The 1,103,124-nt window shown below is 51.4% G+C and overlaps 67 protein-coding genes, 2 long non-coding RNA genes, 5 other non-coding genes and 1 pseudogene across 160 annotated transcripts in view; 30 read left to right on the top strand and 45 right to left on the bottom strand.

The window, feature by feature from the left end:
- Positions 1-11,960: 11,960 nt before the first annotated feature.
- Positions 11,961-22,994, bottom strand: Emc10 (ER membrane protein complex subunit 10). Of its 2 annotated transcripts, XM_057761018.1 has the most exons (8): positions 22,798-22,994; positions 21,321-21,393; positions 19,384-19,493; positions 18,715-18,819; positions 18,141-18,322; positions 17,952-18,045; positions 16,978-17,064; positions 11,961-16,794 (listed from the first exon to the last, which is right to left on the bottom strand). In XM_057761018.1, exons 1-7 carry the CDS (start codon positions 22,909-22,911, stop codon positions 16,978-16,980), a joined length of 765 nt encoding a protein of 254 aa, XP_057617001.1. In that variant the 5' UTR covers positions 22,912-22,994; the 3' UTR covers positions 11,961-16,794. The 2 variants fall into 2 exon arrangements, with proteins under 2 accessions (XP_057617001.1, XP_057617000.1); XM_057761017.1 differs by lacking the exon at positions 16,978-17,064 and having other exon boundaries at positions 22,798-22,991.
- Positions 22,995-23,222: 228 nt separating this feature from the next.
- On the top strand, positions 23,223-27,297 carry Garin5a (golgi associated RAB2 interactor 5A). Of its 2 annotated transcripts, XM_057761102.1 has the most exons (5): positions 23,223-23,265; positions 23,445-23,563; positions 24,035-24,165; positions 26,394-26,679; positions 27,219-27,297. In XM_057761102.1, exons 1-5 carry the CDS (start codon positions 23,223-23,225, stop codon positions 27,273-27,275), a joined length of 636 nt encoding a protein of 211 aa, XP_057617085.1. In that variant the 3' UTR covers positions 27,276-27,297. The 2 variants fall into 2 exon arrangements, with proteins under 2 accessions (XP_057617085.1, XP_057617084.1); XM_057761101.1 differs by lacking the exon at positions 23,223-23,265 and having other exon boundaries at positions 23,348-23,563.
- Positions 27,298-28,010: 713 nt separating this feature from the next.
- Mybpc2 (myosin binding protein C2) lies at positions 28,011-52,955 on the bottom strand. Its single transcript, XM_057761093.1, has 28 exons — positions 52,853-52,955; positions 51,319-51,408; positions 50,606-50,695; positions 50,317-50,465; positions 49,976-50,093; positions 49,118-49,166; positions 48,913-48,972; positions 43,669-43,862; positions 43,247-43,379; positions 43,032-43,156; positions 42,838-42,943; positions 41,663-41,835; positions 39,958-40,123; positions 39,439-39,545; positions 39,088-39,117; positions 38,721-38,860; positions 36,353-36,512; positions 36,157-36,261; positions 35,151-35,339; positions 34,454-34,588; positions 33,226-33,393; positions 33,011-33,099; positions 32,384-32,579; positions 31,887-32,026; positions 31,493-31,652; positions 31,259-31,395; positions 29,763-29,949; positions 28,011-28,136 (listed from the first exon to the last, which is right to left on the bottom strand). Exons 1-28 carry the CDS (start codon positions 52,869-52,871, stop codon positions 28,126-28,128), a joined length of 3,426 nt encoding a protein of 1,141 aa, XP_057617076.1. The 5' UTR covers positions 52,872-52,955; the 3' UTR covers positions 28,011-28,125.
- A 2,813-nt stretch (positions 52,956-55,768) lies between these two features.
- Positions 55,769-59,942, bottom strand: Spib (Spi-B transcription factor). The gene is made up of 6 exons (XM_057761089.1): positions 59,916-59,942; positions 59,144-59,171; positions 57,890-57,962; positions 57,410-57,639; positions 56,984-57,116; positions 55,769-56,401 (listed from the first exon to the last, which is right to left on the bottom strand). Exons 1-6 carry the CDS (start codon positions 59,936-59,938, stop codon positions 56,103-56,105), a joined length of 786 nt encoding a protein of 261 aa, XP_057617072.1. The 5' UTR covers positions 59,939-59,942; the 3' UTR covers positions 55,769-56,102.
- A 698-nt stretch (positions 59,943-60,640) lies between these two features.
- Pold1 (DNA polymerase delta 1, catalytic subunit) lies at positions 60,641-77,670 on the bottom strand. The gene is made up of 27 exons (XM_057761115.1): positions 77,545-77,670; positions 71,153-71,337; positions 70,882-70,995; positions 69,952-70,098; positions 69,748-69,873; positions 69,511-69,679; positions 69,352-69,433; positions 69,142-69,271; positions 68,719-68,885; positions 68,416-68,520; positions 67,171-67,311; positions 66,938-67,048; positions 66,627-66,818; positions 66,438-66,526; positions 66,152-66,268; positions 65,815-65,928; positions 65,492-65,639; positions 64,009-64,104; positions 63,783-63,920; positions 62,800-62,975; positions 62,386-62,538; positions 62,206-62,308; positions 61,744-61,876; positions 61,557-61,670; positions 61,256-61,308; positions 61,086-61,183; positions 60,641-60,776 (listed from the first exon to the last, which is right to left on the bottom strand). The coding sequence occupies exons 2-27, from the start codon at positions 71,334-71,336 to the stop codon at positions 60,671-60,673; spliced, it is 3,306 nt and encodes a 1,101-aa protein (XP_057617098.1). The 5' UTR covers position 71,337; positions 77,545-77,670; the 3' UTR covers positions 60,641-60,670.
- Positions 77,671-78,182: 512 nt separating this feature from the next.
- Nr1h2 (nuclear receptor subfamily 1 group H member 2) lies at positions 78,183-83,537 on the bottom strand. Of its 2 annotated transcripts, none has more exons than XM_057761117.1 (9): positions 83,406-83,537; positions 82,339-82,396; positions 82,150-82,263; positions 81,654-81,935; positions 81,305-81,561; positions 81,045-81,224; positions 80,312-80,411; positions 78,922-79,130; positions 78,183-78,660 (listed from the first exon to the last, which is right to left on the bottom strand). In XM_057761117.1, exons 2-9 carry the CDS (start codon positions 82,376-82,378, stop codon positions 78,514-78,516), a joined length of 1,329 nt encoding a protein of 442 aa, XP_057617100.1. In that variant the 5' UTR covers positions 82,379-82,396; positions 83,406-83,537; the 3' UTR covers positions 78,183-78,513. The 2 variants fall into 2 exon arrangements, with proteins under 2 accessions (XP_057617100.1, XP_057617099.1); XM_057761116.1 differs by having other exon boundaries at positions 81,654-81,944.
- Positions 83,538-117,555: 34,018 nt separating this feature from the next.
- On the top strand, positions 117,556-131,234 carry Napsa (napsin A aspartic peptidase). Its single transcript, XM_057761052.1, has 9 exons — positions 117,556-117,745; positions 126,873-127,008; positions 127,090-127,213; positions 127,326-127,444; positions 127,875-128,074; positions 129,377-129,499; positions 129,591-129,735; positions 130,116-130,214; positions 130,915-131,234. Exons 1-9 carry the CDS (start codon positions 117,672-117,674, stop codon positions 131,152-131,154), a joined length of 1,260 nt encoding a protein of 419 aa, XP_057617035.1. The 5' UTR covers positions 117,556-117,671; the 3' UTR covers positions 131,155-131,234.
- Positions 131,235-135,479: 4,245 nt separating this feature from the next.
- On the top strand, positions 135,480-148,209 carry Kcnc3 (potassium voltage-gated channel subfamily C member 3). Its single transcript, XM_057760987.1, is given in 7 exon segments — positions 135,480-136,343; positions 140,030-141,137; positions 143,426-143,620; positions 143,852-143,871; positions 143,873-143,979; positions 146,079-146,138; positions 147,082-148,209. Coding segments are annotated over 7 exon segments (2,508 nt in total). The 3' UTR covers positions 147,236-148,209.
- A 1,765-nt stretch (positions 148,210-149,974) lies between these two features.
- On the bottom strand, positions 149,975-222,100 carry Myh14 (myosin heavy chain 14). 4 transcript variants are annotated; one of them, XM_057760989.1, is made up of 42 exons: positions 221,938-222,100; positions 205,173-205,568; positions 200,742-200,898; positions 197,753-197,780; positions 197,496-197,598; positions 196,915-196,938; positions 194,826-194,918; positions 194,512-194,575; positions 193,003-193,101; positions 192,010-192,150; positions 184,496-184,591; positions 182,172-182,290; positions 180,706-180,858; positions 180,447-180,620; positions 179,742-179,915; positions 179,335-179,449; positions 176,124-176,311; positions 175,290-175,411; positions 174,782-174,851; positions 174,257-174,417; positions 173,494-173,602; positions 172,659-172,790; positions 171,927-172,133; positions 171,482-171,619; positions 171,100-171,223; positions 170,759-170,930; positions 169,354-169,566; positions 168,010-168,154; positions 167,634-167,840; positions 166,809-166,913; positions 166,577-166,729; positions 165,573-165,821; positions 164,157-164,369; positions 161,303-161,515; positions 160,071-160,232; positions 159,065-159,193; positions 158,286-158,374; positions 158,092-158,215; positions 156,232-156,440; positions 153,021-153,129; positions 151,413-151,585; positions 149,975-151,139 (listed from the first exon to the last, which is right to left on the bottom strand). In XM_057760989.1, the coding sequence occupies exons 1-42, from the start codon at positions 221,941-221,943 to the stop codon at positions 150,986-150,988; spliced, it is 6,012 nt and encodes a 2,003-aa protein (XP_057616972.1). In that variant the 5' UTR covers positions 221,944-222,100; the 3' UTR covers positions 149,975-150,985. The 4 variants fall into 4 exon arrangements, with proteins under 4 accessions (XP_057616972.1, XP_057616974.1, XP_057616973.1 ...); XM_057760991.1 differs by lacking the exon at positions 221,938-222,100 and adding an exon at positions 210,391-210,430; XM_057760990.1 differs by lacking the exon at positions 221,938-222,100 and adding an exon at positions 208,960-209,020.
- Positions 221,255-221,819, top strand: LOC130868941 (60S ribosomal protein L18a-like). Its single transcript, XM_057760993.1, has one exon. The coding sequence runs from the start codon at positions 221,264-221,266 to the stop codon at positions 221,792-221,794; it is 531 nt and encodes a 176-aa protein (XP_057616976.1). The 5' UTR covers positions 221,255-221,263; the 3' UTR covers positions 221,795-221,819.
- A 35,700-nt stretch (positions 222,101-257,800) lies between the features above and the next one.
- On the top strand, positions 257,801-270,893 carry Izumo2 (IZUMO family member 2). Of its 2 annotated transcripts, XM_057761119.1 has the most exons (7): positions 257,801-258,032; positions 258,114-258,188; positions 259,501-259,587; positions 259,773-259,793; positions 262,168-262,248; positions 265,735-265,858; positions 270,851-270,893. In XM_057761119.1, exons 1-7 carry the CDS (start codon positions 257,801-257,803, stop codon positions 270,891-270,893), a joined length of 663 nt encoding a protein of 220 aa, XP_057617102.1. The 2 variants fall into 2 exon arrangements, with proteins under 2 accessions (XP_057617102.1, XP_057617103.1); XM_057761120.1 differs by lacking the exon at positions 262,168-262,248.
- A 33,385-nt stretch (positions 270,894-304,278) lies between these two features.
- Positions 304,279-333,679, top strand: Vrk3 (VRK serine/threonine kinase 3). Of its 3 annotated transcripts, XM_057761014.1 has the most exons (16): positions 304,280-304,729; positions 307,407-307,468; positions 309,859-309,937; positions 310,290-310,429; positions 312,845-312,979; positions 314,714-314,908; positions 315,896-315,960; positions 317,809-317,875; positions 318,975-319,059; positions 319,673-319,778; positions 321,927-322,019; positions 322,908-323,040; positions 324,201-324,321; positions 327,106-327,164; positions 330,173-330,332; positions 331,126-333,679. In XM_057761014.1, exons 4-15 carry the CDS (start codon positions 310,291-310,293, stop codon positions 330,319-330,321), a joined length of 1,347 nt encoding a protein of 448 aa, XP_057616997.1. In that variant the 5' UTR covers positions 304,280-304,729; positions 307,407-307,468; positions 309,859-309,937; position 310,290; the 3' UTR covers positions 330,322-330,332; positions 331,126-333,679. The 3 variants fall into 3 exon arrangements, with proteins under 3 accessions (XP_057616999.1, XP_057616997.1, XP_057616998.1); XM_057761015.1 differs by lacking the exon at positions 309,859-309,937; XM_057761016.1 differs by lacking the exons at positions 327,106-327,164; positions 330,173-330,332; positions 331,126-333,679 and adding an exon at positions 326,488-326,768 and having other exon boundaries at positions 304,279-304,729.
- Positions 333,680-359,188: 25,509 nt separating this feature from the next.
- On the bottom strand, positions 359,189-363,303 carry Atf5 (activating transcription factor 5). Of its 3 annotated transcripts, none has more exons than XM_057761004.1 (3): positions 363,097-363,303; positions 361,802-362,095; positions 359,189-360,437 (listed from the first exon to the last, which is right to left on the bottom strand). In XM_057761004.1, exons 2-3 carry the CDS (start codon positions 361,977-361,979, stop codon positions 359,770-359,772), a joined length of 846 nt encoding a protein of 281 aa, XP_057616987.1. In that variant the 5' UTR covers positions 361,980-362,095; positions 363,097-363,303; the 3' UTR covers positions 359,189-359,769. The 3 variants fall into 3 exon arrangements, with proteins under 3 accessions (XP_057616987.1, XP_057616988.1, XP_057616989.1); XM_057761005.1 differs by lacking the exon at positions 363,097-363,303 and adding an exon at positions 362,304-362,495; XM_057761006.1 differs by lacking the exon at positions 363,097-363,303 and adding an exon at positions 362,275-362,495.
- Positions 363,039-382,207, top strand: Nup62 (nucleoporin 62). Its single transcript, XM_057760998.1, has 2 exons — positions 363,039-363,172; positions 379,558-382,207. Exon 2 carries the CDS (start codon positions 379,634-379,636, stop codon positions 381,191-381,193), a length of 1,560 nt encoding a protein of 519 aa, XP_057616981.1. The 5' UTR covers positions 363,039-363,172; positions 379,558-379,633; the 3' UTR covers positions 381,194-382,207.
- Il4i1 (interleukin 4 induced 1) lies at positions 363,109-391,307 on the top strand. Of its 2 annotated transcripts, XM_057760994.1 has the most exons (9): positions 363,109-363,172; positions 383,232-383,284; positions 384,582-384,726; positions 387,080-387,315; positions 387,928-388,040; positions 388,501-388,702; positions 389,650-389,718; positions 389,818-389,954; positions 390,072-391,307. In XM_057760994.1, exons 3-9 carry the CDS (start codon positions 384,690-384,692, stop codon positions 391,288-391,290), a joined length of 2,013 nt encoding a protein of 670 aa, XP_057616977.1. In that variant the 5' UTR covers positions 363,109-363,172; positions 383,232-383,284; positions 384,582-384,689; the 3' UTR covers positions 391,291-391,307. The 2 variants fall into 2 exon arrangements, with proteins under 2 accessions (XP_057616977.1, XP_057616978.1); XM_057760995.1 differs by lacking the exons at positions 363,109-363,172; positions 383,232-383,284; positions 384,582-384,726 and adding an exon at positions 386,388-386,987.
- A 186-nt stretch (positions 391,308-391,493) lies between these two features.
- On the bottom strand, positions 391,494-399,872 carry Tbc1d17 (TBC1 domain family member 17). 5 transcript variants are annotated; one of them, XM_057760996.1, is made up of 17 exons: positions 399,711-399,869; positions 399,289-399,387; positions 399,123-399,197; positions 397,966-398,089; positions 396,944-397,151; positions 396,378-396,489; positions 396,056-396,217; positions 395,054-395,182; positions 394,865-394,968; positions 394,307-394,401; positions 393,842-393,958; positions 393,664-393,764; positions 393,480-393,579; positions 392,558-392,655; positions 392,341-392,457; positions 391,974-392,060; positions 391,494-391,845 (listed from the first exon to the last, which is right to left on the bottom strand). In XM_057760996.1, exons 1-17 carry the CDS (start codon positions 399,729-399,731, stop codon positions 391,651-391,653), a joined length of 1,944 nt encoding a protein of 647 aa, XP_057616979.1. In that variant the 5' UTR covers positions 399,732-399,869; the 3' UTR covers positions 391,494-391,650. The 5 variants fall into 5 exon arrangements, 2 of the variants coding, with proteins under 2 accessions (XP_057616979.1, XP_057616980.1); XR_009056595.1 differs by having other exon boundaries at positions 391,707-391,845; positions 392,336-392,457; positions 399,711-399,871; XR_009056596.1 differs by lacking the exon at positions 391,494-391,845 and having other exon boundaries at positions 392,541-392,655; positions 399,711-399,871.
- Positions 399,873-400,063: 191 nt separating this feature from the next.
- Positions 400,064-406,118, top strand: Akt1s1 (AKT1 substrate 1). Of its 5 annotated transcripts, none has more exons than XM_057761001.1 (5): positions 400,068-400,210; positions 403,301-403,686; positions 404,428-404,505; positions 404,587-404,756; positions 405,255-406,118. In XM_057761001.1, the coding sequence occupies exons 2-5, from the start codon at positions 403,308-403,310 to the stop codon at positions 405,396-405,398; spliced, it is 771 nt and encodes a 256-aa protein (XP_057616984.1). In that variant the 5' UTR covers positions 400,068-400,210; positions 403,301-403,307; the 3' UTR covers positions 405,399-406,118. The 5 variants fall into 5 exon arrangements, with proteins under 5 accessions (XP_057616986.1, XP_057616984.1, XP_057616983.1 ...); XM_057761000.1 differs by lacking the exon at positions 400,068-400,210 and adding an exon at positions 400,243-400,824; XM_057761002.1 differs by lacking the exon at positions 400,068-400,210 and adding an exon at positions 400,832-401,418.
- Positions 406,119-408,251: 2,133 nt separating this feature from the next.
- Positions 408,252-413,085, top strand: Pnkp (polynucleotide kinase 3'-phosphatase). Of its 2 annotated transcripts, XM_057761083.1 has the most exons (16): positions 408,252-408,453; positions 408,961-409,007; positions 409,265-409,564; positions 410,273-410,352; positions 410,437-410,494; positions 410,628-410,735; positions 410,894-410,965; positions 411,421-411,469; positions 411,543-411,613; positions 411,702-411,794; positions 411,879-411,975; positions 412,062-412,123; positions 412,209-412,318; positions 412,399-412,486; positions 412,560-412,621; positions 412,706-413,085. In XM_057761083.1, the coding sequence occupies exons 1-16, from the start codon at positions 408,303-408,305 to the stop codon at positions 412,827-412,829; spliced, it is 1,572 nt and encodes a 523-aa protein (XP_057617066.1). In that variant the 5' UTR covers positions 408,252-408,302; the 3' UTR covers positions 412,830-413,085. The 2 variants fall into 2 exon arrangements, with proteins under 2 accessions (XP_057617066.1, XP_057617065.1); XM_057761082.1 differs by having other exon boundaries at positions 412,560-413,085.
- A 153-nt stretch (positions 413,086-413,238) lies between these two features.
- On the bottom strand, positions 413,239-419,509 carry Ptov1 (PTOV1 extended AT-hook containing adaptor protein). Of its 2 annotated transcripts, XR_009056601.1 has the most exons (12): positions 419,141-419,509; positions 417,108-417,245; positions 416,933-417,015; positions 416,800-416,857; positions 416,594-416,701; positions 415,280-415,435; positions 414,773-414,862; positions 414,623-414,696; positions 414,370-414,532; positions 413,688-413,885; positions 413,536-413,600; positions 413,239-413,363 (listed from the first exon to the last, which is right to left on the bottom strand). XR_009056601.1 is itself a non-coding variant. In XM_057761084.1 (11 exons), the coding sequence occupies exons 1-11, from the start codon at positions 419,309-419,311 to the stop codon at positions 413,589-413,591; spliced, it is 1,251 nt and encodes a 416-aa protein (XP_057617067.1). In that variant the 5' UTR covers positions 419,312-419,508; the 3' UTR covers positions 413,246-413,588. The 2 variants fall into 2 exon arrangements, 1 of the variants encoding a protein (XP_057617067.1); XM_057761084.1 differs by having other exon boundaries at positions 413,246-413,600; positions 419,141-419,508.
- A 6,084-nt stretch (positions 419,510-425,593) lies between these two features.
- On the bottom strand, positions 425,594-441,816 carry Med25 (mediator complex subunit 25). 6 transcript variants are annotated; one of them, XM_057761077.1, is made up of 17 exons: positions 441,635-441,816; positions 441,514-441,559; positions 441,255-441,379; positions 434,421-434,519; positions 434,037-434,157; positions 433,610-433,772; positions 433,375-433,505; positions 432,885-433,166; positions 432,438-432,566; positions 431,453-431,538; positions 431,323-431,380; positions 431,114-431,221; positions 429,735-429,923; positions 429,390-429,461; positions 429,070-429,288; positions 428,773-428,947; positions 425,594-427,088 (listed from the first exon to the last, which is right to left on the bottom strand). In XM_057761077.1, exons 1-17 carry the CDS (start codon positions 441,766-441,768, stop codon positions 426,823-426,825), a joined length of 2,403 nt encoding a protein of 800 aa, XP_057617060.1. In that variant the 5' UTR covers positions 441,769-441,816; the 3' UTR covers positions 425,594-426,822. The 6 variants fall into 6 exon arrangements, with proteins under 6 accessions (XP_057617060.1, XP_057617059.1, XP_057617061.1 ...); XM_057761076.1 differs by having other exon boundaries at positions 432,438-432,569; XM_057761080.1 differs by lacking the exon at positions 425,594-427,088 and adding an exon at positions 428,212-428,375.
- A 4,772-nt stretch (positions 441,817-446,588) lies between these two features.
- On the top strand, positions 446,589-711,657 carry Fuz (fuzzy planar cell polarity protein). Of its 5 annotated transcripts, none has more exons than XR_009056592.1 (11): positions 446,596-446,881; positions 447,080-447,201; positions 447,324-447,408; positions 447,584-447,652; positions 447,809-447,913; positions 448,626-448,823; positions 448,915-449,010; positions 449,156-449,262; positions 449,317-449,394; positions 449,468-449,542; positions 450,283-450,345. XR_009056592.1 is itself a non-coding variant. In XM_057760939.1 (11 exons), exons 1-11 carry the CDS (start codon positions 446,771-446,773, stop codon positions 450,495-450,497), a joined length of 1,248 nt encoding a protein of 415 aa, XP_057616922.1. In that variant the 5' UTR covers positions 446,596-446,770; the 3' UTR covers positions 450,498-450,531. The 5 variants fall into 5 exon arrangements, 4 of the variants coding, with proteins under 4 accessions (XP_057616924.1, XP_057616926.1, XP_057616925.1 ...); XM_057760939.1 differs by having other exon boundaries at positions 449,330-449,394; positions 450,283-450,531; XM_057760941.1 differs by lacking the exon at positions 447,080-447,201 and having other exon boundaries at positions 446,589-446,881; positions 449,330-449,394; positions 450,283-450,531.
- Positions 450,548-481,945, bottom strand: Ap2a1 (adaptor related protein complex 2 subunit alpha 1). 3 transcript variants are annotated; one of them, XM_057760932.1, is made up of 24 exons: positions 481,749-481,945; positions 467,718-467,786; positions 467,490-467,632; positions 467,044-467,237; positions 460,367-460,496; positions 459,805-459,906; positions 458,140-458,248; positions 457,301-457,451; positions 456,736-456,904; positions 456,498-456,635; positions 456,032-456,214; positions 455,190-455,287; positions 454,799-455,030; positions 454,555-454,722; positions 454,311-454,471; positions 454,015-454,080; positions 453,695-453,751; positions 453,528-453,610; positions 453,311-453,400; positions 451,745-451,868; positions 451,538-451,654; positions 451,376-451,445; positions 451,117-451,251; positions 450,548-450,964 (listed from the first exon to the last, which is right to left on the bottom strand). In XM_057760932.1, the coding sequence occupies exons 1-24, from the start codon at positions 481,813-481,815 to the stop codon at positions 450,887-450,889; spliced, it is 2,934 nt and encodes a 977-aa protein (XP_057616915.1). In that variant the 5' UTR covers positions 481,816-481,945; the 3' UTR covers positions 450,548-450,886. The 3 variants fall into 3 exon arrangements, with proteins under 3 accessions (XP_057616915.1, XP_057616916.1, XP_057616914.1); XM_057760933.1 differs by lacking the exon at positions 454,015-454,080; XM_057760931.1 differs by lacking the exons at positions 450,548-450,964; positions 451,117-451,251; positions 451,376-451,445; ... (1 more) ...; positions 451,745-451,868; positions 454,015-454,080 and having other exon boundaries at positions 452,295-453,400.
- On the top strand, positions 488,502-515,550 carry Tsks (testis specific serine kinase substrate). The gene is made up of 10 exons (XM_057760938.1): positions 488,502-488,845; positions 508,096-508,191; positions 508,371-508,454; positions 509,398-509,481; positions 510,063-510,349; positions 511,290-511,484; positions 512,309-512,482; positions 514,206-514,341; positions 515,249-515,373; positions 515,474-515,550. The coding sequence occupies exons 1-10, from the start codon at positions 488,648-488,650 to the stop codon at positions 515,514-515,516; spliced, it is 1,422 nt and encodes a 473-aa protein (XP_057616921.1). The 5' UTR covers positions 488,502-488,647; the 3' UTR covers positions 515,517-515,550.
- Cpt1c (carnitine palmitoyltransferase 1C) lies at positions 516,275-533,274 on the bottom strand. 3 transcript variants are annotated; one of them, XR_009056591.1, is made up of 20 exons: positions 533,067-533,274; positions 532,286-532,440; positions 531,573-531,712; positions 527,313-527,484; positions 526,945-527,046; positions 526,727-526,864; positions 524,321-524,398; positions 524,051-524,158; positions 523,886-523,970; positions 522,511-522,706; positions 522,239-522,421; positions 521,190-521,295; positions 520,305-520,421; positions 519,727-519,891; positions 519,163-519,297; positions 518,578-518,730; positions 517,899-518,012; positions 517,701-517,793; positions 516,867-517,493; positions 516,275-516,586 (listed from the first exon to the last, which is right to left on the bottom strand). XR_009056591.1 is itself a non-coding variant. In XM_057760934.1 (19 exons), the coding sequence occupies exons 2-19, from the start codon at positions 532,424-532,426 to the stop codon at positions 517,311-517,313; spliced, it is 2,409 nt and encodes an 802-aa protein (XP_057616917.1). In that variant the 5' UTR covers positions 532,427-532,440; positions 533,067-533,274; the 3' UTR covers positions 516,275-517,310. The 3 variants fall into 3 exon arrangements, 2 of the variants coding, with proteins under 2 accessions (XP_057616917.1, XP_057616918.1); XM_057760934.1 differs by having other exon boundaries at positions 516,275-517,493; XM_057760935.1 differs by lacking the exon at positions 533,067-533,274 and adding an exon at positions 532,604-532,883 and having other exon boundaries at positions 516,275-517,493.
- Positions 533,519-543,262, bottom strand: Prmt1 (protein arginine methyltransferase 1). 4 transcript variants are annotated; one of them, XM_057760951.1, is made up of 11 exons: positions 543,158-543,260; positions 541,003-541,056; positions 540,441-540,542; positions 539,011-539,166; positions 538,843-538,906; positions 536,965-537,107; positions 536,471-536,558; positions 536,265-536,380; positions 535,565-535,715; positions 534,986-535,107; positions 533,519-534,513 (listed from the first exon to the last, which is right to left on the bottom strand). In XM_057760951.1, the coding sequence occupies exons 1-11, from the start codon at positions 543,191-543,193 to the stop codon at positions 534,430-534,432; spliced, it is 1,116 nt and encodes a 371-aa protein (XP_057616934.1). In that variant the 5' UTR covers positions 543,194-543,260; the 3' UTR covers positions 533,519-534,429. The 4 variants fall into 4 exon arrangements, with proteins under 4 accessions (XP_057616934.1, XP_057616936.1, XP_057616937.1 ...); XM_057760953.1 differs by lacking the exon at positions 541,003-541,056 and having other exon boundaries at positions 543,158-543,262; XM_057760954.1 differs by lacking the exons at positions 541,003-541,056; positions 543,158-543,260 and adding an exon at positions 540,696-540,868.
- Positions 548,439-554,889, bottom strand: Bcl2l12 (BCL2 like 12). The gene is made up of 7 exons (XM_057760972.1): positions 554,792-554,889; positions 554,335-554,449; positions 554,039-554,181; positions 551,625-551,711; positions 551,450-551,541; positions 550,042-550,329; positions 548,439-548,614 (listed from the first exon to the last, which is right to left on the bottom strand). Exons 2-7 carry the CDS (start codon positions 554,439-554,441, stop codon positions 548,564-548,566), a joined length of 768 nt encoding a protein of 255 aa, XP_057616955.1. The 5' UTR covers positions 554,442-554,449; positions 554,792-554,889; the 3' UTR covers positions 548,439-548,563.
- Positions 554,967-560,202, top strand: Irf3 (interferon regulatory factor 3). 2 transcript variants are annotated; one of them, XM_057760944.1, is made up of 8 exons: positions 554,967-555,224; positions 556,039-556,212; positions 557,409-557,580; positions 557,665-557,735; positions 557,885-558,059; positions 558,154-558,534; positions 559,369-559,484; positions 559,985-560,202. In XM_057760944.1, exons 2-8 carry the CDS (start codon positions 556,048-556,050, stop codon positions 560,147-560,149), a joined length of 1,245 nt encoding a protein of 414 aa, XP_057616927.1. In that variant the 5' UTR covers positions 554,967-555,224; positions 556,039-556,047; the 3' UTR covers positions 560,150-560,202. The 2 variants fall into 2 exon arrangements, with proteins under 2 accessions (XP_057616927.1, XP_057616928.1); XM_057760945.1 differs by having other exon boundaries at positions 557,668-557,735.
- On the bottom strand, positions 561,017-574,584 carry Scaf1 (SR-related CTD associated factor 1). 6 transcript variants are annotated; one of them, XM_057760926.1, is made up of 12 exons: positions 572,895-573,096; positions 571,451-571,581; positions 570,819-570,932; positions 570,555-570,612; positions 570,019-570,116; positions 569,646-569,746; positions 569,290-569,405; positions 564,327-566,990; positions 563,623-563,705; positions 563,188-563,406; positions 561,556-561,684; positions 561,017-561,431 (listed from the first exon to the last, which is right to left on the bottom strand). In XM_057760926.1, exons 3-12 carry the CDS (start codon positions 570,924-570,926, stop codon positions 561,240-561,242), a joined length of 3,768 nt encoding a protein of 1,255 aa, XP_057616909.1. In that variant the 5' UTR covers positions 570,927-570,932; positions 571,451-571,581; positions 572,895-573,096; the 3' UTR covers positions 561,017-561,239. The 6 variants fall into 6 exon arrangements, with proteins under 6 accessions (XP_057616909.1, XP_057616908.1, XP_057616913.1 ...); XM_057760925.1 differs by having other exon boundaries at positions 571,451-571,704; XM_057760930.1 differs by lacking the exons at positions 571,451-571,581; positions 572,895-573,096 and adding an exon at positions 574,565-574,584.
- On the top strand, positions 575,156-579,779 carry Rras (RAS related). 2 transcript variants are annotated; one of them, XM_057760973.1, is made up of 6 exons: positions 575,156-575,358; positions 577,458-577,545; positions 577,625-577,727; positions 577,812-577,920; positions 578,398-578,516; positions 578,588-579,779. In XM_057760973.1, exons 1-6 carry the CDS (start codon positions 575,206-575,208, stop codon positions 578,670-578,672), a joined length of 657 nt encoding a protein of 218 aa, XP_057616956.1. In that variant the 5' UTR covers positions 575,156-575,205; the 3' UTR covers positions 578,673-579,779. The 2 variants fall into 2 exon arrangements, with proteins under 2 accessions (XP_057616956.1, XP_057616957.1); XM_057760974.1 differs by lacking the exon at positions 575,156-575,358 and adding an exon at positions 575,568-575,584.
- Prr12 (proline rich 12) lies at positions 582,163-607,453 on the bottom strand. The gene is made up of 14 exons (XM_057760924.1): positions 606,925-607,453; positions 605,391-605,503; positions 604,383-604,544; positions 600,997-604,298; positions 599,848-600,514; positions 597,889-598,316; positions 589,938-590,054; positions 589,667-589,800; positions 589,066-589,559; positions 585,799-585,924; positions 585,544-585,641; positions 584,054-584,200; positions 583,877-583,972; positions 582,163-583,744 (listed from the first exon to the last, which is right to left on the bottom strand). Exons 1-14 carry the CDS (start codon positions 607,008-607,010, stop codon positions 583,598-583,600), a joined length of 6,117 nt encoding a protein of 2,038 aa, XP_057616907.1. The 5' UTR covers positions 607,011-607,453; the 3' UTR covers positions 582,163-583,597.
- Positions 607,817-616,223, bottom strand: Prrg2 (proline rich and Gla domain 2). 5 transcript variants are annotated; one of them, XM_057760978.1, is made up of 8 exons: positions 616,085-616,223; positions 615,318-615,382; positions 614,592-614,736; positions 614,035-614,216; positions 613,862-613,901; positions 610,299-610,443; positions 608,713-608,841; positions 607,817-608,403 (listed from the first exon to the last, which is right to left on the bottom strand). In XM_057760978.1, exons 3-8 carry the CDS (start codon positions 614,674-614,676, stop codon positions 608,385-608,387), a joined length of 600 nt encoding a protein of 199 aa, XP_057616961.1. In that variant the 5' UTR covers positions 614,677-614,736; positions 615,318-615,382; positions 616,085-616,223; the 3' UTR covers positions 607,817-608,384. The 5 variants fall into 5 exon arrangements, with proteins under 5 accessions (XP_057616961.1, XP_057616962.1, XP_057616960.1 ...); XM_057760979.1 differs by having other exon boundaries at positions 615,318-615,489; positions 616,085-616,137; XM_057760977.1 differs by having other exon boundaries at positions 615,318-615,494; positions 616,085-616,131.
- Positions 616,160-632,844, top strand: Nosip (nitric oxide synthase interacting protein). Of its 4 annotated transcripts, XM_057760949.1 has the most exons (9): positions 616,160-616,239; positions 627,800-627,991; positions 628,371-628,476; positions 630,364-630,445; positions 631,580-631,739; positions 631,821-631,939; positions 632,026-632,213; positions 632,291-632,399; positions 632,721-632,844. In XM_057760949.1, the coding sequence occupies exons 2-9, from the start codon at positions 627,922-627,924 to the stop codon at positions 632,790-632,792; spliced, it is 906 nt and encodes a 301-aa protein (XP_057616932.1). In that variant the 5' UTR covers positions 616,160-616,239; positions 627,800-627,921; the 3' UTR covers positions 632,793-632,844. The 4 variants fall into 4 exon arrangements, with proteins under 4 accessions (XP_057616932.1, XP_057616929.1, XP_057616931.1 ...); XM_057760946.1 differs by lacking the exon at positions 632,721-632,844 and having other exon boundaries at positions 616,165-616,239; positions 632,291-632,693; XM_057760948.1 differs by lacking the exon at positions 632,721-632,844 and having other exon boundaries at positions 616,183-616,239; positions 627,921-627,991; positions 632,291-632,693.
- On the bottom strand, positions 638,515-647,289 carry Rcn3 (reticulocalbin 3). 2 transcript variants are annotated; one of them, XM_057760959.1, is made up of 7 exons: positions 647,082-647,289; positions 646,445-646,692; positions 644,777-644,979; positions 643,429-643,610; positions 641,596-641,656; positions 640,307-640,506; positions 638,515-638,938 (listed from the first exon to the last, which is right to left on the bottom strand). In XM_057760959.1, the coding sequence occupies exons 2-7, from the start codon at positions 646,684-646,686 to the stop codon at positions 638,831-638,833; spliced, it is 996 nt and encodes a 331-aa protein (XP_057616942.1). In that variant the 5' UTR covers positions 646,687-646,692; positions 647,082-647,289; the 3' UTR covers positions 638,515-638,830. The 2 variants fall into 2 exon arrangements, with proteins under 2 accessions (XP_057616942.1, XP_057616943.1); XM_057760960.1 differs by having other exon boundaries at positions 643,438-643,610; positions 647,082-647,287.
- Fcgrt (Fc gamma receptor and transporter) lies at positions 647,888-656,819 on the bottom strand. 4 transcript variants are annotated; one of them, XM_057760956.1, is made up of 7 exons: positions 656,557-656,715; positions 655,746-655,826; positions 654,968-655,234; positions 654,469-654,744; positions 649,609-649,884; positions 648,427-648,543; positions 647,888-648,278 (listed from the first exon to the last, which is right to left on the bottom strand). In XM_057760956.1, exons 2-7 carry the CDS (start codon positions 655,810-655,812, stop codon positions 648,169-648,171), a joined length of 1,113 nt encoding a protein of 370 aa, XP_057616939.1. In that variant the 5' UTR covers positions 655,813-655,826; positions 656,557-656,715; the 3' UTR covers positions 647,888-648,168. The 4 variants fall into 4 exon arrangements, with proteins under 4 accessions (XP_057616939.1, XP_057616941.1, XP_057616938.1 ...); XM_057760958.1 differs by lacking the exon at positions 656,557-656,715 and adding an exon at positions 656,796-656,819 and having other exon boundaries at positions 647,889-648,278; positions 655,746-656,016; XM_057760955.1 differs by having other exon boundaries at positions 647,889-648,278; positions 655,746-656,016.
- On the top strand, positions 663,231-663,991 carry LOC130868931 (glutathione S-transferase P-like). Its single transcript, XM_057760975.1, has one exon. It carries the CDS (start codon positions 663,297-663,299, stop codon positions 663,927-663,929), a length of 633 nt encoding a protein of 210 aa, XP_057616958.1. The 5' UTR covers positions 663,231-663,296; the 3' UTR covers positions 663,930-663,991.
- Positions 687,405-689,361, bottom strand: Rps11 (ribosomal protein S11). The gene is made up of 5 exons (XM_057760982.1): positions 689,232-689,361; positions 688,455-688,586; positions 688,237-688,312; positions 687,883-688,012; positions 687,405-687,557 (listed from the first exon to the last, which is right to left on the bottom strand). The coding sequence occupies exons 1-5, from the start codon at positions 689,244-689,246 to the stop codon at positions 687,434-687,436; spliced, it is 477 nt and encodes a 158-aa protein (XP_057616965.1). The 5' UTR covers positions 689,247-689,361; the 3' UTR covers positions 687,405-687,433.
- LOC130869039 (small nucleolar RNA SNORD35) lies at positions 688,113-688,199 on the bottom strand. Its single transcript, XR_009056609.1, has one exon. It is a non-coding gene; the product is annotated as a small nucleolar RNA SNORD35 (small nucleolar RNA).
- On the bottom strand, positions 691,155-694,361 carry Rpl13a (ribosomal protein L13a). Its single transcript, XM_057760976.1, has 8 exons — positions 694,301-694,361; positions 693,097-693,169; positions 692,785-692,850; positions 692,565-692,666; positions 692,283-692,368; positions 692,049-692,108; positions 691,680-691,802; positions 691,155-691,596 (listed from the first exon to the last, which is right to left on the bottom strand). Exons 1-8 carry the CDS (start codon positions 694,313-694,315, stop codon positions 691,510-691,512), a joined length of 612 nt encoding a protein of 203 aa, XP_057616959.1. The 5' UTR covers positions 694,316-694,361; the 3' UTR covers positions 691,155-691,509.
- LOC130869040 (small nucleolar RNA SNORD35) lies at positions 691,916-692,004 on the bottom strand. Its single transcript, XR_009056610.1, has one exon. It is a non-coding gene; the product is annotated as a small nucleolar RNA SNORD35 (small nucleolar RNA).
- Positions 692,173-692,242, bottom strand: LOC130869038 (small nucleolar RNA SNORD34). The gene has a single exon (XR_009056608.1). It is a non-coding gene; the product is annotated as a small nucleolar RNA SNORD34 (small nucleolar RNA).
- Positions 692,438-692,520, bottom strand: LOC130869031 (small nucleolar RNA Z195/SNORD33/SNORD32 family). Its single transcript, XR_009056602.1, has one exon. It is a non-coding gene; the product is annotated as a small nucleolar RNA Z195/SNORD33/SNORD32 family (small nucleolar RNA).
- LOC130869037 (small nucleolar RNA Z195/SNORD33/SNORD32 family) lies at positions 692,981-693,063 on the bottom strand. Its single transcript, XR_009056607.1, has one exon. It is a non-coding gene; the product is annotated as a small nucleolar RNA Z195/SNORD33/SNORD32 family (small nucleolar RNA).
- Positions 695,558-702,813, bottom strand: Flt3lg (fms related receptor tyrosine kinase 3 ligand). 8 transcript variants are annotated; one of them, XM_057760968.1, is made up of 9 exons: positions 702,764-702,813; positions 702,401-702,467; positions 702,027-702,140; positions 701,644-701,697; positions 700,887-701,030; positions 700,331-700,574; positions 698,507-698,688; positions 698,338-698,406; positions 695,650-695,770 (listed from the first exon to the last, which is right to left on the bottom strand). In XM_057760968.1, exons 2-8 carry the CDS (start codon positions 702,431-702,433, stop codon positions 698,383-698,385), a joined length of 795 nt encoding a protein of 264 aa, XP_057616951.1. In that variant the 5' UTR covers positions 702,434-702,467; positions 702,764-702,813; the 3' UTR covers positions 695,650-695,770; positions 698,338-698,382. The 8 variants fall into 8 exon arrangements, with proteins under 8 accessions (XP_057616949.1, XP_057616946.1, XP_057616948.1 ...); XM_057760969.1 differs by lacking the exon at positions 695,650-695,770 and adding an exon at positions 697,459-697,717; XM_057760967.1 differs by lacking the exon at positions 695,650-695,770 and adding an exon at positions 697,779-697,859.
- Positions 709,951-724,350, bottom strand: Aldh16a1 (aldehyde dehydrogenase 16 family member A1). The gene is made up of 17 exons (XM_057760937.1): positions 724,197-724,350; positions 718,612-718,714; positions 717,338-717,464; positions 716,499-716,677; positions 716,344-716,421; positions 716,014-716,195; positions 715,778-715,930; positions 715,275-715,460; positions 714,902-714,997; positions 714,604-714,740; positions 714,378-714,483; positions 714,175-714,305; positions 713,634-713,801; positions 713,309-713,510; positions 711,423-711,608; positions 711,069-711,191; positions 709,951-710,544 (listed from the first exon to the last, which is right to left on the bottom strand). The coding sequence occupies exons 1-17, from the start codon at positions 724,284-724,286 to the stop codon at positions 710,383-710,385; spliced, it is 2,409 nt and encodes an 802-aa protein (XP_057616920.1). The 5' UTR covers positions 724,287-724,350; the 3' UTR covers positions 709,951-710,382.
- Pih1d1 (PIH1 domain containing 1) lies at positions 724,125-731,422 on the top strand. Of its 2 annotated transcripts, none has more exons than XM_057760971.1 (10): positions 724,125-724,344; positions 726,475-726,568; positions 727,078-727,144; positions 728,435-728,614; positions 729,438-729,499; positions 729,588-729,669; positions 729,985-730,087; positions 730,255-730,330; positions 730,758-730,901; positions 730,991-731,422. In XM_057760971.1, the coding sequence occupies exons 2-10, from the start codon at positions 726,479-726,481 to the stop codon at positions 731,024-731,026; spliced, it is 840 nt and encodes a 279-aa protein (XP_057616954.1). In that variant the 5' UTR covers positions 724,125-724,344; positions 726,475-726,478; the 3' UTR covers positions 731,027-731,422. The 2 variants fall into 2 exon arrangements, with proteins under 2 accessions (XP_057616954.1, XP_057616953.1); XM_057760970.1 differs by having other exon boundaries at positions 730,988-731,419.
- Positions 729,940-732,937, bottom strand: LOC130868935 (uncharacterized). Of its 2 annotated transcripts, XR_009056594.1 has the most exons (4): positions 732,600-732,937; positions 732,135-732,212; positions 730,906-731,113; positions 729,940-730,079 (listed from the first exon to the last, which is right to left on the bottom strand). It is a non-coding gene; the product is annotated as an uncharacterized LOC130868935 (long non-coding RNA). The 2 variants fall into 2 exon arrangements; XR_009056593.1 differs by lacking the exon at positions 732,135-732,212.
- A 2,652-nt stretch (positions 732,938-735,589) lies between these two features.
- Slc17a7 (solute carrier family 17 member 7) lies at positions 735,590-746,530 on the top strand. The gene is made up of 12 exons (XM_057761072.1): positions 735,590-735,825; positions 740,011-740,263; positions 741,104-741,222; positions 741,466-741,580; positions 741,657-741,744; positions 741,867-741,953; positions 742,044-742,186; positions 742,998-743,147; positions 743,249-743,381; positions 743,972-744,082; positions 744,415-744,542; positions 745,222-746,530. Exons 1-12 carry the CDS (start codon positions 735,764-735,766, stop codon positions 745,513-745,515), a joined length of 1,683 nt encoding a protein of 560 aa, XP_057617055.1. The 5' UTR covers positions 735,590-735,763; the 3' UTR covers positions 745,516-746,530.
- Positions 746,531-746,815: 285 nt separating this feature from the next.
- Positions 746,816-749,421, bottom strand: Gfy (golgi associated olfactory signaling regulator). The gene is made up of 3 exons (XM_057761128.1): positions 748,281-749,421; positions 747,441-747,614; positions 746,816-747,009 (listed from the first exon to the last, which is right to left on the bottom strand). The coding sequence occupies exons 1-3, from the start codon at positions 749,419-749,421 to the stop codon at positions 746,816-746,818; spliced, it is 1,509 nt and encodes a 502-aa protein (XP_057617111.1).
- Positions 749,422-751,951: 2,530 nt separating this feature from the next.
- On the top strand, positions 751,952-752,451 carry Pth2 (parathyroid hormone 2). Its single transcript, XM_057760880.1, has 2 exons — positions 751,952-752,118; positions 752,277-752,451. Exons 1-2 carry the CDS (start codon positions 751,952-751,954, stop codon positions 752,449-752,451), a joined length of 342 nt encoding a protein of 113 aa, XP_057616863.1.
- A 1,934-nt stretch (positions 752,452-754,385) lies between these two features.
- On the bottom strand, positions 754,386-774,490 carry Kash5 (KASH domain containing 5). The gene is given in 20 exon segments (XM_057760892.1): positions 754,386-754,578; positions 754,681-754,776; positions 754,847-754,911; positions 755,929-755,977; positions 757,332-757,390; positions 759,023-759,121; positions 759,434-759,521; positions 759,643-759,707; positions 760,047-760,106; positions 760,338-760,394; positions 760,604-760,681; positions 765,025-765,075; positions 765,304-765,421; positions 765,779-765,940; positions 766,131-766,197; positions 767,974-768,038; positions 768,405-768,591; positions 768,905-769,009; positions 772,129-772,263; positions 774,181-774,490. Coding segments are annotated over 20 exon segments (2,055 nt in total). The 3' UTR covers positions 754,386-754,439.
- A 7,515-nt stretch (positions 774,491-782,005) lies between these two features.
- Dkkl1 (dickkopf like acrosomal protein 1) lies at positions 782,006-786,783 on the bottom strand. Its single transcript, XM_057761129.1, has 4 exons — positions 786,631-786,783; positions 785,607-785,747; positions 785,431-785,520; positions 782,006-782,314 (listed from the first exon to the last, which is right to left on the bottom strand). Exons 1-4 carry the CDS (start codon positions 786,781-786,783, stop codon positions 782,006-782,008), a joined length of 693 nt encoding a protein of 230 aa, XP_057617112.1.
- A 3,242-nt stretch (positions 786,784-790,025) lies between these two features.
- On the top strand, positions 790,026-809,840 carry Tead2 (TEA domain transcription factor 2). Of its 2 annotated transcripts, none has more exons than XM_057761094.1 (12): positions 790,026-790,060; positions 791,462-791,699; positions 792,326-792,390; positions 794,373-794,435; positions 796,271-796,378; positions 796,475-796,533; positions 799,612-799,676; positions 801,888-802,030; positions 804,941-805,114; positions 807,937-808,098; positions 808,890-809,042; positions 809,601-809,840. In XM_057761094.1, the coding sequence occupies exons 2-12, from the start codon at positions 791,468-791,470 to the stop codon at positions 809,712-809,714; spliced, it is 1,338 nt and encodes a 445-aa protein (XP_057617077.1). In that variant the 5' UTR covers positions 790,026-790,060; positions 791,462-791,467; the 3' UTR covers positions 809,715-809,840. The 2 variants fall into 2 exon arrangements, with proteins under 2 accessions (XP_057617077.1, XP_057617078.1); XM_057761095.1 differs by lacking the exon at positions 790,026-790,060 and adding an exon at positions 790,092-790,139.
- A 429-nt stretch (positions 809,841-810,269) lies between these two features.
- Cd37 (CD37 molecule) lies at positions 810,270-815,465 on the bottom strand. Its single transcript, XM_057761096.1, has 9 exons — positions 815,373-815,465; positions 815,071-815,145; positions 814,910-814,982; positions 813,689-813,813; positions 813,532-813,606; positions 812,665-812,769; positions 811,990-812,196; positions 811,389-811,472; positions 810,270-810,694 (listed from the first exon to the last, which is right to left on the bottom strand). Exons 1-9 carry the CDS (start codon positions 815,424-815,426, stop codon positions 810,617-810,619), a joined length of 876 nt encoding a protein of 291 aa, XP_057617079.1. The 5' UTR covers positions 815,427-815,465; the 3' UTR covers positions 810,270-810,616.
- Positions 815,466-817,257: 1,792 nt separating this feature from the next.
- Slc6a16 (solute carrier family 6 member 16) lies at positions 817,258-837,347 on the top strand. The gene is made up of 13 exons (XM_057760893.1): positions 817,258-817,373; positions 817,419-817,499; positions 825,917-826,401; positions 826,747-826,904; positions 827,006-827,132; positions 827,294-827,469; positions 827,639-827,749; positions 827,871-828,112; positions 832,841-833,024; positions 833,223-833,424; positions 833,546-833,705; positions 836,802-836,964; positions 837,114-837,347. The coding sequence occupies exons 1-13, from the start codon at positions 817,258-817,260 to the stop codon at positions 837,345-837,347; spliced, it is 2,439 nt and encodes an 812-aa protein (XP_057616876.1).
- A 7,061-nt stretch (positions 837,348-844,408) lies between these two features.
- LOC130868970 (uncharacterized) lies at positions 844,409-847,912 on the top strand. The gene is made up of 3 exons (XR_009056599.1): positions 844,409-844,993; positions 845,699-845,757; positions 846,388-847,912. It is a non-coding gene; the product is annotated as an uncharacterized LOC130868970 (long non-coding RNA).
- A 12,105-nt stretch (positions 847,913-860,017) lies between these two features.
- Positions 860,018-890,814, bottom strand: Trpm4 (transient receptor potential cation channel subfamily M member 4). 8 transcript variants are annotated; one of them, XM_057761027.1, is made up of 25 exons: positions 890,680-890,814; positions 890,365-890,435; positions 885,006-885,180; positions 884,548-884,728; positions 884,270-884,433; positions 883,937-884,120; positions 879,099-879,160; positions 878,778-878,969; positions 878,568-878,667; positions 875,745-875,857; positions 875,035-875,370; positions 874,775-874,906; positions 874,065-874,194; positions 873,835-873,980; positions 871,907-872,019; positions 871,559-871,636; positions 866,970-867,386; positions 864,934-865,066; positions 864,516-864,690; positions 864,212-864,389; positions 861,862-862,058; positions 861,534-861,666; positions 861,344-861,416; positions 861,149-861,254; positions 860,018-860,329 (listed from the first exon to the last, which is right to left on the bottom strand). In XM_057761027.1, the coding sequence occupies exons 1-25, from the start codon at positions 890,701-890,703 to the stop codon at positions 860,325-860,327; spliced, it is 3,618 nt and encodes a 1,205-aa protein (XP_057617010.1). In that variant the 5' UTR covers positions 890,704-890,814; the 3' UTR covers positions 860,018-860,324. The 8 variants fall into 8 exon arrangements, 7 of the variants coding, with proteins under 7 accessions (XP_057617010.1, XP_057617011.1, XP_057617012.1 ...); XM_057761028.1 differs by lacking the exon at positions 890,680-890,814 and having other exon boundaries at positions 884,548-884,879; positions 890,365-890,427; XM_057761029.1 differs by lacking the exons at positions 884,270-884,433; positions 884,548-884,728.
- Positions 890,815-891,894: 1,080 nt separating this feature from the next.
- Positions 891,895-895,278, top strand: Hrc (histidine rich calcium binding protein). The gene is made up of 6 exons (XM_057761048.1): positions 891,895-893,977; positions 894,060-894,130; positions 894,415-894,483; positions 894,574-894,628; positions 894,979-895,015; positions 895,172-895,278. The coding sequence occupies exons 1-6, from the start codon at positions 892,114-892,116 to the stop codon at positions 895,206-895,208; spliced, it is 2,133 nt and encodes a 710-aa protein (XP_057617031.1). The 5' UTR covers positions 891,895-892,113; the 3' UTR covers positions 895,209-895,278.
- A 162-nt stretch (positions 895,279-895,440) lies between these two features.
- Positions 895,441-925,911, bottom strand: Ppfia3 (PTPRF interacting protein alpha 3). Its single transcript, XM_057760877.1, has 30 exons — positions 925,635-925,911; positions 919,460-919,714; positions 918,634-918,735; positions 918,145-918,309; positions 917,589-917,663; positions 917,427-917,501; positions 916,453-916,674; positions 915,319-915,465; positions 915,107-915,241; positions 914,917-915,000; positions 914,005-914,136; positions 913,719-913,781; positions 913,544-913,623; positions 910,779-910,923; positions 908,346-908,533; positions 905,721-905,943; positions 904,830-904,993; positions 904,616-904,743; positions 903,375-903,468; positions 902,207-902,288; positions 901,446-901,646; positions 900,238-900,300; positions 900,053-900,079; positions 898,965-899,140; positions 898,480-898,577; positions 897,762-897,937; positions 897,603-897,671; positions 897,249-897,420; positions 896,492-896,563; positions 895,441-896,321 (listed from the first exon to the last, which is right to left on the bottom strand). Exons 2-29 carry the CDS (start codon positions 919,697-919,699, stop codon positions 896,505-896,507), a joined length of 3,585 nt encoding a protein of 1,194 aa, XP_057616860.1. The 5' UTR covers positions 919,700-919,714; positions 925,635-925,911; the 3' UTR covers positions 895,441-896,321; positions 896,492-896,504.
- A 943-nt stretch (positions 925,912-926,854) lies between these two features.
- On the bottom strand, positions 926,855-929,430 carry Lin7b (lin-7 homolog B, crumbs cell polarity complex component). Of its 3 annotated transcripts, none has more exons than XR_009056590.1 (6): positions 929,332-929,430; positions 928,967-929,085; positions 928,756-928,827; positions 928,042-928,251; positions 927,224-927,440; positions 926,855-926,959 (listed from the first exon to the last, which is right to left on the bottom strand). XR_009056590.1 is itself a non-coding variant. In XM_057760878.1 (6 exons), the coding sequence occupies exons 1-6, from the start codon at positions 929,366-929,368 to the stop codon at positions 926,938-926,940; spliced, it is 624 nt and encodes a 207-aa protein (XP_057616861.1). In that variant the 5' UTR covers positions 929,369-929,430; the 3' UTR covers positions 926,855-926,937. The 3 variants fall into 3 exon arrangements, 2 of the variants coding, with proteins under 2 accessions (XP_057616861.1, XP_057616862.1); XM_057760878.1 differs by having other exon boundaries at positions 927,224-927,387; XM_057760879.1 differs by lacking the exon at positions 928,756-928,827 and having other exon boundaries at positions 927,224-927,387.
- A 4,617-nt stretch (positions 929,431-934,047) lies between these two features.
- On the bottom strand, positions 934,048-957,642 carry Snrnp70 (small nuclear ribonucleoprotein U1 subunit 70). The gene is made up of 10 exons (XM_057761007.1): positions 957,436-957,642; positions 956,664-956,820; positions 953,494-953,556; positions 952,851-952,905; positions 945,134-945,198; positions 944,948-945,010; positions 940,670-940,751; positions 937,576-937,677; positions 934,975-935,062; positions 934,048-934,897 (listed from the first exon to the last, which is right to left on the bottom strand). The coding sequence occupies exons 2-10, from the start codon at positions 956,808-956,810 to the stop codon at positions 934,219-934,221; spliced, it is 1,344 nt and encodes a 447-aa protein (XP_057616990.1). The 5' UTR covers positions 956,811-956,820; positions 957,436-957,642; the 3' UTR covers positions 934,048-934,218.
- A 6,493-nt stretch (positions 957,643-964,135) lies between these two features.
- On the top strand, positions 964,136-969,069 carry Kcna7 (potassium voltage-gated channel subfamily A member 7). Its single transcript, XM_057761023.1, has 2 exons — positions 964,136-964,774; positions 967,143-969,069. The coding sequence occupies exons 1-2, from the start codon at positions 964,217-964,219 to the stop codon at positions 967,956-967,958; spliced, it is 1,374 nt and encodes a 457-aa protein (XP_057617006.1). The 5' UTR covers positions 964,136-964,216; the 3' UTR covers positions 967,959-969,069.
- A 2,316-nt stretch (positions 969,070-971,385) lies between these two features.
- Ntf4 (neurotrophin 4) lies at positions 971,386-973,786 on the top strand. The gene is made up of 3 exons (XM_057761022.1): positions 971,386-971,502; positions 972,398-972,518; positions 973,117-973,786. The coding sequence occupies exon 3, from the start codon at positions 973,128-973,130 to the stop codon at positions 973,752-973,754; it is 627 nt and encodes a 208-aa protein (XP_057617005.1). The 5' UTR covers positions 971,386-971,502; positions 972,398-972,518; positions 973,117-973,127; the 3' UTR covers positions 973,755-973,786.
- Positions 973,787-975,748: 1,962 nt separating this feature from the next.
- Saxo3 (stabilizer of axonemal microtubules 3) lies at positions 975,749-978,557 on the top strand. The gene is made up of 5 exons (XM_057761021.1): positions 975,749-975,923; positions 976,116-976,316; positions 976,410-976,574; positions 977,068-977,186; positions 977,398-978,557. Exons 1-5 carry the CDS (start codon positions 975,768-975,770, stop codon positions 977,729-977,731), a joined length of 975 nt encoding a protein of 324 aa, XP_057617004.1. The 5' UTR covers positions 975,749-975,767; the 3' UTR covers positions 977,732-978,557.
- Positions 978,312-979,229, top strand: Lhb (luteinizing hormone subunit beta). Its single transcript, XM_057760894.1, has 3 exons — positions 978,312-978,326; positions 978,532-978,723; positions 978,935-979,229. The coding sequence occupies exons 1-3, from the start codon at positions 978,312-978,314 to the stop codon at positions 979,175-979,177; spliced, it is 450 nt and encodes a 149-aa protein (XP_057616877.1). The 3' UTR covers positions 979,178-979,229.
- A 66-nt stretch (positions 979,230-979,295) lies between these two features.
- On the bottom strand, positions 979,296-994,934 carry Ruvbl2 (RuvB like AAA ATPase 2). Of its 2 annotated transcripts, XM_057761019.1 has the most exons (15): positions 994,731-994,934; positions 989,891-989,945; positions 988,071-988,126; positions 987,616-987,757; positions 986,618-986,747; positions 986,448-986,514; positions 982,803-982,909; positions 982,476-982,569; positions 982,210-982,333; positions 981,767-981,861; positions 981,563-981,681; positions 980,144-980,263; positions 979,783-979,912; positions 979,495-979,609; positions 979,296-979,403 (listed from the first exon to the last, which is right to left on the bottom strand). In XM_057761019.1, exons 1-15 carry the CDS (start codon positions 994,740-994,742, stop codon positions 979,378-979,380), a joined length of 1,392 nt encoding a protein of 463 aa, XP_057617002.1. In that variant the 5' UTR covers positions 994,743-994,934; the 3' UTR covers positions 979,296-979,377. The 2 variants fall into 2 exon arrangements, with proteins under 2 accessions (XP_057617002.1, XP_057617003.1); XM_057761020.1 differs by lacking the exon at positions 988,071-988,126.
- A 341-nt stretch (positions 994,935-995,275) lies between these two features.
- Positions 995,276-1,016,055, top strand: Gys1 (glycogen synthase 1). Its single transcript, XM_057761071.1, has 16 exons — positions 995,276-995,614; positions 996,789-996,970; positions 998,753-998,944; positions 999,677-999,862; positions 1,000,127-1,000,271; positions 1,002,339-1,002,456; positions 1,003,213-1,003,333; positions 1,003,765-1,003,871; positions 1,004,860-1,004,919; positions 1,005,011-1,005,089; positions 1,008,279-1,008,392; positions 1,008,985-1,009,111; positions 1,011,278-1,011,373; positions 1,011,466-1,011,629; positions 1,014,279-1,014,359; positions 1,014,492-1,016,055. The coding sequence occupies exons 1-16, from the start codon at positions 995,497-995,499 to the stop codon at positions 1,014,816-1,014,818; spliced, it is 2,217 nt and encodes a 738-aa protein (XP_057617054.1). The 5' UTR covers positions 995,276-995,496; the 3' UTR covers positions 1,014,819-1,016,055.
- A 1,127-nt stretch (positions 1,016,056-1,017,182) lies between these two features.
- Ftl (ferritin light chain) lies at positions 1,017,183-1,018,903 on the bottom strand. Its single transcript, XM_057761047.1, has 4 exons — positions 1,018,591-1,018,903; positions 1,018,179-1,018,325; positions 1,017,703-1,017,828; positions 1,017,183-1,017,496 (listed from the first exon to the last, which is right to left on the bottom strand). The coding sequence occupies exons 1-4, from the start codon at positions 1,018,690-1,018,692 to the stop codon at positions 1,017,341-1,017,343; spliced, it is 531 nt and encodes a 176-aa protein (XP_057617030.1). The 5' UTR covers positions 1,018,693-1,018,903; the 3' UTR covers positions 1,017,183-1,017,340.
- Positions 1,018,904-1,020,779: 1,876 nt separating this feature from the next.
- On the bottom strand, positions 1,020,780-1,026,203 carry Bax (BCL2 associated X, apoptosis regulator). Its single transcript, XM_057761041.1, has 6 exons — positions 1,026,100-1,026,203; positions 1,025,593-1,025,644; positions 1,025,348-1,025,494; positions 1,024,578-1,024,713; positions 1,022,453-1,022,557; positions 1,020,780-1,021,046 (listed from the first exon to the last, which is right to left on the bottom strand). Exons 1-6 carry the CDS (start codon positions 1,026,131-1,026,133, stop codon positions 1,020,942-1,020,944), a joined length of 579 nt encoding a protein of 192 aa, XP_057617024.1. The 5' UTR covers positions 1,026,134-1,026,203; the 3' UTR covers positions 1,020,780-1,020,941.
- Positions 1,026,204-1,029,597: 3,394 nt separating this feature from the next.
- On the bottom strand, positions 1,029,598-1,041,648 carry Dhdh (dihydrodiol dehydrogenase). Its single transcript, XM_057761064.1, has 7 exons — positions 1,041,366-1,041,648; positions 1,040,770-1,040,881; positions 1,039,570-1,039,733; positions 1,035,009-1,035,261; positions 1,032,909-1,033,033; positions 1,030,433-1,030,580; positions 1,029,598-1,030,213 (listed from the first exon to the last, which is right to left on the bottom strand). Exons 1-7 carry the CDS (start codon positions 1,041,453-1,041,455, stop codon positions 1,030,107-1,030,109), a joined length of 999 nt encoding a protein of 332 aa, XP_057617047.1. The 5' UTR covers positions 1,041,456-1,041,648; the 3' UTR covers positions 1,029,598-1,030,106.
- A 3,414-nt stretch (positions 1,041,649-1,045,062) lies between these two features.
- Positions 1,045,063-1,058,400, bottom strand: Nucb1 (nucleobindin 1). Of its 2 annotated transcripts, none has more exons than XM_057761091.1 (13): positions 1,058,269-1,058,400; positions 1,057,693-1,057,834; positions 1,054,108-1,054,215; positions 1,052,903-1,053,035; positions 1,051,642-1,051,745; positions 1,050,635-1,050,820; positions 1,050,308-1,050,398; positions 1,047,400-1,047,458; positions 1,047,090-1,047,182; positions 1,046,924-1,047,016; positions 1,046,483-1,046,653; positions 1,046,059-1,046,155; positions 1,045,063-1,045,968 (listed from the first exon to the last, which is right to left on the bottom strand). In XM_057761091.1, exons 2-13 carry the CDS (start codon positions 1,057,822-1,057,824, stop codon positions 1,045,856-1,045,858), a joined length of 1,380 nt encoding a protein of 459 aa, XP_057617074.1. In that variant the 5' UTR covers positions 1,057,825-1,057,834; positions 1,058,269-1,058,400; the 3' UTR covers positions 1,045,063-1,045,855. The 2 variants fall into 2 exon arrangements, with proteins under 2 accessions (XP_057617074.1, XP_057617073.1); XM_057761090.1 differs by lacking the exon at positions 1,058,269-1,058,400 and adding an exon at positions 1,058,063-1,058,219.
- Positions 1,058,401-1,059,442: 1,042 nt separating this feature from the next.
- Positions 1,059,443-1,069,579, top strand: Tulp2 (TUB like protein 2). Of its 2 annotated transcripts, XM_057761087.1 has the most exons (12): positions 1,059,443-1,059,564; positions 1,060,075-1,060,126; positions 1,061,058-1,061,196; positions 1,061,885-1,062,022; positions 1,062,127-1,062,291; positions 1,064,161-1,064,342; positions 1,064,957-1,065,253; positions 1,066,351-1,066,463; positions 1,066,960-1,067,074; positions 1,067,171-1,067,269; positions 1,069,086-1,069,257; positions 1,069,446-1,069,579. In XM_057761087.1, the coding sequence occupies exons 3-12, from the start codon at positions 1,061,106-1,061,108 to the stop codon at positions 1,069,577-1,069,579; spliced, it is 1,506 nt and encodes a 501-aa protein (XP_057617070.1). In that variant the 5' UTR covers positions 1,059,443-1,059,564; positions 1,060,075-1,060,126; positions 1,061,058-1,061,105. The 2 variants fall into 2 exon arrangements, with proteins under 2 accessions (XP_057617070.1, XP_057617069.1); XM_057761086.1 differs by lacking the exon at positions 1,059,443-1,059,564 and having other exon boundaries at positions 1,060,012-1,060,126.
- Positions 1,069,580-1,070,505: 926 nt separating this feature from the next.
- Positions 1,070,506-1,073,318, bottom strand: Ppp1r15a (protein phosphatase 1 regulatory subunit 15A). Of its 4 annotated transcripts, none has more exons than XM_057761035.1 (3): positions 1,073,111-1,073,318; positions 1,071,251-1,072,624; positions 1,070,506-1,070,916 (listed from the first exon to the last, which is right to left on the bottom strand). In XM_057761035.1, the coding sequence occupies exons 2-3, from the start codon at positions 1,072,613-1,072,615 to the stop codon at positions 1,070,611-1,070,613; spliced, it is 1,671 nt and encodes a 556-aa protein (XP_057617018.1). In that variant the 5' UTR covers positions 1,072,616-1,072,624; positions 1,073,111-1,073,318; the 3' UTR covers positions 1,070,506-1,070,610. The 4 variants fall into 4 exon arrangements, with proteins under 4 accessions (XP_057617018.1, XP_057617020.1, XP_057617019.1 ...); XM_057761037.1 differs by lacking the exon at positions 1,073,111-1,073,318 and having other exon boundaries at positions 1,071,251-1,071,542; positions 1,071,783-1,072,980; XM_057761036.1 differs by lacking the exon at positions 1,073,111-1,073,318 and having other exon boundaries at positions 1,071,251-1,072,023; positions 1,072,198-1,072,978.
- A 2,090-nt stretch (positions 1,073,319-1,075,408) lies between these two features.
- On the bottom strand, positions 1,075,409-1,076,833 carry LOC130868892 (60S ribosomal protein L35a-like; annotated as a pseudogene).
- Positions 1,076,834-1,078,111: 1,278 nt separating this feature from the next.
- Positions 1,078,112-1,103,124, top strand: part of Plekha4 (pleckstrin homology domain containing A4) — a 27,743-nt gene continuing 2,730 nt past the window's right edge. For 2 of the 6 annotated variants that reach the window (XM_057761121.1, XM_057761127.1), the window contains exons 1-17: positions 1,078,112-1,078,292; positions 1,078,734-1,078,825; positions 1,081,094-1,081,201; positions 1,082,397-1,082,469; positions 1,082,567-1,082,667; positions 1,082,766-1,082,875; positions 1,085,240-1,085,455; positions 1,085,772-1,086,051; positions 1,089,047-1,089,130; positions 1,090,229-1,090,276; positions 1,090,709-1,090,789; positions 1,090,899-1,091,048; positions 1,094,455-1,094,553; positions 1,098,055-1,098,195; positions 1,099,893-1,099,992; positions 1,100,061-1,100,131; positions 1,100,967-1,101,128. In XM_057761121.1, the coding sequence (XP_057617104.1) occupies positions 1,078,742-1,078,825; positions 1,081,094-1,081,201; positions 1,082,397-1,082,469; positions 1,082,567-1,082,667; positions 1,082,766-1,082,875; positions 1,085,240-1,085,455; positions 1,085,772-1,086,051; positions 1,089,047-1,089,130; positions 1,090,229-1,090,276; positions 1,090,709-1,090,789; positions 1,090,899-1,091,048; positions 1,094,455-1,094,553; positions 1,098,055-1,098,195; positions 1,099,893-1,099,992; positions 1,100,061-1,100,131; positions 1,100,967-1,101,128 (1,908 nt within the window). In that variant the 5' untranslated portion in view covers positions 1,078,112-1,078,292; positions 1,078,734-1,078,741. Of the gene's footprint in view, positions 1,078,293-1,078,733; positions 1,078,826-1,080,521; positions 1,080,657-1,081,093; positions 1,081,202-1,082,396; positions 1,082,470-1,082,566; positions 1,082,668-1,082,765; positions 1,082,876-1,085,239; positions 1,085,456-1,085,771; positions 1,086,052-1,089,046; positions 1,089,131-1,090,228; positions 1,090,277-1,090,708; positions 1,090,790-1,090,898; positions 1,091,049-1,094,454; positions 1,094,554-1,098,054; positions 1,098,196-1,099,892; positions 1,099,993-1,100,060; positions 1,100,132-1,100,966; positions 1,101,129-1,103,124 lie in introns of those variants that run through there. The other 4 variants (XM_057761124.1, XM_057761122.1, XM_057761126.1 and 1 more) reach the window with 4 other exon arrangements.
- LOC130868876 (60S ribosomal protein L31-like) lies at positions 1,081,315-1,082,358 on the bottom strand. Its single transcript, XM_057760881.1, has 2 exons — positions 1,081,955-1,082,358; positions 1,081,315-1,081,411 (listed from the first exon to the last, which is right to left on the bottom strand). The coding sequence occupies exons 1-2, from the start codon at positions 1,082,350-1,082,352 to the stop codon at positions 1,081,315-1,081,317; spliced, it is 495 nt and encodes a 164-aa protein (XP_057616864.1). The 5' UTR covers positions 1,082,353-1,082,358.

Consider the following 1,103,124-nt stretch of genomic DNA (forward strand, 5'->3'; position numbering starts at 1 on the left):
GGGGTTCCTGCCTCCAGCTCCTTCAGAGAAGTCAGCGGCTTTCAGCTCCGCCCTAGGCAGGGGAGTGGCCCTGAGGACCAGGCTTGTGGGGGCACCTGCTATCTCCAGCCTCCTGTCTCTGCCTGAGCCCCGGAGTCCTTCTGGTCACCCTGGTGTTTGTCCACCCTTTCCACCCGCTGCTGTCCCCTCCATTGTTTCCTTTCTCACCATCCAGTTTGCCTGGCCCCTCCCACTAGGAATTTTGTGAGCTCCTGCTGGGTATGAGGCCCCAGACTCTGGTCTCCTTCCCTCTTGCACCCCACCCATTGTTGTCTCTTATTGGCCTCCTCCCTTTCTGCGTTCCTGGGAGAGAGAATGAACACACTTTGAACCCCTATTGTCACTAGCCCTCTCTTATCTCTGTACCCTCCCCTCCCCTGCTCTGTTTTCTCTACTGTCTTCCAGACAAAGAATACATTTATTGAATACTACTATATCCTTCTCTGCTGTCCTTTACTCCCCACTGACAACGGTGTCTGCAGCCTCTGCTTCCTGCTTCTCTCCGCCTGGGGAATGCGGACATTTACTGGGCACCAGCAGTATGCTAAGCTTTTAATAAACCCTTCCTTTTCCCTTCCTCCCGCCTGTCATTTGCTGCCTGCTGACTCCCCTATTCCAGGAAAGGGCGCTAATTGAGCACGCGTGACAAGCCGTCCACACCTATGGCTCTCTTGGCTCTCTCTCTGCTCTGCAGAGAAAGCTGTGACTACTCCAGGCAGAGGGGTGGGGCGCCCTTTGAGAGTACAGCTAGGGTAGAAGGGGCCAGCATGCTTCCGGTGCTAAGGCAGGGACCAGCACTCACGTTCAGGAACAAATGAGGAAACTAAGGCTGTTGGGAAGAGGGTGCGCCCCCTACAGCTGGCCTGGGTCCCCGCCCAATGTGATTCTCATTCTGTCTCTATCATGGTCACATGCCATCTTCCTTTGACCTCTTCCCATCTCTGCCCACATGGTATGGCTGCACACACAATGCAGTATCTGAGGCTGGGGTTCTCCTGTCTCACCCAACTCCGGCACTGAAGCCTCCTCCCAGGCCAGCCATCTGTTTCCTTCTCTCCTCCCCTTCCTCCATGCCTTCCTTCTCTTTCTCCTTCTTTTCCTCCTCCTTCTTCCTCTCTCTTCTCCATCTCCAGCTCTTTCCTCTTCCTCTCCATTTCCTTCTCCACCTGTACCTCCATCTCCTCTCCTTCCTCCTCCTCTTCCATATCCCCTGCCGCCTTTTCTCCTCCATTTTCTCCTTCCCCCGTCCTGTCTTTCTCCATATTCTTCTGGCTTCTCCTTTTTCTCCTACATCTTCTCTTCTTGCATCTCCTCCTCCATCTTATCTCTCCCTCCCTCCATTTGCTCATGCCCCCTCCTTTCTTCTTCCCTGATGCTTCTCCTCCTCTTCCTCCTTTATCTCTTTCTCCTCCGCCTCCAGCACCTATTCCTTCATCTGCTTTCCTCCTACTCCTCTTCCTGCTCCATCTCCTCCTCTTCCAGTCTTCTGATCCTCATCCCTTTGTCTTCCCCTCCTCTTCCTGCTACTCCATCTTTCACTTCCTCCTTCCCCACTTCTTCTCCTCCTCTTCCTCTTTCCCTTTTATCTCCTCCATCTTCCCTGATTTCTTCTCCATTTCCTTCTTCTACTCATCCCAATCTTCCATCTCCTCCACTATCTCCTCTTCCTTCTCCATCCCCTCCTCTTCCTAGTCTTCCTCCTGTATCTCTTCTGATCCTCTCCCTCCTCCATCTCCTCCCGTCTGCTTCTTCACTTTATCCTCCTCTTTCTACAGCTACTCCTCATTTTTCCTTTTCTCCTACATATTTTCTTGTCCATCTCATACTTCTCCTTCACCACCTCCTCATCTTCACCTACTCCCTTCTTCTTCTCCTCACCCCCATCTCTCTGCTCCATTACATCTCTTAATCCTCTGCTTCCCAATCTCCCAGTCCTCTTCCCTTACTCCCTCTTCCATATTCTCCTTTTCCTCCATCATTTCTTTGCTTCCTCTTCCCTCTCTTCCTTCTCTTGTTCCAACACCTCCTCCTCTTCCTTTTTTCCTCCTCTGCTTCCTTTCCCACCTCATTTCCCTCTATCTGCCATTTCTCTTCTTCCTATTTCCCCTCATCTCTTTCTCCTCCTCCATTTTCTCCTCCTCTATTCCTCTACTTCTTCTTCCTCTGTCTTTTTCTTTTTCTTCTTTATCCTTTCCTCCTCCATATTCCCCTCTTCCTCCTCTGCTTCTAATCCTTTCTCTTCAACTCTTTCTCTTTATCATCTACTGTTTCCTCCCAATCCTTCCTTTCTCTTCTTCCATCCTCCCCTCTCCCTATTCTGACTCTTTGTCCACCTTCTATTCTCACTGTTTCTGCTCCTCTATTTCCTTCTCTGCCTCCTCCATGTCCCCCTCTTCTATCCCTTCCCTTTCTTTCATGTCTTCTTGTGTCATCTCTTCTTACTCTTCTCCCACTTCCTCCTTTACCTCCTTTCTTTTCCTAATTCTCTCCTTGCCCTGACCCCCTTTCTCTTTTATTTCTTCCTCAACATTCTTTCGTCTTCCTCCTTCTCTTCCATCTCCTCCTCCTCTTCTTCCCTCCCGTCATGGTTTTACCTTTCCTCCATTTTATAATCCTCATTCTTCTCTTCCTTCTCTTTCTTTCCCTTATCACTTTCTCTTCTTTCTCCCATCGCCTCCCTTTCTCTTTTCTATCTCTTCCTGCTCTTCCTCCTCCTCTTCTTCCTCTCCTGTTCCTCTTTCTTTCCCTCATTTCTTCCTCCTTCTCCTTCCTATATCTTCCTGCTCCTCTTCTATCTCCCTCATCTTCCTCATGTTCTCCATCTCATCCCTTTCCTCCTACTTCCTTCTTCCTCCTCCTTTGTCCACTTCCTTTTTCCTCCTCTTTCTCTATCTTCTCTTCCTCCCCTTCACTGCCTTCATCTACTCCCCTTCCTGTTTATCTTCCTCTTCTATCCCTTCCTCCATTTTCTCTTCTATGTCCTCCTCTTCCTTCTCTCTCCCGTCTCCTTTCTCCTCTATCTTCCCCAGCACCATTGTCCTATTTCTTCATCTCCTCCTCTTTCGTCTCTTCCTTCTCATCCTTCATACCTTTATCTCCTGCTCTTCCTTCTCCTGCATCTCTTCCTTCTCATCCTTCATATCTTTATCTCCTGCTCTCCCTTCTCCTGCATCTCTTCTTTCTCATCCTTCATACCTTTATCTCCTGCTCTCCCTTCTCCTGCATGTCTTCTTCCTATCCACCTCTTCCTCCTCCTCAGTCTCCTGCCTATACTCATCTCCTTTCCCGCTCTCTCCTCCTTTTACATTCCTTTATTTCTCCATCTCCTCTACTTTCTTCTCCTCCATTTCTTTTCTCCTCTCTTTCTCAGTTTCCATCTCCTATGTCTTTCTCCTCCTCTCACTTCTCTTGCTTCCTTCTCTATCTTTTCTTCCTCTGGCTCCTCCTCCATCTTCATCTCTGCCATTTCCTTCTCCTCCTCCATTTCCACTTCCTCCATCCCCTCCTCATGATTCCCCTTCTTCCCCTCTCCATCCCTTCCTTCTCCACCTCTTCTTCTTCCACTCTCTGTCCTCTGTCCTTATCTTTACTGTTTCTTCCTCTTCCATGTCCTTTTAACCTCATCTTCTACTGTTCCTCCACCTCCATCTTCTGTCTGCCTCCCTCACTCCTTCCATCTCCTTTCTCTCCTTTGTTCACTTTTCTCCTGTCTCTTCTTCGTCGTCCATGTCCTTCTCCTCCACCCCTTCCCTCTTCTCTAATCCCACCATCTCCTCATGCTTGTCTCCATCTTTTCAAACATCCCCTTTCAAGCCTTCCTACTCCTACCCCTCCTCACCATCCTGCTCTTCAATATGCTCCAGCCTTTCTTCCTTCATCTCATCACCCTGCTTCTCCAACATATCTCTCTCCTTTCCCTCCATCACCTTCATCTCCTCTGCATCTCTTCATCTACTCCATCTTCTCTGCCTACTTCCCCATCTTGCCCTTCTCGTCTTCTTCCTTCATATCTTCCTTGCCTTGCTTATCTTCCATCTCCTTCATTTCTTTCTGACTTCTTTTTCCACCTTCTCTTTCATATCCCATTCCTCTACCTCATCCTGTCTTTCCTTATCATCCTGTCCTTTCCTTATCGTCACCTCTTCCATCTTCCCCGTGTCCCTTCTTCTCCTCTACCTTCTCTTCATCCTTCATCTCCTTTTTTCCTCTTGCTCCATCTTCTCCTTCTCCGTCTTGTCATCTTTATCACCAACTATCTCTTCCTGCTACCCCTTCATCTCTTCCTCCTTCATCTCTCTCTTCAATTTCTTCTCCTTCATATCCTGATCCTCCATATCTTCCTCTTGTATCTCTTCTTTGCTCACCCCCTCCATCTTCCCTATCCTCTATTCCCTCCTCCATCTTCCCTATTCTCTATTCCCTCCTCCATCTTCCCTATCCTCTATTCCTTCCTCCATCTTCCCTATTCTCTATTCCCTCCTCCATCTTCCCTATTCTCTATTCCCTCCTCCATCTTCCCTATCCTCTATTCCCTCCTCCATCTTCCCTATCCTCTATTCCTTCCTCCATCTTCCCTATCCTCTATTCCCTCCTCCATCTTCCCTATTCTCTATTCCCTCCTCCATCTTCCCTATCCTCTATTCCCTCCTCCATCTTCCCTACCCTCTATTCCCTCCTCCATATTCCCTGTGCTCTATTCCTTCCTCCATCTTCTCTATTCTCTATTCCCTCCTCCATATCTTCCCTATCCTCTATTCCCTCCACCATCTTCCCTATTCTCTATTCCCTCCTCCATATCTTCCCTATTCTCTATTCCCTCCTCCATCTTCCATATTCTCTATTCCTTCCTCCATCTTCCCTATCCTCTATTCCCTCCTCCATATCTTCCCTATTCTCTATTCCTTCCTCCATATCTTCCCTGTGCTCTATTCCCTCCTCCATCTTCCCTATTCTCTATTCCCTCCTCCGTATCTTCCCTATCCTCTATTCCTTCCTCCATCTTCCCTATCCTCTATTCCCTCCTCCATCTTCCCTATTCTCTATTCCCTCCTCCATATCTTCCCTATCCTCTATTCCCTCCTCCATCTTCCCTATTCTCTATTCCCTCCTCCATCTTCCCTATCCTCTATTCCCTCCTCCATCTTCTCTATTCTCTATTCCCTCCTCCATCTTCCCTATCCTCTATTCCCTCCTCCATCTTCCCTGCCCTCTATTCCCTCCTCCATCTTCCCTACCCTCTATTCCCTCCTCCATATTCCCTGTGCTCTATTCCTTCCTCCATCTTCCCTATTCTCTATTCCCTCCTCCATATCTTCCCTATTCTCTATTCCCTCCTCCATCTTCCCTATTCTCTATTCCCTCCTCCATCTTCCCTATCCTCTATTCCCTCCTCCATATCTTCCCTATTCTCTATTCCTTCCTCCATATCTTCCCTGTGTTCTATTCCCTCCTCCACCTTCCCTATTCTCTATTCCCTCCTCCGTATCTTCCCTATCCTCTATTCCTTCCTCCATCTTCCCTATCCTCTATTCCCTCCTCCATCTTCCCTATTCTCTATTCCCTCCTCCGTATCTTCCCTATCCTCTATTCCTTCCTCCATCTTCCCTATCCTCTATTCCCTCCTCCATCTTCCCTATCCTCTATTCCCTCCTCTATCTTCCCTATTCTCTATTCCCTCCTCCATATCTTCCCTATTCTCTATTCCCTCCTCCATCTTCCCTATTCTCTATTCCCTCCTCCATATCTTCCCTATCCTCTATTCCCTCCTCCATATCTTCCCTATCCTCTATTCCCTCCTACATCTTCCCTATCCTCTATTCCCTCCTCCATATCTTCCCTATCCTCTATTCCCTCCTCCATATCTTCCCTATTCTCTATTCCCTCCTCCATATCTTCCCTATCCTCTATTCCCTCCTCCATATCTTCCCTATTCTCTATTCCCTCCTCCATATCTTCCCTATCCTCTATTCCCTCCTCCATCTTCCCTACCCTCTATTCCCTCCTCCATCTTCCCTATCCTCTATTCCCTCCTCCATATCTTCCCTGTGCTCTATTCCCTCCTCCATATCTTCCCTATTCTCTATTCCTTCCTCCATCTTCCCTATTCTCTATTTCCCCCTCCATATCTTCCTATTCCTTTTTCTTCCTTTCTCCTATTTTCTTACTTCCTGTTCCTTTACTCTCATTTTCTCTTCCCTCTCATCTATTTTCTACTCCTTTTCCTCCTCATCCATCTGTATATCCACCCACTCCTCCTTCCCCATCCTCTTCCCCCTCTTTCCCATCTGCCCTCCTCCTTTATCTCCTCTTCTCCCTTCTTTTCCATTTCACTTTTCTCTCTTGCTCTTCTTCCCCTCTTCTTCATCTTGTCTTCTTTCTCTCCTCCCTACTTCTCTTCTTTGCTTCCCCTTTCTCCTTCTACTCTTTTTTCACTTACCATCCATCCTTCTCCCATCCTTCTTCTTCAGTTTTCTTTCTCCTTCTATGAATTCTCCTCCACTTCCCCTTCATTTTCTTCCCCTTCTATCCTTCTTCCTCCGTTGTCTCCCCGGTCCTCTTCCACTTTCTGCCCTACCACTACCACCTTCCCTTACTGCTCCCTCTAGTTTTTCCTCTCGCATCCTTCCTCTTCCTTCTTTCCTCCTGTCTTCCCTTCACTTCCTCCTTTTCCTGCTTTTTCCTCATTCTACTCCTGTGGTTCCTTCTCCTTTTCCCTGCCCTCTTTCTCCTTTGTCTTCCTCCCCTACATCCTCTCATTCCTTTCCTTTCTTTCCTCTGCCTCTTCAGTCTCCTTGTCTTCTCACCATCAGTATTTCCTAAAGTCTTTCTCTTCCTCCTTCCTCAGCTCTCCTTTCCAGCCCCCCCACCCCTGTGATCTACCTCACCTCCCTTCTCCTACTTGTTTCTCCTCCCCTTTCCCTTTCTCCTCATCTCACACTCTTACTCTGTCCCTTTTCTCTCCTGCTCTTCTCCTATCTTTTCATCTTCATTAATCTTCCTTCTCATCCTAGTAACTCACCATTCCAAATAATTCCTCTTCCCCTTTCCTCCTTAATTCCCATCGCCTTTCTCGCTCATCCCCCTATTCCTAATCCTTCTTTTTCTACAACCGCTTCCCCATCCTATTTCTATTTCTCTCTCTTCTTCCTTGCCCTCATCTTCTTCTGCAAGCTCCAATTCTTCCTTGCCATTGTTTCTCATGTTCTCCCTTCTACATTCATCACTTTCTCATCTTTCCTGTTCTCTAATGCTCTTTCCCCTCTTCCTTATTCCGATCCTTCCACTCCCTCTTCCTCCTTGTCCCCCCTCCTTTTTATTTTCCTTGTGCTCTTGCCTCACTTCTTCTCCCAGTCTGTCTTCTCTTCAACATTCTCTCCCTTTTATCTTCTCTAGTCCTGTTCAACTCATCTGTAACATCTCTTAATATTTTCCCTTCCCTCTTTCTTCTTCCTTCATCTAACCCTCTCTTAATTCAACTTTTTCCTTCTCTTCACCCTCAATTCCTCCTTTCTGCTCCTCCCTCTCTACTTCTAATACCCTGTTTTACCCTTTCTTTTATTCCTATATGTATATCCCTATGGTCTTCCCACATCCTCTACCTCCTCCTCTTTCCTCCCTCGTCCTTCGGTTCCCTTTACAGTGTCTCATTCAGTATCTCCTGCTGCTCTTCCTTCTCTCTGGCATCTCCTATTGTTCATGCTTCTGTTTCTCTTAATTATTTCTACTACATCTCTATCCATTCCTATTCTTCTTCCCCTTCCTCTGCCTCCTCAGTCCCCTCTTCTTCCTCCTTCTCCTCTATTCTCTCATCTTCCCCTCCTCTTTCCTCTATCCCATCCTCTTCCCCCTCCCCTTCTTTCATCTGCATCCTCTTCTTTCCCACTTCCATCTACTGAACCTCTTCTATCCCCTTCTCTCACATTTCCTCTCCTCCTTCCCCCCCGCACCTACTTTATCCCTTCCTTTTGCTCCTCCCCACTTCCATCCACTCTACTCCCTAGTCTTCATCCAACCCTCCTCTCTCTGCTCAATTCCCTCGCCTTCCTATTTCCCTCCATCTCCTCTACCCCTTCACCTAGTATATCACCTCTAGAGCCCCTTCTTCCTTTGTTCTAACTCCTCTAACGCCTCTTCTGCTCTGCCTATATGTTCTCCATCCCTTTCTGCTTCCTCCCCTTTATCTCAACTATCCCTTGTTTTCCTCCTCCAACTGCTCTATCCTCCTGTCTACCTTCTTTATCTCCTCCATCTGTATCCCTCCTCTTCCTTTGTTCCATTTCCTCCTATGCTTCCTCTCCTTTTCTGCTTCCCCTTTATCTTCTCCATCCTCTCTTCCCTCCTCCATCTCATCTATTCCTCTCCATTTTCCCTCACCTTCTGCTGTCCCTTTGACTATCTTCTTTCTTTCCTCAATCTCATCTGTCCCATTCTCTTCCTCCTTTCCCTCCTCTCTCTTCTGTCATCCTTCCTCCCATCTTCCCCTCTTCCACCTCCTTCCTGTCCCCTTCTCCTTCCTCTCCTCCAGCCACTGCATCCTCTTCTCATCTTCCTTCCCCTCCTTTATCTTCTCTATTCCTCACTCTTCCTCCCTCCCTTCTCTACCTCCTCCTTCTATGGCACCCTCCTCTATTTACTGTTTCCTTCTCTTCCTCCTCCCTGTTCCCACCCAACCTTTTCCTCCTTAGCCTTGTCCTCATTTCCTTTCTCCTGTTCCTCATCCCTAGCCTTCCTCCACACTCTCCTCTCCCTCCACGCTCTCCTCTCCCTCCACGCTCTCCTCTCCCTCCACGCTCTCCTCTTCCTCCAGCTCCTTTGTGACTCTAGTCCTCCCTCCTGTTGGCTCCTTCCTCCTCCTCTCACACTTCATCCTCTTCTTCATTCTGCTTTCCCTCTTTCCCCATCCTCTTCCTCCCTGCCCTTTTGTTTCTAATGTCTCCCATTTCCTATTAGCTTCCTTTCATGCTGTCCTGTGCCACTTGCTCCTTCTGTCCTATTTCCTCAGTGATCTTTCCCCACCCATCCAAGTTCCTGTTTTCTTCTTTTATCTCCTTTTCTTCTCCCCTTTTCCTGCCATACTTCCTTCTCCCTCATCTTCCCTTCTTCTTTTCTCCTTAATCTTGTTCTTCACTGGGGTCCTCCTCCTTCCCATCTCTCCTTGTTTGAATCCACTCTGTCCTGTTCCTTGTCCCCTCCTCCTGTGTCTCCTTTTGTCTTCCTTCCTTCTTCCTCCTTTTCTACAATCTCTTCTTCCCTGTCCTCCCCCTCCTCCTCTCTTCAACTCATGCTACCCTACAACCTCCCCTCCCCCATCACCTCCTAGTCCCATGCTACACTCTTCCCCTTTCTTCCTCCCCTCTCATTTCCTGTGGCACCTGCGCACTCTTATTTATCCCTCTACCTCCCTCTGCTCTGGACCTTACACACACTCTAATTTCGCTCCCCTCCCCCCTTTTTGGTTTTTTGAGACATGGTTTCTCTGTGTAACAGCTCTGACTGTCCTGGAACTCACTCTGTAGACCAAGCTGGCTTTGAACTCAGAACCCTGCCTGCCTCTGCCTCCTGAGTGCTGGGATTAAAAGCATGCGCCACCACCCCCCTGCCCATTTTTCCACCATAATATTCCTGTTTTACAGCACCTCCCTGCCTTGTCCTGACTCTCCCTCTGGACCCTTCCCTCTCACCTGTGCTGGGTCCCTAGACCAATCCCAGTCTCAGATGTGGGGACAGGATATCCAGGCTTGATGTCCTGCTGGGTCCCTCCACACAGTCCCATGTGGCTCTGGGTCCCATAAGGAATGTGATCAAGGGTGTTTGGTACACCCATCTCCCCCTCACCTCCTCTGCCTGCCTCAGTTTTCTCTACAGCTCAGGCTCTCCCACCAACACTGTAACATACTGGCATCTCTTCCCTCCTCACTTAAAATTATATAAGTTGAGCATCTCCCTTGGCATCCCTCCCTTTCTTGTCTTTGTTTTTCAGTATCTCCTACTCTCCCCATCTATCCTGTTTCATGGTACTAATTGCTTCTCCCAAAAGGCTCACCCCTCTGGTGTCTGCTGGAGTGCTCTACTCTGCCCCTCACATTCCTGGGGTCCTCTTGGTTTTCTCTCTTTCTTGCACTCTTCCTATCCCTCGTGTGTATGTGTAGGATGTGTAAGACGGAGATCAAACTTGGGTTCCCCCATTTAATTTTTTTTTTAGTTTGTATGTGCATGTGTGTTTATGGTGTACTACGAGAACACGTGTTTGGAGCTAAGAAGGCAACATCTGCTGTCTCCAGTTGTTCTCCACCTTAATTTTATTTGCTTATATGGCTTTTTTTTTTTATTTTTGTTGTTTTGGGTTTTTTGGTGATGGTGGTTTGTTAGTTCTTTGAGGCAGGTTTTTCTCTGTAGCCTGACTGTCCTGGAACTCACTCTGTAGACCAGGCTGGCCTTGAACTCAGAGATCCCCCTGCCTCTGCCTCCCAAGTGCTGAGATTAAAGGTGTGTGCCACCACCACCAAGTTTTTCACCTTGGTTTTTGAAACGTCACTCATTGAACTCAGAACTTTGCTGCTTTGCTGAGGCTCACCAGTTAGCAAACCCCGGGAGCCCGCTGGTCTCGACCTCCCCAGCACCAGGGCTGCAGACACAGGTCACTGTATGGGTGCTGGGACTCAAGCTCGGGTCTCCCTGCTGCCCAGCAAGCACTCTGCCAACAGCCCTATCCTTTTCCTCCTCCTTTCTCTTGTCCTTTGACCGCTCTCCTTCCTCCTTTCCCTTCATTCTTTACTCCTCTGTGTTCACTCTCCCCCCATTTTTTCCCCAGCTCTCAACCCCAAGGGCCTCTAAGTGAGCTGTTCCCAGCCTCCTACCCTGGTGCTGTGAGGGTCCCCAGGTCCTGGGAGGGAAGTGGGCCACCAGTGGCCACAAAAGGCCATGGCAGGAGGCTGATTACCTGGAGAATGGCTACCAAGCCAGAGTCCAGGTGTGGGGCAGGGTCTTTGTGACACTCCTTTCTTTTTCTATTTGTCCTGAATGCCGGACACTTCCTGGAGGAATCAGACCCTGAAGGCAGGAAGCAAAGAATCAGCTGAGAGAGCAGAGAGAGCTGCCCACAGACACAGCATGTAAGTGGCAAGGCCAGAACTTGGGATCCGGGGTTGGCTAGGGACGGGCACTGAGGTTGGTGAATGCTGATGAGACTTCTCTGTCCCCTGCCAGGCCGTCCGCCCTCTTCAGGTATCAGCAATGAAGGCCTCAACTGACTTCAGTTTTCCTGGTGAAAACATCGGTCTAACACCTGCAGGACACTGAAGATCAGCAGTTGCAAGGACAGAGGCTTCTTAGACTCATATACCCGAAGGACCAAGACTTCCCAGCACAGATCGTGTGTGCGCCCCGCATGTGTAAAAGGACTGTCACCACCTGCTGGCACAGAGTGGAACTGCAACCCAGCTGTATCAAGCACTGAAATTTGTCCCCAATAAAGGACAGTTGGGATTAGGGAAGCTGTGGATGGAGGAATATGGAAAATTCTGTTAAAACGAACATTTTCACTCCTAATACAGAAACATCCATGGCAAGTGTTTGTTTGCCTATCTGAGACAGGGTCTCATGCCGCTCAGGTAGGCCTTTAACTCCCTGTGTAGTCAATGGTAACCTTGAGCCTGATCTTCCTGCTTCTGTGCTAGAATTACAAGTCTGTGACACAACACCTGGCTTCAACCAGATCCTGACATGGAGTCTCACACTGAGAGTGACTGTCTGCTTTCCAGGGGGATGGGGGGCCCAGGCATACTAGGGAGTCGTGATTGCAAACCTGCTGGTCTATGCACAACCCATCACCTTGCTAAATGGAAGGCAGGCGCAACCACGATGGGTGACCTCTAGGGTTCCCGCTGCTGTGAGGAATCACCACGGCCAAAAGCAAGTTGGGGAGGAAAGGGTTTATTTGGTTTACACTTCCACATTGTAGTCCATCATTGGAGGAACTCAGGAAAGGGCAGGAACCTGGAGGCAGGAGCTGATGCAGAGGCCATGGGGGGGTGGGCTGCTTACTAGTGTGCACATCATGGCTTGCTCAGCCTGCTTTCTGACAGAACCTAGTACCACCAGCCCACAATGACTACGAAAATGCAGCCAGCTGGTGGTGGCGTACATATTTAACAGAGGAAGGCAGATCTCTGAGCTCGAGGCCAGCCTGTTCTACAGAGTGAGTTCCAGGACAACCAGGAATCCACACAGAAACCCTGTCTCAAAAAAAGTAAATAAAAATAAAAAGCCTACAGCTGGAGAATTTTCTCAGTTGAGGTTTCTTCCTTTCAGATGACTCTAGCTTGTGTCAAGTTGACATAAAAAAATGGCCAGGATCGTGGGGAACAGCTAGAAGCCCAAGAACGGGCCCTGCTTTGGTCAGAGTATTTCCCTGGAGGATAAGAAGCCTCCAAAATTCCAGGTGCCACAATGGGGAAGCAGAATCACACACGACATTAAAGACGCCGAGGACAGGTTAAGAGCCAGCCTGAGACTAGAAGGCAGAAAGGGGGAGCTTTCTAGGAAACAGAGAAGGGTATCCCAGGATGGGGCAAGGAAAGGAGAGTTCCCCTGAGCTGCCTTCATCTTAGGCCTGAGCCAGCAAGTTGGAGAGGGTCTAGGAGAGGATCAAGGGCTGAGATGGGAGCATAAGTGGACATAGGGACTGTGGCAGGAGGTAGCAGAGGGATGAAGCTGCAGTTTAAGAAGCATGGCCAGATGCACTAATTACAGGCATCAGATGCCAGGCCAGGGGCGCGCTGTTTGTCCCGTGGATGCTGGAAGCCATGAGAGGGCAGCAATGGGGCCAGCTCTGGTGTCAGAGCCCAAGATGGGATGGACAGTGTGTGGAAAGGCCAGGGTGAAGGCTACACTGAAGCTCCAGATGGGTGTCCTGCCACAGGGCTACCTCTAGAGCAGCCTAGAGGGGCAGGAATGGTGGGGTGGGAGCTGATGCAGGTCCTGAGGCTGGACCAGTGACAGCATTTCTAGAACAATCCAGAAGCCGCTGTGCTGGGACAGAGGCACAGGGAGCTGGGTGGCAGATGAGGCTGCAGTCTGGAGGGCCTAGGGGCTGTCGGGGAAGCAAAACTGTTGGCGCCACTGGTGAGAATGTAGCTGAGGCAGAGTAGCAATGGGCTCAAAGCGCAAGAGAAAATGCGTATGAGCACATGCAAGCCCAGAGCTCACCACATGTCACCCGGCAGATACGTAGCTGCAGATATGTACGGTTACAAAGAAAAAAAAAAGCCGACCAAAGACCCATGGATGACTATGAATGAAAACGAAATAAGCTATAGGTGGAAGGAGGCTGGAGCCTTCTCCAGCATGTGTCATGTGTCACACATCCTGCAGACTGCTTTCTCCTGTCTTCATTGACAGGGGAGCAGGGATGGGAGATCAGAAAGCTTTGTGTGGAGCTACCACACCCAAATTCCTGGACAGTGAGCTCTCTGGGGACCCACAAGAACTGAGGGTTTACCAGGATGGAGCCCAGGGAGCCTAATGGACTAAGCAGTGAGAACACAGGAGCCAATGGTTGAAAACAACCTGCAGCGAAGGGAAAGCCACCAGCTATAGTCACAGCTCTATCCTCTAAAGTATAAAGATGGCTCTGCAGGTGCTCCTCAGTCATCCGGTACATGCAGGCGCTCCTCAGACAGTCATCTGGTACACGCAGGTGCTCCTCAGTCATCTGGTACACGCACACATTTTAAAATTCATTATTCACACACACACACACACACACACACACACCTTCTGTGGAGGTCAGCGCACACCACACCCTGAGAACCATTAATCTACTTCCACCACACGATCTCAGGACTGGACTCAGGCCTTCAGGTTCAGTGGCACCGCTAGCTGCCAAGCCACTCCACCGAGGCAAACCCAAGGACACTGAGAGAGCACATCTCCCATCCGTTCTGTTTTCTCTCTTTCGTAGTTCCACTCCCGACCACCTCTATAAATTTTAGAAACTGCAAATGAGAAGCTACGTTTCCGTGTTTCTCGGCCAGGCTGTTGCATCCATTTTCCTGTAAACATGGCTTCATTCTGTATGTCTGAAGACAACTCCACTGTGTCTCTGTTTTCTTCACCCACCTTGCTGTCACTGGACACCAAGGGTAGTCCCGTACTCCACAACTGTGTGGGAGTTCCTTTGTGACTTCCAGGGCCATGCCCATGAGGCAGAGCTGGGTCAGCCCTGTCTAGTGTGGAAGACCAAACACCAGTGTCTCAAGAACCTTCTGTGACCACGTCCACTGTGGCTGAGATGGTTTGCATCCCCACAAGCCATGAGTGTTCAGCGTCATACACACCCTTACCAGTACTTGTTTTAACTGGCTGGGGTGAGCCAGAATCTCAACAGAAGCTTTTGCTGTTTGAACCCAGGGCCCCGTGGGTAATGGGCAAGCACTCTGAGCTACACCCCAGCCTTCATTTCCCTGACCTGTGAACAGTCTCCATCCTTACTGTCCTCACCCTGAGGGCAGGCTGTGCATCCCAGTAGCTCCTTTACCCCTTAGGCTGTTTTGATTTTTGTTGTTGTTGTTGTTCTTTATATAGTCTGGATTGTTTGGCAGTAATGGAAATGGAACGCAGAGTCTTCCTTAGACATACTGGGCAAGCATCTAACCACCAAGCTGCACCCCAGCCCAGAAAGCAGCACCTGAATTTAGACAAACAGTTGAGATTTGCATAGCAAACATTCCAGAAAAAAAATCAGTCTGCACTCTGAAGTAATCAGGAAAGAGGTCAGCACAGGAGACAGGGAGCACAGCCTCTGCTGCGGCCATCCTCCTGGTCACCACGTTGGTGACAAGATGTGAGGCCACCATTCCATGCACAGCAGCAAGGGGACGTGAACTGGACAAAGCCCTGGGACCAAGGCCATCTGTCACACCACGGCGTGCAGGGGTCTGAGTAGTCACACTGGCCAGAGAGAAGAGGCTGCGGGCACGGAGGCCCAGGAAGGAAACACACCACTGCAAGCTGATGCTGAGACGGCAGGTGTGACAGGTGCACTGCAGCCTTCCCAAGCCCACCCCTGAGGATGACCTGTTGGGGAGCACTGTGTCATGGTGTGATGTCCCAGCTAGCACTGTTCCGAGAGGCTTCCGAACCTTCCCAGGCGGGGACTCAGCTGGTAGGGGGTAGCCCTTGAGGGCTGGCCTGCAAAGGTGCTGCCTGACCAGACCGCTGCTTCCCGTCTGCCCTGGTATCAGCAGTATCACAACCTGGCCGGCATGAACTGAGCAGCAGCCCTAGCAGGCCAACCCCACGAGGATGAGCCAAACCCTCTGCACCCACAAGCCCGATCAGTCTTTCCTGCCATCTGCTGCTCCCGTCGGGTGGTGTACTGCCGCAGCACAAATGCAACTCCAACTCCAGGTTAACCTGCAGTCACTGCACAGAGAACTGGTTTTGTGATTTGTATTGTGAGGGAAGTGTCTAGTAGCCCAGGCTGACCTCAAACCCGCTAAATAGTCAAGCAACACCTTGAACTTCTGATCCTCCTGGCTCAGTCTGAGCGCTGCTCCTGAGTATGCGCCACCATGCACAGCTGGCGTATGCACTGCTGGGATTGAACCCACAGCTTCTTCATGGAGGGGCTTGCTATATAGCCCAGGCTAGCCTTAAAGTCACTATGTAGCTTAGGCGGCCTTAGCCTACTGAATGCTGGGATTCTAACTGATACCCATGTACCAACACACAAGCCCATCCAGTGAGGGCCAGGTCCCGGTGCAATCCTTATGTGAGGATGAGGGAGACGATAGGAACATGTGCAGCTGCTGGGCCAGCAAGTGTGCACGTGCTGGGAAGGGAACGAACAAATGCACCAGGGGGTCAGGAACCAGCCTCTTCCAGCAGTTCAGAAGGTGTTCCTGCTCACAGGAACTTTAATCTGCCCCAGGCATCACTCTGAGCGTCCTAAGGAAGCCATTCAAACACAAACCAGGCAAAAAGCAGAAGCGAGCTGAATGGTGGCTGTTCAGGGGACAGTTTAATCAACAGCCATACAACACAGCTGAGGTCAGCAGCAGCCACACTCAAGCCTGGCTCTCCGAAACACGCACACAAATGGCGAGAATGACAGACTAACGGGGAGCCCCCCAATCCTCTCCTGCTGCTGTCCTCAGACAGGAAGGACGATGCTGGAAGTCACCATGGTGTTCTGGGGCAGAGAGCAAAGCATGCCACATGGAAAGTGGCTGGAGGTTCAACACACTGGCAGGTAGACCCAGCCACCAGCAGCAGGAGCCTAAGTGTGACAGTGAGGAGTGCATGGGGATGGGGACAAAGGCACAGAGGCTGGAGAGAACCAGGCATGTTCCCAAACTGCATGGTGGAGTGGGGTTGGGCGGGGCTAGAGCATGTTTAGCAAGGGAACAGTGCCACATGGCAGGACATAGTAGCACAACACCCAGGAAAGCTGGTGGGCCTGAAGTGGCTACAGGGAGGTGCACCCTGGCTCTCAAAAGAGAGGCTCAGAGAGAGAATGAAGGACCTGCAAGAAGGCTGTGGGCTCCTGAGAAGGGAGAGCCTTCCACGTTCATGCAATAGGGAGACACAGGGACAGGAACTCCTTGGACTGGCCAAGGACAGGAAGCTCTGGAGGACTCTAGGTGGTACAGCTTCTCACCGGCCGCTGCCCCCACCCCCACCGCCGCCCTGGCCCCCGGCGTCCGGTGCTCCAGACATCATGAGGAACAGCACAACTGGAATGATGTACATCCACTGCAGGTGGGACAGGTGGACAAAGAGACAGAAAAGGGATGTTTAAGTGGTGAGGCTGGTCCAAGATGGGGGCCGTGGAAGGGAGGGGCTGGGTCCCCTAGTCACTACAGGCAGGGCCAGGGCAGGGGCAGGAGCAGGAGGGTGTGGGCAGAGGGCAAGGCGGGCAGGGGTCTGGGTCCTCACTTAGGCCTCCGCTGGCGCTGGTGCAGGCCCTGGGGCAGCAGGACGCAGGGCTGTGAGCAACACGGCCCCCCCCAGGATGAGGTGCCACTGAGGGAGGGAGGGAGGGAGGCAGGTCAGCGGCCTGGCTGTGAGAAGGGCCAGCCCTGAAGTAAGTGCAGAGACACAGGGCTGAGGTTTGCCAGGAGTTGGTTCCTGACATGGGAGCTTCTGAGGCCCCTACCGGAAAGGGGCTTAGCTCGTGTCGCTGGCCTCAGCGCCCTCCCTCCTCTCCCTTGATCCATGCTGGCCTTGCTGGCTCCTTACCTTGTTGGGCCTGGCACAAGACTCCAACCTCAAGGGATGGAAGACTTGGTACAGTCGGCCTCCTCAGGAGGGTCGGCCCTCCACTCCCCACTCCAGGGCCTGGGCATCAAAGACTCAGGCCAGCAGGTGCCCTCCCAGGCTCCTCTGCAGCCCTCCTGTGCCTCTCACACCTACTCCAGGGCCGCCTGCCTTCTGGCCCTGCCTCACACGGGTCCGATCTAGTCAAGCTCCCTCACTGCCCACTGGGCTGCCCCTTCCCTCCTGGCCCTCCACACATGCCCACAGCTTGTCTGTCCACACCCAGCTACCTTCCACTCCGCTCTGCTCCCAACAGGCTTGGGGTGCCTGTGCCTGCAAATTCCCAGCCCAGCCCAGGCTATGAGGCTTCGAGAGCCACTCAGCCCTTGACAACTCAGATAGGGTCCACAGCCCTCAGCTTCCCACCAGAGGAACACACACATCATCTGCTGGGGGCAGGGGGTGTGGAAGGAGCCGCACTCAGAGGAACACACACACATCATCTGCTGGGGGCATTTGTGTGGAAGGAGCCGCACTCAGAGGAACACACACACATCATCCGCTGGGGGCAGGGGGTGTGGAAGGAGCCGCACTCAGAGGAACACACACACATCATCTGCTGGGGGCACTTGTGTGGAAGGAGCCGTACTCACGTATTTGGCAAAGAAGGACTTCTGCTCCTGAGGGTTCTTGGCCTTCTGGGCCTGCTCCATCTCCAGGCGCTCAATGAAGGCCGCAGTCTCAGGGCTAAACACGGGAGGGAAGGGGCAAGGTAAGGGCTAGAGCCCCAGTACCAGGGTGCCCGGGGCAGCCAGTGGCCCTGGCCCCCCTCCAGCACTCACCCTGGTGCGGTGCCTGGAGGCCGCAGCTGCACAGACGTATTGAACAGCTCCAGGTCCTCATCTTCCACCTCAGAGCCCCGGCAGCCCCCAGGGTAAGCAACCACTGACAGTCCCACCACGTTGCCAGCCACATCCACGTGCAAGGTCAGCTGGTCTGAGAGGTGAGACTCCACCAGGGAGCACTGCAGACGATGGGGAGGGTGGAACGGAACGGTCAGGGAGAGCTGCCCAGCTCCGCTGCACTGCCCCACAGATGCACAGTGCTCCACCAGGGAGCGTGCTCCACCAGGGAGCACCGCGGAAGATGGGGAGGGTGGGAACGGTCAGGGAGAGCTGCCCAGCTCCGCTGCTCTGCCCCACAGATGCACAGGCATCCTCCAGAGCCCCCACCCCCAGCTCCGCTGCTCTGCCCCACAGATGCACAGGCATCCTCCAGAGCCCCCACCCCCATGCCCAGGTCCTTCGGACCAACACCAACTGCAGGAGTTCAAGCTGAACAGTTCCTCAGGGCCCCACAGCGAGAGGCTCCATGAAGGCAGGAAAGAGATGCAGGCAGTCCTCATCAATGACTTACCGCTGGGACAAAGGAAGACACATAGCCGCCAGCTTCTGAACCATCAAGTACCCCAGGCCGCCTGGGGACCCGGACCCTGTAGAGGCCATTGACGGCAGCCACATCCTGCAGGATACGCAGACACCCATGAAGGGACAGTGTCAGCCCAGCAGGCTGGTCAAGAGGACGCTTCCCCAGCCTTGGTCTCATAGCACGTCACATGCCCTGGCTGACAAGTCTGCTCAGAATCTTCCTCCTGGCTACCAAGTGAGGCTCAAACAGCTGGGGCTTCCCACACACCCATACTCCCCGGTGGAGAAGTCACATCAGCTCAAGTGCATCCCAGCACAAGATCCAGGCGCACATGATCCTCCACCCGTACACACCTAAACCCAGGTACCACAAATGGTGGCCTGTGGGAGTGGCTAGGACAGGGAATCACATGGAGACCAGGCGGGGAGGCAACAGCAGGCGTCTTGCTGCCTTCCTGCACACAGAAGGCATCGAGGCACACGGCCATTGCAACAAAGCAAGTTCCCCTGCCTCCCTCACGCTGGGAGCAAGAACAGAGCCCAGCCCAGACAAGGCTGCAGCTTGAAAGGAGCCTCTTGTTCTGGGCTTTCTCGGGACGGTAAGAAGGTACCCCACAGGGAGAGGTGGCTGAGTTAGCCATCAGGGCCCCAACCTCACCCGGAGCCGGCCTCGCTCCTCCTCACTGAGTTGTCGTTGTGTTGCCGACAAGGTACCATCCTGCTGGTTCCAGAGTAATGAGCCACGCTTCTGGAAGTTGGCTCCATCACCTGTGGGGAACTGGGCTCAGAACCAATTCCCTCTAGCGTGACCTGCCCCACCTCAGGGACGGTAGCTTCCTCCCCCACTTGTCTGCTGTCAGGTACTGCACTGGTCCACAGGGCAGCCCAGCCTGTGGCTCCCGTGGCCTGCACTGCCTTCTAACGACTCTGGCTGGGGTGGTTACAACAACTCTCTGGGCCAACCAGGGCCTGACTCTCACAAGTGCTGACTCCATTAAGGAGCTGTGGGCACAGCAAAGAGCACGCTCTGAGTCGACTGGTCAGACCCTTTAGTCAGGCAGATATTAAGGCTGGCCCAGTTCTGCCTTCCCTGAAAGAGGGGACCCTGTGGTGTTGCCCCAGACCTGTTTCCTTTGCTGTAAAATGGGCCAATGCTCAGACCCACTGCCTCACAGACTAGGAGCAAAGGCAGGACACAAGTCAAGGTCAGAGAAGTCTGCTCTGACATTCCTCCTTCAGTTGACTGGGTCTGGGGTTGCTCCTACAGGTCGGGGGCAAGAAAGAAATTATATATATTTTATATATGTCACATATACACACAGACTCATATATATACTGTGTATGCATATGTATGCATGCATGCATGTGTACACCCAGATGTGTACATGTGATGTTAACTTGTATTTAATTTCTGCAAACGGCAATTTTTATTAGCACAAAGCAACAGGGCATTTTAAGAGGGCGATGCTGTCAAGATCTGACAGGGGACACACAAGCATGAGCAGTCAGAGGCCCTGACAGCTAGTTTCAATTGTAACCTGACACAATCTAGAACCACAGGGGAAGAGTCTCAGTGAGGGACTGTCTAGGTCAGGCTGGGTCCTGGGTGTCATCTGTGGGCGAATGACTTGATTGCATTCATTGAAGCAGGAAGGCCCACCCACTGCAGGTGAGACCGGTCCCTAGGTTTTTATCGTGAGTTGTGGTAAGTGTAGAGAGGGAGCTGAGCACAGTGAGCAAGTATGCATTCATTCTCTCTGCTCTGGACTGTGGGTGTGACGTGACCAGCTGTCTCAAGTCCCCGGTTTGACTTCCCTACTAGGAAGGGCTGGAACTGGAACAGTGAGAGAAAATAAAATTTTAATGTGGAAGGCAGAAAAAAGAAGCGCATGCGCTATGGAGTTTGTGGCCCTGGGAAGATACCAGAGACTCAATCCAATTATAATTAAAAGGGTTATTGATTAGCGGCTAGGAGGACAATAGCCTTAAAGCTGAATCTCAGGCATGTCATGAAGGAGGGGTAAGGGGAACAGTTTTTAACAGCGAAAACCACAAGAAGACCTTCAATATCTATGCAAGCAAGTCAACATGGGCCTGTTCTGCCACATGGTAAAGGCAACCCAAAACAATCTTTGAGTCTCTGTGGAAGCAAGTTACAGAAACCAAAAACCAATTAGCCATATAACAAGAACATGGTCACAGCTATACATTTTTGGGTGGGGGTCACTGAGTCAGGCTGAGAACTTACCTTCCAGGTGCTGTAGTCGGGGACAGTTAGTGGGTATCAAGGTAGATGCCTGGCTTAAAACGCAGCTTCTTTAGCTATCACATGTCCATGTATGCACGTGCCTACACCCATATACACACATGTGCCTACACCCATGTATGCACATGTGCACACATCTCTGCATGTGTGTGCTGTATATGTGTGTAATTTCTATTAATAGAAATTTAACCCATACCCTTGGACATGCCGGACAAGCACTCAATCCCTTGAAGCCAGGTATGGTCATCTAAAAGTAGCTTCTCTCCACCCTCTCTCCACCAGACAGGCTGTTACTGGATACGTACAAGGCTCAAACACACTGAACTCACCAATCTCAAATGAATGTTCCAGCAGCAATCCCACAGTACCACAGCCCTCACCTTCACGACCATCAGCCCCAGCCTGGAGGAGAGACAGGAGCCCCAGGTAAAGACCACTCAAATTCTGGGCAGAGCAGAACCAACTGGCCCCAGGACAGAAAGGCCATGTTCACATCCAATTACAGGTGCTTTCCCCAGAACCGTCCTGCCCATGAATATTCTGAGATTTTCACAGCTCAAAAGAAAACCCTATAAACATGTTTAAATGTTACTTTCGTGTCCAACACCCAGGCCATTATCTTTTGGTTGGTTGGTTGGTTGGTTAGCTAGGGGTTTTATACTTCTTTTTTGGTTTTTGTGTTTATTTTGAGACAGGCTCACTGTATCGCCCAAGCTAGTCTCTAACTCATTCCTTCTGCCTCCAGGGCCTGGTGCTGGTATTACAGGCCGCACCACCAGGTTCTGCTCTCCAGCTCACTGTGAGCTTTTCCTTCCTGAGCTCACAAGCACTAGCTTCCTTTGCATAGATGTTAATACCCTGGCCATTCACTGTCAAGAATTCCATCCCCTCTTCAGTACATCCGTGATCCTACACTTTTTCCCCCCACGTTCTGTAACAGTCTCACTAAACCACTCCCAGGCTGCTCTTGACGCAAGACGATCCTCCTGCCTCAGTCTGCTGAGTGCTGGAGTTACAAATAAATTGTCACCGCCAGCAGATTCATTTTTGGTTTGGTTTTGAGTTTTGTGTATGGGTGTTTGCTACATGTACATCTGTGCCTCATGTACATGCCTGGCAGGCCAGAAGAGGGTGTTTGATCCTCGGGAACTGGAGTTATAGACAGTTGTGAGCAGCCAGGTGGGTGCTCGGAATCGAACCCGGGTACTCTGGAAGAACGGCCAGCACCGTTTTTGTTTTGGGGGGGGGTCTTGTTTTTTTGAAACAGGGTCTTAGGAAGCCCAGGCTGACCTTGAACTCCTAGAGCGTCAGGACTGCACCCTCACGCCAACCAAAGCCTTTTATGTCTAAACTTCAAGCTTCTCCTACTCAGGCATCTACAGCACTCAATGGCTCCTGTAGGACCTGGCTTCCTCGTGCATACTCAGAAATACGACTCCATCCCTAGCGCTCAGCTGCTAGCGCTATATCTGTATTATTTACTGAGTCAGGGTGTCACTATGTAGCCCTGTCTGGCCTCGAACTCACCTGTCTCTGCCTCCCAAATACTGCAATTGAAAGCGTGCACCATCACACCCACTTTTCGTGTTTTTGAGACAATGTTATGCAGCCCAAGCTGGCCTCAAACTCCTTCCTTGATCCTCCCGTCTCAGCCTCCTGTGTACTGGGATGAAAGGTGTGCACAACCACGTCAAGCCAAGTTCTTAGTCAGCTTCGGTTACAGACCGCATCCTCTCATGAATATTCACGATGCGAGTCCATCTAGAGCCTGCAGGAGGCCGCCCCGCCCCGGCCGCTAGCACTCACCCCGCGCGCGGCGGACCCGACCCGGCAGCCGCTGCCTCGGGCCCTACTTGGAGCCGCGGCGGCTATCAGCAAGAGCACGAGCAGCCGTGCAGCCCCAGCACCCGCGGCCACCATAACGAGGATCTGAGAAGAGCCGAGCGCCGTAAAGCACGCTGGGAACCCGAGTGCATCCTGAGGCTCATGCGCCTGCGCCGCGTGCCGCCCATGCGCACTAGCACTCGTTCACCTGCCTCCTCTTAGAGCGGCCATTTCATCATCCGGGCCTCTAAGGCTCACCCTCCCGGCTCCACTTCCTAGGAGAGGCCACGTTCGTGACGCCACCGAACGCTCGGTGCTCATTGTGATAGCATAGGCGCTAGACCCCGCCCCTTACCTTTCTGGCCTTGACTCCACCCCGCGTCCCCACCCAGGGCCGGGGCGTGGCGATGAAGGGCGGGCGCAATCCTAAACGGGCCCCCGGCGGACCTGGTGAGGCCGGGTCAGATGGATGGCCGGGGAGGGGAGGAGCCGGGCCCGGAGGGTTTGGCCCTGGTTAGGGAGCCTGGGAAGCATGGGGCCCGCAATGCGGAGGCCGCTGCCTCGCGTGCGCCCCCTGCCGGGGGACTCGTACCTGTCCTGGGGTGGATGCCAGCCCTTCGCCCCAGCAGAACGCCCCCTGGTTCCAGCTTACGCCCCGTGCCGCCCTGGGCGCCTCCAGCGCCACCTCCTGAGTGGCGAGTTCGACCAGCTGCGCGACTTCCCCATCTTTGAGAGCAACTTCGTGCAGGTGTGGAGCCCCGGACCTCCGCCCCTTTGTTTACGGAGCCCCTGCTCTGCGAACTGTGGCTGCCCGCCCCCCATGATCCTTTGCCTTGTCTATCTCCCAAGTGTTCCACATAACCCCCGAACCCTCTCATATCGCAAAGCCTTTGTCTCAGTTTCATTGACTGCGCACACATGTGGTTCTTATCCTTTAATCCTAAAATATCTGGTCCACACCCTTCGTTTTTCTCTTGTGGTGCTGTAGATGGTACCCAGAGCCTCGCTCACGTTAGGCAGGAGCCTCCAGCACTTCGCTACACCCACAGCCCCGCACTAGGGGATTCTAGGCAGGTGCTATATACTGACCCACATTCCCAGCCCCTGACCTGCTTTCAATTCCCCTAGTTCTTGACCCTGTCAAGATCCCCAGCACCCCCCAGATCCTGTTCAGTTCTGTTGTCCATCTATCCATCCTGCCTCTAACCTCTGGCCCCAGGTGACCCGGTTTGGAGAAGTCGCCAACAAGGTCACCATGGGAGTGGCAGCCTCTAGTCCAGCCCTGGAGCTGCCAGACCTGCTGCTGCTGGCTGGCCCTGACAAGGAGAATGGACACCTACAGCTCCTCGGGTGACTGTCCTTCCTGGTCCCAGCCTCCTCCCACCTTACAGCCACCATTCTGCCGTCCAGGTTTGGGGGACTAAGAGCACCAACACGTGCCAAGCCTGTCTTCTCAGAAAGATGACAGGGAAGTTCACAAAGGTCAGAAGTTAGGCAAGATGAGGGAGGACAGTCCTCGGTGACACCACAGGGTCAGGATGGTGACAGTTTATTTCAACGCTTTCAGCTTTCCAGGTGCTCCTCAGTCCCCGAGAGATAAAGTCAGGGTCAGAGCCCAGGCCTATGGCCCAGAGTCCCACAGAGCAGGCCAGGAGCTGGGACTAGAACCTGAGGCCCCTCACAATCCTGGTCTCAAAGTACTGCATTCAAGTCCACTGTTACGCTCTACCCCTCTCACAGACAACTTCACATGCGGAGACCAAGTACCACCAAGTACAAACCTCACACTCAGAACATCCCTTTTCCCAGCCTAGGCCCTACCCTGCTTGAGCCACAAACATTTCCATGCTTGGAGTATATGTGCACACTCTGGTATTCTTGTGGGACCTGCATCCTCTCCCATCATATCTCAGTTCGTGAAAGACAGCGAGGGAACAGAAAAAGGCCATGCCTAATGATGGCACAAGCCTGACATCCCAACTACTTGGGAGGCCAGCTTGAGATATAAGAGTGGCTTCTAGGCCAACCTGGATAACTTAGTGAGACCTATGTCTCAAGATAAAAAGTAAAAAGGGATCACTAGGGGGTGACTCAGTCAGTAAAGTATTTTCAGGACAAGCATGAGGATCCGAGTTTGAATCCCCCACGGCCATGTAAAGAGCCTGGCACCAGCTGGGCCTAGTGGCACACACCTTTAATCCCAGCACTCAGGAGGCAGAGGCAGGTGAGTCTCTGAGTTTAAGGCCAACCTGGTCTACAAGTTCCAGTCAGCCAGGGCCATATGAGACCTTCTCTCAAAGAAAGGCAGAAGGGAGCCGGGAATGTGCCTGAATACACCCAATTATCTCCTTACCCAGTGGAGAATATTGCTCAAAGCAGTTTTCTGCCCTGGTAAACTGCACTGTTTCCAACAACAATGTGTGAATATTAAATGCAAGCTTGGGGTCACCTGCTTGCAGCCAACAAAGTGTATGAGAACTGTCAGTAATCCCAGCCCTCAGGAGGTGGAGGCAGGAGGAACAAATGTTCAGAGCCAGGATGGATAGTACAGCCAGTTCCACACCAACCTGGGCTACTGATAGCTTCCTCGTCAACAAAATAAAACAAACCCTGTTGGCAATTAGCCCCACCCCTACTCCAGGCTACTCCTGGAGCCAGGCTGAGCCAACTGGACTTGTCCAACTCGTCCCTGTGGCTGGGTTTTTCTTGAACAAGTCAGCAACCCCAGAGCTTGGGGTCGAACCTCATTGTCTCCTCTGTGCTATGCCTCAGTCTCCTCATCTGGAAAGGGGGGCAGTGCGTGGCAGGACAGTCCTTCCTATTTGTGTTTTGTGAAGCACCTGGCACAGTGTGAGCAGTGTGTAAGTGCCATCAACTGCTGTGACATTGAGGGGACATCGATTGTCCATTGAAGGACACGGGTTTTGTCCCGTGACTTGGGGTCACCATGTAGCAGGAGACGTGTTCTGTGTATCTGTGTGCATAGAAAAGAGGAGGTTGGACACATCAGGTGGCCCACTGCTAGCTCACAACCTTATTTCCACCCACCGCTGCGTGGCCTGGGTCACATTACTCAGTCACTTGGGACGGTATCTTCCTTTTCTTTGAACCTTAAATCTAGCTGAAAACCTGAGCAATTTGTTTATTCAAATACTCGACAAGCATTCTTTCAGCCGTTCACCATATTAGGAAAAACAGGACTGGGCAAAATCAGGTCAGAGTTTAGAATCCAAGGAGCTCACGTTGTAGGCACCGGGGACGAAACAGCATAGATAGAGAACATGGGGTGATGGAAACTATACCCCAAGCAGGGGATTCTGGTCCCCAGGGAGGACCCAGCCTTGACTTTGGCTGGGCCAAACTAAGATGCTAAACATGGCCCTCTGGTGGCCTGATGGGACTCAGGTGAAGGTGCAGCTGCGAGGATTTGGCAGTAGGACAGGACCAGGATGAGAGAGAGAGGGCCACCTTAGGCATTCCAGGGCCATCAAGAAGTGGGAGTTCCCGAAGGATCGCGACAGGGCTAGAAACACAAGGAGGTGCAAGAGGCCGCAACTGAGCCGCCCCTCCCCCGTCAGGCTGTTCCCCTTGCAATTCGTGCAGCTGTTTGTGCACGACGAGAGCCGCCAGCAGCTCAAGGTCAAGTTCCGTACCGGTCGTGCCTTCTACCTGCAGCTGCGCGCACCGGCAGAGACCCGCGACCGTGAGTTCGGCCGCTGGGTGCGTCTGCTCTACCGTCTGCGCTTCCACTCGCCTGCCTGCGCCGTGCCCTTCACGCACGAGGACACCGCGCCTGAGGAGGACGAGGAGGAGGTGGAAGAGGAGGAAGAGGAGGAGGGCGAGGAGGGACAGCAGCCCCCGGAGGTGAGAGTGGGACCGCGAGCCCAGGGATGTTGGGCCAGGAAGGATGGAGAGGGACCAGGTAGGCCTGCTGGGGCCTGGACCCTTGGGTCGGAGGGAGGAAGGCTGGATCCTGGATGCATGGGTTGAGGGAGGAGGGCTGAGGCCTGGACTCTTGGGTCTGAGGGAGAAGAACTAGGCCTGGATCCCTGGGCCTGAAGAAAGGTTACCATCTTCCTGCTTCTTAGGGGTTCTAAGGAGAATGCGACAGGGTCTGGCAGCAGAATGGGAACTGTGTGGCTGGTATTCCTAGCCCAGCTGCCTGTAGGCTCCTAAGAAAGAGCACACAGCCCTCCCCTAGACCAAGTGGGGTCTAGGGAGGGAGGCCTACTCATTGAAGGGGTGGGCTCAGACTGGCCGCACAAGCCTAGTTCCCTGAAAGGGGAACAGGAGAGGCCAGTTCTGGAAGGTGAGGCCTCTTCCCAAGACATCCACAGACCTGCCTATGCCAACCTCAGAGCCCCGTGCTGGTCCAGCTCTCAGATGGACGCTCTTCTCCTTAGCTCCAAGCCATAGAGGCAAGACTGGACCCGCAGGTCTCAGAACTCTGGGGACTCTGATTCACACCAGATCGCCAAAGAACCGGAGATGAAGCCAGCTCAGCTCAGAGCCAGACAGATGAAATTTTAAAGTTAATAAACGTCAGGCTCTTAAGAATGAACACCTAGGTCCTGGCTCTTTAATGCCACAATCACCAAGGCAACAGGCTGCCCCTAGGTCTTCCTCTAGCTGTGTGCGTGCTGTGCCCTTGGTGCCCCGGTACCCACTTTCCCCAAGGTTTTTCCAGTTGCCTCCTCTTGCCTCTGGTGGAGATGAAACCCAGAGCCTCCCACATTCTAAGGAAGCACTCCACCAGTGAACCGCCCCCTAAATCCCTCACTGGAGGGTTCTGTGTAGGGGCTCTACTGCTGAGCCCCACCCCCAAGCCCTCTTTTCTCTTTATTTTTATTTTAATGCAGGGTGTTATTTAATTGCCCAGGACGGCTCTGGCCTTCCAGATAGCTAAGATGGCAGGTGTTCCCAAGCCCGTCTCGGATGTTCTGTCCTTTAGGGGTGGAGACCAGCCTGACTCCTTCCCTCTGGTGATGTTCAAAAGAGTTCAGGCCACGGAGCATGAGTCTCACCTTTGACTACTGTGAACGCCATGGCAAAGCAGTTCCTCAGGAAACGCCATCTTCCAAGATGGCAACCAGTGGTATCTGATCTTTAAGGCTGCCTTGTGGTGGCCATCCCGTACCCCAGAGTGACTAACCCCACCCACAAGCAGACAAGAACTGCAGATTCTGGAAGGATGGACACATGATAATTTGAGTAATAGTATTTTATCATCATGACCATTCTAGAAAGCTGACTGTCATTCCAAGGGTTGCAGAGCTGATGTCTGGGCTCTGTTGACGGTCCTGACAGCTGTCACTGTGGCACTGCAGGAGAAAGGAGAGATGGTGAGGCAGTGGGAGGAGGCTGCACCACGCCTTCCTACCAGCTCCCCGGACTCTATACTGCATGTATCCATGTGACCAGCAGAGGGGGCAAGAGAGTGCCCATCCAACAACTGTCCTGATCACCAGTGAAGAGAGCCATTTCTCCCTCTCCCTCTCTCTCCTTCCCTCCCTCCCTCCCTCTCCCTTCCTCCCTCTCTCTCTCCAGGGCTTCGTGTAGCCGCAGCTGGTCTGAGAGTGTGACTGAGAGTGTCCTTGAACTCCTATCCTCCTGCTTCCTTCTCCCAGACACCACTGTGTGGGGATGGAACCCATGGCTTTACGCTGAAGCCACATCTTCAGCCCCACACCTTTTTCTTTTCTCCTTTCTGAGAAAGGGTCTCATGGCATCTAACTTCCTACAGATGAGGCTGGTCTCAAGCTCTTGATGACCCTGCCTCCAGCACCTACAACTAGGGCTACAGTTGTACTTTGCCGTGCCTGGCCATTTTATTTTGCATTTTGCGTTCTAAAATTTATTCATTTATTTTATGTCTGTGTTTGCCTCCTTGAGTTTATGTGATCCATGTAAATGCAAGAGCCCATGAAGGTCAGAAGAGGGCTTTGGAGGCCCTGGAACTCGGAACTACAGATGGTTGTGAGTCCTAAGAACCAAATTCAGGTCCTCTGGGAGAGGAGCCAGTGATCTTAGCCCCCAGCCACCTCTCCAGCCCTTGTTTTTCCATTTTATAGTATTTTGATAAGATCATACTATGTAATTCAGACTGATTTTGAGTTTGCTCTGTAGCACAGGTTGGTAGCAAACTCTTAAAATTCTCCTATCTCAGCTTCCTAAGTGCTGGGTGACAGATGTGTACTACACCCCTGACAGTTTAATGTTGTTTTAAATCCCACATGGGGACGTTCTGAGAAATTACCGGCTATCAGAAGTCAGAGGGAGCCTGCAATGGGGGATACACCTGAGATGACTTAGTCACCCACAAAGAAGATTGCAATCCAGATCAGCCTGAATCCAGAACGAGGTCACTGGGCCTGGGGAGTGATCCTTGAGGGGCTGGAGTCCCTGTCCGGGCTTCATGGGGCCAGGCAGATCAGCGTGGTTAAGTGTCTCCAATCAAGCAGGGTCGGACTATGCTAATGGATACTCTGGAAGATGGGGCTGCTTCCAGCAGTGTGTGTCGACTGAAGTCACAGTGGGGGACAGTTCTCTCAGAGGATGGTTCAGTGTGTTCAGAGGCCCAGGGTAGGAATAAAATGTGACCACAGAGGCCCTACCATGGTACAGGATGTCTGGGACACAATGTGAGTGAAAATGTGGGCCTCAGGCTAGAGTTAGGGACAGGGCTGAGATACAAGACAATAAACCCACACTGAAGAGACTGGGGTGTGTTGGGGAGTAGGAGAGGGTCACTCAGCTCTGACTCCAGGGGCAAAGGGCAGGAGGCTGGGCGGGATTTGAGAGGTAGAAGGTGAAGCATGGGCTGAGACTGGGGCTTCCCAACCCCAGGGCCTTTGCAGGACCTGGAGCCCCTTCCTGCGGGGCATCCGGGTAGGTTTGTCAAGGGCCCTGGATGAGGGTCAGCCAGCGTGGGACCATTTCCTCCTCACCTCGGACATCCAGCCTGCACTCAGCCAGGGCCTCCCCCAGTTCATTAACGGCACGGCAGGAATAGGTCCCTGCGTCAAAGGGCGAGGGTCGGCGGATATTCAGCGTCAGGATGCCCTGGTAGTTGGTTATGAGGAATTTGGGATCCTCGTGGATCTCCATCTTGTTTTTCATCCACACCACCTTCGGCTAGGGAGGGAACCAGAGAGGAAACTGATTTACAGGGATCCCCCAGACAGAAGCCATGCCGCTATCTGGTTAGGGGGACTTGAACCAGTCATTTACTCTCTGACCCCCACTTTCTTCTTCTGTACAAACAAGTACATGGTGCCTAGAGACCTTAGGGACCCCAGTTTGGCCACCAAGATCACCTCCTGCCTTTCCTTCCCTGTGCTCCAGCCAGATGACAGGCTCCCCATCCCGTACCCTGGAACTGTCTGTCCTTCCTTTCTGTCCTGCCCTCCCCCTGCCAGTCACCTCCTGGACAGTCTCAGAACCGCCCGTGTTTCTCTGCCATGCCTGTCACCATTACAGTCTTATATCACCATATCACCGGTGTCATCCTCGCCCCACCCCAGTGCAAACACAACTTCATTGTTCCATTTGCGAAGTACATACGAAATCCAGGAAAATATTTGTGGAGTTAATGATGTACGTCAGCAAATGGAATGAATGAATGAGCTGAGAAAAATGAATCGGCACATAGTTAAATGAGACGGTGGGTGGATTTATGAATGAATGAGTATACCCAGACTTGGCGGTGCACACCTAGAATGCCCGACTCAGAAAGTGGGGGTGGGGGATCCTGAGTTCAAGGCCATCCTAGGCTACATGAATCCCTGTCTGAAAAAGGAAGAATGATGAGGCCTGGAGAAATAGTTCAGCGGTTAGCGCTTGCTACTTTTCCAGAAGATCTGGGTTCAGTCCCAGCACCCATGCCGGGCAGCTCATAACTGCCTATAATTCCAGCTCCAGGGACTCTAATGCCCTCTCTGGCCTACAGGAGTAGCAAACACACACAAGGTGCTCATACGTACACACACATATTTTAAGATTTTTTTTTTTTTTTTAGAGACAAGAGTTTCTCCTTAGCTTTTGAAGCCTGTCCTGGAACTCCTTCTCTAGACCAAACTGACCTCAAACTCAGAGATCTGCCTGTCTCTGCCTCCTGAGTGCTAGGATTAAAGGTGTGGGTCACTACAGTCCTGCTAAATTTTAAGGTGTTTTTAAAGAAGAGTGAACTTGAGAGTAGGTGACTGAGGAGAACCCCTGGAAGCTATGCAGGTGTAAGTGCCCCCCAGGGTTTCTAGGGAGTGGCACTGTTTTCAAACTGAACAGAGTTGGGCTGAATGGATGAGGTGTACCTGGCGGTCATGAGGCGGAGAAGAGGCAAGAAGCTCAGACCTGCCTGACTCTTGGCCTCCACCTGAGGAGCTGCTAGTGGAGTATGTCTGGGGGCCATTGCTGCTAACGGTTTCCCCTGACCCCACCCTGGCACCTTTGGGTGGCCTCTGACGGCACAGTTGAGAGCTGCGGTATATCCTGCTACCACTACCCGGTCCGTCAGCGGTGTCAGGAACTTGGGGGCTGTTCGGAAATCATGTTCCTTGTATTCCAGTGGTTTTAAGGTGATTCCTAGGGAAGATGAGACGCCCATAACATGAGTCCCACCCCAAGCCTAGCCAGGGGCCAACAGCCAGGAGTTACAGCTCAGTGCCGGGCAGCCCTGCACCTGTCTTGAGGATTCGCGCTGTGTTCTTGGAGACACCAGGTGAGTCACTGAGACCGCAGATGTTCTCGCTGAAGATTCGGAAATAGTACTCATTGCCCACGATGAGGTCCGACACTGTGCAGCTGGTGTGGCGATTGTGTTCATAGACATTGAACCACTCCTGGAATGGGGACAAGGAGGGACCAGGAACGGCCGGCACGTGGGCCACACGTGAGTAGAGACGCAGGAGAGGCGGGGCAGAAGCAGCAGTCTGTCTTCTGAACCCAGCCCACTCCCACTCACAGCCACCGGGTCTCCTAGCCTCAGTTTTCCAGCTGTGAAACAGAAAGCTCAGCTCTACTCTACCAAGGCCACCAGCACTTCCCCAGCCTCCGAGGCCCCTCTGTCCCCTCACCATGGTTTTTTTGTCAGCCTTCTGGACAAAGTAGCCTGTGACCTCACTGTTCCCGTCGTCCTTCGGTGGCTGCCACTCCACCAGCGCATTGGTGCCCCACACCTCCTTCACCATCACGTTCTCCGGTGGCCCTGCCTTTTCTAGAAGGAGAGTTGTGGGTCTCACACCATCCGAGGGGCACTGCTTCTTCCTTCCCCTCTTTTTTTTTTTTTTTTTTTTTTTGACTCGTAGTAGCCCAAGCTGGTCTCAAACGCCGTATATCTCAGGATTGGTTTGATCTTCTCGCTGCTACCCCGTGAGTGCTGAGATCATAGGCACACACCACTACACTTCTTTTGCCCAGCGCTGCGGATGGAACCCTTCCTTGCCTTTGGCCATGTTCCTCCAACCCCCCAGTCCCACCCAGCCTCTCCCCTACTCTCCTCTCATTCCTCCTGGCCTCCTCCACCTACTCCTGACCCTGGTCTATCCCGCCTCCCCGGGCTGCAGCCTCGCACCCACGACCCGGATGCGGATGGTAGCAGTGTCCTTCATGTTCTCAATCTGCACATTGAGCTCATATTCTCCAGAGTCAGAGCGGGCCGCCTGGCGCACGAAGAACACCGTGTCGAAGTCACTGGTGCGCACATTCACACGGGAGGTATCCAAGGGAGCCCCACCCTTGGTCCACACCACCTGAGGCCGGGGCTTGCCCTGTAGGACAGAATAAATGTCAGGTGAGTGGGCTCTTCAGGCCAAAGGGCATGGTTAGGAGACAGATACATCACTGCATCCGGGACCTGATACCATCCTGGACTTGTACTCGATCCTGCTCCAGGCTCTGACCCATGCCAGCTCTGGCCCTGACTCTGTTTGACCCCAACCCCATCTCTGACTTCCACCCTGACCCCAGCTCTGTCCTTGACCCCCAGCTCTGACCCTTGGCTCTGACTTAAGCACAGACAATGGTACTGGCCCTAAACCTGACCCTGTACATAGCCAGGTCCCCAACTCCAACCCTGGCCCTGACCCTGATTCCAGTTCTGACCCTGACCCTGATTCCAGTTCTGACCCTGATCTCAACTCCAACCCTGGCCCTGTTCATAACCTCACCCCAGCACCCACACTGACCCCAACTTAAGTACCTGGAAGGGGATAACAAGGTTGATGGCTTCCCCCACTTTGCGGATATAGGTCTGCCGCAGGTGGCGGGGGAGGCGGATCTTGGGTTGCTCTGAGGGTGTGAACAGAGGGAGTCGGTGTTGGGCTGGAAATCGCTTCAAGGCTATGATGACATCATCTGGGGGGGACCCTGAGTAGAACCTCAGGGGTGCTGAGCCAGGGACTGGGTGTCACTCACCCACAATCTCCCTAATGGTGACTGGCTGAAGGAGGGTGGCTGGTTCACTGCGCCCTGCAATGTTGACCCCAACAACCCGGAAGAGGATTCTGGCTCCAGTTGGAAGATCCTTGACAGTGAAGCCACACCGTTCCACGGGTTCCTTGTTAGCCGGGACCCATTCCTCAGCTGGGGAGAGGAGTCACATGTGGACCTGGGCCTTCTGCACCGCTTTCCTGACTGTCCCCAGCAAACCCCATCACAACGAGGACTCAGTGAACCCTGGCATAAGTGGCAGCCCTGGTCAAGCCTTCCTAAGGACAGCACGGAGGACCACACCCATTCCATCGTGGACACCGTGATCCCCATTTCAAGGACAAGGAAACTGGGGGTCCCAGCTATTTGAAATCACAGAGCTTGAGCCTGATGCAAGAAATTGCTGGGGTAGGAGGGTGGAGTGGTGGCCGGCTGGAAAATGGAGCAGGGAATGCTGGGAAGAAGCTGATATGGACAACATTATCACTTTCCTGTGTGACCTGATGCAGTGGTCACAGTTCCAGGTCAAGATGAAGGTTCTGAGTCATAGGGACCAAAACCACACAGGCAGCCATAAGTGGGTAGGGCTGGGGCTGCTCAAATACTGATATGGCTGGGCAGACAGTGTCAGCATGGAGTCCTGACTGCCGGATGAGCAATGCATACAAGACATTCTGTAGCCAGAACTGTGAACCGCACGGCGGTCTGTGTGTGTGTGTGTGTGTGCCTGCCAGTGTGCATATACATGCAGATAAGCAATGCATACAAGACATTCTGTAGCCAGAACTGTGAACCGCACGGCGGGCTGTGTGTGTGTGTGTGTGTGCGCGCGCGCGCACCTGCCAGTGTGCATATACATGGGTGGGTAAATGAACATTTGAGTGTGAGTACATGGCTTTAAGGAGTGTGTGTGCACTAGTGTGAGTGTGCATGCCAATGTGGGTGCACGCAAGCGCTTGAGTGTGACTGTGAGTGGGGGGGGGTACGCAGCAGAGGTGGGGATGGAGACGACATAAGTGAGTTACACAGATGGTTGGGAAGGAAGAAGAGCGGGAAGGAGGTAGAGGAAAATACTAGAGAGGGAGGAACAGACAGATAAGGAGACATTGCTTCATGGAGGTAGCAGAGGAAGGGATGGCCGGAGGGGTCCAGACTGTCCCAGGCACTGTGCAGCCCCCATGCAACTCCCAACACAGAGCCAAGTGCCACTTACAGCCCTCCAGGCAGTACTCCACCAGGTAGCCATCGATGCCGCCAGCGCCAATCCTGTCTGGGGGCCTCCACTTGAGTGTGGTGGTGGTGTCTGTCACATCCTCCACTATGAGGTGCTGGGGTGCACTTGTGGGGGCTGCAGGGATCCAAAGAGAGGGGACCAGGAGCCAGTGAAGGAGCAGAAGTCAGCAAGAGAGGGCAGGGGTCAGAAGCTAGTATCACTGCGATGGGTCAAAAATCAGTGATCAGGAAGGGCGTGAGGGAGATGAAATAAAGAACAGAAGCCAGCGTGGTGGTGTACGCTTTCAGTCCTAGCACTGGGGAGGCAGCAGCAGGAGGATCTCGGGGGGTTCAAGACCAGCCTGAGCTACAGAGCGAGTTCCAGGCCAGCTAGTACTACAGAGAGAACCTGCTTCAAAAAGACCGACAAAAGAGTAGGGGTGCTGGGGCTGTAACTCTGAGAGGCTGGGGGTGTGGCTCAGTAGTAGAGCCCATGTCTAGAATACCTCAGTGAGGGGCTGAAGTTTTGTGCATAGTCCTGGATTCTATCTCCAGCACCACACACACACACACACACACACACACACACACACACATCAGTTTCAAGCTCTGTGGGTCAAAGGTCAGGTATGGGATTGGAGATGGATGTGGGGCAGAGTCGGTGGGAGGGACAGGTGGGGAGGGACAAGCCGTTGTACCAATGGGCATGAAGGGCTTGGTGTTCATGCTGGGCTGTGAGACACCGATGGCATTGACAGCGAAGACCCGCATCTCATAGAGGACACCCTCGATCATCTTTGTGGACTCGTAGGTGGTTTCAGTGAAGACTTCAAAGTTGAGCTTCATCCAGCGCTGGGAGCCTTTCTTCTTCCGCTCCATCAAGTACCCTGTGGCTCCCCAAGCAGAAGGGTTATGGGGTTGTAATGAGATCTAGTGTCATATAGGATCAAACAACCCACATCAAACTGACTCTCGGCTTCCCAGAGCCTTCTGGGGGCCAAGGTCACAGAAATCCCCAGGCTGTGAGACTTATTTCCAGGTCGCTAGGGAACAATGTACCCTGGGAAAGGTTAATGGGGTCAAAGTAAGAAAGATGGAAATCTGGCTGGGCATGGTGGTGTTCACCCTTAACCCCAACACTCAGGAGGCAGAGTCAAGCTGATACCTCTGAGTTTGAGGCCAGCCTGGTCTACAAAGTGAATTCTAAGCCAGACAGAGCTACACAGTGAGGCTCTGTCTCAAAAGGGGGTCGGGTGGGGCAGTAAGACTCTGTCTCAAAAGGGGGTCGGGATGGGGGCTGCAGATGAGACTCAGTCAATAGTGCTTGCACAAGTATGAGGGCCTGAGTTTGGATCCATGGCACCCACATAAAAGCTGGCTGTAGTAGTATGTGCTCGTGAATCACAGCTGGAGACAAGGTTCCTTTAGCCAGCCAGTCTAGCCTAACAAGTGAGCTCTAGGTTCAGTGAGAGACGTGATCTCAAAAAAAATAAGGTGGAGAGTGGTGGAGGAGGGCGCCCAAGGTGGACCCAGCCTCCGCATGCACGGGTGCACACACGTCAAGAGAAGAAATGATGGAAGCCCAGGTCCCAGAGAACTTAGTTCTTGCAGGAGACCCACAAGGAAGCTGTGGGCTTGGGTGAAAGATGAATCAAAGGTTAGGGAGCCCGGAAGTCACAGGGACACTGGTACGTGGATGCTGACCGGTCACGGGCTGTCCTCCATCATACTTGGGTGGCTCCCAGACCAGAATGGCCCAGTCTTCTCCAACTGAGGTGACACGAACGGCCTCTGGGGGGTCGGGAACATCTGGGTGGGAGTGAGGGACAGTAAGAGTCAGGGGTACCTCAGAGGCTTCAGTGAGCCACCCCGTGCATCATCCGCCTTGGCCCCTGCTTACCCACAACCCGCAGGAAAATGGAGGCCACATCTTCACCCGCAGGGTTGGTGACTTTGATGGTATATCGGCCCTCATCTGCCCGTTCTGCGCTCTCGATCACAAAGCTGCTGCAGTCTGGCCTCTGCTCAATGTGTGTCCTGCCCTCCGTCGCTGTGAACACCTGGACAGGGCCACCCAGCAGGCAGGCATGCCTCAGGACCTCACTGTGGCCACGCGTGAGCTCACCCTGACTTTCCTCACTCATCCTTCCTGTCCCCACACACCCACCTTCACTAAGCAAGGTCTTGTTCCCAAGACACACAACCTGGCACTGCTTTTTCTTTCTGAAACAGATTTCTCTTGTAATGTAGATGGCCATTAAACTTGCTCTGTAGTCAAGGATGGTCTTGAGCTCCTGGTCCTCCTGCCTCTACCTCCCAGGTGCAGAGATGGCAGCTGTGAACCGCCATGTCTGATCCGTGCAGTACTGGGGTAAAGTCTAGGGGGAGAGCCCTGCCTGGAATCCCAACCACTCCACCTGTGTCTCAAGTCTCCTCGTACTTTTTTTTTTTTAATTTTATGTACATTGATGTAAGGGTGTCAGATCCCCTGGAACTAGAGTTACAGAGAGTTGTGAGCTGCCGTGTGGGCGTTGGGAATTGAACCCGGGTCCTCTGAAAGAGCAGCCAGTGCTCTTTTTTTTTTTTTTTTTTTTTTTTGGTTTTTCGAGACAGGGTTTCTCTGTGGTTTTGGAGCCTGTCCTGGAACTAGCTCTTGTAGACCGGGCTGGTCTCGAACTCACAGAGATCCGCCTGCCTCTGCCTCCCAAGTGCTGGGATTAAAGGCGTGCGCCACCACCGCCCGGCCGCAGCCAGTGCTCTTAACGGCTGAGCCATCTCGCCAGCCCACCTCCTCTTGGTCAAGACCACCTGAAAGTCATCCACTTCTTCCAGGAAGCATTGTGGATGCTCCTAGCTCAAAGTGACTTCACAGTCCTACAGCTCCTGCTCTCTGACCCCATATCTCAGTCTTGGCCATCCTGAGAAGCAACTGCGGCTTGCATCACCTCCCCCAAAGGACTGCATCTGGTGAGGGTGGCACCTTTAGTGGTGAGCTGGGGGGAAGAGTTGATAAACATGGAGCCGTGCTGTCCATGTTCCAGAAGAGAGGACCTCGGTGCTGCTACAGTTTGGATGAATGTTACCCAAAGACCCATGTCCTGAAGGCTTGTCCCAGTTCATCACATTACTGGGAGGAAGTGGAGCCTTTAAGTGATGGGACCTAAAGCCCGAAGGTGATGGTTGTATGCCTTTGATCCCAGGAGATCTCTATGAGGCCATCCTGGTCTACAGAGCAAGTTCTGGAATAGCCAGGGCCAGAGAAACCCTGTCTTGAGAGAAAGTGATGGGGCCTATCAAGAGGACACCCAGTCATTGGTGGGGGGGTGCCACTGAAGAGGATGTTGGAGCCCTGGACCCTTCCTCTCTGTGTGTTCCAGCCATTATGAGGTGAGCATCTTGCCACCACAGTGTTTAACCTGGCCACAGATCCAAGGGAGAGGAACACTGACCGAGGCTGGAACCAGGAACCATATATAGTGTGTATGTACATAGATAGATGGATGGATGGATGGACAGATGGATGGAAGGAACGGATGGATGGATGCACAGACAGACAGACAGACAGACAGACAGAGATAGCTCTGGTATTGATTACATTAATTGAAAGCTAACACAGGAGAGCTGAAAATCCCGCTTCTCTGGGGCCAGGACAGAAAAGTCAAAGCAGTTTTTTGATGAAAGGATGAATCAGCGATGGTAGTTGGATAGGTGGGTGGACTTTTTGGGGGAGTGGGTGGTGCAGGTTGGGTAGGTGAGTGATGGATAGAAGGATGGATGAATAGGTGGTGGTGGGTGGGTTGTATAGCGATAGATGCATTTGGATAATGGGTGGGTGGGTTGTATAGCGATAGATGCATTTGGATAATGGGTGGGTGGGTTGTATAGCGATAGATGCATTTGGATAATGGGTGGGTGGGTTGTGGGTGGAGGGATGAGTAGATGTGTGGATGAATGGGTGGATGGATGGATAAATGATGGGTGGGTAGGTGGGTGGGTGGTGGGTAGAAGAGTTACTGAAGAGATGGGTGAACCGGTCAGTCTTGACTACCTAGCCAGCTGTTGGAGGAAAAGATCAATGAATGGGGCATGCACCGTGTGTTAGATCCATGCCTGTGTAGTCAATACATCCTGCAGTGTTCAGAACTGCTCCACACAGAAAGATGACATCCTCTTTCCATAGAGAGTGAAACTGAAGCTCGGAGAGGAAAAGCCACTTGCCTGAAGCCACTTAGCAGAGCTAGGGGAGAAGGACCAGGGCAGAAACCTACCTCGTCTCCCTTTAGCCAGGTGGCAACGGGAGGAGGCTCCCCTGTGATAGCCACATCCAGCCGCAGCTTGTTTCCAGCCACGACAACAATGGAGTTATCCGAGGTCTTCCCTGAGCAGTCCAGGTGGATCTTTGGGGGCTCTGGAGGCACAAAACAGGCGTTGGGTACCTAGCTTCCCAATACCACCATAGGGCACCCAGAGAAGCAACATTCCAAGTCCAGACGCAGCCCTGCTCCCTCAGACCAAGGATTCAGACCCAGCCCTGCTCCTTCAGACCCAGGGGTCCAGACCCAGCCCTGCTCCCTCAGACCCAGGGGTCCAGACCCAGCCCTGCTCCCTCAGACCCAGGGGCCACGCGGCTCTTACCTTGCTTGGGTACATACTCCACTTTGATTTCTGAAAGGACAAGGAGTTGGGATGGTTAGGGCTAAACTCTCATGTTCCTCCCTCATCTTCCCTTCATAACCCAGAGACAGAGGGCAGAATCTGAAAGAAACCCTGAGTGTGTGGTCCCAGGGAAGGGACAGATTCCCAAACCGCCCCTGTCCCCCATGGATACTCATCACCATGTACCATGCCCTGAACATCTCACTGACTGTATCCATGGATCCCATCATAAAACTAGACATCTCAATCCTGCAGGGAGAAATGCTGGGATCCTGGAGGCCTGGGAGGGTGGGTTCTCTGTCTCTAGTAGAAAAGGAAGGCTGTCTCTACCCAGGAAGTTGAGCTTGGCTGAAAGGGACAGGGCATAGCCATCAGGCACGAATGTGTAGTCTCCCTCATCCTCAGGGCGGACATCATCAATCACCAGCTTGTGGAATCTAGAATGCAGAAAGGGGGTATAGGGGGTCAGGCCAGATCACTGCAGACTCATCTGTGAATGCCAACATGAGAGATGAGGACCCCAAGGGTCTACCTCAGGTGTCACTCCTCAGTGTGGTGCCAACATGAGAAATGTGGATCCCAGGGGTCTACCTCAGGTGTCACCCCTCAGTGTGGTGCTTGCTTTCCTGTATGTCTCAAATACGGTCCTAGCTGACCCCTGCCTGCACCGTGCTTGTGCAGTGAGACCTGATGTCTCCACCAGCTCCCAATCAACACACAGACTCAGATTACAATTCTTCTAACAAACCAGTGTGTGTGTTACATGGCCATGCAGCTGATACATGGCTCCCACTCGGCCAATCCAAGGCCTCACACACACACACCTGTCTCTCCTGCCCTGGGTCTCACCTGCCCACGTGGGAGATGGTGATCCTCTTGCTGGGTCGCACCTCCACCCCATTCTTGTACCACTTGCCCGTCACCTTTTCATCAGACACTTCGCACTTGAACACAGCCTGTTCTGAGGCCTTCACTGTCAGGTCTGCGATGTCCTGCAGCACCTCCAGTTGCTTCTCTGCATTGGAAGAAAGAGGGTGGGAACCGGCGGCTCTAATCGGGTCACAAACACTAGCGAGCACCCACTGCGTGTGAACGCTGTTCTCGGATAGAGCTATGAGTGAGCCCCAAACTACCTGCTGGACTTGGAGGATCCTGCTCTAATGAGGATGGAGAACAAGGAAATTCCAGGAATAGGGGGGAAATGCTGCAGAGAATGCTGGGAGCCTCCCAGAAAGAGTGTAAGGTGGGCGGGGCCATGCTCAGGGGTGGAGCCCCTGCCTAGGATCTCCCACACACACACACACACACACACCCGCGGTGAGAGATTAGGTTACAGTTCAGTGGTGGAGTTCCTGGCTAGTGTGCCCTGATAAGATGTAATTTATTTTCCCAATATTTTACTCAAAAGGTGTTTACACACAGAATCCCTGGGTAAGGAGAGCTAATTGTCTATGTGTATGTGTGTGTGTGAATTGTTGTGAGTGTGAGAGTATATATGTATGTGTGAGTATGTGTGTGTGAATTGTTGTGAGTGTGTGAGTATGTGAGTGTGTGTGAGTGTGTGCATGTATGTATGTGTGTGTGAGTCTGTGAATGTGTGTGTGCTGAGTATGTGAGTGTATATGTGTGTGTGAGTCTGTGAACGTGTGTGAGTGTGTGCTGAGTATGTGTGAGAGTGTGTGTGAGAGTTGTGAGTGTGTGCATGTGAGTGTGCATGTGTGTGCATGTGTGAGTGTGCATGTGTGAGAGTGTGTGTGCGTGTGTGTGTGAGTGTGCATGTGTGTGTGCATGATCATGCTTGTCATCTCCTTTCCCTCCCTCCTCTTCTCTTCCCTCCCCTGTGTGACAGCATCATCTGAGGACTGATCTCAGCAGTCTGTCCCAGTGACTCAGTGCACTGTGCACTTTCCCTTGTTTAATTGGCCACATACAGAAAAGCTTATTTATTTCACTGTAAATGACAGATTTTTGTTTTGCTTTGTTTTACATTTCTTTCTTACACAAGGTCCTATGACCCTTCTCTGGCCCACTTTCTCCCAGGGGTGGCATTTTATGTAACAAGGAGCTGATATACAAACTTGGACATTCACAGGGTCCTCTCACGCCCACCAAAACACACCTCGTTTGCAGCAGGACACACTCAGTGTCACATGTGGGGAGAGGGGGCACATGTGTGTGCAGCAGGACACACTGTGTGTCACGTGTGGGGAATGGGGACAGATGTGTGTGCAGCAGGACACACTTAGTGTCATGTGTGGGGAGTGGGGGCACATGTGTGTGCAGCAGGACACACTTAGTGTCATGTGTGGGGAGTGGGGACACGTGTGTGTGCAGCAGGACACACTTAGTGTCACGTGTGGGGAGTGGGGGCACATGTGTGTGCAGCAGGACACACTCAGTGTCACGTGTGGGGAGTGGGGGCACATGTGTGTGCAGCAGGACACACTGTGTGTCACGTGTGGGGAATGGGGACAGATGTGTGTCAAGCTGGAGAATCTGGCCAGATGGGGTGGGAGAGGAGCCGCAGCTCTTCCAGGACTCCGAGAAGTCGTACCTTCCACAATGAGTTCAGCCTCACATTGGCCGCCGTTGGTGATGACTTGATAGCGGCCCCCATCCTCCTGAGTCACATCAGAGTAGATGAGGATGTGCCGTTTCCCGTCCTTCTTGAAGCGGTAGCGTGCCTTATAGGAGTCCTCCCGTGTCAACTCCACACCATCCTTCATCCTGGGTGGGTGGAAGGCAGGTCAATGAGGTGGGAGAATAGATGTGGTGGGTTTAGATGGGGAATGAATGGGTGGAGGGGTAAGGAATGGGTGGGTGAAGGAAGGAAGGATGGGTTAAAGATGATAGTGAATGGCTGAATGAATCAATGGAAAGGAGGCTGGGCCGGGCGGTGGTGGCGCACGCCTTTAATCCCAGCACTTGGGAGGCAGAGGCAGGCGGATCTCTGTGAGTTCGAGACCAGCCTGGTCTACAAGAGCTAGTTCCAGGACAGGCTCCAAAACCACAGAGAAACCCTGTCTCGGAAAAAAAAAAAAAAAAAAAAAAAAAAAAAAGGAGGCTGGGTTGGGGGATAGATGAAGAAATAAACAGAAGAAGTTATAAATAGGTAAAAAGATTGGTGGTAGATGGGCAAGACTGACAAGTGATGAATGGATGGAAAGGGGGGAAGGAATAGAGGGATGATGGATGGATGGATGGATGGATGGATGGATGGATGGATGGATGGATGGATTGATGGATGATGGGTGGGTGGAGGGATGATGGATGGATAGGTGGAACGGAATGAAGGGCTGGTAATGATTGGGTGGAAGGATGATGGTGAATGGATTATAGAAGATACATGGATAAGGCATGGATAGAGGTATGGTAGAAAGCATGATGGTGGGTGGATGAGAGAAGATGAGTGTTTGTGTAGAGGGATGGTTGATGGATGAGAGGGTGGTGGACAAGTGGATACCAGACACATGGATGGACCCAAGGACAAAGGACTAGCTGATAGATTAATTAATATTCAGTACAGCAGGAGGGATCAGGAAAAGATCCTGGAGATAACAGATGAGCAGAGGTAAGTTCTAGAATAATGAGGTCGTGAGTAAAGGGGGATTTGAAGACATTAACTGAGGTCTCAGGTGCCCCCTGAACAAAAATTAGAACCTCCTAGGAAGTTTTGGGTCTGCTAGAGACCAGGGCTGAGGTGAAGAACCTGAAGGCAGCTGTGCTCACCACATGACCTGTGCACCCTCTTCAGACACCTCTACCGACATTTCCACTCGGTCACCCACAAACACCTGCTGGTCTTCCAGTGGGGTGACGATCAGGACTGGAGGCTCTATGGAGTGAGAGAGAGGAAGCCAGCAGTCTCAGGACCCACTCGATCCCCTCCCTCCTTCCCCAGACTCAGGAGGAGCCAGCCCCACCTTTGACAAAGAGTTCAGTGAAGCACTTCTCGTCCTTGACTGCCACCTCGTACGCAGCATCGTCTGCCAGCGTGCACTTGTTGATGGTGAGAATTCGTTTCTTCCCCACATTCTCAAACACATACCTGGCGTGAGAGCCAACAGGGAAGGTGGGAACCCACGCTTACTTCTGCATTCACGGCAGACCACCAATGCAGCAGTTCCCCTGATCATACTTGAGGCTTGGCTTGATCTCCTGGCCATTCTTAAACCACTTGAGAGGAAGGTCTGGATCGCTGATCTCCACCACCAGCTTGATCTTGTTGCCTCTGTCTACTTGGTAGGCTGGGTCCAACTTCTTAGTGAAGGCTAGGGATGGAGGGACGACCACAGGGTAGAGGGAGGACCAAGGGATACAGAGATGACCAGTGTCAAAGACAAGAGACCAGGGAGTAGAGAAAAGAGTTTCTGATCATCTCAAGAGGAGCCAGGTCTTCCTCCCAGACATTGGTCTCTCCCAGGTCAAGTCTGGAGGCCTCCTGTGGACTTAGAGACCTTTGAGAGTGAGGCCCAGCACTTGTCCTGGATCCGGGGTACAGATGTCCCCAGTGTTGGGGGGGCTCCAGGGCAATCCCATCTCCCTCGGGTCAATGCTGACCTGCACTCTTCTTGACCTCCACCTTGGCCTTCTTGAGGCGCTTCAGCATGCCCCGGAGATCAGTGATGCCATATTGGAAGGCGATCTTCTCATACTCGCTCTTCTTGGCCCCTTTCAGGAGCTCCCAGATCTCTGGGGGAATGCCCAGATCATCATCATCTTTCTTCTTCTTCTTTTCTTCCTCAACTACTTCCCTGGGGGAGCAGGGACACAGTAATGAGGTGGCTAAGATGCCCCACCCCCACAATCACTTACCTGTAACTCTGAGCCTTGTTCTTTCCCACTTGGATTATTGGCCAAGCATCATCTTCTCTCCTTTTATCCACTCATCTATCCCCACCTCAACTATCCAGCCCTCACCCACACATCAATCATCTCTCCCCACACCTATCCATCCATAACCCTCTAATTTATTCACCTATACATCCCTGTATTCTGCACATTCATTTATCCATTATTCACCCTTCTCTCCATTTATCATCCATCCATCTCTTCTTCCACCTTCCCTTCCCTCAATAAATCCATCTCTCCATTTATTTATCCACTACCCACATATCTATTCATTATCAATTCATCCACCTATCCAGATGTCCATGTGTCCTACCCTTCCATCTGAACACTCACTCACTCATCCATCCTTCCCTCCCTACCTCCCCCATCATCTGTCCATTCATCTAACTATAAAGCACCCATTCATTTATCATCCCGTCATCCTTCCCTCTCTTCCTCACTTCTCTCCCCACTCATCCATCTTCTATCCATCCAATCCCCACTCACCCTTCTGTCCACATATCTTCATCAACCCACCCATTCACCTAACCAAGTAAACAGCTACCCTTAATCCACTCTCTACCCCTTTCCCTGCTCACCCATCCACCCATCCTTCCATCCATCCATCCATTTTCACATCAATTTCATTGTTTCATTCATCCAAGTAGTCATCTAAATCTTCCTACCCATCTACCCACATACTCATCCATCCATCCCTCCATCCACTCATCCATCCATCCCTCCATCCACTCATCCATCCATCCCTCCACACACTCATCCATCCATCCCTCCATCCACTCATCCATCCATCCTTCCATCCACTCATCCATCCATCCCTCCATCCACTCATCCATCCATCCCTCCACACACTCATCCATCCATCCCTCCACACACTCATCCATCCATCCCTCCACACACTCATCCATCCATCCCTCCACACACTCATCCATCCATCCCTCCACACACTCATCCATCCATCCCTTCACCTTCCTGCACATCTACCCATTCACTTATCCATCAAATATTTATCAGTCACCTTCCTTTCTAGGTTTTTCTACCCATGGTCTCCACAGAACATTTCCAACATGCATACCAGAAACCATGTCCCCCCCTGTTCTAAACATTGCTGTGGCTCCCCACTGCCTCCAGGAGGGAACCCCAGCTCCTCATCCTGGCCATCACCAACCAACCCACCTTTCCACACTCACCCCCCAGCATCCAAACCAGATGTATGCCCTGTCCTTAGCACTCCGGGCTCTTCTCTGCCTCTCAAAGCTCTTTGCCGCTTCCAGCCTCTGATGTCCCTGCCTTGTGCGTGTCCCTGTCTTTGGATCTGTCTTCCCATGGTATTGAAAGAGTCAGCCCAGGATCAAGTGGGGCTTCTCTGTGTCTCCATCTCAGCCCAGCACCTAGAGGACAGCTGGCCTCACAAGATGTGTGGTGCATGGAGGAAGAAATGCAAGCAGGGATCTTCAGGGAGGAAGCAGGAAGGGACAGAGTAGGTGCATGGCTGAACTTGGGACATGAATATTATGTTGATATTGAGAGCAGAAGGTGAGAGGACAGGTAAACAGAAGGATGGATGGAGCATAGCAGGGTACACACGTGCCTGGCTAGGATGACAGAAATGGCTGAACGATGGCCAAGCCTGTGACTGGTTGGTAGAAGTCCCACAGAGGAGCTGTCATTGGGGAAACTGGAGCCATGAAGGCTGGGCACAAGGCCGACACTCTAGTGGATACAGGAGAGAGTAAGTGTGCTGAAAAACAACAGTAAATTGTCATACTACCCACTCCACTGTGTGTGTGCACATGTGCATCGGTGTGTGGAGCCTGAAGTTGCTATCAGGTCTTTCCTCAGTCATTCTTCTACCTCACTTCTTAAAATGTTTTTAACTCTAGTGTGTGTGTCATACCACAGCATGTGTGCAAAAGTCAGAGAACAACTTTTAGGAGTCGGTTCTCTCCCCATCACGTGGTTTCCAAGGGCTGCATGCAGGCCATCAGGCGTGGCAACAGGCACCCTTGCCCACTGAGCCATCTCCCTAGCCCAGCTTATGTTTTCAGATGTGGTTGTTCTCTCACTGAATCTGGAGCTCACTGATTGTCTAGGCTGACTGGTCAACAAACTCCAGGAACCTATCCCGTTTTGCCTGCTGCGATGACAGAAGTGTGGCTCTACACATAGCTTTTACGGGTGCTGGGGATTTGAACTCCGGTCTTCATGGGTATACAACAAACACTTTACTGACTGAGTCATCTTCACAGCCCCAAGTCCAGTTATTTTTCACCCACAGAGTCCCAACCTCGCATTGTTCAATTTAACAGAAAGCTCTAAGGGGTTGGGTGTGTCAGTGACGGGGCGAAAGGCAAATGCTGACTGGACGCGGGGGAGCAGATGTCTGGAAAGGATGCTGGGGGCTGTCGGGGGGGAGGTGCAAGTTCAGTTGAACAGACAAGGAGGGAGGGAGCTGACATAAGGACAGACAAGGGCCTTGTTTTATTGGTGCAGGGCGTGAGTGTGGAGTGGAGGGTGGACGGTGCAGGGCGTGAGTGTGGAGTGGAGGGTGGACGGTGCAGGGCGTGAGTGTGGAGTGGACGGGTGGACGGTGCAGGGCGTGAGTGTGGAGTGGAGGGTGGACGGTGCAGGGCGTGAGTGTGGAGTGGACGGGTGGACGGTGCAGGGCGTGAGTGTGGAGTGGACGGGTGGACGGTGCAGGGCGTGAGTGTGGAGTGGAGGGTGGACGGTGCAGGGCGTGAGTGTGGAGTGGACGGGTGGACGGTGCAGGGCGTGAGTGTGGAGTGGACGGGTGGACGGTGCAGGGCGTGAGTGTGGAGTGGACAGGTGGACGGTGCAGGGCGTGAGTGTGGAGTGGAGGGTGGACGGTGCAGGGCGTGAGTGTGGAGTGGACGGGTGGACGGTGCAGGGCGTGAGTGTGGAGTGGACAGGTGGACGGTGCAGGGCGTGAGTGTGGAGTGGATGGACGATGGTGCAGGGTGTGAGTGTGGAGTGGACGGGTGGACGGTGCAGGGCGTGAGTGTGGAGTGGACGGGTGGACGGTGCAGGGCGTGAGTGTGGAGTGGATGGACGATGGTGCAGGGTGTGAGTGTGGAGTGGAGGGTGGACGGTGCAGGGCGTGAGTGTGGAGTGGACGGGTGGACGGTGCAGGGCGTGAGTGTGGAGTGGACGGGCGGATGGTGCAGGGCATGAGTGTGGAGTGGACGGACAGATGGTGCAGGACATGAGTGTGGAGTGGACAGGATGATGGTGCAGGGCGTGAGTGTGGAGCGGACAGGTGGACGGTGCAGGGCGTGAGTGTGGAGTGGACGGGATGATGGTGCAGGACATGAGTGTGGAGTGGACGGGATGATGGTGCAGGGCGTGAGTGTGGAGTGGACAGGTGGACGGTGCAGGGCGTGAGTGTGGAGTGGACGGACAGATGGTGCAGGACATGAGTGTGGAGTGGACGGGATGATGGTGCAGGGCGTGAGTGTGGAGTGGACAGGTGGACGGTGCAGGACATGAGTGTGGAGTGGACGGGATGATGGTGCAGGGCGTGAGTGTGGAGTGGACAGGTGGACGGTGCAGGGCGTGAGTGTGGAGTGGACAGGTGGACGGTGCAGGGCGTGAGTGTGGAGTGGACGGGTGGACGGTGCAGGGCGTGAGTGTGGAGTGGAGGGTGGACGGTGCAGGGCGTGAGTGTGGAGTGGACGGGTGGACGGTGCAGGGCGTGAGTGTGGAGTGGACGGGTGGACGGTGCAGGGCGTGAGTGTGGAGTGGAGGGTGGACGGTGCAGGGCGTGAGTGTGGAGTGGACGGGTGGACGGTGCAGGGCGTGAGTGTGGAGTGGACGGGTGGACGGTGCAGGGCGTGAGTGTGGAGTGGACGGGTGGACGGTGCAGGGCGTGAGTGTGGAGTGGACGGACGGATGGTGCAGGGCGTGAGTGTGGAGCGGACAGACACAGTGACAAATAGATATCTGAGTATAATGGCAGATGGGATAGAGAACTGGGAAGCTGGTGGGAGAAGAGTGTGGAGAGGACAGACAGGCTGGAAGATGGGGAGGTAGTCAGCCGTGTGGATGGAGGATGGGTGAATGGTTTGTGATGGTTTGTGGTGGAAGCTTGTCTGAGCAGGGTGCAGGGCTGGTGGCGTCAGGGGTGAAAAGGTTGAGGACTTGCTGAGCAGATGGCTGACTGGATGGCATTATAGGAAGGGGTAGGTGTGGACAGGCTGGTGAGATGATGAGGAGGAGACAGTTTTGGAGTAAACAGAAAACCTAGGGGTGGAGGCTGAAGGGATGGCTCTGGGCTAAGTGCTTGCTGCATTAGGACCCAAGTCTGTGAAAGCCAGGTGTGGACTGGAGGGGATGCTTTGCAGTTAAGAACACACACAGCTTTTCCAGAAAACCCAGCTTCAGTGCCCAGGGCTCATATCAGGCAACTCACAACCACCTGTAGCTCCAGTTCTAGGGGGTCCATCACCCTCTTCTGGCCTCCACAGGTACTGCACTCAATGTGGGCAAACGCATAGGACCTTGTTAGCTTGCTCTAGTCAGCTTCCAAGTTCCATGAGAGACTCCATCACAAAAAACCAAGTGAAAGGCCAGGTGTGGTGGCGCACACCTTTGGTTCCAGCAACTGAATGCCCAAGGCAGACAGATCTCTATGAATCTGAGTCCAGATGGATCTACATAGCAAGCTCCAGTCAAAGCTACATAGGGAGACTTTGTCTCAAAGCACAGTAAAGAAAGAGAGAGGCGATGGGGAGTGATAGAAGACACGAACTCAACCTCTGCCCCCAACCCACACACCCTCATACACCACACAGAGAAGAAAAGAAAAAGAAAAGAAGGGAAGGTGGGCAGAATAGGAGAAAACCCAGGGAGGTTGATAAGAAATGAGGTGTTGGCTGTCTGGCCATCATCCCTCTCCAAGACCCCACCTGTCCCTATCTGCCAGTTAGGCCAACTGACCTCTTCTTCAACAAGCCGCTGAAATCCAGTTCACCCGCATCTTCTGACTTCCCGTCACCCCTGTAATCATTAAGAGGGTTGTGAACCCCACGAAGATCCATCCAAGTGTCCCCACTCCTTGCCCTCTATCTCCACCTCCCAAGGAAAAGTGTTCCTTGACTCTCAGTGCCAATAGGCAGCTCTTCCCGGGACCAGAGGCACTCACGAGCGTTTGAAGTTCTCAAGGCTCTGACCAGATGAATCCTGTCTGGGTGCTGGGAACAGGTGAGGAGGAGGAGTAAGGTAAAGGCCAGGACATCCTGTCCAGACATTCACAAGTCCCAGTCTCTTGGGTACCCTTTCCTCCACCTTCTGGGTCAGTAACCATCTCTGAAGGTCTAGACAGTGTTCTCTCTCTCCCTTCCTTCCCCCTCTCATTGTGTGTGTGTGTGTGTGTGTGTGTGTGTGCGTGTGTTTGAAACAGTCTCACTACGTAGCCCTGACTGACCCCTCAGTATTTTGGATCTTGAGACAAGATCTCACTGTGAACCTCAGGCTCATGTGGGGCTGGCATCAATCCTCCTGCCTCAGCGTCGGGGCTGGGTGAAAGGCATGTACCAGGCATAACTTCTCTACCCTTTGGAGTTCCACTTCCCTGGCTACCATGTCCCACCCTCCTGGCCAGCAGGTCCTTGCTCCCCAGGCCAGGGGGTCTCATTCCTTCAGCCTCTCACTTTCAAACCCCACACACTGAGCTGTATGTAAAACCCCAGAGGCTGCAGGACTCCTGCTTCCTCCTAAACCTACCTGGTCTATGCACCTCGTGCTGAACCCATGCACCCAGATTCTATGAGGCAGGAGGCTTTAATTACCCAAGCTCACAAACCTGGAAGCTTCCTAAACTTTTTCATGTGTACCCCAAGTCGCTAAACACCCGTAAGTCTAGTACCTCCTCCTACACAAAGCCCGGAGACCTTGTCCCCACCATTCCAAAGTCTTGACCCTCTCCTCCAAGAGAGTGGGACCGCGCCACCTCCACGCCTGCATCCACCCGCCAGCGTCCCCGTCTCTGCCCCCAGCATACCCTCCACATCTACGTTGAAAGAGCAGCTGTCACAGACATCCTTGGCTTTGACCTCTAGACGGTAATCCCCGCGGTCCCCTAGGACCACTTTCCCGATGTGGAGTTCCACGGTGTACACCTAGGGGGGCAGGGTCATGGCACTTTGACTCACAGTCCCCAAATCTCTACTCAGCCCCAAAACAGAGCTCTCTGGGACAGGATCTTGACTCCTAAGGCCTCTAAAGGGGTGAGGAATACGTGCCTATGCCCTCTACACTGCTCTAGCCAGGCCTCAACCACCACCTGAGGCACTGGCTCCCTCGAGGGGGTGCCGCATGCCTCTGGTCCCACTGGGGTCTCACATTGCTGTCAGAGTCATGGGATTCCTTGAAGGTGAATCGGGCTCCGCTCTTGCTGCTCAGCTCCTGCCACTTCCCTTTGAACCACTTGACGGTAGGCTTGCCCGGGAGCTCCTTCCCATTCACCTTGGCCAGAATCACCGTGTCCGACCCTGGAGGAAGGAGGCACTGAGGAACCCAGCTCTCCAGAGACCCAGCCCTTCTCTCTCAGACCCAGGGGCTCTGATCCAGGAGTCCTCCCCAGCTCTCCTCCTCACACTCGGGTTCTAGGCTGTTCAACTCCAGGGCTCACCAGTCTCCACTGACACAGAGTCTGGCTTTTTCAGGAAAATGCCTGTTGCAGGCTCCTCTGCAGTTGGGGATTGGTCCTCAGGTGGGGCCTCTGCTCAGGAGAAAAGATTAGGGATTAGGGTGTCAGCAGTGGTTTAGGGGGAAGCAGAGGACCTCTTTGGGAAGAGTTCTGGGATCAATAAGAACCCCTATGATCACTGGGTGGTGGTGGTGGTGGTGCATTCCTTTAATCCCAGCACTCAGGAGGCAGAAGCAGGAGGATCTCTGTGAGTTTGAGGCCAGCCTGGTCTATAGAGTGAGTTCCAGGACAGCTACAAGGAACCCTGTCTCACAAAAAAAAAAAAAAAAAAAAAAAAAAAAGGAATCCCTCTGCTCAGAAGGCAGAGATTATGGTGTGGCTTACATTTATCCAGAAGCATAAGCTTTGCTAGGCTCTGTCAGCCCCTTGGGCCTCAGTTTCCCCATCTGTGGACCAGCAGGTTATAGCCAGAATGGTCCTGAAAAGACTTTTGGGTAAAGGACATGTAAACACAAACATAGCTTTTAGGGGCTCAGGGTGCAGTGCCAGCCTGGGTGGGGTGCTGGGAAGCCAGACAGGACTGTGGCTCTGTCACTGTGTGGAGACAGCTACCGGAAAGAGATCAGGAAAGGCTAGGGCCATTGTGCGGAGGGGCCAGGAGGAGGCAGTTGGCAGAGCCCCAGGGGGCACCTCACCTTTGGGGGGCTCTGCAGGATCTGGCTTAGCAGGAGCTTCCTTTGGCGCTTCCTTTGGCGCATCCTTGCCTTTGGGGGCCTTTTTGGCTGCTGTAACACAGATGTTGAGACTTCAGCACCCATGGTGCTCTCCTCCCCCTGGCCAGAGTCTAGACCCAGACCTCCTTCCTCAGAACCGGGGTCCAGACCCCCATTCCAGGCATAAGTTGATCCTCACCCTGAGTATGGAATCAGGTTCCCCCTCCCCTCATAGCCTCACCCCAGACTCTGGCCACCAGTCTGACCTTTCAGGTTTGGGGTATAATTAGCCCTTCCCCTGGGATAGAAACTGGACACTGGTGCTGACCACAGCAGTCTCCTATGGTACAGGTCACTGACCCATGGGTCAGTCTCTGCAAGGAGCTGGTGGCGACCTCAGCCTGGTTGGGGAAGGTGATAGCAGGGTTTGTGTGCAATGCCCACTTCCACGAAAAGAGAAAGCCCCAGCCACCTTACAGACTGCCTTTGCCCCCCAAGGAGTACTCCTAACTGCCCTGGAGAGAGACTGGGGTGCCGGGACAGGGCTGGTGGGTGCCCAGCGGGCAGGAGGCTCTGGATAAGGGTCCCACACACGGGAGAGACCCATATTTCCTGCAAAAAGTCCGACTTTCACACCAAAGGGGTTCTCGTCTTTACACAGAAAATTCTCATTCCATGTACATGAAGCCCCACTGTGTCATAGACGCACCTCATGATCTAGAAAGCACCCAATCTTCGCTCAGTGATGAGACACAACTCCCTCGAGGGTGCTCTCCCACCTGGAGAGGACCCTAGCCCTAAACTGAGCCCCAGCAGTGTACAAGCAAGACCCCTTGAGCCTCAAGAAAAGGAGCCCCCTAGCTGGGTATGGGGGTGCACGCCTCCCACCCAGTTCTTGGGAGACTGAGGCAGTAAGAATGGGACTTCCGGCCGGGCGGTGGTGGCGCACGCCTTTAATCCCAGCATTCCCAGGCAGAGGCAGGTGGCTCTCTGAGTTTGAGGCCAGCCTGGTCTACAGAGTGAGTTCCAGGACTGCCAGCGCTACACAGAGAAACCCTGTCTTGAAACACCCTCTCCCCCAAAATAGACTGGGACCTTCCAAGTCAGCCTGGGCTGCAGAGTGAGTTTGAGACCAGCCTGGAAAACTGGAGGAGAGAGGAGAGGGGAGAAGAGAAAAGAAGGGATGAAAATAAGGGGAGAGGGAGGGAGGAAGGGAGGGAGGGAGAGAAAACCGAACCCAGTTTATAATTAGACAGCTGAGATTTCTACCCAAGATGGGTCTCCCGCTGCCTGAAGAGGAAGGGTGACAGTTACACAGACACAAGACCCCATCACCCTGCACCAGGGAGGAACCCGTCTGTGCACCGAGAAGGGGCCTCTCTTCCCCAAGCAGGCAAGGAACCCACACTCTACCTAGATGTAAGAGGAGGCAAAGGACCCCTCCTCCCACGGAAGAGACACCCCTGTCTGCAGGCCATCTCCCACCCCACTCCCAGGAAGGTTTCTGGCCAGCCACCTGGTTTAGCCTCAGGCATGTCGGCGACCTCCTCGGGCACCCAGGACTGGGACCGCAGTGGCTCTAGCCAGGCCCTAGCAGGGACAGGTGGGTTCCTAGGAGGGGCCCTTTATGGAGGCTCAAGATTCCCAGGAGGCAGCCCTGGGCCGCCCCACATTCCTCCCGCATGCTCTAAAGGGCGAGAAATAGCTAGTAGACAGAGAGGGGTGGCCGGATGCCAACGCCCCAGTGGGGATGGGCTGCGGGAACTTGGACACATGAGTCTGTGGGAGGTACAAAGGTGGAGACTGCGTGACCTCAGAAGGAGGGGGTCTGGGCCTCCGGAGGCTGGGGGCTCAGGGGCCCAGATCCTTAGGTTCTGGAGAAATGAGGGTGGGGGGGGAGAAGGGAGCAGACAGCACAAGATGGGGAGCGGGGACAGAGAGGGCACTTGTGTCCCGGGAGGGGGGCAAAGAAAGAGAAAAAAGGAGGTGAAGGAGGAGGGTCCTGGGAAGGACCGGAGGAGGAGTGTGAGGAGGGGCCAACTAGTCCTGGGGGAGGACCAGAAGGCTAGGGGGTCTCAGGTGCACAGGGCGAGGGAGGGGTAGGTCCTGGAAGCCTTTCTTAGCCATCCCGAGTCAGGAGTTTTCTAGAAACCAGAGCCGCGAGAGAGAGTCCGGTTTCCCCGCGTAGGCAGGACGGGTGCCTGCCGGGGGAAGGAGGTCTTGGTGTCCCTCCCGCCCTGTCCTGGTGCGGGCCCCCTGGGAGTGGCCTGGCCGACTGCCGGTCACCGGCCGGGTGCAGAGAGGCCGGGAAGGCCTTGGAGGGCTGCCCGGGCCGGCTCCTTCCCAGCACCAGAGTGTGGAGGAAGTAAAGACAAGGAGAGAGGCTTAGGGTAGTACCACAGGTGTGACCGGCTCAGAAGGGTATCAGAGAAAAGGACTGGGTCAGGGTCCAGGGGAGCCAAGACAAGCTGCCTCCCTTTTTCTCTTCCTGCGCCCCTCCCTCTCCTCCATTGTACAAAATCCCCGAAGCTGGAAACTTGCCCGCCTCTGGGGGCACTAAGCCAACCAGTAGGCAGCCTCCCTTTGACGTCTTTGGTTGCCCCGCAAACTTTCATCTCACTCTCGAAGGAGCAGGCAAGTTGCACAGTGGCCCAGGATCGTGGCACGCCCCATATCCCGGAATTCCAGAAGCTGAACAAAAAGAGAGAGGGATTGGTGTGACTTTGAGGTCAGCCTGAACTACAGTGTAAGAACGCTCCTATCTTAAAAAAGCGAACACACCAAAGCCAAAAGCCTGGAATGGAGGAGTGGATGGAAAGAAGAGCTGGGAAGCCCAGTGATTTCACCATTCAAGACCTAGCCTGGCCTACCGCCATGGTACCTCCGCCTTCTCCCATCTACCCCCTCACTGCAGCTACCCTCAGCCTCAGTACCAGCCAGGTCCTGTGGTGAGGCAGGCCAGAGCCTGATGAAGGGTCCCAGCACAGCTGTAAACTTTATTTAGGATTTTATTTATTATCCATGTATAGTGATGTTGACTTTTGAAGAAAGAATTCTATTTGGTGCCAGCTTGTCCTTGGCCACATGAACATCTTCCATGATTCTTCTTTCCCGTCCTGGTGACCCAGAGGTGAGTTAAGGTGTGTCCCAGGTTCATCAGGGTTGCAAGGAGGCCCTCTTCCTCTTTCTCAGAGGGACCTAGGCCTGAGTGGCTCAGCCTGCTCAGGCTCAAAGCCTTGGGTTCTGATTCTACTATGGGGGCCCAATGAGAACCTCACAATTTGAGCCAGGTTGGCCTACAGCTGGCTGTATCCAGCACTTCAAAAGACTGGGCCGGAACAGGCAGCTGAGCGTGGTCACAGGGTGAGACAGCAGCACTGGAAGGGACTGGTCCCGGCCTCTGCGCACAGAACATCTGGCCAGAGGTTTCCCATTCAGATGTCTGGACTGTGGGAGAGCTCCCTAGTCTGAAAGCTTACTGTATGTAGAGTGCTTTCCTCTGCAGACAACACCTGCAGGGACTTAATTTGCCTGCCTTGTGGGTGGGGGGTGGCCAGCTTTAGAAGCTTGGCTAGTGATGGCGTGGGGTAAGCGGGGTGTGGTGGAACATGTTCAGAACCCTAGCGCGCTGGACACCAAGGCAGGAAGACGGTTATGAGTTTAAAGCCAGCCTGGCCCACATAGATAGACCCTGACTTATGAAAAAGAAAAGAAACAGGCTTGTGACGGTGCCAGGATCTGAGCACTCTGGCGGATGCAGGAGCTCGAAGGGAGGAGCTCAAGGCCATCCTCAGCTTCATGGCAAGTTCAAGGCCAGCCTGAGCTACCTGAGACCCAGTCTCAAAAATAACAGGCGCTGGCCTTGCCACATCCCCCAAACTGGCCAGGGGCTAGAATGATCCTGACATACAACACAGGTGGCCCCTCAAACAAGAGAGTCAGTATGTGACCTCAGGGCAGCCAGGAGCCTAGGATGTTAGAGAACTTCCCATATGACAAAGGACCCCAGAAGGCTCAGTCTGTAAGATTCACGGAACGTCCCCCCCCCCCAAAACAAGTCATCTCAGATCCCAGAGGGTCCCAAGGGATGGCTGAGGCAAGAGGATCACCAAAGCTTGAGGACAGCCTGGACTACACAGTAAAACCTTGTCTCAAAAAAAGAAAAGGCCTGGTGTGGTGTTGTGCCCCTGTAATCCCAGCACTTAGGAGACTGAGGCAGGAGAATTGTCACAAGTTGGGGGCCACCCTGAGCTAAATAGTGAGACCCTGTTTCAAACAAAGTCATGGATGGACACAGAGAAAGTCATAGAAGGCACAGGGTTCTCAGAAGGCTCCAGACATAAAGACATAACTAGATCTCAGATCTGACCAGGGCCTCAGGGCAGCACAGAGGGACCCGCACCCACCCACCCAACACACACACACACACAAACAAGGTTTGGGGGCTGTAGACAGCGCCACCTGCTGGTGCAATGACGTGTGCGATCCCAGGGCTCGCAGCAAGTACCAATGTGGATTCCGGAACTGCAAACACCACCAGGAGCCCCCCCTCAGAGGAACCTGCCATTCTAGGAGCAAGTAGAATCACCAGTGGGTCGTGAGACACTCCCCTTAAACACGACCATCTTGGGGAATCCCATACATGGCACGGGGGACGCTGGGGAGGCCCTGGTGAGACCTGAGGACCCTGGCAGCCGCTACTGCCCCCAAACGGGGCTCCATGGACACTAGGGCCTAGGGGCTAGAAAGGGGTCGTAGCGGGGCGCTCAGGCGCGCCGGGTAGTTGGCAGCAGCGCGCTGTCGAACTGGTAGGTGAGCTTGCGTTTGACCTTGCGGATTTCGCCTGTCTTGGCATAGTTGCGCAGTGCACGCGCCAGCTTCTGGTACGTCATGCGCTTGCGGTTGCCCTTCTGCTGGCCCCAGCGGCGAGCCAGCAGCTCCTTGTGCTTGGAGGAGAACTGGAAGACTCCGGCACCCGGCTCCACCCACCACACGCACTCGCGCATGTCCCCGCGCAGCAGCAGTCCCAGCAGGAACTGGTACAGGCGCAGTTTCTTGCGGGCACCTGTAGGGTATTAGGCACCCACGTTACGAGGGAAAGTCCGTTGATGGGACACCCCCCCTCCCAGTCTACAGCCCCCTACAATTGAGTCAGGCCTGATTGATTCGAACCTAGTTATTCTAACTATTCCAGAGACTGAGAAAGGGGATAACAAGTTCAAGGCCAGCCTGGGCAACTTAGTTGAGACTGTCTTTTAAAAGTAAAAAGAGGGCTGAGGTATGGCTTGGTGATCGAGCCCCTTGCCTAGAATCCCCAAAGTGAGGAACTAGGGTGTGAGAATGTATAAAATAGCAGGTTTTATATACGGGAAACTGTTGTCCAGTAGAGAATAAGTTGACAGAGGTACGAGGAGAGGGCAACTGGTTGGGGCTAGGTACTGCGCTCCCTCTTGCTGTTACTGTGGTTTAGTGCACAATGGAAACCAGGGCACAGAGAGGATGGTGCCCTTGGCCAAGGTCATACAGCCAACAAGTAGCATGGATCTGGGAACTTCCTTGGGAGGTGTTAGTACTTAGGGAACCTTGGCTCCTTCAGGCCTCCCCTGACCCACAATCAGCGTCCTCACCAATTTTTCACCCCACATACCTGCCTCGGTGCCAGCCAAGAGGGCCTCGTCTGACTCGCTGTCTGAGACCTCCAGAGCAGGGCTGTCCAGCAGAATGTCTTCTTCCTCTGACAGCACAGGGCTGGGGTACGGGGTAGCCAAGGGGCCCAGAGTCTGTGGGAGACCAGGGTCACCTCTACATCACTCCCTCATTCTCCCCCCCCCCCACCTCTGCAGCCCTTACTATCTTCCTGTAAGTGTGGACACTGGCCTTGGTTATCTCAATACACAGAGAAGTTAAGGCAGTTGCCCAAAACTACACAGTCAGAAGATGACATGGGTCCAGGAGCTACCTCGGAAGGGCGTCCTTGTATCCCCCACCCAGGCACAGTCCAGAGTTCATTTCAGAGAGTTGCAGAAGAAATACGAGGTGGGAAGTCTCCCTCCAAGCAATTCCTGCCCCTCACCTGGCTGACAAAGTCCTCTGAGGGGTACACCTGGAGGCCAGGCCCTGGAGCCTCCAAGCTCGAGGCTGGTTCAAGGGTCCCCACAGGACCGTAGGCAGAGGGGCCGAGACCATGACCATAACAGAGCTGCACAGCCTGGGAGTGGGCAAAGGCAGTCGTAGCGGGGTCAAAGACTTCATAGGGGGTGATGGCGGAGGCAGGTGGGGCCTCTGTCCAGCCCCATGTGGAGTCTGAAAGAAGGGTCAGAGTCAGTAATCAAAGGTGGGCAGAAGACAGGCACCCTCAAGATCCCACACAGAGGGGCCTTTGTAAGCTGTGCAAATCTCCGACCCCAGAATTTGCATGGGGGAGCAGATGAACTGGGGCGGGTAGGGAGGTGGCTTGGGGAGGGGCTGCCATGACGAGGGAGCGCTCCTGTGGACCTCCCCCCCTCCCCCCACGTGAACGGAGTCTAGGGTGCTAGGAAGCTGGGTCACTCACCAGGGCCCCCATCTGAATCTGGGTAACTGAAGGGCTTGCAGCTGTCCAGGTCATAGAAGACACCTTCTGGGTACTGCTGGGGTGAAGACAGAGTCATCCCAGACCTCGGAGACTCCCCACTCCCCAGCCTTTGGGACACTGACAGTTGAGAGGAGGGAGAGGAAGGACAGAAACAGACAGAGACAGACACTGAATCCCTGAAGAAGGGACACCCAGAAGCTAGTGTCTGCCATGACTGTGACCCTCAAGGAACCCTAGTAGTTCCCAGTGTGCAACTGGTACCCGGGAACTCGCTCTGTAGCCCAGGCTGGCCCAGAACTTGAAGCGGTGTTCACCCTGGGGTGACAGGCATGCACACCTTCTCTAACCCAGGACACCAGTTCATCTCAAGAACCGTGTGTTGTTTCAGCCACAGCCACTGGAAAAGCAGTGCAGGTGAACTCTGAAGTTCATGCAGATGACTCCCGCACACCCTCCCGCTCGCGCAGGCAGATGGAGCAACCCGAGGTTGTGGGGTTTACTGGTGGGTGGCCAACCATGCAGCAAAAAGGACAGGTACCTAACACGCTGTGGGTGGGAAGAGGGCAGGCGCCCAAAAGCCCTATGCACGAGTCATTTACAACAACTTCAAATGAATCAGTGTAACATACTGGGTGAGATCACGTAGGAAGGGATGCCAGCGAATGTTCTAGAATGATGGGATTTTTCTAATCTGGGTCTAGTAATGGCTACAACAGTGTACACAATGAAGACACTCCCTGATGCACGCACACACAATATGTCAGTTTTAAACAACCAACAGCAGGTGTCTTACAGGTATAATCCCCAGCACTCTGAAGGCTGAGGCAGGAGGATCATGAGTTTGAAACCAGTTAGAGCTACGTTGACAGATCCTGTCTCATTTAAAACAAAACAAACAAAAAAGTCCAACAAAACTCAAAGAAGTGGGGACTTCTTGCCACCACAGAAAAGGTCTCACTGTTGTGTTGGGAGTTCAAAAGCGTTGAGGAAAATAATTGGTGTCCTCGATCCTACAGTTAAAAGATGTAAGATCCATAACCCCAACACAGGATCGTACACAGAGAACATGGACTAGACAGGTACACAAGGTCAAGGAAGTAGCCTCAAGTCACAGATGAGGTGGGGACGGAGGTCTGGGGAGACAGACTGGAAATTGAAGCAGAAGTAGATCTTAGTGAGGTCTGCCCTGCAGGCCACACAGGCGCCCCCACCCTCCCCTGGGCTCAGACTCACCAAACAGCTCAAGTGTGGGCCGTCCAGCCTGGTTGGGGAGAGACACAGGGGCATGTCAGGGCTGCCCTCAGCCACCTGAGCCTCAAAGTGGTTGTGGGGCCCACAGGGGAGGTGGTGGCAGCTGTGATCACCACAGCTCTGCAGTCTGCTGGCTGTCCTTGTGTGCGCCCAGCCTTCCCACAGTCACCCCCACAGCCCCATTAGGACAGGAAGTAGGGGGCGGGTGCCAGGCAAATGTCCCCCACTACCCTTGGGATTTGCATGCACACTGTGGGGGGAGACAAGGAAAGTAAGAGGGAGAAAGTCCCCAGCTGCCTGGGGACGGTGGCCAGAGAGCTTGGTTTGAGTGTCTTCGCAAGTCCTGCTGAGACCAGAGGAAGCAACGCACTGAAGAGCAGGGCTAGAAACAGACTGAGGGAGAGAGCAAAGGGATGGCCGCCAGGGTAGTGCCAGGAGCCGGGCGGAACAGTTAGACAGGAGGAAATAGAAACAGACAAAACGCAGGGGGCAGAGAGCGCCAGAAATGAAGCAAGCGATACAGAGGACAGATGGCACACCTGGGAAGACCTGGGCAGGATGGGGGTGAAAGTCTCCAGAACATGCCATCTTTGGAAACCTGTCTAGGAAGACAGAGTTGATGGGAGAACTGTCCTCTGCCGACGGTGAGGCCACCCCTTACCACCTGCCTTGGGGCGGGGGAGGGAGGGCACAGAAGCTGAGGGTACTGATGGGGTGGGGGTCCCAAGTACAGGTTTGGGGATTACCCACTTACTGTGCAGCCTCCAGAGCAAGCATGGTGGTTCAGGGCAGGCTGGGCTGGCTCTGGCCACTACTCCTATATATACTTTGGCCCAGCCCCCACCCCCCCAGGGGCGGGCCATGGGGGCCCTCCTCAAAAATCCCCTCGGGGAGGGGTCTGGATTGCACAACCCTCTGGTCACGTGGCAGGGAGGGTGGGCCTAGGAGCCATCTGGATTTGGGGTTCCCCACCATTGGGGATGGAGGGCTGACACAAGGGTGGAGAGAGAAGTTGCTGAGAAAGGCCCTGGGTACAGGATGCCACAGGAAGGAGCCAACAGTGACCAGGGCGAGATGACATGGGGCAGTGAGGCCTAGGAACAGCTGTGAGGACAGGGGATCTCCCAAGAGCCGCGGGGAAGCCCAGGCAGATCGACCACCAGGACCCCATGGTGGAAGTACCAGTGTCAGGGAGGGTCCCCTTGCTGCCCTGAGGTGTGGACGTCTATGTGCCAAGAGCCATCCCAGGCCTGAAGGAAACAGGGCAGCACCCGGTGCCAGCTGGGCGACCACCAGCCCCATGGGGTGGAGCAAAGCAGAGCGGTGGGGATCTTACTCGGGTTTTCAGAAGGGAAACAGAGATGCCAGCCCTGTGTGGGCACAGGTAGAGGTACAGAGGCCCAGGGAGTTGTACTGTACCTGAACCATGAAACCCAACCTGTTCCCCAAGACCACAACACACAGCCAGTAGCAAAAAGTCTGAACTTTATTCTCTGTCCCTTTATCAGATCACCAGGCCTCTGGGCCCGGAGGTCCAAAACGCTGCAGCAGCCGCTCCTGGTCCTCCAGGTCCTTGCGTACTTTCTTGCGCATGTAGAAGATGGGACAGTCGCGGCTGCAAAGGGTGGTGGTCAGGGGCCGTTCCCAGGACTTTGGCCCCTACCTGCTGCCCACCCAGGGGAGGGGGCTGTTTGCTTAGCGGGCACAGAGAAGCCGATAACAGCAGTGCCCCGAGAGGTAGCCAGCCGTATATCAGCTGTCACCTGGCGTGGGAACGCGCCCCACCCGCCCGTTCCCTGGGGAAAGCCCGGCCCCACCCTAGGGGAGGCTGTGCGGGCGCCTAGCCCAGGCAGACCCTGCCCACTCTTCAGTGATGTCTCCCCCACTGGGTCAGGAGTCTGGTAGCAAGTGGGGGAGGGTGCACCTGGTACAGATCACATCCTCATGCAAGCTGCCCTGGCAACGCTGGCACTGTGTCCAGAGGCGCGAGAAGCGCTCCTCCAGGGCATTCAGGTGTGACACCTAAAGACACAGCGGGTTGAGCAGGGCTGTGGGGGTCAGGCTTGCCCCAGCTCTAGCCCCTACCTCACTCACCTCCTTCTGGTAGAGTTCTGACTCCCGTGGCTGACAGAACTCACACACAGCTCCTGGGGGAAGGGTGGGTATCGGCACAGGGTGCTGGAACTGAGCCAGGCCCTAGCCTCCATCCCTGCATCTCTGCTCTTCTCCACCCGCTGCCCATCCCGGCTTCTGAAAGTCCCCAGGGCTAGAGAACAAGGGCCTGAGTGTGTGGGGAAAACTCCCCTGGGGAAACCCGGAGCGGGCGAGGACCCTTCGCGGGAGCGCAGGCAGAGCCCCACCAGTGGGTGTAGGAGCGCTGCGTCCTGGGTCTCACCTTGATGGTTGATCACGGAGCGGCAGCCAATGCAACAGTTGCGACGCTTGGTAAAGGCCAGGAGGCCACCAACCTTGCCGGTGAGCACAGTTTTGCAGCGTGTGTGGTCACCACCTACAGGAGAGGAGCTGACAGTCTCGCCCCTGCCCCTTTCTTGCCCACACTCCCTCCTCGGGGTCACACTTACGGAGCAGCACGGATTCTGCACGGCCCTCGCCCAGAATGGGCTCAAAGATGCGCAGCAGCGGCTTGGCCAGCTGTTGCTCCAGGTAGTACTGGGTGTCGATGGGCAGGCTGTGCTCCAGCACAAACAGGGGGTCCTGTGGGCGGGCCGCGGTTACCGGTGGGCCAGGGGGGAGCCATGGACAAAACCCTCGGGATGTGACAAAGGGGTGCACCCAGGGGCAGGAAGGGCCATGGAGGGGGCGCAGGGGTCAGAAGTCACAGGCTGAGAACCAGGTCACTGTTCACTGGGTGGCTTGAGAAGATAAAACAAATGGAGGTGCTGGCACCCAGGGCGGGGAGGGGCGGAGATGGCACAGCAGCCAACTCTGTACAAGGAGGCACTACGGTCAGGCCCAGGGGCTTGACGGCCCAGAGGAAAGCAGAAGTGAGATTCTGGGAGGGGCACAGCCCAGGTGGGCCTGACCTCCGACTTCATGTAGGCAGCCACGCCTTTGGCAGCACCAATGATCACATAGGGGACTCGGTCTCCCAAGCTGGGCGCGCTGCCGGGGTCACGCTTCCTCATCCTGCGGATAGGGGAGGTGGGTGAGGTTTGGGGAGGGCTGAATGGCCCCAGCTGCAGGAGGCGGTGTGACTGCCCCACCTCTCAGCCAGTTCCACGTGGGCCTGTTTGCCCGCATAGTCGGCCGCTGCACGGGTCAGCTCCTTGGTGATGACCAGCTGGGAGATGTCTATGCGGTTGCACAGCAGGTCCGAGATGACATCTTTGGCATGGGCTACGGCACCATCAGGGTCCCTGAGACGATGGACAGAGTCACCAGGGGCTGCTGACGATGGACTGCAGCTTTCATCACTGCAGCGGGCACTACGGGCTGAGACGGGGTTTGCAGTAGAGCAGAAGCAGGAGGCCAGAGGCCATCGCCTAAGGCAGCCAGTCTAATTCACACTGCCTCACCATCACAGCAAGACCCCTCTATCCCCAGGGAGGCTGCTGGGCCCATGGGTCTGACGGAAGCTGGCTTCTGGGTCTAGGAGGGACACACACACACACACACACCGGTCCACGAGGATTCGGCGTAGCGAGGATGTAACAAGGTTGGCCACTAGGGGACAGTTGTCCCTGCGCACAGCCTCCAGGCCCTTGCAGTCCATTCTGTCATGGGTATCAGGCTGAGAGGAGAAGAGCAGGCCAGCATAGCGCTTCTTGCTGATGAGCAGGTACGGAAAGTAAACCTAGAAGGGACCCAAGGGTGGTGACCCTGTGCACTACCCCCCACCTCCAATCCCAAGACCCATCAGAAGCAGGACAGGCAAGGAAGGCCCTTGCCCTTGATGGAATGAACCCTAGGAGGCCTGATACCCTCCAGCACCCTCGGAACCCTCTTGACATCATGCCATAAGCCTAGAGCTGGTCCCTAAATCATGAAGTCCAGGTAGGCGACACAGTGAAGTCTCAAAGCCATGGGAGGAGATAGCCCAGTGAGTCCAGAGCCAAGCACTGGGGCCGCCAGGGGCGCATGTTTGAGCAGCAGGAAGAAGCCGAGGGAGCACTGCAGGATCCATGCACACCACAGGTTTGTGCAAGGGAGGCCTCAGTCTCAGAACCCAGAACACTGGGCTTCTGCGTCCTAAGAAGCTCATGGAGCCGGGAGCAGGCCCAGAGCGCTGCAAGACCCCCACACCTGTAGCATCAGCTCTGTAGCACACAGTAAAAAAGGCTACCGCTAACTGCCGAGACCCCACTGTGCACTGAGCTGAGGCAGGGCACACACGCACCTTCTCAAATTCTAACTGCCGAGACCCCACTGTGCACTGAGCTGAGGCAGGGCACACACGCACCTTCTCAAATTCTAACTGCCGAGACCCCACTGTCTGCACTGCTCTGAGGCAGGGCACACACTCACCTTCTCAAACCTCACTAACTGCCGAGACCCTGCTGTCTGCACTGCGCTGAGGCAGGGCACACACGCACCTTCTCAAACTCCACTAACTGCCGAGACCCCGCTGTCTGCACTGCGCTGAGGCAGGGCACACACGCACCTTCTCAAACTCGAGTTGGATAGGCGATGGGAAATGACTTGATACCCAGCCGGCAGCCTCCCGACCCAGAGACATCGCCTCAGCCACAGAGGAGACACCAAATCGGCACATCACAGAGTCAGTGTCGCCGTAGACCACCTGCCGGGGTACATGTGAGAGGCATGTTCCTGTCATGGTAGGCAGCCCAAGGACCCTGGGGAGCAGCCGGCTGTGCCCAGACCCTGACCTTGGCATCGGCATCGTAGCCATTTTCTACAGTGTACTTGGACTCCACCAGTTGCTTGGTTTTCTCAATCATCTGCCGCCCGAATCCAGTGACGCTCTGTTAGGAGCAGAACCAGAAAGAGTGAAGACCCAGCTCGGTCTGGACACACCTCTGCCACTTCCAAGCATCACGGATCATGTATCCAAGTCCAGGAGACAGGAGGCTGTTTCTCCAAAGTATGTGTATTCTCAGAGGACAAGGAGCCATCCCCACCTCTGGTCTGGGAATGGAGCCAGGTCTCATGTAGAGTAAGCAGAGGCTCTGGGCCACACCCAGCTCCTCACTGGAGGATTTTAGGCAGGGGCTCTTCCACTGAACACAAGCCCACACCACCACATCCTGATCTCTCTTCACAAACGAGGATGAGGCTGGTGGACAGACAGAACGCTCCTATGGGTTTCACGTGGTCATGGGGACATCTCAGAAGTCCACAGCTGACTTGTCTTATCCACCTGCTCCATGCTCCTTTTTCCTTATTTTGTTTTGGATGGCTCAGTAGTTTGTTATCCCACCATAAGAGGCCACGACAGAAGACCTAAGGTCCCAATGCCCACGCTAGGAACAGCCACACTGGAGTGAGAACGGCAAGCAGACAGGGGGTGACTCCAGCAGAGGCAGGTCTGGCCAAGGCGCAGCTCCTGGGAGACACCGTCCTTCCAGGCAATCAGCTTCCCTGAGCCCTGGAGCCACACCAGAGGTCTATGCTCACAAGGGGAGTTAACAGGGACCCTGGTTTGGACCTGGGATCAGGGAGCTGGAGTAAACAGCAGCTTCTGTCAGTCACGGCCCTGTGACCTCTGAACCCATCCCATGAAAATCCTGCCACCTGCTCTGGACATTCCCTACCTAAATATTCCTGAGATGTCACTGCTCACTGCTGAGAGAGCAAAGTACTGGGCCTGTGACCCGACTGAGTAGCAACACCACAGGCCTACACCAAGGTCAGTTAGACCACAGGCCTACACCAGGGTCAGTTAGACCACAGGCCTACACCAGGGTCAGTCAGACCACACATGGCAGCACTGCAGGCCTATAGCAGGGTCAGTCATAGACCACGCATGGTCATCAAGTAACCCAGCAAATCCAGCCTGGTTGGCTCTCCTTTCTCTTCCCAGGGTTGTGGAAGGGATGAACAGAGGGGTTGCCGCTGGGGTAAGGGTGTCCAGCAACGCAGTATCCCAAGTACCCATCTCAGCTGACCCATTGGCAGAGCCCTGGGAGTCGCTTATACTATAAACATTACCTGAGACTAGAGTCCCTGTCCGAATAGGCCATGCGCAAGGAGTGCCAAGGACAGGTGCTCAGTCTCTGATGACCCTACATTAGGGTGCAGAGGATGCCCGACACTGCAGCTCCTGCCATACTGGGACACCCTCTGCCCCAGCTGACCTCAAAATGCACGCCAATAGTAACCTAGTCACCCATGAGCACCCCAAAGGCTCACCTGGGAGATCTCCAAACATGGCAGCTTGCCCACCTGGGCACCAGTGAAGCCATATACAGAGTTGGCGCTCACTTTCAGTGCCAGCTGCCTTCCATCCAAGACCTGGCGCCGCAAGGGGTCCGTCTCCTGAGCCAGCTCAGCCTTGGCCCTGGGTGAAGGCAGGATAAAGGCTGTTTAAGGGGACCATGGGTCCCGGGGAGGCCCAGCTGGCAGAGGGTGCTGCCTGGAGTGGAGCCTTATTTCCTGGGGACACAGCTATAGAAGATCTGCACAGGTCACCCAGGGATCTAAGCACTAAGCCAGGCAGTGGCTGCAGAGCCCACCTCTTGCGGGCACTCAGCAGATTCTCCAGGATCTGGGGCAGGAGGCCCTTCCGCACAGAGGACTTCACAAACTCATCCCCAGTGGGTGTCCTGATGAATTCATCTGCTTTAAGGCTGGGAGGGAGAGAGGAAGAGACTGGATTTCAGGCCTGCTCGCTCCAGCATCCTCCAGACCTCCCCCTGGTCAGCCTCTCCGTTAGCCCACATCCATGGCCTATCTCAAGTCCTTGACTCCCAGGTCTCCTTTTCCCTGGACCATTACTTCTGGGCCTGATGTATCAAGATGTGAAACAGGGCTCAGGGTGGTTGGGGGTCATCCCGGATGAAGGCAGCATACCCCAACTTCTGGGCAGCCCCGGGCCGTAGCAGTGTGGTGTAGCACAGATTATGGGCCATCATGATGGATGGGTATAAAGAGGAGAAGTCCAGCGTGGCAATGGGGACGTCATAGTACCTGAGGAAGATTTGGGGGAAGTCAGCCCCCATCCTGCCCCTACCCTTGGGCCCTTACCTTTTAAAATTTTTATATACAGAGTCTCAAGGAGCCCAGGCTGGCCTTGAACCCCTCCGAAACGCTAGGATGTCATATGTGAGTGTCCCACCATGCCCAGCAGCGTCCTCACCCTTTAAGGGGCTCAATGACAGTGGCTCCCGTGTAGTCCTCACCACCCTCAGTCTTCACCACAGGCATCAGGAGCCCCTGGCGCATGGCCTGGAGAAGGGGCAGGGGCGGGGCGGTGAGTATCCAGGTACCAGGACCGGTGTGTGCATGTGTGTATGGTGGATATGGCCAGCCAGGCACAGCCACCCACCTGGCGCAGCAGTTGAGACACGACCTTGACCTGCTGGCCTCGGCTGAGCAGGTACCCAAGGGGCACACCTGTGACACGCGCCATTTCCACATTGTTCACCAGCACCATAAGGCGCTCAAGCAGCCGAAGCGGCAGGTAGGCATCCTTCAGGCAGTACACCGCCAGGCGGCGGCGCGTCTGCTCATTCCCGTTCTGTGGATAGGCATGTGGGGCGGGGCTCAGGTGGGGGTAAGGAGGGACCCAGGCCGGGCTCGGGCGGGGCTCGGGCAGGGGTAGGGAGGGACCACCGGGAGGATCTGGGGGGGTGGCACCTGCAGGTCAGTGATGATACTGTGTTGTACATCCTCCTTCTGCTCACCCAGGAAGTGGAAGCTCACAGCATTCAATGTATAGGAACGAAGCTTGTATTCCCGCAGCAGCACCTGGGCGGGTTGGGGTGGGGCAGGGCCTCAGAGCTGTGGGGTGGGGCCTGGAGACTGGCACGTAGGGGGTGGGCGGAGCTTGAGTTTGAGACTGAATGTTAGGCGGGTGGTTTCCTGCATACCTGCAGCATGTCCATCTGAACTCGGCCCACCATGCTGACCACCTTACTTTCCCGCCGGCCCACCTGCCTTGATTGGAAGGAGGAGTCGCGAATGTTGGAGCGGAGACCAGTCACACGGCCCAGGAAGGGGAAGCGGTCCACCTGGGGAGGGACAGTGGGCAGGGCTGGTCACCCTCACTCTGAACCTGGCCACACGACCACAGAACAGGGACTGGAACCACCAGGGCACTCCTGGGGCTGGATGATGGCGGCTGAGGGCAGAGTTTGCTTGAGTGGGATGAAGTGGAGCCAGTGACAGGGCTGAGAGACTGGTGACACCGGTGACAGGTACTGACAAGGAGCTGTGGTTCAAACTGACAGAGGGAGTCAAGGGGAAGAGGGGCCGAGGGCGAGGCACCCAGGACATGAAGGCTAGTGTCTCCATGCAGCTGGGCAGTAAGGTCTGCTCAGCCTGTTCATCACCGAACTTGCTACAGATGCAGAAAGCAGGAAAATGATCCGGATAGCCTATCTGGGGCTGAACTGAAGCCCCAAAAGATGCTGACTTCCCTGTGCATCACCTGAGACCCCACCTGCAACAGAGCTGGTCCTTAAAGAAGGATCAAACTGCACTGCATCAGGCAGCGGGCCCAAGCAGACGCAGCAGGGCTGTGGTGAGCCAGAGGGCCCAAGCAGATGCAGGCCTGCGGTGAGGCAGAGGGCCCAAGCGGGTGCAGCAGGCCTGCAGTGAGCCAGAGGGCCCAAGCAGACGCAGGCCTGCAGTGAGGTGGAGGGCCCAAGCGGGTGCAAACCAGGAAGCCTATACTCGAAGCCAGGCTTGAGAGGGTCTGCCCTTGAACTCACAAAACACCATCATCCCACGCCTTGACACCCAGAGGGTCACTTCTGCAGCCTCCAGTGTGCAGCTGACCAGTGGCTGGCACGAACAAAGCCCTTTCTACAGCATCCAGCCTTTGCCACCCACCAAGACAAACACCTGCTTTCCTCTTCCAAGCCTTCATCTTCCCCCATGCCTTGCCAGTGAATTCTAAAGCAAGTGGCCATTGCGGCGCTGGAGGGCTGGCTTCTCAGGGAGGCTCCTGTCCACAGACTTCCACTTCCAGCTGGAGCAGAGTAGGTTACATCTGGGACTCCAGAGCAAAGGCCAGCCCAGGATGCCCGAGTGGCTGGTGACAGCCACGGGCAGAGGTGTCCAGCGCAAGGACGGCCCCAGGGAAAGATCTGGGAGGCTCCCAGCTTCCTCACCTTCAGGGTTTGCGCCCTAGAGATGAGGTATGGGAGGTCAAAGTTCTGAATGTTGTAGCCGGTGATCACATCGGGGTCCATGGCGAGGATGAAGTTAGCCCAGGCCTGTGGGGAAGCACAGAGGTCAACCAGGCTGTCTACTGCCTCAGACACCCTCGTTTCCAGGACGTCCAAGACAACCAGGCACTTGTGGAAGTGCCACGGAACTCGGGAAAGACTTAGCAAAGAGCCCACGGCCCCAGCCCCAAGGACACGGCGTCAGCTGGGGACAGGGCTGAATGGCGTCCGAGGAGGGGGGGCCACCTGGAGCAGATCTTCTTCCCGCTCATAGCTCTGCACTTTGGCACCCAGGATGGGGGCGCAGGGCCGCAGTGTGAGTGCCAGGCGCAAGAATGGCTCTGGCTCACCCCAGCGCAGACCCAGGGAACAGATCTGGATCACAGGGTCACGCTCCGGCTCAGGGAAGATGCCTGCAGAGATGAGGTGTATAGGGCCTCAGTCCTCCCCTCCCCTGCCCTGCCCTGCGGGCAGCCCCACTGAGTGGCCGATGCTCCACTCACACTGTCCCACATGTGCTCGGCCTCTCCCAGCTCCTGTGCAGTCAGATGGGTGGGACACCCACCTGGGCCAACTAGCACCTGGAGCCGTCCCTGGAGGGAGCGTTCATTCCACCCACTCATCCCTCCACAGACCCAGAGGGGAGGACCCCAGGCTCTGGGGACAGACCTTTACGGCCAGCACACTCGATGTCAAAGCTAAGCACACGCAGGGGTGCAATGCGCTGCCACTGCCCTTCTGGTGGGTGACTGATCACATCTGACCACAGCACATCCACCTCCAGCTGACACAGGGTAGCCTGGGGGAAAGGCACACGGTGGGCAGCAACAGTGGCAGGGAGCCTGGGGCTCTCCGCCCCTGCCCCAGGAAGCCCCTTACCTTCTTCTCTGCCCTTGGAACATACTTCCCAGCTGGGAGCTCCAACCAGTTGCAGCCCACGATGTCAGCATCCACCATGAACCTGGAGAGGTGGTGGGGTCAGCAAGCAAGACCACCCGGGTGCTTGGGGAGGAGCGGGGTAGGGGAGACAGAACACACCGGATCTCAAAGTCCACGTTGGCCTCATAGGGTGCGAAGCTTGGGGTCCCCAGGCCCGGCACACGGATACCCTGTTCCAGGAGGCGGCGGGCCGGCGCCACAAGGCGGGGCAGCGCCAGGGTGATGCGGAGAAACGGAGAGGGGCCCTGACCATGGTATCCAAACATGCCTGCAGAGAAAGGCAGTTGGCACCCACCTGGGCTCCGCCCACCCCACTGGTCTCCAAGCCACACTCACTCTCACGGGAACACAGCTCTATGGCCAGCACGGCTGGCCCGGAGAGCTCCTTCCCACCACGCTGGTCCCGGCTGATGGCTGTGTTCAGCTCTCGCTGCAGGTCACTCAGGTGCTCGGCCCCGAAACCTGGTGTGGAAGGCCAGTCAGAAGAACAAGAGGGTTTCTGGGGTCCAGGAACAAGCCCCACAGGTCAGGGACACTCACCAGGAGGTGCAGGGGTGTAGAAGTAGGGTGCGAAGCCGTGGATATGACAGCAGACGGAGAAGCCCTCATCGGTGACTCCAAAGGCCCGCAGTATGGGCACGGAATTATGAGATTTTGGGGGCCCTCCTGGAAGTGGCACCGCTGAGCCTGGGAGAATAGTCACAAAATACCTCTCAGGTCCTGAGGCCCAACACCCTTCAAAGCCCTTCCTGGTGCCCTTCACCCACAGTGAAAGCCAACTGTGTGTCTGTCCCCACCCCCACCCCGTGGTGCTGGAGATAGAACCAGGCCCTCTACTGAGCGTTGGGACTAATGAGTCCTGGCCTTCAGCTGCTCTTCCCTCCTAGAACCTTCTAATTGAAGTTACTAGAAGCTGTGCCTAGCTTAGAGGATCAGAGGATGGGATTTTCACCTGTTGGCCATTGACTGCAGTGTATTTAAGCCTACATGGTGCTAATAAAGAGGGGCTTTTGGTATCAGTGTTGAAGGTCTGTGTGTCAGTCTGTCTCTGCATGAGTGTTCTCGACCTCCAGACCCTTGCCCAAACCTCGAGAACTGAGGTCTAGAGCAGACCTGGGCCACACCCTAGCCCCTTCACTGGGGGATTCTAGGCAGGGGCTCTACCTCTGACCACATCCCCGCCCCTCACTGGGGGATTCGGCAGGGCTCCATCACCAAGCAGCGTTGTTTATGAGTAGGGAGGACATGCATGAGCCACAGTGGGTGTGGAAGTCAGAAGACACCTTTGGGAGTTGGTTCTGACCTTTCACTACGTGGGTTCTGAGGACTGAAGTCAGGCTTGATGACAAGTGCCTTTACCTGCTGAGCCCACTTTACAGTACTCTGAGCGTGGCTCCCACACTACAGGAAGGAGGTGAACCATGTCCCACCTGGTGACTGTGCACAGACCCCCCTTCCCTGCCAGCTCACCCACATAGTGGTCAATCTCTAGCTGCTGGAAGATGAGCGGCTCCGTGCTGGGGTCCAGGGCACGTAGGGTAGGCCGCAGCCAGCGCGGGTCAATGTCTCCAATGGAAAACTGCCCTGGGAAGAGAAAGAGGCTCATGGGTGGGTCTCCCCCGAGAGGCAGCCACTCTCTGCTCAGAGGAAAGTGGGCAGAGGTGGTGGGGCGACAGCTGGAACCCCACTGAAAACAGCTGCAGCCATTTCACAACGCCTCCATCAGGAGGTGGGGACCTACCGCCCACAGTGCCCTCTGGGGGCAGCTGCATCTCCTCCTCTGCCTCCTGCAGACTCTCATCCTCCATCTCCTCCAGCATGGCCAAGTTCTCAGACTGCGATGGTTCATCCTCATCCCAGAGGCCCCCACGAGCCCGCTTTGGGGGCACCCCAGGGCCTGGTCCTTGTTTCCGCTTAAAATCCATCCTGTGGGCAAGTTGGGGCTCGATGAGGACCTAAGTAGAACGTCGTTTCCCACTCCTGCTGTGCACCCCACTATGGTCCCAAGCCCTTTCATGTGCGGCTTCCACCCACAGGCCTAGGAATTCTCCATGCTTGATGGACCTTCACTAACAGCTGGCACCGTGATGTCCACTCCTCAACCATCTCTACCCTCCCCTCACCTTGTTAGTGTAGCCCCTCCCCACATCCCCACACCCCTTAGCCCATACCCTCACCATGACCAGACCCAAACATGGTACATTCTGCAGTGACTTCACCCTCACAGAACCCCAACCCTTCTCCGGATTCCACAGTGGTCAAATATAGTGCCCCCAAACATACAGCCCAGCCAAGTCCCTGACAGCTCCACCCTCCACATGGTGCAGGACACACTACGATGAACCCTAATCGCTGGACTTCCGAATGAAAGCCATGCCACTCCGTTCCTCGGTTACAGTTTGGGTACGTGGTATCCCAAGAGACTCCTGTGTTGAAAGCTTGGTCCCTAACTGGTGACGCTGGGAGATGTGTAGCCGCACAAGCGGCTCCCCACTGGACGAATCCACTAATGGTTATGTTCATATGTAGATGTCATCCTGCAGGAACCGCCCACCTCATTTTTTTGAGATAGGGTCTCTCTCTGACTTGGACTTTGCAAGTAGTCTAGGTGGGCTGTCACTGAGCCCCAGGGAGCTGCCGTCTCTGCCTCCTCAGTGCCGGGGTCACAGACAGGCCACTACTGGTTTCTCGCCTGCTGCTTGCCCGGCAGGCATCTTACACACTCAGCCGTCTCCCAGTACCAAGTGTGACTAGGAGGTGGTGGGGACCCGAGGAGCAGGTCTCTGCCTTTGAAAGGACAGCCAGTGCCCAGCCTGCAAAGCGAGCCCTTCCGCTCCCCATCATGCTCTCTCACCACAGTGAGACCAGCTCAGCGCAGTAACACAAACCGAAGCTCTAAGTCCAATCAAGCCTGGATGCTGCTTTCAGGTCCGAGGAGGCGAGGGGAAGTCAGTCGGACACCACTAGCACCAGGAAGCGAGTAGCCGGACGCTCAAAACACCCAGGAGCAAGGATCAAAGAACCCAGGGGTCCCATCACGCCCCCAGTCCAGGAGCATGTATAACAAATAAAGCTCACAGCAGCGAGGGGCTGTGTACAGCTCCTCCCAACTGTGGCCCAAGACACAGAAATCTCCCAGCCAGCACAGCTATTCTGAAGGTATGAGGCTGGCCCTATCTGCCATCACGGGCTGAAACCCGGCGGCATGCACGGCATCTGTAGGTAAGCAGATTGCAGACATGGATGGGATAGGATGTTAGCCATGCGCTGAAGAGGACCACTGCAATTCAGTAAACGGTGCGCAAGGCTCTGGGGTGCAGTGGACATGACCTTAGCAGGCTTCAAGCTCATTTGGGGAGTGTGGGTCTGCTGAGGAGGCAGAGAGCACCCCACATGAATGCCAGAGTGAACAGGAAAGTGCCAGCGCAGGGACACTGGGTGGCAGCGTGACAGCAGTCACCTCCCTCGCCTCTGGAAACTGTTAGAGGAAAGACCACACACACACACACACACACCACACACACACAACACACACAGACCCACCCACCCACACCACACCCACACCACACCCACACACACACCCACACACACACAGCAGGGAGGCCAGACAGCTGCCCCAGGTTCAAGCAAATTCTTGTCCACTTCTGAAGATCACCCCACATCTAGACAGAAGACTCCACTACTGAGGGCCTGCAAGGTCTGTGCCCAGGCCCACCAGGCAGGAGGTTGTCGCAGGCTGCTCAGGACCTTTGGAGAGCAACGGGTGAATCAGCTTGGGTCTTTCTTGTTCTAGTTTTGGGCGCTTAGCTGGGCCTAGTAATATAGAGCCACCACAAGCAACTTAGGACACTAAAACAAGAGGGTAACAAGTTCAAAGCCGGTCTGGGCAACTTAATATGACTGTATATCAAAATAAATATCAAAGGGGCTAGGTGTGGTGGCACTCACTTTTAATCCCAAAGGTTGGGATGCAGAGGCAAGCGAACCTCGTGAGGTCAGTTCCAACCACATCCACATAGTGAGTTCCACGCAAATCAGGGGCTACATGGTCAGACCTTATCTCAAAAAGTAAGTAGAGGCTGGAGAGATGGCTCAGTGGTTAAGAGTGCTGGCTGCTCTTGCAGGGCATCAAGGCTCAATTCCCAGCATGCACAGCAGCTTATAACTATATATAACTCAAGTTCCAGGGGATCCGATGCCCTCTTCTGACCTCCACAGGTACCAAGCACACATGTGGCAACCAGATATACATGCAGACAAATATTCATACACAAAAAAATTAAAAATATTGTAAAATCTAGGGAGCAAACAAACTAAACACATACACCCAACAAAAAAGCCAGAGGGCTGGGAACAGGGCTCAGTGGTAGAACACCTGCCTAGAAGCCCCAGTGAGGGGACGCTTGACCACTTACATAACAGTGCAGAACACACACACTCACCTACAGCAAGACTGTGCAGTGTGGGCCACAACCCCAAGCAGATGTGGGGAGTGAGAGACTTGTCAACAGTTAACAATCCAAAGCTAACTCAGAATCAAACAGGCGATGAACCCAGTGTTTCTGGCCATGGCGACCTTCGCTGTGAGCACACAAGCTTCCAGCTTTACAACACCGCCACAGCATGTTCGGAGTCAACAGTTTTACTGCAGTCTTTGCTCTTGGTTCAGCCAAGACCGTACCCCCACTGTCCCTCACCATGAATCAACTAAGCATAGCTCTGGTTTGCAGGGTTAGCAGACTTGAGCATGTAAGTGACTGCCAGTGGGGCAGCCGCCCACGCCTGTGAGAAGCCCCTCCTGAATGAGGCAAAAACCAAGGGTGGTGGTGGTGCTTAGAGGCACTAAACATGGCCCGCACCTGGCACACCGCTCTCCTACTATTGTAATAAAACAAGGCTGGCCTTAATCCCTAGTGATAGGGTGGCTGGCATACCTGCATTCCAAGGTCGGAAAAACAAAACTGGCGTGTGGCATGCACCCAGGCCAACTTGAAGGAGAACTGTGTAGAGATCTGAAGGTCTTTTGTTTTGTTTTTTAAAGTCAGGATTTCCCTGTGCAGCCCTGGTTGTCTTGGAACTCGCTCTGTGGACCAAGCTGCCTCGAACTTGGAGATCTGCCTGTCTCTGCTTCCTGAAAGCTGGGACTAAAGGAGTTTGCTGCCACCACCACCTGGCAGGAGACCTAAAGTTCTTATTAGACTAAACAAAACAAACACGTCAGCAGGACCTGCAAGCCTTCCATGTGCGCCGTGTCTGTGAAAAGACCAGGATGCTCTCCTTCTGGAGGTACAGAAAGGCTCATCCACAGTCAGAGAGAACAGAAAATGTTCCGTAAGTAATAAAAATCAAGGTTTGCTCTGTGTGGGGGAGAGGATAGTACGACGGAAGAAGGGAGACCTGGTGGGACAAGGGAGGGAGAGTGATTGCAATACAATAAAAACTTTTTGTTCCGTTCCCAGCACCACCAACTGTCTCTACCAGCTCCAAGGTTCTGCCACCCTCTTTTGGCCTCAAGGGGAACTGCATGCACACACACACACACACACACACACACACACCTAAAAATAAAATAAACCTTAAAAGTAAATCTTTCAGGCTGGAGAGACGGCTCAGCCGCCAAGAGCACTGGCTGCTCTTGCAGAGGACCTGGGCTCAGTTCCCAGCACCCAGCTCGCAACCATCAGTAACTCCAGTGCCAGAGGATTTGGCAGCAAGGGCCTCTGCAGGAACTGCATACATGCTGTGACATACGTACACACAAGCAAACACTTCAAGTATAAATAAATCAGTCTTAAAGGTTCTTGGGCAAAATATGTCCTGAGAACCAGTCATAAGAGTGCGGGCTTCCAGAGTCAGGAGACTGATGGGGTCTGAGGATGAATTAAGGAACATTCTGGAAGGTGTGTGTCTCCCCACAGCTATGCGTCTTGACACCTCAGTCAAAATAAACAAACAAAACAAAACAAAAAACCCAAAGTGTTAAAGGCAGCAAGCAATTCTGTGCGTGAGAGCTGACCCTAACAGGTTGGGGCATATGAAGAACCTGCTTTTACAAGGTTATTTCCGGTACCATTGTTTAAAATCCCTAAGGACTGGAAACCACCTAAATATCCTCCCCAGGGGGACAGTTTCAATAGAGCCCTAGTAGCAGTCAATGGAGTACTATGCAGCTGTATAAAGGAATGAGGAAGCCACATGGTGATAGGAGACTCCTCAAAGAGGCTTTGTCTTTAGTAGGTGAACCAAGGTGTGGGATGGCGTGCTTCCATTTTTGTTTTATGTTTAAAAAGGACAAAGACACCTAAGGAAATGATTATCCTACAGCTACCTGAGAAGTTGAGGCAGGAGGATCATGGGTTCAAGTTTAGCACCACGATGGATTCCAAGATCAGATTTTTAAAAGGTGGGGAGTAAGGATCTGAATCTGGGAAAGGGGCTGAAGATGCCATGTCAGGCCCCAAAGTATAGAAGAAAAAGATGTCCCTGACAGGGTCCCGGGAGAAGCAGGCAGGTGTGGCCTGCACTGTCTGTCCCATGCCAAGCTGACAGATGAGGTCACCGCAGTGGCTGCTGCTCTGGGGGACTCTGGCTGCTAATGGTGGAGCAGCAGCCGCCTGCGAGGGAAAGACAGGCACAGAGCTCGCTCAGACGAAACCACTGGGCACTGCTGAGGACCACTGACTCCAAACAAGGGGCATGGCTCTGCGCGGCACAGATAAGGAGTGCACCTTCTCACCAGGAGCGAAGTGCAGATACACTTCCTTGAAGGGGAAGGGGAAGCTGCTGCCATAAGGAACTGCTCTGCTCATGCGGCTCACTGCCACACCTCCCCGACACAGGCTCTGGTGGCACCCATGATCCAAGCCTGGGGAAATGTAACTCAGCGGGGTTCCACCACCGGGTGTGTGCGCACACGCACATGTGTATGTAGGCTGTACCACTGAACTTCATCCCCAACTGTCTTTTGCAGTTTGAGACAAGGTCTAAGTTCTAGCAGCCCCAGAACGTGCCATCCTCCTGTCTCCAGAAGCTGAACAATTGTTTATGTTTCAAATCACCTCTCCCAGGGCTGCCAGATCGATCCAAGCACTCCTGGACCTCCCCTGGAGGGCTGGCACTCAACAATCTCCCACTCCCATGAACTGCTTCTGTCACCCCAGTCTCCCCTTATTCTGAACAGGGATGCTCCCATGACAGTCACCTTGGAGGCACAACTTTCGCCTTCCCCTCAGGACACAGCTCCACTGCAAAACCCACCCGCTCTCGGGATGCTCTCCAGATCTGCACCAGCCTGCAGCACAGGTGTGTCCTGGCTCCCACTTACAAGGTGATGTGGGACGCTATCACCCACCCAACTCCTCATTTCCCCCAGGACACCTCACACACTGAGTTTCTTGCCTGTCTCCTCCTCGGACCCTCCAATGCCGCTGCTCTGGGACTGTGTCTCACCTCCTTCACCAAACACCAGGCCGGGTAAGCAGGCTGCCCCCACCCAGTATCACTGGCTTATTTTATTATATAAAGCATCACATGAGGCCCGGTGAGACAGCGGAGTGAGTAATGGCGCTAGCTGGCCAGCCTGGGTTTGATCGTGGGGAACCCATATAGTGGATCGAGAGAGCAACTCCACAAAGCTGTCCTCAGACGGCGCGCGCACACGCACTAGGTAAAAGAAAGGCATTCTAGTTCCGAGTCATTGCTTCTTCTCCCATTCCTTTTTCTTTTTTTAAATTTGGTTTTTCACAGGCTTTCTCTGTGTAGCCCTGGCTATCCTGGAACTCATTGGCCTTAAACTCGAGATCTGCCTGCCCCTGCCTCACTAGCGCGGGGATAAAAGGCATAGGCTACCACGCCCTGCCCATTCCTACTTATTGAACTTCCTGATGCTCTCGCCTTGCTTCTCGTTCAAGTGCCCCGCGGCTCCCCGCAGCTCCCGCACATCTACGCCAGGCTCATGGCACGCCGGAGCCCACACCGAGATAGTCCCACGCGCCCCGGCTCCTTAGCTCCACGGATCCGTCCCTTGAGCTAGCCCTGCCTGCCCTGCTCTGCCCGAGGCTTCAGATACTTAGCGAACCCTTCGCTCGAGCCCTCCGCTGACCGACCGAGCGCCCCACTGCCCTTCTTCCTTACCCGCAGCAAACAGCTTTTCCCGCCACAAAATACGCCGCCGTGACCCCTGACCCCGATGCGCGCAGGCCCAGAGCAGCAGTGCGTCCGCTGGTCCCGCCCCTGGCCGGCAAGAGCGGGCAAATCACACCCCTGTTCCTGGCTGATCGCAGAGCCACGCCCTCCGGCGAACGGCCCCGCCCCTCATGTTGCTACAGCCCGAGGACACGCCCCCAGAAACCTGAAGCAGTTCCCGAGCGCCCCCTGCGGGAACGCAACAAGATTGCAACGGTGAGTGCTGCTCTGGGGCCTATCTTTGCTAGAAAAGGCTCCCTTTCTCAGTATCCCTAAGTGTTCCCGCATAACTTCTGTTACCCCACAAATCCCTTCCTGGCTTGTTTATGACATTCATGGCCAGATGCTCAGCTCCAACTTTGGAAACCTTCCCCCATAAAGCTACTCTCCCTTGCTGATGGGCCTCCATCCACCTTGCCCTCTGGCCCTTCAGTGCCTCAAATTATGCTGTGCAAGGCCACCTCTCTTCAGCTGGGCACCCAGTCCACTCCCAAGTCCCCCAGACTAAGAGTCAACTGGGCAAGGAGGTGACCCACCGTTCCACTTCTCACACGGGGCTAAGGGCTGACTAGTACTCAGACTTTATTTCTTGTTTTTGTTTTTATTAAATAAAAAGGGGAGAAGAGGGGACCTGTGGTCTCCCACTGCGGAGAGACACCAGCCTCTCCCCACTCAAGGTGCATGGCATGGGAGGCTGAGGTGTAAGCTGGGTGGGAGGGAGCTGGAGAAGGCCAGAGGCTAGGACCTGTGACCCTCATCCCTCCTGGAAGACTCGGTGGGTCGGGAGGGGCCTCCTGGTGCAACTGCCAGTGCTGAGCCCCTCAAGGATGGGCCGTGACTATGTCCTCCCACCCCAGGAGGAAAAGCGAAGCGTCCATCTGCAAGAAGATGCCACCAAGACGGGCACTCATGGCGGCCCTATTCATGCACATCCCAGATCTCAGACAGCAAAGGCGGCAGCTTCTTGTCCTGGAGTCGCAGTGCAAAGACCTGCTCCGAGTGCACGGAACTGAGGGTGCGCAGACTCACCAGCTTCATGAGCATTCGCGGGAAGCGGAGCTGGTCCTGCAGGGGGAAGAGGAGGAGGTATGTGCTGCTGGGGGCACTGCCCCGCCAGACCAGCTACATCTGGAAAGCCAACCCTGAGAGTGCTCGGGTAACTTCGAATCCAACCCAGAAGCTGGACCATCTCTACTGACCCCGTAACAGATGCAGCTGAGACTAGGATCCAAGAATAAAGGAAGACCCCAGGCTCAGCATGCCCCAACGTTGACCACCTAGCGCCAGCACCAAGCCTGCCCCGCTAGGGAATGGCAGCTCCCGTACCTGTGGCCGCTTGATGCGCGTATAGGAGAGGAGAGCCTCCACGTAGGGCTGCTGTAGCGCCTCCACACGGCTGGGCTCCTGCACGTTGGGTCGGTCCGCTGAGAAGATGTTGATAGCAATGAGCAGGGCGTACTCTGCGTCGTCCAGGCCCAGCCGACGCATGGCCCGAGAAAACTCGAAGATGGGATTGATGAACTCCACCTGCAAGCCTGTAAGAGCGGTCCCAGATCAGCTTCACACCCTGACCGTGGTCCCAGGGTCCCCAGATGGTGAGGAGGAGCAGCCAGTAACAGGCATTTCTGCTCCTCCCAGGGCAGACCTATGAGTGTCTATTACATAGCAGCGAAGACAGCACTCATACCCTTCTTCCCTCCATACCCAGGTCACATCCTCTCAGGTCCCAGAATGTACCCTCATGGAGGCAGAGGGAAAGGGGGCAGGCCAAGCCACACACAAAAACCCCTAGTGGCTCCCACTGCGCAGGGTCAGACATGCTATGACTCTCTCATGAACTATTATTTAAGTTTGCCTATTGTGTGCCAGGTTTGGAAAAGATTTAAAACCCATCCCAACCCACCCCCTTCTGTTGAGGGTAACAAATTCTAGCTTGCCCTAGCCTACAAAGTGAGATGCCGAAAACAAAACCATCTGGGCAGGTTCCGGGGAAACTGGACTTGTCCCCCAGCTCCAAGCAGGAGACAGTGAATGCAGATCCCTGTCCTGATGCTGGACTGTGCTGATGGGCGCACATTCAGAGCAAGGCGACCAGATGCTGGGAGAGGCTGGACCAAGGAGGAGGATGGAGGTCGGTCAGATCCTCCTAGTAGAGGAAACATGGCCTGCTCTAAGGACAGACACGTTGGGAATGCAGTATCAGAGAACCATCGGTCCTTGTGAGGCTCTGCGCATGAGTGGCTGAGCCTGTGGCAGAGTGGAGTGGAATGGACGCCTAATAGTCTTTGCAGTCCCGTCTTCCTAGGCTCGGCTGCTGGAGCTCCATGTGGTTCTTTCAAGACTGGCTACAGGGCCTTTACCCTTGGGGCAAATGCTCTTCTCCCCAACACCTGGCCTGCCAAGCCCACACCCGAAGAATCCTAGGATGCTGTTGTATAGTGGAAGGGCTGGAGTCGTTCTTGAGAGACATGATGGGAAGCCCAAAGTGGAGCTTGCTGCTCCATCCTCAGCCCGAAAGTCTTACTCCGAGGCAGACAGCCAGGTGAATCCCCAGGACAGAGCGCATGAGTCAGCCTTAGCAGCGGGTGCTTCTTCCTAATTTCTGCCAGAGTACCAGGTGAGAGCAAAGGCCTCGCCATGCACCTGGCCTTGATAAACATGGTCTTGCCAGTGCCCAACCTGGAGGTGCAACCCTGAGCCAGTGTCCTCCACAGACCTGCACGGTGGAAGTCATCCTTGCTGTAGGTGAAGTCCTTCAGGAACGTGATGCACTCTGTCTCGTGGTTGTAGCGTCTGGCTGTCTCCAGCAACATAATCTGGTGGTGACAAGGTACAGACTCCTCAGCTGGCCCAAAGTCAATGCACTAAGACCAACTACCTGCCTGCCCTCTGCCAGGCCACATTCCTAGCCTTCCTTCCTCCCCCTCTGCCACCCACTCACAGCCCATCCAAGGACACTTGCCCCACATAATCACGAGGTGGAGGCTAGCGTTTGGCTCTTAGCACTTAGACCAGAACTTTGCATACAGCTGACATCCAATACTTCCTCACTATCCTTGATTTGGCTCAAATATCCATTCCTTGGAAAAGTCCTGTGGGAGCTGGACGGTGGTGGTGCACCCCTTTAATCCCAGCACTCAGGAGGCAGAGGTAGGTGGATCTCTGTGAGTTCGAGGCCAGCCTGGTCTAGCTAGGACAGGGGCCAAAGCTATAGTGAAACTGTCTCGAAAACCCCAAAAGGAAAAGTCCTGGGGGAATATTTCCTCTTTACCAGCCCATCATTATTTCCTACCTCAGCCCATTTCCCCTTTGTCCCCAGCTGGCTCACTGGAGGCTCCAGCTATCTTGTTAGGACTGAACACACCTGCTGACCACATCCCACAAGGGTTAAGTAAGACCCATTGGCACTACATTCAGCTCTGGGCTCTGTTCTAAAGCCTGGCCATTACCTCGATGGTGGATGCCTTCAGGAGCGCAATCTGGTCCTCCCGGCCCAGCTGCAAGAACCCTGGCACCTGCTTGGCAAAGTCCACAATCTCCTGGACCGAGATGATGGCCAGCTCCGTGAAGTGGGCGAAGCGCTGCTGACGAGCATCTCGGGACTGAGGGTCTGCACCCAAGGGCCAGGGCTGGGACACAGGAGACCAGGGTCACATGGGGACTCTCCTGCCCTATAAGTCCCTGCCCACAGGGCTGAGCAAGGCAATACCGTGACTTTGGGCTGGTCAGAGAAAGAGCGCTTGTTGCACTGCAGCTGCGCAGCGACCAGCTGCTGGATCATCAGCTCTTGCGCCGCCGTCAGCTGGATGCCCTCCCCTTCCCCGGAGCCCTGGCCGCCTGCTTCGGAAGTGCCAGGGGAGGCTATAGGCCGGGCTGAGCTGCTTGATGCTGGCTCAGTCGCGGGTGGCTGCTGTTGCTGCTGCTTCTGAATCTTTTTCTTTCGAATCTGCTCCTCAGAAAGCACACCTGCATGCCGGAGAGTGAACCTCAGTGGTGGAGCTCACCCACACTGACTCCCCCTCTCAGAACGCCCCCGTCTTTCCCTTCCCCGCACTCACACTGCTCCCGCATGCCAGCCTCCTTGCACTTGCGCAGCCTGCAGAGCTGGCACTTGCGCCGCATAAAGGCGTCCATCTGGCAGGTTCCACTGCCCCGACAGGCATAGCGCCCAGCTCCACCATGAACTACGCTGCGCCGGAAGAAGCCTTTGCAGCCTTCGCAACTGAGCACATTGTAGTGGAAGCCCGAGGCCTTGTCCCCACACACGCGGCACAGCTCGTGACCCAGCATCTTCGGGGCCGGACCCTTCTTTCGCTTGCGCTCGGGCTCATCCTCTGGCTCTAAGATGACTTGGGGTGAGCAAAGCCCATGAGAGAGAGAGTGACAAAAACAGAAAGCAGTCTAGCGACAGGCCATGGGAGGTCCCGAAGTGAGGGTGAGGACAGGGCTGCAACAGCAAGGGAAAGATCTGCAGGTCGGTAGCCCCCCCCCCCCCCAATGAGTCAGAGAAGTCAAACGGAAACACAAGGAAGCCCACCTGTCTCCCTGTCTCACCTACGATGTAAGCAGAGCTGGCCCCTTCAGAGCCTGGAGGGGCGTCAGTCTCCTGCCCCTCCTCCTTGATTGTGGGCGAAGCTGAGGAGGTACTAGGCTGAGGAGAACCATTCCCTAGATGGGAGAGGGAACAGTGAGTTTCTCCAGCACTGGGGGGGGGGGGGGCTGTAGGGGAAGTGGGTCACTCACCAGGCACCGGTGTATCCAGAGAACTTGTGGGGGAAGACATGGTGGGTCACGAAGCAACCTGTTGAACACAGGGGACCCAGCCAATTACAGGTCATGATAAGGGCGCTTCTCCTTCCAAGGCTCGAGGTCTCTTTTGTGATAAGATCTCATGCTGAAGGCTGAACCTCTCAAACATCTCCTGCCTCGACCTCCCTGGCCCTGGAACTCATGACTCTAGATTGTCTTGGGATATCCAGCACTCCTGCCTCGGCCTCTCAAGGGCTGGCATCACAGGGCTGTGCCACCACACCTCAGTGTTTATACTTCTATACTGAGCTGCCACTGCCAGCCCTAGTCCCGTACAAACATCCGACCGACTTTAACAATGCCCACTCACTTCTCCAGCCCAGCCCACTGTTCCCTCCTCCTATGAATCATGACCCGCCATGACAGTTTCCACTGCTTTAACACCAAGAGAGCCCAACAATTCTCAAGTTCTTCTTTTGTGTGCACCCACTGCGCTCCTGTCATAAGCTATCCTTACTTTGACCCGCCCTTCCCATCAGGCCACAACCCATACCCTCCTACTACAGGTTTCGTCAGGGTTTTGCTCCACCCCAATACAGACCCCTGATCTCACCCTATCAGGTCTCTTGATACTCCATCCCCACAATTGGGCATATACCCAAAAGTTTTGCCCGCTCCAGCCTAGGTCCCACCCATACCAATCCCTAGAAGCCAATCATAGGCTTTTATATGTCACGCCCTCCATGCGAATGCCTCCAAGCTCCACCCACTTAACTTCAGGCCCCGCCTACCCGGAACCAATCAAGATTTCCCAATGCTATGCCACACCCATTAGCCTCGCCCCCTACTCACCAATCATACTTTTCCCTGTCCATTCCTTCTCTCTACCCCAGGTCCAAGCCCCCATCAATGAGCCAGGCCCCGCCCCAAGGAGCAACATCCACGGCTCAGGAACCTTCAATCACAGACTTTATCTACACCACGCCCCGCCCCATCTGCTTTCCCACCCACCAATCATAGGCTTCGCCTACACGACACCACGCCCGCAGAGCCACGCCCACCTCACTCCAGACCCCGCCCCTCTCCGAGCACCAGGGGGAGGCGGGGCTCATGACTGCACCGGCGGTCTTGAAGTGGTGGGGCTCGGGGCTCCTACTCCGTTGCCCTGGAAACGGCCACGGGAGGCGGGAGCTGTGGCAGAGGGAGGGAAGCGGGCGCGCTGAGCGGGACCGCGGCCGCCCGCGGACCCTGCCCAGCCCCACCTGCTCCGCCGCCCCCTGCGCACTTGCCTCCGTGTCCGCACCCGTAGTTGCTCCTCCTCAGCACTTCCGAAGTAACTTCTGAAGCCGGGGAGTAGCTCAGAGCAACAGCGCTGGCTGAGCGCAAAGCAAAAGTAACTTCGCCACTTCTTCCGGCAACCCCGCTTTATGTCACTTCCGGATATAGGCGGGCCGGGAAAGGTGACAGACTTCCGGTCTACACGGCCGCCACCGAACCAGTGGCCTGTCCGGAAGTGGCACGCTTACGGGAAGTTTATTTTTTTCGGTAGTTCCCCTCGCGGATTCTCAGAAAAATGTTCCGGAAAGTTCTTTTGTTTCTTTTCACACTTGACTAATGAAGCATGCTTTTACCCTTTGAGTAATTTAAAGTTCTCTCCTTTTGTAGCAGTGCTGCACGGTTTTTATTTTATTTTTGTTTTGATCTTTGAGACAGGGTCTTGTATTCCAAGAGTGACCTTGAATTTCTGATTTTCCTGCCTCTACCTCCCTCTGGTTACGACAGCAGATCCACTTCCAGCCCTGCATATTGGTTCTAAATAAGTTAAATTTGGAGATGACAAGATGGCTCAGCAGGTAAAGGCACTTGCCCCAAGTCTAAGGACCTGAGTTCGATTCCCTGATCCCTCACTTGGAAGAACCAACTATCCACACGTGCTTACACAAACACACACAATGCATAAATAAATGTCATAAAAATAAGTTAACATACAGTGGTGGACCAAAAACTAAAACCCAGGGTGTAGCATGTGCTAGGGAAGCACCCAGACACAGCTACAGCCTCAGCCCCTCAAAACATAAAGCTTCCCTTAGGTCTCAAGCCTGGGACAAACGGCTGATGTGTCTGTTAACATGAGAGCCGACCTAGCCACCAGATTCTCCCAGCTTCCCTATCCCTCCCTGGGACTGGCTACGGGGTAGGACTGGCATACCATGGACAGATGGGGAGAAAGACCACTGACCCAAATCATCATGGCCAAATTAATTCAAACAAGCAGTTAATTAGAACAAGCTGCTGTATCTGTGTATACGGGCCGCCTCGCCCTAAGGTGGGGTCTGAGTGGTTGCCAGGGACGTGAGGAAGACAAGGCTTTTTGGGGTCAGATGCAGGGGTTTCCAAATGGGGGATTTGACAGCCAAAATAGGTGGGACTGAAGGAGTTTGCCCTAGTGGGGCTGTGTCCCCAGCACCCGGCTAGCTTTACCCGAAATAATTACACGGAAACTGTATTCTTTTAAACACTGCCTGGCCCATTAGTTCCAGCCTCTTATTGGCTAGCTCTTACATATTGATCTAACCCATTTCTAATATTCTGTGTAGCACCACGAGCTGGCTTACCAGGAAAGATCTTAACCTGCGTCTGTCTGGAGTGGGAGAATCATGGCGACTCACTCACTCGGCTTCTTTCTCCCAGCATTCTCTTCTGTTTACTCCACCCACCTAAGGGTTGGCCTATCAAAAGGGCCTAGGCAGTTTCTTTATTAACCAATGAAAGCAACAGATTAATAAAAGACCCACCTCCATCATTTCCCCTTTTTCTGTTTAAACAAAAAGAAAGGCTTTTACTTTAACATAGTAAGATTACATATAGCAAAACAGTTATCAAGCAAGAATTACAGTTATAATATGTATATCTATTTTATCTTTTATCATAACTAAGGAAAACTACAACTATGTATCCATTCTTCAACTCCATCAAAGACTCCAGAAGGATATAATATTACCTAAGCAAACAAGAAATCCAAAACTCTAGAAATGACAGAGACATCTCGCTGCCTGGACAGCCACCCAAAGTTCTTCTGTACCATTGGGGCATCCATCTTTAGCCTACAGGCCATAGTATTCAGCAGACATTTCCATGAAGCAGGAAATTTCAAAGACAGTTCAGTCACTATCTGCTGTGTCCTGCAGAATGTCTCGTAGACTCTTTCATAAATCAGGAACCCCGAAAGACCATCTCACCTTTAGGCAAGTTCAGCAGTTCTCTCTCTGAGGGTTCTCTGTGTCCAGTTTATGCAATAGTCCAAGCAAGAACAGTTTCTTGCCCAAATGGCTATCAAACTCCATAAGGATCCTCTTTGATGCCCATCTTCTTCTTGAAGTAGATTGGTGCTGTCAGGAGCAGATGTGCCTCATTGTCATGAAAAGCCCTAAATTATTAAAACATTTAAATGCCATATTCTGTAGCCTTTGAAAGGTATGAAGAATGCCTATCTGAAATATATCTATGCATATCTAGAAAATCTTACTAATATGACTACAAGCTTTACTATTATCGATGATTATCCATTAACAACCTATATTTCCTAATTATACATTACATTTTTAAATGAACTACATAATCACAATACCTTAAGAGCAGAAATACATATACATATAACAAAATTGACCTTAAAATCCACACCAATGCTGAGCCAGGCGGTGGTGGCGCACGCCTTTAATCCCAGGACTTGGGAGGCAGAGGCAGGCGGATCTCTGTGAGTTCGAGACCAGCCTGGTCTACAGAGCTAGTTCCAGGACAGGCTCCAAAACCACAGAGAAACCCTGTCTCGAAAAACCAAAAAAAAAAAAAAAAAAAAAAAAGAAAAAGAAAAATCCACACCAATGCAAGTTATTCATATCTATATCATATCCCCCTTTAAATGTAAAAGAACATTTATAAACAATATTTGGGAATATGGGCGCAGTTTTTTTCTCTCCAAACTGCTTCCTGCTGAATGGGGGCGCTGTTATTCAGATCTTTTATGGTGTAACCTGTGTGTCAGGATCATCTCAGTCGGCAGTTGAGTGAAGTAATTTTTTGAAGGTGTTCACAGCAACCTTTCAGGAGGGCGTGGTCTATCATACCATATTGGTATAGATGCAATCCACAGAGTCTCATCCTCTGTGAAAACAAAAGAAGACCCTCTCCAAAGCATCATATCCTTAGACCCATATTCTGAAATCATAATACCCTTATATCCATTCTGCTTTAGCTTGGCAGCCCATATAATGAAATGTCTCTCTGCACTTAGCTCCTTTACAGTCAAAAATTTTAAAGAAAACACAATAATACAAAGAATCCAGACTCTCTGTGAATTTTCCATTTCTACGTGGCTTATTTTTCTTTATTTCTTTTAATCTATAACTATCTGTACTCTGTCTCTTTAAAGACTTTACCCTTTTTTAAAGACATTAACTTTATTCTTTATATATATTTTTTCTCTCTCTCAAGCCTACATACATTCATCCAACAGTGTCTGAATCAGTTCTATTGTGAATCTGTAATTTTTTTACTATCCAGGAGCACTTTGTTTTGTGCTTTTAAATCGCTAAGCGCTTAACAATCTAAGCTGTGTCATTCCTAGGTCAAAAACAGGTACTGCCTGCTTGCCCCGCCCAGTCCAACATGGCGGAGCCGCTCGTGACTCTGATTCTTGCACATTGCACCAGTAGTATGGTGGAGCTGCTTGTGCCTCTGAGCCGCAGCACAAAATGACTTCCTTTTAGGCACACATTGAGTCTAGTTGCCATCAAACAAATCGTAGCACTTTACTCCAAATGCTGCATTCAAAAGCTCTGTCTCCTGCAGGAGCCAGACAGAGATCGCGATGGCGGCACAGCCCAGAAAGCCGGCATTTTAAAACAGCCAGTTTTTTCCTGTTGCTGAGTCAGGACAATTCCACAAACAGCTAAAAGCTGTCTTAAATTCTCTTTCTGTCATTTTTAAGCCCTCTCAGGTTTTATGTGGAGTTCATTAGCACGTTGGGGCCACTCTGTTGAAATAAGAGCAGCGGAGCTGCGTCCCCGGCACCCAGCCGCCTGCACGGCTAGCTTATGCCCCGAAATAATTACACAGAAACTGTATTCTTTTGAACACTGCCTAGCCCATTAGTTCCAGCATCTTATTAGCTAGCTCTTACATATTGATCTAACCCATTTCTAATATTCTGTGTAGCACCATGAGCTAGCTTACCAGGAAAGATCTTAACCTGCGTCTGTCTGAAATGGGAGAATCATGGCGACTCACTCACTTGGCTTCTTTCTCCCAGCATTCTCTTCTGTTTACTCCACCCACCTAAGGGTTGGCCTATCAAATGGGCCTAGGCAGTTTCTTTATTAATTAACCAATGAAAGCAACAGATTAATACAAGACCCACCTCCATCACCCTAGGGACTTCCTGAAGCAAAGACATGACCATAAGGTGGGCACAGCAACAGGCAGTCATAATGGCCTTTAGATGCCAAGGTAGGGCTGTAAGATGGCCATAAACAGCATCGGAAACAAAGCCTTGACTGCCATTCCTGGAACGTACAGTACAGAACCATTTGTAGCTAAGGCTGCAGGTGGGTACAGCCTAATTCTTGAGAAACAGAGTTAATCATAAACAGAAATGAACTTCGTTTGTCTTTAAAAAAAAAAAAAAAAGACTTTTAAAGTTGGTTCTTCATGCCCTAAATTTCCCCAGCCCAGGGGCTGGGCCAGCCCTCCCCGCAGTGGCCGTTCCCTATTTAATCCAGCCATTTCGGTTACCGGGGCCTTCCTCCACCCTTTACTCTCTCGCCTCTCCCCTGTCTTAGGGTTTCTATTGCTGTGAAGAGGCACCGTGACCATGGCGACTCTTACAAAGGAGAACATTTGATTGAGGTGGTGGTTTTCCATTCCAGAGGTTTAGTCCATTACCATCGAGGTAGGACATGGTGACCTGCAGGCAGATATGGTCCTGGAGAGGAGCTGCTACAACAGGAAGCCGACTGTCTCACTGGGCATGGCTTGAGCATATGAGACCTCAAAGCCTGGCTCCAGAGTGACACACTTCCTCCAACAAGGCCACACCTCCTAATAGTGCCACTCTTTTTGGGAGCCATTTTCTCTCAAACCACCACACACACATACACCCTCCTCACATAGCCTGACTCAGGGTCATGTTTACTCTGGCCTCTCCTAGATGTCTCTACCTCTAACTATGTCTCCTTTTATCTACAATAACCTTTCTCCTCCACCACACCTAGGAACAGTTATGGTCTCCTTTTTTAATTTTTCATCCAGCTTCATGATGGGAAAACATAAATATAAAAAGGCAAGTTGAGTGCAGGCACGTGCCTGTAATAGCACACAAGCGGTGGCGGAGGCCGATCTGAACTGGGTAGTGAGACCTTATCATCAGCTCGATATGAACAGGTAGCCTAGACTACCCACCACCATAAAAGTAATAATAACAACTTTTCACAGAAGATTGAAATACTCATATGGATTCCAGATAGGAAACATCCAGGTTTGCTTCCCCCCCCACCATCCCCTTATGGAAAATTCAATTTTTAAACTCAAATGCTTGCTTTTATTTCTTTTTGAAGATATGATCTCTCCATCCTAGCACCTTGGAACTCTTTGAAGACCAGACTGGCCTCCAACTCAGAGATCCTCCTGCCTCTGTGTAGGGACATAGCCCCACCCATTGGGGGCGTGTTCGCCTCGGGCTAATGTTTACGGATAAATCTGCCGGGTGTGAGCCCAGCAGCCCTTTTTTCTTTTGCTCCGCTTTTCCGGTACACCGCGGGAACCTGTGGTCCTGTAAGTTTATTTCCTTATTAAAGCTGTATATATCTATATAATCTGTCTACATTCATTTGCGCCACCACATTTGGCGTCCCAACGTCGGGCTATTTTGCCCCCGACCCGGCACAGGGGGGGCGCAAGCTCCACCTTTCCCGGCTAGTTGCCTGAGCTCAGGAAGGCGATTTACAGCGCGCTCCCTGCTCGCTTTCCCTTCCCCCACTCCAGGCCACTACAGTCGCAGAGCAGCGACCCCCCACAGAGCAGTTAATAGCTCCCTGCTTCTTCCAAACCCTCACTGCCTGATTTAAGTGAAGCACCCGCGGTTTTGAAGTAAAAGCCACCAACCCCTTCCCTTAACAGGCAGTACAATAATTTTTGTTTTGAGTTAATTGTTTCAGACCGGCTCTGGCTTAGACCACGTGGACTCAGGTGCATTTCTTTAGCCACCACTGGCAGGAAAACTTCATTACAGGTACATAATTTTCTTTTATAAATAAGAAAAATGTCTGAAAACATTACCATTCAAGACTTTAACAGCCTTTTCAGTTGTACCATGTGGGAGATTTTACAAGAAGTGTCTGTCAGCCCATAGATATGGATCTTTCTGGGATTCGTAGTTTTCCTTGGTACTGTATGGTTTGATAATAGAAATATGATAAAGTCTTTACGAGACGAGGTTGAACGCTTAAAAACAATTGAGAATGACAACAATCTTCTCAAAAATCAGTTTGAAGTTCTCCAGGCAGAGAACAGATCTTTGTTTAACACAACTCGACAAACTGAAAAAAATTTAGAAGAGGTACAGGCTGATGTTAAGGAGAAATTCATTACTATGGAAGAGGGAACATCTGATTTGGATCGTAAGCTTCAGTCCCTTTCAGTAGGAACTGAAATATTAACGGCTGATATTAAGGAGAAATTTATTACTATGGAAGAAGGAACAGCTGATTTGGATCGTAAGCTTCAGTCCCTTTCAGTAGGAACAGAAACATTAACTGAGAGAATCAAAACTGCTGAATGTGACAATCGGATTTTGTCTAAAGCTTATGACAGATTGACAGAAAGATTATCTATACAAGAAGGCACGGTATATGCTATAAAACTTAAGTCCAAAGATGAGACGTTATCTCTAATGGACAAACTTCATACTTTAGAATCCTCAATGAAGGCTTTAGAACATAATTCTGGACAGGAGATTCAGACATTAAAGAAGGCAATGGTGAATAGAATTGAAAAAATTGAGGAATTTCTAAATTCTGAGGAAGAAGAGCAAGAGGTAGAAAGGCATATTTTAACTAAATCTGTGGGTAAATCCCTCCGGGACAATTCCCACAAAGCTCTACCTACAGTTCTACCTGCCTTTCCAGTTGTAACAACTGAGAAAGTAGTTGGTTCCAGAAACCCTAGGGTCATCAAGGAAGATACATGGGAACCTGTCCGTATGAATGATCTCAAAGAAATTAAACAGGCTGTAATGACTTTTGGAATGAATGCCTCTTTTGTTAAAGAGATGCTAAGATCTTGGGCCACCACGAATAAACCCACGCCCTCTGACTGGTTTCAACTGAGCTCTGCTGTCCTTGAGAGTGGAACGCAATTGAAATGGAAATGCTTATTCAGGCAAGAGGCTAGACTTTGAGAACAGCAGGAAAGAGCAAAGGGAATTGAGATTTCCATAGATCAAATTTTGGGAGAGGGGCTATTTTCTGAGCCTCAGGAACAAGCTAATTTGGATGAAAACATACTCTCCGTGTGTACTACAGCAGCCTTAAGGGCTTGGGACAGGGTGCAAGACCCAGGACAGAGGATGGAATCATTTGTCAGAGTTAAACAGGGTCAGAGAGAACCCTTTACTGACTTTTTACAAAGAATAACTAAAGCTGTACAAATAGGGATATCTGACCCAGAAGCAAGACGTATAATGATCGAGACTTTGGCTTATGAAAATGCAAATGTGGAATGCAAAAGGATTTTGGGACCTTTAAAGCTCAGATCAGCGCCATTAGAAGAATGGGTCTTGCATACACTAGATGTTGATACATTTGACTATGGCACTGAAGCATGGGTAGAAGAAGCAATTTCCAATGGTAAAAGGAGACATCAGAATACCAAATGTTTTAATTGTGGCAAAATGGGTCATATGAAAAGGAATTGTAGACAACGGATTTTCAGAAATAATAATAATGCATCTTCTAGAAATAACAGAAATAGGAGGACTCAGCCTTCAGGTTTATGTAGAAGATGTGGAAAGGGCAGACACTGGACGAATGAGTGCAGGTCTACAAGAGATAGACAAGGCAACCTGATACAGATGGGAAACGTGAGAGGGGGGCCTCACAGGCCCCCATGGCAAACATGGTTCAGTCATTTCCAGTTACTACAGAGAACGTGACTCGTCAGGACAATTAGAAAGCCCCATGCCTACTGTTACAAGCAATAATGATCAGAAAGATGAGTTCCGTGTGTTTTGGCAAACTTCTATAAATGACCAAAGACCAAAGCTGAGAGTGTGTGTAAATGGCATTTTTATTACTGGCCTGCTGGACACAGGTGCGGATGTAAGTATCATTACCCCAGAATCTTGGCATCCATATTGGCCTCTTCAGAATGTAAATGTTCAGCTCCTGGGAATTGGAACCCTATCTCGAGTAAGGCAGAGCACGAGATGGGTTGAATGTATAGGACCAGAGGGACAAATAGGAAAATTAAGGCCATATGTAGCCAATATTGCAATGAATTTATGGGGTCGTGACCTATTACAACAATGGAATACCCAAATTAACATTCCTGCTACTTCTAGAGCCTATATTTCTGGGGATAATATTAAAAGATATTACAAACGGAGAAAACCGGCCATTCGGGCTGTACAAGAACAAACAATTGATGTCCCTTCAGAGATACCAACAGCCTTGCCTTTAAAATGGTTGACTGAGAAACCAATATGGACAAAGCAATGGCCTTTAGCTGAGGAAAAGTTACAGGCTTTAGAACAGTTGGTACAAGAGCAATTAGATGCTGGACATATAGAAGAATCTACCAGCCCTTGGAATTCTCCTGTATTTGTGGTTAAGAAAAAATCAGGTAAATGGAGAATGGTGACAGATCTCAGGGCTATCAACAAGGTTATTCAACCTATGGGCCCTCTGCAATCTGGAATTCCTTTGCCCTCTTTATTGCCAAAAGGATGGCCTCTCATAGTTATTGATTTAAAGGATTGTTTTTTCACTATACCTTTACAAAAAGAAGATAGAGAAAAATTTGCCTTCACAGTGCCTACTTATAATAATTCTCAACCTTCGAGGAGGTACCACTGGGCCGTCCTCCCCCAGGGTATGTTAAATAGCCCCTCCCTGTGCCAATATTTTGTGAATCAACCATTGCAAATAATACGCAAGAAATTTCCCAAATCGATAGTATATCATTACATGGACGACATTTTGTTATCCGATTCAAACATGGATACCTTGAACAGACTGTTTGAAGAAATAAAAATACTTTTACCAAAATGGGGATTGCAAATTGCTCCTGAAAAGATTCAGAAGGGAGATTCTGTTAATTATTTAGGTTATAAAATAGGTTTACAAAAAATTAAGACACAAAAGACACAAATTCGGAGAGATCGCCTACGGACTCTTAATGACTTTCAAAGACTATTAGGGGACATTTCCAGTCTACGGCCAGCTATTGGGATAACACCTGATCTAATAATTCATTTGAACAAAACCTTGGATGGTGACAAAGATTTAAACAGTCCCAGAGAATTAACAGCTGAAGCAGAAAAGAAACTGACGATGATTGAGGAAAAATTACAACAGGCACATGTGGATAGGGTAAATCCAGAGCTCGACTGTATTCTCGTCATACTACCGTCAAAAATTTCCCCTACAGGAATTTTAATGCAGAGAGATGATATTATCTTGGAATGGATCTTTTTACCACATAAACCAAGTAAGAAACTGAAAACTTATGTAGAAAAAGTCTCTGAGTTAATTATAAAAGGCAAGTTGAGACTTCGTCAACTAGCAGGCATAGACCCAGCAGAAATTATAGTGCCTTTCACTGCTGATGAACTAAAGAAATTATGGGAAGATAATGAACCATGGCAAAGAGCTTGTGCTAATTTCTTGGGAGACATTAATAACAACTATCCAAAAAGCAAGAGGCTTAACTTCATAAAGAGAACTTCTTGGATCCTTCCTCGAATCGTCCGTGATACTCCAATAACTGGAGCCCGTACGTTCTATACTGATGCCAATAAATCAGGGAAGGCAGGTTACAAATCAGAAGACTTGGGTAAGGTGGAACAAAGTCCTTATGATTCTGTCCAGAAGGCAGAACTATATGCCATTCTTATGGTGCTAAGGGATTTTAAAGAACCTATTAATATAGTTACTGATTCACAATATGCAGAAAGAGTTATTTTACATATTGAAACTGCTGAATTTATACCTGATGATACAGAACTAACCTCTTTGTTTATCCAGGTGCAAGATTTGATTAGGAACAGGCTTTGCCCTATGTACATAACACACATCCGATCCCATACGGGTCTGCCAGGTCCTCTAGCACAAGGTAATGCAGAAATTGATCAATTATTGATTGGTAGTGTGCTACAAGCCTCTGAATTTCATAAAAAACATCATGTTAATAGCAAAGGTTTGAAGAAAGAGTTTTCTATTACATGGCAACAAGCTAGGGAGATTGTAAAGAAATGCCCTACTTGCTCTTTCTATAACCAAACGCCACTGCCTGCAGGGGCTAATCCAAAGGGCACCCAAAGGAATGAAATCTGGCAGATGGATGTGTTCCACTTTGCAGAATTTGGAAAATTAAAATATGTTCATCACACCATTGACACGTATTCAGGCTTTCAGTGGGCAACGGCTTTAAGTTCAGAAAAAGCTGATTCAGTTATCACTCATTTATTAGAAGTCATGGCTATCATGGGTATACCTACACAAATAAAGACAGATAATGGTCCTGCTTATGTCTCTAGGAAAATGAAACGGTTTTTTGATTATTACAATATCAAGCATGTTACAGGTATACCATACAATCCTACAGGTCAAGCAGTCATAGAAAGATCAAATCGAACTATAAAGGATATGTTGAACAAACAGAAAGGGGTGGAAAACACCCCCAGAAATAGGTTACATAATGCTTTGTTAACCTTGAATTTCCTCAACGCTAATGAGAAGGGAACATCGGCTGCAGAAAGACATTGGATAATGGAAAAGTCTACTGAACTAAATCAACCAGTTTATTTCAAGGATGTGCTGACCTCACAATGGAAGCCAGGAGATGTGCTGCGTTGGGGAAGGGGATTTGCTCTTGTCTCCACAGGTGAGGAAAAATTGTGGATTCCATCAAAATTGATAAAGGTTCGTTTTGATGAAGAGAAGCCAGTTGGGAAAGATAAATAACAATTCAATCACATGGATGGCAATCATACTGATGGTAAGTAATACAAATAGGTTGGGGGCAGGGTTCTCTTCTTATCTCCACAGGAAAATACCCATCTTCAAAGAATTTAAGGTACCCCTAATATTTAATTACTGATGGAGGGACTTGTTCTGTAAGTATATATATATATATATATATATATATATATATATATATATATATATATATGTCTTAAACTTTCTTTGCTTTTCCTCATATCTGTGTCTTTCTTTATATGTCAGTATATGTCCTTGTTGTTAATGTTTAAATTTCCCATAACAAGCAACAAATTTTCCTACAGTAATCTTTGAAGTTTCCAGGATGAAGATGGGGCCCCACAACATCAACTCCATCTGGTTTTTATGACGTCATGATTTTTTTTTAAAGCGCTAATATTAGACCTGTTTTTTGGTACCAACTACAAGAGACAATTTCGAATGGTGCACATTTTTGACAACACTCTGGTCGGACCTTCTCAAAACGCTCTGAGACTAGTTACAATTTTCTTAGGTCAAAGGTTAATTTGGAAATTTTACCATCATTTGCTTTCACAGGACCCTCTAAGAAGAACGTCGCCCCCATGTCAGCTAGAAGCAATCTTAGAGGACGGCATCCCCTCTCCCAACAGAGTTTGCCCTCAGGGTTGGGGACATCTTTTAATGGTTGGTTTAGGGTTGAGGGGATGGGGTGATATTTTTTTTTTGGAAAAAAAAAAGAAGAAGAAGAGGAAGAAGAAGGGGGTAACTGGTTTTTTGGGATGATTGGTATTTGTGAATTACTGTCTATAGAAAATTGTACTGGTACTGTTTCTTGTATATTGATATGTTGAATATTGAATGTGAGTGTTCCTACCTCTATTTTTGTATGAGTATGCTTATAACTTTGTCTATATTGTATTGATACATCTACCATATTACATTGTACATTTCTACCTCTGATACTATGACATTGTTTACAGTTGAAGATCATTGTCTTCATATATTGCACAGTTGTTTATTCTTTTAGTCTTCAAAGTTAGATAGGTATTGAGAATTATATGTTTGTCATATTTATTTTTAAGTTAATCAGGTCTTTTAGTTACATAGAGATTATATTTAGTATAGATAGTATGATCTTCAGCCTCTTCGAAGAGCTGTAGAAAATGGCCTTTAATCTAACCTAAAATTTCTGTGCCAAAGAGACACAATTACTCCTGGCAACACCACTCTACTCCCGAGAGAACGTTGAGCACCAAAGACACTCCACTGGGAGCTTGTCTTCTTGGCAGAACTGGCCTTTGGGTTAAGAAAAGCCCATACCTCAACTTCTGACAAAGATACAGAATATCCCTAAGTGGATGAAACAGGATTGTCTTATCTTGCCAAGACAGGGTAGGATAGTCCTAAGAAAGTTCCTTGCCTTTAATAATGGTATGCCAGTTATGTTAGGCCTTAGCCAAAGTTGGTTGACTCAACATTGCAAACGAGACTTTGGGTGATTGCCCAGGTAGTCAATTGTCTCTGTCAATTGTTGCACATTTTGGATATTTTTCGATTGTTAAGTAATATTTATTCCCTTCTCAGATCTTTGACGGAGTTGAAGATTATATAATTGTAGTTACTCTCTATGTTATTTAGACTCCTTGAGATAGAATGTTTAGCAAAAGTTTTGTTCTCAATATTGTTTGTTATATTTATTATTTGTTATTATTGTATATAGTTGTATTTGGTTTGGTTCTATCTTATTTAGACAAAAGGGGGAGATGTAGGGACATAGCCCCACCCATTGGGGGCGTGTTCGCCTCGGGCTAATGTTTACGGATAAATCTGCCGGGCATGAGCCCAGCAGCCCTTTTTTCTTTTGCTCCGCTTTTCCGGTACACCGCGGGAACCTGTGGTCCTGTAAGTCTATTTCCTTATTAAAGCTGTATATATCTATATAATCTGTCTACATTCATTTGCGCCACCACACCTCTGACTCATGAATGTGGGATTTAAAGTGTCGCAAGCTTCACCCCAAGCCCCTGCCATCCATATACCCAAAGAGTCTGGAATGTTCTGGAGGAAGCTCAACCCCAAAAACCCTCCCCATCTCTCTCAAAACCCTGCCACATCTCCAAACATTCTGATGACCCATCCCCCAGAGATGCTCAAGACCACTCCCACAGGGGATTTAAACTGCCCCCAGAAGACAGACTGTGGGTTCCTAGTCCTCTTTCCCTCCCGTCTTCTCTCTGGGGGGCTGGAAAATCATCTGGGAGCATTTTATCCTTTAAACCTGTTTTTTTGTTTTTGTTTTTGTTTTTGTTTTCCTAATTCAGTTTGATTTATTTGGCCTGATTTGGATTGCGGTGTCGGTGGAGAGGCTTATGGGCTACAGAAACCATTCTCCTATCTCAGTCATCTTGGCCATGCGACGAAGCTGGCCTGCTCTGAGATTCAGCCACCAATCCATACCTTTTCAGAAATAAGTGTTAGGTCTCAAAGAAACGCAGGACAAATGTCTGACTAGGGTGCCTCTTAACGTATCAAAGTGGATGCTGGTCTCTCAGCATCATCAACACCTGCTACAGAGCTACCCCTCTCCCTCAACCTCCCTAGCCCAAGCTTTATTTCTCTTCCCTCCGCTTCCTTTTTCTATACAATCCAGCCGTTTTGACTGCATGTCCTCTTGCTCTCTTGGTCCTCTGGCCTCTTGGCTCCTCTCTCTTCCTCTCCCACCACCCCATTCCCATGGCCCAGTTTATTCTGCTGGTCAACTTCAGTGTGGATCCTTCCAGAAACCTCTGGCTGTTTTCTCCCTCAGATCTACAGTAGACCTTCTTCTCAACCATTGCAGAGCAGTCCTGTCCTCCGTTTTTTAATTCAATATATATACACACATATATATGTATGTGTGTTTATGTGTGCAGATGTATTTATTTTTTAAAGAATTTTCTATGACTTATTTAACTTTATTTTATGTGCAATGGTGTGAAGGTGTCAGATCACCCAGGTCCTCTGGAAGAGCAGCCAGTGCTCATAACTATTGAGCCGTCTCTCCAGCCCCACAGATGTATTTAATATACATTATATTAGTAAACTAATTAGTCACATGCTGTTTGAATTCACTGAGCAGATGGATCTAGATTCAGGGTTGCCTCCACCCCCACCCAAACATACACGATTTAGTGTATGTTTGTCTGGGGTTGCGCTGGTTTCCTGGGCCCTCTGAGACAGGGAAAGGAGGACACCACCATCCCAGAGCAAAGGACCCAACCACTGTTTATCCCAGCCTGTGTGTCCCGTGCACTTCTGCAGTCTGCTCTGTCCTTACCATGACGGGCGAGTGATTGCATGTGTGATGAGGTCACTGCAGTGTGCCCGTGCTGGGAAGCTAGTAGGTCTGATAGCTGAAGAAAACTGACTTCCCATACTGACGGCCTGTGTTGGCTCTGCCAGGCCAGGCTGTGGGTTGGTCCATCATTACCTAAGAGCTGGTTCTGCCAGCTCCTACTGGAATCTTTTATACTTGAGTGATGGGTGTGTTTTGTTTTGTAACAGGGTCTTACTATGCAGACGCAGGCAGCTCTCCAACTCTGTCCTGCCTCAGTCTCCTGAGAGCTGGAATTACAGATATTAACCTCCCCTCTTGGTCTTGGGGGAAGTTTTTGTTCTAAGCATCAGAAACTGCAGGGCTTGCGATTGCGAATCCTGGACGTTTTTCTTAAATGTGTGTGTGTGTATGCTTGCCTACATATACTTTTTTTTTTTTTTTTTTTTTGGTTTTTCGAGACAGGGTTTCTCTGTGGTTTTGGAGCCTGTCCTGGAACTAGCTCTTGTAGACCAGGCTGGTCTTGAACTCACAGAGATCCGCCTGCCTCTGCCTCCCAAGTGCTGGGATTAAAGGCGTGCGCCACCACCGCCCGGCTACATATACTTTTTTAAAAAGATTATTTATTTAATGTATTGCTGAGTGTTTTGCCTGTATAGTTATTGATTTGAAAGATTGTTTTTTCACTATACCGTTATAAGAAAAGGATAGAGAAAAATTTGCCTTCATAGTGCCTACTTATAATAATTCTCAGCCTAATAGGAGATATCAATGGACTGTCCTCCCACAGGGTATGCTCAATAGTCCTACATTGTGCCAATATTTTGTAAGTAAGCCATTGGAAATAATTTGTAAACAATCCCCCAAGTCCATAATTTATCATTACATGGATGACATCCTGTTATCTGATTCAAATAAAGATACTTTAGAAAGGATGTTTGAAGAAGTAAAGAAAGTCTTGCCTAGGTGGGGATTACAAATTGCCCCTGAAAAGATTCAAAGAGGAAATTCTATTAATTACCTAGGTTACAGAATAGGGTTAGAGAAAATTAAAACGCAAAAGGCACAAATTAAGCAAGACCGGTTAAAGACTCTTAATGACTTCCAAAGATTGTTAGGAGACATTTCCAGTCTACGACCAGCTGTTGGGATAACACCTGATCTAATAGTTCATTTAAACAAAACCTTAGATGGTGATAAAGATTTGAATAGTCCAAGAAAACTGACAGCTGAAGCAGAAAAGGAACTGACAATGATTGAGGAAAAATTACAGGAGGCACATGTGGATGGGTGAACCCAAATCTTAGCTGCATCCTAGTCATATTGCCTTCCAGAATTTCTCCTACAGGGATTCTAATGCAGAGGGAAGATATTATTTTAGAGTGGATATTTATACCTAATAAACCAAGTAAAAAATTAAAAACTTATGTGGAAAAAGTCTCTGAATTAATTATAAAAGGTAAGCTGAGACTTTGTCAACTAGCAGGTATAGACCCAGCAGAAATTATAGTGCCTTTTACTACTGAAGAAATAAAAAAGTTATGGGAAGACAATGAACCATGGCAAAGAGCTTGTGCTAATTTTTTGGGAGAAATTAATAGCAACTATCCCAAAAGTGGTAGACTTAACCTCATAAAGAGAACTTCTTGGATTCTTCCTAGAATTGTACGTGATGCTCCAATAACTGGAGCCCGTATGTTCTATACTGATGCAAATAAATCAGGGAAAGCAGGTTATAAGTCAGATGAATTGAGTAAGGTGGAACAAAAGCCCTTATAATTCTGTCCAGAAGGCAGAATTATATGCCATTCTTATGGTGCTAAGGGATTTTAAAGAACCTCTTAATATAGTTACAGATTCACAATATGCAGAAAGAGTTATCTTGCATATTGAAACCGCTGAATTTATACCAGATGACACAGAGTTGACTTCATTGTTTATCCAGGTACAAGACATAATCAGGAACAGGATTTGTCCGATGTACATAACACACATCCGGTCCCATACAGGTCTGCCTGGTCCTCTAGCAAAAGGCAATGCTGAGATTGATCAATTATTGATTGGAAGCATGTTGCAGGCCTCAGAATTTCATAAGAAGCATCATGTCAATAGTAAAGGCCTAAAGAAAGAATTTTCCATTACATGGCAACAAGCTAAGGACATTATAAAGAGATGTCCTACTTGTTCCTTCTATAATCAAACACCGTTGCCTGCAGGGAGTAACCCAAAGGGTACTAAGAGAAATGAAATCTGGCAGATGGATGTGTTCCATTTTATGGAATTTGGTAAATTAAAATATGTACACCACACCATAGACACGTATTCAGGTTTTCAATGGGCTACTGCCCTGAGCTCAGAAAAGGCTGATTCAGTAATCACACATCTATTGGAAGTTATGGCCATCATGGGAATACCTGCACAAATAAAGACAGACAATGGTCCAGCATATGTATCTAAGAAAATGAAACGCTTTTTTGCTTATTATAATATAAAACACATTACAGGTATACCACATAATCCCACAGGTCAGGCAGTTATAGAAATATCAAATCGTACTATAAAGGATATGCTGAACAAACAGAAAGGGACCGAAAATACCCCCAGAAATAGATTACATAATGCTTTATTAACCTTGAATTTTCTTAACGCTAATAAGAAAGGAACGACAGCAACAGAAAGACATTGGATAATGGAAAAGTCTGCTGAACTAAATCAACCAATTTATTTCAAAGATGTGCTGACCTCTCAATGGAAGCCAGGAGATGTGCTACGTTGGGGAAGGGGTTTTGCTCTTGTTTCCACAGGAGAAGAAAAATTGTGGATACCATCAAAATTAATAAAGGTTCTATTTGAAGAGAAGAAATGAAATGACAACTCATCCACAATGATGATATTCATACAAGTGGTAAGAAAAACATATAGAATAGGCACAGGGTTCTGTTCTTATCTCCACAGGAAAACACTCATCTTTGAAAAATTCAAGGGACTCTGGATGTTTGGATACTGACAGATGGAAAAATACCTGCCCAATAGGAACTATCAAGAAAACTGAATAGGTTGTGTAAGTAAAATATACTAAACCATATTTCTAAATTTACAGAGCTGGTTTTGAAGTTGGATTCTGGCTCAGTCCCTCTCCAATTCCAAGCCTGTTTGTAAGAGAAAAACCCAGAGTTTCTGGAGTTTCTGTCTCATGTCAAGAGCCATGATAGGGGACAGAAAGAAATATGAGTTTAGAAAACATCTTTGCTTTTCTTCATATCTATCATACTTTTCATTGAATATATCTATCATGCCTTTCATTGAATATATATATATATGTCTATATGATTAATGTTTAAGTTTTTCACAATGAACAATGAGTTTTTCCTGAAGTGACATTTGAAGTTTCCAGGAAGAAGATGGGGCCCCATAACAACGACTCCACCTGGTTGATATGACGTCATGATACTGACAGCGCACTACAAGACCTGTTTTGGGTACCAGCTGCACAAGACGATCCCAACTTGGTTAGCTGAAACAGTGCACATCTTATGCAACATTCTGGCCAGACCTGCACAAAATACTCAGAGACTATTTGCAATTTTAAAAGACATTGATCTTGAAATTTAACCATCATTTTACTTTCACAGGATCCCCCAGAAAGAACGTCGCCCCCATGACAGCTGGAAGTAACTCTAGAGGACGACGTCCCCTCTCCCAGTAAAGTTTGCCCTTGGGTTTAGGGACATCATTTAGGGGTTGATTATAATTGGTATACGGTTGAGGGTTGGGGAAGGAATTTTATAAGCTCAGGGATCATTTGAAAAAAAAAAGAGGGATAATAGACTCCCCCTGCTCTAATACACAACCCTGACCCACCCCTCCAGACTCCCCCTGCTCTAATACACAACCCTGACCCACCCCTCCAGACTCCCCCTGCTCCAATACACAAGCCTGACCCACCCCTCCAGACTCCCCCCCCCCGCTCTAATACACAACCCTGACCCACCCCTCCAGACTCCCCTCTGCTCTAATACACAACCCTGACCCACCCCTCCAGACTCCCCCCCCCGCTCTAATACACAACCCTGACCCACCCCTCCAGACTCCCCCCGCTCTAATACACAACCCTGACCCACCCCTCCAGACTCCCCCTGCTCTAATACACAACCCTGACCCACCCCTCCAGATTCCCCTCTGCTCTAATACACAACCCTGACCCACCCCTCCAGACTCCCCCTGCTCTAATACACAACCCTGACCCACCCCTCCAGACTCCCCCTGCTCTAATACACAACCCTGACCCACCCCTCCAGACTCCCCCTGCTCTAATACACAACCCTGACCCACCCCTCCAGACTCCCCCTGCTCTAATACACAACCCTGACCCACCGCTCCAGACTCCCCCTGCTCTAATACACAACCGTGACTCACCCCTCCAGACTCCCCCTGCTCCAATACACAACCCTGACCCACCCCTCCAGACTCCCCCTGCTCTAATACACAACCCTGACCCACCCCTCCAGACTCCCCCTGCTCCAATACACAACCCTGACCCACCCCTCCAGACTCCCCCTGCTCCAATACACAACCCTGACCCCCCGTCCAGACTCCCCCTGCTCTAATACACAACCCTGACCCACCCCTCCAGACTCCCCCTGCTCTAATACACAACCCTGACCCACCCCTCCAGACTCCCCCGCTCTAATACACAACCCTGACCCACCCCTCCAGACTTCCCCTGCTCTAATACACAAGCCTGACCCACCCCTCCAGACTCCCCCTGCTCTAATACACAAGCCTGACCCCCCCAGACTCCCCCCTGCTCTAATACCCAACCCTGACCCACCCCTCCAGACTCCCCCTGTTCCAACACACAAGCCTGACCCACCCCTCCAGACTCCCCCTGTTCCAATACACAAGCCTGACCCACCCCTTCAGACTCCCCCCTGCAAAGTTTTCTTTTCCTGCTCCCTTCTCACTTCCTCGGGATCTGTTCTGTTACTCGGAAAGGCTGTTCTCTCCAAAGTTGGCATGAGCTCTGCCTTCCACCCCAGCAACAGCTCCCAGACACCCCACACCCTTTGTCTCCGTTTCCTCAGCCTCTATCTGTACACACCCACTCTCCAGAATCCCCAAACCCTTCTCACCCTCTGCCCACTTCTTTAGTCAGCCCACTGTATGGGGTACCACTGTGTAGGGTACCACCGTATGGGGTACCACTGTGTGGGGTACCACCGTGTGGGGTGCCACCGTAGGGGTACCACTGTGTGGGGTACCACTGTGTGGGGTACCACCGTGTGGGGTACCACCGTAGGGGTACCACCGTGTGGGGTACCACCGTATGGGGTACCACCGTATGGGGTACCACTGTGTGGGGTACCACCGTGTGGGGTACCACCGTAGGGGTACCACTATATGGGGTACCACTGTGTGGGGTACCACTGTGTGGGGTACCACCGTGTGGGGTACCACCATATGGGGTACCACTGTATGGGGTACCACTGTGTGGGGTACCACCGTGTGGGGTACCACCGTAGGGGTACCACTGTATGGGGAACCACCTCTCCATTCCTTACTGCACATCATGAACCTCTCCCTCTCTATGACACCTGCAGACCCTCTGCCTGCATGTCCAAACCCAACACCCATGCCCTTCACCAGCCTAGGCTTCAAACCCATCATTCAGTCCCTTAACCCAAGCAGTTTTTATGCCTCACTTATATTGACAGTGAAAAACCAGAACCAAAACCTAGTGGAACCTCCCACTTAATCCAAGACCTACTCTCCATTAACACCGCCATTACCCTTCTCCACCACATGGTCACCTCCATATGCCCCTTTCCAGACTGTACGGACCTAACTTGCCCCCCTTTCCCCTGCTGCCTGCTTCAGTCCTTCCCTCTGAGAGCTGACCTGTCACCACCTCACGCCGTCTCACTTTCATCAGCTCCAGGGTTACCCAGGTCACCTATCTAAGACTCTCTCAACACCTGGCCGTCAGTGCTCCTCATCTCTGTCCTCAGCGGTCCTTAGATACTCACCCCTGGTACATCCCCATAGCAACCAGCTTCCGGGCTCCCCCTCACCACTTTCCTCACGCCCACAAACAGCTCCTCAAACTTAAATTGCTGTCTTTTCTGCTCCAGTCCTCTGTCTCCCAGATCCGTCCTCATACCTCCCAAATACAGACACTTCCTAGGACCGACCTTTGCCCCTGTCACTCAACTTGTGGAGACCCAAAAACTGGGAGCCTATTTCTACTTTATCTGAAGGTCGGGAGAGTTTTAGCTTGTTCAATTGTTGGCAACAAGTGTGGCCTGTACGTTCAGACCTACGGTGTGGTTACTTGGTCATTTTGATATTAAGATGGCCCGCACAGGTAGATCCGAGAGAGAGAGAGAGAGAGAGAGAGAGAGAGAGAGAGAGAGAGAGAGAGAGAGAGAGAGAGAAAGAGGGGGGGTTGACCTTGGGAGCAACTGCCTTCAGGACACTTGGCCTAGGGTAGGTTCACTGCCTAAACAATGGAATGCTAATGACTTGATATCTCAAAGTATTGAATAAAAAACTGTTCTAGTTGCTCCTTGTAGCCTGTTAAAGGCTTTGTCTTCTTCCCTGTGGTCTCGGGTATAAAAGTGTGTGGGGAAGGAACTGCAGAGTTCCGTATTGGCTGAGTTGCCCTCCGGTTACAATCCTCTCTTAGTGGTTCTTTCTTATCTCTGTTCCTCCTACCGACTGCTTTTCTAACCCTCACGCTCCCACCCTGGGACGTGCAAGCTTGCCATGCTAGGATCACGGCAGAAGTCACCCCAAAATGGTGGCCCCCGATATTACCTCTCCAAAACTCTTGACAGTACCGTCTCCGACCGGCCTCCTTGTGTTTACCTCTGCAGTAACACCCTCTGCTCACCACTCAGTCGTAAACAAACTCCGAGATCCCTCCAACAATCTAGTCCCACCTCTAGCTCCCTCAACTCCTAGCTTCCAATGGATCCCCAATTCCTTCCGTCGACTCGGAGTCTATCCCTCCAAAATTCCCTTATCAAAAACTCCTCCTGCTGGGCTGGGGAGATGGCTCAGAGGTTAAGAGCATTGCCTGCTCTTCCAAAAGTTCTGAGTTTAATTCCCAGCAACCACATGGTGGCTCACAAGAAGAGGTCTGGTGCCCTCTTCTGGCCTGCAGGCATACACACAGACAGAATATTATATACAATAAATAGATAGATATTAAAAAATATTTTTAAAAAAACCTCCTCCCGCTCCTTGCCTGTCCTCCACACTCCTCCACACTCATCCCTCTGCTTCAGTGCTCCCCAGATCCTCTTCCCTCCTGTCTGGAAACTGTCAAAGACCTTCTCGCCGTCCCTTCCACACAAGAGTGTCCTATAGCTACTTCTGCCTACAGCTTCCTACGAAAGGCAGCTCTTTCTTGTCAGACTCCCACATCAGACTGGCCCCTCTACTATCAATAAAGATAGTAATTGCACCAACGTGACGGTCCGTCAAGCCAGACTCACCCCACTTCCCTCCAGGCTACCTTTCTGCATAACCCAGATAACAACAAACTTAATCCTCCTCCAACAAGGAATATTTTGTAGCACAATTCGTAAAAACCCAGAGACAGATATTGGGGTTCAACATGAAGATCAGAAAAGCAAGAGCAGGGGGCTGGAGAGATGGCTCAGAGGTTAAGAGCATTGCCTGCTCTTCCAAGGGTCCTGAGTTCAATCCCCAGCAACCACATGGTGGCTCACAACCATCTGTAATGAGGTCTGGTGCCCTCTTCTGGCCTGCAGGCATACACAGACAGAATACTGTATACATAATAAATAAATAAATATATAAAAAAAAAGAAAAGCAAGAGCAATGAAACCGCTAGAGAGCTCTTACCTCTTGAAATCTGCAGACTGAAGGAGAGCGAGTTCCTGTCTCCTCCACTCAGTCTTCTCTAGTGCTGGGATTAAAGGTGTGCACCACCACCGCCCAGCCTCTAAAGCTAACAACAGCGTGGCTGATGGGATTACAGGTGTGTGCCACTAGTCTTTGGCCTGCGTGGCTGACTAGTGTGGCTGTTTTGCACTGACCTTCAGGCAAGTTTTATTTATTAAATTTATTTATTTATTTTTAAATATTTATTTATTATGTATACAATATTCTGTCTGTATGCCTGAAGGCCAGAAGAGGGCGCCAGACCTCATTACAGATGGTTGTGAGCCACCATGTGGTTGCTGGGAATTGAACTCAGGACCTTTGGAAGAGCAGGCAAAGCTCTTAACCACTGAGCCATCTCTCCAGCCCCTATTAAATTTATTTTTTAAGACACAAATAATATACCACTACATTTCACTGTGTTCAGGAACCTGCTCTTTCTCACCATTCCCCTCCATAATGCCCCCCATGGCTTCAGCTTTCTCTGTGCCCACCTTTCGCACCATCCATTGTCAGAGATACCCCAGTTGCCAATGTCTGCCTCCCAGTTACTGACTGCTTGTCCCCTTGACCATCCCAGTTCCCCTTTGGAAACCAAAGCCAAGTTCTCTCAACCTTTCCACACCAATCCTCAAAATCTGTTACAGATTGTGCCTATCACTGTTTGCCAAGAGCCTCTCCCATCACCCACGTCCCTAAAATGTCTCAATTTCAAAACCTACCTGGATACCCCAGGAAAGACTATTCTGATATAATGGAAGCCCCTCAAACTGTATTCCCCTAAATACACACAACCAGTCGCTGCTCCCCCAAATAACCTTATATAACCAATCTAAATTTCCCTGGCTCCTCTCAAGGACTCTCAAACAGACTCCAGATAAGTACTCTTGCCAACCAACAACCTAAGTTTTCCTGCCTATTGCCTATTCCTGAGGGTGGGACCTGATCTTGGGACTCCTCAAGTACCAGGACCATGGGCCTAACAGTGTCAAATGTACACCCATGATAAAATATTTTCCCCTAAACTCCTTAACTTTACCTCTGTCCCTATTCTGTCTATCCCAGCAGACTATATGTCAGCTACAGACTCCAGCTCCAGCTCCTCCTCCAGCTCCTGCTTCAGCTCCTGTTCCAGACTCCAACTTCAGCTCCTGCTCCAGACTCCAGACTCCAGTTCCTGCTCCAGCTCCTGCTCCAACTCCAGCTCCTGCTCCAGCTCCAGCTCCTGCTCCAGCTCCAGCTCCTGGTCCAGACTCCAGTACCAGCTCCAGCACCAGCTACAGTTCCAACTCCTGCTCCGACTCCAGCTCCAGACTCCAGCTCCTCCTCCAGCTCCAGCTCCTGCTCCAGCTCCTGCTCCAGCTCCAGCTCCAGACTCTTGCTCTAGCACCAGCTCCAGCTCCAGTTCCAGCTCCTGCTCCTCCTCCAGCTCCAGACTCCAGCTCCTCCTCCAGCTCCAGCTCCTCCTCCAGCTCCAGCACCAGCTCCTGCTCCAGCTCCTGCTTTAGCTCCGGCACCAGCTCCAGCTCCAGCACCAGCTCCAGACTCCAGCTCCAGACTCCAGCTCCAGCTCCTCCTCCAGCTCCAGCTCCTCCTCCAGCTCCAGCACCAGCTCCAGCTCCAGCCCCAGACTCCAGCTCCAGCTCCTGCTCCAGCTCCAGACTCCTGCTCCAGCTCCAGACTCCTGCTCTAGCACCAGCTCCAGCTCCAGTTACAGCTCCTGCTCCGACTCCAGCTCCAGACTCAAGCTCCAGCTCCTCCTCCAGCTCCAGCACCAGCTCCAGACTCCAGCTCCTGCTCCAGCTCCTGCTCCAACTCCAGACTCCAGCTCCAGCTCCTGCTTTAGCTCCAGCACCAACTCCAGCTCCAGACTCCAGCTCCAGACTCCAGCTCCAGCTCCTGCTCCAGACTCCAGCTCCAAATTCCAGCTCCAGCTCCAGCACCAGCTCCAGACTCCAGCTCCAGCTGTTTCCTCAAAATCTACATCCTGGTCTAGCCTCATAGACTACACTTCCCTAGGCTGGGATGAACTTGCCGAACCTGGACACTGACTGACACAGCCTGCTCTTCTCAACCTTGACCAATAACAAATCTTCCTTGGGTCCCTAACAACACTGTCCCAAATGTCAGCAGGAAGCAGAGAGAACAACACCCACTTTCCCCACAACCAGTGACCCAACAATCAATTGGAAAGGTGGGGATGAAGAACTCCAGCCACTCTGAGCATGGCAAACAAGGCTCTGCCCTTCACCCACCCCCTCTTCTTTGCTGAACCAATAGATTACACTCCCTCAAGGTCTACCCCCTTGCTTAGCCATTTCTTCCTCCAGATCTCGACGACCAAGGTTCAGCTGTCAAAGTACTGAAGTTCAGCAATCAAAACCCCCTCCAATGCCCTAGTTAACATGTCCAATCAAAATCAAACAACTCATCCTGACACAGGGGTTCCCCTCTTATCTTTATAAACTGCAGTTTGCCTATGGGACAAGTCTGTTTCTTCTCTATATAGAGGCAGTACTTTGTCCCTCTGGGCAAATATCCCCCCTTCCCTTGTTCTTTTCTCCCTGTCCCTTGTCCTCTGTCTCCTGTCTTTGTCTCTTATTGCCTGCCTTTGTTCCTCTGGGGCAGACAAATCTCCTTTGTGCTGAGAACTTGGCCTTGGTGTGTCCTGGGCCGTCCTTTGCATTAGATACTGATGTACAAGAGTTGTTCATTTTATTTTGTTCTGAAACAGGGTCTCACAAGCCTAAACTTGGAAAGATGAGAACAGATAAGAACATTGACTGCTTTTACAGAGGACCCAGGTTCAATTCCCTAGTATCCACATAGCAGCTCGAAACCATCTGTAACTCCAGTCCCAGGGGATCCAGTGCCCTATCCAGCCTCTGCAGGCACCAGGCACATACACTCTCACATACGCAGGCAAAATACCCACACGTGTGAAAAAATAATAGCATTAAAAAAGTTTAAGGTGGCACTGAAGGCATGCTCCTCCTGTCTAGTGAGGTCAGTGTTGAGATTGGAGTTATGCACCGTAAGCTGACGTCTGGCATCAAATGGCCCTGAAATCCAGGAGACAAGTGAGCCTTCTGCCTCCCCCTCCTGATAGGAGGACAACGTCCCGATTTCCACACGTCTGCCGGCATATGTCATTATCCTTTTTAGCTTAACCATGCACCGAATGCCAAGTCGGACTTCACTGTGGTTTTAATTTGCTCTTCCTGGTAAGATGTGTATCAAAGGGCAAGTTACAAAAATACAAAGAGTTTTTAGTGGGGTCTGGTGCCACAATCCTATAGCCAGGAGTTCTAGGCCATCCTGGGCAACAAGAGACGCCTTCTGAAGAGAGCAACAATAAAAATAGATCTCTGTGTGTGTGTGTGCGTGTGTGTGCATGCACATGCGTGTGTATGTGTGTATATGTGTGCATGTGTGCGTGCGTGCGTGTGAGCGCGTGCGTGTGTGCGCGCACGCGTGTGCATGTGTGTATATGTGTGTGTGCATCTGTGTGTGTGTATGTGTGTGTGCGCGCACGCGCACACGCAGAAGGACTGGCATGCAGCCGGTCTTATTTCTGACTCTAGAAGTGACAAAACTTTCTTCTATGGAACAGTAAGTGTCCCAGGAAGCGAGGAGAGGCAATTGCTTTCTGCAGAGGAAGAACAAAAGAAAAGCAGGAAGAAAATATTTTTTATTGATATTTATTGAGCTCTACATTTTTCTCTGCTCCCTTCCCTGCCTCTCCTTCTCCCCCAAGGTCCCCATGCTCCCAATTTACTCAGGAGATCTTGTCTTTTTCTACTTTCTACTTCCCATGTAAAATATATCTATGTAAGTCTCTCTTAGGGTCCGCATTGTTGTCTAAGTTCTCTGGGATTGTGGTTTGTAGGCTGGCTTTCTTTGCTTTATGTTTAAAAACCACCTATGAGTGAGTACATGTGATAATTGTCTCTCTGGGTCTGGGTTACCTTATTCAAAATAAGTTTCATCAATTTTCCTGCAAAATTCAAGCTGTTGGAGCCAGGCGGTGGTGGCGCACGCCTTTAATCCCAGCACTTGGGAGGCAGAGGCAGGCGGATCTCTGTGAGTTCGAGGCCAGCCTGGTCTAGAAAAGCTAGTTCCAGGACAGGAACCAAAAAAAGCTACAGAGAAACCCTGTCTCAAAAAATCAAAAATAAAATAAAAAATAAAGCTGTCGTTATTTTTGTCTGCTGTGTAGTACTCCATTGTGTAAATGTACCACATTTTTCTTATCCATTCTTCAGTCGAGGGGCATTTAGGTTGTTTCCAGGTCCTGGTTATGACAAACAAAGCTGCTATGAACATGGTTGAGCACATGTCCTTGTGGCACGATTGAGCATCCTTTGGATATATATCCAAAACTGGTATTACTGGGTCTTGAGGAAGGTTGTTTCCTAATTTTCTGAGAAATCGCCACACTGACATCCAAGGGGGTTGTACCAGCTTGCATTCCCACCAGCAATGCAGAAGTGTTCCCTTTTCCCCATAACCTCTCCAGCATAAGTTGTCATCAGTGTTTTTGATCTTGGCCATTCTTACAGGTTTAAGATGGAATCTCAGAGTTGTCTTGATTTGCATTTCTCTGATGACTAAGGATGTTGAACATTTCCTTAAGTGTCTTTCAGCCATTTTAGGTTCCTCTGTTGAGAGTTCTCTGTTTAGGTCTGAACTCCATTTTTTTTTATTGGATTATGTGATCTTTTGGTGTCCAGTTTCTTGAGTTCTTTGTATATTTTGGAGATCAGACTGCTATCTGATGCGGGGTTAGTGAAGATCTTTTCCCATTCTGTAGGCTGTAGGCTGTTGTTTTGTCTTGTTGACCATGTCCTTTGCTTTACAGAAGCTTTTCAGTTTTAGGAGGTCCCATTTATTAATTGTTTCTCTCAGTGTCTGTGCTGCTGGGGTTATATTTAGGAAGTGGTTCAATGCGTTCAAGTGTACTTCCCACTTTCTCTTCTGTAAGGTTCAGTGTGGCTAGCTTTATGTTGAGGTCTTTGATCCATTTGGACTTGAGTTTTGTGTATTTTTTAAAAGATTTATTTATTTATTTATTTATTTATTTATTTATTTATTTATTTATTTATTTAGTATCCTGCCTGTAGGCCAGAAGAGGACACCAGATCTCATAGGTGGTTGTGAGCCACCTCGTGGTTGTCCTGACTTGAACTCAGGGCCTCTGGAAGAGCAGTCAGTGCTCTTAACCGCTGAGCCGTCTCTCCAGTCCCAGGAAGAAAATATTTTAAAAAGAAGCTTGATTGTTGCAACATTGTTCCAACATCAGTTTATCCTTAGAATGAGCTGGGAAGGTTGCTCAGCCAGCTGGCAGCCTAAGTTCCCTCTCTGAGACCCAACCTAGCTGGGGTGGGGAGAGTGGGGGGGGTGGGGAAATGGGGGTTGGGAGGTGTTGGCGACTGTAAGTAAAGTCCTCGGCCACGTGGGCGCCACATGTATGCACACATAAATAAATAATAAAAATAAATAAATAATAATAATAATAATGGAAAGTAGTTGGGTAGTGGTGGCGCACGCCTTTAATCCCAGCACTCGGTAGGCAGAGGCAGGCAGATCTCTGTGAGTTCGAGACCAGTCTGGTTTACAGAGTGAGTTCAGGACGGCCAGGGCTACAGAGAAACCCTGTCTCGAAAACCAAACCAACCAAACAAATAAATGGGAAAATAAAAACCAGCAAACAAACAAACCAACAAACCCAGTAGCGACATCAAGGGACCATAGTTGGAGCTGGGGTACGGGCATTCTGGAGTCACCTGAAGTGGGGGCCAAGATCAGAACTCCAGTCCTGCGATAAGAACAGCCGGTAAAAATTTGTTACAAACAAATGCAGCAGACGGGACATTTGAAACTGTGTGCACATGGTCACGAGGCTGAAAGTCCCTCAAGTGGCATTGTGTCCCTAGGTCCCTACATCAAGTAGGCTGGGGTGGGGCCAACAGTGTTTGCTTAGCAGGCCGCAGGCTTTGCGCTCCAACCACAGCACCAGAAAGTAAAATCCACCGAACTTCTAGATGGCAAAGATTTGAGGAAATGACCTATGGCCATGACAGGGGGGGGGGGGGTGCTGCAGCCAGAAGAAGCAGCCTGGACAAAGGTACTGACTGAGGCAGGAATAATTCTACTACCTTCGAACACCAGGAAGGCTAGGGTGTGTGGAGGCTTTGAGTAAGAGAGCATGCAACAAGGGCAGGTGGAGGCAGGAGGATTGGCAGTTCAAGACCGGCCAGGTTTACAGAATTAGTTCGAGTGAGCCTGGGCAACTTAATGACACCTGTCTCAAAATAAAACAGTAAAGAGGGCTTAGGATGTGGCTCAGAGGTAGAGCACCTGCTTAGCAATACCCTTGGTTCCAGGTTCTGTCCCCAGTCTCCCCAAGGACTTGGTGATACGTTCCCAATTGCTCGGCTGTATGAGAAAAAGCATTTTCTCCCAGCTGGCTTGGACAATACCATCAGAGAGGAAGAAACTTCCAACACTGGCTTTGGCTAGGGTCCCAAGCAGGTAAGCTGCAGAGGTCGGTGTACCACCCAGCAGCTGAAGCCCAAGACACTGCCGAAAAGGCAGTCTCCGGGATCTCGTTTAGAAACACAGGTCCGTGTTGCCACCGTGTGGCCATGGCATGATTTGCAGACTACACTTCATTGAGTTCTTGGCTGGGAAATGATGTGAGGGTCCCTGGAATGAAGTGACCAGAAGAGGTCAGGGTTGCTGAATGGGGAAAATAAGGCATGGTTCAGGAGAAGTTTTGTTGCAGATACGAGGGAGAATTCAGCCAGAGGCACTTGGAAGGGTCCAGACTGAACCGGGCTGTGGGTTGGGGGGACGGACAAAAGAGGAAGAGACGGGGGAGGGACAGGAGAGGAGCTGAGGACCGAGACACCAAGAGACTAAGTAGTGAAAATAGATGACGTTATATAGGAATCAGAAACTGAGAGAAGGGAAGGGAAGCCAGGGGCTGGAGAGGTTCGGGCTGCTGAGATGCTGAGAGAATCCAGGACTCTATTCAAACAGGCTTTCCTCCGGGCAGAGGCTGCGTAAGATGCGCTGAGAGAAGCCAGGACCCTGTATCCAAACAGGCTTTCCTGGGGTATCCTGGTGAGTTTTGAAATTGAGACGTTTCAGAAAATGGATGATTGAGGAGGCGCTTGGCAAACGGTGTGAGGGACAGTCTGTAGATTTGGGGGGGCTGTGTGAAAAAGTTGAGAGAACTTGACTTTGGTTCCCGCCTTACACAGTCCAGAAAGTCACCCACAAAGGGACTGTGTAGGCAGAGGCCGCTCATTGGTTCCTGGCCACCCAGACCCGAAATAATCACACAGAAACTATTAATTAAAACACTGCTTGGCCTATTAGCTTAGGCATATTCCTGGCTAACTCTTGTATCTTAAATTAGCCTATCTCTATTAATCTGCGTATCGCCTTGTGCTTTGGCCTAGCAGTAAATTTCCGTCCAGCATCTGTCTCCTGCAGGGGTGGTTACACAACTTCTCCCTCACTCTGCCTTCTGTCTCCTCTATCTGCTTGGAATTCCTACCTTGCCCTATTCTGTGCTGCAATAGGCCCAAAGCAGCTTCTTTATTAATAGTATTCCATAGCATACAGAGGGGAATCCCACATCAGGACTGGGTTCTGCAAATTACCTTGATATAATCAAGACAACACCCCCTCCACACACAAACAAGATCACAGGTCAACCTGATCTCGACAATTCCTCATGAAGAATCACTTCTCAGCTGGTACCAGCTTGTGCCAAGTTCTCATTTAAAACTGACCACCAAAGTTACCATAAAGTCTCAGTCCCCAACTCAATTTCTGCCATTTTTGTAACCCCAGGGACACAGGTGAATGGCACAGCCATGGTTAATTTGCTCCCCCACCGTCAACCACAAAAGCTCAACCTTGTTCACCTTGCTGGCACATGGGAGTGGTACCCACTTACAATGCTGATGCTTCAGTCAGTTGGATACTTGGAGCCCTCGTGGGGCTTTGTGGCCACTAAGAAATCTCAACTTACAAAGGGCTGTCCCCGAGGCCTCCCCAGAGTTTCTTTTTCTTTTTCTTTTTTTTTTTGTTTTTTTTTTTTGTTGTTTTTTGTTTTTTGTTTGTTTGTTTTTCGAGGCAGGGTTTCTCTGTAGCTTTGGTGCCTGTCCTGGAACTAGCTCTTGTAGACCAGGCTGGCCTTGAACTCCCAAAGATCCGCCTGCCTCTGCCTCCCGAGTGCTGGGATTAAAGGCATGCGCCACCACCGCCCGGCCAGAGTCTTTATTCTTACATAAGTTTGCAAACTTGGACTCCCTGTGTGTCCAACATATTGGAGTGACCAGAGAGCCCCGAGCTCAGTTAGGGTTGGATTTTTATAGTTGGAAAGGTGGGGGTGAGGGATTTCTAAGGTTCAGGATCCATGATTGGCTGACACTTGTCTAGGGGTGTCCTGGTGAAAAGTGATGGCTGTGTGCTGGCAGGTGATCCTGTCTACAGTGGTTGGAACATTAGGAATTTCCTTTGGATGGTCTGTTCCTGGGTGCTGCCTGGGTGGTCTCAGTTTGTGGTCTTTCTTGGAACCAGGGTAAACTACTGAGACTCAGGCCTCTATTGAGCATGTTATGACTGGGTCTTCCAGGTCATATTCCAAAGCTACAGAGAAACCCTGTCTTGAAAAACCAAAAGGAAAGAAAGGAAGGAAGGAAGGAAGGAAGGAAGGAAGGAAGGAAGGAAGGAAGGGGGGGAAGCTAAGCAAGCCAAGAAGAGCAAGCCAGTAAGCAGCATTCCTAAAGAATTAAATTTAAATTACTGTGCTTAAGAGATCTACAAAACAAAAACTGCCTCTAACCTGTAAGCCCACTTGCCTGAGGACAGATAACTTCCTGGAATGAGGGGGGCTGTTGTTCAGTCAAGATAATAAAAATTGATGTGTACACCAGGCTGGCCTTGAACTCACAGAGATCTACCTGCCTCTTCTTCCAAGTGCTGGGATTAAAGGCATTCATCACTATACTTGACTCTTCTCACTAAATTGCCCAGGCTGGCTTTAAACTCACTCTGTGCCATTTCCTGCCTTAGCCTCTCAAGTAGCTGGGTTGGCAGGGCAGTGCCTCTAAACTTGGCTAGCCTCCCTCCTAACTCCTCCCCAATCCTGCCTAGTCTCCCTCCTAACTCCTCCCCTAAGCCTGCCTAGCCTCCCTCCTAATCCCTCCCCTAACTCCTCCCCTAATCCTGCATAGTCTCCCTCCTAACTCCTCCCCTAACTCCTCCCCTAAGCCTGACTAGCCTCCCTCCTAACTCCTCCCTTTCTCCTCCTCTCTCTGTGTCACTTCTTTTCACTTTTTTTCTCTCAGTTTTTCCTCACAGAGAGGATTTGAACTCACGATTCTACTGCCTCAGCCTTCCAGTTACTACAATTATGAGCATTTGCCTCCAAGTTCGATTTTCTTCTGAGATAGTTCTCATGTAGCCCAAGCTGAACTTAAATTTAGCCACAGATGACCTTCAACTACTAATCGTTTTTGCCTCTGCCTCCCAGTTGTCGAGGTTACCAGCAGGCAGGTGCCACTGTGCTAGGTGTCCTGTGCGCGTGCGTATGGAGGCCAGCGGTCTTGTCAGAAGGCTCCCTCTGTGACTCTTCATCTTGGTTTTTGAGACAGGGTTCCCTCACTAAGCCTAGAGTTCATTGATCGGCTAGATTGGATGGTCAGCAAGCCCCCGCCCCCCATTGATCTAACTGTGTTCCCCAGGGCCCCCCATGGACCTAGCTGTGTTCCCCAGGGCCCCCCATGTCTAGCTGTGTTCCCCAGGGCCCCCCATGTCTAGCTGTGTTCCCCAGGGCCCCCCATGTCTAACTGTGTTCCCCAGGGCCCCCCATGTCTAACTGTGTTCCCCAGGGTCCCCATGGACCTAGCTGTGTTCCCCAGGGCCCCCCATGGACCTAGCTGTGTTCCCCAGGGCCCCCATGTCTAACTGTGTTCCCCAGGGCCCCCCATGGACCTAGCTGTGTTCCCCAGGGCCCCCCATGGACCTAGCTGTGTTCCCCAGGGCCCCCCATGTCTAGCTGTGTTCCCCAGGGCCCCCCATGTCTAGCTGTGTTCCCCAGGGCCCCCATGTCTAGCTGTGTTCCCCAGGGCCCCCATGTCTAGCTGTGTTCCCCAGGGTCCCCATGTCTAGCTGTGTTCCCCAGGGCCCCCCATGTCTAGCTGTGTTCCCCAGGGCCCCCCATGTCTAGCTGTGTTCCCCAGGGCCCCCCATGTCTAGCTGTGTTCCCCAGGGCCCCCATGTCTAGCTGTGTTCCCCAGGGCCCCCCATGGACCTAGCTGTGTTCCCCAGGACCCCCCATGTCTAGCTGTGTTCCCCAGGGCCCCCCATGGACCTAGCTGTGTTCCCCAGGGCCCCCCATGTCTAGCTGTGTTCCCCAGGGCCCCCCATGTCTAACTGTGTTCCCCAGGGCCCCCCATGGACCTAGCTGTGTTCCCCAGGGCCCCCATGTCTAGCTGTGTTCCCCAGGGTCCCCATGTCTAGCTGTGTTCCCCAGGGTCCCCATGGACCTAGCTGTGTTCCCCAGGACCCCCCATGTCTAGCTGTGTTCCCCAGGGCCCCCCATGGACCTAGCTGTGTTCCCCAGGGCCCCCCATGGACCTAGCTGTGTTCCCCAGGGCCCCCCATGTCTAGCTGTGTTCCCCAGGACCCCCCATGTCTAGCTGTGTTCCCCAGGGTCCCCATGGACCTAGCTGTGTTCCCCAGGGTCCCCATGGACCTAGCTGTGTTCCCTAGGGCCAGAATTGCTCCACAGCCCAGTGCGGGGAGGAACTCAGGTCCTTACACCTGGATTGTAAGTGTATCTCTCAAGTCCTGCTGAATGCATTTTCAGTCCAGAGACTCTACAGCTGTGGTTCTCAACCTTCCTAGTGCTGCGACCCTTTAATACAGTGTGGTGATCTCCACCATGCAATTACTTTGTTGCTACTCCATAGCTGTAATTTTGCTACTGTTACGAATCATAACATAAATTTCTGATATGCGACCCACAGAAGGAATGCAATGCCCGGGCTGAGGACCACTACTCTAGAGAACACTTGCTCTAGTGACAAGAGAATCACTTGAGCTCAGCAACATTATGAGATCTTGTTTCAAAAGATAAAGACGGCTGAGGAGATGACTGAGCAGGTAAAGACTCTTGCTACAAAACCTGTGGACCTGGGTTTGATCCCTGGACCCACCCCGTGGAAGGAGGGAGCTGACGCCTGCACGTTGTCCTCTGACCTCTGAATCCATTCTGAGGTTATGTGGGCACACACACAAATTAATTAATATTAATTAATTAAAATATCGAAGATAGAGAAGCCCCTTCTCAAAAAAAAAAAACCAACAAACAAAATCAAAAAAGATTAGAAAGAGTGGGCACCCTGAGAGGCTGGCAGAGCCACCAACCCACAACAGCGTGTTTCTGTTGTAATCGACCCGGACCACTTACATTTCTGTCCCTTCTTCTTGCTCAAGAAAATCTGTGGTTAATGAGTCTCAGAAAAGTGAACTGAAAGTCAAAAGTAGAAGCCATAGAGGTGGCAGGAAAGGGGCGGGTGCTGGGTCTGCCCTCACCACTCCTTCCAAAAGTGCAAGTCAAACAGCACACATCTTAAATAGTCAGGTTCTGGTCCCCGTGCCACCTGCTGCTGAAGGACTTCACACACACACACACACACACACACACACACACACACACACACACACACGGGATCACTTCTGTGTTTCTGTGTTCCAGCAGGTGGTGGGGCGTGGACAGGGTGGAGTCTCAAGGGGAAGAAAGGGGCCGCAGGACATCTTGGCCTAGCTAGTCTCAGTCCCCAGAGATGTCGCCGCCATGGATGCTGCTGTGCCTGCTGTTACTGGGGAATTTGGAGCCTGCAGGGGCCACGCTGATCCGGTATGGAGACACCCCTGCTCTCACTCCTGACAGATTCCTACCACTTGCCCTGTGGCCTGGGTGCACCAAGAATCCGAATTCTTTTTTCAGGGTTCCCAGACTTTTCTCCTTTTTAAAACTTGTGTGTGTGTGTGTGTGTGTGTGTGTCTGTCTGTCTGTCTGTGATGGCGTGTGCAAGGAGGTTAGGGGACAATGAATAGGTCCTGTGAATCCAGCTCAGATTCAGGTTGTGAGGTCTGGCGGCCAGGTTCCTTATCCCCTGATCCATCTTAAAGACTCCGTTTCTCAACTCTCAAACTGCGGTCTTCACTCTGAAAAATTTAGCATATTTCCTAATACCCCACATTTTTTGTTTGGTTTGTTTTTGTCCAGACTGGGTCTCATGTAGCCCATGTTGAACCCCGGGTTCTGTTGCTTCCACCTCCCCAGTGCTGGAAGTCCTGGGAAGGGAACCTGGGGTTTTGTGCTATGCAAGAACCCTACCCACTCAGCCACATCCTTAGCCACAGTGCTACATTTCTTGTTTGCTTGCTTGTTTTTCTTTTTTTTTTTCTTTTTTTTTTTTTGGTTTTTTGAGACAGGGTTTTTCTGTGGCTTTGGAGCCTGTCCTGTCCTGGAACTAGCTCTTGTAGACCAGGCTGGTCTCGAACTCACAGAGATTCACCTGCCTCTGCCTCCCAAGTGCTGGTATTAAAGGCGTGCGCCACTACCGCCCGGCTTGCTTGCTTGTTTTTCAACACAAGGTTTCTCTGTAGCTTTGGAGCCTGTCCTGGAGCTTGATCTGTAGACCAGGCTGGCCTCAAACTCACAGAGATCTGCCTGTCTCTGCCTCCCGAGCGCTGGGACTGTGGGCACGCTCCACCACCACCCGGCTGTCCCCCATGTTTTTTTTAAAGACAGGGTGTTACTACTAGAACTCACATTGTAAAACAGGCTGGCCTTGAACTCATAGAGCTCCTTCTGCCTCTGTCTCTCAAGTGCTGAGATTCAAGTTATGGGCCACCACATTTTTAAATCCAAGATATTCTTATATTCTTTTTTTTTTTTTTTTTTTTGGTTTTTTTTTTTTTTTTTGGTTTTTTCGAGACAGGGTTTCTCTGTGGCTTTGGAGCCTGTCCTGGAACTAGCTCTTGTAGACCAGGCTGGTCTCGAACTCACAGAGATCCGCCTGCCTCTGCCTCCCGAGTGCTGGGATTAAAGGTGTGCGCCACCACTGCCCGGCCAAGATATTCATTTGGCTAGGTAGGAAGTAGAGTTCAAGGGTATAGAGACACTGTGTCCAGACACCAAGAGCGAGGGAGGTGGTTCAGCGGTGACACACTTGTCTAGGAGACACCAGGGCCTCCATTCAATGCCCAGCACCACAAGGCAAAACAATTTTGGTCCGAAGGACCAGGACTGGAGACCTCTCCTTATCCAATCAGGATACATTTTGTGAGGAGGTTCCTTGGACCTGAGCCCTGGTGGTCTGGCTTTAAGATTCAGGCCCTCTGACTTTCCCTCCATTCTTGAAGACCATGTCTGTGGTCTAGAAACTTCGATACCCCAGATTCTCACTTCTGAGCATGCCTGTTCCAGGGAGGCCTCCCCATGAGCGACCCCCAACACCTTGTCTCTGATTCATCTCCTAATTTCTCCCCTTCTTTGCTTTTACCACCTCCCAGCTCTTGATGGGGGCACCGTTCCAGAAAGCATTTCTGTCACACTCAAGACACTCTGGGCCTCTCCAGACCTCTTCATGGGCCTGGGTGGGGTGCCAGGGTGAGCAATGGCCAGAAGGCTACCATGCCCAGCTCCATTAACCTGCTTTGGGTTTTGTTTGCTTTTTAAAAAAATCTGTTTATTGTGTTGTAGAGTTTGTGTGTATTCACAGCACTTGTGTGGAAGTCAGGGGACATGTTTCAGGAACAGGTTCTTTCCTGCCTTACAGGTCCTAGGATTGAGCTCAGGTCATGAGACTTGGCAGCAGGACCTTTGCCCTCTGAGCCATCTCACCAGTGCTGGTGCTGATTTCTTCTCTCTCTCTCTCTCTCTCTCTCTCTCTCTCTCTCTCTCTCTCTCTCCCTCCCTCCCTCCCTCCCTCTCTCCCCCCTCCCTCCCATCCCTCCCTCCCATCCCTCCCCTTCCTCCCTCCCTCCCCTTCCTCCCTCCCTCCCTCCCTCCCTCCCTTCCTTCCTCCCTCCCTCCCCTCCCTCCCCTCCCTTCCCTTCCTTCTTCCCTCCCTCCCTACCTTCCTCCCTCCCTTCCTTCCTCCCTCCCTCCCTCCCTCCCATCCCTCCCTCCCCTTCCTTCCTCCCTCCCTCCCCTCCTTCCTTCCTTCTTCCCTCCCTCCCTTCCTTCTTCCCTCCCTCTCCTTCCTTCCTTCCTTCCTTCCTTCCTTCCTTCCTTCCTTCCTTCCTCCCTCCCTCTTTTTGAGGTCCCACATAGTCCAGACTAGCCCTAACTGGCTATATAGGCAAGGCTGAGCTTCCGGGTCTCCTGTCTCAACCGTTACAGGTGTGTGCACCATCTTGCCTTATTATGCGGTCTTGGGAGTGGAAGTTAGGACTTCCTGTATGGTAGGTGAACTCTATCAACCGAGTCACATCCCCAGCCCCCTTTAACCTGATTTTTAACCTAATATACCACAGACTTCCAAACCCACGCCAAGAGCTGCGGCCACACCCGTGTCATTCAGAGACACACTCAATCCCAGGATGCTCCGCCCAAGGCTAGCAAAACAGAACTGGGAGACCTACATTTGTGCCAGCATTTGGTCAGGCCTTGAGCAAAGCCCCTGCTCAAAGGCCAAGTTCAGCATATGTTCAACCAGCGTTTGCAATGGGATCTTAAAGAGGCCCCACCCGTTCATTTGTCCAGCGGGGCCGTGTAAATGAGGGAGGTCAGGGCAGAGTGATGCTGAGTTCCTGAAGGAATTCTGCTTACTAGCTTGACCACATGATCAGAGATGGCACTTCCCACAGGCACTGGGCTCTTCCACGCTCATCATCAATCAAGAAAATGCAGCGCAGGCCAGTCTGGGGGATCAGGCACTTTCTTAGCTGAGCTTCTCCCTTCCAAAATAAGTCTAGCTTCTGTCAAGGTGACGTAAAACTATCCAGCACAACTGACTCCTCAGGTCGACACAAAACGTATCAGTGTTAAACCATAACCTTTCCTTTCCTGTCCACCTCCCAAGAGCTCATATTAATGCTAATATCACAGGATAAAACATTCTAACTTTTAAAAGTCCCAGTCTTCAAAAATTCAAACTCTTTAAAAGTTCAATCTTCAGCCAGGGGTGGTGACGCACGCCTTAAATCCCAGCACACGGGAGGCAGAGGCAGGCGGATCTCTTTGAGTTTGAGGTCAGCCTGGTCTACAGAATGAGTAGACAGGACAACCAGGCCTACACAGAGAAAACCTTGTCTCGAAAAACAAAAACAAACAAACAAAAAAGTTCAGTCTTCGAAAATTACTCAGAGTCTCCCTCAAAGATCTAGGCTCTTTAGAATATTCGTAGTCTCTAAAATACCCAGCCTCCTACAATTCCAAAGTCTCTTTAAAAGTTCAAAGTCTCAGCTGTGGGCATCTGTTAAATCAAAACAAGTGAACTATTTTCTTATTCCAAGAGGGAAGAGCCCACAGTCTCGGCTCCGAAGACAGTCAGAGCCAGAGGTCCGGGGCCCACAGTCTGGGCTCCGGAGGCCTTGCGCAGCACACACGGCTCATCTAAGCTCGTGCTCTCCGGCTGCTCGGCTCTGGTCGGCCCTTGGTGGTCATTGCTTGGCACTAGCACCTCCAAAATGCTGGGTTTCTGCAACTGGTCTACCTCTTTACTAATATAGCCTCTTCTGGGCGCTCTCTCAGGAACCCTGCCCCTGCCACATGAAGCCAAGCCTCAGTTCTCTCCCATGACCCCTTCAGTCCTGGGGCTTGTAGCGCAACTGAGGCTACAGCTTCACCAGTAGCCTCCTCCAGCTGCTCCCAGAGCCTTGCCGCAGCCTCGCGACTCCTCATTGCCTTTAAAACCAGCACCACATGGCTAAGTCTGATGAGCAGCACAAGGTACATCCACACATCCCTCTGGACCACAGCTTCTATGTGTTGAACCTGAGGAAGCATTTCCCAGAATTTTTTTTTTTTTTTTTTTGATTTTTCGAGACAGGGTTTCTCCGTAGTTTTTGGTTCCTGTCCCGGAACTACCTCTTGTAGACCAGACTGGCCTCGAACTCACAGAGATCTGCCTGCCTCTGCCTCCCGAGTGCTGGGATTGAAGGTGTGTGTCACCACTGCCTAAGCCAGATGTGTATAGTCTGCCTTGCTTTCAACATACTTAGCTTCCAAGTTCCTGCCTAACAAACAGCCCACTGAGCTCTGAGCATTCAACAGCTTCCTCAGCCCAAAGTTCAAATGCCACCACCGTCCTTCCCCAAACACAAGTCCCAGGCATGCCCATGAACCCGGCACAGACTTCTATCTTAGTTAGGGTTTCTATTATGTGATAAAATATCAGGGACAAAGCACCTTGGAAAGAAAAGGGTTGATTTCAGCTTTACAACTTCTAGGTTAGGGCTTGGCACCGAGTAAAGTAAGGCAGGAACTGGAGGCAGGAACTGAACAAAAGCCGTGGAAGATCACTGCTTGCTCCTCTTGGCTTACTCAATCTGATTTCTTTCTTTCTTTTTTAAAAAATTATTTATTTTTTATTTCATGTCCATTAGTGTTGGTTCCCCTGGAGCCAGAGTTACAGACAGTTGTGAGCTGCCTTGTGGGTGTTGGGAATTGAACCAGGATCCTCTGGAAGAGCAGCCAGTGCTCTTAACCACTGAGCCATCTCTCCAGCTCCATCAATCTGTTTGCTTATACAATCCAGGACCACCTGTCTAGAGGTGGCATTTCCTGTGGTGAGCTGGTTTCTCTCACATCAAAAAATGCACAAAGTCTTGCCCACAGGTCGATCTGGTGAAAGTGTTTTCTCAATTGAGACTCTCTCTTTCAAAATGACTCCAACTGTGTCAGGTTGATATAAAAGGAGCCGGCATATCCTGCATGTATGTATGTGTTCTGTGTACATTCCTGATGCCTACAGAGACCAGAGGAGGGCCTTGGATTCCATGAAACTAGAAGCATAGGGTTACAAGCCGCCATGTGGGTACTGGGATCAAACCTGGGTCTTCTGGAAGAGCAATAATGTTCTTGCCAGCTGAGCCACCTCTTTAGCCATGATTTATTTATTTGTTTGTTTGTTTGTTTGTTTGTTTATTATGTACACAGTATTCTGTCTGTGTGTATGCCTGAAGGCCAGAAGAGGGCGCCAGACCTCATTACAGATGGTTGTGAGCCACGATGTGGTTGCTGGGAATTGAACTCAGGACCTTTGGAAGAGCAGGCAAAGCTCTTAAGCACTGAGCCATCTCTCCAGCCCCTAGCCATGATTTTTTAAAATAGTCTTATTCTGTAGGCCAGGGTGCTTTGGAACTCATGGCAATTCTCTCATATCAGAGATTGTATATGGATTAGAAGTTCTCAACACCACACTTATTTATGACAGAGGCTAAGGACAGGCAAAGCCTTTACAGGATACTGCCACCACTCTGAGGCAGAGGCAAGAGGATTGCTACAAGTTGGAAGCCATCAAGGGCTACATAACAAAACTGGGTTTCCCTCCCCACTACCCACCGCCCACATAGAAAGAAAAGTGTGCCCAATACCACTGCTCGAATGGACCACGCTTCATGCGGAAATTCTGAGGAACGCGATGGCGGGAGCTGCTTCCCCTTGCGTCGTGGTAGAGCTGGGTCTCATCTGCATATGCTTCACAGAAGAGCTGGGCTCCACCTGTCCCTTCTCCAGTCAGACCTGTCCTTACTAAGCAGATCTTCTTGTCCATTATTGAAGGGGAAGTTATGGTTGTTGGGTTAAAAATTATGTCTAGAGTCTTCTTCCTTCTTTTTTGCCTCCTTTACTTCCTTTTTTGATATCTTTTTCCCCTCCCTTTGTGGTACTGAAGACTGCACCTGCAGTCTTGTGCTTGTTAGGCAAATATTCTACCACTGAGCCACACCCCAGCCCTCACTGGGGATTCTAGGCAGGGGCTCTACCACTGAGCCACACCCCAGCCCTCACTGGGGATTCTAGGCAGATGCTTTACTGTAGGCGGAGTTTTCCTGACCCGCAGCCGCTCTCAAATAAACACACCGAGGCTTATACAATTACAAATGCTTGGCTAATAGCTCGGGCTCCTTACTAACCTGCTCTTATATTTTAAGTTAACCCATATTCCTTATTTATGCTCTGCCACATGGTAGTACCTTTATTAGCATGGTACATTCATCTCCTGCTCCCTCTGCATCTGGCAGGTGAGTCCAGACTCCCTTCTTCCTCCCAGCATTCTCCTAGTCTGGCTCTCCTGCCTAACCTTATTCTGTCCAGCTATTGGCCAGTCACCTTCTTTATTAAACCAATCACAGCAACACATACTCACACAGTGTAAAGGAATACTCCACAGCACTCTACCTCCGAGCCATTTCTCAAGACCTCTTTTTACTTTTAAAAATATTCATCGTTGGGCTGGGAGATGGCTCAGAGGTTAAGAGCACTGGCAGTTCTTCCCAAGGTCCTGAGTTCAATTTCCAGGACCCACATGGTGGCTCACAACCATCTGTAATGACACCTGGTGCCCCCTTCTGGCGCATTGCATACATGCAGGCAGAATGCTTCATATATAAGACATAAATAAATTTTTTAAAAAAATATTCTTTTTTTTTTTTTTTTTTTTTTTTGGTTTGTCGAGACAGGGTTTCTCTGTAGCTTTGGAGCCTGTTCTGGAACTAGCTCTTGTAGACCAGGCTGGGCTCGAACTCACAGAGATCCGCCTACCTCTGCCTCCCGAGTGCTGGGATTAAAGGCGTTCACCACCATCGCCCGGCTAAAAATATTCATCTTTTAAAAAAATCTAAATTTTTGGGCTGGAGAGATGGCTCAGAGCACTGACTGCTCTTCCAGAGGACTCCAGTTCAGTTCCTAGCACCCACATGACAGCTCACAACTGTCTGTAACTCCAGTTCCAGGGGATCTAGCATGCTCACACAGACAAACATGCCGGCAAAACATCCGATACACATAAAAATAAATAAATCTTGGCCAGGCAGTGGTGGCACACACCTCTAATTCCAGCACTCTGGAAGCAGAAGCAGGGGGATCTCTGTGAGTTCAAGTTCAGTTTGGTCTGCATAGTGAGTTCCAGGACAGTCAGGGCTACATAGTGAGACCTAACCTCAAAATAAACAAACAAATAAAAAGACCACCCACAAACCAACTTTATTTTCTTCTTTTATATTCTTTTGTAAATAAACGTTGTAGAGACGTGTATTTACAGTGCATATACATTTATTGTGTGTGCATGTGCGCCGTGTGTGCATGTGCACCATGTGTGTGCACTGTGTTTGAGTGTGCACTGTGTGCATGTGCATGCGTGTGTGTACCGTGTGTGCACCATGTGTGTGCACTGTGTGCATGTGCAACATGTGTGTGCACTGTGTGCAGGTGCACCGTGCGTGTGTGTGCCGTGTGTGCATGTGCACTGTGTGTGTGCATGCATGGTGTACGTGTGCACTGTGTATGTGCACCATGTGTGCGTGTGCTCCGTGTGCATGTGCACTGTGTGCATCGCACCGTGTGTGCACCGTGTGCATGTGCACCGTGTGTGCGTGTGCACCGTGTGTGCATGTGCATTTGTGCTGTCTCTCAGGTAAGTACATGTGGAGGTCTGAGGACGGCTTGCAGAAATCAGTTCTCTCCCTTCACCATGTAGGTCTGGAGAATTATACTCCAAGTCCCCAGGCTTGGCAGCAAGCGCCTTTCCCCACTGGGCCATCTTTGCAGCTGGAACTGTGATCTTATCCGTACGCTGCACGCTGTCATGCTTGGGAAAGCCTCCCTCTTCTCAGCTGGGTCGTACTGACTTCTATTTCCTTAGAACTTTCACATCAAGTCTTTGCCACTTTGTGATTTATTTTGCCATGAAGGGTAAAATTAGGCTCTAGCATTGATATCCTGCATCCCCAAGTGTGGGAAACAAGAGTCCCACCATCATGCATGAGGTGGCTGAGAATTCACAACATGATGACAGGTTTTTAGCCCCCTACCCCATCCCCTGCCAAGGTCCACATCAAGAATTGTCAATGAAAGTCTGGAGAGATGGCCCAGTGGTTAAATGTACTGACTGCTTCTCCAAAGGACCCAGATTTGATTCCAGCACCCCATGGCAGCTAGCAACTGTCCGAAACTTCAGTTTGAAGGGATCTGATACCATCTTCTGGCCTCTGCAGGCAGAAAACAAAACACCCCTACACTTAAAATAAAATTCTTTAAATCTCAAAAAAAAATGTAAATGTAATGTCAAATCAGGGTTTCCTTTTTTGTTTCTTCTGTCAGAACAAATTACAGCTTACTTCCTGCTAGGTTTAGGTGTAATTTAAATATTTTATATATTTGTTTTTTTTTAAAGATTTATTTATTATGTATACAACATTCTGACTCCATGTATGCTGACACACCAGAAGAGGGCGCCAGATGGTTGTGACCCACCATGCGGTTGCTAGGAATTGAACTCAGGACCTTTGGAAGAGCAGGCAATGCTCTTACCCTCTGAGCCATCTCTCCAGCCCCTAGAACTAACTCTTGTAGACCAGGTTGGCCTCGAACTCACAGAGATCTGCCTGCCTCTGTCTCCCAAGTGCTGGGGTTACAGTTACAGGTATGCACCACCACCATCCAGCCCTTCCCTTCCTCCCTTCCTCCCTTCCTCCCTCCCTCCCTCCCTCTCTCTCTCCCTCCCTTCTTTCTCTCTTTTTTTCTTTTTTGGCAATCTTTGGAACTCTCTGGGATTGGTGGTCCCAGGAGAACAGCTTAAAGAATCAGGATAGCGGCAGGCCTTTGAGTGTGTACCCTGGCAATGGCTTTCTCTTGTTGCACCATGAAGCTGCCCTCAGCAGCACGCCTTGGTCATTGTGTAATACTGACTCTTTGGTCAATATTACAGAAGCCGGGGACAGTTCCCTTCCGGTGCTATGGAGGGTATCTACCACAGCAAGGTCTCCTAGATGCATGGCTTTTTCAATGTCCAAATTCCCTCACTCTCTAGAGTCCCTCTTCGCCGAGTCCACCCTGCACACAGGATCTTAAGCCCACTGAATGGATGGGGACAGCCAGCAGAGCCTCCTAGGACCGCAGCCTCTGATGACGAGCCCACCTTTGTGCCTCTGTCCAAGTTCATGAACGTGAGTCGCAGCTCCCGTGTTCCCGCCCTTGCGGTGGAGTACCCGGCTCTTCCTTTATCTTGTGTCCTCTTGTGCCACCAGACGCAGTATTTTGGAGACATTGGTTTGGGGACGCCCCCTCAGAACTTCACTGTTGTCTTTGACACGGGCTCTTCCAATCTCTGGGTGCCCTCCTCAAGATGTCATTTCTTCAGTTTACCCTGCTGTAAGCTCCCCTGAGGAAGAAGAGGGGTTTGGCCTCGGTATCTCCTTGGCTGCCCTCCCAGGTGCTGAGTCTCCCATCCCCTGAGTGACACCTGTCTTTTCTCCCGAATTAGGGTTTCACCATCGTTTCAACCCCAAGGCTTCCAGCTCCTTTCGGCCCAATGGAACCAAGTTTGCCATTCAGTATGGAACTGGGCGTCTGAACGGAATCCTGAGCCAGGAGAATCTGACTGTAGGTGACTTCAGCCCAGAACCCAGGGTCTACCACCACCTGGTTCAGGGAGGGGCTTGAAGAGGCAAGCCCTCATGGGAGAGGGGAAAGGGATTCTTGAGAGGAGATAGGGTCTCCTAGGGATGGGATGAGGGGCACAGTCTCCTGGGCAAGGGGTGAAGCTTCTCAGAAAGAGGCGGGGTCTCCTATGAAAGGAGGTAGGGTTTCTAGAGAAGAGATGGGATCTCCTTAGCAAGAGGATGGGGCTTCTTGAGAATGGGCGGGGCCTCTTGAAAAAGGGGGTGGGACTTTTGAATAAGACAAGAGGCTTTCTTTGCAAGTAGGCATGGCCTCCCCGATGATAACGTTCCCACTGCCTCCAAGCAGGACCTCAGACATAGAGGATAATGTTTTTCTAGAAGTAACTGACCCCACCTCAATTTACTCCTAGATCGGGGGAATCCAGGGAGCCTCTGTGACATTTGGAGAGGCTCTGTGGGAGCCCAGCCTGGTCTTTGCTTTTGCTCGCTTTGATGGGATCCTGGGCCTCGGTTTCCCAACTCTGTCTGTGGGAGGAGTTCAGCCTCCGTTGGACTCGATGGTGGAACAGGGGCTGCTGGAGAAGCCTATCTTCTCCTTTTACCTCAACAGGTATTGGGTGGGAATTGTCTCCATACTTCAGAGTCCAGCTCTTGCTAAAACCCTTTCCCTTGGGAGGAGGTAGATTCCGTCTTCCTAAGGCCCTCTCCCGCCACTGTTCTGGGGAACCAATGAGTTTACTCAGCTCCCTTACAGAGCACTGATGAGAGCAGCGGTGTGGCTGCTCCTCCCCTAAAGTCTCTCCCCAGCGGGGATGGTGAGTTCCCTGTAGCTCCGCAGATGGTGCCTCCTCTAGTCTTCCCCAGTCTGTATCCTCTAGACCCCCTCCCAGGCCACCAGCAATAGAGGCAGAGTAGCATGGGAGGGGGCAGCTGGGTACTCAGGTGAGGGTCTCACGACCCTCCTCACCCTTCCAGGAGGGAATTAAACAGGCGCAAGCGCAGATGGGATGGTCTCCTTCAAGAGTGCCCAAGATAGTGGTTGCTGGGCTTGGTACACAGGCACTCACAGGACCAGCCTGCAAAAATCTCCTTCAGGAAGTGTCACTGTCAACACAGGAACCCCGTGGTCCTGCATCAGGAAAGTGCTTACCCAATACAGAAACATGAGGAGAAACCCCACCACCGAAGTGGCAACTCAGGACATGCCAGTGACACTCAACTGTGGGTTCACAAAGTCCCAGACTCTGAAGTCAAACAGGAAATTCCATGCACATTTGACAAGTGCTCCACTTAAGGACCTTTACTTCGCCCCAGAGAGAGCTCGCACTCCGCTGGAGAGCCCTGCCGAGAGCCAGGATCACCCATTACGCATCAGCTTTCAGTACCAGGCATGGTGGTGCAGGACCAGGAGTTCAGGGCCATCCTTGTCTGGCCCCAGTCCCCATCCTTAGGACTTGCCCACACCCTCCAGCCTATTGCCTTGGTTACGGTTACTGTTGCGGTGATGGAACACCAGGACCAAAACCTCGCTGCAAGGCAAAGGTTTGACCTACACTTCCACACTTAGGATAGGAACTCAAACAGAAAGGACCTTGAGGCAGGATGCTCTGCATGGCTTGCTCAGCCTGCCTTCTTACAGAACCAGGACCATAAGACCACCCACAATAGGCTGTGTCCTCCCACACGAACTACTAATTAAGAAAAGGCCTTCCAGGCCTGCATGTAGCCAACTCTTATTGAAGTATTTTGTCACTTGAAGTTCCCTCCTCTCCAGTGACTCTAGCTATTGTCAAGTTGTCATAAAACTAGCTACCACACCTGCCTAGAAGTCAAATGACAGAACGTCCTATTCCTGGCCACCTCTGGGACCAGCAAACAAAACCCCAGGCTCTTCTGCACTTTGCCTCTGCAGAGATGCTGAGGGGTCTGATGGAGGAGAGCTGGTCCTGGGGGGCTCAGACCCAGCCCACTACATACCCCCCCTCACTTTCATACCAGTCACCGTCCCTGCCTACTGGCAGGTCCACATGGAGAGGTAAGGAGCCTGGCCTCGTGGGACAGGAGCTGAGGGTCTGAACAGCCAGACCCTGCCTCTGACGACAGCTCCTACCCATCCTTTTCCATAGTGTGAAGGTTGGTACAGGGCTGACTCTCTGTGCCCAGGGCTGTGATGCTATCCTAGACACAGGCACATCTCTAATCACAGGACCTAGAGAGGAGATCCGGGCCTTGAATAAGGCCATTGGGGGATTTCCCTTCCTGGCTGGGCAGGTGAGGATCACTCCTGGTTCCCGTGGGTGTGCTGCGGAGGGTCTCGGGGGTTTGATGGCAGACTCTGGGTGGGAAGCTGCCATCTAAAGGATGGAAACAGGTAACAAGGAAGGAAACGAGGAAGGCAGGCGGACCCGGAGGTCCAAGAGATGGGGAGGAAGGAAATAGGAGGAAGCCAACATGCTTTCCAGGTGGGTGGGAGAGGAAAGCGTAGAATTGGACCTAATGGGAGAAACCTACCTAACAAGGCCTTTCTACAGGAGGTCCTAAATACCTCACCGCCCAATGCAAGCTGTACTCTAGGGCACTAGGGATCACCCAAGACACTTGAGCAGAGCAGGAACCACCTGCCAGCCTTCACCGTTCCTCTTCTTCTGCAGTACCTCATCCAGTGTTCCAAGATCCCAGAGCTTCCCCCGGTCTCCTTCCACCTTGGTGGAGTCTGGTTTAACCTCACAGGCCAGGACTATGTTATTAAGGTAAGGCGACTGCCATAGTGACATCAGAGTCACTAAAGTGAGCGTGAGAGGGTAGACCTGGGGCTCTGCTTCACGGGGCTACATACAACACAGGAACTTCGCCTTTAGAGAGGGTCTCACTGTGTAGATTTGGCAGGCCCAGAACTGACCTCAAACTCAGAGATTCTCCTGCCTCCTTCTCAAGTGCTGGGATTAAAGGCCTGTCCCTTCATATTCAGCCTAAATTTTGCCTTTTTTTTCTTTTCTCCATTTCAAAGATTTTTATTTACTTTCTGTGTGTGCACACTTGACTACAGCATGTGTGTAGAAGTCAGAAGACAATTTGAAGGAATCGATTTTTCTCTTACTCTGAGGGGGTCTGAGGATTGAACTCATGTCGACAGACTCAGCAGCAAGCACCTTACCAGCTGAGCCATATTATAGCCCCCCTTTCTCTCTCTCTCTCTCTCTCTCTCTCTCTCTCTCTCTCTCTCTCTCTCTCTCTCTCTCTCTCTCTCTCTTTTTAAAATGGGTTTAAGCATATAGCCCAGGCCAGCCTTGAACTCCCCATCCTCCTGCTTGAGTCTCCCGAGCGCTGGGATCACTGGAAGGTGGCACCATGCCCAGCTAAAAACACTCCTTGTTCTGTTCTGGGTGCAGAGGAGACAATCAAACCCGGATCCCAGTGACACGCAATGTCCTCTGTGTTACCACCTTGCAGATTCTTAAGAGTGATGTTGGCCTCTGCCTGTTGGGCTTCCAAGCCTTGGACGTTCCGAAGCCTGCAGGACCCCTCTGGATCCTCGGAGACGTCTTTTTGGGGCCCTATGTGGCCGTCTTCGACCGAGGAGATAAAACCAATGGCCCGCGCGTGGGTCTGGCGCGTGCTCAGCCTCGTGCAACCGAGCCGGCAGGAAGAAGGGTTGCCCAAGTGCAGTTCCCCAGAGGACGCCCCGTTTAGGGTACAGGCACACAGGGCTTACAAAGGCTATGCTTCTTTCCAGTTTAAAAAAAAAAATCACTTTCCATTGAAGGAACTCACTTTGGTCACTTTCGGGAAGGGAAAATGAATGTCTGACCTCTAGAGTTTAGGAAGAGATGGGAGGGAAGAGAAACATTCTATTCTGCCAGTCTGCGCGCCAGCCTGAGGTCCGGGAACAACAATCTCCATGAAGCCTCTGGCTCCCCACTGCCCGTAGTCAAAGGCCCATGCATCGCGGAGCATCATGGACTTTGTAGTCCTTTTTCTGTTGGCGTCCCTCCGAGGGCGGCCACAACCTCAAGTGTGGGAGGCGACAAGTCGCGATGACGATGACAGGTGGCAGTGGGGGTGAAATTGGCAAAGCGTTCCTTCTAAGGAGAAAGGTCACCATCCTGCGGACCTTGTGTGTCCTATTATCTCCCTGGGGATTCCAGGGCCCCTGGGTCTTTCATAAAGGCGGACCTTGAAGACCCCTGTTTGTGGGGGGCGGGGTCTGGCCCTGCTCCGGTGGCGATGTCACAGCTCCCATCCGCAGTCCCTCACTCATAGAAGTGCCGAGCCCGTTCACCCCTCCCCCCACGACATATATCCCTTCAGTCACCTAGACTTGGGGTGAGTATGAGGGAGGGGCAGAAGTTCAAGTTCTGAGGGTTGAAGACAGTCTACAGCTCAGCTTGTGAGACAGAGGACTCGGGAGACGAGACTGGGAACCAAAGATTGCAGCGGTAGTACCCCCTTGATTCTGAGCTTAGGGGAGGTGGCAAGGTACTTGTGTTTTGTTTGTTTGTTTGTTTGTTTAGTTTTGGTTTTTGGAGACAGACTATTCTGTGATGCCCTGGTTGACCTAGAACTCGCTCTGTAGACCAGGCTGGCCTCAAACTCACAGAAATACACCTGCCTTTGCAATCCTAGTACTGGGATTGAAGGCGTATGCCCGGCTGTGTGGGGCGCGGGGTGGGGGTGGGGGCATTAGCAGTGTGTCTACAGTCTTGGCTTCACTGAGACTCTTCCCTGGATTTTGCACTGGATAGGTTGGAGGTAGGGAGCGGAGCAAAAAAGTAATCTTAAAAGTCCAGAAAGGGGAGATTTGTCTCTAGTGACTTGGTCTTGGGAATAGGGGAGAGGACAGCGGGGGAGGATGCTAGGGATGCCAGAGGGTGTCCTGGTGGGGGGCAAGGATGAGGATGAGTGAGGTGGACCAGAACTGAGAAGAGTCTCAAGAAGTAGGCAGACATCCTTCCTGGATCCCCTCAACTCAGTTTTGATTCTGTTCCCCTCTGGATGTTCTGTAACACAAGCTCCATCCTTTGACGTGATTGTCTACTGACCAACCCCTCTCCCCACGCCCTGGGGAATGTAGCAGGCTTTTTCATGATTCTCCCAAACCATGACATGGAGACTTAATATTAGTTCTGATGTTTGACTTTATCTCATGGCCTGTCCCACTAGCTCTTATAACTTCACCCGTTTCTTGTCATCCACATTTTGCCTCATTGTGTATGCTTCCTCCATGTCTGTCTGTCTGGTGGCTGACTGACTGGACCCAGAAATCTCCCTCTCTTTCTCCCTCATTCTCTCCTCTCTTCTTCCCCAAACCTAGATTTGTTTTCCTCCTATTTACTCTCTCTGCCTATCAGCCCCGCCTATCCCTCTTCTTCCTAGCTATTGGCCATTCAGCTTTTTATTAGACCAATCAGGTGCCTTAAGCAGGCAAGGTGAAACAGGACACACCTTTACATAGTTAAACAAATGCAGCACAAACAAATGTAAGACACCTTTAAATATTCCACTACAGGGGAGGTCTTGGGAGATACCCAAGTTTCCCAGGCCACATGAGTTTCAAACTGTTGCCTGCTCTCTATCCCCGCCTCTAACCCCCTAGTCTTCTCTCTGTTTCCTCCTCCTTATCCCCATTTCTGACCTCTGGGGGGCAGGACAAGACCAAACGCTGGTTTATTTGGTAACTGGATCCCATGCTTGGCTCTGTAAAGAGCAGAAAGTCAGGGTGGAGGTGAGGTGTGACAGAGGATTGTGATTTAGGCTTTTGTGACAGCCATATTTCCATCCTCTAATGCATGCCCAAACCCTGGGCCAGCCTGTCACCCAGGCTCCAACTGTCCCCTCACAGCGAGTCACTGCTTCTATCCGTCACATGCCAGAATTAGGAGTGTGCAGTCGGTAGTAAGTGCCTCTTTCTATTTTCTGCGTCAGAGTCTTGAAGGTTCCAGGGAATGGGAGCTCCAGGGTCTGGGGCGGGTGAGGACTCACTCCTGGGTCTGCAGGACAGGCCTCACTTCTGCGACTCTACAATGATGCAGACTCAACTGCTGTCAGGATGGGGTTAGACTGGGATGGAGAATCCAGAGGAGAGAGGACGACAGAGCTTCAGAAAGTGAAACAGAAAGAAATCCAGAGAGAGGGAGAGGGGCAGAGTCCGGGGAGGGGGGGGCGCAGAGACTCAGGGGGGGGGGAGGAGATAGAGACTTAAAGAGGGAGGGACAAAGAGCTAAAGACAGGGACTGGCACCAGAGGAGGGAGACAAAGACCCACAGAGAAAGGATGAGACTCACACACACAGAGACACTTAAAAAAGAGGAACCAGATTCCCAGAGTGGTAGGGAGAGGTGGGCGAACACTCAGAGACAACGGAGAAAAGGGTGACAGAGACACTTAAGCGGGAACTGGGCTTGGGATGGGAATACGAACCCGCGTAGCGCCTGCAGGGGGAGGCGACGAGCCAGCGACCGCCGCAACCCCTGACCCGCCCTCTTCGCTCTCTGGCGCCTCAGCCCCCGCCGCAAACCCCGCCGCAGCCCCCGCCGCAGCCTGCAGCCTCCGCCGCAGTCACTGTATTTGCGTACTGTCGGCCCCGTGCCTAGGACCGCCCAGGAGGCGGGGCCTACCAACAAGGAGGCGTGTTGTCTCTTGCCCGACTCCTCCCTTCTTTCTCCATAACCCCACCCTTCTCCATTGGCCCTCTTATTGAGAAGCTGTAGCCCGCTCCAAGGGCTGCACTCCCCCCTGCATGTACAGGCACCCTCTCCTTTACTCATCTCTTTGCCCTCCTGCCCGCAACCTTTGTGGTTTAGGCCTCATTCTCTTTCCTCCACCAACTGGAAACTCTGACACCGAGTCTTTACATTGCTGGCCCAGACCCCCGTGTCCGGTGAGTGTCTTTCCCCTAAGAGTTGTCTCATTCTCCGCCCTCCATCCCGCCAGGCTGGCGGTTCCTGGAGCTCTGAATGCCCAATTTTAGTGCCCCCCCTTCTCCATCCACTTATCAGTCTCATCTTCCTCTGGACCATTGAAGATGTTCCCAACCCATTACAGGCCCCGCCCACTTGTCTGCGTTTCTTCCACCCATCGGACCCTCTTCCTAACGAAGTCCAAGTTTGCAGCCTCCAGCAGGAACTGGTGGTGCACGTCTGCCATCCCAGCTACCAGGATGAGGTTGAGGCAGAGTCAGGATAGCAAACCTAAAGCCTCCCTGGACTCTACAGCTTGCAGTTTCAGCCCCTCCCTAGCTTCCAGCCAGAAGTTCCCAGGCCTCTCCTTCCACCCCTTCCCACTATCCCTGTCCCTGTCCGCTTTTCAATCAGGTTCCGTCTCCACCTCTAGTTCTGGTTCCGCCCCTTCCCCGCCCCCAAGTGAGACCCTTCTCCTCATTCTTCCGTCCCAATAAGGACTGTTATTGATTTCTTGGGTTTCCAATCACTGTTAACCTAACTGAACCCTCCCCTGTTCATCTGCTTTTCCAATACAGGTAGGGGAGTGACCAGTTTGGTTTCTTTGTCAGCTTCTCCTCCTGTGGTTACTCCCTTTTTATGAACAGCCTATCAGATTTTTTTTTTTGAGGTAGTTTCATGTAACCCAGGCAGGCGTCCACCTCACCTGTAGCATGATCTTCAACTCCTCATCCTCCTTCCAACCCTCCCCCCCGGCCCCCCCCCCCCCCCCCGGCTCCACCGCACCTGTCTCTTTCTCATACCTGGCTCCTAGGTCTCCATTTTCGCTGTATTGCTGAGTTAGGCATTTTTAGGGTTCCCTTGACGCCCCGCCCTCTTCTAGGTACGACCCAATCCCTGAGCCTTCTCTGCAACCCCACCTACTCTAACTAGGCTGGGTCGGAGTCCGTCTAGCCGTGGCCCCGCCCATCTCCGCAGCCCAATCAGCTCTTGCCCTCTCTCCACCTATCCAATAGCGCTCTCCTCATACAGTCATCATCTCCTCTCACCCAATCATCTTGGACTTTCCACCCGGGCCCCGCCCCTGCTATCCCGCCCCCAGCCCCGCCTCCCTGCCCAATGCTGAGCTCAGTGTGCGTTTGGTGGTTCCGCGGGCGCCGGGGGCTCGGCGAGCAGCAGCTGCAACTGGCACCAACGCCGCGGCCACCGGAGTCTCCGCCGCTGCCGCCGCCTCAGCAGTGCGCGCAGTTCGGCCCCGCCGCGTGCCCGGCGGGTGCCCCGCTTTCCCGTGGGCCCGGGGGCCGGCGCGCCGAGCCATGCCCCGGGCTGCCGGCGGTGGCCATGGGGCGGCACGGCGGCGGCGGCGGCGACAGCGGTAAGATCGTGATCAACGTGGGCGGCGTGCGCCATGAGACGTACCGCTCCACGTTGCGCACCCTGCCGGGGACCCGGCTGGCCGGGCTGACCGAGCCCGAGGCGGCCGCGCGCTTTGACTACGATCCGGGTACAGACGAGTTCTTCTTCGACCGCCACCCGGGCGTCTTCGCCTACGTGCTCAACTACTACCGCACCGGCAAGCTGCACTGCCCGGCCGACGTGTGCGGTCCGCTCTTTGAGGAGGAGCTAGGCTTCTGGGGCATCGACGAGACAGACGTGGAGGCCTGCTGCTGGATGACCTACCGCCAGCACCGCGACGCCGAGGAGGCACTCGACTCCTTCGAAGCTCCCGACTCCTCGGGCGCCGCCAACGCCGCCAACGCCGGAGGCGCCCACGATGCAGGCCTGGACGACGAGGCGGGCGCAGGAGGCGGCGGGCTGGACGGAGCAGGCGGCGAGCTCAAGCGTCTGTGCTTCCAGGACGCAGGCGGAGGCGCCGGGGGACCTGCCGGGGGCGCGGGCGGCGCGGGCGGCACGTGGTGGCGGCGCTGGCAACCCCGCGTGTGGGCGCTTTTCGAGGACCCCTACTCGTCGCGGGCCGCCAGGGTGAGCGCGCTCTCCGAGCACCCTTAACTATCCCAACCTCTCTGCTCCCAGAGAGTACTCCATGCCAAGTCTTCCCCCACCCCTCCCGTCTCCCCAGTCCTCTGGAAGCCCTCTTTCCCTGCAGCCGGAGTTCCCTACGCCCCTTCAAACACACCCCTCCCGAACCTTCAGCTTCTCCCGGGCCTTCCAAGCTCCAACCCACTGCTCTAAGTCATCGTAGATCCTGAGAAATGGCTCCCTAACTGAAAATCTCCCGGACTTCCCTGGCAGTCTCACCCTTTCCTTTTCCACACACCTCCTGAGACCTTCAGAATGTCTCAAGCCCTCAAAATGTCCTTAGCCAAAACTCAACTCCCCGTTCCTTGAACACCCCGAAGCCCCTTATTCCCGGTCCTCGGTGTCCCAGACCGTGACGTCGTCGTCCCCTCTCCAACTCTCCCTCATTCTCTGCCTGGGCCCAATTTCTAGATCTCTGTTTCTCTCTAACTTTGGACCTCCTGGCTGTTTGTGATCTTCTGCTCCTAGCTCTCAAAGTTCTAGAAGATCCCCGCCCCTGCAGAACCTCCAGGACCTCACTGAACCTCCAAACTGCTGGTTCCGGTCAGGACAGTTTCCCAACGACCTAGCTACAACGCCGAGTCCGGGGAGCGGTGTGTGTGGGGGGGTCCTTTGTAAAACTCTAATCCTAGATTCTTCCTCACCCTCTTCATCAATCCCCTGCAAAGACTCGCCCCATAGAGCTCAGACTTCCGCAATCAGGACCCACTTTTGTGTCTCCAGAAGGGCCCCATGCTTTCCCTCTCCTCTTTAGCACCTCAGTTTGTGCCCCTCCACTTCGAACTGCCCCACAGTTGGCATTATATCCCCTCCCTCCAACCGCACACTGTCCTCTGCCTGTAGGAGCCCTTCCCATTTCCATTCCTCCCTCGCCAGTTACTTTCTCATTCTGCCAAGTGACTTTCAGAAGTTTGAGTCCCCTCCAATCTAGAGACCTAACTCCTGCTACTCACCCCCAAGTCATCAGTCCAGAAACTTCTCAGATGGTTTCTGTTCCCACCCACCCCCTCTTGGGATAGCTCAACCCGCTGGGTTCTCCTCTCTTAGCCTTGCTCAAGCTCCCCTACTATCACTCCTCTGTCTCCCCTGATGTAAACCCAGAACCCTAGAACCCCCTAGGTTCCCTCAACAATCTCTCGTGGAAAAGTTTGTGAGCCGCAGTAGATACCCTCTTGATAGCTCTGGCTAGAGCTTTTCCTTCTTCCTAAACTTCCTCCAGGTCGGGAGACCCTAGAGGATGTGTGGGAATAGCCAGGGGAGTAAATCCAGGACAGAAGAGGGCACTAGCAAAAAAGTGGGGAACAGAGAGCCACTCCTCCCCTCCTCCTCTTCCCCCCTCCCCCCTCCTGCCACCTCGCCGCGTCCTGGGCCGGGAAGGACGCAGAGCCGCAGTGCCGCATTCGGGCTGGGGAGGGGGGGGGCGGAGGCTTCGCATAAAGTTTTAGTCTCTGAGAAGCGCTGAATTGGCGACATTTAGGGTTGAGTTGGGAGGAAGGGGAAAAAAGAGGGGCAGAGGGACATGGCCCCAGATGCTCCTTCGCGCCTCAGAGCATCTCCACCCCCACTCGATGCCTTGGGGCGCCCTTCCTTCCTGTGACCCATTGAAGGGTGCTGAGACTGAGAGGAAGTCTTTGGGTGATGGCCAGGCTAGGGGTCCAGAATGGCTACGAAGGTCACGCATTTATTAATTGCACCGACTTATGATTTGTTTGTTTAAATATCCGCTGTGTGCTGGGTACTTTCCAACCTCCAGGTGGACCTTCTTGCAAATTGGAAGCACAAACCACTTTCAAGTTCAGGGTCCAGCCCTCCCGGCTCTGCTTTGCTTTCTTTCTAGAACCTCGGTACCCTCCCATGCCTTCTGCTTCGGAGTCACTTCAGGGGAAATCAACCCTGCACCTGTGACTGCAGCGGGTGCCCACCCTTCCTTGGACTCCTGGGAGGGAAGGGGTTAGGCAAATTATAGGCCCGGTGGCCTTTAACTGTGAAGCCAAAGCCTTAGGTACTGCGGCTGCGCGCGGCTTGCAGCGCTTCGGCTTGGAATGAGTTAAGGCCACCAGGCCACTGCGGCTGCGCACTGCGGCGGGGGAGCTGTCCGTGGTACTGGCCGCCGGGCGCCCTGCTCCAGGCCCTGCCGACCCGCCCCCACTGCAGTACCGCAGCCTGCTGGTTGGGGGCGGGGAGGCCCCGGGCATGCGCCCTGCAGAGACCTCAGGCCTCTTCTCCACTGCAGAGAAACCACTTCGGTGGTCTACACTACTGACCACTGTCCCAGCCAACCCTAAGGCCCAGGGCCTGCTCACCCTTCAGTTATTAAACTCTGACTGAAAGCCCGAGCCCCTGAATTCACCTCTCCATAACCATAACCCCTCCCTATACACAAGGCTTCCTGGTCTGGTCCTCTTCCTGCATCAGATTCCCCCACTTGGCCCCCTTCTCTGGCCTTTGCTTGAGGTTAAAAGTCCAGATCCCTTTCTCCACAGGACTCTCCTCTTTCTGATCTTCCCCCATCTTATAAGACAGCCATCCCTCGGACCTTGCCTTTCTAGTCCCAACTTCTTCCAGATCCTGATCTAGCCCCCTCTTCCTCACTATGTAGCAAGACTCTGGGTCTCTCCCACTTTGACAAAGCACAAGCTTCTCACCTCCCAGTTACTGGACTTTGGCCCCTGAATTTACCCCCACAGAACCACAACCTCCCCATCCACAAGGCTTCTGGGTTCTCTTCCCTCTCCTTAGCCTTATCCAGCAAGGCCTTCCCTCTTCAGTTCCCCTACACCCAGTCTTTCATCCCATCCCTGAACTACCGCAGGTCTCTCTGTTTTTAGCAGATCACTTGCAGTGGGGTCCTTAGAGCATAGCCATTTCCTGACCCCCTTATCCTTGCCCCAGCTAACTGATCCACTGTACCCTAGTAACAGCTCAGATCTCACTGTGTTCCAGGCACTCAGCCAAGCACTGTTTTTGGAAGCAAGCCCTCTGTACACTCACCAAATCTTCATAACAATTCCATTAAAAAACAAAATTCAGATCCAAAAAGCTTAACCCTTGTTCCAGTTTGACAAATTCAAATCCAGGCTTTTGAGAGGGGCCTAGTGGCAAGCAGACTTCATATCCCGGCGACTCAGGAGGTAGGAGGACTACAAATTCAAGGCCAGCCTGGTCAAATTAGTGAGACCCTGTCTCAAAATAAAAGTTAGAAAGAGGGCTAGGGATATATCTTGGGGACAGAATGCTTACCTAGCTTGCGTAAGGCTGTGGGTTGTACCCCCAGTACAACAGAAATAAGATCCAATGTCCCCACGTGCCCTTGCCCTTCCCCAGGTCCAGGTTGAGCCCCAAACCTCTGAGGCGTGGGTAGTATGGTTGTCCCTCTCAGGCCCATCCCTGAATAGAATATCTGAACCCTTCTGGGGAAACCTGATATGGGAAGTACCGAGAAAGTGCTCTTTCCCTGGGTCAGCTGTGGCAAGCTTCTGCCCTGAGCCTCTCAGAACCATTAAGTCGGGACACTTGGATTCTAATGGGATTTGGGCCCTGAGGTAGGGAATGGGAGGCGACCAGAAGGGTCTTTACTCCAGTGATGCAGATGTATTGGTCATCCCATCCTCTCTCCCTCCCTCCTGCAGTATGTGGCCTTTGCCTCCCTGTTTTTCATCCTCATCTCCATCACCACCTTCTGCCTGGAGACACACGAGGGCTTCATCCACATCAGCAACAAGACGGTGACGCAGGCCTCCCCGATCCCTGGGGCTCCCCCAGAGAACATCACCAATGTGGAGGTGGAGACAGAACCCTTCTTGACCTATGTGGAAGGCGTGTGTGTGGTCTGGTTCACCTTTGAGTTTCTCATGCGGGTCACCTTCTGCCCGGATAAAGTGGAGTTCCTCAAGAGCAGTCTGAACATCATCGACTGTGTGGCCATCTTGCCCTTCTACCTGGAGGTGGGCCTGTCAGGCCTCAGCTCCAAAGCTGCCAAGGACGTGCTGGGCTTCCTGCGTGTTGTCCGCTTTGTTCGCATCCTGCGCATCTTTAAGCTGACCCGCCATTTCGTGGGCTTGCGTGTGCTGGGCCACACACTCCGGGCCAGCACCAACGAGTTCTTGTTACTCATTATCTTCCTGGCTCTGGGGGTCCTCATCTTTGCCACCATGATCTACTATGCTGAGCGCATTGGTGCCGACCCTGATGACATCCTGGGCTCCAACCACACCTACTTCAAGAACATCCCCATCGGCTTCTGGTGGGCTGTGGTCACCATGACCACCCTGGGCTATGGAGACATGTATCCCAAGACGTGGTCTGGGATGCTGGTTGGGGCGCTGTGTGCCCTGGCTGGAGTGCTGACCATTGCCATGCCGGTGCCCGTCATTGTCAACAACTTCGGCATGTACTATTCACTGGCCATGGCCAAGCAGAAATTGCCAAAGAAGAAAAACAAACACATTCCCAGGCCTCCACAGCCTGGCTCACCCAACTACTGCAAGCCTGACCCCCCACCTCCACCCCCGCCACACTCCCACCACGGCAGCGGTGGCATCAGCCCACCACCGCCCATCACCCCTCCCTCCATGGGGGTGACTGTGGCTGGGGCCTACCCACCTGGACCCCACACACACCCCGGGCTGCTCAGGGGTGGTGCTGGGGGACTGGGCATCATGGGATTGCCTCCTCTCCCAGCCCCTGGTGAGCCCTGCCCACTGGCTCAGGAAGAGGTGATTGAAACCAACAGGGCAGGTGAGACTGGGGCCAGCACTGGGGGTGCAGGGAGACCTGGGGGGAGGTGGGTAGGTGAGGCTGGGGCCAGCACTGGGGGTGCAGGGAGACCTGGGGGGAGGTGGGTAGGTGAGGCTGGGACCAGCACTGGTGATGCGGAGAGACCCGGGGGAAGGTGGGCAGGTGAGACTGGGGCCAGCACTGGGGGTACGGGGAGACCTGGGGGGAGGAGGGCAGGATTGCAGGTGCAACGCTGGGGCCAGCACTGGGGGTGCGGGGAGACCTGGGGGGAGGTGGGCAGGATTGCAGGTGCAAGACTGGGGCCAGCACTGGGGGTGCGGGGAGACCTGGCAGGGTGGGGTAGGTGGGTGGGATTGCAGGTACAAGGTGTCTCTTAGGTTCAGGGGTGGAAGGCAACAGCAGACAGAAAGGACAAATGGCTAGAAGGCTACAGAGGAAGCAGAAAGGACTGTAGAGACAGGCTCCATGTGCGAGAGTGTTTCTGAAGGTGTGTTTGTAGCCAGGCTGCTCTGAGAGACCGGTGGGCAGACAGCATAGTGAGGCTGTTTGTAGACTTGGAAACCCAGGTATCTGGGGCATGCTTCCTATCCCTTGGAGGCACTTGGTACCTCCCATCTTAGAAAGTAGAGGTAGGAGGATCAGGAGTTCAAGGGCTAACCTGTGCTACATGTCCCTGTCTCAGATATCACCAGGGAAAAAAGTACAAAGAGAGAAAGAGAAGGGAAGGAGAGAAGTTAGGGCGGGAAAGTGGGTGGATGAGAAGGAGAGAGATAGCAGGGACTCAACACTGGGGAGCCTGAGACAGGAGGGTCAGCACATGTTCGTAGCTATCCTAGGCTACATACATCCAGAGTCCCTGTCTCAGGAAAACAAACAGAAAAAGGTTTTGAGTGACTTCCTGGGCCTGCAGTCCACTTCCATTCTCTGTCAGTTTCCTAGGAAAAAGATGAGAGAGGAGAGAGAGAAAGAATAAAGAAAGAAGAATTCTTGTAACCCCAGTACTTAGGAGGAAGAGGCAGGAAGATCAGGAAGGAGTTCAAGGCCGGCTGGAGCTACATGAGACCCTGTCTCATAAAGAAAAGGGCTCAGTGTAAATAAAACACAGGGAGTCTCACATGACTCCCAGGAAGGCTAGGGACAAGCTTGCATACCAGGGCAGTGCATGACTATGGCCGACTGTGCCGAGGCCAGAGCTGGGGAAGGCAGCATGGCTGGTCTGCCAAGTGTCAACATCGCTGATGAGAGGGAGACAGGGGAGTGGGCAGTCAGCAGGCCAGAGCTCAGGACCCACCTACATGTGGGCAGAACAGCCAGGGTGTGCAGCTGCAAGGCACGGTCTGCAGAGACAGCATGAGAATTCTTGCTAGGGCAAGAGTCAGCCAGGCCTAGTTGATCACACCTGTTACCCCAGTATTTGGGGAGCTGAGGCAGAAGGATGAGGTGAGTTCAAAGCTAGCCTGGGCTATAGAGCAAGACTGTCTCAAAAGAATTTTTTAAATGAGTCAGGCCAAGAAGAGGGAGGAGCCGAGAAAACTGGTGGCTGTGCCTGATTTTGCGTGTTGTGTGTGTCCTGGGGGATGCTGTTTCTTGCAGGCAGTGACTTGGGTGTCCTGGAGGAAGGAGTTGAGCCCCCCCAGGCCTTAAGTAGGTCAAGAAAATGAGCTAGTCTGCCTGGCCCCCCATCTTGTTCCCTTAGCCACTGACCCAGTTTTCCACCCAGTAAAAATAGCTCAAGTCAGAGCCTAGGGGACCCCCACTTCACCCTCCCTCACCTGTCACCTCCCAGCCCTTCCCCACCCTACCCTTTGCAGCACCCCACACTTGTCCCTAAGCAACCACTTTGCAATCCGTGGCATCCTCCCTGTCCCCTCTCTGCGCCCAGCACCTTAATGCTGGTTGTGCCCAGCACCCACTTTTGTTTTGTTTTGTCTTTTGTTGTTTGTTCGTTTTGTTTTTTTCTTGGGGGCAGTCTCACTATGCAGCCCAGACTGGCCTCAGACTCAGAACCCTCCTGCCTCAGCCTCCTGAGTGTTGGGATGATAGGTGGGCACCACTGTGCCGGATCCACAATAACCACAGCGGCCCCAGCCACTCTCCCAGTACCAATTATGCACATTGCCATACTCACACAAGACCCAATCGCCACTTTCTAGCCCTTGACTCTGTCCCTCAGCCAGCCACGGTACCCTCCGCCCCATTGTCTTCCCGGCCTACCACCCCCAGGGTCACTCTCGGATCTCCATCCCTCCCTTCAGTCTCTGTTCTGTCTGTGGCTCCTCACCTTGCAGTAGATCCCCGTCCCAATGGGGACCCCGCGGCTGCTGCACTGGCCCACGAGGACTGCCCTGCGATCGACCAGCCAGCCGTGTCTCCAGAAGACAAGAGCCCCATCACCCCCGGAAGCCGGGGCCGCTACAGCCGGGACCGAGCCTGCTTTCTTGTCACTGACTACGCCCCCTCCCCTGATGGCTCCATCCGGAAAGGTGAGGTGCCCCCCAGGAGCTCCCCAGAGACCCTTCCTCTCTCTCCAGCCCCAGGGAGGGAGGAGAGGGGATGGGGGAGGTGCCAGACTTCCCTCTGTCCCCCTCAGCCCCAAACTACCTTCTTCCCTATCCTTCTCCCTCGCCTTGAGCCCCAAGTTTCCTCACCTTTCTTTATTTCATCTCCATCTCCCCCACCCACCCTGACTCTCCGGCCTCTTCCCTCAACCCCAGCCACTGGTGCTCCCCCACTGCCCCCCCCATACTGGCGCAAGCCAGGCCCCCCAAGCTTCTTGGCCGACCTCAACGCCAACGCAGCGGCCTGGATATCCCCCTAGTGGACGAGCCCCCTTCCCCCTAGGGTAAGTAGTTCCCCACCATGCCCCCCCACTCCCCTTCCTTCTGTACCTCCAGCTAACCTCTGAGAACACGCTCTCCCTGACCATGACCCTCAGCCATGGTGAGCAGCTGCACCCAGTTCCTGACACTGACCCCACCGTCACCCCAGGACGCACCTAGTCCTCACTAACAGTCGAACTAACCCAGCCCCAGCTCCCACCTGTGACCTGTTCACCCCCATCCCCACCCAACTGCTGCCTCTACCCTCACCTGTCTGCACCCCTCTCTGGGTGTTTCCATCTAGTCACCAATGTGGGTTGGATGCCTGGATACTCCCGAGTGCAGGAAGAGTGAGCCAGGCAAGTTCTCCCTAATCTTAAGAGGAGAGACAGGGACACAAGAACCAGGAAAGCAGGGCTGTACTAGAGGCCAGGCAGTAAGATGGGTGGAGCAAATCATGAGGCTGGAAGCTCGTGAGAAGCGGGATGAGAGTCTATAACAAGAGGAGGACCTAGCTGGAACCAGGTCTGTGAGAGGAAAGCGTGAAGAGTTAGGCCAGTGGTCAGTCAGGAGGGATAGGAAAAGCCAGGCATGCGAGTACACATCTATAAATACAGCATTCTGATGTTGGGGCAGGAGGATTATGAGAAAACAAGATCCTGCCCTCACCCCCCAATTTCTTTTTTAGCTACTATACTTTGGGGTGATTTGTTACACAGCAGAGGTTACAATGCCTCACCATGAGGAGGGAAGAACTTTCCTGAAAGGCTCAGGTTCTCTCTGAGGTACTCTCAGCCTTGGTGTGCCCTCAGTGTGAACAGTGTGGTTGTGGGTAGGCACCGGCACAGCCTTGGTGTGCCCTCAGTGTGAAAAGTGTAGGCACTGGCTCAGCCTTGGTGTGCTCTCAATGTGAACAGTGTGGTTGTGGGTAGGCACCGGCACAGCCTTGGTGTGCCCTCAGTGTGAACAGTGTAGGCACTGGCTCAGCCTTGGTGTGCCCTCAGTGTGAACAGTGTGGTTGTGGGTAGGCACCGGCACAGCTGACTCTGGGAAAGCTGTCTGAGAAAGTGACCTGAGACCTGAAAGGAGAGGCCAAGTGCCCAGCCCTAAGTGCTGAGAAGGCTGGGGAGGGGGGAGGCTGGGTTTGAACCCTGTCCATAGAGCTCTTACCTAGAAGCCCCAGTGAGGGGCTGGGGCATGGCTCAGCAATGGAGAACTTGCACAGAGGACGGGTAGTGTGGCTGAATGGGGAAGGGTTGCAAGGGCGTCCGAAAGCTTAGTGCTGGGGAGGCCAGCTCTGTCCTAACATGGGAGAAGTTGCTCGAAGGTGTTGATCTACTACCTGCTCATTCTAGAAACAATGCAGCACCTTCCTATAAACACATGAAGAATCCTTGCTCTCGGCCTAAGGCTGTATGGAACCCCCATGTTCCAAAGACCTCTAGGGAGTGCCAACTGGGAGCAGACAGGTGTGAGAAGCTAGGCTTCAGGCTCCTAGCCCAGAGGGGTCTGTGTGCCTCTCCCTTCCATGTTGTTCCTACACCCACCCCATCACCTTCCATGTCCATCTCATCACTCCTTCCTCCCTCCCATCTCACCCCACCCCCGCTTGAACCTAGACCTCTATTCCTTACCCCTTTGGAGGGTTCCTGGTGGGATGGAGGGCAAAGCAGAGTGTGTGGGGAATCCTGGGGGGGTGGGTGAGGCCCTTGCTTTTCTTGCATATGATACCAAAATCCATTCACTGAACTCAAATGATGGCCGGAGCTGATGGGGCTGGCTGAATTCTCTGCCCCAATATTCCCCTACTTGCCTGCCTCTCTGCCCCAATATCTTCTTTCCTTACTGGCCTGTCCATATTTACCCTCTGACCTTCTGACTCCCATACCCAGCCCCATTCCTTCCACCCTCGTTCCCCCCCCTTTCCCAGCCACCCCGGAAGCTCCTGCCATATTTGATATCTCTGGCTACCCCCATTTCACCGCTCCCATCACCCCCGGAAAACACCAGAGAGGAGAAAAACATCCAGGCGTTTCTCCGTCCCCCCAACAGTGAGCCTGTGTTGGGGAGCCCCCCATCTGCCTCCCATTCCCCATCCTTGACTCTCTGTTTCTGTCCCCAGCTCTTGTCACCGCCTGAGACCTCGCGAGACCCTCGGGTTCCCCCTGTCCCTTCCCCCCAGGTTAGCAATTGGGAATGGTGGGAGGGGGTGTCCCTGAGACACCGGGCTTCTGTCCCCCACCCCAGGCACTCTCCTGCAGTTAGAATACACCTCCCAGCCTGGGATGCTTAGAAAAGTCATCCCAGTACCTGGTGCTAGCAGAGCAAAAAACAAAACAAAACAACAACAACAAAACCCACCCACCCACGGTCCTGATATAGGATCTCATGAGCTGTGTGACCTTACTGCTTCCTGTCACCAGCAGACCCCATCAATTTTGGAATCCTCCACCTCTTCCTATGTCCTGGACTCTTGAAAGATGTCCATGTTGAGTGGAATGGCATATGCCTTAGTCCAAGGCTACCTACCTACTGAATTTGAAGTCAGCCTAGGCCAGTCTGGGCTACATAGTGAGATTGAGGCCAGCCTGGGCTACATAATTTGAGTTCAGTCTAAGACATACAGTATGCTCGATTAAAGCCAGCCTGGGCTACACAGTGAGCTCTTATTACGTGGTCCCAGGGTATCTCCTCCCCCTCCCTGCACCAGGCCCCCAGCTCCCCCCTGCGCAGCCCCCTCCACCAGCTGCTGCCTCCACCCCAACCCTTGCCGCCCACCATCCCACCTCGCCAACTGCTGCCTTTGGGCCTCAGACCAGGGGACCGTGGGGAGGGGGAAAAGAAGGGTGGGCAGGCTGGGTGGGGCGGCTTAGTGGGCACCACCCACCTCCTAATCCTTTCTCTCCCCTTCCCTGTGTCTGCACCTTTCTTGTGGATGCTGACTGACTGCGATTTCTTCACCTCTCTCTCCATCTCCTCGGCCCACCCATCCCGATTATGGGTGTTTCTCCCCTCTCCACCCCTCCTCTCTCTGCCTCTGTGTCCCTGTTTGGGGTCTCTGTGTACCCTCACCCTGGCTCCTATCCCCACGCACCCTCCCACCCTTGTCTCTGCTCCTTCCTCAGGTTACGAGAAGTCCCGCAGCCTGAGCAGCATTGTGGGCCTGAGCGGGGTATCCCTGCGCCTGGCGCCCCTCGCCACTCCCCCAGGCTCGCCCCGGGCCACGCGCCGAGCTCCCCCGACCCTGCCCTCCATCCTCTAGTGCTCCCTCTCCCGTGAGGGGACTGGGGGTGATGGGAAGGTCAAAAGGAGCTGGGAGTGGGGGCGGGGAAAGGGTTCTTTAAAAAAAAAAAAGTAGTCATTAATAATATGCAAAAGAGGTGATGATGCCAGCAGACACCCTCGGACCTCTCCCCACTTACTAGAGCCTCCAGGATTGAGGGGGTGGGGCCGGAGCCTGTTCTCCCCCTACTCTCTCCCCTCCCTCCCAAAAAAAAGCAAACCTCAGGTTGTCATGAGCCATAGGACACTCCTCCCATCGACTCCTGTAAATAACTAAAAGCTGATTCCATCTTGGGGCACCCACTCCAGTTTGCATGCCTCCCAGACCCCCTCTTCAGCAATAAGCCCGTCAGGAGCTGCTTGCAGTGAGTTGAAGGGGAGGCCGCCTGGAGCTTCTGGGGTGGGGACTGGCATTTTAGGGGTTTTCCTGCTCACCCCCCAAAATGGTGACCCACCCATCACTAATTGATTCAGGAAAAACAAACAAAAACCCTCTAGGAACATGTAGGGAAAGGAAAGCAGGTTGATCGGCCGCAGCCTTCAGGAGCTCCGCTGGGGGTGGGGGGTTCTGCCAGCAGCTCCCGGGCTTGGATGACTCCAGCTGGTGCATTCCACCCACGCCCGCCTCCAGGGATCTGCTCCCTCTATTCACTGCATGGACTTAGCCCTCCAGGCCCACAACCCTCCACCCTACCCTGTCTCCACTCTATCTCAGAACATGAGACTAGCACCCTAGACTTCCGGAGATTGACCCTGGCACCGTGCACTCCCATCCCCGCGCGCTCCGGCGCCCCACACTTCCCACTTCCATCACTCCCAGACCCATCCACCATTGGCCTGGGCTGCACTGCAGTGTTCTTCCATCCTCCCAGACCCTTTCCTTGTATCCCAGCTCACTTCCAGCCTCTGGGACCTGGCAGTCCTCATGACCCGGACATTGCTCAGATAAACTCAAGCTTCCCCTGACCCCAGACAGCCCCCTGCCCCCGCCATCACACGCCTCTGTCCCGGGTACCTCTTCCTGGATGGGCTCGGCCTGTCAGATTCCAGGGAGCTCCCACCCCACTCAGCATCTCTGTCTAGGCAGTACCCTCCTCAAAACCCGTCCCACCGAGATGGTGCCAAAACACAGTTTCCCAGAGTGTGGGACTCCGGTTTCCTCTTCGTGTGCTGTAGTTTACAGAGCGCACAAACGACCAGGTGTTTAAAACGTGTATGCTCCAGGCACAGCACACCTGGCTTGTGCGAACTAGGACCGCAGCAGCTGGGTGTGACGTGTGTCTCCGAGCAAGTCAAGGACAGTCAAGCCCACAGCTTGCCTAACGGTCCCGGGGTTCAATCTCCGGCAACCCCTCTTCCCCTAAAACAGCCCCAAAGTGATCACAGAAGCTGTGGCCCGCGTGGTGGGAAAAGAGGACATGCTCACCTCGGCTAGGACCTCAGCCTGCGCTTCCCCGCGTTCCTTGCCCAACATGTGCCACGTTCGCGGTGGAAAACTTTCTCAAATCCCATCTTGGCTCCAGTATGCTACCTCCCCCCAAGCCCAGAGACCACACTGGTCCCAGAATCCTAAACAAACTCCCCTTTGGAGCAGGTGGTCGGCAGAATTAGCAGTCTCTCCCTTGTTCCCACAGCCTCAGGGAACCCTCCCTCGGTCACCATCGTGTCGGTGGGAGTGTCCTTGGACCCAATTCTTGATGCAACGATTCCTATGCAAGGGGCATTTTGAGTCCCCCCGCCCGTCCCCAGCCTTCCCTTGGGATTTTAACCCCGGTGAGACAGGGGTTGAGGGGTGGGGTGGGATCTGGTAGGGACAGGGCAAAGGGCTAGGGGACTCCAGACACTAGGGTATGGGGTGAGGACTCCTAATATTGCCAAAGGGTTCGACTTCTTTAAACAGCCCCTACTATTCTCCCGTCCCTCAAAAGAGACAAATGGGGCGGGGAAAGGGGGTAAGAGTCCTTTTTGAAGGGTACCAGACACTTCTCACTGTCTCCCCCTGCTCTCCAGTTTCCCACACGTATCCAGCTTTTTAGTTAAGCTTTAAAAGAAAAAAGAAAGCTACTATCACTATAAATGTCTACAAAACGTGATTTTCGCCCCCTTCATATCTCCCAATTTACCAAACTACGGGGTTCCGGGAGGGAGAGCCAGGTCCTGGTCTCCCTTTTCCCCACGGCCGCCAGGGTGCCTGCAACTGCACGCATGCGCTGCATGACGCGCCCCCCACACGCATGCGTTGCGCACCCCTCCTGCGCGGGTGGGGGGGAGGACGACGCTCGGACTTGGGGCTGGGGGCGGGACGACGGGGAGGAATGATTGGCAGGGGGCAAGGGAGTCTTCCTGAGCTCAGCAGCTCCCCTCCTTCCCCACACACTCACAGCAATAAGTTTCTCTACTTCTAGTGGGCGGACGGGCCTGGCCTGGCCTGGCGCAGGAGGGGCTGGCCAAGGGGCGCTCTCAGGGATGGGGGCGGGTCCTGAGTCTGGGGGAGGGGAGGTCTGCAACTCTGGTGCTAACGGCGGGTCTTCCTTGGCCCACCCGCAGGCAGGGAGGGAGGGGTCGGCAGGCTCCTCCCCCAAGCCTCCCCCATGCCCACCCAGGGTGCATGAACCACCCTCGCAGAAGCTGCCGCATGTCAGCCCTCCCCCACAAAGAAACAGTGTCATGCCCCTCCCCAGCCCAATAAATGATTCCTTTTCATTTAGAAGTGGCTTTTTTAATTTGGGTCTGGGGTACTCACTGGGAACTTAGAAAGTAGGTGGGGGCTGGGCTAGGTGATGCCGACCCAAGAGGTAGAAGAAATACACTCTGGGCAACAAAAGGCGAGAGAGGGCTGGGAACAAAGTTTCCCAGAATCACCCTATGGGACCTGATCTTTTGGTCTCCTTGGACACTGGGGCAAGTATGGGCCTTGGCCTTGGTTTCCTTGATGACAAACGCGAACCTTTTCTCTTACCCAGAATGTATGAGAGCCACAAGTTTAGGAACTTGAGTCCTAGAACCCAGGAAGAGAGTCCTGGGGAGACAGGTGCTTATGAAAACTGTCTTCATGTGTAGATGACCAACCCTGGAGCCAGGCAGTGTGGGGTTTGGGTCCTGGGTCACTCATCCTGTGTGCCCTGAGGCTAGGGGCTCAGCCAGTTACTACCACTCTGAAAGGGTCACTGCCTCAGCAATGGCTGAAGATGGAAGACGCTGAGGAGACAATGGCTGGCCTAGCATGTAGTGGGACACCGAGACTTCGTACTGTGCAGCGACTACCCCGTCCCTAGGAGGATCTCACAGATTACAGCAGCAGAGAAAGCCCCTCACACTCTGTTCCCCAGTTAGGAATACAGCCATGGTGAAGGATCCAGGCAGGTGTAGTTTATTTCTTCAGTCCTGGAGCATGAGGGACCTGAATACTACCCTGTTGAGCACACAGATCTCCCCCCACCCCGTAAAAGAGGGCAGGATACTGGGAGGGGATGGAGGCCCCCTGCCTGCCCTCTGCAGGGGACAGGCCTGCGGAAAAGGAAGCAGACAGGACATCCTTGCCGCCCATGCTCATTCTGTCCCCTTAGTAAGAGTGACCATTCTTGCCGCCTGCCTCCCAACTCCTTGGTTTAGGACCTCGATTTGGAGTCCTGTCCCAGTAGGGTTCATTAATGCCAGAAAGTGCCAGAGGGCAGCATTATTTCAAAGTACAAGCCAGGAGGGACACTGGGACAGGCCCTGTCCTTGGGGCATCTAGGACAGACTGGGTCACTGGGGTGTGGCAGGGGGTGGAGCCTCAGGTTCCTGGGGTGGTGCATGCCCAGGCTCCGCCCCCTCAGCCTCCTCTTCATCAGAAGCCACGCCCTCCTCCAGCCTGAACACCTGGCGAACAGTGCGCGTGGTGAAGGTGAGTGGGCCGCGCCTGTGGGAGAAGAAGACGACGTAAGTGCTGGGGGCAGAGCAAAGATGCAGGCAGGGATGAGAACACAGGCGCAGATTGGGACAAGAGAAGCTGAGCTCAAACGCTGGCAAAGGTCAACAGGTGCACATGGCACCTGAGCAAGACTGAAAAGCACTGCGGGGTGGCCAGGGAGGCCACAGCTTCCTCCCCACCGCAGGGTCCAATCCCCATGCTGGTCTTCCAAGCTTGTCTTGCTCTCCTCTCCTGGGTGGTACCAGCATGTGGGTAACTTACCGGAGCCTGTTCCTCAATGTGGTCACCTCCCTGTTCATGGACTCCGCGGACTCTGTGACGTCCTCCAGCTCCCGTTGCAGCCGCCGCCGACCAGCCTGCGCCCGCGATGCCTCCTCCTCTGCTTCTTCCAGCTGCCTCTTGAGCTGCTTCAGCCGGAGGTTGCTTTTCTCCAGCTGAGGGGGGGGGACGGACCATGTCATTCCCTGGTGTCCCCCAGTGCCTACAGCAGCTATGGTGACCTACTGAGACCTTCACGGTTATGGCAACAAAATATGCAGAAGATAGCTGGGTGTTGGGCAACCGAGACCAGTTAACAATCCAAGGAGCAGAGAATAGCCCACCCTTCCTGTAAGATCCTGCCCCTCACCCACTGCCTGTGTTTTCTGGGGTGTAAGGGCACATAGTAGGCATGAGGGAAAGTGAGAGGGATGCGCCTCCTGGGCTGCAGAGTTTGTGAGCCCATCACTCATTCTGGGGCGAGATTTCTTGGTGACGTAGCTGTCATTGAGTCACCCGTGGCCCTGTAAGTGACCCCAATAAACGCACTGGCTTACCGACCGGGCCTGGTGGAATTGGTCCCGTAACCTGTCAGCGCCCTATCTGGTATAACACGAGGCCCACTGGGAGTCACGTGATAGCACTGGCGGGACACTGGCACACTCAGAGCCGCCCCTCCCATTTACTGCTCTTCTTTGCCTCCCCAGGACTGCTGGGTAAGGGGCCAGCCCTAAAATAAACTTCCTCATGTCCATGTCTCTGAGAAACCCAGTGACCACATCAAATTCAGTGTCTGATCTCCCCAGACACCTCTCTTCAGGGTAAGAACATACATCGTGTGACTTCATTTGTCTCATGTAATACAGGCTGGCCTTGAACTCAGTATGTAGCTAAAGATGACCTTAAACTCCTGGTGGTCCTGCCTTCATCTCCCATGTGCCGTGCTGGGGATGGAAACCAGGGTCTTGTGCATGTTAGGTAAGCACTCTACCAACTAGCTCCAAGTTCATTTCTTATACTCCTCTCTCTTGCTTACTTCATCAGGGCCTTGGAACTCCTGCTCTTTCTACTTGGCTCTTCCTCCCCTGTCAGGTCTTAATTCAAATGTCCTCCAGCCCTTTCCAACATCCAGTGGTCAAGGCTCTCCATTCCTGTCTTCATTCTTCTCTTTCGCAGCCCTTATCAGAGCCTGGCATTATGTTTGGTCCTGTGTATAATAGCTTTCCTGGGCTAGTAATGTGAGCCGACAACACCTTATTTCCAATTCCTAGCAATGTGCCTGGCACAAAGGGCATGCTCAATAATCCTTTGTGGAATGAATAGCAAACAAGGCATAGCTGAGCTTTTAAGGACACAGGGATTCTATCTGAGCAAAGACCTGGAGTCACATACAGGCTTTGTTGCCTACAGCCTATGGGATATTTTTCATTGTTGCTGCTGGTTTAAGAAGGGGTCTTTCACTGTAGCATAGGTTCTCCTGGAACTCATAGCAATTCTCCTGCCTTAGCTTCCACCATAGCTGGGATGACCACTTAGCCACCTGCCAGGCCAGGCTAGCAGTGTTATTTCCTGATTTTGATCCCACTGTTTGTGGTGATGCCAACTGCTCACCTGGTCCCGGAGCTGGTCAGCCACCCTGCGCTCTTCGTCCACCTGAAGAACCACCTCCTTCAGTCGCTTCTCAGCTCTGCGTACCAGCTTGCCAGAGAGAATACGCTCTCTAAAGAGAAGAGCCCAGGAAACCCTCTGTCACCACAGCATTTTTGGTGCTGTCCCATCCTTGGGTTTCTTCCCTTTTCCCTACCATCTAGCTGCCTCCCACTAAGCCAGACACTGGCACTAGGCTTCCTTCTGAAAGATAGCTATGTTCCTAAAAATGTCTCCTGTGATGTTGATGGTTTTGAGACAGAGTCTCATGTAGCCCAGGCTGGCCTCAAACTCACTATGTAGGCAAGGATGACCTTAAGCTCCTGATCCTCCTGCCTCCACTTCCCAAGTGTTGGGATAGTAGACATGCACCATCATGCCCACTCTTTGTGGTGCTGGGGACAAAGCCCAGGACTTCTTGCATGCTGGGGAAACACTCTGGCCCACTGAGCCTCAGTCCCATCCTGCCTCTGGATGCGATTTACATCCTTTCCAGACCAAGGTAAAGATGCTGAACTGGGTATCAGGAATCCCAGACAGGCAACCTGTCTGATCTGTTTGTCTATACACCGCATAAGGACTATGGGCATCACACCTACATATGTGGACTATTGGTACAGCAGACCCACGGTGTCTCAATAGCCAGAGGCTGCCTGCTGTACTGGGATCCCTCAGTGATGAGTCTGATTAGCACAGTGGCTCTTGACAGGTATACTCAGCTTCTATTGCCATTGCTTCCTTCTTCATTTACTTGTGTGTGTTTGTGCATGTGTGTGTGCCATGTTGTGTGCTAGAGGTCAAAGGGCAGCACTCAATTATTCTCCCCTTCTGCCGTGTGGATCTTGGGTGTTGTATTCAGAACTCGGTAGCAAGCTCACTGAGCCATTTTACCAGTCCCTTCTAAACAATGTTAATCTTTTGGTTGATTGTTGGGGCCTCAAAGGTTTTTGAACTCCCAGATCACTAGAAAAACTAGGAATGTTAAACGTAGGGGCCTCTTCTCAATGGAGAAGATAAAACACCTGTTTCCCTGCTCAGAAGGCTGGGAGTGGATATTGGTAATGACCTGGTGACCCGTTTTGCTCTCTGTGGTGGCAGACCTCACCCACCTTTTACTACAGAGGCTGACTTCATCCAAATCCCCCAGAATGATTATCCCAGGCTCTTCTCTCCCTGGACCATTGCCCATCCTTAGGGGAGAAGTCACGTGTGCTCTATGGCCTGTAACCTCTGTGCTGTAGGTCGGAGACTGACTGCTGGTGGAAACCTTTTCCCAAATTGTGCTGTGTTTTAAATATGCTGGCAGTGACCCACCCGATATTAGGTTCCCCGAAGTCTGGTCCAGGTCAATACAGTTAGTCTGCACCAGGTTTTCATTCTCTCCTCTTGGGTCAGCTTCCCTATCCGACAACCTCAGTTGGTATTTTCTATTGTTTGATAGTTTTGTTTGTTTGGGGCTTTTGTTTTGTTTTATGGGACAGGCTCTCTCTGTGTATGCTTGGCTGACCTGAAACTCTCTATGAAGATTAGGCTAGCCTTTGCTTCTGAGTTCTGAGTTCACTTGCCTTTGCTTCTGAGTTCTGTGATCAAAGGGCGCACCACACACCTAGCCTGATGGTTACTTTTCTTTTCTAAGTTTAGTTTTCAAGCCGGGTAGTGGTGGTGCATTCCTTTAATCCCAGCACTTGGGAGGCAGAGACAGGTGGATCTCTGTGAGTTTGAGGCCAGCCTGGTCTACAGTGCGAGTTCCAGGACAGGGTGCAAAGCTACAGAGAAACCCTGTCAACCCCCCCTAAAAAAAAAGGTTAATTTTCAAGACAGGATTTCTTCATGCAGCCCTGACTATCTTGGAGCTTACTGTACAGACCAGGCTCAAACTTACAGATATCTGCTTGATTCGGCCTCTGGAACACTGGGATTAAAGGCATGCACCACTACTGCCCTGCTTGACCGTTACTTTTAATTAACTTAACAACCTAGAATCATCTAGAAAAAGAGTCCTAATGAGGGACTGTCTGGGTCAGACTGGCTGTGTCTGTGGGGACTGTCCTGACTGTTAACTGATGGGAAGATGCAGCCTGCAAGTGGGTGGCACTCTTCCTGGGTCTGGGTCCTGGACCATGCGTCCTGCTGCCTTGACTTCCCCAGAGTAGTGGCTAGCGATGTGACCTGGAACTGCTCAATGATCCCATCTTCCCTTAAGGTCCTTTGTCGGGGTGTTTGTCACAGTGACAGAAGCAAACCTAGGACAGTGTGCGCGTGTGTGCACACATGTGTGTGTGCGCACGTGTGTGTAAGTGTGTGCATATGCGTGAGCTTGCACATGCTCTTGAATATGGTCGGGGACAGCCTCAGATGTCAGTCTCTATCTTCCACCTTGTTGAAGCAGGGTCCCTCACTTTGCTTGCCAGTACACAAGGCTAGCTGGTCGGTGAACTTCCAGGGACTCTCATGTTTCTGCCTCCCATCTTACTGTAGGAGCGCTGGGTTACAGACACATGCTACAGTGTCTGGTTCCATGTGGGTGCTGGGGTTTCGAGCTCAAGTCCTTCCACTTCACAACAAGCACTTTCTCCACTCAGCCATCTCTCTAACCTGGCTTCTTGGCTCTAAATATGAGTAAGTATGGATATCGAGCTAGATACAACTGCGGCCCTTTGTGCCCAAGAAGGAAACACAGACACTGACCTAGGGCCCAGCATCCTTTTATCTAAGACATCTCTTTGTGTGATGGTTTGATGGGGTAGGGCAGTTGAATTCTCACTTCTTTCTGTTCTTACACCCTCAGATGTAACATTTGACTGGACTTGAGCTGTCCCGGGACTTGCTCTGCTTATGGCTAAAGTGGTACAGTGTTAGCTCCCAGCCTTTAGAAGCCATCGACAGTGTCCCTTACTCTTGGGCCCACAGCTCTGCCATGGAGGCAATCCTGGGCTAGCCTGCTGGAGAATGAGAAGCTACAAGTCAGCCTAGACAGTCAACCCTCTGACAAGCAAATACAGCACAAAAGAGCCTGCCAACCAGGTCAGATTCAGAAGCAACAATAAACTTGTTTTAGGGTCACTAGGTTTTAGGGTGTTTTCTTACACAGCAGAGACAGCTGCAGTACTGTCACCTAAACTGTGCTCCCCGTGGACTGTAGCTTCCTTCAGGACAAAGCCTCAGCCCTTCTCACCTGCTCTCCTGCTCCAGCTGCTCCTCTGCCTGGGCCAGCTTAGACTCGAGAGCAGCGATCAGCATCTTCTGTCGGGCTCGGGCTCCAGCATCCTCTTCACCCAGGCGACCCCGCAGTTCCTGGATCTGCCGCTCCAGCTGCTGCCTCCCACTCTCGGCCTTGGCTGAGAAACTGCGCTCAGCAGACAGCTCTGTAGTGAGGGTCTCTACCTGCAGCCAGAGAGGAGATAGGACGTTGGTAGCCACACACGGTTCCTCCTGGGGTGAGCTGAGCCAGTGGCTGTTAAGTGCACAGCGCGGAGATTGGTGCTACTTAAGGACTCAATATCACTTCAACAACCAGGAAAGACAACCCACGGAAAATGGTACCTTTTGCTTTTTAATGAACAAGAATGTTTCAAATTTATTTAAAATTGCTCAAAATTATTTAAATCTATTTAAATTTAGTCTTAACATTTTTATTTGAGATAGTGTCTCATGTAGCCCAGGTTGACTTAGAACTCACAATGCAACTAAGATGACCTAGAACTCTGAGCTTCCTGCCTCCACCTCCCAAATGCTGGCTGGGATGACAGGCGTGCACCACACGGCCGGGTCTGGGATGACAGGCGTGCACCACAGGGCCAGGTCTGGGATGACAGGCGTGCACCACAGGGCCAGGTCTGGGATGACAGGCATGCACCACACGACCAGGTTCAGCTCCACTATTTTAGTGAGCCCCAGAGATGGTCACAAACTTGTTTAAATGTTCTAAATTTGTGGCTGTGAACTAGGCTATTTCAGGCCCTTCACACTCTCCTCTGCGCCAGGGTCACCTGAGGAGCCTGTGAAAAAGAGGTAGGCTCGGGCCCCTCCCACCAGAGACTCTGAGCCCCAAGCAGAGACCTGTGGTGTCCTCGGAGGAACGACCTGGGACTCAACCCAGGCTGGTTAAAGCTTCGGCATGGCGCCTCCCAGGGCACACTCAGGAGCCCAGTAGCCCTCCTGCAGCCTTTGACATTCTCACTGTGAAGTAGGAACGGCGAGAGGAGCTGGCGAGGACTCCCTTGGTACAGCGCTTGCCTAATAATACAAGGAGCCCTGGTTTCCCAGTGCAGCACAGTCCGGTTTGGTGGCACAAGCCTGTCATCCCAGATGGAGGCAGGGGGATCAGGAAAGCAAGGTCAGCCTCAGGCTACAAAAAGAATTCCTGGGCTACAGGAGACCCTGCGTAAAAACTAAAGAAGAGCCGGGCGGTGGTGGCTCATGCCTTTAATCCCAGCACTTGGGAGGCAGAGGCAGGCGGATCTCTGTGAGTTCGAGACCAGCCTGGTCTACAAGAGCTAGTTCCAGGACAGGTTCCAAAACCACAGAGAAACCCTGTCTCGAAAAAACCAAAATAAATAAATACTAAAGAAGAAAGGAAAAAGTGCTGTATAAGGCTAGACAAAGCCGGGGCTGGTCTGTTTGCCACACAGGGAAGGCTGCAGAGGGAGGGTTGCTGTGACTTCAAGACCAGGAGCAACACCCCACACTTCCACCTTCTCTGCTGACTCCTTTATTAATGTGTGAAACTATCCACTCATATGTCAGGGCTTGCTTTTTGTATCCCTGGCTAGCCTTGAACCTGTGACAATCCCCTGACTTACGTCTGAAGAGTCCCAGGATTCTGGCTGTAAACTGGCACACCTTGATACAAGCCTGTCTGAGAGTCCTCAGAATCACAAATGAATCAATGAGCCCTGCCTTCCTCATTCACCCTTCTCTGGCACATCAAATGCCCCCCCCCCCCCCCCCCCCCCCCCCCCCGTGGCTCGCTGGACAAGAGCGCTCCAAAGGCCAGGGCGGGGCGGGGCGGGGCGGGGCGGGGCGGGCTGCCCACCTGCAGCAGCAGCTTTCGGTAATGGTCCCGGAGCAGCTCGGAGTTGTTCTGCTCTTCCTCCAGCTCCTCCTCTAACTGCCCCAGTCGCCCCTCCAGCTGCCGCTTCTCGTCCAGGATGGCTGTCCTAGAAGAAGGGAAGGTGTTCGGAGGAGGCCACCGGAGGAAGGTGCTCAGCCAGGGGGCAGGATACTCACTTGCTAAGGTTGCTGTTGGCCACCTCCTCTGCCATCTCATCTCTGTCCTGCTGGGCCTGCCGCCGGGCTCGGTCGGAGGCAGCCAGTTCCTGTATGGATCAGCCAGGGGCAGAGTAAAGGAAGTTAGGACTTTGGCATTAACCCTCCTGACTGTGAGCCTATGACCTAAACCCCGGAGGAGGCCTCCCCTTAGAGCTAGCCACAGTGTCCCGCTCGCTCCCCAACTCTTCTGAGCTGTGTCCTCTGCAGCCGGGCTCCCCTTCCAGGTCTTTCATCACTGGGCCTCCTCCGACTCCCACGCCACCCACGGGCTCTCCCTCCTACCCAACTGTGCCTTCTTTTCCTCTGCCTCACACCTCATCCTCAGACCTCTCCCTCGCTCCAGCTTCCTGCTCCGCTCCTAACTTCCTGACGCCTGTCTTCATCTTCCTAGGGCTGGCTTTGGAGCTCCTGCTCTGACTCTGAAGAGCCCACAGGACAAGATCCCCACTCCCGATAAAAGAGGGCACAGGGGCCTGGAGCTGATACAGTGGTGACAGTGGCAAGCTCTGTGAGTTCAAGGCCACCCTAGTCTATAGAGTGAGTTCTAGGACAGGATCCAAAGCTACAGAGAAACCCTGTCTTGAAAAACAACAATAAAACAAACAAAAAACTAACAAAGGCACAGGGAACCATGCTCACCTAGAGCCTCCAACAAGGCTGGGCCCACTCCCCAGGCCCTCTAGGGAAGCCCCGCCCACGCTGGGGCCTCCCACTAAGCCCCACCCACACAGTCTCACCTCCTGCAGCCTCAGCACCTCGGCTTCCAGGCCCTTGAACCTCTTCTCACTTTCCTTGTTCAGGGTAAAGATTTCCTCCCGGGAGCTGCGCGTCTCCTCCACCTCCCGCCACAGCTCCTTCATCTGGGCCTGGGTGGAAGTACCGTACAGGTCAGTTGAGATACTTCACAAGCTACCCTTGCAGCTGCTTGTTGTGGGCAAGCAGGGCCAGCACAGAGCCCAATTGTCTGTGTGCCCTTGGTCAAATCCATCCCTTCTCTAGGCCTTTGTTAACCTCTTAAAGAGAGAATAGAAAATAATTAGCCCGTGGCTCTGTGGGCACTTCCTGGGAGTGTGAGGAGGCCAACACCAAGTCTTCCTCCACCAAAGGGGAGCCCGTGAGAAAGGTGGGTTACACTGGGAAAACAGTTATTATTACTATTACATGCCTGACAAAGGGGTTAGACAAGGGATCCTTTCTCTGGGTGCATGAACTGCTGCCCCATAAGAATATAACACAGGCACCTGCCATTTTAAATATCATAGTATAGGCTGGGGTGTGGCTTCATGGTAGAGCCCCTGCCTAGAATCCCCCAGTGAGGGGTTTGGGGGGTGACTCAGTGATACTCTGCCTAGAATCCCCCAGTGAAGGGCTGGGGTGGCTCAGTGATACAGCCCTGCCTAGAGTCCCGCAGTGAGGGGCTGGGGTGGCTCAGTGATACTCTGCCTAGCATTATTCAAGGTCCTAGGTTCCATCTGCAATGGCACTAAATTTATTAACTAAACAAATAATGGGCTTAGATGTCAAAGTCTAGCATCTAAATGAATGAAACGCAGAGAAAAGGAGCGCATACACACCCGAGGCCAGCTTTGCTGGAGCTGCTAGCTAAGCCAGCCACTGCTGCTGGTGTAGGTGACAGCAGCTCACCTGGAGCCTGGCCTCACCTGGTGCAGGTGACAGCAGCACACCTGGAGCCCGGCCTCACCTGGTGCAGGTGACAGCAGCTCACCTGGACCCCAGCCTCACCTGCATCTTCCTCAGCTGCTTCACAGCCTCTTCCTTGCCCTGCCCAGCGGCAGATGTCTGAGCCTTCAGCTCCTCCAGTTCAGCCTCCAGTTTCTTTCGGGCAGCCACGGCCAGCGCCCTTTGCTTCCGTTCCTCATCCCGCTCCACCTCTGCATCTCTCAGCTGGGGGGGCAGGTGTAGGAGAGGTCACAGGTCATGGCACCCAGATTCCCTCCAGGCACCCATTCCTTGGAGGGAAGTGGGACTTAGAGAAATCACAAGAACTCATGAAACAGAAAGTTACAAGGTCAAAAGCTTCCCCCCCTGAGACCACACAAGTAGTAAGCACTGGCCAGAGAGAGGAGACTCTTCAGCAAGCGCTCAGTGTGTGCTAGAAGCTCCTGGACATCAGCTTCCACACGCGCCCCGGCTTTGCCATGCAGGCTGGGTTAAGCGAGTCCCAGTCAACTCAAAGGTTTACCAAGCTGGGAGTCTCTCCTTTCTATGGCAGCTTGATGCCTTCTCTATAAAGGGTGAATATAAGTGTGGTAGTTTGAATATAATTGGCCCCCAGAACAGAATCTCACAGGGAGTGACAGTGTTAGGAGGTGTGGCTTGTTGGAGTGGGTGTGGCCTGGGTGGAGGAAGTGTGTCACTGTGGGGGTGGGCTTTGAGGTTTCCTGTGCTCAGGATACGGCCCAGTGTCTCAGCCAGCTTCCTGATGCCTGCAAGATGTAGGACTCTCAGCCACTTCTCAAGTACCATGTCTGCCTGCTGCCATGCTCCCTGTCATGATGATAATGGACTGAACCTTTGAAACTGTACGTAAGATCTGGCTGTCCTGGAACTTTGTAGACCAGGCTGGCCTTGAACTCACGGAAATCTGCCCGTCTGTCTCCCAAGTCCTGGGATTAAAGGCGTGTGCCATCACTACCACCAGGCCTATAAGAGTTGCCATGGTCATGGTGAACTTGGACAAGAAGTCTATTTAAACTTCCTAAGGAAAAGTCTAGAGACACCTGCATGTGACTTAGGCTGGCAGTGAGGGGCAGGAGGGGAGGCTGTACATGACACCTGGTAGATTACTATGGCACATGTGTGTGTCACTGCCTCCTGGCAGAACACAAAGATGGCTTTCTGGGTGGAAGTAGACAGCAAGGGGACCCTGATGGAGACGCTCTAGAGGGGAACTCCCTTTCCGCGTGCGTTCATCAGGAGGGACAGGTGCCCTGCAGCCACCTGCTGGACAGTACCTGCTTGGCCAGCTGCCTCCGCCTCTCCTCGCCCGCATCATCACGGCCCTGCAGGTCACGCTCATGCTGAGCCTTCAGGGCTTGCACGGTCACCTCCAGGCGCAGCTTGGCGTCTTCTGTGGCGGTCAGCTCATCTTCCAGTTCTGTCACCTGTGTCCGCAGGTCATTGGCTGCCTGTTCAGCCACCCGGCGGGCTCGCTCCAGCTCGTGCACCTAGTGGGAGAGGAAGTGAGTCCGAGTCCTGGGCTGGGATTAAGATGGTGTCCCAGTTGAGCAGGGGGACTGTGATGACAGCCGGGAGAAGGGCCTCAGTGAGTCATCCCCTCACACTGCCTACTAAGCACCTACCTTAAATCATCCTAAATTATCTGAAAACATTTTATGGAAACCTGTATGAGACGGTTTTAATTGTTGTGACACACTCTAAAATTGCCTGGGAAGAAGGTTTCAGCAAGGGGCTTTCCAGGTCAGGTTGGGCTGTGATGACCCTTCTGTGTTAATTGACATGAAAGGACCGCCCACTGGTCTGGGTCCTGCACTGCATTCTCTCTGCTCTTTACTGTGAAAGTGACCAGTGCGTCTCAAGTTCCTGCCTTGACACCTGCCAGCGGTGGGCTAGAAGCTGGAGTTTAAACCCTTTCTCCCTTCAGTTGTTTCTGCCGGGTGTCACCAGAGCGGCAGAGGCATAGCTAGGATCATGTGCACTGTGTAGGCAGAAACCCCCTAATCCAAAAAACCCAATTTACAAAGAAAACCACTTGAAGGGCAATAAAAGTAAAATATCCCAACAGGTGTGTCCACAGGCAGCCCACTGGCATGTGGCCTTTATGGACAAAGCCTGTCACAAAAGCATGCGCTAGGAGCTACAGAAACGCCCTAAGATGAGCACACTGCTGCTCTTCCAGCGCCCTCTTCTGGTCTCTGAGGGTACTGTATGCATGTGCTGCACATACACACATGCAGGCAAAATATTCATACACATAAAATAAATACATTAAAAAAACTAAAAAAAAAAACAAACCCAAAACTATAACTATGGACTGACAGCTGGGGAACCTGCATGGGGCCAAACTAGGCCCTGTGAATGTAGGTGACAGTTATGTGGCTTGATCTGTTCGGGGGGGCCTTAGGCCAGGACCTATCCCAGGTGCATGAACTGGCTTTTTGGAGCCCATTCCCTATGGTGGGATACTCTGCTCAGCCTTGATGGGGGGGTAAGTGGGGGAAAGGGGCTTGTCCTGCCTCAAGTTGGTATGTCAGACCTTGTTGACTCCCCAAGGGAGGCCTTACCTCCTCTGAAGGGCGGATGGGGGATGGGAGGGGGAACTGGGGTTGGTATGTAAAATGAAAAGTAAATTTTTTTAAATAAAAAAAAACGAAGAAAGGAAAAAACAAAGTCATAAATTTCCTTAAACACGAGTTCTGCTTTTTGTTTGATTTTTGGTAACTCAACTGTTCTAGTCTTAGAGTCTGAGCTCGAAAGTATCAGATGGTGAGGTCAGGAAGGTGGACATGGAGGTAAAACATCCAGATGTGACTTTGTCTCACAGTCAAACACAGTGGATGAGAAATGTAAAAACCACCTCAAGTACACAGGAAACCAGAGCAGACTCCAGTTCAGACCCTACGAGGTCAGTCGTCCCCTGCTCCGCAACTCACCTGCACACACACACACACAACACACACGCACACACGCACACATACACACACACACCACACACACACCATACGCACGCACACACACATACATACCACACACACACACACACTGCTGCAGCCCAGTCTTCCCTGATGGGGCTGATATACTTGCCATGATGATCTTGAGGTGCTCAGGTCTTTCCCCTTCCCTGCAGCTGCCATCTTCCCTCACTGCACAGACCCATGACTATGCTGAATTTGCATGTATGTGTGTCACACACACGTGTGCCAGTGTACAAATAATCTGCAGGAGTCTGTTCTCTCCTTCTACCATGTGGGCCCCAGGGGTCGAACTGAGGTCAGCAGGTTTGGGGGTGAGCGCCTCTATCCTCCGAACCCTCTTGCTAGCCAGACATCCTTACACTTCACTATTCACAATGTCTGTGCCTTCTGGAGGAAATCTAGGTCATGTGGTATGGAACTTGGCCCTTGTGTGGTTGGCACTCACTGCTGACATGGCCTAGGGTCGCCTGTGGAGGGCCTGCGGCACTGCCCGGGCCAGACTTCTCTGTGGGCGCATCTGCTTATTAACACAAGAGAGCCTCGTCTTCCATGGTAGCATCCTACCTAGGCAGCTGGTCCTGTGCTGAATAGGAAAGCTAGCTAGCCTGATGGGACGGGGGAGGAAGGCAACCAAGAACACAACACACAAACAAAGTCACTGTGGTGAGGGCACATGCTGTTAATCCCAGCACTTGGGAGGCAGAGGCAGGAGGATCTCTGAGTTTGAGGCCAGCCTGGTCTACAGAGCGAGTTCTAGGACAGCCAGGGCTACACAGAGAAACCCTGTCTCAAAAAACATACAACAACCAACCAAAAAGCCAAAACAAAACCATGTGTGTGTCTATGTGTGTGTGTATATGAGGGGGGGTTCTGTCCACACCCTGCAAGTGTGTGTAGAACGCTCATTCAGCCTTTGGTGAGTGCAGCTCTTGGCTGCTGTGTTAACACGACTGGGGTGTCTGCTGTGTTAACACGACTGGCGTGTCTGCTGTGTTAACACGACTGGGGTGTCTGCTGTGTTAACACGACTGGGGTGTCTGCTGTGTTAACACGACTGGCGTGTCTGCTGTGTTAACACGACTGGGGTGTCTGCTGTGCTGCACACATGCATGTGCTCGCAATCCCCATCACCACGCTGCCCACGCGTGCTTACGTTCTTGCCCACGTCGTCCTTGCTGCTCAGCAGTGCTTCCAGCTCAGCCCGCAAGGCCCGGTTCTGCCTTTCCAGCTCCTCCCGCGCCTCCTGTTCCTCCTCCAGGGCCCGTGTCAGGGAGAGGGCCCGGGCCTCTCGCTCCCGGCCTTCAGCCTCCACCCGCTCACGGTCTTCCACAGCCCGCAGTACGGCAGCCTTCTCCTCTGCCAGGAGCTACAGGGAAAGATGCAGGGGAGATGGGTTGACTGGAAGGAGAAGGGCAGAGTAGAAGAGGGAAGAGGAGAGGAAGAAGGGAGACACTAGAGACAGAGCTAGAAATGGAGAGACACAGAGAGACAAGAGATGGGCAGGGAGAGGGACAGAGCTAGCCAGTCTTTCTGGGGATGCCCTGCCACTAAGGCTGGAATTGCAGGCGGCCACCACACCCAGCCAGCATTTACATGGATGTTGGGGTAGCCAGACTCAGGCTGCCTCCCAGGCCTCTGAAACTCTTTCCATCAGCTACAAAGGCACATGACCTTCTGTAGAGAAAGATTAAATAGATCGCTGCATCTGGTGTGAATCGGGAGTGATGGCAGAGTCTTTGTACATGGTCGGGGACTCTATGAGCAGCCTGAAGGATCACAGCCTTTGCATAACTCATTCCTGAGACATACCTGGCAGACCAGAATGCTTAGGTTCTGGTTGAGAAAGTCGACTAGCTAAAGGTACATTTTGTGTGGCTTTGGTTCTCCAGAGCGGATCCCCTGCTGCTGGCAGAGGCAGAATTGGAGTCTGGAGTGAGAGACACAACAACCTTCACTACAGAAACTCCCATCCATAACTTGGGAACGGTGGGCACGACATTGTACCAGGTGGAGGGGACTCTGACTTCTGTCCGTCCACTCTCCTCTTCCACACGCTGCTGTGCTCTGCAGACTCACTGCAGACCCAGTGTGGCCATGGACCAAAACCTCCGAACTCATGAGCCAAAACCTTTCCATCTCATGAGTCAGTTGCCACCAACATTTGCACAGTAACAGAATGCTGACGGGCACACAACCTCTGATGCCTGCAGTGATTATTTTATTCCTCAGGCTGTGGAATCCTGGCACGATTCCCATTTTCTAGCTGGGTAAACTGAGGCTGAGGTGGGAGCAGCAACACACAGGGAAATGGAGGATGTGAGCCCCATCGGGGGCACAGAGAGGGTATTCTGCATAGCATTATCAAACTGGGACACTCAGGCAATCGGGTGACACCGTGACCCTCAGGATGGCCTGATTTAGAGGCAATACCTGCCTGGCTGTGACATCACTCCTGTGCACACTTCAAAATCCATCTCACATGTCCCCTCTCCCCAGCAAGTTTCTACCTAATATTCAAATAGGTTTCAGGTTCCTCAGGGTAGCTAGCTGGGTAAACCAAGGCACTCACCTGGTCAAACTTACGCTGCTTCTTCTCCAGCGTGCTCACAAGCTGCTTCTGCTGCCCCAGGTCCACTGTGGCATCGTCCAGTTCCTGCTGCAGCCGCCGCCGGGCTCGCTCCAGCCTCTCCGCTGCCTCGGTCTTTTCTGCCAGGCGCTGGGCCAGGGCCTCCGCCTCCCTGGCTGCACGGCGCCGAGCCTCCTCCCCAGCCTCCAGCACCCCAGCCTCTTCCTCCTGGCGTCGCCGCCATTCCGAGAGCTGCAGAGAAGAGAAGGGTGTGGAAGCCACAGCTGTGAGTGACTGTGGTGTGGGCTCCTGGAACCCTGTGTCCTGGGTGCCAACTGAGGCCTGAAGATGGGAAGGAGCTGACCACTGGGCCCTCCTGCCTCATGGCAGCTGAGACCCTGAGGACTGTCAACCCTGCTCTTCCAGGGTGTTGCCATCTTCAGCACGACCCAAGGCTCAGTCCAAATGGGACCAAGACCAAGGCCAGGTGACAGGCTGAGGAAGAAGAGAAACAATCTGAGGAGGCCCCAGGCTGGGGAAGAGTCTCTATGGAGATGGGTTCTGAAGCCCACAGAGCCTGCCAATGGAAGACTTCCCACACACAGGGTCAGAGTTATAGGAAGGGACTCCTAATTTGGTGGGGAGACTCATGGGTAGAATAGTCACAGCCCAAGGTAGCCAGAACTTGGTCAGAGTAAAATGGAGAATTACAAGGGAGGGAAGACCCTAAGTCTGGACGAGCAAAGGTTTGCAGGCATCACTGGGAAGTTCAGGCAGAGGCTCTGTCCAGAGCACTGGGGAGTCATAACCGGCTATGAGAACCGGTGAACAGAGCCCTTGCGCCAGCTGGGGAGGGAGCGGGGGCTCCGGAGGAGCCCATGTGATGACCCACAAGGCCGGAGGGCGTGTGTGGGTAGGAAAGGCAAGGGCAGGCATGGCGGTGGGGAACAGCCTGGGACACTGGGTACAACGGTGTAAGGGCCACGGTCCCTGGTCTCACTGCCTACCTGGGCCTGGGCGCTCTGCAGCTCACGACCAACCCGCTCCCTGGCAACCACTTCCTCTTCCATCTGCTCCCGAAGTCCGGCCGCCTCGGCCTCCAGGGCACGCACACGGGACCCCAAGGCCAGCTTTGCCCTGGTCTCCTCCTGCAGCAGTTCCTGTGGGTGGAAGGGATGGTGGGGGTCAGGTCCAGTCAGAGGCAGGGCAGAGCATGGCGCTGGGGAATGAGCAGGTCACCTGGGTGTCGTGCAGCTGGGACTCCGCACTGCTCAGCTCCTTGCCCAGCCTGATGGCCTTGGACTCAGCCTCGCTCAGTGACGTGGACACGCTTTCAAGTTCAGCCTGTGAAGAGGAGGGAATTCAACATGGTGGGCCCTGTTGGTCCTCTGTCCCAACCTCTACATACATGGGTGGGACGCCAGCAACGTGGCCAGAAGCTACTCTGCAGTCTAGCACAGTGCTGCCATGGGGCCCAGAACAACAGTGTTCCCAGAAGAGAGGGATTGCTGGGCCCTGTGTCCACGGGGAAATTTGAGCCTGATCTGAAGAGGGAGCAACAGCCACATCACCAACTGGGTGACGTGGACAATGAATCGTAGACACGGATAAGGGAACACCGTTCAGCAATGAGAGGGGACGAGGGGGACGGGTGATGAGGGGACACCGTTCAGCAATGAGAGGGGATGAGGGGGACGGGTGATGAGGGAACACCATTCAGCAATGAGAGGGGACTAGGGGGACAGGTGATGAGGGGACACCGTTCAGCAATGGGAGGGGACGAGGGGGCCGGGTGTGGTGGCGCACACCTTTAATCCTAGCACTCAGGAGGCAGAGATTGATGGATCTCTGTGTGTCCAAGTTCAGCCTGAACTACAGAGCGCATTCCAGGGTAGCTAGGCCTACATAGTGAGAGACCCTGTCTCAAAAACTAAAAATACTTGAGCCAAACTAGATAGGGGTGGGGTCATTGTTTTTGGTCTGTCCTTGTTGCCCTATGTGGAGTGGAACTACTCACAGGTCCCCCCCCCAGGGTCACGTGACACCTCACCCCACCCCACCCACCTGGGTTCTCTGCAGCTTCTCGGCAGCCTCGGTCCGAGACCTCTCTACATCACTGGCTCGGCCCTGGACCTCCTGCAGCTGGGACTCCAGGCGGCGCCTCTTCTGCTCACCCTCCTGTCTTGAGGTCTGCAAGCTGCTCAGCTCAGCCCTCAGCTCAGACACCTCGGCCTCCAGGGTTAGCCGGGTCTTCTCCCACACACTTTTGCCCTGTAAGGAGATGGCTGGAGTTGCTGGGGCTCCACGATGGCTTAGCCTTGATCTCGTGGTTTTATTCGGCATTTCCTTTTCACCATGGACCCCACCGAGTGATTACTCAATTAACACTTATACAAGGCTGTGCATATCCCCGAGCGTGGCTGGCCCACTATGGACTCACCCTCCGGGCTTGCTCTAACTGCTCTGCCAGCTCTCCCAGGGCCTGGCCATGCCTCTGCCTCAACTCCTGCATGGCCACCTCATGAACGCGAGCCTCCTCTTCCAAAGTCTTCTTCAGCTCTGTCACCTCCTGCTCCCTCTTTGACCTTTGATGGTGGAAGAGGGGAGGAGACAGGAATTTAGAACAGAGGACTTGTAGAATGTGGTTTTTCTCCTTTTCCTTTAAGGAGGGACCATACAGTCTTTGCTTCCTGGATGTAAAACCCGGCTTATGTGCCCATCACCCCAGTGACCAGCTGGAGGCGCTGCTCTGAACGGAACGGATGAAGAGCCTTTGGGACACAGGTCCAGCTAGTACAGGAGGCTCAGGGTTATAGCAGACTGGTTCCCGCCCTAGTCCAGCTGCTGTTCCGTCAAGATTAGAGCCAGCTCTACTGCAAGCTCCCCACCAGACAGGAGAGGCTTCTGCCAGTGGAAGCCACCTCCTTGCCACGGCTCACGAGCTAAAGCACATCTCCCTCTCAAGCTGTCTCTTGTAAGGTATTTGCTGTGTAACAAATACACTTCCCAAGGTGTCTGGGTAGAGATGTACGAGGGGGAATGGGTCAAAGGTCAACTCCTAGCACCACTCAGGCCATATTCAAAGGGCCAGTGCTCAGCATGCCCTCCCAGAGGCTCTCCTATAAGCTGACTTCCATTTTCTTTATTTTATTTATTTATTTATTTATTTTTTTGGTTTTTTGAGACAGGGTTTCTCTGTGGTTTTGGAGCCTGTCCTGGAACTAGCTCTGTAGACCAGGCTGGTCTCGAACTCACAAAGATCCGCCTGCCTCTGCCTCCCAAGTGCTGGGATTAAAGGCGTGCGCCACCACCGCCCGGCCATTTTCTTTATTTTTACTTCTCTCTCTCTCTCTCTCTCTCTCTCTCTCTCTCTCTCTCTCTCTCTCTCTCTGTCTCTCTCTCTCACATGTACATATGACTGTAGTACCCAAGGAGGCCAGAAGGGGGCATCATATATCCCAGATATCTAGAGCTATAGGAACTTGTGAGCTGCCATGTGGGTACTAGAAACTGAACTCAGGTCCTCTGTAAGCGCGGCCAGTGTTCTGACTGCTGAGCCATCTCTCCACTCCTAAGACTTGGCATTGAGTGTTCTCAATGGTCTGCAGTTCCTTTATGTGCCTCTGGTTTGAACGTCTCTAAGACTGGGGTGGTCTGAGGGCGCTGCAAGGATCTGACTCTTCCATTCATATCTGCAGAGCTGGTTCCCATGTGGGTGGTGGCTCTGTCCGGATGTGCCCCACCCACCACATCCTCCCAGCCCAGGCCACCATCCTCTCCTTACCGCAGCTCCTGCTGGGCGTTGGTGGAATCCAGTGTGTCCTCTAGCTCCCCACGCAGGGCCTCCAGCTCCTCTCCCAGGTCCCGGCGCTGCTTCTCTGCCTTGGCCCTGGCTGCCCGCTCAGCCTCCAAGTCCTCCTGAGCCTCGGCCAGGCCGGCCTGTGCCTCTCGCAGGGACTTGAGCAGCTGGGCACGAGCTCCGCCCTCCTCCTCTGCCCTGGGGGTGTGACAAGGATCAGGGAGGGGTTGGCACCCAAGCAGGCAGAGCTGAGTGTGAACAGCTCAGATGTAGGTTCAAGTCTTGGCTCTGTCATTGATTGTGTGAGTCCTGTTCCTAAATCCTTCATGTTCCTAAGTGTGCAGCAGGATGCTCTCCACAGTTCCGGGCAACACTGGGCTCCTGCTATGTGCCCAGCCCTTTACATGGGTCTTCTTTGGAGGTTTGTTGTTGCTGTTTTCTAGGACAGGATCTTTCTAACTTGCTCAGGATAGCCTTAAACTCATGGCAATGCTCCTGTCTCAGCCTGGAGCTGGGATGGCAAGCATGTGCCACCTTTCTGGGCCACTTTAACTTTTGTGTACAAGTGGGGGCCAGTGTCTTTTTTTTTTTTAAAGACTTATTTATTTATTTATTTATTTAATTTATTTATTTTTTGATTTTTCAAGACAGGGTCTCTCTGTAGCTTTGGTGCCTGTCCCGGAACTAGCTCTTGTAGACAAGGCTGGCCTCGAACTCCCAGAGATCCTCCTGCCTCTGCCTGGGATTAAAGACGTGTGCCACCACCGCCCGGCTTTATTTATTTATTTTGCATGCAGTGTTCTGCCTGCATGTGTGCCTTCAGGCCAGAAGAGGGCACCAAATCTTAGATGGTTGTGAGCCACCATGTGGTTGCTGGGAATTGAACTCAGGACCTCTGGAAGAGCAGCCAGTGCTCTTAACCTCTGATCTCTCCAGCCCCAGTGTCCTCTTCAAATCATTTCTCCACCTTAATTTTTTAAGGATTTTTTTTATGTGTGTGAGTGTTTGGCTGCAAGTGGGCACATGCCCCACACGAGCAGTGTCCAGGGCCAGGAGAGAGCTGTATCCCACGGAACTGAAGTTACAGACGGCTCTGGGCCTCCATGTGGGTGCTGGGACCTGAATCTGGGTACTCTCCAAGAGCAGCCAGTGTTCCTAACCACTGAGCAGCCCCAGGCTTTCTAATTCACATACTAACACCTCTGGAATGGACCTGGACTCACAAGCCGAGCTTTCTTGGAAGACTTGCCACGCAATGTGGGCACCGTCTTTCAATAGGCGCCGTAGCTGGCACATGGTAGCGGCTCGATGAGTGTGGAGCCACATCACATGCTGGGTCCCTTCTGGCCCCGGTGGAGACAGGAGGAGGAGCTGCCCCTGGGGAAATCACCTGACCAGGGCCGCCTGCAGCTCGTCCTCCTTGCGGCCCAGCTGTGCAAGCAGCTCCTCCGCCCGCTGCTTCTGCTCCACCATCTGCTCCTGCAGCTCAGAGCTCTCCCCGTCCAGGCGCCGCTTCAGCTTCTCCAGTTCCTGGCGGCCTTTCTCCTCCTTCTTTAGCCGGTCTGTGGGCACCAGGACAGGTGAGGGCTTCGCCTGAGGTCAAACCCTGTCTGCCTCCTCTCTGACCCCCTAGCTGCCAGCATGCAGCATGCACACAGCCCACCCTGGCTCAGCTGCACACAGCCCACCCTGCTCAGCTGCACACAGCCCACCCTGGCTCCGGCTGCTCACCTTCCATGTCTGCAATTGTGGCTTCATATTTGAGCCTCAGCTTGTTGAGGCTCTTGACTTTCTCCTCCTCTTCGGCTGCCTGTGAGGAGAACTCAGCCAGACGCTCCTCCAGCAGCCTCCGCTCCTGGAGACAGAAGAAAGTCAGACCCTTGGCCTCCCTGCTACCCTTTCCTCCTCTGCTCTCTGGGGCCTGGGCCCAGGCCACCTCCCAGGTACTCATCCGACACATTAAGCCGCCAGCACACAGAAGGCCAAGGCTGCTCTTATGAACAACCTGGCAGGCCACCCCACGGGGCAGCACATCCTCACATCACCCCCCAGTTTGCCTGGCCAGCGGGAGACCATCTACCATATCTTGCTTTGGTGTGTCCCTAGCCCCCACCTTGCTCAGCTTGGCATTCTGGTCCTCCAGAAGCAGCAGGTCCTCCTCAAACTTCTTCATCTTGGCCTCTGTGGTCACCTTCTCCAGCTGCAACTTCTGCCGGGCACCCTCCTCAGCTTCCAGGTGGCTCTCCAGCTCCTGAAGTGGGGACGGGGGGGGGGACAGAAGGGACCTCAGGGGCTGAGGCTTCACACAGGTTCACACCCTGAGTGACACTGGGCAACATCAGCCTTTCCTGTCTTCCCTTGCCATTCATTTGCTTGACAAGCACTTACTGAGTGCCTAGTGTATACTGGGCACCATCTCAGACCCTGAAGATGGATAACAATCTGCATCCCTGCAGAAGGGTTCTAATGTTCTCTCAGTGCACACGGATTTGGGAGAAGAGTCACAGGATAGGGGCTGCCCAGGGTGGACGTGGACGGGGTGCCTGGGTTCCCCACACCTGTATGTGCTGCTGCAGCCGCTTCTTCTCGCCCTGCAGCTGTCGGCTGCACTCCTCTTCTTCGCCCACCCGAGCCTCCAGCTCTGACACCACCAGCTCCAGCTCCTGCTTCCGGGCGGACAACCGAGCCCGAGTCTCCTCGGCCTCAGAGCACAGCTCCGCTTCAGCACGCAGCTGCTCAGTCAGGCGTAAGCGCTCCTCCTCCAGCTGTGGGTGGGGGTACCAGTTAGGGCCCCCACTCAGACTGTCCCCACAGCTCCTATAACCTTCCTTAACCTCACGCCACATACCCAGCCCGGGCACAGCCAGACACTGTCCCTCAAGTGCTGATCTAGCCCCTCCCACCTACACAGCCCTGCCACAGCTCCACCCAAAGACCCCTTCACCCCTCACCCTCTTCCACTTATTGTTTGCCCCCAATTGCCATCCCAAGGCACCAAGCCAACCTTAACCCCACCCCTGCCCCTGGGGATCCTGCCCATCACACAGGGCCTGCCCAACAGCCCTCTAAGCTTCCATCTGACCCCTTCCACAGCCCCACCTCCTCACCCTCTTCATTCTGCCTTTCATGTACTGCCCGGCTGCCAGTCACATTCCTCACCAACTTGAGGGTGAGCCATGCACCGCCCCACACTCCACCCAAAGCGCCACTCCTCACACCATGGCCACGCCCACACAGACCCGCCACCATGGCTAGGCCTCACTCCTCATATCACATGGCTTGCTCTTCACCTGTGCCACCCGGCCCTGCAGCTCCCCCACTTCACGGGCACTCTGCTGCTGCAGCTCCTGAACTTTCTGCAGCTCCTGGGCACGCGCCTGCAGAACCTCGTCCTGTCGTGTCACCTGCAGCAGAGGCTTCACCTGCGGGAAAAGCACAGTAGTTTCAAGAACGGAATCCACCCGATGCGTGCGACCCGCCATCCTTGCTGTGAACCTGAAGGTAGTCTGGGGGTGCCCTGGCGCACTCTGGGTCCAGCTGCACCTGAAGCTGCCTGGACTTTTGGTTTGGTGGTTTTGAGCCAGGCTCTCATGTAAGCCAGGATTGCTCACCTCTTTCTCCCCCACATTTACTGATTTACTGCGTGGGCATGCTGACACCTAAAGTCAAAGCCCTCACAGAAGACAATCTCTCCTTCCACAGCGCGGGGGGTCAGGGACTGAACTCATGGCATCAGGCTTGGCAGAGGGCGCCCTTAATCAGCCAAGCCATGTTATCACCTCTCCCGCCCGTGTTTTCTGAGACCAGATTTTATGTAGCCCAAGTAAGCATCAAACTCTATATGTAGCCCCAAATGACTTAACACCTGATTCTCTGGCTTCCTGAGTTCTGACAGCTGTGTGCGTGCTGAGCAAGCATCCTGCCAACTGAGGTCCAGCCCCAGGCAAGGCCTCACCCTGTCCTCCCCAGCGCACCCTCGCCCACCCCAGTGTCCTGTATCCAACTACTTTAAATCACTTGTCATAGGCGGACAGATTGGCTCCAGTTTACAGCCCTGGGGAACAGAGCCTCCCTCCCCCAGAGCGCAGGCACAGGGTCATCAGGCGCAGGCGCAGCCTCGCTCACCTTGGTGAACAGTCTCCACCACTGCCAGTTCCTCAGCTTGAGATAGGCAGCGCAATTTCTCTGCATCACCCGCAGGGCACTCTGCTGCTGCTGCCTTCTCTGGAAGGCCCTGAGGGACACAGAGGAGAGTGGGAGCCGCCCCCCGGGAGCAGGCACTCTAGATTAGTTACTTCTGAGATGGGGTCTCATGTAGCTCAGGCTAACTATGAACTCCCATCCGCCTACCTCGGCCTCCTCAGGCCTGGTGCATGCTGGGTGAACCTGTGCCAACTGAGCTGGAGCTGGAGTTGCAGCAGAGTTTACAGTCGCCTCACACAGCTGCTCCTGGCTCTGTCCAGGCCTCAGCCTCCCTTCCTTCCGTTCAGTCCACCCCCAACACACCGACCCTGTCCTTGATCCCGCCACCCCCAGCTCCCCAGGACACCTGGGCAAGGTCCACAGACCTCAGCCTGGGGTTGGGGCATCTGTTTGTTCTGAGGAGAGAAGAAACTCCTCTCCAGCTGCCTGCATCCTGAGACAGGCCAGGCGCATGTCACAGGCCCTTACACAGACCAGCTTCTCATCTGTCTCAGGCAGGCAGCTTCCAGCAGGACATGTTACCCCTCCAACTGGGGTCTGAGCAATTAGTTGAGGCCAAACGTATCTTGCTGGACCCCAGCTTTCTGAACTCCTACAGCATGTAGGACCCCAGCTCCCTCTGGGAGTGTGCAGGCCTCAGTTCAGCCTTGGCTCACAACACCTAGCATAGTCTGGCTTCCCTCACCTGCGGGCCAGGTAGCCCCGTGCCGCTGCCTGGAAAGACACTATGATGTCAGTAACCTTCAGATCCCGCTCCTCCTCCAGCTGGGCCAGGACTCCAGCACGGAAGAAGATCTTGCTTTGGCCAACACGGTATAGGTTGGGGTCTAGCTCCAGGGCCTGGATCTGGGAGGTGAGAATGGGGACAGGGACAGAAGGAGATGGAGAAAGGGAACCGGTATCAGGAAGAACAATGGGGAGGTTCCCTTGCCCTCCCCCAGCACCTGAATTCCCTGTTCAGGTGCTACACCTGCCACAGACCCCACTCCCATGCTATGGGCCCCACTCCACCCTAAGGCCCCATGCAACCCTTCCCATATATGCCACCCCAACACCAAAGGCCCTGCGCATGCAGTTAGCACCATCCCCATCTACAGGCCTCACTCCCAGCCACAGGCCCCACCCACCGAGCAGGCTCAGACTCAAACCACAAAGCCTCACCCCTCCACAGGGCTCGTCCCCCCAAACATAGGCCCTTGCCCCTATATACCATCTTCTCACAAGCCTGCTTGCCATCCATGAAACCCTTGGGAATGGCGTTTGGGGTGAGGATCTCATAGCTGCAACCGGAGGGGACAGAGACGGGAAGAGGACCACACGTCATGAGAGACCATATGAACAAGGCTGGTAGAAATGAGGCATGCTAACCACAGCACTGGAACATTTTTGGAATACTGCTTTTTTTGAGACAGGCTCTCACTCACTGTGTAGCTCTGGTTGGCCTGGAACTCTCTATGTAGACCAGGCTGGCCCCGATCTCAAGAGATCTTCCTGTATCTATCCCAGGATTAAAGACATGTGCCACTATGCCCAGCTTCAAGTTCAGTTTTAAAGTATAGAGGATGCTAACTCTGCACATTTCCCCTTCCCCTCTCATATACTGCAGAAGGGAAACAGATTCAATGACCTGGCGGCAAACCCCAAGCTGAGATGGTACTCGACGGGACTTGACTCCCCTTCTACCCAGGCCCCTGGGGCCCTTTGCGGGCCTGGCTCACCGCTGGCGGAACTCCTGGAAGAGGATGCGGTTGGGGAAGCCCTGGCGGCAGATCCGGATACCCTCGAGGACCCCGTTACAGCGGAGCTGGTCCAGAACCAGGCGTGGCTCCAGTTTCCCAGCCTGCAGGGGTGACGGCAGGGTCAGTGGTGGCCACCAGGGTCACCACAGTCAGGGCCAGCCTCTCACTGGGGGATTCTAGGATGGAGCTTTACCACTGAGCAGCACCCTCGGCCCTCTTTCTATATTTTATTTGAAACAAGGTGTTAATAAGCTGCCCAGGCAGGCTTTGAACTGCTGCACTAGGTGAGACCGGCCATGAACTTAACAATTTTTCTGTCTCGTTGTCCCTAGAACAGGACTGACAGACAGGCCTGGCCTGTGCCACCTCCTATCCCAGCAGCCTTTTCCCATTCCTGCTCTTGCTATGCTCCCACCCGCCTCTGGGTGTTGGCACAAGCTGTCTCCCGGAAAACTGCCTCGGCTGTGCAGCTCAGGCCCCTCCCCTCCAGGGAGCCTCCTGTGACTCCACAGCCAGGCAAAACCAACCTGACCCTTCTAACTCTCCAGATTCACTAAACATTCAGTGGGTGGGTGGCTGAATGTGTGTTTATCAAGTACCCTTTTTGCCCTGTCTACCAGCAAACGGGAGAACTGGATGCTCTCCCTGTACTTGTTAGCTCCTTGCTGACACAGGAGGGACTGGAAGAGGCTCATCTCTCTGCCACACAGTGGACACTCAAAAAGTTTAGGTCACAGGAGCAGAGAACCAGACATGGCAGCCACTTGTGCCCATTCAGAGAGCACATCGAGCTGACTGGCCCTTCCTACTCACCCTCTTCTCATGATTGGGGACAATGCAGCGGACAAAACTGGGGTTGGTGTTGCTGAGTGTGGACATGAGGCGGCTCAGAGATTCCTTGTAGAGCTGCCCCACAGTCCGGAACATTCCACGGCGGGGGCGGCCTCCCGGAGGGCCATCCCCAAGGCTGCTCACCTGCTCCAGCCCCACAATGCCTTCCACTGTGGAGGGACAAAGAGGACCAAGGTCAGTTAGCTACAGATTCTGCCATCCTCTTCCCTCAGCCACCACACCCAGCTGCTGAGACTCAGCTTTTAGGAGTGGGGCTAGCTGAGACCGAATGTCTTGCTGTTTACGGGACCTGGCATGTTATACATAACATTGCTTCTTGGCCTGGTCAGAGGCGTGCAGTTGACAGGCAGAGGATCAGAAATGCAGCCACTGGCTTCAAGGTTATATAGCTCAGAAACCAGAAACCCAGGGTCAGAACCTGGCAGTGAGTCTTCACGTGACCTGCCACTGCTGACTCTCCCCAAGTTCAACTCTCTCTGGTGTTCCTATGTAGTCAGTCATTTTCAAAACAACAGATATCATTGATTGTGTTCCTACAGCATAAGGAAGAGCTAAGGTTCTGGGTTCAAATCCCTACTCTGGCACTTACTGGCTGTTGACCTTGAGCAAGATACATAACCTCTCTGTGTTTTTTTTCTTCCTCTTCATTCCTCTTCACCTTCCTTTTTTTCTGTTTCTTTTTGTTTTTCAAGACAGGGTTTCTCTGTGTAGTCCCAGTTGTCCTGGAACTTACTATGTAGACCAGGTTGGCCTCGAACTCACAGAGATCAGCCTGCCTCTGCCTCCTGGGTGCTGGGATTAAAGGTGTGCACCATCGTCCAGCTGTGCTTGTTCTCTTATTTGCACATTAGGTGTTCAGGAAATGCCCTTGTTAAATGTTATCACACTGTGTGTGTGTGTGTGTGTGTGCATATGTGTGTATGTGTCTCTGTGTATGTGCGTATGTGTGCATGCACATGCATGTGTGTGTGAGTGTGTGTATGTGCATATGTGTGCGTGCACACACATGTGTGTGTATGTGTGAGTGTGTGTGCGTATGTATCTGTGTGTGTACAGGGCATGTGTGGAGGACAACCTGTGGGAGCTGGTTCTCTCCTTCCACCATGTGGGTCCTTGGGAGACTGAGCTCAGTCTCGGCAGTACACACACCTTCACTTGCTGAGTCATTTTGCTGGCCCCATCTGTGTATTTTTATTACATGGTCTAGCTAGAAGGCTCCAGAACCACCAAGGGCTCAGAAAGGAGGGAGAGGAGTGGGGACCAACATATCCACCCAGGACCCCTCCCACGGTCCCCATCAACTGTGTTCTACAAGCCTCACCCGTGGGTGCACAGAGAAACCCACCCCCTGGCGGAGAAGCACCAGAGCTGAGTCTCCCCGCAGGTCCAGGGGGTGACGGTGGGAAGGAGCCAAGTAAAGTGAACTGTTGGAGGCCCCCTTGCTCTAGGGACGGGCAGGGAGGGCAGGGAAGATGGCAGTGGTGGGAGAGATTGTGAGAAGGCCGGGGAGAAGGCGGGCGGAAGAGAAGGAAGAAAGAACGGCAGTTAGCACAGAGCAAGCTGGCAGCGACCTTTCGAGCCCGTTCACCTTTACATCAGTGCCCTGTGGTCATTTCCGAGAATTTGGTAGCAAAAAATACTAATAATACAGACACCTTAGGAGCTAAAGTCGCGTTTGTTTTCCTAGTTAGCCCTTTTTGTCCTGGATGCCAGGCAGCTCAATGATCAACTTGATGTACCCACTCCACCTGTAGGGTGATAAATATCTCTTTGCCATTGCCCTGGCTGCTAGGATACGACCAATTCCAGGATCAAGGCAGCTGTAAGTGAGATGAACTTACCCAATTCCCCACCCTTCCCCCCTCCTGCACCTTAAGGTGGCTTTGTTAGAGATCCCACAGGGGAGAAGAGAGTAGCCCTCAGTTGAAGACCAGGACTGTTCTCAGAGCCAGGCACATGGGGTGCGCAGCTGGGGGTGGGGTCGTGATTTTTAGAAAGGATTTATTTTTCTTATTTTTGATAGTGTGTGTGCACACTCGTAAGCGAGTGCAGGTGCCCATGGCGCCCAGAGGTGTTGGATCTTCTGGAGTTAGAGTGGTTACAGGCCGCTGTGAGCCACCTGACACAGGTTTCCTGCTAGAGTGTGTCTGCTCTTAGCCGGGGAGCCATTTTCCAGCCCAATGCAGATCTGATTTTAAGGAACGGCCCAACTTGTTTATTTTCTTTCATTTTCCTTTTTAAGTTTTTTTAAAATGTGATGTTGTTTCTTTTTTGAGACAGGGTCTCTCTGTAGCCCTGGCTGTTCTAGAATTCATGATGTAGACCAGGCTGGGCTCAAACTCACAAAGATCCATTTGCCTCAGCCCCCTGACTGCAGGGATTAAAGGTGTGCGCCACCATGCCTGACTAAAAATATCTATATAAAGTCAGCTTTCCACATATTCAGGCTCTGCAACTCGTGATTGAACAACTAATTAAAAATATTCTAAGGAAAAGAGTATATACTGAACACAGAACAGGCTTTTTCCTGCCACATTCTCTATGCGACAGGGTAGCAGCTATTTACATATAATTTGCATATTGTAATAGTATAGTGGCTTACATATCATTTACATATCACAATAGTGTAACAGCTATTTACATGTCATTTGCATTGTGTTAAATAAATAGGATGAGGGATGACTCAACCTACAGGGAGAGAGGGAAAAAGTATACGGGAAGATGTGTGCGTGTCAAGTCTAAAACTATGGTCTCCGAGTGGCGCACTGTCCTGTGGGTCTCAAGATGACTGCACTTAATTTTCTGGTCTGATTGCATAGGAGACCATTACTGACACTAATATGTCCATGGGCATATATGTCTTATTTCTTATTCTTGTGTATGTTGCTAATTTAAGATAACACATCCATGCATGCATCCATCCACCCAACCCACTCCTCAACCCATCCAGCCTTCCATCCATCTACTCACCCATCTAGATATCTACTGACCTGCCCATCCTCCTCATCACCAACCCATCCACTCACCCATCCCCCAATCAGTCCAGTCTATCTACTCACTGACCCCTCCCCCAACCCCCTCATCCACCCACCCACCCTCCATCCCTCTCTCCCTCTAGCTGCTGCTCCCGCTGGGGGTGGGAAGGAGCACAGGCTCTGGAAGGGGACCTTACCATCCTTCCAGATCTCAGCCGTGAGACGGTCGGTGCTCTGGTGAAGCAAGGCAGCCACGCTGTCGTTCAATGGGTCCATGTTCTTCATCAACCACTCATTGACTTTGTAGTCAACCTGAAGGGAACCAGGCAGATGACAATGTGACTTGGGCTCCCTACATGGCCTTCTCTACACCCCCACCCTCCTGTAGCCTGTCTCTTTGCCCTCCATAACCACAACATCCTTCTAGTTCATTCTGCTCTGGACACACAGGCCTCAGGCCTCAACTCTCAAGCACAGTCTGCTCCCACCTAGGGCCACCTCTGTGGAATTTCACAGGTAGTTGAGCTGGTCTTGAGCCTATATCCCTAAGGCCAAGCGGAGATCCCTGGACCCTTGCGTGGTCCACAGCCAGCCCAGCCCTCACCTTGCCTGCATAGTGCAGGACGCTGAAGTCCGCCTGATCCCGCAGGTGCCTGGGGCGCTGGAACTTGGGGTGGCCGCCCTGCTCTTGGGCTACCTTCTCCACGAAAGACTTGTCCGTGGCCTTGGGGAACCAGCACTCCTCGTCCAGCAGGGCCAAGAGACCTGGAGGGTTGGCCTGACCAACGGGTGAAGGAAGGAACCTAAGTCAGATGTGGCACCTGCGGGCACGGGCTGCGGCTAGCTGTCAGTGACATGAAGTGGCTTGAGGTTGGGGACTTGGGGCAGGGTGGCTCAGCACCTAAGCGCCTGCCTAGCATGCACAAGGCGTTAGGCTCCATCGCCAGACGGAGCCACACACTGACCCAATGTCTGGAACTCAAGTGGGACCTGCGTGGTCCAGAGAGCCCACTGGTCACAGGGATGGGGCAACTGGGGGACATTTCCTCTTTTGGTCTGTGGAGGGCGCTACGGCAGGTGGAGAAGGAGCATTCTCCAGGATGGGTGGGGCAGAGTAGGGCGGGGTTGGGTAGTAGGTGGAGCCAAGCTTTCTGGGTCGTGCCAGTGGACAAGACGGAGCTTCAAGAGTCGGTGATGGTCAGGGGCAAGCTTTGAGAGTCTAGGTGGTGGGCAGAACTGTGTGGGTCTAGCCATGGGCGGGGTGGGGCACTGAGGCTCTGGGCTACGGCCCATTTGTCCTGCCCCTCACCGGCCGCTCGATGAGATCAATGCAAGGCTGCAGGTCCAAGCCAAAATCCAAGAAGGTCCAGGGGATGCCCTCGCGCTGGTACTCCTCCTGCTCCAGCACGAACATGGTGTGGTTGAACAGCTGCTGCAGCTTCTCATTTGTGTAGTTGATGCACAGCTGCTCGAAGGAGTTCAGCTACGAGAGGATTGTGGGATAGAGCGGTGAGCAGGATCAGAGGCACTGGGACTGGAGAGGGGGACAGCAAGACAAGGGTGCACACCTGGAAGATCTCAAAGCCGGCCATGTCCAGGATGCCCAGGAAGGAGGCGCCCTGCCGTGGACTTCTGTCCAGGGCACGGTTGAGCCGCAGAACTAGCCAGCGGAAGAGGCGCTCGTAGGTAGCTTTGGCCAGAGCCTCCAGGGCGAAGTCAGCCTGCAGAGTAATGCATGGTGAGGCCCAGCACGTGACACTGGGGGAGAATCAAGCAGGGCACCCCGAACCTGCGGCCTTCGCAGTTCATCTCCCAACTGCTTGAGTATGAACACTAAACAGGACCACACATATAACACTCTGCCATTACTGAAGTCCCAGAGTGCACCAGGCTCCCGCCCTCCTCCACCGCTTAACTCGGTTTCTATAGCACAGTGAGCTCCAGGTTCAAGCGTTAGGTATTAATTCCAGTACAGACACTCAGAGGATGTGTGATCTCATCCTCTCCATGTCTCAGCTTCTCTGTTCTTATAGGCTGTGGATGAGGCAGAAAGCCAGCGATTCCCAGCTTCTTCCTGTTCCCAGTAGTTTCCACCCGTGGTCACCTCTCTGTCACTACTGTGTCTGAGCCACCACCTTTACCTGGGTTGTGACAGCAGCCCTGAGTTTCCTTGCCTATATATGTAGCCTAAGGAACTATTACAGTAGCCATATTTATATAAAGGACAAATGAAATCAAGTCACTCCCCAGCCCCCCACAGCACCTCCTTCCTGTCGCCCTCTGGCTTCAGAGACCTTCCCTCTCCCTTGCTCTGTTTTGACATCACTAAACCCTTCAGAGGGGAGCCACAGAATGGGACCATCCTTTTCATTCACCTGCTGAGTCTCCCTAGCACAGCGCTTCTCAACCTGTGGGTCACGACCCCCACGCGGTCACATATCAGATATTTACATTACAATTCACAATCAAATTGCAGTTACAAAGTGGCAACGGAACAATTTTGTGGTTGAGGTCACCACAACGTGAGGAACTGTATTAAAGGGTCGCAGCATCAGGAAGATTGAGAATCACCTCCCTAGTACATCCCAAGTCCCTTGAGGAACGTCTTTATTTTGTGCAAATGTGGGCACACATGAGTGTGCAGAGGCCAGAGGTCAAGCTCAGGTGTCTCTCCTCAGGAGGAGTCACTCCCCATCCTGTCTCTTGCTGCACCTGGAGCTGATTCACTTAGCTAGAATGGCTGACTGGTGAGAGCCAGGAACCCTCCTGTCTCCACCTCCCCAGCTTTTGACACGGTTCTGGGTGCCAGAGCCGGGCCCTCGGGCTTACAAGGCAGGCATTGCTGACAGAATCAGCGGCAGGACAGAACCAACTTCTGTCAGCCGTCCTTTGGGTTCAGCCGGTATGCTGTGACGTGTGCACACACCCCCAATAAATAAATGAACAAATAAATGTAATCATAACAACTTAAAAGTCTCAGGATCATAAATCCCCAGCCAGTTCTTCCTGCCCCGCACAGCTGGGTTCCGCATACCTGCTCCTTGGTCTGTGCTTTCTGAACATAATCTCGGCCAACTTTGATGCGGGGTGTGAGAAGGGCTCTGGAGAAGTCGGTCACCCCGAGTCCCAAGAGGCGGCAGAGCTTCTGGGCAGCTGAGGGGGAGAGGAGAGAGAGGAGTTAGCACTGGGAAAAGGGAGGGCTTGAGGGAGGAGCACCATTGCAACCAGCTAAGAACAAATAATAAAAATCTTGTGTGGCCAAAGGTGGCCTTGAACTCACAGAGATCCATCAGACTCTGTCTCCCAAATCCTGGTGTGTGTCACCATGGCCTGACCTCTAGAGGCTTTAGCTTTGCCTCTGGCCTTCAGGTGAGATTTATCAAACACTAATAGTATACCAACACACACACCTCTGGCTGAGCGGAGATGGAGGTGGCTCCCCACTCTTCGCAGCCGTGTCCCGAGTGCCTGAGGAAAACTAGCAGGAAAAGAACCTCAGCACTAAGATGTTAAATAGATGGATGTTTGTGGCGGAGCACGGCGAGGCTGTGTGGGAGGAGTGTTTCCCTTTCTACTCTGAATTAAACCCTGAATCGAGCCATGTTTCCAGGCACCCGTCAGCTTCACGGAGGGAAGGCTTACTCCGCAGAAGAAAAAAGAGGAGCCCAGAAAGATATACATAAAAAAGGCACCAGAGGCAGACATGGTGACACATACTACCTCCCAGCAGCTGAGTCTGAGGCAGGAGGATCGGAATTCGAGGTCATCCTCAACTATAAAGCTGGTTGGGGGCCAAATGAGATCCTGTCTGAACCCGATAGTCCCAACCGCAGAGTTCGAGAAACACCACATAAAGCATTAAGGGGAAAAGCGGCCAGTTTCAGAAAGGCCTGTAGCCAGGCAGTGGTGCACGCCTTTAATCCCAGCACTCGGGAGGCAGAGGTGGGAGGATCTCTGAGTTCAAGACCAGCACGGTCTTCAGAGTGAGTTCCCGGACAGCCAGGGCTAAACAGAGAAACCCTGCCTCGACCCCTCTCTGCTCTACCCCACCAAAAGACTTGTAATGCCGGCCTTCAATTAAGGAAGGCAAACAGGTGTGGCCAACTTGGCACTACCAGGTTGGTAAGTGGCGCCCCCAGTGGCCACAGTGGGCACTGCAGGGCTGGGTGGGTGGGGAGCTGTGCCCCAGTTCCCCAGATTTTTCAGAGCTGTGCAGAGTTTGGGAGTGAGCTGGAGGCTTTTATAACCAGGACAGAGAGTTTTGGATGTCCAGAGGGAGCTGGCCAACTCTATTTCTGTCTCGCTTTCCAGCTACCCGAGCACAGGGTAGGGAAACCCCAGGGGAGACGGCCTAGGATGCAGACATCTCAGGGGTCTGACTGTGGGCAGTTGTCTCTTCTTCTGTGGCAACCAAATCCCAGCATTTGGGAGGCCGGCTTCGAGTCCGAGGTCAGCCTTGGCTACAGTGACATCCTGTCCCAATAAACATAAAAGAAAGCTGGGTGTGGTGGCACCCGCCTTTACTATCAGCACTCAGGAGGCAGAGGGAGGTGCACCTTCGTGAGTTCAAAGCCAGCCTGGTCTACATTTAAAAAAAAAAAAAAAAAGGCTGCACAGGGGACAGGAGTGGGAAAGGGACCACCTGCCACAGCCTTTCCTTTCCCAAGAGGTGGTGCTGCTGCTCACAGCTGATACCACTCACTGGGTGAAGGGAAACGGGCAGACATTTGAGCAGCATGCCTCAGCTTCCCTTCTTTCTTCTACTCAAGGGCTCAAAAATAACAGCTATTTCAGCTGGATGTGGTGGGACAGGACTGTTATCCCAGCGTGTAAGAGGTAGATGCTCACTGGGTGGTGGTGGTGCACACCTTTAATCCCAGCACTCGGGAAGCAGAGACAGGCAGATAGATTTCTGCGAGTTCGAGGCCAGCCTGGTCTACAGAGTGAGTTCCATGACAGGTTCCAAAGCTACAGAGAAACCCTGTCTCGAAAAACAAAACCAAAACCAAAAAACAAAACAAAATGTGGATGCAAGAGGTTTAGGAGTTCAAGGCCATCTTGGGTTACACATGACACAGTGTCAAATAATGAACAGGAAGCAGGGGGCAGGGAGAATTAGTAATTTTCACTGTTTAACAAAAACAAGGAGGGGGATACGAGCCTGGGTGTGGAGGCAGAGGCCTGCAACCCCCGCCTCGGAGATGTAAAGGCGCAAGGATCAAGAGTTAGAAGGACCCAAAGCTGGAGGAAGGGCATCACTCTGACCACTTCCTGCAGTGACCGGGTTGTCTCCAGCAGGGCGCAGGTCAAGCTGCCCTGCTGATCTGTAAGGAGCAGAGGACACTGGCCCAGGGGTACCTGTGTTGTCAGGCATGGTGGCTTGGTCTGTGTTGCGCTCTCTCTTCAGGACAATGTTGCCGAACTGGAGGACTGCCGAGATGGTGCGCAGCATGGCTGTGGAGCAGAACGGAAGAGCATGTGGGGCTGGGGACTCTAGACTTCTAATCACGCTGCAGGAACCCCAAGGTTGTGTTCAGTACCCTAGAACTGAAAGCTCATCTGTGACCTCAGTTGGACTTTTAAAAAAAAAACACTGCAGGGGGTGGGGGGTGGGGGGAGGTGGTCTGGAGAGATGGCTCAGAGGTTAAGAGCACTGGCTGCTCTTCGAGAGGTCCTGAGTTCAATTCTCAGCAACCACATGGTGGCTCACAACCATCTGTAATGAGGTCTTGTGCCCTCTTCTGGCCTGCAGGCAGAACACTGTATACATAAAAAATAAAGGTATCTTTAAACAAGCATCAGAGTCAACACACTCAGCTCTCTGTGTTCAAGCCTTGCTTTGTCCTGTCTGCCCATGAACAAAGAAATGATGTATACAACATTCAAAATAAGCCAGATGTTGAGCTGGGGAGACGGCTCAGTCAGTAAAGCAGCCTGTGCAAGAACAAGGACCTGAGTCTCATTCCCCAGCACCCACATAAAAAGCAGGTGCAGTGCTGCCGGTCTGAAACCCCGGCACTAAGGAGGGAGAGACAGGAGGATTCTTGAGGCTCAGTGGCCAGCCAGCCTAGCCAAACTGCCGGGCTCCAGACTGAGTGAAGGTCATCAGGTCTGGCAGCAAGCCCCTTTGCCCTTGGAGTGATCTTGCCAGCCCCACGCCCAACGCTGTGTGAGTATCCGATATTGGAACTCAGGTCCTCAAGCTCAGCAAGCGTGTGCTCCTCCCACCGAGCCATCTCCCCATCTCCCGGCCTCACTGCTGACACACAGAGCTTGTGGCCAAGGGTATTAAAGTCAACGCCACAGTGAAGTGAGTCTCACACGGTATTTTCCAGGTTGGTCACCAAAGCCTCTTTGCCGCAGCACTGTGCTGCCGGGCAGTTCACACGGCAAGAACTGCTCCATGGTTCAGGAACATGCTCTTCCAAAGGATCCAAGTTCTGTTCCAGTACCCATATAACTCCAGCTCCTGGTTTCTGTAGGTACTTACACACGCGCGTGTGTGCGCGTTCACACAAACATACACACACACACACACACACCACAAATCTTTTTTTAAAAATCCAAACATATTAAGTTAGGAAACCAAGAGAACCCCAGAAAGGCCACTGGTCTGAACTGACACAGCTGAGCATCTTTCTCTGATGTTGACTGATGGTTCTTGGAGCCAGATCACACTGCTCTGCTCTGAGTGGCCACAATCGGAGCCTCCGAAAGAAGAGAACATAAAGAGCTAAGATTTCTCTAGAAAATTTCCCACAAGGGCTGAATACCCTGAAATTCTGGCAACTGGAGGGGACGCCCCCAGAGAGCTGTGCTCAGTCACCTCAGTTTGATCTGCACATACATGTTTCCTGTCTCTTGGAGGGAGGGAGTTGAGCCAGGGTCTCATAACATAGTTCTGGCTGTCCTGGAACTCCCTTTGGAAACCAGGCTGACTGCAAACTCCAGACCTGCCTGCCTGTCTCCTGAGTGCTGGGATCAAGGGTCTGCCAGCACACAGACTCTTTCCACAATTATTTGTGGGGTGTGTGTGCGTGTGTGTGTGCGTGTGTGTGCCCCACAGCACATATGTGGAGGTCAGAGGACAACTTAGAGGAGTTGGTTTTCTCCTTCCACCAAGCAGGCTTCAGGAACTGAACTCAGGCTGGAGGCTTGGCAGCAAGCTTCTTGACTTATTAAGCTGTCTTGCTGGCCCATTTCCTGGTCGGAACAAAGGATTCTTCTATCCGTTAAATAAATTTATTCCCATCCCAATTTCTATTTCCACGTCTTTGTTGTTGTTGTTTTGTTTTTGTTTGACTCCTTGAGATTGGCCTCACGTATCCCAGGCTGGCTTGTACCTTTTGATGTAACTGAGGGTGATCTCCTGCCTCCACTTCCCTAGTGTTGGGATGGCAAGACAGCACCATGCCTGGTTTATCAGTTCTGCTGACCATGACAGGCTCTACCAACTGGGCCCCAGCCCGGGCCTCAGCCCCAGCCCCAGCTCCTACATCCAGGTTTTTGTGTAAGATGCCAAGCCACAGATCTCAGAGACCTCTGGCCCCAGTAGGATTTGGGGTTACAATCGATCTAGGGAGAAAGTGAATTCGATTTTGCAAATGCTTCGTGCCAGCATGAGTTTTTCTATAAGGAATGCTAGGTGCTTGGAGAACCGGGGTCGTGCTGCCCCCTGGAGGACACGCGGTGCACTGTGGAGAAACTGCTCAGCCTGTCAGGAGATCGCCATGCATGGGGTGGTGGTGAACTGCTGCTGATGTTTCCGCTGATTTTTAATTTATGTGTATGGGTGTTTTTCTTGCATGCATCTGTGCCTCATGTGCCCGCAGTGCCCACAGAGGCCAGAGGAAGGGGCCGGATACCCTGGCCCTGGAGTTAGAAGCACAAGAGCTGTCAAATGGGTGCTGGGAATCAAACCCGGGCCCTCTGGGACTGCAGCCCATGCTCCTAACCACTGAGCCGTCTCTCCATCCCAGATGCTGGTTTTGCTATCAAAATTTGGTCACTCTTCTGAGACATTCTGTTCTTTGAGGGCACTGGCATTGGGGTCAATGATGAGCTGGGACAGCTGTGTTTGCATCAGCTGTCTCCATGGCAACATTAGGGATCACACAGCATGTACTGCCCCCCCCACACACAGCTGTTCGTTCCCTATGTTTACCCAGTCAACAAACATGGATTATTTACTCTTCCCTACACCACATCCATTCCAAGCATCTGACCTTCAAACACAGCTCTAGAAGGTGGACCCTGCAGTCTATGAGCCCAGCTTGACAAATGGGTAAACTGAGGCATGTGATTCCCAAATCAGCATCACTCAATTCATAAGCTGGCAGAGCCAAGATTCCAGCTGGAGCTGTGTGAGCTTTCCTGTCCGTCATACAGCAAGGTATTGGGATGCAGGTAAGTACCTGCACACAGCACACCCAAAGAAGCTGGGGTCTCACACACACACATGCACACATGCACACACACACACAGAAATGCATGCACACACATGCATGTACATGCACACACATGTACACGTATGCACGCACACACACACATGCATGCGCACGCACACACTCTATAGTGGTACATGCTTGTCATCCCAGCATTTGGGAAACGGAAGCAGGAGGATGAGGAGTTCAAAGCCAGCCTGAGCTACAAACTGTCTCAACAACAGACAGCAATCCAGGGTTGATGAGCTGGCTTAGCTGGTGAAGGGGCTTGCCACCAAACCTGATTGCCCGAGTTCAATTCCCAGGCCCTACATGGTGAAAGGCGAGAGCTGACTTCACTAAGTTGTTATCTGATCAAGCACACATGCATGCTTACAAAAACACCAAGTAAATAAATGTAAAAAAAGAATAAAACAAAACAGCAAATATTTAAACAGAAGCCCAGTGTTGAAAGGCAGAACTGACTGGATAGAGTCTGGAGAGATGGTTCAGTGATTAAGAGCACTGGCTGCCACCTTTACAGAGGACCAGGGTTCAAATCTCACCACCCACATGGTGACTCACAAACTGTTCAGGTTGCAGCCTGGCATTTACAGTACCTAAGCCTGGGAGGGAAAGACACAAAGAGAAGAGATACACAGAGGTCTTGAGTCCCAAACGCTGTTTGTCCAGGCTGCCCTTGGGTGGCACACCAGAATTCATCTGCATGGCTGGTAGTGCGTTATTGGGTCCACGGCCGCTCTGCCGTCTCTTTCTGTCTCATCCTTGACCCGAGTCTATGCAAAGATGGTGGGCTCTACTCCATACAAAGGGAATGCAAGGAGATTGTCTGCCACTCCTGGAGGGATGGAGGGCACTCAGGTCCAGAGCTGGAGTGGGGAGCTGGTGCCACCTTGTGGTCAGTAGTGACATGGCTCCTCCCAGCTAAACCCATCAGAGATTAGGGTCTGGCTAATTCTCGCCTAGAATCTCCCAGTGTGGGTCTGGACATGCGGCACAGTGGTAGCGTACTTGAACAGCACTCAAGTCCCAGGACTATAATAAAGCAATGAATTATGTTAAATGTGTCTGGGAGTGCAGTGGACTCCAGAGCCAGGTCCCACGGTCTCAGACGATGGCCACACTGAGATCCTATTTCTGAGAGGTATATGGTAATCCAAGGTCAGGCTGTAAGCACATCCGAACTCTGAAAATTTCATTTGCAAAAATGGAAAACTCCCATCTGCCATAAGACCTTCTACACAGCAAGCCAGCAGGAGGGTCACAGGGGCCACCTGGTATCAAGAGGCTGGGCTGACCAGGCCAGGTCACCTGGTGGGGGAGAGTTGCAATCTGGGGGATTAAAGCCATGGTTAGGAAATCTGGCCGCGGCTGTGGCTGTGGGCATGGGCACACGGTCAAGTGCTCACCACCTGAAGTGGGCACTGGAGCCAATATAAGCTCCTGGGGGGTTGGGTGATCAAGGCTGTGAGGCGGGTCCAGCTGATCCCTACACACCTAGGGGTCTCTCTGAGATCCTAGTTCATCCAAAAGGGAAAACACCACAACCTCTCAAAAGACACTGTGGTCCAGCTGGGGAAAGGGGCCAGCGCCTGCCATCACGGGACTTTGCAGGCTGAGACATGAGCCCTAGGCCTTAGCTACATAGTGAGTCCCCGGACAGCCTGGGGGACTGTATGGTGAGTCCCTGGACAGCCTGGGGAACCTTATGGTGAGTCCCCGGACAGGCTGGGGGACTGTATGGTGAGTCCCCGGACGGCCTGGGGGACTGTATGGTGAGTCCCCGGACGGCCTGGGGGACTGTATGGTGAGTCCCCGGACGGCCTGGGGGACTGTATGGTGAGTCCCCGGACGGCCTGGGGGACTGTATGGTGAGTCCCCGGACGGCCTGGGGGACTGAATGGTGAGTCCCCGGACGGCCTGGGGGACTGTATGGTGAGTCCCCGGACGGCCTGGGGGACTGAATGGTGAGTCCCCGGACAGGCTGGGGGACTGAATGGTGAGTCCCCGGACAGCCTGGGGGACCTTACGGTGAGTCCCCGGACAGGCTGGGGGACTGAATGGTGAGTCCCCGGACAGCCTGGGGGACTGAATGGTGAGTCCCCGGACGGCCTGGGGGACTGTATGGTGAGTCCCCGGACGGCCTGGGGAACCTTACGGTGAGTCCCCAGACAGCCTGGGGGACCTTACGGTGAGTCCCTGGACAGCCTGGGCTACAATATGAGACTCTGAAACAAACAAACCAAATAACAACAGTAATAATAATAACAACAATAATTTTAAAGGGTTATAAATGCAGTTCAGTTGGCAGAGTGCCTGACTAGCATGTTTGAGGCCCTAGGCTCCATCCCCAGCACCACGTAAACCAGGCATGTTGGTGCACACCTGTCACCCCAGCACTCGGGTGAGTTCGAGACCAGCCTGGTCTACAGAGTAAGTTCCAGAGCAGCCAGAGCTACACAAAGAAACCCTGCCTTGAAAAACAAAACAAAACAAAACAAAACCCACTACAACAAAACATTCTGACCAAAAGCAACATGGGAAGAAAGGTTCACTTGGCTTACAGTTCCACATCTCCCTCCAATTCTGAGGGAAGTGAGGGCAGGAACTCAGACAGGAAATGAAGCGGAAACGTGAACAAGGCTCCTTACTGCCGTGCTCTCCAGCCTGTGCCCAGCTGCTTTCTTGCACAGTCCATGCCCGCCTGCCTAGAATGGTGCCACCCACAGTCGCTTGGGCCCTCAACATCAATCAATCCCTACAGACACGTCCACAGACCAATATGATCACACAAGTCTTCAGCTGAGGCCCCTCTTCCCAGGTGGGACAAGGCTGTGTCAACTTGACAATAAAGCTAAGCAGGACACTCCATCCCGTGTCAACGTGACACACATCACTGCTAAAACACTTCTCCTTTCCTGCTTGTCCCCAGAGCTCTTCTTGTGATCGCAATGGGAAACACCAGATGAACTTCACAGAAGACCTTCCTCACACTTCGGAAGCTCTCATCTCTCAAGCATGCCACCTTTCCTGCGCCATCCAGCTGCAGAGAATATTCTTCTATTGCCCTGTCCCCTTACCTCAGGCCTCTGTCCAAGGACCTTCTTCCAGTACCCTTGTCTAACCTCCTGTAGGGAGCTGTACCCCAACTGTCACCCCCCGTTTCCCACTCTGTGCCCCTCCAGACTCTGGCTATTTATGGCTGGTTGCTCTCACTTGGTGTCCCCAAGGTGAGGAGGGGGGATTCACTCACTCCTGCCCTGAAGAGCTCCAGTCCTTCATACACAGCAGATGCCTGGGAGGTGGATCAGTTCATAAGCAGTGAAGACAAAGACATTAATGCTCAGTGCACAAATGTGTTTACCATGTATGCCTGATGGCCTGAGTTCAATCCCCAGAACCAACCGTGGCAGAACTGGAATTTACACACACCTGAACTCACACTCACACACACTTGTACTCAGACATGTTCACACTCACACACGCTCTCACACACACAAAACTCACACACTCACAAACACACAACTCACAAACACACACGCTCACACACACATGACACAGATACCTTCATATACCCACAATAAACAAGGGCCGGAGATACGGCTCAGCTGGCAAACCGGTTGCCATGTCTGGCGACCCGAGTTGAGTTCCATGCCTAGGACCTACATAGAAGAGGAAGCTGTCCCTCAAGCTGTCCTCTGAGCGGCACGTGCTGTGCCATGTGTGTCTTCAGACACCCCTGACACACAAATCAAGAAAAATCTAATAAAAATTACAGTCCTAGCTGGTCTAGAATTTGCCGTGTAGACCAGGCTGGCCTTGAATTCAAGCTCCACCTGCCTCTACTGGGATTAAAGATGTGCATCACAACACCTAGTTGTAATACACTTTAAAAAATAAATAAATAGGGGCTGGAGAGATGGCTCAATGGTTAAGAGCATTGCCTGCTCTTCCAAAGGTCCTGAGTTCAATTCCCAGCAACCACATGGTGGCTCACAACCATCTGTAATGAGGTCTGGTGCCCTCTTCTGGCCTGCAGACATACACGCAGACAGAATATTGTATACATAATAAATAAATAAATAAATATTTAATAAATAAATAAATAAAACTAAACTCTAAAATCAATCAAACAAAAATCTCTAAGATCAAGGTAGACGGCTCAGCTCCTAAGGAACAACATTCAAGGTTGACCTCTGGCCTTCATACGTGTACGCACACATACATGTGCACACATACTTGCAGGTGCACATACCACATCTGCACACACATGTCCACCTATATACATGGGATATGTTTGCACGTGCACATACACACACAACAAAATAAACAAACAAATAAAAATAAATAATAACTAAATCTAAATGCATACTTGGGCACACTGGCTAAAGCAGCAGTAGCTGGGTCCCGGGAGCTCAGGTCTCTCACCTGTGATCTCATCCGGAAGGAAGCCCAGCACACGTAGGGACTCCAGCGTCTCCTGGAATAGCTCCCGCTCCTGGCCAGGGGACGACGAGGGCCCATTGGTCAGGAAGCGGTAATGGGAACAGGGCTCCAGAAGGAGGTCAGCTGTAGGGAGAGGGCAGAGATCAGGGTTAGGGAGTGCTGGGTCACACGTACCATGACAGGGCCTGGGTGTCTGCTGTAGGAGTGATGGATGGGCCTGGGGCAGGTAGGCCAGAGAGGTGCACAGAACAGACTGTTCCTCTTGGCTTTCCCACAGTCTCCAGGCTGGTGACCAGGATGGCAGAAACAACACCTGGGGACACATGTAATGCCAGGAGCCACAGAGTGGGAACCAAGGTGTCAGAGGAACAATGCAGGAACTAGGAGGGAGAAAAAAGCTGTGGGCAGAAGGTAAAGGGCTAAGGAGCTACAAGCCAGACACGGTGGCACTCAAGAGACTGAGGCAGGCGTTGCTGTGAGTTCTAGACTGGCCTGGGCTATACAGCAACATCTCATCTCAAAAAGAAAAGGAGACAAGAGAAAGTACAATTTTAGCTTCAAGGAGCGGGAGCCGGGGACCACAGGAAGGGGACAGGCACCATTGTGGAGCTGGCAGGAACCACCACAGAAGGCAGCTTACAGGCACAACAGCACACAGTAGCGTCAACTGGAAGCATGGAGCTGCCAAAAGCCAGAGCACGGCAGAGTCACCACAGGCCAGGAGGAAGGGGTGCAGGACGGAGCAGACAGATGCGCAGTCAGCAGTGAGAGCCAGGAGGCAGCTGGAGGCAGAGGTGGAAGCTGGGGCTGGGAGGCCAGCGGACAGGATTCACTGAAGCAGCCCAGGGTGGCACAGCCTGACTGGTGCACCGCTCCCACGCAGGAGTGGCGGGAAGGGACACGGGAACTCTGTTCAGGGGATGGGGCTCCCGCCCACTCTCCCAGGGCAAAAGAGCTGGGGAAGAGAACACGGACCTTTTAGCTGCTCGCTAGCGCCCCCTAGCAGCTGGTAGAAGATGTGGAAGCTGCATTCATCCTTGGACTGTCTGATAGCCCGGGATTTCTCCAGCAGATCTGGGAGGGAAGGCCAGTCAAGGAGCCAATAGGCAGGCTGCTCCCTGCCATCTCAGTGTTTGGAATGCAGAGGCAGGAGGATTGTCATGAGCTCTGGATCATCCTGAACTACATAATGAGCTCCAGATCAACATGAACTATAGTGTGAAATTAAAATAATATGGAGCTGACAGGATGGATCAGTGGTTAAGAACATAGGCTGACCCGGTAGCACACTCCTTTACTCCCAACACTAGGGAGGCAAAGACAGGCACGATCTCTGTGAGCTCAGGGTCAGCCTGGTCCACAAAGAGAGTTCCAGGACAGTCAGGGTAGTTACACAGAGAAATCATGTCTCAAAAACCAACAAACAAAAGCGCCATGGGTTGTTTAGTTTTTTTTGTTTTTTCAGTTCTTCAAGACAGGGTTTCTCTGTGTAGCCCTGGCTGTCCTGGAACTCCCTCTGTAGACCAGGTCGTCACTCACAGTGATTCACTTGCCTCTGCCTCCCGAGTGCTGGTATTAAAGTACGCCACCATGCTAGAACACATGTTCTTAAACAGGCGACCGAGGTTCAATTCCCAGCACCCACATGGTGGCTCACAACCTTCTGTAACTCTGTTCTAGGAGATCAAATGCCCTTTTCTGGCCTCTAACAGCACCAGGGACATGGTGCAAAAACGCCCACACATACAAAATAATAGAATAAAAATAAATCTAAGTCAATGGGAGACTGCAATATAGTTCAGTGGGTAAAGGTGCTTGCCACCAAGTCTGAGGATCTGAGTTCGATTCCCATCTCTTTTGGCCCTCAGTTTTGTCTGATATTTTGAGACGGTGCTAAGTGCTGGCTGACAAGCACGCCCTACCATGTGCTGCTTCAGTGTGGGATACACACTTCAGGAGCGCGGGGCCTGAGCTCAGCAGCTTCAGTGTGGGATACACACTTCAGGAGAGCGGAGCCTGAGCTCAGCAGCTTCAGTGTGGGATACACACTTCAGGAGAGCGGGGTCTGAGGTCAGCAGGCAGAGGAGCTACCTCACCCTGGTAGAACACCGAGACCTGAGGCTCTGCCTAGCTTTCCAGGACTGTCCCCGATAGTGCCCCACAGTTTAGACATTTGGGCACATCCTCTACAACCCCACGGAGCGGACACTCTGGATGCTCACCTGGCTTTCCTAGACCCAGCCCCTCCTGTCTCTCCCTGGGTTCCTGTGCCCCAAATTCCCATAAAGCACAGTCAAGGGGCTGACCACAGGCTGAGTGGGACATCAGAAACACTGAGTGTGGAGGTCTAGACCCAGCACCCCCTCACAAGGCTCATGGTGGTCCCTTGGAGGACTACCCAGGGGTGTCTTTCCTGGGTGACGGTTCAGAGGGTTGTCCTCCTTGGCTGCTTTCCTATGCCTCCCAGGACCCCTCAGAGGATACAGGTCTCAATATTTGCGCCCACGATGTAGCCAGCGACGTCAAAGTTGATGCGGATAAATTTGCCCTGGAGTAAAAATGGGGCAGGGCCAAGTTGAGGGATCTCCCCAAATCCACACCTCCTCTTCTTCCTAAAGCTCATTCCCACGCTAGTCCCTGGCAGGGGCTCTGCAGGGAATTCAGGGCCAGACAACTTTGACAAGCCTCCTTCCCCAGACCCTAGGGGTCCAGATCCCTGCCTACTCCTCCACCCTTCTTCCCTACCCCAGATCAGGCCCCAGTTTCCCAGACTGCGGGATACACAGCCCCCTGCTCACAAATCGGGAAGAGTTGTCATTCTTCACGGTCTTCGCATTGCCGAAGGCCTCCAGGATGGGGTTGGCTTGAAGAAGCTGTCGCTCTAGCTCCCCCTGCAGGGCATGGGAGACGGTGCATCAGAGAAAAGTGGGAGGCGGCCTCCTCATGGGGCCAGGGCTTCAGGGCTGGCCTTTTCTGGGGCCTTTGGGTTGGGGTGGAAGGGTCTTGCCTGCCATGGGGAGTAGGGGGTTCTGGGAGACTGATGTGTGGAAGTGAAGCAACCAACCAAAGGGAAATGTTGCAGAACCAGCCGTGTTCCCATTAATAAGAAACGAAGTAGGTTAGAAACTACAGCACAAAGAACACGGTTATTTCTAAATATACACAAGGTGGCAAATGGGGAGCGGTCTGCTAAGGCGCACACCAAGCTGCAACGACCCTCTCCTGACGTGTCTGCTGCTGTAGCTCCCAGGTCCCCATATGCTACTCGCTGAAACAAGAGAATAAGACATACTACAAACTCCCTGGTGCATGGTAGGCGTTCAGATAATGGTGGTCTCATGCTAAGATCCTTACTCTGAACTTACTTCCAGTGCCTCCAGTGTCAGAGTTACACCAGTTAGTGATTTGGTCAAGTGAACAACAGGAAGGAAAAAAAAAATCAAATGGGACCAGGCATGGTGCTCACATCTGTAACCCCAGCATTTGGGAATGTGAAGGCAGGAAAACTGACATGAGATCAAAGCCAGCACGTGCTACAGAGCAAATTCAGGGCCAGCCGAGGTTGCAAGGCAACAGCCCATCTCAGAAAAGATAAATAAAACAAAGACAAAAGGTGATGTGCAAAGTGAGGGTCATGTGGTGCAGCTAGGGTCATGCAGCGAGGCCAGGGTCGTGTGGCGTGGCCAGGGTCGTGTGGCGTGGCTAGGGTCATGCAGCGTGGCCAGGGTCGTGTGGCGTGGCTAGGGTCATGCAGCGTGGCTAGGGTCGTGTGGTGTGGCTAGGGTCGTGTGGCGTGGCTAGGGTCGTGTGGCGTGGCCAGGGTCGTGAGGCGTGGCCAGTGTCGTGTGGTGTGGATAGGGTCGTGAGGCATGGATAGGGTCATGTGGCATGGCTAGGGTCGTGTGGTGTGGATAGGGTCGTGAGGCATGGATAGGGTCGTGTGGCATGGCTAGGGTCGTGTGGTGTGGATAGGGTCGTGTGGCGTGGATAGGAGAGCTTGTTTCTCCAGCCCTGCGGGAGAAGGAGCTCAGGAGTCTGCAGTATTGTGTGATGCTATCTGTGGCCTCTCTCTGCACACACGGCAAGCAGCACAGGCCCAGGCTGCACAATTACAGTAGGTCTGGGGTGTGCACACAGTATGGCTTCTCTGCAGTGGGGGCCTAGTTGCATGCACACAGTAGGGCTTCCATCACCAATAATGGGGTCATGACTATGTGCAGACAGCAGGACCGCAGTAAAAGTAGCACGGGGTTTGGGCATGTGCACACAGTGGGTCACCACGAATGGTTTTGGGGGCCCTTGCTTTGTGTACATGAATACTGGGGGGTGAACAACTACATGAGCATAGTAGGACTGTGCTAAGTGACAGCACGGGGTCCAGGCATGCGGGTAGAGGAGAAGTGGTGCAAATGACAGGAGGCTTGGCCACATGTACACAGGAGACTGTATTAAATGCCAGCCTGAGGTCTCAGCGGGCACACAGCAGGGCCGGCACAAACATGGGAGAGGTGTCTTTGTACGTCATTAGGACTGAACTAAATAGCACTACGAGGCCTGGGTAGCACGTCACATACCAGGGCTGCCATGAACGGCAGGGTGAGTTCGGCTGCATGCACACACTAGAGCTTTCTATGGGCTTGCATACACACCGCGGGGCTGCATGGATAGTGGTAGGGGACCCTGGCTTCATGCACATAGTATGTCTAAGTTAGATGGCCATGTGGTCCCTGCATTTTCATAGTAGGACTGTCAAAGTGGCCTTGTGGGTCCCGGGGTGGGGGGCTGGTGTGCCGTTCTTGGGCCCTGTCTCCCAGGTGTCTGTGGACTAGCAACCCCAAGGGACACTGGGGTGACACTGGGGTGGCAAGGGGATTCTCTGCTACTCACATAAGACATGGTGCTGACGGAGGCCTGAGGAAGTCACAGGACAGGAGACATGGACCAGGACACACGGCACATGGAACATGGACAGACACAAGACACATGGGTGACCCGGAGGCCTTGGGGCAGAGCTGGGGCTGAAGGGCTGGGGCAATGGGAGTATGGGGCAGGGAAACGTCACGGATTATGTGCCCAGGCTTAAATCCCACGGTACCACCCCCTCTGCCCCACCATGACTCACCCACAGAGACTGGGGTTTCCTATCGGTACTGTTGGTAACCACTCCATGAGGGTTCAGAGACTGGGGACACCTCTACAGTCCTCTAAATCTAGACACAGGTCACCTAAAACCAGGTCTCCAAAAAGCACCTACTATGTACCCAGAACTATTCTAGAACCAGCAAGGCTAAGAACCAGGCTCATCTCTCCTGCCTGCTGGCTCCTGGCTCCATGCTGAGCACACAGGAAGTGCTCAGGCAGCCCAGGCAGAAATAGGACCCGGTACCAACTATGGGTGTGGAGTGCAGCCCAAGACAAGGGGAGCTGCTGGTGACAGGTCTGGGGTGTCCCAAGGCTGCATGGCTTACAGGGACACCAGGCTCCTTCCTGCCCTTGGGAGATGACGCCACGTGGGCCAGATACTGGATGACCTTCTTGGTGTTCTCCGTCTTTCCAGCTCCTGACTCCCCTCTGTGGAGCAGCAAGAGGAGGTGGGTGGGCTGGAACACCAGGCAGCCCCTGTCCACTGGCAACTCTGCCAGTTTACCCAGTGCCACACCCACTGGTGCCCACTCGTGCAGAGCCACGTTCTGTGGGGGCCTCTGGAGCCCTTAAGATAACTCACGTGCAGAGAATGGACTGATCCTCACGATCTGTAGGGAATAGAAGGGAAAGACAAGTCACCCAGAGGGTCTCTAGTCCCCTGGCCCTTTGCTTCTCAAAACTTTCCAGACCCATAAGCAAATGGTGGGATTGTAAGGATCGGCCCTCCAGAGTTGACATATTCTGTCCTGACTAAACATCTCACTTGCTGAGCGACCCTACAAAAGCAGCTGTCCCTCTCTGAGCCTGCATTTCCTCACCAGCAAAGTGGAGACAAGGACCCCAAACATACAGACCACAACTCACCTCAACTCGGCAAGTCCCTACTGTGTGCCACCTCAGGCTAGGTGGAGACAAGGACCCCAACTATACAGACTACAATTCACCTCAACTCGGCAAGTCCCTACTGTGTGTCACCTTAGGGTAGGTGGAGACAAGGACCTCAACTATACAGACTACAATTCACCTCAACTCGGCAAGTCCCTACTGTGTGCCACATCAGGCTAGGTGGAGACAAGGACCCCAACTATACAGACTACAATTCACCTCAACTCGGTAAGTCCCTACTGTGTGCCACCTCAGGCAGCAGAGGCTCAAGAATTGGAAAGTAAGGTCCTGGACCCCACAAGTAGCTGAGGCACAAGATATCTATTCTGACTGCCTCCCTGGGTCTGGCACCACTGGCGCCACCATATCTCATACACTCTGACCACCTACTAAGTGCCAGGTCCTGTTATCAACAAGGACAGGAACACTGACTAGCAGAGCTAAAACAGAAAACCCAGGGCCGCAGGCCGTGACTACGGATGAGGCAACCCCCATGCTTCTCAAGGGAGGAGTCATTTAGGGCACAACCACGGTGTAAGTCTCTGGAAACCATTAAGCCAGACAATAAGCTGACGTTTGTGATTACACAGCCCGTGTTCTCACGGGTGAAGACCGTGGCTGAGCACAGCCAGTCAGGTGACACAGCACAAGGGCTCCCGATGAACTTGCTGTGATGTCCCTGTGACCCCGGCCCAGTCTCTGAGCTGCTCTGTGCCTCTGTTTCCCTATCTAAAAAATGGGTTCAGCAAGGCTGCAGTCAGAGTCCAGGGGCCCTTTAAGACACACTCAGCATGGACTGAGGGAGGGCTCGGTAGTCAAGAGCATTGGCTGCTATGCGGAGGACCCAGGTTCCACTCCCAGCACCCACATGGTGGCTCCCAGCTGTAGTATCTCACACTTCAGCTCCAAAGGGTCCAGTGCCCTCTCTGGCCTCAGCAGGTATCAGGCATATAAGTAGTGTACAGACAGACATGCAGCAAAAAATAAAAAAATAAATAAAAAATAAAAAAAATCCACTCCCAAAAAGATGAAAACAAAAAGCAAGATTTAGGCAGCTCAGTGAGCTGGATGGCCTGAGTTTGACTCCCAGGTCCTAAATGACGGTGACAATGGTGACATAACCACCCACAGGCACTCGCCTTGCATGCCCAAAGTCCATTCTCAGCATCACGCGAACCAGGAATAATAATCTCAATAGGAGGATCGGGAACCAAAGTCATCCTAAACTACACAGGAGTTAGGGGCGAGCTTGGGCTACATGAGATCATTTCATAAACAAAAACGTCCAACACAACACCCAGTATAGAATGAAAATTAAATTCAGAGTGGGACACTGGGAGCAGCGGCCAGAACACTGGGTTCAAGTCATACCTCAGCACTACCCTTCAGCGTGGCCATGGGCAGTGACTGTACTGCTCTGTGCCTCAGTTTCCCCATCTGAAAATGATGGGTAATAAAAAAACCTACACCAGAGGACTATTATGAGGTTAAGTAACGTAGCCGAGAGACAGCTATCCTAGAAGATACTCCTATCTATACCTTGCACAGAAAGGACTCAATGGCGCCATGGGCAGACCTACACAACGGCAGCAGAAGCTGACTTCCCAAGCCCCAGCGCACTGACCACATTCAGGGGCCTTCACACAGTGAAGAGCACCAAAGGCAAGGCAGTTTGCCTCGGACCAGTCAGAAACCAGCAACAGGAAGACAGGAAGGGGCAGGAAAAATACTTGGTGATAAAGCATTAGCAATCCCAAGGGCCTGAGTTCAGTCTTCAGCACCCACACAAAAAGCTGGGCATGGGGGGGGCACACAGCTGTAGCCCCAGTGCTCAGGAGGCAGAGACAACCGATCTCGCGTTCGGTTCCCAGCTCCTGCATGGCAGCTCACAACCTCCTGAAACTCCAGCTCCAGGGGATCCCATGCCCTTTTTTGGTTCCCATTGGCACTGCACTCACATGCACATACTCCACACATTCTCTCTCTCCCACACACGCACACGTACACACACGCACACGCACACACATACATGCATGACGCACACACACATACCCCCCCACATTCTCACACACACACATGCATGCATGTACACACACATACCCCCACACATTCTCACACACAGGCATGCATGCACACACATACCCCCTACATTCTCACACATGTATGCATGCACATACATGCACACACATACCCCCCACATTCTCACACATGTATACATGCACACACATACACACATATACCCCCCACATTCTCACACATGCATGCATGCACACGCTCACATACCCCCACACATTCACACACACACATGCATGCACACACACATGCAAGCACACACACACACACACGTAATTTTGAAAATAGCCAAAAATAAAAAGCCAAGGAAGGAATGAGATCACAGAACATGACCCATTATTACCCACGACCTGACACAAGTATTCACTATGAAACAGGTGTGCATGTCACACACTATCTCTCCGGGAAATGTCTAGAGACCAGCATCAATTTCCTTTCAAAGCAATACTGTCATGAACACAGACCAAGATTTTTTTAAGGGCCTGCATGGTAAGAACTGGAGCCCAGCCCACCTCCCAATGTGTCTCCAAGCCATCATTCGAGTCTGTCCCTGGTTCCCAGCAGCACCAGTGCCCAGCCTGGTCCCTGCACAGGGCTGCCCATACACTCACCCTGGAGCATGCTGCGGTACGCGCCCTCTGTCACAGCATACACATGTGGTGGCACCTCGTGGCGCTTCTTGCCCCGGTACATTTCCACGATAGCCTCCGTGTAGATGGGCAGCTGCTTGTATGGGTTGATGACGACACAGAAAAGGCCAGAGTAGGTCTACGGCAGGCAACAGGGGAGAGAGCGTCAGGTGGCTGCCTCAGCAGGACAGCTGGGTTAGGCTGACATACAAGAGGAAACTGTACAAGGCAGAAGATAGAGCTACACCCTGACAATGCACAGGTAAGGTTTATTTTGCTCGTGTTTTGCTTATTTTGTTTTACTAAGGGTCTTACTTCATGGCCTTGGTTGGATTGAAACTTACATGAATCCTCCTGCCTCTGCCTCCCCAGGGCTGAGATTATGGGTTATGAGTGTGTCACTATGCTTGGCTCTGTGTGTGTGTGTGTGTGTGTGTGTGTGTGTAATTATGGGTATGAGTGTTTTGTCTGCATGTTTGTCTGTATACCACACGCATGCAGACCCACGGAGGCCAGAGAGAGCCCTGGGTCTCCTGACTGGAATAGAGATGACTGTGAGCTGCCGTGTGGATGCTGGAGATTGAAGATGGGTCCTCTGCATGACCAAGGGTTCTTGGCTTCTAAGCCGTCTCTGGAGCCCTGTTTGCAGCTGTTAATTGTTTGAGGCAAGTCTCTCTAGCTGAGCCTGGAAAATTGTAGCAATCCTTCTGCCTCCCAATTGACAGGATTACAGGAATGAGGCACTCGGCCTGGCATGAGTGTTACAGATGCTACTAAGCTAACAGCAGACACGAATCTTCCCAGACTGTCCAGAGGTGTTCACGGGCGAAGAACCACCACAGAGGAGATGAGGCCAAGGAAGGCAGCCTCAGGTCACGAGCCTTGACTTTTCCGATGGACACCGGAGGGAACACATGTGACCTCAAAGCTACACATGAAGCTGTGGAAGCAACCGTGTACATCTGGAACCCCAGAACTCAGGAAGCTGGAGCAAGGGGACTGCTGTGGGTTCTGGGCCAGCCTGAGCTACCGACTGAGATTCTATGGTACTCAGAAGGGTACAAGATCAGCAGGAAACACTCAACACCCACAGAGGCGGCTAGATAGCTGAGAACTAGTTAGCCCCTTAGCTAAGTCAGGCAGACAGCTAACTAGCCTAATGCACTGGAGACAGCCGGCTGAACAAGCCAGCTAGCTCACCACTTATAAGCACAGCTGCTTATTAGTCAGGCTAGTCAGCCAATTGCTGGCTCTCTAGTGGGTACCTGCTCTGCCCTCCCGCCTGACTCTGGCAGGGTGTGGCCACCAGGCTGCCTGGTGCCACCTCTTCATGGAGGGGGCAGGCAGCTGGCCACAAGCGGAAGAACCGGTCAGCCTAGTATCTGTCTCTCTAGTCTCCTGGCTGCTCCCAGAGGTCTCAGGGTGGAGCGGCTGGACCACATTCCCTGGGAGGGTATCTCATGGCCGCTGGCGCCAGAGCCCACTCCCCATGCCAGTCCCTTGGGCCAGACACCACTTGGGTAACACCCAGGATGGAAACCCGAGCTGGCCAACAGGGCCAGGGAGAAATGGAAGAGGCCTCAGTTCCTAGAGGGTCCATAGAAGGGTCTGGAAGGACTGCCTAGCCTGGAGGGCTCTGGAGGCAGGCCTGCTCCTCCCACCCTCCACGTCTCCACACACAATTTGAGGATATTCCCCTGTCTGGCTTCCTCTGGAAGAGCCTGCCTCATTACAAAGGCCCAGGGATTAAGAGAGAATGAATACCAGCCAGCCAAGGTGGCCCCACCTCCTTCTCCAAACAGCAGCCTGGGATGCTCGAGTTACAGAGCCACCTGGGAGCCAGAGCTAACTGCTCTAACTGTCTACGATGGAAGCCAGAGGCTGAGCTTCCCAGCTGTACATAACTTCCAGGAAGAACTGACCCCTTAAAGGCTTAGTGAGAGTCAGGCCTGGGAGCACAGGCCTGCCATGATATCTACTCTGGAGACTGAGGCAGGAGGATCAGAGGTTACCATAGGCAACCTAGTGAGAATTTGTCTCAAAGTAAAAAGAGATCTAACCATGTGGTCCATGGTAGAGCCCTGCCTAGAATCCCCCAGTGAGGGGCTGGGGTGTGGCTCAGTGGTAGAACCCTGCCTAGAATCCCCCAGTGAGGGGCTGGGTGTGGCTCAGAGGTAGAGCCCCTGCCTAGAATCCCCCAGTGAGGGGCTGGGGGTAAAGCTCATCATGAGCAAGGCTCTGATTTTGATCCCAATAGGGAAAAAGGCCACAAAGTCCAGCCCTGGACAATGGGCTCAAACAGTGACACATTGTCCCATGTTACACAGACCAGAGTTCCTCGCATAGCCATCCACTCCACCAGTTTCCTCTGCCACTGAAGACCCACTGAAGGGACCAATCCCCTGGGGGCCTCACTTTCCACTGTTCTTACACCAGTTAGTCACAAGCACATATTGTGCATTGGCCATCAGACAGGAAGGGAGTCGAAATCTCGGTGCTATCAATTTCCTACTGGTTGACCTGAGCAAGCAACCCCTCTGGGTATCATTGTCTCCATGAATAGAGAACAGAATTGTGCTTCCCGTCCAGCATGGCTGAGAGCCTGTCAAAGTCCATGTGGCTTCTGGAAACTCGGCACCCACCTGCAGTTTGTACCTGTTTGGTGGGAGAGCCATCATCAGCTTGCGTTAGGCCAAGCTGCGGGACACAGCCTGGTGTGTGCATGGCTAGGGAGGTGTGGTGGGCAACAAGAGTCCCTAGGAAAGGGATTCAGAGCTGAGCCTAGCAGAGAAAGCTATGTGTATCCACGGATTCCTAGTGACCATGGGCCCTGGGCCCGAATCACTTAACATTCTGGAATGTCAGTGACATCAACAGTCCCCAGCAAAGAAGCCAGCCAAGAACTCAACAACAGCAGTCAGAGCAGGCCCAGGACAGCTTAAGTCCTTGATAAATATTTACAGTCACTATTCTCAGGGTTTTTTTTTTTCATTATAGTTGTAACATTCTTTGTTAAACTCTATGATCCTGTTTGCTCTCTGTTAAATGGAGTTAATCACACCTTAGCTGTCCACGAGACACACCCAACAAGCTTATTTAAGAGGAACAAAAGCTGTGCCTGTCACCCCCCACCAGCCCGGAGTGCAACGGCCGTGGGGTGTCACTCCCCACCAGCCCGGAGTGCCGTGGCCGTGGGGTATCACTCCTCACAGCCCGGAGTGCAACGGCCGTGGGGTGTCACCCCCCACCAGCCCGTAGTGCCGTGGCCGTGGGGGCATGTCACCCCCTACCAGCCCGCAGTGCGGTGGCCGTGGGGTATCACTCCTCACAGCCCGGAGTGCCATGGCCGTGGGGTGTCACTGCCCCACCAGCCTGGAGTGCCGTGGCCGTGGGGTGTGAGGCAGCAAGCAGGCCTTCTGGAGACCTCCCGCATTTCCAACAGGAAGCCAGGATGTGGCACAACTTCCGTGTGTAGTACCCCCACTTGAAGTGCTATGCAGACATCAGAAATGGATCACAGAGCTTGGCAAACCACCTCAATCAACCTGGATATCATCAATCCCATGACATTATTTTCTTTTATTCTGCTGCTTCAGAACAGGATATCACTCTACAACCCAGCTGGCCTCAAAGTCAAGATCCTGCCAGAAGGTGTTGAGATGGCTCGGGGAGTAAAGGTGCCTTGCCACGGTGACCTGAGTCTGAACCCAAGACTCATGCCTACGAGAGAACCAATCCAGCAAGCTGCACTCTGACTTCCATACATGCCTCACCCCAAATAAATAAATGTAACCATTTTTAAAAGATCCTCCTCTCTTCTCTATGCCTGGTTCCATGGCGGTTTTTATTTTTATCTCTTTCTCTTGGTCTTTAGTAAAATGGGGCTAATAAAGGCCACGCCTTGCTGAGCAGAATTAAATGAACTAATGAAGCCATGTAGGCTCATTAGTCTTGAATTTTCACTGTTTATTATTAAAAAGTGATACAGGGTGCCCCATACAGAACATCTAGCCGGGGGAAGCAGGCTCCAGTCATCCGATAAAGTACAAGTTGGGCCAGTCTTAGGGTTGCTAGCCGCCATCCCAGCTACGCTAAAGGATGGGCAGCAGCAGCCCAGGTTAGAGGCCAGCTTGGTTACAACAGAGATCTCATCTTGAGATTAAAAAAATAAATAAATAAATAAAAAGGCCCGGAGAAGTGGCTCAGCAATAGAAGACTTGCCTAGAATTTCTCAGTGAGGTGCTGGGGGCGTCGCTCAGTGTTGGCGCACCTGTCTAACCTCCTATTCCATAAAAAATAAAGCATTAGAATTATTCACTGGTTGGAGGACAGTGACAGGACTCTACGCCACTCCCTGCTAATCCAGGTCAGGTTGGTGACACCTGGCACCCCACGTGGGGGAACGTCACTCACATAAATGAGCCCGGAGTAGTAGCGCTCTCGCAGGTTGTGCAGGACGGATGCCTCGTTGAGGCAGGTGAGCTCAGCCATATCCTCTGCCTTGCTGAACTTGGGTGGGTTCATGCGCTGGATTTGGTCCCTGGGCAGCCGCAGGCGCCGCCCACTCTCCACAAGCTCCACTTCCGCCTCCTCCTCTCCTTCGTCGCGGAGGGCTGCGGCCTCGAACCCATGTAGTTCTGAGGGCACCCATACCATGCGTCGTGCTGTCCACTCCACCTGTGGCCCTCCAGGGCCGCCCACGTTTGGTGTCCGGGGTGCAAACAGGAACGGCTGGGCCGCCTCAGGCACAGGGCCTGGCCTGGCAGCCACCTTCCTCCCAGACACAGACAGGGTCATTGCGGCCATCGTCTGTGGAAAGAGAGTGGGCACATCAGTTGGGACTGTCTTTGGCCACACTGGGGCTTAAAGCCCTCCTGCATGCTACAAAACACCGTACCACTGACTCACCCCTCAGTCCTTTTTCTTTCTTTCCTACTTTTTTTTTGGGGGGGGGGTTATTTTTTTTGAGACAGGGTTTTTCTGTGTAGTCCTAGCTGTCCTGGAACGAGCTGTGTAGACCAGGCTGGCCTCTAACTCACGGAGATCCACCTGCCTCTGCTTCCTGGGTGCCAGGATTAAAGGTGTGTGCTCCTTCTGCTTCAGTCTTACAGTAGACGGAATAAGACTGCCACCTGGCCCAGATTTGCTACTTAAAAAATTCATTTCAACTGAATGTGAAGGCCCACGCCTTTAATCCCAGCACTGGGAGAGGCAGAGACAAGCAGATCTCTGAGTTCGAGACCAGCCTAGTTTACAAAGCAAGTTCCAGGACAGCCAGGGATATACAGAGAAAACCTGTCAAAAATGCAAAAATAATAAACAAACAAACAAATAAATCCATTTATTATGGGTCTGGAGAGACATTTCAGAGGATCTGAGTTCAGTATCTTGTATTGGGTGTTCACAACTACCTGGACTCACCCCTTCCCCCCACATAAAGTAATATAAATAAATCTTCTTGTAAAGAATTTATTATTTGTGTGTGTGTTTGGTGTGTTTGGGTGTGTGTGTCTGATGTGTTTGGGGGTGTGTGTGTGTTTGGTGTGTTTGGGTGTGTGTGTCTGGTGTGTTTGGGTGTGTGTGTCTGGTGTGTTTGGGTGTGTGTGTCTGGTATGTTAGGGTGTGTGTGTCTGGTATGTTAGGGTGTGTGTGTGTGTGTGTGTTTGGCTGTGTTTATATGTTCCACATGTATGAAGTTCTCACAGAGGCCAGAAGTTGCACTGATTCCCTGGAACTGGAGTGATGGTGTAGATGCTGAGGAACAAGCAGCAGTTCTCTGCAGAGCAATCAGTGCTACAATGTCTATACCACATGCATGCAGTACCCATGGAGGCCAGAAGAGGCCGGTGGATCCTCGGGAACTGTAGTTACAGACTGTTCAGAACCACCATGTTGGTGCTGGTGATTGAACAGAGATCCTCTGCAGGGGGCAGCCAGCGCCCCTAAGTGCTGAGCCATCTCTCCACTGCCCCTCCCCTCAAAATGTGCTTACTATAAAATTTTAAATACACTCTTGGCTTGCATTCTGTTTATATTGGACGGTACTATCCTAATCTCAGGAGACAGATAAAAAGATAAATTTTATAATCATGTAAATGGTTTAATGGTGACAAACGGCTATCAGAGGTATAGAGCAGGGAGACGGGGTGCTGGTGCCAAGGCTGCGCTTACATTTTACCTGGACTAAGTAGCAAAGCCTTTCCTACTAAGACCTTCATGATCTAAGGGGTGGACTGCTAGGACGGTGGGGTAAAAGCAAAGGCCCTGGGGCAGGAATGTGTACCTCTCTGCAGCGCTCCAGTGGCTGGAGCTGCAATGAGGAGAGGGTAGGAGGTGGCAAGGGCACTGCCCACTCTAGGGGGCCCAGATCTGATGTCTGTCACCTCTGAGCCCACCTGCCCTATAATCACAGGATGGTTGTCCATCCCCATCCTCCCTCTGGCTTCCCCCGCACTCTTTCTTACATTCATCCAGCATTCTTAGAGGCACTGGAGGCTCATGAGGTGCGGGGCCCCGCCTTTGAGCAGGCCTTAGGGTGCGCTGGGCCCAGCTAAGTCTCGGATTCTTTAAGGAGAGTTCCTGGGGACAGTCACAGTACCTGGGCGCCTTCCCACCTACCGGGGTCACTGACTAGGGAATGTAGCGGTTCCAGGGGGTTCAATTATCCCACAGAGAATGTCCCACACTGTCTCTCTTGCAGGAAGTAGACCCTACGGTTCCACCACCTCCATCCGAAAGCAAAGAGCACCACACCCCATCTTCCACTTCACCCTGTGACCAGGCCACCTGCACCTCCAGCGCACCCCTTGGGAGCATCCACCCAAACTCTCAGCTTGTTCAAGGGGTTCTCCCCTAATCTTGGCCCCAGGAGCGTTTCTCACATGTAAACTTCCTCCCACCCCCACCAGCACCAACAGCCAATAGTTCCCAGTCACTGTGGCCCCCCCGAGCTCAACAAATGGTGAACCCCAAAGGGCCAAGGATCACCCCAGGCTCCGTGTGGCAAAGATACACCCAGAGCCAAGCCCCATCCCAGGGACTTTACCCCACCCCACCCACCTGCTTCCTCTCCAGCCTGGTGGCCTTTGACCAGAAAGGGTTTGGTGGCTCTGAGCCTCCCCGCCCCATCACTCCCCCTAAGTGCTAGAAGAGCAGGCTCAGCGCCTCAGAGTCAGGGCTCAGGGCCCCCGAGTGGGATCTTCAGCCCCATCTCCAGCCGACAGGGGCCCACTGCAGCCAGGGTTAGAAGTGGGGATGTGGGGTTCCAGCAGGGTAGGCCTAGGACCTGGCCCCAAACAGCTGAGCCCCAGCCACACACCTCTCCCTTAGGCAGCAGGAATGTGGTGCCAGGACTCATTAGTGTCACTTAGGCAGGTGAGAGCACCTGGGCGGGGCAGACAGACCTGTGTGGAAAAGGAAAGCAGCCAGGGCCCCGCCTGCCTAGGCAGGGGTCGGGACAGAACCAAGCTTATGACCTCAGCCTATGGGTGAGATCCCATCCTGCTCCAGCCTCCTCCCTCAGACAGGGGGTCCAAGTCCTAGCTGCCTCTCTCACACACAGGGGTCCGGCTCTCCTCCTCCTTCAGACACAGACATCCAGGTCCCAGCCTCCTCCCTCAGACACTGGTCCAAGTCCCAGCATTCTCCCTCAGACACAGGCATCCAGGTCCCAGCGTCCTCCCTCAGACACAGGGGTCCAGTCCAAGCCTCCTCCCTCAGACACAGGGGTCCAGGTCCCAGCTGCCTCTCTCACACACACGGGTCCTGCTCCAGCCTCCTCCCTCAGACACAGGTCCAGGTCCCAGCTGCCTCTCTCATACACAGGGGTCCTGCTCCCGCCTCCTCCCTCAGACACGGGTCCAGATCCCAGCGTCCTCCCTCAGACACGGGTCCAGGTTCAAGCCTCCTTCCTCAGTCACAGGGGTCCTGAGCCCAGCCAGCTCTCCTCCCTGAGGTCCAGGTGTCCAGATCCCAGCCCTTCTCCCTCAGACCCAGGGATCCATGGCCCAGCTTCCTCCCTTAGACCTATGGGTCCTGAACCTTAGTTCTCCTCCAGACACTGGGGTTCATGCTCAGCTTCCTCCTTCTGACTTGGGGTACCCGGCCCATGTACCTCCGGAAGCTCGCATCCTAACCCCCTCTCCTCCTGATCAAGTTTCCTGTGACCTGCCTCCTCTATCCCGTGGACCCCCGAGGCTACCTGGGCGCCTGGCGGTGGAGAGATGGGGAGGCCTTGGAGTCCAGATCCTCTCCAGTACCCAGGTGAGGCCGGCTCTGCGGTCCAGGGAGGGGCGGAGCCTCTCGCGTCAGGAGGCGGGACCGGCCTCTGACATCACCCGACACCAGCCTGGCTGGGCAAGGGGTGGGGCCTGGAGCGGCAGCCAGCCAGAGGTAAAACCTGTTGCCAGGTGGGCGGCGGCAGATAAAGGTGAAAGTCCGGCGCAGAGCCAGCCTGCACATGCCTCCTAGGGTTCGAATCCCTCCCCGGCCTTCTGCTTTCCTCGCTAGGAACTGAGGCTCATGAAATCAATACAAATCATGTGGAAAAGGGACCTAGACTGCTGTTTTATCATTTATTATCTCTGAACCTCAGCTTCCTCAACACTGGAGTGAGGTACCCCAATCCTTAGGTACGATGTCAAAATGCTATGTCTGCTTTAGGGGCTTGGGTCTCTTTAGGGTGAACTGGAGAGGAAGCATAGGGTAGGCGTGTCTGCCAGAAGCTTATAGTTCTCTCCTTAGAAGATGTAAAGGGTTCTGACTTACACAATTTATTTTTCTTTTTGTTTTTCTGGTACAGGGTCTTAGGCAGCCTAAGCTAGCCTGGAACTCATCGTGTAGCCGAAGCTGGTCTTGAACTAGTGATTCCTACTGAGGTGTTATTTAAAAAAGGGAACCACATGGCCAGGCACACCAGGACCCTCCATTCCCCACCATGGCCCAGTCACCCTGTGAAATGGGGACTACAGAAACCACCTCAACTTCTTTCTCAGTTACGAATTAAAGCGCCCAAGTCCATTGTGAGGGTGTTCGGGTACGACTTGGCTGTGCGTAGTGGTGCAGTCCTCTCATCCCAGCAGAGAGGCTCAGGCAGGAAGGTCAGCTTGGTCTACACCGTGAGCTCCAGGCTAGCGAAACTACAGAATGAGAACCCGTGTCTCGAAAAACCAAAAAAAAAAAAAAAAAGAATAAACCAAGTCAAAACAAAACAAACTGGGACACTCAGACAAATACATCCGTCCCGGCCCCTGGTCCTTCCCTCTCTCTCTGGTCCACAGCTATTCCCTCCTATTCACGGTCATCAGGGGAGCTAGGGACAAGAGACCATGACTCAGGTGTTCTATTACACAAAGTTCCAAGTACTGCCTCAGTTTCCCTTTCTGCAGAACAGACCGGGTGACTCCTTCAGAGAGGACCCCAGGATCCCTGGCACGCGGTGGGAAGCAGGGCTGGGTGACTGCAACCCCCTCTACCCCTCCTTGACCCCGGGCTCGCTTGCACCCACAGTGAATGCCCCGGCCCACCCCTCCCCGTGACCCCCAGCACAGTCCGTCGGCTCCGGCCTCCCCCTGGCCTGGCCGCCCCTGGCACTACCGCCCCGGACGCACTGCGGGGGGCCCCGGACACTCACCGGCGCCCAGGGCGGTCCAGAGGCCTCGGTCTGGGCAGGAAAGGGGGAGGGGCTGCGTGGAACAGCCCCGCCCACAGGTGGGCATCATGAACCAATCAGCACTCGCTGCGGCCCGCTCCGACCCCCATCCCCGAGGCTCAGCTCTGTCCAATCAAAAGGAGTGGCTGGTACGCCTTGCCAATCAGAAGTTGGCGAAGCGTGCCAGGCGTGGGAAAAGAACCCGGCCGAGAGTGCGCGGCCGTTGGAGGGGCCCGGGCCTGATGGCCAGCGGGAGGCACCAATAAAGAGGCTCGGGGAGCGGCCGGGAGCCGCTGGTTGAAGGGGACCCGGTGAATGGGCCGCTTTGTACACAGCCATGAATGGACGCCTTTGTGCGTGCACGGACGGGGAGGCAGGAGGCCGGAATGCCTGGGTCCCCGGGGAGCCGGCGCGCGGACACACACTAAGGAGATGTCGCTTTTGTGGAACGCAGACCGTGGGCAGGCTCTATGCAGGTGGATGGCGACTGCCTGGGTCAAAATTGTTATTTATTGAGCGCCTGCTGTATGCTCAAAGCTACGTAGAGTGTCTCCACTATATAATGTCCCTGAAGTCTTTAAATTGGGGCTATTGAGAGCCTCATCTTGGGCTGGGACACAGTGGTAAAGGTTTGCCTAGCATTCCCGAAGCCCTGGGTTCCATCCCAGCACTGTGCAAACTGGGCGTGGTGGCACCTGCTAGTCATCCCAGCCCTCGCCCTCTGGCTACCTAAAGGTCACCCTTGGCTTCATAAAGAATTCTAGACCGGCTAGGTTACAGGAGACCCTGTTCTAGAAAATAAAAACAAAACCCCGACCTCGTCTTGAGGATCACATCTATCACCCCAGCATTTGGGGGCGGGGTGACTTGCAGTGCGTTTGAGGTCATGGGTTGAAACAAAGCGATTGAGCGATGGAGTGTGGTCCTGTCTCTACGGAAAGAAGCCTAAGGATGCTTCAAATCACACTGCTGCAAAAATAAATAAAAAGTAAACAAACAAATACAAAAGGCCATGAGGCCCTGGCCACATAGCCACACCCCACCCGTTTCCCAGCTGCTTAGGCCCTGCGTTTTCTTAGCCCCTTAAGCACTCGGACCTGCGTCACTCGGCCTGTGCATACGCTAGTCCTCCCAGTCCTTGTTCCGTGTGTGTTTTTATGCAATGTGTATAGGTGTTTCACCTGCACACATGCACATGTATCATGTACATGCGGTGCTGTTGGAGGCCAGAGGAGGACGTCAGATCCCCTGGAACTGAAGGCACAGACGGCTGCAGGCTGCCATAAGGGTGCTGGGCATTGAACCAGGGTCCTCCAGAAGAGTAGCCAGTGGCTGCAGGCCTGCTCCTTCGTTTCTGAGTCAGGGTTTCTCTCTGCAGCCCTGGCCATCCTGGCACTCTATTGTCCATTTGGAAGTGATAGCCCAGGCCCCTGTGGCCAGCCAACCTTCCTGCCGACTAGTGATGTCATCAGCCTGCTCAATCCTCCTAGCAAACAGTAATGTCATCATGTCTTTACTGGCCTGTTACGTGAGGTAGCATGAGCTCCGCTTGCTCAGTCTGAGGGGACATGGGACTGGTTATGTAGAGGAGAATGACTCTCTTCACCTCGTGAATGCTGGAATCGTCAGTGTGCACCACCACACGTGAAGTCATACAGGCTTCCTTCCACTGGGGATCTTCATCTATTTATTTATTTATTTATTTATTTATTTATTTATTATGGATACACTATTCTGTCTACATGTATGCCTACAGGCCAGAAGAGGGCACCAGACCTCATTATAGATGGTTGTGAGCCACCATGTGGTTGCCGGGAATTGAACTCAGGACCTTTTGGTTGATCAGGCAATGCTCTTAACCTCTGAGCCATCTCTCCAGCCCCACTGGGGATTTTCCATACCACTTTAATGTCTGCTCTTATTTAGAGAGAACACTCACCGTTCTAGGCCCTCAAATTAAATCCCACAACTTGGACCCCACCAGCGCCATGCAGTTGGTCCTGCTATCATGCCCATTTTACAAGTGTGGGCACAGAGACCTGGCTGCCTCGGTGAGATCACTTCCTGTCTGCACTGTACCACCAGAGGCAAGGCAAGACCAAAGAATCAATTCCAAAGGAAGCATGCCCTTCCTCAAAGCCCTCCACACCCTCCATCACACCAGGCAGAACACATGCTTGGGGTAAAGTCCCAACCTGTCTCCTTGGAGATCTTGACGTGCACACACCCGACACCATCTGCGGGTTCTCCCCATCATATTGTGAGCCCCTGGCTGTCTGGGGCTAATCTTCTCCTTATGAAGCTACCCGTCTCAGGGCTTCTATTGTCACAAGAGACACCATGATGGTAACAACTCTTATAAAGGAAAACCCGTTATCTTCATGAGGAGAAGCATGCAGGCAGGCATGATGCTGGAGAGCTAAGAGTTCTACATCAAGATCCACGGGCAGCAAGCAGAGACATTGACACTCTAGGCCTTGCCCGAACTTCAGGGACCTCAAAGCCCACTCCTAATGATGCACTTCCTCCAACAGAGCCACACCCCTCACAGTGCTGCTCTCCTCGGGCCTTTGGGGGCCGTTTTTATTCAAACCATCACAGTCCTCATGGGCAGGTAAGCTGCAACAGAGAGGAAAATCAGTGGTAAAGAGGAATGGAACACCCAAATATGTGTGGACAGAGAGAAGGAAGGAGAGCATGGAAGCTTCCTGAATCCCAGCCCTCAGTATGACCTGAGTCCACAGAACTGAGCAAAAAGGCTGAAAGGGGTGGGTATGACAAGCAAGGCGCTAAGACATTATACAATAATAAAAAATTTTGTGTGGGGTGAAGTTCAGTCGGTAAAGTGCTTGCCCGCATGCATGAAGCCCCGCCTTCAGTCCCCGGTATCACATAAACTGGGTGGAGTGTCCCATACCTGTAATTCCAGCACTTTGGAGGTGGAGGCAGAAGGATCCAGAGTTCAAGGTTCCATATGACCCCAGTCAGAATGACCGTAATCAAGAAAACGAACATCAGGCCAGCAAGATGACTTGCCAGGGGGAAAGGGCTTGCCACCAAGCCCCATAAGCTGACTTCAGCCTCCTGAACTCACATCAGGAGGCAGAAGCTGGAGAGGCTATGTATGAGACCAACTTGATCTACATAGTGAGTTCCGGGCCAGACAGGGCTACACACTGAGACTGTGTCACAAAAACAAATCAGGACTGCCTGATGGTCACGAGGCACTGGCCACCAAGCCTGATGACCTGCGTTCCATTCCTGGGACCCACGAAGTGTAAGGAAGAAAGGCACCCCCATACTGTTCTCTGACCTCTAACATGTGCCTTGTCAACACGCACTCACTCATGCACACTCATGGGTGGGAATGCCATAATAAGGGACATGGCGGGAAAGCTCGGTTGGGACAGGTGGGGCTGGCAAGCCTGATGGCCCGAGTTCAAGCCTGGGGACAGGATCGGCTCCTGAAGGTTGTCCTCTGCCCTGTACACATGCGTGTGGGTGTCCTGCACTAACGTGCCTCTCCACTAATAATAAACACATTATTGAAAGACTAAAAACAACTCCTATTCCAAGAGATGACACCCTGCTCTGGCCTCTGTGGGCATATGTACTCACATATACAAACACACCACCCAAGAAGGATGGACACACACATACATTCACATGTACATACACACCACCCACAGAAGGACACACACACTCACACACACACACTCACATGTACATACACACCACCACAGAAGGACACACACACACACTCACATGTACATACACATCACCCACAGAAGGACACACACGTATAAATACACCACCCAAGAAGGACACATACTCACATGTACATACACACTACCCACAGAAGGACACACACACACATGTACATACACACCACCACAGAAGGACACACACACATGTACATACATACCACCAAAGAAGGACACACACACTTGTACATACACACCACCCACAGAAGGACACACACACATGTACATACACACCACCCACAGAAGGACACACACACTCACATGTACATACACATCACCTACAGAAGGACACACACGTATAAATACACCACCCAAGAAGGACACATACTCACATGTACATACACACTACCCACAGAAGGACACACACACATGTACATACACACCACCACAGAAGGACACACACACATGTACATACATACCACCACAGAAGGACACACACACTTATACATACACACCACCCACAGAAGGACACACACACGTACATACACACCACCCACAGAAGGACACACACACTCACATGTACATACACACCACCACAGGACACACACACATGTACATACACACCACCCACAGAAGGACACACACACTCACATGTACATACACACCACCACAGGACACACACACAAGAGCAGTGCATGTTCTTTACTCCCATGTCTTCTCTTCAGCCCTCAAATATTTTTTAAGAAACTAAAAATTGGAATTGGAGAGCTATTCCACAGTCAAGAGTGGCTGATGTTGCAGAGGACCAGAATTGTTTCCAGCACCTACAGAATAGCGCACAACCACCTGTATGTAACTCCATCCATGTTAGCCAGTGCGCTCTTCTGGCCTTCAAGGGCACAGCACTCCCACGGTGCACATAAACACAGGCAAGTGTACACACATGCACATAACAGGGGCTCCCTAGGTAACTCTGACTGTCTTAGAATTCTCTGTCTAGCCTTAAACTCACAGAGATCCACCTGCCTCTGCTTGGATAAAGGTGTGCATCACTATGCCCAGCTCACATAAAAAAAATAAAAACAGGCCAGGCAGTGGTAATACACACTTTTATTTATTTATTTTTATTTTTTTGAATTTTCAAGACAGGGTTTCTCCACAACACACACTTTTAATCCCAGCACTTGGGAAGCAGGGGTAGGCGGATCACAGCCAGACTGGTCTACAAAGTGAGTTCCAGTACGCCAGGGCTGTTACACAGAGAAACTTTGTCTCAAAGCAACAACAACAAAAAAAAATTAAAAACAAATCTAAAAACAAAAAACTGGAGTGATAGCTAGAGGTTAAGAGCACTAGCTGTTCTTGTAGTGAATCCAGTTTCTATTGTAGCGCCCACACGGATGCACACACCCACACGGATGCACACACCCTCACAGATGCACACACATGCATGCACACACATGCATGCACACACATGCATGCACACACCCACATGGATGCACACACACAAATGCACACACACACGGATGCACACACCCGCACGGATGCACACACACAGGGATGCACACACCCGCATGGATGCACACACCCGTCTAGATGCACGCACCTGCATGGATGCACACACCCACACGGATGCACACGCCCACATGCATGCACACGCTCACATGGATGCACACACCCACATGGATGCACACACCCACATGGATGCACACACCCGCACGGATGCACACACCCACATGGATGCACACACCCGCACAGATGCACATACCCATCTGTAACTCCAATTCCAGGGCATTCAGTACCTTCTTCTGGTCTCTGCAGGTACCAGGCGTGTAGTTAGTGTACTTTTATACATACATATAAAACATAAAATAATAAAGTAATTTTATATGCAGGCAAAATATCCACGAACATAAAATAGCAAAGTATTTTTAAAAATTATAAAAACTATATAAAGTTTAAAAAATTATAAAAACTAAACCAAAAGTAGAACTACCACATGATCAGTCCTAGCCCACGTGGGAATGTACCCAGAGAACTCAGAGCATTGTTCCACAGGGACACCTGCTTGGCCATGCTCACTGCTTCTCTGTCCACAAAAGCCAGGAAGCAGCAGCCGCTTAGATGGCCATCGAGAGATGAATAGATAAAGAGGATGTGCACAGGCACAATAAACCTTTATTCGGTTGTAAAGAGGAACGGAATCATGTCCTCTGCAGGAAGATGGTTGGGCCTGGAAATCAGCATGCTAGAAGAGCTCAGACAGCTTCAAAAGACAAATATTGAATGCCAGACTCTAGATTAAAAATATATTATAAATAATAATCATACGTGCTATGTTTCACTATATACGACACAAAAAGAAGGTAGAAGGGGTTCGGACATGGTGGCTCATGCCTGTCATACCTGCACTAGAGAGATGCAGGCAGGAGGACCATCGGGTCGAGGCCAGCCTCAGCTACAAGGAAGTTTTGGGTCAGCCTGGGCTATGTGAGGTATATCTCTAAAAAGAAAAGAAGAAGCTTGGCATCATGAAACCGAGGCAGTTAGATCTCTGAGTTCAAGGCCAGCCTGGTCTACAGAGTGAGTTCTAGGATAGTCAGAGTTTAATAGCGAAACCCTGCCTCAAAAAGGAAAAGGAAAAGGAAAAAAAAAAAATGAGCTGAGAAGATGGCTCAGTTAGTAAACTGAGTGTGAAAGCGAAGAACTGAATTTTGGTCCCCAGCACCCAGCCGTAAACCAGGTGTAGTGTTGTAAGCCTGCAATTCCAGTGCTGTGCGGCAGACCTAGGGGACTCCCTGGGGCTCCCTAGTCAGCCAGGCAAGCCCAATTGGTAAACTCCAGGTTCAGTTAGAGACCCTGTCTCAAGAAACGAAGAGAAGGGCAAGTGAAATGGTTCAGCGAGTAAAACTGCCCAGCCTGATGACCCACACGGTGGGAGGAGAGTCAGTTTCTGTGGGGGTAAGGGAGGAACCAGAAAGAGGGCAGAAAACCCAAGAGAGAGTCACAAGGTTGGATATGACAAAAGCACATTCCAAACAGTCCTAAAATTATCATAACTAACCAATCCCCTTCCAATTTTAATTTTGAATCTAAAACATAAAAATAGATACATGAACTGCTAGAGCCCCGGCCCCCAAACCTGGAGCTGAGCGAAGAGATGGGAAATCAGGGATGGGAAGGCTGCCCATGGGGAAGAGACTTTTGAGTGAGCACAAAAACTGGGGGACCCTGGATTCCACAGAGCAAAGAGAGAGCTGGACTGCAGTGTCCCAAGGCTGCCTTGTAATTCCACCTGGGTATTTTCTCTGTGGCAAAGGCTCAGACGGTGCCAGCATTATTTTTGGTCACTGTTGTGTTGGCTGTAGTTCTGGTCCGTGTGACTCTGGGCTGGAAGTAGCCCAGGACCAGAGAGAGTTGGCAGCCTCCCGTGATTCGTGGACAAGTGGCAGGCCCTGTTCTGCAAAGAGAAATACATGCAGAGTGCCTACTGTGTGCTGGCTCTTGTTCCGGTTTGGGACTGGCCAGATCTGGCTAGATCTCCCGCACAGTGCTAGACAGTAGAGACTTCTCCGCCTTACCAAGGCCTGGGCTATAACTGCCCAGTTCCACCCTTGAAACCTGACAACAGGTGAATGTATGGATGAGGCCATGTCCTAATAAATCTTTATTAACACATACAGGATGATTGGCCCTCAGGCTGTGGGTTGGAAAGTCCAGTCTTGGACTCTCAGATGATGACAGGTGTAAAGATTTGTTAATCTGACTACCCAGGAGGCATCAAGATGCAGGTCACATCTTGTTTATCTCCCACTCTGGATCCATATTGCCTGGTTACACCAAGAGAACAAGCAGGGTTTTCACTGGGGCTATCAAGTGCCATCTGCTACCCCTTGCCTTCTCTGGTCTCAGCCCTACCCTTTCTGTACTAGCTAGCGTTTGAGCCACATGGGAAGAGGGAACTTCAGTTGTGTGGTTGTGGCTGTCACAGGGGTCTGTGGGGCATCTTCTTGATTGAGGATTGCTATGGGAGGGCCCCAGCCCACCGAGGGTGGTGCTACACTCGGAAGGTGGGCCTGAGTTGTATAAAAAAACAGAGTGAGCAAGCCATGGGGAGCATTCCAGTAAGCGGCACCCCTCATGGCCTCTACATCAGCTCCTGCCCCAATTTCCCTGTGTGGGGGACACTCTCCTCCCCCAGGTTGTTTTGGGTCGGTGTTGTGTAACAGAAAGTGAACTACATCACGTGCCCTGCTCTAGCCCCTCTGGCCTCTCCAGTTCCTCACACACCAGGCCTCCGTCCCTGCCTTCTCCTTCCTTTTCCAGCGGAGTTTTCCCTGAGGACCTGCACACTGAGGACCCGATACCCATCTCCCTGGTCTTATTTTTGTGGTTCAGCTGATTTGGTTTAATGAGAGTCTCGTCTGGCCTTGAACTTTCTATGTACGGCCTTGAAATTCTGATCCTCCTGCCTCCACCTCCTAGGTGCTGAACTAACAGGCTGGCTGGGCACATGGTGCTAAAGGATCCGATGTCAAGTTCTCAGAGTCGAAAGGTGTGCACTTCACCAATTAAGCCTTTCCCAGCACCACTTCTCTTTTTATTAAAACATTTTTAATAGAAGGATCCTTTTAATAGGAGGCAGAAGGATCAAAAGTTCCAAGCCAGCCTGGGCTACAAAGTAGGATTAAAAAATCAAATATCAGACAAATAAAAAGGAAAACAAAGCCCAAAGCAGCCTCCATCAATGGAGCAGCAACCTGTGCAGGCTCTCTGTCAACCCGTCTGTGCAGGTACTCCATCAATCCAGCTATTCAGGCACTCCATCAACCCAGCTGTTCAGGCACTCTGTCAACCCAGCTGTTCAGGCAGGCACTCTGTCAACCCAGCTGTTCAGGCACTCCATCAACCCAGCTGTTCAGGCAGGCACTCTGTCAACCCAGCTGTTTAGGCACTCATACTTTGGTGTGGATTTTTTGTTGAGTGTCTTAGGTAGAGCAAGCTGATTATAAGCATCCTTCACTAGGAGATTCTGAGTGCAGGCACTGTCTTAAATATTTTATATCCTGGAGCTAACTCACTGGGAGCTCACAGCCTCTCTGAGGCTAGTGCCTGCAGACTTCTCTATCACAGGAGACAAGGATACTGGTGAAGCATAACGCATGTACACACCTCCTGAGGTGCAGTGACAGGGCTAGCTTAGAAACCAGAAAGTCCCAAGGTTCCTCTAGCTCTGCCCCTAGAGGAGGGGACCCAGAGCAGGTTGATGGTGGTAGCCTGTGGGTGTTCAATCCCAGCTCCCCTCCGAACCCTGCACAGAGTGGTCAGGATGGGCAGCTCTAGGGCCTGGAGAGTCTGTATCTCAACACACTTCTGGGTACCACAGTCTCACTGACCCCTCCAAAAACAGCCTGAAACTTAGTGGTTTTTAAAGTTTTTTGTTTGTTTGTTTGTTTTTTATACATGTGGTGCTTTGTCTGCACAACTATCTGATCACTATACACTGTGGATGCCAGAGAGGCTTACAGACCCTCTGGGACTGGAGTTATAGATAGATGTGAGCCATGTGGGTCCTGGGAGCCACGCTTGGATCCTCTGGGAGAGCAGCGGTGCTCTGAAGCACTAAGAATTTACCCTAGCCCCTTATTTAGTTTTGCATTGCTTTTCCTTGTTCATGTGTATGCACATGTTCGTGAGGCACATGCCTCTAGCCAGTCTGTTCTCTCCTTCCACCCTGTGGGTCCTGGGGACCGAACTTAGGTTGTCAGGTTTGGAGACAAGCACCTCTACCTGCTGAGTCCTCTTTCTGGCCCCAGCTGAAATATAAATGGCCTTACTCATTGAAGATATTGGGAGGCAGTCAAGAGCCACACTCACAGGGATGGATGAGCAGCAGCCCCTAGTCTGGTGCCTCCAGAGCAGGGAACTATCACCCGAGCACACTAACCACCACAGGAATAGATACGACCATGAGAGCAAGCTGCTTCTGGAGAGACTAGGGTGTTTATCTCAGGAGTAGATTAATTGTCCTCCGAGCAGAGTATGTATGGATAGTGTAGGCTAACAATCACAGGAGTGGATAAGCCGTCGTGGGGGTAGTTATCCTGCATAAAGACTGCTTACTTCGAGAACTTGGATACTTATGCTAGAGTGGATCAGGCTAGACCATGAAGGAGGAGTCATCTCCCGAGAGCAGGCTAGCCCACAAGGGAGTTGCCATACTATAAACATAGCTTGTTCTAGCACGCCTTGGCTCCTGTGTGGAGCGCTGTGCACCACCGTGCATACAATGACATCACTGAAACCCAGAATCTTGATACTGGGCTTCCCGCTTTCCAGAACTACGTGAAGAAAACCTTTCTGTTTGACTCGCCCAGCCTCTGTGTGACTGTGTATTATAGCAAAAGAAAAGGAACCAAGACCCTGGAGTCTTAGAACTCAAGCCCTTCCTATAACTCTCAATGCTTCTTAAACACCTCGCCCCTACGCCCTTCCATCAGCAAACACCTCACAGGTGACCTTCACCGTGCAGCCTCACTCAGGCCCTGCTTGTCATGTCCGCTCAACTTCTACCCTCCAGTCCACTCTCGCCTCCTGTAACTGCCTTTGATCACGTATGTCTGTTCCCTAAACGACAGTCAGAGTTGTCTTGTTGGAACCCGTCACCTCACACCCTAATTGCTCACAGTCCTCCTGCTATTCCTGTCACCCCCAGAGTCTTCAGTCAGACCCTATGGCCCTGTTAGCAATGGCCCGCTGTGCCTCTTCAAGTCACCTCTTCATCTCTGCCCTCAGCGACTCTACTGTGAGTACAGCAGCTCCTTGCAGTTCCTCCTCGCACACACATCCCCAACGCAGGGCCTTTACAGTAACTGTTCCCTCGCCAGCATCCCTGTGGTTGTGAGCTGGCCATGGAGCCCCCAAGATCTGGCTGTGTCTGCTCCCCGCACTGGTGTTGCCCAGTACTGGGACTACAAGCACAAACTGCCATGCCCAGCTTCGCCCATGGGTACTGGGGATCAAGTCTTCACGCATTTCAAAGACTAAGCCCCCTTAGGGTTTGCTCATGGAAATAGGATATATGTATATACATATAAAAAATTCTGGCCCCGCTTCCTTTTGTGACTGGCGGCGGACGAGGACGGACCGCCATGAAGGCCTCAGGCACACTCCGGGAGTACAAGGTGGTGGGGCGCTGCTTGCCCACCCCGAAGTGCCACACACCACCGCTGTACCTAATGCGCATCTTCGCACCCAACCATGTGGTGGCCAAGTCCCGCTTCTGGTACTTCGTGTCACAGCTAAAGAAGATGAAGAAGTCATCTGGGGAGATCGTGTATTGTGGGCAGGTGTTCGAGAAGTCCCCCCTGCGCGTGAAGAACTTCGGCATCTGGCTGCGCTATGACTCCCGCAGTGGGACACACAACATGTACCGCGAGTACCGCGACCTGACCACTGCTGGGGCTGTCACACAGTGCTACCGAGACATGGGTGCCCGGCATCGTGCCCGTGCACACTCCATCCAGATCATGAAGGTGGAAGAGATCGCCGCCGGCAAATGTCGCAGGCCGGCTGTCAAGCAGTTCCGTGACTCCAAGATCAAGTTCCCGCTGCCCCACCGTGTTCTGCGGCGCCAGCACAAGCCTCGCTTCACTACCAAGAGGCCTAACACCTTCTTCTAGACCCAGAGACCCACTGAATAAAGCTCCAGAGTTAAAAAAAAAAAAAAAATTCTGGCCCCTCCCTAGGAAACGGCATATTTGACACAGGGATTTTAATTTGTTCTTCCTGTTTAGACACGCCTCGAGGGAGTTTTCACACTCACCTTCATCTCTTTCACACTTGGTGACCTCTGTCCCTTGGCATCAGTGTCTCTCACCTGAGGGGAGCTGGGAGTGGCTTTCCCAGGCCATTTCCTTTACAAAACACCCCATGTCCTGCGTCCTTGTACACGAAATGAGACCAGCGAGGGCCAAAGAGCACAGGCAGTTAAGATCTTAAACGGTGCTGTTTAACTGCTGCCCACAATATTGTCTCATTCTGGCCAAGAAAAGAAAAAATAAAACAGTCATTGGGCCAATCAGTCTGGAGAGGCTCCGCCTCTCAGGAGGTTTACCTGCCGTTCTAGTCCTCTGTGTCCCAGGGACACACTAGGGACTGTTGGCCCTTGGGGCTGGCTGTCCCCTCCTCCACCCTCCTCCTCCACCCTTCTCTGTGGCTGGGATGTTGCTACGGTTTCAAAATCCACCACAAACAATGGGAGGCAACGAGAGCATGAACTATGCACACGGTCCAGCGTGGCAACGCCACAGCCATGGGAGGACTTGGGGACCCTACCCGTGAGTGAGGAAGCAGCTTGGGGAGCTGAGAAAACAGGTGTCACATGTGAGGCGTACACCTGTCATCCAGCACTAGAGGTGGAGGCAGGAAGATCGAGTTTGAAGCTGACCGTAGTCTACAGAATAAGTCTGAGGTCAGCGTGGACAGTCAGTGACCTTGTCTCAGGAAACACGAAACAATAAGCTTTGCTTACCATTATCCAGAAGCAGTCAGCCATAAGTTGGACATTTGTCAAATGATGTCATGCTAGCTACTTGGGAGGGTGAAGCAGGAGCATCATAAGTTTGACTCCTATCTGGGCTACAGAGAAAACTCAAGGTCAGGGCAACTTAGTGAGACCCTGCCTCAGAACAGAAAGTATAAAGCAGGCTCAGGCCTAGTTCAGCAGTAGAGTCCCTGCCTAGGATCCCCCAGTGAGGGGCTGGGGTGTGGCTCAGAGGTAGAGCCCCTGCCTAGAATCCCCCAGTGAGGGGCTGGGGTGTGGCTCAGAGGTAGAGCCCCTTGCCTAGAATCCCCCAGTGAGGGGCTGGGGTGTGGCTCAGAGGTAGAGCCCCTGCCTAGAATCCCCAGTGAGGGGCTGGGGTGTGACTCAGAGGTAGAGCCCTGCCTAGAGTCCCCCAGTGAGGGGCTGGGGTGTGGCTCAGTGGTAGAGCCCCTGCCTAGAATCCCCCAATGAGGGGCGGGGGTGTGGCTCAGTGGTAGAGCCCCTGCCTAGAATCCCCCAATGAGGGGCGGGGGTGTGGCTCAGAGGTAGAGCCCCTGCCTAGAATCCCCAGTGAGGGGCTGGGGTGTGACTCAGAGGTAGACTCCTGGCTTTCATATCAGAGGCTTTGGATTCTGTCTCCAACACTCTACAGTGAATGAGTGGAGAACAGAAAGAGTTGGAATCGCACATAGTTACCTGGAGCCTTCTTGAAAACGTACTGTCAAATGCAAAATATATGAAACTGAGCAGAGTCTGTAGCTCGTACCTAAGGCTGGAATAACGGGATAGCAGCTGTGGGCACAGGAAACTGCCGAGTCACCCTCTGGCTCCAGCCCACCTGTGGTTCCTTCCCGGTCGCTCCAAGTGCTGTTCAACCTCCAGGCTCAGGAGAGTCACAGCCTCAGAAACTAAGCCTGGGTGCCCTCCTGGAACAGCTCTCTCCCTATCTATCTCTGGTTTTTTTTTCTTCCCAAAAGGGTCTCATGTTAGCCCTGCCTTTGAACTCCCCACGCAACTCCTCATCCTCCTGCCTCCACCTCCCAAACACTGAGAAGACTGGCATGCACGCCCAGACCATATTTTATGCCATGCTGGGGGAAGGAACCCAGGGTTTTGAGCATGTTAGGCGGGCATCCTACCAATTGAGTCAGCTCTGGCTTTTTGTTAGGTTTCAGTGTGAAATTTTCAGCCCCTTCCCTTCCCTTGTGCTCCTCCCCCATCCCTCTGGACCACCCTCCCATCCCTCTGGACCACTCCCCCATCCCTCTGGACCACCCTCCCATCCCTCTGGACCGCCTCTCCCATCCCTCTGGACTGCTCCCCCATCCCCCTGGACCGCCCTCCCATCCCTCTGGACCACCTCTCCTATCCCTCTGGACCGCCTCTCCCATCCCTCTGGACCACCTCTCCCATCCCTCTGGACCACCTCTCCCATCCCTCTGGACCACCCTCTCATCCCTCTGGACCGCCTCTCCCATCCCTCTGGACCACCTCTCCCATCCCTCTGGACCACCTCTCCCATCCCTCTGGACCACCTCTCCCATCCCTCTGGACCACCTCTCCCATCCCTCTGGACCGCTCCCCCATCCCTCTGGACCACCCTCCCATCCCTCTGGACCACCTCTCCCATCCCTCTGGACCGCTTCCCCATCCCTCTGGACCACCCTCCCATCCTCTGGACCACCTCTCCCATCCCTCTGGACCACCTCTCCCATCCCTCTGGACTGCTCCCCCACCCCAGTGGTTCCCCTTCGGCTTTCACGCCTTTTCAAAGTTTAGGTACTGTGTACGATGAAAACCATTTGGTATTTGTCTTTCTTTTGTATATGAGTCTTTGCCTGTTTGCACGCCTGTGTACCACCTGCATGTCTGGTGCCTGCAAAATCCAGAAGAGGGAGTCAGATCTCCTAAAACCAGAATTACAGATGGTGTGAGCCACCATGTGGGAACCAAACCCGAGTCCTCTACAAGAGCAGTGAGTGTGTTTTAACACTGTGCTGTCTCCCCAGCCCTTGTGTGTGTGAGTGTGTGTGTGTGTGTGTCTGTGCGTGTGAGTGTGTGTGGGGGGGTCAGAGGACAACTGAGTGGAGTCGGCTCTCTCCTCCCATCTTTACGTGGGTCCTGGGGATAAAATTCAGGTCACCGGGCTGTGCTGCAAGCGTCTTAACCCATTGAGCGATCTTGCTGACCCTTAAATTTAAATGAATTAACATGAAATGAAATGAAAGATCGCACCAGGTATACTGGCACACACCTTTAGTCCCAGTAAACTTGGGTAGGAGGATGTCACCTAGGGAGTTCCAGGCCCGCAGAGGGGGAGGGGAGGTATTGACTGATAGTCCTCGGTCGAGCCAACCACATTATTATGTTACCGCAGCCTCACAAGGCTGCTGGCCACCATGTTGGCAGAATGGTCACTCTACATTTCTATCCTCATGGAAGGTTCCACAAGTCTTGAGGCAGGATTGGGGAAGGGGGGAAGGGGAGTGGACCTGTCCTTACAGTGACCACTTTCTCCTGAGAAGACAGAGATGAAACCATGGCCTTCCCACTAATGGAGAGGGGCAAGGACCAGGGGGGAATGAGATTAACCAGTCAGGGTGGAGATGGCTGCCTGCCCAGTAATGAGTGTTTACTGAGCCGGGCACCTGCCTGTCCCAACCCGACAGCCCCCTCTTCTCCAGACCGCAAAGGCATTAACCCTTTGAGCTCTGGTCCGGGCCCCAGCCATCTCCGGGACAATCTCTCTGAAGTGCACGCTGCTGAGACATGAACCTGCCCATTCCGCTCCGGTGCCATTGTCGCCCTGGCAGCCAGTGGTCTGGCTGCTCTCTCTGCCCAGCCCAACAGCTTACCTGCTGCTGCTGCTGCTCCCTCCTCACAGCTTCAGATCCTCCCTCCTGCCCTGCCTCCACTCTCAAGTCTTTCTATACCCAGGATGGAGCCTGCCTTGTGGATCCAGCCTCCTATAGATTCCCAGTATCCAGCACTACCCTGGCCCTTCCTCTGATATTGGGAACATGCCAGACTCTTCCTCCTCCCCCCAACCTTCAGCACCCTTACCCTCCCCCATGACTCTTCTGAGCCTCTGCACCAGGTCCTGTTCACACTCCAGCCTCTGCACCAGGTCCTGCTCACACTCCAGCCTCTGCACCAGGTCCTGCTCACACTCCGGCCTCTACACCAGGTCCTGCTCACACTCCGGCCTCTGCACCAGGTCCTGCTCACACTCCGGCCTCTGCACCAGGTCCTGCTCACACTCCGGCCTCTACACCAGGTCCTGCTCACACTCCGGCCTCTGCACCAGGTCCTGCTCACACTCCGGTCTCTACACCAGGTCCTGCTCACACTCCGGCCTCTGCACCAGGTCCTGGTCACACTCCAGCCTCTGCACCAGGTCCTGCTCACACTCCGGCCTCTGCACCAGGTCCTGCTCACACTCCGGCCTCTGTACCAGGTCCTGCTCACACTCTGGCCTCTCTCTGCTGTTAGTTCCCAACACCTGGCAGTCTTCCTTAGTAAATAAAGTGTGTTCTCCCAGAAGATCTCTCTGGGTAACCCTGGCTGGCCTGGAACCCTCTATGTAGACCAGGCAGATCCTGAACTCACAGCAATCCACCTGCCTCTGCCTCCCGAGTGCTGGGGTTAAAGGTGTGCACCACCACCGCTGACCAGGGGAAACGCTTAGTTGTTGGAGTCACCATTGTGAACACGGCCCGACACAAAGTTTGTACTTAGTCATGTGTGGCAGGAAAGTTAATGACAACATAGCAAAAACCAACTACAAACCCTACCTGGGATGAACTCATATTCTCCTTATGACTATGCTAACATTTTAAAAAATGTGTAAGCTGGGCTGGAGAGATGGCTCAGTGGTTTAGAGCGCTGCCTGCTCTTCCAAAGGTCCTGAGTTCAATTCCCGGCAATCACATGGTGGCTCACAACCATCTGTGATGGGGTCTGGTGTCCTCTTCTGGCCTGCAGACATACACACAGACAGACTATTGTATACATAATAAATAAACATTAAAAAAAATGTGTAAGCTGAGCATGTTGCTCAGGCCTCTCATCCTAGCACTTGGGTGTCTGAGGCAGGAGGATTGCTTTAAATTTGAGACTTTACCCACTGAGCCATTTCACAAGCCACAAAATAAATAAGTAAACATAGTTTAAAAATTCTTTGGTGTTTCTTCAAAATATAGAAGCTGGATATATTGCTCACCCTGTGACCCTGGCACTTGGGCGGCTGAGGCAGTAGTGTGGCTAGGTGTACACTAAGGTGATGAACTCTGAGACTGACGCTTGAGGGCCAGGGTGGAGCTCCGTCGGTAGCTTGCTTGTTTGGCGAGCAGGAGCCTCCAGGGTTCATCCCCAGCACCACATGAACCCCAGAACTCAGGAAGTAGAAGCAGAAAAATCAGGAGTTAAGGTCGTCCTGGATGACATGAGACCCTGTCTAAAAATAAATGGACGTTTGAGGAGCTGGATTGATGGTTCAGAGTTAGAAACTCTTGCAGAGGACCTGGGCTCAGTTCCCAGCACCCACCTAGTGACTCACAATCATCTGTGGTCCCGGGAGATCTGACGCCCTCTTCTGGCCTCAGCACACACCAGGCATGAACAAGGTGCATAGACATACACGCAGGAAAACACCCACACACATAAAATAAAAGTAAATAGATCGCTTATAAAGCAATGGAATTCGAAAGCTCTGGACTCTGCTACCTTTTCCCACAATCTGGTACCTTCAAGCCCATTAAAAAGCATCACCTCCCATGTTTGCAATTTCTCAACTCAGGACTGTCATTATTCCAAGAACATCGGTCATTAACCCTTTGTTACCAAATGATATCCCGCAGACCAGAGATTCCCACAGCCTAAAGTACTTGTTAAATGTGTGTTGAAGAAAAACAGTTAACAATTATTTGCACCAAATGAGCCACGCACGAGAAACCGTAGCTGCAGAGGAGAAGCTGGGCAGGCGGTTCTGTTAGCAAGTCACAGGGATGGGGTCTGCTGGGTGAGCAGCCTCCTGACGCACCAGCCAACGACGCAGCTTCCTACAGTTTAAAGATGTTTTACACTCATTTGTTTATTGGGTACGGCACAGATGTTACACGTCACGTGAGGAGGCCAGAGGACAGCTTGAGGGAGTTTGGTGAGTCTAGGGCATCAAACCCAGGTCGTCCTTGATGGCAAACTCCTTTACCCCAGGGCCGTCTCAGTGGTCAGTGACGCCATGTCTGTGGTTAGCAGGAATGCTGGGAAGGATCTTGTGCAGTCTCAAGTCAGTGGACACTGCTGTATGCGTAGCCTAGACTGGCCCTGACCTTGAAGTTATCCTCCTGTCTCAGCCTAGCAAATGCTGGGATTAAAGGCCTGCACCACCACACCTAGTCAAAGCCAACTTTATTCTTCTTTTAGGACAGGTATCTCACTCTGCAGCCCAGGCATTGCTGAAACTCATGTGTAGCCCAGGCTTGCCTGAAACTCACTGTGTAGCCCAGGCTTGCCTGAAACTCACTGTGTAGCCCAGGCTTACCTGGAACTCACTGTGTGGCCCAGGAGACCTCTGCCTCAGTTTCTTAGTTCCTGGATAAAATCAGTGTTTAAGTGTGGATATCTCCTTAAGAACCCTCACCTGAGTGTACCATCTGGTACATTGTTCAGTGATGCCCTGGTTCCGGGCACACAAAGTTAAATTCCTTCTTTGAGCTGCTCCGGCATCTTGGTTTTCAGTTAGAAGGTCACAGGTGGCCTAGCACAGTGGCTCACACCGTTAATCCTTGGGAGGCAGAGGCAAGTGGAACCCTGAGTTCAAGCTCACCCTGGTCCACAGAGCTACACAAAGAAACCCTGTCTCAAGAAACCAAGGAGAGAGGGGGGGGGGGAGGAAGGAAAAAGGAAAAGAAAAGAAAAGAAAAGAAAAGAAAAGAAAAGAAAAGAAAAAGACTGCAGCCGAGAAGTTCTGAAGGGTACTAGCATGTGCCCACTCAATCAAATGGCTGACACCCATGTGGAGCATGGCGAATAAGGGGGATCCAGGACATGAAGGGTGGGCTGCATCCCTAGCCCTGGAGACCTGGGAAGGACTTTCTGCACAGGAGACGCCAGAGTCAGCCCCAGGGAGATGCAGTCCCGTGCTTCCCTGGGAATAAGGGCATGGGTCTCTATGCTGAGTTCAGGCTGGACCCTGCCCTAAGACACTCCGTATTGTGGGACACAGGCTTTTTCACATCCTGAAAGGCTCCACTCACAAACAGCTTTTGGCTGTGCACAGATGGAAGGTGGCCACTTGATGGGTGTCAGACACAGACACACAGGCATGAATAAAATACAGATAAGCCAGGCCCAAGAACTTATCAGACAGAGGAAAGAGTCTGACTTCCTCATCTGGACCCCCAAAAGAAACAGGCTCCCTGCATTGTGAAGGGGACGTCCCCACCAGTCTGTTATCTGCCCACTTTATATTCCAGGGCCAACAGGAGAACCCCTGATTGTCCCAGGGGCTTCAACTTGGCACAGACCTCGGCACTGATGTGGTTGCTTTAACTACTTTCAGGCCACCCACCTGCTCACCTGTGTGGTCCTGATGTCCATCCACCTGCTTACCCGTGTGGTCCTGATGTCCATCCACCTGCTCACCTGTGTGGTCCTGATGTCCATCCACCTGCTCACCTGTGTGGTCCTGATGTCCATCCACCTGCTCACCTGTGTGGTCCTGATGTCCATCCACCCATCTGCTCACCTGTGTGGTCCCGATGTCCATCCACCTGCTCACCTGTATGGTCCCAATATCCATCCACCTGCTCACCTGTGTGGTCCCGATGTTCATCCACCTGCTCACCTGTGTGGTCCTGATGTCCATCCACCCACCTGCTCACCTGTGTGGTCCTGATGTCCATCCACCCACCTGCTCACCTGTGTGGTCCTGATGTCCATCCACCTGCTCACCTGTGTGGTCCTGATGTCCATCCACCCACCTGCTCACCTGTGTGGTCCTGATGTCCATCCACCCACCTGCTCAGCTGTGTGGTCCTGATGTCCACCCACCTGCCTGGACTATATTGCAGTCTGAACCAGCACCCTGATTCCACAACAGTAGCCAGGAGTCTCTCACCACACCTACTGCCTCCCCCTCCCTAGGGCTGAGATGATTTGCTTGCAGACTGCCTAGTCTTGGAACTATTTAAATCATTTTTACCTATTCACTTCCTGGTTTAAATGTGTCGGATAGTCCTGAGGCAAGGTCTCCTTCAGAGCCAGAGCATGTTTCTGCTCTGAGACGCCCCAGGCCCCAGCAGGTATGGAATAAGAAGCCGTCAGCCTTGGTTCCCATCCATGGGGCCTCTACAGAGCCCCAAAAGCTCCACCACCACTCACGAAATCCCACAAAGCTAGAGCCTATACCCAAAGGCAGCAGGTCTTCTAGGCCCCAGATCCTCCCTATGTCCCAGCCTGGTCCCTTGTCTTCCCTTGAAGCAGGACGGAAAGGCTGGGGGAAGGAAAAGAGGAGCAGGATTCTCTCCGGGAGTTGGGAATTTGAGCACAGTAAGAATTTGCTGTGAAAACTGCCTGCACAGAGACTGTCTACACACGCACATGCACACATATGCACATGCATGTGCGTGTGTAGGCCAGAGGTCAGTGTTTCCTCAACTACTGTAACATGTGGGCTGGCTTGTTGGGTTTCTGTCCCGCCCAGTCCCTCAGCTGTTTAGTCCCAGAGAAAATCACACAGAGATCTCCATAAGATTATAAACTGATTGGCCCATTAGCTCAGTCTTCTTATTATCTTATAACTTATATTAACCCATTATTCTTATCTGTGTTAGCCATGTGGCTCAGTACCTTTTTCAGCGAGACAGATCACATCCTGCTTCTTTGGTGATCTGGCTGGACTGTGGAAAGAGCTTCCTTTTTCCCAGAATACTCCTGTTCTCATCGCCCCACCTCTACTTCCTGTCTGGTTGACCCGCCTATACTTCCTGCTGGCCAATCAGCGTTTATTTAAAACATGATTGACAGAATACAGACAATTCTCCCACACCAAACATTTTCTTGAGACAGGGTCTCACAAATCCTGCTGGGCTGGCTGGCTAAGTGAGGCTCAGGCTTCTGTTTCCTCCTCCTCCCCAGTGTAAGGTTATGAGCCCATGCCAGAATGCCCAGCCTTTTTTGTAGGTACTGGGGACCGAACTCAGGTCTTCATGTTTCTCTGGCAAGCATGTCACTGACTGTGTCATCTTCACAGCCCAGAAACAGTCTTTTTAAAAAAGATTTTTTAATTACATGGATATTTGTGTGCCTTTGTGTGTGAGCTCAGGCCAGAAGAGGGAATCAGATCCCTGGAACTGGAGTTGCAGACGGTTGTAAGTGGCCATGTGGGTGCTGGGAATTGAACCTGCATCTTCTAGAAGGATTCCAATTTTCTTAACCGTTGAATTATCTTTTTAGCTACTACTACCCTTTCCACAAGGGCCTCCTTCTCACCCTAATGCTTGTGTTTAAATTTATTCAAAAGTCTTAAAGTCGTTTAAAAGTTGGTTTCATTTTGCTTGTTTATTTGTTTGGTTTTTCAAGACAGGGTTTCTCTGCGAAACAGTCCTGGTTGTCCTGGAACTCGCTTTGTAGACCAGGCTGGCCTCAAACCCACAGAGATCCGCCTGTCTCTGCCTCCAGAGTGCTGGGATTAAAGGCGTGTGCCACCACCTCCCGGCTTTGGTTCAGTTTTTAGACAGGGTCCTGCCATGTAGCCCTGGCTGACCTAGAACTCGATATATAGACCAGGCTAGCCTCAAACTCACTCTCATCCTGCCCTGTACTCCTAAGTGTTGTAATTACTGGTGTAACTGCCACACCCAGCCAGTGATTTTCAACTGTCGTGAACTCAGTGCACACCAGACAATGTCTGCAGGCAATGGAGTGGCAGGCTTCAGTCTGGTTTCTTTCATTTAACAAAACTGGGCAGGGTTTATTTGTTCTACCCATGTGGACATTCGAAGGGGTTAGGGGATGTGTTTCGGCGGGTAGAACATTTACCTGGCATGCACAAAGTCCTGGGTTCTATTTCCAGTACTGTATTAACTGTTTATGGTGTGGTGGTTCTATTTCCGGTACTGCATAAACCGTGTGTGGTGTGGTGGTTCATGACTGTCATTTGGCACCGACACTCAGGGGGTGGAGGCAGAAGGTTCAGGAGTTCAAGAACCATGGAATTAGACGCCAACCTGGGTTACAAACAAACAAAAAGAAGGAGAAGGGGAAGGGAGGGAGGGAGGGGGGAGGGAGGGGAAAAAGAAACCAGCAAATAGACATGAACCTCGTTTTCCCTGATGTTGGGCATCCTGGGCTCTCCAGTGACAAGGATCCTTGGACTAAAGCTAGACGTTTATGGCTCTGGCTGATGGGAGGTAGAGACTAAGGCTCTGACCTCAGAGGCTTCTGTAACCCCAGACCTCAGCACAGCTAACTCCATGACGGAAGTGTCATTCAGGCTGGAAAGCTCATCAGGCAGGCAGCACCACCTGCCAGAATGAAATCAAAGACCTAACCCATCAACGCCGTAGCTCCGGTTAAGTCTGAATGTGCTAACCTCGCCCTTCAGCTTCCGCAGTTGTGTTCTGGCTAACTGTTCTTGTTTTGTTGTTGTCTTTTGTTCATTTGTTTGGTTTTATTTGTTTGTTTGTTTGTTTGCTTGCTTGTTTTTGAGACTGTAACCGGCTGTCTTGGTACTCTTTTTGTAGACCAGGCTGGTCTCAGCTAACTGTTCTCGTTAACTGAAGTGTGTCAATCCTGAACATGGTTTTTGTGCTTAAAAGCTCATCCTGAGAAAGGTTCGGGACTGCACCGGGATCCTGAACACCCAGTGTAGTTGCTGGGCAGCTGATAAAGATTTTCTATTGGTGCAAACCCATGTTGGTGCAGTCCTCTCTGGTAGACACCCCACAACAGCTTCCAGCTATGAGCCTAGGTGCTCACAGCCTAGAGAAGTGAAGTGTGTGACCTACACCTCTCGACAGCCCCTGACCTCAGCTCCCAGCAGCAATGGGTGCTGGACCCATGGTCCCTAATGAGAGTGTCACGGTTCTCAAACTGGGTAGTGAGACCCAGACCCCAGAACTCTTCTAGTAGCAGGGTACCACAGCCCTCACCTTCAGCTCCATACAGACTATATGTGTGTGTGTGTGTTTATGAATGTGCAGATGCATATACTCAGGTGTGTGTGCAGACACTTGTCTTTCTCTATGTCTCTCCACTTTATTCCCTTGTGACAGAGCCTCTTGCTAAGCCAGAAGTCCATTGTTCTGGCCAGGCTGGCTGTCCAGTGAGCTGCCAGGACACCCCTGTTCCTGTCTCAGTGCTGCGATAATCTGTAACCCCCTGCACAGCTATTCTTGGCTTTTAGGAGGGGGGGTAGGTTCTGGGATTTGAACTCAGGTCCTCATGTTTGCCCAAGTGTTTTTACCCACTAAGTCATCTCCCCAGCTCTCTACAGACTTCTGTTTTCTTCTATCATGCTTCATCATCTCCACCACCTCTGTTCTCTGCGTCCTGCCTCGGCCCTGGGGGCTGTCTGAGGTCCTTCTGATGTCCTCTTGCCTCTGCTGGCACTGCCAGTGGGCTGTAGAGTGTGCTGCTGTGCACTCACCAGCTCAGCCCACTCCAGCCAAGGGAAGACCATTCAGGAAAGCCTTTCCTGGGTCTAATGTTGCAGTACCAGGGGGCACCACAGGGGGATGGGGGTGTTCTCAGAAAGTGGGCTGACCTGGCATGGTGGGCACACATCTGGGATCCCAGCATTCTAGAGCCAGAGGCTCCAGATTCCGTATTTTAAAAGCTGAATGTGGCATCGTTGGAATTCTTCTTGGGCTGCCAAACAGAGACTTGTTATTAATTATGAGAGCTCAGCCTTAGCTTAGGCTTGTCCCGTTAGCTCTTGTAACTTAATTTAACCTGTTTCTAGTCCTCTGCATTTTGCCTTGGGGCTTTTTATCTTTCTTTCTGTGTGTCCTATTCCCTGCTCCCTCCCGGTCTGGCTGCCTGGCCCCTGGTGTCTCCCTGGCATCCTCCTGCCATCTCTCTTTCTTTCTCTCACCGCCCCTCAGCCTGGATTCTTCCTCCTGCTTACTCTCCCTGCCTGTAAGTCCTGCCTATATCTCAGCTTTTTATTAGGCCTATCAGACGTCTCAAGCAGGCAAGGTAAAACAGCAACACGTCTTTGTACAGTTAAACAAATGTTTCACAACTATGTGGGGCTGGAGAGATGGATCGGTGATTAAGAAAACTGCCCATCTTGCAGAGGACCCAGGCTGGGTTCCCAGCACCCACGTGCAGCTCACTAGCACCCGTAACTCTAGTTCTTGGTACCAAGGAAGGGTCTAATGAACACTGATTGAAATCAACTCACCCAGCCTCTAACATCTCAGGTTATTTAAAGGAAAAACCAAAAAGGTGTCTTTAAAAATCAAAGGGGCTGCTTACAGGAAGGGCCCCTCACTCGCCTTTACTGCCTTGGCAGTGTTTAACAATGCTGAACCTTTCTAATCCCTTGTCCAGTCCTCTAGGGAGAGTTGGATCACAGGGCTACAGTGAATATTTGTTATCACTGCTGTGTGGGCCAAATCTGGTGGATCACATATTTGTGTCAATAAAGGTTTATTGGCACCCAGTCACACTCATTCAGCCAATGCTGTTTAAAGAGCTGCAGTAGGAGCTGATGACTCCGTAAGTGCCAGCATCACAAGCATGCAGACCCAAGTGTGACCCCCAACACCCACATGCAAAGCACCTGGGCATGGTGGTCCATGCTGGAAATCCCAGCACAGAGGATACAGAGATGAGTGGAGCCCTGGACTCACTGACCAGACCTCCTCGTCTACTCAGTCAGTTCCAGCTGAGTGAAAGACCTTGTCTTAGAACAAGGGGGGCAGAGGGAAAGCAAGACAGCTGAGTGGGTAAATGTGTTTGTCAAGCAAGCTTTAACTTGGAGCCCTGAGCTTGGTCCATGGAAGCCACACAGAACTGGAAGGAGAAAAAGGATCCCAGGAGGTGACATCTGATCTCCCATGCACTCCTTGGTGTGATTCCCCTACACACACATCATGGACACTCACAAAATAATAGTGAAAAAATTTAAAAGTAGATAGTGCCTGGAGAACAACACCTTTGAATTCAGAAGTAGCACGACAGCCTATTCTAGAATGTTCTTAGCAGTACTATGGTAGTAATCCCTTGTAAAATCCTCACCCCTGGGAATGGGTGAATGACTGAGATATTTCCACAGTGCCACCGAGCAGGTGTGGGCGAGGAGGAAGGGCTCTTTTTTTGCTCTGCTCAGTAACTGGGGGCAAGGTTCCAAGAGGGTAAGTTTCAGCCTGGGCTTGGCAGATGGGCTCACAGCCTTAGCTCACTGTAATAGGGATGGGAAAGAGGGGCCTGTCTACACTGCTGGACGGCTCTCAGTTAAGATCTGCTTGTTACTGCAGCATAATCTGCTTTATTCTGACGGCTGCAGCCATGCCAAGTCATCTCTTTCCTTTCCGCTCTTCCTCCCCCTCCCAGCCCTCTCTGCAAGTCCTCTGCACTGAGCTGTGCTCCCGCCCCACACAAGATTACACACCCAGCATGGCCTCAAGTTTCACTGGAGGGTCTGATTGCAAAACTGCTTGGAGCTTTGCTTCTGAAGTGATCCGTGGACCAGATGAATTCTCCTGGCTCTTGCGGTGCCGGCCTCTCATCCCAGGGAGGCTGAGGCAGGGGGAGCTCCAGTTTGAGACTAGCCTGGGAAACTTAGCAAGACCCTCTCTGAAGTTGAAGAACTGGGCTACTGAGGATATAGAGTACTTAACTGCTACGTGCAAGACCCAGGACTCCATCCCCAGAACCGGGTGATATGACACATTTTTCGAGCCTTGAAGGATTGTGGGAGTTCCCATTGCTCTGAAGGATTGTGGGAGTTCCCATTGCTCTGCATCCTTGCCAACTCTTGGAATTAGCAGTGCTTTGTTGCCATTCTATTCAGTTTATGATAAACAGTAGTTGTGGGGTATTTGAAGTCACTCCTGACTATTATTGGGTTTTACTATTATACTATTATTATTGTTACTTTTGCGTGCTGTTTGCTTCTACATATCAAATCCTGGAAGTAGCGGTGCGTGCCGCCATCCCAGGCTGTTATCCAGGCAGACCTCGAGCTCATTATCTGGTCGAGGATGGCCTCTGAACTCTCCTGCCTCTACCACACCCCGTTTGTCCGTGTTGAGGACTAAAGCCAGGATTTCACGCATGGTAGGCAGTGAATCACTCTACCAGCTGAGGCCCAACCCCAACACTTGTTTGCTTCACCGTTTTTGATATAGGAGCTGGCTCTATAGCCCAGGCGGGCCTTGAACTCAAGGCAATCCTCCTGCCTCAGGCTTGACCAGCCCAGTCAACTTCCTGAAGGTATACACTAGAAGTTCCAGCTGACGTGCTGGTAAGAGCCTTATCTGCCTGCTATCTTGGTGGGGACGGTGAATGGGCACCTAACAGCCCACAAAGCCAGGTGGAAAGACGGGGTGAGGAGAGGAAGGGGGACTCAGGTTGTCCTGAGTGCTTGGGATTCCACAGGAATGTTCCAGCATTTAGGGGTGGAGGCTGTAGATAAGTTCAGTAGCCTGCAGGACACAGGATGAAGCTGGGAGCCCCCCAAACACAGCAGCCCTGAGACTGTCAACCTGAAGAGTATATAGGGGGGCGCTCAGACCGCTGGCCCAGGCCCCCAGCAGCTGGGTTCAAGATAGATGCTGCCTCTGATTGGCTGTTGGATCCCAAGTACGTTGACTTATTTCTCTGCCTCAGTGTCTTGTGAGTTGGGGACAATGTCATGACTTACCTCAAAAGGCAGAGAGGGGGAAGAAAACCTAGTAGGAGCCGGGTGTTGGTGCCACACGACTTTAGTTCCAGTGCTTGGGAGGCAGAGGCAGATGGATCTCCGTGAGTTCGAGGCCAGCCTGGTCTACAAAGTGAGTTCTGTTGGGTCTACGGGGGTTGTGTAAAGATGAGGACAGACTACCGACGTCTAGTAAACCAGAAGCAAACTCTTGTCCAAGAAATAAATAAATAAATAAATCTCCATGGGGCACAAAAAACTTATCAGCTAACTGAGACCACAGCCAGAGTTCGGGCTTGTAAGGCTGTGGCAAAGGTCAGCTTCCCAACTCCCCCTTTTTATATTAAAGCAACAAGCATTAGGCAATAACAAGGGAATTTTTACAATCCTGAGGTGAAACTTGGACACAAATTGCCCTTCTCTGCAATCTTTAGTAACAGGGTTTTTCAGTTAAACTAGTGTTTGTATTTAGCCCGTTGTTTTCCCTGGCACTCCTTGATGGTGTTTGCCAAGGCTCTGCACCTCCCTGCCACTGCCAGTTTCGCATGGCAGGGAAGGGTATGGGAAAAATATAAAACCAAACAGTCAAAAGTCAGGTTCATCTCATCATTTGAAAGTTACCTCAGCTCACATCAGTTGCTGGTCATGAGTGGCCAGGGGTATCTAAAAGCTGATCCTCAGTTTGCAGAGCGACCCTGAGTTTGTGGAGAGCAGCTTCAGCCTCCAAACAGAGCCTTGGGTTGTAAAGCAGAGTAACCCGCTGTTCATAGTTAATCCTTAAGTTGCTGAGAAAGCCGCCAACAGCCTGCTCTCCTTCTCCTGGGCTTACAACTTTTTATTTCTTTATTTCTACATTCTTATTTCTGGAATCTACGTTTCTATATTCTTGTTCTTGGACTCTCAAGTTCAGGACAGCTAGGCTGTTACACAGAGAAACCCTGTCTTTAAAAACAAAACAAACAAACTTTGTTGCTACTTCAAAACTGTAATCTTGCCGGGCAGTGGTGGCGCACGCCTTTAATCCCAGCACTCGGGAGGCAGAGACAGGCGGATCTCTGTGAGTTCGAGACCAGCCTGGTCTACAAGAGCTAGTTCCAGGACAGGCTCCAAAACCACAGAGAAACCCTGTCTCAAAAAACCAAAAAAAAAAAAAAAAAAAACTGTAATCTTGCTAGTTATGAAGTGTGATGTGAGAACATCCATGATCCGCGGGGTTCTGCTGTGTGGCCCTGAGAAAGGTCACTAGACCCTTTGATCTTCCACAAGCCTTCTCCTTGCCATGCCCAGGAGGAGTCACATCCTCCTTTTTTTGTCCAGATGCCACCTTGAACAGGGGTGCTTTCTGAGCCCTGGCCACCACCATGCCACCTTGAACAGGGGTCCTTTCTGAGCCCTGGTCACCACCATGCCACCTTGAACAGGGGTGCTTTCTGAGCCCTGGTCACACTAGATAACAGTTTTCTACACTATGATATTTAATCTACCCAGAAACCTTTGAGCATACAGCCATTCCAGTCCAGAAGAGGTGCCTGTCACTGTGATGTGACCCCAGAGTGTCTGACAGAGATGAGTGGCAGAATCTGGGCGTGGCCTCCAGTTCTTCCTGAACTAGGGGTGAGTGTCTGAGGTCAAGGCCTAGTTCATTTTCAAAACTTTTGTGCTGTGAAGTAGACACACCCAGAAATGGACACCATGCCCACAGCTGCAGAGAACCAACATAGATGCGTGGACAGGATACATTGCTCCAGACAAACAGAAGAGAAGCCTTCAGCTTTCAGTAATAATGGCCACGCAGGTGTGGACGGCCGAGGCAGGAGGATTGCCACAAGTTCCATGCCAGCCTGGGTTATGCAGTGAGTCCCAAGTCGGTTTGAGCTGTAGTATAAGACTCTGTCTCAAAAAAACACCAATAAATAAATAAATAAATAAATAAATAGAGGGACTCATGAGGCCCCCCTCTGGCTGAGGCCTTCTAGACAGTTAATGGTTGCTGGCAGAGGGATAGACATTTTCCTCAGTGGTGTAGCCATTGGCAAGGTGCCCATGAGCCTTCAACCCCTCACCGATGCTCCTAAAAGTCACCCCAATTAAACTCTTTAGGTCGCTAAGAAATTAAAAGGACATGAAAGTAGAGGGTGGCCTAGGTGGGAAGGGGAGAAGGACCAGTTGGAGTGGGGAGGACACGAGAGGTAGTAAAGAACAGGGCACACACATATGGGAATGTCATGAGACCCAGTATTATATATGCCAGTATGGGTAATAAGCATTTTTGTCGAATAAAAATGTTGGGCAGGATATGATGGCACATGCCTTTAATCCCAGCACTTGGGTGACAGAGGCAGGCGGATCCCTGTAAGCTCAAGATATTCTGGTCTACAGTCCACAGAGTGAGTTCCAGTCTGGCCAGAGCTACATAGTGAGGCCCTATCTCAAAAAAAAAGGGGGGGGGAGAGAGAGAGAAAGAAAGAAAGAAAAAAAGAAAGAGAGAGAGAGAGAGAGAGAGAGAGAGGGAAAGAGGGAAAGAGGGAAAGAGAGAAAGAGGGGAAGGGAGGGAGGAAGGAAAGGGAGGGGGTGCGGGGGGGGGGATGGTGCTGTAGGTTGCTGCCCAAATGTGATAAATTCAGTTCAGATCCCTAAATCCCACATATAAACCAGATGCAGCAGGGGTGCTCGCATCTGTAAGCTCAGTGCGGCTTCGCAGTGAGAAGGCGGTGGAGAGCTGCTGCTTAGGAGCCAGTTAGCTCGACCCAAGCGTACCCTAAACAAGAGACTCTTGTTACAAACCAGGAAGGCCACGGGCAACACCCAAGTTCCCTTCTGATCTTCCCTCACACGCTGTGGCACACGGCGTGGCTCAGCTGTAGCTGCCTCGGCCGGGCCTAGAATCGCCCAGTAAGGGACTAGAGTGTGGCTCAGCAGTAGAGGTTGAGGGTTCTGGGTTCCCTCCTCAGCTCCTCCGCAACTAAACAAACAACAAATCCCATTTCTTGTATCTCTGCAGCTCTTGCGTTTGGAAGGTGTACCGTTTCTGTTCCCAGAGCATGTGCTGACCTTCACAAAACCTGCAATTTCCAGCCCCAGAATACCGAATCTCAGACCGCCTTGTAGGAAAGCTAGCGTTCCGCACTCTATCCAAACAGCACTCTTTTCTTTCATCCTTTTTAAGAGTGAATGGATCAAGTCACTCTCGCTGGGACCCAGCTAGAGACAGAGGCAGGTGCAGGGTCAGGGCAACTTGACACTGAAGGCACTTGGTGGTGTTGTGAGGCAGGCGGGAAGGCCTGCACCCAACAAGGAGAGCAGCTTACAGCGATGGCTCAGTGCCAGGGAACTGTGTCCCACCTCATGTAGGTGCCAAACACTGGCCTTTAGGGAGCACAGAAAGCCCTGAATAAATGTGTGCTATCCCCATGGGCACCGCCATGTCGAGGACCCCAGAGTCTCATACCGATGAAGGAATGGCAAAGCCTTGATTGGGGGAGGGGGTGTTAACACAAGTGTTGACAGTGTGTGCAGTAACTGTCCAGCATCGCTTTCTCTCCCTGGATATTTACAGCCTGCAGACTGCTCCTGCTGAGATGAGCCAAACCTGACCCCTTGAGCCAGCTGTATGAAATAACCCCGCCTCCCAGCTCAACTCACGTATTAAACACTGTGAGCCTCTGGGACGTTCAAAGTCATCTTTGACAGTAGAGAGTTGTAGGTTAGCCTGGGCTACAAGACCCGGTCTGATAAAACATCAACAGCAAGAACAAAAAGGGAAGAAGGGAAGGAACTGTTGGGGGGAGGGGCAACTCAGCAAAGGAAAGCAAAGTGTGTGAAGATAGCACAATAAAACCCATTGTTTCTGGTAACTAAAAATTAAAACAAAAGCCGGGCAGTGGTGGTGCACACCTTTAATCCCAGCACTCAGGAGGCGGAGGCAGGCAGATCTCTGTGAGTTCGAGGTCAGCCTGGTCTACAGAGCAAGTTCCAGGACAGCCAGGGCTACACAAAGGAAACCCTGTCTCAATAAATAAAAAAAATGATAAAACAGGTGCATGTCCCTCCTCAAGTACCCATGAGACATGGTTCTCTGTAGTGGGAGCTGCGGGCTGCACTCCTGCCGCCCTGCTCCCGGCCACCTGGCTAGCTTATACCCTGAAATAACAACACACAAACTGTATTCATTTAAACACTGCCTGGCCCATTTCTATTAATGTGTGTAGCACCACGAGATGCGCTTACCGGAAGATTCTAGCCTACGTCCATCCTGGGTCGGAGCTTCATCACGTCTGCCCTGGACTGGAGCAGCAGGGCATCTGAGCTCACTTCCCTTATTCCCAGCATTCTATTCTGTTTACTCCACCCATCTAAGGGCTGGCCAATCAAATGGGCTAAGGCAGTTTCTTTATTAGCCAATGACCTTCCTCCATCAGTTCTCCCTCAGGGACACAGGGAGAGTTAGTCGCATGGAAATCTCCTGTCCCACCCAGAGGAAACAGCCTGTAATTCTATTCTTGGCAGGTATGCTCAGCCCAGGTGTGGGAGGAATGGAGGTCCTTGTGCAGTAGGGGAACCAGGAATGTTAACCGCACTGCTGACCCTTCAAAGGGAGGGATACACAACCTGTTTTCCACCCAGAGGCTGGGAGCAGCTCTAATATCCTGGTGACATTTGCACTGTCTGTGAGAATCTGCCACCCCAATTCCTTTAACTTGTGGTGCCTAGCCTCCTGCCTTTATTATAAAAAAAGAGTTGAGAATATAATGAGCTGTCCTGTCCCTTTAACCCTTTAAGAGATAAGCCACACACACTCCCCACCACCACCCCGTCCACCCAGACAAGCTGATCTTCAGCTTCTAGCCTGAGTCCCTTCTTTTCTGTCTCCTCTCGAAGAGGCAGCTTCTCTCTCTCACTTCTCCCCTTCCCCCTTCTCTCTCTCCCTCCCTCCCTCCCTCCCTCCCTCCCTCCCTCCCTCTCTTTCTGCTCTTCTCCCTTCTCCCCTTTCCTTCCATAACCCACTAAATAAATATCCAACCTCACTCTGCATGGCATGCCTATCCATGTCTCTGTTTCTCACCCGTCTCATGGCTCCCTGCCAGGGACCAGCCGCCTTCGGAGACCTGCAGCATGGTCTCATGGAATGCCCATCCATCTGTCTTTCCTCATGGGAGTCGCTGCCCCTTGTGGCCCACTATAGCTACTTGGGGAACTGTGCCATCCCTGCTTGAGACTGGCTGCTCTCGGGTCCTGCTGCCCTCTGCTCACTGCAGACACTAGGGGATCCGCAGCATTTTAGTTAATCCATTGAGGAGACCACACCAGATCCTTCCCCAGACACTTACTGTGAGCTTGTTAATCTATAGAACACCTTTATGGACGATGTCACAGGTACTTTACAAAAAAGAGTTTCGTTTTAGTCACATCCTAAGTTTCAGTGCATGTGTGTTAGAGTTATTTATCACCAACAAAATCTTCACCAAATTTGCTGTGCTTAAAATACATGACTCCGGGTGAGACCCCTGAAGTTTAAACCAATGCCAGCTACTGAGTCATGTTGACAGTTGCCTTCCTGCCGACCATGGACTGTTGTCTGCTGGCTGTGGGGATTGCAGAGACCCCTGCAACCAAGAAATCTCTGATGTAGGTGGGTCTTCTTCTGTCTATGTGTTACTTTCATTGGTTAATTAATAAAGAAACTGCTTGGCCTGATAGGGCAGAATTTAGATAGGCGGAGTAGACCAAAAAGAATGCTGGGAAGAAGGGAAGTGAGGCAGAGGCTATAGCTCTCCTCTCCAAGATGGACGCAGGTTAAGATCCTTCCCGGTAAGCCACCACCTTGTGGTACTACACAGATTAATAAATATGGATTAAAGCAAGATGTGAGAATTAGCCAATAAGAGGCTGAAACTAATGGGTCAGGCAGTGTTTAAAAGAATAGTTTCCGTGTAATTATTTTGGGTAAAGCTAGCCAGTGGCCAGGGGCCGGGTGGTGGGAAGCGGCCCGCAGCTCCATACTACAAATCTCCAACGTGGGGATACTCTCACCCTATGGCATCTAGGAGCTGTAGTGCAGTGTGGGTGTGTAGGCTTATGTGGAACTGTGAAGCGAAGACTCAGACACTGAGAATGGACTCAGCCTCTGCGGCTGCAGAGACAGAGACTCAGAGACACTGAGAATGGACTCAGCCTCCGCGGCTGCAGGGACAAAGACTCAGAGACACTGAGAATGGACTCAGCCTCCGCGGCTGCAGGGACAGAAACTCAGAGACACTGAGAATGGACTCAGCCTCTGTGGCTGCAGGGGTCCCCACCCTCAGTGGACTGAAGCACTTTTTCTTAGCCCTTTAGCATTTTAATTTTTTTCTCTATTTACACTTTAGCTAATATATTTTTATATGTTTAAAACAACTTGAATGAGGGGCTGGAGAGATGGCTCAGAGGTTAAGAGTACTGGCTGCTCTTCCAGAGGTCCTGAGTTCCATTACTAGCAACCACATAATGGTTCACAACCAACTATAATGAGATATGGTGCCCTCTTCTGGCCTGCAGGCAGGCAGACAGAACACTGTATACATAATAAAGAAAACTTAAAATTAAAAAACCCAACAACCTGAATGAAGTTTCCAAAAATATAATGTCAAGTGCAAATACCTGATTTATGAGGTTTTTCCTAACAAAGTTTTGCATAGGATTTGTATCCATGGGAAACTCTCAGACAAGATTCTCATGGGGCAACAGAAGGTATCTGTAACACAAAGGATGGGTTGGGGCTGGGTGCTGACTCCGGAGCCAGGCCAGGTCTGGCCCAGCCGGAGTTTATGGCTGACAGAGGTTGCCTGCCATTCCTCTGGCGCCAGGCCAGCAGAACATTTTGCCATAGATCTCCCTTTCTTTTACACAAAATCTAATTATTGTGAAGGTTATGCAGCCTCACAGATATACACCTTTTTATTTTTTATTTTTATTTTATTTTTTTATTTTTTTGGTTTTTCGAGACAGGGTTTCTCTGTGGTTTTGGAGCCTGTCCTGGAACTAGCTCTTGTAGACCAGGCTGGTCTCGAACTCACAGAGATCCGCCTGCCTCTGCCTCCCGAGTGCTGGGATTAAAGGCGTGCGCCACCACCGCCCCGGCACCTTTTTAAAATTTTATCTGTCTTAAGATAAGTAGGCCCAAACACATTTTTAAACAGGTAAGGCTATTATTGATAAGACAAGAGCAACTACTGCTACAATAAGAATTCTATTACAGTGATTTATAGGGTTGAATGGTGCTATAGTATCTGTAAGACTTTTTATAATATTCATTTCTGTTGTTTTAGGTAACTTTTTTGCAAAAGTTTAAACATTTTTTTTTTGTAAATCAAACTATTTGAGAAGAATTAGGATGACCCATCAAATGCATCTTAACCTTATTTCAATCATACTTGCTTTTATTATATCTTAAGGGTGTAACACAACGAGAGAAACATCTTAATCCCTTTTTAATTTTATCTGTTCCTTTAAAATCTTTAATTGCTTTTCTAACAATATAACAGTCTGCCTAACTCAGCTAATTTATTTACTATCTCTTTATCAATTCTATTTTGTCTAGCTCAAAGTTCTGTTGCAGCTTGGATTTCTTTAGGAAGCGCTCCTTCAGCTGATGCTGCTGTGGTCCCCAACAACCACAACAACAAGTCCAACCATTTGACATGTTTTTTAAGATTCTCTCGGTGAGCTTTTGTACCAGGATCATCACAGAAGAGTCTTGCCATGGCCTCAGCAGCCTCACTGGTATCCAGATTGCCAGCCTTGCTCTAAGAATATATAAACTCTCAAAAGTCAAATTTAAAAACATACCAGAGTTAGCATGTAGTTTCCAGTCTGTCGGGACCCCAAAAGGTCACCAGGAAGACCAACTCACCAAAATGCAAAAGCAAGGTTTATTGTGTGCCCAATACAAGCCGGCAGGGACCTCATCAAGGCAGCTGGCACAGCAGCAGCAAGAGGAGGTGCCCCACCTTTTAAAGGATATTGTTTAAAGGCAAAACCCAGAACAGTTACATTAGCAGAGTGTGGGGTCACAGGCTCAGTCCTGATTGACTCGTATCTAGGGACTTTTCCAAAATTTTATTTCAACCCTCACCCGTTGCTTGTCAAGTTTTCTTATCTGCTGAGCTTCAGGTGAAGACATTCTGAGGTTATCTGTACTCTCCACGTGGCTACCCTGTGACTTTTGCCCCTAGCTGTTTCTGAGGACTGGAATGTTTTATGTGAAATAGTTTTCACAAGACACAAGATGGAGGTGGATGGCAAAATGGAGGAGCTTTGGTTCTTCACTGATATCAGAAAGAGCCTTTTTTCCTTCCCTTTTATCTATAAGTGACTGCACAGCTGACAGACCAATGGAGAGATCCACGGGAAGTGTGGACACACACGTCCACAGGGAAAAACGTGTTTTGCAGCGCTACGAGAACACTTGTCTTTTGGAAAAGTCACTGTCATAACTGTGGAAACCTTGTGAAGCCATAATTTTTTTTTTTCAAAATGGGATTCATTCCCAAAGCACCTCAGCAGTGTAACTTCCTCTGGTGGGCAACAGAATGACCTTCCCACTCCCCACACCAGGAGGCCTTAGAGCAATGATATTTACTCTTTGTTCTAACAGTCAGTTCCCTCAGATTACTTGCTAACAGACCATGAAGGAATTTCAAAAGGATAGGAAGACACTTTCCTAACCTGACAGACAGATCTGGCTGAGGGTGAAGTCCAGGTTCAGGGGCTAATTTCTTTATCTAAGGGTTTGGAATGTCAGGTATTTCCTCGTGGGTGGTGTCACCTGTTCAGGAGGGCCTCTTTGTCAGGCTGTACCTGCCCTTTTTGTGATTCTAAAATGCATATGATATCATTGTTTTGCCCATGAAATTTTTAACTACGTCTGTAAAACTGGAAAGCTGGTGGAGATCACCCTTTTCCCTTCCTCACCCAAGGGAATAAAGAACCTGGGGAAGAAATATAGGTGAGTTGATTTATTCCATTTTACCCTCAATTAGTCAGGTTTCCACCTGCTAGGACCATCTTAGCTGGACCCTGTGGGTTTATTCCCCTTTATTTTTCTTTTGTGGAGCCTTTTAATCCTTGGGCCTTAAATCAATATTTTTCCTCCTTTTACTGGGAAAATCCTTTTTTTTTTTTTTGTTTTTGTTTTTGGTTAAACATTTTTCCCTATTCTATTGGGAAATTTCCTTTTATTTCCTTCCCTCTTCTCTACTGAGACGGGCCTTTCTCCATGATTTGTTTTCCATCTCAGGAGCCATGTTATTTCTATCTCTATAAACTGTGCAGTTCCTGCCTTTTCTTTTGACAGGCATTTCAGCAACTGTTCATTTTGTTGCTCCTGAGATAGGGAGCTTAAATTCCCACTGGCCCTGCCAATCCTGGAGTCCTCTTACCCTGAGAGCGCTCCTTCCAGTTCTCACAGTGGCCAGCTTTTCTGTTCTTCTTCAGAGGATCCTTTGCTCTTCTTCAAGCTCCACACTGAATGCTAAAATGTAGCAGGAAGCACAACACAGGTGTGGGTTCACGCAGGTTCATGAAAGGAAGACTCGGAGGCGAGAGAGAACTTAGGCTTTGTGACTCCAGGGTCCCCAACCACAGTGACTAAAGCAGTTTCCCTTAGCGCTTCAGCGTTTTTACCTTTTTCTATGTTTACACTTTACCTAGTGGATTTCCATGTCTCAAAACAAACTGAATGAAGCTCCCAAAACTATAATGCCAAGTGCAAATACCTGACTTAATGGTCAGTCCTGTCCCTTTAAGAGACAAGCCCCACCCACTCCTTCCCCACACTGCTGAGGCAAGCAGACTTCCTTCTGCTTCCAGCCTGGTAGCTGCTGCCATGACTCCTCTCTTCTTCCCCCTCTTATCTCTCTCTCTCTCTCTCTCTCTCTCTCTCTCTCTCTCTCCCTCTTTCTTTTTCTACTTTCTCCTCTTTCCCCTCTATAACCCTCTAAATAAATATCCAACCTCACTCTGCATGGCATGCCTATCCATGTTTCTCACCTGCTGGGGCTGCAGCTCCTTGTGCGATTGGCTGCCCTACTGAGGTCTCTTACCCTCCCCTCCCTGCTGTTCCCTGCCATGGCCTGTGAGACACTCAGGGGCTCCCTGCCTGGGACTTGCTGCTCCTCGTGGCCCTTGGCAGCCACTTGGGGACCTACAGCATTTTACTTTTACCATTACATTACAGTGGTGTAACACGAACAGGGACCAGGCCTGCTTGTTTGTTGTTTTCTGTCCTCCCAGTGCCCCTCAACTGTTTAGTCCCAAAGAAAATCACACATAGGTCTCCATAAATTATGAGCTGATTGGCCCATTAGCTCTAGCCTCTCACTGGCTAACTCTCACATCTTGATTAACCCATTTTTCTGATCTATGTTAGCCATGTGGCTCAGTACCTTTTTTCACTGGGGCAGATCACATCCTGCTGCTTCTATGGTCTGGGCAAGAGTGGGAGGAATCAACTTCCTCCCTCCCAGAATTCTCCTGTTCTCATTACATCATTTCTACTTTCTGTCTGGTTTTCCCACCTATATTTCCTACCTGGCCAATCAGTGTTTATTTATAACATGATTGACAGAATACAGACAATTCTCCCACACCACAATGGTTTTACTTTTACCATTACATCTGACTCATGAGATACCACAGTTTTCAGGAGTTCCCCTAACCAAGTTTTGCATAGGCTTCGTATCCTTGGGAAATTGTCAGACAAGATCACAAAGGGCAACAGAAGGTATCTGTAACACAAAGGGTGGATTAGAGCTGGGTGCTGACTCCAGAGCTAAGCCAGGTATTTGTATGTGAGGTCTATGTGTTGCTTTTATTGGTTAATGAACTGCTTTGAGCCTATGACAGGGAAAAACAGAATTAGGTGGAAAGCTAGGCTGTACGCTGGGAGAAAGAAGGACAGAGTCAGAGAGAAGCCATGGAGCCACTGCCAGAGTCAGACATGCTGAATCTTTGCCGGTAAGCCACTGCCACATAGCAATACACAAATTCTCAAATATTGTTTATAGATGTTTGTTTACATTTAGAGGGGGATATGCTATAGAGATTTGCATTGGTATGGATCTTGGTTTATTAATACAAATTTAAGATATATATATATATATATATTTCTGTTCTTGATGAAGGTATTGTATTTGTATAGTTCATTTTAAAATGTAATGCATAATTAAGAAATATAGGTTAATATATAATCATCTACATTAGTCAAGCTTGTAGTCATAATTATTTAGGTTTTCTTGATATATAGAAATATATTTCAGTTAGTTAGATATTCTTCAAATCTTTCAGAGACCTTCAGAATATGGCATTTAAAATGTTTTAAGAACTTAAGAATTTTCATGACAATGAGACACATCTGCTCCTAGCAGCACCAATTTCTTCAAGAGGATGATGGGCATCAAAGAGGCTCCTTATAGAGTTTGTTAGCCATTTGGGCAAGAAACTGCTTTTGCCTGGACTGTTTGATGTTATGCTGTATGAATTGGACATGCAGGACCCACAAAAAAATGACTGCTGAACTTGCCTAAAGGTGAGACAGGACCTTGGAATTCCTGCTTCATGAAAGAGTCTGTCAGAAACTCTGCAGGACACAGAAGAAAGTGACTGACAAACTGCCAATATAGAAGGAACTGTCTTTGAAATTTCCTGCTTCATGGAAAAGTCTTCCAAATACTATGTGCTGAAGATGGGTGCCCCAATGTTACAAAAGAACTTTGGGTGACTGTCCAGGCAGCAAGATATCTCTATCAATTCTAGAGTTTTGGAAGTTGCTTACAATGCACTTTCTGTCAACTTAGGTAATATAGCCTTCTGGGGTCTTTGATGGAGTTGAAGAATAATTATAGTTTTCTTTAGTTATGATAAAAGATAAAGTAGATATAAATATTGTAACTATAATTTTTGCTTAATACCTGTCTTGTTATATGTAACTTTATGTGCATTTGATATGGAGGTGTCAGATTCCCTGGAACTGGAGTTACAGACTGTTGTGAGCTGCTATTGTAGGCGCTGGGAATTGAACCCCATCCTCAGCGGTTAACGCTGAGCCATCTCTCCAGTCCCTACCAAATTACTCTTTAATGTAGCCGCATCTGAGAAACCAAACCAGTTCTGTGTCCTCTTTGTTCCTACCTCACACCTGGACTCAAAGATTCTGGGTTTAGAAGCAGAGGAATGTGTAGCTTTTGTCAGGCTCACTGTCCCAAAGGGGAACTTTGATTGTGGAAGAGGAAAAGCATGTACAAGTCAACAGGTTGGCTCTTATCTCAAATTGTGATCTCAAATGTGCTAGTCTGAAGGATAATCCTGGTACTAACAAGTAGGGTCAGGGAGAGCATTTGTCTAGTGTGGACGGCCTCTGGTGGCCGCATGGAGCAATAGCATCCTAGATGTCCTCCATTACTCCTCAACTAACTTAATCACACTGAATTCAGCTCACCGCACCCATGCTAAACCAGCCATGTCTGTTCGCCAATATGATGGTAACTTCAACCTTTTCATTACCTTCATTAGAAAACCCAAACAATCTTAGTTTAGAGAATGCCTGTCAACTCAGCACTTGGAAGGCAGAGGCATGAGGATTTCTGTGAGTTTCACACCAACTTGAGCTACACAGTGAGTTCCAGGAAAGTCAGGGCTACAGAAGTGAAAGGGGTGGGACCCGCAAGAGGGCGCAGTGGGTAAAGGCCCTTGTCACCAAAACTCATGACCTGAGCTTGGCCCTGGACCCAGGTGGTAAAAGAAGGAAACTGAGCCCCAGATTTGTCCTCTGACCCCTACCTGCACGCATCCCAACACACTATCTCAGAAGAGAGATGGGGGGGAGGGAGAGAGGGAGGACTAGAGAAAGGAAGAAGAAAAAATAGAAATGAGGTGGGGGCGGACCTGGGAGGATTTGGAGAAAATAGGGAATAAATAGAATCAAAATACATTTTATATGCACATAAAATTCTCAAAAATTACACATACACACACACACACACACACACACACATACATACATACATACATACATACATACATACATACATACATACATACAAGGCATACTAGGTTTTCTTTTGGGCCTCCAACCAGCTCCCAAATCATTACATGAAGACTTATCATTAGTTATGCTTGGCCCTAGGTTCTGGCTGGGTGGCAGCTGCCTGGCTTCTGGCCACAGGTGTGTCCCTCTCTTTCTCCCTCATTCTCTCCTCCACTCCTCTCTCTCTCACTTCTATCTATTCTCTCTGCCCACCGGCCCCACCTATCCCTCTCCTGCCTAGTTATTGGACATTCAGCTTTTTATTAGAACAATCAGGTGCGCAAATTAAAACAAATGTAACACATCTTTACGTCATTAACAAAGGCAACAGAAACAAATGTAACACACCTTTATACATTTAAATTAATATTCTGTAGCATAAACAAATATAACATATCTTACATAGTTAAATATTCCACAACGAAGTCTCATAATAAATGTAATTTTTAAAAGGTCTCAAAACAAATGTAATTTTAAAAAAAAGAAACAAAGTGTAAGACCCTCACCCCTTATTCTCAAAGGGGTGAGAAGAAATTTCCTAGCAGAATGTCTTTCCAGAAAGATAATTTCCTTCCCCTCTCCCATCCGGGAGATTCCAAGTGCGAGGACACTCGGCCCAGCCAGCCTCCTGGTACAGGCTGATAAAGATGGCCTGACTCAGGAACAGTGGCCTTGCTCTAAAAACAAAGAATTAACTGACACAGCAAGATGAGACAGAGCAAAAGACCTTGCACCCATGCCAAAGCAGCTTCAAAAAGCCTCTTTGTAGTTACACCTTTAAAAGCTTACCCCGTAGAGGAAACACAACTCTCTACCTCACTGCAACGGGGATGGAGATGAGTTCCAAACATGTTTGTATTATGCTAGTTAAATCTTGCTTATTACAGTCTGGGCCTCTCTGGTGGTCTCTCTCTGGGGGTCATAATCTGGGCACAACACAAAGTGTTTGTCTGTGGAGATGACTCACAGCATGGACCACTCTTGCAGAAGAGTCAAATTTAATTCCTAGCATCTATGTGGAGGCTCAACGCTAACTGTAACTCCAGAGGATCTGACACTACTTTTGATCTCCATGGGCCCTGCATGCACATGATGCCCAGACATATATGCAAGTAAACACTCATACACATAAGACAAAAATAAATAAAGTTTTATAGCTGGGCATTGTGGCACACGCTTTAGATCCCACCACTCAAGAGGCAGAGGCACTTGGATCTCTGTGAATTCAAAGCCAGTCTGGTCTATAAGGTGTGAGTTCCTGGACAGCCCAGGGCTACATATTGAGACCATGTCTCAAAATAAGTAATAAATAAATTTATGAAATTACTTACACTTTCTTTTAAAATCAAAATCAAAAGCTCTCAGGGGCTGGAGGTCTTTCCATCCTGTTAAGATAGCTAACCAGCCCTGTCCGTCCATCATTCAGGAGGCAGAGAGAGGTGGTCTGGTTCTCTCTCTCTCTCTCTCTCTCTCTCTCTCTCTCTCTCTCTCTCTCTCTCTCTCTCATAAAAAGAGGGTGTGCATTGTGGAATAGAATATTTGTCTAACTATGTAAACATGTGTTGCATTTGTTTCAATTTGTGCACTTGCCTGCTTAAGGCACCTGGTTGGTCTAATAAATTAAGTTACAAGGGCTAGTGGGCCAAGCATAAGGCTGAGCATTCATAATAATAAGTCTCTGTGTCATGATTTGGGGGCTGGCATTCTGAAAAAGCCTGCTACACGTATGGCTGGAAAGAGGGATCGGCAGTTAGAAGCAAGTGCTGATTTTGTAGAGAGGCTCTCGGGTCCCAACAGTAATACTGGGCAGCTCACAATGCCTGTAACTTCAGCTACACGAGTTATGATGCCCTCTTCTGGCCTTTTTGGATATTGCATCCAGGTGGTGTACATAAACCCACAAAAGTACATACACACAAACACTTAAAATTATTTTTAGCTGGGCAGTGGTGGTGCCTGCCTTAAATCTCAGCACTCGGGAAACAGCGGCAGGCAGTTCTGAGTTTGAGGCCAGCCTAGTCTATAGAGTGAGTTCCAGAACAGCCATGAACTACACTGAGAAACTATGTCTTGGAAAACCTAATAATAGTAATAATGAATGAAAATGAAATTTGAGAGGTTTTTGCTTTTTAAAAATTCTATATGCCTTGGTATTTTGCCTGTCTGTATGTTTGTGTGAGGGTGTCAGATCCCTGAGAAATGGAGGTAGAGACAGTTGTAAGCTGACATGTGGGAGACGGGAATTGAAACTGGGTTCTCTGGAAGAGCAGCCAGTGCTCTTAACTGCTGAGCCACCTCTCCAGAATCCTTTTTGGTTTTGTTTGTTTGTTTTCGTTTTTGTTTTTTTGAGACAGGGTTTCTCTGTGTAGCCTTCACTGTCCTGGAACTCACTCTGTAGACCAGGCTGGTCTTGAACTCCCATAGATATGCCTGCCTCTTTCTTCCAAGCCCTGGGATTAATGGCATTTACTACCATCACCCAAATGAAAATAAATACTTCTAAAAACTCAAAAAGGTAACACTAAGAATAATTTAAATGTATCATGTTCAGGGCATTGCTACTGTAATTGTTAGATTTGCACACTAACCAGCAGAGAGACTGAGGACATTGCTAGTGTGATCATTAGATTTGCACACTAACCGGCAGAGAGACTACCCCGGTGCTTTTTCTTGCATTAACTCTTTGTATTCTGAGGACCACAGTGGCAATGTGATTGTCACGAAAACTTGTAATCCGTATCTGTATCTCCTAACATTTCCACTTGACATAGATTCACATAGTCTAATTGTTCCAAACATACCAAGTTTCATGACACAGAACCCAAGTCCACTTTTAAAAACTTTGTATAAGGAGCTGCGGGCCGGCTCCCGCATGGTTAGCTTTACGCCCGACACACAAACTATATTCATTTAAACACTGCCTGGCCCATTATTTCTAGCCTCTTCTTGGCTAACTCTTATATCTTGCTTAATCCATATTTAGTAATCTGTGTAGCACCATGAGGTGGTGGCTTACCAGGAAAGATTCGGCATGTCTGACCTGGCGGCTGGCTCCATCGCATCTGACCAGAGAGATGAGGCATGGCGATTGCCTCACTTCCTCCCAGCATTCTGTTCTGTTTACTCCACCTACCTAATTTTCTGTCCTATCAAAGGTCCAAGGCAGTTTCTTTATTAACCAATGAAATCACCTCAAAACAGAAGACCCTCCCACATCAAAACTTTTTTTTTCCTTTGAGACAGGGTTTCTCTGTAGCTTTGGAGCCTGTCCTGGAACTTGCCCTGTAGACCAGGCTGGCCTTGAACTCAGAGAGCCACTAGTTAACCACAGGGGTCTAGAGTTCTATACAGAGAAGAAAAAGGAAGCAATAAGGTGGGGTGGAGAGAGACTCTACCGCTCTTTTGGATGGAGGAACGAAAGAGGTGAGAAGTTACTGGTGGCTGCTCCCCTGCTTCTCTGATCCTTCAGGTTCTTACCCTGATATCTGACTCCTGGTTTTTATCAATAAGATTAACTAGATTTATGTTTTGTCTGGCACCCAACATGGGGTACCATTTGTAGTCGAATGTTTCTTTCCTATCCGCCTGTTCCAAATACCCAGCAACCACTTCTGAAATAATTGACTTGGAGGCTTCATGTAAATTATAAATTCTCAGCCAATAGCTCTGACCTATTACTAACTAGCTCTTACAACTTAGTCCTGTAACAGAGAGTCCTGCCGAGTCAGTGCCAGAAGGTTAGCAAGTAACCCTCTCTAGTCTTGAACCCCCGCTGGGCCACACCTGGTCTAGCTCTGGAGTCAGGACCCAGCCCTAATCTATCCTTTGTGTTACAGATACCTTCTGTTGCCCCATGTGAATCTTGTCTGAGAGTTTCCTATGGTAACAAAGCCAATGCAAAACTTGGTTAAAAGGGAACCCAGAAAACTGTGGTACCTCATGAATCAGATATTTGCACTTGGTATTGTGTTTTTGGAAGCTTCATTCAGTTTGCTTAGAAATATGGAAATCTACTAGGTAAAGTGTAAAGAGAAAAAATTAAAATGCCAAGAGACAAAGGGAAAGAGCTTCAGTCCACAAAGGCTGAGTCTCCCGCAGGTGAAAGGCTGAGTTCATTCTCAGGGTGTCTCTGAGTCTTCATTTCAGGCACCCACATGAACCCACACAACCACACTACGCTGCCTGGGACAAACCCGTTTCTATTCATCTACGTGCTGCCCAGAAGCTCCTAGGTTTTACTGATGAGATTAACTCGATGGCACTCAACATGGAGCAAGACGTTCCACATAAAACCTGAGAGAGCTCAAAAAAAGATTCTAAACACACAAAAGCGGAGTTAAACGCGGCTTCTTGGTAACCACTTTTTCTACAGTGGGTTCTGTTTGCTGGCGGTGAGCAGAAGCATGGCTCCTTTAAGAGATCGCTTACCCACTCAACCTTAGCAGCAAAAACTGGGAGGCTTTTTAGAGGCCCCACTACCAGATACTTAAATGGGGTTCATAAGCAGCGGATGACTACTTGGTGGCGGTGTGGGCCCAGAAACTTCCCAGAGTTGTGGCAATAACGTTGGCTCACTGGCACCTCCACCATGAAGCTAGGCTCTTAGAACAAAGGAATGGGGCAGAGCCCTAAGTTGCCACATCGGTCCTAGACATTCTGCTTAGCAGTTTAAAGACTCATGTGGTCAGCAAAAGACAGAGATATGCAATAAGACAGGTTCAGACAAGAAAAAAATAAACCTCTAAATGAGTTACAGTGTGTGTGTGTGTGTGTGTGTGTGTGTGTGTGTGTGTGTGTGTGTAGGCTTGGGATGGTGGGGAACCTTATTAGCCAATCATCTTTAAGGGGCGGGTCTCAGTTAAGGCGTGGGTTTCACTGGGACCCAGGGTAAAACATGTGCACCTCCAGGTGCACTCTCTCTGCACCTTTTCCCACGGGACATGGCTGTGCTTGGATTTCTCATTTCCTGTTTCCTGAGTTTTCCCCTTATAATAAATAAGTATAATTGTTTTACCCTTAGCTAGCCTGGTTATTTCAACACTTGGCGCCCAACGATCAGATATAGAATTCCAGGCCTTAGGCGTCTGCTGGGTGCGGTGCGACGTTCGACCCGCGCTGCCTCTCTCAGTCCACCTTAGCCATGGCTTGTGCGCACAGCTAGTCGTTCATTTGGGCATAGAATTCTTGCGCAGCATCCCTGAGGAACGGCGGTTCTTTATATTTTCTCATTAAACACCTCAGAGCTGTACAGTTGCGGGGGGACCAGGGTGCCTGAGGACTTGGAGCCACTCTGGGTTCAGTTTTTCCAAGCTGCAGAAATTCAGGAGAGACGTGGGCTTCCCTGGTCTGAGCCAGCTGTTCTGCGCCTTCTAATAATTTGTCTGCATTTGCTATTCTACTGCTCGCAACTGCTGACCAATCAGGGACTACCGCGGAGCACACAGTCTGTGATTTATACTAAATAACTGCTTTTAATCTGAGCATATCTTTTAGCATTGAACTCTAAAATCAGATTCAGTCCAGCCACGAGGCTCCAACTGCACCACGACACCTACTGGCAGGTAATGGTTATTGCACCTACTCCAGCTAACTAAACCAAAGGTAAGATTTAATACCGAAAATATTAATTATAAATTTATAATTTAAAAGGGCAATATGGTGGACAACATAACCATCCAGGGTTTCGGTAGCCTTTTTACTTATACCATGTATGAAGTCATATAAGACTCACCAAGATAGAATAGATAATGGAGTATTTTCTCTTACTTTGTAAAATGATAATGAACTAGACATTGTTAATGTAATTGTTGCCTGCATATATTTGTATATAGTTATTGTACTAATTTTATCTAGTTTTACTATGTTAGTTAAAACCTTCACTTCTTATTTAGACAAAAAGGGGGAAATGCTGTGTGATACTTTGTGTTCTGACAAATAGAGCTTGCTGGGAGTCAGAGCAAGCTACTAGCTACCATAGAGGCCTGGAGGTCTGTCCAGAGAGGAGACAAGAAGTGCTAAGGTGACGCAGAGAGAGACTCTAGGCCTTTTGGACAGAGGAACAGAAGAGGTGGGAAGTCACTGGTGGCTGCCCCATTGCTTCTCCAATCCTTCAGGTTTTTACCCCGATATCTGATTCCTGGCTTTTATTAATAAGATTAACTAGATTTACACTGCCCCGAACCATTATCTCTTCAACCCTGAAGTTCAGTGTTAAACATTTTTAATTACATGTGTATGGGGGAGGGGCACATGTCACGTGAATGTTAGGTCAGAGGGCAACTTTTAGAGAGTCAGTTCTGGCCTTCCACCATGTGACCTGGAGATTAAACCCAGGTCCTCAGGCTTGAGGACCCACTGAACCATCTCACTGGCCCCTTCAACTTTTAAAAGTTCAGTTACAATTAGGTAACTAAAGATGTGAGAGTGATGCATGCCTGTAATTCATGATTTCAGGAGGCTGGGGCAGGAGGACTGGGAAGTCAAAGTCATTATCAGAAAAATATAGAGTTCAAAACCAGCCTGGGCTACATGACACACTTGTAGAATATTATTTTAAGGTGTGTGACTTTTGTTTATGCTGCATTTGTTGAACTCTGTGAAGCTGTGATTCTTTGCCTGTCTAAAAGACCTGCTGGTCTAATAAAGAGCTGAACGGCCAATAGCAAGGCAGGAGCAAGGATAGGCAGGGCTGGCAGGCAGAGACTGTGACTAGAAGGAGAAATGAGCACAGGGGGATCAAGAGAGCAAGGAGAGGGGGTATCAGGGGCAGCTATGCAGCCTGTAGCAGTTGGAGCACGGGGCCCCCTTGTTCCATCCCACCTGGCTAGCTTAACCCCCAAATAACCACATGGAAATTGTATTAATTAGATTACTGTTTGGCCCATCCGCTCTAACCTCTTACTGGCTAACTCTCACATCTTGAATAACCCATTTCTATTCATGTGTATCACCACTTGGCTGTGGCTTACGGGCATGAGTCTAGCCAGTGTCCTTCTTGGGCAGGAGAATCATGGCATCTGCCACACTTCCCTTCTTCCCAGCATTCTGTTCTGTCTACTCCACCCACCTAAGTGCTGCCCTATCAAAAGGCCAAGGCAGCTTCTTTATTCAACCAATGAAATCAACACAAACACAGAAGGACCTCCTACACCAGCACCAGCCACAGAGTCAGAGTGAAAGTAAGACACACAGAAGTAAGACAAGGAGAAACCCAGAGGCAAAGGGTAGATGGGATGGATGATTTAAGAAAAACTGGCAACGGCTGGCCAGTGGTGGCGCACGCCTTTAATCCCAGCACTCGGGAGGCAGAGGCAGGCAGATCTCTGTGAGTTCGAGGTCAGCCTGGTCTACAAGAGCTAATTCCAGGACAGGAACCAAAAGCTGTGGAGAAACCCTGTCTCGAAAAATCAAAAAAAAAAAAAAAAAAAAAAAAAAAAAAAAAAAAAAAAAAAAAAAAAGAAAAGAAAAGAAAAGAAAGAAAAGAAAAGAAAGAAAAGAAAGAAAAAGAAAAAGAAAGAAAAGAAAAACTGGCAAAAAACAAGCCAAGGCTGGGTATCATAACTAATAAGCCTCAGTGCACGGTTTTTGGGGAGCTGTATGGCTACCCCCCCAAAAGCCAAAAAAGTCAGGGGAGGAAAACATCACACAACACAATCTTAGAAGAGAAATAGAGAGGGAGAGAGATGGGGAAGACTGGAGAAAGGAAGAAAAGGAGAAACAGGGTGAGGGTGGGCCTGGGAGGACTGGGGGTCGGGAATGAATATGATCAAAATACATTGCATGCTTATGTGAAATTCTCAAATACACACACACACACACATATGACAAGGTCTCACTATGTAGCCATGGCTGTCCTATAACTCACTATGTAGACCAGGCTCACCTAGAACTCACGGAGATCCGCCTGCCTCTGCCTTCATAGTGGTAGGATTAAAGGTATGCACTACCACACCTGGCCTCAAAATTTTTAATATTTTTAAGAGAGAAGGAGGATAAAGAAAGAAAAATGAAGAAAAAAGAAGGAAAGAAAATCTGTTAAATTAGTGAATTTAAATGACAGGAGAACTGGATGCTTCCGTCTTAGGATCTTGGGGACTGCAGCAGCATCCAGCAGATGCTCAAAAAGTGTGTTAAGTGACTGAATTCCAGAGTTCTGGATACATCTTGAGAGCATTCTGGGACCTCCCCTGTGATGTCACAAAGCCCCCACCATGCCTCTGGCCTTGGCCCTGGCGCTTCTGTGCAGCCTGAGCGGTCCAGGGGGCTGGGGCTGCCTGCAATGCGACCAGTTGGTGCAAGGTGCGCTCAGCCAGCTGCACGCGGCCATCATTCCCAAGCGCTTCCACCTGGAAGAGCTGCAGGCGCGCGCGCAGGCTCTGCTGCTGGGCATGGAGGGGTCTTTCTTCAGGGACTACGCCACGAACGCATTCGTGGGGAAAGTGGGTGTGTGCTTGGGTGCTTGGGGGAGAGGCCGGGGCAGGGGTGGACCTTCTGATGTGACGCAGCCTCCCTTCTGGTCTGCAGGTGTGGATAACCTGGAGAACGTGGCGACCTCCTTCACAAACCAGACCCAGTACATAAAGGCCAACTCTCTGACAGGTAGGAGACCCTTCTGCCACCTCCTGGGCTCCCTTTCCGCACTCCCACACGTCTCCCCTGGGTAGCTAACAAAGGCCTGTGTCCTTTACTGTGAGGCAGATGTTTGAGATTCCCGTTTCGGAGAGGGAGAAAAGCTGAGGCTCAGAGAGGCCAGGTGAGCAGAGTCCCACCTAGTGGAAGGTGTATGCGGGACACTCCCATCTCCACGATGCCCATCACAAGGGGTGATCAGCCACACACTTGTTTTCTTGTGCTTCTCAGACACTACGGTTTTTATAAACGGAGAGTTTGTTGAGAGTTTCCTGTTGAAGACTACAATTCCCAGCTTCTTTTTTTTTCTTTTCTTTTCTTTTTTTTTTTTTTTTTTTTTTTTTTTGGATTTTCGAAACAGGGTTTCTCTGCAGCTTTTGGTTCCTGTCCTGGAACTAGCTCTTGTAGACCAGGCTGGCCTCGAACTCACAGAGATCAGCCTGCCTCTGCCTCCCGAGTGCTGGGATTTTAAAGGCGTGCGCCACCACCACCCGGCCTTTCCAGCTTCTTTTGCAGACTACGGAAATCATTTCTGCCGCATAAAAGTCCCATCTTCCTTGTAGGCATTCGGGCCGTCTGCGGTCTCGCAGTCAATAAACATAGTTCCACCTAAGGTCAGACCAAGCCTCTCTATCCTTCTGCCTTTCTTCTCTCTACAGCTGCTTTCCAAGTAATCTAACATCTGCAGTAACCTTTCCACCAGTCTACCCCGAGCCTGTCATTCTAGCGACTCAGGAAGCTCAGGCAGGAGGACCGTGACTTAGAATTCCGCCCCAGTTAGAGTGAGTTCAAGGCCAACCGTGCAGCTCTCTCCATGCGCCAGGAGTCGCCAGGACCAGCTGGTTTTTCAATCACACACAGTCCGCGCACATATTTTCATTCCCAAACAATTAGGAGCCTGGCAGAATTCAGATTCTTTGTGACATTAGAACCGTTATTTTTGCAAAGAACCAAAATGAAAATCTCTAAAATCTGGGGCGGGTTTTTTTCTTTCTTTCTTTCTTTCTTTTTTAAAATTTAACGTGTATGGATGTTTTTGCCTGCATGTATTTTGTGCCATGTGTGCAGTACCTGTGGGGGTCAGAAGAGGGCACCAGATCCCCCTGAGACTGCAGTTAGAGATGGTTGTGAATCACCATGTGGGTACTGGGAACTGAACGTAGGTCCTTTGTAAGAGCAGCCAGTGCTCTTAATCCCTGAGCCATCTCTGCAGCCCAGTTTAGTCATTCTGCAAGTGGTTCAAGTGGAGCTCGGCACTGATGAGCACCTGTTCCCTCTTCAGATGGTCCTCTGCTGGAAGAGCTGGTGAGCCTCAGGGAACATGCCATCAAGGAACTTAAGAAAGCATTAAAAGCCTATGAAGTAAAAGGTGTCTTCCCAGCCTCCCTAACACAGTCCCTACCCTCCCAAAGTCCTCCCCTGTGACTCCCAGCATCCCCGTCACGCCAGTGTTCCTTCCCCTTCTTCCCCAGATCTGCCCCTTCCCTCTCTTCCTCCCTTCTGAAGCCACCCCCATGTCTCCATGACACTCATACCAGTTCTTTTCTCTTTCAGCCTGCGACCACAAAGTTTGTCGTGAGTCCTGCTTTTCCTGTCCCCCCACACACCTATTCCCCGTTCCTCTCAAATCAAACCCTGACGCCACACGTCATGTGTGCATGCGCACATGCATGCACGCCTTTGGAAGCCAGAGGCCTCCTGACACCTTGAGTGCCATGCCCCAGTAACCATCTACCTGTTGTTTTTAGTTATTTTTTAAAAAAATTTGCATGTGTGTTTTCATGAAGGGATGTTCAGCCCATGCGGTGCCCATGGAGCCCAAATGGGGGTGTGAGGTCCCCTGGAACTGGAGCTGCAGATGCCTGGGAGCCACCCTGTAGGTGCTAGGACCTGAGCTTGGGTCTTGTGCAAGATTAGGAAAGTGTTTTAACTTCTGAGCCCTCTTTGGCCCCCACCTTGGTTTGTGAGACAGGTCTCTTAGCGTCACGAAACTCGCTGAGTAGTTTGGTTATCCAGTGCTTTCAGGATCCCCTGCCTCTGTCTCCTCAGAGCTGAAATTAGAAGCAGTACCTGCCATGTTCAACTTTTCTGTTCTAAGCATCTTATCCACTGGGCTTTTTCTGTCTCCCCTCCCCCATTATTTCTTCTCCTCCTCCTGCTCCTCCTCCTGCTCCTATTCCTCCCTCCTCCTCCTCCTGCTCCTCCCTCCTCCAGTTCTCACTCTATAACCCATGCTGACCTAGAACTCATGACAGTCCTCCTGCCTCAGCCTCAGCAGTGCTGGTATTTCAAGAGTCACCACGTTAACCTCAAGACTTGTTTGTTTGTTTTTACATTTTATTAGGATGTGTTATGCATAGCACATATGTGGAGGTCAGAAGAAAGCCTCCCTATGGGTCTCTAGGATTGAACTCAGGTCACCAGTCTTGGCGGCCGGCACCTTTTCCAGCTGTCCCATCTCACTGGCACCTGCAGCTGTGGTGCCATAGGGCGTGTGGCATTGACAAATTCCACATCTCAATGGCTCAACATGATAAATGCTCTCCCAGGTACATCCGGTGGGGAGTCCTGTAGCTCTTCCTGTAGCTCTTCAAACTTTCACTGCCTCCATGCTGATGGCCTACACTGGCCTCGGGAACTAGGGAAGCACACAGGAAGTTTTGTGCCTAGCATGACCCACCATAGTTCATTTTACTTTGATTCAGTATAGCACATTGGGTGCAAGTCCCCACAAAGGATCCTGGGAAATGTCTTCCTGCTTGCACAGGAAGAGGAGGAGCCAGGTGGAAAGGATCCTGGGAAATGTCTTCCCGCTTGCACAGGAAGAGGAGGAGCCAGGTGAACCGGCACCATGCCCACCTTTGCCAGATGAGGCTCCAAGACTGGAAAGTAGCAGATGCAAAAATCAGTAACTGTTGAGGTTGATAAAATGGCTCAGGAGGTAAAGGTGCTTGCTACCACGCTCGAGTTCAGTCCTCAGACCCCAGGCGATGGAAGAACAGATTCACAAGGGTTGTTTTCTGAGCTCCATGCATGCACACAACATAAGATGAGAAATGACAGCAACAAAAAGAATGCTTGGTTAAGTGCCTACAAATGGGAAGAAACAGGCGGCTGTCCCAGATCTGCGAGGCTGAGGCAAGAGAATTTTAAGTTCAAGTCTAATGTGAGTAACTTAGCAAAATGCTGTCTCAGGTTTTAAAAAAAAATAGCGGACTTTGTGGTGTAGACCAGTGGTGGAGCCTCTACCTAGGATCCCCCAGTGAGGGGCTGGGGTGTGGCTCAGTGGTAGAGCATCTGCCTAGAATCCCCCAGTGAGGGGCTGGGGTGTGGCTCAGAGGTAGAGCCCCTGCCTAGAATCCCCCAGTGAGGGGCTGGGGTGTGGCTCAGTGGTAGAGCCCCTGCCTAGAATCCCCCAGTGAGGGACTGGGGTGTGGCTCAGTGGTAGAGCCCCTGCCTAGAATCCCCCAGTGAGGGGCTGGGGTGTGGCTCAGTGGTAGAGCCCCTGCCTAATACTCAACACCTTGAATTCAGTGCTTAGCACCACCCCCAGTATCTATGATCAGAACCAGAGAATTGAGCCACATGGCCTATGGAAATTCCATTTAACTCTTTGATGATAGAAAAATCATTTCTGGAGCTGGGAGTGGTGGCGCACACCTCTAATCCTTCACTCAAGAGGCAGAGGCAGGCAGATCTCTGAGTTCAAGACCTGCCTGGTCTACAGAGTGAGTTCCAGGACAACCAGGGCCACAGAGAAAAACTGCCTCAAAAAAAATCAAAAAAAAAAAAAAAAAAGGATGAAAAAAATCATTTGTCACATAAACCATCTGTGCTGGGCAGTGACTTTCCAACCTTCAGTGGCTCGGGGACCCCATCTCCTTTCTGCCTTGTTCCCTCCCTGCGCTTGGGGTCGGCTTTTCTCCACGTCTCCTTTTCCCCTGCTCAGACTTGCTCAAGGAGGAGGTCATGGACTGTTTCTACTGCAAGAAGATCGCCCCCAGATGCATCAAGGAGAAGTACTGCTATGGTAAGCTGCGGGTCTGGAAAAGGCAGGGGTGCTGTGTGAGAGGCAGTCGGGGACTTCAAGTCCTTGGCCTTGTGGAGGTAGATTTCAAGGCTCCCCGTCAGCACTTGGGACGTTGAGGCAGGAGGATCCGGAGTTCAAGGCCAGCCTGAGCTACAGTAGCTCTAGTCTACAAACCCAGCCCGGGGTAGGGTTGAAGAGATGAGTAAATTCCTGAAGCTCACTGACCTGCCTTGGTGAATTTGCAAGTACTAGGTTCAGTGAGAGACCCTACATCAAAATCAGAGCGGAGAGGAATTGAAGAAGACACTTGACATTGATCTCTGGCACACACACAAATCATTAAACAAATCATTTGCATCGTTAATCAAATCATTTGCATCATTAAACAAATGTTGCACAGCATAAACAAATGTAACACATCTTTAACTACCATTCTATAACAGGTATCCTCAGACATGGAAAGCATAGAAAGACTGACTGGATCCATCGTTCCCACAGACACATGCAGCCTCACAGCAGAGAGCAGTGTCCACCCTCCTGGACATTGTACCTGCTCTTCCTACTCTCACTGTTCCCCTCCCTCCATCTAGGTCTCAAAGCCATGGCTTCAGGGAGGCTCCCCAGTGACACCTCCAAAATATCACCTTCCATCCAACTGCATCTACACCCCTCTACCTCTGTTTTATCCATTGTTTTATGCTATTATTGTTATGTTGATTTTATTCTAGTTTAAAGATGTATTTTTAAGAGCTACAGACAATTGTGAGCCACTATGTGGGTGCTGGGAATCAGGCCTTCCCCTGGAAGAGCAGCCGGTGCTCCTACCCACTGAGCCATCTCTCCCTATATACCCTATTCTGTTGCTGTGAAGAGACACCATGACCACAGCAGCCCCTATAACAGAAAGCATTGAATTGGGACTTATTTATAGCTTCAGAAGTTTAGGCCATTGTCATCATTTAGGCCATTGCCATTCAAGCCACCACACGCCACTCCCTGGCCCCCCATTGGCCTGTAGTCCTGTCACAATGCAAAATGCATGCTCCAATCCAAAAGCCCGCATAGTCTGTAATAGTATCAGCGTTGTTTAAAAGGCCAAAGTCTCTTCTGGGAGGCAGGCAATCTCTTAACTGTAACTCCCTGGAAAATAAGAACAAAAGAGCAGATCACACACTTCAACATCCCGTGGCCCAGGACACACATCACTGTTCCAGAAGGGAGGAAAGGGAGCATAGTGAGGAGAGACTGGACTAAAGTAAGACCAAAACCAAACTCCAAACTCTGCAGCTCCATGTCTGACGTGAAAACGCTCTTCAGATCCCGCCTTTCAGCTTTGTTGACTGTAACTCACTTCTTTATCTTGGGCTGGTTCCACTCCCTGTCAGCAGCTTTCCCCTGACTCTGGGGGTCTTCAAGGCAACCCAGGCTTGACCTTCACAGCTTCACGTAACGGCCTCTCTAGGCCTCTGTCTTAGAGTTTCTGTTGCTGTGAAGAGACAGCATAACCACGGCAACACTTATAAAGGAAAACATTTCACTGAGATGGCAGCTCACAGTTCCGAGGTTTTGACCATTATCATCATGGTAGGAGCATGGTGGCGTGCAGGAAGACATGGTGATGGCTACATCTTGAACAGAAGGCAACAGACACTGAATGAACCTTAAACAAATGAGACCTCAAAGGCTTCCCCCACAATGCCAACTTCCTTCAACAAGACCACAGCCCCCAATAGCGCCACTCCCTGTGAGCTTATGGATCCAGTTACATTCAGACTTCCACAGCCTCCACTCACGGTCAGCCCTGACACATGCCTGCCCTCAGCAACTTTCCTTAGCCACGGAGGGAAGTTCCCTAACCCCTTCCTTCTTGCTTTGATTCTAAATGCTGAACCACATGGCTGAATCTGCCCAGTTCTGCTGCTTGCTGGAGCTTGAAGCTGGCTTCTTCGTTCAAATACACTTCTATTTTTTTCCCTAAGGTTTACTTATTTATTACATATACAGTGTTCTGCCTGCATGTATGCCTGCACACCAAAAGAGGGCACCAAATTTCATTATAGATGGTTGTGAGCCACCATGTGGTTGCTGGGAATTGAACTCAGGACCTCTGGAAGAGCAGCCAGTGATCGTAACCGCTGAGCCATCTCTCCAGCCCCTCAAATACACTTTAATCGGCCATAGCTTCCTTCATGGCTTAAGCTTTTCTTCAATTCCGCTTCACAGATTGAAAGCTTAGGTGGGCAGGGTGTGCCCTGAGCTCAAAATGCCTCATTCCATTTTATCAGGCTTTTCTTTAACCTTTTAATCTCCTTGAGCACCGCACACAGCTTCATTCCACTTCCTGGTGCTTTTTTTTTTTAATATTTATTTATTTATTATGTATGCAATATTCTGTCTGTGTGTATGTCTGCAGGCCAGAAGAGGGCACCAGACCTCATTACAGATGGTTGTGAGCCACCATGTGGTTGCTGGGAATTGAACTCAGGACCTTTGGAAGAGCAGGCAGTGCCCTTAACCTCTGAGCCACCTCTCCAGCCCCTTCTTGGTGCTTCTTTTCTCCTCAAGCTGCACTTTCCATATTTTCCCTTGCTCAGCTACTCCTTTTCACTGTAGGTCTGCATAAGTGTGGTCACTGTGACCGGCTAATTCTAGGCTGTCTTGAACTCTCCTTCACCAACACCGTTAGCTCAGAACTCTTCAATTTAACCTCAGGCAGAATTTTTTTTGGACAAGGGCAGACAGTAGCCACATTCTTTGCCAAAATATCACAAGAAGAGTTTCTAGGCCATTTCTTAATATTCTCCTCTGAAACCTCTTGGGGCAGGCTGTCATAATCTCTCAGCACCACGGTCTTCCACACTCCTACTAGTATAGCCTATTAAACCCACTTAAAGCATTCAACTGCTTTCTTAATCCAAAGCCTCAAGGTCCACATTCCACCAACAAACTGTATGGTCAGGCCTGTCACAGCAATATCCCACTCCCTGCTACCAACTTCTGTTAGTGTTCTATTGATATGAAGAGACACCATGACCATGGCAACTCTTAATTTAAGAAAGCATTTAATTGGGGCTGGCTTTTATTTCAGAGGTTTAGTCCCTTATCATCATGGTGGGCCATGGTCCTGGAGAAGGAGACTCTCTCTCTCTCTTTTCTTTCCTCCTTTTTAAGAGATAAGGTCTCACTATAGCCCAGACTGTCCTCGGCTTAGAGTAGACCTCCTGTCTCAGTGTCCCAAGTGTGTTAGACGACAGTTGTGAGCCACCTCACCCAGTTCTTTTCTTGGGTTTGGATCCAACTTCTTGCCTCCTTCCCATATCCAACAAGAAGTGAGGTTTGCTTACCCCTGATTTTTGGCTGGGCTGTAGTGTTTGCCATGGTGAATGGTACTTCAGAGCACTGGGTGGTGAACAAGATGAACAGGTGGGGTGGAGGAGGTTACAGAGGGTGTCAGGTTGGCACTGAGTTCCACTTCCAACTGCCCAGTGGATGGACAGCCCCGCATGGCTCTCAAGTTCCAGTCTGACAGCAAGCTGAGGAACATGGTGTTGGTGGGCAACTTGGTGGCCATAGGACTGGCTATCCTAGCCTTCGTGGTCATCCTGATCGCGTAAGTCACCCCTAACCCTCTAAGTCCCTCAAACATGGACACCACCCAGGTGTGGTGATCCTCTACTCTGACCTCAGCACTTGGGAGGCTTGAAGCGGGGGGATGGCTATAAGTTCAAAGCCAGTCTGAGAAACACAACAAGATGCTATCTCAGAGTGTGGGGAGAGGTGGGGATGTGGCTCAGTTGGTAATTGCCTGGTATGGTAGAAGGCATGGGTTTGATCCCCAGTACTAGATAAATCAGGTGTAATGTCACAATCTTGTCATCACCACACTTGGGAGGTGGAGGAAGAGGATTAGACATTCATCCTTGGCCAAACAGTTGAGTTTGAGGCCAGCCTGGGCTACATGAGAGCCTGTCTCAAAAAAGGAAAGCGAAATGGGGTAGGGGAGTAAGGAGGAAAGAAAAGGTGGATGCATAAAGGGGTCTTTCTTTGGTCCAGCTCCCATCACTATGTCCTTCAGTACCCCTCCTGAAGGCGGTGACTGCTCATTCGTTTCCTGGCTGCCCAGACTCAAATAATAACACAGAAACTGTATTAACATATAGTTATCAATATTATAATATAATAATTATATTAACATGTAGAAATTAATAACACTGCTCGGCTTATTAACTCAAGCTTCTTATTAACTAATTCTTACATATTAAATTAACCCATTTCTTTTTTTGTGTTTTGTGTTTTTGTTTTTCAAGACAGGGTTTCTCTGTAGCTTTGGCTGTCCTGGAACTAGCTCTTGTAGACCAGGCTGGCGTCGAACTCACAGAGATCCACCTGCCTCTGCCTCCCAAGTGCTGGGATTAAAGGCATGCGCCACCACTGCCCGGCCAAATTAACCCATTTCTTTTAAGCTGTGTATCACCACGTGGCTGTGGCGTGCCTGCAAGTTTCTGTCCAGTGTCTGTCTCTTTCAGCAGCCACATGGTGTCTCCCTGACTCCGCCTTCCTTTTCCTCTGTCTCTGCTTGGAATTCCCACCTTGCTCTATTCTGCGCTGTCATAGGCCCAAGCAGCTTCTTTATTCATTAACCAATAAAAGCAACACGTGTGCAGAAGGACTTCCCACACCACCCGCCCACTTTTTTTCTTCTCTTTCCTCCTTTCTCACCCTCTTTTTTTTATTTTATTTATTTATTTATTTTTTTTTTTGGTTTTTCGAGACAGGGTTTCTCTGTGGCTTTGGAGCCTGTCCTGGAACTAGCTCTGTAGACCAGGCTGGTCTCGAACTCACAGAGATCCGCCTGCCTCTGCCTCCCGAGTGCTGGGATTAAAGGCGTGCGCCACCATCGCCCGGCTTCTCACCCTCTTTTTTAAAACTTTTTTCTTACTGGTTTGTCAAGACAGGGTTTCTCTGTGTAGCCCTAGCCAGCCTGAGACTGACTTTGTAGACCTTGAACAGGTCCACCTGCCTCTGCCTCCTGAGTGCCAGGATTAAAGGCATGCATCACTACTACCAGTGAGATATTATTTTTAATTATGCATATATTTGTATGTATGTATGGGGAGCCCATGGACACCAGCAGGTGTCATAGGATTCCTGTTAGCTAGAGTTGAGGTAGTCGTGAGCTACCGTGTAGGCACTGAGAACCAAACTTGGGTTCTCTGTAAGAGCAGTAAGTACTCTGAACCCCTGAACCCTCAGCTCTTCTGTCCCTCTCGTTCCCACCTTTCTCCCTGTACCCCTCATTTTCTATATCCCTCACCCCTAAGTCACAAGCGACTGAAGTTCTCCAGTTTTATTTCCTCTCTTTATGAGTCCCTTCTTCCATTAAAAGGAGGATGGAGCTGGGCAGTGGTGGTGCACACCTTTAGTCCCAGCACGTGGGAGGCAGAGGCAGGAGGATCTCTGTGAGTTTGCCAGCCTGGTCTACAGAGTTCCAGACCAGCCAGAGATACATAGTGAGACTTTGTCTGAAAAATTTTTTTTTTTAAAAAGTGAATGTATTGCTCAAAGCCACAGTTTGTCCCAGCTGGATTGTGAACAAATATTCACAGCATTGTCATTGAAGTACCCATCTGTTAAACTTTTAAGACAATATCTCACTATGTAAATAAGGCTGCCCTGGAGTTTGCTTGGTAGACCAGACTCTCCAGTGCTGGGATTAAAGCCGGGTGTTACCATGCCCAGTTGTTAATGTTTTGAGACAGGGTCTCAAGTACCCCAGGCTAACTTGGAACTAACTCATCTTCTGCCTCAGACTTCTTAGTGCTGGGATGGCAATTATTAGTCTGGCATTAATAACGAAATTTAACAGCTCATGCTACATAGCCAGGGCACACAGGAGGGCACCTCTATCTATGAGATTGCTTAGAGCTACAGAAATTTATTCTTTGCAGTGCTGGGGAGTATGACTCAAAGGTAGAGCATCTGCCTAGCATTCCCCCAGTGAGGGGCTGGGTGTGACTCAGAGGTAAAGCCCCTGCCTAGAATCCCCCAGTGAGGGACTGGGAGTGTGACTCAGTGGTAGAGCATCTGCCTAGAATCCCTCAGTGAGGGGCTAGGGTGTGACTCAGAGGTAGAGCATCTGTCTAGAATCCCCCAGTGAGGAGCTGGGTGTGACTCAGTGGTAGAGCCCCTGCCTAGAATCCCCCAGTGAGGGGCTGGGGTGTGGCTCAGTGGTAGAATATTTGAGCAGCATGTCTGAGGCCTATGTTCAATTCCTTCCACTTGAAGTCATTATCTGGGGATGTCCAGATGGCTCAGTGGATAAAGCCAATTGCCTGATAACTCAGGTGCTCCCACATGTCCTCTGACTTCCACATGCATGCCATAGCAGCCACACTCAAACACACAGAAAAATAAATGAGTAAATAAATGTAAAACATGTAACTGTGCAGGCAAGATGCCCTATGTCATGAGTTGGCAGGTGTGGATTGCTTAGTCCATGCCTGTCTCTCAGCTGCCTTTAGCGGCTGGCAACCCTGGACATTCCTGAGCTTGTGTCTTCCAGCCAAGCTTTGCTTCTGACTTCAGATTCCAAATGACTGGGTTAACCACTTCCATCGAAGGGAAGTGAACAGAAGTCCCTGGTGGGTAGGAGGGAAGAAGGCCATGCTGGGAAAATGAAATTGAAGTATCACAGCTGCAGTTTGGTGACTAGAGATTTGCATTCAAACAGCAGAGGACCTGGAGTAGTGGTGGGCACCACGAGCAGGTGAACAGTCCTGTCAGGGTGTGGTAGTTAGTCTCAGCCTGCCTCTACAAGGTGATGCGAAGATGTCCATGTGCTCGTGAGAACAAGCCTTTCCCGTGAGATCACTGCTGCTCTGTGTGCTCATCAGGGACGAATATTTTTTCCCCAAAATTTTGGAGACAGGGTTTCTCTGTGTAACTGCCCTGGCTGTCTTGGAACTCACTTTGTAGACCAGGCTGGCCTCAAACTCACAGAGATGCACCTGCGTCTGCCTCCCGAGTGCCAGGATTAAAGATGTGCGCCATCACTACCTGGCTTTGGGCTGATATTTTGACTTTGATTTTGATGTGTACAGAGATGTGCACCATGTGCCTGCCTAGTGCCCTCAGAGACCAGAAGAGGCCACTGGATCCCCTGGGACTGGAGTTACAAATGGTTGTGAGCCATCATATAGGTGGAGGGAACCAAACCTGTGTCCCCTGGAAGAGAATTAACGCTCTTAACTGCTGAGCCGCCTCCCTGCCACATTCCTGTTTTCCAAGGAGACCAAAGGCTCAGAACCTGACTGGAGAGACCTCTGGGGTGGGCTGGGATGGGACACTAAACAGCTGGCAGTAGATTTGTGTCTTCAATTTGTGAACTGCCACGTGAGTGCTGGGAATTGAACTCAGGTCCTCTGGAAGAGCAGTCAGTGCTCTTGACAGCTGAAGCATCTCCCCAGCCATCGTGTCTCCAGTGTGTAAGTGGGAGAGACAGGGTCTGAGCAGGTTCTAGAGAGATAATCCCTGAGATTAGCCCTATGTGCACGGGTAGGCAGGGAAGCAACGGAGATGAATGAAAACCAAAGGAAGCCAGGTTTTCATCTTACTCTGTTTTGTTCTATTTGGATCTTGGGGGCGGGGTCTCATGTAGCCCAGGCTAGTCTAAAAATCACAGTGTAGCTGAGAATGACCTGCCCCAACTGTCTAGGTTACTACCTTGCCTCGCTGAGTTGGCGCTGGAGGTGGGCTGCAGGCTTTCAGTGCTCAAGCCCTTTACCCACCGAGTCCCATCTGCAGCCTCATGTCATCTGGGCCCAGCCAGTGACATCTAAGCTTCCATCCATCAGGTGGGCTTTTATTTTCTCCCTGAGACACAGTGAGCATTACCTTTCTCATACAATGATACCAGTGTTTGGATACAGCCCCAACTTAAACTCGGGATGATGTCAGCTTGTCTTAATTATCCTGTAAAGACTGTTTCCCGAATAAGGCCACTTGGGCAAGAGCTGGGTATTGAGAAGTGGGAGACAGCTTGGCGGGATGCTGTTGAATCATGGTACTCTGATCTGTCCTTCTGTCTCCTTCTGTCCGTCCTGTCCATCCTTACTCCTGGATCCCATGATTCCACATTCTCCCAGTCCTGACCAGAAACTAGCAATGATTCTGGCTGAGCCCCTGGTGTGTGTGTTTCAGTTCCATCCTGCCATCTAGCTATCTATATCTACCTACCTATTGTTTTGTGTGTGTGTGTGTGTGTGTGTGTCTGCATGTCTGTCTGTCTGTCTATTGTGTACACACATGCATGCCAGGACAGGCATGTGGAGATCAGAGGACAACTCTCTAGAATCTGTTCTCATTGTCAGTCATCTGGGTCCTGGGGATCAAATTCAGATTGGCAGACTTATTGGCAGCTTGCTTTACCTTCTAGGCCAACTCGCATCCTCAGGTTTTAGGCTTTTTGAGATATGGTCTCACTGTGCCCAAGGCTAGCCTGGTTCTCAGGACAGTCCCCTTGTCTCAGCCTCCCAAGTGCCATGATCACAGGCGTATGCACCTGGCCCATTTTAACCTCTTCCTTTTCCTTCTGTCTGTCCAGGGCTTGTACTTACAGACAAAACCGAAAACTCCTGCTGAAGTAGGCCAGGGACTTTGGTGTTTGTAAAAGGAAAATACATTTAATAAAATCAATGACAATCCTTAGTGTCTGCCCATTCCATGTGGACACTCGGACCTTTGGTTCAATAGGTACTCTGAGAGGTACTGGGCATTGGACACCCTGCCTAGTGTGCTAGGCAGGCAGTCCACCCCAGGTAGAGCCCCAGCTTGGTTTACCTTTTTTGGTGGGGGGAGGGGGAGTGTCTTTTTTTTTTTTTTTTTTTTTAAAGACAGGGTGTGACGGTTAGTGTTGTCAACTTGACAGAATCTAGAATCACATGGAAGATGGGCCTCTGGGCATGCTATGACGGATGTTATTTTGAGTCCATAAATTGAGGTGTGAAGGATTGCCCGCTGTGGCTGGCGCCATCCCCTTAATGGGATTCTGAACTGTATACGTGGAGAAAAGAGCTAAGCAGCAGAAAGAATAAAATAATTTTAAAGAAATAAAAATGAAAAAAGGAAGACGGTATTACAAAAGGAAAAGTGGATATGGGAGGGAGGCAGACGTGGAAGGAGAGAAGAAAAAGCAGGCAAAAGGAATTGAGGGAGGTAGAAAGTTCACATAGTTAGCATCCTCTTGGCGCAGAAAATTGCGTTATCCAAAGTCTCTGCTCTTGCGCCAGTGTCTGTGACCTTGGAGTCCGTTATCCCAAGCAGTTTTTGTAAAGGCCTGAAAAAGTGTGTATCAACACCAGATTTCCATTTGTCAAGCTTTCAGTTCAGCTTGTTATCATTATAGAGTCCAGTACACTCCCGGTAGGAGAGCTTAAACCCCACCGTGGGCTTCGACTCAATGAATTCTGGGAATCGTAGTTCTGTCTGCAACCTGCACAGGCGCACTTCATCCTGGGACTATGGCTGGTAGTGGAAGCTTCAAGCTGTGGGTTCCTTGATTTCCTTGGCAGCTGGTGGGGCAGGGAGGCGGGAACCAAAGTCAGGCCTTCTCCGCCCGACTGGCTGTCACCTGCTACAGCCCTGAGCTACTCCAGGAGCTTGGCAACATCTCAGGCTCTGGGTTAGTAAGAACTTTCTTTCATGAGACAGAGTTTTATGTAGTCTAGGCTAACCTCGAACTCAATATGTAGCAGAAGATGGTCTTGAATTCCTGATCTGGTACTGGGGATTAAACCCAAAATTTTATGCGCACCAGGCAAGCACTCTACCCAATGTAGCTACAATGTGATTGGGGGGTGGGAGGGTTGGGTTTGGTTTCGTTGGTTTTTGTTTTGTTTCGTTTTGCTTTTTTTTTCTTGGTTTGTAAAAAATCCTTTTATTGAATTTTTAAAGAAATTTATTTATATATTTTAGGTACATTGGGGTTTTGCCTGCTTGTATGTCTGTAAGCCAGGTCCACAGACAGCTGTGAACTGCCATGTGGGTGCTGGAGATTGAACCCTGGTCCTTTGGAAGAGTGGCCAATCATTGAGCCATCTCTCCACCTCCCACCACCATTTTTGTTTTTTTGGTTTTTTGCTTGTTTGTTTTGTTTTTGTTTGTTTGGCTTGGTTTTGGTTTTTGGTTTTTCAAGACAGGGTTTTTTTTTAGGAAAAATCTTGAGAAGAGCCTCTCTGCCAGTGCAAAATAACTTCAATTAAACCAGATTAGACCAAATCAAAAATGTCCTCATTTAATAAATGCAGCAATCTCGGGTGGCCAGGAGTATGGGGGGGGAGACAGAGAGGGAGAGCACACGCAAAACCTGAAATCACGTGTTCCTTTTTCCAGCGCAATCCTAAATAGCCTGTGGGAGTGGTCCTGACCCTCCCTGGGGTCAGTGGGTGGGCTTTCCCAGAGGTGGGCAACTCCCAGGGAAGTTGGCGCTCCATTGGCTCCCCAAGGATGACTGCCAGGGGCTAGGGTTACGTCCTCAACTTAATATTACATTCCAGACTCTGGATATAGGTATGTGACAAGGAGCTGAGGTCTATTTATGACCCACATTTTAGGAGCTCTTTGGATAAAGGGGCGTTGGCTCAAGTCTGGCTATTTCCTGCAGGCATGGGGCAATGTGGGGGAGGGGAGAACTGGGAGTTGGTGTGCTCACACTCAGCGAGAAGAGTGGATGGAGCAGCATCCAGTTTGCTGTCATCCTGGAGTCCTTGGGCAGCTGCTTTTTGAGGGAGATGAGAAGGCAGGTGGCTAGGAGAAAAAAAAATATTGTTATTATTGACCCTTTGAAATGGGACACAATAGCAAGTAAAACCAGGTTTTAGTTGGCAGGTGTTCTTGACCCAGAAGAGTTGGTACCAATGTAGAAGTCCCAGGAGCTGGTGCAGGTGTTGGTGTTGTCTGGAGAGCCCTTTGTGAGTTGGTCTTGGCCCAGGCAGCAAGAGTGATCTGTAAAATATGCTTGAAAATGGGTGGGGTTAGTGTAGCAGAACTGAGACAGCCCTTGAGCCAAAAAACAGGGCAGTGAAAATTGAATGGCAGGCGTCCCTGGCCACACAATTTTCACCTCAGAGAAAGCCTGTCTTCCGCCGCGTGGGTCAGGCTTCTGGCATGGACCGCAACTACAGCGCAAGCTCAGAATATGAATGGGTCGCCGGGCGGTGGTGGAGCACGCCTTTAATCCCAGCACTCGGGAGGCAGAGGTAGGTGGATCTCTGTGAGTTCGAGACCAGCCTGGTCTACAGAGCTAGTTCCAGGACAGGCTCCAAAGCCACAGAGAAACCCTGTCTCGAAAAACCAAAAAAAAAAAAAAAAAAAAAAAAAAAAAAAAAAAGAATATGAATGGGTCACCCATGCAATTTAAAAGGGGAACTCACGGAGTGAAGCTGATCTTGCCTGGCCAAGAGGGCGCGCTAAACAGCTAGGAATTTCTGTAGCTAGGGGGGGTTTCTGTTGCTCTGCCTCTACAACAGGCGTCAGCTGCAGCAGCAGTGATGTAAATCGCTACTTGCCTGAGAAAGTGGGCTTCCTCCAAGAGCAATGCGTTAGCAGGCTACCGATAGACCAGTGAGCCAGAGACTGGTAAGACAGGAGCCTGTTGCAGACAACCTAAGCCTTGGGTGCTGAGGCAAGCATTCTTTATGACGGGTAAGATGTGAATATGCGCTTCTGCAACCCAAGACAGGCCTGGTCTAATTATAGAGAAAAGGGGGAGCTGTTGGGAGCCGCAGACCCCTGGCCCCTTGACTTTCTTTGCCTGCAGCTGCTCTGAGCATGAGACCTTGATGGCGGACTGGTGGGCCTGCAGCTGAAAGATCCCGAGAGCTGGGCATGACTAAGGATCCCTATAGAAGCTGCCCCTGAGCACAATAAAGTTTGGCATTTGGCATTCTTGTATCAAGGATAACCCGTGTCCCCGTGTCTCTCTGTCTGTGTCTCTGTCTATGTGTTTTTAAGTCTCCAGCTTAGTCCCTGGCTCACATAACTGGTCCTGTAGTGACACAGGTTTTTATAAGTTCACACCATTTATCAAAACTTCTCATCCAAGCTCCCCAAACAGACAATGCCAACGAGAAATTCCAAAGTCACAGGATGTTTCAGATTGCTGAGTCTTCTTGTAACTAGGTTTTGAATAGTCTTTGAACCCCTCGGAAACTCTCAGATAAAATTTACATACTTCAGAAACTAGATAGCAAACAGAAAAGGTAACAGTCACAAAAGGCAGATCAAAGCCAGGCGTAACACTCCGGAACCCAACCAGCTGCAGAACACTGCACATCTCCCAGAACAGATCTGCCTGCCTCTGTCTCCCAAGTGCTAAGATTAAAGGTGTGACATGATTTGTTTTTAATTGTCATATATTAACGATCACTTTGTGCCTCCTGTGCTGGCGGATGGAAATTACTGGCTTCTAGAAACAAACCAACATTGTGTTGTGCCTCCTGTGCTGAAAATGGAGCAATTCAAGACCAGGCACCACTGGCTGTTCTCTGCTGTGGGATAATCCTGAACACTGTGAATATGTATTGGTTCACAATAAAGCTGTTTGGACTATAGCAAGGCTGGATAAAGTTAGGCAGGACAGCCAAACTGAGGACTCGGATGAAGGGCAAAGTTGGAGCACACACCAGTGAACCACCCAAGGAACAAGCTGCTAGAGGACTGGTAAAACCACAAGCCACATGGCAATACATAGGTTAATAGAAATAGGTTAATTTAAATGTAAGAGCTGGTTAGTAATAAGCCTGAACCATTGGCCAAACATTTTGTAATTAGTATAAGCTTTTGTGTATTTATTGGGACCAGGTGGTTAGGACAAAGACCTCTGACTCTGTCTATAGTTCTCCTTGGCCTGTTTACTTATTATGCAAAGGATACAAAAAAAAACAAAAACAAACCCACCATTCTCATGACTCTGGGATTTGAATGAGTTACTATGGAAGTCCTTAGAACACAGAGAAAAAGACCATAGGAGGGAAGCACAGTAGGAAAGAGTGAAGCAGTAAACTCTAGAGATTAGCATGTGAGCAGCAGCTGCAGCATTAAAACAAAGCCATGGGGTGGGTGGCAGCCACAGGCAGCCGTGCTCATCTTTAATCCCAGCACTCCAGAGGCAGAAGTGGGCTGATCTCAGTGAGTTCAAGGCCAGCCTGGTCTACAGAGCAAATTCCAGGACAGCCAAGGCTACACAGAGAAACCCTGTCTTTAAAAACAAAAATAAGGGCTGGATAGATGGCTCAGAGGTTAAGAACACTGAATGATCTTCCAGAGGTCCTGAGTTCAATTCTCAGAAACAACATGGTGGCTCACAACCATCAATAATAAGATCTGGTGCCAACTTCTGGACTGCAGGGACACATGCAGGCAGAACGTTGTATACATAATAAATAAATCTCTTTAAAAGAGGAAAACATAAATAACAAAACCTCGTCTTCTTTCAGCCCAGGGGGGCATGCTTCATTAAGCACACTGTCCCCTGAAGTCAGGGGAGGTGTGCACCGTGTTTATGATCCATAAAGGTTACTGGGGACTTGCTTTTCAGCTTTTTGATTTTTATTCCCTTCTTCGCCTCTTGAAGCCTGGCCATATTCGAGATATGACAGTCTGCCATGTGCCAGGAATTTTCTTTTGGGTCACCAATCAGCTCCCAAATCATGGCACAGAGACTTTTTAGTTTTGAATGCCAGCACAGCTTAGGCTTCTTTCTGGATTTGTTTCTGCATACCTCCTTTAACTTAAAGCAACCTTTTTTCTCTACCTTTTGCCTTGGGCTTTTTACTTTATTTCTGTATACTTTACTTTCACTGTTTGTCTGGCTGGCTGGCTGGCATCAGCCTGACTTCTTGTCCTGGGACTCTCTCCGCTGGCCTTGAACTCAGAGATCTACGGGATTAAAGGTGAGTACTCCCCCTGCCCACCTTCTTTTTGTTCTGAGTCTAGATTTCTCCTCCTATTTATTCTTCCTTCCCACCAGCCATGCCTAGCCTTTCTCTGCCTAGCCATTGGCTGTTCAGCTCTTTATTAGACCAATCAGGTGGCTTAGGCAGGCAGGGTGAAACAAATGCAGCACAAACATGTAGTTTACCAAAGAGTTCCACAATCATCTGGAGTATAACACAGTTTTATTTATTTGGGAATAAACTCACAGTAAGGGTAGCGATCCATAATCTTCAGCATGCCCTGGGAACTGGAACCAAATCCAGCAGAAAAAGGGTCACATACTCCTTTCATCTGCACTTATAGTACATGAGACCATGCCCAAAGTGGGCCGGTATCTTAAAGGCTGTTGCTGAAGGAGTTCCCACAACATAAACAAAAGCATAAACAAACACCTTTACACAGTTAAGTAATACTCTGTAGCGTAAACAGATGTAACACATCTTTGTCTAATTGTAATAATGTTCCACAACACCTCCAGGATTCTCTGCATCTCATCCTTTATAAACTATTCATTATTCATTATCTCTACAGTAAAGAGATGTGAGAACCCAAAAACAGCTGTCTGCTCACCCAACTCAAGACGGGCCTCATCCAGAAGAGCCTGCTACCACCAGGAAGTGGGATATTAACCGTCCACACATTGTCTTAGCTACTCCTTTGCCTGGCCCCCACCAGCTTCAGACTTTGAACACTGGCTTTGCTAGAAAGTGCAAGCTCTTCTCTTAGTTTCTGCATTTACTTATTTTAGGTAGGGGTTCCCATGCTATGGTGTGTGGGGAGGCTCAGAGGACAACTCAGGACATCAGTTCTTTCTTTTCACTTTGGGGGACCAGGGATGGAATTCTAGTCATCAAGCTTGACCGCATGCACCTCTACCCACTAAGCCACTTCACAAGCCCTCTGGTTTTGTTTTCACATTTTAAAAAAAGATTTAAAAATTATGTATGTGTGTGTGTGACTGTGCATGCATGCATGCACACACGGGTGCACAGGTGTCTTTGAGTATCATCAAACTCCATGGAACTGAACCATAGATGGCTGTGAACTGCCCAGTCTGGTGCTGGGATTTGAACTTGTGTCTACCACAGAATCAGCACAGCATCCTCTCCTTTTAGCCCGCTCTCCAGCCCCCGTGGCCCAGGCTGATCTGGAGCTTGCTTTTTTTGCACAGACTAGCCTGGAGCTCACTATGCAGCCCAGGCTAGCTTCAAACTCACTATGTAGCTCAGACTGGCCTCCAGCTCACAGCAGTTCTCCTGCAGGAGTCTCCCGAGAGCCGAGATTGCAGGAATGCGTGCCCTGCCTTGCCAGGATGTGAAACACCTTAGATTCTCTCAAAGTCATTTTTTTCCCACTCCCACTCAGCCCAGTGGGAGGTAGCAGCTGCCTCCCTGGTTCCCACAGGAACCCCCCTGATGCCAGAACCAAAGCTGTGATAATTGCCGTGTTGTAATTCTTTAATAAACGCCTGTCTCTCCATCCCAGGCCATGATCCCCAGAAGTCCTCATCCCATTATAATTTCAGTATAATTTAATTATCCATTTGTTCATGTCCCCAGGAAATTCCCATGAAGTGGGAGGAATGGCTAGATGTCAGTGGGAAGACTGTGGAAAGAGAAAGAGCAAGAGCGAGAATGCGGGGGGGCGGGCAGAAGGAAGGAAGAAGAAAGGCACCAGGCAGCCATAAGCTGTCCCAACAAAATGTATTGTTGATGGGGTGTTCACCTCCTAAGCACAAAGCCCTGGGTGCCATCCCCAGCCTGGAATAACCCTGTGAGTTCTGGTGCTCACCTGAGTCCCAGTATGTGGGAGGGGGCCAGAAAAGGATCAGAAGTTCAAGGTCAGGCAGAGAAATAATAGCTCAGTCAGTAACATTCTTCTTGCCTTGCAAGCTTGAGAAGCTGAGTTCCATTCCCAGAAGCTATGTAAAAACCAAGGGGCCAGACTGTAGCTCAGATAGCAGAGTGCACGCAGGGCACGCAGAAGCTGGGTTCAATCCCCAGCACTGTGTGAACAGGCTGTGGAGGTGCAAACCTGGAACGTGGAGGCAGACAGATCAGAAATTCAAAGTAATCTTGGTTTTGTTTTGTTTGTATTTTGTTTTTCAAGACAGAGTTTCTCTAACCGCTCCCGGCTGTCCTGGAATTCTGTAGACCAGGTTGGCCTCATAATCAGAGATCCAACTGCCTCTGCCTCCCGAGTGCTGGAATTAAAGGTGTGCACCAACACGCCTGGCCCTGTGACCAGCCTGGAACACACTAGCCCTAGACCACCAGGGCAGACGTTTAGAACCAATAGAGGAATTTGGACTCTCTTGCCTTAGGTGACCCTGTGACCTCCGTGAATACTGCCCTTCTCCATGCATGATCTGACATTCTGTTATCCTTTCCCATGTACGGAAGGGCCATAGAAATGGAGATTGTGGGGAGTCGGGAGGGTAGAGGCAGTGTGACTGAGATGAGACCTCCGTCTTCAGGTCATTAGTAAGTGGGGATAGGATGCTCGTGTTCACTCTTGAGTCGTATCCTTGCATCCCTGGGTCAGGCTCTAGGGATGCCTCGGAGACTGGGTCCAGGAGAGCGCCGGACTTCCTCATGTATCTTGCACACAGCGGTTGCCATGTGCACATGTGGAGGATTACATGCTGCACAAGCTCCGCTAGCATGAGGTTAGCATCTTACCCTTTTGCGTATTTATTGTGATTGTTTTCAGGCAGTAAATGTGTGCCAAGAAGCAGTGGAACCGGGTGTGGTGGCGCACACCTTTAATCCCAGTACTTAGAGGCAGAGGTGGATTATTTTGAGTTTGGTCAGCCAAGGCTACATAATGAAACTCTGTCAAAAAAAAAAAAAAAAAAAAAAAAAAAAAAGACAAGAAAAAAAATCGCACATTCTTCAGGCCTTCCAGCAGAGGGCAGAAAAGCCACACATGGGAAGGGTCCTCTCCCGAGGTGCCAGTGAAACACTGTTCTGTCCTGTCCTTCTTCATATAGCTGATGACCTCAAGGGTGTGGTGGTGGACGGACTTCATTGTTGAAGTATCTCAGGTACAGAAATATCAGGCTAATTACAATAAAGACCAATTATATAGTTTTTATTATAAGGAGCAAACTCACGAAACAGGAATGAGAAGTCCAAACTCAGCTATGTAGTACGGGAAAGAGAGAGAGAGAGAGAGAGAGAGAGAGAGAGAGAGAGAGAGAGCGCTAACCCTGGGCCACCGGGCGTTTTTCTCCTGGTATCCAAAAGATCACACCCTAATTTGGTCCCACCTCTTAAAGTTCATTGGCTGACAGAGATTCCCCATCACTTCATCTTGGAGGAGTGGGGCTGAATGGAGCCTGGCCAGGAGGAGCTTCACCATGAATCAAACAACCAGAACATTCTGGCACTGGGTGAGCCCTGGCTAAGTCACCTTCTTGTCTATGTGTGTTTTGAGACAGTGTTTGCTCTGTAGCCCTGGCTGGCCTCCAACCCTTGAGCTTCCTATCTCAGCCTTCCATGGCAAGGATTACAGGCATGTACCACCATGCCTCTCCCCTGAGCTTCCAGCCGTGGGACTCCTTGTCTTCTGCGGATGATCCTATGTTCCAGGCTGTCTGTACAAGCTTGCTGGCCTCCTGCCTGTCCTGTCTTCCTCTCCTTTCTTTTTAAAAGTTAACTGGTCCTTTACTGTAAATATTTATTGTGAATGGAGACTGCGATTTCATTTCATGGCCACCCAGACCTGAATAATCACATAAAAACTGTATTAATTACAACATTATTTGGCCAATGGCTCAGGCATATTCCTAGCTAGCCCTTACCTCTTAAATTAACCAATTTCTATTATTTTATATTTTACCAAAAATATCGTGGGCAGCTATACGGCGTCTGTCTGACTCTGCCTTCTTTCTCCCTGCATTCGGTTTTCCTGCCTAGCTATATTCTGTCCTGCCATAGGTCAAGGCTGCTTCTTTATTAACCAAGAGTAATAAAACATATTCATAGCATATAGAGGGGAATCCCACATCAATTTATTTTAATTATATTTATTTGAGTTTGTTTGCACACGAGCGCAAGTGTGTGTGTGCGCGCACGTGCACACATGGTCAGAAGACAACTGTTGAGAGTCTGTTCTATCATGTGGGTCCCAGAGATTGAGCTCAGATTGTCAGGCATGGTAGCTAATGACTTTAGCCAGTGATCCATCTCACTGGCCCCCTCCTTACCACTGGTCCTTGTGGCCTCCATGCTCTCTCTGAAGAAATCTTGCCCTGGGCCCATCTTCATGTCAAGCCACTTTCCATGCTGTCAACCTCCCTGTCCTGTGTCTCTGGTTCCAGCAGCCCATTGGCAGTCCAGGTGATGATCTGGTAAGTAAGTTTCCGGCTACACAGAACAAGATTAGAATAGTATGCGGTGAGAGTTGTGGGAATCTAGCAGAGTCACTGTATCAAAGGGAAACATTAGAAAAGGATAGTTGTTTTCTAGAAGTCCTTTAGCCTTGGAGAAATCTTGGTGGAAAGCAGTGACTGTTTTCTGCGATGTATAGAGTTGTTTCTCTGACGCAGCTTCACAGGACTGTGGTCACAAGGCTCTCCTGGCACACCGGAGGCTCTTGGATTACTGGGCACTGCTAACAGTGACATGGGTGTGATGCTTTCCTTCAGAAAAACATATAGGTCAGAGACTTCGGTATGAGGAACTTGTTTATCCAACAACTTTGTGTAACAATCAATAAGTATGCCTTTGTATGGCTGTTCAGTCCACCAGAGGCTGGCCCTTCCTCTGACACACAGGCCGAGAAGTTTCACCTTGGACTGATGGAATCATGCAACGCCGAGCGCTCAACAGGTGACATTTAATACATGCTAAGCACTCACTCAGCAATAATGACCGACGGGTGACATTTAATACATGCTAAGTACTCGCTCAGCAATAATGATCACTATCGTTTCCATAATTGGTGTGGGAGAATTGTCTGTATTCTGTCAATCATGTTTTAAATAAATGCTGATTGGCCCAGCAAGAAGTATAAGTGGGTCAATCAGACAGGAAGTAGAGGTGGGGTGATGAGAACAGGAGTATTCTGGGAAGCAGGAAGCTCCCTCCGCAGTTCTGCCCAGATCACCGAAAAAGCAAGATGTGAGCTGCCTCGCTGAGAAAGGTACTGAACCACATGGTCTAACATAGATAAGAATAATGGGTTAATATAAGCTATGAGAGCTAATAAGTAGCCTGAGCTAATGGGCCAATCAGGTTATAATCTTATGGAGTCCTCTGTGTGATTTTCTTTGGGGCTTGCAGGCTGTGGGTTACCGGGCAGGACAGATACCCCAACAAGCAGGCCCCTTCATGTTACACATAATGGATCTGCGAGGACTCTTGCATAAAGAATCAAAATAGCTTAAGCCAGTTTTAGTCTTAAAAAAGATTTTAATTTTTATTAGTATGTGTATGTGTGTGTCTATAAATGGGCATGTGCCCATTAGTGCTGGTACCTGAGAAAACCAGAATAGGGTACCAGATTCTCTGGAACTGGAGTTACAGCTGGTTGTGAGCCACCCAGTATGGGTGCTGGGAACTGAACTCAGGTCCTCTGCAAGAGCAGTCAGTGCATGCTCCTAACTGCTGAGCCATGGCTCTAGCCCTGAGAATTTAGATTTTGTTCTGTTTTTAAAACAGTGTTTCTCTATGTAGCTTTGGAGCCTATCCTGGCACTCACTCCCAGAGATCCACCTGCCTCTAATCCCGAGGGCTGGGATTAAAGGTGTGCATCACCACCGTCCAGTGAGAATTTAGATTTTTTTTAAAAAACTTAACAGTACTGGGAAGTGCTGCAGTCCTGGGGCACAGATAAAGCTAAAGTCTAAATGGTGCTGCTTGGCTCTCCTCTCTAGCTTCATGCTACGGCCTCTCTAAGTGGCAGTTAGCATGGTTACCACCTCCTTGCACATGTTTTACCTATCAACCACATATGTATGTCTCAGGGAAAATTCTGGTTGGTTCTCTTTTGCCGAAACACCCACGGTCTTGAGCAGACAGGAACTATTGAGATCTGAGGCCATCAGGCAGGGTCATTGCCTTGGCTGCAAAGATGAGAAAAATGGACCTCATGGGTCGACCTTCCTTCACTCCTCTTCTGGGACAGCTGGAGCCAGGCTCCCATCCAAAAAGGGGAAAATGGCTTCCTGGGGATTTCTGTCAATGATGTTGGACATCTTTATGTATGCATACAATTTTTTGATCAAGTAACGTATGCTTATTATAAAGGTTAATTTGAAACATGCCCAGAAATATGAAAATACCAATTCCTTTTATCTGCCTAGTTCCGAAATTCAGTCGTTTCTCTCGAGTGTGTTTGCTCCTGCACCTTCGGTGTGCATTCTGAACGCCTGTTTGTCAGAAAGAACAAGTGGACAGTAGGAAAGACACTTCCTCACTTCCAGGACGATGACCTGCCCTCCCAGTCACAGTGCTCCCGTGTCTTCTCAACAGGGTAGCTTTACTTGCTGTAACCTTGCCGTGGAAACACTCTGGCCGCATTAGCCCGCTGGCAGTTCCTGCTGTCGCACACGCTGTTTGTACCACTGGGCTCTCCCCTAGGCTTCTCTCTGCCCTCTGGATGCTATGCATTTCCTGCAGAATTCCCGTTAGATCGAAATGAGCATCCTTTCTGCCTTTGTCCCTTCTTTGGGGGACAGTCCTCAGAGTCAGATTCCCAGAATCCTCGCGTTTACAAGGCAAGCACTTCACCTCTCAGTCCTGACCTTGAACTTTCAACTCTCCTGCCTCTGCCCCCCAAGGTTCTTGGGGCATTGCAGGTGTGTCCCTACATCCTGTTCACTTTCCAACGGTTTATTAGCGATTTCCTATCAACCAAGAGCCATGTGCTTCTTTCAGACAAGGAATTATTGGCTGATATAGTGAGAGGACCGCCTTCAGGAGCAGGTGGTACAGGTGTTTCTGTCAGTGTTCTGCTCTTGCCGTAGTACCTCAGTTTTGGTTTGGTTTATTTTTTAATTTATGTGTGTGTAGGGGTGCGGGGGCTTATGGAGGTCAGAAGAGGATTTCCAGTCCCTGAAACTGGAAGTTCCAGGTGGTTGTGAGCCCACCTAATGTGGGTGTTGGGAATGGAACCAGCCGTCTCCGGCCCTACAGGTTCACGCTGGAGACAGAATTATCCTTCACGACGGCAAGGTGCCCACCCACTGTTCTAGGCTTAGGTCCTAGCAGCTTAGAAACTCACACAGGAAGCATCTCGCCCAAACACCCCTCCAAATGCATCAGGCTTTCTCACCTTGAACCTGAACCTCTCAGTCCCCCCTCACCGACCTCTCCCCAACACTCGTTCCACTCATCCACTCCATACTAGCCAACTTGAATGTGCTCCTCAAGTTCTATTTAGAAACCCAACACCCACCATGTGAGGCCTTGCAGAGGTGGGAAGTCTAGTCAACTTCCAGCCCTCCCTGGGAGGAGGTGCAGTGGCAAAGGTCAGGCAGAGGGCGCACCTGGCTTGAATTCCGGTGCAGCACCTGGGCTTTGAACTGTCTTTTGTGATTCTTATCTGAATGCTTCCTGAAGGGTTCAGAGCCTTTGCAAAACTTGGTTACGAGATGACCGGGCAAACCATAAGTTCTCGTGACTGGGAATTGCTCAGGCATTTGGTTCCTTCAAATGACTCCAGATAAAAGGTTTTGGTATATGGAAACTGACTTGCTAAGAGGTGTAAACTGTGCAAAGCAAAGGCAGTCGGTTCACCAGAAGCTGGCTCCCTGGCTACTGCTAACCAAAGATTCTTCCAGGGACCTGGGCAAAGCAGAACACTGACAAGGTACCACCTAGGAACTGGGGAACATCCTCTCAGACCCCGAGTCCTCCCAACCTTGACTCTGGTCTTCCAGCCACAGCACTGTGGGGGAATTGGTCTGTGTATAAACTACCAAGTCTATGACTGAGCAGCCAGAACAGCCCACCCCCCTTTCTTTCCTCTGTACCACGAGTCTACAGCACTCTGACCTCACTTTGTCTCTCTCCAGCTGGAACTCTTCCCCGTCTGACAGTGGGGACTCTGCCTGGCCAGCGGCTGATCAAATGTGGAGCCAGGGTGAGTGGGGGAGCCAACACGCAGATCAAGACTTCAGTCAGAGAAGCAAGTCCGTCTGTCCCCTCCCACCCGCCAGCAACTTGCATAGACTTCCGGTCTCTACCACAGGCCCAAACTCTCACTGAGCACCTCTTTAGACGGGCTTTTCTAGCCGGGCGGTGGTGGAGCCGGGCGGTGGTGGCGCACGCCTTTAATCCCAGCACTCGGGAGGCAGAGGCAGGCGGATCTCTGTGAGTTCGAGGCCAGCCTGGTCTACAAGAGCTAGTTCCAGGACAGGCTCCAAAACCACAGAGAAACCCTGTCTCGAAAAACAAAAAAAACAAAAAAAAAAAAAAAAAAAAAAAAAAACCATAGACGGGCTTTTCTGTAGCGTGTGCTCACGTGTGCCCATCATTGGGTGTGTACACGAGTCTGACTGCCCGAGCACCTCTTTAGACTGTTTTCTGTAGCGTGTGCTCATGCGTGCCCACCATTGGGTGTGTACACAGGAGTCTGACTGCCCGAGCACCTCTTTAGACTGTTTTCTGTAGCGTGTGCTCATGCGTGCCCACCATTGGGTGTGTACACAGGAGTCTGACTGCCCGAGCACCTCTTTAGACTGTTTTCTGTAGCGTGTGCTCACGCGTGCCCGTCATTGGGTGCGTACACGAGTCTGACTGCCCTCAGAACTGCACCTTCACCCCACCAGTGTGGATTGCTGCCTTCAGACTCTCTGCCTATACTCTTTGTTTTTTGTTGGTTTAGTTTCTCTGTGTAGCTCTGGCTGTCCTGGAATTGACTCTGTGACCAGACTGGCCTGGAACTCAAGAGATCTGCCTCTCAAACCCTGGGACTAAAGGAGTGCACTGCCACCACCGCCGGGCTACCTAGACTCTGTTTACAATCTGTTGATTTCTTAGATTAGCTTGTTCCAGAGGCAAAGATCACATGCAGGAAGTTAAACACTGTTTGAATAAAAAATATTCAAGGGTAAGCCAGGTTCACAAGTCAAATTGTCCTAGTCAGAGGACCCCAAGGAGGGGAAAGCCTTTAAAAAAAAAAAAAAAGGACTGGGCATATTTGTGTGCACCTTTAATCCCAGCACTTGGGCGGCAAGCCTGGACTACATGGTGAGTCTCAGAATAGCGAAGGGTATAGTGAGATCTTGTCTCACACTTTTAAAATTAAGAACAGTGTGCACACACCAGCTATTTTAAGCGTCCTGAATATGCTAATTGTCCGTGCTCATAAGATTCTTTGTGCTCAATACGTGGGGCAGCTCGGTGGGTACAACACCTGAGGAGGAGACACTAAGGAACGGCCGCCGTGAGGTTCCTAGTGGGAAGGGCTTAGAAAAGCCAGGAGTCCCAAAGAAGGATTCTCTCCCTGTGGGCTCACCATTACTCCTTGGTGGCCTCAGCATTTCCTGTGCAGAAAAGAAGTATCTTTAAGACGGCACCTGACAGATGAGAAAACTCCCGTGACCAGGAGCCGTGTTTCTGTTCAGAGACACTGGGGGCGAGGGCAGTCCTATTGGTGTGCCTGGCTGTGGCCTGGCAGATGCCTACTGGGCGGACTGGCCCATTCCTGCAAACAGTGTCGTGCAGTTTTTCCCAGCAATGTCTTCCAGGTCTGCTGCTCTGTTTTGGCATCTCAGGCAGTTTCCTGACTTGCCTGATGTTAGGAAAATTCACTCCTGAATCCAGATGTTTGCAGTCATTAATTTCATGACAGACTTGGCTCTTTTATACGTAATAATCCAAACGGAGGAAGATTACGGAAAGAGGTGGCATGAGAACATGTGATCCCCTGTGTTCAGAGTTTGGAAGATCATGAGTAAAGTTTTAGCAATTTGCAATTAGAAAGTTACAAATTTATATGTTCAAAAAAACCTAGAACAAAACAGAGATGCAGGCAGAAGAAAAAGGCCAGGTATTTTTTTAAAAAATTAAGGAGCTGAGCAAAACCTGGACTATTAGAAAGCTTTAAAAGCCATGAATGATGCAGGGAACGTCAACCACAACCACCAGTTCTCTTCTTTAATAGAAAAGTGTATTTGTGCTGGTTGTGGCGGTGCACACCAACAGGATTTGCTGAAGGAGGTGGAGGCAGGAGGATCACAAGTTCGAGGCCAGCCTGGGCTACACGTTTAAAAATGGGGCTGGAGAGATGCTCAGAGGTTAAAAGCACTGGTTTCTCTTCCAGAGGTCCTGAGCTCAATTCCCAGTAACCATATGGTGTCTCACAACCATTTGTAATGAGTATAATGAGATCTGGTAACTTCTGGTGTGTACGCATACATGCAAGCAAAACACTGTATACATTATAAATAAATAAATCTTAAAAAATGTATTGAAATTTATTTAATCCTCACCACAGCCCTAAGGGATGTGAATATTATGCCCATTTTACAGATAAGGAAACTGAAGTATTGAGAAATTATTATGACTTTCACAAGGCTGACAGAACTGGAATTCAATTCAGGCAGGCTGTCTCCAAATCTAGCATTGAATCCTGACATTACACAGCTTTTGTTGTTGCTCTTTCGAGACAGGGCTTCTCATGTAGCCCTGGCTGTCCTGGAACTTGTTTTGTAGCCCAGGCTGGTCTTGATCTCAGAGATCCCCTTGCCTCTACCTCCCGTGTACCACCACTACCCAGCAATTACACACCTTAATTTTTCTGTTTTTGTCTAGATCAGAGGTTGTCAACCTGTGGGTTGTGGCACCTTTGGGGGTCAAATGACCCTTCCACAGGGGTCGCCTGGGACCACCATAAAACAGGTATTTACATGAGGACCTCCGGGGATCAAATGACCTTTCCAAGGGGGTCGCCTGGGACCACCAGAAAACATAGATAGTTACATGAGGAGATGAATGAAAGGTTGCAGCATTAGGAAGGTGGAGAACCACTGATCTAAATGAAATGAATTTGTACATTCTGTCTTATCAACTTTTATCAGGACTTATTGGGAGGTGCCCTTTGTAATGTGTTGGTTTCAATGGCTGCCTCCCGATGTAGGAGACTCTGCTGTCACCAAGTGGCTCTGGGCAGTACTACTTGTTACTTTACAAGAGTGAATTTGCTGGTGTTTGCTAAGAGGAGAAAGGCTATGAAAGGCTTTGTGACACTCTTGATAATGTGGTTCTCCTGGGTGGGAATTCTCTGGTGCTGAGCAAGGGAGTTGCTCCGCTTAATGGCTCTACCACACTCACTGCATGGAAAGGCTTTCTCTCCAGTGTGAATTAACTGCTGTTGCAAAAGCCGGGCACTGTGATTAAAGATCCCGCTGCATTTGTTACATTTAATGGGTGCTCACTTTGGGAGGCTGATACTCAGTGACAGAGGCGTTATGCATGGAGTTGCAGGCTCAGTGCGTTCATTTGGCTTCACACCAGCGTGGATGCCCTGATGACAAGTGAGCTGCATACTCTGGTCAGAGGTTTTCCCACATTGGTTACACTCACGGGATTGGCGGGGGCTGTGGGCCCCCAGACTCTGAATTTCCTATAAACAACTTGTTATGCTTGCAGCTTCTCTGAACAAAACAACTTGTCTTCCTCTGCACTGAGCAGCCTGCAGCTGCTCTGAGCATGAGACCCTCATGAGTTCCTGATGGCAGGGAGTGAATTCTGAAAATCCCAAGAGCTAGGGTGTGGCTATCAGTTAAGGAACCTTTTTATAAGCTTTCCTGGAGCACAATAAAGTTGGCATTCTTGTTTCAAGGATGGCCCGTGTCCTCATGTCTCTGTCTGTGTGCGTGTTTTTAATCTCCAGCCTAGTTCCTGGTTCACGTACCATCCCGTACTGCAGGCCCTACACAGGATGTCACAACCCTTCTGATGCTGCCAAAGGTATCTGTTGTGATGGAAGGCAGAAGGTACCTGTTGTGATTGAAGGCTTTTCCACATTTGTTAAACTTAAAGCATTTCTCAGTATGCCTTGAGTTCCGACCTAAAACCTTCTCACTTATAATTTCTCTGGTGTGAAGGCTCAGGTGGCAGTTCAGAGCTGAGCTGCAAAGGAAGTGCTCTGCACACTGCTTGTACTCATTCGGCACGCGCTGGTGCCAGCTTTATGGTCTCCTTGCCCTTAGCACAGGCAAAGCGCCTGTTTGTAGCATGGCTCAGCTGATGCAGAACAGGTGTGAGGGACGGCTGACACGTTCTGAACACTGGTAGTCCCTGCAACCTGAGGGCATTCGCTGAAGCTCATTAAGGTGTGTGCTCGGACAGAGGTTTTCCCGCACTCAGCGCGTTTGTAAGGCTTCTCTCCACTGTGAACCCTCTGGTGGATCTTCAGGGTGGAGGAGTGGTTGAAAGCTTTGCCACATTTGCTACACTTGTATGGCTTCTCTCCTGTGTGAGAAGTCCGCTGCTCGGTGGGCGATGACCTCTGATTAAAGGTCTTTTTGCGTTCTTGACACTCGAAGACAGGTTTTGCAAGATGAGTTTTTCGATATTGGACAAAATGTTTCCTTCCGTAGACAATTTCAAGGCATGTAGCACATTCATAGAGTTTCTAGTATGAGTTTTCTGGTGTCCAGCTAGAGGAAAGGCCTGGCTGAATGGGTCCCCACATTTCTCACATCTGTAGGACTTAGTGTTTGTGGGAGTTTTCTGTGTTTAATAGGCTGTGAATGAAGAATGGATGGACTGTCACCACACGGCCCTTACGTAGTATTTGGGGGTCACTATTACTAGCAGGTGGTTTTTCTTGGTCCCAACCTTGAAGCTTACACAGTTTTGCCGAGTCAGCACCTCTGCTCTGTAGCAGCTTTTGTGGCTCGGCCACTTTGACTCCTGGATGGCTTTTTGAGGTTATCACTTTGAGTTTTACACAGGTTTCTTCCTGTGTGGATATCCTGACTGACCCTTTTCCCGCATTCCCGGCACATGGAGGGTTTATAGCTTGTTCAAGTCTCTGGACGCATGAGAAGGAAAGCAGCCTTGCTGGGCCCCTCGCCTGCTCTTGCCATTCTCCCTCGCATGGATAATCTAGTGCTGGGTGAGGTGGTGACTCTGGCTGGAGCGTTTCCCATACTCGCTATACGGATACAGCTTCTCTTCTCCCTGGAACAGAGTCCTTCTGGCTCTGCTCTAAGTAACAGCTGCAGTTCTTGTATAAAGGGAGCTGACCACAGTGCTCTGGTTACAGCATTCTTACACTGCCCTCTCCACACTGCTGCTGCCCTGTCTTCTGGCATCCTGTACCATCATCAGCTTCTTAGGAACCATTACCTTCTACGGTTTAGTGGCTCTCCATCACTGAGTCCCTCAGAGCCTGCTCAGTGTCTCTCAGCCTGGACATGGCCCTTACAAACAGCAGCCTTATACTGTCATTGTGCTGCTCCAGGCCCACACTGATCTCAGTTTCCTCTCCACCAGATGTTTGCCCACATTGTTCCCCACTGCATAGAGCACAGCAACCCAGATGTTTGCTCACATTGTTCCCCACTGCATTAGAGCACAGCAGCCAACTAGGCCCTGCTGTAGGGAGGCCGCTTGTTTGTTCCTGCTGCCCAGACACCTGAAATAACCACACAGAAACTGTGTCAATTAAATCACTGCTTGGCCCATTAGCTCTAGCTTCTTATTGACTAATGCTTACATATTAATTTAACCCATTTCTAGTAATCTGTATATTGCCATGTGGCTGTGGCTTACTTGCAAAGTTTTGGCATGTCTGTCTCTGGCAGCTCCATGGCTTCTCCCTGACTGGGCCTCCTTTCTCCCAGCATTCAGTTTAGTTTTTCCCGCCTAACTCTACTCTACCCTATCAGGCCAAGCCAGTTTCTTTATCAACCAATGGTATTCACAGCATACAGATGGAATCCCACTTCCAGGCCCCTCTCGTGCTATGAATAAGGGGTCCTGGAAATATGAAGGTCAGTCAGCCAAGGACGTTTCATTACCACAGCATGTGTTGCAGCAGGGAAAGACACAGGTGACAGTGAAGTGCGGCTGCCGCTGTTGGAGACCTACACATACATTTGTACACATGTGTGCATGTGCATATTTGCTGTCTATGCTTGGAAAAACCTATATGACAAAGTGGCAAAAACGGAACTCAGAGCTGGGGCGCACGTACCCAAGTTATTCACCATCAAGGAACACTAGCACAAGCAGGAAGCTTCAGAGAGCTCACATTAATGACCTCCTAGGTACTGTAGTACACAGCATTATACAATGAGAGCACAGCTGACCATCTCTAGGCTGACCATGGGAAGCACGCATTCCCCTGTATTTCCTCATTTGCAAAGTTTGGGGAATATTTGCCTTTTGAATGGTCCCTGTCATTTCTGTAGAACCCTTGTGAAGCCATAGAACTCTTCTTTTCTCTACATCCAAGCAAGTTGTTAAAAGAAATATTCAGAGTTTCTATCTCAAGTCAGAAAAAAGAATTTAGAAAATAATTAATTTTTTATACCTATTTTTGTCTCTATCGTACCTTTGATTGAATATATATGTCTATATAAATAATGTGTAAGTTTTCTACAATGAACAACGAATTTTCCTGCAGTAACCTTTGAAGTTTCCAGGAAGAAGATGGGGCCCCACAACAACTCATGGAGGTGGGTCTTGTATTAATCTGTTGCTTTCATTGGTTAATTAATAAAGAAACTGCCTAGGCCCATTTGATAGGCCAACCCTTAGGTGGGTGGAATAAACAGAAGAGAATGCTGGGAGAAAGAAGCCGAGTGAGGAGTCACCATGATTCTCCCACTCCAGACAGACGCAGGTTAAGATCTTTCCTGGTAAGCCAGCTCATGGTGCTACACAAAATATTAGAAATGGGTTAGATCAATTGTAAGAGCTAGCCAATAAGAGGCTGAAACTAATGGGCCAGGCAGTGTTCAAAAGAATACAGTTTCCGTGTAATTATTTTGGGGCATAAGCCATGCAGGCAGCCGGGTGCCGGGGACTCAGCCCTGCCACTCTTATTACTACAAACAACAACCCCACCTGGTTGATATGATGTCATGATGCTGATAGCCCTACTATAAGACCTGTTTTGGATACTAACTGCTCAAGATGGTTCTAACTTGGTTAGCTGAAATGGTGCACTTTTTTACAACGTTCTTGCCAGAACTCCAAATAGGAAGCTCAGAAAAATCCTACAGAATACTCAGATACTGTTTGCAACTATACCAGACAGTAATCTTGGAACTTAACCATCATTTTACTTTCACAGGATCCCATAGGAAGAAAATTGTCCCCATGACAGCTGGAAGTAATTCTAGAAGACCATGTCCTCTCTCCCAACAAAGTTTGTCCTCAAGGTTAGGGACATCATTTAGGGATTGATTATAATTGGTATAGGGTTTGGGGTTAGGGGTGAAATTTTGTAGGCCCAGGGTTCTCTTTGAAAAAAAAAGGAAAATTGGATGTGATAATAGATTAGCGTGAGTTTACCCACACTAATAATAATAGTGAGTAACAGAGTGAATACTTGTTATTATTTATAGGCAATTTACATTAGTACAGATTCTTGTATATTGATACAAACTTAAATTATATTGAACATGTTCCTATTTTTGTCCACAATATTTGTATACTAGAAAAAGTTATTTTGTCATGTTGTATGCATGCATGCTTCTACCTTTGTGTAAAACATTTTTGTATATTGATACAATTTTAGGACATTTATACCTCTGATCAAGATACTTATGCATTGTTTACATTTTGAGGTCATTGTCCTCATTTGTTTCACAGTTATTTATTGTATAATATTATAATATGAAGTCTTAGTCTTTAAATTATATAGGTATTAAGAATTATAGAGCAATAGTCATCTATGTTTGTCATACTTATAGTTAATCAGGTTCTTTAGATACATAGAGATTGTATTCTGCATAGATAGGTAATCTCAACACTTCAAAGAACTGTAGAATATGCATTTAAATAAGTTAGGGTTCTGTTGACAGTAGACATGATTGCTCCTGGCAGCAGTGACCTTTCCCCGAGAGAATGTTGAGCACCGAAGACTCTCCACTTGGAGTTTGTTTTCTTCTTGGCAAAACTTGCCTTTGGGCAAGGAACTGCCCGTGCCTCATCCACTGACAAGATATATGGTGAAGCAGGACACAAGGAAAAAGACTGTCAAATCTTGCCAAGACAGGATAAGATGGTTTTGAAAAAATTTTTGCCTCTGAAAATGGTCTGTCAGTTAATCTAGGCCTTAGCCAAAGTTGGTTGCTTCAACATTGCAAATGAAACTTTGGGTGATTGCCCAGGAAGCCAGTTGTCTCTGTCATTTGTTCGACATTTTGGAAGTTGCTTGATTGTACTTCCTGCTTACTCAAGTAATATTATTTCCCTTCTCGGATCTTAGATGGGGTTTGATGGAGGAAAGTCATTGGTTAAATAATAAAGAAACTGCCTAGGCCCATTTATAGGCCAGCCCTTAGGTGGGTGGAGTAAATAGAACAGAATGCTGGGAGAAAGAAGCCGAGTCAGGAATCGCCATGATTCTCCCACTCCAGACAGACGCAGGTTAAGATTCTCCCTGGTAAGCCAGCTCGTGGTACTACACAGAATATTAGAAATGGGTTAGATCAATATGTAAGAGCTAGCCAATAAGAGGCCGGAACTAATGGGCCAGGCAGTGATTAAAAGAATACAGTTTCCGTGTAATTATTTGGGGGCATAAGCTAGCCATGCGGGTGGCTGGGTGCCGGGGACGCAGCCCCGCCGCTCCTATTACAACAGGGGTTGAAGACTAGATAGTTGTAGTTACTTTCCTCTCATGACCTTGGCAAGTTATTTATTATACAAGACTTAAAGGCATTAGGATAGGGTAATTATTGCAACATTTATCACATTTCTTGCTTGATATATTTGTTCTTATTGTATATAATTTGTATTAGGCTTAGAATTCTCTTATTTAAACAAAAGGGGGAGGTGCTGTAGGAAATCCTACAGTCAGTAGCCTTTAAGTTAACTGCCCACTGGGGCGTGGCCTCATACTATTTATGCCAATGTAAAGCGTGCGTCCGGCCCCTTCTCCAGCTGCGGGATTTGGTTGCTGTTCTCCGTTCCAGCAGAGAATTGTGATCTGTGAGTCTACCCCTAAATAAGTAACCCTCTATTATTCTCAGTTCTGACCTAGTGTGGGATTTCTTTTAAGTGTCCTTCTTCAGTGGAATTCATCCCAAAAAACCTCAACAGTGTATTAATCAACTATTGGGCCTAACTCCCTTCTGTACTGGTAGCTGGATGACCTTTTCCCAACTGTGGGGCCCTGGTATGAAAGTATTCACTCAGTCAAACCTGTGTTCTCACAGTTAAATCTACTTAAAACCAGCCCCAGAGAGTGGAATTCCTTCTCTCCTGGGCATCAGTGGGCATGAGCGCCCGGCATCTTAGCGCAGACTGGAAGAGACAATCTGGATTTTTACATAGCCACAGTGTTTCACCTTGATCTAGTGCTAAGAGAAACCCCTTAATCAGCTAGCATTTCTCAAAAATGCTAAATGTGGATCAGGCACCATCCGCTTTCCTCCGGCGGTTTATGCCGGTTGCCATGGTTAACACAGGGCCGTGTTCCCAGGCACCCTGGGAGACGTGCTCAGAGTGCACAGCAAGGCTGCGTCTTCCTTCCTCTTTCTACATCTGTTACAAACTTCTCGCTTAACTAACCACACAGATGTAATGAACACACGAACTCCCTCTCCCTTTTAGGAAACCATAGCCCTTCTTCTATCTACCGGCTTCAGATACACCCAGGCTTCACAGCCACACCCCCTCTGAGACAAATAAACTAACAAGCACCCGTTCTGTCAGCCTTATCTGATTTCTTAGCCCTGTGAAATGCATGCCTGGCATCCTTGTTATTGACAAAGAATTGTTAACTGTGTCTGTGTGGGTATATAAATTGGAGCCCTTCCGGGAGGAGAGAGAACACCGAGAGCGCTGGGAAGAACACTGGAAGAATCAAGAGGACAGGATGAGAAGACATAAGATTCATTCTCCTTCTGAATACCGAGAGGTTTGGGGACTGGCGCCCCAATAAACTTCAATACCCAGGTGGCTTAAGCAAGGAACTGTGGACTATCCAGATGGGTGGAGCTAACCTGCGATCTTTAGTTCTGAGTCTTCCTTATGGTGACAGAAAATAGTCTCTGAAGCCTCCCTGCCCTGGTACCGTCCCTCTTTCTCTGGCTGCAAACGGCTCCGTCAGGCCATCACACAGCGTGTGCACCGTCTGCACTGGAGATGATAGAGCAGCCGTGCCTGACAGCGTTAGGCCACGGGCTTGACTGACTCCCAAATGTGACTGTGCCTGAGCCAGGAAGAAGGTAGAAGCCAGAGGCCACACGGCATGGGGCTGTGTAAATTTTGAGTAGAAAGCATCCCTTGTGAAGACTTGAAGTAAAAAGGCCCTGGAGAGGCACCAGGATGTTTGTTCTGAAGGCAGAGACATGGCATTACAGAGTGAGGTCCTCTCTGTAACATGAACAGGCAATAGGTAAATTCTTGAGTCTGGGCATCAAAAATGTGCAGAAAACAGATAGACTTTCTGGGGCTGGGCGGGATCTCAGGCAGAGTCAGACATGGAGAGAGCCCTCCTCGCACGCGCCAGTACTGGTGGCTTTCTTTCAGGCATCCTTTGACCACAGCGTCAAGCTCTTCCCTGATGTCTGGTTGGAAAATCAGGCTGGGTTTTGGGGTCTGCTGAGAAAGAACAATCCTGATACGGAGGGCACCCAGATGCGCAGCAGGAGCTTCTGGCCTGAACGTCGTGCAGATCTGTGCAGGAGCCAAGGTCAATGCACTTCTTACTATGAGATATATGAGATACAGCATAAGAACTGATAGACACTGACGGAAACCTCCTGAGCTGTTTCTGTAGCTGGGGGGGGGGGGGGACCACCAGGACAGACAGGGACTCACAGCTACCCTGGCATAATAAAATCCTAAGGAAGAAGGGACCCACCACATGATATATTTTACTGTTTTTGTCTTTTCTTTATGGATAAAGTTCTCTGGTGTTTCTCAGAAAATACAGAATGGACTGATTAGAGGAGATGAAGTGAGGCTGAGGTGGCAGCCATAGGGAGCCGGCTGCTGGATGGGAAGCCGTGCGGATGTGCACTGGGGTAGACACTGTCTGCCCTCTTACCATGAGGCTGCAACACAGAAAGTGGATCTGGGGGTCTGGCTGCTCTGTGAGATCATGCTGGCCCTGCTGAATTGGGAATGCCCCTGTATTTACACTGGAGTCCTGCTTTCCTTCTGAGACCCAGGAGGAAGGGGTCTGTGAGCAAGTGCCTTCTCGCTTCTTGATTTAGAAGGGTTTTTACTGCTGAGACCAAACACTAGGACCAAAGTAACTTGGGAAAAAAAAGGGTTTATTTCAGCTTGTAAATCTCTCCATCACCGAGAGAAGTCAGGACAGGAACTCAAGGCAGGTGCTGATGCAGATGCCATGGAGAGACGCTCTTTACAGGTTTACTCTCATGGTCTCACCCTGCTTTCTTTTTTTTTTTAAAAAAAAAAAGATTTATTTATTTATTATGTATACAACATTCCTTCCGTGTATGCTTGCATGCCAGAAGAGGGCACCAGATCTCATTATAGATGGCTTTGGGCCACCATGTGGTTGCTGGGAATTGAACTCAGGACCTCTGGAAGAACAGTCAGTGCTCTTAACCTCTGAGCCATTTCTCCAGCCCCCCTGCTTTCTTATAGTACCCAGGACTACCAGCCCAGGAGTGACACCACCAATAACTAATTAAGAAAATGCACCATTGTTTTGCCCGGAGGGCAACCTGGTAGGACCATTTTCTCAGCTAAGGTTCCCTCTTCCCAAAGACTCCATCGTGGGTCAAGCTGACAAGAAACTAGCCAGGACTCCTCACATTGCTGGAGTCAGAGCATCCACGTGACTTCACTGAGAGCTGTGCAAGCTTGCATTCTAGCAACCTGCACTGTGCTCTTCTCCTACAGTGAGTTCCTACTGTCGAGTCTGAGCACTGCTGAGGCCTCTGAGTGCTCCTAGGAATCACTAAGCTGGGGTGCTCTTGGGGAGCACAGCTGAGAGTACTTCTCTTCTCTAAAGTTCTGTTTCAGAGGACCTGGCAAGGAGGGGGTGACTATGGAACTGGGAGGAAGAGCCTTCAGGCTCACCAAGCACAGGGGGGGTTATGACTGCTGTGGGACATTTGTCTACACTGTGTGAAGATGTGTCACTGTGGTTGCTTTAATAAAGAGCTGAATGGCCAATGTCTAGGCAGGAGAGAATACATGGGAACTCTGAGGAAAAATGAACTCTGGGAAGAAGAGAGGCAGAGAGACACCAGAGAACAAGTTGGATGTACAGAATGGGAGAGAGGTAAAAGCCGCGTGGCAGAATGTAATTTAAAAGAAACAGGTGAATTTGAATTGTAAGAGCTGGTTGGGAAGAAGGCCAAGCTCTCATAATTAATAACAAGTCTCCATGTCATTATTTGCCAGCTGGCTGCTGACAAGAAAATCCGACTACAGACATCCACAGCTTACTGGCACTCATTAGGCAGCACTCAGTGAATAGAGCAGATCACCAGCCCTCATCCCAAAGGTCCATTCCAGATGACACAGCAAGTACTTAGGAGAATCCAGACTTGGTGGGGATCATGTGTAACTTTTTTCTTTCTTCTTCTTTCCTTACTTCTTTCTTTTTGGTTTTTCAAGACAGGATTTCTCTGTGTAGCCCTAGCTGCACTGGAACTAGTTCTATAGACCAGGCTGGCCTTGAACTCAGAGAGATCCACCTGCCTCTACTTCCCAAGTGCTGGGATTAAAGGTGTGCATCACCACCGCCTGGCAGATTGTGTGTTCTAATGGGACTGAGCTGTGTGGACGAAGAGGACAGCAACCACAGGGTCCTGAACCACCTGCCCAAGAAAAGACTACAGCTACAAACAGGAAAGGGGGGGGATATGCAAGAAGCCAGGAAGGGACCAGAGCAGGTTATACAGGCTCAGCGCTGTCGATGTTCAGAGTGCTGTCCTGTGCACTGTGCTTTAGATGCCAGCATCCTGTGGGCCACAGGGTACAACAAGGAACCCTGGATCAGAGTGACATTTACTAAGCAAGAAAAGATCCTGGTGGTTGTCCAGTGCCAGATACGGAACAGGTCTCTCTGACCCAGCTTGAGCTCCGGCTCTTCCCAGTCTTCCAGAGTGAAATCCATGACTACATCTTTGAGGGTCACACACTTCTGAAATGAAGCACACTGTCAGTCATTCGGGGGTTGCCATGAGCCCTGAGCAGGCCTGACCAGGGCAGAAATCACCCTGGAGGTAAAGACATAGCTCCTTGGACAAGTGACAGAATGTCAAGTCACATGGAAAATGAAACCCAGGTCTGCCAAGCCTAAAGTTCATGTACTTCTTCACTTAAGATTGTAAGGAGCTGGGTATGATGGCACTGTCTTCAATGCCAGTGCTCAGGAGGCAGAGACAGGCAGAGTTCTGAGCTTGAGGGCATCTCGTCTATAGAGCAAATTCCAATATAGTGGTAACTTATTTGTGTTTTATAAAGCTTACCGGGAGAGCAGAGGGCAAAGCAGCTGTACTAGTCAGCTATACAGGCCAGAGAATGGTGACACATACCTTCAATCTCAAGACCTATACAGTACCTAAAAACCTCTTTTAACAATGTAAGGCAAATTTCTAAACCTTGAAAGTTATTATTATCAACTAATTAGGATATAAAGAAATACAAGTTAGTAGTTAGTCATCACAATCAAACTTGTAGTCACATTAGGTATGTTTTCAAGGTCAAACAGATATACTGTAGATAGACCGGTGATCTTCAAACAGCACCTCAGAGATCTACAGATTATATCATTTAAGATGTTTTAATAATATAGGTTCCTTTTTTTTAATGACAGTGAAATATATCTGTTCCTGGCAGGAATAATCTATGATGGAGGAGTTACTTTCATTTAATAAAGAAACTGCCTTGGCCCATTTATAGGCCAGCCCTTAGGTGGGTGGAGTAAACAGACAGAATGCTGGGAGAAAGAAGCCGAGTGAGTGAGTCGCCATGATTCTCCCACTCCAGACAGACGCAGGTTAAGATCCTCCCTGGTAAGCCAGCTCGTGGGGCTACACAGAATATTAGAAATGGGTTAGATCAATATGTAAGAGCTAACCAATAAGAGGCTGGAACTAATGGGCCAGGCAGTGTTCAAAAGAATACAGTTTCCGTGTAATTATTTTGGGGCATAAGCTAGTCGTGCGGGCAGCCGGGTGGCGGAACACAGCCCCGCCGCTCCTATTACAACAAATCTACTTCAGAGAAGATGATGGGCATCAAAGAAACTCCAAATGGAGTTTACTTTCTTTGTGGCAAAAGTAAGCCACTGGCTAGAAAGTGCCCATGCCTCGACTACTGACACTATGCTGTCCTAATTGTACAATGAGGACACAAAAGAAAGGACTGCCAGACATTGTCAAGACAAGGAGGCACAGTCCTTCATAATACCCTGCTTTGCAGAAAAGTCTATCAGATATACTAGGCCTGTAGGCCAAAGATGGATGCCCCAATGATGCAGAGGAACTGTGGGTGACTGTCCAGGCCGTCAGCTGCTTCTGCCATTTCTCACATTTTTTGGAAGTCGCTTGCTCACACTCTCTGCTTACTCAGTTAACACTATTTCCTTCTTGGGTCTCTGAGGGAGATGAAGACTAGAGAGTTATGTAGTTTTCCTTGTTTACCAGATGCAGAAAGCAAGTTATGATAGTAAATTAGGTACACCAATATAGAATAGAGATGGAGTATTTTCTCTTGAATTTGTCAAATGCAAATGGACTAGACATTGTTGATGTATTATTACCTGTATATATTGTGTATAGTCATTGTACTTATTGTATATAGTTTTTCTTATATTAGTTATAGCCTTTATTTTTAGACAAAAAGGGGGAAATGCAGTGGTATATTACTTGTGTTTTAATAAATAAAGCTTGCCTAAGATCAGTGCAAAGCAGCCACACCAGTCAGCCATACAGGCCAGGAAGTGGTGGCACACACCTTAATCCCAGCACTTGGGAGATGATAGAGGCAGATGGATCTCTGTTAGTTCAACACCACCCTGGGCTACACAAGACTGAATCTGTCTAAAAGAGAAACAGCTCACATAAAGGCAATCCCAACAGTTGGGCTCACATGCCTTTAATCCCAGCACTAGGGAGGTGGAGGCAGCATGACAAATTTCCAGATGTCATTACCTTTTTTCCGCTGTGTAGTACTCCATTGTGTAAAAGTACCACTTTTCCTTATCCAGTCTTCAGTCATCTAGGTTGTTTCCAGGTTCTGGCTATGACAAATGCTGCTGCTATGAACATGGTTGAGTACATGTCCTTGTGGTATGATTGAGCATCCTTTGGGTATATACCCAAAAGTAGTATTACTGTGTCTTAAGGAAGGTTGTTTCCTAATTTTCTGAGAAATCGCCAGAAGTATGTAAATCTTTTTTTCCAAATGTTTATTTTTTTATTTTATTGATTTTTATTGAGCTCTACATTTTTCTCTGCTCCCCTCCCTGCCTCTTCCCTCCCCTTCAACCCTCTCCCAAGGTCCCCATGCTTCCAATTTACTCAGGAGATTTTGTCTTTTTCTACTTCCATGTAGATTAGATCTGTTATCTCTCTTAGGATCCTCATTGTTGTCTAGGTTCTCTGGGATTGTGATTTGTAGGCTGGTTTTCTTTGCTTTATGTTTAAAAAACACTTATGAGTGAGTACATGTGATAATTGTCTTTCTGGGTCTGGTTACTTCACTCAAAATGATGTTTTCTAGATCTATCCATTTGCCTGCAAATTTCAAGATTTTTTTTCTGCTATGTAGTACTTCATTGTGTAAATGTGCCACATTTTCCTTATCCATTCTTTGGTAGAGGGGCATTTAGGTTGTTTCCAGGTTCTAGCTATGACAAACAATGCTGCTATGAACATAGTTAAGCACATGTACTTATGGCACGATTGAGCAATCTTTGGATATATACCCAAAAGTGGTATTACTGGGTCTTGAAGAAGGTTGTTTCCTAATTTTCTGAGAAATCACCACACTGACACCCAAAGAGACTGTAGCAGCTTGCACTCTCACCAGCAATGCAGGAGTGTTCCCTTTATCCCACAACTTCTCCAGCATAAGTTGTCATCAGTGTTTTTGATCTTGGCCATTCTTACAGGTGTAAGATGGAATCTTAGTTGTTTTGATTTGCATTTCTCTGATGACTAAGGATGCTGAGCATTTCCTTAAGTGTCTTTCAGCCATTTTAGATTCCTCTGTTGAGAGTTCTCTGTTTGGGTCTGTACTCCATTTTTTTTTTATTGGATTATTTGTTCTTTTGGTGACAAATTTCTTGAGCTCTTTGTATATTTTGGAGATCAGCCCTCTGTCTGATGTGGGGTTAGTGAAGATCTTTTCCCATTCTGTAGGCTACTGTTCTGTCTTTGTTGACCGTGTCCTTTGCTTTACAGAAGCTTTTCAGTTTCAGGAGGTCTCATTTATGAATTGTTTCTCTCAGTGTCTGTGTTACTGGGGTTGTATTTAGGAAGTGGTCTCCAGTGCCAATGTGTTCAAGTGTACTTCCTATTTTCTCATCTATGAGGTTTAGTGTGGCTGGCTTTACGTTGAGGTCTTTGATCCATTTGGACTTGAGTTTTGTGCATGGTGATAGATTTGGATCTATTTTCATTCTTCTACATGTTGATATCCAGTTATGCCAGCACCATTTGTTAAATATGCTTTCTTTTTTCCATTTTATAATTTTTTGCTTCTTTGTCAAATATCAGGTGTTTGTAGGTATGTGGATTAATATCCAGGTCTTCTATTCGGTTCCATTGGTCCTCCTGTCTGTTCTTATGCCAGTACCAGGCTGTTTTCAGTACTGTAGCTCTGTATTAGAGTTTGAAGTCAGGGATTGTGATGCCTCCAGAAGTTCTTTTATTGTACAGGATGGTTTGGCTATCTGGGGTTTTTGGTTTTCCGTATGAAGTTGAGTACCATTCTTTCAAGGTATGAGAAAAATTTTGCTGGGATTTTGATGGGCAGAAGTATGTAAATCTTACCTGAGAGTTTTTATAAAGGTTCAAAGCCTATGCAAAATTTGGTTAGGGAGGACTCAGCAAACTGAGACTGTGCCTATGAATTGCTTTGTGTTAGTCTCTTTGGGAGCTTCATATAAGAGGTTTTGCTATGTGGAAACTGACTTGCTAAAAGGTATTTAACAATAACAGAGGCCTTGGCTAAGGTACAGGCAGTCAGTTTGCCAGAGGCTGATTCCCCTTCAGCTGCAAAGGCTAAAATGCATCCTAGAGTACCCCTGATCCTTCTATAGACCTTCATGAACCCAACACCCAACACAACACTTAATTCTAGCACTTCAGGCTAAGGCAGTATATCTGTCTGACCTCCAGGCCAGCCTGGTCTACATAATAAGTTCCAAGTTAGTCAGGGCTACACAGTGAGACCCTGTCTCATACAACAACCCAAAATAAAAACTACAGATGTGGAGCTGAAGGAATAGATCAGTGACTGAGAACATTTAGTGCTCTTGCAGAGAAGCCATGTTTGGTTTCCAGCACCCACATAGTAGCTCACAACTGTCAGGAACAGAGCCCTTCTGATCTGTGAAGGCACCAGAAACATGTGTGGTACACAGACATACATGCAGGCAAAATACAGAGAAAATGAAAATAAATCTTTAAAATTTACATAGTGTTTTTTTTTTTTCAACATGTGCATTCTGGCCTCATTTGGAGTCAACAATCCTTAAAAAGTTTCTGTACCCCAATAAACCTCTCTGCCGACGCAATAATCCAAATCAGATCAAATTAAACCGAATTAGAAAAATCCCAGGTTTAATGGATACTGGATGGCTTTCCAACCCCTAGAGAAAGGAGGCAGGAAAGGAAGACTAGAAACCCACATGTTTGTTCTCTGGTCACAGTTTAAATACCCTGTGGGAGTGGTATTGAACATCTCTGGGGAGTGGTCATCATCAGGTGGGCTTTCTCAGGAGCTGACTCTGGACTGAGGCAAGGGGGGCAGTTGGAATGGAGGTTGCACCCTAACATTCCAGACTCTTTGGATATATGGATGCCAGGGGCTGGGGTGAAGCTTCCTTCCAAACAATCCTTTCATGGGTTGCTTGAGACCATCGGAAAACACAGATTTTACGTTATGATTCATAACAGTATCAAAATTACACTTATAAAGTAACAAAAATAATTTTATGGTTGGGGGATCACCACAACATGAACTGTACTGAAGGCTCGCAGCATTAGGAAGGTCGAGAACCACTGACATGGAGGTGCTAGATGGGTCTTCCCTGCGTGTGGTACATATGACCAAACAGGCATCTGACCGGACTGTATTCCGCTCTTCCATGCTAAGTTACTTTTCTATTGCTGTGAGAAAACATCGTTACCCAGATAACTTACCAAAAAAAAAAACTTTTAATTGGGTTTGCAGTTCCAAAGGGTTGGAGTACAGATGGTGGATTGAACGTTTGTGGGCGGCAGCGGCTGAGAGCTCGCATCTCAAACCTCAAACAGGAGGCAGAGAGCACACAGGGATGGTGGGAAGTTTTTGAAATCTCAAAGCCTGCCCTGAAACACCTTCTTCAACAGGGCCACACCTCCTAATCCTTTCCAAATAGTTCCAGTAACCTGAGAACATGTATTCAAACAGGAGTCTGCAGGCACTGTTCTCATTCAAACTATCACACTGACTAAAGGCTCTACATTCTGGATGTGACACTTGTTTCCTTTTGGTGTCAGCTGGCGTCCCTCTGTCCCAGGCCCTTCCTGTAAAGTAAGAGACTGAAGCAGAAAGTCTGAATTCAAGGCCATCATGAGCTACAATCCTGAGATCTTAAGTCATCCCTCCCCCTCAAAAGATTGCTTGGGGGTCTCCGAACCAAGGACTGCTGCTTTTCCTTTGGGAGTAATTCGGTTCATTCACAGTGACTCCAGCTTACCTCAGTCACAGCTGCCTGATTCAACCTCTTTTAAGCTCCTCCTCCCTCCCCTTCATGTTCCCAGCTAGCAGAGCTGCAGAAGAGCTGAGAGAAAGTCACCCGTCCGTCCATGGCTGATTTCCTGCTCATGCTGGTAAGTCACCAAAATATCACAAGTGGTAGCAGAAGTTCCCGAATGAGACTGCTGCAGGGATCACAATGACAAGTGCATTTACTGAAACCACCCCCATACCCCTAAAATCCCATCATGCTTCACAACCTGTTCCTAAGATGTACAGAAGTCATTATTTTCTAGCATAGGGTAACAATTACTCACACAGCATTTACACTGTAGTAGGTATTACAAACTAGATGCTGAGTTAAAGCACACGGGAGGACCTGCATGGGTTCCATATATACATACTATCCTGGCTATGATGAGAGAGGCAAAACACCCAGTACTGGAAGGTGAGAGGGGGCTACGATGAAGATACACTGTGTACACGGTTGAGACACTCAAAGAATACATACAAAGGACTCTTTATTTTTATGTTTGTTTCCGCCTGCGTGGAAGTGCTGTGTGCACACCTGGGGCCTTCGGTGGCCAGGGGGCATCTGATCCCCTAAAACTGGAGCTACAGACGTCTGTGAGCCACCACGTTGGTGTTAGGAATTAGACACTGGGTTAGGAGCCATTGCTGATCTTGAGGGCAGAGGTCCGGCTCCCGGCACCCACATGACAGCTCACACCTAAGTGTACCTCCAGTTTCAGGGGATTCGACGAGCTCTCTGACGCCCACGGTTCCGGCACGCAGCTGGTACAGACACTCGGACACCGGGTTCAGGTTTCCCCTCGGGCCTCCCGCTCCCGCCGCTGAGGACTAAGCCCGCGAGCGCCAGGGTCTCCGCGGCCGAGCGAACACAGGCTTTCTGGGCTCCCCAAAACCCAACTCCTCAAGCGCGGGTCCCCCTCAGAGCAACTTCCGGTGCCGGTATAAACTCCTCCTCTCCGCCTTCCGGACTCCAGAGGCTGAGAATCGGGACTAGGGACGGCAGGGCTGGGCAGTGCTCTGCCCTTTCACTGGCTGCCTCCCTGAAACGTCCGTGAAGAGAGGCCAGCGAGTTGCCATAGAAACAGTTTGGGGCGAGGCTGACGCAAGGGCCAAGGGAAGAGGATAGAAGTGATTGGTAGCTACTCGTATCTCGTCGTCACTGGCTTCCCATTAGCATGTGCGCAGTAGGAGGGAAAAGCTCTAAAGGCCGAAGAAGGGTGACCGATGAGGAAATGGAATAATTCCTCTTTCGGTTCCGTGCTGCTCAGGCTTCGGGAAATGGAGTCCCAACGGGGCTTGGGGGCCGAGTTAGAGGAAGTTGGCAGCGCCTGCGCGCCCTCGTCAGGACCAGCGGAGGATGCGCGCGCAGCACCTTCGCCTCTCCCGGAAGTTTACGCTGGGCAACTGAAAAGGTGAGTACAGGTTCCCGCTCCGTATCGGAGCGAGAGTCCGTGCCGTGGGAAACCCCGCGCCCACGGCTCTAAGTATCGTGGTGAGAGGCCGCTCGGGCGGGGAGCCTGTGACGTCACCGCCTGTGGGCTGTGGAAGTCGACCGTGGCGGGGTTCAGGGGGTGGGGGAGAACCCCACTCATACTACGCTGCCCGTGGGATGGAGCCTCCGCGGTTCTGTCATTGCTGGTTTTTTTGGTTTTTCGAGACAGGGTTTCTCTGTAGTTTTGATGCCTGTCCCGGAACTAGCTCTTGTAGACCAGGCTGGCCTCGAACTCCCAGAGATCCGCCTGCCTCTGCTTCCCGAGTGCTGGGATTAAAGGCGTGCGCCACCACCGCCCGGCTGCTGGTTTCTTTTGGATTGTGGAGCCCAAGTGCAGTTTTTGTTACCTAAGGAACTGTTAGTCCAGCACTTGTGGAAGACTTTGTCTAGCCTTTGGTCCCCCGGTATGCTGCGTTCTAGGGACAGAAGCATAGTCAATGATGCCAAGCTGATGTTAATAAGTAAGATAAATTAAATAAGCGGACGGATGCAGAATAAAGACAGACTTGAATGTAATAGCCGAAATCACTGGCTGTGCAACCTTCGACAGGGGACCTCAGCACTCTGGGTCCCCTTCGTTCCTTCCGGCCGCACTGATTTAGCACTACTGTATGTCAGGATCTGCGCCGCATACAGTCTGTAGCTCTATACTCCAATGGTAGTGATGGCTAAACGTGGCTAATAGCTAGAATCCTAGCATTTGGGAGGCCACGTCGCGAGGATTTTGGAGACTAGTGAGTTCCAGGACAGCCCTGCATGGACTACAGAGTGACACCCTGTCCCGGTAATAAAGCTGGGTGTGGTGGTATGTGCTGGTAAGTTTAGCACTTGGGAGGTGAAGACAGGAGGCTCAAAAGTTCAAAGTCAGCCTGGGCTACTTAAGGCCCTATCTAAAATAATGTGTGTGTGTGTGTGTGTGTGTGTGTTTAACCTTGCCTAAGGGTTGGAGAGTTGGCTCAATTTTTGAGTGCTTACTGCTCTTCCAGAGGACCCAAGTTGCTTCCCAGTTCCAGGGGATCAGTGCTTGTGACCTTAATGGGCACTTACATCCACATCCACATACCCATGTGCAGACATACACATACATAAATTTAAATCATAAAGATAAATATTCCTGGGGCTGGAGAGATGGCTCAGCTGTTAAGAGCTGCTCTTGCAGAGGACGTGGGTTTAACTCCCAGCAGCCTCGTGGCAGCTAACAACTGTCCATAACTCCAAGATCTGTCACCCTCACACAAACATACATGCAGGGAAGACACTAGTGCACATGAAATCAAATTATTTTTTTAAAGGATAAATATTTCTAAGCCCTGCACAACTAATTTACATTCTAACATTGGTTGGTTGCCAAACAGAAAATGTAGTCGGTTGTGTAATATGCCTCTGTAGAGCCTTACCTGCACGTCTGTCCAGAACCTGGAAAACAAAAAGCTTTCTCTGCCTGCAGTCCACATGGTGCCCGTGGTGGCCTGCCTGGTTCTGCTGTGTTGATCAGCAGAGATAGTGCTGTGCTAGTTCCAGATTCTCTGCGTGTATATGGCATGGATGTGCAGTTCCTGGAGAGGCCAGCAGAGGGTGTCAGTTCCCCTGGAACTGAAGCTGAAGTTAAGGGTGATTGTGAGCCATCAAACTTGGGTGAGAGACTTGTCGCAGAATATTTGTTTAACTATGTAAAGATGTGTTGCTGTTTTATCTTGTCTGCCTCAGACACCTGATTGGTCTAATGAAAAAACTGAACAGCCAATAGCAAGGGAGGAGGTACAGGCAGGACTTCTGGGCAGGGAAAGTGAGTAGGGGGAGGAATTTAGGTCAGAGGGAAGAAAGAAAGAGACACCAGGAAAATGCCAGGAGCCAGACAGACAGACAGAGGAAGCAGGAAAATAGGACATACACAATGAAAGACAGGAAAAAGCCCAGAGGCAAATGAATAGAAACAGATTAAATTGAAAGAACTAGTGGGGTAAGCCTAAGCTAAGGCAGAGCATTCATAATTAATAAGTCTCGTGTCTTTATTTGGGAGCCAGTTTGCAGCCCAAAGAAAATTCCAGCTACAGAGACTGGATTCGGGTCCTATAGAAGAATAGTATGAATTCCGAATTATTAAGACATCAAGCCTATCCTCAAAACTGACTTCAGTGGATCCCCATGACCCCTGTTTTGATTGTAAATCACAGTAACAAGATGTGGAACCTGGTGCTCACTATAGTGAGAGGGGGTGGCAGCCTAGGCTGGTGGCAGTGTGGGAGAGCTGGAGGCCAATGGTTACAAGCCTGGTGTTCCCTGGCTCAGTTTCGTGCCAGCATCATCTTCCACGTGGGACCCTCCAAGAACATTCTGCGCTGAAGCTAGGAACCCAGTCCATTTCTTGATGTTTACTTTGTAAGTCAGAACCGGGTTGGGCTGGCCATGGTGCGCATGTGAGACCCTGGCCCTCGGGAAGTAACAGCAGAAATACAAGGCTAGTGCTGCATGAGACCCTATCTCATGGGCACTCAAGTAGCACTTGCTGACTGACCGATGCCCAGTAAATATTAGCCAGTACCTTTCCCTAATAAAATGAGCCTTGGTTCATGTCTTCCCTCTTTGTTCTTTTCCAGGCTGTGGTCACGATGGAGTTTCCAACTCCGTAATCCAAGGACTAGACCCTGAGCCCACAAAGGTACTGTTGCCCCTGACGCCTGTTTCCCACCAAGAGCCCAGCCATACTGCCTCCTCCCTATGGCTGCTGGTGGACCTCCCTGCCCTGTCAGTTTGGGTATGGCAAGGCTCACCTAGTCAGGCATTGGCTCCTTTAAAGAGGCCATCCTTTTCCCAGTGACCACTGAGGAAAATAGACTTAACATGGAATTAGCAAAGAACACCAACAGAAGTAGGTGTGGTGGTGATACCTGTTACCGTGAGGTAAGCCTGGCCTATACAGCAAGACCCTGGGCAATGGTTAATATTATCAGCTTGACTGGAAGGATCATCTTGGAGACAAATGTGTGGGAAGGATTATCTAGATTGTGTTCGTTGTATCCAGAATGTGGGTGGTAACATTTTCTGGGTCCTGGACTGTATAAAAAGGAGAAAGTGATCTGGGCACCAGCATGCATTGCTCTCTGCTTCCTGACTGTGTGCAGTGTGACCAGGTGTGAGCAACTGCCTGCTCCTGCTGCCATGACTTCTGCCATGACGGATTGTGCTCTTGAACTCTGAGCCTTCAGTTGCTTTTGGTAGGATATTTTATCACAGAAACAGAGAAAGTAATTGAGACACCATGTCTCAAACAAAACACAGGCACACATACAGTTTATAGACAGAAAACAAACAGGGAGTTTACAGTGGTGGCACACGCCTTTAATACCAGCATTTGGGAGGCAGAGGCAGGTGATCTCTGTGTTTGAGGCCAGCCTGGTGTACAGAGTAAGTTCCAGGACACCCAAGGCTACACAGAGAAACCCTGTCTCGAAAAAACAAACAAAACAATAAAAAACACCAGAGATTTCTAAACCTCTCCACTTTTTACATAAGTCAAGTGGACTGTCTGTTCTTACTCAGTCTAGGCTGTGAAATGCCACAGTAACAAGTAGCCCCTAAGTCTGTGGCTCGACACAGTTACACATTCTCTTTCACTGGTACCAACTTCGGACGACTGTCCATATCCAGTTTTGGTCTGGTGGCTCCAGAGTCACCACCTAAGCTTCAAATTTGTCACCACCAGAAGGGAGAAGGAGAAAGAGACACTAACAAGAAATAAAAATAAAAAAGCCTCCCCAGTATTTGTCCTTTTGACAAAACAATTGTGTAGTTGGCTTTTTTACTCAGCTCCCAAGTAATCACATGGAGAGACTCACTCTTACCGCACCTGCAGGGCCTGGATAGCTGAGACTGGGGTGGGGGAGGGGCGGTGGGATTGAGACACAGAGGCTTCTTTTCAGGTGGAAGAATAGCAACCTTTTTTTTTGCCCCAAGCTAAAGCCTTTTGTACCTCTACTGCTTCTGTGGAGACCATTGGCCAGAAAGAACACAAATACCCTTGTCAATTTCAGACAACAAGGAAGTTCTGCTGTCAGTCAGGGGGAGTGAGGGCAGCTGGATCACAACCCCCCCCCCATTTTATTTTATAAAATAAATGATGTCTGTCTCGTTACTTTGGGTGGAATACCTTGCCTGTCATGGGGAATAGCCCTCTAATATTCCCTGTCTTAGGTGGTATTCTGCCCCCAAAGTATTGCCCATCCATGGATACCCAAATACATAGCCCTAAACCAAGTATCCCCAGGACTGACAGCACCAACTAGCCAGACCAGCGCTGCAACCATCTAGCATGCACTAACTGGGTGGTAAAATTAACAAAAGCAGTATTGAGTGTGTCCGTGGTGTCCCCTGGGCTGGGCACTGACTGGGCCAGGGCAACATGCCTAGCAAAGCTCTCCTCCAGCTGCCTCTGGCCCCAGCCACACTCTCTCTGGGTCCAAACTGCTGCATGGAGTGGAGCAGAACTCAGGGAAGCAGGCTCGCTGTTCCTGCCCCAGAACCATTGAAGGGGCCCCACTTTAACAATCTTTTAGGGAATTTAGGCGTTGTCAACAAGACTAAGCTATTGACCAGGTATAATAAGTCTCTGTGTGGTTATTGGGGGCGGCTGGTGGCAGAGAGCTGAGCAAGGGTCCTGAGGAGAACTCCATCTGCATTTCTCCTCTGTGCTGAGGATCTGTAACCACTTGTCAGGTTGGCTTGTGACTTTCAAAGGCAAGTTCTGGAATTCTCTCAGCCATCAGTCAGACGAAACAGGCCCAAAGGCTCTGAGATTTCCCCGTGGAAAGATGAAAGTGCAGGAATAGCAGTAAAGGGGCAGTGGGAGCAGCTCAGCTGGGAGAGCTGGTTTCTGCTGGTTTCTGCTGCTGAAACACTCTGACCAGATGGAACTTAGGGGAAGAAAGAAAGGACTTGTTTGGCTTACACGTCCAAGGCGTTGTCCATCGCTGAGGGTGTCAGTATGTACCTGGTTCAGACACTGGAGGGCCACCACTTGGCGCTCATGGTCATCTCTCTGTTCTTTTCCAGTCCAGGACAGTCTGCACAGGCAGTGGTGCTGCAGTAGGCTGGTCCCTCCTGTGTCCACCCACATGAAAACCTGATCCAGGTAGTCCCTCACATGAAGCTTTCCTCTCAAATGCTTTCAGGCTATGTCAAGTTGATAATTAAAGCAAAGACATCAAACAAATATAAAAGACCTGAGTTCAACTCTCAGGACTCACAAAAAAATCTGGGTGTGATAAGCATACACCTATAATCCTAGCACTGGGGATTCAGAGACGGGGCTTCATAAGTTGAATTGGCCAGACACACTGTCTTCTTGACAAGCTACAGACAGGGAGAGGTATTGTCTAACACACAAGGTGGGTGGTGCATAGAGACCCACACCTGAGGCTGACCTTGGCTTTCCCCATGGTTCACACTCTGGATGGTTCATTCTGATCCCTTGTGTGTTGCAGCATGATCTCCTTCTGTCCAGTCTGTGGCAAAGGTGTCAAAGGATCATTCAAGTTCTGCCCATTCTGTGGCAATTCCCTGCCTGTAGAGGAGCATGCAGAAGCTCAGACTGGCCTTTCGCCTCCTGGGTCATCCTTCCAAGGTAGGAGCCAGCAGAGTCCAGCCCCATCCTGCAGCTTCTTACAGCTTCTAGTTGGTGCCATCCTGTTGGAATTCCTGTCTGCGTACCTGTCAGAGGTGGTCTCTGGGCATCAGGACCACAAGAGGGACATTTCTGTCGCAGTTAAGCATGTTTGCAGGAGCAGAGGAGGCCATGGGAGCTCTGTTTCTTTAGCAAACAGTTCACTGGACAGCTGTTCTTAGAGGAAAGATGTGGAGCTGAAGCCAGCAGGAGCACAAGTCAGACTTAGCAAACGCAGCGCTCCCATGTCTCCATAGTCCTAGTACCTCAGCTGACTGTTGCACAGCCATAGTGCAGGGCAGTAGTTGGGCTGCGTTGGATGCATATTAGCACACTGAGTGTTTAGTGTCTATTTCTTGTTTAAGGGCACACGTGTGGAGTTTAGAGGGCAGCGTACAGGAGTCCACAGTCTCTCTCCCGTGTGCGGCCTGGGGGTTGAACTCTTCTTGTTAGGCTCAGTAGCAAGTACCCACTGAGCCATCGTGCTGGGCTTCTACGGTCTTTCTAGGCATCGAGGTGGTGGTTGTCAGCTGTCATGATATTGGGGTCCACACAAATATCGGCAAAGCATGTTTAATATGTTTGCAGAAAGGAATAAAAGTGCTTTAAATACATACCCATAAAAGCATATAAATAGATACGCACATACATAATCATTGCCACTTGAAACTTAGTGTATGGGGCTGGAGAGATGGCTCAGAGGTAAAGAGCACTGGCTGCTCTTCCAGAGGTCCTGAGTTCAATTCCCAGCAACCACGTGGTAGCTCACAACCATCTGTAAGGAGATATGGTGCCCTCTTCTGGACTGCAGGATACTTGTAGGAAGAACCCTGTATACATAATACATAAAAATCTTTTTTTTTTGTTTTTTTTTTTGTTTTTTTAAAAAATATTTATTTATTTATTATGTATACAGTATTCTGTCTGCTTGTATGCCTGCAGGCCAGAGGAGGGCACCAGACCTCATTACAGATGGTTGTGAGCCATCATGTGGTTGCTGGGAATTGAACTCAGGACCTCTGGAAGAGGAGGCAGTGCTCTTAACCTCTGAGCCATCTCTCCAGCCCATAAAAATCTTTTTTAAAAAAATAGAAAGGAAGGAAGAAAGAGAGAGAGAGAAAGAAAAGAAAGAAACTTAGTGTATGCTTTAAATTTGCTCCAAAGTCAAACACAGTGGCATTATACCTGTAATCCCAGCATCGGGGAGGCTGAGGAAGGAGAACTGGGATCTTCCTGATTTTAAGACCAATCTAGGCCATATAGAAAGACCTTGTCTTTTCTTTTTTGCTTTTTATTGCTTTGTTTTGTTTTGTTTTTCTCTTGTGTAGCCTTGACTGTCTGGAACTCTAGACCAGGCTGGCTGTTGTGTCAGGTGTGGTCCACACGGGTCTATGGAAAGAAGACACAGACGCACTCTTAGGATGGCTTTTTAACTGTGCGGGGGGGGGGGGGTGTCAGCCCCTGGCAGATTGACTCACTGTAGCTTCACAAAGCTCCCCAAAGAGATGAAGCCAGTGCAGATTCTCAATTAAGAGATTTCTTGGTTTGCCAAGTCCTCCGCAACCAAGTTTTGCATAGGCTTTGAACCCTAGGACACTCTCAGATAAGATTTACATACTTCAGAAAAAAAAAGAAAATATTACCCAGAAAAGGCAGATCAAAGCCAGATGTTTTGAGTCAAAAGATCTGCACAAGTGCAGACACTCAGAGATCCTCCTGCTCTGCCTTTCAAGTGCTGGGGTTAAAGTGGATTAAAGGCCTGCGCCACCACCGCCCAGCTGCAGGATCTTGTCTTAAACGAACAACAAACAAATGCCGGACCAGCAGGCTGGCTCGGAGAATAAAGTGCTTGCTGCACAAGCTGACCAACTGCTTCGACCCCTTAGAAGCACAGTGCAAGGAGAGAACTGAGTCCCAAAAGTTGCCATCTGACTTCCGGGTGTGCACATGCATGCTCACACACACACCTGTCTGTGCATGTGTGTGCACACATACACATTGATAATACAGTAAATTAAAATTTTCAAAAAACGTCCTGGTAGTGGTGATGTGCACCTTTAATCCCGGCACTCAGGAGTCAAAGGCAGGCAGATCTCTGTGAGAAAGTTCCAGGACAGCTAGAACTGTTACACAGAGTAACCTTGTCTCAAAAAAAAAAAAAAAAAAAAAAAATTCAAAAAAGAAGTTGCTTAGAAGACAGCAAAATGACAAGTCATGGAAGATATAAAAGAGGCTAGGGCTGGCGGAGAAGAGATAAGCGGGAAGAAGGAACACTGACTGGGTCGGGGCAGTAGAGACACCAGGGCTGCAGCGTTCAGGACTGGCTGTGCCTGGAAGGCCCTTCAGAACTCTAATCTGCATTTGGTTCACCTTTAGGCTCAAAGAGAGGGCTGAACTCCAGCTCTGAAACCTCTCCCAAGAAAGTGAAATGGTCGCCCACTGCCACTTCTCTTCCACCTTCTGTCCGTCCTGAGTCTGAAGAATCCTTTAGTTCTCCTGAGAGAGCCACAGGTGAGAGAGAACTGGGACTGGCCCGTATCTGGAAGGGCCAAAGATGGGTCGTTTGAGTGTGCCTGGTCCAAGGGGCTGGAGAGGAGGCTCAGCGGCTGAGAGTCCTGGCAGCTCACAAGCACCTGTAGGTCTGACTCCAGGGGCTCCAGTGTGCTCCTCTACCTCCAAGGCACTGCACTCGAGTGAAATTACCCAGCCCCCACACAAACACACAGACACGATCAAAACTAACATAAAATCAAGAAATTAAAGCAATGTTTGAGGAAAAACTGCTGCTGTTTCAATTCATTGCCTGGCACTTCTTCCCAGTGCCCCCTTCCTGTCTGTCCCCACAGGTACCTTTCACACCCACAAGTGGATCCATTGCCCACATTCCATGCCCCTGCCTCGACTCTGACCACTCCACAAACCCAGCACCTCGCTTATCTGTGCTCCTTTATCATTCTGTATGTTTTCTAGACGATTTCTTTTGTTTGTGTAGCCTAGACTGGCCTACAACTCACAGCCATCCTCCTGGCTCAGCCTCCTAAGAACTGGGATTATGGGAATATGCCATCACAGTCAGTTTCTGAGTAATTTCTTCGTCTCTAGCTCCCAATTTATGATTTCTTTCTCTAGCCATATCTAGCCTGCCACTTAAAACACATACTGTGTTTCTGACTCCATATCCCAGTATCAGCTGAGCCACTTGAGGGGCCCTCCATCTCTTAAGTTCTGCTCCTATGTTCCCCCAGACCACCTTGCCTTCACCACCTCTGGCCTGACGTGCTCCCCAGTTCTCCCCATTTAGAGACTCCTTCTGAGCTTGTGAGTGTACATTGAGGCCTCTGCTCCCTCTGGCTGGACCTGCCCTCGTTTGTCCACTTGTCACCTCTGGTTCCGTGTCCCTGCATGTTCTTTGTGGAAAGGACCATACAGGACTCGTGTGTCTTCCCAGCCAGAGCTGGGAAGAGAGGCCTGATGTCCGGGCTTCCTGGGCCCTCTGCATAGCTCAACACATAGCCAGGACCCATTCCAGGGTATTTTGGAGTGAATGTCTGTAATGCCCTTTCTATCGGGCAGACTTCTATTAACCCGTAAGACCCTGCTCTAATGTCCCCTCCCCGAGAAAGCCTCCCTTGACTTCTTCGGGTCACCTATCTCTTCTCTGGCCCCAATATCCACGTTGACTGCTTCATCTCTGATTCAGTTCTGACTGGTTATATCTAGGTCATAATCCCTACCATACTGGGAAGGGTCCAGACCTGACCCATGAGGGTCTCTGATACTGTAGAACAAAGATTCTGCCCTGTGGGAGCCAAGGGATGGTGTGGGAAGTCCTTCTGTCTATGTGTTGCTTTTATTGGTTAATAGAGAATCTGTCTTGGGCGTGGCAGGGCAGAATAGAGGTAGGCAGGGAAAACTAAACCGAATGCTGGGAGAAAGAAGGCAGAGTTAGAGGCCATGTAGCTGCCAGCTGGCACCTTGCCGGTAGACCATAAACCTCATGGTAAAATATAAAATAGTAGAAGTGGGTTAATTTAATATGTAAAAGCTTGCTAGGAATATGCTATAGTGATTTACCAAGCAGTGGTTTAATTAATACGGTTTCTGTGTGGTTATTTCGGGTCTAAGTGGCTGGGAACAAACAAGCAGCTTTCCCACAACGCAGCGAGAATCCCCAAATGAGTAGGAGGAGGATCTCAGCCCTGCTTCTCTCTGCTGCTTTCTCTTTATCTGGTCGTCTCCCTGCAGGTACCTGGAGCAGACCCCTGACCCCCAGAGGCAGCCCCCAATCCTCCAGGCAAAGTCCTCAGACACTGAAGCGGAGCCGGATGACCACCAACCTCCAGGCTTTGCCCACAGGGACAAAACTGACAGACAAGAAAGGGCAGCACTGGACACTGGGGGCCCTCCAGACCCGGGATGACCAAGGCATTCTCTATGAAGGTACATGCTGTCCCAGTGCACAGGGGAAGCACCACAAGGACACAGGAGGTATAATACCCAAGGACAGAAACTTGAAGGAGGAAAGATCAGCTAGGGCGCAGGTCCACCAGTGTTAATCCGTCAGGACAGGGAGAGCAGAGCAGCTCAGACCAGGTACCCAGGAACCAGAGGAAAGGGTTACAGGAGATGACCAAGGCAAGGGGTGGCCATCAGGGACATACCCCAGTTGCCTCCTTCCTCTAGCTTGACCACACCTCCCAGTGATACTGTTATATTTGAGTCCTTCAAAGAACTAACCCATCCTTGAGGTCAGAGCCCCAGGACCTCATCATCTCTGGAAGCCATGGTAGTCTCCCGAAAGACATCCCTAGCCTTGCTACTCCTCAGTCCCATCAAGTTGATGGTCAAGGTGGCATCAGGGCGGGGTGTGGTGAAGGGCTGGCTATTCTGCTTCCATTCTGCTGGGAGAAGGTGGTGGATTGGGTTCACAGTTCCAGTTCATGATAACAGGGAAATAAGGCAGGAACTTGAGGGGGGCTTGTCATAACCATAAAGAACAAAGGACAAAATTGAATGCATGTTTGTTTGCGTGCTTGCTTGTGCTCAGCCTGGCATCTCCACTCTTACAGCTCAGGGCCCCTTCCTAAAGAATGTGCCACCCACAGTGGGTTGAGTTTTCCCACATCAGTGCAGACAATCCCCACAGGCTAACCCAGTGCAGACAATCCCTCATTGAGACTTTCTCCCCGGCTGCTTCTAGATTGTATCATGTTGACAAATCTAACTATCACACTCACCTAATCTCTGGAACTTTGGAGAGGGGAGGGAGGGAGGGAGGCAGATACACATAAAGAAATAGGTGTTGAACCCCAAGTGTGCACTTTGCCATGGGAACCAGAGAACTGGCTCCTGGTTCTGACAGGTTGGGGGTCGGTGGCCCTGACTCTCCCCTTAAGTTCTGAAGTTTCTCTCTCTGCCATTCCACAGCTGAGCCCACTTCTGCCCTCCCCTGTGAATCAAGGACTGAGAAGTATAGATTCTCACTCAAACTGGTGAGTGGTCCAGGGGAAGCTCAGAAGGGAGGGTGCAGGGCTTTCAAATTAACCCTTGACTTCTGAGTCCCCTCGCAGCCTGGGGAGCCAACCCTGGAAACAGGGTGCTCCTAGTCTATGAAGAGCCATGGAACTCTGACCGAGCACAGTCCTTCACTTTGGGGAGCAGAGATGAGACATGGTGCTTCCTGGTCATGTGACGCTTTCCCCTCTCAGCTCCAAGTTTCTGCATCAGTACTGCTGACTTCCTGAGCCTGCCTGCCCACTGTGGCCTGCCTCCTACATAGAATGTGTCAGCTTTGTGTGACAGTATTTCGGTATAAAACACATCAAGGGAGGAGGGATTTATTTGGTTCATGATTTGAAAAATATGAGTATATCATATGAGGGTATTGCCAAGCAGAGCATCTCACTTGTCAATCATATGGGAAAGATGTGGCCCAGAGCAGTTCTTGTTGTGGCAGCCAGGAAGCAGAGAGTCTGAGAGAGCATGAGCAAGAGGATGTGGTGGTGGACAGTATCTGTGCAGACCCCTGAGGCCTAGTGCCATCTGCTTCAAGTTCTGTGTGACGTACCCCAGCTGTCTCTGATGAACCCAACCCGTGCACTGCCTCTGGATCCCGTCAGCAGTCTTTGAGGTTGCCACTGTATTCCAAATTAACAGACAGAAGAAAGGAATGGAGAGATGGGGAGGGAAATGGGCAGGAAAAAAGGAAGAGAGGAGTCGGATTGGGGGTGCACCTCAGTATAGTACCTGCCAGTGCACAGACCCGGAGTCGGATTGGGGGTGCACCTCAGTCAGTTAGTATAGTGCCTGCCAGTGCACAGACCCGGAGTCGGATTGGGGGTGCACCTCAGTTAGTATAGTGCCTGCCAGTGCACAGACCCTGGGTCTGTCAGCACACTGCACAAGCCAGCTGTGGTTCATGCCGTCACTCCAGCATTCAGAATGCAGAGGCAGGAGGATTCAGTCTTCAGCTACATCAAGAGTTTGAGGCCAGCATTGGATACATGAGGCCATGTCCTAGAAGAATTCGGGGCTGTAGAGGATGGGGAGGAAGGGAAGGGAGACCAGGGGAACAGAAAGAGAGGAGACTGTTGGGCAGAAACCTGGCTATGTTTAATGCTATGGTCTTCAAAACCAAGGTAGAATAGCATATATAGTTAAAAGATTTGGCTTGACTGGTGTGTGTGTGTGTGTGTTCAATCTTTAAAATACATATTTTATGTGAATGAGTATTTTGCCTGCATGTATATCTTTGTACCATTTGCTTGTTTGGTGCCCACAAAGGCCAGAAGAGGTGCCAGGTCCCCTAGAGCTGGAGTTACAAGTGGTTGTGAGCTGCCTGATGTAGGTTCTGGCGACCAAACCTGGACTCTCTGGAAGAGCAGCCAGTCCTCTTAACCACTGAGCCATCTCTTCAGCCCCCGACACACCTTTTTTTTTTTCTTATTTTTCTTTTCTTTCTTTTTTTTTTCCTTTGAGTCTGGTTCTCAATACATAGGCCAGAGACCAGGTTGGTCTGGATTCCCTGGTAGTGGTGGTCATGTCCTCATTGGCCAAAACTTGGTCATGAAGCTGTGCCTCATTGCAAAGGAGTCTGGGAAATGAAGTTTTTAGCTAAGGGCCACATGTCTAGGGCAAACTTGTGGGTCTTACAATGAAATAATCAAGGGGGTGGGTACTGAGAAGCACAGCCTGCTCAGTCAGGATCCTTCAGTACTGTCCTGATGTAGGGACAGGAAGACTCTCAGTCTGTGGGTGTCACCCTGGAGTCTGGCTGAGAATTTGGGGTCCTTGTCTAAGGGAGTTTGGTATAACAGCCTCTGCCCTCCTCTCACCCCCAGGACTCCAAGGATGGGCGCCTTTTCAATGAGCAGAACTTCTTTCAGAGGGCAGCCAAGCCTATGCAAGGTATTCCTTGGGGACTGTGCAGGAGAGTTAAGTCAGGTGATAGGGCCCACAAGGTGCTCCACGGTGACTGGGCAAGTGACAGGGTCCTCAAGATATTTAATGAAATTGGGTATGCATCTACCTGCACCCACAACCTGACTCCCATCACCCTCAGCCCTCTGGCCTCAGAAGACAGCTCTGCAGAGACAAATGGTGATTGTCAGCACACTGTATGACAGTCACATCACAAATCTTGGGGAAATTTTTAACTAAAAATTGGTTACTTTCAAAACAAACATACACATGGTGCCTGGTGTCCTAGACTTTTTCTGTTCTGTAGCCATGCTGCATGGGTTGACTGACTCTATCATGTACTCAGAGGACACTGCCTGCTCTGCCCCCTCCAGCTGTGCTCATGCCTGTGCTGCTGCTGCCGACACTGGCCTGCTGGGAAGTACTTACCCCATAGGTCAGAGCTGACCTACCAGCTGCCTTGGACCCCTGCCAGCCCGCACCTGGCCAGATCTCAATACACCCCCACCCAACCCCTCTGCACTAGCCCAGTGGCCAGTGATGCTGTGGTTGGTTAGATTTCTGCTAATCTTATCAGCTTTGCATGTAAACTCAGAGATCACCCTTTTCTTTCTTTCATTATTTTGAAACTGGGTCTCATGTAGCCCTGGGTTTCTGGAACTTGGAATGCAGTCAAGGCTAACCTTGAACTCCTGACCGTCCTGCATCCACCTCCTGATTAGTGGGATTCCGTGGGCTCCAGCATGTTCCATTTTATGCAGCACTGAGGATGGGACCCAGGACATTATCCATGCTAGGGAGGCACTCTGCCAACTGAGCCCGTCAACACTCATACCTGTTGCTCTTAACCTCTTCCCCTCGTGCTGGCTCTGTGCGTGTCTGCCCAGCAGTTGTGGCAGAGGTGGTTCACAGATGTGCCCACCCTGTCCCACCTCTTGTCACTGTCGCCTGCAAGGACGTCATACCATTGAGGACAAATGAAGAGCCCAGAGTCTGGTCTGGGCTCTCTGCTTCTGGCTAAGCAGGGCTTGTTCCTGTGAACCTGGCACCTGGCCGTGAGTCCGACCCGAGTCTCTACCTCACGCAGTGAACAAGTGGAAGAAGCGATGCTTGGTTCCGCTCCTGGCCATCCCCACCTGCGTTGGCTTTGGCATTTACCAGGACAAGTACAGGTGAGTCACCTCACTTGCTGCCACCACTCCTTACCCCAGCCAGTGGCCCCTCTGCTGTATAAGTAGGCTTTCTCAGGGGGACATCTGTGCCCTTCTTCAGAATGGGGCTGTGGCTCATATGACCAGGGTAGGTCTAGCTTTCCAAGTGATGAATTTTATTCAGCTTAACTTACAGAGCAGCAGGTGACCTCAGCATCTCTTCCAGCAAAGTCTCACCGCCTGTAATTGTTCCTTTCTTTTATTGGGCAGCAGAGCGGAAGGGAAAAAAGCAAAGTGGAACAGGCAGCAAAGAGAGTGAAGGCTTAGAGACCCAAGAGTAAGGAAGGGCGGCATACCTACGAGGCCCCTGCTTGCTGAGAGCTGGGATGTGGGAGCTGGTGGAAGCAAATGGGATTCTTTACAGTCTGGTCAAGGACTAAGGGGTGAAGAACCTCAATCCCCATAGCTGCTCCAGGGCATTGTGAGAACTTACGGGGAAAAGGGACAGGAAGCTCAAAGGCAGAAACACACAGCTATGGACTAGCACTGGCAGAGATGGGTGTCCTAACTCATCCTGTCCAATTCCTGTGGGATACCTTGTAGGGCTTGTAGCTCCCATGGTTCTGTCTTCTAGGTTCCTGGTGTTCCCCAGCCTGGGGAGGAGCCTTCAGTCAGCCCTGGATGACAACCCAAAGCATGTGCTATCAGAGAAATGTGTGCTGCAGGTGGCCTGCAGGCTGGTACGTACCTCAGAACCACTCCTCCTCCTCTTCAAATCCCAACTTCCCCATCAGACAGATTAACTCATCTTCATGGGTACACAGAGGCCAGAACACCAGTGGTCTAGTTGGGTGGGTAATGATATCCTGCAGGATCAGCCTGGAGGCCCAGCCTGGAACAAAAGGTGCAGGCCATGGAGCCTGGACTCTCAGGATGAATGGCAACGATTAGGATGCTGGGTGGAAGAATGGCGTTGGTATGTAGGAGAGAAGTTTCCAGACTAAGGAGACAGCTTGGGCCAAGGCTTGTGTCTTACTTACCTTTTTGTTGCTGTGATAAGACACTGTGGCCAAGGACCACTTCAGGAAGAAAGGTTTCTTTTGGGCTCATGTGGCGGAGTGGCAGGCGGAGGAGAAGCTGAGCGCTCAGCCCGACAGCCCTGAAGCAGCCTGCAACACGAATGCAAGGAGGCCCCAGCAGCACCTCCTCCAGCACGGCTGCATCTGATTCTTCTCAGACAGCCAGGACTGCTGGGGACGCCTCACTAGGGACCATGTACTCAGACAGCCAGGACTGCTGGGGACGCCTCACTAGGACCACATACTCAGACACCCAGGACTGCTGGGGACGCTGCACTAGGGACCACATACTCAGACACCCAGGACTGCTGGGGACGCTGCACTAGGGACCACATACTCAGACACCCAGGACTGCTGGGGACCCCTCACTAAGGACCACGTACTCAGACAGCCAGGACTGCTGGGGACGCCTCACTAGGGACCACGTACTCAGACACCCAGGACTGCTGGGGACGCCCCACTCGGACCAGCAGCTTGTGCAGAGATGTTGCTCGCTGCCACACTCACTCATTCACTCCTCATGCGCTCACTAGAGAGTCACCCGGTGCCCAGCTTTCTCTGGCTGCGATCCTGTCTTCCTGTCTGCATTCTCACGGTTAGGTAGGCAGGGCTCTGGCAGACAGTTGGCTTTCAGAAACAACCCCTGCTTGCCAGGCAGTGGTGGCGCACACCTTTAATCCCAGCACCAGGGAGACAGAGGCAGGCGGATCTCTGAGTTCAAGGTAGTCTGGTCTACAGAGCAAGTTCCAGGACAGCTAGGGCTACACAGAGAAACTCTGTCTCGTAAAACAACAAAAAAGAAATGACCCCTGCTTAATGAAGAATGCGGAGCCAGATCACATAGCTGGAGAGATGTAAGCACCACGGGAGTAATGTGCTCATTGGGTGAGGTGAATATCCTGGCATCATCTATAGTGTGGGGGAGGTCAGTGCGTGCAGAGAACAGCCATCAAGTCCACCACACAGAGTTCGAATGCCAGGTGAGGAGAAAGGGTGCTGGGGGCAATGGGAAAGAAAGCTGGACAGATGAGGCAGAAAGACCGCAGGCCATGTGGGGTTGAGTTGGAGCAAGGAAACTTGAGGCAGGATGAAGGCTCAAGTGAGGATAGGAATTGCAGAACATCCTGGCCAGGGGAAGGAGAGATTATAGAAGAACAAGTGGCCCCAGGGTTAAGTAGGGCTCTGGAGACAGAAGCAGGATGTGACTGATACCCAGATGGCTCCTCATGACTGTTCAGAGTTCAGTGTAAAGTCAGCTGGAGATACAGGTAGAGATTGCTGGAAAGGGACGCCGCTCAGCAGCAGAGCTACTACTAGAACCCCCAGGAAGGGGCTTAGCAGTTTGCCTCTTCACTCTTAGAAACACGAGCAGAGCTCTGGTGTTGAAGGTGCCAGTTACTTCTGCAGAGGGACTCTAAATCACAGGAGGTAGATGGAAAGCTAACTGCTGATTTTTTTTTTTCTGGATTTTTTTTGAGACACAGTTTCTCTGTGTAACAGTCCTGCTGTCCTGGAACTCGCTCTGTAGACCAGGCTGGCCTTAAACTCACAGAGATCTGCCTGCCTCTGCCTCCCGAGTGCTGGGATTAAAGGTTTGTGCCACCATGCCTGGCTAACTGCTGAATTCTTTAGAAAGTCTAACTTGAGCCATGACCAGGCATGCTAACCCAGTGAACTGCCTCATGCTATGCTAGAACTTGGTAGGATCCCCCTTCAGTCCAGTCTGGTGTCCCTAGGTTGAGAGAGTTGCTCCTTTCCTATTTGTCATGGCTCTGTCAGTCATGCCACCTCGACATCTTCTCCCTCCAGCTGGATGCTCTAGAGTTCGTCCATGAAAATGAGTATGTTCACGGGAACCTGACGGCTAAGAATGTCTTTGTGAATCCCAGGGATCTAAGCCAGGTAAGAGCCAGACCGCTCCCACACACATGCATGCACACACGCATCAACACCCCTTTCGTGCTGCTGGGGATGTGGCTCCATTGGTAGAGTACTTGCGCAGTGTGCAGAGAACCTTGGGTTCCATCTCTGAGACCAGGTAAATCGAGCATGTTGCCACCCAACTGTCTTCCCAGCAGTCAGGGAGTAAATACAGGAGGATCGGGGGAGTTCAGTCACTCAAAGCCAAGTGTAGTAGTGCATGCCTTTAATCCCAGCAGTTGGGAGGTAGAGGCAAGTTATCTCTGTAAATTCAAGGACAGCCTAGTCTATGTAATGAGTTCTAATACAGCCAGGGCTATGTAGAGACTATCTCCAAACAGTCAGTGTTACAATTTGGGAATGAAGCATCCTCCAGAGGCTGGTGTGCTGGTGGAGTGCTGGAAGTCCCGGCAGAGTCTCTTGCACAAAGCAGCTTGGGTGTTAAGCTCAGTTCCCAGAGTTGGGTTTGTGAGAGCCTGCATCAAAGGGCTCTGACTCCACACTAGACTAGACTTATTTACTGATGGAGCCATACTTTGGAAATCAGGAGTGGGGCTCCAGGAGCATGCCTTTCAAGGATAAATTTTGTCTTGTCCTTGCTTCCCCTCCATTGCTCTCCCTGATCCCCAGCTACTGTGAGGCGAGAAATCCCCACTACTTGGTCCACCATGATGTTCATTCTCACCTGAGGTCCAAAGTAGGGATGCAGCTGAGTTTATGCCTAACCTTCTGCACCAATAGGCAGCCGCAACCTTCCCCTTCAATGCTGTCAGGGCTATAGACAGCTGCTGACACAGGCATCTATGCCCACAGAGTCTACCACCAAGGCTGCAGTCCTAACCTCAGGTCTGTGTGCCTCTTTGTCCACAGGTGACCCTGATGGGCTATGGCTTCACCTTCCGCTACTGCCCGGGTGGCAGACATGTGACCTACAAAGAAGGCAGCAGGAGCCCCCACGAGGGAGACCTGGAGTTCATTAGTGTGGACATTCACAAGGGATGCGGTGAGGGGGGACCTGGAGTTCATTAGTGTGGACATTCACAAGGGATGCGGTGAGGGGACCTGGGGTTCATTAGTGTGAACATTCACAAGGGATGCGGTGAGGGGACCTGGGGTTCACTAGTGTGGACATTCACAGGGGATGCGGTGAGGGGCTCAACACCATGACACGCTCCTCATCCTGGGCAGCTCCGTGCATTTTCAGTCTTAGGCAGGAGACACCAGAAATAAAGGGTCAGAAAAGGTGCCATGATGGAGACTGGGAATATAAGCAATATCCTGGCCATGTGAAGGATTTGTCCCCATCAGCACCAAGGAGAACTGGATGGTGGCCTTGGAGCCTTGGGGATATGGGATTTAGGACAAAGGTAGGCAGCTTTGTCGTACTTGCAGAGGTGATGCGTGCTGCCATCGGGTCATCTAGGAATGCAGGTGGAGAAGTGGGGCCATCCATTACTGGGCATAGATCTGTATGGGTCATGAGAGTTAAGCATTGAACAAGAAGGGCCTGGTTATCCATGGGAAGTGTGCAGGAGGGGTGACCGCTCTAGGCGGATTCTCAGTGTCATGACCGTCCACATCTGCTTCCATCAGACGAGTCTGAGCAGGGGTGGAACCTGTACTCGCCAGGGCAGACGAGGAAGCTGTTGCTGCTGCTGCACTTGGCACACAGCTGTCTCAGCAGTGACTGAGGCCAAAGGAGCATCCCACCTCCTGCTGCTGGGGCTGCCCTGTTCTGTCTCTGTGATGAGGTAGCTCCACGCTGCAATCTTTTCCCACTTATCTGGATGGGAAATGAACTCCAGTCTGTTTGGGAGGCCAGGCCTGGTACACAGGCCCTCAGAGCGCATTGGATCAAGTGTTTTAACAAAAGATGACTTGGTGGAGTAATTGGGGCAGGTAACGCAGTATGTAAGAGTCGTGAGGAGAATGAGAGGCTGGGCACTGAGCATGACAGCTAAGGCAGTCCTCATGACTCTTGATGGAATGACAGCTAAGGCAGTCCTCATGACTCTTGATGGAATGACAGCTAAGGCAGTCCTCATGACTCTTGATGGAATGACAGCTAAGGCGGTCCTCATGACTCTTGATGGAAGGTTAGGGATAGACCCGGGAGAGGTGGAGCGTCCAGACTGAGCCACCACCTCTCCCTTTTCTCCCCAGGGCCCTCTCGCCGTAGTGACCTCCAGACCTTGGGCTACTGTATGCTCAAGTGGCTTTATGGGTCACTGCCATGGACAAACTGCCTTCCCAACACCGAGGAGATCACTAGGCAGAAGCAGAAGTGAGTATAAGGGTCTCCAGCACCCAGTCCTAGCCCAGGCACCTGTTCAGGGAGGGGAGGAATTCAGATCCCAGCAGGAAGCTGAGGGATGGGATGGCAGCCACCCACAGAGCCACAACCCTCTGCAGCCTCAAGTAAAGTCTTTGAGGTATATTCTAACAGAAGGGAGTGTGGGCTCTATGGCCATGCCACCCACGGTTGGCTTCTGGCTCCACTCTTCTGGGTACTAGATTAGTACCTGTGAGCCCCCGTGTTCCCCCACCATGGACTGCTGTATAGCACCCAAGTCACGAGATGTGATGGGTTAGGAGGTGAGTATATTCTGCACAGGCTTCATGCTCATTGCACGCAAGACACCGCAACTCATTCATATGGCATGCACCCCTAGACACCCTGCTTCCATGCCCCAGGACTAGTGCCTTTGGTCTCAGCACGGGAGTCTCCAGGCCCTAACAGCTGTTCTTTAAGCAGCTGGTAAGGACAGAGGGAAGCAGTGTACTGGGGCTCAGCACCAAGGATAGCAACAGGAAACCCGCTTTGGGACTGGGCACTGTGGGCCACCAAGAAAACAAAAATGGCTTTGAAAGGAGGCACTCAACTGTGCACTTTGGCACCGAGGACAGTTAGATGTTGGTGCCGGGTCTGCCGTATGGTGAGGAAATGGGGCAGGGTCCGTAGGGTGTGGTGCTCAGTACAGGGACTTTAGACACCGGCCCTGGGGATTCCCCGGAGGTCCTGGCTCTGTCCAGACTGGATGGCAGCAGGTCCTGCGACCATCCAGGATGGACTTCACAGGCTGCCGAAGTCCAGAGATCAAGCCTCTAGGCTGTCTCTAGGATTCTCAGTGGGGCCTTTGGAGGATGAGATCTCTGAGAAAAGAGTGAGCACCCAGGGAACACCCCCAAGCTGCTTTGCTTCCTGTTCTTGGGGTGCTATGACTCCTTGGTTGTTGTTCCCCCACGGCATGTGCCACTAACTCTCCTGTTCAGCCACAGCATGTGGTGCTGTTTCCACAGCAAGAGAGTAGTTTCCTTTCGAAATGGAGCCCAGTGGACTGAGCAGGTGGCCCAAAGGCTAAGAGGCCGAGGGTGGCAGGTTAGTGAGATGCTCCTGTGACTTGGACTAGGGACACTCCAGGAAGCCTGCAAACACTACAGCTCTAGCAGGCATGCTGGTGTGTCTCAGGCGGAGAGCCTTGACTCTCCAGCATGAATCTAGTTTCCTTATATCCATATCTGCTCCACATCTCCTGGCCACAGAGAACACACTGTGGGCGTCCTAGATCTAGTGGTGCCATAAGCAATAAGGAACACTGTGTGAGCCAGCCTGGGCTTGAGTGTGGACACAAAGGTGATGTAAAGAAGCAGTCAGCAGGTAAGGGTGGTGGCCTAGAGCGATGAGGGAAAGGAGACACCCTCTTCCCAGGTTGCAGAAAGCAGTGAGTGGCAATGAGGCCTGTGGTTCTAGGAGCATGGGACGGGCTGCTGGTGGGCACTGCGTTCCTGTACTCTGCACTGGGGAGTCACAGGTCACAGGCAGGGTGAGCATGGAGTCTCAGAGTAGGAGGCCTGAATTAGCCGTAGCCGGGAAGGAGCAGGGAAGGAGCACGGTAGGAACTAAGGCTCAGGAGGGTGGCCTTGAGAAAGCTTGCCTGGAGGTGGGAGAGGAGGTGAATGGTGGAAGCCAGCCTGGAGTCTAGATAGAGAATCGGTGGGGTAGGGACTTGGGGAGGCTTTCCTAAGTGGGGAGTGTTTGCGTGTGTGGTCCATCCTCACACATTAAAATATTTCATATTGTGATCCTACTGAGGACGTCTCTAACAGCTGACGCAGTCTTGTGGGATTGGCTGTTCACCTGTGGTCTCACACAGTCACCAGACATGCATTCCTAGGCCTGGGGGTAGCTCAGTACAGGGTCTGCCTAACACCTGTAATCCCAACGTGAGGAGGTAGAGGCAGGAGGATCAAAAGCTCAACTACAGAGTGAATTAAAGGCCAGCCTGGGCCTCAAAGCACTTAAGCTTCAGTAGCGCTGTGAAGGCTGCGCGTTAGCTAGTTGAGGGAGCTACTGCGAGCAGAGGTTTTGGGAACCGGGCCCCTGGTCCCCACACTCAGCAGTGTCATCCAGAGCTGCGATGTGGCTGAAGGTTTCTCTCCTGCCCGCCAGTTCACACACATGAACCCAGAGGCGTACTGCTAATTGCAGACTGCGTGGACTCTCAGCTCAGGCTCATGATTAACTCCTTACAACGTCACCATCTCTGTTCATCTGTGTCACCACCTGCCCCGTGGCTTACAGGTGATGCTCTGGCATCTTCCTCCTGCGGCTGCTGGCGCCTCCCAGACTCTGCCTTTTGTTCTCTGTATCTTTGCTTGGATTTCCCACCCGACTCTATTCAGCCTGGCTACTGGCCAAATCACCTTCTATATTAACCAATGGTAATAAAACATATTCATAGATACAGAAGGCCATTCCACATCACTGTGGTTCTGGGTCCATTAATTGAGTTCTCACGACAAATCTGTTAAGACATAAATACAGCCGGGCGGTGGTGGCGCACGCCTTTAATCCCAGCACTTGGGAGGCAGAGGCAGGCGGATCTCTGTGAGTTCGAGACCAGCCTGGTCTACAGAGCTAGCTCTTGTAGACCTTGAACTCACAAAGATCCGCCTGCCTCTGCCTCCTGAGTGCTGGGATTAAAAGCATGCGCCACCACCGCCCAGCTAAGGACTCTTCACCCTAAGGACACATCACTTTCCTTTCCCATGTGCTTCTCCCCTGAAGGTATCTGGGCAGCCCTGAGCTTTTCGTGGGACTGTATGGCCGCTGGAACAGGGTCTCAGGTATGTCCTATGTCCTGGAGAGGATGGGCAGGCAGGCCACATGGCTTGGAGACCTTTCTTTATCTACTGTGGTTTTCTTCTTTGAGTTTTCCCAATTACATGTACACTATGTGTACCTGTTGTAGGAAACAAACATGTAAAAATGTGTAATGTCTCCCAACAGTAACTGAACACACACACATAATTCTTGGGTTGTTTTGAAGCTGGGAGTGGAATCCAGGGCTGGTGCAGGCCAGGCAGATGCTCACCACTGAGCCATATCCCAACCTTTATACATAAGTTTTACTTTTACTTTTATTTATTTATTTATTTATTTTATTTATTTATTTTGTTTCTTCAATTTGATATAGGGTCTTCTATATCAGCCTAAACTGGCCTCAAACTCACTGTGTACCCCGGGCTTGCCTTGAACTCACGCTCCTCCTTCCTCCACCTCCAGAGTTCTGGATTACAGGCAAGCACCATGCCTGGATACACGTACAGTTTCTTGTTTGTTTGTTCTTAATTCTATTTCTTTATTTTTACTTTTTTTTTTTTTTTTTTTTTTTCGAGACAGGGTTTCTTTGTAGCTTTGGAGCCTGTCCTGGAACTAGCTCTGTAGACCAGGCTGGTCTCGAACTCACAGAGATCCGCCTGCCTCTGCCTCCCAAGTGCTGGGATTAAAGGCGTGCGCCACCACCGCCCGGCTATTTTTACTTTTATTTAGAGAGAGAGAGAGAGAGGGAGAGAGAGTCACAGCCTGAGTGTGGAGGTAAGAAGACAACTTCAGTGCTCTCTCTTTCCTGAGGCTCAAACTCGGCCTTGGTGGCAAGTGTCTTCACCTACTAAGCCATATTGATGGCCCTATAATTTTTGTTTTGGTTTTGTTTTTTGGATTTTTTTTTTTTTTTTTTTTTTTGGTGTTTTGTTTTGGTTTGTGAGACAAGGCTTTTCTGTATAGCCCTGACTGTCCTGGAATGCATTCTGTAGACCAGGCTGGACTCAGACTTACAGAGATCCACCTGCCTCTGCCTCCTGAGTGCTGGGAGTAAAGGCATGCACCTCCACTACATGGCAGGCCTTATCATTTTTTAATATAATTGTATTACCGAGATTGAGTTTCTTGTCTTCCTTGCTTGAGACAGGTAGATTGTGAAGGTTTCTTACATTAAAATTTGTAGGATTTTGTTGTTTGAGACAGGCTCTAACCTGTATTTATTTACCTGCCTCAAATACTGAGACCAAAGGTATATGCCTCCAGCCATTTTATAGGATTTGGTAAGTTTTTTTTTTTTTTTTTGTAATTAAAAAGTCCATAATATCTTTGACTTTAAAACTGAATTATAGTCTGGGAAGATGGCTCAGTGTGGGCTACATGTTTAACATGTAAGTGCGAGCCCTGAGTTCAAATCCTCTGAGCCTACATGAAGCCAGGTGCAGTACATATGTCTATAAGCCGGTATTCCCATCTCTAGACAGAAGGCAGAAGTGGAAGTCCTGAAGTTCATGACCACTGCCCTGTGTGCACAGCAGCACACCACGAGGCACTGCTTCAGATAAGGTGGGAGATGAGACCCAACACTCCGGCTCTCTGACCTCTCCAGGCATGGCACACCTACATGGACATACTTCCGTGCATGCACAAGGAAGATTGAAAACTGAGGTGTGGCTTTGTAGTCATGAAATCAGTTTGGTGGCTGAACACTAGAAGTTAGAAGAAGAGGAGGAGAGATGGCTTGGCGGTTAAGAGTATTTACTGCACGCCTTTAATCCCAGCACTCAGGAGGCAGAGGCAGGCGGGTCCCAGTGAATTCAAGGCCAGTCTGGTCTACAGAGTGAGTTCCAAGACAGCTAGGGCTACACGCACAGAGAAACCCTCTCTTACCAAAACAACAAACAAAACAAAACTCGGTGAGTTCTAGTCAACCTGGTCTACATAATGAGTTCTAGGTCAGCCAGGGCTACACAAAAAATCAAAACAACAATAATAAAAATGTTTCCCCAGCACTCAAGAGACCAAGGCAGTAGGATTGTCAGGAACTGGAGACCAGCCTCTGCTACATATTGCTACATAGTGAGTTCCAGGCCAGCCTGGGCTATAGAGTAAGACTCTTTATAGACTTTTTTTTTTTTTTTTTCAAATTAAAAAAGAGCCCTTTCCTTCTAACCTGTGTGATGTAAGGCCCACACCTACTTACAGGACCAAGGTTATCTGATATGGCTGGCGAGAAATTACACCAAGCTTGGGTTGGAAGGGCCATAGCAAGACTGAGTTTTATTGAGAGCAATCAGACTTTGTATACTCTTATCAGAAACAATATAGTGGCAATTTCCAGGATGGATACATTGTAGTTACCAGGATACAATGTTACTGGCAAGCCATACTGAGCTTAATGTCTAAGATCAATTGTCCTGTCAAGCGTCCATGCTTCCTTGACTGCTAAGGAACGTACAGAGAAACACAAAGCAACCCGAATGCTTCACTGTCTGAGGGCGTGCCTTGATTCTCAGGAACTGAAAAGCACACAGTCCCCCAGGAACCATGGACTCTCTCCTGAACAATCTATGACCTATGCCTCTAAAGGCAGCGAGGCCAGGCCAGCTCCATGGTTCCCTGCAGTGTGGCACACCTCATTTTGTGCTGTCATGAACTAAATGTTGTTTCCCTTTTCCAATGGTTGAAACCTTTTTAAAAGAACACTTCTTTGCACATAGGGCTTGCCCGCAGTTTCTGCTGGCCACAGAGATGCCCGTCTGCTTCTCTCTACTCTGTGGCTCCTGTGTGCACTGTGCTCCAGTTTCCTTCCGGCCTCAGCTGGAGCCGGTTTTCCTCTCCGGGACGTGCTGGGAAGTAGTGTGGTGGGAAGGGGTGGGGCGGGAGACTGGCCCCACGTGACAGCCACTGGCTCTGACTGGTGAGCTTCCCACACATGGACAGCAGACATAGGACTTTAAGTGGCACTGAGCTCAGGGATCTGGGGATGCTACCTCTCAGCCCTCTCCTGTGCTTTTGGGTATCTTGATCACAGAGACCCTGCAGGAATACCTGAAGGTGGTGATGGCCCTCAATTATGAGGAGAAGCCGCCTTATGCCACGTTGAGGAATAATCTAGAAGCCCTGCTGAAGGATCTGCGGGTGTCACCCTATGACCCCCTGGACCTCCAGATGGTGTCTTAGGTGGAATCCAGGTGAGGAGGCTGTTGTCTTTTTTTTTTTTTTAAATATTTATTTATTTTGTGTGTATGCCTGCAGACAAGAAGAGGGCACCAGACCCCATTACAGATGGTTGTGAGCCACCATGTGGTTGCTGGGACTTGAACTCAGGACCTTTGGAAGAGCAGGCAATGCTCTTAACCTCTGAGCCATCTCTCCAGCCTGGAGGCTGTTGTCTTAACCCCTCACCCCCAACCAGGCCTGTGAAGGATTGTTTGTCCCAGACCCAGCTCCTGGTAGGCCCTTGGCTTCCCCATTGGCTCCTAAAATTAGTTCAGGAGGAGGCAAGATAGCTGGAACTCAGCTAGATGATCTGTGGTAACCAAACAATTCTGAGGGCACCCAAGTGATGCTGTACACCTTCCCACTCTTGCTCTTTGTGTGTTTGAGACAGGGTCTCAGGAAGCTCAGGCCATGCCCAAACTTTATGTAGCTGAGGGTGACCTTGAGCTCCCCTCCTACTCAAGAGTACTGGGGTGTCCAGTGCTACCATGCCCAATTTAGGCATGTGGGAATGGAGCCCAGAGCCTCCCTCAACATCCTAGGATTCCTTGATGCCAGTCACATTTACTTCATCTCGCCTCTCCGCCCAGTCCTGCCTCCCATCAACAGGGCGACTGACTTTGAGTTGTGTTGGTCTTGGGCCACTTGCCTCCACATTGCAGGCCCTCATGTTGTTGGTGCACCTCCAGTACCTCCCAGAAGTCTGGCAGGAAGGAGGGGCTCAAAACCCTAAGGTTCCTTGCAACCATGTTTATTATTTTACAGGGCTTCTGACTTGCAGTTGAACTCGAACATGAAGTAGTGTGTCTCCGCTGTTTGATCTCATTCGCTCCTGAAAGAACCCTTTGAATGTGCATTCTCGCCGCCCCTTTAGGACATAGGACTCAGCCCCCTCAGTATCGGGGGACCTGAGTCATCTCCCATAATGTGAAATGTCCTCATCCCTCCGCCGTTGTGGATGGAGGTGACTGGGTGCTGGTGGCAGCAGTGGCCACTCCCTAGGGCCCTCCTGCCATGGGCATTCCTGTGATTCCATAATAAACTTTTTAATCAACACCCAAAGCATCCAGTGTTCACAGTTGAGGGAGATCTTTCTCCTGTTCACCCAGCCAATCCATCTTTTCCTTAGTAATTCTAGCTGGTCAGAGTGCTAGTAGATACATGAAGCCCCAGGGGCTAAGAGCTGCCTTAGCATAGCAAGAAAATGTCAATCAAACAAAACCTTCCAGCTTGCTCATTCCTACTTTCGTGAAGTCAGCCGCCCGTCCAGCCAGTGTTACCCTTCTTCATCTCGCCACCTTCACACAGCTTTCTTTTCATCCGTCCACACTTGCTTTCATCATTCATCTTCGTGTCTTCCATCCATTTGCCTAGTGCTCCATCCTGCCAGACGGTTTCTCTGTAGGACTCCTCCAACTTTTCTGGGAACTCACTTTATAGACCAGGCTGGCCTCAAACTCACAGAGGTCTGCCTGCCTCTGCCTCCTGAGGGCTGGGTTTAAAGGCCTGCGCCACTGCCGCCTGGTCCTACCAGTCTGTGTACTCCTTCCACACCTCTCTTCATCCTCAGCAACCTTCTGCCTGTGCAGGAGGCCATGGGATTCAGCAGGTGACAGCTAGTGTTCAGCAGGTTGACCCACCAGACTATGATGGGGAGCCCCAATTGGCAAAGCCATGGAGTTACAGGCTGTAAATGACAGAGCTTCTGGCTCTGATCTCTCAGGTGCCGCATTCCTTCACCTACAACAGCTGTGGGTGCTTTTGCACTGCCTGTGTGTTTATCTCACGTATAAACTCCACCCACTGTGGACACATTTAGCTGTGGATGGTCAGGAAGGTGGTTTCTGCTGAGTAGAAATAACACTAGGATATTTGACCTTACTCAGACTGGCATAGGAAAGTAGTAGTGTTCTCTGTTACAAAGACAGCTCATTTTAGACTTCAGAGCAAACTGGTTGCCCCTAGAAACAAATACCTGAGGTCATTTTCCCAAGTGTTTATTGCTAATTCAAGGTCAGAGCTTGAAGCAACTTAAGTAGACATAACTTTCTCAGCAATGGACTTGGTGCACACTCCCAACCTCAAGGTTCAGCCTTTTATTGTCTAAGTCCTGAATTTCAATGTCACTTTCTGTCTAGGAAAGAGCTTTGTGCACAGCCAAGTCGTTGTGACCTCCCTGGCCTGAGAAAAAATGTGATTTATCTTGTGAGAATGGGTCGGGCCCCGAAAACGTAATGTAACTATCCAGAGTTTGGCTGAGAGAGGAGGTATATGGAGCTGTGCAGAGAACTGCTGTGTAAAGCACTGGGCAGAGGTATGTGTGTGTGTGTATACACGCGTGTGTGCGCTTAGGGGTGTAGCTAAATGAGCAGAGAGACAAGTATGAGGGAGGAGGTGAGATGAGAGACATGGCCTCGTTGAGAATGCAACTGAAACAGATGTAACTGTGGAGATGCGGAAGGTAGACGGGGAAAGAGATGGATGATGTGCAGGGGAGAGAGGCAGTAAAGAGAGCTGTAACTATGTAAAGAGATGTAACTGTAGAGAAATGGTCAAGAAAGTATTTAAATTGAAGTAAAAGAGAAGGTTACCATCAAGAAAGTGTGTGCTTGTTTCTTTTTTCTTAAGTTATCATCAGAAATTGTATGTTTCTTTATTTACTCTCAGATAGAAAAAGTCTAGCCCAAAGATAGAGAAGAAATATTTCCTCAGTCCCTCACTGATCTGAGAAGGCTTTCTTTTTGCTCCCCTGGGTGCAGTTCTTGGAGCTGGCCTCCCAGTCTGAAACACACCTGTACATCTTCCACACCCATTTTTTAAGGTTTATTTTATTATGTATATGTGTGTCAATATGGATACTGTGTGTGAATACATGTACCAGCAAAGATCAGATCCCCTGGAGCTGGCATCCCAGGGGTTTTTGAGGAGCTCAGTGTGGGTGCTAGGAACGAAAGTTGGGTTCTCCACAACAGCATAAGCACTTTCAACTCCTGAGTTATTTCTTCAGCCCCCAACCTGTTCTCTTCACTGGGGGATTCGAGACAGGGCTCGAACCGTGAGCCTCAGCCCTAGCCCCTCACTGTGGGGGGGGCACTCATCACAATGGCAGGAGCATGTTGGAGAGAAAACCGTATGGCGTACTAGTTAACTTTCCATCACTATGACCAAAGACCGTGTACACTGTGTAGACAGCTGAGGAAGAAGGGTTTCTTCTGGCTCCTTCACAGCGATTGCAGTCTGTCCTGTGGAATGAACAAGGTAGACCAAGAGAAACAGAGAAGGGTCTGATACCCTGCTAGCTTTCTCATTGTATTCATCCTGGGTCTCTGCCTTGGTGTGCTGCACAGGCCTGCAGGCCGAGTGCTTGCTGTATAGTCTGCTTGCTTGTTCTTGTTAAGACTCAAAAACTAAGGCTCCTTAAGACTCAGGAAGTAGAAAACATTTTAAAAAGAAAGAAAAGGGAGGGGACAAGCTGGGGATGTAGCTCACAGTAGACCACCTGCCTAGCGTGTATGAAGCCCTGGGTACATTCCACATCACTAAAGATAGGAAGGGAGGAAGGGAACCACAGTGTGACTGCTGGGAATTGAACTCAGGACCTCTGGAAGAACAACCAGTGTTCTTAACCTCTGAGCCAGCTCTCCAGCCCTGCTTTTGACTTTTTTAGGGATAAACTAATTGGGACATTTTCATACACCTGCTATGCATTGATCATGCTCCTTCTACTACCCCCCCTCACTCTTTTCGCTTCCCCTGCCTTGAGTCTGCGTTCCAACACATAACAGTCCCTTTCTTGAGAGAATGTATGTATCTGTCTCTCTGTGTCTGGCTTTTTTCTTAACATGGTATCTTTGTGTTCCAAGTATTCTCCAGCAATGAGGTTGTGATTTCATTCATATTCATGGATGAATAATATTCCAGTGGGGTGTGTGTGTGTGAGAGACAGACAGACAGACAGACAGACAGACAGACAGACAGTCCTGGCTGTTTTGCAACTTGCTCTGTAGATCAGGCTAACCTTGAACTCACAGAGACCTTCCCTCTTCCTACTAAGTGCTGGGATTAAAGGTGTGCACCTCCACCACCTGGCCCACATTTCCTTTATTTCTGCATCTGACTGATTTCAAATTGTGACTGTCTAAACTAAATTGACTGACTGACTAAATTGCAAATTGTGACTGGTGTTGCAATAAACATGGGTTGTGGGAATCTCCTGGCATGATGACTTCGTTTACTTCACTGTGTCAGGATTTGTTAGTCATTTTGTTTGTTTCCTGGTTTGCATAGTTGCTTCCCAACTTTACAATTCCACCAACAGTAGTGAAAATATCATTTTTTTACATCTCCGCTGGTGTGGAGTGTTCTGCTCCGCTTTGCTTTTGGTTTCTGGATTGCTACTCTAAGTGAGGAGAGCTGGAATCCCACTGCACTCTGATCTTTCTAACAGTGCCTGGGAGTTCTGTGTTCTATTCAGAATCCATTTTTGAGCTGGAAGGTGATGGCTCACGTCTTTAATCCCAGCACTCGGGAGGCAGAGGCAGACAGATCTCTGAGTTTGAGGCCAGCCTCGTCTACAGAGTGAGTTCCGGGACAATCAGAGCTACACAGAGAAATCCTGTCTTGGAAAAAAATTAAAAAAACAGAATCCAGTTTTGTGGTTTTTTGTATGTTGGCTTGGGAGGGGTAAGACAGGATCTCACTATGTATTACTAACTGTCCTGGAACTCACTATGTAGACCAGGCTGAGCTCATAGCCTTCTGTGTAGTAGGATGGGAGGTGTGAATCGGCATACCTGGAAAATTCTTGTTTTTCTTTGTCTGCATGTGATATTTAATCAGATATGTCTCCATACTATGATATTCCTTCTACTTGACTTAGTCCATTCTGAGGCACTAAACTGGAGGGTTTGTTTATATTTTGTCTTTTGAGGCGTGGTCTGTGTGTGCAGCATAGGATGGCCTGGAACTCAGAGCAGCCCTTCTGCCTCAGCCTCCCAAGATTTTATGTCTTGAATTTTTGTTTCCCAGGTTTTTATTTGCCTCTTTTTCAAAATTCTTACCTCAAAGCTGGAGAGAGGGCCCAGCAGTTCAGAGTGTATACTGCCTTTGCAGGCTCATTGCTCACAAGTATCTGTACCCAGCTCCCGGAGACCTGGTCCCCTCTCTGGCCTTCATAAGCACCTGCACTCGCTTGCACACACACACACACATACACACAAACACACACATATATAACACAAATGCTTGTTGGGATTTCTGTCCTGCCCAGTACCCCACAGCCGGCAAGCCCCAAAGAAAATCACACAGAGATCTCTAAAGGTTATAAAGCTGATTGGCCCATTAGCTCAGGTTTCTTAATAACCCTTATCACTTATATTAACTCATTATTCTGATCTATTTTTGCCATAAGGCCCAGTACCTTTTCCAGCGGGGCAGGTCACATCCTGCTTCATCAGAGTCTAGGCAGGAATGGGAGGAATCAGCTTCCTCCTTCCCAAAATTCTTTTGTTCTCCATGTATCATTTCTACTTCCTGTTTGGTTTTCTCGCCTATACTTCCTGCCTGGCCAGTCAGCATTTATTTAAACCATGATTGACAGAATAAAGACAATTCTCCTGCACCACTTCCCCTTAAAAAAAAAAAAAAAAAGGAAAATATCCATAGTCCATTTTTTGGGAATGTGGGTGTAGTATTCCAGGCTACTTCTAGCTGGTTGGGGGTGCTGATAATCTTATGGAGACCTAAAGAAAATTTAGAGTTATTATCAAGTCCTGACTAAAGTATCCTGTGAGTCTTGATCATCTCAGGCAGCAGTCTTGAATCTGTTCTGGATGAAGAACTCAGACATCTGGGCCATCTATTCCTGCTGGAGATTTCTCAGGTGGTCTTCCTCGATCAAAGCTGATTTTTCTTAACTCTGAATAAATCCAGAGCCTCTCATTTTCTGTGGAAACAAAAGCAAACTCTCTTTTCCAAAGTAACATACCTTTTGACTTCAATTTTGAAGTCAAGGTATTTTCAAAATACCTATCTTGGATTAATTCTACAGCATTTATAAGCAAATATCTTTTAGCAGCTGTTGCTCCTTCCTCAGCATTCAAACAATTTAAAGAGAGCATAATAGCATACAGTACCAAGATTCTTTGTGTGTTTTCCATCTTTACGTGGCTTTATTTTAACCTCTATTTCTTTTATTTTTACTTTTAACTTTTGGCTTTTTGAGACAGGTTCTCTGTGTATGTTTGTCCTGGAACTCCCTCTGTAGACCAGGCTATCCTTGAACTCACAGAGATCTGTCTGTCTATGCCTCCCAAGTAAATCCTATTGTCCTGCACCACCACAACTGGCTACTCTCTTTCTTTCTTTCTTTCTTTCTTTCTTTCTTTCTTTCTTTCTTTCTTCTCTGAGAACTTTAATCTTTAGCCTGTATATATTTTTTTAAATATTTATTTATTATGTATACAATATTCTGTCTGTGTGCATGTCTGCAGGCCAGAAGAGGGCACCAGACCTCTTTACAGATGGTTGTGAGCCACCATGTGGTTGCCGGGAATTGAACTCAGGACCTTTGGAAGAGCAGGCAATGCTCTTAACCACTGAGCCATCTCTCCAGCCCGCCTTTATATATTTTTAACACACTGTAAACCATTTAGAGGTTTTCTTCCTCTTTGAATCTCTCTTTACTGTATATCTCTCTTTTTCTGACCACATGGGTCTTTAATTTGCTAAGGAATATGGAGAAGTTTTTTGCCACAGCTCTATGGCGTTTCAAGGTCCTTGCCAGGAAGCAAGCTGCAACAGTGTGTCCTTAGCTCCATAGTCAGGACCACCTGCTTGAAAGAATCAGAGTTTTCCCTGACCGGATGACCCAAAAAGCCGGCATTTTAAAACAGTGTAGCTTTTTTCCTGCTACAGCTGAAAACCAAAATCTCTAGGCTTTCCCAAGCTTTCTCAGGCTTTCCATGGATGCAGTTATCCACCTGGGCACCATTTGTAACATGAAGGGGGCCTGCTTGTTGGAGTTTTCTGTCCTGCCTGGTTCCCACAGCTGTTTAGCCCCAAAGAAAATCACATAGAGATCTCCATAAGTTATAAAGCTGATTGGCCCATTAGGTCAGGCTATTTATTATTAGCTCTTGTAGCTTATATTAACGCATTATTCTGATCTGTGTTAGCCATGTGGCTCAGTACCTTTTTCAGCTGGCAGGTCACATCCTGCTTCCTCAGTGGTCTGCACAGGACTGGGAGGAATCAACTTCCTCCTGTTTTTTTTTTTTTAAAAAAAAACAAAATTAGAGATCTCTGTGTGATTTTGGGGGGGGCTTGCCGGCTGTGGGGTACCAGGTGGGACAGAAATCCCAACAAGCAGGCCCCTTTCGTGTTACACACACACATTGTTCTAGGCACTGTTCCGTTGCTGGGATGAAACACTCAGACTGTGTGAGTCTGCAGCGACTGTGGCCAGCAGAGGAATGACCCTCAGGAGGCAAGGCAGTAGCTTGGTGCAGCACAACTCAGTAGCCACTGCTGTTTCAGACTTTGCACATCTGACCCTGAGCAGTTTATTTTAGGAATATTTAAGCACAGCACGATTTGGTAAAAATTTCCTGGTATAATTAACTCATTATGCACCATGAAATTTCAGACATGACCAGATCGAAACTCTTTTGTGCTACAGATTGGCTAAATGTGACACCTTCCATAAAAATAAGTTCTGGAGATTGGTGTGCTTATGATATGGGGGAGGATCCATGAGATCACAGCCACAGAGAGAGCGCAGAAGTCACCAGGCTGTTAACTACATCTGCTCCCAGCCTTCTAGGCAGGTAATAGGTTACACATCCCTCCCTCTGAAGGGACAATCCTCTGTGTTTAACCTCCTGGTTCTCTTGGTGTTTATCTGTGAGCACAAGGACCTCACCCATGATGAGGACAATTTAGAAGCAAGTTCATTTGTGTTTATGGCTCTAGAGAGTTTGAGTCCACAATGGTGGGGACAGCTTGGCAACAAGCAGCAGACATGACAGTGGGATCAGGAAGCTGAGAGCTCACATCTTGAACCCTAGCATGAAGTAGGAGCAAACTGAAAGTAGGCTGAGCTTTTCAGTCTCAAAGCCCACCTGTCACATGCATCCTTCTGCAAGGCTGCACCACCTACCAGAGAATTCTCTTTCCTCCTTTCCTCCTTCCTTCCTTCCCTCCTTCCTTCCTTCCTTTGTTGCTTTTTGAGACAGGGTCCCTCTGTAGCTCTGGCTGTTCTGGAATTCACTCTGTAGACCAGGTTGGCCTTGAACTCACAGAGATCCTCCTGCCTCTGCCTCCCAAGTGCTGGGATTAAAGGCATGCGCTGCCACCACCCGGCCCTCAGTGCTTTGGTGATCTACTATTATATGGAACTATTAGTGAAATAAAAAATAAATCCTCCCTCCTCCTTTAACTAATTATTTGTATTCTTTTAGAATCTATTGAGTACCTTTTTTTTTTTTTTTTTTTTTTTGCTTTTTGGTTTTTTGGTGGTGGGTTTTGTTTTTGGGGGTTTTGGGTTTTGTTTGTTCATTTGTTTTTTCAAGACAGGGTTTCTCGGTAGTTTTGGAGCCTGTCCTGGAACTAGCTCTATAGACCAGGCTGACCTCGAACTCACAGAGATTCTCCTGCCTCTGCCTCCTGTGAGCTGGGATTAAAGGTGTGCACTTCTACCACCCAGTTTTGTTTTGTTTATTTTTAAATGTGTATCCCAGGTTGACCTTAAACTCATGATCCTCCTGCCTCTGCCTCCTTCAGAAAATTTCCATCAGCAGGTGCCACCACAGCTGGTGAGTATTTTTTTTTCCTGCTAAGCTTCTGAAAACATCACTGTTCAAAATTTCTCGTCTGGGTTGTCATCTCCTTCAATATCTTTGGAATCTGTTACTGTAGAATTATGGACTTTCAGGGCTTTTTTCTGCATGTTTCATGTTGAGACTTTTAAGTCACTTCAGGTACTTTTTCCTCATGTACGTGAAGGACTTCTTAGTCAGTGGCCTTCTCTGGAGAGTGTCTTGGGTGTTGCCTTTCAGGGGGTAACACCCTGCACACTCTGCTGTGATTAGCTTTTATACCTTTAGGCCAGAGACCTGCTGAGCAGCCAGAGGTCAAGATCAGGGCATCGTGTACTGGGAATGCTTCTGCAGAAAAACACAGACCAGAAGGAACATAAACATCCTGTTGATTACAAGGAAGTTTAGCTGTTGGTCAGGGGGAGTAAGGGCAGCCAGATCACAACACTTGAACGGTCACAAAAGGAAACAAAAAGAAAAAATTGAGCTGGGCGTGGTGATGCACACCTTTAATCCCAGCACTTAGGAAGCAAAGGCAGGTAGATCTCTGCGTTTCAGGGCAGCCTGGTTTACAAACTGAGTTCCAGGATAGCTAAGAGAAACCCTGTCTCAAAAGCGGGGGGGGCATTAATTAAAAATAAAAACATCCTCCCCACAAAGTACTTAAATGAGAGGGTTTTTTTGTGGAATATTAGTTTAAGATGAGTCACATTCATTTATTCTGTGGAACATTAGTTTAATGATGCAAAGACATTACCTTTTATGTTGCATTTGGTTAACTCTGTAAAGCTGTGTTACTTTGCCTGTCTAAAACACTTGATTGGTCTAATAAAGAGCTGAACGGCCAATAGGTAGGCAGGAGAGAGAGAGAGATAGGTGGGACTGCCAATCAGAGAAATTAAATAGGAGGTGAAATCTAGGCTCAAGAGCAAGGAATGAGAAGAGTGAGGAGCAAGAAAAGGAAGAGAGGAGGACACCAAGGGCCAGCCACATGAAGAAGGATGCTTTAAAAAAAAAACCCACAGTAGCTCAGAATTGCGTATAACTGAGGGTTATTTATTTAGGGATAGATTCACACATCACAGTCCTATGCTGGAATGGGGAACAGCAACCGAATCTTGCAGCTGGAAAAGAGGCCGGAAGCTCGCTTTACATCAGAAAAATAGTATAAGAGGCCACGCCCAAGTGGGCAGGTAACTGAAAGGCTACTGATGGTAGGAATTCCTACAGCACCTCCCCTTTTTGTATAAATAAGAGAATTCTAAGCCAAATACAAAATTATGTACAATAAGAACAAATATATCAAGCAAGAAACGTGATAAATGTTTCAATAATTACCCTATCCTAATGAGTTTAAGTCTTGTATAATAAATAACTTGGCCAAGGCTTGAGAGGAAAGTAACTACACTTATCTAGTCTTCGACCCCATCGAAGATCCGAGAAGGGAAATAATATTACTTGAGTAAGCAGGAAGTGCAATCAAGCAACTTCCAAAATGTCCAACAAATGACAGAGACAACTGGCTTCCTGGGCAATCACCCAAAGTCTCATTTTCAATGTTGGAGCAGTCAGCTTTGGTTAAGGCCTAGAGTAACTGACAGACCATTTTCAGAGGCAAGAAATTTTCCAAAACCGTCTTATCCTGTCTTGGCAAGATTTGACAATCCTGCTTATCCATTTCCGGATATCATGTAACTTGTTAGTGGTTGAGGCATTGTCAGTCCTTGCCCAAAGGCCACTTTTGCCAAGAAGAAAACAACTCCAAGTACAGTGTCTTCGGTGCTCAACATTCTCTTGGGAATAGATTGGCGCTGCCAGGAGCAATCGTGTCTCACTTCAACAGAACCCTAAGTTATTTAAATACCAACTTCTACAGTTCTTTGAAGTAGTTAAAGATTGCCTGTCTATGCAGAATACAATCTCTATGTATCTAAAGAACCTGATTAGTCTAACTTTAAGTATGACAAACATAAATGACTATTGATCTATAATTCTTAGTACCTATATAACTTAAAGACTAAGACTTCATATTAGAATGTTAAACAGTCTTAACAACTGTGCAACAAATGAGGACAGTGACCTCAAAATTTAAACAATGTATATGTCTCTTGCTCAGAGGTAGAAATGTACATTGTAATATGATAAATATATTCTAAAATTGTATCAATATACAAAATGTCTTAAGCAAAGTTAGAAGCATGCATGCATACAATATGACAAAATAACTTTGCCTAAATATAAAAATATTGTAGATGAAAATAGGAACATATTCAATATAATTTAAGTTTGTATCAATATGCAAGAATCTATACTAATGTAAATTGCCTATAAATAATAACAAGTATTCACTCTATTACTCACTATTATTATTAGTGTGGGTAAACTCACACTAATCTGTTATCACATCCAATTTTCCCTTTTTTTTTCAAAGAGATCCCTGAGCCTACAAAATTTCACCCCTAATCCCAAACCCTATACCAATTATAATCAATCCCTAAATGATGTCCCTAACCCTGAGGACAAACTTTGTTGGGAGAGGAGACATCGCCTTCTAGAACTACTTCCAACTGTCATAGGGGTGATGTTCTTTCTATGGGATCCTGTGAAAGTAAAATGATGGTTAAGTTACAGCCACACAGTCACACACACACAGTCACACAGTTACACAGCCACACAACCAGCCACACAGTCACACAGCTACACAGCCACACAGCCAGCCACACAGTCACACAACCAGCCACACAGCCACAGAGCCAGCCACACAGCCACACAGTCACACAGCCACACAGCTACACAGTCACACAGCCACATAGCTACACAGCTACACAGTCACACAGCCACATAGCTACACAGCCACACAGTCACACAGCCACACAGCCACATAACCAGGCACAGAGTAAGAAGGAAAGAGGAATATACATAATAAAGGTAAAAAGCCTAGAGGCAAAAGCTGGCTAGAAACAAGCCAAACTAAGGCCAGGCATTCATAAGTAAGAATAAGTCTTCATGAGGCTGGAGAGATGGCTCAGTGGTTAAGAGCATTGCCTGCTCTTCCAAAGGTCCTGAGTTCAATTCCCAGCAACCACATGGTGGCTCACAAGCATCTGCAATGGGGTCTGGTGCCCTCTTCTGGCCCGCAGGCATACACACAGATAGACTATTGTATATATAACAAATAAATATTTAAAAAAAAAAAAAAAAGAAGTATTCATGTATTTATTTGGGAGTTAGGTTGTGGGCCCCCAAAGAGAAAAGAAACAAAACTACAAGAGATGGCAATCACAACTGTCACCATCAAAGCTGCTCCCTTGCCTGTCTCCATCTGTGTCAGCACTGACAGAGCAAAGGTGAGGGGGTCAGAGGTTATTCATACACCACCATCTTTCCATTGCTTCCCTTGTAGCAAGTGTTGACTGCCATTCTTCCCACAACCTTGACCAGATCTCAGGTGAGCACAGTCTACCAGGAGCAGATTCTCTCCAGAGCCCTTTGGGCCTCACGCTCCTAGACCAGAAATGCTGGCAACACACACCCCACAGCCGAGGCCTACTCTCTAGCCCGTTAGTTCTTGCGTCTGCCCACCCTGGGCCCTTCCGGCTCCCAGGATTGCCTGTGACTCACTCCCTCATGCTCTCTGAACAAGCTTTTGGAAGCATGGGTTGGGGGGGCGGGGAGAGAGAATGTTTTTCGAGACAGGGCTTCTTTGTGTAGCCCTGCTGTCTTAAAACTCACTGTGTAGACCAGGCTGGCCTTGAACTCAGAAATATGCCTGCCTCTGCTGTCTGAGTGCTGGGATTGAAGGCGTGCGCCACTACCGCCACTGCGGCCACCACCCAGCACAGAAGCATGTATTTTTTAATGTAGTGTCTACTCCTCTGAGAGGGTGTCTGTCAGACTCCCTCCCGCCCAATGGCTAAGGAAACTGAAAACATTGAAGTAGGAAGAAACAGGAGCATGTTGTGGCAGAGCAGGAAGCTCAGACTTCTGGAGCCTTCTCTCAGTGTGGCAGTCTGCCCCTGTGGTGGTCAACACTGCTTAACATTGCGTCTCAAGTTCACATTCACTGTGACTGGGAGACCATGAAGCCAGTAGACTCCTCTAGCAGGCACCGCCAGCCCACTTCCCTTCTTCCTAGGTATTGAAGACATGTTACCTGGGACCCTGTACTGGGGTGCTGTTTGTCCGTTCCTCTGTCTGAAATCTCTGGATTACCCTAGAACCCCATACTGGGGTGCTGTTTGTCCGTTCCTCTGTCTGAAATCTCTGGGTTACCCCAGCCTGTCTCTACCACTTCTTTTCTGTGCCATCGGTGACCCACCTCAACATGCAGCCCCAGACCTCTGGTCCTGCCTCTCACTTGGGGTCACTCCGATCCACTGGCTCAAATCTTGCTCATTTGAAGAAAAAGCTGAGAGCTGGAGAGGTGGCTCAGAGGTTAAGAGCATTGTCTGCTCTTCCAGAGGTCCTGAGTTCAACCACATGGTGGCTCACAACCATCTGTAATGGGGTCTGGTGCCCTCTTCTGGCCTGCAGGCATACACACAGACAGAACACTGTATACATAATAAATAAATAAATATTTTTTTAAAAAAAAAAGAATACACCTGGAAGGAGACATTGCTGCTGTTCCCCTCCAGCAGCCCCTCCCCCAATCGCCAGCGCAGCGAGGGGGCGGGCCATGCTCTGGAGAAGCAGCTGCAGTGGAGACCCTCAGCTTCCCAGGAGCAGGATGGTCTGGGCATCTGTGGGGGGGCTGTGAAGAAGGAAGAGAAGGGTCAGGAGGGGGCCCCTCATCACAGGTCCCAGGTGTCCCTTTCCCCACTCACAGTGCACAGAGAGGCTCAGAGAGATGCGCTGAGCACCCAGTGGGTTCTGTGCAGCGCAGGTGAAGTCTCCTTTATGTTCCTTCTGGACCAGAGGCAGCTCCAGCATCCCGGGCTCTGAAGACTGGGCCGGGATCAGAGTCTGTGCCACTCCGGTCCAGCTCAGATTGGCTGGGGGGTTGCTATGGGTGACACAGACTAGACACAGGCTTTGGCCCTCCAGGACCGGGAGGGAGGTGCCGTTCCTGAGGATTTCCAATACTGGGGAGGACAGGAGGCAGAGTCACCATGAGACCCATCAACTGGGACGTCTCCCATCCCCACCCAGATGTCCAGCTTCCTCTGTCCGTCCTTTCTACCTGTCCTGTTTGCTTGGGAAGCAGTCACTCTCAGGTCCTCTGAGAGATCTGCAATGAAGACAGGGAACTGGCTCCAGGCAGGCCAGGGCCTTCTCTCTGGGTATAGCATCCCTCCCAGAAGTGGAAGCTGGGGGTGGGTGAGTCACTCACTGGGTCCCCAACCCAAGCTGCCTGGTGGTCTAAGCATGGCTTTGGGAGCTTGGTGCTCTAGGCCTCCTTGCAGCTGTGCGATTCAGTGTTGTATCTCCCTATCCCCCCACCCCACACACAATGTTCTCTCCAAACCAGGTCCTTTTTCAGGTCACTCGCCCAGTACAGACAGCTCTAGGGGGTATTCAGGAAGCCAAATCAATTCACTGCCTCCTAGATGAACCATCCCAAGTTCCTAGCTTTCACCTGGGGCAGCTCTAGGCCCCGGGTTCGGGAACCCAGGACCAGAAGAAGACTTGGTCCTTAGGCCCCAGCTCAGGGGGGGGGGGGGATAGGGGACTGGCTGTCGGCAGCATAGTTGGTGCAAGGTCTGCTCTTGCTGGATTTCCAGCTGTGGAGTATTCCCATGCAGTTCCACGATCCAGCTGGGGTGGAGAATGAATCAGAGATAGAGGCAGAGACAAACACAGAGCAAGAGTGAGCATGAGATAGAGAGAAAGGGTGTGTTGCTTTATTATTTATGTTTCAGTAAAGTTTGCCTGAAGATCAGAGGACAAAGCAGCCATACTAGTCAGCCATACAGGCCAGGTAGTGGTGGCGCACACCTTTAGTCCCAGCACTTGGGAGACAGAGGCAGATGGATCTCTGTGAGTTGAAGGCCACCCTGTACTACACAAGATTAAATATGTCTAAAAGAGAAACAGAGCTCACATAAAGGCAATCCCAGCAGTTGGGCTCACACACCTTTAATCCCAGCTTTAGGGAGGTGGAGACAGCAGTGACATGGCTGGGCAGAGAGAGGAATATAAAGGGGAGGAGACAGGAGCTCACTGGAGTGTGGAGTCTGAGGATTCATGGAGACAGGCTCTCTCACATGGGGTCTAAAGATTTGATAGAAGTAAAAGGTCTCTCTAGTGGTTGGCTGCTTTGCTTTTCTGATCTTCAGGTTGAACCCCAATATCTGTCTTTGGGTTTTTTTTTTATGTTTCATGCAACAAAAGGGGGTGGAGAAAGATGAGAGCAAGGGTGGAGCCAGGCCTCGGTCTGAGCCTACCCCGATATTGCTGTCATTTCAGCTGGGGAAGGGATTCCACACTAACGGCTGTGCTGAGGTTCAGCACACATCAACAGCCCATTTACCCTGCTTACACTATAGTTCAGTGTCTCTGTGCACGTACACAATCACCACTACCACATAAGAACATTGACATCACCCACAGAGAACCCTTGCACCCCAAGTTGCCATTCCCAGGGGATAGAGAGAACCCTCTCAGAACAAGGCACTCTTCTCCCAACCCAGTCTGACTCCTCTCTGAACACAGCCTGGTCAGGATATTGCTGGTGGTTCCTGACATTACATGAGGTGTCATTTTGCCGTGCTCAGCCCTGTGCTGCCAAGAGTCAGCTTGTATAACACATACCAACACATGGCTCTTTCGGAAACGGTATTATATTCCTCTGAATGGACCTGCCACATCTGCGTGTTCTCTCTATTGTGGGTGAGCATCCGCATTGTTCCTAACTTACTCAGTGGTTCTTATCCACGTTTATTTCCTGTGTGGAACACTCAAACCCCTTAAGCCTGTCATCATCTAAGTATTTGAAAATCAGTTTTCCCCACTTCTGAGGCTTTTGGACTGATCTCCATCTTTCTCTCTCTTTCTCCAGTGAAATCAGGATGAGCAGGTCTCTTAAAACCCACTGAGGGCTTCTCAGATTATTGACCCTCCTGAGATCCCCAGCAATAGGTGTTTGCTTCAAGACAGGGTCTTTTTTAGTCCAGGCTGGCTCAGACTCACTGTGTAGCTGAGGGTGATCTTGAACTCCTGATCCTCCTGCTTCAGCCTCCTGGGTGCTGGGATATATATACATAGGGAAAGCCAGCCCAAAGAACATGTGGTACAGGCCAACTGCAGGCATCCAAGACACTACCACATGTGACCTCCAACAGTCACCTGGAAAACTGGGTTGGGGCACTGACACAGCCCCACGTCAGGAGTTGATGTGTGTAGAAGTTATGACTGCAGTGACCGCAATGTCAAGATCCTGAGGTAGGTGTCAGGAAGATAGCCCCTTAAGTGAAGCACTTGCCACACACACATCAGGAGCTGAGCTCGAGTTTGCAGAGCCCGTGTAAAGCCAGACACGGTAGCACACATCTGCAATCCCAGCTCTCCTGTGGCGGGTGCAGGTGCAGGCAGGAGAAGCCCAGCTCAGGGGCCAGCTAGCCTGTGTAGACAGCAGTGAGCAAAAGACGCTGACAGGAAGTGAAAGGTTGTCCTCTGATCTCTCTCTCTCTCTCTCTCTCTCTCTCTCTCACACACACACACACACACACACACACGTGTCAGGTGGAGCTGAAGAAATGGCTTACAGGCACAAAGACCTGATTTTAGTTCTTCAGCACTGGGTGGAATGAACTCTATCATGACGAGGAATGGAGTCCTCACCCACAGTGTCATGGCTGACCCTGGCTGCATGAGGCCAGAAGAGCCAGATGTAGGAAGTCATAACATGAAGGGAAAGTCCATCCACAGGGATAGAAAGACTTGCCAGGGCTGGATAATACTGGGACTGAGGGCACAGGGCTCTCCGTGGGTCTAGACAGAGTTGAGGGCACCAAATACTACCAACATGTTAATTTTACAGTGGGTGGTATTACATTAAGTAAGTTCAAGAGATCTAAATAAGAGAGGAACTGTAGGGGCTGGAGAGATGGCTCAGAGGTTAAGAACATTGCCTGTTCTTCCAAAGGTCCTGAGTTCAATTCCCAGCAACCACATGGTGGCTCACAACCATCTGTAATGGGGTCTGGTGCCCTCTTCTGGCCTGCAGGCATACATACAAAACAGAATATTGTATACATAATAAATAAATATTTTTAAAAAAACAAAAAAGAGAGGAACTGTAGCTCACCAAGTCCTTCATTCAACCTCCAGTACTGCATAAAGCCAGCTTTTCTGGTGCACACCTATAATCCCAGCACATGGGACATACAGGCGGGAGGATCGGAAATTCAAGACCATCCTCATCTACATAACAAGTTTAAGGCCAGCCAGGGCTACCTGAGACACCCGTCTTAAAAAACAAGCAGCTGTGCCGGGCGGTGGTGGCGTACGCCTTTAATCCCAGCACTCGGGAGGCAGAGGCAGGTGGATCTCTGTGAGTTCAAGACCAGCCTGGTCTACAGAGCTAGTTCCAGGACAGGCTCCAAAGCCACAGAGAAACCCTGTCTCGAAAAACCAAAAAAAAAAAAAAAAAAAAAAAAACCAAAAAACAAACAAAAAAAAAACAAGCAGCTGTGGCCATGGCTCACTTGGTAAAGCGCTTGCATGAGGAAATGAGTTCCATTCCTAGAACCCACCAAAAAGAAGAAAAGGTGTGCTTATGCACATCTGTAACCCTTCTGGGGAAGGCAGAGGCAGGAGGACCCCTGGAGTTCACTGACTGACCAGCATGACCTATCAGTGAGTCCAAGCCAGTGAGAGGCCATACATCAAAGAAATAAAGTGGCGAGAGGCCCTGGGTGTGACATTGATGCTGACTTCAGCACCCATGCGCAGTCACCCACACACAGACACAGGCAGAGGCTGTTCATTCCCAGCTTCTCAGACCTGAAATAATCACAGAGAAACCATATTAATCAAAACACTGCTTGGCCAATTACTTAGGCATATTGCTAGCTAGCTCTTATATCTTAAATTAACCATCTCTATTAATCTGTGCATCATCACGAGGTTGTGGCCTACCAGCAAGGTTCCAGCAGCTCCCGTAGGTATCTTTCTCCTTTGGCAGCTACATGCATCTCTGACTCCATCTACTTTCTCCCAGCATTCAGTTTAGTTTTCCTGCCTTGCTCTATTCTGCCATAGGTCCAAACAGCTTCTTTATTTATTAACCAATAAAAGCAACACATATACAGGACTTCTAACATCATCTCCCCTTTTCTGTCTAAATAAAAACGAAGGTTTTAACTTTAACATAGTAAAATTACTTATAACAAAACAGGTATCAACAAGAATTACAGTTACAATAAATATATCTACTTTATCATAACTAAGGAAAACTATATCTATTCTTCAACTTCATCAAAGACCCAAGAAGGATGTAACATTACCTAAGTTAACAAGAAGTACATTGTAAGCAACTTCAAAATTCTAGAATTGACCGAGACATCTCACTACCTGGACAGTCACACAAAGTTCTGTAACATTGCAGCATCCATATTTAGCATAAAGGCCCATGGTTTCTGGCAGACTTTTCCTTGAAGCAGGAAATTTGAAGATCTCTTGTGCCTTGTACTGACAAAGTTTATCACTTGATTTCTTCTGTGTCCTGCAGAATGTCTGGCAACTCTTTCATGATGCAGGAACCTTGAAGAACCATCTCACCTTTAGGCAAGTTCAGCAGTCATTTCTCTGTGGGTTCTGCATGTCCAGTCAAGCAGTCCAGGCAAGAGCAGTTTCTTGCCCAAATGGCTACCAGATGCATAAGGAACCTCTTTGATGGTCATCATCCTCTTGAAGTAATTGGTGCTGCCAGGAGCAGATGTGTCTCAGGTCATGAAAAGTTCTAAGTTCTTAAAACATTTTAAATGTCATATTCTGCTGGTCTTTGAAAGATTTAAAGAATACCTATCCATCTGAAATATATCTTTGTACTTCTAGAAAACCTAACTAACAAGACTACAAGCTTGACTATTATAGGTGACTATCTCTTAACTTGTATTTTTTTTGTTGTTGTTGTTTTGTTTTTTGGGTTTTTGTTTGTTGGTTTCTTTTTGGTGGCTGGAGAAACGGCTATGGGTACTGGGAACTGAACTCTTATTATTTTTGGTTGTGAGCCTAGCCTTTAACGGCTGAGCCATCTCTCCAGCCCTTAACCTGTATTTCTTAATTATACATTACATATAAACAATATTTAGGGAATTTGGGCATTGTTGGCTCCAACCTGCTTTCTGCTTTTTGTTGGGTGAGGTAATTTTAGGGGTTTTCAGTAATCTTTCAAGTGGGATCTTGTTCCATCAAACCACATTAGTCTGGAAGGAATCCACAGGTTCTCATCTTTTGTGGAAACAAAAGCAGAACCTCTTTTCTTTTTTTTTTTTTTTTTTTTTTGGTTTTTTGAGACAGGGTTTCTCTGTAGCTTTGGAGCCTGTCCTGGAACTAGCTCTGTAGACCAGGCTGGTCTCGAACTCACAGAGATCCGCCTGCCTCTGCCTCCCAAGTGCTGGGATTAAAGGCGTGCGCCACCACCGCCCGGCCAGAACCTCTTTTCTAAAGTAACATATTTGTAGACTCAAATTTTGAAGTCAAGATATCTTTAAAATATGTATGTTGGTTTAGCTTAGCAGCCCCCAGAATCAAATGTCTCTCTGCAATCAGCACCTTTAAAACTTTGAAAGAATGGATCTGAGATAACAATCAAAATTGAATCTCATGACTGTGATGATGTTTGGATAGGAGAGGTAATTTCCAGAGGTTTGTAAAAAATCAAAATGTCAGCCAGGTGATCAAGGTGAAGGGATGTTCCCTCTTTGTAACCTTCCTCTTGCAAACCCACACCAGGTCCCTCACACCAAAACCATCGGTAGAGTCCTTGCCATCAGGACTGCAGAATCCAGGAAGCACAGAAGCTCGGGGCTGGTTGTAAATGACTACACACCAGCAAGATAGACTGGGCTGATGCCGTCACAGGCACCGTGGGGTTTGGTTTGAGACCCGGTCTCATTGTAGAGCTCTTTCTGTCCTGGAACTCACAGGACTGTTGACTTCTGCCTCCCAAGTGCTGGTTTAAAGGCATGTGCCACCATGACAGCTGGCCACAGGAACTCAGGGAGCACTGCTGCAAGACTTCCCATGATAGGCTTGGGCTTGTGCCCAGTGGTCGAGCCAGGTGAACCATGGCAGTTCAGTGAGTACACAACAGACAGCTGCTAAACTCGGGCTGGGAGGGTTCCCAATTGACAGAGTAAGTTAGGCTTCTGAGGAAGGGAAGATCCCAAAGTCACTGCTCACCTCAGGAGAAGACTCAAGAGAAGTCCAGAAAGGGCTGGGACTTCCAGCCACACAGAGGCAGACTCAGGAATGTTAACAGATCTTTAAAAGAAGCACAGGTAGGGGGTGAGTGAGTGTAAAGATGGCTCAGTAATTAAGAGAGTGGGCTGGGTCCAGCTCACCGCCATCCGCTACTCCAGTTCCAGGGTGTCCAGTGCTTCCTGACCTCTGCAGGCATCAGACATGCTCACAATGCACATACATGCAGGCAAAGCACTCATAACATTTAAAAGTCGAAACAAAAATTCAAAGATAGAAAAAATAAATCACAAGGACCCAGAAAGACCATGGATCCCATGATGGGGGTCAAACATGCCATCAGACAGTTTCCATGGGAAGGAAATTTATTGGGAAGGGAAGGAAAGGGAGAGACAGAGACAGAGATACAGTGACATGCCTCTTCAAGAGACAGCAGAAAGAGAGAAAGAGGGGGAGGGAGTTGATGGAGCTTGTCTCTTAAAGGGACCTTTGCACCTGCATGTAGACTATGTAGCAGCCATAGGACCCTGGGCATATCCTGCAGGTGACCTGGGTCAGCACAATGCCTGAAACAGAAGTTCAGGTCTTCCTCAGCTACGTAGCAAATTTAAAGCCAGCCTGAGTTATGTGAGACCATTTCAAACACACACACACACACACAATCACAAATGCACACACCACTAGGGAGCTAGGGAGTTGACTGAATAAACAAAAGCTCTGTTATTTGGAGATGGTTGTTTTGAAGTGGTCTCTCTATGTAGACTGGTTGGAATAGAACTCACAGAGTTCTGTCTGCCTCTACCTCCTAGTGCTGGGTTTAAAGGTCTGTGTCACCACTCCCAGCATTGAAAAATCTCAAGCTATGCAAACTTGAGGACTGAGTTTGAATCCCCAACAACATGTAGAAGCTGACCAGGATGTTGGCCACTTGTAATCCCAGTACTTGGGAAGCAGAATTGGAATACCTAGGGCAAGCCAGGATGGGAGCACCAGATTCAACAACAGGCTTGTGCCTCAATATGTGAAGCAGGGAGGAAGGGAGGAAGATTCCCAACCTTAATTTCAGGCACAAATACACACCACAGTTTATCTTCCCTACAGATGCAAACATGCATATACACATCCATACACATTACACACATGCACAGATACCTAAACCCCACAAAAAAAGAGATGAGAGTCTACAGGCTCTGGTCCTCAATGGGGTCAGAGGTAAAGCCTGCTGGCTAGTTTACAAAGGCACCTTGAGCCAGCTTCAGCCAGCCATAGAGAAACAGAAAACATTAGACCCTGCCTATACCCATTAGTCTAACTACTCCCACCCAAACTCTGCCAAGTTACCCCCTCAACACACACCCAAGGTTTCTCTGTCCCTCCCCATCCTGCAGCCGTTTCTAAATAGTCACTCAGAGGCTTAATATTAATTACACAATGTTTGGCCTACAACTTATTTATAAATATACAATAAGTTCATACTTACTACAAACTAGCTCTTATATTTAAATTAACTCATTTCTATTCATCTATGTATTGCCACATTGCCATGGCTTTTACTGGTATGCTGGCATCTTGCTTCTTGAGTAGCTGACTGGAGTCTCCCAACTCTGCCCTTCTTTCTTCGTGTATTCAGTTTGGCTTTCTCACCTAGCTATGTTCTGCCTTGCTATAGGCCAAAACAGCTTTTGTTATCAACCAATGAGAGCAACATATATTCACAGCATACAGAAGGGTTACCCCATAGCACTTCCCCCTTTCTGTCTAACCAAAAAGGAAGGGTTCAACTTCAACATAGTAAAATTGTAGACAATAAAACAGTTATCAAGTAAGAATTATAGTTACAATAGTTAGTCTATTTGTATTTGACAAAATTAATAAATATAATTATCTATCTTATCTTGGTGAGTTTAAGGTTTTATATCTAATTTGCCTTTTTATTATACCTATCTTGTCTTCAACTCCATCAAAGACCTGAGAAGGAAATAATATTATTACCTGAGTAAGCAGGAAGTGCAGGCATGTGACTTCCGAAAATGTGAGAAATGACAGAAACAATTGGTGCCTGGATTGTCCCCAAAGTTCCTCTGTAACATTGGGGCATCTGTCTTTGGCCTACAAGTCAAGAATATCTAACAGACTTTTCTGTGAAGCAAGGAAATTTGAAGGACTGTCCTACCTTGTCTTGGCAAAGCTGGGAAGTTGCCTTTCTTGTGTCCTACTGGTCCAGTTTGGACAGGAACTGTCAGCAATTGAAGCAAGGGCAGTTTCTTTGCCTACATGGCTAGCCTTTGCCATGAAGAAAATAAACTCCATACAGAGTTTTCTGATGTCCATTATGTTTTCTGGAGTGCACTGGTGCTGCCAGGGGTATACTTGTCTCACTATCATGAAAAGTTTAAGTTATTAAAACATTTTAAATGCCATATTCTGTGTATCTTTGAACGTTTTGAAGAGTACCTATCTATCTGAAATATATCTTTGTATATCTAGAAAACCTAACATGACTATTATAACTTTGACTATTATGGATGACTAACTGTATTTTTGTAAATTTGTATTTTTAAATTATACCTTATATTTTTAATTGAGCTATATAAACACAATATCTTAAGCAAGAGTAAAAATATATATACAGTATAACAAAATTAACCTTAAATTTATACCAATAAGCTAAAATCCATACCAATGTAAAATATTTTGAGATTAACAGTTGTTTTTTGGATTGAATTACATTCAATAATCTATCCTTTTATCTTATTTCTATATCAGAAGATTATTAATGGACAAGCTTGTCTACAGGACAGTGCATCTAATAAGCTTTAAAATAAACTTTCTGCAAAAGCTAGAGACAAACTCTGTATGCTTCACCCTCTTTGCTAAGGAAAAGACCAATGTAAGGACAAGATGACAAGATAAGGCCTGCATAGTGTGTACGATTGTGCTCTCTTGATTATTAAAAAGGGAGGAAGGGGCATGAGTCTAGTTGGAAGTTGGTCCGTGCTCAGGCAGCATACCTGCCTGTTGTGGAATATTATTTTAATTAGGCAAAGATGGGTTATATTTGTTTATGCTGCAGAATATTACTTTAACTATGTGAAGGTTGTTACGTTTCTTTCTTTGTGCTGCCTTTGTTAACAATGTAAAGATGTTTTACATTTCTTTATGCTGCATTTAATTAGGTAAAGAGGTGCTGCATTTGTTCCACTTTGCCTGCCTAAGGCCCCTGATTGGTCTGTTAAAAAGCTGAATGGCCAATAGCTAGGCAGGAGAGGGACAGGTGGAGCTGCCAGGCAGAGAGAACAAATAGGAGAGAATGAGAGAGATGAGAAAAGAGAATAAGGTTGTAGCTCAAATTCTAATTGGTCTTTTTTTTAAAGGTTTATTTAACTTTATTTTATGTGCATTGCTGTGAAGGTGTCAGATCCCCTGCAACTGGATCTTTAGACAGTTGTGAGCTGCCATGTGGGCACTGGAAATTGAACCCAGGTCCTCAGGGAGAGTCAGTGCTCTTAACCACTGAGCCATCTTTCCAGCCCCTCTAATTGGTCTTAATAATAAAAAACCTGGAGTCAGATATTGGGGATAAAAGCTGAATCCTCAGACTGAATACCTCAAGCTCCTGCTCCTCCCACCTTATATTCCTCTCTCTGCCCAGTTATATCCCTTCCTGTCTCCACCTCCCTAGTGTTAGTTAGATTAAAGGCACGTGACTCCCAAGTACTAGGATTAAAGGTGAGAGCCATTACTGCTTGGCTCTGTTTCTCTTATAGACTGAATCAATTTTGTGTGACCCAGAGTGGCCTTGAACTAACAGAGAACTGTCTGCCTCTGTCTCTGGAGTGCTGGGATTAAAGGTATGTGCCACCTGCTCTATGACTAACTAGTGTGGCTAACTCTGCACTCTGATCTTCAGGCAAGCTTTATTTGTTACAGCACAAATAAAATATCACCATATAAGGGAGACAGAGAGGGACACGTCCAGGGCTAGAAGCCAGGCAGCAGGCAGTTGCGGGCCAGACATGAGAAGCAGGAAAGTTGGACATACACAGAAGGAAAGAGAGGGGGAAAGCCCCAAGGCAAAGCATAGGTGAAGAGAAACGGGTTAAGTTATAAGGAGCTAGCTAGAACTGAGCCCAAGCTAAGGCTGAGCATTCTTAACTAATGTCTCTGGGTCATGATTGGGGAGCCGTTTGGTGGCCTGCTACATCTGCCTTTCTAGGCTGACCTCGCAAAGTCATGACGTTAAGCCACTTCCTTTTTGCTTTCTTAGTCTCCAATACTCTTACTCTGAAGTGAGGATCATTATTTCTTACACCAGAAAATTCTAGGCAGCTGACAGACATTAAGGACCAAGGGTCCCAGACACCCTATGCCCCACAGATGTAACATTACTTCCAGAGACCGTCAGTTCTTGTCCCCAAGGTCTGACTGGCACTCACACGAGAATGTTCCATCATCTGCTGCTGCCTGCAGCTGCTCTGCTCATGGCTGCTGAGAGCACAGGGCTATGAGAGTTGCTGAGTGTTGGGATCGAAGGTGGTGGAAGCCCCACAGGATCAGTCTCTATCCTGAGAGCTATGGGTCTCTGGCTTCTAGAGCCTGGTGCAATGGGCCCCTGGCTCTTGGGGTTTTCAGGGACCTTAGTATCCCAAGGGTAAATAAATGGCCCTGGCTAGCCGACTGACAGCAAGTGGATGAATGGAATCTCAGTGCCTTGCCTGAGAGCTTGCCTAACCAAGTCCCCTTTGAGCCCTACTCAAAGAATGGCTCTGCCCAAAGACCAGCCCAGGATGGGCTCTCTGTAGTGAAACAAAGGACCTCATAGGGTCCCTGCCTCCCAAGCTCATCTTTGAAAGGAGAACCAAGATGTGGGGGCTGTGCTAGCTGGTTTTATGTCAACTTGACACAATTAGTCACTGGAGAGGAGGGAGCCTCTTCTGAAAAAAAAAATGCCTATGTAAGATTGGGCTATAGCCAGGTCTTTGATTTTCTTACTTAGCAAGGACGTGCGAGAGTTCCACCCACTATGGGTGGTGCCTTCCCTGGCCTGGTGGTCCTGAGCAAGTCATTGGGAGCAAGCCAATAAACAGCTCCCCTCCATGGCCTCTGCATCAGCTCCTGCCTCCAGGTTCCTGCCCTCACTTCCTCCAATGATGGACTACAATGTGGAAGTGTAAGCCAAATGAACCCTTTCCTCCCCAACTTGCTTTTGTCATGGTGTTTCCTCACAGCAGTAGAAAACCCTAAGACAATTTGGTATCAGGATAGTGGGGTACTGCTGTGACAGATCCAACCATGTTATTGGGGAGGGTGACTATAGGACTTTGGAACTTTGGACTAGAAAATCCTTAGAGTGTTGAGACCTCAGACAGAAGTAGGAGCTTAGAAGATACATACAATGGAGGCCTGGCTAGTTTCAGGGGGAAGTTTTAAAGACTCTACTGGGCCTTTTGTGTGAAGAATCCGTGGTGTCTGGTCATCTGGGGCTGAAGAGTGAGCTATGATTAACAAGAGACCAGCAGGCACCCTTAAAGTGAGACCTTTGTGTCACGGGGACAGCACTGATGGCTGGTCAGCTGGAGCTGAAAAACGACCAGGGATGAAGACAAGACCAGCATAACTGAAGTGAAGGCTTCTGGGAAGTGTTTCTTAGAGTCGGCACACAGCTCTGCTCCAGAGGCAGCTAAGGTTGTACCTGGTGCTGGGAGTTTCAAAGCCCCCCGGGCGGTACTGGTGTTGAAGGCGTGAAGGGGTCATGGAGAGCGACAATGGGTCAAGGCTTGGCATTGTCAGGCCACAGAGGCTGTTGGTGAAGGTGCAGCCTGGGTAGCAGTAGAAGGCTCAGGGTTGAAGGGGTCATGGAGAAAACTTGAGGCTTTGCACCGTAAAGAGGACCCAAGGAAAACTTTTGGGGAAAGTGTGGCCCATTTGCAGAAGGCCTTTTATAGATGCCCGTTCCATGGGGTGAGCACCAAGACCAGCAGTATGGGTAGAGTGGAGCCTGTGAGAGCCTAGGTTAGCTGAGCGTGCTGCAGATGGAGCCAGAGAAGTGACCCAAGTCCTCTAGAGGATCCCAAAAAATTGTGAATGGATCTCAGACATTGGACATTATGTTGTTTACACAGTTGAGAATTTGATTGTGACTATGCCATGCTCTTCCCTGTTGAAGTGTTTATTTTTTATTTTATAAGAGCAACTGAGAGACTTTAAACTTCTTCTTTGGGGGGGGGTTGTTTTTTTGAGACAGGGTTTCTCTGTGTAGCTCTGTGTGTCCTGGGACTCACTCTGTAGACCAGGCTGGCCTCTGCCTCCTGAATGCTGGGATTGTATGTATACACCACCAAGCTTTCATAATCAACAAGTCTCTGTGTCATGATTTGGGAGCTGGCAGGAGGGTCAGAAAAATACACCTACAGTCATGGTGTTTGTGGATAAAATAAAAACAGAAGAGGAAATTCAAAAGATTAAACTCCATTCCCACTTCCTCAGAATCTCCACGCTAACAGCATCTCAGACACCCAGAAAGAGAGAGGACAGCACTATCTGACTCCTGAGAATGAAGCTGAACCATACCAGCATTCTGTACTCATTATAAATAGCTGTCCCCTAGAATGGAGAAGACATGGGGAGGGGCCTCTGCTCTGGGGTGCCTGAGCAGATCAAGGGGGCAGTGTCTGTCTCAGAGGTTCACACAGGGTCTTGGGGTCTGTCCTCTCCCTCTGTCCTCTAGGCCCCATGCTGAAGGCCTGCTCTTCACAAACCCTTTGTGTTACAGATACCTTCTGTTGTCCCATGTGAATCTTGTCTGAGAGTTTCCCATGGATACAAACTATGCAAAACTTGGTTGGGGGACAACCAGGAAAACCGTGGTACCGTCTGAATCTGGTATTGCACTTGGCATTGTATTTTTGAAAGCTTCATTTATAGAAATCTATTGGCTAAAGTGCAAATATAGGAAAAAATAAAAATGCCCTGGGCAAAGGGAAAATTCTTCAGTCTACCGAGGCTGGGACCCCTGCAGCTGCAGAAGCTTAAGTTCATTTGCAAAATGTCTCTGAGTCTCCATTTCACAGACCCACGTGAATCCACACTCTGGCGCCGTGACATCCACAACAGTCTTGTTTTTTGAAAGGTCACATGTAGCCCAGGATGGCGTCAAAATCAATTTACAACTGAAGATAAACTTTGGCTCCTGATCCTCCATCCTGGTGCACCAGGCCTGGCATGTGCAGGTTAGGTTAGAACCCAGAGCTTCGTGCCTGCTGGGAAGCGCTTTCCCACCTGAGCCACACCCCAGCCCCCCTAAGAGGAGCACATGGACATAGTCCTAACGGGGCTTGCTGGATTATCCCGAGGCCAAGCTCACTCTCCACACTGAGTTAAGGCCACCCAGGGCTTGGCTCCACACTGACCTCCCCTGTTGTCCCTCACTCCTCTTTGCACACACAGTATTGAATATCCTGTAAACCATAGGCATCAGTTTCAGACTGGACCCAGAACCTCTTGGACATTGGCTACACAGGGCTTCCCCAGCCATGATGGGTTTTATGCATAGCTGCTAGTGGACCTCATCTGCCACTGTGGGAGCAGAGCAGAACCAGGGTAGGGTGTCCATAGGTGACCTGGTAAGAGGAGCTCCGGTGACAATGCTGCACAGATTCAAACATTCCTGAGGGTGACCCCAGTACTCAGTCTGCAACTCCCCAAAAGGTCAAGCTGATGCTCTGGCTGGCTCAACATGGCCACTATAAACCACACTAATGCAAATGTACCTCGTGGCTGGCCAGTTACTATGGGAACACAGATCCCTCAAGCAGACCAGACTGCAGGTGCTTACTCTAAAGACTGACTCCTTCCCAGAGATGGGAGCCCACTCTGGAGCCTTTGTTTCTTGGGCTCAGCCAGCTTCCTCACAGCCTCACCAGGACACTTCTTCCCTCTCAGTCTGTTTCCTTAGACTGTAACTTCACTGACAATCTTTTATCCCCCACACTGCTTGCTGCAAGGCCATGAACCAGTCAGGTGGCTGCTGGGGACTGAACTCAGGTCTTCGGGGAGAGTAGTGTGGACGCTCGCTGCCAGCTGTGTATCTGGACCTATTCTGGAGACTGAAGTCAGGCCCTCAGGTGTGCTGAGCAAGCATTTTACCTATGGAGCTGTCCTCCTAGCCCCTCTGCCCACTACCACAGTGTTCCAGCCCTGTTTGATGGCCGCCTCCTCAGTGTGTACCTGCTCCGATTACCAGTGGCTTGTCTCTCTTCTGCTGCCAGGGTAACAGTTATCCGCCTCGGTCTCAATGTGGCATGGCACTTGTGTCTTTACTGATCACACCTCATGGTCTCACCAGGTGGATATACTTGACAAAGAACAAATATTGCTTTTGTTTGGCTTCATGGTTTTGTTAGAGATGGGCTCACTCTGTAGCCCAGGCTGGCCTCAAACTTAGAGCAATCCTTCTGCCTCCGCCTTCCAAATGTTGGGACTGCAGTCTTGAGCACTCACACCCAACTTCTTTCTCTTATGCTAGGCGCATACTGCGGAGCTTCAGTCCCAGCCCTTTGGTTTATTCTCATCTGTCTTTATGACTGCCTGAGACCCACTCTCTCCAGCATCTCCCCTCCAAGATAAGACACACAAGGCCACAGGAAATTCTGCATTTTATTTGTGCCCATAACCCCTGGATGCTCACCCCACTAGACGCGACCCTTCCCCAACACCTTTACAAAACACTGATTCTCTCCCAGAGCTAAAATGACCCCTAGTTACCAACTACAGCCACCCTTTCCTCTCCCTTGGCCAGCAGATCTCCTGCTCCGAGGAGGCGGCTCCTTCCCTTGGCTGGCCTATCACTTGGATCCCACGTCCCCTCATTAACCCTCCCTCCCTGACTGGTCTTATCCACAGCTACCCTGAGGGGCTTCCTGCCTTACCTCCATGCCAGGCCCAGCAGCCCTCCCACACCCAACTAGGACTACCTGCAAAAACACACTTGTTTTAGACTCCAGAAACCAGAGATCAGGCTGGGTCCTCAAATTCCCTGAGGGCCCTGGCTCCTTAGCTGCACTGAAGGGCTACGGAAACTGACTAAGCCAAATAACCCGCAATGGGGGTAGGTGGGGAAATCCAGACATGGCTGGGATAGGAGAGTGAAGCAGGGGTGGAGTACGGCTGGGGGTGGAGGGATAACGGACCTCCTAATGGACCTCCCTCCTCCAGCTGGACCTGCACCCTAGGCGCTTCGGGTCCTCTGGCTGCGGGCCTTGTACACCTCAATTAGCAGGTCCTTCACGTACTGGATCTCCCGCTCCACAGATTCGGCCCTCTCCCTCAGCTCCCGGTTCCGAGCCTCCAGCCCCTGGCACTCGCCCTCCAGGGCCTCGCCCTCTGCCCGCTTCCTCTGGCGGTACCTGAGAGCCGCTGACTTGTTCTGATCTCTCTTCTTCTGCTTGCGGTCCCCTCGGGTGGTGGCAGGACCAGGATAGGGGACTGGGCGGGAGGGTGAAGGCAGAGGGGCCAGAGGAGGAGGAGGAGGCTGGGGGACAGGCAGGGCTGCTAGGTCTGCATCGCATGGCCCAGCCTCATTGCGGCAGTAGACAGCCAGCAGGTCTAGGGTATCCAGAGGAGGAGGCTGAGGGAGGTCAAAGGTGGGCAGGGGCAAGGGCAGGGGCAGGGAGGGTGCTGGTGGTGGTGGTGGGGGGGAGGGTGGTGGGAGGAGTGGGGCATCAAGGAAGAAGTCTTCCATCTGTTCTAGCTCCTTCTTGAGCAGGGATGCCATGGCTTCCAGGTCAGGGGGTGCTGGGGATGGTGGAGGGAGGGTCCCTGGGGGCAGAGGGGCCTCCAGAGGGAGGAGGGCCGTGAAGTCAACCCGCTCTGTCATCCAGTCAGAGAAGCCGTCACCTGATGGAGGGGGAACATAAAAGGCCCCTGAGGTCTGTGCTTCACCTACCTGGTGCTCACTCATGTCCCATTCACTCAATGTGACAAATGACCAGCCAGCCTGACAGCAGACCAGTAACTCAGGCAATGAACCAGGCAACCAAGCAAGCAACCCACTCACCCACCAAGTAGTCAAGCAGTCAACAGAACAGCTAGCTTACCCACCAAGCCACTAACCATGAATTAACCAACTAATCAGTGAGCCACAGAATCTACCAGCTAACCAACTGACCAATAATCTACTAACCAATGAACCAGCCAATCACACAACAAACCAACCAACAAATTCATTAATTAATGAACAAGTCAGTCAATCAATCAGCCAACCATAGTTTACCAAACAACCAATAAACTGATCCACTAACAGTGAATGAGACAACCAACCAGTCAGCCAAGCATACTGTTCAGTAACCAACCGAGTAACCCATGAACCAGAGTTCACCAGCCAACAATTAGCTAACACATTAACCAATGAACCAGTCAAACCAACCAGTCAGCCAATCAAACAGTTTACCAGGGAACTTGTTGATAAAACTATTCAACTCCCTAAGCGATCAATGAACAAGCCAATCAATAAGTCAAGTCGGTCAACCAATCAACCACCTAATTTATGAACTAACCAATGAAATAATGGGCCAACCACTCAGTGAAACAGTCAACCACCTAATGATCCACCCAACCAAAGTCAGCTACTGCTTCTCTAAGCATTCTCTTTACAGTACGGCTGCTTGGCTGGGCCTGCTCTGTAGCTGCCAGCAGTTCTCTGCCTCTCCCCAGGGGCTGATTCCTCTCTCTCTGGATCGCTTTCTCTCTCACACCCCGTCTTTACTCATTCTTTTTTTCTGTTTTTGAGAAGTCTAGGTTGGCCTGCAACCCGTGGGCTGCAGACGGGGAGCAGCCTGACAGGGAGAGCTACAGGCACACGCCACCAGGTGCGCCTGCTCTTTAGTTACCGACATCCCAGTGTGAGCCAAGCATCTGCTATATAGTCAGAAGAGAATGATGTCTGCCCAGAGTGCCTTGACGGAACCACCCTCAGGCCTTCTCGTGGCTCCTTTCTTCTCATCCCTCAGCCCTCACTCATTCAGAAGCTGTCTGCTTAGAGAACGTCACTCTCACTCCCGCTCAGCCGCCGTTTCCTACTTCTGGCTCTTGTCAGTGTCCTGATGTTCCATGAGCTCTGAGCCCTGAGCAGCTAGCACAGTGCTAGGCACCCTGAAGGCCCTCAGCACTCATCTCGTGAACGCGTGAATTCTTCCTTTTCCCTGTGCCCCGCCCCTCCCTGCCTCCAGCTCAACCCATCTCTACTTCCTACCTGTTCTTACCTGCCAGGGGCTCTCCCCCCCCTGGAAGCCCGCCCTCCAGGGCTCCCCCAAGGACCTCATAGGGGCCCAGGGGGGCAGGGGCCAGGGGGAGTTTCCCATAGTCTACGAGCCAGCCCAGCCCGCTAGCTGGGAGCAGGGTCCTGTCCAGCTCCAGCCCCAGGGTCGCCAGGAGTGACATGGCTGGGACAAAGGCGGAGGACGCCAAAGGCAGCGGAGGCGGCACCAGCAATTGGGAGGCAGTTTCCTAGATTGTTCAGCTGGGTGAAGACAGGCACCAAGACGACGGCGGAGGACCTGTGAGGGAGACAAGAGGGGTGGGGTTGGCTCAAAAGCGGCTCGACCCACAGGCAACTCGCACTTCTTTCTCTCTCCAAATTCCAGGGCTCCACATATTCCCAAGGGGATTCGCGGAAACGCCCACGCCATGTCTCCTCCCTCAGCACAGAAACCTAAAGTTTTCCCAGGGGAATTACCTCCACCCCTCCTGCCCGCCTCATCTTACTCCTCTTCAGAAAAATTTGAATCCCAAGGGAATTTTCTTCTAGCCATGTCCCTTCGTCATCAATATTCCTTCAGGTTTTGCTCCCTTTAAAGTCCACCGACTCCGCAGGGGTCCCGAGAGGAACTCCGCCAGGCCTGGGCCCTTCATCAGTGTCACTCTTAAATCCCATTCTACCCTCAAAATTTTAGGTGACTTCTGCAGCCAGTGCGAGAAGCCCCGCCCACTCGGCTGTTCCCGCCCTCAACTAGCGAGTCCCAGAGGCCCCGCCCCTATGACCATAGCGCCACCTATCAAAGGCGTTCTTAAACCTTGTCTTCCCTGTCAATCTAAACCAGTCACCGCCCTAGCAGGCGCCTGATTGGAGGCCTGAGTCAGCGCCTCAAGGAACCCCGCCTCTCTAAACCCCACCCTTTGTTTCTGTTAGCGCAGGCTCAGACCCTGAAAACAGGCCATTGTTACGCCACTAGTGTGCATGTTTAGCCATGTACTGGCTGCCCTTCGTAGTTCAGGCTGTGGGGTGGGTTAATGCGCGTGCGCACCAGGGAAGGAAGACCCTCTGGGAACTACCGCGCAGGCGCAACGGTGCGCGACCAAATCTTATAGCACCCTCCCCCACAACTCGAGCCAAGTGCGCATGCTCAGCGGACGCGCGGCCACTACTTTCCCTCTTCTGCGCCTGCGCGCCCGTGGCTCATCACTCTGCGCCCCCCACGAGGCCGGCCCGTGAAGCCCCGCGAGCTCTGTGAAAGGGCGGGAAAGGCGGTTGGCGAGGGAGGGGCGAGCGGTTACTCACTCCATGGCTGCGGGAAGGAGAGGAGGCGGCGGCGGCCTCAGCTGAACAGACGGTGGGAGCGGAGAGTGCAGGCGCGGTGAGCGCGGAACCGGGGCAGGGGCACGACGGGATCACGGCTACAGAGCCATGGCGGAGGCCGAGCGGGCGGAGGCGACGTGGCGGGAGCGTTAGGAGAAGTGGTTCTGAGAAGATCGAGAATGAGGCGGCCCCGGGGCCTGGGCACAAATATACTGGGGGCGGCGCAGCGCAGGCCGCCAGATCCCTCCGCGCCCCGCCCCTGCGTGGCCCCGACGGGGCGGTGGCGACCCCGGGCCCGCCAGTCGCCCAGACCCTCCACCCTCTGCTTCATGCCGGGGGCTCGGGCCCTTTCTGATTTGATGGGATCCTACCCCATCTTTGTCATGCCCGCAGCCAGCTCGGCTCTCGTTCTCTCTCCCTGGTTCACGAATTTGCCACCAGTTCCCCAACCGATGTCGCCCCGAGAGCCCTCGTGGGTCGAGCCTATCGTGGGATGGCGAGTTCAATCTGTCTTAGGCCTCATAGCCGAGTTCAAAGCAGAAACAGCAAGATAATGCCTCAGAAGTGTGTATAGACAGGCGTCTAAACGCACAAATAGAGCACAGGGCTCTTAGCTCAATTTTTTAAAAGATTTATTTATATATAAGTGGACACTAGATTTCATTACAGATGGTTGTGAGCCCGCCATGTGGTTCCTGGGAATTGAACTTGGGACCTCTGGAAGAGCAGCCAGTGCCCTTAACCTCTGAGCCATCTCTCCAGCCCCTCTTAAACATTTATTGTATATGTGTGTGGTAGTCAGGAACCGGTTCTCCCAGCATGTGGGTCCCAGAGATGGAACATCGTGTTTGATAGCTTTTACCCAGAGTCATTTCAGGTACTTCTGTGTATTCTGTTTTAGTTAAGAACCCTGGTCGCCTGATTTCACCCCTCGGTTTCTCCTCCCAGACCCTGAGCCATCCATAACATGTCCACGTCTCTGTGGCCGCTCTCAGGGTTTTACCATCGCCACTGCTGACCTCCTCGGCTGTCTTATCAGATGGTTGGTTCTTTGTTTTGCCCCTTGCTCTGACTTCCTTTCGGTCCTTGGCCTCTTACTGACCCCCCCATCCTGTCTAAAATAGGACATTTATTCCCCCTTTAGTAAAAGAAGCCCTGTTGTCCTCCCCCAGGCTGATGCGTGGTTCCCGCTCGGTTTCCATCTCTATCTAGTCATTCCATCTGGAAGTCAGCTTACCTGTCATATTTGTAGCAGCTGAGAGACTTGAGTCAAGAGCCGCCTTATGGGTTGGAGGTGGAGCTCAGTAGAATGCTTGCCTGTTTCACTCAGGAGCTTTGGATTCTGTCCTAGAACCACCTAAATAAACTAGGTTTGGTGCTTACCCGTAATTCCAGTGTTTGGGAGATGGAAGCAGAAGGGATCATGAGTTCAAGGTCATCCTGCCTGACCTCACTGTGTTTTTAAGAAAACAGTTTCAGAGCCGGGCGTGGTGGCGCACGCCTTTAATCCCAGCACTCGGGAGGCAGAGGCAGGCGGATCTCTGTGAGTTCGAGACCAGCCTGGTCTACAGAGCTAGTTCCAGGACAGGCTCCAAAGCCACAGAGAAACCCTGGCTCGAAAAACCAAAAAAAGAAAAAAAAAAAGAAAACAGTTTCAAAGGCAGGGCCTGCAGGAGTGTTGGAAGTCAAGGTCAGGGCATGAGCCACCAAGTGGTAGCTCAAAAGTGGGGGGGGGGGCAGTGCTCATGCACGCCTTTCATCCCAGCACATAGGACTCAGAGGCAGGCGGATAGGAGTTAGAGGCCAGCTCTGGTCTACAGAGCGAGTTCCAAGACAGGCCCCAAAGCTACACAGAGAAATCCTGTCCAAAAAATCAAAAAAAAAAAAAAAATGGAGTTCAAGACTTCCCTGGACTAGAAAGTGAGCTCTTGGCCTATCTAGGGAGACCCTGATTTTCAAAATAGAGTCTATTTTTGGGGCAGGGTTGTAGGTCCACGGTGGAATGCTGCTTTCAAGGCCCTGGGTTCCATTCCTGGGACTGTAAAAGAGAAAAAGATTCAAAGCAGATGCAAAAAACTGATGTTGAAAGTTACAGGAAGAAAGTCTTTGGGAGCTGACCATCTCCCCTTGGAGTGGGCACTCTGCTGTCCTCTGCCAGTATTTGAGCACAGGTTCTGTAACGGCACGATTTGTGTTCAGAGTCTGTCCTCTCTTGCCAGCAATGGGGCTGTATTAAGTCTGTGTGGAGTGTGCTTAAAGCTAGTCACTGACACAAAGTAGGTAGCTACCTGAAGGCTGCCCCTGACACAGAAATGGGTGTGTTCTGTCTCCACTGGCATGCTTTCAAAATATCACTGGTCTTACACTTTTTCTTGTGTGATGTATTAGGGATTGAATTTGGATGCCTTGCATTTAACAGGCCAAGCCTTCTGCTACCCTAGAGAGAAAGAGAGTGTGTTTTGAAGGTCTTGCATTCCCGGCCAGCCTTGAACTTGTCTGTGTAACTGAGGCTGGCCTTGTGCTACTGAGTCTTCTTACCTATGACAGATGTGCACCACCATACCCTTTGTAGGTAATGCTGGAATGAACCCAAGAGCATCATACATGCTAGGCAGGCATCTACCACCTAGACTGCATCCCTGATCCTTTTCCCGTGACATTTTGTTTTTGAGACTGTATGCTGTGCTGCAGTGCTGGTGCTGCTCCTTCCCTTGTTTTTTTGTTTTTGTTTTTCATTTATTTTTGCTTCTTTGAGATGGGGTTTCTCTGTATAGCCCTGGCTGTCCTGGAACTTGCTCTGTAAGCCAGGCTAGCCTTGAACTCATAGAGATCCATCTGCTTGGATTAAAGGCATGCCCACACCACCTGGTGAATTTGATATTTTAAAATAAACTTTTGGAATAAGCAGAAAGGTTGCAAAGACTGTGCAGAGTGGGGTGCCGGGCCGGTTCTTTTCCCCCTTGGTGCATCAGTCACAACCAAGGGTCTGTACACCCTTTTTCTGTCCCAGCGCCCCACCCAGATGCAGCCCTTCCCCCCATCCTCCTTGACTCAGTCGTGCTGTGTGGGTGCTGCTTTCCACATTTAGTTGCCATGACCCTCTCAGCATGTGTACAGCCATCACTTTGTGTGGTTGTGGTGTGTCGGCATAAGGCCTGTGAGCCTTGTCCAGTACCCAGGTCTGACTTGTGTGTTCATCGTGTGTCATTCTCTCCCTGACTTTCTGACTTTTACCCAGATTTAGATGGCAGCCTCGCCTGTCCTTTAAAAAAATAAAAAAAATTTAAAAAAAAGGCAGTCCTGTTGGGAGCCAGGAGCAAAGGTGGAACTGCTTGGAACTTTTTTCTAGTGCGGAGGGGCTTGTGCTGAGGAGTGAGGCGGCTGGTTGCAGGCAGTTGCATCAGCCCTGGCTCTGATGGGTAGGAATGGGGTGAGGGGAATTCTCGGAGGGGGGGGGCACAAAGCACCTGGAAACAGCTCCTAGGTAACAAATCTCTGGATAGAAGGTCCCCTGGCAGCAGTGGGGAGGGGTACTTGGAGGGGTGTGCCTGGGCAGAACCCAGAGTATCTGGGGCTTTGTGCTAAGAAAGGGCCTGGCATCCCAGAGGCTCCTAACTTGGTTATGAAAGACAAGACTGGGGCTTGGAAAGGGAAAGAGAATTGTGCATGGCCACAGTTGTCCTTGATAGGTAGGACAGGGTTCCCCCACCCTGCCAGGGTCCCATGAGTCCTCAAACCCAGACTGTTCCCCAGGTTTGTTCTTTGCTTCAGTTGCTAGATGCTATCTGTACCAGCCTGCCTTAGAGGAGACATACTGTACTGGATCTGCTTTTTAATTTCTGGTTAGTGTGCAAAGAAAGGGCTCTCACTGTAACACTTCCTATGTAGCTTTGCTTTTGTCCACCCAGCTGCTTCCCACATTGCCTGTACTGTTGCAGCAAGCCCTGGTTTCCCAATTGAGGGAACAGCCCTGTGATAGAAAAGGCTTGGGCTTTGTGGGGCCTGTTTGTGGCCAAGGGTTGGTTTCCATCTGCAGAGTAGAGTGAGCACTGGCTTCTCAGTTGATTTCCCAGTGTACGTGCATGTGGCATCGTATCTGGCTCATTTTCCTAAGAGGACCTACCTGGCACGGGGAGATGAGCCTTCAGCACACACTGTAATGCTCGGGTGCGTGAACTAAGGCTGTAGCTGAGGGAACGCTCCTAGGAGATCCGAGTCTGGTGTAGCTTCCTTCCTGTCTCACCATACTTCTACATTCTGACCTGCCTAACAGATGGGCGGATATCTGTGTCATGACCATCTCCTCCAGTACATAGGGAACAAGATCAGACTTGGTTCTTTCCCAGAATCCTCCCCATAGTCCTCAGCACTGTGCCGCTGCCCCCCACACTCCCATAGATAGCAGGTACACTTCCGAACGAGTGGTTTGTGTCAGAGCAGGGAACTTGATACCATAATCCCCACACAGTGCTAGGGAGCAAGTTAGGCTGTGTCACTAAGGCCAGCGGGCTGGGGTTGGAGGTGGGTGTCCTGGCAAACAAGGGCAGGAAGGCCAAGGCCAGCTCAGCTGGGGAAAGGGCAGTGCCACGTGGCCAGGTGCTCAGAGTTCTCCAGTGGATTGTGTTGTAACTCTCGTCTCTGTCAGGTTGGCCCCATGTTTCTGCACCAGCTCCTGCATTGTGAATGTAACCTGCACTCATTTGTTCCCCGTTGCTGCTGTGATGGATGGGAACTTAAAAGACTTGGACAGCATACATTTGCCACCTTAGAATTCTGGGGTTTCCCAAGGCATTGGGTTCCTGGCTATACCAGTATCTAGAGGTAACCTCATTTTGAGGCTGTGGCCCCTTGTATCCCTCGGGTCTAACTCCGCCTCCATCCTAGCCACTTCTTCCTCTGAGCCTCCTGCTTTCCTTGTAGAAGCCCTGTGTTTGTGCATTGGGCCTTTTCAGATAATTCAGGGTAACTGAGTTTTGGAAGAGCCTTTATGTAACTTGTCTAAACAGAATGCTTTGCCAGTGGAGTAATATTCCCAGGCCGTGGGAACTGGTGTGGATGAATCTTGGGTGGCCATTATCCAGCCTGCCACATCTTTGCTCTCAGCCTGTGTCATCTAGAAGATACATGCCCTTACAGAAGGAAAGAGCTGGGGAGACTGGCGACAGTTGACTCTGTAGTGTTCTGGAACCTAGAAGCCAGTCCTGATGACTGTGTGCCTGGCATCTTGGTGAAGAAAACGGGGACAATGACAGCCACTTCAGAGCAATGGTGGGAGAGGGTCAATTGTGAAAGGACCCAGGCGTCAGGAGAGCCCTCTTGACATCCGGGCCACATCTGAAAGAGATTGCTGGTTTTACTGGGCAACTGCTGAGTTGATAGGGAAGACAGGAGTCTAGATTTTGTCCAAGGTTCAAGTTAGGACTATTACTGCGTACTTTAGAAAAACTTGAAACCCCCACAGTTTGTATCTGGTCCCTTGGAGCTTTAGCATGGAATGGGGAAGGTTGGAGTCTTCATGGCTGTACCACATTCCAGAGTTTCTGAGAACCTTTGCAGGGAGGGACCTACAGAACAGGACTGTGGAGAAACAGGTGGCTACTGGAAGGGGTCCTTGACCCTTAGTGCCCCTTAGCTGCCTTTTATGCCCCACCGGATGCCACCTCCTACGGAGCTAAAGGGTGACCTGGGCTTTCCCTGGATTATATATGCTAGCAGGGGGTCAGGAGCTGCCCTGGAACTGGTTAGATGCTTGATTACTTTTGGGGTTGCTCTCTATGGAGAGATAACGCACAGTAGTCCATCACCATGCTGGACCACATTCTTTGCAGTCTTGCCTGGCTGGTAGTACCATGGATGTTGCTTTGTGCCACACAGGTCAGGGGGATTACTATAGCCCTTTGTACTCCCACAGCCTCCCCAGTGCTAGGGTTACTGGCATGAGCCCTAACTGCGGCCTGCAGGAAATAGGTATGAACCATAATGTGAAGACCTCCCAGGAGCCCTAGATTCCTTACTGCCCCCTCAGCAGGTGGGCAGACCCCACTCCTGGGAGACACTGAGAGGACAAGGCTACCAGATCCTCTCACCTGGGCTACATCCATAGCAGTTGGGGACAGGAGACGCTCTCTGTTTCTGCCGAGTTAGATTTGAGAGTGGCACCTAAGCAGATCCTGGGAATGATCTGGGATATTTCCTGAGATGGACTGGAAGACTAGAGGGGTCTTGTGCTGGGTAGGCTAGACAGAGGGAAAATCCCTTGTAGGAGAGGTTCAGCAGGCAGCTACTAAGTTCTCTTGACAGTAGCAGGTTCCCACCTCACTCAGGGCAAGAGATGCCTATCCTGGTGGTACGGGCTTATAACCCTGGCTCTTGAAGATGGAGACTAGAGTGGTTAATTTTGAGGCCCTGGCAATTTTGAGACTGTCAACAAAAATTTTTAAAGGGATAAGGGTATGGCTTAGTTTAGTAATAGGGCCCTCTTGGCATACAAGGCACTGGTTTTACTCCCAGAGCCACAGAAAGGGACAATGGGGGGGGGGGCACCCTGCCCTTGCCTGCAGCCTGTTATCGCCCAATTCCTAGAGAAACCATTCCATACAGCCTGGGTGAGCCCTGCCTTCCCTCACTGCCTCTTCAGAAAGCTGCTGCTGAGAAAAGGGCCCCGGGAAGGGCACAGTGACAGGAGTCCACTAGGCGCTCTGGTACTTCCTGACATTACTCATTTCAACCCATTCCGCCCGTCCTGGCCTGCCTAGCAATGGCCTTACTGGTCTTTTGCTCTTGGGACTCATTCCCAAGCAGAGCTATATGGTACTGTGCTGTCTCCCTGCCTCCTCCCCTGACACCCCCCCCACACACACACCTCCTTTCCTTCCTTCCTTCATTCATTCATTCATTTAGGGGCAGGTTCTTGCTGTACAGCCCAGACTGTCCTAGACTTTTATCAATCCTCCTGTCTCAGCCTCCCAAGTGCTGGAATTGCATACACTACAACAGGCTTCTTACTCTTTGAGACTAACATAGTTCATGGATGGATGTGTCAGGTCTGTTTAGTCCTCCATTGGTTTTATGCCCTGGAGATATGTGTGCAAGGCAAGAGTGTGCTGTGCAGAGGCCATGGGTGCCTTGTTGAAAGAAACTGACCTCAAGCCACTTCCGGGTTGTTTGCAAAGTGTCTGCCACACCCTACAGCACCTCAGTTCATCTCTTCTGTGGCCTACCCTAGTGGTTGTGAAATGGAGCATCTTTGTGGTCTGACATGGATTTTCAGGAGGCTGGTGGTGATGAGAATTTCCAAGGAGCAGACCTTTGTCTAGAAGGACGTGGTAACCTGAGATCACTACCCCTTCCCACCTTGAAGCTTAGCTTCTTAACAAGGGGCTCCTGTAATAGCTTCCCTGGACCCTTCCCTAACAACGTTTTGGGGAAGCCTGACACCATTTCCTGGGACTTCTGGTACTGTTATAAGCAGAGTTTGACATTGTTTGATGTATGGTCCTGTAGCTCAGTTGTGTTGGCTGTCCGCTCTAAAGGACAGGTAAAGTTGGCGGGAGTGGTTTTATTTTGCTTACTCAGTGGATGGCATCTGAGTTTTGTGGTAGTTTGGGTTGGAAGAGACATGGACCTGACTAACCAATGCCTTTATCACATTTAACAATGGGTGTTGTAGGCTGAGCTGTGTCTTGCTGTCTTTGTTGGCCCCACAGGTCTGTCCTGCTTACTGTGTTGGGTGTTAAGTGGCCAGCTGTGTTTATTATTAATGTTGTGTGGGTGTGGTGGGCGTGAAAGGTCTGGAGCCTCCTCAGATGAGTGAGTGGTAGGCTGCCGGGCACAGTTGCTACACAGCCAGCCAGCAGCAGCTGACCCCAAGTGTACCTGGAAGCTGGCTTCCCAAGCCTGCTGGAGGGGATAATGATGTTTGTTTACAGAGAAAAATTAATTTCCTGAGTGTCTGTTAAGCGGTGTGAATGGATATGTCCCAACCATGGACTGCAACAGCAGCCAGAGTGAAAAACAAGTTGGAAGCAACTTACAGGGAGAGTCTGTGATATACACAGAGAAGGATTAATGACAGTCTGTCCCTAAGGGAAATGTTACAGGAGCTACTCAGAGCACTGTGGAGCTCCTTCGTTTCTCTGTGTGAGCTTTTGTAAGGTTATGTGCCCTGTGTGTGCTTTGCCCAAGGAGGCCAGAAGGCAACTCTAGAACTAGTTAGAAGTTGTAAACCACCTGTTGTGAGTGCTGAGAACCAAACTAATGTCCTGCAAGAGCAATAATAAACTCCAGCCAGCTCTCCAGTCCTTTCCTTTATGAAACTGTCTTGCTGTGTAGCCCAGGCAGTACTCCTGCCCCAACCTCACAAATGCTGGGTTATGGTCATGAACTATCTGGCCAGGCTGTAAAGACTGCTTGAATAGTAAAGGTACCATCAGGCCAGGTGTGTTGGCTGCAGGGGCTGAGAGCAGGGGAGAATCTGTCTCAAACTGGTACATCTAGAACCCTACTGAGACCTGTGTGCACCTGTAAGAGTTGCTGCTTAAACCTGGGGTTCAAGTTCGTCCTAGCCAATGGAAGGACCCTACCTCAAAACCTTTCCTTTAGCCCTCTCTGCTACAGGCTCCTGGAAGCACTTGAGCTGGTTAGGTTTTTGGGAGTTGGTGACTGTTTGTCTCTTGCTGGTGGAGGCCCTAGGGAGTAAGGAAGATGTAATTGCTAATTAGCTGTGGACTGGTTTCTGATGTACAGAAGGTTTCCTCTGGAGGAGGGAGGGAGAAGGCTGAGGACATGCAGATGTAGTCATTACACACACGGGGACATGATTTAATCAGTGCCACCAAAAGCCTCATGCCTGTCCTCTACCCAGTGAGAGACTATGCCTGCTTCAAACAATGCCTTCTATTTTTGTTGTTACTGCTTGAGACCAGATCTTGTTGTCAGAGCTGGTATTGACCTCTTGATTCTCTTGGCTTCTTTTCCCCTTTACCTTGAGACTTGATGGAAAAGTCGTAGACGTGTGCACATATGGGAAAGAAGTATGGTAGTAGCTGGACACCTGCTGGCTAGGGAGTGAGGGAGCAGAAGGAGCAGGTGACGGCCTCCTTCTTCCCCCTCTCATCGCCTTCCAGAATTCAAACCAACCTCATGAGCTTTTTCCAGGGCCTCAGGAAACTCCCTCCCACCCCTCACCACTTAGCATATAGATTAGGCAGAGCGTGTGTTCAGTGTCCGTGTGGTGCTTGGGGTGTGTGTGTGTGTAGCTAGCTCACTGCCTCAGTCAGGTCATGAATACCAACCTTGAAGTCTACTAGGGTACTACTGGTCTCCAAGGTAGTAGTTGTGCTTGGTCCTGGTGGTGGCGGGGGTGGCATTGCCATCTTGGAAAACACATCACATTACAGCGGATTGTAATTTCTGAGATAAATACAGAAAAACAAATGCTTTTGAGTAGCAGCCTTTTTAAGGCACTTCTATTTTATGTGGGTGTACACACTTGTTTGCATGAAGTCAGGACAGCTTTTTTTAATTTTATATTTATTTATTTATTTTGGTTTTTCGAGACAGGGTTTCTCTGTGGCTTTGGAGCCTGTCCTGGAATTAGCTCTTTTTTTTTTTTTTTTTTTTTTTTTTCTTTTCGAGACAGGGTTTCTCCGTAGTTTTTGGTTCCTGTCCTGGAACTAGCTCTTGTAGACCAGGCTGGCCTCGAACTCACAGAGATCCGCCTGCCTCTGCCTCCCAAGTGCTGGGATTAAAGGCATGCGCCACCACCGCCTGGCTTCAGGACAGCTTTTGGGAGTCAATTTCTCTGAGTCCTATGGGTGGAACGCCGGACAGCTGCTTTACAGCAAGTGCCTTTACCTGATGCTGTCCCCCAAGACCCTTATTGTTGTGTTTGGACAGAAAAAGTATAGAATGTGTTTGCCTACATATTTAGAAACTTTCCTGTGAAAAGCTGAGTATGGTGGTGTTGACTTGTGATCCCAACACCTAGGGCAGCAGAATCCAAAATTCAAGGCCAGGTCTCCATTCCTCAAGGACCCTAGACGGAAGCATAGGTTGACAGCCTGGGTCAGCGGTGGCTTGGGATCAGGACCTTAGTATTGAATTAAGCCACGTGTGATCAAACCACCAGGTGTGGGGAGGATCAGGCACTTGACTGCTCATTTATAGGCAGGTGTGAATTCAAGTACACATGTGCACATGCTTGTTGTAGAATGGAATATTTGACTATGTAAAGGTGTGTGCTGTTACACCTTGCCTGCCTAAAGCACCTGATTGGTCTAATAAAAAGCTGAACAGCTAATAGCTAGGCAGAGGGGGATAGGTGGGGCTGTTGGGCAAAGAGCAAAGTGAGCCAGGCAGACAGGCATGGAGGAAAGAAGCAGGATAAGGTAAATGTGCCCTGGGGCAGCACAGATTAATAGAAATGAACGTTACTTTCTGATTTTTTTTTTTTTTTTTTTTTTTTTTTTTTGGTTTTTCGAGACAGGGTTTCTCTGTGGCTTTGGAGCCTGTCCTGGAACTAGCTCTGTAGACCAGGCTGGTCTCGAACTCACGGAGATCCGCCTGCCTCTGCCTCCCGAGTGCTGGGATTAAAGGCGTGCGCCACCATCGCCTGGCTACTTTCTGATTTTTAAAGCTAGCTAGGAACAAGCCTAAACTAAGGCCAAGCATTCATAATTAATAACTCTCCGTGTCGGGGTTTAGGGGCTGGCGGTCCATAAAAGCCTGTTACATATGCTTGTGGAGGACAGGGAGCCATGTGAGGTCTCTTCCTCCACCCTACTGAGACAGGGTCCCCCACTGGACCTGGTCTCTCCTCTGGTCTGGCCATCTTAAGGTTGCCTCAGCCTTTTTCAGCTAGAAGGCACTGGAGGAAACATGAAGCTGGTTTTGTTTCCTGAGGGTTAGAGAGTTTTCCTCCCTGACAGAAGTGGTGGCGTGGGAGTGCAGTGATTCCAAGGATACATGGGGCATATTGTGGGGGTTGGAGTGTGGCCAGGCCTCCTGGGGATCAGGTGTCCCCCCCCCCTGTTATTTATTTTTATGTGCATTGGTGTTTTGCCTGCGTGTATGTCTGTGTAAGGGTGTTGGAACCCCAGGAGCTAGCGTTATAGACAGTTGTGAGCTGCCATGTGGGTGCTGGAAATTGAACCCCAGTCTTCTGAAAGAGCAGCCAGCGCTCTTAACCGCTGAACCATCTCTCCCAGCCCTCAGGTTCCCCCTTGTCATGCCTTTGTCTTCTGTCTTTCCTCTGCAGTGACCTTTGGTCCTGCCATGGACCTTTTCCTGCAGATTTTTATGTCTCAGCAAGGGAAGACTTCTGGTTAGAAGGGTGTGCTGCTCACAAAAGCAGCAGCAGAAGAGAAAGCACCCTGTTTTGGTTTTTTTTTTTTTTTTTTTTTTATGTATACAATATTCTGTCTGTGTGTATGTCTGCAGGCCAGAAGAGGGCACCAGACCTCATTACAGATGGTTGTGAGCCACCATGTGGTTGCTGGGAATTGAACTCAGGACCTTTGGAAGAGCAGGCAGTGCTCTTAACCACTGAGCCATCTCTCCAGCCCCCTGTTTTGTTTTTTAAAAGACATAATCCTAGGCTGGTCCCAAGTTCATTGGGTAGGCGACAGACCTTGAACCCTCGTTCCTCCTGATTCCACCTTCTAAGTGCTGGCGAGTACAAGCATGTGCCATTATGTGCGTCTTGTTGGAGCTCTTAAAACTATTAAGGGTGGAATAGGAGTGGGAGGACTATTATTAACTGTCTCTCTCCAGAAGGTTCCTTCAGAGAGCTAGCTGCTGTCCAGTTCTTTCCTGGCTCTGTGTTATCATGGCACCACCTGGTGGCCGTTGACTGTATGCCAGGACAAAACCTGACTGGCGGCTTTTTTCCTCAGCCAGCCCCTGACAGGGATCTGATTTCCATCCATTCTTTAACACCCTTACTGTTTTCAGATGGAGAACTTGAGGCATGGGAGCAACCTTAAGACTCAGAGCCCAGGACTAGGAGGAAGCCTGCTCCTTGTCCTTGTGCTGCGCCGTGCCAGGTAGCTGACAGGAAAGCCCTGTAAGAATGTGGGGCAGCAGGAGTCTAGGGTAAGGGTGCCATCAGGACTTCCATCTCCACGTGACTGACCCAGGCCTCTGTGTGTTCTTGAGGAGGTTACATCCCATACCCTCTTTTATCCTGTTTTCCATTCCGGAAGGTTCCAGGGCCTGCTGAGTGGTGCTCTGGCTGGTGCTGTGATGTAATGTGGCAGTTACCAGCTCTTGTTCAGACTAGCCATGAGCACTTCCATAGTGTCCAGAACTAAGCAAGTATCCATGGTCAGGCTGTCACAGGTAGCTGCTTATTGCTGCTGGGGTCTTGGTGGGCAGTACCTACTGTGCTCTCACGTAAGACCTCGCTCTTGCACATTGCCCCCTCCCCCATCTCCAGCTGTTCCTTGACCTCATGCTAGATTCCCTCTGGCTGCTCTCTGACCACCGTGGGCAAGATTCAAAGGAAATGGGATGACACCATGTGACCCAGCGTTCTGACTTGTTGGCTCTTCTGCCTCCTCGCGCTATTATTAAAAAGAAAGAAAGACTGTTTTTGCTTATTGGGGGTCCTGCCACCCAGCTCTTATATAAATACACAGAGACTTGTTCTTGCTTAAGAATGCCCAGCCTTAGCTTGGCTTGTTTCTTTTTAAAAATTATCCCAGCTACCTTTTGCCTCTGGGCTTTTACCTTTCTCTGTTCCGTATACCTCTTTCCTTCTTATTCTGTGGGTGGTGACTGGGTGGTCCCTGCAGTTCTCCTCTCCTCCCTTTCTCATTTCTCCTGTCTCACACCTTTCTGTTCTCTAGACCTCTCCTATTTAGTCTTATCCCTCTCTCCTGCCTACCTGTTGGCTGTTCAACTCTTTATTAGACCAATCAGTGCTTTAGACAGGCAAAGTAACACAGCCTCACAGAGATAACAAATGCAACATAAAAGAAGGCAACACATCTTTACATCGTTAAAAAAATTCCACAGCATCAACAAATGTAGCACATCTTAAATACAACACTCTGCTGGGGGACCTGTGTGTGCAAGTGGGTCACCAGAGGTCATCTCCATCTTGAGCTCATCTGTGTCTGTCAAGCCCTTTAGCCACATAAGACACACCCTGCCTTGTTTTTGTTTGTTTTCCCATCACACTAGCTCTTCTAAAACGTACTAGGGATATCCGTTGCTTTGCTGAGAACAGCACTGTTGCCACAGTGCTCAGCTTTCATGTGGATGAGTGTCCAGGTGGAGTGTGAGTGACTTTGGCATGCCGGCTGTGACACAGCACACAGAAGGAAGCAAGAGGAACCGTCCCTAGCCATTAAGGCTCAGCTCACATCAGAAATCCCAGGAGGTGGGAGGAGGGTGTGGAACTGGGGAGAATTCAGCAGCCTGGGTGACTCTTCTGGCCTCAGTGTGGCTGTCTAGCCCGTGTGCCATGTTGTGGGCCTGCTACCTTGGATTAGCTGCTTCCTTTCCCTGGGCTCTAGAAGCCAGTCCTGTGCTGAAGATGGAAGGGCTGCAGCTGAAGGGCTTCCAAGGCTTAGGAGTCATCATGTACTCGAGTCAGGCTTCCCTGTGCTTATCTCTGTCACCAGAGCAGTTGAAGTTCCTGACCTGCCTTACCACCTCACCTTCCTCCCAGCCCATTGTTTTCCAACTTCTTTTCCAGTTTAGCCCTATACTTACCAGGCCCCTGTAGCTTCTTTAACAAAGAGTCTGAGTCAGTAGGATGTGGAGGTGGGTGGGCCTCTGAGCTGGTGTACATAGTTGAGTTCTTGGCTGCATAATGAAAGCTTATCTTTAAAAAAAAAAAAGTTATTAGTATGGTGCTTGTGGCTGTGCCAGTACTGATGCCCGAAACCAAGACTATTAATGTTTGGCAGGATTTGGGTGGTCCTCTCCTTGCAGTCCCGGGACCTCACACACGGTGCTGCACACTGATAGCTGTCCTAACAGAGACAGTATGAGTAGCCAAACCATTAGCGTCACAGGAGGATTGTGTCACGGACTAGGAGGAGAACCACGTTCCAGGTGCAACTGAGTGCCTGTCTGAAGCCAGGGGGGTCATCTGAGTCCTGAGGGTCACCCCTGTGGTCTCTGACACCACCATAAGTCACATTAGCATAGACTATCTGGCAGGTGCCTGTTCCGGGAACTTGGGTTCCTTCCCAGAAGTGGGCACGATCCTCCTGTTGTTCAGTCTCTGCCTTCCTCCAGGCCCTCCTTCCCTAGTCCTTAGTGGCCTCGTGGCTTCCCTTCCTATAGTTGCACTTCCACATGTCCTGGCACTGTGGTCTGAGCTGGTGACTTTAAACAGTGTCACAACACTGTGGTACCATGGAAGCTTGACATAATTTTTAGTAACTACAGTGAGCTTTCTATAAATGGAAATTTCAGCTGTGGTTTACTAATAGCAAAAGCGTACACTGAGTTCTTAAGAATTGAGGTATGAAGCATAACTGATTGGGTCTTGGGCAGCTAAAACTCACCAACAATGAAGTCTCTCTCAAACCAGAGTTGTCTGGATGCTAGCAGAGGCCCCCGTGGACCTGCCATGACCTTTTGAGAGTAAAATATTCTTCCCCAGAAGTTCCTGTAAGCTCGAGAGGCAGGGCCCAGATCAGAGCAGACCTTGGCTGTCCTCAGTGAAGGAAAATGGAACCCGACCTTACTTCCTCCTGAGTCCCATTACCCTTCTGTGCACTGTCCCCACAGTGGGCAGGGGCTGCTGCCCAGAAGCCTCAGGACTGCTGGCATTCTCGTCACGGCCTGATGACTCACGAGCAGGGCCACAGATGAAATTCATAGTAAAGCCGAGGTTAGCCACACCGGCTTTTCCAGGGACTGCACAGCTGGCCATTGGCGCTGCCCGCAAACCTCCTTCTTACTCTGAAAATGTCAAAGGGACAGTGAGTACCCTAAATCAAGTCTTCATATCAGCTGCTCAGCACACTAGGTGCCACCCCCCACTTTGCTGAGGCAGGACTGAGCTCAGAGAGGCTTATTGTTTTTGTTAACGTGGAGAGAAGGACTGGGTCACTCAGATCCGCTACACTTGGCATCGGGTTTGCTCTCCTCCAGTTGCTTTCACAACTCAGAACAGCAGACAGGTGGGGCAGTGTGTGCCTGTCATCCCTGCATTTGAAAGATTGGGGCAAAAAGGATTGTAATGTTGAAGCTAGCCTGAGAACAAAATGTCAGTTGCTGGGGGGTGGCTTGATCAATAGAGTGATTATTTGAGAGGGTCAATCCCCAGCACCCACATGAAAAAGCTAGACATTGTGGCCAGTGCTGTAATGACAGTGCAGGAGGTGTAGATGGGTGGTCCCTGGAGCTCTCTCGCCCACCAGCCTACCTAACTTAACTGGTGAATTGCAGGTCCCAGCGAATATCTCTCCAAAGAAAAGGTAAATAACAACTGAAAAAGACGCAACACACACACAATTTGGAAGCCCACCAGTGGTGCTTCTCCGCTGTGGAATGAGCCTTTGGGCAGTGCTGCCCACAGAAGGGATGGTCACTGAGCTCTAAAGGGGACATTCTGCCTCACTTTCATTCTACAAGGGATGTGTGTCTGTGGTGTTGTGTAGGCTGCTCAATTTTACATCTCTGTCTCTGCCCCACGCCAGAATGGGGGAATGCCGTGACTCCATCAGGTCCACTCTACTGGCTCCCGTCTCACACCTGCTAGTTTGTGACCTGGGGATATGATGGCAGCTTTCCAGCTATCTCCATAGTGCTGATGGGAAAAAGTCTTGCCTCCTAGTTGGTGCCTGCATTGCTCCCTGTCACCTTCCTCACTGCCTGGAGCTGCTTCAGTTAGAATCCAGTGCTCTAAAGGGTGAACTATGGCTGCTCTTGGCTTACTGAATGTTCTCTCTTTTCTTTGTCCCTTCCACTCATTGGTGGCAGCTGCTTGTTCTTTTTTTTTTTTTTTTTGGTTTTTCGAGACAGGGTTTCTCTGTGGCTTTGGAGCCTGTCCTGGAACTAGCTCTGTAGACCAGGCTGGTCTCGAACTCACAGAGATCCACCTGCCTCTGTCTCCCGAGTGCTGGGATTAAAGGCGTGCGCCACCATCGCCCGGCCAGCTGCTTGTTCTACCTAGAGGAGAACCCCAGATGAAATTAGTTGACTGACTTGGATGGGCTCTCATGCCCACCCTGAGTTTGGAGGGCCCAGGCCTACTCTGCCTCTAGAATCAAAGGCGAGTGCTGGCAGCCTGGAAGAGCTGGTACTCGGAGCTGCATATGTCCAAGGTTACTCACCTCCAGTTGGTTTGCTGGAGCTGGTTGGGTTAGCAAAGGATGAGGCGGGGCTGCTGCCAGCTCTGCATCCAGCCCGCCACCCTCCACACCACTGAGCTTGCCTGTCCCAAACTGCCATCTGACCATGTCACTTCCTCTGCTCTAGAAACCTCCCCAAGGTTGCAGACGCTGACGGATTTGTCCCAGAGTCGGAGCAGCTGCCACCTGGAGATTCCACAGCCATGAGTGGGTTTAACTTTGGAGGCACCGGGGCCCCTACTGGCGGCTTTACGTTTGGCACTGCGAAGACTGCAACCACTACACCCGCCACTGGCTTTTCCTTCTCTTCTTCCGGCACTGGAGGGTTTAATTTTGGGGCTCCCTCCCAGACAACTGCAGCCACCCCTTCCACTGGCCTCTTCTCACTCACCACACAGACCCCAACCACACAGACACCAGGATTCAACTTCGGGACAACACCTGCTTCTGGAGGAACTGGCTTCTCCCTGGGGATCAATACCCCAAAGCTCAACCTGAGTAACACAGCTGCCACATCAGCCACAGCCAACACTGGCAGCTTTGGACTTGGTAGTAGCACCCTTACCAATGCCATCTCAAGTGCTGGCACCTCCAGCCAGGGGACAGCCCCCACCGGCTTTGTGTTTGGGTCCTCTAACACTTCTGCTCCATCTCCTGGCTCCACGGGGTTCTCATTCACCAGCGGCAGTGCGTCCCAGCCTGGAGCCTCTGGCTTTGGCCTTGGCTCTGTGGGCAGCTCAACCCAGCCCACAGCACTGTCTGGCTCTCCCTTCACTCCAGCCACGCTGGTGACGACTACAGCAGGAACAGCACAGCCAGCTGCTGCTGCACCTACTGCTGCCACCACCAGTGCAGGGTCCACACTCTTTGCTTCCATAGCGCCTGCTCCTGCCTCATCCAGTGCTACAGGGCTCTCGCTCTCAGCTCCAGTGACAACTTCAGCCACTCCTAGTGCTGGGACTCTGGGCTTCAGCCTCAAGGCCCCTGGGGCAGCTCCTGGCCCCTCCACCACCATCTCCAGCACCACCACCTCTGCCACGACCACCTCCACCACAACCTCTGGCTTTGCCCTGAGCCTGAAACCCCTAGTGTCAGCTGGTCCCAGCAGTGTGGCCACTACTGGGACTGCTCTGCCTGGCTCCAGCAGTGCAGCAGGGACTGCCACCGGCCCCGCGATGACCTATGCGCAGCTGGAAAGCCTGATCAACAAGTGGAGCCTGGAGCTGGAGGATCAGGAGCGGCACTTCCTGCAGCAGGCCACACAGGTCAATGCCTGGGACCGCACACTGATTGAGAACGGGGAGAAGATCACCACGCTACATCGGGAAGTGGAAAAGGTGAAGCTGGATCAGAAGCGGCTGGATCAGGAGCTAGACTTCATCCTGTCACAGCAGAAGGAACTGGAGGACCTGCTGAGCCCATTGGAGGAGTCAGTGAAGGAGCAGAGTGGCACCATCTACCTTCAGCATGCCGACGAGGAGCGTGAGAAGACCTTCAAGCTGGCTGAGAACATTGATGCGCAGCTCAAGCGCATGGCACAGGACCTCAAGGATATCATCGAGCACCTGAACATGGCTGGTGGTCCTGCAGACACCAGCGACCCACTGCAGCAGATTTGCAAGATCCTCAATGCACACATGGACTCCCTACAGTGGGTGGACCAAAGCTCTGCCCTGCTGCAGAGGAGAGTGGAAGAGGCCAGCCGCGTGTGTGAGGGCCGCCGCAAGGAGCAGGAGCGCAGTCTGCGCATTGCCTTCGACTAGCCCTGCATGAATGGGGGGGGCTTCTTGGGTGGTTGTGCTGTTGAGAGGAAGGTTCTTTGGCTTGACTTGCACTCAGCAGAAGTTGTACAGGGCATGGCACTCGATGTAACCTGTGTGCTCTGGGGCCCAGCATGAATATCACTGAGCTCTAGGCCAGCATTTAAAGAACAAAGACAAGGGTTCCATTCAGTTCTAATCCATCCAATTTGGCCTTCAGTCACTCCAGTATGGCTGTGACTGTGGGACAGAGCGCTCGCTCTGAAGGAGATGCTGGACAAGAAACTTACCTTGGATGGAGACATGGTGGGTTTGAAAGCCCAAGGTTTCTGCTCCTCTCCAGCTCCCATCTAGCTCATGTCCTCCAGAGCATCTGCCACACAAAGCAGTCACCGAGGCACAGTGAGCTAACAACTGCTTTGACCTGACTACCTCCTTCACTCCTAGATGGTGAGCTCCTGTGGCAGGAACCGATTACCCTTGAGGCTAGAGTGACAGCAAATTTGCTTCTGGATATCCCAGTGTCAAAACTATCTTAGTCACAGTCAGATGCACAGTGTTGAAGGCTAGCAGTCATGTCCTGGTCTGTTTTATTTCCTTGTACCTTGCTGTAGCCTCTGTGATCCCTGATCAAATGTTGCTTTTCTAAATAAAGAAAAATTTGTGAAATCAGACCTGCTGTGGACGTAAGTGGTGAAGAAAGGTCCCAAGACTCGGCAGGGCAGTGCTGGTGGGATGTCGAGTTGTGGGCCATTGGGTTGGAGCCACTGATTGAGCCACATGGGCCCAGTCTTTACCTTCCTTGGGGTAGGTGGGGTGTAGGTGCACATGGGTGGACAATCATCCACTGCGTGCAGGTGTCATTGTGATGTCATCAGTAGCGGAGATCAGGGTACACTGGGAGGTGATATCCAGATGCTGGGTTCATGCTGTGCATTTGACAAATGCTCTTACAGTCTGAAGATTCCAGCATGGAGCCACAAGTTATTTCCTTTGTTTATGTTGGGCTTCAAAGTACAAAATGGGGTGGCAATAGAGGAGGGATCTCAGCTGCTAAGAGCACTGGCTCTTTTTTTTTTTTTTTTTTTTTTTTTTTTTTTTTTTTTTTGGTTTTTCGAGATAGGGTTTCTCTGTGGTTTTGGAGCCTGTCCTGGAACTAGCTCTTGTAGACCAGGCTGGTCTCGAACTCACAGAGATCCACCTGCCTCTGCCTCCCAAGTGCTGGGATTAAAGGCGTGCGCCACCACCGCCCGGCTCTGGCTCTTTTTTCAAGGACCCTGGTGTGATCTCTAGAACCACATGGTGGCTCACAGCCATCTGCAGCTCCAGTCCCAGGTTATCGGTGGCTTTTGGCTACTGTGTGCAGAGCAGTCATATAATAAAATCTCAAAGAGAGAAAAAGAAACCCTGGCTTTGTGAACATTGGAGTTCCAAGTCATCTTCAGCTACATAGTCACAGGAGACCTTGTCTTTGAAAAGCCACATGGAGGCAGGGCTAGTGAACTGTGAGATACATCCTGAGCACCCAGTGGCCTTTCTGTAACATGTTAGTTTTTGTTGGTTTAAGGCAGGGTTCCCTCCTTGAGTAGGTGTGACTTTCCTGAGTGCTAGGATTATGGATAAGCCACCACAGCCCAGCTCTGCACTCCGTGGCTTGACTCCAACGGACCGTGGTGTTTAGGCCGCAGTTTCTCAAGATGTTTTACACTCGTGTCATTGTCAGGGCTCAAACAATAAAGATGGTCAGTCAGCGTGTATTTCTAATGTGTGTGTGCTCATTCCAGGTTGTATTTGGGGCATAAATGAAGCTGAGTTATCTTGCCATTTGTGGGGAGGAGCTGCACACATTCTGCACTCCATCCTTGTACAGCCTTGTATTTTAAGTTAGTTGAAATCATCCCCTGAAAGTCTACCCACTTTAAAGACAACAGCATAGATCTTCGTGCTGGGGGAGTTGGGGAGGGGTACCCAGGATGACAAGGCTACTGGCAACTTGGGCATGTTGCCCAGGCTACACTATAATTGCAGTTTCCCTCTCCAGGAAGAACACTGTCTCGCTGGCCACTCTCATCATTCACCATGAAGACAGCAAAGGTGACTGCATGGGGAGCCTCTTCCACATCTCCTTGGGTAGCCAGGACCAGCTGTGATCCAGCCTGGCGGGACTAGCCTGTCTCAGGAAGGGGCACGGCAGTGTGAAATGTCAATGAGCAGGAAGTTGTATCTATATCACATTAAGGGATGAAAAAGACAAGAGGGAGACCAAGTTTGAACTTTCCACTTATGGTCTCTACAAAGAGCTCTGGTCTGTATTGAGCAGCACAGAAAGCATTGTCTGGGAAGGAGTTTTTACAAAAGTCCCTGAGAGTTTTCTAAGAATGACCCAGAACAGCACTTGAAACTGCACACACCTGTTGCTTCCAGCATCTGTGAGATGCTTTCAGCCGGTGACTACTGGAAATCAGACACGGCCCCAGGCATGGAAGGGTACAGATTGTAGCTAAGCTTGCACCAGCTGCCCAGGTGGGAAGAGTGGGACTAGAAAGGTGGGTGCTTCATTATCTCAAGGGCCAGTTAAAGTTGAAGAGGTTGAGGACATGGTTTTGAACCTGATGACAAGGTGTGGCAAAAGCAGCTTCTAAAGGAAACACAGGAAAAAAGTTCCACAGAAGGGGGAAGTTTGAGATAGTTATTAGTAAAATTTAATTGTAAATTTAGGTTTTGTTTTGAAATGAGGTATCCAGCCCAGGCTGGCCTCCAGTTACCAAGGGAGCTGTGGGTCACCTTGAACCTGGGCTCCCTGCCTCCATCTTTGAAGTACTGTCCTCACAGTAGTGCACATCAGGTTGCTGTGGTGCTGGAAAGGCAGCCCAAGCTTTGTGCACGATAGGCAACCAGCAGCTGGATCCCCAGCTGGATCCATGTAGCCCTAACTGCGGGAACTCCAAGATCTGCGTGCCTTTCCCTGGGAATCCTGAGAAGGTCCTATCTTGAAGGACAGGAGTTGGCCACCTGTGTGTGACCTTACCTTCTGTTAGTAAAGCTTTTGTGGAGCACAGCCACAGCTGTACCCTCACACTTTGTAAATGGATAGCTGGGCTGTAAATCTTCAAGTTTTCATGGGAAGTTTAACCATTTCTGTCATAGAGAAACATTCTGCAAAAACAGTGTGCCTGGGACATGATTCAAAATAGTCCTGTGTCAAAGAGGGTGAGCGAGGGGCCTGGTGGCATGCCTGTTAGCTCAGAGTTTAAGATACAGGGCAGAAGGATGGCCTCAAGTTGGAGGGCATCCTAGGGTACAAATGAAGACACCCACCCACCCTGTCAAAAAACAAAAAGGCATTCTCTAGCAAATTCTGCCACAGTCTACCAACTGATCTTCCTCTCAGGACTTGGCTTCTTTGACCTAACAAGGCAGTAGGACAAAGCTACCACCATTTTCCCTGGTTCTGCCTGCACCAGAGGATGACTTCCGTTCCAGGTTGACCAGAAAGGCCATGGGCGCCGGGAGAGCCCCCCAAAGACCAGCGTGCAGTGAGTGTCCCCTGTCTGGGTTGGGGAGTTAGGGTGGAGGCCACAGCTATTTTGTCCCTGCCCAGTCTTGGGTCTCCCTACACCCTCCCTCGGGACACTAGACTGAAAGACTGAAGGCTATGCACTTCATGAGGTCCGAGGGCCTCTCCCACCAGCTTCCTCCCCGGATCAGCCTGCTGGAATGTGGCCTAGACCCTCCAGCACTATTCCTGTGGGTCAGAAGCAAGCCATGGTAGGTGGGGTGTCCCCAAGAACATTTCTTCCTGGAAGGCTAGTCCTGAAGCTGCATTTCCCAAAGCCAGCAGCAGCTGATGCCATGACCAGATGCACACACTAAGCAGAACACTGAGCCTCACTTGCACCTCTTGTTCCCTGATCCCATCCCCATATGCCCTGCCTTCTTCCCAAGACCCCAGCATAATCAGGGAAGGACAGTCTGCCCCAGTGGTGGCCTAACCATGATTCCTAATTCAGGCCAATAATACTGCTTGAAACCTACACAAGGGCACTGGATCTGGAGCGTATATATATTTACATTGTGACCCAAGCTGGGCTCGAACCCTGCTGATGGGGGTGGGCTAGGATGGCAAACACACGTGTGTGCTCACACGCCCTACCTGAACCTATTCTGTCAGTTCCCTTTGCTCCCCAGAGCTCCCTAGGGGAAGGGGAGTAGCCCCAGTCTACTCCAGCCAGGGATCCAAAAGCTGTTCCCGTGGGACTGGAGAGGTAGCCCAAGGGTTAAGAACACTGGCTACTCTTCCAGAGAACCAGGCTTCAATTCCCAGGACCTCCTTAGGGGCTCACAACCATCCATAACTTCAGTTCCAGCAGATTCAACGCCCTCCTCTTTGGGCACCACACACACACACACAGTGCTCAGATATACATGAAGGTAAAACAACCACATATGGAAAACTTTAATGCCAGGGAGAGCGGCGGCCACAGTGGCCCTGTCAGTCTAGCATTCGGTACACTGAGGCAGAAGGATCATGGGGAGTTTGAGGACAGCTTGGATGCAGAATGATGAGACCCTGTCTAATAAATGCCAGGCCACGAGGTGGCTGTTCCCGCCCCCGGCACCCTCAGTTCCTCTGTAGGGCTGAGACCAAGTACTGCCCTAAGCCCTGGAGCCCTGCTTGACCTGGGCCTCCAGCCTACATGGCTTTGCAGTTCTGGCCGCTTGGCCCAAGCCACAGCGCGCGCACATGCCTACACCACCCACCTCCCTTTAGTGGACTCTGGACTTTCCCATTCTGTCCCTACCCTGACTTTTCTCCTGATTTCCCTACACCTGACTGCCTCACTCCACCAGCTTTGGGTGGCACTGGTGTCATCGTCCTCGTTGCTCATGGCCTCCTGAAGGCCAGAAACAGAAGCTTCTGGGGACATCTCTCTGAGATGTTCATCCACAATCTGCTTCCCAGCCGTTCTTAAGACGAAGATAGCAGGGAAAGACAGGGCCACTCAGTCATCACCACCCAATCCTCCCCATGTTCAGATGCAGCAACAGGTTTTGCCCCGGCCAGGTGACATGTGAAGGCCCTGGCCTGGCTTTACATCTGCCGTACTGTGCTTTACCGTGTGACACTTATCAGGCCGAAACGGGCACCAGAATGTGGAAGGCCCTGTCCCAAGATCCCAGGTCCCAGACTTGGATGTGCCCATTTCATAGAATTGGAGATAGGCATGGAAAACTGGGGTGAGGAGGCCTGGCCTGGGATGGGCAGGCCCAAGACAAAAGTCCAGGAGGCCTAGAGCACCGGGACCAGCACCAATGATGCCATCTGGATGGGCAGTCCCCACCCACAACTTCTGCAGAGCTGTTTGTGGTACGAAAAATAGACTGAGTTACTTCCTCCTGTGGCCCTCTCTCCACCACCACCTCCCCCAGCATGTGGCCCACTCCAGGAAAGCACTTTGAATTCCCCAGGGAGGTGAGTGGGCAGGGCTAGCTGCTTTAAGGGGAGAACTCAGAGGCTCTGTTCTGCTGTCCTGTCCAAGAGAGCTGGAGAACAGCTACCTGGGTGGGAGGTGGCAGGGACTGCACCCCAGAACCTAGGACTGGGAGGCAGGAGAAGGGAGCTAGGCCAGGGCTTGGGAAAAGGGTCCCAGGAACTCTTGACGGATCAAGATTAGGTCTGGGGAAACACATGCCCAGAGAGAAAGAAAAGAGACAGGCTGGGGGTTCCCTAGCCTCCATCACAGTCACCCCACTTCTCCACTGACAGCGGCTGCCACTTGAGCCATGGCTTGGCTGGGTAAGTGAGCAAGAGAGGGGAGAAAGGGGGTGCTGGGACTGTGGCTGACTCCTGCTTCTGCTGCCTGTGCCCTGACCCTCTTCTGTTGCCAGCCCCACATCATGCGCTTGTGGCCGTCCTCCTGGGTCTGGCAGCCTCTCTGAACTGGAAGGCAGCCTCCAGCCTGAATCCCTTCGATAAGTGCATGGAGGACCCTGATTATGAGCAGCTGCTCAAGGTGGTGACCTGGGGCCTCAATCGGACCTTGAGGCCCCAAAGGGTGGCAGTTGTTGGTGCAGGTATAGCCGGACTGACAGCCGCCAAGGTGCTCAGTGATGCGGGACACAAGGTGAGAAGTGCAGCCTACTGTCTGCCTGGAGCCTTTCCAGGTGGAAGGTCCTGGGTAGAGCCCCTATTCCATCTGCAGGGAAGGCCTAATTCCTTTTTTTTTTTTTTTTTGTTTTGGTTTTGGTTTTGGTTTTGTGAGACAGGGTTTCTCTGTAGCTTTTGGAGCCTGCCCTAGAACTAGCTCTTGTAGACCAGGCTGGCCTCAAACTCAACCATGCCTGCCTCTGCCTCCCAAGTGCTGGGATTAAAGGCGGGCCTAATTCCTCTTAATGTAATTGTCATAGTCAAAATGGGGATCTGTGTTGGGGGAAGCACTAAGAAATTCCCAAGGGCGAGTGTCCCCTTCACCAAAACCCAGGAATGAGAATGGGCCAGCCCCCCAGTCTTGTGTGCAAACCAGGAATCTCCCTACTTCTGCCTTAGGCTGGGAAGTCCCTCCGCAGTCCATCTGGTGGACTTCCTCTCTGTTGTAGCAGCCCCTCCCCTCCACCCAGAAGAAAGGCTCTTCCAGTCTAGGTGTGCCTCATTGTGGGGAGCAAGACAGGCAGGGGCTGCTGTGAGTGCAGCCAGGGGAGCTAAGGTTCCTGGTTGCCCAACCTCGTCTCCTCTTTAGGTCACAGTCCTGGAGGCAGATAATAGGATTGGGGGCCGCATCCTCACCTTCCGGGATGGGAAGACAGGCTGGATAGGGGAGCTGGGGGCCATGCGAATGCCCAGCTCTCACAGGTGAGATCCCAGCCAGGTAACAGAGCTCCACCTCTGCACCAAAGCTGAGCCAAAGCCCACCTCCATCCCCACCTCATATTCAGCCAACTCCCATCCCTGATTTAGGCTCAGCCAATCCCAGCCCTGTTCTTGCCCTGGGCTCAGTGAGAATCCCGCTCCATCCCTAGTCCATGCTCTTTGTTCTGAAGGTACTGTCTGTCAACCTTGGGCCTCAAGCTGCACCCCCAACTCTGCTCCAGTGTTACCCATGTTCCCTCCCACTCCAAAGTCGGGTCCAGACCTCACTTCTCATTCACAGCCCTCACCATCATCCTGGCTAATACAGCTTGGCTCAGCACTCTCCTAGTGCCATCACTCACTTTCCCATCTGTACGGTTCCCACCCCCAGCTCCATGCCTGTCTGTACTGGTCCTCCTGCGGTACCAGGCCAGGACTTCTTCATGCAGCCTTCCATTTCCAGGATCCTGCACATGCTCTGTAGGAGCCTGGGCCTCAACCTGACCCAGTTCACACAGTATGATGAGAACACGTGGACCGAGGTGAATGACGTGAGGCTGCGGAACTATGTGGTGGAGAAGATGCCAGAAAAGTTGGGCTACGACCTGAGCCACAGAGAGAGAGGCCGCTCCCCAGAGGACATCTACCAGATGGCACTCAATAAGGTGGCCACCAGCTTCCTGCTGAGCCCAGTCCTGCCCGCGGCTCTGTCTTTACTAGCACCCTGTTAAGGTCTACTCCGCAGCTCTGCTGGAGGCCAGCCCATGCTTTCTGCATCTCACAGGGCATCCTCTACTGTAGCCCTTCTGGCAGCTTTGCTGTAGACAGTCTCTCAGACATCACCCTCCTGTCCCAGAGGATCTTTCCACACAGAAGCTAGCCCTGCCCACAGCTTGATATGACTCCCCAGTGCCTCTTAAGCCCATGGGCCAGACCTACCAGATAGCTTCCCCTCCCCCACACCCACCTAGTGATCCAGGCATACCCTCTGCTTCTGGCTCATCCATTATCCCTAAGTCTGCATCCTCAATGTATCTGCCTGAGCATCCTTCTCCTGACCCCAAACAAGGAGCGCAGAGTACAGAGGCTGGAGGCCATGTTTGTAAGGAGCCCGAAGGAAGATAACTAAGTGCCAGGCAGGAGAGTCTACATGCGGTGGGAGAGGTGGCACAGCTCCAAAGTGGTCCTGCCCTCCACACTTAAATCAGCACTACCTGCCGCGAGAAAGGGTGATGGGGGCTGCTGGGCCTTGGGGGCCAGACTGCTGCTGTTGCTGGGAGTGCTCTAGCACTCCTTTGGGTCTGGGGAGCCAAGGAGAGTTGTTTCCAAGGGGAAACTACTAAAGATTTAGCTGGTAGCAGCACCCTATTGGGCTATGGGAGACCCTCACCTGCCTATGCCCACAATGGTCTAGACACAATTACTGAACTTCCTGGCCGGCACAAAAACAAAAGGCAATGCTGACTGGGTGGGCAGATGAGGGCTATCCAGTATTTGGGAGGACTTCCAGCTACAGAGGAGGCTTATGCACTATGAGCCAAAGTCTGGGACTTGAGCAGGGGTGAGTGGCTGTTCCCACTGCAGCCAGGGCCCCTCTGATTGTCCCCCACAGGCCCTCAAGGACCTCAAGGTCTTGGGCTGCAAGAAAGCCATGAAGAAGTTCAATAGACACACGCTGCTGGTAAGTGAGGAGGCTGTTCACCTGTCCTGTCACAAGAGATGGCTGAGATCCAGGGCTTAGCAGGGAAGGGTCTGACCAGGGCTCCTGCCAACTGCACAGGAATACCTCCTTGGGGAGGGCAACCTGACCCGACCGGCCGTGCAGCTCCTGGGAGACGTGATGTCCAAGGAGGGCTTCTTCTACCTCAGCTTTGCAGAGGCTTTACGTGCCCACAGCTGCCTGAGTGACCGACTTCGGTGAGGGCACAGTGAATGGGACAAGTCACAGGGAGGAGCGTCCTGGGAGAGGCAGGGCCTTCCTTAAGAGCTAAGCTTCAACCTGGGTCAAGTCAATGTGCTTGCCCTACCCTGCAGGTACAGTCGCATCGTGGGTGGCTGGGACCTGCTGCCACGTGCGCTGCTGAGCTCATTGTCCGGGCCGGTGCTGCTGAATGCGCCCGTCGTGGCGATCACTCAGGGGGCGCACGATGTGCTCGTGCACATCGCCACTTCGGTACAGTCTCGTAACCTGAAGGTGCTGATGGCCGACCTGGTTCTGCTGACGGCCAGTGGGCCTGCACTGCAGCGCATCACCTTCACGCCGCCACTGACGCGGAGAAGGCAGGAGGCACTGCGCGCGCTGCACTACGTGGCAGCCAGCAAGGTTTTCCTGAGTTTCCGCCGGCCCTTCTGGCATGAGGAGCACATCGAGGGCGGCCACTCCAACACTGACCGCCCATCGCGCCTCATATTCTATCCGGCGCCGGGCGAGGGCTCCCTACTACTGGCCTCGTACACGTGGTCTGATGCTGCAGCCCCTTTCGCCGGCCTGAGCACAGAACAGGCCATGCACGTGGCGCTCAAGGACGTGGCAGCCCTGCATGGGCCAGTCGTGTACCGCCTGTGGGACGGCACGGGCGTAGTCAAACGCTGGGCAGAGGACCCGCACAGCCAGGGTGGCTTTGTGGTGCAGCCGCCATTGTTTGGGCAGGGGGATGAGGACTTTGACTGGTCATCCCCCTATGGCCGCATTTACTTCGCGGGTGAGCACACAGCCCTTCCACATGGCTGGGTAGAGACTGCTGTCAAGTCCGCATTGCGGGCGGCGGTGAAGATCAATAACCATGTGTTCAGGGTGCCCAGCCCCCAGAAGCAGGAGCATGCCAGTCTCCGGAAGCAGGAGCGCACACATGCAGAGGCCAGAGAGGATCTGGATCAAGAGGTCAGCCCAGGTGAGCAGCAGCAGGAGGAAATCCTAGAGGGGCAGGAGTCCCAACACGAAGAGACCAGCCCGGTGGGACACGTGTTTGTGGAGGCCATCCCTGAGTTGCGGGGACATGTGTTCGTAGAGACCATTCCCCAGGGGAAGGGACATATACACACACACAAGAATACCATGCCTTCGCACATGCGTGGGCATGTCATCCCTGAAGAGCACATGCGCAGGGGACACAAGCGCGTGGGATCTGGTCCCCAGTGGCACCGGCATCTGCACAGAGGGGCAGGTCACACTCCGTGCAAAGGGGGAAGAGGCACCCAGTCCCCAACCCAGTCTAATCTAGAGCAGGCCACCTACAATAATAGCCCACAATAAAGTTATTTTTTTGTTAAACCCAGAGGCCCAGCTCCCTCCCTCCCTTTCCACTGCTCTGGTTTCCTGAATGTAGCTGCCCTGGGGGGTGACACCTGGGTGAACGCTGCACTGCGGGGATCATAAGCTACAGGAGGGTAAGGTGCTGACGGAAGAACAGAAAACTCCACAGCCTTGAGGCCAGTCTGGGCTACTGGTCACCAGCACACAGTCAAACAATGGTTTATTGCCTCACATCAGCGCTGGTGGGCGGGTTCAGGGAATCCTCAACCTCCATTGGGCGGTTTAAGGTCTCCTGCTCCAGGTCTCCTTTCCACATGGGCCTCAGGACTGGCAATCTCCGAGAACCCAGTCAGGTGCGGGCTAAGAGTCGATGCCATCGTCATCCTCAGGCAAGATCTCCAGGCTGCTGTCAGGCTGCGGGACATCCTCACGCGGAGGCAGGGGTGGCGGGGCCCGAGTGGGCGACAGTGGCAACGGGGATACGGGAGGAGATGGGCTACTGGGCTCTTCCGGCTTCGCCAACCCCAGGACTTCCTGCACATTGTGTGGCAGTTCCTGGGGGGAGGGGGAAAAGCATCCAAGAGGCGAGGTGATGGGTGGGGGTGGAGTCAAAAGGGGGGATGGGGAGGGCCTGGCGGGAAGAGCCATGGGGGTTTATTCCCTATAAAGAGCAAAGGACTCACTGGGCAGGCAGTCAGCTGCCTGTACAGGGCCTCTGCCCGGGTCAGCACGTCCTCGACGCTCAGCTTCATGGTCAGTTCATTGATGTGCTGCAAGAAGAGCAGGGTAAGGCACATGCCCGCCTTACTTCTGGGGTTGGAGGGAAGCCGACTTGCCCCAGGGGTACAGGGCCCAGCTAGAAGAGGCCTTCAGGATTCCCTGGCCTGCCACAAGGTAACACAGCATCCCCTGCTAGCACACCTGGACGCTGGAGCACACTAGGAAGGACCCTCACTGGGGACAAGAGTTCCAACCCCACCCAGACAGCAAGGTCAACAGGACACACTGCAGGTGGACTCGCCCACGTCAAGGGAAGTGCCCTCACCTCACCTTAAGGATCTCATTGGAGCCAAAGCCGGACAGCATCAGGGTGTCCCGCTCCATGTCTAAGATGGCACAGGCCACCAGCAGGTGCAGATTGGGGCCAGGAAGCCCAGTCCACAAGACCTGGGGTATCAGAAGGAACCCTGAAGCCCAACTCTGACCTGCCCATCCCCCTTGACCTCCCCGCCCTTCCACCAGCATCTCACCCCAGTTGGCTGCCCACCTCCCACAGCCGAAGGACATCAGGGAAGGGAAATTCCCTCTTGAACCAGATGAGCAGCCACCGGAAGCAGAAGCACAGTGAGCCCGAGTCCTGGGAATCTAGAGGACAGCGGGCAGTTAGCCTTGACGGCAGCTGGTGGCCAAGCCCTAGTCTAGATCCCAGTGGACTCGGCAGCTGGGCTAGGCAGACGACAGGCATGGCTGCACACACGTGCGCAGGACGCTCCACCACTGCCTCCCTTTAGAGGGACGGGAACACAGTAAGGCCATACTACACCAAGGGAAGCAACTGGGGCCGGTGCCAGAAGCACACCGAGAATGTCAGTCGGTGTAGTGACCTGAGGACAGCATAAGTGTTACCATGGACATGGTCCCCCCAACCAGTGTAATTGAGGACCTTGTCTAGACAATTAGTGGCCAGAATATCTAGCAGGTAAGTGAAATCTGTCTCAGGCTGTCTTGCAAGTGTGGCAGACAGAACGCCACACACCCAGAAGAACTGCGCTTCCAGGGGACTTCCTGACAGGAACAACTAACTGTCTCCCTAGGCACAGAAAGTGACCTCCCAGCCAGCACAGTTCCAGGTTCCTCAAGGACACACTCAGGGTCTCAGTAGCTCAGGCTCAAACTCACTATGTGGCTTGAGATCCTCCTGCTTCTGCCCCATCATGCTGAGATTACGGGTGCCGCACTTGCCCAGTTTTCCAAAGCTTCACGCATGTTAGCTGGGAATCCCAGCAACTGAACCCTGGCCTCTTCAGCATTTCTCATTTTAAAGAAGCAAAAAGGAACTCCCAGCTAGAATGCAGCGGTCCTAGCTGATGGTCCAAAGAAACCTCACCTAGCCTATGGTGGGCAGGCTTCCCCATCCCCCTAGGCTTTGGGACGTTTTTCTCATTCAGATGGTCGCACATAGGACCTACCCAGGAAATCACAGAGTGGCTGATCCAGCACCCGCAAAAGCAGCAAGAGCTGCCCAAGCTGCCGCTTCATAGTCTCCTGGCTCTCCTCAAAGTTGCCATGCTGCAGGGAGCAGGAGGAAGTGAGAGCAGAGAACTGACTGACACCTCAGGGGCTGCCCCACCCCTCTCCCATCCTGTGCCTCACCACAAGTTCCATGAAGCCACAGAAACACCAGAAGGCATCCACTTCGTTCTGAACAACGAAGAGGATTGGGGACAGGAGGTCACTCATGCCCTGAACATAGCCTGGGGGAACACAGGGTCAGCTGCATCACCTTGAGCACCTAAGACACCCAGCCTTCGCCCATCAGTGCAGCGCTCACCCAAGTCGAAGTGGTACATGCAGTAGGTTAGGAGGATGTCATTGAGCAGGCCCAGCCCTGGGTTCTCAGGGCCTTCGTAGAACTTGTTAGTCCTGTCGGTGCGGCTTACATCTCTCTCTGTGGGGGCCCAACATGGTAGGAGCACAAGAAAGGTTAGCTGGCCCACCTAGCTGGTCACAGGCACCAGCCCTACTCTCCTGCATGCTGACAGCCCTCAGCTTCAGGGCTCATGCTACAGTAAGGGTGGGGGTTCCCCAGAACCTCACATTGTCACCCCCAGTGTGAGACTCTGGGGAAATAGAGGCACGGGGGGGGGGGGGGTAAAGTCACACAGTCTCCCAGTGAGAGCCGACAAGGCCCCAAGACCTCTTTCCGTGTCCTGCCTCCTCCACTGCAGATCACCCCCATGGCCACAACATCCACCCAACTGCTTCCAGTCTGCCCCGCCCTCCCCCGGCCACCCACCAATGAGGCTACGGTATCCATGAAGCAGCGAGTTCCTCCGCTCCTGTTCAGCACTCACGGACTTCCACTGCAACTTCATTCGGAAGTATTCATCCCTGAGGACAGAGGTCACGGAAGCTATGGTCTCCGCTAGCACAGCACCCAGGGAACACCTGGGGAAGCACCGGTGTTCCATCGCTCCCCAGCCCTGCTCTGCTCACACAGGCCCCTGGTCCTGCCGCCCCATGGGCTTCTGGTAGTATCTGTCACCACTGCCTCTGCTGGGAAGCACGTCCAGGCACTGAAGCACCCTCAGGTGCTCACAAGGGGTTAGACGCACACAGGAAGGAGCTGTGGGAGCTACAACAGTTCAGTAACAGATTGTAAGGAACTCCCGTCAGGGGGATGAAGCTATTCACTGCATATAGTGGCTTCGAGCCAGAATCTGTGGAAGCCCCAGTATGGTGCACAGCAGGGGCTATGCTGGCTCCAGGACACCCTAACCTGGAAGACTAGGGGGGCCAAGCCCGAGCCTGAGGCAGATGTCTAAAGGATGTGGGGGCGCACGTTCCCACTCACGTTTTCTTCCGCACGTGGGCTTTGTGTTCTTCAGCTGAACCCTCCCAGCTAAGGTACCCCAAGAGGAACTTCCATGCCTCCCGCCGCAGGCCAGGGCTGAGACCCTGGAGATGCGATGGAGCACACAAGTCAGGGGCTTCCTCCTGGCCAGCTGCCAGCCCACCTTAGTCTACATCCGCTGAGACTCACCCCTGAGAAGATCCGATTTTTCAGTTCAGGGATATTCTGCAGGCGACCATCAGGACCCACATGGCGGGCCCATTCTTCCTCTGTGACTGGGGGAGCCCGCTCCACTGTGGGACGCCGCCCTAGCTCCACCTGCAGAACACAGGGGCAGGTGAGCCCCGAGCCCTCCTGGGCTGGAGGAACCCTAAAGACCAGGGGTCAGCAGGAAGCTTCCAGAAAAGAAGGCACCTGGGAACAGCAGCAGCCACAGGCAGCCCTGAGACAGAAGGCCACACAGTACAAGGCCAGGGCGGAGAACTGAGACATCCAGCCATGGCTGGGAAACTGGTTCGGCAGGGGAGACAGCTCGAGATCACCAGTGAGGGTCTGGGGTGGGAATCAGTGGCAGAGAACCTGCTTGGCATGCAAGAGAGCCCCTGGGCTGGATGGATCCTCAACATAAGAAAGACATCCACCAAATGCACAAGACTCCTGGGAAGTCACTGCTCACACAGCTCCAGAGACCGTTTTCGTGTAATCAAGGTGCTGTAGGATCTTGAAGTAGGCAGAGGTGTGTGACACACAAAGAACGTTAACTGTAGGATGCTGTGTTTTTTGTTTCGCTGCCTTTGTTTTAACGATGCTAAGAATGTGTGTTTATTATGTAAAGATGTGTTACATTTATTTCACCTCGCCTGCCTACCGCATCTGATTGGTCTAATAAAGAGCTAAATGGCCACTAGCTAGGCAGAGAAAGGGTAGGTAGGGCTGCCAAGCAAGAGAATGAATAGGAGGAAATCTGGGCTCAGGAAAGAACAAGAAGAGGAGAGAATGAGTGATACACCTGCGGCCAGAAGCCAGGCAGATGCCAGACAGACAGAGAAGCAGTGAAAGAAAGATACAGAGATGTAAGAAAGGTAATAAGCCCACAAAAGATAGATAAAAAGAAGCAGGTTTAAAAAAAAACAAAACAAAACCAAACAAACAAACAAAACGAAAGGCAGAAATAGGGTCCTTGACACTTACGCAGGAGATGACCTCGAAGCCAGGCTCTGGCTCATCATCTGGCAGCAGGGGCAGGTCAGGGGAGGAGGCACCCTCAGGGTGTGGCTGCAGGGCTCCCCGGAAGAAGTTGGTCACTCGAGAGAAGCTACTGAAGGTGGTAGAGTAGGGATCCTGGAGGAAGCGCTGGGGAAAGGTGACAGGTGTTAGCGCTACCCCTCCGGGTCTCCCCATCACACCCACGGTGCCCTGCGTCCGCCTCAGCACCCACAGACACCACATTGGAGCTGCCTCTCCGGGTCTCCCCATCACACCCACGGTGCCCTCCGTCCGTCTCAGCACTCACAGACACCACATTGGAGCTGTCCTGGTCGAAGAGCTGCAGGTGATGGAAGGAGCTGGAGAGGGCGGAGGAGTCGTGGGGGAAGACCAAGTAGAGGCGGGGGTCTTGCGGAGAGCTGGAAGAGCAGGGACACACAGGAGGCCACAGGCCCTGAGGCACCTGGCCATGCTTCTCTAGGTCTGTAGCCCCCTTCCCATCACAAAATGGCACTGCAAGGAAAGTCTCCAGACCAGAGGTGGGCCTATTGCACTTTGGGGCCCACATGACTGACTCAGGAAGAAGCCAATGAGCAGCTTTGTTGGGCATGGGGGAGATACTCTGTATGCAACGAGACTACTACTGCTGGCCCATCAAATGGACCGTTTCTTCCCTCCCTGACCTCACGCAGCCCACACTGGCCTTCAACTGTCCATCCTGCTGGCACACAGCCTTCCAAACACCGGGATGCCAGGCCTATGTGCCTGCATCTTTTCGGGGCCTTTCTATTAAAACTGCTTTGCTCATTTCCCAGAACTGCAGACTGCAGAAAGACATGCTGCCTCACGGATCCAATGGTGGCAGAGGCTTACCTGGCCAACAGCAGATAGCGGCTGAGGACCCGGAGCAAGGCTCGGGTACCCCCTCTGTGGAAGTGCAAGGCAGGCAGGGAGCCTCCAGCCTGGGTCACCAGGACCAAGTAGGCCCAGCTGAGGCCTGGCTTGGACCTGCGGATGGACTTGAGCTCCCCCAGGCTCACGGAGAAGGCCCAGGAGCTCCGGGGACAGCTGGGCTCTGCACCTAGGGGAAGCAATGCATTGCTGGTGTGGTATCAACAGCAGGACAGGCCAAGTCAGCATGTTCTCTGCACAGCACAGTCCTTCTGAAGTCTCGGTGAAAGCTGCCCTCTACCTCTGAGAACTCTGTCACTTCCTTAGAAGTAAACTGCCTAAGATTAGAAGCACCCCAGTGGATATGTCTGTCCCAGAATGTCCTAGAACCTCCCAAGGCTTCCCTCGGTCTTCAGTTTGAAAACTACCTTCCTCTGTCCCTAGTCTTCTGGCTGTCTTACCTCTCTAATGCTCTCTTTGCTCCATACCCTACTTGAGCCACAACAAAAGGTTTGGGAGGCTGAGCATGGTGACACACACCTTTAACCTTGGTACTTGGTAAGAGGCAGGCAGATCTCTGAGTTCAAGGTCAGCTAAGGCTACTTAGTGAGGAGGAGGAGGAGGAGGAGGAGGAGGAGGAGGAGGAGGAGGAGGAGGAGGAGGAGGAAGAAGAAGAAGAAGAAGAAGAAGAAGAAGAAGAAGAAGAAGAAGAAGAAGAAGAAGAAGAAAGGAAATGAAGAAGAAGAAGAAGAAGAAGAAGAAGAAGAAGAAGAAGAAGAAGAAGAAGAAGAAGAAGAAAGGAAATAATTACCCTGTGATTAGCTGCCTATCAGGTTTTCCATAACCCACAAGCCTAGAAACCTTTAGGAGAATTCATGGATACACCTAGAACCAAGCCATTCTTTCGTAGTCCAGAGAGGAAGCATCTGGAAGCCACCCTGACTGTGGGTGAAAAGCCTTTGGAACCATGATCCGGCAGATCACTGCGGCACAGCTCCACCTACCTCTCCTGGGCTCTGCCAGGTGTGGCCGTGGCCGCACAGTGCTGATGACAGCCCAGTCAGGTTCATAGCCGGGGTCAAAGGTGGGCTCCTCCTCTGAGGCACTGGGCTCCCCCCCACTTGGGTCCTTGAGAGAAGGATAGGGAATAGTGAGTTGTGCTCACAAGCAAACGTTCCCAGCTTGTAGCTGGAAGCCCCAGAGACAGCAGCCCTTTAGAACAAGGGCGCAAACAGGCAGGAGGGGCAGAAAGCTTGCTTGGTGGCTTGGTGGCTGAGGAAGAGTCAGGCTAGAACCCTAGATTCATGGCTACACCTTGAGGCCACAGCACCAACAGTCCAGATTTCAGTGACAAGGACAGGGGCCTGCTCTGCACTCTGGCCAAGACGCCTCTTGTGGCTTTTTGACTTTTCACTGTAAGTGAATGAAGATCCTTAAGTGATGGCCACTGTCACTGTGACTAACTGTGAGTCTACAGGGGACACTGCTATGACAGTTCCGTGATGGACAGGAAGGGGGTGCTGTAGAGCAGCACCAGCCAGGTGGCTTGGCATGTGAGATGGAGGACCCGAGTCCAGGCGGCAGAGCCCACAAGGAAGAAGGATGACTCCTCCGAGCAGAACACACATGAGTAAGGGAACAAAGCCCAAAGAGTTTGGTGTTTCACAGGCTCCCGCGATCACAAAAACCAGTTTCCAGCACGGGTCTGCACTGCCATCTTCTGGCTTCTGCATGCACCCATAGGGAGTGCACACGCATGCCCATACACTCACACCGCACCCACCCACCTCAGAAACTCAATCTCTGGGCTACTGAGCTGGTTCAGATTGCTGTGAAACCTGACAACCTGCATCAATCCCTGGGACCCGCACAGGGGAGGAAGGTTATCCTCCGACTGCCACACCCACGCATGTGAATGGACACCAAATGTTACAAATGTAAAGCTACTAGGTGAAACTAGATCGGAGGGAAAAGACAGCTGCCTCACACCAAACCCAGGCCACACCCCTAAAGGAATGGGAACTCAGGTTTTCACCCAACAGGGTTCCCTAAGCAGCCAAGAGGACAGGACATCAGGTCGTTTCACAAAGCAAACAGGCTCACAGGTTCCCGAGTAGCCCCTGCCTTCCCCTTGAGTGGCGAAGAGAAGCGGGGCGCCTACCTTCTTGGAGAAGACGATCTGCGTCGGGTCTCCAGCCTCCTCCACCGGAGCCCAGTGCAAGAGGACGTCACTGTCCTGAGGGACGTGGGGAGGACTTAGTAAAGTCGCCCGACTGCCCTCAACCACCAACCCGAAGTTCCCCTGATGCCACCTCCATCCCGTTCACCTTCTCCACCACACGGATGACGCCCGCGATGAGCGAGTCCGGGTCCTGGTGCTTCCTGGCGCTGGTGTGCAGATACACGCCTCCCTTCTCAAATACCACCTAGGGGCGGGCGCGGTGAGAGCCAGGGTCTAGGAAGGAGCCCTCCCAGGGGCGGGGTCCAGAGACAGGCGGACCAGCCAGGATGGGGCGTGCCGAGCCCACAGGCCCGCCCGCGCGCGGGGAGGGCGTGCCCGTCCCCGAGGGGAGGGGCTAAGGCAGAATCTCCCTACCGACCCTGGAGATGACAGCGTCTTTACCAAGAATCAGTGCTTACTACATTAGCTCTGCCTCGTCCCTGCACAGCGGAAGGTGGAAGCAGACCATCGCGGGGGGGAAGGGGGTGTCGCCTTAGACCAGCGAGGGAATGAGTCCCGAAGTCTTACCCTGTAGCTGGATCCTTCCATAGCCACCGCGGAGGTTCCACTGCCCCAATCTCCTCCCTTTCCGGGTCAATGAAGTGTCATATCCGGAAAGAACACTCCCTTCCAGGCCAAATAGTGGTAGCGCCCCTGAAGCTGTAGAGCAGCAGTGGGTGAAACCATCTGTCAGAACAGGGTAGCTGAAACGCCAAGAGTCGGGTCACGTGGTGTAGACAACACTCTTGTTCAGGGTCAACGAGGCGGCGCAGGCGCAGTGTACCACTCTCGCCACGAAGTAAACAAGTGGACGGACCCGTGATCGCTACCCGACAACTCGTGACCGCCAAGGAACGCCTCCTTGGCTCTCTCCATATTTTATACTGGCGTCGAAGCCAACATTGTGCCATTTTCCTCGAGGGCAAGCCATAGCGGCTCGGTGGAAGCCATGTTAATGCGGGGCACTACCATCTCTTTGCGGGGCGGGGCGGCGAGGTGTTGGAAAAGCGGAACAGAGACAGGAAAAGGTGAGAGGAGCTGTGTAGTACCAGAGGCGCGGAGGGGCTCGGGATAAGGGGTCAAGCAGTCAGGCTCCAGGAAACGAAGTTGCCCCCAATTTCTGAGTCACCGTGGAAAGAGGGCTGCGCCACCATTTTTAAACTGGGCAACCCGAAGCTAGAAATGCTGCCATATTGAATCTTTGCCAGCTTTGTGCTAAAGAGCAGGGGTGGGAGGAAGCGGTAGGCTGGACGGATATGAAGCCATACTGACTAGCACGACGGAACGGGAGCCTTTTTTCCTCCACTTCTGTTAGAAGTTGATTACGAACCGAGGGACGTCAGGCCGCTTGCCTTCGCTATTGTCCTGTGTGAGCGTGGGCATGCAGCCGTACTTGTTGCGGGCAAATCGAAATGATGTAGCTGAAGTCTTTTACAGTCTTTCCCACGGGCACTCTGCCGCTGACATTGCTCACTGCTTGCAGAGGAAGCTTCTGGTTGCTATTTTGATTTGGGGCATCTAGGATAAGGGAGGCGGAGTGTACGCAATGGAGGAGGGGCAGCTACACGGAAGTGATGCAAGAAGCCGCCATGCCTTTTGAGGGCGGCGACGGCGCCTGGCCGGCCATGCTGGCTACGGGCACGTGAGTGGAGGCGGCGTTGTGAGCTGGGGTTTGGGGAGGATCTGGCTTTCCTTAGGTTGAGGGGCCATGGGAAGGCGTACGGCCATGGGAAGGGTACAGTGTGCGTAGGTCAGGGAGCAGTGATCTCCTTGTGACCCTTGGCTGAGTGCTGAAATGGCTAACGCTCAATCCCTCGTGTCTGACTCGCGACGAAAGCTAGACAAGCTTCACCTCGGTGTTGCAAACGGGCTGGGACTCTCAATTGGAGGCGAACCAAGTCCATGCGGTTGTGTTTTGGGGGGGTCCACTGGTGGGTGAGGGGGTGTCCATGGGCGGGACTTCCGGTCAGATCCCCGCCGGGGGCGGGACTTCTTGTTTTCTTCCTAGAGTAGGGGCCTCGCTGGTCCGCGGGCGTGGTTCAGCCCCGGGCCGCAGCCTTCGGTGGTAGGATCCCCCTGGGACGCCCCGCTCTGCGTCCCGTGCTGCAGCCGTTTCTTTCCCTATCTCCCGTCACACCTGCCCTGGGAGGCCTGCACTTTCCCGCTGGATAGCTCCCCCTTGCTGGTCTGCCCCTGCCTCTCACCTCATAGGAGATCACAGGCCTAGGAGGTCCGAGTAAGTCGCCCTCCTTTGAGCCGCCTTCAGAAGCCACTCAGCCTGTTTTCACACTGCTGCTGCTAGGAGCTGGGTCCTGCCATCATTTGCTCTCTCCTCAGAGAATTGAGGACCCAGGCTAATAGCATACAGGTCGTGCCATCTTTTGGACCAGTCACTTTTCTCGCCCTGAGTCTTAGCCTTATGTTTCCAGCCTCCTTTCTCAGCTAGGAAGGGTGTGAGATGAGAGTAGGAGTCGCTGGGTGCCTCCTAAAGCTTTGGTGGGACTTTGAAGTCCAAAGACAGCGTTATCAAACCACTACAGCTCATTTCTGCGGCTGTGGCAAGTGTCTGCAGCTTTCTCCTCAATGGAAAGTTGGGATGGGCAGTCTAGTGTCTTGAAGCAGGCAGGGTAGAGTTCAGGATTGGCAAAGGGCTCTGGACAGACTGTCCTTGTCAGTGGCCAGTTCGGCTGGTGGGACAGTCAAGATCTGGTCTTCCTGAGTTTGGAGCTTAAGTCCTGAAGATGCAGTGACCACCGCTCTTCATGCCATAGGAAGTGAGAGGTCGCTTAGGAATGGTTATCGCATTCTGGTCCAGTGTGTGAGCAGTTCCCACCTTGGGGGGTTGGGTGGAAGGTGGCAGGGTGGAGTCTTTTGAGTGTGCAGGACAGCTTGCAAGCTGCAACCGGATTCCAGATTCAGCTTCTCTTTACTCTGGTCCTGATGCGCTTGAATCCCTCCGAGGGTGAGGTGTGCACTACCTGTGTGTGTGGAAAGAGGCACCGTGGTCCATGGTCCCACTACAGGAGCCAGGAGCTAGGCAGCGGTGCAGCTGTCAGCGGGCACTGAGGACCTGGAAAAGCCTGAGCAGCTTGCGCCCTCCTTCCCCCACATTCAGCCAGAGCTCAGCCTTGTCCTAAGAGAGTGGCCCTGGAAGCCCAGTAGGGGGACTGGGGTGATTCAGGGAGGGACTGTCTCCCTCCCCAGCTGAGTGTAAGGTTGGCAGTGACCTGAGGCCAGTGAGCTGAGTGTGCGGTTCATCTGGTCCTGGAAACTCTGAAGGGCAGAGCTCCACAGCAGTGGAGGAGGACCGGCTGGACCAAATGAAGGATGGAGGCCTGGCAGGGGCCAGGGTGCTTTGCTGCAGAAACTGTGCAAGTCACCTGTGGTTTTCCTGGAGCCCGGTCTCTGTGACAGTTTGGCTCCAGCCTCTGAGTGCTGTGGTTTCAGGTGTATGCCCCCCATGCCTGGCTCATGTTGTTAACACCCTACACACCGAGGACAAGGTGCACATGAAATCCATGTAAGTCTTCAAAGACACAGGCTGGGTGTGTGCGCTGCACACCTCAAATCCCAGCTACTCCGGTAGTGGAGGAAGGAGAGTCGCTAGGGCTGCGTGTTGGTCCTAGCTTACAAGCCAGACAGGCCTTAATGTGGCTGAGTTGGTTCTTGCCAGCACTCAGGAAGTCTTGAGTTCAGTTCCCAGCCCCACATAAACCAGGTGTGGTGGTGTGCATGTGTAACCCCAGCACTCACGAGCTGGACACATGGGGGTCAGGACTTAAAGGTTATCTGTAGCCATATAGTGACAGGAATACTTGAGACCCTGTTGCAAAAAATAGGAAGACCCCAGGCTGAAATAACCACCGACCAATTTGGCTACAGCGCTCATAGCCAACGCAGGTGAAGACTTCAGACTTTGGAGTGGCCCCTGTGTGGAGCTGGAAATGATGGTGGCTAGTACGGTTGGGGGCCGGGGGGAGCAGGAGCAGGTTTGGGAAAGGGGTGAAGCTCAGCTGAGAGGTGCATGCCATGGAAGGGGAGTCGCATTGGGGCACTCGGCCCTCAGGATGGGTAGTGATGGCACAGCCTCAGTCCCTCTGTCCTGCTCTGGCCTACAGGGCGCGGATGGCGTCTGGGCGGCCAGAGGAACTGTGGGAGGCCGTTGTGGGGGCCGCCGAGCGCTTCCGGGCCCGCACTGGCACAGAGCTGGTGTTGCTGACTGCAGCGCCACCACCGCCACCCCGCCCAGGGCCCTGTGCTTATGCCGCCCATGGCCGCGGGGCCCTGGCAGAGGCTGCACGCCGCTGCCTCCACGACATCGCTCAGGCACACAGGGCTGCCACCGCCACCCGACCTGGTCCCCCACCAGCACCACAGCCGCCCAGCCCTGCTCCTAGCCCTCCGCCTCGGCCAGCCCTGGCCAGGGAGGATGATGAGGAAGATGAAGACGAGCCCACTGAGACAGAGACTTCTGGGGAGCGGCTGGGCGGTAGCGATAATGGAGGTGAGCTGGGGGGCGGGGGTTGGTGCTGGCTGGGGGTTGGTGCTGGGCTGCGGTTGCTGGTTTCTGGACACTTGTCCTAATGCATCCTTAGGAAAGCATTAAAGCATTCCCTGGCAGCCTCACACAAGGTCCAACAGCACAGAACACAGTATGTTGAGCAAACACGGTTTCCTTGACTGCTTCTCGTCTGGCTAAGGTTCTCTAAGAGATGCAGTTGTCTCTGGAAAGAAAGGGGAGGGGCTCCTGCCCCATGCACGGAAGGTAGAGCAGTTTGCTGGAAATGGTGTACTGCCACAGCTGAAGGGAGCCAGGACCAGGGTTCCGGGAACTCGGAAGCATTTCCAGCTCTCATGGAATCCCACTTTGGGCGGCTGGGTCTAGAGACTGCTGCTGGGGAAGAGTCGGAAAGTGGATGTTTCTCCAAGCACAGGACTCAGAGCGTGAGAGGAATTCTCATTTGCTATCTTTGCCCACGCTGCTCACCTCATCCTGTCATGAAGGATGAGACTGGAGCCAGACGTTCTAGCCTCGGATCTCTGAAACTATAGGCAAGTGGTCAGGCCACAGGGTCTTCCGTTTGTCCCCACCAGACCAGCTTTTTTTTGGAACTATTTTGGGTGACATTGTCCCAAGCAGATCTTAAGAGGTTCCATGTTGAAGCTAGCAGTGGCTGAGTGAGCAGACAAGAGATGAAGAGTGTTGAGGCCCAGGGACCAAAGGCAGGGCCTGTTGTACCCACAGGACTCTTCATGATGGATGAGGACGCCACTCTCCAAGACCTGCCCCCCTTCTGCGAGTCAGACCCGGAGAGCACAGATGGTGAGGATCCTGGGTTGTTCAAGCCCTAGGAGGCCAGGCCGAGGGTAGGGGTACAGAAGCTGAAGCCTCCCTGTGTCACAGACGGCAGCCTGAGTGAGGAGACCCCCGCCGGTCCCCCAGCCTGCCCCAAGCCTCCGGCCGCAGCCCTGCCCACCCAGCAGTACGCCAAGTCCCTGCCTGTGTCGGTGCCAGTGTGGGCCTTCAAGGAGAAGAGGACAGAGGCGCGATCTTCAGATGAGGAAAACGGCCCGGTGAGGGGGGAACGAGGCCCAGAGTGGCCTGCTGCAGGGAGCCCCTTGCCTTGGCAAGTAAGGCCTCTCTTCTCCATCCCAGGACACCCTGCAGTTTAGGAGGAAGGCCCCTTGTCTGTTCAGAATCGTTTTTGAGGGAAGGAGGGTCAGATTGTCTCGCAGGATTCCTTTCCCCAACACCATCCTGGATGTGGTTCCTCCAGGCAGCGCTGGCCTGGACCAACCTTCACAGAAAACGCCGAGGGAGGGAGGGGCACTGAGAGGAAAGTTAGATGACTTCCCCCAGCTTTGCGTGACCAGGTCCCAGCATGACACCCGAATCCAGGCGGGGACCTGCTGTCCTGGCTGAGAAGCAGCCAGGTATCCTGGCACCTGAACCTCTGCTCCTCGTCAGAGCCAGGAGGGGGGGGTGGGGCCGGAACGTTCTGGCCCAATCCGGGCGGGCGGGAGGACATCCGGGAGGCGGCGCCTGTGCACTGAGGTTTCCTCCCTCCACAGCCCTCCTCGCCCGACCTGGACCGGATCGCCGCTAGTATGCGGGCACTGGTGCTGCGGGAGGCCGAAGACACCCAGGTCTTCGGGGACCTGCCGCGGCCGCGACTCAACACCAGCGACTTCCAGAAGCTGAAGCGGAAATACTGAGCGGGCAGCATGCCCAGCGGGCTGAGGCCGGCGGAAGGCCACTGTCGCCTTTGGTCTGTGAGCCATGAGCCTTCTCCGCCCAGCAACAGGACCATTCTTTACGGGATTGGCTCGCTCCGGTTTGGAGCGGGGCTAGTTCTAAAACGCTCAGTGGGTCAACTCCGTCTCTTGCCTAGCAACAGAAGCTTTACCCGCGCATCCTTGGCTCGCTGCCCAAGCACGGAGCCCATCTGCGGGACCAGGCGATGGCTCCGCCCATGTCCGGAGAGTCGCCCGTAATCCTTCTTGAATCCCCCATCCGATTGGCCCTGGCCTCCTGGGGGCGTGGCCAAGCCCTCCCGAACCCAGAATTGGCCCGAGGCCTTGAGTTTGTTACACTACTAGGGCTGGGTTTTTTGTTTGTTTGTTTTGGCCCGAATCCTGACACTTGTATCCGGTACCCCACGGGATGGTCCGGTCCCGCTCTGCGTCTAACGCCCCCATAAGTTTCTCCCCACGACAGCCTGTCCATCAAAGTCTGTCCTATACCCAGGGCGGTACCAGTTTCCTGTGTCCCGTCCCCCCAACCCCCGACCCCAACAGGTGCCTTAAAGGGCCCTCTTCCACCCAAGGTAGGGGGCCTCACTCTCCGGCCCTGGCCCTGGCCCTGGGTGCGGGAGAGTGGGGTGGGGACCGGGGGTCGCGAGGGGCGCTCTGAAATTAAAGTTTTACCTCTGGCTAGTGAGTGCGTGGTGTATGGTGTGTGGGTGTATGGGACGCTCATCCAAAGTGGAGCTTGTTTCAGAGCATTCCCGGGCGGTTACGGTGGAAATGTGGTTTTCGGGAACGTGACGGCGGTAGTGGGTAGAGGGGCCATCGTAGGTAAAACAGGCGGGGGAAATTTGTCACCTTCAAATTAGTCACATGGATTGCCTCCCTTTTCTTGTTTGCCTTTGCCCTTTTGTTGTTTAGTTTTTTCCGAGACCGGGTTTCTTTGTGTGGCCCTACACCACTACCCCAGCTTTAGTGCATCTGTCCCAGGAGGTAGACGTGATTTTTCCATTTTGCAGCAGAGAATTTAGCATCATCGAAGCAAAGGAAGAGTGTGGTAAGGCCATGAGCTTCGAATACTAGGGACAAATGCCGGCTTTGCGCTGTCAGAAGAGTGGAGAATGCCACTTCTATGCACGTCTATCATTCCAGCAACAAGGAGGTGGATTTAGGAGGCATAGGAGTCAGTTAATGTCAACCTGGATTTCCAGAGACCCTGCCTCAAAGGACAAAACAGCCAGGCATGCTGGTACATGCCTTTAATCCCAGCATTGGGGAGGCAGAAGCAGGTGGTATGTTGAGCAAGTTCCAGGATAGCCAGGGCTACACAGAACACACCACACACACGACCACCACCACCACCCTACAGCTGAAAAAGACTAAATTCATTCTTAAGGTTTTTTCTTTCTATGGACCTGTGTCAACCCAACAACACCGTAGCCACGACCAAACACCATATAAAAGGAAAGAAACCAGGGCTGGAGAGATGGCTCAGCAGTTAAGAGCATTGCCTGCTCTTCCAAAGGTCCTGAGTTCAATTCCCAGCAACCACATGGTGGCTCACAGCCATCTGTAATGGGGTCTGGTGCCCTCTTCTAGCCTGCAGGCATAAACAGAGACAGAACATTGTATACATATAAATTTTTTTAAAGAAAGGAAAGAAACCATCAATGACCAGGTGTGATGATGCTGGTTTATTTTGGTTTTGTTTTTCCTGACAGTTTCTCTGTTTTCTGTCCAGGAGCTTGCACTGTAGACCAGGCTGACCCTGAACTCGGAGATCTGCCTGCCTCTGCCTTCCGAATGCTGGGATTAAAAGCATGTGCCACAACCGCCTGGCTGTAGTGCTTGCTTTTAATACCAATATTTCTATAGCAGAGGCAGGCAGATCTCTGCAAGTTCGGGGTTAGCTAGGGTGTTGTGGGCTAGTATCCAAGTCAGATAATTCATCTGGGCTGAAAGATAAGCCCAGCTGGACTTGTTGACAGCAGATTTCACTCAGAGAAGGAGGAGGCGGCAAAGAAGGTCATGAGACCTTGAGTGCCTTGCTGTTCTCACAAGCAGATGTAGGCACTTTTGCCCGAATTGTCTGTGGCCTAGGCAGAGGCTAAAGGATGCAGGTGAGGAAGAAGTAGGGGAAAGGTGTCATGCCTGCTAGGTAGACTCCCCAGTGTGGCCCTGCTCCACTGGCTAGCACCACCCCCAGTGAAGTAACAACCTTCACCTATGCTCTGTAAACCCAGTAAGCTCATTGCCTCCCCGGAATGATCTTTGGTGGGATCGTATTTCGGTTTATCTTTCAGACTTTTAAGAGCAGCGTAGACATTGCTTAGGTTTTCACCTGGAAAGTAACTTTTCGGAGGTGGGGCAGGGTCTCACTGTAGTCCTGACTGGCCCAGAGCTTGCTATGTAGACCAGGCCGGCTTCTGCCTCTTCAGTGCTGGGATTAGACAATGTGCCACTACGCCCAGAAAGGAATTTTAACAACACGGCTACATTCTGAGCCCCTATCACAAAACAAAACCAAGTTAACTCCCTAGTAGAAACCTAGTGCCCACGGATCCAAATGCCCCTTACCCACACGGGCTTATAAAGCCGCAGGCGAATCAGGGGCGGCGCATGTGCTGTGGGAGGAGTCGAGTCAGACCTTCTGACTGTGGTGAGTTTGGGAATGAATTCAGAAGTGACCCCAACTGTAAACTAGCCTCACTAGCTACGTATTGGAACTGCTGTGGTAGCCTAGGAAACGTTGAACCCGCCCATAGGCAAGGGACGGGATTTCCGGGCGGCGCTAGCGGGGAAGGCAGGACTTCCGGTAGCAGACCATAACTGGCTGCCGAGCAGTGAGTCTGTTCTCCTTTGCCGCATCCCGGGATGTCACAGCTGGGATGCCGGGGCCGCTTGTGGCTGCAGAGCCCCGCCGGGGGACCGCCCCCTATATTTCTGCCGTCGGATGGCCAAGCCCTGGTCCTAGGTCGGGGACCCCTGACCCAGGTGACGGACCGGAAGTGCTCCCGAAATCAAGGTGGGCGCGGGAGAAGTGAAATTGCAGCGGCGAGAGTTGCAGGGGAGGTTGTGCCGAACCAGGAGTTAGACGGGGCTTTCGGGGAGGGACCGAGCGGGTCCGGGAGACTATCACCGGGCGGAGGAGGATGCTCACAGCAGAGAGACGGTCTCTGGGCAGGATGTATAGGTCTACTCAATGTGTCTCATGGAACAAGCCGATCCTACAGATAAAAATAGACCTATCCTGTGCCACCCCCGGGTCTCTGTGAGTGTAGGTCCCGGTCCTATTGAGGCGTAAACTGCCTCGGGCTCACCCGTCATCCAGGCACTTGAGTGGTAGAGACATAAGAATCCGTTTAAGGCCAGCCACCAGTGTGTGGCGAGTTCTAGGCTACTCTGGGCTACTTGAGGCCCTGTGTTGGGGGTGGGAGGAAAGTGCCTCTTCCTCCGAAGTGCAATACGTAGTCTGTAGCTGGCCATGTCCCCGTACGTGATGTAAACCCTGACTCCATCCCCTTACCCTCAGTGGAGCTGATTGCAGACCCTGAGACCCGGACAGTGGCAGTGAAACAGGTACCAGTGTCTCAACAACGGGCAGCAAGGACTTGGAGGAGGGGTCGGGTGGGTCACAGCTCTTCAGAAGGCTGATCAGCTATTCCCTTTTCCACCGTGCCAGACTGGATACCTGTAACCTTTCAAAGTTCTGATTGGTAGCACGAAATGAATTGGTGGGGAAAGGGTCTGTTTGTGAAATGGGGTATTGGACTTGGTGAGGGGGCGGGTGTTCCCTAAAGGGGTGGAGCCAACTCTAGCTCTCCCTTTCTCTGCAGCTGGGCATTAACCCATCAACTGTTGGGATCCAGGAGTTGAAGCCAGGGTTGTCAGCTTCTCTACGCTTGGGGGACACCCTGTATCTAGTCAATGGCCTACATCCCCTAACCCTGCATTGGGAAGAAGTTAGCACATCGGGATCCCAGCCAGATACTCCACCGGGCACTCCCCCTGTGGATTCGGTGGACCCGGAGGATGCTGAGCCTCCGGAAAAGAGGGTGCGGAAATCATCCCCTGGCTGGGAGAGCTTAAAGAAGTTACTGGTGTTCACAGCATCTGGGGTAAAGCCCCAGAGCAAGGTGAGGTCACAGTCGTGTCATTTACTTCAAAGTTTACTTTGTGCAGCCCTGGGATAGTCTTACAAAGTCTCTGAGCCTGCGCTGTTGTGAGCAGAGATTGTTGAGTTGTGTCTGGTGACTGCCACCACTGAGGGGCAGGATACAGAGCAGGCCCTGGAATCAGTGATGACCAGACCTTAGACGTGTTTATGGGCCACACTGAAACGAGGCCACAGAACATGGGGGGTCTGGTCCCTGGCTGGGCACACGTCAACAGTGAATTTTGTTTTTAAATTTACTCATTTATTTATGTGAACTTGCATGATTTTATGTGTACCACATGCACACAGGTGCTTGCAGAGGCCAGAGAGCACTGGGTTCCTTGGAGTTAGGGGAATTGTGAGCCACCTGATATGTGTGCACTTAACCATTTAGTCATCTCTCCAGCTCTTCCAACAAAGACCTTTGCTCCTTCTGAGCTGTTAATCCTCCCAGAAGAATCTCAGGGGAGGGTGTGGGTGGGACATGGGTCCCCATTAAAGTCTGGAAAGTGGTGAGCAGAGGACACAGGAGCAACATGGTACTGTGCCGTCTTCCCTCCCTCAATCATGCATTTTTTGACGGTTGCCTGTTCCTAAGGGTGATCCCAGTATCAAAGGGCTGGTGTTGGTCAGCCTGTGGGGAAGGTCAGAGGTGACACTACTGTTGTCCCTGTGTTTGGTGACACAGGTGGCTGCCTTTGACCTAGATGGGACTCTCATCACCACCCGCTCTGGAAAGGTCTTCCCCACCAGCCCTAGTGACTGGAGGTGAGGTGGGACGTGGGAAGAGGCTGGGATGGGAACCCAGAGTCCTCTAGACTCCAAGTCCTTGCTGCTTCCCACTGACCGCAGGATTCTGTATCCGGAGATTCCAAAGAAGCTCCAGGAGCTGGATACTGAGGGTTACAAGGTACGTGGGTGTGGATCTTCTCTAGAAGTCAAGAGCTACAGGGTGTGGTGCCGGGGGGGTGGGGGGGCATGTTTGTGTAGTGTTCAGGCTGAGCTGTAGTGAGGGTCTCCAGTGTGTCCTTATCTGTCCCTAGCTGGTAATCTTCACCAACCAAATGGGCATTGGGCGAGGGAAGCTGCCAGCAGAGGTGTTCAAGGCCAAGGTGGAGGCTGTATTGGAGAAGCTGGGGGTCCCATTTCAGGTACTGCCAGAAGAGACACTGAGGGGCTGTGCGGGACTGGGACCCAGAGAGAACATGCCAAGGCATGGGATGGAGGCCTCAGCTGGGGCTATGCTGACAGGAATGTCCTTGGAGATCCCGAGCACTGTGAGGATAGTGTAACCTGGCCACCTCCACAGGTGCTGGTGGCAACACATGCAGGGCTAAACCGAAAGCCAGTGAGTGGCATGTGGGACCATCTGCAGGAGCAGGTGAGCATTCCCAGCCCAGCCCTCATGACCCTTGCTCCTTTGCCCTCCCGGGTCCCTGCCATCTGTCAGTGCCAACTTTGGACTTGGGAGACCAGCACTCTTGTCTGCAGAGCAGAGGAACTGAGAAGCTGCAGCTCAGGGGTCAGGGTCTAGCCTCTGAGGTCTAAAGCAGTGGGTGAGCAGAGATGCTCGTGGCTGAGGGGAGAGCCTGGCAGATATCAGGGACGGGGGAAGGTGGCTGAGGAGGTGGCCCAAGGGTACAGATCTAGAAAGGCAGACACTGACACAACCTGAGTTGGAAGAGCAAGGGAGCCAGGACTGCTGTGGATTGTGCGCCCTCTGGAAGCCACTGGGGGAACAGGCGAGACACACAGCAGCAAAGTCCTTGTGTATGGGGTACAGCCAGTCCCTCTGCTGTTCCATATGGAGGGGCTTCTCACCGCCTCTCTTTGCAGGCCAACGAGGGCATGCCCATTTCCATCAGTGACAGCATCTTCGTGGGAGGTAGGAGGAACGGGCTTTGGGGGTGAGGAGCCTTGTCTGTGCTCAGTGGTGGACAGGGCCACCCTCCTTACAGATGCAGCAGGGCGCCCGGCCAACTGGGCCCCAGGGAGAAAGAAGAAAGACTTCTCTTGCGCAGACCGCTTGGTAAGCCTGGCGATATCCGTGTCCCCCATCCTCCCCCGCACCCACCTCTGCCACACCTCTGAATCCTTCAGACCCGTCTCTCCCCCAGTTCGCCCTCAACATCGGCCTGCGCTTTGCCACTCCAGAGGAGTTCTTCCTTAAGTGGACAGCAGCTAGATTTGAGCTTCCAGCTTTTGACCCGGTGAGACCCCAAGGGAAAAGCGTGAGAGGCTTTTTTTTTTTTGCTTGGCTCCCAGGCTTACACCCCCTTTTGTTCCCCTGCCAGAGGACAGTCTCCAGCGCTGGGCCCCTTTACATCCCAGAGTCCAGCATCCTCCTCAGCCCCAACCCAGAGGTGGTGGTCACAGTAGGATTCCCTGGGGGTGAGATGCCACAGCCCGACCAATCTCCGGCTCCCCTGGCAATCATTGGTTCCTAGACTCTAGCTGATGGCCACACTTCCCCACAGCTGGCAAGTCCACCTTCGTCCAGGAACACCTGTTGCCGGCTGGATACGTCCACATAAACAGGGTGAGTGGGGTTGTACCCTTCCTCGGAGCACTGTTCTTGGGGTGGGACTCTCCAGACTGACTGTGACCTGTTCTGGGTCCCATAGGACACACTGGGGTCATGGCAGCGTTGTGTGAGCTCATGCCAGGCAGCACTGAGGCAGGGGAAGCCAGCTGTGATTGACAACACCAATCCAGATGTCCCAAGTAGAGCCAGGTACTGGAACCCTGGGATGGGGTGGGAGTGGGCCTGAGTGCTGGGTGGCAGCGACAGCAGCACTTGCCCCCTCTCCACAGGTACATCCAGTGTGCCAGAGATGCAGGTGTGCCCTGTCGCTGCTTCAACTTCTGTGCTACGCTGGAGCAGGCTCGCCATAACAACAGGGTGAGCCACACCCTCCAGGCTCCGCCTCTCTCTAAGCCCATGCCCCCTGACCTCTGTGCCTCTCTTTCTGCAGTTCCGCGAGATGACCGACCCCTCCCATGCACCGGTGTCAGACATGGTCATGTTCAGTTACAGGTTCAGGGCCTGGGGGACTGAAGGGTACAGGAGGTGGTGGGGTACGGAGCCTCCCCCTCCCCACCTAACACCCCTATCCCACAGGAAGCAGTTTGAGCCACCCACACTGGCCGAGGGCTTCCTGGAGATCCTTCAGATCCCATTCCGACTACGGACACATCTAGACCCAGCGCTGCAGCGGTTGTACCGCCAGTTCTTGGAGGGCTGAGCCCACAATAAACAGTGTTGCTACTCTGCTAAGGACCACCTTGCTGGGCATGTGGGAGGCAAACCTGCCATGGCATTCTACACTGAACCTGGGCTTACAAGTGGGCTGTTGTGCACCCAGCACACCTGGCTGAGGAGTTGAGCGCCAGGGCCATTTTGGGGTGCTAGAGTCAGCAACAGGTGTTAGAACCCAGTTATGGGACACTGGACCTTATGTAAATTTGCTTAAACGTAACAAAGGCAGGCCGTCATTGTGGTAACTAGCTTCATAAGCCTACCTTTCCACCTAACGGGACACATCCCCTAAACCGCCAGACTCAGCTCTGCACATGGGGTGGATCCACGCTGTGTGACCTCTGAACACACGCATCTTGCACTGAGCATAGAATTAGCAGGGAGGGACAGTGTGTGGGTTAAAAGGCTTTATTAGGGAAACATACAGAGGCAAGGACCATCCTTGAAGACCTCAGGATGCTGTCCTTCAGGTTGCTGGGCAGGTACAGTCCCCAGGAGCCCCTGCTCAGAAGCATCTAACCTGGGAGGCAGTAGAAGGGGGTGGCTTCTACTCGTGAGACTGCACCCCATCCCTAGGCCCTGGCACCCATACCTTGCCAGGGACACACGTCCCAGAAGGCAGTGCCTCATGCAGTGGCTTCCCTAAAGCCAGGGCCACCCTGCTGCTTCCTGGGAAAACAAGTGCTGCTCACCAATCTCCACTGGGCCTCGTCTGGGACTGTGGCCCACCCAGCCTGGGAGTCCACTAGCCACCCATCTGCAGAGAAAGAAGCCAAGGGAGGTTCAGAAGTGGGCACCCAGGGGCAGGGGGCCCATGAGAGCATGCATGGCAGAGCCACCTCACCCCTCGCTGCTGCTGCTCCTGCTCCAGGCTTCGCTGCAGGACCTGCTGCTGGTTGGCGATGACGCGCCGGATGCCGTTGACAAAGTTGCTCTGGTCGTGTGGGATGAGGCCGATGAAGATCTTCTTCTCCGAGGAGTACAGGAGCATGAGCACGCGCACCTCGCAGGAGGCCTTATAAGAGAAGTGCACACAGCCCGCCTAACAGCAGGCCCAAGTCAGGACACTCCCTCAGCCACAAACTGGGATCCCTAAAAGCAGGTCCTAGGGGTCTAAAGCTGCCAGGCATGTGGCCCACCCTGAGCGAGTTCTGTTCCGTTACACTGAGACCCTGGCTATGTTAACAGTGCCAATAACCAAGCTCCCCCCCCCCCCCCAGATGTCCTGAGTACCTCCTGAGTTCCAGCTCAAGGATCCCCTGCTCACAAAGGGAAAACAAAGCCCCAGAGCGGAGAATCTGGCCTGGGAGCTACAGGCCTCCCAAGTTCTCTGGGAGTTTTAGCCGAGCTGAACAGCATGCAGTGGTGGGGAGGGGGCTGTCACAAGGCAGGCGCCTGCTGGCACAGTGTCTATGTAATACAAGCTGGTGCCTCAGTTCTCCAGTAGAGGGCTGGGGGAGGGAGGGGACAAACATGCAAATCTAGGAGGCCCTGGTGCAGCTGCAGGCCCCAGGCCCTCTACTCACGAAGCCATTGTCCATGACCCGGCACAGACTCTTCAGAGTGTCCATGTCCTTGGTGAAGTGGAACTGTACCAGGCGCGAGTTCCGGAACAGCGGCACCAGGGTGGTCAGCAGCTGCTGTGGGATGAGCTGCATGAAGAGCTTCCGTGGCCACTGGTCCGTCCTCCTGCCACGCCAGACGGCAGCTGTCAGACACAAGGCCTCCCCAGGGCCTGCATCGCCCACTCGCCTCCCCACCCCTCCCCACCCCACTCACAGGATCTCCCCTTGGTTCACGTAGACATGGGATGGCAGCCACCTCTTGGACCGGCTATTGGGCTCAGGCCTGGGCTTTGGGGCAAAGCAAGAAGGCACTTCAGGGGAGGGAAGGGGGCGGGCCAACAGCCCACACGGCCCCACAGCTCACCTCCTGCCACTCCATGACACCACTCCATGCCAGGAATTTGTTGTTGACAATCTGAACAGGTCCAGAGTGCACGCCTCCAGGGCCCACGGCCTGGGGGACAGGACACCAGCTGCTGCCAGCAGTTTCAACTCCTAACTTCCCACAATCCAAGCAGGCCAAGGCCTGGTCCTGCCCTCACTGCCAAGATAAGTCTCTGCCCCGGGTGGTGTGGAGGCTCACAACCACCTTTAGCAGCTACCAGGTGACACAGGTCACCCTCCAGAGATTTTGGGCCTCTTGCCAACCCACTCCTGCTCCACAGAAAATTCCACACCCAGAACCCACCCCCGGGTCATCCCCTGTACCCTTCAAAACCTATAAACTCCCTTCCCCGCCAAGCCCTGTCTGGACGTGCCACTGTCTCCTCCCAGCTCCCTGGTTCTCCTCCTTCCTGCCTTCATCACCCTCCATCTAGTGTAGACGCTGTACCAACTGGGACCAGAGCCAGGCTGCACCCAGCTGGCACACCTGTTTGCGGGTGGTGATGACCTGCCGTATGGCGTTGACAAAGCCACTCTGGTCGTAGGGGATGAGGCCCATGAAGATCTTCTTCTTGGAGGAGTACAGGAGCATGAGCACGCGCACCTCGCAAGGAGAAATGTGGGGGAAGAGCATGCAGCCTGCCTGTGGGGACAGGGCTGCAGATCAGGGCCTGGCCCTCCAACTCAAAGTCTGACCTGCTCGGATAGGCCAGGGCACCAAAACACGGCTCAATCAAGGTTTTCCCAAGAGCAAGTGAGTCACTGATGAGGGGCAGGACAGGGGCAGGTAGGTGCCAAAGACCTATATGGCTGTGTCCCTCCCTTCTCTACCAACCCCAGCCTTGCTGCTGGGTTAATAGCAGGTGGCAGGGACTGGGGAGAAGGTGCAGCGGCGACACCTGGCTGTTCTTGTTTGGACCAAAGTTTGGTCCCCAGTTCAGTCTTCCATATAGTCCCATGGGATCTGACGCCCTCTTCTGGTCTCTGCAGCACCAGGCATACACATGACACACACACCATAAAAGACCCAAAACCAATCCCTAAATTTTTAAACAGGCGGCAGGCCAGGCTGCTGTGTCTGTCACTCAAGGAAAGCCACCTCCCATGTTAGGATCCCAGTGTCCCCACCTGTAAGACACAGCAACCGCATATGTAGTGGCTGCTACGTAGCTGGAACTACACAACCACAGCTGAGATGCCAGTCCTCCCTCTTCAATGGGAGGACAGCTACTTGTAGGCCACCCCATCCTGTGCCATCCTGTGCCAGGATGGACAAGAACCTCTACCTCACTGGCCAGCCTTCTACACGAATTCTCCAGACCCTGGGCCCAGCTCCAGAATACTATCCCAGAGCTGCTGCTGGCACAAGGTTGCAGCCTCACATGTCCCAAGTCTGTGGGGCCCAGAAAGGGATATGATCCGTGGAAGTGGTCAAGTGGGAGAGGCAAACCAGACTAAGGCAGAGCTGGGGACGAGTCTGGAGTCTAGTCCTCAGCATGCATGGGCTGGTGGCTTCCTTCCATCCTGTCCCGCCACCTGCTCCAGCCCAGGCACCTCAGACTGGGTCCACAACAGTAGGGGCTGGTCACCAACCACCACCACCAGACAGACAGGACAGACAGACGCACGCATGCAGCCCTGAGAAGCAAGGCAGCAGCTGGGAGCATTATGTGCACTCTGGCCGGCCCATAAGCTCAAGTACCACCCACCAAGATCCTGGGATGACCACAAAGCGGTACAAGAAGTCTCCCATCACAGGGCAGAACTCGGTCCCGCCCCACCGGCCCCCATCCCCACTCACGAAGCCGTTGCCCATGATGCGGCAGAGGCCCTTGAGCGAGTCACAGTCTCTGTTGGTGAAGTGGAACTGGGCCAGCTGAGAGTTTCGGAAGAGGGGGCCCAGTGTGGTCTGTGGATGACAAGGGCACCACTGATCATGGTAAGGCAAGCGTGGGAAGAGCCTGGGGAGCAAGTCTGGCTCTGGGGGCACAGTCCCACTGGTCTCACCAGCAGCTGCTGTGGGATGAGCTGCATGATCAGCTTCTGGGGCCACTGGTCCGTCTCCCTGCGGTAGGGAGTGCATCAGAAGCCATTCCCTGCATCCTAGGCTGCCCCGGGCTCTGCCCACTCCCACACTCACAGGTTCTCGCCCCGGTTCACGTAGGCCTGGCAGGGCAGGGTGCGCTTCAGCTTGGCTGTGGAGTCCGAGAAGGGTCTACGCTTCTGCAGGCGGGAGGGGGGTGGAAGACTCAGCCCAGCGGCCAGGCCATCCATACCCTCCACTAGCCCAGGCATCTGGACCCAGCCAGGCTCACCTCCTGCCACTCCAGCACGCCACTCCAGGCCAGCAGTTTGTTGCTGAGCCGGTGCTCATTCACTGCAAGTCCCCCAAGAGAGAGCCCAGGTGAAGAGGGCCCAATAGGCCCGAGGGCCCCAAAGACTCGAGCACCTTCCTGCAGCAGAGAGGAGAATTCTGAGGTCATTCAAAGCTAGACCATTGCACACTTCCCACAGGGGACATCCTCAGGTCCAGACTCAGTCTCCAGGTACACACTCCAAGTCCCAATCCCTTCCCCAGGAGTCAAAACCTCAAAGCAACCATCTTGGCATTCTCGCCCTTAGACCACTATCAGAAAGCTGTGGGCTGCATCCAGGACCCAGCTCAGAGCCACCCTAACTAAGATCACTGTCCCCCAAGAGGAGACTCCCACAAAGGACGGCCTTTCCTGAGAACCCCAAGGAGACATAAACCAGACACCAAGTTAAAAGACGATCCTGGAGAAAAATGGGGAGACTCCCAGAGGCTACCTTGCACCAAACATTTGACCTGAATGAATGCTGAACGATGTTGCTAAGCAAAGTCACACATCCTCCCTTCCCCCACCCCAGGGTGCAAGCTAAACTCTTCAGCTGAAACATTTCCAAAAAAAACCAGTGGGGTCCTGGCCCAGCCTTTGAACAAACAGACCGGTGCGTGCCTCCAGGCTGAAGACCCTTCTGATAATCGCGAAGGCATCCGCTGCTCAAGTCTAAGCTCATGAGGCCCCTGCGTGATGACAAACCAGAACGTGTTCTCCCGGCGTCTTAAGTAGCAGACCAGCCTAGGTCTTCAGTTAACACCGCCGAGGGGCCTTCGTGAAGAGCATAGCCCTACAGCACCAAGCCCTCGGGATTACAGCAAACGGGACTGGGCCGCCTGGCCTGCACGCGTGCTTTGAAACAACACTACAAGTGCTCACACGTGTCAGTGTGTGAGCAACCACAGTCGGGCCTAGATGAAAATCAGGCAAACATAAACATACTTAAGCACTCAAAAGAAACCCCAGACTATTCAAGTGTGGGGTGGGGGAACCACTGAAATGCTTCTGATTTGTTTTTGCCTGCACCCCGCGAACACCTGTATGCCCGCAACAGCAGGGAACACACTGGTAGTGAAGAGCACAGTTAGGGACTCCGTTAAGCGCGGCTCCGGAGTTAAGTTCGCATCCAGGCATGTCTGACTTGCTGTGGCAAAGCCAAGCCACATTTGTGGGGAAGGGACGCATCTGAGGACCCCAAGAAGCAGCTTCCAACATTAAGGGAAAGCTTCAGGCCTAGGCTGCTGCGTTACGGCGAGGGGTGTGTCTGCGTTCCGCAGGTGATCCGAGTAGCAAACCCGCCTAGGCTCGGCTGTGGACAACGTCATCACAGGGTATTGAAGCGGTCAGAGCGAAGCCAGGGAATAGCTCAGAGCTGGCCAAGCATGCGCAGGTGTGGCCACGAGTCAACCATCACAATGGGCAGTTTTGTTTCCCAAGGAAACCTCAATGTTTCTAGAAAGTGCACGCACATTATATTGTGGGCAGAGGCGACAGCCACACGAACCTACACAGCTGAATGTTTACCTTAAGCCTTCCTTACCTTCAGGCTTAAGGTTTGGGCTCGCCGCGGGGCGGGCGCGCAAATAGAGGGGACTGCCACAGTCACCATCTGGCCCCGGGGGGGACAACGCCCCCGCGAGCAACAGCTGGGCGCGAGTGTATACGCCGGGCTCCTCGCCTATTTCCAGACCCGGAGTCCGAGGACCAACTTTGCAATTGGAAAAACAGGCGCTCACGCCAGGCGACCCCGTGCGCGTGTGCAGCCGAACGCGCGGTCAGCAGTAATTCGAACCCGCCCCGCCCCCGTACCCCGCCCCCCGCCCAGGCCGCCGCGCAACAAAGGGGAGCGGACCAGAGGCTGATCCGGGACTCCGGGTGCGCCCTCCCGCGGGAGACCCGTGGGCGCTGCGGACAAAGGCGCCCGCCAGAGGAGGGGCGGCAGGGCGGGGCGTGCGTGGAAGGCTCTGGAAGCAGACCCGGGGACTCACCATGGGAGGGGCCGAGCGGGCCCGGATCCGCGGGGGCTGCGGGCCTCGAGGACCGGCGGGCCAGGAACGCGAGCGCACAGCGCGCACGACCAGGGGCCGCGGTGGCCGGCCGCGACCTCCGAGGGGGCCCCCGGCACCGGAGCGGTGCGGGGCACGGCGCGGGCGGACCATGGCGAGCGGGAGGCCGTGGGCCTCACGGGGGGCTGCGGGTCCGCCGACCGATAGGCGCGGGAGCGCGGCTTCAGGAAGACGCGGAGCGGGACCGCGGCGGCGGGGGACGCGCCGCTGAGGGGTCGCCGAGGCCGAACCACTGCAGCGAGTGGGGGAGCCCGGCGCCGACCAACGGGAAGCGAGAGGGGGGACCGGAGCCGACCAACGCGGAGCGAGGGGGGAGGTCGGCGCAAACCAACGCGGAGCGAGAGGGGGAGCCGGCGCAAACCAATGCAGAACGGAGAAGTGCGCTGAGAAACACTGATGGAGCCGTGAGGGGGGTGTGACTGGAGCCTACCAAGGTCAGAGGGAGGATTTCAGACTTGGAAATGACAAGAGTTGGAAATGACATGAGGGAGAAACTGCAATAAAGTTTGAGTAGGTGGGACGATACCAAGTCCTTTCTGCTGGGGGGAACAGAAGGCAGTAGACAGGCTAATGGGCGGAGCGACGGAACCTACCAATAGAGCGAGGAGTGGATGAAAGGACCGGCGTAGGCGGTGACGTGGCATGGTGCACAAAGGACTACAACTCCCAGCTGGCCTCGCGCGGCCTGGGCGGGATCTGGAGGCTGGGCCTAGCCTCTTGCCCATTCGCTCTGGGCACGCTTACTGTCCCTTGTGCCTTATAGCAGTTACCAACTCTAAAAGGACTGCGCAGGGGTATTTCTTGCTTCGGTTTTTCACCTGTGATATTACCTAGCCTTCGAGTACCTGAGCTCAAATTAACTCATTGTGATAAGTGCTTCGCGCCGTATCTACTCAAATGTTACCTTATGTAGCCCCCGGCTGATCTCGAGCTCCGGAGCGTCCAATCTCCTCCTTTATTGGGAGTATGCATCGTCACACTTGGCTGTCGAGCTAGTAGGGTACTGAGAGTTGAAGCCTTTGGTGTGCAAGGAAAAGCTCTCCCTTGCCTTCTTTTAAACAAGAAAACCTATTGATAGTCTACCGTGTTCTGCCTAAATGATCCATACACTACTTTCACCAAATTATACCTGGCTCCTCGCAGCACATACCACAAGCTAACCGGAACAAATGCCCTGCGCAGTAGGCTAGCTTTATTTAATGTTGTGTTTGTTTTTTTGTTTTTTTTTTTTAAATATTTATTTATTATGTATACAATATTCTGTCTGAAGGCCAGAAGAGGGCACCAGACCTCATTACAGATGGCTGTGAGCCACCATGTGGTTGCTGGGAATTGAACTCAGGACCTTTGGCAGAGCAGGCAATGCTCTTAACCGCTGAGCCATCTCTCCAACCCCTTAATGTTGTGTTTTATAGTTGATTTAAAAAAGAAAAAAGCTAGGAGGGGAGCAGCAAGAGAGCTCAGCTGGTAAGAGTCCTTGCCTGCCTGCCTGCCTGCCATGAAGCATGACAATCTCGCTAACCCACACGAGGAGCAAATCAACCCCTGCAATGTGCTCCCTGAGCCCCACACAAGTCCCATGGCAGACAGTAATTCAGAGCCTGCTTGGACTATAAAGTAATTCAGAGCCTGTTTGGACTGGACAGCTAACTTATTAGCAACGGCCTTGTCTCAAAAAAAATAAAACGGGAGAACCCAGGAGTAGTGGCACACAGCAGTAATCAAGAGGTGAAGGGACAAAGACCAGGAGTTCAAAGCCAGGATCAGCAAGCAACCTAGTGAGACCAAAGCCAGCCTGGACTACACAGGACTGCAGCCGCGGCAGAGCCAAAGCTGACTGGGGACTGGTGGAGGGCGGGGACTGGTGGAGGGCGCATGGCGGCAGTGGGCTTGGCGGCAGTCAGTGGTAACAGCCTGGTTTTGAACCTGAGCCCAAAGGATTTGTAAGAGAGTGGGATACAGGATGACAGACAAAGCCAAGGGTGCCCTCAGTGAAGCAGAAGTCAGACTGAAGAACAGGTGGGGCAGAGCTGTCTAGGGGGAACAATTTCTTATTTTTAAAGTTTTATACTTTTTTACATATTTATTATGTGTACAATATTCTGTCTGCGTGTATGTCTGCAGGCCAGAGGAGGGCACCAGACCTCATTACAGATGGTTCTGAGCCACCATGTGATTGCCGGGAACTGAACTCAGGACCTTTGGAAGAGCAGGCAATGCTCTTAACCACTGAGCCATCTCTCCAGCCCTAAAGTTTTATACTTTTGTGTGTGCATGGGTGTTTTGCCTGCATGTATGCCTCTACACCTTGTGCTTGCCTGTCTGGTGACTGTACAGGCTAGAAGAGAGTTTAGGATCCCCTGGAACTGGAGTTAAAGATGTTTGTGAGCCGCCATGTAGATTCTGGGCCTCAAATCTGGGTCTACTTCCTCTGCCATCTCTCCAGCCTCTATTTTGATTTATTTTGCTGTTTATTCTCTCTCTCTCTCTCTCTCTCTCTCTCTCTCTCTCTCTCTCTCTCTCCTCCCTCCCTCCCTCCCCCCTCCCTCCCTCCCTCCCTCCCTCTCTCTCTCTCTCTCTCTCTCCCACACACACACACACACACACACACACACACTGTCACCGCTCATTGGTGGAAGTCAGAGCATCACTCTTTGGAGTTAACCCAGGGATGAACTCAGCTCTAGGGTTTGCTGCAGGTGCCTTAACAGGCTGAGTCATCTTCCCACCTTTTCACTGCTTTTAGGAGATGTCTCACTATGTAGCTCAGGCTGGTCTTGAACTGCAGATCTTCCTGCCCTAGCTGCTCAAGGGCACAAGCATTGCCAATATGCCCTAGCTATGGCGTTCCTATTTGGTATGGGAGGCAGGAAGCACGGCGCCACACTTCAGGGCTATGACAGATCACTGCCAAGTTTTTCTGGGGGGCGGGAGGGGTGTGTGGATGGTTTGGATTTTTGTGGGGGGTAATTTTGTTTGTTTAGACAAGGTCTATGTAGCTGTAGCTAGTATGGAACTCACTATATAGTCAAGGCTGGCCTCAAACTGACAGAAATTTACCTGCCTCTGCCTCTTGAGTGCTTGGCAGGGATTAAAGGCATGAGCCACGATGTTTTTCTGTGTATCCCTAGCTGTCCTGGAACTCACTCTGTAGACCAGGCTGACATTGAACTCATTGGTATACTTGCCTCTGATCCCTAGCGCTGGGATTAAAGGTGTGTGCCACCACCAGGTTTTTTATGTTTTTGTATGTTTGTGTACAGCCAAGACTACACATTTGAGACTCTGTCTCTAAAAGCGGAGGCACTGGAGAGATAAGTCACAATTAAGAGCATTTATTGCTCTTCCAGAGGACCCAGGTTTGATCCCCAGCACCCACTTGGCAGCTCACAAATATCTGTTAACTCCAGTTCCAGGGGATTGATCCTATGCCTTTTTTGGCCTCTATAGGCACCAAGAAAGTACATATAGATATACATGCAGTCAAAACACCTATAAACATAAATGAAACATTTAAAATATATAATGAAAATGTAAATTAAATAAGCAAGGGAAACTGGGTGTGGTGATGGCAATGGCGCACGGCTTTCATCATTCAGGAGGAAGAGGCAGGCAGATCTCTGTGAGTCTGAGGCCAGCCTGGTCTACATAGAGAGTTCCAAGACAGCCAGAGCTACACAGAAAACCCTGCCTCAAAACAAAGACAGGGCATGCCGTGGGTGACTCAACAGAAAGAAACTTGCTGCCGTCGGGTCGGACATAACCTGAATTTCAACCCCTGAAACTCGCAATGGAAGGATGGGTCTCTCAGAAGTTATCCTCTGACCACACACACCCGCCTCACACGTGCACACAAAAGCAGGGCAGAGGCTGGAAATCAGGTAACAGTAATTCATTAGCATGCAGGAATCCTGGGTTCACTGTGAGCATTGCATGAACCAGACATGCCTGTAACCCCAGCACTGGGAGAGTGGAAGCAGGAAGATTATTAGTTCAAGGTCATCCTCCGGTACTTCAAGAGTTTTGAGAACAACCTGGGTGGTGGCATGTCTCAAATACTTTGGCATGGGTGTGTGGGTTCACATGGGTTTGAGAAATGGAGACTCAGAGACACACCAAGAATGAACTTAGCCTCTTTGGCTGCAGGGGCTCACTCTCGGTGAACTGAAGCACCTTGCCTTCCCCTCCCAGCATCTTAATTTTTCCCTATATTTACACTTTAGCCAGAAGAGTTTCATATCTAAGGCAGTGGTGGCGCACGCCTTTAATCCCAGCACTTGGGAGGCAGAGGCAGGCCTTTTTTCGGGTGGTGGGTGTTTGAGACAGGAACTCGCTCTGTAGACCAGGCTGGCCTCGAACTCACAGAGATCCGCCTGCCTCTGCCTCACAAATCATGGGATTAAAGGCATGTGCCACCACTACCTGAAGTGGCTGTCACTTGTTTGTTTTCTGAAGATTCTCTTTTTGCATTTCTGTGACTGTGAATGAATCTATGCAGGTATGCGGTGCTCTGGGGAGCCAGAAGAGGGAGCGGGTGAGCTGGCTGACATGGACGCTGGGAAAAGAATCCAGGCCCTCTGTTCTTAACCTCTGACCCATTTGTTGGCCCTCAATGTCATCTCTGCATTAGAAACAGGTTCTGACTGACAGTGTTGTTTGTGGCACTGGGCCCCCGAAAGCTGGACAAGCACTCTACACACTAAAGACAGACTGTCTTTGTTTTGGTTTTGACCTTGGCTGGCCTTGAACTCCTGTCGTTCCTGCCTCATCCTCCTGCCTCCTGAGTATCCTCTTCCAGGTGAGAAAAAAAAAAAAAAAAAAAAAAAAACCTGGCTGCTCTCTTTTCTCCCTAATTTTTCTGTCCTCGGCTTGTGCCTGGCCTGCTCCTTTGGCAAGCTGAATTCCTGTCCTCCCCCACCCCCCTACCCCCCCACCCCCGCCCCCAAGCTTAGGTCTGGTCAAGGCTGCAATGCTTCTGGGCACGGTGGCACACGTTTGGTTTGGTTTGGTTTTTTTTTGAGACAGGGTTTCTCTGTGTAGCTCTGGCTGTCCTGGAACTCACTCAGTAGACCAGGCTGGTTTTGAATTCACAAAGATCCTCTGGCCTCTCCCTCACAAGTGCTGGATCTAAAGGTGTACACAGCCATGCCTGGCCGGTAACACACACTTCAGGAGGCACTGAGTTCAAGGTCAGTCTGGTCTAAGACAGGGCGACCATCTCCAAACAAACCAAAGTGCTGAGCTCTCTGCCGGTGGCTCCCTCTCCCAGCCGACTGCCCAGCGGCTCCCTCTCCCAGCCAACTGCCCGTGTGAGCTGGCTGGTTTGTGTTGTAAGGTTTGGCCACATTTTGAGTGTGCTTTGGTCAGTGACCACAATCCCTCCTGCATGCTGCACCACAAGCCTTTAGAATCCGGGCCAGGGAAACACTGACCCACGGGGAAGGTGAAGCAGAGAGGCCAGCCTGTTGAGCGGCTGGGATGACAACGTGTGTCTCAACCATCCTTTCCTTGTGAGATCTATGCATGTGTGCAGGTGTCCTTAGAGGTCAGAGGAGTCAGTTCCTCCTGGAACTGAACGTTCTTGGTCCAATTTGGCACCACTACCTGACAGGAAACACTACAATGATCACTTATAAATACAGCAAAATGCGTTTCCAGAAGAGTGCAGGCATAGCAAGCTCACAGGGGTCCGTGAGTCACATGACCTGGGTGCTGGCCACTGAACTCAGATCCTCTGCAAGAGCAGTACCCATTCTTAGCTGCCAAGCCCACCACAACCATTCTCAACCAATCCCTTTTGAGAGCAAACCCAGTTTCCCTGGAACTTCTGCCTAGTGCCTCCCTGTACCGATCGCTTGTTTGCCTTCAGAAACCTGCCTGCTTCTCCCAGCTTCCTGTTCCCTGTCCACCCCTCACACACACCCCCACACACAAGGTCTCCGTTGAGGCTGTCCTGGTTCTGGAGTCTCGTTCTTCTAGAGGTCACAAAATGGTGGCCTGGTGGTCTCATGAGACCCACAGCAGATTTTGTTTGGTCCTCAGTGTGTGTGGTTTGGTTTAAAGGCCACCAGGCGGGGCAAGCGCTCTCCAGGTTCGCCACAGTCCCTAGCATCCCATGTCTCAGAGCCACGGGCACACAATGGCTGCGTGGCCAAGTCACCACTTTGCCTTCACGTCTTCAGCGCCACCTGGGTCCCCTACTTTCTCTTTCAGTTTGTGAGAATCACCCGGGAAAGGGCCCTCCCAACCCCTCCCAGCCAGACCCCAGGGCAGGTACAGAAGCTCACCGGCTAGCAGGGCCAGGCTGTCCCAGGAGGGGGTGGGTCAGTCAAAGAGAAGGAAAGCCCATGGCCAGAAGGATAATCAAATTGGATCTTTACTGAGCTACGGTGAACGCATGGAACACAACACAAACATGTATGATACTAGAGTCCATACTTTAAATTCAAAATTGAAAAAATACAAATTGAAAAATAGAAATATTTAATTATTAAAATTTCTCTCTTGTAATTCTCTTGTGCCTTTGAGTGGAGGCTAGAAGGTTGACACCTGCCCTTCTACACCCAGATATCAGTGCTGGGCCTTGCATGGGGCAGAGAAACAGGCAGATGAGAATTCAACCTTGATCCATAAAATGGAGTTTTTGATTTAGATCTGTAATGAAAACAGCGACTGTCACAAGTGTGGGCAGCCAGACATTTGGGACACTGCTGGACGAGGCTGAGGACCCTCGCCACACCGCAGAATTGCGAGCACCCTGGAGCACTGCGACTTGCACTGGGGTCTGCGTTCACACACCATTAAGAGCGAGCTAGCCAGTGCTAGCTCAGGATCAAGTAGAGCACGGCCCTTGGGGGGACTTGGTCTTGGGTCTCACAGTGTAAGGGGCTGGTCCTGGCACCTCTCATTTCAGACACAGCTGCAGCAAGGTGAGCAGTCCACTGTTCCCCAGCAGTGGCATCTGTCTGCCAGGACCACAGCTGTCATACATTCAGGAGCTGTTTGTGAATATCCCCGCTGAGACAGATTCAGTGTTCAACACAAGTTTCTGACCTCCAGGGAACAAGTATGGCTCTGCACACTTTGAAATGAACCAGGCATGCCGGTTTGGATTTCCTGCATGTCCTGGCCTCAGAAGGTTGGCTCAGTTCAAGCACAGGAATGCCAGAGTCAAGGTGTCGTGCATCTGAATTCCTGGTGATTGAGGCGAGGACCTGATCCAGGTCCTTGACAAACAGTGTCACTTGGGATCGAGGTATGGGATGGCCCCTCATGATGGACGACCCGATCACCGTGATGGGGCTGTCGTTGTGCTTATGAATTCTGATGTGTGTGCCTGCACAAGAGTAAGTCACTTCAAAGCGAGGGGCTGGTGAGGGGCCGCCTCACAGACTTCAGCTGCATGGAGATCACCGCCACCTCAAATAAATAAAACTAACCGTGTGGTCATAGTCTCTGCACAGCCATGGCTCAGGCCGCTGGACCACAGAAGGCCTCCGACGCCTGAGTTTCAGCCTGCGAAAGCTTGTCAGACCCACAGGCCAACCTTGAGGATGCAGTTCTGTTCAGGACACGCGAGTTCTTTCCACGTCACTCCATGGCTCCTATTCCTGGCTCTCTAGAGCCTCGCTGGCTCGGAGGGCTCTCTTCAGCTCCTGCAGGAGCATGTCCCGGCTCTGCGCTGTGTACTGGTCGTAGCTCTTACTGTGCTGGGACTCATAGTGGCGCTTCAGGTTGTACTCTTTCAGGACTGACACATTTTTTTTGCATATTAAGCACGTAGGCATGCTCTTCACTTCCACAAAGAAATAGTCTCGCTCCCACTTTTCTCGAAACACGCGGCCCTCTCCTTCTTTCTTTCGTTTGGCCACTTTTGAAGGAGACATGGGTACAAGAAAGATTTCACTTTTCTCTGAATGCTACCACAGAACCACCACGGTGCCAGCCTCGTGACTGAGGCAGGGCCCTTGCCTCACCGTGGAAGAGCAAGAGAGAGTGGTGGGGACTGTGGCGAACCCAAGAGCATGAGCCCCATTGATGGGGCAGACCCAGCTACTACTGCCAGGCAAAAGGGTGGCCCCGGGTGTCAGGCTTCCAACATGTCGAGAGGAGCATGTGTGTGAATCTCACTTGAGTTTTACAGCTAACCGGAAGGAAGAAAGTGGCAGATGCTAACACAGGGAAGGCCAAACAAAACTCAACTGTGGTGGTCCACGGCCACTAGACTGCGGCCTCTCTCCTGGGATGGGTGGGTGACCTGCCCGTTAACCAATGTCCCAAACCCAGGCAGTGGTCCAGGCACAGCCCACACTCACGGTTAACATGTGCCTAAGTGACAAATACCTCACTCCATCTCCAGGGGACAACCTGCAGACGGGCCTGAGGACACCCTGCAGGACACGGGCTTCCCCACTTATCCACCTCCAACTGGAACCAGTGCCTACTCTGTGCATAACCTTGACTGCTACGTCTTCAAGCACAGCACACACTGTCCCAAAGGGACATCCTGACTTCCTGGTGTGGCACATGTCACCTGAACAGGCCCGTGACTTTGCTTCCTGCCTGCCCTGCTCCTACGTATCAGCGAGCCTTTCTGACACTACCCCTCTGGCAGTCTCTGGGGTCCAACATCCCCAGGATGAATCTCAAGCATTCCAGTCTGGACTCCACCTCTGGCTCCTCCCTGTAATGCTCGTGTTCCAGGAGCACCCACCTCCTGACCCTGCATGTCCCTTTTCTGTGGCTTTGGCTATCTGAACCTAGGTCCCTCCTGGCTCCCAACTGCTGCTTCTCCTTCCAGGCTCCTCGGAACCCTGGCTGGGTCAGAGGCATTCTGGGCTCTGTAACCCCTTGAGTGCACATGAGCTGTGCACTACCTGCCCACCTGCCTCTGAGCCTCCCAGAACCAGGCCACACCATGCTGCCTCCAACTCACCCCATGGCCCAGCATCACCCAGCCGGGGCCTTGGGGAGTCTGCAAGGCGAGAGCAAAGACAGCCCTAGGGGCGTCAGTGACGGGAGCCGGGCATTGTTAAAAGGAACTTTATTGGGTGTTGGGTTCAGATGAGGTCCATGAGGATGTCGTCCTCCATGACGCTGGGCTGCAGGCCCGGCTGGGGGACCGGGCCTCGGGGACCCCCGCTCAGCAGCATCTGACCTGGGGGGCAGTGGGAAGGGACTGCATCTCCCAGTGGTCCCTGGGGCCATTGAGGACCCTGAGTCTCTCATCCCACCTCTTCTGGGGACTCAAGGTAGTCAAGTTTCTAGTAAGCTCCAGGGACCGCCAGAGCCAGAGATCCTTCTAAGCCCAACTGGATGCACACTTTCCTTTGACCCTTTGGGAGCCCTTCCCCCAACAGCTTCACTGACCCTAAGACATCTTCTAGCAGCCCAGGACAGCAGGGAAGGATTGTGGGATGTCTCACTCACTGAGGCCTTGCTCCCATGGCTGAGCTTCCCCTCTAGAGCTATGGGAGGCCCTTTGGTAATGGGGTCCTTGCCCGTAGCTGTAGGGACTCCCAGTCTAGACCCCTGCCCTCCCTGAACACCCTTACCTGGCAGTGGAGCCCGCTGGGGAAGCTGTGCAGGCCAAGACTGGGCAGGCGGAGGGTGCAGGAGTTGCGGCCCCAGCTGGGGTTGCCCCAGGCTCTGATGTGGTGGTGGAAGCAGAGCAGGGGCCCCCGGAGGCTGCAGGTGGTGGAGGGAGGCCTGGGGTGGGGGTACCCCAGTCTAGAGTTGGAGAAGACAAAGAATGGCTCAGAGGAAGGCCATACTGGTACAGCTCACCTCTTCCTCTCAGAGACTCTGGGTGAGAACCTGCAACCCCCTGCTGCCTCACCCCTCAGTCTCACCGGTGCTGGGTTAAGGAGCAGGCTCCGCAACTGGGGATTGGCTCCAGGGTTCTGGGGACGAAGGATGGGTCCAGAAGGAGGTGGGCCGGGGGCTGTTCCTGGAGGACCCTGGGGAGCCCCTGTGGGGGCCTGGGTAGTGCCTTGGGGCGGGGGCTGCCCTGTAGCCACAGAGGCCCCCACAGCACCTTGAGGCTGGGACTGTGGCGCCCGGAGCTGGAGCTGGGGAACAGACAGTATGAGGAAGGACAGACAGTAGGTGGCTGCCCCAACTCCACCCGACCCCCAGCCCCAACCCCACCAGTCCCCACCCGAGTCCTCACTAGATTCTGCGGGGGCCTCGCTTGGTCCTCCAGAATGGGGCCCAGGCCTGGAGGTGCCTGCTGTGCCCCCATCTGCATGGGGACAGAGAGGACAGGTCAGTGGTGAGGGAAGGCTGTCTGAGGCCGTCGGAGGACCTGGCGTGTAGGAGTAGGGTGCTATCTTCTAGGAACACCACGTAGGAGGTGCATCCCACCTGCCTGGTCACTGTGGAGGGACCAACGCTGCTTTGCTGGGACACAAGGGACACATGGACGAAGACGACCTATCTTGGCACTAGAGATGAGGCCATGACGACTGGGCTCTGGGGTGATGAGAGGACACTGGCTGGCCACCAGCACACTCACCCCTCGCTGCTGCTCCAGCTTCTGCTGCTGGACCTGCTTGTGGTTGGTGATGACCTGGCGGATGCCGTTGACAAAGCCACTCTGGTCGTAGGGGATGAGGCCCATGAAGATCTTCTTCTTGGAGGAGTACAGGAGCATGAGCACGCGCACCTCGCACGGGGCTGTGTGTGGGAAGTGCACGCAGCCCGCCTGTGGACACAAGATACCCCACCTCATTCTACAAAATTCTACAAGCCCTATGGGCAAGAGGTAGGGAGGTCTCACTGAACAAGGCCAGGGAGGGCAGGCTGGCTTGGCAGCTGCCCTGGAAACAAAAGACTGAGAGTGACAGTCACTCAAGGGCACCTGCTGCCCACCGAGGAGAGGAAAGACAACAGGCCACAGCAGAAGCCATGGTGACCCTGAGTGCCTCCACCTCATGTCTCACTCTGTGCAGTGCCGGGATAACTCCCCAAGTCACCCTGGGGAGGATGCCAGGAAGGCGGGGCTAGACCCTTGAGGACGGGTCTATCTTTCTGCCAGTGCCAGTGCCCACCAGCATGGACCAGAGAATGGCAACATCACAGGGCAGCTATCTTGGGAGTCAGAGCGTCCCAGAGTGGCTTTGGCTGCCTAGGTGACTTCTCAGGACCTGCAGCTTGCGCCCATCAACATAAACCCCTCTCCCTTCATAGTGCACCCAGACCAGGCAGCGCTCAGGCACTGGTGAGTGTCCTCCGTACAGGGGTGCAGCCTAGGGACCCAGTTCTGGCTCAGGTAAAAGGAAGGAAATTACAGCCATTGTGTTAAAGGGCGCCCAGAGGCTGGGGATTGATGTCACTGAGCTCCCGCTCCGGGTTCTGCTCTGCAGCAAAAACATTAGTTCTTGCTACTCAGTCTTGAAACATGCCCCCATAATTCAGTGTTTGCACTGAGGAAGCCAGAGACGGCCCACCAGAGGATCCTGGGTCAGCCGAGCTTCCTGACAAGAGCCCAACAGAATCGCGGTGCGCTGGGGCCACAGACACGAGAGAGTGCAGCAGGCCACAATTCAGCTGAGGCTGATTCCCCACACACAAGCGCCAACCCTCTAGCACCCAGGAAGGTGGGCCTCCTCAGATGGGACAGGGATAAGAAGAGGGCAGGAGAAGCTGGCCCGCCCTCCGGAGCCTGAGACAGGAGGATGTCCAGGTGGAAGTCCTGCTACATGGGAGACTTGTCTCAGACCAACATCAACATCAACACCAACAACCAGCACCACGAGGCAGGGATGTGGCAGGTGCCAGAACATGTGGTCAGGCAAGGCCTGGGCCTATCTGCAGCCTCAGGGCCCGGGGCTTCTCACCAAGTCAGCAGAGAAGGGGACAGAAGTTAGTGCCCACCCCCTGCCCGCCACTCACAAAGCCATTGCCCATGATGCGGTAGAGGCCTTTGAGGGACTCCAGGTCCTTGTTGGTGAAGTGGAACTGAACCATTCTTGAGTTCCGGAACAGCGGCCCCAGGGTGGTCTGGAAACATGCAGGCATCACATGGGGGCAATACACGGTAAGGGGAAGAGTCATGTGGGGACAAGGGCAGGGTCAGGCGGCCTTGGCCTGGCGGGACGCACCAGCAGCTGCTGAGGGATGAGCTGCATGATCAGCTTCTGGGGCCACTGCTCCGTCTTCCTGGGGGAGAAAGAGAGAGGAGAGTAAGGAGAGGCCAGGCTGAACCTGCCCCCACCCCTGACAAATACCTACAGGTTTTCTCCATGGTTCACATAGACCTGGCAAGGCAGAGACCTTGTCAGCTTGGTGCTGGCATCCACGGATGCAGGCTTTGGTTTCTGAAGGAGAAAGGGTGATCAGACAGGGCCTCCTTTCTCGCCCTCCACAGCCCCTGCAGCCCCACATCTCCTCTACGTCCCAGCAGCCTCACACCCATGCTCCCAAAGTTCACAAAGCCCCTCCTCTGGGCCCCAAATCTTATAATCGCTATCCCCCAGAAGCCACAATACCTAAGGCCCTGCTGGGAGCCCAAATTCTAGGCTTTGCTGCGTGCACATGCGCATGTGTGTGTGAACAAGCGAGGGGGGGAGGCTGGGGATGGAAGCCTTGTGCCTGGCAGGTAATTGTTCAACTACTGAGCTTCAACATACATTTTTTGTAGCTGTTTTTCTGAGATAGGATCTCACTATATGTCTCTCTCTGGCTGCGACTGTCCTGGAACTCACTAGACTAGGCTGGCCTTGAACTTACAGAGATCCACCTGCCTCTGTCTCCCAAGCATTGAGATTGAAGGTGTGTGCCACTATGCCTGGTTTCAACATAATTTTTATTTGTTTGTTTTTTGAGACAGGGTTTCTCTGTGTAAAAGAGACCAGCCTGGCCTCAAACTCACAGATCCGCCTGCCTCTGTCCCACAAGTGCCGGGATTAAAGGCGTGCGCCACCACTGCCCAGCTCAACATAATTACTCTTAAAACCCAGCTGTGGCACTTATGTGCACTTGTGAAGCAGACGCAAGTGGATCTCTGTGAGTTCGAGGTTACAAAGTGAGTTCCAGAACAGGTTCCAAAACTACACAGAGAAACCCTGTCTCAAAAAAACCAAAAACCAAAACAAACAAAAAAACCCAAAAAACCCAACTGTGATACCTGGTTCACAAATTCTAGCCTTCTTCTGGACCAGGTCTTCTGGGAGCTACCCACTTCCCACATACCCAACAAGTGCTCAAACCCCCTCACCTCCTGCCACTCGAGGACCCCACTCCAGGCCAGGAGCTTGTTCGACACTGACTGTTGTCCACCAAGTGCAGGGGCCCCAAGCTGGGCCGGTGAAGGACCACTGACCCCACCTGGAGCTACAGTGCTTGCCTGCTGAGGAGAACACACAGCAATGAGGGGACCATACCATCTCAGGGAGTGGCTACCCTAAAAGGGGCAAGACAAAGACCCCTTCCTTTACACCACCACCACCACCACCAGGTCCACCAGGGACCATCATGTCATTCATGAGAAACCAGACACCAGAAACTACAGGCATCTCAGAACAGCTTGAGGCCCACACTCCTGCCCCAGAGCTGCAGAGCACAGCTGTGAGCTTTGCTGTTGCTCCTCCCCTGTGCAGGAGGCATGCACTTCCCATCCACCATGAACAGGGAACAGGGCTAGGTGCTAGAACACACCACCTACCATAGATGGAGCCCCAGGCTGGGCAGTGGGTGCCAGACCTGGTCCAGGGGCCACAGTGGAGACTAGGCTAGGCTGGGAAGCAGGAGGTGGCTTGGGGGCTCCAGGAGGCCCAGGAGCCAATGGGGGTGCTGGGGCCTGGCTGAAGGGGGGCCCCACTCCTGAAGCAGCTTGCTGGAGAGGGTTGATGGGTGAGAAGCGTGGGCCCAGCCCAGCCTTCTGGTTTTTGGCGGCCTCCACAGCATTCTGTGCAGCCACTTGAGCAGCGCTGAGGTTCCCAGGGACCTGTCACACGGGGAGAAGACCACACACCCTTACAACTATGTACTTGTAGCCCCACGAGGCCACCATACCCCTCTCGTCACCCAGGAGCTCCAGGCCCCATCATCGGAAAGGCCACTGACCTGGGGGGCCCCTCACATTGTAACCCCAAAGTTTCATTATGTCCTCCCAGGAGACCACGGCTCTGCGTGGCTCCTGGTAACATCCTTACCTGGTACTGTGGTGGGACAGGGGGCAGAGCCTGCTGGGGGGCTGCGGAGAGTGTGCTGGCGGAGGATGGAGCTGGAGGCAGGGGGACTGTTTGCTTGGGCTGCAGAGGGCCTGGGGCTGAGCTGCCACCAACTGAGACAGGAGAGACAGGGTTGAGAGTAGAGAGAGGGACATCCAAATCCATGTGAAGAGTGTGCTAAAGAGTGCCCCCTCCGTGCACCGCACCCGGGCCTCACCAGGCAGTACGAGCCCACGCACTAGCACCATGTGCCGCGGGTCCTGGCTCACATCTGCTGGAGGCTGCAAGGGCTCCAGCAGGGCCGGAGGAGCTGCCTTCTCAAACAGAAGCCGAAGGGCAGGCAGCTTTCTTGGAGAAACAATGGAGAAGTGGATCCCACGCTACAGGAAGGGTAAGGCAGGAATGGGGCCTCCAGAAGTGAGTGGGGCTAGCCCCTTCCCCACTAAATGGAGGGACAGTCTGGCCCTCCGACCACAACTTTCATCAGAATGGATGGTAAAACACAGCATTGGGGTCCAGAAGGATTCTGACAATCCTAAGTAGGCATAGAGTTCTTGCCTATTTTTTTGACTCAGGTTTTCAGACCCCAACCTGTTTCCTAGAATCCAGAGGTGCAGGCCCTCCCATTCAGCACCCCAGCTCACCTCCCCTATCTTCTGCACCAGGCTCTCGGTTGTACAGCCGGAGTACGTGGTGCTCTCCACAGCAGGCAGCAGGTATGGGGGCGAGTTGCAGATGAGGAGGCAGACTCTGTGCGTCTGGCCACTGCAGGGACAAAGTCAAGCAATGGAGCAGGCACCTGTTAGCAGCAGCTCAAGGTCATGCCCTCATCAGCTAGGATGTTTGCAGTTGACAACACTGAGGCTCTGGGGCTGAGTGACAGCTTTAAGTCACCTACTGGGCAAGGGGCACAGGAGGGTCCCAGCTAGTGTCGGGTCAGAGGGCGCTGGCCTACCCTGGCCTGCACAGGGCCCCTGCTCCTCTCCAGCTCCAGCGTGAGGACTGAGGAGGGCTCAGGAGGCACTCACATCTGCTCCCGCATCTTCTTGAAGTCATCGAACAGCTGCAGGGCAGTGCTCAGGCCTTCCGCAATGAGGCTGCAGCTCTCACCACCGCCGCCCATGAACCTGCGGGACAGTTAGTCAGGCACAGTGCACCGCACAGGCACTTGGCACTGCTCCCTCCCATCCCACACTGCACTGCGCCTTAGATGGACACCATCTCAGAGTCCTCAGAGATCTACTCGTGACAAAGCAGCACTGGGCAGGGGGAAAAGGCAGGGAAAGGGTATCAGAAGAGGGAAGAGACACGGAGGCCAGCTTCTGTGCTCTCAGTTCTAGGGTGCCCAATGCCCTAGCCATCCTCCTGCTGCCCTTTCCGGAGTGGGCCATCTGCTTCACTGGTTTGTTCCCCTTTCACACTTCTCACTGTGTAGCTCTGGCTGTCCAGGAACTCACTTGGAACTAAACCAGGCTGACCTTGAAGTCACAGATCATCCTGCCTCTGCCTCACAGGTGCTGGGATTAAAGGCGTGCATTACTGTGCCTGGTTTTCGCTGGATTTTGTTTGTATTTTATGTGTATGATGTTTTGCCTGGATGTCTGTACACCACATCCATGGTGGCCTTGAGGGCCAGGAGAGGGCATTAGGTCACCAGAAACTAGAGTTACGGGTAGTTGTGAGCCACCATGTGAGTGCTGGGAATCAAACCTGGGGCCTCTGGAACAGCCCAGGGAGGAGCACTAAGCCAGCCTCCCCTATACTATGGAGAAATGCACTCGCAGACAGGGTCACGTGAGCCACAGTGGCTATCGGGGAGACAGAAGTCGTTACAGGACCCCAATCCAGGGACACTTCCGTCTCTCTGACAAAGGGGAAGGTGGGAGCAGGTGTGGACCAAGCCCCCAAGCACCTGAGTTCAGGGGCTTTTCCTCTGCCAGCACTGCGGCCTTGGCTGCAGCAGCCACACTCTTCTCAAACACGGCTTCTGGTACCTTTCCACAGCCACCTAGGAGGCCCACTCCCAATCTCTCCCCATAAGCAGGGACAGGGTCTGAGCCATCTCGTTTCTTGTCCCTAGCCTGGTCTGTCTGGCAAACAAGAGGCCAATAAAGCCTTTGGCTGGGCCTATACTGGTGCTACGTCCTCTGCCTGCCAGGCTCGCAGATGGCTGACGCACCTGTCTTTGCCTAGACTCCGCCCCAAAGCGACTTCATTCTGGTCTGGATGGAGACCCAACTTATCTACCCTATGTGCCCAGCATGGCCTCCTCCAGGAAGCCCACCCACCAGATGACCATAGTGGCACAGGTCATCCAGACCCTGTGGAAGCGACACCTCCTACCATGGCCACTCCTCATGGCTCCCTCTGCAGCCTTCCTCAGGAGTCTCCGTCACTGCTGCAGCTCTGTGATCTGCAGAGGCCACACCAAGTTCTGGACATGGCTTGACAGACAGACAGATGCACCTGAAATCTCTAGGTGGTCCCACACTATGTCCTCAGGCTTGGAGCTTGCCCCATGCTTCTCTCCAGGGACCTTCCCTGCTCGGCTCCTTCACCATCCACTCTCTCACCCTCTTAGTCCTCAGAAGCAAAAATTTTTATTGTTACCTTTAGAGTTTTGAGACTGGGTTTAGGTGGCCCAAAGTGGCCTGAACTCTAGCTTAGGCTGGCCTGGAACTCCTCCTGAGTGAAGGCATAAGCTACCACATCCAGGGGCAGCAGAAAGTTGACAGCCACAGAGCTGGAGCCCAGCCACATTAGGTCCACGAGAAGTCTCCATAAAATACCACCAGTCGCCCATAAAATTCTTCAAAGACCTCGAAAGAACAGTACTCAACTTCACTTAGAAAAGCAAAAAACCCAGGATAGCCAAAACAATCCTGGGCGATATTCTGGAGGCATCACAATCCCTGACTTCAAACTCTACTACAGAGCTACAGTACTGAAAACAGCCTGGTATTGGCATAAGAACAGACAGGAGGACCAATGGAACCGAATATAAGACCCAGATATCAATCCATACATCTTCGAACACCTGATATTTGATAAAGAAGCAAACAATATCAAATGGAAAAAAGAAAGCATATTTAACAAGTGGTGCTGGCATAACTGGATATCAACATGTAGAAAAATTAAAATAGACCCATATCTATCACCATGCACAAAACTCAAGTCTAAATGGATAAGAGAAAGTGGGAAGTACACTTGAATGCATTGGCACAGGGAACCACTTCCTAAATAGAACCCCAGTAGCACAGACACTGAGAAAAACAATTCATAAATGGGATCTCCTGAAACTGAAAAGCTTCTGTAAAGCAAACAACACGGTCAGCAAGACAAAACGAAAGCCTACAGAATGGGAAAAGATCTTCACTAACCCCACATCAGACAGAGGTCTGATCTCCAAAATATACAAAGAACAAGAAATTGGACACCAAACAATCACACAATCCAATAAAGAAACTGGAGTACAGACCTAAACAGAGAACTCTCAACAGAGGAATCTAAAATGGATGAAAGACACTTAAGGAAATGTTCAACATCCTTAGTTATCAGAGAAATTCAAATCAAAACAACTTTGAGATTCCATCTTAAACCTGTAAGAATGGCCAAGATCAAAAACACTGATGACAACTTATGCTGGAGAGGTTGTAGGGAAAAGGGAGCACTTCTGCATTGCTGGTGGGAGTGCAAGCTGGTACAACCCCTTTGGATGTCAATGTGGCGATTTCTCAGAAAATTAGGAAACAACCTTCCTCAAGACCCAGTAATACCACTTTTGTGTATATATCCAAAGGATGCTCAATCGTGCCACAAGGACATGTGCTCAACTATGTTCATAGCAGCTTTGTTTGTCAAAGCCAGAACCTGGAAACAATCTAAATGCCCCTCGATCGAAGAATGGATAAAAAAAAATGTGGTACATTTACACAATGGAGTACTACACAGCAGAAAAAATAAAACATCTTGAATTTTGCAGGAAAATGGATGGAACTAGAAAACATTATTTTGAGAGAGGTAACCCAGACACAGAAAGACAATTATCACATGTACTCACTCATAAGTGATTTTTAAACATAAAGCAAAGAAAGCCAGCCTACAAACCACAATCCCAGAGAACTTAAACAACAATGTGGACATTAAGAGAGACTTACATAGATATATTCTACACAGGAAGTAGAAAGTAGAAAAAGACAAGATCTCCTGGGTAAATTGGGAGCATGGGGACTTTGGGGGAGGGTTGAAGGGGGAGGGGAGAGGCAGGGAGGGGAGCAGAGAAAACCGTAGAGCTCAATAAATAACATGAAAAAAAAAGAAAAAAATTACCACCAGTCACAAACACAATAAGCAAGAGGGTTATTACTTTCACCACGTTGGGGTGGCGCATGGCAGCAGCCCAAGATGCTCACAGACCCCCTTAAACCGGGTTAGGGGAGTCCCAGCGAGGGGAGGTTAGATTTTGGGCTGATTGGTGGGTTTAAACAGTTCACAGTTGCTACAGGATTTGTTGGTGGCTCAGAGGTTAGGCCTTTCCAGCTGCAGGCTGGGAGAAGCTCTCTCTAGTTCTCTGAAGCTTGCACAAGGCTGCAGGGCGCCCTCTGACTGGTTGCCCCTGGGTTGTGGCTTTCCCAAGAATGGCCTGCCCAGCTCCAGCCAGTCCCAGCAAACTGAAGCTAAGGCCTAGTCCCTGGCAGGGGCTATTAGAAATCTGTCATGGCTCTGGTCTGGCTCCCTGGTCCTCTCACCACGCACCAAGACAACCCTACATCCAGTCCTGCTACCTAGCTTCCTGCTACAGGAGAAACCAAGCTATAAGTTTCTCAGCCTCTCTGAGACCTGCCTGAGGCAGGGGCACCAGGAAATTGCTACGGGCGGTGACAGGAATGTTGTGACGTAGCAGAAGGAGCACTTGCCTGGCAGTGTGCCAGCACTGGAGGCTGCACAACTGTCCGCTGAACATGGCCATCCAGTGCTGCCAGCTACACGTTAGTTAAGAAAAATAACTCAGCCTTTAATCTCAGCACTCGGGAGGAGAGGCGGGCAGATCTCTGAGTTCGAGGCCAGCCTGGTCTACAGAGTGAGTTCCAGGACAGCCAGGACTACACAGAGGAAACTCTGCCTTGAAAAACAAACAACAACCAAACAAAGAAGCCCAGAGCAAGGCTGTTCCTAACCACACTGTACTCCTTGTCTCCAAGCAGCAACAACAGAAGGGGAGACTTCCCAAGCAGGGCCAAGTCCTGCTGATTCCCATTCCAGCCCTGCCCAGAACATCTTGGGAATGGGTCACAGGCCTTGATCAAAACGGTGATCCCGGAAGAGTCAAGCAATGCTGAAATGCCTAGCATAGCCGAGGCCACCCAAATGGGGACACTTGTGTTTCCAGGGTCCTAATGTAGAACTGTCCTGATAGTATCTCCCTCTGTCTTCAAGTGCCTAAGGAAGGGGCCCACTCTTTCTACAGTCCACACAAAGGTCTGTGTCTTTGAGGGCCTTTCCCAGCAGCCATCATTCCTTGTAGGAGTCAGACCCTACTTGGAAGTAGTCCAGGGGAGAAACAGCAGGTACCTGGACTTCTACAGGGGTCCAAAAGTGGAGGCAGTGACGGGGAAACAGAGGACAACTAGCTGATAACAAAAGTCACAGAAGTTCCTCGCACAGACATGTGCCCAGGAGACTTAGCAGCCAAGCAGGAGTTGAAGAGAACAGAGCTGGCTGGCACTGCTCTCAGACTCCCGGCTAAGCAATGGGAAGGAGGTCTCAAGCATTCGCATCAACCCTGACGTGCAGCCGTGCAGACCCTGGGCTCCTCAGAATCCAATGGCTGTTCTCAAGGCTCACCTCCATCTAGCCCCGAGGTCTTGGTAAGGAAGGCGTCATCTGGCCTCTAAGAGACAACTTCCCGGGCGCCACTGCCAGCTGGCGGGGGTTTCAGGGCTGTCGTTAGCATTCTCACCGAGGCAGAGCACTTGCCTAGCATGGACAAAGCCCTGGGTTCCGCTCCCAGCAGCGTGCACACACACAGATCCCAACTTTCCACAGCACCCAGAACAGGCTTCACAACAAAGAATTATCTATTTTCAGGACCTAGAGAGATGGCTCAGCAGTCAAGGACACTGGCTGTTCTTCCAGAGCACCCAGATTCAATTCCCTACACTCAGATGGCAGCTCAAAACTGTCTGTAACCAGTTCCAGAGGACCTGGCACCCCTGAACAGACATACAGGTAAAACCTCAATGCACATAAAATAAAGTAAAAGATCTTTTAAAAAATGATCTAGTCCAAGCCAGGTGTAGCGGCTCAGAGACCTAGACGGAAGCAGCCGAGGAGGGAGGATGAACAGGCAAAGGCCAGCTCTTGCCACACAGGGACTTTGCGGCTAGCCTGGAAAACCTGATAAGACACTGTCTCCAATTTAAAAGTGGACTAGAGGCGGGAGAAATGGCAATGCTAAGAGCATGGCTGCTCCCCCAGAGGACACAGATTGGACTCCCAGCACCCACATGGCAGCTCACGCTAACTCCAGTTCCAAAGAATCCTATTCCCTCTTTTGGCCTCCAATGACACTAGGCACACAAGTGATACACAGACATGCATGTAGGCACAACACTTGTACACCTTAAGCAAAAAGAAATTAGTCTTTTTTAAAAACTTGCGTGCCAAGTGTCAACGATGCCTAGAACAGGAAGCCAAGCTGCCAAGTGGAGTGTAAGGCCAGCTCTCCGTCTACTGTGTGTTTGCACGACACACACACAACCAAACACGGAGGACATGCAAAGCATACCTGCTTCACCACAGCAGGAAGGCAGGAATCAGCATTGTCCAATGAACCTTGACCACAGCCAGGTTGTGGATTTCCCACGGAAAGATTAGCTTGAGAGACCTCCCTCCCAGCATGCAGCAGCCACAGCCAGACTGTGGATTTCCCACGGAAAGATTAGCTTGAGAGACCTCCCTCCCAGCATGCAGCAGTCTACACTGCTGCTCATATGCAAACCAAGCACAAGAACAGGGCAAGCAGTGAGCGGCCACTCGCATGTCGCTCACTGTGTGCCCTACACTAGCACCTGTGAGGTCTGCCCCAGGGACCCCACCGTCCACCAAGCAGGTAGTAACAAAAGCTGGTGTTGTGTCACTTGGTCGTCAGTCTCTTTGCCCTCTGGGTTCAACCATTCACTCTGAGCAGAGAAAGCTGCCAGTCTGGGCACCAAAGCACCACATGTGAGGGCCTGGAGACAATCAGGCAGCAAGGAACTAAGTGAGGCTCTGTCGACAGTCACAGAGCAAGCTGTTCTGCATGTGGCTCTCCCCGATATGCCAGGCCGTGGATACCCACAGCCCTGGGAGACCAGACCAAACACACAGCTGAGCTTATCCGTCTGAATTCCTAAGGATGCAACTGTTCCATCTGAAGTCTTTATTGGGGGAACCGGTTACGCGGCAACAGACACCCAACAGCACAAACAACACATGCAGGGCCCACAGATTTCTCCAGCTCTGACGGAACAGGCAGGCAGCACCAAGTAGCCTGGGACCCCGTGGTCAGAGAGCTGTGTCTGAAGTCACCGTGACTACTCCAGGCTGCCGAGCTCCACAAACTAGCCATGGTGGCACAAGTCTGTAATCCCAGCAACTAGAAAGTGCAGGCAGGAAGATGGGGAACCCAAGGCTAGCCTCGGCTACACTGTAAGCTATGATGCACCCCACAGAAGGACGCTCCAGGCCCAGGTGCACCCTGCAACTGCTCTGGAATAGCAGGAGGAAAGAGGGGGGAAGGGCAAGCTGAGGGCATGACACTCAAGCTAGCATACTCAGACACCGACTCTGTTCTGCGGACCACAAATGGAGGAATAGCTCACTTGATGCCATCCAGCCAGGTGACAAACTCATAGGCACTGCTGGTTGGAGCGTGACATTGTACGTAGGATTCTGGAGCGCAGTCCACTGTGTTGAATACCACAAGGCTGTACTGGGTTCCACCATACTGGGAGAACAGGACAAAAGAACTTTGAAACTCAAGTCTTAGGCAGGGAACTTCAGATCAGGTCCGTACCCAGCTTCCTCCCTCGGCCTCAGAGGTCTACCGGCCTCCTCCCAGGGACGCGGCCGCACACTCACGTCTCCACCGAAGTCCGTCTCTGCGGGCGGTCCCCCGTTGAAGTACCTAGAAAGACAGGAAATGCGGCGTCGGCACGAGCCGTAGGTACAGCAGAGGGAGGCGACGTGGGCCCTCACTCACTCGATGGCGGGCAGCAGGTAGTGCTTGCGGAGTCCCTCGAAGTACGGCCCCAGGTTTGCTGTGCCCTCGATCACAAACACCACGTCGGCCACGAGGCCCCCGGCCCGAGCCGGGCCCTCGGACCCGGGGACCATGCCCCGCGCCGCCGCCGCCAGCGCCGCCGCCGCCGCCGTTGCCGGCCCAGAACGAGCAGAAGTGCGCTTGCGCGATCCGCGCACCCGCGCCGGACGTCTGGCAGCCTCTGCTGATGCTAATGCGGCCATGTTTGTGCCGGGCACAAACGGGGAGTGGCGGTTTTATCGCTACCCTAGCGCTGCGGACACCATGAAACTCTCAGAACTGGCACAACGCGCCCCTTTAGGGGCCTCTTGAGATCGAACAAACTTTTGTCCACAATATCAAGCACGAAATAAAATCGGAAAACGGCACATCCGGCCACCATCTTGGAGTCGGTCTCGAATTTCCGACTCCGAGCTGAAGGGGAGGTTTGGGGAACCAGATTGCTAGGCAACGCGTACCCAGCCGTTGTTTTCTCACACAGAGATTAAGTTAATAAATTCTAGTCTTTCTGACCGGGGACAAATGGAAGAGAGCGGTCCAATCACATCTTCGGAAACGACGTTGCCAGGCAACACTGTAAAGTTGCAGACGACTTGGAAGCCAGGGCAGTTGTTTTCGCTCGAAAAGAAGCGAATTCCAATTTAAATGGCGGTTGCTAGGCAACACCTGATCCCTGTTTTCTGGGAAAGAATCCAGTAACTGGCTCAAAGCAAATACATTAGATAGATAGATAGATAGATAGATAGATAGATAGATAGATAGATAGATAGATAGATAGATAGATAGATAGATAGATAGATAGATAGATAGATAGATAGATATTAAGAATAATGAAGAAATAAAATAAAAATAAATAAATAAAATAGCGTACTAGGAATGTGTGGTATACTTGAGGGAGAACTTAATCTCAGCATTGTAGCCAATAGCATGAATATTAAATGACTTAGAAAATTACTGTAAAATCTATGAACAGAAACTTAAATAACTCTTACTAATAGAAAAATACAAAGCCAGGATGGAGGGGAGAGGTGATGTCACAGAAACAAACAGATCTCTGAGTCCTAGCCAGCCCCTTCTACAGAAAATATCAGGACAGAGCTACACAGAGAAACATTGTCTCGAAAAAATAAAACAGGAAAAGAAAAAGAGCCCAGCGTGGTTGTATATGCTTTTAATCCCAGCATTTACGAAGCAGAGGCAGGTGGATCTCTGAGTTCAAGGCCAGCCTGGTCAACAGAGTGAGTTCCAGGACAGCCAAGGCTACACTGAGAAACTGACACAAACCCATTTTTAAATGCGGGTGGTGGGAATATGAACTCAGACCCTCGGCTCGCACTAAACCATTTCCCAGATCCTGGTTTTAGTTGGGGTTTTGTCTTTCTTAGGGCCTGCAAGAAATACCATAAAAGATCTCCAGCCACATTACAATCAGCAAAAGCACTTTATTAAAATTCTAACCTGTTAGGTGGCACATGGTGACAGCCAGTGAGCCCCCAAGACTTCTTTTTTTAAAAAAATATTTATTTATTTATTTATTATGTATACAATAGTCTGTCTGTGTGTATGCTTGCAGGCCAGAAGAGGACACCAGACCTCATTACAGATGGTTGTGAGCTACTATGTGGTTGCTAGGAATTGAACTCAGGACCTTTGGAAGAGCAGGCAATGCTCTTAGCCACTGAGCCATCTCTCCAGCACCCCCCCCAAGGCTTCTTTTAAGCAAGATTGGGGGAATTCCAGGGAGGAAAACTTAGTCCGGGTGCTGATTGGTGGGTTTAAACAGTTCACAGTTGCTACAGGATTTGTTGGTGGCTCAGAGGTTAGGCCTTTCCAGCTGCAGGCTGGGAGAAGCTCTCTCTAGTTCTCTGAAGCTTGCACAAGGCTGCAGGGCGCCCTCTGACTGGTTGCCCCTGGGTTGTGGCTTTCCCAAGAATGGCCTGCCCAGCTCCAGCCAGTCCCAGCAAACTGAAGCTAAGGCCTAGTCCCTGGGAAGGCTTCTAGCAGGGCTGTCATGGCCTTTGTCTGGCTCCCCTGGCCCTCTCTTTTCGTTTGTTTTTGTTTTGTTTCCCTTATCCCATCACCCCACCCCAAAAACAGGGCTTCCCTGTGTAGTTCAGGCTGCCCTAAAACTTGCATGCCACCATACCTGGCTTTGTATTTGAGTTTTAAGATTTATTTTTGTTTTATGTGTATGAGTGTTTCTCTGCACACATATCATATGTACCATATGCTTACAGTCCCCATGGACACCAGAGGTTAGAACGGGAGCTAAAGGAGATTGTGAGCCATCATGTGGGTGCTGACAATTGAACCTGGTTCTTTGAAAAGAGCAGAAAGTACTCTTAATAACTGAACCATCTCTCCAGCCTCACTTAAAAGTGAGCAGAGTGATAAACCTACCTGGACTGTAAGGCAAGCTCCAAGACAGCCAGGACTGTTACCTCTCTGAAAACAAAACAAAACAATCATTGTGTGTATCTGCTCCTTCCATCATGTACAGAGTTAATAAAGAAGCCAGCTGGCCAGTAGCTGGACAGGTAGAGGTTAGGAGGGACCTGTAGACACAAAGAGGACACAAAGGTAGAGGTTAGGAGGGACCTGTAGACACAAAGAGAACACAAAGGTAGAGGTTAGGAGGGACCTGTAGACACAAAGAGAACACAAAGGTAGAGGTTAGGAGGGACCTGTAGACACAAAGAGAACACAAAGGTAGAGGTTAGGAGGGACCTGTAGACACAAAGAGAACACAAAGAGGAAGACAGGGAGTCTGAGAATCTCAAGGAGACTTGGAGAGAAGGAGATGAACTAAGAAAATGTACCAGGCCACGTGACAAAGTGTAGATAAGAAAGATGGGTTAATTTAGATGTAAGAGTAACCAGCCTGAGCTATTGGCCAAGCGTTTATAATTAACAGTAAATCTCTGAATGGTTATTTGGGTGCAATTACTGAGACACAGAGAAACTCTGCCTACAAGTCATTCCTTATGAACTACAGGAAATAAAATCCAGGCTGAAAACATGGGCTCCCTGCTGTCCTGTCTCCCCGCCATGCACTCGCCCACCCGAGAGCATCATTTTTAATAAAACGATGGGCATTTTGATTTGGTTTTATTCGACCTAATTGGATTTCTTGTGCCATGCAGACCTGAAAACTGAAAACCATACGTTTCTCCTCTAGGAGCTCAGTTAAATACCCTGTGGGACTGCTCGCTCCCAACTTAACAGAAACGACATCCGTCTGGAAAAACAACAGTTGGGAGCCCTGGCTACTCTTCCAGAGCACTGGGGTTCAATTCCCAGCAGCTACACGGCAGCTCACAACTGTTTGTTACTCCAGTTCCAGGGCATCCAACACCTCTCACAGACATGCATCCAGGCAAGATACCAATGCACATAAAATAAAAATAAATAAATCATGAAAAATGTTGTTTTCAGTATATTTAATAAATGAGAACAATTGCTCTCAAACATACAGTAACCAAGCTGCTAAATGTGCTGACCTAGAAGATGTTCAGAACCAGGGGTGTAATGATAACACTGGGGAGCTGGGACCAGAGGGTCACTGGTTCAAGGCCAGCCTGGATCACTGGGGAGCTGGGACCAGAGGGTCGCTGGTCACACAAGGAGATGCTGTTTAAAAAAAAAAAAAAATCGCCAGGCGGTGGTGGCGCACGCCTTTAATCCCAGCACTTGGGAGGCAGAGGCAGGCGGATCTCTGTGAGTTCGAGACCAGCCTGGTCTACAAGAGCTAGTTCCAGGACAGGCTCCAAAGCCACAGAGAAACCCGTCTCGAAAAACCAAAAAAAAAAAAAAAAAATCTATTATTTTATTGTATCACTTGAAACACACCAGAAGTAATCTAGTATTTATCAAAGGAAGATTGAGGGCCAAGTAAATATTGGAAGGAGGAGCCGAAGGTCAAGTAAGTTTTGGTCACACAACATTCCAGGTCTGCGCGGGCTACGTGCGGCCCTGTCTCAATTTTTTTTTTTTTTTTTTTTTTTTTTTGAGACAGGGTTTCTCTGTTTAGCTCTAGCTGTCCTCGAGCTCACAGAGATCCGCCTGCCTCTGCTTCCCAAGTGCTTGGGAGTAAAAGCGTGTACCACCACCGCCCGGCACTATTTTTAATTTTTAAAAAGTAGCATTTTCTATTATGCAGAGTGTGCTATGGCGTGTGTCTGGAGATCAGGTTTACAGAGTGCCAGGACTGCAGGCTCAGCAGGCCTTCATGTCAAGTGCTGTGATCCCCCCAAGGGCCCCAGTCATCCTTTTGATGGGGAAAACTATGAAGATGATAGTACAATAATCATATTTGTAACAATCTGTCCTTATCCTTGGTGCTCATTTCTATTGTTTCATGGAATGAGATTTTTAGTACTTTGACTTTCTTCTACGCGATACACCATCACGAGCATGAATTCATTACAGAAATAATGTGGTTTTATGATTTTGGAAAAGAAAGGCTTTTCTTCGCTTTTTTTTTTTTTTTTTTTTTTTAAATAGCAAAAACAGCCAGTTCGTTTCGTGGTTACTAGGCAACACTGCCCGGATCAAACCACTCTGAAAAAGAGAGAGGGAGATGCACATTATTCTCCATGGTAGTTGCTAGGCAATGCCTGAACATACCGCCATCTTTGATTGGGGCAAGGTATGCACTACGGAATGAAAAAGCCACGCAGACTGTGGTTGCCAGGCAATGTCTTTGCACAGTCGTCATCTTCAACCTGCTTGTTGTTTAAAAAAAAATAGCATGTAAATTATTACAGCACACATGAAGGTTGGCACCATCACCATCTTCAAGCTATCGTCTTCTTTCTCGTTATACAAAGGATGTGATGCTGTCCAGGAGCAATTTGAGCGCTTGGCAAGCACTGCTCGTCGCCATCTTTGTTAGGGTCACGATGACTTCCGACTAGCGCGGAAGAGACTCTAACCCGGTTGGTGGGCCTGAGTTGAGGAAGGCGGGAGTTTGGTCATCTCGCTTCGCCCTCTGGCGGCTCCAGCCAGCGGGTCGGTCGGCTTTGAGTAGCGCAGGCTCCCAGACCCTCACCGAAGACCCCCGGGGGTGGCTTCCAGATGGGGGATGAGGGACCGGGAAGCACGGTTCACCTGCTGTGCCTCGCGGCCTCCAGCGGGGTCCCCCTGTTCTGCAGGAGCAGCGGCGGCGGCGCCCCCTCCCGTCAACAGGTGGGGCATTGAACTCCTGCACCTAACTAGGGGTTTGGGAAGCTGGGACTGCCCACCTCGCAGGGAGTAGATGCTGGGGGCCTTCAGCATGATTCCCGAAGGAGGACTTTGGGGGCATGTGGGGAGGCTGCAGAGCGGGACACCGGGTGTCAGGCGGGAGGGATTCGGCGGTACTACCGTGTTCCCACTCCTTCTCAGCTTCCCTTCTCTGTCATCGGCTCCCTCAATGGAGTCCACATGTTCGGGCAGAATCTGGACGTGCAGCTGAACTCTGCAAGAACGGAAGGCACAACTGTGGTGTGGAAGAGCTTCCATGACAGGTCCCTTGGCGGGAGCAAGGGAACAAGAGACAACACCTGTTCCGTGATCCTGTCGCAGTGCAGACAGAGCTGGCCGACTCCGCGGTCCTGGGCTCATTCTCGCTTCTCCTTTCACCCCACAGCATCACCCTCATCCTTCTGTCATCTGAGGAGGGCACCTCCGAGCTGAGGCTAGAAAGAACGCTCCACATGGTGTTTGGGGCCATGGTGAGGCACGGGAGCTGCTCTCAGCCCCTTTCCCTCCGTATAAACCTGGGTGTCCAGGTGCCAGGAACCAGCAGCCCCCTACTTCACACTCGGGATCCCAGGCCTGATCCTCCTCTCTCTGACGAGAATCCATTTTCCTGTACTAAGGTCCCGCTCTCCCACGTGACTCTTCTAGGTTCTCATTGTGGGACTTGAGGAGCTGACCAACATCCGGAACGTAGAGAGACTGAAGAAAGAACTGAGGGTGAGGCTGTGGGACATGAGTGCAGTTAGATCCCTAAATCATGCCTGTTTGTCTGGGACTAATCCCTAGTAGGCCTTAGGACATCTTGGGGAGCTTGGTGTTCCACCCTGGGGCTGGCCCCGCTGGGTCCTAGATTTACCCCTTTCCCCCTGCCAGGCCAGCTACTGCCTCATTGACAGCTTCCTGGGGAACGCGGCGCTCATTGGGGACCTGACCCAGTGTGTGGACTGTGCCATTCCTCCCGAGGGCTCCCTCATGCAGGTACTGGGGCGGCTACAGATGTGTGTCTCCGAGGTTCTGGACAGCACCCAGCTCCCTCTTACCACTCTGGGGTCTAGCTTTATCTGGAGCTCCTAAGAGAACCTTCTTCACCAGACTCCATCCTGACCACCCCCTTCTCTGCTGCAACTTCAACTCCCTCTAGACAAGCTCCCTTCTCCTCGGCCAAGTGTCCCAAGGCCTATGTCCTCTGGTGGTCGCCAAGTCGTGGTGACCTCCATAAGTCGGTTTTAATTTCCTCAAGGGTTTCAAGCAGCCTCCAACTTCCCAGGTCCCAACCTCGAAGGTTGTTCACCTGGGCAGATTCCAGTCTCCCTCCTGCCAGGTGGCCTGACCTCTCTCAGCTTCCACAGGTCATGAACTGGGCCTTGTTTCTGCAGGTAATGGGGATCAAACTGTAGCTGTTGTTGAAATGATGACAGAGGAGCCTGTCAGCCCAGCTCCTCTGGAGGCTGAGAAAGAAGATACACAGTTGGAGGGCAGCCTGGGCAACAGTGTGGCTTGGCTGTGCTGAGCTAGCATGCCCAAGGCCTTAAGTTACATTCCCATTACTGAGGACAGAGGTTGTGTGACTCAGGAACTTGCTGGCCTGACATACTGGAGTCCACTGGTCCGGTGGCTGCTCTCCCACTCCAGGCCCAGGCCGAGAGGGTCCCTCCTTGCTTTATGACTCCTAGTCTACTCCCCTCACCAGGAAACCCTCTTAGGGTTCGCAGAGGCCACTGGCACGGCCTTTGTCAGTCTGCTGGTATCAGGCCGAGTGGTGGCAGCGACCGAGAGCTGGTGGCGCCTGGGCATGCCGGAAGCCGTGCTGCTCCCCTGGCTGGTGGCGTCCCTGCCACCTCAGGCTGCTCGCGACTACCCGGTGTACCTGCCGCACGGGAGCCCCAAGGTGAGTGAGGGGGGACGGGGACGGGGGGTGAGGCGGTGCCTACAGCGGGCGGGGCCGGGCCGCGTTTAGCCCCACCCTGCACCCTCTGCAGGTCCCCCATAGGTTGTTGACCTTAACGCTGCTGAGGGGTCTGGAGCTATGTCTGCTGTGTGGGCCGCGCCCGCCCCTGGGCCAGCTGGATCCACAGGTGAGGACAGTTGAGCTGCTGCCCCCAGCACAAGCCTTCCTGAGCGCCATGCCACCTGCTGCAGTCCCTAGCCAACCAGGCTCCACTAGGTATGAACTCCTCCCCACCCCTAGCCCCGACCTCACACTGCTCATGCCTCCTGCAGCTGTTGGAACGCTGGTGGCAGCCGCTGCTGGAGCCCCTCCGGGCCTGCCTGCCACTGGGCCCTAGGGCGCTACCTGAAGGGTTCCTGCTGCACAGTGACATCCTTGGGTAAGGCTCGGTGGTGGGGTGCAGGGTGGAGTGGGCGGGCCATTTGCCTGATAGCGCCTTTCCCCAGCCTGCTGTTGCTCCACTTGGAACTGAGACGCTGCCTCTTCACTGTGGAACCTTCACCAGATAAAGGTGCACAGGGAAGCGGCGGGTGAGAGGGTCGTGAGCCAGGGGCCACCTAGTCACGCCGCTCATTTTTCTCTAGAGCCTTCCCCTGAGCAGCGCCGGCGCCTCCTTCGCAACTTCTATACTCTGGTGGCTACCACACACTTCCCACCAGGTGAGTGGTAGGCATGGATCCCACATGGTGAACTAGCCCTGAAGCAGAGAACCCAGCATACGCCTGAACTGCCCTGGTCGGTCTTAGTACTGAATTCTGGACCCTTCTCCAGTCAGCTTTCGCAGGAAGGCCTGATTCTGACCGGGCATTTGTCCCACGCACACCATTTCAGCCCTGGGTGGTCCAGGGCAGGACAGCCGCGAGTCTGCGGCTGCTGGCCTGTGCTGTAGTGCCTCAGAAACAAGGACGCAGGGCTTCGTCCTACAGCAGGACCATCATCAGTTCTGTTGATCCCAGCGCAAGCAAGGCCAAGGGCAGCACTCAATCAGCCATTCCTGTCACCCTCCGTGGTGCCGGGCAGAACTCTGCTCAAGCTGAAGGGAGTGAGGATCCTGCAGACTCCACACTGGGAAGTTGTCCCAGGTCCCTAAAGCCCCAAGAGACAGAAGCAGGGGCTGATGGTGCCCAGCCAGATAAAGATTTCACAAGTGTGCACACTAGGAGGCCTGCACTGGGGAGAGTGGGCTGCGATCCTCAGGAGGGTGACAGTGGTGTCCCTGATGTCAACTAATGTTAGAACTGTCTGGGCTCACATGCAAACCAGAGGAAAGCAGCCAGGTTAGGTGGGAAGAGGATGATCTGGGAAGGAATGTGCTAGCTGAGGGGCGCTGGGCCCTCTGAATTGTGGCTTCCAAGCCTGTAGCTGTGCTGCTCACCCAGCCCTCCCCTTCCTTTCCCAGAACCAGGGCCTGCAGAGAAAGAAGAGGATGCAGCCCACCCAGCCCAAAGGCCCAGAGCTTGCTACCTTGTGCTAGGGCCAGGCATGGGGTGGCAGCTGGTGGCTCTGCAGCTAGGGCTGCGGCTGCTACTGTTGATGCTGTCTCCTCAGAGCCCCACCCATGGGCTGCGAAACCTTGCCACCCACACTCTACAAGCCCTTAGCCCGTTCCTTTGATCACGCAGGGGGTGGGCAGCCAATAGATGGGGTAATATTAGCGTCTCTCTGTTTATTCGCTCACAATAATACACGCCCCAGATGGGGAGAGGGAGGGAGGGTGGGCGACAATGGGGGGGAGGGGAGGAGGTACCCACTTCTCTGGCTCCTCTCCCCTCTGTGCTCCGGGGGACAAGGGAGGGAGGGTGCTTCCCTTGACCCCCCCCAGAATGTAAACAGCAGCAGATGAACAAAACTAAAAATACAAAAGGCCAGAGGAAGCTCAGGCAGGCCTCCACCCCTGGGGTCTTCGCTGTCACCACTGGAGGTCTCCTCGCTGCCCCCTCCACCACAGCTGCCTCCATCCCAGGGCTGCCTGGCACTGGCCAATCCCAGAGCAAGTCCAGGGCTCAGAACTGCTGGGCCAGCAGCTCACACAAGTGACGGGAGACAGGCTCTTTGCTGGTGCGCAGGGTCAGGCGGTACATCTGTGTAGAGACGGCAGCCATGAGATGAGGGAGTTCAAGAAGGGGGTCAGAGAAGTCAGGTCGGTGAAGATGGAAGACAAGTGAGAGGCACAGGAAGGAGGGTTGGGTACAGGGAATGTGGGGGCACAGCGAGGTCCTCCCTCGTCACTCACTTGGGCCTGGGCATTGGGCTCCAGCCGAAGCAGACACCCCACCTGCAGGGCTTTCGTCTGGATGATTCCAGCACCCACGAAGTTCTCAGGGTTAGGGTCCACATTGTCCAGTAGAGCAGAGCCAAACCCCAGAAGCTAAAAAGGGATGGGTATTGAAGCAGAGCTGAGAAGCCTCTGGGCTACCCCAGGTCAAACCCTCATGGGGTAAACTGGTCTATCCAGTGGCCAGCACCCAGTAAATGCCCTGCCTCTCTCTCACCTTGGCCTTAGTAACTTCAGCATCCATAGGGTGGTTGGCCTTGAATATTTTCTGTGCTTCTTGCAGGGGGCTGGCAGGTTGAAAGCACCGTCAGGCCCAGGAGACTCTGCCCACTCCGCCCTGCCCCTCAGCCCCCCTCCACCTCTCAACCCAGCCCCTCACAGGCTCAGCTGCTTCCAGCGCTGGAAAAAGTCTTGGGCAGCCATCTCTGTGGGCTGGAAGAATTTGTTGATGGTCACTGGTAGCTTCAGAGTGAGGGACTGGGCGGTGCCACCGTACCTGAACAGATGAGAGCAGCTCACCAGGCCCCATCCCTGAAGACCGGCCTCACTGCCCCCCACCCCCCACACTTTGCTCCCTCCCACTCACCGGAAGCGCACCGACAGCAGCGGAGGCGTCAGGAAGTCTCGCAGACACTCGATGTTGAGCACCTGCTGCACCTGGGCGCCACCGTCCACTTGCGCGGCCACACGCTTCGTCTGCACCACCAGCTGTGGCCACGGAGTTAAGGAGGCCAGGGACAGGGGTGGCTCTGAGGGTCAACCGCAGACTCACAAGACTTCCTCCTGTGACATCTGGGACACCCAGGGATCTCCAGTGGGTGACAAACCACATGGATCATGGTAGGCAAGGTAGTATTTTCTTAGCCTCAGGTACATGTAAGATGTCCTGAGGAGCCGAGACCACCACCGTTAGAGCATGTGACTGAGTGGCAGTGGTCACACACCCAGATGGAAGTAATCAGTGTCACCTCTGTGCTCAGACCTGACTTCATGTCAACAACATGTACAAGGTTGGCTGGTACCTACACCCTACCCGCCCTGCCCTACTTCAGACATAAAACTGTCTGCCCTGGGTTCTGGAAAGGCTGGTCAACAAAGCAGAGGGTGAAGAACTAGCTGTTCTGGTCTCACACATGTGGACTGAGGACAATATAGAAAAACAGGGGGGCTGGATCTGCCATACACCTTCCAGAACATCCCAATTGCTCTTTCAAAATGGCGCAGGAAGCCAGGTTTGCTGGTGCACACCTATAATCCCAGCACTTGGCAGGTACACTTCAATCTGTAGAGTAAGCGGAGGCCACCCTAGGCTACACAAACAGCTTCAAAAACAACCAATGGTCCTCCTAGCAGAAGGAAGGAGAGCTACTTTTCCTGGAGGCAGGTTAGGAGGCAGGTCACGCAGCTGAGGTGCTGCGGGGCCAGCAGAGTGCAGCATTCTTGGTTAACCTGACTGCAGGAGCCTCTAGCCCCATGGCATGAAGCCACACAGACGTCAGCAAAGGTAAGGTGCCTGGCAGGGTAGCTGGGGTGTTGGGAGTCATATGTTCTTACAGTGGGTTACAGGGTAGCTGGGGTGTTGAAGGTCATATGTTCTCTACAGTGGGTTACAGGGTATCTGGGGTGTTGGGAGTCATATGTTCTCTACAGTGGGTTACAGGGTAGCTGGGGTGTTGAAGGTCATATGTTCTCTACAGTGGGTTACAGGGTAGCTGGGGTGTTGGAAGTCATATGTTCTCTACAGTGGGTTACAGGGTAGCTGGGGTGTTGGAAGTCATATGTTCTCTACAGTGGGTTACAGGGTAGCTGGGGTGTTGGAGGTCATATGTTCTCTACAGTGGGTTACAGGGTAGCTGGGGTGTTGGAGGTCATATGTTCTCTACAGTGGGTTACAGGGTAGCTGGGGTGTTGGAGGTCATATGTTCTCTACAGTGGGTTACAGGGTAGCTGGGGTGTTGAAGGTCATATGTTCTCTACAGTGGGTTACTGTCATTTGTCCCTGGGCAGAGAGGCCTACCTACTATGCAAACAGTCTTAGAAGTGACATGTGCCTAACTCCGAGTGATGGGCTGAACAGGTATAGAGCTGAGTGTCGCTTCCCAGAGGACTACGGGGTGGGGTGGGCACTCTCTGGGCCAAGAGCAGAGGATATGAGCCTGCAGGTCTCCGGGGTGCACCACAGTGGGCGAGAAGCTCTGGAACTGCACCGAAGTCTTGTTGCCATAGAACAGGTACATCCGGCCTGCAGCGTGTGGGTGAAGGCTCCATCCAAGCTCCCCTGTTTCCATACCCTGCCACCAGCCCAGCCAGGGGGTGCTGCCAAAAACCCACCCCTCCAGTACCCTCCCCTCCGGGCCACCAGGACACACCCAGGTTCTGCCGGAACTCGGACTTGACTCCAATCTGCAGCAGCTGGTTCTCAAACAAGACCCCACTATTCTTACACACGAACCTGGCAGGGTGGTGGGAGTCAGGATGGCAGGGCTCCTGACAGTTCAGCTGTCCCCACTCCCCTTCCCACTTCTCCAGAACTCACTTATTGAGCAGTTCATCGGCTTCTGGGATGGGAGGGCCTATGTCCTCGGGACCTGGGCTGGGGAGAGGAAGAAGTGGCACGCATAGGGGCTTGGGGGCTTGAGGTAATCAGGTTAGGCAACACTCTCTTGGAAGGCAGATTCCCCAGAACCCACAGGCAAGCTTCCCCAGAGACCCTCAGGAATTGGGGTGGGACCCTGGCAGAGGGATCTCCCAAGGACCCCAACTTCCACTGTTTTCTAACCTCTGCCAGTCATCAGAAACCCCTGAAGCCCGCCCTGGGGACCTCCATCAACCCCACAGCCAGAGGCCACCCCTTACTCAGCAGCTGGAGCTGGGTCAGCCAACAAAGCCATGGGGCTCTCAGGGGCAGGGGGCTCCAGCTCGCTGGGCCATCCAATCCCAGAGCAGACAGAGAAGACAGGTGTGGCAGGCAGCCAATCCCAGAGAGGCAGCAAGAGGGCCAGGGAAAGAGAGGCAAGAGGGTTCAGAAGGAAGAGTGGGCTGAGACTCAGCTACGGGAAAGGACAGCACAGGGCAGCTAGGGCAGAAAAGTCCAGAGTGGCAGGCAGAGGTTGGGGACAGCAGGGAGATGGAAGGACAAGGACAGCAGGTACCTGAGGAAGGCCTCCTCAGGGGTAGGCCCCAGGCTGGGCTGTGCAGTGGGGCCATCAGAGAAGACGTCCACCAGCAGGTTCCCACCTACAGGAACTGAAGGTGCAGCGGGGGGAGGGGCTGCCCGCAGCCCCAAGAGGTCCGCGGAGGGGGAGGGCGTTGACTGCAATCAAGGCAAGAGCGGGTTAGATGACAGGACAAGGGACGGGGACCCAGCCTAGCCATGTGGACCATAGCTGGGCTCACCACGGTACTGGGGGTGGGTTCCACACCCCCATTGATGTCATTGTTGCTGGTGTCCCTACGGCTGTCATCCAGGGCACTGGCTGCCCCAGGGCCCTTCTTGCGCTTCAGCTTGGCCAGGATGGAAGACTCACGCTCAGGAAATGGGGGCATTTCTTCCAGCACAGTAGCCTGTGGGCAGGATGGGAGGTTAGGGGCACTTACGGCCCAAGAGGGTGATCCCAGGGCGTGGGGCATGGGCTCTGACCAGAACATCGGTGCTGGCGACGGAGCTGAGGGTGAGGTACTCCACCGCCCGCTGCTGGAGCTCCACGTCGGCATTGCGCAGCTGGGAGCCGGCACGCAGCACGCCCTGGATGGTGGCCTTGGTCTCGGGGAAAAGGTTGATGAACTTGATATAGGTGGACAACAGCAGGGCACGAGTGGCCACGCTGCACAGGTGGAACTTGGAGTGCAGCAGTGAGAACTGCACCGGCGGGCTGTGGAGAGGTGAAGTCAGCAGAGATATGTATGCCCCGCCACCCATACTCCCTAGGGCAAGGCTGTGACCTCACCCAGGTGGACAACTGAAAAGCGCTGAGAGGGTTCCTAGGAACCTCATCATTCCTAAGAGGTCCCCCAGAATGAGGCTCCCTCACCTGGAGCGTGGGTCCCCAGCAATCAAGTTCCCAAACTCCCCAAGGATGTAGCCACCAACCTTCACCATGTTCTCATGGCACGCTGGGGCCTGGAGGGCCTGTGCAGGAACAAGGGAGAGGAGCGTGAGGACAAGGATAGAGTCCAAGGGGCCGTAAATGGGGGTCCTGCAGGCAGTTAAGGGACAAGCCTGAACTCAGTGTCACAGTGTGACTCAGACCTCCCCCACACACTATGGTTTAGTGCGTGAACCCCAGTTGCTGATGCTGTTTGGGGAGGTCCTAGAAACTGTGGGAGGTGGAACTACCTGGAGAAGAGAGGGTAACAGGAAGTATGTTATCCTTGATTACTTCCTGCACAGCCATGATCAGCCTCCACCCCAAGTTGTGTGTGTGCTCATGTGTATACAGGAATTCACGCCGGTGTCAGGCATCGTCCTCAGTCACTCTCCACCCTGAGACACGATCCTCTCACTGAACCTACTGTTCCTGTTTGGGCTAGACTAGCTGGCCGGCAAACCCCAAGAACCTGCCTGTCTCTGTCCCACAGTGCTGGAGTTACAGCCACACACAGCTGCGTTGGCTTAAGTCAGACTCTCCTGACTGCACAGCAGGCGCCCACCCAGCCCTAGCCACACGTCTGCGGCCACACATGCCTTCCTGTCATGACTGAACTCTCTGACCCTGTGGAGAACTGCACAGTGAGGGCCTGCTCTCCTATGATGTGTACTCTGCACACCAGGATGGTCCCAAGATTGCAGGTCCCTTCTGGTGGGGAATATTAATGCCTAGGTGCTTTTGACTGGCAGTTGAGTTCCATCATGGTCAAAGTGAAGAATGCTAACCTCAAACACTGTCTTGGCAGCATAACCCTGGACATCGTCACGGTTGGTGACGATCTGCAGCACTCGGTACCACACCTCCTCGCTCACATAGTCGCCCGCGATGCGGATGAGGTTGAGGATGGTGTCCACATACCAGCTGTAGTCCACTGCATACTTCTCGGCCAGGATGGCCACCTTCAGCACCTGTGGCAGAGGGAAGGTGTGACTGGACGCCGATGTCCACAGGAGGGTGACTACTGCCATTCCTGGAGCTCTGACCACTGTTGACCCCATCCTAAGAGCCAAAGCCCCTCCCCAGTCTCATCCTTCAGACTTGGGATTCCTAACTTTAGTCTTCTTCTCTGAGCCCCAGAGGTCCTCCTTCCTTCTAAGGGGTCAGACCCTAGCCCTCCTCCTTTAGATTCTGTGGTCCAGGTCCTGGCTGCTCCCTCACATCCAGGTGCCCAACCCTGGCCCCCAGACTCACAATCTCTTCTCGAATGGCATAGTCAGCAGTCTCCAGGTACCGCAGCATCTCTGACACAATTTGCTTGGCATTGCTCCGATCACACATGGCATATAGGAGGTCGGCTGCCCTCTGCCTCACACTGACATCCCGCTCCGTCTGAGGAGAAGAGCAGGACCAAGCTGGGGTCTAAACTGCACTGGGCCCATTGTAGGGCCACCAAGCACCTGGCCATTCTGAGTGGGGCAGGGGGCCGCACCTTGAGGGCATTAATGACAGTATCAATGTGGGTCTTGACAGCCTCATGGGAGAACTCAGAGCTGGCCAGCGTGCACATGCTCTCCAGGGCCAGGTATCGCAGGTTCGTCTCCCGGTGCTGCAGGAACTGGCCCAGCTGGTTACAGGCGCGGACCAGGAGGTTGGGCTCACTGCCAAGCACAAGTGAAGTACACATGGAGATGGGACATGAACTGCTCCATCTCAGAGCTCCCTGAGGATCCAGGACCTCCCTTCTGCTCACTCCAACATCCTGTTCTGACCCTCCTAGGAACCTAGACATCTGGGCTCTTTTCCACTGCAGTAGAGAATACAGTCAGCAGAAACTATCCTGGGTTTCAATTGGAGGAGTGAACCCACAAGATAAGCAGCAACTCTGCACACACCTCAGGAGCATTTCACACTTCTGTCCCCTTCCGAGCAAGGATCCCAGGCCCCGTCTCCTCCCTCAGACTGCGGGGTTCAGGCCCTGCTTTCCTTCCTCAGAATCCCGTTCTCTCTCTTCCCTCAGACTGGTGGCCCTGCCTCTCCACACCCACCCACGGCACCTGTCGTAGTGGATGATGAGGCTAATGGTCTCAAAGAGGATGGCGTTCTTGGCGTTGGAGTGCTGCACCTTCTTGGACTTGGGGGGCTCCTGGGCTTTGTTGAGCACAGTCTCGAGACACTCCACTAGCCGCCCTTTCACAGCCGCGTCCTCTGGGGAAAGGGGGGGTAAGTGTCTGAGCTGCTCTCTGCCCAGTGGTCCCCAAGTCACCTCTGTGGGAGGGGTCCAGCTACCTTTAAACTGTGCAGTCCCAGGCTGGGTCTTTGCCTTCTATCTATTTCCAGGTCTGGGCTGCACCCATCCACACTGACCCTGCTGGGAATGAGCCTGTTTCCTCTTCAGCTGCACTGATGCTCCTAAGTTTCACTCGCACTAGGGGTTATGAGGGTTTGAGGTTTTTGTTTGTTTGGCTTTTCTTTTGTTTTTTTGAGACAGTGTTTCTCTGTGTAACTCTGACTGTTCAGGAACTCACTTTGTAGACCAGGCTGGCCTTGAACTCAGAGTGCTGGGGTTAAAGGCTTGAGCTACCACCGCCCAGCTCAAAGATTATGTGAGTTTAACAGAAACAAAACTGATCAGCGTCCCAAAGTGCCCCACTGCTGTGGTAGAGGGACACTAGCAGACTGCAGCTGCATCAAACAGTTGCCAGGGATCCTAGTGGGGCACCCCGGGCCAGACCTCCCTGCTCTGGCTGTGATCCTCTCCTCTGTAAAGCACGCATGGTACCTAGCATGAGAGAGGGCTATGAGAATGGGCCCAGTTGTGCCACTCAGGTGATGTGCAGGACAGGGCACCAGGCCGTCACCGCCCACAGCCTCGCTGGCAGCCCACAGGCCTCACCTGGCGGTGGGTAGCACTGCAGTAACCGCAGCAGCTTCACAGAGAGCCAGGGCGCAGGAACGAAGTAATAGGTGTAGTCCTGGAGGTCGGTGGAGGCGGAGGAGACGATCTGCAGAAGGAGATAGTGGGTAGGACAAGGAGGGACATGCTCACACAGGGCACCATGAGAGCCAGGTTTTACAGAAAGGGGAAACCAAGGCTTGGATGGAATGTGGCCTGAGGGTGGGGTCAGAACTAAGCCTGAGGTTGGTGAACCTTTCTTTGTTTTTGAACTAGAGTTCCACTAAATAGCCCAGGCTGGTCTCATGCAAGACCCCCAGCATGCTTGCATTCTGCTCCAATACCTGACTCTGAATGTTCCAAGTAATACTGGTGACGTGGATGCTGTTGAGGTGGATGCTGGTGAGGTGAATGATGGTGACGTGGATGGTGGTGGCAGTGGATGGTGGTGACAGTGGATGGTGGTGAGGTGGATGCTGGTGACGTGGATGGTGGTGACAATGGATGGTGGTGACAGTGGATGGTGGTGACGTGGATGGTAGTGACGTGGATGGAGGTGGCAGTGTGTAACAGTCCCAAGGGCAGGCCAGAGCCTCTCCTGACTTATTCCTGGGCTCTACCTCCTCCATCAGCCCTTACTACCCTGGTTCCTGCATCTTGAGCACCATGGGAAACTACTGAAGAGTCTGGAGCTGGGTCTGATCCTTCCTAGGCCCCTGGTCCAACACAGGTCAGAAAGGGACACAGTGAAAGATCAAAAGATTGTATGACTGTCCCTCCTCAGGGTGAGCTCCTATTCCACCTTGAAAATCCTTCTCCAAGCAGCTGGGCAGTGGTGGCGCACACCTTTAATCCCAGCACCCACTCCTGGGTGGCAGAGGCACACAGATCTCTGTGAGTTTGAGGCCAACCTGGTCTACAGAGTGAGTTTCAGGACAGCCAGAGATAGAGAGAAACCCTGTCTGGGGGAAATGGGACAAAACGATCAAACAAAGACTCCTCTAGGAAGTCTTCCCACAGCGCTCTGTGCAGCAGCATGACCACGTCTCCTCATCTCTGGTCCCTCTTGGGCCTGGCACCTGGCACATTCACATGTATGGGAAATGAGGGCTGGGGACAAAATGAATGGTGGCACAGGTGTTCCTTTTGCCCAAGGATCTGGGATACTTCTGACCTCCCAGACAATATTTTGATTTTTCTGGTTGCCACCTGAGAAGCTCTCCCGGCTCCCAGATTGGGCTAGGACCCCTCTTAGAAACCCACGATGCTGAGCTTCCTCCATGACGCACAGCCTTCCTGGCAGCCGGTCACTGAGACACCATCCCTTCCCAGCAGGACGGGCCCCTTTAGAAAGGCCCAGGGTGCTTTGAGGACAGTGAGGTGGCAAGAAAAGAAACAACAGGAAGACAAGCAGAAAAGAGCAGACGGCTTTGGGATGCTTGGTGGCCCCAGCTCCTGCTCTCAACACCTCAGCCACAGCAGCCAAGCTGCACACAGCACTGGTGTCAGCCCCCGCAGCAAGGAGGAAAAGCTGAGAAGTGAAGGCACTTGACTGCGGCTGCAGTCTGGATGAAGCCAATGCAGACAAGTACAGGCTGACTGCCTTCTGGGGAAGGGAGGAGAGATAGAGGTGGCCCTCCCACAGCAATGTGAGAGCAAACTCACCCTGCTCAAGCGAGACACAGCCAGGGAGATACAGGTCTTAAAGTCATCTGGATTCTTCTTACAGAGACAGGTGATAAGGCTGACAGCGGCTGTGACCACTCCCTGCAGAGAGCACAGGTATGAGGGCCCGGGCTTCGGGCCAGCATGGGCATGGGCAAACACAAGGACACTCAGGTAGGGGCAAGAAGTATACAAGGGTGACTGTGTTTCAGGTGGAGGGTAAAGAGATCTCACAGAACAGATTCACTGGGAGTCACTGCGAAGGCCCTGGCTTCAGGGTAAGTCAGGAGTAAGGAGCACAGTCAGGGTATTGGGAATCTCGGGTGGTGCAAGAGTCAGGTCTTTCATAGAGGCAAGTAATGGGCCTTGCTAGGGCTCAAAGATGGGGACAGTCCCTGGCAGTGAAGGAGATGTCAGGTGGGTAGGAAGGTTTCTAGAAAACTGGGCAGGTGACGACAGGCGCTGGGGACACAGGACCTGGGTTGGAATGTCATGGGGCTCCCAGCACCAGGGAAGACGGCAGGGCAGGGGCCTCAGGCACTCGGGCAGCCGGGCACCTCACCATGTGCTGGTCGTTGAGCAAGTGCACTACACGTGCTGTCCACTCGCCCATGGGCACCAGGTCAGGGGACGCCTTGTAGAGTCGAAGCAGGCACAGGGCTGCACTTTGCTTCACACTGTCCATGCTGTCGCTGTGGGGACAGCACATGGCAGTCAGGCCTCCCTGGACCCAGTGCACCCGACTTCCTACTGCTGTCAAGTGGTCAGGACAGGACACAGACAGGCAGAGTGACCTCAAAGCATCTGAACACTTTCCTGACTCGCCATTCTCATACCTGTGTGTGCCCTGCATTGCTGTAGGTTATGAAGAGCCTGGCGGACACACTGACAAACACGCCTGCGCTCACGGACCTCACCAGTGACTGGGGAGCCAGGGACAGAACCCATCAAAGGAGGCGAGGCAGCAGACAGCTCTTTGGGAGTTCCAGAGGTCCATGGTGGCCCAGCACTGCCCATCCAGGACTCCAAGCTGACAACTTTGTACTTCTAGACTCTTGCCCTACAGTCAGGGCCTCAAGAGCCAAGGCTGGCCTCCAGCTTCTGATCCTTTGGCTCCCATCCGCCCAGTGCAACAATTACAGGGAACCATTCAGCCACATCTCAGCTCTCTGCCTTTCTCTAATACTTTATTTATTGGGTCTTGTGTAATCTAGGCTAGCCTGGAACTCATTTTTTTTGGGGGGGGGGGTTGGCTTTGTTTTCTGAAACAGGGTATCTGTGCATCACTGGCTGTGCTGGAACTCACTCTGTAGGCTAGGCTTAAGAGATTTGCCTACCTCTACCTCCCAAATACTGGGGTAAAGGCGTGTGACACCATGGCCTGGCTGGATCAGCTCAGGACCCTTCTCTACATCCTTCTCTACGACCCTGTGGATGGGAACAGTGTGGTGGGCGTGCTAGGTGAACACTCTGCCATGGAGTTCATCCCTAGCCTGCTTCCATGTATCCACACCACACGTGACTGAAGGATTCCCTTGTCCTGCCTAGTTCCTGCCCAGACAGAAGACAGACCAAGGCACAGGCTCGGTGAAAACTGTACCACACACAGATGCAGGCAGATTTAAAAGATGCGTATAGATTTAAGTCCAGACCCAGCCGACTTCAGGGGAGCAGGGAGGGAGAGGGGGAGTCAGAGGACAGGGAATGGCTTCCGTGGTGTCCTGCACATATCTGGTGCACATAAATTTACAACAGCACACATACACATAAAAAATGAATAAATTAATATATTTAAAGGAGTGATAAGCTGTGGTTGGTGACACACAGTTGCCATCCTAGCCCTAAGGAGGCTGAGACAAGATGACAATAAATTCAAGACCAGTCTATAAACTACATAGTGAGTTCAAGGTCAGGCTGGTAATTGAACAGCACCTCCTCGCTCCCTCTTTTGAGACTGTCTCTCATCATGTAGCCCTGGCTAGTCTAGAACTCAGTAGGTATATTAGAGTAGCCTCAGATTCACATAAACTTGTCTGCCCTGTGGCCTGCAAGCTGGGAATAACAGCACATGTCACGATGCCTGCAAGACAGGGTGGAGGCAAGAAAGGCAGTGGCTCAGTGGTTAGCACACACTGCTCAGGACCCCAGTCGGCTCCCTGCCACCTTATCTCCAATGGGAGGGACCTTCCTCCTGCTTCAGACTTCTGAGGACCTCTACTCAAGTACACAGAGACACATGTAAGATCCAGAATAAAACAAATCTGGAGATATGTTTGGGAGCTCACTCAAGTAATCCTAACATTTGTGAGGCTGAGCAGGAAGGTTAGAAGTTTAAGGATAGCTGAGTGGTGGTGAATCCCAGTACTTGGGAGGCAGAGGCAAGTGGATCTCTGTGAATTCAAGGCCAGTCTGGTTTACAAGAGCTAGTTCCAGGACAGGCTCCAAAGCTACAGAGAAACCTTGTCTCAAACCCCCCCCCCCACCAAAAAAAAAGAAAAGTTTAAGGACAATTTGGGCTACATAGGTCAGCCTATGAGGGCTCTATGAGACTGTGTCCCCCAAAACAAAGAAACAAACAAAATTCTGTCTCAAAACAACAATCAACCCAGCAGTTTGACTCCTAGGAACCAACACAAGAGCACTTCAGACAGCACTCAGATGAGAACAGCGCATCTGCCAAAAGGTAGAGTTGTGACAACCAATAAAACATGCTCTGTCTGGCATGTGTGTGTGTGTGATGTGTGTATAGTATAGTGTGTATGTGTGTGTGAGAGAGAGATGTGTGTAAGTATAGTATAGTGTGTGTGTGCGTGTGTGTGTGTGAGAGAGATGTGTGTATAGTATAGTATAGTGTGTGTGTGCGTGTGCGTGTGAGAGAGAGATGTGTGTATAGTATAGTGTGTGTGTGCGTGTGTGTGTGTGAGAGAGAGATGTGTGTATAGTATAGTATAGTGTGTGTGCGTGTGTGTGTGTGAGAGAGATGTGTGTATAGTATAGTGTGTGTGTATGTGCGCGTGCGTGCGTGTGCATATACACACCAGGGTGCATGCATGTGAGGACCAGAGGTCAATGCTGGCTAACCTCCTCCAGCTCTCTACCTTATTTCTCTGACAGGTCTCTCACTGAGCCTGAGGCTCACTGATAAGGCTGGGCGCGCCCTTCTGTCCTGGCACAGCACGCCATGGTTGGAGCTATAGAATTGATGCTCAGCTATTTACGTGGGCTTGTGGATTCCGGATGTGAGGTTCATGCTCGCACCACAAGCCCTTCCTCAACTGACCCGTTTCCCCAGCTCCGTGCAGAAGTCTGACACCCACTACAGATGGACAAATTCGAAAACTTTGCCGAGAAAAAGCCAGCAGACCTCTTCATACAGACCTATGGGATAGATTAGTGATCTCCAAACAGGCATGGGGTGCAGTGTGAAGACCTGCTCAGACATTGCTCTCTCTGGCAGTGACTACACTGCTCTGGATTTAGGTAGTGGTGATGGTTGCACACAAGATTACATTAAAAACCACTGCTCCGTGTACAAGTAGCGGATTTGAGCTAGGCATGAGGGTACATGATTGTAGGGAAACCTCAGGAGGAGCGGCAGGATCCCCCAAATTCGACACCAGCTAGGACCACATTCTGAGATCTGCACAAAAGTAAACCAGTAACAGGCACTGAATTATGCTGGGCAGCGTAGCGCACCATCACCCCAGTGCTCTAGAGTAGCACACCATCACCCCAGTGTTCTAGAGTAGCGCACCATCACCCCAGTGTTCTAGAGTAGCGCACCATCACCCCAATGTTCTAGAGTAGCGCACCATCACCCCAGTGCTCTAGATCACCCCAGTGCTCTAGAGTAGCGCACCATCACCCCAGTGTTCTAGAGTAGCGCACCACCACCCCAGTGCTCTAGAGTAGCGCACCACCACCCCAGTGCTCTAGAGTAGCGCACCATCACCCCAGTGCTCTAGAGTAGCGCACCATCACCCCAGTGCTCTAGAGTAGCGCACCATCACCCCAGGGTTCTAGAGGCTAAGAGCAGGAGAGTAGTCTAAGGTCATACTCAGCTACACAGTGAGTTCAAGGCCAGCCTCGACTACACTGGACCATGTCAAAAAACAAGCAAATCAAACCAAAAGCAAAGAAGCGGTCATCCTGGGTTCCCTGTCTCAAACTTTTTTTGAGGTTAAAATTTTTTATGTTTATTTTTTATTTTTATTTTTCGAGACAGGGTTTCTCTATTTAACAGTCCTGGCTGTACTGGAAATGAGTTTGTAGACCAGGTTGGTCTTTTTTGGTTTTTAAAGACAGGATTTCTTTGTATATTCCTGGCTATCCTGGAACACACTCTGTAGACCAGGCTGTTCTCCAACTCACAGAGATCACCTGCCTCTGCCTCCTTGGCTCTAGGATTAAAGGTGTGCGCCACCACCGACCAGTGAGGTTAAAATTACTAATCAATTAGGAGTCAGACAGGATCTGGCTACGCTGCTCAAGCTGGCTTTGAATCGCCCCCAACACCCTTCTGCCAAGACAGGGTTGCTTTGTAGACTAGGCTGGCCTCAAACTCAGAGATTGCCTGACTCTGCCTCCTGAGTGCTAGAATTAAAGGTGTGCACCACCACTGCCCAGCTATGGCCTTGAATTCTTAATCCTCCTGCCTCAGTTTTCCAACTGGACAGCAAGTCTCAAGTCTGCACCCGGATAGGACTTTCATCCTTTTCCGACTGTATGCCAGACCAAATACTGGCCCTGCCTGGACAGAGCACACTGTGACCCTCAGGACCCGCCTTCAAGCTACTTCTCTCCTTGGGCACTGCACACACATGGGATACACACACACAAGCAGAACACTCACACACAGAATAGCAGTACTAAGTCTTGGAGTGACCCTCTGAGACAGTGCTCAGTCTTGCCTGGCCTGCATCATTTCACAGGTGAACCAAGCAGTGTAAGGTGCAGCGGTCATACCTGCAATCTCAGCATTAAGGAGGTGGGAGCTGGAGGATCAGTTCAAGACCAACCTGGGCTACATGAAGTTCTATTTCAAACAAACAAACAAACAAACAAAAAACCAGGCTGGCAGCCAGCCTTGACTGCTGTATGCCAAGGATGAAGACAGGTAATTCTGCACACAGTTCCCAGAGGTGTTTATTTCTAGGTCACCCACACTTTGATGTGTGGCTTCCCACAGCTTCTACTAAGACAAGCTTTTCTCTGCTCCCAGAGGCTGCATAGCTTCCCCAGATCCCTGCCTGAGCCCAGGCTTGTCAGGGTCGGCTGCTCCTGGCTGGCCTGTGTGGACCTGTGCAGGCCTCATTAACTGACCAGTTCAAGACTTCGTTAACCAATATGCTCTTGCTCCCTCATCCAACTAAAGTCTTTTTCTTGTTTTGGGTTTTTGTTTGTTTTTTGAAACAAAGTTTCTCTGTGTAGCTTTAGATAGAGCCTGTCCTGGAACTCGCTCTGTAGATCAGGCCGCCTCGAAATCAGAGATCTGCCTGCCTCTCCTTTCCAAGTGCTGGGATTAAAGGTGTGCACCACCACCATCCGGCCTTTTTTTTTTTTTTTTTTTAAACAGTCTTAGACGGGCCTTAGGCTTGTCCAGTCCTTCTGCCTCCTGCAGGGTCCACTCCACCCAGATCAGCCACACTTGTCAAGAACACCAGGGGCACTTGTCTATATTGCCAGAAACAGAGATCTCACCTCTAGATACAGCAGCCACAGTGACTTTCTCAAAGACAACATTGCTCCCGCTGTTCACCTGCCTGACACATACCAGTCACCCCCACTTCCATGGGAAGCAGAGGCAGACTCCCCAAAGTCTCTCTCATGCTCACTACATCCCATCCAGAGACTCCCTGGTGACCACAGCCCTTTTGTGGAAGGCACCCACATCCTCCACAACCACGGGCTCCTGACTGTCCCAGTGCACGGCTCCGGGGAGCCCACCTTGTAATGGAAGCACTCCTGCTCTTCCGTTCCCAGGTCCTACAGCAAGTGGACCTCACCCTCCTGAGACTCCACCTCCAGAGGACCTCATGCCTCTGGCCTCCAGAACACTGCACTCACGTGCACACACCCAGCCACAGACAGACACACCTACACATGATTTAAAATAATAACACTGACTGCTCTTCAGAGGACCGGGGTTCAATTCCCAGCACCCACAAGGCATCACAGCTGTCTGTAATTTCAGTTCCAGGAGACCCGACACCCCCATTCTCCCCCCTCCACGTAGGCAATACACCAATCAATAAGTGATAAAATAAAAATAAATAAATTACTTAACAAAGAAAAGAAAGACTCAGGTGAAGCTACTTTTCACCCACCCTCTGGTATGCTCACTACCCTGTGTATTTTTTCTTTTACTAGGAAAAAACAAAAGTAAAATACTGTCTTGGGCTAGAGCACTGGCTGTAGGGCAGGTAGTGGCGCACACCTTTAATCCCAGCACTCGGAAGACAGAGGCAATTGGAGCTCTGAGTTCGAGGCCAGCCTGGTCTACAAAGAGAGTTCCAGGACAGTCAGGGCTGTCACACAGAGAAATGGTCTCAAAAAATCAAAAACCAATAACCAAGAGAGAGAAAGAGAATTAGTCTTGAAACAGAGTCTCAGGTAGCCCAGGCTGGCTTTGAACTCCCTAAGTGTCAGAAGATGACTTTGAACTTCTGCTCCTCTTGCCTCCATACCCAACTTCCAAGGGTCCCAGGGTCTGGTGTGGGCTAGGCAAGCATGCTCCCAGCAGAGCTCCAGCCCCGCCCACCGTGCATCTTCTTCAGGGGCTCTGGCACTTGGGAACACAGGTCTTGCACTGCTGCCTTGGAAGTCGGAGTCAGGTCACACACGGATGTGGACTGCTCAGGAAAGGAGGCCAAGAAGCTCTCTGCAGCAGTCAGGGCTCATGGCCACAGCTGGCGCAGCTAGTCTGGCTGGAACACTGAGACTGTCCACCTCTGGTGGTGGCACCACTGTCACCCATCAGTGCTGCAGGCACAGGGCAGATACTGTCTCGTGAATGAGGTGAGGGAATAAACCACCACTTCATGGGAGACACTAATGCTGTGTCTCAGACACACATCCACCAGGTGGGGACGGGTCCTTACACCCAGGCAGCCTGATGATGTGAGACAGACAGAGCCACTGTGGTCAACAGCCCAGGTAGGAGAATTTAGGCAGATGCCACAAGCAAAGCTGGCTCTCAGTTCTGTTTCTGCCCTTTTGCTGTGGTCCCCAGTGCCTCACCCAGCCACCAGGATTCGGGGAATGTCAGCGGCAAAGGCCTCGCCCATCTCACGGCTGCCCACATTGGCGATACAGTGCAAGGCCAGGCACATGAAGGTGGGGTTGCGGCTGGCCAGGTCATTCTTGATGGCATTGTTGATAAGCCGGATCAGCTCTGAGTTCGAGTTCACCAGGACTGAGATGAACAGGTACCCCTAGAGGGTAGAGAGGGGACAGCTGAGAGCCTGTGGCTAAAAGGCACTAGACTAACTCTAACATGTAGCAGTATAGGCCCCAGGCTTCCTTCCCTCAAACCCAGGGGTCCAGACCCCAGCACCCACCCTGGTCCCCTCCCTCCGCCCCAGGACCCACCCACCCTGGTTCCCTCCCTCCGCCCCAGCATCCACCCACCCTGGTCCCCTCCTTCCGCCCCAGCACCCACCCACCCTGGTCCCCCCAGCACTCACTATCTGCTTTTCTGTGTACTTGTTGGAGCTTAGCAGGTTCACAGCCTCCATGTGTCCAAAATCAATGTCATGGCCAAGCAGGAAGATGAAGAGCAGCTTGCACACATACTTCTTCTTGCTGTAGCCATCTAAGGCCTTGTCTCCTGAGGCAGAGGAGGGAAAAGGAGCCCCGTGAGGAAGACTTTGGAACACTGGTTCCCTCCCCCAGGGCTTTGGGTCACAGCCTGCCTTTGAACTTGGAGCGGATGTTGGCCAGTTCCTTGTTGATCCTCTTGATTTCAGCCTCTTTGCTCTTGCCTGTGGAGAGAGGGCGAGGTACATGAGGCTGCAGTCAGCCAGCTGCCGTTACCCACACCTCACTGGGAGCTTGCTCATCAGCACCCAGTGCAAGGTTCTACGGTTTCTGCCGTCCTGGCGGCCCGTGAACTACAGGGTTTGTATCCCGCCACTGGAGCCCAAAGGCCCATCTCTTCTGTCCTGTCCCTGGCGCCCTGCAATAGAGCTGTGACCAATGAATGACTGAAAAGCTAAACCGGCTCCTGTCCTCTCCCTCAGCGGCAGCACCTGATGGCAGATCTCCCAAAACCAGTCTTTCTTGTGTCCTAGCTCTGTAACCCCTAGGTTCATGCTGTCCCTAAACCTCTGCTATGACAGAGATTCCCTCTGGCCAGGGCTGTCTGATGTTCCATGCACCCTGTTGTGTGTGTTGCCTGTCTTCTGGCCCCAGGGTCACAGCTCCAGATGTCACTACTCACTCAACTCCTCTAAACAGAGCCCCATTCTAAAGTGGGGACCTTCAGAGCATGTCCCTGCACTGTGACACACCATCACCACCTCACCCAAACATCGTCTGCAATCGCTCAGGTTTTTCTGGCGCCTTCTCTGCCTCCCTGCCACCCACCCCATACTCTGGGCTATATACACTATATACACTGCCTCTGGCTCCCTCCCTCCCACCCCATACTCTGGGCTATATACACTATATACACTGCCTCTGGCTCCCTCCCTCCCACCCCATACTCTGGGCTATATACACTATATACACTATATACACTGCCTCTGCCTCCCTCCCTCCCACCCTATACTCTGGGCTATATACACTATATACGCTGTATACGCTGTATACACTATATACACTATACACACTATGTACACTATATACACTGTATACACTATATACACTATACACACTATGTACACTATATACACTGTATACACTATATACACTATACACACTATGTACACTATACACACTATACACACTATGTACACTATACACACTGTATACACTATATACACTGTATACACTATATACACTATACACACTATGTACACTATATACACTATACACACTATGTACACTATATACACTGTATACACTATATACACTGTATACACTATACACACTATGTACACTATATACACTGTATACACTATATACACTATATACACTATACACACCATGTACACTATATACACTGTATACACTATATACACTGTATACACTATGTACACTATACACACTATGTACACTATATACACTATATACACTGTATACATTGTATACACTATATACACTGTATACACTATATACACTGTATACACTATATGCACTGCCTCTGCCTCCAGCCACCTCCAGTGTTCTATTACTGTGGTCTCAGTGCCTGTAACTTCCTTCGAGAGATAATTTCCACTCCCTTCTGTATAAGAAGTTCATTTTTATAATTATATCTTTCGCGTGTAAGAGCATTTTGCCTGTATGTCTATACCACCAGCATGTTTGGGCAAATGGAGGCCAGAAGAGGGCATCGAATCCCCTAGAACTGGAGTTATGTTGGGACTCAAACCCAGGTATTCTCGAAAAGCAACAATTGCTCTGAACCACTGGGCCATCTCTCCAGTCCTATTATTACATCCCGAGAGCCTCATTATATAGACCTAGCTGGCTTTGGACTAGGATCTTCCTGCCTTAGCCTTCTGAGTGTTGGAACAACAAGCCTATGGCACACTCCCAGTTCTTGCTGTTCTAGGACTGAAAACCCCGGGCCTGGGTTTAAGAGCACCGACTGCTCTTGCAGAGGACCCAGGTTCCATTCCCAGCACCCACATCGTAGCTCACAAATCTAATTCCAGTCCCAGGTGATCTGAGGGCCTCTTCTGACCTTCTCAGATACCAGGCACAAACATGGTACACAGAAATACATGTAGACAAAACACTCATTCACAGAAATTCAATCTTTAAATAAAAAAAATCCTTGGCTGGGCAGTGGTTGGCACACACCTTTAATCCCAGCACTCAGGAGGCAGAGGCAGGTGGATCTCTGTGAGTTGGAGGCCAACCTTGTCTACAGAGCTAGTTTCAGGACAGCCAGGATACAAAGAGAAACCCTGTCTCAAAAAAAAAAAAAAAAAGAAAAAGAAAAAAGAAAACCCCAGACCTTTGTATTCTACCTCACACAGCAAACATCACCCGCAGGAATGATGTTTCCTATCTTAAGTATCTGCAGGGGATGTAGTCAGCGCCTGGCATGCAGCAGCATTCTACTAACAGCTGGTCAGTTACAGGGTGCATGAGGGAAGAGGAGCATCCATCCATCTTCTTCCACACCCCCCCTCACCTCTGCTCTTAATTCTCAAGCAGTTCCCACAAGCCCCACTCGAGACAGTGCTTCCTCTAGGAAGTCACTGGGGTTAGCACCCTGATCGCAGAGTTGTAGCCTGTATGGCAGTGGCAGACAGGTGTCCTGAGCATCCAAGCTGAGGCGGCTTCAAACTGAAACAGGCAGTTTCACACAGAGCTGGGATGATGTGGTGTGGCCATCACAGCAGTGACCTGTGACCCCAGCTCTGGGAGACGGAGGCAGCTGAATCTTGAGTATGAGGCCATCCTGGACTACACAGCTAGTGAGACACCTTTCAAAGGATAAACAAAACAAAAAACCAACCAACCCCCGAAGGGAAGTGTGGGCAAGTTTGTCTAGCGGGCACACCCGACTCCCAGAGCTCCAACACCAGCACTGGAGAAACAGAGAAGGAATATTAAGATCCTGACTCCAAGGGCAGCACTGGCGATATGCTAGGTTATAGTAACATTGCTAAAATTAACTGTGGGAGTAGGCGATGGTTCCACGGGTGAACACGAGACCCCGAGGTGAGGAGTCTAGCACCTACAGCGCTGGATATGGAAGCACTCATCTGCATCTCCAAAGCTGCACGGTGGAGCCCAGATCCCGGGGATGTGCTGGTCGGACAGGCTGGCTGAACTGCCAAGCTCCAGGTTCACGGAGACCATTTCCATCACTAAGCAGCTGAGGAAAACACCTACGTGTGCACGCACACGCAGCACAAGCACAGACACAGAGGTAGGATAAAGTAAGATCTGAACGCATCTTTTCATTTCAGAAACATGTAGTCACACCAGCAGCAGCTGGCACTGCCTCTGTTCAGCCCTGGAGGTGGCCCCCTAAGGGCAAGGCCAGCCTCTTTCCTGCTACACTAAGGGCTCAGTAAGGCGCCAAGACGGCACTGTCTGCTACACTGGTACAGGCCTGTCATCCAGGTTTTGGTTAGTGTTTTAACAGGGTCTTGGGTAGCCCATGATAGGCTCAAATCAGTTCTGCATCCAAGGATCCCTCACACTTTCGACGCTCCTGCTTTCAGGCTTTCAACCATGGATGAACCCCAGACTTCTTGCATGCTAGGCAAGCACTCCACTGAGGCACATACCCAGCCTCCTCCCATTTTGGAGGGAAGTTAAGGAAGAAACCATGTCTTGAAAAAACACCCCCCAAAAGGAATAAAATTAAAACTAAAAGTGAAAAGGGGCTAGAGAGATGACTCAGTGGGTAGAGCACCGTGGCACTCACAGCTCACAGTGACCCAGAGTCCCAGCAACAGGTGTCCATGCTCTTCAAAGGGCAAAGGTGCGCGTGCACACACACACACACACACACACACACGCATAAAACACCCATGCACACATAATTAAAATAAATAAACTCTCAAAAAAAAAAGTGAAGCCAGGTGGTGGCGGCACACACCTTTAATCCCAGCACTCAGGAGGCAGAGGCAGGTGGATCTCTGAGTTTGAGGCCAGCCTGGAAGGACCTTGGGCAGGACAGGAGTCTGCCCCACCCCAGGAAAGGTGGAGGGCTCAGGACCAAGTGTGACCCCAAGGACTCAGCACAATGTGACCATATGTGACCCGTGCTGTCTCAAATGATCATCTGATCATCATTTATTCTTTTGTTTTTCGAGAGTGGGATCCTCTGTGCAGCCTTGGCTGCCCTGGAACCTAATGCACAGACCAGTCAGTCTGGTCTTGAACTCAGAGATCCACCTGCCTCTGCCTCCTGAGTACAGGGATTAAAGCCACCACAGCCTGGCTTCACAGTCTCCTGATAATCTATGGGCCAGGTCCAAAAAGGATGAGCTAGCAGTCCCAAAGCAGACACTCCAGTGCTTATCACACGTCCTGGGACTCCTGACCTGGTGAGGGTAGATGGGGAGTCAGCCACACCTGAGTCCAAGAGGCTACCCAGAATCCATCTGATCTGGGTTGAAGCAGCCAGAAGAGGGGACATTTGAGGAGGACCTGGAGAGATGAGTAAGGTTCAGTCCGGAGGTTTCAGGCAGATCACCAGCCAGAGGTGGGACTGAGCCCAAGTAGGGAGCTGCCCATGAAGGTGGCTGAGAGGGTGGGCAGCGCCTCCCTCAGGGTCAGAGAATGCTGGTGACCAAGGTGGCTCCAGGTGACCACCAGAGTACAGATACTTCCATTCCTGATCATGCAGTCTCTTCCTAATATTATTATGGAGGGGCTAAAAAGGCCAGTGTTTGGGACTGGAGAGATAGCTCAGCAGTTAAGAGTCCACACTGCTCTTCCAGAGGATGTGGGTTCAATTCCCAGCGCCCACATGGTAGCCCACAACTGTCTGTAACTCCAGTTCCAGGGGATCTAATATCTTCATGCCAACGCACATAAAATAAAGTTAGTAATTTTTAAAAAGACGGTTCTTTCCAGATGGCACATCACTCAAGAGCTGACTGACAGCCCAGCTTGACTGGGGTCTAGCACTAGGGAGGAAGATCAAACGCTGGTCAACTCGGGTTACACAGGCAACCAAAGTACCCAGCTCCACGAAGGAAGGAAAAAGAGCTCTGTGGCAGGAATTCACACACCCTTTAAATATCCCCCAAAATCTTCTTTGAGGACAGGGAGAGAGCTCAGGGGGTGAAGGGCTTGCTGCTTAAGATTGAGGACTGGAGTTCAGGTCCCCAGAACGCAGTGACACACGCCCAGCAGACAGAGATGAAGAGACGATAATGGCACCGGCAAGTGTGGCAGTGAACAGAGCCACCTTGAACAAGGAGGAAGGTGAGGACTCACACCTAAGCTGTCCTCTGACCTCAACACAATCCAGCACGCACATGTGCCTGTACAGACACACACACAATGGACTCAGATACACACATATTCATATGCATTCTGTAGCCTAGGCAGGCCTCGGGGACAACGCTCCTGCATCAGCCTCTAAAGTATTAGAAATATGCTTGAGCCACAGTAGTTAGCTGCTTCCAATATACTTTTTTCTCTTTCGTTTTTCTTGTTTATAGGCAAGGTTTCACTATGTAGCCCTGGCTGGCCTCCTGGGTTTAAGGGGTATGCCACCATACCTAGCACCAGCCTCACTTCTGTTTTGTGTATGGGTGGGAGTGGAGGCCAGAGGAAGGCATAGGATCCCCTAGAACTGGAGTGAGAACAGTGTGAACTGCCAACTTGAGTGCTGTGATTCCAATTCTACTCCTCTTAAATGTTCATCTACTTCTCCCTGTAGCCTGCTCAATATCTTTAAATTAATGTGTGTGCTCTGCAAAGAGTTGAGCCCGGGGCTTGCTCCTAGCCCCTCTACCACTGAACCATACCCCAGTCCCTTACCGCGGACCCTAGGCAGGAGCGCTACCACTGAGCCACACCCCCAGCCCCTCACTGGACAATGCTAGGCCAGCTCCTCACTGAGCCACACCTCCAGCCCCTCACTGGATAATGCTAGGCCAGCTCCTCACTGAGCCACACCTCCAGCCCCTCACTGGACAATGCTAGGCCAGCTCCTCACTGAGCCATACCTCCAGCCCCTCACTGGACAATGCTAGGCCAGTTCCTCACTGCTTCACTCTATATCCTTAGCACCACACAATTTTGCAAGGAAGAGATATTTTTTTTTTTATCTGTAACAGGTTGAAACCCCAGATCTGAACTCACCGATACAGAGAGGGTCATCTATCCAAGTAAGCGTGTGTGCTTCTTTAGTCTTTAAACTGTCCACATCTATCAGATAGTAGCTCGGCATAATTGATAGCTCTGTTACAAGAAAGAACTCAGAGGGGCTGGAGAGATGATTCAATGGGCAAGAACACTGCTGTTCTTTCTGAGGATCCAGGTTCAGGTCCCAGAATCCACAGGGTAGCTCACAATCATCTGTAACTCCAGTTCCAGGCACCAGACATGCACACTGTGCTCATATTTACATGAAGGAAAACCATTTATAAACATAAAGATAAATCATCTTGCTGGGACTGATGGTATACTCCTTTAATCTCAGAGGCAGAGGTAGGCGGATCTCTTTGAGTTTGAGACCAGCCTGGTCTACACAGTGAGGTCCAGGACAGTCAGGGCTACACAGATAAACCCTGCCTCATACAAAGATAAATACATTTTTTTGATAAATACATTTTTAATTTGAAATAATAGAAGGAGGAGCTGGAGAGGGTCAGCAGTTAAAAGCACTGACTGCTCTTCCAGAGGATCTGGGTTCAATTTTCAGCACCAACATGGTAGCTCATAACCCTGTAACTTTAGTTCCGAAGACCAAAGACACTAGGCACATAAGTGCTGCATATACACAAGCAGGCAAAACATCCAGACATGGCTGGGCAGTGGTGGCGCACGCCTTTAATCCCAGCACTCAGGAGGCAGAGGCAGGTGGATCTCTGTGAGTTCAAGGCCAGCCTGGTCAACAGAGCTAGTTCCAGGTCACACTCCCAAGCTACACAGAGAAACCATGTCTCAAAATATAAAAACAAAAAAATCACACATACACACACACACATTTTAATTTAAAAACCGAAGTATAGAGTCTGCAAATGAGAAAGCAAAAGCCAGGCATGGATGAAGTTACTTGGGAGACTGAGTGCAGGAAATCACAAGTTCAAGGCCAACGTGGGCCAGAGTGGGTTCAAGGCTAGCCTGTGCTATGTAGTGGTGCTCTACCTCAAAATGAAAAGTCAAAGAGCTGAAGCTGGCGGTGAAAGCTGCAGCCTATAATCCAGCACTCTGGAGGCCGAGGCAGGACAGATACATTCTAGGCTAACTAGGACTACAGAATGAAACTATTTCAAAAAATTAAAAACAAAGTTAGGAGTGTAGCTCAACTGGTAGAATGCTTGCCTAGCACACAGACTCCGGGTTCAATCCCAGCACTGCACAGACTCGGTGCAGCACACCTGGAATCCTTAACACTGCAAGTGGAGACAGGAGGATCAGGAGTTTAAGGTCATCATGGCTAAGTCTGGGCGGCATGAGACCCTGTCAGAGAGTGAGAGTGAGTGAGAGAGCGAGAGAAAGAGAGAGAGAGAACACAACTGAGTGCAATTGGGCAAGGATTAGTAGAGATCCCTTGCATGAGGTCCTGGTTTCCATTCCCAGTACTAAGGGAGAAGAAAGACAAAGGCAGACCTACAAAGAGTTCGGGGGCTGGGGACAATGCCAGAGGCCACTAGACAGACTGCACACTGGTAAGCTTGACTGTGCAGCACTCAGGACAGACCTACCCATCACAGGTAGCATGCAAGTGTGTCAGTCACGAAGTCTTAAAGCAATTTCATAAAGAGTCTTCCTTCCTTCCTTCCTTCCTTCCTTCCTTCCTTCCTTCCTTCCTTCCTTCCTTCCTTCCTCCCTCCCTCCCTCCCTCCCTCCCTCCCTCCCTCCTTCGCGAGGGTGCATGGGAGGGTGTCAGCTATGTGGTCTTGGCTCTGCTGGAACAACTCTGTAAAGGAGGCTAGCTTCAAACTCAGAAAGATCTGCCTGCCCCTCCCTCCCAGGTGCCACTGCTGGTATATGGAATTTCTCCTGTCCTGCTCTGGTGGAGTTCTGGTTTGGAGGAGAGGTACACAGGGACAATGGTGAGTGCTTTGACAGAGGCAAGCCTTGTGGAGGCTGGAACTGTAACAGGGAACAACAGCTTCCTAGTTAGGATTAGAGAGAGGCAATGGAAGAAGCAGGCAGAAGGGCTTGGTGGGGACCAGCCCAGGCAGCTGGGAGGGTGGGAAGCAGGAGAATGGGGACCAAGTTCAAGCCATTCAAGGGTTCGAATATGAAGATAAGAGGGTCAGGAGTGGCAGGGCCATCTCCCAGGAGGGGCTGCCTGAGGTTTTTGTCCTTCCTGATGGAGGTCTACTTGTGGTCCAGCTTAGACATATGGGGTGATGCCTTCCCTAAGTGGCTAAACAGGCAGCAGCATCAGAGTGCGTCTGTAATTACCCTCAAAGGGATCTGGGCCAGCCTGGCCCTGCCCTGGAGGACCCTGGGCACCTTCATGTAGAAAATGCGAAAGCCTGGGCCCTGCCCAAAGCCATCCAGTGCTTCCAGATTCTGGATTGCCATAAAAATCTCACTGTTTTGACTCCTCCATGGCCAAAATATGGCCATGTGCCATGTGGCTGTGAGGCACTAGAAATAAAGCTATCTGTGTGTGCACACACGCACACACTCACAATAGGTGTACCCATGGACTACTCTGTGGACTCAGTTCTCTCCTCTCCATCACCTTTATGAGAACCCAGGACGGAACTCTGGTCTCCATGTTTGCGCAGCAAGAGCCTCTACTGCTGAGCCTCCTCACCAGCCCCACTTTATTCTGTCTGTGGGAGACAGGAACTCGTGAAGCCCAAGCTTTCACTGGACTTGATTTTAGCTGTGGCTGACCTGGGACATCTGATGACCCTGCCTTTACTTCTCAGTTCCCAATATTCCCTCTTGATCCCCAGTATGGAGGGGAGAAAGGACTGGCCTGTTTCTTCACCCAGACACTTCCAGCTTCACCAAACGCCTGCTAAGGCCTCCCAAGGGCCAGGACCTGCAGAAGGCAGAGCTGAGGATGAGCAGGGTGAACCCAGGCCTGGATCCCAGGACCGAGGCAAAGGTCACTACCACAATGACTCTGATGTGGGGCAGGGCAGAGGGAGTCAGCACTCCAGCTCCAAGGCCTTCTTCATAAACCTGCTCCAAAAGAACAGGGATTTGATAGGAGAGTCCCAGCCCTGCAGCAGTTCCCCTCTGATAAGGCTGCCCTGCTCCGGAGGGCAGGACCATCTGTTTTCCCTGGAATCTGCACTTCCTGTTCACAGCATTTGCTGAGCTCCATGGTGTCCTGGACAGAGGGCTCCCTCCCTCCCAAACCTGAACCCAACCTTTAATGTTGTTATTATTATTATTATTTGCTTTTCCAAGATAGGGTTTCTCTGTAGGTTTTGGAGCCTGTCTCTGTAGAACAGGCTGGCCTTGAACTCACACAGATCTGCCTATCTCTGCCTCCCAAGTGCTGGGATTAAAGGCGTGAGCCACCACCACTGGGCTCCATCCTTATTTTAAGCTAAGATACATGTGCACCTGTTATAAGCCCAGTGGGGGAGAGGGTTCTGGGGGTTGAGCAGTGCGATGTAGAGAGGTATGAATCAAGCCATGGGTGGGGTGGTGCAACCCTGAGGTCAGGGGTTGGTTGTGGGTAGAGGTCAGCCTGCTCTCCAGGACAACCAAGGCTATACAGAGAAGCCCTGTTTCAAAAAACACCAAAAAAATAAAAATAAATAAATAAATAAGAAACAAACAAAAAGCTGCACATCGTGAACACACCCTATTAATTTCTTTGCTCATAGAACTGTGCAACCCTCGCCAGTGTCTAATCCCAAAATAATCTTTCACACACAAAGACAGTATGCTTGAGCAGTCGCTCTCCATCCATCCCAGCCCTGACCCCACAGTCCGTCTTCTCGGCTGGCTCTGTGGTCCAGCCTCTTCTAACATTCCATCCACACAGAACCCTTGGTCTGGCTGTTCTACTTGGTAAAGTATCATCGATGTCCACCCTTCTGAATTTATTATGTGTATGATGTGTGCGTGGGCACAGTGTGGAGGTCAGAGGACAATTTGTGCCAGTCAGTTCTCTCCCCCTACAAAGTGGTTCCCCAGGTCTTCAGACATGGTGACAAGCACCTTTACCCACTGAGCCAGCTTGCCCGCCCTGTTATGGTTTTGTTTGTTTTGTTTTCTGAGACAGGGTTTCTCTGTAGCTTTGGAGCCTGTCCTGGAACTCACTCTGTAAACCAGGCTGGCCTCAAACTCACAGAGATTCACCTGTCTCTGCTTCCCACCCAGCTGTTTGTTTTAAGGCAAGTTCTTGCTGTGTCCTGCCTCAGTGATGACAAGTGTGAGCCATCATGTCTCTGGAGATGGAACTCAAGAGTCACATATGATAGGAAAATACTCTCTACCTCTCAACTATGCACCTAAACCTTCTATTTACTTGTTTCTTTGATTGATGGTTTACTGATGGGGTTTCTCTGTGGAGCCCTGGCTGTCCTGGAACTCATTATGTAGACCAGGCTGGTCTCAAACTCACAGAGATCTGCCTGCCTCTGCCTCCTGAGTTCTGGGACTAAAGGCATGTGTCAACACTCCTGGTTGTACATGTATGAGTGTTTTGCCTGCATGTATGTCTGTGTACCATATGTGTGTAGTGCCTACAGAGGCCAGGAGTCAGAGGCCCTGGAATGAGAGTTACAGATGTTTGTGAGCTGCCACGTGGTGCTAGTAATCAAAGCCAGGCTCTCTGGAAGAGCAGCCATTGCTCTTACCTGCTAAGCAATCTCTCTAGACGCCCCCCCACTGCAGACAAGGTTTCTCTGTGTAGTCCTTGAACTTGCTCTGTAGACCACACTGGCTTTGAACTCAGAGATCCACGTGTCTCTGCCTCGAATGCTGGAACTACAGTTGTGGGCCACCACCTGCCTCAGACCCTACCTTTTATTTTAGGACAGTGTGTCTTTACGTTGCTCAAGCTGGTTTTGGACTCACTCTATAACACAAGGTGTCTTTTTACATTATGATTACATTCATTTGCATGTGCATGTGTATAGGTATGCATGTGGCGTCAGAGGACAACTTGTAGTTCTCCCCTTCCACCATGTGACTCCAAGAATTGAACCCATGTCAGGCTTGGCAGCAAGTGCCTCTACCTCAAGGCTGACCGTGAATTTGAAATCCTCCTGCCTCAGCCTCTGGAATAGCTGGTATGAAAGACATGAGCTCCAGCCTGGCTGTTTGCATTTCTTGTCTGACGTGGCTCAGGCCACATAGACACATTCATCCGTGAGGACAGCTGTGATCTGCTCGAAGGCCCTTCTCTCCCTAGGGTCACAGCTGCACAGGCGCACACACTCATTTGTTTTATTTGTCACTGCGCCCCAGAGCTGTCACAGGGCTTGAAACACACCAGCCACTCAGCACATGGCTGACCTAAACCCGACCAATCCTTTTGTTGGTGGTCTTATGTGTGTGCATGGACATATGGATGCATGTGTCCTTGCAGACAGACCAGAAGGTGCCAAATTCCCTGGAATTGGATATAGGCAGTTGTAACCCACCTCATGTGGGTACTAGGAAGCAAACCCACCAGTTCTCTACAAGTGTTAACTGCTGAACCATCTCTCCAGCCCCCCCGGGGTTGCTTTGTTTTGTTTTTCTTTTTGTTTTTTGAGCCACATCTTGCTGTGATCCCTGTCCTCACCATCTCGGTGTGGCAGCCTGGCAGATGCTAGGTTGGCAGTTGTACCACGCCAGTGCTTTGCTCCGCCCACACCTCAGCAGTCCCTCTCTCACTCCTTTGGCCACTTCTTGAGCCCAGAGGCCTGTGACACCCTTGATTTGGGCCCCGGCTGCGACGCCAACTTCTCAAGTCTACTCTCACAGCAGCCAGGGCAACAATTCAATAGTTCTGGTTTTCTCTGTAAGACATGGTCACGCCTGAGCCAGCCTCCTCCTGAACTCAGCACCCTCCTGCCAGAACATTCCCACCATGCACACCATGCCTGTTCTAGAGGAATCAAGTGAGCCACTGCCCTTTTCCGCTCAAAAGCATCACATAGCTCTCAGGCCAGCCACAGAAGTGCCACAGTGCTCAGCGTCCCTCAGTCTCCCTGTCTCCTCAGTCCTTGCTCATGTCCTGTGCACCTGGTCTAAGCATGCAGCAACCTCAAGACCTTTGACCACATTATCTCCCTGCATGGACCCTATTTCTCCAGAACACAGCACTTACTCCTTGCTCCTCATTCTGTTTGAGTTTATTCAAACGCCAGCCACCATTTGCACCTTTTCCGTCCCAACACTCCTTCTCCACAGCAGCAGCCATGGACAGACCACACTGTGTCCCTTCTGTGTACCTTCTATCCCTTCTGAATGTGGACTTTTGGGTGGTTTTGTCTTGTGGTGCTAGGGATGGAACCCAGGAGTTTGTTCCCACTAGGCCGGTGCTGGACCATCAAGCTATGCCCTCAGCTCTTCACTGGGAGCTGCTAGGCAGGTGCTCTACTGCTGAGCCACAGCCCAAGACTGGAGTTCTACATAGCTGTAACCCCAGCACTTCAAATAGGGACATATACACAGGAGCAATCAAAGACATTTGTCAAATAAAGGAGCAAACAAATCTCTGCAGGCCACATTCCTAACAAGGAATGGAGCTCAGACACACAAACTAAGTCCCAAAGGGTGCAGAGGGTTATGCTCCCAATAGCTATCAGAGATAAAGCACACCCATTTATATATAATTTATTGTTATTTCATATTATGTTCTACCTGCATGTGTGTCTGTGTGAGGCTGTCAGAGGCTCTGGAGTTAGGCATAATCTGCCATGTGTGTGCTGTCCTGTGCAGACTGGCCCTCTGAAAGAGCAGTGCTCTTAACTGCTGAGCCTTCTCTCCAGCCCCAAGCACACCCATTTTTAGCAGGTACCCATGCCAAAATCTATAATCCTTCCTGACTCTACCTCTTTTCCCTGGGTCCGAAGCATCTCTCATCTAAGGGAATCCACAGCTTCTCACTTGCTGGCAGCTCACGATCCTCCCCTGAGCAGCATGAAGGAGCAGTTCTTTAGATGCTGCTAATGCTGACAGCAACTACCAGGGCCTCGCCTAGGACCTCATCGTGTGGGCCTCGGGCTCCAGCAGCCCAGACACCCCTTATGAAGAAGCCATTAGCAGCCTCTCCTGACAGGTGAAGTCCCTTATTCAAGGTCACATAGTGATGGGGGTGAGCTTCAAACACAAAGCCAGGTCTGGCCTACCACATCTGTGGATGGGGTGTCTGAAGGCTCCTGGCAGCTGCAGACACCAACATCTGCTCCCAGCAGCCAGCTCAGCCCATCATTACAACACTTCCTAGGAGGGATCATAACCCCCACATTGCTGTGATAAACCAAAGTAAGCTCGAATCCAGGCCTGCCCTGTTCCCTGACCCCTTTCCTTCCCCTACCCCCAGAGCTTCCATCATGAACACCATTCCTGCCCAGGCCCTGCTGCTGTCTTGGGTTTCCCCAAGTCTACACCTATACTCCCGCTTTCCCGTATGTAGCCTCTCAAATGCCTTCCATGTCTCCTAAGCAATCTTCCCATTAGAGTTTTTTCATACCTCACCCTCTGCTGTCCCCCATTTCCACCTCTGGTCCTCTGCCCCCTCCCCCACCATCTCTGTGCTGTCCCTCTGTTTCCCATCCTATCATCTATCGGCCCTGTGGTGTCACCCCCACACACTTATCATATCTGGTTCCTCTGCAGTCCCACTTCCATCACTGGTCCTTCTGTCCCCTCACCTTCCTCTCTGTCCCGCTGCCCCCCCCCCCCCCCGCAGTTCTATTTGACTCCTCTGGTATCTCCCACTTTATCATCTCTGGTACCGAGACTGTTCCCCAACTTCTAGCCCCTGGCCGTGGGTGGTCGCCGGCCTCCCCCTTCTTCAGCGTCCCTGATTTTCTCCACATAGGCTCGGGATAGCACTGAATGACCTACCTAGTCCGCTGCTCTTTCCCCTCCACCTCCGCCCGCCACGTCCGCCCGCGCCGCCCCGGTTCTTCCCGCTAGGACACCCCCGCGCTTCCCCGCTCCCTCCGCCCGGTACCCGCGTGACCCCCAGGCCCCAGTCGTGAGCTCACAGTTCCGGATGTCGGAGATGAACACGGCGAGCCCGCGCATGCCATCGCCCTTGGATACAGCCGGCATGATGGCGGAGAACTCGGCTCCAGGCCTGGCCGAACGGGCACGGGGCTGGCGGGCGGCACCGGGCGGAAAGGACCCCAGGCGGCGCCGAGGAGCCGGCCGGGGGAGGGCGGGCTGGCGGCGGGCTGGCTGCAAGCCGACGCCCCGCCTCGGACCCGCCCCTGCGGGCTGTCATCCGGGAACTACCTCCGCTTACTGGCTGAGCGCCCTGCCGCTCACAATAGAACGCCCTCCCTCCTCCCGTTCTTATTGGAGAGCTGGTAAAGACACATGGTGCTGATTGGTGCAGGACCGGGCTATTTCCGTTCGGAGCAGGGCGGCAGGGGGCGTTGCCCTAGAGACTCTGGACCCGCCCCCTGCACGGCAGAGCCTAACGCTAATTGGATGGACAGTCTTCTCCCCGACAGCAGGGCGGGGCGTAAGAAGAGGCTGGGGAACGCGCCGGAGGAGGCGGAACCTCGAGCAAAGAAGACCAATGGGTGAGGAGATTGAGCTCCGCAAGGCTATGCGGATTCGCCGGACGATTTATACTTCCGCCCTCGAAGGGGCGGCTGTGAGGGGATGGGCAGAGGGCGACGGCCTATAGAGAAGGAAAAAGAAAGAGGAGCTGTCAGGCAGCCGAGTTGCGATAGGTGGAGCGCTGCCTGCAATTCCCTGCTGCAGAGAGGGGCTGGGCGAGGCGATGGACCATGAGGTGTCTACTGCGCAGGCGCGCCCTTCTTCCCGGCCCCTCTCCGCCTCTGCATCCCGGACTGCTTCAGTCGCTGTCTGGGCGCCTAGCTCTTCCTGCTTCCTTCCCTAAAAACACCCCCTGGAGCCCAGCGGTGGTGGCGCACGCCTTTAATTCCAGCACTCGGGAGGCAGAGGCGGGTGGATCTCTGTGAGTTCGTTCAAGGCCAGCCAGAGCTACACAGAGAAACCCTGTCTCAAAAAACCAGAAAAAAATAATAATAAATCACCTGGAAAATGACTTGTCTGGAAACCTATCATCCACGAGAGAAGGGACTGCCTCTAAAGATTCGTCCCATTAAACACTGAGGTCCAGAGAGGTTGAAGGGCTTGCCCAAGACTACAGAGCTCAGAGGAAGAAAACTGTGGAATTACTATTTTAGTTTTTAAACATTTTTAAATATAGGTTGATCTTTTTTTTCCCCCTGAACCATACTGCCTAAGACAGTCTGCATTAAGTGGTCATAAAGTAAAAATTGCTTCCTCCATCAGTTCTGGAAGTCACCCAGGCAAAAACCAGTTACCACTACAGCTGAGGACTGATTGCAAGAAAGAAAAGCCGGCCGATTGCCGATGCCCGGGCTATTGAGAATTTTGTGGCGAAGGGAATTGGGAGAGACCATTTCTGTTTTATCACCATGAACAAAACGCCACCCCAGACAGACTACTAATCTCCAACAAGCCTAGAATGGGTCTAGGAGATAAGTCCTATGACCTAGGAAGGGGCAAAGCCAAGTCCCGGGCAACAGGTAATTCTCTGAGTTCAAGGCTAGCTTGATCAGTTTAGAGAGTTCCAGGACTGTCAAGGTTACAAAGAGAGTCCCTGTCTCAAAAGAGAGGAGAGAGAGAGAGAGAGAGAGAGAGAGAGAGGGAGGGAGGGAGGGAGGGAGGGAGGGAGGGAGGGAGGGAGGGAGGGAGGAGAAGAAGAGGAGGAGAGGAGAGGAGAGAGAGAGAAGAAAGAAAAAGAAAGAAAGAAAAAGGAAAGAAAAAGAAAGAAAGAACAAGTTAAGCCGGGCGATGGTGGCGCACGCCTTTAATCCCAGCACTCGGGAGGCAGAGGCAGGCGGATCTCTGTGAGTTCGAGACCAGCCTGGTCTACAGAGCTAGTTCCAGGACAGGCTCCAAAGCCACAGAGAAACCCTGTCTCGAAAAACCAAAAAAAAAAAAAAAAAAAAGAACAAGTTAAGAATGTAGCCTTGAATCTCCCAGTGAGGGACTGGGGGTGTGGCTCAGGAGTAGAGCTTCTGCCTGGAAATCCCAAATGGTTGGGGTGTGGTAGGAGATAAAGCCCCTCGGCTGCAGCAGTGGCGCACACCTTTAATCCCAGCACTCGGGAGGAGAGGCAGACAGATCTCTGTGAGTTCGAGGCCAGCCTGGTCTACAAGAGCTAGTTCCAGGACAGGCTCCAAAGCTACAGAGAAACCTTGTCTCAAAAAACAAAACCAAAAAAAACCAAAACAAACAAACAAACAAAAGTCCCTGCCTAGAATTCCCCAGTGGGGGGGCTGGGGGTGTGTTTCCGTGGTAGAGAACTTGCCTAATACACCAAATGCTGGGTTCAATCCCCAGTATTACCATAAAAAGAACAATTCAGAATGTCTGTTTTCTGGAGAGCTTCTAAATACTAAAGGCACTTAAGGACACAGATGAGCAGTGGAAACTGAATTAATCCTCCTTGGAAATATGTGAAGAAGGAACATAAAGTGTCCCTAGTTAGCTAGTAGAATATCGCTTCTGCTTCTCTGCTCCGGCAGCCTGGTAGAGACAAGTGGAGTGACTGAGTTCTGGGTATAAAGAAAGGCCTTCCTGATTCCAGGGTCCCTCCAGGGTAGACAGGAGCACATATCCTCAGAGACAGAGTCGCTGTGCACACCAGGCGGGCGTGGAATCACAGAGATCCACCCACCTCTACCTCCAGTGAGTGCCACCACTCCCAGCTCACAGGCTAGCCTTCTGAGGCCCAGCAGGCATCAGGGGAAGCCAGGTAGACTTTCTACAAAACCTAGCAGCGCCATCTATCGGAAGCACAGCTTAGAGTCAGCATTGAGAAACCAGGCCCATTCTTCAATAGAAGAAATGAATGATGCCTGATCTCTGGAATGTTGAAGTGATGTCGTCAAAAAACCCTGTGTGATTAGGAGCCATCCTGGGCTTTCTCTCTCAGTGAACAGAACACATCCCTATGAAATAGGTCCCATGTGCTTTGCATTCTCCACCAGTATTCTTACAATTACCCTTATCAGCTCAGGCCCTCAAACTCCTCAAACTCAGAGATCCATTTCCTCTGCCTCCAGAGTGCTGGGATTAAAGGTGTGTGCCACCCTATCCAGGCAGAATTCATTCTTATTGTAAAGATCACCGGTTTTTGCTACTTTGCAAGGGAATTTCGGTGTAGCTAAATCATAAAATCAGTACCTGAATGGCCTAAGTCAGCACCTGAAAATATGGTACTGTCTTGAGTTTTTGTAAATGCAAATTTCTGTCCCACCCAATCCCATAGTCATTCAGTCCCCCCCCCCCAAAAAAAAACCACAGAGGCTAATATTAATTATAAACTGTTCGGTCTACTAGCTCAGGCTTATTATTAACTAGATCTCACAACTTAAACCCATATCTTGTCTATGTTTAGCCACGTGGTTGGTACCTTTTACCAGTAAGCCATTCTCATCTTGGTTCCTCTGCATCTGGTTGGTGACTGCGTGTCTGCTTTTTCTCTTCCCAGAATTCACCTAGTCTTGTTGCCCCACCTATACTTTCTGCCTGGCTACTGGCCAATCAACGTTTTGTTAAACCAATACAAGTGATAACTCTTTACAGTGTACAAAAGCATTTCCCACAGCAAGTTTTATTCTTCAGCCCTCACAGATCATCTCTCTCCTGGCCATGAAGACTGGGGTGGGCGGTCCCTGACAGTCATCCTCAGAATTGGCCTATGTACCTGTTGCAAGGATTCATTGTCACCCATGAGTGACAGTAGGGATGTCCACTGGAAGTAGAATGGGAGGAACTCATGCAATTTTTATGTATACCTGCCAAATTTTCAACAAAATAACAAGAAACAGGTGGAATTAACTCCTTTGGTAATACGGGTGTCCCTATGAACAATGAGGTCCTGTCCCAGTCACAGGAAATCCTTAGTGAAGGCGTTAGGATGCTGCACCACCCCAGAGCCGCCACTCTACACACGGTTGACTCCTCCAGATGGTGGAGTTGCAGGAAACAGCCAGACAGGCTCTCAGGCCTGGGAATGACCTAAACTCAAAATTCCAAGTACAGCTAGTTGTGGTAGGACCGGCCCATCTTCTCAGCTGCTCGGAAAACTGGCAACAGGATTGCCATGAGTTTGATTCCATCTTAAACTGTGTAATAAGACCTTGTCCCAAAACAAACTGGCCAGCAAGGTGGCTTAGCAGGTAGTCAGGTGCTTGTTGACAAAGGCAATCACCTGTGTTTGACCCCCGGAACCTACATGGTACAAGAAGAAAAACGAGTTCCAACTAGCTGTCCTCTGGCCCCCATACCATGGACTGATGTGCACACATAATAGATATATTTTAAGGGATTTATCTTTATTTTTATTTTATATGTATGTCAGTGTTTTGACTACATGTATGTCTGTGTGTGGGTGTTGGATCCCCTGGAAATGGAGTTACAGTTGTGACATGTGAGTGCTGGGAATTGAACCCAGGTGGTCTGGAAGAGCACCCAGTGCTCTCAACTGCTAAGCCATCTTTTCAGCCCCATAAATAAAAAATTTAAAACCCAGAAAAGATTAGGCATGATGGCACACACCTTTAAACTCAGCACTTTAGAGGCAAAGACAGGCATATCTTTGTGAATTTGAAGCCAGCCAGGATTACATAATGGGAGCCTGTCTTAAAAAAAATCAAACAAATGGGCTAGAGAGATGGCTCAGTGGTTAAGAGCACTGACTGCTCTTCCAGGGGGCAAAACTGTCTATAATTCCAGTCCTAGGGGTTGACACCCTTACACAGACATACATGCAGGCAAAGCACCAATGCACATGAACAAAACAAAACAAGGGGTTTGGAGAGCGAGCAGTGAAAAGCACTGGCTGCTCTTCCAGACGTCTGGGACTCAGACATGGCAGCTCACAGCTGTGTAACTCCGGTTCCAGGGGATCTGATCCTCACACAGAAACACATGCACATGAGACACCAGTGCACACAAAATTTAAAAAAAAAAATCATGCATACAGATGTCGTTAGGAGCACTGGCTACTTTTCCAGATGACCCGGGTTTGAGTCCCAGAACCCACATAACAACTAACAAGTGTCTGCAACTCTAGTCCCAGGGTATCTGACACCTTCTGGCCTCCCTAGGCACTAGGCACACATGCTATGCACAGACATACATTCAGGAAAAACACCCATACACATAAATGAGTTAATTAAAAAATTAGATGTAGGGCTGGAGAGATGGCTCAATGATTAAAAGCACTTACTGCTCTTCCAGAGGACCTGAGTTCAATTCCCAGTACCCACATGGTGGCTCACAACCATCTATAACAAGATCTGATACTTTCTTCTGGCCTGCAGGCATATGTGCAGACAGAATACTGTGTACAAAATTAAATAAATCTTTAAAAAACAAAACAAAAAACTAGACCATTCTCACAAGGACCCTCCTTACACTTTATTTCACTCTGAGTACTCAAATAGTACCATCCATAAATCTTTGTACTGGTTGGCTTCAAACTATGTAGCTGAGGATGATCCTAAACTCATGATCTTGCTGCCTCCAGCTCTCCAGTGCTGGGGTGGAACCCAGTGCTTCACGAGAGTGCCCGAGCAGGTATTCTAAAAGCGGAGCCACAGCGCTGGTCTTCCTGAGGCATCTTACCAAGTTTGTCGGCATTCACTATTTATTTATTTATTTATCTTGGTTTTTTGAGACAGAATTTCTGTGTGTAACATCCTTGGCTGCCTTGCACCCTGTAGACCAGATCGGCCTCGAACTTAGAGAGATACATCTGCCTCTGCTTCTGGAGTGCTGGGATTAAAGGCGTACGCCACCACTGCCTGGCTTGGTTTTTTTTTTTTTTTTTTTTTTTTTTTTTTTTTTTTTGACAGGTAAAATTCACACACAGTATGAAGCCTAAATCCCCTAAAACACAGGCTGAGGAGTTGTGACATATGCCATGACTTCTCTTGACTCTCCCGGTGACACTTCCAGGGCTGGCATCTTTTTCTTGGGGTTTTCTCTTCCCAACTCTGCCTCCCAGACCTCCACAGAACACCAAGTCTTCCAGGGAAGGCCTTGGAAATGATCCCGTTATGTCTCTCAGATTTCAGGCAAGGAATGAAGCAGGATAGGACCTGATTCTGGGTCCCAGAGCTGGTTGCAGGGTTTTCCAGCCCACTGGGTGCTCTGGACCCGAATGAAGGAGCTTTAGAACCAGAACCCGACCTGGAAGAGTCCACTGAGGTTTGCAGGGTCACCCTGAGTCAACACCTGTTCTCCCTCATGCCCCTCCCTGTGACGCAGTGGTTAGGCCCTTTGTGACCCAGGCCAGGAGCTAGGGGACCCTGAGCGCCTGGGGTGGGGGGCGGGCACAGTAGATGGTGAGTCTCCCCCTGGGAGCAGGCCCCCCGCGCCATGGCAAGTGTGGTGGTGAAGACTATCTGGCAATCCAAAGAAATTCATGAGGCGGGGGACCCACCTGCGGGGGTCGAGAGCTGCGCCCAGCTGGTCCCCGAGGCTCCAGGGGGAGTGACCAGCCCTACCAAGGGGATCACCAAGAAAAAGAAGGCCGTGTCCTTCCATGGGTGGGTTTCCTGCACCCTGTTGGTGATAGGCCTACTGCCCAACGCTGCCTACAGCAAAGCCTGGGTGCTGGAGGGAAAGGAGGGGCAAGGAAGAGGGACGGGAAGGCAGTGGGTTGAAGGGAGCATCAGGAGGAGAGGGCGGAGTGATGGAAGAACACAGGCAGTGGGGACTGAGCAGGAAGCGAAAGCGGGAAGAAGGGAGACGGTAGCTGAAAGAAGCAGGGGGGTCCGGTGGCCTCAGTGGACATAAGCCCCGCTCCTCCCTCTGGCACCCCATCCCCACCATCTCCTGGGTCACCTGCAGGGTGGAGCCCCGGATGTCCCACTGGTGCCTGAACCTCAAGCGGTCCTCAGCCTGCACCAATGTGTCCTTGCTCAACTTGACTGCTATGGAGCCCGACTCGTCAGGCACAGACTCCACCACGGAGGACAGTGGCCCACTGGCTCTGCCAGGGCCACCTGCTTCCCCTGCAACAGCCTGGGCTCCCGAGGACCCTGACAGCACAGAACTTCTGGTAAGCAGCTCACGTGGGGAGGGCCGGGGTCTACTCAATGGAGGTAGGGAGATCCAAGCAGGGAGCTGATCTGGTTTTGAGTGAGCCGCTCTAGTCACTGGGGCCAGAAGACAGGCCTCAATGACAGCATCAGGAAGAGACTTCTGGGGGAGGGGAGAGCTCAAGGCTAGAGCAAGCGCAAGGGTCTCATCCTAAGCAACACAGAGAATACATTGAGCCTCACCCCAGCCCCCCACTGGGGGATTCTAGGCAGGGCTCCACCACTGGGCCACACCTGAGCTCTCTTACTTTTGAGACAGGTCTTAGTCCTTCCTCCAATCTGGCCAACCTGCAGTCCTTCCAAGTAGCTGAGATGACACGCCTGAGCCCACGCTCCCAGCTTCCAGGAAATATTCCCCTTGAAAGCCAAAGATGAGATGTCAGGAGTAGGGGACAGAGACACAAGGTCAAGCTGTCATCCTCAGCAGCTTGAGCTTTTAATTTTGTTGTTGGATTTGTGTTTGAGACAGCGTCTCACTGTGTAGCCCGCTTTGGTCTAGAACTCTCTATGTAGACCAGGCTAGCCTCAAACTCACAGTGTCCTCATGCCACTGCGCCGCTTGCTAGAATTAAAGGCACGCAACACCACCCCCAGACTGAGGCATCAGCTTCACCTCGCAGGAACCTGCACTGGGACCCAACCGGGGTTTGTCGCTTCCATGAAGAAAAGAATTTTGGCTTATAAACCAGAGCTAGAGATTTCATGAAAGATTTTTTTTTTTTCATGAAAGATGTTTTAATGTAGACTTGAAACAGGTCGCTGAGGAGAGGCGTTCAGTGGGAAACAGGACCCAGGCAAGGGTGACGGCTTACCAAGGTAGAGGCCGGGATGTGTGTGTGAGCATCAGCCTTATGCACCACTGGGTGGCTCTCCTTACAGCTCCAAAGGTTTGTGTAGAAAGTGGAGGTCAGAGGGTAACTTGGAGGAATGGGTTCTCTCCTGACACTGAGTGGAACCCAAAGATAGAACTCAGGTTCTTGGCGGTACTGCCTTTCCCTACCAAGCCAGCTCCCTGCCCTTCACTCATTTGGATAACCTAGCTTATAGACTGGTTCTGGTGGGGACTTGGATGAGATTATAACCTATAAGGAAAAGAAAAAAAAAAGAAGAAACAAACAAAAGCCCAGAAAGCCACTAAGGTTGTACATGGGTTTCTGGTGAGAAAAACTACAGGCTTTTGACTAGGAAAAGAGAGAGGCCTAGGCAGTTAACTGTGGTGATTGTTTGGTTGGTTTTTGGCTTTTTGAGACAGGGTTTCCTCTGTGTATCCCTGACTGTCCTGGGATTCACTCTGTAGACCAGGCTGGCCTTGAACTCATGGAGATCTGCCTGCCTCTGCCTCCTGACTGCTGGGATTAAAGTTGAGGGCCACTGCCACCCACCCTGTGCTGGAAGCCAGAGGAGGGTGTCAGAACCCCTGAAACTGGAGTTCCAGATGATTTTGAGTTGCTATGTGGATTCTGGGAACTGAACCTGGGTTTGCTGCAAAAGTAGCCAATGCTCTTAACTGCTGAGCCTTTTTTCCAGCTTTTTTTTTTTTTTAAATAGTTTTTATGTGGGATGGGAAACGTGTGCTTCAGCACATATGAGTGACACCTTCCTCGACTGAGAGGGTCTGGGGATCAGACTTCAGTCATCTGATTTGGCAGCAAATGCCTTCAACCAATAAGCCATTTCGTTGTGCTATGGAATATTTGTTTAACCATGGGAAGGTGTGTTGCTGTTTCACCTTGCCTGCCTAAGGTACCTGGTTAGTCTAATAAAAAGCTGAATGGCCAATAGCGAGGGAAGAGGTATAGGCAGGACTTCTGGGCAGGGAGAGTAAAAAAATAGGAGAATTTAGGCTTGGCGGAAGAAAAAAAAAGAGATGGCAATGATGGTAGAGAGATCAGAGGCTTAAAAGAAATCCTACACTAGTCAGAACTGAAAGATAGATAGTTATTTACTTAGGGGAAAACTTACAAATCAGGATTCTCTGCTTGAACGGTGGATGGAGATGGGACTCAAACAATCTGAACGAGCAAGCGGGATGGGGGGGGCCAGACTTGGGTAATAGTCTATGAGGCCACGCCCCTGTAGGCAGGTAATTACTAGCTGTAAACCTTCCTGCAACCCTCTTTTGTTTAAATAAGAGAGTTCTAAACCTAATACAAAATTATATACAATAAGAACAAATATCCTATTCTAACTAGCTTAAGTCTTGTATAATAAATAACTTGGCCAAGTCATGAGAGGAAAGTAACTACACTTATCTAGTCTTCGACCCCATCGAAGATCCGAGAAGGGAAATAATATTACCTGAGTGAGTAGGAAGAACAATCAAACAACTTCCAAAACATGCAACAAATCACAGAGACAACTGGCTACCTGGGCAATCACCCAAAGTCACATTTGCAACATTGAAGCAACCAACTTTGGCTAAGGACTAGAATAACTGACAGACTATTTTCAAAGGCAAGAAATTTTTTTTTTTTTTTTTTTTTTTTTTTGGTTTTTCGAGACAAGGTTTCTCTGTGGTTTTTGGAGCCTGTCCTGGAACTAGCTCTTGTAGACCAGGCTGGTCTCGAACTCACAGAGATCCGCCTGCCTCTGCCTCCCGAGTGCTGGGATTAAAGGCGTGCGCCACCACCGCCCGGCAAGAAATTTTTCAAAACCGTCTTATCCTGGCTTGGCAAGATTTGACAATCCTGCTTATCCATTTCTGGATACTATGTATTTTGTCAGTGTTTGAGGTATGGACAGTTCCTTGCCCAAAGACCAGTTTTTCCAAGAAGAAAACAAGCTCCAAGTAGAGTGTCTTCGGTGCTCAACATTCTCTCGGGAATAGATTGGCGCTGCCAGGAGCAATTGTGTCGCACTTCAACAGAACTCTAAGTTATTTAAATGCCATTTTCGACAACTCTTTGAAGTGGTTAAAGATTGCCTGTCTATACAGAATATAATCTCTATGTATCTAAAGAACCTGATTAGTCTAACTATAAGTATGACAAACATAGATGACTAGTGATCTATAATTCTTATTACCTATCTAACTTAAAGACGAAGACAATAAACAACTGTGCAATAAATGAGGACAATTACCTCCAAATGTAAACAATGTATGAGTATCTTTTTTTTTTTTTTTTTGGTTTTTCGAGACAGGGTTTCTCTGTAGGTTTTGGTGCCTGTCCCAGAACTAGCTCTTGTAGACTCTTGTAGAACTCCCAGAGGTCCGCCTGCCTCTGCCTCCCGAGTGCTGGGATTAAAGGCATGCGCCACCACTGCCCGGCAATGTATGAGTATCTTGAACAGAGGTAGAAATGTACATTGCAATATTGTAAATATATATATATATATATATGTATATATATATAAATACATAAAAGATGTTTTTTTTTTGTTTTTTTTTTTTGAGACAGAGTTTCTCCATAGCTTTTGGTTCCTGTCCTGGAACTAGCTCTTGTAGACCAGGCTGACCTCGAACTCACAGAGATCTGCCTGCCTCTGCCTCCCAAGTGCTGGGATTAAAGGTGTGCGCCACCACCGCCTGGCTTTTCATAAAAGATGTTTTAAACAGAGATAGAAGCATGCATGCATACAATATTCAATATAATTTAACTTTATATCAATATACAAGAATCTATATCAATGTAATTGTCTATAAATATATTATCCTATCCAATTTTCCCTTTTTATTGATATTTATTGAGCTCTACATTACTCTCTGCTCCCCTCCCTGCCGCTCCCCTCCCCATTTCAACCCTCCCCCAAGGTCTTTATGCTCCCAATTTACTCAGGAGATCTTGTCTTTTTCTACTTCCCATGTAGATTAGATCTATGTAAGTCTCTCTTAGTGTCCCCATTGCTGTCTAAATTCCCTGGGATTGTGGTTTGTAAGCTGGCTTTCTTTGCTTTATGTTTACAAACCACTTATGAGTGAGTACATGTGATAATTGTCTTTCTGTATCTGGGTTACCTCTCTCAAAATAATGTTTTCTAGCTCCATCCATTTTCCTGCAAAATTCAAGATGTTTTATTTTTTCTGCTGTGTAGTACTCCATTGTGTAAATGTACCACATTTTCCTTATTCATTCTTCAGTCGAGGGCCATTTAGATTATTTCCAGGTTCTGACTATGACAAACAAAGCTGCTATGAACATAGTTGAACACATGTCCTTGTGGCACGATTGAGCATCCTTTGGATATATACACAAAAGTGGTATTACTGGGTCTTGAGGAAGGTTGTTTCCTAATTTTCTGAGAAATTGCCACATTGACATCCAAAGGGGTTGTACCAGCTTGCATTACCACCAGCAATGCAGACGTGTTCCCTTTTCCCCGCAACCTCTCCAGCGTGAGTTGTCATCAGTGTTTTTGATCTTGGCCATTCTTAACAGGTATAAGATGGAATCTTAGAGTTGTTTTGATTTGCATTTCTCTGATGACTAAGGATGTTGAACATTTCCTTAAGTGTCTTTCATCCATTTTAGATTCCTCTGTTGAGAGTTCTCTGTTTAGGTCTGTACTCCATTTTTTTTATTGGATTATGTGATCTTTTGGTATCCAATTTCTTGAGTTCTTTGTATATTTTGGAGATCAGATCTCTGTCTAATGTGGGGTTAGTGAAGATCTTTTCCAATTCTGTAGACTGTCATTTTGTCTTGTTGACCGTGTTGTTTGCTTTACAGAAGCTTTTCAGTTTCAGGAGGTCCCATTTATGAATTGTTTCTCTCAGTGTCTGTACTGCTGGGGTTCTATTTAGGAAGTGGTCTCCTGTGCCAATGCATTCAAGTGTACTTCCCACTTTCTCTTCTATGAGGTTCAGTGTGGCTGGCTTTATGTTGAGGTCTTTGATCCATTTGGACTTGAGTTTTGTGCATGGTGGTGGATCAGGTCTATTTCCATTCTTCTACATGTTGATATCCAGTTATGCCAGCACCACTTGTTAAAGATGTGTTCTTTTTTCCATTTGATTTTTTTTTTTGCTTCCTTGTCAAAGATCAGGTGTTCGAGGATGTGTGGATTGATATCCAGGTCTTATATTCGGTTCCATTGGTCCTCCTGCTGTTCTTATGCCAATACCAGGCTGTTTTCAATACTGTAGCTCTGTAGTAGAGTTTGAAGTCAGGGATTGTGATGCCTCCAGAAGTTCTTTTATTGCCCAGGATTGTTTTGGCTATCCTGGGTTTTTGCTTTTCCAAAGGTATTCTTTCAAGGTCTTTGAAGAATTTTGTTGGGATTTTGATGGGCATTATGTTGAACCTGCCTTTTTTTTTTTAACAAAAAGATCCCTGAGCTTATAAAATTTCCCCCAACCCTTAACTGTATACCAGTTATAATCAACCCTTAAATGATGTCCCTAACCCTGAAGACAAACTTTACTGGGAGAGGGGACATCATCTTCTAGAAAGACTTCCAGCTGTCATGGGGGTGACGTTCATTCTACAGGATCCTGTGAAAGTAAAATGATGGTTAAGTTTCAAGATCAATGTCTGGTAAGATTGCAAATAGTCTCTGAGTATTTTGTGGAGGTCTGGCCAGAATGTTGTACAAGATGTGCACCATTTCAGCTAACCAAGTTAGAACCATTTTGTGCAGCTGGTACCCAAAACAGGTCTTGTAGTAGCGCTATCAGCAACATGACGTCATGACAACCAGGTGGAGTTGTTGTGGCACCTCATCTTCTTCCTGGAAACTTCAAAGATTACCGAAGGTTCTGGATTTTTTTTTAATTTTCCTCGTGTGACATGTTCTCTACGGTTACTGAGAATGACTGAGCCACTCTTGGCTTGGGGGCCTGTGAGAGGCCCCTTAAGGGGTTTCCGGATGGTACTGGGTTGCCTTGACTGTCTGTTGCTGATCCTCATTCATGGTCCAATGTCGTCCTTTATCACACCTCCTACCTGAAGGCCGAGGTCTCCTATTTTTGCCATTCCCAGATGAAATACTATTCCTAGAAATTCCTTGCCTGCAATCCCTTTTCAGATGTCCTATTTTACCACAATTAAAACATTTGGGAGTTTTATGTCTCCTCATTGCTTTGGAGAGATGACTCAGAGGTTAAGAGCACTGGCTGTTATTCCAGAGGTCCTGAGTTCAATTCCCAGCAATCGCATGGTAGCTCACAACCATCTGTAGTGAGATCTGGTGCCCTCTTCTGGCCTGCAGGGATACATGCAAGCAGAATGTTACATACATAATAAATAAAGAAATCTCTAAAAAAAAAGTTAGTTCCAGGACATGCTCCAAAGCTACAGAGAAACCCTGTCTCAAAAACACAAATACAAAAACAAACAAACAAACAACAACAACAAAACCTGTTACCTGATTATGGGATCCAGTAAACAGCAAGTTATCGTCCAGCAGGTGGTGCTGTTGCAAAGTCGTGACTAGAAGCAGTGCAATCATGTCCGGGACTGGTCCTGCGCTGCTTTAGTTTCTGCCTTGGTACTTGGTGAAAAACTGGGAAATAAGAGTTTCTCAACAAAGTAAATGTAATTAAATCAATTCCATACACAGAGCAAGAAAACCCAGAGTCCAAGCACAGAAACCCAGAAGCTGCCTGGGCCGTGGAAGGACTAAGCCTCCGGCCGGGTGGATATGGCGCCAAGTGATGGTGGAGAGATGCACTTGGGAGGCAGAGGCAGGCGGATCTCTGTGAGTTCGAGACCAGCCTGGTCTACAAGAGCTAGTTCCAGGACAGGCTCCAAAGCCACAGAGAAACCCTGTCTCGAAAAAAAAAAAAAAAAATCCCACACTAGCTCAGAACTGAGAGACAGATAATTATTTATTTAGGGGGAAAACTTACAAATCAGGATTCTCTGCTTGAACGGTGGTTGAAGATGGGATCCAAACCATCCGAACGAGCCAATGGGAACCAGGAGGGGCGAGAAGGGCTGGTCGGGCTTCGGCATCCGGGGAAATAGTCTGTGAGGCCACGCCCCGGTAGGCGGGCAATTTCTAGCTGTAAACCTTCCTGCAGCATGGCACCGGGAGGCACCAGGGGCCAGACAGACACAGAGGTAGCAGTACAGTAGGGCATACAGAATGAAAGAAAGGTAAAAAGCTCAAAGGCAAAATGTAGATGAAGAGAAACGGGTTAAATTAAATCATAAGAGCTGGTGGGACGAGCTGAAACTGGGCTGAGCACTCATAATTAATGAGTCTCCATGACTTTATCTGGGAGCTGGTTGGTGGCCCAAAGAAAATTTCAACTACATCATTGCCCCGATATCTGTTATCTTCTGCCTTACTGAGCAGAGTCATAGACCTAATCTATCTAGGGTACAAAAGCCGCCATCTGTCTTGCTGGGGTGTGGACACAGAGGGTCTGAGCTTGGAGGTGGGGAGGCTATCATGTGAAGGCATCCAGAATGAGATGACGTCACTCTCTGAGACAGTGATGACGACTCAGCGGGTGCTTCCCAGTCTGACGGCCTGAGTTCCGTGCCGTACTCCTGCAAGGTGTCCTCTGACTGCCACACAGGTGCTGAGCTAGAAATAAATAAATGTAGAAAATAAATGCTAGGCATGGGGGCCACACCTTTAATCACAGAACGTGGGAGGTAAAGACAGGTGGATGTCTGTGATTTGGGGGCCAGTCTGGTCTAAATAGTGAGAACTTGTCTTAAAAAAATGAAAATGTAAGACAGAATCTTAGAGATTTGATCATGACTTCTGGGCAGAGGACTTGTCCCCACTGTGAGGAATATATGTATGTTACTCTAATAATGACATAGGGAGTGGGAAATAGAATCCAAGACAGAAAGCTGGACCCTTCTCCAGAGGCTGTCCTTAGGAGAAAGTCCACTCACTATGTCCCAGCCTTTGTGTGGCAGACAGACAGACAGACACCCCAAACACTATGTCCCAGCCTTTGTGTGGCAGACAGACAGACAGCCACCCCAAACACTCGCTATGTCCCAGCCTTTGTGTGGCAGACAGACAGACAGCCACCCCAAACACTCGCTATGTCCCAGCCTTTGTGTGGAGGACAGACAGACAGACACCCCAAACACTCTCTATGTCCCAGCCTTTGTGTGGCAGACAGACAGACAGCCACCCCAAACACTCGCTATGTCCTGGCCTTTGTGTGGAGGACAGACAGACAGCCACCCCAAACACTATGTCCCAGCCTTTGTGTGGCAGACAGACAGACAGACACCCCAAACACTTGCTATGTCCTGGCCTTTGTGTGGAGGACAGACAGACAGACAGACAGCCACCCCAAACACTCGCTATGTCCCAGCCTTTGTGTGGCAGACAGACAGACAGCCACCCCAAACACTGTCAGCGGCAGTTCCTTCAGTCAGTATCTAGCCTCATTTCTCTAATTGTGAAGATATGGAAGCCCAGAGAGGTTCAGCAGCATATGAAAGGTCACACAGCTTGGAAGTAGCAGAACCAGCTTAGAGAATCAGTCACGGCAGGCGGTTGGTGTGATGATAGCCTCCATTAAGTGGAGACAGTACAGGACACTGTGGACACCCTGAAGAAGAATAACCAAAGTATCTATGCAGAAAAGAGAACAGACAGGTGTTGACTGAGGTTTCTGTCCTGCCCAGTTCTGGCAGTCATTAAGTCCTAAAGAATTCACAGAGGGGTCTACATTAATCATAAACTGATTGGCCAATTAGTTCAGGCTTCTTATTAACTCTTATAATTTACATTAGCCCATTATTCTTGTCTGTGTTAGCCACATGGCTTAGTACCTTTTTCAGTGGCATAGTCATATCTTGCTTCTTCTTTGTCTGGACAGGATTGCAGAGGGAGCTTCCCTCTCCCCAGAATTCTCCTGTTCTCATTGACCCACCTCTATTTCCTGTCTGGTTGTCCTGCCTATATTTCCTGCCTGGCTACTGGCCAATCAGCATTTATTTAAAGCATAATTGAAAGAATATAGACAATTGTCCCACACCACACAGGCTGAACCTTGAAGTTGAAATAAGGTATTCCCCCATGCAGAAAAACAGAGAAAGACATTGCAGCCACCAGGAACAGCATATGCAAAGAGACAAGGGCTGGAAAAAGGTCTGAGAAAGGAAAAAGGACAGGACTGTGACATATGGGAGAGACGGAACTAAGAAAGAGCAGGACATGGCTCACACAGGCTGCAAAACATGGGTATTGTCTCAAGAGCCAACCTTTCTTCTTCTTCTTCTTCTTCTTCTTCTTCTTCTTCTTCTTCTTCTTCTTCTTCTTCTTCTTCTTCTTCTTCTTCTTCTTCTTCTTCTCCTTCTCCTTCTCCTTCTCCTTCTCCTTCTCCTTCTCCTCCTCCTCCTCCTCCTCCTCCTCCTCCTCCTCCTCTGGTTTTTCAAGACAGGGTTTCTCAGTGGCTTTGGAGCCTGTCCTGGAACTAGCTCTTGTAGAGCAGGCTGGCCTTAAACTCAGAGATCTGCCTGCCTCTGCCTCCTGAGTGCTGGGATTAAAGGTGTATGCTACCACTGCCCAGCTAGAGCCATGCCAGGAGCAGACATGTCTCACTGTCATGAAAAGCCTTATGTTACTAAAACATTTTAAATACCATATTCTGTAGATCTTTGAAGTGTTTGAGGACCATCTACCTATTAAAAACATATCTTTATTTAACCTTGAAAACATATGTAACATGACTACAAGTTTGTTTTTTGTTTGTTTTGAGACAGGGTTTCTCTGTGTAGCCCTGACTGTCTTGGCACTAGCTCTATAGACCAAGCTGGCCTCGAACTCACAGAGATCCGCCTGCCTCTGCCTCCCAAGTGCTGGGATTAAAGGCGTGCGCCACCACCGTCTGACACAAGTTAGTTATAGATGACTAAGTACTAACTTGCATTTCTTTATTATCCTAAATAGCTAAGGACTAAAACTTTACATTATATTTTAAAATGAGCGGCATAGGTACAGTGTTTTAAACAAGAATAAAAACATAAGTACAGTATAACAAAATAATTTGTATCAATATATAAAATTTACAACAATGTAAAACGTTTGGAACTAGTAGGTTTTTTTTTTTCATTTTAAAAGTAGATTCAATTATCTATGCTTTTATCCTATATCCCCCCTTTTTGCTTTTCAGAACAAGATTCCCAAATCTAATCTCCTTTGTTCACATTTTTCCTGACCATTATCAATTACAACTTGTAACCAACCCCCCTAAACAATGACAAGCATCCACAACCCATCAAATGACCAAACACCATCCATCCCACTTCTTGCAAATGTGGGCATCATGTTCTCTAGACTGTTTCCTGTTGTCTAGGGGTGACAGTGTCTCTAGGGGACCCTGAGATAACTTAGATAATGATCAAATCCTGGGAGAGCTATCTGTATCACTTGTACAGTCTCTGTGTAATGGGAAAAAGCAGGGCTTATCTGAAGCCTAGGCTGGAGTAGTGCAAGACACTGGACCATCTCATCTCAGCTAGCAGCTTTGAAACTTTTCTGGATCCAGAATTTTGAAGAAACTGCAGCAGAGGCATTGAGAGGCTGGATCACCTGGGCTATTTGTCTGTATTGATGTCTGGACCTTTTTTTCTGAAAACACACAAACCTTTTTTTAAAGGAATATATATATCTGTATTAACAAAGCATGGAATGTGTGGTGTGCACAAGTCAGTTAAAGATGATTTTTTAAAAATATTTATTTATTTATTACATATACAATGTTCTGTCTGTGTGTATGCCTGCAGGCCAGAAGAGGGCACCAGACCTCATTACAGATGGTTGTGAGCCACCATGTGGTTGCTGGGAATTGAACTCAGGACCTTTGGAAGAGCAGGCAATGCTCTTAACCGCTGAGCCATCTCTCCAGCCCCTCTAATCTCTCTTTAAAGATTTTATTTTTAAACTATTTTCTATGGCTATCTATACCCATTTTTTTTCTCTTCAGCATCTAAGTACATTTTTATTATATTTTTAATTTTTTTTAAAAGAAAACTACCTTTTTTCATTATACATACCAACCCCAGTTCCCACTTTCTCCCCTCTACCCATTCCCTCCAGCTGCTCCCACCCCACCCCCATCCAGTCCTCAGAGAAGGTAAGGCATATTGCTTTGTGGAAGGAACAAGGCCCTCCCTGCTATACCTGAGCAAGGTATCCATCCAAAGAGAATGGGTTCCAAAAAGCCAGTGCAAGCAGTAGGGATAAATCCTGGTGCCACTGCCAGTGGCCCCTCAGTCTGCCCCAGCCATACAACTGTCGCCCACATTCAGAGGGTCTAGTTTGGTCCTTCCCTGTCCAGCTGGAGTTGGTGAGCTCCCATTAGCTCAGGTAGACTGTTTCCGTGGGTGTCCCCTTCATGGTCTGGACCGCTTTGCTCATCCTCACTCCTCTCACTCTTTGACTGGACTGTGGGAGCTCAGCCCAGGGCTCCACTGTGGGTCTCTGCCTCTGTTTCCATCAGTTGCTGGATGAAGGTTCTATAGTGGCATTTAAGATAGTCATCAATCTGACTACAGGGTAAGGCCAGTTCGGGCCCCCTCTCCTCTATTGCTTAGGGTCTTAGCTGGGGTCATCCTTGTGGATTCCTGGGAATTTCTCTAGTTCCAGGTTTCTTGCTAGCCCTATAATGGCTTCCTCAATCAAAATATCTGTTTGTTTGCTCTCATCTCTGTCCTTCCTCCATCTCGACTATCCTATTCCCTCAAGTTCTCCTCCCCGCTCCCCTTCTGCCTTCCCCTTTCCCTCCACCCACATGCTCCCAATTTTTTTCAGGAGATCTTGTCTATTTCCCCTTCCCAGGGGGATCTATATATGTTTCTCTGAGGGTTCTCCTTATTGCTTAGCTTCTCTGGGGTTGTAGACTATGGGCTTCTTGTCCTTTGCTTTACAGCTAGTATCCACTTATGAGTGAGTACATATGATAATCAGTATGGCGGTTTCTCATAAAATTGGGAATCAACCTACCTCAGGACCCAGCAATACCATTCTTGGGTATATACCCAAAGGATACTCAATCATGTAAGAACATTTGTTCAACTATGTTTATAGCAGCACTATTTGTTTTTTTTTAAATATTTATTTATTTATTTATTTATTATGTATACAATATTCTCTGTGTGTGTATGCCTGCAGGCCAGAAGAGGGCACCAGATCTCACTACAGATGGCTGTGAGCCACCATGTGGTTGCTGGGAATTGAACTCAGGACCTTTGGAAGAGCAGGCAGTGCTCTTAACCTCTGAGCCATGTCTCCAGCTCCTAGCAGCACTATTTGTAATAGCCAGAACCTGGAAAGAACCTAGATGCCCCTCAACCGAAGAATGGATAAAGAAAATGTGACACAGTTACACATTAGAGTACTAGTCAGTGGTAAAAAACAATGACACTTTGAAATTTGCCTGCAAATGGGCAGAACTAGAAAAAACCATCCTGAGTGAGGCAGCCCAGACCCAGAAAGATGAACATGGTGTGTACTCACTCTTAGTACATTTTAAAAAATATACTGTCCATTTGTAGAGGTTGTCTGTGTCTGAACCTGCTTCTGTGACCCCATGAAGCAAATCTTAAACTGCTATATTAACTGCCACGTTGCTTGGCTCAGTGCATGGCACAGACATATAGTGCTGGTTGCATGGCCTGGGCAGCAGCCAGTAGCTCTGCCTTTTTATGTCAAGCACTGGTCCACCCTGAGAGACTGCAGGACATCTGACTCCTTGTCCAAACTTTTTAAAAAGAATTCTTTATAATGTTCTGCCTGCATGTGTGCTTGCATATCAGAAGAGGGCACCAGATCTCATTACAGATGGTTGTGAGCCACCATGTGGTTGCTGGAAATTGAACTCAGGACCTCTGGAAGAACAGCCAGTTCTCTTAACCACTGAGCCATCTCTCGAGCCCCCCAAACGTTTCTTAGCTTTCTTAGGCTCGATGTTTGGCTATTTGATACCATATATAATGAGTTTTTCTCTGTCCCACCACCAGCTCCCAAATCTTATTAATTATGAAAGCTCAGCCTTAGCTTAGTCTTGTTTCTTTTCTTTTCTTTTTTTTTTTTGGTTTTTCGAGACAGGGTTTCTCTGTGGCTTTGGAGCCTGTCCTGGAACTAGCTCTGTAGACCAGGCTGGCTTAGTCTTGTTTCTAACTAGTTCTTATAACTTAAATTAGCCCATCTCCATTAATGTACATGCTGCCCCGCGGCTCGTGGCTTTGATCTCTCTGCCTGAATTTTCTGCTTCCTCTGCTGACAACTCTGGCTTTCTTCTTCCCAGAGTTTTTTCTGTAAGGAAGTCCCGCCTATACTTCCTGCCTAGCCATTGGCCATTTAGCTTTTTATTAAGCTAAAATCATAGCACCTATCTTTACACAGTGTAATCAATATCTTGCAACAGTAAATATTACATCAAGGGGTGTAGGGTGCAGTCAACTTTTCTGTGAGGACTGTGGCCTCTGTTGGGGAATATTATTTTCAGGTGTGTGAATTTTGTTGACACTGCATGTTTAACTCTGTCAAGCTGTGTTACTGTGCCTGTCTAAAATATCTGATGGTCTTAATAAAGAGTTGAATGGCTTGGGGGCTGGAGAGATGGCTCAGTGGTTAAGAGCACTGGCTGCTCTTCCAGAAGTTCTGAGTTCAATTCCCAGCAACCACATGGTGGTTCACAGCTATTGATGATGAGATCTGGTGCCCTCTTCTGGCTAGGCATACATGCAGGCAGAACACTGTATACATAATAAATAAATACATTTTTTAAAAAAAGAGTTGAATGACTCAATAGCAAGAAGGACCAAGTGTAGGTGGGTGTTGTAGGAGGCTGCTTGTGTGTTCTCAGCTGCCCAGACTCTTGAAATAACCACACAGAAACTAAATTAATTAATTAAGTCATTGCTTGGCCCATTAGCTCTAGCTTCTTATTGACTAACTCTTACATCTTAATTTAACCCATTTCTATTAATCTATGTATCACCAAAAGGCTGTGGCTCTTATCAGGTAAAGTTCCTGCATCTGTCTTCGACAGAGCTACATGGCTTCTCCTGACTCTGCCTTCTTTTTCCCAGCATTCAGTTTAGTTTTCCCCACCTAGCTTTGTTCTGCTAAGCCACTGGTCAAAATAAATTCTTTATTAACCAATAGTATTCACAGCATACAGAGGGGAATTCCACATCACCTCCCCTTTTCTGTTTCAATAACTTTAACATAGTAAAATTACATATAACAAGACAGGTGTCAAGAATTAGATACAACATTTATATCTACTTTATCTTTTATCATAACTAAGGAAAACTATAATTATAACAAAATATTCTTCATCTCTGTCAAAGACTCCAGAAGGATATAATATTACTTAAGTTAATAGTAAGTACATTGTAAGTAACTTCCAAAACTCTAGAATTGATAGAGACATCTCGCTGCCTGGACAGTCACCCAAAGTTCTTCTGTACCATTGGGACATCCGTCTTCAGCCCACAGGCCCATAGGATCTGGGCAGACTTTTCCATGAAGCAAGAAATTTCAAAGACAGTTCCACCTATACCGGCGGTTTGTCAGTCACTTTTTTCTGGATCCTGCAGAGTTTCTAGCAGACTCTTTCATGAAGCAGGAACCCCAAAGGACATCTCACCTTTAGGCAAGTTCGCAGTCATTCTTCTGTGGGTCCTGCATGTCCAATTCATACAGCAAACATCGAGCAGTCCAGGCAAGAGCAGTTTCTTGCCCAAATGGCTAGCAAACTCCATAAGGAGCCTCTTCAGTGCCCATTTTCCTCTTGAATTTATTGGAGCTGCCAGGAGCAGATGTGTCTCACTGCCATGAAAAGTCCTAAGTTCTTAAATATTTTAAATGCCATATTCTATAGTGTTTGAAAGATTTAAAGAATGCCTATCCAACTGAAATACATCTCTGTGCACCTAGAAAATCTAACATGTTTACAAGCTTAACTGTTATAAATGATTATCTATTACCCTATATTTCTTAATTATACATTACATTTTTTTTTTTTGGTTTTGGTTTTTTGAGACAGGGTTTCTCTGTAGTTTTTGGAGCCTGTCCTGGAACTAGCTCTTATAGACCAGGCTGGCCTGAAACTCACAGAGATCTGCCTGCCTCTGCCTCCCGAGTGCTGGGATTAAAGGCTTGTGTCACCACTGCCTGGCTATACGTTGCATTTTTAACTGAGCGGCACAAACACAATACCTTAATCAAGAGCAAAAATATACATATAACATACGACGTTAAATTTGTATCAATTAACCAAGATCTTTACCAATGCAAATCTCTATAGCATATTCCCCCTTTAAAGGTAAACAAACATTTATAAACCATATTTAGGAATTTGGGCATAGTTCTTTCCAAACTGCTTCCTACTTTTTGTTGGGCAAAGAAATCTTTGGGGGTGTTCACTACAACCTTTTGGGAGCTCTTAGTCCATCAAACCACATTAGTCTGGAAGAAATCCACAGGTTCTCATCCTCTGTGGAGACAAAAGAAGAACCTCTTTTCCAAAGCAACATATCCTGAGACCCAAATTTTGAAACCAAGATACCTTTAGAGTATATATGCTGGTTTAGATTAATAGTCTGTACAATGAAACGTCTCTCTGTACTTAGCTCATTCACAGTCAAAAAATTAAAAAAAACCACACAATAGTATACATAATCCAGACTCTGTGTATTTTCCATCTTTAGATGGCTTATTTTTCTTACTCTATTACTTTTTCTGCAAATTTACTCTGTCTCTTTAAAGACTTTGCTTTATTTTTTTAAACAATTTACCTCTTTTTAAAAAATTTTTTTTTCGAGACAGGGTTTCTCTGTGACTTTGGGGCCTGTCCTGGAACTAGCTCTTGTAGACTAGGCTGGCCTTGAACACACAGAGATCCGTCTGCCTCTGCCTCCCGAGTGCTGGGATTAAAGGCGTGCGCCACCACCGCCCGGCTCGATTTACCTCTTTTTATAACTCCCTATACTCTTTCTTCTCTCTCCCAAGCCTTCATACTTTTATCTAACACTGAGACCCATTTAGAGGTCTTTTTCATCTGAATTTATTTTTATTGTACATCTGTAATCCTTTTATGACCAGAATCACTTCTTAAAATGTTAAATGGCTTGGCTAGTACTAAGGCTGCTTTGCCTGTTGGCTCTGCCCATTCTGACATGGCAGAGTCCTATTCGCTGCCTCTGAGAGTCAAGCACACTGTCCCAGTTCTAGGTATGCAGCGGGTCTAAGTTGCATCGTTAAGCAGATTGCAGCCCACTGCTTCCACACCCCATGTAGGTGCTCGGCCCTCTGAAAGAGCCAGAGTTAGTGCTGGCAGCATTCCAGAAAGCTGCTGCTTGGAAACCGCACGTCTTGTTTTGTTTGTTCTGTTACTGCTGAATCAGGAAAACCTCTCTTAAGGGAGCTGCAGCATGACACCAGCAAGCTAAGCCCATCTGAAAATAACAATGCAACTAAACCTTGGTTTTTAGTGTCTAGAATTCCTCTCAAAGACCTCTTGGGTTTTAAGTGGATTTTAGTTGGCCACGTTGGTACCAATTTGTTGTAGGGTGCCACTTGTGCGGTCCCAGCTACCCGGACTTTCGAAATAACCACACAGAAACTGTATTAATTAAAACACTGCTCTAGCTTCTTATTGACTAACTCTTACATCTTAATTTAACCCATTTCTATTAATCTGTGTATCACCACAAGGCTGTGGCTTACTTACTGGGTAAAATTCTGGCATCTGTCTCCAGCTCCATGCTTCTCCTGACTCTGCCTTCTTTTTCCCAGCATTCAATGTAGTTTCCCCCACCTAGCTCTGTTCCGCTAAAAGAATCTGGCTGAAACAGATTCTTTATTAACCAATGGTATTCACAGCATACCGAGGGGAATCCCACATCAGGCGGGGTTAGCAGGCAGAGTATAAATAGGAGGATCCGGAGGAGAGAGAGCTAGGAGAACAAGAGAATAAGAGGGGGTCATCAGGGACCCAATCACCCCGTCAGCTACACAGTAAGAAGGAAAGTAAGATATTCAGAATTAAGAAAGATAAAGGCCCAGAGGCAAAAGGTAGTCAGGATAACTTAAGAAAAGCTGGCAAGAAGCAAGCCAAATTAAGGCTGGGCATCCATAACAGAATAAGCCTCCATGTGTGATTTATTTGGGAGCTGGGTGGTACCCCCCCCCAAAAAAAAAAACCAAAGACTAAAACACCACACTATGGTCTTCTGATGGGAGGAAGCCAGCACTGTGCTTACAGCTGTGTTCATCTGATAGTTTGACTAGGGTTGGAAGATGCCCTACCAAGACATTGCACCCTGTGGGTGCTTCACTCTTTTCTGACCTTTGGCTAGAGACCTAGGCTCCCCTCCTGGTCACATGGCCTTCTTCTCCATAGGGAAATGTTGACATGGCAGCCAGCATTCCCCAGAGCATCACCTCCCAAGTGCCAGGATAACAGATGTGTGCCACCATACCTGGCCCCAGTGTATCCTCAGGTTCTAGAGGGCTGGAGAGTGCCTCAGAGTAAGAGCGCCTCAGAGTGTTTCTGCTTTGTTAGTCTGCTTATGGATGTGTGAGATTTTAGAATTCATCCTCTGCCATTTTGCTGATAATATTTGTTTTTGTCTATTTATTAGTTATGTATTTTTCAGACAGGGTTTCTGTTGTAAAAGGAGCGGCAGACTGCTACTCACCACCCGGCTCCCGGCCACTGGCTCGCTTTACCCAAAATAATTACACGGAAACTGTATTCTTTTAAACACTGCCGGGCCCATTAGTTCCATCCTCTTACTGGCTAATTCTCACATCTTGATTAACCCGTTTCTTTTTTTTTTAATATTTATTTATTTATTATGTATACAATATTCTGTCTGTATGCCTAACGGCCAGAAGAGGGCGCCAAACCTCTTTACAGATGGTTGTGAGCCACCATGTGGTTGCTGGGAATTGAACTTGGGACCTTTGGAAGAGCAGGCAATGCTTTTTTTTTTTTAAATTTTTTTAGATATATTTTTTATTTATTACGTATACAATATTCTGTCTGTGTGTATGCCTGCAGGCCAGAAGAGGGCACCAGACCTCATTACAGATGGTTATAAGCCACCATGTGGTTGCTGGGAATTGAACTCAGGACCTTTGGAAGAGCAGGCAATGCTCTTAATCACTGAGCCATCTCTCCAGCCCTGATTAACCCATTTCTAATAATCTGTGTAGCACCACAAGGTAGTGGCTTACTGGGAAGATTCTAACCTACGGCCATCCTGGGCCGGAACTTCATGGCGTCTGCCTGTCTCTGCTTTCTTCCTCCCAGCATTCTGTTCTGTCTACTCCACCTATCTGCTTTTTTTTTTTTTTTTTGTTTTTCGAGACAGGGTTTCTCTGTGGTTTTGGAGCCTGTCCTGGAACTAGCTCTTGTAGATCAGGCTGGTCTCGAACTCACAGAGATCCACCTGCCTCTGCCTCCCAAGTGCTGGGATTAAAGGCGTGCGCCACCACCGCCTGGCTCCTATCTGAATTCTGCCCTATCAAAAAGCCAAGGCAGTTTCTTTATTAACCAATGAAAGTAACACATAGACAGAAGGCCCACCTACTCCAGGTTTCTCTCTGTAACTGTTCTGACTGTCCTGGAACTCTCTCTCTAGAACAGCTGGCTTTGAACTCAGAAATACACCTGCCTCCCAAGAACTGGGATTAAAGGTGTGAACCATCCCTGCCCAGTAGAGACTGTCTTCAAAGTGGAGACAGCTGGGCACAGTGCTCTTGCCGGTTATCCCAATAAATAGGAAGCTGAGGCAGGGACATCTCCAGGACAGCCAGAGCTACATAGTGAGACCCTGTCTTAAAAACAAAACAAAAAAGAATGAAGCATATTGACTAGATAGAGGTGCTGAGGAGGCTGAAAACGCATACTTGGGAAACAGATCTCAGTGTCTGTGTGATGATCCAAGATGTTGTTGATTTTAAAAGGAGGAGGGCTTTTATGGATACATATTTGTGGCTGGAACCCAAGATCTTGTGCATGCTGGGCAAGTACTCTACCACTGAGCCATACCCCAGCCCCTCACTGGGGGATTCTAGGCAAGGGCTCTATCACTGAGTTATACCCCATCCCCAACAGGGAGATTCAGTTATTTGCCTCAAGGTTTTTGAACTGTCTTCCCATTGTACTTTCCTTGAGCACAGTCAAGAATATCAGTCTGCCTCTGGCTTTCCCACACAAGGAAATTAAATCCAAGGGTGCCATCCTTTACCAAAGCCACATACCCTTCCAGAGCAAAAACCAAGCTGTTTTCTTGGTATTGGACTACATATGTCTCCCACTCTTTTCCAGAGTGGGGTCAACAGTGGATTGGTGCGTGCCAAAGACTCCATCACCAGCTTGAAGGAAAAGACTACAAGGGTTAATCAGCACATTCAGACCCTGCAGGTGTGAGGCTGGAGAATCCCTGTACCCCACCACCCCCGCACCCCTGTGTGGCCTCTTCCTCCAGTGCTAAGTTCCCGCCTTGGAGCCTCCTTTCCCCCGTAGTTCATGCTCAGCCCCGCGGAGGATAAGCCCCTGCTCCCCCTATAAGCTTCCCCCACTGCCTCCCTTCCATGGTCAAGAGCGAGTGCTCTGTGCTCAGTGAGAATCTGGAGCGGCGGCGGCAGGAGGCAGAAGACTTGGAGGGTTACTGCAGTCAGTTGAAGGTGAGCTGCTATGGGAGGATTGGGCTGGGGGAAAGAGAGGAGGAAGAGAACGTGAGGGCTCGGGGTGTGGCTCAGGTGGTAGAGCCCTCACCTAGCGTGCAGGAAGGCCCGGGTTCAATCCCGGCACGCCATTAAGCTGAATGCGGTAGAACACACGTATGAACTGCATTCGGAAGCCGGGTTCTAGGACTCAGGAGGCCAAGACTCTTTTCAGCCACGTAAGGACTTGGAGGCCAGGGGTAAGTGAGCTCCTCTCATGGCTCTTTTGGTTTCCATGGGCACTGCATGCATGTTGAACACACACATAAGCACATACATACATGAAGACAAAACACACATACACGGAAGAACACAAGAATTTTTTTTCTTTTTCTTCTTCTTTTTTTTTTCTTGTTATTTTTGAGACAGGGCTTTTCTGTGTAACCCTAGCTGTCCTGGAACTCACTCTGTAGACCAGGCTGGCCTCGAACTCAGAGATTCACCTGCCTCTGCTTCCAGAGTGCTGGGATTAAAGACATACACCACTATTGCCCCGCTCAAGACACATTTTTTTTTTAAATCTTTTAAATCTTAAAACTTAAGACAAAAGGAGCGCAGGAGTAGTGGGATGGTGGAAGGGTAGCCCAGGGCGGGAAGGGTTAGCCCAGGACGGGGAAGGGTTAGCCCAGGGCGGGAAGGGTTAGCCCAGGGCGGGAAGGGTTAGCCCAGGGCGGGAAGGGTTAGCCCAGGGCGGGAAGGGTTAGCCCAGGGCGGGAAGGGTTAGCCCAGGGCGGGAAGGGTTAGCACAGGGCGGGAAGGGTTAGCACAGGCTGGCTAGGGAGGAAGTGGGGCTGGGAAGGAGTTGCATCCCACGCGGGGCAGGTGCTATGCAAACAGCGAGGCTGAAGGTGGGGGCAGAACCGGAATGGGAAGGTAGGGCCCCCGCCCTGATGTCCTGACCCAGGAGACCTGCCGCAAGGTGACCCGCTCAGTGGAAGACGCTGAAATCAAAACCAACGTCCTGAAGCAGAACTCTGCCTTGTTGGAGGTAAGAGGGCTATGAGGAGGGGGTCCCAAGCTAGGAAAAAGTTTGGGTGGAACCTAGGGATGGGGGTTAGTGGAGCTGGGGAGGGCAGGGACAGGAGTGCAGAGCGTCCAGAGCTGCCGGAGCTGAGGTGGCTTGGACCTGATTGTGGAGCTCGGAGGTGGACTGGAGGACCCACAGGAGGAGCCAAAGAGGGGTTGGTGGGAGCGACCAGAGTGGAGCCTCAGGAAGTTAAGACGTATAAGCGTGGAGCTCGAAGCCCCTGGTGGGTGGGATCTAGGATTAAACGTGCCAGTTTACTGCCCAACAAAACGCCGAGAAAGCCTGTCGTGGTCTCTAAGGGCTGATTTTTGACAGGTAGAGCAGGAGAAGGGGTTAGGCTGGTTGCAGTCTTAGAAACAGCCAGAGGGGTTTAGAGTAAACGGTATCTCCCCTAATGACGGCGATGAGACCAGTTAGACGGCAAGCGTGCTTCCCAGTTTCCTCTTCCCACACTACTTGGCAGTCTTGCGGATCCCTGGGGTGCAGGCGACTTAGAGTGACAAGGTGCCGGACACCCTCACTCATTGTCCTCTCCTGCCCAGGAGAAGCTAAGGTACCTCCAGCAGCAACTGCAGGATGAGACGCCTCGGAGGCAAGAAGCCGAGCTGCAGGAGTTGGAGCAGAAGCTGGTGGCCGGCCTCTCCCGGCGTGGCCTGAGCTCTGCCACTCCCAGTCAGGGGTGCTCCGGCCCGCCCGGCAGTCCCGAGGAACCCCCGCGGCCGCGAGGCCTGACCTCTAGTAGCTGGGGCATGGCACTCCGGGCAGCGGAGGGACATTCGCTGACAGAGCAGCAGTTGCAGAAGGTGTCCACCAGCCTGGACGAGCTGAGGTGGGCGGGGACTGAAGGAGGTGGGTGGACCAGGCCTCAGGTTAAACAAAGGGCGGGACCTCCGTGGAGCGTGGAGGTTGGGGTTTGGATGAGAGCCGGAGGGACGACGTGGATCGGAGGGGTTGCGGTAGGTGAGGGAAGATTGGAAAAGCTTGATATGGGAGGGACTTGGAGGCTCAAGTGGGTGGGACTTAAAGGAGCTAGCCGAGTGGGACAGCAACAGAACCTAGAAGAGGATTTGGTTGGTGGCATCAGTGATACAGGGCTAACCTAGCACACACATAGAAAAGAAAAAGACGGAGCATAGTGGCACACACCTTTAGTCCCAGCACGGGGAGGAAGAGGCTGGAGGATCTATGTGAGTTCCATGCCAGCCTGGTCTACATAGAGTTCAGAACAACCAGGACTGCATAGAGAGACCAAGTCTCAAAAAGAATAAAACGTCCCAGCACTTGGGAGGCAGAGCAAGTGGATCTCTATGATTGCAAGGCCAGCCTGATTTACAAAGCAAGTTCTAGAACAACTAGGGCTATTTGGAGAAACCCTGTCTAAACAAAGAAAGAAAGAAAAGGAAGATAGAATGGAAGGAACGAAGGAAAGAGAAAGGAAGGAAGGAAGAAAGGAAGGAAGAAAGAAAAAGAAAGGGCCGGGCGGTGGTGGCGCACACCTTTAATCCCAGCACTCGGGAGGCAGAGGCAGGCGGATCTCTGTGAGTTCGAGGCCAGCCTGGTCTACAAGAGCTAGTTCCAGGACAGGCTCCAAAGCTACAGAGAAACCCTGTCTCAAAAAACCAAAAAAAAAAAAAAAAAAAAAGAAAGAAAAGGAAAGGAAAGAAAGAAGAAAGAAAGAAAGTAATTGGGTGATCTGTTTGGGGTGAAGTCGCTGGGGGCATGCCTGGTCAGATCTATACCCATCTTTTCTCCCTCTCTGATTCCCGCAGGAGGGAGGTGTCCTCACTGGCAGCCCGGTGGCATCAGGAGGAGGGGGCAGTGCAGGAAGCCCTGCGATTGCTGGGTGGCCTAGGTGGCCGGCTGGATGGCTTTCTGGGCCAGTGGGAACGGGCACAGCGGGAGCAGGCACAGTCTGCGTGGGGCTTGCAGGAGCTGCGAGGACAGGCAGATGAACTGTGCACAATGTAAGGGCTCAGCAGGTGTTGGCGGGGACATGGGGTCCATGGAAAAGTGGAACCAACCTAAGGATTGACCAGTCTGATGGGGCTAAGTGACCCATACCAAGAGGAAGAACCTGCCTAGAATCTCCAGTGAGGATTTGGTGTAGAAGGAGCGGCGGGGCTGCTTCCCGCCACCCAGCTCCCGCACGGCTAGCTTATGTCCCAAAATAATTACACGGAACCTGTATTCTCTTAAACACTGCCTGCCCATTAGTTATAACCTCTTACTGGCTAGCTCTTACATATTGATCTAACCCATTTCTAATATCCATATTGCACTTGAGTGTGGCTTACCGGGACGAGTCTAATGGGTATCCATCTCAGAGAGAATCATGGCGACTGCCTGACTCGACTTCTTTCTCCCAGCATTCTGTTCTGTTTACTCTGCCTATCTAAATTCTGCCCTACCAGGCCAAGCAGTTTTCTTTATTAATTAACCAATGAAAGCAACAGATAGATAAAGAAGTCACTCCCACATCAGTTTGGAAGTGTGGCTCAGTGGTAGAGCCCCTGCCTAAAATACCCTCCCCCCCCCCCCCCCCGCTATGGATTAAGGGCGTGGCTTTGGGGTAGAGTCCCTGCTTGTGATCCACCAGTAAGGAATGAGAGCATGATTCAGCAGTAGTGCATTTGCCTAGCAGAAGCCCTAGCTCCTGTTCCTGGTGGAGATGGAGGACCCCACTGGAGTAGAGGACAGACAGGTCTATAGTATCAAAAGGCAGCCTCTCGGGATCTGGGCTAATATTGGACATTGCAAGCTACCTACATTGCTTGCTCTCCCATCTCAGGGTGGAGAGATCAGCAGCGTCTATGGCTTCACTGAGGAGCGAACTGGAGGTTCTGGGACCAGTGAAGCCAATTTTGGAGGAGCTGGGGCGGCAACTTCAGAATTCCCGAAGGGGAGCTGACCATGTCTTGAACTTGGATCGGTCTACCCAAGGCCTCTGTGCCCGCTGTGCCAGGTACGGGGAGGGGTAAAGCCCTCATCGTGGGTCACACATTGCCTTGTGAGATGTATCTCTGTGGGTTGCAGAGTAAGAATTCTATTGCATTGTGGGAACAACTTTCTACCCTTCCCACATGGTAAGAATTGGCTTCTTGTGGAAAGCGAAAACCGTGTGCACTACCAGCACCTTGTGGGAAGGTTAGCATGTCATGAAGGTGGGCTCTCAGTGACCTGCAACATAATACCAGGGACACGAGAGAGAGCTCAGTCAGGAAAGTGTTTGCCTTGCAAGCAGCTGGGAGAATCCCTGTACCAGCCAGTCGAGCTGAATCTAGGAACTCCAGGGTCAGAGACCCTGTCTTTAAAAATAAGGCAGAAAACAAACATAAATAAGGTTGAGAGCTAGAAGATCGTTAAGAACACTGGCTGCTCTTAATTGATTCAATCCCCAGCACCCACGTGGTAGGTCACAGTCGTCTCTAATTGTAGTCCCGTGGAATCTAATGCTCTCTTCTGATGTGCAAACCTACATGTAGACAAAACAGCCATTTACATAAACAAATAAATCTTTAAAAAAAAAAAAGAATAGGCAGGGCTGGATATGGCTATGCATGCCTTTAATCCCAGCACTTGGACTCAGAGACTGGTGGATTGCCGTGTATATGAGACCAGCCCTGGATACATAGCAAATTCCAGGCCAACCAGGGCTACACAGATAGATTCTATTTTTAAAAAAGGAAAGAAAACGAAAATACAATGGGGTCAGAGAGGTGGCTGAGAGGATAAAGTGTGTGCTCTGACAGCCACACCTCTGCCCCTGTGGAAAGGGGAGAACCCACTCAGGCTGGCTGTCCTCTGTCCTCCACACATGCATGCCCACATTCTCTGGAGGGGCTGGAGAGATGGCCCAGGGGTTAAGAGCACTGACTGCTCTCCCAGAGGACCCAGGTTCCATTCCCAGCTCCCACATGGTGGCTCCCAGCATCTCCAGTTCCAGGAGACACAGCGCCCTCTTCTGGCCCCTGTCTGTACACATGGGGCATGCAGGCACACAAAGTAAGGGGCTGGAGAGATGACTCAGAAGATTAAGAGCCCACATTGCTCTTTCAGAGGATCCACAGAAGGACACTCAAAATCACCTGTAACTCTGTCTGGAGGAATCCAGTTCCACTGGCCTCTCCCGGTACATACGCATACCTACACATACATAGATTAAAATAATAAAATAAAGATGGAGATCGATTGAGGAAGACACTCATTGACTTTTGACCCCACGCATGCACACACTAAGTGAGACCTCCATGTGCTGTGGAGAGCAGGAAGTGGGTTTCCAGTCACGCGTAACTGTGTACTGCCGACGTCTGGCAGATTACGCAAGGTGCCTAAAGAAACAAGGCCAGACTTGGTGGTTTATGACTTTTTGTTGTTTTTTTGAGACAGGGTTTCTCTGGTGACCAGGCTGGCCTCAAGCAGAGATCCACCTGCCTCTGCCTCCCAAGTACTGGGCTTAAAGGCAAGAACCACCAGCCAAGCAGTGGTAGCACATGTCTTTAATCCCAGCACTAGGGAGGTAGAGGCAGGCAGATCTGTGAGTTTGAGGCTAGATGGGTCTCTATAGTGAGTTCCAGGATAGCCAGAGCTATGTAAAAAAGACCTTGTCTCAACAAACACAAAAGAAAAAGGAAAGAGCTGATGCAGCCTAACCAGGGTATCACCCATCACTGACTCCCCCTTCACAGCCAGGGGCAGCAGTTGTCCACAGAGTCTCTGCGGCAGCTTCTGGAACGTGCGCTGGCCCCGCTGGTGGATGAGGTGAAGCAAAAAGGCCTGGCTCCTGCTTGCCCCAGCTGCCAGAGGCTACACAAGAAGATTCTGGTACCAGAAACCATGGGTTGCCATGACCCAAGTTACTTTTGTGTTTAGCAGGGTGTGGGCAGCCCTGCTCAGGAGCCCTGCTGGCCTGCGGCAGGAGCAGGCAGGACAGTTTGGTGGCTGCTGAGTTACAGCCCACTCATTCTACCACCTACGGTGACAGACTCTGCCGGAAGCATACTAATGCACTGGGTTGGGACAGCATGGGGAGTAGATTCCACGCTGTAGCTCTGAATCATGGGCCTGATTTTCTGTGGCCCTTCGGGGAGGTCCCTGGACACAGAGGTCACAGCTTTCTAGCTGTTAGAGCTTGAGGCCTGGTGCATTGTGGGACATAGAGAGCAAGCACATATTGGCCTGTGGGATATACATTAGAGAGAGTAGTTGTAGGGGTGCATGAGATCATGGCCTGGCGCATCGTAGATACAGAGGTCAGTGCATGATGGGATGCTGGCCTAGGGGATGATGGGATACAAATTATAATGAGAGCTGCAGCTCTAATCCACAGACAGTTACAGGGCATGGTGAACTGTGGGATGCGGAGCACTGTAATGCTAGGGACCATTCTTGTGACAGAGGAACTTAAGAATTATGGGATGTGGAAGGGCACCATGCCGTCCGGGATACGCACAGTATGGGCAGTTCCTAGGCATTAGGGGCACAGTGCTTGAGTGGTGACTCAGCTTTATGAGACACAGGCCGGTGCATCGAGAACATCCAGGACACTCATGGTGGGGAGACAGGCGAATTGTGGGATACCAGGGTTATCCCCAAGCTCAAGGCCTGATGGGTTACTTTGGGTGGTGTGTGGGCTCCATGGGATCCTACCCCTTACCCTCCACGACCCAGCTCCCCCTCCACCCCCAGCCCAGTCCAGCAAGCCCAGCGGCGCCTACACTCCTCTCCCCAGGAGCTGGAGCACCAGGCCTTGGCCAAACAAGTCAGGGCAGAGGCCCTGAGCTTCACCCTTCGGCTGGCCCAAGACGAAGCCGTTCGGGCCAAGAACCTACTGCTGACGGACAAGATGAAGCCGGAGTGAGGATTGAGGCGGAGGGCATGGGAGGAGGGTGAGGCCACCTGCCCTAGCCCCCAGCTGGGCCTTCCCAGGGCTGACCCCCGCTGACTGTCACTGCAGGGAGAAGGTGGCCACTTTGGACTATATGCATTTGAAGATGTGATCTCTCCAAGACCAGCTCAACCACCTGCCACTTGAGGGGTCCACGGGGGCAGTAGGGGGAGGAAGCACTGGAGGGGCTCCCCCTAAACGTGGGGGCCCAGCCTCTGAACAATAAATGGCTTCTCACGCTGGCATGAATCCTGACTCTTGAGTTGGCACTGAAAAGTAGTCCTTAGGTGTGACTGCTGAGTCAGGACTGCCATGGGATCTGGGACAGCCTAGTTACACAGTGACATATTTCTCAAAAACAAAACGGAAGGGATACAGCTGCAAACATAGAGCACTTGCTGAGCTGGCTTGAAGTTCTGGGGTCATCCGGACCACCCAGGTTCAGGAGCGCACCTGTCAACGCTAGACTAGTCTACACAAGAAATGCCAAGACAGCCTGTTACCTGAGAACAGAGCAGGGCTGGAGAGGAGGCTCAGTGCCTAAGAGCAGTTACTGCTCTTGCAAAGAACCCGAGTTCAAGTCCAAGCTCCCACCTGGTGGCTCACAAATGTCTGAAACTCCAGTTCCAGGGAACCCAGCACCCTCTGCTGGCATTTCCTGTACACAGTGCATGTAACACACACACACACTGATGATACAGATAAAACTTTTAAAAATTTTAAAAAGAGAGAGGTGGTGGCACATGCCTTTAATCCCAGCACAGCCAAGGCTACACAGAGAAACCCTGTCTCAAAAAACAAGAACGAGAGAGAGAGAGAGAGAGAGAGAAGAAGAGGAGGAGGAGGAGGAGGAGGAGGAGGAGGAGGAGGAGGAGGAGGAGGAGGAGGAAGGGAACGGAGGAGACGGAGGCAATCACCCTGGCAGAGGGCCCTGGATTGTTGCCCTCAGTCTCTCAGGTCCCAGGACAGCCCAGCCCTTCAATCCATTTTGCAAATGAGGTTAATAAAATGATGACCCACCAAATCCCGGAGGCATTTGGTTAAGAGTAAAATCCTGGGGCTGGAGAGGTGGCTCAGAGGTTAAGAGCATTGGCTGCTCTTCCAGAGGTCCTGAGTTCAATTCCCAGCAACCACATGGTGGCTCACAACCATCTGTAATGAGGTCCGGTGCCCTCTTCTGGCCTGCAGTGACACATGCAGACAGAACACTGTATTCATAATAAATAAAATAAATCTTAAAAAAAAGTAAAGCTCTGTTACTGCTTTGTTTTGAGACAGGGTTTCTCTGTGTAACAGCCCTGGCTGGCTGGAACTCACCTCAGACTCACAGAGATCCCCTTGCCTCTGCTACCCGAGCGCTGGGACTAAAGGTGTGACATCCTCCCCCATATGAGACTGGGCCTTGCTATGTAGCTCAGGCTAGCCCACCTCTGACTTATTTTCAATAGGGGGACACACACACCTGCCACCCCGCCTCTGGGAGGCAGACACAGGAAGATCAAGAGTTCGTGATCACCCTCTGTTACCCCGGAAGCTCCTGAGCAACCTGCCTGGACTCCGCTCCCACAGGAAAGAACTGCTGCTCAGACCTCAGTTTGGAGATGGCCTGGGGGGCAGAAGTAGGTTCAGAGTGTGAAGAGCTGATTGGGTTGGTCTGGCCAGGGAGCTTCTTCGAGTGGAACCTGCCTGGGTGGTGGTGTGGGCTATGGTGACAGTGGGGACAAGGGGATGTAAGCTGGGGTTAGAAGGGTGCGCACCCTGCATAGGAGCACAGTGGAGGCCACACCCGACTTACGTATCTTTATTACCAGGTGGCTGTGGGGGTCCCCATACCCCCGTCTGTGCCAGCCGAGCCTTGGCAACAGCACACTCCTTTCTAAGGGAGACCAGCTCCCTGCTGAGGAGGTCAAAAGTTGGTGGAGGTTGTGGGGACCTTGGGGTCCACAGTCTTACTGGCGAGAAAGCCACGTCTGTATCCCGAGTTCCCCCCAAGTGCTCTGAACCGGCTCTTGAGATGCTGCCCGGCCTGGAACAGGGTGGCTACATCCAGCAGGGCATCCTCGATGTGCTGCCCCAGCCGCTGCGAGTCCTGCAGAGAAGCAAACAAAGAGCTAGGGAGGACTGGGAGGCCGGAGGGAGGAGGCTGGGAGGCCTGAGGGAGGAGGCTGGGAGGTCCGAGAGAGGAGGCTGGGGCCTACACCTCTGCACTGATGGAGGAGGCTAGGCCAGGGACCCTGGAGTCTGAGTGACTCCATCCCAGATTTATGAGGTACGGAAGGCACTCGGTTCATCTCACTGTTTCTGTGCTCGACTTCTTGCTGGAGATATGGAAGGTGATCATGTTTTCTCCCGTGAAGATATAGGCGATGCCATACCCATGGTCGCTGGCCTGGAGTGGGGAGAGGGAAGCAAGCCAGTAGCCCAGCCCCTCGTCCACACCCACAGGGCACCAATGCCCACCCCTCCGTCCCCGACTGGACCACAGCCCACTCACAGGCCCAAATCCACCTCCAGAGGAGACATAGTCTGGGTAATTGTGGACGTCAAACATGTGCACTTGCTGCACAGGGATCTGGCTGGTGGACAGCGGCCACTGCTGTGACTGGACCTGGGGAACAGGCGCTCACTTGAGCAAAAAAGGTTCTCTTTGCTTCACTGCAAGCCAGACCTCCTCCTATGCCAATCCCTCCAAAGTCCGTGACTGTCCTCTTACAAGGCCCCCTTCGTCCCTAACCACGTCTACCTCTCTGACCCCACCTCGCCCTTCTGTTTGCCCCTTTTTCACTGTGCTCTTTCTTCTCTGATGGTGCTGGGGATTAACCCCTGGACCTTTAGCTTGCTAGGCAGGGGCTCTACCTCTGACCACACCCCGCCCCTCACTGGGGGATCCTAAGCAGGGGCTCTACCTCTGACCACACCCCCGCCCCTCACTGGGGGATCCTAAGCAGGGACTCTACCTCTGACCACACCCCCGCCCCTCACCAGGGGACTCTAGGCAGGGGCTCTACCACTGAGCCACACCCCCGCCCCTCACGGGGGATTCTGGACCGCTGTTCTACTGCTGAACCCCACTCTGCTCTCAGTCCCGGTCTCTTGCTTGGCTGTCTCTACAAATGTCCCGCTCGTTCTTTCAGCGTCTCCCTCCTTGCTCACTTCTTCCCTTCTGCGCCCACCTGGGTCAGGAAGGGTGACGGCATATGGAGGAATCGGGACATGATGTAGAGCGCGAAGAGGTGGCGGTCGGTCCCCTGCCCGCTCATTGCTGCCTTTAGTAGAGCCTGGTGCTTGTCCACGGCTACCCGGAACAGGGCAAGGCGCTGCTGGTCCTGGGTCCCTCGGGCAGACAGAGGTCATGAAAAGACAGGATCACACAGCTCAGTATAACGCTGTGTGCCTGACTTTAGGACATTTAAACCCTTTAGAGAGCCACAGTATCTCACAGGTAAGGGAGCAGGCTTTGGGGACAGGCGGAGGGAGGGCGGAAGTAGTTTAGAGGCTATAAGTAAGCTGAGGCATGGTGTAGACAGAGGTCATGGTCACATTGCTTCAAAGTGACTAAAGTGAGGAGAGCAAGAGAGTAGAAGCGGTTCTCGGGGAAGTCGTCCTCTAGTGCTGAGCGTTCCCCCTTAAGAGCCCCCCACACTTCTGGCCTGACGCTGCTCCCTCATGCAGGTCTTTGGATTAGTCCCTTGTTGCAGGTGCCCCTCCCGGATCCTTGTGAGCACAGGTGACAGGGACCTCAGCGAGACCACACTCACTGTCTTCTCCTTGTCTTCCATGGCTCTCACAAAGTGGCAGGCCTCCCTGGTACAGCACCTCACCGTCTCTGTTCTGCCTTCCAGGAACAGTCGGGTCATGGCCGACTCATAGGTCAGGCAGAACTGACCCCTGTCCTGGGGAAAGGAGAAGAGCCTGTGAGCTGGCCTCAGGCTGCCTTCGCAGCTTTGAGTCCTGACCTCCAACCAACCTCCTTCTGCTTAAAAACACACAGAAGTATCCACATGGCTGACCCACACAGGGGGAAAGATCCAGAATAAGATGGCTGATTGACAACGAGATGATCAACCTACAACAAGATAACTGACCTACCAGACTTGGTGGCGCGTGGCTTTAATTCTAGCACGTGGTAGGGAGAGGCAGGTGGATCTCTGTGAGTTTGAGGCCAGCAAGGGATACACGGTGAAATGAATGACCTGTGATGGATTAACAGATGACTCGCAATGACAAAACCCAAGGACACTGAGAGGTGGCTGGAGAGACAGGTGTTGAGGTTTGGAGGGGCTGGAGCCCTAAGGGAGCAGGCACCGCGGATGCCAACTGACCCGGAAGTGAGCCAGCTGCAGGACCAGCTGGATGAAACTGTCCGAAGAGACATGGCAACTTTTGATGAAGTTCTTGCCGAAGTGGGGAAAGGGGAAGACATGGCAGTCGATGTTGCCGGATAAGATCTTAGCTCCCCTCAGGGCCAGAGAGATGGACGGCTGGATCTGCCAGAGAAGGAGGTGGGAGAAATGACTGGCATTACCCTCAGGCAGAGGTAGAGCTGGGCGTGGGTCTGGAAGGGAAGATGGAGATGTGGTCAGGTGGGGTGGGGCAGAAAGTAAAGGAAGGAAGGGTTAAGATGGGGCAAGAGCGCTAGTGATGGACTGGGTGCAGTCGGGATGGGTTTGAACAGGCTTGAAGGGGCCAGGACTGGCATTCGGGTGGAGCTATGGGTGCTGGGACTAAAGATGGGATGGGTGGTGGGCACAGAGTTCAGGGTGAGGTTAGGGTTGGTGGATAGTGTGGGACTCAAGAGGGTGGATATGTCTAGCATGATCCGAAGGTTGGAGCAGTGAGGTGGGGATGAGTTCAGGGGAAAGACAAGGGACTTAGAGGGGAGATCAGAGTCCAGCTTCACCTGCTCTGGAAGGTCCCACTGCAGGCGCTGGGGCTGCGGCAGAGTGGGGTCAGGCTGCCCCTTACAGTGGCCATCTGCTGCGTACCCCAACTGGAAGCAATCTGTGGCCAGGGTAAACTGTGGATAAAACTGTCAGTCATCCCCCGCTGGTGGGAGAGGCCCGGCAGAGCGAGGGTCTCTGTAACCTGGGGTGTGAGATGTTTTAAGTTTGCACTGATGAGGGTCTTCTGCTCCACCTTCTGGGTCCACGCTTCTATCTCTCTCAGCTGTCTTATAAAGATGAATCAGAGGACCCATTTTTGCTTCATTTTAAAACAGGGTCTAATGTAGCCTAGGCTGGCCTTGAACTTACTGTGTGGCTGATGATGATCCTGAACTATGATCCTCCTGCCTCCAGCTCCTGTGTGCTGGAATGGCAGGCAACACCACAACAGCCATCTTACGTGCAGCTGCCGTGGAATCCAGGGCTTCAGGAGCAATGGACCAGCTGAGCCCAAAGCCAGCTCTGCTTCATTCTGCAACATGGTCTCACCCTGTAGCCCAGACTGGCTTAGACTAAAAAGCCTCCTGTTTTCCAAGTATTTGGATTACAGATGTGTGCTACAACATCCCATGATTGTGTGTCTGTCTGTCTGTCTGTCTGTCTGTCTGTGTGCATGGGTGGGGGTGTGTCACAGGCTCTAGGTTAACACCGTCACTGTGCCTTCTTGCTGTGAGACCCTAGAAGTTCAGTTCCCTTCTCTGAGCCCCAGTGACCCAGGCAGGTCAACATGGTAGACCCATTTCTTTGCTAGACTTTCCTCTGCCTGTCTCTGAGCCTATGTCTCCACTCTAAGGTTCTTCAGGGTTCGTCTCTGGATTCGGTACCCAGCCTTAGGAACGCACCTCCCACATATGTCCTGAGACAGGGCAGTCAGCCCAGGAGTGTTCCACGCTGAGGCCCAGCTTCCCATTGGAGAAGACGATGAGGGTGAAGGATTTGTCAAACCAGCTGCAGAAGAAGTTTGGATGGGTCATCAAGAGCCAGGGCAGGGAGGAGAATGTGGGTACCTGTAGAACTTATAGTGGGGTGCGCTTCAGGGTGAGGTGAGCAAAGAAATCAGAAGGGGTGGCAGCTCTGGGGGCCTCTAGAAGTGCTTCAGTTTATAGAGGTGATTCCAGATAGTCTCCACATGGATATAAAATTTAGGAGATTTTATTTCTTTGTTTTCCTAGGCTCTCTTTGAGGCATTGGAAGTGCTAGGAAAAGACCCACAATCTTGGGTCTACTTTTATGGTTAAATAATCCTCCATCATGGGACCACACTCAGTGGAGAAGTTGATCTTGACCAGTGCTATCCTGTCCTCAGGCTACTATGCGCTACACAGCTGTGCTCAGTAACACAAATGAGCCACTTAGATACAGAGTCTGGGTCTTAATCCGGGCGGTGGTGGCGCACACCTTTAATTCCAGCACTTGGGAGGCAGAGGCAGGCAGATCTCTGTGAGTTCGAGGCCAGCCTAGTCTACAAGAGCTAGTTCCAGGACAGGCTCCAAAGCTACAGAGAAACCCTGTCTCAAAAAACCAACCAACAGTCGGGCGGTGGTGGCGCACACCTTTAATCCCAGCACTCGGGAGGCAGAGGCAGGCGGATCTCTGTGAGTTCGAGACCAACCTGGTCTACAAGAGCTAGTTCCAGGACAGGCTCCAAAACCACAGAGAAACCCTGTCTCAAAAAACCAAAAAAAAAAAAAAAAACAAAAAACCAACCAACCAACAAACAAAAGAGTCTGGGGTCTGGGGTCTTGGGTTCTCTGGGGTTAGAAGTCTCCTTGTTCTACTGAACTGAGTTTGGGCTGGCCAGATGTGAATGACCCCTGGGTCTAGCTGCTGAGGTGTGGAGTCTGGCTGTCTCCACTGGAGTGTGGGAAGGTTGGTAGAGGGATAGACTTACCGGTCATCGCCTCGGCCAGCCAGCAGAGCATGGGCATAGGCGTCCAAGGAAGCTGCCGGATCCTCCCTGGTCAGTCCCGCGGGCTCAGAATCGAGGGACACGAAGAAGGCGGCCCCTTCCACGGTCTCCAGGGCAGTGGCAGCATGAGTCTTCACTGACTCTCGAGCCTGGGCCCACATACTCCTGTCCAAGTGGGATGGGCCTGAGCCCAACTGGCCTCTCCCTTGCCCAGCCTGCTCCCCGGAGCCCAGCTCTTACGCACTCGCTCTTACCTGGGAGCAGCAGTCAGAGCTGCTAGATGTTCCTCGAGGGGACAAGCCGGGGATGGGTCATCTAGGATTTGCTGGAACTGTTGCTCTAGAGCCCGTGGGGACAGCAGGTCATTGGAAAAGTGGGTCCCGACACGGAAGAATCTGCCCCGGTGGAAGACAGCCACATGTCGGCTGTCCTGGACGTGACGGAGGTAGTCTGGAGAAGTATGGGCAGAATATGAACACCACTGACTAATCATGTGCTCTGCCCCTTTGTTATTTCTGACAGTTGTGTAGTATTCCACAGCCTGAGTGTAGCCCAGGTTAGATTCAAATAGAAATATAGCAGAGGATGGCCATGAACTCTTGCTCCTCACGCCCCCACCTTCCCAGTGCTGGGATGACAGGTGTATGCCACCACACCTCATTTACTTGGTGTTTGGAATGGAACCAAGGACCTCCTGCATGCTAGGCAAGAAGTCTGCTAGGGCCTGGAGAGACAGCTCAGTGGTTAAGAACACTTTCTGTGTTTCCAGAGGACCCAGCACCCAGAGAGCTGCTCATAAACATTGCGACTCTAGTCCCCGATCTAATGCCCTCTTCTGGTCTCAACAGGCACTGCACACACATGGTGCACAGACATACACGCATGCACAGCACTCATACACATAAAATATAATTAAAGAACATGAGGTTCAGGGCTGGAGAGGTGGTTCAGAGGTTAAGAGCACTGGCTGCTCTTCCAGAGGTCCTGAGTTCAATTCCCAGCAACCACATGGTGGCTCACAACCATCTGTTGTGAGATCTGGCGCCCTCTTCTGGCCTGCGGGCAGAACACAGTATACATAACAAATATATCTTTAAAAAGAAAAAAGTCCAGCTGGAACCACACTCAGGAGGCAGATGCAGACGGGTCTCTAAGTTCAAGGCCAGCCTGATCTACAAAGCAGGTTCCAGGACAGCCAGGGCTGTTACATAGAGAAACCCTGTCTTGAAACACCACACAACAATAACAACAAAAGAAAATAACCAAAGGTCAGGAGTTTGAGAGGGTATGGGTAGGGGGCATGGGAGGGGTTGGAGGAAGGAAAGTGAAGAGGGCAATGATGTAACTGTTACATTTTTAAAAACCGAAAAAAAATAAAATTTAAAAACTCTAATGAGAAATTTCCTGGCTTGTCCCACATTAAGCTATTTTTAAATTTGTACCACCACAGGTCATTATTATTCCACTTCACAGCTGAGGAAACGAAGGTTCAGAGAGGACAATGATTTGCCTGAGGCCACGAAGAAAGCATCACAAACAGGACAGAGACCCAAACAGGCTGGCTAACTTCTCTCAGCCACAGCCATTGTGGCAGGAAGGGACAAGGACTGGGTGGGGGAGCGTCCTCACCTTTTTCCAGACCTGGCACCCGTGTGGTGTTGAATATCCTCTCGAACTGGGCAGAACATAAGGGCCGCATTCCCATCAGCAGTGTCTGCGGGAGGCCAAGGGCTCCTGAGCCGGGCACTGTGTGCTCCCGGCACCTCCAGCCCCAATCCAAGAGATCTGCCTTACCGGTGGGATCTCCTGGTGGTTCAGAAGGTTGCGGTACAGGAGCAGGGCATGGGCGGCATTGCCTGCGCGGGCAGCCTGCAGCGGTGTGGGCGTGACATACAGGAAATCCTGCTTGGTGGCAAAGGGAGGGGACACAAAATGCATTGAGACCATGCTTGTCCGATAGGGACCCTGACATCCAGACGGGCTAGCGGCTCCAGTGTTCTGGACTTCTACCATGGCCACCGAGGCCACAAGGCCCCTGCCTCCCACAGCTGGTCCCCTTCTCACCATCATGTAATAGTTGCTGTTGACCAACAGCGAGCCTCGGGAGCGCAGGTACACAAACTCCTCCCACCAGTCACTCACCTAGGGGAATCAGAGATGCTCAGCTTGTGGTGGCTGAGACTTGAGGGGGCGGATGGTGTCACCAGGGAGGCCACAGAAAGGATTTCAGTGCAACAAGTGGGTATGATCAGCAACTAGCTATAACTTATACGTCCACAGATGAAGGACTAGTTAACGATGGAGCGTTAGTAGCCATTAAATAGATGAAGGACTAGTTAACGATGGAGTGTTAGTAGCCATTAGACAGATTAAGGACTAGTTAACGATGGGGTGTTAGAAACCATTAGACAGATGAAGGACTAGTTAACGATGGAGTATTAATAACCATTAGACAGATGAAAGACTAGTTAACGATGGAATGTTAGTAACCATTAAACAGATTAAGGACTAGTTAATGATGGAGTGTTAGTAACCATTAAACAGATGAAGGACGAGTTAACGATGGAGTGTTAGTAACCATTAAACAGATGAAGGATGAGTTAACGATGGAGTGTTAGTAACCATTAAACAGAAGAAGGAAACTCCAGCAGTAACTCTGGTGGCAAGTGCCTTAGTTCAAGCCTCGGGGCACACATAAAGGCCAGGTGGAGTGCTTCACACTTTAATCTCAGGACTGCAGAGGTAGACATTCTGGGGCTGCTGGCCACACAACCAGCCTGCCACTGGTCACACAACTCAGCCCGCCGCTGGCCACACAACCCAGCCTGCCGCTAGCCACACCACAATCAGCAGGCCCTACATCTCAGAGATGGACGCTGTTTCAATAACCAAGATGGAGCTGGGGAGGTGGCTCAGCACCCAAGAGCACTTGCTGCTCTTGTAGAGGACCTGGGTTTGGTTCCTCGCACCTACCTGGTAGCTCACAACTGCACATAACTCCAGCTCCAGGAGATCTGCCACACATATAAGCATGCACACACTCATACACATAAAAACAAAAAATTAGCCAGGCATGGTGATGCATGCCTTTAATCCTAGCACTCAGGAGGCAGTGGCTAGTTGATCTCTGTGAGTTCAAGGCCATCCTGGTCTACAAAGAGAGTTCCAGGACAGCCAGGGTTGTTACACAGAGAAACCTTGTCTTGAGCCGGGCAGTGGTGGTGCACACCTTTAATCCCAGCACTTGGGAGACAGAGGCAGGCGGATTTCTGTAAATTCGAGGCCAGCCTGGTCTACAAGAACTAGTTCCAGGGCAGGCTCCAAAACTACAGAGAAGGGGGCTGGAGAGATGACTCAGAGGTTAAGAGCACTGACTGCTCTTCCAGAGGTCCTGAGTTCAAATCCCAGCAACCACATGGTGGCTCACAACCATCTGTAATGAGATCTGGTGCCCTCTTCTGGCCTGCAGACATACATGGAGGCTGAACACTGTGTATATAATAAATAAATAAATCTTAAAAAAAAAAAAACTACAGAGAAACCCTGTCTCTGTCCCAGACCCTTCTTCACACTCACAGATATCCCCCTGCCTCTTCTCCCTAGTGTTGAGATTAGAAGCATGTGCCCAATGCTTAGATTAACTAAAGTGTCCGTTAGCTGTCCCTTTCCCTGTCCCCTCAACCTTCCATCTCTAGGCCTCTGTCCTGCAGTTCCAAGTCTTCCCAGGACTCCCTAGCTCCTTCCTGAGCGAGCCTCACTCTAGACTTCCCATCCTTGCATCCAACCAAAGTGAGGCCCCCTTTCAGCCCTCGCTGATGCTTGCCCTAAGTCCCTAAGGCCAACCAGACAGGCTCAGTTTCCGGGCAGGCTCTTTGCCTGCCTCTGAGGTATTTAGAGCCCCATCGTTCCGCACCACCCCTTACACGCACCTCTCTGCCTGTCACCTGGCTCCACTTTCCTACAGAAGACAAGACTCTCTGCCTCGGGTTTCCCAGCTTAACTCAAAGGGCAGCCAAGGGCCAAGCTCCCACACTAGCTCTCCACCCATCTAGGAAGCTGTCCGAGACCTAGAAACGCTAGACAGGGTCATGTGGGAATTCTGGTGCTAACACAAGCTGTGGGACGGAAGCTCTTGAAGTAATTCCAGTATTTGGGAAGCGTCTTTAAGCTCAGCATTTGGGAGCAGAGGTAGGCGGATCTCTAAGTTCAAAGCCAGCCTGGTCTACAGAGCTAGTTCCAGGACAGCCAGGGCTACACAGAGAAACCCGGTCTCCTGTCTTGGCGGGCGGGTGCGGGAAGTTGAGCTTAGGTGGGGCTTAAGGGCTGAGCAAGGGGCGGGACTACTGAGCAAGGGACTTACTGAAGTTCCATTATCCAGCAAATCCAGGGCTTGGATAGGCCAATCGTGGCAGGGGCATGGCTAGGGCAGGCCAATCACCACAGGGCTGGGCTGGGGTCCCCTGAACTCACGTAGTTAGAAGCACACCAGGACTTGAGGCGCAGGTAGCGCTGCAGCCGTGGCGCCTGCAGCCTCAGGAAGTCGCTTGCCAGAGCAGCAGCGCGGTCAAAGGCGTCGTCTCCAAGCACCGGGCGTACCGACTCTAGGTACTGCATGCAGAAGTGGAGCCGAAAGTCCGTCAGAGCTCCTACTGGTCTCCTGGGACCACCCAGCCCCGGGACACGCCCACCTTGCGTACGGACTCCTGCGCTGTGGGCACTGGCTGTCGCGGGAGGGCCCGTTGGAAGCTAAACAGCCTTGGGTGCCTCCCGGAGAAGATTCGGACCAGTGCCTGCCAAACAGAGGAGAGAACCGGGCTGGGGGAGGGGAGACGAAGATGATGTGGAGAGAACGAGGAAGGAGATGGAGGGGTAAGGATGGAAGAGAGAGATGGTGCAGCAGAGACGACGGAGATGAAGGAGGAGGGGAAATGGAGATGATGGATAAGAATGAGGGAGGACAAGATTATGGATAGGGGAGGGAGAAGGGAGATTATGTGGACCAAGAGGACACAGGGACCGCGGCGTATATTGTGGGAGTCTGGATCCTCTCACATACCAGCCAGGTCTTCGTGGGTGAGGACATGGTGCCATGAGGTTCCAGGAGCCAGCCATGGTGGGACAGAAGCAGCCTCAGAGCCACATGAAGTGTGAAGATCAGGGCTCCCCACAGACACGAGGCAAACAGCGCTGCTGCCAGAAACCCCCGGAGCTGATAGTGCTGTCCACCCCTAGGAGAGAAAAAATAAAGGATGCTCGTTTTTTTTTTTTTTGTTTTTTTTTTTTTGGTTTTTCGAGACAGGGTTTCTCTGTGGTTTTGGAGCCTGTCCTGGAACTAGCTCTTGTAGACCAGGCTGGTCTCGAACTCACAGAGATCCGCCTGCCTCTGCCTCCCGAGTGCTGGGATTAAAGGCGTGTGCCACCACCGCCCGGCAAGGGTGCTCTTGAAGCCGTGCAGTCGATTGGAGCTTCAGGATGGGGGATGGGGACAACCACACTTGACAGACACATAAAGTGGGTGTGTCCCTCTGCTGCCCATGACCAGCCTTACAGAGGCACCAAGCTTCTCAAAATCACTTTCTTGGGGTCAGGGATAGCCCATAATAATAGAGTGCTTGCCTAGCATGCAGATGCCCTGGGGTGGGGGCACAAGGTAAAATCCCAGCACTGGAGAAGCAGGATGAGCTAAAGTATATCCTCAGCTACACAGTGACATCCAGGACAACCTCGTCTATGTGAGATCCTGCCACAAAGGAAGTCATGAGTTTTAGCCAGGTATGGGAATACTTTAATCTAGCACCTAGGAGGCCGAGGCAGGAGGATTTCTGGGAGTTCCAGGACAGACTGAGCTACAGAATGATTGATACCCCATCTTAGAAAAGAAAATAAAAGCTGGATGGTGGTGGCGCACGCCTTTAATCCTAGCACCCAGGAGGCAGAGGCAGGCGGATCTCTGTGAGTTTGAAGCCAGTGTGGTCTACAAGAGCTAATTCCAGGACAGGCTTCAGAGCTACAGAGACACCCTGTCTCGAAAAACCAAAATAAATAAATAATAAAAAAGAAAAAATAGAGTCCCAGCACAGCTGGGCAGTGGTGGTGCACGCCTTTAATCCCAGTACTCGAGAGACAAAGGTAAGAGAATCTCTGAGTTCTAAGGCTAGCCTGGTCCACAGAAAGCCTCTATATAGAGAAAGGTCTCAACATAGAGAGACCCTGTCTCAAAAAACCAAAATAGATAAAGTATAAAGTGAAAGAGAGGGAGTCCCCCCCTTTTTTTGGCTATACCTCTATTAACAGACATAAAGAAAGCTCCAGAAATTACATTTCTTTTTCGTTTGTTTGAGTTTTTTGTTTTCTGAGACAAGTTTCTCTGTGTAACAGCTCTGGCTATCCTGGAACTCAGTTTTTAGACCTGACTGCCCTCAACCTTTTTTTTTTTTTGTTTTTTTTTTTTTTTGGTTTTTCGAGACAGGGTTTCTCTGTGGTTTTGGAGCCTGTCCTGGAACTAGCTCTTGTAGACCAGGCTGGTCTCGAACTCACAGAGATCCGCCTGCCTCTGCCTCCCGAGTGCTGGGATTAAAGGCGTGTGCCACCACCACCCGGCAAGGGTGCTCTTGAAGCCGTGCAGTCGATTGGAGCTTCAGGATGGGGGATGGGGACAACCACACTTGACAGACACATAAAGTGGGTGTGTCCCTCTGCTGCCCATGACCAGCCTTACAGAGGCACCAAGCTTCTCAAAATCACTTTCTTGGGGTCAGGGATAGCCCATAATAATAGAGTGCTTGCCTAGCATGCAGATGCCCTGGGGTGGGGGCACAAGGTAAAATCCCAGCACTGGAGAAGCAGGATGAGCTAAAGTATATCCTCAGCTACACAGTGACATCCAGGACAACCTCGTCTATGTGAGATCCTGCCACAAAGGAAGTCATGAGTTTTAGCCAGGTATGGGAATACTTTAATCTAGCACCTAGGAGGCCGAGGCAGGAGGATTTCTGGGAGTTCCAGGACAGACTGAGCTACAGAATGATTGATACCCCATCTTAGAAAAGAAAATAAAAGCTGGATGGTGGTGGCGCACGCCTTTAATCCTAGCACCCAGGAGGCAGAGGCAGGCGGATCTCTGTGAGTTTGAAGCCAGTGTGGTCTACAAGAGCTAATTCCAGGACAGGCTTCAGAGCTACAGAGACACCCTGTCTCGAAAAACCAAAATAAATAAATAATAAAAAAGAAAAAATAGAGTCCCAGCACAGCTGGGCAGTGGTGGTGCACGCCTTTAATCCCAGTACTCGAGAGACAAAGGTAAGAGAATCTCTGAGTTCTAAGGCTAGCCTGGTCCACAGAAAGCCTCTATATAGAGAAAGGTCTCAACATAGAGAGACCCTGTCTCAAAAAACCAAAATAGATAAAGTATAAAGTGAAAGAGAGGGAGTCCCCCCCTTTTTTTGGCTATACCTCTATTAACAGACATAAAGAAAGCTCCAGAAATTACATTTCTTTTTCGTTTGTTTGAGTTTTTTGTTTTCTGAGACAAGTTTCTCTGTGTAACAGCTCTGGCTATCCTGGAACTCAGTTTTTAGACCTGACTGCCCTCAACCTTTTTTTTTTTTTTGTTTTGTTTTTTTTTGGTTTTTCGAGACAGGGTTTCTCTGTGGTTTTGGAGCCTGTCCTGGAACTAGCTCTTGTAGACCAGGCTGGTCTCGAACTCACAGAGATCCGCCTGCCTCTGCCTCCCGAGTGCTGGGATTAAAGGCGTGTGCCACCACCGCCCGGCAAGGGTGCTCTTGAAGCCGTGCAGTCGATTGGAGCTTCAGGATGGGGGATGGGGACAACCACACTTGACAGACACATAAAGTGGGTGTGTCCCTCTGCTGCCCATGACCAGCCTTACAGAGGCACCAAGCTTCTCAAAATCACTTTCTTGGGGTCAGGGATAGCCCATAATAATAGAGTGCTTGCCTAGCATGCAGATGCCCTGGGGTGGGGGCACAAGGTAAAATCCCAGCACTGGAGAAGCAGGATGAGCTAAAGTATATCCTCAGCTACACAGTGACATCCAGGACAACCTCGTCTATGTGAGATCCTGCCACAAAGGAAGTCATGAGTTTTAGCCAGGTATGGGAATACTTTAATCTAGCACCTAGGAGGCCGAGGCAGGAGGATTTCTGGGAGTTCCAGGACAGACTGAGCTACAGAATGATTGATACCCCATCTTAGAAAAGAAAATAAAAGCTGGATGGTGGTGGCGCACGCCTTTAATCCTAGCACCCAGGAGGCAGAGGCAGGCGGATCTCTGTGAGTTTGAAGCCAGTGTGGTCTACAAGAGCTAATTCCAGGACAGGCTTCAGAGCTACAGAGACACCCTGTCTCGAAAAACCAAAATAAATAAATAATAAAAAAGAAAAAATAGAGTCCCAGCACAGCTGGGCAGTGGTGGTGCACGCCTTTAATCCCAGTACTCGAGAGACAAAGGTAAGAGAATCTCTGAGTTCTAAGGCTAGCCTGGTCCACAGAAAGCCTCTATATAGAGAAAGGTCTCAACATAGAGAGACCCTGTCTCAAAAAACCAAAATAGATAAAGTATAAAGTGAAAGAGAGGGAGTCCCCCCCTTTTTTTGGCTATACCTCTATTAACAGACATAAAGAAAGCTCCAGAAATTACATTTCTTTTTCGTTTGTTTGAGTTTTTTGTTTTCTGAGACAAGTTTCTCTGTGTAACAGCTCTGGCTATCCTGGAACTCAGTTTTTAGACCTGACTGCCCTCAACCTTTTTTTTTTTTTTTTTTTTTTTTGGTTTTTCGAGACAGGGTTTCTCTGTGGTTTTGGAGCCTGTCCTGGAACTAGCTCTTGTAGACCAGGCTGGTCTCGAACTCACAGAGATCCGCCTGCCTCTGCCTCCCGAGTGCTGGGATTAAAGGCGTGGGCCACCACCGCCCGGCTTTTTTTTTGTATTTTCAAGACAGGGTTTCTCTGTAGCTCTTGTAGACCAGACTGGTCTCGAACTCACAGAGATCCGCCTGCCTCTGCCTCCCTGCCCTCAAACTCACAGAGATCTGCCTGCCTCTGCCTCCCGAACACTGGGATTAAAGATGTACACCACCAATCTTGGCTCCCAGAAAAAAAAAAAAAATATATATATATATATATATATATATATATATATATATATATAATTCATTTTAAATACCAACCATAGTTTCCCCTCTCTCCTCTCTTCCCGCTCTCCTACCCCCAAGAAATTATATTTGACAGGCAAAGCATATGGAGTTTCTTGGTGGGGGATTAGGGCCGTGACTGGGGTGAAGAGGAAGGTCCTTACCAGTCTGGAAGCAACTCTTTAATCTTCTCCATCAGTCCTAGGGAAGGATCCAGCTGGAGGAACCAAGCAAGCTGGATTGCACTGAAGAGGAAGAGCCAACTGAGGGGGCTTGCAGGGAGCACACCAGTAAGAAAGTCTTTCTGTGGTGAGAAAAGACACCAGCAGTCACACGTTCCCTCTGAGGACATGCGCTGTATCTCTCTCAGTGGCTTACTGGGACCTGGATGTGGTCGGAGCTCAGGATCCCCGTTATTGAATATATCCTGAATATATCCGGAAGGAGGTGGGGGCGTGGCTCCGTGGTAGCACCTTTGCCTTTCCCCTTGTAAGGAGGCTGGGCTTGGGCCTCTTCCTAGAATCAGTTCACTAGAAGGAGCGAGGTGGGGTAGGTGGGGGCGGTGGGGGGGCTCGGTGGTAGGGCACCTTCCTGAAATCCACCATTAAGGGACTGAGGGCATCATTCAAACTGGTTTGTGTTCTAAATAAATAAATTAAACCAAGCTAAAGTGACTTGAGTTGTAGAAGTTGGGGGAGAAGTGTGTGGGGAGGGTAGCAGGGGTGAGTGAGGCAAGTCAAGAGCTGAGCAGGGTAGGCCAGTGGGTGGGACAGAGCAGCCCCGGACTGGACATCCCAATTTTCAGCATTGGGCTTCGGGTACCCCAGAAGCAGGCACCTGGATCCCCAGAACGAAACCAGCCAGTAGCCCTCCTCACCCAGACACGCCAGAGATGCCTTTTCCAGGAGCGCAAGCCTGAGAGGTAAATCTCCTGCCACACCGGGGAGGTGAGCTCTACCTCTGCCCCATCAGAGCTCAGTGCAGACAGCAAGCTAGAGGCCTGTTGTGCTTCAGCCATGTTCCCTGGGATCCCTAGGAGGAAGGTGGAGTCATCCTAGGATCTCAGGGCCTCCTCCCTCAGACTCAGGGGTGCAGACTTTGGGAGAGGGCGTCTAGACCCCAGCTCTCCTTCAGATCGGCTCCCCCGCTCTCAGACCCCAACCCCTTCCTCCCCACAGCAGGACCTCAGGCCTACTCAGTCTGCCTAAGCACCCGAGGGGTGTTGCAGCTCACAGCTGGAGAGTTAGAGGGGCTTGACGGCTGGTCCAGCCCCTCGGGACCTCTGAATGCAGAGCGGCGGGAGCGCAAGCTGTCTTGCTGAGAAGTCAGTGCTCAGTATTTGGGATGGGGAAGGGAAACTGAACCAGGATTAGTTGTGGGGCTTCAAATAAAACACTAGTTTTTGGACCCATAGGAAATGAACATCTGCCGATGGTGGCTCTGCTCTTTCCCATCGCAAGGCAGACGCATGAGGGGTCCTTCCACTATGGGATCTGGAGAGGGATGAGAGCGGAAGCACCCTATTGCGCATGCTCGGCAGGGAGGGATGATGGTGATGAGTTAAAGGGGAGTCCAGTACAAGTGATGGAGAGCCCCACTCGCCTACCCCAATGCAAGGTCCATAGCCCCTCTTGTATCGTATCCGGCCCGGTACTTACGCTGTTCAGGGGCCAGCAGCTACGGTTCCTGGGGTCAATCCCATGGACACCTCCTTCCCCCAGGCTCCCTTGTATATATATCCAGTCCCGTGTAATGAGTCCACGACCTGATAACCCGTTTTCGGATGTCACCTTAAAGCCCAGATCCACCTCGTGTGCACCTAACTTGGTGTTCAGGTCCCGGGCTTTATCCCCGCCCCCTCTGATCCCTCCGCGTTCTGTCCCTGCTCCTTTCCAATCCCTCCGCGTTCTGTCCCCGCCCCCTCAAAGTCGCAGCATCCAACCCCCTCACCCCAAGGCAGCTGTCTTGGCTTTTTGTTTGACCCACCAGAACTATCCAAGGCAGGTAGGTATAGGGACTGAAAGACAAGGAAGAGAACCACTGGGGACTAGATTCAAGGTACACAATCAGAGGGACGGCAAGCACGAGGTGAGCACAATGAAGTCTGGCTTTATTCCACTCTGCACGTTCATACTTTGTCCACGATGGAGGCGGTGGTTCCTTGGGTCTACCCCAAGACAGACAAGCCCACTGTCACCCAGGCCAAAGGGCGCTGCCCAAGTCTCTTTGCTGTAGTGGTTCTAAGGCTCTCATTTTTCCTAGTACTCCCCAGAGGCAGGCCAACCCAGAGGAGCTCCCAGTGGTCCAGTAGCAGGCCCAGGACCCTGGTCCAGCTGAAGAGCCAGCACAAGTTCTCTCTCTCCCAGGGGCATCCTTAGAGCCCATGCCTGTAAGTGAGCTTTGGCTTTAGTTATGCAACCCCATTTGGTCATAACACATAGGATCCAAATTCAGTTCCTGTTTCCAGCCCAGGGTGACCCGACTTCCACAAACACCAGTGGATCAGGAGAGCGTAAGGGTCAGCCAGCCCACTTAGAAACAGCACAGGAACGGCAGGACACGGGAGGCCAGGCTCTGGTGTAGAGGCAGATAGATTTAACTTCCAAACCACAATCCAGCATGACTAGAAGCCAGAGGAAGGTTCCAATAGTCCCAGCTCTCCTGCTGAGGACTGCCCCCAACCTCAGCTAAAGGGATGAATGTCAGGAGCCACTATAGGAAGGGAGGCTGAAGGCTAGGCCTGTCCTTACAGGGTCCTGGACAGGCAGAAGAGGTCATGGGAATCCAGGGACTGGGTATAGCCCAGAAACCTATCCCAAGGTACAACCAAGTTCCCAGGAAGTGACAAGCTACCCAGCCACCCCAGTCCCAGGGTAAGAAGTAGATCGGTCAGCTGAGATTTATTGGCGTAAACGCAACCATATAAAAACATAAGTTATGAAAAACAGTCACGATGTACCCTCCCATCCCCCAAGCCCAGTCCCTAAGCCCCCTTCTGTAGGAGGCCAGCCTGGCGCCACCTCAGCGCATCCGGTAGTCGGTGGAGCAAGAGAGCTCACATAGCTGGCCCTTGAAGTCCAGGTCGATGGTAAAGTCCAAGTCGCGCTGAAGGGGAAAGGTGAAAACCGGGCTCAGGTGCGGTATCAGGCCAAGGCTGAAGTCCATACCCTGCCTCAGTGACCACACTATAGGACATCTTCACCCCGCCGTTTCCCAGCCAGTTTGGGTGAGTTTCTGCATCAAGGGGGTACTACCCAGCACCAGCAAGCACCCCTTTACCAGAGTCCCACCACTGCTCCAGCCCCCTGCAGCTTCCCCAAACTCCCTGCACCCATGCAACAAGGCTGGGCTGGGGAGTATTCCCAGCATCCCATGCTCTCTGGTGTTTGCCACTTTAACCTGCACAGGGAGAGTCAGGTGACTTCAGTGGCTCCATCCCTGTGGAAGGGCATTGAGCAAGGATCATCATTGACCCCAGTCACCATGCTGAGGCTTCCTAGGGTACCCTACTCCATGCTGACACTGCTCAACCCTTTCTGCACAGCCCACACATCATGCCCACTTCACCAAGCCTCACATTGTTTTTGGCGTTGGGCCTCATGCCGATGGTGCCAAAGATCTCCTCGCCAGTCTTCACTGTTAGGTAATCCTCCATGTAGAACACAGTCTGCTTCCAGTGTGTGTATGGGGACTCGGGACCTGAAAAGTGGGCATGGTCAATACCAGTCTCTGCCTGCGTGTAGCCCATGCTAAACCCTGTGACCAGCCTGTGCCCCACAAGATCACTACCAGCAAGGCTGTGAAGGCTGCTGTCCCTGCACTCTGCCTGTGTTTAGAGAGCTACACTAGGATCAAACTCAGTCACTCAATCACTGGCAGCAGAGCCAGGCGGCAAGAGGTTCTCAGTGCCCCACTCACCTTGTTCTTCCTAGGACCAGGGTGGAGCCAGGGCCAGAGCAGCACAGCATTTTACCATTGAGCCATGCCCAGCCCCTCGCTGGAGGAGCCTAGGCAGGCTCTCTAAGGCTATACCTTCAACTGTCTTTTCTGAGACAGGCTATCACCAACTTGCTAGCCCAGGCTGGTTTAAACCGGACAGCTTTCCGCCCTGTTCCCAAGCAGCTCTCTGACAGCCCCAGCCCCACATGGCCCTCACTGGTAGAAAAGCCGGTCCTCTTGTGGCATCGGGTGAACTCAATGTTGAAGTAGGCCACCAAGGCATGCACGTAGTCATTCCTCTTCACTTGTAGGCAGAAGGGGGAGGTGAAGGTCAGGTCCTCTACCTTGACTGTATAAATGTCCACCTCCTGCAGAACGAACAAGCCCAGTGCTCAGAACCCATTACCCTCCTGAGAACTGCTGCCTGTAAGGTCCCTCCCCGTTATAGCAAACATCAGTACCCAGCAAACCCCACCCTATTTCTGAAATAAAGCCCACACTGATTCTTAAAAAAAAAAAATATTTAGGGTGCTAGAGAGAGGGCTCAGTGGTTAAGAACACTGCTGGCTGCTCATCCAGGACTTGGAAGCAAATACTTGGCAGCTCCCAATTGTCTCTAACTAACTCCAGTTCCGGGTCTGATGTCCTCTTCTAACATCCAGACAACAGGCACACATACTTACCACAGACGAAACAAAACACACATCTTTTCAGTCCCAACTCTTGATCCTCAGATCACAGGCATGCAACACAACCGCAACCATCAAAAGTTTAGCAAGACACCCACCAGCTGAGTGCATTCTACCTGCTTTGCCCTTCTAGCCTGGACTACAACCAGGCATGGTGTGGGCCAAACTTTCTTCCCTAAGCCTCTGACAGATAGTAAGGGACCTGGAACCCTTACTGCTGGGAGTTACCTTTATGAGGCAGGCATTAGTGACCAGCTGCTTCGGGTCCACCACGTCCACCAAGGGCTCCTTGATGGCCACGTCCTTGATGCAGGACATATCGAAACCATACACATTCTCCCACCCTGGGTACAGAGAGGGTCAAATGAGCTGCGGAACCCGGGTCATGCATCCACACCCACCCTGCCCTACTACCCTCCACAGCCTCAGCTCACAGTGGATCTTGTAGTCTTTGTACTGTCGGTCCTCAATGGCTGTCACATAAAGGGTGGCCCGGTCTGGGAAGATGAGGCCATCAGGAGCCTGAGGAAAGAGCTGGGTGAGAACAAGAGCCGACTGCCACCTGAGCAGGCCCAGCTGATCATCCCACTATGCTCCCTGGCTGTCACCGTCCATTTATGGCTCACCCTCATCTTTGATCTGGTTCCAGGTTGTCCTAGTCTTTAGGATCCTGCAAACACCCCAGAAGGAAAGCTACCCCCCAACTGTACAGAGTCCTCCTGACCTTCACTGCCCTGTCACCTCCCCGCGGCTGCCAAAGACACACTCCTGATACAAGGGCTCTACACTGGCCTTCTTGAGGCCAGCTCCCCTCCCCTCCTCCCCTCAGAAAGCGATGCTCCACCTGAGCAGCCGAAGGCTTCTTAACCTGGGGTGCCCACTACATCCCCAGCACACATGCAGTCGTGTGGGGACTCCCCTGCCTCACCAGCCACTTGTCACGGGCATGCAGCACGGTATTGAGCATGGACTCGTAGAAGAGACAGTAACCCATCCACTCGCTGATGATGATGTCCACTTTCTCCACGGGCAGCTCCACCTCCTCTACCTTGCCTTTGATGATGGTCACCACTGCAGCCACAGAAATGGCACGGCAGTCAGAGTGAGGGCTGGCCCACCTGGCTCCAGACACGCCCACAGAATGCTGGTCAAGCAGCAGCTCCACCTCTCTTTCAACAGGGTCTTGTAGTGCAGCTCTGGCTGTCCTGGAACTCACTATATAGACCAAGCTGGCCTCAAACCCAGAGACCTGCCCGCCTCAGTCTCCCCAGTGCTGGAATTAAAGGGCTATAAAACCAGACCCAGCTCAGCTGGGCGGTGGTGGCACAAGCCTTTAATCCCAGCACTCAGGAGGGAGAGGCAGGCAGAACTCTGCGAGTTGGAGGCCAGCCTGGTCTAAAATAGAGTTTCCAGGACAGCCAGAGCTACACAGAGAAACCTTGCCTTAAAACAAAACACGCCTTTAATCCCGCACTAGGGAGGCAGAGGCAGGTGGATCTCTGTGAGTTTGAGGCCAGCCTGGTCTACAAGAGCTAGTTCCAGGACAGGAACCAAAAGTTGTGGAGAAACCCTGTCTCGGGGGAAAAAAAAAAACAAGCCAAACTCAGCTCAAGCCACAGAGCCGCAGCAGCTGCATGTGGGGAGCAGCTCGCCCAAGAGCCCAGGTTTAACATTCTGCAGGTCTGGACTTCCATCACTAGCCGTCCTCAGAGCAGATATATTTATTCTCCCATTCAGCAGATTTAAAGCAGTAAGTAATGGTATGGTCACATATTAAAATGAGGGTCAGTGAGATGACTAATGTTTTAGGGTGCTTGCCACCAATCTGGGGGATCTGAATTCCACCCCTAGGACCCACAGAGTAGGAGAGAAGAGACTCCCACTAATTGTCTTCTGGCCTCCACATATGTTCTGTGGCACACCCCTCATAAAGTGCTAAGAACAGACAAACCCAACTACACAGCTAGCCAGGCCTGAAAGCTCAAAGCCTGCTTAGATTACAGTAAGAAACCCTGCCTCAAAATACAAAGAAGGTCATCAGTCTGGCTCAGCAGGAGGGAGAGAAAGAGTACAGTGAAGAGCTGTCTCAAGGCAAAGAGACAGGAGTGGGTAGATAGATGCAGCATTCTGGGATCTAGGTGATGGTGCCTGCTTTGACAGGTACTTTTGTAGCTGGTTGGCAGTGGCACACCACACACCTTTAATCCCAACATGTGGGAGGCAGAAGCAAGCGGGGATCTCTGTAAATTCAAGTACAGCCTGATCTACATAGTGAAACCCTGCCTCATTATCAAAACCCGATTGGGTGTGAACTGACATGTGCCAGAGGTTACTGTCTCAGGCCAGCTGAAGGCCTCCAACAGACAGTTTAAACAAGTGCACATTTGAGTAGATGAACAAGGCCTTAACAGGAGCCAGGTGCCCTACCCTGAGGTGGGAAAGTGCACACTGCTGCAAACCCAACAGTGCAGTGTGGAGGAAGCTGTGGACACGCTGGCAGCAGGTGGGGATGCTCAGGAAGGCAGTGTCAGTCATGGTCAGAGCGCACTGCTGGGGCCCTGGCTCTGACAGCTGAGGGAAGTAGTAGGGGAGCAGAGTTCCTGCCTTACATGCGGGAAGCCCTAAGTTTAACCCTGAGCATTGCCACCCCCAAAAAACAAAGAAACAAAAACCCCAAAACCTAAATCACCAGGGCCAACACCCTGGCACCCGCAGTACCACCAAACGCAAAGGAGCCACTGGCTGCTTACTGAGGCCGCCAAGACACTGGCAGCAGGTGCTCCCCATAGATCTTCCCCTTTCTCACCGTGGTCTAACTTGTTGGCTTTGACAATCTTCACAGCATAATCAGAGATGCTTGAACATTCGATCTAAGGCAGGAAGAAAGAAGGGTTGATTGAGTTCAGTCCTTGCTCTTCAAGCATCTCCAGGTCCTGTCCAGCCCAAGCCCCAGCAGGCCCTTTCTGAGACTCACCCCAATGACCTTGCGGGCTCCTGCCTTGGCCGCAAACATGCAGAGGATGCCGGTGCCCGAGCCCACGTCCAGCACAACCTTGTCTTTGAAGAGGTGCCGGTTGTGAAACATGGAGTTGCGGTATGTAAGGGTGCGCACCTCATCCTTCAGCATCTCCTGGACCGGAATGAGGGACACAGAAGGGCTGGGCACCACCACCACCACACTGAGGGTGAGCAAGGCCAGCGAGAGCCTTGTTCCTCCTCAGAGTCTTTCCCTTCAGTCAAGCCCGGTTTTATCAGTTCCACCCAAGCCCCAGGGATGAATCAGGAGGCTGAGGCGAGAAGGTCCTGGGTTCAAGGCCAGTCCAGACCACTGAAAGACACCAAGTTGTTGCCTTCACCTAAGCTATTTGGGAAACCCAGGCAGGAGGAGCAAAAGTTTAAGGCGGGCTCAGTTAGAACAGCAGGAGCAGACACAGGAGGCAGCAAGCAGGCTGCACAGCACGTGCAGCAAGGGGCCAACTCTTGGCATCACCCCTCAGGCTCCAGACACCTTGTTTTCTGGCAGGGTGGCTGCAGCATGCCCCGCCCCTGGAGCTGGGGTTGTACAAGCACACTACCATTCTTGCTCTAAAACTTACTACGCATACAGAACGTGGAGGTTACAGGATGACTTCCCTACCTAGTCTGAGCTCCAGGGATCAAGTTCAGGCCATGTGCCTGAACCATCTTGTCAGCCCCGTGACTGGCTTTTTAAGTGGGTTTGGGGATTGAACTCTGCAACTCATGCTTGCATAGCAAGGCCTTTAGAACTGAGGTTCGTCCCCAGACTCCCAAAAGTTTAATTTTGTTTTATGTGTATTTTCCAGTGTTTCGCCCTTACGACGCTGGGGATGGAGACCAGGGTCTGGCATGCGCGAGAAACTGCTCTACCCTTAGTCACATTTCCAGTGGAAGCATTGTTTTAAAAGACCCATAGAAAAGACAAGAATTTTTGGTTTTTTTGGTTTTCTTTTGTTTTTTTGAGACAGGGATTCTCTGTAGCTTTGGAGCCTGTCCTGCCTGGAACTAGCTCTGTGGACCAGGCTGCCTCTGCCTCCCGAGTGCTGGGATTAAAGGTGTGCGCCACCCGGGCCCAGCAGGATGAGGATTCTCTACAATGCCAGTTCAGGCGCACTGAACTCCATCAAAAGGGTTGTGGAAAAAGCTAGGATGGCATGAGCTAAGTCCCACCGCCAGTCACCAGAGGGCGCCAGACACCGGCAAGGCCTGACCTCATCTTGAGGTCTGTGGCAGACAGGGGCAGTACTCCCACTCCAGCCAAAAGACTGGCAGGCAGAGCCCCAGGCCTAAATAACCTATCTCCAAGGACCAGAAGAAGGGAACAGTGCCCAGGCTACAGTCACCTTGCATCCAGCCTTGCAGCCCTTAAGGGACGTCTTCACTTACCTCATGGATGCCAAAGTGGGCATAGGAGTCAAAGTAGTAGTCTTTGGACGTCATGTCCTCAGCGTTGGGCTTCTCACTGCTTTCTGCTTGACCACAGGAAACCTGAGAGCAGGGGAGTAGCAAAAAAGGTCACAGGTGGGCTCCCCAGAGCCTCCTCAACCTGAGGAAGCCCCTCATCACAGTAGGATACCCTCCAGCCCCTCTGCTTCCAGGACCCACCCAGAGCACCATCCAAGGAGCAGCCACCTCGCCTACCATCTCTCCAGGCTCTATGCCCGGCTCTAGCTCAGCCCACAGCTGGGGAGGGAGGGAAGGGAGGGCAGAGCCAGGGCAGACACATGGAAAGCCAGGGGAGGGGGGCTGGAGATGGAGTTAAGGAAGCAGCCATGGTTCTGGAGAAGCCAGCGGGGCCAGGAAGGGGTCTGTCCTACGTGTTTAGGGGGCACAGCAGAGGAAACTGGTTTGAAGCAAGAGGACGGTTAGACCTCCTGGGAGCCAGATGTGTATTGGGTATGCTTATATGGAAGTGGGCTGGGTGGGGGTCTCACAAAAGGATATTTACTTCTTCAAGAGGCGGCTGGAGGATCATCCCATTAGCCAAGGTGGCTACAAAATTCTAGGAGAGAGTAACAGGGAAAAAGGATTAGCTACTGGGGTGGCTGGGGAAGGCCTCTGGGGCAGTGAGTGTGTGCAGGTCGGCTTTTCCTGGGCATGGGAGTGGTGTAAGCAGAAGCAAGCAATGAGGCTGCAGTTGGGAAGGGAAGGGCTAGGCGTGGGGAGGAAAGGGAAGAGGGTCTCCTATCCCAGCTGTTGGCTGAAGAGATGGTGGCCCACCCCATGTGGTCCCTCTCTGATCAGGTGACACGTCCCTATCTAGGCCAGAGGACCCAATAACTGCCAGGGCACACGGCCCTGCCAGCTGTTACTCCCCTTCACCACCTAATCCCCCCAGATTAGGTGACATTTCCTGACACACACACCAGGCTGAACAGGCTGAAGTGCCATGAATAAACTGGAGGGAGGGGGCTGACAGGCAACAGGTGCTGGGCACCTGGCTGCACCCCCACAATCCTGTCTCCTGGCCTTAGAGAAATGTGGCAGACCACCACACCACAGCAGGTAAGTTCACTCCCCTCCAACTCCACCTGGACGAGGAACACACAGACCAGCCTCTCTATTTTACCTGCACCCCTGAAGAGGGTGCCACCCAGGGGTACAACACATGCTTTGGAAAGGTGGGGTCAACCCCTCCTTTTACAACCCACCTGGGTCCCCACACTGAAACAGCCCTCTCTTTTTTTCTCTGTCCACAAGTGCCAGGCCTAGGGTCATTTCAGTGACCCTGTAGGCCAACTGACCCCATGGCAGGTGTCCCAGCAACTGATCTTCCTCTCCAGAGAACTTGAAGAGGTATGGGCCCCATCAGATAATATCCCATCAATGACTGCTATCCAAGGCTTCCCGAGCAGCCATGACCTACCACACTCTGTTCCCCACAGCCAGTGGGGGGCGTTCCCGTGCGGGCCTCTCTTTTACAATCGTCCAGATACCAGCAGTTTAACAACCGACTGAAACCTGAGACTAAGACCGGCCTAACGGGCCTGGTGGTGAAGATCAGTCACCTGAGCTACTCACGAGGCTTAAGGAAATGGAGGTGGCAAGTTCAAGGCCAGCCTGAACTACAGGGTGAGTTCAAGGCCAGACCGACTTTTGCGCCAAACTGAGGAAGACAGCTCAGGAGTGGAACACTCAGTTGTAAGCAAATATCAATCAGGTGCTAAAATCTCATTCCTTTTTTTTTTTTCGGGACAGGGTTTCTCTGTAGCTTTGGAGCCTGTCCTGTTGAACTCACAGAGATCCTCCTGTCTCTGCCTCCCAAGTGCTGGGATTAAAGGCGTGCGTGCACCACCACCGCCTGGCTCATTCCGTTTTTTGGGGGGGAAATTAGGCTAAGGTGGAAATCCTCAAAAAAAAAAAAAAACTCCCCTCCCACCCTTAAGATGTCAGGTAGGGGTTAAGGACACTTGGCCATCCGAACTCCTTCTCCCCCAAGACCGACCTCTGACCATCCACCCGAGGGCGCTCCCAGGAGGGGGTGGGCTTTGGGCCACGCCCCATGAAGACGACACCCCTCTCACAAGCCCATAATAACCACGAGGGGGTGCCCGGCGACGGATCCGCATCTCATCGGCGGAGATGCCCCACTATCCTCTCAAAGAGAGGTCACAGGGCTCTGCCCATCCCCCCGCAACCGCACAAGGGTAAAGGGAGGCGAGGGGGTGATGCTCTCGGGCCCCACGAGGGTGCACGGACGCCCACAGCCCAGCCTGGGTGAGCGGCTGGCAGGATGCAGGTGGCACCCCCAGGACCCCCTGGGTGCAGCGCAGGTCACCGGGACGGGGGCGGGGCCTTTGTCCCGCACGTGGAGCCCGCGGGGCCCCTCCAGCGGCACACCCCCCTCCCCACGCTACGCTGCGCGACCACGTGCGGCCTGGCAGGACGCGCCCCCGGCCCGCGGCCACGTGCGAGGGCCCTCGAATGGGCTGCGGGGTCCCAGAACCCCGAAAGCTGGGGTCACCCCCATCACGGTCGAACACATCCCTCGATGCTCCCCTACGCGAGGCCCAGCAGACCCAAGGCCCCGTCTCCACAGTTCAGGCCGTGGGCAACCCGTCGCGCGCCGCCCCCTCACGGGCCTAAAGGGCCCCGCTACTCACCTCCATGATGCAGTTCGCGGCCTCGGCTGCCGCCATCTTCACCCAAGTCCTCCGGCCTCCGAGACCCCCCCCTTTCTTCTCTCTCCCCCCTGACCGGGGACCGCCTTTTACCAGAGGGTCCACCGCCCGGCCCCCGAGACCCTGCCATAAGTTTTTATTGGCCAGAAATGCCATCCATCTGCAAGATTCACACTGCAATTGGATGGAAGATCCGTCGATCAAATATCAGGTGCCCGCCCCTCCTAGCGTTCAAAGGACCACCCCCCTCCTGTGGGCTAGGAAGGGAACAACTGTCTGTCCATCTTCACCAACGCGTCTGGTGATTGGGTAAAATCCAACAAGGTCTTCCCGCCTCCTTCCGGCCAGCTCCGTCTCGAAGCTTCCCGGCGGGCTCCGCGCTAAGCGGATGTCGAGAACAGAAGACCCGCCTCTCTCGTTGCTATTGGATGAGCAAAGGTGACGCTCACGGTTCCTAGTCCAGTCCCTTCCAGTGACCGGTCAAGAACAACAGGGCTCATTGGTCCACAAGGAAGCGGGCAGCGCCTTGCCCAGCAGCGATTGGCTCCTAGGGATGTCAGTCATCACCATTCGGTGGCTTCTCCTGCTGGGCCGACTTCGGGAGGAACTGGGGCGCGTGGGCGAGCTATGGGGAAATCCCGAGTCGCTGGGTGTAGATGGCGGAGCCTTCTGGTCAAGGGTCCTGAAACCAGCCAAGAGGCGTAGTGAGTGTCCGTGCGATGAGCCAAGTTTTGAAGACCTGTGGTCTCCTAGTCCTCCGCGGGAAACACCCATCACCCTTTGTCTAGCCAACTCCTACCCGTCAGTCATGGGCAACTTGGACGCCACCTCCTCCAGGGAGTTTCCCTGGATCCGCAGAAAGTTACTCCTTGTCTGAGGATGGATGGCAATTGCTGGGTTTGTGCCACTACCTTTTGTCCTACCAGTATTGGCCCAAGCCCAGGATCCTTTAAATTCCCAAATGAGCCCCTCTAATCCGGGCCTCTTCATGAGGTATGCGTGCACATCTGACTGACTCTTTTCGACTCCTAACATTTAATTACTCTGTTAAGTGTGAGTGTCCATGCGTGGGCCGAGACGCATGCCTGTGTTATACCCAGATCCGCGAAGTCCCTCAGGAGACCGAGTTCTGCGTGTAGAAGCAGAGAGCCTTTATTCTACACAAGTTTGCAAACGCGAACTCTGCGTGTGCCCAAGGTATTGAAGTGATGGGAGAGCACCGAGCTCAATTAGAGTTGAGTTTTTTTAATAGCAAAGGTGGGGGTGAGGGATTTCTAAAGTTCAGGACCCCTGATTGGCTGACATTTGTCTAGGTGAATGTGTGTCCTGGTGAATGTGTGCTGGCAGGCGATCCTATCTACGTCAGTCAGAATGTTAGGAATTTCCTTAGGATGATTGGTCTGTTCCCGGGTGATGCCTGGGTGGTCTCAGTTTGAGGTCCTTCCTGCAACCAGGTATTGCCCCTCAGGGTAAACTACTGAGACTCAGCTCCGGCCTCTATTAAGCTTGTCACGGCTGGGTCCTCCACTGGCCTGTGATCGTGGTTGGAACGTTAAGAACTTCCTTTGGACAGTCTGTTCCTATTAAGCTTATCAGGGCTGGCTTCTACACTCCGGAGGTCAAAAAGCAAACTTGCAGGAGACATTTCTTTACACCAGGTAAATGGAAGGACTTGAACTCCAATCATTAGCGATAAGGTCTTTACCTTTTCACGTCTGATTAGACAGTCTCACTGTGTAGGCGGCGAGCCTAGAACTTGCAGCGCAGATCAGCCTGCCTGTGTCTCTCAAGTGCTGGGATTTAAGGTGTGGGAAAACCTCTCTCAGCCGCTATGATTTCTTTTTCTTTTGTTTTTTTTTTTGAGACAGGGTTTCTCTTTGTAGCCCCAGCTGTCCTGGAACTCAGAGATCTGCCTGCCTCTGCCTCCTGAGTGTTGGGATTAAAGGTGTGCACCACCTTCACCAGGCTCAATATGATTTCTTGATTGACTCCTACCTGCCTGCTACTCTGTCCCAAATCTCAATAGCCCCAGGGCCTTTCCTGCCTACAGTTTACAGTTCTGTCAACCCCAAGGATTCCAGTCCAGCCTTGGTGCTCCAACCCACTAGCCCCTACAGCTCACCAGTCTGCCTATGGCCTTTTTAGGCCTCCCAGCCCCCCCCCCCCCCCCCCCGACCACCTCCGTTCACTTCAGCGTACCTGGGACTCCTGCCACTCTCACGCTTCCATGCCATCTCACATGGCGTCCCCACTTTGGGCATGGATTTTCTCTACAGCCAGTGAATATAGGGCATTCTAATACTCAGCCACTCTATTTTTTTTTTTTTTCGGTTTTTCGAGACAGGGTTTCTCTGTAGCTTTGGAGCCTGTCCTGGAACTCCCTTTGTAGACCAGGCTGGCCTCGAACTCACAGAGATCCGCCTGCCTCTGCCTCCTGAGTGCTGGGATTAAAGGTGTGCGCCACCACCGCCCTGCTCTCAGCCACTCTAATAAGAGATAACTAACCAGTAATCTGCAGCCCATTCAGATCACTGCCTGGTGCAGACTCAGATAGGATAAGGGAGTGGTCAGGGCTACACGCTGGAACGCTGCTCAGCGTCTCATTTCAGAAAGGCAAACACATGCTGGGCGGTGGTGGAGGGCAGGCTCCAAAGCTACAGAGAAACTCTGTCTCGAAAAACCAAAACAAACAAACAAACAAACAAAAAAAGGCAAACAAAACATCACTTATTTATTTATTTAGGGATAGGGTTTCTCTGAGTAGCCCTAGCAGTACTGGAACTCACTATGTAGCCAGGCTGGCTTCAGACTCAGAGATCTGCCTGCCTCTGCCACCTGAGTCCTGGGATCAAGGGTGTGTTGTCTGAAGAAGGCCTTGGCAAATCTGGAGCCTGCCCACTCAGCTAATGGCAGACTTGAGTGCTGGGTTGACGTGTGCTCCGTGGCTGCTGGGAATGTGCAGGTCTTTATGCTTCGGTGGCAAACACTTTATACTGATATATCCATTGCTCTAGCCCCAATTTTGTGCTTTTGAAGCTAGGATTCATGTAGCCCACACTATGCTGCTGAGGATGGCCTTGAACCCCTGATCTCCTAAGTGCTGGGATCACAGACCTGCCGCACCATGCACTGCACAGCACACAGTACATCTGACACACATCCATGAGACCTCTGCTCCACCACCCAGCTACTCCCTCCAGCAACCTCAGGGCAGGACATGGAGCTCAGTGGTTCTCAGTCTGGACCGTGACCCCTTCGGGGGTCCAACAGCCCTTTCACAGTGATGATCTAAGACCACCAGGAAGCATATTTACATTATGATTCATAACAGCAAAATCACAGTCAGGAAGTAGCTATGGCTGGAGGGGGTCACCACAGCATGAGGAACTGTATAGAAGGATCACTGCATTAGGAAGGTTGAGAACCACTGGCTTAGCTGAAGGACGTATCACCCATAGCACCAAAAAAATAAAAAGGAAAGAAAAAGCAGCTGGGCATTGCCAGAGTCGGTTGTGTGCCTGTTTCTTCCAGATTGAAACGTGTGGTGGACGAGGGGAGCTCTTGAGATTTAGGAATGTGCAAGGCTAAGACTCAGCCAGAAAGGACTCCCAAGGCCTTCACCAGGGCCACAGAAGCAGCTCAGCATTGGCTGGGAGCCCAGCTCCATGTGAGGTAGTTGGCAGCTGCCTGTTGACTCTGCTTCCGGAGGAGTGAATGCATCTGCTCTCAATCCATATGTCCACCCACTCACCCCCAAACACACCTATACTTGTAATTTTTAAATACTTTTTTAGAAACAGTAAGCCAGGGCTGGAGAGATGGCTCAGAGCTTAAGAGCATTGATTGTCTCTTCCAGAAGTCCTGAGTTCAATTCCCAGCTACCACATGGTGGCTCACAACCATTTACAATGAGATCTGGTGCCCTCTTCTGGCATGTACATGTTAGCAGAATATTGTATGCACAATAATAAATGACTAGAAATCGGTAAAGCGGAGTTGGAGCGGCTGCCTAGCCGTTAACAGCCATTTTTTTTAGATTTATTTATTTATTTATTATGTATACAGAGTTCTGCCTGCATGTGTGCCTTCAGACCAGAAGAGGGCACCAGATCTCATTACAAATGGTTGTGAGCCACCATGTGGTTGCTGGGAATTGAACTCAGGACCTTTGGAAGAGCAGGCAATGCTCTTAACCACTGAGCCATCTCTCCAGCCCCAACAGCGACTGTTCTTGCAGAGGACCCAAGTTCTGTTCTTGGGGCCTGTATGTGGCAGCTAACTGCCTGTAACTGTAGCTCCAGGGGCTGTGACGCCTTATTCTGGCACCTTCCTTGCGTGTGATCACATACATACAAACACACACACAAATAAAAACCAATCTATAGAAATAAAGGGGCTTGCCGGGCGGTGGTGGCTCATGCCTTTAATCCCAGCACTCAGGAGGCAGAGGCAGGTGGATCTCTGTGAGTTCGAGGACAGCCTGGTCTACAAGAACTAGTTCCAGGACAGGCTCCAAAGCTACAGAGAAACACTGTCTCGAATAAATAAATAAATAAATAAATAAATAAATAAATAAATAAATAAAATCATGAAGGTGTTTTTATTCCTATTTAAGAAATAAAAGAGGGCCGGGCGGTGGTGGCGCACGCCTTTAATCCCAGCACTTGGGAGGCAGAGGCAGGCGGATCTCTGTGAGTTCGAGACCAGCCTGGTCTACAAGAGCTAGTTCCAGGACAGGTTCCAAAACCACAGAGAAACCCTGTCTCGAAAAACCAAAAAAAAAAAAAAAAAAAAAAAGAAATAAAAGAAATAAAGGGGCTTTGGAGATGACTCTGCTGTTATAACCCTCTTGTAGCCTCTGTAGGCACTGCACACGTGTAGTATGCATACATACATGCATATACTCATAAAAACTGGTATTTCTTTTCTTTTTGAGACAGGGTTTCTCTGTATAATGTTGGCTGTCCTGGAAGTCACTCTGTAGACCAGGCTGGTCTCAAACTCAGAGATTCACCTGGTTCTGCCTCCAGAGTGCTGACACTAAAGTCAGCATGGTGCCACATGCCTGGTGAAATCAGGGCCACCTTTACAAAAAAGAGGAAGATGGGGTGTGATAAAGACCCCAACCTTGACCTCTCACCGCCACACGTATTCCAGTTCACTGAAATGCACATGTATGCACACACACACACACACACGTAAACTCACATAGTCAAACACTTTAGTGCTCTAGTTAAAGAACAAAGCTTTTAATATGGAAATATTTCTAAACAATCTTTTTGGCAAAAAGAAAAGAGAGGGGGCATGGCAGCCACCACCTGAGCCCTGAGAGGAAACACGTGTCAGCAGGACCTGTGGGCACTCCTGCAGCAGCCTCGGGGGAAGCACTCAGTCCAAGGGTAAGTTCAGGTCCACAGGCGACACAGCCAGGATGCCTGCCTGCAGGAGACAGAGGCCATAAGCTGGACTTCCGCTGAAGGGATCAGACACCCACAGAGGGAGACGGAAAGGCAAAAAAGGGACAGATCCTGGCACTTAAGTAATTCAGTGGCTAGCCATTCTGTGCTGGTTTCAGTCTGCTGTCTTTTAACTCTGTCACCTCCCTGCCCAGTCTCTGGTCTCCCCTAAGTTCTGGCATCCCTTTTAAAAGAAGTGGGTACGCCAGCTTCTTAGATGAGTTCCACAAGTGCATCCTTCCTCTCCATTCTGCTCCAGTGTGGGCTGGATTCCTCCATCACTCCCCACCCCCCGAGCCCAGGGAATGCAGAGGAACCTACAGATGCTCGCAACAGCATATTCAATCTGGAGACAACCTGCCGCCTCACCAATAAAACCCACAGTCCTTCCTGCAGGGACTGGTGCCCATCTCCAGGCTTCTCCAGGTCTATCCATGAGGCCAGGCCGGTCTATGCACATCTGTATCTCACGGCCCCCATCTCGGGATGATCAAGGGTCCTCCCATGGCTAGCTGTGTCTCTAGACCACACTTTTCCCCTTCTGAAGTGCTGGGCTCTACCACTGAGCTTTATCCCAACTCTGAGACAAGATCTCACTAAGTTGCCTAGGCTGACCTTGAACCTACTCTCTAGCCCAGTATGTCTAAAGCTGTATGCCCTTGCCTTAGCCTCGCTGGTACCAGGGATGACAGGCCTGCACCACCAGCTACCATTTTCCCCACCTTTACCTCCGGGGTCTCACTCAGCCCTAGCTGGTCTGAAATCCTCTATGTATACTAGGCTGGCCTTGTCCTTATGAGATGCTGGCCTCTGAGTCCTAGGATTAAACATGGCTAATGTATGGCATCATGCCAAGCAGATTTATTTCTGTTTATATGTATAAAATAATAAACAGGGTCCAGGGAAGACCTCACTTGGTTTATACTCAACACAGAAAGCAGAGGTCCATTAGACCTGGGTCACTATTCATCCCTGAAGAATCCCATCCTCTCCTACATAGCTGCCCTAAAAAGATGAGAGGAGGGGCTGGAGAAATGGCTCAGTGGTTAAGAGCACTGACTGACCCGGGTTCAATTCCCACCACCCACATGGCAGCTCACAACTGCCTGAAAATCCAATTCCAGGGGATCTGACACCTTCACACCAATGCACATAACATAAAGATAAATAAATCATAAAAAAAATTAAAAAAAAAATAGACGAGAGGATTAGGGAGCTATAAGAGCTCCTCTCACAACTGCTGCCCAAGCCCGATGGGCATCAGAAGTCAGCACAGTGCTTGGCATACAGCAAGTGCTCAATAAGCACGCGATGGAGTAAATGGAGCTGGTAATTCTGGAAGAAAACCTAAGACTTCACCCATCAAATGGCAGTAGGGTAAACTGAGGCTTGGAGGGACGTGCAACTTACCCAGCCCCCATGGGCCTGGATCCAGGGCGCAAAGCTGTGTACGTGTTCCACACTGAGGCTGGCCAGGGTACCCCCCAGCCCGGCTACGCGCCGGCTCAGCTCCATAGCCAGAGCCAGGCGGGCCAGTGGCTCCGGAGATGGCGGTGGGGGCGCCGGGCATGGCAATGAGGGGCTTGCACAGCTTGGGGAGGAGCTGACTTCACGACTGGAGAAGAGTTCCACAAGGCGGGCGAAGGAGCCCGCTGACAGGCGAGCAAGTTTCCGGTGCAGAGCTGGGTCAGAAGCTAGCTGAGGGGCAGAGGGACAGCGTCAGCTAACTGCACCCCTCCGCAACCAGCCCAAACACTAAGTCCCACCCAATCATCCTCTATGGTCTTGGCCAATGGACTTCCAAGAAGGGGGTCTAGCTAGACTCAGAGCCAAGTAGAGTTCTGAGTCCTAGGTAACAAGTTTTCCTTTAGTCAAGAGCCCCTGAAGCCAAGCCTGGAGCGCTAGCGCACACCTTTGATCCCAGCACTCGGGAGGCAGAGGAATGCCAGCCTGATTTACAAGTGAGTTCCAGGACAGCCAGGAATAGAGAAACCCTGTCTCCAGAGGGGGAAAAAAGAGTGGTTGAAGCCATTTATGGAAACTTTGTTTCCTACCAGATAATCGCTGTTACAGTACTGTCCAGCTCTGAAAGCCAATCAGGTTCCAGAAAACGCAGAAGCTTCACTTCAGCGGGCATTTCCTCCATATTCTGAGCTGTATCCTAACTGTAGTCAATCAGGGTCTTTTGTTGGTTTTAGAGCCAGGGTAGCCCTGGCTGGCCTTGAAGTCAGAGAGCTCTGTCTGCCTCTGCCTTCCAACTGCTGGGATTAAAGGCCTGCACCCATGTCCCACCTTATTTTGTTGAAACGATGTCTCCCTGGGCAGCCCTGGAACTTGTTCTGTGGCACAGGAGAAAGCTGAACTAGTGAAAACCTCCTGCTTCACATTCGCAGCGTGCTGGGAAGAAAGTGTGTGTCACCATGCCTACTACAATCAAATTTTACACACCTGCTCACAGCCATTCTCTTTCCTGGCTCATGTTCTGGTCTCTTTGTTGTTCTTTGTTTTTGAGAATTTGACTTGGGGGAGAGGATGGTGGACAGGAATGTTAAGGACCTCAGGTCACTAGGCAAGGGCTCTGCTGTGATCCAATCTCTAGTGCCTCTAGTGGTTTCTGTTGACTGGATTCCCCTGGCATGCTGCTGGTCCACAGGTACACTGATTTAAAGTCCCACCGTGGAGACGCTCCAAAGCTCCTGTAAAGATGATCTGGTGCTCACTGAGCACTGGAGCCTCACCTCTTCACCAAGACAATGCAAGTCCTGTTCTGCCCAGCCCCACTGCTGCCCTTTCAAAGGCACAGAGCACAGCCAGTCACCTTTTGGTTGATAACTTCTGCTTCCTCCTCCAGCAAGGCTACCAGCCTCCTTAGCAGGGCTTCCTTTTCTGTGGGTGGGGGTCCCTGGAACTCTGGGGGTAAGAAGAGAACGGACTGAGGAGAGGTCCTGGCCTCACCCCCACTCTCACCTGTCCCAGGCTCCTCTGCTGCTTACCTGGGCTGGGCGGAGATCTCAGTTGCTCTTGGACCAATTGTTCCAGACGCTGGGCAACCATGGCATAGAAGTCTGAAGTAGCTGGACCTGATGGAAAGAATAATTCTTTGTCTACAGAACAGGATATATTTATGAATTTTCTCCTCCAAACCATCTTACTAGACAGCAACAATTTTCAGTTCACAAAGGGGTAAAAACTAGGCCATGAGAGAATTTGATAAAAGATGTGAAAATCCTTAGCCTTTCTACTTTGTTGCACACTCAAATTACACTGAAAATAATGGAGCTAAACTTTGGAGGTTCTTCCATCCACCAGGGCAAGCCCAGCATCCTGCTGCTACCTCACCCTGGTCCAGCTCCCAGATGAGCAACCGAGCAGATTCACCTCTGCAGCCACACCTTTCTTCTAGGTAAGCCGTCAATCAGGCATGCTCTGTTAAAATTATTTTTTAATTTTATGTATATGGGGGTTCTGCCTGCATGTGTCTGTATGCCACTTGGGTGCATGGTGCCCATGAAGGCCAGAAAAATGCACCAGAGGTTGAACGATCCAGCAGCTGAGTTCAATTCCCACCACCCACATGGTGGCTCCCAATTTTCTGTAACTCCAGATCCATGAAATCCCATGCTCTTTTGATGGCGCACACCTTTACTCCCAGCACTCGGGAGGTAGAGGCAGGCAGATCTCTGTGAGTTCGAGGCCAGCCTGGTCTACAGAGCGAGTTCCAGGACAGCCAGGACTGTTACAGAGAAACCCTGTGTCGAAATACAAACAGTAAGCACACAAAAGAAAACAGAAAATAGTGAGAGAGGAGGTACCGCCAGGAGGTCCACCAGGCAGGGAGAGGAAGTGGGAGGAAGATCTCAAGTTCAGGGGAAGAAAGAATAAGAGACGCCAGGGGCCAGCCAGACAGACACAGAGGAAGCAGGAGAGCAGGACCTACAGATTGAGAAAAGGCAAAAAGCCCTGAGGCAAAACATAGATGAACAGAAACAGGTTAAACGAAACTATAAGAGCTAGTGGGACAAGCTAAGCAAAGGCCGGGCATTCGTAATAATGTCTCCGCGTCATGATTTGCGAGGTAGTTGGTGGCCTAAGAAGAAAGTCTGTTACATGGGACAGCCAGACTGTTTCACAGAGAAACCGTGTCTCAAAAAACAAAACAAAAGCCAGGCGGTGGTGGCGCACGCCTTTAATCCCAGCACTCGGGAGGCAGAGGCAGGCGGATCTCTGTGAGTTCGAGACCAGCCTGGTCTAGAGAGCTAGTTCCAGGACAGGCTCCAAAGCCACAGAGAAACCCTGTCTCGAAAAAACCAAAAAACAAAAAACAAAACAAAAAAAAAACCAAAATGAAACAAATTTTTTCTTTTATTTAATGAGTATGGGTGTTTTGCCTGCATGTGTGTCTGCGTGCCAAGCGCATGCCTGAAGACCGTGTAGGCCGCTTCCCTCTGCTTCCTGATATGTACTACTATGCCTCAGGTGCTGATGGCAGGCCTCTACTGACTCGACTACGTCATCAGTTTTCTGTAATCCAGGCTGGCCTTAAGCCCACAGCAATCCTTCTGCCTCAGCTCCCAAGTGCTGATTACAGCAATGTGCCCCCACACCCAGGTCTACTGATCACTGATCAAGTCCCAATACCCCTTCCAGTCTTTCTCTACGACTTGACATTACCAATTGGCTAAGGAGTTGTGACTGACAACCATGCCTCCTGTCTCATGCCCTGGGTACTGGTGACACAAGTAGTCTTCCCTAAGATTTTAAGAGCCAGGGAAGCACCTATGTAAGGAAAGAGACAATTACCTAAGAAGGGCGCCAGAGCACTCCCCCCGCCAACGACAGAATTGCTCAGTAGAAATCCAAGCACAGCCCGGCGATGGTGGTTCACACCTTTAATCCCAGCACTCAGGAGGCAGAGGCAGGTGGATCTCTGTGAGTTCGAGGCCAGCCTGGTCTACAAGAGCTAATTCCAGGACAGGCTCCAAAGCCACAGAGAAACCCTGTCTTGAAACAACCTCCCCCTCAAAAAAAATCCAAGTTCAATGCTGGCCAGTGGTGGTTTAGGCCTTTAATCCCAGTACTTGGAAGGTAGAGGCAGGAGGATCTCTGTAGGTTTGAGGCCAGCCTGGTCGTCAACGGGAGTTCTAGGACGGCCAGGGCTACACAGAGGAAACCCTGTCTCTGAGGCTCTATTTAACGATGCGTGCCTGTGATTCCAGTACGAGGCAGGCTGACTCAGGAGGCTCCAGCAGCTGAGACTATGTCTCAACACTGCCCCTCACCCTCTAGAAAGAAGTCTAACTTTGAAGGGGAAGAGTTGTGCCTAAACCTGAGCAGTGCTGGCCTTTAACAGGTACCAAAGCTCCTAGCCATTAAAACTTCACAGGTAACCAGTGTAAAAATCTCTTACCAGGTCCCGAGTCATAGCAGGGGCGTAGGGGAAGGAAACAGGGCCGAGAGGACTCTGGGGGAGGGGCTCCTCTACCCAGGGGACAAGGGAGGCATCTTCGGAGACGACTCAGGAAATCTGTTGGCTCCTCTTGGGCAGGGCTCCTGGGGACAAGAATCTCAGAGTAACCCCATGGAAGATCAGTCTTGAAACTGGAGTCAGGCATATGGGGTCAGATCTGAAGGGAGGAGACAGGTGGGGACCAGTACTCACGAAGACTTTCCAGTCTGGCCCTGGGGGAGTGGCCACTCACTCACCTGGGTGGAGTTGGGACAGGGCACCCAGCAGCTTCACCGCGCCTAAGGAAAGCTGCCAGAACCCTCAGTGTGTCCTCTCGGAGCCCCAGCTCTTCAGAGCCGGCCATGGAGGCACCTGAGGGAGAGGACGGAGGATGAACCAGTGGGACAGTTGATTCTGTCGAGGAAAAAGGGTCTGGAGAGAGGAGGTAGCTGAGTGCTAGGACTACTACACCGAGGTACTTAAGTCCTTAGAGGCTAGGGTACTACCAATCCCAGTACGCCTTGCGGCACTCATTGGCCCGTTTTCCCCGTTTATTCGCCGAGCAGCCTGCTGGGAGATGTAGTTCCAACTACCTCTGGCTGGCTCCAGAGATCCTGGGAGCTTGGACCTCAAGACAGACAAGACTGGCTGTGGCCGCCTCAGCAATGGTTCCCCTCGCTTTCTGCTCTGATCCTTTCCTGGAACCCCGCTCACCTTGTTCGGGGTTCTGTTCTAGTTACGCCGGCAACCACGCTTTCACTCAATTTCAACAAACTTTTTGGAAATTCAACTTTCCCGCGCCTGCGCACTGGGCCGACCTGGTAACCGCCCCAACGACGTAGAAGGGGCGGGGCGTTGTGTTGTATCATTTGCATATGGCGTTCCCAGCATGCTTGTGGGCGGAAGGCCAAAAAAGGGCATTGAGGGAGTTGGGTTGTGCCCAGAAGTAGCCTCTCTGCTTTTGGGTTTCTTACCCAAATTATGAGAAAACTGTTTTTATCTCAAAATATCGTTAGAAAAGAAAGTCCCAGCGCTCGGAGGCTTAGCTGACAGGAGGGGAAAGGTGCGTGGCTGCGAGTCTCAGAACTACTGAGGCCCCGACACCGGTGTTGGCCCCAGCGCCCCACGAGTGCACGATTCCTCCCCGGTAGGTAACGCGGAAGAATCGGACGGGTGGTGGCCTCAGGGCACAGCATGGGGCAGCCCAAACGCGCAGGAGCTCGGCGACCGAAAACCAGAAGGGCCGCGCATTGAAGGTCTGCAGTCTCAGCACCCAGGCTGAAGACTGTAAGACTGCTGCAAGTTCAAGGCCAGCCTGGGCTCCAGAGTGAGTGCCAGGCCGGGCTGGACCACAGAATGAGCCCGAGGCCAGCCTGGGTTGTGTGAGTTGAAGACCAACCTGAGGCTAGCTTGGCTTACAGAGGGCGTTCGAGGCCAGCCTGGCCACATAGTGAGTCCCAGGCCAATCTGGGTTGCAAAGAGAGTTGAAGACCAGACTGGGCTCCACAGCAAGTTCAAGGCCAGCCTATGCAACGTTCTAGGCTCTTTCTAAAAACGTCAATAAAAACAATATAGGAAAACCAAAACAGAAGAAGATTTGGGGAGAGGCGACTGCACTTAGAAGCATTTAGGAGAAGACTGGAAATGAGCAAGGGAGCAGTCACTGTCCTGAAAAGACAAGGAACAGAGGGCTCCACCCAAGAAGTGGGGTGCCTGCTTTGGATAATAGAGAGGGGCTTACATTTATAAAAGAGAAGGAACCGATGGGTAGGTAAGAGTTTCTACTAGAGAAGCTGGGGTATGAAAGACGGCCCCACTATGTATGGAAGGGTGGGAAGGAGTTTCCTATTTGTACCCCACAAAAGAAAGAGTGAAAGGCTTCTTCCGCTGTGGCGGGGCGCAGAGGTTTGAGTGCATTTGCTCCTTGACATGCATACTCAGGAACTGCCCTGTGTGCGCAGGCCCCAAGCATGGGAACCCCGAAACCGCGGATCTTGCCCTGGCTGGTGTCGCAGCTGGACCTTGGGCAATTGGAAGGCGTGGCCTGGCTGGACGAGAGCCGCACTCGGTTCCGGATCCCGTGGAAGCATGGCCTGCGGCAGGATGCCCAGATGGCTGACTTTGGCATCTTCCAGGTGCGACGTCGGAGAGGCGTTCCTGGGCGTGGCTAGTTAGGGGCGGGGTCTTGCTAATAAAGGTAGTTGGGACTGGAGGGATAGACAGGAATTGATTGGCCGTTTCCAAGAATAGAACCCGGAAAGCAAATTTGGGTCACTTAGAGAACGTTCTGTAGTAGAGGTTCTCAACCTGTAGTACAACACTTCCACAGGGGTCGCTCGTTGGATATTTACAATTCATAATAGTAGTAAAACTAGTTATGAAGTAGTAACAAAAATATTTTAAAGATGTTATTTATTATGTATACAGTGTTCTGCCTGCATGTACACCTGCAGACCAGAAGAGGGAACCAGATCTCATAGATGGTTGTGAGCCACCATGTGGTTGCTGGGACTTGAACTCAGGACCTCTGGCAGAGCAATCAGTGTTCTTAACCTCTGAGCCATCTCTCCAGCCCCAACAAAAATAATTTTTATGGTTGGAGTCAGCCCCAGGAACTGTATTAAAGGATCGCAGAAGCCGGGCAGTGGTGGCGCACGCCTTTAATCCCAGCACTTGGGAGGCAGAGGCAGGTGGATCTCTGTGAGTTCGAGATCAGCCTGGTCTACAAGAGCTAGTTCCAGGACAGGCTCCAAAACCACAGAGAAACCCTGTCTCGAAAAACCAAATAAATAAATAAATAAATAAATAAATAAATAAATAAATAAATAAATAAAGGATCGCAGAATTGGGAAAGCTGAGAACCAATGCTGCAGAGGATGAGAGATCTTTGCCGCGTGGGCTCGATTTTAGAACCCTTCAAGTTTGAGACTGCCTCTAGATGGGGTTATTGGTTGCCAAATTAGCATGGACTAGTGGTAGTAATAGAATGTGAGACTTGGTCCCGAAGGTGTCCTGGTGTGGGTACCAAGTAGGTCTTGTGTTAGCTTGAAGGTGGGCATTGTGGTTGGGTTTGTGATTCCAGCAAACTGGTAGCGGCAGCAGGACGGTGGCAAGTGGGAGCCCAGCCTCGATTAATGTGTGAGACCCTGTTTCAAAGCCAAAGGGGATTTCTTTTTGGTGTTGAAAGGAGTGGATAGGATGGACCTAGGGGCCCAGTGAATGCGAGACCTTGGGTCTGAAGCTACCGGATGGAACATGGTGGGAGGTGTCAGGAAGTCAGGGCAGAATCTAAATCCTCTCCCTTCCTCTCCTGCAATCACTGGTGTGTCAGGCCTGGGCTGAAGCCAGCGGTGCCTACATCCCAGGGAAGGATAAGCCCGACCTGTCGACCTGGAAGAGGAATTTCCGGTCAGCTCTGAACCGGAAAGAAGTGTTGCGATTAGCCGATGATCAGAGCAAGGACCCTTTTGACCCTCATAAAGTGTATGAGTTTGTGACCCCAGGTGTGTAACCAGGCTGGCTTGGGTGCAGACCTTGGGATCAGGAGGATCTCTGCTCTTCTTTCACCCCACCCTCTCTCTGAACAGCAGCAAGGGACTTTGCACATCTGGACACCTCTCCTGATCCCAATGGCAGAAGCAGTCTGTCTGATCCCCAGGTGAGAGACAATCATCTTGCCCTGTCCCTGTTAGGTCAACCCTTCCTCCCCAACCCAGCTTTTACCCCTGGACCTCCATTCCTTTACCACACTGCTGCCGTCTTGACTCAGCTGAGGCTGTTAACTAGACCAGCTCTTTCCTCCTCCAGGAAGACCTCCGGGAATTACTGGGTGACATGGTCTTGGAACCTCTCCCAGATGAGGGGTCCTCAGACCTGGCTATTGCTCCTGATCACTCTCAACTACTACTAAGCCCGAATCTGGACAACCTCCCAAACCTGGCACCCCAGGAAAATCCACTGAGGCAGCTGCTAGCTGAGGAACGTGAGTGCCAGCTGTGGGGTAGGAAGGGCTGCAGCAGGGGCAGCAGCCCCCACCCTGGTCCTCTTCATCTCTCCCTTTTCATGCTGCCACACAGAATGGGAGTTCGAAGTGACCGCTTTCTATCGGGGCCGGCAGGTCTTCCAGCAGACACTCTTTTGCCCAGGGGGCCTGCGGCTGGTGGGCACCACAGCTGATAACAGGACACTGCCCGGACAGCCAGTCACCCTGCCAGACCCTGAGGGGTTTCTGACGGACAGGCTTGTGAGAGAGTATGTGAGCCAAGTACTCAAGGGGCTGGGCAAGGGGCTGTTTCTGTGGCGGTCAGGGCAGTGTCTCCGGGCCCAGCGTCTGGGCCACTCCCATTCTTTCTGGGCTCTGGGTGACGAGCTGCTTCCAGACAGTGGGCGAGGGCCAGATGGAGAGGTTCCCAAAGACCAGGACGGAGGTGTGTTCGACCTTGGGCCCTTTGTGACAGGTGAGTACCCTATGGGGACTGACAGGCCGTGGTGGTGGACTGTATTCAGAGCCTGCTCCTCTGCTCTGTGGCAAAGGACAGGCCTGGACCACCGCGTTTGGGGGCTGGCTGCTCTAACTGTTGAACCTCGTGTAGTACAGGCATCATAAGATGCTCTGGCAACCATTTTATGGTGAATACGCAGAAATGACGCTGCAAACTACAGGTAAATAAGTCCCCTAGAGCTCTGCTGTCCAGCAGTTTTGGTGAACAAGACCAGCACTTGCCTCCAGTGTTTTCCACTAAACACATGGGACTGCTGAGAGCCCACAAAGAGCCAAGTGAGACAGAGTCTTGAAGCTGTTTTGAGAAAGGGCCTCTGTAGCCCAAGCCTCCCCAGGGGTAGGGCACCTGGTGTGAGCTGGTGCTCAGCTTGACATTGCATTTCTATGAGTTTTCTACGTGAGTTTTCTGAAGCAGGGACTCGTTGCTTAGGCTGGCCTTAAATACATCCCTCCGGAAGTCTTCAAAGGCTGGCATGACAGCGTCAGTTCAGAGAACCACAGCAAGGCCTGAGCTGTTGAGGAGCCGTCCCAACAGCCTCCTCCTACACTGAGCTACCAGGGCCCACCCTCCTCTCTGTGGAGCCCCTGGGTGGGGTGGGCTGTCATCTCACCTCCACAGTGCTGCTGAAGGAGGAAAGGAGATATGGATGAGCTGTGTCTGCAGGGAACTGCCCAGAAAGGCAGTGCCTATGGTGGCGGCAGAGAATTAGCAGGAAGACAGTATAAGTTGGGTGTGTGTAAAGCATAGAGGGTCATCCTTTCTTTTCTGACCTGACTCCTGGGTTCCCAGATCTGATTGCCTTCATGGAAGGAAGTGGACACTCCCCACGCTACACTCTGTGGTTCTGTGTAGGGGAGTCGTGGCCCCAGGACCAGCCATGGGTCAAGAGGCTTGTGATGGTCAAGGTGACAGCTGTCTTGTGCTTCTGGGGCTGGGAGGGTCCATGTGTGGAGGAACCTGCAGCAGCCAGGGATTAAAACTCCCAGAAGCCCCTCCAAGAAACAGCAACTCAGCACGCCTTTAATTCCAGCACTTGGGAGGCAGAGAGACAGGCAGATCATTGTGAGTTTGAGGTCAGCCTGGTCTCCAGAGCAAGTTCCAGGACAGGCTCCAAAGCTATGGAGAAACCCTGTCTCAAAAAAAACCAAAACAAAACAAAAAGAAACAGCATCTTCAACAGGGCTCCACAGCCACTGCCCCCGTCTTCAGCAGGGCCTGGCCGCCACAGCTCATGCTAGCACGAGACCCTGCAGCTGTCAGCTCCCAGGAGCCCCATTGGTTATGACTGTGGGAGGGGGAACTACAGTTCCTAGCAGCCCCAGCTTGAGGGAGGATCCACCCTGGGCTATGCTGGGAGCTTGTACCTGATTTGCGATTTGCCCTGATCCATTCCTGCACCATGTAGGTTGTTCCCACGTGTCTTAAGGAGCTGTTAGAGATGGCTCGGGAAGGGGGAGCCTCCTCACTGAGAACTGTGGACTTGCACATCTCCAACAGCCAGCCTATCTCCTTCACTTCTGACCAGTACAAGGCCTACCTCCAGGACTTGATGGAGGACATGGACTTCTAGGCCACCAGAGACACCTGAGCCCTGCCCAGCTGCCACCAATAAAGCATTTTATGCCACCATCATATCTGTCTGGTGTTCACTGTCCCCAAGCTGGTGATTACTCTACAGAGGTCTCAGTTTGCCCACATGCAGCTGGAGTTTAGGTGCTCGGTGAGTGAGGCCCAAGGGGCAAGGGCAGCATGGTTACCGGCTGTCTCCCTACGGTCCTGGAGAAAGTATCACAAAGGAGGCGGGAGACAGGCCAGGCCCGGGGCTGCACGCTCTCCCTTCATGAGCCAGGGGAATATGAGTAATAATGGAGGGCAGCTGGCAAGCCAGTGTGGGCAGCCTGACTTACCGGTAATGTCGCCCCGTTGCCTCAGTTTCCTCCTAGGATCATGGACTGAGTCACTGCAGCCTCACAGGGCTGCTGACACTAAAGGCCACTCAATGGGGTCAGCTCCAGTGTCCATCAGACAGCCCAGCTGCTGTTCAAGGCTGGGCCCTGCCTCCTGTCACCACGTTCCTGGGTTTGGTGTGGCCCCTTCATGATGTCCCATGACCCCCTCCCCCATAACCCTTTTCTCCTGAAAAGAACATTTTTTTTTCTTTTAAAAAGAGAATCTTAGCCGGGCGGTGGTGGCGCACGCCTTTAATCCCAGCACTCGGGAGGCAGAGGCAGGCGGATCTCTGTGAGTTCGAGGCCAGCCTGGTCTACAAGAGCTAGTTCCAGGACAGGAACCAAAAGCTACGGAGAAACCCTGTCTCAAAAAAAAAATTAAAAAAAAAAAAATAAATAAAAAGAGAATCTTTCTCTAAGCCCGGGCTATCCCTGAACAGCCTGAGATCAGCCTGCTTCAAGCGTGTACCACTACATAGACCCATCTCTATTTCATGAAATCTTTAATGAAAGTGGAGGGGGCATGACAGAAGGGCCGAGACCATGGGAGTAGGCTAAGGGGCCAGGATAACGGGCAGGGGCAGGGCTGGGTGGGGGGGGCTCTCCTCTTCCTCACAGTGACCCCATCATCCCACTGTGGGGGGTGTGGTGGGGAAGTGGAGCCATAAATATGTCCAGAATCTCAGAGGCGCAGGAACAGGGTATGAAGTCTCAGAGAGGGGGCAGGGGCAGGCCAGGGCCACCCTTGTCTGGGGGCCCTGGCTCCTTGGGTGGCCGAGGGGGTCCTGGGGGGTCCCCCGGCTTGCGACCATGCTTGCGGAAGTAGCGGTAGCGCTGAACGTAGGCCCTCACCAGGTTGCTCACCTTGACAGGATTGATCTCCCCGCTTTTGCTGTGGCAGATCTGCAGAGCCAGAACAACTGAATTCCTGCCAGCCCCAGGGCACCCTCACTTGATTCAATGACTTGGCCTACCCTATGCCCCTCTCCAGTACCAGGTTCCCATCCCCACAGTCCCTCTGCCCCACCTTGTGGACAGCCTTCCTCAGGATGTCCTTGTACTCCTCCTTGGTGATGTCTTTCTTCTGGTAGTATGGTTTGATGGCCAATTTCACCTCTTCCACTGCCCGTTCCTGTGTGTGCAGCTTCTTCAGATACTGGTGGGGGTGAGACAAGCACAGTAAAAGAGCAAGCAAGTAAGGAGGACCTGCAGTGCCCTCACCCTGGCCTGTCCTGTGCTCCCCTTTCTGCAGTTACCCTAGGCCAGACCCTGGGCCACCCTGGCCTAGCCAGGCCCAGCATTTGCTGGAAGATAGTCAGACACTACTGTTTCTTTATCAGTGCTGGAACTGAGAGCTTGGGGTTGCTGGTGCTCTACCACCCGGCCCAGCTTGTTTACTAGTAGTGTCTCTAAGTTGCCCATTCTTGCCCTCAGCTTTTAAATCTCTTGCCTCAGCCTCAAGCGGTGTGTATCCCACACACAGCTGGTCACAACTATCCCTAAGCAGACCTTACAGGCTAAGTAACAGAGATACCCAGCTTGGCTGCTCACACTCTGCTCTGGTCCAGGTTGCCTGAGCTCTGGCAGAAGCACAGGAGGGGCTGAGCGATCAAGCCCAGGTGGCTCAAGCTGCTAAGGTAGACAGCATCACAGGGGCCCAGTCTTCCACCGCCGGGGAACTAGATCCTGTGACTCATGGAAAATGGGACACCACCATCAAGGGAAGCTATGCTGGGAGGCTGAGCTTCCTGGGAAAGCCCAGTGCCCACGACCACAGGTAGAACTGCTTTCCCAAAACACGTGTGTGGAAGCCAGACACGGGTGGGCCTGGGCCCACAGCAAGATGAGTAAGCAATGGACCCTGGGGAGGGCAGGCACTATAATACACCTGCTTAGGGACCAGGGACACATGCGTCCCAGCTATAGGGAGACTCAGTTTCAGTTCTGTGGGCCATGAGATTCTCAAGTAACACGGAAGAGGGGCTGCATGCTACACCACACCTCACACTTGCCAAGAGAATACAAACAGCACAGAAAAGTCCTACAAGCCTAGCTGGCACGGCATGGTAATGTTCACAAACCAGGGGCTAGGTGAGCTGAAGCCATCTGTTTCCACCACAAGCCTGTTCAGCCAGTGGGAGGCACAGCAGTGGTTAGTGCCTTCAGACAGTGGTGTCAGGACCATGACCAGGCAAATCCATCCAGACAGGACTTAAAGAAAGCAGTCCACGGCCCAGTGGTAGCAGCCAAAAACCACTGTTCCTCTCTGTGCCTGCAGTTCCTCACTCCAGCCAGGGATGGCCTCATCACCATCTCCCTTGCCTCTGAGCCTTCACAAATGCTAGGGCTACAGGCCTGAGTCTGTACGACCAGCTCAGCCCGAAGTGCTTGACTTTTAAGAAACTGGTATCTCCCAGTTACATAAAGCAACCGAGAGGTACATTAAACGGCTATTTATAAACACATACATACATATATAAACTATAAATGTTTTTAATTCTTTCATACATTAGTTCTTTTTATCTGGAATTGAGGATGAAACCCTGTGCTCCTTGCAGGGAAGCACTCACTATGAGCTGCACTACTCTGGTTTTCTGCTGTAAACGCTCAGCACCCTGCCCCACTCAGCCAGCCCTCTGATGCTCCAAATTCATCTCACCTTGTCAGTGTCCCCACGTCCCTCTGAGCTGCTGCTGCCCTCTCTCTTGTCAGATGCAGGGGCTAGCCCAGTGGGGGTAGGAGGGGTAGAGCCACAGCCCCCTATGGGGAGGCTACCAGGAAGCAGGTAGCTGGAAGGGCCTGGGGGCAGGCCCAAAGAAGTGGGTACAGGAGCTGGGGTCACCCCCAGAGTGGAGGGTGGCTTCCGATGGCTGAGGATCTGTGAAAGAGAGTATGATGAGCCAAGGAAGGTAGAAGGGAAGAGGAGGCTTTGTACCCCCTCTGTTCCCTCAAATTTCCCAATGTTAGAGAGCAAAAGGCTCCTCTTCCGGCCAATACCTTGCCCTAAGGCCTGCTGGGAGTTGTAGTTCCTCTCCTACCCCGAGGCAATGGACAAAAGAAGGGGCTGTGGGGACTCTTCCCCATGGGAGCCCACCTGGTTGGTGGCCTGGATCAGCTCCTGGGCCTTTGCTCGGCTGGCCAGGTTGGCTTCTTCCATCTTGAACAGCAGTGCAGTCACTGCAATGGACAGAAGTGAGATGATTGATGTCAGGGTGGGCAGCAAACCTCGTCTAACCCTGATACTGCCAGGTCCCTCCCTGTCTTGATCCCAGGACTAGAAAACCTCAGTTAGGAACAGAGAAAAAACAAAAGGATCTCCTCTACTGAGAATCACTACAGACGCCCAATGTTCTGACACAAGGGGTATGTGTGCAGAGGCTAGGAGGGCCAGGATATGAAGAGGAGCTGGTTAGAGTAACGCCTGCTTCCTGACCCACCCAAGCCCCAGCTATCCCCCACCTAGTAGGAGGACAGCATGCTGATCAAGCATTCCATTCTGGGGTAACCACTACATACTTCTGTTCCATCTGCCCCCTGTACATCCAAGACTGGACTAGACCCTGCCCTGTTCCATCCGCCATCCGTTCCATCCCCCATCCCCATCCCTTCCATCCCCCATCCCTTCCACCCCCCCAACCCCATCCCTTCTATCCCCCATCCCTTCCATCCCCTATCCCTTCTATCCCCCATACCTTCCACCCCCCCAACCCCATCCCTTCTATCCCCCCATCCCCATCCCTTCCATGCCCCATCCTTCTATGCCATCACCCTTCCCTCCCCTCATTTCAGAAGACTCACAGGCCAGGACACCACTGGTCGTGCAGTCCACACCAGCAGGCAGGTTCCAGGGCATGGGTGGGGGTAGCGTGGGCAGCTGTGAGACCCTAGCAGCTGGTCCATCCTCCGCACCAGAGTCTCCAGCTGTAGACCCCGCACTGGGAGCAGTACTTGGGGCAGCTGCAGCGGTGCTGGTGGCTGTGGTAGTTGCAGGCTGCTGCTCCTCCTCCTCTTCCTCCTCCTCTTCTTCCTCCTCCTCTGCCCCTACTTGGACCCCAGTGTCCTCACTGGCTTCCTCTGGGAGGAAGGAGACTTCAGGGGTCTTGCAGCTGCTGTCCACAGTCTGTGAATCTGGGGTGAGTGCAGGTGGAGGTGGGGCTACCTTAGGTGGTGGGGTACTGGGGGCCTTGGTGGTCCGCTCCTCCCCAGACCATGACGTCTCCTCTGTCCCCTTGGCACTGGCTGCCTGGCTGCAGCTGTCGGCCTTGGACTTCTTCAGTGAACCAGGCCCGCCACTGGCCGTGCTACTGCCCCCACTGCGGACCTTCTTCCTGGTCTTTGATGGCTTGGTCTTTCCCTTGGTCCCCTTTGCTTTCTTGGCCCCAGCTTTGGCCTTGGCCTTGGTCTTTTTGGGCTTGGTGCTGCCTGGGGCCACCTTAGCCACCTCTGCAGGAGCTCGCTCATCCGGCTTGAGGAAGGGTGAGCGGCTTTCCCGGTCTCGGCTGAACTTGACCCCGATGGAGCCCAGGCCAGAGGACGAGGAATCCTTGGCAGGTGTGGTACTGCTGACACCCTCTCGGATGAGCACGGCCACCTTGGACTGCAGTTTCACCTTTCGGGAGGAGCAGGATGATGATGAGGAGGAGGAGCCGCTGCTTAGCGGGGCCTTGGGTAGCGGCCCCGAGCCAGGTGCTGAGTCCTTAGGTGGCCGCGTCTTCTTGGATGACCTGTCCCTATCTCGGCCCCGGTCCCCCCCATCAAGAGCCTTCCGTCGAGACCCTTTTTCCCTTGAGGATGAGGATGAGGATGCAGCCCCTGAACGCCTCCGGTCCTTGTCACTCTTGCCACCCCGCTCATCTGCACTCAGACCCTCAGAGTCATATAGGACCTCTCGCTTTGGGGACACAGCAGGTACTGGCGAAGGTGCACGGGGTTCAGCCTTCTCAGGGCGGCCCACTGTGATGGTCCGTTTGATGGCAAACAGGTCATGGTCCGTGAGGTCCTGGATAGAGGGTGGCACAGCCCCACGGCGCCGGCTGTCACGGTCAGAGCCTGAGGGAGGCACAGGTGCGGGCAGCTTCTCGACATCCCCCGCGCGCTTCTCGGCCCGCGAGCGCGATCGCTTTTTCTTCTTCTTGCCACCCTCCCGGCGCTTGCCGCGGTGCCGCTCACGCCTCGAGGACGAAGAGGATGATGCTGCTGGGGGTGGTGATGCTGAGCGCCTTCTGCGCCTGCGCTTCTCCCGGGAGCGTGAGCGGTGGCTCCCGCGTCTGCGGTCAGCGCTGCGGGAGCGAGATCGGCGGCGGGAACGGGACCGTGAACGTGAGCGACGGCGGGCAGCAGTGTGAGAACTGACCTTTCGCTCCCGTGAGCGATGCTTCTTGGCATCCCAAGCTGGTGAGTCAGGTGGGGCTGGGTCCCCACTGCGCTGCCGCTCTCGTCGCGCCTTCTTGCGTGCAGGCGGTGGGCCTGGCGAGGCAGAGCGCTGGCGGTAGCGCTCACGCCGCTGAGTTAGGATTTTGCGGCGCAGGTCCAGGCCGCCCCAGCGTGAGTCTGCAGCCGGAGGTGCGGGTGGCTCACCCAGGTCTACCTGCAGTGCGCCCTCACCATCAGAGTCAGCATGCAGAGACAGGAAATCATCGCCCTCAGGGGCACGTGGCGCAGAGGCTGGGGGCGCAGTGGGAGTAGCCACTGAAGAAGCAAGGGTGGCTACCGAGGCAGGAGGCTGCCGAGAACGCCCAGCTCGGAACAGTGACACTGCAACCCTGGGCTCCTCCTCGGGCTGCACAATCTCTCCTTCCTCGATCTCGGGGTCAGTCGGGGGCAGTGGTGGCAGCGGCAGCACTGGCCCACCAGCTGTCACTACTTCCACCGACACCTTGCCCTCAAGACAGGCTTCAGCCTCAGGTCCCACCACGAAGACCCTACGGCGCGGGGCTCCTTCAGCCCGTGTGGAGTCCACCTGAGGTGGCGTCCCTGGGGCTCCCAGCGTCTGCGGGGGCGGGGGCTCCGGGCGGGGGCTCTCGTCACCTGGGAAGTCCTGGCTCAAGCTGTTGTCATCATAGATGCCCGCCAGGGTCTCTGAGATGCGGCTGATGCTCTGTGACAGGCCCTCCTCTTCCTCTTCCTCCTCCTCTTCCTCTTCTGGTGAGGGGCTCCCTGCTGATGAGCTAGGGTTGGAGCCTGTGGGCTCGAAGGGGTCGTATTTTTGCTCCGGGGCTGGCGGTGGGGAGTAGGCCTCGTCGGTGGGGTGGAAGGGGTCATAGATGTCGAATCGGGGGGCAGGAAGAGCTGGAGGGGGTGGAGGAGGAGGAGGGGGAGAAGGGGAAGACGAGGATGGGGAAGGGGAAGGCGAGGATGAGGCAGAGGAGGGAGCAGGTGGAGGGGCAGGCCCTCCATCTCCTGTGCCCAAGGTGAGGAGGTGGCGGGCACAGGCAGGCCGAGAGGCGTGAGACTGTGGAGACACTGCAGAGACAGGGCAGACAGTCACAGTCAGGGACTCCCTGCAGGCAGGCCAGTGCCACCAATACCTCCACCCCCTAACCCCGACTTGACCCCATCCTGACCCTCCTCAGACCCTAATCTAGGCTTCCTATATGCCCTCCAAGACCTTGAGCAAAACAGGAAACAAGGGAGGCAGAACGGGCCTCTTTATCCATAGAATTAAGGAGTGGGGAGGCTGGTCAGTGAAGTCGGAGACTGGGGTATGCAGTGCATGTGTGAGGACATCCAACACAGCAGAAAATGGGCCCAGAAGGTGCACCCACCTAGTAATATCGCACACCACAAACTGGCCCTAAAGCCAAAAATCTGCCTTGACCAATGGCAGTGATGTCCCCACAGGACAGAAGAGCCAGCTGCCTCCTACATGAATTGAATCTGCTTTGTGAATAGGAGGCAGCTTAGATCATGAAATGGCAGAGCTGGAGGCCTGTCAAGACAAGAGAGTCCTTCCAAGTTTTTGGCCCCAATGGCTAGGAAACAAGAGCCACGCCCACAGGGACATGAGGGAATACTTGCCCTTCTCACAGGCCAGGCTCTGCATGCCTCCTTAGTTTGGCCCTAACACACACTGCACCATGGGTACACAGGAGCAAAGGCTGGGCCCAGACTCATGATGTACCTAAGCATGGAAACCAAGACTTCACCCAGCACAGCCCTCTGAGGACAGAGACCCAGGTCACAGCTCTCTCTAGTCGTCTGCTTTGGATCACAGAGACCTGGGTCACACTCTCTAGTCATGTGACTACAGGCCTCTAGCTCAACCTGTCTGCTTTGGATCCTTCTATGAAAAGAATCTGGTGGCCGGGCGTGGTGGCGCACGCCTTTAATCCCAGCACTCGGGAGGCAGAGGCAGGCGGATCTCTGTGAGTTCGAGACCAGCCTGGTCTACAAGAGCTAGTTCCAGGACAGGCTCCAAAGCCACAGAGAAACCCTGGCTCGAAAAACCAAAAAAAAAAAAAAAAAAAAAAATCTGGTGCACACCTTTAATCCCAGCACACTAGAGGCAGAGGTAGGTGGATCTCCGTGAGTTCAAGGTCAGCCTAGACTATGGCCTGAGTTCCATGACAGCCAGGGCTGTGACACAGTGAAACCCTATCTAGAAAAACCCAAAATCAAACCAAAACTAACCTAAAAAGAACTCTGAATGGTGTAAAACCACAGTGCTAAATCCCAAAGGCTGAAGCAGGAGTGTCTGAGCCCAGAGCCTGTGAACAGTCTTAGCAACATAAAAGACCCCAATTCCAAGAGTTTTTAAAAACCATAACCACAAATGGCGGTGTTCCAAGACTAATCCCAGCACATGGGAGGGGAAGGCAGGACAGCTACAAGTCCACGCCAGCCTGGGTCACAGTGCAAGACCCCACCTCAGAAAAACAAACCAACAAACGACAAAATCGCAACCTAATTTAGAGTTCCATATATACTGCAGTCAGGGTCAAATCCAGACACTCGTCTGTGCGAACAGGATGTTGGCAAGCTCATTCTCTGCAGCCTCTGGAGTCAGGGAGACACATGTCCCCTGTGCCTCAGGGAGGAAGAAAGGTGACAGGGGGACTGTGACCTGCCTCAGTGGGGTCACAAGTCATGCTCTTTAAGGGAGACACATGTCCCCTGTGCCTCAGTGGGGTCACAGTCGTGCTCTTTAAGGCACTGGGACTCATCGCTGCCAAAGACTCAACCTGAGCGAGGGTCTTTCTCTCTACTCCACTTATAAATGCACACACAGACACCACCAGCAGCACAAAAACAAAGGCCCTGGTGGAGCCTGAGTCAGAACAACCTTAGGTGTTCAACGAACGCCAGTGTCCCTGGAGCTGATGTGCGCTGAGGTCACTGGGCACCGACCAGGAGCACAAAAGGAAGCAGACACTACCCTGCACAACCACAGCACAGAATCACAATGTCAAAGCCAGAGCTTTCCCTTCAGACGCAAGCTGGTGAGGATCCCCTTCCTAGAAGATGAGTCCCCAACTCAAAGACACTATCAGTCAGCTCTGACATCTGGTATCCAGTATGCTCAATGCTCCTACATGACCCCCCCCCGTGCATTCTTTATACAAGTATATGCATTAACTTGTACCTAACGTCATAACCATCCCTGCTGCCTTCACTACAAATAGCTTAACTGAGGCTAGGCTTAGCTTTGTGGGAGAATGCTGCTGAACATGTGCGAGACCCCCACAGGACAGAGCACCATTAGCAAATAATTTCCACACAGCTCCTACAAGACCACCCACCCATCACACTGCAGCCCGTGTACCTGTTTTTCCTGTCCTCCAGGCCCTGAGGCGGGGCAGAAGGCTGGGCACAGGCAGAGGCATGGGGTCCCTGTTACCGATGCGGACCTCAGCCACCAGCTCAAGCACGTCTTCACTTCTGCAAAGCAGAAGAAATGGTGAGCCCCAGCAGTGTCCCAGCTCTCAGGTTAGAGCCACCCCCACCTCTAGCTGCCCAGGCGCTTTACAGGGTTTCTCTGTGGCTTTGGAGCCTGTCCTAGAACTTGCTCTGTAGACCAGGCTGGCCTGGAACTCACAGAGATCCGCCTGCCTCTGCCTCCCGAGTGCTGGGATTAAAGGCGTGCGCCACCACCGCCCTGATAGCTGCCCAGGTTCTTACTCGCCAGGTCGCAGGTCCAGGCGGCTGGGGACCCAGGTATCGGGGGGATCCAGGATGTTCACCAGCCCCACAAGAAAGCTGTCTGCAGCTGTGTCCAATACCTAAAAGGGACCAAGCTGGGTTCTGTTCTGTTAGCACTCACATGGAGAACCTTCCTAGTTCTAGCCTCGCAGAAACCCACCAACTTGCTCCAAGGACATTCAGGGATCCACCAAGGGCCACCCTTGATGGTCTCTGGAAGCAGCTCAGTCAGGGATCTGGTTCCCAGACTCTAATGACTCCCATTAGAGTTACTCCAGACCCAAGGGTACAGATGCCCAGTTCCTTTGTCTTGCAGGCCCCAGGATGAAGGGTCATGGACACCCTTACTCACAGTGGCTGTGTCAGCACCCCCTGACTCCTGTGAACGAGGCTCTGATCGTGGACTGCGGCAGCAGCGCCTCCATCGAAGGCCACGACACCGAGAGCCATCTGGATAAATATTGCAGTAACGTGGGACTTAACATGAGGCTTTGCAGAGCACAGCAGCCGGGTGAGCGGGACCAGACCATGTTGGCTGCACAAGGACCTACCCCCTCCCAGTTAGAGAAGGACCCTGAGCTCCCCCAACTCAATCTGGGTTGAGTTCACATCCACTGGGTTACTGAAAGAGATGTCTCAGCTTGGCCTCTGAGCCCTGCCCAGCCCTGGGTCTAGACGTCTCCTGCCTCCCAAAAGTGTCCTACTGCCCTGCTCACAGCCTCTCACCAGCCCCAAAGCCATCCCCTGTGCGGCAGGTCTGCTGGCCCCTGCCAGTTAGGCTTCCCTCCAGCCGCACGCAGTCCCCCGGACACCCCTGACCCTAGCACAAGTGTAGCCCTTGTGAAGCCTCAGGAAGGAGGCTAAGCTGGAAAGGACTAGAGTGCCTACCTTTCTCATTAGGCAGGTCCCCCTGCAGGGCACTCCCCACAGCCTGCTGAATGGCCCGCTGCAAAGGGGGGGAGTTAAAAATCAGGGATATCAGGTAAGAGACTGGAACCTCTGCTATTTGGAAGAACGTTCAAGAAACCCCACAGCCAGGCCACAGGCTAAGGCCACTTAGGGCTCCATTTCTTCCAGGTCCCAAACCCTCAGCCCCTATGCCAAGAAATGGGAACACAGGCCCCCATGCCCCGCTGCCCCCAGCTGTCTTACCAGGATAAAGGCAGAAGGAAAAAGGGCAGAATCTCTGTCAGGTGGACCATCTCCTCGATCCTCTCCCGACTCCTCTGTTTTACCTCGAGACTCATCTTCCTCCTCCATGGTCACCTGGGGTTGAGGGAGGACGGAGCAGAAGTAAAGCAAGCCCTCGGGGGCTTCTGTGCACCTCCTTTAGTGCCCCTCACTCCCACCAACTCCTGAGGACCTCGGACTTGGTCCCACGCTGACCTGCAGGGACTAGAGCCATTCTCATCCTTCTGGACTTCAGCTGCCTTCCCTGTCAATGGCAGGATCCTCTGCCACAAGCTCTAACATCTAGCCCTCCACTGCCCACAAAGGCTCCTAGTCAAAACTCAAATTCCCCGACCCAATGAGATGCAAACTCAACCCTGACTTTAGGTCTCAGAGACCCACCTTCCCCACAACGAGGACCGCGCTGACATGGAACAGTAGCACAGCTTCACACAGCACCCATCGTCCTCCATGGTGAGGAACCAGAGTCTCATTTATAGGCATGAAATACAACTATGATAGTATGGTTTACACAACCGCCACACTGCTTTTAAAACAAAAACGCCAAGTTTCGGAAAGGCATGCTGTCCTCCCAGCCCCGTCGGGACACTTGCCTATCACCCAGCTGCCTGTCCTGTGGAAGCATGGCCAAAGCCTCGGTGATGTCACGGGAATTCTGAGCTTTGAGTGCCCAGTCAGGTGGTTGAAAGAGCATCCTTCAGACTGGTGGATGTCTTGATTGAGGCTTCAGAAAATATGGACATCACAGCTGTAAGCCTCCCCACAGCTGTCAAACCTGTGACTCTGAACACACCTAATCTTGGAATTCCTAGAAGCTCTGGGCTCTCTAATCAAACTGTGTGCTTATCTGAAAATGGCAAAATAGTAGCATCTATTACACTCATTTGCACATACAACGGCTGGATACACATTAGAATAATTGTATCATTAGCCCTTAGACCAGGTTCCCCCTTTTTGTCTCAGCAGGCTTCCCTGGCTGTGCACCTGCAAGGAAAAGACCTAAGCCCTGGACCCAGTCCTATGAAACTATGCCCAGGCCTCCACATCCAGTCAGCCTCTCAGTTCCAGCTTCTTCCCTAAATCCCACATCCATACCTCTCCCATATCCAAGCTAATGCTCGGGCCTTCCTACACAGTGTACCAACAGTGCCCAGCTTTGGGGTTGCTCCCCAGCAGTGTCTGAGATACAGATGCTGTCCAGAGCAGTGACTGTCACATACAAGAAACTCTATCAAAAGCACCTGGCCGCAGACCACGGGAGATCAGTGGTCCCTCAATTACAAGGTTCTGGGAGTAATTTAGTGATTCACAGATAGCTCATTTAAGACCACGTTTTAAATGGAAACATCAGTTCGCGGGACTAGGGTAATATTAGTGAAATGCATATACTGGCACATACTGAGTCTCACCCAACGACGTATTTCCTCCTGCCTACCAAGGTCATGTTGCAGAGTACTGCACTAGATGAGTCCAGACAGCTCTACAGACCCTCAGCTCTCCAGGTACTGATTCTAACTCCTCAGCCCGAGGACAACATGGGTTCTCTTTCTTTTTATTTTCTTTTTTTTTTTGGTTAAAGCCATTTTCATTTTAATTACTTTCTGAAGGGCAAGTATATTTGAGCTGGGTAAAATGCCCAGCACTTTCTGTTGTATTATTCTCTACACGCTTATCTAGTCCCCCAAAGCACTTGAACTTGCTCCAAGACACAGTCTGGATTCTTGCAATCACATCAAAATCACCTGGATGATTCCAATTCCCTCTAACTGCCCCACCCCTTCCCCCCTTCCCCCATCTCCGAGTCACCCCACATCAAACACTTCCCAGACCTTGGAGACCCATTTGTGCCACTGGGCACATCACAATGCTTGCCTCCCTTTCCCTGAGTGGGAACATGTCTCTTTCTTCCAGGTGGTCCTTAACACTTCCTAGTCCTTGAAGAGAGTTCCCAGGCCGCATAAATTGTCCCAGATCCATGTAGAAAAGCAGAATGCAGAGGCCGGCACGGGTAGACACTCCCAGCCCTAACAGACATACCCCAGCGATCTAGGTGGTTCTGCAGACCCCTTCACTCCTGGGACACACACCAAGATCTCAAGATGGCCCCAAAAGCCTCTCAACAGACCCTAGCCTACGGTCGCACATAAAAACCATCTACAGCGCCTGCAGACACGTCCGTGTTCAGCAATGTGTTGGAGGGCTGACCTAGGCGCGGCCCAGGCCCTACAGACGCCCCCTGGTACCCACGGGCGCGTCCCGGGCCCAAAGAAGGCCCCACACTCAGCGGCTGCTCTGGTCTCCGCTGCCGGATCCGAGGCCGCCACCTTTTGCTCTCCAGGCCCGGTGGCGGACTGGCGACACTCGGAGACGACTAGCGACCCGACTCCGCCCCGCCCACCCCGCTAGGCCCGAGACCCGCGGCCCGGACCGCCGCCGCCATCTTACCCCGCCGCTCGGGCTGCGGCTCCGGCCCAGGCGCGGGGCGGGGCGAACTGGGGCGGGGCTCGCGAACTGAGGAGGGGTGGGGCCAAATTGCCGCGGAGGTTGCTGGGATTTCAAGTACTCAAATAGATTTCCTGAAAGCCGGCTGAATGGAGGGCGGACTCGGTTTCCCAGAAATCAAAGCGACGCGTGGAGGCGGGGTGCGCGCGCTGTACGCCGGGAGACGTAGTCCGCGAGTCAACTCCATCACGCGGGGACAGTGTAGAGGTGAAAGGTGAAGTGGGCGGGGTTGTAAGAGCGCGCGGTGAGGCCCCCCACAGTGCCCTGCGTGCGCGGGGAAAAGGGCGGCGGATCAGGAAGTGACGTGCAAAAGGCGCTCCGATGTTGAGATCCTTGGGAATTGAAGTGAACTGGACGCTACCCCCGCCCATATGCTGCATTTCCGAATATGAGACCCTTCTAACTTTTTCCCCCTCGAAGTCCTAAGGAGGTTTTTTGAGAAGGTATCTATGTAGCTCAGACTGACCTGGAACTTGCTGCAGACTGTGATCCGTCACCGTGCCTCGCTTAAACGATTCATTTTGGGGGTACTGGAGGTTAAATTTAGACCCGCTTACATGCTAGGCAAGCCCTCTATTGTTGAGCATTACCTATAGCCCTCTTTTTGTTTTTTATTTTGAGACAGGTTCATTATAGAATGTCAAGGATAGCCTTGACTTACAATCTCCACTAAATTTAGAAGCAAGGCGTCAGACCAGAACGCCCTTACTCAGGACAGTTAGGTCCGAAATCTGAGTCCTCTGACTTAGAACAGAAGAGGGAAAACTCATTTCCCTCCTCCCCGGGACTCGGAAATCTCAATCCTCTTCCCTAGGCCTTTCAGGGCATCAATATTATACCTTACACAAACGTAAGTGCTAAACTCCTCCGCAACCCTCCCCGCGCGCACTCATGTCCTCGAACCCAGAATTCTGAGTCCCCCAGACTCTCCATCCTCGAGCCTCAAGAGTTCAGGCTCTCAGCTTCCCCAGTACCTAATCTGGTAGTAAAAAGCCCCTCCTGAACGCCTGTTCTCCCTAGGACCCGGGAATGCACGTCTCCAACTCGATGCAATGGTAGGAACCAGGTGTCTGAGTCACCAATTGCCTCCTCCAAACCCCAGAAATCCTGACTGTAGGCCCTTCTGGCCTCGGACTTCCCGACTAGAATGAGCTGGCTCATGAATTAGGAATGTGGTGATCTCACAGCCCGTCCTGCCCCGTTACCCTGCTGTTCCCCTCCAGGGCCCCAGCTCCTCTCCCAGACTATCTTCCGTTTGGCTGGGACATGGGGAACCGGAAGCCTGAGTCCCTTGGCGGACGAAGACTCCAGCGTCTAGACCAACGATGGGGCACAGAGATTGGCGACGATCTCAGAAAAGAGGCGGAGCTTCTTTTTCGAGACCTGTGCTTCCTAAGAGCACCCTATATACGGCCCTGAGCTGGAGTCCACGAGCCCCACCTATCAGAAATACGCTCAGGGGTGGTCCTTAGATAAAAACGACGAGTATATCATTTGCATATCCCCGCCCCGAAAGAACTTTTCGCCCGAAGATGGGGCTTTATTAGCATAGCTCCTCCCAAAGGCGGAATGCCTGGAGGGAGCGCGTGGATGGGCTACCGGCCCGCACTGATCATATTAGCATATCCCCGCCCCTCTTGGAATTCCCCTTATTTGCAAACTTGTTTTCCCAACCCTTATTAGTATAGCTCCTCCCTTCCCCTGACCTCGCCTCCTCCTGAAGCATCCGGACACGCGCGTCCTACAGACGGGAGCTCATGTTTATGCAGTATCATTAGCATAACCCACCCCTTAGCCTCTCCCGACTCCCCCAGGCGGTAGCGGCAGCAGCAGCAGCGGAGGCGACATGAGCAGCGGGGCGGCGTCCGGGACTGGGCGGGGGCGGCCCCGGGGCGGGGGGCCGGGACCCAGGGACCCCCCGCCCGGCGAGACTCACAAGTTGGTGGTCGTGGGCGGCGGCGGCGTGGGCAAGAGCGCGCTGACCATCCAGTTCATCCAGGTAGTGGGCCCTCTCCGGGGAGGGTGTCCCCGAGGAATTTGAGTCCGTTGGGGGTTCCCTGAAACTTTTACTTTTCCCAGAACCATCACTGAAACTCTTCTAAAGGGGTCTCTAATCCTAAAAGATGCCTGCAGGTTGCTACTCAAAGTGCCAGGACCTCCACCCACTTCCTGCGGGGGAGCCTTCTCCTAATACGTCCTGAGGCGTATCACCCTCCCAGAGCTCGGTACCTGAGAGCCCTTGTTCCAGCGGACCTGGCCCTGCTCATCTCCAGGGAGTACCTAAATTCCTAACAATTGCTCCATTCAGATCCTAAGCACTCCCTGAGTCCCCGACCCCAGAACCCTGTCTGTCTGAAGTCCCAGCTTCTTCACCCCTTAGCCACTCAAGAGCCCCACTGGTCCAGCAGCTGCGCTCAGGACTTTTGACTTTCCACAGCTGGAACCCTGGTCCTTTTATTCAGGGACCTCCACCAGACTTTGGAAATTTTTGCCAAGATCGTGATTCTAGGACTCTACTGGGTCTGCACAGTCCTAAGAAAGGCACCCTGTAACCCCTGCTTGAAGAGGATTTCCCCTCAGACCTTAGGAAGATTCTGCCACATGACTAGCCTTGGAAAACACCAATATCTGGCAGTACCCTATTCTGCTAAATGTAGACCCTCATCCTCCTGCCCCACCCCCAAGAAAAACCAACCATTTCTCCACCCTAAATTCTCCACTCTATTCCAATGCCCTGCCCTCACCCTCTCCTCCGGTAACTCTGGATAGCTCCCAAGTCATCTCCACGTTAAAACAAAAATAAAAACAAACAAAACCCTCAGGTTTTTCACAACCTCCAAAGACCTGATACTTGGAAGGTTTAGGACCCTTGAATGCACCTCTAGGTCTCCACAACATTGTAAGCCTACCCTCCAAGAATGCCCCAGCCTGTGCCTATCCTTGAGCGTCTCCCCACACAAACCAAGCCGCATCCTTTCCAGGCTCTGCGCCTACACCCCTCCAGCCCCAGCCCTCAGCAAACAGTCTCTAGAGAGGAAGCCACCTTCAACCCCAGCAGCCAAGTTCTGAAAATCCAGCCCAGCCCCGGAAACCTCCACCCAGTTCCCACGGGTGCCCCCCCTTCCCCCTCCCAAGGCAACACTAGGAAAGTGAGAGTCCATTTACTGCTGCACTAGAGGTTCCTGGGTAGTGGACACACACGCAAGGCGCCTCCAGCTATGCCTTTGAGAAGCCTACAAGGGAAGGAAGAGCCCAAATTTGAGCACTTGGCACCCAGGGCCAAACTCGAAGTTGGCAGGAGTCCTGACTGAAGGCAGCAGGACCCAGGCAGGAAGGGAGGGGCGGGTTGAGGGTGGGGCGCCTCTCCGAAGCAGGATTGGAACCTAGACTTTCCCCAGGGAGGAGACGCTGGAGTCTGCTTATGGAGGAGGGAAGAAAGATGGGGAGGAAGGGAAGAGAGATGGGCAGGATAGGCAGCTACTTTGAACAAGAGCTCTCAGAAGCTGATCGCTAACTATCACCAGGCAAGTGTGAAGTGTTGAGCAGAGAATTCCTGCAAATCAAACACTGAGATGGTACAGTGCTTTCATCCTCCTTCTCCAAAAGAGGAAACTGAGACTCTCAGAGGGAGAGTGATTCGTAACGTGACGCAGCCGAAGGGGATTATGGCGAAGAGGACACTTTATACTGAAGAAAATGGGCTGAGAGGTCATGCAGGCGGGCATTGGTGACTAGGGACAGTCAGCCAGAAAGATGGAATCGGAACGCTAGAGAGGCAGGACAGAGACCCAGAGGGATGGAAAGGGAAAGAGATGGGACAGACAGACAGACAGACACAGGCAGCAGTGGGGGAGACAGGTACATGGGGGGGCAGAGAAAGTAGGGAGAGAGACAAAGAGGAAAAGATGGATAGACAGAAACTCAGGAGAAGACAGGGAGAGAGAGAAATACTGAGACCCAGAGAAAGAGTGGGGACAGAGACCAAAGGAGACAGACCCAGAGAGGGACAGAAGGGAAGATCTAGGGACAGGGCTCACACGTGCATGCACACACAGAGTCACAGAGTGCTTTGGTGACAGTGACCTCTCTGTCCCGCAGTCCTACTTCGTGTCTGACTATGACCCCACCATTGAGGATTCCTACACAAAGATCTGCTCTGTGGATGGCATCCCCGCGAGGCTGGACAGTAAGGACGACTGGGCTCGGATGGGAGGCAGGTAACTGGGCAACCTGGGACCCACATATTCCTCTCCCTGTCTCCGCAGTCCTGGACACTGCAGGTCAAGAGGAATTTGGTGCCATGCGGGAGCAGTACATGCGTGCTGGCAACGGCTTCCTGCTGGTGTTTGCAATCAATGACCGGCAGAGGTGAGGGCAGATGCTGGGAGACCTGGCTGAGCACGGGGCAGGTTCCTCCCTGAGGCGGCCTCACACTACCTGCTTCTCTTGCAGTTTCAATGAGGTAGGCAAGCTCTTCACTCAGATCCTCAGAGTCAAGGACCGCGACGATTTCCCCATTGTGCTGGTTGGGAACAAAGCAGATTTGGAGACACAGCGCCAGGTTTGGGATGCCCCCTTCCTTGATGGCCCCATTTGGACCTAGGAGGCTCTCTCCGGGAAACCTCTCCTTCTCTGGGTCCCTGGTCCCTTCACTGTCAGAAATTTCACTTCGACCGACCCACACCCCCAGGGACTCATTGGGAGATTCTGGAAAGTGCTCTGCCATAGTTACTTAGCTACTCCCTTCCCCTCACTGGGGGATTCTAGGCAGGGGTTCCATCACTGGTCGGTCCTGACCATCACATAATCCTTTGCTCCTGCACTCCAGCTGCAGTGTGTTCCCCTCTCCTAGCTAAGAGCACCCTTAACTTCTTCCCTGCCTTCCTGAAGTCTCACTTAGATATAGCTTCAACTCTCCAGTAGCCTCCTGTTGGGTCTTTCTTTCTTGAGCCTGCTCAGGTAATAAAACCAGCACACCTTGCTTCTGTCAGCTCCCCACCCCAACTCCTTGCTTTGTCCCGTGCCTGTCTCCTACCAGGTCCTCCGATCTGAAGCTTCCACTTTCAGCGCTGCCCGCCACATGGCTTACTTTGAGGCCTCAGCCAAACTGCGTCTGAACGTCGACGAGGCATTTGAGCAGCTGGTCCGGAGTGTCCGGTGAGTAGTCCCCTCTCCTGCCTTCCTGGTCCTCAACCCTCCAGCCCATACTTACACACTGCTTCCCACAGGAAATACCAGGAGCAAGAACTTCCTCCTAGCCCACCCACTGCTCCCAGGAAGAAGGGTGGGGGCTGCCCTTGCGTCCTGCTGTAGCCAGATAGCCCCCAGCGACCTGCACAAGCTCTCCCGGGACCAGCTGCCTCACACTCTTGTGGCCTGAGGCTCTAGCTGAGCCCCAGTCTCCTTTGGGTTTCCCAGGACACACTACACCCTCGCCCTTCACTTCCTGGCCTCCCAGGGCCACTGAGTGCCTTCTGTCAATACCTCCTTTCCCCACCCAAGCCCCTGGTGGGATAGGAGCTCCTTGTCACTGCTGTATATAAGTCCCATCTTTCAGAAAAATAAACATCACTGCCTACAGCTGGAGATGCCTTTTACTGAGTGGATGCAGAGTTGCTGGAGGTCTCATTCCTTCTCAACCTTTGAGCTGCATCCACAGCCCAGATTTCTTCCCCCAAGATAGGGTTTCTCTGTGTAGCCCTGGCTGTCCTGAAACTCACTCTGTAGATCAGGGTAGCCTCAAACTCAGAGATCTGCCTGCTTCTACCCCTCAAGTGCAGGGATTAAAGGCTCACACCTCTGCGCTCTGCTCTTTCTATTTTCCTAAGTGGGAGTGGCCATTTGGCTGTATGACCAAGCAGGTAAAGGTACTTGCTACCAAACATGACTTCCTGTTTCAAAACTCAGAACCCATAAGGGGGGGAGGAACAGGAAAAGAAAAATCAACTCCTGCAATTGTCCTCCTATCTTTATAAGAATGCGGTGGCACTCGAGCGTGTACTGGCTAGTTTCCTGTCGACTCGATACAAGCTAAAGTCAGAAGAGGGAATCCCAATTGAGAAAATGCCTCCAAGAGATCCAGCTGCAGGAAAGCCGATTGCACATGTTTTGTTTGTTTTTTGAGACAGGTTTTCTCTATGTAGCAGCCCTGGCTGTCCTGGAACTCATGCTGTAGACAGGCTGGCCTCAAACTCATCGAGTTCTGCCTGTGTTTGCCTCCCGAGTGCTAGGATTAAAGGATTATGCCACCACCTCCCAGCTGTGGCGCATTTCTTAATGACTGATGAAAGAAAGCCCACCCTAGGATGTTGGTCCACAGTTTTATGAGACAGCAGGCTGAGGAAGCGATGACGAACAAGCCAGTAAGCAGCACTCCTCCATGGCCTCTGCATCTGCTGCCTCCAGAATCCTGTCCTGACTTCCTTCAAAGATGTGGAAGTGGGATTTTTTTTTCTTTTTTGCCAAACTGTTTCCTCATAAATTTGCTTTTGGTCGTGATGTTTATTACAGCAATAGTAACCCTAACACACACACACACACACACACACACACACACACTAAATAAATGTAATAACATCTCTTAAAAATTTAAGCTGGTGTGGGTGGTGCATGCCTGTAACTCCAATACTTCAAAGGCTGGGGCAGGAGAATTAGACCACAAATTCAAGCCCAGTTTAAAATCTGTAACAAGACCGTGTCTCAGGAGAAAAAAGTATTATCTGCTCAATATGGTAGCCAGAACCTACATATGGCTGTTGAGATTAAAATTAATTTCTCTATGGCTGCAGAAGGTCCTACTGGAAATGCTAGTCTAGAAAGTTCGAGCAGACAGGTAACCCTGCTATCAGGCTCCCACCTCCACTCTCCATGCTAAGGAAGTTCTTTTAGCTGGGGGAAGGCACAGGTCTAAGAAACACCACCTTTATATATTTAGATCCAAGTCAGGACCTGCCAATTCTGCCATACATTGAGACATCCTGGAAGGTGCCAGAGAGAAACCTCCAACCCAATCTGATCCCCCACTTATTTTTACCCTCGAGACAGGGTTTCTCTGTCACTTCAGAGCCTATCCTGGAACTCTTGTAGGCCAGATTGGCCTCGAACTCCCAGAGATCTGCCTGCCTCTACCTCCCAAGTGCTGGGATTAAAAGCGTATGCCACCACCACCCCGTTTTTTGTTTTTTTTTTTACATTTATTTATTTAGCTTTACTGAGGTAAGGTTTCAAGTAACCTGGGCTGGCCTTGAACTCTTGATCCTCCTATCCCCGCTCCCCAACTGCTAGGGTTACAGGTGTGAGCCAGCATGCCTGTCTCCGTACCTTTGAGTACCAACACTTACCCAGTACAACAGTCTAACACTCCATCCTAGCAGACTCTTCCCTGTGCTGGAGGCCTATCATCAAACACGTTGGCTTTAAACACTTCTGGGCCTAATTCTAGAACCCCTTATACCTCATGCCAGTTCTGCCTCCTGATCCCAGGTACACTGTGACCTTGCCTTGCCCCTGGCAAATCAAATCTAGAACAGCAATCTGTGCAAGTTGCCTGTCTTAATGCTTCTTCTCTGAGAAGATGCAGGCTACAGTTGTCCCTTCCAGAGCAGTCCAGTCCCTACTGGCTGTTCTGTATGAACATCCATGACCCACCGCTTTCTGTCCTGTCCCGGGACTGTGAACGTTTCTCTGTATTCCAGATGAGACAGCCGACTCAGTGTCCCTTTCCGGCTTTCCCTTACACAGAGCCTTGGCCTGTGTTCAAGTTTCTGCCTCCCTGGGACTGAGCAAGGATAAGAACACACCTTAGCTGTTCGCTCCCAGCCCAAGGAGGGAACCCTTTTGAGAACCTGTAGCTGGCTGCAGCCTCCTCATCCTGTCAAGGAGTCCAGTGGGGGGCACATTGCTCTTGCCAGCCAAGGGTCTGTGTCCCAGCAAACATTCCTCAAAATTCTTTCCCACCATGCATCAGGGTGGAGCTCTTGGCCTGGACACCATGGTTCTTGGAAGGCCAGGATGCACACTGGGCCGGTGACAGGGTGACAGGTTACTGCTTGCCCCCAGAAGCAGCACAAGAATGTGCATGACAACTGTCAGGCCATTTTTGGAAGGCTCCAGGCCACTGCCTCTTGAAGTTTCTAGGAGTCAAAGGCTGTCACAGCCTTGCTGGCACCTCTCTAGGCACGGGTCTGTGCCTGTGGCGGGGTTTCTGCCCTCTTCCAGGCTCTGGCAGTATCTTGTTTTGGGTTATTGAGAAAAGGCCCCACTGAAGCTAGGGTTGCCTTCACTCTACTTTCCTCCCTCAGGATCCCCACACACCAGGCTTGTCTCCTATTTTTGGACGTACATGCATATATTGATCGGCCTGCTTCAACTAGAAACAGCTGAGGCTCAAACTTAGCTGGGTTTTAACCAAAAGGCAACAGTCCTTCTACTCTGGTGGGGCAGTCTCTCCAGGTCAAACTTTTGTTCTAGAACTCAGAGCTGGGATCATAGTTCTGACCCTGGGGAATCTCCAGCTTCTGTTTGCAGGGCCAATTCATAACCTAGAACAACCATCGCCCATTGGCCTGTAAGCCACAGTCCATGGGTACTCAAGGTCCACTCCCAGCCCTCGCTAGAAAGCCATCTCTAGGGCTAACATTCTGATTCTAGTGCGCCCCTACACCCCAGTGCAGAGCCAGGGGAACTCAGTCCCTTCTCCACACTAGGTTAGTACTCTACCACTGAACCAAGCCCAGCCCCTCACTAGACTTCAGGCAGGTCTTGAGTTCCCCCGAGACCACATGTGAGGGCCCCTGCAAGCTCTTGGAGGGCTGCGGGGACACTTTGAACAGCAAATGTGTCCACAGCATGGACCCTGACATTCACCTGTTCTCCCAGTCAACTGAACGCTCCACACCAGCCTAGGCTGTCCCAAGTGCTTCTACTAGGTACTTATCCCCAGAATCTAAAGGTTGTGGAGGGGGCCCTCAATTCTGTAATAAAAAATTGCTACCCAGCTCCTGACACCTGCTCTCCCTGGATCAGCCTGCAAAGTTCATTTAAAATCCTGATGTATTTAAAAAGTGAAACTTGACCAGGTGGAGCGGCACATGTCGAGTGGAAGCAGGAGGATTAGAAATTTAATGTCAGTCACAGTCACTTGGTGAGCTCGGGCTACCGGAGACCAGCAGAGTGGAGCTCAACTGTCTTCTATAGATGTTACCCAGTATGGGCTCTGCAGGAGCGGCTACGTTCTTAACTCCTGAGCTACCTCTGCAGCCCCAAGGCTCTCCAGGGCATCTGTGACACCACGCAAGGGCAGATGACTTACGTAGCCAAGGAGGTCCATGGAGACACACACAGTAAGAACTGAGACCTCCAGCCCACAGCCTTCCATGGGGGTTCCTGCAGCCACAACCCCCTAGGAACCCCACATCCTTGATTTTGACAAACCGTAACAAAATTCATGCTTGTATGAGATCATCACATTTCAGGGCCACGCACACACTAACACTAGGCTGTCTGGCAACCCTTGCTCGCACTGCCCAGGCCCGCCGCGCCGCCGCAGACAGAGCACTCCAGCCAGCTGGTAAAGTGTTGCTGTTGGGTCTCGTTTGGCTGGTTCTGTGCACACAGTGTATACAAGAGGAGCTGTACAGCGCCCAAGAGCAAGAGGTCCGGGAGAGGAGGGGACAGGGCAGAGAGGAGCAGGGCTGGGGCAGAGAGACAGATGCTGTAGAAAAGGAACAGGAGAGGCAGGGCGAGGGGAGTCTTCTCACCCTCCCTCTCCACCCCTCCCCCACCCTAGGTATGTACAATAAATAAGATTAAAAATAATTAACAAGATGTTCGGCCCCTCCCACCCAACACCACACACCCCTGGGGAGCAGCCTTTAGCCAAGATGTTGGCTTGGAGGGGGAAGCTTGAGAGGGGAGGGGGCCCCCAGTTCTCTCAAGTTGCCCCACCTCCCTCAACCATACATAGAATTTTCCTATACATTATGTACACAGTGGAGGGGCAGGAGCGATGGCTGTGTTGGGAGGGCTGGGCCAGGGCAAGTGTTACTAAATAGACATTTATACATATATATAAATAATTTCTCTGTACACGAATGGGGGAGGGCGTAAGAGGGATAGAGGGGAGGGCTGTGTGGATACAGCCCGGCTGAGGACGACCCCTTCCCTCCTGGCAGGCAGCTCCGGAGGACAGTTCTGTCCAGTTCTCGGTCACGGAGGAGGAACCCACAGGCAGGGTGCAGTCACCCGCAGCGGCTGTGGGCCTGTGCTTGGGCCAGCAGGTCACTGAAGGAGTCGAAGAGCTGTTCTAGCCATGGCTGGTTCCGCATACACTGCTGGACTACCTCCTCTTGGCCCAGGTCCTCGGCACCGCCCTCGATGGCCAGGGTCTGTGGGAGACGGAGGTGAAGCTACACGGGACGGGACGTAACGGCTAGGGAAGGGTGGGGCAGGATGCCGGTGAGTGGGCCCAGGACCCGACCCACCGAGGGAGGAGGGCTGGGGTTGGGCTGGGGGCTCACCTGGTCTCGGCAGCGCAGGAAGGTGTGGTACTTGTAGTGGTGCAGGGAGTGATAGAGGGTGTAGTACCCCGACTTCTCCAACTCCACCTTAAACTCCTGCAGACAGAGGAGCAGACGCTCAGATCCTCAGCCCAGCGCCACCCCGCCCAGGGTTACCCTTCCTGGGTCAGCTCCTACCTGGGCCCGCACGACATTTCTCTTGAGCTTGCTGAGCGTCTTGCGGTTATAGGGCTCTCCGGCAGGCCGCAGCCGCACAGCCCCCTCCTCGGGGGAGCCTTCTCCAGTCTGCTCCACCTGCAAATGTGGGAACGTGTGCAGGGCATCCTGTGGGAAAGCCGAAGCGTCAGTGACCACCTCCCTGGACCACCACCACCCAACTCCAGTGCTCACATTCTGGATCTTGAGGGGCCTCACTATACCCCAACACAGTTTTAGGAGACCCAGAGGCATACCTGTCTCCTGAGCCTCGCTGTCCTGCCCCTATGACCCTAGCACGGCCTCAAATCTCACAAGGACCACATTTCTATCCTCCACCTGTAACACCCAAACTGTGCTCTATGGCACGGGGAGACAGCCCTGTTCCTGCAGACAGCCCTGGCTCGGTTCCTAGCACCCACATGGGATGGCTCACAACTGCAAATACGGAGGCTCTGAAGCCAGCTTCTGGTCTCCACTCATACACAGAAAATAAACCTATCTAAAACTGTGCACTCGAATTCACAGGGCCAACCCAGCCTATCCCAGAACTGTGCAAACCAGAACATCTGACTACCACCAAATCCCAAAGTTCTCGCTCTCCCTTTTTGTGGCTATTGCTTTTAAAGATGGGATCTCACTGTGTAGCTCTGGCTGTCCTTGAACCCACAGAGATAAACTGCCTCTCCCTGCCAAGTACTGGAACTGCGGGAATGTGGCATCACCTTGAAACATGGCCTCATTAAGTCGCCCAAGATGGCTTTGAGTTTTTGTCCTGTCTCAGCCTACCAGACAGCTGGGATGACAGATATGAGCAGGTAGATCCTGAATTCAAGGCCAGCCTGGTCAAGGTTACCTAGTAAGACCTTGTCTCAAATAAACCAAACCAAACCAAAAAAGCCCCAAAACAAAAGAATGTATTAACCAGAATCCTGAGAACCAGACTAAATTTCTTACCCTGCCTTTCCCAAGTCAGACTAACATGATGGCAGGCATCTATCTCGACAACCTGATATTCTACCCCTGAATTCTCAGTGACAATCTACAAGTCACCCCAAATAATCCAAACAGGACTACCCTCTTCCAGAACCCCGACTAGCCTCCCATGTTACAGCCTCAACAGTGTTGGGCATGCACCACCATGTCCGGGTAGGACAGTTCTGGGGATAGAACCGAGGGCCTGAAGCACAGTCAACTGGTACCAGAACTAGATCCTCAGCGCTATGCCTCAGGATTCTCAAGGGGGCCCCAGGATGTTCCGTCCAGCTCGATGGGCCATTCCAGAGTCCTGTCTCATCTGGGTGGCATCCAGAGACCTCACCAGCTTAGCATTCATCTCCCAACCAAGGCCAGGACAGCAGGCCCTTGCAATGACCCTCCCTCTAGGGAAGGTACTCAAGGAACCACACCCCAAACCCCAACCTCCACACCTGATCTGGCCCCACGCAAGCCCCACCCAAGCCCCCAAGCACCTGCAGGGCCGGGCTCAGTGACAGCCGCTTCAGGACCTTTTTCTTGTGCTCATTGAGAAGGCCGTCAATCTTCCGCATGGGTGGAAGGTACAGCTCATCTGTAAGAGGAGGGCTGTCAGAAGACCGCAGCTCCAAATCCCCTATGCCCTGAGACTCCCGAGGTCACAATCAGTGTCCTCCACAGACCCCAGCTTTCCTCGCCAACGAGCACGTGCCCAGTGCTCAACTCCATCCCTCCTCCCTGGTCCGGCTCACCATGCGTGTCCTCCAGGGCCTGGATCATATCCGGGTCCAGGGCTGTGCTCACGAGCATCTCCACATAGCTTCGGTACATCTCTCGCATGGCCCGTGTCTTCAGCAACCGTCCTGGAACTGCCCGTTCTGGTGAGCGATGGGACAAAGACTTATTATCCCTAGGCTACTGTGCAACAGACACTACTTCAGTGGCAGGGACCCACGGTGCAGATCCTAGCTGAAAGGGCACAGCAGGAGGCTCCTGCTAAGGATGGGATGACACATACAACATCACAAGCACACGAAGTAACGACAACAACCAGTTGGGGCAGAACACTGGGCCTAATCCACTGTGACTCCGCTGAAAGCAGCTGAGCAGGCAGAATGCTTGCCTAGCATATACATAACCCTGGTTCCATTCGGGCACCAGAGAAACTGGGCATGATGACCAAAAATTCAAAGACCACCCTCAAGTATACAGCAAGGTGCTCCAAGGCAGTCTGGGTTACATAAGACCATCTCAGGGGCTAGAGAGATGGCTCAGAGGTTAAGAGCACTGACTGTTCTTCCAAAGGTCCTGAGTTCAATTCCTAGCAACCATATGGTGGCTCACAACCATCTGTAATGGGGTCTGGTGCCCTCTTCTGGCCTTCAGACATACATGGAAGGAATGCTGTATACATAATAAATAAATATTAAAAAAAGACTATCTCAAAATAATTAATAATAATAGTAATAATAATAAACAGAGAAAGCCGGGCGGTGGTGGCACACGTCTTTAATCCCAGCACTTGGGAGGCAGAGGCAGGCGAATCTCTGTGAGTTCGAGACCAGTCTGGTCTACAGGAGCTAGTTCCAGGACAGGCTCCAAAACCACAGAGAAACCCTGTCTCGAAAAACCAAAAAATAAATAAACAAACAAACAAACAAACAAACAAACAAACAAACAGAGAAGACGGAGTGAAGAAAAGGAGGGAAAAAAAAGATGAAAAAAGCCATGAGGAAAAGAGTCACACTGACACACTGCCAGGTTGACACACCGCTCTCACGCTGACCCAACGCTCTCACGAGGGAAAGAGCCACGCTGACACACCATTCTCATGCCAACAAAGCGCTCTCACACTGACACACGGCTCTCTGCTGACATACCGCTCTCACGAGGGAAAGAACCATGCTGACACACTGCTCTGATTGCTCTGATGAGAGAAAGAGCCACACTGGCCCAATGGTTTCAAAGTCAACCCCAGACTTAAGTTTAAAAAATTACACTGGAGCCAGGCAGCAGTGGCACACACCTTTAATCCCAGCACTCAGGAGGCAGAGGCAGGTAGATTTTGGTGAGTTCAAGGCCAGCCTGGTCTACAAAGCAAGTTACAGAACAGCTAGGGGCTGTTACACAAAGAAATACGAAGAAGCCAGGCGGTGGTGGCGCACGCCTTTAATCCCAGCACTTGGGAGGCAGAGGCAGGCGGATCTCTGTGAGTTCGAGACCAGCCTGGTCTACAAGAGCTAGTTCCAGGACAGGCTCCAAAGCCACAAAGAAACCCTGTCTCGAAAAACCAAAAAAAAAGAAAAAAAAAGGAAGAAAAACTGGGGCTGGAAAGACGGCTCAGTGGTTAAGAGCACCAACTGCTCTTGAGAGGACCCAGCACCCAAATGGCAGCTCTAGCGGACCCAAAACCTGCTGCCTCCATGGCACCAGGCACACGCATGGTGCGTGCTGTGGAATCTTTGTGTGCACTGTGAGGATGGGTCAGTGCTTTGGGTTTAATAAAAAGCTAAATGGCAGGATTGGGGCAAGACACCAGGGTAGGCAGCCAGAGCGGAACGAGTCTGACACACAAATGGGATAGAGGTAAAAGCCACGTGGTAGACAGCCCATAGATTAAAAGACATGGGTTAAGTTATAAGAGCTAGTTAAAAATAAGCCTAAGCTATCGGCCAAGAGGAAGCATACGCCTTATCCATGTCTAGCAAAGAAGGCCTTGCTGTTGTTACTTTGGAGGTAAGAAGACATGGGCAGCCAGGCTAGTCCTCCCGCCCCATATGGGTGTCACCATGCTGGGCATCAGGCTGACACAGAGCCCTTGTCGTACCCATTGTATGCAAGATTCTTCCTCAGGTTGTACCCATTATGAGACCAATTCTACAGACGAGGAAACAAAAGGTCATGCCTTTCCCAGGGTCACCCAGGTAATCAGAAGAAACACCACCATCTCTCGGCCCCAGGATAGAGGCTGGTACCTCCCACATCTGTCCCAGGCCTATGGAACTGACCCATGCTGAACCCAAATCACCCATCCATCAACATTAAGGGCACTGCTGGAGCTGCTGGCCTTGGTGAGCCACCCATGACAGGTGCCCCCTTGGAGCCTGTCCCCTCATTTGAACATCCTGTAACTAATTCATTAATTCTGCAATACTCAAGATTCAAACACTGAGATACATCTCAGCCTTATTTTTATTTTGGAAATGTCTTGTTGACTTTTTTTTTTTTTTTTTTTTTAAGATTTTATTTATACGTATACAATACAGTGTGCTGCCTCCATGTATGACTGCAGGCCAGAAGAGGGCGCCAGATCTCATTACAGATGGTTGTTAGCCACCATGTGGTTGCTGGGAATTGAACTCAGGACTTCTGGAAGAGCAGTCAGCGTCCTTAACCTCTGAGCCATCTCTCCAGCCCTCTTGTTGACTTTTTTCGTTTTGTTTTGTTTTCCCTGAGACAGGGTTTCTCTGTGTAGCCAATGTCCCAGAACTCACACTATCCACCAGGCTGGCCTTGACCTCACAAAAAGATCCTCCTGCCTCTGCTTCCGAATGCTGGGATTAACGGCATGCGCCTCCACCACCCAGCTGTTCTTTTATTATTTTTCTTTTTTTGATTTTTCGAGACAGGGTTTCTCTGTAGCTTTTTGGTTCCTGTCCTGGAACTAGCTCTTGTAGACCAGGTTGGCCTCGAACTCACAGAAACCCGCCTGCCTCTGCCTCCCGAGTGCTGGGATTAAAGGCGTGCGCCACCACCGCCTGGCTTTATTATTTTTCTTGATACAGTATTCTTATGTAGCCCTGCATGGCTGGCCTCTATCACTCAGGATTGCTCTAAACATTAAGCAATTATGTACTGAGGTCAGCAGATACTGTTACGTAGGAAAGTTTGATTGTTAACTGTTAGCTTCTTCCACTTTGTCCCCATTTTGTGGAGGCTATCAGCAGCCCTCCTCAGGCTGGCACTCACCCTGTCCCCTCCCTAGGTGACCCCCTCTGCCTGTAGCTGCTGGAACTTACCGTCCTCGCTGGGAGCACCAGGGGAGGACTCTGAGTCTGATGAGCTCCCCCCAGGCCCGCCGCTTGCTGAGGCATTACCCACTGCCTCTTTCAGCCACTTCTTTCTCTTCTTCGGAGGTGGCTCAGCCTTCACCTTCGTAGGCCTGGTTTTGGGCAGCCGGGAGGCGGTAGACTGTCCTGCGGCCAGGCTCCGGTCAGTCCTCATCTGCCGCCCACTGGCAGCCCGTTCGCTCCTTAAGGGCCGATCACTACCACGGGTTACCCTCTCCTTTTCCTTTTCCTTCTCCTTTTCCTTCTCCTTCTCCACAGGTCGGGGTGGGGATGGCTTCTCTGGGGCAGGGGTCTCGAGTACGGCAGGCTCGGGTGTCAGTTCTGGAGGCTTCTCCGATGTTGCCTTCTCAGGGGTCTCAGGCTTAGCAGGCATGGCTGGGGCTTTCGATGGAGGTGCAGAGCTGCCCCCCACAGGGGTAGGGGCCTTGCTCTGACCAGACCGTCTGGGAAAAGAGAGGTGACTGCCATCAGCAGGTTGAAGATTCTGACTCCCATCCCTGGGAACCTGAGATACACCCTTCCCTCTCAGAGACCTTGTCACGGTCAGTACCTGACTGGCAATGGGGGCCGGTGCCAGGGTTTCCGAGCGCACACCCTCACGTAATCCTTCTTGTTGACATTCTCCAAGAATTTCACATAGAGGCGCTGGTACCGGTTTTTCGCATCCCCAAAATAACCCAAATACTGTGGAGGAACCAAAGCCTGTGAGAACCGGCACGCTTCACCCAACCTACCCCCAGAAACGAAGTTCCCACCCTGCCCTGGGCCATGCCAGAGAGGGACCCCAGTACTGAGCACTCTATCCCAACCCAAAGGCTTACGTTACTGGTGGCACAAAACTGCCTCTGGCCATCTTTGATCTCTGGAGTGAACTTCTGCAGAAGAGCCTTCTGGACACGCCAGATAGGTGGAGGCTCACGGCCAGTCTGTAGTGCCAGCTGAGGAGGAGAACAGGGAGGCCTACAAGGTTACCCTCCACAGAGCAAAACACAAAGCTGGAGAGGTATGGTAGCTCACACCTCTCATCCCAGCACTCAAGAAACTGAAGCAGGAGCATTGCCACAAATGTAAGTGGCCTAGGTTACACTGCAAGGCGGTCACAAAAACAACAGAAACAAACAAAAATAAAAATAAAAAAACTAAGACCCATCTACAAGCAATACTGCCCTCATGATGGTCTCACGAGGCCCTCAGCCCCAGGATGAACCCTGATTCTATCCATGTTCTCCTACTGTCAAATTCTCTTTTTTTTTTCTCTTTTTCCCCCAGGGCTGGGGTTGAACCCAGAGTCTTGTGTGTGCTGAAACACTGCTGACTTCACCGATGAAAGCTACACCCCAATCATCTGGGACAAACTCCTGCCATCCTCCTAAGTCCTCCCCAGTATCTCGGACTGCAGGCTGCACAATCTGGTCCAGCCACCTGCTAACTCTTGACTAGGCTTCTTCTGTGTAATCCACAGTGTTTTAACTGACTGTTACTTAAGTAAGGTAAGCTCTGCACACCCACCCACCATCAGTGATACACGAACACTCACTAGACCCAGGGTCCCAGCAGCAGAGACTCAGAGTCTTGGACATCTCCATCCAACACTAGCATCCCTGCCTCCCCTCAGCACGTGACTTTAGCCAAGACCCTCTCTGTGCCTCCTCTTCAGCAGACTGTTAGAACACCTTGTTTGCACTCATGTGACTGATCTAAGAGTCATAGAAAATTGAATGTGTGTAAGCAAAGTGTACCAGTCCAAAATCAGACGCCACTACTTAGCACGCAGGCCTCAATATTGGAGCTGGTACCCAGAGCAGACATCATTAATAGACCCCAGATCTCACTACCTCTGAATGCAAAGCTAAAAAGGAAACAAGGCTAATCAATAACTTGTGATAATATAAAGAGAAAATCTATGGGACTAGATTAAGAAGCAAGAGTTGGGGCTGGAGAGACGGCTCGCTGGCTAAGAGAACATAATGGTCCTCTAGATGACTTAGGTACAGTCCCTAGCACATTAGATGGGTCACGAATGCCTGCAGCTCTAGCTGGCCTCTGAGCGCCCACCCACATAGAACACACACTTACAAAGACTACACATAAATAAAAATAAAATAAATCTTTAAAGAGGCAGAGACAATTCAACCTGGCCCCTTCTTGTAGGGGTATAGCCTGAAGGTACCATCCAGAACCAGGAAGACGCCTTTGCCAGAAACCAAATCTGCCGCAGGCTGACCTTGAACTCCCAGCCTCCAGACCTGTGAGCAAGCCAATTTTTTCTTGCTACCCAGGTTACTGCAATTTAGTATAGCAGTCTGAGGTGACATTAACATGACAAGGCCTTCCACGAGCCATTCAAAACACAGGCAGCGGACTGGAGAGATGGCTCAGCAGTTAAAAGCATTGCCTGCTCTTCCAAAGGTCCTGAGTTCAATTCCCAGCAACCACATGGTTGCTCACAATCATCTGAAATGAGATCTGATGCCCTCTTTTAGCCTGCAGGCAGACACACAGAATATTGTATACATAATAAATAAATAAATAAATAAATAAATAAATACCACAGGCAGCTGAAGCAGGAGGACTGAGGGATCAAAGCCAGGCAAAGATACAGTTAAGATACTATCTCAAGAAGTAAAGAGTTGCCGGGCGGTGGTGGCTCACGCCTTTAATCCCAGCACTTGGGAGGCAGAGGCAGGTGAATCTCTGTGAGTTCGAGACCAGCCTGGTCTACAGAGCTAGTTCCAGGACAGGCCCCAAAGCCACAGAGAAACCCTGTCTCGAAAAACAAACAAAAAAAAAAAAAAAAGAAAAAAAAAAAAGAAGTAAAGAGTTCAGGGGATACAGTTGAATGGTAGACCCCTGCCTAGAATCCCCTGTGAGGCGCTGGGGTGTGGCTCAGCCATAGGGCATTTTCCTAGGACATTTTCTTCCCAGGGTCCCATCCTTTAGGCCCAGGAAACAACAACAAGAACACCTACAAGGAGTTGAGCTTTGCCAGAACATATAGTTAGGGATTAGGGACAGAGGAGAGGTTCTCCCTCTTGACCTCTGACGTTCTCCATTCATTCCCAGGCTCCACACCTGACACATGACCTTCACACATGACAGGGACCACAGAGGAGATAAGGACAGGCATGGAACACTCAGGTGTGGTACTACATGCCTGTGATTCCAGCACTGTGGGAGTCTTGACTGCTATGAGGTCGAGGCCAGCCTGGGTTACAGACACACAAAAGTGTTCCTGACAGAGGTGAAGTCTAAATGGGTGCTTGGAGAAAGCATATGAGGGAACAAGCCAGTCATGGATGAAGTATTTCCTGGGGGACACAAGAATGCACAGATGGGGCTGGAGAGGTGGCTTAGAGGATCCGGGTTCAATTCCCAGCACCCACATGGCAGCTCACAACTGTCTATAACTCCAGTCCCAGGGAATCTGACACCTTCACACCAACGCACACGAAATAAAGTTAGATAAATTAAAAAAATAAAAAGAATGCACAGATATGGTTATTGCATTCAAAGACTACAGATCAAGTGACTAAAAAAATTCAGGTAACTGCAATTGATTAGTCAGGTCTGCCTTTTAATTGTATATTCAGATGTAGCAAGCTCTGGGATCTATTGGTAATGTCTGCTTTGAGTACCAGCACAGTATGGGTATTGGCACGCCACATAATGACTAACATAGTCTCAGCCTAGTGAAATTTGTTTCCACCCTCATGGGCGTGTAAAGAAAGAGTTATCTAACCACTTGCTGAATAGGGGGCACATAGCGGGTCCTGGATAAAGTGGTACACAGAGACACAGCAGGGACGCAGGAACCCCGAATCCAGTCCTTTCTTCCAGGCTGCCACACAGTTCCCATCCCTCCTTCTGTGGCATCACAGGCTAGGGCAGAGGTCCCAACAGATGAGTCTATTGCAGACGACCTTCTGCTCAGCTCCAGAATACCCCCTGGGCTCCAAACAGACTTTCAGCCTCTCAGGGAGACTCTTCCCAAACCTTGCCCTGTAGGAATCAGACCTCTCAAAGTCTGCAGTTCATGTCACAGACTTTCTGAGTCTGTGACTTTTCTTGCCCAGCCCGTGTGAACACAAAACTCACTGTTCTGGTTCTGAAGAGACCTCCAGGAGGGCCTGTTGGGACTCCTCAACAGGCACCAACCCTCTCCACATCTGCCCCTCTGCTTTTCCCAGCTGGGCGTTTGGTCTTCCTCCAAAATATCCTTCCTAGTCTTCATTATTGCATGTGTCTGTGGGTATGTGCACTTAAGTGCAGTACCAGTGGAGGCCAGAAGAGGGCAAAGTATCCTGGGGCTAGAATTAGCCATAGTCTTAAGGAATATAGTGTGGGTGTGGGGAACTCTCCAAGAGCAGTAAGCACTCTTCACAGTAAACCATCTCTCCAGTCCCCTATTTTCATCCTTCGGGAACGAACCCGGATTTCACGCCCTTTCATGCCCCCAATCTATCTTTAAGGCTTGTCCATCTAGGCTCTCTTCACCAACCACGCCCAGTGACTGTAGGAAGCTGCCCAGATCATGGACCCCACACTGAGGAAGTCAGCTCACTGGGCAGGACTAGCACTGGTTCCCATCTTGGTACTGACTAGGACCAATCAGATCATCTCCCAAGAATTTGACCTATGACCTGTGACAAGCTAAGCCACCATTGCTGCTGTAAGCAGGAGGAATGTAGCAGGTGAGCTGCCCACACCCACACAAGCTATGTGACAAGAAAGGTCAGTTGGATCCAGTGGCCTGGAACTCTCTATGTAGACAGATCAGCCTCCAACTCCCAAGGGCAGGGATTCTAGGAGGGGCCACCATGCCTGGATAGACAAGAAAATTTCTTGTGTGCCAGAGTTCAAGGCCCCTCAGAGAAACAGAGCAATACCACACAACAAAACAAAACCAAACTAGGTCCGAACAACAGGAAGGCAGTCATGGACAGGGGCAAGGAACACATGGTTCTCATGGCTCTTTGGACTTACCCCCAGCCACCTCCTTTATCTCCCTGCTGACCAAGAGCCCCACCAGCAAAAGCTATGTCTTCAAGTCCGCCTGCCTCTGCCTTCCCAGTGCTGGGGTTAAAGGCGTGTGCCACCACCATCTGGCTCCCCTGAATTTTTTCTATTTGTGGGAATGAGACAGTGTAAAATCTTACACATAGGCTTGCGATGGACCTCAGCAGTAGAACCCCTGCTCTTCAGTGAAGGTCCCGGAAACGGAACTCAAGCCATCAAAGTCTGGGACAGGTACCTTTACCTAAAGAATCATCTTACTGGACCTGATTTTTAAATTAATAAATATCAGTTCATTTGTGTATATACACATTCATACCCCATGGTGTAACTATGGAGTTGGAGGGAAACTCGTGGGAATCTGCTTCCTCCTTCTGCCTTGTGAGACCGAGGGATCGAACGCAGGTCCTCAATTGCCTAGCCAGCAAGCCCCAGGGTCTACCTGTCTCTACCTGCAGAACTACAAGTAGATACCACCCGAGAGCATGTGGGATGGAGCTCAGTAAGGGACTTACCAACTGAGCCATTTCCCTAGCTTTCTCTTCATTTGATACATCCTGTAGACCAGGTTGGCCTCAAATCTGTTACACAGTTGAAGATGACCTTGACTTCTTACCTTACTGGCTCCATTTCCCAAGCCTGGGGATTACAGGTCCACACCATTGTATCTATGTCTACTGCAGACTGCAGGTTCACACCATGGCTATATCTGCTGCAGACTGTAGGTTCACACCATGGCTATATCTGCTGCAGACTGTAGGTTCACACCATGGCTAGGTCTGCTGCAGACTGCAGGTTCACACCATGGCTATGTCTCCTGCAGACTGCAGGTTCACACCATGGCTATATCTGCTGCAGACTGCAGGTTCACACCATGGCTAGGTCTGCTGCAGACTGCAGGTTCACACCATGGCTATGTCTCCTGCAGACTGCAGGTTCACACCATGGCTATATCTGCGGCAGACTGTAGGTTCACACCATGGCTAGGTCTGCTGCAGACTGCAGGTTCACACCATGGCTATGTCTCCTGCAGATTGCAGGTTCACAACATGGCTAGGTCTGCTGCAGACTGCAGGTTCACACCATGGCTATGTGTACTGTGGACTGCAGGGTCACACCATTGTGTCTGGCTATGTCTGCTGCTTTCCGAGGCTGGTCTGAGAATCATAAGCTCAACTGAGGACGTTCCTGGCTCAGCCTCAAAACACTGCCCAGACCACCAAAAGGGGGAAAAGCCAGAAAAGCGAATGATAGTAAAGCCCAAAATACACTCTCTGTATTTTACCGAGTATTTATCAAGCCTTGGAGTAAAAGCCAGCCCAAGATCATAGCAACAGATCCAGTGTTCCTAGCACCTTCTGTGTGTGGGCTGCAGAGACCAGGTCAGGCCAGGTCACATGAGCACTATCAACACACCACCAGGAGGAGGAGCCCATGACATCAGCGCTGACTGAGAAAGCTGAGGCTCGGGATGGCAACAGGACAGCCTAGTGCCTAGGCAGGAGGGGAACAATGGAGTCTAGCAAACCCTGTACAGAAGTCTGACCAGCAACACGAGGGCTCGGTGCCCACCACTGCTCACACTCGAGAAGTTTTTTAAGCACCTGAGTCCTTGCCTGGCCCTGGCCCTGGCCCACACCAGCTGGGTACTATCAGATGAACAGCCCTGGCCCCTGGCCCAGCCCTGGTCAGTGGATGGCCCCTTCCCAAGGCACACTGGCTTTCCTGGTCTGTAAGATGGGGCTGGCGAAGGCACTGCCTGGAGCCCTGTTTACCAGGATCAGAAAACACACAGCACAAGAACCGTGGAAAGCTGCGGTCTGCCCAGATTACCCACAAGTGAGGCTCGGCTCAGGCCAGCCTAGGGAAATCCATGAGACTTTGCCTGCAGCAAGTGCCCTTAGCAAGTGATCCATCACTCCAGCCCTAACTCCCCATGCTCAAAAAAATTAATATTGCTAGCTCCACCTCATACTTTTGTGATTCTTCATGACAGTTTCTGTCCTCGTCATGAATTTCAACCCAGCACCCACGTGAAGGGTAGGAAGAATCAGATGATAGTCAGTGCGGTACAACGTGGACAGTGGCAACAGGCAATCCCACCAGAACACACACACGGTGCAACAGGCAATCCCACCAGAACACGCGATGCAGCCTCCCTCTGACAACAGCAGAGGGGCGGCCCAGATGAGCAGCTGACGTGCACTACCACGCCCGGAACCAAACAAATGCTTGACCAACACATTCCCACTGAGTCACACCCTCAGCTCCTCACCCTGGGATTCTGGGCAAGCATTCTATTCCCGGGCCAGGCCTTCAGGATCCTCTCACTCCTCATCCAGACAGGTACGCCATGAACCAAACATCCTAAAAGCCACCCAACCTCTCTGGGAGCAACCTAGGCAAGAAGTTGGCTAATACTATCGGCTGTGTCCAGGTTCACTCTGCCACTGGATATGAAAAACACCCACAGATGGTATGTTGCTGATAAATTTTTATTTACAAAACTTGAAGCTGGGCATGGTGGCACATGCAGAGGCAGGTGGATCTCTGAGTTTGAGGCCAGCCTGGTCTACAGAGTGAGGTCCAAGATAACCAGGGTTCTGTAGAGACCCTGTTACAAAGAAAAACAAATAAACAAAAAATAAAACTGGACGATGGTCAAGCAAGGTGGTCTCCATCTGCAGTACTGTAATCCAGAAGCTGGGTCAAATCTGAGGCCAGCCTGACCCTCACAGTGAGATAGACCAGGCAGAGCTCCAAGAGAGACCCTGTCTCTGGGACAGGCACACCACCACTGAGCTATACTCCCGGCTTTGTATTCATCCCCTCACTCGATTTTCCAGGCTGGCCTTCAATCTATTGTGTGGTACAGGAAGGTCTTGGACTTAGGGTCCTCTTACAACCCCTACAGAACCTGAGACAGCAGGTTGACACCAGCAAGTCCAGTTCTACACCAAGAATTTAAAACTCAGCCGGGCGGTGGTGGCGCACACCTTTAATTCCAGCACTTGGGAGGCAGAGGCAGGAGGAACTTGGGAGTTCTAGGCCAGCCTGGTCAACAGAGTGAGTTCAAGATAGCCAGAGGTTAAAGTCAGCCTGACAGACAGCATCCCTGCAAGATACACGTAGCTGCATTTGGTTGATGTCAAATATGTAAATGAAAAAGAATATACTCTGGTTGGCTCCCCTGATAGGAAATCCCCAGGAAATGGAATTACCAAGTGATAATTTTGAGTCCTACATTCCACAACACTGGCCTGCCAGGCAAGATGTGCCTACTGCTGTAGTAGTGGCATGAAGGTTACAGGGGCAACCAGTTGCTCTGATTGGACCTGACGCCTAGTCCATAGGAGGAAATTAACATCTGGCCCTATAAATCTGGTCAAGAGCCCACAGTTTGAAAAGTCCTATGGCCCTGGGGAAGACAGACACCACTGTCATTCTGTTAAATGGACACAATGTTACACAGCCTTCGAAACATGTATAAATAACCAGTTTGGTGCTGCTCTCAGCCTTGGCCAGACAACCCTCTTTCTGCAGGGGCAGGAGGTAATGCAGAGACCCACTGGTCAAAGCCCTGAGAAGCCCTGAACAGTACCACATACAGACTCAGAGTCTATCACGGAAGGGAGGGACAGAATGAATGAAAGCAAGTGTCCTAAGTCAGACAGTGGACCCAGAAGCATCCCACCCAGCTGGCCCGTCACTCAGCAGCTGTTAAAGCAGGCTCCATTTGTAAACAATGCTGAGACTCACCTTGAGGGAAGGGATGTCCTCTGCACGGATGACAAACTCATCCCGCTCCCGGAAGATGCCCTCACCACCGCTCTCCCCGGCCTCCTCATCTGTCTCCCCACACACAGCTGCTGTCTCCTGCTTCTTAGCAAGGTGCAGAGGCCGGGCGTCTGGAGGTTCAGGGTCCTCTGGGGACGGGGCAGCAGGTTCCTCTGGAGGAGCAACTGGTGGGACGGCTGTGGGTGCTGGCGGCGGCGGCGGTGGGGGTGGTGAGGGCAATGCTGGTGGAGGTGGCGGCTGTGGCGGAGGAGGCGAGCTAGCCACAGGAGTCACCAGTGGAGTGGGTGAGGGCAAGGCTGGAACTGGGGGTGGGGGTGGGGGTGGGGGAGGCTGAGGTGTTGGAGCAGGAGGCGGGGTGGGTGGGGGCTTCTCCTCGAGCAAAGGGGGCTCTGAGAGAGAGAGAGTGAGAGAGAGAGAGAGAGAGAGAGAGAGAGAGATCAGATATGTGGTCTGCTCTGGACTCTTCCCCTGTGTAGCCCAGGCTGACCTTCACCTCCTGATTTTCCTGCTTCAGTGTCAAAAGCTAGTTAGTTAGAATGAGTAATGGGCCACTATGCCCAGCTCTATTCACATACGAATTCTTGTGCCCCTAACTGCCACTTAGACCCCAGCATACCCACAGTGTTTCAGGTGTCACTACGGGTGGCCAGCAAGGCAGCAGATGAGACACTCTCCACCAGTATATCAGGTACATGGAACTTGTAAGGCCCTTGCCGGTCTGAACCGACTCTCCAAGCCTTCGGAGTCCTTGTCTAACTCCTAATTCCACATCCTAACGTCTCCTAACTCTAAAGCTATCCCTTCTGTGTCTCCCAAGTCCTCCCTCCCTCCCAGAACATTCGCCACCCTCCGCAAACGCTCGCTCGCCCTGCAACCTGCTGTCATAGATTTCCAATGCCATCCGCATCTGCAGAATTCCTGTGTGCGTGTGCGCACGCACACAAGCATGTGCAGCTACCTACAGAGGTAGAGCTGGAATTACAGGCAATTGGATGTGAGTGCTGGGAACCAAACTCGGGTCCCTCAAGAAGAGCAGTAAGTACTCTTAACCACTAAGCCATCTTTCCAGACCCTCAATTATTTTTTCAAAGTACTAAAGATAGAACCCAGGTTTTTCACTCAGTAGGAAAACCCCATGAGTCCCTTTCCTGAGCCACGCCCCCAGCCTCTCAATGAGGATTCTAGGCAGGGGCTCTCCCACTGCACACACACCCAGGATTTACTGTTGACTCCTCAGAGCACTTCTGAGGCTCACATTCCTGAGCAGTTCCTGAGTCTTCTCTGCTACCCCATCTCCCTGTCCCTATCACTTAGGCCCTACGCTGTCTACAGCATCCTCTAGGCCTCTAGGATTCCTTGCAGCATTTCTGAGCTCATAAGAAAAGATGCTCCAGGGGCTGGGGAGGCAGCTCAGTGGTTAAGAGCACTGGCTGCTCTTCCAGAGGACCCGAGTTCAATACCCAGCACCCACACGGCAGCTAAAGACTGTCTGTAACCCCAGTTCCAGGGGATCTGCCACCCTCACACCAATGCACATAACATTAAATGAATTATTTTTAAAAAGGAAGAAAGAAAAGATGTTCCAGCTGGGAGGTGGTGGCACACATCTTTAATCCCAGCACTCAGGAAGCAGAGGCAGAGGCAGGCAGATCTCTGGGTTCGAGGCCAGCCTGGTCTGCGGAGCAAGTTCCAGGACAGCCAAAGACACAGAGAAACTGTGTCTCAATTAACCAAAGGAAAAAAAAGAGAGAGAGAGAGATGCTTCTTCTCAGAAAGCATTTTTTCCCCGTCTCTCAGGAAATCACCTTAGCCACACGTGTTTGTCTACACAACAGACAACCTTAAATTAAGCCAGTGTGTAACCTCAATGTGTCTGCTGGTTCACACCATCCCAAGACCACCTTCTTTCTGAGAACTCACCGGGAGTGCCATTGCTGTTGGTGCTGGGCAGGCTTGGGAGAGGGGGTGGACCCGAGACCGTAGGTCCAGCGCCTAAGGGTGGCTCTTCAGGAGTAGAAGTGTCCTTAGGTCCCGTGAGTGGTGGGTCGTCCAGGGCAGAGATGGCCGAAGAAATGCTTTCCTGCAGGTCTCGGTTCTTGGCCACAGAATCTTCTTCATCAGAGGAGAAAGAAGGCAGCGTCTCCAGGTTGCGCTTGAGCTCTTCGTCCAGCCGCTTGCAGGGTGAAGGGCAGCCCAGCCCCAGCCCCTCAGTCTCCGCAGCCTCTAATGCGCCCCCCAGGCCAAAAGGACCAGGGGGTGCAGGGTGTGGCACAGTGGGTGCAGTGGGTGGTGGGGGCTGCAGACCTCGGGTGGGCACAGAGGCTGGCACGCTCTTAGGGGGGCTTAGCGGAGGCGTCAGGCCGGCTTGGTAGAGTGGCGGGTGCCGCTTGCCTGACTTGAGAAAGTCAAGGAAGGAGGCCATAAAGCCTGACTTCATCTCCGGCTGCTTTTCTTCTACCTCCTTGATCTTGGCCTCAATTTTCTCCCGGGTCAGGTTGGAATCCAGGCTATTGTGGTCTACACCTGAGACGGCATCGTTGGAAGGCGCTCCCAGACCCTCACCAGCCTTGGGTACAGACAGCTTGATCTAGACATGGGGATAGCAAAGAATCAAGGTCCAGGGGCCCAAGCCACAGGCCTCCTCCCTCAGATCCAGGGATTCACATTTTATCCTTCTGAGTCTGAGACCCTGGAGTTCCACATCCCACCTCACTCTAGCCCAAGTCCAAATCCTTCAACCAGGCTGTGAGCCCTGGATTTCAATCCATCTGACCTTACTTAAATGGCAGGAGGCCAGGCTAACTTCTTTCAGCACCTAGACCTTCCATCATATTCAGGCACAGGGGATTTGAATGCCCGTCCCAGCCGTCCCCGTACAAGACTTTAGGACCCGGGTCCTCTCATGAGCATCCCATTACAACATTACACCTCCCAGGGACACCAGGATTCCATCTATGTAACTGTCTAGTGCTTTTTAACGAGGTAACCCCAACTTCAACGCTTAGGGCACTCTGCTACCTTCAATCTCAGACAGTCCAGCCCACCCCTCCGAGACCCAATCCCCCTCACCTTAAGTGGTTTCAGGGGCTCCAAACGAGTACTTCCCATTTCCTCAGCCTTCCTGCCTCTGCCCCTGCCCCGGCCCCGAGGTTTCTTGGCCCCATCAGTGGTTATGGAGGCTGAGGCTGGGCCTGCAATGGCAGGGCCCTCCAGTGGACGAATTCGGGGTCTCCCCCGGGGTCGGGGAGGACCGTCACGCTTTGCCTTGGTGGGCTTGCGGCCTCGGCGCCGAGGGCCATCAGGACCAGGGTTGGGTGGGCAAAAGTCTATATCCCCCAGTGGTGAGAGGGCTGGCCGGGACCGGCAGCTGGACACCAGATCGGGCAGGCGTCTTGGGTTCAGGCGGATGTCTGCGGGAACATCGGCTTTGTCCTCGTCCGCCTCAAATTCATACTCCTGGGCGTACAGTTTCTTGGGTGTCTGGAAGGGGGGGTCACGACGCCGTAGCAGGTGGAATGAGGACGTCTTCAGCAGCTTCTTTGGCTTAGTTGAGCAGAAGATGGGTGAGGTGAGGCCACCCTTGGGCTCGGAGACAGGTGGTGGTGGGGGCGGGGGCGGCGGTGGGGGCGCTGACTGGTGGGGCCCACTCTGGATCAGGCCCAGTGGTTCTGCATTGACAGTGGAGGGAAGCTCAGGGGGTTTATTGGGATCCAGACCCAGGCCTGGAGTCTCTGGTCCAGTCCCAGATGCTCGGCCTCCACAGTAGGGTCCATAGGGGTCATAAGCAGGAGGACCAGGGGGTGGACCAGCACCAGTCTTGGGGTCTCCATCATCTTCAGTTTGTCCAGCCTTGCCGTAGTCGTCAGCTGCTCCTCCACCAAACATCTCCTCCATGGTGGGGAAAAAGCTCCGCTCCTCATCCTGAAGCAACGAGTCAGGAAAGCAGATAGACGTGAGGGGGACAAACCGTGGCGCCTTGGTCCCTTGTGGGCTGGGGCTTCGGTAGGCGCCTGCAGGATCCTTGCCCTCTGAGCTAGGCGGTCCGACACCAGTGTCCCCGGGTCCCGGTGGCAACGGTTCCAGAGCCCCTAGCAATTCTTGCATGGCCCCCGGAGGTTCCAGGCTCTCCTCCGGCCGTAGGCGAGGACTTGGGGCTGTGGGCTCCAGGCCATGGCTGCGAAGGTGAGCTTCAAGCTGCAGAGGCATAGGTGGTGGCGGTGGGGGTGGCGGTGGAGGTGGCTGGGGAGCCCCATCCCGCGAGGCTGGCTCAAGGAGGTGGACGCCAACTTTCGGTGCACTGGGTGAGGGGCTTGGGGCATGGCTGAGTACAGAAGGGAGCAGCTGGGGGGGAGGTGGAGGCAGCACCATTGGAAGGTCAGGACCTCCAGCCTCCAAGAGGAGGCCATGGGGTGTGGGCTGGTTTGGCTGGGCCGTGGGTGGTGGGGGAGGTGGGCTCTTCTGCAAGAAGGCTCCCAGCTCCTTGGCACCTGCTCCATAGTGAACAACTGAGGTGGCTAGTCCCTCAGGGGTTTCACCGCCCCGCTCAGGCCCCTTTTTCTTCTCCTTCATCCTCCCCAGGCCCAGCTCCAGCGCAGCCGTGGCGCCCTCGTCCAAGCTGGCACTGGTCCGGATGACACTTTGTAGGTGGTACCTCTGGGGATCTTCCTTGGCCAATTCATACGGCGTGCCTGGAGGTCCTCCAGCACCACCGCTGCCCCCGAGTCCCTTAGAGGCATCAGCTGGCCCATCCTCGCCCACCAAGCCATCTGCCCCTGAGGTCCGAGGTGGACTGGGTGCCTGAAGGAGGTGCTGAATCAGAAATTCTTCATCTTCTGTGCGCTCGGCGGTAGCACCGCCAGGCCCAGCAAGCAGCTCAGAGCCATCTCCTTTTCCCTTGTAGCCACCTGCTCCAGCGGAATAGCCGCTGGCTCCAGGGGGGGCCAGAAACGGAGCTGAAGCTAAGACTGAACTTAAGTATTTGCCAGGGGCTCCTGGAGAGCCAACACCAGGAGGACGACCAGTAGCAGGCGGTGACTGGAGGGGTCGGATGATATGAGAAGGGCTGGCTTCTCCACCACCTCCCAGAGAACTGGGGCCCCAGCCACCTCCATGGCCGGAGAGAGCTGGTGAGTGGCCAGTGCTATAGCTGAGAGAGGGACTGGCTGTGGGGAGTCCCTGTGAATGAGCAGCTGGCCCTGGGTAAGGCTCACCCTGTACTCCGTAGAGCTGGCCTTGGAGCTGGTCTGGAGAGTAACTCTGACAGGTAGCCAGACCAGGAGGTGGGGGACCGCTGGGGGGCTGCGGGGGCCCACCAGAATAGCTAGGGCCTTTGCTTAAGTCCTGTGCTTGGCCCCCTCCAAACCCTTGCCCATAGGCCTGCGGTCCCAGAAGCCCTTGAGGCTGACCAGGAGAATACGCCTGGCCCCCAGCTCCTCCAGCTCCAGAGGCTTTTCCAGCAGCATAAGCAGCCGCTGGTCCACCCAGGCTCTGACATTTGGGTGTAGCGGTAGATCGAGGTGGTGGAGGCCTGGTGGCACCCCCTGTAGCTGGTCCATAACCCCCCTTACTTGTCTTGTAACCAGGGGACTGGATGATAGGGCGGTACCCACCACCACCCCCTGCCCCACCACCCCCAGCAGTCTCCGGGCCTGTGGCCCGGCCAGCTGCTCCAGCTGCAGCTGCACTGGGCCCACCCTTGCTAGGCTCTCCAGCACCTGGAGAAGGTTCCCCACCTCCCAGGGGGCTGCAAGCTAAGCTGGCCCGGTGGCCCATGGAGGGATAGCTGCCTCCGCAGCTCAGATAGTGCTGCAGGGAATGGGCTGGTGGTGGGGGTGGTGGGGGCTGGGCACTGGCTGGCCGCTGGTAGTGTTTGATGACCGTGTCCTGTCGGGGCAGGGCCCGCTCGGGTGGCGGACCTGGGGCGGCCCCCGAGAAGTTGTAGAGCTGAGGGGAGGATGGCTCGGTAGCAGTGGCAGCAGAAGAAGAAGCCAGCAAATTGAACTGAGTGGGGAGGTGGCGGGGAGGTGGAGGTGGATCTGGGGGACCAGGGCGGTAAGGAGGGGTCTGAGCAGGGCCAAGGCCAGCAGGCCCCAAGACACCACCCCCTGCCAAGCGCTCAAAACCCAACGAAGAGGGCACTGCGGGTGCCTGCGAGGGCTTCAGGTGGAGCACATCATGGGGAGACAGGAGCCCATTAGCAGGAGGACTGAAAGGTGGATCCTGGAGGCTGAGGGATGAGGGCACTGGGAAGGGGCGGCTGCCGAAGGAAGCTGGGTGCTGATAGGCAGACAGGGCGGAGGAAGATGGAAAGGTGCTGGAACCCGGGAGGGCACCAGAGATGAAGAGCTCCGTAGGGCCTGGTGTGTGCATGGCTAGGGATGAAGGAGAAGACCACAGGTCAGAGAGGACTACGAGACAGCCCTTCTCCAGCCCTCTGAGGACTAGCACTAGCTTACCTGTTTGCCAGGAAGGACTTCGGAACTGGGAGAGGAGAGAGGAGGCGGAGGGGCCAGGCTGAGGGCCCCGGGACTCCAGGGCCGAGATGAGGTTCATGACGGAGGCGTCAGGCCCTGCTGAGCCTGCGTGGTGGAGGCCAGTGTCAAAAAGTCCAGAGAGGCCTGGCAAGACACAAGAAGACAGGTCAGCCGGGCTGGGTGGAGACCAGAGGTCAGAGAGAAAGAGAAAGCCCTAAGCATGCTCAGTTCAGAGAAAGGCGGGAGAGAAGAGCAGACAAGCAAACGGGACACAATGCCTTGCAACGCAGTCCTGAGGCAGGAGGATCAGGCGTTCAAAGACCACCTGAGTAACTTACTGAGACCCCGGCTCAGAATTAAAGAAAGGGCCAGAGGGAAGGAAGGTGTTGCTAGATTATATATGTAAGGCTCCAGGTTCGATTCCCAGCACCACAGAAACACCCACAAAAAGACAAGAGGCAGAAAACAGGGAAAGAGCCAACTAGGAGAACCAGGGGCCAATCTGGACTGGTTTAAAAAAAAAATCGAGAGGGAAGGGAACCAATCAGAGGTGTGGGCGGCATGGCCACAGTGGTGGTGGATGAAGTTACTCTAAGAAAAAAAGGGCGGGCCAAAGAATTGGAGCCAATAGAGAAAAAAGGAACCAAGGAGTCAAAAGCCTCGGGCAAACTCACGGGAAAGAAAGGACTGGGATGGGCTAGAGAGAGGAGGAAAAGCCTGGAAGAGAAGGTGGGATTTGGGGGCCCATGATGGGTGGCAGCCAATAGGAGTGAAAGGGGCGGGCCTATAAAGGGATTGACGAATCCGGTGTGAAATAAAGCACGGACCAGCAGCCTCAGAGGTAACCAATCAGAGAAGTGGTTTAAAAAAAAAAGAGAGAGAGGGCCAGGACCAAGGGCAAGGCCAATTAGCAGGGGCGGAACTTTTAGCAACCAATCAGGTGTCTTGGAGGGCGGGCCGGCCCCAGCCCTCCGGGATGGGGACCCGTACCTGCCGGGTGGTGGTTGGTGGCATAGCTTTGTAGTGGGTGGGGGGCCGCGTAGGCCTGGCGATGCAAGATGTCGGTTTCTGGGTGCGAGGTCCGGGAGCTGCCGTAGACCAAGCTGAGAGCAAGGGAGATATGTAAGAATCTCTTCTCAAGCTATCCTCTGAGAAGAGAGCTAGGGGAACCTCCCACTTGACTAGAGGTGTTACTCCAAAGAACCCTGAGATAACACTAGCGAATCCGGCTGCCCCATGCAGGAAGCACAAAAACGACCCTATTCTTTGGAACCCTTAAGAGTCCCACGTTTGCAAATACAGGCATACAGGGACAGAGGAAGTAGGGGGGGTCTACAGTAGCCAATGAAAGGCGTGGTCCTCCCCTGGCACCCTCCTCAGCCACAACAGAACCAAAGGTCCAACCCTGCAGAGACACATGGACACCCCAAGCCCCGCTGGAACAGCACAGACCCTGATCCAGGCACGCCAGAAGCAGGAGGCAGCGTGTGTTCCAAATGGCAAGGGGAGAAGGTGGAGAGGGGACAGGACCCAGGGAAAGTCCCAGGTACAAGTACTGACGTGAATTTGGTACATCCCTAGGGGCTGAGGCCTCAAGTGCACAGGCTTAGGCAAAGCCAGGTGCATGAACAGACCGGAGCTCAATTCACAAGTGGGAAAGAAAAGATCCTGAGTGTGAAGTCCCACTCAAAAAATTTGTACACCCTGGGCTAACCCAAGTGCTAAGGGGGAGGGGCTGAAGGGCAGGTGAACAGTGAGGACGCGCAACACAGATTAAACGGCAAGAGGCAGGTTCGAAGGTGAACATGCGGCTAGCCACGCGTGCAAAGGGACCACGCGAACACAAACGAGGAAAAGATCCGAGTCTACCCCAAATCCGTGGCCCTGGACCGGAGGGCAAACAGTGTACCATCATCCAGGATTCTCAGGATTTGCGGGAGGTGGGGAGAAGGGGGCGTGTCCCTAATCCCAGGACCCCCCCAACACACAGAAACCTAGTTTAAGAAGGGGGCGGGGCCCCGTGCCCACTCTGCGCGCGGAATTTCTTAGAGGGGGGAGGGCCCGAGTGGCCCAGCCTCGCTCAGCCCCGGAACAATAGGACCTGGGAGGGGGTGCGCGCCCCCCAGGTCTGCGAGCTAATTCTCCTTTCCTCCCACCTTTGCAGTTGCAGAGCCAGGGGCGCCCAGGAGGAGGGGTCAGCAAGCCGGGAATCCAAAAATGAGGGGCAAGTCCAGGCCTTGCATTGCCAATCCTCCCCATCTTCCCAAGGCCTTCCCAGTTCGAATTTGTTTTTGTGCCTTGCCTGCTTCGTTTCTCTTTTGCAAGCCGGAGCTGGCTTTGGCGGAGTTTGCAATTTGCAAACTGGGGCGGCGGCGTTGTTACAAACCCAAAGAAGGCCGCTCCCTTGCAAAAGCCGGAGGGGGAGTTGGCGATGCACGCGTCGCCGGGCGGGCCCCAGGCCCAGGCCCGACAAGAACCCCCCCACCTCTTGGCCCGTTTCTCCAGGTCCCCCTCAGCTTCTTACCTAGCTTTCGCTGACCTCTCGTAACTCCATCCCGCCCCGGCGCCGAGCGGGTCCCCGAAGCCGGCGCTGGGGTAGTTCCTGTCCATGAATTGGCCGCGGTGGAAATTGGGGGGAGGGGGAGGGAGGGGGAAAGGAGGGGGCGCGCGCGCGCTCTCCTCCGCCGCCGCTCCCTCCGCTGCTTTTTTCCTCTCCCTCTTTTTTTTTTTTTTTTTTCTTCGCGGCCACCGAAGGTCCGGGAAGGCCCCGGGCGGGGGAGGGAGGGGGCAGGGATGGAGGGGCGGGCAAAGGAGGGGTGCAGCCGCTGAGCCAAGGAGGGGGGGTTCCCCCTGGAGGAGGGAAAGGGGGGAGGAGGGACCCCGCTGTCTCCGCCTTTGCCCCGCCGCTTGCAAGAGAGAAGGGGGACGCGCACTCGGGAGGGGGCGTCCCGGACGGCCCCGGAGTGGGTGCAGGCGCTGGGTGCTCGCTCTTTCGCCGCCGCCGCCGCCGCCTCCTCCTCCTCTGCGCTCACGGTGCAGCCATCTTTGCAGAAGGCGGCTGGGGGAGGGGGGAGGGGAAGGGGGGCGGGCGGCGGGGTGTCTGGCTGCGCTCCGCTTCCTCCCACAATCCCGTGCAAATGCAAAAAGAGAGAGAGAGAGAGAGAGAGAGAGAGAGAGAGAGAGAGAGAGAGAGAGAGAGAGAGAGAGAGAGAGAGAGAGAGAGAGAGAGAGAGAGAGAGAGAGAAGCACTAGCGGAGCCTGGGGGGGTGGGAGGGAGAAAGGGAGAGAGAGAGAGCGAGAGCAAGGAGCGAGAGAGAGCGAGCACTAGCGGAGCCTGGGGGTGTAGGGCACAGCGCCCGTACAGAAATCCAGCTCCACCGCGCGCAAATGCGCCCAGGAACGGGGTTCAGTTCGTTTGCATTTTTATTTTTCTCGAATTGTTTCAATTTTGAGTTGGGGGGGTTTCTTTCTTTTAAGTCTCTTCCTTTTCAAAGGGTTTTTAGGTAGACGCTCAGCTCAACTTCATTTCCCCGAGTGCAATACAATCCTAACACCCCTTTTACAGCACATAGCAAACGCGCCCTCCACCTTTATGCTGGATTACGAACCGCCCAGGTGCCCGAGTGGAGAAACACACGAAGACGGGGGTGTGCATTGGCCTGGTTCTCTGCGTGTACGCTCCCCACGACACCAGTGGGGCGACAGTCGAGTCATGTCCAAGTTTCTAAAGGAGCCTGCCCACTCCGAGGCAGGGCCGCTGATCAGGAAAGGGGGGGCGAGAGGTAGGGGCACGGACTCCGCAACAGGATGGTCAGGGACATGTATCCGTGCGTGGCGGAAACACGTGTGTCATGTAGACCTCGGGTCCGACGACCCTGACTCCCCCACGCACACACTGATGAGGAGTCGAAGAGGCCCAGCGACTTCCGGAATCCGCTGTGAATCAGGGGCACAGTTCGGGAGCCCGCGTTCCGGAGCAGGTCTTCAGTGAGGCCTTCGGAGGCTACCCGGGGTGGGGGTGGGGAGTGTACAGTGCGGAGTCAAACAAGCCCCCTCCACCAAGACCACACCGACCCGCCCTTGGTGCCTCAGCCAATCCTGGATCCTGTAGGCACAAGCCCCACCTTCCTGAAAAGCTGCACTCTTCCAAGGCTGGTCCACGCCCCTACAGACAATTGCGTAGGGCCCGCCCTGCCCTGCAAGCCCCGCCCCTTGTAGATTCCCAAAGCACCAAACCCTGCCCTTGGGACACACCCCTCACACGCGTGGCTTTTCTCCGCACTATACCCCTTGGAGAAGCCCCACCCCGTACCTGGAGTAAGGGGGCGGAGGGGCGTCGTGCACACCCGAGGCTGCTAACGCCTGCTCGTAAGTGGGAAGGCCTGGAGGTAAGGGTGGAATCAAGGGCGTCGGGGGAGTCAGGGGACTGATGAGCCCGGTCCTGCGGACAGAAAGAGAGTGGTTAGTATAAAAGCTACCATGGAGTTTAAGAGCACTGGCTGCTCTTGCTGAGGACCCAGGTTCCATTCGCAGCACACACATGGCGGCTCATAACGATCTGTAACTCCAGTCCTAGAGGATACGACGTCCTCTTATGACCTCTGATTGCACGAGGCATACGTGTGGTACATATACATACATGCATGCAAAACACCCATACACATAAAATAAATCTTTAGAAGAAAAGAAGCCGGCCGGTGGTGGCGCACGCCTTTAATCCCAGCACTCGGGAGGCAGAGACAGGCGGATCTCTGTGAGTTCGAGACCAGCCTGGTCTACAAGAGCTAGTTCCAGGACAGGCTCCAAAGCCACAGAGAAACCCTGTCTCGAAAAACCAAAAAAAAAAAAAAAAAAAAAAAAAAAACAGAACATCAGGTGGACAGACAAGACAAAGTTCAGCAGAGACACACAGACAGAAGCACAATTCTGAAACATTTAGTTCCAAAATTTCCCAAATCCACTCTTTTAGCTAAGGTCACCCAAGCTGGCTTCAAAATTTCCAACAATCCTGCCTAGCCTCCCAAGCATTGGAATTGCATGTGTGAGCCACCCTGCCCAGCTTCCAAATCCATTCTTTTACATTTTAATCGATTTTTTAAAAGATTTATTGACTTATTTATTACGCATAGTGTTCTGTCTGCATGTATGCCTGCGGACCAGAAGAGGGCACCAGATCTCATTACAGATGGTTGTGAGCCACCCCACCGTGTGGTTGCTGGGAATTGAACATAGGAACTCTGGAAGAGCAGCCAGTGCTCTTAACCTCTGAGCCCTAAATTTCTATAATTAAAGTACAGTTATGTATTCGATGGGTGTGCACTCATGCTAACACACAAATGATGGTCAGAGGAGAACTTGGGGGAGGGTCCTTGGACTAGAACTTCAGGTTGTCAGGTCTGGGGGGGGGCCCAGAACCCAGGCCATCCTATGTCCCTGCGTGGGCAGCCTTTCCACAGGCCTTCCACTGCTGACCCTACACTTTCACTTCTCTTTACAGTTTATTTTGATAAAGGTTCTCCTTAAGTTCCCCAGGTTAGCTTTGAACACACATCAGAGTGGAAAGGCCTTGAACATTTTTAGATCTTTCTGAAATGACAGGAAGGAAGCGCTGTGATACCTAGCTACAGCTATCAGACACCCTGTGAGCCCCTGCTGGTGTGACCTGCACCCACGGGAAAGGCAGTGCCACAGACAGCGATGGACAACAGCCCCCACTTGCATTCCGCCCAGTGTTGACCTCACTGAAGCCTGGTACTCGGAAGACTGTTAGGTCTCAACTTCACATCGACTTACTCTCCACAGGCCCGTGGCTCCAGACTGGTCTTGCCCCTCTCCGATCAAGCCTTCTCACTTCCACTTTGCTCTCCATCATCCCCACCCTCCTGGAAGACCCCTTACTCTTGCTGACTGGACTCCTGCACTCTGAGTCGGCGCTGCCGTCGGTAATGCAGATACCAAAAGGCTCCCAAGCCAGCCAAGACGATGAGCAGGATCCCAGAGGTCAGTCCCACCGCCAAGCCTGCAACATCTACTCGTCCACGCCCTGTGGGTAGAGGGTACCACTGTTCCAGGGACTGCTACCTCCTCCAGCTTCTCAGTTCCTTTCCCTAAGGGCATAGGCTAGGAAGCAAGGCAGCTGAGTTCCCTTCCTGCTACTCTGGCCTCAGGCAACAAACACTATGGCTTTCTCAGAGCATCTGTTTCTTGCTTTGCGGAATGGGAACATGAGCCCTACCAGTCTATCATGAAAACTCACTGAGATCTGAGTAGGGAGCCATGGCTCCGGCCTGTCATCTCAGCTGTTTGGGAGGCTGAAGCTGAAGTCTGACCGTGAATTCAAGGTCAGCCTGGGTAAGTTAGCTAGACCCTGTCACAAAACCACAAATGAGGCCAGGCGGTGGTGACGCAGGCCTTTAATCCCAGCACTTGAGAGGCAGAGGCAGGCGGATCTCTGTGAGTTCGAGACCAGCCTGGTCTACAAGAGCTAGTTCCAGGACAGGCTCTAAAACCACAGAGAAACCCTGTATCAAAAAAACCAAAAAAAAAAAAAAAACCACAAATGAAAAGGGGTTTGGATATGGGCTGCAGCTCAGTGGTAGAGCAGCTGACAGTGCACTTCAGGCCCCGGGTTCATCCCTACCACTGGAGAGGGGAGGGAGGGAGGGAGGACAGTTCACTGCAAACACTCTAATGGTGGATCTTCTACTTCAGCTGAGCTGTGTCAGCACGGCACAAGAAGAGGGGGCCGTTCCACAGGATGGCTTCAGCATGTACAGGGATAACAACGGATAAGCAGGCGGACACTTTGAAATACGAAGGTGTCGAACCCTTTCAACAAACTAAGGATGCAAAAGGAGACTTTAACATCCTTGCCCTCAGTCTGACGTGGTTTGCTTTTGGCTCTTTTTATTTTTAAATATGTTTATATGCTTTTTGTCATGCTGGAGACTGAAACTACGATTTTGTTTTGTTGTTGTTATTTTTGGTTTTTCAAGACAGGGTTTCTCTGTATAGCCCTGGCTAGCCTAGAATTCACTCTGTAGACCAGGCAGGCCTTGAACTCACAGAGATCGATCTGCCTCTGCCTCTGGAGTGCTGAGATTAAAGGTGTGTGTCACTGCTGTTCCAGTGAACTTCTAGCTTTTTTAAAAAAATTTGCTTTTGCCGGGCGGTGGTGGCTCACGCCTTTAATCCCAGCACTCGGGAGGCAGAGGCAGGCGGATCTCTGTGAGTTTGAGACCAGCCTGGTCTACAAGAGCTAGTTCCAGGACAGGCTCCAAAACCACAGAGAAACCCTGTCTCGAAAAACCAAAAAAAAAAGAAAAAAAATAAAATAAAATAAAATAAAAATAAAAAAAAATTGCTTTTAGCTGGGCGGTGGTGGCTCACGCCTTTAATCCCAGCACTTGGAAGGCAGAGGCAGGCGGATCTCTGTGAGTTTGAGGCCAGCCTGGTCTACAAGAGCTAGTTCCAGGACACCAAAAAGCTACGTACAAAGAAACCCTGTCTCGAAAAATCAAAAAAAAAAAATTTATTTTTGCCAGGGGTGGGGGGATGGGGGGTGGCGCACACCTTTAATCCTAGCACTCAGAAGGCAGAGGCAGGCGATCTCTGTGAGTTCAAGGCCAGCCTGATCTACAGAACAAGTTTCAGGACTGGCTCCATAGCTATTGAGAAACCCTGTCTCAAAAAACAAAAAACAAAAAAAACAAACAAACAAACTAAAAAACAAAAAGAAGAGGGTGTTGAATCCCCTGGAACTGGAAGTGGTGATTTGACCACTATGTAGGTGCTAGAAACTGAACCTAGGCCCTCTCTAGCAAGTATTCTTAATCCCTGAGACATCTCTCTAGTCGCCTGTTGATTTCCTAAATAATCCATTCTATTATTTTATTTGTATTTGTGTGTATGTGTAGGGGAGGTGCTGCACATGTGTGTGGATGCTCAGAGGTCAAAGAAAGGCACTGGACCTTCTGGAGCTGCTGGAGTCGTCACCAGTTGTGAGCAGCACTCAACTGGGGTCCTGGAACCAAGCTGGAGTATTCTGTAACAACAGCAAGCGCATCTTTCTAGCCCTTACTGCTGGTTAAATAGGTGTGTGTGTGAGTGTGTGTGTGTGTGGACACCTTCCTGAAGTTACTTCTCTTACTCTACCATGTGGTACCCAGGTGACAAGCACAGTCACCTGCTGAGCAGTCTCACTGGGGTGCCTTGTTTTTAGAGACATGTTCTCTCATTAGGAGGGGGCTCAGTGACTTGGGCAAGCTGGTTACCCAGGGAGCCCCACGGACCCTCCTGTCTCTCCTCTCCCACAGTGGGATTACAACCCACCTTTTCCCTGGAGAGTCAGGGGATCAAACCAGGGTCCTTGGGGTTGCATGGCCAGCACTTTACCAACTAATCCATCTCTCCAGCCCTTGGTTTTGTTTTATTGAGACATGGAGTCTCAAGCTGGCCTCAAACTTGATATGTAGCACAGGCTGGCCGTGTACTCACAGTCTTTCCGCTTTGGCCTTTGTAAAGTAGCTTGGATTGCGAGGCCAAGGCCGGGGCCATCAAATCTGGCTACCTCCTATCTCCACCTCCAACCTTGCTTTTAGCTTGCAGTGAGAAGATAGGACTTTTAAAGATGGGCAGATTTCAGGTGATCCAAGGAGCCTCTAGGCCTTGCTAGGATTGCAGACAAGGAACTATCTCCCCTAGCAACCGGTTCCACTGTGAGGACTACACTACAGACCCAGGGCCTGTTGCTAAGGTGCATCTACCCCTAGCAACCAGGCCATGAGGGGGTGGGGCAGCTGGTGCCCAGAGGGGGTCCTTCAGCTGGGCAGGAGGCTCTGGTCTTCCAGCTAGGTACAGTTGCTAGGGAGAAGGCCTTCTTAGCAACCAGGCAGACTGTGGCTGGCATGGGGCTGTGGGGGAGGGGAAGCCAGCCAGGTAGTGCTTCTGACTTCCTCTGTCTGGCCTGGCCAGGGCCTGTTGCTAAGGAGCAGCCCCCCTTAGCAACAAGGCTCAAGCCAGGATGAGGACTTCAGAACTCAGAGGAGGGGCTGGGGTAGGCAAACTGGACAGGTGAGAATGGCCAGGCTTCTTGCCTGAGCTCTGTTGCTAGGGCACAGCCCCACTAGCAACCAAGATGCTGGTAAGGGACTGGGGCTCTGGAATCTAAAGGAGGACCCAGGTTGTCCTACCAGAGCTTGTCCTTCTGATAGGCCCATGACAATAACCCACCCACATGCCCCTCCAGGGGTTGGGCCCTCCTAGGAATCTGCATGCAGTTGTGCTGGGTTTTCAGACAAGGGCCATAATGAAAAGGGAGGGAACACCTTGTCAGTCATCTCTGGACAACATGGGATTTGAGGGAAGGTGGTCCTTGTTTGTGTGTGGGGAGACTTTGGATTGAACTCTAGGGCTAAGGGCCGCTTCCCCATCATGGAGCAAGAGGACCGAGGACCACTCACCTCCCTTGCCATTGTAGGTGTAACGTTCCCAGTAGCGTTCCTAGAAGGGGACGAGAAGGGGAAAGCAGCAGCTAGACATGGAGCAGTCCCCACAGCCAGTCCATGCTGGTATTTGAAACCCCAGGGAGGTAAAGAGGGAGGTGAAGGCAGAGAGGGTCCTCTGAGGCTCTCACCGTCAGTGTGTTATCCTCAAAGTATTCCCGGGCCTCCTCCCAGGAGCACCTCTCCTCGTGACACTCCCGCTCCAGGTTTCCAGGGGTCAGCAACTCCAGGTCCCAGTGGTTAGCCCGAGGAACCCGCCTGCGGCCAACTAGGAAACTCTGGGCCTCCGGAGGATTCAGGAAGATGTCAAGAACTAAGGACATTAGGGTCAAAAGCAGAGAGTCCTTAGGATTGAGGACAAGGAAGATAAAGAGAGTTATGGGGTTCTGAGGGGTGAGGGCCAGGCTTGGAAACCCCTGGATCTGAGCAAGGAGGGCCGGGGTCTGGATAGTTGGGTATGAGGGTGAAAAATTAGAGTCTAGAAATCTGTTTCTGAAGGAGGAAGGCCGAGCTGGACTTGTGGGTCGGAGGGAAGAGGCTGGGACCTAGACTTTTGGGTCTGAGGGAGAGCTGGGGTCTGGATTCCTGGATCTGAGGGAGAAGGGCCAGGGTCTGGGAAGCCAGGAAGTATCCTGGGTAGGAGAAGGAAGAAATTAAACCTCTGTAAGGCTCTTCCTCAAACACTCACCTTGGTTTTGCTCTTCATAAGGTAAGGTGTCCAGGCAGGTGGTCAATCCCATATAGACTAAGAGCAGGGAAGGATGGCCCCTCATATTGTGTGGATTCCCAAATGCCTCAGCAGAGTTACGAAGCAAGGACTCCCTGCCTGGACTCTACAGTCAGTGAATGAAAGAAAAAGCAAGCACTCAACCTGTAACCTATGCCAGACACTGTTGGTCTGTATCAACTCATTTTAATTCTCAAAACAATCCAATTTGAACAATCTCCTGCCATTCTATAGACGAGAAAACTGTCACCAGGTGGTAAAGCGACTTGCCTACTGCACCAGGTATTCGAGTGTGAGAGGAGGGAGGACCTCAGAGATGGCAGTGCCTGCCCCATGATGAGCACAAAGTCCGTGTGTTCCCGTCTGTCCCTCTGTCGTGTCCACAGTACCATGTGACACAGTAAGCATTTCAACAGGTTCATCCACAGCCCTGGTCCCTTCCAACCCGGCAGGTTCCATTCCAAGTCAACCTCCCTCAGCCGTTGCCTCATTCACCCTCAGAGATCAAAGATTATAGGACAAATGAGGTCCTAAATTTCTAGGTCTGAGGTCTTGAGGGAACGCGACCCTGAACTCCAGGGCCTAGGATTTAGGATCCCAAGTCTCTGGATCCCAATGGTGTGGGAAGTCAGGACACCAGAGCGCCCCTCCACACCCCAAGTTTCTCTGAGAGCAGTATCCACTTACCTGCCCAGACCTGGGAGCCCTGCCTCTCTTCTGTAATGAAGACCCCCTGGGTCAGCAGTAGCCAGCTGTGAAAAAGGGGAGGGGAGGAAGGAGGGGAGAGGAAGAAGGGGTGCTCCTCTTCTGTAACAAGGCCCAATCCCGGCTTCTGGCAGGGGGCGGGGCTACTGGTTACCTGCTCTGGGAGGGACTCAGGTAAGAGACTAAGTACTTAAAGGAACCTTAGGACCAAGGGCTCCGGGGACACAGCCCCACATAGAAGCAAGACTTTGCACATTACGAAGGGATCTAAGGAACCTTATTAGAGTCTCCTCCTCTCTCCTTTCCCAGCCCGGCTCTCTCCCTACAGACAGTTTGCTTGGCAGAGCCAGGAAAATAAATCTTGAGTCTCTAGAGATCTACAAACTGGTGGGAACGGAATGCTTTGATTCCAGGAATAACTGGGCGGTACCACATCATATCTGTTTGCTGAGGGTGACTGACGTGGACAGCTTGGCCTCGTGATCTTTTGATTATTTCTTATTCTATAATTTAGGCAAAATCGTCTCTTAAGATGTAATGGGAAAAATAGGTATATATTTGGGAAAGTGGGTATCAGAATATGTGGGCAAAGGAGTTAGTCCTTAAACTCAGACTTGAATCAAAGCAACTACACCACTCTGCCTAATACAGGTTAAGTGGTCTCCGATAGTCAAGCCACTTTCGCTCACCGGAACCTTCGAGTTGTCACTCAGGTTTCGGTGGGGGGAAGAGAAGAAGAAAGGACTTACCAAACCACGAGAAGCGCCTCCACTACTAGGGGCAGTATTATTTCCGGTGTCTGCTGCCGAGCGGAAGTGGGAGGAGTGTAGTGGAAAAAAAACAGTACTCTTTTCCGGTTCGGGACACAGTTGAAGCCACGACGGATCGGCTAACCGTTTGTGAGGTGAGCTGCAGGAGGTGTGGGGTCGCGTCGCTAAGAGTCCCTTCTTGTGGGTGGGATATTTGAAGTTCCGAGGGACACAGGATAAGGTTTCGCACTCCGACTTCCTGTTAATCATTAACAGAGCGCTCTGACTTCTTGAGTTGGAAGCTGAACTACATCTCCCAGCATGCCTTGCAATATGTCGTCCTCATCCTGACCACTCTTAGAAAATGTAGTTCCGTAGTGGAAAAGGATCCGTACCAGTGCAGGAATGAACGTGGGATTCCCTGGAATAGTGAAGAGTTGAGGCAGGATCCCTTAATCCGCTTCAGTTTTCCAGACAGTGGTGAGGAGGGCGATGAGCAGTAGTGGATAAGGCCCTAAAGGATCCTTGAAGGAAGTGAATTATTTTACTTGAGACAGAGTCTCACGTAGCCTTCGCTGTCCCAGAACTCACTATGTAGTTCAGGCTGGCCTCAAATTCACAGAGATCCACCTGCCTCTGCAGCCCCAAGTGTTCGGATTAAAGGTGTTCACCACACCCAGCCACTTTTTCCCATTTGTTTATTTTTAATTTTTATTATTGTTTTTCGAGATAACCTTGTGTAACAACCCTGGCTACCATGGACCTCACTTTGTAGACCAGGCTGGCCTCGAACTCACAGAGATCTGCCTGACTCTGCCTCCCAAGTGCTCGAATTAAAGGCGTGGGCCACCAGTGATTATTTTTTGTTTTTTGAAAGAGGGTTGCATGCAGTGCAGGATGGCATCAATTTTCACTATCTCTGTATGGAGATTAAGATTTATTTGTAATGGGCATGGCGCCCCTATATCCAGAGAGCCTAGGGTGTTTGAGTGGAAGCTTCATCCCAGCCCCTGGCATCTATACAGCCTAAGAGTCTGGAATATTCGGGTCGAAGTTCCATTCCAAGCCCCCTCCCCTGGGAGTTGCCTTAGTCCAGACTCCACCCCTGAGAAAACCTGCCAAAGGTTGACCCCTCCCCAGAGATGCACAAGACCCCTCCCACAGGGAATTTTATTTTATTTATTTATTTTTTTATTTTTTTATTTTATTATTATTATTTTTTTTTTTTTGGTTTTTCGAGGCAGGGTTTCTCTGTGGTTTTGGAGCCTGTCCTGGAACTAGCTCTGTAGACCAGGCTGGTCTCGAACTCACAGAGATCCGCCTGCCTCTGCCTCCCAAGCGCTGGGATTAAAGGCGTGCGCCACCACCGCCCGGCCCCCACAGGGAATTTTAAACTGCAACCCAGAGAACAAACACGTAGTTTTCTGGTCTTCCTTCCCTAACTCTTCTCTGGGGTCCTGAAAAGCCGTCCGGGAGCATTGGTATCCAGTAAACCTGGGCTTTTTCTAATTCGGTTTGATTTGGTGTGATTCAGGTGATTGTGTTGTTAGAGAGGTTTGTTGGAGGTGCAGAAACTTTTTAGTGGACACATCTTTAACCCCAGCACTAGGGAGGCAGAAGTAGGTGGATCTCTCAGGGAGTGAGGCCAGCCTGGCTCACATATGCTGCTCCAGGCCAGCAACAGCTACATAGTGAGACCCTGTCCCAAAAAGAAAAAGGATTTTCTTATTTTATGTGAATGAGTGAGGTTTTTGATTTTTTGTTTTTGTTTTGCCAGACAGGGTTTGCTCTCTGTGTAGCCCTAGCTGTCCTGGAACTCAATCTGTAGACCAGGCTGGCCTTGAATTCACAGAGATCCGCCTGCCTCTGCCTCTCAAGTGCTGGGATTAAAGGTGTGCGCCACCACCGCCCGGCTTGAATGACTGTTTTGCCTGCCTGTATGATTGTGCACCACTCGAATACGGTGCCTATAGAGGCCAGAAAAGGGCCATCAGCTCACCCGGAACTAGAATGAATCACAAGCTGCCGTGTGTATGTTAGACTCAAACCCAGGTCCTCTGGAAGAACAGCCAGTGCTCTTGGCCTCTGCCCAATCTTGTCTGCCTCTTAATTTGCTTTTTTGTTTGTTTTGTCTTTCTTTTGAGACAGGTGGGCCTGTACTGAAATTATAAGCATTCAGTCACCACTCCTAGCTCATGTTGTTCTTATTTTTCAGTGAGCTTTATTGAGATATAATTTCACATAATATATACTTTGCCCACTTAAAGCAAACAATTCGGAGTGTATTCACAGAGTTGTATGGGCATCACCACTAACAATTTTAGAGCATGTTCTCTGGGTGTGGTAGCACAAACCTGTAATCCCTCCAGTTCCAGGGGATCTAATACCCCCTTCTGGCCTCCAAGAGCGCCAGACAGTAAGCTGCTATGCAGATGTAATCACTCCATGGCCTAGGCAGCAAAATGAGAAGTTCAAGGTCATTCTCAGGCTGCATATAGTATCAGAGGCCAAGTTGAGCTGTCTCAAGTCAACTTTAGGACATGTTTAACATCCCCAAAGAAATCCTGTCCTACATTCTTTGTCACCTCTGTCTTTCCTACCCCCAGCCCTTGGCGGCCTCTAAATGCCTATGAATTTGCCTGATCTGCATGTCTCCTAACTGCAGTCATACAGGTGTGGGCTCTGTGGCTGGCTTTCCTCCCTCGGCATGTTATTTCTAGGCCCTCCATACTATATCCTGATGCCTGTCTATGGATGCACAGTATTCTGTTACATCCTGACTGACTGTGGATGCACAGTATTCTGTTATGTGAGATACGGCACATTTCACTTCTTCAGTTGATGGACCGTTAGAATTGTTTCAACTTTTTGGCTGTTGCAGCTGGTGCTACTGTGCATATGTGTGTGCTACTGTGCACATGCGTGTGCGACTGTGCACATGTGTGTACAAGGTTTGTGTGGATGTGTTCTGACATTCCCTGGGAGTAAGGTCTGTGGGTCACGGCTTGTGGCGTCCTCCGGTAGAACCTCCTCACATTGATATGTGTGCCTCTCAGTTCTTCTTCATTCTCACTTTAACGATTTATTTATTTTTGCCTGCATGTATATCTGTGTGAGGGCACCAGGTCCCCTGGAGTTACAGACAGTTGTGAGCTGCCATGTAGGTGCTGGGAATTGAACCCCACTCCTCTAGAAAAGCAGCCAGTGCTCTTAACCACCTCTCAGCCCTCTCTCCAGCCCTCTATGCTCACTTACCTGTTGGTTACACATGGTTATAATAGTAGAGCGTGAACTGGTTCGTTGTTATGGTTTTTATTTTAATTTTGTGTTTGCGTGGTGCTGGGGATGAAATCTCTGAGTGTATGTCGATGCTCACAGAGGCCAGAAGAAAGCATTATATTCTGGAGTTACAGGTGGTTGTGAGCCGTCAGTCATGGGTGCTGGGAATCGAACTCTGGTCCTTTGCAAGAGCAGCAAGTACTTTTAATCCCTGAGTTATCTCTTCAGCCCCAGCTTTTGTTTTGTTTGTTTGTTTATGTGGTTGGTAGGTTGGTTTTTGGTTTTGTTTTTTTTAGTATTTCAAGACAGGATTTCGGGCTGGAGACATGGCTCAGTGGTTAAGAGCATTGCCTGCTCTTCCAAAGGTCCTGAGTTCAATTCCCGGCAACCACATGGTGGCTCACAACCATCTGTAATGAAGTCTGGTGCCCTCTTCTGGCCTGCAGACATACATGCAGACAGAATATTGTATACATAATAAATAAATAAATAAATAAATAAATATTAAAAAAAAAAAAAGACAGGATTTCTCTGTATAGCTCTGGCTGTTCTAGAACTCACTCTGTAGAGTAAGCTGGCCATGTAGGTGCTGGGAATTGTCATATGGGAGCAACTGGTTCCCGTCTCCCATATGACACAGCCCAGTCTGATTATGTCCACTCTGAACCCTCCCAGATGTCCCTTGCCTCTGGGCTGTGTTCTCCTGCACATCTATAACAAACTCTCTGGGCTGTGCTCCCTGCACATCTGTAACAAACTCTCTGGGCTGTGCTCTACTGCACATCTATAACAAACTCTCTGGGCTGTGCTCCCCTGCACATCTGTAACAAACTCTCTGGCTGTGCTCTCCTGCACATCTGTAACAAACTCTCTGGCTGTGCTCTCCTGCACATCTGTAACAAACTCTCTGGGCTGTGCTCTCCTGCACATCTGTAACAAACTCTCTGGGCTGTGCTCTCCTGCACCTCTATAACAAATTCTCTCCTCCATACCTAAGAGCAGTCATGTTCTTTCCTTTTTTTTGTTTTCATTCACATAGCAAGTTTGGGGCCAGCCTGGGTTAATGAGACGGTGCCTCAGAGACCAGCCATCTGCAAAGCAGGAATGGAGTCATCACCAACACCATAGTAACCATGCTTGGACTTGCAGTCCCCATGAGAAAGTAACATACACCTGTCACCCCAGCCCTTAGGAAGCTGAGTTCAGGGCCAGCCTGAGCTACAGTGTGAGACACATTACCATAAGTTTCTGGCGCTGGGTCTCTGTCTTCTCACTTAGAAAGTGAGGAAAGCATGAGAAATTCTAGAAGGACCTGGAGGGGAAGGCAGATGAGGTTATAGGTGACACCCCATCTTAATATTAAAAAAACAAAACAAAACAAAAAAACACATAAAAGTTCTCAAATTGAGACATGGCTCAGATGCCTAGAATCCTGCAGTGAGGGGTGGGGAACATGGCTAGGGGCAGAATACATGGCTCACTCAGAGACTGCATTGGCTCCAATTCCACCATACACACACACACACACACACACACACGTCAGACAAATGCATGTGTGTTCGTTCCCTTGGCCATCTGAGCCTCCAAACCTCATGTGGCCCCAGAAATTAAACATACCTAAGGGAATAAAATAAGAAGGGCAAATCCTGTAATATCAGAGATGGGATATGACCTTCTGAAAGTGTGTTAGCTGTATTAGCTGTCTCTAAACCTACATCTTACAAGGTCCTCTGCTTCCCTCCTAAGCCCCAGCAGAGAGACACTTAGAAGACAGACAGGAGAGTGTGGCTGTGACATCAGCACTGCAGGGTTGACATGGGCACAGGGAGATCTCTGGGACTTGACGGCCAGGTGTGTGTGTGTTGATTGTGTGTGTGTGTGCGTTCATGGTATGTGCACATTCATGGTGTGTATGTGCGCTGATGGTGTGTGTGTGTGCGCGTGTTCATGGTGTGTGCGCACTTGTGTGTGTGTTTATGGTGTTTGTGTTCATGTACACATTTTGTGTAATGCTGGGGCCATTGTGTCACGGCACACAAGCTCAGAGGCCATCTTTGTGTCTCTCCCCATGCTCATGTGGGTTCTGGGGTTGGAACTGAGGCCGTCGACTTGCACAGCGAGTGTCTTTTACTCATTGTGCCGTCGTTTGTGTGTGTGTGTGTGGCTGTATGTTGTGTGTGTGCACAGACATTTATGCCACTAAACTCTTGGAGGTCAGAGGACAGCTTGCACAGATTCTGTAGACAGGTTTCTCTGTGGACCGCCAGCTCACAAGTGGAGGCTTATATAAAAGCTTGGCCTGCAGCTCCGCCTTGTCCCGCTGGTTCTTCTGACCGAGATTAACCAGTGTTTGTGGTCGTCTACATTTGGCCTTTGCCTTGTGGCTTTTTACCTCTCTTCCGCCTGCCTCTGTCTCTTAAGTGCTGGGATTAAAGGCGTGCGCTGCCCCCACCTAGCCCTCTATTCCTTCTTGCACCTCCTGTGTCCTCTCCATATCCCTGGCATCCCCTCTCATACCTTGATTCATCTCCTCTTCCTTTCTCTTTGCCCACAAGTCCAGCCTAACCTCTTCCTGCCTAGCTCTTGGCCATTAGATTCTTTATTAAACCAATCAGAAGGTGCTGTGACAAAGACACATCTTCACAGTGTACACAAAGGTTACTCTACCACCTGGAGCCAGGGGCTGACCTCAGGCCGTCAGGCGCACCTTTACCCCTGAGCTGTCTCAGCACCTGGCCAGGCTTTTTTACTTGTTTTGTTTTCCCTTTGGTGTTTTGTTTGATTGGTTTTTTTTGAGACAGGGTTTCTCTGTGTGGCCCTGGCTGTCCTGAAACTCTCTCTATAGACCAGGCTGGCCTTAGCCTCAAGAGATCCGCCCACCACTGCCTCCCGAGTGCTGGGATTAAAGATGAGCACCACCACTGCTGTCACCCAGCTGTTTGTTTTGTTTCTAGTTTTTTTTTTTTTTGGTTTTTCGAGACAGGGTTTCTCTGTAGCTTTGGAGCCTGTCCTGGAACTCCCTCTGTAGACCAGGCTGGCCTCGAACTCACAGAGATCCGCCTGCCTCTGCCTCCCGAGTGCTGGGATTAAAGGCGTGCGCCACCACCGCCCGGCTTGTTTCTAGTTTTTACACCTCTGCGGGCTGAAGAGATGTTTCAGCTTTAAGGGTTTCTGTTTCTCTTGCAGAAAACCCAGGTTTGATTCCCAGCACCCACACGGCAGCTTGGAATTGTCTGTAACTCCAGTCCCAGGGGATCAGACACCCTCTTTTGACTTCTGAAGACATGAGACACACACGAGCGGGGATAGACACATGTGCAGGCAAAAAACTCATACGCATAAAATAAAAATAAAGGTTCAATTTTCAACATTAAAATAAGTTTTTAGCTGGGTGGTGGTAGCTCATGCTTTTAATCCCAGCACTTGGGAGGTAGAGGCAGGTGATCTCTCTGAGTTTGAGTTCAGCCTAATCTACATAGTGAGTTCCAGGACAGCCAGTGCTACACAGAGAAAGCCTTTCTCATGAAAGGAAGGAAGGAAGGAAGGAAGGAAGGAAGGAAGGAAGGAAGGAAGGAAGGAAGGAAGGAGAAAGGAAAGGAGAAAAGAATGGAAAGAGAAAGGAAAGAGAAATATCCCTTGGGCCTGGAGAGTGTCTGGGCAGTAAGAGGGCCTAGATGTGGTTCCCAGTGCTCCCCTCCCCCACGTCAGGCAGCTGTAACTTCAGCTACAGGAGATCTGACATCTTCTAGCCCCTGGGCACTACACTTGTGTGGCAAAACATACACACAGGCACATTCAGAAAGAAAAATAAAATCTTGGGAAAAGTTGCCCCCCTTTCTAGCTGCTCCTCTCATCTAAAGAGCGAGTGTTTCACCAGTGCAGCAGAATCCTCTCCCTGTGGCCGAGACGCCAGCCAGTGCCAAATACTTCAAGGTCAAGGCAGCTGGGGCCTAAGAATAAAGCAGGAATTGGCCCATACGGTCAACACAAGCAGAAGCCCAGGGGACTGGGAAGGGGGCGTGAGTGAGAGGTGCTAGATCAGAGGAGGCTGGCGGGTAGATGCTGGACTGATACTCTTAACGTGGGCTGCGTCCGTAGCATCGTGCCAAACTACCTAAGCTGTCCTTGGATTCGCTCTTTAGCCTAGGCTGGCCATGTAGTTATTTATAATTTTTTAAATTTATTTATGTATTTTATGTGTGAGTGTTGTATCTGCCAGAAGAGGGCATCAGACCCCATTACAGATGGTTGTAAGCCTCCATATGGTTGCTGGGAATTGAATTCGGGACCTCTGTTTTTTGTTGTTGTTTTGTTTGTTTGTTTGAGACAGGGTTTCTCTATAGCTTTGGAGCCTGTCCTGGAACTAGCTCTTGTAGACCAGGTTGGCCTCGAACTCATAGAGATCCTCCTGCCTCTGCCTCCCGCGTGCGCCACCACCATCCGGCTGAACTCAAGCCATCTCTCCAGCCCTGTTTGTAAATTTTTTATTACATTTTATTATTTATGTTTTGTGCATGTGAGTGTGTACATGCATGCACGCTTGCTTATGGGAGAGCATTGTGTGTTTTGTATCTGCATGCAATGCAGTCAGAGAACAGTTTTAGGAGTCTGTTCCCTCCTTCCACTATGGGATCTCAGGAAAGAATTTAGGTCGTCAGGTTTGTTCATAAAGTGCTTTTACTCTTTGAACCACCTCATGGCCTATGCTCGCATCCTCAATTTGGCTTGCCCCGGAGCACATTGACTACATCTAGAGCGGGGATGGCCTCCAGCTGAAGATCTGCACTGGGGCTGGAGAGATGACTCATCGGTTCCCAGCACCTGAGTCCGGCAGCTCCCTGTAGCCGGCACCGCAGGCTTTCGTGAGAGATCACCTCCTCTGGCTTATGTTCACACATAGGCACACACGTCAATTATAAAAAAGAATTAAGTAGAAAAAAGATCTGTTTTCAGACTGTGTAAGTGTATCAAAAAACAAAAACCGATACCAGTATATGGGGGAGAACCATCAGAATTGGGGTACCCATCTCACAAGTTCTGTGTAAGGCAAGTGTTTCAAGGCAGCCAGAAAAGATAAAGTGGCCGGGACATCTGGGCGCTGCCTGCATCCAGAAAAGATGGCGGGGACTGCCCTGGTTCCTGGAGTCACCCTGAACACTGGATTCAAGGCGCCCTCCGGCCTTTACTTCCCCAGTGCTGGGCTTGCAGGGCCCCACAGCTGGCTTTCCGCTCGCCTTTGACATTTGCGTCAGGGTCTCATCATAAGCTCCCTTCCCTACTCATTCTGTAGCTGGGGTTGACCTTGAATTTGTGACCCTACTTCTTCATCCTCCCAGGTGGCTGGGAGGACAGGCATGTGACGGCAGATTTGGACTTTTCTGTCAGTCTGCTAGAATCTTTGTAACATTGCACTGTGTATAATACTTGTTTATTCTCATGCCTATACATGGGACGTTCATCCTGACTGAACCAGAAAGGCCACCTGAGACATCCTCAGGCCACCCCACTCTCATCCCTGTGAAGAGCCACACCCACCCATAGGCGGCACTAGAACATCGGTTCTCAACCCGGGGGTCGCATATCAGATCTGCATATCAGATGTTTAGGTTACAGTTCATAACAGTAGCAAAGTTAATTATGAAGTAGCAACAAAATGATTTATGGCTGGGGTCACCACAACATGAGGAACTGTATTTAAAAGGGTCACAGCATTAGGAAGGTTGAAAAGCACTGGTCTAGAACTTTCCACTTCCGTGAACCTCCTTCAGATGCTGGTTTCTCCAGTATGATCTTCCTCAAGGCCAAGTTCCTGGTCGTGGCTGTGTGAGTGTGGAAAGTCACCCAGACCTGTTTCCAGGTTGGTTTCTTGCTTGTGATTGACATTTGACTATGGAGTCAGAGCACACCCACTTCTCCACAGCCCCTGCCATTGCCTCCAGGAGGTTTTTCTGCATCCTGCTATGATGTCAGGGAACTCCAGTGCTCAGAATTTCAGAATTAGAGCGGCCAGCCTGGTCTACAGAATGAAAGGAGAAGGAGAAAATAAGTAAATTTCTTTTTGCTTTTGTTTTTCTTGAGACAGGGTTTCTCTGTGTATCCCTGGCTGTCCTGGAACACATTCTGTAGACCAGGCTGGCCGCCTCGAACTCAGAGATCCGCCTGCTTCTGCCTAGTGCTGGGGTTAAAGGTGTATGCCACCACCACTTAGCATTATAAATTGTTTTATTATAAAAATTAATTTTATTTTTTGGTTACAAGAATCTTGCCTGGATGTATGTTTGAGCAACACAGGTGTGCCTGGTGCCCAGGGAAGCCAGAGAGGCATCTGATCCTCTAGAACTGAGTCATGGATGGTTGTGAGCCGCCGTGTGAGTGCTGGGATTGAGCCTCTGGTAGAACAGCCAGTGCTCTTATCCTTTGAACCATCTCTCTAGTTCTGGCCCCCAAATTTAAATGGCCTAGGCATGGCGGCATCTACCTGTCACATCCAGCACTCTGGAGGTGGAGGCAGGAGGATAAATTCAAGGTTACTCTCAACCTCATAGCTTCAGAGACCAGTTTGGGCTTTTTGAGCCCTGGTACAGTGGACATCAAGTATAGTGCTGTTGGCTGATTGGTCATTGCAGACACCATTGTCTGCCCACAGGTGTTCAGAGGGACTGCCGTGCACAGTATAAAGTCAGGACGTGCCTGCTGGGCCGACGGGGGCACTGACAAGAGGACAAGAGCCCCTACTTAGTTCTTTCTTGTTTTCAGATGGCACGTGTGTGGGCTTGCAGCCAGAGCACACATGTAGAGGTCAGGTACTTTGTGGCACTGGCTCTCCCCTTCCGTGTTTCTGTGTGACATGGGCATTGCACGCAGGTCATTGTCTCATTGCCTCTGCAAGGCAAGCCACTCCACCCCGAGCCATCTTGTGGCCCTCGATTTGTGTTTCTGAGACAGGGCCCCTCTCAGCCCTTGCTGTCTGGAACTTGGGTCAACGCACTCCCCCTCACCTCAGCCTTCTGAGTGCTGGGATTGCAGGGGTGGGCCTCCACATCTAGGGAACCTGGTTCACCTCTCCCTGGAGCACACAGAGAGCAGAGTGACTTCTGACCTGTCATGTGTCCCCACGCTCAGGTCTGGAGAGGGTGTTGCCCCGTGTCAGCCCCGCTGCACGCTGCAGAGCCTCAGTCTTCATTGTTTTTTATTTTGGTTTTTGTGTGTTTGGTTTCCTTGAAGAGCTGTGGTTAACCCAGGGCCTCTTGCATGCTAGGGAAGTGCTGTGCCTGTGCTCTGCCGGGCCACATCTGAGGTGACGTGCCTGCTTCACAGTACCAGGCCTGGCTTGGTTCTTCATTTTTAAATAATCGGTTAATTTGTTGCGTGTGTGTGAGAGAGGGGAGTATCTCCTGGGGATGCAGTTACAGAACTTGTAGGCTGGAGTGTCTCCAGCTCTATTTTTTTATTGCAGAGAAGTATGAGTAATTGAGTAATTATCAAAACAATTTTGAATATAAAGATATGATATTGGGTTAAGATGGGAAACATGGTGAAAATATAAGTTCATGGAGAAAAGAGGACCTGTAAAATTCATTTAAGACTTTACTATGTATACAGTGCTCTGCATGCATGCTTGTAGGCCAGAAGAGGGCGCCAGATCTCGTTACAGATGGTTGTGAGCCGGGCGGTGGTGGCGCACGCCTTTAATCCCAGCACTTGGGAGGCAGAGGCAGGCGGATCTCTGTGAGTTCGAGTCCAGCCTGGTCTAGAAGAGCTAGTTCCAGGACAGACTCCAAGACCACAGAGAAACCCTGTCTCGAGAAACCAAAAAAAAAAAAAAAAAAAAAAATAGATTACAGATGGTTGTGAGCCACCATGTGGTTGCTGGGAATTGAACTCAGGACCTCTGATAGAGCAGCCAGTGCTTCTATCCTCTCTCCAGCCCCCAAAACAGCTTGTTTAGGAATTTGCATATATGTGGGTTTTTTTTTTTTCAGATGTATAGTGGAAAGCATCAAACCACTATATTTAGATTACATCAACTACATTTTCAAAAACAATAGAATGATGTTATTCTAAAATCTCCAGGGTGGAGAGATGGCAGAGATTAGCAATGACCGCCGCTCTGCTAGAAGATGTGGGTTAGGTCCCAGCAGCCACATGGCCGCTCCCAGCTACCTGTAACTCCAGCTGCAGAGGATCTGTCACCCTCTTCTTGTCTCTGAAGCTCTCCTTGCAGGTGATGCATATTCAGACAAGCAGGCGCATAGATACATAAAACATGTTTAAAAGTCAGAGTTTCACCAGCCGGTGGTGCACGCCTTTAATCCCAGCCCTCGGGAGGCAGAGGCAGGTGGAGTCTGAGGCCAGCCTGGTCTACAGGATGAGATTCTGTCTCAAAACCAAAAGTTAGTAGCTGTGCTGCCTGATTTTCCTTCCTCCCTGCTTCAGACTTGTACTACTGAGGCTCAGACTGTGCCTGGGGAGTTGATGAGGCATCTGGGGCAGGCTGCTGTTGTTGTGGGGTATCCTGAGGTCACCCCAGCCCAGCCGTTGCCCCTTTCTCCCACAGGATGACACGGCACGGCAAGAACTGCACTGCAGGGGCTGTCTATACCTACCACGAGAAGAAGAAGGACACAGGTACTGTTGGGGACCTCTCTCACCTCTGCTTCCCTCTGTGGGGCCTGGCTGTTTGGCTCCTCTGTTGTCCTATTCTGCCCTTGAATGCCCTGTCACTGCCCTGTGTGTACTAAGGATGGTGACCACAGGTAGCAGGGCCATGTGGCTCATCTAACACATCCCTGGATACCACCTTTGCAGAAAGGAAGGCTGAGAGCCACAGTGGTCCCCACCCCAGGAGAGGGGAGCCAGCCATGACCCTCTTTACCCCTCTGCCCCACTATGGGGGAGCAAGGCTGACATAACCGTGGCTTTCTCAGGTTCCACTTAACCCCCACATTTCCTTGGGCATCTGGTGAAAGGTATGTCCGCATCCATTACCACCTTTCTCTGTCTGCAGCGGCTTCAGGCTATGGGACCCAGAACATTCGACTGAGCCGGGATGCTGTGAAGGACTTTGACTGCTGCTGTCTCTCGCTGCAGCCCTGTCATGATCCTGTGGTCACGTGAGCAGGGGAGGGGCAGCAGGGCAGCTGGTGTGTGTGGGTTCACCCTCTCAGAGCCACAGAGCTATCTCTGGAGACAGGCAGCTGCTCCTCCACCACCAGTGGAAAGAGTACATTGCTAACAGTTAGGGCTGGGCTCGGCAGGTGGAGTGCTTTCCTAGCCTGCAGGAAGCTCTGGGTTCTCAGTGCCGCGGAAAACCAGGTGATGCACTCAGGCAGCACAAACGGAGGATGGGAGTTCAAGGCAAACCTCAGCTACATAGCAGTTTAAAGCTAACCTGAGCTGCAAAACATCGTGTCCTACAATAAAATGAAAAGAAATGGACTGAAGGGAGACCATGGGAGATGTCACCTAAGGATGTGTAGTGGTACCCAGGGTGGGTGTGAATGGGTGGATGCTGGGGTGAGGATGCTCGATGGTGGTACCCAGGGTGGGCGTGAATGGATGGATGCTGGGGTGAGGATACTCGATGGTGGTACCCAGGATAGGGAGGGCATGGATGGATGCTGGAGTGAGGATGCTCGATGGTGGTACCCAGGATAGGGAGGGCATGGATGGATGCTGGAGTGAGGATGCTCGATGGTGGTACCCAGGGTGGGCGTGAATGGATGGATGCTGGGGTGAGGATGCTCGATGGTGGTACCCAGGATAGGGAGGGCATGGATGGATGCTGGGGTGAGGATGCTCGATGGTGGTACCCAGGGTGGGCGTGGATGGATGGATGCTGGAGTGAGGATGCTCGATGGTGGTACCCAGGATAGGGAGTGCATGGATGAATGCTGGGGTGAGGATGCTCGATGGTGGTACCCAGGATAGGGAGTGCATGGATGGATGCTGGAGTGAGGATGCTCGATGGTGGTACCGAGGATAGGGAGGGCATGGATGGATGCTGGAGTGAGGATACTCGATGGTGGTACCCAGGATAGGGAGGGCATGGATGGATGCTGGAGTGAGGATGCTCGATGGTGGTACCCAGGATAGGGAGGGCATGGATGGATGCTGGAGTGAGGATGCTCGATGGTGGTACCCAGGGTGGGCGTGAATGGATGGATGCTGGGGTGAGGATGCTCGATGGTGGTACCCAGGATAGGGAGGGCATGGATGGATGCTGGGGTGAGGATGTTCGATGGTGGTACCCAGGGTGGGCGTGGATGGATGGATGCTGGAGTGAGGATGCTCGATGGTGGTACCCAGGATAGGGAGTGCATGGATGAATGCTGGGGTGAGGATGCTCGATGGTGGTACCCAGGATAGGGAGTGCATGGATGGATGCTGGAGTGAGGATGCTCGATGGTGGTACCGAGGATAGGGAGGGCATGGATGGATGCTGGAGTGAGGATGCTTGATGGTGGTACCCAGGATAGGGAGTGCATGGATGGATGCTGGGGTGAGGATGCTCGATGGTGGTACCCAGGATAGGGAGGGCATGGATGGATGCTGGGGTGAGGATGCTCGATGGTGGTACCCAGGATAGGGAGTGCATGGATGGATGCTGGGGTGAGGATGCTCGATGGTGGTACCGAGGATAGGGAGGGCATGGATGGATGCTGGAGTGAGGATGCTCGATGGTGGTACCCAGAGTGGGCGTGGATGGATGGATGCTGGAGTGAGGATGCTCGATGGTGGTACCCAGGATAGGGAGGGCATGGATGAATGCTGGAGTGAGGATGCTTGATGGTGGTACCCAGGATAGGGAGTGCATGGATGGATGCTGGGGTAAGGATGCTCGATGGTGGTACCCAGGGTAGGGAGGGCATGGATGGATGGATGCTGGGGTGAGGATGCTCAATGGTGGTACCAGGGTGGGCGTGAATGGATATAGAAGTGAGTGGATGCCATCTTGTCATGAAGCCCAGGCCCACGCTTTCCTCATCCCCTCTCTGCAGCCCAGATGGCTACCTCTATGAACGGGAGGCAATTCTGGAGTACATCCTACACCAGAAGAAAGAGATTGCCCGGCAGATGAAGGTGATGGGTGCCCAGGAGAAGGGAAGGGACTCAACGGGGCAGTTCCTTTTCTCTAGGGACTGCCTGGAGCACCATCCACTCCCACTTCTCTCCAGATGTTTCCAGGCAGCATCTGTGTTGCCCTCCTCTAGGCCAGGATCTCTGGGGCCCACCCTGCTCTAGGAACCTGAGACCCCTGTGTGCCCACACCCTCTGCTGTGCTTGTGCTGGGCTGCACTCTTCAGGAGCAGCTTCCTTGGCTCTCCTCAGCTCCACGCACGTGGCGGGGGTGTGTGATGTACAATGCCCTGTCATCTGTGCGATGACCGCCAGAGGGCCCCACCGAGCAAGTGGGAGACACAGATCTCTCTAGGTGCCCACGGTGACTCAGGTCCTTCCTTCACGGTCTGGCTTTCTGGCGCTCAGGACACACTGAGGGGTTGTTTTGTTTTTGCTCGGGCCAGGGCTGGAAGCCAGCCCTCACCAGCCGAGCCTTTGCAGCGCTCCTGCTTCCCACCGCTGGCCCTAGCGTGCTCAGACTCCATGTCCTCCCCTCAGCCCGGTCGCCAGCCAGCCTGCCCCCCCCATCCTGGAGCCACTGTCGACCCCTGCTGGGTGCCAGGGGGACTGAGCAAGGAGCAGACCTTTCCTGTTCTGGTCACACAGGACAAAGCACACTGTACTGGTCATAGACTTCCAAGCCAAGCTCCATGTGGCAGGACAGGGGTTCCCTGGCCAGCTCGCATGCTTTCTTGAGCGATTACTGTGTGCCTCTCAGTCTCAGCACTTTGGAGGCCACCCTGTGTGGCTGTTTGTAGAGTGCTTGCTTAGTATGCACAAAGCCCATGGTCCCACACCCAGCACCTAATAACCAGATGTTGTGGGACATGACTTGATTAGTGGAAAATCAGGAGTTCAGGGTCACCGTTGAGTTCCAGGCCAGCCTGGGCTACATGAGCCCCTGTCTCACCTTGAGCAGGCCCTCCCAACAGGAAGACTCTGGGCCCCACTCTATCTGAGTAGGAAGCCAAGGACTCAGAAATGCCAAGGCCACCTTATCACACAAAAGCATCAATCGTTGCCAGCCCCTGCCAGAGCTGCTCAGAGCTCCATCCTCCCGCTTGTGGGTGCTGAGCCAGGCCCCTCTTCCCCTAGGCCTATGAAAAGCAGCGAGGAGCCCGCAGGGAAGAGCAGAGACAGCTCCAGCGAGCAGCAGCCGAGGACCAAGCTCGAGGCTTCCTGGAGAAGGAGGCAGCCATCGTGAGCCGGCCCCTCAACCCCTTCATGCCCAAGGCTGCCACCTTACCCAACACAGGTGACAGGGAGCACCTACCCTTCGCCAGGGGTCTTCAGGGATGACTTCCTGAGGTGCGTACCCCAGCTTCTCTCTCCACAGATGGTGAGCAACCAGGGCCCAGCACGGGCCCCCCAGGGAAGGAGAAGGACAAAGTGCTGCCCAGCTTCTGGATTCCCTCACTTACGCCCGAGGCAAAGGCCACGAAGCTGGAAAAACCAGTGAGCTCTCAGTGTCCCAGCCCTTCGTGCCCCTTACATGTTGACCCCTGTCCTTCCTTCTCTGTTGACCCTTCCTCTGCCTGCAGTCCCGCACCGTGACCTGCCCAATGTCTGGGAAGCCACTACGCATGTCAGACCTGACGCCGGTGCGCTTCACGCAGCTAGACGACTCCGTGGACCGCGTGGGGCTCATCACACGCAGTGAGCGCTACGTGTGTGCAGTGACCCGAGACAGCTTGAGCAACGCCACGCCGTGTGCAGTGCTGCGGCCCTCGTAAGTAGAGTTGGGGAGGAGAGTCTGGAGGGATCCCAAGATGCCCTAGGGCCGACCTTCGCCTTGTCTCCCTGCAGTGGGGCTGTGGTCACTCTGGAGTGTGTGGAGAAACTGATTCGAAAGGACATGGTGGACCCCGTGAATGGGGACACGCTGACAGAGCGCGACATAATCGTGCTGCAACGGGTGAGTTGCCAGTGCACACCTCAGCCCCTGCCCCCGCCTTGTACTTGGTGCGCCCCCGCCTTGTACTTGTTGCGCCCCCGCAGCGTCCTCCACCCTACCCTCCTCCCGCCACTTCCCTCTTCACACACGCTTGGGTCCCACAGCACCTTGTGTTTTTCTTTAGCTCCTCCACATTTTCCTGTGCTTTCCTCCACCCTGGGACTTCTCCCCGCAGTCCCTCCTGTGTCCCAGGTCCCCTCCATCCCCTGCTCTGAGACTTATTTTTCCCTGGTCCACATAGAAGCCTAACAGGCTCCCCCAGCTTGTTCTTCTCCTTTCCAGGGCGGGACAGGCTTTGCAGGCTCAGGAGTGAAGCTGCAGGCGGAAATGTCCCGGCCGGTGATGCAGGCCTGAGCTATGACCTAATAAACCTGCCTGTGAACCGATTGATGTCTGGTGCCTCACTGTACAGAAAGAGAGGGCTTGGGGTAGGGCCACTCCAGTCCTGGGCCCTAAGCTCCTGGAAACTGACTCTAAGCAGGGACAGGAGCCTGTCAGTCAAATCTCCTCCAGGCTCAGTCAGGATCAAAGGGCACTGCCCAGGAAGGGCTGGCTCAGGGCATAACACATTCCCAGGCCAGCTAGCGGAAGAGCCCTCCAGGCATGGAGCTGCCCCCATGTGCCCTTAACTGCAAGCAACCCTGCAGACCCAAAGCAGGGTGGTGGTGGCGCACGCCCTTAATCCCAGCACTCGTGAGGCAGAGGCAGGTGGATCTCTGAGTTCAAGGCCAGCTCTGGTCTACAGAGCAAATCCTAGGATACCTGGGATTACACAGAGAAACCCTGTTTGGAAAAACCAAAACCAAAAAAAAAAAAAAAAAAAAGGAATCCCAACTTCCTGAGTGTGTCCAGCTTTCCTCTGTATCCCCCCCCCCCCAGCCCTCTGAACTTGTTTTGTTTTGTTTCTTTGGTTTTGGTTTTTTGAGACAGGGTTTCTCTGTAGCCTTGGAGCCTGACCTGGAACTAGCTCTTGTAGACCAGGCTGGCTCCAAACTCACAGAGATCTGCTTGTCTCTGCCTCCCGAGTGCTGGGATTAAAGGCGTGCGCCACCCCCGCCCTACATGAACTACTTCAAAAGTGACAGGGACACAAAAGTGACCCGCACCCCCAGCTCCAAGGAGAGCGTAGCTTCCTTTTTCCATTTCTTTTTGTGCGGGGAAGGGCACACCACTAAGAAAGTGTTCAAGAGTTCCTATCGGGGGCTGGAGCGATGGCTCAGAGGTTAAGAGCATTGCCTGCTCTACCAAAGGTACTGAGTTCAATTCCCAGGAACCACATGATGGCTCACAACCATCTGTAATGGGGTCTGGTGCCCTCTTCTGGCCTGCAGGTATAACACAGACAGAATATTGTATACATAATGAATAAATAAATATTTAAAAAGAAAGTGAAACAGTATTTAAAAAAAAGTTCCTATCTTTTTTTTTTAAATATTTATTTATTATTATGTATACAATATTCTGTCTGTATGCCTGACGGCCAGAAGAGGGCACCAGATCTCTTTACAGATGGTTGTGAGCCACCATGTGGTTGCTGGGAATTGAACTCAGGACCTTTGGAAGATCAGGCAATGCCCTTAACCACTGAGCCATCCCTCCAGCCCCGAGTTCCTATCTTTTAATTTTAAAAATGTTTGTTCTGTGTATGGGGCTTGGGGGAGGGTGTGTGCCTGCACAGGGACTAATAACCTGTGTGAGCCACTGGAGCTCGAGCTCCAGCGTGGAACAGCCTCGTTGAGCCGCTGGGAGCAACCTCTGCTCCCCTGTGCAGCCCCAAGTGTCTCATCTCAGGTAGCCTGGGTTGGTGGCCCATGCTTTCATCCCAGCAATCAGGAGCTGAAGCAGGAGGATTGCTGCAAATACTAGCCTAGCTTGGCTACATAAGACTGGCTCATGTCTTTAATCCCAGAGCTTGGGAGGCAGAGGCAGGCCTGGTCCACAGAGCTATCTCAAGGTCAACCAAGGCTACACAAACCTTGTCTCAGGAAAAACAAAGCAAAAGACTGTTTAAAAAATAAGAGAGAATGGGCTGGAGAGATGGCTCAGCGGTTAGGAGCACTGCCTGCTCTTCCAAAAGTCCTGAGTTCAATTCCCAGCAACCACATGGTGGCTCACAACCATCTGTAATGAGGTCTGGTGCCCTCTTCTGGCCTGCAGGCATACACGCAGACAGAATATTGTATACATAATAAATTAATTAATTAATTAAATAAATAAAATAAGAGAGAACATACGTATATGAGTCCTGAAATCTGGGTAAATTGTTGATGGAGAAACACTGTCTGTGCAGTAATGAGGTAACTGTGGTAGAAAGATGTTTTTAGTATGTGGTGTCTTGTATATTTATAACTTGACATCCTGTAAGTCTATTGCCAATATTTAAAAATAAAACGTATTCCAGGGGGGCTGGAGAGATGGCTCAGTGGTTAAGAGCGCTGACTGCTCTTCCAAAGGTCCTGAGTTCAATTCCCAGCAACCACATGGTGGCTCACAACCATCTGTAATGAGGTCTGGTGCCCTCTTCTGGCCTGCAGACATACATGCAGACAGAATATTGTATACATAATAAATAAATATTTAAAAAAAAAAAAAAAACGTATTCCAGGCAGGGTGTTATGTGCCTGTGTTCTCGATCCTCCTGCCGTCACTGCCAATGTCTCACATTCCCAGCGTGTATCAGGGCACCCCGATCTTTCCTGTGTGCATAATTTACTGCTTTGTGTATTATTTTGGTAAGATTCTGTCCACCATACAACCTCCCTAAGATTTAGAGGGCCTTTTGGCAGGTAAGTCTCTGTCCCCTTGTGACCACTAGAGGGCAGAATGCCGCCACCACTGAAAGGCTGGGAACAGGATTTGAACTCCATCATTTCCAGAAACAAAACAAAGATAAATGGGTAAAATCAGAGCCGCCGGTGCTGGGGAGATGGCTCAATTGTTAGAGTGCAGAGGCAGGAGGACCTGAGTAGTGAGGACGAGAAGGACACCCCACCTCTGACCCCAACTCGGGACACAACTCCTAATAGAGACGTACCAAAGTAACCAGAAAGAGCACAATCAGGAAGCTGGAGAATGCGAATGGGGAGTTTCCGAGGTGCTGCTTTTAGCCCGGGACAGGGTCAAGCCTGGCCCCGAGTGACCGCCAAATGCCAGTGGAGCTCAAAGCCAGGCCTGGCGGTGCACACCTGTCATCCCAGAGTTCCAGAGTCTGAAGTCTGAGGATTGCTTCAAATTCAAGGCCAGCTGGGAAGGGAGAAAGAGAGGGTGGAAGAAAGCTGGTACCCCAGCTGGGCTCACTAAACTCAGCCGAACCCAGCCGGACCACAGGGACTGTATGGGGTTCACTCCAAAAAGCCAAGCGGGGCCTTAAAGCCTCAGCCAGATCGAGGAGGAAGAACTCGTGGTCTGAGTTTTATCAAGTCAATTGACTGCTTGACAAAAAACAGCGGGGCTGGGGAGATGGTTCAGCAGTTGAGAGCACTGGCTGCTCTTCCAGAGCACCCACATGGCAGCTCACAGTCATCTGTAACCAGTCCCCGGGGATCCCACACCCACTTCTCCCTCCCGAGGATACGGCACACGTGCTGCACAGACACGATTTCTAAAAATAAGAGAAAAGTCGTTTTCTTCTGAAAAATGAAGCAGACTGGAGAGCAGCCGCTGTCGGTAGAGTAGAGTGTGACTCGGTGGTACCTGCCCGAGAGCAGACGCTGTCGGTAGGGTGGAGTGTGACTCGATGGTACCTGCCTGAGAGCAGCGGCTGTTGGTGGGATGGAGTGTGACTCGGTGGTACCTGCCTGGAGTCCCCCAGTAAGGAGCTGGATAGAATTCAGAACCTGGGTGGGCAGCTGGGTTATTATCACAGACTGAACCCCACTGGGAAGCAGCTACCCCCGGATCAAGAGCATGAGACTGCCCAGCCGGTGGGTGCCTCCGGCACATTCCCAGCACTGGTCAGCAGGGGGCGCTCAAGCCATTCAGTTCCTGCTCTGGAAAGCACAGCCTGAACACCGCGCACTTGGGGACTCTGAGTCCCCTGATCTGGGCTGTCTGTCAAAAGCCCTTTCGATGCCACCACTTCTGCAGATGAGTGCCACAGCACTGGCATGGACTTAATTCATTAAAATTTTCTGGTGTCAGTTGGGCGGTGGTGGTGCACGCCTTTTAATTCCACCACTGGGAGGCAGAGGCAGGCGGTCCCGAGTTCAAGGTCAGCCTGGCTGGTCTACAGAGTTCACTACATAGCGAAACCCTGACTTGAAAAAACAAACAAAATGCGAAAGGTAGGAAGAAAAAGAAAAAGTTCTGGGTTCAATTTCAGGTAATCAGGCTTAGTAACAAGCACCTTTATTTATGTGCTGGTTAGTTCTGTCGACTTGATTTATATTAGATGCATTGGTGTGTGTGTGTGTGTGTGTGTGTGTGTGTGTGTGTGTGTGTGTGTGTGAAGGGGGGGAGAGGTCAGACCAGACCCCCTGGAACTGGAATTCCATAAACAGAGCCAAGCTGCCCTGTAGGTGCTAGGAATTGAACCCTAGTCTTTTGGAAGAACAGACGATGCTCTTAACTCCCAGCCATCTCTCCAGTTTCAGGAAGAATCTTTGCTGGTCTCGAACTCACAGAGGTCCCTCTGTCTCTACCTCCTAAGTGCTGGGATTAAAGGTGTGTACCACCACCACTAGCAGCTGAAGAAAAAATCTTGAGAAAACGCCTCCATACCCTGTGGGCATTTTTTTTTTTTTTTTTTTTTTTTTTTTTTTTTTGCTTTTTTCGAGACAGGGTTTCTCTGTGGTTTTGGAGTCTGTCCTGGAACTAGCTCTTGTAGACCAGGCTGGTCTCGAACTCACAGAGATCCGCCTGCCTCTGCCTCCCAAGTGCTGGGATTAAAGGCTTGCGCCACCACCGCCCGGCTCCTGTGGGCATTTTCTTGATAGCTGTCTGAGGACTCAACCCAGTGTGGGTGTGGCCACCCCAGCAGGTGGTCCCGGGAGCTCTCTGGAAGACAGCAGAGCAAGCCTGGGAAACAAGCCAGTAGTAGGCCGCACCCCTCCATGACCTCTGTCTCAGTTCTTGCCTCAGGGTTCCTGCTCTGACTTCCCCTAAGGACGGGTTGTGATCTGAAATGAACCCTTTCTTCCCCAAGTTTCCTTTGCTCGTGTTTATCACTGCAGAAACCCTAAGACACCTGCGGAGTCACCTAGGCCCCCACCTCGTTTATCCTGACTTTTCATTTTTATTTGGTTGAATGTATACACATGTGTAGGTGCCCTAGAGGCCAGAAAACCCACCAAACTCTTCAGGGATGGAGTTAGAAGTATTTGTGAGCCTCCTGCTGCGGGTGCTGGGACCCCAGCACTAGGATCTAATTTAAAGGCTAGCTAACCCCCCTTTAAATTAAAATATATCATTATCCCATCCCCATTCCTCCCTCCAACAGCAGGGGTCTTATTCTATAGCCCAGGCTGGCTGTGAACTCCTAGCAATCCTCCTGTCCCAGACTCTGGAGTGCTGGTATCACTGTAGCTGACACCAGGCCCTCTCTGCCCTTGGCCCACTACCAGCTATCCGGTCAGCACCGCATGGCTGACACTGTGTCTACGCAGGGCATCTGAGAACCGTGGTGTTTCTCTTACTGTGGTTTTGAGCTTCTCGCCACCCTGCAGCACTTACAGGGCAGGACTTCCTGCCTGGCCTTCCTCTGTGGTCTCCAGGCTGCTGGGAACGCCCTCAGTTCCACCAACACGCATGTCCAAATGCCCGAGACCAGTGGTTCTCGACCCTCCTAACGCTGCGGCCTTTAGTCCAGTTCTTCATGTTGCAGTGACCCCAACCATAAAATTATTTTTGTTTGGACTTCATAACTGTAATTTTGCTAACGTTACTAATCATAATGTAAACATCTGATACGTAGATATCTAATATTCGACCCCTGTGAAAGGGTTGTTCAATTCCAAAGGGGTCACGATGCGATACCTTCCTGCAGGCCTCAGCCCAGCCGTCAGCAAACACAGCCTCCTTGGGCACAGCATCCTCACCCCACCCCAGACAGACAGACAGACATACCAGAGGACCCCAGCAAAGGCTTTTATTGCTCCCAGGTAGTGGGCAGTACAGGTCAGCCCATGTGATTGAGGCTCAGATTGGGCTGGGCCAGGGTGTGGGCCCAAGGCCTGTGCTGGGAGATAGTTTCAGTGGCTGTCACTTGAGTGCCCGCGTGTCCGGGGCAGACCGGGGGCTCCGGGCGGGGGGCCAGGGTCTCACGGAGAGAAGGTGATTCAGTGGGTCCCTGAGAGCCCAAGAACCAGGGACACCAGAGCTGAGTCTGTGCCCTAGAGGTTGGCTGCACTGGCCCCCATGGAGTCCTGGGGTCATAGGGCTGAGCAGACCTAGGATCAGAGTTCATCGTGGTGTCTTGTCAGGTCCTCTCCGTAGTTGGTGGCCTGGCTGCCCACAAACATGTTCCAGTTGCTCAGGATCTCAGCTTTGCTCAGACGGCCATCCTGGGGGTCAGGGGTTCACATGGACACTGCCCACTCAAAGTGTCCCCAGGGCCCCACCTCGGCCTTGTTCTCCTCTGGGCCTCAGTTCCCGTCTGTTTTTCTCTCTCTGGCTTTCTCTCACCCTCTCTTTCTGGGTGTGTCTATCTCTCTCTCTCTCTCTCTGGCTCTCTCTCACCCTCTCTCTTTCTGGGTGTGTTTATGTCTCTCTCTCTCTGGCTCTCTCTCACCCTCTCTCTTTCTGCGTGTGTCTGTTTCTGTCTCTCTCTGGCTCTCTCCTCCTCTCTCTGTGCTTCAGGACCCTTCTGAATTCCTGCAGTGGCCCAAGCTCACTGAAATCTGGAAACAAGAATGAAATATAGAAATAGAAATACAGACACCAAAGATTAGAACGTAGAAGCTTAGGATATAGGAAGAGAGACACATAAAGCTGCAAACTACCAACAACTTTCTCAGCGGATCAAGGATCAGTCATTCACAGTGAGCTATTTTCTCAGATGCTTAGGAAGCCTCCATCAGCCTAGGTCACTTCATTTTACAACTGGCTGTTCTATTTACAAGGCCAGAGCTTCTCTCTGCAAACTGAGAGTAGTGTCACTGACGAATGACAGATAGGAACTGAGTTAACCTCTAGGAGACAGAGATGCGTGACCTCTGGGTTAGGCAGTGTCTCTGTTACGGGAAACTGGCACTGTTAAAGGGGAGGCATGGGCTTCAGTATACACTGCCTGGAGGAACCGGAGAGACAGAGGACACGGTGCAAACACCTGGTCTGACCAATGAGCTCTGAGAATGGAGGTCGTAAAGTATGGCAGTCTGTATCTGAGCTTTACCTTGAGAAAGTGTGAAGAACTTTCTGCTGTCTTCTAAGTTCCCAGCCTAAGAACCAATTAATTCTAATTTGTTAACCTTCTGGTATTACTAGCAATCCCTTTTCTGACTAATTGCTAAAGACACCTGTTTTCTTGCAATTAGTGACTTTCTCTGTAATCTACTCTGAAACATATTTCATGATAGTTGCCTAGTTACCCACTGATGTTAGAACTCACTCCCCTCCTTAGGGTCTCCGTTGACTGACCCATGGGGGGGCAAGATGGTAAAAATTCCTTTGTTCAGACCTAATGCCTGGTGCCCCTACTATAAAAGGCGGGTTCAGAAACTGGCCTTTGGCCACAGCCTAACAAACACCATCTCTGGCTGTGGTCTCAGCTAGCTCATAAGCTTCTGTGCCCCACGGTGTTTGGTTTTTTATTTTTTAATTTTAAGTTTGCTTCTGGTTTTCTGGGATCTGGTCTCAGGAACAAAGTTTACTTCTGGTTTATTAGACTTGGGGTTCCCATCTTTGCGCGACCCCCTGGACTCAACACTCACCTTGTCTGTGTCACTCTCATGCAGAAGGTGGTTGGCCTCCACGAGGGGCTGGTCCTGGGATGGAGGCAGCACCCAGTAACCGACTTCACTGCCGTCCAGCTTCCCATCCTTGTTCAGATCCCGGAAGTCCCGGAACTGCTGCCGCTCCGTCTGCACCCAGGCAGGTTCCTCCTCCCCAGGCACCTCAGAGTACAGGTCCGCTGAGGGGAGAGGGTGGGGCAAATAAGGTCAGGGGCATCCCAAGAGCCACCTTTCTACCCTCTCTCCCCACCTCCCCACCCGCACAGCCACACCCTCAGGCCACCAGACCCCTAAGCCTGACATCTTCTACCTGTCAAATTTGTTTGGGAGATAAAACCTGTTATTTAAAAAGATTTGGAAAGAAAAACAGAAAAAGATAAAAAGATAAAGCATCCATTCTGTACAAATGTTATAAACACACGTTTAAGCAAAAACCTCTCCTGTGCATATTTGATGCATGAACCATTTCATGTGTGAACCTTGCAAACGCTAAAGTCTCTGTGCAAGGGGCTGAACATGGCTCAGCTGGTAGCAAGCACAGAGCCCTGGGGTCCATGCCCAGCACTGTATAAACTGCCTGTGATCCCAGTTCCCTGTAGGTGGAGGAGTGGAGACAGGAGTCTTCTTCCTGTCACAGCAAGTTCAAGGCTAGCCTGAGTTACAGGAGACCCTATCTCAAAAAGCAAAACAAAAAATAACAAACAAAACAAAACAAAAAAGCAAATCAAATTTTATCTTCAATAGCACTTTCTGGAATGAACCAGTTTGGTGCCTAGGACAGGACTGCAGCAGGCCTTAGCAGGTATGCAGGTTCGCAGGTTAGCAGGTGTGAAGGTTAGCAGGTGTGCAGGTTAGCAGGTGTGCAGGTTAGCAGGTGTGCTGGTTTGCAGGTGTGAAGGTTAGCAGGTGTGCAGGTTAGCAGGTGTGCTGGTTAGCAGGTGTGAAGGTTAGCAGGTGTGCAGGTTAGCAGGTGTGCTGGTTTGCAGGTGTGCAGGTTCGGTGTGCACACTAGCAGGTGTGCAGGTTAGGTGTGCACGCTAGCAGGTGTGCAGGTTGGAACACTTCAAACAGTCCCAAGTGGGACAACTGGAGACACAATGTTTGTATGAAAACAAGACTAATCTCAAGCCTGGTTCAACAAAGGCCAAGTGAAGGCTCTGTGGAAACCCAGGCCCAGTGAATTCTCCTGGGCTGGTCAGGAAGGAGAATCTGCCTGACATCAGCGGAGTGATGGAGACGGGCCTCAGGCGGGAACAGGGCTTGCTCACCGATGTATTCCTCCACCTGGACATAGCCATCTTTGTTCCTGTCAAGGTCCTCCAGGGTCTCCTGGAAGAGGCATTGGGAGGAAGTCAGTGTATCTGCCTTTGACCTGGGGACTTTGAATGCGACAGGGATGGACGTGTGTTGGGGGAGGCAGCCAGGAATGCGACAGGGATGGACGTGTGTTGGGGGAGGCAGCCAGGAAAGCTTTCTGTCCAACCTTGCCAGCTCTGTCTGTCTTGTTTTACAAGACAGACTCTCACTGTGTAGCTCTGGCCGTCAAACTGACTTTGTAGACCAAGCTGGCTTTGAACTCAGAGCCACACCTGCTTCTGCCTCTTGAGGCTCATGAATTACGTATTTTTAAAGATTTTTAAAAATTTTTATGTGTTTGGATGTTTTGCCTGCATACCCTGTACCATGTGCAAGCAGAGCCCTCTGAAGCCCCTGCAGAGCTGGAGTTGGGGTGGAGGGGGGCCTTGCGCGGGAACAGCGAGTGCTCCTAACCAGAGCCCTCTTTCCGTTCCACGCTTTCACACAGACGCCCGTCATGTCTACTCTTCATGTTATCTGTCCTAATTAAAAAGCTTGTTTCTGGGTCTGGTGTGGCAGCTTGCGCCTTTGACGCCAGCAGTTGGGAGGCAGAGGCAAGCAAATCTCTTGAGAGTTTGAGGCCAGCCTGGTCTATAAAATGAGTTCCAGTGCAGCCAGGACTATACTGAGAAACCCTGACTCAAAAAACAAAAAACAAAAAAAAAAAAAAAAAAAGGCTCTGTACCCCACTTTTACATTCAAGCCCATTCAGTAAAAGATGATACAGGCAAGTATTGAAGGTGTGGCTCACAGTAGATCCTCTACCCAGAATCCCCTAGTGAGGGGCTGGGGGTGTGGCTCACAGTAAAGCCTCTACCCAGAATCCCCCAGTGAGGGGCTGGGGGTGTGGCTCAGCAGTAGAGTCCCTACCCAGAATCCCCCAGTGAGGGCTGGGGCAAGGCTCAGAGGTACAGCATTTGCTTAGCATATTCATGACCACACCACAAACAACAGCAACAACAAAATTATTTTAGGATCTAGGGAGACAGTGCAGTTGACAAACTAAAGCCACACAATCATGAGGCCTGAGCTGGATGACACAAGACAGGCCTGGTGGCACACACTTATAAACCCCAGACAGCCAGGGGTGGTGGGCACACCTTTAATCCCAGACTCAGGAGGCAGAGACAGGAGGATCTCTGTGAGTGTGAGGCCAGCCTGGTCCACAAGAGCTAGTTCCAGGACAGGCTCCAAAGCTACAGAGAAATCCTGTCTCAAAAAAACAAAACCAAAACTGGCTGTCTCTGTCTGGGTGGTGGTTGCACAGGCCTTTAACCTCAGCACTTGAGAGACAGGCAGGAAGATCTTTGTGAGTTCAAGGCCAGCCAGGTCTACAAAGAGTTCTAGGGCAGCCAAGACTGTCACAGAGAAACCTGTCTCAAAAAACAAAACAAAACAAAAGCAACTGCCTTCTTACAGAGGACCTGGGTTCAGCTGCCAGCACCCACAGTGGGGAGTTCACAAACACCTATAATTCTAGATCCAGGTGGTCCCACACCTTCTTTGGCCTCCTTAGCACCTGCATGTTTACCTAGGGCCCAGCCACAGTTGGGGTTCACCTGAGGGTCTTCTAAGGATGTGGTTTTCTGGGCACAGGCCAGGGACTGGACACCCGATGAGATCACAGGGAGGTCTGACAAGTGGACATGGGAGAGGCTGCTGTGCCCACAGCTATGTCGGTGGCCTGGGGTTCATGTAAAAGAATGGGGACCTAGGACAGGTTTGGGAAGCAGGTGTTCTGCAACCTCACTCACTGCAACCACAATGTCCCGCATATGGGGGAACTCCTCGGGGTGCAGATAGGCTGTCAGCTCTTCCCGGGTAGCCATGGAGTCCCCATCCTGGTCGGCCACCCGGAATCGCCGCTCATCCCGAGCCAGCATCTTCTTGTAGGTCTCAGCATCCTCCACATCATGGAACTCCTCCCCTGGGGAACGACAGATGACAGATGTGGGTGAGGTGCTTGGTCACAGAAGTGGCCCGGTGGCTTAGGAAACAACAGAAGGACCCAGAAGTCAGTTGCGTGCCTAGCCCCACCCTCTGGTAACCCTTCTGTCTTCCCATCTCGGCACAGGCCGAGGAGGACGGCTACCCAGGAATGCAGGCTAGTTTTAGGTCAGCTTGACACAGGTTAGAGTAATCTGAGGGATGGGAACACCAGCTGAGAAGATACCCCTAGGCAAGGCTGTATGCAGAGCTGCTCAGTCTCCCAAATGCAGTTCCTCATGCTGTGGTCACCCCAGCCTGAAAATTCTTTTTGTTGCTACTTCATAACTGTAATTTTGCTGCTGTTATGAATTGTGATGTGAATATCGGATATGTAGGATACCTGACATGTGGCTCCCAACAGGGTCACAACTCACGGCTGAGAACCGCTGCTGTGGAACATTTTCTTAATGAGTGACTGATGTGGGAGGCCTGGTCTACTGCGGGGGGGGGGACCACCACTGGGCTGGTGGTCCTGGGTGTGCTGGCGCACGCCTTTAATCCCAGCACTCAAGAGGAAGAGGCAGGCGGATCTCTGAGCTTGAGGCCAGCCTGGTCTACAGAGCGAGTTCCATCCAGGATGGCCAGGGTTACCCAGAGAAACCCTGTTTGGAAAAAAACAAACAAAAAAAACCAAAACAAAACAAAAGAAGAAAGCAGACCAAACAAGCCATGGGAGCACAGTAAGGAGCACTCCCCCATGGCCTCTGCAGCAGCTCCTGCCTCCAGGTACCCGCGCAGTCTGGGTCCCCGCCCTGACTTCCTTCAGAGATGCACAGTGGTGTGGATGTGGAAGTCAAATAAACACTTTCCTCGCCGACTTGCTTTTGGTCATAGCGATGGTAATCTTAAGTAGGACACCAGGACTGCTCAGAGAGACTGTCTCAAAAGGAAAACAGAGATCATGGGTCAGGACTACAGCGTATGGAAGGGCAGGGATGTGGAGTCTCCAGCCAGCTTGTCACACAGGTTGGATCTCACAAGGGAGAGCAGGCTAGATCAGAAATGGAGGAGACGTATCAGTGATAACGTCGGTCTTTTTTTTTTTTTTTTTTTTTTTTTTGATAACGTCGGTCTTAAAAGAGGGCAAAGGTGAGGTGGGCATACCGGGCTCATAGTGGCCGTACGTGGCATTGCGCAACTCCTCCCAACCCACACGCCCGTCGCGGTCCGTGTCGTAGGTGTGCCAGGCTGCGCTCACCGAGTCGCGGATGTGCCGCTGTTGTGTGTGCGCGATCCACGAACGGAGCTCGGCTAAGGACACCCAGCCATCGTTGTCCCCAGCGAGATCCATGCGGTCCACGATCCGACTGCGAAGGGGAGGAGGCACATATGCAGGCACAGAACACTATACATAATAAATAAATAAATCTAAAATAAAGACTGAAAATTCTGCGCAGCACCCACGGATGAACCCAGAAGAGGCATTGCCTGTGTTCTGTTTCTAGTGTTTTTTTGTTTTGTTTTTGAAAGAGGGTGTCACTATGTAGCCCTGGTTAGCCTGAAACTCACTACATAGGCCAGGCTGGCCCTGAACTCACAGATTGTCTCCCAAGCGCTGGGATTAAACTGTGCGCCAGCCCAGGATCAGGAGGAGTGTAGGTAGGTCTCGTCCACTCCAGGTCTTTGCCCGCCCTGACTATATCCCTCAGAAACACTGTCACACATCTGGAATGGCAGCCAGATGAACTGAGATGCACATTTAATCTCTGCACCGGGTCCTCTTTGCCTAGTGGATGAGTGCCTGGCTCAAACAAAGGGCACACTCTACTCTAGCCCCGTCCCAAAACTCTACCCAGACCTCAACCACAGCTGGACTGAGCTGGAGTGTGGACAGCGAGTCTGGTCTCTTGACTGCACCCTCGTTCCAGAGTGCCAGATCTCTATTAACCCTGAGGCTCCACCTCTTGCCATCTCAGGGCCCGCCCCTCTCTCATGCAGCCTGTGGACTCAAGCTCTGCCCACTTCCCTAGATGGACACATCAATTTTGGGCTCCTCCCTCCCCAGCTCAGCCCTGTGAAATTTCCAATGCCACTTCTTGCCCAGTTTAAAAGGAGTAATTCGTTAGCCGGACATGGTGCGCACCCCTTTAGTCCCAGCACTCAGGATGCAAAAGCACGCGAATCTCTGCATTTTAGACCAGTCTGGTCTACATAGTGAGTTCCAGGCCAGCCATTGTACTCAGTGAGATCCTATCTCAAAGTAATACAAAGAATAATTAAAAAGCATGTATACAGCCGGGCGGTGGTGGCGCACGCCTTTAATCCCAGCACTCGGGAGGCAGAGGCAGGCGGATCTCTGTGAGTTCGAGACCAGCCTGGTCTACAAGAGCTAGTTCCAGGACAGGCTCCAAAACCACAGAGAAACCCTGTCTCGAAAAACCCAAAAAAAAAAAAAAAAAAAAAAGCATGTATACATGGAGTGGTCTTCTTGTCCTCAGGGTCATGCTAACTGTGTCCTCCAGCTTGAGTCACGACTCCATCCCTTTCAGTACAACCTGAATTCTGAGCTTGGACTCTCAAATTTTTTCAGACTCTTTCAAGAGCTGGTGACCCGTTTAGAAGCTAAGAGGGTCAGAACAGGGATGTCCAGACGGAGGAAGTAGCGGGGGAACTCAGGTGTTGGTGAGACGGGTCCACCACAGCCTCATGTTTAATTCTGTCTTTTCCCAGGAGGCAAGTAGCACAGTTGTGTCCAGTCTCCTGCCTCTGACCTTTCCAGTGAGCTCAATTCTCCCCCACTTCCTACCTCCGCCCAGCTCCCCCCATGCCTACCCGAGTCGGGCCTGGCTTTCCTCTGGGCTGAGTTGGTCGAATTCCTTGGCCACGTCTCTTCCCAGGAACGCCTCGTGGTCATACTGGAAATTTCCGTGGGCGTCATCGTGGGGGGCGTCGCTCAGGGGGGCTCCCTGATGCACCCTAGCCTGGCCATGAGGTCCGGCATCAGGGGATGGCTTCCCCAGGGCCCACCACCTCAGCAGCAAGAGAAGCAACAGAAGCGACCGTCGCCACATCATTGGTCCCTGGGGAGGGGTGAGGACCAGGGGTCAGCGGGTCACATGGGAAAAAAATCCAAATCAGAGATTAGTGTGGGGTGAACTTCAAAGTTAGGGGAGTTGCTTAAGGCAGGGCAGATATAAGCAAGCTACAAAGTTTGGGGCTTAAGAAAAGTCGGCAAAAAGAATAGGGAATTTGAAGGTAAAACCGCCTATGGGGGTAGAATCCGTGTTTCGGAAGAGTCCCAGAGGAGAAAGGGGGTATTCCAGTTGAGACGTGGCACACACCCCACGCAAAGTTCTGGGCATGGTGGTGACTGAGGGCATCATGCAGGGTCCTCTGTGTGTCCCCCCCGACCGAGACCGTAACCTCGAAACCCCCTCCCGGGCTAGCTCCCCACCCTCCCCCCGGTTACCAGGCCTGGGTTCGCTCCCCACGATGAGCTCGGCTTTCGCGCAAAGATGCCCAACCTGGCGCGGCGCCAGTCAAGCTCCGCCCCCGACAGCCCAGAGGCCCCCGCCCTCTGACCAATGACGGCACCGGAGGCCCTCAGGGGCGGAGCCAATGGGCGCCAAAGTTGCCCCTGGAGCCCCTCGCCACGTCCACAAGGTTGAGCGCTAGCCTGGAAGGCGTGGTGGTCGATAAGGCAGATTCAAACTACAACTCCCAGGAGGCTTATGGGCCGCCGGCACAGCTACTTCCATTGACTCTGGTCCCAGAGGATTAGGGGAAGTGTATTTCTTTTAACCGTTTCTCGGATTGTTTTAAGAAAAGAGGAGATCGGACTTGGTGGCTCATGACTTTAATTACAACACTTGGGAGGCAGAAGCAGGTTGACTTCTTATTATTTTTTGTTTGTTTGTTTTTGTTTTGTTTTTCGAGACAGGGTTTCTCTGTGTAGCTTTGGAGCCTGTCCTGGAACTAGCTCTTGTAGACCAGGCTGGCCTTGAACTCACAGAGATTTGCCTCTGCTTCCCAAGTGCTGGGATTAAAGGCTTAAACGCGTGCGCCGCCACCACCTAGGTAGCAGGCTGATGAGTTCGGGACTATCCTGGTATACATAGCAAGTTCCAGGAGAGCCAAGACTACATAGAGAGACACTATCTCAAAACGAAAGAAAGAAAGAGGAGAAAGCTGAATTCCTTGAAAGCTTGACAGTGTAGGTATCATATACATTCTAAAACCACACAACTCAGTGTATAAAATGGACATACTCTACCACGGCAACCAGGAGGAGTCTGATTTTTCCCAAACTAGTTCTGTTATCCCCACGGCCTGAAACTTGAGAATAACGGTGCACACACAGATTTGGGTCCAAATTTATGTGGAAATGGAAAAGAGCCATGTACATTAGGAGGGGAAACTGAGGCAGGCCACAAAAGGACGGGTCCACAAGGAGGACGTCTGGCCCAGGGCTCCCTCGGGAGGCTCAGAGATGCCAAGAGTTCAGGAGGTCACACAGCACCAAATGCTGCAATGGGTATTGGCGGCCCTGGTTGGCATCAGGAAGTGGCTGGGAAGGCATTTGCACCGTGAGGGTCAGTCTCAGGGGGCAAGTTGCCACCGGGCAGCAGGTCACCTGAGTCATCACCGTTGAGGGAAAGCCATGGGGCTAAGAGAGAAGAACAGAGGTCAGAATCTGTAACCAAGGTCGCAGCTGCCCCACACACCATGAAGGCCCCTCTCTGGTCTCTGTCCCATCTCTCCCTCCTGCCTTTCTCTCTGGTCTTTGTCACCGTCCTCCCCTCCCTCCCGCGCACCTGGCAGCCCACTGCGCATCCTGTTCCACAGCAGCACGCCCCCTGCAGCAGCCACTAGGACCACCAAGAAACCAAGAATGATTCCAACCACAGGCACAGAAGATCTGACCGGTGAACCTGCACCCAGAAAGTGTTATGAAGACGGGGAAAGAAGCAGCTGATGGGTCCCACAGAGACACCCCCCTACCCCCACCCCCCCATCCCCGCCAGCATGTCTGAGGGTGGGGGTGTGCAGAGGAAGTCCCTGGGCCTCACGTTCCCACACTGGATATAAGAACCAGCCACAGGGCTGGAGAGATGGCTCAGTGGTTAAGAGCATTGCCTGCTCTTCCAAAGGTCCTGAGTTCAATTCCCGGCAACCACATGGTGGCTCACAACCATCTGTAATGAGGTCTGGTGCCCTCTTCTGGCCTAGAGACATACACACAGACAGAATATTGTATACATAATAAATAAATATTTAAAAAAAAAAAAAAGAACCAGCCACAGGCCTGGCAATGGTGGCGCACGCCTTTAATCCCAACACTCGGGAGGCAGAGGCAGGCGGATCTCTGTGAGTTCGAGACCAGCCTGGTCTACAGAGCTAGTTCCAGGACAGGCTCCAAAGCCACAGAGAAACCCTGTCTCAAAAAACTAAAAAAAAAAAAAAAAAAAAAAAAAAAAAAAAAAAAAAGAACCAGCCACAGTGGTGCTGGAGAGATGGCTCAGCTGTTATAGAGCGCTGACTCCTCTTTCAGAGGACCCAGGTTCAGTTCCCAGCACCCATATCCATATCCAATGCCAGGAGAGCTGACGAAAATCCAGGCCGACAAGATGGCTCAGTGAGCAGAAACATTTGCCTTCGCTGTAACGGAGTTTGATTCCCGGTAGAAGGAGAGAACTGACTCCCACAGGCTGCCCTCTGACCTCACAAGTGTGCCACGACACAGGAACTCCTCTACTGCGCCCTCCCACATGGAATGTAGGGAATTAATGTACACTCTGGGCCACCCGCCTAACCAGGAACAATAGCGGTGCTGAGAGAACACAGCCACACTGCTAGTGGGCTAGGGTAGAGCCCAGCTGAAGAAAGAGCAGAACTAAAGAGGTGAGGGCCAGCTGCAGCGAGACGGGCCACGGGGGTTAATGCAGAGTCAGGAGACAGGAGAAGCCAGACACGGAAGGCTGGAGGGACAGCCTCACCTAGGCCCACGGTGAGAGGCTTCAGCAGCCCCTCGTGTTCCACCTCACACTGGTAATGATGTTCATCTCCTCTTTTGACCTCCAGCAATGACCAGGCATGGAAGGAGCCGTCACCATTAGGACCGATGCTGATGTTCCCAGTGCCTACAGCCAGCCCACTCCTCAGGAATCGGAGCTTCAGCTCAGGTGGGTAGAAGGAGAAGGCAGCACAGGTCAGTATGGAGGAGCCCGAGTTGGAGTCGCTAGGATGGGCCTTCAGGCGCATGGAGGGTGGCTCTGTGGGGACACGGGATGAGCCAGCAGTCAGCTGGGCTGTGACCCCTCCCACCAGGATGCCCCCTTTCTTCCCCTCCCACCCTTGCTCTGGTGTGTATGTGGCTATGCAGGTGTGGAGGCCAGAGCTGCAGAGCAGCTGTCCTCCTCCTCTGCTCCGCCTTTCCCCTTTATTTCCACTCTCTGTGGAAGGGTGTTTTTTGGCATGTGTATCTATGTGCCACGTGCACACAGTGCCCACAGAGGCCAGAAACGGACATCAGATCCCCTAGAACTGGAGTTACAGATTGCTGCAAGCTACCATGTGGGTGCTGGGAATCAAATTCAGGTCTCATGAATAGCAAGTGCGGGGCTGGAGAGATGGCTCAGAGGTTAAGAGCACTGGCTGCTCTTCCAGAGGTCCTGAGTTCAATTCCTAGCAACCACATGAGATCTGGTGCCCTCTGCGGACATGCATGTATACATAAATAAATAAATAAATAAATCTTTAAAAGAAAAATGTTTGAGGCCAGCCTGGGTTACACAAGACCCTGAATCAACAGCAATAAACCCCCCTAGCAATAAACCTCCCTACACAAAGTGAAAGTTCATGGGGATCTGAGAACCCAGCAGGGCTTGCCGGGCAGAGGCATTCCCTCCATCTGGGGTGGGTCTGTTTGGGTCCCCAGCTGCAGGTACTCAGCAGAAAATAAGCTGACAGTTTCTTAGGAAGAGGAAGCCAGGCAGCTTCCCTGAAAGAGGGGCCTCACTGGCAGCTGGTGAGACCTGGGGCACCATCAGCTCTGCCACAGAAGACCGGACCTAGGTCAGCAGTTCTGTGTCCTGCCGGATTGCTATTGTTTTCTAGGGAAGATGACTTCCTGTGGGTGGTGCTGAGTGAGGGACACCCATGTTCCTCCTGTTTTCCAGGGTTGACTGAGAGTCAGCCCAGCCTTGGCTTCTGCTTAACAGGAAAAAGGAAGCCTTTTAACCACCAGAGACATGAAGCCGGGAGGCCTGTGAGCCTGGCGGCCAGGTGGCTGAGGCAGAGGGATCACAGGTTCAAGGTTTAAACCACGGAGTGAATTCAAAGCTAGCCTGGTGGCTAGGCGGTAGTGGTGCATGCCTTTAATCCCAGCATTTAGGAGGCAGAGGCAGGGGGATCTCTGTGAATTCCAGGCCAGCCTGGTCTACAGAGCAAATTCAAAGACAGTTAGGGCTACACAGAGAAACCTTGTCTCAAAAAAAAAAATTCTTTTTAAGTAAAATTTTAAGAGGTGTGTTGGGTGGCAGAGCTAGAATTGCACGGTGAGGACGGCTCTGTGGTGGAGCGCTGCCTGGTAAGTATGGAAGGAAGGGAACAGTAACACAGCCTTACACCTGGTGACAGAGGCTATTATGAGAAACCAAACCGCACATAGACAGAAAGTATCTACTATGGCGGCCATGTGAACAATGTGGCTACACTGTATTCCTGTCTTCTTGGTCATGGCTGGCTCAGAGATCCCCCTGCCCTGCCTCTGGAATGCATGGACCACCACACTAAGCCACCAGGGCATTTCCTGACTAAATGAGCCCAGGGGCTGGACAGAAGACTCAGCAGGCAAAAGTTGTGCCTGCTCATCCAGAGGACGTGGGTTCAATCCCCAGCACCACCTCATGGTAGGTAACTCATAGCCATCTCTAACTCCAAGTCCAGGAGATATGATGCCCCCTTCTTGCCTATGTAAGCACTCGTGGTGCACAGATATGCACAGAGGCAAAACACACACACACAAAATAAAAATAATTATTCCTTTTCTCTAAAATGAACACAGCCGTCTCTCTTGCGGGCACTTATCCAAAAGTTGAAATCTAGGTCCCATGGAAATACTGGCTCCTATCTGCATTGCAGCACCCCCAGAACAGCCAAAGAACATAGACACCCTAAACACCCAGCAGCAGATGAATGAGGACAGGGGACGCAGGTCCAGCCACAATTCCTCAAGCTGGGGAGATGGCTCAGCCGGTAAGAGTGCTTACTGCACAAGCACAAGGACCCAAGTTCCAATCCTTAGCACTTCGCAATTGCAACCCTGTCACTGGGGGTGGGGGGAGGCAGAGAAAAGAGAGCCCCTGGGGACTTGGCTGGTTGCCAGTGCAGCTCCAGGTTCAGTGAGAGAATCCATGTCAAATGAATAAGACGGAGCAAGATCGAGGAGGACACTACTGTCCTTCTGGACTCTGTGCATGTGGACAGGTGCACACACCCCACACATGTGCACACCCCACACACACGCGCACCCCCCCACACGCACGCACACCCCCACGCGCACCCCCCCCACACACACACACCCGCACACCCCACACACGCACACCCCACACACGCACACACACCACACACACATGCACACCCCACACACACGCACACCCCCCACACACGCGCACACCCCCCTACAGCACACCCCACACACGCACGCACACCACACACACATGCACATCCCACACACACGTGCACACCCCACACACACGTGCACACCCCCCACACACGTGCACACCCCCACACAGTGCACACCCCACACACGTGTGCACACCCCACACACGTGTGCACACCACACACACAGCACACATGTGCACATACCATACACACATACACAAAATAATAAATAAATGAATGTAAGTTCAAAGAATGTTTTATAATCCTAAAAGATGGCTGGGCAGTGTTGGCGCACGCCTTTGATCCCAGCACTCGGGAGGCAGAAGCAGGTGGAACTAACTCTGTGAGATCAAGACCAGCCTGGTTTAGAGAGTGAGTTCCAGACAGCCAGGGCTACACAAAGAAACCCTGTCTCAAGAAAACACAACAACAAACCCTAAAAGATGGTAGACAGGTAGGGCTCAGTGGCAGAGTTCTTGCCCCAAAGAGTCAACAAAGTGAGAGATAGAATAAAAACCAAAAGGGGTTTGAGGCTGGCTGCAGGGTTCAGAGTGCTTGCTGCTCTCCCAGAGGACCTGAGTTCGATTCCCAGCACCCACACTGGGCATGTCATGACTACGTCTAAGTCCAGCTGCGTGGATACAGCGCCTCTCCTGACCCTGATGAGCAGCTGCACTCATGCACACAGACACACAAATACCCGTATGAAAAATAAAATGTCTATGCTTTGTTTTTATTATGTACACATGTATGTGTGCACACGAGGGCAGATGGCCATGCAGGACAGTGATGTGAGGCTTGGCACTGGAGTTATGGGTGGCTATGTGCTGCCTGATGTGGGTTCTGGGACCTGAACTCAGGTCCTCCACAAGATCACTATGTGGTCTTAATTACTGAGTTATGTCCAGCCCTAAGAAAAAGGTGGAAAGTCCTCAGACCAAGATGGCTGTGCTCTTGGCTCCACGCCCATGCGCACACACACACCCAAATCCAGATGGGATGAAACCTCGGTGGAAAATGACAAAACTTCTCCACATTCAGTTTGTTAGAAAGAAAAGCAAGAGGGAGCCGACCTGTACATAGACTTAAAGCTATAAAACCCTGCCGGGCGGTGGTGGCGCACGCCTTTAATCCCAGCACTCGGGAGGCAGAGGCAGGCGGATCTCTGTGAGTTCGAGGCCAGCCTGGTCTACAAGAGCTATTTCCAGGACAGGCTCCAAAGCTACAGAGAAACCCTGTCTCGAAAAACCAAAAAAGCTGTAAAACCCTCCAGACACACAGAGAGACCTAGTCACCCTGGGCTGGGAATGACCTCCCAGACACAAACAAAAGCACAGCTCTCCAGAGAGAAAAGAGATGAATGAAAAGGTCCCACTGGCTGCTCTTCCAGAGGTCCCGAGTTCAAGTCTCGGCAACCACATGGCATCTCACAACCTGTAACGGGATCTGATGCCTTCCTCTGGCCTGCGGGCGTACAAACAGACACAAAGACAGCACTCATATGCATAAACAAATAAACCTTCAAAACAAGAAAATGTTCTGCTTTCTGAAGATATCTTTAAAATAACAAAAGAAAAACGGTGGAGGATGTGTGTTTGAAACAATTATCTGGTGATGGGTTGGGTCCATAATATATAAAGGAACTCTCAGAAGTTAACAAGAAGAAGAGGCAGGTGGATCTCTGTGAGTTCGAGACCAGCCTGGTCTACAAGAGCTAGTTCCAGGACAGGAACCAAAACCACAGAGAAACCCTGTCTCGAAAAACCAAAAAAAAAAAAAAAAAAAAAAAAAAAAGAAAATAAGTAAGAAGTTAACAAGAAGAAAAAGACATGGAAAATCCTAGCACTCGGGAGGCCAAGACCAAAAGGACAGAAAGTTTGGGGTTACCTGGTCTCTATCTAAACACAGCAGCAACAAAGAAGAGAAGAGAAAAGTAAAGTAGCTGGGCATGGTGGCACACCCTTCAGTCCCAGCACTCAGGAGGCAGAGGCTGGCGGATCACTGTGAGTTCAAGGCCAGCCTGGTCTACAAACAATTAGTTGGGTGAGGCAGCACACTTCTGACAACCAGCGCTTGGAAGAGGGCAGGAGGATCATGCTCACGTAGTGGCTAGGCTGAGCTACATGAGTCCTAGTCTTAAACAGTTCCTGCACTGAGCAGGAGGACCCGAGCGCGGGCAGGAGATGGCTCACCCTTCCACTCCAGGTACTGACGGCCCCTCTCCAGGTGGCCTAGCAGCCGCTCAGGACAGGAAGTGAGCAGGAATTCGCTCTCCATCTTGGCCACCTCAGGCTGCTTCAGCCACAGATTGCCGACGATCTCTGTCTCAGGCCACTCCCCAGTCCAGTTGCGGATGCTTGGGTCAAACGCCATGAACTCCTCACCATTGAGGGCGAACACAGCCGTGGGCAATGAGGAATTGTCGGAGGCCAGTTCACAACCCAGCAGGCCCTGCAGTGTGAAGTTACCTAGACGCCAAGACGTAGGTGAGCAGGCTGAGGGCAAGGGCAGCCTTCCTGTGGCCTCATCCCTCAGACTCAGGGCTCAGGCCCCAGCCTCCTCCCTCCGACCTAGAGGCTCAGACCCAGCCCTCACACTTATTCCACTTCAGACCTCACCCTCTCCTTCAGCCCTAGGGCTCCAGCCTCCTTCCTCAACCCAGCCTCCTTCCTCAGTCCCAGGCCACCCCACCTTGAGGCACATCAACATGGGTTTTCAGGGTTTTGATGGCATCCAGGAAGAGCTGTTCTTTGCTTTTCAGATCCACAGTCTCCTTCTCCCAATACCAGGACATTTGGCTTTCCCACATCCAGGCACCGCAGGCCTCAGCCTCCTGCCGCAGGCTGTTGTAGCTCAGATACTGCTGAGGTCCCAGCCAGCCTGTGGCCCAGAAGGAGGGAACCCCCTTGGATGGGTTGGACACAGCTGTGAGGTGGTACAGCAGTGGGGGCCGGGTCTCTGTGCAGAGGAAAGAGGGGGAGGTAGTAAGGCATGGGTTACACCCCACTGAGATGCACAGTGAAAAGCTCAACTCAGTCTGAGCGGCAGTGGTCTTACGGAGAGAGGGGAAAACAGACCCAGGAGGGAGAGAGACGGATGGACAGAAATAGAGACCCAGAAAAGGAGGAACAGATACCCCACTACTGTCCTGTGTATTTGACTCAAAAGCTGAGGAAAGATGTCTACGGTGAGATTTCCAGGAGGGCCACAGGAAAAGCTGTTTTATTCTCTCTCTCTTTCCTGGTTTATTGACACAGGGTTTCTCTGTGTAGTCCTGGCTGTCCTGGAACTCACGCTGTAGACCAGACTGGTCTCAAACTCACAGAGATCCGCCTGCCTCTGCCTCCAGAGTGCTAGGATTAAAGGCGTGCGTGCGCCACCACCTCCCGGTTTGGCTCATTGTCTCTTTTCCACTCTCTGGCTCTCCTCCCAACCTCTGCGCTTACTCCAGGTCCAGGTGGCCTCTTACCTGCACCCCAGGTCCAAGGCAGGAGGACCAACAAGAGGCTGAGGACCCAGGGCTGGGGCATCCCCATCCTGACTGGGCGACCTGAAGTAGGAGGGACACGTGACTCCTCTGGACCCAGCCTTGCTGATTCTTCACAAGGTCCCCGTAGACTCTGTATAGACCAGGACGCTGGGTGGTGGGATGAGGACCCAGTCCAAGATGACAGGCGTGCCCGCTCTTGTGTGAACTTTCACCTCCTCATTTGATCCACTTTAGTTAATTAATTACAGAACTAGATAGACCAAAATTTGTCTCAGACTTCTGCTATTTCCTTTTCTCCGCCCTCAGATCTAAAGCTCCAGGCCCTATCCTCTTCTCTCATATCCAGAGGTTCAGACCTCACCCCATACCATAGACCCAGGGGTCCAGTTGCATGAATTCCTCCCTCAGACCCAAAAATCTACGCCCAGCCTTCCTCCCTCAGGCTCAAATGCCCAAGTTCCTGCTCTCCTCCCTCAGACCCTAGCCCCTTCTCTATCCCTCAGGAGTCCAGGCCATAATCTTCTCTCAGACCTAGGGTCCACACCCCAGCCTCCTCCCTCAGACCCAGGGTTCCAGGCCCCAGCCTCCTCCCTCAGACCCAGGGTTCCAGGCTTCAGCCTCCTCCCTTAGACCCAGGTTCCAGGCCCCAGCCTCCTCCCTCAGATCCAGGGTTCAGGCCCCAACCTCCTCCCTCAGACCTAGAAGTCCAGGCACAAGCTCTCCTCTCTCAGACCCAGAGGTACAGGCCCCAGCCTCCTCCCTCAGACCCTGGAGTGCTGGCCCCTCAAACCTAGGAACCCAGGCCTCGGCCTCCTCCTCCGACCCTCAGCCTGGGCCTGTATGGCTCGCAGAAGCCTGCTTCCCTCTTTGCCTGCAGCTTGCGGAGCCTCTGCCTGGAACCCCTAGTTTTCTTACATCCTGTCTGTACACAGAACTGTGGAACTCTGAGGGCATCCAGCTCCACCCCCTAGCTGCTAGGCACGCCCCTGGGCCTCTGCCCAGCCTCTCTAGAACCTCCTTCTACTTTACTGGTATTTTGGTTGGAAGTCTTCTGGGGCAATAGCCAGTTCAGCCTGCCTCCCAGAGCAGCTTCCATGTTTAGGGTTTTCCTTGTGGACTCACAGGCTTGGAAAGGCCTGTACGTAGCCTGTTGCTTTAAGACTCCCCAGGATTTGTAGGCTGGGGGTGTGGCTCAGTCATGGAGTGGTTGCCTAATGCCCCAGGCTTGGCTACAGCCCTCTTCCAGCTGTGGTCTGCTCAGATTACTTTCCTGTGAACCTGTGAGGCAGCCCAGGCCCGCTTTCAGACTCTCTCTGTGCACAGAACCTTCTATCAGGCCCTGTCCCACCCTGCTGCCCACCTAAAATCTTGCCAGGACACAGAAATATGGACACTAGTCAGCATGCTGACAGGCAGACAGACAGTTAAGTAGAAGGGGGATTGGCGGTAGCCTGTGCTTGTAATCCCAGCACTCAGGAAGCGAAGGCAGGGAGGCCAGTAGTTCAAGGCCAACTTGGGCTAACCAAGTCCACAGACAGGTGCAGAGGGAGGCTGAGAGAGCCATGAGTGGTTGGCTGGTGGGTCAACTTCTTATCTCCCAGAACACCAGGCAGGAACGTGGGGCACATGCATATGTGCAGGCAGAAATAAAATAAATAGATCTAAGAAAGTTGTGTTAAGGGAGAGTAGAAAGTCAGCCAGGCTGCTGTCTCGACCTCCTCTCCAAATGGTTTGTATTCTGTGTGTTTGGGGAGGAGGGCAAGACGGGGACTCACACAGCCCAGGCTGACTATAAACTGCTGATCCTCCTTCCTCCGGCTCTTAAGTGCTGGGATTACATACAGGCCTCCAGTGGGCTAGGAGGATAACCAGTCAGCAAGTGTCTGCCTTGCAAGTGTGGGGACTGCAGCTGCAGTCTTTTCCTGATCCTGAGCGGTCATATAAAAAGCTGGCTGCCGGGCGGTGGTGGCTCACGCCTTTAATCCCAGCACTTGGGAGGCAGAGGCAGGCGAATCTCTGTGAGTTCGAGACCAGCCTGGTCTACAAGAGCTAGTTCCAGGACAGGCTCCAAAGCCACAGAGAAACCCTGTCTCGAAAAACCAAAAAAAAAAAAAAAAAAAGCTGGCTCTGTGGCTAGAGAGACGGGCTCGGCAATGAAGAACACCAGCTGCTGAGGGCGGTGGCGGCACACTTTTAACCCCAGGACTTGGGAGGCAGAGGCAGGAGAATTTCTGTGAGTTCAAGGCCAGCCTGGTTTACAGAGTGAGTTTCAGGACAGCCAAGGCTACACAGAGCAACCCTGTCTCAACTCCTCCCTCCAAAAGAGTTCCCAGCATCCACATGGATGCTCACAACTACCTGTATGCCAGCTACAGGAGAGCTGATGCCCTCTTCTGGCCTCTAAGGGCACTGTACTCACGTGCACAGACACAAAGGGAGTCATTAGAATACATGTAACTAAACAAACAAACAAAAAAAAAAAACAAAAAACAGGCATAGCGGCTCATGCCTTTATTCCCAGTATGCAGGAGACAGAGGTAGGCAGATCTCTGTGAGTTCCAGGCCAACCTGGCCTACATAGGAGGTTCCAAGCCATCCAGACTTAGGTGCTGAGACCTTGTTAAAAATAAAAAGTCTTAATCCCAGCACTTGGGAGGCAGAGGCAGGCGGATCTCTGTGAGTTCGAGACCAGCCTGGTCTACAAGAGCTAGTTCCAGGACAGGCTCCAAAACCACAGAGAAACCCTGTCTCAAAAAAAAAAAAAAAAAAAAGTCAACAGCAACAACAAAAACCACATAAGGACTGGGGCTTTGGTTCACTTAATGGAGTTCTTACCTAGCATGTAAAAGGCCCTGGGAAGCTGGGTGGTGGTGGTACACGCCTTTAATCCTAGCACAGGGGAAATAGAGACTGGAGGGGATCTCTGTGAGTTCAAGGCCAGCCTGGTCTACAGAACAAGTTCCAGGACAGCTATGGCTGTTGCATAGAGAAACCCTGTCTCGAAAAGCAAAAAAAAAAAAAAAGAAAAAAAGAAAAGAAAAAGGCAGAGGGGTGGGTTTTCCTGTGTCCAGCATGGTATAAACCAGGCCTGGTGAAGCCCGTGTCCCGCATGCTTGTGATCTGAGTCCTCTGAAAGCAGAGGCAAAAGGATCAGGAGTTCAAAGTCATCTTTTCAGCTACATAGTGAATTTGAAACGAGGCTGGCTACAAAGGACCCTGTGGAAGAAAGGGAGGGAAGGTGGGAGGAAGGGAGAAAGGAAGGAAGGAAGAAAACTGACAAGGAAACCGTCATGGGAAGGCAAAGCTGCCTCTCACCCAGAGTCTCCATTCTCCAGACAGCTGAGAGTCACAGCACAGTTAACAGCATTTGCTGTGCAGCCGCGGCGTTGGAGACAATGGCCTTCTGTGTAGAGAGAACAGAACACAGCAATCAAGTCCTGGCCTTTCTGTTTCCCCATAGGGAAACACAAAACTTCCAGAAAACCTTGCAAACAAACCCAGAACCTTTGTTCACAGTGAAAAGCTGTCTTTGCACCCTTGTGCAATCTTACAGTCATGACTTTTACCTCGTCAGCTGCAATCCTGCCCAGTGCCCTCCAGGAAACACTCTGTAATTTCACTCACTAAAAAAGAGAGGGGAGCCGGGCGGTGGTGGCGCACGCCTTTAATCCCAGCACTTGGGAGGCAGAGGCAGGCAGATCTCTGTGAGTTCGAGACCAGCCTGGTCTACAGAGCTAGTTCCAGGACAGGCTCCAAAACCACAGAGAAACCCTGTCTCGAAAAACCAAAAAAAAAAAAAAAAAAAAAAAGAGAGAGGGGAAAGGGATGGCTATTCAAAAACATACGTGTGTGTTAAATCACTAAGTGGAGCCGGGTAGTGATGGCACACACCTTTAATCCCAGCACTGGGGTGCAGAGGCAGGCGGATCTCTGAGCCAGCCTGGTCTACAGAGTGAGTTCCAGGACAGCTAGGGCTACATACTGTCTTGAAATCACACCTTCCTCAAAACAAACAAGCAAACAAAAAAGAAGAGAATGAGAGAGAAAGAGAGGGAGATGCCTGGGACGAGCCAGCCAGGGAGACAGCCACCAGCCAGACATGGAATAGGACACACAGAAGGAAAGAGAGGTAAAAAGCTCAGGGCAAAATGTAGGTGAAGAGAAACAGGTGAAGTTATAAGGGCTAGCAAGAACCAGGCCATGGTGGCACACACACGCCTTTGATCCCAGCACTTGGGAGGCAGAGGCAGGTGGATCTCTGTGAGTTCAAGGACAACCTGGTCTACAAGAGCTAGTTCTAGGACAGGCTCCAAAGCTACAGAGAAACCCTGACTTGAAAAACAAAACAAGGGGCTGGAGAGATGGCTCAGCGGTTAAGAGCACTGACTGCTCTTCCAAAGGTCCTGAGTTCAATTCCCAGCAACCACATGGTGGCTCACAACCATCTGTAATGAGGTCTGGTGCCCTCTTCTGGCCTGCAGGCATACACACAGACAGAATATTGTATACATAATAAATAAATATTTAAAAAAAAAAAGAAAAACAAAACAAAACCAAAAGAAAACCTGTTCTAGTTATTTAGGCTCTTCAGCCAGTGAGTCCCTGGTATCCTCCTGTTTCTCTGGCTCCAGGGCTGGCATTGTGTACCTTCATGCCTAGCTTCATGCCTACCTTCCCTCCCCACCCCGCCTTGGGTTCTGAGAGGTAAACTCAAGTCCTCAACAGGCAAGCATTTTACCACCTGTGCTGGTTGATTTGTATAAACTAGACGCAAAGACGACTATGGGGGAGGGAGCGTCACATGACATGTCTGTAGACTATGGAGGGCTTCACATGGCATGTCTGTAGACTATGGGGGGTTTTACATGGCATGTCTGTAGACTATGGGGGGCTTCACATGGCATGTCTGTGGGTGTTTTCTTGACTGACACCCAGTGCAGGAGATGTCCCGGGCTATATAAGAAAGCAGACTGGCGGCCATGGAAACGAGTCCGTAAGCAGAGCGCTCCTCTGTGTTTCAGGTTCTTGTCTGAGTTCCTGCCCTGCCTTCCTTCAGTGATGGACAGGTCTATGGACGCATAAGCTAACATATATAAAATAATAAACCCTTTCCTCCCCAACCTGCTTTGGTCATGGTGCTTATTACAGCAATGAAAGCACAAAACTCAGGACTGGGTGGTGGTGGTACAACCTTTAATCCCAGCACTCGGGAGGCAGAGGCAGGCGGATCTCTGAGTTCAAGGCCAGCCTGGTCTACAGAGTGAGTTCCAGAACAGGCTCCATAGCTAGTTTTTTGGTTTTTCTTTCTTTTGCGGGGGGTGTTAAAAGTTGAGATCACCTCTACAGGCATGGTCTCTTTAACTTCCCACTGTAGCTTCAGCTCTGCGTATCTAATTAACTCTACCACAGCCTTCTGCTGTCTTGGTGAACTCACAGCCTGTCAGTGCTGTGCCTGAATAGTATTTTGTCACCTGAATGGGACCTCTCTTCCTTTGTCTTCTTCCTAGGGTGCCTGAGGTCAGTGAGTGAGCCGTTGGGGGCTCTTAGTCCCTCTCTAAAGAGACCGGAGGGTGGCCAGGCTGTTATCCTGGGCTGCTGTCCCCTCACAGGGTGCAAGCGGCTGAGGTGTTCCTTTCAGCCTCTTGTAAAGAGCCGCAGGTTATAATTGCACAGACAGGCACTGCGCCCTCAGTGTGGTGTGACTGACAGTGGCAGCGCCTCTAGCGGGGAACTGTCTTCTCTCCTCTAACTTCTTGTTCTTCCCTGTAGCCCAGGTTCACGGAGCCTTCCCCTGGTGCAGTATTAGAGTGAGTGGCACTTCGCCGTCTGCTGCTGTGGTCAAAGCCACAACCAAAAGCAACCTGGGCAGGAAAGGCTTTGCTTCGTCTTTCACATCCCTTCATGATGGGAAGTCCGGACAAGAACTCCAGCAGGAAACCTGGAGGTAGGGGCTGATGCAGAGACCGCAGAGGAAGGTTGCTCCCTGCCCAGGGATGGCGCTGCCCAAGAGGGCTGGGCCTCTGACATCAATCAAAAGTCAAGAAGATGCCCCCACAGGCAGATCAGATGGAGACATTGTCTCAGCTGAAGTCCCATCTTCCCAGATGACCCTAGCTTTTGTCAAATTGATGAGAACTAATGCCACAATTGCCACGCCCAACTTCTGTGGCACTTGCTGCCTGAGCACTCCACCACCTACATCTCCTTTCTCTTCCTCGGCCAGCATTTCCTCCCAGCCTCCACTGCGGGAGGAGGCAGTTGATGGGCATCATGCCAGCTCCTCCGCGTGACCTGTTGGTGGCCAGTTCTAGTTCATCAGTCTTGCTTCGAGATCGCTGCAGCCTGAGGCACTGAGTTCATCTGGTGCCGAGCTTCTCTTCCGTGAGGCTGGGGGCTGTCATCCCCAGGGGACTCCCAGTCTAAGGCCCAGCTCAGTCAAGTCAGCGCTGTGAGCCTGGGTCTCACCCCTGGTGTTAGGGAAAGTCCATACCACCTAGAAATGCCTCTTCAATGGAGGATAAATCTTCAGCAGAACCTAACAAGTTTTATCTCCTCTGACTCAACCTTCAGACACATAATATGACATCAGGACCTGATTCAGTCTCCGTGAGCCTCTCTGAGTCCAAGTTGGTTGTTTCTGTGGGTTTTCTTGTGATGTCCTTGACCCTGTGGATCCTACAATCCTTCCTCCCTTTCTTCAGCTGAATTCCTTGAGCTTGACCTAATGTTTGGCTGTGGGTCTCTGCATCTGTTTCCATCAGTTGCTGGGTGAAGCCTCTCTGATGACAGCTGGGCAAGGCACCAACCTATGAGTATAGCAGAATATCATTAGGAATCATTACATTGACTTCTTTTTTTTTTTTTTTTTGGCCAGTTGTGTTTGGTTCTATCAAGGGAGCTTTCATGGGACGGTGTTGCCTGCTTTTGGGGCCCTCTCCTCCTACTGGGTTGCCTCGACAGAAGAGGAGGTGCCTGGTGTCACCGCAATCTGTTATACCAAGGCTGATATCCATGGAAGGCCTGCCCTTTTATGAATAGAAAGGGGTGAGGAGGAGCGGATGGGGGAGGCAGGGAGAGGGGAGGTGTGGCTGGAGAAACTATGAGGAGAGGAGGGAGGAGAAACTGCGGTTGGGTCGTAAAAACGATAAAGTAAATAGGGCCACATCCAGAGTCAGCGATCTCCACCAGAACAGGTTCAACTCCAAGCCGGGACTTCTGCAGGAGGGGATCCAGACCAGCATTTACAGAAACAGGGCAAAGCCAGCAACCTAGGCCAAAGTAGGCCTGAGACTGCGCAAGGGAGCAGAGCAAAGCACAGGAGCCCTGAGCTATCTCCAGGAACACAGAGTAACCAACGGGGTAACTAGAACTGTGGCACTGACTGTACCACGAGGAACAACCAACTGAGCTTTGGATTCACTGGCACCTAGAAGATTATTCAACAAGATCTCAGACAGGGCTGGCTTCCACACCCAAGATCCGTTACCGTCTACGCAGCTCGGAATTCGTGCCTCCGTCTACGCAGCAGCCATGCCGCCGTACACCATTGTCTACTTCCCAGTTCGAGGGCGCTGTGAGGCCATGCGCATACTACTGGCTGACCAGGACCAGAGCTGGAAGGAGGAGGTGGTGTCCAAGGACACTTGGATGAAAGGCTTGCTCAAGTCCACCTGTCTGTATGGGCAGCTCCCCAAGTTTCAGGATGGAGACCTTACCCTGTACCAATCTAATGCCATCTTGAGGCACCTGGGCCGATCCCTTGGGCTTTATGGAAAAGATCAGAAGGAGGCTGCCCTGGTGGATATGGTGAATGACGGGGTGGAAGACCTTCGCCTGAAATACATCACCCTCATCTACACCAAATATGAGGAAGGGAAGAATGACTATGTGAAGGCCCTGCCTGATCACCTGAAACCTTTCGAGACCCTGCTGTCCCAGAACCAAGGAGGCAAAGCCTTCATCGTGGGTGACCAGATCTCCTTCGCCGATTACAACTTGCTAGATCTGCTGCTGATCCACCAGGTCCTGGCCCCTGGCTGCCTGGACAACTTCCCCCTGCTCAGTGCCTATGTGGCACGCCTCAGTGCCCGGCCCAAGATCAAGGCCTACCTGTCCTCCCCTGACCATGTGAACCGTCCCATCAATGGCAACGGCAAGCAGTAATGTAGGGAGAGACCGGAGCTGCCTGTCCTCCTCTCCCCAGCACTAATAAAGTTTGTAAGACAGAAAAAAAAAAAAAAAAAACAAGATCTCAGACAGCCCCAACCACACCTATTAGAGGAAAAGATGAGTAGAAAAGGTAAGATCACACGCTACACCACAAAGAGCAACACAACACCAGTAAAATCAACAGGATTTGAACAACCAAATATGGATGAACTAGAGGAAAATGAACTAAAAAAATAACTTCAAGAGATTGTTAGAAATTCTTAAAGATGAAATGAGAAATTCCCTTAAAGAAATTGAGGAGCCGGGTGATGGTGGCGCACGCCTTTAATCCCAGCACTCGGGAGGCAGAGGCAGGCGGATCTCTGTGAGTTCGAGACCAGCCTGGTCTACAAGAGCTAGTTCCAGGACAGGCTCCAAAGCCACAGAGAAACCCTGTCTCGAAAAACCAAAAAAAAAAGCCGGGCGGTGGTGGCGCACGCCTTTAATCCCAGCACTTGGGAGGCAGAGGCAGGTGGATCTCTGTGAGTTCGAGACCAGCCTGGTCTACAAGAGCTAGTTCCAGGACAAGCTCCAAAACCACAGAGAAACCCTGTCTCGAAAAACCAAAAAAAAAAAAAAAAAAGAAATTGAGGAAAAAACAATCAAAAAATTGGAAGATATCAGCAAATCACTTAAAGAAAACCAAGAAAAAGAAATCAAACATATAAAAGAAACTATCCAGGCTTTAATCCCAGCACTCGGGAGGTAGAGGCAGGCAGATCTCTGGGAGTTCGAGGCCAGCCTGGTCTACAAGAGCTAGTTCCGGGACAGGCTCCAAAGCTACAGAGAAACCCTGTCAACTATCCAGGACTTGAAAACTGAAATAGAAACAATAAAGAAAACACAAGCTGAGGGATTATAGAAACAGAAATCATGAGAAAAAGATGAGGAATCACAAACGCAAGCATGAACAGCAGAATACAAGAAATGAAAGAGAAAATCTCAAGCACTGAAGATACAATAGAGGAAATAGACTAATCAGTTAAAGAAAACATTAAATCTAACAAAAGCTTAACCCAAAATATCCAGGAAATATGGGACACCATGAAAAGGCCAAACCTAAGAATAATAGGTATAGAAGAAGAAGAAGTTCAGCTCAGAAGCACAGAAAATATATTTAACAAAATCATAGAAGAAAACTTTCCTAACCTAAAGAAAAATATGCCTATGAAGATACAAGAAGCTTACAAAACACCAAATAGACTGGATCCAAAAAATGTCCTCTTGCTACATAACAATCAGTAAAAATGTCAATCTTACCAAAAACAATCTACAGGTTCAACGCAATGCCAATCAAAATCCCAACAAAATTCTTCAAAGACCTCGAAAGAATGGCACTCAACTTCATATGGAAAAGCAAAAAACCCAGGATAGCCAAAACAATCCTGTACAATAAAAGAACTTCTGGAGGCATCAAAATCCAACTTCAAACTCTACTACAGGGCTGGAGAGATGGCTCAGAGGTTAAGAGCACTGACTGTTCTTCCAAAGGTCCTGAGTTCAATTCCCAGCAGCCATATTGGTGGCTCACAACCATCTGTAATGGGGTCTGGTGCCCTCCTCTGGCCTGCAGACATACATGGAAGGAATATTGTATACATAATAAATAAATAAATATTAAAAAAAAAACTCTACTACAGAGCTACAGTACTGAAAACAGCCTGGTACTGGCATAAGAGCAGACAGGAGGACCAATGGAACCGAATAGAAGACCCGGATATCAATCCACACATCTTTGAATACCTGATCTTTGATAAAGAAGCAAAAAATATCAAATAGAAAAAAAGAAAGCATATTTAACAAGTGGTGCTGGCATAACTGGATATCAACACGTATAAAAATGAAAATAGACCCATATCTATCACCATGTACAAAACTAAAACCCAGCCGGGCGGTGGTGGCGCACACCTTTAATCCCAGCACTTGGGAGGCAGAGGCAGGCGAATCTCTGTGAGTTCGAGACCAGCCTGGTCTACAAGAGCTAGTTCCAAGACAGGCTCCAAAACCATAGAGAAACCCTGTCTCGAAAAACCAAAAAAACAAAAACAAAAAAAAAAACTCAAGCCCAAATGGATCAAAGACCTCAACATAAAGCCAGCCACACTGAACCTTATAGAAGAGAAAGTGGGAAGTACACTTGAACGCATTGGCTCTGGAGACCGCTTCCTAAATAGAATCCCAGCAACACAGACACTGAGAGAAATAATTAATAAATGGAACCGCCTGAAACTGAAAAGCTTCTGTAAAGCAAAGGACACGGTCAACAAGACAAAACTACAACCTACAGCCTACAGAATGGGAAAAGATCTTCACTAACCCCACATCAGACAGAGGTCTGATCTTCAAAATATACAAAGAACTCAAGAAATTGGACACCAAAAGATCAAATAATCCAATAAAAAAAAAATGGAATACAGACCTAAACAGAGAACTCTCAACAGAGGAATCTAAAATGGCTGAAAGACACTTAAGGGAATGTTCAACATCCTTAGTCATCAGAGAAATGCAAATCAAAACAACTCTGAGATTCCATCTTACACCTGTAAGAATGGCCAAGATCAAAAACACTGATGACAACTCACGCTGGAGAGGTTGCAGGGAAAAGGGAACACTTCTGCATTGCTGGTGGGAATGCAAGCTGGATGTCAGTGTGGCGATTTCTCAGAAAATTAGGAAACAACCTTCTTCAGGACCCAGTAATCCCACTTTTGGGTATATATCCAAAGGATGCTCAATCGTGCCACAAGGACATGTGCTCAACTATGTTCATAGCAGCATTGTTTGTCATAGCCAGAACCTGGAAACAACCTAAATGCCCCTCGATTGAAGAATGAATAAGAAAAATATGGTACATTTACACAATGGAGTACTACACAGCAGAAAAAAATAACAACAGGGCCGGGCGATGGTGGCACACGCCTTTTATCCCAGCACTCGGGAGGCAGAGGCAGGCGGATCTCTGTGAGTTCGAGACCAGCCTGGTCTACAGAGCTAGTTCCAGGACAGGCTCCAAAGCCATAGAGAAACCCTGTCTCAAAAAACAAAAACAACAACAACAACAACAAAAAAAAAATAACAACAGCTTGAATTTTGCAGGAAAATGGATGGAGCTAGAAAACATTATTTTGAGTGAGGTAACCCAGACACAGACAATTATCACATGTACTCACTCACAGGTGGTTTTTAAACATAAAGCATAGAAAGCCAGCCTACAAACCACAATCCCAGAGAACTTAGACAACAATGAGGACACTAAGAGAAACTTACATAGATATATTCTATATGGGAAGTAGAAAGTAGAAAAAGACAAGATCTCCTGAGTAAATTGGGAGTATGGGGATCTTTGGGGAAGATTGTAGAAGAGAGGGGGAGAGGCAGGGAGGGGAACAGAGAAAAATGTAGAGCTCAATAAATATCAATTTTTTTTCTTTTTTTTTTTTTTTTTTGGTTTTTCGAGACAGGGTTTCTCTGTAGCTTTGGAGCCTGTCCTGGAACTCCCTTTGTAGACCAGGCTGGTCTCGAACTCACAGAGATCCACCTGCCTCTGCCTCCCGAGTGCTGGGATTAAAGGCGTGCGCCACCACCGCCCGGCTTAAATATCAATTTTAAAAAGTTTTAAAAAGTAAATAAATATATTTTTATTAATTTATTTTTATTTTACATGCATTGGTGTTTTGCCTGCATGTGTGTCTGTATGAGGGTGCTGGAGCCCCTGGAACTGGAGTTACAGACAGTTGTCAGCTGTGGGTAATGGGTCATGTGGGTGCTGGGACCTGAACTCAGGTCCTCTGGAAGAGCAGCTGATGCTTTTAACTGCCGAACCATCTCTTCAGCCAAAAATAAATAAGTATTAAAAAAGTAGGGACATGGAAATATAGCTCAGTCATTAAAGGGCAAGCTTCATAACCAAAGCTTCAAGAGTGTGACTCCCAGAACCCAAAGTTCATTTCTCCGGTTTAAAAGGAAAAGGAATAACACTGTGCACCTCTAACACCAGAACTCAGGGGGCAGAGGAAGTCAGCATCTCTGTTAGTTTGAGACCAGCCTGGTCTATAGAAAGAGCTCTAGGCTATCCAGGCCTACAAAGTGAGACCCTGTCCAAAAAACAAACAAACAAACAAACAAAAAACAAAAAGGAAGAAAGAAAAGAAAAGGGAACGAAGTTGGAAAGTCTGGGGGAACGGTTCAGTGGGTGTAAGGGAGTCTGCCATTGCATTCCTGGCTGCCCAGGCACAGAAACTGTACTAATTACAACCCTATTCAGCCAGTGACTTAGGCGTATTTCTAAACTAGCTCTTACATCTTGAATTAACCCATTTCTATTAATCTGTGTATTGCCACAAGGCTTACCAGGTTATGTTCTGGCTGGCGTCTTTCTCCTTCAGATTCTCTCTGACTCTGCCTACTTTCTCTCTATATCTCTGTTTGGATTTCTGCCTGACTTTGCTAAGTCATTGGCCAAAACAGCTTCTTTACTAACTAATGGTAACAAAAACATATTCATAGCAAATAGAGGGGAATCCCACATCAAATGGGTAGTGTCTGGCAGATGATCCAAAGGGTAATGTCTCGTAAGCAAATCTGAGGACCTGAATTTGGATTCTTTGCACACACATAAAAAGCCAGATGCATTAACACTCATCTGTTCCCCCAGAATTGGGGTGGAAAGGCCAGGAAGATACCTGGAGCTTGCTGATCAACTTGGTGATGAGCAAAAATGGCGAACTCCAGGTTCAGTGAAAGACGCTGCATCAGAAAATACAGTGGAGATCAACAGAAGACACCCGGGCCTCTCTGCACGCCCTCCACACTCATCCTCAGCATATACGTTCATGTCACACTGCTGAAGCTGTTTAAATTTAACTTATTATCAGTCCTGCGCACGTGTTCGAGAGTGTGCTGGGGGAAGGGAGGGCGCAGAACGATTTCCAGGAACACATTGTCTTCTGTAGACTCCAGGATTGAACTCAGGCCCTATGTGAGCGGAGCAAGCGTTTTACTCACTGAGCCACTTCCTTGGTCTCCAAAAGCTTACTTACTAATTTATTAAACTTTTATTTGTAACTGTTACTGTGTTCTTATGAAACGTGTGTACAAGTACACACGCCACAGCTATGTGTGGCAGTCAGAGGGCAGTTTCACGGGTCTGCTTCTTTCCTATCTGTGAGTCCCAGGGGTGAGCTCAGCTCACCAGGGCTGTTCAGAAGACTCTTCACCTGCTGAGCCGTCTCCTGGCCCCATCTTTTTCATTTCTTTTATGTCTCTCTACCCGTCTATCATCTGTCTAGCTACCTACCTGAGACACGGTATCACTATGCAGCCAGGGTGGAGCTCTCTGTAGGCCAGGCTGGCCTCAAAATTCTCAGTGGCTGGCCTGCCTCTGCCTCTCGAACTGGAATGAAAGGCGTACCACCACACCTAGCCACCCTCACCCCTTCAGAGAACATCTTTCCATTACACAAGGTGGCCAGGAGGTGATCTTTGGATGTGTCCCCTTCTGGGGCAGGCTTTCTTGGGCCGCCAGCCCCCATGACATGGAGACTTAATATTAATTACGAATGTTCTGCCTTATCTTAGGACGCTTGTCTAGCTTTTTACTTTTAGCTTTTTTTTTATTAGTCCCATATTTTTATTGTCTTTTATTGTTGAGTTTTTGTTTGTTTGTTTGTTTTGGTTTTTCCAGACAGGGTTTCTCTGCAGGTTTTTGGAACCTGTCCTAGAACTTTGTAGACAAGGCTGGCCTTGAACTCACAGAGATCTTCCTGTCCTGCACCAGCACCTGGCTAGTCATCTCTTCACCTTGGGGCTTTTTTTTGTTGTTGTTCTGTTTGTCCTGCTTCCTGCTTCTCCGGTGTCTGGCTGGCCCCTCATTCTCTTCTCTCTTGGGTCTAGATTCTTCCTCCTATCTATTCTCTCTGCCCACAAGCCCTGCCTATCCCTCTCCTGCATAGCTATTGGCCATTCAGCTTTTTATTAGACCAATCAGGTGCCTTAGGCAGGCAAGGTATAACAGCAACACATCTTTATGTAATTAAAAAAAATACAGTATAAACAAATTCAACACACCTTTATATATTTAAAGTAATATTCTACAACAACTTTCTCTGTGGTTGACCTGTTCCAAATACCCAGCTCTCTATCCAGCTTGCGGTCCCTGGTTCATAGGTCTCCACTGAACAGGATTCTACAGTTCAGCCTTTGTCTTTCTCCCTCTCGGCCCCTTTTGTATTATGTTAATTATGGGGGAGGCAGGCCCGGCCTGGGGGACATGCAGGGGTGGGGGTGGGGAGGGTGGTGGGGGTGGGGAGGGCGGTGGGGGGGACTGCAGAGGAGGGGGCAGGCCCACCACGCAACAGTTGGTTCTCTCCTTCTGCGTGGACCCTGGGGATCACCCTCAGATCAGCAGGATGGGCCATAAGCACGTTTACTCATACCAGCCCCCCTTTTCCTCACCCCTTTCAGAACAGCCTCTGGGTGCTGGAGCGATGGCTCAGCAGTTGAGAGCACTGGCTGCTCTTCCAGAGGACAAGGATTCAGTTCCAAGCACCCCCATGGTGGCACACAACCAACTGCAACTCCAATTTCAGGGGATCCAACATTCTCACAGACATGCATGAAAGCAAAACACCACTGCACATAAAATAAAGATAAATACATTAATCGTGCGGTGGTGGTGGTGGTGACCTTTAACTCCAGCACTAGGGAGGCAGAGGCAGGCAGATCTCTTAGTTCAAGGCCAGCCTGGTCTACAGAGCAAGTTCCAGGACAGCTATGCTACACAAAGATACTGTCTTTAAAAAAAACAAAATAAATAAATACATTATAAAAATAAAAAGAAGAAAGAAGGAAGGAAGGCAAGAAAGGAAAGGAAGAAAGAAAGAAGAAAGAAAAGAAAGAAAGAAAGAAAGAAAGAAAGAAAGAAAGAAAGAAAGAAAGAAAGAAAGAGGGGCTGGAGAAACGGCTCAGAGGTTAAGAGCACGGACTGCTCTTCCAGAGGTCCTGAGTTCAATTCCAGCAATCACATGATGGTTCACAGCCATCTATAATGAGATCTGGTGCCCTTTTCTGGCATGTAAGCATACATGGAAGGAGTGTTGTATACATAATAAATAAATAAATAAATAAATAAATAAATCAAAAGAAAGAAAGAAAGAAAGAAAGAAAGAAAGAAAGAAAGAAAGAAAGAAAGAAAGGCAAAAAAGAACAGCTTGTGCAGCCCAGGTTATTCTCAAATTCAGTAAGTAATCCAGAATAAGCCCCAAGTCCTGAGATTCCAGGTGTACTCCACCGAGCTTGGGTGGTGCAGGGCTTCGGACTGAACTTGGGACTTCAAGCATAGTGGGCAGGCGTTCTACAGACTCGGTGGCCGCCCCAGCCCCTCTCTTTCCTCTGCTCCCCAGGGGAACACACTTCTTCTGCATCCAAACCTGCGGTTTCAGGGTTAACGTGGAAACCTCCCCGGCTCTCTGTGGGTTTTCTCTTCTTGCTGAGCTAGGCTCCCTAAGCAACACTGGTCATTATCTTGGCCGATCTTTCTGGAATGTAAAACTTTGTAACTCTCAGATTCTTGTGAGGTCCAAAAGTGTACAGAGGAGCCTTCGTAGAAAACAAGACCCAAGGAGCAATAAATTCCACCCAGGACACGCAGAGGACGTGACCCCTGAAGTCGGGGTGTGGATGGGACAACAGGCTAAGCACACCATGGATGAGATAGACTACAGCCAACCTCTTGATTTTTTTGTTTTTGTTTTTTTGAGACACAGTTTCTCTGTGTAACAGCTCTGACTGTACTGGAACTCACTCAATAGAACAGATAGGCCTTGAACTTGCAGAGATTCACCTGCCTCAGCCTCTCGAGTTTTGGGCCTAAAGGCATGTACCACCATCACCGAGTTTCAACGTTCTTTTGAAAAGTTTGTAAATTATGTGTTGCACAGTTTTTTCTCACAAAAATCAAAGATTTTTACTTTTTAAAAACAATGTTTATGCCAGATATGGTGGTGCACGCCTTTAATACCAGCACTTGGGAGGCAGAGGCAGGTGGATCTCTGAGTTCGAGGCCAGCCTGGCCTACAGAGACATCTGGGGCTACACAGAGAAACCTGTCTCGAAACAACAACAATGCTGTTTATTTATTTTGCATCTGCATGTGTTACATGGCACATGTGGAGGTTAGAGGTCAACTTTCAGGAGTCAGTCCTCCCTTCCTCGGTGTCTGGACACTGGACTTGTCACCAGGCTTGGCGAGAAGCACCTTCACTCACTGGATCCTTTGCTGTCCCCTGCCTGCTGCTCTGAGGTAGGGTGTCTTGTCGCTTAGGCCCCGCAGCCCTGATCCTTCCGCCTCCCCGTCCAGCAGACGCCTGCCGTGCTCAGCTGCTCTCCCGACCTAGATGTGGACTCGCTCTCCACCTCTGCGTGGGTTGCGGGGACCAACTCCAAGCTGCCAGGCGTTCCTTTTTCTTTCAGTTTAGTTACTCGGCGTTTGTGATTAGCTATACTTACTGCAGTGAGATGGGACACAGAGCCCCACAACACAATTTTGTGAGATGTGACGCCAGGCAAAGAAGGCAGATACTTATCACCGCCATCTTGGGCTCTTTCAGTTGTTGTTTTTTAGACAGGGTTTCTCTGTGCAGCCCTGGGTGTCCTGGAACTCACTCTGTAGACCAGGCTGGCCTTGAACTCACAGATCCCTGGAACTCACTCTGTAGACCAGGCTGGCCTTGAACTCACAGATCCCTGGAACTCACTCTGTAGACCAGGCTGGCCTTGAACTCACAGATCCCTGGAACTCACTCTGTAGACCAGGCTGGCCTTGAACTCACAGATCCCTGGAACTCACTCTGTAGACCAGGCTGGCCTTGAACTCACAGATCCCTGGAACTCACTCTGTAGACCAGGGTGGCCTTGAACTCACAGATCCCTGGAACTCACTCTGTAGACCAGGCTGGCCTTGAACTCACAGATCCCTGGAACTCACTCTGTAGACCAGGCTGGCCTTGAACTCACAGATCCCTGGAACTCACTCTGTAGACCAGGCTGGCCTTGAACTCACAGATCCCTGGAACTCACTCTGTAGACCAGGCTGGCCTTGAACTCACAGATCCCTGGAACTCACTCTGTAGACCAGGGTGGCCTTGAACTCACAGATCCCCGCACACACACACTCCGCCTCCTGAGTGCTGGGGTTAAAGGTGTGCACCACCACGCCCAGCTTATTTTGGGTTCTTGGTGGACAAATTCCCCTAGGAGATGAGCCTGTAATTGCTGGTGGAGGGGACCTTGTTCTTGGTGGGGGCATGACAGTAGGTGTCTCTTAAGCAGGGGAACGGTGTGAGAGGTCCTTCTATGTGTTGTTTTGATTGGTTAATGAATAAAGGAACTGCTTTGGGCCTATAGCAGAGCTATAGGGGAACAGAGCTGGGGGTGGGGACTAAACGGAATGCTGGGAGGAAGAAGACAAGAGTCAGGGGACACCATGAAGCCGCCGCCACTGGAGACAGACGGCGCTGAAACTTTGCTAATAGGCCACGACCTTCTGGTGATGCACAGATTAATAGAAATGGGTTAAATTAAGATGTTAGCCCATAAGAAGTTGGAGCTAATAGGCCAAGCAGTGATTTAAATAATATGGTTTCTGTGTGATTTTTTCGGTTCTGGGCAGCAGGGACGAACAGGCTCCTCCTACAGGGGGGAGCTCATGGGTGGTCTCATATCAGCTGGAAGAGCCATAACTCCTAGGGGTGGGATTGCTCTGCCTGTGGATGGAGATGAAGCTCCCCATCCTTGGGGATGCTGGGCTGAGTCTCCAGCAATGCTGGCAGCAGCCGCAACTACAGCAGCTGGTGTGGTACTTCTTCCTTTAAAAAAAAAATCAGTGGGCCAGGCAGTGGTGGTGCACACCTTTAATCCCAGCACTCAGGAGGCAGAGGCAGGCGGATCTCTGTGAGTTCGAGGCCAGCCTAGTCTACAAGAGCTAGTTCCAGGACAGGCTCCAAAGCTACAGAGAAACCCTGCCTTGAAAAACCATTTTAAAAACTAAACTAAACTAAACTAAACATTGGTTTAGTTTTGTTCCTTTCTGGTTTTTCGAGACAGCTTTAAAACCTGTTCTAGAACTCCTTATGTAGACCAAGCTGGCCCCTCAGAGGTTTGCTTCCCTCTGCCTCCCAAGTGCTGAGATTAAAGATGCTCGTCACCACCACCTGGCTTTGTAGTGCGAACAGGCCTGGGTCTCGCTGTGTAGATCAGGCTGGCACTTGGGAGGCAAGGCAGCAGATCTCTCTTATGGAATATTTAACTCTGTAAAGATGTGTTGTTTTGCCTGCCTAAGGCACCTGATTGGTTTAATAAAATGCAGAATGGTCAATAGCTATGCAGGAGAGGGACAGGCAGGGCTGGCGGGCAGAGAGAGTAAGTAGCAAGAATCTAGAGAACAAGGAGAAAGAGGAGACACCTGGGCTCAGCCACCAGCCAGACTCGGGAGCAGGACAGAATGAAAGAAAGGTAAAAAGGCCCCATGCAAAATGTAGATGAATAAAAACAGGTTAAATTAATTTACAAGAGCAAGTGGGACCAGCATAACATAAGGCCAAGCGATCATAACTAAGAGTAAGTCTCTGGGCCATGATTTGGGAGCTGGTTGGTGGCCCAAAAGAAAGCCTGTTACAGATCTCTATGAGTTCAAGGCCAGCCTGGTCTACACAGCTAGCACCAAGCCAGCCAAGACTAAAATTCATTATTTCCTCTTCAAGACTGGGGATCTTGTCTCCTGGTATTTAAAAGAACATAGAGATCTTAGTAAGTCAAAGAGGCCAGCCAGTATTTTGACCCTTGTCCTCTGAAGCTATCCAGTATTCGGGGGCCATGGGTCCCCATAGAAAGGGCCCTACAGCTCTGATAAGTCACCTCTCCTCCAGACTAGAGACAGAAGTGGCCCATGATACACAGCCCTTGTGATCCAAAGGAAGCCACGTAGTCAACAAGACCCAGCGTCACCCAGCCCTTGTCTCTCTGGAAGAGGAACAGTTAAGGGAAGACATGGGTCCCTCCTATCTCCCACAGAGTAACTCCACAGTCTCAGTCCGTCTTCACGGCTGGAACTGTGTGTGGCTGGGAGGACGGTCATTGGCAAAATGCTTGCAGTGCAAACATGAAGACGGTGTTTGATATCCAGAACCCAACTGAAAAGGTGACATACACCTACAATCCCGGCACTCAGGAGCTGGAAGCAGTTCAAAGGAGCCTGGACCACGAGAGCTCCTGGGTCAGTCAGACATTGGTGGCCCGCACCTTTAACCAGCACTCGGGACGCAGAGGCAGAGGCAGGAGGATCTCTAGTGAGTTCCATCGAAGCCAGCCTGGTCTCCACAGCAAGTTCCAGGACAGGCTTCAAAGCTACACAGAGAAACCCTGTCTCAAAAAAAAAAAAAAAAAAAAAAAAAGAAAGAAAGAAAGAAAGAAGAAAGAGGGAGAGAGAGAAAAAAAAAGAGCGAACATATTAGCCTTGGGCTCCACTCCACCCAGGGAGAGGGGGCTCTTCACGCAGCCTGTCACCCTCAGCTTTCTGGAAAGACCTAGACCAGTCTTCCCCACCTCCCTAATGCTGGACCCTTCAGTACAGTTCCTCTGCGTTGACCACAAAACCTTCAAATTATTTTTGTTGCTGCTCCATAGCTGTAGTTTAGCTACTGCTATGAATCATAATATAAATGTCTGATATGCAACCCCTGTGAAAGGGTTGTTTGACCCCCAAAGGGGTCACAACGCACAAGCTGAGAGTGTTAATCTAGAGGGCCAGTGGAAGTCTTGAAAGAGCTCTCCCTGCGCGCACATGTAACAGTCATGCATGTCTGTCTGTCTGCATGTGTGCACTCATGTTCGTGTGTGGGTGCACATGCTGATATATGCAGTTGTGGAGGCCTGGAGTTAGCATCAGGTGTTGTCCTGATGGTTCTCCATTTAACTGAAGTGGGGTCTCTTACTGAACCCAGAGCTTACCGGTTCCGGCCAGTCTAGCTGACCAGCTTACTCTATGATCCCCTCTCTCTGAAGCCCCTAGTGCTGAGATTACAGGAAGGCCACCTAGCCTGACCATCTTGTATGGTTTCTGGGGCCCAAACTCTGGTCCTCACCTTTCCTAGACAAGTGTGTCACCCCGAGCCAGTTCTCCAGCCAACAGAGCTCTGTGGTTGTTGTTTTTTTTTTTTTGTGTTGATTTGGTTTGATTTGGTTTTTCGAGACAGGGTTTCTTTGTGTAGCCCTGGCTATCCTGGAGCTCACTCTGTAGACTAGGCTGGCCTCGAACTCGGAGATCCGCACCTGCCTCTGCCTGCTAAGCACTAGGAATAAAGGTGCACCACACTTGGCCTTCCAGTAATACTTTTAAGATCCTATATTAAGGGACGGGAGAAATGGCCCTGGCTATTCCTCCTGAGAACCTTGGTTCCATTCCTAGCGTCCACATGGCACCTCCCAACCATCTGTGACTCCAGTTCCAGGGGAGCTGAGTCCCCCTCCTCTAGCCTTAGTTGGTGACAGGCATGCCCGCGATACACAGACACATGTGCAAGCAAATCACCCCCACACATAAAATAAAAACAAGTAACACACCTAAAAGAAATTCTGGCTGGGTGCTGGGGCGCATACCTTTAGTCTCAGCACTTGGGAGGCAACGATAGATCTGTAAGAAGTGCGAGGCCAGTCTGGCCTACAGAGCAATTCCGGGACAACCATGGCTCCACAAAGAAACTCTGTCTCGAAAAATAAAACAAAATAATAATAATAAGTAGATAAACTCTGTGCTACTGTGAACTGTGTAGCCCCTTTGGCCTCTGAGTACTGTCCAGCACACAGGTGTCTCAATGAACCCTAGACACTTTATCTAGCTCCACGCGTCATATCTGAGGAACACTCATTAAGTCGCTGAGGCCCAGGATAATGGCAGCCCCAGGCTTGAGATCAGTTTCTCTGGAGTGCCCCTCACCATCAACTGGGGAGACTGACTTTATCTGAAACCCTCCTTTAGGATAAGGACACCAGACGCTGTCTGGGCCTGACCTTATCCGATCTTGCCAATGCAGTCAAGGTACAAGCAAGTCCTGCCACCGTGGGTCCATCTGGCCCCAGTGAACCTGTTCCACTCCTGCAAGGGTAGACAGCAGTTTCCTCCTGAGGGCCTGGTGGACACCAGCGTCTCTGGACTCCTGCAGACCCTATAGACCTGGTGGACACTAGCGTCTCTGGACTCCTGCAGACCCTATAGACCTGGTGGACACCAGCGTCTCTGGACTCCTGCAGACCCTATAGACCTGGTGGACACCAGCGTCTCTGGACTCCTGCAGACCCTATAGACCTGGTGGACACCAGCGTCTCTGGACTCCTGCAGACCCTATAGACCTGGTGGACACCAGCGTCTCTGGACTCCTGCAGACCCAACAGACCTGGTGGACACCAGCGTCTCTGGACTCCTGCAGACCCTATAGACCTGGTGGACACCAGCGTCTCTGGACTCCTGCAGACCCAACAGACCTGGTAGACACCAGCGTCTCTGGACTCCTGCAGACCCTATAGACCTGGTGGACACCAGCGTCTCTGGACTCCTGCAGACCCTATAGACCTGGTGGACACCAGCGTCTCTGGACTCCTGCAGACCCTATAGACCTGGTGGACACCAGCGTCTCTGGACTCCTGCAGACCCTATTGTAGTAGCCAGAGTTCTTTCTCTCACCTTGAGTTGTTTTGTTTTGAGGCAGGGTCTCTCACTGAACCTGGAACCCAAAGCTCAGCTGGACTGGCTGGTCCATGAGCTCTATACCAACCCCTCCCCCCAGTTCTGAATGTAAAAAGGCCGCTTTCAAAGATACCTGCAGATACCCTGCTGAGTGAACTTAGTCTGTGGTGGGGGTGGGGTAGGCAGGACCTGTCACCTGGGAACTCAGTTCACATCACCTCACTTTGAAGTGGGTATAAATGTCCACACAGGCAGCTCTCCCCTGCCTCTCACTTCCCTGCCTACTGCCTGGGAACCGGAGCCTGGCTGCAGGGACTTTCTGGGAAACCTTTCTCACTCTCAGAAAGGTGCAAAAAAGATCCCACTTCAGCCACTCGGGCTCGGTTTCACTCCTCAGAGCCCCTCTATGCTGTGGCCTGTCTGTCTGTGGCACTGATAACTACTAATCAACACGAGTTAGTAATGCCATTCCCTGCAGCAGCAATGCTGCCCTCTGGCACTGGAGATCCCACCCACCTCTGTCTCCTGGGACAGACCCTCCCTCCTATCTCAAGGTTCCTCTGTTTAGACCCTCAGGTCCTGTGGTCCTCTGGCAGAGCAGGAACACCAGCCAGGCCCCCTGTGGTAACCGCTCAGTGGGAAGCTGCTTCAGAAGACCCCCCCTACCCCCATCCCACCCCCCCCACCCCCCGCAGACCCGAAGATGGGGCCTTGCTGCTCTGTGCTGTCTGTCGGGGGAGGAAAGCGTTGTTGTGGGGTTAGCAGAGTCGCTGTATCTGGGCAGACATGGAAATGAATTTTCACTGGACCCAGGGAAACAGTAGAATGAAGAATGAATGTTGTTTTCTAGAAGTGCTTTGACCTTGAGGAATCCTTGTAGAAAACAGGAAGGAATCTTTGTGGAAAACGGCAATTGTTTTCTGGGATTTGTGGAACTGTTTTTCTGACTGGGTGTTGCGGGGTCCGCATGACTGGTCACAAGACGCCTTTGGCACACCTGAGGCTCTTGGATTGCTGTGTACTGCAAACAGTAGGCAGTAAAGGACTAAAGTCACGAGGGCACGCGATGCTCCCCTTTAGAGGGACGTATAGACCAGATTAGGGACCTTGGCGTGAGCTGGGCGGTGGTGGCGCATGCCTTTAATCCCAGCACTTGGGAGGCAGAGGCAGGCGGATCTCTGTGAGTTCGAGACCAGCCTGGTCTACAAGAGCTAGTTCCGGGACAGGCTCCAAAGCTACAGAGAAACCCTGTCTCTAAAAACCAAAAAAAAAAAAAAAAAAAAGGGGGACCTTGGTGTGAAGAAATACTTGACCCAGAAAACAAATATGCCTTTTTATGGCCATTCGGGGCTCAGTTCATCAGAGGCCTTAAAATTTCAGCTTGGACTGACTTTTTTCTCTGACAGACCCACACAGCACAGAGCACCCGACAGGTAAGGGTTCCACATCTAGTCTTGGAACAGGCTGGGCTCTGAGCTAAGTTGTGCCTCAGCAGGCCAGTCTGCAGTCTGCCGTGGGGCTTCCTGTCTCCTTGTAGGACACTCAACTCTGGATGTATGCATGTGTGCATTTAGGTAGGCTTGTTAGTCTGTAAGTGCTGGGGACTCAATCTCAGGCCTCACGGACTCTCTCTGTGTGACACCTCAGCCCTAGTAGTGACTTATTTTTTAATGTTTTCTTTTTATTTTTGTTCTGTATATGAATAGTTTGTTTGCATGCGTGTCTGTGTGCCTTGCGCATGCCTGGTCCCGATGGAGGCCAGAAGAGGGTGTGGGATCCCCCAGAACTGTAGTTAAAAATGTTTGAACCTTCATGTGGGTGCTGGGAAATGAATTCGGGTCCTCTGGAAGAGCAGCCAGTGCTCTAACCTGCTGAGCGGTCTCTCCAGGCCCAGTTCCACCCTTTTTCCATGAGTTTACTCTGAGTGCATGTGGTGTGTGTGTGAGTGTGTGTGAGAGAGAGAGAGAGAGAGAGAGAGAGAGAGAGAACGCAGACATATGGTGTGCACGTGCAGTTAGAGGCTAGCTCCTTGGAATCCTTTCCCTCCTTACACTGAGGGATTCTTGGGGCTCACAGGCAGGTCGTAAGGCTGGCACTTTGAGGACCTGACTTTGCAAACTCCATTTTAAAGAAGGGGCTTCATCTTAAGCCACATAACGAGCTGGGGGGAGAGCAGATCAGCTCCAGAAATGAGCGCCATAGCAGAAACTTGAACAGATGCCCTAAAAATGGCCAATTACGGAGCTAGGGAGCAGGACCATAAGATTTAACGAGGTCCAGATGTTCTTGGAGGCATCCTGTCCTTGAACATGCCTTGTCGGTAATTTATGGCTCTTTGTTAGGTTTTTGCGCCCCAAAACTGACCGATGGCTTCAAAAACTACCTTACCCTATGCCTTCCTTAGCCAGTTCCAAGGCAACAGGACATGAACTCCCCTGATTACGGCGTTTCCCCTTTAAAAGTTCTATCCTGGGGCTGGAGAGATGGCTCAGAGGTTAAGAGAACTGACTGCTCTTCCAGAGGTCCTGAGTTCAATTCCCAGCGCCACCACATGGTGGCTCACAGCCATCTGTAATGAGATTTGGTGTCCTCTTCTGGCCTGCAGGCATACATGTAGACAGAATACTGTATACATAACAAATAAATAAATCAATCCTCTCAGGGCTCCCTGCTATGCTCTCAGTACCCACCATGCTGGGGAGCTGGAAAGGTGTTGGTCCAAACTCGAGTTTGAATTAAAAACCCTCATGTCATTTGCATGGTAAATCCAGCTCCAAAGACGTGGACATAACAGTGTGGAAGAACAGGTGCTGACACCTCCCTGGCCCTCATGCTACTCTCCCTAAGCACACTGCCCTCCGTAAGCATCCTGCCCTCCGTAAGCATCCTGCCCTCCGTAAGCATCCTGCCCTCCGTAAGCACACCGCCCTCCGTAAGCACACTGCCCTCCGTAAGCACACCGCCCTCCTTAAGCACACCGCCCTCCGTAAGCGCACCGCCCTCCGTAAGCGCACCGCCCTCCGTAAGCGCACCGCCCTCCGTAAGCGCACCGCCCTCCTTAAGCGCACCGCCCTCCGTAAGCACACTCCCATCACTGGAATTTTAGCCCTGTGACTCCTGCTTGCAGAAGAGACAACCCACGCGGTCAAACTTCTTCCTCAGCAAAGTGAGATGTCCACGTGGACAGGACATGAGCCCCACAGGTGTCCTCGTTGATAAGACCTAAGTACCCAGGGCACAGTGACACAGGAGACTGCTCCAGAAGCAGTCCCTAGAACCCTCGGTCGACGACAGTCTCTCCACTTCTTAACCCTGGGGCTGCATCTCAGTGCGACCAGTAAACTCTCCCACGCCACCTCCTGTCACCCAGCCAGTGGTGAACTCAGCCCGTGCTCAGGGGCACACTTCTCCACCTCAGGGGCAGGAGAAATAGTTCCTAAGTTTTTGTTTTTTTTTTGGTTTGTTTTTTTTTTGGTTTTTCGAGACAGGGTTTCTCTGTGGTTTTGGAGCCTGTCCCGGAACTAGCTCTTGTAGACCAGGCTGGTCTCGAACTCACAGAGATCCGCCTGCCTCTGCCTCCCAAGTGCTGGGATTAAAGGCGTGCGCCACCACCGCACGGCTAGTTCCTAAGTTTTTTTTTTTTTTTTTAATTTTTTTATTTATTTATTTATTTATTTTTAGTTCCTAAGTTTTATAGAACAAAAGGACAAAAGGGTACCAAAAAGAGGAGACAAGGTGTTTGTGGGTAGAGGTGCTTGCTGCCAACCAATCCTGACATCCCAAGTTCGATCCCCAGGAACCTATATGTTGAAAAAGACTCCTGAAGGTCAGAGGTCGTCCTTTGACCTCCACATATGTACTATGACACATACACACAAGAAATAAACATAATAAGAATTTTGGGGGGAGGCTAACGAGAGGCTCAGAAGTTAAGAGCTCTTGCTGTTCTTGCAGAGGACCGACCAGGGTTGAGTTCCCCAGCACCCACATGGTGGCTCACAATCTTCTGTAACTTCAGTCCCAGGGGATCCGATGCCTTCTTCCGACATCTTTGGACATACTGGTGGTGCACAGACATCCATGCAGGTCAAATACCCACACACATGAAAAAAAAAATTTTTTTTTAAAATATTTTTATGGTTTATATAACTTTATTCTATGTGCATTGGTGTGAAGGTGTCAGATCCCCTGGAACTGGATCTTCAGACAGTTGTGAGCTGCCATGTGGGTGCTGGGAATTGAACCCGGGTCCTCTGGAAGAGCAGTCAGTGCTCTTAACCACTGAGCCATCTCTCCAAACCCCCCCAAAAAAATATTTTTAAAGAAAAGATCCAGGCAATGGTGGCACACGCCTTTAGTCCCACCGCTTGGAAGGCAAATCTCTGTGAGTTCAAGGCCAACCTGATCTACAGAGTGAATTCCAGGACAACCAGGGCTATACAGAGAAACCCTGTCTTGGGGTGGGGGTCAGGGGGAAGAAGAAAAAGAAAAAAAGAAAGTAAGCCATCGTAATTAACCAATTAATGATATTGGCTGCTTACCAAGGGACATTCCTTCTATGAAGTGATACTTCAAAGAATATAAAATTGCAGCAAACTCTGTTTAAGGCCAAGGATACATGGCCCCTGAATTCATCTTCCTCCTTTCCCAGCTGTGAATTACAATTTCCGAGGAATTTCACAAACAAGACTACGAACTGTGTGTTCTGTAGGGAAGCATCTTAAGCCCTTGTGTTGCCCTGGGACACGGGGTCCTTATCAGCTGACCCTACCCTGTGCCTTTCGGGAAACACCCTGTGAGTTCATTTACAGAAAAGCAGCAGGGAAACCCTTAGAAGAGCTAGTGCACCGGGAAAAGGTGCTGGCTGTGCAAGTCCTAGGGCCTGGGTTCAGTCCCTGGAAACCACATGATGGGAGGAGGGAGCTGACCTCTAACCACAGACGCCCACTAAATAAATCTAATAAAAACATTTAGCCGGACAGTGGTGTCGCACGCCTTTAATCCCAGCACTTGGGAGACAGAGGCAGGTGGATCTCTATGAGTTCGAGGCCAGGGTGGTCTATAGAGAGAGCTCCAGGACAGCCAGGGCTGTTACACAGAGAAACCCTGTCATGAAAAACAAAAAACAACAAAACAAAACAAAAAAGACCTCACAGGGGATTCTCTCTTGAGAAGCTGCACTTGGATGAACACTGTTCTCCCTTTACATGTCTTTCTCTACCAACGCCCACGATGCATGCACATCTACCCAGCATGCACGTCTACCCAGCATGCACGTCTACTTAGGCACATGCACATTCTTTAATCTCTGTGATGCGTGCATTCCAGAGTTCATGAGAGCAAGAACTTCAGTCCCAGTCCCATGGGAAAACGGCAAAGACCCCCAATCCCACCACTGGGGTGAGGCTGGCGAGGACGGCAAAGCCTTTCTCGGGGCCATGTGTGGCTGTTGATGGTGTGTGTAGGGAAAAGCCCAAGGTAGCTCTCACGGCCTGAAGACCACCCTGTGGAGATGAGCTCATACCATTGCCCAGCTTTTCTGTTCAACTCTATATAATAAACGGTGCTCTCCCCAGGCACTCAGGTTTTCTGTGTGTTCATTTTTCTTCATTCCTTGAATGCCCCAGTCACGTCCGTCTCCAGAGCTATTCTAGATGCAGCAGACCTCCACGTCACTCTGTGGCAGACACATCTAACTAATTGTAATTTAAAGGGCTTTGTTTTGTTTTTCAAGATAGGGTTTTTTTGTTTGTTTGTTTTGTGTAGCAGTGGTTGCCCTAGAGACCTGCCTGTCTGTGCCTTCTCAGTGCTGGGATAAAAGCATGCATCATCACTGCCAGGTTAAGAAAGATAAATTTTGTAAAGCATTCTGGTTTTGAGTCTGGGGATGTAGTTCAGTTGGTAGAATTCTTACCTAGCAAATGTGCATCCCTGAGTTCGATCCCAAGCTCTACATAAATAGGGTGTGGTGGAGAACACCAAGACTCAAGGTGGAGGCTACAACTTCAAGGTCATCCTCAGGCTTGGGCTGCGGAGACTGCCAAAAACAAACAAATGAGAGGCAGGAGCATTGCCGCAAGTTTGAGAACAGCACAAGGTACATAGTGAGGCCCTGTCTCAAAACAAAACAGAACAAAATCAAAAAACAAAAACAGGCCGGGTGGTGCTGGCGCACGCCTTTAATCCCAGCACTTGGGAGGCAGAGGCAGGCGGATCTCTGTGAGTTCGAGACCAGCCTGGTCTATAGAGCTAGTTCCAGGATAGCTAGGGCGACACAGAGAAAGCTTGTCTTGAAAAACTAAAAACAAAACAAATGCGCACCCCCCCACACACACACAACAGAGCCACCAGCCGTGGCGACACAGGACTTTAATCCTAGCATTCAGGAGGCAGAAGCAGGTGGATCTCTATGAGTTCAAGGCCAGCCTGGTCTACAGAGTTTCAGGTCAGCCAGGGCCATGTAGAGACCTTGTCTCAAAATTAACAAACAGAAGTCAGTATGTATACAGTCTGGGTTCTGCACCTGTATTAACACCAACAGACTCTCCCCTTGTCACAGGCCACCCGAATCCGGGACATCACAGCCCCCGCAATCCCAGCACTATGGAGGCTGTAGCTGAACCACAGCTAGGAATCCGAGGTTAGTGAGAGTGAGAATGTCTCAAAACGAAACTCAAACAGGAGCAGCAGCAACCCCTGCTGGCCATCCCACCTCCTTAGAGTGCTCCAGTGATCTTCCACAGTGGGGCCAGACCATGGCACAGTAAGAACCGAGCCAGGCCTGCCCTGTTTTGCTGTCACTAAACCAGTAAACCAGGACCCTGTGTGTGCCCGGTGTTGGTGCATGCCTTTAATTCCAGCAATCGGGAAGCAGAAGCAGGTGGATCTCTGTGAGTTGAAGAAGAGCCTGGTCTACAGAGTGAGTTCCAGAACAGCCATGGATACATAGAGAAACTGTCTCAAAAAACAAACAAAAATAAACATTTCTGTGCGTTCAAGACCAGCCTGGTCTACAAGAGCTAGTTCCAGGACAGGCTCCAAAACCACAGAGAAACCCTGTCTCGAAAAACCAAAAAAAAAAAAAAAAAAAAAAAAAAGAGCTAGTTCCATAGTTCCAGGACAGGCTCCAAAACATGGAGAAACCCTGTCTTGAAAAACCAAAAAAAAGAAAAGAAAAAAAAAAAAAAAACTAAACAAAAACCAGAACCCTGCTGAGAAGCCCTAAGGTCTCCACCAGACATGCCATGCCACAGAATCTTCCAGGAGCATACTAAAACAACTCCACAGAGCTAGCTCAAAAAAGACCCAAGGTCCCACACCATAGCAAACTTCTGCAGCTACTTACCAAAGGTCATTGTTGCAGGGCTGTGGTGTCCCACCTGCCCAGCTGCTAGTGAGGAGGACACCCTTTCCAGATGTGACTCTGGGTCTGTGGTAGAGTCACTTAACCAAGGCCACACAGCTGGTGAGTGGCGTTCAGTCTCGGGACCCCTGGAGCTGGGGGTTACCTGCTTGTGTTTCCACTTACAGGGATGAGGGGTACAGATAGTAGATAGTAGGTTTACAGTCATTGCAACAGACAGGAAGTAGGTTCAACTCTCTGTATAAGAGAATCAAGGAAGTGTGGGCCAGTGAGATGGTTTAGTGGGCAGTGGGTAGGGGACTTGCTGCCAAGCACGAAGGCCTGTGTTTGACTCATGGGAATCACGATGAAGAGAACAGATTACCCTGACCTTCATGGGGGGGGTGTGTTTCTGTGGCAAGCACACACTCAAATATTTTCATTTTTAGAAAGGGTTCTGTGTAGACAGGCTGGACTCTGATCTGTCTGCCTCTAGAGTGCTGGGATTGAAAGTGTACACCACCATGTTTTGCTTGTTTTTGAGTCAGGGTCTCCCGTGGCCTTAAACTCTGCTTCTCCTCAAGTCTGTTTCCCGGATGCTTGCTGTTGGTCTGAGGAACTGGATGGCCCCCAGAACCCTGCACACTCTAGACAAGCACTTCCCCTCAGAGCTACAACCCCAGCATCGTGCTGGCGGGTTCTAGGCAGGCGCTACACCTGAGCCACATCCCTACACCAGCTCTTTAGTTTACTGAGGGTCTAAGCCACCCAGGCTGGTCTCTGAAGACCCTCCTGCCTCAGCTTACCCTCCTGTCTACAAGTGCTTGGAGCTGGACATGTCAGATGCCAAAAGGTGCCCAAGATTAAAGACCAAAACGGACTGGATGGTGGTGGCACTCGGGAGGCAGACCGGGTATTTTTTTGAGTTTGAAGCTAGTCTAGCCTCTAGAGGGCTCGTTCCAGGGCAGCCAGGGCTACAGAGAAAGCAGCTTGGAGAAAGGAGAAAGACCATAAAGGGCCATCATCTGGAATCTCAGCACCTAGAGACTCTAGGCTGACGTGGTCAATAGAGGGAGCTTCCAGCCAGCTAGGGACACAAAACACGACCCTGACAAAATAACTAAACATCAAGCCACCTAGGGTGGAAGTGCCCATCTGGCTCGCACTGGGGGCTTCAGCAAGCCAGAGTGCAGAGGGAAACTGCTCTTCAGCTGTGCGAGGGGGGCAGCCAGGGGTCTCTCCTCACTGCTGCTACCTCCTCATGGCCTGTCACAGGTACCAAGGAGAAGCCCCAACTACCACTGGGAGGAAACAAGAGCCGGGCTGCTGTAAACACAAGGCCCCACCCGAACGGAAGCACCTGTGGTTGGAGGGGCCACACCTCTCAACAATTGGCTTCTGATTCCTCGGGGTCCCTGTCCCCTGCAGTCCCTCCCCTCAGGGGTGGCTGGCAGGATCCCAGCTTGGGCGGTGGCCCCTCTGACCTGTCCCTGCCCCTTCCTGCTTGCTTTGATGTAGGCCCACTTCCTTTGACAGGAACCCCCTCCCTCAGAGGCTGGTAAAAGGCAGAAAGAAGGCCGCGGTGAGGCAGTGCACGGCATCTCCTGCAGACAGAGGACTCTTCCCAAGGCCCTGTCTCCCAACCCTTGTACCAGTGCTGAGCTTCAGACCCTGGTACAGGCCTGGGGGGCAGGGACCTGGGGACCCCAGCAGCAGCAGCTCCAGCACCTCCCTCCAGGTCTGTCCCCTTCCCACATACCTGGGGAATGCCTTGGGTCCTTTTCCTGAGTGGGTATCCCCACCACTCCCACTACCCTGGGGTCCTCTTCCCATATACCAAGTCATCTTTCCCATCTCAACAGCGCCCTGTCCTGGGAACCGGTGGTAGGCAGCGGCTCTCCGGAAGTGGACATTCAAACAGACTGTTGACACCCAAGTGGACAGCCTGCCTCTACCTAGGTGGCTCACCTGCAAGGCTGAGTCTTCCTCTCCAGCTGCGGGGTAGGGTATCAGACTGCCCCCTGGGGCACTCTAAGGCTTGACTTCAATGAGGTCAGGGGTAGCCTCACTTACTTCCTCTCCAAGGACTGGGAGGTGAAGGGCAGAGGCCAGGGGCACCAAATAACTAACTGACCCATGTCTACTTGGATGGCAAGATTTATGAAGGCTTAAAAAAAAAAACAAAACAGCCTTAACTCCCAGTGCCTTTAATCCCAGCACTCGGGAGGCAGAGGCAGGGGGAACCTCTGGGAAACAGAGAGGTGAAGGGAGGGCAGCAGACCCCCCAGGATCAGAGAAGCCCTCAGGGGCAAGCCCACTGTGGCCCAGGACAGAGACTCCACACCTGTTTTGTAGCCAGAAAATAACTTTATTTGTTCCAGGTCAGAACTTCTGGAACTGTTTCTTGGTGCCAGCGGCCTTGGTGACCTTGAGCACGTTGAACCGCACGGTCTTGCTCAGGGGCCTGCACTCTCCCACAGTGACAATGTCGCCAATCTGTACATCCCTGTGGGGTTACACAAGGAGTCCTCAGGAGGGCCCCCGAGCATTCCCTGTATCCCCACTGAAAGGCTGCGGGCCAACTCCTCGGCTCCACCCACCAGTGGTCATTCAGATGGTTGCTAAGAGCAACCTCCCAGATGTTTATCAGTGGCCTTGCCTCCTGTTCCTCAGCAGTCTACACACCTGACTGTAAGCCACTCTGCTCTGCCCACAGGACACCCCAGCTTCTCCCCAAAATCGCCCTTAAGGGCTCCCCCACCAGCGGCCCTTCCTGATCGACACAGGTGCCTGTCTCAGGTTGTGCCAGGTTAGTAGACAACTGTGCTCACCTGAAACAGGGGGACAGGTGCACAGACATGTTCTTGTGGCGTTTCTCAAAGCGGTTGTACTTTCGGATGTAATGAAGATAGTCCCTGCGGATGACAATGGTCCTCTGCATCTTCATCTTGGTCACGACACCTTGAGGAAGTGGGGGGAGGGGGGAGAAGGCGTTAGCAGGCCACGGGTAATTCACCCTGCAGCCAAACAAGCTGTTGAGGGGGTCTCCCAAGAAACCCTGCTTCTGGCATCAGTTTTGCCAACTGGCTGTCTCAGCAGTGCCCTTGGGGCTGTCTGAAGACCATCGTGAGAATGGACATCATCTGCCGGGGGACTTATATTCACAACCTCAGTTTCTTACTCACCGGACAGGATCCGACCTCGGATGGAGACGTTGCCAGTGAAAGGGCATTTCTTGTCAATGTAGGTGCCCTCGATGGCCTGAAAAGGATGAGAAAGTGCAGCTTGAACTACCAAACTACAATTCCCAGGAGCCCCGGAGGCAGCCACTCCGGACAGGGCGCGGTGGCCCTGCTCCCACATGCAAGGCCACACGAGTCTCATCTGCTGGAGGGTCCTGTACCTCCTTGGGCGTCTTGAAGCCTAGACCGATGTTCTTGTAGTACCGAGGGAGTTTTTCCTTGCCGGTTTCTCCAAGCAGAACACGCTTCTTGTTTTGGAAGATCGTGGGCTGCTTTTGGTATGCACGTTCGGTCTGTAGGGGCAATCGCTCGGTGAGACCTCGGTGAGCTCACCTGCCCACCCTGGCACGCTTCCACCTCTAACCGCCAGCGCCACAACCAGCCTAGACACACACACACAACCAGCCTAGACACACACACACAACCAGCCTAGACACACACACACAACCAGCCCAGACACACACAACCAGCCCAGACACACACACACAACCAGCCTAGACACACACACAACCAGCCTAGACACACACACACAACCAGCCCAGACACACACACACACAACCAGCCCGCATCTGTTCTAGCGTCCACACCACGTTCAAACGTTTCCCATCTTAAGGCCCGAACCCCAGCCTTTCAGCACCGCCGTCCCGAGCACACACGCTCGCCCTCGGGAGCCACACCGCACGGACACGCAGCCCAGCATGGTGGGCCGGGGTGCGGGCCAGGCCCGCGTCCACAGCGCCGATCCCAGCGAGCCGGCGCTCACCCCCACGCTTCCCCACAGGACTGACGCCCAAAGCGCCTGAGACCCCACGGCTGTGTCTAAGCCCGGGACGTCGGAGGCACAGGGCAGGCGCCCTCGCTGCGGCTAATTCGGAGGATGACGGGGACGCGAGGGAAAGAGACCCACGCTAGCCTCGGGGCCAGCCCTCAGCACGAACCTGAATGTCCGCCATCTTCCCGGCAGCCTGAGGAAAAGAGAGGTGGGCCAACTCCCGGGTTTCCTTCTTCACTACGCGAGGTCCTGAGCGGAAGTGACGTATGGCCAGCCCTGCACGGATTTAGCGGGCACTTCCGGTGCAGAGCACGCGATTCTGGAACTGTCCGTACGCCGCCATGATAGTGCAGGACTATGGGGACCGGAAGCGGAGCCTATCATCTCGCGAGATCTCAGGCGGCCATTGCCGTGGATGGGCAGGCTGGGAAGGGACTTCCTGCAGTGCCGCGAGAGTAGCAGGGCGGGGTCAGGTTTCTTCAGGAACGGGAGTCACGTGGAATTTAGAACCGCGTGGTGGTCTTCAGATTCCGGGCGGGAGGCGGCGGTGGCCATGTTTTCCGGCTGTACGTCCACGTGGACCGGCGGCACGGTCTCTGTGGACCGCTCTTGACACCATCGTGGCCCTCCCGCAAACCACCCAGACTGGAGCTATAGGTGCCACGTTGCTTTGCTAGTTGGGTGTACATTTCACCCCCATTCCCTCTGGGTTTACGTCCTGACTACCTTTGGAGAGGACCACAACCCTCGGAAACGGAGGGACCCCAATCATTAAACTCAGGAGGCAGAAAAAGCTTTGTGCCAAATGGAGTTAGGATTTTCCCGGCAATATCCAGGACAGTAAAGGCTATTGTCAAGATACAATAACGTTTTGCGAACGGTGTTGGGATTCCTTTAATGCCAGCACTCACATAGTGAGACTGCCTAGCGAAGCAAGCGACCACCTGATACTAGTCTATCCACCTAGGGGCAGCATAAAGAGGAAGGGATTTTAGATGTCTTTCTGGGATGTTACAATTTCGCCAAAGATTTAATACGTAAAGGATTTGATGTGTTTTTTCTTTAAATCACCAAGAAAACAGACCCAGTGTGTGACAAACCATAAGCAAAATTATTTTAAGCTGGACATGTTCATGGTCAGCTGTATACCACCCAACACCTTGAAAGCTGAGGGAGAGGTCAACCCTGCCCCAAACAAAAAAACTTGACCGAGAGGATTCCTCCTCTACCCTGCACCTGCTAACTAGCCCAGGCAGGCCAGCTCAGCCATCCCAAAATTACAAGCGTACATTACCAAGTGACCTTTTTTTCTGTGGCAGTATGTCTATTAAATAAACCTTCTGTAGTTTAAAGCGCCCTCAGGTGCGTGGTTGGTCTCACCTTTCATCCCAGCACCTGGAGACGGGACCTCCAGTTTTGAAATTAGCCTATTCTACAGAATGGGTTCCAGGTTAGGAGAAACAAACCCTCTCTCCAAAACTCAAAACCTCATGAGCCAAGTTCCTGACCATTATATGGTAGAATGTAAGGACGAACAAGACAGGCTAGCTGCCTGCACTACATGATATCTTTAATTGACAGGCTTTCTGATAGTCCTGGCTCTCCTGGAACTCTGTAGACCAAAGGATCTGCCACCTGTGATCTAGTGTAGGCTGGTGGGAATTTATGAAATTCCCGCGAGGGCCAGGAGGTTAGATCTCCTGGAGTTAGATGGGTGAGCCACCAATAAGGCTGTCCCTTAAACCCTTTATATCTGAGGAACCATTTTAAAGTCTAGTTTGACCTCCCTTCCCCTGGTTGGCACTGTTCCAACTGCCCATTTTCGGTACCCTTAACTAGCCTCCCCAGCCTTAATTCATTTAGGGCAGAGTTCCTGAAGACCATGTGCTAGTGACAATCCCATACTTCTGCAGCTGAATTCGAGTTATGTAAAACCATTTCAGGAAGGACCCATGAGATGTTTGCACTTTTTGAGCAAAGAAGCACCTTCGTGCCTTCAACAGAAGAGCACACCACAGCCTAAAATCCCAAATTTTTGGTGTCCCTCTGCTCCTGCCTTATATAGACATAGTGCAAAGATACCAGTTCTCTTTAACAGTCAAATAATTTATTAGCAACAGAACGCTGCAGCAAGAAAGTAAAATTGCTTTCTGAGCAGTGTTGGAAAGGGGAAAAGGCAGTGGCTTCCCAGTGTGCACTTCTGAATCCCAGCCCAGATGTTAGGTCTCCGTCCTCACAGCTACATATGGCCTTGGGTTTGATGGGCTGGGCAGCCCAGTCGTTAACACTTAAGCCCAAGTAATTCCAGCTCTCAGAGCTTTTATAAAAAACACCCTCTTTCCCAAAGGAGCAGTGCCTAAAGCACCTTTGTCCCCACTTCCCTAGTTGGCGGTGGAGGAAGAGCAGGCCAGGCAGGCATGAGGCACAAATAGTCTTTATTGGGCTCACACAAGGAGTCCGTTGGTCTTGAGGACCTCTGTGAACTTGCAGATTTTCTTCTCCACGTTCTTTTCTGCCTGTTTCCGTAGCCTCTGTGGGATAAAGACAGGTGATAGTGAATGCCTGCTCCTCTCAGATGCACCCTCTCACACCGGGCTGCAGGCCCCGTCCTCACCAAGAGCTGCTTCTTCTTCCGATAGTGCATCTTGGCCTTTTCCTTCCGTTTCTCCTCCAGAGTGGCTGTTACTGCCTGGTACTTCCACCCGACCTCATGAGCCAGACGCCCCAGGTAAGCAAACTGCAGGGGCACAAAGCTGTAAGGACATGGAAGGTGCCCCGGCAGCACAAGGGTGAGCTAGAGGACCCTAGAGATTCTATTAAAGGAGACTTTTCCCTCCCCCACAGGAGCCCCTCCTGGCATCAGTTGAGCCCATGGCATTATCGGCACTGCCCGTCAGCGGCATCCGCAGACCATCGTGAGAAAATAGCCATCATGTGCCAGTTTTGAGGCCCCCCCCAGCCCACTCTGCAATTTGGAGCTTACCTTCCTGGTAGGCTTCAGCCGCACAACCTTGAGGGCGGCAGGGACCACCATCCGCTTTTTCTGTTAGAGAACGAGAGGGGCTCAGAGACCTGTGAGCGACACCTGGGAAGGAGGCTGCTGGGGCAGGCGTCTCAGCCAGTGGCGTTTTCATGAGGCTCAAACAATGTAGGTAATAGCAGAACATCACAGACGCTGGTCGCACAGAGGCTGTGAGGCTAGGCTTGCACGGCTCACCTTGTCATAGGGTGGAGGGATCCCATCCAACACCTTGAGGCGTTCCAGGGCAGCCTGGCCTCGCTTGGTCTTGTGGGGCAGCATGCCTGGAAAAACAGCAGGCCTCCTTTTCAGAGGGGCTGAAAGCCCGGCCCTAGCCCAGAGAGGGCGAGGAGCCAGCCTCAGATGGTAGTGCATGTGGAGTCATCTCACGGTTGGGCAACTCGAACACGAGTGGGAGATCCTCATCACAGGCTGCCAGACACCCGCCTTCCACGTAGCCCACAGGCCCAGCTCACTCACCTCGTACAGTGCGCCAAAAAATGCGGCTTGGGGCTCGGAAATGGTAGGGGCCTCGGGAGGGGTTGGTGTTCATCCGCTTTCGGAGAAAGGCCAGATACTTCACTGTCAACAGAAAAGGTGGGTGAGGCCTCCTCAGTCCCAGAAACAGCTCCTAACTAGAGATGTTTTTCCAGGACAAGTCAGTGCCCCACCTGGAGACCATCCCTCAGCCCTAACTCACACTTGTTTCTGTAGAAATTTCCGGAAATGTTGATGCCCTCACAGCGAACAACGACCACCTTTCGGCCTAGAGAGAATGTGGGTTGTAGACAGTCAGGAAAGTTACACCTAACACCCAGCAAAAGCAGCCCGAATGAAAGCCAAGCTCCTGCTCTAAAAACCCCTTGAGCCAGGAGTCCAGAACATGGAGGGGCTGGCAAGTCTCAGAGCGGTGCATGGGTTGATCTCACAGTCGTGAGACTCAAACGAAAGATGGTGATTGTTGCTCATCACTGACTCCCAGACCAACAGGGAAATTCTGAAAGAAACTTACCCAGCAGTACCTGCTTGGCCACAATGGCCGCCAGGCGACCCAGAAGATGGCCTCGGCCATCCAACACCAGAACCTGCGGGAGACAGAAAGGCTTAGAAAGCAATCTGCCTCTTCCTACAAGCTACCAACCACTCCTGCGCCTTTTCCCACAGGATGCCTATTAGCCAGACGAACAAGCCAAGGCAGCCTCGGCTGGCCCAGCACGGATAAGTGAAGACTTCAGGTGTCTGCAATTCCTTAGCCGAGCTTCACCGTACTCGCTACCAAGCCTCAAATTACTGAATAGCAGGGAACTACTGGCTCCTGTGGGAATGCCCTGTACTACAACGAAACTCGACACTAAGACTTCGTTTGGGGCAAGTTTAGGCCACAGTGGCTCTGCATCAGAGTCTCAACGTGCTCACGAGAACAGATACCATCCTATCAACAGCACAAAGCAAATCCTTTTAACTCAGTATACAATGGCTGTCCTATCTATTAATTTGGGCAAGCAGCGAAGAGGTCTTCAACTCTCAATACATGTGCGGACAGCCCAGCCCAAACTACGGGGGACAGCCACACAAGAACCCCCTTCCACAACTCTCCGCCTTCTGCTGCTCTTCCTAGACACAGATCCTCAGGGTAGTTTTCTAAAGGGAAAAGTCCACAGCACCATTTACCAGACTTCTCCAAATAGCAACTTTTAAACGTCTAAAATTAACGTGAAACGTGCAATTCGACTCCTGACTAGCCACAAAAATCACGATGCTTCTGCTCAGCCTCCCGAACAGCTGGCTTTACCCTACTGAAGAACTTTAAGAAAACCGGCCACCCCCCCCCCCCCAAAATCACAAAGCAGGAGCCTCCATTTCAGCAATTTCCCATTACCTAGGAACCACATGAATGTACAAACACAGCAACGTGCAGCCCTACGCTCCTCGCATCCCAACCACCCTTGAAGCCTGAAGAAATTCTCTGCGGGTGTTGGGAACCCAAGCCCCACTCCCGTCTTCCCCAGGGAAAACGTCGCGTTCTCGGCGCCCCATACCTAGACATCGCGGCTTGCTATGCCCACATTACACACTCCCCTCGCGACAAAAACTTCCTATTTTGCTGAACTGCCGTCCGCAAGTCCCACGGCACAGGAGGCGTGGGGCGCAGGCCCCGTGCCGCTCCCGCCCGCAACCCACCCGTCCCCCTCACCGCCCGGCGCGCAGAGCCCGACCTGCCCCTCCGCCATCTTCGGCAGCCGCCTGGGAAAGGAGGAGGTCTTGGCGCAGGGTTTCTTATCCCTTGCTGCAGGGGCGGAGGAAGTGACGCAGGCCGGGCCGAACCGAAGGCTTTCCGTCTTCTCATTGGTCGAAGCGGTGTGCATGCGCAGACTGGAAGGTGGGGCATCATTATATTGTCCAATCAGGACACCGTTTGAGTTAGCCCTTGGCGGCCATGACTGTGCGGGGCGGGAGGTCACGTGGGTCCCGAGGCGGCTTCTGCCGGACTAGGCCGTCCAGCCCCGGCGGCCATATTTTGGAGGGAGTGCTGTTCTCCACTCGGACGGCCGCTGTGTGGGGCGCCATTGCTCCCCTCCAGTAACGACGGTTGCCGAACACGTGGTGGCCATGAGGGGGCGTGCATCAGTCCTGGCCGGCTCGCCCGTGTTGCGTTAGAACCATAGCGGTTAGCGTTTCCTCCCTTCACCCTCACGGTGTGCAAGACAATTGCCGGCCTTTTCTGAGCCTAGCAGTCGCCCAGTATTAAACAGGTGGAAATAGTTATCGAATAAGGCTTCAGGGAGCCGGGCGGTGGTGGCGCACACCTTTAATCCCAGCACTCGGGAGGCAGAGCGGGCGGATCTCTGTGAGTTCGAGACCAGCCCTGGTCTACAGAGGAGTTCCAGGACAGGCTCCAAAGCTACAGAGAAACCTTGTTTCGAAAACAAAGCAAGCAAGCAAAAAGAGAGTTGGGGGGAAGTTCCTGAGCTGCATCCACCTGCTTCTGTTTCCAAAGGCTTTGCATTAGCTGTGCACATTATCTGCGATACCTTCCCTGCTGTGCACCTATAGCCCCCCAAAGCCAACAAAAAGCCAAACAAGTCGATTTGGCAGTCTCCGTGACAACCTCCCCACACATCCCAGCTTGAGTCGATTCTACCTGGAGCCTCCAACACTTGGCTTTCCTGCCACTTGGCTGTCATGACCTTGGGGAATTGGGCTGTTCCTGCCTCACATCAGGGTTCTATGGAACACTACCCAGCGCTGACGCAGGGCCACTGGAGGCGTCAGAAAACAAACAGAACCTTTTGTCGTTGGTTTTGACTTTTGACGTAGGATTTCTGCAATTCAGGCTGGTCTTAAGCTTGAGATAACTGCCTCAGCTTCTGGAGAGATGGGATTACATCACCATGCACCGCAAAATCCTGAAACCTAAAATAGGCCCCCCCCCACTCCCTGTCCCATCCACAGACAGGTCTGGAAGAGCTTGTAAAAACCATTTATATACAAGTTAATAGGGGCAAGGCCTTTGTACAGAGTGGGGTGAGTGGGGCTTTTGCTGGATTCTGATGTTGACTCCATGCTGGGGAGAGAGCTGGAGTGGCTGCGCAGTCCAAGAGGGGGCCAACCTCCACCCAGCTTTCCCTGTGTCCAGGCTGTGCGGCGTCTGTCAGGTGACTCCTGCTTTGCCTCAGTAGCCTCCTCTGTAAAATTGACCAATAGTCTGTCTGAGGACTGGCGTTTGGTCCGCACTCCACCTGTGAACCACGCCCCCGCCACGCCCCTTTCAAGCAAGTCCTCTACCACTAATCTACATCCTCCCAACCCTCCCCACTTCTCCCATTCCCACCCTACCCCACCCCACCCGGTTTAGGTTAGTCTGGGATTTCTTTTTTTTTTTTTTTTAAATATTTATTTATTTATTATGTATACAATATTCTGTCTGTGTATATGCCTGCAAGCCAGAAGAGGGCACCAAACCTCATTACAGATGGTTGTGAGCCACCATGTGGTTGCTGGGAATTGAACTCAGGACCTTTGGAAGAGCAGGCAATGCTCTTAACCACTGAGCCATCTCTCCAGCCCAGGCTGGGATTTCTATGTTCTAGTAGATAACCCAGAATCCTTGCCCCTTTGCCTCTTCTCCAGTGTGCGGGGACTACAAACTTGACTACAAAATCTGTTCCAAGGGTTTTTTGTTTTGTTCTTTGTTTGTTTGTCTTTCCAAAGGGAGTCTCACAGCCAGGCATGGTGACACATACCTTTAGTCCTATCACTGAGGAGGCAGAGGCAGGTGGATATCTATCTAAGCCAGCCTGGTCTACACAGCAAGTTCCAATTCAGGTAGGGCTACCTGAAACCTTGTTTCAAAACAAAACAAATCATGGCCCTCAAGCTGACTTAAAGGATAAAAGGCCTCTACCACTGAGCCTGTCACCCTGAGTTCCCCGGGGACCCATCTGATGGAAGGAGAGAAGTGACTCCAGCAAGTTGTCCTCCGACTAGTGCACGGGCACAGTGGTGCACATAGGCCACCATGCGGAATTATTTTAAAATTTTTATTTATGCCGGGCGGTGGTGGCGCACGCCTTTAATCCCAGCACTCGGGAGGCAGAGGCAGGCGGATCTCTGTGAGTTCGAGACCAGCCTGGTCTACAAGAGCTAGTTCCAGGACAGGCTCCAAAACCACAGAGAAACCCTGTCTCGAAAAACCAAAAAAAAAAAAAAAAATTATTTATTTTGGGGAGGCTTGAATGTAATTTAAAAAAAAAAAAAAGAGCAATTACTCTTAGGTGTGAGAGTACACAACTGTGATCCCAGCTCTCCAGAGCTCTCCAGGAGGATGGATTACCCAGGAGTTCCAGAAACAAGCCCAGAAATAGGAAACCACAAAGTTTAGAAACTGTTCCTCCATCTAATTGTTTTAACTAAACTAGCAGGGAGCCTATTTCCGGCAGTGGGAATATTAGTGCAGATACAATGTTTCCAGTGGCTGTGTGGCCGCAGCTGTAGATGGAACCTGGAGCCTTTCTTGTGCAAGCTCCCCAGCCCCGCCCATCATAGCCCCAGCCCCGCCCAGCACTCCCCAGCCCCGCCCAGCAGTCCCCCCAGCCCCGCCCAGCACTGCTACTCTTCAGTGTTCTAAGTTCCCAGGGCTGGCCTTGCAGTTTAAACCCCTCTGCCTCAGCCTCTTGACTACTAAGATTTCAGGCAGGCAGCACCACGCCCAGCAGTCATTTTTTATTTTAAGGAGCTGGGATGACAGAAGCAGCCACACAGCGCTACAGTTGTCCTCTCTTTCTCTTTCTTCCTTTTTGCTTTTCTTTTTTCTTTTTTTTTGGATTTTTCGAGACAGGGTTTCTCCGTAGTTTTTGGTTCCTGTCCTGGAACTAGCTCTTGTAGACCAGGCTGGCCTCGAACTCACAGAGATCCGCCTGCCTCTGCCTCCCGAGTGCTGGGATTAAAGGCGTGCGCCACCACCGCCCGGCTCTTTTTTGCTTTTCTTAAAGTCAGTATCTTCCAGTTTCAGCATCGCCAGCTCAGAAGTACTGGAATGTTCGTCACCGTGCCTGGACATTGTGTCCTCTGGCAGGGCATGGAGTTCAGTAACACAGTATTTGCCTAGCTTTTTCCTTGTTTGGTTCCCAACTCTAGCACCAGGAAAACCAAGAAAAAGAAAAAGAAAAGCCTTGTTGTATGAAACATGCCTGTGGGCCCAGCTATTAGGAAGGCAGGGGCAGGAAGATTCACCAAGGTGTTCAGAGTCAGGTGGGCAACATAGTGAGACCTCATCTGCAAAAACATCAGGGTCACTGATTGAGTTTCTTTGTTTATTTGAGACCGGAGACAAGGGTTCACTGTGTGTCTCACAATGGCCTTGAACTCACCATGTAGCCCAGTATGGCCAGACCTTGCAGCAATCCCCCTGCTCTGGCCTCTCAAGTGCTGGGGTTACAGGTGTGGCCTCATATAAGAGGGATTATGAGTGCCTGCAGGGGGCCCCACCTTCTTGTCTGCTTGCCTGCCTCCATGCTTGCTCTCCCCACGCCAGACTCTTCCCTCACACTTCCATGGCTCTTTGCTGCCTTGTGATGGTGGCGGCTTCAAAAACCCCCTGAGCTTTGTGACACTGGAAGCTTATCTTCCCCAACACACACCACTCCCCAAAACCCCTGCCCCTCCTATGACATAGTGAGCCCCCCAATCTTGGATTGACTTTGTACCCCCCAAGCCTGCCTATTCCATGATCTGGTAGAAGCAGAAGACTCACCGAGATAAGACCTTGGCGGAGTCAACGCTGCACAAGTTTCATATTCTAGGGATGGGAGGTGAGGGGCACCTGAGGCCCCACAAAGTCAGCCTCAGTACACCCGCAAGGCCACCTGCCACCCTCATCCCTCACCACCCACACCACCCAACTGCCTGGACTTTCGGCTCACCCCAGGGTGGAGCATTGCCCTCCATTTTGCCCTCTGACAGTGAAGGTACCAGGCAGTTGCCAGCAAAATGAGTGTGAGAGGCACCAGCAGCAGCAGGAAAAACAGATGACTGGACGGAGGCTCTGGACGCCCAGTGGCTTCTAGGGCTACAGGATTCTTTGGGGGTAGCAGGGTAGAAGACTCTGGGGAGAGAACAGAACAAGTAACAGAGGGGACTCATCAGAGCAAACACTGAGTGTTCTGGACCACAGCTGACAGTGCGTGAGGGGCCCTCCAACAACCAGGGTCAAAACCTGAGTGAGGACGAGCCAGGCCTGGCAGCACAAGTCTTTGATCAAGCATTCCAGAGACAAAGGCAGATGGAGCTCTGTGGATTTCAGGTTAGCATGGTCTACATAGTGAGCTCCAGGGCAGACAGGGATGTTTAGTGAAACACTTTAAAAAATAAACCAAGTTGGATATAAAAAGTATGAGCCTGGGACTGGAGAGATGGCTTAGTGGTTAAGAGCACTGGATGTTCTTCCAGGACCCAGGTTCGATTCCTGGTATCCACATGGCAGCTCACAACTGTCTATAGCTCTAGTTCCAGGAGTTACCAATCCAATACTCTCTTTTGAGCTCTGTGCACGCACACACACACACATATGCACACACGCAAACGCGCACGCACACACAAGAGCACACAGATTAACAGAAATGGTTAAACCAGGCGATGGTGGCGCATGCCTTTAATCCCAGCATTCGGGAGGCAGAGGCAGGCGGATCTCTGTGAGTTCGAGACCAGCCTGGTCTACAGAGCTAGTTTCAGGACAGGCTCCAAAGCCACAGAGAAACCCTGTCTCGAAAAACCAAAAAAAAAAAAAAAAAAAAAAAGAAAAGAAAAGAAAAGAAAAAAAAAGCTAGTTAGAACTGGGCGGTGCAGGCGCACGCCTTTAATCTCAACATTCAGGAGGCAGAGGCAGGCAGATCTTTGTGAGTTTGAGGTCTACAGAGTGATTTCCAGGACAGGCTCCAAAGCTACAGAGAAACCCTGTCTCAAAAAAAAAAAAAAAAACAACCAAACAAACCAAAAGCTGGTTAGAAACAAGCCTAGGTCTAGAGAGATGGCTCAGTTATTAAAGGATAGGCTCACAACCAAAAATATAGCCTAATCTAAGGCCAAGAATTCATAATTATTAATGAGTATCCCATGTGGGGCTAGAGAGATGGCTTAGCAGTTAAGAGCACTGATTGTTCTTCCAGAGATTCTGAGTTCAATTCCTGGAAACCACATGATGGCTCACAACCACCTGTAATAAGATCTTGTGTCAACTTCTGTCTTGCAGGGATACATGCAGGCAGAACATTGTATACATAATAAGTAAATAAATCTTTAAAAAATAAGTTTCTATGTCTTTATTTGGGAGATGACTGGTGGCCCAAAGAGAAAGCCTGCTCCAATTACTATATATAATTAATATGTGGTAACATGAAAAAATTAAGTGGTATAATCCCAGCACTCAATGCCATCTTAGCCTATATAATGAGACCCTACCTCAGAAGAAGAGAAAAGGGGCCGGGGAGGTGGCTCAGCAGTTACGAGCACTGGCTGCCCTTGCATTGGACCTGATTTCATTTCCCAGCACCCACATGGTGATTCACAACTGTGTAATTCCAGGTCCAGGGATTCCGATGCCCTCTGCTGGCCTCTTTCAGCACTAGACACACACTCCGTGCACTTAGAGCTTGTAGGTAAAGCACTCATAAAAGTAAGTCAAAAGGAGAAGGAGAAGGTGGAGCAGGAGGAGGAGGAAAGAAAAACTAAAGAGAAAAGAGAAAGAAGACCTTGTTTCAAGTTCCAGCTAGTGGAAGCAGAAGCCTCAAGGACACACAGTAAGCAAGCCAGGTGGCACTGGGGGTGCTGGGCTCCAGCGCTGCTGCTACCTGGCTGGCACTGCACCTCTAGACACCGAGAAAAATTCTGGCAGGCCTTCCCCATGCAGGGCTTCAGAGCCAACAGCTGCGTGCAGGTGTCCTGCAGGAGGTGGGAGATGTTGGTCTGGACGAAGCGAAGACATTCTGGTAGAGGCTGGGAGCAGGGGTGGAGAGGTCATCACCATGTCACACCAGAGTCTCCACCAACCCAGGGCCCTCCGGTTGTTAGAGGAGAGAACCCGTTAGTAATGCCTTCTTCACCTACTGAGGCACGGACGCAGTACCAGGATCCCCAGGTGACCCTGGGGCTCGGAGGTTCCAGCTCTGCCTCTGCGGTATGCTGTGGGCAAAAGAACTCCCTCCCCCCCCCCCCCCCGCCCCCAGAAGACCTAGCAGAGCTGAATGTACTTTAAGGCCCGGGGAGGGACTTGGCTCTTTTCGTTTGTTACCAAGTTCCAGTGCTAACCCGGAAGGCACATGAGGTGACAAAATGTATCTCCGTGTTGACAGCCTCCAGGAGTGTTTGCATTTCAGACCCTGCCACAGTCTTCAGTTGCTCCATCCAGCGCTGGGCCAGGAAGAGGCTCCACAAGGCCTTGCAGTGTTTCTCCTGCAGACCAAAACCCAAGCCAAATCACAGGGAAGAGGGCGGAACCGGATGACTAACAGGGGATGGGCCCAGCCAGAAGGTTGAGGGAGGGTGGGCGGGTGATGGCTTAAAGGAATGGGTGGGGCCAGATGACTGAGGCAGGGCGGGGCTAGGTGGCTGAAGAGGATGGGCGTGGCCAGATATCAAAGGTAGGTTGGGTGGGATCAGGGTACTGAAAGAGGTGGGGCCTTGCTAGAGACCAGAAGGGGTCGTGAGGAGGGACAGAACCAAACCCCTGAGATGGGACCCGGCCAGATACAAGGGGAGAAAAGTGGCTACAGGTCTGAAGATCCCTGACGGAGGGACGGGGCCAGGGGCCTGAAAGGGAGGGGCCCACTACACCTAAGGGAGAAATGAACAGTGAGGCCAGTCTTGAGAGCTTGAGAGAGGGAGGATGGCGGGCCAGACTTCTGAAAGATCGAGATAGGACGCCTGGGTCTGATGCGGGGAGGCGAGGGTCTAAATCGCCAGATCTGAGGAAGCAGGAGGTGGCCCCATAGCATTGCCCTGAACGATGGCGCATCTTGAGTCTGGATCCCACCTCCATCCCAGGGCCCTCCCGACAGTGACTCACGTCCTGAAGGTTGATGGCCACAGTGACTGGGTAATCTTTAAGCAAGTAGTCAGTCTGTGGGGGAAAACAAGGAGAGACGACAAATTAGAGAGGATCGGAGGAGTTGGAAACAGACCCCAAGACAAGGGAACATGAACACAGGACCCACATAGAGAAGAAGGGGCTCCAAGATACAGTAGGTAAGAGACCCTCAGAGAGAAAGAACAGAGAGACACGGCCCAGAAATTGAGAGAGACCCAGAGAGAAGCAGAGACAGACAGTAGAACAGGGACTCAGAGAGAGAGAGAGAGAGAGAGAGAGAGAGAGAGAGAGCCCACAGAGACACTGTGAGAGACAGGGCAGGGCAGAGGTGTGGGGTGGGACCAGCACGGTGGCCGGCTCACCAGCTTGCTGATCCTCAAGTGGAAGTTGGAAGAGATAGGACTGTGGCTGAAGTAGCAGTCAGGTGTCCCCCGCAGACAAGGACTCAGCAGCAACAGCAGCAGCAGCAGGGAGGACTACAGGGAGGTGGTGTCAGCACCTGACCTCCATGCAGGGGCTCCCTGTGTCCTGCTCCTTCCTTAACTGGGTGTCATCTTCCCTGTCTCTCTGCCTGTCCTGTGCCTTGGCTGCTGTGACAAACCTGTGTCCATATTCTCCATCTCATCCTGCACCGTCCTCTTTCTTCTGACCCTGTCCCAGGTCTCTCTTTCCATGCCTCCATCCCTTGCCCATCTCCCTTCTCCGCCCTGCTCCATCACCCCTCAGGTATACGCACATTTGGACTCCAGGCTGGTACCAGCACTGTCATCTCGGCCGGGGACCCCTCATGCCTGTGGCAGGGTCTTGGGAGGGACAGAAGAGCAGACCTCGCACCCTGCAGCCCCTTACCCACTCGCCCCTGTGCCCCGCCGCCCCGCCCTGCCACCCTTGATGTGGGTGCGTTTCCGCCTCCTGCTCCCTCAGGCTTCCTGCATGAGCCCCAGTTACGGTGAAAAGTCATCTCCCCTTCTAAGAACCCCGACCGACCGACGGTCCTGCCCCAGAATCCTCCCCAGCCTCGCACCCTGCTCTCACGGTCCGGGAATGGGAACCTTGGGACCGCCCCTCAGGGACCTAGAAAGCCATTCACCCCACGCACCAGGCTTGCCCCAGCTGGGTGTGGAAAGACCAAATTGGTGACAGCCAAAGACCGAAAGTGAAAGAAGCTTTGGGGTAGACAGGGCAAGGGGTGAGTTCGTGCCCGGGCGGGACGCGCCACCCAGCGGTGAGATGTGGTGGGGCCGCAGGCCTCAGCTAGGACAGCTCACGGACAGCGACGGTGAAAGGCTAAGGTTGCAACCAGGCCTTCCAGTACCGACCAGTGCCCATCACATCAGCTGCCACCATACTAGCCTTGCCGCCACCATCTCCCACAAAGAATGTCACAGTGACCTTCCTTCTGAGTTTCCTACTTCCCCAACTGCTCGCAGGGACACAGAACTTGTGAACCCGCCAGCCAAGTTCCTCCAGTCTCTGGGTTCTTGATTCTTTCAAGATACAAGTCCGGGCTTCAGCGGGGGCGGTGATGGTACAGATCGGTCATCCCAGTTACCAAGGAAGCTGAGGCAGGAGGACTGGAGATTACAGGCTGACCTTGGATACAGAGCGCATTCAAGACTGGCCTGGGCAATTTACTAAGGCTCTGTCTCAAGCAGTAAAGAGAGGAACAGAAACACAGCTCAGTCGAAGAGCAGCTGCCTTGAAGCCACGAGTAAGCGGCAGAGTACTTGTCTATCACGCTCCAGGCCCTTGACTCCAAAAAAGAGTGCCACGAAAATCTGCAGAATTTGGTCCTGTGGCTGGGCTAACCTTGTTCGAATCCTACACTAGCCTGGTGTGTGTGAGGTGGGTTTACTCTCACCCCAAGGTCTTTGTACTGACTCAGCATGGGGGACACCCTCCCCCTCCAGATACCTATGTCTGCCTCCATCTTAAACACGCAAGGCGGAGGCTTCATGACTCCCTCTTCCAGGTTGCACCCCTTGCACTACCGGACTGACCCCCACTTTGCTCTTATCAGCACTGAACATGCCCTGTGGCTCCCTTATCTTATCCATTGTCTTGGCCTCTTCAGTGGCTGTCTCCACCCTGAAAAGTCCTTGCTCTGAAAACTCTGCCCACAGGCAGCGTCAAGCACACGCAAACTGTCCAGCAGGCCCTGACTCTTCCTGTCCATCATTGCTGTGGAGCACAGGTGGTGTCTGGGTTTGGTTTTGGTTCCTGGGAGATAAGTTCTCGGGATTTTCCAAGTATGGGGAGTGCCGTTGTTTATCAGGGCTGGTACCTGGACTGCACCTGAGTTGCCCTTCAGAAAGGAGCACGCTGTCCCTGAAAGGCTGAGAATGAAGACTGTGGCACTGTGGGGGTAGGAGAACCAGGAGTTCAAGGTTAGCCTTGGCTACATAAGACCCTGTCTCAAAAAAGGCAGGGCATGGTGATGCCACCTTTAATCCCCAGCATCTAGGATCTCTGTGAGTTTGAGGCCAGCTTGGACTACATTGGCGAGACCCAACCAAACAAAACTAAGCCTGGCTGGCAAGGTGGCTCAGCAGGTAAAGGTGCCAACTTCGAAGTCAGATAATCTGAATTAAATCTCTGGGACCCACAGGAGAGGAGAGAGGCCACCTCCAAAACCTGCTCTCTGACCTCCATGTGCAAACCGTGGCAAATGACATAAATAAAATTTAAAAAGGAAAAAGTGGCTAAGGGTAGGACTGACTGTGGTGGCCCTTCAACTGAACTCACTCCTGCTGGGCGATCCAGGACTCTGCCCAGCTACAGGCGCCAACCCCGAAAAGGTCCTCTCATGTACTGCAGCCTAGCCCGGGCTACACGAGACCCTGTCTCAAAAAGCCAGTAATGATGATGAAGATGATGCTGGTCTCAGTCTCCAGATCCCCAGTCTTTCCAGCAAAAGCCCCCAAGCTGGACCACAGTCTATCCCTTTTCCCACCATTCTTTGTTTGCGACCACAGTGATCTGGGGCAACTCCTATCTTAGCTTCCTACTGATATAACAAGAGATTGAGTGGCTGGAAACAACACCTTATCTCCAGAGAGGCAGTGACGGCGGAGCTCACACGCACGCACGCACTCAGGAGGCAGATGCAGATGAATCTCTAAGCTTGAAGCCAACCTGGTCTACAGAGTGACTGAGGGAGTTCCACGACAGCTAGGGCTACACAGAGAAACGCTGTGTGTGTGTTTGTGTGTGGGGTGTTTTTGTGTGGGGTGTTTGTGTGTGTGTGTGTGTGTGTGTGTGTGTGGTGGTGGTGGAGGTGGGGAGTTTATCTCCATTAGGTCTAAAGTCTAGAAGTCCAACTGGCTCCCTCTGCAGGACCCAGGGGAGAAGAGCTTTAGGACAGCAGCTTCCCAAGGCTCCTGGTGTTCTTGGGTTGGCGCCAGCTCCCTCAATCTGATCACTGCTCTCCTCTTGCTTCTGCACATGCCTCTACTGTGTCCTCTCGTTGAGTCACAGGTTCCTTGTTCTTGGATAATGCATGGTGACGCATCGCAAGATCCTGCTACCACGGATCATACAGCGCTTGGCTAGCAAGCGCAAAGCCCTGGATTCCATCCCCAGCACAGCAGAAACCAGGCTGGGCAGTGCACACCTGTAATGCCAGCAAAACCATCCTTCCCTGAGACTGAAGCCAGCCGGAGTCTTCCAAAGCAACCAGTCCTGCATCTCCAACTCCAGTCTGCCCAGGCTCCCCTGTGCTCCGAGTCCCGACTGCTGCTGTATAGATTGTGGTTAGCTTGTTCTTAGAGCACCAGGGACTCTGTCACAACCAGGTTGACAGTTGTCAGCCTAGTGCTGGCTTTGTCACAATGAGAGCTTGGCTAGCCCCTAGTCCTCCGTAAGTTGTTCAAGTTTTTATCTACCCTTAACTTGGAGATGAGGTAGTAAACTGGACAAAAATACAACGTAGCTTCTCTTTGTGTAGCTCTAGTGAGTGAACCAGGGCTCACACATGCTGGACGGGGCTCTGCTGTTGAACCCCATGTCCCAGCCCCAGGGCTCACACATGCTGAATGGGGCTCTGCTGTTGAACCCCATATCCCAGCCCCTTACTGGGGGATTCTAGGCAGGAGCTCTACTGCTGGCCTACACCTCAAACCCTGTAGAGTTTTCTGTATCTTCCTTGGTCCACCTGCCCGAGGTAGATGGTCTGCAGCTCTACAGGTCCCTCCTGGGAACTCTGGCTTGTATGTCTTTCTTTGGCCAATGACCTGAGAGTGAAAAGTGAAGGTTCTTCATGGTGAAGGCTGTAGGCTTGGGAATGGATGTGGGGAGTGGGCCTGCGCTGTGACTGTGTCGCCTTAACTTTCTTGTGTGTTGGAAACTGAACCCCACATTCACACTGTTGGCATCTCTAGCTGGAGCTTAAATACAGTGATACACTGGACTTGGTATTTCAGCACTTGAAGGCTGAGGCAGGAGGATCACAGTAAGTTCTGGAACAGCTTAGGCTATACAGTGAGTTCCAATTCAGCCAGGGTTAGTCAAACTCTCTCTTTGAGAGTCTTGTGTAGTAGTTAAGGAAGTTCACGAGAACGGAGAATAAAAGGTAACAAATGTTTACTGGGGAACACTCACAATAAGAAAGTCGCTGTGGTCCTCTGCTCTGTGGGCGCTGGAAACTGCTAACAGAATCCAGACCATCAGCTAAGAGAGAGCAAGCATGCTTTTTTGTCTGCACTGTACCTCAGACCACATTCTAATAGGCTGGCACCCAAAGGCTGCTGGCTGAATGAACTCCCACAAAACCCTTACTATGTATACTATGTAGCTCCAGCATGGAACAAGATAGAAAAGGCTGTGCTCAAACTCAAGGAGACCCTCTTGCCCTGCCTCTGGGATTAAAGGTCTGTGCTACCACTCCCAGCAAGACTCTGTCTCAGAAAACTTTAAAACATGGGACTGGAAAGATGACTCAAGATTAAAATCACATACAGGATCTGAGTCCAGTCCCATGGTGGGTGCAGCTCCATGGCATCCAACACTCTTCTGGCCTCATGTGCCCATATCCACTTACATAATAAAAATAAAGAAAACACTGTGCTGGCTGGGTTTTGTTGGGCTTCTCTATGTAGCCCTCACTGTCCTGGAACTCTAGAGATCCCCTGAAGTAAGCTATAGTCATGGGAGGGGAGGGAACTCACTCGTCAAATTGTCTCCGTAAGATCTGGCTGCAGGCAAGCCCGTAGGGCATTTTCTTAATAGCGAGTGGGAAAGCACAAGCCACAGTGAGAGGGGCACAAGCCACAGTGAGAGGGGCTAACCCTGCCTGGTGGTCTGGGTGCTATAAGAAGGCAGGCATGGTGTTACATCATAGCAAAAGTAGCCCTAATTAAGACACATACAATCAGCTGGGCGGTGGTGCACACCTTTAATCCCTGCAGTCAGGAGGCAGTGATGCGTGGATCTCTGTGAGTTTGAGGCCAGCCTGGTCCACAGAGTGTGGGAGTTCACGTGTGACTCATTTTCCATCTGGAGTCGATTCTGACTTATAAGTCATCTGAGTTCACGCTTGTCTGCTCTGCTTCTTACAATAATCTCTCTCTCTCTCTTTTTTTTTTTTTTTTTTTTTTTGCGACAGGGTTTCTCTGTAGCTTTGGAGCCTGTCCTGAAACTTGCTCTGTAGACCAGGCTGTCCTGAAACTTGCTCTGTAGACCAGGCTGGCCTCAAACTCACCAAGATCCTCCTGCCTCTGCCTCCTGAGTGCTAGGATTAAGTGTGCACCACCACCGCCTGGCTGCTTTTTACAATAATTTTTTTTTTTTCCCGAGAGAGGGTTTCTCTGTGGTTTTGTTTTGTTTTTTTTTTTTGGTTTTTCGAGACAGGGTTTCTCTGTGGTTTTTGGAGCCTGTCCTGGAACTAGCTCTTGTAGACCAGGCTGGTCTCGAACTCACAGAGATCCGCCTGCCTCTGCCTCCCAAGTGCTGGGATTAAAGGCGTGCGCCACCACCGCCCGGCTCTCTGTGGTTTTGGAACCTGTCCTGGAACTAGCTCTTGTAGATCAGGCTGGTCTCGAACTCACAGAGATCCGCCTGCCTCTGCCTCCCAAGTGCTGGGATTAAAGGCATGCGCCACCACTGCCCGGCTACAATAATCTTGAGGGCTGTGAGACTTCTGATTTAGCTCATGAGAAAAGAACATTCTATCTAGTATAAAGAATACGGTCGATGCCAAACCTCAGGAACATCAGGATAGAAAGTGAGGCTGCTTCTGTTGGACTCTAGCGTCCAAACACCGAGGAGGAGTCGCCCCCAGAGATCACTTTATACACCACAGCCGATGTAAAAGCATAAGAATTTTATTAATTCTGTCATGACAGGGTCCCCCAGCATTCGGGAAGCCGAGGGACCCCGAATAGATGGCACAGGCTACTTTTAAAGGGGCGACAGAAGCAAGGGGGGGTTGTTCTTTGACTATTTTGATTGGCTTATTCGAAAGGGCTATTACCAATAATTGACTAAAGAGCTGTTGCCAGATCAGGTGAGGTAAGAGGTCATTTTGACCCCGTTTCCCAGACGACCGAATCAAAACATACGTATATGGGTAATTGTTCAGGAACTGAGTACGTGCATGTGTAGCTGTTAGGTCCTTGGTTCCCAGGGGAGGAAGGGAAGCACTATGGCACAGAGGCTGAGAGGATTCAGAATTGTCAAAATGGCTTCAGGATTGTCTTAAAGTCTTACACTTCCGAGCAGCAAGTGCTGTTAGAGGGGAGGCTGCTCACTCAAGGACCAGAATGGTCTTGTGCTTAGATACTGACCATCTGTGCTGTGCAGTTTTCTGCCTTTGCTTATAAACCAGTCCTGGAATAAACTCTGGGCTGTTTGGCGGTTTCGGCACGACCAAACAGACCTCCCAATTCTTTTTTTTTTTTTTTGTTTTTTTTCAAGACAGGGTTTCTCTGTGGTTTTGGAGCCTGTCCTGGAACTAGCTCTTGTAGACCAGGCTGGTCTCGAACTCACAGAGATCCGCCTGCCTCTGCCTCCCGAGTGCTGGGATTAAAGGCGTGCGCCACCACCGCCCGGCTTCAATTCTTTTTTTTTTTTTGGTTTTTCGAGACAGGGTTTCTCTGTAGCTCAGACCTCCCAATTCTATCCTGTGTTTCTGTCTCAGTTCCTCTCATCTGATATTTCCTTAGCCTTAGCGTCCCCCCAATGCAGGAACCCCAGCTGACTTTGTACAGTGGATCCTACAACAGAGCGAGTTCCAGGACAGGCTGCATTCAAAAATACAAACAAACAAAAACAAAACAAAGAAAGAAAATGGATTAAGATAGCCTCCCTCTGCCCAGTGCCCCAGGCAACACTGATAAGGAGAGAGAGAGAGAGAGAGAGAGAGAGAGAGAGAGAGAGAGAGAGAGAGAGAGAGAGAAGGTGCGAAACAGAGAAGAGAAGACGAGGAGGAGAGGGCAAGCGAGCATGCCTAGACAGCATGTAGTGAGTCAACCAGTCAGCTGTAGCCCAGATATAGGGTTACTGCAACACCTAGGCCATCCTGGTGTCTTCCATCCACTTCTCTTTCCTGTGGCCGTCATATTCGGCCTCAGTGAGTATCGGAGACTCTGTACCCATTCTTGTTTCTTGCTCTATGACTGTCCATGGCAAAAAGGCTTGGTAGAGGAGGTTAAGGAAGCGCAGGGTGTGCACACATAGAATCCCAGATCTCGGGAGGCAAACGCAGGAGGATCACAAGAATTCCAGACCAGGGGCTGCTGAGATGGCCTAGCTGATAAAATGATACTGGTTCTGACTGCCCAGCAGGAACATCTGGGCGTGATCCCCTGAACCAACATGGGGGTGGAGAACTGATGCCCATAAGTACACACACACACACACACACACACACACACACACACACACAGTCAGGACTCCATAGTGAGACCCTGTTTCAAAACAACTTTAATGTTTTTCTTCCAAAACTCAGGCTTGGAGGCACACGTCTATGACCCGGCTCCGGCTGAGGCATGAAGATCGGATGTACAGACTTGCTGAGCTATACCTTGAGGCCTTACTGAAAATGACCAGATGGGGAAAAACAAGCAAAAACACAAGCCAAGCCGGGCGGTGGTGGCACACGCCTTTAATCCCAGCACTCGGGAGGCAGAGGCAGGTGGATCTCTGTGAGTTCGAGGCCAGCCTGGTCTACAGAGCTAGTTCCAGGACAGGCTCCAAAGCTACAGAGAAACCCTGTCTCAAAAAAACAAAAACCAAAAAAAGCCAAACTACAGCTAAATCCATGGGGATTGTTGAGAGCAAACACCTATTCACAGTCTAGGTCCAGGAAGCCAGGTCCTGCCTGGCAGCTGTGCCCTCACTACCTGGCCCAGTAGTGATGGCCCCTGGCTCTGGCTGCACAGGCAGATCTCCTTCCCCTTGAGATGTGCTGGGATACAGATCTTCCAGCTCAGAGAGAGGACTGTTAGGAAGGAGGCAGCTCACCCACCGCTGAGCCTTCCAGGGACTTCCCTCTAACTCCTCATGACCCTGGAGTGCTGGATGGGGCTGAGCTCCCTTTATCCATCCCATAAACAGTGTTGCCCCAGGGTTGTCTACAGGGCCACACACGAAGAAGCCACTGTTCCCGCACTCTCAAAAGCAGTAGAAGTTGCTCAGTTTATTGGAAACCATGGGAAATTTGAGAGAAAAATTCCAAGCATCTGGTATCTCTGGGCATGCAAGAGTGGGTAGCTCCAGGCATCAGTCCCCCATCGGCAGCCATAGGGCCTTGGTTCGTGCTGCATGCTGACTCAGTTCGGGTCCTGCCCCCTCGACCTCCTTATCCCAGGCCCTTGGGAAGCCCCTGTTCACCCACACAGACTTGAGGTTTCCTGCAGAGGCCCATTCCACAAACTGGGAGCCCTGGGATGGGGAGACAGTGATTAGTACTGCCAGTAGTTTAGTTGCTGAACAGCTGCTTCCTTAGCAACGAGGACTTGGGCCTGAGGACGTAAGTGCCTGACAAGGCTGGACATTCGGATCCTGGCCAGCATTCCTTCCAGATGCAGAGGGAGTAGAGCCAGGGACCCCGTCTTCCCTACTGCTCCTGTTCAAGGCTTTTGCCAATGGGGACTTCCCTTCACCAACAGATGGTTTAGGAGGGTAGACCTGGAGCTCAGGATATTGCTAGGGTGCAGTCCTTAGCAACAGGTCTTCCAAAAAGATGTCTTTGGGCAGGGGAGGCATTTAGGCCCTTTAATGAAGACCCTCTTCCTTCAGGCAGTGGTGGTACACGCCTTTAATCCCAGTACTCAGGAGGCAGAGGCAGGTGGATCTCTGTGAGTTCAAGGCCAACCTGGTCTACATAGTGAGTTCTAGGACAGCCAGGGCTACAGAGAAACCCTGTCTCAAATAAACCACCACCACCACCAAGGACTCTGAAGTACCTGGGCAGAACCGAAGTACCACAGGGCTTGGACATCCTGATGTAAGGCCAGGCAACGCGTCAGGTGGTCCTGATCTCCTGTCAGTACGTTCACAAGGCCAGCAGGAAACAGGGTGGCTATGTCCTAGGATGTGAGGGAGTAAGATGCCCAGGGGCCAAGCAGCAATAGGGCAGGTGAGGAGTGGGCAGCTGGGAGTGGCTGTAGGAGCTCCTACAGGGAATAGGATTTGGGTGATAGAAGCTTGGATGGGGTGCTGGGACTCAAGTTACCACGGCTACCAGGGCGGAGGAGGCCAGCAGAGCTCCAGAAGACCTAGGAGCAGCCATAGGCAGGAGGGGAGGCAGAGGATTTTACCTGACAGACCTCCAGGGCCGGAAGAGGACAAGCCCTACTGGGTACTAAGATCACAGCATTGCCGTGGGCCAGGGCGGGGGCCAGCAGTGACAAAAAGGCCAGCAGAGGCCACTCATCAGGACACACCACAGCCAGCACTCCCAGTGGCTCTCGAAGCCGGAGCACAGGGCCTCTCAACCCAGTTACCTACGAGGACAGATGACACATCAAGGACAAGTTCCCAGAGCCTTCCCCATTGCCTGCCCCCTCCTCCCCTCCCCACATCTGACATGTTCCTATCTTCAGAGCAACTCCAATAAAGTGTGACTAGAGGTGCTGCTTTAGGGAACAAAACCCTGGAGCCCAGTGGCCACTGCTGGCTATGTGGATCTGAATGAGTGAAACCTCGCTGGGCCTCTGTGTCTTGCCTTCAATTTGCCATGCTCTTGCCTCAGCCTATGGAGTAGCTGAGATTTTTCAGTGTTTTGTGGTACTGTAGAGGGTTCCAAGCATGCTAGGGCTAGGCAAGTGTTCTCCCACTGAACTCTAATCCTTATTTGGGTCTGGTTTGTTTTCTGTTTTATTTTGAGACAAGGTCTCCCTGTGTAGAACAGTCTGGCCTTGCACTCAAGAGATCTTGCCTCTGCCTCCCGAGTGCTGGGACTAAAAATGTGCATTGGGCGAGGGGTGGTGGTGGCGCACACCTTTAATCCCAGCACTCAGGAGGCAGAGGCAGGTGGATCTCTGTGAGTTCGAGGCCAGCCTGGTCTACAGAGTAAGTTTCAGGCCAGGCGGTGGTGGTGCATGCCTTTAATCCCAGCACTCAGGAGGCAGAGGCAGGTGGATCTCTGTGAGTTCGAGGCCAGCCTGTCTACAAGAGCTAGTTCCAGGACAGGCTCCAAAGCTACAGAGAAACCCTGTCTTGGAAACAAAAACAAAACAAAACAAAAAACCAACAGAGTGAGTTTCAGGACACCCAGGGCAACACAGAGAAGCCCTGTCTCGAAAAACAAAACAAACAAACAAACAAGGGTGCAACCCCTTCTGCTGATTTATGTATTATTTATTTAAATTATTTTGATATTTTGAGACAGGGTTTCTCTGTACAGCCTACTGACCTTGAACTGGAACATCTGTCTGCCTCTGCCTCCAGAGTACTGGCTTGATTTATTGAGTTATGTGTCTACGTGTGTGTGGGAGGTAAGGAGACACAGTTATGTGCACATGTGAGTGTTGGAAGGGGAGCTAGGTAGTCACGGGAGGCTGTGGGCAAACCCATGCTCTGTGGCCCATCTCTCTCTTTTTTTTTTTGAAATGAATGAGTCAAAGTATTTTTGTTTTAATGTACCTGGTGTTTTGCCTGCATGCATGTCTGTATGAAGGTGTCAGGTATCCTGGAACTGGGGTTACAGACAGGTGTGAGTTGCCATGTACGTGCTGGGAACTGAACCTGGGTCCTCAGGTTCTTAACCACTGAGCCATCTCTCCAGCCCTGCCACCTCTCCCTTTCCCTCCCTCCCTCCCCCTCTCTCTCTGGACAAAGAATTTCACTATGTGGCCAAGGATGATCTGTCTGCCTCTATCTTCCAAATGCTGAGATTCCAGGCCTGCACTACCATGCCTGTTTACAAAGCCTTCTTGTATGTAAGCGAGCCTACACTCCACAGATGTTAAATGGCATAACCTGAGAAGTTCTGACCATGTGTACACTCGCGAACACCCTGCTGTCCTGTAAGTACTGTAACCTTCCCCTCCTGCCCTGACTGAGCCTCTGGGTTCTCAGTCAAGCACTGATCTGTTGCTCCTCTCATCAAGGTTAGTTGTATTTTCTAGAATTTCTGGGGCTAAGCCTAGGCTCTGACTCCTGGCTGCTGCCTGCCCTGGCCATCTGCTTACAGGTGTCTGACCTGAAGTGTCTGGCCTTGGTCCTGAACCCACGTGCTCCAGATCTGGAGTCGCCTCACACTCAGCTCTACTTCAGTCTTGGCGACCGCAGGCGCTGCTCCGTGGCTCTCTAGTTGGGAGGCCAAGGCTGGCTTCTTCCGCTCCAGTGCAGCCGCCAGGGCACATAGCAGGGCTGCTCGGGCCACTGGAGACTGGGCCCCCCAGCTGTGGGCAAACAATGCAAGATATGGGAGGGGCATAGCCTGGCCCCAGCTATTCCCAGACAGGACTCCCAGCCCAGGTGCCCTGACCTCTGGGCTTCCCAGGACTTCCGTTGGACCCTCTTACCCAGCGGCAGCCCGGTGAGCAGCTTCTACAGCACCTTGGACATCCTTGGCTCCACCCTCAGCCACACAGCTATAGACTTTGCCTGAAGAATCCTGGATGGGCCTGGAGCGCCGGGCCCCAGGAGCCTGGAAACGGCCCCCAACGAACAGCCCATAGGCAAGTGCTGGGCTACACAGAGTGAGGATGAGGAGGTGTTGGGTCCACGTAGACCCCATGCTCCCGTGAACCTTTTGGACTCAAATTTTTATTCTCATGAACCTCTGAAGGATTCTGAATTCCTATCCCGTGAGCTTCTGTGGTCATCCAAAACTCTTACTGTAACGAGCCTCTAGGACATTCAAATTCCTATGTGCACCAAGGTACCCCTAGATACTTGCTTCTGGGAAAGCTCAAACCATTGTAGAACTGAGATTCTCCAGACCTAAGATTAGGACTATGAGGTCCTAAGACCCAGAAAGCTACACTCAGAACTGGAGACCCTAAGTGCCCTCTCTAGCCTCCTCACCCTCACCCTTAGACTACCAGGCCTGCAACAGCTCACCTGGGCTCTGTTTCTGGCTCTGACGGCAGTGTGGAGGGCACAGCAAGGCCAAATGTGTCATAGTTGAGACTCTCGCAAAGGAAGGGCTCCAAGGAAGGTGTCCCCAAGGGCCACAGATACTCAAACAGACCCTGTGAGAGACGCATGGTCACAAGGAGACCCGAGGGTGTGCAGAGATACAAATACGAGAGGTGAGCACTCACATCTGGGCCCCCATGCCAGGAAGATCCACTCTCTTTGCAGCCGCCTATGGGCACCGCGGGGTCTCGGAGGCCATGGGCATTGATCCACACAATGCCCATCTTGAGCCTGTGAGGCAAGTAAAGACACCAGGGGGTGGGAGGGCAGGGGACAGGAAGCTGGGGCAGAGGAGAGGGAGATACCTGAGGGGGGATAGGGTAGTGGCAGAAGGGGAAAGCACAGACTTACCCGTAGCCCAGCTCCAGGGCCTGCCCTAGCCTCTCACTCCACACGCTGGCACTGCCTCCCCGTGGTGTTCCATTAGCCAGGGCTAGTGCCTCCTTGGCTGTGCGGAAAGGGGAAGCCACAACCACAGGCCACGGGACCTAGAAGGGGTGTCAGGGGCTTCGCTGGGAACAAGCCCCTCCTGTCAGCGCTTCACCCATTGGGGGAGCAGGCTAGTGACGGTCTAGTGCGTTCACAGCCCCAGGTCACAGGTCACGGGAACAGAGGGCAGGGAAGGACGTCTGCAGTCTCAGACTCTCACCTCAGCCTGGGCACATGGGGCAGCTGGAGGTAGGCCGGACACTAAGACTGGAGAGAAGAATGGGCTATTGGAGGGTACATCGCCAGCCTGGAATACCTGGGAAGGAGAAGAAAGATACAGTTATAGATGTCTGTCCTCCCTAGACCTGACTTGTATCTCAACCCTCCTTCCTAAACCTCCAGGCTTTGTTCTCCTCTCTGAACTTAGGTATCCAGGGCTCCAATCTCTAGCCTCCTCACTCAACCTGGACATCCAGACCTGGTCCTCCTCCCTCAGACTCAGGGGTTTTGGGCTTGTCCCACAGCAGCAGTTTCTGACTCTCACACAGGGGTCGGGTAGCCGAGCTCTAAGACTGTCTGTGATCGGGGCTTACCTGTCCACCCTGGCTTTGGGCTTCATCCACAAAGCTCTGTGCCAGGTCTCGGGCAGCAGTCCCTCGAGCCCCCATGTCTACAGCCCCATCCAGTCCTCGTCCACTCCGTAGCTTCGCCATCCTAGCCTGGAGTCGTCTTAAAGTCTCATCCCATACAGATTCCTGGATGAGGAGCCTGAGCCCCCCCTGTTGGAAAAAGTACATCAGAAGCAAGCAAAGTCAGGGGCAGTGTAGGGAGAACAGGCTCCCACAGAGAGCCGGGCCTCATGAGGTGCAGTGCACAAAGCTGGTGGCACATGCAGGTAATCCCAGGAGCATTATTAGTTCAAGGCTAGCCTGGACTACATAATGAGTTGGAAACCAGCTTGGGCTACATAAGTCCCTGTCTTAAATAATACAAAGGTCCAAAGAGTGGAAAGTAAAACAAGTTGGGAGTGAACACCCCAAGTATTTGGAGCAATAAGGCGGACCCCTGGATCTGAGGACGAGCACACAGGTCTCACCAGGCTGCGGTCTGACCAGATGGCATCCACCACACCTTCCACAGCCGAGTCCACATCTGCTGAGTCCAGCAGCAGCAACAGGGACTCTGTACCAAGGGCCAGGCCCAGCCGGGGCCCCTTGCCTGCTAGGCTCCGTCGCAGAGCGCGTCCTTCCTGAGAGAGGCCACGGGTTTCAGCTGCAGCAGGAGCCTCCTGGCCCTCTGCCATGCCCAGCCCACTCCCAGTCCTTTAGATACCTCCACAGCTCCGCAGAAGGCCACCTTCTGGACTCCAGGTTGGGAGGCCAGAACGGGCCCTAGCGAGGCAGGGCCACATACCACATTGAGGATCCCTGGGAAAGAGCCGAGCTCCCCTGCCAGCTGAGCCAGGAGGAGAGGCGTTGGGAAGGCTGGGGGCACAAGGACCACCACAGTGCAGCCTGGGGAAGGGGAACAACTGAGGAATCCTGCAGTCCAGTCTCTGGCTCTTTCTTCTCGCAGCCAGGGTCCAGGTGTCAGCCCTCCTCCCTCAGACCCCAAACATCCTCCCTGAGCAAAGGGGATGGGGAGGACACAGCCCTCACCTACCCACAGCCAGAGCAGGGCAGACTCTCCACATCATGTCCAGGAAAGAGAAAGAAGTTGGCAGGATGAAGCCAATGACTCCTGTGAAAAATCCACAATGAGGGCTGGACAGGGGGGTTTACTGCATCGGGAGGGCTCTGGGGCCTACAAGTTCTCACCCATAGGTTCCCAGCCTGCCAGTGCCTTCTCTTGGGCATGGGCCTGGACGGCATGGTACTGGAGCAGTTGCTGGGCCAGTGGGACATCTCCATCGCGAACTTCTCGAACAGCCCGCCCAGTGACCAGGGACTCCAGAGTCCACAGCAGCTGCTGGTGCTTCTGGATAATCTTGGCCAACCTTTAGAAAATATAAGGAGTTGGTTCTTGCCCAGCGCAACCTAAACTATAATTCCCACAAGCCTCTGGGGCAGAGCCATAAGGCTGTATAGGAAATGTAATCTACGGGAGCCTCAAAACTCTGGGGGGGGCCGGGCAGTGGTGGCGCACGCCTTTAATCCCAGCACTCAGGAGGCAGAGGCAGGTGGATCTCTGTGAGTTCGAGACCAGCCTGGTCTACAAGAGCTAGTTCCAGGACAGGCTCCAAAACCACAGAGAAACCCTGTCTCGAAAAAAAAAAAAAAAACAAAAAACAAAAAAACAAAAACAAACAAACAAACAAAACCTCTGGGGGGGAACACTATAGAATGGTCCTGGTCCCCAATTACCAACCAGTCCCAAAGATACTAGGAACTTGAACCGCAGTCTCTGATCCAATTGCATTGGGAAATGGGATCTTCATAGCTGTCCCTAAAGTGTGATGGGAAGCCGGGAGCTTGGATTCTGATGGAGTGCTGAGAAACCGAGCCCCCACAGGACGCTGAACTGTGGGAAACAACGGCTATTCTGGCCACTAGAGCCCCACATGCATGCGGGAAACACGAGCCATTAAAGCAAAAGGCTCTTTGGAAATGGAGTCCCTGTGACTCCCGAGGGACAAGGCCTGGCCAGGCTTCCTCACTGGGTCAGGTGTTGGGCTCGAGCAGCTCCAGGCAGTTGGCTCCAGGTCTGAAAGGCTGTCCTTGCTGCATCCACAGCTGCAGCGATGTCCTCAGCCTGCGCTGGCAGGCAGCTGGCCAGGGTTTCTCCTGCGAATCGAGTGGGGGATGGATTAGGAAGCCCGTGGTGACCAGGGAGGCAGAGAGAGTCAGCCCTTCCTACTTCAGCCACTCCCTGGTCACTGCGCTCACTGCTCACCACGTCCCAGAGGCCAGGAACCAACTTCCTTTTCCTTCTTCCCTTTTCATTGGAGTTTTAAACTTTTATTTATTCATTTGGATTTATTATGTGTATGAATGCTTTGCCTGCATGTGTGTATGCACATAATACACGCAGTGCCCATAGGGGTCAGGTGTCAGATCCTCTGGAGCCAGAGTCACTGGTGGACTGGTGGTTATGAGTTACTATGTAGATGCTGAGAACTGAATCCAGGTCTTTTGACAGAAGCAGTCAGTGTTCTTAACCACTGGGCCATCTCGCTAGTCCCTCTCTTACTGGGTGTTTTAAATTTATTATTTATTTTGTTTTTTTTTTTTTTGAGACAGGGTTTCTTTGTGTAGCATCAGCTATCTTGGAATTCACTGTGTAGATCAGGCTGGCCTTGAACTCAGAGCTCTGCCTACCTCTGTATCTGGAGTATTAGGATTAAAGGTATGTGTTACTACCACTCAGCCCTTTAAATCTATTTTTAATTATGTGCATATATGTGTGTCTGTGTGGTACGAGCACTGGAGTGCAGGTACTCCTAGAGACCAGAAGATGGCATAGGATCGCCTGGAGCTGGACTTGCAGGTGGTTGTGAGCTACCTGATGTGACCCTGGGTCTTCTGAAAGATCATTAACACTTAACCACAGAGCTGTCTTTCTTCTTCTTTTTTTTTAAGTGGCTCACTATGGAGCCAAGGCTGGTCTGGAACTCACTCTGTAGTTCAGGCTGGCTTTAAACCCATGGTCTTCGTGCTTTAGCTTCTGGATTGCCCAAACTAGAGGTATGAGCCACCACACTTTGCTTGAGGAAGGAAATTTAACAGAGAGGGGCTTCAAAGAGCTTTTTGGGGTGCACTAGGAACTGTAATTAGTTAGACTGTCACTAGGAGAGATGAGAACCCTCATCCCATGACCACCATCAATGGCGGCTCTTGCTCTCAGGAGCTTGAGTACAGGTTGCTGGGTATGTATACGGCTGCAACTCTGAGAGGCCTTTGTCCTTCCCGAATGACTGGGGTCATCAAAAACCTGTGATAGGATCCTGGCAAGGCACTGGATTCCTGTGTTCTGGCTTCAGCCACGTTCCATTGATATAGTGGCCCAAGAGGCGGTTGTGAGTATCCAGCCAGGCCTGGAGGAAGACAAGAGTTTGGAGAAGGGCCTGAGGCAGCTGGGGCAGCTCAGTACTTAGCCAGAGTCTCCTTGAGGAGACTCTAGTACTCTTGCCCTCGGCTGATGCTTTTCCTTCTGTTTTTTGTTTGCTTTATGCTGGTGATTGAACTCAGGGACCTACGCGCTATCAAATTATACTTCCAGCCCATTATTATTATTATTATTATTTCCACTATGATTAAAACATCTGAAACTCATGTTAGCCAATACTGCAGCTATACTCTATACAGCTCCAGTACCCAGGCCAGTCTGGGCTACATAGTAAGATCTTGGACTCTTTTTTTTTTCTGTTTCTCTTTCTTTTTTAGACAGGGTAGTCTAAACTCACTGGTGCCATAAATGAATTCCTGAACCTCCTGTCTCCATCTCCTGTGTGCACTACTATATCTGGTTTAAATAAAAAATGTTCCAAGAAAAATAATTAATAAAACATTTCCTTCCATAGAGAAATGACCAAGTTTGGAAGCACACAGTAGTGTTTCTTTGGTGCTTGGTGCTGGGATGGAACCAGGGCCTTGAGCACATTAGGCAAGGGTTCTACTGCTCAACTTCATTCCAGTACTCAGCTCTGTCAACTTCACACTGGTCCAGGACACCTGGTGTGCAGGACACCATGTCCCCAGCCGGCATTCTGCAAGAAATATCACCCGTGCTTCTCTGTGTCTCGTGGGGCTGCTAAGGCAGCCAAGTACATCCACTCCTGCCACCCTGCTCCTATGTATCTCAGCCACCACCACTGGGAGAACAGCGAGGACTCAACAGGCTTAATGCCATGCAGCCCCGTGCAGGTGACCAGGCTGTGGAATCTGTGCCTGAGGCTTGACAAGTACTTGCTGCACAGGCCTGGCCTGGCTTTTAGTCACAGCTCTGGTACTTAGCTACCATGTAACTGTTATTTTGTGTGTGTGCACACTGTATGTGAAGGCCAAAGTCTGATGTTGGGTGTCTTCCTCAATTACTCTTTATCTTGTTTTTTAAAAGATTTATTAGTGATTCATTTTTATATGTATGAGTGTTTTTCATGCACGTATGTGAGTGCATTACACATATGAAGTGCCCACAGAGGTCAAAATACAGAGGCAGTGTCCCTGGAACTGGAGTTACAGATGGTTATGAATTGCCATGTGCCTGGGTCCCTTACAGGAGCAGCAAGTTCTCTTGACTGCTGAACCATCTGTCCAGCCCCTCTGTCTTTTGTCAGAGAGGGTCTCTCACTGAACCTGAAGCTCAGTGTCAATTAGCAATTAGTGGGCCGGCAGGCCCGAAGATCTTCTTGCCCCAGCCTCTTTCACAATGGAATTACATGTGTCTTGCTGTACTGCTTTTTATGCCCTCTGAGCTCTGGCTGGCCCAGAACTCACTCTGTAGACCAGGCTGGTCTTGAACTCAGAAGCAATCCATCTGTCTCTGCCTCCCGAGTGCTGCAGTTAAAGCTGTGCACCACCACGCCTGGGTGCACTGGATTTTGACTTGTGTGCACGGAATTTGAATGTAGGTCCTCACTCTTGTGCAACAAGCACTCTGCTAACTGAGCCATCTCTCCAGTCCTCTAACATATAACCTTAGCCAGGGGCTTATTTATTATTATTAGTTATTATTTTTTGAGACAGGGTTTCTGTGTCGCCCTAACTGTCCTGGAACTTGCACTGTAGACCAGGCTGGCATCTAACTGAGATAACTGCCTGCCTCTGCCTCTCAAGTGCTGGGATCAAAGGTGTTCACCACTACCAGGCCTAGCCAGGGTTTTCTAACATTCTGCCCCTGCTAAAACACCCCCAAGCCTGCTGACAAGGGAATCACTCAACAGCACCTCTTCAGTTACTTCTGTGGCCTTTACTGTGCCTTACTCTCCACGCATGCTTCACGTTGCTTTCTCTTCCTGCTTACATTTCTGAGGTTATTAAATCCAACATCTACTTCCCACTTTCTGTTGCTTTTCCCTTATCTTGACAATCCAGCTTGTCATTTTTACTTTTTTTTTTTTTTTTTAAGCAAAATGGGCTTGGTGTGGCAGCATAGGTCTATAACTTGGATGGTGAAGCAGGAGGATCACCGTGATTTAAAGGCTAGCCGGTCTACACAGTGAGTCCCAGGACAGCCAGGAAGGACTAAAAAGCAAAACAAGAACAAAAATAAACAGATAAAAATCTTTTTTTTTTTTTTTGGTTTTTCGAGACAGGGTTTCTCTGTGGTTTTGGAGCCTGTCCAGGAACTCGCTCTTGTAGACCAGGCTGGTCTCGAACTCACAGAGATCCGCCTGCCTCTGCCTCCCAAGTGCTGGGATTAAAGGCGTGCGCCACTACCGCCCGGCGATAAAAATCTTTTAAAAAGGAAAACTGAAAAAAAAAAAAAAATTAAAAAAAAAAAAAAAAAAAAGGAAAACTGTCGGGGCTGGAGAGATGGCTCAGAGGTTAAGAGCATTGCCTGCTCTTCCAAAGGTCCTGAGTTCAATTCCCAGCAACCACATGGTGGCTCACAACCATCTGTAACGGGGTCTGGTGTCCTCTTCTGGCTATCAGGCATACACACAGACAGAATATTGTATACATAATAAATAAATATTTAAAAAAAAAAAAAAAAAACTGTCACCCAGAGTCATTCGGAAGTGGGGCACGGGCACGTGAGCTGTGCATCAAGTGTACTGAATGATAGTTGATGCTATAGGACTGAATAACAGGGCTGCTGTGTAGCAAAGCCTTTCTGTTAGGAATGAAGACTGAAATATTTATGGGAAAGCAGCACCACAGCTGGCATTTGTTTAGACCACTCTGGAGAAAAGAGAAAAAAGCAGAAGGGAACACTGGACTGGCTGCTGATTGCTGAAGTTGTGATGAGTACACGGGAGTTCCTAACAGTGACTGCCATGTGAAAGATGGAAAACTTCCTTCAAAGGGAAAAACAAATCCCACAAGAATGTCCACAGGGTTCTGGCAGGCCACAGGAGAGGGAGACGAGCGTCTGTTGGACACGGAGAACTGAAAATGTCTCCAAAGAAGCCAAGACAATTGGGTCCAGATGAGTTCTATCAGGGAACTAGAGCCAAAAAGTTGCCAAACTTTGGAATTTTATTTTGGAGAGAAATTAGAATCCAGGATGTTTAGATGGAATTAATTGTACAATAATTGACATTTCCAAAAACAAAGCTCAAGCCAAGGAAAACATGTTTGCTCAGTTGAACTGCTCAGACTGTAAACTTGAGACTTTTGTCAGAGTAAATGGGGAGGGTGGGAGGGGGATGGGGACAGGGAGGAGATAGGCCAGACAGACACATGGATGAGAACGTGAAGTGATAGGTTCAGAATCCAAAGCATGGCGACGGGACCAGCTCTTTCTCTCATTTTTTGAGACTGTTTTGGAACTCATAATCCTCCTGCCTTGCCTTCCAAATGCTGGGGTTACTGGTGTGTGCAACTATGTCAAAACTCCTTCAAGCTGTGTGGACTATGGGCAAAATGACTCAGCTCATCAACCCTGGGTTCTGTCACTAAAATAACAAGAATAATCCCCTCTCCGTTGTTCTGCAGATTAAGTGAAATCATGCTTAGCACAGAGGTTGGCACAATTCATCTATCCATCCATCTCCGCCTTCGACCTACTACTGCTATTTCCGGGCATTGTACCACTAAGTAGCCTCCACCTGCGGCTATTCTCTGGGCTGTGCCCAATCCTCTCACCAGCATCTGTTTTTCTAGTTACTCCTAGCGCAGCATCTTTTTACGCTGGCATTTCTCTGGTTGTTTGTGGAGAAGCCCAAAGGTCAAGCAACACTAGACTCCACCTCACGACAATCTCCATACCACCAGTGCTCAGTGTCTGTCCTATGCTGGACTCCATGCAGGGATAGCTGACCAGCCTACAGCCAGCTATCAGATTAGACCCTGCCCTCTTAACCAGCACCTGGTGTCACCTCCCTGCACCTCTTCATGAAGCAGCCTGCCTCCATCTTAGGCTTGAAACCATCTTATAGTAAAGACATAGTGGGCTGGCTCATTCATTCCTATTTTCGACTAAACCTGTTTCTCTGGGATTGGGCTATGCCCAACCTGGAACCTTAAATTAACTACACATAGTTCTGTGCTGCCTGCTACAGGAAACGGCAACCATGCCTTTGTTTCAAAAAGTTGTAGCCATCTTACAAGACTATCTTTGTTTCAAGAGGTTAGGGCTACCTTGTTACAGTCCTGTCTGTTTCAGCAAGCTCCTTCTGACTAATTTGCTGAGTCTGCTCCTGAAACCTCAAAGACTATTTTGCCTTCCGAATTCATTTGGAAACCTAAAATATAAAAACCTTATCTTCCTCACATCCAAGGCTGACCTCTTGGGGGCTGGAGAGATGGCTCAGAGGTTAAGAGCACTGGCTGCTCTTCCAGAGGTCCTGAGTTCAATTCCCAGCAACCACATGGTGGGTCACAACCATCTGTAATGAGATCTGGCGCCCTCTTCTGGTGTGCGGGCATACATCGAGGCAGAATGTTGTATACATAATAAATAAATCTTTAAAAAAAAAAAAACAAAAAAAACAAAAAACCAAGGCTGACCTCTTGAACCCCGCCTTAGGGTAGAAATAAAAAAGTTTGCTTTAATTAATTTTGCCATGATGATTTAGGTCGGTGGTCTTTCTCCTCTAATCTTTGGGATTAACACTTTTTTTTTTTTTTTTTTGGTTTTTCGAGACAGGGTTTCTCTGTGGTTTTGGAGCCTGTCCTGGAACTAGCTCTTGTAGACCAGGCTGGTCTCGAACTCACAGAGATCCACCTGCCTCTGCCTCCCTAGTGCTGGGATTAAAGGCGTGCGCCACCACCGCCCGGCTGGGATTAACACTTTTAAACTTGAGTGTTATAATGTTGTCCTTCCAAAGCTGGAGCCCATCTGGTAGTGAGGGTTATCTCTCCAACCTCCTTAATATCTACCTGCCTGGACGCTGCAAGAATTTGTGGGACCAGGAGCAAAAAAATCCCAGGCACCCTACTAAATTCCACCAGGAAGCCAAGCGGGTTCTGGAAGACCCTGAAGGGTTACAAGAGCCCTAAGAATAAGAAGTCCAGGATTATGAGGCTCTTAAGGATTAATTATGAATATGAAAATCTCTAAAAGAAACCCACTAAATTGAAGGATTCAAGCGAGTAACATAAGGCCATTGTATAGGGGCAGGCGTTCACAAGAAGTTCTGACCATCTTGGGGTTCTGAGCGTTCCCGTGAGTCTCCGAGGACCGCGCGAGATACCGGGCCGTAGTGACCACCCCTCCCTGACGGGTTCTGAGGAAACGCCACGGCGGCGTGCGGCACGCGAGCCCGTCCACGAGACTCGCGGCGGGAATCACGCGAGCTGGGGGGGCGGAGCTTCCGAGAATGCCGCAGAGGACGACGGGAACCCGCGCGCCAAACGCAGCCCGTAAGCCTGAGCTAGGGAGTAGACGGCCGCCGGCGGACAAGCTCTTACCAGTGCGCATGCGTGGCTCTCCGGCACCGGTCCGTACTCCAGTGTCGTGAAAATCTCGCGGGCGCAGGGTCGGACACGCGTTGCCGCCATCGCTCGCCGAACGCCTTCCGCGGAGGACTGCCTGAGGAAGAACCTTGGGAACGTGGAGGTCCGAAGGGCGGCACCGCCCACTCCAGTCAAGGGGGCGGGGCCCGCAGGCTAGGGCGGGGCGCGAGCTCTAGTGCGTGTCCCTCCCCCTTTAGAGCCACACCATGGCTCCCGTGGGCGGACGCTGGGAAATGTAGTTTCCTGGATAACAGCAACGGGGCGGGGCGGCGGTCTCCGCATTAGCAGAAGGGCTCCAGCTTTGGGAGGACAGCGTATCGTCATTTCTTTAGAAAAAATAAATTGGCCGGACGGTGGTGGCGCACACCTTTAATCCCAGCACTTGGGAGACACAGACTGGTGGATCCCTGGGTTCGAGGCCAGTCTGGTCTACAGAGCGAGTTCCAGGACAGCCAGGGCTACACAGCGAACCCTGTCTCGAAAACCCAAAAAGAAATAGAAAGGATCGGAGCATAAGACCAAGTTCTCAACACAAAGATTTATTTGCCCGAGAGGGACAGTGACAGGGGATAGGAGGCCATGGCTGGGGGGCAAGGATATTGGCCCTGGAGAGACAAAGCGCTGCCTCTGGATAAAGTGAAGGCAGACGTGGTACGTGGGCAAATGGCAGTTTATAAAGGGAAAGGGGAAGCTCCGTGTTAGGGTGGGGTGTTTAATTTTAATTGGCCATGTTAATTAGGGTAGCCAAAGGGGACTTGTGATTGCTGGACTTCAATACTTTGACTACTGGGCCTTGTCGGTCAGCCTCAGCAGTAGGAAGTGGCCAAACAAGGGACTAGACCTTGGTGGCTAGTTTTAGGGGTGTAATCTATGGTTTAGCAAGGGAGAGGGAAAGAGGAAGGGCACGGGCAGCAGAGAAGGGCTAGAAGCCCTTTCAATCCTAGAATTTGCTCTGTAGACAAGGCTGGCCTCCACTCAGCTAAAAATATTTATCTTTCTTTTACTGGTATGGGTGTTTCTCTGCATGTATGTCTGCGACCACGTGGGCACAGTGCCTGTGGAGGCCAGAAGAGAGCCGTGGAGCCACTGGGGCCTGAGTTACAGGCGGTTGTGAACCATCAAGTGGGTGTTAAGATCTGAACCTGTCCTTTCCGAAAGCAACGTGTTCTTTTTTTTTTGGTTTTTCGAGACAGGGTTTCTCTGGTTTTGGAGCCTGTCCTGGAACTAGCTCTTGTAGACCAGACTGGCCTCGAACTCACAGAGATCCGCCTGCCTCTGCCTCCCGAGTGCTGGGATTAAAGGCGTGCGCCACCACTGCCCGGCAGCAACGTGTTCTTAACCACTGAGTCAACTCTCTAGCACTAATATTTTATTCTTTTTAAAGTAAGCAAAGATTTGCTTTTGTTTTGCATGCATGGGTATTTTGCCTGCCTGCAGGTCTTGTGCATCACATGAATGGAGTACCCCCAGGAGGCCAGAAGAGGGCGTTGGAGCCCCTAGACCTAGAGTCACCATGTGGGTACTGGGAATCAAACTCTGGTCTTTTCGAAGACCAGTAGGCTCTCAAAAACTGAATCATCTCTCCAGCTTCTCCTCCCCATGTTTTTCTTTTTATAAACAAAAATCTTCATTTTGCCCAAAAAGGGTAGTTAATAGTATTGAAATTAAGGATGTGTGTGTTGGGTGGGATCGGACCCAGAGCCTAACGCATGATAGACAAGAGCCACATACAGAGATACTAAATTTTCAGTGACAGTCCTTTCTGCACTGAACCGCCCGCAGTTGTTAGCGAAGGGCAGAAATGTAGGTTTTATTGATTCAGGAAGTGTATCGTTTCACGAGCCGCCTCAGGTCTTACTTTTGATTGGCTGGTTAGGGGGGCGTGACTTTAGCTTTCTAATACAAATTGTCAGCGCGGGGGTGGGGGGGGGGAGCCCTGCTTGAATGATCGGGCTTTGAGTCGTCGGAAGTGTGGCTTCTTCAGTTCCTTGGTTACAGAGGCCGGAAGTGTGTTTTTCATTTTCGCATCGGCCAAACAGGACCGATCAAGAGACCCAGCACACTTGAGGAGACAGTGCCTTCTTCGCACGGAACTGTAGACCATTACCAACACAGACCTTAGAGTTCTGGGTAGAGTGCGGTGTGTTAGAATCGACCGAGGTCCTGCAATAAACTGGCTTCGTTTGTCCGGGAAAAGTTCTCCACGTTTTGAACGCCTAGGACTTTTTTCCAGGGCCATGGCGGAGTCGAAGCTTCTGGCACCAGAGCTAAGCGATGCAGAGTCGATGGGTGATGAGACCGTGCGGTTTCAGGAGCTGCTACTGCAGGTGCGGCCTGACTGGACTTTTGAGAACTGGGTGTTTAAATATTTATACACTGGCGCTCAGAGATGCTGCTTCAGTTCCCAGAATGCCCTGCGGTAGCAAGGAGGCCTATGGGAATCGTAGTTGTTTAGCTCAAAGTTTACTAGATTTTAAAAGAAATGGAGTTGGGGTGATCTTGGGAGTCCTGTAAAAAGAAAAGGGAGCCTAAACTGTATAATATAACAAGTGAGCCGGGTGGTGGTGCTGCACGCCTTTAATCCCTGCACTGGGGATACACAGGCAGGCAGATATCTATGAGTTTGAGAACAGCCTGGTCTACAGAGTGAGTTCCAGAACAACCAGGGCTACACAGAGAAACCCTGATTCAAAAAACAAAAAAATAATATAATATTAGTAAAAAACCTGTGCTCCCCAGCCATCACAGAGGAGGTGTCCTATAAACATTTGGGAAGCACATGAGGGTTTTGACAGGACAGAAGCATCATGGAGGGTTGGTTTTTTTCCCTTCACAGGCTTCCAAAGAGCTCCAGCAAGCCCAGATGGAAAGATCAGAATCTACACAGATCAGGCCCCAGCCTGGTGAGAAACAGATATAGATATATAGGAACATGTGTGTGCATGTTTATATACTTATAGGTGTATATACACATGCATGTATATATAGGAACATGTATGTGCATGTTTATATACTTATAGATGTATATACACATGTATGTATATAGGAACATGTGTGTGAATGCTTATATACTTATAGATGTATATACACATGTATGTATATATAGGAACATGTATGTATAGATATAGATATATAGGAATGTATATGAATGTTTATATACTTATAGATGTATATACACATGTATGTATATATAGGAACATGTGTGTGAATGCTTATATACTTATAGATGTATATACACATGTATGTATATATAGGAACATGTATGTGCATGTTTATATACTTATAGATGCATACACACATGCATGCATATATATAGGAACATGTATGTGAATGCTTATATACTTATAGATGTATACACACATGTATGTATATATAGGAACATGTATGTGCATGTTTATATACTTATAGATGTATATACACATGCATGTATATATAGGAACATGTATGTGAATGTTTATATACTTATAGATGTATATAAACATGTATGTATATATAGGAACATGTGTGTGCATGTTTATATACTTATAGATGTATATGCACATGTATGTATATATGTGTGTGTCTGTGTGTGTACACATATAGAGAGAGATGTAGAGTATCCCAGAGCAAGGATGGGAGACCCTGAGAGAGGTCAGTAGAAACTAGGAGCAGGGGACACAGGATGAAGTAGAGAGATCAGAACTGCATACAAAGGCCTAGAAGTAGTTAGGTGAATGCACAGGTAGGAAGATCGGAAATACTGGACCACAGGGAACAGAGCGGGAAGTGGGATGGAGAAAGAAAGTAAGAAAATGGCAGGGGCCTGAGGGAGGTAGAGGGGAACAGAGAGGCCAGAGCCAGAGAGTGAGAGGAGCCCGCAAGACGGCTGAGCAAGTAAAGGGCTTAGCACTAGGCCTGGTGACTCCTGAATGTTGTTCTCTGACCATCATGCACAACAGCTATGGCATGAATGCACATGTGTGCACACACCCACCCACATACTTGCACAAAGTAAGTGCATGTAATAAAAATTGAAACGGAGAAGGAACTGGTGTGGTGGTGAGGGCCTGTAATCTCAGGAGACAGGAGTATCCCAAGTCTGGACCAGCCTCGGTACAGAGTGAGAGACCTTGTCTCAGAAAAGGGAGAGGGTGGGTGTGGGGTGAGAACCAGACTGCCTAGGGACAGATGGCCAAGATAAACCACTTGTGCAGGTTTCTGCATAAAGACCAACTCATCGGAAGGAAAGGTTTTCATCAACATCTGCCACTCTCCCTCCATCCCTCCCCCGGTGGACGTGACTGAGGACGAACTGCTTCAGATGCTGGAGGAGGACCAAGCTGGCTTCCGAATCCCCATGAGCCTGGGAGAGCCACATGCTGAGCTGGATGCAAGTCAGTACCCTCAGGAGACACCAAGTCTCTTCCCTCAAGATCCTGCGATTCTCAGGAGCTTCCAGTCAGGGTTGGGAGCCAGAGCGGATTGACCCAGGCCTGCAGGGAACATGCCCTGGGGCTCTTCACTGAGTTAAGGAGGCTTCAGAGAAGGCTGCCTGGAACAGTAGTGGTCTGATAGAAGATCTGAAGAGTTAATTAGGCAGTGGTGGTGCACGCCTTTATCCCAACACTAGGTAGCACAGGCAGGCAGATCTCTGTGAGTTTGCGGTCAGCCTGGTCTACAGAGTGAGTTCCAGGACAGCCAGGGCAGACAGAGAAACCTGTCTCAGGAAAGATTTGAAGAGGGTTTTAAGCAGAGACGACTAGTGAGCTGGGCATGGTGGCTCACTCTTACAGTATTAGCTCTTAGGATGCTGAGGCAGGAGAATTGCTGAAAGCTAGAGGCCACGCTGAGCTACATGGGAAATTGACAAGGGCCATGTCTGGGGGATACAGTGACTAGACTGATGGGCCTGTATTAGGAGAGACTGTAAGTGTGGACAGTCAGGGTTCTCTAGAGCAGACATGAGCTTTTTCCTAGAGGTGGGCAGGATAGAGGGAGATGGTTCTTGGGGCCACTGGAGAGGATCAGGGTCTGTCTTGGGGATATGAGCATCAACCTGGAGTTGAGCCTGGAAGCCAAGAAGGACCTGGTCAGAGTTGCCTGGGGAGTGTGTGCTGGTCTCACTTCCCGTGTCTTGGGTCTGGTCCTTGGGTAAGTTCTCGTTATAGGTGTTACATGGAGAGTTACAGGGCCCTTGTTCCTTCTTTCTTTCCACAGAAGGCCAGGGCTGTACTGCCTATGATGTTGCCGTCAACAGCAACTTCTACCTGAGGATGCAGGTGGGGTGTATGTAAGGGACAAAACCCGGGGAGGGTGCTTCTCCCAACCCCGTCCCCACCATCCTGTCTCTTGTTTGTCTCACCTTAGAACAGCGATTTCTTGCGGGAGCTGGTGGTCACCATTGCCAGGGAGGGGCTTGAGGACAAGTATGGTTTACAGCTAAATCCAGGTGAGAGGCCGGAGGGCAGTGGGAACGGCCTGGATGGCACACTGGGAGAGGTGAGTCCAGTGTGTCAGCAATTTCCCCCATCACCTCTCAGGAGGGTGTGGAGCTTCTCCTAGTGAAGGTGGAGCTGAGAAGGGGCAGGGGCAGGAGTCTGCTGGGGGGGACGGTTCGGTGGGGCTAAGGTGGGTAGGACCTCCTAAAGTCAAGATTGCCAGGTCAGAGCAGAAGGTGTCTGGGAAGGTGGCCTAGCCTCTGTGGACTGGGAGGCACCACCTGAGGGAACCCCACTTCAGCGACCTCCCCCTCTGCAACACTCAGAATGGCGCATGCTGAAGTACCGGCCTTTCCTGGGCTCCATCTCGCAGCAGAACATCCGCTCCCAGCAACGCCCTCGGATCCAGGAGCTTGGGACCCTTGAGGGGTGAGCCATCATGAATACCTGGGCTGATGACCATCCTGGGTCTCTTGGGATGCAGGGACGGAACTGAGACTCAGTGTTGTATGGAGGGAGGGAGGGACAGGAAGCCAAGTAGAGGGTACAGGGCTGTCAGACCAGGTGGTCACCCTCAGTCTGCCATTCCCATACAGCCCAGAACGGCCTCACCTGAACCTTTGGTTGGAAGCCCCTGACCTCCTTTTGGCTGAAGTTGACCTCCCAAAGCTGGTGAGTGCCGGCTTTTTAGTCAGAGAAAAGAACTAGAGTCTGGACACCCTGGGACTGACTGGGTCAGGACATCGAGGAGCTAAAGACCTGGATCTGAAGGAGGAGGCTGGGCCTGGACTCCTGGGTCTAAGGGAGGAGGCTGGGGCCTGGACTCCTGGGTCTGAGGGAGGAGGCTGGGGCCTGGACTCCTGGGTTTGGGTTAGGTCTCTGGAGGCAGTGACGTGGGGCTGTCCCCAGACCCAGAAAACCAGCAGGTGCAGCCACTGCTCTCCCGAGTCCGAGTTCCTCGAGACTTAGAGTTCCTGTCCTTTGATTTTGTTTGCATTGTTTTGGTTCTGAGGATTGGAACCACAACCATGCATGGTATGACCTTGAAGCCATAGTTTCCCAGTGCTGGGGCTGTGGGCTGACTGTACCTCATCCCCAGGACGGAGCTCAAGGGCTGACCCTGGAGATTGGAGAGAGTCACCTGGTGATGGGAGGCTCCCAGCAACTGTACCGCCTAAATGCCTCCATTCCCCTGCGGATCAACCCTGAGGCAAGCAGGGCTGCTTTCCATCACCGGAGAAAGGTACCTGGCGGGACTTGAGGAAGCTGGAGCCGTGCATCTGTCGGAGGAGGCTGGGTCCTGAACCCTTGTTCTCTTCCTTTTCTCAGCAGCTGATGGTGTTCTTGCCCCTCCTGTCAGTGTCTTGACCGGAATCTCCTTGTATCTCCAGAGGTGGCGAACATGTTGGTGTCTTCTTTAAATGTGAAGTAAACAGTCTTTCCGGTTCTTTCCAGCTTCAGAAATGAAGGCATGGCGGGTGGAAGGGAAGAGGGCTATCAGCTCTGACCCTGGTGTGCTGACCCTACTCCTGTGTTCTCACTTCATGGTCCCAGAGCATCCAGGCTCAGCTCTGACCCCTTCCTTCCTAGACCATGACTTCCTGCAGACACCCAGCAACCTCACAGAACAGTGTCCCACATCACTGACTCTTGCTTCTCTAGAATGGCCTTCCCTTGTACAGTGGGTGCTCCCTTGTGACAGGTGTACACTACCTGATCTCTTAGCAACCAAACTCAAGCAGCGTTTCTGGATCTCCTGCCTTTACTCCATGAACTCTGTCCATGCCTGGGGTCCTGCTTCCTATCACAAACACACCCAAGCCCACCCCCCACTTCCTGCTGACTCAGCTGCACTTCCTCCTAGCGCAGCCTGCTGGTCTGGCCTTTGGGACACTCCCACTCCCACTCTACTTCCCAATATTCCTTCCCTTTTCAGTGCAGCTGTAACCCAGGGCCTCTAATGCCAAGCATGTGCAAGGGAGTCAGTGGTGACGCATGCCTCGCCTTTAACCCAGTGCTCAGGAGGCAGAGACAGGTGGATCTCCAAGTTTGAGGCCAGCCTGGTCTACAAAGCTAGTTCCGGGGCTACACAGAGAAACACTGGAAAAACATGCAATGCCAGGCATGCTGCACCATTGAGTTACACCCTCCCTCCCTCCCTCCCTCCCTCCCTCCCTCCCTCCCTCCCTCCCTCCCTCCCTCCCTCTCTCTCTCTCTCTCTCTCTTTCGATTTTCGAGACAGGGTTTCTCTGTAGTTATTGATGCCTGCCCTAGAACTAGCCCTTGCTGCTGAGCCTGAGGACTGGAGATCCTTTTCAGTGCCCCACGTGGTAGAGGAAACTGACTCCCAAAAGTCGGCCTCTCACCTCTACAGGCGCACTGTGGCGTCCCAGCCTGAGCGCGTGGGCACACACACACACACACACCAGATTTATTTATGTGTATGAGTGGTTTACCTGCATGCACACTGTTTTACCTGCAGAATTCAAAAGAGGGCGCCAGATCCTCTGGTCATGAGCCATCGTAAGGGTGATGGGAATTGAACCCGAGCCCTCTGCAAGAGCAACAATGCTCTTAACTACGGAATCATCGCTCCAGCACCAAACGTAGTTTTTAGCTTTTGTTTTGTTGTTGTTTGGTTTTTCAAAACAGGATTTCTTTTTTTTTTTTTTTTTTTTTTTTTGGATTTTCGAGACAGGGTTTCTCTCAGGATTTCTTTGTGTGGCCCTGTTTGTCCAGGAACTCGCTCTGTAGACCAGGCTGGCCTTGAACTCAGAGATTCCGGGCAGTGGGGGCACCAGCCCTCAGGAGACCGAGCCGGGGGGGGGGGGGATCTCTGAGTTCAATGTCAGACGCTCCACAGAGTGAGTTCCAAGACACACAGGGCCACACAGAAAACCCTGCAATAAAGAAAACAACAAAACCGAAAACATGGCCATACCGTTGCTGAGAAAAGCTGGTGAAGTCCGAAGGGTGTCTGTCCTGTAGCCAAGCTTGGTGGGTATGCCTTCAGTAACATGCTCTGGAGACTGAGGCAGGAGGATTCCACGCTAGTCTGTACAACATCGATCCTGCCCCAGGATGTCGGCAAACTAGCGAGCCCTGCCCACGTGAGGGCGCAAGGAAGCCTTAGCCTCTCAGGCGTCTTAGCTAGGACAGTCACATCTAGAAGCCGTGGGCATAAAGAAACGTGGGGTGGCGGGCGAGCGCGGGGCTGACTCAAGCGCGAAGGTCACCGGGGCTCTAGTCCAGACTGAGGCCCTCCCTGGGCCACCGAAGGACTAGTTTCTAGGTCCTAGAAAAGTGTTGAGACCGGGTGCGCTCCTCCTTCCTCCGTCGCCATGGTGACGGTGCGGGCGACCGCCCGGGATTTGGCAGCGGCGGGGGCCCCCTTCCCACTCCCTCCTCCTCACCATCTGCTCCTCCCTCACACCTGGCCCGGAGCCGCGGACGCCTCCTCCGCACGCAGTCCGGGACTCCACGGCCGCCAGGTGGCGCGTGCGCGCGGCTCGCCCGCCTCCCTCCTCCCCGGGGACTTGGAGACTCGACCGAGATCGTCCGCGCCCGCCTGCCGCTCGATGGGCTTCTCTCGTCCCCTCCTGGGCCGCATCATGAAAATTTAATCCCAAATGCATTTGTGGCCCGACGCGGGGAGAGAGACGGTGGGGAAACCAGCACCCTGCTGAGGCCTGGAGGTGGAGGCGCACCGGGAAAAGCGTTGGTTTGAGGGCCACCAGAGAGTTAGGGTTCCCCCCACTCCAAGAGTTGGGATTGGAATCTACTGGAAAGAGGATCTGGGCAGGAACAGATCCTGGGACTCGAGAGGAAGTCACAGCTGGGACAGACTTAAAGGGAGGAGCCAGGCCCCAGAACGCAGAGATAGGGTGTCCGCAGGAGTAGGGGACACATCTGGGGGGTGGGGATAGAACTCAGAGGAAGAAGCTGCGACTCAACCGATGGGGCCCAGAGAGTCATAGAGCCCAGGGATATTCTAAGGGAGTGCGAAGGGAACCACTGGGCACCAAGGGCAGTGGTGGTGGGCCCAGGAGCAGGGAGGAGAATTCTAAGGGATGAAAGGGGAGAGTTGAAAACTCAGAAAGACAAGGATGGAGGTGGATAAACCCTGAGGAAAAGTAGAACTCGAAGGGAATAGTGGAATCGGAAGAGTATGGGGAAAGCTGATCCAGTGGCATAGGAGGGCCCTAAATTCAAGGCCAGCCTGAACGACGTTCAGAGTGAGGGCTGCGGACTTGCCTAGCATGTGTGTGGCTCTGGGACCCACCCCAAAGGAAAGATGGGGCCGGAGAGATAGCTCTGTGGTAATTCCAGAGGCCCTGGGTTCAGTTCCCAGAACCCACATGGCGACTCACAACTCCAGTCCAGGGGATTCAATGCTACTTTTATTTATTTATTTATTTTGGTTTTTCGAGACAGGGGCCTCGAACTCACAGAGGTCCGCCTGCCTCTGCCTCCCTAGTGCTGGGATTAAAGGCATGCGACACCACTGCCCTGCTTCAATGTTACTTTTAAGTGTGCGCAGCTGCTAGGCATACAAGTAGTGCAGATAGACATGCTGGCCTTCTATATGACATTCTATGCTCACACATAAAATTAAAAATTTTAAAAACAAAAACAAAAACCTTTTTCTTTTGAGACAAGGTTTCTCTGTGTAGCTCTGGCTGTCCTGCAACTCTCTATAGATCAGGTGGTCTTGAACTCGAGATTCACTTGCCTCTGCCTCCCAAGAGCTAGGATAAGAGGTGTGTGCCACCATGCCCAGCCCTAAACAAAATCAATTGCTTCATCTCTGTGTAACCCTGACTGTCCTGGAACTTGTGTTATAGACCAGGCTGGCCTCGAACTCAGAGATTCACTTTGCTTCTGACTCCAAGTGCTGGGATTAAAGCTGTGCGCCATCATTGCCCAGCTTTTGTTGTTGTTGTTGTTTTGTTTTTCGAAACAGGGTTTCTGCCGGGCAGTGGTGGCGCACGCCTTTAATCCCAGCACTCGGGAGGCAGAGGCAGGTGGATCTCTGGGAATTCGAAGCCAGCCTGGTCTACACGAGCTAGTTCCAGGACGGGCACCAAAACTACAGAGAAACCCTGTCTCGAAAAACCAAAAAAAAACAAAAAAACAAAAAAGACAAGGCGGGCGGTGGTGGCGCACGCCTTTAATCCCAGCAGTTGGGAGGTAGAGGCAGGCGGATGTCTGTGAGTTCGAGACCAGCCTGGTCTACACGAGCTAGTTCCAGGACAGGCTCCAAAACCACAGAGAAACCCTGTCTCGAAAAACCAAAAAAACAAAACAAAACAAATAAACAAACAAACAAAAAAAAAACAGGGTTTCTTTGTGTAGCTTTGGAGCCTGTCCTGGAACTCACTCTGTGGACCAGGCTGGCCTTGAACTCACAGAGATCCGCTTGCCTCTGTCTCCTGAGTGCTGAGATTAAAGGTGTGCACCACCACTGCCCGGCTTCCCGGCTGTTTTTTGTTTGTTTTTTGAGACAGGGTCTCTGCCTCCCCAAGTCCCGGGATTAATTAATGGCTTGCATTATCCCCTCCCGTCTCATTTTTTTTTTTTTTTTTAGGAAAAGAAAATGAGAAAGTCAAAGATCAGATGGAGAAGTGAGCTCAGCACGGAGATCAGGGAGGGAGGGACCTAGAGAGCGTGGACGGTGCGGAGTAATTTGGTAACAGGATTGTAGTGGGGCACTAGGCAATTCAGAGTTCGGTTCCAAGGGCGTGGCCTTGAGATGACCAGGTAGAGGCTCTGGGACGGGAGAGTTAAAGGAGAGAAAGGGTCTAGCCTGCAAGATAAGGGGCTTAGCTGACTGGCCTGCAGTCCAGGTAGCTGGGTGGGAGGAGAGTAAGGGCCCTGACTGCAAGGGGTGGGGCCTCGTTGGGTGGGCGTGAATGCCCCGCCCCGCCCCGCCCCCCGACGTTCAGTCCCGCAACAGCCCCGGGCAGCTGGCACTCTCAGCCTGGTTCCCCCCCGAGCGGAGCTGCGGGGCCGGGCCGGGCCGGGGCGGACCCCGGGATCCCGGACGCGGCCGCCCGGGCCCGCGGGCGGGGGGATTGGCAGGGCACCCGCGTGGGCACAGCCACCATGGAGTTCCGGCAGGAGGAGTTTCGGAAGCTGGCGGGGCGCGCCCTGGGGAAGCTACACCGGTGAGCTTGGTGGGGTTCCTGGGAGGGGAATGGTGAGGATGCCCCCTTTCCACCCTGGAGCAGACGGACAGAGGGAAGAGAGGACACCCTGGCATGGTGTGGGGAGGGCCACCCAGCTGTTCAGGATTCCGTCCTGTGGATGCTGTCATCCCGTCCTGCCTGGTCCATTATCCCCCCCCCCCCCCACTTGCTCCTCACCCCACCTGGGGCTTGCCTTTTTCTTTGAGATTGTGTATCCCTCCCTATTCTCTGTCCACCTGTCTTCTGTCTTTTTACTTTAGATCTGTCTCCCCTCCCTAGGCTCCTCTTCCCCTCACCTCTGGGTCTCTGTCCCCTCCCTCTGACCAGGAGCCATTGGGTTCAGTCCTGACCCTTCCTCTTGCACCCCTCCCGCTCTTCCTCTCTGGACCTCTGGTCCCCACTTTGATCTCTGTCTCTCCCTGGACTTCTATCTTCCCACCCTGGCTCTCCCCATCTCTCCTCTTTCTCAGGTCCTGTCCCTGGAGGCATTTAATCTGGAGCTAAAGCGGATTGGGGCTGTTGTTTCTTGTCCTTGAGGGGGGTTAAGCTGAGAGGAAAAATCTGGGGTATCCCAGGTTCTGGGGGGTGAGAGAGTTTCAGGCCACAAAAACCAAATTACTCTTGGGGAGTAATATGGACTTCCCAAGGGAGATAGCCTAGAACTGGGTGAGATTTGCTTCCACCCAGAACCTATGACCCCAGTGTCCCTTGAGGTAGCCTGGACACCTCCCAGCCCCTCACCCCCAACCCCAGCTCTGGCTCTAAGTCAGAGAAATTACTCAGCTCCTGAGAAGCCTAAAAATATCTATCCACAGTGTGGAGAGGAGATGGCCTCGTGGGCATGGTGCCCTTAGACCCCGGTTCCTCCATACAGGGCCCTGGTCCATCTTTACATGGTCCTCGGTGATCTCACTGGGCCACCTGAGTCCAGTGCCAGTCTGATAGTCCACTTGCTGTGGCTCACCTGGCTCCAAAGTTAACCCCACCCTCAGGTGACATGAGAGGGAGGCAGGAAGGTGCAGTGGGGGGCAGTGGTGGATGGGGGGCTGAGGTGCTCCACCCAGTGAGGGGCAGTGATGGAGGGAGGAGCTGAGACACTTCACCTCTCCGTTTTCCAATTCCCAGCCCCTCCCCACCCTTTTTTCTCGCCTCCTTTCACGAGTTTCTCAAAATACACCAGTGTGAAGTCAGGGGAGCTAGAGAGAAAGACGTGCTGGTGGAGGGGGCTGGGGGGTGAGAGCAGGAGAGATGGTCCTCAGGTCCTCCCTCTTATTCTCTCCATTTCCCTCTGGGTCCCCAGCCTTGTCCTTCTTCTCCAACCTCAGAGACCCCAGGAGAAGCAGCAGAAAGTTGGGGAGGGGGCAAGCATTTATTTGCTTACAAAATCCAGAATTCCCTTTGACAGTGGAGCGGGGGATCAGTGACTGGGAACCAAAGGTAGCAGTTGAACACAGGTCATTCTCCTTCCCAGCCTGAGCGAGAGCTGAGCTGCAGATGTTCCTGGAGACCGAGATGTGTGAGGCTAGTTGGGGGCTGGGGGTGTCTCTTGGACCAGTAACCCAGGGTGACTTCGGACAAAGAAGAGGAGCCAGGAGCCAGGGAGCCTTGCCTCTTTGGGCCAGGTTCTGGGCAGGGCAATGCTGGGGGCCAGGACTGGATCAGGCCCAAGTTGCTTTCCTCCTGTGTGACCTTGGACCTGTGACATCTGTTTTTGGAGTCTCAGTTTCCTAGTTCTATAATAGGAAGAAACCAGAAAAAAAACTACCAAGGCATAGGGAGAAGGAGACGCAGGGAGTGGGCAGGTATCTTCAGAGAGCAGTTGAGACACATCTTCCTTTGGGGACACGCCACCCTAAGGAACATTCCCTCACCAAGTCCTTGGCCTAGTTGGGGTCATTCAGAGAGATGGGGCTTCTTTGTGACTCTTGGTATTCTGTGACAAGGGCTCCGGTAGCCAAGGCTGGCCCCAGCACAGGTCACCTTGCCTCTGTCTCCCAGTGCTGGGTTGGATGCACACTCACCTGGCCCGCCCCACCTGCACTGCCCCTGTCGTGGCCAGCTGTTTCAGAGTCCCTGTCTGAAAACCCTTAGCGAGAGCCCACACCTAATGTAAACAGCACATGTCGACATTCTGGGGCTAGACCCACACCTGCAGTTTCAGTCAGTCAAATATCAGAAATCAACCTGGGTCAAACTCCAGTCTCACAGGTAATGTTCTCTGGAGGCGAACATGCGGGGCCCTCCAGCCTATGTTCATTCTGGGGCGTTGAGTCCCAGTCTTTGACGCCTCCCTGTTTCTTTCTATCTTCTTTCCTTTGGTGCTCTCTGCACCCTCTCTCTTTCTCCCCAGACCAGGCCCCCCTCTTTCTATCCCCAGGTCAGCCTCCCTTTTCTGACAGGCTCTCGTGCACCCCTGGCTGGGCTGGAACTCAGAGAGAACCTGCCTCTGTCGTATTGTACTGTAGCTAAAGGTGAGAGTCCCCATATGGCTTGCTTTGTTGAGACAAAGTCTGGTGTTAGCCAGGCTGGCTTCAACTACGTAGCCAAGGATGACCTTGAACTCCTGATCCTCCTGCCTCAGCCAAGTGTTGTGATTACAGATGTGCACCAACACACCTGGCATGTGCAATTCTGGGGTTAGAACTCAGGCCTTCGTACAGTGCTAGGCCAGCACTCTGCCGACTGGGCTCCATCTCCTCTGTCCCTCATCGTCTCACTCGGTAGACCAGGCTGGTCTTGAAATGGCAGCAATCCTCCTGCCTCAGCCTCACAAGTGCTGGGATTACAGGCCTGGTTTCTTGCCTGCCCCTCCCCACCTCCTTAAGTGTTCTTTGGTCCCCCCTCCCCCCAGCCCGTCTGGCTGTTCTTTCCTCCCCCGCCCTAGTCTCCCTCGCCTCCATCTGTTCTGGCCCCTTCCTGGGATCCGGCCCGATCCCCTGACTGCCTACCCACCTCCGAGGGGCTGCGTTGAACTTTCGAGGTCTCCATCCTTCAGGGACCTCACTGACCTTGACCGTTAGTCCTGAGATCTCTTCATCTCTCCATTTTCTGATATCAGAGACTCTGCCCACCTCACCCACCTATGTGTCTGTTACTTGAACGTCAGTTAGTTCCTGCTCTCTCTCCTGAGTCTGTCTGTCTGTCTCGTTCTCTGACCCTGTCTCCCTTTCGCTAGGTCTCTGTCATCTCCCCGTCTTTTGGTGTCTCTCTCTCTCTCTCTGAGTCTCTAGCCTTCCATTAGGTTCCTGCCCCTTCCCCAAATCTTTGGCTCGTTCTCTGCCTACCCCCACGTTTCTGTCCCAGTCTTTGTCGTCCCATCTCAGCAATCTCCCCGCCCCTCTGGTCTCTCCCCATCTGTCTCCAGCAGCCTCTCTCTGGCCGGGAGACAGCCCCTCCATGAGCCCTATCCTTCCTCACACTCAATCCTGGATGCAGATCGGGCGGAGGCGAGAGTCAAGCTGGGGAAAGAATGCGCCAGTCTCCCTACCAGGGCCATCTGTCCCCTGCCAGGACACCAGCCATCACTCCCCCTCCCTGCTCCTGAGGCTGACAGTCTGAACCCTAGATTCCCCAGGGGGCTCAAGTCAGACTCCCAAACCCACATGTGTGGGAACGGACTTCAGCCCCATATCTGGGGCTTAAAAGCAGGGCAGGGCGACCAGCGGCAGGGGGAGGGGTCTGTATATATAGCCGAGGTGGCTTGGAAGCATCTGCTTTGTTGACACCTTTGCACGCAGGTCCCTCCTTTGTACCTTTGCTGACTCAAATAGACTCGACTCTGCATCTGCTGGAGGGGGCTGGGGACAGTCCTGGAGCTTGCAGTAGGGGCTTGCAGGCACCTGCTCTTTGATTCCAAAGGATAGTGTAGAATCTCTAACTCCCTAGTGGAGAGAGGGGAGAAGGCTGGGGAGGTGATTGAAGATCTTGACCTTAGAGTGGAATCCAGGCAGGAGAGAGCTAGTGGTCTGGACTCCTGGGACTGGAAGGAATTCCGAGGTCTAACAAGAGACATGGGTTTTGCCATGCACTACTGTGTCACAAGGAGGAGAGGGAACCATGCCTGCATCCTAGTGAGGGCAGCAAAGCAAGGTTAAGCCGGGAACCCCTGTGTCACCGGGAGGAGGGGCCTGGACTGCTGAGTCTTTGCTTCTCGCCGCCCTGCAGGTTGCTAGAGAAGCGTCAGGAAGGCGCAGAGACACTGGAGCTGAGCGCCGACGGTCGCCCAGTGACCACGCACACACGGGACCCGCCTGTGGTGGACTGCACCTGCTTTGGCCTGCCGCGCCGCTACATCATCGCCATCATGAGCGGCCTGGGTTTCTGCATCAGCTTCGGCATCCGCTGCAACCTGGGTGTGGCCATCGTGTCCATGGTCAACAACAGCACGACCCATCGTGGGGGCCACGTTGTGGTGCAGGTAGCTGCTCTGGCGAGCCCTGCTCACGGCCCATGTTGGCACAAGCGGCCAGTTCACACTCCTTCCCAGCTACAATTCCGTGGTCCTGCCCATCCGTGCCTCTCTATAGATCTGACCTTACTCTTGCAGTCCCTGCCTTCCTAAATCACGCCCTGGTATAAAGAAAGCTCCGCCCCTTTCCATCCCAGATTAGGAATGGTCACACTGGTATTAGGTTTGATATTCATTACCTGGGTCCACTTTTGGCCCTTGTAACCGGTTCACTTACAGCTGTGTCCCGCGTTTACGTCCCAGGGTTACATGCAAACAATTTCACTCCTGTCTTAAGATCCTTTCCAGACTGACCTCTGCCTTTGTCCACCTGATTAGTTCTGGCCCACACATAAAGCCTCGTCCAAGCTCAGATTTATGCTGTTTTAACTTGGGTATTCCAGAAGCCATGCCCATAACTGGGAAAAGAAAAAAAAAATCTTAGTTTGGTCTGTAGCTTACCTGAAGCCCCAACCTTTGCTGCAATATAGTAAGGAACACCCCTAATTTAGCTGCCTCTTGGCCCTGCCTAGAGCCCATACAGGTCTGTCCACAAACAGGAGGCAGTCACCCCCACACTTGGGGGATGTTCAGGGAGGGGATACTGAGGTAAGCAAGCAAGTAGAACTAGGCAGCAGAGCTTGTAGCTAAAATGTAAGCCCTGGCAACGTGGAAGGGCGGAGCTCCAGTGAGCTCTGATTGGCAGGCTTGGGGAAGGGGAGGGGCTCTTGTTGCTGATGGTCTGTGGGTGCTGATTGGTGGAGGGATGAGTCTGGAGGGTGGCTAGTTTGATGTGTATTTGACCCGCAGAAAGCCCAGTTTAACTGGGATCCAGAGACTGTCGGCCTCATCCATGGCTCCTTTTTCTGGGGCTACATTGTTACTCAGATTCCTGGAGGATTTATCTGCCAAAAATTCGCAGCCAACAGGTACAGTGGTGGAGTCTCGGGGTGGCGGAAAGTGCAGTTGTGTGTGTCGGAGCTCGAGCGAGCGTGGTCCTGGACTTGGCTGCAGGAAGCTGGGAGGGTCCCTGTTTGAGGGCAAATCTCAGGTGGCCTTGAGTCCTGTTGTGGGCAGGAAGAGCAAAATTTTAGGGGCGCTGGGAAGGCTAGACGGCTGGGACCACATGCCTGCCTCACTGCTCCTGCCGTCTCCCCCGCCTTTTCCAACAGGGTCTTTGGCTTTGCCATTGTGGCTACCTCCACCCTAAACATGTTGATCCCCTCAGCAGCCCGAGTCCACTACGGCTGTGTCATTTTCGTGAGGATCTTGCAGGGATTGGTGGAGGTAAAGTCTGTCCCATAAGCCCTGCTCCCCTCTGTGACCCCACCTCTTCTCGTTGACCTCCGTGCTCCCTCCCTAGGGGGTCACATACCCTGCCTGCCATGGCATCTGGAGCAAATGGGCCCCTCCCTTAGAACGGAGTCGCCTGGCGACGACGGCCTTTTGCGGTGAGAAGGGGCTGGGGGCCGGCTCCTGTGTGAGGGGGGGCTGAGCTGTGATCTCAGCTTAAGTGGCAGGTTCCTGGGTCCAGGGAAGACAGGCCTGTTTTCTACCCTCGTCGCTCCCTTAGGTTCCTATGCCGGGGCAGTGGTTGCCATGCCCCTCGCTGGGGTCCTGGTGCAGTATTCAGGATGGAGCTCTGTCTTCTATGTCTATGGTGAGGGACTTGACTGCGTGGCTCTGGGTGGCCCCGGGGCTGAGTGAGGCCGATGTCACCCTGCTCCCTTCTCCCTCCTGCCCACCCCAGGCAGCTTCGGGATCTTCTGGTACCTATTCTGGTTGCTGGTCTCCTATGAGTCCCCTGCACTGCACCCCAGCATCTCAGAAGAGGAGCGCAAATACATCGAGGATGCCATCGGAGAGAGTGCCAAGCTCATGAACCCCGTGACGGTTGGTTGTGAGGCTGCAGGGCTGGGCAGGGCAGAGAGGAGGGTGCTGGCTCAAATCTCACAGGAGACAGGACTACAAGCAAAAGGCTGGGGCCGAATGGGGGGGCGTGGTGATGCATCCCAGCTACTTGAGGGGCTGAGGCAGGAGAATTGCAAGTTCCAGGTCAGGCTATAAAGTGAGTTCAAGGCCAAGCTAGGAAATTTGGTGAAAAGTGGGTTAGGGGTGTAGCTCACAGGTAGATTATTTGCCCAGAATCCCCCAGTGAGGGGCGGGGTGTGGCTCAATGACAGAGTGCCTGCCTAGCATACATGAGGTCATGGGTTTTATTCCCACTACTGAAAACCAACAAGCAAACAACAAAAAAGAAAATGAAAATACCTAGGCTAGATTCCATATTAGGCTGGATGGAGTTGAGGACCTAGAGTTCGTATAAGGTGGCTGCGTCAGGACCACAGAGGAGGCCTGGTGAAACGCAGTCGAGGGGATTAGAACTCGAGGTTTTGCTTGTGTTGCTGTGGCTATGGCTACACTCTGTGGAGTGACTGAGTGGACATTCTACTGGGCTCACGTTTATGGGCTCTCATGGGGCTCAGCATCTGAAACTGAAGGACCCCTGGGGTCAGGACCCGTCCTTCGTCCTTACAATGCAACCTCAAAGCTGGAGGTTTAGAATTCCCAAGTCCCTGAGAGTAAAGATGAGGACCATGCCTGAGGCCCCAGTGAGCTATGGTGGGGTCCCTGAAGGGACATGACGCTCCCAAGCCCAGCGTCTGTCTTAGCACGGTCTGCCCTCCCCTCCCCTCCCCCACAGAAGTTTAACACACCCTGGAGGCGCTTCTTCACATCCATGCCCGTCTATGCCATCATTGTGGCCAACTTTTGCCGCAGCTGGACCTTCTACCTGCTCCTCATCTCCCAGCCTGCCTACTTTGAAGAAGTGTTTGGCTTTGAGATCAGCAAGGTTGGCGGGCAGGCGTAGGGGACTTGGTGGGGGTGAGGGAGAAGGTGCCTGCATCCCCAGGCGAGCATGGAGGAGTGGCTGCCCATGACCTGTTCCCGCAGGTGGGCCTGGTGTCTGCGCTGCCCCACCTGGTCATGACCATCATCGTGCCCATCGGGGGCCAGATTGCCGACTTTCTGCGCAGTCGCCGGATAATGTCCACCACCAATGTGCGAAAGTTGATGAACTGCGGGGGTGAGTGGTGGGGCCAGGGCAGAGCACAGCACAAGGGGGGGGGGTCAAAGGGCATGACCCCCCTCCTGAGTAAGGGCAGCGTGCAACAGCTTCATGACATCAGGATTGGAGACCGCCACGTGGAAATCTTAGGCGGATGAGTACAGACCCAGGTGGTGTAGATATAGTCCAAGCTGGAAGGGGGCGGGGCCTGAGTCCTATATAACTCTAACACCTAGAGTCCTAAAGTGGCCATAACTGGGGTTTCAGAGAGACAGGTCATGGGTGGGGACCTAGCAAGATGGTTGAGAGTGGGGTCCCAGGCTTCCTTATGTGATAAGGACATAGATCTGAGTTGCAGAGTGTGGCCTAGTCAGAAGGTGGGATCACAGTGGGCCCTTTTAAGGCAGGGCAGCCAGAACACATGGACTGGGTTGGGTTTGGGGAAGCAGGATCCACTCTGGTTTGGTGGAACTGGAGTCAGGTCTTCCGCAGGTCAGAGGTCACCAGATGGGGTCAACAGATGGGGGCTGGGGTGAAACCAGCTGGGAATGTGTGCAGGGTGGCCAGTGGGGTCACAGTAGAGACTCGGGAGACTTGGTCCTTCACAGGCTTTGGGATGGAAGCCACGCTGCTGCTGGTGGTTGGATATTCACACTCCAAGGGTGTGGCCATCTCCTTCCTTGTCCTGGCTGTGGGCTTCAGCGGCTTCGCCATCTCTGGTGAGAACCCCAGATGGGTAGCTGGGGGTACTGGAGTCAGCTCAGTACTGGAATGGGCTCCTCGGGAGCAACACAGCTGTCTCAGCAGAGAAGACTTGCTACTCTCCCAGATGACCTGAATTCTGTTCCCACGGGCTACCTAACCCGCTAGTAGTGAATCCCACGCCCTCTTCTGGCCTCTATGGGCATTGCACTCACATGTATATATCCTCACAGACGTGCACATAATACGTGTACATTTTAAAAATGAGTGCTCCAGGAGCACGGGGGATGGGGCGGGTGTGACCCTCATGAGGGTCTGGTGTGACGTTTGCTGACTTGATACCCACCAGGGTTTAACGTGAACCACCTGGACATCGCCCCTCGCTATGCCAGCATCTTGATGGGCATCTCCAATGGCGTGGGCACACTGTCTGGGATGGTGTGCCCCATCATCGTGGGTGCAATGACCAAGCACAAGGTTAGCACAGACCTCCTGATGAATGCCTGGAACCTTCCAGTACCAGCCTCCCTCCTCTCCCTTTCTTTTATCTCTCCATTTTTCTTTCTTTCTTTCTTTTTTCCAATACAGGGTTTCTCAGTGTAGTCCTGGCTACCCAGAAATTTACTCTGTAGACCAGGCTGGCCCCAAACTCAGAGATTTTTATCTCAAAAAAAATCTATTTTTATTAGTTTAATTTTTTTATTGACTTAGAACGTGTGAGCTATTTTGTGCTATGGGATATGTATTCCCTCTTTCCACCACGTGGGTCCCAGGGATAGAAGCAGGCCGGCAGGGTGGTAGCGCCTCTAGCAGAGGCTCATCGCGTGGTCCTGGCTGGCCTCGGACTCACAGGGACCCGCCTGCCTCCGTCTCGCGCGTGCCCACCCCTGGCCTCCTGTTGTTCTCAGTTGTGTGTGCACACGTGAAGTGCTGTGCCCACAGAGGCCGGGGGCGCCCGCCGGGTCATTGTGAGCTGCCTAGTGTGGGTGCCGGGAACTGAACTTCCGTAAAAGCAGGAAGACCCCTCAACCGCCGAGCGATCCTTTCAGCCCCCGTACATGTATTTTTAAAGAGCATCTCCTGTGGCCCGTGCTGGCCCGACAGGTGTGTCCCTCCCTCTTTTGACTTAGTGCCGTGTTGTGTTGTCTGCCCCCAGACTCGGGAGGAGTGGCAGTACGTGTTCCTCATCGCCTCCCTGGTGCACTATGGGGGTGTCATCTTCTATGGGGTCTTTGCTTCGGGAGAGAAGCAGCCGTGGGCGGAGCCGGAGGAGATGAGCGAGGAGAAGTGTGGCTTCGTGGGCCACGACCAGCTGGCTGGCAGTGACGAAAGTGAAATGGAAGACGAGGCTGAGCCTCCGGGGGCGCCCCCAGCGCCTCCCCCTTCCTATGGGGCCACGCACAGCACAGTTCAGCCTCCGAGGCCCCCGCCCCCAGTCCGGGACTACTGACCACGTGCCTCCCACTGATTGGCAGTTTCCAGGACCTCCACTGACACACCTCTAGCCTGTCGGCAGTGTGGAGGAACCCGCTCCGCTCTGTCCTGCCTCAGGCCTAAGATGCAAGTCTCCCTCGTTCGCAGTGCTGTCCAGCCAGCCCTCTTCCCTTCCCTCCTCCTCAAGGGGTGAAGCTGCAGTAGCGGTTTCACGGATACCCAACCCCCCGGAGGTTGTTCTCCGCCTGTCTGCCTGTGTGGTTTCAAATCTCTCCTTTCAGGGCTTTGTTTGGATGGACAGTTCAACCTCTTTCTCTTGTGCTTTTGAGGTTCCACCTTTTCCTAGGACCCCAGGGATTCTCAGGCTACCCCAAGATTATTCAGCTGGTCCCCAACTCTGAAAGATCCATGATCACCCCGTCAGTTCCAGGGCTTTCCTGGAAATTAATTCTGCATTTCCCCGGTTGGTTCCACCAACCACCAACCTCGCCCGCCATTCCAAGGACCGATTCTCACCAGCGTTTTGAGGGGAAATGGCGGTTTCAAGTCCCACCACTCCTTCCCCCCCCAACCCCCCAGCAGCAGCGGTTTGCCAGGCCTTGTCCTTAGTTTAGTACAATGTCCAGGGAAATGGCCGACGTGGCTCCGCTCACCCGTGCTCTTTTTCTGACTCAGTTTTCAGGTCTAAGTAGTGGCTGGAAGCCGTCACTTCTTCCCCTCCCCTGGGGGGGGGGCGGTTTCAGGGTCTCCCTTTCCCCCAAAATCCTTGCACTTTACTTCCCTGGGTGGTTCAAACTGCCCTCAGTTTCTCAGTGACCGTTTGTTGTGTCCCTCAGGGGCTAAATGACTCCAAACCTGGGGTGCTTCCCTCATAGACACCCCTCTTTCAGCTCAGCCGTCTGGGGAAGGTGTGGGAGGAGAGGAGCAGGCTTGGGGGCAGGGGCTGCTCCCGGTGCAGGGCTGTGTCCTGGTGTCTGTCTCTGTGCCGTGAACCCTGCCCTGCCCCATCCACTCCCAATAAACGCTTTGGTGTACAGATTAGGCTGTCGCCCGATGTGGGTCACGAGAGCCGAGGGCCGGGCGGACCCCAGTCCTCCCTCGGCCCCAAGCCACGTCCTGGCCTAGGGAGTGCGGGTGCGCAGACCCAGGCTCCACCCCGGGCCTCAGTTTCTCCACTGAGCCCTCCCCCCACCCCCGCCCTTCGCCAAGCACTGGGCGCAGACGCTGGGGAGGAAGGTGGTTTATTGGGAGGCTCTGCTTGGCTCTGCGGCTCCTCTGGGCGTCGAGGCTGGCTCGGGCCTGCGGTGCTGCTGCCTTCAGACAAAGTTGGGAGACAGCGCGGCCGGCGACAGGGCTTCCAGGCGCTGCGGCCCGCGGGGCGGAGGGGGCAGCTTGGGCGGCAGTGCGGGCGTGGGAGGCGGCTGCTGCGTGGCGATGTGCGAGGGCACCCACGCGTCGGGGGCATAGAAGTAGAGGTCCACGGGGTCCTTCGGGGCGTCCAGGTGCAAGACTGCAGGGGCAAGGGTGGGGTCAGGCGTGTACGTGTGTGTGCACGTGCGTGTGTGTACACACAGTGAGATCCTATCTCAGAGGAGGATGGTGGTGGTGGTGGGGAATTATTTCAGACATAGGGACCAGACTTTACACTTACCTGGGACAGGAAGGGGGGGGTCTGTGTTTTTCTTTTTTTTTTTAATTATTTTATTTCATGTGCACTCGTGTTTTGCTTGCATGTATGTCTGTGTGAAGGTGTCACACCATCTGAAACTGGAGCTACAGACAGTTATGAGCTGCCGTGTGTGTGCTGGGAATTGAACCTGGGTCCTCTGGCAGCTTCTGAGCCATCTCTCCAGCCCGGGTCTGTGTTCTTTAGAAGGGAGTGCTAAGTCCCCAGATCTGGATAAGGCACCCTGAGGGATCCCGCAGAGAGTGAGAACTCACCTGGCTCCTCCCCGCTGTCCTGGAGACGGTGGTGTGCGAAGGACCTGTGTCTGGAGGCTCTGCGGTACAGACACCACAGCAGGAGGAATATGCCAATTAGCATCCCGGTCCCCGCGAAGAACAGGCACAGGGCTCCACTGATGGAGCCTCGTGGGCGGCTGACCAGAGTCACCCCTGAGAGATGACACAGCCATTTGAACAGAGTGCTTCATCCCTCAGACCCAGCTCCTCCCTCACAGCCAAGACTCCAGGCCCTGCATTCCTCCCTCAGACCCCGTCCTCCTCCCTCAGACCCAAGGCTCCAGGCCCAGCCCTTCTCCCTCAGACCCAGGATCCAGGCCCAGCCCTCCTCCCTCAGACCCAAGGCTCCAGGCCCAGCCCTTCTCCCTCAGACCCAGGATCCAGGCCCAGCCCTCCTCCCTCAGACCCAAGGCTCCAGGCCCAGCCCTCCTCCCTCAGACCCAACGCTCCAGGCCCAGCCCTCCTCCCTCAGACCCAAGGCTCCAGGCCCAGCCCTCCTCCCTCAGACCCAAGGCTCCAAGCCCAGCCCTCCTCCCTCAGACCCAAGGCTCCAGGCCCAGCCCTCCTCCCTCAGACCCAAGGCTCCAGGCCCAGCCCTCCTCCCTCAGACCCAAGGCTCCAGGCCCAGCCCTCCTCCCTCAGACCCAAGGCTCCAAGCCCAGCCCTCCTCCCTCAGACCCAAGGCTCCAGGCCCAGTTCTCCTCCCTCCAGACCCAAGGCTCCAGGCTCAACCCTCCTCCCTCAGACTCAGGATCCAGGCCCAACCCTCCTCCCTCAGACCCAGGATCCAGGCCCAGCCCTCTGCCTTGAGATCCTCACCAGTCTCCTTCACCCGTTCCACCACGATGATAGTGTTGACTGTCTCTCCTCGGCTGTGTCTCTGAGGGGCCTGCAGCATCCCAGGGGCTACCTGATTGGCCTTGTCTATAGGAGCTGGGGGGCCTACAATCCGTGCTGAGGAAGGAGGGGTATCTGGACCTTTAGAGCCCGAGTTCTGGGGTACGCTAAGCTCTTTGGTTCCTAGGAAATCCGAGGTGGACAGGCCAGGAGTGGCAACTTGGGTGGCTGCAGGGGCTGCTGGGCTGGGACTCAAGCCTGGTTCACTGGGTGTGGCTGTTTCCTCCCTGAAGGCTGCTGTTGGTTGGGCAGGAAGACTAGTGGTGGTTTCCAAATCAGAGCTCACAGCTGCCTCTGTTGCCTTTTGGTTGAGGGTTGTGGGGAACTGTGTTTGGGGGATGTCAGTGGTATTGGAATTGTGGGTGATGAGAGATGCTGGCTGGGGAGTTTCTGTCAGGTCAGGATGACTGGTTGGCAGTAAGGCAGAATTTAGGGTTCTGGGGGTACCAGGGTCATAGGTCCCTAGGGATTTGGAGCTGAGGAGCTGAGTGGGGCCAGGACTTGGTGTCTTAGGCTCTTCGCCAGGAGTGATTTGGGGGGTATGTTCTTTGGGGGTTTCAGGGGAGTCTTGGTGTGCTGTTGGTGTAGGATCAATATGTTCAGCGTCAGGAGATTCTGGGGGTGAAGCTGTGAAGGGATCAGGGTTTTGGGTTTCAAGAAACCTCAGGTCAGGTTTGGGGGTCTCAGAAGATTCTGGCAGTGTTGCTTTGGAGGGGTTTGTTTGTGAAGCATTCTGGGATTCTGTGCCTGAGGTTGTGAGCTGGGCAGGCGTGGGGGTCTCCGGAGAGTCTGAGAGGCTGGGGCTGAGGGTCTCACTTAAGCTTTTCGTGGGAATATGAGGGGGAGCTGAGGGTGGTGTCTTGAGCTCAGGAAGAACTGTTGCAGGGTATCCGGGCGTGGGCCCGTCTCCAGGAGAACTTTCTACGGCACCAGTGGGCATCCTAGAGGGCTGGACCATCTCCTGGGGGTCAGAGCCCACGGGCAGAGAGGCTGGGGGAGCCGCCTTGGAACCCAAACAACCAAGGAGGAAGAGTAGGAAGAAGATGGGGCTGAAGGGCTGCATGGCTCAGAGAATTCTATAGCTGTGGAAGGAGTAGGTAGGAAGAGGTTAAAGCCAAAGCATCCTGGAGTCACACCCACTCCCAGGGGCCACACTCCCTCTGTCCAGGGACTCTAGCAAAACCCAATCGCAAGTCCCTGGTGTGGGCTGGTAGCTGTGGTCACTAAGGTTACAGGAGTTCAGGGATTTGGGAGTGGTAGTGCATTTCCCAGTGGGGTCCCTGAAAACTTGGGACATAATGATGCCATGGCCCCACAAATGTTAGATTCTACCTTCAGAAGGTATCAGATGGCCAAGGGGACATGGGGCGACCTTCTCCTACCAGGATGCTGGGGACCCAAGCTGAGTTAGGAAGTCTTTGAGGAAGACTCCAAGACCCTGAAAAGGAAGCTACTGGGCTCTGAGTCCCACAGAGTGAAGGGCTGGGGGTTACGGGGGAAAGGACATGGGATCCCTGGACCACGGGTCAGATGTCTAGATCTGTGTTCCAGGCCTTTGAGAAGTAGTGATGTGAGGTGTAGACTCCTCGGCCTGATGGGGTCGGAGGCAGGATGTTTATAGAGGATGGACCCTGGCTTCGGTGGTGGCCTAGAGACAGAGGAGTGAGCGTGGGTGAGACAGGGTCATGGGGTCATGGGGTCTCTTACCTGTGCAGGGGTGTCCAGGACAGCAACAGATGATCAGCGCTGGACAAAGAGGCAGGCAGGGAGTGCTGCCGAATGGCGCTGGAAGGGGCAGGCACTAGGGTCCCAGAGGCACACAGGTGACGCACCTGACCCCCTCCCTGGGGAATCGTGGGAGCCTAGCAACAAGCTGAGGTTCTTAAAGAAACAGACATAGGACCTCATCATTATGGCAGAGAAGGAAGTTAGGATTTAACCAAATTATTTTCCTTTTGAAGGCAAGGTTTGGCCAGGCATGATGGTACAGGCCTGTGATCCTTGTTCTTGACAGGCTGAGGTGGAATTATGAGTTCAAAACCATCTTTGCGTGACCATAGTGAGATCCAGGCTAGTTTGGGCTACCTAGCAGGACTGTCTCAAAATAAAACAAGAGCCAGGCGGTGGTTCATGCCTTTGATTCCAGCATCTGGGAGGCTGAGGCTTTTAGGAAAGCTGCCACAAATTTGAGGCCATCCTGGGCTACAGAACCAGTTCCAGGCCAGCCTGGGCTGCAGTGTGAAAACAAAAATAAAACCAATTAAACACACACAAACCTCCTGGAAACTACCAGCCCAACAGACAGAACAAACTCCCCATATGTCAGCCCTGCACCAGTTGTGCAGTGGTGGTACACACGTTTAATCCTAGCAATTGGGAGGCAGATGTCTGTGAGTTCTAGGTCAGCTTGATCTACAGAGCGAGTTCCAGGACAGCCAGGGCTACACAGAGAAATCTGTCTTGAAAACAAAAAAGTCCTGGACCCTTTCCAATTTCCCCAACCAAACCCAAGTCCCTGGTACCTTTCCACTTTGATTCCACTAGGTGACTCTGTCCCCTTCACAATAAAGAATTCAGGCTTCCAGGTGTCCCCCTTGCCAGAACCCAGGGGTCTGAGGCCCTGTCTTGACCACCTTCAAGTTTGGGATCCCAGGCTTGGACCTCTCCTCTCAAGCTTGCGCCCCCCCCCTCCTTTGCCCATGGTATGGGAGGAGGGTGTCTCTATTTGTCCCTCCTTTGAGACAGTCTTTGTAACACACACACACATACACAGGCGCGCGTGCCTGCCTCAGATTTGCGGTGGTTCTCCTGCTTCTGCCTTCTGAGTGCTGACATGAGGTGTACTGCACTATGGGGTGTCCTTGGGAGCCCCCTTTAAACATGCCTTATCTTCACCACATCCAGGTGTCCCTGGGGGGAAGGGGTAAGACAACCCTGTGGAAGCCCGGGGCCTCTGTGTCCCACTCACAGGGGTGACTTCACTTGTTTACACACTGCTAGCTCTTCTCCCTCCCTCCCTGCCTGTCTCTGCTGAGCTCTCCTGTCCTCTCCACACCCTCTTCTCTCAGCCTTCCTCTCCATCTCCAGAGCCCTCAGGCCTTCCTCTCTTCCTGTTATTTCCTTCCGAGGGCACCCTGTCTTTGTCTGTCTGGAGGTTATTCCTTCCCTCTTTCTCCTCTCAGATTCCTCTGCTCTCTCTCTTCTCTGCCTCTCTCTGTGTCCCCGACTGGTGCTCTAATGGTCCCCCTCTGCAGTCTCTATTTTTATCCCTCTGACACACCCCTTGTGTCCTTCTCTCTGTCTGTTTCCCCCATTCCCCTTCTTCAGTACCAGCTCTGGGTCCCAATTAGTTGGTGGCGGCCACAGCAGCAGAGGCCCCCACCAGGCTTCTCATTACCGCTGGCGGCTCCTAATGAGCGTGGGGTGGAGTGACCCCGCGCCCCCTGCCCGGCCTGCGTCACTGCCAAGGCGGGGGTTGTGCTGGTATATAAGGGGGGCTGTGAGCACTGCTGCCTGAGCTAACTGCACGGTAGGGCGCCCGGCGGGAGGCTGATGGTGAGTGTTGGACGGTGGGTTCCCAGGTTCAGGGCTGTATGACGACATCGAGATCCTGTCCCCTGTGTCCACAGGTGATGGAGACCTGCCAGGTGTCCAGGAGCCCCCGAGAGCGGCGGCTGCTGCTTCTGCTGCTGCTGCTGCTTGTGCCCTGGGGCACCGGCCCTGCCTCGGGTGTTGCCCTGCCCCTCACTGGTGTGTTCAGGTAGGTGTGAGGTCCCCCGACTCCCAGGAAAAGGAGGAGACACCCCAAGGGAAGGCGAGATAACATGCGGGGGTGGAGGTGGGTTTGACGTTAGAACGCAATGGGGCCTGGCGGTCCGTGGGGCCTGGCGCTCAGCCACTGCACTTCTCTTCCCGCAGCCTCCGCGCCCCAGGCCGGGTCTGGGCGGACTTGGGTACTCCCCTGTCTCGGCGCAGCCTGGCGCTAGCGGACGACGCAGCCTTTCGGGAACGCGCGCGCCTGCTAGCAGCCCTGGAGCGCCGCCGCTGGCTAGACTCGTACATGCAGAAGCTGTTGCTACTGGACGCGCCCTGAGCCCAATAAAGAGCCTGCCCCGCAGCGACTGCGCCTTCTTGCTGAGCCGCCCTGGCAGGGGTGTATGGGGAGGGGCCCCTCCTCGTCCTCGCTGGTTTTCACAGCCTCCGGGGTCCCCTTCCGAGTCTCTGCCCTCTCCAGATCCCGTCGCCACTCTGCTCTCCTTTTATCACAGTCGTGGGGCCCCGATCCAGCTCTGTGACGGGTCGAGGTTTTCCATTTTTCTTTCTTTTTTTTTTTTCTCGAGACAGGGTTTCTCTGTGTAAGCCCCGACTGTCCTGGAACTCACGCTTGTAGACCAGGCTGGCCTAGAACTCAGAGATCCTCCCAAGTGCTAGGATTAAACGCGAGTGTCATCACCGCCTGGGTCAGGTTTTTTTTCCTTCCCCCTTCCTAGGTTTTTCAAGACAGGGTTCCTCTTTGTAACAATCCTGGTTGTCCCGGAATTCACTTTGTAGACCAGGTTGGCTTCGAACTCACAGAGATCTGTCTGCCTCTGCAAGGCGTGTGCCACCACGCCACGCCCAGATAGGGTCGGAGTTTCTTAACCTTTGTGGGCCTGTTGTTCAACTGGCCCAGAAGGTCTCCAAGGTCTTCGCTGGAGTTCGCGGGGTTCTGGGGAGCAGAAACCAATCAGAGCTCGTAGCTTCCGGAGGCCCCATTCCGCACCTCCCCCCCCCCCCCCCCCGCCCAAGACACCGGTCTTTTCGGCGAGCACATGGGGCGAGCGGACCGCGCCCTGATTGGTCTAGAGCAGGCCGGAGAGTCCGCCCTCCTAAATTTGCATTTCCTGGAGGCGGACCGAATCCTCATTGGCCTTTAGCTGTGAGGGCGGAGCTGCTGCTTGCCGCTCGGAAGCCCGGGATACCGAGGAGAACCGGTTAGCGGGCGGCACCTACAGCAATCCGGTTGGTAACGAGGCGCTACCTCACGCCCAGAAATCCGAGTTTTGACCGCTGTCTCCAACAGATCACACCAGGCTCACGTTTCTCCAAACCCCCTCCTCCCGCGGCTCCTTCCACCTTCGCGCCAGCTCAGGGCTGTCCTCCCGCACTTGGATCGGTTCAGACCTCCAGGCTGCATCCCCACCTCGCTCCACAGGCAGCAGGTCTCGTTCCCAGTGCTTGGGCCTTCCCTTCTCAACCCTCTCCTGGGCACTGGGAACAGCTTGTGGGCTGGGGTTCCAGTGCCACCTCTGCATCTTACTCGCAGAGCCCGCTGTGGCTGCCAGCCTGCCTTTCCTGGATCACCCACCCCTGGGTCTCCTTCCCGCTGCCGGGCTGTCCGGCTAGCCGACTTCTCGGCCTGTATCCCATCTGCGCCGCTTCTCAAAACTGAACGCGTGGGGTTGGGGGTGGTGTTCTCGGGCTGCACCCCACTTGGCTCTCTTTGTAAATCATGGGAAAGCCGAGGATGCCGCCAGCGTTATTGGCGCAGGATCCTGTGGCGCGCTTAAGGTTCACAGCAGTCTGGCAACTCGAGGGCTCAGAGGCCTGCAAGCAGGGGGTCTTGCGTGACCCAGTATTTTGTGGAGTTGCCAATGAGGAGCTGTGAGAGAAGCCTCTGGTTTGTCTGCTTCAGACAAGCCCTGACTGAGCAGGCAGTGCACTTGCAGTGCAGGGCCAGCCCTGGTCCACGGCCTCGCTTGCAGCAGCATCTACCACACAGACACAACTCAGGAACAGCGAGCTCTCCCCAGCCCAGCACCATGCTGCAGTAGCAGCTTCCGAAGCAGGAGAGGAGGATGGAAAAAGCCTAGGGACCTTGGGTCCCACTGTGACTCAATTGAGGCCCAGGTGCCCTCCTCCCTGAACTTGTTTGGTGAGGCAATCATCCCGCGTTTAAGTTATTACTGCATGATTTGCTATTGTCAAGAAAACAGGAAAAAACCAGGAGAGGCCATGGTCACATAAAAACAACTTAGGGATGTTGGCCCCGTGTCCTGACTCTGAATCAGGGACAGAGGAGGCACAGTGGGGTACGGCGTCTCACACTGGTGGGGGCTGCAGGTAGTAGAGCTGCAGGTGTGGCCAAGTGGGTGTCGGGGACTGGCTCAGCAGCAGGATGGAGAGCAGCAGCAGCAGCAGGCCCCAGACGGGCGTGGGGACCAGTGGATGTTGGCTGATTCTGGAGGGGAGGCAGGAGAGGCTGAAGGTGGCCCCAGGGAGACTGGTCTTATTATTAACACGTGGCTCCCCACCCGCTTCTGGAGACACCTGAAGGGCACACCTGAGCCCTGGGGAGTGCTGGGGGCGCAGGCAGACTGGCACCAGCTCTCTCACCACAGGCATGAGGGCTTGTTGCACCTCTGGCACATCTTGACAGCTGGAAGGCAGACGGGTTGCTAGGTCTGGTCTGTCCTAGGTCCCTTTCCAGTTCCCATGTGTCCCTTTACCTCTCAGGAGAGCTTCCTGGGTCAAGCTCATAGCCAGGGGTTCCCAGAGGGCTGGTGGGGCCAACCTGGGTGGAGAAAGGACACAGCACACCCACTTACTCATTCTGCAGAGGTTTGGGGCAGCACCCTGGATTCTGACTCCACACACGAGGCCACATGTCCCTGGTCAGGGATGATGACAGCCCTCCCCTTCCCGGGGCTGACGGAATGGGGGAAAGAAGGCAGGGCTAGGACAGTGTCCATGCAGTGGTCAATGAGGGTGTGAGCTTTTAGACTGCTCTCCCCCTCCCAACGGATCCTCTAAGTCCCTAGCCTCCGGGGCAGGGGTTTACAGGTGCCTGTCCCTGTGCTGGACACATATGCCGTGGCCAATTACTGAAGGCTCCACCAGCCTGCTGCCACTCCTCCTGTCTCTCTGGAACCTTTCTGCCAGTCAGGGCTTCACATGCCCACATCTGCCCCTAATACAGCGGCCACGACAACGACAAACCAACTAGCCTGTCACTCCCAACTGCTGGCTCCTGCTCCCACGTTGCCTGGCCCTGAGCTGAGGGCAGAGAAAAAGAGCCAGACTCCCTCACTGACGGCCTGAGCGTGACCAGGCCGGTCAGGACTCCAGAGCCTGCCCTCCATCCCTCAGCAAGCCCTGGACTCATCTCTCATCATGTTCCTTTACCTTCCCTTGAGCAGAGCTGGCCTGAGACCTTCATTTTGTCTAGCCCCGGAGAAAGGTGGAGCTGTCCAGGCCCAGGCCATCTGACCAATCACTGAGGCCACTAGTTCTTTGGTGAGTGGGACTGTGTGGGAGTTCGCGGTGCAGTGGGGGTGTAGCGTTAGCTGTGAGGCTCCAGGCTCAGACTATACGTATGTGGCTGGGGTCTCTGGGGAACATCCTGGCTGGCAACTGCCTCCAGCCTACCCCTTTCCATTCCCACCCCCGCCTCTCATTAGCTGCACCAAGGGCCTTGTTATTGCCTGACCAAATGATTTTCTGTCTGTTCCTGAGGACTTCAAGCTGGGGGGAAGGGGCTGGAATTATTGCTCAGCTCTTAGGGATAGGAAGGGTGCTAGGGATTGCCTACCAGGACCCAGCTCTCTTCTTCTTTCTCTTCTTCCTGTCTTCTGGACAACCTATAGCAAATAGAGTCATTGGACACCTCTCCTCCCCAGTTCTCTTACCCACCGGAAGCTGCAGATACAATGGACCTCAGTCTGATGGGGGCTCCTGTGTATACTTTTCAGAGATTGAAAACAATTAAATCTGGGAGTTTGTGACCCCCAAAAGGCTCAGAAGCCCTTGACTTAGGCTTTCCTACTTGTCCCTTTCCAGCTGATCCCCAGGCAGAAACAAAGTCTGTGCTTTACCCCCAATACCAGAGACCCCAGGGTATGTGAACTCTGGGCCCCCTGTTGGGGGTGCTAGGCCATTTCTTAGCCTTGGTCTTTCAGCTCTTGTCAGAGAGTGGGAAAGTACCTCCCCTCTCTCAGCTCTGAAGCTCACTATTTAGGATCCTCATGTCCAAACCACTTCTCTAGGTGTGCGAGACCCTGTTTCCCCAAGCCTCTGCTTTAGGGACACAGCTTTGGAGGCCCTGCTATCAAGCTCCAGAGGCCGATGGGTCCACAGGGACCCAGGTGCCCATGACACCAGCCTATGCCTGAGAAGCAGGGATCTAGCCCTGCAGCTGCTATCAAGCCAGTGGCCTCAGAGACACAGCTGCTCCCAACCCAGGCCCACTATACACTGCTGTGTGAGCCCCTGAAATGCTCATGTGGGCTGTAGGCTGTTGAGTCCCCATCCCCTTGAGGTCAGGCCCCAGCCTCATCCCATCTTGGGCCGCAGTGTTTGTTACCCCAGTCCTCTGGAAATGTGCTGATAGCAGCCCATCCTTCCTCCTCCCATTCTCATGACGTAGGAGGAGGTCACACTACTCAGAGCACCCAGGCAGCCCAATCTCAGCTCTGCCCAGGCAAGTCCAATTAGAGGTTGTATAGGGGCCTCGTTAGCCGCGACAGCAGGAGTCTGGAGGAGGGGGCCCCACAGGAAGCGCGGGGGGGGGACCCGCTGTGACCAGACATCCAGTGTTTTCCATTCTTATTCAAAGCCCGAGTAAGGCCTCAAAACACATCCCATCAGTCACACAGCTCGACTCCGTGATCTATGGAGGCTCATAGAGGCCCCTCAAGGAATGGGGGCCCAAGATTGATTCTGGAGCCTGCAGGGTCTTCCATGGCTAGGAACCCTCAAGGTGTCTATCAGCCTTGTCCCTGCATCTCTGGCTCCCTGTAGGGTAACAACTGCAAACCTATACCATCCAGGCTGGTCTGGGGTCTAGGTGTCCACCTCCTCTTGGAATTGCCAGGGTCAGGGTGTGCTCACAGACTGAGGAGAGGAGGGGTATGTTTATTCTGGCAGGGTGCCGTCGGTCCTGATCCTCTCACAGCCAGAACCCACAGAGGGAGGACCCATCAACCTACTCCTTACCTTGAGAACGGTGTTCTGCTTCCTTCTAGAGCATGCAGTGGCTCTCTCTGGAAGTTTCTCTGCAGAACATTAAGGTTTGGTCTCCTTATCTTCGCACCAGTAGCCCAGCCAGACCCCATCTACTTGAGGTCCAGACCGAGGTGGATGGGCCCAGGGATACAAGTTTTTAAGCTTCCCATGGGGCTCCCTCCCTCTCAGCACCAAGGAAAAGCCACTTGTGCGCTCCTTCTGAGGACCAGACATTAATGTTTCCAGGATGCCTCTGCCCACCAGCCTGTTCTCCTCGCTTCCCTCTGCGGGACTCAGGCTGCTCCCTGCTCCTCCGAAGGGCCCAGATCTAGAGACGTCTCTTTTGTGCCTCCACTAACCTGACACTTTTGTTACTGTTGTTCTGTTTTGTTGAGACAGGGTCTTGTGTTGCCCAAGCTGGTATGAGCTCATCATGCACAGAGGATGGCCTTGAACTCCTCCTGCTTCTACTTCTACTGTGTGGCCACCTTGCCCCACATTCTTCTTTTTTTGAGATAGGATCTAACTCTATGGCTCAGGCCAACCTCAAATTCATGTTATGCCTCCTGCTTATGCCTTCCCAGTTCCAGAACTGCAGAGTGAGTCACCATATCCATCCCAACAGTGACCTCCAGCCTGTGCACCTGGCCACCTCTGGTGCCCCCAGATGTCCTCTAAGATGTCACTTCCCCCACTCCTTTCTCAGCACCGCCCTCCTGCCCTGTCCCTACCCTGCCTGAGATGGGCACAATCCCCTTTGCCTACTTCCTCACCCAAGTCACACTGGCTGGTTAAACATCCCCACGCTTCTCCAGTCCTAAGACAAGGTCACTTCCCCTCCCTGTCTCCCACCTCTGTCCCAGGTGTCTGTCACCTGAACCAGCTGGCCCACTGGGGCTGACTTGAGCCAGCACAGGGACACCCTGGGGCTTCTGCTCAGTGGTAGAGCACTTGCCTTGCACAGTGCAGACTTGGGTTCTATCCTCGGGAAGGGAACCCAACCACGGTGAGCCTGCTAAGCTGCCACATCCGCCTTTCCGCCTGCCCCGACCCTTTCAGACAGGGTCTCTGTGCAGCCCAGACTTATTTAAGTGCTAAGCTTTTCTTTCTTTTCTTTTCTCTTTTTTTTTGGGGGGGGGGAGGGGTGTTGAGACAGGGTTTTTGTGTGTAGCTCATCTGACCTGGAACTCGAACCCAGATATCTGCTTTCCTCTTCCTCTCAAGTCTGGGATTAAAGGTGCATGCTACCACTGCCCAGCAGCTTTTTGCTTTTTTTTTCACCCCCCCAAGACAGGATTTCTCTGTAGCTTTGGAGCCTGTCCTGGCACTTGCTCTTTAGACCAGGCTGGCCTCAGAATCAGAGATCTGCCTACCTCTGTTTCCCAAGTGCTGGGATTAAAGGTATGCCCCACCACTGCCCGGCCCCAGCAGCTTTTCTTAAAGACACTTCCTGTCTTCCACAATATGAACAATTGTAAATAAGGGAATCATGACAGGATTTCTACGGGGCAGCTTAGTTTGCCTGTCCCTTGAGGGCAGGGGGTGTCCTGTTGGCTGGGGCTGCTTCCTCAGAGTTGAACTCAGGAGTAGACCACAGAGCTAGAGGGCTAGAAGAGTCAGTGGGATCCTGCAACCCCCTGGGGGCCCCAGGACTTCTGTGGCTCAGAGACTCCTCTGCTCACCTCAGAGGGACATTCAGCTTCCTCATGCGGCTCAGCCTCCTCCCACTGCCACACTCCATACAGAGGACTGGAGAGGCCAACACCTGATATGTCCTGCTCCTAGACACAGAAGTTGTATCTAAACCTTGCAGGGTCAGAGCAAGGTGCAGAGGGAATTGGTGATGGGGCCATAGATTGGTAGATGTTAGGGAACATGGCCACAGGGAGTTTCCACAGTTGAAGTTGAGGCACAGCAAGCTGGAGAAGGGCAGGTGCCTGGGAGGTGCTACGTGGCAGCACTGTGAGCTAGAGTCACCAAGTGCCAAGTACCCGGCCCTTTGGGACTATGAGCCAGAAGTGAGGATCCGCACAGGGGCACATGGAGTTTGTGCCTTGGTGTCCTCTAAAGCATTCCATGGAAGCAGAGCCTACCTGCCGGATAGCCTGAATCTCCAGGTCCAGTGATGGGGGTGCTGCCATGATCCAGCCTACTCTTCCCACCTCAGCCCGTTCCAGGAACCTGGCCACACAGCGGGAGTCCTATCTTTTGGACCAGTCTGCAACCTTTACCCTGCCCCTTTCATGCCTGACCGTCCTCCCCTCCACGGCGGCGACCTGTCCCCTCCTGACTATCCACTCACTCCTCTGGGCCTTCCTGGCTCAGACTCAACTGCTCCTCCAAGTTTGAGATTTCTTGCCTTAGTTCCTGCAAGGAAGCAGAGCATGGTCTCTGGTGGAGCCCCACATATCTTGGGCTCCTCTTGCCAGACACATATTGCCAAGGATGAAGAAGCAGTGGCAGAAACTCCCAAAGAGCACAGAAGCCAAGCCCAGAACATAAAGCACAGCCAGTAACATCACAAAAGCAGAACAGACTCAGAGAAAACTGACAATGGAGCCACGGGGGCAGACTCTGTCAGGGAGAGGTCAGGAGCTCCCAGAGGTGAGTGCTGTGGGATGCAGAGTGAGGAAGGGAGGGGCAGAGAGATGTAGTGGTCTAGTGGGGAGGAAGGCAGCAGATCCCATAAAGATGGGCACTTGTTACCTGGGTGGTGGTTCTGTACTCCTCCAGAGTCTGAGCCAGACTCTCTGCATGGCGGGTGCGCTGGGGAACAGAGGCAGGGTTCAGTCCCCTAAGACATGAAGCTGCTGAAGTGGGGGTTGGCTGAGTTGGGAAAGCCTGGGGCAGAGGCTTCCAGATCCTGCAGGCCACCCTGAGACCCAAGGAGGCCTGTCTGGGCTGCTTGCCCAGGGCTCAGGGCTGGGTGGGCTCCTGGTGCACAAGGCAGGGGCTAGGAAGGCATGGCAAGTGCAGGTCTGTCGCCCCGGCCCTCACCTCGGAGAGGACTGCTTCACGCTGACAAAGGAGCTGTTCGCGCTCACGGAGCTGCCGCTGCCAAGGAAGGAGCCTATCAATTCTCCACCCAGCCTCCAAGAGCCCCCACATCTCCCCTCAGCCTCCAGTGACACCCATGGGGGTCAGCTGCTCTGCCTGGGCAGCCCTGAGGATGTGGAGTCTGGTGCAAGAGCCTCTTCTCAGCAGCTGCAGTGCTGACTTGGGTGTGGGGAGGTGAGCAGCCCCCAGCCCCGCACATGCTGCACCTTCAAAGCATCTTTCTCTGTGGCTAGCTCCTCACTCCGCCTCCTCACGCCATCTCGCTCGGCTAGCAGCTTCCCATTCTGGAGGAGGAAAGCCTGGCTTACTTACTGCCTGTGCACACCCCAGTTAGCTCTTTCTTCTCCCCCTGCCCTGCTGGACCTCAGCTGGAATTTCCATTTTCCCACTGATCAGGGGACAAGAGGATGTCATGGGGTCGCTGCAAACAGTGACTTCCAAGCACTTTGCACGGGAGATTCCAGCTCTCTTCCCATTTTTAAAGATAAAGGCAGCTCAGGCCCAGAGGGATTGAGGAATTTATTCCAGACCACACAGCTCTTCTACTAATGACAACAGATAGAGCAGATCAGCAGAGCCACGCACCTCCTATAAGTGTTCCTAACATACAAAACTAAAGGAAAGTATGATGAGCCCAGAACACATACATGCACACACACACAGTATCAATATATAGCTTGGGCAGGCTTTGAACTTGTGATCCTCCTGTTCAGTGGGTATGGGCCACCACACCTAATCTTCATGCCCGGCTCCAATAACTATATTTTGGTTTCTTCTTTTATCCATATCTTTTGCTTTCCTGTCCAGTTTCCCCTGGAGCAATCTCAGTGTTTACCTACTCGTACAATTATCTCCTTCAGCAAAACCATAGTCTGTGGTGTCCAGCCCCACCTCTAATACCCAGCCTCTGGGGGAAAGGAAACTTGAGAAGCAGAGAATGCAAAGCTCACTGAGGAGGCCCAAACAGGGCTTGATGAGAGGTGGTGCCTGTGGTGAGCCTCCCAAGGGGAGGCAGTGAGGTCAGGAAAGGGCCAATGCAAGGTCCCAGTGGGACCTAAGAATACAATGGCTCAAAGCTGGGTGTGAGGAAATATACCTATCATCTCAGCACCAGGGAAGCTGAAATCGGAGGACTGATTTGAGTACCAGGCCAGCCTGGGCCACATAACAAGACCTTGTCTCAAAAATTAAAAACAAAATAAAATAAAAGATTTTGACATTTCAGCTGGGTGGTGGTGGCACGCACACCTTTAATCCCAGCACTTGGGAGGCAGAGGCTCACGGATCTCTGTGAGGCCAACTTGGTCTACAGAGTGAGTTCCAGGACAGCCAGGACTAATATATAGAAGAAACCTGACTTGGGAAAAAAAAAAAGGAAAGAAGGAAGGAAGGAAGGAAGGAAGGAAGGAAGGAAGGAAGGAAGGAAGGAAGGATGGATGGATGGATATGAGCATTCAAAGTCCCAGGCCAGGCCCCTGAAGTCTGGAAAACCTCATCCTTCTCGAGAGCCCAGGAGACAGAGGCCAGCTCTTCTGGTCTCCAGCCTGTCCCTACCCCAGGTCCTTCACCGCAGCAGCCCGGGCTACCTGGGTGAAGGGTAGAGGAAGGACAGCTGGGAGTGCTGTGTCAACACCTGTCCACCTGGTGTGGGGGGGGGGGGACCCAAAAACACCCTGCAGTCTCCTGCAGAAGCACTGGCTGTAGGTTTTTGGGATTCAGCCAGCAGTCAGACCATTGGAGGCTGAGTGTCCTGTTACCCTCCCAGGCCCTGCTGTAACCTGAGATCTCAATCTCTAGATCCCAGTGGGTAGCTGCAGCAGGCCAGCAAGGAGCTGAGAATAAATAGCTTCAGCTACAGAGGTAGATGCCTAGGGACATTTCTCTGCAGGCACAGGGCCTGGGCAGGAGTCAGGGGTGCTGGTGGCCTGTTCACTGGGCTGGCTTTGGCTGGTTGCATGACATGCCCTGGGGGCAGTGACAAGGAAACCCAGCTGCTGAAGGAACAGCTACCCCAGCCCCTCCTGGCTGTCTCAGCTCCAGACTGAAGGCAAGACATCCTCCCAGGCCCCCTTGCAGCTGTGGTTTAGGGATCCTCCCCAGCCAAGGATATGGTGAAGATGGCTGTTGACATAATGCAGAAAGAGGCAGGGGTGTGTATGCGTGTGTGTGTGTGTGTGTGTGTTGGGGGGGCTGGTGCCTCACACCTGCATTATTAAGCCATCTGTGACTATGAGGCCACAAGCAGGAAAAAATGCTGTCAAGAGACTGGGTATGCAGGAGCCCCCGGCTGGGGATGTGGCTCAGTGTTGCTTGCCTAACACATGTGATTCTGGGTTCCATTCTCAGCATACTCTCACTTACGAAAAAAAAAAAAGCCAGGACTGGAGAGATGGTTTAGCAGTTAAGAGCACTGGCTGTTCTTCCAGAGGACCTGAGTTCAATTCCCAGCAACCACATGGTGTCTCACAACCATCTATAATGGTATCTGATGCCTCCTTCTGGCATGCAGGCATACATACAGAACACTCATACATAAAAACAAACAAACAGAATTTTAAAAAAGAAGAAGAAAAAGAAAAACGCCGTCGAGCCACCAGATAACTCAGACATCAGAAACTACTTTGGCAGAGCTGGCACGTAGCAGCTCTGGTGCTGCAGACACCAGAGGGCAGGACAACCATCACAACTGGGTGCCTGGGAGCTGTGACAAGGGCCCTGCAGGACTGTCTCCTTAATTCTTCCCTCCTTTGGTGACAGGCTCCCTCTACATAACTCTGGTTGTCCTGAAACTCACTTGTTAGACCACACAAGCCTTGAGCTCACAGAGTTTGCCTGCCTCTGCCTCCTGAGTGTTGGGATAAGATTCCCTTCTTTCTTAAAAAAAAAAAAAAAAAAAATTCTGGGGGCTGAAGAGATGGCACAGTGGTTAAGAGCACTGGCTGTTCTTCCAGAGGACCCACGTTCAATGCGCAGCACCCACATGGTAGCTCCACAACCATCTGTAGCCAGTTCCAGAGGATACCACACCCTCTTCTGGTCTCTACAGAGACTAGGCACTCACATGATGAACAGACAGAAAACACTCAGACATAAAATGGATTCTTAAAAAAAAAAAATGTTCTCTAAGCTATTTTACACCATCTGAGTGCAGGTTTCAAGGCAGCCGCCGTCCTGCCCAGGGACTCCCATGGCCCGGGAAGGGGGACGACAGTTTACAAAGGAGCCATTGGAGAGTAAACAAGTGGAACCTAGGGTACAGACACAGGACAGAGACTCAGGATAGGAGCTAGGGCCCACAAAGCAGAGAACTTCTAACTGGGGCTGAAAAGCCAGAGAATGGTTCAGAGGCCCTGGGCCATGACTGGCAAGGAGGGGGAACCTCGGAACCATGGGACAGCTGATTCTGAGTGAGCTTCCCTCCCACTCACACAGAACTACTGCAGGGCAGCAGAGGTAGACCACACAGGTGCAGCTCTGTCTCCACAGGAAAGCAGCCAGTTCCCCTGGGTGACCCAGGAGAGGAGACAGGCACAGCAGGTGGCACAAGGGCTAAACCCAGATTTGAAGGCAATTCTGGCCTGCCCATGGATGGCTAAGTAGATGGAACGAAGGCTGTCCGTCTGCAAGGACAGCAGAGGATGGGTGTCGAGTGAGGACCGAAGCTGCCTGGGATGTGAACCCACCATGGATCTGCAACTGATCTCCTGCCTTGGGGAGGAGGGATATCATTTAACCTTAGATGAATTTCAATGTGGACAAGAACTCAGAGTGAACAGGGACTTAAATCGGTTGTAGGACTGGTCCTCAGGAAAACACCGTCCCTTCACTATTAACACAACCCGACTATGCAGACTCCTTCTGGCTTCTGGAGAACACCCAGGCCTGGTGGCTGCTTGCCCAGAGCTCCATCTCCAATACCACCAAAATGAAAAACAGAAACAAAAGCTTACAAGGGAAGGAAAGAGTCACAGGCCTGCGGTGGCCCATCGTGCTCCTGGGAGTGGCCTCAAAGTTTATGCTTAAAAAATGTTTAAACGAGCTGGGCCATGGTAGCACAGGCCTTGAATCCCAGCACTCGGGAGGAAGAGCAGGTGGATCTCTGTGAGTTCGAGAACAGCCTGGTCTACAGAGCTAGTTCCAGGACAGGCTCCAAAGCTACAGAGAAACCCCGTCTTGAAAAACAAAAACAAACAAACAAACAAAAAACACGTTTAAACTGCCTCACAGTTTCACTTGCACTGCCAGGGATCAAACCCACAACATACTGATATAAATAATGATATCTGATTTTTTTTTCAGATAGTCTTGAAATCAAAATCCTCCTGCTTCAGACTCCCTAATACTGGGATGACAGGCATGGAATACTATGTCAGTTTGCAGGATTTTACTGCACACACCCTACATCTCCTATCTTGAATTAGGAACTTTCTGAACATCTTCTGGTTTAAACCTCACACTACCCCATGAAGTGAAGCCACTGGCTTGCTCCCGATGGTGGGCACCATAATGCAGACAAGGGAAGAACTGGCCAGGGCCTCAACATGAACCCAGGGACTAACACAGCCTGTGGGATGCTGGGCCCCCTTGGTTTGCAGGACAGGGCCAGGAACTCTTAAAGAAAGCTTACCTCCTCCTGTAGCATCTCCACCTCAGCCACCAGGTGCTGCTGCTCCTTCTCCTGGCCCACCCCAGAGAGGATAGAATCAATTCCAGCCCTGCTCCATCCTCCCTGAGGATGGACTGCAGTCAGGGCCTGCATCATTCAAGAGTTGGGTTGAGGAGGGCTCATGAGGGATGGCAGGTAGGCCTGGGGGGAGTGTGGGTGAACAGGACCTGGAGTCAGGTAACCTTTGCCTCTTCACCTCTGTCCTTTTGCTGCAAGCAGATGTGCTCTGCCTGCACTCACTGTGTGCCGGGCCTGGGCCATCAGGCTGCGATTCTGCTCTTCCAGGCTCTTGGCCAGAGTCTTCAGGTCCTCTAGTTCTTCATCCAAAGCCTTGGCCACCTGCAGGGCCTGCTGGGTGCTGACGGGTGGCACAGATATGAGCGGAGGCAGGCAGAGAAGCAGAGCAGAACATCTCAGACTATGAGGGAGACTATGACTAGATGCAGGCTAAGCCGGGCAGAGAGAAAAGGACAGGGGCATGCAGTGTGGGGTGGAGACACTGGAGGAAGGGAGCATGGGCCACTCAGAAAAGAAAGAAAGGAGGTAGAGGACAGAGAATGACAGCAAACACTGGAAGGAGACAGTCAGAATGAACCCAAAAGGCCAGAGGCAAGATGCAGATAGAGGGAAATGGAAGACAGGGGCTGGGCAGTGGAATGCTCACCTGTACCAGAGGCCCAAGCTCTTTGGCAGGAAGGAAGACATAGGCTCTCACCTTCGCAGCTGCTTGCGCAGGGATGCGATCTCCTCCCCTAGGCGCGCTGAACCCTCCTCAGCAGTCTCAACGCTGTGCTGCAGCTTGGCGTTCTCACCAGCAAGGCGCCGGTTGCTGAGCTCCAGGTCCTCCAGGCTGCTCAGCAGCTCAGCTGTGGCAGGTCTGAGGGCAGCAAGGGCCTAGTCACCAGCCGCGCTCCTGCTCCCACCCCCCAGCTTCCCAGGTTCCTCTGAAGACAAATCAGAATGAGACTCTGAGGCTTCTCTGAGCCAAAGGACACCAATCTCCCCACTCCCTGGCCCCAGACAGGCTGGAGAAAATGGAGTGGGATGGGGGTGGGGAGGACAAGCACCCCTCAGGCCTGGGGTCTTCTCCTCCAAAGCTCTCTAAGTTGGCTGGCTCCTCAGCTTCTGGGCATGCTAGAAAGGGAGAAACAAACAAGAGGAGGTTGGACTCTCTAGTGACTTTAGAAATTGGGGTTCCCAAGGACCCTGAGATTGTTTTAGGACTCCATGTGTAGCTTTGGGGTTCCCTGGGCTGAATTACTCTTATTACACAGGCTGCTTGCTCATGTTCGCCTGGAGCTAGTCAGGTCTCAGAGCCAGTCACTGGGGGTACCTCTACTTCCCCAAGCCCATTCTTCTGTTCCCAGCTTTCCCCAGAGATTTTTTTTTTCTTTGTTTTGCTGTTATAGTTGTTTTCAAGACAGGGTTTCTCTGTATTTTTTTTTTTTTTTTTTCCGAGACAGGGTTTCTCTGTGACTTTGGAGCCTGTCCTGGAACTAGCTCTTATAGACCAGGTTGGTCTCGAACTCACAGAGATCCGCCTGCCTCTGCCTCCCGAGTGCTGGGATTAAAGGCGTGCGCCACCATCGCCTGGCCTTTTATTTTTATTTATTTATTTTTTCTGTATTTTTGGAGCCTGTCCTGGAACTCGCTCTGTAGACCAGGTTGGCCTCGAACTCACAGAGATCCACCTGTCTCTGCCTCCTGAGTGCTGGGATTAAAGGCGTGCGCCACCATCGCCTGGCCTTTTATTTTTATTTATTTTTTTTTTCTGTATTTTTGGAGCCTGTCCTGGAACTCGCTCTGTAGACCAGGTTGGCCTCGAGCTCACAGAGATCCACCTGTCTCTGTCTCCTGAGTGCTGGGATTAAAGGCGTGCGCCACCATCGCCTGGCCTTTTATTTTTATTTTTATTTATTTTTTTTTTCTGTATTTTTGGAGCCTGTCCTGGAACTCGCTCTGTAGACCAGGTTGGCCTCGAACTCACAGAGATCCACCTGTCTCTGCCTCCTGAGTGCTGGGATTAAAGGCGTGCGCCACCACTGCCCAGTGCTCTCCCCAGGTACTCATCAGCCCCAGTCTGTCATCTTTTGAGTCCAGCCCATTAGACTACACCACCACGTCCACCCTCACTCTCCCATACCCTCTCCCTAAGCACTCCCCAGCCTCTGCCTAAGCCTCCTTTCTCTGTCTTTCCCTACTTGATCTGGCCTACCCCTCTGCTACTCACAGACCTCCCTGGCCCCCAAGACTGAAGAAGCCTCAAGGTTCAAGAGAATACCAAGAACTGGGTGTGGAGGCACCTTTAATTCTAGCAGTCTGTGAGTTCAAGGCCAGCCTGGTCCATACACAGCACAGCCAGGGATACACAGAGATACCCTGTCTCAAAAAACCCAAACTGAAACCAAACCAAACAAACAGAAAAAGAGAACGCCAAGAAAGCTGCAGGCTGGGTTCTGGAGGGCCACTTTTAGAGGTGCACCTCTGAGGGTGGGGTCCTGGGCACCCAGCACCCTAGCATAGGGCTGGAATACAGCTGGACAGGTGCCTGTTCCCAAGGAAAGTAGCAGGTGTAAGGGGTGTGTGTGGGCAGGGCCAAGAGGAGGAGCCTGACAGGGCAACAGTGCCCTGCACCATGGGAAGATTTCCACAGGGCAGGTGCCTCAGCTGGACAGCAAGGAAGCTGCAGTGTCCTCAGCCTCTGCACTAGGGCTGGAACTGGCGGAGGAATGGAAAACCTGACCTCAGTGTCCAGGATGAGGGGACTGTCCCACAGAGATGCCACAGCTGCAGCTGAGCAACAGCCCCAGTTGTCTCTTTAGCCCTTGCTGTGTGGAGCCAACAGATGAGAGGTCCCTGCTAACCCCCCGCTGACCCCTGCCACCCACCTCCTTCTATAAATAGTCTCACCAGATGGCAGGTGTGGAGAAGCTAGGGCTCCCCCGAAGGCCGTCTCCTCTGCCCGCTCTAATCCCCTGTATCAAAGGCAAGAGGCTCAGATCCCCTGCGGCCACCATATCCATGACCTGTGTCTGCAGAGGTCTGGGTGGTGGAAGGGAGGGCAGTCGGGTGAGAGTGGCTTTATGGGTGGAGGGTGAGGCCAGATGGCAGGGCCTGGGCTGTGAATGACAGCTCTTGCTACTGTCAGTCCTTTCTAGTTCTACATCCTGGACCCCTGCACCATCATCCAAGGTCTCAGACCCCTTCACCCCTCCATATCTTCTCACAGGCCTTTTCTTAGCCTCAAGTCAACCACATGGGCTTCCTGGGTCTAACTGGTACTAGCTGCAGAGCAAACTTGCAAGACTTCCCAGGGGGAAGGCTGTGGTGTAGGGACTCACCCATGCAACTGGCAGGCAGCAATCCAGTCCCGCATGACCACCAGAAAGGTGTCCAACTCCACAGTCGCTCCATCACCCTTCCCATAAGGGTCTAAGCTTCGGGCCAGTGTTTGGAGACGCACGTCTTGGGGGCCTTGTCCTGTCACAGCCTCCAGGTAGGCCAGGAGGTGGGTTACAGCCACAGTGCCTGGGACAGAGCATGGTGGGGAGGACTGAACTGGGCAATGGCCAGTGGGGCAGGCCATGGCTTGGGAATCAGTGGGCTTGGTGACACTCCTGCCCCACAACATGTAGAGGAACCTGGGGCAAGTCCCTCCCCAGAGTCAAGTTTCCCAGTCCATCTCAGAGTGGACAAAGAGTATGAGGCAGGACAGTACCTCCTGCTGTACCCAGCTAGAGGCTAACTCCCCAGCAGGCCTTAAGTCCTTCCTACTCCATCCCCTGGAGGACCCCTAAGGAGGGATTTAGCCCAGCCCTCCCTGTGGCTCCCCAGCCCCCACCTGTCTTGTGAGGGTCACAGGCTTCAAATGTGGAGTTAAGGATCTGTTCCTCCAGGCTGAGCAGTGGTCCTGAAGTCACCTCTTCAGGCTGCTCCCAGAGGTACACTGCAGAGAAGAGAGGGCCCAGCCCGTGTGAGCGGACACCAGGATCCTCTGCCTAATACCCAGGCTCTGCGGAGTTGGGGGATCATTTATTCAGAGCTGTGTGTGGTTGGGACTGGTAAAGGACAGGAGGAGGCTTCCACTAAGGTGGCAACATGAGGGTTTTTGAGTCACTGCTCCCAAGCGGTTCCCATCTCTCAGGCCAGGGAGTGCCCCCTGCTGCCTGTCCAATGGGCTCAGGAGCCATTAGTGAGCTCTGAGATAACCCTCTCTCCCCTCTGCCCTTCTCCAGCCTCCCACACTATGGGCAGAGGGGACAAGGCCTGAGGAAAACAAGGAGGAGGATTCTGGGAAGAGCCAGGAACAATCCGATAAGGTGCGGGCAGCCTAGATCGATCCCTCCTGCTGCAGCCCTTCTCCCAGTTCCCCAGGGAGCAGGCCTCTCTCTGCATCCCTAGCATGGCGTCGTCAGAGCTGAAGGAGCTCAGGCCCAGCACCGAGAGGAAGAGGACGGATGGGGCTGTCTTGGCGGAGGTAGCAGGGGACTGTTTAGGAGCTGAGCCTCCTCTCAGACTCCCGAGTCAGCAGCACCACAGCAAGTCTGTGGCAAGACTTTTCTTTGGGAGGTCTGTTTCCATGCCAGTAAAATCCTGCCTCGAGAGTACTGAGAGGGCTGCTCTGTGCCCCTGTGTGAAGATGTGTGTGTGTGCATGCATGCATGCGTGTGTGGTGTGTGTGTTGGCAGAGCAGCTCTCACCCGGCTCAGATCCATTGTATATGTGTGTCTGTGCCTGTCTTCTGGGATCTGTTGGCCTTCAGCTATACTCACATTGCATGAATACAGCAGACACTCAATAGATGCTCCATGTCATGGAGTGTCTCCAAATTAGAGGAGGCTTTCATCCCCTCACTGGCCTAGCTTCCTGGGACGATGCCTACTGCACACGCTGCAGGCTAGAGGCTGAGCTGGGGGTGAAGTGAGCAACCTGCTCTACACCCCCAGCAGGCTCAGGACTCAACTCTGAGCCTCAGCAGTGGCCTTTAGGAAACTGGGTAGGCCCTCTGCTTGGCACATAACCACAGGCACTTATGGAACATTAGAATCATGGCAGCTGCTCTTCCTAGAGATGAGCCTGAGGCAGGAGCATCAGAGCTGCCGCAGTCGCCTTCCTCACAGGAGAGCTCACTCTCACACTTCCAGGGTTCGGGGCACCGGTTTGACCTGGACCCTTCCTGGCTCCCATGGGAGGGTATAAGGGGCCCAGGTTAGTTAGGGGAGGCGGACTTGGGCTGGGTCACTGCTCTTTATCCTCCATGTTACAAGGGAGGACTTTACTATGGCCAAGTAAGGCCACTGGTATGTAGCCCCTTCCCAAGAGAGACACTGTTTCTGCCTTTTTTTTTTTTTTTTTCGTGAGGATGCTGGATCCCCTAGGATTGGAGTTACGGACAGTTGTGAGCTGCCATGTGGGTGCTGGGAATTGAACCCAAATCCTCTGGAAGAACAGTCAGTGCTCTCAACCACTGAGCTATCTCTCCAGTCTCTTTTTCTTTTCTTTTTTAAGACAAGAGTTTCTCTGTGTACCCCTGGCTGTCCTGGAAGTCACTCTATAGATTAGGCTGGCCTCGAACTCACAGAGATCCACTTGCCTTGCTGGGATTAAAGGTGTATGCCACCACGATCCAGCTCAATCTTTCTTTTGGGATCTTTCTTCTACTTCTTCCCTAACCTCTCTCATATGTCCAGCCTCTGTCCTCTGTCCTTCGATCCTGTTTTCTCCTGTCCTCCATCTTGTTCCAGTGTCTTCTCTCTCCTTTGCCTTCCCTGTCTTTCAACCTTTGCGTTTCCTGTGTGAGTTCTTCCCTTTCCCAGGGCAGTCTCAGGAGTAAACTTGGCTATGGTCACAGTTCCTGGTGGCCACACGCCCTCTGCTGGTGCAGGCGAGGTTTAGGTGGCAGTCATTCCCCCTAAGCCAGGCTGCCTTCTAGTCCTAGCACGCTGGTACCTGTCTACCTGTAAAACCTTATTTGCAGAGGTTACTCCTGAGGCCGCGGTGCAGCTCTCAGCCTTGAGCAAAGCTGCAGGCCCACTTGCGGACACCCAGGAGCAAAGACAAGATACTCCTGCAATGACCCCAATTGCCTGTCTAGAGGCAAGAGGTTCTTAATCAGACTGGCTCTCCGTGTTAGCGCATCCTCAGGAGATGGAGAGAGAGCAATTAGAGCCGAGGTGAGGGAAGAGACAATGACAGCAGAGCAAGGAGAGATACTAGGGAACAGAGCTGACACAGGGCAGGAAAGAGGAGAGGAGCGAGAGAAGACAGAGGCTGACCACACGGGAGCAGGCCAAGATGGAGCGGCCCCTGTGCTCTGTGAGTGGGAAGCAGCACACACCAGCTCTCAAAGATGTCTGAAAACACAGCAGTAACTCAGCATGTTTTTGTGCTGCTTAATGCAGAAAACCATTTGTAATTGTAGAGCTAGATAAAGTCAGTTAACACCGTTCACATCACCTTTCTGTCATCTTGCCTTAGCTCCTCAGTTCCAGGACTACAGGTAGGAGTCCCTTGCCAACTCTTTTCTCTTAAGAAGTTAAAAATTACATTTGTAAGCTGAGCACAGTGGCGTACACATGCAGTCTCAACACTTGAGAAGAAGAGGTAGGAGGGGTGAAAGTGCAAAGCCAGACCTGTCTCAGAAACAAAAACAGCTCAGTGCTGATTGCCTAACACACACAAAACCCTGGATTCCATCTCCTGCACTGTAAGACTGTCTGTATGTGCGTGTGCACGTGGACACACACACATGCGCGCAAACAAACACTGGGGAATACCAGCAAGAGGGGCATAAGGTCTGTGGAGACGTGCTCTAAGCAGGTGACAGACAGATGCCAGTGTTGGGGAAGGTGCAGCAGAAGAGAGAGGGTCGGGGCACTTGTTTTACCCGAAGGAAAGGTATCACTGGCCCACGACCCAAGCACAGGAGGAGTTGGCGGAAGAGGGGGACATTACGTGTGTGGAGCCTCCTGTCCCCAGTAGCCCTCCAGAGAGGAGGAACTGGAAACAGACGTGTGGCAAGCACACAGGTGACACGTACCCCACCCCTTCCAGGCAGACACCTACTTGGTTCAGTGGAACCAGCCGGGTCCTCTGGCAGGTCCATGGACCACTCCTGTGCCTCTGTCGCTGCTGCTGAAGTTCTCCCCTCCGCTCTGCTGCAGGGAGGGCTGGGAAAGGGGCAGCCTGCCCAGACAGCTCCTACAAGGACAGGCAGAGTAATGGTTTCCTTTGACCAGCCGAGCTCTAACTGCTCCATCTCTGCCCCAGGCCCCCAGGGTTCTCGGAACCTGTTTGCCATCCCCACCCCAACTCCAACCTGTTTTATGGGTTTGAGGTATGGGATGGCAACCTGGGCAGTGAGAGCAGGTAGCAAGATCAAAGGGGGAGGCAAGAGGGTGGGGCTAACTGCTGCCCCAGGCCTTGTGGCCACATCTGTTCCTCTACCAAGTCACCGTCCCTGTCCTTGCGACTGCCTTGTGCTGGTCTTACTTTCCTCACAGTCTTGACTGAGGTCCTTCTCTCCAGGCCCACGGCCCAGCATCCTCCTAGGCTCCAGACCATTCCCACAGGCTGCAGAGCTGACCTGCCTGGACATTGTTTCCCATCACCTTGGGACAAGAACCTGCTTGGGTCTAGCAACAGAGGCACAGTGTGGCCTGGGTCAGCTGCTTTCTCTCCCCAGATCATGCTGTATCTTCTAGCAGCTCTAACCTGCACTGCGTTCTGTAAAGTGGCCCGTGGCTCCTACTGTGGTCTCTGTCTGGGAGCTCTTTGCCTTCCTGTCTCGTTGCCTAGAAACATCTCATTCCTCCTGAGCTGAACACCAAACTCAAGTGGCTCCTGTACTGCCTAAAGACTGCCCATCCGATCCTGGATTTGAGCCACTTTCAGCCTTGCTCTCCCCTCTTCCACGGACTTTTCTCAGTAAGCCACGCTGTCATTCTTTCATTGGCGGGTGCTAGGCAAGTGCTATATGCTGAAGCACACACAGTCCCTCACTAGTCAGTTCTAGTCAGGGACTTTACTGCTAAGCTGACTCCAGCCTACTCACTTGGCCTTGAATCTGTGGTCTTTCTGCCACACCTGGAATATGCATCACAGGACTGCTGCTTCCTTGCCTTTTTTCCCTTTAGGTTTATTTTTTATTTTATGTGTGAGTGCATTGTCTGTGGTGTGTGTGTGTGTGTGTGTGTGTGTGTGTGTGTGAGATACCTTTGGTGGCCAGAGGAGGGCATCAGCTCCCCTGGAACTGGAGATACAGATGGCTGTGGACCGCGTGTGGGTTCTGGGAATGAAACTGGGTCATTTGTAAGAGTAGTGTTTAAGGTTTGTTTGTTTTTTTTTTTTGAAAAACAAAACAAGGTCCCTCTTTGTAGCCCTCACTGGCCCAGAACTTGCCACAAAGACCAGCCCAGCTTTGAACTCCAAGATCCACCTGCTTCAGAGTGCTGGGATTAAAGGTGTGAGCCATCCAGGTGACACAGAACAAGTGCTCTTAACCACTGGGCCATGCTTCCTCTCCATCAGTGGTCTCCATGTCCCCAGGCCTGCTGCTCCCTGGGTTCCCAGCTCCCGGCATGACCCTCACAGGCCCTTGTCAACATAGGGATCCCTCCTCTGCACCTTGACAGGGCTGGCTTGCTCCTGTTACAGTCAGGTCATTTAGTGTCACTTTCGCCAAGTGGTGGTGCACTCCTTGAATCCCAGCACTTGAGAGGCAGAGAGACAGGTGGATCTCTGTGAGTTAGAGGCCAGCCTGGTCTACATAGTAAATTCCAGGACAGCCAATATTACTGCACAGAGAGACCCTGTCTTGGAAAACAAAGAGAACCCCCAAACAAACAAACAAAACCCAACCAGTTGGGTGGTGGTGGCGCACACCTTTAATCCCAGCCCTCAGGAGAGGCAGGCAGATCTCTGCGAGTTTGAGGCCAGCCTGGTCTATAAGAGCTAGTTCCAGGTCAGGCTCCCAAACTACAGAGAAACCCTATCTTAAAAAACAAAGAACAAAAAGACCAATCAACCAAACAAATGAAAATAAAAGATTCATACACTTCGGAGGAGTTTTGGTCAGAACTAGGAGTTTTTTTTAAAGGAGCTGGCTGGTGATGTTACTGGGGAGTCCAGTAATAATTTCGGGTGTGGCTGACGTGGCTCCCCTCGGGAAAGTCGCCACAGGCAGGGCGTACCTGAAGTCGTGCCTCTCGGGACACAGCTGAGGGCCACCGACGACTAATGGCGGTTGCGAACGGCTCACACGCGCCTTTCCCGCCAGAAATGCAAATGAGCGAGCCTTCCTCAAGCCCCGCCCCTCCACGCAGGCGCACACCAGGTCGAAGACGCTAGCTGATCCCTTATCGTGAGCCCAGAGCTGGCGCATGCGTAGACTAGCTCAGGAGGATCGCTTGGACCTGAGCGAGCGCATGCGCACTGGTGGAGCAAGCCTTGCTGGCGCTAGACCACCGGCAGATCTCTTATGTGGCACAGGATCTTCCCCTTCTGCTTGGCGAAATAGCAGGGTAGGGTTTGACTGAAGGACTTCCTGTTTAGCCATTGCTTCTTGTCAGTCACAGAACCGAGTCCTTTCTGTCTTCTCTTGGGTCCGACCCGCCCGCTATCGTCACAATGATGCGCAGCCTGGTCCAGCTCACTTCCGCTCCATGCCCTCCTTTGGCATTAACTACCCAATCCGCATTCCTTCAAAATTTATAATTTATTTACTTTCTTATTTATTGAGACATTGCCTAGCTATTTAGTCCAGGCTAATATCGAACTTGGAGCAATCACCGTGCCTCAGCCCATCAAACCTTGAATGGGAATTCAAGAGGAAGGAGGGTTTTTGTTTTGTTTTTTTTTTAAAACCCCATGGCAGTGAAGGAGCAGGTGACTGGACTGTTTCCCAAAGATATTTGGAACAGAAGCCTCCAGCCGCTCTTCTGTTTGCCACTTCAGAAACCACGGTGCTCCTGTCGCACTTTCCTTCGCCTCTGGGTCTGCTTAATCTGTTCAGTGTCCATCAAGTGGTATTCGTAAGCACCGCTCCAGGGTTCGGGAGCACTACCCAAAATGGGCACTAACAGAATGACGAGGTGCTTACCATGTTTTGTTTAGTTGGGCATTGTCAGGGTAGGACCCAGCCAAGAGTCTCAATAGAGGCCAGAGTCTTGGTAGTTTACCCTAGGCAATACCTGATTCCAAGGAAGACAGATTAGACCACCCAGGCACCATCCAGGAACAGACCATCCAAAGGAAATTCCTAACATTCCAAGTGTTGTAGATAGGATCACCTGCCAGCACACACCCACACACCCATCGTTTTCCACCAGGACACTCCTAGACAAATGTCAGCCAATCAGGGTTCTCTCATGCCCACCTCTGCTATTATAAAAACCCCACCCCAACTGAGTTTGGGCTCTCCAATCCATTACCGGGGAGTCTGAGTTCACGAACTTGTGTAAGAATAAAGGTTCTTTGCTCGGTTTTGGGGGGACTCTGTGATTTGGGCATAACAGTCAATGCACAGGAGGCAGGGGCAGGAAGACAGAGGAAAGTGAGGTCAGCCTGGTCTACGAAGTCCTAGGCTGGCCCAATTACGTAGTGAGAATATCCAAAAAATAAAGCTGGTGAGTTGATTCAGCAAGTGCAGATATCGTCACCCATCCTGATGACCTGGGATGAATCCCTAGAACCTACATGGTGGAAGGAGGTCCTTTGAATCCACGCCATACTATGTCATGTGTGTACCCTCCTACTCCTTGTTTAAAAACACATAAATGCAGTTGATGATAGGAGCTGGACATGTAGCTCAGCTGCCAATGACTTGGGCAGGGGGTGGAGCAGCACTGGGGAGACAGAGGCAGAGGCAGGTGGTGGAGCAGCACTGGGGAGGTAGAGGCAGAGAGGCAGGTGGTGGAGCACTGGGGAGGCAGAGACGGGGTGGAGCACTGGGGAGGCAGAGACGGGGTGGAGCACTGGGGAGGCAGAGGCAGGGGGTGGAGCACTGGGGAGGCAGAGGCAGGGGGTGGAGCACTGGGGAGCAGAGACAGGGGGTGGAGCACTGGGGAGGCAGAGACGGGGGGGGAGCACTGGGGAGGCAGAGACAGGGGGTGGAGCACTGGGGAGGCAGAGACAGGGGGTGGAGCACTGGGGAGGCAGAGACAGGGGGTGGAGCACTGGGGAGGTAGAGATAGGTGGTGGGGCACTGAGGAGGTAGAGACAGGGGGTGGAGCACTGGGGAGGTAGAGACAGGGGGTGGAGCACTGGGGAGGTAGAGACAGGTGGAGCAGCACCGGGGAGATAGAGACAGGGGGTGGAGCACTGGGGAGGTAGAGATAGGGGGTGGGGCACTGAGGAGGTAGAGACAGGGGGTGGAGCACTGGGGAGGTAGAGACGGGGTGGAGCACTGGGGAGGTAGAGACAGGTGGAGCAGCACCGGGGAGATAGAAACAGGGGGTGGAGCACTGGGGAGGTAGAGACAGGGGGTGGAGCACTGGGGAGGTAGAGACAGGGGGTGGAGCACTGGGGAGGTAGAGACAGGTGGAGCAGCACTGGGGAGATAGAAACAGGGGGTGGAGCACTGGGGAGGCAGAGGCAGGTGGAGCAGCACTGGGGAGGCAGAGGCAGGTGGAGCACTGGGGAGGCAGAGGCGGGTGGAGCAGCACTGGGGAGGCAGAGGCAGGTGGAGCACCGGGGAGGCAGAGGCGGGTGGAGCACTACAAGAGTGGCCTCTGCTTCAGCCCTGCTTTGAGCACTTGCATGATTTTCCTCGCAGTGCATGTGATCTGAGCGCTGTCCGATGAAATAAGCCCTTTACTCCCTGAGTTGTTTTTGATCATAGTGTTCGTCCAAGCAATAGAAAGCAAACGAAGACACATGATTTTGAAAAATAAGGTATGCCAACTGTCAGCACAGGTTGTGGGGCATGGTGGACACTGTTAGCTATTTATTAGCACAATTTATTCCTGGGGCTGTAGCGGTAGATCAGTGGTCAAGGGCGATGGCTTTGATCCAGAAGACCTGGGATGGAATCCCAGCACCACATGGCAGCTCAGGTCTGTAACTCCACTCTCCGCAGCTCTGATGTTCTTCTTCCCAACTCCACACACACATATGGTGCACAGACATACATGCAGACGAAACAGTGATACACATAATTACAAATATTAATCTCTCAGCCAGGTGGTAGCAGTACACAGCTTAATCCAAGCACTCAGGAGGCAGAGGTAGGCAGATCTCTCTGAATTTGAGGCTGGAGTCATCTTCAGAGTGAGTTTCAGGATAACCAGGGATACACAAAGAAATCCTGTCTTGAAAAACCAAATATAAGAATAAAAAAAATTTTAGCAATAAAATTTTAAACAGAATTCATATTTTTTAACAAGAAATATTTTTATGTTTACAAATATTAACCTTTCAATATTTGTTTTTCCTTTTGTAATATCTCTGGTAATTTTGTAAAATCTAAAAAAACATATTTTGGGCTGGGCAGTGGTGGCACATGCCTTTAATCCCAGTACTGGGAGGTAGAGGCAGGCGATCTCTTTGAGTTTGAGACCAGCCTGTTCTACAAGAGCTAGTTCCAGGACAGCCTCCAAAGCTAAAGAGAAACCCTGTCTCAAAAAAACAAAAACCAAACCCCAAAAAGCTGGTGTGGCTTGGCAGGTTGGTTCCTTTAAAAACTTGGGGGCTTGAAAGGGCAGATGTGCTGGATCAAAGGCTTCAGTACCAGGTGATGGGGGAGAGTCTTCTGTTTTGTGTTGATTTCATTGGTTAAATAAAGAGACTGCCTTGGCCCTTTAAGAGGACAGAAAATTAGGTAGGCAGAGTAGACAGAACAGAATGCTGGGTGAAAGAAGCCGAGTCAGTCAGTGGCCATGATTCTCCCACTGGACACAGACGCAGGTTAAGATCTTTCCTGGTAAGCCACACCTTGTGGTGCTACACACATTATTAAATATGGGTCAAAGCAAGATGTGAGAATTAGCCAATAAGAGGCTGAAACTAATGGACCAGGCAGTGATTAAATGAATACAATCTGTGTGTTGTTATTTTGGGGCATAAGCTAGCCAGGCGGCCGGGAGAGGGCGGCAGGAATGCAGCCAGCAGCTTCCCTACTACAGAATGGCTGCCCAACGTGTGGACAACTATATCCACAGAAAGCCTGAGAAAGCTTGGGAAAGAATAGAGTACAGCATGGCTTCTTGGTAGCAGCAATTTCTCAGGTCTGCTCTGCTTGCCAGAGGCAAGCAACTGCTCTCATCTAAGAGAGGCTTCCTGACTCAGCTTTAGCTGCAAAATCCTGCAGCTCTTTTAAGAGGTCCTGCCATGAAAGACTTAAACGGTGTTGATGAAAAGCTGAACGCATGCTTTTTGGTTTTCAGCTGTAGCAGGAAAAAAGCTGCACCGTTTAAAAATGCCAGATTTCTGTGCTGTCCTGCCAGGGCAAACTCTGTTTGAGGCAGGAGGGCCGACTACAGAGAGAGGAATTGAGTGTTGTCTGTGGACATAATGCTGCAGCTTGCTTGTTGGCAGGGACCTTGAAACGCCACAGAGTTGTGGTGATAAACATGGCTACAACCGGTACCTCCGCCATGAGGCTGGAAAGCTAAGGAATGGGCTGGATTCAACCGTCAAAGCCACGGCTTTAGTCCTATTGATATTGCTTGGTAAATTAAAGAATCATGTGGTCAGAAAAAGAGAGATATACAGTAAAGAGAGATTTAAAGACAAAGAAAATTTCTAAGTGGTTTACAGTGAGTTAAAAATATATGCAGGCTAAAGGTTCAAGTTCTTAAAAGTAAAAAAGAAAAAGAAAGAAAGAGAGTAGTTTGGGTGTGGTGGTACACACCTTTAATCCCAACACTTGGGAGGCAGAGGGAGATTGACCTCTGTGACTTCAAGGTGTGGTAGGACACACCTTTAATCCCAGTGCCTGGGGTGCAGAGACAGACAGATCTCTGTGAGTTCAAGGTCTGGTAGCACACACCTTTAATCCCAGCACTGGGGAGGCAGAGACAAAGGTATCTCTCAGAGTTCAAGGACAGCCTGGTCTACAGAGTTATTCCAGGACAAAGATATACAGAGAACGTTTCTCAAAAAGTAAAAGTAAAAAATAAACGAAATAGAGGTTAAAACAAAGCTGCACAAAGTTGGAAAATAGACAGAGAATCTTGATACTGTATGCTATTATGCTCTATTTGAATTGTTTGAATGCTGAGGAAGGAGCAACAGCTGCTAGAAGATATTTGTTTATAAATGTTGCTGAACTAATCCAAGATAGATATTTCCAAAATACCTTGACTTTAAAATTTGGATCTAAGGACATGATGCTTTGGAAAGAAGTTTCTTCTTTTGTTTTCACAGAGGATGAGACTCTGTGGATTGCTTCTATCCCAGTATGGTATGATAGACCACGCCCTCCTGAAAGGTTGCTGTGAACACCCTCAAGAAATTACTTTGCTCAACTGCCGACTGAGAGGAACCTATCACACAGGTTACACTATGAAAGACCTGATTAACGGTGCCCCCATTCAGTACGAAGCAGTTTGGAGAGAAATAACTGCACCCATATTCCCAAATATTGTTTATAAATGTTCTTTTACATTTAAAGGGGGAGATGATATAGATGTGACTAATTTGCATTGATATGAATCTTGGTTTATTGATATAAATTTAAGGTCAATCTTGTTATATGTATTGTATTTCTGATCTTGATTAAGGTATTGTGATTGTGTAGTTCATTTAAAAATGTAATTTATAATTAGGAAATATAGGTTGTTGATGGATAATCATCAATAATAGTCAAGCTTGTAGTCATGTTAGTTAGATTTTCTATATATGCATAGATATATTTCAGATAGGCATTCTTCATATCTTTCAAAGGCTATAGAATATGGCATTTAATGTTTTAATAACTTAGGGTTTTTCAGGACAATGAGACACGTCTGCTCCTGGCAGCACCAATCTACTTCGAGAGAAAGATGGGCATCGAAGAGGCTCCTTATGAGGTTTGATAGCCATTTGGGCAAGAAACTGCTCTTGCCTGGACTGATGCATAAACTGGACACAGAACCCGCAGAGAGAGGACTGCTGAACTTGCCTAAAGGTGAGATGGCCTTTCGGGGTTCCTGACTCATGAAAGAGTCTGCGAGACATTCTACAGGACACAGCAAAAAGTGACTGCAATTCTTTGGAATTTCCTGCTTCATGGAAATGTCTGCTGGATACTATGGGCCTGTAGGCCGAAGATGGATGCCCCAACGGTACAGAGGAACTTTGGGTGACTGTCCAGACAGCGAGATGTCTCTGTCATTTCTAGAGTTTTGGACTTCTTGTTTGCTTAGGTAATATTATATCCTTCTGGAGTCTTTGATGGAGTTGAAGAATGGTTAGTTATAGTTATAGTTTTCCTTAGTTATGATAAAAGATAAGCGGGCAGTGGTGGTGCACGCCTTTAATCCCAGCACTTGGGAGGCAGAGGCAGGTGGATCTCTGTGAGTTCAAGGCCAGCCTGGTCTACAAGAGCTAGTTCCAGGACAGGAACCAAAAGCTATGGAGAAACCCTGTCTCAAAAAATCCAAAAAAAAAAAAAAAAAAAAAAAAAGATAAAGTAGATATAAGTAGATATAAATATTGTAACTGTAATTCTTGCTTGATAACTGTTTTGTTATATGTAATCTTACTATGTTAAAGTGAAAGCCTTTCTTTTTTTGTTTAAACAGAAAAAGGGGAAATGATGGGGGAGAGTCTTCTGTTTTGTGTTGATTTCATTGGTTAAATAAAGAGACTGCCTTGGCCCTTTAATAGGACAGAAAATTAGGTAGGCAGAGTAAACAGAACAGAATGCTGGGTGAAAGAAGCCGAGTCAATCAGTGGCCATGATTCTCCCACCAGACACAGACGCAGGTTAAGATCTTTCCTGGTAAGCCACACCTCGTGGTGCTACACACATTATTAAATATGGGTTAAAGCAAGATGTGAGAATTAGCTAATAAGAGGCTGAAACTAATGGGCCAGGCAGTGATTAAAGAATACAGTTTCCGTGTAATTATTTCGGGTAAAGCTAGCAGCCGCTCCACACAACAACCAGGTGCACACCATGGTGTCATAGGAGACCAAGTTGCCCAACCAAGAAACGGTGGGCTGACTGGTTTGGGTGTCAACTTGACACAAATATAGTCATCATCAGAGGAAGGAGGCTCAGCTGAGGAAATGCCTCCTCAAGATAGATCCAGCAGTAAGGCATTTTCTCATTTTGTGTTCAGTGATGGAGGGAAGGGAGGCCAACCCATCGTTGGTGGTGCTGGGCTGTTGGTCCTGGCTTCTGTGAGAAGGTGGGCTAAAGGCCAAGAGATGGTGCACACGCCTTTAATCCCAGCATTTAGGAGGCAGAGGCAGGTGGATCTCTGTGAGTTGGAGGCCAGTCTGGTCTACAGAGTGAGTTCTAGGATAGCCAGGCCTGTTTCACAGGGAAACCCTGTCTCCAGGGGAAAAAAAAAAAGAGAGAGAGAAAGAAAAAAAAAAAAGAAAGAAAAGAGGTGGGGCTGAGCAAGCTCTGGGTAGCAAGCCAGTGAGCAGCTCCCCTCCATCAGCTCCCACCTCCAGGATCCTGCCCTGTTTGAGTTTCTATCCTGACTTCCTTTAATGATGCTCAAGGGTACGCCAAACAACCCCCCCCCCAACATGCTCTTTGGTCCTGGTGTTTTGTCACAGCAGTACAAACCCTGACCAAGACGGTGAGTGTTCTGAATGGGATACAGGCAAGAGCTGGCCCAGCCACACGCAGAGCTCAATGCGTGTGTTGAATGCATGTCTTAGAGGAAGTGGCTACTGTGGCTTTGTTGGGAACAGATATCAAAAGGAGAAAATGCTAGATTGAAGAAAACACTTTATTTCCATATGGTGCTGGGGTAGGTAAGGACTATGCAGGGACATTGGCTCCCTACAGCTGCTGGGATGGCCTGAGGATGTAGAGAAAGTGTGTCTTTCGTCCAGGCAGCTTGGTGTGCTGGGGGACACGGACCTCTTCCTCGAGGTTGTCCTCATGTGCACCTCCACGGAGCCCGTCCCGGATGGCCTGCAAGCGATGTCGCTTTTCTATGAGCCAGCGGCTCCCATCCTGGACATCTGGCTGGGTCCTCCGCCTTGGCATCTTCATGATCCAGAAAGCCACCCGCCGGGGCTCTGGGTGAAAACTATCTGTGGCCTTCTGCACAGGCACCGGGGTGTCTCTCTCCTCCACTTTGGGCACCTAGGAATGAGGCACAGGGCATGCTGGTCAAGTGCCACACAGCACATCCAAGAAGCTGGGCCACCTCAACCTACATTTCAGCTCACTGGGTGTTTTTCAGTTAAAAAGCCCTTTTTGGGAACATAGTTCTGTTTTCTGTCTGGCCAGCTGCATTCTTTGTGGAATAGTTTGGTTTTATTATTTAGTTATTTTCTTTTTATTTGCATTAGTGTTTTGTCTTTATGTATGTCGTGGAAGGACGCCAGATTCCCTGGAACTGGAGCTACAGTTGTGAGCTGCCATGTGGGTGCTGGGACTTAAACCAGGGGGTTTCACAGGCACGCCCCCCCCCCCCCCCCGCGGTAGTAGTAAGCTAACAGGCGCCCGTTTTGTCAGACTTCATCAGTTTTCGTGGGTCTCTGAAAGGCATGCTCGGTATCATTGTTATTACCTAAAGAATTGCAAATTTGGTCTGGTGGAAGCCTTGTGGGGAGCAAACCCCTTTTTTGGAAGACTAGAGAGACATGAGGAGGAAACAGGTTGGGGATGGTTTGTTCACTCTCAGACCCTTTTCAGCCAGTTTTCCCTTGCTGTTCTGAGCCCCGAGGGGTCCTGAATGGTAGGCATGTGTGGCACTTGCATGCAGCAGCAGTGCTCTGCAGAGAATGCGAGCTGGGCTCCCAACACGCATGGAGGTGCCTCGCAAGCTCATCACACTCACCCGATGCCCTCTCTGGCCTGCCTTTTTTGTTGTTGTTGTTGTTTTGTTTTTGTTTTTCGAGACAGGGTTTCTCTAGCTTTGGAGCCTGTCCTGGAACTCCCTTTGTAGACCAGGCTGGTCTCGAACTCACAGAGATCCGCCTGCCTCTGCCTCCCGAGTGCTGGGATTAAAGGCGTGCACCACCACCGCCTGGCTTTTTTTTTTTTTTTTTTTTAAAGAAAGGATTTTTCTGTGTAACAGGCCTAGCTATCCTGGAATTCGCTCTCATAGACCAGGCTGGCCTCGAACTCAGTGAACTCAGAGATCTACCTGCTTCTGCCTCCTGAGTGCTAGGCTTAAAGATATGCACCACTACTGCTGGCCTAAATATATATATACACATATGTATGTATGTATATATATATATTTTATTTTTTATGTACATTTCATTGGTGTGAGAGTGTTAGGTCCCTTGGAACTGGATTTACAGTTGTGAGTGGCCATGTGGATCCTCTGAAAAACAGCCAGTGTTTAGCTGGGTGTTGGTGGCACACACCTTTGATCCCAGCACTCAGGAGGCAGAAGCAGCAGGGAAATTTCTCTGAGTTCAAGACTAGCCTGCTCTACAGAGTGAGTTCCAGGCCAAGCAGGGTTATATAGAAAAAAACATATCAAAGAACAAACCCAGAACAAACAAAAAAGAAAGCATTAAGTTTGGGAACTCCCAACATTTGGGAGGTGGAGGCATAAATATTGGGTCACCCTAAATCAAACACCTTAAATTATGCCAGGCGTGGTGGCACATGTCTTTAAACCCAGCACCTAGGAGGCAGAGGTAGGTGGATCTCAGAGTTGAAGGTCAGCTTGCAATACAAGGCAAGTTCCAGGACAGCCAGGGCTGTGACATGAGAGACCTTGTCTCAAAAAAACCAAAACCGAAAACCAAACCAAAACAAAGTAAAACACAAAAACAAACACGGCATGCCACCATTCCTGGCTGTCTATGCCAAATTCTTCTTTTGAAGTCACTCTAATCTCAGTTGGGCTAGCCTAGGCTACAGAGTGAGACCTGTCTCAAAAAAAGGCTCAGTCAGTGCAGTGCTTGTGCCCAGCTCTGAGGACTCGAGTCCAGTCTCCAGCGCTCACGGAGGAGCCAGGGCAGCACATGCCGGTAATGGCCACACTTGGTTTGGGGGGGGGGGCAGAGGCTGGAGGATCCCTGGGGTTTGCTAGCCAGTCAGTTTGACTGTATGAATGAGCTATAAATTCGTGAGAAATTCTGTCCCCCCAAAATAAGATAGAGGCCCGTTGTGGTATCCCACACCTCAGTCCCAGCACTCAGGCGGGGGGGGGGGGGGGCAATCCCAGTGAGTTCAAGGCCAGCTACATAAGGAGACCTTATCTCAAAAATAAAAATAAAAACGGATAGGTGGAGCGTGATGAGGAAGACACTCACCCCCTGCTTGGGCATCCCCTGTGTGGGCACAGACAGACACACAAATTCCAAACTAAACCAAAATAAACAAAAAAATCTCCGAGATGTGCCCTGTACTTCTGCAATTGCTGGACTTTACAAAGAATGAAGTTCACAAAGCTGGTGAGACCTTAAAACTCTCTGAGAAGACCAAAGCACTTTCTGCAGTTTACAAGTAGACTTTTCCGGTTTGTTTTGAGACAGGGTCCTGATATGTAGATCAGGCTGGCCTCCAACTCACAGAAATCCTCTTGCCTCTGGCCTGAAATCGTGGCAATCCTCCTGTCTCAGCCTTCCAAGCACTGGGATCACCTATGTTTACCACCACACCCATTGACCTGCCCTTCTGATGCAGTCACACTGAGGCTCAGAAATTTGGAGGATATTCCATGTACAGAGTGCGCACTGGCTAATTTTTTTTGAATATTTATTTATTATGTATACAATATTCTATCTGTGTGTATGCCTGAAGAGGGCACCAGACCTCATTACAGATGGTTGTGAGCCACCATGTGGTTGCTGGGAATTGAACTCTAACCACTGAGCCATCTCTCCAGCCCCACGCACTGGCTAATTTTTAAATATCAACTTGCCACAGCCTACAATCACCTGGGAAGAGACCCTGAATGGGAATGAACTACATCAAAGTTGCTAATTGATGTGGGAAGACCAAGCCCCTGTGGGCAGCACCATTCCTTAGGTCCTGAACCACCTAAGACAGGCAAAACAAGCAAAGATGTGTTTTTTCTCTCTTTACCCTTGACAGTAGGAATGAATGATGTCATGAGTTCCCCTAAGTGATGGGTTGTGAACCAGACAAACCCATTCCTCCCCCACGCTGCTTTTGGCTAACATAGTTTATGATGGAAATAGAAAGGGAACTGGAACAGTATGGCACAGTGGACTTCCTCAACTATAGAAAAATGCTGATCCCTGGGTTCCTGGGGCAAGGGAGGTCCTTACCTTCCCGTCGCCTTCTGTGCTCCCCTCTGGCTCGATGGAGGCCACCACCTTCTCAGAGATGACCACCTCCCTTGTCCTGTTGTCAGTCATCTGTGAGGGTGACACAGGAGAATCAGAACACACCTGCTTTCCTCTCTCACGTCAGGAAAGCAGTACCATGGGTGGTAGAGAGGCACCTTGTCTATCTGCAGGTGGCTGGAGAGGGTATGGTTCCCCATTCTGTGCTCCTGGTTCTCTTCCTGATGGAAGTTCTTGGGAAGGTCCCGGAAGTCCATGGGGGAGGAGAAGAAGTTGTCCAGGTCTCGCAGCAGGTCATCCTAGAGCCAGAGAAAAACAGTGTGTATGCCTGTTGCACAACCAGGGTATCCCTTTCCCCCTGGTCCTCTGGTCCCCCAGAGCCTCTTGCCACAATGTCAGTCTGTCTTTCTGTCCCAGTGCCTTGCTGTCTGGCTACCACCTCTCCTCTTTTCTTCACCTCTTACCCCATACATAGGCAAGCTTGGCACCCCTGACTGGGGGGCTCTACCTCTCAGCCACTACAGCCCCAGCCTTCTTCTAGTTCTGACTGACCTGGAGCTCAGTATGCAGACCAGGCTGGCTTCAAATTCACAGGCAGTGTCCTGACTTTACCTCCCAAGTGCATGGGTAGCCAGGCCCAGTTTCTCTTCCCATTTTTGTGCTGCCTGTTCCCCATCACCTGTCTGTTCAACCTTATAATCCTGCTTTTCCTTAAGATAAAGTCTCATGTATCCCAGGCTGGTCTCGAACTTTCAGTGTAGGAGAAGGTGTTTTTGGACTCTTGTTCCTTCTGCCTCTACCTCCTGAGTGCTGGTATAACTGGTGCTGGGCAATCAAGCCCAGGCTGCATGCATGCTAGACAATCATTCTGCCATCGGAGACACGATTCCAGACCTCTGTGTTCCGTTGACTCCTTTTCTTATCTCCTGCCTGGCCCATCTCTCTGTCCCCCAAGCCTTGCCATTACTCACTTTTATTTTATTTATTTATTTATTTATTTATTTATTTATTTTTTTATTTTTTTGGTTTTTCGAGACAGGGTTTCTCTGTGGTTTTGGAGCCTGTCCTGGAACTAGCTCTTGTAGACCAGGCTGGTCTCGAACTCACAGAGATCCGCCTGTCTCTGCCTCCCGAGTGCTGGGATTAAAGGCGTGCGCCACCACCGCCCGGCTCATTACTCACTTTTAGAAACAGTCGGCTGAAGCTTTGGAGAAGACTTTGAAGGCCCAGAAACCCGAAGGAGCTCTCCTGAGCGTCCGCATCATGGGTCGGGACAGCAAAGGAGGACACGAAGACTGAGGGGAGCAGCAGCAGCAGGACCCCCAGTCGACACATTGCGGGTGGTGGGCTGTGACAAGGGCAGTTTCAGATACCACAATCACACCTCTGTGGCCCCTTCCTAGGCCCGGCTCTCTGGGAAGCTCCCGCCCGCCCACCTGCCCAGCGTCTCTTGGCTCTTTTTGCACTCTCCGTTTCAGGCACAGTTCATTCGGGTTCGGCCACACCCAGACCCGGTCCCTCACCTTCGCCTACATCCGCTCCTTCTCCTGGATCACAGCTCGGCCACCCGGCTCCGGACACCGCCGGACCGGGACAGTTAATATCCAGTTTTGGCCTCGAGCCTGGGCAGATTACCGAAGGGTTCGTTGGGTGCCACCGCTCCGCGAGACTGGCCACGCCCCAATTGTCTGACCACGCCCACCCCGCGAACACCGTAGTTTCACCAGTCCGGCACCGTCAAATCTATACCTCTATTGTTCATCAATGACACCCTTCTCCCCTCCTCTCTCTTTTTGGTTTTTCGAGACAGGGTTTCTCTGTGAAATGGTCACGGCTATCCTGGAACTCTCTTTGTAGACAGGCTGGCCTCGAACTCACAGAGATCCACCTGCATCCCTTCCTAAACTCTCTCTGAACTCTAAAAGACATGCCTGTCACGTCCCTTAAGGCACAGCCTATTTGTGTCTCTGCCCCCGCCCCCGCTGGTAACCTTATGGATGAGCCAGGCCTTCCTTCCGCGGTCATGCCTCCACTCTTCATTACTTTCCTTAAGTCAGACCACTAGATCCTCTCCTGATCACGGCCCTGCTCTATAACCACGCTCCCACCAGATAATCTTACCCTCTATTATATTACCTGGCACGGCCTCTGGGCCCCATCGGGTATTGGCCACGCCCCCGTCGCAGGGCCACGCCCTAATCACTGACCTCAGGCCTTGGAACCCTTAGTCCTGCCCACTGTTCTCTGCCTCCCCCCCTCCGACTTTCCAATGGGAGTTAACCAACAACCACGGGTGGTCGCGCCCTTTAAGTTAGAGCACTGCTTCTGTATCCCAGAACTCCCCGGACCTCTGTTCACCCCATATTCGGGTCTAAGATCATTACTTTTATTTATCAGAGTGTTAGTACATAGGAATGCCATGGTGCATATGTGGAGGTCAGAGGGCAACTTTGAAGAGTTGATTCTGGCCTGCCACCATGTAGGTCCTCAGGTCGAACTTAGGTTTGACTGTAAATGCCTTCATTGCTGAGGGATTTGGTTGCCCTCATTCATTGACTACCTCTGAGCATGACTGTAGATGTCTTCTCATTTTCCAGATGATCTCATGTAAAAAGTCCAACTACTTAAAAAAAAAACTAATTACAGTCCTCTGTTATATTTTCCAAGAAAACCCCAAATTCCCGGACCCACAGAGCCCATATGCCAGCCACGCTTGGCTGTGAGTTTGGAGACAGCCAGCCTGTCTTCTTCCATATTTTTCTCGTTTCTTGCCTTTTAAATGTAGAAATGGGGTCTATGAGTCTCCGTCTGGCCTTAAACCGTGCAGAGGAACATGGCCTTGGATCGGTGCGGAGGTCAGGAGGCAACTTTCAGGACGCTGTTCTTCCCACTGTCAAGTCGACAAGGGTGGTGGTAGCCTTTTCCTTGAGTCAAGTCCATCTCTGACCGTGCTTTCTTTGTTGTTCTGAGGGTTCTGTTTGTCTATTTTCTCAGAGGAAAGTCTGTAGTTCATCACAGGGCTTAGCTCTTCGTGTCTGGGAAGAGGGAGCTTTGGTTAGGAAATGTCCCCATCAAAGTGGCCTGTAGGCAAGTCTGCAGAGAAGGGCCCAGCCCACTGTGGGCGGTTCTACCCAGGGGCCAGCCTTCCCAGGTGCAGAGAGGCAGAGCAAGTCACGGAGCAAGGGAGCCAGTGAGCAGCACTTCCTCACGGCCTCTGCTTCAGCTCCTGCCTCCAGGTTCTTGGTTTGACTTCCTGCTCTGACTTCCTTTCAAGATGAACTGTAACTGCCATCTTAGATAACACCATTACTCCCCAAGTTACTTTGATCATGGCAGTTTTCACAGCAGTAGAAAACAAACCGGGACATCCAGGCCAGCCTCAACCTCCCAAGCGCTGGGAATATAGATGAGTGGTAACATTTTTACTCAGACTTTTATATTTAAAAGAGCAAGACCCAGGACCCTAACTCTTTTGCTCCCAGGCCCCAGGGTCCGCCTCTATTCGGCAGCCACTAGTGCCAGTGTAATGAGGAGTCTACAGTTCCTTGGATCTTCAGGAACTCTGGGGGGTCCAGCCCAACAGGCTTGACTCTGGCTCACAAGGAAGCTGTGTTCTTCTCAGAAGTAAACAAACCCACCCCAACACCTTACTTATCAGACAGAAACAGGTTGGACCAAGACCGCTCCGCGGTGGAACATCTGCCTAGCACATGTGAGACTCGGGGTTCCGAGTTTCATCTCCAGTTACACACACATGGATACGCGCGCGCGGGACGGCAGAGATGGCTCAGTGGTTTAGAGCACTGGCTGCTCTTCCAGAGGACCTGGATTTAGTTGACTCACCCACACAGGTGGACCACAACTATCTGTAACTCCATTTACAGGGGATCCAGTGCCCTCTTCTGGCCTCTGGCAGACATGTAGAAAACCGCTCATACAGATAAATAAAATTTAAAAATCTAGAAACAGAATAAGAATAAAAACACATATAAAATTGGTAAAGATTATTTTGCCAATTCCACATCCTCAAACACACATTATAACGCAAACTCGAGCCCCCAGGTAGAAAGAGGGCAACGGGCAATTCCCACGCAGTTCCAGAAACACGCACATCACCTCATCGCGCGGAACTTCCCACCCCAACTCACACACCCCAAGCAGAATCCCGATTCCCGCCGGCGTGACTTAGGTCGCGTCCCCCCTCCATCAGAACTAGGAGTCGACTCTCTTCCTTCAATTCCCAACGCCCAACACCTTCTCCCCCAGACACCGGAACACCGGAGTCCAGGTCCTCCCTCATACCCAGGGTCCAGATCCCAATATTCCTCTCTCAAACCCAGGGCTCCAGGCCCCAGCTTCCTCCCTTACAGCCAGGAATCCAGGCCCCCATAACTACCTCCTTTCCTAGAGACCCCAACATTTGCACCCAGTGTTTAGATGGCCTCACACTCCCAAAGCAAACACCTTGCAGCGAGAGTCACGGTGGGATCCCGAGCCTGCTGCCGGGCCCGCCCCCCCCTGCGGTCCCTCCCACTTTTCCCAAACAAAGCTCCCGGCAACTTTCTCCTTGTGTTGCCCCGCCCGCCCGCGGCTCCCCTGCCCAGGCCGGGAGGTAGGAAGGCGCCGGCGGGAATCGGGATTCTGCTTGGGGTGTGTGAGTTGGGGTGGGAAGTTCCGCGCGATGAGGTGAGGTGCGTGTTTCTGGGACCGCGTGGGAATTGCCCGCCGCCCTCTTTCTGCCTGGGGGCCCGAGTTTGCGTTGGGATACAGCCATAGTGTGGCGCTGGAACTTTCTCGGAGTTAGGGGCCTGGGGATGGCCTGCGGCAGGAGGAGCGCTCGGGGTGGCGGACACAGGACGTGGAGCGCAGGGCCGCAGCTCTCCTGTTGGTGCGAGGCGCGCGCCTCCCGGGCCATCCTTTCTGCAAGTGTCCGCCCTGTGGGCATGTGGCCCTCTCACGGAGCAGAGCAGGCGCGGGGGTGGCCGGACGAGAGCCACGAGGTCCCTTGGACCTACGGACATGCTCTTCTGAGGCTTGGGGATCAGGGCACGACATCAGGGATGTCTGTCTTGCCCGGCTCGTTTGTCTCTTTGTCTGGCCACATGGAGGTGGGCTGGGTTGGGTCCTGAACGCTGCTAACCACACTGGGCTGGGCCTGGGGGGTGGTGTCTTTGTTCGCTTAACCTTCACCAGGTAGAGAGTCCAGAGGAAGGGATGGGACTTAGAACTTTGGGAGCCTGGGAAAGTTCTGGAAGACATGGAACCTCAAGGGAGGCGGTATCGGACAGTACGGGAAAAGTTTTCCCTGTTCCTGGCCTCCGGAAAGTCTACGGGAGCTTGGGTTGGAGCGGAGCCCAGGGGGAGGGGGCGGGCCGTGGAGGCTGCTTGCACGCAGGCCCCGCCCACAGTGGGGGTTATGGGGACTGGGGGAGGGGATGCCTGGGCTCTTTGTTCTGGCCTCCAGATGGCTGGACGACTGAGTGCCAATGCCTGAGGCTTGATGGGCGCCCTAGCTCCAGCCCCACCTGGTTCTGTGGTTACTTTCTGGTCTCAGCCAGAAACCCATGACGATGCCCCTTTCTCTGTGCCTATCTGGGTCTCTGTCCCTGGGTCTCTGCCCCACCCTCTCGCTGGATCTTGGACTCAGCCTCTCCTTTTCCTGCAGCTGCTGCTCCTTTCTTAGCACCTGTTCCTTCTTAGTGGGACTGGAGGTTTTCACTCCGGGCAACTAATCAGACTCCGGTCTTCCCTAAAATCGGTGGTCAGGACGCAGCCTTAGTCTACATGGCCTCAGGCACCGCTCTGAAGTGGTCAGGTGACTTCAACCCAATGCAAGTTCCTCCGAGAGCTCGGGAGAACAGCCTCCCAGGTGCCAGGCTTCGGTTTCTCTCCTCCCTCAGACCCAGGGATCGAGGCTTCAACCCAGAGGTCCAGGCTTAACTTCCTCCCTCAGTCAGGGCTCCCGCCGTGTTCTTGCAACACCATACATACCTGCTGATCTTTGTCTCTGCAGGCCCAGATGGGGGAACCCCGGACTGGGGCCCCCCTGGATGATGGCGGGGCCTGGACGGGCAGTGAGGAAGGCAGCGAGGAGGGCACTGGAGGCAGTGAGGGTGTTGGAGGAGATGGGGGCCCTGATGCAGAGGGTGTGTGGAGCCCCGACATCGAGCAGAGTTTTCAAGAGGCCCTGGCTATATATCCTCCATGTGGCCGACGCAAGATCATCTTGTCAGATGAGGGCAAGATGTATGGTGAGTTCCCAGTGGCCGCCCTGACCCCAGTGAGGAAAGTCACACTAACTAACGTGTCCAGAGTGTAGCCAGCTGTGGCGGCACACACCGTGAGCATTCAGGGTCACCAACAGCTACATTCTGAGCTCTACGCTCGCCTTGACTTTGTAGACCCTGGCTCAAAATAATAAAAATGAGGCCAGGTGTGGTGGCACATGCCTTTAGTCCCAGCACTGGAGGAGGCAGAGACAGGCAGATCTCTGTGAGTTTGAGGCCAGCCTGGTCTACATAGTGAGTTCCAGAACAGGCAGGGCGATGTAGAGAGACCTGTCTCAAAAAAGAAAAGAAAAGAGAAAAATATATAAATAAATGAGAAAACAGAGGGTTGTACCCTTCCCACGACTTAGAAAGACTCTCGAAAAATCTGCGCAGATTAGGGGAAACTGAGGCACAAGAAGACTTAAGTGATTTGTCAGTGGCCACATAGCTAGTATATGACTGACCTGGTGACCCTGAGGAGTCCCTCAGCCTGGCCTGGCTATAGTTGAGTAAGGACTGTTGGCTTGCTAACTTCAGCCCTCATCCTTGTCTTCTCTGGCAGGAAGTTCTGCTGATAGTCTTGCTCTTTTCCATTTTGACCCCTCCAGGCCGGAATGAACTCATTGCCCGTTACATCAAGCTGAGGACAGGGAAGACGAGAACTCGCAAGCAGGTTTCAAAACTGACACTTTGGGGCTTTGGTTTGGGGCCAGGCACTTCCTGAGGGCCGTCTTAATGTGCGCGTTCAGGTTCAAGGCAGATGTGGTTCATGTGATTAAAAAGGAAACAAAAGCTTATGTGTGTGTGGTGTATCCATGCTTGTGTGTGCATGAAGCGTGTATGTGTAGGGGGATCCACACATGTGTGCATGAAGCGTGTATGTGTAGGGGGATCGACACATATGTGTGCATGAAGCCTGTATGTGTAGGGGGATCCACACGTGTGTGCATGAAGCTTGTATGTATGTGGGGGTATCTATGCATGTGTGTGCATGAAGCTTGTATGTGTGTGTGGGTATCCATGCATGTGTGTGTGCGAAGCCTGTATGTGGGGGATCTACAAGTGTGTGCATGAAGCTTGTATGTATGTGGTGTATCCATGCATGTGTGTGCGTGAAGCCTGTATGTGTGGGAGCATTGGTGTATGTGTGTAGGGGGCGGTATGGATGCATGTGTTTGCATGCAGCTTGTATATGTGTGGGGATATCCACGCATGTTTGCGCATAAAGCTTGTATATGTGTGGGGGTATCCAGGCATGTGTGCACATGAAGCTTGTATATGTGTAGGGGTATCCAGGCATGTGTGCGCATGAAGCTTGTATATGTGTGGGGGTATCCAGGCATGTATGCGCATGAAGCTTGTGGGGAGGGGGTATCCAGGCATGTGTGCGCATGAAGCTTGTGTGGGGGGGTATCCAGGCATGTGTGCGCATGAAGCTTGTGTGTATGGGGGTATTCAGGCATGTGTGCACATGAAGCTTGTGGGGGGGGTATCCAGGCATGTGTGTGCATGAAGCTTGTGTGGGGGGGTATCCAGGCATGTGTGCGCATGAAGCTTGTGTGTGGGGGTATTGATGCATATATGTGAATGAGCATGTGAAGGTACGTGGATGACCTCAGGTCTCATCTCAGTAGCTGCCCACTGCTTTGAGACTGGGTCGCTCCCTGGCCTGAAGCTTGCTGATTTGACCAGCCTGGGTAGCCAGCAAGTACCAGCCCATACCTGGCTGCGCCCTCTAGTGCTAGGATTATAAATTTGCATGGATTGAACTGACATCCTCATGCATGAAGGGCAAACTCTGTGGACCGAACCCTGGCCTCTGTTTCATGCCCTGTGTTGTAGGCATGTCAGATATTTCTGTAAAATATTTAGATTATGTGCCTGTGAAATGGCTCAGTGGGTAAAGGGGCTTGCTGCTAAGTCTGACCTGAATTCCACCCGTGGGACCCACATGGTAGGAGAGCCAACTCCCACAGCTTTTCCTATGACCTCTGCATATGCACCATGATGCACTTGAACCCATATATATATGTATGTAATATATATGTATACAATATATATATGTAATACAAAATGTTTTTAAGAAGATGTATATTATGTGTACAGTGTTCTGCCTGCATATATTCCTGCAGACCAGAAGAGGGCACCAGATTTCATTACAGATGGTCGTGAGCCACCATGTGGTTGCTGGGAATTGAACTCAGTATCTCTGGAAGAGCAGTCAGTGCTCTTAACCTCTGAGCCATCTTTCCGGCCCCCTTAAGTACACTTTTTTTAGTGTGTATGTCTGTGTGTAACCATGTGCCATGTACACATGCAGAAATCAGAAGACAACATTCAGGAGTTGGTTCTCTTCTTCCGTCATGTAGGCCTCAGGGGAGGAGCTTCAGGCATTAGGTTTGGTGCCAAGTGCCTTTCCCTGCTAAGCCATCTTGTCAGAGCTGATTTCTGTAGGAGGGTTATTAAAAAGGGGCTCAGAGAGAGAGACTGAAAGCCAAGAAGGAAGGACAGGAGGGGCCTGGGCCTGGAGGATCGGCGTGGAGGCTGCCCTTCTACTCCTGCAAATGGCTGTGCCCACCTGTGGAGGAACAGCGTGAACAGCCACAGGGACGAGGGGGGCGTGGCCTGTGCTCAACCTACTTCTCATCCCTCCAGGTCTCGAGTCACATCCAGGTTTTGGCTAGAAGGAAATCGAGAGAAATTCAGTCCAAGCTGAAGGTAAGGCTAATGGAAGGTAGAGAGGCTGGGCAGGGAGAGGGGGAGGGAGGGAGCGGGGAGGGAGAGAAGGCAAAGGGGAGGTACAGAATAAGAGATTCCATTTGAGAAGAGGACACAGATTCAGAGACACGTTGGGAGACCCAGAGAGATGGGATGGGCACATACACATGGTGTGGGAGCAGATAGAGATCCAGAGACGGAGAGACAGACAGACACACCACACGGAGGGAATGGGGAGATAGAGATCCAGAGACAGACAGACAGACAGGCACACACACCACACGGAGGGAATGGGGAGACAGAGAACTCCATTGGGACCAGGGACCCTGAGGGAGTGGCCTGACCTGCAGGTGCAGGTCTGCTTATCAAGCAGAGGTTTGTATGACTCCTGTATCTTATAGGATGTCTCTGTCTGCGAGAGCCCCTTCCTCCCTCCGATCCTGCTGGCTGGTCTCTGTCTGCGAGAGCCCCTTCCTCTCTCTGTCCCTGCTGGTCTCTACGAGAGCCCCTTCCCCTCTCTGTCCCTGCTGGTCTCTGCGAGAGCCCCTTCCCCTCTCTGTCCCTGCTGGTCTCTGCGAGAGCCCCTTCCCCTCTCCGTCCCTGCTGGTCTCTGTCTGCGAGAGCCCCTTCCTCTCTCCATCCCTGCTGGTTTCGGCGAGAGCCCCTTCCTCTCTCTGTCCCTGCTGGTCTCTGTCTGTGAGAGCCCCTTCCTCTCTCCGTCCCTGCTGGTCTCTGTCTGCGAGAGCCCCTTCCTCTCTCTGTCCCTGCTGGTCTCTATCTGCGAGAGCCCCTTCCTCTCTCCATCCCTGCTGGTCTCTATCTGCGAGAGCCCCTTCCTCTCTCTGTCCCTGCTGGTCTCTGTCTGCGAGAGCCCCTTCCTCTCTCTGTCCCTGCTGGTCTCTATCTGCGAGAGCCCCTTCCTCTCTCTGTCCCTGCTGGTCTCATTTCTTTTCCTTTTTGTTTCTCTGGTCCATCCTTGCCTCCCTTAGCCTTCACGTGTGTTTTCTGTGAGGGATTGTACTATCTACTCTGTCCACGCTGCTGTGAGCGCCCTGTGCCCTCCAGCCTGAATCCTCATCCCTGTTGCTTTGTATACAATTTCTTTTCTTTTAGCCTAGATTATTTCCTGTTTTGTTTTTGTTTTCTTTTGAGAGAGTGTCTCTGTGTAGCTTTAGCTGTCCTGGCTGTCCTGGAACTCGCTCTATAGACAAGACTGGCCCCAAACTCATAGCTCCTCTTGCCTCTGCCTCCTGAGTGCTGGGATTTGGGGTGTGCACCACCACTGCCGACTTACTTCCTGTTCTTTTACTTGGAAGTGCTCCTTCCCTTTTCTGTAGGTCTGCATCCCTGAGGTTCCAATCTTTCTGTACTTTCTTAGTCCCCTCTGTGTTCTGTCTGGAATACAAAACAGCCCCTTCCTGTTCCCAGGGGATTTTGGAAGTCTCATTTCCTGTAGCCTGGGCATGCGGAAACACTATGTCTAGCCCTTTCTTGACTTAGAAAACCCGTTAGTATCTTATCCTGGGCTTGTGAACCTTTCTCCCTCTGAGGTAAGGCGCATCCTGCTCTGTGCACAGCCCCCATTCGCCTCTGCCAGGCTGACTCAGGGCGTGTTCCACCCTGGGTCAGACTCTGAGTGTGGTAAGTCCCCTTGCCCCTCTTCACACCTCTGTACCTCCCACACCGCCCTTTCTGAGGAGGCCAGCAGGGGCAGAAAGTGTAGGTGGGGACCCTGTCACAGCTCCATGCCTTCGTCTCCTACACAGCCTGACATTATTCCACACTGGCTATCCTGACTAGAACTCCCGCTAACTTGGGCCTCAACCTTTCCCCAGGACCAAGTCTCCAAGGACAAGGCCTTCCAGACGATGGCTACCATGTCTTCGGCACAGCTCATCTCTGCACCGTCCCTCCAGGCCAAGCTGGGTCCTTCTGGCCCTCAGGTGGCCTGGGTTGGGAACTGTGGAGGTCTGGGATGGAAGGATGGGGCTAGAATGGCCAGCAGGGGATATCTGACCATTATTTGTGTCTCCTCCTAGACCACTGAGCTTTTCCAGTTCTGGTCCGGGAACTCTGGGCCACCGTGGAATGTTCCAGAGTGAGTACTTTGTGTCCCCTGCACTTCCCCTTTCCCTCCCACCTACATCCATTTTGGACATAGATTCTGGAGCCATGCCTGATGACTTTGAAGTCTAGCCCTGCACTTTGCTGGCTAGGGTCTTGCTGGGGATGCCCCCTTCTATGCTTAGGGCCTCCTCTCTGAAAAGGGGTGCATGGAAAAAATGGCTCCTAAGTGAGAACATCAGTCCTAGAGGCTCATGGCAAGGCAGATGTAAGGCCCAAAGGCTACTGGAGGAGCATGGGAATTCTAAAGCGTCAGGGGAAGGCAGTGGTTTGCTGAAGTTCCCCTGGGAAGGATTGAATGGGTCCCAAAGGATCACCTTGGAGGAATGTAGGGGACCCAAAGGATCATGGGAAGGCAATTGTAGACCCAGAGGACAAAGGAAGCCGTAAAGTCTTGGGGAAGACAGTTATGGATACAGGTGGTCCTGGAAGGGAGAAGGCCCAGAAGCTTTTGGGGAGGAAGTCCTAAGGTTCCTTGGAGAGATAGAGGACTGCTAAGTATTAGGAGAAGGGGGACTTCCCAAGGCTCAAGGACAGATGAAGGGTTCCCAAAACGCTTGTGGGAAGACAATAATAGACCTAGAGGCTTCTGGGAAGGATGAGTGGGTCTCAGAGGATCATGGGAGGGCAGTTATAGACCAAGATACTTCTGGGAAGGGCCGTTAAAATGCTTGTGAAGACGTCCAGACCCCCGAGGTGGCAGGCACGAGGGCTAAGGGTGGGGAAGGGGCTACTGTATTCTTTCATTGTGGGGAGAACACGAGTCTCAGGTATCTGGAGACTCCCTGGGCACTGAGGATAACCAGATATGTTGTAGAAAAAGGAGCCCAGCTGGGCAGTGGTGGTGCACATCTTTAATCTTAGCACTCGGGAGGCAGAGGCAGGTAGATCTCTTGAGTTTAAGGCCAGCCTGGACTATAAGAGCTAGTTCAGGATAGCTTCACAGCTACAGTGAAACCTTGTCTCGAAAAACCAAAAAAGAAAAAGGAGCTCTAGGACCAGCTCAGCCTGGCTGGATGAAATGCTGGTGGTGCAGCCTGGAACCAGCGTAGCCTGGCTGGATGAAATGCTGGTGGTGCAGCCTGGAACCAGCATAGCCTGGCTGGATGAAATGCTGGTGGTGCAGCCTGGGACCAGCGTAGCCTGGCTGGATGAAATGCTGGTAGTGCAGCCTGGAACCAGTGTAGCCTGGCTGGATGCTGGTGGTGCAGCCTGGCTGTGTAAGGGCAACATAGGAGTTTTGTATTATCAGAGAATAAAAGATGACAGGTTGTGGGGTCCAGCTACCAGGTTTGTATTATCAGAGAGTAAGATGACAGGTTGTGGGGTCCAGCACCAGGTTTGTATTATCAGAGAATAAAAGATGACAGGTTGTGGGGTCCAGCACCAGGTTTGTATTATCAGAGAATAAGATGACAGGCTGTGGGGTCCAGCCACCGAGTCCCTAGGGGCTGCGGGGACTGCAGGTGCGCTGCAGAGCAGGGTGGCTGGGCGCTGGGGGAGACCAGTGCTAATTAGGCCCTCGGTTTCAGGCATACACAGTGGAAGTGTGCAGCGTTGTGAGGAACCACCGGGGGTTTTCTGGTGAGGGAGAAAGTTCTGGGGTTTTCTCTGAGGTTAGTAGGGTTTAGCCAGGCGAAAGGTGGGGGTAGGAATATTCTAGGCAGATAAACAACACGTGTAAGGCTCACAGAGATAAACAACCCGTGTAAGGCTCAGGCAGGAAACAGAGGCGAGCCTCCGCAATGACAGGGGACACCGCTTGATATTAAATACCTACATAGTGTCTGGGCGTGCGCTTTTTGAGGAATAAAGCAGGAAGCTGTAAATTCCTGGACCTGGAATGTGTAAAGAGAGAAAGAGGGGAAATATATATGTGTGTAACATGTGTATATATGTATGTATGTATATATACACACATATATGCATGTAACATGTGTATCACATAGATCTATAGAATTGGGTTCCAGGGCTCTGTGCTTGCTAGTCAAATGTTCTACCACTGGGGTCCATCTCTAGCCTCAAGGGTCTGCTTTTTTTATTTATTTGGTACAGGATCTCAGCTCTGTAGCCCAGTCTAGATGCTCCTGCCTCCGCCCCCTAATTTCTGTGATGTTGACTGTGCCACCATCTGCTTTAGAAGGCTAGGGGGGTCTTCCTGAGGAGCTGACATGTGAGTGATGGCCAGGTGACAGGAGATCATGGCGTTGTGGGAAATCCATTGAGAGCTGGGAAGAAGAGGCCCTGGGATTCCAATGGGAAGGTCCCTGGGGTTTGTCTTATTCATCTTGGTCTATTGACCCTTGACCTCTCTGACCTCTGGAGTGTGAATCTACAGTGATTATTTATGAGTCACCAGTTAAACTAGAATTGACTAAATTTACAGCTGAGCATGGTTACACATGCGTTCCATGCCCTGGGAGACAGGGAGGTGGGTCTCTGTGAGTTCTAGGACAGCCTACATAATAAGTCCGTTTCAAAAACAGAAGAATCAAATTTACATGAAAAGTTCCATTCTTCAGGCTTGACTAGTGCTAAGTGGCAATCCACCACCTTGGGACAGCACAGAGGTGGGACATTTCCATCGTGTGGAACAGGTGTAGTGGCTCTTTCCTGTTATCCCAGCATTCCAGAGGTTGAGGCAGAAGGATCTCGAGTTCCAGGCAAGCCTAGGCTACACTGCAAGACCCTGCAGCAAAACCCAGGAACTGGGGTGCAGCTCAATGGTAGAGCCTCTGTCTAGAGTCCCCCAGTGAGGGCTGGGGTGTGGCACAGGATAGAGCCCTGCTAGGATCCCTGAAGAGGGGGATGTTACTCTGTGCAGCACATGCATAGCATACTTGAATCACTAGGTTCAGTTCTAGCCCTCGTGGTTGGGAATGACTGGGGTTGGAGTGTAGGCTTGATGGCGCCCTGGCTGTGTGGCTTTAGGGGGGTCAGTTGACACTGACCTCAGTCACGTGTGAAAAACACGAGGAGCAGTCATCATGATCATGATGGCTGCTCCAGACAGCACTGTTGACCACACTCACAGGTTCCCTTTGTCCTGCAGCGTGAAGCCTTTCTCTCAGACACCGTTCTCCGTGTCACTGACTCCCCCATCCACCGACCTACCAGGTGAGAACCTGCTTCCCTGATCCCGTCTTTCTGTTCCTGATCCCAACAGCAATTTTTTCACTTTTTTCTCAACTGTGTACAACCGAGTGGTTTAAACTTAAATTTGCTGAAACAAGATGAGGAGGAGGAGGAGGAGGAGGAGGGGGAGGAGGGGGAGGAGGAGGAAGAAAGAAATCCAAGGCCAGAATGGCGGCTTCAGGCATGGCTGATCTAGCAGCCCAGCCTGAACATTAGGGACTGCTTCCATCTTTTCCTCAGTGGCAGCTTCTTCTCCATGTAGCTCTACCAATAGCCCAGAATTCTACACCAGTTTGACCACGGAATGGCCACAGGGATTAGTGAAAGAGTTCTTACCCCCTCGGTTTGGGCCATCTGTGATAGCCAAGTGGAAGTGTGGTGGCAGGAACAAGAAGCTGAAGGCTCACAACTCGTATTTAGTTATTTATTCTTTTGAGGCAGGGCTTTTCTGTTCTAGCACTCGCTCTGTAGACCAGGCTGGCCTGGAACGCTCCCATTGCGGTGACTAAAGGCACATGCCACTGCGCCCAGCCTGTGGGCTCACATCTTAAACCACACACTTAAAGGAGCACAAACTAGGAATGGTATATGGCTTTGAAAGTGCCATGGGGCTGGAGAGATGGCTCAGAGGTTAAGAACATTGCCTGCTCTTCCAAAGGTCCTGAGTTCAATTCCCAGCAACCACATGGTGGCTCACAACCATCTGTAATGGGGTCTGGCGCCCTCTTCTGGCCTGCAGGCATACACACAGACAGAACATTGTATACATACTAAATAAATAAAAATTGAAAGTGCCAGCCCCCCTCCCAGTGGCAAGGCCATACCTCCTAAACCTACCACACAGCACGCAGACCACAGCACAGCTCACGCAGACCACCACACAGTTAAAAATGCCACCGGCTCCAAGCGGCAGTGCTGCTTTCTGAAGATGGCGATGTGCTTTACACTGCTAGCTACCCGGCCACTAAGGGGAATTCTGTCCCCCTCCCCCTACAATGGCTCTGCTGCTGCTAATGGTAGCCTGAACTAAATCTCTACATTCTTTTTTTTTTTTTTGGTTTTTCGAGACAGGGTTTCTCTGTGGCTTTGGAGCATGTCCTAGAACTAGCTTTGTAGACCAGGGTGGTCTCGAACTCACAGAGATCCGCCTGCCTCTGCCTCCTGAGTGCTGGGATTAAAGGCGTGAGCCGCCATCGCCTGGCTTAAATCTCTACATTCTTATAAAATTCAAGATTCAAAGGCTAGGGTGAAAACCTGCAAACTCAGAAAGTTAGAGTCGCAGCTGACTTTCTCAGTTGGCGTCCCAGGAAACCACTCTTCCGTACCACCCCAACTAAAAAACCCATGCTCAGCTCCTTCCTGCTACTTCCTGCCAACTAGCTGCTAGCCCCGTCTCTCTGTGCCTAGGTTAATTTTATTTAATTAAACCAAATGCAATACATCTTTAAATAGTTAAACAAATGCAGCATAAACAAATTAACATTTTTGCTTAGTTAAACACTCTACAACATAGCAAACTATCCAAATTAAAACAAGAAAAAGTAAAGGCTTACTGATTCCAGTTGATGCAAGGTCCAGCTCTGGCATTCAGGCCAGGTGCCTCTGGAGTTGCCTCCGCCCCATTGTGCCGACGTGGCTGCTGCTTCTCTGCCATGTCCCTTGCAAGTCAGACTTGGTCAGGTCCAAAAGCTTTCTTAAATTTTATCTCTTGAATTATTATTTGGTAGATTTCCTGACACAGTGGCAAGGGCTATATGAGCCATCTATCCGGTACCTTCACCTTATCCTTTTTTTTTTTTTTTTTTTTTTTTTTTTTTGGTTTTTCAAGACAGGGTTTCTCTGTGGTTGTGGAGCCTGTCCTGGAACTAGCTCTTGTAGACCAGGCTGGTCTCGAACTCACAGAGATCCGCCTGCCTCTGCCTCCCGAGTGCTGGGATTAAAGGCGTGCGCCACCACCGCCCGGCCACCTTATCCTTTTTTGAGGCAGCCTCCTGTATCCCAGGATGGAACTTGCTTTGAGGCTGAGTATGACTTTGAACTCACGCTCCGCCTTCACTTCCCAAGCCCTAGGGTGCTGTGTGCTATTCCAAGGTCGTGCTGGGGAAAGGCCGCCTCTCCATCCCTGTCCATAACTCTAAGTGGAGGTGGCCAAGGACACAGCCTGTTGTGAGCAATTCTTTCTTCTCTTTCAAGGGTATGAGCCGCCCCCAGCCCTCTCACCCCTGCCCCCGCCTGCTCCATCTCCCCCAGCCTGGCAGGCTCGGGCCCTGGGCACTGCCCGCCTGCAGCTGGTAGAGTTCTCAGCCTTTGTGGAACCACCGGGCGCAGTTGACTCGGTGAGTGAAACCTGCGGCAGTTGCTGGGTGATGCTGGATTGGAAAAGGGCAGGACAGAAGACAGCAGCTGTCGTCCGTGCGTGTGTGTGCATGCTTGCCTGCATGTGCGAGTGCATCCGTCCCCAGATGCCAGCCTGAGGTGTGTCTACCTTGTGTTTTGAGATTGGGCTTGAGTTTACCCAGTAGCCCAGGCTGGCTAAGCAGTGAGCCAGGGGATAAATAAACTAGTCTGCTCAACGGGACTGAAATTGTAGGCCCGTGTTGCCAAGCCTGTTATTATGGTGGTCTGGGGAATCGAACACAGGGTATTCAGTCATTCACCTAATAGCCTGGAAGGAGCCATAGTTTTGCTTCTCTGGTTTCTTTATTGTTAAGGTGGGTCTCACTCTGTAGCTCAGGCCTTGAACTTCCTGTTTCTTTCCAGCTCAGCTCCCTGAGGGCTGCTATGGCGAGTGTGCACCACAGCGCCAGCTTTTCATGTGTGTTCCCAGCAGTGGGCTGAGCAGAAGTGCTACCCCAGCGATGTAGGACTTGGGCCTTGCCATTTCTAGCGTTACAGAATTTTCTGGGCTCTCGGAATCCAGCCAGCAGGCGGAGGGAGAGAGAGATTTTATGGGCCTGTTGTTCACTTGCCATTGGCCAGACCTTAGTCATGCGCTCACGCCCAAGTGCAGAGGCCTGGGAGATGCATGTTCACTGCATGCAGTGTCTGCACCCACACTAATGCCATTCACCAGGCTTTCAAGGTTTCTAAACAGGGCGATGCTGCTGAGAAGTCTGTGATCCCAGAGCCCCGGAGCCTGGAGGAGCATTGCTTTGGGCTCAGAAGTCAGCCTGAAGCCTGGGATTTAACTCGGGAGAGTGGAAGCCTGTGTGAAGCTCTGGCTTCCAGCCCCAGGGCTGCGTATACTGGGTGTGGTGGTGCACGCATGCAGTCTCAACACCTTACAGGTGGGGGTAGGGCGGTCAGAAAATCATCCTCTTCACACTGGGAGTTCTGAGGTCAAACAGGGACACACAAGATACTGTCTCAACAAGACAACACAAGCCGGCAAGGCAGCGTGTGCCTTTAATCCCAGCACTCAGGAGGCAGAGGCATGAGAATCTCTGAGAGTGACTTCAAAGTCAGCATGGGCTACAGAAAGTTACCCTATCCCCAAAACCAGGAAGAGGAGCCGGGTGTGGGGGCACACATCTTTAATCCATCACTTGTGAGGCAGAGGCAGGCAACACTGAGTTCCAGGCCAGCAGAATTACAGAGTGAGACCCCAGTGCGAAACAAATGGACTGCAGCAATAAAAACAAAACCTCAAACAAAAAGTGAAAACCAAAAAGAAAACCAAACAAAATGCCCACAGCCAAACTGAAGCACCTCCTTGCATCCACTTGGCACAAGCTGAAGCCCTTCAGCTGCTTACAGATGCCTATGCCATATGAACTCTGTTCCTGCGGTCTCTTGCCTGTGAACTTACCGTGGCCCCTGCGGCCTCAGCACCTTCCTGCTTGCCTTCCCCACAGTCTGGTAAGGGCCATCTCTGGGTCTTACTGTGAGTGGCTCTGGCTAAATTTTCTCATGAGACTTTCCCAAGCCGTCTCCTAGAAAAATACCATGTGCCATCTTTTTATTGGGGTTTTAAGTGTCTGTGTATGTTGCAAGGTGCCCAAAGAGGCCAGAAGAGAAAGAAGCATCTGGTCCCCTGAAGCTGCATACCTGGGTCACACACTATCACTTCTGAGTCTTTTTCTATACTTGCCAGCATATTTTTCATAACATAAATTATTCCCGACATTTCTGTTGTCTGTAGGTTGATTTTATGCTTCCCTTCTCTATAGTAGACTGAATTCTGTCTAAAATATCTGATTGGTATAAAAAGCTGAATGACTAATAGCTAGCAGGAGAGCGGCAGGGCTGCCAGGCGGAGAGAATAAGTAGGAGAGATCTGGGAGGAGAGAGAAGATCAAGGACCAAGAAAGTAAGAGAGGAGGACAAGGGGGCCGCCATCCAGCCAGCAAGCTTAGGGACTTGGTGGTCTTTTAGCCCCAGGACTATACAACCAGCTTGTCTAGTGTTGTTGACTCTCTTACTTTTTGGGGCCACCCAGCTCTCAAGTAAAATCATGGCGACTTATTCTTTCTTATGAATGCCTAGCCTCAGTGTGGCTTGTTTCTAGCCAGCTTTTCTTAAATTATCTCGTCTGCCTCTTGCCTCTTGGCTTTTACCTTTCTCTATGCCTCCCTTTACTTCCTACTCCATGGCTGGATGGCGGCCCCAGTCCCTCCTCTTACTGCTCTTGGTCCTTGGTCTTCTCCTCCCAGGTCTCTGCCTACGAGCTCCGCCCATCCTCCCTCCTGCCTAGCTAATAGGGCCGTTCAGCTCTTTCTTAGACCAATCAAGTGTTTTAGACAGCAAAGGAACACAGGGTCACAGAGTTAAATGCAACATAAAAGAACGCAGCACATCTTTGCATCTTTAAACAAATATTCCACAGCATGGACAAATGTAACACATCTTTACCTAATATTCTACAGGATGTCTAGTTCTTGTGTGTATAGAGGGTGATCCCCCTGGGGGGCTAGTGAAGTCTTCCCTGTAAAGGACACGTGTGAGCTGGGCTTTGAGGGTTACAGAAGAGTTTGCTGGGTGCCACATTGTAAATTTCAGGAACAGAAATGGAATTTTCAAGGAAATTAGTGACAAAATACGGTGGGAGGTGGCAACCTTGCAGAGAGGAGGACAGGCGCTGGGTTCTGGGAACTGAGTCAGCTCTGGAGCTGTGTGAGGGATGGAGAATGTCGGAGAGGTTAGGCTGGAGAATGGGAGATGACGAGCTGTGAGCAGATTGGGTCAGACTGCTGGGGCCACCGGGCTGCATGTGGGTCTAGCTCATGTCCCCTCACCCTGTGTCGCAGTTCCAGAGGCATCTGTTTGTCCACATCAGTCAGCAGTGCCCCAGTCCTGGAGCGCCACCCCTGGAGAGTGTGGACGTGCGACAGATCTATGACAAGTTCCCCGAGAAAAAGGGTGGCCTCCGGGAGCTGTATGACCGAGGGCCACCCCATGCCTTCTTCCTGGTCAAGTTCTGGGTGAGTGCTCCTGTCATGGCTCTATCAGTCGGGCACAAGGAGGGTCTTGGGTCTGCCTGGGCCACCCTTCAGAGACAAAACAAACACTGTAACTGTTGGGTTTTGTTTTACTCTTTATTCTTTGCTCTTTGAGGAGCCTGCTACCCAGCTCCCAATAAATCACACACGGAGTATTATTTATGAATGTCTCACCCTAGCGTGGTTTGTTTTTAGCCAGCTTTTCTAACTTAAATGATCCCATCAACCTTACACCTCTGGCTTTTCCTTCTCTTACTTCTGTATATCTGACTTTCACTCTGACTCTGCGACTGGCTGGATGGCTGGGTAGCTGACCCCGATGTCCTTCTCGCTTCCTTTTAGTGTTCCTTGACTCTCTCCTCTCAGAGTTCTCTTATTTATTCTCTGCCTGCCAGCCCCACCTATCCTTGCTCCTGCCTTGCTATTGGCCGTTCAGCTCTTTATTAGACCAATCAGGTGTTTTGGACAGGCAAAGTAACAGCTGCACAGAATTAAACAAATGCAACATAAAGAATTGCAGCACATCTTTGCATCATCACACAACTATTCCACAGCATAAATGAATGTGGCACACCTTAAACTAATATTCTATAATAAAACACTATCTGGGGGAGTATGTCGGTCGAATGCAGTGCTTCCTAAGGCCTGCTCTATGATGGCGCTGAGTGGAGCAGATTGTGGGGACATGGAGGGCTGTCCGTAGCCAGCTGTCTGGTGTGGTGTCCGGTTGCATGACTGGCACTGATGAGGGTGTCTGGTCCTGAAAGGAAGTCCACAGGGGGTTTCAGTCAGTTTGGTTTCCCTGGGTGTCTGGCTGTAGAGTTTTTGAGCCTTGTATTATGGTATATGCCTGTCATTCCAGTCCTCAAGAATCTGAGGCAGGAGAATACAGAGTTCAAGGACAGCTTGAACTATTTAGGGGGACTTTAGCTCAAACCAAACCAAACAAAAAGTAAGTAAAGGGCCAGGCAGTGGTGGTGCACACCTTTAATCCCAGCACTTGGGAGGTAGAGGCAGGTAAGGGCCCTGGATGCTCTTCCAGAGGACCCGGGTTCAATTCTCAGCACCATCATGTATCTGTAATCCTAGTTCCAGAGGAACTCTTCTGGCCTCTGATAGTATTGCACATGTGTGTTGCTGAGACATACGTGCAGCTGAACATTCATGCATATAAAATAAAAGTAAATCAATCCTGGAAAAAGACAAAAACAACAAAACCCCTAAGCTTTCTGTGGGGAGGCCTGCTAGAGCTCTAAGTGGGCTGCTGCAGACTGACCATAGGCTTCAGAGGCTCCTCCGGCTGTCTGAAGCCTGGCTCCTGATGGCGTGGGGGGCTGCCAAGGCCTTCCTCCCTGGCTGTTCTGGAACTCACTTGGTAGACCAGGTTGGCCTTGAAGTCCAGAAATCCACCTGCCTCTGTGTGCTGGGATTAAAGGTATGCACCACCACACGTGGCTGAGGCCTTTTGAGACAGACTCCCCTTCACGTTATAGCCTAGGCTGACCTCCAACCAGCAGTCCCCTTGCCTCAGCCTCCCAAATGCTGGGGTTCCAGCTGTAGGCCACCATGGCCACGGGCATAGGGATTTGCCCTGCATCAAAATGCCCTGTTGCTGAGGTAGCAGGTGGAGTCAGGCCTCTGAGGTGAGTGTCCTGGCAAAAGAGCTGCAGCTAAAGTCAGGCCACATCTGCCTGACTGACATTGGGGTGACAGGTACAGGTGCATTCCTGAGGATGGGCGGGAAGGGGAGGAGCCTGGTTCTGCTGATAGTGGGGAGTCAAACCACTTGCTTTTGCAGGTGAGAGATGGGAAGGTGGGAGGTTGCAGGAGGATATGGAACTCTGATCAGTTGCTGCGGGTAACTTGCCTGCTCGTAACTCAGCCCTTGTCAGAGGCTAAAGTCCTTTTCTTTTTTTCTTATTTTCATTTTCTTTGTCTTAAACCCCAGCCACTTCTTTTGTTTCCATTTTAGAGACATGGTTTCTCTGTGTGTAGATCATGCTTGTCTCAAACTCACAATCCTCCTGCATCAGCCTCCCAAGTGCTAGCATTATAAGCTTGCACTGTTATGCCTGGACTGAACTCTAGAGCTAGGAGCTTTCGGGCAAAAAAGTTGGGTTTTCTGGCTCCTGGGTTCCTAGATAGTGAGAGTCAGGACTATTCTGGGGCCCCTACTGTTGTATGATGTTAAGCTCTTTCTTTGAGGGTGCCCGCTACCCAGCTCCCAAATAAATCACACACAGAGGCTTGTTCTTAGTTATGATTGCCCGGCCTTAGCTTGGCTTGTTTTTTTGGCCAGCTTTTCTTAAATTATCCCAACTACATTTTGCCTCTGGGCTTTTATCTTTCTCTATTTCTGTATACCTTTCTTTATTTCTTTCTCCGTGGCTTGCTGTATAGTTGTGTGGCTGGTCCCTGGTGTCCTCTTCTCCTCTTTGGTTCCTTTTCCTTCCCCAGTTCTCCTTCTGTTTATACTCTCTTCCTGCTAGCCTGCCTACCCTTGCTCCTGTCTCGCTGTTGGACGTTCAGCTCTTTATTTGGACCATCAGGTGTTTTAGACAGACAAAGCATCACAGCTTCACAGTTAATCAAATGCAGCATAAAAAAAAAGTCACACACCTGGAAATCCTATCCCTAACACCCTCCATCTCTAGTCTTCCTGGAACGGTGGGTGGGTCTTCTGCTCATGCCGACCCGGGGACTTTGGAAGCTGACACGGGGTGTGTGTGGGGGGAAGCAAGTGGGTGCAGCTCGGGGAGCCTGGAGGTCCGGATTTGTCGGATTTCCCTCATCTTGTCTTTCAGGCGGACCTGAATTGGGGCCCAAGTGGTGAAGAGGCAGGGACCAGTGGAGGCAGTGGTGGCTTCTATGGAGTGAGCAGCCAGTATGAGAGCCGGGAGCTCATGACACTTACCTGCTCCTCCAAGGTCTGCTCCTTTGGCAAGCAAGTGGTGGAGAAAGTGGAGGTGAGGCCCTGGGCTAGAGCACAGCCTGCATCCGGAGTAAGCAGTCACAGGCATGTGGGCAGGCAGAGTGAGGGAGGGCCATCCCAACCTCTCTGGTGGGCAGGCGGGGTGAGGGAGGGCCATCCCAACCTCTCTGGTGGGCAGGCAGGGTGAGGGAGGGCCATCCCAACCTCTCTGGTGGGCAGGCGGGGTGAGGGAGGGCCATCACAACCTCTCTGGTGGGCAGGCGGGGTGAGGGAGGGCCATCCCAACCTCTCTGGTGGGCAGGCGGGGTGAGGGAGGGCCATCCCAACCTCTCTGGTGGCTCAGTGCATGTGCTAGGAACTAACTCCACAGAAGGCTGAGGGTGTAGTTTAGTTGATAGAATGCTTGTCTTGTACCATGTGGACCACTCATCAGGAGTTTCAAGTTTATCCTCAGCTACGTAGGGAGTTCCAGGCTGGCCTGGCCTACGAGACCCTGTCTCAAACAAACCAGGAATAAGCAACTAAAAGTCACAATGAGGGCTCATTTCAAGGGTTGAAAGGTCTAGAGATCGAATCTACAAGATGAAAAAGGATCTTAAGGGTGTGCTAGGAATCTGGAGTGAGGAGGGACTGGAGGACTTGGGGACTCAGGCACAGTCTGGAGATGGTATTGGGGTGTTTGGCGGTCACTGAGGTCTCAGACTGTGACTCTGAGGAGATGCAAGGTTCCTAGTTTGCAGGTTCAGAGGCCCCGGTCATTAAAGGTGGGGTGCTGGGGGAACTCTGGTTGGTTCTTAGGGTGGCCACTGTGCTTCCCACTCCCAGACAGAGCGGGCCCAGCTGGAGGATGGGCGCTTTGTGTACCGCCTGATGCGCTCCCCCATGTGTGAGTACCTGGTTAACTTCCTGCACAAGCTGCGGCAGCTGCCCGAGCGCTACATGATGAACAGTGTCTTGGAGAACTTCACCATCCTCCAGGTGACATGCTGGGGCAGGCAGGAGAACGTCACCATCTTCCGGGTGACATACAGGGGCAGGAGAACGTCACCATCCTCCAGGTGACATACAGGGGCAGGAGAACGTCACCATCCTCCGGGTGACATACAGGGGCAGGAGAACATCACCATCCTCCAGGTGACATACAGGGGCAGGAGAACGTCACCATCCTCTGGGTGACATACAGGGGCAGGAGAACGTCACCATCCTCTGGGTGACATACAGGGGCAGGAGAACGTCACCATGCTCCCGGTGACATACAGGGGTGGGCAGGAGAACGTCACCGTCCTCCAGGTGACATACAGGGGCGGGCAGGAGAACGTCACCATCCTCCAGGTGACATACAGGGGCAGGCAGGAGAACGTCACTATCCTCCGGGTGACATACAGGGGCAGGAGAACGTCACCATCCTCCGGGTGACATACAGGGGCAGGAGAACGTCACCATCCTCCGGGTGACATACAGGGGCGGGCAGGGCAGCCCCCCCCAGACTCCCACCCCACCCCACCCCACCACAGCATGAGCCTGTTCTCCCGGCAGGTGGTGACCAACAGGGACACTCAGGAATTGCTGCTGTGCACTGCCTACGTCTTTGAGGTCTCCACCAGTGAACACGGAGCCCAACACCATATCTACCGCCTGGTCAGGGACTGATGGGGCCCCGCTGATGGTTGTCCTCAGAATACTCCCTTCCTAGGAAGGAGGCTTTGGCTTTCCCTGTACCCCTCAATCGGAGAGAGGGCCATGATAAAGAGGCCTGATTTCAAGCTTGAGCAAGGGGGGCTGGCTCCTATTAGAGGGGAACCCCAAAACTTGTTGAGCTGAATGAGCTGACCTCACAGGGAGCATTTGACAGGACACTTCACTCTTGAGCATCAGGGATTGGGGAGAGGAGTGCATGCCCACAGGTACAGCACTGGTCTCTCAGTTCTACAGGGCCCCACTGTGCTCTTCTGCAGAAGGGAGCTGGGCAGTGTGGGAGACATTACTCATTGCCTTGTACCCTTCCTGTTTTCCACCGCCCCATGTCTGCCTCTCCCCCACACCCTTTCTCTGATCTGGGATGTCACAATTGAAGATAATGGCTTCCCAGCTGGGGGCAGAATGAAGTGGGACCTGAATTTTTTTTAATATAAGGAGATATTTATACAGTGTTAAGATTAATGTTATCTCAGCTAGGGCAAGCAGTGGGGTGGGACTTCTTAATCTCATCCCCATTTTAAGTGAGCCTCAGACCACCCTGCCACCTTCCTTTCCCCAAGAGTGATGGTTTATGTTCCGAAGGAGAATAAAGCTATTTTTACCAAAACGAAGGGGATTTATTTGAGGTATCGTGTGGGAGGTGGCAGACAGATGGTGTGGAGAGGAGGGGATGGGGAAGGAAGCTGGGGACAGAGGGAAGGCCCTGGCCCCGTGGGGGAAGTAATGGCTGTCGGTAAGGGCAGACACCTGGATCCCCCAGGGACTGAGTCCCAAGGCAGTAGCCCTAAGACCAGCCAGGAAGGAAACATTTCCTGGCTGCGTGGAGGTGTGGGCGCCGATGCGACGGGCCAGGCCTAGCGGTACCGGGCCAGCCGGTCATACACGTGGTCCAGATTTCTACACAGGAATATTGAGAGCGTCATGAAGCTGAGCTGCAGAGAAAGACAGTGTTTCAGGGTTGGAGAAGGGGTGCTGCCCGAAGGGAAAGGCAAAAGGAGAAGCAAAAAGTGGGCGTGCACAGTTTAGAGTGACTGGTGGCGCTGAGAGCGGGCAGCCCAGTGGCAGTCTGAAAGCTCAGAGGCAAGCCCAGCGTCCTTTATTCTGGAGATGTGGCTGTCTCTGCGTGTTCCCCGACCTCCACCTCAGCGTCTGCGCTCTCCATCTCAGGCTGCTCCTCGTCCGTATCCCACAACGGCCAAGGCCCCAAAGCCATGGGTAGCTTGCCTTGTGCCTTCTCCCCCCAAGTCGGGCAGGCACCCGCCATGCCCCAGCTGCCCCATGGGGTGCTGCTGCGTCCGCTGCTACTACTAAGCCCTCCCCAGCGCCCGCTGCTGCCATCAGCGCTTAGCCCGGGCGTAGGGCTCGAACCCTCGGCTCCCTGCAGCGGCAGCACCGGCTCTTTGCTGAGCGTTCTACGATGCAGCAGCAGACACAGCGCCATCTCGCTTACCTGCGGGAGAGGGTAGCGGGCAGAGCACGCATATGGCCAAGAGTTTTGCAGAAGCCAGGTCCTCCGCCCCATCCCATGTTAGTGCTGCCATAGATAGACGCAAAGCAAGCGCGTTTCCTCGGCAACGGGAAAACATCTAGACAGACCAATCACTGATGGGGGCGGGGCCAAATCACCTCAAGAAGACCAGCTCCCAGGCAGATAGCCACTATGGAGATGAGATTGTTGTGCAGCCACTTCCGGAGACTCTGTGCGCAGCCCTGGGATTACAGAAAAAGTATAAAGGTGTTGTTGCTTCTGGAACTCATCCCCAAGCCCAGGAGCCCCTCAGATCTTCTTTTAGGTGCCCAATGCCTAGGTATCCAAACACTTCTCCAAACTTTGCCTGTGCCCGTGGTCCAGGCTCTCCGCCCTTGCTTAGGTTTCGTCTCTCACTCTGAGGGCCCCGCCCCGTGGAGCTCCCGCACCTCCGACCTCCTGAGTCGTCAGCCCACTGATAAAGGATCTGTCTTTTCTGGTAGCTGCCCCTCCCAAGCCCGCCTGATGCCACGTCCCGTGTAGGCCTGGATCACATCAGAGGGCCCCACCTACCTTTCTGTTGTGGATTCCTAATGCTTGTGTGGGCCACAGTCACCTCTGGGGGACCCGCTTCTCCTGACCTCCTTGGGCCACGCCTTTGATCTAGCCGCACCCTCCAAGCCCTGCCCGCTTTCTTAAAGACTCCGCCCTTTAGAGGCCCCGCCCACCGATGGCCCACCTCCCCGGTGCCCGTCTCACCTCACGGTAGTAGGGGGCTTTTGCGGGAAGAGTGCATGGGTCAGCGGTCCCCATGTGCTGGGAGAGGAGCTTATCATAGCTTGAGGAGTCATTGGTCGCCGTGGAGTTGTAGCAGGAGCAGGGCACCAAGGGCCCCTCAGACTCGTTGCCTTTCAGCATGCGGGCGCTGATCCAGTCCCGGGGAGAGTGCCAGCCGCAGCAGCGCAGCTGATGGGATGGGGGGGTAGAGTCAGGGACCCGGGGTCTGGGCTGTAGATGTGCAGCCAATCCTGGGAGCCGGGTAGGGATGATGGGTATGCAAGATACGATGGGGCCAAGGTGACCTGGGCTCTGCAGAGGAGCATCAGGTGAACCTGAGATTGTGGGTCACCCGTGTGATTCTGTCTTGGGATGCCAGAGCTGCACTACATGCGAGGACGGAAGTTCCTCGCATAGAAATTTTGGGACTGGGGTGGAGCACCGTCAGGGCCAAGGGTCTGGGGACTTAGCTACATGGGGACAGTGATACTCTCATCTGGGGGTACTCAAGCAGAGTAAGGAAGAGGGAACAGGTGACCCGCAGCCCACACAGAGGCACAGTCTCCTTAAACCCCAGGCTGAAGCTGAAATTTTAGAACCATGTTAGAGTCCAGGGTGTTAACTGTCTGGGACATGAGATGTAGGGAGCTCACACACCTGAAACTGCGTGTAATCCCAGTTCTCTTCAGCCGCTGTATCACCCAGGTTGGCGCCGTAACCTTGGATCGTCTGCAGCGCCAGCTCTTGTACCCTTCGTTCCAGCTGGCGGGTGTAGGTCAGGATGGAGTGAGTCCCGACTGCCCCAGCTCCGCCCATGGTGTTCACCCCAGAAGCCCGACCTTACACCCTTGGGTCTCTTCCTCAGAATCTCAGAACTGTTTCTACGGGTTTTTACACCTCCATTGCTTCTTCCTCTTTTTTTAAAGTTTGGATTTAATTTTGAAATAAAATTATTTTGGAATAAAATTATTTTCCTGTATAACCCACATTGGTCTGGAACTCTTGGTCCTCCTGACTCTATATTCTAAGTGCTGGAATTACAGGTACCCAGGATTGGGGACCAAACCGACCACCTCATGAGTGCTAGGCAAGTACTCACCAGCAGAATAAATGCTAGGCAGAAGTCAGTCTATGTGTGCCTCTGTCTCCGTCCTCCCCTCCCTCTCCAGAGTCTCTCTATGGAACCCTGGCTGCCCTAGAATTTATTGTATAAATCAAGCTGTCTTCAAAGCGATCTGCTTGCCTCTTCCTCCAGAGTACTGGGGTTAAAGATGTATGCCATCACACATGGCTCCTTCCTTTTTAATAAATGTGGCCTCACTTTGTTGCCCAGACCAGCCTTGGTCTCTTGGGCTGATTAATATTAGCCTGTGACAGCCAGGACCACATGCACCAGCACGCCAGCGTTCCCTCTCTGTGCCTCCGTCCCCGTGTCTTTCTGGCTGTCTTCCTGGTTGATGGCAGAGCCCACCTGCCTTTGTTTCTCTCCCCGCTCCTGCCCCTCAGCCTCCTTGGCAAACTCACCCGGGTCCGCTGAGTGTAGATGAGGATCCCTATGGTGATCTGTGTGGCGAAGAGGAGCAGCAGCATTCCAAAGTACTGAGGACAGAGCGGAGAGAGGTGACAGGTGAGAGGAGGCCTCTGAGGGGCAGGACGGGATCGGTGATGGGCAGTTACTCACCAGGCCCAGAAGACAGCGCAGTTCCTTCAGAGCCCCCAAACAACCCAGGAGGGCCAGGGTCATGGTGAGGACACCGGAGACTGCCAGGACCTTGGCCCAGGTCTGCAGTGGCATGAAGGACAAGCCTGAGGCGGTGAACGGCAGTGAGGGCCGGGCCGGGAAATAGCAACTGCACTGTCTCCCGCCCTGAGTTAGTTTTTCTCCCTTTGACATTCTCCTCCTGTTTTTGGCTCTCGGTCCCCTTCTCCAGACTTTGTAGTCCCGTTTCTGTGGCGTCACTAGCATCACTGGATCCAGTTCTTAAACCCTTGGAGGGCCACCGGGTTAGAGATGATTTTCCTAAATTTTTCTTTTTCTTTTTTTCCCCCCTGAGATAGTCTCTTGTAGCTCAGGCTGGCCTTGAACTCACTTTGTAGCCAGGGGTGACCTGGAACTTCTGATCTTCCTGCCTACACCTCCTATGTGCTGGAATAACAGGCGTTCTGAAGTACGCATGAGAACATTGTTCAACCCAGTGATCAACGTGGTAAATAAATTGCTTTTTTGTTTGTTTGTTTGTTTTTTGAGATAGGCTTTCTTTATGTAACTCTAGCTGTCCTGGAACTTGCTGGGACCAAGCTGGGCTGGAACTCACAGAGATCCGCCTGCCTCTGCCTCCGGAGTGCTGGGATTAAAGGCGTGCGCCACCACCGCCTGGCTGCGGTGCTATGGATTTGATTCCCCCTTTATCATAGTTTCCTTGCTATGACTTATTTCTGCTCTTCCCCTTCCTTGCTGTATGACACCTAGCAAGACACTTACTTCCCTTCTGTGAACCTCGAGAAGGGAGGGTCTGTGAGCCCCAGCCCGAGATGTGACACAGGAAGTATTTGTGAAATGTCTATCATTTCTGTTATTGTTTGGAATCATGACCTCATTTCGTTACGGTTGTTTTTGAGCCTGTCTCTCACATAGCCCAGCCTGGCCTCCAACCCACTGAGTAGGCAAGGATGGTAGGCACGCACCACGACATCCAGTTTATACAACCTGTCTGCTAGGAAAGACACGGCACAGAGGCACGGTGGCAGTGGCCAATGGGCCACTAGAACGCGAGCCCTGTCTGAAAAGTTGGTAACTCCTGAGGGCCTCTAGGGCAAAGGAGATACCAGGCGATGCCTTAGGGTGGGGTTCTGGGTCAGGTCCACCCCGGGAAGACCCTCCCTTACTGCCCAGCCTTCTCACCTATAAAGAATGCAAAGCTGGTCTTGTCAATGAGGACCCAGATGCCAAAGCAGAAAAACAGGCTTCCTAGTACCTACGGGAAGAGAAGAGGAGGGGTTTGCGGGCAATCCAGGGCCACCATGGTCCTGGGACCCCTGCCGGGCAGCCATGAGTAGACTCACAAAGAAGAAGAGGTTGAAAACGAAGAGGAAGTACTTGATGAGGCTGAGGCAACTCTCCTGGGCTGACATCTTCTCCTAGATGGGGAGTGACCAGCTTGAGGAACCCAGACAGAAGAGGTATTGGCCACAGGGGACCAGAGGGATAATGGTCGGAGAAAGAGAGAGACTGAGAAGGAGGCACAGAGGAAGAGGGCAGAGAAAGAGGAAGTTCCAGGGGTGGAGCTCCACCCAGCCTTTTCATTTAGTGGCTGTCAGCTGAGTCCTTATCTTCTTCATGGCTTCCACAGGGCACACAGCAGCACCTTGGAATACGTGGGTACCAAGGACACAATGGGTGGTCCCTCGCAGGTGTCCATGGCTCAGGGAGGGTACACAGGGCCTCCTGAAGGGCTTCCACTCACATCTGGGTCCTGGAACCTCAGGGCTGTCTCTGCAGAGGCCAACCTCACAGACACTCTGACCTCACTGCTCCCTGGCTCCGCCCCTGCATCTTGCGGTCCTCTCTTTAGGACCCACAGCCCTTGAACTAACTCTCTCTGCCCTTCTTTGTCCCTTCGGCCTCTGTCGTGTGTGTGTGTGTGTGTGTGTGTGTGTGTGTGCGCGCGCGCGTCTTTCTCTGGGTCTTCCCCCCCACCAGACCAGGTGCTCCCATGTGCTGAGGGCTGGGGTTGGACACCAGAGGAAGTGAAAGTGTGACAGTCCCAGGGGTGAGGAGAGCAGCTAGGCAATGCAGGAAGTGAACCTCAGGTGGCACTTCCTGCCTCTGTGGAGAAACCGAAGGGGAGGAGGCGCCAGGAGAACCAGGCATCGGCAGTGGGGTCATTCTTACACCCAGCTTCTCCATGCTTTGCTATGATGTGCCCATGTGTCCCTCACAGACTTACAGTCAGGGGGAGGGTGCCTATCACCCAGCTTCCTCTTCAAGCCCTAGGTCTCTGAGGTGGCAGCTCTCTGTCTCTGAGACAAGACTCGATTCTTTCTTCCTTCCTTCCTTCCTTTCTTTCTTTCTTTCTTTCTTTCTTTCTTTCTTTCTTTCTTTCTTTCTTTCTTTCTCCTCCTTCCTTCCTCTCTTCTTTTGTGTGTGTATGTGCTGTGTGTTCATGTGTGTATGAGTGCACGCGTGCATTTGGAGGCCGAAGGACAAACATCAGATGTCATTCCTCAGAAGCTGTCCCCTGTGTTTTGTTTGTTTTGTTTTTAGAGACAGGGTTTCTCTGTGTAGTCCTGGCTGTCCTGGAACTCTCTACGTAGACCACAGCGATCCATCTGCCTCTGCCTCCTGAGTGCTGGGATTAAAGGTGTGATCCACCATGCCTGGCTCCCTTATTTTGAGGTGTGTGTGTGTGTGTGTGTGTGTGTGTGTAACTTTGGGGGCTGGCTCTTTCCTGTCACGGGTTGTGCCCCAAGCCAGGCTCAGCTACTCATCCCCAGTAAGCTAATTATAAAAACCAAATTAATAGTGGAAAGCAGAAAAAGATTTATTCACTCTGGCCCTATCAGGAAGAGGCAAATAGGTCAGTGACCCCTCCAGTCCATCTCAGGCTCCTGACGTGAGACTTAAGTGCAGATAGAGGGCTAGCGATATACATATCTAAGCCGTCCAAGATGTGCTGGCCGCCATTGACCCATGGCTGTCCGGGCCTCAACCGTCAGGTGTCTGACAAGCATGAAATCGGGAGACAAGTCACCCTCTGGTTGGCACCTTCCCCAGCATGAGATTCCTAAGGGGACATCCCCATTCCTTTGGGTCCATTATTCCACTACTCTGATGGTCAGAGTGAAAGAGACACTTCCCTTCCCACCTGGGATCTGGGGTGGACCGCAACGATCAGACGGGGCGGCGAGTTCCCTTCTCCACCCGTGTCCCATCTGATCGTTTTTCAGTTCTCAGCAGCTATCCTTAAAGCCCCAGCCGGCCAGGTGCGGTGAAGGTTGATTCTGCTACTGAAAGTAGCAAGTATAGTAAATTTTTGATTTGAGTATCAGAGAGCAAATATCAGCGGTTTGAAATCCACACGGAATAAATGAGAGGGTCAAGACTTCCAGCGCACCATTTCTGTCACGTGGGGTATTAGGCCGAGAGGAAAAGGGACTGCCTGTCTGCAGAGGAGGCGCGAGGGCAGCAATGGCGTGTATGCACCAAACGGCCGGAAAGGCCGCGTGGGCTCATGAGGTGGGAGCGGCCCCATGCGAGGACTGCGGAGGTGGCAAGGCTTCCAGCCCAGGCCGCTGAGTCCCTTTCACCTCATAGCCCCTGGAGACCTTACCAGGGATCCCGAGCCTGGGCGAGGGGAGCCAGCCAGGTCGGTGTGAGGGGCAGACATTCTGCAGCCCCCGGCTCTCCACAGGCTGCAGGGAGGGAGTCCTGGGGTCAAGGGTCACCGCGCCCCTTCTCCCTCAGAACGCAGAAAACTGCCTGCCTATTCGAGGTGAGCCGGCGAGTCACTCCTCAGGGCTCCCCCACAGCCGCCCCTGCCCTTCAGGGCTGGTCTTTTGGGTGAAGCCCCGCTTCATTTCCAGCCTGGTGGGCACAGCCATTTCCAGGTTTGGAGGAGCCAGGACACCAGCTTGCTTTCCTTTCCGAGGCCATAGTTCCGGGAAAGGAGGTAAAATGAGTGGAAGGGGTGTTTCTGAGGAGGCTTAAGGGCCAGCACGACATGGCAGGAGGTCAGAGGGTATCAGAAGTGGTCAGCTGGCCAGAGCTCAACCCTGGAGCTGAGGCTGTGGCTAGCTCGATGGGAGACTGCTTGCCTAGCATGTACAAGGTCCGAGTACTAAACAGAGAAATGGTTAAATAAAGTGAACGAAGAATCAAATCCAACGCTCAGTTCTGTCACCGAAAGCTCCAGCTGACTGAATTTTCCAGAGAACTTGTTTTCAGTTCTGCTGGGTGTAGCAGGCTTTCTTGGCCGCCAGCCCCCAAATCAGGACATGGCAACTTATTCTTAACTGTGAATGGTCGGCCTTAGCTTAGGCTTGTTTCTAGTTGTTTTTTTTTTTTTTTTTTTTTTTTTTTAAACTTAAGTTAGCCCATTTCTATTAATCTATGTGGCTCATTTACCTCATCTGCACACTTCCATCCTGCGTCCCTGCTTCCTCCACGTTTGGCAGGCTGGCTCCTAGCTCACTGGCTGACTCTGCTTTTCTCTCTCCCAGCCAGCCCCCCCCCCCATCTTCCTAGCTATTGGCCATTGAGCTTTTTATTAGACCAATCAGGTGCCTTAGGCAGGCAAGGAGAGATAGCAACACATCTTTACTTAGTTAAAAAAATTCAGCATAAACAAAAGCAACACCCCTTTATGTAGTCAAACAAATATTCTATTCTGCAGCAACTGGTTTTGAATGTCTTCAAGAAAGGCAAATCTACCCCTTATCACACGACTCACCTGTTATTAAATTATTACTATTATCTGATGCATAAGAGTCAGGGCCACTGCTAACATCACAGATTTTGAGAACCTAACTTTTCTTTTTTAATTGGAGGTGTGTCCCATTTTTGATATGAGCAAAATATCTAGTAGTGATGAAGATTTGTTTGCCATAGGTAAGCCTCCTGCTTCCTCAACATACTTAACTTTTAAAACTTTTTGCATGTATTGACTGACGAGTGGACGTGAGTCCGTGGAATGTGTCCTGGCACATGTGTGAGGTCAGAGGACACCGTGTGGGAGTTGGTTCTCTTCTTTCTTCACGTGGGTACAGCAACTGAACTGAGATCGCCATGCTTGGCCGCAAGAGCCTTTATCCACTCAATTATTTTGTTAGCCCCAAATCGATTAGTTTTTGAGATAGGGTCTCAAGTAGCCCAGATGGCCTAGGATTTGCTGTGTATTCTAGGATAACAAAGGTCTTTCTTCAAGTTCTCCCATCTCCATCCCCCACGTACTGCGATTACAGGCACAGGCCATCACGCCTGCTCTTGAGCAATGGTGGGTCAAGAACCCAGGGCTTTGTGCACACTGAGCAAGCACTCTACCAGCTGAGCTACATTTCCCGGCCCTCAACTTGGTTAACTTCTATATGCGTTAAGAAACTCTTTTTCTCTGTTCATCCCACTCTCATCCTCAAAGAAAAAGTAGAAACAAGGAAACACCTTTAATCCCAGCACTCGGGATGCAGAGGCAGGCAGATCTCAGAGTTCAGTGCCAGCCTGGTTTACATAGTAAGTTCCAGGACAGCTACCCAGAGAAACCCCGCCTCAAAAAAGATTCCACCCCCCAAAAAGAAGTAATGATAGAAAATGATTTCAGTTTATTCTTCTCTCATAAAATACAACCCGACTGAAACTTCCCCTCTGTCCACTCCTCCCAGTTCCCCCCACTATCCCAAGATCCACTCTGCTCTTCCATCCCCCCAAAAAAAGAGCAGGCCTCCCAGGGACATCAACAGAAAACAGCAAAGCTATGAAAAAAGACCAGGCATGAACTCTCTTGTCAAGGCTGGATGAAGGAACCCAGTACAGGAAGATGGTCCTGGGAGCAAGCAAAAAGAGTCAGAGACACCCTGACTCCCATTTCAAGGAGTCTCACACAAACACCAACCCAACGATCATAACATATATGCAGAGGAACTAGTGAGGATCCATGCAGTTCAGTACTGCCCCTTCCGTCTCTATGAGCCCCCATGAGCCCTGCTTAGCTGATTCTGCAGGCCAGGTCTCCCAGTGTACTCAAACCCTCTGGTTCCCACAATTCCTCCTCCCCTTCTCCTGAGCTGCAAGGGGAGAGACCTGATGGAGATGTCCAAGCTGGGTTAGCTCTTTGCCTAATGAATGGCTGTGGGTCTCTGCGTCCGCTACTGTGAGCTGCTGGAAGAAGCCTCTCTGATGCCAGCTGGGCTTGGCACTGATCTGTCAGTGTAGCAGAACATCATCAGGAATCATTTCATTGGGTCTTTTTTTTTTTAGCCAGTCGTGTTTGACTCTACCCAGCTTTCTGGATCGTCGGTATGGGTTGGCCACTCCCACAAGTTCTGCACCACCACTGCCCCAGTTCATCTTGCAGGCAGGGCAAATTGTAGGTCAAAGGCTTTGAGGCTGGAAGTGTCCCAGTTCCACCATTGGAAGCCTTGACAGGTTACAGAAGATGAATGGTTCAGGATCCATATCTTCCATTACCAGGAGATCATACTTAATCTGTGTTCTGCCATTTGGATTGTTATCTCTCCTCAGGACTGTCCATCTGATTTCCTCCTCATCTGGTTGACGAATCTCTCACCTCAGATTCTTTCCCTATCTCTGTCTGGGAGTCCTGCCTACCTATTAGTCATTCAGCTCTTTTTTTTTGTTTTTGTTTTTGGTAAAGATGTATTTATTAAGTATGCATACAGTGTTCTGTCTGCATGTGTGCCTACACACCAGAAGAGGGCACCAGATCTCACTACAGATGGTTGTGAGCTACCATGTGGTTGCTGGGAATTGAATTCAGGGCGTCTGGAAGAACAGTGCTCTTAGCCTCTAAGCCATTTCTCCAGCCCTGGTCATCCAGCTCTTTATTAAACCAGTCAGAAGTTGTCTTAGGCAGGTGAGATAAAACAGAGACACATCTTTACACGGTATACAAAAAGATTATCCCAACATCGGATTTTTGGTTTCTTTCCCATATGAAGTTGAGTATTGTCCTTTCAAGGTCTGTAAAGAATTGTGCTGAAGCTGAGCAGTGGTGGCGCACGCCTTTAATCCCAGCACTCGGGAGGCAGAGGCAGGCGGATCTCTGTGAGTTCGAGGTCAACCTGGTCTACAGAGCTAGTTCCAGGACCGTCAGAGCTACACAGAGAAACCCTGTCTCGAAAAAACAAATAAACAAACAAAAAAGACTAGTGTTGGAATTTGATGGTGACTGCACTGACTCTGGAAATTGCTTTTGGTAAGGTGGCCATGTTTACTATGTTAATTCTACTGATTCATGAACATGGGAGATCTGCCCATCTTCTGATATTGTATTCAACTTCTTCATTCAAATCCTTCAAGTTTTTGTCATACAAGTCTTCTGTTTTCTCGGTTAGAGTTATCCCAAGGTATTTTATAATATTTGAGTTCTGTTGGGAAGGGTGTTGTTTCTTTGGTTTCTTTCTCAGCCCATTTGTCATTTGTATATCGGAGGGCTACTGATAGTTTTGAATTAATCTTGTATAAAGTCACTTCACTGAAGGTGTTTATCAACTGTAGGGGTTCCCTGGTAGAATTTTTAGGGCTGACTATGTATATTATCTTATCATCTGTAAATAGTGATATTTTGACTTCTTCCTTCCCAATTTGTGTCTTCTTGATCCTTCAGTTGTCTCATTGCTCTACCCAGAACTTCAAGCGCTATGTTGAATAGATATGGGAGAGTGGGCAGCCTTGTCTTGTTCCTGAGTTTAGTGGAATTGCTTTGAGTTTCTCTCCATTTAATTTGATGTTGCTATAGGCTTGCTATATATTGCCTTTATTATGTTTAGGTATGTCCCTTGTATCCCTGATCGCTCTGACTAAGATGGTACCTCAGAGTTGTTTTGATTTGCATTTCCCTGATAGCTAAGGAAGTTGAACACTTCCTTAAGTATCTTTTGGCCATTTGAAATTCTTCTGTTGAGAGTTCTCTGTTTAGTTCAGTATACCTTTTTTTAAAAAAAAATTGAGGTATTTAAAATTTTAATATCTAATTTCTTGAGTTCTTTATATATTTTGGACATAAGTCCTTTGTATGATGTGGGGTTGGTGAAGATTTTTTTCCCATTTAGTAGGCTGCCCTCTGGTCTTATTGACTGGGTCCTTTGCTTTACAGAAGCTTCTCAGTTTCAGGAGGTCCCATTTATTTATTGTTGCTATTATTGTCTGTGCTACTGGGGTTATATTTAGGAAGTGGTCTCCTGTGCCCATGCATTGAAGGCTGCTTTCCACTTTCTCCTCTACCAGGTTCAGTGTGGTCAGATTTATATTGAGGTCTTTAATCCATTTGAATTTGAGTTTTGTGCATGGTGATAGATATGGATCTATTTTCATTCTTCTACGGGTTGACATCCAGTTATGCCAGCACCATATTTGTTGAAGATGCTCTCTTTCTTCCATTGCATACTTTTAGCTTCTTTGTCAAAATCAGGTGTTTATAGGTGTGTGGATTAATATCCAGGCCTTCAATTCGATTCCGTTGGTCAACATCTCTGTTTTTATGGCAATACCAAGCTGTTTTCATTACTGTAGCTCTGTAATAGAGCTTGATGTCAGGGATGGTAATGCCTCTGGCAATTCCTTTATTGTGCAGGATTGTTTTGGCTATCCTGTCGGGGTTTTGTTTGTTTGTTTTTTCATATGAAGTTGATTATTGTTTTTTCAAGGTCTATGAATAATTGTGTTGGGATTTTGATGGGAATTGCATTGAATCTATAGATTGCTTTTGGTAGAATTGCCATTTTTACTATGTTGATCCTACCTAAGAGCATGGGAGAGCTTTCCATTTTCTGGTGTCTTCTTCAATTTCTTTCTTCAAAGACTTAAAGTTTCTTGTCAAATAGGTCTTTCACTTCTTTGGTTAGTGTTACTTCAAGATATTTTATGTTATTTGTGGCTATTGTGAAAGGTGATGCGTCTGATTTCCCTCTCAGCTTCTTTATCCTTTGTGTATAGGAGGGATACTGATATTTTTGAGTTGATCTTGTATCCTGCCACATCACTGAAGGTATTTATCAGCTGTAGGAGTTCTCTGGTAGAGTTTTTGGGGTCTATCGTAAATGTACACTATCATATCATTTGCAAATAATGAAAGTTTGACTTCTTCCTTTCCAATTTGAATCCCCTTGATCTCCTTATGTAGTGTTTCCATGGGTTTGTAGGCTTTCTGGGAGTAGTATTGTTGAATTCTAACTTTACTCCATGGTGATCTGATAAGACACAGTGGGTACTCCAATTTTTTTGTATCTGTGGAGGTTTGCTTTGTTACTGAGTATGTATGCAATCAATTTTAGAGAAGGTTCCATGAAGAACTGAGGCCAGCCTGGTCTACAGAACAAGTTCCAGGACAGTCAGAAAACACAGAGAAACCCTGTCTCAAAAAACAACAACAAGCTGGGCGATGGTGGCGCACGCCTTTAATCCCAGCACTTGGGAGGCAGAGGTAGGCGGATCTCTGTGAGTTCGAGACCAGCCTGGTCTACAAGAGCTAGTTCCAGGACAGGCTCCAAAGCCACAGAGAAACCCTGTCTCGAAAAACCAAAAAAAGAAAAAAAAAATTAAATTACATTTATTTATTTAGCATGTATATATGTGCACATGCCACAGCAAAATATGGAGGTCAGAGGGCAAGTTGGAGGTTTCTGTTGTCTCCTTCCACTGTGCGTCCTGGGGATTAAACTCAGGCTAGCAGGACCATGGGTCCTGAGTTGATATTTTAAACAAGAATTAACCAGTTATTTATTTTTTTATTTTTTAAACATTTATTTATTTATTATGTATAAAATATTATGTCTGTGTGTATGCCTGCAGGCCAGAGGAGGGCACTAGACCCCATTACAGATGGTTGTGAGCCACCATGTGGTTGCTGGGAATTGAACTCAGGACCTTTGGAAGAACAGGCAATGCTCTTAACCTCTGAGCCATCTCTCCAGCCCTTAACCAGTTATTTTTTTTATAAAGTATTCCTACATTTGGGGTTATCTGATTTTCCTCATGACTACATACATTCTGGTTATTCATTTTTTGTTCTTGGTGTATCATGTCAGGAGGACACGGCATTCTGCATGCTTTGGATGACAGAATACAATTTCCTGGCTGGAGGCTGTATCTTACAGTAACACTGTCTGCTTTGTCTATCTTTGTCAAACTTTTGACCATCTTGTATTAGCAACCATTGATGATTTTGTGTGTATATGTGTTTATGTGTGTGTGTTTGTTCGTGTGTGTGTGTGTGTGTGTGTGTAGTTGTATGTAGTCCAGAGGACCACCTCGTGTGTTTCCTCAGGACTAGTCCACCTTGTTTTACAAGACAGTGTTTTACCAGTCGGGGCAGGCTGGATTCGATCTCCATCTGCCTGATGCTGGGATGGAAACATGCTACCCTGCCCGGCCTTTATGTGGGTCCCGGGGATTGAACTCAGATCCTCCTTCTGAGTAGCGAGCACCTTACAGCTGAGCCACCGCCAGTAACCTGATGCCTCTCGCTGGAGTCAGCGACTGTTCTTTCACAGACTTCTGTTTCCCTTCCAGCACATTCCTGGTCCTCTGTCCTGTGGAGCATTCGAAGAACCAACAAAGGTCAGAGTGGCGGGGCCACAAGGATCAAAGAGGAAAGTGGCCCCAGACATGAGGTGCAAAACCATCCTCTGGCTTGGGAGTTGGGGGTGGAGCAGGAGGCAGAGAGGAAGGCAGTGAAGAAATGCGGGGTGGGGAGGTGGGAGCAGCTGCCCTCTGAGACAGAGGCAGGTCAGGCTCCTCTGAGACAGCTCGGAGCTGAGCTGGAGCACGGACAGCTGGGGAAGGCTTGCAGAGGTAAAGCAGGCATTTATAAGCTTTCTTTAGATGGCAGAGGCAGGGGCGTCACCAGCTCCAGGCCAGTCTGGGCTGTGTAGGAAGCCCCTTTCTTACAAACCAGCAAACCAAAGCCCACTGTGAAGAGCCCCCCCTTCTCTCTCTTCCTCCTTCCCTCCTTCCCTTTTCCCCTCCTCCCTTCTTACCTGTCCTTCTCTATAGCCCAAGGCTGGCCTCAAAGTCATGGCAGTCCTCTTGCCTCAGCCTCTTGAAGACTGAGGTTTCTAGTGGAAGCCACTGTGAGCTTTGGACGGTGTCTACCTCTATATCCAGAAATCCTTAGTGTGGTTCCCACCTTTCTGCCTCTTAACTGTAGCTACCCCAACCCCTGTCCTTTGTGTTAAAACATTTGAAGAAGTAAAAAAATCATATAAGAAATGTGTGTGTGGTAGGTGAGTATGGTGCATATGTGTACACAAGCGTGTTTATGTGTGAGTGTGCTAAGGCATTTGTGTGTGGTGTTTGTGTGTATGGCACATGTTGGTATGGTACGGGTGTGGGGTATAGTACGTGCGTGTATGTGTTTGTGATGTGTGTGAGGGTGATGATGCCTGTGTGTGCATGTGTCACGTGTGGTACCTGTGTGCGCGTGTGTCACGTGTGGTACCTGTGTGCGCGTGTGTCACGTGTGGTACCTGTGTGCGCGTGTGTCACGTGTGGTGCCCGTGTGTGTCACATGTGGTGCCCTGTGTGTCATGTGGTGTGCCACGTGTGGTGCCCTGTGTGTCACGTGTGGTGCCCTGTGTGTCATGTGGTGTGCATGTGTGTCACATGTGGTGCCCTGTGTGTCACGTGTGGTACCCGTGTGTGTCACGTGTGGTGCCCGTGTGTGTCACGTGTGGTGCCCGTGTCTGTCATGTGTGGTGCCCTGTGTGTCACGTGTGGTGCCCGTGTGTGTCACGTGTGGTGCCCTGTGTGTCATGTGGTGTGCCACGTGTGGTGCCCTGTGTGTCACGTGTGGTGCCCTGTGTGTCATGTGGTGTGCATGTGTGTCACATGTGGTGCCCGTGTGTGTCAGGCGTGGTACCCGTGTGTGTCACGTGTGGTACCCGTGTGTGTCACATGTGGTGCCCTGTGTGTCATGTGTGGTGCCCGTGTGTGTCATGTGTGGTGCCTGTGTGCAGTATATGAGAATGTGATACGTGTTTGTCTAAGGTATATGATGTGTTTGTATGATATATGTAGGGCCTGTTTGGGTGATACGTGTTTGCATGGCATGTATGTGGTGTTTGTGATGTATGTGTTTTGAATGTCAGTAGAGAGCGTAGAAATGAAATTCTCCTTTGAGAGAGTTTGGAACTCACTGAACCCTGGTTTCTCCTAAGATTTGTGGCTTCTGATTTTCAGGTCCACGGAGAAAGGTGAAGGGGCCCCTCCCCTCGCCAAAGCAAAAGCTTCTCTAGAGGAAGTGCCTCCAGAGTCTTCCTCAACAAAGGCTTCAGAGTCGTTTGTGGAAAAAAACTTATCCACAATCTCCGAGCTGGAGTCGAACACTGAGGAATGGGAAGGTGGGATCCTAACTTGGGTTGTATCAGCCTGGGACACACAGGCCGCAGTCTCAGAGACCCGAGTGGCAAAGGCTCGGGCCTGGGAGACTCATGCTTTGGAGGCTCAGGTAAGAGGTGGCCCACAACCTAAGCCCAGTGCCACAAAAGAAGCGACTGTGACAACCTCAGAGGAGACAAGATATACGAGCAGGGAAGAGAGTGACGTCTTCCTTCCCCGTCAGCTCTGGTCCAGCAAGCTTAAGTTCATCCTGGCCATGGTGAGCTACCTGCTGATGCCGATTCAGCTCTGGCGCTTTGTCTCACAGTGGCTTCACAAAGGAGGCTGTAAGTCTGGGAACCCAAGAGGCACAGAGAAGTGAGGCTGCCCTGGCTCCCAGTGATAACATCTGTGAGGGGTCTGGATGCCGGAGAACAATAGAAACCATGTTTCCGAGACCCAGGGTCAGGAGAAGCAGAAGTACAGGGTTTTAAGCATAGGCCAGCGGGATAACCGGGAGGATGCTGAGGGGAACTAGGCATCTGAGACCTCTAGGGATAAGGAGCGTGACCAGTATGGACTGTGGAGCCAGCAAGCCTCAAGCCCATGGCCCGAGGGAGGCTGCTGTTGGTGAGGAAGGACAGGCACTGTGGGCCCGAGGCCCTCAGAGTCTTTCTGCCTTCTCTCCGCAGGCAGCTTTCTTATAATGTACAGCATAATGTTGCTCTGGATTGGAATTCCTCTGCTCTTCCTGGAGATGGCTGTTGGCCAGAGGGTACAGCGTGCCAGCATTGACCTGTGGAAGACCCTGGGTCCTTGGTTTGGTGGACTGGGATACAGCACTTTCTTGGTGAGGAGCCCCAAGCTTCCCAAGCCTGCCCCTACAGCTGCTCCTCACCCTTCACTCCCTGCCCCTGCTCTTCCTCCCAGACACGCCTCCCTGCTCTCCAGGTGTGCTTCATCATCAACACCTACACGAATGTGTTTAACTCCTGGGTCCTCTTCTACATGAGCCACGTATTCTACTTCACTGTCCCATGGCAGCACTGCCCCTTTCAGAGGAACTCCAGTAGCTTTGGTGAGGAAGGAGAGGTGGAGAAACGAAGAGACTTGGGCAGAGGAGAAAATAGAAAGGAGGGGCATGAATTGGAAGACAACACAAAGAGCAGGGGGATGCAGGGGGTGAAGAGGGAGGGTTTGCCATGTCTAGCAGGCCTGTCCAAAGCCATGTCCTCCCAGATCCCGAATGTGAGCAGGCAACATCCTACACGTACTTTTGGTACCGGCAGACCCTGAAAGCCTCAGACAGAATAGAGGACGGAGGGCCTCTAGCTCTCCACCTGGGCATATGCCTCTTTCTGGCTTGGTGTCTCGTTTACGTTTTCATAATGAATGGGATCAAGTCCTTTGAGAAGGTGAGTCGCACGGGGCCTTTGGCATTCTCAAGGGCTATGAGCTTGTTTCTCCCGCCTGGTCAGTTACCCCTGCAAGCTCCTTGCCTGGATGAAGACTCTTGTGAGCCCTACCCCAGCCCTGAGCTACGCACAAGGACGAGTCCCTATTGACACGCTGCACTCTGCGCAGGTTCTGAACGTCCTGGTGCTACTTCCCTATCTCATCATCTTCTGCTTCTTCTTCCGGACTCTGCCCATGGAGGGCACAGAATATGGGCTGAAACACCTGCTTGTTCTCGAGGTGAGGTCCTTCCGCGGAGCAGCACAGCTGCCTACCGTTGTCTCCTGTGCCTCCTCCCTTCGAGAGACGATGTCCCTTCCCAAATCTCGACATCCCTGTTGTACCCGCCTCTCCTTTTCAGGTGGCACGCATTTACGACCCAATCGTGTGGTCCCAAGCAGGGGTCCAGGTCATGTTAGACATGGGCCTAGGCTTTGGGCCCATCGTCTACTTGTCCTCATACATGCCTGACTTCAACAACTGTCTGGGGGACGCCTTCCTTATGGTCCTGATCAAGATGCTCACCTTGCTGTTCTTCATGCCTCTCATCCTCTCGATCCTGGGCTTCTGGGCCACCATAACCACACATCGCTGCTGTGAGAAGTAAGGCCAGTTTCCTGATCAAGTCTAGCCTGGGCAACTTCATAACCCATCCTCACATCTCAACTTCAGGGAGGTTAAAAGCTCTGCTTCCTCTTAGCTGAGAACATTAGAGAGTGCCAGAGGTTGCCAACGGCCACCTCAGAGCTGACGTGCTAGCAGACACTAAGAATGGCCGGCGTGCAAAGGTCACTCACACAGAGAACAGCATCTGTGTTCACCTCTCAGAGCCATCCACGAACATCTGCTTCCTCCGCAGGCCCTGAGTTGTGGGTTCCAGACTTAGTGTTCTCTGCCCATCTGGTAAAGCTAAACTCCAAAAGGTTAGGGAACAGGATTCTCTCCTGGCTGGCACAGTCCTGCAGCTCTTCCTCTTGTCTTGGTCCTATTGACACATTCCAATCCCATGAGTTCATGGGGTACATTGCGATACACGTGTGCATTGCATATTGATGAAATCAGAGTGTGTCACCATGCCCAGCTCTTGTCGTTATTTTTATCCCTTTAAAGAGCCTCTTACTTGTTTATTCATTGTGTGTGCGTGTTTTGCCTGCATAGACTATGTACAACATGTGTAGACCTGCTGCCTACGGAGGTCAGGAGAGGGGTGTCAGATCTGAAACAAGTTACCAACAGCTGTGAGTCAGAGTATGGATGCTGAGAGCTGAATCTGGGTCCTCTGCAAGAACAAGTGCTCTTGACGGCTGACGCATCTCTCTGGCCCCCTTGTCATTTTAATGATGTAGCACACTCTGATTAGCTGTAAACACCCTACTGTGTGAGAGACCTGGAGCCCGATCCTGCTGTTCTGCTGTCAACATAGCTTGGTGCCACCCATGAAGTGCCCTTTGCCATCACAGAAGCTCGGGTTGGTTCGTCAGTACCTTTCTTGCTTTCATTACTTTTTCCAGCCTTGAGAGAAGGAGTGAAGAATGGAATACTAAGCCATAAACTTCTGGTGCCTGGTAATACGAGCTGAGAGGAGATGGGGCCTTTCCTTGAGCCTGAGAGAGTCAGAGAGGCCTTCCAGAGAAGGCAAACCTGAGTTTCATTTCTCCCTAGTAACCGCAATCTCCACAAACGGTTGTCGTTTTCTTCTGGAAGCTGGTGTTGTGTGACTTCTCCCGAGTATGTACACACATATTTGTTCACCCTAGACAGGGAACTGAGCCAAGAGGGTTTCACCCAGGTCTGGCTGGATGCGATGACGCACTGGGTCACCCGCAGGAGCATGGTGAGGGCTTACCTACAGGAAAGCAAGCGGCTTCAAGGCAACACTGTGACTGGAGAGCCACGTGTGGGTGACACCTTGCATCCCTGCAGCTCCCTGGACCTCCTGTTGACAGTTCGGGGAAGAGTCGTCTCCCCAGCAATTGTGACTGTGTGCATAACCTCGGGGAGGGGTCTCACGTGTCTTGGACCTCTCGGGACTTCTAGTGTCCCCCAAGTTCGGTTAGCTTCCCAAGTCCTGTGATCCTTCCTTGGTGTGTTTCTGTTCAGGTTCACAGAAAATTAGCCCCATGGCACCTATGCACTCCTGGCCTTATGCAGAGTTCTGCATGGCAGATGCAGCTGATCCTCGAAGACCTCAGAGCTAACCTGCAGCAGCTCCATCCCTCATGTAATGTACTCTTGAGCTTACCCATTCCCACCGTGTCTCCCTGTAGACAGAAATCACCCCAGGACGGCACAGCCCAAACACATTGCTGCTGTGAGGAGATTTCTTCCTGTACTGCACAGAAGTTTGGTTTTGCTTCGGGTCAGCATCCCTTTGTAGCCCAGACTGCCTTGGAGCGCACAAACTTTCTTTCTCTTTGAGCCTGCTGTCTGCTTGGCTTACAGGTGTAAGCCATCACCTCACTGTCGGGAATGGTCTGTACTTGTTTAGTTCAGAACGTGGTCTAGTCACACGGACACACCAGGGATATCCTAAAATGTGGACTTCAAGGATGCAGAGCTTACACATGCACAGGGTCTGCTCCGTGTCTGAGGGCCACAGTGGTTTAATCAGAATTACCCTTCCAGCAGGGAAACGGGAGAAATCATTTCTCTGTTTGCACAGCACTTTATTCAACTTGGCTGGACTGCTTAATTTTGCAAGTCTGATATGCATACATATAATAATATATTTGTGTTATTTGTTTAGCTGTGTGGCTAGTATTGGAGTATGAACTTGATGTGGGGGATGGACTGTCATGGCCCACATGTGGAGGTCAGAAGACTCTTTGTGAGGACAGTGCTGCCCTTCACCTTCACGTGGGTTCCAGGGACTGTCACCAGGCCTGTACCCAACCCTCCTTTACCCACTGAAGCTTCTTGATGACGGCTGTGTTGTGTTTCGTTAGGCTGGGTTTTTTGTTTGTTTGTGTTTTCAAGACAGGATTTTTCTGTGTAGCCCTGGCTGCCTTGGAACTCTGTAGACCAGGCTGACCTCGAACTCACAGAGATCTGCCTGCCTCTGCCTTTGCCTCCCGAGTGCTGGAATTAAAGGCGTGCACCGCCACCACCTGGCTGATCTTCTTATAAGAATAGAACTACTATCAAGGGGCTGGAGAAATGACTCAGCAGCTAATAACACTTCCATAAGACACGGGTTTGAATCCCAGCACCCATGTTGGGAGGCTCCCAGCTGCCTGTAACTCCAGCTCCTGGGCATCTGATGCCTCTTCTGCCTTCTGCACTGAATAAATGAATATGAAAAATAAACAGTGGTACACCAAGATATCCCTCTCCCCACATCCCCCTGCACCTCCTCCCCGCACGTACCCTGCGCCTTTTGTTTTTTTTTGTTTTTTTTTTTTTTGTTTTTTTTTTTTTTTTGATATTTTGAGGCAGGGTCTCTCTTTCTGGCTGTCCTAGAGCTCACTATGTACACATGACGTGAGAAAGGCCCCACCTTCAATGTCACAGTGAGCCAGACACTTGCAGCCAGCCCTCCCACGGGGCAGGGAAAGTGCAGAAGGGTGTTTAGCAAATGAACAAACGAAGGGGCAAATTGAAGTTTCCACCAGGTTGTAGCCATAAGGCAGCCTTAGCTGTAACTTAAAGCACAAGTTTTGACTTTGATTATCCACAGGACCAAGACTTGAGTTCCAAGAAGTCTCTTTCCAAAGCCCCAGTCCAGAGGACCTCACCTCAACCCTAGGCTGTTAAAATCTTCAAGACTAAGCCAGCCCTAGAGCTGTAGGTCCTTCCAGGAGTCAGAGTCAGGAGGATCACAGCTTCAAGGCCAGCCTGGTCTACACAGTAAATTCCAGGACAGGCAGGGCTACATGGGGAGATCCTGCTCAGAAAAGCCAATAAATATATAAATAAGTAAATAAGTAAATAAATAAATATTTGAAAGGGAGGGCTGGAGAGGTGGCTCAGTGTTCAAGAGCACTGGCTGCTCTTGCGGAGAACCCACATTCAGTTCCCACGACCCACACTGTGGCTCTCCGCTACCTGTGCTCCAGTTCTGGAGACTCTGCCACCCTCTGCTGGCAAAACACTCATGCACTTAAAATAAAACTAAGGCATCTTAAAACACTAAAACGAAACATATCAATAAAGTGAAAAGGGCCTGGGTACATCTCAGTGTAGACCACAAATGGCTGTCATTTTCTTCTATCACGAACACAGCCCTAGCTGACTCCAAGCACGCTAGGCTGGGTGTCCAGAGACAGAAGTAGGAGACTCTCAGTGAGTCCAAGGCAAGCCAGGTCTACATAGCAAGCTAGGCCAATCAAGACCACAAAGAGAGGTGAATGAATTTCACATTCATTTTCCTGTCTCAAAAAAGAGAAAAAGATTCATTTTTACTGTTTTTTAAATTATGTGTCAGGACCATAGTTCACGTAAGTGCAGTGCCCACAGGATCCAAAGGGCATCAGATCCCCTGGAGCTGGAGTTACAGGCAGCTGTGAGCTGCCAGACATGGATGCTGGCGCAGACACAGTACATGTTCTTAATTGCTGAGTCATCTTTCTGGCCCCCGAGGGCAAGGGCATTAAAAATAAGAGCAATAAATAAATAAAATAGACAACAAAATTAGTAAAGAAAGGAAAACAACCAAAAGCTGATTTTAAAATAAACCATAGGTAGCCGGGAGGTGCTAGATACCTTTAGTCCTAGCCTTGGGGAGGCTAGCCTGGTTTACAGAGTGAGCTCCAGGACAGTCAGAGCTACAGAGAAACCCTGTCTCGAAAAACCAAAATAAAATAAAATAAAATAAAATAATTACAAAAGATTAAAAATATCTTTTAGCTTAAATGATTTGCAATGAGACTATTAGTCTAAGTATGTAGCTGTCTTGTCTCCAGAAGAGCATCCTGTTTTAGTTTCTAGGACATGATCATACTTTCACGAAGCTTGCTCCCTGCTCTTGGCAAGGGCTCTGGTCAGAGTCAAGGTAACAACAGTTCTTTGACTTAGTACAACTTGGGACTGTCACACGCTTCAGGCTTCAGTCTAAGGAAGCTTCCCTGTTCTCCGAAGTGTAGAGCTTAGATGGTTTTTCCCTACTCATCTCAGAAAAGCTGGTGAAGACTAGGCCCACGAATCCCTATGAAGTCTGGGCTCCCCAACGGCATATATTCTTCATGGCCCCCGAAAGTGGGCATCCTCCAGACTTCATGGCAGGCTGTCCTTTACAGTTAGTAATATTGGACTCGAGATCTCTCTCATCTGTAAGATGAGCAAGGGAAGGACAGTGTGCCAAGGGCCTGACGGTTCTAATTCACCCATCCTCAGGAACACAGAGACACTTATGATGCTGGTAGCCCAGGGGATCCTACCTCCTGAGGTGCGGCCCCCTACCCTGACGAAAAACCCGACCTCTACCTACAATTCCTGGCTCAACAACCTCCTGCCACCCTTGAGGAGCGCCGTCCTCAGCAAGGTGCCCGAATGCAACATCCAGGAGCATTTTCTGAAGGTCAGTGGAGAAGCTGGAGAGCCTGCTCTGCCCTACAGAGCGCGGCTCTCACTAGTCCCAGGGAGAAATGTGGGTAACGTAGGAAACGCAGCGCAGTCGCAGTAGACAGAACCCCTTCCCCGGACTGCAGGGGCGGGGTCCTGCTGCGTGAGCCGTGAGAGGAGGTGGGGAAGGCACTTCACTTCTCTGTCCTTGCAGATTGAGGAGAGCCCCCGCTTCGTGTTCCTGACCTTCACGGAGGTCATCTCTCTGCTCCCTGGGTCGTTCTTCTGGACTGTGCTCTTTTTCCTGCTGCTGCTGAGTCTGAGTTTGTGTGCCATGGTGACGTTCATGCTGGGCATCATCACCCCGCTCCAGGACACCTTCCCCTTCTTCAGGAGACAGCCAAGGATTCTTACAGGTACTTCCACCTTTGACCCCGCTCTCCCGCAGCCCTAACGCCAGCCCTGGCTTAGGATCTCCCCTTAGTCCCATCTTCTCCCAGACCTCTGGTCCTGACGCAGACCTAACACTTCCTCCAGTGGGTGCTTCCATGGTGATGTTCCTGTGCGGCCTCTTCTTCATCCAACCTTCAGGCATCTACTACTATTGGCTGCTGAGTGAATACTGGATCGTCCCGCCCATCATCAGCATCGCCTTGTGTGAAAACCTTGCTGTAGCCTGGGCCTACAGGGCCAAGAGGTGAAGGCGGCCCGTGCCAGGCCCCCAGAGCATGGATCTTTTGGGAGGGTTGACAGCTTTCCTGTTGTGTCTAATGTCAAGCCAGAGTGTCACAAGGGCCCTTAACGTCAAGGCCTCTGAGGAACGTTTGTTTAGTAGAATTTTGTGTGTTTCATGTGCTTCAGTGGCCTGTTAGTGACCAGGGACCCTGCATAAAGCCAGGTTAGCACTCTGTTCAGGACCTTACTTTCTAGTGGTATAGACACACAGCAGCAACACTGACAGACATGGAGCCTATGGATGGCAAGCGAGGCTGGGAGGAGGCTCAGCAAGTCAAGTCCTTGGTGTAGGAGCATCCGAGTCTGCGTTCTCTTCCTAGAACCCACATAAGTGGTCATGGCGGCACCCATTCTAGCCCCGTGAGGCAAAAGCAGAGGGCACCAGGGCCTTGACAGCCAGACAGTAGAGCTCAGTGATCAGGCTCAGTGATCAGGGCAGCAGCGGGAGCTGCTGGTGCCCCGCTCTAGCTTCCCTCTTCCCGTTCATGCGCACAGAACAAAAGACAAGAAACCAAAAGCCATTGGTCCAGAGACAGTGTGTGTGGTTCGGACGGGTAGTAAAGAAGGCCTTGATGGTAGGGTAATGTGTCCGAAGACTCCTAAGTAAAATAAGGGAGGAGCCATGATTAATGTGTATGTGGTACGCATGTATATGTATGTGTGTGAATGTTCCTGCGTGTGTGTACACCAGAGGAAATATCCTGCTTGAAGCTTTGAAGGAACAAGGGATCCAGGCAAGCTGGAATAGAATCAGGAGATTGGGGGCAGAAGATGGGACCTTGTAAACCATGATATGACCTAGCTTTGTGTGCAGTGTGTATCACAAAACACTAAATGGTTTCAGTAGGGAGCACCATCATCAGCTTAAAAACAAATTAGAGACAAGGTCTCACTATATGCTCCTGGCTGTCCTAGAACTTGCTATAGACCACGTTGGCCTCACAGAGGGGTCTGTCTGCTGCCACTTCCCAAGCGCTAGGACTAACGGTATGCGCCACCATACATATATTTTATGAAGGCACCTCTGGTGGCCCTGGAGGCCCAAGCAGAGCCAAGGAGGGGAATTGGGAGCTGTGTAAGATGACAAGTAAGAGCCAGTAGTGATTCGGACTAGCGTGATGTGGTGAGAGAAGCCAGGCGTGGTGGCAGTCGGGAGGCAGAGGCAGGGGGATCTCTGTGAGTTTGAGGCAGCCTGATCTATAGAGTGAGTTCCAGGACAGCCAGGGCTATGCAGAGAAACCCTACCTCAAAAAATCAAAACCAAACCAAACAAAGAAAGAAAGATGTGGTAGGAGAGTGGCCCGAGCCAGGAGTTCAGGACTGGAGGGGAACAGGGCAGCAGGGTCAGCCTCCAACCCAGGGTTCTCTCCTGTGCTGTCCAGATCTGAAGTGTTTGAATATCCAGTGTCCATCTTGTGGGGCTATTTTGAGGCTCTTTGGAGCAGGCCTGTAGAAGTGACACCCAGCCCCTCTCTAGTCTGCTCTGGTCTCCATATTTCAGCCACCATGGATGGAGCCAGCTCTGCAGTCATTTCTTCCCCTTCATGACGGGTCCTTAGGGTCAAGGCCATGTAAATCTTTCCTCCTCTAAGTCTCTTTGTGTCAGGTCTTTTGTGAGAGCAGCTCAAAGCTTGGCAGGGCGGGCACAACGGCGCAGGCTTTAATTTCAGCATTCCGGAGGCAGAGAGAGGTGGATCTCGGTGACTCCACGGCCAGAGTGACCCACACAGAGACCCTATCTCCAGGAAGAAGTAACTAACAAGACACACAAGTGGTGTAGCTCCAAGGCAGAAGGTGCTGGAAATGGCGTTTGCAAATGGTCCTTAGAGTCTGTTCCCCCTCACTAACTCACTTTAAAATCATTTTATGTGCATGAATGTTTTGCCTGTATGTGTGTATGTATGTATATATGTGTACCACATGTGTCCCTGGTGCTCATGCAGGCAAGAAGAGGGTATCAGATGCCCTGGAACTGGAGTTATAGACAATTGCGAGCTGCCATGTGGCTGCTGGGAATCAAACCTGGATTCTCCACAAAAAGCAATGAGTGCTCTTAATTGAACTATCTCTCCAGCCCCATACGGTTCCTCATTTATCTTCTGTGGGTGAGTGTATGTTTATGGGCACATGTGTGATTAACACAGTGCATTTGTGAGGTTTAGTTTTTTCTCCTACCATGTGGATCCCAGGGGCAGCAGGTGCCTTTACCTACTGAACGATCTTCATGGCTACCACCAAACACTTACTGAGACTCAAGTGCGGATGTGTAGGTGTCTGTGTGCCTGCCCATGCGCGTGTGAGCACATGTCAGGTGTTTTTCTCAGTTGCTCTCCACTTACTTTTTGAGACAGGGTCTCTTCTTGAACCTAGAACTCACTGACTTGGCTAAATGGGCTTCCTAGCAAGCCTCTGAGACTCTCTTATCTCCACCTGTGCACACCTGTGTGCCTGACTTTTATGTGTATATTGGTGCCAGTTTCCCCGTGCCAGGACATCTCTGTCCAGAAACCATTGTGGTGCTGGAATGAACTCATCATATTGAGGTCTCTCAAAGCCCAGGTCTGTAGGAGACGATGGGCAGACAGCCCTGTGGGTGTCCTAGGTGCAGAGCAGAGCAAGGGAGACACTGAGGATGAGGACGGAAATTCAGGCAGGAGGGGCGGGGAAGGTGCTCCGAGCAGAGCCTGGACAGACAGAGGCAGAAAAGAGAAGAGGACCTCGGAGCCTGGCCTCCCAGACTCAAAGGGCTGCTGGTTCAAATCCAGAGCGTTATGACGGGAAGAAAGCAGGCTGGGTCATCAGGGTTCAGTGGTGCCTCGATTCTCTTCTTGGCTTAGGTTGGGTACCTAGCACCTAGAAAGGTCTTTGCCACATCACAGATGTCATCTCAGGATGAATGAGAGGGGTATGGGCCCTGCAGGAGGTGCTGGGCAGCAGGGGGATAGAAGACCGACTGGAAGAGGAAACCTGAAATAACGCAGGCCAGAGCTGCCAGAAAATAACAGGATTGTGAGGTGGGGAGGATGGACTGGCACCCATATTCCTTGTCCCTCCACAGGTTCCTTGCAGACATGATGGCTCTACTAAGCCGTCCCATCTGCCCTATCTGTGGCTGGATATGGTGCTATGTGTCCCCAGTGGTGCTGCTAGGCCTGCTAATAGCTGTCTTCATTCAGATGGGCACAAGACCCCTCACCTACACGGCCTGGAACTCCAGCACTGTGAGTGTACCCTCTCTCAGATCTTCCGGTTCCTTCTGGTCCTTCCAGTCCCCTGTGGGCTGAGGACCTGGCCATTGGCTCACTAGCCTTCACCTTTCTCCTCTCCTGGGAATTTTCTGTGTTAATACCCTTTCCTGGTCTCTCCATAGTCAAAAGAGACAGTTCAACAATACCCAGTGTGGGCCTTGATTCTGACTGTCGGGCTGTATGTCATCGTCCTCATTCCCATTCCTGCCTACGTTGCATACTGCCTCACCCTGGGGATTCCCTTCAGACCTACAGCATCCCCTAAGCTCTCCAGCGGAAGTGGCCAGCCACTGACTAAGAAAGAGGCCTCAGAGCATATTCCACAAGGCTACAAAACAAAGTCCTCATCAGCCTGATGGTGGAGCCCCTAACTTCCCTCATTGGACCAGACATCTGTATCTCTCACTGTAGACTGAAGGGGATGCCCGGGGAGGGGAGGAGCCACGGATCCCTAATGGCTTTGCAGCCCCTTCCTGGCTGGACTCTTCCATTCCTGCATAGCACTTCTCCAGCCCTCGCTCGCTCAGTGTGTGTGCCCGTTCACTGAGCTCCAGGCGTGGCCTGCCAACCCTGCTCCTGGTCCTAGGTCTCCTGCGGGGGTGAGAGAAGCCCAATGTTGATGGCCAATAAATCAGACTGTGGCTCCACACTGAGTGTAGGGTTATCCTGTAAATGTCTCAAGTAGTTGGCCTTTTCCACAATGCTGCCATTTTTTTTTCTAGAGCTACATATCTAGCCCTGAGTTCCCATGCTCTCCCTGCCCCATGAATTCAGAGCTAGATTAGCTCCCAAGCCTCGTCTAGAACCTGCTCCTCAGTCAAGATGTTCTCAAAATGGCCTCAGCAGAATGGGAAGGATAGCATCATCCTTGCTGCTAAGAATAGTAACCCCATCACAGGCCACAGAGTCTTAAAATTCATCCGGTGGGCCAGGCGGTGGTGGCGCACGCCTTTAATCCTAGTACTTGGGAGGCAGAGGCAGGCGGATCTCTGTAAGTTTGAGGACAGCCTGGTCTACAAAGTGATTTCCAGGAGTTTCACAGAGAAACCCTGTCTTGAGAAACAAAACAAAACAAAAAAATCATCTGGTATATATGTATATATGGTGTGTGTGTCTATGTGTGTGTGTGCATACACACACTACAGCATGCATGTGGAGGTCAGAGAACAACTAGCAGGATTTGGTTCTTTCTTTCCAACATGTGGTCCCCAGTAATAACTCAGGTCATCAGGTGTAGGCTGAGCCATTGTACCAACCCCTAAAAGTCCTTTTTGAAGTCTACATTCCAGCACTAACAGACTGTGTGTGTGTGTGTGTGTACCTCTGCACACCACCAGGGTGAGCTCCAGCAAAGTTGTATGTGTGTGTGTACCTCTGCACACCACCAGGGTGAGCTCCAGCAAAGTTGTATGTGTGTGTGTACCTCTGCACACCACCAGGGTGAGCTCCAGCAGAGTTGTGTGTGTGTGTGTATGTCTCTGCACACCACCAGGGTGAGCTCCAGCAGAGTTGTGTGTGTGTGTGTGTATGTCTCTGCACACCACCAGGGTGAGCTCCAGCAGAGTTGTGTGTGTGTGTGTGTGTATGTCTCTGCACACCACCAGGGTGAGCTCCAGCAGAGTTGTGTGTGTGTATGTACCTCTGGACACCACCAGGGTGAGCTCCAGCAGAGTTGTGTGGCTGGAAAACAAGGGTCCCAGCTGCTTGAAAAGAGACATTGACCTACCCCCCACCCCCACCCCAAGACACGGTTTCCCTGTGCAGCAGCCGTATTTGTCCTGGACTAGTTCTATAGACCAGGCTGGCCTCGAACTCAAGAGATCCGCCTGCCTCTGCCTCTTGAGTCTTGAGTGTGGGATTAAAGGCGTGCACCACCACCGCCTGGGTTTCATGGCTGAATTTGAATCGGTTAGAAAACTGCCCAGCTAGAACAGGCCAGATGACTCCAGAACTGAGCTGATAATTACTTTCCAGGTAACCAGAGACCTGAAAGGTTCTGGATAGCAATGGCTGCATTCCCAGAGAACCAAAGAATGGATGTTCTTCAAATGTGCCGAGTCAGGGATTTGGGGTTCCCAGCCCACACTTGCACTCTGAAGACAGGGAGATCTTTGAGGGTTGAGGAGAGCAGGGATGGAGAGGCTCCTCCCATCAGCAGGCAGGGTCTCCTTCCTTCCGCCTCAGTCTAGTTCCAGCTTCGAGGTTGCAATCATGGGAACAGGATTACGAAGCACAGTTCAAGGGTTTGGAGGAGCTGGCACATGGAGCAAGGCTTTGCTGAGTCTCACAGAGGAGCTGGCGCATGGAGCAAGGCTTTGCTGAGTCTCTCACATGGACTTTTTCCCTGACGCCATTTGTTCATGGTCCTTGGCCACATAGCCACAAGACTGCCTGAGAATAAATCCCAGGCTGCTGGAGCCGGTGTGACTGGGCAACAGGGAAGCCAAGTTCTGTCCTAGGTTCCAGATAACTCTGGGATTCCTTTGGTCTCAAGCCCATTTCCTGGCACCCATGGATGTAACTGAGCTTTTTGTTAGCTGCTAGGAACCTCCAGCCTCTCCCCACCTGCTCAGGGCCTGATGGCTTCCGGTTCCAGTTATTGTCATTCTAATGTTCTTTCTCAACACATCTTGAGGAGTGCCAGGGGCCAACCTCGACAAAAATACCTTTCTTCCAGAGTGGAGGTGTGGGAATTTAGAAATATAGTAAATGTTAAAAATGCTGCAAGATCCCCGGCAGCAGTAGGCAGGCTGTGGGCCCTGAGAGCAGGCAGCCCCAGGCAGAGACGGCTGCCGGTTCCTGAGCAGTAAGCCGGGGGTGTGAGCAGGTGGCGGGTAGAAGGCACATGGGCAGACACATCGTACAGAATAGAATTGGATATTTATTAGTTAGGGGTGGGGGGGAGAGAGAGAGAGAGCGAGAGAGAGAGAGAGGAAGGAGAAGAGGGAGAGAGAGAGAGAGACAGAAAAAGGAGAGTGGGAGAGGAGAGGGGCGCGTGTGCCAAGAGAGGACAGTGAGAATCTAAGATGGCGAGAGGAGGGCAGGGGTCGCCGGGAGTGGGCGTGGCTTGTCTCTTAAAGAGACAGGACAGACCATTACAATATTATCAGGAGGGAATTTCATTTATTTATTTATTTATTTATTTATTTTTTGGTTTTTCAAGACAGGGTTTCTCTGTGGCTTTGGAGCCTGTCCTGGAACTAGCTCTGTAGACCAGGCTGGTCTCGAACTCACAGAGATCCACCTGCCTCTGCCTCCCGAGTGCTGGGATTAAAGGCGTGCGCCACCATCGCCTGGCAGGAGGGAATTTCAGTGAGTACTGAAAATTCGCCTCTGTTTAGTTCCCAACTGGTTAATATATCCCTGATTTCAAAGGGTAGGAGAGGAACAAAAGGACTGCATTAACACACAGATTGAAAGTCACGGGGTCCAGTCACGGCTCTTGCCCTGGACGCAGGCCCTAGACCAAACATTCTGTAGGCAATCCACTCCCTAGGTGGAATCCCAAGTTATTTCCATAAAGGGAACTAGAACTCAGTTGGCTCCTTAGACTTTTATTTTGGGTAGGAACCAACTACCCTATTTCAGGAGCAGAAGGTCCGGCAACTAGACACACCTGTTCACAATAGCCTTGAGAGAGCAGAACTCTGATTTACAACTAGGCGGGAATTTGAGTTTGAAGCACAATAATCTCAAATGAACTAAAAACAAGTCCCAAAGTCTCTGACCTTTGGCCTCTTTGAGCCTTCACAGAGGAGCTTGAGGGATTGCCTGTGCTCACTGAGTGGCCTGTCCCTCCCACTCAGGACCAAGCTGCTTTCCACATGCTTCAACATCATTTTGAAGCAGATGTCAACTTGATCATTTCAGCTATAGATATGTTGGTGTGCATCTATAGCCTCTTAAAATCTAACAAAAGTAATATTATTGACCAAAATAAATAGTACTTACTTGATACCAGTAAATATGAACACATAAAATTTCCCTGTTATGTGATTTTTTGGGTAGCTTTTTAAATCTTTTTCTTTTTACATTTGCTGTGTATGAGAGTATGAGTGTTGTAATAGTTTAGCGGCAGAAGGCAACCTTGGTGGGTCGGTGCCAAGAGGTACCACGAAATCACTCTTAGGATTCCAGCATTACACTGGCCCTGCCCCCTGGCAGCCCACCAGTCGGCATTCAGGCACCTAGCCAGCCTGGGGGCCCTACAACCCTACATCTTACGTCATGCATTGCATTGTTACATTCGGCTCTGTACACATGCGCAAGCTTCCCCATTTAAGTAAGCTCCACCTGCCTGTTTGTCAATTTTTTTTCCTGCGCCCCTCTTGGGAGACCACACTTCCTTCCACTTCCGGACTGTACCCCAGTCGTGGGTTTGTTGAGCTCTGTGGTTCATTTCTCACCCTCGAAGTTTCAGCCCAACACCAACAGATAGCATGCAGCAGAGCTCACGTGGGAGGTTTCTTCGGGGAGGTGCAGAGGAGGCCTCTGAGAGAGAGAGAGAGAGAGAGAGAGAGAGAGAGAGAGAGAGAGAGAGAGAGAGAGAGAGAGAGAGAGAGAGAGAGAGAGAGAGAGAGAGAGAGAGAGAGAGAGAGAGAGAGAGAGAGAGAGAGAGGAAAGAGAGAGAGAGAGAGGAAAGAGAACTGGAAGGGCTTGCCTTTTGTCAGGGAATTTAGCACATGCGCACAGGGACAGTGCCCTACTTAGTGGCTGCAGTAGCTATGGTGTCACATCTTGGCTCCTGCTGCTGCCGCCATCTCCCTCTAGGACCCTGAGAGCAGGCCGGTGTAAATGCCTGAATGCTAACAAGTGTGTATGTGTGGGAATGCGGGGATGCTTGTGAGAGCTGGTTACCTCCAAGCATGGACAAGTGGGGCAGGGCTTGTCCAATATGCGCAAAGCCTCAGCTTCCATCCCCAGTCCTGCCAAAGAAGAAAGGAGGAGGAGGAGATGGAAAGACAGACTAGATTTGGGTCAGCAAGATGGGTCTGGGGGTGGAGGTGCTTGGTGCCAAGCCTGATGATCTGAATCAATCCAGGAACTACATTTCTGCTTTCTGAGCCAGGGTCTCATTGTTGCCCAGGATGACTTTTAATTTGCAATCCCACAGTCTCAGCCTCCTAAGTGGCTGGAACAACAGGCCTGCAGCACCAGCCCTGGAGGCTGATGTATTTCTTATGAATTAGTAGTTAAACACACAAGCTGATTAATTTTACATTCAACTTTTCAAAATGTTTATTATACATATTGGCCATATGTAACACTGGGTATCATGACATTCTCTTATATGTGTGCTGTGTTCTTTACTCAACCTTCATTTCCCTCTCCTGACCCCCCACTGGCCCTCAGTTCCCTCTCCTGACCCCCCCCCCCACTGGTCCTCATTTCCCTTTCCTGTCCCTCCTCCCCACTGGTCCTCATTTTCCTCTCCTGTACTCCCCACTGGTCCTCATCTCTCCTATCCTCCCCACTGGCCCTCATCTCCCTCTCCTGACCCCCCCAACTGGTCCTCATTTCCCTTTCCTGTCCCCCCTCCCCACTGGTCCTCATCTCCCTCTCCTGTCCCCCCCACTGGTCCTCATCTCCCTCCCCTGTCCCCCCAACTGGTCCTCATCTCCCTCTCCTGTCCTCTCCACTCCATCTGGTCCTTCTCCAGTTCCCACCTAGGCTACCCTCTACTTTCATGTCCTTTTTATTTCTTAGCGACCTAAAGAGTTTAATTGGGGTGACTTTTAGGGGCATCGGTGAGGGGTTGAAGGCTCATGGGCACCTTGCCAATGGCTACACCACTGAGGAAAATGTCTCTCCCTCTGCCAGCAACCATTAACTGTCTAGAAGGCCTCAGCCAGAGGGGAGCCTCACGCATGGTTCCCTGCTCCCTGCGGTGCCAGGTGTTCAGTTCACCAGAGTCTGCAGAAGAAGCAGGGTCACTCTAGGAAGGTTTTGGAGTCAACTGCTGGTGAACCGACTGACTAGCTTTGCAAAAGATTTTTTTTTATTGTTACACAATTTACACCTTTTATCAAGTCCACACACCAAAACCTCTTACCTGAAACTCCCCAGACACAAATGCCAAAGCAACTCCCAGTCACAGTTTGTGGAGTCCTCTCACAGGCAAGTTTTGCATAGGCTTTGAATCCCTGGGAAGCTCTCAGGTAAGATTTACATACTTCAGACAGAAGATAGCAGACAGAAATCGCAGATCAAAGCCAGGTGCTAACACTGGGACCGGATGTCGGTGGGCCCAGCAGTCTCTGCAGGACCGGATGTTGGTGGATGCTCAGGTGCACTGCAGGCAATTGCAGCGCAGCGGCTGTGAGTTCAGAAAGCAGAGCATGCCACGGTAACCCGTTCTTCCCTCTCCCCATAGTCAAATGAGATTTTCCAACTTATCCACTATGCGAATACATGGCTCCTGCCCCTCGTTACTGCTCTTTTGTCCCTGCCTACTTTATGCACACCGTCCGTCAGTGATGAACTCACAGACGCCCCCTCTGCAGCTTTTGAGAGGCCAGACACAGCAAAGAAGATGAATTAAGAGGCAGGTGAGATGGCTTAGCAGGCAGAGACACGTGCCACAAACCTACCAACCTGAGTTTCCAGGGAACAAGATGTAGAAGCTAAGAGCTCTGACCCAGCAAGTTGTCCTCTGACCTCCGTATTTCTTGCTGTGACCGACCGGGATCCTAGTGTGGGCACAAATATGCGCGCGCACACACACACACACACACACACACACACACACACAGTTTTGTTTTGTTTGGCTTTGTTTCTGTTTCGAGACAGGGTTTCTTGTAGCTGTAGCTGTCCTGGAACTCACTTTGTAGACCAGGCTGGCCTCGAACTCACAGAGATCCGCCTGCCTCTGCCTCCCGAGTGCTGGGATTAAAGCGTGCACTACTGGGGAAATTTAGACCTCCCAGTCTCCCTTAGCAGGTGATGCTGAAGGTTGGGGGACCTCACTTGGAGCAGCGTGGAGTAGCTGTTATCAGAAGCCTGAGTAGAGCCCCTCTCTCAGCCCCCGTGGCCCCTGCTCCTCTCAGGTCTATTCATCCTCTATTCATCCTCTGAACCCTAACCCCCAGATCCTTGGCTCCCCTTTAACAGCACATTTGCCAGCACTACTACGTTTTTGGGGGGTGGGAGAAGGGGTTAGGAATTGTTCATATAGAATTTCATGAGATGTCCTTCCAATTCTAAATTTGGAGACCTTGTTTTTATTTTTATTTTTTAAAAAACCTCACATTTCCTCAAGTAAGTTCAAAAATAGGATTTGGACCTACATGTTCTAGCTCACTAACATCATAAATCTTTATTCTATCTTCTCCCTCACCTGTCTCTCTCTCTCTCTCTCTCTCTCTCTCTCTCTCTCTCTCTCTCTCTCTCTCCCTCCCTCCCTCCCTCCCTCCCTCCCTCCCTCCCTCCCTCCCTCCCTCCTTTCTTCTTTCCTTCCGAGCCTGGAACTCCCAGACCTTTACCTCTAAAGCGCTGGGATAATAAGTACGTGACCCTCCACCCTTGGCAGTTTTCCTGGCATCTTTTTCCCTCCTTCATGTGCTTGGGTGAAATCTAACTGGCAACTTGTGACATCACTCAGCCCACGATCTCATCCTCCTGGCAAGTGGCACCGTGAGCCAACACCGTGAAATCCGGCAACCAGTGACTTAACTCAGCCCACACCGAGCCAGAGTTCCCTGGCACCCGGGGTCTTCTCGGGCCAGCGCGGGCCAGAGGGAAGTAAGGGCTCCCCGCGCGAGCTGCAGGTCACCGGGCTGTGGCGCCCTGGATCTCGCGGCCATCTCCGCAGACGTCCACGGCTCGCGTGTCCAGGCGGGTAGGGACCGTTACACCCTGCTCAGACACCAGCCTCCCCCGTGGGAGCCGGGCCGCAGCCCTCGAGGCGCTCTTCCTGTCCGCCAATGGGACCGACCGGACTGGACCGCTAAAGGGAAGCTGTCGGCGGGGCTGTCTCCGAAGACCCACAAACAGACCCTAAATTGTGAGTAACCCTTAAAAAACACATTTTTAGATTGGGCCTGACTGCACACTCCTTTAATCCCAATACTGCAGTTGTGGAGGCAGGAGGATTTCTGAGTTCGAGGCCAGCTTGATCTACATAGGGAGCTCTGGGATAGCTAAAGCTACACAGTGAGACCCTATCTCAAAACAATTAGACTCAGCATTCGGGAGGCAGAGGCAGGCAGATTGCTGGGAGTTCGAGGCCAGCCTACTCTATATAGCCAAGTTCTGGGACAGTCAGAGGTACACAGAGACACCCTGTCTCAAAATAATAAATAAATACGTCATAGGAAATTACACGTGATAATAGAAGAAAATATGTAGAATTGATGAGAAACTCCTATAGTACATATGAGATGTTAATACATAGTCTTGTGTATGATAATAATCACCTATAATATACTATAACAGAAGATTCCCTGTTCTCAGTGTTACAGAATAAAAAAGCTATGTGATATAAGTTTCTAAGTTTAGCTGCCTCCCCTTCTGAAACCTAAAAGGACAAACATTTAACATGAAGGATTTGGCAGTGGGGTCTTTTTGTTTTGTTTTGTACTCTTGAGACCAAGTCTCACTGCGTAGCCCAAGTTGGCCTTGAACTCTTGAACCTTCTGTCAGCCTCAGGAGTTCTGGTGTGCTGGGCATAAAATCATGCTAAAATCAGCTAAAATCGTGGTATCTACAGCAGGCACAGACGCTCGCAGCAGACTGTAGCTTCAACTCCAGGAGATCTGACCTCCACAGGTACCTATACTCATGTGCACCCCTTCCCACACACAATTAAAAAAAAAAATCAGCCGGGCCGGGCAGTGGTGGCGCACGCCTTTAATCCCAGCACTCAGGAGGCAGAGACAGGCGGATCTCTGGGAGTTCGAGGCCAGCCTGGTCTACAAGAGCTAGTTCCAGGACAGGAACCAAAAAGCTACAGAAAAACCCTGTCTCGGGGAAAAAAAAAAAGGAAAAAAAAATCAGCCGGGGGCGGGGGGTACCTCACCCAGCAAGTAGCCTCTCTCTTCTCAAAACTTTCTGGATGGCTCCTGCTCTGTTCCCAAAGAGGATGTTGGCTGCACTCAGCCTACAGGAGAGGCTCAGAGGCACTTCCTAGCCAGAGAAAGCCTGGGATCTGCCAACATCCCTGAGGCTCAGATGGAATAAAAGAGGGCTGAGAACACCATGAGAGAACCTCAGCTCCTCTGCCTCCTGTTCTGTGGGGACCCGAGGCTGCGCACAGTCCCAGCCATGTGTCCCTCACCACACTGTACACCCTCAAACCGTGACCAAAATAAATCTTTCATGTCAGGTCACAGTGAGAAGACTAATGGGAAAAGCCCCTTCACACTGAACCCCTAGTCCTAGCAGCGTCTCTGTTTGTAGGAACGGTGCCAAGAACTGGTATGAGGCATCCAGATGCTCACAGGGACACAGACGGAGCACAAGGAAGAAAACCATTTCTGCAGTGTGCTGGAGTAGCCCAAACCGCTTAGCCAGGGGGCCAGCTGCTTCCAGGCCTGGATGTTGTCCTTCCGTAGCCACTGTCCAATGATCATCTCCATGTAAAAGAGGAAGATCCCCACCACCAGCAGCAGGATGAGGTACATCAGCACAAAGCTGCCTGCGGAGGGTGGGATCTTGCTCAGGTAGCTGGGTGCCCCTCAGCCCTCACACTCCTCCCTGGGGGTCTCAACACCCCTTCCTTAACCTCACAGCATAGGCTCTGGCTTCACCTCCTCCATTCTGGTGCACAGGTATGGGAAACACCACATGATGCCAAATGGATATCATAAGGGTGTAATCATTTCAGAATTTGGGTCTAAGGATATGATGCTTTGGAGAGGGTCTTCTTTTGTTTTCACAGAGTATGAGACCCTGTGGATTGCTTCTGTCCCGATATGGTATGATAGATCACGCCCTCTTGAAAGGTTTCTGTGAACACCCTCAAAAAATTACTTCACTCAACTGCCGCCTGAGATGAGCCTGGCACACAGTTTACACTATGAAAGACCTAAATACCAGTGCCCCTGTACAGCAGGAAGTAGTTTGGAGAGAAATAACTACACCCATCTTCCCAACTATTTTTTTTAATGTTCTTTTACATTTAAAGGGGGATATGATATAGATATGAATAATTTGCATTGGTATGGATTTTAAGGTCAATTTTGTTATATGTATATGTATTTCTGTTCTTGACTAAGGTATGTGATTGTGTAGTTCATTTAAAAATGTATAATTAGAAAATATAGGTTGTTAATGGATAATCATAATAGTCAAGCTTGTAGTCATGTTAGTTAGATTTTCTAGATATATAGAGATATATTTCAGTTAGGTAGGCATTCTTCATATCTTTCAAAGACTACAGAAAATGGCATTTAATATTTTAATAACTTAAGGCTTTTTATGACAATGAGACACGTCTGCTCCTGGCAGCACCAATCTACTTCAAGAAGAAGATGGGCATTGAAGAGGATCCTTATGGAGTTTGATAGCCATTTGGGCAAGAAACTGTTCTTGCCTGGACTGTTGCATAAACTGGACACAAAGAACCCGCAGAGAGAGGACTGCTGAACTTGCGTAAAGGTGAGATGGTCTTTCGGGGTTCCTGCTTCATGAAAGAGTCTGTGAGATATTCTGCAGGACGCAGCAGATACTGACTGAACTGTCTTTGAAATTTCCTGCTTCATGGAAAAGTCTGCTGGATACTATGGGCCTGTAGGCCGAAGATGGATGCCCCAACGGTACAAAAGAACTTTGGGTGACTATCCAGACAGCGAGATGTCTCTTGTCATTTCTAGAATTTAGAAGTTGCTTATTTCTTGTTTGCTTAGTTAATATTATATCCTTCTGGAGTCTTTGATGGAGTTAAAGAATGGATAGTTATAGTTTTCCTTAGTTATGTTAAAAGATAAAGTAGATATAAATATTGTAACTGTAATTCTTACTTGATAACTGTTTTGTTATATGTACTTTTACTATGTTAAAATTAAAGCCTTCTTTTTTGTTTAAACAGAAAAAGAGGAAATGATGTGGGAGTGTCATCTATCTATGTGTTGCTTTCATTGGTTAATTAATAAAGAAACTGCTTGGCCTTTGATAGGCCAGCCCTTAGGTGGGTGGAGTAGACAGAACAGAATTCTGGGAGAAAGAAAGCCGATTCAGGCAGTCGCCATGACTCTCCTCTCCGAGACAGACGCAGGTTATGATCTTCCTGGTAAGCCACTACCTCGTGGTGCTACACAGATTATTAGAAATGGGTTAATCAAGATGTGAGAGTTAGCCAGTAAGAGGCTGAAAGTAATGAGCCAGGCAGTGTTTAAAAGAATACAGTTTGTGTGTTGTTATTTTGGGGCATAAGCTAGGCAGGCGGCCAGGAGCTGGCCTGCAGCTCCTTCTACAACAAACAGAAGCTTGAGGACCCGAGTTTGGTCTCCAGCACCCATGTGTAAGACCAGACAGAAAGGGATCCTTGGAACCCAGAACTGGGGTGGTAAGGACAGGAGGATCCAGGGTCCTAGTCTAATCAGCGTGTTCCAGGGCAGTGAGACCTGTCTCAGGAACAAGGTGGTCAGCGAGAAGGAGTGAAATTAGCAGGGCCCAGACTGCATGCTAGGACGCCAGGTAAAAGGGCAGAACAGAAACATAAGAGACTGGATCCAGGAACGTGATTCTGAGCGGTTTGGGAGTGTGGGTGGCATTGGGGTGGGTGCTGGGATGCTCCTGTCATATGTAACCTTTTGTGTGTGCAGCGGAGTCTGCACAAGCCTGCGGAGGCCAGAGGTCAACCTTTGATGTCTTTCCTTAGGCACTGCCCTCCTTGTTCACCTCCCACTGACCGGTTCACTCTCCAGGCCCCCCCAGCACCTCCCTCCTCCTCATAGCATCCTGCCCACCCTCAACCTTACTAATGTTTTCTCTATCTTCCTTCTCCTGCTTCTTGTGACCTACCTGCCTAGATGCTGATTTTCTCCATATTCTTCCCCTATGTCCTCCTCTGCTGCTTCCTCATCCACAGTCTCTTCCTGCCAGGAGCAATGGCTAGCCTCAGGCGCCTGGTGACCATAGAGGCAAGTCCCTCTCTACCTCACTCCCCAGGCCTCCCAGGTTCGTTGCTCTGTCGGCCTCACCTCACCTGGGAACCCTCTCCTCCACAGCTCTCTATCTTGTCATTGCTGGACACATGGCGTCAGGCTGAAGGCCATGTGCTCTACTCCCTCGGCCTTGGCATGGGCACCATCATCACTTTCTCTTCCTACCAGACTAGAGGTGACAACTACATCAAGTTGGCCTCCTTTATGGCCATGGCCAACCTGGTGACGTCATTGCTGAGCACGGCCATCATCTTTCTGGTGCTGGGCTTCTGGACCACAATCAGCGGGCCCAGCTGTGTTGAGAAGTGAGTGGCACAACCTGGCAATGCTAGCAGAAGCTTTCCCTCCTCAGCTACCCTTCAGCACCACAGTCCTGTCAGTCAGACCTTTCCATTGAACCCCACTTCACCTCATCCTCAGAGTAAACAACCACTGCCTAACAGAAGAGGACAGTTCCAGAAATTGCAGATGAAGCTAAGGATCATTTTCAGTTGCTTATTTAACCCACAAGGCTGCTATCACAGCTTACCATGATGTCACAGCTGCCACGATGCGGGCGGCGGCTGTTGGCACGGGCTGTGTTTGAGTTGGGAAGCACCAAGTGTTTGCGCTTTGCCCAGTCGCTCTGCTTTTTTTTTCAAGGTGTAGCCAGATACTGGGGTGTGTTTGTTTCTTTGTTTTGTTTTGTTGTTGTTGTTTGAGACAAGGTCTCACTGTCTATCCATGGCTGGCCTGTACTTCACTCTGTAGACCAGGCTGGCTTCACATTCGTAGAGATCCGCCTGTCTCTGCCTCCCAGTGCTGGGATTAAAGGTGTGTGCCAGGACTAGCGAGATTGCTCAGTGGTTAAGAACACTGACAGGTGGTGGTGGCACACTCTGAAGGCCCTGGCAGTTGGTTCTCTGAGTTCGGGGCCAGCCTGATCTACAGAGCGAGTTCCAGGACAGCCAGGGCTACAGAGAGAAACCCTGTCTCAAGAAACCAAAACAAACAAGCAAACTTGCTGCTCTTCCATAGGACCCGGGGTTCAGTACTCAGCACCCACATGTTGACTTCCAACCATCTATATAGGTCCAGCCCAGCAATCCAACACCCTCTTCTGGCTTCTGAGGACATTGCCCACACAAGGTAGACAAACACACACATACATGAAGACAAAACAACCACACACAATAATAAAGGTATGTGCCATCACAATGGGCACAGAACTGGAATTTGTTTTGTATACACCAATTTTCTTATACACTTTGAATTATTTTATCTTTTGATATATTGTCATGTAATTCCCCCTCCCTTCCTTCCGAGTCCTCCCACAAGCCTCTCTTTTTTGTTTCATTGCTTAAGAGTTTTTCAGAGGCTTAACAGTTTTCCTTCCAGTTAGGATGTCAAGGGTTAGCAATTTCTGTTTGTCTGTCTGCTTGGTGCATGTGTGCAGCTGCACGTGCACATCTGGGCATGCGTGTGGAGGTCAGAACACAACTTTGTGGAGTCTGCTTCTCTCTTGTGTGGTTCAGAGATCAAACTCCAAGTTTGAATGGCAAGTGATCTGTCCACTGAACTATCCCATGGGCCTAACTCTTTTGAGTTGTTTTGTTTTGTTTCAGCCATCGAAAAGTTTAATGGAGGCCTGGGTGTCAGCACTTTACCCTGAAGCAATACCTGATTGCAGGAAGGACCACAGACTGAGATTACACAGCACCGTGGTGGCGCACGCCTTTAATCCCAGCACTTGGGAGGCAGAGGCAGGCGGATCTCTGTGAGTTCGAGACCAGCCTGGTCTACAAGAGCTAGTTCCAGGACAGGCTCCAAAACCACAGAGAAACCCTGTCTCGAAAAACCAAAAAAAAAAAAAAAAAAAAAAAGAATAGACCAACCAAAGGAAATGCCTAACGTTCCAACCGCTGTAGATAGGACCACCTGCCAGCACACTCACCTGGGCACCCCTAGACAAATGTCAGCCAATCAGGGGTTCTGAACCTTAGAGACCCCTCACCCCCACCACTGAAAGTGCTTGTTTTGTTGAAAAGTTTGTCTGTGCAGGTTTTCTTGCAAGCATGGAGCTGAGACAGAAATGTTCCGGCTACTTCCGCTGTCTCTGCCGAGCTGAGACAGAAATGTTCCGGCTACTTCCGCTGTCTCTGCCGAGCTGAGACAGAAATGTTCCGGCTACTTCCGCCGTCTCTGCCGCCATCACTGCTGTGGCCACATTTATGGGCCTGACTTCAGAAATTTATCTCTGACCTTGAAAGACCGGGATAAATCCAGACCTCCCCTAGCAGGACAAAATAGAGCCAAAAATCTAAGCAGGGAAAGAAGAATCAGAAATCTAGGATTAGCTGGTTCAGTGACTGTGTTTCAGGAACTAGCTGGAGATAAAGTTAGATTATTATCTTGAGAATAATCTTGAGAAACAGGGAGTTGCCCCCTTGTGATTATCATTGGTATTTTTGGAATTTTCTGTGAGGCCCTCCCTACCCCCTTCTGATTACTGGGCTGTGGTTTCTTCCCTTAAAAACCCCTTCTCCCAGAGAAACCCTGTCTCGAAAAACCAAAAAAAAAAAAAAAAAACCCCTTCTCCCAGTTACTCGGGGCAGAACTCCTCCCCTGCGTGGGTTATGAGTCTCAGCCCCAGTGCACTGGTACCTGTCAATAAACCTCGTGTGATTGCAGCAAAGATGGTCTCTTGTGAGTTACTGGGGGGTCGTGTTATCCCGAGACTTGAGTAAGAATCTCCCTACACCGAGGGTCTTTCAACCTCTGATTACTGAATTTGGGTTAGCAGAAATTCAGATGGTGTGTTGGTATAAATAATGTTAAAACTGTTTTATGCTGTTTTTTTTTTTTTAATTGAAAATCTGGCTTTAGAGTTGGGTTATGGCTCTTCTTTTGCTAGACCCATGCTTATTTAAAAGTTTCCTCTGTCACTCTGTCAGTCTGAGCCCCTGACACTGACAAGAAGAAAACAAAGCAGAACAGTCACATTCTGTAGCTTCAGATTTATAAGTTTGTTTTGTCAGATACGGTAAAAAAAAAATCTGTCAAAATTAAAGTAAAACTGGTTAAAAGTTAATTAGTAACACTGGGAATTGATAACTTAAAGCGCTGGGCGGTGGTGGCGCACGCCTTTAATCCCAGCACTCGGGAGGCAGAGGCAGGCAGATCTCTGTGAGTTCGAGGTCTACAGAGTGAGTTCCAAGACAGGTTCCAAAGCTACAGAGAAACCCTGTTTCAAAAAACCATAAGGCGTGATTCCATTTTAAATTTTGGATTGCCATTTTGCTAGAGTTAAAAAAAAATCAATGCCACATGATTTCACCACCATCTTAATTAAAGGTGACCACGTGGAGTGGGCCTAACAGATCTCCAAGATAGTTTGGGTTGGGGTAGATTTGTGCATGGTGACTCATGTCCCATTCTAAAAACAAGGTTTTATATATATGATTTTAAGTATTAAAGCTGCACCTCAATGTTTTATGCTGTTCTGCCAGCTAGACTTTGTTAATTAAGAGTCACCCAGGTGATAATGGTTATAAAGACAAAAAGGGATCACTGGAGACAGCTGAGGTTTACAAATGTATGGCAGGACTAGAGCCCCAAAGAATGTATAGTTGCAACAATGGACCTTAACAGTTTTAGAAATGCCAGTGCCAGGTGATTGTCACCAGAAGCACCAACTACAGTGAAATGGAGCAGGCTGAGATCTAAAAGACAGGCTGTTTATATGCTGTCGAGGGTGGGACCAAAGAAGTATTTTATTTTTAATATTGCAGGAAGACATTTAAGAAATTTAAATTTTTTTAGGAAAAAAGTTTTTAAATAAATTTATAAGGCTGTGGGACATCTGTGCTTATAAAATGTTTTATATTGTTAAAATAAAAGGCTAAAAATTAGGGTTAGAGCCAGAAGCACCAAAAGCTAACCAGAATCAAAAATGTTCATTTCTTGTGATGCAGAAGACAATGACCTGAGCAGTTTGATGACGACTTGGAACAGCGTCCAAGCCTGTGGGTCTCAATATTTTGGAGTACAGGGGCAGTCGAGGACCACCTGCATGTCAGGTGTTAGGATTGAGATTCACAACGTAGGCAAAACTGCAGTTGTAAAATAACAATGGGGAAAATTTCTGTAATCACTATACCATGGAGAAATATATTAAAAGGTCAAAGCATTGAAAATATTAACTAATAGTTTTAAAATGTATTTCCTTGTTCAGTGTCTGTTGAGGCTTAGAGTGCACGTTTAGCCTCCTTGTCTTTGCTGACTTTGTTGGGTTTAAGCTATTTGGATAAACCGAGTCAGACATTTTTGTATTGATACTAAGAAGTCTGGACCTCCTCTTCTGGGGAAAGAATGTTGTTTCTATGTCAGTCACTCTGGGGTAATAAGGGATCCAATGGCCTTGTTAATGATAGGGAACAGAACACTCACATGGAAGCTGGATGAAAACTTGTTCAACTGGTCCCCTTGGTTAACAACCTCACTTTCAGCTCTCGGCCCCTGCCTCATCAACAGACTGATGGTTTTTGTTCAAGAACGGGTAAATACTGTTTCACTGATGGTATTGAGGTTCCAATATCACCCCTTGATCCCCTGGACAGATGGACTCATGATTGAGTCCAGTCATCAGTACTCATTGGTACTTGTGAAAGGGGAAAGAGTACAGCTTTCCCAGGACAACTTGGTAGACATCTGCCAAGACAGGTTCTGTAGATCAGGAGGAAGGTAGGCCTGAGCAATGCTAGCTCTTAAGACTCCCTCCTGATCCCATTTCACACTGGGAACCTGTTCCTTGCCTTCCAGGAGGCAGCATTAACAGCTAGATAGAAACTTGTTCTGCGTTTACCCTCAGAATGACTAATTCGGTTTCTTTATTAGCTTCAATTCAAAATAATTACAGAGTATGGAGTTCTAGTCTTGTGAAAGCTGCTAACTTATTATAGACTGTTTGGAAATACAAGTTAGTCCGTCATCCCTAAAGTACAGGTATAATTAATTACTGGGACAAGCCTTATTTACTTCCCTGTATATGTTTTCAAAAGTCAAACTTAAAACAAGTAACTAGAAACAAAGTTTGTCTAATCAGACATACCTAGGCAGCTCTCATACTTCAGAGATCTGCAGGATATACCAAGGTCTCCAGAGAAGACTATGGACACCATGAGGTCCCCACCTGGATTATGATGATGCTGACCACTGGGCAAGATGCCCTAATGTAACACCTGCTGCCAGGACCGGGTCCAGACTGTGGGCAAACAGCAGGACATTGGAGAACTGATTGCACCACTCTTGCCTAGACAACATGAAGTCAGTCTTTTCCATGTCCCTCTTCCACAGGAAAAAGAATTTCGCCTTATAGGCCTGGCTTAGACAGTGAGACTGCTGTTCTGGATATTTCTGCCTCCAATGCTGTGGAGACCTGGGTGTGACTAACTGTATATGGGTGCTGGTCCCTGTCAATTTTAATTGATTTGGAAACTACTTGGTCTACACTCAGATATACTTTATTTATCTTTCTGAGATCTCTGATAGTATTGATGGCTAGGGCAGTTATAATGTCAGCTTAGCAGCAAAAGGTATCCAGATCCTTCCACAAAGCTATAGCCAGCTTGTTAGCTCATTCTAAAGCTACTAGGTCTCTCTTTTTTTTTTTTAAAAAAAAAATGTTTTAAGGTCTGAAGATATGAAAGTTGTTAAGCTTTGAGGGCCTAAAAATGACTTAAGATGTAAATACAGGTTAAGATATGGAAAATGTTTCTGATTTCTTTCCCCTTCTTTGGTATAGTTCTGATAAGCTGATAGAGCAATCAGCTTACTGTTTGGGTCACAAGCTCAAGATTTTAGATCTATTCTGGTTTCCATTTAAATATGAACTAAAATGTATTTCTCATTGGGCCAAAACCATATCTGTCCAAGCCATACATGGTTCTCCGGACCGCAGAAAAATATACATGCTTCTTACCAAAATCTGTCCTTTTTGCTAAGACTCAAAGTTAGGAGTTTATTCCTTCTGCTTACAGAAACTCGCTATCTGCTCTTTTTCTACAATACGGATTTTTCTTTAAATAAATTTTGACTTCTGTTCCTAGTTTAAACTTATCTCAATAGGCTTCCACTTGGCTGGCAGACAAATCTAGGCCATCAGTGCTGACCACAACTTGTTCTGAATGACTGTGAGCCCTGGACTTCCTGAAAGCTGATGTGGATCAGTCCAGCTGATGTGAACACTCCCAGCTCCTTCTACGAAGTCTGAAGAATGCCCCATCGCCTGAATTCCCTCCCCACTTTTGGCTAGCCTTTCAACCTGCTTGGGCCCTGATAACAACGCCCCAATGTCAGCTTGAAGTAGTTGTGGGAAAAAACACATCGTCCCATGTTCCCTGCCCAGAATAGGTTGAAAGGTTGAGACAAGGGGTGAAAGACCCCCAGTGCTGGGGAGACTCTCACTCAAGTCTCGGGATAACACGACTCCCCCCCCAGTAACTCACGAGAGACCGTCCTTGCTGCAATCACACGAGGCTTTAATGATGAGATGAGACGGGAACCGGTGCACTGGGGCCGAGACTCACAACTCACGCAGGGGGAGAGTTCGACCCCGAGTGACCGGGAGAGCCGATTTTTAAGGGAAGAAACCACAGCCCAGTGATCCGGAATTGGCAGGGAGTGTGTCAGAAAATTCCGAAAATACCAGTGAAGATCACAAGGGGGCAACCCCCTGCCTCTCAGGACCACTCCTAAGGTCATAATCAGCTAGTTCTTAAAACACATTACAGTGACAATCACAAGGGGGAAACTCCCTGTTTCTCAAGATTATTCAAGATTACAATCTAACTTTATCTTCAGCTAGTTCCTGAAACACAGTCACTAACCGGCTAATCCTAGATTTCTGATCTTCTCTTCCTGCTTGGATTTTTGGCTATTTTCTTCCTGCTGGGGAGAGGTCTGGATTTATCTTCCTGGCATGGGGGACAAAATAACTACCTATAGTGCCTGTTAATACACTAGGTCCAGAGTTGTCAATTAATGGATTTATTAACTAAAGTAGTTCTTAGGTCCCAATAATACCTCCTTAAAACCAGGGGCAAGTAGCAAGACCCCTGATTGGGTCCTGTCATCGGAGCTTGTGAAGGGGGTAATGTAGGAACCAGCCATAATAAGCTAAAATGAACAGATCACCCAAAGGAAGTTCTTATCTTTCAACCATTATCACCTGCCAGTGTAGGACTCAGCCATCAAAAAGTTTAATGGAGGCCTGGGTGTCAGCAGTTTACCCTGAAGCAATACCTGTTTGCAGGAAGGACCACAAACTGAGATTACCCGGCACCACCCAAGAACAGACCATCCAAAGGAAATGCCTAAGGTTCCAACCGCTGTAGACGGGATCACCTGCCAGCACACATTCACCCTAGACAGATTCAGCCAATCGGGGCCCTGATCCTTAGAAACCCCTCACCCCCACCTTTTCTACTATAAAAACCCAACTCTAGCTAAGCTCGGGCAGTCCGATTATTCCAAACAGTTGGACACACAAAGAGACCGAGTTTGCAAACCTGTGTAAAATAAAGAGGCTCTTTGCTTTTACATAAAAGACTCGGTCTCCTTGTTAGTTTGCGGGGGACGTCAAGGATCTGGGCATAACAATGCTGAACTTCCTTCTTTGAAAAGCACCAATCAAGATGCCAAAGCAAGTAGCTGCCAGCACCCACCACCACCAAAGAGAAAGATCCCTCTCCTTCGGTCCCTTTGGGCCCCACAGGTTCCGCTCTCCAGCCTCACTATCACGTTCACCCCTGTACCCAGCTCGCTGGAAAAGGTATCCTAAGACTGCCATTGAAAGACCTGGATAAATCCAGACCCCCCTAGCAGGAAAAAATAGAGCCAAAAATCTAAGCAGGGAGAAAATCAGAAATCTAGGATTAGCCGGTTCAGTGACTGTGTTTCAGGAACTAGCTGAAGATAAAGTTAGATTATAATCTTGAGAATAATCTTGAGAAACAGGGAGTTGCCCCCTTGTGATCATCACTGGTATTTTCGGAATTTTCTATGGTGCCCTCCCTATCCCCTTCGGATTACTGGGCTGTGGTTTCTTCCCTTAAAAACCCCTTCTCCCAGTTACTCGGGATCGAACTCCTCCCCTGCGTGGGTTATGAGTTTCAGCCCCAGTGCACTGGTACCTGTCAATAAACCTCGTGTGATTGATTGCAGCAAGGACGGTCTCTCGTGTTATCCTGAGACTTGAGTGAGAGTCTCCCTACACCGGGGGTCCTTCACCATTTATTGGGAGCTCTCTAATGTTGCCGTCTTGTCCTGGTGTGAAATGTGCGCATGTGCTTGAACGTTTGTGCTCCAACAGGTGGCGCTCTCTGGGGAGAGTGTGGAACCTTTGAAAACTTGACTACAGACAGGAAGTAAGTCACTGGAAGTGAGATTCGGGGGATTGTAGTCTAATCTGTTTCTGTGTCTCTACTTCCTAGTAAGCCATGATGCCAACAGGCTACCACCACAGATGCACTGTCGCCATGCCCCTTCAACAAGGTGGACTATATGATAGGTATTTTTGGTACCCAGATAGTAGGTTACTCCACCGATGTAATAAGCCAGATCAAGCCAAATTAAAAAGACCAGGTTTAACGAGCCAAGCGTTCTAGAGTGACCTTTCCAGTCCCCCAGAAGTGAGGTGGTGGAGGGAGGAGAAATCACGTGGCAGGTCTAGCGACTGGGGCTTAAATACCCTGTAGGCGTGGTCTTGAGCTTCGTGGGAGGAGCCTGGACTTTCTGTGGTCTTTTTGAGAGTGGCGGGATTTGGAGAGGAGGGAGTGGGGCTGAGGCAGAATACTGTATTCCTTGAAATCATGAGCCAAAATAAACCCATCCTCCCTGGCTTCTGCCTGGTCCTCCTGGTCACCCCCTCCACTGGTCTGATGGCGATCCTGACCTATGCAGCCTCCATCCTTCCTATCCCAGAGGGCCACACTTTACTAAACTGACACACTCTTCATCAACGCTGCCAGGTCTGGGGTTTGATTTTTGCCTCCTTACAAGTGAGTCTAGTATTGCACTGTAGGGGCTGCTGCACGCCGTGACTGCAGGCTCAGGGACAGGTTCTCCTGCACGCAGCACGCATGCTGCACGCCGTGACTGCAGGCTCAGGGACAGGTTCTCCTGCACGCAGCACGCATGCTGCACGCCGTGACTGCAGGCTCAAGGACAGGTTCTCCTGCTCGCAGCACGCACATGCGGCTCCAACAGATGTGGTTACCAAGGTTCCACGGGGTCCAGAGGAAAAACTATACTCTTGGGATGAGTTTGGTTTAAAGGATTCCTTTTCTGTTTTTGAAGACAGGGTTTTTTGTTGTTGTTGTTGTTGTTTTGTTTTTTTTTGTTTGTTTGTTTTGTTTTCCTGTGTAGCCCTGGCTGTCCTGGAACTTGCTCAGTAGTCCGTTCTAGCCTTGAACTCACAAAGATCTGCCCGCCTGTGCCTCTGGAGTGCTGGGATTAAAGACATGAGCCACCACGCCCCGCTAATGGATTCCTGCAAAAGGAACTTCAACTCAAATTTAACCTTCTGGAGTGAAATTTCTGCCTATGAGATATGCTGGTTCCTAAATCAAAAAATGCTAGGGTCTGGGGACTCAGCTAGAGGTCAGAGGGGACTAGGCAAGTGGCTCAGTTGGGGAGGGCTCCTTCTGTTATCCCTCAAGCTGGAAGATGCTTCCTGCAGCCTGAATCTGATAGCTGGGAGACACATGGAAGGAAAAAAATTAGTCTCTCAAGTTGTCCTCTGACCTTCACCCATACATACACTGTGGCATGCATGTGTCCACCCATATACATGGGACTATATGTATATACACACACACACGTACATAAACTAATAAGTGTTTTTTTGTTTTGTTTTGTTTTTGAGACAGGATTTCTCTGTGTAACGGTCCTGGCTGTCCAGGAACTTGCTCCTGTAGACCAGGCTGGCCTTGAACTCACTGAGATCCACCTGCCTCTGCCTCCCGAGTGCTAGGATTAAAGGCACGTGCCACCACCGCCCGTTTTTTTTTTTTTAAATAAGTGGAATTTTTTTAAAAAAAAAAATCTAAATTCCTAGCACCCAAGGAGATGGATCTGCTCTCCCTGCTTGACAGGAAGACTTGTACCAATGAAGCAGTCAGCGCAAGGCCAGCAGCACCGAAGTGACGTGTCAGCTAGTGCTGGCGCGGCCCCTTCTTACTGCCGCCATGGTTACTATTTGGGCTGCTGGGATGGACTCGGCATTTCCTGGGAGTCTCGCTGATGCACTCTTGGCCATGTTCCAACATGACTCCACCCAGAGAGTCAGGGAGCTGGAACCCCTCCAATTGGGAGGACGTTTTAGTTTTGGGTTTTGGATGTGTTGGCTGTTGGTGGCTTTCTCACTAATTTAACTAATAATTGCTGTCCGTTCAGCCTTGCCATTACCAGCTTAGTTTGTTGTGGGTTATTTAGTTAAATTGCAATGTGTAACGATGCGGATTCGCCTCAACCCCCGCGTTGAGTGTGGCTTGCAATTTTCCACTAATTAGGCGTTTTAAAGACACATACGCATTTATCTCCTCAAATATGCATCAAATGTTTGCATGTTGCCAGAGCAGATGAGCGCGGCGCTTGCCCCTCTCCAGAACCGAGTCTCTTGTTCCCACGGGAAAGCAGCAGGAACTCAGACTCTCCCAAACAGAGGTCTGTACAGAGGTGCTGGGGCCACGGCGGCAGGTGTGGTGGTCTGGAGGAGGGACTGACACCAAGCCATTGAGATAGAGCAAAATAAAATCCATCAAGGACCCAAATTCCCAGTCTACCTCAGCCACCAATCCCAAGGTCTAGCCCCCGTGCCCCGCCTGAGTCAGGCATGCGCTCCGATTTCTGTCAAAAGGTTTTATTTTCCCCATTGTGGGGAAGCTGTGAATAGGGTCTGTGGTCCCTGTATCCCCGGGACCCTCTGGCCCCCTCTGCTTGTGGCAGAGCCCAGCGTTGCCTGCTCAGAGTTTGATCCACCCAAGGTAGGGCTGCCCCTGGGAGGAGCCAGGCCTGCTGGGGTTCCCATGGTGACACTCTGAGGTTGTTGAGCCCGCAACACCCCCCGACCCCAGCATGGGGCTCATGGTGAGGATAAGGCCACCAGTTGTGTAGATTGAGGCAGGCTGGGCCCAACTCTGGAAATGAAGACTCTATGGACGCCAATACCTAGGAATCCACCAGGAACACTCAGTCTAGAAGAGATAGAAGACAGCAGGTGGTGAGCAGGGATGAGCAGGGCCACGGGAGAGCAGCAGAGAACACTGCTGGGAGCGGCTCAGTTGGCTCTCCCGCTTAGCTTTCGCTAGAGAGGAAGAGCTTCGCTACGGGACTGCTAAGATCAAACCGGTCCCTGTGGGTGTCTGTGGGACTGTCGTGATTGTTAATTGGTGTAGGAGGGCCCGCCCCCTGTGGGCGGTACTATTTCCTGAGGAGTCCTGACTGGAGGAGGAAGCTAGCTCCACCAAGCCTCGGTGATCCCGCAAGCAACGTCGCTCTGCGGCTGCTGGTACGTCTCTGGCTGTGAGTGAGCTCTCTGCATTACCTGTGACATCGTCTACCTTCCTGTCCTTGCCCTGCCTCCCTCACTGATGGACTGTCACCCGGTAGTGGAAGCCAAATGAATCCTTCATCTCCTAAGTTACTTTTGGTTGGAGTATTTTGTCATACCAAGAGATACGGAACCGGAGCGAGAACACAGCTCCCATGTAAAAAGGCGCGCTAGGGTGGACACAGCACCCGCTTCAGGAGTCAAGGGAGTGGGGCAGATGCCGACTGCTTCCCAGAGATCACCGGCCAGTTGGCCCAGCCAACTGGAGAACTTTGGGTCCAGGAAGAGATCCTATCTCAAAGAACCAGGTGGCGGGAGATGGAGGAAAGCATCAGACATCCACCCCAGGCCGCCACATGCATGCGCTCACACCAACTACACAGACCCACACACAAGCAGAACCAACAGGGCCTTCAGAAGACCAAGCAAGGGACCCAGGGACAACGGGAGGGCACAGACGGACCTTTGGACCCAGGCGGGCTCGGAGGGGGCGGCCCCCCTGGAGGCAGCAAGGCAGAGCTGCTAAGGGCCTCGGCCACCCAACTCAGGACGCGAGTACAGTGTTGGACCTGGGAAGAAAGGGGTAAGTCAAGGCAGGAGTAGGGAATCAGGCGGTCCCATCCCTGCCCCTCCCCCTCCGCCATGCCCGAGTCCTCACCTCTTTCTCCAGCCCCTTCAGACGCCGCTCATACTCTCTAATCTGTCCCAGCTGCTTCAGTGCCGTGTCCACCCTAGAAAGAGAGACCCTCAGAGCCCGGGGCCAGCCGCCTTGCAGAAGCCTCCAGTAGGATGCAAGCGCATCAACATCCCACCCGGGGAATCCTGAGCATCTCAGGCCCCTGCCTCACTTCTGAGACGTGCGTTTCAGGCGCTCCGAGTCACTGTCTCGCTTGTCACGAGCTTGTGCCAATAAGAAGTTCTCTTTGTGCACAGATTCCCAAGTCAGCAACTTCCGTTCTGCTTCCTTAGAGAGATAGACACCTGCAGGGCCAAGTCCAGGAGTCAATGGGCAGGCCTACCGGGGGCCACACCCCCTCCCCAAAGCCTTCAACTTCTTCAGACCCCGCCCCCAGATGGGTGCAGACCACGCCCTCCCCACCCGAACCTCACCGACGTGTCTCTCTTCCCTTTCCCCTCCCGAGTGCTGCCCCCTTGCAAACCACGCTCCATTCTCACGGAAGTGTTCGACGACTGGGGAGGCGGGTAAGTTAGTCCTATGACACCTGCGCAGCCACCTGATGAGGAGGCGCACGTGAGAGATGATGATAAGGGGCGGGGCCAGCGCAGGCCTAGAGTGGAATTCCCGGATGAGGCTGTAGCGTTGTGCCTTCCAGTAGAGGTCGCTGTTGTCTTGTACTTTGCTGAAGGTGTAGCTGTGGAGGTCGGAGGTCAAGGGTCACTGGAGGCCAATAAAAGACCTTGATCATAGGACTGGGTCTCAGAAGGCAAGACAAAGTAGTCAGGGGCTGCTGCGGAAATGGCTCAGCAGTTAAGCGCACTTGGTTCCAGCTGAGAACCCAGCTTCGGTTCCCAGAACTCTGGAGGTAGCTCACAATTGTCTCACTTCAAAGGATCCAGCGCCCTCTTCTGGTCTTTGCCAGCATTATACTCAGGTGGTGTGCATACATACATGCTGGCAAACACTCATACACATATGACAGAAATAAAGGTTTTTTTGTTTTTTGGTTTTTTGGTTTTTCGAGACAGGGTTTCTCTGTGGTTTTGGAGCCTGTCCTGGAACTAGCTCTTGTAGACCAGGCTGGTCTCGAACTCACAGAGATCCGCCTGCCTCTGCCTCCCAAGTGCTGGGATTAAAGGCGTGTGCCACCACCGCCCGGCTGAAATAAAGGTTTTGTAGGCAAGTGCCAGTGTGAGATCCCCTGGACCCTGAGCTCTGCCATTTGTCCTATAAGGGTGCTGGGGTCTCCTGTCCTCGTGAATGAGCTACAAGTGCTCTTAACTGCTGAGCCATCTGTCCGGCACAGTGTCTGTCTACGCAATGCATGTGTGGGAACGTGTGTATATGGACAGATGCATATGTGTGCATGTGGAGCCCAAAGGATGACCTTGATTTCATCATCAGAATGCTGTATACATTTGAAGCAGGGTCTCTCACTGGCCAGAAGCTCACTGATTAGACTAGCCTGTCTGAGCAGAATCCTCCAAAACCCTCCTGTCTCTGTCTTGCCAGTACTGGGATTACAATAACCCAGCATCATGTTTAGGAATTTTCCATGTGTTCTGGGGATCAAGCTTAGGCAAGTGCCCAACTGAGCTGTACCCAACTCTACCCTGCCATCCTGGCTTTGTGGTTTTCAAAATAACACAATGGCTACTTGATATAGGTTTCAGGTTTGTTTTTTGTTTTTTTCTGTAGCTCTGGCTGTTCTGGAACTCACTTTGTAGATCAGACTGACCTTGAACTCAGAGAGCAACTGGCCTCTACCTCCTGAGTGCTGAGATGAAAGGCTTCCACCATCACACCCAGCTTGGCCTTTTTTCTAAGGTTTATTTATTTTTCTGTGTATAGGTGTTTCCCTGCATGCACGTCAGCGCACTGTTCGCAAAGGCCAGGGGGAATGTCAGATTCCCTGGAACTGGAGTTACAGACATTGTGAGCTGCCATGTGAGTGCTGGGAACCCACGTCCTCTCTAAAGGGGCCTGTGCTCCTAACCGCTGAGCCATCTCTCCAGCCCTTGTTTGACTTTTGATATAGGGTTTCATGTAACCTAAACCCCTGATCCTCCTGTCTCTACCTTCCTGCTGGGACAACAGGCTTGCTTGGCCACGCCCACCGGAGTCCAGGGGTTCTAACAAGGACCTTAAGGTCAGTGTCTCTAATCAACTCTCTTGAATGGACACAAAGAATAAAATTCAACCTGCCCTCACACTGCAAACAAAAGTAATTCCAAATGGGCCGGTGAGCCACAAGTCAGCGCTCAAACCCAAAACGAACTCCTAGCAGAGAACCTGGAAGAACACCTCTAGACTCTGGCACGAGCATAAGCCACAAAAAGTAGAACTCAGGCTGGAGAGGTGGCTCGGCCTGGGTTCAGAGCATAGGCTGCTCTTGCAGAGGACCCAGTTTGGCTCCTGGCATCTACATAGTGGCTGACAACTGCCTGCAACTCCAGTTCCTGAGGATCCAATGCCCCCTTCTGGCCTCTGAAGGCATTGCATGCATATGCTACACACACACACACACACACACACACACACACACGCATGCAGACAAAATATTCACACACATAAATAAAATAAACTACAAGCAACAAAAGAATAATTCAACAAAGTGGACTTCATCAAAATTAAAAGCATTTGGTGCAAGGTGGCCCATGCATCTTAACACTCGGGGAGCAGAGCAGGATTGCCCTAAATTCCAGGACCAGCTTGGGCATAGGGTGAGACCCTGCCTAAACATGCCAAAAACAGCAGCAAGTCCAAGGGAGGCAGTGGGTGGAAGCCAGGACGTGGGATGCTGGGCAGGCTCGAGCTGGGAGGAGCTGGGTGGGAAAGCAGGCGTACCTGAACATGGCAATGAGCAGATTGAGCAGCAGGATGTTGGCCACCAGCAGGAAGACGACAAGGAGCAGCACCACCAGCCAGTTGGCATACTGGGACACGCAGAAGCCCGAGACGGGCCCTTCTGGGTAAGCCCAGGAGCCCTGCTCCTCAGAGCAGTTACCTGGATTCATGAGGGCCACTGCAGAGGGGACAGCGAGAATGAGCACAGGGAGGCAGGGAGGGGGAGAGAGAAAGGGGGAAGGGACTGGGACACAGAGACACAGACAGACTGAGGGACAGACTCAGCTGGAGAATCCTTGCCTACCATCCATTTCCTCCTGGGGAATCTGCCCAAAGATCTGCAGATAGGGACGGTAGAAGACGCGACGCAGGATACTCGGTAGGCTGCGGTCCTGGGGCCTCAGGATCCCCTCTGTGGCCACCCCATAAGCCACAAGCCATACACAGAGGAAGAAGAGGAAAAAGAATACGTCCTTCATCTGGAAACAGAGAAAGATGGGGCTAAGTATGACCTGTCCTTCCCCACTCCCTGGCTACCTTCTTGCTTTAGACCCTCAGCATCCTCTAAAGCCAGCCTCTTCCTGGCCCTGACTAGCTCAAAAGTTCTAACTCTCCCCTGGCCACCCCTTCCCCTCCCTGGCACCTCCTACCCACAGCCCACCTTTCTGCCCTGACCTCTGGCCTTCTCCACACACGGCCCTGCCCCTCCTCCTCAACCTCACCATCTTGCTCACGATGACAATCTTGGGTCCCAGTTGCTTGTTCACTGTGAAGATGTGAAGGAGCCGCAGCGTGAAGACCATGAAGTCGAGGCATAGGACCGTGCGGCCCAAGTCACGCAGCCCAGGGGTCAATCTGAGGAGTCAAGTCACACAGCCCAGGGGTCAGCCTGAGGCATAGGGAGTCACACACATCATAGATCAGGGGTCTCCTCAGATGACGCTGAAGCCTCAAAGGACAGAAGCAGGGACCCTCTGACCACACCACCTTTCTTTGGTCTCAGTATAATGATGGGGGGTGCCCCAAGAATCATGTTAGGAGATTGCAGTGCCCCACACCAGCACTGTGGAGGCGGAGGCTGAAGGATCTTTGGCAGTTCCAGCTCAGGATCCCCAAGACCAAGTTCTCAGCACAAAGGAGATTTATTTGCTCCAGAGGGAGCAAGGGCAGGGAATTAGAGACAAAGACAGGAGGCAGAAGATGAGGCCAAGGGAGAAGGGATTAAGGGAGAGGGGCAGGGTCTTTGTCCTGGAGGACAAAGGACTCTCAGGATAGAGAGCAGACTTGGGACATGGGCAGCTGGTGGTTTATAAGGATAAAAGAGTAGGGGCTGTAGAGATGGCTCAGAGGTTAAGAGTTCAATTCCCAGCACCCACGTGGCAGCTCACAACTGTCTGTAACTCCTGTTCCAGGGCATCTGATGCCTTCATACAGACAGATACAAAATAAAAATAAATAAATTTTAAAAAGATAAAAGAGGGAACCCTGTGTTAGGATGAGGTGTTTAATTTAATTGAGCGTGTTAATTGGTGAACCAAAAGGGGCTTTGATTGCTGGACTTCAATACTTTGCTAGCTGGACCTTGGTAACCAGGCTCAGGAGGAGGAAGTGGTCAAATGAGAGAACAGTCCTTGGTGGCTAGCTGTAGGAACGCAATCTAATGGTTTCCAGCACAACAGAGGGAATGGGGGAGAAGGGCAAGGCCTGCCAGAGCCACATGCTCAGTGGGCTAGCGTGTTCCATCTGGTCTCTACAGGGAGTTCCACACCAGCCTGGGCTACAGAGTGAGACCCTGTCTCAAAAAAGGGCAGGAGGGCCCCTAAAATATGGAATGGTCAAAGGTGCATAAATGGAAAATTTACAGGAGTCAGATTAACAAGGTTGTAAATCTGATTTGATTGACAGCATTGCCTAGAGTATCCTCACGGGGGCGCTTATGATTACTTCTTGCCGGCAGGCAGGCAAATGGGGGAAGCTCTTTAGACAGAGATATAACCAATTCATGTGCCCCTTGACACACTCCTTACACCAGGGATGTAAACTTTTATTTTTCGCATCAATAAAAATTAGAAATAGAACTAGCGGTGGTGGTGCACGCCTTTAATCCCAGCACTTGGGAGGCAGAGACAGGCGGATCTCTGTGAGTTCGAGGCCAGCCTGGTCTACAAGAGCTAGTTCCGGGATAGGATTCAAAACAACAGAGAAACCCTGTCTCAAAAAACAAAAATAAATAAATAAAACAAACAAATAAATAAATAGAAATAACCAAGTGTCCCTCTGGAGGGCACTGGCTCAAAGGAAGATTCGCCACTTAGGCTGGAGGTGAGGACGTTTCTCCTTCCCAAGACGCAAAGATTTTTTTAGATCTTGAAAAAAGGGTGCTTAATAAAATGTATCAAATATGCCCTTGACACTGGCTTTCCTGCATGCAGCAGGGCATTGGCCCTGTCTTCTCCTACAATATATCACACAAATTACACAAAAGAAAGCCAGGGACAAACAGAACTATTAGTTTGCTAAACTCGCTTATCTTCCTCTCTATTTGAATAAATCATTCATACCAGGTTACTCTGTTTCATCCTCACGTGGCCTGGAGGAGCCTACCTCTGAGTGTGCCAGCTGAGGGCCGCTTCAGTAAAGGGGAGGTAGCTGTCCATCACCCAGCGGAATAAACTAGGCCCTCCCTGGAGATTCTGGGCAGGGCTCCCCCACTGGGTCACGCCTCCCACCGAGTCACTAGCCAGGGCTGCTCACTCACCTGCAGCCAACGCCTAGCAGGAAGCAGGTGAGTGCCAGCAGGTCACACTGGTTCCAGGCATCTGAGAGGTAGAGGTGCAGCCGGTGGCGCAGAGGAGCTTTGCCGGGCCCAGGTCCGCCGCTGGCCAGGCTCCCCCAGCCGCCACCCAGGCCCTGGCGCAGCTCCTCGCACAGCAGCGTGAAGGCCCAGAAGTACAGCAGCAGCTCGAAGACACCGGGCGCCGCGGGCTGGAAATCCACGAGCAACACGTGCGCGAACAGCAGCAGGAACAGCAGGTAACTGACCACGTTGCCCAGGAAGGCGGTCACCGGAGCACCCCAGAAGTACGACCAACGCTTGGAGCAGCTGCCACCGCAGAGGGCACGTCCTGGCCGCCGTCGCCTCTCCAGGGCCACCTTCGCGGAAGGCTCCGAAGGCCTGCAAGAAAGCAAGCCTCAGCCACCCGAGTCTGGACTGACTGCCCACCTTGGACACCTCCACACAGTGCCACTTCGCACTCTGGGGACCTGAAGGCACTGGCAAACCCAAGACATTTGAGACTGACTTATGAGTCCGGCCTGAGATAGAGCGAGGAAGGAAGGGAAGGAGGAACGATGGTGTGGCGGCGACTCATGCCTCCTTACACTTTAGAGGCTGAGGCAGGAGGATTGCCATGGGTTTGATGCCAGCCTGAGCTTTGTGAAGAAACAAAACAAACACCAAAGAAAAACAAATAGCAAAGAAAAAAAAAACAAAAGGTGAGCGTAAGCGGGTGTGGTGTCTACCAACTTTTACCCCAGTGCTGCCTACCCAGTCAGTTCCAAGCCAGACAGGACTATATAGGGGAGCCGTGTCTCAAAAACAAACACCAACAACAACTGAACGGAAACACTGAGTGCAATAGCCTGTCTAAAAACCCAGCAGAAGGAACCCAGGCTAGAGGATGCGAAGATAAAGCCAGAGAGAAAACAGCCCTTAGCGTCAGTTCTTCACAGGGAAGTTTCTAGAACATGCAAATCTATAAAGTCAGGAGATGAGTTCTCAGCTGCCCAGGGCTGGGGGCAAGAAAGTGGCGGGAAAAGGGATTGAATTTCTGTGCTAGCAGTGTATTTAAACTAACTGCGCTGGAGAGATGGCCAGGGTTTAGGAGTCCCAGCTGCTCTTGCAGAGGCCCTGGATGTGATTCGCAGTGTTCACAGGGCAGACCACAAGGGTCCGTAACTGCATTCCCAGTTGATTCTGTGGGCACCAGGCACACACACAATGTGCAAACACACAATGTGCAGACACCCATACACATAAAACAAACGTAAAGAAATCTACATTAAAAAAATTAAAAGGACTTGAACTGGGCTGGAGAGATGGCTCAGCAGTTAAGAGCACTGACTGCTCTTCCAGAGGACCCAGGTTCAATTCCCAGCACCCACACGGCAGCTTACAACTGTCTGGAACTCCAGTTCCAGGGGCCATGACACTCTTACACAGACATCACAGACATACATGCAGGTAAAACACCAATAACATAAAATAAAATAAACGATATGTATTTCCTCCATTGGGAAGAAGACCCTGTGTGCTTAGCGTTTTGGTTTCCTAGCGATCTGTGAGCACAGGGACCTTTGTGTAGAGTCATTCTAAACTACTCAAAACACCACACAGCACTGTCACCTACTCCAAAGAAAAGCATCTGCCACCAGGCTTAAATAGCAGGAAACTGATCCCCAAGGCAGAAGGAGAGAACGGGCTTCTACAGGCTGTCCTCTGAACTTCACACATGCAGAGCGTGCACCACGCCCTCCCCAAACAAAGCCATACATGCACAAATTGTAAAAAAGGAAATGTGACCTAGAAGAAACTTAAGGGGTCGGGGAGATGGCTCAGCAGTTCGAAGCACTGGCTGCTCTTCTGTAGGACCAGGTTTGGCTGTGGCCCTGAGCATTCCAGGGAAGATGCTGTCTACAGGGGCCCATACGCAGAAAGACAGCAGAGACTATGCAGAGCCTGGACGCTGCTCTCAGATAGCCTAATCTCTCTCTCTCTCTCTCTCTCTCTCTCTCTCTCTCTCTCTCTCTCTCTCTCTCTCTCTCTGTAGATCAGGCTGGCCTCGAACTCACAGAGATCCACCTGTCTCTGCCTCCTGAGTGCTGGGATTAAAGGCCTCCGAATAGCTTCATTTCTATAGGATTATGTTTACTCCCTTGTCTTCAGTAGCAGATCTCATATCCTAATAAACAGATACAAATGTTAATACAAATGTATTAACGTCATAAAGCCCTATTTTCCACCAATAGAGAGCTAAGAAGATTGTCGGATGCACCTGAGCCCTTCTGCCTGCCCCATCTGCTCATGTAATGGTTTTGTTTGTTTGTTTTCTCTTTTGTGGGGGGCTGTTTTTTGGGTTTTGGGTTTTTAAAAGACCAGGTTTCTGTGTAGCCATAGTTGACCCAGAAATCACTTTGTAGAAACATGTGTTTTTTAAAATACCATGACTTATGAATTTCTTTGTTCTGTTACTATAAAAACTCCACGAAACTGCTTTCACGTTGGAACATAGAAGTAACTTAGTTCAGTGTTGCCTGTTTGGGTTAAGGCTTCACCCCAGCCCCTGGCATCCATATATCCAAAGAGTCTGGAATGTTTGGGTGGAAGGTCCATCCCTAGCCCTCTGCCCTGGGAGGTGCCTCAGTGCAGACTCCACCTTCCTAGAAAGCCCCCAAACAGTGACCCCTCCCCAGAGAGGCCCCACAGGGTATTTAAACAGCAACCCAGAGAACAAACACGTGGTTTTCTGGTCTTCTCTGTTTCCTCTTCGGGGCTGGAAGGTCACCCAGGAGCGCTGGTATCTATTAAACCTGGGCTTTTTCTAATTTGGTTTGATTTGGTCTGATTCAGATTATTGTGTCGGCGGAGAGGCTTATTGGGGCCCCAAAACTTCTTATTCCCAAGCTTTGATCATTCATATCTGGCTCTAGAATAAGTTATCTCTTATTATTCCATTTGAGCTAACAGTGCGGGGAGGTTTTTTTTTTTTTTTTTTTTTTTTTTTTTGGTTTTTCGAGACAGGGTTTCTCTGTGGTTTTGGAGCCTGTCCTGGAACTAGCTCTGTAGACCAGGCTGGTCTCGAACTCCCAGAGATCCACCTGCCTCTGCCTCCCAAGTGCTGGGATTAAAGGCGTGCACCACCACCGCCCGGCCAGTGTGGGGAGTTGTGTGTGTGCATGCCTGTGCATGCATGTGTGTACGTCTATGTGTGTGTGCACTTGATGCGTGCATGCATGTGTGGGTGGGTGTGTCTGTGTTTGTGTTGAAAATTCCCAGCACCCACATGGCAGCTTAGAACCCTGTATAACTCCAGTTCCAGGAGATCCAACGCCCTCTTCTGGTCTCAGAAGGCAACTGCATTCACATGCACAGAGCCCACAACACAAAAATCCATAGACACATAATTAAAAACAAAATAAAATCTTTTAAAGCATTTAAAGAGTTAATACAGCACAATCGGCCAGTCTTGGTCCTGGAGTCCTCCCCTCCCCAGGGAGTCTGAGCCACCTGCAGGACCAGCATTCCTAATTCTCCACAAGCACCCTGCCCCATTTCTGGACTCCTAACTCAGAAAGACATTTTTCTTTTCCCCTGCAGTTTGTGTGGCTACAATGTTTCCTTGATGATCTGGACCTTCTCACCAGCTCTCTGGAGCGCCCGCCCCTTACCCCTTCTGTCTTTCCACCGTGCCCCTGCTTGCCGACCTCCATGGCCAAAGGATTTGCTTCCTCTCTCCGCCCTTCCAGTTCATTTCTAAATTATTTTATTATCCAGACTAAGAACCCGGATATGGGGAGATCAGAGGTCAATGTCTGATGTCTTATATTTATCACAGGGCTCAATGATTCGGCCGCCCGCAGCCTGGCTGGCAGAACCGAGGCACCCTCGCGTCCCTGCCTCCTGGCACCAGTGCACGCACGCATTGCCACACCCAGATACACATCGCAAACCTGGGAACCTGAACTCTGGTCCTCACGCTCATACAACGCATTCTCCTAGCTAGGAGCTCCTGGCTCTTCCGTTTTGTTTTCCTGGAGGTTCTGTGTTGTTTGTTTGGCTCAGGGCCTTGGTAGGCTAGACATCACCCTACACACACTGAGACTACACATACAACATCACAAATGTCCGCTCTTCATGGAGAGTTGGGCGGTGGTGACGCGCACCTTTAATCCCAGCACTCGGGAGGCAGAGGCAGGCGGATGGATCTCTGTGAGTTTGAGGCCAGCCTGGTCTACAGAGGGAATTCCAGGACAGACGGGGCTACACAGAGAAACCCTGTCTCAAAAAAACCAATATCAGAAAACCTGTTTCTCTCCATCATCATGGAGTCGGGCATGGCCTTTGACTTGTGTGGTAAGCACCTTTTCCTGCGGGGCTACCGCACTAGCCCCAAGGACCAAATTCCAATGAGTCCTTGAGTGTGGCCTTCTAGAAGCCACCTCACAGCAGCTGTGCCCTCCTATAATCCCAGTTCCTCCTGCAGGCTCACTCCAGTGCCTGATGGGAAGTGGAAGCCGACACAATCCCACGGTGGCACCCTCGCCCCACGGTGCTGGGGTGTCACTCACCCAACAGGACCCGCTCCATTGATGCTGCTATCTATGTCGAAGTCGGGGTTCCTCTGTGTGGACTCCTCCTCTGACTTCCTGCCATGGGGGGCAGGAACAGAGTGAGAAATAAAGAGGTTCTTGAGAAAGACCCAAATTTATTTTACCACAAACAGTGTAGAGAGGTGAGTTGCCCTCCTGCAGAGCCTAAACACTAAAGAAATTGCCTATATAGAAGAAGTCCAACAGCCCCCATCTTCCAGAACATTCCCTCCAGACACTGTTTCCAGGAAAGAGACCCTCTAGGTGGTCAAGCCAGAGGGCAATGAGCAGGAAGGGCTGATGAGCCCCAGACCCCAGGGGACTCACCTGAAGGGGATGAGTCGGGTGCAGATCAGAGGGGGGCAGAAGAAGGCAAGAAGCAGGACCCAGATAGGGGTGGTGCTGTCCATCTCCCCCCACCACTTCTGTGTCAGCAGAGACTGTGGAGAGGAGTGGGGGTGTGTGCATGTGAGTCTCCACACCGCACCCAACCCGAGTGTGCGCGAGTCTCCACACCGCACCCAACCCGAGAGAGTGTGCGTGTGAATCTCCACACAGACTGTGGAGAGTGAGGGTGTGTGCATGTAAAACCACACTGCACCCAACCTGGGACCTTCTGCAGGGGGTCTCAATGTTCAGAGTTCGGGGACGGTGGTCAAAGGCAACCTCCTCAGGGCTGACCAACAGAATGGAACAGCCAGCTTTCCTTCCTTCCTTTCTTCCTTCCTTTCTTTTTTCAGTTTTTCTAGACAGGGTTTCTCTGTGTAGCCCTGGCTGTCCTAGAACGCGCTCTGTAGACCAAGCTGGCCTCAGACTCACAGATCTGCCAGCCTCTGCCTCTGACCAGCAAACTTTTCTTTTAATGCACATGGGTGTGGGGTGTGGCTCACTGAATGCATGTGTGTGTACTATTGTGATGGCTGAAGTTATGTTTTGTTATAAAAAAAAATGCTTCAAATTTGGCTTAAAAACTGTGGTAGTGATCTTATTCTTGCCCGGGGGGTTAACACTATGGGAATGGCGACCAGATAGATAAGATGAGGGCACCGGATCCCATAGAACTGGGGTTACAGACGACTGTGAGCAGCCGTGTGGGTGGCAGGAATCAAACTCGGGTCCTCTGTAAGAGCAGCAGTGCCCTAACTGGTGAACCCCTGCCCTGGGCCCAGCGCAGCCAACTTTTATTGATATTATAGGACAGACATTGTGTCAAGAACTTTCCATGGACCAGATAATTTAACCCCAGCGGGTGAGTGCTGGTGTTTTCTCCTTTTCATACACAAGACTGGCCCATAACAAACAAACATGAACAGTATTCAGCAGAGCTGGAATCCATGAGGTTCACCATAGTCTGAAATGCCAGCTCAGAAGGCAAGGCAGCAGGACCTCTTGTTGGGGTGAACCCGACTTCCTGTTGTGTGGATTCACTGAGGGATTTCTGAGCTCCCTTCAGATCTCAATTCCCGATACTCGTGGCTTTCAGAATGTTGGATTGTCAGAACTGGAGAGAGTGTGGAGAGCGAACAGGGCTTTTCCACAGGGAGGGATTTCCTAAACCAAAGCACATCTCTGTCTGAAGCGCTGGACGACTGTCCACGGAGTCACTAACTGGAGCAGGAGAGCTCTAGACAGTGTAAAGTAGGAAGGACTGCCTGTGGGAATGACAAAGACTTCCTGTGTGAGAAGCGGTACTTCCTGTTAGCACCAACACTGCTGGGGGCAAAAGTTAGAGACAGGCCTTGCTGTGGTGCAGGTAGGGTCTCCTTGTGGAAAAACAGCTCATGAGAGGGAGGCACCATTTTCCAAGGCCCTTCTAACGCTGGACCCTCTACACAGTTCCTCGTGGTGCGGGGATCCCAGCCTCAAAGTTATCTCCTGTTACTTCATAGCTGTAATTTTGTCACTGTTATTATAAATCAAAATGTAAATATCTCATATGCAGCCCCTGTGAAAGAGTCTTTAACCCCCAAAGGGGTGGCAACCCACAGGTTGAGAACCACCATTCTTTTGTTTGTTTGTTTTGTTTTGTTTTGTTTTGTTTTGTTTTTAGAGGCAGGATTTCTCTGTAGCTTTGGAGCCTGTCCTGGAACTAGCTCTTGTAGACCAGGCTGGCATTGAACTCACAGAGATCCACCTGCCTCTGCCTCCTGAGTGCTGGGATTAAAGGCATGCACCACCACCACCTGGCCAAGCCACTGTTCTAGGGACAAGTGGATTCCAAGGGTGGGGTTCAGGGTTGTCTGAGACACGCTCACCTGTACCCCATCCTGGGCAAAGAATGAACGGGCATCTGCCTGCATGGCAAGTTGAAGGCAGGTGGCCTCTCCCCACAGGGGACAGCGTCGAAGAAGCAGGCGGAATGCTCGTTCCTCACTGTTGTGGTAACATTCTCCAAAGAGGTCTGGGGACAAAGGAACCGGTGAGAACAGAAGGAGAGAGTGGGGGGGGGTGCCGTGCGTGCCCACGATACCCCTCCCCAACACACCCACGCTCATGCTCTCAAACTTGGCTGCCAGGTCCTTCCGCCGCGCAGACTCCTCAGCCTCCCACTCTAGGCGAGCCATCACTCGGAGAAGGAGACATGCCCCCAGGGCAGAGGCCACTGAGTTGGAGCCCTGGAGAGACAGAAAGAGGCCAAGGGTTCACTCAGAGACAGACGCTGCACGTTGCCATGAGCAGGGTCACTAGCATCATACCCCGGATGAAAAATAGCTGAGTGGTGGGCGGGAGCCCTGGGAGCGCTAATTTCATGGGCTGAGTCTGGGAAGACAGACAGTTCTGGGAGTTTGGGAGTAGACAATGGTTGTATATAATGTCATCACTGTTCTTAATAATTCAGAGTTGGGGGGCATGTCACATGTAGCACTCATGAGGTTGAGGCAGGAGACTCACAAGGTCCAGGCCAGCCTGGGTTACACAGGAAGACTGTCTCAACCAGACAATAGTAGGTGGTGGCAGTACCCTTGGCAAGCTGCCTGCCTGGCAGCACAATGCTTTGGGTTTGAGTCTCAACGCCACATGAACCAAGCATAGTGCACATGTTCAAGAGCAGCCTTGGCTAATAAGACTAGCTTGGGCTATTCGTGACCCTGCCTCAAAACAAACAACAAAAGAGGCATGCAGTCTGGGTGAGGTCAGAGGACAGTCAGCCTCCAGAGGCCGAGGTGAGGATTCCAGATGAGGACCAACATTTACCTTCTCCCAGAAATAAATGGCCATCTGGGCTCGGTTCAGCAACAAAGCCCAGATAAGCAGGTCACTCCAGGGGCCTTGTTCAAAGTTGGCGTCCATCGGCGTCATAGAGGCGCAATTCAAAAGTAGTTGGGCCTGAAAGCAATGAGAAGCTAAACCTGGCCACACCCCTTGGCTTATTGTGCCCTCTCCGACACCAGCCTTCCCCATCTTACTACATCATCAAAGCCCTGCCCCGTGCACCCTCAGCCGATGGTCCTTACGCTCTCGCTGCAGTCCTGGCCCAGCTGAGAGTCTCGGGTATTCCTGGCAGGAAACCTCGGCGCACATGTTTCTCCCAAGAGCGTCCTCAGAACTTGCCCCACGTGGAACTCGATGGCCCCATCTTTTATAGGTGGGATTCTGCCGCCGCCACTGTGAGCTGCCTGGTCCAGGAGACTGCGGATGAGTGAGTTAGGGGACACCGCACTGTACAGCTGGGCCAGGCGCAGGGGCGTCAGGAAGTGGCCCAGGCTAAGGCCATGGGAGATGAGCAAGCGCACAAACTCAGGTCGGTCATTCAGCAGAGCGTCCATGAGAGAGGCCTCCAGGTGGAAAGACTGTGAGGGAAAGGATGGGACAGGATGAGCCGATACAGGCGGCCAGGCGAACTCAGACAGAGGCACAGTGCCACAGTGAAGCAGGAAGGGCAGGAGTGAGAGACGGATGAGGGAGCGAGTGGGTGCGCGCCGATGGGCAGGTGAAAGGAGCGGGACCAGGAAATACGTCACTGATGGGAGGATGGATGCGTGGATGGATAAACGAAGGAGGATGGATGAATGGATGGGTAGGAAGGGAGACAAGAGAAAGTCAGGGACAGAGGTACAGCAAGTGAGGCAAGTGAGGGAAGACTGCACAGGTGTCCAGGAGGTCAGCCAGGAAGGAAAGTGCACCCTGCTGCGGGGTCTTCGGTCCCTGGGTCCTGACGCCTCACCCGCCATTGGATGTCCCCGCGGAAAAGTTCACTTTGGGCAATGTCCACACGGTTCCAGGCCACAGCCAAGCGCAGCTCATCCAGGTATGCTGAGGCCTCAGAGCTCCCACATGCTGTAAGGGGTTGGGGGGACACGACACAAGACGTCAGGCAGATGTCCACCCACGGGAAGGGATGTCCACCCAGGGGAAGGGGGGATGTCAGGTGGATGTCCACCCAGGGGAAGGGGGGTACGTCAGGCGTATGTCCACCCAGGGGAAGAGGGGACATCAGGCGTATGTCCACCCAGGGAAGAAGGGGACATCAGGAGGATGTCCACCCAGGGGAAGCGTGGGGACATCAGGCGGATGTCCTCTTGGTGTTTCTTCATCTATAAACTGAAGTCACAGTGACCCTCTTGACAACAATGTTAACAATGACAAGAAGAAGTTCTAAATGGTGGCCATTTTCAGCTTGTCCAGCTCTCCATAAGGTTGATGGCTGGACCAACAGAGGTCCAAAGACAACCTCCCATTTCATTTTGAAAAACAAAATATATCAAGGGTGGGACTTATTACCATCCTAAATCGCTTGTACTTTCTCCAAAGTATCAAGAAAAAGAAAACAAATGGTTGATGAGCTCTTGTCTATTTATGGATGGATGGGCGAAGGGATGGGTGGACGGTGCATGAAGAGACTGTGTGAGAAGATGGTGTGGGTAGGTTGGAAGGAAAGGATTGGTGAGTGGGTGGGTGGGTGGGTGGGTGGACGGACGGATGGGCGGGCGGGTGGATGGATGGGTGGATGGGTGGGTGGACGGGTGGACGGATGGATGGACGGACGGATGGGTGGATTGATGGGTGGATGGATGGATGGATGGACGGATGGATGGATGGGTGGGTGGATGGATGGGTAGATAGACGAACGGATGGACGGACAGACAGACGGATGGATGGGTGGGTGGGTGGATGGATGGGTGGACGGGTGGGTAGGTGGGTGGGTGGACGGGTGGATGGGTGGATGGATGGGTGGGTGGGTAGATGGATGGTTGGGTGGGTGGGTGGACGGACGGATGGGTGGACGGATGGGTGGGTGGGTGGATGGATGGTTGGATGGATGGATGGGTGGGTGGATGGTTGGGTGGGTGGGTGGACGGACGGATGGGTGGACGGACGGGTGGGTGGATGGATGGGTGGGTGGGTGGATGGATGGTTGGATGGATGGATGGGTGGGTGAATGGGTGGCTGGGTGGATGGGTGGATGGACAGATGGGTGGATAGACGGATGGGTGGACGGGTGGGTGGACGGATGGGTGGGTGGGTGGATGGATGGATGGATGGGTGGATGGATGGATGGATGGAGAGTTTGGTGGATCAGCAGGTGTATATCCCTTTAAAAAATTCCCTGTACCTTAACTTGGCATCATTTTTCTCAAGAGCCTCCTGCCCCTACCCTTCCTGCTCTCTCTATTCCATACCACCTTTCCTAAGGTCAATTTGCTCAGCAAGCCAAAACCCTGGGATCCACCCCTCATGCCCCATCACCTACCAGTCCCTGAGCCACCGCGCCATGCCTCCCCTTGGCCACAGCATTCAAGTGCCATATCAATGCTCAATGCCACTGCAGTCTCCTGGTCTCATCTCCTAGTCAGACTGCCCTGGGGGCCTCTATAACACAGACTGGCCTTGGTGCTCCCAACCCTGCTTCTTAAGGTAAAGTCCCGGCCTGCAACTCCTCTGCTGGTAGGGCCTGGACCCCTTGTTGCTCTTGACTCCAGCACTCTTTGCCACGAGTAAGCTCTCAGGCCTCAGAAATATCCCATGATAGAGACTACATCACAGAGACCTAAATCCTCAGCCACAGAACGCCACCAGCTGCGGGACTGGTACCATTTACTTTCCTCCCTCTGGGGACCACCCAGTCAGCAGCCTCTTCCGCCAGCCCGCTTACAACCCACACCTACTAGCTCACCTCACAGAGCGTTGAGATTTGAGAGGGATGGAAAGAGGAATACGTGGATAGAACTGTTAATGGATGTGCCAATGAATAGTTAAAGGACTGGTGGATGGCTAATAATTAAAGGTGGACAGAAGGATCTGGGTGGTGGTGGTGCATGCCTTTACTTCCAGCACTCGGGAGGCAGAGATAGGCAGATCTCTGTGAGTTCGAGGCCAGCCTGGTCTACAAGAGATAGTTACAGGACAATTAAAACTGTTAACACAGAGAAACCCTGTCTCAAAAACAAACAAACAAAGGTGGCTAGGTGGATATATCAGTGGGTGTATGGGCGAATGGATGGATGGACAAGAGAGTGGTGGGTAGGGGAATGAGTGAAATGCATGGCTAAATGACTGTATAGATGGGCAGATGGACAAGTGGATGTGTGGATGCGTGTATGTGGATGGACAAGGGACAGGTAGGTAGATGATGGATGGATAAGTGCGTGTGTGGATGAGTGGATGTGTGGATACGTGGATGGACAGGGGATGGGTAGGTAGATGATGGATGGACAAGTGGATGGATAGGGGATGGGTACATAGATGATGGATGGGTAAGTGGGAGGTCGATGGGTGGGAGGCTGGATGAAAGATGGAGAGTGAAGGGAAAGAGACGGAAGAATGGAGGGGGGTAGATGAAGACAGGAAGAGATCAATGGACATATGGGTGAGTGTATTCAACAGGGAAGTGTGGTTGAAAACAAAGTGTCTAGGGAAATTCCCAACAGCATCAAGAACCTAGGAAACAGGAAAGGTATGGAATACACGGGGTGTGGCCTTAGACTCAGCAGGAAGGAGGAGAGAGGCTCACCAAGCATCCGAGGTGACTGTGGGAAGCCCATCCTACCTTTCACAAGTGCCCTCAAAACAATAGTCTCAAACTCCTCGGCACCATCTTCAGTCGAATAGATGGTGAGCAGTTCTTTTCGGGTCATGATCCTCTCTACCTGTAGAACACAGAACTCGGACGACCAGCCAAGACCTGTGGTCCCACCTGTCCTTCACCCTGCCAGCCAGGGTGCCCGGCTCTTCTCAGCTTGGTTCCATAATGCCATACCTGGGCCTGCAGGACCTCAGGGTCTCCCTTAGGGAAATAACGCTTAATCCGATCTCGGGCTTCGCCTCTCCTGAGTCCCCCACTCCCTGGGGCCAGAGTGTCTTCCAGGGTCTCTACCAGGCAGTCGGCAGCACCGCCAGAACCGGCCACCAAGAGGCAGGGGAGTTGAGCCTGTGTAGCATCCTCTATCCGCTTCAGGAGCAAGGAAAGAGCTAATCAGGGCCCAGCCCTCTGGTCCCCACATCCCCGAGATTCTGGTCCACGGAGTCCTGGCCCTCAGCTCTCCTCCCACCTCAGACACAGGCACACAGCTCCAGATACCTTTAACATCTTTTCATCACCATCAATGAGAAGAAGGAGTACAGGGATGTCAATTCCAGTCCCTGAGAGAAAGGGGAAAGAGAAACTTGGTCACCATCTATCAATCTTTGCTGGGGGTGGGAAAGAACTACATTTCCCAGGAGTCCATAGGGCAGACATTGTCCTTGTCCCAACCTTGTGGCCAATACTAGTGGGAAGAATTGTCATTCTTGCTGGGCAGTGGTGGTGCACGCCTTTAATCCTTTAATCCCAGCACTTGGGAGGCAGAGGCAGGCGGATCTCTGTGAGTTCGAGACCAGCCTGGTCTACAAGAGCTAGTTCCAGGACAGGCTCCAAAACCACAGAGAAACCCTGTCTCGAAAAACCAAAAAACAAAAAAAAGAAAAGAAAAAAAAAAAAGAATTGTCATTCTTCTTATTCTTTAAATAAAAATTTAAACTTTTTCTTTTCTTTCTTTTTTTATTAAACTTTTTCTTACATTTACTTATATAACGTTGGAGGGACAGGGCTCACAAGTGGGCGGAGGCACAAGGACAATTTGTGGGAGTCTGTCCTCTCAGTTTGTGGATACTGGGAATAGAACTCAGGTCATCAGACTTGGCAACAGGTGCCTTTACTTGCTGAGCCACCTCACTGGCCTGGGAACATTGCTATTCTTTGTGAACTTTGAGGTGTGGAGGAGACTCAATGGGTTTTATTATTAAAATGTGTGTTTTGTATGGTATGTATGTGTGTGTATATGTGTGTGTGATCATGCAGGTGTGTACAGGTGTACATGTGTCATGTGTTTGTGTGGAGGTCAGAGGACAAGCTCAGGTCCTCACCTTCCACCTTGTTTTGGAGCAGGGTCTCTTGCTATACATCACTGCATACACCAAGCCAGCTGTCTCTGTGCCCCATCTCACCATAGAGGAGCTGGGGTTGCAGGTGTGATCTGGGGTTGCAGGTGTGATCTGGGGTTGCAGGTGTGATCTGGGATTGCAGGTGTGAGCTGGGGTTGCAGGTGTGAGCTGGGATTGCAGGTGTGAGCTGGGGTTGCAGATGTGAATGCTGGAGCCAACTTGATATGAATTCTAAGGTGCTCATACTTGCACAGTAAGCTTCTTATCTGCCAATCATCTCCCAGCATCCCTACCCACCCACCCCCTTTTTTTTTGGTTTTTGAGACAGGGTTTCTCTGTGTAACAGCCCTGGGTGTACTGGAAATGGCTTTGCAGACCAGGCTGGCCTTCAACTCAGAGAGATCCCCCTGCCTCTGCTTCCCAAGTGCTGAGATTAAAGGTGTGTGCCACTACCACCTGGCTTTTGTTTTTGTTTTGTTTTTCGAGACAGGGTTTCTCTGTGTAGCTCTGGCTGTCCTAGAACTTGCTCTGTAGACCAGGCTGGCCTCGAACTCACAGAGATCTGTCTGCCTCTGCCCCCAAGTGCTGCGACGGCATATACTACCACCACCTGACTTTTTTTTTTTTTTTTTTTTTTTTTGGTTTTTGAGACAGGGTTTCTCTGTGGTTTTGGAGTCTGTCCTGGAACTAGCTCTTGTAGACCAGGCTGGTCTCGAACTCACAGAGATCCGCCTGTCTCTGCCTCCCGAGTGCTGGGATTAAAGGCGTGCGCCACCACCGCCCGGCCTGACTTTTTTTTTTAAGATTTATTTATTTTATAAATATAAGTGTTCTGTTGACTTTACGCCAGAAGAGGGCATCAGATCCCATGTGGATGGTAATGAACCACCATGTGGTTGCTGGGGATTGAACTCAAGACCTCTAGGAGAACAGCCAGTACTCTTAACCACTGAGCCATCTCTCCAGCCCCCACCTAAATATTTTTTACGACAAAGTCTCACACATGCCAGTCTGACCTCAAACTCATTATGGAAACAAGGATGCCCCTGAACTTCTGGTCCTCTTGCATTCACCTCCTGAGTGCTGGGGATGACATTTCAGCACTCCAAGTCAAAGGTGGTGCCGCCTAACTTCAGAAGGGAGGGGAGAGCTTGTGACCTGGACTCTTGGCTCCTGAGTCAGCCATATGATTGGCTAAGCACTTCAAAGCCCAGGGAGGTGAAGGTTCAGGTAGAAAAGGAAGGAAATATAAATAGACGAACAATCTCAGCACCATAAAAATATTGAAAAAATCTGGCAGTGAAAGCTAAAGGCAACGTGTGTCGATTCTGCCCTCAGCTAAGTAAGAATACACACTGCACAGGGCCGGACGTCCAGGCTTCACACCAGCCGTCCTGGACCCAGGCTTCACACCACCTGTCCTGGAGCTCCGGACTAAAAAAACACAAGAAAAGGAGGCAGCTAAACTTAAATGTGTGTTTTCTTTTCTTGTTGCTGTTGGTTTGGATTTTAGGGGACAGGACGCCACTCTAGCCCAGACTGGCCTCGATCTCATATTTCTCCTGCTTCAGCTGCACAAGTCTGAGTCACCACATCCAGCTAAATTAAACTTATTTCATGTATATCTGTGAGTCAGCTGATAACTTGCAGGAATTGAGTCTCTGCACCCCGTGGCTTTCAGGGATTAAACTCCAAACTTACTGGTTCCACAACCGCACATTCTTGATAAAAGAGAAAACAGCCACAAAGTAACAGTTATTGTGCTGTTTTGAACAAGAATGCCTCCCATAGGCTCAGATATTTGAGTGCTTAGTCACCAGGGAGTGGCGCTATTTGAGAAGGATTAGGAGGTGTGACCCTATAGGAGGATGTCACTCAGGCAGCAGGAAGAGAGAGTGACACTGGGCACCTAAAGGTTTCAGATGCTCAAGCCAGGTCCAGTGTCACTCTCTCTTCCTGCTGCCTGAGGATCTGAATGTAGAACTCTGTCTGTCTCCAGCACCATGTCTGTCTGTGTACCGCCGTGCTCCCCTCCGTGGTGGTGAACGACTACATCTCTGGAGTTGTAAGCAAGCTGCAATTAAACACTTTCTTTTATTTATCTTTTATTTTTATTTTTATTTTTCAAGACAGGGTTTATCTGTGTAACCACTCTGGTTGTCCTGGAACTCACTCTGTAGACCAGGCTGGCCTTGAACTCACAGAGATCCACCTGCCTCTGCCTCCCTACCCTAGTGCTGGGATTAAAGGTGTGCGCCACCACCGCCTGGCTTTTTTTTAATGCTTTGTTTTCTAAGAGTTTCCTTGGTCATGGCATCTCTTCACATAGATGGAACACTGGAGAGATGGCTCAGAGGTTAAGAGCACTGACTGCTCTTCTAGAGGTCCTGAGTTCAATTCCCAGCAACCACATGGTGGCTCACAGCCATCTATAATGCGATCTGGTGCCCTCTTCTGGCATACAGGCATACATGGAAGGAATGTTATATACATAATAAATAAATAAATCTTTAAAAAATAAAAGACAGTAATGGCGTCCTGTCTGTGAAGTTCTGTACCCTCCCAGGCCACTGGAGAGAGAGAACCTACAGAGATGACGTCCGAGCATGAGGACAACACACGAGCACACACATTCAGCACCGTTCCTAGTGCCAGACGATTCAAATCTCTGCCACCTGTCACCTGGGAAAATTCCACACGAAAGACATCACCGAAATTACAGACTCACTGAATCCACCTGCCTCTGCCTCCCGAGCGTTGAAAGGTGTGCCCCACTACATCTGGCAACTTTTTCTTCATGCCCCTTCTATGACTCAGTTTGTTAAGCTGACTTCACACCGAAGATGACATTTACCTCATGATAAACATCCTGGAGGAAAGCCGAGCTCCAAGGTCACAGGCTAACTCCCAGCAGCCCCCTCTGAAAGCTCTCCGAGTGTTCACATATGCTCAAATGAGGATTTGGGGGAACACCTTTGATTTCTGACTCCTTTTTCTGCTTAAGAATGCTAAGCAGGTAAATATATAGAAACATATATGTATATATGTATCCCAAAGTCCGAAAGCACCCAGAGTTGGAAACATTTCTGGTCCTGGGTATTTTGAATAAGGGAGCCTTGTGCTACGTTGATCCAGACACAAGGGAACAGGGATGAACAGGCTGCAGTTTCCAGGTGTCAGAGACAAGAGGGGATCCCCTATGGTGGCTGAGCTGGGCAGTGCTGGGGCTTGTAATAATCTGTTTTTGAAATCTAGTTGCATGAGCAGATTCATTGGAGTTCAATTCCTCCAATTTATTACTCTGTGAGTTTTGTACCTAGGGAGATTACAAGACTATCTTCTGCCTTTTCTGTTTTCATTAAAACCAGTTTTTTGTATTTTTTTTTTTGTTGTTGTTGTTTTTCAAGACAAGGTTTCTCTGTGTAGCCCCAGCCATTTTGACATACAGGGCGCCCTTGAACTCAGAGATCTGCCTGCCTCTGCCTCCCAAGCACTGAAGTTAAAGTTGTGCACCACCACCCCTGGAAAAAAAATTAAAAAAAAAAAAAACTTGTGTATGTGTGTACATATATGTGTCTCTGTGTATGTGCCTGTGAGAGTCACCCTTAAAGAGGCCAGAAGAGGGAGGGGGATCCCCTGGATCTAGAGCTACAGGCAATTGTGAGACACCCAAAATTGGATCCCAGGCAGCAAGCTCGCTTAACTACTGAGTCACCTCCTCACCCTCCTGTTTCTGTTCATTTAATTACATTTATTTATTCCTTTACTTATTGAGAAAGGGTCTTTTTCTTTAGCTCCTGCAACCCCTGTGTAGTCCAGACTGGCCTTGAATTTACCAAGTTCTGCCTACCTCTGCCTCCCGGGGTGCTGAGATTAAAGGTGTACACCACCATGCTGGCATGGACAAGCCTCTTAACAGAGGAAATTTGCCCAGTCTTGAGCACACCTGGCCAGTGGGGTCCTGTGTGCTGAGTCCTGAACCCATAGCCCACTCACCTCCCACTCCAGTCTTCTGCTGAGCCACGTAGGACTCAAAGCGAAGGCGGAAGCGGTTCTCACCGCCCAGGCGCCCGTATGTGCCATCATCCACCAAGAAGAAAGCAGAATAGTTGTAGTCCAGGGGGAACTCAACTCCGTCCTCAGGGTCACCACGCCATCTGTACCTCGCAGGGAATGAGCCCTGAGCACAATGCCAGACAAAGAAGTCTTTCAGAAGGGACAGACTGAGAGGACCCAGCCCTCCTCCCTTAGACCCAGGAGTCCCTTCCCAGCTTCCTCCCTCAGACCAGCACTCCCAGTCAGGGCCTCTTCTCTGAACCCCATTCCCACCTTAGGGTTGATGAGCATATCTCTGTTCCGGACCACACCCCAGGGGGCCACGCCCATGGCCACCACCTTGCTGCCCCCAGTGCTGGCCATCTGGTGGTCCCTCACAGCCACACCCACATGCCGACCTATGCCCGTGTGCAATCCCCCTGTGACAATCCAGGCCCCTATATAAGACAGAGAGGAAACCAGTAAGGCACGGGAATGGAAGCAATGCCCTCCGACCCGGGCAGCAGTGGGGCCAAGGCCCAGGAGACACAGTCCCTAACCCCTGTGGTCACCTGTGCTCTGGGCGGCTCGCACCAGCCCACGACGTAGAAGGTCCTGTAGCCAGGTCTGGAGCACGGGGCCCCCCGACCCCCCCAGTACTGACACCACCAAGTTTGGGGCACGAAAGCCCCAAGTACGGGTGACGAGACTGTACACAGTGGCCGGATCTGTGCGGTCAGACAGCCGGAGGAACTGTGGACACAGGAGGAAGAGACACATGGGGGACAGAGAGACAGAGACAGCAGGAGACAGACCCAGACAGATGAAGACAGAGGCCCAAAGAGAGACGGGGAGACAGAGACCCAGACAGAAGCAGACAGACAGACGGGGAGGCAGCAAGGACCTAGAGAGAGAGAGGGACAGACACTTAGACAGAAACACCCAAAGATCAGGGTGGTCCAGTAGGGAGATACATTCAGCCTTTGTCCCAGCCCCACCCAGCCTGGTGGCCCAGACATGCAGGCCTCACGTTGCTGGGCCTTCTGCCAGAATATATGAAGTCCAGGTCTCCGTAGGCATCTGTGGGCTTCTCTGTAGTGTGTTCGTCACTGCTCCACTCTGAAACTACAGCTGCCCCAAAGGCGTCCTCCACAGCCACAGATGGGTGGGCATTCCGAGATCTCCCACATTGGCACAAGGTCCCTCTGGGGGCATGAGGGTAGAGCATGAACCCTGGGTGTCCCACTGACTCCATCCTGTACAAATGCCCACATCCTGTCCCCAGAGATAGAGGCCAGAGCAAGGCCAGCACTGACTTTGATTCTGGAGAAGAAATCAAGGCAAAGACGGCTATAGCCAGACAAGTCAGGGCAGGGAGACTGAGCTGCAGGATCAGAATCAAGAGCAGGCGGCCATCGGCGGGCGCCACAAAAGATGAAATGAAACAGAGAATTCAAAACAGAAAAGATCTGTAAAGAATGATTCAACCACAACAAAAGCTGGGTGTGGTGGCATACGCTTTAATCTCAGCACTCACTCAGACAGGCGGATCTCTGTGAGTTCGAGGCCAGCCAGAGCTACACGGAGAAACCCTTTCTCAAAAAAAAAAAAAAAAAAGAAAGAAAGAAAGAAAAGGAAGAAGAAATGAAGGAAGGAAGGGAAGGAGGAAGGGAGAAAGGGAAGGACGGCGGGAGGGAGGAAGGGAGGGAGGGAGGAAGGAAGAGAAAAAAGAATGGTTCAAAGAAAAGTTTGAGTACCAGAGGCTGAGGCCGTTGTGCGGTTTGGAGCAAGCACCTTCACTGCTCTGAGACTAAATTTCCCCTTCGCTACAAAGATAGTAATAGCACCAAGGAACTCAGAGGAGCCAAGAAAATCAGGAGTTTCCTGAAATGAGGATAGCAAGAGCTCCAGCTGGAGACCAGCTACGGGAACTTTAAATAACTTAGAATTACACCCCGGGAAAGTCAAGGCTTTTTCAGAGCTCCCTAACTGCAAGGGGGGGGGTGCTCTGCCGGGTGTTGGCCTGTCTGTCAGCTCCAGCCCTCCCCAGGCCTGCTTTCTCAGGCGGAAGGGCAGGAGGCAAGCGAACATGATCCCCTTGTTCTCTGTCACTGTATCCCAGCCCCTTCCCTGCCTGTTTCCTCCTCACTCTGAGAAACAGGCAAAAGATGAAGGTTTCCATTTCCGTCTCCATAGATACAATGTTTTCCTCTCTAAATAAGGACACAGTGGTTTGGAGAGGTGGCTCCCGGATTAAGAATGCGTGCAGAGGGCGGGAGTTGGATTCCCGGTACCCATATGGCAGCTCGCAAGAGTCTGTATGTAACTCCAAACCCGGGGGATCCTGGCCTTCTTAGGCACAATACAGACACGTGGTGCACAAGCACACAGGCAAAATGCCCAGACAGGTAAAATAAATAAAAATTTCAAAAAAAGAACAGAACGAATATTTAAAAATCATAAATGTTCAAGTGTTCCTTGCTACTCAGGCGACTGTTGCCTTAGTTTCGGAAAGCAAGGAGCAGGGACTGGGGGAAGCATAGCTAAGTCTCCGTGGCCCTGATTGTAAAAGGGATTCAAATAGCGGGCTCACTGCAGTTTCAGAAGCTAAGTGAGCCACTGACCTAGGAATGGGACTTTATTTTCGGGGGTGGGGGTGGGGGTGACATAGGCTCTCAGGTAGCCCAGGCTGGCTTCAAACTTACTATAGCCAAAGTTGATCACAAATTATTTCTTCTCGTCTATTTATTTATTGCCTTTAAATTTCTGATCCTCCTGCCTGAGCCTTGAGAGCTCTGAAATTACAGGTATGCACTAGATAGCTGGCTTATTTTTATGCAGAGGTTGGAACCAGGACTGCATGCTTGCTAGGCAAACAGTCTAACTGAGCTACATCCCCACGCCTTTCTGGGCCTTTGTTTATCTGAATTTTTTGTTCCTTTTTCGAGACAGGGTTTCTCTGTCCTGGAACTTGCTCTGTAGACAACTCTGGCCTTGAACTCATAGAGATCTGTCTGCCTCTGTCTGCTGGGATAAGACTGTACCGCCACCACCACCCAGCATCTTAGTATTTTTATCTATTGTATGTACGAATAGAGTGCAGCACGTATCGGTGACTGTGAGGCTGGAAGAGGGAGTTAGGGCTCCTGGAACTGTAGTTAGGAAGGTCATGAGCCATCACATGACTACTGGGACCTGAACTCAGGTCCTCTGCAAGAGCAGCCAGTGTTCCTAATCACTGCGCCGTCTCTCTGGTCCCCTATGCCTTGTTTTTTGAGAACCCAAGCTGGTCTAAACCTAGCTTTATCGCCCAGGTTGACCTTGAACTTCGGATGCTCCTGCTATGCCTCCCGAGTGCTGAGATGCCAAGCGTACACCAGCACACATTACATGCTGTGGATCAGTTCTACAGACGTGGGGATGCAGGCCATGCACAGGACACACATCAGGTCTGTGCCTATGGCCTGTTGTCTTCCTAGAGCTGAAAGGACACAACCTCCTCCTTCTCTAATGCCAGGGGACCCTGGTATGTCTCAGTTTCCCCCTGCCCACACTTAATCCTCTTACACATCTGGATCTCATTCTTGGACTCCCCTTGTTCCCTCTACTTTTCTAGTCCAAAATGTCTGCATGGAACAATTCTGGAGCACCAGCCCCAAGGAGTCCACTGTCTTCATGGGGTTCCTTATAACCTAACTTAACAAATTAAAATAAACTTGGAGAAAGTGCTTGTCTTGAAAGCAAGAGTTCTGCATTCTGCCCCTAAGGCCCATAAAGACGGATGTGGCTGTGCACAGGTGTAATCCCAGCTGGGGAGGAGGGGACAGCCAGCCTAGCCAGGTCACCCAAGCTAGTGAGAGACACTGTCTCAAAGAAACAAGGTAGAGGTGTGTGAGGAACACCGCCTGAGGTTGTCTCTGGCTTCCACATGCACGTGTGCACACATTTGCACCTGCACGCGGAGCACACACGGAATAAAGGAAACCTCAGTCTGATCACACTTCCTATCTCAGGGCACTAGTGACCCGCTGTCTCCATACGCAATACGGACAGTGAGCAAGGCCACCCCAGAAGAAAGTTCTGGGCACATGGCGCTGGCAACGTTTCTCGTGCTGCCTGCCTCCTGACAGAGCTCCGTGTAGCTCTGAGGCACAAAGGCTCCATTCAGGTGCCATTTCTTTGTCAGGGGTGGCTGGCCACCATGGAATGCACCCTTCTAGAAACCTTGGCCTGATCCTTCCTCTCCCCAAAGTTTAAGCCCAACCCCCCATGGCAGCTTTCTCTCCCCTCGGCTGACATCAGAGCATCAAGAACTACACTGTCTCCTGGCAGCCCTCCATGATCTTCTAGCCCAAGGTCCCCAGGGGCCAAAGAAAAGGTTAGGAAGCTTCTGCAGTTGGTATTCGTCTTAAAGCCAGTCAGAGATGACAGAGGAGGGTGTTGGGGAGGTGGGTGTTTTGGTTTTTATTGTGTGTGTGTGTGTGTGTGTGTGTGTGTATGAGCATTTGCCTGCATGCATGTCTGGGTACCACATATGTGTGAGGCCAGAAGAGGAAGTCAGAGCCCCAGGAACTAGAGTTAGATTTCGAGAGCTGCCATGGGGGTGCTGGGAACTGAACAGCCAGGGTTCTTCACCACCAACCCCTGGTGTTTTTTTGTTGTTGTTGTTGCTGGGGTTTTGTTTGAAGGTAAGATCTGCTTCTATAGCCCGGGTTGATCTCAGACCTGTAATCTCTCCGCCTCATTCTCCCGAGAGCTAGGACAGGTGTGTACCAACACACCTGGCAGGTTTCTTGGGTTTGTTTTGGTCTTGGAAATGAAAACCAGCACATGTTAGGTATATGTGCTATCACTGATGACAGGTGTTTAAACTTCTCCATGTAAGAAGGAAGGTGGGGGAGAGGCAAGAAAGGGACAGACGGAAAGAAAATTGGCTGTGGAGGTCTTTGCATTTCCTCATCTGCTTCCATGGTTTCAGTCTCCACCTGCAGCTGGGACCTCTCAGACCCCAGTGTGAGCCTCAACCTTCTGCTAAGTACCAACTGGGTCCCCACCCGCCCCACCCTGCTTCTCAAGGTCTGTTATGCACACAGAAGCAAGGGCTACACTCTCAACGATTTTCAAACCTGCGTGTTTTCCTGGGTTTCCCGTCTTGGTGACGACCACCCCATTCCAAGACTCTAGTCTGCAGACGGCCCGCCCAGGAGCCACACTGCCCATGAGCACTGGTCCCCAGGGTCCACTCTCAGGTTCCCGGCCTCTGATCTGTCATCATGCAGCTCACACACACCGCCTGCCCAAACCCTGCTGTGCCTTCCTAGCCCCAGAAAAACCTCACACTCACTCAGGTGGCCTCTGAGTGCCCATGAGGTCATGGCCAACTTGCTCATGACAAGGTTTACACCCTGAACTCTGCTCTGTTTTCAAGACACACTGGCTATCATTAGGGAAGACTTCGAACAGGCAGTTCCAAGGCCCAGAGTCACCTTACAAGCCCACACTGCAACGCCTTCCCAATGACACCTGCGCCCACCAGCTCCCCCACACACACATACTTCTATTGCCCTGCCTGTGGCCCTTTGCTGTCAGCAAACAGTATATGTGTTTGTTTACACAACATTTTCCTGTCCTGCCCTGGCAGGACAACAGGCTCCTGATAAAGGCACACTAAGAGATGCCACTACCTCCGGCTGAAAGACCAGCCTGAGAGCAGATTTAAAGCTGGAGAGACCGCAGATGAAGCTGAGGGACTATGGGGCTTGCTCGTGCCCCTTGCCACACAGAGCACAGCACGCAGTGGTAACTGCCCGTTTCTCTTGGGAGCTGCAGACATTTCCGAGTGTTTATTAAGTGGTGGGCAGAGTTCCAGAACCGTCCCAAAGTGACCTTGTTTAGTTTGCTCGGCAACCTCAGGAGGGAGGAACTGTTCTGTGCCCAGGTGACAAGCGTGGCCCAAGAAGGGAATTTCTATCCCAAAGCTGCAGACTCGGAACGGCTGGCAGGGCTGTGGGGCTACCGATGGATGACACAGAGAGCCAAAGCAGAGACAACGTGACACAAAGACAGACGCATGGACGAGACACAAAGACACAGAATGGATCCCCGAAGCTTCCCAACCCCCAGCTAGGGGAGAATGCAGAATCTGGGATGTGCCCTAGGCAGGGGAAGGTTCGGTCTGAGGTGGAGGCGGGGAAATGCCCTTGGTGGGCGGAGCCTGTCTGCGGTGGGTGGGGTCTGTCTGTGGGGGGGACCGAGAAGGGTCTGTCCTTGGTGGGCAGGCCTTGTCTGCGTTGAGTAGGGGGGAGTCCGGACTGTGGGGGCGGCGCCTGTCTGCAGCGGGCAGGGCACGCGAACCTGTGCTGCCAGGCCAGCTGCCCCGAACTGCTCACCCAGAATCATCGCAGAGGTCCACTATGAACGTCGTGCACACCTTCTTCCTGAAGATCTTAGGGATCCAGCTCTGAGAACCGGAACGAGAAGGGCAGGGCGGGGACCTGGGTCAGACCCACGGGATGCGAAGACAGCCCCACGCGCCCCCGGAGACACCTTGAGAACTTCAGTGTCCTCCTCCCGCAAGCTCAGTCAGGACCCCAAACCCCTTGATCTGGGAACTCCTGGCCCAGCGCCCGCTGCATCTGACCCAGATCGGCGGGGCTGGCGCCACTCTGGAACCCGCTCACATCCAGCCCTGTGCTGTGCGATACCTGCTCCTTCTCCGGGCCCACCATGCTGCCGCCGCAGCCCCCGGGGCTCGGTGTATTTCCTCCCAGCCGCTGACCCACCCGACCAAACCGGATCCACGACTTCGCAGTCTAGCCCGGGGCGGGGAGTCCCGGGAACACGTCACTGGAGGCGGGAAGAGGGCGGCCCGCGCTGTGGAGGAGGGACCGACTGGGCTGCCTAGCAAGGGATGGGGTCCGGTAGAGGGGACCAAAGACTCAGACTCAGAGAACGAACAGAGAGAGCAGAGGGAGGGAGGAGCCAGAGTGGGCTATGGGACAAACATAGACTCAGAGGGACTGAGAGAAAGAGACAGAGACAGAAACTAAGGGAGGGATCCAGAGAAGAAAGGGAGTGGGGGGAGAGGGGAACAGAGACTCAGAGAGAGTGGGGGCAGATATACAGAGAGAATGAGATACAGAGACAGGGACAAAGCTAGAAATGCCAAGAGAGAGAGGGTAGAAGACAGAGCCAGGAATCAGAGAGAGACAGAGAGACTCACCAGGAGAGAGCAGAGAGGACACAGTAAGAGTAAGTTGGGGGGGGGGGGGTGCTAGAATCCTGAAAAGGAACAGGGACCTTCAGAAGCAGTGTAAGCGGGGGAGGGCTTGATTCATAAAGGACAAAACCCCAAAAGTATGTTGACAAGGTGGGGTGGTGCTCAGAGAAGGGTGACACTGGTCTCTCGCCAAGTCCCTCTAGTGGGGACAGCTGGGACCTAGTAACCTGAGCCCCCAGCACCCTCCCCCTGCAGTATTTATAGCTCTGGCCTGGTCCCCTGCCCTCAGATCTGAGTTCCAGGGACAGGAGGTCATGAGGTGTTGGGGAGTCTTCCACAGCCTCTGCATGTCACCCACTTTCACACCAAATGTCCCATCCTGGCTGCAAATTCTTCACAACTGTACCCCCCAATTCTTGCATTGCAGGGATCCTTGGGCTCCTAACCATGCCCTGTCTCCAGGTACCTAGGGCTCTTCCGCACTCCAGCCGTAGTCTAGCCTTTGCCTCTAGGTTCCCAAGCATGAGCTTTTGGACAGACCAAAGACAAGTCCCTGCCCCCTCCTGGCCATGAAGACCCCTCCACCACCCAGTCCTGAGCCAGAGGAACAGGAGGGGAGGGGCAGGCAGGGGTTGACCAGAATAACTTAGGCTGAGGATAAATTTAGCCACAAGGAGGGGAGGGGACAGACCCCATTGGCTCAGCAGTGGGAAGGGAGGTCCTGGAACCAGGGTCACCGCTCCAAAGGGGACATCCTCAAAGAGGCATCCAAGACTTCAGGAAGATAGACAAATAAAGATTGGGAGAGATACCACCACCCAAGAGAGACAACCTGAAAGTCAGAACGAAACAAGGCACAAGAACCCATCAAAGTCAGCTGAAGTCAGGCTTGAAAGAAGTTCAACTGCTAAACGTCCCCATGGGCTTCCAGGGGCCTTGGTTGCATACTTGTCTCCTTTGGGCCACAGTAGCCAGCCTGCTGTTCCCTCCACTGGTGACCCAGGAGCTGAGAGGGGCTGGGCTGGGCCTTGGCAACTGGAACAACAATGCCGGCATCCCCGGGTCTTCAGAGGACATGTCGGCTGAGTTTGGCCACCACATCCACAGCCGTGGGGGCCATCAGGGTGAGAAGGACAGAGACCACAGGGAAGAGGATGACAATTTCTCCAGGGAATACGGCCACCGGCTCCAAGACCACAGGTACCCTGGCCACGAGGCTGGGGAGGAGAATGGCTCGGAAGAGGTCTTCAGAGGGCATGTGAGACAGGCCCATGGGCACAGAGGACACGATAATGAAGATTTGGGGAACTCAGCGGAGCCTGAGGACCACTTCCCCAGCCAGAGGAGTCACAGCCATGAAGATGAAGATGAGGATAGCATCGTCTCCAGTGAGGATCACCATCTTGTCACCAGGCATGGTCACCATGGCCACGGAGGGGAAGATGATGGGGAGGAAGTAGAGAACTCTGATGATAAGCACAAGGCCCATGGTCACCAGAGCCACTCAGAGGAAGGAGATGAAGAGGGTTCAGATGAACACCATCATGCCCACAGCCTTAGACATGAAGGCCACAAAGACGAGGATGATGATGATGATGAAGATGGTGATTCCACTGAGCGTGGGCACCAGGCCCACAGACACCGAGGCCATGAAGAGGATGATGATGAAGATGGTGATTCCACTGAGCATGGGCACCAGGTCCACAGACACCAAGGCCATGAAGAGGATGATGATGAAGATGGTGATTCCACTGAGCATGGGCACCAGGTCCACAGACACCGAGGCCATGAAGAGGATGATGATGATGAAGATGGTGATTCCACTGAGCATGGGCACCAGGTCCACAGACACCGAGGCCATGAAGAGGATGATGATGATGGCTCCCCTGAGCGTGGGTACCAGGCCCACAGACACCGAGGCCATGAAGAGGATGATGATAGTGATGGGTCCCCTGAACATGGGCACCAGGTCCACAGACACCGAGGTCATGAAGAGGAAGATGATGGTGATGACTCAGATGAAGGCTACTATCATGTCCCCAGCCGTGGCCACCAAAGCCACCAAGATGAGGAAGAGGAAGATGAGGATGTATCCACTGAACATTGGCACCTGTCTCCTAGACATACTCACCATGGTCTTGGAAGTGAGAATCAAGAAGAGGAGGTAACAGTCAAGTTCAGCCACCATACTGCGAGCCACCAACCCCAAGGCCACAAGTCTGACAAGGAGGAGGACTTCCCAGAAGAGTATATGACAGAAGTTCCTGGCCATCACCACCACCACAGAGTCTTCAGGGAGGGAGATGGGGACATTTCTGCTGAGTTTGGCCACGAGGTCCCCAGTCACAGGCCACAAGATCAAGATGAACAGATCAGCCAGGGTCACAGAGAGTTTGTCCAAGGTGACATTGGTCATCAGCCCCTGCAGCCCACAGGGGCTGGTTCTGAAGAATCAAGAAAGGAAGACGACCACAGCTCTCAAGAAGGAGACAAAGACTCAGAGCAGAGCAAAGGATCCCACAGTGAAGAGGAGGAGGAGGGTCACGGCCTCCCTAAGAGCCAGGAAGATGAGGAAAAGGAAGAAAAAGATGAGCAAGAGAGCAGGGAAGACAGGACTGAGGTTCGGACTCCAGTGAGCTATCACAGAAAGCAGGAGGAGGAGGAGGAAGAGGAGGAGATCCTGGAAGAAAACCTGCTACCCTTCACCATCATCCCAAACCCCCTGGCTGGAAAGGAGGTGGACACAGAAGGTTCCAGCGAGGAGGAGAGCCGTGAGGTCACAGGTAAGTCACTGACCTGGCTCTGTGGGGGTGGGGAAGGCAGAGTTGGTCAACTGGAATCACTGTGGCCCTCCTGTCCCCACAGGTCAGCAGGATGCCCAGGAGTATGAGAACTACCAGCCAGGATCTCTGTGTGGCTATTGTTCTTTCTGCAATGTAGGTCCCTAGCCCAGATCTGCCTGGCATGCCCTGGGGTGCCGTGGGAGGCTTCTGAACCTGACAGTGGGGGGGGGCAGCAGAATAAATGCTGGGGACAAGGGTCACCCTCCAGGTCTGTGGCCACTCACAGGTCCTGCCCTCAATGGGGGCCATTTGGGCTATCTTTAGATAGGAAACCTGGGAGGGTGGTGTGAGGAACCACCTGGAAAGAAGGGGGACTCTAAGCTCAGACATGGATTCTGGGCTAGGGACTCCTCTAAGCAGACTCTTCCTGTCCCCAGAGATGTACTGAATGCGAAAACTGTCAGTGTGACGAGGAGAACATGGGGGAACACTGTGACCAGTGCCAGGTGAGACCTTCCCAGGGACGCTGGTCCCCCTAGAGCACCCATACTGACCCTCCACCCAACCTCCCTGACCAGCTCTCTCCCTGTCCTCAGCACTGCCAATTCTGCTACCTCTGCCCGCTGGTCTGCGAGACCCTCTGCACTCCGGGTGAGAAGCAAAGCAGGCACCTATGCAGGGGCAAAGTCTCGCAAAGAGGGGTTGGAGCCAACCTGAGCTCCAAACCAGGAAAGCTGCTGGCTGTGGCTGAATGGTAGGGTGGGGAGCGGGTGTGACCATAGCAAAGGTCCTCGGGCAGAGCCTGGCCTGAAGCTAGGATTGAGCCAGTGTTGAGGGTACTCCTAGAAGCCAGTGGGTGGGACCAAAGTAAACAAAAATTGTGGGCTGGGGCAGCTGGAGAGCAAGCGGGAATTTTATCGGACGTCTGCGCTTGCCCTGAGTGTTCCCCCATCATGCCCCTCCTGGATGCCCTCAAACTTCTTCTCTCTGCTCCCTCCCAGGAAGCTACATGGACTATTTCTCCTCCTCCCTGTATCAGTAAGTGTGGGGCTGGGTGGGGGGATGATGCAGTTCAAGGGACTTGTTTAGAGAAAGGCTGGGCCATTGGGAGGAGTCCCAGGATATGAAACAGTCAGGGTCATGATGGCTCAAGGACCTCTGGGTGCTGGCTAACCTTTGTGTCCTCCTGTCCAGAGCCCTGGCTGACATGCTGGAGACTCCGGAGCCCTGACCTGGCCACAGCTGCGGCAGAAGTACCTCCCCTGGCCTGCCCACCTGACAGGAGGTCTGAATAAATGTGCTCCTGGAAACAGCAGGGTCAGTGTGGGGTGTGTCCTGGCAGAGGGAGACCACAGACGGTAGGAAGAGGCACCAGCCTCTCCTAGAGGGCCTGACTCCTTGATTCTGAAGATGGTTGGTTTGCATTCTTAACATCTTGAGAACAAAAGCTGGGAGAGGTGGCACACACCTTTAATCTCAGTGCAGAGGCAGAGGCAAGCGGATCTCTGTGAGTTCGAGGCTAGCCTAGTCTACATAGTGAGTTCCAGGCCAGCCAGGACTACAAAGTGAGACCCTGTCTCAAAAAAAGGCTGGTCAACACCAGAACTTTTGAAACAGTAGGTCTTTACCCGTGATCACTGAGTAACGCCTGGGGCTAGGAGGCCAACTGAGAGTCGGGGTGGGGGACTCCCCGCTGTCCATCCCCTCCCCAAGCCACATCACCCAGCGACATAGTTGACAGAGGGATTTTCCCATGCAAACCCCGGAGCCGGAGGGGAACTGGGAACGCAGTGCTGCGTCCCTGACCCTTGGGCACAGACACCGCCATAGCACGGGGGCGGGGAGGCCCCGGGGGACACGAGACACGGGAGGAGGGACAGGGACTCCGCTCACAGATGACCCCCCGAGGACTGGCGACCAGACGCAGCGGGGGCAGAAATGAGTGGCACGGGAGTGGGGGGCGAGGCTTGTAGCAGCGAGTCTCCCCTCCCCTCCTAGCGGACGAAGAAGGAAGACCTGGGCCCCGCGACTGGGCAAGAGAAGGGAGAGGGGCGGCGTCTCACCGCAAGCGGCCCGAGAGCGAAGCCCGCCCCCTTCCCGCAGGTGCAGGGTGCCTGGCTCCCGTCCGAAACGGATCAATAAATTACAAAGTAGAGAAGAGGGAGGCGGAGGGATTTCTTCCTGTCCTCTTCTTCCGAAGCCCCCCTCCTTAGTCCATTTCCTGTGGTTTAGTCCAGGCCCAGTCCATCTGGGAGGCGGGAACGCGCACACTGGGCTGGTGTGTATAGATGTGTATAGTCCGCAGTGAGAGCTCCCTCACGGTGGTCTCCAGCTAGACAATACTCTGCAAAGGAGGGAAAACGGCCCAGCCTTCGGGAGGGTCTTCATCCGAGTGAGAGCGAGGTCACTTGCATTGAGACCAGTTATCAGAGTAGGTGGGACCCATCTGGTCTGCCATCCTGCGGTCCCATTGCACCACCCCGAACCCTAAGAATCACCTGGCAGAGTCCTCACCTGTAGGTGCCCACTAGCAGGAGTAAGTCCGAACAGAAACACCATCTGCTCGTGAATTCCCGGAAGTCTGGCCTAGAGAAAGAGAGCAGCCATTCAGCCTGTAAGCCCCCTATTTTCCCTGGAGAATTCCCCACTCCTTCCTACTGGACATTGAAGGTAGGAGCCCCTTGATTGGTAGTCAAATACCGCACCACTGAGCCACACCCGAGCCCTTCACCGGGATATTCTAAGCTTGGGCTCTACCAGTGAGCCACAGGGCCGGCTCCCACTGGGGAACTGTAGGCGGCTCCCTCACCAGCCAGCTGCACCTTCAGCTCCTTTTACTTTTGGAAGCAGAGTCTCACTGAGCAGGCCTGGCTGTCCTGAACTCACTCTTCCGTGGCCCAGGCAGGTATTGATCTTGCAACTATCTGCCAAACGCTGAGTGGCTGGGTAACAGGCCTGAGAGGCCGGCCCAGATCCCCCAGGGTTTCTAGGAGCTCTGGCCTCAAGTCCTGGTACCCTCCAATAGGCTTAAGCTCCCCCTTCAAACATCACAGTGTGTGCCTGCTCCACCATGGGTCTCTACTTCCCGGCAGCCTGAGACCCAAAGAGAGAGTCCAAGTGGCCTGAAGCAAGGTCATGTCCCATCCTGGGAAGGAGACTTGAGAATAACCCACTGCAAGGAGCGCCCGGGTGACAACTGGTAGGGTAGACCAGACGGAGAGTTGTCCCAAGCTGTGACTAGGGTCCGGACTGTCACATCTGAACCCCTTACCTTCAGGCTGCAGTTTGCGCAGTGGGAGCCCTGGGGAGCCTAGAGCTCCTGCTGCAGCTGAGCGAAAGTTGGGGGGTAACATCTCAGCCGAGTCGGGGGTTACACCTCGGAGGTCCTTCTCTCGGAACATCTTCCTCCAGGATGGGGAGCGACTGAAGGACTTGGCACTGTCCTAGTGGTAGGACAGGAGCCAGAGGTGAAGGAGGGAGGCCTAAGTTCCCATTCTACTCCTCTCCTCAGCCATGCCCTCACTTAGCTCAACCTCCAACCACAATTGGTTGGCAACACCAAGCCCCACCCCTTCATCACTGATGTAAGTGTGGCAGGGAGCCTCAGAGCTGCTGCCACGCCTACCTCATCCAGCCGTCTGTCTGTGCCTAGGGAGATGAGGTTGCTAAATTCTTTCTCCAGCAGTTGCCGGGCCTGGAGAAGGAGGAGGGAGGGAGGTTAGTGGGCCTAGGTTGGAGCACGCAGGTGGGAGTGCCCAGCATGTTCCCTGAGCACCATGCTCACCTGCGCATTCTGTGTAGGTATCTGTAAGAGCAAGGCCAGATCAGAGTAGTCGAAGGTCTCATCCAGAGCCAGCAGTGCCCCGTGCACCCCACTCTCAGTGAGATTCGTAGCAAATTCCTTCAGGCCGAGCCCAGACACCCAACCCATGACCCTCTCGTTGGACCACACCATCACGTCTGGGGATGAAAAGGAGACAGGGTTTTTCTGTAGCTTTGGAGCCTGTCCTGGAACTTGCTGTGTAGACCAGGCTGGTCTCGAACTCACAGAGATTGTCTGCCTCTGCCTCCCGAGTGCTGGGATTAAAGGCATTCACCACTACCACCCGGTTAAACGGGACTCTTAACCGTGCACCTCCCAGAGGCTAACCCTGTCAAATTAGCCTAATTCCATTCTCATTTCCCTTACCAGACTTGCCTTCACGATGACTCCTCCCCTCATCATTGGAAAGGGCCAGTCATTTCCCTCCCTCGCCATTCCCCCACATTGGTTTCCGCCCTACTGAGCCGGTTCTAATCCCCTCTTAACCAAACACTTAGGCTGGCTCTACCCCTGTGTGACAGCGCACCCCAGTGGTCAGGACCAGCCAGTCTGGCATATAACACTATACTCTTTCTCCGGCCATGCCGGCATGCTCACCCTACCATGTTCTCAGTAGCTCTTAGAATCTGGCTTCCCTCCCTCTGGCCTGCCTCTCCGCCTGGCCCCCACAGGACCTCACCTCTGATCTGGGTCTGGCTCTCTTCCCTCCTCCGCTCCAGGTCCTTCCGGTCATAGTTGAGCCGTTTCAGGCACATGATACCATAATGCAGACTAACCCTGAGCAGAGGGGGAAACTGAGTCACTCAGGAGTCTTCCCATGGCCACTGTCGTTGCTCTCGTTGCTCTTATCTGACTCTCTTGCTCTCTTTCTTCATGATCTCTCTATTTTTAATTTTTAATTTTGAGACAGGGTCTCACTAGCTTCCTGAGCTGGCCTTGAACTCACTCTATAGTTCACCCTAACTTCAGACTTGTCATCCACCTGTTTTGGCCTCCCCAGTAGCAGGTCACCAGGACCACGAGAGACCCTGGTTTTCCTATGGATCACCTTCTTGGTTCAAGGAGCACCAACCCAGAATTTCATAAAACTTCCCATTGGCTAAAGCCTCTCTAGGGGTGTGACTTCTTCCCCTTTGGGCGTTCCCATTGGCCAGGCAGCCCCACCTGTGGAAGCTGTCCACCATCTTGAGTTGACCTCGCAGTTCCTTCTTGTTCAGGTGATCCAACATCCGAGCATCGACTAGCGACTCCATGAAGTAGCTTCGGTACTGGGGCAACCCAAGGCTGGGCAGCCAGTCGTTCCCCACCCACTCGTGGTTCATGTCGCCATATGCCAGGATCTGGGGCCGTGGGCAGGTGAGGGAGGGGGTCAGGCCCTCAAGGACAACATTCAGTCCCCATCCCACGCTGGTTCTCTCCCCAGCACAAAACAGCTCAGGGTCTCGTGTAGCCCTGGCTAGCCTCAAATTCACAGTGGAGTTTGAGGATGGTCTTGAACTTTAGATCCTCCTGCCTCCACCCTCTTGAGTGATGGAGTTACAGGCACACACTCGCACTCCAGGTTGGCTGGAAGCTAGAATTCTGTGTTACAGGCAAGGGCCCCATCCGCTGACCCCAAGCTCTGCCGGTCTGCACTCACTCAGCCCAAATGTGAAGCAGGACTCCGATGTGACTTTCCTGCCACCCAGAGACTATCACTCCTGTGACACCCAGAAAATACTCAACAGTCCAGTTTGGGGCAAGGCTGAGATAAACCCCCAAGTCTGCAGCTTCAGGGCCTGGAAACAGACCACAGCCCAATCTGGAGCCTACACCCCCTGGCAAGCTCAAGTTGGGCATCGGGTCTTTCTCTTTTCCAGGCCACAGTGTCCTCCCTACCTCTCACTTGCCTCGTCCACCTCAAGGCCACCATAATAGCATAGCTAACACTCGCGCCACTGGACCCTCAGCCCTCTTCCCAACCCTAGACCGCCCCGCGGCTCCCTCTGGCTCCAGCAATCCCATAGCCCAGCAGCTCCCGAGCAACCCACAACCATGGAAAGGCCTGTGCTCTAGGCTAGAGGTGGACAGAGGGCTTCCATTTAGTCCCCCACCAAGCCACTATGAACTAGTCCATAGCTGAGCTCCAAGCTGCAGCCTTCTCCTCCTGGGCGGGGACTTAGAATGTTCTGGCAAAGGGTGGGGCACAGGGACAGAGAAAGACCATGCAGCGTGCACAACCTGTCATGCGGGCAGCCCGTCCTGCACCCTACCTGCTCCCAGCTGATCTCCTTGGTCTCCTGACCCGTTAGTGGGAAGAGGGGGAGAGAAGGGTGGGTTAAGGGGACAGGCAAAGGAGAACAGAAGGGACAGACGATGCATGGACAGACAGAATCCTCCCAGCCCCACACCCAATAGGAATAGTGCCACCCCCGGGTCACCAGCAGGAGTCACTCACGGGTTTCGTAGCTGCTGTCAGCGACTCCATCTCTTCATGTGTCATCCACACGTTTCCTGTGGGCTGAGGGATGCTAGGTGTCACGGGATGGGAAGAGGACACAGGATGCAGACAGATGGCCTCTTAAGTGCCCCACTCTGACTCATTGTTTAAGCTCATTCTGTCTGGGGTCTCAAAGCCGAGGTGACAACAGAAATGACCTGTGTTGGGCGTCTTCCATGATGAAGCCCTAGGAGCTGGGACCTTGCATCCAGCAAGATGGCTCAGCAGATAAAGGAGCTTCCTGCCAAGTCTGGCAACCCAAGTTCTGTGCCACACATGCCCTGTGGCAATTACATGCACACAAAAAAATAAATAAATATTTAGTAAAATAATTTTGGGGCTGAAGAGATGGTTCAGTGGTTAAGAACATGTGTTGCACTATGTGGTGGTGCACGCCTTTAATCCCAGCACTCAGGAGGCAGAGGCAGGTGGATCTGAGGAACAGCCTGGTCTACAGAGTAAGTTCCAGGACAGCCAGAGCTACACAGAGAAACCCTGTCTCAAAAAAAACAAAAAACAAAAAAAACAAAAAACAAACAAACAAACAAAAACTAAAAGAGAAAAGAAAAATGTTTAAAAAATACATTTATTTATTTTATATGCGTATGCTGTGGCACTCGGTAAAGGTCTCAGGACCTTAGAGGAGTTGATTTTCGTCTTCTCCCATGTGGGTTCCAGGAACTGACCTCAGGTGGTCAGACTTGGTGGCAAGCACCTTTACCTACGGGGTCATCTTGCAGGACATCTTTCTTTTTAGTATGAGGCAAGGTCTCACCAAGGCTGACCTTGAACTTACTCAGTAGCCTGAGCGGACTACTGCTTCAGACAACACAGGTACCAATAATTGTCTGCCTATTTGAGATTTCCTAGGAAAAAAACTGAGTCTGGACGTGATGAGCTGGCTCAGGAGGCCATGGATCTCTGTGAGTTCCAGGCCAACCAGACCTATAGAGGGAGGTCTTGCCTCAAAAGTAAACTATGGATTTGTGGGTGGTCCCTTGGAAGTGGTGAAATCCACAGGAAGGGACTCTTGGGGGTGGGTGGCACAAGTCAATAGGTCCCTGAAAGAGATGTCGCTTGAGGACACACCCGTGACATGGGGCCCAGGATTGGAGGCTGGCGAGGGGTGAGGGTGAGCAAGAGGGCGTGGATTTGCAGGCACTCACAGTGCGGGAGGAGGCAGGCGCTGAGGGTGATGTGAGTGACACCATCTCCTGAATGGCAAGGCGCAGCTTGAGCCTGTGCAAGGGATTGCTGATGCCAATTTCCCGCTGGATCTCCGTGTCTGACAGGTTGGCCATGATGGCGCCGCTCTTGACATTGGCCCGACAGGCAGCCACGTACCACGCAGGCATGCCCACCCAGAGCTGAAGCCATGGGAAGGCGAGAATGTGGAGGAGTCAGTGGAGAGAGAGACAGATGGAGAGGTTCGCAGGCAAAGACACAGAAGCGGTAAGACAGAGACATGTGGGAGAAGAGAGGAGAAGACAGGAAGACGAGGGATGAATAGAGACAGATAGAAAGACAGACACAAAGACAGACAGTCGGCAGAGACCAGGAGAGACCCGAAGAGACAGCGAGAGAGGGCAAGGGGCAAGGAAGAGGAAGGAGCTTTCCTAAGAGCCTCAGGTCCTGACCTCCCCACCCACCCCACTTCTGGGCTTCTCAAGAGTGGAATCAACCAGCCCTGGATAGCAGGACTGTCAGAGGGCCGAGGATAAAGGCCTGGTATAGTGGCTCAGGCTTGTAATCACAGCACTCAAGAGTCTGAGGCAGAAGGATTGCCATGAGTTTGAGGCTCCCCAGGGCTACAGAGTGAGAACCTGAGTTAATTACAGAAAAACAAAGCAAAACAAACAAAACACAAAAACCTGAAAGGGGGTTGATTAGTAACTCTACATGAAGGGTTATTTCAATGACAAAGTACCTCCAGCCAGGAGACCACGGTGGGACCATCCCAGGCAGCAAAAGGCAGGCCCTGGCGACAGGCCTCTTCCAGAAGCTCGTGCCTAGCAGAAAAGGTAGGCAGGGGCTGTGAATCCTTCCCATGGATCTCTCACGTAGGCACACAGCGAAAGTGTGGACTCACGCAGGCACACAGCGAAAGCGTGGACTCACACACAGGCACACAGCGAAAGCGTGGACTCACACAGGCACACAGCAAAAGCGTGGACTCTCACAGGCACACAGCAAAAGCGTGAACTCTCACAAGCACACAGCGAAAACGTGGACCTGTCACACAGGCACACAGCAAAAGCGTGGACTCTCACAGGCACACAGCGAAAGCGTGGACCTGTCACACAGGCACACAGCAAAAGCATGGGCTCACACACAGACACACAGTGAAAACGTGGACTTACACAGGCACATAGCAAAGCGTGGACTCTCACAGGCACACAGCGAAAGCGTGGACCTGTCACACAGGCACACAGCGAAAGCATGGACCTGTCACACAGGGACACAGCGAAAGCATGGACCTGTCACACAGGGACACAGCGAAAGCGTGGACTCACACAGGCACACAGCGAAAGCGTGGACTCTCACACAGGAACACAGCAAAAGCGTGGACTCTCACAGGCACACAGCGAAAGCGTGGACCTGTCACACAGGCACACAGCAAAAGCGTGGGCTCACACACAGACACACAGTGAAAACGTGGACTCACACAGGCACACAGCGAAAGCGTGGACTCTCACAGGCACACAGCGAAAGCGTGGACCTGTCACACAGGCACACAGCGAAAGCATGGACCTGTCACACAGGGACACAGCGAAAGCATGGACCTGTCACACAGGCACACAGCGAAAGCGTGGACTCACACAGACACACAGTGAAAGCGTGGACTCACACAGGCACACAGCGAAAGCATGGACTCACACAGACACACAGTGAAAGCGTGGACTCACACAGGCACACAGCGAAAGCGTGGACTCTCACACAGACACACAGCGAAAGCATCTTGGTAAGGCGCCAGGTGTGACTCTCCTTAACCCACCTTCCCTGCCCAGACAACAAATCAGGAAAGCTGGGAAGCATGTTCAGGGTCACTCAATCTCAGCAGTATCCACGCCCACCCCAAACCCCGGAACACTCACTTCCTCTTGTTCCTCCTGTCCTTATCTCCTGGGCCAGTCAGCTTGGACAGCCCCAGAGGGTCAGTGGCCAGTGTTTCATCAGAGGGTGTCCCAGCTGAAGGCAAGAAAGCTCAAAGTCAGTGATGGGTCAGGGGGTGTCAGGGGTGTGCTAGCTCAGGCCTCACATCCCTGACACTGGACAGACAGGAATCAGCTCAAGGCCATCCTATACTACAGAGCACAGAGCAGGCCAATTAGGGTGACAGGCTTGGCACACTGCCGCTGCCACTGCTGCTGTATACCTTTGATTCCATCTCTTGGGAGGCAGAAGGGGTCTCTCGGGAGGCAGAAGGGGGGACTCTGTAGACTCAAGTCTAGCCTGGTCTACATAGAGCATTCTAGGACAGCCAGGGCTACATAAGAAAAGTGGAAGGAGAGAACTGACTTCATAAGACTGTCCTTCGACCTCCATATATAGCCAGCACACACGGAGAATGAAAATACAATTTTTAATTTTTTTAAAAAATATTTATTTATTTATTTGTTATGTATACAATATTCTATCTGTGTGTATGTCTGCAGGCCAGAAGAGGGCACCAGACCTCATTACAGATGGTTGTGAGCCACCATGTGGTTGCTGGGAATTGAACTCAGGACCTTTGGAAGAGCAGGCAGTGCTCTTAACCACTGAGCCATCTCTCCAGCCCAATTTTTAATTTTTTTTTAAAAAAAGAGCAGGGCTGGAGAGATGGCTCAGAGGGTAAGAGCACTGACTGCTCTTCCAGAGGTCCTGAATTCAATTCCCAGCAACCACATGGTGGCTCACAATCATCTGTACAGAGATCTGGCGCCCTCCTCTGGCGTGCGGGCATACATGGAGGCAGAATGTTGTATACATAATAAATAAATAAATCTTTAAAAAAAAAAAAAAGAGCAGGGAGCATGGCGGTGGCACCTGCCTTTAATCCCAGCACTCGGGGGTAGAGGCAGGTAGAGCTCTGTGAGTTCAAGGCCAGCCTAGTCTACAGAGTGAATTCCAGGACAGCCAGGGCTGTTACACAGAGAAACCCTGACTCGAAAAAGAAAACAGCAGGGGATATAGCTTGATGGCAGAGTACTTGCCTAGCATGCATGAGGACCTAGGTTCAATTTCCAGTTCAATTTCCCAGTATTACCAAAGAAGTTCATTTCTAGCAACGAGAAGGTGGGCAGGGGAGGAAGGCAGGGAGGGAAAGGAAGAAGGTTGACGTTACGGTACTTACCCAGAGAAACACTTTCCCGGCCTGGGGGTCCCATCCGACCCTTCTCTTTCTTGCCAAAGAGCCGACCTATGGATGACTTGATGCTCTTCTTCTTGGGGGCTTTGTGGAGGGAATCTGGGGTGCCCTCACTAGAGAGAAAGGACAGAGCCTGGGATGGACACCATCCCCCCAAGTCTTTGTCCCATCCCCATTCTCAACCCACATCCATGCTGACCTTCCCCGGGGAGGAGCCCCATCTTCTAGGGACCCAGCCTGCAGTGCCAAAGCCTGGGTCATCCTCTCAAGACGGGCAGAGCGGGGAGTAGGTGGTGGGGTGTCTCCTGGAATGGCTGGGCCCTCCCCTCGTGGAGCACCAGATTCCTCCTTGGAGACATGGTTCTGGGGACAGAGACAGATGCAGGATTAGCTTGGGGGTTTGAGAAGGTGTCTAAGCTCTCCCTTGCTTGGGCACTGACTTGAAGGTAGGGTAGCCTAGGTCATATGAGGGTGTAAAGGCAGTGACCGTGGTGCCCTGGAACTGGAGAAGCCTATACAGGAAGTAGCTTTGCAATAGATGACAGATAGGGGTGGCCTCAAAGAAAGCTAAGGGGAGCTGGGTGGTGGTGGCGCACACCTTTAATCCCAGCACTCAGGAGGCAGAGACAGGTGGATCTCTGTGAGTTTGAGGCCAGCCTGGTCTAAAGAGCTAGTTCCAGGACAGCCAGAGATACACAGAGAAAGCCTGTCTTGAAAAGAAAAAAGAAAAACAAACAAACAAAAAAGCTAAACATAACGCATAAAACAAGTCAAAATAGGATCACTGCGAAGGATCAGTGGGTAAAGAACTTGCTACCAAGCCTGGTGACCTGAGCCCACTCACCAAGATGCACGTGTTAGGAGAGACCCAAGTGCTACAAATTGTCCTGACCTCCACGAGGAGTACTAAGGCATGCTCACACACACACACACACACGTTTCCAGAAATCAGCCTTCCTTTTGTCCTTTGGGACTTAGGCCACGCATGCTTCAGAATCTACTGTGTAAAGGCACTGGGAACTATTTGTGGGAAGTTTTTTTTCCTGACCTCTCCTACCTACATTGGGCTGGGATGACAGAGAATACTCACGGTCTTCTCGGTTCCCTCCCGGGCAGGACTAGGGGGTGCCAGACGAGGGGTGGAATGGCCAGAGCTGGGAGGTGAGGGGCTGGCGAGGGTGGAGGTGGTGAGGGAGGGCGGCAGTGAGCAGCTGCTGCGGTACCGGCCCAGTGAGTCAAGGCCAGAACTGGACACCCGGCTCTCCAGCTCTTCTGCACGCTGCTCTGTAGTCTCTTTCTCTTCTTGGATTAGCCTGGGAAGGAGAAAGAAGACTAGGTGCAGGGTGGAGGGGTGAGGAGTCACAAATCCCAAGTGGCCAGAAAGTCTGCAGAGGGGAGGAGGGTGTGACTCAGAACCGTGAAGTGACTTAAGATTGTTTTAGTGGACGGCTTGTCCATGGTTGCAGGGGCTCAAGGGGGAGGCAAGAAATCCTGAGAGTCTCAAGAAATCACTGAAAGATTAGGACTGAATAGTTGTGATTTCTATCAATTAGAAGAGGTTAACCAAACAGTTACAGTAAAGTCATAAAAAGGCTTAGGTGTGTAGCTCAGAGGTAGAACCCCTGCCTATAATCCCCCAGTGAGGGGCTGGGTGTGGCTCAGTGGTAGAGCCCCTGCCTATAATCCCCCAATGAGGGGCTGGGTGTGGCTCAGTGGTAGAACCCTGCCTAGAATCCCCCGGTGAGGGGCTGGGTGTGGCTCAGTGGTAAAGAGTCTGCCTAGGATCCCCCAGTGAGGGGCTGGGGTGTGACTTAGCACTAAAGGCCTCACTTGGCATACACAAGGCCCTGGATTCAATCCCCAATACTGCAAATTATAATCTTAAAGATAATATCACTACAGGAAAGAGACAGTGTCCCAAGAACTGCTAGAGCAAAATGCTAAAATCAGGGTGAGGCCGGGCGGTGGTGGCGCACGCCTTTAATCCCAGCACTCGGGAGGCAGAGGCAGGCGGATCTCTGTGAGTTCGAGACCAGCCTGGTCTACAGAGTAGTTCCAAGACAGGCTCCAAAACCACAGAGAAACCCTGTCTCGAAAAACCAAAAAAAATAAAATAAAATAAATAAAAATAAATAAAATCGGGGTGAAATCAAGGTCAATCAAAGTAGGCGTAGAAGGTAACGAATCGATTCAGTTTGGGAGCACGGATGAATAACGTCTGCGTGAGAGCGTGATTGTGTTAGTGCCATTCCCTGGGAGGCAGGGAGAATGTGTGACTACAGAATCGCCAAAGCAGGCACTGTCTGGAGGATATGCGAGGCTTCCTGAAAACGGTGCTGTCAGCTGGAAACTCGGTAGGTGCAGAGTTGGATTCGTCTTTCATTTCTCTCTTTCCATGTGTGTGTGCGTGTCTGTGTGGCACGTATGTGTGCATGCATGCTTTTGCATGTGTGTGTGCACACACGTGTGTGTGTCTTTGTGGCACACATGTGTGCATGCATGCTTTTACGTGCGCGTGCGCACAATGTGTGTGCGTTTGAATGGCACACATGTGTGCATGCATGCTTTTGCATGTGTTGTGCACATGTGTGTGTCTGTATGGCACGCATGTGTGCATGCATGCTTTTGCATGTGTGTGGGCACAGTGTGTGGATGTGAATGCATACAGAGAGGCCTGCGGTTGACGGCCAGACTCACCAATGGTCACTCTTCTACTTATTCACTGAGCCAGCATCTTTCAGCCAAGCATATCTTTTTGATATGGCTAGTCTTAGTAGCCGGCTTCCTTGGAGAAGCCCATCTCTGTCTTCAGAGGCTGAAATTTCAAATGAGTCATCCAGCCTGCATGGCATTTATATGTGTTCCGAGGGACCTGAACTCCACTCCTCAAGCGTGGCAAATACATTAACCAATGAGCCATCTCCCCAAACCCTTCTTTCCTTTCAATCTTTTGTTTGTTTGTTTTTTGTTTTTCGAGACAGGATTTCTCTGTGTATCTCTGGCTGTCCTAAAACTTGCTTTGTAGACCAGAGTGTCCTTGAACTCAGAGAGATCCACCTGCCTCTGCCCCCCACCCCCCAGTGTGGAATTAGAGGCTGTGCCACCACAGCCTGGCTTCAATCTTTCTTTCTTTCTTTCTTTCTTTCTTTCTTTCTTTCTTTCTTTCTTTCTTTCTTTCTCTCTTCCTTTCTTTCTTTCGATTTATTTCCTAGCTCTCTTCCTTCCTTCCCTCCTTTCTCTTTCTTTCCCTTTCTTCTTTCTTTGCTTTTCCATCTTAGGGATGGAACTGAGGGTCTGCAGATGCTTAGTAAATGGTCTACCAAGGGACCTACACTCCCAGCCCAGCTGAGGTTCTGGATTGCTGTGTGAGGGTAGGATCTGTGGGTGGGTTTGCTATTGTTGGGACCGTATGCTGAGATTCCTGCTGTATCAGGAGGTTCTAGGACACAGTCATATGGAGCTGAGGCCATCTGAAGATTTCTCCTGCCCTGAGCTGAAGGTTGGTGCTTTGCGCCCATTCCCGTGTGTGTGCTGGCTCAGGGACACTGACACAGATGACGGGGTGGTTCCTGGGTATGGAATATCGTCTGAGAGAACCACTTGGCAGAAATGGGAGAGCAGTCAGGTTTAGAGAAAGGGGTGGGCAGACTCTAGGGAGCATCGGGGCTGTGGGGACAAACTGGGCAAGACACAGCACACTTGGCTTGGGGCTCACTTGATCTCCTTGTTGATGGCTTCCAACTGCTCTTGAAGCATGATGGCCAGCGTCTGCACATCAGCTTGCCCGCTGGGGGACAGCAACTCAGCCCCGAACATCCCCTCGGCCTCCTCCTCATCTGAGCCATCGAGCTCTCCAGGAAATGGAGGAGGGATGGACCCGGCAGGGGCAGATCGATCCCAGTCCTGCCCCTGTGGATGAGGACTGAGGTTGGCACCTGCCTTTGCCCACATTCCTGACCCACCTGCACCCCACATTTCTTCTCTGGACCCTTCCTTTTTTTGCAGTATGGTGGTGGAGCCAGGGTGTCAGCCATGCCCAGCTTCAGTTGACCTAGCTCCTAGCTCCTCTCTTGACAGGTCTTTCTCGGACCTGAGAGATGGCTCAGTGGGTAAAATCCCTGTTGCACAAGTCTGGTGACCCAAGCTCATTCTTCAGATCCCACGTGAAGGTGGAAGGAACGGGACGAATCCACAGAGACGTCCTCTGCCCTCCACAGGTGCTGTGTGGCATGCATGCCCAGCAATGAGTTGTCTTGTTGTTGCTTTGTGTATGTGTTTTTTTTTTTTCCGACACAGGGCTTCTCTGTTGAACTCACAGAGCTCTGACTGTCTTGAGTGCTGGGGTTTAAGACATATGCCTCTTTTTTTAAAAAAATATTTATTTAGCCAGGCAGCAGTGGTGCACACCTTTAATCCTAGCACTCAGGAGGCAGAAGCAGGTGGTTCTCTGTGAGTTCAAGGCCAGTCTGGTCTACAGAGTGAGTTCCAGGACAGGCACCAAAGCTACAGAGAAACCCTGTCTCATAAAAACAAAACAAAACTATATATGTATGTGTGTGTGTGTATAATTTATGTAAGTGTTTTTTAAAAATATTTATTTATTTATTATGTATACAATATTCTGTCTGTGTGTATGCCAGAAGAGGGCACCAGATCTCATTACAGATGGTTGTGAGCCACCATGTGGTTGCTGGGAATTGAACTCAGGACCTTTGGAAGAGCAGGCAATGCTCTTAACCGCTGAGACATCTTTCCAGCCCTTATGTAAGTGTTTTGCTGCTTGCATGTATGTAATGTATGTTTGTACACCATGCACATGCCTGGTTCCCACAGAAGCCAGAAGAGGGCAGAGGATCACCAGAATGGAACTTCCAGATGTCAGGATGTACGTGAGGATGAACTTGAGACCTCTGGTAGGGAAGTAGACATTTTTAACCACTGAGCCATCTCTCTGGCCTTCCTTCTTCGTCTTAATGTGTACCTATGCAGAAGCTGCAGCCCCATGTAACTGGTCACATGATTCTTCTGAATCTCTGTTTTCTTTTTAACATATTGTTTCGTGGGTGGGTGGGTGTACGTGTGTCATGGTCTGCATGCAGATGTCAGAGGACAGCTTTGGGGACTCAGGTCTGTCCTTCCACCACACCGGGCCTGGCCTTGAACTCAGGCTAAACTGCAAACGCCAAGACCTACTGAGTCGTCTTGCTGGCTCCACCTTACTTCTTTTTCTGTTGTTGTTTGTTTGTTTGTTCTAGACAGGGTCTCAATGTGTTAACCTTGTTGGCCTAGAACATGGAGACCCACCTGCCCAAGAGTCCTGAAGGCCAGCCCTACCTTATATTTTGAGACATAGTCTCTCACTTAACCTGGAGCTCCCTATCGAGGCTGGCTGACCACAGGCTTCAAAGATCCTCCTGTCTACACCTTCCCCGAGCTGAGACAACAGGCACACTCCACCGCATCAGGCTTGTTACATGCGTGCTGAAGCCTGGGAAGTCGGTGTTGGTGTGTACACGGCAAGCGCTTTGCTGCGTGTGCTTCTCCACAGCATGAGTCTCTTAGTGGCTCACCTAACCGTCGCAAAGCCATGCCCACACCCATGACTGCCCCGCACCCAGCCAGCTTCTTCTCTTCACCCGGCCTCACCCCCCTGGCTTCTCCACTCTTCCCTCATCCATATGCTCACCATGTAAATCACAGGAGGAGATGCGATGTGCGGGCGGTACCCGGTGGTAGTGGAGGCCAGGAGGGAAGGCAGTGAGTCAGAGGGATGTGTCCTTCATCCCAGCATCCTCCCTGAGCTGCCCGGATCCAGCTGCCCCCCAGCTCTGCCCACTGCCCCTCAGTCCAGTCCCCACATCCTCCCTGAACTGCCCGGATCCAGCTGCCCCCCAGCTCTGCCCACTGCCCCTCAGTTCAGGTCCCACATCCTCCCTGAGCTGCCCGGATCCAGCTGCCCCCCAGCACTGCCCACTGCCCCTCAGTCCAGGCCCCACATCCTCCCTGAGCTGCCCGGATCCAGCTGCCCCCCAGCACTGCCCACTGCCCCTCAGTCCAGGCCCCACATCCTCCCTGAGCTGCCCGATTCCAGCTGTCCCCCAGCACTGCCCACTGCCCCTCAGTCCAGGCCCCAGAGCAGGCTGCTGACCTTGGAAGACTCGTCCTTGGCCCCTGACCAGCGTCCCCTCTTGCCTGCCCGGCCACTGGCAGCTCCATAAGGATCCAGGGGGGCACCAGAAGGTAAAGTTGGTGCCTGGGAGTAACGGAGCTCCAGGGCACTGCCAGGGAGAGACCTGTGAACGTAGGAAGGGTAGTTAAGAACCCAGGGGCCGGAAATGAGATAGAGGCTAGGGGGTCACAGGAACAGGCCAGCCTGGGCTAGGGGTGGCAATAATTGGATTTAGTAGGTTATTTTAAAATGAAATTGGGCTGGGCAGAGGTGGCGCATCCATTTTAATCCTAGCACTCAGGAAGCAGAGGTAGAGGCAGGTGAGTCTCTGTGAGTTCTAGGCCAGCCTGGTCTACAGAGAAAATTTCGGGTCAGCTAGGGCTACACAGAGAAATACTGTCTGGGGAAAAAAAAAAACAAAAAAGGAAAGAGAGAGAGAGAAAGAATTGGGTATGAGATGTTTGGGGGAGTTTGGGAGAGAATTGGGAGTGTATATGACCAAGACATATGTATGAACTTGTCAAAGAATGGATTTTAAAATATTATTTTTTGTTTGCTTTTTTTTTTAAAGAAGAAAAGAATTTTTTAAGGCTGAGCAGTGGTGGTGCATGCTTTAATCTCAGCACTCAGGAGTCAGAGGCAAGCGGATCTCTGTGAGTTCAAGGCCAACCTTGCCTACAGTGCAAGCTCCAGGACAGGCTCCAAAGCTAAGAGAAACCTGTCTTTAAAAACGATTTATTAGGGGCTGGAGAGATGGCTCAGTGGTTAAGACCATTCCCTGCTCTTCCAAAGGTCTTGAGTTCAATTCCCAGCAACCACATGATGGCTCACAACCATCTGTAATGAGGTCTGGTGCCCTCTTCTGGCCTGCAGGCATACACACAAACAGAACATTGTATACATAATAAGTAAATAAATAAATATTTTTTAAAAAAACGATTTATTAGGGCTGGAGATATGGGCTCAGTGGTTAAGAGCACTGGCTGTTCTTCCAGAGGTCTTGAGTTCAATTCCCAGCAACCACATGGTGGCTCACAACCATCTGTAATGATATCTGGTGCCCTCTTCTGGCCTGTGGGCATACATGGAGGCAGAATGTCGTATACATAGTAAATAAATAAATCTTAAAAAAAAAAAAAAGATTTATTAATCATGTATACAGTGTTCTGCCTGCATGTATCCTTGTCCGTCAGAAGAGGGCACCAGATCTCATTACAGATCGTTGTGAGCCACCTTGTGGTTGCTGGGAATTGATGACTGAAAGAACAGTCAGTGCTCTTAACCTCTGAGCCATCTCTCCAGCCAGTTTGTTTGTTTCAAGACAGGGTCTCCCTACATAGCCCTGGCTGTCCTGGAGCTCAAGAGATCCACTGTCTCTGCCTCCCTAATGCTGGGATTAAAGGTGTGCGCCACCACCACCCAGCTTAAATATTCTTCAATAAACAAAATTGAATGAAGCTGGACCTGAAGCTTATAAGCTTGCAGTCTCAACTACTTGGGAAGCTATGGCATAAGAATCACAGGTTCAAAGCCAGCCCAGGCAAGTAAGTGAGATCCTGTCTCAAAAGGAAAGTAAAAAGAGACTGGAGATATACAGGGTAGAGTTTAGAATCCCCCAGTGAGGGTGGGGTGTGGTCAGAGGTCTCTACCCTGCCTAGAATCCCCCAGTGAGGGTGGAGTGTGGTTAGAGGTCTCTACCCTGCCTAGAATCCCCCAGCGAGGGCCTGGGGTGTGGTCAGAGGTCTCTACCCTGCCTAGAATCCCCCAGCGAGGGGGTGGAGTGTGGTCAGAGGTCTCTACCCTGCCTAGAATCCCCCAGCGAGGGTGGGGTGTGGTCAGAGGTCTCTACCCTGCCTAGAATCCCCCAGCGAGGCGATGGGGTGTGGTCAGAGGTCTCTACCCTGCCTAGAATCCGCCAGTGAGGGTGGGGTGTGGTCAGAGGTCTCTACCCTGCCTAGAAACCGCCAGCGAGGGGGTGGGGTGTGGTCAGAGGTCTCTACCCTGCCTAGAATCCCCCAGCGAGGGCCTGGGGTGTGGTCAGAGGTCTCTACCCTGCTTAGAAACCGCCAGCGAGGGCCTGGGGTGTGGTCAGAGGTCTCTACCCTGCCTAGAATCCCCCAGTGAGGGTGGGGTGTGGTCAGAGGTCTCTACCCTGCCTAGAAACCGCCAGCGAGGGGGTGTGGTGTGGTCAGAGGTCTCTACCCTGCCTAGAATCCCCCAGCGAGGGCCTGGGGTGTGGTCAGAGGTCTCTACCCTGCCTAGAATCCCCCAGTGAGGGTGGGGTGTGGTCAGAGGTCTCTACCCTGCCTAGAATCCCCCAGTGAGGGTGGGGTGTGGTTAGAGGTCTCTACCCTGCCTAGAACCCCCCAGCGAGGGGGTGGGGTGTGGTCAGAGGTCTTTACCCTGCCTAGAAACCACCAGCGAGGGGGTGGGGTGTGGTCAGAGGTCTCTACCCTGCCTAGAATCCCCCAGCGAGGGTGGGGTGTGGTCAGAGGTCTCTACCCTGCCTAGAATCCCCCAGCGAGGCGATGGGGTGTGGCCAGAGGTCTCTACCCTGTCTAGAATCCCCCAGCGAGGGGGTGGGGTGTGACTTGATGACAGCACACATGAATCCCTGGGTTTTGATCCCCAGTACTATAAAAATTAAAAATAAGGGATGAGCAGCTGAAAGTAAGGAGTAGAGATGAGGGGATGAACTTGACTATCGGGGCTCCCTAGAGAAAGGACAGGAGGGCTTCCCTCACCGGGAATAGGAGGAGGGTGGTCTTCCCCGTAGCTGGTCAATCTCCATCTGCATTCGTTCCATCTCGGCCAAGAGCTGCTCCTAGGGAGAGGAGGCGGGCAGAGCTATGGGGTGAGATTCTGGTGCTCTGAGGAGAGGCTGCTCAATAGCTTCCCCACCGAGTCCCAGGCTCCCACCTTGTTCAGCAGTAGCTCGTCTTGAAGCTTCTTCATGTTAGCAATCTCCTCACTCAACGAGTTCTGTGGGGACAGGGATGAAATGGGAGGGCGAGGCCGGTTTGGAAGGGTTGTGACCTAGCAAAATTCTGCTCTTGGGATGTTCAAGAAAAATGGTGCCTTCAGTCAGTCAGAGTCTGCATGTAGGGAGGTGTCAGATGACAGATCTGAGGAAGATGTATGGGCCCCAGAATGGCAGCTAGAGACACCCTTGTTGTCAAAGGCCTAGGACGAGTGGGGAGCACACCTTCTCCTCCAGCGCACCCATGCGTTCCTTGAGGTGAAGCTGCAAGCGTTCATTGGATTCGCTCAGCAGCTTGTCCACTGTCTCTGACAGTCGTTTATTATGGTCATCGTTCATCTTCTCCCTCTGCCGGGCCTGAGCAAGGGACAGGGCAGAGACTGTCAAGCGGTTCCTTCCCGTATTATTGCCCTTCCCCGAAGCCCTCCTCATCTCATCTCGTCTGCCACCTAGCCTGGCCCCACCTAAGCTCACTCCTACCCCCCCCATTCCAACCAATGCCTCTGACGCCCCAGCTCAGCCCCGCCCACTGTCCTGCTCTTCTGTTAAGCCCCCCTCTTCACGTAAATCTCACCCAGCCTTGACCCCATCTAAGCCCCGCCCCCTCGTTTTAGTATCTCCCGAGAGGTAGCCTCATTACACCCCATCTCCCATCTATATCCCACTCAACCACGTACTCAGCTAACACAACCCCTGGAACCCAACCCCAGCTCCTTCATCTAAGTTCCTGTCCTCACTCTCAGGCTCTCTCTCTCTTTAAGTCCGGCCCTCACAGAAGTTCCACCTAACCCATTCCCTCCGCTAAATTCCTCCCAGTCCCACCGCCTCATCTAAGCCTCATACCCCGCACCTAGCATCTTCACGTAAGCCGGAAAAGCTCTGCCTGCCATTCATCTCGGTCCCGACTAGCTCACCCCCTCAGTAAGCCTTGCCCCAGGCTGGCTCATCTACTACACACACACACACACACACACACGGTTCCAAGTCCTGCTTCTCATGCAAACCCCTCCCCTGATATAAGCCTAGTCTTTCATCATCTAAACCATATTCCTCAAGTAAATCCTACCAGGCCACACCCTCAGATAAGCCCCGCCCCCACCTCACAGCGAGCTCCATTGTTTCTCTTGGCTCCCTTACCCGCTGCAGCTCCTGGTTCTTCTCCTCCAGCTGTGCCTCCAGCTGCCGAAGCCGTTCTTCAAAGTTTCCATGGCGTTCTTCAGCCTAGGGGACAGAACCCGTGGAGTCTGACTTGACTCCACAAAGATCCCTTGGAGTTCCTGGGCCCGCCCCTACACCCCTGGGCCCGCCCCTGCCACCAGGCTGTCACCTTGTTCAAAGCAGCCACACGCTGTGCCAGCTGAGCCTCTATCTCGGGCAAGGTCTCAGCCTTCTGCAGGGTCTGCTGGAGCTTCTGCTTGGCGTCGTCCAACCACTCAGCCAGCTGACGGCTCTTCTCTTCACTCTAAGAGAAACAGGCAGAAATGCCGAGCGGCTCATTTACCCAGCATCCTCCCATGGTCTCTTGCTGGTGGCTCTCACCTGTCGGTACAGCGACTCTTTGCTGGCCAACTCGTTCTCCAGCTTGTCGTTGGCATCATGTAGAGACGTGGCCTCACGCTGGGCACTCAGGTAGCGCTTCTCCAGCGTCGTGATGCGCTCTTCCATATCCTCCCGCTGAGCCAGGGCCTAAAGACAGTGTGAGGAGATGTGTGGACTACAACTCCCAGAAAGGCTTGTAGTGGCAGAGGCTGAGACAAGGCATGCAAGGGTTTATGGAAAATAAGCTCCTTGCCCCATTGTGCGTCATAACTTTTCAGACAGTCTGGCTTAGACCCTCCCATAAAGATGATGGAAAGCTCAGGGCCTTGCAGTGCCACCTGCATGTAACCTCAACAAGTAGGAGGCAAGAGGACTGAGAGTGGGAGGTCAGTCAAGTTCAAGGCCTGCCTGGGATACATATGCAAGTAAAAGACCAAAGACTTATGGGATGTGGTCTCCACTCAAACCCACTCAGTGTAACACTGTTAGTATCACAGAGCACTTGCTGGCATCTCTCTGAACAGTTCATGCCCACTCTCAAAGAGGCTAGCACAAGCTTAGACTTCCAGAAAAGGTGTGCTAGGATCAGGGGGAGACAGGCATGCCCGGGACTGGGACGAGGGCTTGTAGCAGGAAACAGCCCTGCTAAGGGGAAATAAAAAATCCTGTTCTCATTCACTGTCGTCAAGTATCCAGCCCAGCAGAGCCTACTACGCAGAAGTCTGAGGCAGAAGGCCATGACTGCACAAACAAACTGGGCAAGTTACCCTGTTTCAAAAAGGAAAGTAGTGGAAGGGATGGAGCTTGACTGTAGAGCTACTGCCCAGTATCCCTCCCGAGAGGCTGGGATGACTCAGAAGAAAGTACCTGCCAATAAGAATGTGCGACCATGGTTCAGAAGTAGATAGTTCCTGGGCCTAGGGGATGTGATATCCTGGCTTCTATCACCATGGTAACACAGTAAAAAGGTGCTAAGGGCCACACTGCCACACGCAAACACTCAGATCAGTCCCATTGTGATGCTCAGGAGACTGAGTCCAGGTCCCATCATGCTCAAACTCAGCTAATCTCGAAGGGTTGGGAGAAGGCCAGGGCAGGGGGACAGAGAGCGGCTCTCCAGGGGCTCCACCTCACCTCCTTGAGGTCTCGTTGCAGCTTGGAGTTAGCTTCCTCGGCCTTACCCAGCTCGCGGTGAGCAGTGCCCAGCTCCTCCTCCAGCTGGCTCATCTGACGGCACAGCACCGCCAGGCGCTCCCGCAGCTGGCACACCTCTGCCCGCTGCCGCTCCAGGGCCTCCTCCAGCTCTGCCGTGCGCCGGCTGGAGTCTCCAACAGGACCCAGACCATTGGCAAGGGTCTGGAGAGAGAGAGGAAGGAAGAGAACCCAAAGTGCAGAGCAGGGTTGATCAGCTACCACAGGGCAGGGGATGGGAAGGGGAACAAGAGACCAGTAAGGGCCTTGTAGACCAAAATCCAAAAGGGTCTGTCACTGACGGCCAAAGATGTTAGCTAGGTGACCAGTAAAGCTATTCGGGGTTCAGGTGTCATTGGGCCAAACATTAAAGAGACCATCAGGAGCTGATGAAATGGTTCAGCCACCAAGCCTGACGACCTTAGTTCAGCCTCCAGGACTCACGTCATGAGAGGAGCGAACAGCTCCTGTAAGCTGTCCTATGACCTCCCCGAGCACATAGGTGACACCTCTATATTATCACAGGCAAATTAATAAGAACTTTGAAAAATAGCAAAATGCTCATTACAGACTCAGGGAGGCCCTGGGCATAGTGCTGGAGGCTTGGACTTCAGTGAGGTAGAAGGCTCAGGTAGAAGGATCTTGAGCTCGTGGTCAACACGAGCTGTAGAGTGAGAACCGGACTCACAAAAAGTAAAAAGCTGGCTAAGGATGTGGTTCAGAAGAAAAGCCCCTGCCTAGAATACCTTAGTGAGGGGCTGGAGATGTTGCTCAGTGGAAGAGCCCCTACCTAGAATCCAGGAAGGAGTGCATGCCGAGGTAGAGCACTTGCCAAGATTATGAGACCCTAGATTCCATGATGAGCAAATCAATCACTGGTGAGTGGAAGTCACAGGGAGGGGACTTACACCTCTCACCTGTCCATCCCCATCCTTGCCTGGCTCCTCCAGCCCTGACCGCCTTCTAGATAGTTGATCTCGAAGGTTCAGAGTCTAGAAGAACCAAAACACCGGAGTTCCTGCTTAGAGGATGTCCTCCACCGAGACCTGGCCCCTCCCCTTCTCTGCCACGCCCCCTACCTCCTGATTGCTGAGTTCCAGCTCCTCCTCCAGCACCGCCACTCTCTCAAGCGCCATCCGCAATCTTTCTCGGACCTGAGGAGGGGTGTGAGACATATTCAGACCACATAGAGCCTGGAGCTACCCAGGAGGCTGAGGCAGAAGGATGCCTAGTGCAAAGTCTCAGTCTGAGTCTGGCGAACTCGTCCCTTATCACCCTGTGGAAGAAAGGTCTGAAGCCACTGTGAGTGTGGGTTGTCAGCCAGGTATCAGGCAGCCCCCCCCCCCCGTATCCACTACTCTTTTCTTATTTTTTAGACAATATAACCTTGTAAGGCCTGGAACTCTCTGTGTAGACCAGGCAATCCTCAAATTCATAGAGATCTACCTGCCTCTGCCTTCTGAGTGCTGGGATTAGATAGTACATATTTCTTTTCAATCAATTCATGTTCCAATTCGACACAATAATGTTTTCTCAGGTGTGAATATTCCAGTCAATAACAGCCAACTTTTTTTCTCTTTCCCACTTAGTTTAGTTGAGGTCAACCACGTTTTCTTCATTTTCTGACTCGCCTACCTTCTCATCCAGGGCCTTGTGATGCTCAAAGAGGGACTTTAGAGCCTTGAGCACCTCCACCTCCGAGGAGACGCCTCCAGGGGACTGGGCCTGCCGCTTCACCACAGTCATTCTCAGGGAACGCTCATGCCTGGACACCAGACACTCGAGGTGTTCCAAAAGGAGCTGGAAGGATAGGGCATGGCGTCAAGGAAAAGACGCAAGGGAGAAAAGGCAGGGTCAAGGCAAAGGGGACACGTTGGTAGTGCACAAGGAAGAAGATACAGGAGCATGCAGAGGTGAGGAAACGAGGGATAGCAGAGGTGGAGCCGAGGAAGGGGATGATATCAGCAGAAAGGTCAGGTCGGGGGGGGGGGGAAGGAGGGGAGCACGGGAAGGAAATGATCCAGGAGACTGAGAGCAAGAAAACTAGATGCTGGAAAAAGACGTGTTGGTAGGCACCACCGTATGCCCCATCCAGCTTAGACCCCCATCGCCAAAAGCCCTCACCCTGGTGTTGTTACGCTCCGCCTTCAGCTCTGCGATCTCTTCTTCTCTCTCCAGAAGCTGTTCCCGACATAAGTTAAGCTCCTTCGTCAGAGCCGCAAACTCCTGTCCAGGCGTGGGTAGAATCAGATGGCTGACTCAATTATTTTCCTATTTTCTCTCTTTGCAAGAATTTGAAGGCTCCGCCCCTCCTTGCTAGGCCCCGCCTCCTCCAGCTGCTCTAGAGTGACCCTTGCTAAGTCCAGCTCCTCTAGCATTCAAACTTCGCCCCTCTGGGGAGAACTCTCCTCCCTGTTGTTGCTCTGGACCTATGGGTCCTAATTAGGTCACACCTCCTCTTGTTGCTCAGACCCCGCCCTTCCATCCATACCACGCCCATCTCGATGATGAGGCACACCCACCAATGGTAAGCTAATTCCATATTCCTCCCTACCGGAGAAGGCTGGCACTACCCCTCTTAGGCTACCCTCTTTTCCCAGCTAAACCTTCTAGAGGTCCCGCCTTCCTAGTAAACCCAACACTGCCTGCCTCTTGCTAAGCCCCACGTTTTTTTTTTTTTTTGGCTCAGGCCCCGCCCTTCCTCTATAGTCTCCGCCTCCCCTCCAGGCTCCGCCTTTCTCAAGCTCTGCTCTCCCACCAAGTCCTACCCATCTTGCATCCTCAGCAAATCCTACGGCTCAGGCTCCGCCCTTTCCATATAAGCCCTGCCCATCTCGCAGCTAGGACCCGCCCATTAGCAGCAAGCCAATCCCATACTCCCTTCCTCGTGGCTCCGCCCACACAGGACTGCCCTCGCCTCTAGGCCCCGCCCCCTCGGGCCCCGCCCAACCTGAGGCAGCGCGATGCTGAGCTGCCGCTGCAGGGAATCCTTCTCGTGGCCGAGCTCACGCAGACGCAGTTGCGCTGTCGCCAGTCCATCCTGCGCCTCTCGCAGCGTCTCCAGCAGGCGCTCGCGCTCCGTGAGCATCGTGACCATGAGGCGCTCCAGCTCGCCGCCCGCCTCGTCCGGGCCCAGCGCCGAGCCCCGGCGGCCATCCTCGCTGATGGTGGGCATCACCTCGCACATCATGGCGGCGGTGCCGGCCTGCGGGTGCGCAGAGGGGGCAGACTAGCCTTTTCAGGGCTCAGGCAGAGAACTGAGGCGCTGCCAGTTTGGTACTCCCTGGGGCCCCAATCCGGGCATTGCACAAGGGGCAACTGAGGTCAGTCAAGCTGATCATGACATGGGGGAAAATGAGGTTCAGCCACGTGGTGAGGAGGCAAGGAAACTAGGTGCTGGCCGCCAAGAGCGGGAAACTGGGGCCTGTTCTTTGTAATCATGGCAAAGATAAACTGGGAATCCATTGCTCTTAGATAAACAGCGGGGACTTCTTAGGTAAAATCATTTTGGGACGTTGAGACTTGGCTCCGCCAGACACTGGTAGCAAACCAAAGCCTAGCCACTCGAGAACTGAATAAAGCCGGGAGACTAGTCACTGGCTGAGTGGGTTAAAACTAGCTTTTGCCTGTTGTGGATCCGCTTTGAATCCTCAACCCACTTCATAGATGAGGAAACTGAGGCCCAAGCCAGAACCACGCCTTGAAAAAGTCACGGGACTTCGGATACTGAATTAGGTCACTAGGCAGTGATGTGGTGCCCGTCTCTCTCTATGACCTAAGGACCAACAGCACACTTGAGAGAATAAGAGTAAAAAAAGCACGAGAGCTGGAGTCATAGCTCAGCATAAAGCACATGCTTGGCACAGCGCGAAGCTCTGGATCGAATCCCCAATACCAATAAAATAAAATATCCATTTATTAAGCCAGGCAGTCTCTTTCCCGGAACCCTCCTTACTCCTAGTGGGTCTAGATCGCTTGAAAGACCCATAAAATCTAAGGTGTTGGAGTCTTCTCCGCCCTTTTAGGATCTAGGCGTCCTGGGATGCTCCTCCAGCCCCGCCCTCATGAGGCGTTAACCAAGAGTATAGGAGGGGGAAGGGGCGGGGTTTATAGGGCCGGAAGGCGGGACTCGGGCCCTCCTGGCCAGGGGCGGGGCGGAGATGTAGTGAGGGCCAGTGAGCCTCTCCCTGGAACCCTTCAGGTCCAACAGGTCCATCTGGCCCGGCCGAAAGCAGGAGGGACTTTCACTCCTTCCCCAGTCCACGCAGCGGCCTAACCGGTTTGAGATTGGATACTTCCCAGCTCCACCCAAATGAGGACTGTGACCAAAGCCCAGTGCTAGGGCCTTGGGTTCTTGTGAGAGGAAGAAGAGGGCTGATGGGCTCTGGAGTGTAGCAAAGGATGCAGCTGAGTCCTGAGAGCTCCTTTGTCCTTAAATGGTAGGTCATGAAACTCTACACCTCCCAGAAACTGAGTCCAAGAAAACATTTTTGAGAGAGAAGGCCAGCTTTAGGCAAGACCCCAACATGGGGAGCTCAAAGCCACAACGGGGTCAGGACACACAGCCTGGGGTGACTTAGGTCACACCTGGGTCAGGACACACAGCCTGGGGTGACTTAGGTCACACCTGGGTCAGAACACACAGCCTGGGGTGACTTAGGTCACACCTGGGTCAGGACATACAGTCTGGGGTGACTTAGGTCTCAACGGGGTCAGGACATACAGGCTGGGGTGACTTAGGTCACACCTGGGTCAGGACATACAAGTCTGGGGTGACTTAGGTCTCAACGGGGTCAGGACATACAGGCTGGGGTGACTTAGGTCTCAACAGGGTCAGGACATACAGTCTGGGGTGACTTAGGTCACACCTGGGTCAGGACATACAGCCTGGGGTGACTTAGGTCTCAACGGGGTGACTTCGGTAGCTGTGGAGCTCAAAGCCACAACGGGGTCAGGACACACAGCCTGGGGTGACTTAGGTCACACCTGGGTCAGGACATATAGGCTGGGGTGACTTAGGTCTCAACGGGGTCAGGACATACAGCTGGGGTGACTTCGGTAGCTGTGTAGACCTCAGATTCACTGAACAAGAAAGTGGGTACTCAGGCTGGAAAGATGATTGAGAACACTGCTCTCCCAGAGGACCCAGAAGGCAACTCACACCTGTCTGTGACTCCAATTTCACAACTTCTGACGTCCCCATACAGACATACGTGTAGGTAAAACACCAATGCACATAAAATTGACATAAGTCATTAAAAGAAATAAAGTGGACAATCAATGTCCTCAAGATGCTAATCCCACACTAAAGACAAGACACTGAGCCCGGGACTGACGACAAGAGCTGCTTTTTTGCGAACTAGCGGGCCTATGCTACAACTGAGGTTTCGGAGGTGATGTCAGTCCAAAACAGCCTGACAAGATGAATAGATGTCTGCGTCACCCAAGAACCCAAAACACAGAGGTGAGCAAAATGACACAAAGGGACATCCCTAGTGCAGGACATAGTAAATCTGGTCCAAAGACAAGATACAGAACTCAGAGCTTGCTCAGTATGAATGCATGACACAAAATATAAATCAAGCCCCAGCTGATCCCAGGTGAGGCAGAAGAATGGCAAGTTTGAAACCAGCTGGAGGAGCTGGGCAGTAGTGGTGCACCTTTATTTTTTGTTTTGGGTTTTTTTTTGTTTGTTTGTTTGCTTGCTTTCTGTTTGTTTGTTTTGATTTTTCAAGACAGGGTTTCCCTGTAGTTTTGGAGCCTGTTCTGAAACTCACTGTGTAGCCCTGGCTGTTCTGGAACTAGCTCTTATAGACCAGGCTGACCTCAGGCTCACAGAGATCCGCCTGCCTCTGCCTCCCGAGTGCTGGGATTAAAGGCGTGCACCACCAGTACCAAGCTTGCGCCACTGCCCGGCTGGTGCACATCTTTAATCCAAGCACTCAGGAGATAGAGGCAGCTGGAACTCTATGAGTTCTAGGCCAGCCTGGTCTACAGAGTGAGTTTCAGGACATCCAGGACTGTTACACAGAGAAACCCTGTTTTGGAAAACAAGCAAGCAAACAAACAAACAAACAGATAAAAACAAAAACTAGCCTGAGGAAATTCTGTCCCAAACACACACACACACACACACACACACACACACACACACACACACACACACCAGGGCCAGCAAGATGTCTCAGTGGGCAAAGGCATTTGTTACCAAGACTGAGAACCTGAGTTTGATTCTCTGGGACCCGTATGGTGTAAGGAGAGAACCTACTCCTGCAAGTTGTCATTTGACCTCCACCCTCACACTGTGGCATGTGTGCACACATACAAAAACACACAAAAGTGTAGGAAATAACAGGGATATATGAGATTCCCTAATGGGGGTGGGGGTATTCAGGACACAAGAACACTTTTGAGGCTGAAGACTCTAGAAAAGCAGAGAGTTGAGAACAGACTTAGAATCCAAGGCAGCAGGTGGAGATGAAAACCTATGCTCCACCAGGGACAAGTCTGACACCAGAGCTAAGGTCATAGTAAGGGGAGGAAAGAAGTTGGGGATCGAGGGGACAGGGCCCTAGAACCTGAGACTTGAAAAGACAAGAAGGAGACTGCTCTAGGACCTTTCAGTTTAAAACTGGGCAAGCTCCAGGGGCTGGAGAGATGGCTCAGCAGTTAAGAGCACTGGCTGCTCTTCCAGAGCACCTGGGTTCAATTCCCAGCACCCACAGGGAAGCTCACAACTGTCCGTAACTCCAGTTCCTGTAGATCTGGCATCCTCACATAAACATACATACAGAAAAACATCAATTCACATAAAAACCAATCTTTTTTTTTTTTATTTTTTGCAAGGTTTCTCTGTAGCTTTGGAGCCTGTCCTAGATAGAATTCACTGTGTAGCCCAGGCTAGCCTCAAACTCACAGGGATGTGCCATCTCTGCCTCCCAAGTGCTGGGATTAAAGGCATGAGCCACCACTGCTCAGTAAAATAAATCATTTTTAAAAGATTGTGCAAGATAAATAGCACAAATCTAATAAATACTAGACTGTTTAACTGAAAACACATTCTACAAGTTAGAATATCCATGGGATGAGAAGGAGCTCTAGAACAAGGGCAGACATGACAGAACATAAAACACACGGGAAATGAAAAGACTGGAGAGCTTACGTTGAGATGATTTGAAGGGGCGGTGGCGGGGCGAGATATTTTTGTTTATTTGGTCTTGTGATAGGAATTGAACCCTGGATCTCATGCATGTGAGGCGAGTGCTCTGCCTCGGAGATATACCCCCAGCCCCAGCAGCTAGAAAATAGGACCTGTCTGAGGAGAAGGTTGAGAGCAGAAATTGACATAGGGATGTTATCTAGGTGTTTGAAAAGACCAGAAGAGAAGAAGGAAAAGAAGAAGACGAGGAGGAGGAGGGGGGAGAGGAAGAAGAAGAGGAAAAGGAAATGTGCACATAGGCTACATGGCACAACCCTGCTCGCTGGGGATGGGGAGAAGCAAGTGGCAAAAGACATGCCGAGAATGTAGCACATGGTATAGAATGCGGATCACGCCTTGACGAGGATGGAATAGATGTGCCATCTGGAAATGCTCTGGAACTTGGAATCAGGAACATAACACAAGGAAAGGACTCATTATAACTAGAAATGCAGGAAGATGGCTAGTAGGTTCCAGGTCACCTCAAGAACCCTGGCCACAGAACACACTGGGAGGAAGGGATGGCTGCTTGGTACTTGGAGTATGAGATATCAGACATCACCATATGGGTCTCTAGAGGCAATGAGATGCCAGAAATACATCAACCACCCAGCTTTAGTGGGAGAGGAGAGTCTGCAAGTCTAGCACCTGAGATAACAGGCAGATGAGTTCATTAAGGCCATGGAAGAAGTGAAGTTGGTTGAACGGTGAGGCCACAAAAACCTGAAGATGGGAGTGCAGTGGAGAGCCAGGCAGGGGTCCAGACCTTTGAGTCCATGTGGAGGGTGTTATAGACTTAGAGCCTGAATATTTGATGGGAGTGTAGGGCTGGGCAGGTGATCTGATGGACGAGACAGTTGTCATGGTCTGAGATTCTGGGTCCCTAGGATGTATTTTTTTAAATGAGGGTTACAAGATGGGGTGAGACACTAGATCTCCCAGAAGGAAGGAGGACAGAAGCAGAGGAGCTGCATTCCAGATTTTTGAAGAGAACTCACGGTGCCTGAGTCCCTAAGGCAGTAAGCAGGTGCCGGTGTACCAGGAGACTGGGCACATTTGTCTGACATGGGGGAGAGGGGGGAGGGTTGTTAAACTAGGTGCTAAGTGGAGGGGGGTGGGCAAAGCCTGGGAAACTGGATTCCCCGGGTGCTGAATAGGGTGACGGTGATTACTCAGGGTCAGCAGATATTGGGTACCAACAGCCCTTCAGAACCTGGTGGGAGCTGAAGGTTCCATGACAAGGTCTCTAAAGCGTCCTGGGCAGGGACATTCAAAAGCCCTGAAGTGAAGCAGCCAGAGTCCCGGAAAGCTAGGGTGCCTAAACATGAGAACCCTGCGGCCCAGCTAGGGGTGGTGGGGCGCCGGGGATCCCCAGGTCAAAGGCGCGGTTAGGGGGATCCCCACGCCGCCTGCACCCCCTTCTGGGCGGCTGTGGCAAGAGAAGGGGGAGGCGAGGCTACCGAGAGAGCTGACCATGGACAGCTCCAGCGCCGGCCTGTTTCCAGGGCGAGCCGGCCTGGACGGAGGAACGCTGCCGGCTGTTCCAGCCAGAAGGTGGGGGGCGCGAATGGGGGAACGATTCGGAAGCAATAGAGGTAGCCGTGCAGCGGTGGCCAGTGTCTGGAACTCCCAGGACTGGGCCCAAAGGGGGGATCTAGACTAAGCCTGAACTGAGGGATTCAGGCTTCTGGGCCCTGGAGAAGGCGAAAGGAGGCAACCCGCCTGAGATACCAGGGTTCGGCTGGGGACTCTGGGCTCCGAGAAGGGACACGCCTGGTTCTCCTGGGTTGGCTTGTGAAATCTGGACTCTGGGTTCCCTTGGGATGTAGATGGGAATGCAGGATTTCGAACAAGTGAGTGGGGGAGGCTAGCCCAGGGGTCCCCGGGGTGGGCGCTGCCGGGCAGGCTGGGCCGGGCTCTTACCTACCTGGTCCGCGGCGACTGCGGGAGGAGCTGGGCTGCAGTAGGGACGCGGGGTGGGGTAGGGGCACCGGGTGGGGCCCCTGGCGGCGGCCGGGGCCCGGATCTGGAGCTCTGGAGCCCTGTCTACGCCGCTAGCGCGGGCTCAGCGTCTCTTGCTCCGGCTTCGGCGCTGGGGACCCCCCTCCCCCTCACGGTCTCACAGCCTTCTTATTCCCTAAAATAGCCCCCTGCCCTTGTCACCGTACAGCCTCCCCCCGCGAGGCCGCAGTCGCCAGATCCAGGGGTGCCCACCAGCGCCCCCCAATCCCACCTTCTCCCCCCCAAAAAATTTCTCCTCCCTCCCCCTCCCCCAACAGATCCCAGGTGGTCGTGGCCCCTTTAACAGAAGACTGACGGACGGCGCTGAGTGGCCAATGAAAATTAGCGTCCGTGCCGGCCGGTGACCAGGCCCCGCCTCTGCATCGAGAGGGAGGGGCCGCGCGGGCGGAGAGCTGGGGGCGGGACTCATGGTGCAGTGACCAATAAGTATGCAGCGTGCGGCGGCCTGGGATGGAGGCGGAGCCCGGCAGAGGATGATGTCACCTGAATCTTGTAGCGCGCGTGGAGCACTAGTCGCGACCCCGTGTTCCCGCGGCAGCGCGCATCTCACGGGACAGGAGGGCTAGGTGGCGGGTTGGGAATTAAACGTTCAAGGTGGGAATCTTTTTTTTTTTAAAGGCAAGGGCGGCTCCCGGAAGGATGTGCTCGGTTGGAAAGTGAGGCGAGTGGCCGACGGGTGGTGAGTGCCTGGTACTCCGCACCCCTGCGCCCGTCTGGGGAATTGCACGCGCCCCGCTACCGACTCCCTCTCAGACGGTGGCACGGCCCTCTGGGCTCCCCCAGCGGATGGTTCGCTCCGCCACGCCTACAGAGGCAGAGCTCCTGCTGCGTTTCAAGACTCCCGCGTCCGACCGGCGGCGGAAGACCCTACCAAGCCCTCCTCTCCTTCTGAACCTCTAAAGTGTTGGGGACAGTGGTCTTCAGTACTGCGCCCTGGCATTCATTTAGACGCAGCCTTGAGCCCGATTAGTCTCTGGGAAGCCGGCCAACCTCAGTCTTCAGTGCTGCTCGAGCAGAGTCGATCTCGCTACCCATACTGGAAAGAGCTTGGTTTTAATCTCAGCTTCACCCTCCTCCTCCACAGACACTATTCCAGGATGCGCGACAGACACACAAGACACTTGGTGAGGGTTAAAGATCTTTAAATACGGTGCCAGTGACAATAAATAATACTGTACAGGGGAGGTGGAGGGTCCTGCTCTCTGATTTCAGCCTCGGGACTCCAAAGACCTGCAAGGATGTGGAGAGGGGAAGTTCAGGCTCAGAGGAGGTTCAGTGGGGGCATGAGATGTTTAAGGCTGAGGTTCTGGAAACAACGGTTCAGAAAAGCAGACACGGGGATTCTGAGATTAGGAAGTCAGAGTCCCAGGGCCTTGGCTACCATGGTAGGGGTCAAGGGTCAGGAAGCCCCTGTGAAGAGCCAGGGATCACTGGCCTGGCTTGGGAGTCTGGGGCTGGGGACGGCAGCAGGGGGAGAGTGGGCGCGAGGCTCACGTGTAGCTGTGGTGTTGCTGGCGCCTCCGGGCAGACCGCATCTTCTCAAAGCGGGCCTCCATCTCCTCCAGCACCCGCGGGGTGTACCGCACCACCAGTTTCACTGAGCTCTGGGCGGCCTTCAGGAGTTCCACGGCTTTTTCATGGTGTTCGCCCTCCACACTCTGCAGGGCAGGCCTCGCACAGACTGCTGACCCAAACCGCTGCCCTTACCACCCTACCCAGGACACGGGACCAGTGGATAGTGAGAAGGCTGCTAGGGTCAAATCTCCAGGGCCTCATCCCCCTCCCCAGTGGATTACCAACTTGAGATTCAACACCTGCACCCTAAAACCTGTCATGTCAGTACAGCTTAGAGTCCTAGTCAATGACGCAGGTCACAGAACCTGTTCTTGTCCTCCCAGATTCTGGAGAGGCCTCCACACTCCCTAAGCATACTGTTCTCACAGCCCAGTAACAAAAGCCCAGCTTTTCTGGCCAAACTACCTCCTCCGTGGTGCATTCTTGGATTCTAACTACTGGGGTTCAGGATGTTGGGTGGCCCAGACTTCTATCAGAGCCAACCTTTCTCCTCAGGCCAGGGGAGTGCAATTACCGACCCTATCCATTCTCAGCCAGAACCACCCTCCACCTCTGAGTCCTGAGAATTACCCATCCTTCAGTATCCAATCCAAAGGTTCCTCCTATAAAACCTTCCATCCTCTACACTGGACTGGTCCCCTAGCGTGCTCTCAAGTCCTTGAGAGTCAGCAGTGTCTACAAAGGCTGTGCTCCCTGTGTGGAGGGAAAAACTCCAGATACTGTGCGGCCCCACTCACCACACCATTCACGGACAGCAGCTGGTCTCCCCTCTTGAGGCCACCATGGCGATCAGCCACGCCTCCAGGGATGACTCGAGAGATGTAGATGGGTGAGTTCTGCTCTTTGCCACCCATGATGTTGAAGCCCAAACCCTCATCAGTCTTCGGTAGTTCCACGACCCTGGGATGTGCATGGCCCTCACTGGCTGTGAAGGCAGCCACTGTGGCCTGGAAGAGAGAAGGTGCCTTGATGTGAGAGACCCTGGCCCCTTGAGAAAGGGGCACTTCAGCCAGGGTTCTAAGGTCAAGCAGGGGACTCCTGCCAGGTGACTAAAACCTGTGAGAACAGTTGCATTCTTCCACAAGCCAGGTATGTCCTCAGTATTTTGCACCTGCCAATCTTGTTTTCAGACAAACTAGCAGGTGGGGACAGGACTGAGTCTGCTGGTAGTAACAAGAAGAGTGGGGCACTGCAGTTTGGACAGATTCCCTGTTCACGAGGTCCAACTGGATCGTCTTTTAGGGCTATCTTTACGGCAGAAAAGTGAGGTCAGTTTCCTCGCCTGTTGCTAAAGAGAATCTCAAGTGCATTCAAGTTAAAAATGTGCAGTTATTTAAAGGGCATTATAAATAAATCTTCATAGGGTGTAAGAGATGCGCAAATGAAAAGGAAGGCGTATGAACGGCCAGCTTTAGGAGGCACTGTGCCTTTCTGCAGGGACAGGCGCCTACCTTGGCTGTGGCGTGAGCCCGCACCTCAGCGCTGCCAGTGATATCCAGCGTGTCATAGAGCTGCTCATACACCTGGGGGTGGGGGACGCGGTAGCATCAGGGAGATGCCAGTTCACAGCCCTGGACACGATTGTCTGTGTTCACTTGCCCGTCACGGGCCCCGCCGACCAGCGCTAGTAAACTACAACTCACACAGTTCCAAGGTGCTCACCTCGCGGATGGCAGAACAGAAACGGCTCTGCAGGACCCGCTGCAGGGCCTGCAGCTTCTGCGGGGGCAGCTCCCCGCTGCGTTGCAGCCGCTCCAGCAGCTCCACGGCCCGGGACACGTCTGCAGAACGCGGTAAGAACAGCGAAGGCAGCAGGAAGGGCGACCGAGGTCAGGCTGGAAGCGATCGTCGCGCCCCGCCGGTCCCCTGGACCCCAACCTCAGGCGGGGTGTTGTTGGTGCGCTCCGCCCCAGACCCTCCCACGCCCGCAGGCCGCGCCCCGCCCACCCTGACTATGCCTGTCCCCGGCATCTAACTGGCGCGGCCCACTGAGCTTAGAAGCCAGACTGGACCCCCCGAGCGCTTACCCCGCTCCAGTCCCAGCGGCTCCACCAGTGCAGCCATATCGCGGCCAACGCAAGCCACCCGCCCGGGCGACAGCAAGGAGGAGGTGCCGCACGAGGCCCCGCCCACCAGGTGCCGGCAAGGAGGCGCAGCGCGAGGCCCCGCCCACACCACTGACGTTGAGGCGGTGCCACGCAAGGGCCCCTCCCACTTGGGGGACTTGCAAGACCTTGGTCCTCCGCGTGCTTAGCTCCCTGTGCATCACTACATCACTACCAGATGATTGCATGGGTTTGTTCTGGTTGTTATCTTCCTGTTACAATGTTGGTGTGGGCGTGGTTTCTCAGGATTCCAGGGCTCTGCAGGACCCGCTACAGGGCCTACAGCTTTCCAGGAGCCTGGGAAAAGAGGATCGCTGTGACTAGAAAGCCTGGGATACATACCAAGAGCCTGTATCCAGAAATCAGAACAATGAAATCTGAAGTTGAAGATGTAACTCAGTCAGTAGAGTGCTAGCCTAGCATGCTCAAGACTCTGGGTCGCATACTCAGGAGCGCATAAGTCACGGGTGGTAGTGGACGCCTGTAGTCCCAACACTCAGAAGTGGAGGCAGGAGATCAGAATTCTATGCAAGGTCACCTTCGGTTACACACACAGCGCAGAGCTTGGTGGCACACACCTTTAATCTCAGCACTCTGGAGGCAGAGGCTTTTAAGGCGGTCCTCATGTATATAATGAGTTTCAGAGCTGCCAGGAATACACAAAACCCTGTCTATACAGAGACTCACAGAGACACAGAAACAGACCTGAGCAGGAACTTTCACAGCTCACAGAGATTTTTGGAAGAGAAAGTCAAGGAGCCATAAGGCCTAGGTCACCCAGAGTGCCCAAGAGGCTGGGAAGTCATGATGATGGCACAAGAGAGGGCTTGTACTGTCATTTACATGTTGGATTTGTATTTTCATATAAATTCCTAAAAGTGACATAGGATCGCCAAGTGTGTAACTGAAGATCTCTGGGGGCACCCAAGAAGTCTGGATTGCACAAGTGGCAGGAGGGAGGATGCTGTCGCAATAAGCTGAGGCCGGAGGACTGGTAGACTAATGTGAAACATGCCTGTTTGGGTCGAGAGGTGCAATGGGAGTATTTTTTTTTTTTTTTTTTTTTTTGGTTTTTCGAGACAGGGTTTCTCTGTGGCTTTGGAGCCTGTCCTGGAACTAGCTCTTGTAGACCAGGCTGGTCTCGAACTCACAGAGATTCACCTGCCTCTGCCTCCCAAGTGCTGGGATTAAAGGCGTGCGCCACCACCGTCCGGCTTGCAACAGGAGTATTAATGTGTGCAGGCTACCATTTGTTCAGTGGTGGCTATGTGGAGTGCATGCAGATCTTTTCAACTTGAGAAGACTGTGCTGGGGCTGGGAATATAGCTCAGCTAACAGTACTTGCCTTAGCAAGCAGAAGGCCCTGAGGCCCTGGGTTCAGGCTCCAGTATTGCACACCCCGGTGTGATGGTGCACTTCTGGAATCCCAGCCTGTGGAGGCAGGAAGACCATCAGTTGGCCAGCTTAGACTACAGATGCTTTATGGGCCTGTGATGTCTGAAAGGGGCCTGGGAACTGGAGGCCAGAAGGTGGTGCTGGCTGCCTCCAGTGTTAAGACAAGGGGGAGAGGAGTGCAGGAACAAGGAAAGAATGAGGGAGTAGGAGGAAAGCTAGGCGGGGAGGCAGGAGAAGAGCGGCTGTTTTGAAGAGGGGTGGTCATTGATATGGAATGTTGCTGATGGCTGTTGGTGTGATTCTGGCTTAGCGGGGTGGGGATGTGGTCAGAAAAGGGTGTGTTTAAGGGCAGAGTGTCTCTCCACCACAGCACTCACAATAGTAGCAGTGTCAACGACAAGACGTCACTGAGCCTTCCTTAACTACCCATTTCACCAGAGAGCCAAAGATGGCCTTGGCCTCCTACCTCAGCCTTTCAAGATTTAAGGTTTCAGCTACCATGCCTGGCTTCAAAGGCAGCAACCTGAACCAAACAACCAGGTACCTGCTGCAGAAGCTTTTATGGAGCTTAGCTTCTGCCTTTCTATCTTTAGCTCAGGGACAGAGTATTGTCCTTAACCTTTTGAGCCACTCTGAGTAGCAGGGACTAGCAAAAAACTGGACAGCCACCTCTTGGCTAAGGAAGTGATCGCTGATTGTAAGTTCTACAGAGCAAACGCCAGATCAGGCTCCAAAGCCTGACAGAGAAACTCTGTCTCCAAAAACAAAACAAACTAAAATTTACTTTATGACTTTGTGTATATGGCCTAGCACAGCACACATGGAGGTCAGTGCCCTCTTGTGAATGCCTAGGTGGTCACAGCTTTTGGTTTAATCCATGTTTGCCTGTGACATCCTTAGTGTGGGGCTCAAGCTGTGCTCTGAGATGCTATTTCAAGAGGTCCTTGCTTGTTGGTACCTTTCACAAACTTCCATTCTTTACCCTACATCCTCAGCTTCTTTCCAAGCCTCAAACACAACAGGAATTGTAGTTACTTTTTTTTTTTTTAAAGGCAGTGTCTTGCTTGTCCCAGTTGACTTTAAATTCATGATCTTCTCATACCACAACTGGCTTTAAAAAAAAAAAAAATATTTATTATGTATAGTGTTCTGCCTGCATGTATGCCTTCACCCCTGAAGAGGGAGGGTGCCAGATCTCATTATAGATGGTTATGAGCCCTCTGAGTCATTGTTCTAGCCCCTTTATTTTCTTTTTATAATTCCCAAAGTTGGAAATTTCAGTTTTCTTGCCAGCCTGGGTCAACTTCTCTAGGAACTGCAATCTACTTCCATTGTACTCCTCTGTAGACCAGGCTGGCCTCAAACTCAGAGATCTGCCTGCTCTTGCCTCCCAAGTGCTAGGATTAAAGGCATGTGCCACTTTTGAATTGATTTTCTTGAATCCTTCATTCACTTAATTCCTAAGCCAAAAGGAGTTTTCATTAAATTTGTCCAATTCCATCTTTCCAGCATTTCCGGGGTTCATGACAAGAAATTTGGGTGTTTTGGTATCTAAACTAATTCCTAAATCCATCTACTAAAATACTCCCCTCCCCCATACACACACCAAAGATGGGTAATTTTCTGTGTAGATATGGCTGTTTTGGAACTCAGTAGAGACTGGGCTGGCATTTGATCTGCCTGCCTCTGCCACCACACCCAGCTCACCTACTAAACCACGAACCTCAGAGTTGAGTGTGCTCACGACTTTAATCCCAGCACTCAAGAGGTGGAAGGAGGCAGGTAGAATTCTGTGAGGCTAGCCTGGTCTAACTAGTGAGTTCCAGGACAGCAAGGGCTACAGAGACTGCCATAGAAACAAAAAGAATTTAAACTGTCAACCTCAGACGTGCTAATTCTTTACTTTCTGCTTTCGCTTCAGTGGCCCTGCATCTTCTACCCACCCTTCTTGTTATCTCACAAGTCCTTTTCCCAACAAGCCTATGAAATTCCAAGTGGCTGCTGAATACTGTGGTCTAAATCCTTGATTTTGTATTCCTATCCTGCTCGGTCTCCTAGTGGCCACCCTGCCGTGGCATGTGGTGGGAGGCACTCCACCAGAGCAGTGTGGTTGCTGAAATCTCACCACGCCTCCAGAAGAGATTCCGGGCCTCACAGGAAACCTACAGGAGCTTCACATTTCTACAATCTTTTCAAGGCTGTGAATACAGTGGTTGTTTCCCACCAGTAATGATAAGCACTCATTTTGAAGGCAAAACCATGATTATCCACAAAATACAACACATTGATAGCTGGGAGATGGGGACAAATTGCTGCTGCCCCCAAAATAGGAGTGTCAGTACATCCTCAACAACTGCACAGAATCTCTTGGGGAGCGCTTCCCAATGAATCTGTTCACCAAGCAGAGCTTGGACATTTGGTCTGTCAGTCCCCAGAAAAATAACCATATAGCACTTGGCATACACAACTTCATGTCCATTCACCACTTCGGAGGTCTCAGTGCAGTCGCTCAGCCGCGCACACTTGGCAGGAGCCTGAGGCAGGTGCTCTCATCTCATGAGCAGGAAACAGAACACAGCACATTCCCAAGAACTTATTTCCTCTAACCGGGTCCTTCCTCTTAAAACCCACAGCCACCCCAACAGCTGGAGACAAATATCCCATGTGAAGGCAATATCCCATGTGAAGGCCATATTATACTCAAGCTGTATCAATTCCTTAAGAAAGGAACTGATGTCCCCACTGGTCATCCTCCAATGCTTTTCACAAGTTTCTGCCGCCCTAAGCATTCTACAGTGAGACACTCAGTCAAACCCGGGAAGATCCAAAGGCATGTGTATCAAGTTTCCCCTTAGGGCAGTTATCTGTGGTACCAGTCAGATCTAAATGGCTGCGAAGCCTTTCTTCAGGACACGCCAGGCTACCCACTGCTTCCTCAGGGCTCACCAGACTCAAAGCTCTCCCACCTCTGTCTTCCACCAGGAATGTATGCACATCTCAACTGCTGATGGCTATCTCATTAGCACACTTTATGACCAGACATGCTTCCTACCCACACGCCTGTGGCATCCTGGCTGGCACCCTGCCTCTTGGCCTACTGTTCTCTCATTGTTTCCTATCTGACCTGACAAGTAGCCCTGGTGGTCTGAGCACAGCCCCTACTCCAGGTTGCAACATGTGCTCTAGAATTAGTACACCCAGAGGGGCTGTACAGTGACAATCTTCTGGGAAGAGAGCAAGTGCAGTAATACACCAGGTGCCCACTATTAATCATGAAATTAATTTTATTTTTAAATCCAAGGGATCAGAACAAAAAACAACAAAAAAACTTCTACCTCAGAGGACAAGCCATGGTGGAAAGGCTAGAAAGGCAGACAGCGAAACAGAAGCATGTCCACAACACAGGAAGCCTCTTCATTCGGGAGCTGCCTCCATCAGATATCCATTTTCCGGGGCCATGTACCCATCACCACCCTCTGCCTCCATGTACATGTCTCGACCATCACTACCTAGCCCTTCTAGCCCATTGTCCTGACCACCGCCACCCCCACCCCGAGCCTCATCCCTGCCCCGCTCACTGCCCCGCTCCCCCCGTTTGTGCTCTCGATCCCTATCACGGTCTCGGTCCCGGCGACGTTCCCTCTCACTTCGGTGGCTCCTACGTCGCTCCCGGTCTCGATCCCGGCCCTTCTCCTCTGGGCCATCAGGGCCATCGGGGCCAAGCTCTCCAGGAGGCCCATCATCAGGAGCGGCATCACCAGCTTCAGAGGGTTCAGCCATGTCGCCACCACCACCGCCACCACCACCACCACCGCCGCCGCCACCACCTCGAAGCTCCTCTTTTCGCTCCCGCTCCCTGCGTGCTCGCTCTCGGCTCCGACTACTTCGGCGCTTTCTGTCTCGGTCCTTGTCCTTGCTCCTCTCTCTGGATCTGCGCCGCTCATCCTTGTCTCGACTCCGGGAGCGCCTCCTCCGGTCCCGAGAGCGGGAGCGTCTCCGTTCTCTCTCCTTGTCTCGCTCTCGGCTTCTTTCTCTGCGCTCCCGCTCACGGTCCCGGTCCCGGTCCCTGTGTGGAAGTGGAGAGGGGCCCGGCCTAGATAAGGTTAGCCGTGTGTGTAAAGGGCACCCCCATTACTGTCTTGTCCCAAGAAACCAGGTGCCCAACCTTACCTCTCATCATATCGGGAAGTGTCATCTCGGCCAGAATGCCTGATGTTCACATCTGCACCACCTCTTCTGGTCCCACCAAGGCCACCTCCTATGGGCCAAGCAAAGGAACACAGGGTCAGTGGGAATGGAGCAAAAATGGCAAACTTGAGAGGGGTTCCTAAATAGTGAAAAAAACCCAAATACCTCTATTGGTAGCTATGGTGCATAACCCCATGCCACTCATTTCCATGTCTCCTTGCCACACAACAGCCTGTTTTCGTGCAAGGCTTACACAAAGTGCTAGAGCTCTCAGACACCCGAACAAGAATTTTCATTCCTCCCAAGCTTGCCAACCTTACCTGAGACCTCAGACTCTAGGCTAGTGCACCAACAACTTGCATTTTTGTGCACAATATCCAAAGTGTGAGCCCACAGAAAAGCTGAAAGAGGTTAGGTAATGTTACACCCCTTTAATCCCATACTTGGGAAGACAGGGCAGGTAGATGAGTGTGAGTCCAGCCTAGTCTACACAATGAGCTTTAGGCCAGTCAAGGCTACACACTGAGACCTTATATTTTCTTTTTTTTTTTTTGTTTTTAAGATTTATTTATTATGTACAGTGTTCAGCATCCATGTATGCCTGTAGGCAAGAAGAGGGCACCAGATCTCCTTACAGATGGTTGTGAGCCACCATGTGGTTGCTGGGAATTGAACTCAGGACCTCAGGAAGAGCAGTCAGTGCTCTTAACCATCTCTCCAGCCCAAGAGACCTTATATTTTCAAAGAATAGAAAAGCTGGAAGATCTGCCACACCCAGCTTCCCAGGGGATCCATCATTTCCAGACTCCTCAGCTGTACTCTGGCCTCCCACAAGAGCCGTAAACCTTACATTTATCTTCCCTGGAGTTAAGCTTTCTCTCCTTGTTTCTGTACCTTGAACTCCCCCATCAGTCTCAAAGCACCAACTCAGATCCTGCCTTGCTCAACACACAATGCCACTCCACTGAATTGTCATAGGCCACCAGCATTGGCCAGACAGGTTTCAAGTTTGCCAACTGTGCAAGAAAACCACAACAACACCCCCTTCAGATCCTGAACTTGCACAGATTTAACCCTGTCTGCAAAGGTGGCACATACCTGACCAATAGCACCAAAGAGCAGGCAGCACTCATATTTCAAATGGGAAGCCATCAATGAGCCACTTGATTCCAGTGATCTGACAAGGAAGGCTCATGGCTGGGAATCCCGTGCCTGTGGTTTCCTGCACCACCCACCAGAAGAGTGTCCAGAGACACCTCCTGGTCAGTCAAAGGCAAGGTTGTTAAACCAGGAATAGGAAAAGGATGGACTACTACAAAGTAGGACCCAGACTTCCAGCTGCTGGATCACAAGTTAACAATGGGCTACATCATCAATACAAGAGGATGTCAACAACATCTTTAAAAAGAAATACACGAGGTGAGTTCCGTCCGTTCACCACTCTTCACATCTGACTTGCCACAAGTCCATAAGCAACAGAGCCAGTTAGACCGTGGACTGAAACCTCAGAAACCTAGTTAAACAAATATCTCATTCTTTAAAAATAAACAGCCAGGCATGTAATTTCAACACCCAGAAGGTGGAGGCAGGAAGATCACCTTGGGCTTCAAAGTTCAGAGCCTGTCTCAGAGCTATACCCAAGTAATAAAATACTTCTATGACTGCATGTGGAGAGGTGCTACACAAAGCTTCACACGGGCTCCACGTCCACCTGTGACTGAAGATGACCCACACTCTCACAAGTCTGTACAACAGACAACTGGCTGGTTCTGAGACTTCAGGAATCTCCCAGCACAGCAAAGTCTTAAGAACTCATCCTTTTTCTAAGAACTGGAGGCCCCTGGGGGTGCACAGGGAAAGCAAAGGCAGGTAAAGCTGCCCAAGACAGAGGAGCACCTGGCACACAAGATCTGCAACCCAGCAGAGCCTAATAGTGAGCCATTAGATGAGCAAACATACAGAGACAGCAGCACAATCTCAATGCCCAGCCTCATGGTTCTCTTGGTGAGGGTCCGTTGACATCAGGGGCCTGGGACTGAGACAAGAGCTCAGCATCAGCAGGACCTTCCTTTCCTTATGTATCTTAAGACTTCTTACAATAACAACCCTGATGGAGACAGTCAATGACAACTATAATAAAGGCAGTGAGGGGACAGAGGCAAGGTCAGAGCACAGGCTGCTGCCCTCTTGCTCCAGATGTGAAGGCAGAAACTAGGCTAGTGAGTACATGAAGCCAGGGAGTAGATAAAGAGGCCATTTAGCAAGAGCAAGAGCAAAGCTAGAGGCAATGACACTCTCAAACCTAGCCTGTGATACCAAATCCACTAGGCATAAGGTGCTGAGGTCAGTGCTGAAGTTACTCCCACAAGAGCTGCTGCTGGTCAATCACTCATCCAAGAAAGACCAGGGTATGCTTGGGCGCTCATGTGTAGGTGTCTGTGTGTGCACAGTGTCTAAAGTCATGAAGCTGATGAGAGAAGACAAGCTGGAAATGGAGGGGAACAAGCAACATATGGGTGCGGAGACTGAAGGCAAAATGACCTACAAACAGGCCCAGGAACCCAGAGGGCAAGATGTACTCACCTAGACGCCGGGGCCTCCAGCCCTTCACAGTCCGGCCCCTCTCCACATCCACAAGGACCCTCCTGCCATCTATCTTCTTGCCATCTGCGTGCTTGTAAGCGGCTGCAACAGATGTGGGGGGAGGGGGATTCCCCAGAAGGTGCTCTAGTCAGACAAGGATCCATGCAACAGCATCCCTTCCCCTCAAATCCACCTGCACACACACTCACACTCCCACCAGTCAGCCAGGCAACCAACAGCCAGACAGCCCTCTTCCCACCCTGAAGGGCCTGCTCCATCCATTCCAATTCCTTTTAGGCATCCCCAAATGTCACTGGGGGGGGGCAAAACATTCACCCTGGCCACCCCCAGCTCCCACATGATGGAGCAGCCCCCTCCTGCCAGGGCGGCCAAAGTTGCTGCAAAGAAACTGGAGGTTAGCTGAACGCTGGCCTCTGCTGTGGGGAGGGCTCCTCCACACCCAGGCATGCACCCTAGACACCATGCTGGGCAGGAGGCTGGCTAGGCCCCTCCACACCCAGGCATGCACCCTAGACACCATGCTGAGGCAGGAGGCCCACTGGGCCCCTCCACACCCAGACCACACCAGTTTTCTTTCTCTGTGTTTTCATAGGGAGGTCAGTGCGAGGTAATAGACATCAGATCAGAAATGAACAGGAATGGAGACCTTAAGGAACTGGCAGGGACAGAAGTGGGTGCTGAGCTCTCCAGGGGCCTCCAAGGACCCTGGCTAGGCCCAGAGGTACATGTGCCGTGCTACTCAAAACCCTGCCTTACCTGAGCAGACTGACCCTGCCACCACCTAGCCTGGACAGCTCTGTCCTCCAGGTCAAGCTCAATGGCCAGCAGGGTATACAGCCCAGCCTGAGCCCTCAGGGAAGTTGAGGAGTATAAGTCAGAGTATGTAGGCCCAGAGTGCAAGCCTGTGATCAGGCAGGGCTGTTAAAGCCAAAAAGTCCCTTCCCTATCCAGGTTCCAGCCCTGGCCTAAGGAACTGTGCTCACCAACCACAATACCCTGCCCCACCCCTGCCCGCTCCCCCCCCAATAACAACCAGAGGAAGAGAAAAAGGTGCCATTTACCGATGCCGGCCTTGCGGGTGTCCAAACCGAGCGGGATGGGGGGGGCTCGGCAACTCCTGGGGGCCTGGCGAGGAGGCGGGCTTCCCGGGGGTGGGGTGGGGGTGGGACAAGGGACTGCTTACCTGGAGACCCCAAGCTTACCTGAGCACTCACACAGACCCCACACCCACCACCATTGGGGTAGTTAAAGCTACAGGGAAGGTAGCCAGGTCTTGGGAGCCCTGAGAGGGAGAGACTACATTTCCCACAACACCTAGAAACAGGTGGATAGAGGAAGTAAAGGGGCCTCAGAGTCTCACAGAGGAATGACTTGAACCTAGGCTGGAAGCCCTAAGGCTATCCTGCTTGACCTTAAACATCAGGCCTAAAGGCTTCAAAGCAGCTGCCACCTCACCACTTCCTGAAACAGTCACACTCCACTAGGCACTGGTCTGACTCTCAGCACTGGGGTCAGGCTTCTCCACCTACAATTCCACATGCCCTCCCAACTAGTGGCAGCAGCTGAGGCTGGCACACAAGGGACACACCTGGGATGCAGGAATGATTTCCATGCTCCAGGAGGGGCCAATTGGCCCCTAACCCCAGAGCAGAGGAGAGGGGAGGGAACTTGAGAACTGAGGTCAGTCAAGTACAGGAACCCTGCTCAGGTTCCCCATCCCAAACCCCAGGAGGCCCAACCCAGAAAACGGCAAGAAGACCATGTATTTGTGTCAATCTAGGCCTTTCTCTCTTTCCCTCTCTTCTGCCTCAGTACAGGTTTAGTAAAAACTACCACACCTTCAGTCGTTTGAAGCCTGTTCCACCCCTCCCATACCCTGAACCCCAATCCATGCACTTTGGGGAGCTCAGGCACTGGGCATCACAGTTGCCTTCTCAGGAGGCTCCCACCATGCCAAGGAAGATAGAAGGGACACAGTACCCCAAACTAGAAGTCAGAGTCTCCCCAAGACCACTATGGTGACAACCCCGCAGAAATCATAGGGCAGGGAGGGTCAGGCTGAAGGGCTCCATATAGAGCCCTGGCCCCAGAACATCCCAACTTTACGATTGTCAACATGGCCCCAGATGTCAGGGGCTGGGTGGAGCCAGTGCCAGTGCCTCTCCCACTGAGGTCCACCCTACCCCTGGGGATCAGAGAGATTACCAGAGAGCATGTGGATGGGGGGCAAGAGGGGTAGAGGGCACCCAAATGAGGAAAGGGCTGCGGGTGAAGGGGCACTGGCGGTAACTAGGGTGGGAAGGGAAGCCTCACTGTTCCTAAGCTGCCTGGCTAAGCTGGGCTGGTGTGCAGTGCTGTGATCTTACCCATGATACAAACCCTTATACCAACCATACACTGAGGTGTTGTAAGGGGAGCGTAAGCATCAGCTGCAAGCCAGCTGCGTGGTGGCTGCAGTGACAATAAGAACAGTCAATTAATACGGCGGCCCCTGGACACGCCGCAGCCCTACCCACCCCCACCCACCCAGCCCTGCCCAAGTGGACGCCGCGCAGCCTCAATGGGGCTTTGTAGCTGTGGGGGTGGGTGCTAACCATGCCCACCAGATCACTGCTTGATGAGAACTGGGTGGGGGCTGGGGAGGGAGGTGGAGGGTCGGGTGGCCTAGCCCAGTTCTACTGGGGGAGAAGGCTGGTTCAAAGGCCAGCTCTCATTCCAACCTGGCGGCCCCCAACTCCAGTGGGGGCCTAACAGGGAGAAGCTCCCCAAATCCGACACCTTCCCCCACCTCCGGCTGCCCCCATACCTCACCCAGTGCCCCCCTGGCCAGAGGTTCAACGTGTGACACTTACCTCCCTGGGCTCACACACACGTTGTGGGGGATTTGTTTTTGATTTTTAAAAAACACGTATATATATATACATATATATAAAAAAAAAAGATATATCAGAAACAGAGGGAGAAGAAACAATGCTAAAGTCAGGTACGGCAGGGGAGGGAACAGACGACGGGGAAGAGGCCGGGAAGCAGAGGTGAGAGGGTCAGAAGAAAAGGCAAAGGCACAGGTACTCACAGTGCATGTCTCGTTCATGCTCATACTCGATGAAGGCATAACCACGGGGTTTCCCAGAGCGCTTACTGTATACCATGTGGATCTGCAGGGCAGGCAGAAGGCAGTCAGTTCCACAAGTTACAGGGTTGCCCCACCCACCCCACAACCCAACTTATGGCACAGGCCTTGGGCTGGGGGACAGATAGTAACAGATTTGTCTTTCAAGAGTCCCAAGGGACTCTCATTCCAATGGGAGCCAGAGTAAAGTGGAATCCAGAGGGCACAGAAGCATATGTGGAAGGCAGAGGGTCCTTTAAAGCAGGCTGGAGAAGGTTGTGGAGACAGCTCTACGGAAACTGAATGTTCTGACGGTGGAGATCCTCAGATGAGGCCATAGGCAAATAGGCATTGAGTCAAATGCCCCTAAAGCCAGCCAACTGTGAGGAATGAACAAGGTGCTGAGCATAAAGGGTCACTACGGCTAGTTCATGCAGAATTGCGGAAAAGGAGTCTGCCTGCAACTATGGCAAGAGGTATGTGCAGACAGCTCATATATGAGAAGGCAGGGAGGCTAGAGGACCCAGGGCAATTAAGAGGCGTGGCCATACTGTAAAGGCCAAGCAAAGTCAGGCCAAGTGTCTGGGTCCTCTCTCCACATGGCAGTGACACAGGAGGCTTGAGTACAGAGAAGCAAGATTCAGAAAGAAATGCTGGAACACAGGAGGTGGGGCAAAACAAGTAAGACTTTTGGAAAATAACGGTTTTTGAGCAGGTTCCCAAGGAATGACTGGCCCCCCATCCACATTACTACCTGCCCACACACGGATAGATATGGTCCTAAGATTGCGCAGGAATCCTAAGATTTTAACTCTGCAACTTGTAATTTTCAAAAGTCAACTGAGATCCCGAGCTGACATGCTAGAGTCATGTTCCATCAAGTCACAAGAGGAGGTGGAGGATGGAACCAGTTTCTGAGACCCATGAATCACGGACGGGCCAGAGGGCCCATCCTGAGCTAATCAGCTTTGTGTCCATCATGAGCGCCAGTTCTTACTTTGTCTCCCAACAGAGGAAAATAAGGCACAGAGGAATTAAGTGAGTTTGGTATCAAATTGCACAACATCTATCTTTCTTGTTTTGTAGTCCAGACCTCACTCTGTAGCCCAGGCTAGCCTCAACCTTATAGACAATATTTCTGCCTCAGTCTCTTTAGGGCTAAAATTAAGAGTTATGAGTCATTATCCTTACAGTTAACATGTTTTCTTTTTTTTTTTTTTTTTTTTTTTTTCGAGACAGGGTTTCTCTGTGGTTTTGGAGCCTGTCCTGGAACTAGCTCTTGTAGACCAGGCTGGTCTCGAACTCACAGAGATCCACCTGCCTCTGCCTCCCGAGTGCTGGGATTAAAGGCGTGCGCCACCACCGCCCGGCTAACATGTTTTCTTTCTCTGTCCAAAACTTTCTATTTAAAATAATTTGAGGGGCTGGAGAGATGGCTCAGAGGTTAAGAGCACTGACTGCTCTTCCAGAGGTCCTGAGTTCAATTCCCAGCAACCATATGGTGGCTCAAAGCCATCTATAATGAGATCCGGTGTCCTCTTCTGGCAAGCAAACACACATGGAAGGAATGTTGTATACATAATAAATAAATAAATCTTAAAAAAAAAAAATAAAATAATTTGAGACTGATCCCATTGTAAGATGATTATGAGTTCTACTGGAAACCTCTGGAAGAGTAGCTAGTGCTCTTAACCACTGAGCCACCTCTCCGTCTCATGACCTATTGTTAATTACTGATATATCCCTAGTTCCCTTCTGACTATTTCTCCTACATGTGTTCCTCCTCTACAACTCTTTTTGAAGTTTCACTAACCTTGGGTAGTAAGTAGCCTGAACTTGGCAGGTAAATCAGACTGACCTAGAACTCAAAAGATACATCTGCTGAGCGTATGCCCGCGCGCGCGTGCGCGCGCACACACACACATGCTGGAACCGAAGGCGTGTGACATTACATCTGGTAGTATGGTTCTAGCAAAGGGTTAGGCAGCAGACACCCCAGACTGAGATCCACACAACACATCCTGTCATAGGGACCTGACTCTGCCCTGTAGCAATAACATCTGTAGACCACATACAAATTAACAAGTCTCCCTATTTAGTAAATTCAAGGCCTGTTTGGACAACTTAGTAAGACATTTCAAAGTAGAACAGAAGCTGGGATGGGCTGGATAAATGGCTCCTCAGGGGTTAAAAGCACTAGTTGCTCTTGCTGAAACCCAAGTTCCACTCCCAACACCCACAGAACAATTAACAAGAGTCTGCAACTCCAACTCCAGAGCACATTGGCAAAATACATATAATCTTTAAAAAAGAAAAAGAAAGAAAGAAAGAAAGAAAGAAAGAAAGAAAGAAAGAAAGAAAGGCCTACTTGTGATAGATTGAGACCCTGTTCTTTTTTTTTTTTGATACAGGGTTTTGCTGTATGACAGCCCTGGCTATCCTTGAACTGAGATCCACCTGCCTTTGCCCTCTAAATGCTGGGATTAGGCATGACCACCATGCCCTGTGAAACACTAAAACAACTAAATAAAAAAGTCTGAAGGTGCTAGCGATATAGCTTAGCTGGTGGATTAAGATGCATTAAGCCGTGTTCAATCCCCAGCATAGCAAAAACAAACAAAAACAAAAAAAACCAAAAAAACGTGATGGTACACACCTGTAATCCAGCACTTTGCAGGCAGACAGGAAGATCAAAATTTAAGGTCATCCTCTACTTAATGAACTCATCAAGGCCAGCCTGGACTATGTGAAACAATCTTAAAAGATTAAGAGCCAGTGAGTGAGACAGCCTGAGTCTGATCTCCAGGAGAAAAGCCCCGGAGGAGAAAATAGAAGGAGACAATCCATCTCAGTTTGTTCTTTGATCTTCACACACCACTCCTACCTTCCTCCCCCAATGTAATGGTGTAATGCAGAGGACCCAAGTTCAGTTCCTAAGAACTACATGGCAGCACACAACCATATGTAATTCCAGATCCAAGGGATCCAATACCCATCTGGCCTCCAAGGGTACTACACTCATGTCAATATATATGGTGGTGGCATATATCTTTAAGCCTAGTACTCAGGAAGCGGCGATCTCTTTGAGTTTGAGGCCAGCCTGGTCTACAGAGGGAATTCCAGGACAGCTGTAGTGACATAGAGAAACCCTGTCTTGAAAAAAAGAAACAGCTGGGTGGCAGTGGCGCACGCCTTTAATCCCAGCACTTGGGAGGCAGAGGCAGGCGGATCTCTGTGAGTTTGAGGCCAACCTGGTCTACAAGATCTAGTTCCAGGACAGGCTCTAAAGCTACAGAGAAACGCTGTATCGAAAAACCAAAAGAAAAGAAAAAAGAAAACAAAAAATGAACAAAACAAAAATAGTATCAGAAACGGCTCAGTGGTTAACAGAACACTTGCTGCTCCTGCTGCAGACCTGGATTTGGTTCACAGCACCCACACGGTAGCTTATGACTCTGTAACTCTCCTCCCAGGGGCTCTAGGAACCTCTTCTGACCTCCTAGGGAACGAGGCACCAACATAGTAAACCTATTAAATAGCAGGCAAAAGGACACTCATGTACATAAAAATCTAGAATTTTTAGCTGGGCAGTGGTGACGCACACCTTTAATCTCAGCACCCGGGAGGCAGAGGCAGATGATCTCTGAGTTTGAGACCAAAAAAAAAGGGGGGGGGGGGGGAATAAAAAGAAAGAAATTTTAAAATAAAAGCATCAATTATACAAGAGTTGTTGGGACAGTTTCAGGTACAATTCTTATTATATATATACTGCTGCCTGGAACTTACGCTCTAATCCTGTGGGCAGAAGAGTAAGATATATCTATTCGAGGTCTTGGAGACCAGCCTTGGACTCATGAGACTACCTCACAAACTGGAAAAGAAACAAACAGCCCACCTAAACTGAACCTATAGCCTTAGTGGGCCTGCTTCCTCAAACATATATCAACTTGACGCAAGATGAAGCTTGCCAATAGGTATTTTAAATCCACAAGAAATGAGCTTTTTAGCCCAGGCTAGTCTAGATCCAGTCTCTGCCTCCTGAGTGCTGGGATTAAAGGTATGGGTCACCACAGCCCTGCCCAATGTTACTTTTGATACTAAAGCTACAATAAAGGAAATAAACCCAGGCCTTAAAAAGATGTGAACCATTCCCAGGCTGGGAACCCAGTATTCTTCCTCTCTTCAGGCTACTCCTCCCTCCTCCAAATATACCAACTCAACCCTCCAGCCCAACCCACTTACTCTTTTGATGGGTCCATACACCTCAAACTCTCTCCGAAGCTTAGATTCTGTTGTGTCATAGTTCTACAAGAGACAAAGCCAAGTTAAACGGGAGAAACACACTGTTCCAAAGTCCTTAAACAGCCCATAGAGTAGACTCAAGTTCTCAGCAGCCTAGGATTCCCAGGGCAGGAGTTGGGTACTTACCACTCTAGCCACGAACAGAGTCTTGAAGGCATCGCCCTGAGCATTGGGATCATTGTGAGGGTCCCCTGTACAAAAAGGAGAATCTTTTAAGTAGACAGTGCCCAGTCTTGAGTAGAAGAAAAATGGACAGAGGCTGAGGACATGAAGATGGAACCTTAATAGGCCCCCTTCTAAAAGAAAACCTCACAGTGACTTGGCAAGCCTGATTACACACCTAGTTTCAGATCAGCTTCACTAAAGCTAGATGGTCTTTTCTAGAGTGACTTCCAGATGAGGACAACAGTGTTGGGGTGGAAATACCATTCCACAGATAGGTATTCCAAATCGCCATTCCCAATACAAGGTGAGTTGAGCGGTAACTAAATCCATGGGAACTCTCTGGAGGGAAACTCAGCTATTTTGTTCCCTAATATGTGCAGTATTGGCACTCACTGGACAGACTGCAACCACAGCCGGGAAAAGCCTGATACCAAGTAGTCTCACACTAGACAACAAGAGTCCAGGATAAGGAGCTGGAGAGATGGCTCAGAGATCAAGAGCACTGGCTGCTCTTTTAGAAGTCCTAAGTTCAATTCCCAGCAACCACATGGTAGCTCACAACCATCTATAATGAGATATAATATCCTCTTCTAGCCTGTAGGGATATATGCAGGAATACTGCATACATAATAAATAAACAAACAAATCTTAAAAAAAAAAAAAAGAGTCCAGGATAAACTGGGTATGATGGCCCATGAGTTAATCCCAGCAGTGAAGGGGCAGAGACAGACAGAACTCAGCCTGGTCTACATAGTGAGTGAGTTCCAGGCAATACAAGCTACACAGCGAGACTGTCTCAAAAATAAAGTAAGACAGTCCAGGATAGTTTTCTCCTCCCTATCCTACAGCCTCAGGCAGGGACCCTGGGCTAGCGCTGAAGAAAATGACCAGGACCAACTGGCATAAATAGACAACTAACTCCCGTTAGGCCACCAAGATTTTAAGTCTTCTGAAAAAGATCAAGAATCTATTAACCACTGGGGGGTGGTGGGTGGTATGCACGCCTTTAATCCCAGCTCTTGGAAGTCAAAGGCAGGTGGATCTCTGGGAGTTTGAGGTCAGTCTGGTCTACAAAGGGAGGTCTAGAACAGTCAGGGTTACACAGAGAAACCCTGTCTCAGAAAAACAAAAGAATCGAACTAGAGAGATGGCTCAGAGGTTAAGAGCACGGGCTGTACTTCTAGAGGTCCTGAGCTCAATTCCCAGCAACTGCATAACCATCTATAATGAGACCTGATGGCTTCAGTCATATAAGCACACATGCAGACAGAACACTGTGTGTGTGTGTGTATGTATATGTAAATCTTAAACAACAACAAAAAAAGAAAACCTATTACCCAACTCTAATGAATGTGGGTGTGCTGGGAGCTAAATGCCTGTGCTGAACTTTCTGTGCCCCTCTCACCAGCTGCTCCAGCTCTCTCTCATTCATATACTCTGCAGTATGCAGTTGCACAGTAAGAGCTTAAGAGGGAAAAAGTGATTTAAGAGGGAAAAAAAATGACTGCTGAGATTTTGAGGTCAGCTTGGACAATTTGGAAGGAGGCCTGACATGCATAATGCCTTTGAACATGGTATCAGAGGTACTTCTGCCTTCCATTGGTGGCCTATAAATATGCTTAACCAGTCTAGACAGACTATCCTTGTTACAGATATCACAAGCATTGATACTTAGCAAGTCTCTTCAGTTATCAGTTGTGACCTTCCCACTAACAGAGAAACTAAATCCAAAGAATCAGCCATAGTGGTGGTCCTCCTTTTGATTATAAGGGCATGGCTGTTAATATGGAATGGAACTCAAGACATTAAGACTTTCAACTACATTTCCACTTAAAGAGATGCCCCTCGGCTGGGCAGCGGCAGCACACACCTTTAATCCCAGCACTCCGGAGGCAGAGGCAGGAGGATCTCTATGAGTTTGAGGCCAGCCGGGTCTACAGAGTGAGTTTCAGGACAGGTTCCTGATGGAGGTGGGTCTTGTACTTATCTGTTGCTTTCATTGGTTAATTAATAAAGAGACTGCCTAGGCCCATTTGATAGGCCAACCCTTAGGTGGGTGGAGTAAACAGAACAAAATGCAGGGAGAAAGAAGCCGAGTCAGGCAGTCGCCATGATTCTCCCGCCGGACACAGATGCAGGTTAAGATCCTCCCTGGTAAGCCACCAGCTCGTGGTACTACACAGATTATTAGAAATGGGTTAATCAAAGATGTGAGAATTAGCCAATAATAGGCTATAACTAATTGGCCAAGCAGTGTTTAAAAGAATACAGTTTCCGTGTAATTATTTCGGGTAAAGCTAGCTGGGTGGCGGGATGCAGCCCCGCCGCTCCTCCTCCTACAGGTTCCAAAACTACACAAAGAAACCCTGCCTCAAAAAACAAAAGCAACGATGCCCCTCAAAGTTGCAACTTCATCCTAGAAGCTGTCCTGCTACCGGCCCTTGGCCACAGTTCAATACCAGTGTGCTGAGGATTGGGAGGAATGAAGAGAAAGGAGTTAACAGATAGGTATCACTATCTTTCTCTCTCTTTAAATAAACATTACTTTTTGAGGCAAAAGGAACCAAGAAAAACAACTTTTGTAAAGGTGCTGGGTAGCTGAGCATTGGTGGCACACACCCTTAACCCCAGTACTCAAGGCAGCCAGATCCTGTGAGTTCCAGGACAGCCAATGCTACACAGAAAAACCCTGTCTCAAAAGAGAAACAAAATAAATAAAGAATGAATGGGGAGGGGGGCACACGCACATGAGCAGGCAGATCAGAAGAATAAAGTTAGCAGACTATACGTGCACAAAGCCTTGGGTTCAGTGGCGAATAGTAGACCAAATAGTAGACCCAAAGGTACCAAGGTAAAAATGGCACCTACCTCCCAACACCAGATGTGGGTACAATGGGTATTACCTGTCCAGTGCTGCCTGCAGGGTGGATGGAACCAACTGAGTGAGACAACTAGGACAGCCAGGAAATGCTCAGCGCACAGAAAACATCTCTATGTGAGATGCCTATAGTCCTTGCTTACCACAAGGCTGACGAAGGACTACAGGTAGAAACCCATGCTACCAATCAACAATACTAATATCTGAAGAAATACAATACCTGAAAGACAACAAGTAATAGCCAGTGCCTACTACTAAGTATGGCAAGTGTGGTGTGCTTGCCTGTACACTCAGCCCCACGTCTCTGCATCAGTCATCAGGACCCTGAGAATGAACTGGCCACAAGAAGCCTCAAAGCTACAAAACTTCACTAGGCTTTCAGTTGGTTGACGCGAAACCTCAAAACTTTCCCTCTTTATAAGATACTGCACCTTGATAAGCCACTACTTTCTCATCTTTAAATTGAGCATAACCCTTCCTGCTACACATAAACATCATTAGGAATTGATAACATGAAGGAACTCCAGTGCTCAGCAAAGGAACAGACACTATCGATTTTAATGGAGCAAAGCAAGCTTTTACAGTTAGTGAGGACAAGCAGAGACACCCTACTCTGCCTGATTAATCCTGTATGTTCTATTCTGGAAAGTACAAAGCACACCCATAAACCTGCTTCAATTATCAACACGGGGGCATAACTTGATAGACCTCTATATTCCCCCGCCTCAATTTGAGAATTTCAGTTACATCTCAGAGCTTGCGATGCTGATCTTTAATACTTTTAAATCAGTTTCATTATTAACATGTCTAATTTCTAACTTGATCTACAATCCATTTAACTGAAGCTGTTTCGGAATGACAGTTTTATATACGACACAATTAAACTGTGATCCAACCAAGCCCCAAGACTTGCTTGATTGATGAGTCTTCTGACCCTTAGTCCATGGTCCCCCGGTTGACTGACCCCCACCTTTCCTTGTAAAGGAGATCAGGTAACCAATCTGTCCTATACAATCAACCGCTCACATTCTCTACCTAGTACAAAGCATACCTAGACAGACAGGGAAGGCACTGGGCTTTATGCTGAGGGCAGCAGGGAGAGATGAGCGTTTTTGCAAAGTGGCACAGAGGATTTTGGCAAGGGGAGAAGACAAGTAAATGAGACACATTGCACTTATGCTGGAGAGGTTGTGGGGAAAGGGGAACACTTCTGCATTGCTTGTGGGAATGCAGGCTGGTACAGCCCCTTTGGATGTCAGTGTGGCGATTTCTCAGAAAATTAGGAAACAACCTTCCTCAAGACCCAGTAATACCACTTTTGGGTATATATCCAAAGATTGCTCAATCGTGCCACAAGGACATGTGCTCAACTATGTTCATAGCAGCTTTGTTTGTCATAGCCAGAACCTGGAAACAATCTAAATGCCCCGTGTTTGAAGAATGGATAAAAAAATGTGGTACATTTACACAATGGAGTACTACACAGAAAAAAATAATGACAGCTTGAATTTTGCAGGAAAATGGACGGAGCTAGAAAACATTATTTTGAGTGAGGTAGCCCAGACACAGAAAGACAATTATCACATGTACTCACTCATAGGTGGTTTTTAAACATAAAGCAAAGAAAGCCAGCCTACAAAACCACAATCCCAGAGAACTTAGACAACAATGCGGACACTAAGAGAGACTTACATAGATCTAATCTACATGGGAAGTAGAAAGTAGAAAAAGACAAGATCTCCTGAGTAAATTGTGGAAGGATTGAAAGGGGGAAGGGGAGGCAGGGAAGGAAGCAGAGAAAAATGTAGAGCTTAATAAATACCAAAAAACACTCATACACATGCAAATAAAAATAAATAAATCTAACTGGGCAAAAAGACACATTGCTACAGCACTGTCCAAGTCAAGAGGGACCTTGGGTGTTACTGGCGGACATGGAACATCTAGTTTTGTGACATTTAGCAAGTAGCAGGAACAGGTCTTGGTGACAAGCTGGCCAAGTTATAATGGTATGTGATGGCCAATATTAGTTGTAAACTATTACGTGTGGAATCAACTAAAACACAAGTTAGTTGGGCATGCCCATGGGGATTTCTGGATTGAATCATTTGGGATGAGAAGATCCAACTCAAATCTAGGCCACACCTTGTTGGCAGTCAACATGAAACCATGAATAAATGAAGTTTTTTGATTGCCAGCCTTCACTCTCTGCCCAGGTTCACGCTGAGTCCTTCTTTCACTGGTATTAGAATGTACTTCTTCAGAAATCTAACACAGAATAAAGACCAGCTGGGGTGCTAGAGAGATGGCTTTGTGGTTAAGAGCACTGCTTGCTCTTCCAAAGATCCTGAGTTCAACTCCCAGCAACCACATGGTGGCTCACAACCATCTGCAATGAGCTCTGGTGCCCTCTTCTGGCCTGCAGGCATACATGCAGGAAGAACACTGTACACATAATAAATTTAAAAAAAAAAAAAGCTGAGACATCCAGTTTTGTGAACTGAACCGACAGACTCAGCCTTTCTGTTGAGAGACAGCCACTCTAATAACCCTCTCTACACACACACACCTACACACACACTCTTTCAGTTCTGTTCCTTTAGAGAACCCTAACACAGGTGCTAAAAACAAACTGAATACCAACAGGAAAGCTATATTTGGAGAAGGCAGAATCCCATTAAGAATTGGGAAGAAAGGGAAGTGATTCAGTGGCCTGAACATGGACTATAAGATATCTAATGAAGAACACCTAGCCAGAGCTCCACTGAAGTGGGAAGTCCTTCTTTTATGTGTTGTTATTATTGGTTAACGAATAAAGGGGCTTTGGCTATGGCAGGACAGAATATAGCCAGGCTGAAACAGATTTGGATTGAGAGTTGGTGGAGTCGGGGAGACGCCAGACCTTTACCAGCAAGCCACAGCCTGTGCCAATACACAGATTAATAAAATGGGTTAATTTAAGATGTAAGAGTTAGTTAATAAGAAACCTGAGCTAATAAGCCAAGCAGTATTGTGACTAATATAGTTTCTGTGTGATTACTTGGGTCTGGGTGGCTGGAAAATTAACAAGTAGTCTCCGTTGCCAACATAGGGCAACTACATCCACATAAAACCCAAGAGAGCTTGGAAAGGAATTCTAGACACAAAAGAACAGAGTTAATCAGTTTCTTGTTAGCGGCATTTTCTCTCTGTGTCTGTTTGCTGGTGGCAAGCAGAGGCACAACTCACTCTTAAGAGAAGCCTTCCTGACTCAGCATTAGCAGAAAAACTGTGCAGCTTCTTTAAGAGCTGGCTTCCTCTGGCTCTTTCAGGAGGTCCTGCACTTAAATGGAGTTTGTAAGTAGTGTCTTACTAGTTGCTTACTGGTAACATAGACCTGTTGCATCCCTGGAGCTGGGGCAGTGAGCATGGCGCACAGGGGCAATGTTGGGCTGGGTGGAGCAAACAAGCAGGGCCAAAGAGTTGGTCATAGCCTCACCCCCCTAGCATTGAAAAAAACAAAAAAAAGGTGATCCTGGTCAGAAAATTATTACAAACATGCAATAAAGACAGATTCAGAGAGAAATAAACCTCTGAACAGGTCACAGTGTGTTGGGGAAAAAAGTACATAGGCTTAGGAGGGAGAAGAGTATAGATAGTTGTCATTTGTAATAGTCAAGCTTTTAGTCATGTTAGTTAGGTTTTCTAGATATACAAAGATATATTTCAGATGGATAGGTATTCGTCAAACCTTTCAAAGACTTAACAGAATATGGCATTTAAAATGTTTTAAGAACTTAAGACTTTTCTCGACAGTGAGACATGTTTGCTTCTGGTAGCACCAATTACTTCAATAGGATGATGAACCTCTCTGCCAGATACTATGGGCCAAGTCGGCTAAAGATGGATACCCCAACGTGTCAGAAGAATTTGGGTGACTATTCAGGCAGCAAAATGTCTCTTGTCAATTTAAGAGTTTTGGAAGTTGCTTACTATGCACTTCCTGCTTACTTAGGCAATATTATATACTTAATACAGTTTCTGTGTGATTATTTGGGTCTGGGCAGCCAGGAAATGAACACACAGTCTCTGTTTACACTTCATGCACTGTTAGTCGTGCGCACTAAACACATTTGTGAAAATCCACAAGTCTGGAATATGGTTTAAAAAGAAATGATTCACTAAAGCTACAGACAATAATATATGGAGAAAAACCTCATCTTCTGACTTCAGTCTTTACTTACTGATCCTGTTGTGAGTTTGCTTACCAAGCACTACTTAAACCCTCCAACCCTGGATGGTGAAGCATCTCCACTTCTACGATCAGGAAGCTAGGGATAGAGCCAGAACCAACTGGCCAGATTACCTCATACTTTATCCTGGAGATAAAGTGGAATGTGGTCCTTACAGAAACGGCAAGTGACTGGGGTATCCTTACCTCTTAAAAGCCTAAACCAACTGGAGCTGGAGAGATGGTTAGGCAATTAAGAGCACCGATTGCTCTTCCAGAGATTGGTGTTTGAGTCCCAGCACCCACACAGCAGCTCATAACTGTCCAACTCTAGTTCCTTGGAATCCTATGACCTGTTCTGATCTCCTACATGCAGATAGGCAAACCACTCATACATATAAAAAATTAATAAAGTAAACAAGAACTTAAAAAAGAAAGCCTAATCCAAGGACTGTCTTGGTACGTGGTTGCTAGGAAATTGAACCAACTCTGCTTTCTCAGGCTCCCAGAAGAATAGTGGCCCAGGTGTGACCCAGAAAGAAGAGCAAATTGAAATTGGAGAAGATTGCTAGGAGGGAGAAGCAGCTTACACATTTTCAGCTCTGTCTCCACTTCTTGCTGTCTCCGTTCAATCTTTTCCCGTCTCTGCCAGTAGAAAGGAGAAGTAAAGTAAGTGCAAGCAGAAATCCCTGGATGGCTGGGACCACCTGCAAAGAAGTAGCTAGAAATACATAAGACTAAGAGGTGTCAGGCGGTGTCACCTTTAACCCTAGCACTTGGGAGGCAGAGGCAGGAATTTCTATGTGAATTCGAGGTCAGCCTAGTCTGCAGACAGCCAAGGTTAGGCAGAGAAACCCTGTCTCGGAAAACAAAACAGCCGGTCGGGGGTGGAACACACCTTTAATTCCAGCACTCGGAGGCAGGCAGGCACATCTCTGCGAGTTTGAGGCCAGCCTGGTCTACAACAGTTAGTTCCAGGACAGGCACCAAAAGCTACAGAGAAGCCCTGTCTCGAAAATCAAAAAAAAAAAAAAAAAAAAAAAAAAAAAAGCTGGGCGGTGGTGCACGCCTTTAATCCCAGCACTTGGGAGGCAGAGGCAGGCGGATCTCTGTGAGTTCAAGACCAGCCTGGTCTACAGAGCTAGTTCCAGGACAGGAACCAAAACCACAGAGAAACCCTGTCTCGAAAAACCAAAAAAAAAAATAAAGAAAAGCAAAACAAAAGCAACATACCTTTCTTTCCATGCGTTCCTCCCGGGTTTCTGCCCTTGTTGGAGGAGGGGCATCTCGAGGGTCCTAGAAACAAGAAAGGTGAAGGAATATAGCAAGGCACAAAAACAAGGTAAAGACTCTCAATTTAAACAGAAGACAGAGGGTAAAAATGTGGTATGTTCCATGGACCACTGCTGACCAGACTACTGCAGATTGGTGGCAAGGGCAATATAATAAAGTCTCCACCAGGCCAGGTGGTGCTGGCGCATGTCTTTACTCCCAACACTTAGGAGGCAGAGGCAGGGGGATCTCTGTTAGATCAAGACCAGCATGATATACTGAGCTAGTTTCAGGGCAGCTAGGGCTGTTACAGAGAAACTGTCTGGAAAAAAAAAAACCAAACAAAACAACAACAAAACTCCACTTGGTGGTAGAGGAGCATTATTTTAATCCCAGAACATGGTTTCAAGGCCAACCTGGTCTGCAGAGTTGAGAGCCAGGACAGCCCAAGTAACTTTATGTCTACTGCACGCACATGCGTGTGTGTCCTTTAATCCTAGCGCTTGGGAGGCAGATCTCTGCAAGTTTGAGGCCAGTGTGGTCTACAAAACAAGTGTTCCAGGACAGCTAGGGCTACACTGAAAAATCCTGTCTCAAAAACAAATGAAACAGGGACTGGAGAGATGGCTCAGCGGTTAAGAGCATTGTCTGTTCTTCCAAGGTCCTGAGTTCAATTCCCAGCAACCACATGGTGGCTCACAACCATCTGTAATAGGTCTGGTGCCCTCTTCTGGCCTGCAGACATACACACAGACAGAATATTGTATATGTAATAAATAAATAAATATTTTTTTAAAAAAGAAAAACAAATGAAACAAAACCATCTGCACTGACTGGTGGACGCTTGTTCATCAGATTGTGACATGGCTGTAAAGTACAGTTCCAAAGCAATTCTGTCATTTCCTATAGTTCCAAGTATGATTTACAGAGAGCCAAATTCTAGTTTTAGAAACAGGTCTAAAACAGCGGACAGGGCAAACCTCCAAAACAAGACAACCTTAATGGCACAGCAGGTCTGGAAATCCTCACTAGCCTCTCATTAAATACTAATTGGCACATGACTGCAAAAAGAGCATCACTGAGCCGCACAATTAAACTCCGTTTATTGGCTCGTAACATTTCCTAAGGGGTGGTGACAAGGAAGGCAGGCAGGCAGGCAAATAGTGCTAATGAATCACCTTTCTATTATCTATTAAATTCTGGCTTTCCTACTCAGTGGCAGACTGTCTCTCCTAAGACTTCTGGTTACATGGCAGCATTTCTTACATCTGCTCCAATGGGGGACATGACAAATTTTCTGAATGAAAGAACCTGACACCCAAAATCTCAAGTGATTCAGATTTAGTCACACATACCCAACAAATACAGAGCCAAAGCCCCAAGCTCCCAAGCCTTAAGCACTGCAGGACATATTGTGCAGCCTTAGTAAACACTATCCTCTTTCAAAAATTCTTCCAAGCCAGGCGGTGGTGGCGCACGCCTTTAATCCCAGCACTTGGGAGGCAGAGGCAGGCGGATCTCTGTGAGTTCGAGGCCAATCTGGTCTACAAGAGCTTAGTTCCAGGACAGGGTCCAAAGCTACAGAGAAACCCTGTCTCGAAGAAAAAAAAAAAAAAAAAATCTTCCACATTTACCTTTTTTAGCTAAGGATGTATACATGTATCATCACAGTGTATGTGCCAGAGAACAACATGCTAGAATGTACTCTTTTCTTCCACATTGTGGATCCCAGGACCAGAACTCGGGTTTTTGATAGCAAGCACATTTACCCCCTAAGTTATCTTCTGGCCCTACACTGTCCTTTTAATGTCACTTAAAAAAAAAAAAAACAAAAAACAAAAAACAAAAAAAACCTAGCCAAAACATCAAAAATAGGCTTTCTGGGCTGTTGGCACACGCCTATCATTTTGACACGTTGAGAATAGGAAGCCAGCTTTAGTGACACAGGGAAATCCAGACCAGCCAGGGCTCCATAAAAACTGTCTCCAGTTTGGGCAGTGGTATGCACGCCCGTGAGTTAGAGACCAGCCTGGTCTACAGAGGGAGTTCCAGGACAGTCAGAACAACACAGAAAAACCCCAAAGAGTGGATACACAAGCCTTCAATTCCAGTACCAAAGGGCACAGAGGCAAGCACATGTATCATGTATCTCTGCAAGCTTAAAAAAAAAGACATAAGCCGGGCGGTGGTGGCGCACGCCTTTAATCCCAGCACTTGGGAGGCAGAGGTAGGCGGATCTCTGTGAGTTCGAGACCAGCCTGGTCTACAAGAGCTAGTTTCAGGACAGGCTCCAAAGCCACAGAGAAACCCTGTCTCGAAAAACCAAAAAAAGACATAAGACATACTTGCAAATGTAATAAATATGACCAACCACATGGGTGATGGGCTAAGGACTACCAGAACCCTGCAAAATACATTCTTAATCCTACTTAAAACAAAGGAAATAGGAGCTGGAGAGATGGCTCAGTGCTTAAAAGCACTGGCTGCTCCTCCAAAGGAGGAGGGTTTAATTCCCAGCATCCACTTGGCAGTTCACAACTGTCTGTAACTCTAGTTCCAGAGGATCCATGGCACCAAGCATGCAGCATGCACACGGCGTATGCAGAATACCCATACACGTAAATTTTTACAATTTGATATGTATTATTTATTACATTTTACATTTCTTTCTTTTTACTAATTTCTCATTTTATATCCGAAATAAATAAGTCACAAAAGAGAGAGAGATTAGCAGGTCCTGGAGGTGCACACATCCCAGGAAGTGCAGCATTTGGGAACGTAAGTAGGACTGCCACAATATCAAGGCCGTCACAACAGGAGCTAGCACGAGGGTTCTGCAGCTTAAGGCACTTGCCATCAAATCTAACAAATTCAGCTTGATTTCCTGGGCCCCATGGTGGAAAGAGATCAGAGCCTCGCACGTTGTCCCGATGTTCACAGGTTTGCACACATATACCACTTATATAAGTGTAATTAAAAAAAATAAATGACGTACACAAAAGCAGAAATCAAGATGAAAAAAGTATAATCATAGTCACACAGCTAAAATGTTGCAAAGCTGAAGTCCAAGTGCAGCCTGCTCCCATGCAGAACCCAAGCCCTCCTGTGTGTCCATGTCTCCGTGTACTCACCTCAAATTCTCGGATGTACGGTGCAATGCCACAGTAAGGTTGGTTGTGATGTTTCTCATGTGGCAGCTTTTCCAGGGGTGGCAGGTACGGGATGGGGTCTCGAGGGGCAAAGAGAGCCAGAAGGTTGGGAGGCAGAAACTGTGTCATCTTCTTAAACCTGAGACCAGAAACCTTACGTTAAGGAGATTGACTGCCTCCAGGATCCCCTCCACACAAAAAACAAACGAACGGACGAGAGAACTCCAAGATGCTAATATGCCCGGAAAACGGCTGGAAGCCATATGCATGAAAAAGGAAGGTCTTGGGCAGGACCTGAGAAACAAAAGGCGAAAAACACAGAAAACAAAGAGAAAAGATCAGGAGGTGTGGGACCCAGGGACTGAGGCTCGGAGCTCAGAAGGTGGCTGGTTTCACACCTTGGAAAAGATTATGAGGTAGGGGGCCTCAGGGTAGTCCACATCAAGCCAGGGCATCTGCGTTAAACATCTGGGAGCCCAGAGGCGAAAGGAATTGTGGGTAGAGGTCCGGGATACAAAAAAAAAAAAAAAAAAAAAGCGAGGAAAAGAAGCAACATTCAAAACGCAAGGGCCTGTGGGTAGGGGACCGCGAGAGGTAGAGGGAAAGGGTCGGAGAGCCCAGGGGACTCTGGGTAGAGGATGGGGGTGAGGCGCGACCCGGGAAGCGGGCCTCAGGCGCGGGGAACGGGCTCGGGGATCCCGCAAAGGCCTGTGGGTAGCGGCCTCGCACCCGCTAAGGCCACTCATTCACTCACCGCGCAGCGCTCTCCTCAGCCTGCCGCTAGTCTCAGGCCTCGCGGCCGCCGTTCACCAACAAAACCTCCCGCTCTGGCTTCCACTTGGGCAGCGTTCGCGTCAGCTGTCTTCAGAGGTCCGCGCCGCACGCGCAAACCGGGACGCTGCTCACCACCCGCGCGGCCTCAGCTCGCGACCAAGCGGGGAGCGGGTCCGGTCTCGAATCCCTCCGCCGGCCTCACTGCGCATGTGCTGCACAAGGCAAAAGCAACCCAATGGGAGGGGCCTGGCCTTGCCGCGGGCACTGCGCACGCGCAAGACGAGACTCCGCCCTCAGACTCCTTCCACGCCTAAGCGGCCAAGCCCGGGCCACCGTACTGCGCGTGCGTGCTCAGGGCCAGCCGGCCTCTACCTAGCTCTCTGTCCAACCGACTATGCCCGCGAGACACTGACGGATGCTCCACCCCATTTTCCTTACACTTCCCGGACCTTGTACGCACGCGCCATCATAGGAATTAGTGAATATCCTTCCGCAGCCTGTTAAAAAGTACTTACATGAATGCGGTTGTTTTCCATATATTCTATGTAATGGACAAGTTCTTTCCCAAGTTTCTTGTATGTTCTAGCCACTGTTTAGACTCTAGGGACACAGCACGCGACAAAATAGTCTTCTTCTTGGAACTCACATTGTTTTAGTTGACTTTTCTTTTTGTGTGTTTTCTTTTTTTTTTCAGACAAGGTTTCACTATGTAAACCAAAATCACCTTGCATTTGTGTGTGTGTATGTACATGTATATGTGTGTGTGTGTTGGTGTGTGGGTTGGTTGGTTGATTGGTATTTTCGAGAGTTTCACTGTGTAGCCCTGGCTGTCCTGGAACTCAGGATGGATTGCAACTTACAGAGATCCTCCTGCCTCTGTCTCCTGAGAGCTGTGATTGAAGGGACATGCCACCATGCCCAGAGGGGTTTGTTTTTGTTTTTAATCCTTTGTATGTCTGTCTGTCTGTCTGTGGTGGGGGTGGCCACGTGCCCAGAGGTTAGAAGAAGGTGTAGCCCTTAGGAGTTGGAGTTACAGGTGGTTGCAAGCCTCTGAGTTTTGGGTGCTGGCAACTGAAGTCAGTCCCCCGTGGGAAAATGATACATGTTCTAAATCACTGAGCCATCTATTCATCCTGAGCCCAGGCTTCTTGCATGCTGGGTAATCTAATTACTCTGCCAACTCGTCTTGCTGGAGTGAAGGCCAGTCTCTAACTCACTGTTCCTGCCTGAGCCTCCAGAGTCCTAGAACTACAAGCATGCAAGTCATACATCACCTGACACCATTTTTAAAGATGTGCTTCTGTTTTTATATGCCTGTGTGCAAGTGCTCAAGGAGGTCAAAAGAAGGCATTGGATCTTCTAGAACTACAGGTACAGACATTTAGGTGCTGGGGACCAAACTCAGGTCTGCTCTGAGAGCAGCAACTGATTTTAACCCGAGACATCTCTCCAGCGTGACATGAGTAAATCGCAGTGGCCCTTCAGCCTTCAGTATACAGATCCTCAGGAAACAAGGACCCTCTACAGAAGCACATCCTCACCACTGAGAGCACGGTCCAGGACCCTCTCCTACAGAAACGCAGCCTTCACCACTGAGAGCATGGTCCATGGGGGCCTACTCCAGAACCCCAGAATGTGGGACATCATGCTGGAAGCTGTGGTTCCATCTGCAATACATGAGTCTTAAAAAACTTTTAAACTGGTCACACTGTCCCACACATGTATTCCTAGTAATAGGGATAAGGATGGAGCATTCAATTCCATCCTCATCTACCCTTACAACAACAAAAAACAAACAAACAAAAAAAAACACAGAAAAGGGGCTGGAGAGAGGTTCAGCAGGTAAGAACACTAGCTACTCTTACAGAGGACCTGGGTTTGATTCCCAGCACTCATTCATAGCTGTGTCCCAGGCAATCCCATTGCCCTCCTCTGGCATCCGAGAGTACCAGACATGCACAAGTACACTGTGCACAAACGTGTACAAGCAAAACACCCACACACGAAATAACAAAAATAATTTTAATTAAAAAAACTATTTCAAATCAGGCAGTGGTGGTGCACTCCTTTAATCCCAGCACCCAGCACCCGGGAGGCAGAGGCAGGCAGATCTCTAAATAGGTTTAACTAAGTTTATATGTAGCTCACCTTCCCTCTATCGTAATCCTAATTCCTATGTTTGTATCTGAAGCCACTGTGTTATTGACAGAGCCTTGATGTAGATAGGGAGAAGGCAGAGAAAGGGGCTAGCTGTTAGAATGAGCTCTAGATGGCAACAGGTTAAGACACCCTAGGGCTGGCACGATGGAGGCAGGAGTATTAAAAGTTTGCCATCAGCCCCAGCCCCTGTCAAGGTCAGCCTAGACAACCCCTATGAACCTTTGCTCGAATAGATAAAATTATTCATAGTGCAAAGTATCTACATCAAAGGAACATCAGGAACTGAGTTCTGATCCCCAACAACCATGTAAAAAGCTGGATGTAGCAGAATTTGTTTGTGATCCTAGTGCCGGGGGCAGGGAGGAAGAAACAGGCAGGCTCCTGGGCTCAGACGTGTGGAACAAGCCGGGCGGTGGTGGCGTACGCCTTTAATCCCAGCACTCCGAGGCAGGCGGATCTCTGTGAGTTCGAGGCCAGCCTGGTCTCCAAGAGCTAGTTCCAGGACAGGAACCAAAAGCTACGGAGAAACCCTGTCTCGAAAATCCAAAAAAAAAAAAAAAAAAAGGAGAAGAAGAAGAAGAAGAAGAAGAGTGGAACAGCTCAACGTCTGAAGCGCAGCGCACTAACGTCAGTTTTGCCTTTCACTTAGGCATAGCATAATGAGGTAGGAACAGTTTGGGAACTGGATGAAGGGTGTTCAAGAACAGGGCTCCCCAGCAGTTAACAGCACTGGCTGCTCTTCCAGAAGTCCTGAGTTCGATTCCCAGTTCAGCAAGCACAGTGGGATCTGATGCTTTTTACTGGCATAAAGTCGAACAAGCAGACACTTCATCCAGGTTTACTGTGCGTGCATGTGTGTGTGTGCATGTGTGTGCATTTCTCTTCTGGTGGATATATGCATGCAAATCTAGAAGAGGGTATGAATCCCTTGGAGCTGGAGTTGCAGGTGGTTGTGAACCACCCAGAGTGAGTGCTGGGCACAGAACTCCAGGCCTCTGGGAGAACAGCCAGCGAGCCTTCCTCCAGCTCCTATTTCAGTCTTTGGAAACAGGATCTCTCTACAACTCAAGCTGACCTCATCCGTTCAATCCTCCTATCTTCTTCCTGATAGTTTATTGGTATGCACTCCACCTGGCTCTTAAAACAATTTTTTTTTTTAATTTTTTTGAGACAGGGTTTCTCTGTAGTTTTTGGTTCCTGTCCTGGAACTAGCTCTTGTAGACCAGGCTGGCCTCGAACTCACAGAGATCGCCTGCCTCTGCCTCCCGAGTGCTGGGATTAAAGGCGTGCACCACCACCTCCCAGCCTCTTAAAACAATTTTTTTTTTTTTTTTGGTTTTTCGAGACAGGGTTTCTCTGTGGCTTTGGAGCCTGTCCTGGAACTAGCTTTGTAGACCAGGCTGGTCTCGAACTCACAGAGATCCGCCTGCCTCTGCCTCCCGAGTGCTGGGATTAAAGGCGTGTGCCACCATCGCCCAAAACAATTTTTAATTTTACCAATTACCTGTTTATTTTGGGTACTGGAGGTGGGGCCTGAGGCCTCGTAAATGCTAAACAACATTGTAAATAATCACGTTACCAGCTCATCACTGAGGAGTCGAGTCAAGGCTTGACCAGCCAGCCACAGACACATTCTATTGCTCTCCTGGAAATATCGATAACTATCCAGATAATCAGCAACAATATTCCCCAACTTGAAATTCTTCAATTAAGCCTCTCAGTTGGCTTGCCAGATGTAGTCTCAGGCTCCAGTGACTGGAGTATGAACGTCTGCTTCCGCACTGGAGGCAGGGAAGAGGGAGCAAGGGTCCCGGCTGTCTTCAGCAGTGTTCTGCCGCCGTGAAGAGACACCATTACCTTGGCAACTCTGAGGAAGGGAAGCAGTTAGCTGGGGGAGCTGGTTTTCATAGGTTTCACTCCGTTACTGTCACGGCAGGAAGCATGGCAGCACACGGGCAGACATGGTGCTGAAGGGGCAGCAGAGAGTTCTACACGTGGATTCTAAGGCAATAGGAAGACACCGTGAGTCACAAGGCCTGGCTTGAGCTTCTGAAACCTCAACACTCCCATGCCCCACTCTACCCTACCACACCCCGCCCCCACCCCACCCCACTTGTGATATACTTCCTCCAACAAGTAGGCCACACCTCCTAACAGTGACACTCCCTTTAATCCACTGAGGACCATTTTCTTTTTTTTTTTTTTTGGTTTTTTCGAGACAGGGTTTCTCTGTGGTTTTGGAGCCTGTCCTGGAACTAGCTCTTGTAGACCAGGCTGGTCTCGAACTCACAGAGATCCGCCTGCCTCTGCCTCCCAAGTGCTGGGATTAAAGGCGTGCGCCACCACCGCCCGGCTGAGGACCATTTTCATTCAAATCATCACACCAACCTGAAAGGATTCTGCAGAAATGCGGGAGGGAAAGTGCTGGGCAGAACCACGGTCCTGGTCTGTGCAGGACAAGGGACCTGCTCTAACGTTCAAGAAAAAAACCAGCCGGGCGGTGGTGGCGCATGCCTTTAATCCCAGCACTTGGGAGGCAGAGGCAGGCGGATCTCTGTGAGTTCGAGGCCAGCCTGGTCTACAAGAGCTAGTTCCAGGACAGGCTCCAAAACCACAGAGAAACCCCGTCTCGAAAAACCAAAAAAAAGAAAAAAGAAAAAACCTCACAGGAAGCCGGGCGGTGGTGGCATACGCCTTTAATCCCAGCACTCGGGAGGCAGAGGCAGGCGGATCTCTGTGAGTTCGAGGCCAGCCTGGTCTACAAGAGCTAGTTCCAGGACAGGAACCAAAAACTACAGAGAAACCCTGTCTCGAAAATCAAAAAAAAAAAAAACAAAAACAAAACCAACCTCACGGGATTCAGGCTGACAAGCTGTTTTGACGTCATTTTACCCACACCCACCCCGGCAAAACAGAGTGAGAGAATCTCTAGGGTTGGGTTTGACACACAGCACCTTCAAATGGTGGCAGATGAAGAGCTGACACCCTGCGGAAGGAGCCGGCTGAGAGTGCTGAGATTAAAGGCTTACGCTACACTGTCCAGCTACGACCAGTTTTTTCAATACAAGGTCTCACTATGTAGGCCTGGAACTTTATGTGAAGAGCAGGCTGGCCTCAAACTCAAACAAGTTTGCTTGCCTCCGCCTCACGAGTGCGAGTATTAAAGGCGTGTGACAGCACACACGGTCTCATAACTGACTTTTTTGGGGTGGGGGGGTCAGAGGCAGGAGGATCTCTGTGAGTCCCAGAAAGACATAAATCTGGGAAGGGAAACAGTTTTAGTTGGGAATTATATCTTTTGGTGCAGGTCTCCGTCTCGCCAGCAGAGGGCGTGAGGGATCCCTTTCCCCGTTAGTGGCTAGGTATCAATGCCCTTTCTACCACCCTATCCCATCAGATGGGACTATTTTTTACCCGGTGTCATTAGACACCAGCGTCTGGAAGCCCATTCTCCGTCTGCCCTTCGGTTCCTGACAGTGACCCTGCGCATCTCCCGGGCCGACTCCAGACCCTTCCCGGCAAGCCCTGCCTCCGTTGTCGCCATTCTTGGCTTCAGCCCAGGACTTCCTTACTAATCTCAAAACACAGAAATTCCAATTTCAAACTCTGGCGCTCTCAGTGGCAAGGGATGCGGCGCACGTACACAACGGTCAGAGTTGCGAAAGGGACCCTGAGATTTCGGCAAGTACCAGGGCTGCTGCAGAGCTCCTTAGGGGTGATGTCAGAGACGCAGAGGAAGAAACACATGACTCCAGACACACAGATATTCATTGAGAAATACTGGGAAAGGAAGAAAGCCAGCAACGAATCCAGGCGTGGTGGTACACATCTGTCATTCCAGCTGTTGGGAGGCAGAGGCAAGACGATTGCCAAGACTGAGGCCAGTCTGAGCTGCATACCAAAACCCAATGCCAGTAAAAAATAAAATACTAAAAGGCAGAGAGATACAGAGGCTCCAGTCAGATAGACAGATAGTCAGACTGCAAGGACTGGTAAAGCAGATACACGCCCCCAAGGCAGTAACCCAGGACAGACTAGAGACAGTTGGGAACTAGAAGAGAGAATCATGCTACAGATAGACGCCATGGCTCATGACTGTCACCCCGGCAATCCGAAGGATGAGGCAGGAGGGTCGCCATGAATTCGCAATCAGCTTAAGTTATAGGCTGAGAAGATTGTATCTATAACAAATAAATAAATAGCCGTGATGGCAAACGCCTGTAATCCCAGCATTTGGGAGGTGGAGGCAGGAGGGTCATATATTCAAGGTCATTTCACCTACACAGAGTTCTAGGCCACTTTGGGCTACATAAGATCCTGTGTCATAAAACCAAAAGCTAAACAAATAAAATAGATGGCGCTAACGGAAGACTCATGAAACCCACGGAAACGCGGGTGGCCGTGGGGACGGGCAGGTGCAGCAACAGCAGAGGGCGCCCTGCGCCCCACGGGGTCACTCCGCCCCCTCCCCCGCGCCCTGGCCGGACTTTCCCTTCTATTTTTACGCGCGGACACCGGACACCCGGCTGGGGTGGCTGCGGCACCAGGGCCGGGCGTCGGGGCCACACGTCCGTCCGCCGGTCGTCCGGGCTGTGCGCGCCATGGAGCCGCGGTGCCCGCCGCCCTGCGGCTGCTGCGAGCGGCTGGTACTCAATGTGGCCGGGTTGCGCTTCGAGACCCGCGCGCGCACGCTCGGCCGCTTCCCGGACACGCTGCTGGGGGACCCGGTGCGCCGCAGCCGCTTCTACGACGGCGCGCGCCGCGAGTATTTCTTCGACCGACACCGGCCCAGCTTCGACGCGGTGCTCTACTATTACCAATCGGGCGGGAGGCTGAGACGGCCGGCACACGTGCCGCTCGACGTCTTCCTGGAGGAGGTGTCCTTCTACGGGCTGGGCGCCGCGGCGCTGGCACGGCTGCGCGAGGACGAAGGCTGCGCGGTGCCCCCCGAGCGGCCGCTGCCACGCCACGCCTTTGCGCGCCAGCTCTGGCTGCTCTTTGAGTTCCCCGAGAGCTCGCAGGCTGCGCGAGTGCTCGCCGTGGTCTCCGTGCTCGTCATCCTGGTCTCCATCGTGGTCTTTTGCCTCGAGACGCTGCCAGACTTCCGCGACGACCGCGATGACCCGGGACTCGCGCCTGTGGCGGCTGCCACTGGCCCGGTGAGGGGCGGGGATTTCGGGAGGGCCGGGGCGGGGTCTTGGAAGACCTGGCCAGTCAGAAGGTGCGGCCAGGGGCAGGAGGATCGAAGCACTAAAAATCAAAGACACAAGCTGGGTGTGTGAATCCCAGCACCCAGGAGACCGAGATAGGAAGACTGCCACGAGTTGAAGGCCAGTCTGGGTTACTGTGTGTGTGAGAGCCTGCCTCGAAACAACCTAACACTGACTGAGAATGTACCTCAGTAGACAGCCTGCTCAGACTCCCCAGCAGGGACTGGGATGTGAGTCAGTGGTAGATCTTCTGCATAGACCCACAGAGTGAGGGATTGGGGCTTGTGTGACTCGGTAGTAGAGCTGCTACCTGCCATTACACTGTGAAGGACCTGGAGAGATGGCTCAACCGTTTAGAGCACTGACTGTGGACCTAGATTCAAATCCTAGCACCCACATGATGGCTCACAGCCATCTGTAACTACACTTCCTTGGGGTCTGATGCCCTCTTCTGGCCTCCTTGAACACCAAGGCACACATGTAGGACACAGACATGCATGCAGGTTGACCCCCCCCAGCACATAAAACAATAAGTAAGAAATTGAAAAAGAACTCCCAGTGAGGGATGTGGCTCAGTGATAGAGGCCCTGCCTGGATTTCCCACTGAGGAACTTGGGGCATGACTCAGTGGTAGTGCTCCTGCCTGCAGTCCCTCAGTGAGGGGCTGGGGGCGTGGGTGGATCAGCAGAGAACAGCTTGCCAAGCATGTGCGAGGTCCTGGGCTCCACCCTCACCACTGTGAAATGAGCATGTGGAGTCAAAGAAACGGAAGACGGCAGTGTCTGCCCATCTGGCAGAGAGATAGGAAAGATGGACAGTCAGCCAGGCCTACTCTGAACTGGAACAGGAGTGAGGCTGGGGTGTGGAGCTGAGGGCCATACAGCAAAATCTAGGACCATTATGAACCATTATAGTCTGAGCTGGGGGTTAGGCATGCCGAAGGCAGAACCCCTCAGAGATTCAACACTGGGGGTGGGCAAAATATTGGAAGGGAAGATTCTCCCTGATCAACCATGAGATCAGGAGTTTCCATCAGTGAAAGAGCAGGGACTGCATTTTTGTTAAATTATTTTAAAAATTATAGATATGGCCGGGCGGTGGTGGCGCACGCCTTTAATCCCAGCACTTGGGATGCAGAGGTAGGTGGATCTCTGTGAGTTCGAGACCAGCCTGGTCTATAGAGCTAGTTCCAGGACAGGCTCCAAAAAACCACAGAGAAACCCTGTCTCGAAAAACCAAAAAAAAAAAAAAAAATTATAGATATGGAAAACCAAGTTATAAACAAGGTCTTATGTAGCCAGGGTGGCCTGGACTTGCTATATAGACCAAGAATGAACTTAAGCTAACAGAGATCCAGCTGTCTCTGGCCTTCTGAGTGCTGGGCTTAAAGGTGTATTGTGGCAATTGGCTGTTTCAATTTCTGATGTGCCGTGCTGGAATCCGGGACATGAGGCTGGCACTCTGTCACCGATTCAGACTCTCACTGCGGGATGCTAGACAGGAGCTCTACCATTGAACCACACCACTGACCCCTCACTGGGAGATTCTAGTCAGGAACACTATCACTGAGCCACAGCCCTCACCCCTCACAGAGGGGTTCCAAGCAGGGGCTGTGTCAATGGACTACATCCCCAACTCTCTTCCCATCTTCTTTTAGTTTCAAGGATTTTTGTATTCTACCTTTGTGTATGGGTATTTTGCATGGGTACGTGCATGTCTGGTGCGGTGGATCCTCTAGAGCTGGAGTTACAGACAGTTGTGAGCGCTGGGAATTGAACCCGAGTCCTCTAGAGGAGCAGCCCGTGCTCTTAACGGCTGAGCCGCCTCTCTAGCTCCTCACTTTTTTTTTTAATATTTATTTATTATGTATACAATATTCTGTCTGTGTGTAATACATGCAGGCCAGAAGAGGGCACCAGACCTCATTACAGATGATTGTGAGCCACCATGTGGTTGCTGGGAATTGAACTCAGGACCTTTGGAAGAGCAGGCAATGCTCTTAACCTCTGAGCCATCTCTCCAGCCCCCTAGCTCCTCACTTTTCATTCTGAGACAGAATCTCACTAAGTTGCCCAGATCGGCCTTGAATTACTTCTGCCTCAGTCTCCTGGTAAGAGACTTGTACCACCAGGCCCAGGACACACCTTTTGCCCGTATGCCTGAAGAACAGAAAGTCAGCCATCTAAAACAGTCCCTAGGGTCTTGGGTTGTATAGGACAGTGAGATCCCTGGGGAGCCTTGGGATCATGGCTACTGTCCTCTGATGTGGAAACAGTGACTAAGGTATTGGCCCTAACCCTTTCTGTCCCCTCTGCAGTTCCTCTCTCGGCTGAATGGCTCCAGTCCCATGCCAGGAGCTCCTTCCCGCCTGCCCTTCAGTGATCCCTTCTTTGTGGTGGAGACCCTGTGTATCTGCTGGTTCTCCTTTGAGCTGCTGGTGCGTCTGGTGGCCTGCCCAAGCAAAGCCATATTTTTCAAGAATGTGATGAACCTTATTGACTTTGTGGCCATCCTGCCTTACTTTGTGGCCCTGGGCACCGAGCTAGCCCGGCAGCGCGGTGTGGGTCAGCCGGCTATGTCGCTGGCCATCCTAAGGGTCATCCGACTTGTGCGCGTTTTCCGTATCTTCAAGCTATCAAGGCATTCGAAGGGCCTACAGATCTTGGGTCAGACACTGCGGGCCTCTATGCGTGAGCTAGGTCTCCTCATCTTCTTCCTCTTCATTGGTGTGGTCCTCTTTTCCAGTGCAGTCTACTTTGCGGAAGTGGACCGGGTGGACACCCATTTTACCAGCATCCCGGAGTCCTTCTGGTGGGCAGTGGTCACCATGACCACAGTTGGCTATGGAGACATGGCACCTGTCACTGTGGGTGGCAAGATCGTGGGCTCTCTGTGTGCCATTGCGGGTGTGCTCACAATCTCTCTGCCGGTGCCGGTCATTGTCTCCAACTTCAGCTACTTTTACCACCGGGAGACAGAGGGTGAAGAGGCAGGACTGTACAGCCACGTGGACACACAGCCCTGTATCACACTGGAGGGCAAGGCTAACGGGGGGCTGGTGGACACTGAGGTGCCTGAACTCCTACCACCGCTCTGGCCCCCCGTTGGGAAACACATGGTGACAGAGGTGTGAGGGACAGCAGTGGGGTGGGAGGGAGGTGGGAAGGCAGGGCAGGTGCTGGGTTAAGGAACAGAGACCAGATGTGAAGTTATGTCACATAGTAGTTCCTTAAGTAGATGTGAATGGCCATAATTTGGTTTGAGTCCAGGGGTTCCCCATTGGCTGTGAAAATCTCCAGGGGACCCTATGGGTTGCACTGAAAGAGACTTGTCATTAGTTGTGGGTTTCCTGGGTCTGTGTGGGGGTCTCATTCGAGTGTATGATGAGCAGTTATGTGGCTTTGATTCTCTAGAACCGAGCTGGCACCACTGTTAAAGTGGTCACGTGACTGCCTAATCATGCACACAGAAGCTGTGTGGAGGCACAAAGGAGATTGTAAGAGTATAAGAGATAGAAGGAGGCAGAAACCCAGAGAGGAAGGGACAGAGCCCCAAGCAATGGTTCTCTGTGCTGTATTACATGTGTTACGTGGCCAAAACCTGTTTAGGGCCGTGCAAAGCTGAGACATCTGGAGACAAGTCACACTGGGAGTCTCCTAATAGACACACAGTTGAGTCTGACGACATCTTTGTTCTCAGGGGCCCATGCTGACTCATGTCACTGCGAGTCCCGTGGGAGTGTATGTGAGGGCCATAGGACCATGGGGACCCAAGGGTCACAGTGCAGATGAAACTAAGTGTAAGGGAGCAAGCATGGGCACATGGGTGTATGCGGCCCACTGAACCAGCTTGCTCAGGGATATGCCCTGTAGAACGGGTGTTTCGTCTCCCTGGTCCCCCCCCCCCCGGCGTCCCATCCATCTGGAGAGGCTCTGTGGGAAGTAGCAGTCAGTTTACCCTGCTCATTTGGGATCCAGGCCTAGGCTGCCCCATGCTTTAGCACAGGGATTCAAAGACTGGAGTCACAAGGGAAGAGAAACTCAGAGAAGAAAGAGTAGGTGCTTGGACCAGACATGACGGGGGTGGGGGGCAGAGATCTAGAGAGGAGAGAAAGGAAAGGGGAAAGAGTGAGAAAGGGGAAGAGGAGAGGGGGAGATGCCCAGAGAGAGGAAACCAAGAATGAAGGATGGGCACAACGTGGTGGATGTCCGACATGCAGAAAGAAGGAGAGAGAGAGAGAGAGAGAGAGAGAGAGAGAGAGAGAGAGAGAGAGAGAAAGAAGGAGAGAAAGTGGGAGAGAGAGAGCAGAAACCGTGGTAGCCTTGAGCCCAAGGGTCACCCTTTCTGTTCTCTGAGTCATAGCAGACTTAAGCCATGGCGTCAGCACCCCTCACAGCCAAGGAAGGCCGCCACCACACTCCTGGAGGTGCTCTGTGTTTCCTAGGGCAGAAACCCAAGGCTGTGAAATGCTGTGGCTTCCCCCAAGGTCACCCAGCACGTCATGGGGCCAGAACTGGTGGCAGGTGGCCTGCCTTTGACACCCCCACAGCTTCCGGTGTGCAGGTATTGCTGGAGATCACTGGTCCTGTGTCTTTTTGTTTTGTTTTGTTTTTTGAGACAGGGTCGGTACTTCTTTGTAGCTTTGACTGTCCTGGAACTCACGCTGTAGACCAGGCTAGCTTTGAACTCACAGAGATCCTCCTGCCTCTGCTTCTGATGTGCTGGGATTAAAGGCATGCGCTGCCATGCCCGGCAAGGCCCTGCGTCACATAGAGGAGGAAGCTGATAGCAATGGGAACAGCATTACTCTAGGCTACAGAGAGACATTTTCAGAGTCTTCCGAGACTGAGGGGCATTTTAGGAAGAGGAGAGCGGTTACAACACCAACAGAGCTCAAGTTATTTGACTGGCATTAGTTTATTAAAACCTGTCCACTGGTGCCGAGTGTCAAGTTATTTTTGATAACGATGCCTCCTGCTTCAGTCATATGAACTCTTGCTTAAGACCGGAGGGTAAAGCATCTCAGGCGGGCTGCTGGGAGGATATGCCTCCTCGGAGCCATCAGACATGAGGGAAAACATGTGAGCAGGGCCCTCGTCATCACCAGACATCTTGCCATGCAAGAGAAAGGAGGGATGGGGGAGAGGGCTTGATGGGGATGGACATGGGAGAATCTCAGGGTGGTCGCTTCTCGCTAACATAGACTCATATTCGCAGAAATGGAGACTGACCTGCATGCAGGGACCAAAGACAGAGATGCAGAACACAGACTCCACCATGGGATACACAGAAGAGATGATGGGGCAGAGGAAGTGTGGAGAGAGGGCAGGTGCCAGGCAGAAGAGAAGAGCTCAGAGAGCAAGAAGACGGGGAAGGAGGGGAGGAGAGGGAGAGAGGGGGAGGGGAGGAGGGGGAGAGGAGGAAGGAGAAAGGGAGGGAGAGAGACCAAGAAAACAGACCAAATTTCCTTTCCTTTCAAGACCCCTCCTTGACTCCCAGAGGAGCTGGGGTCTCTCGGTAGGGATGGGCTGCGTTAGGAAAGGATTAGAGGTTCCAAGGGTGACCCAAGGGACACCCAGGCTAGGAAGTGTCTCTTCCCACCTCCAGTAAACAACTGGAGTGGGCTCTGAGTCACCCTGGCTGGGATGGCAAGTTAGTTGAGGGGAAACCCTAATCGGGGGACACCCTTCCTGCCGCTTTGCCATGCTATATTTAGGTTGGGGGGATGGGTGCTGGGTGACCCCCCCAAAGGCAAGTGTCAGCTTTCCTCCTAAATATAGCTTGGGGTAGGGGAGCCAGAGTCCCAGAGAGGGGTATGGGAGAGCAAAGGGCCCTGCCACCCAAGGGACCATCCTGCCGCAGTGACACCGGTCTGCGGTGTCACTTCTTGGACTGGTTTCCTCCCTCTGGGGTCTGGCTTCTCTGACTGGGTTTTTGTCCCCTGTCTTCTCTTCCCTATGGGTCACAGTCGCTAGGCAAGTCACAGTTCTTAAAGCCTCATTCTAACTACCTTGAAGTTTTCTTATCTGCCCTAGGACTCCCTGGTTTCCAGCCAGGAAATTCCAGGATAGAGGACTATGTGGGGGAGCCCCGCAGTCTCTGTCTTTAGGCATTGGGCCTTATCACTGTACAAGCCCAGCTGGCTAATGTCTGGCAGGGAGATCCAGGAGGGGAGACAGGAGCAGACGGTGGGAACCTGCACTAGACACCACAGCAATCCCAGGCCTGAGCGGAGGACTGCAGGGAAAGGATGGGGCCTAGACCCCTGTGTCTGAAGGACTGGAGTCTGCATCCTTGGCTCTGAGGGAGGAGGGCTGGAGTTGTGAACGCTGGGTCTGAACCCCTGTGTCTGAAGGACTGGGAGCCTGCACGCCTGGGTCTGAGGGAGGAGGGGCGGGGTCTAGACCCCAGTGTCTGATGGAGGAGGGCTACAGCCCAGACGCCTGGAACTGAAGTTGCCGAGGCCGGGCTTCCGAGGTGCCGGCTCGCGCGTGCTAGGCGGGATCCCCCGCCCCTCCTCCGCCGTCGGGCGCCGCCCCGCCTCCTCCCAGACCCAGGCCCTCCCAAGCGCAAACGGCGAGTTGCCGGCGAGCAGCGGGCGTCCGAGCTGCCAGCGAGCCGGAGGAGGAGCTGCGGCGGCGCCAAGGGCAGCCGGGGAGCGGAGAAGGGCGCCCCAGGTAGGAGCTCCGCGCCTCCCCTGCCAGATTCCGCCGTCCAGGTCGCCCGGCCCCCGGGTAGGGAGGGACGGGGGCGGGGCCGTCAGGGGCGGGGCTTGGCGAAGGAAACTGAGGCAGGACGAAGTGTCCTAATGGTGGAGCGGATCCCCTCCAGTCGAATCAGGGAGTAGGGATCCCCAGTCCAATTTTCCTGGATGGAGAAACAGGGAGTCCCTATTTATAAGCACCTTGGAGGAGGGACCGCAACCCCAGAACCTGTGGGGTCTGAGGGAGGAGGCGGCAGGAGTCCAAGAATTCTAGTCTGCAGCAGGAGGCATCAGGGGAACCAGGACACCCTCGCCGAGGGAGGATGGTTCTGGGGTCTTGGGCCCCTGGGTCAGAGGGAGGAGGCAGCGGGTACCCGCACTCGCTGTGTTGGTGTGGTCAACCTCTGCCCCTGTTCACACTCCACACTTCCCATTCCCCCACCTCGGAGCCTGGCCAGCCAGACACTCCAGGTATGCGCAGTCGGAGTCTTGGGCGGGCCCTGGCCTGTCCTGCGAGGAGCGAACATTCCAGGAAGCAGCCTCAGGGACCCAGAGCCCTGAGCGTGGGCCGGCAGGGACCCGGGTGTCCAGGCCAGTCCCCCCCCCGCCGCACCTCCGGTGGAGGAATGGGAGGAGGAGAGGATGTAATGTCTTCCATTTGCCTCACCTGCCCCTCCTTTCTGCTCCCCCCCATCTGCTTCCCATCCCTCCAGAGCTGTCACCTGCGCCGGGAAGGGGCCTCTGGAGGTGGGCGGGGCCTCTATTCCAGGGTACCCTGGACTTTCAAAGATTCTGGAAAGGGTGGCTTTTTATGGGGGGTCGTGCCCTTCCCCCATCCGCCTATGTAACCGGCTTTGTTCCTCCCACAGGTGGTTGCCCCCTCCCTCTCCTGAGATGTCAGGGAGGAGACTACCTGTATCCTACACAGGGGCCCCACAGAGCCTGGGGTCCCCCAGCCCCAGAGTGAAGAGGTGGAGGTGCTGCTGACAGGTCTGGTATTCATTCGCCTGCTGCTTTCCAGTCCCGGCGCAGCTTCTAGAACGTTCAAATCTCTCCATCTCCCTCGCAGCATTTCCCAGCACCTGAGTCGGTCCCACAGTCAAGGCCATGAAAGTGGCAGGACTCAGGGGTTCCTCCTGGTTATAGGACATGAGACCCAAATGGCACTGCTCAGAATCCAAATCTTACCCATGCCACTTGCTGGGTGTGTGACAGGATAGAACTCATTTCTCTATTTTATTATCATCATCATCATCATCATCATCATCATCATCATCATCATCATCATCATTTTGTATAAGCCCTGGCTGGCACGGAACTCCCTGTGTAAACGACCATCTTCCTGCCTCTGCGTCCCGCTGCTGAGGTGACAGGTGTGCATCACCACGCCCAGCTTCGGCTTCTCACTCACATGAACCGAATAGTTATTAATCCAAAAGTTAAGCGTTCCCCAAGTAGAACACAGGGAACCCCTAAGGTCCTCCCACAGTGTGCCATGCTGACAGCCGTTCTGGGGGGAGGTAGGACCCTGGCTTCTATTACCCAGGTGTCTTCCTTCTCTAAGGACAGCCTCTTTCTCCATTTTCAGGTGCGCAAGCCATGCTCCCTCGGCACTCCTCCCTCATCCTTTTCCTTTTCCTGTTCCCCAGCATCCCCATGGAACCCCAATCCCCACCCTCCACCTTGCCCCCATTTCTGGCCCCTGAGTGGGATCTCCTGTCTCCCCGTGTGGCCCTGTCAAGGGGCGCCCCTTCTGGGCCCCCTCTCCTCTTCCTGCTGGAGGCTGGAGCCTATGGGGAGCCGGCAGGGGCCCCAGCCAACCGCAGCCGGCGTGGGGTGAGTGAGACTGCGCCCGCGAGCCGCCGGGGTGAGCTAGCCGTGTGCGACGCAGTGAGTGGCTGGGTGACGGACCGGCGGACGGCTGTGGACTTGCGTGGGCGCGAGGTGGAGGTGCTGGGCGAGGTGCCTGCAGCAGGTGGCAGTCCCCTGCGTCAGTACTTCTTCGAGACGCGCTGCAAGGCCGAAAGCGCTGGGGAAGGTGGCCCGGGTGTGGGCGGAGGAGGTTGTCGCGGTGTGGATCGGAGGCACTGGCTCTCAGAATGCAAGGCCAAGCAGTCCTATGTGCGGGCGTTGACTGCAGACTCCCAGGGCCGCGTGGGCTGGCGCTGGATTCGGATCGACACAGCTTGCGTCTGCACGCTTCTCAGCCGAACAGGCCGGGCCTGAGGGCCCCAGCTTGAGGAAAAAGGAGCTGGATGCTAAAGGACCTCAGAGGCAACCCGGCTGCTCTACTGTGCCTTCTGATTGAGAACTGAAAAAATCAATGCCATTTGCGAGCTCAGTCTACATGGAATGTTTGATGGAACCAAACAGTTTTAAGAGATGAATAGAAGTTCTCCTGGAGGAACTTGACAGTAATAATAATAGCCAATGTTTGCGATCTACTGTTTATTAGACCTAAGATATCACTCTGCTGACCATTCCAATACCAGAGGACCCTGGCCCACCCTGGCAAGAGGGAAAGGGACATGTGAAAAAGTGATGTAAACAGGGCTGTGCCTCAGTTGGTAGGCTGTTTGCCTAGCTGGCATCAGGTCCTGGACTCTATCCTGAGTACCACGTAATAGACAGTGGAGGGTATCTGTGATGTCTGCTCTTGGGACTTCAAGGCCGGCCTTGTCTGCTGAGGAGTGGGGCTTCATCGTGATACACGCCTGTAATCCTAATACCTGAGAGGCTGCAGACAGAGGACTGCCTCCGGTTCCAGGGCAGCCTGGGCTACACAGACTGGCAGAGGTGGGGAGGGGGGATGGGCCAGGTGGGCCCCAGAACCTGAGGATGTGGTCAGTGAAAGGCCTTGAAGCACTGGGAGCCTGACCTGGCCAAGGCTGACCCAACTCTTTTTTTGTTTAGATTTTGGAGTCAGGGTCTCAGGCAGCTCAGGATGGCCTCGAACTTAAGAAGTGTTGAGCTTTGTATCTCCCACTCCCAGTTTATGCGGTGCTGGGGTTGGAACCCAGGACTTCCTGCAAACCATCACTGGACCACACCCCACACACACAGCATTTTTTTTCCTTTTAATGTTCTGGGACAGGTTCTTATGAAGCTCAGACAGGCCTAAAACTAGAATATGTTGCTGAGAATGACCGTAATTTTTCTTTTAAAGCATTTTGAGACAGGGTTTCTCTGTGTAGCTTTGGAACATGTCCTGGAACTCACTCTGTAGACCAGACTTGCTTAGAACTCACAGAGATCCTCCTGAGTGCTGGGATTAAAGGCGTGCACCACCACCGCCTAGCAAGAGTTCTTTGATTTTCTGTGTATTGAATGTTTCACCTTCATATATGATGTGCACCATGATGGTGTCAGAGAAGAGTATCTGGAGTTACAGCTGCTTGTGAGGCACCATGTGGGTGCTGGGAACTGAACCTGGCCAGGTCTTCTGCAAGAGCAAGTGCTCGTAACAGATGATCCCACTCCCACACCCCACCTTCATCTCCAGTGTTGGGACACCTGAGAGACAGGGTCTCTCCGTAGTAGACCAGGCTAGACTCAACATCCTCAGTGTTGAGGCAACAGGCCTAGGGTGTATAAACATATTCTTTTGAGGCCAGCTTCTCCCAACCTGAGTGAGCCTGGACCACTAGCAGGGCAGAATCCGCCCCTGATGCTGAGGGTGGCCCTGTTCCCACCCTCTCAGTCTGATTTCCTGTCTCTTTTCTGTGGGTGGAACCCCCCTTTCTTTTCTAAGTGTTTCCCGGTGTTTCTTTCCCTCGGTCCCCCGCCCCCATACCCAGGTGGAAGTTTTCAGCCACATGAAAGGCAGGCATGACTGGGGACGCTGGCCCTTCAGCCTTCACGGAAAAGAGCTGTCTGGAAACTGTTACCCTGAGGCGGGCAGGCCTGGCAGTCGAGGAGGCAGCCCTTGAGCCAGGGGCCCTGCAGGAAAGGGGCGTTTAGTTCCCCATCCCCTGAGTCAGCCTGTCTTTGAGTCTGCAGTGGCCCCTCTCCTGACCTCCTGTTTCCTTTCCCCTCCTCTCTTGGAGTCTCCACCCTTCCTCATGTATCTGTTTCTGTGCCCGTCTTTCTTAGGGTCTTCTCCATCTTCTTTCAAAGTCCAGGTCTGGGTTCCCCGAACCCTCCCCAAGCCATTGGCTGGGCTCGGGGTGGGCGGGTTCTGTTACGAGGGGCAACGGCCACACCACAAGCCGCTTCTTGGCTTCCGAGAGGGTGAGAACCATGGCAGGCCGGACCCTAGCTCTGCGATATGGACCTCCTTGGTCCCCCATTTCTGAAACTGAGGTTCCTGGAACCTGGCCCAGCTGGCATCTCATCAGCAGCGGGGTCGCCCACCACAGGATCCCACCAGCACCCTTTCCTCCGCCCACTCTGCAGGTGAGAAGCCCCCGGGCGGAGGGCAAGACAAAAAGGGTGCCGTTAACAAACCTGTGTGCTGGGAGTTAAGAAGACTAGGGTTAGACCCTTATCTTAAAGGAGGCGAGGCCTGGGAGCCTGCACGCCAGGAGCTGGAGGAAGGAAAGGGGAAGGCTCCCCGGGTCTTTTGGCTCAACTATGCACTTTCCCCAGTCTACGGTCCTGGCACCCCTGCCCGCAGCCATGAAGCACGACCCACGCCTCTGGGCTTTTGACGAAGTCATCAGCAGATGGGAAACCACATCGGGCTCGGCATACACGGCCAAGACTCACGGTGGGCCCTGTGCTCAGCCCAAGGTCGCAGAGCATGAAGACCCTGGGCGGTCACTAGGGATCAAGTCTTTGGCCGAGAAGGTAGGGTTCTGGAGCCTTGCAGTATGTGGGATGAGAGCTGGACACTGGAGTCCCTGCTTCCTCATCTTGAGTCTTTGGATCGCCTTCTTGTAGCTAAGACGCCATCAGGGTTTGGGTGTCCCCCTGAACACAAAATACCAGATCAGCGAGATGAAGGCACAATACACGGGCTGTCCAGGTCTGGACCAGAGTGCCCCTCTCTTTGCGGAGCCCCAACCCCTGGAGCTCGCTGACCACCACCGCGGGGGGCCTTCCCAGGTAGAGTGGGTTTGGGCACGGCGGGAAGGAGCCTGGGCTGCCCAGACGGTTAGGGTCTAGACAATCTCTGGGCTGAAAGAAGCTTGCATTTGAAGGTGTAGCTAAAAGGCATTGGGTTAGCCTGAACTCTAGGGATAGAGCCCCGAGGGAGGCTCAATTTTGCTTCCGAGGCTGTGGGGTGCTGCAATGAACTAAGCTGAGTAGATGCGCCTCAGAGCTGGACTAGAATATTCTGAGACAGGGTCAAGTTAGTAGATGAAGTTAGGTTTCCTGGGTGAGAAATCAGCAGGTGGGGTTGTTACCCAGATGCACTGAATGTCCGATGTCAGTAACTGCTTAGACTAAGAGGGGACTGGGAAGAGTGTGGCCACAGCTTGAGTTTGGATGCAGTGCTCCCAAGGACCCTGATTTGAGGCACAAAGTCTAGCGGGAGGACTTTAATAGGGTACACCCAATAACTTTCTTGTTCACTTCTTTTCCCAATCCTCCTCAGGCCCTCATCCCCTGGACAAAGAACCCAGAGCTGGCTGGTCAGCCCTTTACAGTGAGCAAGATGGGTGTCCTGGACCGCCTCCAGCCCTATCTGACAACCTCTGCACGTGACTTCTCAAGGTAAGCCCCTGCTCTTCAGGTGCTGGTGTAGGCACAGCCCCTCAGCAGTTCCACCTGCAAAGACAGGGACCTCAATACTGACCCAAGATGAGCTCTTTCAGCTCAGGATCCAGAGCCTCCTCCAAGGTAGCAAGAGCAATTTCCAGGCCCTGGAATCTGAATTCTGCTGTGCCTGCGCCTGGGTCTACTCACTTACTGTCCCCTCCCCCAGGAAAGAGCTGCCTGGATATCCTGGCCAGAAAACAATGACTTGCTGGAGCTGTCTGAAGAAGCCACAGGCTTTCAGTCATGGTGGTCCACCGAGGGAACGGCTAGCCCGTGCACGCCCAGTACCACCAGCTGTGCCATACCTGGGGGCCCTGCCTTTGGCCCAGGAGTCCTACGGGCCCTCAGTGCACCCGCTCCGCAGGCTGGACCACTTTTGCCCACTAGAGGCACCCTGGGGAGGCCCCCACCAGAAGCCAGTGCCTGGCATCCACAGTGTGCCCAAGGCCTACTGCACCGAGAACTCCCGCTATGGGAGTGCCAGGGCAGAGCTGGTGTGAGCATGTGGGCCTCACCCACAGGCAGACATACACTCCAGCATCGGATTTGTGGGTGGGTTGGCCATACCCCACGCTTGCAGAAAAGCCTCCTCCATGCGGAGCTTAGTAATCAAGGAGTTTTACAGCTGAAATCACACCCACGTCTGGATCCATGCATCCTGATTAGGGAGTCGGGTGAGGGGCGGTTGCTCCACTTCTGGTTGGAAGTGTCTGGGTATAGTAAATTTGGAGGCCCACTTGGGGCAGGAGGAACCTAACGCTGAAGCTGTTCCTTTTTGTAAGGCTGCACTGAGGGACCCAGCCAGCAGCCTGCAGAGTTCACCTTTTTCTCCTCCTGTGATGGGGGTGAAGGGCCCAAGGGTCCTTCCTGCACTCCCAACATTGGCTAGGCTCAGACACCTGGGGTGAGTGTGAGGCCAATCAGTGATGGTTCCCTCACTTCCCTGACCTTGTCTGTCTCTCGCCCCCAAAGAGATTAGTGTCTAGGTTACCGAAGCCTACAGTCGCTGCTTGGTGGCCTTGCCACCCCCACAACCCGCAGGTATAAAGTTAGGTGACCGAGGTAGGGAAGGCATCAAGAATGGAGAGGCTCCAGGTAAGAGTATAGGGCCCTGGCATCTCCCAATCCCACCAGACCCTAACTGGTAGAGATGTACAGTCCTATGACCTATGGGGGGTGGGGGTGTCCTGACTGGTGGACTCCAAGAAGGACAGAAACGGAATTGATGGCAGGTCCTGAAGGCCAGGATCAATACGATACTGAGTGGGTCCAGAGCCTGGGGTGGTGAATCCAGGGCTAGACTGAGTCACTGGCTGTGTCCCAGGGGCTGTTGCTGTGGCTGCTGTTGAGCCTGAGCGCAGTATGGGCCTCCAGGGCCCCCCTGAGGCCAGTGTGCCGGCCTATCAACGCAACCCTGGCTGCAGAGAAGGAGTCCTGCCCTGTCTGCATCACCTTCACCACCAGCATCTGTGCCGGCTACTGTCCCAGCATGGTAAGCTCACCAAATGGGCTGAGACCTCACTTCTCTCACAAAGTACCATCCACTCAGCTAGACCCAAGACAGGTGGTGGCAGTGGGGCAAAAGGGGATGGCACTTGGGCAAGGGGTCACAGCTACTGTGGGGGTTTGGAAAGTCAGGTGATCACTGAGCCCGGTCAGAGTACGGGAGCATTCATTCATGACTCTGTTCTCTGGGGCTCCAGGAGCGAGTAGTGACGGTCAACCTGCAGCCTGCGCACCAGACAGTGTGCACCTACCAGGAGCAGCGCTTCGCGTCTGTGCGCCTGCCTGGCTGCCCACCTGGTGTGGACCCCGTGGTCTCCTTCCCTGTGGCCCTCAGCTGCCGCTGTGGGCCCTGCCGTCTCAGTAGCTCTGACTGTGCGGGTCCCAGGGCTCAACCGTTAGCCTGTGACCTCCCCCACCTCCCTGGCCTCCTCCTCCTCTGAGGCCCACCCCCTTACTTCTCTATGTCAAGGAGCTGGCAAGTGTTCCAATCATCCCTCCCAATAAAGCCTTTACAATTGCACGTGGGTGTCCGTGGGCTTTGAGGACACACAGCAGGGCTCCGGTTTCCAACCATTTTATACAAAGTCAGTGCCAGAATCTGTAGAAAACAAGGTGGGCAGGGCTGGGGCGGAGCGCCAGCTCAGGAGGTGTCCATTGTTTCGCCTTCTGTGGAGAGGGGGAGCCAAGCACGAGTGAGGTCCAGGGTGCTCCCATGTAGCCCCTCCCACAGTGGCAGCAGCCCAGGTGGGCTACTCACTGAGCTCGTTGAAGAGGAAGGCATCTTGGTATTCCTTCATGTACTGTGTGGAGCGGGATTCATCCAGGAAGAGGGAGTATACACGTTTGATGTCATCCACCTGCACTTCTGTGCCCTGGGGACAGATGGGCCGTGTCAGCATGGGGTCATGGGTCCAAGCCCCCTTCCCCCACAGCCTTTTCCTCTAAGATCGCTGTGGCTCTTAGTCCCCACTGAATACCCATGTGCCATGGCCCATGGGCCACCCCAGGGCCATCCCTTTAGTCCTCCACACTAATGCTGGCTTACCTTTCTTTTCCGGCACACCAGGCTGGCCGCTGTGATGAGCTGGATGGCGTAGCGCAGGGAGGTCTCCAGCCCAATGCGGGTCAGAACTGTGTAGGCATCCTCACTCATCTCCACATCCTCCTCCTCACAGCTGTGGGCAGGCAGGCCTCAGCCAGGCAGAAAGGCAGATCCGCTCCGCCCATCCCCAGAGCACCCCACCCATGCCCAGAGCACCCATGACACAGGCCTCAGAACCGCAGAGGCACCACCCCAGGGTGCTTCCCACTGGCAGGATGCCACACTGGTGTCCCAGATACAGAGGCCTGGGCGCATCCCTCCCATCCAATCTCAGTGTCCCCATAAAGGGGCTGGGGTGGCCCACCGGATGCGCAGAATCTGCTTAGTGTCCTTCTCACTGTAGGGGGACGTTGAGACAATGAGCAGGCGGTCTAGCAGGTCAATCGGGATACCATGAGGACTCTGGTAGCTGGTACCTCGGATCCTGGGGGTCAGGGAGCACAGTTAATGGATGTTCCGGGGAGCCATGCTGGCCGTCACAGCCCTCTTGGGGAGCTGAATAACTATGTGAGCACTGGCTCTCATCACCTATAAGCAAGGTCTCCCCAGTGGTGCTAGTGGCTATCCTGTCCCCTGCTGCACAGGAAATTCTTGGTGGGAAATGGGACCCATACATAACAAATCGTTCTAGTCATAGGCAGCTTAGCCACAACTACAATGCTATTCTCGGGAGGTGGTTCAGGACAGCTGCCGGATTCCAACCTACCATCCCTGCACTTTCCAGACTAGGGGAGAGGTTGACACAGGGACTAGGGATTGCAGGTGAACATCAGGTGACAAAGGGGTTGGACCCTCCCTCAGCCAGTGCAGACCTCAGGACTGGCTCCCCGTGCCCTGGTCTAAAGCGGCCTTGGGAAAACCGATGGGTTTTGCTAGCCTACTGTGAAGCAGGAGAGCCGGGCAGAGCAGGGCAGGTGAGGCTATCAGCCACGGCCTGTCACAGCCCTCCTCACAGCCACATCAAACTCCAGTTCCAGGGCTATGATACACTCTTGTGGCATCTGTGGGGACCACATGTATGCGCGCATATACAGAGACACACACATAAAAATACATCAGAGAAGAGAAAGGGGTTGAGGAGATGGTTAACAGAGCGTTCCTGCAGAAGACCCAGGTAGGTTCCCAGTACCCACACTGGGTAGCTCATAACCGCTTCTAAGGGCAGCTGCAGGGTCTACAGCTCTGGACTCTGCCCACAGCTGAATCCGCACCTCTACAACCCCCTGCCCGACTACACACACACACACAACTTCAAAAACAACAAAAGGGGGATGCCATGGTAAAACATGAGACAGGGTGATGCGCTCGGCGAAGCTCATGAGTCACCACTAGAGGGAGCCTTGCACCCTGAGCCCTGTCCCTCCTTGGTTCTCCACACTCGGGTCCTGTCTCAATCTACACAGTGCTAGCCCACTGGTGGAGGGGGTGACCTCACGCCCAGCACATCACAGTATCGTTGGGTTCAGGTGACGAAGTGTCTGGGTGAGTGACTTGATGAGTCACCGCAGTTTGTGACGTGCCTAACAGATGCCCTGAGTTCAGCTCGGGGTGACTTCCTGGGGTGTCTCTGGGTGCCTTGGCTAGCAGTTCTGAACAAGTTGACTGGGGACAACGCCGAGGGAAGCTTGGTGAGGAGGTGCTGGCGTACCAACCACGGCACGTAGGCTACCGTCACCCCTGGGCCAGAGCGCACCTTCACACAGAAAGCTCTAAAGCTGCTCACCGGGTAATGCCTCGATTGGTGGCCATGATGAGGACAGGGGCCATGTCACTCTCCAGGGCCCGGTTGAGGAAGGAGAAACTCTCAATATCCAGCATGTGGACCTCGTCGATGAACAGCACCTGGAAGCCAGTGGGACGCAGATCAAGATCAGGGTGGAAATCACATACCCAGGCCAGACCCACCCACCTCAGCCCAGTCACTCACCCCAGGGATGATCTCCGCCTTGCCCTCCTCTCTCCACTCAGCCACCTTGGCATTGATCTGTTCTCGGACTTCTGACTTGATCTCCCCTGTGTCTCCTGCCAGAGACAGGGGCATCAGTGGAGCAAGGGGCTGGATTGAGGCCCAGAGGTGGCAAAGACAAAGGAAGCCAATGTCAGAGTGGAGCTGCAGTGCTACAGAGCCAGGCCAGGACCCTGAAACGCCCACAAAGGACAGAAGGCAGGAACCCATGCACGGAAGGATAAACTCAAAAGGAGAACAGAAGGCAGATGCAGGTCTGGGTAGACAGACTGAGGAGGTGGTAGTGCCAGGAGAGAGGTACAAAGACCAGAGGGTGGGCGGCACCAAGGGAAGAGAAAGAAGGGGGCACACCAGAAGATGGGCACAGTCACGGTGCTGGGGACTAATGGGGAGGGACAGCTGACCTGAGAAGAGGGCCAGGAAGCCCTGAGTACGGGAGTTGATGACGTCAATCTCATGGAGGGACACGGTGTGAACCACCTCCTTGCGCTTCTGCAGCTCCCCATCCGGGCACTGCACAAACTTGGTCTGTGGGGCCGAGGGCAAGTGTGAGGGCAGCAAGGGCATGGGCACCAGGGGCCGCACACCAGAGGTAACGTAGCATCCAGACCCCACGATGTAACAAAAGACATAGAAACATCCCGTTGCCAGGTCAGGGTCAGCCAAGTACCTGGGAGCCCATGGCGTCATAGTCTCGAGCACGTGTGAAAGAGCGGCCCAGCTTAGAAATCTTGCCTGTGGCCTTGTCAATCGTGATCACATCCCTGCAGGGGCAACGGACACAGTGAGTCCCAGCACTCAGCAGAGGGGCAGGGGCAGGGGCACCTCTGATCTCAGCACTCAGGAGGTGAAGGCAGGAGGATCTCTGTGAGTTCAAGGCCAGCCTGGTCTACAAAGTGAGTTCCAGGACAGCAGGACTACAGAGAAGCTGTCTTGGAGAATAAACAAAAGAGAGGACTCTCACTGCCCAGCTACCTTCATGGCTGTAAAGGCTCACCCGGCCTGGACCTTGTCCTTGGTCAGAGACTCGATCATCTTGGTGCCCAAGTCATAGATGGTCTCCATCTCCGTGGTCTTGAGGGTTAGCTTGCCCACCTTGGATCCCTGAAGGGACACACCAGGAAACACTCAGACCAACTCACCCTTTTGTGGCCAAAACTGGCGTGGCACAGGAATTTCGTGGAGGGATGGCCTTGGAAGGTGATTGCATGGGTGCCAGGGCTTAAGTGGTACTCTCCAGTGTGTGCTGTGTGTCACTGTGAGCCCACAGAAGAGTGGGAAGAAGAGTGGGAAGAAGTGTCAATGCTAACAGGGCTCCTTCATGCCCAAATCAAAGCCACTGTTTCCCCTGTAGTCCTGGGCCTGGAACCTGAGACCTGGGCCCAGCATGCACCACCAAGTCACGCCCCTGGGCCCTCACATCGATCCATCAACTCTAGGCAGGTCAGCCTCTGCGCATCCACAGCCCCACTCCCATGATCTGAGACAAAGTCTCGTTCTATTATACAGGGTGGACTTGAACCCCTGGGCTCACAAGACCTCCTGCCTCAGCCTCTTAAGCATCTGAGCACAGTAGAAAAAAAAAGCGGTTTTGTTGATTACAAAATCAAAACAGCAAATAAAGGGAACTGAGACCAGGCAATCCCATCTGATCCACAAAACAAGATCCAGGACACCCAGAACTGTTACACAGAGAAACCCTGTCTCGAAAACCAAAATAAACAAATGGGGGTGGGGGGTGGGGAGAGAGGGAGAGAAAGAGAGAGAGAGAGAGGGAGGGAGGGAGGGAGGGAGGGAGGGAGAGAGAGAGAGAGAGAGAGAGAGAGAGAGAGAGAGAGAGAGAAGAGAAGAAAAGAAAAGAAAAGAAAAGAAAAGAAAAAGAAGATGGGCCAGCAAAGCAGTCGGGTGGGCAGGGCACATGAACCAATCTCAATGACCTTGGAACTTAGTGGGAGAAGAACCGACTCCCACAATTTGTCCTCTGACCTCTATACACACTAAATAAATGAAAAAAACAAAACAAAAACATTTTATAAAACATTAATTAAAAACAAAAAAATCCAGCTGGGAGATGATATACTCTTTTAATTTCTGCATTTGGGATGCAGAGGCAGGAGGATCTCTGTGAGTTTGAGACCAGCCTGGCCTACAGAGACAGTTCCAGGACAGCCAGGGCTACAAACAAACTCATATTTTTCTCAGTACATAAGCACGCTTTATACTACTCAGGCTGGCTCAGGAATCAACTGTCTGTTCCTGGCCCCTGTAGGGTAGGAGGCACGGTAAAAGGAGGACTAATGGGGAGCTGGGTTTATCTGAACATAATTTTTTGATTTGTTTTGTTTTTATTTTTGAGACAGGGTTTCCCTGTGTAACAGCCCTGGCTATCCTGGAACTAGCTCTTGTACACCAGGCTGGCCTCGAACTCACAGAGATCCACCCGTCTCTGTCTCCCAAGTGCTGGGATTAAAGGCGTGCGCCACTACTGCCTGGCTTTGAACATAAATATTTTAACATTTTACTATCTTTAATTACAAGCATATGTGTGTCTATGTGTGGGTTAAAGCACATGAGTACTGGTACCCACAAAAGCCAGAAGAGGGTATTATTGGATCTCTAGAATTGTGGTTCAAGGTGGCTGTGAGCCACTATGTGAGTGCTGGGAACTGAATTTGGGTCCTCTGGAAGAGCAGTCCATGTTCTTAACCACTGAGTCATTAAAGAAAACATTCACAGCTATACATACACAAAAATCTTAAAGACAGTTCTTAGAGAAAGCTTTACCTATAATAGTCTTACCATATTTATAAAATCTAAAACTTAATTACCAATAGAATGAACTATTACCAATAGAGTGAGGACTGCACATTAAAAAAGAAAAAGACTACCTCAAAACACAAACAAATCAGGAGAGCAGGTTCATGCCAACAACCCAGCGCTCAGGAGGCTGAAGTCAGCCTGGGTGCGGGATCCTAGTTCAGAAGGCAATAGGTGGGAATGTGGCTCAGCAGAGGGCTTGCTTATCATGCATGAAACCCTGGGCCCCTTCCCCAGCATCACAACTCAGGCACAGCGATGCCTGTGATCCTAGCTCTCAAGAGGCGGGCCATCGGAAACTCAGCCACCCTGAGCTACAGAACATGCTCAAGGCTACTCTGGGCTGGAGAGAGGTTCGGCAGATGAGAACACTTGCTGTGCAAGCACAAGGACCTGACTTTAGATCCCAGCACCCATGCTAATAAAAACAATAATACACCAGGCATGGCCGCATGAAGGCCTGAGATCCACTGCTACCGGGGGTGAAGAAAGGGTCACTGGGACTTGGTGGCTGCCAGCCTCGCTGCAGGTCTCTAAGAAATGAAGCGGGTGACAAAGCAGAACACCCAGCATCCTCCTCTAGTCTCTCCATGTATGAACAAGGGTGCACACAACACGCACACACAAGTACACCCGGGGCTGATGCAATGTTGCACGCCTTTAATCCCAGCACTCAGGAGGCATAGGCAGGTGGATGAGGGTTCAAGGGCACTCACTCACACACACTCACTCTCACACCCACAGAGCAAATGGAAAAGGAGGAGGGTCCACCCATGACACAGACGTGGAAGTGCTAAGGCTTGGTCGATGCTGGAGCATGTCTTTCTCCGGGCATTTCAGTAGCAACTGAAACATCACGTGAAGATCCAGCAACACACGGGTGGGTTTCTCTGCTTGTTTATCAAAACAGAGATCCCCCTGCCTCTGCCTCCTGAGTGCAGGAATGAAAGGTGCACTACCATGCCCCACTGCAACACAAACTTGGAAACTAGGAGCTCGCCCACCGCCCTACAGGCCCACGCTTAGAAAGCAGCCAGAACCTACAAGTCCAGAAGTGGGCGGAGATCACACGGCCGGGGAAGGGGAACGTCAGGGCTGTTGGCATACAGGTATAATTTTTTCATGGGGTAATAGAAAATTCTAGAACTAGGTAGAGGCAGTGATGGCTGCACGACACTGAGAGCACTGCCGCCAAAGCACAAGCTCTGGAATGGCTGGTGGTAAGAGCGTGGCTGTGGAGAGCTCACACGGACAGGCAGGAGGGTCCCACCCAGGCAACCCCTGCAACAGAGAAGTTCCGAAGCTTCTAGACTTGATGTCTCAGCCCTCTAGAATCTCAACTCATTCCTTGGTGAGAGATGAGATTCCAGAGCGGCTGTAAAACAGGACGAAGGAAAACCTATTAGACTATTTACTCTCTAGATTAAAAACCTGCATTTCTTTACACGCATGGGCGCGTGTGCACAGGCGCAGCTCAGAGGAGATAGTGAGCGGCTGGCTCCTTCCATACATGGGCTGTGTGAGGAATGCACACCAGGCCTTCCATATTCAGTCACCTCACTAGCAACTTTAAAGACATAAAATGAAACACAGGGCAGCTGCCTGAGATACATGGGTTTGACCAGGCAGACACATCTGGGTGACAACTGGAAGCAGGAAGCGTGGGGAGGTAAGTCACCCAGGTGGGCCTAGCATGAAGGAGCTCTGGAGGAAGGGAAGCATCTGGTTCTTGGTGCCCACAGTAACTCATCAGCCCACACACTCTCTTGGCCATGAATGTGGCTGAAGCGAGAGGTGAGGGACTAAGGAAGCCACAGAGACTCACCGTGCCCGTGGCTGGTCGGTCAATCTGGATCTCCACCACCTCGCCTTCAATGATCTCTGTCTCCTCCCTGGCAGGACAGACAACAGAGCCTGGGTCAGACTGGCCCCCGCCACCCTGGTTCACAGACCAGGACTTCAGGCAAGCAGAGTGGACATCCATCCGCTACTCACTTGATACGAACGCCGATGGAACGGCGGAAGGCTTGAGTCAGAGCCTCAGTCTTGCTCATCTCCAGAGAAAATATCTCGCTGCCTGCGATGGCTGTGAACGGTGTGTCGGGGCCCAGGGCCTGGGCCATGCCTGTGGGAGCAGCGGTCAGGCAGCTGTGGCTGCTGGCCCCAGGTCACTGACACAGCGGGGCTCTGTGGTTCACGCTTCCCGACAGACATCCTTAAAACCATGCATGCCTCTGCTCCGTGTCCGCCCCTACCAGCCATTTAGTTTCCAGCTCAGCACACATCACCTAGCAAGGCACGGTGACACGGCCACCTCTCTAGGTAGTGCCATTTCGGAACTGACGGAGCCACCCCTGGCCCTACCGTCTTGGCAGAGGTGGGAGTGGGAAGACAGGTGGATCAGAAGAGCCTCAGAGGGAGAGGTGCCTGAGGAGGACCCTGAAGGATGGACAGAGTTCCACAAGGAAGAGAGGCAGCTGTGGTCCTCAGTCACTAGGGGGCTTGCTGCAGAGAGGGTGTCTGTCCTTACCCCTGAACCCCCACTCTATGAAGACAGCAACGATCTCGATTAAATATGACACTGCACAGCAGTGAACACCTTTACCCCAGCACTCGGGAGCAGGGGTGGATGCATCTCCAGGCCAGCCAGGGGCGGGTGCATCTCCAGGCCAGCCAAGAATGTGGACCTCTAAAGGCCCAGCCTGTTCTGCAGCACCATGCGATAGAATCACAAATGCAGAAGCAACCAGCTTCCCTACAGAGCAGCTGCTCCTGACTGGACTACAGTGGGGATGGTGGGAGCTGACTCAGTCTTCTTGGAATACATGGTGACCCCAACATGGAAGCAGAGAATGTTGAGGCTAGAAGACAGGGAACCCCGTTTAACTGTAACTGCTCAGTGGCCTAGACAGCCTCCTCCTAATGCTTCTAGGAGGGTCTGCTGAAGTTATCCTGTTCCTGACTTCCACAGAAGGGACTCACTGGCCTCTTACCCATGGCGATGGCTGTCTTCCCAGTGCCTGGCTGGCCAGCAATGAGGACGGCCCGCCCTGCAATCTTCCCTTCTCGGATCATCTCCAGCACCACACCAGCTGCGCGCCGGGCAGCCAGCTGCCCCACCATGCCCTGGGAAGCCTGGAGGGTAGGAGGTGAGAGGCATGGAAGGTGACTGATGGCCTCCAAAGCCACTGCTATATTCCCACCACATCCTGCCTGTACAGACTTTGTTCTTTGTTTGTTTGTTTTTGTTTTTTGAGGCAGGGTCTCCCTCTGCAGACCAGGCTGGCTTTGAACTCCCAGAACTCTGCCTCTGCCTCCCAGCACTGGGATTTCAGGTGGGCATCACTGTGGCTGAACTGCTTTTGCATAGAATCAAGAGGTCTGAAGATAGGAATAGTCCTGCCCAACTTGGCAGGAGCAGCCCACATACCCAGCCCCAAAGCTCTACCTGTCTTGGTTCCAAGGCATCATCCAGTCCAAGACCCCTGATGTGGGAGTGAGCGCCTGTGTAGGAGAAGGGAAGAGTCACTGGCTGGTTCCACGCTATTGGACTCTGAGTCAAGGGCTTTCCTCAGAGCTCAGGTTGCTGCCTCGGTCAAATGAGGCCAGGAAGATGCCTGAGCATGTACAGTTAGGTGTGCAGCATCCGAGCACTTAACGATGCCACCATGGTCCCAGGTATGGGCTCAAGAATGAACGGCGAGGACCCCTGTGGGAGAATACTGGTACTTGGCCCTCAGGGCTGGTATTCGACATCACCCTGACAAGCCAGAGCATGCTGCTTCCATTCCTGTGCCCATCCACAGGGATGAGGAGAGAGTGTGGACAGGTTAGGGCCGAAGCCCAGACCCACCCGGGCAGGGGTGAGGACAGGAGCTCTGTAATAAAGCTCAAAGGACACAGGCACCAGACAGAGTCACGGCCTGCTGGACGCTACCACACCTCCAAGGGGGTTGTGTCACTTTTGTGGAGATGAGATTTAGCGAGCGCTGGGGATGTCTGAGTCCCTGGGCTCTCCCCAGGCATTGGGATAGGGGTTGCTTCATTTCAGTAAAGCAGAACTCATCGGCCACATGGCAGCACACATCTGTAATCCCAGCACTCGGGAGGCAGAAGCAGGTGGATCTCTGTGAGTTTGAGGCCAGCCTGCTCTACAGAGTGAGTTCCAGGACAGCCAGGGATAAATAGTGAGTAAGGGAAAAGATAAAAGATCCTGTCTCAAAAAAACAAAGAAGAAAAATTTAAAACCTGGACAGGCAGCATCCAAGGGCATCACTGGTGCAGCTGGTCTCTACCGGGTCAGCTGCAACAGGCTCCAGCCCTTTAAACGGGGAAGCATCAATGTGCCATGCTTAAAACACTCTCTTTTAAGTTTTCGAGACGGAGTCTCACCAAGTTGCCCAGGCTGTCGTGGAACCCATGTTCCTCTGCCTCAGCTACCACATCTGCCCACAGTCTTTGTGACTCTGACATTCACCAGGGGCAACTGTTAGCCCCAATCTGCTGGTCAGGAAACTGAGGTGCAGAGCCAGAAGCCTGGGCGCTGGGCTCATAAGTTCACCATGAGTCAGCACTTGGAACCCGCAGTTCTTTACTGTCTTAGAGGTGGGGAGGGACTGCTGAACAGCAGGCCAGCAGGACTCCTGAGAGATACCGCGCCAGCTTCTGCACCCCCGGCTCGCTGAAGGTGGTGAGCTGTGGCTCAGTGGGGATGGTGTTAGCCTGACGATGCCATCTGCTAAGTCGCTACAGCACATGCAATACATCCCCTCATAAAAGACCCTTCCTGCCCACCTCCCCCCACCATTGCTCTCTCTTCCTCTCTCCATTACTCCTGTCTCCAGAGGCCAGTCTCCCCTCTTCCCCTCCACGTGAGCCCTGTTGCATGATTCTCTCTCTCTCTCTCTCTCTCTCTCTCTCTCTCTCTCTCTCTCTCTCTCTCGCTCTCGCTCTCGCTCTCGCTCTCGCTCTCTCCTGCCATTCTTCAAACTATAAAAGATAGGATGACAGACTTTGAACCTTCTGGGGTCACGGGACTTCCAGCGTGTGCGTCCATGAATCTCATGGTCATCTGTTGAGGGTTCTCCAGGCGTGGGGAGACACCCCGGAAGCATTTGACCACAGGCACTTGTATGTAGGGAACATGGTTCAGATACTCCAGAAACCTCATGGAGGCACGAGGTCTATGGCAGCAGGACCTACCACATCCTTCTCTGCCTGTCTGAACACTCAGCTGCAGTCTCCCCTGTCCTGTCCCTGCGCACTTACCAATTCGCTCGATTCTCGTCACATCCCGGATCTCAGGGACTTTGGTGGTGGCTGCCTGCAGGTAAGGAGGATGGATGTGTAAGATTCCCATGCGCCCCATTTTTTTTTTTGGTTTTTTTCGAGACAGAGTTTCTCTGTGGTTTTGGAGCCTGTCCTGGAACAAGCTCTCGTAGACCAGGCTGGCCACGAACTCATAGAGATCCGCCTGCCTCTGCCTCCCAAGTGCTGGGATTAAAGGTGTGCGCCATCACTGCCCGGCCATGTGCCCCATTTTTGTCTCCTTTCCTCCCTCAAGGTCCTACAGTCCCCCAGGAGTTCCGTTATGTTCCTTCCCTAACAGGCAGCCCCCCACTGTGCTGTCACCAATGGCAGGGTGATCAGCCCACTACAGAGGCCCAGGAATCTCCCAGAGCAGTGCTCTGGCTCCTAGTAAGTGCACACCCCATGAAGGGCACAGTTCACACCTCTCTGGCGCACCTTGGACTCCGTGTTCACGGTTTGACATATTAGAGTACCGAGCTCATTCAACAAACACCTACCAGGGTCTCCTGAGCTCCCTCTCAGAGGAGAGACAGAAGTAAACACGTCCTGGGGTGTCTGAGCCCTTGGACGCTCCCACAGAGCAAGAACACCCATGTTCATAACAGCCAAGTGCCACACACATCGCGTTCAGTGACCGATGGGTGAACAAGCAGGATATGGTCTATTCACTTACAGAATACCATTCAGGCATAAAAAGGAAGAACACTGAATGTCCTCAGTGTATGGGCTCTACACATAACGATTCCATGTCAGATCACTGGCTGCTCGCCCGGGGACCCAGGGTAAATCACATGCACACACGCGGTGGCTCACAATGTCTGTAACTCTAGCTCCAGGAGGTACGACACCCTTTTCTGACCTCCACAGACAAAGGCATACGTGGAGGCAAAACAGCCACATGCATAAAATAAGACACGATTCCAGGAAGAGAAAGCAATGGTCCAGAAATAGAAGCAAAGGCTCGGGGAGGGAGCTGTGGGAAAGGTGGGGGTGCCCGGAAAGAGGCTGAGTCAGGAGGAGCGCTCTAAACCTGGGGCTAGCCCCAGCTACAGAGAAATCCAGATAGTGGCCCTGGCGCAGCTTGTGATATTTTTATGAACTAAGAAAGCACGATGCTCAGCGTGCCTCTCCCTGGACAGGACTTCCAGGATCCCCTACGGCTGTCACAGCCTGGCTCCTGCTGTGCAGTTATTTACTCTTCATAGAGGCTGGATGGACACCAGGAGCACGAGACCCCAAACTACTATTACACACAGGCCCTCCACAGGGCAAGCAAGCAAAGACACACCCCAGGAACCCAGCTCTCCCAAATAGTCCTGCTAAGTCTGTCCACTGCTGAACAAACACCCGTTTAGGATTCAAGACCCAGCAAGAACTCCTCCCTGCTGTGCGGGAGTGTGCTCCATCCGGCCACGTTTCACCTCAATGGTGTTTATAATCACCATAGAAACCAACTTCTGGGCATGTCTGCAAACATGTTTGTTTCTGGACTGAGTTAAATGGGAAAACACCAGCATTTATCACACTCTGCTTCTGAGGACACAATGTGACTGGCTGCCTCGGGCTCCTACTGTCAAAGGGACTGTACCTCGGCCAACCATGAGCCATAAACCTGTCATGGTCAGTTTTAATTTTCTGTCAATTTGACACAAGCTAGAGTTATTAAGGAAAAGGAATCTTAATTAAGAAACTATCTCCCTGGGCCAAGCGGTGGTGGCGCACACCTTTAATCCCAGCACTCAGGAGGCAGAGGCAGAGGCAGAGTTTGAGGCCAGCCTGGTCTACAGAATAGTCAGGGCCGCACAGAGAAACCCTGACCTGAAAATCCAAAAATAAATAAATAAAGGCTACTACGCTCATGCTGGCAACACCCTTGGGACCCAGATTCGGTTGTGCTGGCTCTCTGGTGCCCACATGGAACTCAGGAAGAAATGCCCCTATGTCCTGGAGGAGGACTATGTTCTATACACATAACCCCCCGAATGTGGAGGCAATGGCTCTGCCATGAGGCTTCAGAGGTTGCCACAATCTATAAGACCTTTATCCAAGTGGCTCCTGGCCATCTGAGGGCACCTTCAAACTGTTGAGGCCACTGGTCAGAGATTGGAGCCCGGGCGAGCGCAGGAGTCAAGGGTCAGGGTGACACTGAGGTCTCCAAGGAGAAGTGTGCTGGGCAGGGACTCTGAGGAAGTCAGCAGGAAGGTGCCTGTCTCCAAACCTGACCACTTGAACTCAGTGTCTGGGACCCACACGGTGGAATGAGAAAACCCACTCCCATAGGTTATCCTCTGATGTGTACATGAGCCCTGGCAAACCGCCACCCACACAAATACACACACACACACACACACACACACACACACAAAATAAATGAAAATATCATTTAGGGGCTGGAGAGACGGCTCAGGGCTTAAGAGTGTTTTTTGTTTTGTTTTTTTCTCCTCTTGCAGAGGATCCAGGTTTAGTTTCCAGCTATAACTTGGGGCTGAAGAAATAGCTTAGTGGTTGGGAACATGGCTGCTCCTTTACAGGATCCAGGTAGGTTCAATCCCAGCAACCCATGGCAGCCCACAAACATCTGTAGCTCAATCCTCCTGTGTCCTTTGTGGGCACCAGGCACACATACACAGACATACACACAGGAAAACTATGTGAAAACAGGGGCCGCAGAGATGGCTCAGTGGTTAAGAGCACTTGCTGCTCTTGCAAAGGACCCAGGTTTGGTTCCAACATGGTGGCTCACATCCATAATTCTAGTTCCAGGAGATCCAATGCCCTTTCCTGGCCTTCTTTAGGCACTGAAATTACACGGTGTATGTACAAGTTCCTACATATAACATAATATAATAATAAAATATATTTAAAAGTAACTTAAAAAATTTGAAGTGACCACCAGGCAATGCCCTGGGAGCTCTGACCTGAGGCTAGGTACAGGTGAAGTCTCACGTCTGTGCCATACAAGAACGGAGAATAAACAAAACACAAACAAATGACACACATCGCCAGCCCGGCCCACCTCTGGGTCCAGAGTACAGACCTTCAAGTGTGGCTCTTTCCTCCTACCTCCCCATCTTCTTCCTCCTCCTCACCATGGTTAACAGCAACAGGCTCTCCACTGCCCTACCTACAACTTGACTGGGCTCAACGTCAGAACTGAGGCCACCAAAAGGTCATAGTATTTCTTCACCTGTCTGGGGAGCAGATGCCAGGCCCAGTAAACCCTTTCTGGGGTTTACTCTCTCATTTTAACATCTAAGTAATTGCCAGGTGGTGGTGGCGCACGCCTTTAATCCCAGCACTCGGGAGGCAGAGGCAGACGGATCTCTGTGAGTTCGAGGCCAGCCTGGTCTACAAGAGCTAGTTCCAGGACAGGAACCAAAAGCTAAGGAGAAACCCTGTCTCGAAAATCCAAAAAAAAAAAAAAAAAAAAAATCTAAGTAATTGTGTCTTCACAGACATGTGCTCTGTATGAGGTTCCGGGAAATGCACATAGTCTCTGGACAAGGCGCCAAGCTCTGAACCTGCATTGTGTTCTCGTCCTCTGGACACGCTACTTCCCTGCCCATGATACCTGCTCTCCAGCACACAGCACAGGCTCACAGTTGTAGTCTCTCCAAAGCTCAGGACTGAGACAGAGGACTGCGCAACTGGCCACTGACTCTACCAGGAGGAAGATGAAGTTTTTGTAACACGATGAGGGATGAGTCAAGGTCCTGCCAGCCCAGGCTCTTGTTTACTTACTCATTCACACAGACATCTGAGCATCCTGCCAGGTGGTGGTGGTGCACACCTTTAAGTCCAACACTTGGGAGGCAGAGGCAGGCGGATCTTCGTGCATTTGAGGCCAGCCTGGTCTACAAAGTAAGTTCCAGGATAGCCAGAGCTAAACAGTATAACCTGTGTGTGTGTGTGTAAAACAAACCTGAGTATCCACATGATTCTTCCATCACACTTAGTATTCTTTTTTTTTTTTTTTTTTTTTTTTGGTGGGAGGTTATCCAGACAGGGTTTCTCTGTGTATTTCTGGATATCCAAAAACTTGCTCTGTAGATTACCAGGCTGGCCTCGAACCCAAAGAGCTGTGTGCCTCTGCCTCCCAAATGCTTGATCTAAAGGTATGTGCCACACCGCCTCCTAGTAGACCTAGGATTCTTTTTTGTTCTTGTTTTTCAAGACCGGATTTCTCTGCACAGCCATGGCTATTCTGGAACTTACAGAGATCTGCCAGACTTTGCCTCCCGAGTGCTGGGATTAGAGGCGTGCGCCACCACCGCCTGACACGACCTAGTTCTTAGACATAGTTGTCTTCTCCATCATATTCTAAGGCCACGGCGATTAGCTTTCTCCTTCCGCTCTTCTTTCAGACCCAGGTCAGCCCTCTTCCATTAAGTCCAAGCATCCTCACCGGTCCCGCCTCCCCTAGACCGGGCCTCACACAGTCCTCCCTCTGGCCCAGGCATTTAGGCTCCAGCCCTCCTAGCTCACACAGAAAGGTGCACACACCAGCACTCCTTCCTCAGACCTTGTTACATTCTTCCCAATGCTTCTCTTAGACCCACGTGCCCTCCCAAGCCTCCTTGAGACCCAGGAGACTTCCTCAGCCCCTCTTCCTTCATGCACACAGGCATCCTCCTCTTTATCTCTTGCTCAGACCCAGGATCCTCCTCAGCATCCTCCCTCAGACTCATGGGTCCTCCCCCAAAACCGGGCATCTTCCTTAGCACTCTTCCATCAGATCGCCTCCTCAGACTCCACAAGGAGGATTTTTCTCAGTTCTCCACAAGCACCCAACACTTACCACAGTTGCCATGATGCACACCAACCGCCAATGCCTCAGCGGAAACGGAAACCGGCCAGGAGCGGCCTTTGTTCTCTCTAGGCTCCCCGGTCATCCAGCCCTCTCTATGGTTCATAAAATATGTAAAACTCTCCTGGCCGCGCCCATCCCAGAGGCTAAATTGGAAGGCGGGTGTCTGAATCTTGGGCGGGTTCTTGACGTCTCCTGCTCCTCCTCCTTTTACCCACCCACCCCCACCCCCAACCGCTAAGTCCGATTGCAAAATCCTGAACACTTTTTGTAGCAACCACACGTCCTCCACGATCGTTTTCCCCTCTGTCCACCCTTCCTCCCCAAATTGGGGCCGCAGCCGAGACTGACAGTTCTATTCACCAATTACTTCCATGCTGCCCAGCAACAAGCCCCGCCCCCTGTAGGACCCCGGGAGGGTCTGGCTAGAGAAACTGGATCCCATCCTCCAATAAGAAGACGCCGTAGTCCCGTCCCCAAGTCGCGGACCAATCGTGCTAGACCAGCAGTGTGGGCAGTGCCTCCTGGCGGTCACAAGGGATCACTGCAGCTGCTCGCCCGACTCAGTGTCGCCGTGCTGCCTACCTGAGTCGGAGCGCTCTGGGGCGGGGGTGCGGTCGTGTAATAGGAAGCGGAGTGCTTTGCAAGCTTCCCGTGGGACACCCGCTAACCCGGCCGGTCACCAAGTCTGGTGCATTCCCAGCCGACCTCTCCTGTTTTCATTTTTGGTGCTCGAAGTCCCCTGCTTGTAGCAGCCATGCCTCTCAGCCGCAGTCTCTCCATGTCCTCGCTTCCAGGACTGGAAGAGTGGGAGGATGAGTTCGACCCGGAGAACACAGTGCTTTTCGAGGTGGCCTGGGAGGTGGCCAACAAGGGTGAGAACGCCAGCCTCGGTCCCTTGACCGAGGAGGGCAGTCGAGGATGGGGGCCCCAAACCCTGTTCATACGGGCACAGAGCTTCGTGGGCGAACACTTGGGTCCTGTGAAAAGCGCCTGTGACTTCTGTGTCCTTGAGGTGGGCCAGGAGTAGGCGTCCTAGGCCCCGGGGGGAAGGGACCAGAGGCTACTCTCAAGATGGAAGGAGGCTTCAGGTCCTGCGATGTAGGGGAGAGGGCACTCAAAGAGAGATTCCCGGGTCTTGGAGGGAGGTTTTCGAGGGCCGAGATACCTCAGATCTACAAGGCGAAGGAGCTGATGCATCTAAAACCCTGGGGAGCACGGAACTTTCGGGTCTGTGGTCCAGAGGATGTGACTGTGAACTACAGTTTGCTCCGAAAAGTTAGGATTCGTGGATAGTTCAGAGAGCATGGTGGACCTAACCACTTTAGTGTAAAGACCAGGGGAGCCTAGACACTCGAATTCTTAGATCCAAGGTGGGAAAGAGCTGGGAACTTGAATGCCCAGCTCTGAAGGACCCAGGGCCTAAGCCATGGCTTCCTAAGTGGAGAGGTGTCTCTCTGTGGCCTGTCACTTGCACACTGGAATGGGAGGAACCCACGGCCCGCAGTTGTGTGTGGGGGAGTCTAAGTCTAGACCACTAGCTTCTTGCTCGTGAGGAGGCTGGGCTGCGCGGATCTGAGTGTTTCCTTCTTTCCATCCTGGGGGAGAAAAAGACTGTCTTTCCCAGCATGGCCCAGGGCAAGAAACTGAGGACCTAGATTCCTCAATCTGAGGTGGGGTCACAGGAGGAGCAGGGCCCAGTCAGATCATAGTCAGGGTCCCTGGAGGTGAGGATTATGAATTCCAGCTTCCTTTAGGTAACTGTGGGAAGCTGAACGGGGCCGTGTACCATTCTTCCCACCCGAAAGTTGGGAGCATTAGAACCTGGGTCCCCAATCCTTGTTTCCCCCAGCTCCTAATTCCCTCAGACGACCAGGAGCCCAACCCTGCTCCTCCCCCTCACCTCACAAGAGGCTGCCCTCTGGGCTTTCCAAGATCCCAGCCCCCACCTCCTCTGCTTCCCAAGTGTGGGCTCCCGCCTGTCTTCTGTCCCATCAGAACTGTGGACCAATGGTGGGGTTGTCTGTCCTTTTGCACTTTGGCCCACAGTGGGTGGCATCTACACTGTGCTGCAGACGAAGGCGAAGGTGACTGGGGATGAGTGGGGTGACAACTACTACCTGGTGGGGCCGTACACGGAGCAGGGCGTGAGGACTCAGGTGGAGCTGCTGGAGCCCCCGACTCCTGAGCTGAAGAGGACCCTGGATTCCATGAACAGCAAGGGCTGTAAGGTGGGACACAGCTCTACCCAGGCGGGTGGGAACATGGCCTGCCAGCAGGGGCTACAGGAGGCATGGGCCCAGCAGACCTAGGGAAGAAAGGGACAGACAGGTATAGGGTCTGGTAAGGAAGGCCAGTGATACCGGATAGATGGATGGGGATGGATCTAAGCTGAAATCCCTGGACCCACAGGGTAGAAACAAGCTGGACAGAAAGACAGTCAGAGCCAGGTGCTGTGTGTACACCTGTAATCCCAGTCAGAGCCAGGTGCTGTGTGCACACCTGTAATCCCAGTCAGAGCCAGGTGCTGTGTGCACACCTGTAATCCCAGTCAGAGCCACGTGCTGTGTGCACACCTGTAATCCCAGTCAGAGCCACGTGCTGTGTGCACACCTGTAATCCCAGTCAGAGCCACGTGCTGTGTGCACACCTGTAATCCCAGTCAGAGCCACGTGCTGTGTGCACACCTGTAATCCCAGTCAGAGCCACGTGCTGTGTGCACACCTGTAATCCCAGCCAGAGCCACGTGCTGTGTGCACACCTGTAATCCCAGTCAGAGCCACGTGCTGTGTGCACACCTGTAATCCCAGTCAGAGCCTCGTGTTGTGTGCACACCTGTAATCCCAGCCAGAGCCAGGTGCTGTGTGCACACCTGTAATCCCAGTCAGAGCCTCGTGTTGTGTGCACACCTGTAATCCCAGCCAGAGCCAGGTGCTGTGTGCACACCTGTAATCCCAGCCAGAGCCAGGTGCTGTGTGCACACCTGTAATCCCAGCCAGAGCCAGGTGCTGTGTGTACACCTGTAATCCCAGCACTCTGGACCATGACAAGACACTGTCTCAAAATTAATGAAGAAAGTAAAGAACAGTAGCCAGGCAGGCAAAAAGATGGAGTGTTGATGGAGAGAGGAGAGACGGGAATAGAGAGATAGAGTCTGAGATGAGCAAATCCAGGGACTAAAGAGAGGAGGGAAAGGGTGTGGCTCAGTGTAGATTCCTCTGCCTAGAATCCCCCAGTGAGGGGCTGGGGGTGTGGCTCAGTGGTAGAGCCCCTGCCTAGAATCCCCCAGTGAGGGGCTGGGGGTGTGGCTCAGTGGTAGAGCCCTGCCTGCCCCATGTTCAGTCTTTTGAGAGATGTCAGTCAGTCCAAGCACTCAGAAGGCAGAGGCAGGTGGATCTCTGAGTTCAAGGTCAGGACAAGAGAAACCCTGTCTTAGAGAGAGAGAGAGACAGAGAGAGAGAGAGAGAGGTGATGTGGTGATGTGTCTGGCTTCTGGGGAGAGGCCATGAGAGGCAGGCAGAAGGCACAGACTAGGGGTTGGAAGACAGACAGACAGGGTCAGGGCTCCATTATCACAACCTGTGTTTGGGGTGGGCTCCAGCATCCAGCCAGGCCAGATCATGTCCCTATGGGACCCCAGAGCAGCCACGTCAGGCAACGGTTCCTAATAATAGACCCCTCCCAGCAAAAGGGCAGACAACAGCTGGGAGGGGGAGGGGTACCCCAGTGAGTCTCTGGCAGGACCAAGCCAGATTGGGAAGGAGGGACGTGGAGTTTTAGGGAAGTGGCCGTGGGTAGGAAAGTGCGGTCCTGGTTGTTAGGTGTGTGATTACAGATTACAAAACAGGCAATGGCAGAGGAGAAACCTAGCAGGCAGCAGTTAGGTAGGGGCACGGGCGAGCGAGGCAGTGGGTGAGGACAGAGAGCCGGCTGAGCTCAGTTCCCAGGTTCCGGAATAAAGGTGGGGTGAAGCACAGGCCAGCTGTCTGAGCCTCCCTCTGCCTCTCTCCTAGGTGTATTTTGGGCGTTGGCTGATCGAGGGGGGACCCCTAGTGGTGCTCCTGGATGTGGGGGCCTCAGCCTGGGCCCTGGAGCGCTGGAAGGGTGAGCTTTGGGACACCTGCAACATCGGGGTACCCTGGTACGACCGTGAGGCCAATGACGCTGTCCTGTTTGGCTTCCTCACCACCTGGTTCCTGGGTGAGGTAGGCACTCCTACAGACCCCCTCCTCATCCTCTCTACCCAGACTGGAAACCTAATCACCATCCCTTCTTGGGCCAGAGGGTGGGCTTCCCCTGGGCATTCTTGGAATTGTGGGTTCTTTAATACAAAGATGGACTCTGATTTGGGGGTATACGAATGCCCAGGGGTGCAGCTTGTTTTCTCAGACCCTTGCCTCCGGGAGGGTGTGTCAGCAGTGGGATGGGTCACAGGAACTCTGGGAGTTGCTCTCCTGTTGATGCTGACTATATCTAAGCTTGGAGGGGACTCTTGATGCTTACAGATCGAGAGTTGGTTTCAGGACCCAGAATCTGGGCTGCTCCCTCCCCCATCCTAGGGGAAACTTGACTGTAACACTCTAGGACAAACAGGACGCCTTGATTCAAGGGATTCTGAAAGTTTGATCCTGTTTTTACCCATAAAACATCTACTGCCATTGATTGCGATACCAAGTGTGGAATTGAGAGCGGACTTAGGGACATGGGCACGTTAGTCCTTGCATTTCAGCCTTGCCAGGATTTAGACACTGGCAAACAAACAAACAAGTTCCCATCAGCTTCTGGGACCAAGGTCAGCTGGTTCAGGGCCTTGTCTGTGCGAATGCTGCCTGCTGTTTTCATGTCAGTGGTCTGATGTCCCTTGCTTCCTCATGCATGCTGGGGGTTCCTTCTGTGACATGTGGAAACACAGTGACCCTGTCCCCGTTGCTCCACAGTTCCTGGCACAGAACGAAGAGAAGCCATATGTGGTTGCCCACTTCCACGAATGGTTGGCAGGCATCGGTCTGTGTCTGTGCCGTGCCCGGCGCTTGCCGGTGGCAACCATCTTCACCACCCATGCCACGCTGCTGGGGCGCTATCTGTGTGCTGGTGCCGTGGACTTCTACAACAACCTGGAGAATGTGAGCTGGAAGCATGGGAGACACAAACGTAGCATGACAGGCCAAAGCCCTGGCAGAGAATCATGCTCCTAAGAGTCCAGGCTCCCCGCCCTTCTACCGTTAGACACCGGGACAGACCCTGAACCTCTCCCTCACACCCAAGAGAGCAGCCCAGACCCTGTTCTCAGAGTCCAGCTGCCAGTCCCAACCTCCCTCGGGGCTGTAGTCCAGACCTGAGTCTTAGCCCACTCCTCCAGACCCTGATTCCCCTCTCTTCCTGCCCAGTTCAATGTGGACAAGGAAGCAGGCGAGAGGCAGATCTACCATCGCTACTGCATGGAGCGAGCCGCTGCCCACTGCGCTCACGTCTTCACCACTGTGTCTCAGATCACCGCCATTGAGGCTCAGCACCTCCTCAAGAGGAAACCAGGTAAGGTCTGCGCTCTGGTCGCTACAGACGGATGAGGGAAGAGGTTCTGCCAAGCCCCTATCAATTTCGTTTTACTCCGGAGAATAGAACATGAATTCCTGGAAGTCCTGGGTTGAGATGGGAACTTGTAAATGAAGCTGGCCGCCTCCGCCTCCTGAATGATACAGATAATAGGGTAATAAAATAGGAGCTAGAGTTTTTTTATTCTGTTTTTTGGTTTGTTTAGTTTTTCGAGCCAGGGTTTCTCTGTAGCTTTGGAGCCTGTCCTGGAACTAGCTCTGTAGACCAGGCTGGCCTCGAACTCCCAGAGATCCACCTGCCTCTGCCTCCCGAGTGCTGGGATTAAAGGCATGCGCCACCACCGCCCGGCTTATTAGTATTTTCATATGCGTGGCTCTCGGTGGCCCAGCTCCCACAGGTGGGTGACCACATGGGGGTCTGAGCGTGGCTCTCGGTGGCCCAGCTCCCACAGACGGGTGACCACATGGGGGTCCGATGGACTCAGGAACTCTGGGGTGTGACTTTCATCTGTCCTCCCTCTCTGAAACAGGAACTAAAAATACCACCACTGGTCCACTTCCCCCAAGATATACCTTCTCTTTCTCTCTCTTTTTTTTTATTTAAAAATGGTTATTATTTTATGATTTATTTTTTACTTTATGTGTATTGGTATTTTGTCTGCATGTATGTTGTGCAAGGGAGTCAGATCCCCTAGAGGTAGAGTTACAGGTAATTTTTTTTTTTTTTTGGTTTTTCGAGACAGGGTTTCTCTGTTGTTTTGGAGCCTGTCCTGGAACTAGCTCTGTAGACCAGGCTGGTCTCGAACTCACAGAGATCCACCTGCCTCTGCCTCCCAAATGCTGGGATTAAGTGAGCCACCACCACCCGGCTTTTTCGTGTTTTTTTTTTTTTAATATTTATTTATTTATTATGTATACAATATTCTGTCTGTGTGTATGTCTGCAGGCCAGAAGAGGGCACCAGACCTCTTTACAGATGGTTCTGAGCCACCATATGATTGCTGGGATTTGAACTCAGTACCTTTGGAAGAGCAGGCAATGCTCTTAACCGCTGAGCCATCTCTCCTGCCCCCTCTTTCTCTTTTATTTTCTTTTTTCAGCCAAGGTCTCTCTGGGGTGGCCTTACACTGAGGGTTCAGTCCCTGAAGTGCTGTGACTGTTAGCGTGTTCGGTCCCGTTTGGTCACGACGTGATGTCTATCTTCATGCCTCTCTCAGCAGCTCGCCCATTTCCCCCCCTCATATGATTTTTAAAAGCGTGTTTGTTTATTTAATGGTGTGTGTGTGTGTGTGTGTGTGTGTGTGTGTGTGTGTGTGTTGCCCGAGTGTATGAACACTGGTTGCTGTTCTAGAAAACCCAGGTCCACCCCCAGCACCCACATGGTGGCTTACAACCATCTGTAGTGCCACTTCCTAGATATCTGACATCCTCTTCTGGCCTCCACAGGCAACAGACACACACATGGTACACAGACATACTTGTAGCCAAAACACCAATACACGTAAAATAAAAGGAACAAATCCAAAAACTAAAATAAGAAATAAATAAAGGGCCGGGCGGTGGTGGCGCACGCCTTTAATCCCAGCACTCGGGAGGCAGAGGCAGGCGGATCTCTGTGAGTTCGAGAACAGCCTGGTCTACAAGAGCTAGTTCCAGGACAGGCTCCAAAACCACAGAGAAACCCTGTCTTGAAAAAAACCAAAAAAAAAAGAAAAAAAAAGAAATAAATAAAGGTCAAGTAGAGTCAGTCCTGTGGAGCCAGGTTCGCCAGGGGCTGTGGGACAGTGAAGTTACAGCAGGAAGTCATTTCCCTCCTTTTTTTTTTTTGGTTTTTCGAGACAGGGTTTCTCTGTAGCTACGGAGCCTGTCCTGGAACTAGCTCTTGTAGACCATGCTGGTCTCGAACTCACAAAGATCCGCCTGTCGCCTGTCTCTGCCTCCCGAGTCCTGGGATTAAAGGTGTGGTGTGCGCCACCACTGCCCGGCTCTCGTTTCCCTCTTGATCAGAACAAAGAAACGAAACGTGGATTTACTCTCCCAACCCTAGATATTGTGACCCCCAACGGGTTGAATGTGAAGAAGTTCTCTGCTATGCACGAGTTCCAGAACCTTCATGCTCAGAGCAAAGCACGAATCCAGGAGTTTGTGCGAGGCCATTTTTATGGGTATGTGAGCCAGAGGGCTAAGAGAGGGCGGGTGAGACTCTAGTCTGATGGAGGAGAGCTGGGGTCCGGACTCCCACGTGTCAGAGAGGGTGAAGGTTTGGATCCCTTGGCCCTTCAGAGCCCTGGTCTCCATTATTTCTTTCTCTCTCTCTCTCTCTCTCTCTCTCTCTCTCTCTCTCTCTCTCTCTCTTTCCCTCTCTCTCTCTCTCTCTCTCTCTCTTTTGAGACAGGGTTTCTCTGTAGCTTTGGAGCCTGTCCTAGAACTAGCTCTTGCAGACCAGGCTGTCCTCGAACTCACAAAGATCCGCCTGTCGCCTGCCTCTGCCTCCCGAGTGCTGGGATTAAATGCGTGCGCCACCACCACCCAGCTCTTTTTTTTTTTTTTTTTAAGATTTATTTATTATGTATACAGTGTTCTGCCTGTATGTGTCCCTATAGGCCAAAATTGGCACCAGATCTTATTACAGGTGGTTGTGAGCCACCATGTGGTTGCTGGGAATTGAACTCAGAACCTCTGGAAGAACAATCAGTGCTCTTAACAGCTGAGCCATCTCTCCGGCCCTCTCCATTATTTCTTGATATCTAGAGCTGTGTGGTGGGTGTTAATTAAACGCCCATCAAAGGAGAAAATGCTCCAATCTGACCGTGACCTCTGATACCAGTGTATTGTAAAAAATGCTTTGGCCCTGTGGCTTCTGGGGTTTGTAGTTTTCAGAGCCAGCTTGGGAACTGAGCTCTTTCCTGTGACTTGTTTAGGCACTTGGACTTCAACTTAGACAAGACTCTGTATTTCTTTATTGCTGGCCGCTACGAGTTCTCCAACAAGGGAGCTGATGTGTTCCTGGAAGCCTTAGCCCGGCTCAACTATCTTCTCAGAGTAAGGCCTGGTCCATGGAGAGGGAGCTGGAGGAGAAAAAGTGTCCATAGGCAGGGAGAACCGAGACCTACGGGGTGGTTATGGAAACCCTCGGGTAGGAGCAGAGCACAGAGACCCAGAAAGATCAGCAGTCAGGTCTGGTGGCACAGGCCTGCTATCCCATTCTGGGGGCAGAGCAGGGGTGGGGTGGGGGATGGAAACAGGACTGGGAGATGGGCCGAGGATGTGGCTCCGTGTGGGCAGAGGCCCTGCCTAGGATGGCCCAGTGAGAGCCAGAGGTGTGACCGGTGGTACAGCACCTACCTATGCAGGAGACTTTGATTTTAATCTCCTATATTGTGATAAAAAAGAAAGTCAGAAGTCCTATAGTTCTTAGCCACAATGGCATGGTTGAGTCCAGCGTCCTGATGTCCCTGTGCTCCTTGTCCCAGGTGAACGGCAGCGAGCAGACAGTTGTTGCCTTCTTCATCATGCCGGCCCGGACCAACAATTTCAACGTGGAGACCCTGAAGGGCCAAGCTGTTCGGAAACAGCTCTGGTCAGCAGTCCTTGCCCAGCTGACCCTGGGGTCCACACCTTATCTCTCTGACCTGATCAGGACGCCACACCCATTCCTAGTAAAACCTTCACTTAAAGCACGTGGTCTGGCTGCAAGTGTGAGCACATGATCAGGGCAGATGATCCACCACAGTTTTTGCCCTGCCACCAGCTGTGACCTTCCTTTTCATTCTGCTGAGCCACTGCATCCTTCCTGGGCCCATTTCCTGCTCTCTGACACCCATACATTCACTGTCCACCAGCCTCTGAAAATCTACCACGTGTGGGCACTGTTCTAACCCTGGTGAAGTGAGGGCGAGCTTGGAATGCAGCTCGGTCCGTAGAGCGCTTGCCCAGCACTCGTAAGACCCTTGGTTCGGTCCCCAGCATTGCATAGACTTGAATCGTGGTCCATTTCTCTAATCCCAACAGTTGGGAAGGGGACGCTGAAGACCCAGAAGTCCAAGATCATACTAGCCAGCACACTGAGGCCAGGGTGTGGAGGGGGTCAGGGAGAGGGGTCCAGGGTGGCTGGATCAGCGTGTCCCTGGGAGGATCGTAAGTCATGAGACAGTAGGGTGATAGTCTTTCCGAGCTTGTGTGCCAAGATGTTCCTCTCTCAGAATATTATTCCTCTTGTTTATAAAACAGGAGCTCGCATCGCTGTCCAAGGTTTGCCCAGACCCTAATAATAGCTGACATTTCTGGAAGGCTCTGTGGCTGGGCTTCCTCCCGACCTCGCAGGCTCTCTGCAGCTCCGAGGTCCTTCTATTTTTACACTCCCCTCACAGATGATCGCTGACATCAGAGGAAAGGACACCTGTCCCCAGCCACACCTCTCAAGGAGCTGAAGCTTCCTCCAGTCCCCACCCCCAGTCTGAAGCCCCCTGGGGCTGCTTCTTGACCCAGATCTCAGTTTCCCTGTTGCCCCAAAGCCTACAGTAAACAGTAGCTGGTGTGTGTGTGACATTTGTCTCTCTCCCTTCCAGGGACACGGCCAATACAGTTAAGGAGAAATTCGGGAGGAAGCTTTACGAGTCCTTACTAGTGTGAGTGCTCAGCCTTGACCCTGCCGTCATTGGTCACCCGACCTGAGCTGTTCACCTCTTCCTTTCCAAATGCCTATCTCTCCCCTTGCAGAGGGAGCCTCCCAGACATGAACAAGATGCTGGACAAGGAGGACTTCACTATGATGAAGAGAGCCATTTTTGCTACTCAGGTATGGTCTGCATCCCGTTCCCAGCATTTCCTGAGGCCTCTTGCCCCAAAGGTTTCTGGGAGTTCTATTCTCTTGGGTGACCCTTCATAAAGAGCCAGTTCTGAGATCCACAGAAATGTCACTGTAAAAACACAACTTCCACATCAAAGGGAATAAGATTGTTTATTCTGGCCTGGTGGTGGTGGCGCATACCTTCAAGGAGGCAGCCAGGCGGTGGTGGCGCACGCCTTTAATCCCAGCACTCGGGAGGCAGAGGCAGGCGGATCTCTGTGAGTTCGAGGCCAGCCTGGTCTACAAGAGCTAGTTCCGGGACTGGTACCAAAGCTACAGAGAAACCCTGCCTCGAAAAACCAAAAAAAAAAAAAAAAAAAAACCTTTAAGGAGGCAGAGGCAGGCAGATCTCTGATTTTGAAGCCAGTCTGGTCTACAGAGTGAATTCCAGAACAGCCAGAACTATACACAGAAACCCTGTCTCCAACAAACAAAGCAAAACAAAACAAAAAGAGAGAGAGAGACGGAGAGAAAGACAGTTTATTCTGTAGCCGAGTATGACTGTGGGCCAGGCACACAAATTTAGGTCACTTGGAACACCATGTTCCAATATAGTAACCATGTTTTGACTTTGTATGGTAACAGAACAGAGAAAGTAATAGCATAAGGTATTTTAAAACACTCTGGTGGAGATATCAGGTTAGAAGGGTTACAGCAAAGGGAGAAATCTTAGCTAGAGACCTAAAATGCTGTCTGACGGCATTTCTAGTCTTGGTGGAAACTAGGGTTTCACTAAGTTAATACAGCCCAGAAGGCTTTATCTGTTAGTCATGACTCTTTTTTTTTTTTTTTTTTTTTTTTTTTTTTTTCCGAGACAGGGTTTCTCTTTCTCTGTAGCTTTGGAGCCTGTCCTGGAACTAGCTCTTGTAGACAAGGCTGGTCTCGAACTCACAGAGATCCGCCTGCCTCTGTAGCTTTTTGGTACCCTGGAACTAGCTCTTGTAGACCAGGCTGGCCTCGAACTCACCGAGATCCTCCTGCCTCTGCCTCCCAAGTGCTGGGATTAAAGGCATGTGCCACCACCGCCTGACTCCAAAATAAATTTTTGCTGGTAGTTTTTTTTTTTGTGTGTGTGTGTGTGTTTATTTTTTTTAATTAATTAATTAATTTATTATGTATACAATATTTTGTCTGCATGTACTCCTGCCCGCCAGAAGAGGACACCAGGTCTCATAGATGGTTATGAGCTGCCATGTGGTTCCTGGGAATTGAACTCAGGACCTCTGGAAGAGCAGCCAGTGCTCTTAACCTCTGAGCCATCTCTCCAGCTCTGTGTGTTTGTTTTTTTAAGATGTATTTATTTATTATGTATGCAGAGTTCTACCTGCATGTATGCTTATATACCAGAAGAGGGCAGCAGATCCTATTAAAGATGGCTGTGAGCCACCATGTAGTTGCCGGAAATTGAACTCAGGACCTTAGGAAAAATAAGCAGTGCTCTAAGCTGCTGAACCATCTCTCCAGCCCCCCTCTTTTTTTTTTTTTTTTAAGATTTATTGGACCAGATGGTAGTGGTGCACACCTTTAATCCGAGCACTTGGGAGAAGGCAGAGGCAGGCAGATCTCTGTGAGTTTGGGGCCAGCCTGGTCTACAAGAGCTAGTTCCAGGTCAGGCCCCAAAGCTACAGAGAAACCTTATCTCCAAAAATCAAAAAGAAAAAAGATTTATTTAGTATGTATAGTGTTCTCTCTGCATGTATCCCTGCAGGCCAGAAGAGGGCACCAGATCTTATGTTTGTGAGCCACCATGTGATTGCTGGGAATTGAACTCAGGACTTCTGGAAGAGTAGCCAGTGCTCTTAACCGCTGAGCCATCTCCCCAGTCCATGGTGGTAGTTTTTTTTTTTTTTTTTTTTTTTTTGTCTTATTATTGAAGACACATTTTCTCTGCTTAGCCTTGGGTTATCCTGGATCTCTCCATGTAGACCAGGTAGGCCCCAGACTTAGAGATTTTTCTATTTCAGCCTTTGGAGTGCTGGGATTAAAGCATGGGTCCCCTAGCCCACTCCCATGGCTGTGTCCTATTTCCCTCAGAACCCTCTGATTCCTGAGGTTGGAATTAAGTGAATGGGAAGCATTAGGAAGATGAGGCCCATGAAATAAGAACTACATTTTGAACTTTATTGACTGACTTCCTTTACCCCTGAGGCTGCTGGGAGTTCTTTCATTTCCAGCATGTCGTGGGCTTTGGTGCCTATGGTCCACATTGATGAGGCTGTTTGGGAATCTAGACAGCTAACATGGACTAAGGGGTAGGATGTGCTTTTGGAGAAAATATTTCTGAAGTGAGGCAGCCACTTCCTTCTTGAATAATGCTAACACGGGCTACTGGGAGTTGTAGTGTTTTTGTTTCTTTGTTCAGTTTTGTTTGTTTGTTTGTTTTCTTTTTGAAACAGGGTTTCTCTGTGTATCTCCAGGTGTACTGGAACTCACTCTGTAGACCAGGCCGGCCTCAAACTCAAGAGATCGGCCTGTGTCTGTCTCCCTGAGTGCTGGGATTAAAGGCATGCGCCACCACTGCCTTGTGGGAGTTGTAGTTTTTGGCCCTCATACACCGCCATTGTGTGTGTCCTCTAGCGAGGTGGTGCAAGACAGTCATAAGCTCTTCCTAGTAGAAAAGTCTAGGGTTTCCTGTCAATCTATCTGTGAGTTGCAGCTATGATTCCTGGGTTCTTAAGAAAACTACAACTCCCAGATGCCCTTACAGCTTGCTGTCAAATGGACACAACTGCCCACTTGGCTGGGGGCATTTAAATTTCCTTGGGATTTCCTTATTTTGGGGGACAGAGTCAGCATCCTGCTGCCATTCTGGTTTATGTTACATGGTTACATCAGCTGAGGTGACTGTAAAGCCACGTGGTTGCTTTCATCTTGCCGAGGTTTCTTGGGATCTCTTTAAGGACAGACACTTCCTCGTCATCTGTGGAGCACCTCAGATCAGCTCTGCCTCAGTTTACTGGGTTTTCTGTTGTGGTGGTGGCTTTGCTCATGATAGTTATAGGTAAAAGCTGGGTTCCAGTCTGGAATTTGTTGGCCTCTGTTAGGGACATCTTCAGATCCCTGGCATCAGCATGGCCCATGAGCAAGCAGCAAATCTGTCCCTCCCCTGACCCCCCACCCCACTTGTGGTTTCCACAGCGGCAGTCTTTCCCCCCTGTGTGCACCCACAACATGCTAGACGACTCCTCAGACCCCATCCTGACCACCATTCGCCGGATCGGCCTTTTCAACAGCAGTGCTGACCGTGTGAAGGTGAGGCCGGTGGTTGGTTGGGTTGGGGTTGGGGGGGGATAGGGTTAGTCCTTGGGCTTCATATTTCTTAGTTTATCCACTGTACTGTCTTAGGGTTTCTGTTGCTAAGAAGAGACAGAACAACCATGACAACTCTTATAAGGGAAAACATTTCATTGGGACTGGCTTACAGTTCGGAGGCTTAGTCCATTCCGCCATGGCGGAAGCATGGCCGCCAGAGGCAGGCATGCTGCTGGGGAGGGAGCTGAGTGTGCTGCATCTGGATCCACAGGCAGCAGGAAACGACAGTGAGCCACTGGGCCTGGCTTGAGCTTCTGAAAGGCAGAGCCCACCCCCAGTGACACACTTCCTCCAACAAGGCCTTACCTCCTAAAGTGTCACTCCCTGTGAGCGGGGGTGGGGGGGTGGGGGGCTGGGGGGGTGGGGGGGTGGTATTTTTATTTTAAACTACCACCTGAACTATTTAGAAAGAACTGTGACTTCTGAGGCCAGCTGAATCTATCTAGTTTAAGTCTTTGGCTTGTCTACTTTGCTGTTTGTTTGGTGTGCCCTCCCTGGTTATTCTGGGTCCTTACTTCTCTTCCTTTGGCAGGTGATTTTCCACCCCGAGTTCCTCTCCTCCACGAGCCCTCTGCTCCCTGTGGACTATGAGGAGTTTGTCCGAGGCTGTCACCTTGGAGTCTTCCCCTCCTACTATGAGCCCTGGGGCTACACACCTGGTGAGTGTGGGGGGAGGGGAAGGGGTAGCAGAGTGCTGGGGTTTGTGCAGTTCTGGCATGAACCTGCAACATGGCTCCTCGGTTTAGGGATGATGGTAAGGGCCCAGCCTGTTCCGTTGTACGGTTTTGTGACACAGAAGTCCACAGGGCTCAGGACTAGAAGACTGGTGTGGTGTTCATTTCCGGTGGTTGTCATGGATAACCTCGTCTCCAGTTTGCTGGCATGTGACCATGAGGTGCTGATGAGCAAGACTGTTCCCAGTGCTTCTCAGAGTTGCTATGTAGCCAAAGGCTGTACTTGAACTCCTGATCTTATTGCTTCTACTTGCAGAGTGCTGGGATCACAAGCCTGCACCATTGTTACCTATTTGTACAGTGCTGGCTGTCAAACCTAGGGCTTTGACAAGGCAAGCTTTCTACCAGCTGAACTTCTTGGTCCCCTTTCCACCCCCTCTTCAGCCCTGAGCTCTGAGTTGCAATCACCTGTTTCAAAGTCTCCCTCATTGAGGGAAGACCACGGGACTTTCTTGTGAATTTTTGTTTTTTTATGCAGGGTTTTGTGAAACCCACGCTGACCTCAAGCTCACTGTGTCTGAGGATGACCTTGAACTCTTGACCCTCCTACCTCTATCTTTTGAGTGTTTGTATTATAGGTATATTCATCAATTCTCTCTCCCTCTCTCTTAAACACACACACACTCACTGAGTGAACCATTATTTCTCTTCCTTACAGAGCTTGGGTGAGGGGTTACTCAGAGCAGTGTGGGCATCCTTAAAGCAGTCATATCACTGAGGAGTCTCCCCACCTCCATGGCTGCAGCGATGGGGCCTCCTCCCACACTCTATACTGTAGGACCCCTACGGCCATAAGACCAATAAAGCTGGAACAGAGTTACACATAGGGGAGGAGATGTGGGAAGGAGTGGCTAGAATCTCCAGAGAGGGGTTATGCCCACCCCCTCCTTCTATGAGGAAGCAGCAGCCCAGGCCTTGAGGGTCACTTGCAAGTTCTGGCACTGCTCTAATTAAGATAATAATGGCCAGGTGCTGGAGGCAGAGACAGGTGGATTTCTGTGAGTTTGAGGCCAGCCTGGTCTACAGAGTGAGTTCCAGGACAGCCAAGGCTATACAGAGAAACCCTGTCTCAAAAGTCAAAAAACAAAAACAAAAAAGATAATTGCTGCCATGCCTGGAAAGCTTTGTTCTACCACGGGGTCTCCGTCCCCTAGACTTGAACCTGTGGCAGCCCTTGCCTTAGCTTCCTGTTGTAGGGCCTATCCTGAGCCTGGAATCACCGGCTGGGCTGCCTTCAGCTCACTCTGAACTCTTTCCTCACCCCCAGTGGAAGCACACGGTGTGGCTAGCACACTGGGAAGGCTGAGGCAGCAGTCAGCATTTCAAGGCCTTCCTGGGTTCGACAGGAAACCCTCAGACAAACCAGATAGCAGCTAGCATCTACACCTGCAATGCTGACTAGTGGATGCAGAGGCAGGAAGATGGGGAGTTCAGGGTCATCCTTGGCTGCCTACTGAGTTTAGGGTCATCCTGGGCTACATGAGACCCTGTCTCGTAAGACAGTGACTGGAGAGATGACTCAGCAATTAAGAGCATTGACTGAAGCGGGTGGTGGTGGTGCACACCTTTAATCTCAGCACTTGGGAGGCAGAGGCAGGTGGATCTCTGTGAGTTCGAGGCCAGCCTGGTCTACAAAGCGAGTTCCAGGACATCCAGGGCTACACAGAGAAACCCTGTCTTGAAAAACAAACATACATACATACATACATACATACATACATACATACATACATACATATCTCAGAACAACAACCACCAACCTGACTATGACCATGTGATAATCCAAAATTTATACTCTGGCACACAGGCACACATACACACACACAATGTATCTTATGTGATGATTAAATAAAGTTCTTTATGTAAGCCCAGCGTTAGTGTTCCATAAATAAGTATCCTCTTAATCACGGGCTCTTCAGCTGATTCACTTTTCTGAATCTCCTAGCTTCCCTTCCTAGAAATGGGGGAGGCTCTCAGCTCCCCTCAGGTGCAGCCAGGGTGTGCTTGGCTCAGTTGCCGCCAGTTGCCTGGTACCTCTTGCGAGCAGGCTGGAGACCTGCTGAGTTTGCTTTCCCACTCTTGGCCCTACAGCGGAGTGCACCGTCATGGGCATCCCCAGCATCTCCACCAACCTCTCGGGCTTTGGCTGCTTTATGGAGGAACACATCGCGGATCCCTCAGCTTACGGTCAGTACAAAGGAAGGACAGCAAGGGCGTTCTCGCCCACAATTCAGACTTTTTTTTTTTTTTTTAACAAACCCTGAAACCTGCCTCTGTAGGCATTTACATTCTGGATCGGAGGTTCCGCAGCCTGGATGACTCCTGCTCGCAGCTCACCTCCTTCCTCTACAGTTTCTGTCAGCAGAGCCGGCGACAGCGCATCATCCAGCGGAATCGCACAGAGCGGCTGTCAGACCTGTTGGATTGGAAGTACCTAGGCCGGGTATGACCGACTTCCCTTTCCTTAGCCTCAGCTGGTTCTTTAGCCTTAAGAGGCTGGAGATGGATGGGCGTGGTGGTGCTCGCCTTTAATTCCAGCAATTGGGAGGCAGAGGCAGGAGGATCTCTGAGTTCCAGACCATCCTGGTCTACAGAGCAAGTTCCAGGATGCCATTGATACACAGAGAAACCCTGTCTTTATAAAAACAAAAAGAGAGAGACTGGAGATAGGGCAGCATCTCCTACTTATAATAATTGCTGTCTCTTTAAAAAATTAATGGGACAGGAGCCATGGTGGCACACACCTTTAATCCCAGTATTCAGGAGGCAGAGACACACAGATCTCTGAGTTTGAGGCCAGCCTGGTCTATAAAGAGAGGTCCAGGAAGGCCAGGGCTGTTACACAGAGAAACCGTGTCTTGAAAAAGAAGAAATTAAATTTGTTGCTGGAGAGATGGCTCAGTGGTTAAGTGCACTGGCCGCTCTTCCAGAGGACTAGGGTTCGATTCCCAGGACCCACATGGTGGCTCACAAACATCTGAAATTCCATTTCTAGGGGATCTGACAGACATACTCGTGTGCACAGACATAACAAGCAGGTGAAACACCTCTTCACATAAAAAACAACAACAACAATAAATCTGGTGGCCCCTGTGTGTGTAGCACTGAAAAGCAGAGATAAGAGGATACCTGGGGCTCACTGGATAGCCAGCAACCTCTTTATGGCAAACCCCCATCTCAAAAAAATAAGATGAAAGCCGGGTGGTGGTGGCGCACGCCTTTAATCCCAGCACTCGGGAGGCAGAGGCAGGCGGATCTCTGTGAGTTCGAGGCCAGCCTGGTCTACAAGAGCTAGTTCCAGGACAGGCTCCAAAACCACAGAGAAACCCTGTCTCGAAAAACCAAAAAAAAAAAAAAAAAAAAAAAAAAAATGAAGTCCCGGCATTGTTACACGTCTTTTATTTCAGTACCTCACCTGCAGAGACAGGTGGATCTCGGTGAGTTCAAAGCCAGCCTAGTCTACATAACAAGACCTGTCTCCAAAAAGAAAAAAGAAAAAGATGGGCTGGAGAAAGGGCTCGCTGTAGTTAGGCGCACTTGCTGTGTGATTATCAGCATGCAGCCGCCAGCACTCACAGGAAACACCAGTCATTCCACCGCCAGGAGTCAGTGCCTCTTCTGGTCTCTACACACCCATACATGCACAGCTTACGTACACGTGCGCATATACTCACACATGAATAAGTAAATCATAAAAAGAAGCACCTGAGGCATAACACCTGAAATTGTACTCTGGTCTTTGTATATGGGTACGTGTGTGCACACACATGCACAGACACACACACACACAGACACACACACACTCATACATGCACCAAAAAAAAAAAGAAAGAAAGGAAAAGAAAGCCAGGTGTAGTTGTGCACCTTTGATTCAGTCACTTGGAGGCAGAGTCAGGTAGCCCTCTGTGTGTTCAAGGTCAACCTGCTCTTACGTAGCCAGTTGCCTGTTCCAGGATAACCTGTACTACACAGAGAGAACCTGCCTCAAAAAACAAAACAAAACAAACCCAGACACAGAAAGACAATTATCACATGTACTCACTCATAGGTGGTTTTTAAACATAAAGCAAATAAAGCCAGCCTACAAACCACAATCCCAAAGAACTTAGACAACAATGCGGACACTAAGAGAGACTTACATAGATCTATTCTACATGGGAAGTAGAAAGTAGGAAAAGACAAGATCTCCTGAGTAAATTGGGAGCATGGGGATCTTGGGGGAGAGTTGAAAGGGGAGGAGAGAGTCAGGGAGGGGACCAGAGAAAAATGTAGAGCTCAATAAAAATCAATTTTTTTCAAAAAAAAAAAAAAGGAAAACAAAACAACCTAGAAATAACATCTGGCCAGTGTTTTTTTTTCATTTGTGTGTAGTGGCGTGCCCAGTCAGCATCTGATCTGAGAATTTGTCTGCCCTGTGGTAAGGTGTAACAAAGATTATCCGTGCCTAGCCAGACGGGGCATTTGCAGTTACATAAGGATATTTACCCAGGACAGACAAGTCTGCCCAGTGAATTTGTTTGCCTAAAGGTGTAGCAAAATGGAGCCTGCTGACAGTTCAGGGCCAGTTGGGCGTGGGTAGTCATCCCCTCAACCCTCAACTCGAAACAGAACAGTCAGGTGTGGCCAGCTGTACCTATTGGCCCAGGCTTGTCACCCCGGGTACTTGGAAGGGGAGGCAGGAGAACTATACTGTCTATAAGCCGGCCTGGCTAATTACCAAGGGAAAGTTGGCTGTCAAGCCCTTGCGTAGACTCCACCCGAGACGGGTGGAGCGTGGCTCAGTGTCGGCTCAGGGGAAATGGGGTGGTTAGGTTGTAGACCCTTACCTAGAACCTACCGGATGGTAGAAACCCTGCCTTGCTTCCCCCGGTGATAATATGGGGACCGTGGCTCTTCTTTTAATAAAATATATGGCCAGGCAGTAGTGGCCCATGCCTAAAAAAACAGCACTCGGGAGACAGAGGCAGGCAGATCTCTGGCTTTAACAGGACCACCAGGGCTACACAGAAAAAAAAAGTGGCTGGGCTTGATCTGCCGGTAGCTGGAGTGTAACTCTCTGCCTTTGACATATTCTGCCCTCCTTTCTGTCCAGTACTACATGTCTGCACGCCACATGGCCCTGGCCAAGGCATTTCCAGATCATTTCACCTATGAGCCCCACGCAGTAGATGCGGTAAGTGAAGCCGGGACCAATGCTGGGCCGGGCGGGACAGCAAGGCTGGTTTGGGACTGACGGTTAATGAACACTAATGAGGGCTTAAGTGGCGCCTGTTCACCCTGTTTGTGTCTGCCCCGGATTATGCAGTCCCAGGGGTACCGTTACCCACGGCCAGCCTCCGTGCCGCCATCGCCCTCACTGTCTCGACACTCCAGCCCACACCAGAGTGAGGATGAGGAAGAGCCCCGGGATGGACTACTGCGGGAAGACAGTGAGCGTTATGACGAGGAAGAAGAGGCTGCCAAGGACCGCCGCAACATCCGAGCACCGGAGTGGCCCCGCCGGGCCTCCTGTTCTTCCTCCACAGGCGGAAGCAAGAGAAGCAACTCAGTGGACACTGGCGCCTCCAGCTCACTCAGCACACCCACTGAGCCCCTGAGTCCTACCAGTTCCGTGGGCGAGGAGCGTAACTAAGCCCCTCTACCCCACTCCCTGCCTGTCCTGTGTCCCTCCTGCAGAGGGCCTGATAGATGGGAGGGTGCCTGAACCCCACTCCAGACCCTGAGAGGGACCCGTACCCAGTGTGGTCCACAGCCCAGCCTGTTTCAGACACTCCAGCCCCTGGGCTCCAGTCTTGGAGCCCCCACACTCCACGCCACTGTGCCTTTCTTGAATTGCAGAATGCGTTCTTTGTGTTCTGGTCTGGAGTCTCCAGACTCAGACTGGGTCCCAGAGGCCAGGAATCTGCCTTTGTTCATCGATGCCAGAGGTTTTCAGCCTCCTGGTTTATTGTTTTCCAGGCTGCAGCTTCTTCATTTGATCCTAAGCCACAGAGTATGCTGTGCTCAGGCCTGCCCCCAAGACCACCTCATGTTAGAACCTGTGTGGCCTCCCTGCAACCGGGGCGCCAAGTGCAGAGTTAGGACGCCTCAGGGATTAACATAGTTGAATATGGGCTGGAAAAGTAACTCGGTTGTCAGCGTGCTTGCCTGGCACCGAAGCCCTGGGATCTAGCTGACACCTCACCTCGTAAACCTGAATTGCTGGTGCACCTCTGTAATTCCAGCACTCAGTAAGTAGAGGCAGGAGGGTCAGGTGTTTAAGGTCTTCTGCTACACAGGAAGTTAGTTCAAGGCCAGGCAGGGCAAAAGTCAATGAAGCAAAGGTAACAGTGCTTAAGGTCCTCTATTTCAGCCCGCAGCTGGGATTCCAGGACAGGCTGCAAGCTTGGCCTCCCTGGGTGTGTCCTGCTCATTTCTCCCAGGGAGCATGCAGAGAGCATGCAGAGCTGGACCAGACCCTTTTGCCTTCTTGTGGACCAGAGGTTATTCTTCCCTTTGGCCCAGTGTCCCCTCCAGGAAATGCCTCCTTTGAGAACAGGATGACTGTCAACCCCACAACGGCTCAGCCTGCGGTGAAACAGCTGGGCTCTGGCTCCCAGTGGCCAAATCAGGAGTCTGATCACTGTGCTGCCCCCTGGTCCCCTTTCCTGATCTAGAACCGAGCCCACTGGCTTCTCGAAGCCCCACGTGTACCTCGAGGCCTTTCTGCCTGCAAGCTTTGTCCTGCCCCAGCTTCAGTGAAGGGGGGCCCTCACACCTGAGGCCCTTCTTGGTTTGCATTTGGAGGGGGAGGGCAGAAGGTGTGTGATTGGAGTGTGTCCAGAGATGAAAAAAATATACATGTATTTAAGAGTTAGAGTGTGGCTGAGCATTAAGTCCTGTGGTGCGGCGCGTCTCCCCTCCGCTCCCCGGCTGTGTGTAAGCTTAGCTTTTCAGGTAGTTTAGCACACCCCAAGGTGGTGACTCAAATTCGCAGCAGTCCCGTCTTTAGCCTCTCAAGTGCTGGCCTCACACACACATACCAGGAAGCCCCAGCTTCCTCCTGGTTTGTCTGCTCTTGCCTGCCCAACGCTTCTGTGCAAAGCCTTGAATTGCTGTTGGGAGAGGCCAATGTTGGCTGCTTAGATTGGATTTGAGGCTCAGTGACGCTGGGTAGAAAGATGCACAGGAAATCACAGGGGCTCATAACAAAGGATCCAAAGTACAAAGCCTCCCTAGACCCAGCAAGACCCAGCCTCAAAGAGTGAAAAGCAGCCTCCTGGGGTGTGGCTAAGCAGGATGTCAGCCAACACGTGAAAACCAAAACTTAATTATCTTTCTCAGTAGCACTGGCTACTTCCTTGGCTCTCGGACCTCAGTGCCTTCTGCATGGCAGGATGGGGTGGCCAGACTATAAAGCAGTGATTGTATTGGGTCATTTTCCTGCCCAGGGAACAGTTTCACGCAGCCCCCTCCTGTATGTGAGCTGACACAGCAGTGTAATCCAGTGACCCCATCCCACCCACCCCCGGGGCAAGGTTTTGGTTCCCGTTTGGACTGTGGTCCCAACTTTCACATCCTCCTTTTTTTTTTTTTTTTTTGGTTTTTCGAGACAGGGTTTCTCTGTGGTTTTGGAGCCTGTCCTGGAACTAGCTCTTGTAGACCAGGCTGGTCTCGAACTCAGAGATCCGCCTGCCTCTGCCTCCCGAGTGCTCAAATTAAAGGCGTGCGCCACCACTGCCCGGCTCACATCCTCCTTTTTGATGGGCCCCAATCTCTAGCTCAGCATCCCATGGACACCCTGTGACCCTGGCTGCCGCACCCAGCATGCCTTGCACAGGCATTTAAAAGCCCCCCATTTGTTGTTTAGTGTTCTTTCGGTGATAGGGGTGTAGCTCATTTGAGCTCAGCTATGAGGCCTCCCTCCACTCTCTGCCAAGTCCCATCTGCCGAGAAGGTGGAGATCCCTCCAACAAACATGGTTCCCACAGAAAACAAGAGCAGGGCCATCACCAACTGCTGTTTCAAAAGGCTTTATTTTTACTTGGTCCAAGACTTGAGAGGGGCTCCAGGGCGTTAAAAAGCTGCCTAGTGGCTTCTTGGGAGGTTCGAGTGAAGGTCCTGAGGCGGGCTGGTGCAGAGCAGAGGTGGGAGCCCCTTGGAAGGAGAGGCCTCCTAGTCATGCTTGAGAGTGAGCCGCTCAAAGAGGTACTCGCCCAGAGACGCCTGGGGCCCAGTAGCCAACCTGCGGAGGTTGGTCAGGTGGTTGCCCATCTTCTTGATGACCTTCACCTCCTTATCCAGGAAGTGGTTTTCAAGGAAGTCACAGAGCTGCAAAGGAAGGAGAAACATCAGAGACCCAGTTCTCAGAGGCAGGTGTGAGCAGGAGGTTCAGTTAAAACTCTGTCCCAAGGAGATGGTTCTTTAATCACAGCGTTCAGGGGCTGAGACGGGAGTATTACTGAGAGTTCAAAGCCAATACAGGCAGCCAAGGTCTTGTCATAACAGGGGAAAAAAGGGACTAAGAAGGTACTTACATGAGGATCTGTGCGGGCAGAGCCTAGGGAATGAAGATCCAAGAGGGCCTGGTTCAAGTTCTTCTCCAAGGCCAGGGCAGCTTCCATGGCCTCCTGGGTTTTACCCCACTCATCTTGAGATGGCTTCTGCACAAGAGAAAATAGTATCTCAGAACTAGTCTTCCATCCTCCTCCCAGCCAAGAATAAAACGGCCTATGCAGGGCCTGCTCAGTACAGAAACATTACGGCCCATTTCTGATGAGTTCCAGGTCAACTAGGGCCACAAAGTGAGATCCTGCCTCCCCGGATCACAGCATCCTGTGGTCTAGGTTTCCACTGCATTTCCCACTTTGAGACACTGTGCATTTAACTGACTCCACTTGCAGCAGTCGGACCTATATCAGGTCAAAACCACGGGATGGCAATAACAAACAAACCAAGGGGCCGCATGGGTGCGGCGCGCTCGGTGGCGACCAATGTCCACCGCCGCTCTTACCTGCACATCCTGAAAGAGTGCACGGCCTCCGCGATCGTTCTGCAACTTGAGGAGACGCTCGGCGCCCTCGCGCTTCTCCTCGGCCAATTCACGAAAGAAGTGGCCTACACCCTCCAGAGCCACGTCATCCCGGTCAAAATAGTAGCCCTGCGGTAGGAAATATTACAAGCGAGAGTTAACGGAACGCAGTGGCGCACACCTTTAACGCAATACTCGGGAGCAGGAGGAAAGCTTGTGTTAGTCGAGGCCAGCCTGGTTGCCCACACTGTGCTACAATCTCAAAGTAAACAAGAGCTGTGCTGGGGCGAGGCCGGCGCACGAGGTCCCCGCCCTCGATGGAACAAAGGGGGCCCGCGCATGCGCAGCGGGGTGGGCGAGGGACCCAGTGCAGAGGGCAGCCCGGGCTACTCACCAGCGAGAGGTAGGTGTAGGAGGCCCGCAAGTGCAGGTTGACCAGGCGGTTCACGGCAGCCTCCACTTCGGTGGAATAATTCTGACGAATTTGGGAGGTCATGGTTGAGACGTAGTCTGGAGCTACCCGCAAAGAGACGGTGCTGGCTGGTCCTGGGAGCTGAAGGCGGCGAGGTGATGGTCCCGGAGGCTGCGGCTGCAGATGAGGAGCGGTGGAAGCTAACAAAGAGAGGCCCCGGGTCTGTTCCGTCCAAACACTGTTGAAGCAAGACACAGATCCACGGGATCTCCGAAGGCTGCTGCGGGCCGAGGGCGGACGGCTCCTTTTATATTGTGCTGACCCCCCCAGGGGGCGGGACGCCCCAGCCAGGGATTAGCCAATTGGCGGTGCTGTGAGGCGGGGAAGGAAGACTGTACTCGACCAATCCTGACTGAGTGGGATCCCGGCCCCACCCTCCTCCCATGGGGTAGTCACGCGCCCGGAGCGCGAGGGTATTGTGAAATGGAGGCTGGGGGAGGGGCGGGGGTCGTGGTTCGAGCGCGAATCTGAGGTCGGGTGGTCATGGCGATTCGGGGGAGGGATGGCTCTGAGGTCCTTTGGGGATGTCTCACAGAAGGCAAGGCCTGAGAACATGAGTTCATTGAAGGGCTGAGTGTGGGTGAGGTACGTCTGTAGTGCAAAGAGATCCTCCATAGCCCAAGAACTGCTTCACGTGATGAAGGGTATCACTTCATGGGGATATGTGGTATGGAAGGGGTACTCAGAAGTCTAGGGTTTCAAGGTTCACGATGCTTCGTGGGTTTGTTTTTTCCCAGCAGAGGTCTTGAAGCCTTGAGGTGGTGTGCGGGATGTAAAAGGTAGAGAGCCCTGGAGTATCGCGTGTGCGTGTCTCTGGTGCTGAGTCCTGGTCAGCCTGTCTGGTCTGGGGACCGGTTTCTTTTTTTTTTTTTTTTTTTTTAGTTTTTCGAGACAGGGTTTCTCTGTGGCTTTGGAGCCTGTCCTGGAACTAGCTCTTGTAGACCAGGCTGGTCTCGAACTCACAGAGATCCGCCTGCCTCTGCCTCCCGAGTGCTGGGATTAAAGGCGTGCGCCACCACCGCCCGGCTGGGGACCGGTTTCTCTAGGAACTGAGACATGCCTATGGGGAATTTCTGGGCTGCCTTTCCTGGAGACTGGTCCAGAGGCTTCCTTGCCGCTCGTTCTTTGGGAATTAGAGAAATCCGAGTCTAGAGAACAAGAACTCAGGATCCAGGAAAATCGTCTTCAGCCAAACACTTGATGCATGCAAGGTCCTAGTAGGACAGGAAAGGCCCCTACCAGGGTTCCAACCTCAGGAACTTGAGAGGAGGGCAAAGGTGAGAAATGTCCCATCCTGGAAGGGGAGTTAATACAAGGAACTGGAAAGATTGGCCTTGGGGCCTGGGAAAAGGCCCACTGGCTGCTGCTGAGTCATTGGTGGAAGGGGTAGCCGGGGCGAATGCTGCTGAGTCACGCTGAGCTCAGCTTGGTGGTGGTTGTGGGATGGGGGCTCTGGCCTCACCCTGGCTGTCGCCAGCTGAGGGACGTGGTGGGGGCTGTGGCCTGTGTCCCCCCCACACCGCGGTTCGCTCCCTTCTTTCCCCAAGTGTGTTCATGCAGTTTTACTCTGGGGGTGGGTGTCCTACACATATCTTTCCCCTGACTTGACGTCTGCGGTGCCCTGTTGATTTGGGGACCAGAGTTAGTCATTAACCACAGCACTTCAGAGCCTGACCTTTGGTCTCCAACCTGACAGACCTGGACAAGGAAATAAAGGTGTAAAAAGGAAACACCTGGGAACCATAGAAAATAAGGGCCTAAGGAGAGGAAGGGAGCACTCTGAAGGCATGGCTGAGTGTAGGGAATATGGGTGGCAGTCTCATGGGGGGGAAAGGACCAAATCCCCTTTGAAAGTCCTCCTCTCCTTTTGTGCCTCTCTGGCAATCCAGCCCCTAGGAGTTTGCTCCAGTTCCTCTGGCCTCCTCTCTCCACTCTGTTCTTCAGAACCAGCAGGGGTGGATCTGGCCCCCCAGGCCTGCAGCTTACACCCTGTCCCCAGAGCTAAGGCCAGCATGGGCAGCTGCTGCACCCTTTGCTGAGCTGTTCCAAGTCCCTGGTGGGCAGGGGCCTGGTGCTGGTGACATCAGCTAGGTGGACACTGGACCGTACAATCCAAAGTGGACCTGAGGTTTATTGCCCCTCCCCCAGGCCACCATTCCCACCCTTCCCAATAATTACAAAAGTAAGAAAAATGCCTGTCCCCTGTCCCCATTCACCCCAGAAAAATGCCATAATTTATGAAGAAAAGACACAGTCCATGGCAGCAGGTGGCCTCAGCCCATCTTCTTCCAGATCGTGAGTGAGGCAGTGAGAACTCCAGCCACAAAGATGGTCACTGTCTGCCATGTGGGGGTCCCAAAGTATGAGAGGAGGCCATCCTGGAAACAGAGACATTTGTTACTTCAACACCAAACTGCAAGGGGGAGTGGAAGCAGAGAGCTCACATGTGGGAATTCTAAGGGGACCCCAGGACTATTATCCCAGCCCCAACACTCAGGAACCTGAGGCAGCAGGGTTATAAGTTTAATGTCAACCTTGGAAATTTGTTGAAACCCTCACTCAAAAAACAAGAGGCTGGGTGCTGGCACACGCCTTTAACCCCAGCACTTGGGAGGCACAGAGGCAGGTGGCTCTCTGAGTTTGAGGCCAGCCTGGTCTACAGAGCGAGGTTCAGGATAGCCAAGGCTGTTTGTTACACAGAGAGACCCTGTCTCAAAAATAAAAAACCAAAACTCCAAAAATAAAAAAACAAAAACCAAAAATAAAAAACCAAAGCTGCTGGATCCCTGAGTTCAAGGTCAGCATGTTTTATAGAGTGAGTTCCAGGACAGCTAGGGCTACACAGAGAAACCCAGTCTCAAAAAACCAAAAGTACCATAGGGCCAGCAAGCTGGCTCACGTGGGAAACGTGCTTGTTGCCAGGCCTTTATCAACGTAAATTCCATCTCCAGAACCAACAGGGTCGGAGAGAGCAGACCACTGCAAACTATCCTGACTTCCACACACGTGCTTACAAGCACACACACATCAAAATAAACGTAAACAGTAAATAAAATATACTCCCCCTACACACAATCCCAAAATAGGAAAGCAAAAACAAAATTAGACTTTGGAAGTGGTGGCCCACACCAGCACTGAGTGGAGGAGGCTGGCTGGAGGATCACGTTTGGACCAGTGTTGGTTACACAGTAACTTCCAGACCATCCCTGAGCCACAGCATGATCCTGTCTCCAAAGAAAGAGGACAGAGGCCGAGCACCCGCAGAGTGCTCGGGGCATGGGGCCTCCCCAGCACCTCACAAACTGGCACGAGGGAGGGAAGCAGGGTGCTGAGAATTTCAAGGGGCGTCTTCAGCTGTAATGAGGCAATCTCAAAAAAAATCAAAGGAAAGATCAAGCTGGGATCAGAGGATCACCAGTGTACTTGAGAGGTTCTGAAGGGAAAGCCATCTCAGTCAGCTCACAGAAGTCAGCGGGTACCAGATGCACCAAGCCGGGAGACGCAAGGACAAGTACCTTAGATCATGTCTGACAGCCTGGGGCACCTCTGTGGTGACCCTTGGTTCTATGTAAGTGGTTCTCAATCTGTGGGTCATGACCCCCCAAAGGGGGTCACACATACAATATCCCGCATATCAGATATTTATATTGTGATTCATAACAGCAGGTACAAAGTAATTTTATGGTTGGGGTCACTGCAGCATGGGGAACTGTATGACAGGGTTGTAGCATTAGGAAGGTGGAGAACCACTGCTCTAAATGTGGCAGGGACTGAGGAGTCTCACCCAGCCGCCCTGGTCTTGGATCCAGACAAGCAGCCGCTCTCGGAGGAAGTCCAGTGTCCAGCCCATGATGGTTCTGATGAGCTCGGGCACTTTGGTGCACAGGGCCTGCGGGGAGTGGGAAGGTTACACTGCTGGAGAAGGAGGTCTCAAGCATTTCTCTCACTCCTTGGCCTCGACAAGCACCCCCACCTGTGTGAGTCAGCTCTATCAACTATGATCTAGGAAAAGCCATCTGCTCAGGAGCCTGACTCCTCAGTGCCCTCTAGCCCAACACTCAAAGGCAGGGCAGGGGAAGGCTCAACAGCAGAGCACCCAGCCTAGCGTGTGTGCCCCGGTTCCATCCGGGAAGAAAGAGCTGGGAGTGCAGAATGTTTGAGCTGGCTTTCAGGGCCCAGACACCTAGGTGGTGTTGTTCTTTTGTTTTGTTTTTTGTTTTTGTGAGACAGGGTTTCTCTATGTAGCCCTGCCTGTCCTGAACTCTCTGCAGACCAGGTTGGTTTAGAACTAAAGAGATACAGCTGGGGCTGGAGAGATGGCTCAGTGGTTAAGAGCATTGTCTGCTCTTCCAAAGAAAGGTCCTGAGTTCAATTCCCGGCAACCACATGGTGGCTCACAACCATCTGTAGTGAGGTCTGGTGCCCTCTTCTGGCCTGCAGACATACACACAGAATATTGTATACTAAATAAATAAATAAATAAATAAATAAATAAATAAGGTACAGCTGTCCTCTGAGTGCTGGGATTAAAGGTGTGTACTACCGCTCTTGGCCCAGATACCTAGTTCTTTTGGAAGGATAAGGATATTGAGGACTCTAAGACCTAGGAACAACAATGGCAATCTGGAAAGCTCTGAAAGCCCAGCAGGACCCTGGGAAGAACTCTTCCCAGTTTTGCTTTCATGAGCTGGAGTTTCCTAACACTGCCCAAGCCAATCTTGAACTTCTGGACTAAGGTGATTCTCTTGTTACAGTATAGCTGGGACAATATACACACCACCAGCACAGGCAACACACCTCTTCATGTCTATCACTCTTTGATGCAGGCTGACTTGACATGTCTTCTAGAGACATTTTCTGGAAAGGTAAGACCACCTCCAACAGACTCAGGACTTGCTCTCTTGATTAGAACAATGCATTTTTGGGTCTAAGGTGGACTATTGTTCAGACCACTATCCTCCTGCCTCCAATACTGAAGTCCCATCAGCCCAAGCAGGAAACCACATCAAGGAAATGGGGGGGTGGCATGGACGATGGTCCCTACTCTTGCCCTAACATACCCTACCACAGCCTGATCTCGAATGTTCTCTATAAAGATAACCTTGAACTCCTGGTCCGCCTACCTCCAATTTCCCAAGTGGTGGGACTGGAGGAATGCACCAAACACACCTGGTTTATGTGGTACTGAACCCAGGGCTAGTGTATATGCTAATCAAACACTCTGAGCCATGGTCCCAGCCCCGTTTTTATGTTTGTGTAGGGTGATGGGAGATCGAATCTAAGGCTTCCCTACTCAGCCACACACCCCATCTGTCATGCCCATTTCTCGGGTTTGTTCTGTTTTTGTAAACTAGCTTTTAAAGCCAGGCGGGAGGCAGAGGCAGGCGGATCTCTTGTGAGTTCGAGACCAGCCTGGTCTACAAGAGCTAGTTCCAGGACAGGCTCTAAAACTACAGCGAAACCCTGTTTCAAAAAACCAAAAAACAAACAAACAAACAAAAAAAACACCTAGGTTTTAGGTAGCCAGGATAGTCTGAAACTCAGTATTTAGCTATAGTTAACCTTAAATTTTGATATTCCTACATCAGTCTCATGAGTCCTGAAATTAGAAGCATAAACCATCATGCCAGTTTTAAGGTACCACCTATCCTGAGAAATCTTTCTAGACTTCTTTGATCCATCCACCTTACTTCAACGTCACAACAACCAAGCAGAGCTCCATCAGGAAGGGCTAGTTGCTTTGTTGGGGCAGAGACTAGGTGCTGGGTTGGGCCATCATACATTAGGCCCAATCCATTTGTTGAGGGAATAAATACACAGCCATTTTTCTCCTGTCCCTGGACCTCACCACCCGGGCCACCACAGCCCTGGGGGTGCACCCCTGGGCCCGCGACCCTGTGGCTGCTCACCTTGAGCACCAGTTTGCTGGCAAAGTAGAAGAGGGCAACGACCCGGCCCCAGTTGAAGTTGCCATCGGCAAACATGTCAGCTGCCACACGGAAGAAGACCTCTCGGGGGGAGTCTGTATCTACGTCAGCAATCATCCTACAGGACAGAGAGTGGGTGCTGAGCAAGGTGGGCAGACCCAGCAGGAGTTCCCACAGCCTCCCCGTGCTAGGACAAAGGCCAGAGCCTGCGCTGGGAAGGAGGCAAGGTCCCTAAGAAAGCAAAGTTCCAAGGTCCTGGGGAGGAGGTGACGGCAAGTGCTCTCCTAGTACCTACAAGTGGAGGACGGCAGAGCACCTACCTCCAGGGGCTCCCAGTGGGACTTAGTGGCTCAGCACCTGCCTAAGACTCGGCTCTGTGGTAGAGCACCTGCAAGCGTCTACCAGCGAGGGGCTGGAGACCTGGCTTTAAGGTAACTATTCATGCAGCGCCCACGAATGAGAGGCTAAAAGTAGAGTCTGCCTAACACTCACCTGTGAGGGCCTGTGGGCATGGCTCAGTAGTACAGCACCTACCCAGAACCCACCAGTGTGACTCAGAAAAGATTTGCCTGACACCAAGCAAGGGGCCAGGATACAGCTCAAGGGTGAAGAGGTGGCCTACCATGGAGAGACCCTGGGTTCTAACCCTAGCGCGGAGTATCTGAGGTGAGTGGTGGGAGGGCGAGTACACAGTGCCCAGTTCTCAAGGGGGCTCAAATCCCCGGATGGACCCCAGGTTCCAGGAACCACACCTCTGCAGCTCCATGTTGTTGTCCAGTTCGTCTCCAATTCGCCTGAGACACTCGCCCAGTTTCTTGGTGGACGCATCCTGTGGTGGCTGCTCCAAGGTCAGCTCAGGCGTCTCCCCTGCCATCCTCCCAGCTCGATCCTGGATGAAACTAGATGTGAATGGAAGTGGGTGAGGGAGGCGCAGAGTGAGAACCGCGTGTTGCTCCCGAAGCCCACCCCACCACAACAGGGCCTCACTCACACTCACCCCTGTAGCAAAAAGGCCCCTGTCTTCATGATCTGCTCAGAGCTGGTGGGCCCTGGTGGAGAGAGGAGGAAAGGGGTGCCTGGACTCCTAGGTCCCGGGAAGAGTCAGGGGGCTGGGGAGGCTCATAACCCTGAAGGGAGACGGAGCTGGGTACCCTAGTAGTGAAAGGCAACATGGAAAGCCAGGCGACTGCTTCTGATGGACAGGGGGCGGGACCCGGCCTGCATCCCAGCTCCTCCGAACACAGAGAACCGGGCACCAAAAGCAAACAGACCCCCGGCCCGAGGGGCGGCGCTGGGACCCGGCCCAGCCCGGGCGACCAGCAGGAAGTGGCGCCAGCGACAAGCCCGGGCCTGCCCGGGGGCGCGCACGCGGATGTCCGCTGTCGGGGTGCGGATGCGCCTGGCGGGATGGATCCGCGCGCCCCAGCGGGCTCCCACCCGAGCCCAGAGCCGACGGGGTCCCGGGGTCCCTCGTCCGGGCCTCGTCCTCCGCCTCCCTCCTCACCGCCGCCTCCGAGCTGCTCCCCCGACCCGTCCATCACCGCCGCTGCCTTTCGCCGGGTGCGCCCCGGGCGGCTGCAGCGCGCCCCGGTCACGTGACCGCTCGCGGACGTGCGCCCCTCACGTGGGTGCCCCGCAACATGGCCTCCGCCCCGCAGTGCTGGTCACGTGACTGCCCGGTCTGCCGGGGCGGGGCCTCTGTCGCGAGAATGCGACATATCTGCATAGGGCTTCCGCCTTCTGGGATTACAGGCTTGGGCTGCAGTACCGGGTCTGCACGCGCGATTCTGCCTGAAGCCAGACCAGTACCCATTATTCTTTTTGCCATAGCTTTGTGGCAGAGAGCACTAGAGAGGCTGAAGTAAGATTACCTCGAGTTCAAAGCCTGCCTAGGATAAACAACAAAGCTTCGTCTCAAAAACAAAAACAAAGGGCTGGAGAGATGGTTCAGAGGTTAAGAGCATTGGTTGTTCTTCCAGAGGTCCCGAGTTCAATTCCCAGCAACCACATGGTGGCTCACAACCATCTGTAATGAGGATTGGTGCTTTCTTCTGGCCTGCAGACATACATGCACGTGGAACACTATGTACATAATAAGTAAAAAAAAAAAAAATTTAGCCGGGCGGTGGTGGCGCACGCCTTTAATCCCAGCACTCGGGAGGCAGAGGCAGGCGAATCTCTGTGAGTTCGAGACCAGCCTGGTCTACAAGAGCTAGTTCCAGGACAGGCTCCAAAACCACAGAGAAACCCTGTCTCAAAAAACAAAAAAATTGGGCCGGGCGATGGTGGCGCACGCCTTTAATCCCAGCACTCGGGAGGCCGAGGCAGGCGGATCTCTGTGAGTTCGAGACCAGCCTGGTCTACGGAGCTAGTTCCAGGACAGGTTCCAAAACCACAGAGAAACCCTGTCTCGAAAAAAACCAAAAAAAAAAAAAATAAATAAATAAAATAAAATAGACAATATTGGGAAAAAAAACACAAAAAAAAGAAAACGGAAACCAGGCATAATCACTTTGTCTCCCAACACTGAGAGGCAGGAGGAAGTATCGCCTCAAACTCAAAGCCAGCCAGGACTCTAACCAGATCCCCATCTGGAGAAAATAAACAAACAAAACCAGATCAGAGTGATGGCCAACAAGGGCGAGGTCAGCCCTGAAGACAGTGAAGCAGGAAGATTGCCAAAGAATTCGAGGCAAGCCTGGATGGTACAGTTTGAGTCCAGGCTGCATTACTAAGAATTCAAAAGTCAAAATCAGGCAGTGCGCAGAGGCTACCACGTCTTTAATGCCAGCTTCCAGACCCAGAGGCCAGCAGACCTCCGTGAACTGGAGATCAGTCCGGTCTACCTAGGGAGTGGCAGGCCAGTTAAAGCTCAGTAGTGAGATCCTCCCTCAAAACAAACAGAGAAAGGAAGGGGATGGGACAGACCCATCCCTGTAATCCCAGAACGTGGAAGCCCCATGCGGCCTGCGTGGCCAAAACAGGCTTTGTCTCAAAAGGAAAGAAGGGCCGGGCGATGGTGGAGCACCCGTTTAATCCCGTTTCTCTCAAATAAAAACAAATGAACAAAAAAATAAGTAAATAAATAAATAAACAGAAAAGGGGAAAAAATGAGTGAGAGAAAGAAAACCTTCAGAATATGAAGTAGCAACAGGCAACGCCATACTCTGTAATATACTAATATACTAGGAGGAATTTATCAGCCTCTTAGGGTGGCAGGTTCTTGGCTTTAGTCCTCTGTTGAAAAAGCCCTCCTAGCACCAGGTTTTTTTTCTCGTTGTTTCTTTTTCTTTTAACTTTTTATCGACCCTTTGTGAATTTCACATCATGCACCCTGATTCTACTCATCTCTCGTCCCCTCACATCCACCCTCTGCCCCTTGAACCTCCACAAAACAAAACAAAATTTAAAAGAAGAACAAGAGGGCGGTGGTGGCGCACGCCTTTAATCCCAGAACTCTGGAGGCAGAGGCAGGCGGATCTCTGTGAGTTCGAGGCCAGCCTGGTCTACAAAGGGAGTTCCAGGACAGGAACCAAAGCTACAGAGAAACCCTGTCTTGAAAAAACAAAAACAAACAAACAAACAAAAAAAAAACCCAAAAAAAAAAAAAAAAAAAAAGAAGAGGAGGGAAGGGAACTAAGACGCAACAACCAAGGAGGCAAAGGTACAAAATGGCAGGAACCCTGGGCTGGAGGGTTCAGGGAAGAGGGCACGGTGTGCCAGCCATGCCCCACCACCAACAGGTAAGGACTGAGGGATGCTGGGAGAACCTGGCAGCCAGGTCGGCTTTGTTATTTGTTATGTGAAATAGGCACCTCAGCCCTTTGACCCAGGGTGTGGGACTTACAGCCTGCATGGATGTATACCCGGTGTGCCTGTTGCTCACGCAGGTCAGAAGGCGTCAGATTCTCTTGAACTGTGGTTAAAAACAGTTGTGAACCACTTTGTGACCTGAAGCAAGACCAACAAGGACTATTAACTCCTGAGTCATTTCTCCAGCTCCAGGGTCTCTGTCTGTCATCGTACCCCCTCCCCGCCTCCTGAACCCCCCCCAACCAATCCCTCTCTAGGGGCTCACATTGGAACTGGATGGCCTAAAACTTGCTGTGTAGGGAGGGGGCAATGTGTGGGAGGAGGGGGAGGGAAATGGGAAACGGGGAGGAGGCGGAAATTTTAATTAAAAAAGAATAAAATAAAGAAAATAAACTTGCTATGTAGACCAGGCTGGTCTCAAACTCATAGAGATCTGCCAGCTTTTGCCTCCCCATTACACGCTGCTGCCACACCCACTCTCAATCAGTCCCTAAAAGGAAAGGAAGAGGGATGGATACAGTCAGAGCAAGCATGGCAGGGTTACCTGGCAATACTAGCCACCGGGTATTCCGCATTCCTTCGAGGCTATTTTGGGTTTCTCTTTGTAGGGTAATAGGCCAGTGGAGAATCATCCTGCCCCTGGCCTGTCCCCACCCCCATGACCCAGGGTTAATGTCCTAATCATATTTCTTTTTTTTTTTTTTTTTTTGGTTTTTTCAAGACAGGGTTTCTCTGTGGTTTTGGAGCCTGTCCTGGAACTAGCTCTTGTAGACCAGGCTGGTCTCGAACTCACAGAGATCCGCCTGCCTCTGCCTCCCGAGTGCTGGGATTAAAGGCGTGCGCCACCATCGCCCGGCCACCGCCCGGCTTCTTAATCATATTTCTGACTGCTCGGTACTTTCTCTGGCTCACCATGCATGCATGACAGACCCTATGAAAGCCTGCCCCTCTGCCCTGCCGGCTGCTGTCTCTGTTCTGGTCACAGGTTGCTGCCATTCTGGGTTTCTCCCCAATAAAACCTCTTGTGTGAGGTTTGTTACATGACATGACTGTGGGATTTTTTGGCTCCAGATCCCCAAGATACCCTTGGACCAGAAAACCCTTTCAATCATTATAACCGGAAGTTTCTCTCCCGCCCACCAGTTCCCAAATAACCACTCAGAGGCTTATATTAATTTAAATGTTTGGCCTATGGCTCAGGCTTATAACTAGCTAGCTCTTACATTTAAATTAACCCATTTCTATTAATCTGAGTATTGCCACGTGGCTGTGGCATTACTGATCTTCTGGTATGTTGTTCCTTGGGCAGTTGGATGGCATCTCTCTTGACTCTGCCCTTCTTCTCCTGTATCTCTGCTTGGATTTCTCACCTGGCTCTATCCTGACTTGCCATAGGCCAAAGCAGCTTTATTTATCAACCAACGAGAGCAAAACATATTCACAGCATACAGAAAGACATCTGCATCAACTCACACTTCCCAGAGCTGCATCCTAGTGAGTGTGAGGACAGGTGATGACAGACTGTGCAGGAGGAACATCAAGAGGACGGTGACTTTCAAGAGCCCAGAAAGGCAGTGGTCTCCAACGGGAAAGCTCGGGCTGTTTTGCAAAAATAACTCCAAAGCAATGAGGGTCAAGCTAGAGTGTCCCAAGTAGGAAAAATTATTGCTTGCCGTGTCCAACCCAGGAGCTGCTCCATCATTTGTCCTGGGGGAAGGTGACTCCAATGGCCTTCCTCGCCTCCTCAAGAATTTCAGCCAAGAGCTCACTCTCTGCCAGAGGAACTACGGGACTTTCCTTAAGACCTGGGAGGAGAGAGCACAGCAAGCCTCATCCAAAACCCACACACTGGACACCAAGAAAACTACAATTCCCAGAAGTTCTTATGGAATAGGCTAGGTGATTTGAGCGGGTGGTTGTCCCTCAGCTCCTGGGAAATGTAGTTCCAAATTACCTGTTTGGGCTTCAGGGTAGGAGGGAGCACAATATTCTGCTTAGACTGATTGTAGTCCTTCACTCCTTACCTTTACGCAGGCACTCGCGGACGTGGTTCGCTTCATAACTCATGCATGATCCATTTAAAAAATTGTAGTTTTTCCCGAGGGCAGGCGGAGGGAATTCTTTACGCTCACCATTCACTACCAGCTCTGTTGGGCACCACGTTTTGCAAATCTGGAGGAAGATAACAATGCCTACTGCTACCACTCAGCCCTTACCAGCAGAGCTGCAGGCTCCACTCTGGAAAGCAAGCCTAGTGGGCCTGGGGAGGATCTCTGGCACCTGAGAGCTAAGGCTTTATCCCCATTCGACTTGTGAGGTTCAAGCTTGCCTTCTGCCGGGATTGGGGTTGATGAGTTTGATCCTTGACAATGATCCTGTCATACTAAGACCCTATCTGTTGTCTCCCGGAATCAAAACCAGCTTAGACTTGAGGACCAGCTCCTCCTCCGGCAAGTAATGAAGGCTCAGGACAACATTGCAGGAGGGCATCACCACTCTTGGAGACGAGGGCTCATGAGGCCCAGGCTGGATCCCAACTCCCAGTGAAGCTGAGGTTGCCCTTGAACTTCTGATTCTTTTGCCTGATATTACAAGTGTGTGCCACCGTACAACCCCTTCTGTAGAAGAGATTCCACAGAGACATTGCCTCTGGCTTGAATTCCCAAGTATTAGCACCTAGCCTTTGAACTACCTTCAGTGATTGTTACCTTTCCTTTAAATGTGTGCTTCTTAGTAATGGGAGGACTTGGCAAACCAAGAAGTCTCAAGGCTGAGAACAGCTTGGACAAATGGTTCTTTAAACAACTTCAGATAAGAGTTGGGTATGTAGCCGGGCGGTGGTGGCGCACGCTTTTAATCCCAGCACTTGGGAGGCAGAGGCAGGTGAATCTCTGTGAGTTCGAGACCAGCCTGGTCTACAGAGCTAGTTCCGGGACAGGCACCAAAACCTACAGAGAGACCCTGTCTCGAAAAACCAAAAAAAAACAAACAAACAAAAAAAGAGTTGGGTATGTGGAAATTGCTTGCTTAAAGGTATAAATCCTGCCAGGTGGTGGTGGTGCACACCTTTAATCCCAGCACTCGGGAGGAGGCAGAGGCAGGCGGATCTCTAAGCATTCAAGGCTAGCCTGGCCTACAAAGTGAGTTCCAGGACAGCCATAACACAGAGAAACTCTGTCTCCAAAAACAAAACAAAAAGATGTATATCCTGCAACAATATAAAAGCTTTTGTGGACCAAGGAGCAGTCAGTTCCCACCCAGTTCACGGGAAGCTGGGGCCCTGCTTTTGTTAAGCCTAATTCCCTAGAATGACCCTTTTTCTTCCAAGGACCCACACAAAGCAGGGCGCTGACAACCTTTCTTCTTACCTGATAGACCTCTGCTAAACTAGTCCTCTGCCCACCTGTAGGACAGAATGGAACCAGTGGATGGCAGCTAGGACACAAGGGAAGGACGGTAGAAGTCCTTCAAGATGCAGGAAAGGGCTGAAGTTATTCTATAGCTTGACTTGCTGGATATGTGATTTCTTTCTCCCTTTTCCATCTTTTTCATTGACGTGTTAGTGTCAAACACACTCAGCTGCACGCCAAAAGTGTGCTCTACTGCTGAGCTGTGCACACGGCCATCACTGGAGGATTCTAGGCAATGCTAGATCTCTGTCTCTAGATTCTTTCTCCTTTTTATTTTTGAAGGTCTTGCTAAGTAGTCCAAACTGTCCTTGAAATCCCCCTGTAGCCCAGAATGGCTTGGAACTGTGATGCCCCCTGCACCTCTAGGTCCAACAGGATCTCCTTTCTTTGGCAGCTAGGTGTCAACTGCAGGATACCATGCACGCTAGCCATGTCTTCCACTGAGCCACATTTTCAGACCAAAAACTTGGATTTCTGTCTAACAACAGAATCCAAGAAAATCTGGCCGCTGGTGAGACACATATTGTCTAGAGACAACTGGAAAGTCCTAAGCCTGCTAGCATGATGTTTAGAACCTGAACGGTTCACAGCAGAAGCAGGTGGCTGGAGTGTGGGCCTGGAGGGTTATGTCCACTCTTGGTGCTCACCTGAGTTCTTGGCTTCCTCACCGGCATGGTGAGCAAGCTGTGTGTAAAGCCTCCATTGCTACAGATCACAGCTGTTCAGCCTCTGTGCTGAGCTGACGACAGGTTGTGCTGGGCAGGCCTGAGCCAAAATGAACCATTCCCTCACTTAAAATGCTTCTGTCAGACATTGGTCACAGGATTAGGGAAAGTAGCAAATACAGCTGGAAAGAACTCAGGGCCGGAGAGTCACTTGGTGGCAGAGCATGTGTTCAGAGTTGGGAAGGTAGGCACCAAAAACCAAAGGCCTCAGAATAGGGGACTATAACCTTAAGGCTGAAACCACATCCCTTGACTTAGTTGTTGAGGAGTCTGAATGTCTCAGAAGCAGGGTAAATAGTGGTTACTTCAGCTTTAGGAACCCCCGGAAGGCTGCTGCATAGCCTTCCGGGACAAGTGTGGCTCACCTGGGCCATGCCCTTGGTGCCAATCACGTATGCTGTGTTGGGGAGATTGGAGGTGATGCTACAGGTGAAGCTGCCATGAACCCCTCCTGGGTACTGAAGTAGCACACTAACGGTGTCGTCCACACCTGTAAAGAAAGCGCAGGTCAGCACGGGGCAGGGGCGTAGGACAGACTGCACCGGCTCCAGCCTTGGCCCAGACACTATTTTTTCAAAATATGATTTTTTTTTTTAATTTTAAATGCATTGGTGTTTGGCCTGCATGTGTGTCTATGTGAGGGTGTCAGATCCCCAGGCACTGGAGTTACAGACAGTTGTGAGCTACTATGTGGGTGCTGGGAATTGAACCTGGATCCTCTGGGTCATCTGGAAAAACTGCCAGCGCTTTTAACCTCTGAGCTATCTCTCCAGTCCCTGGCCCAGACACTTGGCCTGGTTTTTGTTGTTTTCTTTAGTCTCATTTTTGTTGCTTTTGCTGGGTTTTGTTTATTAGTTTGTGACAGAATTTTCTGGAGTTCGGGCTCAAGCTAGCCTTCTTAGGGATTAGATAATAACCTACACAGACCCTCCTGTCTCCACTCCCTAAAGAGCCAGGATTACAGGCACACACCGCCATGTGTCTAACTTATTAGAAGTGTGCCACAGCACACCTGTACAAGTGAGAAAAGTCCAGAAAATTCCCTCTCCACGGGGATCAAACTCTGGCCTTGAGGCTCCCAAGGTCTCACCTGGCCCCTGTTTCCCTGTTTGTTTATTATGCATAATGAAGTGTTTTGTCTGCGTGTACACCTCCGTGCCAGAAGAGGGCACCAGACCTCATTATAGATGGTTGTGAGCCACCATGTAGTTGCTGGGAATTGAACTCAGGACCTCTAGAAAGACAGCCAGAGCTCTCCAGCTCCCCCACCCTGTTTTGTTTTTATCAAACAAGGCTTCACTGTATAATCCAGGCTGGCTTTGGACTCATGAACTCTTCCTGCCTCTGTCTTTCAAGGGCTGAGATTACAGGCTTGAACTACAATGCCCTGAATTTTTTTATTTTTTTATTTTATTTTATTTTTATTTTTTGGTTTTTCGAGACAGGGTTTCTTTGTGGCTTTGGAGCCTGCCCTGGAACTAGCTCTTGTAGACCAGGCTGGACTCGAACTCACAGGCTGGTCTCAAACTCACCTGCCTCTGCCTCCCAACTGCTGGGATTAAAGGCGTGCGCCACCACCGCCCGGCCTAATGCCCTGAATTAATAATAATGTACTTTGAATGAGCAATTATATGGCATCTGAATTTTACCTCAGTGTGTAGGAGACCTTGCTGCCCTTCCAGAGTAAGTGGGTTAGTTCCCAGCACCCATATGGCAGCTCACAGCTGCCTGAAACTCCAGTTTCAAGAAATCCAATTCCTTCTTCTGACCTCTGAGGTCACATAGCATATGTTCATGCTGACACACATACATACATACAAATTAAAATGACCTTTAAAAAAAATCCTGCCGGGTGGTGTTGGCCTATGTCTTTAATCCCAAATCTCGGAAGGCAGAGGCAGGCGGATCTCTGAGTTTGAGGCCAGTCTGGTCTACAGAGTGAATTCCATGATAGACTCCAAAGCTACAGAGAAACCCTGTCTTGATAAACAAAACAAACAAACAAAATCTCTTCATCAACTCCCATGACATTAATATTAATATCATTAATATTTGACCAGTCAAATAATTAAAATAGAGCAATCCAGTCTCAGATCACGTGACAGAGTGTCAGTGCATGACCAGTGGAGAGCTGACCTGTGTAAAAGGGTAAAGGTGTGGAGGGTGGGGTTGGGAGTCAGGTTTTGAAGGAGACATTGGGCCCTACCGACCTTCCTGAGGATGCGCTAATTCTTTGAACTACATTTCCCAGAAAGCCATGGGGGTAACAACCAGCTAAATGTATACATGTGCCACTGGCAGTTCTGGGAATGGTAGTTCTTTCTGTGTGTAGTGCGTGGCTAGGAGAGTCGTCCCTCAAGGAAGTCCCTCCAGCTGTCTAATTTGATTTTTCTGGGGGGAAGCGGGGCTCAGGAGAACTGAGCGAGAACGCCTCCTACCGCCACCTAGCCGAGGGTGCGCAGTACCTGTTTCATGGATCCTTCCCACGGCTGAAACCTTCTCTGGCTTCTGCGCACCAAAGACCATAGAGAGGAATTGCACGCAGTAGATGCCTAGGTCCAGCAGGCTGCCGCCGGCCTGGCTCCAGTCTGTGGATCGGGGTAAATGGCTCAATTCTGCCCCAAATTCTGCCCGGGCCACTCGTAGGTCCCCGACAGTTCCTTGGGCCAAAACTTCCCGCAGAGCCTCCATAGCAGGAAAAAACCGGCTCCAGATAGCCTGCAAACCAGAGAGGGGAGCCCAGGGATACGGAGGTGTCAGAACTCAAGAGGTAATCAGTCACACTTCCTAAGGATCCTAATCCCTACCCAAAACCCAAAACACACCTCTATCCTTCCACAGACCTTAGCCGCTGCCGTAAGGTCCCGCCTTGACCTTCCACACCCGGCCATCTTCCCGGTTACCTTTTCTTTTCTTTTTTTTTTTTTAAATATTTATTTATTATGCATACAATATTCTGTCTGTGTGCATGCCTGCTGGCCAGAAGAGGGCACCAGACCTCATTACAGATGGTTGTGAGCCACCATGTGGTTGCTGGGAATCGAACTCGGGTCCTTTGGAAGAGCACGCAATGCTCTTAACCTCTGAGCCATCTCTCCAGCCCCCGGTTACCTTTTCTAACTAATCTCTGTCCCATAAACATTTTTGTTTTCTTAGATAGGGTGTCACGTAGCTCAGGCTGGCTTTGACCTCACTGAGTAGTAGAAGTGAGTCTCAATTGAGGAACTAGCTGGATCAGCCTGGCCTGCGGGGGGGGGGGGGGGGGGGGGGGGGGGGGAGTCCACTGTAGGCTAAATTACCATGCCTTGGGCAAGTGGGCGTGAATCCAGAGCCTTGGGTTAGGGAACAAACCAAATGGTCTAGCCACTGAGATAATATCTCCAGCCCTTTAAAAAACTTTGTAGGGGTTGGAGAGATGGCTCAGAGGTTAAGAGCATTGCCTGCTCTTCCAAAGGTCCTGAGTTCAATTCCCAGCAACCACATGGTGGCTCACAACCATCTGTAGTGGGGTCTGGTGCCCTCTTCTAGCCTGCAGGCATACACACAGACAGAATATTGTATACATAATAAATAAATAAATATTAAAAAAACAACAACTTTGTATTGGTGGGCGTGGTGGTGCACACCTTTAATCCCAGCCCTCAGGAGGCAAGGGGCAGGGGAGGAGGGGGGTTTCTCTGTGTCCCCCCTTCTCCAGCCCTCTCCCTACTCTCTTTTTTCTTTTTTTTTTTTTTTGGATTTTCGAGACAGGGTTTCTCTGTAGCTTTTGGTTCCTGTTCTAGACCAGGTTGGCCTCGAACTCACAGAAATCCGCCTGCCTCTGCCTCCCGAGTGCTGGGATTAAAGGCGTGAGCCACCACCTCCCGGCTCTTTCTTTTTTGAGACAGGGTTTCTCTGTGGCTTTGGAGCCTGTCCTGGAACTAGCTCTTGTAGACCAGACTGGCCTCGAACTCACAGAGATCCTCCTGCCTCTGCCTCCCGAGTGCTGGGATTAAAGGAACCTTGCACTGTTTAATAAAGTTTGTGAGTCTGTATGGCACAATTCATGCAGGTGCCTCCATAGGCCAGCAGAGGGCGACAAATCCCGACTGCAAACAATCCAATGCCTTTCTTTGATCAGACCTGAACTCTGGTCCTCTCAAAGAACAGCCAGTGTTCTTGCTTCTGAGCCATTTCTTCCGTTCCAACCACAAACCCACCCTCCTTCCTCCTTTCTTTCCATCCTTTCATTTTTTTTCTTTCTTTCTTCCTTTTTTTGAGATACAGTCTGGCAACCCTAGCTGGCTTGGAACTCATGAAGATCCCAGTGCTAAGATTAAAAGTGTTCACTGGGCTGGGCAGTGGTGGCGCACACTTTTAATTCCAGCACTCAGGAGGAAGAGACGGGAGATCTCTATGAGTTCAAGGCCAGCCTGGTCTAGAGCTAGTTCCAAGACAGCCAGGGCTGTTACACAGAGAAACCCTGTCTCAAAAAACCAAATAAACAAACAAAAGTGTTCTGTTACACAGAGAAACCAGGTCTTGAAAAACCAAAATAAATAAATAATAAAAGTAAGTGTTCACCACTAGGCTGGGCAGCCTTGAATTTTTACTCCCCCTACCTCTGCCTCCTGCCCAGCGTCGAGACGACAGAAGTGAGTCACTACCTTATTCCCTATTCGCATGGTGCTGAGGATGGAGCCCAAGGCCTCCTGCGTGCAGGCAAGCACTCCCTCCAAGGAGCCACATCCCCAGGGCCTCCCGCATGCAGGCAAGCACTCGGTTCATGGAGCCGCATCCCCAGCCTCTTTTCAGCATCACTTAATGGCTTCCTTCCTTCTTTTTTTTTTTTTTTTTTTTTTTTTTTTTTTTGGTTTTTTGAGACAGGGTTTCTCTGTGGCTTTGGAGCCTGTCCTGGAACTAGCTCTTGTAGATCAGACTGGTCTCGAACACTCACAGAGATCCGCCTGCCTCTGCCTCCCAAGTGCTGGGATTAAAGGCGTGCGCCACCACTGCCCGGCGGCTTCCTTCCTTCTTGCTTTTTGAGACAAGGTGTCACTGTGCAGCTCTAGCTGTCTGGAACTCCCTCTGTAGACCAGGCTGGACTTGAACTCACAGAGAACCACCTGCCTCTGCCTCCTGAGTGCTGGGATCAAACACCTGATCTCTTCTTGGTTGACTGTAGAAACAGTCACTCGTTTTAGGGTCTGGAGGGATGGCTCAGTAGTTAGGAGCACTTGTTGCTCTTGCAGAGGACTCAGGTTTGCATCCTACCCACTACATGGTGGCTTATAACCCCTTCAGTTCCAGGGGATCTGATACTGTCTTTTTGTTTTGTTTTGTTTTGTTTTATCTTTTGTTTTTCTATGTGTAACAGCCCTGGCTGTCCTGGAACTCACTCTGTAGACCAGGCTGAAATCAAACTCACAGAGATCTACCTGTCTTTGCCTCCCGATATTGGGATTAAAGGGGTGTGCTACCACCTCCTGCAAAATTTTTTTTAATTTATTTATTTATTATGTATACAATATTCTATCTGTGTGTATGCCTGCAGGCCAGAAGAGGGCACCAGACCTCATTACAGATGGTTGTGAGCCAACATGTAGTTGCTGGGAATTGAACTCAGGACCTTTGGAAGAGCAGGCAACGCTCTTAACCTCTGAGCCATCTCTCTAGCCCCCCCATTTTTTTTTAATTAATTGTTTTATTTTATTTTATTTATTTTGGAAACAAGGTTTCTCTGTATCTTTGGTGCCTGTCCTGGTCCTGGGACTAGCTCTTATAGACTAGGTTGGCCTCGAACTCACAGAGATCCACCTGTCTCTGCCTCCCAAGTTATTTTTGTTTTTTGAGATAGGGTTTCTCTGTGTAGCTTTGGAGACCTGGTACTGTCTTCTAATCTCTGTGAGCACCAAGTATACACTTGGCATATTAAATAAAATAAATAATAAAAGCTTCTTGCCGGGCGGTGGTGGCGCACGCCTTTAATCCCAGCACTTGGGAGGCAGAGGCAGGCGGATCTCTGTGAGTTCGAGACCAGCCTGGTCTACAAGAGCTAGTTCCAGGACAGGCTCCAAAACCACAGAGAAACCCTGTCTCGAAAAACCAAAAAAAATAAATAAAAATAAAAAAAAATTTAAAAAAAAGCTTCTTTTATATTTATTTACTTTTATTTTGTGTGCATTGGTGTTTTCCCTGCATGTTAGTCTGTATGAGGGTGTCAGATCTTGAAGTTACAGACAGTTGTGAGCCTCCATGTGAGTGCTGGGAATTGAACCCAAGTCCTCTGGAAGAGCAGTCAGTGCTATTAACCACTGAGCCATCTCTCCAACCCTAAAATGATTTTTTCCCAAGTCTTTAATTTTGGAAGTCAAACAGTTTGGTGGCAAATTTTTAGTCACCCACTAGCTTTGCCATAGGTGACATCTCTGCCTGGAGCCATGAAATGTGTTCAAAACTTCAGGGCCTTGAAGGTCACCTCCCCTGTTCAGGGCCTCGAAGGTCTCCTCCTCTGTGCTGGGGATGGCACTCTGGAAAAGTATCTCTTCATGTCTCCTGTTCTGCCTGAGAAAGAAACTGTTTGTGCGCCAGGGCCAGCATGTAACTTTTTCTGGGAGAATCTACAAAGGCTGAGTCACTGTTCTTATCCGTGGCTTCCTCGGGTTCACAGAGTGGCATTGGCCTGCAGATAACAGCAGTCCTCTGGGAAGCTCCTGCATGCTGTGGACCTCTCCTGAGCTGTTGGTCTGCCTGCCACACCTCCCCACAACTCCTTAGGTAAGTCTTGCGCCAGCAAGCCCTTAAGCAAAATGGCCTCTGTCTTCCTTGGTTTTCTTGCTTTCCGAATAAATACTTTTCCTCATTGCTCTTTTCAAGTGGGGAACAGTGAACTTGGGTTTGTGCCTTCAACAGAGGCTAGATTCAGTTGTATCCTGGCCTCAGTGAGATTCTGATCCTTTGGCATTTTGACTGTGTGCAAGTTTGGGCAATTGTGTTTAGTCCTGGCAGCTGGGCTGTCTGGATGTCAGAGGGGCCCTCCAGGCTTACCTCCATAAGGAAGATGCCCCGAGAACGGGCCTCTGCCACCATCTCCCGAACTTCGGCTGCATTCACACCCATGGGTTTCTCGCACAGGACGGCCTTGCCCGCTGCCAGGCAGAGAAGTACCACTGCCTTGTGCTGGGGGTGCTGGGTACCAACGTAGACCACCTCTGCAGCAGAAGGAAGGAGCGTGGGTCAGCACTGCCCACAAAGAGGCCTGTCCGCCAACGTTCAGGGACTAAGTGGTGTGTTCAACTAATCCTCTTGTTGAAAAGAGACTACCAAGCTTTTGGGAGGCTGAGGTAGGATAACCGATTTGAGCCGGGTCTGGGCTACATAGTGAGGCTTGTCTCAAAACTCTAAGGAGCCAGGCCTTTAGTCCCAACACTTAGAAACCAGAAATCGGGGCTGGAGAGATGGCTCAGAGGTTAAGAGTACTGGCTGCTCTTCCAGAGATACTGAGTTCAATTTCTGGTAACCATGTGGTGGCTCACAACCATCATCTAACGGAATGGGATCTGATTCCCTCTTTTGGCATGCAGTCAGAACGTGGTATACATAATAAATAAATCTAGAAAGAAAGACAGATAGACAGACAGAAAGAATGAATGAAAGCGGAAACTAAGGCAGGCAGAGCTCTGTGAGTTTGACCCAAGCCTAATCTACAGCAGAGAGATGGGATACAGCTCTGAGGAACCTAAGTTGTGAGATTCCATCCCCAGGGCTGTGAAATGAACACATTCTTTTTTTTTTTTTTTTTTTTTTTTTGGTTTTTTCGAGACAGGGTTTCTCTGTGGCTTTGGAGCCTGTCCTGGAACTAGCTCTGTAGACCAGGCTGGTCTCGAACTCACAGAGATCCGCCTGCCTCTGCCTCCCAAGTGCTGGGATTAAAGGCGTGCGCCACCATCGCCCGGCTTTTAAAGTTTTTTTTTTTTTTTTTTTTTGGTTAAATGAACACATTCTTAACAGATTCTCTAGCCTCCTGAGAAACGGCCTCAGCTTCAGCAGCCTGGCATCTAGGTACAGTTTGAGCCGGTTTTTGGCCAGGGCATGCCTACTAACTCTGCTTCCTACCCCAGCTGAACCCAAGCCTTTCCAAAGCACCGCCCACCCCACTGAAGCCCGGTATCAGATGCACATTTGCCACAGTACAGGTCAGAGGCTGTGCCTAGCTCTGGCCCCACCTCCATTGTCCAGGCCACTCACCCACGTTTGGGTCCTTTGCTAACTCCTCATAGGAGCCATATGCCTTGGGGATGTTGTATTTCTGGGCAAACTCCTTTGCCCGGTTCAGGTCCCTCGCAGCCACTGCCACCACCTGGTGTGGAATTCAAAGGGTGATGTGGGGCCGTTGTAGGAGGTAACGGTAGATGAGAGACAGACAATGGGAGAGGCTGAAATAGGGAGAGGACAGCCTTCTGTTTGGGAGGAGGAGAAAGTGGGGGGTGGGAAAGCCAGACGTCCTCAGGCTAGCCTAGATTACATAATGGGACAAGACCACCCCTGGTACATGGCAAGACCCTAAATATAAAGGGAAGTGAGGTCCCCATGAGCCAAGGCCCAGTCCCTGACTGCACAATAGCTTCTCTCCGGGTAGCTAAGCTCCCCTCAAGCACCTCAGGTTAGGAGCCTGGGGTGAGGAGGAGTGCGCTGAGAAAAGTCTCCCGGCCTTGGGGGTCAGAAGACCTCAGCGTTCCCTTTTCCTCTCAGGGTCGCCTCCTGTCTCCGTCGTGGGATAGGAACCTTCTTAGACCCGAGGCTCCCCTCTTCCTGAGCCCCAGGGTCTCCCTAGGGAGCTGCACCTGGTGCTCCGAGGGAGGCAGTGAGCTCAGCATGGTCGTAAAGTCGCTGGCGATTAAGCCAGCTGACACGATGCCCCAGCGCAGCGCCATCCTCTCCGCTCTCCACTGCCGGTCTGGAATCTTCGGCCTGCGCGGAGCTGCCCCGGCGGCTATTAAGAATGGCAGGCTGGAGGCGGGGCCAATGGAACCGCACACCGCTTGGCTCCACAGTCCTTTGCTTTCTGATTTGGTTGAGACCTTGACCTCTAGATACACAAAAGAGTTTGTGTGTGTGTGTGAGAGAGAGACAGAGACAGAGAGAGAGAGAGGAGAGAGAGAGAGAGGGAGAGAGAGAGAGGGAGAGAGAGGCATTTCTCCAATGCTGCTGTGCTCTGCCCCCCTCCCCCTTTTGACAGTGCCATACTTTGTTATTGGCCTGAAATTCACAATATAGCCCAGGCTGCTGACCTCAACTCAAAGCAATCCTCCTGCCTGAATGCAGGGATTACAAGCATATATCACTATGCCTATCTTTCAGGTGCCCTTTTACTTTTTATTTTGAGACAGGGTCTTGCTATCATTAGAAATTGGTCTGAGATCTCAAGTAAAGGACCACAGGATCCAAAGTATTTTTGGCAAGGCAAAATCTGTAGATGGGAGGATAGCCGTCCCAATCAAGCAAGCGAACACACCCAGCAGGGACCCATTAGGTTTGTTTTTGTTGTTCAAATGTGTGTGTGTTGCCTGTAAGTGTGTATATGTGGCATGTGCATGCCTGGTGCTCGCAGAGGTCAGAAGAGGGTGTCTCAGTGGCTGGAGAGGTGGCTCAGCAGTAAAGAGCACCGGCGGCTCTTCCAGAGGACCTGAGTTCAGTTCCCCATGGCAGCTCACAACCATCTTTAACTCTAGTTCTAGAAGATCCAATGCCTTCTGTCCTGTGTGCACCATGCATGTACAGTGTCATAAATGCAAACAGGCACACCCTCAAATCCATGGCATGAAGAGGAGGAGGAGGAGGTTGGATCCCCTAGAACCGGAGTTATAGACGCCGGGAACCTCTCATCATGTGGGTGCTAGGAACCTAGCCAAGAGCTCTTAACTGCTGAGCCCCTTCCTCTCCACCCCCAGTTATGTCTTTACACCTCTCTTTAATGGTGGAACTTTAGCTCATTTGACTTTTGGAGAGAAAAGAAAGAACATCTCATTTACACCTGCCACGTCCTGCTCTCGTAGAAGGGTCTCATTCTGTCTTTTCTTCAGGTTCCCTTAACATTGCCTGATCTGCATATTCAGTCACAATTTAGTGAGACAGGCATTCTGTCAGTAATCATAGTTTTAATTAATCATTGAACTAAGGTTATGCAACATCTAACCATAGCCATGTTAATCTATAATCATCTAACTGTAATCATGGATAATAACTATTCCCATTTCTGTTTAACCCTTTGATAGAGTCCCTGACAGTATCACTGTGTGCTTGAAGTGATCCTCTTGCCTCAGACTCCCGAGCAGCTAAGATGACAGGCCTGGACCACAAGCCTGACAGGTGGTTCTACTTCTTATGGCCCCTGGAGTTAGGGACAGAATCCTCTCCCATGCCCCTCTGTGCTTCTTCCTGGCTCAGGACTGGACCCCGTTGGGGGGGAGGGTGTCACATTTCTGTTGGTTTTTTTTTTTTTTTTTTTGAGACAGGGTTTCTCTGTGGTTTTGTGTTTTTTTTTTTTTTTTTGGTTTTTCGAGACAGGGTTTCTCTGTGGTTTTGGAGCCTGTCCTGGAACTAGCCCTGTAGACCAGGCTGGTCTCGAACTCACAGAGATCCGCCTGCCTCTGCCTCCCGAGTGCTGGATTAAAGGCGTGCGCCACCACCGCCCGGCTGGTGTCACATTTCTGTTCCGGAAAATGCGAGTTCCTGCAGCTTCTAGTTCCCAGAAACCCTTAGGAGAGCAGCTGAGTTCTGTGGCCTAGTATGTAGAATAGAAAACTGATTCTCACTGATTGGCTAAATCCACTTTCAGCAGGGCAATATCCAGTTTCCCTCGCATTGCAGACATTTTAGACGTTGGGTAGCTGGGGCTGGAGGGATGGCTCAGTAGTTAAGAGCATGGGCTGCCCTTGCAGAGGGCCTGAGTGTGGTTCACAGCGTCAACACTGAGAAGCTCACAATCACCTGTAACTGCAGCTGCTCTCTGAAGTCTGTGGGCACCGGCACTCCTGTGCCAGACACACAGAGACACATATACTCAGAACTAACAATCTTTTTAAAAAGGTGTTATGCAGGACTTGGTGGTGCGCGCTTTTAATCCCAGCACTTGAGATGCAGAAGCTGATGGATCTCTTGAGTTGAAGGCCGGTCTGGTCTACATAGAGTTCCAAGATAGCCAGAGCTGCATAGTAATAGCCTGTCTCAAAAAAACAAAAAGCAAGACAAACAAAAAAAGACAAGACCTTGGTGTGGGAGGGGTCCACAGGCCCCTCCCCTCTCTGAGGGTCTCTAAGCAGTTAAGGGGCAGTGGAGCTGCTGTGCTGTATGGTGTTTGTTTTGTCTCTCTGAATCATTTATGTGGTACCATCTTGGAGAACAGAATACATTCTCCCAGAAACCATGGCAACTAACCAGCGATAGCCAGGTCTATGGTTACGGAACTCCAGGCACTTCCTGGTAGATGGAAGAAGGGAAAGTCACAAAACTGGTTCCTGAGACTCCAGCCATTACTCCTTCTGCACAACCCCAGCTTCAAGAGACCTGGAGAGAAGCTAAAGAACTGGACCTAACTCTGGGGCTCCACACCACAGCTCCTGTGATGTCATCATCTGTGACACTTGGTGGTGCAGCTGTTGGAGGCACGCCCTTATGTAAAGATGACCTTGGTCCTTTTCCCAAATACCCATTGCACCAGAGAATGTCCCCATTCCAGATGACAAAGCACTGTAGATAGCATGTCCTGGTGTTCGCCTGACCAACGGGACGTGTGTGGGAAGTTGTCTGGGAATGGGCTTTGGGGAGCAGACTCTCCCACTGACACAATCCAGACTGCATGTTGTGCAGGTGTGGGTAATATCTGGAGCTGTCACAGCGATGTGGGACCCTGAAGGCACATAGTGTTCCAGGAGCCTGGAAAATCTCCTCAGAACCCTGAAGCCTTAGATACTATGTGTGTGTGCAGGCCAGAGGGCCATGTTGGATGTGTTCAACATGTTCCAGTTTTATTGAGCACCCTAAGGTTTGGTGCTTGCAGAATTGGCTAGGATGTGGGCCAGCAACCTGAAGGGACCCACCTGTCTCTGCCTCCCCATCGCTGGAGCCACATTTCACACACTGGTCCTCATGCCTGCAGGCATTTTTCTGTGTTAACCGTGCCCCCCTTCTGACAGGATCTCACAGTGTAGTCTTCTCGGCTGGCCTGAATTCAAGCCTGGCCTTCAACTTGTTGTACAGCTTAGGATGACCCTGATCTCTTGCTCCTCTTGCCTCCACCTCCCAAGGGTTAGGATTACAGGCATTTCCTCCCATTCCCCATTTAAATGACCTGTGGGACATAGGGCCTCATGCACGCTAGGCAGGCATTATACCAAGGGATCCACAGCCCCTTAGTAATGTATTTAAATTATTTAAGCTATTAATTTTTTTCAAGCTCAGGTTTGGGTTTTTTGTCTCCAGTGCAATTTGAAGCAATATGAAGCTATTCTGCCAAGAACAGACAGAAAACCACCCCACCAATCTTCTCAGAGGTGAAGTTTAAATAGAACACGGAGGAGTGAAGAGGGGCATGCAGGTGGGACGCCCAAGAGGGCAGTATGCGCACACAAACACGCCAATGTTGATTTGGGCCGCGCTCTATTTGAGTGGAACTAGGCATGGAGTAGGACACAGCAGGGTGGCATGAAGCCAGGGACGTGGGCGTGCCGACTTCAGGAGCCCCCACAGGGGCTGAGGGCAGCTGGATCTCAGCTAAGGATGTAGCTATATCTGGGTACCTTCTGGGGCCAAGAGGTCAGGGTAAGGCTGGTGAGGTGCCAATGGAAGCCAGGGGTCCAGGCAGAGCTGAGAGTTACTTGAAGGACACCCCATTTCCCAAGCCTCCAGCCACTGAAAGGAACTGAGATCACCGGCCCCACAGAAGGCAGAGTCCAAGGGACCAGGCCAAGGTCCTGTGGTCCTCTGGCACTAGACATGGGACGCAAAGTGGCGGAGCCTGGAACAGCTAAGAGCAAGCCAGGAAGGAAGGCGGGTCTGGGGCAGGTCCAGGTGAGGGTCTCTCTTAACTTCAGCTCCTGCAGCGAGTCCCTGACAGAATAAAGAAAAGCCAGGAGACAGAAGGAAGGAACCAGGACCTGGAGGCTATGAGAGCTGAGCTGAGAGTGACAGACGGGCAGAGGCGCGTCTGAGGAACATGATAGCCCTGTTCTCCTCCCCAGGAAGCCATGCCAGCTCAGGCCTCCGGAGAGGCTGCAAGGACACTTCATCAGGCTTCCAACACTGTAGGAACTTGAGGGCTGGGGTCAGCGAGAGATCATAAGTGCTGGGAATCTGGCTGGGGCAGCTCGGGGGGCTGCTCTGCGGCCTTCTTTTCAGGAGCAGCCACATCTTTCTGGTCACCTGCTGGAGCTGGGACAGGGACATCGTCTGCGGAGGAAATGGGAGAATGTCGTTAGACAACCCACGACTCCCAGGCAGACTCATTCAGATCCAAGGTCCAGGGTCCAGAGCCAGTACCTGCGTCTGCACGGAACTGCAGCTGTCCCTCGGGTTTGGAAGGGGGAGCATTCTGTTCTTGCTGTTGTTGCTTCCTTTGTTCCATCTGTAGGACAGCCTGCAGGACGTGGACGCAGAGACAAGAGGTTAGAGCCAACTGCTAAGTGTCTACTGTGCAGGGATTCACACTAGTTGGCATTGAGTTTTCTCCTGCTGTGGCTTAGGCATTCCCCTACTGAGCCCTTATCCTCCTGTCTGGCCTCATGAAAAATGGCTGCAGCAGCATAAACAGGCGTGGAATCCCTCACTCTTACTAACGATGCATAAATGTACCTACTATCACTAACGCGGGAGCTACAGGTCATCCCACCTGAAGACACCCCTCAGGATTCAGGAAAAGGCCACATGAAATGCAGATAAGGGGCCCGGGCTCCCCGATGGTCACCTGCTGCAGCTCTCTCTTCTGAGCCTCTAGGCGGTCCTGGGAGCGCCCCAGAGCCTCTGTCTCCTGGCTGAGGCGCTGGGCCTTGGCATTCAGCTCAGCCTCCCTGGCAGCAAGCTCCTCCTCAAAACGCCTCAGCTCCTCCTCTGTGTAGGCCGGATACATTTCCACTGTCTATAAGACACAGGCAGCTGATGAAGGGGGCAAGCCCAGCCTCACTGAGGTGGAAGGGTGAGAGGCTGGGGTGTATGTGACCTGACTGGGATGGAGTGTTGGATAAAAGACGAGAGAAGAGAACAGGGCACTAGAGATAGGGAATGGGGATAGGAGATCAGAAAACCAGAAGGAGGGACAGACAAACAGACCAGGAAGCAGCCAGAGGTGCTGAAGGAAAGGGTGGACTGGGAGATCAATACCTAGGCCAGAGAGTTCCCACATCCTCACCTTCCATCCTTCCCCGGTGTCCCCAAACTCCTTCCTCTGGGTAGATGCTAGGAACTCCTCCAGAGTCACAAGACGGTCCTGGTTGGTGTCCACCTGGAGAGCCAGGTCAAGGTTAGGGCTGTGCTGAGCCTGCTGCCCACTCCCCCCACAGCATGGCTTCGCTCACGTTCTTCATCACGTGCTCCCTCATACGCAGCCGCTCCTCCTCCATCTCTCTCATGTCATCCTCCTCGTTCTTCGGGTCATAAACCTTCTCCAGCTGCAGGGGGAAGGGAGAAGCATGAAGTGCTGAGAGGCCCAGGCAAGCCCCACTCCTGGAAACATCCTTCACCTCCCTGAGGACCTTGGGGCCTGATGCTACTAGTGACAGTTTTGTCCCCAGGGGCTGCTGGGAGTTGTAGTTTCCTCCTGCACTCTCACCGATGGGAATGAGAGGCTAAAGTATGTCTAGCCCAGAAAGCTTCCGGCACACTCACCTCCTTGGTAAAGAGAGCTTCCAGTTCTTGCTCATCTAGGACACCATCGCTGTTGATGTCTGGGAGAAAAGAGATATTAGGGGACAGAGGTTTGGACGAGTCTGGTCTCCAAGGAAAAAGCTGATGAAGGAATTGTGGGTAGATGTGAGGTCTCTCAGCAGAGAACAGAATGGTGGCCTGTTGCTGTAAGAACCAGTTCTGGCTGGGTGAATTAGAGGCAGGCAGATCTCTTGAGTTCAAGTCCAGCCTGGTCTACAGAGTTCCAGGACAGTCAGGGCTACACAGAGAAAGCCTGTCTCAAAACCAAGCCAAAAACTATTGTGCAGCAAACAGGGGCTTAAGAAGAGTCCAGGGGCCCCATGACCTCTGCCTCTTTGAGAACCAGGTCCATGCCAACTCCAGTGGCCAGGGAGGTCCATGTATCATGGACTACTACTGCCCTTGTTTGTCAGTTTGTCCCTCAAGATGATGCCAGGCTTAGACCCACTTCTGTCTCCTTTTACGAACCAGCCCCCAGCACTTGCCATGCACAGGGCTCCAGGGTTTGGCGCTTGGCCGATGGTCTAGAACAGTCCAGACAGATTCTGTTTACCCTTCACGGTGACCACTCCTAAGCAGAGCCAGCAGTACCACCCACACCCACCACCTCTGCTCTAGTCCTTCTGGTGCAACGTGGATGACAGCCAGAAAGCCCATTGTCCCGCGTGCGAGTTTCTCTCGTGCAGCAAGGATACACCCGGCGTTTGGAATCCCTTGTTCTTGTTCTTCTAACAACACTGAAGATAGAACCTAGGGCTTTGTGCAGGCTAGCTAAGCACCCTGCGCACAGCAGGATCGCCACCCTGCACCCTCACTTTTCCCCCACTTTTCTGTACGTCCTATCTGGAACTGTCTTCTAGCTCAGCAGCCACTGGTCCTGTGACCAGAGCTTCAGTGACACCCAGTTCCCCGGCACAGTGTTTACTCAGGGGGCCTGGAGCCAGAATCACAGACAGGACGCACAGTGGCAGATACTGATATGGAATCCAGGGGTTGCGAGGAGGGGTGAACTAGGAGCTGTTTGGTGGTCATGAGGTCTAATGTTTTTATTTTTCCGAGACAGGGTTTCTCTGTGTAGCCCTGGTTATCCTGGAACTAGCTCTGTAGACCAAGCTGGCCTCAGACTCAGAAATTTACTGCCACTGCTTCCAGAAGGCTGGGATTATAAGGCGTGTGCCACCACTTAAAGGCTTTAATTGTTTGTTTTCTTTACTTTTACAAGATAGGGTTTCTCAGTGTAAGTCTGACTGTCCTAGACTGGAACTCACTCTATAGATCAGGCTGGCCTTGAACTCAGAGATCCTGCCTCAGCCTCAGCCTCCTCCTTGCTGGGATTAAAGGTGTGTGCCACCACTACCAGGTTTTTTTTTTAGATTAGGGCTCCTACACCTCAGACTGATTTCCAAACTGCCAAGTGGGTGAGGGTGACCATGAACTCCTTATCTCCTCCCAGATCTGCAGGGAGCTCAGGGATCAAAAAGTGCACTTCCTTGTACTTAGCTCAAAGTTCCAGATTTGCAAGATTAAAGTTTATCTTGGAATAGCTGCAGAGCTGAGCACTCTGCCCTGGGCTGGAGTCAAAGGTCAGTGCTTGCTCCACATTGTGAGGTTCCATTTCTGGCAACAAACTGAGCCAAATCCACCACCTGCTACAGAAATTCACTTAGAAACTACTGCTGAGGGCATCTGAGCCTTTGCCATCTCCCAGCTCACCCCATTCCCAGCAGCATACCTTTGTCTTCCTTAATAAGTTTCTTTTTTTTATTTATTTATTATGTATACAATATTCTGTCTGTGTGTATGCCTGCAGGCCAGAAGAGGCCACCAGACCCCCATTTCTCCAGCAATAAGTTTCTTTATAAATTAAAAAAAAATTAATTGGGGCTGGAGAGATGGCTCAGTGGTTAAGAGCACTGACTGCTCTTCTAGAGGACCTGGGTTCAATTCCCAGCACCCATATGGCAGCTTACAACTGTCTGTAACTCCAAGATCCAGCACCCTCACACAGAAATACATATAGGCTAAAACACCAGTAAAATAATTTAAAAAAATTAATTATGTGTATGTGTCTGCATGTGGGTACGCGCACATGGGCGCAGGCACCTTCAGGGCCCACGGTATCAGATGCCCAGGGGCTGGCGTGTCTGCTGGATGTGGTGCTTTGTGTGCTCTTGTGGGGACGAGGATGCAAGCATGCACAGCACAGCTCCGGAGGCAGAGGAAACCACATGTCTGTCCTTGTTTTCTTCCAGAGAGGGCCTCTCATTGCCTGGACCTGCAAGTGGGCAGGCTAGCTGGCCTAGGAGCTCGGAGGGACCTGCCTATCTCTGCCTCCCCTTCACCAGCACTGGTTATAGGCAGACACCACCTCACCTGGCTTATGCGGGTTCTGGGCTTCCGAACTCAGTCCCTTATACTTGCAAGGCAAGGGATTTTCTAACTGAACCATACCCCTATTCCCTACATTAAAAAAAAAATTATAATTTGGGTATAGTGCTACTTGCCTTTAATCCCAGCACTCGGGAGGCAGAGACAGGCAGATCTCTGTGAGTTCGAGGCCAGCCTGGTCTACAAGAGCTAGTTCCAGGACAGGCTCCAAAGCCACAGAGAAACCCTGTCTCGAAAAACTAAAGGGGTGGGCGGAGAATGCAGAGGAAAAGAAAGAATGATGAGGAGAAAGACTTGGCCCTCTTCCATGTTAGACCCCAGGCTTAACAACAGGGAGGGGCAAAGTCTTTGGCCAGTCAGGATATGAAGGAGGCCTGGTAAGGCTCACAGAGCCCCATGGAAAGGTAGACTTCCCATGGCATTTAGAGGACCGTCAGGACTTCTCATGTCAGCCTGGTTCTGAACACCCTCCCCACCTTACCATGCAGTATGAAGAAGGTCTTGGGGTTGAATCTGTTGGGGTCCAATCCATCTAGCTCCTCCCATACCTCCTTCAACTGGGCTTGGCTGCCCTGTGGAGAAGAACAGCAGGAGCTTGTGACCAATGAATTTGAGAGCCATTTAGGTCAGATAGTGCTATGGGCCCAGCTAGAACTACAATTCCCAGCAACCATTGGAGCAGCTTTATATAGGTAGATGAACTTTTTGCCTCAAAGCCTCTTGGGAGTTGTAGTTCTACATCTGCATTTTTTTCCTTTTTTTTTCTGCTTAGGAATTGGGTGTGGTAAAGTATACGCGGGGTTCTTACTGGGACATTGACTTTGGGGTGTTCTCGGTGTCTGCGCTGTTGCTCTTGTAGCTTCCTCTCTGCCTCCTTCCGCTGCTCCTCTCCCAGAGACTCCAGGTAACGCCTTCTCTCATGTTCCTTGAGCATCTCATAGCGTTTGAATTCTTCATGATGGGCAGCGTCATACTGGGCGAGGTCTCGGGTGGCCTGTGGAGAGACAAGAGGGTCATGCTCTTCCTGCCTCTCAGAAACCTGGCATGACTTCGGTTTCTTGGTTCTCATGGTTGGTCCAACCCACAGCAACCCCTGGGCTGCTTTCCCAAAGTGATGATGTTCATGTAGTAGCAGCCTGGATGTGACTCTTCCACGTCCTCCCCAGCTCAGCACCAGTAATGAACAGGGGACGGCATGTGTGGTGGGCTTACTAGGGAAAGGAGCCAGCCTGCAGTCTCAGCACTTGGAGACTGAGGCAGGAGGATGGCAAATTCTAAGCCAGCCTGGGGCTACATATAAAGACACTGGCTCAAAACAAATCTTTTTTTTTTTTTTTTTTTGGTTTTTCGAGACGGGGTGTGGGTGTCCTAGGACTAGCTCTGTAGATCAGGCTGCCCCTGAACCCACAGAGATCTGCCTTCCTCTGTCTCCAAGTGCTGGGATTAGGCGTGTGCCACCATCTCCTGGCTAAAGCACATCTTATAAGACTAGAATCTATGCTTTCTCAAGCTACTAAGTTTGTAATAGGTCACCGTTGCGGCAAGCAGAAACCGACACAGATACTGTGAGGACAGATGCACTCCAGGTGGCTCTGCACCAAGGGACAGCTGTCGGCGCCAGCTACACCAGGAGGAAGTCTTATGGCATCTAGTGGATGAGCCCGGGACGCTGCTGAGCACCTTACGATGCTGAGAACAGATTCCATCAGGAGCCTAGTCCCCTGCTTTCACGTGGAGAACCAGGAGGGCGTGGAGCGCCGACCCAGACCCACAGCTCGACCCAGTTCCCCCTTCTCCCCACCGAGCATCCCGTACCGTCTGGATCAGCAGCTCCAGGTCCCGAGCCTCAAATGTGTGCTGGTTCTGAGGGTCCAGGTGTTCAAACTGCTTGAGGAGGTTCAGGTGGTCCACCTGCAAGTCTGGGTAAGGGAAGATCAGACAAAACAACACCCACCATGGCTTCTCTGTCAGAACCCCTGGGTCGGGGCAGGAGTGCAAAGGGCAAAGTCACAGAGGGCCAAGGAGGATGGCACATGGGCCTGGGACAGTGTCTGGGACGTGTCGGAGGTGAGCCCTCCACTGACTCTGATGCTTCAAATAACAAAAACCACGAGGACAGCCACGCCAGTCCAGGCTGGTCACTGCAGCCTGGTGCCACGCTTCGTGACCGGCTCCCGTTAGTTTGCTGCTGTGAGAGTGGGCACGTCTCATCCAGCTCGCGAGTCCTCAGCAAGCTGCTACCGAGCCTCGGCAGCAAGTGCCTTCCTGGCTGAGCCATTTGCCGAGCCCCAAACCACCTATTTAAAGCATACGTGCAGTTTGATGGCTTTAGTGCGTTCAAAGGTGCATACGAGCGCCACCACCAGTACTTTTAGGACACTGCTATCATGCCCAGTTCCTCAGCCAGCGGCGCCTTTTCCCTCTCCACCACTGGCAGCTGCGCATCCCCATCCCATCTCTGTGGACTTGCTCTTGGGAACATTTCGTGTGCCCTCTATGTCTGGCTTCCTACAGCACCCTATTTCTGCTGTTCTGCCTGCCAGCTTCTCTTACCTTTCTTAGGGCTAAGTTCCACGGTGTGGATCATGTCTTACTTATCTACCCCACAGCTGGTGGACATTGCCTTTAGCACATGTGTGTACAGGTGCATATCACAGAATTCATGTGAAGGTCAGAGGTCAACTATGTGGCGTGGTTGTCTCCTTCCCAGCATGTGATTCCAGGGTTCAAACTCAGGTCATCAGGCTTGGGGGCATGCGCCTTTACCCATCGCACAGGCCCTTATTATAGCTCAATAAAGATATTTAAAAGAAAAAGCAGCAATATGTAGTGGCCTACACTAGTACTCAAGAGGTAGATGAAGGATCAAGAGTCCAAGGCCATCCTTGGCTACATAGTAAGTATGAGGCTAGCCTGGCTGCATGAGACCCTGTCTCAGCAAGGCAAGCTCGCACTGGGTGGTGGGGGCGCCAGGCAGAGACAGGGAGATCTCTGTGAGTTCAAGGCCAGCCTGGTCTACAGAGTGAGTTCCAGGAAAGGCTCCCCACCCAGGACACAGCCATCCACCCACACTCACTGGGTTCCTGCTGTGCATCCATCTTGGCCTTGAGTAGCATCCGCAGCCTAGACACCTCCTGCCGCTTGAGCTCGTCCAGCTTGGTGCGCACGTGGTGGCTGACGAAGTCTAGCTCCCGGCTCAGCTTTCCACTCTTCCAGGAGAGGGAAGGGGGTACCCCAGTCAGGCTGGTGCCGGGAGGGAGTATGCTGGGTAGCCCCCCTCTATACCCTAGACACTCAAACCCCCAAAGCTCCATTATGCTCTTGTCTTCCTTTATCGCAGGCTGCCCTGGTACCTGGAAGCCCACATGACCAGGATGCAGCCTGAGCTCGGCAGAGAGGCCCTGCTCACCTCAGACCCAACAGTACTGCCTGGGAGTACCCACGAGTATGTCAGTCCTCAACCAGAGGATAATGAGTTCTGCCTTCCAATATTCACAGGTGGTACATCCCCCTTAAAGAGCATCTCCAGGCGTCACCTCTGCCCTCACAGAGCACCGAGCCCGTTGCTCTCTCTGGGCCTGACATGTCTGATATCACCTGGACTCTGTATTCCTCCACCAGAGCTGACCCTGGCCTCGCCTGCTTACAGGGCAGGGCTTGCCAGGATCCCTGCTAGGTACAAGCCTGCAGCACTACCTGCCCATCATCCCCAAGGGAACCGCCAGTAAACACCTGAAGACCAAGAAGGCGTCTTTTGCAACCCAGATCTGTTGTCTGGGATGCTCAAGACTGCCAACTTGACAAGATCTAGACTTATCTGGAGTTCAAACAGACAGGGTAGCTAAGGTGGGAGAACACGCCCTAAGTGGCCATGGCACTATCCCACGAGCTGGGCTCCAGAGCTGAATAAAAAGCAGGAGGGTTTGCTTTGCCTGCAGGTACAATACAGCACTGACCCATCCTCCTGACCCATGCCTGTCTGTGACGGATGGCATCTAAACTGTGGAAAGGGCAGTACTTCCTGACCTTACTTTTGTCAAGTACTTTGATACAGCCACGCGAAACTAGCTAAGACAGAAGTCAATTAGATGAGGCAGAAAAGAACTCAAGGGCACCAGGGCTACCTCCATGGTAAACTGAGGTTCCATAGCTTGTGAGTGGCACAGCTGAGGACTCATCTCTATGCTTTAACACATCTTTGGGGTCCCCACATTCCTTCCCAGCTGTGGCCCCGAGAATTCCCTTGAGCACATCCTCCCCCATAGCCTATGCCTAGAGCACCTTGATGTCCTCGGCGTTGGCAGCTTGCAGCTTCTCCCGGAAATGCCCGTCTGTCTCCAGCACATTAATAACCTCCTGGAGGTACCGGTGGTAGTACAGGCCTGTGTCCTGAGGGGCAAGGGCAAGGGCAGACATAGCGACACCTGCCTATCCTTCTAAGTTGCAGCTGATGTACCCGCCACACACAACCGGAGGCTGGCTTTAGTGGCTGAGGACTCCAGAACCAGCCAGTCCAGTTCCAACCTCCTGAGAGGTGCTATGGTGCACAAGATACGAAGACCACATGGGGAGCTGAAGAGATGACTAAGGGGGGAAATGCTTTCTGTGAGCATGAGGACCTGAGTTAAAAGAGTCAGGCAACTGGGCAATAGTGGCACACACCTTTAATCCCTGTACTCGGGAGGCAGAGGCAGGTGGATCTCTGTGAGTTGGAGGCCAGCCTGGTCTACAAGAGCTAGTTCCAGGACAGCTAGGGCTCTTACACAGAGAAACCCTGTCTCAAAAAAAACAAAAAGAGGGGGCTGGAGAGATGGCTCAGTGGTTAAGAGCATTGCCTGCTCTTCCAAAGGTCCTGAGTTCAATTCCCAGCAACCACACGGTGGGTCACAACCATCTGTAAAGAAGTCTGGCGCCCTCTTCTGGCCTTCAGGCATACACACAGACAGAATATTGTATACATAATAAATAAATAAATATTAAAAAAAAAAGAAAGAAAAAAAACAAAACAAAAAGAACAACAAAAAGGAATGGCCAATAACTGGCAATTTAAGTTTTTTGTTTTTCTGTTTTTGTTTAGTTTGGTTTGGTTTTTCGAGACAGGGTTTCTCTGTGTAACATTTCTGACTGTCCAGAGCTCACGCTATAGACCAGGTTGTCCTTAAACTCACAGAGATCCGCCTGCCTCTGCCTTCCGTGTGTGTGTGTGTGTGTGTGTGTGTGTGTGTGTGTCAGTATGAGTGGAAATTAGAGAACACCTTGCAGCACTGATTCTCTCCTGTCAGCATTCAGGGCCTAGGGATTAGACACAGCCAGACTTGGTAAGATAGTACCTTTAACCCATTGAGCAACTTATTGGCCCACCATGTTTTTGGCAAACAGTTGTGGAATTAAATCTATGGATCTTGATGGTAGAAATGGTTCGTGTCTATTACAGTCTAGACAGTGAGTTTATTAACCTTTGGATATTTTATACTGAGCTGCTATCTTAATTCTGTCTCTGGTCATTTACAGTTGGTTTTTCTTTTTTTTTTTTTGGTTTTTCGAGACAGGGTTTCTCTGTGGCTTTGGAGCCTGTCCTGGAACTAGCTCTGTAGACCAGGCTGGTCTCGAACTCACAGAGATCCGCCTGCCTCTGCCTCCCGAGTGCTGGGATTAAAGGCGTGCGCCACCATCGCCCGGCTGGTTTTTCTTCAGACGAGTCTACGACAGTCAAATGCCATCTAACCGGTGCCTGAAAGTCATTGTGAGTGGAACCCACTTCAGCTGTAAGTAGTCAGATCAACTCACACTAACCTAACCTAAACACGCCAACACTGAAATCTAAATGGTCTTAGGGTCTCAACTCATCATGTGGGAACGTTAAGCAGCCCAGGCAGGTTTGGGGGTCACTGCAGATAAGAGCCCTCCTTCATAGTCAGCTTTACACATCCTTAACATTTAAAACAGTGTGTGAAGGGGAGGGTGGAGACAGCGGGGCTTTGCTGAGGACCAGTAAGGGAAGCCACTTCCTCCTAGTCTAAAGAATAGAATCTGGCCGGGCAGTGGTGGCACACGCCTTTAATCCCAAGATTCGGGAGGCAGAGGCTGGCGGATCTCTGGGAGTTTGAGGCCAGCCTGGTCTACAAGAGCTAGTTCCAGGACAGGCACCAAAGCTACAGAGAAACCGTGTCTCAAAAAAAACAAAAAGAATAGAATAGAATCTGGACGCCAGGCGGTGGTGGCTCACACCTTTAATCCCAGCACTTGGGAGGCAGAGGCAGGGGGATCTCTGTGAGTTTGAGACCAGCCTGGTCTACAAGAGCTAGTTCCAGGACAGTCTCCAAAAAACCACAGAGAAACCCTGTCTTGAAAAAGAAAGAAAGAAAAAAAAAGAATAGAATCTGGATTCATCCTAAACAGCCTAAAACATTGTATATTATTGTCCCTCCTTTAAGAATCCATTCAAGCCGGGCGGTGGTGGCGCACACCTTTAATCCCAGCACTTGGGAGGCAGAGGCAGGCGGATCTCTGTGAGTTCGAGACCAGCCTGGTCTACAAGAGCTAGTTCCAGGACAGGCTCCAAAAAACCACAGAGAAACCCTGTCTCGAAAAACCAAAAAAAAAAAAAAAAAAAAAAAAGAATCCATTCAAGCCGGGCGGTGGTGGCACATGCCTTTAATCCCAGCACTCTGGAGGCAGAGGTAGGCGGAACCTCAGGTATACTGTGGGTTCAGGGCCAGCCTGGCCCATGTAAGACTGCCTCAAGAAAAACAAGACCAGGTGTGGAGGTGCACACTTTTAATCCCAGCACTCTGGAGGCAGAGGCAGGCGGCTCTCTGAGTTAGAGGCCAGCCTGGTCTACAGAGTGAGTTGTAGGGCTACACAGAGGAACCTGTCTTGGGAGGAGGGGGAAGAGTCAGTCATATGAACGCGGATTCCCCTGACACGCCCGGGTTAGGAGTTAGGGCCATCTTCTAAGCAGGGGCACATTTTTAGGCCAGCAGCCCTCCCTAGGTGCAGCTGGTGGCAGATCTTCGCTGCTGAACCTCCACTTTTCAGATGCTCGCTCAGAAGCACAGCATCTACCCCCCCCCCTTCTCTGGGTATCCGCAGAGCTCCGCTCAAGACCCTCTCTCCCGCACTTCAGCTGCAGTGACCATCACCCAGCCCGTGTGTTCTCTTCCATCCCACCTCAGAAATCCTGGCTTTCTCTCCTTCCACCATCTTCCACCAACTTGACTGCCCTGTTATTTTTCTCTGAAACTCTAACAAAAGGGTACTCAAGCTTCAAGATTTCAGAGGACAGTATTAACACCTGAGAGGAGGCCATGCCGCGCAGGAGCTTGGAACCACCTGTCTCAGGAGGCAGCACCAGCTCACACTGCCAGGGAGAGCGCTAGGAAGAACTAGGTCAAAAACCAGGTACCTGGGCTTTGAAAGTTCCAACTCTCCTAAGAGCAAAAGTTTCACAGGGTTCAAAAGACATTTGTTGGAGCCAATCAGCAGTCCCCTTGTTCTTTTCTCATTTAAACTACACCTCCCATGAGCTCTTTGAAGCAGGAATGCCGCTGCTAGGTAGTAGGATCCAATTGCCTATGGTGCTACTGGGAAATGTAGTCTTTTTTGGTTTTCTACATTTCTCATTAAAGGAGGATCTTAAGATCAGAAAGAGGGGTTTAGGTGAGGGAATGACACAGGTTTTCATTTGAGATCTCTCTTGACTTCCATATCTTAATGACCAGGGGCTCTCAGTACTGCTGCAAAGGAAGGCAGGCAAACCACAAGCCTTGCGTCTTCAGCGGGATCCCTGGAGTTTTCGCTAGGGCCTTGGGGATGGCAAGCACTGCACCATACAAACACGCCGGAGCACAGGGCAGGGCTACTCACCGGGCTCTCGGTGGCCTGGTTTTCCTCCGGATGGGGTGCCGCGCGGTCCAGGGGCACAGCCAGCACAGCGGACAGCATCAGTAGGGGTGGTAGGAGAAAGAAAGGGGCCCCGCGAAGCACAGAGGTAGGCATCGTGGCTGGTCTGTGATGAGAGACGGAGGAATGGCTTTTTGTTGTTTTGCTACGGTTTTTTGAGAACTGGTTGGTTTTGAATTCTTGATCCGCCTGCCTCTCCCTCCCAAGCGACTTGTAGACGCGCATTACTACCCCGGCTAAGGCTGTCCCAACCCCGAATCCGGATAGGCAAACGAGTAGCACGCCTCAGTGTCATCTCCATTTGCAAAAATTAAGACTCCAAGCGTTTCGTCACCTGGAACCCAGGATGTCAGGCCTCCAGCCTCCTTTTCCTACAGCGCAGTCCGTAGACATTCATCCCGGTTCCCTCAAAGCAGGGAATCCTACCCTGGACCGAGATCCCAGGCCCCTAGGCTTCCCTTCTCACCGGCCTAGCGAGACCCGAAACCCTGAATACCGCGAGCTGCAGCCCTCCGCCCTCCGCTACCGAACGCCCCTCACCTCTCCTAGCGCGGAAGGCGTTTTCCCACGCTGGGACCTCCGCCGGGTTTTTGGTGATTTCCCTCCTAAGTCACTCCCACTTGTCCACACGCAGAGGACCCGCCCCCAGGATACTGATTGGTCCACGCTGGCTTCGAGCTTCCGCCCGCGTTTTCAGCCCCGCCTCTTTCCGATGAAGTTCCCTTACTTTCGAAAATTTCTGCTTTCTTGGAAGCTTACATTCTTCAACGTGACATTTCCTGCGTCGTTTTCAAATAAAAGTCAAAGCCCTGCATGCGGGTGGGGGTGGGAAGGGCAACTTTTGCAGACATCTTGCCGCTGTGTCTCCTGGGAATTGTAGTTTTCTCATTTATTTTCGCTTCACAAGTTCCTGCAAGTTTAGTGGCATGCAACTGCATAGTATATTATCATTATCTTTTAGACAAGGTCTCACTATGTAACCCTAGCTGGAACTCTGTGTAGACCAGGCCGGCCCAAGCGCTGACCCCCAAGCGCTGAAATTAAAATACCACGACTCCCAGCCGCCCCTCCCCCCTTTTTGAGAAATGGTTTTATACATCCCAAACTGACCTCGAAGAGATAGGAGCGCTTATAGAGAAGGAATGTTTTGATTTCCCTGCCCTCTTATCTCCACTTCCCCAGTGCTGAAATTACAGGCGTTAGACACTAGGCCTTGACCCTATCAATTTCTTAAATGCTCTATATGTAGAAGTGTATTATATTGCTAGGTAGATACTCTTGGGTCCCTTTAAGGAACGTTGGCTTGTGGTTCCAATTCAGAACCCCCAGAACAAGGGATCTGTCTGCTTCAGTGGCCTGGAGGCATTATTCTGTTGGACATGGACCGTGAGGGGCCAAGAAGAGGGCAAGTCCCTGTGGGAATCTCCTTTTCCGAGAGTGTCCAGCTGTGTTTAGAGTTCTAGCATCTCGGCAAGACCATGAGATCTTCAAGCTGGCGCTAGGGAGGGGTGGGCACCCCTGGGATTCCAGACAAGTGAAGATTGAGGGTTTGGGACTTGTGACTATAAGCCCCGAGTCCCAATACTTAGAAGCAGGACAAGCCTTCCTTACTTGGTAGAAAGGTGGATTTTTGTGTTCCCAATAGTGCTTAAAGCTCGACACAGGCAGCTTAGTCTCAGGTGGGAACTGGGATTCGGGTTGTCAGGGTTCAAAAGAAAAATGAAGGCAGATGTCAGATATTGGAAGGTGGTCTCTATTGAGATATGGGATCTAGGTCTTGATTATGCCTTCCTAATTCTCTAGGACGTCTCAGGAAAATGAACCATGGAAGAAAGAGTGAGTGGGGAAGCCTAATGGGCAGTCGGTTGGGGAGGGAGAACGTCGATGCGCACTACGGGGATGCGCACTACAAGGATGCGCACTACAGGGATGCGCACTACAGGGATGCGCACTACAGGGATGCGCACTACAGGGATACGCACAGCTCTGGGCTCAAGCTTCGTCTTCACGATCACCCCCATCATCTCTGTAGGAAGGTGCTGGAGACCTGGACTCCAGCCTCCCTTTGAAAGGCATACCGGCAGAGATGCTTAGGTCTGCCAGATGAAAGGAGCTTGGGACCTGGACTCTTGAGTCTCCCAAGATAGCTAGAGCCTGGGGGTCTCTGTTTGGGTCCTAAAGGGGGAGGGGCTGGGAGAAGGGGCATCATAACTGACCTAGAAAGCTCCCGTCCTGCAACTACTATGACATCACTGGCGCTCAGAACCCAAATAGGCCAAGGGGAGGGGCTCTCGCACAGACAAAGCTGCCCTGCCGGCTGTGGTCCCCAGCCTGTGTTTCTCTCAGGACCTTGGAGGATGAATTCTCGGGTGTAAGGCTGCAGAAGCTGGAACAACAGGTATGGGCTGGAGTCCCACTCTTCATCTTCCCAACCTTCCCCGAGGTTGCTCAGAGACCCCAATCCCATGTTCATTTTTTTCTGAACATCAGGTTCTCAAGTTAGGAAAAGAGAAAGCAGGAATTAGGTTTTATTTTGAAACAACACCTTGCTGCCTAGCCCAGGCTGCTCTCCAGCTTGCATCTTGGCCCTGGAATTTATTCTGGGGTAGAGCACACGCACACCATGGCCCGTATGTGGAGCGGGTTCTCTCCTTCGACAGTGTAGATCCTGGGGCTAGAACTCAGGTAGTCAGGCCTGCTGGAATAGCGAGCACCTTTCCCCATGGAGCCATCCGCTCCTCTGTCGCCTGTGCTGACCTCGTTCTTGCTCTCATCCTCTTCTGTTTCTGGACTTTACAGATGCGAGTCGTTCTACCTGCCTTTGTACTTTGAAACAGGGTCTCACCGAAGTGTCTAGGCAGGCTTGGCTATTGCAATCCTCATGCCTCTGCCAGGATGGCAGCCCAGGCTGAGGAAATGTGTAAGGAGCGAAAGTTCTTGGGAGCTGGAGAGATGGCTCAGCGGTTAAGAGCACTGACCGTTCTTAGGGGAGCTGGGTTCAGTTCTCAGCTCCCACATGGCATCTCACAACTGTCTGTAACTCCAAGATCTGATACCCTCACAAACACATACATGCAGGCAAAACATCAATGCAAACAAAATAAAAATAAATAAATTAATTTTAAAAAAAGTTCTAGAGGGCTGGATTCCTAGTTCTTGGAAGAGGAGCTGGAGGTAGATCTGATCTGACCGGAAAGGACTAGACAGACTGAGGGACTGGGTATCTGGGACCTCGAGGGAGGAAGGGTACCTGGATTCTGCCAGGCCAATCTCACCCCGTCCACCTCTCTGGTTTCTGTCCTCACCACACACCCTTCTTGTTCCTACAGCGGCAGCTATTTGAGAAGAAACAGCGCAGGAAGCGCCAGGAACCCCTCATGGTTCAGGCCAATCCTGATGCTTCCCTGAGGCACCGGCGACCGAGGCGTGGGGACGATCGCTTCCACAGTGACCGCGGCTGGGGACTTGGTCTGATGGAAGGGACTTCTGGGTGCTCCAGAGTGGGACTTATTGAACACTGGAGGGTGGAGCCTAGTGAGCCCTAGGCTGGGAACTTGGTGGATGGTGCTGGCTGCTGGAGGGGCTGGCCTGTAGATTTCAGGACTGGTGGGGCCTAATTGCGTCAGAATAGGGAGTTTATGGTAGAGGATTGGGGACAAACTTAAGTGTGGGGTTTTATGAGGGAACAGGGGTGGGTGGGACCTCGTTCATCCCGGGGCAGAAGATTGCTTGGGCTATGGGTTTCTTAGGAGCCATTCCAATAAAACTGGGCCCTTGAGATTACCTGGTCCTTTGACAGTTCCAGGTGGAGTTTAGAGCCAGAGGGCCAGACCCAAAAGAATTCAGAAACTGGCTTTATCAGAACCTAGTAGAGTCTGAGGGAACCTGGACTCCCCAAAAGACAGAAGTTCTGCTGGTAGAGCAGGATTTCACTTTTTTTTTTTTTTTTTGTGTGGTACTAAGGATCAAACCTAGGGTAACATGCACCCAGTCGTGTGCCTTCCTGAGTTTTGTTTGGGATTTGGGGAGGTGATGCATGCATCTCATGCTGCAGCACAGGCTATCCTGTATCTTGCTATGTAGTGCAGGATTTGAGGCTGTCCTATCTTCCTCAGGAGACCCTTTTTAAACGGGCTGCTTTGCACTTTTTCCCCAGGCGCTGGGAGTCCTCTCCTCCAGAAGAACATACCACAGGCACATCTGCCCTCTGGGGCCCACAGTGCCCTGGCCACCATGAACCTTGGTGGAGATGGTAGTGGCGAGAGGGTCCCCCTATTGTCACCCAGAGGAGCAGGTAAGCTTGGGATTCCTCCCTTTCTCTCCTGACATTGGGGTCAGGTCTGGAGCCTCCTCCTCTTGCACCAAAGGACCCTAAATCTGAAACTCCGTTTTCTCCAGTGTACACGCGGGGCCCTGCTGCATTTCACCACCTGTGCTGGCTCCCAGACAGCTCGGATTCAGATGTGGAGGAAGTGAGCATGGAGGACATCCTTGTCATCGCCCCACCTCCCAAGACACATATGGCAAACCGTCGCAGGGGCTGGCTAGCCTCCCCAGGACCTGGTAATTTCAGGAACAGGGGAGTGAAATGTGGTCCCTGGGTCACATGACAAGTTGTCTTCCTTGCTTTGGCTAACAGCTTATCTATGAGATACCATAGCTATGGGTCTCCCAGTTCATCGTCTAATCCCTGTCATAGTGTATTCTGATATAAAACATCACCACATCAGAAGTATTTATCTGGGGGCTGGAGAGATGGCTCAGCGGTTAAGAGCATTGCCTGTTCTTCCAAAGGTCCTGAGTTCAATTCCCAGCAACCACATGGTGGCTCACAACCATCTGTAATAAGGTCTGGTGCCCTCTTCTGGCCTGCAGACGTACACACAGATAGAATATTGTATACATAACAAATAAATAAAAAAATATTTAAAAAAAAGAAGTATTTATCTGCACTAATTTTGGGAGGGTCAATCTCTATGTATCCCTGACTGGCCTTGAATTCACAGAGATCCACTGGTTTCTGCCTCCTTGTGTTCTGGGATTAAAGGTATGTTGCACCACACCCAAATTATTGTTATTATTATTATTTTCATTTTTAAAGACAGGGTTTCTCTTTGTAGATCTGACTGTCCTGGAACTTCCTCTGTAGACCAGGTTAGTCTCAAACTCAGAGATCCATCTGCCTCTGCCTCCCAAATTCTGGGAATAAAGGAATGCACCACCATGCCTGGCTCAGATTATTTATTTTGATTCTTTTTGGTTATGCGTGTGTGCATCTGTGTTTGTGAATGTGAGTGCAGTTCCTACAGAGGCCAGAAGAGGGTGTCAGACCCACTGAAGCTGGAGTTGGATGCATTTGTGAACCATCAGACTTGAGCACTGGAAACTGAACTCTGTTTCTCTACAAGAGGAGAATGTGGGGCTGGAGAGATGGCTTAGCAGTTAAGAGCACTGGCTGCTCCTCCAGTTTGATTCCCAGCACCCACATCGTGGCTCACAACTGTCTATAACTCCAGTTCCAGGGAATCTGACACCCTCACACAGACACACATGCAGGTAAACACCAATGCACATAAAATAAATGAATCTTAAAAAAAAAAGCAGAATGCCAGGCGGTGGTGGCGCACGCCTTTAATCCCAGCACTCGGGAGGCAGAGGCAGGCGGATCTCTGTGAGTTCGAGACCAGCCTGGTCTACAAGAGCTAGTTCCAGGACAGGCTCCAAAACCACAGAGAAACCCTGTCTCGAAAAACCAAAAAAAAAAAAAAAAAAAAAAAAAAAAAAGCAGAATGTACCCAAATGTGCCCTTGATTCTTAATCTATCTCTCCAGTCCCTCTGCTTACGTTTTTTTTTTCCTCTTTTCTTTTTTTTTTTTTTTTTTTTTTCTTTTTTTTTTTTTTTGGTTTTTCGAGACAGGGTTTCTCTGTGGCTTTGGAGCCTGTCCTGGAACTAGCTCTTGTAGACCAGGCTGGTCTCGAACTCACAGAGATCCGCCTGCCTCTGCCTCCCGAGTGCTGGGATTAAAGGCGTGCGCCACCACCGCCCGGCCCTCTTTTCTTTTTTAATGAAAGCTTATTTGTTCATTTACTTTTGGCTAGGAATTTTGACAGACACATGCCTTTAATTCCAATACTGGAGACAAAGGCAGGTGGCTCTCTGTTCAAAGCAAGATCAGACTAGAAATCTAGTTTCGGGCTAGCCAGAGCCACACAGTGAGACACTGACCCTGGCCTCTCCCTGTGCATCCTCGGGGAATCAGGAGGTCGGTCTTAGTCCTTGCAGATTCCACGTGCATATGAAGTGCTCAGAGTGTGGTCAGCGGGAGAGACAGGCAAGGCAGCTGAGCACTTGAGTTCTTGCTCTAGCTGACAGTGCTGACCCCCTTAACCCCGAAGCCGATGTCCTGACCTGCCACTGCTTCTGCCCCCTAGGGATCAGTGAAGAGGAAGAGGAGGAATCCAAGGATGCATCAGTGGAACACAAGGCACCCAGCCCGGCCCCAGCCCCTTCAGTGGACTCTGACAGGGTTCATGGAGACTTGGCATCCTGCATGGTGGGAGAGAGCACAGCAAAAAAGAACACAGAAGCAAGCCCACCAGCCTCCGGCGTCAGGGTAGGCGGTACTAAAACCCTGCAGCCCAGTCTACAGTGTATGTTGACTAGAGGAAGTAGCAACAAGGTGAAAGTCTGTGCTCTGTGCTGCATGCTTGCATTTCCTGCAGTTAGAAGTCCAAAGCAAAACAGAAACCCTGTCTCGATAAAAAAAAAAAAAGACTCCCTCCCCTAAAAAGAATACCATGAACAGATGAACAGGTGACTACTAATGGAGACTACAAAGCATGATTTGGAAGGGTCATTTTGTAGTCAACATGACTACATGCCTACTCTTACCACTGAGTGACACCTGAGCCCCTCACTGGGGGATTCTGGGCAGGGCTGCTACTATGCAGCAGTGCCCGGCAACCTCGCTGGCATGTTCTGGCAGGTACTCTGGATTTATGTGTCCTAGAGAAGGACCTCACGCAGATTATCCAATAGGTCTGTGGAGCTGATGATGTTGTGAGTTTGACCAATGGACAGACGTGCCAGCGAGGTTGGGTGTGTTAGTGGCTATGCTTGACTAACAAGAAGCCGTGAGTCTTCAAGGGTCACCCCTAGCTGGAATAGCCAATCAGTCTGCGTGGTCGAGCCTGACTGCCCCTCCACTTTGATTTGCACTGGAGCTAGGATGAAGACCTGGAGAAGAAAGAGGCTTCAGAGTCTACAGGGACAAACAACGCCCCAGTGGCGCCCAAGGTCTTGCAAGGCAATGGCGACACCAGCAGCCACAATCCTTGGAATATGCCCTGTTCCCTGCCCCGCACGCCAGGCCCTCGGCTGGGGGAGGACATGAAGGCCTATGTGCTGCTACCCGCACCCCGAGAGCACCTGGTGCAGTGCCGCATCGTCCGCAACAAGCATGGCATGGACAAGAGCATGTTCCCCTCCTACTACCTCTACCTGGAGGCGGACGACAGAGTGGCCGTATGCTTCAGCCCCGGCGGCGGGAGGCTTCACACTGGAGGGGACAGATTAGGGAAACAAGCCCCAACTTCGAGGGTTATGTCCCTCCCCTTTTTGGACAAGGTTAAAAATTTCGGGAGCCAGATGTGGTGGCATAAAACTCTAATCCCAATAATCCTTGGGAATTGTGGCAGGAAGGGTCGGGGGAGTAAGGACAGCTGAGTTCAAGGCCAGCCTCCTGGCCTAATGAGACACTGGAAAAACTAAAAACAGAGCCAGGTGGTGGTGGCGGATCCTTTCTTTAATCCCCCACAGTTGGTAAACAGAGGAAGGCAGCCCTTTCTAAATCATGAATGAATTCCAACAACATGAGCCCCTTTCAGCAACCATTTATTTATTTATTTATTTTGTTTGTTTGTTTGTTTGTTTATTTTGTTTATTTATTTATTTTGTTTGTTTATTTATTTATTTAGGACTCAGACCTGTGTCTCATAGTTAGGACTTGACAGCTCCAAGCCCTGCCAGGCCAACAACATGAGCCCCTTTCAGCAACTATTTATTTATTTATTTATTTATTTATTTATTTTATTTATTTATTTAGGACTCAGACCTGTGTCTCATAGTTAGGACTTGACAGCTCCAAGCCCTGCCAGGCCAACAACATGAGCCCCTTTCAGCAACTATTTATTTATTTATTTATTTATTTATTTATTTATTTTGTTTATTTATTTATTTAGGACTCAGACCTGTGTCTCATAGTTAGGACTTAACAGCTCCAAGCCCTGCTCACCTCAGTCTGCCAAACTTTTTAGAGCATGTTTCTTTAGGTCCTCCCTACCCTATAACCAAGCCTTATCCATTCCAGAGTTAGTTCATCTACCTCACCTCCCTTCCCCTTGAGATGAGTGGGTCCCTTTGGCCTCCCAAACGCCACCAATCCTGGTATAAACTAGGCCTTCAAAGCAGTTCCATTCTCTAGCTAAGCCACGGCCCTCTCCATCTGACCAGTCTTCTCCCAGTGTGGCCTCCACCTCCTCCTGAGAGTTTAGACTGTGTTCAGGACCCTGGCTCTAGCAGGTGTCAAAGGTCAGTCCTGAAGTGTCTTCTCTGGTCTGCAGCATTTCCTTCTGGCAGGGCGGAGAAGGAAAAGAAGCAAAACCTCAAATTATCTCATCTCCCTGGACCCCAAAGACATGTCTCGCAACGGGAACAGCTTCGTAGGTAAAGTTAGGTAGGTGAAGTCTTTTTGGTGTATGGCGTTCCTGGCATGTGGGTGAGGCAACAGGTGGCAGGAAGTCACGAGAAAGACAGGCAAATGGACTACATTTCCCAGCAGGCCACAATGCACTAAACTGGACCTGCACCAAAGTCTGATGGGTTTTGTAGTTCTGCAGATTGTAGTTCCATAGCTGGAAAAGAAAAAACATGAAAGCTTTGGGTACTATGAATACTGGCTGGCATTTAATATGTTTAGGTTTTTGATAGGCAGAGGGCTGGGACCCCTCAGTTCCTGTGGGGAAAGAGCTCTAGCGTGTGTGAGTTCTTGCTTCCTAGATGGAAGAGGGTTCTCAATAGTCGATGTAGGATGCTGGAATGACATCGAGGAATCAGAGGGCTGGGACTGATTTTTTTATTTTCCTTAAAAAGTGGGTTTGAGAAACACTTAACACAGAATAACAATCACTGTCACGGTTATTATTGCTCTGTCCACTGCCCTCCTGGGGCAGATCCAATGTCTTGGGCACGAAATATACCATCTTTGATAATGGGGTGAATCCTGAGCGGAACTACTGGATCCCAGACAATACCCGGATCAGAGAGGAGCTGGGAGTTGTGTGTTATGTAAGTACACTGGAGGGGCAGAAATGAGGGGTGCCAATAGGTGAGACAGCATAAGGAGCGAGGCCAGCTGGAATATAATTTAATTAATCCTCCCAGGAAACCAATGTCTTGGGATTCCGGGGGCCTCGCAAAATGACCGTGATCCTTCCAGGAATGGACAGCCGGAAGCAGAGGATGAGAGTTCAGCCACAAAGTGTGAGTGTTTAGGGCAGAAATCACAGCACTAAGAGAGGAGATGGGCTAGGAAATCCCATCATAGATCTCGACTTTGTCAGGGTCCCATCTTGGGCAGTAAAGACTAGAGACTCAAAAATGCTGGGTCTGAGGCTGGGGCTGGGGAGATGGTTCAGTTGTTAACACACATGTACTGCCCTCCTAGAGGAAGAGCAAAGGCAGAGCTCGTAGTCTGTGGCTAGCCCCGTGTAAATATCCAGTTCCAGAACAGCCAGGGCTACTTAGTAAGACCTTGTCTTAAAAAAAAAAAAAAAAAATTTTAATCCTACACTCAGGCAAGTGGATCTCTGTGAGTTTGAGGCCAGCCTGATCTACAGAGAAAGAGGAGTCAGGGATACAGAGAGAAACCCTGTCTCAAAAAACAGTAAATTTCTGGTTGGTTCCCTTGTAAGGTGGCTTGCCACTGCTCTAGCTCCAGGGGACCTAACGCCCTCTTCTGGCCTTTGAAGACAACTGCATTCACACACACATAATCCACATATGCAGACACATATATATTACATTTAATCAAAAAATAATTTTGAGACAGGGCTTCTCTGTTGTAGCCCTGGCTGTCCTGGAACTCACTCTGTAGACCAGACTGGCCTCAAATTCAGTGACCCATTGTCTCTGCCTCCCAAGTGCTGGGATAAAAGTGTGCACCATCGCCACAGTTTAAGCTTGGCCACTTTGAAACTATGTATAACAACATATGCACAATAGAGTGTACATAATGACCTGTGTGTGATTATGAGTGTCTGTTCATAAGTTGTAAATAATTTTTGCATAAATGTGTATATAAAATTTATCTCTGGAGCAATACACGTAATATTGAAGATATGGAAATCACCATGGGAAAGGCAGTAAGAATTGCAAAGCTCAGGTAAGAGATCTCTCATTCTGTCTGTTCTGCACGCTCATGCATTCTTGAAAGTTCACAAAGAAGAATCAAGTAACTAACAACAGTGTTTTGAACTTGACCGTCGAGAAGTCACCGCAATCCTGATAAAATGCTGTTTCCACTCATACCAATAAGCAAATTAGATGGTGAACATCAAGGACCAGCTACAAAATGAAAATATAAAATACCAACTACAAGTCAGGTGGTGGCGCACACCTTTAATCCCAGCACTCAGGAGGCAGAGGCAGGGGGATTCCTGTGAGTTTGAGGCCAGCCTAGTCTATAAGAGCTAGTTCCAGGACAGGCTCCAAAGCTCCAGAAAAACGCTGTCTAGAAAAAAACGAAAAAAAAAAAAAAAAAGAAGAAAGAAAAAGTGAATTTCATGCCTAAGACATTGGGTCTGCCCCAGGAGGGCCACGGCGAGAGTAATAATAACCACCACAGTGATTGTTACTCTATGTTTAGTGCTTTCTCAAACTCATCTTCTAAGAAAAAAATTACAGTTCCAGCCTGGTCTACAGAGCTCTGTGTAGCTAGGGCTACAACGGGGAAACCCTGTCTCTAAAAACAAAGAAAAACAGGGCTGGAGAGATGGCTCAGTGGTTAAGAGCATTGCCTGCTCTTCCAAAGGTCCTGAGTTCAATTCCCAGCAACCACATGGTGGCTCACAACCATCTGTAAAGAGGTCTGGTGCCCTCTTCCGGCCTTCAGGCATACAGAGAGAATATTGTATACTTAATAAAAAAAAAAAATGGTCAGATTAAAAAAAAAAAAACAAAGAAAAACAAAAGGTAAATATAGACACACTATGTCTCAAATAAATAGATAAATAAAATAAAATGTGTGTATCTGGATAGGCGGGTAGGCTAACAAACGATGCTCTGTTGTATCCCCAAGGATCAGGATTCGATATTGAGTCGCCTACAAAAGGGTGCTAGACACGGGCTGCTCCAACTGAAGAACAAAGCCCCGTCTTGGAGCGAGGAGAGCGGCGCCTACGTGCTCAATTTTCACGGTCGCGTCACTCGGGCTTCGGTCAAGAACTTCCAGATTGTGCACCCCGACGAACGTGAGCTCTTAGCAATCTCAAGACCTGGGCTTTGGGGCAGGAAGAGGGCTTTCAGGGCGGGAGCCTCACTTTCGCAAGGTCTATTGGGACATGTAGTCTATGGGGCTCCCTGAGTATCCTAGGTTGGTCAGGATGCAGCCCCGTGGCTGCATTAGAGTTTAAGTCCTATTTTCTGGTTTGCTCATCAGCGGACTGCCTGGTGCTCCAGTTCGGCCGCGTGGCCCCAAACATATTCACTATGGATTTCCGATATCCTCTTTGCCCTCTCCAAGCCTTCGCCATCTGCTTATCTAGTTTCGATGGGAAACTGGCGTGTGAGTAACTGAATAAAATACCATCCCTCACCAGCTCTGTCGTGTGCGTTTGGAGAAAGCTTCACAGCAGTTTTTAGGGTTTTCTTTCTTGGGGGGGGGGTGTCGAGACAAGGTTTTTCTTTTTTTTTTTTCTTTTTTTTCTTTTTTTTTTTATTTTCGAGACAGAGTTTCTCTGTAGTTATTGGTGCCTGACCTGGAACTAGTTCTTGTAGACCAGGCTGGCCTCAAACTCACGGAGATCCGCCTGTCTCTGCCTCCTGAGTGCTGGGATTAAAGGCGTGCGCCCCCCCCCCCCCCCCCCCCCCGCCTCTTGAACTCAGAGATCCACCTGCCTCCGCCTCCCAAGTGCCACCACCGCCCGTTCTTTTTTAGTTTTCTGATATTCCTTCTGGTCCCCGACAATGTAGCTGAGGCTAGCCTTGAACACCGATCCTTCCCTTCCACCTCCGGAGTACTGAATGACAAGCATGCACCTTGGTGCCCGGCTTTGCACAGGTCGTACCTTTTATCTACCACCTTTGTTTTTTTTTTTTTTTTTTGGTTTTTCGAGACAGGGTTTCTCTGTGGTTTTGGAGCCTGTCCTGGAACTAGCTCTTGTAGACCAGGCTGGTCTCGAACTCACAGAGATCCGCCTGCCTCTGCCTCCCGAGTGCTGGGATTAAAGGCGTGTGCCACCAGGGCCCAGCTTACCACCTTTGTTTTTTAAGGCTGCCTCGCTCGATAGGTTATGCCTGCCTGGAACTCCTGCCACAGCTTCGAAATGCTGGGATCAGTTGCCGCACTTGAGCCCAGCCTGGACACAGAACTCAGTGTTTTGAGACCATTACTGTGTATATTAGGCTGGTCTTAAACTTCAGTTTGGACACAAAACTCATTTTTACCCTCCCTTGAAGATCCACCAGCAGGATATTATCAATACATAATTAAGACTTGATCAGTATAAATCAAAAGGCTTTATTTCATATTAAAAAAATAAATAACAGAAAACTATACGGGTTTAGCCTCGCCTCCCACCGAAGTCAGGCTGGGTGGAGGGGCTTCACTGGGAAGGGGAGAGGGTGTGGTCAGAGCTTGGCTCAAGGGCGTGGCCTAAGGAGGCACAACGCCCACGCTGTGGAAAAGGTGTGGAGGCCTGAGGAAGAGGTGCGTTTCCAAGGCGAACCCATGCTCTGGCCCGGAAGGCAGGGGTGAGGTAAGGACCCAGCTCCTTCTCTGCCTGGGCAATGCGGCGAGCAAAGCGGCTCCGATCTCGTGCGAGCTGCTCCCAGGGACCACGGCGGGCAGCCTGGGCTGGTCCTGCCCAGACAGCAAGGAAATGAACTGTGACTTTCTCAGAGAAGTGCACCTGGATAGATGGGCAGAGGCAAGACATAAAAAAAAAAAAAAAATTAGTCACACAAAAACACTTGGTATTTGAATAGTCACCTCCTGACTGTCCCTCTGACTCACTCGCACATGTCAGCTCCATTAGCACAACTACCACTCCCCTGCCTCTTTCAGGAGATTGCAACAGGGTGAACACAGCCTTCCCATGTAAGAACTTGCAACACACGGTCCCTGGAGTCCCCGCCTCCAGCACGCCTCCTTAGGGATGTTCAGGTCCGGCCCCTCCTCCTCCCGATTGGGAATCTAAACCCTTTGTATAATCTCTGAGCTAGAATCCAGGCCCCGGCACTCACCTTTCTGGTCCGCAGGGGAGCTGCAGGGTCCTGGTCCTGGGTGGGGGTTCTCAATAGTCTGAGCCTCCTTTGCAGTCGAGGGGGCAGCTTAGGGGCAGCCCAAGGTGCTGCTGGCTTCTCTCCAGGTAAATAGAAGGCCACCTGAAGAGAGGGCTCTGCTCCTACACATCCCACTGTCTTCTCTCCAGGCAGACACCGCTGAGCCTGAAGGCAGGGACTCTTGCCTGAGTCCTCTGGGACCACATTCTCACATTCATCATCTTCTGTGTCCTCTCCTGGGCAGTAGACCCAGGCCTTCAGGAAGGCACTTGTATGGGGGGTGGCACAGGTCTGAGCTACACTGTCTTCCCCATCTGATCCCCAGTCACTGTCATCCTCCGTGTCCTCTCCAGGTCTACACACCCAGGCCTTCAGGAAGGCCTGTGCAGGAGAGGTAGGGGAAGACAAGGCCTGGCCTTCTTCCTCTTCCCCAGCTGATCCCCAATCCCCATCGTCCTCATCCTCCGTGTCCTCTCCAGGCCGACACACCCAGGCCTTCAGGAAGGCATTCCCACTACAGACAGCTTCAGCTTTCCCCTCTTCCTCGGCTGCTGCCCTCTGACCAGGCTGATCCTGCTCTGCCCCGTGCGGCTCTCGGTCGACTTTTCCCTCCTGCGTAGGCCCCTCTCTAGAGCAGTACTCCCAGGCTCCGGGGTGAGAGCCTAAAGGAGAGCTGGGGGCGTCAGCTTTCTTTTCTGTTCCTTTTTCCTCCGTGGCTCGATGTCCTGCCACCCCTGGGCAACACACAGAAGGGTCGGGCTTGTGTCCTGGGTCTCTGTAAGCAGCAGAGGCTTCTCCATCCTCTTCCTCGTCCTCGGCTGGACCACCCTCCCCGTGTGCTGTGGGATAAGCCAGCTCAGTCCCTCCCTCTTCTCCAGCCACCACCTCCCCGAGGCTCTTATCAGCACCTTGCAGGCTAGGGGACAGGGGCTTAGGCAGGCCAGCTGTGTGTTCCCTCTGCTGCTCTCGAGGGCCATCCTGTCCTTGCTTCTCACTGTAGCCATCATTTGAAAGTCCCCACGCTTCAGGAGGGGAACTGTGGGCTTGAACATCAAAGGAAGGCCCCTGGGCTGCTGGACTCTCCCCAGGAGCTCCACGGTCCTCAGCGTCCCCCTGAGGGAGCTTCCCAGGGACCAGGGGAGGTGCCACCAGAGCCTTGGTGGCTATCTGATCTGCTCCTATTACTGTTTCTGTCAGCCAGGGCTCTGGACCTTCCGGGCCCCTCAGGCGGCTCCAAGCCCGGCTGAGGAAGCCCATCAGTGGAGACAGGAGGTAGAAAGAGTGGACATCTCTCCAGGGCAGGGTATACTGGGGTCTTGGGGCCATGCGTCTGGGCTGTAAAAGGGGGAGTTGTTTAGAAGCCATTCTGGAAACAGTATCATACCACAGCCCTGAGTCACGGTAATATAAATAGTCACGGTACCAACACGAGAATCCATGCCTCAAATTCCTAACAGCACTGCTCACACAAACCTCCGCCACCTGCTTCTCAGTACGCGACAGACGGCACTCGGTTCTACATCTTTAGACCAAGGGCCCACCCTCCTAAACCCTTTCTTCAGCCCCCGTTCTCAGACCCGGGAGCCTGGCTTCTAAAGATCCCTTTCCCCTCAGCTTATATGTTTACATTATGTATTATATAATAATTATAGATGCTATAATTCACGCCCCCCAAAGCTGCTCCTGCCCCCTCCTGCTTCCCTTTAGCCGGCTCTAGCGGCCGGGCCCCTCCCCTTTAATCGCAGAGCCTAACTTCAATTTTACTCAGACCCTCCATGCCCGGCTCTCTTTCCCCAGCTCCCTCCCCCAGACCCCACGCACCGGCGGGCTGCGCGTCACCCCGGGGGCAGGAGCGTCGGTTCGGGCTGCCAGAAGCGGTCGCGGGTCCGGAGGTCTCGCAAGGCCAGCGCGGTCATGTCGCCCTCAGGCGTGCGGTTCGGGGACGCGAAGTCTCACAGGCGGCCGCAAGCAGTATCCCGGCAAAGGGACGCGGAGAGGCGCGGAATCTCGCATGCAATCTTCACCAGTTGAGAACAGGCTCAATCTGGGCCGGAACTGTCAACCGCACTTTTATAGCTGCGCTGACGTCACCGGGAGGCGGGGCTTCGGAAGTCCCTGGGAAAGGTGGGAACTGGAAAAACAACACCGCACTTCTCGCGGACTTTCCGGGCTTCGTGACGTCACGGCGGCCTTCCAGGCAGACCGACTGCTGAGCCGGCGGGCTGGGTTCCTCGTGCGTCCCCACCCCAGTGACTTTCCTTTCTATTTTTTTTTTTTTTTTTGAGACAGAGACTGGCCTCGAAATCAGTGATCCTCCTGCTGCTTTCTTCTAAATGCACCACCACTTTTTGCCGTTTTTTCCCCCAAGACAGGTGTGATTTTTGAAGGCAAAACATTCATTGTTGGTTTTGGATTTTTTTTCCCCTTTGGTTGTTTGTTTGCTTGTCTGTCTGTCTCTCTCTCTCTCTCTCTCTTCTTTTTTTCCTTTGGTGTTTCGAAACAGGGTTTCTCAGTGTGGTCCTGGCTGCCCTGGAACTAGCTCTGTAGACCAGGCTGGCCTCGAACTCACAGAGATCCGCCTGCCTCTGCCTTTCTAGTACTGAGATTAAAGGCATGCGACACCACTGCCCATATGTATTTATTATTTTTTTAAAAAACACTTTTTTTCTCCTATAAAGTGTATTTGTGTTTAGAAGTTGCAGTTTTAGTATTATTAACAGAAAATATATAGCAAAGGTTTTTTTTTTTTTTTTTTTGTTTGTTTGTTTTGTTTTTCGAGACAGGGTTTCTCTGTGGTTTTGGAGCCTGTCCTGGAACTAGCTCTTGTAGACCAGGCTGGTCTCGAACTCACAGAGATCCGCCTGCCTCTGCCTCCCAAGTGCTGGGATTAAAGGCGTGCGCCACCACCGCCCGGCTAGCAAAGGTTTTCTAAAAGTGAAAAAAATAATTATTAATGTTGGAAAAATTAGCCTTATTAACATATTTACAGACTTTTACTTAATACGTGCTCCTTTGGAAATTACTTGACGTGACATTTTACAGCATTAACCCTCCCCAAATCTCTACATAGTGAGCACTTCAGCTCTGTCTCTAACCAAAGCTGAACCATGTGATTTGTGGAGCCACAGCTCCAGTCTCCTGGTCACTGAGACACTGCTCTGCCCCTTCCCCTACAGTAGCTTCTCTCTACTCTGCTCTCCTCTACTTTCAGAATCACGTTTCGGATTTCTTCTCTTTCTGTTTTCATTCTCAGGGGAGGAAACCAGTTCACCAAATTCATAGGGAGCTCAGAATTTAGTACTGGATTCTCAGAAAAGCCCTCTACACCCTGCAGTATTATGCGCCACAGTCGCTGAGGTTGTTCTGCTGTGGACCTTTTGGGTTGGAACCCCTCATGACATCTTTGGAAAGACTTCTTTTGTTTCCTTTTTTAACCTTCCATTCCACTTCTAAACACTCTTTTGTAATTTTGACAACATTTGACGGAGAAGGACTGTGTGTGTCCGTAAGGAGGATACAGGGTTACAGACACTAGGTTTTAAAGGCCACTGTCCTATTTCTGAATTCCGGCCCGTCCTGATGCTCTGAGAAGTCACTGAGTTCATCTTCCAGCATTCTGCCTCCTTCAGCTGACTGATCACCGTAGTTTAGTCTGATTTTGCTTAAGGCATCTGGATGATGTATAGAATTTAAACATTCATCCTTTAGCCATTCTCCCTTTTAGCTCTATCATTGACTTCCTGCCATGCAGATTCTCCATTACCTGATTCTTCATTTTCACCTACAGCATGGATTTAAAAAAAACTTTTATTTAAAATGCCAGCTGGCCTGGTGGGGTGGTGGCACACGCCTTTAATCCCAGTACCGGAGAGGCAGAGGTAAGGAGATCTCTGTGAGTTCAAGGCCAGCCTGGGCTACAGAGTGGGTTCCAGGACAAGCTCCATAGTTACTTAGAAACCCTGTCTCAAAAAAACAAAAATAATAAAATGCCAGCTGTGCCTCACAACCATATACAGTAAGATCGTGTTCCCTTTTCCAGAGTACAGGCATGCATATAAGCAGAATACTGTATATATAATAAGTAAATAAGTTCTTAAAATTTATTTACTTTTTATCAGTTTAAATCCGGGAAGGATACAGCACCACACGGATTCTTTGCCCAATGGCCATTGTAGGAAGGTTGCTTCGGAATTTGGCAGGAACCACACCACTGTTTCCATGGCCCAAGTTACTTTTCTCCAGATCACTCCGGTTTTGTTTGGTTTGCCTGATGGTGCTACTGTGTTGTTTGTTTTTTGTGTTTTTCTTTTTTTGTTTTATACACGTAAGTACATCTCTTGCCCAGGAAGAATTCAGTTTCATCTTGGGCATAAACACCCTCAATTTTAAGAAGAGCTATGTGCTCTCTCAGGTTCTGGAGAACTCACTTATAACCAGCAAAAATGGCCTCGCACCACGGCCTTCCAGACAAATTTGCCTTTTAGAAGTCCTGTTCCCAGCAGGCCTCCACAGGCGCCAAGGTGGCGGAAAGACATAAATAAATCTTTTAAAAACTAAAAAAAAATGCCAGCCGTGGAAGTGCAAGCCCTGAATCCCAGAAACTGAAGAGGCAGAGAAAGGAGGATCACTGTGAATTCAAGGTCAGCCTGGACTAATAGCTAGTTCCAGACTGGTCAGGTCTACACGGGCAAAAAAATCTTTTGGGGAATGATATCTCTGCACTCGAGAGGGAGAGAATCGGAGTCGGAGCCTAGCCAGGGCTGTGAGTGAGTTCCGGGACAGCCAGAGCTACATAATGAGACCCAGCCTCAAAAAAGAAAAAACAAAATAATTTTTCCTTACTTTATATGAGAGGTTTTCCTTCATATATATGTGTGTGTATGTGTGTGTGTATGCATGCATGCATTCATATATATGTACACACACACACACATACTATGTCTGTATATGGTACACGTGGAGACCAGACGATGGCTTCTGAACTTATAGAGTTAGAGAGGGCTGTGAACTCCATGTTCTGGGAGATGAATCTGGGAGAGAGGCAAGTACTTTCTCAAGCCCTGAGCCATCTTTCTAGTCTCTTGGTTGTTTTGGTGTGTGGGTCTGTCTGTCTGTTTAGGGACAGCCCTTTACAGTATACTCCACACTGTTCTGGTACTAACCTTGATATTTGGGCAATCCTCCTACTGTGCCCAGAGAAGCTGTGACCCCAGCCTACTGCCTGCCTTCATGGAGCTTTCTCTTTTTACTTCTTTTGAAGGTTTGTTTGTGTCTCCTTTGTTTTGTTTGTCTTTTGACAGGGACCCATTTTGTATTCAAGGATTGCCTGGAGCTGGCTATGTAGTCCGGGATGAACTCTAACTACATTTGTAGCCCAGACTGTCCAGGAACTCTCAGCAGCCCTACCCCAGCGTTCCTGCATAGAAGCTACAGTGTGACCGCGATGCATCCTGCATGTGATGCATCCTGCATGGAGAACACTGCCAAGCAAACTCTCTTGCCATCATAGGCGGACATCTGCATTCTCCACTGCTCCAAAATCATGTGCAATTTGAAATTCTGATTGGGCTGTGCCCTGGTGGGGTGCGGCTCTGTTTAAGTCCCAGATCCAGATCCAGAGACCAAATTCCAACCTCCCTTCCTCTCCCTACCTGGCGTGTGTCTCTGTGTGTCTAAGTGTGTTTGTGTGTATGTGTGTGTGTTTAGTGTGTGGTGTGTATGTGTGTGTGTTTAGTGTGTGGTGTGTATGTGTGTGTGTCTAAGTGTGTTTGTGTGTATGTGTGTGTGTTTAGTGTGTGGTGTGTATGTGTGTGTGTCTAAGTGTGTTTGTATGTATGTGTGTGTGTTTAGTGTGTGGTGTGTATGTGTGTGTGTTTAGTGTGTGGTGTGTATGTGTGTGTGTTTAGTGTGTGGTGTGTATGTGTGTGTGTTTAGTGTGTGGTGTGTGTGTATGGTCCGTGTGTGTTTGGTGTGTGGTGTTTCCGGGGATGGATCCCAGGGCCTCACACACCCTGGGCAATGCTCTCTGGGCTCTGATCTGCAGAATAAGGACACCTCCCTCCTAAAGGATTATCAGTCTCATCTGAAGGAGAAATTTCAAACTGGCCCCTTAACTCTGTCCTTGCCAGAACCTAGCTCTCTGGGACACCCCCCCCCCGACTTCCAGGACCAGTAGCTGACCATGGATGCACAGTCTGTGAGTCCTGACTTTCGACTCAGCCCTTCCCAGGCACCCACTAGCAAGTATCCCAATTTTCCAAAGTTTCAGGAGTTAGAGACCCCATTCTTCAAAAGACCCAGGACAGCTCTCTAGGAGGTGCCTGGAGCTCAGAACTTGAAGTAACAACACACTTGTACTGGGGTTCAACTCTCTGCTTCAAACATTGAGGAGTCCCAGCAACAGTTTAGGAAAGCCAGGAGTTGGGGAGCCCAATCCCTTCCCTTAGCTGTGGGGACAGCTGAGCCAGGGGTCAGGCTGCAGTGGGGAGGCCAGAAGAGGCGGAGACAGCCAGGATTGGGAGGGGAGGCAGCAGCGTGGGCGGCTGCCAGAGACAGAGAAAGCCCAGCAGAGAGGAAAGAGAAACTGGGAGAGAGAGGAAGAGAGAAAGTGAGGAAGAGCACTTGAAAGGGAAGAAAGGAAACAGATGTGTCTGGCTAGGGAGAAAGAGACACTGAGTGTGGATAGAGGGACTAGAGGAGGGAGCTAAGACGGGAGGGGTGGGGAGTTACACAGGAGCTGTAAGGTTAAGGAGAGGGAAGGTGACATAGGCACTTAGGCAGACAAGGGGAGGGGGGAGGGAGAGAGAGAGAGGGAGAGAGAAGGAGAGAGAGAGAGACAGAGAGAGAGAGAGGGAGGGAGAGACGGAGAGAGAGAGGGAGAGAAGGAGAGACAGAGAGACACACACAGAGAGAGATACACAGAGAGAAGCAGACATCAGGTGTGGAGAGACAGCCCTGAGAGGCAGTGTGTGAGGTGACAGATCCTGTGGGACACCAGAGCTGGGTAAGTCCCTGGCTGGGCTGGGAGGGACTTGCCTGGATGCTCATTCCTGGTATCTCAGGACTTGTCTTGGGTAGTTGACAAAGATGCTTTGGGGGTTCATGAGAGAAAACAGGGACAGGTAGCCCAGGGCACCCTGAAGGAGGCAGGGAGCAGAATCCCTGCACATAGAGGGGGTCACATTCCTAGCCAGAGTTCAGTGGGCAGGAATAAAGGAGCCCCTATTCTTAAGGCCTGACTGCAGACAGCTGCCCCCTCCCCACAGCTGCCAGGGCCGCCCACCTCTCTTGGCACTGCTCTTGGTATGTGATCCCTGGCCATGACCTCCCCATCCCCAAACAACAGTTTCTTTCTCCGCAGCATTCTCTGACCTCCCAGCCCTGACCCCAACTCTGTCCTCAACCCCGTCAGCAGAGAGACACAGCCCCTTTCTCTTTCTCCCAGAGCTCTCAATGGAGCAGGACCGACCCCGGAGCAGCCTGAGCCTGGCCAGCAGCGCTTCCACCACATCTTCTCTGAGCAGCCCGAGCACCAAGGTTCTTAGAGTTCGCAGGGGGATAGGGAGGAGGGGGCGAAGGGCGACCCTGACCATTTCCTAGCTGTGGTTCTGTGCCACCACAGGGCTCCAGTTGTCAAGGACAAGGTTCCTTAGTGATTGGGTCTGCCAGACTGGCCCCTAGTTGAGCATCAGCTGCAGCTGGAACTTGGAGACATTCCCAGCTCTGTCCCCACCCTCTCAGTCTTCCCCAAACCTAGACTGAAAAGAGGTGGCTGCTCCTGACTAGTTTAGGGGACTTCCTCTCCGTCTACTGTTGGACTCTAGTGTCCAAACACTGAGGAGGAGTCGCCCCCAGAGACCATCTCACATACCATAGCCGATGCAAAAGCATGAGGATTTTATTAATTCTGTCATGACAGGGTCCCCCAGCATTCGGTAAGCCGAGGGACCCCAAATAGATGGCACAGGCTACTTTTAAAGGGGCCACAGAAGCAAGGGGGGTTGTTCTTTGACTATTTTGATTGGCTTATTTGAAAGGGCTATTACCAATAATTGACTGGAGAGCTGTTGCCAGATCAGGTGAGGTAAGAGGTCATTTTGACCCCGTTATCCAGGGGACTGAACCAAAACATACGTATGTGGGTAATTGTTCAGGAACTGAGTACGTGAGAGTGTAGCTGTTAGGTCCTTGGTTTCCAGGGGAGGAAGGGAAGCATTATGGCACAGAGGCTGAGAGGATTCAGAATTGTCAAAATGGCTTTAGAATTGTCTTAAAGTCTTACACTACAACAATGGAACCCACCCACTAACAACCAGGCATGGTGGTTCACAACTGTAATTCTGTATGGGGAGATGGGGGCAGAGATATAGATTGGCCTAGGTGAGACCCTGTCTCATGCGAGACAAAAATCCCAAACCAGAGCCAGGTATAGTGGCACATGCCTTTAATTCCAGCACTGGGGAGCAAAGGCAGGTGGATCTTGGTGAGTTTGAGGCCAGCCTGGTTTACGTAGTGAGTTCTAGAACAGCCAGAGCTACACAGTGAGACTCTTTCTTGAAAAACAACAACAACAACAAAACAAAACACGAAAGAAGAAGCCAGGTATGGTGGTACACACCTCAAATTTCAACATTCAAGAAGTAGAGGCAGGAGGATCAGAAATTCAAAGTCATCCTTGGTTACATAGTGATTTGAGGATAGCCTGGGCTACATAAATATTACCTAGGACAAAGTTAACCTTACTCCCTTAAATTCAGAACCCAGACAGAGATTTGGTTCCAGCCTTGGTCATCCGACTCCCAAGGAAGAGTCCAAGGCTGCTTGGACATGGGGGTCTGTACAGTCTGTGTCGACAGGTGCCCCTCTGAGAGAAAGGAAGGGTGAGAAGCCCCATCTCCACCTTGAACTCGGTTGCTGAGGAAGTCTCTGCCCAGCATCAAAGACCCTCTTCTCTCCATTCGCTTCCCATGACTTCTGTGGGAAACTCCCAGCCCATACGCCCTGTGGGGATTACAGAGGGTTTTTTTGTTTGTTTGTTTTTGTTTTTGTTTTGGGGGGCATCTCTAGCTGTGGCAGCCAAGAGCGTGTTCTTGTCAGGGGCATCTCTACAGGGTCTCATGGAGCCCAGGCTGCTTGACTTCCTAGGCAGTCAAAAAATGACCTGAACTTGTTATTATTGCTGTTGTCGAGACAGGGTTTCTCTGCGTAGCCCTAGCTGTCCTGGAGCTCGCTCTGTAGACCAGGCTGGTCTCAAACTCAGAAATCTGCCTGCCTTTGTCTCCTGAGTGCTGGGTTTAAAGGCGTGGCCACCACCCGCCCACCTTGAACTTCTGATACTGCTGCAGTCTCCAGCGGGATGGAATTGCAGGTGTGAACAACGCTAGGACTTGAATTTGCGCTGCGCTTCACTTACGATGAGGAAGCACCATGTAAACAGAGCTAACTCAAATCCCTTGTCATTGGTTTTGTTTGCTTGTTTTGAGACTTCGTCTGAAACAGCACAGACTATCCTGGAACTCCCTTGAATCCTGATCCTCCGTCATCCATATCCCAAGGGCTGGTTCCATAGGAGTGCTGTCTTGCTCAGCCTCCTGGCCTGACCTCTAAGAGAGGTCACTGCAGAGCCAGTCCCAGGAGAGAAAGGCAGGGTTTTTCTGTGTAACACTCTTGGCTGTCCTGGAACTCTCTCTGTAGACCAGGTTGGCCTCAAACTCACAGAGATCCTCCTGCTTCTGTATCCCGGGTGCTGGGATTAAAGGTGTGCGCCACCATGGGCTGGCTATTCACTTCTGTTCTCACACCTAGAAGCCTACCCGTGCGGTACACAGGGTCCATGCCTTTGGAAAAAGGAACAATGCACTTCGGCGAGACCCCAACCTGCCCGTGCACATACGTGGCTGGCTGCATAAGCAGGTAAGGATGGCGGGAGAGCTGTGTCCCTGGGTGCTGAGACTTGCTGTTGAGTTTCCTTCCTTATTCTCGACGTGATGGATATGACATGCCTCTGCTGCCTGACCCTCAACCTCTTACTCCTTCCTCCGAACATCTGTGTTTGGACTATTTCCTGTTCCTGGCCCCAGGACACAGGTTATGTGCACATGAGAGGAACAGGTATCTGAGCATCTAAAATCAAGGTGGAGCACAGAGCTTGGTGGCACATGCATTTAATACCAGAACTCCTGAGGCAGAGGCACACAGATCTCTGTGGGCAAGCCTGTCTACATTCCAGGGCAGCCAGGACAACATAGAGAGAAAAAGTGGCCAAGCTTAGAGCCAAATGTGCTACCACTCAGTCAGGCACCCAGCTTTCTCTTATAGGAATCCATCGTACCAACACATACCTATTGGCCACCCCAGGCCCTTTAGGCTCTCCTTCTCCCCCTCCCTTCCTCCCTCCTTCCTTCCCTCCCTCCGTCCCTCCGTCCCTCCGTCCCTCCCTCCCTCTCTTTGCCTGCCTCTCTCTGGGTCTCTGCCCCCATCTCTCTTTCCTCAGGTCTCTCTGGACCTTTGTCCCTCTGTCTCTGTCTTTCCCTCCACCTAGTCTCTGTCCCTCTGTCCCCCGGGTCAGGTCACTTTCTCTATCTACTTTATCTTCTCTGTTTCTGCTGAGGCACTTTCTTTTTTTTTTTTTTTTCTTTTTTTTTTTCTTTTTTGCAGTTCTCCAACTTTATTTGAGATTCAGTAGGTTGGTTCTCATCCACATTGACTGTCTGTAGATTTTTGAATGTGGTAACAGGCACGTAAGTTACCAATGTGTAGAGTTTGTTTGGTGAGTTCTCATCCTCATTACGTTTTCTGGACAAACGTACCCGGATACGATATGGAACATTCCTTATTCCTTTGGCCCAGACGGCTTTATTGAGCCTGGTATCAATCCGCACATCTGGAGTCCCCATCTCCTTCATGGCAAATTTCCGGATTTCTTTGAGTGCCCTAGGAGCACGCTTCTTGAAGCCCACGCCATGGATGCGCTTGTGAATGTTGATGGTATATTCTCGGGTCACCACCTCGTTGATGGCAGAACGGCTCTTCTTCTTCTCGCCACCCTTCTTTGCGGGAGCCATTCTGCCGGGCCCAAACTGAGGCACTTTCTTATTTCTCTCCCTAGGACAGCTCAGGCCTCCGGCTGTGGAAACGCCGTTGGTTCGTCCTCTCGGGACATTGCCTCTTCTACTACAAGGGTCAGTGTCCCGGCTGGCCCTTTCCCACCAGTTTCTCTCCCAGGCTTCCAGTTGCCCTGACACCTTCCTGACCTCTGACCCTAACTGCCCTCTGCAGACAGCAGAGAGGAGAGTGTCCTGGGCAGTGTACTCTTACCCAGCTACAGTATCAGGCCGGATGGGCCAGGAGCCCCACGGGGCCGGCGATTCACTTTCACAGTGAGTATGTTTGTGGGTTCTTGTTAGGTGGTAGGTGGGAACTTGAGGTCTTACTGCACTTCCTCTGAGTTCTGGTTCCAAACCTCTGTCCCTCGCAGGCAGAGCACCCGGGCATGAGAACCTATGTCCTTGCAGCTGACACACTGGAGGACCTAAGAGGCTGGCTGCGAGCTCTGGGGAGGGCCTCTCGTGCAGAAGGGGAGGATTGGTGAGTGACAGCCAGGCACATTCCCCATCAAGCTCCTCCCTTTGTAGGGCAGTCATTTAAATATGCAATTAGTAGCTATCACTACGTGAACTCTACCATCAAAGACCCCTCCCCCACAAGGAACTTTCTGCAATAGCAAAAAGGTTTTCTCTTTTAAGATCTGCCCACCTTCTTGTCTACTGACTTCTAACTGACCCTCTAGTCAAGGTATTCTGGAGCCTGTCCTGAACTGGCTCTTGTAGACCAGGTTGGCCTCAAACTCACAGAGATCCACCTGCCTCTGCCTCCACCACCGCTGGCCCATGTCACATTTTTAAAAAGACTTGTTTCTTTTTATTTCATGTATATGAGTGTTTACTAGCATGAACCACATATGTGCGTGGTACCCTCAGCGGCCAGAAGAGGGTGTCAGATCCCCTGGAACTGGAATTACAGTTGTGAACTGTCTCCAGGGTGCTAAATTGAAGCCAGGTCTTCTGGAAGAGCAAAAAGTGCTCTTAACCTGAGCTGTCTCTTCAGCTACAAGGCCAGGCCACATTTTAAAATATAAAAAGCCGGGCAGTGGTGGCTCACGCCTTTAATCCCAGCACTTGAGAGGCAGCAGTAGGTGGGTCTCATAGAGTTTGAGGCCAGCCTGGTCCACAAAGTGAGTTCCAAGGCAGCCAGGTTGGTTGCACAGAGAAACCCTGTCTTGACAAACAAAGCAAAACAAAACAAAAGCTTGTAAAATTTACTTATTACTTTTTTTTAAAGATTTATTTATTTATTATGTATACAACATTTTGCCTTGATGTATGCCTGCACGCCAGAGGAGGGCGCCAGATCTCAGTACAGATGGCTGTGAGCCACCATGTGGTTGCTGGGAATTGAACTCAGGGCCTCTGGAAGAGCAGCCAGTGCTCTTAACCTCTGAGCCATCTCTCCAGCTCTACTTATTACTTTTTATGTAGACCAGGTTGTTCTGAAAACTCTCTATGTAGACAAGGTTGGCCGCCTTTGCCTCGGGATTAAAAGCAGGCATGTACAACCACATGTTTTTGAACAAGGTCTCGAATAGTCCAGACTAGCTGTGTAGTTGATCACCTTGAACTTCTGATCATGCCACGGCCACCTTGCTGGAATTCCAGATGTGGGCCCCCTCACTTGGCGCTGTAGGGATTTGTCCTCGGGAATTCTTTTTTTTTTTTTAATATTTATTTATTTATTATGTATACAATATTCTGTCTGTGTGTATGTCTGCTGGCCAGAAGAGGGCACCAGACCCCATTACAGATGGTTGTGAGCCACCATGTGGTTGCTGGGAATTGAACTCAGGACCTTTGGTAGAGCAGGCAATGCTCTTAACCTCTGAGCCATCTCTCCAGCCCCGTGTCCTCGGGAATTCTTGTATACCACTAGGCAGGCACTACTGACTGAGCCACACCCCAGCCCTGTGTGAGTTTTTGTTTGGTTGTATGTCTGTGTGGGTGCTAGTGGAGGCTAGAGGTGTTGGGTCCCTCTGGAACTAGTTACAGGTGATCACGAAGAGTCTCTGAAAGAGGAGCAAGCACTCTTAACTGCTAGGCTACCTCTCCAGCTCCTGCTATTTACTGGGGGGTGAAGCCAGGATTTCATACTTTAAGCAAACTGTCTAGCATCGAGTGACCTCTCCAGCCCTAAAAGTGTGTGTGTGTGGAGGCCGGAGCAGGACAGCAGGTGTATTTTTCTTTAAGATGTATTTATTTATTATAGTTATAGTATTCTGTCTGAATGTTTGTGTGCTGGCCAGAAGAGGGCACCAGATCTCATTGCAGATGGTTGTGAGCCACCATGTGGTTGCTGGGAATGGAACTCAGGACCTCTGGAGAGCAGCCAGTGCTCTATCTTGGAAACAGGGGCTCACTGAGCTGGAAGCTTGCCTTAGTTAGGCTGGATGGCCCATAAGCTCTCAGGGTCTAACTGTCTCAGCTCCTCGGTTTCCGTGGGTATGCCTAGCTGTTTGTTGTTTGTTTAGTTTTGGATTTTGAGACCAGGTCTCACTGTATAAGCCTGGTTGGCCTGGAACCACCTGCCTCTTCCTCCTCCCCAGGGCTGATTTATTATTATTATTTTTCCCCCGGGCAATGGTTCCATTTATACCCACCCACGATGGCCAAATGTTAAAAAAAAAAAAAAAAAAAAAAAAAAAAAGACCAACCCAGGTCATAAAGTTGCTGCTTCAAAACAATATCACCTCAACCTCCATTTCCCCCCTCAAATGTCGACTGTCTCGGGGACTTTCCCAGCTTGCCCAGTTCCTAGCCTCAGGACCCTGGGTCCTGTGCCAGTAGACCCAGTGACCTTTTAGGAGCAAGAGTGATGTCATTCTCTGTGCCCATTTGCTAGTGGACTACCTAGGTCACCTGCACGTCCCCAGCCGGGAGAAGGCCCCGGGGGTCCCGGGGGGCCTCCAGAGGGGAGCAGAAGGGAAGAGGGGCGCATCTCAGAATCACCAGAGGTAGCTCGGCTCTCCAGAGGTCGTGGCAGCCATGGAACGTACAGGTCTAGCCCTACAGCTGAACTGCAGCCTGGCACGGGGAGTAGGAGGACCAGGAGCCCAGAGTAAGTAGGAACACTTTGGGGACTTAGGGCGGAGCCCTATCATTATCAGGGAATGGTATAAGGGAACTGGGAGTTAAAGAAGTAGTAGCCGGTTGGAGGCGTGGCTTAAGGGAAAGATAAGGCCTGGAGAGACTTTGGTGGTGGCTTGCTCCTTCGCAAAGTGGATCCAGCTGTTCCCAAAGGGAACTCACCCACAATCTGTCCAGCAGAGAGGGGCAGTGCAACCTGGAAAGCCAGACATCCTTGTTGGGTACTGAGGTGGACTGGAAGCAGAGGCTCAGACTACCTCTGTTCCCTGGTTCTTTCCTCTCCATAGGCTGTTCTCATCCCTCTCCCGCCCGCCTTCCCCTCTGAGCCTTCCCCGCCCTCGTTCTGCTCCCGCACGGCGACCCCCTCTCTCAGCAGGAGAGATACAGTTTCCTGCCCGACCTCACACTCCCTTGAGTCGCATCGATGTCCGACCTCCTCTGGATTGGGGACCCCAAAGACAGACCCTTTCTCGACCACCCACTCCACGCCGCGGACCCCCGACCGAAGCTGGCGGAGGGCGGCCTCCCAGGAGTCCCCAGCCCTGGAGACAAGAGCCTAGAACACAGGTGCGCGGACAGAGCGGACTACATTTCCCATAAGGCTTCAGAGCTCTCTTTCCAGGCCAGTGATCGAGTCGCTCTGGCATTATGGGGATTATAGTTCACAATGCAACTGGTTTTCCCCGCCCTCCAAATCAAAGGCAAATGGGTTTCATGCCCCATCAGGCCTCAGGATTATTTTTGTGACATTGCTCCTATGTATTGTGGGTATTGTAGTTAATAATGCTCTACATCAGATGGAGGCATAGTTTGGTTTCCAGTTATTGTTTCAAGATAGCGCCAGCTACTTGATAATTTCTCTAAGAGTCACGGATTTATAGCCTAGAATATCTGCAGCTAACTTCCCACAGCCTCTAACGGTTTTGACAGGCTTGTGTGTGGAGCCACTAGATTTGAGGGTGTGTGTGTGTGTGTGTGTGTGTGTGTGTGTGTGCTCTGAACCCACAGCCTGGCCATTCTAGGCAAGCACTCTACCACTGATCTACTCCCCAGTCCTCTTTTTAACTTATTTTGAGACATGGTCTCCCTAAGTTGCCCAGGCTGGCCTTGAACTCACGCTGTAACTTAGGCCTCCAGAGTACCTGAGATGACGGCCTATGACACTAGGCCTAATTTTTTTTTTTGTTTGTTTTGTTTTTCGAGACAGGGTTTCTCTGTGGCTTTGGAGCCTGTCCTGGAACTAGCTCTGTAGACCAGGCTGGTCTCAAACTCACAGAGATCCGCCTGCCTCTGCCTCCCGAGTGCTGGGATTAAAGGCGTGCGCCACCATCGCCCGGCTTAGGCCTAATTTTTTTAATTGATAATTATTGAGTTCTACATTTTTCTCTGCTCCCCTCCCTGCCTCTCCCCTACCCCCTTCAGTCCTCCCCCAAGGTCCCCATCCCAATTTACTCAGGAGATCTTGTCTTTTTCTACTTTCTATTTCCCATGTAGATTAGATCTATGTAAGTCTCTCTTAGTGTCCTCATTGTTGTCGAAGTTCTCTGGGATTGTGGTTTGTAGGCTGGCTTTCTTTGCTTTATGTTTAAAAACCACCTATGAGTGAGTACATGTGATAATTGTCTTTCTGGGTCTGGGTTACCTCACTCAAAATAATGTTTTCTAGCTCCGTCCATTCTCCTGCAAAATTCAAGCTGTCATTATTTTTTTCTGCTGTAGTACTCCATTGTGTGAATGTACCACATTTTCCTTATCCATTCTTCAGTCGAGGGGCATTTAGGTTGTTTCCAAGTTCTAGTGACGACAACAAAGCTGCTATGAACATAGTTGAGCACATGTCCTTGTGGCACGACTGAGCATCCTTTGGATATATACCCAAAAGTGGTATTACTGGGTCTTGAGGAAGGTTGTTTCCTAATTTTCTGAGAAATCACCACACTGACATCCAAAGGGCTATACCAGCTTGCATTTCTACCAGCAATGCAGAAGTGTTCCCTTTACCCCACAGCCTCTCCAGCATAAATTGTCATCAGTGTTTTTTATCTTGGCCATTCTTACAGGTGTAAGATGGAATCTCAGAGTTGTTTTGATTTGCATTTCTCTGATGACTAAGGATGTTGAACATTTCCTTAAGTATCTTTCAGCCATTTTATCTTATTTTTTTAAAATATTTATTTATTTATTTATTTATTTCTTATGTATACAATATTCTGTCTGCGTGTATGCCTGCAGGCCAGAAGAAGGCACCAGACCTCATTACAGATGGTTGTGAGCCACCATGTGGTTGCTGGGAATTGAACTCAGGACCTTTGGAAAAGCAGGCAATGCTTTTAACCACTGAGCCATCTCTCCAGCCCTCTTTCAGCCATTTTAGATTCCTCTGTTGAGAGTTCTCTGTTTAGGTCTGAACTCCATTTTTTTTTTTTATTGGATTATGTGATCTTCTGGTGTCCAATTTCTTTTTCTTTTTTTTTTTCAAAAATTATTTAACTTGCCGGGTGGTGGTGGCGCACGCCTTTAATCCCAGCACTCGGGAGGCAGAGGCAGGCGGATCTCTGTGAGTTCGAGACCAGCCTGGTCTACAGAGCTAGTTCCAGGACAGGCTCCAAAACCACAGAGAAACCTTGTCTCGAAAAACCAAAAAAAAAAAAAATTATTTAACTTTATTTTATATGCATTGGTGTGAAGGTGTCAGATCCCCTGCAACTGGATTTTCAAACAGTTGTGAGCTGCCATGTGGGTGCTGGGAATTGAACCCGGGTCCTCTGGAAGAGCAGTCAGTGCTCTTAACCACTGAGCCATCACTCCAGCCCCTGGTGTCCAATTTCTTGAGTTCTTTGTATATTTTGGAGATCAGCCCTCTGTCTGATGTGGGGTTAGTGAAGATCTTTTCCCATTCTGTAGGCTGTCGTTTTGTCTTGTTGACCATGTCCTCTGCTTTACAGAAGCTTTTCAATTTCAGGAGGTCCCATTTATTGATTGTTTCTCTCAGTGTCTGTGCTCCTGGGGTTATATTTAGAAAGTGGTTCCCTATGCCAATGCGTTCAAGTGTACTTCCCACTTTGTCTTCTATAAGGTTCAGTGTGGCTGGCTTTATGTTGAGGTCTTTGTTCCATTTGGACTTGAGTTTTGTGCATGGAATAGATATGGGTCTATTTTCATTTTTCTACATGTTGATATCCAGTTATGCCAGCACCACTTGTTAAATATGCTTTCTTTTTTCCATTTGATATTTTTTTGCTTCTTTATTAAATATCAGGTGCTCAAAGATGTGTAGATTGATTTCCGGGTCTTCTATTTGGTTCCATTGGTCCTCCTGTCTGTTCTTATGGCAATACCAGGCTGTTTTCCAGTACTTTAGCTCTGTAGTAGAGTTTGAAGTCAGGGATTGTGATGCCTCCAGAAGTTCTTTTATTGCCCAGGATTGTTTTGGCTATCTTGGGTTGTTTGCTTTTCCAAATGAAGTTGAGTACAGTTCTTTTGAGGTCTTTGAAGAATTTTGCTGGGATTTTGATAAGCGCCACTAGGCCTATTAAGATCTTTCTAATCATTTTTATTTCAGTCTACCCAGGTCTCCTCTGGTTCTTCCACCTATCTGCAGCTGCCTCCGCGACCCCCTGGGACCCGGGCCTCCATGATTTTGCTGGTAGGGATCCACTAGAGTCCTCTCTTGCTCGACCACCCCACTCCCCAGGGTGTCTCTTGCTTGGCCCCTCCCACTCCCCAGGGCGGTTGTCTCTTGACCACCCCACTCCCCAGGGTGGTTGTCTCTTGGTCCCCCCACTCCCCAGGGTGGTTGTCTCTTGGCCGAGGAGCCTTGAATGGAGCATCCCGGTTCCCTGTGAAAGTTCTCTTCTTTCCCCATGGCCCATGACACAAGGCACTGAATGAAATAATGAGGACATGGCCACTCCTGGGTGTGGTTGAGGAGGTTTATTGTATACAGGAGAGAACAACCAGAGGCATCTGGAAAAGTCCGGACTAAACAGGGCCACGGGAGGAGAGAAAGGGGTGGGGAAGCAGAGCAAAGAGAGGAGCAGAGGACCTAGAGACCAAGAAGCTGTGTACTCAAATGGCTGAGGTTATTTAGGAATCAGAGAAGCTGGGGGTAAGGGAAGGGAGGGGAGGGGAGGGGAGGGGAGGGGAGGGGAGGGGAGGGGAGGGGAGGGGAGGGGAGGGGAGGGGAGGGGAGGGAAGGGAAGGGAAGGGAAGGGAAGGGAAGGGAAGGGAAGGAAGCTCCTGGACTGGAGAGGTTCAGCGTAGGGCAGGGTGCTCAGGAGCCAGAACTGGCTATGCTGAGACTGGTGGCCAGTGTCATCTTTGGTTGGCCTTTTGTTCCTGGTTTCTTTGAGATTTAACAGGTATCACTTGGAGTTCTTTCCACAGTGTTCTTGTTGTGGTTTTCTTTCTTTTTTGTTTGTTTCTTTTTGTTTTGTTTTTTTCAAGACAGGATCTCTCTGTGTAGCCCTGGCTGTCCCAGAACTCACTCTGTAGACCAGACTGTCCTCGAACTCACAAAGATCCACTTGCCTCTGCCTCCCGAGTGCTGAGATTAAAGGCGTGTGCCACCACTGTTTGGCCTTGCGGTGGTCTTCAAATCACTGGGGAAGACCAAAGATTAAGACTTAATTCAAGTTTGAATTTGGCCTTAGAGCCAAAAAGCGTGCCATGCCAGTGGGGTTAAGGAAGGGGCTATTAAAACGAACATCAAAACCCTTTGACCCTCGAATTTTCTCATTCTTAGCCAGGTCCCCCAGCGGACTCAACTTTGCACCAGAGTTTGGAGACAGATGTAAGTTCTCTCAGACCCAATCCCTGTCAAGCTCTCCGAGTTAAAAAGAAAAGGTTTAGCCAGTGGTTCTCAACCTGTGGTTTGCGACTGTTATGATTTTTTTAAAAATGCTGCAAGATCCCAGGCGGCAGTAGGCAGGCAGAGGGCTCTGGGAGCATGGGAGTGGGCGTAGCTTATCTCTTAAAGTGACGACAATCATAACAGCGACCCCTTTGGGTTATATATCAGACACTTACATTACAATTCATAACAGCAAAACTGCAGTTATGAAGTAGCAACAAAGTAATTTTATGTTTGGGGGGTGACCATAGCATGGGGAAGTGTATTAAAGGGCCACAGCTTTAGGAAGGTTGAGAACCACTGCTCTAGATGGAGCTGGGAGGGGAAAAATCAGCTGAGGTTCATAAACATTTCCTTCTCCACTTCCCCCAGACTTTGTTGACCAAGCTGTGTGGGCAGGACCGGCTCTTGAGGCGGATTCAGGAGGATCTAGACAAGAGGCAGGAGGAGAAGGTGCAGAAGGGGAGGATCTTAGCCCTCATGTCCTTGAGTGCTCCCATGGAGGGCTTGTCCTCTTGGGTTGGAAGTGGCTTCTGAAGTCTGACTTCTGTTCTCTGTGCAGGAGCAGCTAGAGGCAGCCTTGGAGCTGACCCGGCAGCAACTGGGCCAAGCTACCAGGGAGGCTGCAGCTTCTGGGAAGGCCTGGGGTCGCCAGCGCCTTCTGCAGGACCGGCTGGTGAACGTGAGAGCCACTCTGTGTCACCTGGCTCAGGTGAGCATCTGGGTCCGGTGAGAAGGACTCTCAGGCTTGTGCAGGCTGTAGTGGAGGCTGTCGGGGCTTGGAGGTCATTCCTGAGCCATCAATCAACCCAGTAACAATTTTAAATCTATAACCTCTTTTTTTTTGTTTTTATTTTTTATTTTTTTGTTTTTTCAAGACAGGATTTCTCTGTAGCTTTGGAGCCTGCCCTGGAACTAGTTCTTGTAGCCCAGGCTGGCCTCAAACTCACAGAGATCCACCTGCCTCTGCCTCCCGAGTGCTGGGATTAAAGGCGTGCGCCACCACCGACTGGTTTAAATCTATAACCTCTTAAACATGTGTTCTTATTATGTGTGTGTGCACCAGTGTCTCCCATGGCATCCCTGTGAGCGTCAGAGGACAGCTTGAAGTTGCCTTTACCAACCGAGCCATCTTCCTAGCCTTCTAGCCCCTGGAACCTATAATCTTTTTTTTTTTTTAATATTTATTTATTTATTATGTATACAATATTCTGTCTGTGTGTCTGCAGCCAGAAGAGGGCATCAGATCTCATTTCAGATGGTTGTGAGCAACCATGTGGTTGCTGGGAATTGAAGTCAGGACCTTTGGAAGAGCAGGCAGTGCTCTTAACCTCTGAGCCATCTCTCCAGCCCCCAAGGAATCTATAATCTTGATTATTATAGAAGGTATGGGGCACGCAGCCAAGCAGCAACAAAACTGAACTTAGTCGCTTGAGATGGTAATGATGATGATGATGATGGCTTCATTGAGACAGGGTTTCTTCAGCCCTGGCTGTCCTGGAGCTCACTATGTAGACCAAACTGGCTTCAAACTCCCAGAGATTCACCTGCCTCTGCCTCTGAGTGCTGGGATTAAAGGTGCATGCCACCACACCTGGCCGAGAGGATGATTTTTTACAATGTATTTACTATTTTCTATTATACATACGTTGTGTGCATATGAACATGTATGTGCACACATGTGAACACATATGTTGGGTGTCGTGTGACTCAGTCGAAGGAAGAAGGTCACTGCAGAGTTAGTTCAGGCTCTGTGGCAGCAGGGAGAACAGTTTCTGTGAACTGAACCCCAAAGAGCCCTGCAGGAGCGTAGTTACTTATTATTACACAAAAGTCGTTTTTCGGGCAAAACAAATCCCTCTTACCAAAGATCTAATCTCTGTGTTTCATGAAGGAAACATTGCACGCCTGCCACTTTAGTCCTGGTTGTGTGCTGCGTGCAGCACCCAATAACGCCAGACGCTCCAGGTGTGCCAGGACCCTCTGTGTCCAGGGTCATGCAAAGGCCGTAGAGCCCCTTCAGACAAACAGCCCTGCAGATGACAGAACACAACCACTCTTTTCTACTGCGACTTCTTCAAGGTCTAAATGCCTCCAACAAGCAGCTGTTTCGTTCTGCTGTTTTATTGTTTCCCCTAGATACAGCGACTCTGCTCGATTTTTCCCCCTACACACATACATGTGAACCAGGCCCTCAATCCTAAGACGATCTGATTTGATTTTACCTAATTTTTTAAAATAGTCTCACAGTGTATTCCCAGTTGGCCTGAACTCCCAGAGTTCTGCTCCTTCTGCCTTCCTGTTACTGGAATTAAAGGTGTGTGCCACCATGCCCTGCAAAGTGAAACAAAGGGTCAGCCTATTGCTACTGTAGTTGTTATGTATTCTGTGTGCTGGCTTGATGAGAGGTCTCAGCAGGGGAGAGCACCAGCCCCCGGCCTCAGCACATGATCTCGGAACCCGCGTGTTCGATAAAGAGAGCCAACCACAAGACGCTGAATCTTGGGTGCCTTGGTCCTGGGCTTCTTACCTTCTTTGTTTAAAGGCTTTCTGACAACGTACTGGCGGACATCATCTTCTTTAGAAAGATTAAAAAGCTTTCGGATTCTGCTAGCTCTTTTAGGTCCCAACCGACGAGGCACAGTAGTATCTGTCAGTCCAAGAATGTCCTTCTCTCCTTTTTTTACAATAACCAAGTTGAGAACACTCAGATTGGCATCCACAATGCATCCTCAGACAGATTTGCGCTTCCTCTCTCCGGTTTTCCTTGGTCTATAACAAGAATGCCCCTTACTCAACAGCAGGCGCATTCTGCCATGGAAGCCCAGGACCAAGGCACCCAAGATTCAGCGTCTTGTGACTCCACATGTCCTGCAACACAAACGCCGGCGTATTGCTCTGAAGAAGCAACGAACAAAGAAAAACAAGGAGGAGGCTGCAGAATATGCTAAACTTTTGGCCAAGAGAATGAAGGAAGCCAAAGAAAAGCGCCAGGAACAGATTGCCAAGAGGCGAAGACTGTCCTCGCTGAGAGCTTCTACTTCTAAGTCTGAGTCCAGTCAAAAATAAGTCTGTAAGGGTAACAAATAAATGATCAGACCTTGAAAAAAAAAAAAAAGAGAGAGAGAGAGCCAACCATAAGCCGTCCTTTCCGCTCACTTCCAACCATGCATGAGCATTTGCACACACGAAAGAAATGATTCAAGTGAATTGTATATACGTGTGTGTACGTGTGCCAGAGTGCTGGTGCTGGCCAGAGAGCATCTTCCAGGAGCTGGCTCTCCCCTCCGCTGTGCAGTTTCTGGGATGGACTGGGTCTTCAGGATGGCTGCCAAGCGCCTTCTCCTGTTGGCCTCCTCACTCGCTCTCCTTACGTGATTTTGACATGAACTTTCTGGCTTTGAATGGACTCTCCCTCAGTGTTACCATGATCTTAAAAATGTTATTTAAACACTTGGGTCATTTCTCTAGAGAAGAAAAGTAGTATGGGGATTTAAAAAAAAAGAGAGAGAGAAAACTAGTATTTGAAGAGGCAGAGGCAGGGGATGCCTATGACTTTGAGGTCAGCCTGCCTGGTGGACACAGTGAATTCCAGGACAGCTGGAGTTACATAGTGAGACTGTCTCAAAAAAAAAAATGTATAGGAGAGCTTGCTCGATGATTAAAGAGCACTTTTGCTGTCCTAGAGAACCTGGGTTCAATTCCCAGCACCCACATGTTGGCTGATAGCCATCTGTAACTCCAGTTCCAGGGAATCTGACACCCTCTCTGGCCTCCGTGTACATGATACACACACAAACATGCAGGCAAAACACTCATGCCTGTAAATACATCTAAACGAAAACATCGTATCTACTTCATAGGATCCTTGTGAGGATCATGTTAAAACACAGACATGAATAGATACTTCTGATCTTATCTGTAGGCTGCTAGGATCAGTCCATGTTCACGGGGATCACTGAAGCATGTGGCCTGGTGTTCCCAGTAGTTCAGGCAAAGTCATGGAGTTGAAGTCCTTCTGGAGTGAGACTACCCAGAGGAAGCCTCCCCCTCCGCTGGGGCAGGATCTGGTGGTTTGAGGGACTAACCTTGTATCTCCGCCTTTTTTGGGATTCTAGGAACGAGAGCAGGTTTGGGACACCTACAGTGGCCTGGAGCAGGACCTGGGCACCTTAAGAGAGACCCTCGAATACCTTCTGCACCTCGGGTCTCCCCAGGTACACCCTCACCCTTTCCTCCCTGCCCACAGCACCTGAGCCACAGGCTCTCAGTACTTCAAGTCCCACCTGGGAACTGTGGCCATGCCAGCACTGTCCGGGAGCCGAGTCCCATCCCCTGGATTGGTGACTGGGAACTGTGGCCATGCCAGCCCCGTCCGGGGGCCGAATCTCATCCCCTGGATTGGTGACTAATTCAGCACTGTCCGGGGGCCGAGTCCCATCCACTGGATTGGTGACTTTCTTCTTGATGTGACCCAATATTTGACAAGAAGCAATTAGGGGAAATGTGTTATGATAGGTTGTATTTGGTTCGTGGGGTGAGTGTATGGTTCTTCACTGTGGGGAAGGTAAGACGGAGCTCATGGTGGCAGGAATAGGGGCTGGGACTTCTCCGATCTCACTGGATCAAGTTGCAGAGAGTCAGGGCTGCAGAGATGGCTCAAAGAGCACCTGCTGCTCTTGGAGAGGACCATGGTCCAGTTCCCAGCACCCACACGGTGGCTGTCCACATGCACCGCACTCACACGCGCATCCTCACATACAGAAACACATCTACTCCTATTTAAAATCATCAAAATAAACATGAAAACCAGCAGAGTCAGGAAATGCTGGCTAGAGTGGCTCTAGCTCACTCACTCTTCTCTTCAAACAAGTCAGAATGCTTTGCTTCTGTTTTTAGATTTTAAGATTTATTATTCTTTATTTAAGTGTGTGTGTGTGTGTGTGTGTGTGTATGTGTGTGTGTGTGTATTTTTTACCTGTGTATGTGTGTGCCCTTGGAGGCCAGAAGAGGGTGTTGGAGTCCCTGGAACTGGAGTTACAATCAGTTATGTGGGTGCTGAGAACCAAACTTACGTCCTCTGGAAGAGCGCAGGAGCTCTTCACCCCCGCCCCAGACAAGGTCTCTCTGTTACATTTACATAGCGGTGGATGTCCTAGAACTAGCTGTGTAGACCAGGCTGCCCTTGAACTCCTAGAGATCCACCTTCCTTTGGCTTTCTCTTCTGTCTCTTTGATTCATTTTGGGGTCCCAGCCTGTGGGACGCTGTGACTTAGGTCCGTGTGGTCTTCCTCTCTCAGCTAACCATCTCTGGAAATATCTTAGATGCAGCCTAGCCATCAGACTGTGTCCCAGCCTCTTCTTCCTTCCTTTCTAAGTCCTCTATTGTCCTAAAGACCTAGCTTCCGAAAACCGCTCTCTGGCTGGTTCTAAATGGCTCCTCTCACATGGAGCCCTGCTTGCACCATTAAATGCCACAGCTAAGCCTGGCTCCCCCCACCTCAAATGTTGATGTCTAGCACCCATCTCCAGCCAGTTGCTGTTAAGTTTATCCTGGGGATTTTCTGTGCATTGGCTCTCTCTCCTCTCCCAGCTTTTCTCTCTTCTTTCCCCTTACATTTTGTGTGTAAGTGTGTGCAGGTGCGTATGCCTATGTGTTTTGTGTGTGTGTGCCTTTGTGTTTTGTGTGTAAGTATGTGCAGGTGCGTGTGCCTGTGTGTTTTGTGTGTAAGTGTGTGCAGGTGCGTGTGCCTGTGTGTTTTGTGTGTAAGTGTGTGCAGGTGCATGTGCCTGTGTATTTTGTGTGTAAGTATGTGCAGGTGCGTGTGCCTGTGTATTTTGTGTGTAAGTGTGTGCAGGTGCGTGTGCCTGTGTGTTTTGTGTGTGTGTGCGGGTGTGCCTGTGGAAACCGGGGAACAACATCCTCGGGCACCACGCACCTTGTTCCTCGGACCAGGTCTCTAGGCTAGTGAGCCCCAGAGATCTGCCTGTCTCTCCTTCCCCAATGCCAAGAGGACAAGCTTTTACCTGTACGTCTGACTTTATCTGAGTTTCCGGTTTTGAACTTGGGTCCTCAAGCCTGCATGCAAGCCCCTTGCCGGCAGAACCGGCAGAACCGTTTCTCTAGCTCTCGTTTTTTGCTATTGTTTGTTGGTAGTGGGGCGGAGGGGCGTGGTAGAAGCCAGGGTTTCTCTGCGTGGCCCTGGCTGTCCTGGAACTGGCTCTATAGACCAGGCCGGCCTACACCTCACAGAGATCTGCCTGCCTCTTCCTTCCCAGTTAGTGCTAGGATAAAGGCGTGCGCCACCATGCCTGACTTTTCTCTGCTGTTTTTTTGAGACAAGGCCTGGTGTTGTAGCCATGTCTGGCCTTGAACTAATTTGGCTAGAAAATGTGGCGATCCTCTTGTCTCTGTCCCTCAACTGTTCATCTCATCCAACCTGCTTTAAGCCTGCTGTAAACAGCCCATCGTGAGCACCTGTATGCCTGGCTGCTCACTTGTTTCTATAGAACTCCAAATTTTGTCTGTAGGGGTTGCACCCCTGTAATCCAAACAATCAGGAGACCGAGGCAAGATGATTCAAAATTCCACCACCACCTGGCCATAATTTATTTTTAAATAAAAAAATAAGTATTATGAACAGGACATATCAAAATAAAAAATAATTAATTAAAGGTTTGCTGGACCTGCCATAACAGAACATTGGCTCCAGTCAGACAGTGGTGGCACACTCCTTTAACCCCAGGACTCGGGAGGCAGAGGCCAGCCTGCCACAGAGCGAGTTTCAGGACAGCTAGGTCTGTTACATAGAGAAACCCTGGCTCGAAAAAACCAAAAATAAATAAGTAAGGACACTGTTTCAAAAGCAAAACCAACAAGAGCAATGGGCTTTATAATGAAATGAGTTAGACTTAGCGAAGCCACAGACACCACCAGTTATCTCTAAAGCTGTATAAAACAGGGCTGTTCTTCTAGGGAACTTGGGATTCAATTCCCAGCACCCACATGGCAGCTCACACCTGTCTGCAATTCCAGTTCCAGGGGATCTGACATCCTCACACAGACAGAAATGCAGGCCAAACATCAGTGTATGTGTGGGAAGACAGGGAAAAGACCTGGGCACACTGTGTCTCAACAGCTGTATAAAGCAGAGGTGTGCCAGGTCACAGACAGGAGAGGCAGCAGTGTGAGATGTGGGCTCTCCAAATTGGTGTCCCTAGTGGCAGCGTGCAGATCTTGTATATGTTTGAGAGCATGCGGCGGCAGACATGGCTCAGTAGTTCCAAGCACTAACTGCTCCCTGAGAGGACTGGAGCTCAGATTCCACATCCACATGAGATGGCTCACAAACTCCTGCAGCTCCACCCCCAAGGGATCTGATGTCTCTTCACACATCAGCGTGCATAGAGGGAGACACATCCATACACATAAATAAAAATAAATAAATCTTTAAAAGTTTTTGGGCTGGTAAGATGGCTGGCACTTGCCAAGACTGATGGCCGAAGTTCAATCCCAGGGACCCACACATTGGAAGAAAAAAAAATTCTCACAAGCCTTTTAACCTACACACGCACAGGGACCATGCATGGCACATGGAGTTTGTAAAGGCTAGAAACCGTCACCGCAACCTCCACAGCTGACGTTAGAGTCTTCTGGGTGGCCCACCTCTGGTGCCACCCTTGCATGTTTTCCTCTTGAACAAACCCTTTCCTTCCAGGACCGAGCAGCTGCCCAGCAGCAGCTATGGATGGTGGAGGACACGCTGGCAGGCCTAGGTGGCCCCCAGAAACAGCCCCCACATACTGAGCCCAAGTCTCCATCCCCTGCACCCCAAGGAGAGGAGTCCTCAGAGCAGGAGGTGAGATTTCCAGCTCCTTCCCAGGTTCCTGTCTTGCCTGTCCTAACCCAGTGAGTCCCCACCCACCTCTTTCCTTTCCCCTTGATCACCCACCCAGTCCCACGACTGTAGGGGTGGGAGTCGGGAGGGAGGGCATGGAATCCCTGGGACTGGTTAGAATGGTTGGCAGCCATCATGTAAATGCCGGGACTTGAACCTGGGTCCTGAGCGAGAGCAAGTGCTCTAACCACTTGGCCACCTCTTCAATCCCACCCTCTTCTATTTGCTCCCAGGACCCAGCCCCAGGCAATGGTACCCTCCCCTTTCAGACTGGGTCTTCCTGTATCAACGAGACAGTCCCTACAGACACGCCTACAGCCCAAGCCAATCACAACATCCCCTCAGGGGCACCATGTGTGCACTTTGTGTGTGTTGTGTACTCACATCACAACGTTCATGTGGAAGTCAGGGATAATTCGTGGGAATCGGTTCTCGCCTTCCACTGTGTAGACCTTGGGGATGAGACTGAAATCATTAGACATGGTGGCCAGCACCCTATCTACTGAGAGAATGCACCAGCCCCTAATTTAGTGTATATATTGCTACTTTTCTTTGGGGGGGTGTTTTTGTTTTTGAGACAGGGTTTCTCTGTGCAGCCCTGGCTGTCCTGGAACTAGCTCTGTAGACCAGGCTGGCCTCGAACTCACAGAGATCCGCCTGCCTCTGCTTCCAGACTGATGAGATTGAAAGCTATACTACTGCCAAGTAATATATTGTTATTTATTATTCTGTTTGGTGCTCTGTGTTGTGTGAGTTGGTCAAAGAAAGAGGTCAGTCCAAGGAGACTGTGTGGCAGCAGGAAGGCCCAGTCTCTGGTGACCTGAACTGAACAGCCGCGCAAGGGCACACTTATTGATTGTTACACAAAGTTGTGTTTTGGATAAACAAGTTCCTCATTCCCAAGTCCTTATTCTAGTTCATATATTTCTCTAGAGGAAGCTATCACACCCTGGCTATTTCAGTCCCTTTGTGACCACCTGCAGTTCCCAGTAATCCGAGAGCTTCAGGTGCACCAGAAGCATTTGTGGCCAAGGTCACGAAAAATCCGCAATGTCCCCTTCAGAAAAAAAACAAACCCTCTCTGCTTTCCATTGTGATTCTTCACGGTCAAAGCACTCTCGGGAAGCCACCCTCCACTCAGGTCTTCCCTGCCACAGTGGCTGCTAGGTTCCTCCCACACTTCTCCGTCCGACTCCTGACTTCTGTCCACCCCAGCCACTTAGGGCATCCGCACCAAAGACGACATCATCAAGTGCGCTTTGGTGACCTGCCGAGTTTTTAGGGTACTTACAGGAGCGTGCATGTGTGACTTAGCCTCAAAGGCAGTTGCTCCCCTGGGAAGCCCATATCGTCCAGGTCAATGCCATAGCATGGCACCCTGTGCGCTCCTGGGAAACCTCACACGTGTGTCGGTGTTCACAGCGCCTCCGGCTCTTCACATGTCAAAAGGGGTGATACTTTTGATGTTGAGCAACTTGTTCGAAGTCACACAGCCAATAAGTGGCAGAGATGGGGTTTGAAATCAGTGTATCTAGCTCTGGGTTTGTAATCTTAATGTTTTCCGTGATGTGCCCCCAACTGGCAAATACTTGAAAATCTGTGGTAGTAGTAATAATGAGAATGACAGACAATATTTGACCCCCACTTTTTCCTTCCAGAGCCTTCCGGAGTCACTGGAGCTTAGCGCCCCTCAGTCCCCTGAGGTGGACTGGGGTCAACCCCCAGGAGGTGACAGAGCCCTCCTCAGCCCTCGCTCAGGTGAGCACCCTGGTAGGGTGGGAATCTCTCTGTGATCTTGTTCTGACTAAGTCCCCTTCTGCTTTAAGGTGTTGAGTCTCCCAGGGTCTCCCGAGCATCCAGCCCTGAAGGTCGTCAACCTTCATCCCTGAACACTAAGGTAGACTGTCTCCGAGACACCTTAAATCTGCCTCATGTCTGTGCTCAATCACCTCTGACCTCCCAGCACTAGGAGAGGCCAGGTTGAAGTCCATAACCAGAGAGGACAGGATTAGTATCTCAAATATTAGTAGCTGTGTGATTTGGAGTAGTTACTAAGCCCCTCTGAGCCTCTGTACTTGTCATCTTTGGAATGGCACTAATAGCCTCGCTTAGCACAATGACATGAGATTTAAAATAAACAGGGCGTGGCTCAGTGGTAGAGCCCCTGCCTAGAATCCCCCAGTGAGGGGCTGGGGTGTGGCTCAGGGGTAGAGCCCCTGCCTAGAATCCCCCAGTGAGGGGCTGGGGTGTGGTCAGTGGTAGAGCCCCTGCCTAGAATCCCCCAGTGAGGGGCTGGGGTGTGGCTCAGGGGTAGAGCCCCTGCCTAGAATCCCCCAGTGAGGGGCTGGGGGCGTGGTTCAGAGGGGAGGCAGAGGGAGCTGCAGAGAGGGAGGCCTTGGGTTCATTCTGCAGCACTTCTCTGGCTAAAAGGACCAGCGTTTTCCACTTAGTATCAAGTTATTGGAGAAGCTGACATGCCCAGGAGCCTGATGCTTCCTTGTCGTAAGACAGAGCAGGTGATGGAAAGAGGCAGAAGATGTGGTAGGAGTCAGGTGCACAGAGCCTGGGAAGCCTTTGTTCTTAGGGGCAGGTCAGGGAGGGGGCGCAGCAGCCTCTGGTGTACAGGGGTCTCCTAAGCTCTAATGGTCTGTGAAATGCCTATTGGTGGGAAGTTCCTGGGACAAAAAGAATGAGGAAACTGAAGGTTAGAGTCTTGGTCTGTCTCTCTGCAGGTCCCCGTGGCGCGGCCTCGCATGAGTGCGCAGGAGCAGCTGGAGCGCATGCGCAGAAACCAAGCCTGTGGGCTCCCTTTTCCTCGTCCGGCCTCCCCGAGACTGCTGACCCTCGGGAGGGCACTGTCACCAGCTGGACGCCAGCTTGATTTGGAGCAGAGGGTGAGGAGAGTAGGACCTTGGATTAGAGAGCATCTGCTCCGAAATCGAATGTTTCTTTTTCTTTTTCTTTTCTTTCTTTTTTCTTTTCTTTTTTTTTTTTTTTTTTTGAGACAGGGTCTCGTGTATCCCAGGCTAGCTTTGAACCTTAGCTACTTAGCTAAGGCTGGCCTTGAACTCTGGCCTTCTGCCTCCACCACTCCTGTGCCGTGAGATCACAAGCATGTGTCACCACGCCCATTTCTGCAGTACTGGGGGTAGTGCCTAGAAGGCAAGCAATTCTACTGGTCAGCCATTCCCAGCTCCGCTGCTTTTCCCATTTCCTTGTTGCTAACTAAGTCATCCTGCCCTGTACTTGAGGAGGTGTTGTGGGAGAGTCTCTTCTGGGGAGAAGCCGCATACACAGGTTCACTCAGTCCAGAATGGAAACTCTACAGACCACAGTAATGACTGCACCAAGCTCCAGTTTGGTGAGCCAATGAGGTTTTACGGGGTTACTAACAGGAGTATGTGTCAGGGGTTACCTGCCGTAGCAGGGGCAGCCTAAAAATAGCGCATTGCCAAAAAGCCTTCTCCCAGGACTGACAGCTGACGAAAGCTGCAGTGGCGACCCTGGCTGCAGAATGAAAGCTCGGCCAGTAGCTTTTTTTTTTTTTTTTCTCGAGACAGGGTTTCTCCGTAGCTTTTGGTTCCTGTCCTGGAACTAGCTCTTCTAGACCACGCTGGCCTTGAACTCACAGAGATCCGCCTGCCTCTGCCTCCCGAGTGCTGGGATTAAAGGCGTGCGCCACCACCGCCCGGATCGGCCAGTAGCTTTTATTTCTGTCTAGCCATTCTTCTTCTGTATGGGGCCCTGGCTTTACCTCTCATCCTGCTTGGCTTGCTTCCTCTGCATCCTGCCAACCACTCCCTTCTCAGAGTTCTCTCTGTCCTGAAAATCCTGCCAAGCTAGTGGCTGGTCAGCTGTTGTATCAAAGCAGTCAAAGTGACACATATTCACAGTGTACAAAAGTATTATTCCACATTTCCCTCTTTTTGTCTAAATAAGAAGGAGAGGTTTTAACTCTAGCACAGCAAAACTTACACAATCAGAACAGTTACCAGGTAGGAGTTAGACTGCTGTGTCCGGCCCCTTAGTGTTTGGCATTTGGAGAGAACACTCCATTATCATTCTATCCGATGAGCCCAACACTCTGTACTAGTATCTTCTATCCTAACTAAGGAAAACTGCAACCATAGCTACCTAGTCACCCACTCCCTCAGGAGCGTGCAATATTACCTTAGTAAACAGGAAGTGCGGACATCTGGCAGCCTCAACAGTCACCCAAGGTTCCTCTGCGACACTGGGGCATCCAGTCTTCAGCCTACAGGTCTAGAAAATCTGGCAGACTTTTCTTCTTTTACCTTCCTTCCTTTCTTCCTTCCTTCCTTCCTTCCTTCCTTCCTTCCTTCCTTCCTTCCTTCCTTCCTTCCTTTCTTTTTCAAGACAGGGTTTCTTTGTAGCTTTGGAGCCTGTCCTGGAACTCACTGTGTAGACCAGGCTGGCCTCGAACTCACAGAGATCTGCCTCTTCTATAATGTAACTTTTTTTTTTTTTTTTGGTTTTTCAAGACAGGGTTTCTCTGTGGTTTTGAAGCCTGTCCTGGAACTAGCTCTTGTAGACCAGGTTGGTCTCGAACTCACAGAGATCCGCCTGCTTCTGCCTCCCGAGTGCTGGGAAATGTAACATATTTTTGACTTACATTTGGAAGTTAAGACATTTTAAAAAAATAAATATAGGTTGGTTTAATTCAGAAGTTTTTATGAAAACCCAGGGTCTCTCAGCAGCTGTTGTTCATGTATCAGCAACCAGACATTGAAGGAGAACACAGTAACACACAGGATTCAGGCGCCTGGGGAATACACAACACAGTAACACGCAGGATCCAGGCCCCTGGGGATACACAACACAGTAACACGCAGGATCCAGGCGCCTGGGGAATACACAACACAGTAACAC

Source organism: Chionomys nivalis (genome assembly GCF_950005125.1).
Source record: "Chionomys nivalis chromosome 23 unlocalized genomic scaffold, mChiNiv1.1 SUPER_23_unloc_1, whole genome shotgun sequence".
Lineage (NCBI taxonomy): Eukaryota > Metazoa > Chordata > Mammalia > Rodentia > Cricetidae > Chionomys > Chionomys nivalis.

Excerpts from the sequence above, each read along its gene's own strand:
- Slc6a16 (XM_057760893.1), top strand. The coding sequence starts at position 817,258 with ATGCGAGGACTGCGGAGGTGGCAAGGCTTCCAGCCCAGGCCGCTGAGT. Across the intron at positions 833,425-833,545 it reads ACAGCCAAGGATTCTTACAG|TGGGTGCTTCCATGGTGATG; the intron begins GTACTTCCACCT and ends CACTTCCTCCAG. Across the intron at positions 836,965-837,113 it reads CGGCCTGGAACTCCAGCACT|TCAAAAGAGACAGTTCAACA; the intron begins GTGAGTGTACCC and ends GTCTCTCCATAG.
- Lin7b (XM_057760878.1), bottom strand. The coding sequence starts at position 929,368 with ATGGCTGCACTGGTGGAGCCGCTGGGACTGGAGCGGG. Across the intron at positions 927,388-928,041 it reads TGCTGTCCGTGAATGGTGTG|AGTGTGGAGGGCGAACACCA; the intron begins GTGAGTGGGGCC and ends CCTGCCCTGCAG. Across the intron at positions 926,960-927,223 it reads CAGCAACACCACAGCTACAC|GTCTTTGGAGTCCCGAGGCT; the intron begins GTGAGCCTCGCG and ends ACATCCTTGCAG.
- Pih1d1 (XM_057760970.1), top strand. The coding sequence starts at position 726,479 with ATGGCGGAGTCGAAGCTTCTGGCACCAGAGCTAAGCGATGCAGAGTCG. Across the intron at positions 728,615-729,437 it reads ACATGCTGAGCTGGATGCAA|AAGGCCAGGGCTGTACTGCC; the intron begins GTCAGTACCCTC and ends TTCTTTCCACAG. Across the intron at positions 730,331-730,757 it reads AAGTTGACCTCCCAAAGCTG|GACGGAGCTCAAGGGCTGAC; the intron begins GTGAGTGCCGGC and ends CCTCATCCCCAG.
- Fuz (XM_057760939.1), top strand. The coding sequence starts at position 446,771 with ATGGGGGATGAGGGACCGGGAAGCACGGTTCACCTGCTGTGCCTCGCG. Across the intron at positions 447,653-447,808 it reads GACTGAAGAAAGAACTGAGG|GCCAGCTACTGCCTCATTGA; the intron begins GTGAGGCTGTGG and ends TCCCCCTGCCAG. Across the intron at positions 449,011-449,155 it reads TGGGCCAGCTGGATCCACAG|CTGTTGGAACGCTGGTGGCA; the intron begins GTGAGGACAGTT and ends TGCCTCCTGCAG.
- Prrg2 (XM_057760978.1), bottom strand. The coding sequence starts at position 614,676 with ATGAGGGGCCATCCTTCCCTGCTCTTAGTCTATATGGGATTGACCACC. Across the intron at positions 610,444-613,861 it reads CACCTACAATGGCAAGGGAG|GGCGTGGACGAGTAGATGTT; the intron begins GTGAGTGGTCCT and ends CTCTACCCACAG. Across the intron at positions 608,842-610,298 it reads CAGGAGTCCAGTCAGCAAGA|GACCGGGCTCATCAGTCCCC; the intron begins GTAAGGGGTCTT and ends TTCTGTCCGCAG.
- Dhdh (XM_057761064.1), bottom strand. The coding sequence starts at position 1,041,455 with ATGGCGCTGCGCTGGGGCATCGTGTCAGCTGGCTTAATCGCCAGCGAC. Across the intron at positions 1,033,034-1,035,008 it reads GGGAAGGATCCATGAAACAG|GTGTGGACGACACCGTTAGT; the intron begins GTACTGCGCACC and ends CTTTCTTTACAG. Across the intron at positions 1,030,214-1,030,432 it reads CCGCGAGTGCCTGCGTAAAG|GTCTTAAGGAAAGTCCCGTA; the intron begins GTAAGGAGTGAA and ends CTCTCCTCCCAG.
- Kcna7 (XM_057761023.1), top strand. The coding sequence starts at position 964,217 with ATGGAGCCGCGGTGCCCGCCGCCCTGCGGCTGCTGCGAGCGGCTGGTA. Across the intron at positions 964,775-967,142 it reads TGGCGGCTGCCACTGGCCCG|TTCCTCTCTCGGCTGAATGG; the intron begins GTGAGGGGCGGG and ends TCCCCTCTGCAG.
- LOC130868876 (XM_057760881.1), bottom strand. The coding sequence starts at position 1,082,352 with ATGGCTCCCGCAAAGAAGGGTGGCGAGAAGAAGAAGAGCCGTTCTGCC. Across the intron at positions 1,081,412-1,081,954 it reads CCTACTGAATCTCAAATAAA|ATGCTCAGATACCTGTTCCT; the intron begins GTTGGAGAACTG and ends CCTTGATTTTAG.
- Gys1 (XM_057761071.1), top strand. The coding sequence starts at position 995,497 with ATGCCTCTCAGCCGCAGTCTCTCCATGTCCTCGCTTCCAGGACTGGAA. Across the intron at positions 1,002,457-1,003,212 it reads GTGCGAGGCCATTTTTATGG|GCACTTGGACTTCAACTTAG; the intron begins GTATGTGAGCCA and ends TGACTTGTTTAG. Across the intron at positions 1,014,360-1,014,491 it reads AGCCCCACGCAGTAGATGCG|TCCCAGGGGTACCGTTACCC; the intron begins GTAAGTGAAGCC and ends CGGATTATGCAG.
- Garin5a (XM_057761101.1), top strand. The coding sequence starts at position 23,348 with ATGGGGCCCGCAATGCGGAGGCCGCTGCCTCGCGTGCGCCCCCTGCCG. Across the intron at positions 23,564-24,034 it reads TTGAGAGCAACTTCGTGCAG|GTGACCCGGTTTGGAGAAGT; the intron begins GTGTGGAGCCCC and ends CTCTGGCCCCAG. Across the intron at positions 24,166-26,393 it reads GGACACCTACAGCTCCTCGG|GCTGTTCCCCTTGCAATTCG; the intron begins GTGACTGTCCTT and ends CTCCCCCGTCAG.
- Rras (XM_057760973.1), top strand. The coding sequence starts at position 575,206 with ATGAGCAGCGGGGCGGCGTCCGGGACTGGGCGGGGGCGGCCCCGGGGC. Across the intron at positions 575,359-577,457 it reads TGACCATCCAGTTCATCCAG|TCCTACTTCGTGTCTGACTA; the intron begins GTAGTGGGCCCT and ends TCTGTCCCGCAG. Across the intron at positions 577,921-578,397 it reads ATTTGGAGACACAGCGCCAG|GTCCTCCGATCTGAAGCTTC; the intron begins GTTTGGGATGCC and ends GTCTCCTACCAG.
- Cd37 (XM_057761096.1), bottom strand. The coding sequence starts at position 815,426 with ATGGACACCTGCGAGGGACCACCCATTGTGTCCTTGGTACCCACGTAT. Across the intron at positions 814,983-815,070 it reads TTTTCAACCTCTTCTTCTTT|GTACTAGGAAGCCTGTTTTT; the intron begins GTGAGTCTACTC and ends CTCTTCCCGTAG. Across the intron at positions 813,814-814,909 it reads CAGCTTTGCATTCTTTATAG|GCTTGTCCTTCATGCCACTG; the intron begins GTGAGAAGGCTG and ends TCACCGCCTCAG.
- Bax (XM_057761041.1), bottom strand. The coding sequence starts at position 1,026,133 with ATGGACGGGTCGGGGGAGCAGCTCGGAGGCGGCG. Across the intron at positions 1,022,558-1,024,577 it reads CCAGCAAACTGGTGCTCAAG|GCCCTGTGCACCAAAGTGCC; the intron begins GTGAGCAGCCAC and ends CACTCCCCGCAG. Across the intron at positions 1,021,047-1,022,452 it reads TCCAAGACCAGGGCGGCTGG|GATGGCCTCCTCTCATACTT; the intron begins GTGAGACTCCTC and ends CTCTGTTTCCAG.
- Snrnp70 (XM_057761007.1), bottom strand. The coding sequence starts at position 956,810 with ATGACACAGTTTCTGCCTCCCAACCTTCTGGCTCTCTTTGCCCCTCGA. Across the intron at positions 952,906-953,493 it reads AGGAACGCATGGAAAGAAAG|AGACGGGAAAAGATTGAACG; the intron begins GTATGTTGCTTT and ends TTCTACTGGCAG. Across the intron at positions 945,199-952,850 it reads GGAGACAGAGCTGAAAATGT|GGGACCCTCACAATGATCCC; the intron begins GTAAGCTGCTTC and ends CTTTTTGTACAG.
- Rcn3 (XM_057760959.1), bottom strand. The coding sequence starts at position 646,686 with ATGATGTGGCGACGGTCGCTTCTGTTGCTTCTCTTGCTGCTGAGGTGG. Across the intron at positions 644,980-646,444 it reads GAAAGCCAGGCCCGACTCGG|TCGGATCGTGGACCGCATGG; the intron begins GTAGGCATGGGG and ends TCCCCTTCGCAG. Across the intron at positions 641,657-643,428 it reads TTGTGGTTGCAGTGAGTGAG|GAGACCCTGGAGGACCTTGA; the intron begins GTTGCAGAACAC and ends TGCCTCTTCCAG.
- Saxo3 (XM_057761021.1), top strand. The coding sequence starts at position 975,768 with ATGGCAGGCCGGACCCTAGCTCTGCGATATGGACCTCCTTGGTCCCCC. Across the intron at positions 975,924-976,115 it reads TTCCTCCGCCCACTCTGCAG|TCTACGGTCCTGGCACCCCT; the intron begins GTGAGAAGCCCC and ends CACTTTCCCCAG. Across the intron at positions 977,187-977,397 it reads TCTGCACGTGACTTCTCAAG|GAAAGAGCTGCCTGGATATC; the intron begins GTAAGCCCCTGC and ends CCCCTCCCCCAG.
- Atf5 (XM_057761004.1), bottom strand. The coding sequence starts at position 361,979 with ATGTCACTCCTGGCGACCCTGGGGCTGGAGCTGGACAGGACCCTGCTC. Across the intron at positions 360,438-361,801 it reads GGGGGGAGAGCCCCTGGCAG|GTGACGGCTTCTCTGACTGG; the intron begins GTAAGAACAGGT and ends CCCCTCCATCAG.
- Prmt1 (XM_057760951.1), bottom strand. The coding sequence starts at position 543,193 with ATGGCGGCAGCCGAGGCCGCGAACTGCATCATGGAG. Across the intron at positions 536,559-536,964 it reads ATGCCCGTGACAAGTGGCTG|GCTCCTGATGGCCTCATCTT; the intron begins GTGAGGCAGGGG and ends CTCTTTCCTCAG. Across the intron at positions 534,514-534,985 it reads GGCCCAACGCCAAAAACAAT|CGCGACTTGGACTTTACCAT; the intron begins GTGAGGCTTGGT and ends TTTCCCCTTCAG.
- Il4i1 (XM_057760994.1), top strand. The coding sequence starts at position 384,690 with ATGGGCGCCGGGAGAGCCCCCCAAAGACCAGCGTGCA. Across the intron at positions 384,727-387,079 it reads CCCCCAAAGACCAGCGTGCA|CCCCACATCATGCGCTTGTG; the intron begins GTGAGTGTCCCC and ends TTCTGTTGCCAG. Across the intron at positions 388,041-388,500 it reads CGAATGCCCAGCTCTCACAG|GATCCTGCACATGCTCTGTA; the intron begins GTGAGATCCCAG and ends TTCCATTTCCAG.
- Slc17a7 (XM_057761072.1), top strand. The coding sequence starts at position 735,764 with ATGGAGTTCCGGCAGGAGGAGTTTCGGAAGCTGGCGGGGCGCGCCCTG. Across the intron at positions 735,826-740,010 it reads GCCCTGGGGAAGCTACACCG|GTTGCTAGAGAAGCGTCAGG; the intron begins GTGAGCTTGGTG and ends GCCGCCCTGCAG. Across the intron at positions 740,264-741,103 it reads GGGGCCACGTTGTGGTGCAG|AAAGCCCAGTTTAACTGGGA; the intron begins GTAGCTGCTCTG and ends TTTGACCCGCAG.
- Spib (XM_057761089.1), bottom strand. The coding sequence starts at position 59,938 with ATGCTTGCTCTGGAGGCTGCACA. Across the intron at positions 57,117-57,409 it reads CAGAGGACTTTGTCAGCCAG|ACTCTGGGCCCCTTGGCTAC; the intron begins GTGAGGGGCAGG and ends GGTCTCCCACAG. Across the intron at positions 56,402-56,983 it reads CTTGGCTGGCACCGAGGCAG|GTGCCCGCAAGAAACTGCGC; the intron begins GTATGTGGGGTG and ends AATACCCTACAG.
- Pold1 (XM_057761115.1), bottom strand. The coding sequence starts at position 71,336 with ATGGATTTTAAGCGGAAACAAGGACCAGGCCCTGGGGTGCCCCCAAAG. Across the intron at positions 68,886-69,141 it reads CGAGTGTGCTGGCCGTAAAG|GCATCTTCCCTGAGCCGGAG; the intron begins GTCTGTCCCCAG and ends TCATCTCTGCAG. Across the intron at positions 64,105-65,491 it reads CATGTTTGGAGATCTCCCAG|AGCGTCACTGGATTCGGGCG; the intron begins GTGAGCCTTTGG and ends TGCTCCTAACAG.
- Ntf4 (XM_057761022.1), top strand. The coding sequence starts at position 973,128 with ATGCTCCCTCGGCACTCCTCCCTCATCCTTTTCCTTTTCCTGTTCCCC.
- Trpm4 (XM_057761027.1), bottom strand. The coding sequence starts at position 890,703 with ATGGTGGGCCCGGAGAAGGAGCAG. Across the intron at positions 879,161-883,936 it reads GCAGAAGACTGGAGTGGGAG|GGACTGGAATTGACATCCCT; the intron begins GTGAGTGGGCTA and ends CCTTTCTCTCAG. Across the intron at positions 864,390-864,515 it reads TCCCCAGGAGGAAATGGATG|TGGCCCTCATGAATCCAGGT; the intron begins GTAGGCAAGGAT and ends TCCCCTCTGCAG.
- Flt3lg (XM_057760961.1), bottom strand. The coding sequence starts at position 702,433 with ATGACAGTGCTGGTACCAGCCTGGAGTCCAAAT. Across the intron at positions 701,031-701,643 it reads TGGCCATCAACCTTCAGGAC|GAGAAACACTGCAAGGCCTT; the intron begins GTGAGTCACTGT and ends TTTGGTCTGCAG. Across the intron at positions 698,689-700,330 it reads TAGCTGGAACTTGAAACAAG|AGTCTTCTACCCTGCTACCC; the intron begins GTCTTCTTTCTC and ends TTCTCTCCCCAG.
- Fcgrt (XM_057760956.1), bottom strand. The coding sequence starts at position 655,812 with ATGGGGATGCCCCAGCCCTGGGTCCTCAGCCTCTTGTTGGTCCTCCTG. Across the intron at positions 654,745-654,967 it reads CCATGTTGATGTGCCTCAAG|GTAACTTCACACTGCAGGGC; the intron begins GTGGGGTGGCCT and ends CTTGGCGTCTAG. Across the intron at positions 649,885-654,468 it reads TCAGTACCTGGAGTGGAAGG|AGCCACCCTCCATGCGCCTG; the intron begins GTGAGCCATCTC and ends GTGTCCCCACAG.
- LOC130868941 (XM_057760993.1), top strand. The coding sequence starts at position 221,264 with ATGAAGGCCTCAGGCACACTCCGGGAGTACAAGGTGGTGGGGCGCTGC.
- Tulp2 (XM_057761087.1), top strand. The coding sequence starts at position 1,061,106 with ATGGTTCAGGCCAATCCTGATGCTTCCCTGAGGCACCGGCGACCGAGG. Across the intron at positions 1,062,023-1,062,126 it reads ATTGTCACCCAGAGGAGCAG|TGTACACGCGGGGCCCTGCT; the intron begins GTAAGCTTGGGA and ends CGTTTTCTCCAG. Across the intron at positions 1,062,292-1,064,160 it reads GCTAGCCTCCCCAGGACCTG|GGATCAGTGAAGAGGAAGAG; the intron begins GTAATTTCAGGA and ends TCTGCCCCCTAG.
- Dkkl1 (XM_057761129.1), bottom strand. The coding sequence starts at position 786,783 with ATGTGTCGACTGGGGGTCCTGCTGCTGCTGCTCCCCTCAGTCTTCGTG. Across the intron at positions 785,748-786,630 it reads TCAGCCGACTGTTTCTAAAA|GATGACCTGCTGCGAGACCT; the intron begins GTGAGTAATGAG and ends CTCTGGCTCTAG. Across the intron at positions 782,315-785,430 it reads GCACAGAAGGCGACGGGAAG|GTGCCCAAAGTGGAGGAGAG; the intron begins GTAAGGACCTCC and ends CCTCATTCCTAG.
- Bcl2l12 (XM_057760972.1), bottom strand. The coding sequence starts at position 554,441 with ATGGCCGGCTCTGAAGAGCTGGGGCTCCGAGAGGACACACTGAGGGTT. Across the intron at positions 554,182-554,334 it reads CCTGTCCCAACTCCACCCAG|GAGCCCTGCCCAAGAGGAGC; the intron begins GTGAGTGAGTGG and ends TCTTGTCCCCAG. Across the intron at positions 550,330-551,449 it reads CAGAAGTTATCAACCAAAAG|CTAGCTTCTGACCCAGCTCT; the intron begins GTGACTGGCTGT and ends TCTGCCCCTCAG.
- Vrk3 (XM_057761014.1), top strand. The coding sequence starts at position 310,291 with ATGATCTCCTTCTGTCCAGTCTGTGGCAAAGGTGTCAAAGGATCATTC. Across the intron at positions 312,980-314,713 it reads TTCTCCTGAGAGAGCCACAG|GTACCTGGAGCAGACCCCTG; the intron begins GTGAGAGAGAAC and ends GTCTCCCTGCAG. Across the intron at positions 317,876-318,974 it reads GGCAGCCAAGCCTATGCAAG|TGAACAAGTGGAAGAAGCGA; the intron begins GTATTCCTTGGG and ends TACCTCACGCAG.
- Cpt1c (XM_057760934.1), bottom strand. The coding sequence starts at position 532,426 with ATGGCTGAAGCACAACAGGCCTCTAGCTTGCTGTCTGCACTGAGCTCT. Across the intron at positions 523,971-524,050 it reads ACCACCAGGAGATCCCACCG|ACACTGCTGATGGGAATGCG; the intron begins GTAAGGCAGATC and ends GGCCTCCCGCAG. Across the intron at positions 522,422-522,510 it reads GCTCTGACTGCTGCTCCCAG|GAGTATGTGGGCCCAGGCTC; the intron begins GTAAGAGCGAGT and ends CCACTTGGACAG.
- Tsks (XM_057760938.1), top strand. The coding sequence starts at position 488,648 with ATGTCCCACTGGTGCCTGAACCTCAAGCGGTCCTCAGCCTGCACCAAT. Across the intron at positions 508,192-508,370 it reads AGCACATTCAGACCCTGCAG|AGCGAGTGCTCTGTGCTCAG; the intron begins GTGTGAGGCTGG and ends TCCATGGTCAAG. Across the intron at positions 515,374-515,473 it reads ACGGACAAGATGAAGCCGGA|GGAGAAGGTGGCCACTTTGG; the intron begins GTGAGGATTGAG and ends CTGTCACTGCAG.
- Ruvbl2 (XM_057761019.1), bottom strand. Across the intron at positions 986,515-986,617 it reads TCCATCGGCGTTCGTATCAA|GGAGGAGACAGAGATCATTG; the intron begins GTGAGTAGCGGA and ends CTGTCCTGCCAG. Across the intron at positions 979,913-980,143 it reads AAGCAGATTCTGCGCATCCG|CTGTGAGGAGGAGGATGTGG; the intron begins GTGGGCCACCCC and ends GCCTGCCCACAG.
- Scaf1 (XM_057760930.1), bottom strand. The coding sequence starts at position 570,926 with ATGGAGGAGGAAGATGAGTCTCGAGGTAAAACAGAGGAGTCGGGAGAG. Across the intron at positions 570,613-570,818 it reads TTCCTTCTGCCTTTATCCTG|CGGGCCATTCAGCAGGCTGT; the intron begins GTAAGACAGCTG and ends CCCCCTTTGCAG. Across the intron at positions 563,706-564,326 it reads GACCAGTGGTGTCCTGGCCT|TGACTGCACTGCTGTTCAAG; the intron begins GTGAGTCTTCTG and ends TGTCCATTGCAG.
- Irf3 (XM_057760944.1), top strand. The coding sequence starts at position 556,048 with ATGGGAACCCCGAAACCGCGGATCTTGCCCTGGCTGGTGTCGCAGCTG. Across the intron at positions 556,213-557,408 it reads CTGACTTTGGCATCTTCCAG|GCCTGGGCTGAAGCCAGCGG; the intron begins GTGCGACGTCGG and ends CTGGTGTGTCAG. Across the intron at positions 558,535-559,368 it reads CCTTGGGCCCTTTGTGACAG|ATCTGATTGCCTTCATGGAA; the intron begins GTGAGTACCCTA and ends CTGGGTTCCCAG.
- Emc10 (XM_057761017.1), bottom strand. The coding sequence starts at position 22,911 with ATGGTGGCCGCGGGTGCTGGGGCTGCACGGCTGCTCGTGCTCTTGCTG. Across the intron at positions 18,323-18,714 it reads TGTCTTCCTTTGTCCCAGCG|TGCTCCCTGGTGGAGTCTCA; the intron begins GTAAGTCATTGA and ends CATCGTCTGCAG. Across the intron at positions 16,795-17,951 it reads AGTCCTTCTTTGCCAAATAC|TGGATGTACATCATTCCAGT; the intron begins GTGAGTACGGCT and ends TCCCACCTGCAG.
- Ppfia3 (XM_057760877.1), bottom strand. The coding sequence starts at position 919,699 with ATGATGTGCGAGGTGATGCCCACCATCAGCGAGGATGGCCGCCGGGGC. Across the intron at positions 915,001-915,106 it reads GTGTGGCTGCTTTGAACAAG|GCTGAAGAACGCCATGGAAA; the intron begins GTGACAGCCTGG and ends TCTGTCCCCTAG. Across the intron at positions 913,624-913,718 it reads ACGAGCTACTGCTGAACAAG|GAGCAGCTCTTGGCCGAGAT; the intron begins GTGGGAGCCTGG and ends TCCTCTCCCTAG.
- Nr1h2 (XM_057761116.1), bottom strand. The coding sequence starts at position 82,378 with ATGTCTTCCCCCACAAGTTCTCTGGATACACCGGTGCCTG. Across the intron at positions 81,562-81,653 it reads GGCTGGCATGCGGGAGCAGT|GTGTGCTTTCTGAGGAGCAG; the intron begins GTGAGTGCGGGG and ends TCCGGCATGCAG. Across the intron at positions 78,661-78,921 it reads CGCGCATCAAGCGGCCACAG|GACCAGCTCCGCTTCCCGCG; the intron begins GTACGGGAGCTG and ends TTCCCCCTGCAG.
- Med25 (XM_057761076.1), bottom strand. The coding sequence starts at position 441,768 with ATGGTCCCCGGGTCCGAGGGCCCGGCTCGGGCCGGGGGCCTCGTGGCC. Across the intron at positions 433,506-433,609 it reads GCGTGGGCTCGTACTGCCTG|TTGGTGGCAGCTCAGCCCCA; the intron begins GTGAGGCCCGGG and ends CTCCTGTCTCAG. Across the intron at positions 432,570-432,884 it reads AGCCTGGGGCTCCATCTATG|CAGGCAAGCACTGTAGCTCC; the intron begins GTAGGTGGTGTG and ends TGTTCTCCTCAG.
- Pnkp (XM_057761082.1), top strand. The coding sequence starts at position 408,303 with ATGTCACAGCTGGGATGCCGGGGCCGCTTGTGGCTGCAGAGCCCCGCC. Across the intron at positions 409,008-409,264 it reads GGACAGTGGCAGTGAAACAG|CTGGGCATTAACCCATCAAC; the intron begins GTACCAGTGTCT and ends CTTTCTCTGCAG. Across the intron at positions 410,736-410,893 it reads AGCTGGGGGTCCCATTTCAG|GTGCTGGTGGCAACACATGC; the intron begins GTACTGCCAGAA and ends CCACCTCCACAG.
- Lhb (XM_057760894.1), top strand. Across the intron at positions 978,724-978,934 it reads CCGGCTACTGTCCCAGCATG|GAGCGAGTAGTGACGGTCAA; the intron begins GTAAGCTCACCA and ends CTGGGGCTCCAG.
- Ppp1r15a (XM_057761034.1), bottom strand. The coding sequence starts at position 1,072,654 with ATGGCTTCTAAACAACTCCCCCTTTTACAGCCCAGACGCATGGCCCCA. Across the intron at positions 1,070,917-1,071,250 it reads CTCCCCTGCGGACCAGAAAG|GTGCACTTCTCTGAGAAAGT; the intron begins GTGAGTGCCGGG and ends CCATCTATCCAG.
- Prr12 (XM_057760924.1), bottom strand. The coding sequence starts at position 607,010 with ATGGACAGGAACTACCCCAGCGCCGGCTTCGGGGACCCGCTCGGCGCC. Across the intron at positions 590,055-597,888 it reads AGGACATCCCTTCCCTCAAG|CTGGCACTACAGACTGGCCG; the intron begins GTGAGTCTCAGC and ends TCTCCTCCTCAG. Across the intron at positions 589,560-589,666 it reads CGGCCCCCATTGCCAGTCAG|ACGGTCTGGTCAGAGCAAGG; the intron begins GTACTGACCGTG and ends CTCTTTTCCCAG.
- Napsa (XM_057761052.1), top strand. The coding sequence starts at position 117,672 with ATGTCGCCGCCATGGATGCTGCTGTGCCTGCTGTTACTGGGGAATTTG. Across the intron at positions 117,746-126,872 it reads GCAGGGGCCACGCTGATCCG|AGTCCCTCTTCGCCGAGTCC; the intron begins GTATGGAGACAC and ends CTCACTCTCTAG. Across the intron at positions 130,215-130,914 it reads GCCAGGACTATGTTATTAAG|ATTCTTAAGAGTGATGTTGG; the intron begins GTAAGGCGACTG and ends ACCACCTTGCAG.
- Ptov1 (XM_057761084.1), bottom strand. The coding sequence starts at position 419,311 with ATGGTCCGCCCGCGCCGTGCCCCGCACCGCTCCGGTGCCGGGGGCCCC. Across the intron at positions 414,533-414,622 it reads GTGAACCAAGGGGAGATCCT|GAGGACGGACCAGTGGCCAC; the intron begins GTGAGTGGGGTG and ends CTGGCGTGGCAG. Across the intron at positions 413,886-414,369 it reads GGGTCATGGACAATGGCTTC|GCGGGCTGTGTGCACTTCTC; the intron begins GTGAGTAGAGGG and ends GCCTGCTGTTAG.
- Ftl (XM_057761047.1), bottom strand. The coding sequence starts at position 1,018,692 with ATGACCTCCCAAATTCGTCAGAATTATTCCACCGAAGTGGAGGCTGCC. Across the intron at positions 1,017,829-1,018,178 it reads CACTCTTTCAGGATGTGCAG|AAGCCATCTCAAGATGAGTG; the intron begins GTAAGAGCGGCG and ends TCTCTTGTGCAG. Across the intron at positions 1,017,497-1,017,702 it reads CTGCCCGCACAGATCCTCAT|CTCTGTGACTTCCTTGAAAA; the intron begins GTAAGTACCTTC and ends CTTCCTTTGCAG.
- Hrc (XM_057761048.1), top strand. The coding sequence starts at position 892,114 with ATGGGCTTCCAGGGGCCTTGGTTGCATACTTGTCTCCTTTGGGCCACA. Across the intron at positions 894,131-894,414 it reads GCTATTGTTCTTTCTGCAAT|AGATGTACTGAATGCGAAAA; the intron begins GTAGGTCCCTAG and ends TCCTGTCCCCAG. Across the intron at positions 895,016-895,171 it reads TTCTCCTCCTCCCTGTATCA|AGCCCTGGCTGACATGCTGG; the intron begins GTAAGTGTGGGG and ends CCTCCTGTCCAG.
- Gfy (XM_057761128.1), bottom strand. The coding sequence starts at position 749,421 with ATGCAGCCCTTCAGCCCCATCTTCTTCCTACTCTTCCTCCTTGGTTGT. Across the intron at positions 747,615-748,280 it reads GGAACGGGTGAAGGAGACTG|GGGTGACTCTGGTCAGCCGC; the intron begins GTGAGGATCTCA and ends GTCATCTCTCAG. Across the intron at positions 747,010-747,440 it reads GGACAGCGGGGAGGAGCCAG|TCTTGCACCTGGACGCCCCG; the intron begins GTGAGTTCTCAC and ends TTGCCCCTGCAG.
- Tbc1d17 (XM_057760996.1), bottom strand. The coding sequence starts at position 399,731 with ATGGAAGGATCCAGCTACAGG. Across the intron at positions 394,402-394,864 it reads GCCCACGTGCGGAAGAAAAC|GGATGAATACTTCCGAATGA; the intron begins GTGAGTGGGAAC and ends CTCTGTCCTCAG. Across the intron at positions 392,061-392,340 it reads GCTCCAATGAGATCCTTAAG|CACATCAATGAACTGACCAT; the intron begins GTGAGGTGAGGG and ends CTCTTCTTGCAG.
- Myh14 (XM_057760989.1), bottom strand. Across the intron at positions 194,919-196,914 it reads CCGTCAGCACCATGTCTTAT|GGGGAGCTAGAGCGACAGCT; the intron begins GTGAGTAGCAGA and ends CATGCCCTGCAG. Across the intron at positions 180,621-180,705 it reads CCGGCTTTGAGATCTTCCAG|CTGAACTCCTTCGAGCAGCT; the intron begins GTGTGCACCCTT and ends ATCCTCTCGTAG.
- Mybpc2 (XM_057761093.1), bottom strand. Across the intron at positions 50,466-50,605 it reads CTCTGTGTCAGTGGAGACTG|GGTCGGACACGGTGATTCTG; the intron begins GTGAGCCCTGGA and ends TCCTTCCTCCAG. Across the intron at positions 43,380-43,668 it reads GGAGGTCAAGAAGAGTGCAG|CCTTCACTAAGAAGTTGGAC; the intron begins GTCAGCATTGAC and ends CTCCATCCCTAG.
- Rps11 (XM_057760982.1), bottom strand. Across the intron at positions 688,313-688,454 it reads GCTTCAAGACGCCCAAGGAG|GCCATCGAGGGCACCTACAT; the intron begins GTACAGGACCCT and ends CATCCTTTTCAG. Across the intron at positions 688,013-688,236 it reads CCGAGGTCGGATCCTGTCCG|GTGTCGTGACCAAGATGAAG; the intron begins GTGAGTAAGAAA and ends CACTTCCTCAAG.
- Nucb1 (XM_057761090.1), bottom strand. The coding sequence starts at position 1,058,121 with ATGTCTACGGACTGCGCTGTAGGAAAAGGAGGCTGGAGGCCTGACATC. Across the intron at positions 1,050,821-1,051,641 it reads TGGAGCTGCTGATCCAGACG|GCCACCCGAGACCTCGCCCA; the intron begins GTACGGGATGCT and ends GTCTCTCCACAG. Across the intron at positions 1,050,399-1,050,634 it reads ACCCCAAAGTCAATGTCCCA|GGCAGCCAAGCCCAGTTGAA; the intron begins GTAAGAACCCCG and ends TCTTCTCCACAG.
- Pth2 (XM_057760880.1), top strand. The coding sequence starts at position 751,952 with ATGACGACATCGAGATCCTGTCCCCTGTGTCCACAGGTGATGGAGACC. Across the intron at positions 752,119-752,276 it reads CCCCTCACTGGTGTGTTCAG|CCTCCGCGCCCCAGGCCGGG; the intron begins GTAGGTGTGAGG and ends CTCTTCCCGCAG.
- Tead2 (XM_057761094.1), top strand. The coding sequence starts at position 791,468 with ATGGGGGAACCCCGGACTGGGGCCCCCCTGGATGATGGCGGGGCCTGG. Across the intron at positions 791,700-792,325 it reads AGATGAGGGCAAGATGTATG|GCCGGAATGAACTCATTGCC; the intron begins GTGAGTTCCCAG and ends TGACCCCTCCAG. Across the intron at positions 796,379-796,474 it reads TGGGTCCTTCTGGCCCTCAG|ACCACTGAGCTTTTCCAGTT; the intron begins GTGGCCTGGGTT and ends GTCTCCTCCTAG.
- Akt1s1 (XM_057760999.1), top strand. The coding sequence starts at position 403,212 with ATGGAAGGGGAGTCGCATTGGGGCACTCGGCCCTCAGGATGGGTAGTG. Across the intron at positions 404,506-404,586 it reads AGACCCGGAGAGCACAGATG|ACGGCAGCCTGAGTGAGGAG; the intron begins GTGAGGATCCTG and ends CCTGTGTCACAG. Across the intron at positions 404,757-405,254 it reads CAGATGAGGAAAACGGCCCG|CCCTCCTCGCCCGACCTGGA; the intron begins GTGAGGGGGGAA and ends CTCCCTCCACAG.
- Nup62 (XM_057760998.1), top strand. The coding sequence starts at position 379,634 with ATGAGTGGGTTTAACTTTGGAGGCACCGGGGCCCCTACTGGCGGCTTT.
- Nosip (XM_057760946.1), top strand. The coding sequence starts at position 627,922 with ATGACACGGCACGGCAAGAACTGCACTGCAGGGGCTGTCTATACCTAC. Across the intron at positions 627,992-628,370 it reads CGAGAAGAAGAAGGACACAG|CGGCTTCAGGCTATGGGACC; the intron begins GTACTGTTGGGG and ends CTCTGTCTGCAG. Across the intron at positions 631,940-632,025 it reads CCACGAAGCTGGAAAAACCA|TCCCGCACCGTGACCTGCCC; the intron begins GTGAGCTCTCAG and ends CTCTGCCTGCAG.
- Ap2a1 (XM_057760932.1), bottom strand. The coding sequence starts at position 481,815 with ATGCCGGCTGTATCCAAGGGCGATGGCATGCGCGGGCTCGCCGTGTTC. Across the intron at positions 456,905-457,300 it reads CTCATCATCCACTACGACAG|TGAGCCCAACCTCCTGGTCC; the intron begins GTGCCGTGGGTG and ends TGTGCTTGGCAG. Across the intron at positions 454,723-454,798 it reads TCGCCAGCACCGATGTTCTG|GCTACTGTGCTGGAAGAAAT; the intron begins GTCAGAGCCCAT and ends TCCTGCCCACAG.
- Aldh16a1 (XM_057760937.1), bottom strand. The coding sequence starts at position 724,286 with ATGGCGGCAACGCGTGTCCGACCCTGCGCCCGCGAGATTTTCACGACA. Across the intron at positions 716,678-717,337 it reads CGAGCCCAACACCTGACCCA|GTTGGCCAAGATTATCCAGA; the intron begins GTGAGGAAGCCT and ends TATTTTCTAAAG. Across the intron at positions 716,196-716,343 it reads CTGCCCTGCTCTGGCTGTGG|GCTGCACTGTGGTGGTCCTT; the intron begins GTAGGTGAGGGC and ends CCCCTTCCCCAG.
- LOC130868931 (XM_057760975.1), top strand. The coding sequence starts at position 663,297 with ATGCCGCCGTACACCATTGTCTACTTCCCAGTTCGAGGGCGCTGTGAG.
- Izumo2 (XM_057761119.1), top strand. The coding sequence starts at position 257,801 with ATGCCTCTGGCCTTGGCCCTGGCGCTTCTGTGCAGCCTGAGCGGTCCA. Across the intron at positions 258,189-259,500 it reads AAAGGCCAACTCTCTGACAG|ATGGTCCTCTGCTGGAAGAG; the intron begins GTAGGAGACCCT and ends TTCCCTCTTCAG. Across the intron at positions 259,794-262,167 it reads CTGCGACCACAAAGTTTGTC|ACTTGCTCAAGGAGGAGGTC; the intron begins GTGAGTCCTGCT and ends TCCCCTGCTCAG.
- Rpl13a (XM_057760976.1), bottom strand. Across the intron at positions 692,667-692,784 it reads AAATTTCTACAGAAACAAGT|TGAAGTATCTGGCCTTTCTC; the intron begins GTGAGTTAGGGC and ends TTCTGTTGACAG. Across the intron at positions 692,369-692,564 it reads TTTTTGGCGCACTGTACGAG|GCATGCTGCCCCACAAGACC; the intron begins GTGAGTGAGCTG and ends CTGTTTTTCCAG.